Genomic DNA, 1,069,515 nt, shown 5'->3' on the forward strand with positions numbered 1-1,069,515 from the left:
GACCATGTTCTGATCAGAGGGCTCAAGCAAAAATCTGGATATTCAAACAGCTTCTTTTGGGGAGAGAGGTTTTGGACCATACCCGGCAATGCTCAGGGTTTACTTCCTGGATTCGCACTCAAGAATTACTTCTGGTTCTGCTCTAGAAACCATATGAGATGTCAGGGATTGAACCTGGGTCGGCTGCATGCAAGGCAAATGCCTTACCTATTGTACTCCAGCCCTTTAAAAAGCTTTTTAATATACCAGAGTACAGGTCTCCAATCTGATCTTTCCACTTTGACTATTAGACACCAACACAACTCTCTCAAGTACTAACTGAGGTATTCCTATAATGTCTATTAATTCTAGAAAGCTAACAAGCTGTTAGCTTAGGATAAACACACATACATAAGCAAAAAATCTAAAAAAAGTACGTGAACATGAAGTGCAATTATATTCCAGAGAATTAAACATAAGGAAAGTAATAAATTGGGTCTGCCCCTCTTTCAACTCATGGTCTTCTTAGCTCCCGAGGTTAGGAGATTCTCACACTGTTGGGATCCATGTCTGAGTGCTGAGGAGCTCAATCTTTAGTACCCAACACAGCTGAAAGTAAACAGAAGCTCTGCAACACTGCTAGTCTTTGACATTGAAAAAGGAATATTGCCTTTCTGACTCTCACATCTCTCACTTGTAATAAACAAATTTTATTTCATGCAGATTAGAGATGATCATGTAAAGCATTTATCCCAATACCCAGAATAAGATGGATAGTAACCAACACACCTTTAGCTCACTCATTCAACAGAATTTACTGAAGTTTTCTATGTCAGTCATGGTGAATATGTATCAAAAGCTTCTCTCTAAAGTCTACAAGAGTGAAACCCATGACACTATTGCTAATTGGGACCATAACTTGTGACTTCAGTGGCCCTGGGAGATTTGTATTCACAGAAATGTGTCTTGGAGAATAGCTTCAAGCTATGTTTTGTAGATCAGTGCATTGCAAGCAGTTGAAATCCCATTACCAAAATCCTCCCTGCCCAACTGTATATGCACACATCATATTCCTTCACACTGAGTGCTAATTGCTCTCTTGGTAAAAAGGAGCAACATGTTTGCCTTGAAATTTTGAATCTGTATGTTTTTAAGCCCCACATGGTAAAACTTACTCCCAATGAGTATGCTTCATCCCATTCAGAGATGACTGTGCTCAAAAGACTGGACTATTCACCAATTCTGCTATCGCCACTAAAGTTGGGGTATGGGAAATATTTCTGAGCCATAATTGCATACAAAATTACATCAGTACCACACCTGGAACTAGACAAAGAAACAAAAGATATTAAAATGCAAGTTCTACATGGCTTGAGGCATTGTCGTGTTAATGGTGGTGAGAGGGTGGGTAGAGATCTGCAGGCAAAGGGGAATTGGTGAGTCCTCCAAGGTCAAGACAGCTCTGGAGGCTGGACCAACAATTGCAGGAACAATGGTTGAGGAAAAAAGCCATGCCTGAAGGCACTGCCTGATGTCTAAGATCTGAAGAGCAAAAGAAGAGTAATTTCCAATGTAAAATACCTGCCATTTGTCTTTAAGGGCTATGTTAGAGTGTGTCACTACAGGGCTAATTCCACTAGGAGTCCATTTCCAAGAACCAGTTCCCAACATAAAAGAATTATGTATGTATTAGGCTAGGATGACCAATATCTTTTGAACAAAATTAACTTACACCTATACAATAACCTTACAACCTGCAGTGATCTGTGTAAATAGCCAGACATTTTTACTAATCATCTTAAAATGATGAAACTGAGACTTAAAACATTTAATTTACACAATAAATTAGTATTCTGGTTTCAAGCTCAGCTCCTCTAACCCACAACCAATATTTCTTTTTTCAGAAAATAAACAATTTGTAGAAAAGATCTATTCCCACCAGCAAATTCTTCTACAAATAGGCCAATCCAAGCCATCTGCAATGCAAATAATAGCCCATAATTATTTAGATTTCATACATCTCCTTTCCCTATTAAAAATGTAGGCTGTTTCTTTTAGTACAAGTCTAGGATAGTTAAAGGAGGTTGTTTAATTTTGCTGTGGAGGTTCTCTACCTGGAATTTCCTGAACTTTAGAGGGAACTCATTTCCACTCAGAAAGATCAAGAAGCAAGCCAGATTGCACACAGGGAAGAAGTAACAGATCAAGAAATAGATTCAGATACTTCAAGGGTTTTAGGACAATACCTGACAGTGCCCGATAAAGTCTTCAACAAAAACACAAGAAAAGTTCTGGAGGTTTTCAGCTGTCATGGCTCTGTTGGGGCGGGGAGCAAAACTTACCTGCCCCTTTCCCGCTCTGAGTTGCCTCACTGAAGATAGCCTGGGCCAAAGTCTGAATGTTCTTTGCTGCTCCCTTCTGGGAGCTTTATATTTGAGTCTCTGGATTTCAGCTCTTCACAGGCTCAGACTAGCCTCACCCATCAGTGAATCTACAGAAAAACCTAGGTTTGCAGGATCCATGACTGAAATCTCCAACCTCTCTGGAGCTGGAATGGTCCTCCTCCTCACATCTCCCAAGTATACCAGTAGCTTGACAGTCACACCCAAAAACTGCCCCTGGCACCATATAATAGCATCAGTGGCCATGATCAGAAATAAAGCTCCCAGAAAAGAGAAACATAGGCCTCACCCATGAGTGAATCTGCTGTATAATGGTATTATAAATTTTAGAATTCATGGAGTGTTCAGGCACGACCTCCCATACGCTACACCACTGATACACCAAGGGTAGGGCACAACATTTGATTGGGTTTAACAAACATATTAGTAATCTCTTATACAAGATCTTAATGGCTCCAGGATGAAATGGAACAATCTTCACACACTTTCCTCTAAAGAAACTTCATTGGACCATTTTTAGTGGATTATTCATAATAAGCAATACAAAATTAATTGGTCTAGTTCTGTTGGGGGGCATGTTTTGGGATTTGGGGTGGAAACATTCGAAATGTGGTGGGAAGGTGCAATGGGGGTGGGATTGGTGTTCAAATATTAAATGTAATGAATAACTGAACAACTTTATAAAATATAATTTAAAAATATTTTTTAAAAACACACAAAAAAGCTTTTCTGTACTTAAATGCATATACACTTGAGATGAAAGCCACGGGTGGTCACTATTGGGTAGACCACTTTGCAAGTCACCAACCAGTTCTCAATGCTTAAGGAAAAATTAACCCAAACCAAAATCAGAGATGTAGCTCAACCAACAAAGTTCTTGCCCTGTCTATGGGAGGGACTGAATTTGATCCCTGGAGCCATCACCCCACAAAAAAATTCACCCAAATTATATCCCTTGATACTGAGGCTTCTAGTTTGCATTTGGTTTCTTGTCCTTGATCAGGAAATACACAAAGGAAATTTGACTTTGGGAGGAGGGATGGGGCAAGGGAGAGAGGGATTTGTCACATTTCAATTTTCTTAATGATTGCAAAGATATTTTTATCATTGCTGATTAACTTTGCCTGTGCTGGAGAAATGGGACAGGGTGTAGGGCACTAGCCTGGCTCTACCAGGAGTGACCCCTGAGCACAGAGTCAGGGTTAGTCCCAAGCATCACTGGATGTAGCACAAGTCTCCATTCTACTGTACTCCCCCCAAAAAAGAATATATTGGGTAAAGAAGTTGATTGGGTGCTTGGACTGATTAAAATATCAGTGGAAAGATAATGTAATGTAAAGATAGCATAATGCGTACTTTAGAAATGTTTAAGCTAAAAATCACAAGCCATTTTTTGGGATTGATTTTAACCAGACAATTTTTACCTACTTGACTCCCAGTTTTCCATCGCCAACTCTTATCTTAATCTCAACCCTATGGCCTGTACTTTTACCTGTCTACGGGACAGTTGTACCTTGAGCTTCCACTTGATTTTTGTCAACTAGGATCCATCACTTTTCCTCCTCTGCTTCAATTATCTCAAGGTTTCATTTTCATGTCTTATCCTAGGTACCACAAAGGATTTGAACTAGCCCTTTATACTTCCCTTGCCCATCTTCAGGAATCACTCAGCCTTTGCACATTAGTTCTACATGCCTCTGCAGTCACTTTTAAGTTCAGGGTCTCTCGGTCAGGGGAAGCTGCACCTCGCATCACTAAGTCTGCTTTGGACTCACTTTCCCTTACTGCTAGAAGCAGCTCTCTAAGTGGTTAGCTCACTGCCCTGAGGAAACTCTAGCATCAAGCGTGGCCCTGCCTCCCTCTACAGGTCCATGCATCACCATCTTCCCCTCCTTGTCTTCAGCTGCTGCCTCCTCACCATGTTGGCTCTGTGCTCAGCCCAGCCTGTAAGCATTTTTAAGTGCTGGCACTCTCTTCTCATCACCTTGCCTCCTGCTTCCAAGCATGAGTTACACACACGTTTCTGGAATAAACTCATTTATGACTTTCACTTAAACAGTACGTGTTTCATCTGCTACAAAATTCCCTCTACTATATATATTTTTATATTTTATATTTAATATATAAAAATGTATATTAAAATTTATATATTTTTGAGGAGATTTAACATGAATAGGGATACCCAGGCAGTAAGGGGGGGGATCAGGGAAGTCCAGGGTCACTCCCAGCAATACTAGGCACAAAGAAACAGTGGTGTCGAGGCCCAACAGTGTAGGGGTCACCCAGAGGCACTTGAGAGGCCTCCAGAGCTATATCTGTGGGGCTTAAGGGGCATTTGAGGTGCTAAAAATTTAACCTGTCTCCTGCTAAGGCAAAACACATGTCTCCAATTGCCAAGAATCTCCATGGTCCCTGATTTGAATTTCTGATGCTAAAGTACAAACTCAGGTTGAATGCAAGGCTTAAAACATTTTATATTTCCCATTCTAGAAATTCTATAAAGCAAAGAAGGACACCAGATTCTCTATATCTAAAACCATCACAACAAAGAAGATTCACCAGAAGATTCAATCTACTTTTATAGTCTACTAATGTCCATCCCCATCTCAGTAGTTATCTTTTTGTGTAGTCAAAAGATTCTACAAATAAATACTTCTTTATAAGGAAATTTCTCTAATCACTTTCTACACAGCCTTATGATCTGACACAGTACCCCAAACTATTTTTAGCTGGGGGGAAAAATGATCCACTCAAAGAAAGACAAATAGGCCCCTTCAGTGCAAATCTCCGGCTTAACTGAACTAAGTTTAATGACTTTTCCTTGATTAGAACAAAATGAAAGCCTGAGAATACAGGAAACAGATATAGCAAACAGAGGGTTAGCCTCATCTTACAGAAATATCTATTTCTGTTATATCTTAACCACTATCTGATGTGGTTAAGAGCCACATGGTGTATAGGTTCTTGGTCATTTGCAAAGATGAATTAAATAAATAAAATAAATCAATTTGTGATAATGACTAAAAATCATAAATATAACAGATTAACTGTATCACTGTGATCCCATTGCCCATCAATTTGCTCAAGTGGGCACCAGTAACATCTCCATTGTGAGACTTGTTACTGTTTTTGGCATATCGAATACGCCACGGGTATCTTGCCAGGCTCTGCTGTTCGGAAGGGATACTCTCAGTAGCTTGCTGGGCTTTCCAAGAGGGATGGAGGAATTGAATCCGTGTCGGCCGCGTGCAAGGCAAATGCCCTATCGCTCCAGCCCAACAGATTAACACAAATATAAAAACGCTTTATAACATTTCACAAATGTTGTAAAGTGTTTAAGACTTAAAAAGATGGTGCGGGTGTTACACCATTCGGAGATTTCTGCAGCATATCTGGAGAATAAAGATAAATCCAGGATATATAAGGGGCCCATGGAGATCTGCCTCCAGGAAACAGCACTAGGCCTCCAAAGCAGCTGGCCATGGCCCCAGGGTTAGATGGAATGATAGAAGTGAGGAACAGCTCCAGGTCTGGATTTAAGACAGTAGGTCAACACTCTGCCATATCCTTTCCTTCATGCTGTAATGGAGTAACTACAATCTGGCTTTGACCTTTCAAGCAAGAATAACACTGACGGTACTTTGCATATGAACAGATGAGAAAGAAGCTGGTCCTCTGAATGATCCTGTGGAGCAAAATCACCCCTTCAATTGGGTGACTTCCCCAGACTAGCAACCAAAAGAGAAAAGCAACATTATCTATTTATGTACAGCTTCTTAGTTCTAATGTAACTGAAAGTAATACCTATGCAACTTTTCTACTCCTCATTCTTCAAAAACTAGTTCTGTGCCTTCTTTCAGTACTACCCAGAGCATATCTTCTGAGTCACCATAATTCCCTGTCCTCTTCATGACTACATCTCTCATCACAGTCCACTGCAATGATTTGTTTACTTTTCTGACTCCCCTAAAAACTATTGGAATGCTGAAAACAAAAATTTATCATATGCTATATTTGCACAATTCTTGGTATACATTTCAGTTTAATAAATCCCAAATGAAATTAAGTTGGAAACCATACAGGCTTTCCTAGATTAATTAAAAGTAAATAATTGTATTGATATACACATTTGTCAGCTCGATTGCAATCAGGCTGCTAAGTGTTAGAAGAAACTCTAAAGTCTTCCAGGGTAGGACTTTTCTAATAGAAATATGGATAAATTATAATGGTTGTCTCATCTGAGTATCATGGTCCAAATATATGAGAGTGATAAGAATTTTTTTTGTTTTTAGGGTCATACTCAGGTTTGTTCATATATGTGATGCTCAGGGCTTACTCCTGGCTCTGTACCCAGGAATCACTTCTGGCAGGACTCAAGAGGCCATATGGGGGTGCCAGGGATCAAATTGGGGTCAGCTTCATACCAGGCAAGTGTCCGACTTGCTGGACTATTTCTCCAGGCATGTGATAAGGATTTATAAATAACTACAACTAAATGAAGAAAAAAAATAGCAAAGTAATAATAACATCCTTTGATAAACTATTCTAAATTAGCAAGTTATGCAATACTGATCAATTTGTTATAAAAATTAATATGATTATTCATGGTAATGACGCATACTGCGAAGACTAGTATTGGATTCTTCCCCAGATAATTCCCTTTTAGATATAAAAAATGGCAATTTTGTTGTTGTTGTCATTGGCACACCCAGAATTCTCAGGGACTATTCCTGGCTCTGTACTCAGGAGTGACTCCTGGCAGTGCTAGGAAACCAAATGTGGTGCCAGGAATAGGAACTGGGATGAGTCAAGTACAAAGTAAGTGCCTTAACCCCTGTACTATATCTCTGGGATAGGAATAATATAAATTTTAACCTCTGCTAACTTTTAATATGAATGCCTGTGGTACCAAATGTATCTAAGGACTGGAGAGATAGTGCAGCAGGTAGGGTGATCACCTTGCATGCAGCTGACCTGGGTTTGATTCCTCCATCCCTCTCGGAGAACCCCACAAGCTACCGAGAGTATCTCCGCACGAAAGAGCCTGGCAAGCTATCTGTGGCACATTTGATATGCCAAAAACAGTAACCACAAGTCTCACAATGGAGATGTTACTGGTGCCTGCTCGAGTAAATCAATTTGCAATGGGATGACAGTGACATCTAAGGACAACAGTGGCTCTCACTACCCATGAAAAATATTGGACAAAAGTCAAATTATGTTTGCAGATACATAAAAGAAGGAAAATGGATATGAGTCAGTATAACTAAATACTATGAAATACTATGAAGAGGAGAATTAGAAGACATTCTATTGCATATGAATTCTATGTCTTATAGACAAATGTTTGTACTACTTAAAAAAACTTTCATCAATCTATTCATTGTAGTATGACAATAGATTTTTTTTTAACTTGAGCTGGTCTGAAATAAAATGGAATTAGAATTTTAAAATCAATTTATGTTTAATGATTATGCGCTGTGTTGTTTTTTTTTCCTTCACAAACTCCAGAGAGAGTTAACAGTCTTTAGCATGTTACTCTTTCTGTCTAAGGAGGAGAAGTAAACAGGTAAAATCACAAGTAATCTTGACACATGTATTCTATTCATTATAACAATTAAATTTACAGAGTTAGGGAAATGCTCTGGAGAATGTGCTTCCTCAAGTTTGATTTGGGTTGAAGCCAAAACATTTCAGCTTCAGTACTCAGGAGTATTATTTAGAAGATAAATTGCCTGATATCAGATTTTAGAAAAGGTAGAATTACCATCAAGTCTTGTTACACAACAATTCATTGGAGGGAACATACCCCATATTATTTCGTTTTGTTTATCATAAAAAAGGATTACTACTAAGGAGAATTTAATTAGTATAAAATATCACTGAATTATAGTTTAGTGTAACATTTCAACAACAAATAGAAGACCCCCTTCTCCTGGAACAAAAAAAAAAATCCAAGTTTTATTTCAAGGTTTTACTATGTCACTGATATGTAATATACATTTAGAAATATGTTCTTATCATAAATCTTTTAACACTAAAGTAGACTGTATCAAAAAAGGTAGAACTTCAGTATTGATCTTCCTCTTCTTTTGAATGACAAAAATGGTTTCAAATTTCAGTGTGGCAATTTCTCAAAAATAAATTTGAGTGGAGGAGATTACATTCAACTAAAACTACAGTATGAGGCGGCAGCAAGGTAATATAAAGTACTTTTCTTGGGAATATTTGAGATCTGTACATATTTTTCAGTTTCTTTCAAGGTCTTGATTCAACAAGATTTATTAGCACTGTCTTCTTGAAAGAAAAAAATGGCTCTGTATAAAAGTTTATAGTTTTCTGTGTTTAGAAACTACATTTCTGAACTGTCTCAAACTGTCTCAAAATAAACACTAACTAAAAGGATTTGATCAACTTGAATAAGCTTAATTCCTAGCCAAAAAATTATTTTTTTCATGATAAGACTCAATATAAATAGGAGACCTCAAATTTATACTTTAAAACTAATATACCAAATGTGATCACAAATGATGCTTATGCTGAGACTAGGTTTTGCAATGTTTGAAGTGGAATTCTTAATAGTAAAGACAGTGATCTCTACAATTAAATATGTCTTGATTTTGTTCATATTTTACTAACTTAAGGTTTTTATTTTGTAGAGATTTTCTATATTTCTTTGAATAGTTCTATATAGATAAAATTTCATAAAAATGATCTAAAAAGTCCACATATGCTTGGCATATAGTGAATTTCTTATTGAAGATATTTGTCCTTCACAAAATGGAACATATCTATGAATGAGCAGCCCAAATGATCCTAGAGAATTTGACACGCAGGAAGAAAATATTCATTTCCTTATCATTCACTTCCTCATAATGATTTCTAAGTAATTATGCAACCCACCTCATCAGAGTATCTATTTCCACTGGAGAAATGAAGAAATTTTAGTATAAAATGAATTTGTCCTATCTGGAGAAAAATAATGATATGATCCCATAGTCAAACATTGATGGGATATGGGACCCAAACATTTCCATTTTAAGATGGGATATACAAGTTCTATGTTCAGTGTGTTCCTCTCTGGAACTAATAGGTGATCTCAGATTCCCTTTCATTTTTATTTACATGATCAGAAAGTACTTTTTAATATGCCCCCAAAAGAAAAATGTTACATATTTGGAAAGAGAAAATGACAATTTTTTGAGAACTTCCAATTAGCTAATTCAAATGACTTGATACATCCTCTCAGAAAGAAATCATCAGCATCAGCCTCATCATCATCACAAAGTTACTGGCTCTTATGTCTAAGACAAATCTTAGTCATGCTCTGATTGTATATCACTAGAGTTAGAAATATCTTCATGCACTCAGTACTGATGTATTGAAAAGTATATGTTCATGCATTTATTAACATGAGTGTTATCTTGTAAATAACTGACCTAGAGTGGCTGTAAGTCAGCACATTATAATTAGATTTTTAGATAAATCAACAAACAAATCACTAGAGGTTGCCCTGTTACTGTGTGTTAGATATTAAAAGAATTACTTCATTTGAGAAATTATAAAATATTGAGAGTATATGACAGCAAGTCTTTACCTTTCAAGTTCTGATATTTTAATAAAAGATTCTCACCTCTCCCACAGCTTATTAGACTCTGAACTAACAGTCAGGTGACTCAGTTCTACTAGTATATCTGCTGCTACCACAAGTGCAGCCTTCATAACTCAACCTATTTTGTGTCCTGGTCTATTGTTCAAGAAACTGTGAACAGTAACAAGTGCTGGCGACCTAACAACCTAACAGGGTGCTAGTGGAGATCAGATAAATCTGAAAAATGCAGGACCAGAGAGATAGTACAGGAATTCACTTGTCTTGCAATGCAGGTGACCCTCAGTTGATTCCTGGCACTACATGTGGTTCCTCAAGCATCACCTGGGGTCACTCAGGCCTGAGTACAGAACCAGGAATAGTCTCTGAGCACTGCAAGATATGGCCAACTGCCTTCCCACCAATATGGAAAATATAAGTCACATGCAAAGGGAAGCATTATTTATATTAAAATGACCTAAATTTGCAACTGGAAAGAATGTTAAAGATCATCTTACCCACCAACCATAAAGGTAAAAAACCCAAAATGACAAGAGGTTACTACTTATATGAAGCCACATTTCTGACAGAGAAAGACTGTATTTAGAATACCTTAAGCTTGGACCAGAGTGATAGTATGGTGGGTAGGGCATTTGCCTCGCAGGTGGCCAACCAGAGTTTAATCCCTGGCATCCCATATGGTCCCCCAAAGCACTGCCAGGAGTAATTCCTGAGTGCAGAGCCAGGAGTAACCCCTGAGCACCTTTGGGTGTGACCCAAAAAGAAAAAAATAACTTAGCTCACTAATATACCTTCTATGAGTCATGAAATAAAGGAATAAATAAATCCTATTATGTTTACTATCTCCTCATTTGTAAATGTATCACTGATGATGCAACAGTCATTATATGGGATATTTTATAGACAATAGGTTCTCTTCATTACTAAATTTCACTTCAATAGCACTAACCAAATTATATATAGCTATATACATAAACACATATATATAACTCATTTTTATAAACACTTGTTTACAAAGTATCTCCCAATGTGTTGTTATGCTTCTTTCACAATAAGATTTATTAAATAACTTCACTCCTACCCAGCTGACTTCTTATCTGACTAAGCCAAGTGAATCAAGCCAATTAATGATACATTTGTTTCCCAGTAAAAAAAGTCTATTCTTTTCCTAACAAATTCTTCCATTAGCAGTCTCTTAAAAATAGTTAAATTTCCTTATAAGCTGTATCTACTTCCCTCAAGTCAACTAGAGTGACCAAAAAGGTGATCCCTGCACGGAACAGTCACTCTTAACAGGTAAGTCAGAATCCTGTCTGATCCTAGAATTTCATTAGTAAAATCTATATTTTATCAAAAAACACGTATTTGTCCACTAGTTCTTTCTTGTGTAAGACCTTAAATTTAGAATTTAAAACAAAAAAAGTCTCTTTAAGAAAAAATAAAACCTCACGTAGAAAAAAAATAATAATATATTGCCAAACAAAATTCAATCAAGGAAATGACTGGTGTCTCTTTCCCCTTCTCTAGTCTTCCAAACTCAGTCACAGAAATGTGAAGGTCTGATTCCCAGGCCCCAGGCCCCTGTGCGCAGCCTGCACATGTACTGTGCCTGCTATTGAAAGCGTTTAATAATAGAGGAGCTTGCACTTTCATGTAATTCATAATTAGAAGACGACTACAACTGCATTATTTAAAATCAAGCCTTTGTTATCAGCACCAGTTTTCGACAGAAGCTGAGAATCATTTGTGAGCTGTGACAGACCCAGACTGTTCAAAGCAATTGCTGTTCAGCATGAAAGCTGCAATGGAGGTCACGGAACAGGTCAGGAGGAAAGATAGTGTATCGATTTCACACCAGGAATAGAGGCAAAGCTAGGGCCCACTGTTGCTGCATGTGATGTATTTCACTTCGGTTTAAGGCACATTTCATTCCAGTCCAAGAGGGGGTGGGAAGCAAAGGGCAGTGGATTTCACACTGAATCATGATGAATTCTGAATTCGTGGATTCCAGTAAATATATCCTTCTTGGAATTAAGTATTTCTGTGGCAGAATGAATATAATAGAAATAGGGTTTCCACTGGTGGCAAGAATACCTTAAAAAAAGGGGTAACCATGTTGTGAGACATCCATTTCCTCTACTTAATCAAATGCAATAAAAACAGATATGAATGTAAAAGCACAAAATATATATGTGACAAGTTCTGCATAATGATCTAAAATCATCATCATTTTTGTAGTTAGAACAATACCACAGATCACTCAATGAAATAATTCTATCAATAGAAATCATCTTCTCAAAAAAGGATTCTCAGTCATGGCCATGAGGGTAAATCTTTGAAGTCACACACTGTATATTGATGGCATCCCTAACTATCACTTGACGTTGCCACATTGCACATGGAATTTTATGCTTCCCATCTCTGAAAAGTAATTCCTAAGATCTAGGAATCAATTCATAGCAAACTTCATCCTGCCTCAAGTTGTTGTAACTTATAAATGCTATTATTTCTTTCTAATAAATACCATTAATTTATAACAACAATCTTGAATTTTGCTTTGACTGAATTCAGCATATTTCTACCTTCACAACTTGACCAGTTGGGTGAGCTTAGGAAAAAAATAATAGCTTCTGAATGTTGATTATTCAAAATAGCTGAAAACAAGGCAATCTTGTTCTCTATATTCCCATCAGAAAAAAAGGTGATTTTCCTATAGGTATACTCAACATCAGTACATTAATTCCAACCTTTATCCAGCAACTATGGAAAACAGTTTGCTTGTGATAATTATAGCTTTATTCCTTAATTAAAAAGTACTTAATTTCATTAAATATCATATATATTAAACGTTACTCCTGAAATGCTTATTTTCCTGATGAGAAACATAAATGTTTTCTCTTTTCAACCAATATTACATTAGGAAGAGTACAGGTACAGCCATTTAAATTATTTCTATCATTTCTCCAACCAAATCATAATTTCTGTTAACATGATCCTAGCATCTATGTGATCTTTCATTGTCCCTTCTTTCTGCATGTATTGTGTTTGCTATTTTACAACTGAGCATCAATTTTCTATATTTCATAGAAACAAAGGGATGGAAATTAAGGCATATATATTGATAGAGTTTTTAAAACCATTTCACTTGTTCCCAGGCTTCCTTACCCGCAATGGGCTTAAAAGCTGAAAGGAATTCAGCACATTTCCTTTCTTAGCCACTAAGAAAGTCTGAAGAGCTTACATTTGTTGAAATAGTAAAAACTAGAAAGGATAAATAAGAAGGCTTTTCTTACAAGTGAAGCTGATAAGAAGAAATGACATAAAGGTACGGGAAAGTTAAAGGGAGGTCAAGCGGCATGATGATCCTCTAAACCAAACTGTCTCTCATTTGAATCTAAGCACTATTTTTAAAAGTTCAAGTTTCCACAGGGGGATCCATAAAGACAATAAATCCAATCAGTCATTTTAGAGGACAATCAATATAACAGAGTAAAATAACTGAGGTAAAAGAGAGCTCTAGAAAATTCCTGTTAAACTACTTAAAACTATTTATGAACTTTGGTTGACATGACATCAATACCTTCTAATACCTTCAAGTCATCAATTCCACTTCCAGAGGATAAAACAGAAACTTAGGTTATTGAAATACATGTACTAAGAATTTTGAATGTATGTAATATACTCAATACTCATTTCTCCTACAAGTATTTTAGCTAACTATTTTGAGAAGTTGGCAAAATCCCAGACACTTCTCAGTATATAATATAAATTTAGAACAGATTAATGGTGCTCCAGTATACATTCAAACTCACAAATATATTTCTAAAATTTTGTAAATCTAGTTAAGGTGCTAGATCTCATATTTACTCTTAGGATTATCATTCTTGGATTCAGTTTTGATATTTTTCCCACTCTATACATGTTTTCAATCAAGAGTTATGGTGTCTAAGTACATTCTAAGGATATACACAGCAGTTTAATGTACAAAAAAAATCTGGAAAGCTAAAAATATGATGCTTAACCAGAAACATACCTTTAAATTGCATCTCCAGTTCATATGATTCCTATGGCTTTCTGCGACATAATAATTATGCCTTGATTAAGATGACTAGATTTGTATGCAGGTAGTCCTTTGATGGGTCTAAAACTGAGCTAGTTGGTAGTTAATTTCCCAATGCTATTTGTTCAACACCAGTCTCTGGAAACATTTTGTGATCTTAAAAGAGTCTACTCTGGTTTCTTATTAAAGATTGTTATGGGGCCGAATCAATAGCACAGCGATAGGGTGTTTGCCTTGCATGAGACTGACCCGGGTTCAATCCTCAGCATCCCATATGGTCCCCCCAAGTACCACCAGGAGTAATTTCTGAGTGAAAATCCAGGAGTAACCCCTGAGCATCGCTGGGTGTTATCCAAAAAGAAAAAAATAGTTTTGGTATTTTTCTTCGTGACTATTTTTAAGAGACAAAATTATTTCCATGCCTGCCATATGACAATGATCCTAGAAATAAAGTTCGCCAAGCAGAGAGCTTAATTTCATTTAATTAATCACTGTATCACTGTATCACTGTCATCCTGTTGCTCATCAATTTGCTCGAGCGGGCACCAGTAATGTCTTCATTGTGAGACTTGTTGTTACTATTTTTGGCATATTGAATAAGCCACAGGTAGCTTGCCAGACTGCCATGCAGGTGGGATACTCCCGGTAGCTTGCTGGGCTCTCCGAGAGGGGCGAAGCAATAGAACCACGGGTCTGCCATGTGTAAGGCAAACACCCTACCCATTGTGCTACTGTTCCAGCCCATTTAATTAATATTCAAGCTAATTTGGGGATCATTTCATATATTTTATTCTTGTTTTGAAAACAGAGAAAGTATTCTTCCACATGACATATATTTTAGGGGTACAACTTCATGTCTCTTCAAAACATGTTATCACATCAAAACCATCACCAAGCTACCAATACTCCTCCATCAGAGTCCACTGGACTCTCCCATCTGGTAACATTAGCTCTATGCTCTCCATCCACTACTTTGGGTTTGCTTGAATTTGTCTGTTTCCCTGTCTTGATGCTCTGTTGCATATGAGAGTGAGGATATCTGATATCTGTCTTTCTCCTTCTGATATATTACTTAGCATAGGCCCCTCCAGTTCGATCCATGTTGGTGCAAAAGGCAAGATTTCTTTGTTTCCTCATGGTTGAGTATTTAATTATGTATTTAATTATGAATATATAATCTTTATCCACACGTGTATGATATGCATTGATATATATTGTTATTTATCTACTCATCTGTCATTGGCACTTAGGTTGTTTTTCATCTCTTGGACTATAACTATTGTAAATAGCACTGCAATAAAAACTGGCATACATGTATCTTTTTAAATTTCCATCTTTGTATTCTTTGGACAGATCCCTAGTAGTGTAATTACAAGATCATATGGTAGATCCACTATTAATACTTTGAGAAATGCATATTATTTTCCAGATAAGCAGGCACATTTATGTTTCCTGCTATTGTTCATGAGGGTCCTTTTTCTCCATACCCCTGTGAACACTTGTTTCTGACCTTTATAATGTAGAATATTCTTGCAGGAGAGATGATATCTCATTGTCTTTTTGATTTGCATTTCACTGATAAAAATGATAATACATAATTTTTCATAAACATGCTTGCTTCCTGTATGTCTTCTTTAGTGTTGTCTGTTTTGGGCTTTTCTTCCCATTTTTTAGTGAGTTAATTGATTTTTCTTGAGGTTTCCTTTTTGTGGGTATTTCTTTCTTTCTTTTCATCTGGGGTCACACCCAGTAGTGCTAAGGGGTTAATCCTGGCTCTGCACCAATCAGGAATCACTCCTGGAAGTGCTCAGGGGACCATATGGGATGCCTGCAATCAAATCCAGGAGGGCCTCATTCAAGGAAGACTCCCTACCCACTTGTTTTCTTGTTGAGTTTATGAGTTCTTTATGTATCTTTCATTTTTTCAGTTGTATGGTGTACAAAATATTTTCTCCTACTCAGTAGGGTGTCTTTTCATTTTAATGGTAGTTTATTTTGCTTTGCAGGGTGCTAGTTTGCTATAATACCATTTGTTTATTTTTTGCTTTTATTTCCTTTGCTATTGTAGTCAAATCCCTGAAAATATCACAAAAGTCATTATCACAAAGTGCTTTGCTGATATTTTATTCAATTTATTCCATGGTATGGTTCTAGTAACCAAGTTTTCATTCCATTTTGAGTTAATTTTTGTGCTATACAGGACCCAATTTCATTATTTTGCATATGACATCCAGTTTTTCCAGCACCATCGACTGAAGAATCTTCCTTTCTACATCTTAAGCTCATAAATTAACTTTTAGGCTGTGGAAGGATTTTAATTCTAGAATCTCAATTCAATCCCATTGATAGGTACATACATTCTTATTCCAATGCCATATCATCTTTAGTACTAGATCTTTGTAATAAAGCTTGCAGCTTGAAAGTAAATACTTTTATTCTGCTTTTGTATCACAATTGCTTTGAATATTCAAAGTCTTCATGATTCTATGCAAATTTCAGTAATGAAATTGAAAAAATTGACTGGGACTTTTATAGGGATTGGGTTGAATCTATAAAATGCATTAAGTAGGGTGGTTATTTTCACAAAGTTAATCCTTATGATCTATGATAACAGAATATCTTTCTATCTCCTTATTATTTCTGTTTCTTTTAACAGAAACTTACACATCAAAATTTTTTTCAACCACCTTTATTAAGTTCACACTCTAGGTACTTTATTATTCTAGCTGTGATTTTAAATGTGATTTTTTTCTTTTCTAGCTCACTTCTTGTATGTAAAAAATGCAAGACATTAATTCATGTTAATTCTTATAGCCTGCCATTTTGTTGTACTGGTTTATTAATTATAATAATTTCATAATGAAATATTTTTAATCAATTTATTTATTTTTAATTCGTGAATCACCATGAGGGCACATTTACAGATTTATACACTTTTGTGCTTATGCTTCCCTCATACAAAGTTCGGGAACCCATCCCTTCACCAGTGCCCATTCTCCACCACCAGTAAACCCAGCATCCCTCCCACCCTCCCCGATCCCATCTCCCCCCACCCCGCCCTGCCACTGTGGCAGGGCATTCCCTTCTGTTCTCTCTCTCTAATTAGCTGTTGTGGTTTGCAATAAAGGTGTTGAGTGGCCACTGTGCTCAGTCTCTAGCCCTCATTCAGCCCGCAACTCCCTTCCCCCACATGGCCTTCGACTACATTATAGTTGGTGATCCCTTCTCTGAGTTGCCCTTTCCCCAGAATGTGAGGCCAGCCTCCAAGCCATGGAGTCAACCTCCTAGTACTTATTTCTACAATTCTTGGGTGTTAGTCTCCCACTCTGTTATTCTATATACCCTAGATGAGTGCAATCTTTCTATATCTGTCTCTCTCTTTCTGACTCATTTCACTCAGCATGAAACTTTTCATGCCCATCCACTTAAATACAAAATTCATGACCTCCTGTCATAATGAAATATTTATACCTTTATGTAATATGTCCTCTAAACAAAGAGTTTTACTTTCCCATCTAATTTGGATCTTTTATTTCCTTTTCTTGACTAATTGCTATATAAAGGACTTTCAATATTGTTTTGAATAATAATGGTAAAAGTGGACATCCTTGACTATTGCCTGATCCTAAAAGGAAAAATTTTGGTATTTTCTTCAATGTTGGGTACAAAGTTAGAAATGAATTTACCATTTATGGCCTATACAATGTTGATTATGTTCTTTCTATTCCCATTTAAAGTGAGTATTAATCATAAACATACTGAATCAAATTTCATACAAATTTTAAGAAAAAGTCTGCTTCAAATGTTACTTAACAATAATATGTACTGTGCAATCATATATTCACAATTTTATTCTCAACATGGTAAAATTATAGAGGTAATTTATTGACTTTTCTTCCCCCATTCACTTTCTATCTCCTAAAATAAAACCCTTTAGATTTTTTTTGACTGAAATTCTTTAGAGCATCAACCTTAAAGTATTTTAAGCAGGACTACTATTCTTCTGTCCAGTTGATCCTTCTCTTATAACCAGGATTACTGTTCTCTGTAAATACTTTTGTCTTATAGGTTTTCACACATTATTATATAGTTTGATAATATAACTCCCCTTCTTCAGAGACCTGGCTAAGAACTCATAGCTCCTGAGATACTTGTCACTGCCAATGCCTTTGCTAGGACGTTAACTAAGGAATATACCACCCTCCCCTCTCTTTATTCTCACCCCCAGAATACCACCTTTGCTTTCCAAAGCTTCACTGTCATACAAGAAAACTTTGGGGAAAATTAAGAATATTACTTAAACTTCCCTAGAAAATCTCTTTTGTGAAGTAATTGCTGCACCAATTGATTAAAGGCATTTCAAGATTCTGCCTAATGTGTATTCCATATTTTCAAAGCCCCGAATGGCACAAAGATTAAAACTAGTTTTGAGGGCCAGAGAGATAGAACAGTAAATAGGGTACATGCCTTTCCTATAGTTGACGTGGGTTTAATCCCAAGAATCCTATATGTTCCTTTAAGCCTGCCAGCAGTGATCCCTGAGTGCAGAGCCAAGGGTAATCCCTAGGTGCCGGTGGGTGTGATCCCCACTCCAAAAAGGAAAAAAAAAAACTGGTTTTGAAAGAAACAATAAATATTTATTGAACACCAATTCAATGAGGCATTCTGCCAGGATGGACTTAAAGGAATTTGATGATGGATAAAACCAAATCAACAATTTATCTGGGAAGATAAGACATATGCACAGCACAGGTTAAACTCTAATAAAACATGAAAGTGCTTGAAATGTCAAAAATACCAGCAAGTTGCTTTTTTTTTTTAACTCGGTCTGTGAGGCAAGTCTCAAGCTAAGTCCTATTCCCATCAAAACAGACAAAAAGCATCCTTCACGTAATAAAAGGAATAAAAGTTTAGGCGATGTCCTCTAAAATGTCCTTGGGTTTTGCTTGCCAATGTAGTGAATACTATGTATGTATTAAATAGATAGCTTGATGAGCTTAATTTATATGCAAAATTCACTAAATACATTCATAAAATAAGACTAACTTTTAAATATACTCTTTCATTAGGTGTCTGCAAAATATCAAAATAACTGATCGGTACAGTCATTAAGTAAAAGAAATTCATCTGATAAATGTGATTGGCATTGGTTAAACATAGCAGCATGTCTGACTGATTTCTGGTCCCCTTCACGCACACACTTATCTATGAAACTGATTTCTCATAAACAATAGATAATCTTAAAAGAAAAATAGTAAGTGTCTTAACTATGGCATGCAGGGGATCTAACCAGGGTTGGTCGTGTGCAAGGCAAGCACCCTACCTCCTGTACTCTTTCTCCAGTCGCTGTATAACTTTATTTTGCAGAACTTATTAGAAATCAGAATACTGTGGTAAGGCTAAAAGACAATAAGTGTCCCAAGGTTTAGCCTATCACTGGCCCTGAGATCTCTTAAATCGCTATTCTCTTCTTTTAAAAGATTTCCCATTCACTATATAGGATAATTTAAGATGATGCCTCCTGAGAGCCAATAATGTTTGTGCTGGAGAAAAAGAGTATCTGAAGCTATATATGAAATAAAATTATTTTATTGTTTTATAGCAAAATATTTTCTTTCAAAACATCTATGTGTAAAATGCCCTACCGTGCATTTTAGTATATACAATTTGTATGCATGATTTGTGGGAAAAAGTACTTACATTTTAAATATCTATAGCAACAGGTATATAGTAACAATTCCATTCATATATAATTTATATGTAAAATGCCACACTCTACCTTATTTTTCAGTTGAGAATATACCAAGTATACTCCATAAGTATAGATTAACCTTATTACATTGTACTAAAATGAACATAAAAATACGAACGTTTTATTTGATGTTATGTAACTTTTCTTGGCACCCACACCCAGCAATACTCAGGAATTACTCCTTGCTGTGCACAGGGAACCCTAAGGCATGCCAGGGATCTAACCTGGGTGGGTCATGTGCAAGGCAAACACCTTACCTCCTATACTATCTCTCCAGTCACTATATTACTTTTTTTTTTGTAGTACTATGATATAGATGGTTCATTTGTCATTCACTGTTAAATCTATTTTAGGAGCACTATTAAAATTGGACTCCTGATTTTATGTAATGATAGATGGTATTTTAATACCTAAATTCTAGAGGCCAGAGGATAGTACAGGGTATAAGATGCATGCATTGCATCGGGTCAATCACATTTTGATTCCTAGCACTATTTGGTCCCTTGTGTCCCTTGCCCTGGGGGTCCCCAAACACTTTGGGGTGTGGTCTTAAATGCACCAGGAAGTATTTGGGTAGTGACCCAGATATTCCCTGGCATAACAGGGCCCAAGAAGCACCGCATCCTCAAGCCCTTGGCTAAGAATCAGCAGGATAGGCCAAAGACCCCACTGCATGCTACTTTGGAAACAGCCCCCCTCTACTTGACACACACAAATCACAACCACCTAAATTCTAAACTGATATCCTAAATTCTATACTAATAGCCACTATATGAAAAAAGAAAAAAACCCTGAATTCCAAAAAGATTTTCATTCTTCCATAAATTATTATACTTATGTATGCTCAACAACTCATTCCTGATTTCCATAATCTTCACACATTTAAATTTATAATATATTTGATATTTTGCTTTCAAACAAGGTCTCTAAATATTAAATAAATGTAACTCCATAGTATGTGCCAGGTTCAAAGACTAAGAACTAGTAGATAACTATGTTTATAATGACAATTTTGTTTTTAATACTTTGCTACAAATTTTCAATACCACTAAAGGAATATATAAACTATGTCAATATGCCAACTGTGGGGACAAAGTCAGAAATATTAGCAAAATAATATTTGGTCAGTGTTAGAACGTGATTGAGAGGCAACTGGCATAGCTATAGAAGGTATCATTATTATATGATGTATGATAGTTCATAATAGGAGAGCGGTCATCTGTTAAGCAAAAAGAATCAACCAGCAGAGAATAAATGTGATACTCTGAGCAAGATCTACTAATTTTCTAATAGGTGATGGACATTAACTGGTTCACAGACTTTAACAAGGTCATATACAATATGTAGTATATGTAATGGATAATTAGGGTTATTTATTTGAGTGAAATGAAGAGGTTAATATGAGACAACTAAGGATAATTTTATTTCTTCATTCATCAAAATTTCTTCCTACCAAGATGTCAGCCAAACTCCAAATCATTTTTCATTTTTTGGAGTTCCTATTAGGTTTGATCATTTCAATCAGACATATAGAAATGAATATGGATTAATGGAAACTAGTTGGGATCATAATGAAATGAATTCTGTTTCTAGTTTTAACCAGTATGGATGTGGAACATGTGAGATAAGAGGGGAAAAGTATATATTGATTTCTGTACCCAGTTTCTGACACAAGTTTACTATTATAAATTCCTGAGTTACCAGATCACTAAAACTAGATCACTAAAGTGACTTTGGGTGTGTTCCTGATGGCTCCAGAAGATAAGATTGGCCACCAGAAAGACCAAGTCATTCTCAAAGTGTCAGGTTTTGCAGTTACATCCTATAACTTCAGAAAAAGAATGGAGATTAGATACAGTGTTAATAAATCATACTCTTATGTGAGGAAGTCCTCATGACATCTCAATGTTAATCCAAGTTGGCCAATAGAATCATAGCAGCAGGTGACATTCCTCAACTTAAACAGCAGAAGTTCCTGCATTCAGGTCCCGCCCAGAAACCCCTACCACACTTCATCTCTTCACCTGGTCATTTATCTATAGTCTTTATCAGTACAAAAACTCATACATATAAAAGTTTCCCTGAGTCCTCTGAATCACCATAACAAAGAAACCAAACCTAGGAAAGGAGGTCCTGGGAATCTTGGATTTGTAAGCAGCTTGTAAAAAAAAAAATTGTGGGTAACCTGCCCGTTATAACCTGCTCCTAAGTAGAGTGGAAGCTGTCTGTGGGACTGAGCCTATAGCCTGAATAATTCTCCATGTGATAGAATTGAAGCTATAGTATACCCAAATGAGTGTCATAAAGAATTGCTATTGCAGAGAAGAAGGATAGTAATCTGCATAGTTACTAATCGGACGAATAAGGGAAGTATTCTGTAGAATGAGTAAATAAGACACAGTGGAGGGAATACTGAGTTTTTTCTTCCTTTTGGTTTTTGGACCATAGCTAAATGTGCTCATGACTTACATCCTGGGGAGCTTGGGGACCACATGGGTTGTAGTATTCAGGGATCACTCCTAGCAAGCTCAAGAACCGTATGGAGTGCTGAGGATCAAACCCAGGTCAGACATTTGCAAGGCTTCCGTTACTATCTCTCAGGCCCCAATACTGAGTTTTTTCAATACCCTGTCAGTGAAAATATTATTGGTCCAGACTGTGTGTGTGTGTGTGTGTGTGTGTGTCCACAAGATTGAACTGAACCTTGAGTTTGTCATTTGAGTACAAATAATCTATTTGAAGAAGGAGGAAGTACTGGAAGGATGTTAAAGCAACACAGGAAAGGAAAATCAGGCCCTCATAGATATGAAATAAATACTACAGGTGAATCCCACCAAAAAACTCTGAGAGCCAGTGTAAATGGCACCTCGGGATTATTCAATCCAAGGGCAAAGAAATCAGCATGTATTTATATGCCACTTCCATCTGCCACTGGGGGCTGACTGCAAATTCTTTGCCAAGGGCTCTGCAGACAGGGAAAGCCTTGGAGCAAGGGTGGTAGTGTTGGAAGCTAGGCTGCAAACATGAACACCACGTGCCATGTGGTTCTGAGGCAATCAGAAACTGCACAAAATTAACCCACCATCCTACTGGTATCACTCATATCCATCCATAAGAAATGCTATAAGTAGCTTCTAATGGGAATTCTTCATCTCTCTCTCCTACACCTCCAACACGTTAATATTTCTAAAACCTGGTTCTAGTCAGTCATTGACTTCCTGAACCTTCCAGTGGCTCTCCTTGGTCTGCAGATTTTAAGGCAGATATGCCAGGTTCTATTGCTACTGCATTGCATCCTCTTCTTCTGTACTTCCATTGGATTCAGTATAAATAGCCACTATTCACCTAAATACACTTTTGTACCTGATAAGTACTTAACCTTCACCTAGAAAACTTTAGATATCATCAGTCTATTTCAAAGGGGCCTTACAGTCCTGTATGGAGATGAATCTCCTTCACAAAGGATCTCAAATATGTCCCCTCTATACTTAACCATGAACCCATGTACCCATGAACCCATCATCTCACCCATAAAATTGAAAAAGCAAAAATACCCTCTGTTAGATATTTCATATACATAACTCCAGAATAAAGCAAATTAATACCCATGAAGTTGCTCTGAAATATTCAGTGGTAGAACATCATAGGTAAATGCTATCATTATTGGGGAGGGACTGTCCTTCAGGGGGTAATGGACAAAAAAAACCCATCCACTGCTGTGATAAGGTGTGTTTTTTAACTCATAATTGTGCTTATCGTGATCATGCTTCTTTCAATTTGGGGCTACTTAAAAATCAATATCTGTATATCCATGTGGAAAAGTTGAGGAGAGGGAACAGCATTTGAGTTCCATTCAAAACAGAGTTTACTGACCTCATGGAGACTGAAGGAAGACCTTTGACTTCAGTAAAACTATGCATCAACCAACAGCAAAACAGGTGTATGTGTGTTTGTTTATTTAATAAATAAAAATATCTTTCTAAGAGACAGAAATTGGTACGGCTTCCCTGCTTGCTTATGGCCCATACATAGATTATTTTCTTACAATATGCTTGACTACGTATACACTAACATGTATTCATGGCCTTATTCTCCTCTTTTCTAAATGACACACCCCAACTTTTTAGGATAGCCAAATACTGACACTAACACACCTTTTAAGTATTACTAACAGGCTGCCTTTCTCCTGCGTATTAAGCAGCTGCTTGCATATGAGTATCTTGTTGTCCAGAGTGACAGCTGTATTTTCGCCTGTTTTGACATTGAGTCTGATCTGGGTGAATAGCTCATATCCATTAAAGTGCTATTACAACACTGAATGACTGCCAGAATACTTCCTGATCAATTTTAAAAGCCAGCTAGCTGTCATCATCTAATCGCAACAGCAAAAAACAAATCTTTGGGGAATAAAATGAGATTTTTAAACATGTTTAAGACAGTGTATTAAATATAATCCCTAAAAATTGTTTGAATAAGAATTATAAGCTACAGAAATGGCAAGGTAGAAATAATATTTTCTGCACTTTAAAAATCCCTTACACTTGCATATTGGCAGGCAATCTCAAATACTCCTTAAATTTACCATTTCAACAATCACTGAATTTGAACTCCTGCCATTACATAACTTAATAAAGCAGCACTGAAAACAATCACCAGAGTGCGATTGTGCTCAACATTAAATTTAGTTCTATAAAATTTAAGACTGAATTCAATCATTTTTCAGTCTTTGCTTCAATGGTTGAAATCCAAGTGTTCACGTTTACTTTTTACTTTTCTCAACAGCCAGAAAATATGCACATTTTTAAAGCTACAAATGCTAGTATTGTAGATTTGCATTTATTAAGCATTGCCAAAGGGAGGCAGAACTCACAGAGACCATTAAGATCACTTGAATCATCAGTTTAATTGAAGAAGTCTGATTCAAAGTTGTAATTCTGCCACCATTCTACAGATAATATCAACAAATACATAATGTAGAAATTGGCATGATCCATTTGGAGGACAAATATTTAAAGAATGTCATTTTCAGTGCAATTAATCATCCGGGATGGTTTCTTAATAGACAGTGTTCAGTTCTTCTCATTTTGAGTTTGGCAATCAGTATTTTCACACCATTATTATGCCAGAAACACTCACCATTTGGAGTGAGCTTTTCTAACTGCAGAAATGGAATGACCCCACCCCACTTCATCAGGAGGTTCACTGCTCCTTATTTCCGTCATGAACCACAAAGTCAGAGTCCAAATGAAAGCTAAGAAAGATACCTTTCTGACTCATATTTTATGGAGTGCATTAAATAATGACTAAAATATATTTGAAGCCTTCCAAATATGAGCTCCCTTAATAAAAGAGAGCCCATTCAGGGAAATAATGAACTGATAAAAATCGTTGTGCAATTTTTTGAGATTCAAGAGTTCACCTAAGAAAGCATATTCTAGCTAACAAAGTTTTTCTGGAATATAAGATTATTTTAAATCCTTCACTTTTGGATCAAGGTACCTCTTCATGTTTACCTTAAAAGACTGTCTATGCCTTCTGATTTGCTTTTAAATATCAAAACCAGTCATTCTTAGAAACAGCCTACCACTGCTTCAAAAGTCAATGTTTCCTGTTGCTAAATGAAGTCCCAGCTCCCAGTCACTTCACTTGGCTACCAGACTTTAAGTGCTGCTTTATCAAATTAATATCAGCAATCATTAGGAGCTCTATGTCTAGCACATCAAGCTGCTCTGTTCTTCCATCACTCCAAGTCCTTTCCAATTTTCTGGCTTTGTATATTATTTTTTCCAACTAAATGACTTTCTGATCACTTTCACCTTGTCAAATTCCTACTTCTTCAAAATATGTCCAAATCACCTCTTCTCTGAAGATGCCTTTCATTTTCCCATATCCTTGTGTTCTCACAGTACCTGTGCACAACTCTAGATCAGAATAGAAAACAATGACCTTTTTAGCTATCCCCTGTTTATCTGCCTATATGAAGGTACCAAAGAGGTTACATTCTGTGTTGCAAAATAAAAATTCCACTGAGTTCAAACCCCCCAAAGGACAAAAACAATCTCATGTTGAGAACCTGGCAGAATAAGATAAAAGAAGAACAGCAAAATTGAAGTTTTTATAATAAGTTCACTTTTGTGACTGTTTTATGGTGACTCTCACATTCTTTTCTTTTTATCATCCCCAACAACATGGTGAAAGCTGTTGCTTATAAAAAGATTCATCAAAATTCATCTACCACTGTTTAAAATAGGGATTAGCTAAGGACAAACCACAAAACACAAGCTAAAAATGACAAAGCACAAAAAGGACATTGAAATTGAGGTGGCACTTCAGAAAATTTCAATTTATTTCAAAATTCTATGTTATTCTTAGAGCTCATGTTCATGATCCATATCCCCTGGGGAGTAAAAACCAAGACTTGGGGAAAGTGTGACCATGATTCACTACAAAGACTGAAGTGTGACCAACATCAAGGTCCAAAGTGTTAGGTGAGCCACTCACAGTGAACATTTATAAGAGAACAAGTAACATTTTATACACAAAAATGCACTGAGTGCGAGTGTGCATGGACCAAAGTAGATGGGAAACTTACTTCTCTCTCTGTGGTCCTTTTCCTTTGATGACTATACTTTGAACATAGCACCATGTGGCACAGAAGAGAAGGTGTAGAAAAAGGCTGCAACTAAGGTCAGCTATTTGTGTCAATCCTCATTTCCTTCATAGCCAGTCCATTACTCTCAGCTCTAGTTAGTTCAGCCTCCCCACGTACAGTTAAAAATATGTATATTGCTTCTGGGAGATCTAGTGCCCCTTGTAAATTCACATATTAAAGGGTAGCATAGAAGGGAAAGAATCCGTAATAAAGTCATTTATAGCCAAGCATTAAATCATATAATACAGAAAACAAATGTAGGTAGTTTAGAGGGTGGGGACATTTATATTACTTCTCTTCAATGGAAATTCATAAAACAAAATGGATCTCCAACATGACAAAATTAAGTGGAAGGTAGCCTACTAGAATATCAAAGAAAGAGGAAATTTTAAAAAGACAGTAGTGAAGGAGAGAGAGACAGAGAGACCAACTTAATCTAATATGAATAAGGGATAAACCAGTCTCAGTATTTATGGATTTACTTTCAAAAATAAAATTATGTTTTAACAACCCTAAAACTCATTGCACCAATCTATATCATGAGGCAATGAGAGTTGGTGAGGGAGCGATAGGGCAAAAAGAGGAGGCAGAAGCTTTAAAAAGGAAAAAAATATATATGTTAGGTTGGAAAATCCAATTTAAAAAAATGAAGAAAACCACTGCTTTTCCAATGATTCCTCCTTCTCCTGACTGGGTGCCCAAACACATCTTTCTCTCAACTGCCCTGCTATATTGCCAAAAGAGAAAACTTATTTTCCATCTATGTACACTCCTAGAAGAAGAAGGAGTAGGAAGACTACTCAATTCAGCCCAAGATAAATAGAGCCCTTGTGCATATCTCCAAGTGTCTGGCAGTGACCCAACACCCTGCCAATGTTGGTGGTCCAGGCTGGAGGCTATGATCTGACCTAAGAATTATAAGCGTTTTGCTAACCTTCTTTCACTGGGTCAACTGGAGAAAATGATACACTTAGCAGGCAGGAAGGAAGGGCAAGAAACACATCACATTTAACACCACCCCTTTCCTGAGCTGGCGGGTCCTAGAGTCCCTGGAATTTAACAGTGAAGGATTTAAGCCTTGCTAGAGTCTGCCGTAATGAGAGGAACAGCTTCAGTGGTACAGAAAGGAAACAGATGGAGAGACTCATAGGGAAAGAATCTGAGTTCTGGATTCAAGAAACCAACTCCATTTATTTACAGGAAAATTCTAATTAACAGAATCAATCAAAACCTTAGGAGAGACTACAAAATATATTTAAACCAGCTGTCGAATGAACCACTGTGCCGTGGCAAAGAGGAAGATTGAAAAGTGAAAGAAAGTGAACCGAAATTAATGAAACTAAAGAGACTGGACTAAAAAGAAGGAAATGAAGCATATGAAAAATAATAAATAATAAATACATTCTGAGAAAGAACTAATATGGCAACAGATAAGAGCTAGATTCCTTTCCCGTTTTTCCAGACAAATAAAAAGAAACAGCAAAAAGAATTCATGAGCAGAGAAGACCCGAAAAAGGGGCAAAGGGGGGCAATATAGGTATGTAGGCTTCATCAAAAAGAGTGATTTCTACTCAAACAAGTCTAAAGTGCAGGAACAAAAGTTATTCAAATAGCTTCTATGGGTCAATCCATAGTCAAGACCTCAGACACAGTAGAGAGCCAGGCTGAGTCCCTGACCTTGGAAATCTTACAGAACAGTGAGGAAAGAACTGGGTAACATAAAACTACAACTGAACAAGATAGAAAATATACACAAACCCAAAGTTTTGAGATGATTTTCAAGGAAAGCAAAATATAGGCCAGTGTTTCTCAAAGTAAAATTGTCTTCTCCACCAAGCCCCCCCCCCCAAGGGGGAAGGGTGCTAGAACAATCCAGGTGGGTGGCTGTTATAATCTTGAGCTCAACTGTCAGGCATCTTCTGTTTATTTTCTTTTAAAGAAGGCAGATTTCCAGAAGAAAGCAGTGACTTTTTTTTTTTTTGGCAGTAGTCCAAATATATTTGGGCACCTCTGATCTGGGCTGAGACCTACAGTTTAAGTAGAAGTCAGCCAGAGGACTAGTAGAGAGGAGGAATAACTCTGCTTATGGTGTGAGTAATAGTCATCTGGTATAAAAGGACTGCTTCATTTTCAAGTGTCTATTTTATTATCTAAAATCAAGAGATGATCTAGAATCTTACTCCTTTTAGAGTCATCTAAAGAGTCTAAGCTGATTTTCGCAAAGAAGTACTCCAAAAGAGGACAGAACTGGAATCACTCATTTTAGATCATCAAATTCCAAATATGTATTTTTTGTTTTCAGTATTTTGCCAGTTCTCTATGGTACCCACTTAGAAACTCAGAGTCTAAAAGACCTTACTGGCAACTCCTAGACTGGCATACTTTCTCTGACCAATTTTTCTTTACAAGAGAATCACCCTGTCAAACTTAAGACCATATGGTTGGGGACAGAAAAGGTAGACAGAAGAAGGAACATTTATTTAACATTATATGACTCAGCCTGGGGCAATTATAAATGTTATATATTAAATTCCTTACACAATCCTATAGACACATTTTGATAGTCATTTTTCAGAAGAGAAAACAAGGATCAGAAACTCAAAGTAATTTACCTAAGATCTCATTATCAGTAAGTGCCCAGGCCAAGATCTCAAAGTAGATTTCTCTGAACCCAAAAGCCTATGATTAAGTTTGCTAAGCCCTACTACTTCTTAAAATATAAGTAATCACTAGAGGTAGCAGCCTCTCCTGTTTTGTCTCTTTGAGGCAGAGAAAGGGATATAAGATTTTTTTATTTTAAATCTGTTAGATAAATATTTTTATAGGATGCATGAAGACCCACGTTGAGTACTTTAGCAAATTTAGAAAACTGTTAGCAATTTTATAAGGGTGAAAGTGAAGTATTTTTAAGTGCAAAACTATAGGTTTTATATATATGTATGTATATGTGTATATATATATATATATATATATATTGCTTTTTGGGGTCACACCCGATGATGCACAGTGGTCAGGGGTCACTCCTGGCTCTGCATTCAGGAATTACTCCTGGCGGTGCTCAGGGGACCATATGGGATGCTGGGAATCAAACCCGGGTTGGCTGCGTGCAAGGCAAACGCCCTACCCGCTGTGCTATCACTCCAGCCCCATATAGGTTATATTTTAGCATTAAAACTATCGGATTGATAATTTAGATTTTGAAAAGCTTTAGGGGTGTTGCATTCTATAATGTCTAGCAAAGATATTTTGTTCATATTTGGTGTGTTTTGTACTTGAAAACTACAGATAAATTTAAACAAAGAAAGATCACTTATAATCCAAATATACAGTGAAAATTGTATTGCTATATTCTTATGAGAATATCTATGTGCATACCTAACACATCAAAATGTGTGAAGTGTTTCAATCCTTGCTATTTTTATTTAGCATCATCTTGCTATCATTTTCTTACCATCCTGTAATATTCAAAAAGAGTTTTAATTTTTGTTTGTTTGTTTGCTTGGGAGCTAGACCTAGCAGTGCTCAGGGCTATTACTGGCTCTATCAGAGATCACTCCTGGCAGTGCTGTAGGCCTATATCCAGTGCTGCAGATTGAACCGGCATCAGCAGCATGCAAGCCAAACACCTCACCCTCTGTCCTATCTCCCAGGCCCCTCAATAGGTCTTCTTATTCTATAGACTTGTTCCATATCGTAGTCACTAATCACAAGTCATATTGAAATAAAAGGACTCCAGCATATATTATCATACTACCAAGTTCAAAAGGCATACCAGATTATTCTCCTAGAAAGGAAAAAAACATATTAAAATACATGCTTTTGTTCTGATGACTATGAAGAGCTAAAAGCAAAACCTGACTTTTTTCAGCTTGCTATTTGTCAAATCTAACACATAATGAATGTTCAATAAATGTTTGCCAAATTGATCTAAATATATGACTAGTCTTACTAGCTAATAAAGCAGAACTAACACATGGTAAATTTTTGTATACTTCATAGACAAATGCCTAATAAACAAATACAACCTTCAAAATTTAGCACAAGTATTATAAACAGTAAATGATATTTAAGACAAAGCTCATATCTGTCAGTATTTCATGTCAATACTAGAAAAAATGTTTAAACCCCACAACTATAGCAGGATTTAAATATCTAATGTGAAAAGGATATATTCTGAATAGTCTTTCCATTCACTTTACCAGTGCCATATTCAGGTTATTATAAAACTACAGAATCAATCCACCTTTATAATGCATTTTTAGAATGCATTAGATATGACAATAATTGTTAACAGCCTCCAGATCTATTTCCAACAGCAGAAAGCATCAACACATGCACAAAAAAAGGTGATTTTGACTCAAAGTCAAATTAGGAAATAAGATACAGAGAAGAAATATGGAGATTAGGTCACACCTTCCAATGAAAAGAAATATTCATTCCAAAAGTGATGTCATGGGTCAGCTTTGAATCCAAGTATAAGGTTAACATTTTGTCTCACTGGAAAAAAATGAATTTGACCTTGTAATATTTATATCACACAAAACTACCACAGACAGATTTCTTTCTGAAAGCTTTCAGATTGCTTCTTGTCAACCAGTCTGTATCAGATGTGAAATGTGATCTTAACAGGCAGCCATACTTGATGGTGACAGCCCAGAAGTCAGGACTAAGAAGGGTTTCAGTGTGTCCCTCTTCCTTAAAACTTGCATTTGCCAAATTTTGTTTTGTCTACCTGAAAAAGCATAGATTATCACTGAGGGTAGCCTTTGAACAGTATTACTTCTGTTTTTCTAAAACCATTAAGAGTTCTTGATTAACATGTTTAAGGCAATGGACTGGAATTACAAAAGAAAAAGTCAATATATTCCAACTTTTAACTAAAACAGGTTAACTCACTGAAAAACCACCGGAGATCAAAGTATCTCTCCAAGATACAGGCAAACAAAATAAGTTTTCAAAATAAACTTATTTTGACAACTGTTAATAATAGCAAATTTTGGCTTAGGGGAGCATCCTAAACGAAAATTGTGGGACCTGGCAGTCCCTCCCAATAGTACTCAGGAGACCAGGTACTGCCAGGAATCAATTCCTGGGCTCTTGCAAGCAAGGAAGACTGTCCAAAGCATTGAGAAGTCTCCCCAACCCTAAAATATTTATTATTTTTCTCTTTAAAAATGTATAAATAATGAAGGGAAATCAAGCACAGTAAGGTTCACAGATAAACACCAATTAAGGCAGAAACAGGGTTTTCTAAAACTAAGATTTTTTTTTAATTTTCAAAAATGTGCAACTTCTTACAACTTTCACTGGATATCCCTTCTAGGATGATATTTAAGTGGCTGAAATATACTTTTGTTTTATCTTCAAAGATATTGTACAAGTTACTTTTATGTTGACTCATAATCTCTATCATAATTGTCTTCCTAGAATCATTAGAAAGTTTTTATTCTAGAAAATAAGTGTCAGAGCAACAGTATATTAGGTAGGAGACTTTTCTTACATGGGGCCAACCTGGGTTCGATCCCTGGCACCCTATATGGTCTCCAGAGCCCCACCAGGAGTGATTCCTGAGGGCAGACTAGGAGTAAGTCCTGAACACAGGCAGGTACGCACCCCCCCAAAAAAATAGAAAATAAGCCAATATTTGTAAACCTATTAAAGATTTGACACATGATTTCTCTGACATGGTTAAACATAGGATGAGTAAGCTACAAAAAAAAGACAACCTGGTGAATATGGTGATGAAAGTGTGGAGTCTGAGGTCTGATAGATCCTTGAGTTTGAAAGATAGTCCAGTCGCTCTGTGATTTTGAACATAGTATTCAACCTCTATTCGTCTTAATCTAGTCCATATCAGTCCACTGAAGTTGATAACAGATACTTGTGATGTGATTTCATGGGTAGACTTAAATGTGTAAAATATGTGTCCATATTAAATGGTACAAATTATTGTGAATTTCCGTTCCTATTATTGCTATACAGCTCATGCTATAGGAAGCCAAGTAGATAAAAGTATATGACACAGAAATATCATAACATATGTAATATTTTGTTATATTTATTGTGCAACTTAATGTTAAATTATACACAAAGACTAAAAGTACTGAGGAAATTGACAAAATAAAAGGTGACACTAGGAGCTGGATAGACAAGGGGTTAAGCCACTTGACCTGCATGCAATCAACCCTGGTTTGACTACCAAAATGATTAGTGTAGCTGCAGGCCCAAGTTGCACTGCATTCTCAGGCCCTCTCATTGAACCACTATCCCCAACTGCCCCAAAGTAATTCATTATTTTTCAAAAGATATCTTTCATGTATAAACAGGAATGACTACAGCAAGAAATGTGTTAACCCTTAATTTTAAAAAAGGTAAAATTTGGGGGGCTGGAGCAATAACACAGCAGGTAGGGCATTTGTCTTGCATGCAGCCAACCCAGGTTTGAATCCCAGCATCCCATATGGTTCCCCGAGCACCACTAGGAGTAATTCCTGAGTGCATGAGCCAGGAGTAACCCCTGTGCATCGCCGGGTGTGACCCAACCCCCCCCCCAAAAAAAATAGGTAAAATTTGGGAATATTAGAAAGATGAGATAATAGGATTTATGTGTGAGACATTTTTTGTTTGTAGAAGTGTAGTATTCTGGACTGACTCCTGGCTCTATGCTTAGGGATCACTCCTGGTGGGGCTCAGAGAACCATGTAAGGTGTTGAGGTCAAACTCATAACAGAAAGCACCTCACCTACTGTACTATCTCACTGGCTCCACAGTTAGACATCTTTATATGAACATGTCTTTACCTATTTCCAGAAGCTGTTTTTGATTTACAGGACTTAATTTGTAGTACTTGGCACAGAATAAATGTACTAAATTTGTAGAAGTCCCCCCCAAAGGCATAGTGACAGTTCATGGTGATAGTGAGAATAACTTCAACTTTCTGAGCAACAATTGGGTGCCAGCTAGTCAACGTTATCTCAATTTCCTCTTCCATAAGGTGGGTATATTAATTTTTAATTCAGACAAAGCACTTAATAAAGTTCCTAAGATTAAGGAAACAATAAAACACTGGCTCCGATTTTGATGATTATGAAGATTATGAGGTATAAGGCCTTGATGATGTACTTTGATAATACCATCTACTTACAATAACCCTGCAACTTATGGGGCAACCTACTGCAGATGTCAGATAATAAAGAAATGTTGGCGTTAGAATATAAATAACCAAAATGGGCAGTTCAGGGCAGAAAAATATTTTATAAGGTTGATCTGGCAGGAATAGAACAGTTGGAGAGGAAAATGAACTCTGATATTCTTCTTCCAGGCATTGAGGGCAGAGGGGCATATTCAAAGCTATAGAGGTGAGGTAGAGAGAAAGGAATTCTGACCAAATTAAAAGGAATGGGCATGAGATATTACACTTAGAGTTTGCTTATATGAATTAGTACTAAAAATGTGCCAAGCAACATAGTATGTCTTCTGTTATTTCATATTATTACATATGACTATAACTAACCCAGTGATAGTCACAAGGATCATTCACTATTTGCAGATGAATAAGACAGCGCTGAAGTTGCCCAAGGTCATACACGTAACTGGTCAGCAGTACTGACTGAATCTGTACTTGGATTTCTAAGCCAAAAAACCAACACCATTAGACTCCACACAAAGACAGTTCTCACTTGGCCATCCTTAAGATTATAAATACACTATATCATTTTAAGAACTGATTGATAATGATTTCCTTATTCTTCAGAATGCATCTCTTTGGTATTTGAGACTGTACTAGACACTGTTCAAATATATCCATTTTTAACAAAAAATTAAAATCCAAATGCCATCATCAATACTCTAAGGGATAAAAGTACAAGCATTTTAAAATATGAAAAGGTATACAGCATATACATATATAGCATATGTGATATAATTCATGAAATTCAACTTATTTATAAAAATCATCATTCCTTCCCATAAGTCTATGCTTGTAACTGGACAGAAGAAAGACCCATATAAACTAGAAGCAAAAGAAAATTTCTTTACAGCAAATTCAAAAAGTTAATTTCGTGAAACCAGCTGTTTTAAAAAGGCGGTTTTGAAGACATTGTTCATATCTATTCAAATAGACCTCAACCCGACCAAAATGTTAATCTGTCACTCCTAACTGATCCTTTACAAAGCCTTAGACCACTGCTTACAAAAGGAATGTAGTTTATTACAGTTGTTGCACTCCAAATGAATATTGATTTCAATCTCAGAATGCTATGAAAGGACTTGCATCAATTACACAGTACATCAGAGTCATAATGCAAGTTACCTAGTTCCAATGATGCACACAGCAAATCAATCATTCACTTTCACACACCTCTGAAGAGACACCAGTCACCAAGAGCTTCCTTTATCTAAACCTTAAAATAAGCCATGCAGTGCAAAGTGATGATAGAAAAGGAAACCATCCCCACTTTTTAACAGGCATAGGCTACTGTCAGAGAGCCATTATAATTACTCCTTTTCAAGTGGGCTGTGTGCTAATACAAATACAAATGAGGGGGTGAAAAAAAATGAAGCCTTAATGACAGCATTATGAGGGGAGGTTTCTCCTTTACATTATTTATTTATTCAATGGAAAATTATTTGGCAATTATGATAAAGCAACTAGACGACAATGACTTTCCTTTGAATCACTAATTAAAATGCTGATTGCCTGTGGAGTGAGATGTGCAGTTATGGTCAAACAAGAACTTTCATTGTGCTAAACAGCTTGGGCTGGTCTGACACCTGGGTGGGGAAAAGAGGGCATGAATCAAGCATACTTTACTACTAAAATCAGGCTCATTTATACTGCAAAATTCTAACATATTGTTATGAATCTGGTCATGGTAATATAGCAGCTGGTAATCTTAAAATACTTTTTCCAAAAACAAAAAAGTAAATCCTAAAATTAATAACTTTACAAGGTATAGGACTATATTTGATATGTATCAAATAGGTTTCATGTGAAAATTATTTATTATAAATTTGCACTTCTCATGTACTTACATTTCTCTATAACCTAACTTTATATACATAAAACATTAAAGGAATGTCACCTTAACATGAATGTCCTTCAAACAGAGATGATTTCAGAGTTTCTCTTCACTGACAGAAGAAATGTCCTGCAATTAATTGTGAGAAGGAAATTGCCTTTCCTGTAATGAATTCAATGCTTTGAGTGTCACGAACTGAAAGTATAGTTTTCCCATTTACACAGAAATAGGCATTATTTTCCAAAATGAAAAGTATATTTCTTTTATTTGCAAATTATTTTTTAAGAAATAAAGCCATAAAATTAAAGGAGAAAGGTGTCATAAATCAGTAACATTCACCACCTACGAAGTGCATTCTCTTAAAAGTGTTGGTCTCTTGCAGAATGAAAAATTATGAGATTGGAAAGAGTTCTGAGTGCCAGTCAATTCCAAATCCCTATTCAATTGGAAATTCTCTCAAAGGTAGAGATTACTGCCTGTTCCATGGCCTGGAGGAGATGTCTACCCCTTGGAAGGCAAACCATTGCACTTGCCAGCAAAGGTCAAACTGACCTTCCTCTAACTGCCCTGTGGAACCCATTATATTTCTGGAGTGTCACAAAATAAATCAATTCCTATCTGAGTGATCTCTTCCAATGATTTTAAGAGACCTGTCATGCTTTCCTCAAAGTTTTTACTTTTCCAAACTGACTCTAGCTCTTCCAGCTAGTGCCTGTGTGTCCCCTGTGTCCATCCTCCACTATCCCACTTAACAAAAAGTTGAAGGAAAACAAAAATAAACTACATCTTCTACATGTGGTCAGACTGTCCATGTATTGTAGCACCAGTTTTTCTCTGTACTTCTTAATGTCATCATATAAAAATAGATTGTAATAATTACACTCATCTCAGTCTATTAAAATCTCCAGATTAGTTTTTATAAGTCTTTTTAACAACAGAAAAATTGTATGAAATTTATATGTATTGCTCTTATATTTCAATAACACTAAGAAAATTCATTTGATGCTATTTTAATTCTCTATATCTAAGCTTCCTAACATGATTAACCCATAAGTTCTAAATAGGCATTTAATACCATTTGCGGGTTATTTTTCAAGAGCAAGATACAATACTAATCTCTTCTAGGTACCAAAGGGAAGTGGAACTATGATTTACATTTTACATATGAAAAAAACTAACACATGGGGAGGTTTGGTCATTGTTCGGTCAGTCAGTCAAGGTCATAGTTTGTATCAGGATATCCTCAACTGCCACATCATCACTGCGTATTATCCTTACTTCTCCTAACTTATAAACTATTCATAAATAGCCCTAAAACTTGTTTACAGAACCAAATAACAGTAGTTTCTCTTTAAAAATTGTCCTCCTATTTGATTATTTGAAGACCATTTACTCAAGAACTATAAATGCCTCGCTAAGCAACGTACAGAGTGGCATATGCACACATGACAAAGATACTTTCTCATGATGTTGATAAGTTTAGATATGCTATGTCCTGGGAATTTCCCTAACTACTTAGTAATCACAATGATGTGGCACACCTGGTATTGCTGGGGAGGATTATTTCGATAACCTGAGCCACTCCCTGTAGTGCTCCAGGATCAAACATTGGGGTCTCACATACTGGGCACGTGCTCCAGTGCTCTGAGCCATCTCCTCAGTCTAGTAGTCATATGTTTAAAAACAAAAATGCAGGACAGAGAGATAGCTTGATGGGTGGGAGTGCAGGTCTAGAATATAAGAGGTCCCAAATTCATTCCTAGTCATTGCACCTCCCTCTCCCCAAATACACACATCACCACATCAGTGGCCTGTGCATTGAACTGTTAAGCCCACACATCTGACTGAGTCTCATTGAAAGTGGTTCTGGGGTTCCTCAGGGCTGCTTGAGAGTCTAAAAAAATAAAATTAAATAGATTAAAAGGAAGCAAAATTAATCTCACTCCTGGCTGGCAGTGAATGATAACTGTCCTCTAAAACTTGAGTTCTGTTCATCTTGGAATGAATCTAAATTGAGGCATTTAATTTAATGGCTACACAAGAATCACCCCTCTGTTTCCTAGTTTTTCAAAAATATTCCAAAAGTAGTTCCACAATCCCAACTGATAATTCCTATAGTGTATTAAGTAGATCTGTAAAATTTAAAATGAGTAGGCACTCATTAAGAATCTCTACATCTACTTGAGATTTTCAGGTTCTTTTAGTTACTGTTGTGCTACGTGTTACAACTTGAAATATTATTATCCTTTACTAGAATTTAGTAGTGTTTCTTTTTCTTTAGTCTAATTTCAACATTATGCCATCTGTTCCAAACAATGCAAAAAGGCAAATATTTATGGAGCACCTAGGATGTGCGAGTATTTTTGATGAGAGTGAAAAAAAAAACCTACAAAATTATAGGGTGTGCTTCCAAACTTCAAAAAGAGTCACAGAGACTAAAGTAATGGCATGATGTGCAAAAGAAAATCAAGAACAGAGCAGACAAATAAGCCATCTCTGCTGTGGGATTCTGTGGAAGAGTGGGCACTCAGACAATGAGCTAGATCTTTTATGATTCCTTTTTATGTTCCAAAACAATAATAGATCATGCTGAGTGAAGTTAGTCAGAGGGAGAGTGATCAGCATAGAATGATCTCTCTCATATGCAGGATATGAAGAAACATAATATTGAAATAACAAGTGCCCAAAGGCAACAGGAGTAAAGACAATGAGAACTAGTCTTCTGTAGGAAGCATGCCATTTGGGGGGTGGGCATAGGACAAGGAAAGGACCACTACAACAATGGTGGAGTGAAGTGCTCACTCAGGAGGAAGGAGAGGCTCAAAGGTAGTCAAGTGTTATGCATATAACCTGTTGGCAACAGTACTGTAAACCAAGGTGTCAAAGTTTTATTTATTTATTTGTTTTTAAATAATTCATAGAGGGTGGGTGGGAGAGAAAGGCGGGGTGGGGGGAGAAACTGGTGGGGAAAATTGGACACCAGTGAATCTCTGCAGTGCTGAAACACTGTATACCAGAAACCCAACCATGAATAACTTTGTAACTCACAGTGACTTTATTTTTTAATTTATTCTTATTTTTATTTATTTTATTTTTATAAAGCAGTTCACAATATTTGATTACATTTAATATTTGAACACCAATCCCGCCAACATTACACCTTCCCACCACCATATTTTAAATGTTTCCATCCTGAACCCCAATCCCTGCCCCAAAGAAGAACCAAAATGACTTATTTTGTATTGTGTGTTATGAATAAACTACTAGAAATGCTACAAAAAACTTTCCTTAGAGGAGATTGTGTGAAGATTGTTGTACCAGGGGCCACTAAGCTCTTCTATAAGAGATTACTAATATGATGTTAAGGGTTGAGCCTTGTGTGCATATATGTGTGTGTGTGTGTGTGTGTATGTGTGTGTGTCTATCTATCTGTAAAAATATGTTTCTCTCTAAGATTGGTTGTCTTCTACTTTAAACCCCTTCAACTCTGTTGCACTACTCTTGGAGAATGAGTGGTATGAGGTATGAAATGTCCAGCGATAGTTTTACTTGTGGGCGAGGTTTGGCCCTAGCTTGTGGAGAGCAGCTGTGAGCATGGTAGAGGTTGAGTTCTGGAGGTTTTTGGCTGCCAGGGCTGGGTTCCTTGGGGAGGAAAGGAGCCTCACCCACCCCCCTCTGGAGTGCCACAAATGAAGAAGCCTGGCACAGTCCTGCGGCATGGCTATGGTGAGTTGTCTTATGCTCTCTTCTGAGACAGAAAGACAAGTCTCCAGATCATGGATGTTGATGAGAATATCGGGCGCCAGCCAGAGGTAGCTTGTGGACGTGACTGCCAAATTGTCAGAAACAGGGGGACATGGGGGGAGGTCACCCATCTCAGGTTCTGTTGAACCTGGAATTTACAGTCTCACAGTGACTTTATTAAAAATTTATTTTTTATAATTCTAAACTTGATGTGTGTACTTTGAAATTTTATATGACAATTTTTGAACACATATTCTTTTCATTGAAATTTTATTCTTATAATTTTTTGGATAACCACTCTCTTCTTCATTGAAATTTTATTATTAGAGGAATTTTATTATTAGATCATCCCCAGGCCATAGGTCTGTCTTATTTACTTATCCATTACACAAATATCATCATGTCTAGAAAATATCAAGCAATCTTTTAAATCATCAAAACATACCTATAATATTTTCATATTAACTACTATGGACCAAGCATTGTAGCACCCAGAATTTAAGGACAAAAATCATTTTTATTGGAATCTTAAAACACCTGTTTCCTAAAATATTAGATTTCTATCCTATCTCACACTTTATATATCCAATAAATTCTTCCTTAACTTAGAATTAAATTGAGAATAGTCCACCACATGAGTTTTCTCAGTTATTTAGCATTTTCTTTTTCTGAGCCATAAATTTTCCAGTACCCTGGCAGATCATCTCTAGAAATCAAATTTCCCACCACTAGCATGCCTACTCCCTGACAGTTTTGTCCATTTTCTATCTCACTAGCAACTGACAGGAAACTCTCATGCCTTCTGCATGCCTATGAACATTTTGGGCAAAAACATCTCCACACCAGAACTAGAGTACAGGGGAGGAATAACTGATAGAATAAACAGATAGAATAAACAGATGAGGAAAGCCACGACTATGGAACTGACAGAGAAGACTTCTCTGTCCCCACAGCTCTGACAGTAGTAGCCCCTTGGGAGACTTGAATTTGTTGTACTCACTGACAGTAATCTCTATAACACTCCCACTGCCTTAAGTTCTACCCACTGTTAAACGGTAAACATCTAAACAAGTTCAGCAGTAACAGTTTATAAAGCAATAGCTACTAAAGAATCTTGGGTAATTATCCTAGCATTATATCCTATAGTTGCTGGCTGTCTATAGGAACTACGGTCGGCAACTACACCACCACCTCCGCTTCAATGATGACATCATTCTCATAACACCAAACAGCCAAGCAGCACAAATGCTGGCCGACTTCAACCACGAATGTAGAAAGGTCGGACTGCAGCTGAATCTCAGCAAAATGATGTTCATGAAAAACGAACTAGTCCCTGACGTTCCATTTGATCTCAATGGAACGAACATCTCCAAATGCAGCAGCTATGTGTACCTTGGTCAAGAGCTCAACCTGACAAATGACCTGGCACCTGAACTGCGCAGGAGGAAGAGAGCAGTGTGGAATGCCTTCAAGAGCATCAAAGAAGTGGTTAAGAGGATGAAGAACCTCCAGCTCCAGGCAAATCTTTTCGACTCCACCATTCTTCCTGCACTAACATATGCTTCAGAGACCTGGGCCCTACGAAATCAAGATGAGAACGCTCTTCAGGTCTCCTAAAGAGGAATCAAAAGAGCTATGCTTGGAGTAACACGTTTCACTCAAGTGAGAGAAGGAATCCAGAGTTCCGACCTTCGTCGATGATCAAGAATCAGGGATGCTGTCTCGTTTGCCAAGTTGTCAAAAATCAGATAGGCCCGACATGTAATGCAATTTAGAGACGACCACTGGACTAGAGCTGTTACTGACTGGATTCCATAGGATGTCAGAAGACCATGTGGCTGCCCACCTACGAGATAGTCAGACTTCTTCATCAAGACCCTGAATGAACGGTTTGAGGCTCTTTGTGTTCCTGGAGCGAGCAAACATCATTAAGCTATACTAGCACTCGACAGGGACGAATGTAGACGTTACTGGTCCCCACTTGAACAAATCGATGAACAACAGGATGACAAGTGATACAAGTGATACATCCTATAACTTTATGTCTACAGTTCTGATATGTGGCAAACACAGCAAGCTATGGAAGGACAACTCAACTGCTCAACTCACCACACAGTGCCAGTTTAATGAGCAAAATCAAACAAAATGAAGAAACAGATGAAACTTCCATAACTGACAGAGTAAAACAAAACCCCAGGAAAATATTTGAATGCATGGCACTGAGTAGTCTCCCTGAAGAATAATGGCAAATGACAGTTCTAACAATGCTAAATGACCTCAGACAATGGCTAAACAAAATGAGATTTACAACAAAGACAGGAGACTACTAAAACTTTTAAACAAATAATTGACTTAAAACATACATTAGGGACTGGAGTGATAGCATAGTGGGTAGGGTGTTTGCCTTGCATGCGGTTGACCTGGGTTTGATTCCCAGCATCCACATGGTCCACTGAGCACCGCCAGGAGTAATTCCTGAGTGCATGAGCCAGGAGTAACCCCTGTGCAATGTGCAATGCCGGGTGTGAACCAAAAAGCAAAAAAAAAATAAAATAAATAGACTAACTGAACTATAGAACAGAGAGACTTAAAACACAGAAATTTTCCAGAGTTGCCTGATGGAGGAGGAGGAAGAGAAGAAAGAGAAGAAGGAGGAGGAGGGAGGGGGGGAAGCAGGGGAGGAGGGGGAAAGCAGGAAGGAGGGGGAGGAGGGAAAGGAGGAGGAGCAGCAGCAGCAGCAGCAGCAGTTGTGAAATTAATGTAAAAGTGCTATATGATTACATCAAGAGGAACAACATCTGCAGGGTTCTCAGAAAGGTAAGAGATAAAGGAGTAGAAACGCTGTTAGAAGAAAAAATCACCACAACCTTTCTTTATCTGGGAAAGTAACTATGTACCCAAATAAAAGAGAATCAAAAAGTTTCAAAATAAAATCTCAATAGTTAAGGATATTATTGAAATTATGGGCGGTATGCCTATCATCCATCTTAAAAGATAGCAAACAACTTCTACCTACTTAATCCACACTAAAACACCATCTATTTAAGTATGTTTGATTTTTAGTGGTGATATTACTCTTTTTTTTTACTATTTCTGGTGTTTAAAATTTTACTTACATATTATGTTCCTAAAATAATAAATGTTTACTGTGAAGACTTTTCAGAACATAACAAAAGTTATTCATAATCTTACTTCCTGAGGGTGATATTTCACATTTTGGTGCATTTAACTTTTGAAATTTATAGATATGTGCATGTGTGATCATACATGAGTCTACCTATGCATATAGACCTATGTGTACACATCACTGTGTGCAGTACTATTCTCATGCAGGACACAGTGAATCTTCACAGGAGAAAAAGTCCCATTGTCAGCACTTCTCTATATCCATGGAGATTTGCTCATATACTTTATGCCATAATTCGGTTTATTCACACAATCTATATTTTGCATGCAAATACCTGACTAAATTGATTCATTTCCTACTAATGTTTTGTAATCCCTGGAATGTTTTAAAGAAAACTTTTAGGGTCTTCATCTATGTTTATTAATTAGTTGAATATTACTTCTATGTTTTGCTTATTTTCTTACATTTTCTTCTACCTACCAGCTCCAAATGTAGTATAGAAATCTCCCTAAAATATACATGTAAATATTATTCCTAAATATACATGTAAGTATTATTCCTAAAATGAGAGTAAGTTTTTAAAAATATTTGCCTCTCCTATTTGGGTAATGACTTATAGAAAGCAAGCAGTAAATCCACACTGCTGATCCCCGCACTGAACATATTTCTGGATTGATATTTTTATTCTTCATTTCAGTATATGGAGAAAAATGAAAATGGTTCTATTTTTTATTTCAGCTTATTGTGACATTGCCATGTTATTACTAACATCAAATGAAAATTTCAAAATCTCTGGAGCACAATTTTGATGATATCTATCAAAATTTAAATGCATATCCTATTTCTCTGCATTTATCTAGAGAAAGTTAAACAGATGTGCACATAAATATAAAATAAATCTACAAAATTTCTTCTGAAAACTACAAATTGATTGAGGGGCATGAGTATGATTTTGTGGTAGAGCAGGTCTTGTTTGTGTGTCTCAGGTGCAATTGCTGGTACCCTGCATGCACACACCTACACACCCATATACACACACATACACACACATACACACACATATGCACACAAAAATTAGATTAAGTGGCCATTAATAAAAGATGCTTATATGAAAAAACTGTGTTACTATAGAACACAAATGTTCACTATTTTAGGAAAATTTCAATGTTTTTTAAATATTGAGCCCAATATGCACAGAAAATATCATTTTTATCTGTAAATTGGCATACAGATAATGTTTTATTTATGTTTATGTATAAAATGGTGTAAAGAAGCAAAGATTTCACTTAAAACAGGAAAATAATAAAATTTCAGGATATAGCTCAAAGAATTAGAACACAACCTTTCAATGTGGGAGCACTGCATTCAATCCCCAACACTTTATATTCTCCCCAGCACTGCTGTAAGTGACCACCAAGCACTACAATAACCCCCCCAAAATAAAAACATTTTCATTTCAAAATAAACTTACTCATTTTAGTAATTCACTAAATAAGTATTAAATATGCCATTGAACTCACTGTTTCATACCTAAATTAATTAAATTGCTAAAAAAAGTATTTTTTTCATAGTGATGCCAATTCTGCCTAAATTTTAACTTTAAATGGAAGCTTAATGGAGATTTAATATCTAGAAAAATATACAAGGCAATACAGAGAACCAAGCATTTATGGTTTAATAGTTGTAGGAATAACTGATCTATTCGTTAAGTATAAAGAACTTATCGAGGAACACAATTGTTTTTATGACTTATTTTCCTTTTAATCATAGTATATTATCAGAAAGAAGTTTAAAAATCCAGGGGAATAGACTATTATCATTGAGACTAAAACAGACTCAACCTTTGGACCAGAGCAGTAGCACAGAGAGTAAGGCACTTGCCTTGCATATAGTTGATCCGAATTCAATCCCAAATACCCAAAATGGTTCCCCAAGCACCTGCAAAGATTGAGTGCAGAGCCAATAGTAGGCTCTGAGCATCACTAGGTTGCCCCCCCCTGAAAAACTTTTTCCTTGAGGAGCGGGGAGTGGTCTCAAAAATACTTTGATGTTTGATGCATATCATGTCATAATATGCATCAATAAATTTGGCTGAGTTATGTCATGTTTTGGCACAGTTTATATATAAACATACTAACCCAGTGATATGACTTCAAAGGTGAATATATCATACGTGTTTTTCTGCTAGAGTTTAGTTTCAAGATTCTTATAAAATCAAAATACAAAATGTGAAACTTACTTAAAAGATTTATATTATCTCCTAAGAAATATGATCCTAAGCAGTTATTAGTAGTGAGTTATTAGTTCTCACTAAAATTTAGTTTCATTCTACCAATACAGCATTCCCTTACTGAAATATAATGCATTATTAGAAATTAAATATTTAGAAAGGAAAGTAACTAAATACTTTGTTCCATCAGAAAAAGTGATCTCAATCTTTTTCGACTCTGCATCTCTTCTGAAGTACTGTTCAAGAAAAATTTGCTGCTGATTGAAATGTATATTAGGTAGGGAAAAATAAAACTCCATTGCCCCTCAGTTATAAATGGGATTATAAAGGATGGGGAAATGTTCTGTACAGCTGTCTGTGCAGAATCAACCAGTGGATGGAGGATTCGGGCAGGAAAGGGGATTAAGAGGGGAAAGAATACCTGACTCTAGGTTCCCACTCACCAGGGACACTAGTGTGCCCTTCTGCTCTACATACAAGACTCCAGCACAAGATTTCAATAGGAAAAGTCAGTTTACTTCTTGAGAAGGAAAAATAAAAATAAAACTATTTTAGGACAAAAGCAAATGACTCCAGGTCATTATAACCTAGAAACTGTTGTTACTGGATCATCCCTGTCATAAACCACGAAGGCACTTTAGGTATGCTGCCTCAACTGACGGGACCTGCGATAAAAACATTCAAGTAGATTCCAGAAACAATGCCAAAAAGCAAAGAATAGAAAAGATTAACTGGTTTATTGTCCATTTAGAAACATAATACAAAACGGTAAAAGCTACTAGAAGAACAAGTAGGACAAGAACTCCTATGTCCTGTAAATTGTGTCTAAACACACACCTTTAGACAGGTGTGTAAGAACTGGCTTACAGGTAGTCTAAAGCAGAATTGGCTTGAGCACTTCTCACTCTGAGTTCAAGATACCAACCTTTTAGAAAATCACTGCCATATTGTCAAATACAATAGATACACACTGACAGATTTCCACAGGTAAGCAGGTTTAACTCTAAAATGTTCTCTCTCCTAGTTACAATGCACATCTAAGGGTATTTTTCTACTCTGAATATAATAGAGTGATTCCTGCTAGCCCTAAAACATCTCCCTTATGCACACTTTAGGCTGTATTCAGTAGGACAAATGTTAAAGACTACACTGGCTGTTTTTTCAACACAATGCCGATAACATTTTATTTATTGGACATTAAAATTTTACCAAGTGTCTACTATTTGTGTAACACTGTTCCATATATTTCCTCACTATCTTATCTAATATGCAAAATGTGACTGTTCACAGCATCTTCTGATGAGGTGATTAGATCCCAGAATGAAATGAATCTTAGAGATTGCTTTGTCCAATGTCTTTGTCTTACAATAGAGGAAAATGAGTCTGGTGTTACTTAATGTCAGAGTTAGTGGTAAAAGAATAGTAATTGTTCTCTGAACCACCATGGCCTTGGGAAGTTTGGATCTTTGGCGTTAGACAACAGCATTAATTGACTGGCTTTGGCACTCAAAATGAAGTGAAGTTATGTTAATTCCTTAAACCTCAACTCTTCACCTATATTATAGGAGGAGAAGGGGTAGCAGGTAAGGTTAGGGAAAACTGAAAAATATAAGATAATGATAAAGCTCAGCTTCAAAAAACTAAAGGAAAAGATATGCATATTATCTGGCCTGGCATTGAAAAGCAAAAACCTCTCAGTTAAAAAGTGTGACCCTTGTATTATCACTGCCACTATGACTGCTACCACTGTTAACATTAGTATTCTAACCACCACTACCGCCACCTCCAATATTAATGACACTATTGCTAAAAACTGTTGTTAAATTATCATCATTACATCAGGCTTCTCTTAGAAGAGATGCCAAACATGGCCTTCCTACACACCCTTTGCTGATAAGCTCCCATTCTGAAAAATCTGCCTCTGCCTCTCCTCCAGCTATCCAAATACATGCGGAGGCCCAAATCAAGACACTCTTCAATACATATCCCTATCCTAGACCTCAGGCCCCAGAGCTGCTGCGTATATAGCAGGATTGTCAAGTTGATGCTGCAAACTGTGATATATTTTGGTGTTATCAGCTTCTTATTCCCTAATGAGATGATTTGCTCTTTCAAGAAAGAGGCTGCTACTCACACTTTTTAAAAAGAGCACCTGCTTTTCTAAGGGAGTGAGTTCACAATAGGTCCTCAATAATTTCCTTCATATTGAAAATGTACTTATTCTTCCCTTTTTTGTTTTTTAAGCCATATACACCAGGTGGTACTCAGGGATCACTCCAAGAGGAGCTTAGGGGCCCTATGAGGTACAGGCAATCAAACCTGGATTGGCCACTTGAAGGCAAGCACCTTACCACTCTATTATCTCTCTATTCCCCATGGCTTCTTCTCAACCATAACTAAGTTCTTTTTGCTTTATATCACCCAACCTGTGTCTGGACACACAGACTATATTCACTTATCACATCCACAGTTTGAAATTGTGTGACAATGCCAAAATGGGGCATGCTAACTTCAAACCCTCACAGCCTCACCTGAGAAGGTAGCAGTTAGAAAGCAAGTTTCCGTTTCCCTGTCAAAGTCTGACTCTAGCACTGATGTAAATTTCTAAGGTCAAACTGTCCATAACACTGACTTACAGCTCATAAATTGCTGACTACAGTGCTCAGTCTTCCACTTTTGCAAAGTTATTGAGTTTCTCAAATTTCATAATGTTCAAAGATTTTCTGTAGATCCAAGGCCTCTGCAATAAATATATCACATGCCCATTCTATTGAAAGTGGGATACTTACTTAGTGTTCATTTCCTATATCACTCTAAAAATTATAAAGACTATAAATTTCAGGTGCTAGAATTTTAAAAGTTAAAATAAGTTCTCCTTCCTTATACTTTCCTAATATGTGTATCTACACCACAATTTTGTGCATATTAGTCCTTAGTGTCATTTTAAATATTTGCTTTCTCATTCTCTTTGATCTTCACAAATATCGCTAATATACATGGTAATCACAACTACTATGGTGGTATGCGTTTCCCTAAAGCCCTACCCTATCAATTTACAAACATACATCCCTATACAGAGATATACAGCATTTTTCTGTGGCTTGTTTAGCATAAAAGATGCAATATTGTATATATAATTCCATAGTCATTTAAATCCCTTTATATAATATTGGAGATAAATGTATTTTAAAAACTTGTAGAGGGGCCAAAGCAATAGTACAGTGAATAGGGTTCTTGCCTTGCACACAGTTGACCTAAATTCAAACTCCAGCACCCTATATGGTCCCCGAGCCTGCCAACAGTGATCCCTGAATACAGATCCAAGAGTTATCCCTAAGCATCATAGGATGTGACCCCAAAACTAAAACAAATAAAATAAAAAATAAAATATTTTATATATTTATAACAATACTCCATTTTTAAAATTAATGCTTAAGATTACCACTGAAATTCTATTATCAATATTCATCAATACACATTTTTATGTATGCTAGTATAGTGTAAAGTTGAAAAGTAAGTCCAAACATTAAAAAGGTCACACTTTGAGTTTGTTTACTCTGTTCATATATAAAGAACAGGCAACTATGGAGTTAATTACAATAGAATTATCACTTACTTGATACCATGGAGACACACAAAGCATGCAGAGATGCATTTTCTCTTATTATAAATATACACTTTCATTATTTTCAGCTCAACATACCAATTTATGCTATGCTTGTAGAAAAATGGACCCAGTCTCTAACCATTCTCTTATTTTATAAACATTAAAGGATTTGCTAGCATTCCTCATTACAAGACATTACAGAAGCTATTAGGATCCCCACCATTACACAAAGGCTGAATTCCTATTTATTTTCTCCCCTACAGCGAGAGCAAATGAAGAAACGAGTCTACTGTTTGTGTTTGATTAAAATTAATAACAATTATTCTCAATTATTTTTGGATCGATAGTTGTCAGTAGGGAGGTAGGATGATCCTGACCTGTGTCTCACATTTACACTGACAATTTCTGAAGCTACTGAGCCACTGTCTGGGCCACTTCTGGCTGGGAATCCCTAAGAGTAGAGCTGCAAGGATGCCTCAACACTAATGACTGGCACTGGCATCTGAGCTCAAGGCCATGTGCTTGCCTGCAAGAGTTTTAAGCCACTCTGACCTCTTCCACCAGAAACTATAGATTGTCCTGACCTGAGCTCGGGCCAGCACTGGGTCCTGAACATAAAACCTTACTGTGAAAGTGCCCTTAGTCACTGAGGGACCAACCAGGCCACTACTGTCGGATATTTAGAAATCTCTTTCTGTCCTGTAGATAACCAGATAGTAGCATTCCACAAAACTCTTCCCAGCAAGCAACTACTTAAAAAGAAAACAACGAAATTCAGTGTATTTGTTTCTTGGTAGAACTGCTATAAAGAGGGGAAAAAAAGAAAAGAAATAGAAAAATAGCTGCCAGGAGCTCATGGGATAGGTCAACCAGGTCCCTGTCAGGTTGTCCCACTGTGATTAGTAATAGCTCCAACCTACCCCTCAATATAATCTAGGGGGAAACCACATGTCACATGGGCACCCCTTTTCATAGCCAGCCTCCTCTAGGATTCTTCCTTATCTCTCCTTTTAGAATCTTAATCAAAATTCTGAATGGAGAATGGGCAAATAAAGGGCTGAAAGACATGAATGTCATGGACAAGCAAACACTCAGGGGGAGATAGTGAAGTGGTAAATGATATGGTGGTGGGGAGAGGCCTTCTGAGGTGCCAGTCTGGAGCACAGACTGGGAAGAACACTCTTCCAAGACTGGTAGCTGGGTTGGACGGTGAAGAGTGAGAGGCACAGTTTTTGTGGGAAGATTGCAGCTAGGGACAGAGGTTAGCGTTGTGGGACACCTTCCAAGAAAACCTTGAGAGGACTGTCACAGGACTAAAATTTACAATAGAGACTCCTCAGTGCTATCATGGAAGCTGGTGTTTAAGAAACTGGACGGTAGAATTTGAACTCTGATGGACCGACAGCAACTAATGGCCAGTGCAGTCACTGTCAAAGTGACTTCTGAGATTTCCACTCCCTGGAAAGCTAAAACAACTCCCTCTTTCAATTCTGGCCTGCAGACTCTGTCCTCTAGCTTAAAGGGTTCTATTCACTGACATACATTATGTCCGAGTGAATGCTCTTCCCATGTGCCTCCCCAGGTGGGAAATACAGTGTGGCAGGGTTGGTGACTTTCTCAAAGATGGGAGACCTTACTTTCATATATACCTCATACTGATGGTTATCACTGGAATGCCGGGGAACCGGAGAGTGGTGACTCTACATGATTTTCATGCTCCCAAGAAACCGCAACAGATGCTGTAAGTTATTAAAGAATAACAACACTGGGAATCATTATGTCGTGTAGAAGAAACTTCTTACCCTGTCTCTGTGCTCAAGGATCACTCCTGGTGGGGATCTCAGGAGATCACATGTGATTCCGGGGTCAACCACATGTAAGGCAAGCACCCTACATGCTATACTACCACTCAGACCCAAGACTTCTTGAATACTGTGTCAAGCTTTGTTATAAATACTTGTTAATTCAGCGAATCTTCACTCTATCCTAAGACAGATGCTATTATTCACATTTTACAGATTCTAAAACAGAAGTTATCTACTTTTCTCTGAGACACTGGCTTATGAATATAATAATCAGGCCTCAAACCAAGGTAATCAAACTCTAGACTAACCCACTCATCACTTTTCCATTCTACCTCACCAACCCCAAGCCAAAGATTCTGTGGTGGACTGAATGGTCGATTTTACCACAAAACAAAACTATCACCAGGCAGCAGGGGAGACAGGTCAGCAACCTTATATGCATGAGACCCTGCATTTGATCTCTGGCTTAGCATCTCCCAACTACCAAAAGACATGGCCCTGGCAGTTTGAGAAAAACAGTGGGAATGAACATTATTAAAAAAAAAGGGGGGGCGCTTGAGAGATAATATACAAAGGGCACTTGCCTTGAGGCCAACCCAGGTTCAAACCCCAGGACCCCATATGGTCCCTTGAGCACCACCAGGTATGATCCCTGAGTGCAAAGATAGTAACAAGTCCTAGACACCACATGGTGTGCACCCCATACCCCACAAAAAAATCAAATTATTATAAACCAAAATAATTCCAACAAACCACATACACTATTTTTTTAAAACTCCTTCTTGAAAATTTCAATTAAAATATGTGGAGGAATGCTTTGTCTCTTCCCATATTCCTAGGAAGCGAATCATAATCTTAAATCTTTCAACTGTTACAAAGATTAACCCATATTAATCTGACTTGTATTTCTTCTAAACTAAATAGCAACAAAATATTCAGAGAAGCCAGTTCATGATGGTATTATATTCCGTTCGGAAAGCTTCATTTAGACACCTACCAGAGATCCCTTCATGAACACAAGAAAAATCTTAAACTCTATTTGATTGTGCTTGCCTAAGGCATTAAGTCCAATCCACCATGTCTCACCTCAGTAACTCCACACAGAGTAAAAAAAATTCTTACAGTCAGTTTCCCCAAGGGATTTGTTAAGTTTCACATGCATTTACTTGTGCAGTTGGCCTGCTCAAATTGATAAACTTGTAGCTAAATTCTTTCTGCAGCAATGGGCTGTTGGGCTTTTTTTTTATCACCAAGGGAACAAATATTGTAAAAGAAACTGTTACTATGTGTTAATGCTACCCATAAGTTTTTAACATAATTGAACTTACATTCCAATTTCTCAGTAACTGATAAGTATTTATTTTGTGGATGTGGTTAAAGGTGGAAGATATTTAAAAGAGGCTAATGCTGAAATGCATTCATAGCAAAATAAAAGAAAATTTTGATGTCGAAATGAACAAAGACATTCAATAAAAATATAAATAAAATAATTATATTAGAATTCCAAAACATGATTCATGCCTTTATACAAGACTTTCTAGAATCTATGCTCAGTAAAGTCAATATCTGAATGCAAAATGGCTTGACTTTAAAAAAAATACTAAAATTAGTTGAAATGCAAATTACTGATTTAGAAAAACATGGTTTTATTTTCCTTAAGGTTTTAATCCTCCTTTTCCTGTGTTTTTTGTTCTTAGACTGAAACATCATTTAATACAATTTCATTTCTTAAAAATTTTCATCATTCTGTATCACACTTGAGCAAAGTTTGTCACATACCATATTTTTATTGATAAATGCAATTGGGGGAAAAGCTTTAGACGATACTTTTTTTAAAAAGTATTTTTAAAATAAACTTTTATGTCATATATGAAGATTCTATATTATCCTTGGGATAAAGTAACATTAAAGCAGACGCCTACAAGAATGTCAATCATAATTATGGGTCCACTGAGTGCAAATGTCCTGAGGTAAGCATATGAACACAGTAGAATAAGCAAGAGAAAACAGGAGAAAAGGACATCAAAAAGTGGGAGAGACTAGACAGAGATTGAAGAGGTAGCATGGGTAAGGAGGTTACCTTGCATGCAGTCAACCCAGGTTTGATCCTGGGCACTAAATACAGCACTCCCCACCCCCCAACGAATACCAGCAGTACTGATTGCTGAGCATAGAGCCAGGAGGAAGCCTTGAACACTATTGGATGAGGCCCCAAACAAAGTAAAAAAAAAAAACAAAAAAGTGGGTCATATATCAAATTCTACAGAATTTACAAAACCACACTAACATAACTAGAAGCGTTCAAGCAAGCAGGGGAATAAGACTCTGGTAGGGGAAATCCTGATTTACTACAGGGCCATAGGGAAGGTGGTGAGTGGATTAGGGATAAAATTTCAAGGTATAGACAAGGAGATGAACTGAATATAGAGAATAAGACAGATGACTCAAAGATGAACCAGATGCATGATGGATATAAGTCAATGTTAAAAAAACACTTCAGGAACTTCAGATTAAAGCAATCTAAATTTTTTACAAGCAGTGAACACATGGGAAGTCATATTTTATTACTACTATGTATTCTCTTTTTGAGCAGTACCACAATTAAAATAAAATAATGCAGCATTGTAAACAGATTAAGGCAAAATGAGAAAAATATACTGATAAAAGAAGTACAGTAAAATTTTCTTTGTACAATCTAAATGATAGATATATGTGTGTTTGCTTTCAACTATACTACGAGAATGACATTATTATTTAAGATGTTGGGAAATGTATTGCATTTCACAAATCTGCTGAATAGACATACTTCATGTGGAAGCTCTTGCCCAGAGAGTACCAAACTTAGTTGGCTTATAAGCCCCTTTTCAGAAAAAAATCACTAAGCTTCTCCATCAAAATATACGTTATTTAAGCTAACAAATAAAAATGTCTCCAATTGCACCTAAGATGTCTTATTGCCATCCCTGGATCATTCCAGCACCCCTGAAGAGTGGTTTTGCCCACTTTGGAAAACATTAGCCTAACCCAGAATTTGAATGATCTGTGCAAGGTCAAATTGCCAAGCATAACAAACTCAGGACTAATTGAAGGATCTCCTAACTCAGCAATCAGCGTTCTTTCAAACAGATCTTTCTACCAAAATCTGTAACAAATCTGCATCAACAAGTACTAGTGCAAATGAATCCACATTTGCATCAATCAATATATTATGTTCATTCAAGTTATCACTCATTTCCAATTTGCTACCATCAATATTACATTGTTATTAGGCTTTGTGGAAGCCATCCCTACTTTGGGATCTGGTTACCAAAAAGATATTTCATGTATTTTTTTAATCCTTAACAAGAGTCTACCAAGAATCCTCTTTGAGTTCAGACTTCCACCTTCTTCAACTTTGTAAGGTATAGAGCCTCTACATTGAAAACATAGCTTCTTTGCTTCAATTCTCTCTCTAAAATTCTCTATTTGTCTATTTTCAACTTGACAGGATCCTACATACAAGAATCCTCTTCCCTGAATAATGTTTTATTCTTGTTCCTAGAAGTCATCAATGGGTCCCAATTGCCTCTAGGATCAAATGAAAACCTGATCCAAATGATTATCTTCACACCTAAGTGTCTTCATCTCCATTCAATGTGTTTATTCAGCAAGTATTTGTTGAATACTCATTTTGCAACTAGTTGCACCCTAAATCCTGAGGGAAATGGTAAAATATATGCCATAATACCTGCCCTTATGGAACTTAAGAATCAATATGGGAAGATGAAAGACAAACACAGTAAATATTTTTCTAGCAAAACTATGCTTTATGTAACCAAATGCCCACAGGAGTGGAACATGTAAATCAAAGATTACTGGAGCCAATGTGTTTGGGTAAATCTCCATGAGTTACATGTAACATGTGCTGGGACTTGCTCCAAAGAGGTATAGAACACCACATTCTCTGGGGGAATCTCACGTCTCTAGGGTGAAAACTGGCATCCTCTAAACTAGAAACTAAATGTGATCAATGTGCCTAAAGAGGTAGAGCAAAAGGATTCTAGGAAGGATGGAAAGGCAGGATAATGACTCTTTAAGTATAACTGAGGGATTTGGAATTAATCATTGCACAAAATAAAGAGAACAGAACTACTGTATAAGAATGTACCAAGAGGACAGTGACTATTGAGTAGCAATGTTCAGAGTGGAATACCAGGTAGGAAATTATTGGTCACTAACAAGTGTATGCTGAAGGGGAAAGGGATAAATAAACCAGCATTCTGAAGGAACATTGCTAAATATATAAAAGAAAAAAGAAAACAAGTAATAGAGAGTCTGAGATATCAAGTTAAGGTAATAAAACAATGAATTGTTGATTTAAAAATAATAATGTGGATAATAAAGCCAGAATAAAGGGTGTTGAATTTGATATGGTGGCAAAACATTTTTGTTCATGAGGTAAACTTCACTCTGTCACTGTTGTTCCATTGTTCGTCGATTTACTTGAGCGGGCACCAATAACGTCTCTATTTGTCCCAGCCCTGAGATTTTAGCAGCCTCTCCTTACTCGTCTTTCCCAATGATTGGAGGCTCTTTCTGGGTCAGAAGAATGAGACCTATCATTACTGTTTTTGGCATATTGAGCAGCTTGCCAGGCTCTGCTGGTGCGGGCGGGATACTCTCAATAGCTTGCCGGGCTCTCTGAGAGGGACAGAAAAATAGAACCCGGGTCTGCTGCATGCAAGGCAAATAGCTACCTACTGTGTTATCCAATATATATATATGTATATATATTACATATATATGCATATATATATTATTCTCTATGATTTGTTGCCTACTATCTGAACTCCATCAAGTATGGTGTGGTAATTATGGAAAATGGGTAGGAAGTGTCTTATAATGTGTCTGAAAAGTGGCCTGGAGCATAGTGGTGGTTGGGTAGTGGAGGTCGGCTTCTGGGGCTGGGTGTCTTGGGGAGGGGAGGGTTCTCACCAGCTCCCCTCTGGGGTGCGCCGAGTGAAAACAGTCTGGCGGGAGTCCAGAGGTAAATTTAAGAGAAAAAATACTGAACTTCAGATGAAGAATCACAGAGTGATGTAAATTCTAAAGACACCCGCATAGGGCAATTTAATATGCATATGTAAGGCCCAAAGGAAGTATCACATGATTTCAGGGTAGTCCTTGTAGTCCCAGACCTTAGTACCAAAACAGCTTGGCCTGCAGCTCTAGGCCAAGTCACCAGGAGTGACCTCCCAAGTTCCTGACCACTGGGAAAGTCCTCCACCAAAAGAAAAAGATACCAGCATAAAGTGGCAGGAAGGGGGCTGGAGCAATAGCACAGTGGGTAGTGTATTTGCCTGGCACGTGGCCAACCCAGGTACAATTCCCAGCATCCCATAAGATCCCCCAAGCACCGCCAGGAGTAATTCCTGAGTGCAGAGCTAGGAGTAACCCATGTGCATCACCGGGTATGACCCAAAAAGAAAAAAAAAGTGGCAGTAATAGATAACTGTATTTTCCATGCACTCACCCTAGACCCTAGCTACTTAAACTTAGGGTCACAAACCTGTAACTTCCTAAAATTTTGTTTAAAAACATTTTTATGATTTGTTATCTATAAAGTTTGAGTTGTACTCCTGGTTTAGAAACCTATATATCTTGAGTTCATAAAAATTTCATGAGAGAAAAGGGCTCACAAGTGGTCCAAAGAGAAAGTACAGCAAATAGGGTGCTCTAATTTGGCTCCACATATACTCAACTATTTTTCATTCACTGTCTTTGTCACCAACTGAATAAAAGACCTTAATCCAGAAGACTCCTGGATCCTAAAATCTGACTAGTAGGAGGTTGGATCCCTGTAACCCCCACACATGCAGATGACTGCTGGCCTGAATCTCAGTATCTCTGACTACAGGAAGTCACTCGTGTTTGGAACCTTTCATTTCCACAGTTAGTCTACCCCAAGGTTTTCCATAATAAATATTTGTCCTATAAAAATCTCAGCTGTGCAAGCAAGCCTTACTTTCATCAACAAAAAGCTTGCATACTGCCTCTGATTTCATTCATTTTACTAATATTCATACATACTTTCTGGTGAGATGTATCTCTCACCAATCCTTTTCCTTCCTGTACTTAATATTTCTGCCTAAGTTTTACATCCTGTTTAATACAATTCCTGGCTTAGCCCAGCTGACAGTAGGCACTGTAATCATTTTCCCAACCCGACAACACTTGTGCAAATATCTCTATCCATCTGTAACTGGTTATGACTATGTTTTTATGTTTATTTTATCTGTTATCATGTATCTCCATTTATATTTGTTCCATTAGATTATAAACTCAATATGAACAAAGATTGTGTTTCCTATTTCCTTTGTAATTTCCTACATGCCTCATATATTGCCCTGCACTGTCAGTGCTTCATAAACTCAACTAATTGAAGTTTGAACTTCTACTCATATACTTGCACCAGATGTGTAACAACTCACAAGGTCTGTGTCTCGAACATAAATATAGTCACAGCCTTGCAGTGGATCCTTCATTTATCCCATCATCAGGAAATAAGCTGGCCCACAGTTAATCTTGGTATTCAAATATAATACAGCATGGAGAAATGGCTAAATATCATAGCATATTTAGTCACCATCTGAGCCTGAAAGCTCTCTACAAATGCACATAGGGGGGCACCATTAAAATATATCTCTTTTAAGAATTTGGCAGAAAACTGATCAAAATAAGTTTACATATGTCTGACATGGCAACTGGTAAAAACAGTTTAAAGTCAGAAATTTAAAGACTTTCTAGACATCATAACACACTATTGCCATCTACCTCCTTCAATCTAACAACAGAGAGGGGTTATCTCCTTTGTGACAAAAGGTAATTTTATAGAAATATCACAACACCATCATATCATGTGAGACTGGGGCCTTCCCTCTATTAAGTCACATATTAGTGATAGATTTTTACTACAAGCAACAAGTCTGGGAAAAAGGGAGCCACAAAACAGTAAGGATTCAAGGGAGCAACTTTGTGAATGACAGTATCGTCTGCTTGAACAGCTGAGGTTTTATAAGATGAAGATTTATTTTGGAAAACCTTGGAGTAAGCTAACTGCTATAACAAATGGCCCCAAATGTTATGACATCAAATACTATGACTTCAAAGCAGTGGGGATCTGCATGTCATGGGGATTTTTAGGGATCCAAGTACATTCCAGTTAACTTCTAGGATCCAGTAGTCCTTTTTAATTATTATTAAATCACTGTGAGATACACAGTTACAAAGTTGTTCATGATTGGCTTTTGGTCATACAATGTTCCAACACCCATCCTTTCATCAGTGTACATTTTCCATCACCAATGTGCCCAATTTCTCTCCTTCTACGACATTCCACCCCCAGTCTCCCTCTATGGCAGGCACTTTTATTCTCTTTCTCTCTCCTCCCCTCTCTCTCCTCTCCCTCTTTCATTTTGGACATTACAGTTTGTAATGCAGGCACTGAAAAGTTATTATGTGTATGCCTTTACCTGCTTTCAGTACATCCAAGAGTATTCTGGGTAAAAAGCTTACATCAAATTGTTTTACCTCCAAAATAACAAAAGACATATATTATGAAATATATCTGTGGTTACTAGAAATAAAAATATTTCTGGATGGAAATCTACAGTGAGTAATTTTTTACAAACTACAAATATGCTTGACAAAACTGTCATTTATAATTCTCTCCATCTAATACTTTATAGTACCATTCTAATAAATCAAGGGATAGAAAAGAAGTTAAACCAAATTTTTTATAAATTACAGTCAGGAGGCTGGAGAGATAGTACAGTAGTTGTGGCACTTGCCTTACATTTCTGACCTTGCTTTGATCCCTGATACTATGTATGGTCCCCTGAGCACTGTAAAGAGTGATCTCTGAGCACAAAGGCACAAGTAAGCCCTGAGCATTGCCAGGTATGGTCTCAAAAAAAAAAACCAGAAATAAATTATATAAAAATTACAGTTAATAGCTGAAATTACAAAAGCAAAAATCACTCTTTTTATATAAATTTATTTATTTTTAATTAATGAATCACCGTGAGGGTACAGTTATGGATTTATACACTTTTGTGCTTATGCTTCCCTCATACAAAGTTCGGGAACCCATCCCTTCACCAGTGCCCATACTCCACCACCAGTAAACCCAGCATCCCTCCCACCCTCCCCAATCCCATCTCCCCCCACCCCACCCTGCCACTGTGGCAGGGCATTCCCTTCTGTTCTCACCCTCTAATTAGCTATTGTGGTTTGCAATAAAGGTATTGAGTGGCCACTGTGCTCAGTCTCTAGACCTCATTGAGCCCGCAACTCCCTTCTCCCGCATGGCCTTCGACTACATTATAGTTGGTGACCCCTTCTCTGAGTTGCCCTTTCCCCAGAATGTGAGGCCAGCCTCCAAGCCATGGAGTCGACCTCCTTCCTGGTACTTGTTTCTACAATTCTTGGGTGTTAGTCTCCCACTCTGTTATTCTATATACCATAGATGAGTGCAATCTTTCTATGTCTGTCTCTCTCTTTCTGACTCATTTCACTCAGCATGAAACTTTTCATGCCTATCCACTTAAATAAAAAATTCATGACCTCCTTTTTTCTAACAGCTGCATAGTATTCCATTGTATAGATGTACCAAAGTTTCCTCAACCAGTCATCCATTCTAGGACATTCGGGTTTTTTTCCAGATTCTGGCTATTGTAAATAGTGCTGCGATGAACATACATGTGCAGATGTCGTTTCGATTATACTTTTTTGCCTCTCTGGGATATATTCCCAGCAGTGGTATTGCTGGGTCAAATGGGAGCTCAATATCTAATTTTTTGAGAATCGTCCATATTGTTTTCCAGAAGGGCTGAACCAGTCGGCATTCCCACCAGCAGGGTAGAAGGGTCCCTTTCTCCCCACATCCTCTCCAACAGCGGTTGCTTTTGTTCTTTTGGATGTGTGCTAGTCTCTGTGGTGTGAGGTGGTATCTCATGGTTGTTTTGATCTGCATCTCTCTGATGATTAGTGATGTAGAGCGCTTTTTCATGTGCCTTTTGGCCATTCGTATTTCTTCCTTGGTAAAGTTTCTGTTCATTTCTTTGCCCCATTTTTTGATGGGGTTGTGCCGGAGTCCAGCTCCGGCATGAAGACCACCGACTCAGAGATGATGTGTTGACCAGCAGCTATCGAGGCTGAAGGCCCCGTTTATTCTCAAGCAAGCAGTTTTATATTATTTACATACCTTGGCCCAGGCACGTAGCCAAGTCCAAAGATGTTCTCATGGGTTAGACATATTTTGTGTTTGTCTCAAGATGTTCTCATTAAAAATACCAAGTCAGATTATTCCCAAGGTTACTTAGAGCACGAGAAGTATGTACGTGCAGGATGTGCCCTGCTTATCTTGCTGGTAGGTTTTACCTTCAAGGCCCCTCTTTCAAGAGGCCCTCTGCACAGGACTCTCCCAAGCCCCCAGTGCAGGTCATACAAAGTTCATTGTCCCACGCTGGTCTCTAGTCTCTAGTCTATGTGCTCCAAGCAATCCCACTACAGGGTTGGATGTTTTCTTCTTGTAGAGTTCAATCAGTGCTTTATATACCATTGATATCAACCCCATATCTGATGGGTATTGTGTAAATATCCTTTCCCATTCTGTGGATAGTCTTTGATATCTGGTCACTGTATCTTTTAGGGTGCAGAAGCTTTTTAGTTTAATGTAGTCCCATTTGTTAATCTCTGTTTTTACTAGATTGCTGAGTTCCATGTCATCTTTGAAGATACCTTTATCTTCAATATCGTGCAGGGTTTTGCCGACCTTGTCTTCAATGTACCTTATGGTTTGTGGTCTAATGTTGAGGTCTTTAATCCATTTTGATCTGACTTTTGTGCATGGTGTCAGGTCAAGGTCTAAGCCCATTTTAGCAAAAATCACTCCTTATGAACAGAGTGCAAGTCACCTCTGAGGACACACTGCTCCTTGCACTAGAGAGAGCATGAGAAATGAGCCCCAGCAGAGGGTGAAGAGCCTGCCCTCAAAAATGCATATGCCGGGGCTGGAGCAATAGCACAGTGGGTAGGGCGTTTGCCTTGCACGCGGCCGACCTGGGTTCGAATCCCAGCATCCCATATGGTCCCCTGAGCACCGCCAGGGGTAATTCCTGAGTGAAGAGCCAGGAGTAACCCCTGTGCATCACCAGGTGTGACCCAAAAACCAAAAAAAATAAAATAAAATAAAATAAAATAAAATAAATTGACAATTTGTTGTTTTTTTTTTAAAAAAAATGCATGTGCCTAAAATGGAAAGTGTTGGGGCACCAGAGGAGAGAAGTGATCAGGTCCCAGAAGCAAGAAGGGGTAAGAAGTGCTGCCACCATCACCTGGGAGAGTAGTAGGTAAGAAATAGTTCTACCTACTACTGGTATTTTTGCTTTCCTCAAAGGCGGTGGTTGGGATTTACCAAGAGAGAATATCAAGTAAACAGAAAAAGGAAAAGAAAAAATTATTTTTTTAAAAAGACAATACTTTGAAAAGAGTCACAGGGCCAGAGAGATAGTTCAGAGGTTAATCCACCTGGCATATATGTGGCCTAACCCTGTTCAATCTCCAGCACCACATGATCCCCCAAGCACTGTGGGAAGCAACACTGCATATCACACTAGGAATGACCCAACCCGCCTCATCCACCCCAAAATAAGAGTCACAGAGATAGATGCTGAATGACCTCTGTGCCTCACACCTTTCAATAACCAATCTTGATTTCATGTAAATATGGTGTCACCCTAACCCTCCACTCTAATTTCATGTTCACTGACTTCTGAGTTTAATCCATTTCTCCAGCTCAGGAAAGAATTTTAGGGTCTTGTTAAGACAAGCTTCCATCTGTGCAATTTTATTTCTCATGGTAAATGAATATTGTAGCATTATAGATTTACTAGCCTCTATGAATGTGGCTGATGTTTGTTCAAACTTAGAAAGCTAGACCTGCTGTCTGAACGCTAATGTCACAGTTACAAGTTACCTAAGCTGAGTAACAAATCTGTGCCAGGCACAATAAAACAACCAAGCCAATGAATACCTTATCATAAGACCCAAAAGTGATACAATCACATTTTTTAAATTAATAGCACTGTAACACTGTAGCACTGTCATCCCGTTGCTCATCGATTTGCTCGAGCGGGCACCAGTAATGTCTCCATTGTGAGATTTGTTGTTACTGTTTTTTGCATACCAAGTACACCATGGTAGCTTGCAAGGCTCTGCTGTGGGGGCAGGATACTCTTGGTATCTTTCAGGGCTCTCAGAGAGGGACACAGAAATCGAACCTAGGTTGGACGAGTACAAGGCAAACGTCTTACCCATTGTGCTACCCTAAATAAAATTTTGGAATGCTGAACACAGAGGATCACATTTACAATTCAATCACCATCCTTTAAGCTATTTATAAAGTTAAGATCTTACTGAGGCAAATTAGGATGTCACTGAAAGTTTTTGCCATCTAGTCATTAAATGACGTCATCATTTTAATATATCTTATAGGTCAATAGATAGAATTTTACTTATATTTGGTTTCTACTAGTCTTTAATGGATATAAACCTGTGCCTTGTACAACTTCAAATGAAGAATACATCTATGTTTGCAAAGGGCTAGATATTCCTCAAGTGGAGAATCTTGATTCTTCTAGAAGACCTTCAAGGTAGTGTCAGAAGGCAATATTACCATATACCCTTCACTTTAGATACACTTTATGTCCAGATACACTTTAGACAGGATTTAATTATTCTAGAATTATAGTCCTTTTAACCAAGATGACTTTCTGGTGGTCAATCAAGAATATAAATCCTTAAATCAAAGAGATGGTACAAGGGTTAAGGTTCTTGCTATGCCTGCAATCAAACCTAACTCCAACAGTGGCATGCCGTATGACTCCTGAGCACCAAGTATGGTCCCAAAGCTGAATGGGTATCAAGATTTCTTTTTGGAAACAGGGGTTGTGCTACACCTGGCAATGCTCTGGAATTACTCATGGCTTTGCACTCAGGGATCACCCCTGGTGGTACTTGAGGGACTATGTGGGGTACCAGGAATTGAACCTGGGTCAGTTTGAGTACAAGACAAGTGCTTTACCTGTTGTATTGTGGTTTCTGAATCCGGTATCAAGCTTTCTTACAAATAATCACATATATACTCTAAGGCAGTATTTGTCAGCCTTTTGCTCACCATGACCCCTTCCAGTCTTGTATCCTTTCTGTAGCACCCTATATTCCACTAGTTGGTTCCCTAGTCTCATACCAAGGTCTTCCATTTATAGTCCTCCATTATCACTTGTGTACCTTTGGGATATCCTGGTGTCCAAAAGAGAGGAATAAGGCACCCCAATTGAAAAAGGCTGCTCTATAGAATCATATACAACTATCCTTTTTCTCATTGGTGCTGACAAGCCACCAGTAATAAACTTCACTGTATCAATGTATATCACTGCCATCCCATTGTTCATCAATTTACTCGAGCAGGCGCCAATAACGTCTCTATTCGTCCCAGCCCTGAGATTTTAGCAGCCTTTCCTTACTCGTCTTTCCCAATGATTGGAGGTTTCTTTCAGGGTCAGGGGAATGAGACCTGTTATTGTTACTGTTTTTGCCATATCAAATACACCACGGGGAGCTTGCCAGGCTCTGCTGTGCAGACGGGATACTCTCAGAAGCTTGCCAGGCTCTCTGAGAGGCATATATATTTATTTCCCTCTATGATGATGTGTCCATGGCCAAGTGCTTGGTGTATTTACCAAGCACAAACCTTGATGAATAAGAAACTAGTGGTGATTTGGGCCATACTCAGTGGTGCTTATGCTGGGGACTGAACTCAAGGTATCTAAATATACTAATTTTAAATATATAATATTCACTCCTAGTTTCCATTATCAATTGGTTCTTTCTCTTCAAATTTATTTCTCTATCTCTACTGGATTTTGCCACTGATAGCTTCCACTGTTGTTGTAAAATTCCAAAATTAGGTAACCAAACCTGGGGAAAGAGTAGCATACAAATTGATCTACTTTAGGTACAGGCTCACCTATAGTCATATGAGCTTATTTGTAAGTTTTTATGCAACAAAAGAATTGTTTCTGCTAATTTTTCCTTTTTCTTTTATAATAATTAGTGTGATTCCAATTATGCTGCATGGTTTTAAAATAATTATGACAACCAATAAGGGTCATTTAAAGCATAATGAATTTATGGCTAATTTATACACCCACTCAATCATTCAACAAGCATTTGCTTATCAAACACATATGTATAATCATATTCTGGGAAAGTATGCAAATATTTGAGTTTTTGAATATGAGTCCTCTGTTTCAAAATATCCAAAATAGAATTCCTCATCTTCTGGTATGAAAGTACTCCTTTTTACTACAGCCCCCGGTTCAGAGGTAGAACAAAATCCTCTGAGTCAAACACCTTCACTTTCCATTACTCTATTCTTTATCACTCACCATATTCATCCAGTTATTCATTTCTCACACTGGCATCTTCTTCCTCTCATCTCAGCTCCTTCCTCTCTTCACCAATGAAGGGCTCTCAAATTCAAGTAGACACGGTTTGAAAGCTAGTGCACATCATTTTCATGCAGAAGTCCTGGGCTCATTCCCCAGATCCACATTGTCTTTCCTCTCTCCTCAGCACCAAGCACTCAGAGCACCATGGAAAGTGTAACTCCCAAACACTGTGGTGCCAAAACCAAAAAGGAGTTCTAAAATTCAAATCTAATCAGCTCACTCCAAGGGTGTTTTTTTTTTTTTGTAGCTCACGTAGTTTAATTCAATTGACAGTCACTGTGATAAGTATAAAGCTCAAAATATACTGCACAAAATCCAAACTTCGAAGATTTTTCAAACTACAGCTAGCCAGATTCATCTCTTGTGCTAAGACTTCATAGGTCCAGTCACAATAGCCTACAGTGACATCTCTATCATGTATTTTTCTGTTTGTTTGTGGACCACATCTGGTGGTATTCAGGGATTAATCCTGGCTCTGTACTCAGGGATCACTCCTGGTGGGGCTCAGGGGGCCATCTGGAGTAGGGGGTTGAGCCCAGATTGGTCGCACGCAAGGCAAGCACCCTACCCACTGTACTATCTCTCCAGCCTGCTTTACTACTCCATCGCTTTTATGTCTCTATGACTATAATGTCCATCTCTGCTTTTTCTGTCTGCCTAGTTATTTTGTATCCTTTAGGACAGAAATAATTCTGTGCTCTTTGTGTCTACTACTAAGCATTGACAATAAGTCAGGTGTACCAAGTCTCTGACATTAGTATATCCTGCTTCTACCACAGTATACCTCCTACAACATACATCCATAGCATACGTGCCGCTCACATCTAAGACTGTCTCTGCCTCTGCCCTGGCTCACATTCAGGGTGAGAGACCCAAGGTGACAAGTGTCATGCCTAACTCATCTATGATCTGTAGCAGCCTCCTCAGCCCCAGTTAAATAGGAGACACAATAAATATTTGCTGAATGACTAGGTGGTGGGAAATATTCCTATAGAATTTGGACCATGGATTTTACAATTGGAACTACCAAAGAGTAGGAAAAAATAATAAGAAATTGAACAATCCTGAATAATCCAAATTTAGCTTAAAAGGCCAACAAACCCTAAAACATACATTTTTAGAGAATGCGATTCATATGACATTGGTAATATAACAAGACCACTTAGAAATGACCTATTTATAATATTTAAAATTAAAACATTTTACCACTTTTGTATAAGCAGTATGACAAAACAACAGATTTGTTGAATATACTAATCTTAGTTATTTTGTAGTGCTGCTGTGGTTGATGATGGTCACCCTAATGATATAAAATGAAATTCAACCACCCTGGTCCACATGAGAAAAATATTATGTAAGTATAGGGCATTCTTATTCTTCTCACACAATAACAAATCAATTAAATCTTGAATCCTAAAAATGTTTAGAGATTGCCACATTGTTATCTATTATTGTATTTTCATCATTGTTCACTGTTAACACATGGAGTGTGTCTGTTTCTATACTACAGATATAAAGCATAGAAAATTATCTGTATAATTTTTAAATGAGAAGATTTATTAAATTAAATCTTAAATTTATTTAATTAAACTGTCATATCAAGTATTTTCTTTGATAAAAGTCACCTGTTTACAGGTAGCAAAAGATATCCTTAGTCTGGAGAGAGAGGGTAGAACAGGGGTTTAGGTTTTTGTCTTGCATTCCACATCCCTGTTTGAATCCACAGCACTTCAGATGTTCCCCCAAGGAACACCAGAGGTCATTGGGAATAAAGAGCTAGAAACAGCCCCTGAGCACTACCAGGTATGGTTTCCCCCAATTAATAAAATTTTAAAATAAGAAATGAAATCCTGCAGAAAAAAAGAATAATCTTACCAGTCAAATATTCACCATGTTAATGAGGTTATACTCATTATAATGTTATACTCAGTTAAAAATTTTGTTTATTCCAAAGTATACGAAACTTTCTAAGCATTTACAAAATTTCAAAATTCTTCATAATGCAAAAAATGTCAGTTGATGAGCACTATAAAGTAATCAGTAAAAAAATATTTTGGAAAAAAACAAATAAAAAAACAAAGACTACTGAAAATAATTGTCTTCAATCTACAGATCAACTGCAAAACCCACTGGGAAGTCTATCCACTTTATCTGCTTGACTATACTTCTCTATAAACTTTCCCCATTTAATATCTAATGTCAAAGTATATATGACTTTGATTCAACAGAAAGCCATTCACAAGCTCATAGCCAAAATGAAGCATAAATAAAATCCCACCACTTTATTGTCATTTCTCCTGAATCATTTACAGAAAGTACACATAAAAAAGTAGACAAAAGTTACCTCTTGTCAGCCTCAGTCAATATCATAATATCAACATGTTGAGCAAACTCTTTCAACGCACAAACTCCCCTTCCTACTCAGGAGGTGCACATACTTGTAGCTGCTACAGGACAGAATCAAGGTGCTCATGGGTCACACTGTGTTCAGCATATGGACCACCAGCCATGCCCTCCCTCAGTTAATCCTGATTCTGAAAGCTTCATATTTTCTCTCTTGTGGTGGCAGAAACCATCCAGATCAAGAATACCTGTCTTGGTGTAAACAGTTTTGGCAGCTATTACATAATGACTCTTCAAGGACTTAAACAAGCAGGTTATTAGACTGGAGGTGGTGTGGCGAATGGCTCAGACACCTTGGCAGCAATTATGAGCAACCAAAGCCTAAGTCAGATTCAGTGCCCTCAATTGCAAGCAAGCAAAACTGAAGGACAACCAATAACTATGAACCAAAAAGGAGGCTTTACCAGTAGCCAATATTTCCCTTGTTCTATATCTTTAACAAGCTTTTCTCTAAGCAGCTAAATTCATACAACAAAATAAACTCCTGAAAATTATGCAACTCAGTTTGCATTTTACCATGATTAATATTTAATATTCTCACAGAAAATTCCAATTGAGTTTCAAATTCTTAAATATTTAGGCATTATGTGACCAAACTACAAAGTCATTGGACTCCTTCAATCTAAGTTGAATGTCTTACATATTGACATTTTCCTGTATCTTCTGGAAACTGGAAATTGTTCTTATTAAAGCTTCTTTTTTTTTCAGGGGGAAAGGTCAACAATGGAGGTGCAAGAGAGACCATATGTTCTTGAAACTGAACTCAAGTCAGCCCATGTACATGGCAAGTGTCCTACCTGGTACAGTATCTCTGGCCCCATCTTATTAAACCCTCTTCCAGATTTGCAGTTTTTGCTATCAACCTAAATAGAACTAAGAGTTAAAATTAACAATAAATGTTATTTATAAAGATGTATTTTTAAGAAGAAAATTTTTCAATATTGAGCCATTAAAAATATTTTGTCATTTTTAATTAATATATGTTTTACCCACATAAAAGACATTTCATGAAAATATTCCATATTAATGCATAATCATAGCTAAGAAGAACAGAAGTAAATTTACATGCAATTATTGGGTAATTTGTCTTGAAATCTAAAAAACATACAATCTAAAACTCAAAGCATATAATACCTAAAGTCCATGTTTATACTTTCAATTTTTGTAAAATTTATAACCTATGTAAGTCTATTGTTAATGCCCTCACGTATTCTATAAAGGCCACAAAACATCTCTGTCTTCTCTTTGTGGAAAATGCTTTCTTACTAAGGTTCAAATTCCAATTTCAATTTTAGTACATCTCTGATCGCTGGAAGTCCTGTCAAAATACTTCTGTAAAAGTTTGCATCCAACTTCCACTTCTTGGAGATAATCTTAATTTTTTACTCCATCCTGAAAAACACAACATATTTTCAAGCAGCTGATGCTTTAAACATGATGGACTGGAATAAGCATTCCTTCATTCTGATGTCATGCATCAGCATTTGTCTCCGAAGACATCTTTTGTAGTTGTAACCAAAAGGCAAAAGAAATCAGAACTGTGAATAGGGAGGTGGGGGGAGACGGGGGGAGGAGAAAACTGCTTACAACAATTCACTAAAAAGAATTCTGACACAAACCTGTATATTTTTAGTCACTCAACTTGCATACTTTAAAACTGAGCCTCCTGACTTTTGTAAGGTATTGTGCGTATTTTCACACTACTGGTTTTGAAAATACTCTCTGCTTTATGGTAATGTGTCACTGGGAAGTTAGCTATAGTTTCATGAAAGACGTTTTCATCCCTGACTGGCATCTTCTCAATAGCTGGGGCCCAGGCACACTACTCTCTTCCCGGCAAGGCCCTCGGCACTGGAACAGTGCAGCATTCATAACTTACTCTCAGCACCGCAGGGCAGCGCCACAGAAAAGCTTCTCCAACCTAATGGGTTACATCACTGAAAAGTCTTCCATTTGGCTTAGGTGAAAAAAAAAAAAACATGAATGCATGCCTCATTCATTCCTCCACCTTAGGAAAAAATAAAAATTATATATGCCACCCTAAGTTAAAGACTTAAATTCCCATAGCCCAGGCCAAGATGCAAGACTGCTTTTACTGCTGATTCTTAGGCAAAGAAACTGGTGACTTTCTAAACTACACTAACCATCAAAATATTTTCTACAATTTGTGCCAGTGTTTTTTTTAAAAAATAATAAGATACTAAAATCACTTAGGATTGTAATGGGAAAAAAATTATATTCCTGATAAAACTGTATTTAGATTTAGGTCACATTTTAAAAACAGAGTTGGCATACAGTAACAGAACTTCACCCTCCCACTGACATTAACACACACTGGCAATGCACACAGAGGTTCTCTTTGCCTCTTTTCCCATATCCCTACTTGTCCTGATGGTCAAAGGACATCAGTTGCTACCAGTTTGTTTCAATATGTCAAGCATCTTTGATCCTTTGAAGCTAAGAACCTACGAGGTATTAAGTCTTTTCACTTAAAGAGAACACACATATCCCTTTTCCTCCCTATCCTGGGATAAATAGTAGCACAACACTTCCATCTCCCCTCTGTAGTCTCAGAGCATTTCCATTTATACATGCTTGGAAGAAGAGAAGGAAAAACATTATTGCTCAGCTCCTCTGCTCCAAATCATACAAAAGAGAGGCCAGTGAAGAGCCCTGAGTTTTTCAAGGATGTGAAGCATCCAAAGCCACAGTTGCACCTAGACTGCCAGAGAGACTTACGTTGTTCTTCTTCCCTGGGTTCCAGGGCCCCACAGGTTGCTGTGACAATGGCAGCAGCTCCCCATCCTTACTGCTATCTGTCTGAATGACAAGGAAAGCCATGCCAATTATGAAGGATCGCAGACCTTATGACTAACGACTCACTCAAAGCCATTTATATACTTGATCGTGGAAATCCATCCTCGCTCACCAATCCATGACATGATAGAACTTTATGGCTTCTTCTAAGCTATTTCTGGGCATTAAAAAGAATCAAGCTACTGCCATTCCTGTTCAGAATCTGAATTCTCAACATCCCTGCTATATGCTGCAAGAATTGACTAAGTCTGAGGTCTCTGGGTCTGTCTTGCTTTCCTTTCCATGGTGTGTCCTTTGACGTAAAGTTGATTTTTCGGTTTTGCTTGTATTTGATATAAACCCTAACTGACATACCCTGGGGAAAAGATCATTTTCACTGAAAAAGTTCAGTGAGAATTTCAAAGGAAGCTCAATTCCTGTACTAAACAGAATAGGAAATGTATATGAGATAAACTCATTACCAAAAACAAGCATAAACATTACATTCTTTTTTTTTTGCTTTTTTTGGGGGGTCACACCCAGCGAATGCACAGGGGTTACTCCTGGCTCTGCACTCAGGAATTACTCCTGGCGGTGCTCAGGGGACCATATGGGATGCTGGGATTTGAACCCGGGTCGGCTGCGTGCAAGGCAAACGCCCTACCTGCTGTGCTATCACTCCAGCCCCAAACATTACATTCTTATAAAACTAAGCACCCCAATTTGCATTGGAATAGTCTATTATCACCAAGGTATTCTTATTGATGACCAGTAACCCCACTCAATACAATAACTGTACAATGTGTACTTTTCTGTATTGTAAATTTCTGATGTTTTTAAAATATTCATTAACCTCTAGACTTGGTAACCATAGTTTCTCCTCCAACTCCATCAAAAATCAGCTTTATTTGCTCCCCATTTTTTATGAATACATACTATTTGCTAGTTTATCTTACTATACTCATGCCAAAACAGTATTCTGACCTTCAGAAATGTCAAGTAATAATCGCTTCATAAAGAACTCTCTTGATGAAAGGATATGATTTGGCTCTCTAACTCTTTACATCTTTATGTACTCAGTACAGTAAGGTTAGCAAGGTAGACACCAAGTCAGAAAACCTCCATTGGCACAATATTAAAATTAGATACTGAGTTAACAACAATTAAATCAGATACTGAGTTTTCAGAACACAGTAATAACTAAACTGCACCTAAAGATGCAGTGGTCTTTTCTCTACTTTCAGAAAACAGGGCAAAAATTCACCGGGTATTCACATGACTGAGGATAATTAATGTCTACCATTTGCACCCTACAAAAAATAGAGCTTCTGTTAGGAAGGAACAATAAAGACATTATTTTGGTTCCATTGTCTTTTTCTAGAGCCATTCCCATCTCTAAAAAGTACATGAAAAGACAACAACATTCCAGCAATCCCAATGTTATCCAATTTGTCTTTCCTGCTGTTGGAAGGACTACTGTATATACTAGAAGAAAACAGAAAACTGCTCTAAATAATCATTCCATTAAAAATGCAGCACAATATGGGCTAAATGAGATTGAAACATCATATTGGGTAGAATATTGGGTAGATATTCAACCTGCATTGCCATATCTGCAGACTAATGAAATTAAATATTTCCCTGTTTTCTAAACATTAAACTTTATGTAAGCACTGAAATAGTAGCAATATTTGTATAAAGATGTCAGTCCAACCCAAGTCAAAGACCCCTGAAGAGCAGTATGAAAATGAATCTCCACTCATCTAAAGCCAAAATATTGAGAGACTGCGAAGAGTAAGATTAAACAAAACTAAGACTGAGCCATCACAGGTCAGAGACATATTTCAACCCAGTCCTCTTACAATCTTTTTTCATTTGCCACCACCTCTTAAGAAATGCTTATGTGACCCTGGCTATATGGGGATATAAAATAGGTACAAAAAAATAAGTATTTACTGATAATTAATTATAATTAAATTTATATTTACACAAAGTGTTTAAGTCACACAATTTAAGAAGCTAGAATCTAAACAACATTCAACCCACTATCAGAACATGAGACAAAATATAAATGGAATCCAGTCAGTTATGTGTCTATTTTGGGGGTCACACTCAGCAGGACTCAGTGGCTACCCATGACTCATGGTACAATGCTCAGGGGTCACTCCTGAGGTTCTCAAAAGGTCTTGAAATCTGGCAGACTAAGCCCTGGCTCCCTGAGTACAAGATTCTTTTCTATATAACTCTTAATAATTCTGTTTTCTTCGATGAGCTGTGATAAATTACATAAATAATGTGCATCTGATATCATTAATTTATGGCTATTATTTTAGAAAAAAAAACCCCAAATTATATAGTTTTAGCGACAGATTTAAATTTGGTGCTTCACAAGCACTTTTGGAATGAATACTGATGGAATAACAAAATTAGGTCAAAAACCTACAATGCCAGATGAAAGTATTCATTTTAAAAATGGAATACTTCATGGAAGTGAAATATAAGTATCTGAATATTAGTATTGTAAACAGGTCACTTAATCTAATGAAAAATTTCACCAATATAATAAATACACACATTAGTAAAGAGTGAAAGAATACTTATAACATTTAAAAATACAAAAGTCCACAAGGAAATAATTTCAAGTATGTAAACCTTACTAAATGTTCTAGACAGAACCCAAGGAATGTATTGTCTCTGATGAAGAATAATCTATAATTAGCAGTTGAAAACAATGAAAATCTTTAATTATTTTGTGCAATGGCAATGTGCTACTCAAACACCGACAGCTCTACATGTGGAAATGTTTCTCCTCTAATTCTATCATTAAAAAATTCCTATCTCCACTTATCATGACTTTTAATTGCATACCAGTTTGCAACTATATGAGTGGCCAAGCCAGACACACATTACATTACTCCTAGTATAGCCTCAAGCCAAGATTATTCCTGTCACTATAGAACAGTAAATACTAGCTGCCAAGTTACCCAGAAGTTCTGTCTTTGCCAATAGTTTTCACTCAGCCTCCACGATTTAAGTGATATTAGCAGGTGGGAAATTGAGTAAGTTTGGTTTGGTTTTTGATCTTTCCTTGATTCTACAGGTAGCAGGAAAATGCCCAGTGACTAGTTCATATAATACGGCACACAGATGGAAGGGACCATGAAGAACATAAGTGAAAACAGAAATTGTAATATTGGAGAAGGGGGCTTGTCTAAAATACTACCAAGTCTTGAGTATATATAACCGAAGTAAGCATGAATCGAGAGGGTGATTTAATAAGCAGCACATGTAGATTAAGGCATTATTTTAGAGGGCACCCTATTTTAGAATTGAGGTACTGGACTGATACCTTGAGAAAGATCATCTGGCAGAAAAAATAAAGCAGAAAACTGAGGTGAGATTTGGAAGCAGATGTGAAATGTAAAAAGCCATCATCAGGGAGCTGCTATTTGACACCCTAGGAAGGACTGAGAACAGATAGAAGGAATAGATCAGCAAAAGAGTTAAGAATACTTGTTCTGTGCAATCAGAAGTATGCTTTGGTTGTGACATCAAGTCTGGTGCTGAAGCTGTTACTAGCATCCCACCCAGGGCTGAAGTAAGATGTATGCTGCTTCCATGGGTGCCTAAGACACAGGTATTCAGGACTCTAACACATCCTTCCTGGCCTGAAAAGAGTTCAACAGAGACTAATTTTTAAATAATCAACTCTGCCTATTTCCTAATTTTAAAAATGTAATTTCTCAGCATAAAAACTAAGTCAGAACATTTTAATGTAATATTTAATTTGCACAGCTCCTCCACAAAACATTCACTGCATCGAGACACAAGTGTACTTAATATGTACCCTGCTAAAAAATAATTAAATGTCTGCCACATATCACCTCAGAGGTGGGTTCATTTCCATATTGGACTCAAAGATCACTTTCTATAAAGTAGTCTCAAGATGCATGTACCATTTACAAAAGCTCTTCAGATGAAAGATGCTTTTGCAAATGCAAAATATGAATTATTGTCATCATCATCATTTTTATTGTGCTAGGCATGTGAATGGGTTTTGCATCTGGTGGCTCGAAGGTTTTACCACAGCAAGGCGGCTGGGCTAAAATCTAAATTCCTAAAGCAATACTGTCATACTTTGAACCATAGTGACATCCAAGAGGGATAATGACTTTCTGATGAAGTGTGTGGGGGCTCCTCCGTGGTAAGAGGAGAAATGCCAGACCTGAAACCTGGTGCAAACTCGCTGCTGGCTCCTGCCTGAAAGTGGATAATAAATGGCTGCAGGCATTTCTCGGTTCTCTTGTGTGAACCTCTGACAGCAAGAACCACAACAGGCCACAGCGCTGAAGAGCCTAACAATTTGCAAGATCTATTATATATATTTATATGTGTGGATGTGTGTGGATGCGGATATTGCTAAATTATTTAATTGAAATACTATTTTCTATATACCTTCCACAACATAAGTGGCCTGTATCTTCTTTCAAGACAGAGTATCGGTTTATTTCAAATTTAGAGATACTGGCCTCGATTCAAATTCATGGCAGTTATAGAAACCAATGTTCCGTGCCTTGATTCAGGTGGCAAGCATTAAATCTTTTTCCGGCTGTCACGCAACAACAACTTTAATACAAATTAGCACTGCCAAACTCAGTTTCCTGGGCTCAGAGGGCCTTGATGCTACTCTGTGAATTTTACTCATACTTTTCGCGAACGGTGCTCTTTTGAAATGGTAGCATCCACAAACAAAACCCCAAACAAAAATAATTACAATTAATCATCCCCAATTCAGCATCCCAATTTTCAGAACTGATTTTTTTTAAAAAAGGAAAAACCTGATATTTCTTTTTTTCATAATTTGGATTCATGTGAAGCGCACTCCATGCGTCAGATGGAACATTCTCGACAAACCCCATTGCCCTAACTGCAGTTCTTTCTTCAAGCTGTTTACACTGAGTAGAGACCTATCAATCAGTACTAATTCAAAAGCAGAGTGCTTGTGTTGGCATTTCACTCAGGGCTTCTGAGGCAAGCCTTTCCAAAACTCACCACCACAGCAACAACAGACCAAAAGCAGAGAGTCACCTCTCCTTGCTAGACAGGAAAACGCAATCACCGTGAACCTGACACTCCAAACAAGTTTGGGATGACTTCCAGCAAGGAAAGAGCTCCGAGAAGCAATAATTCAAGCAGGGAACGAATTCTTCTTGTTTCTCAAATTGGTTTTTAATTAAGACACCTCAGGGGGAAACACAGTGATAAAGTAGTTAGTTTTAGCTTCCAGGTCTCTGGATATATGGGGATGTTCTAATTCGAGATCTTCTGGCAAAATTTTAACACTAAATAGAAACTCTATTTAGCTGCTTTAGAATTGACATAATAATATGTCATTTCTTTTCTTAGGAAAAAAACATTTCTGACAATTGGCAAGATTCTAAAACTAAACTGACCTCCTCCTTCAGTAATTGATTTTACTTGATAAACACTTATAAGCCCACAAAGTAGGAAATGGAACGCTAAAAGGACTGGTTTGCAAATTTTATTTGTATCACTCTTTCATGACTTGAGAAATCTGTGATCCAGTAAGTTCTGTCCAGAAAAAAAATGTCTGAAACAAAGGAAATCTGGAGGCAAATGTAATTTCCTTAAATATTTATTCCTCCATGATGCATTTTAATCTGTAAGTGGAGCAAATTATGTTCCTATTTTGAAACTTCTGTCCCAAAGAAACACCGAGTATAATGACCTACAAACACATAGAAGCCTTGGAAAAAGACTGTAAAACCTAAGGGAGTAGCATCGGACAGACACTGGCTACTTACTAAGAGAAGTGCTGGTCACTCCTGTGACTTCAGACACAAACCTTTACTCTCTGAGTCAAAAATTATAAAATGAAAACAACGGTACCGACACCTGCAGAGATTATCTGCAAGGATAAAATGAGATCATCCATCTAATGCAGTGACACACACATGCACTAAATCACTGTTAGTTCTGAATCTTACTTAAACATCACAGCATTTGGTGAAGTGAGCATTAGTACCCTTGTTTTCTCACACATCTGGTGAACCCTTCCAGAGCCAGAGACCGATTTCCTGTAGGACTATGGAAGAGACTCTTATCCAGCATCCTAGCACCCTGATTAAGATACAAAGATGAAGATGTATGCAAAATCCCTGACTTCTTACAACCTGGCTCTGAGACATGGGCTCTCTGACAGTACCATTTTGCAGACATATTGACTGTGGTACAGGAGATACCAGTCACAAAATGCAAGGGACATAAAGCTAATTGATTATAAAAGCCAGGACCTTGTTCTCTGCTGTGTAGTCATTTTTGCTTTGACCTAGGTTGGGGCATGTTTGTTTTTCCCAAAGTAGCCTGTCCCTACCCCAATTCCTATCTTACAAAATAGTCAAAGTCCCAGTCTCAGTATGAAGATCCAGAGTACAGAGCAGGATACAGACATTCTGCATTCTGCTAACAGCCCCCCCCCCCCCCCCGCCGCCCAAGTACTGTCCAGGAGAAAATATTGAGCATCGAGCCAGAAGTCTCCTGAGCACCTCTAGGCCAACCTCAACACCTGAAACTCAATGATATAATAAAGTATTTATCACAGTGCCTGGCACATATGGGTTCAGTAAATTTTAGTAATAGTTGTGTTTATTAGTATTTCAGTCCTAATTTTGCCATTACTCTCCAATTTATCCAGACCTATCCAATAATAATTTTAGACATATAAAAAATATAGCCCTGGGGCTGGAGTGATAGCACAGTGGGTAGGGCATTTCCCTTGCACACAGCCGACCCAGGTTCGATTCCCAGCATCCCATATGGTCCTCTGAGCACTGCCAGGGGTGATTCCTGAGTGCAGAGCCAGGAATAACCCCTGTGCATTGCCAGGTGTGACCCAAATAGCAATATATATATATATATATATATATATATATATATATATATATATATATATACTTAAAAGTAGAAACTTTTTCTTAAGGCCCCCAAATGGATTTCAGCTCTTCAGACACTGTGTTCAGTTGCAAGAATAATAGTATTGACAGAAATTTGTCGTGTGTTCAAACTAGAGATTGTACATGCACTTTTTCTCCTCTACTGACAATTCAATGGAATAGATAGATAGATAGATAGATAGATAGATAGATAGATAGATAGATAGATAGATAGATAGATAGATAGATATGGGTGGTGTGTGTGTGTGTGTGTGTGTGTGTGTGTGTCCGTGTGTGTCCATGAGGGACAGATAGAGGGAGAGAGAGAATTTGTAAAATTTGTAAAATCATGACCATGGTCTTCTGTCTAGAAATACCAAGTAGAGTAAATAACCTGGGAGAGAACATCTTAGTACCTTTGTATTCTATTTAAATCATAAAAAAAAATAAATGAGAGGAAGCAAAAGCTTGGCTCTGGCTCCAAAAAGTAGGATTAGAAAAGTTTTCCTAATGGACTCTAGTCACAGTTAGAGTGAAAAAGTATATTTAGTTGTCATGATATAAATATATTTTTAAAATCTTTTTTACCTTTTGAAGAGATAGACTTGTTATCAAGACTTGTTCCCTTTGAGAACAAATGAGAAGCTAATTCAAAGTTTAAAGATAAAGGACAAATTGAGGCACTAGAAAACCTCAGCTACACAATCCATGCTGGCTGTGAGTGTGCTGCACCCACACGGCACACTCCAAAGATGGCGGGAGTGAAGACTCAACTGATGAGCAGAAGTTACGTTTATTCTTTATATCAGACTGCTCAGTAGAGGGCTTGTTTAAATAAAGGTGCCAGATCAGATAATTAACCTGAGTACACAAATATGTCTACCTGACATAAATTACAAAGCACTTTCTTCCTCTCATTCTGTGGCTTTGCTCTGTGAGTATGTATATACAAATAAAAGCAGCACTGACTGATGTCGATATCTAAATGAAAAACAATTAAGGAACAATAAACTCTCGCAAAGAACAGAAAAGGGGTATGGATTTTTGCCTTATAAATCATTTAAAGCAGTGATCTCCAAACTTCTTTGATTATACCCCACTACCAGGAAAACATCTTCAATGGAGAACCTTTTATATGCATCTAAGTCTATATTTTAAAATTATAAATAGATATATAATTGTACCCCTCCTATAAAACACAGATAAATAAATCATAGAAGCAAAGTAAAGGACCAGAGATCTAGTACTGGAGGTAGGATGCTTTTTTTCCATGCAGCTGACCTTGGTTGGATACCCAGCATGTGAATATAGTGTCCTGAGCACTGCCCAGTGATCCCTGAGCATAGAGCCAGGAGCAAGCCCTGAGCATATCCCCACCCAGCTCCCCAAAAGGAAAAGTTTAAAATAAATGTAAGAACAGGCTTCCATATTTCCTTTCTGAACCAAATGTGTCTTTCAACAAGTCATCTGGAGGGTACATACTTCACTGTAAAGATCCCTGCTCTACAGATGGGGAGGTGAGATCCACAGGCCATTATGTGAAAGCCATCCCCGTTCCTGTCTTCCTCCTCACTCTCAGTGCACACACCTGCCTCTCAAAGGGGGATGTGTGGAACCTCCCTCAGAACTGACAGCCTAGACATTCTAGTCTCTGTTTTGCCTGATGGCATCAGACTTGTACATTTTTATGTTTGCCAAGCTCCTGGGCGTTTATGGCCATTAAACTTTGTACACCGATCAACCTGAATACCTGCATTGCCTTTGCTCCTCCCAATTTCTGGCTCCTAACAATGCTAGGAGAAGAAAATGGCTAAGATTAGAGGCTCTCTCTCTCTCTCTCCCTCTCTCTCTCTCTCTCTCTCTCTCTCTCTCTCTCTCTCTCTCTCTTTTACTCTCTCTCTCACACACACACAGAGGAACCAAAAAAGCTCCACGAAGAGGATAAGGATCACCTTTCTGAGGTGATAATGCTGTTAAAATTGTAGACATTAGGCTGACTCTATGGTTCAACAGTGGAACACACTTGCATGTGAAGGCCCTGGAGTCCCTCCCAAGAATCACCAAAATTTTTTAAATGCAAAGAGCTATTATTTTCATATTATTCTACTACCAAGAAACTTCTAAGCTATCAATTCTCTGTTATTAGCTCTTGTATTTTAATATTCTTGGAGCTTGAAAGGGAAACAAAAGAATATTTTCTCGAGTGATGACAAGTATTCATCTAGCTGTTTATGCTAGTTAGCTTAGCAGATATTCTTAAATGACTTGGTTTGGAGGTGGGAGGTTATTTATTCAGTATACCTACCAATTCAAAAGCTTATAACAAAATTTTATGTTAAACTTTTGCCAGTGTGATATAGCACCAAAGTATTATACGAATATCACTCCCTAACCACAGACAAGTCTAAAGATTATGATTAATTACCTACTAAAATTCTGACAAATCATTCTATACTCTTCATTATTAACAACAATAAAGAAAACCTCCTTAGTTTGTGCTTCTGTGATTATTTTGTTGTTATTGTTTGGTTAGTTTTGACCCTACTTTAAACAGTTTTATTGCTAGAACATAAAAATCCAGGGTGTGACCATTATGCAGTGAAATATGGTAGTGTAGGTTTAACCAAGAAAATTAAGAGGAGTCATAAGCTCTTAATATGATCATTCTCTAAAACAGATTTCATCTTAGGGCTTATGCAAGAGCCTTTTCTCCCCCTCTCTCCCCCCAGGTACCACTGAGTGTGTCCCTCACCTCCCAAACCCTGCAAAAATTAATCATGATAGGCTTAAAGAGATAGAACAGGGGTTAAGAAACTTACTTGGCTTGCATGTAGCTGACCCCATTAATTCCCCACAACCATATTTGGTCCTCCAAGCACCACCTGGGGTAACCTCTGAGCACAGAGTTGGAAGAAAGCTCTGGCACTTCTAGGTGTGGCCCAAACCATTCCACGCCCCAGAGTTACCTTTGTTAAGTGACTATTCACCAACTTTTCTACATCTAGCATATAAAACATCCCATTGGACTGCAATTATTAGCCCTTAGTTTAATATTGGGTCTATTGAAAATAAAGCAGAACCTCTATTGTCATTTCATCAGCAATATTCCAGCTTACAAACTTCATATAAATGAATTCTGCCTAGAAAATTTTTGTACTCTGTATTACCATTTACTCATTTATTCCTCAACTTTACTCTATTAATCTATATACCTGGCAATGAATTATGTACCAAACGAGTTCTGGAGTCCAAAAAAGGTATTTATTATAGAAAATAGTAATATATAAACTGAAACTATGCCCTTTGACCTATTTCAGCACTTAAAAGATTAACTGATTCTAGGTAGTCATTCTACATAAATCAGTCAAAACACTAGTAAAACTAAGAACATATTTTTATTTACAAGCATTTCCAAACTTACAAAAAATAAAATTCTAAAAGTACATTTATTAAAAAAACTTTAAACACCTTTAAAAATAATTTTTAGATTGTAAATAAATGTATACTTCTCAAGGAAAAAAAACAACTAGGAATTGCCCTCCAATTTGATCCAGTAATTCCACTTCTTGGCATTTATCCCACTGTAGCACTGTAGCACTGTTGTCCCATTGCTCATCAATTTGCTCGAGTGGGCACCAGTAACACCTCCATTGTGAGACTTATTGTTACTGTTTTTGGCATATTGAATATGCCATAGGTAGCTTCAAGGGCCTAAAAGCACACTGCAGAAAAGCCATCAACATTCTTATGTTCATTGCTGCTCTAGTCACAATAGCCAAAATCTGAAAACAACCTGGTATTCAAGAACAGATAACTAGACAAAGAATCTAAGGTACAATATACACATATACTCAGTCATGTGAAAAAACAATACTTCATTTTGCTGCCAGGTGCATTATTCTGGAGAGTATCATTCCAAGTGAAGTGAATCAGAAGTTCAGGGACAAATACAGAATGATCTCCCTCATATGTGGTATATAAAGTAACATAAAACATAAAAACATAGTAAAGAAAAACAAATATCTGAAGGCAACAGAAACTGAAAACTGGTCTTTAATAGGAAACATATCACTGTGAGAGGATGTGTGATAGAACAGGGTAGGAGGGACACTATGCAGGGGAGCTGACACTTGGTGACGGGTGCGGTGTGGGATTTCTTTTTCCTTGCATAAAACCCTGCAGTAATCATGATTTAAATCATGATATCTAAAATATAAATTTTAAAATAAATGAATAAATGTCTGATCATCTCACAGTCCTGTTTGGCTTTAATGTGATAGAATTATGAAATAGATATTGCTAATCTTAATAGTAGGACAATGAAAAGTAATTTAAAAAAATGTTTATAAAGATCTCAACGCCACCAATATTCCATTCTTCACTTACGTTTAAAATTAATTTAATGCAAAAACTTCAAACAGATGAATGTGTTCTTAGAATTTTTCCTTTCTGTAGACGCTTCTTTTCTGTAGACTAAGCTGAAAGTGCATTTACTCAAACCTTAATAACCACTTCCCTTCCTATATCCCAGAAGGGTCCTTACTCCTACCATCAAAACATCCCCTTCCCTATCCTAACAACCCAAACGCTCTTAAGCTCAGATAAGCAAGAAGGCAATGTGATCAAACTAATTTGCACCAATAGAATTGAGACCTGGGAAAAGAGAATATCTACTCACCCTGTACCTCACTGTGCAGCTTTCAGCCCATTCATGAGAGCATAGCAAACAAAGCAGAGCAATCACTTTTTATTGCATTGGAGGAGATTTCTTATGATCAAACAAGTCTTTAATGACTCAACTCCTGGATGTCAGCTAAAATCTCACCTACTCCTTCTACCATTTCCACCTACCATTTCCCACTCACAGATGAAAACTCAATGACCATTCAAAATAACTTTGTTCAAGAGATGAAGGCTCCACTGTGATAAATTTAAGCTTTTTCCTTCTCTCCCAGCAGTAGACACAGCAGAGATTTTAGTAAAAGAGAGCAATGGGTGAACAGGGGCAACCTACTGGATTTATTATGGGTCATTTGAAATTTGGCAACCATCTGTAATTATGGGAGTGAAGGCTCTAATTAAAACCAAAATGTGATTACAAGGAATTTAATTTAGCTGTTCTTTCATGCTGCAGACTTCAGCAAAATATGCAGATGTTTGTGTGTGTTTGTGTGTGCTTTAAAAGCTAAGTAAAGCCTTATATCTGTTACTAAGTCTTAACTTGATAATGAAAACATGACATTTCTTTCATTTTAACTAGTATTGTACTCACAGTTCTTAACTCAAAAGAATATCACAGGTTGATCAAGTGTCTCCCTAGTAGACATCTATCACTAATCAGGAAGGACAAGACTTCAATACATCTTAATAAATGCTTCTTATGAGGTGAAAACACTTCAAAATGAGTTTAGAAGGAACATAATAACTTGAGTCTTAGTAATGAAAATTTTAGAAAGCAAGATCATGGGCTTCATTACAATATGAACTGGGAAAATAAAATAGATTACAGAAATGTTTCCATAGACATTAGTCATATGCTGAGAGAAAGGCTCATGTTTGAAAATTAAAATGGAATCCAAAATGGAGCTCACAAAATATTACTTCTTAATTTTGCCTGTGTAAGTTATGAATATTATTGTTTTTTGCTTCCACTCTTAAAGGTCTTTTAATAAATATTGCCTCCCTTGGGGCTGGAGTGATAGCACAGCGGGTAGGGCGTTTGCCTTGTACGCGGCCAACCCGGGTTCGAATCCCAGCATCCCATATGGTCCCCTGAGCACTGCCAGGGGTAATTCCTGAGTGCAGAGCCAGGAGTAACCCCTGTGCATCGCCAGGTGTGACCCAAAAAGAAAAAAAAATAAAAAAATAAATATTGCCTCCCTGGGAACTGGAAATATCATAATACACACTTTCCATTTAAATTTGTTAAAACTTACCCATTTTATTAAAAGGGACCTTAGACAAATACTTTTATGTTAGAAATGATGTAAAGTAAAGTAAGACCATCAGGAAAAGCATAGACTTTTTTTTTTACAAAAGTACAAAGCATTGGGCCCACAGCAGTAGTAACATGGGGTAGGATGCTTGCCTTGCATGCAGGTGTCCCTGGTTGGATCTCTGCATTCTATATGGTTCTCTGAACCCCACGCCGAGTGATCCCTTAGTATAGAGACAGGAGTAAGCCCTGAGCACTACAGAATGTGGCCAAAAATCAAACAAGAAAGCACAAATCATGAGCCCCACACAGAGGAAGGGGATTCCAGGTGGTCATTTTGTGGTGAGATTATCTATCCGACCTGGTGTGGGGATGCTACTGCGCTCCTAATTCCTGGCACCTCAGAATATGGTCTAACATGTTGGGGCCTTAGTAACTGTAGATAAGGTGGCCCTAATACAATATAACCTGGATATCTATAAAAAAGAAAAGTTGGGAGAAATCCATGTAAGGAGAAAAGCAAGGAATAGGTGAGTGCGGACAAGCCCAGGAGAGCTCAATACTTCAGAAAATCATCAGAAGTGAGTACAGATTCTTTTTATTTTTTGTTAGTTAAAACACAGCTTCAGAAAAAAAGCCATACTCCATTTGGAGCTCTAAAAACTCTATATATAAATCTAAAATTACATATAGTTAAGTTATATTTTATAAACTATATATAAAAATATTACTGAAAGTAACATTTTTATCCACTCACCTTCAACAGGCTAGAATTTTTGCTATTATGACCTATAGATGTATAAACCTTAGGACTTAGCTTATTTTATAGATTTTTTTCAGTCAAGATTCCATATGGTATTGTGAGAAATGGTATAGTTTCTATAGTTCTTCCATAATAAAAATGAACATTGGGTCTAATAGAAAAAAGTCCACCGAACTTACAAATTCAACAAGATCAACAAATATCAAATTGGAAGATTACTGGTTGAGGCTTTTAAAAAATATCTTTTATTTTTAATAAGAATAGAAAAGGGTTTATGAGTATATATGTAACAGCCAGCATGCAAGCATGCCCTAAGGGAAGAGCCCTGCTTCTAAGACAGCAGGCTGTTCAGTGAAAGTACAGACTCTGTGTGTGGACAGACAGCATTAACTTTCAATGCAGTGGCTTAATATGGCCATGATCTCCTCATAAAAAAATTAGGGGCATTACTAGCACTTTGCTTCACAAATGAGATATCTGTTGTGATGAACATCTTCCAAGAAGGTCACTGTAGTCTCTCACTTCCCAGTATTTCATACTTTGCTAGAGTTTCAACCCTCATTGATCCAGGATTCTTCTCAGTGACACTTCCAAGATTAGATTCTAAAAGTTGAACAGACTGCAGGTTCCAGTCCCTCCTCTTTCTCCATCTCTCCCATTCCCTCTTCTCTTTCTTACTCCCTATACTTTACCTTGTTTCAACTCCACCCAACTACCTCCTACATTACTCACCAACAACCTGTGAGCTGGGTCATGCCGGAACCTGAGCATTTCATCAAAATGTCAGTCCGTAAACCAGAACTACCACCAGCTCACCAGCCACCCCACAAGCACTCTGAAATTGTGTTAGATAATAAATGTTGCTGTTCAACAAGTAAATTTGTTGTAGAAAGGAATGCAATTTAAAATTTTGAAATGGACCAGTATTAAATTTTATTAGAAAAAATAAGAAATGTAATCTATAATTGGACTGAATCAATAGCACAGAGGGTAGGGTGTTTGCCTTGTACGCAGCTGACCTGGGTTCAATCCTCTATCCCTCTCGGAGAGCTCGGCAAGCTACCGAGCGTATCCCACCCGCATGGCAGAGCTTGGCAAGCTACCTGTGGCCAAAAATAGTAACAAACAGTAACAAACAGTAACAAAGCAGGTACCAATAATGTCACAATGGAGACATTATTGGTACCTGCTCAAGCAAATCAATGAACAATGGAACAATAGTGCAACAATGCACTATAATTATATTCCAAAGATATATATGACAGTGCATTTACCTTGCATGCAAGGCATATATACTTTAATACATGCATAAGTCACAAACTTAAGTCATCTTAAGAATTTTACTTTATTTATTTTGGTTTAGAGGCCTATCCAGCAGTGTTCAGATCTTACTCCTGGCTCTGCACTCAGGAATCACTCCTGGTGGGCTCAGGGGACCATACAGGATGCTCAGGATGGAAGCCAGGTTGGACTTGAGCAAGGCAAATGCCCTACCAGCTGTACCAGATCCAGGCCCCACCTTGAGAATTTTAATACCAATGGTTCAAATCAAAATATTTTAGATATATTTATATTATATAGCATGTGTGCTACGAACTTTTAAAACTCTTTTGTTAGACTATCACAACTGCCAAATCTTTAAGCTTTTCTAATTATACCTTTAAAACATACACAAATAATCTCTCCTGATTATATATGTAATTTACAAAAGTTGTTTCTATTCAAATTTCAGTTTCTTCTACTCTCAGAGTTTTAAATATCATCATCAAGGTACTTCTTCCTCTTTTAACTTAAAACATGGTCAAAATTATGGGCATGGGGACAGGATCAGGGAAATCAAGTACATTGGCCATAAGATATACATCAAATCAGAGAGAAACCTAAAATGAGGTTTCTGAACTGGACTGGAATGCTGGCTATAAAACTTACTAGCTGTGTGATGGGAAACAATTTACTTACACTCTCTGAACTGAAGAATCTTTATTTATAAAATTATAACACTGTATAGGAATGAGTAAAAATGAATAATGCATAGACCATTCCTCTCAGAGTCTAGCACAGAGCATGTACTAAATGAAGTCTCATTTTTAGTGAAGAGTGAAACAAAGATCTAAAGAGAAATTTTAAGTTGGATACAATATTATTTTGTATATAATTAATCTTTTATCCATATTCCTTCATTATTTTTTTTTTGCTTTTTGGGTCACACCTGGCGATGCACAGCCGTTACTCCTGGCTCTGCACTCAGGAATTACCCCTGGCCGTGCTCAGGGGACCATATGGGATGCTGGGATTTGAACCCGGGTCAGCTGCGTGCAAGGCAAACGCCCTACCCGCTGTGCTATCTCTCCAGCCCCATCCTTGATTATTTTTATGTGTGATCACTCTTAAGTTTGCATTTAGTAAAAACAAAATAATTATTTCATATAATACTAAGATATATTGAGGAAGAATAGTGAATAAAAACTGAATTTTCCATTAATTAAACAATGGCCTCTTTGACTACCCAAACTAAAGCTTCTCCCAGTAAATTTTCTTTGTCACAATAACAAAATTCCTAAAGAGTTAGCAACAGGAGTTTTCATGTCATGCAGTTACATTACAATTTGGTATTTACAAAGAGAAAATGTTATGATCTACAAAGGTTTTAACCATGAATTATCCCTGAAAGATTAATCTATATTGTAGAGTAAATACTGAATATTGGTTTCAAGTCTAAAATTGGTCTAAAAAGCAAAATAGGGTGCCCAATTGTGTCTCACCTCAAAGTTGGTGTGAGCACTGACACCTTCTTCTGTCTTTACAACTATCCTTCCAGGGGAAAGAGACAGCGGTGACAAGTCAGTTAAGACTGTGTGACATTCAGACCACCCACACAATGTCAACTACATAAGTCCTACCCATTCAATGCCCTCCCCTGGCAGCCTGCTCTCCATTGAGGTAAAAGGTAATAACTCTAAAGAGGCCACAGAATCTGACTTCAAAAGTTTCTCTTCCTTTCTGCCTTCACAAAATGCTTCGGAACAGCCTGCTCCATTATTTTTTTAATGGCTCATTATTTCAATTTAATGCCCTTATCTACTGTCTTCTTTCCACTTGGCAAAGCTCCTCTTGTCACACATTACTCTGTACTTAAAACTGAAAGATAGTTACAATGAGGCTTCTTACAGCAAACAGACCTGTTTTAGAATTATTTATTTGCATTTGGAACTACTCACACTCAGGGAGAAAAGGGACGCTGAGCTGCACCCAGTGGTGTTGAGAGTTTACGCCTCTTATCATGCTCAGGGATCACTCTTGCTATGGAAGAATCAAACCCAGGTCCAAGGTGTGTAAGGCAAGCACCTTGCCCACTGTACTATCTCTCCATCCCAGAGCTGCTTGCATCTTTAATGCAGCTTCTGTTGACACAGAAAGGGCCATTTTTACAATTAAATGCTCCCCAAACTTTTTCATTTTTATCATCTATCTCTGCTATGTGAAGTCACTGGATAGTGCTCGTTTCAACAATAAACAGCTTTCAGGAGATGGGATGACTCAAACAGAAATAAAAACTAAAATTATATTTTATAGGGGAGATTGTACATTGGTAAGGCACTTGCCTTGCATGCCGCCAACCTGGTCATGATTCCCTAGTACCACATGTGTTCCTCTGAGCCATGCCAGGAGTGAACTCTGAGCACAGAAACAGGATTAGGCCCTTAACTGTAGATATGACCTCAAAATCATAAAAAAAGAAAGAAAATTATGACATAAATTATTAAACCTTAATATAGTCTTATATTTAATATAAATGTTCTAATATGTTCTTGTTAATACATGCACCTGAAATAATTCCATTTATAACCACAATCTCTTCCTATTTAGTTAACACTTTTTATTACTTATTAATGATTTATCCAATGGTATGTCAATTTTTACCTTTATGTGATGCTATTCCTTGCAATTTGAAAGAAGTCAGTAATGTTAGTGTTATTTAGAATTCCTTTTGTTAACTCAAATAATAAATATCCATAATTTCTCCATTCAAGCCAATATTCAGAAACCAGCTCATTGTTGGTATTCTCCTCTTTACAATATCTCATTTCCATAATGTCCTTTCCCTCTGTTGGCAGTAGGCTCTAAACTCCAACGAAGACACAGCTTCTCACTGACATTAAAAAGCAACATGCCACCATAGTAAACACTGTTCATTCAGCTTCCTTTATTCCTTACTTATTTCTTTTGATTCTATAACTTCAAATGAAAATTACTGTAAAAGGAGCTGGAGTGGAGGGGTGAAGGTGCTTGTTCTGCATGCAGCCTGACTCCAATTTGAGCCTTGCCACAGGCTCAAATTATAGCCCCTGCCACTATTGGAAGTAACCCCTGAGTATTACTAGGTGTGGCTCCCAAAATAAAAAAGAATTATTTAAAGTTATATTTTTAGGCGCGGGAAAGAGAGTACACCAGGTAGAGTATTTGTCTTGCACACGGCTGGCCCACATTCAATTCCTGGCACCACCAGGAGTGATACCGAGCACAGAGCCAAGAGTAAGCCCTGGGAGCTACCAAGTGTGGTGCTAAACACAAACAAAAAAAAAACAACAAGACGAACAACCAAAAAAAAAAAAATGAAACTGTTTTTTGGAAAAAAAGTAAATTTTTGTAGGGAACTTATATGAGCATGTATTTAAAAGAAATGTAATTCATATTACATTTAGATAACTGAGTATCATATGTGATCTGTATTTTATCATATAAGCCACTCCCATTGTATTTACTTATCATCTAACACTAAATAAAACTTTTTAAAAGAAATTAAGTAAGCCACAATGGATTGTCAGACACTGATAGTTGCCTGTGAAATGGGTATGTGATCTCTTTTTCAGAAGGTTTGTATGAAAATTAAGTGAGATGATGTATGTAAAAGGTCTCGGTTCATTGTCTGAAGAGTTCCAACACACAATGTTTTCATCATTGCAGTGATGGCAACGATCAAAAATATGAAAGTCCTTAGTGTGGCTGTACAAATATCAGACAACATTCACACTATGAATGACATGACCAAGCGGCATCCCCAATTTGAGGTAAGGAGCAATAAATCACGTGATGCAGATTAGGTGTGAAGGAGAACAGAATATGAGATGGCAGCACAACAATCAAATATGAACTTGTAGTTTTCACAGAAATGTTATTAAGTTTCAAATTACTGGTAAAATATTACTTTGAGTTATAAATATTTGTTTCTGTAATGGAAAGAGTCAGAAAATATTTTGAAGTTTATAAATGTTTACTTCAGGAACTGCCATGAAATTACCATTTACGTGGGGAATTAAGCAGCACAAACATTTCTCTAAATACTTCCAGAGGTTGGTGAATGTGTGTAAACACATATGCTTGGGGGAAACGCAACAAACTAAAACACAAGACACTGCTGTCAGAGTTCTTATGATTAAATAAAGCTGTCCTCCTGCAGGTTTCCATCTCTTATTTCTTAAAAGATCACTACTGTGTTTTACATAAGCCATTTGCTTTTCCTAATTCCATTAAAAAAAAGAAGAAAAACACGTACATATGTACAAAGCATGAATGAAATTCATGGATAAGAAAAGGTTTTATTCTCTAGTAAAAAATTCATGTAATGTTAGTGTTAACCCCCCTATACACCCAAATATATGGTTATATTCAACTAGTAAAATTCAACTAATTAACAGAATAATTAGGAATATATACATTTATCTTTCTGAATTAATTAAAATTATAATAATACCTAGATAACTGCCCTCTGTCCTGATTTGTTTAAGTAATTCTCTGATCAACTACCTTTAAGGCACAAGAAGAAATATGTCACCTTAGTTTGCATTTGTATTTGAATAGATTCTTTTATTAAATTCATGATCTTGCTTTTATAATTATCCTGTTCCAAGAAATATTCAAGAATATAAACATATAATAAGGTAGGTTTCTCCATGACTACTATAAAAACTACTGCCTTTTCTGCTTCACTAACACTTCTAATGAATATAAAGAATAGTTGCCAATGAAACAATAGCATAAGTATAAAGAAAACATAAAAACAAGGAAATCCTCTAAGATAACCTATTTTTTAAAAACCCTTCTATGTGCATGTAGCACTGTAGCACTGTCGTCCCATTCATTGATTTGCTCGAGTGGGCACCAGTAACATCTCCATTGTGAGACTTGTTGTTACTGTTTTTGGCATATTGAATATGCCATGTGTAGCTTGCCAGGCTCTGCTGTGCGGGTGGGATACTCTCGGTAGCTTGCTGGGCTCCTCGAGAGGAATGGAGGAATTGAACTAGGGTGGGCCACGTGCAAGGCAAATGTTCAACTGGCTGTGCTACCGCTCCAGCCCATGTGCATGATTACTATCGTACATGCAATATGTTCGCCTTGCCTTCCAAAGCAGTCTGAACATACTTAAAAGGATTAAAAGAGCTATAGATTCTCTTAATTCAACAATTAATCATACAAAGCATGTTAATAGAAAAATCATGTAAAATATTAGACATGATATGGCCTTTACACAAAGTTCATAACACATCTCTGCTAGTTTATAAGTTATCTGGCTTCACTCAGCATAACCCTTCTCAGTGAAGTATATGTGGGTCTAAGAAGACTCTCAATAGCATATTACATTCATATTTACTACTCGATAAACTCAGCAAATAGGGTTTTCTCCTCAGTAAACCTGAAAATACTCAGGAATTTCAACAAAAGTAGTATTGCTGTTATCAAGGAAATGAAGTGAATCCAAAGCTTCTAAACCTAGTCTGGGTGCATATTCATGGGAACTCTCATTGAGCAGGTTCATTTCTCCACTTTCACACTCACATAAGTTTGTGTCTACCAAAAACTTGAACACAGTTCACACAACATGTCAATTTTGTGAATGAAATATAAAACTATAATAGAAATTAAATATGTAAAGAATTTACTCATGCAAATATACATAGTTTGCTGACAGTTTATCTTATTTCAGAGATCTATCCATAATATTACAAGGCTTAACATCATTCTCAACTCTGAGATCCTTACAATTTAAGCACACCACGCATGCATACACACACTCTCTAATTAATACTAGAGATCTCTTGTAACAATTTAAGAGATTTGTGCTTTCTGTGACATGGAAGCTTACATATAGAAACATCGAGGTAAAGTAAAGGAGTTCAAGAAACACTTTACAATAAGTAGGAGATAAAATAAGCAGTTAGAACAAACACTCACTGCTAAAGGGTTAATATCTAAGATATGTACAATACTGGTAGAATTTTACAAGAAAAAAATCCCAACCCATGAAAAAATGAGGAGAATCAATGAACAGAAACTTCTTCAAATTAAAAAAATAAATACAAATTGCCAAAAGCCATATTTAAAATGATCTGCATCATTATCACTGTAGCACTGTCATCCTGTTGCTCATTGATTTGCTCGAGCGGGCACCAGTAATGTCTCCATTGTGAGACTTGTTACTGTTTTTGGCATATCAAATATGCCATGGGGAGCTTGCCACGCTCTGCCCTTCGGGCCAGATACTTTCGGTAGCTTGCCGGGCCCTCCGAGAGGGACAGAGGAATCGAACCTAGGTCAGAAGTGTGCAAGGCAAACACCCTACCCGCTGTGCTATTGCTCCAGCCCCTGCATCATTAATAATCAAACAATTGCAAATAAAACAACAATTACCTACCACCTCTTAGAGAGACTGGCTCACATCAAAAACAAGTTTTTTTTTTTAATTTATAAATCAGTGTTGGTGCAGATGCTGGGAGTAGGGAAGGAATGGATCCTCACTCACTCGAGTGGCAATGTTTGATTAAGCCAGGCTTTTTGGAAAACAATATGAACATTCTTTTAAAAAAAAACTAGGAATTGAGCTTCCGTATGACCCAGCAACTTCATTCTTTGCAATATACCCCCACGGGAGCCAATCACTGTATCACTGTCATCCCATTGCTCATCGACTTGCTCGAGTGGACACCAGTAACATCTCCATTCTGAGACTTGTTGTTACTGTTTTTGGCACATCAAATACGCCACGGGAAGTTTGCCAGGCTCTGCCCTGAGGGCAAGATACTCTTATTAGCTTGCCAGGCTCTCCGAGAGGGGCAGAGGAATTGAACCCAGGTTGGCTGCATGCAAGGCAAACGCCCTACCCGCTGTGCTATCGCTCCAGTCCTATGGGAGCCAAAACACCATGAAAATGACATCTGTGCTCCTATGTTCATTGAAGCACTACTTACAATAGCCAAAACCTACAAAATTCAGAAAAAATGACAAATTTTGTAAGCCTATAATGCTTACTAACTATACCGTCAATTTCAGGATTAAGAAGTCCACTTTGCAAAACCAGGGACATGTCTCAAAGGACTGGAGCGCCTGCTTCACATGCAGAAATATCAGGTTGCTCCTCACAAAAACATGGTACCAAAGAATCTCTGAGGGGTGACCCTAAAGCAAGAAGTTGGAAAGAGTCGCCAGCATGGTTCCATACCAAAACCAAAAACAGTGCACATTTCCTGAAACTGAAGAAATCAAAAGGACAAAGCAGGAACTCAAATTTCAAACCTGAAAACTAAAATTATTTTTACTTTTAAAATTTCTCAAAGAATAGGCAAATAGGGGCCGGAGCAATAGCACAGCGTGCCTTGCACGCGGCCGACCCGGGTTCGATCCCCGGCATCCCATATGGTCCCCCGAGCACTGCCAGGAGTTATTCCTGAGTGCAGAACCAGGAGTAACCCCTGAGCATCGCTGGGTGTGACCCAAAAAGCAAAAAAAAAAAAAGAATAGGCAAATAGACTATGAAAATCTGAAATTAAAAATAAATCCCTATTAGTATCAGCACTTACCAATCAAAAATGAGTTACAAATGAACGAGTTTAAATATTTAAAAAGTTAAGAGAATGTATTCAAGAGTTCACATGGTATCTAACATACAAAAATGCGATAAGAAGAATTTCTAAAGTATCATTTGAGCTGTCATACATGCATAATTTCTCAGGTATTTTGGGTAGAAAAGCACAATCCAGGGATGACTTCAATTTTTAGGCAGAGAGCAACCTTCCTAAGCAGATACTAGGTATAGAAAGCCACTTGTTTGGGGGGGTTGAAAAGCTTGAATACATATAGACTTCTCCAGTCATTCTCATACCAGGACACTGGATAAAATACCCACACATTGTTATATTTGTTTCTGGTGTTCAATGTCCTTATTGGTACACCCAAATTTTGCACATTCTGTGAGTTTTCATTACTGAATGAACCTCTATCTGAGTGGGACCTCTAACCATCTTACAGGAAATAACTGTTGTTTCTGTTTCTGTGGAGTATGTCTGTTGGTACTGTTTATTCATATATACGAATATAACATTGCTATTTTGCTTTCAGAGAACTGGAGGTGTTTCTTGGCCTGTATATTAAGAAATGTCATTAAATTTTATTCCAAAAATTATCCCATGACGTATGTCAAGATATCTAAATGTGTCACTGAAGGCAAAAGGAGTGAATACAGACTATGAAATTTGGAGAAAGTGAATAATGTGCAAAGTAAAAAGAGGAAAGAATAAGTATATTTGAACTATTGACCCATTCTTTCTCTAGAGTCATTAATTATTTAATTTATTATAAATATTAATCTCAAGTAAGTTTATCAGGCTTTACATCTTTATTGTTTGTGTAGAAATAGCAATGATCACCTTTCATAACGAAAAGCTCAATAAATTACAGCCATATATCATATTTAAATGAGATTTCCTGGGCAAAAATTTTGTTGTAGAAACTATGTATATAACACCGTGGCATGACTGAATTGTGCTACCAGGAGGAAAATCTCTAGAAAACTGTCAGTTCTCTCTGTAACCTGTTGTATTTTACATGATTGAATTTTCTAATTTTGGTCTAATCAACCTAAATTATTATAGGTACAATTTTGTGAAATACATAATTAATGGAATTCAAATTTTATGTAACTATAATTGACTATAAAATGGGTTTAATATGATTCTAATTGGAAATATTTCATTGTTCCAGAATTCATTCTTTTGATGGTATTACTTGAAAGTAAAGATACTATCAATGGTATATTTGATCTTCTTGGTCTAATGCTCAAACGTATTTTTACATATTTTAAACCTACAACTGTCCACTGTGAAGTTACAGGGATAGTATCTTCAGGAAACCCAGAACAAACCATGTGAATAATTCAGCTTTGAAATCCAGAATAAACCAGAAATGCCTAAGAAGTAGTAAAATAGTTATAATTGCTAAATTCTTATTTTTGCCTATAGCTTAATTTTTTAGATATGAGATGAGGTATTCCAAGGGAAACTATATTTTTCATAGAGACTTATAAACAGAAACTACAAATTATATGTGAAATAGGCAGAACTAGAAGTGGAATTCACTTATTCATTTACTAACTCTTGTTGCAGGAGTGTGCTTCTCCATGGCAAATTTAAAATGAAGGAAACAGAGCACTTCTCTCCAAAAGAGACACCAATATCTTTGGACAAGTATGAAGAAAATGTAATTTATTTTCATCACCTATTAGTGCAGTTTAATATGGCACATATTCAGAATTTTAACAGTAGATTCTGATTATGAACTAGGATCTCCTTCAACACATAGATAATTCCTATATTCCATTGTCACCTCATCAAGATATCTTTGCATGACCCTTAGCTTTGTGAGTGACATTAATGTGAGCAATATGACTGCAAAGAGATTATGGAAGGTATCCAACAGAGAACTGTTGAGTCTGAGCAATTTCATTAGTTACTAAATACTATTTTTGCAATGAGTTTCCATTAAATTACATTAATATATAATTTTTTAATTCTATCGGGGTAAAAATTTGGCTTAAACACTGGAAAGAGAAAAAAAACAAAAACTGCCAAATCATTAATCAGGCACTGACTTGAGGAAAACACTTCATTTATAACAGAGGCCACAAGTTACTTAAACCACACTTTAAGTCAGCTATATCAACAAATCAGGCACATACAAAAGGAAAAGAAAAGGAATACATTATAATTCATGACACAGCAATTCAATAAATCTAAATCTACTTATAACTGAATATGTTTACAAAAATACAGGTCTGAAATAGTACTAAATATTATAACTTGCTAAATATGATAATAAACTCATGATAACTTTTAACATAATGATAGGTATAACCTGCAAACTTTTGGCTGTTAGCTTTACAGAGTTGTAAAGTTGCATGGCAGAGCCTGGGAAGCTACCAGTGGTGTATTCGATATGCAAATACAGTAACAACAATTGTCCCCATCCACGTGACACCAAAAGAGCCACCAATATGGCAGTGTTAAGAAAGATGAGCAAGGAGAGGCTGATAAAATCTCAGGGACGAACTAGACTGCCCAAACAAATAAAGACTAAAATGACTCTGTACTTTCAATGCACGTATGCTTGCATAGAAATCCAACACGCCATTTTGTCAGTAAAGACACGTATAGTACCTGGTGCAGACAAGGTCAGACCCAAACACCTGAAGAATCTGCCACCAGTATTCGTCAATACACTGGCTCGGCCCTTCACACACTACCTGTCCATATGCAAGATTCCATCTCAATGGAAAACCAGCAGAACCCTTCTGTTGTACAAGAAGGTAGACATCCACGACATCGGCAACTATCACCCAATCTGTCTATTGTCCGTCATCTACAAGTTATTCAGTCATGTCATCCTGAATAGAATAGGCATAACACTAGATGAAGGACAACCATGCGAGCAAGCCGGGTTCTGAAAAGGATTCAGCATGATCAACCATATCCACACAGTGACCTAGCTCACTGAAGTTTCTCGAGAGTTCAAGATACTGCTCTGTCTAACATTCATCAATTTAAAGAAGGCCTTTGATTCTGTTGAGACTGAATCGGTCATTGAACTCCAGCCAAACAGGGCGTTCAAACTCAGTTCATCAGGATCTTCATTAGAGTTCATCACAAGCTGCATTACAGATTCACCACCAGGATCTCATCATTCTACAAGGAAGTGATCATTGACATAAAGAGAGGAGTTCAGCAGGGTGATACCATTTCACCGAAACTCTTCAGTGCCATCTTCGAGAACGTCGTGTGACGACTGGAATGGGAAGGAATGGGAGTGAAGATAGACGGTCGGCAATTACACCACCTCTGCTTTGCTGATGACATCGTTCTAATAACACCAAACATTAGCCAAGAGGCACAAATGCTGGCCAACTTTGACCTCGAGTGTGGAAAGGTCAGACTGCAGCTGAATCCCACCAAGACAATGTTCATGAAAAACAAACTAGTCCCTGATGTTGCATTTGCTCTCCATGGAACGAACATCTCCCATCTCCGAATGCAGCAGCTATGTGTACCTGGGTCAAGAACTCAACACGAGGAACGACTTAATGCCAGAACTGTGCAAGAGGAAGAGAGCAGTGTGGATCGCCTTCAAGAGCATCGAAGAAGTGGTTAAGAGAACAAAGAACCTCTAGCTCTGGGCACATCTTTTTGACTCCACCGTTCTTCCTGCACTAACATACACCTCAGAGACCTGTGCCCTACGAAAACAGGATGAGAATACTATTCGGGTATCCTAAAGAGGAATTGAAAGAGCTATGCTTGGAGTATCACGTTTCACTCAAGTGAGAGAAGGAATCCAGAGTTCTGACCTCCATCAATGATCAAGAATCAGGGGCACTGTCTCGTTTGCCAAGGCATCAAAAATCAGATGGGGTGGATACCTAATGCGATTTAGAGATGACCACTGGACTGGTGGACTAGAGCTGTTACGGACTGGATTCCACAGGAGGTCAAAAGACTGCATGGCTGCCTACCTACGTGATGGTCAGACTTCTTTGTCAAAACCCTGAATTAATGGTTTGAGGCTCCTCCTGCTCCTGGAGCAAGCAGATACCATTGGGCTACACTGGCACACGACAGAGACAAATGGAGATGTTGCTGGTGCCTGCTCGAGCAAATAGAAGATCAACGGGATGACAAGTGATACAAGTGATAGAGTTGGAAACTATAAAATCAGAAGCTAAGGAAAGTAATGATCTACCTACAAGTTTATGTTAGATATTAATGGAAATATATAATAAGGTGCACAGAGCCTTGCTGGCTCCATACTCTTGCACAACACATATGTTCCCCCAAATACCTGCTAGGGGTCACTCCTCAGCAAAAAAAAAAAAAAAAGGACTAGCCCCTGAGCACTTCTGACCCAAATATTCCTCTCTGTCCCGACACACAGAAAACAACAACAACAAAAACTACTTGCAGTACTGATAAAATACCATTAATTAGGAGTTTTCAAAGAAAATAGCAAATAAGTGACCAAATGATACATTTATTTAAAAGTAACCTATCAGAAGGAAGAAATCATATCCAATCATAAATATGTAAGTCTATCCACTCTACACCAAAACATGGACTCTTCACCTTTACAAGAAAAGGAGAAATAGTAAAATCTCTTTTGAAAAACAAAGTTCTTTGAAATAAACAATTGTATTTTTATAAATATTACATTACAGAAGTATATTTCCCTATAAATGATTTAGGACCACACAAAATTTTCAGGGATTAGTTATTTTCCCTAAGCACTTGCCTGTCTATCAAGTATTAAATTGTTAATAACTTCCTACTTTATAGTATAACATGTGGTTTTCAACTATTTCCAGAGTTGGTAACTGATGCAATTGAATTTAACCAACAAATGTTTTTCTCACTAAACACTTTTGGTGTTATATTGAGTTATGTGCATAATATGTCACTTTAAAATATAATTTAGTACAGTCAATTGCTTCCATTGCAATGTCCCTCTAGACATTCCTGCAGTAAGAAGTTTCCTTTCAAAGATATTTTAACAGAAGAAAATATTTGAATATCCTTTAGTTTATTGATTGAACTCTGCATGATGAACATCATATTTCAGCTATAAACTTTGGTATATTTGATATTTTCATAAATAAGAATGTACATAAACATTAATACTATTTGCAAATATATATATCATATATTTCAACTTGTTATTTAATAATACATATTCATGTAATTCAAATCATGCAGTCATAGATTTCAAGTTGCTGAAAGGGAATGTTAGTAACAACATACAAATGAAGAAACTGAGGTTCTAAGTTAAAGGGCTTGTGCAGAATATAACTTCAATTAAGGATCCTGAGACAGTGACACTGGCAACCAGTATTTATAATATTATTAGCTTTTCTATGAGAAATCAAAGAGGAAGATACTACTAGATTCATCAAGAACTGCCCCAATAAGCTCCATGGCCAGGTGCTCCTGTCTTTCATATATATCTGTAACCAGAAACCTGTGTGTTTTTTTTTTCCTATTCTTTGTTGTAAACAAAAACTGACACTGGTACATTTTGACTTTTAAGACTCTCTGATTTATACCCTAAGGTATTTTACGTAGTGTGGGGCCAGGACACACGCAGGCATGAACTCTGTAGCTGATCAGATTCCCGGCCTGCCCTAGTGCATTTTAGAAGCAGTTTGGATATCCTGATTCAGGATTCGGGATGTGACCCAAGTGGCAGAGCACATGCTTAGCATGTGTCAGGCTCGGCACCGCCCACTCCCAACACTGAACCCCCCATTATTGCCAGGTATGGCCTATTAAATCGATAAATAAATATCCTGATTCTAGATGTTATCATACTGATATTAAAGCAATCCTTTATAATATACAAAATCACATTAGCTAAGGGTCATAAAAAGGGCTATGCTTCAATATTTGTTTCAGTGCTGCATAACCACAATTAATAGTTTTCAGAAAAAGATCTCAGGAAACTCAACATTTTGTAAACAAATACAAAGATGTGCAACAATTCTTTATTTTTACTTAAGATATTGAAAATATTGTTAATGGTCTATTGCTTCCAATCTTAAATGACTGATAAAAGATATAATTTTTATAACTACCAAATTCCATATATAAATAGAATTACCTAAACAAAAGTAGTATGAAATTAAAACCTATGGATGAAATCATGTGCAAAAGTATAGGTTATGAAAAAATATGCCTTCATAATATCTCCCACTATCTGTATTGCTAAGTATAACTCTTGCATATATAATTCTATTATACTTTTATAATTCGGGGTTTTAAAATGCTTTTCAATCATTAATATATTTTCCTGGTTAAAATTCTTTGAGATGTTCTTAACAAGAGTCTTAGATAATGAATTTGGGCAAACTCTGGAACAGTCTTTACAGTATTATCATTCTCATTAATTTTCAGAACTACCCACTGTGTTGAGATGATTGTCATGGGCCTAAGACTTCAATTTGGCTAAATATTTTTGCATATATTTCAACATATAAGTAACTAACAGATGTTTAAATGTTAAGTTCATATGGAAGAAATGGTTAAATGTATTTAATATTACAATTCCTTGGAAACAATAATTCTTATTTTACGATTTCTTTATGTATTTCACAATTTCCTGTATGCTTTGGTTCACAATGGATAAACCATTTCAAAATCTCTTCAAAGATAACAAGACAATCTTTTTCAAAATTCTGGAATTTTAGTCATGAATACATTATATTTAACACATATAGGGCATCATTAGATCTTTTTAAAGAAAAAATCTTAAAAGGTAATTCCCTCATTCTTTTTATGAAGTATACAAAGTTCATGTAAAGTATAAAACTGTACTTTTTTGTTCTATTTTGAATAGAGAGTTTTCCATTTATATTCTTCTATGGTTTTAGCAACCTGGTATATGATCCTTCCCTAACCTGCCAAGAAAAGCTGGGTAGGAGGCTAAAAACAATATTACTTTTAAGAGAGTTAATGCACTGCACAGTTCTACACTTTGCAGCAGTTCCCTTTGCCGGTTTGGTTATCTCTGAGGACTGCTTCTGTTTCCATTGTTTCATCCTTTAGCATTCACATATCAGAGCAATAAGTATTTCATTACTGGTTTATCTGTCCAGAGGCTTGAGAAGCGGTAACAATTAACCCTCCCTTCACAGTGATTGATACAGGCTTTGCTTTCAATTTGTTCCACTACACAGATCATGAAATTCTGAATGCAATCATCCTCATTGACCTACACTTTCAAACACACGGCTACAATGAAACGAAAGTAATTATTAAAAGGAACACAGGACTACTGAGATCTGAAACAAAGTCTTTTAAAAATCTGTGAGATGACCTTCTAGTAAAATTGGCAAATTCTGATGTTAAGGAAAATGATAGCTTTGTGTGCCTGTCTGGAAATATTCCATGCAAGCTGATCAATGTATATGACAGCTATTGCACTAACTACTTAGAAAACAGAGAATGGCATTTAGAAGTACGACAAATAAGAGTTGAACTGTTGACACTGGGGTTTAATCTGTCTGAAATTTTTCAGGGAAACTAAGCATCCTGACTGGTGTATGAAGCACAAACTTTGACCATAGTAAGGAATCAAGAATGGAAAAGCAACAGCTTTGCTCTCTAAGAAGAGTTGCATACCTGAGTTCCACAGCTCCCCTCTCCCCCTCCCTTTAGATGGAGATTCGCGGTAAGAAATGAATACATTTTTCACAAAGTCTGAAAAATAGCTTCAAATAAATATTAATCTACTGCAATCGATATATATGAGGGATGGAGAGGGACTGGTAGGAGAGTGGTGACTACAGAACTATATTAAAACAAGGGTTGCAGTTAAAGAAAATCAGGGTGGAAAGCGAGACAGCAGGCCTGAGGCTCTAATCACAGAGCAGAGTGATGGAGATGAACCAATACTGCATGGATTAGCAATGAATTATTTTGAACTGTAATCATATGCCTGCACAGAAGAGAGGCAAAAACTAGCCATTACTCATAAACCGATCTGCTGATTTCTTGAGAGAGAGAGAGAGAGAGAGAGAGAGAAAGGGAGAGAGAATGAGAATAAATTCATATGCTAAACTAATTCAGAATAATGAAAACCTCAAGATGTGGTTACACTTCAAGTAACATTCTATTTTTAATATCTGCCACATACTACATAAGACGGGGTGTTTAGAGTATAAACTGTAAAGTGCTTGCTTTCAAGTAGAATTAAACCAACCATTTTGTCTAAGATTAGAAGAATTTAGTCTTCTCATCCTTTCTTGCCCAGTGAAACCATTTCTGGATAACTTTAAGCCTCCATCCAATGCAAAACTTTTAAGTCGCTATTTACAAAGAAGGAAGAAAACTAAATATATGAACTTCCTTTGGTCAATCTGAAAAATCCATAACAAACCAATATTCATTCTTAGAATATTTCTAATTTTGTTAGAAAAAGAAAAAATCTGAAATTGCTGGTAGCAAAAGAGTCCTAAGATTCTTATAACAGACTGTTTAAATGAAGAGCACTTTAATCAGTAGAGGAATCCTCACGTTTCTAATGTCTTGCTGTGCGTTCTGCAGGTTATAGTAGCAGCTGGTAGAGGTCATATATCTTTTGTGAGCATCCCAAAAAGGCTCACTGCCAGACTGTTAAATTATGAATAAGCAATGAACAAAAGAATGCAGATACGGTGGTGACAAGATAATCCAAGCAAATTTATCTATGACAAATTTCACAGGATTAACAAATTACATTTATACAGAACAATAAAAATGTGTAAAAAAAAAGATGAGCCTACTTTTCCTTACAGCATTAGTGAAACAAAAAAAAGTCACCAATCAACTGTGTATATATATATGTACATATATATATAAATTCAACTGTACCTAAAGTATGACATTAACAATATACTCAGGATATATTCATAATATTTTCCCATAATTTTCCCATAACATTTTTCCTAGAATATAAGACATATACAAACGTTGCATACAATAAAAAGTACATATACATATACAACAAATAATGCATGCTTTATAGCATATTTGTTATGTAATAAAATAGAATCCTATATAAGTAATATACATACATAGAATGTATATGCTTTCCAGAAAAAAAAACTCTGAAGAATAAATTGCTTTATAAGAAAAAGTATTACCATAATGCACTAAATATTAGTTACTTAAAACCTTCATCTACTGATATTTCCACTTTATAGGAGCAGAAAAATTCTAAAAAGTAAATTTAATCATTCTATTTTTCCCTATAAAATACTATCATGTTCCTGAATGATGCCGAGAAAATTAAGTTCATTTATAAATACATAAGTATTATCCTTAATCAATATTAGTTTAGTATTAGAAATATTTAATAAATCTTAAAATGGTCCCTTTTTTACCAAAAGTAAGCCCACTGAAACGACCCTTACTATAAAGAAGTATTTGACATCATTTTCCAAAATATGTGATAATCATTTGTTTTAAGACTATATATAACCGGGGCTGGAGCGATAGCATGGCGGGTAGGGCGTTTGCCTTGCACACGGCCAACCCGGGTTCGAATCCCAGCATCCCATATGGTCCCCTGAGCACCGCCAGAGGTGATTCCTGAGTGCATGAGCCAGGAGTGACCCCTGTGCATCGCCGGGTGTGACCCAAAAAGCAAAAAAAGAAAAAAGACTATATATAACCTAGGTATCCAAATCATTGTCCTTTAATTTTGCATTAGCATAGTAACAATAATAATAATAAAGTACCACGATCAGAAATAATTCCTTTTAAGGTTATCTGAATGCTATTCTAAATTTTATGTAGCCTATTTTTTACTTATTATGTCCATTTTACCTCTAAAATTTTAGCATAACATCTAAGTGAGCCCTTTCAAATAATTTTATAAGGCAACCTATTATTTGTGTAAACAAGAAATGAATAAGGTAAACAAGCAAAAACAGCTCTTTCAAATGGAGGTAATCAAGTATTTCTTATCTAATTCTTTCAAAAGTCAGAAACTCCTAATATATATATGTACACATATATATGTTTAACTATTAGACTGACTGTACTATACTAAAAATGTTGTGGCTTGCTTTTCTACTATCTCAAATCTAGCACACATTTTACAAAGAGCAGTAGTTACGGAGTCAAATGCTACAAACTTTCATAAAGTAGTTTTGGTCCATTTCCATTAGAGAAATTAAAATGCTATGAAAGACTTTCCAATCTTGAAGATGCCACAAGTGGGGGGTGGGGCTGAATTAATCCTTTATATATTTATTGTGAACCATTTTTAACATGTTATATTTTTAATTAAATGAGGTAATTAAAATATGTAAAGCCCGTAGATCATTAGGATATTACTTGGTACACAGTATTTTATAAATGCTTGCTGTCATTTATTATGATGTTAGATAATTTGGCAAGAGGCCAATTTATATGACTCCATATATATTTCAAAAGATGATATCCAGAACACAGTTTAATACAAATGTGTGCTATTCAGAAAGCTCAATGAGGCTGTTTCTACCCACTTAGCATCAAAACCATTACAAAATAGAATTGCATTAACCCTGATCTTCCAACAAAATGGTACACTGAGAAGCTCGGTGACAGGAATGAAAGTTGTCCTTGAGAACTTCATAGTCTACATCTAGAGAGTCATATGTACACATCCAGTAAAATATCTCCCCCTAAAGTGCCCTAAAGTCTACATGCGCGCACACACACACACACATATTCATGACAAACACAGAACTTGCCCAAACTTACTGCAATACTGTGAGATTAATTTCCATATTGATACAAACATTCTTCCTCTAACTATATAATTATAGAATTTCTGAAGTTGTCTAAAAAACTCTAACGAAGGACTATGAAGCAGAGGTGTACATGATCTTTTTGCTTTAGGAACTTTGGCAAAGGCTCAAGAAATTCCTAACTCCAGAGTTCAAACACACAGGACCCTCCATACTGCTGCTAAGGAATACATTTCTACAGAGACACAGCTGTATTCAATCTCTAATTCCAACACCTTTGTTGAGAACAGTAAGCCTTGATTTTTTTTTACCCATACATAAGAATATTAGTGTTTCCCTCATTACTTTCCTTTACAATAAGAAAACAATGATAAATTTTTGTGAAGCATTTGATATTGAGCCTAAAACAGTAGTGTCCACTAAGCACTTATTATTATCATATGTGACCCATTTTAGATTTTAGTGCCATCAAATCTTTTCAATATGCTTTGATTTTATTTATATTAATATGGACTCTTTTCTTTGTCTTTTCTTCAAGAAATTCTAATCATTTTTTAGTCAATAACTGCAATATTTTACAAATTGAATGCCTATCCCTTGAGAACACTTAGCCAACAAAGTCAACAGAGACAAAGACTTTATATTTCCAAGATTTTTATACTTCCTACTCTTTTATAAAGGGTGTTTCTTGCTCTCTGTAAGACTGGGCACATCCAATATAAGGGAAGTCTGAAGCCAGAGAAACTGTTCTTCTAGGAACTATTAGTCACAATTCCCCCAGTCTACCACTGTGGTCTACAGAAAGGATTCAATGAATCAAACTAAATGTTTGAACCAATCAATAATTACAGTTGGAGGTCACCAGCACTTTGGGCCATAATAACATGGATTTCTCATCTTGATTCTCCAGATTTTGTACACAAGATCTCAAGCACCAATTACTTAACTAAAATATTATGCTTTACAGATGTATACATACAACAACTTCAAGTGTTGTTTAATCTTGTCACTGCTCTCTTCATTTCAGATATGGTAGCAGTCACGTCACTCTTACTAAGCTGTGTCTTGTTTATACATTAAAATATTAACATTGCTACAAATTAGTGTAACTATGCAAGTTCTATGAAACTTAATAGTGCAAACATCCTATTCACACTAATGGGGCCCAGTGCTGTAAAAATACCATTCAGTTACAGTTGGTTTACTACACCTCCCAGTGAGGGAAAAGAAGGGGGAGAACTATTTACTGTGAAAATACTAACATCATTAAATGCAAAATAAACATAACTAGAATTTCCCACAAATTCTAGGAGTTCTTACCTAATACAGTACAGATTTAAATATTTAAAGTTTCACATAATGTGCAATTTGAGTAGATTTTAAATTTTAAACATTAATATTAAATTCATTAATCAAATGAAACTTTCAACATACTATCTCTTCCACCAAGTTTCAGTCTTATTCACAGTAAGCAGTTAAGGAATATCTAAAGAACACCTGAAGGTGAAGTCTCAGTCAATGGCATTTCAGAGGTTTCATTCAATTGAATTAAAATTAGGCAACAGAAAAGGGTAAAAATAAGTTGAAATGTAAAGAAAACAGAAATGGACTAGTTCTGCTCTCCTGTGCACTTAATTTTCTTTAGGTTTGGGGAGTGGAATTCTGCACAGGAAACAGGATCACCAAAATTAAATTCAGAAAAGAAAAATAGGCTACTCCTAAAGGTTTGCACTGGAATCATTATTAACATTTAAGCAGGTTTATAGGAGAAAACATTACTGAGCATGATTAAGAAATTTTTTAACATATCTACAACAAAATATAAAGCAACAGGTCCTAAATCCATACCGTCAGAAAACCTAATAGCAGCTCACAGGATCCTGGACTTCAATGTTTGCATTGGCAAACAAATGCTACCAGCTAACTTCAAACTGGGATTTGAGGCAAAGCAAAAGATTTTATGCAAATTCTAACATTCCCATCAAATAGTTCAATTGTAGGAGTAATATTGTGTAGAAGAATTTCAAAGTTCTTGTCACTAAAAAATACAAAGAAGTTCCAGTTTGTATATTTTATTTCAATTGCAATGCAATTCTTACCAATTCATTGCCAGTAAAAATATTTATTTGTTTACTATGAGGTTGGAGAAATAGTACAGTGGGTAAGGTACTTGAGGTACTTGCCTTGCACAAGGCCAACCCAGGTTCTAACCTGGTATCCCAGATAGTCCCCAAAACCTGCCAAGAGTGATACCTGAGTATAGAGAAGGAGAAACCCCTGAGCACCCCCAGGTGTGGCCCAAAAACAAATGAAAAAAATTATGTAACTTTTGGTAAATAAAATGAAAGTCATTATTTAAAGAACATATAAAGATCCAGGACCAAAACTTTTTCTTTGGGCACTCCTGATGTTGCCATGTGTGGGGAGGATAGTGGGGGGAGGGAGTAATGGAGTAATCAATACTGCGGATCATTCATGCAAATCATGGGGTCCAGCACTTTAAGGTATCTCTTTAGTCTTTAAGGATCAAAATTTTTTGATAATCTCATTATGTATTAAAAATATCTACTGGGACAAAAAAAATTAAAGCATCAAACGCCGAATTCAAGTTTTTACTCACTGTAGCAAATCTAATAGCTGGCCTATCACAGATGTGGAATTACTACAGGTCTCCCAATTCATAAATAAGAAATTGGAAATATGAAAGGATGTTGTAATGTGGGAGGATCCCACATAATAGAGGTCATTATAACTTGTGGCTCTGAAGCTATACAATCTAATATCCTCGCCGGTGCGTCTATGATATGCCCATGCATTACAGTACTTGTTGACAGTCTGTTGCCTTGGAAATATTTCATTATTTCAGTTTTTCCATTTGTAGACCCTTGGCCTTGTGATATGAAGGCCATCCTATTTCATATTTTCAATTATCATTTAAGCAATCTTGTGGAGCTATTTATATATAAGCAAGTGTTAGACAACACATATCATCGTTTATCACTCAGTGTTTAAATGTATAATATAGAAAGAATACCTCCAAAAAGTCTATGCCAACATCTTTACTTTTTAAATTGTGCTACAAGACTGTATTTTATAAACCAGTATGGGCATTTAGCATGGTTGAAATTTCTGTTCTGCCTACTTTTCTTGGCTATAAATCTGCAGAGTGGCAAAACTCTATGCTAGAACTATTTAATCTGCAGCTTATTCAAATTTAGAGGAAAAATCAAACATTTTAAATACAAACTTGCTATTTGAACCACTCAAGAATCACGAATCACTTTCTATATATTTGAGACAGAGAAATTTAAGGAGTAATAAGCACTTACGAAAGACATTATAAAAAAAAAAAACCTGCATTTCCAAAATTGACTTGGCACCCATTATTAGAAAAAAAAATATTTTTCCTATCCTGTTATAACCAGGACAGACAGTTCATAAGTAAATAAGACAATTCAAATTATAGAATTTATTTTTTGGTCTGGGGGCCACATCCAGCAGTGCTCAGGACTTACTCTTGGCTCTGTGCTCAGTGATCACTCCTGGTAGAAATGGATCATAGATAGGGAAAAATAATCAGGGTCAGCTGGTTCATGTGCATGGAAAGCAGCTTAACCCCTACAGAAATGCTATATGATGTATTTTTAGTCTAAGTTTTTGACTGCTGGATTTGAAAAGCAGTTAAGAGCAAAGTGTCCATAAACACCTTTATGATATCAATGGTTTGGAAACCACTTTTTTCCACAAATAAATGGGAGGGTATAATAAAAAGCACATCCACAGAGAGTCATCCTTTATTTTCAAAATGTTTATGTTTAACTATCTCAGAGAAATACTACAACCATCCAACAAGTTCCAGGAACTAAGTGCACAGAATGGTGAAATGACTTGGGTGAAGCAAGAAACTGAGGAACAATCTCTCCTAAACAAACCATCCAACTCCCCATTTCTCATTACAAAACCAAATCAACTAATATGTGTAATGTTTACACTTAAAGTGTTAAGAGCATTTAAAACCCTAACAACAAAGTGAACCCTCTGGGCATAAAATAACTGTTTGGATAACGGGCCAAGTTTGTGGTTATAGCCATTTGCAACACTCCATTTGTAACTCCTTCCTTCCTTTCCTCCATCCATTTCACTCCTTCTGCCCCCTATCTCATTATTACTCCTCCCTCTCCCTACAGGTTAAACCTTCTCAGATCCAACCTTTAAAATGACAGCATCCTAGCTGAACAAGAAGATGCTATTAAAGGGCATTAAATTAAATACAGTATATCCTCCTACAACTTCAATCAGACTTTCAGACCAAGTGTTATTTAGTTCAGCTCTCAAGTGGAGCAGAATAACAAATCGCGCACTTTGATTTACCTTCTTCGAATGCCAAATGGAGACAGGTGATAAAGAACGCGCTCATGCACAGGCTATGAAGTTTCCTCTAGAAATTAATTCTATCTTCAAGATTCCTATCTCAGAGAAATTCCAAAAGTGGCACACAAATAGGCCTCTGCCAGAGAGATTACTGGGGCCATCCCAGTAAATACACTAACTACAAACAGAAGCCAGACAGGTTAGGCCAGGAGGACTGGAAGGGAACAAGGGAGGAAGGAAAGAAGGAGGAAATTATTATAAACTTCTGATTTCAAAAAGTCTGCATCACCAACAGTAGATAAAATGTAATTACCAAAAGACTTGCGTAAAGCTCTGAGAAATATTTTTTATCTGCAAGAGTATTATTCAGAGTGTGAGTTCTTTATAAATACTAAATATTCATTTTAGCCAGGTGGGTTATCAGATAATTAATGTTAGACATAGTTAACACCTTTGGGAAAAACTGGATTATGTATCATTTCGTCTTGGGTATATAATTTGTATATCATTTATCTAGAGCTAGAACTAGTCTAGTTATACCCACTTAACAAAATTTCTACCTCAATCCTGACAAGTTGGCTGTCAGAAGAGAATGCAAACAGTGGAACTGAAGGTCTTCTTAAGAATATCTCCCTGTCTTCTCTGGATGCAAACTATAGGTTAGATGCATATTACTGTATGCAAAGTGAAACAGCCCAGGTAATAGTAATTAAATCCGTTAACTAAAGAGGTCCCTCTCCTTCTTTTCAAGTTCACTTAGGCCTGGGAGGAAAGTAAAAGCCCCTGCCTGAGGAGGGGAAGGGAGGGGAGTGTGCCTCTAACTGCATTTGTTTTCTACATGAATCGAAGGTTCTTACTTCCTACTGAGCATTTCCTCTACGGAGGCAGCAAGAGATATTCACTGTGCTCAACCCAATATGCTATATGCAATTAATGTCATTAACGCTGCCAATTAATAGCAAATAGGATTCCAAACAAAGTAGGCTTGGTGGACAGCAGGAGGGAAAGCCACGTCGCCTCTGTGTGTGTGTGTGTGTGTGTGTGTGTGTGTGTGAGTGTGTGTGTGTGTGTGTGTAGGGGGGAGGGGGGAGTCGCTCTGAAATCTAACAATGCCACTCACGTAGGATGTTTAGGATATTTTGCATCCTCACTCCCTTTCCCATTCCCTTCAGTTTCACTAACTTCAGACAGACGTGCTCGGCTCTGCCTCCCGCCTGGATCCGCAATGCTCACCAGGAACTTTTTACAACACCCATTCCCAGTCACTAACGGGACAGAGATGTTCCAACTGTTGGCACGCACGTCTTGGACCTCGTTTGTTGGCTGACTCGCGATTTCAGGACTCGCTTGATTTTTTTTTTCTGGTTTTGGGGAGCACGGGTGCGGGTGCCGGAGAGCGTGTACAGTCGGGGAAGGGGACAGGGCCAAAGGCCAGGCAGGAGACCCACAAGTTGCCCGGACAGGGGGGGCGCGGCGAGGGCGGCGGGGAGGCCTAAGCGGCCCCGCGCGGAGACCGCCCCTGGGCGACACGCTCCGGGCCTGGCGCGAGCTCGGTGCTCCCCGCCCCCGGCCGCCGCCGCCGCCTCCTCCCCTCCGCGCCCGCCCCCCGCCCCAGCCTCATTCCTTCCTCGAGAGCAGCTGCCAGGGGACCTGCGGCGGCCCCGGGGATCCCCGGCACCCCCCCGCCCGCTGCCCCGCACACCGCAGCCCGTCTCTTTTCAGTGTCTCTTATTTCTTTTTCCTCTCTCTCTCTCTTTTTATTCTCTTGCTTTGCTTTTCTTTCTTTTTTCCATTTTTTTCTTTCTTTTTTTTTTCTTTTTCTTTCTTTTTTTTTTTTTTTTTTGTCAGCGACTCACTCTATTCGCCGAGCGAGCAGAGGAGGTGCGACTGCTCAGAGAGCGTGTCGCCGCCGCCGCCGGAGCCCGCTGGCTGCAGCCGCCGCCGGGCGGACAATGCGCGCGGGGACCGCGGCGAGCGCTCCGCAGCCGGCCGGCTCGGCGGTCCCCGCGGGCTCGCGGCCCCGGAGGAGGGTGGCGGCGGCGCGGGCCCCGGCCCCGGGGCGGCGGCGGGAGTGGCGGGAGCGGCCGCCCCGGCGGCAGGTTCAATAAACAGAAAAGTGTTACCGTTCTCGCCTGGAAGGATCCTGCTGAAAGCTGGGCTTGGTGGGCGCCATCTTCCTGCTATTTTTTTTCCTCTCTTACTTTTTGCCTCGCTCCCCCCCTCCCGGGCTGGGGGGCGTGGGGAGGGCGGGGGTGTGCGTGTGCGTGGGGTGGCGGGAGTGAGTGCGGCGTGCGCGGCGCTCAGCGGCGGCGGCCCGGCGGGCGGCGGCGGCGGCGGCGGCCGGGGCCAGGGCCGGGGCCCGGGCCGGGGCCGGGGCCCGGGCGGCGGCGGCGGCGGCGGCCGTGCTGCGGCGGCGGGGACGCTACGGAAAAGTAGCGGGGCCCGAGCCTCGCCGGCAGCCGGCTGGCCCCTCGCTCCGCCGCGGCCTCTCGACGCGGGGCGCCGCCTCCTCGACCGCCGGCGCCTTCTTGTGCTCTGGCTCTCCCGGCGCCGCCGCCGCCGCCGCCGTCCATGCGCCGCAGCGTCCCCGCGGCCCGGGCCGCCCCGGCTCCCGAGACATGCCCGGCTGCGCGGAGACGGGCGAGCGGCGGCGGCGGAGGGGGAGGCGGCGGCGGTGGCGGCGGCGGCGGCGGGGGGAGGCTCCAGCGCAGCCCCGCGGGCAGCCCGGCCCAGCACCCCGCCGCCTCCAGGTTCTCCACCGCGCGCCGCCGTGCGCACGCCCCCGCCCCCGCTCTCCCCCCCACCCAGCCGACGCCCCCCGGAGCCCGCCTGGTGGCAGGTGGGGCACACACCCTCCCGACGGGGGGCGGTCGGGGCCTAGGCCAGGAGGGGCGGGGACGGGAAGACACGCGGGGGTTCCCAGCTTGACCGCTGTGAAAGTATTTCTGGGCATTTTCCAGCGGCTTTGCTCAGAGAGCGCCCGCCCGCCCGCACGGACACAGACACAAGCGCACACACGTACACACACACAGACACGCATGCTCTCTCTCTCTCTCTCTCTCTCTCTCTCTCTCTCTCTCTCTCTCTCTCTCTCTCTCTCTCTCTCTCTCTCTCTCTCGTCCCCCCCCTCCTTCCTTCTCTCCCTCCTCTTCCCCCTCCCCCTCGCCTCCACCCCTCCCTCTCTCTTTGGGGGACTGGGAAGCTCGGCTGCCGGCGCAACAACGCCACTCAGTTGCAGTTTCGAACACTTCCCTTGGCTGGCGTGTCGCAGCCAAGGGGGGAAGACACCGACCGGACAGGAGGCCCCGAGGCAGGCAGGCGAGACCGATTCGGGCAGGAGGGCGTCCTGGGCGCGCCCTCGGGGCCGTGCAAATGAACCCGAGTGGGGAGTTGCGCAGCTCGCTGAGTCCCAGCGTCCCGGGAGGGCGCCACGGCGGCTCGGGGACCAGGTGGCTCCAAGCCCTCTCGGCAGCGTTTACCGAGCCTGGGTATCTGCATTGTCCACCGGTCTGCAGAGCTGCAGAGCAAGGTCCCCGGGGCGGCTCTCCCGGAGTTTACACGCAGTGAGACAAACGGCTTCTCCTGGCTAGACTCCAGGTACCTGGAGGTCCTGCTTAGACCCTCTGGAACTATTTCCTTCCCATTTCACATTGGTCTCAGGGAGGCCTAGAGAAAGGTCACTCACTTAGTTCAGGGCCCAGGCTAGAATCTGATTACTGTTGAGAGCGTTCTTGCAACCATTCTGCCAGCTATGGGCAACTTTGGGGGCAGACATGGGTCAGTCATGTGTCAACCGGGAAAATATAAAGCCTGTGCACTTTGAATAAATCAAAATTTCCAGATGGAAAACATCAGTCCTACAAGTAGGCTTTACAGTTTCAAATAGAAGGAAAAGCAGACCTTTGCGTGGATCCCCTTCCATCCCACCATCCCAGTAAAGTGCAGCTGAGAGCTAGAACTTAGGAAACATAAGTGTTTTTCGTGGCAGAGGTGTTTAATCTGCATGATCATGTTTGAGTTCTATCTGGAGTACACTCTACAGGTAGCAGATGATGAGAGTGATTGAAAAATGAATTGAAGTGGAGAGCGTTGAGTACAAGATACACACAGGCTGGTAATGGAGTGGGGGGGGGGGCGGAAGGTTGCCACTTGGAAGTTTTGACTCCTAGACTGAATGCCAGCATAGGGCATTTCTGCCCAAAGATGACAAATAAGACAAGTTTTCTCCCAAGATCTCACCCTGCTTAAAACCCTTCACCCACCCTCCACTGACCCTCAGTCACTCTCTCGTCTGACTCTAAAAGTCTGATGCCTCCCTCTTTATTTTTTCTTAGTAAAATGATGTGCTCACTATTTAACTTTGCAAATGCATCCAAGTCTTGAAATGGAAACTAGTGCACCCTCCATAGTCCCTAAAATTCAAACATTCTAGTAGCCAAAGTTCCTGATGGGAAAGTGCCAGAGGGTAGAGGGACTAAGACCAGATACTCCCTTAAAAACCTGCAATAATCATCTGGCCCTACAGGACTCACACTCCTGCCCCCAAATTAACTCCTATCAAAAGCAGTAACAGGTGTCATATCTGAGTGAGGAAAGCTACATTTTCCATGGCTAGCACTTTCTCTTCTGTCAAATGTCAGAACTTAAATCACAGGAAGGTAGGAAAATATCCTAAAGCTAAAGTTTTCTGTTGTTTATTTTTAAAGTATTGATCCTTGTATCCACAGTAGGATTCAGAGAGTTGAGCAAAAGGTGAAAGTGGATGACATAGAACTGGCTTTGGGCTTGGAGTGGGGAACAGGAGAAGAGTATCTCTCCCTAGGTGCTCCTGGCTTGCTGGAAAAGTGCCCCTGAATAGAGTTTTAATGTAAAAGATCCATATTCTGAGAGCAGGCTGAAAGGCTGCAAATTCATAGCCACCCTTTTATGCCCAATTTATATCTTCTGGGGTAGCTGAAGTTCCTGGAGGTCTCTGGAATTGTCCAAAGGCCATCTGACATTTCTGACCTTTGACTCTGACTTTACAGACCAACAGACCATCTTATTGTGATTATTGCCTGCACTTCCCAGTTAAAGTGACTGCCAGATTCCATTGTCATTTAAATCTTTAATAAGCAACTTAAAAAGAAAAGCATACCTGAACCATGAATAGGAATAATCTAATTCTAGTCTAGTCCTTTATGTTTGAAAGATAATCCCAGATCTTTTGCATTAAAGATTCTTGTAATCACTGGTGTAAAACAAGACTAAAATTATTTAAAAAAAAATCTCTGAGAGCAAATAATCTCTTTTTGAGTTATTTTCAAAACTTGTTAAAACTTCGATAGTACCCAGAACATATAATAAAGTCTATGAAGTCTTTGCGTTCCTGGGCATCAACTTGGAAAACACTCTGTATTATGCAAAAATCTGCTCTGGTCGCTGGGCCATTCATTGGTTAGAAGGCACAAAATATGGCAGTGATAGATTATTGTAACCTTTTCAGTTTAAACACTGTTGGTTCAAATCAAAGGTTCTCAAATCAATGAAGTTTGAAATACAAGGTAAAAATAGGAACTGTTATTTGAATTATGCATTGTGTATATTTTAAGTTAAATGCCATTGGCAAATCTCTCAGATGTTTAATCGTGTGCAATCTGGGAAACACAAATATTTAATTTCACACTTTCATGTGTTCTTTTTTTTTCCCCTTCCTCTTCCTATATATAAGACTGACTACACAATTGAGGAGTTTACCTTCATACAACATTGTTAGTCTTTTTCAGCATATATTGTTGAAGTACATTTTTAGTAAAACCTTTAATATGGAAAGTTGTCTGTCCTTAGATTGAAACTTTAGAATTCAAGAGTTGTTGTTGGAGGTAAAATTCTCCCCTTTCTTTCCCAAGTGAATCAAAGCCTGTGTACTATTTTAATATCATAACCCTCTTTTTTTTAGTTAGAAAATGTTTGAGAAAAATGTAAACAAGTAATACTTTACAACTTTCTTCTCATCCCCATGCCTAACTTTGCAAAATTTGCCTACAACTCGAATCTCAGAATCTAACACATTTGCATTATAATGTATTTAAGATGAATGCTTAACAGCGCCTAGGAGATTCGGTTTTCATGCTGTATTTCCCTGTAGTAACAGGTGACATGATAACACAATTATGTAGAATTGCAAGTCTATAGCTACACGTGAATATCGTTCCTATTCTACTCGGAAACAAATGGTCAATCAGCCTTCGGTGATCAATTGGCCCCCAGGCTGTCGGTCAGCATGGATCGGCAAAAAACACAAGCACTGAGAACATTCCGCTGGAAAGGGACGGGAATCCCAAACTTTGCAAAAGCACCTAGTGCGGTGTTTCAAGACTCGCTGCAACAACTTGGCTAAGCGGGGCGAAGGTTCTGAATTGGGGACTGGGCGCAGAGCAAAGTCTGATTTCACTTGGCCAGTGCAACGAAGTGCCTTTCAGTCCGAATTGTGGTTTTCCCTCTTCTTCCCCATCTGTACAATGAGGGACAGCAAAGTGAGCCCTGGAGATGAACATGTGCGTTGTAAAGCCTGAACAGGAGGCAAAGTGAGTCCCACCCCAGCGCCCCGGGGCGAGGGCGGTATCCCAGTCCAGGCGGGACTACTCACCGCTGCTGGTAGGAGGTGATGCCCTGGACGTTCTGCGGGGTGCCGTTGGCCGCGGCGCCGGCCCTCCCCATGCCCGCTCCGGCCGGCACCCCCGCGGCCGCCCCGCCGGCCGCCGCGGCCGTCACCTGCACGCTGAAATCCGGAAAGATTCGGATCATCGCGGCGGCTTCGGCCCCCGGGCGCGGCGGCTCTGGGCGCGGACTGGCAGGGGCTCGGGCTCGGACTCGGGCGGCGGCGGCGGCAGCAGTGCGAGCGGCGGCGGCGGCAGCGGCGGAGCCAGGCACCAGCCTGCAATCCCATTAGTGAGCCGCGGCCCCTGTGCGCGGCGGAGAGGCGCTTTGATGTGCGCGCAGCGGGCTGGGGGGGCCGCAAGAGCGGGGAGGAGGTGCGGGGGGCGTGCGAGGGACTTGCAAACAGCGAAACGTGTCAGGGTGGGGCCTTTTTTTTCCTTTGGGGGGCGGTGGTGCGCCCCCCCCCCTTTGCAGGATGTGGCTCTCACTGGCTGCTTGGGCTGCGCCGCGCGGAGCCCAGCTGAAGGAAGAAGGGGAGGGGGTGGCGGAGGAAGGATGCACCCGGAGCTTGGCGAGGACTTGGCCGGTGCAAGGGAATGATGGGCAGCGGAGGGGTCTTTCTTTCCCGCCCCCCTGCACACACGCACGCACAAACACACACACACGCTTACACACACACGCACACGCACACGCACACGCACAGGGCACTTCCGACCAAAGTGCAAGACAGAGGAGCGCTCTTTCCCTGCTTTTCTCCTGAGAAATCAGCACTATCCAGGCCGACTCGCGCCTCCCGCGGCTTCCAGCACCCTTGGACTCCAGCCCGCGTGTGCAGGAATGGGGGCGCAGAGCTTTCCCGCCCTGCCGAGACCCCACTCTACTCCTCTCCTGCACCCCAGGCAGCGCGAGGGCTGCCAACTGCAAGTTGTGTTGCTGGAGAACTTGGTGCTTGGCAAACAGGGAGAGTGTGCAAAGACGGGAGATTGGAGGGGGGTCGCTTTTGTGCGATGCAGAGTTTACCCCTTTCTAAGTGGGGGGCGCTTCCTCGCTCAGGGGAGTGGGCAATTGGCCTTGGCCGCGTTTGAGAAGTGGGGGCTGTAAGTACAGCTAGAGACCTGGTGTGCCCCCCCCCCCGTCACCCAACTCCATTCGCCCCTTTGGAACGATGGAATGAATACCCTAGAAGCCACAACGGAGCTGGACTCTGCAAATTCCAGCCAGCAGGGAAACAAAAAGAGAAAACACGTGTATTTATTTCCTGGCGTCTCCCGGTTACTTCTACACTTGGTCACAGCAGAATTTCTTTAGGGGTGAGAGGAGCTGGTGGCGGTCGGGATGCCTTTATTCATCGCAACTCTCACTCCTTCTTCTTCTGACTCCTGCGCAGGGATGCAGAGAGAGGAGGGTCGCTTCCCCCACCCCTTGCCCGGCACCCAAGTCGCTCTACTTTCCTCCCCCCCTCTTCCACGTGGCTCTCCAGCAGAGGCCAGACCTGCAGGACGCAACCCCAGCGCGGTCGGGGGCCGGGACTCCCCTCGTCTCGCACGCTCCCCCGCGCACCCCGCTTTGCAAGGGTTGCTGTGCGTGTTTCCCGCTGCCGCTTGCCGCCATCCCTCTCCTGGGGCGCGACACCCGGCCAGGCAGCCTGGGGACTCGTTGCTCCGCGCCCGCCAAGCGGACCCAAGTTGGGCTCGGCGGAGCGTGCGCCCGCGCCCTGAACGCCCTGCTGGCGAGACACCTGCTTAACCCTGTGAGCCGGGGCCGCGCGGGGCGCGGGGACTTAGGGGCGATGAGGTGGGGGAACTCCGAGGGCCAGGGCCAATTGATTGGTCAGAAGTTGTGCGGCCCAGTGGGCAGCGCCCGCCCAGTCCCGCGTCCCCCGCGCTGGAGCTAGAGCCTCACGCCTGGCCGAGCCGCACCCGGGACGTCCCCTGCGTCCTCGTGGCTCCTCGGAAACACCAAGTCGCACAAAGGCCGGTGGGGGGTGGAGGGTGGGGGTTCTCGGGGAGCGGGACGTCCCCAGAGCTCCTCTAAACCATGTCCGTTTCCGGAGGCGCCCCCCGCAGCAGCTCGGAGTCCAGCTCTGGCTGGCGGGGCCCGCGGCGCAGCTGCGTTTCCATTCTCCTCTCAAAGAAAACGCTTTGGACGGCAGCTAACACCAGGAGGTAGGAAAGTGCCCCGTCCTGTCCCCCACGTGTTGCACGAAAGAAGCATGGTAATGAGCCTCTGCAGCTTGTGCCGAGGACCCAGGAGTGAGTTGCAGACCCTACGGAGCTCCGACGCCCCTCCTTCCCGAGGAGGGGTCATTTTCTCACTTGATGGCATTGCATCCGGACCTACTTGTTCAGAGGCCAAACCCAAGGACGACGTTGGACAGGGGCTGAGAGCTGGGGAGAGATGCGGGGAGCCCTGGGCAGGAGCGCTTCTTTGTAAGGGTCTGGTCTCGGATTTGGTCCCACCGCCCCTCGTGCTTAGTCGCGGACTGTGCCGACTGACTGGAGGTCTGACTGCAGGGCTCTGCTCCCACCTCGCCTCCTGAGCCGCATCTCCCGAGGAGATTTCCAATGCCACCCTTCCGCACCGCGCCGGCTTTCCAGTTGAAAGGCCCGGGGAGTGCATGCCAGTCACGGAGAGGTCAGGAGTATTTCATGGGCTGGAGAAAGTTCTCTGCATAGGTCAAGACTGGTGGTGCTAGAGGTCAAAGGAAGCCCAGTAACTGACAGAGGGAAGAGGCTAAAAAGGACGCCAGAAGCCGGTAGCGGCTTTCTCTAAGACAGTTTTGGTCTGAATGATTGGCCCGCTGTGTGGTGGCGCTGTGCCGGCCAGCTGAGATCTGGGTCACACAGTGGATGGAGGCTTGCAGCAAGTGGCTCCCGCTCCACGTGTCCATCCTTCCACTCCATTCGTGGGATGCAGGGCTCCTAGCTAGTGTTTGCGAGTGTAGAGATGCTCCCAAGTGTCCGAAGGATGCCGAAAGGGGGAAATCCTCTTTGGCCCAAAGAACTGGATGCTTAGAAAATTGCGTTTTCTTTCAGCACACGCAGCAGTGGGTTAGGGATACAGAATGTATCCCCATTCTCCTTTGTCTCAATACCAACTCTATGAAAAGACTAGCCGTTATATTTTCTTATTACTTATTTTAAAGCATGGTTAGTCTGAAAATAGATGGACCTCTTCTCTTCTCTTTTGGAGGGCAAACGGTTCTGAGAAGTCCAAATGGCAAAATTCTACCAATAGAATATCTGAGATCCGTTGTTAGACATTTAAAATGTCAGGTATGTCAGAGTGACTTCAGTGGTACTTTATGCTATTTAAAATAGAGCTTAATGAGCACGTTCAACTTCAAAGTTCTAACTTTCAACTACCCATATTTGAGAGAATTAATATGACTTCTGCCCTCCAGGAAACTTCTTTCTTAAAACAGGACTGTTACAAAATACTCAAAGGAGATTTGCACATCAGTTCACCTTAAATATATATATATATATAAGCACTAAAATATTTTTGCCTATACATATATAATTTTGGAAACTTTATGCATGGGAGACAGATTCCTATTGGATCTGTTTATCTCCGTGTTCATTAAGGTCCTTAAGCAAAGTTTAAGTTTATTCACTCATTAGTAATTCTGATTTCATTACTCTACTCTTTCAGTTAAAATCTTTACATGCTGGCAGCTGTTTTGAAATATTTTGCAAGTTGCTTTGGCACTTATCCAACCCAAAGGGTTTCAGTTAGCATTAAACTGTGTACTTTCTCATTTTATACCCCCACCTACATATTATTGGTTCTAGAGATATAGAAAAAGATATTGTGTTGCTTAAACCTGCTTATACATGCATATGCTATAATACACAGCATCACAGTTACATATTTACAGCTTCATTATTGTTGTTGCTGAACAACTGTGACTTTTGCTCATGTAATACACTTTTATTTTGAGAATTAGTTTCCATTTAGTGTTAAATGGTTTGACTTTCGAATTTTTGCCATTTAGTATAGAAGCTACCAATGACAGGTAAGAGAGCAGAACTACAAAACTTGGTGGTATCAACTTTTTACTTTACTTTGGTTTTCATATTTAAAAATTAAATAGCATACAGAGTAAGATAAAGCAAAATACACAGATGAAAATACTTTTATATAATGAATAAAGCAAAAAAGATTGTATCTGAAATGTATTCTATGGAAGTTATCATGCTGTAATAAGGAATTTTTCCTATTAAAATTTTTCATGTGCATTTACAGTAATCTGAGAAATGTGTTTTTATTACAAGAAGAAGTAGAAACTAAAATTTCATATAAATGAAAATATTTGACACTCTGTATAAGGGTTAAATATTTTATTTAAGCAATTTTCTATTTTCTTATCTTTAGTTCAAATTGAATTTAAGCTCTGACTGTCAAATTTGTCATAATATTCATATGTCTTCAAGTCCATTCTAAAGCAAAACTATGTCAGGAGATTAAAAACAATAAAACAAACAGTCTTTCTTAATGTTCCAGAATAGGAACAAAAAAATTGAGAGAATCAAATCATTGTTTATGTGTATGCCGATGAATACTATTTATGGAGAGAGGATTTTTCATGTTAATACTACCTATAGTTAATAGAGTTTTTATAAACATATAACTAGAAAGAGAAGGTGTTTTATTAAGGAAAAAAACCTCTCGCTATTTTTCAAATTCAATCACAGGCAGGAAGAAGAAAAAACTGTTTTGAAACATTAGTGAGTAGGAAGGGCCTCATTTTTGGTTAAAACAGAAATATCATGCCACATTATTCTAAAGCACATGCAATTCAATGTAATCTAACTAAAGCTAAACAAATGTAAAATAGCTAATTGCTCCCAGCATACTTCAAATACTAATTTCTCTTTTAGCAACAATGGCAAATGTTTTAGACATATTTTTTCATAATAGTGAATTTGATTTTGGAATTGAAATATTTTAATTTATTGGAGGCCACTTAAAGAACACCATTAATCAGAAGTACACAAGTTTTAATTTGCTCCTTCTCTTACCTTCAGCAGGCTCAAAACTCACATACAATCTCCAAGATGTGAGTTGGTACTTGCCCTACAGATATAGTAACTTATGTTGTTTGTTTCAGTAAAAATTAACCTTAGGGCCCATTTGAAATTTAATTTGATTTGGTTCTTCCAGGTTGCCATACCTAATGGACTTTTTACTCAATTTTATTATTGTTATGTATTTAGTGCTTGGCAGATACAAGGGGTGACTAACTGCTTGGGGTTGAATTTTTTTAACTTAAAACTATACATAATTTTACTTAAATTTTTATTTTCAATTATGCAGAATATTTCATAACCTATTCAATAACAAACCAAACAGATTGTTTTCCTATGCTCCATACTGTGTCATCCTATTTTATTATATAGTTTTATCTCTTTACTAAAAGGATTGATTTTCAACCTTTAGCATATAGCAGAAGAACATGAAAGACAAATTAAAAGATATTTTTATGTGAATCTAAATTTTTTATATAAATCAAGGCTTTCTATCTATAGGATACTATTTAATAGGTCTAGTGTGAGAATAATAACTTGTTCTCACTGGTGCTCTGTAGACTGTATCCTACTAGGAACTGAACCCAGGACTCCAACATGCAAGGCATCTGTTTCACCTCTTTGAATGATCTCATTTATCTTAAAATTTGCATTTCTAACAAGAACTTAGGTGATATGGATGCAGTTGGTGTAGCAGGAACCTCATAGGCGAACAATTATGTTTCAGACTAAGGGTTTGATTGGAAGGTCTAGATCAAGAAACTGAACTCTCAACTTTTTACCCACTGGACTGGACACTTGAATGGACAATGGTAAGTTATTTAAGCTCTGTCATCTTTCACAACCAAACCTGGTATTAATTCAGTCCAGTCAAAAATAATGTATTTATCTTGTGTGATGGAAACTCAGACACATTTTCTTCCTTGAGGGAATCAAAAGTTTATTAAGCAGCAGAGAAAAGAAATGTAGGTAAAGAAATAAATTGCAATAAAGTGTCCTAAAGGCAAATGTAGTTGTTTGTTTTGTTTGTTTGTGTTTTTAAAAGCACAAAAGTGGCATGGAGATGGAGAACTAAACTAGATGAGAAAAGTAATAAAATCTGTCAAGAGTACAGAGTGAGAATAATGCATTCTCATTTGAGTACAGTTCTAAGATTTAGAATCTAAGAGACTTCAAACAATTTGTTTATTTTCCACAATCTCAGTTTTTTCATTTGCAAAAGGAATAATATAATTATAAAAGGACTAATATATGAATAAATTGAAAAAATGTGTAAAGTTCTTAGCAGTGCCCAAGTTGTTATTTGTCAATCAAAGTTAGCCTTCATTATGAGATATTTGAGTTTCATTCCTAGTTTTTTTTAACTTAATTGTGGTAATTTTTCACCAGGTATCTCCAAGTGAAATGATAAAAAAAATTGTCTCAAATTCCATTTATCTATTAAATATTTTTGAATCACTAAAAGATCTTTGGGTTATGTGCATTGCATTATCAATGTTTAATATATGCAAAGTTTTATTTATAAGAGCCCAAACAGAACCAATACAATTGCCCATTTACAGATGACAAGATAAAGTACGTGTAGTTATATATATATATATGTATATATATATATCATCATCATCTCATTGATCGTCAATTTTCTTGAGCAGTCTCAGTAACATCTCCATTTGTCCTAGTCCTGAGATTTTAGAAGCCTCTCTTTACTCGTCCTTCCCAACGGTGCTGCACTGGAGGCTCTTTTGGTCAGGGGAATGAGACCCATCATTGTTACTGGTTTTGGCATATAATTATGCCACAGGGAGTTTGCCAGGCTCTCCCATGCAGGCAGGAAACTCTCGGTAGCTTGCCAGGATCTCTGAGAGGAGAGAGGGAGAACTAAGCTATAAGATGTCACATGGCCACGTGCTTCCAGGAGCTTGGTTTTATAGTCTCTGGATGTTGGCCATACATATAGGATTACTCGGCGCTGGAGGGAGGGAAGCAAGGGACGGGGCAGTTTGTGGATGTGACTGCCTAGCTATTGGAAAATGGAGGATCTGGGTAGAAAAGGCCCAGTCCCTATCCGAGCAGGCTTGGAGATCTCAGCCCCGGGTCCCCACACACCTGGGTTCCTTTGCCTGTTCCTTCATGAGTAAGGCTTGTCTGAACATGTGAAGAAGGGCCCTGATCAAGGCTATGACTGGGTTCCGGAAGTCTTCGCCTGTGGGGGCTCTGCTCGGGGGGGGGGGAGGGAAACTCAACCCACCTCCTCTGAGGGGCCTGGGTGAAAACAGCTAGGTACAGGGGCAAGAGATTCTCTCTCTCTCTCTCTCTCTCTCTCTATATATATATATATATATATATATATATATGTATATATGTGTGTGTGTATATATACATACATACATATATGTATATATATTCAATAGAGTACTACACTACCACTAAAAAGATATAATTGTGTTGAGTTAGAGCTAATAGGGAACTTGCTTTGCATGTGGCTGACCAGGGTTTAATCCTTGTCCTCCCATATGATCCCCAGAGCCCAGCAGGAGTGATTCCTGAGTGATTCCTGAGCACCACCGGGTATAGGGGCATAGGGGTATAGCCCCTCAACAAACAAACAACAACAACAACAAAAGTAGAGGGAATAAGGATTTTTTTTTCAAAAAAGCTTGTTCTTTAAGCCTGTGTTCCCCTTTGAATATGTATTTTGCTTGATTGTCTCTGTATATTTGCTTGCTTATTTCCACTCTGGAGATGCATGTGTTCTCTTTTAAAGAGAACTTATTTCTCTCCCTTCTTAAGAAAGTTTTAAATAAAACTTTCTTACTTCACACACATACATACACACACTCTCACAGATACACAGACGCACACACAAACACGAAAATAAAATTGTGCCCTTTGGAACAAAATGAATCAATTTTGAAGGTGACTATACTAAATGGAATAAGGAAGTAGAAGTCAATGTCAGATAGTTTCACATATGTGCAAAAACTGAGTCACTAAGACAAATGAACTTGCAAGAAACAACAATTTCTAGACTTGATGAGAACTATGATAATTATCAAAAGAAAAGAGCAGTGGGAGACAAATGAGGAGATGGGTTCTTCTTGGTAATTAAATGGAACTGAAACTTTGGTGACAGGAGTCACATACATATAGAGGTGTGAAGCTAAACACTTGAAATCCCATAATATTGTAAACCATTGATAAGTTGACAAAAAATAAAAATTAAAACATTTAGGAGATAGAGGATAATAAAAGAGCTATGCACTGCTTTATAACCCAGGTTTATCACTGACATTGTATATGATCCCCCAAGCACCACCAAGGTCACTCCTGAGCATATAGCCAGAAAAGACACTGAGCACTGGAGGTTCTGGCCCCAATATTCCCCCCTACCCATACAAAATATATAAAAATTTATTCTTTTATTTTATTTTAAAATAATGACATGTCAATTACATGTTAACAAAATAATACTTTAAAATTAAAATTATATCTTTATATCTTTAAGAGACTTAACATCTCTTAATTGTCAGCAATGTGAAACGGTTCCTTTTTAGCAGGTCTGATTTTGGGGGGAAATTCCAAACAATAACAGTGAATTTTTTTGTTGAAATATTGAAGGTAATCAAAGAAGCAGCCATTTCTCTAGACTGTGAACTAAGCCATAGCCCCACGCCGGCCGAGAAGAGGAAATATCCCTCTTTCCCAGTTGTTTCCCATTTTTGGGGAGAAACGCGGTGTGGCGTCCACCATACTATGAGGTTCGGGAAGGGGGATGAGGGGGATAAAAAAGGAAAAGGAAAAAGAAAAAAAAGAGTTACGTACTTGGAGCAGTGGGGCTACATATCTCTTCATTCTAAGCAATGGAAAACTAATTATCAAATGCTTCCTTGGTAGTAGGGCTGTCTTTCTTGGGGGTAAACTCCAACAACAATAGTTTTGAGTTCTGTGTTGAAATATGGAATGTAATCAAGGTAAAGAGAAAATGAAGTGAAATTCATCAGTTACGCAATTGGGGGTTGGGGGGTGGGGGCGGGAGGTATACTGGGGTTTTTGGTAGTGGAATATGGGCACTGGTGAAGGGATGGGTGTTTGAGTATTGTATAACTGAGACATAAGCCTGAGAACTTTGTAACTTTTCACATGGTGATTCAATAAAATAAAATAAAATGATGACATGTCAATTACATGTTACCAAAATAATACTTTAAAATTATATCTTTAAAACAAGAAGGATGTTATTGTAGTTTTGGTTATCTCCTCAGTTCATCAATTCCCACATATCTTATGTGTTAAATCTGTTACAATCTGCCATCTTGGCTAAATCATGTGACAAAAATCTAGTTTCACAATGATGTGTATTTAGAAAAGAATTTAGATAATATTCAATTTTTTAGATAAATGAATATTTTTTACTATTATGTCAATATTAAACAAGTAGTAAATCTTATATTTAGGTGGGATGTGGAATAATATTAAGAAACCTTAAGGAACTAGGGTATCTCAAGTGGTAAAGTTGTGCCTAGCATATGCATGGTTTTGAGTTCAATCCCCAATATTGCATGCTCCTTTTATCATCACTGGGTATGGTCCTTGTGAACCTTAAGTACAGTTGGTCCCTGACCAGAGAAAATGCAGGTCTGGGGCCAAGCACAATCTTATTGAACCTGTACCATTGGGCTGAATACTAGTAGGAGTGATTTCTGAACCAACAGTCCCAATGGGTGCCTTGTTAAAAAGCCTAAAGTTAAATAAAATATTCATGTTCTAGTCATTGAAATTCATTAGTGCAATACTTTGATTTTCCTCCATATCTGACTTTCTACAATCACATGGACATCATTTCAAAAATATTAACTGGACTATGAAAATCTTACAAAAATGCTTGTTAATGTTACAACCATGGTGATTAGTAAGGTGTTGCCATAATAGGAAGCTGTCCCATTATGGCTGATACAAATGAGCTAATTACAATTTTAATTTACACTTGAAAGCTTCAATATTATTAAAGGCAACCAAACACTGTCAATTGTATGTTCAAAGTGACAGGTGCACCTTACTCATTTTTGAGAGAATACCTGCCAAACACTCACATGTGAATAACAATAGATTGTGAGGCATTTTTTTCAAGTGTAAAGTATTCTATAAAAGACGGCTAGTTTAGCTTGCAACTTAAACAATGAAATAAGTATTTAAAAATATTTATATGTATGCAACTAAACCCGCACGGCAGAGCCTAACAAGCTACCTGTGGCATATTTGATATGCCAAAAATAGTAACAACAAGTCTCACAATGGAGACATTACTGGTGCTCATTCAAGCAAATCCATGAACAACGGGGTGACAGTGCTACAGTACTAAGCAATTAAAATTATTTAACTTGGAGTTGGGAGATGATTCAAAGGGTTATAGCACATACATAGCATGCAGAGACCCCAGGGTCCCTCCCAGACATATTTTGGTTCCCTAAGTACCTCTGAGAGTGCCCCTCCCATCATAGGACTTTGTAAATACCTCCTATTTCATCACAATAATAATATTTAAAGTTTATTTATTAAAGAGACCAGATGAATAAGTTAATAGTTCTTACTGATTTACCAAGATCATTCTCAAAGGAAAGTGACAGGTTTTTCCTGAGTCTGTAGCAAGGAAGACTGCAGTGATACTAGCACAGTTTGACTCTACTTCAAGGAATCAGGCTAATGTCTCAGTAGTTTACTCGTTACTTGTGGACCAGCAGTACATGTATTCACTTTGAAAAGGGGAAAATAATATGTTCATTTTGTACAGTGATTTTGACCTTATATAACACACGGTAATGTTCTTCAGTTCGTGCTTAGAAAGATGCTGTTAATTGTATATACTTCCTAAACTGTTATTATCTCCAGAATATAAAAGCTATGGTTTAATCCCCTTTTTTGTTCTTTATGCTTATTGATTTTTGTGCTTATGGGTTTCTCTTAACCCGGTGCTTGAGGGTCATTCCTGGTGGTTCTCGAAGAACCATGTGGTACTGGGGATGGAACCTGGTACCTTTGCATGCAAAGTATATCCTCCGCCCAATTGAACTATCTCCTGGCCCAATCACTTTGCTCTATTTGTTTTTAGGCCACACCTGGCTGTGCTGAGCACTTATTTTCAGATTATGTGCTCAGGAATCAGTATCGAATGTCTTTACAGACTATCAGAGTTTCTGAGGATTAAACTATAATCAGCTTTGCTCCTTTTAAAAAAATTTGCTTGATTAAACTTTTATTTTTTGGCATTGGGGTCACATCTATCTGTGCTCAGGGCTTACTCGTATTGCTATCTTTGTGCACAAGGATCACCCCTCGTAGTTCACAAGAGTCTGTATATGATGCTGGGGTGATTTGCTATTGAATAGTGATTGGATTGTTAAAACACTACTTAGGATTTTTATATGTGTGAAACTCATAGATACTTTGTTTTCTTATGCTAAAATCAAGAAAATGGCTTTATTTTTTGAGTAATTGAAGTACCTAATGTTGAAGACCTAGGAACTTATTTTTACTCTATCCTCCAAGTATGTGGGAACACAGGAATAAAATACCCCGGAAAGATGGAAAAATAAAACACAAAATAGCTAGATTAAATTTCATGTGGAAAATAAATTTTCTGTTATGTATAAACTAAAGATAAAATCCTTAGAGGTGCTAATTCACTTTTTCTTAAAAGTAATTTAGCAAAACAATATGCCCAATGTCTAGGAAGTTAGATGAATATATATTTTATTAAGGGGGTTGTTGGAGACCCTGGTTTTTATTTAACTTTATAATTATCATGATATTTAGGGGGTATCACCCAAACAGTACTATTGGGGCTGGGGTACTAGGGCCACTGTGGTGATTCTCAGGGGATGACACAGTGCTCGGAATCATATTTAGAGCCTCCACATGCTACACCTATTCTCCAGATTCTTTTATTTTTTCTTTTTTGGGTCACACCCAGCAATGCACAGAGGTTACTCCTGGCTCTGCACTCAGGAATTCCTCCTGGTGGTGCTTGGGGGACTATATGGGATGCTAGGAATGGAACCCGGGTTGGTCGCGTGCAAGGCAAACACCCTACCTGATGTGCTATTGTTCCAGCCCCTCTCCAGATTCTTGAGTTATCTCCCTGATTCTAGAGATAATCCTTAGTCACATGTTCTTTATCGCATAAACAAAATATCATAGTATTGTTTATAAGGCAACCGGATATATTTTCTTTATTGTCTACCATTATTCTCAGGTTGGAGGGGTCTCAAAGTCCTTTTAAACATAGAAAAAAAGCACACTGAAATATTGTACAAAGCATCTTTACATTCTCAAAGTCTACAATACAAAATAAAGAGGGGGAAATATGTTATTTATGTAATTATGATAATTAATTTTATTTAAGTACCCTGGACAGCTGCTCAAGAAAGAGCCTAAATTGGAGGATAACTCAGCCATTGGAAGTTAAATCACTACTTGCTACTAGTGATTCATAATCAAAGCCATATCCCAAAGATGATGAATTACTGAAGAATTAATCATTTAATATAGAATTTTAAATAATCTTGTCCAAGAACTACATCCCAACTGTCAGATGTGCATTTGATTAAAAGTCTGGAAGAAGTTCCTTAGCTGATATATTTACAGAAAGAAGCTTTCATTGTTTGTATCCCAGGGGAAACTAGAAAGGATATACATCAGAGAAATGTTATCTGTGCATCTTTATGCAAAGCTAAGTCACTAGTTCAACTGTTTTTAATGTTACCTATTTTGACTGAAAATCCCTCCTAAAAAGTAATTTGTGTTGTTGTAGTCTATAAGATTGAGAAAGATTCAGTGAGATGAAATTTATATATAAGAACATCTTAGAATTGCTCAGATCTAAAAGTTTGTTCATCTTTGTTGTAGAAATATACGCTCAGTCAGAGGCGCTGAGGCAAGGAATGTGAGAGAAATTATTTTTCAAGGAGGGAGCAGATTGGCTCAGATCCTGTTATAAAGGTAGAGCGTCCTGATATCTCCTTTTATTACCTACCATTCTATGGCACACACCTTTAAAGGAAACCTCTCAAGGAAACAAAGAAGTTCAGAAGTTCCGGGAGGTACTTTGAGGCATTAAGGTATACATTGTTTCATTATGTCCATAAACCAGTTACTTTCAATCCCCAGGAAATAAATGCACATGCAAGTGTTCTGGTGTAAATTATAACCTCAAGCACCTGGGGTCAAGCTGGGTGTAGGATCTGTGAGAAGAAGACCAACCCCGTTTGTTATACTAAGATTTAGGTTATTTACTGAAGGCAGCTTAAAGAAAAAGATATTCATCCCTATCCAAGCCAGTCCAGACTCATGAGTCATAGCTCGCCCATTTTTATGGGTTACTATGGTCCTGTCTGTGTTCAGGTCAGTTCCCATGGGCTCATCCTGATACTCTAGTCAGGCCCCAACACATCTTTTTTTTAGAGAGTGATACAAATCACTTTAACTGGAAATTTCCTTATTGTCAAAAACCTTGGATTCAAAAAAATTCTTTCTATTAATGTATTCTAAAAAGAAATACTGGATTTTAAATAAAGCCACTTCAACTTTATATAACCAAGTCCAAATAATTAACTACTTATACAATATAGAATTTTATTTCTCTCATAAATTTGGAAATAAATGATCTAAGACAGATGTGGTCTGCTTAGGGACTTATACTTCTTTGATGATCTGATACTAGTTTGACACTTAGTAATTCTATGCACATTCTCTATAGACTCTCTTTTAATATGAGAGGGTTAGCTCTCAAGTACTCATGACTTGCCCCAAATTTATAGATGGAGAAACTTCATACATTGCAACATAGTCCAGAAAATATTTGGAACAATTAAAGAGAGAGAAAAAGACAATGAAAATAACCTTTATACCAGTTGCCTATTATTGGTTTATAAATAATTTGCCATATGCGTTTTTCCTATAAGAAATAATGGATTACATTAACATCAATCAGATTAAGAGGATAAATGTTGGTTTTCTTTTTCTTTTCTTTCTTTCTCTCCTTCTTTCTTTCTCTCTTTCTTTCTTCTTTCTTTCTCTCTTTCTTTCTTTCTTTCTTTCTTTCTTTCTTTCTTTCTTTCTTTCTTTCTTTCTTTCTTTATTTATTTCTTCATTTTTTTGATTTTTTGGTCACACCTGGTGATGCACAGTGGTTATTCCTAGCATTGCACTCAGGAATTACTCCTGGCTGTGCTCAGGGGACTATATGGGATGCTGGGAATCGAACCCAGGTCAGCTGCATGAAAGGCAAATGCCCTACCTGCTGTGCTATTGTTCCAGCCCCTAAATATTGGTTTTCTACCTTAATAATTATCTTAATATTTTCTTTCTAAAATAAATCGGGCTTTTTTTTACCTTTCTTATGAAGTTCATCCAGTTATGATTTAAAATGGTTGTAATATGCTAGTTCAGTTAGAAGTACTTGATAGAAATTTCAGCTTCTTTCCCTTCCCTCTGGGTAATAACAATGGTATAAATCAATGATTCTCAAAGTGTGGTGACCAGATCACAATCCCAAATCATTATTACCACCTAGAAACTTGCAGTTCTTGGCCATTCTGAATAGTAGAAAGTATTCTGAGCTATAAACACAGAAATCTGTATGTATTTCAATATGTCCTCCTGGTCATTATGATGCATCCTAAAATTTGAGCATCACCATCCAAATAATTATTAGTAATCAACAGACAATGTTGTAGATAATAATGATACTCTGTTTTGTTTCTTTAATTTTTTTTTTTTGCTTTTTGGGTCACACCCGGCAATGCACAGGGGTTACCTCCTGGTTTTGCACTCAGGAGTTTCTCCTGGCGGTGCTCAGGGGACCATATGGGATGCTAGGAATCAAACCCGGGTCGGCCACATGCAAGGCAAACGCCCTACCTGCTTTGCTATTGCTCCAGCCCCTTTTTAATAAATATTTATGCAAGAGTGTCTTTTATTGAATTTCCTAGGACATTCAAGTTATGGATTTCTTTTTGTGGAAAGAGAAAAGCAAAATCCATACATTTCTTTAAAGACAAAATTTGAGCCTTGGGGAGATAGCTCAGAGGGCTAGAGCACTGGCCTTCGATGTGAGAGGCCCTAGGTTCCATCGCTGGTCCCCATATTCACCGTTCCAATACTGCCAGATGTAACTCTGGTGGCTCCCAATCACCACTGGGCTCAAGTAATACTGCATTTCTGGGACCAAATTGAACCCCAAGCCCAATAAACCACTTTAAATATTATTGGGAATGGCTCCTGGATTCCCTAAGCACTGATTAGAAAGTCAAATATACACATTATGTATATGTATATATAGATACATACATATTTGTACCTATATATGTGTATTGTATATAATATACTCAAGATTTCAAAACATTTTTAAATTATCACCAATTTGGAAGCTCTGAAGCAAATCAAAAGAGAAAAAAAAATCAAAGCAACTAAAGTCGTATTAGTTTTCAAATTTCTACTGCTTTGGAAAGAGTAGGGAATATATTGCAAAGACTCAAGCTCTGGAAATCAGAAAGTAAAGAAAGAGTGAACCAGAGATACCATAAAGGTACTTTAGAGGGCTGGCTTTTTTACCTGGAGGGCCAGGAGAAACAGATCCTGTTCAATATGTAGGAGGCCAGAGAGCAGGATTGGTTTGTTAAAGCTGTCACTGAGATTAGAGTTTCCCGAAGCTCCTGTCCTAACATCAAGTCAATTTCTTGCTAAACTCATTCTCATTTTAAATGGGAAAAAGATTAGACTGTTGAGTGCTTGGGGAAAAATATAAAACTGGCTGGTAGGCAAGCTTTCTCTTTTAAAAGAAAAATTCACACAGCCTTCTGAACTCAAAGATAGCTTAATAAAAGTAACAGAAGAGACTAAAAACTAGAGGGGGTGGTGGGAAAGCAAGCAAGAAAAAAGGAATCTAGATCCCCCTTGAAATCAGTGTTCCCTAAATATCCGTGAAAGAAAACATCTTCAAAGTTCTGCTAGAGGTGCCATCTAGACAGAGGACTAAATTAATTTCAGGTATTTGAAAAAGAATCTACCCTCGGATAATATGGGAGATAACATAGGGAGGTAGAGGTATGCTTACACTGAAAGGTGCTCTTATTCTTACACAAGCACTTGAGCTTCTGTGGTCTGGATGCCCCTCTCACTGAAACTCCCTTCCCAGAGAATTGGTGTAGGACAGAGTAGGGAGGGAGCAAAGAGGACCACATGTGATCTCCATGCTGGTATAAAAACCATCAAAGAAAGGACCTGTGAAAAGGAAATGATTACCCCCCCCCAACTCATCCCACAGCTGTATCTTGCACGGTGGGTTTGAGAAAAACAGCTGCAGTGACAAGCACAGAAGTGGAGTTTGCAGTGTTATTGATTTGCTAAGAAAGTGAACAATTTCTGCAAGTAAACTAGAAGAAAACCCAGGTGCTCTGGTTGCAGATGAGCATTATAGACTTCTGTCACACCCAGAGTCTGGATCAAGCCAGTTAGTGATTGTACTTGGTACTAAATGCTAAGATGTAGAGAGACCTGTGAGAGTCTGGAAAGAGTGTGTGGAGTGAGTGTGTATAATAATTCCTGTGAAAGATAAAGGAGAAGTAGTTTGGGTCAGGATACAAATCAGATTTCTGAAAGGAAAGTGAAGGGGATTAGAATTGGGCAAGAAGAGTCTCAGACTCTACGACATCATAGAGTGAGGGTGTATGCCAACGGAACTCCACAGTGGACAGAAGTGGTCAGTCCCCAGTTCCTCACCACACTCTTTCTTTGGAGACATTCTTTGGAAACAGTCAGTGAAGTGTAATCTTAGTTCAAAAAGTGGGCCTTCAAATATAGACTAGAGACTGAACACAATGGCCACTCAACACCTTTATTGCAAACCACAACACCTAATCAGAGAGAGAGAACAAAAGGGAATATCCTGCCATAGTGGCAGTGTGGGGTGGGGGGAGACGGGACTGGGGAGGGGGGGGAGGGATGTTGGGTTTACTGGTGGTGGAGAATGGGCACTGGTGAAGGGATGGGTTATCAAACTTTGTAAGGGAGAAACATGAGCACAAAAATGTATAAATCTGTAACTGTACCCTCACGTTGACTCACTAATTAAAAATAAACTATTAATTAAAAAAAAAGTGGGCCTTATCCTGAAGGCAGAGCCAGTCAGCAATGAGGTTCTCATGGTTTCTGCTTGAAGGAAGAACCAACTGGTCTCTGTGTGAGGTGCCATAGTCCGCCCCCCTGTCATGCAGATCCACTAACTATAAGCATAAATCTCACCAGGACTTTCATGGGCTCTCTCTCTCTTGCTCTCTCTCTGTCTCTCTCTCTTTCTCCCTCCTTCCACACACACATATGCACGTGCATGCGTGCACACACACTCACACACACACATTCCATCACCCTTTCTTTTCCACTCTAAAATTCCCTTGTCTTTAGTCATCACCTCTACTTATCTAGAGAGGTTTTAGAAAAACCACTTCTATGGCTTATGGTTTAAACTTACTTCAGAGCTCAGAGTACCTGCATCAATGTTGTACTAGAGTTTTCCATAAACTCTATCATAGATCTTACACCCCTGGCATCTGTGCATAGCATCTGTCTGATCATGTGCTCCAAACAGCAGGGTGCCTTGCACATACAATCTGGGCCTGCTATAGAATTCTGCTGGAGCAATCTTTCTGAGTGGGGAATGTGCTGCCTCTAGAGGACTAAAGAAACCTCTTAGGCATGATGCTGCTTCTCATATTGTAGGGTAGATAGAAGATGCAGATATTTGGTACTTTTGTTTGATTTTATTTTGCAGGGGTGTTGGGTTTCTGTAATTTTGATGACCTAATAGTCCCTTTTTTATATGTTATTTACTCTTGCCCAAATATATGTCATACTAAGCAAGGCTTTCAAATATGCTAGTCAGCAGTTGGTCACTCTGCTTAAGCTATATATTATCAATAGAATGGGTAGACATGGAATTCTGGAAGCTATAGGAGCATCTAGATCTCCTAGTACTATGTTATGAGTTTACATAGTCATATCAAATAATAAGTGCATATGGTTATAAACTCTTTCTGTTTCCTTTTATATCGAAAGTAAATACGTTCACCAAGTCAAAAGCTGTAGGTCATGAACTTGAAGACCTCACCAAGGCAAAAAATATCCCCTCTTTTAAGATGGTACCTCTGATCAAGAAAGTCATATTTATCTAGTCTTATGCTCTGCCCCACCCCCCTTGTCAAGCACCCTCAAAATTTCCTCTTACGAGTATTTTCCTAACTTCTGCTGGACTATGCTGACTAATGTAGTAAATCCAGGGTTTGGTTACTTTCTTTATCATAAGACCAAGAAAATATCTTTCTGGTTGAGACTTAAGCTGTGTTATCAACATGGCAGCCAAAGGAGGTGGAGGCCTGTCTTGAGAGGTAGCTATGATTGCCTTGCTGAGAAGAAGCCTCTGAAGTACCTCCTGACATGGAGACAGTTCAACAACCTAATAGGATATTTAGGGCTCTCTGGTGCCCTCCTCCCCTCTGTCAGTTTTACTTAATCTTCCACCCTGTACCCTGATTATTACACCTGCTTCCACTGAGCATTCAACCAGCGGAAGCTCAGTGGTTCCAATCTGGGTTTTAGCTTCTGTTTTTCTTGTTTTCTCACTGCAGAAATTAAAGACTGTAAGATGCCAAGTGGAGTCCTAGATTTTTCTTACATGTTTAGTTTTTGACTGCTCTTAATTTTTCATTCTTATTATTTGGAGCTTAAATTCACTCTAATAACAGAAGTCAAATGCATTGTGCTTGTGCATATTTTTCGCCTCTCCGCCTCAGCATTTGGCTAAGTTCTGCATTCTTGTAGCAATCTTGCTATTCCAATCTTCTGTAAACTATTCTAGGTGTGAAGATCTTAGTAATGGGGCTATAGCTCTGTCCTAGGGACTACATGTCCCCTGATTACCATCCAAGGTATGGTTCTCATTACCAGGTAAATGCTAAAAAGCCTAGTTCCATCTTAACATCTGCTTGGATCCCTCAAGCAGATATTCTGTTGGCAAAAACTGAGACATGGTGAAGAACACATCAGGTTTACAGAGGTGACACCTGTGAACACCAAGGGGGTGGTCACAGAACTGGGCAGAGAAAACTTTCAGACTCAGGTGAGAAATTATAAAAGTAAGTGGGAAGAAGCAGCTCAGTTTAAAGTCTCCTGTTGGCATGCTGATTTAACAAAGTATTGGCCAACCTATCAGGAAGCTCTTGATTAGAAATTTCCTCTGTTGGATTAGAGCACTGGACAGAAATGCCAGGTCCCAGAATGCCCCAGTGCCCAGTCCTATGGAAGATCTGTTGGCAAAAGCTGATCTTAGTTCATAGTAAATGGTAAATTTTATAATCATTGTAGCAAGGGGGGTGGGGGGTATTTGTTATCATCATTGTAATCTATCACACTTGCACAGCTACTTAATTAACAAACATCTGTTTCTCTGTATCTCAAAGACTAGCATGAGGTTTGATAGAAGATATAGAATGAATAAATATGCTTATTGTTATACACCTCACTGCATGAAGGTACTGGCAGAGGAACCCAGGTATGTGGGACCTGAGGCTGAGACCTCCAAGCCTGCTTGGATCGGGACTGCGCCTCTTCCTCCCAGATTTCCCATTTTCCAGTAGCTAGGCGATCACACCCAGGGACTGCCCCTGGTGCCGTATAATCCTACCAATGGCCAACATCCAGAGACTATAAAATCAAGCTCCTAGAAGACATCTTATAGCCTACTTCTCCCTCTAGAAGAACCTGGCAAGCTACTGAGAGTTTCCTGCCCACATAGAGAGCTTCACAAACTCCCCATGGTGTATTCATATGCCAAAACAAGTAACAATGATGGGTCTCATTTCCCTGACCCTGAAAGAGCCTCCAATGCATCATTGTTGGGAAGGACGAGTAAAGAGAGGCTTCTAAAATCTCAGGGCTAGTACGGATGGAGACGTTACTGAGAATGCTGGAGAAATTTGACGATCAACAGGATGATGATGATGATGATGATGATGATGATGATGATGATGATGTTATACAAAATCAGAAAAGGCACCACAGAAAGAACCACACATGAAAAAGACACGACTAAAATTACTCAGTACTGATACATCTGGGGAGTTTGTGTGTTTTGTTTGTTTGCTTTTTATTTCTGCTAGGTACCTTTCTGTTGTGACTTAGTTATCCTTTGGGGACCTTTCCCCCTGTTTTTTCAGATGGAAATCACTTCCACCATCCCAGTAGCTTCCTGGAGATGGTGTGACTTACACGTGGCCACTTAAGATTTTTTTTTCTGGAAACCAGAAGGCAAGTCAAGACTCACCAGAGAATACCAGGAACAAGTCTCTGTGGCTTAAGACTGAGACAGACAGGTGTAGTCACTTTCAATTAAAAGAGTTTTCCTATGAACATGGTAGAGAAAAGGCTGTCTGAGAGAGTAGGGTATGTTAGGGCATAGTCTTCATCTATTTGGACCAAGAAGAGTCACTGAATATTAGAATCAACAAAGACCTCCCAGATCTCAAATTCCAACCCTAGGCCTTTAAAAGAAAGTCAGTGGAAGTTGAATGACTCATCTAAGGTCAGAGAGTCACTTAGTGGTAAATCTCATCTTGATTCTCTGCTTTCAGATTTCTAGATCACAGTTCTTTTCTTGATAAACCCTATGTCCCTAGAGAGAAGGAAGATTACACAATGTGAGGAACAAAAACCTCAATTTACAAATAAAAGCAATCAGCTAATGCTTATTTAGCATTTAATGTCAATAATCCTAGATAATGTGGCTATCAAAGAGTAGGTACTCATGTGGGCTTTACAGTATAAGTTAGCATGACTTAAATAAGAATAAAATCCAAATATATCTTTTGAGCAACATATGAAAATGTTTAATTTTAATTAATTTTCCACTATTATGACTGCAAATATTTTTTCTCTGATCAGCACATTTCTATTCTCTAGAACTAATTGGTAAAATCCAGGATGTTCTAAGAGCAAAACCATTATTTTTTACTTTTTGGGTCGCATCCAGCGATGCACAGGGGTTACTCTGGCTCATACACTCAGGAATTACTCCTGGTGGTGTTCAGGGGACCATATGGGATGCTGGGAATCGAACCCAGATTGGCCGCTTGCAAGGCAAATGCCCTACCCGCTGTGCTATCGCTTCAGCCCCAAAGAACAAAACCATTTTTCAAGCTTGAAGTTTTTCAAGCACACTGTTATTTATTAAGGGAGACTCTATCTCAAGAGACCCCCTCTCTCCTTTTTATAACATATTCTCACAGCACCATTAAAGAAAAAATGTATTCTTACTTTTCAAAGGTTAAATTAAAACTAAATTTTGAGTGATGATTATGTCCACTTAAAATATCTTATGGAAAATGTGAAACAGTTATCCATTTGAGTAGCTGAATCTTTTATAATTTGTTCTTTTCTAGAAAAGGTTTTATAAACCTGCTGGGGTTTTATATTTTGGAGAAGATTTTCAGGGTTTTATTTGTTTTCCACATGTATTACATATATAAAATTATACTATTTCTATTTTGTGTGTGTGTTTTTGAGCCACACCTGATGGTGCTCGAGGCTTACTCCTGCTCTGCTCAGGGGATCACTTCTGGGGGTGCTTGGGGGACCATATGAGATCCTGGGGATTGAACTCAGATCAACTGCATGCCTACTTGCTCTACTATCTCTCTGGCCCCTATTTCTAATTTTCAGTATTCAGGTATTTTTTCTACATGCCTAAATTTTCTTTCTGTTTGCCTGATTTTTATATTTTTGTGAGAGCAACCCTATGGTCAATTATGTTTATCTCCCTACAATTCACACACTTTATCGATTTTATACGCTACAAAAGAAAAACAGAGAAGCAGCCAAAAACTGAGGCAAATAAGGAGAGTACAGTGAATTATGTACACTTCAGTTGGCAGATCTCTGTCCTTCTAGAACAATTTCTAGAAGAGCCATAGTACTGCAGCCTGGGGACACCAGAGTCATATCTGTGGTGCTCATGGGACCATGTGGTACCAGGGTTCAAAGCCAGAGCCCTGAACATCTTCACCATGTGTTCTACCACTTGAGCTATCTCCCCAGTTTCTGCTTCAATGTGTTTTGTGGGAGGGAGAGGGGAATTTGGTCACACCTGGCTATGCTAAGGGCTTACTCTTGGCTCTGTGCTCAGGAGACTCTTGGCAAGGCTAAAGGGACTATATGTGGTGTTGGGATCAAATCAGGTTAACTTGCATGCAAGTGTCTTATGTACTACATTCTTTCTCCATTCCTGGGCTTCTATTTTTTTAAAAGATGAACCTAATTTTAGAAAATTTGTCTAAATAGCCAGGCGCAAGGGCAGAGTCTCTTGCCCCCATGCCTGGCTATCTTCACCAGGGCCCCTTGGAGGGGGTGGGTTGAGTTTCCACCCAATCAGAGCCCAGGCAGTGGAAGACCTCTAGAACCCAGCGACAACCATGCTCAAGGGCCCTCTCCACGTGTTTGGATGAGCCTCATGCATGAAGGAACCAGCAGAAGAACCCAGGTGTGCAGGACCTGGGGCTGAGATCTCCGGGCCTGCTCAGATCAGGACTAGGCCTCTTACACCCAGATCCCCCATTTTCCAGTAGCTAGGTGGTCACACCCAGAAACTGACCTGGTGCCGTGTAATCTCATCCATGGCCAACATCTGAAGACTATAAAACCAAGCTCCCGGAAGCGCTTGGCAGCTTCACAGCCGTGAGACATCTTATAACCTAGTTATCCCTCTTGGAGAACCTGGCAAGCTACCCAGAGTTTCCTGCCCACACGGGAGAGCCTGACAAGCTCCCTGTGGTGTATTCATATGCCAAATTCGGTAACAATGATGGGTCTCATTCTCCTGACCCTGAAAGAGCCTCTCATGTGGCACCATTGGGAAGGACGAGTAAAGAGAAGCTGCTAAAATTTCAGGGCTAGGATGAATGGAGACTTTACTGGACCCACTTGAGCAAATTGAGGATCAATGGGATAGTGATAGTTTAAATATTCAATTTAACACACAAATTCAAGATGTCATAATTTCAAGCACATGCACTTGTACTTAAAGCATATGCAAAAGTAACAGCATTACAAAGACCTAATTGCAAATACATTAATGGCAATAAAAACAAGTAAACAAAAACATGGGCTGTCAATAATAAAGGACAAAATTCATATCTTGACATTTTTTTCCTCTTAGGAGATCCTGGGTTTTGTTCTGCTTTGTTTTTTGGTGCTCTCAGATACTTCAGTGATAGCTTCATTATTACATTCAAAAAATATTTACTGAGCCCTTACATTTGTTAGACAGGATACTACCTGGCCCATGAATCATTTAATAAAACCAATTTTAGATCTCTTTCACAGAATGCAGGTACCCGGGGGAAGCCCGGGAGATCCCAGGGGGCGGGATTGCCGGATCTGCCCTTTGCCGATATTTAAGCACAGTGCCATGCAGGTATGTTCTTCTCTGCTGCTCTACAAGCTCGACCCCGGAGGCAACTGAACTACTTTGAACATGAGCAGCTCCCCTAAAATGCCTCCAGACTGTGTGATCGGAGCCACTGGTCCATGCGCCGCCAGCGGGGCAGGGTTTTTCTCTCCAGGCTCCTCCATCATATGAGCACCACAAAAGGGAAGTAAAAGCTTTCAGTGATGCAATTGCTGGCAGAATTTTCCTTGGACTTCATATAAAAATCCAAAATTTTTGGATATTTTATTGCGGCCACGCAACGTAATATCTCTTAATTGTCAGCAATGTGAAATGGTTCCTTTTTAGCAGGTCTGACTGTGGGGGAAAACTCCAAACAATAATACTTAGTTTTTTGTTGAAATATTGAAGGTAATCAAAGTAGCAGCCATTTCTCTAGACTGTGAACTAAGCCAAAGCCCCATGCCAGCCAAGGTGAGGAAATATACTCCTTTCTCAGTTCTTTTCCCTTTTCTGGGAGAAACACGGTGTGGCATCCACCATATTATGAGGTCTATTAAGCAGGCACGAACTTAGAGGCATGGGAATGGGAGGGGGAAAAAATTATGTACTTGGAACAGCAGGATGCTTGGGCAGCCTTGGGCTGATACCAGCGCATGCTCTGCCGAGATTTGACCCGGGTGGCCACACTTTTGTGCGACAGCGATGCTGCTGATCAACCAGAATCCGGAACCCAACTAGACTACTTTTGGTTCCAGAAACTACTTTCAGCCATGTCTCTAGACTGAACTAAGCCATAGCCCCACGCCAGCCGAGGATGGGAAATATCCTTTTTTCTCTTAGGCGACATGGCATCAGCCATAGTATGAGGACTATTCATTAAGCAGGCATGAACTTGGTGGCGCGGAAAGGAGGGGGAAAAAATTCTATGTACTTGAAACAGTGGGACTTCATATCTCTCCAGTCTCAGCAATGGAAAACTAATTATCAAATGCTTCATTGGCAGTAGGGCCGTCTTTCTTGGAGGAAAACTCCAACGATAGTGAATTTTGTGTTGAAATATGGAATGTAATCAAGGTAAAGTGAAAATGAAGTGAAATTTATCAACTAAGCAGGCGGGGATGGGGTTCGGGGGACGGGGGTTGGGAGGTATACTGGGGTCTTTGGTGGTGGAATATGGGCACTGGTGAAGGGATGGGTGTTTGAGTATTGTATAACTGAGACATAAGCCTGAGAGCTTTGTAACTTTCCACATGGTGATTCAATAAAATAAAAACAAAACAAAACAATTTTAGATCTCTAAACTGGTGAATTCTTTTGAACAACTTTTTCTTATGTGCTTCTAGTAATCACAAAGATAATTATGATTGAAACTGCAGCTGTATCTTGTATCTGACAGATCTATGTGGTCTTCAGTGGCTTATCCTTCGTCTTGCTCTGGATGCTAGTCTTCTGCTAGATTCAGCAACTGGATTCTTTCCTTGGTTGTGGATCCATATTCCAACAATCTGCAAGAGGCACCTCTTGGGTATCCACAGGACCCTCCACTTAATGACCCGAACTCCACATATCCCTCCTCTCCAGCCCATCAACTCCTGATTCCAATTTTACTTGTAATCCTGCACTTTCCATTTTACAATCTTAGTTATCTATCATTTACCTCCATGTTTAACCCATGCATCATTCCCATCTCCTTTTCTCCACTGCCTTACTCTAATTCAAACATTCACCGTCACATCATTTTCTGTTGGAAAATTTTGCTAAATGAAGCTATAGTTCCTTTTTCTTCACTCATCCATCCTCTATATCTTGCTAGATGTAACTGAGAATGCTCACAACAATCCTAGTTGTATGAAACCCTCAAAGCACTGTCACTGTCACTGTCATCTCATTGCTAATCGATTTGCTTGAGCGGGTACCAATAATGTCTCCATTTTCAGACTTGTTGTTACTGTTTTTGGCATATCGAATACACCATGGGTAGCTTGCCAGGCTCTGCCGTGAGGGCAACATACTCTTGTTAGCTTGCTGGGCTCTCTAAGAGGGGTGGAGGAATCGAACTGGGTCAGCCATGTGCAAACGCCCTGCTGCTGTGTTATAGCTCCAGCCCACCCCAAAGCACACATTTTTTAATAGACACATCAATGATAGAATGGAAAAATAAATCAAGGTACATTCAAACGGGACTGGAGCGATAGTACAGCGGGTAGGACATTTGCCTTGCACGCAGCTGACTTGGGTTCGATTCCTCCACCCCTCTCAGAGAGCCCAGCAAGCTACTCAGGGTATCCCTCCCGAATGGCAGAGCCTGGCAAGCTATTTGTGGCATATTCAATATGTCAAAAACAGTAACAAGTCTGACAATGGAGACGTTACTGGTGCCTGCTTGAGCAAATTGATGAGCAACGGGATGACAGTGATATAGTGATACAGTGATACATTCAAGCAAGAATGAGAATGTAAGAACTATGGCTGTACACAGGACTAAATCTCACCAACATAAAGTGGAGCCACACAAGTCAGGTTCAATTATACTGCTAGCACAGACTGCATGTCTTGATTTATATGAAGTTCCAAAGCAGGCAAAATAATCCATGCTGAGTGAGGATCACATGGCACTGCCCTCAAGGTGGAAGAAATAGTAGTTTCATGAATTCTGGGCACTGATTATACCAGGAACCTTTGTTAAGATTTCTGACATTCTATACCTACAATTTTTACAAATACATTATACTGTAAGTTAAGCTTTAAAAAAATTTCGCTAGTGCTAGGGGTATGGTGCAGGCCTAATATACATGCCTTTCTTGATGATGAACCCTGAGCTCTGTCTCTCTGTCTCTGTACCACACACACACACACACACACACACACACACACACACACCTTCCTAGTATCTAACACATGATTAGCATTTCCAGACATAAGTATTTGCCTTCTAAACATCTATACACCTCTTTATAGTAGCATCTCTCTCAGATTAGGCCAATCCTTTCCATATAATAAATGAGTTCTTATTGCAGACAATATTGGGTCTGCCGCCCCTCCCCCCATACTGGGCTGTGACTGTAGTATTTCTTGGTGTACATGTGTCAAACTCCATACAACATTTCCACTAAAGTCTGTGCTTGTAGAACTTGCTAAATAAATTTCAGCTATGAGGACATGAAATATTTGTCCCTGAACATAAAAACATAAAAAACATCATCAACCAGGTTCTCGAGTGAATTGGTAAGTCATTTGATTAAAGAGTTGATTTGAAAGCACTATATAAAAACATCCCCTTGCTCTGATCTCCTTGTACACTGTGTATTTATTTTCATCATGATTTATTACACTATAGAAAATTAATGTTGATTCTACTGTAAATGATGCTTTCTAATTATTGTAATCTGGTAGAGGTATGTCCTATTGATTAGATTACCATGCTAAAAATAACACAGTTTTATTAATTAAAACACCCAAGCAGGAAAACCAATACTTAAAATTAGATAATTTTTAAATTAACCACTATCAGATATTTAAGGCCATGGAAACTAAGTGAAAACATTGAAAAAACTTGTTGAAAATATTGTGGCAATTTCCAATGGGGATATTTGTGATAGGATGATAGGGGAGCAAAACCAAGCCACCTCATAATGTGCCTTCGGCAAAAGGTTAATTTTATGGGAAAGTTTGGAGGAAGTCAGGCAGGAAAAGGGAGAATAAGTCTCCAATTCTTTCCTCTTGTGCAAGCAGAACTTAAATCTGCATACCTCAATTTTCCCGACAGTTCTGCTAATTTCCTTCTTCCTCAGATTTAGGGAAGCTTTTGCTTTGTTCTGTGGTGGAGAAGGTTATGCCTGGTAAAGATCTGGGAATTATACAGTATCAGGGATTGACCTGACTCAGGCTTCCAAAGCATGAGCACCTCTCTTTGAGCCCTCTCCCTACACTCCCGAGGTTTATGTAAAGAAGCCACCGGAAACACGAAATGGAGTTCCTCAGATCTCACAGGTCTCTCCCAGCCTAGATGTCCATGCTATCCACAAACTGGTTAATGTTTCTCTTACTCTGCTGGAGGCTGAAATGCTCAAGGCACTGTGCTCAGGCATCACTCCTGGCTTTGCTCAGGAGACCATATGGGATGCTAAAGATGGAACCATTTGGGTGCGTGCAAGGCAATTGCTCAGGCTGCTGTACTATTGCTCTAGACCCAATGTTTCTCTTATTGATCTGCTGGTCATTTGATTTTGTTTAGGTTCTGAAGCTCCCCAAGAGCTTCCCTACATCCTACACAACTACAGAACTACATCCCTAGCTTGTGCCCCTGTGTCACACACTAAGGGTCAAGATTTTAATGGCAAATTTTAGAGATTTTAAAAAAATGTCTAAAATTAGAGAACTAAGATTGAAATAATTCTTTCTCAAACTTGAGAGTACTTAAAATTTTTAAATGAATTAAAATCTGCGACAGAATATGAATATCCAAGTCCTTTAATTCTCTAGCCCTTGTCCTTTATCCAAATTAAAAGCAAAAGAAAGCAACTAGGTTTTAAGTCTCTAATGATTTATTTCCTTAATAAATAATTTATTTACAAATCATATTTACAAATCATCTCTACAGTAAGGGACCCTCCTTGAAAAGCATTTCAAGTCTCTTCCATGAGACAAACAGTCTAACTACAATACATTAAAAAGGCAGACAATTCCTGAGGTTCACTGAAATGGAAAGCACCATAAGGAAAAGAAAAAAAAAGAACTGTGAACAAACACTTGTTTGCTGCAAAAGGATTGGTTTAGGGGCTAGAGTGATAGCACAGCGGGTAGGGCATTTGCCTTGCACGCGGCCGAGCCGGGTTCAAATCCCAGTATCCCATATGGTTCCCTGAGCACCATCAGGGGTGATTCCTGAGTGCAGAGCCAGGAGTGACCCCTGTGCATCGCCAGGTGTGACCCAAAAAGCAAAAAAAAAAAAAAAGGATTGGTTTAGTTCTGGGGGACCACACCCAGCTTATTTCTGGTTCTGTGCACAGGGATCACTCCTAGCAGGGTTGGGGTGGGAATCAAATTTGGGTTGGTTTTTTTAATATGCCCCAAGCAGAGAGAGAGTATGGGGAATATTGTCTGCCATGGAGGCAGAGGGAGGATTGTAGGAAAGGGGGTGTGTTGTCAGGGATATTGGTGGTGGGGAATGTGCACTGGTGGAGGGATGGGTATTTGATCATTGTGTGATTGTAATTAAAACATGAAAGCTTGTAACTATCTCACGATGATTTAATAAAATTAAAAAAAAACAGATTAGTTGGTCACAGGCAAGCAAGTGTCTTACCTCCTATACTATCTCTCTCCAGCTCTCAAAAGGATTTTAATATGTTTGCTTAGTTGTGGGTGATGTTTTTCTCTTAACCTAAAACATACAAATTCTAAAACATTCTCTTGTTAGATTTCTTCATGTGTGGGGCCAGTGGGCTTGTCTGAGGGAGCATTTTTAATTACTTTGACTTAAAGGAACCTGGGCATGGCTTTCTATTTAGTATGTGGTGGAGCCACATCTGTTTTTCCTGGAGGTTTGCTCTTCATGGTGTGGTGCTAGGGGACCATGTGGTGCCAGGAACTGAACCCAGACCCACTGTATGCAAAGCAGGGGCATTAGCCCACTGACCTTTCCACAGCACTATGGCTTTTTGTTTAAATTTTCAGAAACCCTTCATTGCTTGACCTAACTTTTGGATTTGAGAGGACCTTGAATAATATACATTCTACCCCTACCCCCTGCTTTTTTTCCCCCTCTTCTCCTGTCTTTTTACTTTCCTATTACGTGGTCTGTCATTGGGTTTCTCTTTCCAGCTTTGATTCATAGCAACTTGGCTGATGCAGGAATCTCAGAATAAAAACCCCCCATCGCCAGCCCCCTGCCACTCTCTGACAAAGAAACAACAATTAAAAGAAGAAACACGTTAATATAAAAATTACAGCTTTTAGAAAAACCAACTGTGAGTTGTTTGTTTTAGAAGAAACAAGGAGGAAGTAGAAATCTTAGAAAATAGGAAATTACAATGTTAAAGAAGAAAATGAATACAGCCTCAAGTTTTAAGGCAAGTAAATGCCAGAACTAGAAGCTAACGGAGAAATAAAGGTTAAAAAAATAGTAAGGTGACAGATAGCTTGATTAAAACTGACCTTAGAAATGAGCTTTCTCTGAATGTTAAATGAAAAAATCCGGAGTTTGGATTGCCAACTATTTACAAAGAAAAAATTATTCAGGAGAACTACGTGACTTAAACAATAACATCTTTCAGATTCCTCTGGAAAGATTGTAGATAATATGAAATTTAACCTAACATTTGGACTATGTCCATTTTGTGCACAGTGAAGACATTTTTGGAATGCTACTTAAAATATTTTCATATCAGTTTATCATTCCACACTATAGTGAAAACACACACACATCTGCAGTTGTGTCTGTGGTATATAGGGGGAAAAACGATAAAGTGGGGACATTTAACCTTATATAAAAACAAATAACAATTTCCTGTACCCAGTTTTCCCTTATCTTGATCCTTTCATGTATGTGTTATAGGATTTTAAGAAATTCTTAGTAAGAGCAAAATCATTGTAAAGTTTAGGAAGCTACTTAACCCCACATTCCTTGAGGTTCCTAAAATAAGGAGACAATAGTAGTTTTGATTTCCCTAGATTATTGTAAACATCTGGTAAGGTCGATATCTTAAAACTATACAAGAGATTTTGTGTGTGAGTGTGTGTGTTTATGAGTGTGTGTATGTATGTGTGTGTGTGAGAGAGAGAGAGAGAAAGAGAAAGTATAGTATAAAAAAATAAAACAACAAAATACTAGGTCCTCTTGATATTGATTGAATAATCAACTGTTACAACTTTTGTATCTACCCAGAAAATAAATTAAAAAAAATTATATGACAAAGACTTGCATGTGGTCTGCAAAATTTAAAATATTTGTACTCTGGCCTTTTGGCCCTTTACTTACCAAAAACTGCTGTAAGAGGTAATCTTGACTATATGTTTAGCAAACATAAACGAATAATATGTATCCACTGCTTATAATACATAAATACAAAAATAATACATATTTTACTTGGGATTCCATAACAATTTTAAAAAGATAACATAATCAAATTGAAATTTCTTGTATAAGGTAAAAAGCTTCACAAATATTTATCAAATGAAAATATACTGAAATGTCTGATATGTTTTCAGATAATTGTTAATCATATATTTTTCATTTCTGAAAGTGTTTCATGTTTTTACACACACACACACACACACACACACACACACAAACACACACACACACCAACTAAGCTTGATAAGCTCAGTTCTGTAGATCAATTCTCAGGTTCTATTGGCTTTGGCCATTTGTTATTCCATACTATATCTCATTAAAATTCTTTATTATACTTTATTTAAAACTTTATCATTTTATGCAGAGTCTCTTGCCTCCATGCCTAGCTGTCTTCCCCGGGGCCCCTGAGAGGGGATGGACTCCAGCTTCCCTCCCCACCCCGAACAGAGTTCCCAGCGGCCGAAGACCACTGGAACCTAGCTACAGCCATGCTCGAGGCCCCTCTCCAAACGTTCGGACCAGGCCTCATGCATGAAGGTATTGGCAGAGGAACCCAGGTGTGTGTAATCCCATCAAGGGCCAACATCCAGAGAGAGACTTAAAAGCAAGCTCTCAGAAGTGCGTGGTTGCAAAGCTGCCGTGGGATATCCTGTAGCCTACTTCTCCCTCTGGGAGAAACTGGCAAGATACTGAGATTTTCCTGCCCACATGGGACAGCCTTGCAAGCTTCCCATGGTGTATTCATATGCTAAATCCAGTAACAAGCTGGATCTCATTCCCCTGACTCTGAAAGAGCCCCCAGTGTGAGACATCATTGGGAGGGCCAAGTCGAGATATTCTTCTAAGATCTCAGGGAAAGGACGAAGTGAGAGGTTACTAAACCCACTCAAGAAATCGAAGATTAATGGGATTTCGTGATTGTGATCGTGATTATTTTATAACTTAAATGTTTATTGAGATCTATGGCTTACAGTGTGGATATGGCCTAGCTCAAGATGGCGCTCTATCTAACGTTTGTCAACTTAAAGAAGGCCTTCGATTCTGTTGAGACTGAGGTGGTCATTGAAGCCCTGGCCAAACAGGGCATTCAAACTCAGTATATCAAAATCCTCCTCGAGCTGTATTGTGGATTCACCACCAGGATCTCATCATTCTATAAGGAAGTGATCACCAATGTAAAGAGAGGGGTGCAGCAGGGTGATACCATTTCACTGAAACTCTTCAGTGCCACCCTCGAGAACATCATGCGACAACTAGAATGGGAAGGAATGGAAGTGAAGATAGATGGTCGGCAATTACACCACCTCTGCTTTGCTGATGACATCACTCTCATAACACCAAACATTAGCCAAGAGGCACAAATGCCGGCTGACTTCGACCACGAGTGTGGAAAGGTCAGATTGCAGCTGAATCTCAACAAGACAATGTTCATGAAAAATGAACTGGTCCCTGAAACTCCATTTGCTCTCAATGGAACGAACATCTCTGAATGCAGCAGCTATGTGTACCTGGGTCGAGATATCAACATGAGGAATGACTTGGTGCCAGAACTGCGCAGGAGGAAGAGAGCAGTGTGGAATGCTTTCAAGAGCGTCGAAGAAGTGGTTAAGAGAACGAAGAACCTCTGACTCTGGGCACATCTTTTCGATTCCACCATTCTTCCTGCACTAACATATGCCTCAGAGACCTGGGCCCTACGCAAACAGGATGAGAATGCTATTAGGGTATCCCAAAGAGGAATCGAAAGAACTATGCTAGGAGTCTCACATCTCACTCAAGTGAGAGAAGGAATCGGAGTTCTGACCTCCATCAATGGTCAAGAATCAGGGACACTGTCTAGTTTGCCAAGGCATCAAAAATCAAATAGGCCGGTCATGTAATGTGATTCAAAGATGACCGTTGGACTAGAGCTGTTACTGACTGGATTCCATGGATGTCAGAAGACCTCGTGGCCGCTCACCAACTAGATGGTCAGATTTCTTCATCAAATCCCTGAATGAATGATTTGAGGCTCTTCCTGTTCCTGGAGCAAGCATATATCATTGGGCTCTACTAGCACGAAACAGGGACAAATGGAAACGTTACTGGCGTCCGCTCGAGCAAATCTAAGATCAATGGGATGACAAGTGATATAAGTGATGGCTTACAGTACTGTTCATGATTTCTCATGCACATAATTCCAGTACTACACCATTATTAGTGTACTACCTCCCCTCCCCCAAAACCTAACACTCCTCCCTCTGACCCCCCCATACTATATACCTTAATATCCCACCTATGAATGAGGTATATCTGTTCTGTATAGGTCCCTCTCTTTCTGACTGCTTTACTCGACATGATCCCCTCCATCCATGCAGTCACAAATTGCATGATTTCATCTTTTCTTATAGCCAAGTATCTCACTACTCATCTGACGATGAGTTAATATTCAAGATACATAAAGCTTAACAAAATCTTTGTGAAACAACAACAACAACAAAAACCCACCAAAATAGGGTGCAGAGGGGTCAGAGAGTTAGTACAGCAAATCAGGTGCTTGCCCTGCATGCTGACCTGGGTTTGATCCCAAAAGTCTTTCCAAGAATGATCCCTTACCTCAGAGCCAGGAGTTAACCCTGAGTACAGCTAGATGTGGCCCCCAAATAAAAAAACAAAAAACAAAAAAAAATGGAGAGAAGAGATAAACAGAACTTACCAGAGAAGCCATATAGATGGCCAACAGACAAATGAAAAATGTTCTGCATCAATTATTATCAAAGAAATGGAAATCAGAACAGCAATGAGACATGACCTCATACCAGTGAGATTGGCACACATCATAAAAACTGAAAACAGTCACTGCTGGCATGACATGGGGAAAAAACCTTCATTTACTGTTGGTGGGAATATCAACAGACTTGACCTCTTTAGAAAGCAATATGGACACTTATTGGGTGCCAATAATGGGTTATATAAAGCTCAGTTCCTCATTTTTGGGGAAGTGTGCAAAGTGTTCCGTAAAGAGGTTGAAAAACTAGTTGATAATCACAATATCTAAGACCCGGAAACAGTCGTAGTGTTCAAGAACAGATGAGGGGGTAAAGAAACTGTATATATATAAAAATGGAACACTACTTAGCTATAAGAAAAGACGCAATCCTGCAACTTGCAGCTATGTGTATGAATCAGGAGAGTATCATGCTGAGTGAAAATAGTAAGAGAGAGACATATACCAAATAATTTCATTCATATTTGCTATATATAAAGTAACACGGTAATGAAACAACCAATACTCAAAAGCAACAGAAACTGAAAACTGGTATTTAATAGAAAGCATATCACTGTAGGGATTGGGGGACAACACTGTAACTTGGTGAATGGAAACTGACATTCTGGTGGAGGGTGTGGTATTGGACTGCATTTTGCATGAAACCCCACTGTTATAATATTATAAATCACTGTAGCACTGTAGGACTGTCATCCTGCTGTTTATTGATTTACTCAATTGGGCACCAGTACCGTCTCCATTGTGAGACTTGTTGTTACTGTTTTTGGTATATCGAATATGCCACAGGGATCTTGCCAGGCTCTGCTGTGTGGGCGGTATACTCTAGGTAGCTTGCTGGGTTCTCTGAGAGGGACGGAGGAATCGAACCCAGGTCGGCCTATGCAAGGCAAACGCCCTACCTGCTGTGCTCCAGTCCTATAAATCACAGTGCTCAAAATAAGATCTAAAAAATTACCCATAAATTCACTTCTTGGCATATAAGATTTATTTTAAGGGCAATTTAATTTATCTTGTAAGGTTGGGAGACCTAAAGGAAACTAGGCATGGTTTCAAAATAAAATTTTAATACTGGACCAAAAGGAAGGAAAACAACCATAACCATAACAGAGACTGATCTTTCCCATTAGGGAAATTTCTAAATCAGGATCCTTGCTATCAACATACAGAATTGGGTTTTGTATTTTGCATTCAAAAGACTGAGGGACTTCAGATTTTCTGAGGTGACTATGGAGAATAATTATCCTAAATATTTTAATGCAATATTTCTTTTGCTAACTTCTAGTGCAAGCTCAATACACTTCCCGCCCTCCATAGTAAGGCAATATTTAATACTGAAGTTGATAACCTGAAGGGCCTCAAGCCAGGTCTAATTCACAAATGTGTAATATTAACCAAATCCCTCTCTAGTGTTTTGCTTAATGCTTTGAATCACTCATATTGAAAAGTCAGAAGATACATAAATATTTAGGTTCTCAGCTTCTTTGAGTCACAGGAATGTCTGTTAGCATTGATCCCTCACTCCCAAGGCAATGTTCAACTGGGGTAGGGTGAGATCTTTCAGTGTCTATCATCATCATCACCCATTATCGTCCCCCCTGGACAGCTATCCAGTTATGTCCAGGTCTACCCCCTAAGTATTTGTGCTAGTGTACTTCCTATATGTGAAAGTAATAAAGAAATCCTGAGACAATGGAATCTGTCTCCAAACCTAAATGTTGCTTTTAGAGCTGTTTACCTTCTTATCATAGAAGTCGCAGTGTCGGAACACAAATGGACATGGACCAGAGAGAGGACTCCTGCATGGGACTGGACTTTAGCCTAGATCTCAATATTTATAAGATTTATTTTCAAAATAAAACCTTCCAGTTATTTTGTTAATTTTTAAATTTTTCGTGACTCAGACAACTTTAAACATAAAACTTGTGCATAAAATTCTAGTGATTGACTCTGATGTGTATAAATTTTATGTATTTAAATTCTAAAATTCTTGTTAATGTGCCTATAAATTGTTTTTTAAAAGCTGAAACTCTAAGTTCCCAGACTTTTACATTTTCATATTTTGAGCATTTGTGATGTGTAGGCTATATTTACATTTATCCACCTATATAGCTTTATATCAATACTTAAGCATCATGCCCCATTTATACTGTAAAATTATGGATAATTTCTACAGTCCAAGGTTTTCATGAGACTAGAGCATTCACAACCAATGTTCAGAGAAAATCAAGAATATCATCCTGATTAAGTCAATTCATTCCAATTATGAATTTTGAAGAGCTGGTTTATACTATTTGAGATTCAGGTGCACACAAGTCAGTTCCTTTTCCAAATGAAAAACTCTGACTCATTGTGGTGAAGTCAATGGGTATTTGTTTTAAACGCTTAACTAGCAGGCATCTGGGCAAAGATGTGTAAAATAAAGTCCTTGCTCCCAAGAATCATAGCCTTTCTTTAAAAACAAATCATAAAAAGAAGAAACATTAATAATAGCAAACGTATTACAGACTATGTGTAATATACAATAGGTATTTGAAGAAGAGAGAGAAGAACACACACATGTCATCTGTGGAGAATCAGCAGAATGTGAAGAATCTAGTTAGAGAAAAAGGGGAAGGTATTATAATAGACATAACAGGGACTAAGAAACATGCTTTTTCTTATGTTAGGGAGATGTTCTAGCATATATGACTATTTGAGATGATTGATTACAAAGGTATCGAGTGTTACTCAAGATTTAAATCTTGAACATTCCTTTCAGTTATTCATGAAAGGGCTGGAATAAGATAATGAGTATGGCAGCATTTTGAAAACAGCTGAGACAACAATGTTAAGACCAAGGTAGGGTATATATAGAAAACCTCCAAGAGAGACTACAAAAGAATAGGATTTCTCCCAAAAGATGAATGCATTGCAGTTGGGTATGGATTGTTTGATAAGGTGTTGACAAATCAAAGAGAAATGTCATTTCAGATTGAGAGGACTTCAAGCATGCTAGTGCACGGACAGAAACAGTAAAATAAACTACTCAGATTAGAGTCATATTCTTTTTTTATATTACCAGTAAGGAACAATTTAGCCCCATAGAACGTAAACTCATGTTTTCTCAAAGATAGATGCAAAGATTGGGCTTGGGTGAAACAAATTTGGGAGAAGAAATAAGAGAAGTTGTCTTGTGTTATAATACCCTCCCATCCTCCCCACCTCAGGGCAATGAAGTAAAAATAGCATCAACTGAGAGTTAATATGTAAGGTTAGGGATGGCTAATATGGAAAGAGGATGGATTGGTACTGTATAGAATGTATTGGTCCACATTTAAAGGATGGTCCATATTTAAAGGAGATTTAAAAGGATGTAAGATAAGAATGTTATTTATAACTATTGAAATAGTATGTGTTTGCTGAACTTTACAAGGAAAAAACATCTGACCCCGTCAAAAAATTCAGGAGAAGAAATAAACAGAAACTTTCTCAAAGAAGAGATTCAAATGACCAAAAGGCAAATGAGAAAATGCTCTTCACTACTAACCACCAGGGAGATGTAAATCAAAATGACAATGAGATATCATCTCACACCACAGAGACTGGCACATATCCTAAATAATAACAACAACCAGTGCTGGCGTGGATGTGGGGATAAAAGGACTCTCCTTCATAGTTGGTGGGAATGTTGAAAGGTCCAATCTTTTTGGAAAACAATATGGTTATTACTCAAAAAAAATTAGAAATTGAGCTGCTATTTGACCTAGCAATACTACTTCTGGGAATATATCCTGGGGGCCCAAAAAACACCCAGTAGAAACACCATCTGCACTCTTATGTTTATTGCAGCACTATTCACAATAGCCCAAATCTGGAAACATCCTGAGTGCCGGAGAATAGACGATGGAATAAATAAACTGTGACACATCTATACAATTGAAAACTACTCAGCTGTTAGGAAAAATAAAGTCATAAAATTTGCCTATAAATGGTTGGGCCTTGATAGTATCATGCTGAGTGAAATGAGTCAGGAAGAAAGGGACAGATATAGAATGACTACATTCATCTGTGGTATAACACACACATATATGTATATATATGTGTATATATATATATATATATATATATATTAGAATACACATCCATGGCCAGGGAAAACAGGGTCTAAGAAGACTGGTCAATGGAATCAACCACAAGTTCTGGGGGTGAAGGGTAGGTAAGATAGAGAAGGGACAAAGACCAGGATGACAATAATAGCTGGAAATGATCGTGCTGGATAAACACTGTGTTAAAAGTAGGTGAAGGGATATACCAGATAATCTTTCAGTATCTGTACTGTAAACCACAATGTCCAAAAGGAGTGAGAGAGAGAGAGAGAGAGAGAGAGAGAGAAGAAAACTGCTTGCCATAGAAGCAGGTTGGGTGAGGGAGGTGATGGGAGGGAAACTGGGAACACTGGTCACTGGTGCTGGGAAATGTACACTGGTGAAGGGATGGGTGTTGTAACATGACTGAAACCAAATTATGAATAGCTTTATAAAGATCTATCTTTTAGTGATTCAATAATAAAATCTTTAAAAAAAATAGTATGTGTTTGTTGTTGAGGCTCTCGTTCCATGGCTTTCTCCAACAATCTTTGATGAGAGCCAAGGATATAGAATCAAGAAAGGAGATACTAGGTAAGAAACATCGAACTTTCATATATTATTGACATGGTTGTATATTCAAGAAATTAAGCCTAGGAAAAAAAAGTTAATAAAACTTGAAATACCTGGACAGCAGTTGAGAAGAATGGATGCGTCCCCAGGTTACTGTGAGAATAAAGAGGGACAAGGAAAGAAGGAAATGGCTTCTATGTCAGGAAAATAATCCTATGTACAAGTTGTACAAGAGTGGAAGGATTAGATGGTAGAGATAGCTGAAGTTAAGTGACAAGTAAAGATAAAGAGAGGCCAGAGGGTTTGGAGGACCTTCACCATAAGTACTAAAAGCGTGGAAAATAGTATCAGACAGATTGTGGAGAAAGATGAGAGATTTTGATGTATCATCATTGAGGACGTTGCAACAACTTCCTGGTGACTGAAAGCTGAGGTAAGGGAAGGAGTAGTTTGGGGATATTTCATAGATTCTACAGGGGTTTGTCAGCTGAGCAAAGTTAGGAGAAAAATGAGCTAGATATGGCAGCAAATGAGGAATTGCTTGTCTCTTTTTGGGGGACACTGCATGTGTCTCTCTTCAGCTTTCCAGGACACCCTTACTTTAGGAATTGTGACAGCAACCAACTTCACACCCATGTGACCTGATAGTAGGACAACCCAATGACACCTTTTAGCTCTGGCTTTCTGCCCCTGGGCAACTCCACAATACAATGTGCACCTTATTATGTGTACTCTATGGATGATACTAACTGAGACAATGACTGGTCAACACTTGACTGGTGGTCACATGTCTCTTCCACCCCTTGGACAAATAATTCCGAGGCACTTTCTAGAAGAGTCTTCAGAGTGCCCCAGATGGCTAGATCTCCTTTTGCCTTAGCAGAGTCTCACAACACATTCTTCCCTCCTTCCTGGGTTCACTCTTGTAGGTGCCCTCCTCCCTTTCCCAGAGCTCTTTCCTGAAATAGACCATCTGAAGCACCTAATACCATTATCCATAAGTGGGAGTCTCTAAGTAGCAATGAGGAAAGTTTCATGGTCAAGTAAAAGTCAAATTTCAGTTAGGTTGAAAAGAAAGACAGGAATTTATTACAGAACACAAGTTTCCAGATAAACTTCTTGAATGGGCAGCATTTAGACTTAATTTAAAGTTGACAGGATTGAAAATGCTGGGTGTGGGGGGCGAAGAGGGAGGCAAAATAGGAGACATCTATGTCAAATAATTTCCTCTATAATAAAAATATCCTAATAACTATGAAGGGCACATTTAAAGCAGTTGTATTTATTGCTGGCACTTTGCATGTGCCTTCGTCTTCATTTGTTCTATGCTGGACAAGAACATCAGACTGTCTAGCCTTGTTGTATATCTCTATTCCTTGCCAACATGCTGATGTCATCCTATATCTAGTCCATAAAGTCACTTCAATTCACATTCATGTCTTTTGTCCATTTTTTGGTATGTAATTTATTATAGTTCCATTGAACTTGCTTTCCTGAGTATAATCCATAGTCAAATCATGTAAAAATAAATGTCAACAAATAAGCAATCTGTTTATGCAATAATACTCCTGGAAAAATTTGTATCATCACCACTAATTTCTATGTGGAAATTTAAACCAATAAATCATGAAATATTTTAGATCTATTCTGAGCTAAACTTCATGATTTTTAATTGTTTTGGTGTAAAAGTTTAAGAGGCACTGACCATGAATTATAATCAACGGAGGAAAGACATGTGAGATGGTTTAGTCATAAGCTATGAAGCCTCACCAGCATCACAGATGCTAGAGTTGGGAGAGAGGTGACATGTTTGACGTTTTACTGAAAGTTGGAATATTATTGCTTAGAAATTATTCCCAAAGGAAGCACATTTGTTTTGAAATCATTGAAAACTGATGTCAAAAGAGACTTTTCAGTTCATGAACTCCCTATTTCCTGTTGCTCTTATACACGACTGTTGTTTATTTCATGTATGATCACCCTAGTCTTAACTTTTTTAAGCAGATGACTGTTTATGGAACTATGTCACAGAATAAACTTAATAATAAAACTGTTTTATATTTTAGATCTTTTGTTCAGAATAACTCTAATTTCTTGAATGCAAAATTTGCTTACCTCACTCCATCCTTCCTCTCATCTCATCTGCTCACATTTATGCACAACAAAATCTTCTCAGTCTCATAGTCATGGTTAATTATCACATATGGCTTTTAGAATTCATCCTCTTATCCTGGTACTTTCAATTATTTTTGTCATGTTTTTAATTCCTCCTACTTTACTTATCACTAAGGTAGTTTTAGCAGACTTTTTAAAGTATGAAATATTCTATGAAATATTAAATAATGGTTTTCTTAACTTTTCCCCTACCTCATTATCCTAGTCATATCATTGTTTTTTACAGATTTCAAAGCATAATTTTTTTAAAAAAATAAACAGACTCTAATCACAAAACAGTTTTGTTAGGTAACTTTCCTTCTTTCTTGGATAGTTAAGCTAACTTCATAATAACATTAATGATCAAGATTAAAATGTATTTATTTGATTTGCAATGGCAGACATTATAAAAAGAAGTTAGTTTGGGTCCTCTATCACTAAGACTTTGAAATCTGTCACTTAGCACTTCAAAATTATCCCTATGTGCCAGTCGTAAAAAGATATGTTTCACTGATATTAATTGGGCAAAATGTAAAATGTCATGAATTTGGGATGCTTTCCATACCTACCACATTGATTTTGTTTTTGTTGAGGAGGGGAGAAAACAAAATTTACCTATGAAATAGGGCTAAATTAGAACTCATCATATATGTCTTCCATTTCTCAACACATACAAAATATGCTTAAACATACTCACACATCTAACTCACTTACTTGATGGGGGAGCAGGCACCTGGCTTGGACCTGGTCAATTAGAAAACTTTAGCCATTTGCTCATATACCTGATGCAAGATTGTAGTAAGACAGTCTAATGAAATCAGTAATAGACGTTTGTGTTTCTAATGAATTTGTTGTTGTTTTTGGGCCATACCTGATGATACTCAGGACATACTCCTGGCTCTGTATTCAGGGAACAATCCTGTCAGTGCTCAGTGCTAATATGGAATATTGGCAATTGAACCCATATTGACTATGAGAAAAGAAAGCTCCTTACCTGCTGTACTATATATCTTATTATTTTCCAATGAATGTGTTCCACTTTAATTTATTATTATTATTAAGTTGTATTAATTATATTACATATCCATGCTCAAGGCCACTCTCCACACATTCGAACGAGCTTCATGCATGAAGGAACCAGCAGAGGAACTCAGGTGTGTGGGATTCCGGGCCATGATCTCCAAGGCTGCTTGGATAGGCACTGGGCCTCTTCCACCCAGATCCCCCATTTTCCAGTAGGTAGGCAGTCACACCTAGAAACTGCCCCCAGCGCTGGCCGTGTAATCCCACCAACGGCCAACATCTAGAGACCATAAGACCAAGCTCCCAGAAGCGCACAGCCCCAGTGCAGCCACGTGACATCTAATAGCCTTATTCTCCCTCTTTGAGAAACTGACAAGCTACCAAGAGTCTATTGCCTGCATGGGAGAGCTTGTCAAGCTCCTCGTGGCGTATTCATATCCCAAAATACAGTAAAAGATATATACATACCTCTTGGAGAGCCCGGCAAGCTACTGAGAGTAATCTGCCCTCATGGCAGAGCCTGCCAAGCTACCCGTGGCGTATTCGATATGCCAAAAACAGTAACAATAGGTCTCATTCCTCTGACCCTGAAAGAGCCTCCAATCTTTGGGAAAGATGAGTAAGGAGAGGCTGCTAAACTCTCAGGGCTGAGTGAAATAGAGATTTTATTGGTGCCTGCTTGAGTAAATGGATGAACAACGGGATGACAGCGATACAGTGATTATTATTATTATTATTATTATTATTATTATTATTATTATTAGAATTTTACTTGGTGGTGCTTTGCGGCTATTCCTGACTCTGTGTTTAGTGATGACCCCTGGTGGTGGTTGAGGACAATATACAGTGCTGGGGATTGAACTGGAGTCAGCTGCTTGCCAAGACTATTTAATAATTACTGCTAGTTTGAAAATATCTTTGTAAGCAGGGAGGGTTGGCACAGATGCAACAATATGAAGACTAGAAGATGGGTCACACTTATCTGTGTTCCTATGGAAACTATTTGAATACTTGTTTTATATGAATTTTTATTCACTTTTCAAACATGCTACTAAAGAGCGCCCCCTCAGCTGCTAGAGCGCAAGCATTTGTAGCTTGGGCATTGGCAGAATGGGGGTACTAAAGCTTAGTGTCCTCGGCTGTTTTAAAAATAAAGTATCTTGAAATAATTAGGCATCAGGAAATTTTTAGTGTGTCCATCCACACCGCTCACTTTGAATGTGTTCTCTGAATGGGAATTCTTATTCCTGTAAACATATAAGTTGATGGTTTTCATTATTTTGAAAATCCTTTGAAACAAATTCCTTTGTGTTTTGTTCCAAGTGACAGGAGTCCCGTGAAATTTGCTGTGGACTGACAAAGATAGTGGATCCTAGCTCAAAGGAAGATAGAAGGGAGAGCTTGGAGACATCTTGCCCTGGTATTCATCTGAGCACCCAGCCCTTGCCCCACTTAGTCAGTGGCAGCAATGAACTTTAAAGGCTCCGAGCCCCTGGATAATTGGCTCACCTGTTCCTCCCAATGACCAGTGCTCGTGAAAAGCATGAGACCCTCTGTTCCTGCTTACAGAGCCCACAAGCTTCGCCTTCTCACCTGACTTCACTCCCAGGACAGATTGTGTCACACACACATTAGGACTGTAATAAATTTGACAGTCAACATACTTCAATAAATACAGCAAGAATTAAAAAAAAAAACTTAACCTCTACTATCTCTCTATCCTATCTTGCCAATTCTTAGTGTTTTCCTGAAAGCAGCAACATAGAAGAAGCAAATGTGAAAGATGTCACAAAAAAACAAGTCCAACTGACATCCTCTAAAAGCCAGAATATGAACAAATTTCATCATCATAATCATCATCATCATCCCATTGATCATTGAATTTCTTGAACGGTCTCAGTAATGTCTCCATTCGTCATAGTCCTGAGATTTTAGAAGCCTCTCCTTACTCGTCCTTCCCAACAATGCCCAATTGGAGGCTCTTTCAGAGTCAGGGAAATGAGACCCAGCATTGTTACTGTTTTTGGTATATGAATACACCACGGGGAGTTTGCGAAGCTCTCCCATGTGGGCAGAAAACTCTCGGTACCCTGCTGGTTCTCCCACAGAGAGAAGTAAGCTATAAGAGAGCTTGCTTTTAAGTCTCTGGATGTTGGGCATTGATGGGATTACAGGGAGCCGGGGGCAGTCCCTGGGTGTGACTGCCTAGCTACTGGAAAATGGGAAATCTGAGTGGAAGAGGCCCAGTCCTTATCCGAGCTGGCTTGGAGGTCTTGGAGGTCAGCCTCCAAATTTACCCCTTACTTTTTACAGTGATATAAATCCATAAATATCCTCTTTATTTAAGCCTGTTTGATTTGGATTCTTGTCTTGCAAACAAAAGAGTCCTTAGTAACATATGAATGTGCCAAAGAATCAGTTTGATCCATCTTCTATATTAGATACTTTTTATTCCTCACGTGTCCTGGTGAGAACAACAAGGCACTTGTTTCAGAGTCACTTAGGATGATTCCAAAATCCATATACTTATACTGTGTCCCAGACTTCTTAATCAGAATCTAGAAAGGTGAGGCATAGGAATGAACCTTGTGTTGATTGTCTTATCTCTGGTGATGTTATGCACTGCAAAAATGGTAAACCAACATTGACCATAAGCTTTAGATGATATGAATTGCAATCATCCATTTTTTAAAAATCAAATTGAGAAATTCATCCAGATAGAACTAAAATATTCATCATATTTTAGAATATCAGCATCGACATTAACAGAAAATGTATATAATTAATGACACGTGTGAAGGCCTATCATGGAACTCATACACTTAATTAACTGTAGAGGATCTTTCCCACCTCTTTTCTGTTCTCTAAATGACCATTAGAAAAAATATGTAAGGGAGGAAATCTTAGTAACTTCTGCTTAAAGAATCCCTAGATCATAGTGGAGAAATGTGACTATCCCGGGTCTTTGTTTTACAGATGTTGTGCAATATTAGTACTCTCCAATATGACTTTAATTTACCAGAATTAAAGAATTTTCTAGGGAGTATTGGTACTGTGAAAAATTCCTCACTTTTGAGAATCCTGGGATCTCTCTGTTTCTATGGGACCTTTCAATTACCTTTAAATGCACATGTATTTAATTAGCTAAGTTTCTGAGACCAGATACCTTGAAATTCAATGAATTTACTTTCTGAAGCAGTTTTAGAAGAGATAAAACATATGGAGCAAAAATCAATATAAATGTGTCTACTGATCAATAGATAAAGATATTGTATTATAAGTTCACCCCCAAAAGAAAAAATATCAACAAACCTAACTATCCTAGTAAATCTAAAAAAAAAAAAACATTATGCTAAGTGAAATAACTGAAACACAGTAAGGACATGCTTACATATGTGTATGATTATATGGACTAGAGCGATAGCACAGCGGGTAGGATGTTTGCCTTGCACACGGCCAACCCGGGTTAAATTCCTCCGTTCCTCTTGGAGAGCCCAGCAAGCTACTGAGAGTATCCCGCCCGCACGGCAGAGCCTGGCAAGGTACCCATGGTGTATTCGATATGCCCAAAACAGTAACAACAAGTCTCAGTAGTGGAGACATTACGGGTGCCCGCTTGAGCGAATCAATGAACAATGGGATGACAGTGCTACAGTGCTATGATTATATGAAATACATAGAACAGAAGCGTAAAATTCCTCTATGACATCCTAGAAAAGACACTCTAGAAAATCTTAGCAAGAGAAAGTAGATCAGTAGTGGCTGAGAAATCAGAAGTCATGTATAAACAGGCACAAAGGACAATTTGAGGGCAATGAAGTTGGTTTCTATTTTGTTTATGATTGGTATTTCAAAATACATGATTACCAAATTTTATCATGCTCTGCACCACAAATGAGTGAACCATGTTGTCTGTAAATTTTATCTTTGTAAAACAATTGCTAGAAGAAGGGCTTTACTTGAAATGGGAAAAGATTTTATTAGAGCAGGAAGTAGGGTATCTAGAGCAGTTCTAGGAAGACACAAACTAAGTAACAAAAAATTGCTCCCAGCCTGCCAATGCAGGCAAGGCCAGGCAGAGAAAGGGTGGCAGAGTCTAATGGGGAGCGAGTAAAGCTCATTCTAGAATGGTAGCATCCTCATTCACTCTTTATATTTTCTTTCTTGGGTTACACCCGGCAATGCACAGGGGTCACTCCTGGCTCTGCACTCAGGAATTACTTGTGGCGGTGCTCGGGGGACCATATGGGATGCCGGGAATCAAACCTGGGTCAGCAGCATGCAAGGCAAATATCCTTCCCGCTGTGTTATCACTCCAGCCTTCTCATTCACTCTTGCTAATGTCTTCGGGTTTTTCTCTACAAGCCATTCAAGCTGGAGAGGCTGGCTGAGAGCTCTGCCTCAATGGGATGGTAGGGGATGGGACTTTTAAAATCAGCACTTCAGATAGGAAAGAGGCAGAGAAGGGCAGAGAAAGATGCAATCTTTGAAAATAACACGTGTGTCTCCCCACGTGAATGTGGTATGCAGTAGAGACTCATACTGGGAAGGAAGAGGACATTTCCTGGGCCAAAGGTCAATGGCCTTTAACTGTAGTCATGTCTCTTAAAATTATTTAAAAGAGCTCACCAGTTCATTTACCGAAGAAACAATTTCCAAAACACTTACAAATGGATATGGACAAATGTCCATTGAGTTAGAAAATGACCTTTTGTGAAGGGAGGGCTAACTTTGTAAAAGATAGGGGACTTGGAGAAATGGAAAGCTTTAAGTGAGCAAGCTTAATTATAGCTGTTTTACCTCAGAACTTCCCAATGAGAATGAAAGGCATTTTTATTAATTTTTTTGAGTGCTTTCTCATAAATATCCTGTCGGTATGCTCAGGAAACAAATGAGAACAATTGAATTCTGTCCATTTCATGTACCCGTTTCAAATAATAGGGTGCCCCCATCAGTGGTGTTTTATGAGTCAAAGAATGGGCTTTGGCTGCCAAGTGGAATAACTTTTTATTTAAACCTTAATTTTCTCTTTCTCTCACTTGCTGTCATAAAGCAAGATGAAATTTGGCTTTTAAAAAAAGTGGTAACTCATGTAAAGAAACAATTAGAGGGATTATTAAAAACCCATAAATTATATGAAATTTATAAAAAGCTCTTAGTGCCAATAAATAAGTCAAGTCCTTATCTGACACATTCAAACTGGGCATCCATAAAAAAGCCCAAGGAAATGAAAAGTTCAAATGGAAGAAGAATCACTAGATGAATTACTTCATCCTAAATGTTGCAATTGGCTTCTTTTACAGGAACAATTTTTTCTTCCAGAGGTGATAAACGCAGAACCTCATCAATCTAGTGCTTTACCCTTGGCGGATACTTGTCTTTCTATATGCATTTTTTTTCTCCCTTTTTGGCTCCAGACACAATACAGAGTATCTTTGTGATCCTGGATTTGTTTGAAGAGATTTCATCTGGAAAGAAGTCAAGCGGGGCACTAGCAGGGGAGCTTTTACAGATTATGACCTATAATCTGGTTAATACTCTGAAATACAAAGATCCTAATGTTGGGATAAGACTACTTCATATGTGGCCATGTGCACAACCACCCCCTTTCCTAAGACGTCATCCCAGGGACTGGGAAGAAATCAGTTTACACGTGCTATCAGGCTAGAAGGAAAGATAATATCTAATAACATATATTACAAATCTTGCATAGAATGATTACCTAATAATGGGATTCCCTTATTCTGCTATATTGCCAGAGGAGTAAATTTCCTTTATAGCCACGTTCCTTGATTTTTTTTTTAAAAAAAAGGATATGGAATTGAACGTAAAGCTTTGTTTCCTCTCAGATATTTTGGTTACCCCTTAAAGTTTTGGTTTTTCACTAAAAAGCAATATAAACTCAGTGCTTAACTTCACATGACCATTTGGAAACAAGGGAATTTTCATTCATACTCTTTCAGGAAACATCTGCTGGAAATAAATTTTCATAGCATCCAAGTGAAATTGATAATATGTTTTCTTTTCCTTAAAAAAGATGTTTCAAAAAGATACCAAATAATACATTTCTTTGTACCCCCAAATGAAAAATAAAAGACTTTTTCTACTTAATTTTGATGATTTTTTAGGTCATATAGCTCTCAAGCATTTTCCTATGGCCATTGTAAAGTCCAAAGAAATTATTTATTTTTTGAAAGTAGATACTGTTTGTGAGAGGTAAAATCTCCAAAAGTTCCGGTTTTGTGCAGACCAGTCTTCCCACACAACTACTTGCACACCTACACCCTCTGTGCACTGGGACCAGCCATCCTGCTAAAGATTCCACAAATAATAAGTGCAAGACTAAAGAATTATCTCTAGGAGAAAGGTTACTACTGGAAACTAAGCCCAAATCAAAGTTCCAATGGGCACAATTATTTTTCTTCCAGTTAAAAACAGGGATTGTCATTATTCTTAGACAAACATAAGAGCAATGTCACTAGACCTGGAAATACCATTCACCACTTTTCTAGAGACATTGTCATTCTTGGGATCTGTCTGCTCTACTGCTGATGGCATCAGGACAGACAAGTGAGTAAGAAGTCAGGGTTCTGACACTGTGGTCACATTAGTGTTCCAGACTCACTATATAACAGTCTTTTCAGATATGATGGGAACCAAACTGCATTCTTAAAACAAGTGGTTGAGAAAAGGCAGATTTCAAAATTGTGGGAGATTATTTCCGTAATAAAGACCCAATACCAAGATCAGGATAATCCCCTGGGCAAAAACAGTATAGGTCTTAGATATAATGGAGCAGTAAAAATGCACCCAGGAAAGAACAGAATAGATTATAGGGCAAGCAAAAATATGCCTAGGAAAGAATATAACAGTCTTCTAGTTGTAGAGGGCAACATGAGCAAAATTAGCAAATTGTCATGACTTTACTCTTTAAGGGTGTCTGTTGATTGGCTATGTGAAATATCCCAGTCTATGCTCTTAATGTACAAATTGAATTTTGATTTGCTTTCTAACTGCTCTTAGTATCTCTATCAACTTAAACAATAACTCACATATTGGAAACAAAGGTGGGGGAGCAATATTGTATTGAATGCCAGTCTGTGAGCTCAGTGCGGGACGCCCAGGTGACCATAAAGTTTAGGTAGTCTATGTTTGTCTCCTTATGTGTTTTTCTCATTTTCTGTGAACAACCACCACCGAATGGATGTCAAAGGTGCCGGTTTGAATAACTACAAACAAAAGTTCAGATTATTGGCTTATTTACTAACATTTAGAATGTATCTATTCAAATTAGGAGTCTCTGAGATTATTCTTCAGAGGTCAATTACTTGCTATCTTGGGTGATAAATGGAAGTTGGACTAAGTAATGTCCTTCAATGTTTAGAACAAAATGACAGAAATTCTCAGACCTATCTATTCTACAGTTTATTTATGCCATACTTCCTATACAAGTTATTTTGCTCACACTGAAACAGAATTAATGATCCAATTAATTATTTTAAGAAAATTTGTAAATGTGCACATAAAATTATTTTAGGTAGGAAATACAGTAGACTTTTTATTCTCAATTTCTCCAAGACTTAATGGAAAGGACAAGTCCTAATGCCACCATCACTATACCACTGTGCCTGAATAAAACTAATTTTAAAAACTGCGTTTTGCACACTTTACACTTGTAGACTAAAAAGAGAAAATGGAAAAAGCTTGCAAACTTAAGATGTGTGGTTGACTTAGACACATAGAAATTTTCTCTGTTCAGTCTTTTCTTTATACTAACCCAGCTCCTCAATGCATTTTTACAATGAAATTTAGGGGGAAAGCATATTCATTTTAATAAGGAAACAGCAGCATAATATTTAAGATGCATTTAAGACAATTCTGGGATGGAGCAAAGTGTTAATGCAAAATGAACATGCATTAGAGAACATGTAACCTTTCCAGGGTGAACTTCCCATCATAAATCCTCTCCTTTCTCTAGAGGCTGGGAGACAAATATCTAGGCTGTCAGAATCGGAAAGCTTTTGATTCCAAGTAATATGGGGCCTGGGGCAAGCGACATAATTTTTTTTATACCACTGTCCTCATTTGTAAAATGAGGATAACAGTACCTCCTTATCCTATAGCAGTGTGAACATGGGAAACATTCTAACTCTCTGATTTTGTCAAAGTACCTTCTAAAGTATCCGCCTTGGAATTCAAAACCATAGGACAATAGGCGGTGATGTTTAAGGTCTGAGCAGGTGAACTCTGGTTCCTTGTGATATCCAGCCCTTTCTCCTTTCCTATTAATCACAAGCTTCCTAAGTTTGAGTGTTTATCCTGTGACCACAAGTCTGCAGTCCCCTTCCATTTGCATCGTTTCACTTGATCCTTACAGTTGCTCTGAGAGGTAGATGGGATGCTTCCAGTGACAAAACTAAAGCACAGAAAAACTAATTTCTTGCCTAAACATTATGACCTGTTGTTGTAGAGGTTAGCCTTGAACCCAGGTTGACTAGGTCCAATCATGCATCTGGAATGGGAGCTTGGCAGAAGCAGCTGATTCCCTGTCAGTGAGATGAAGGGATTTTTCTTTTTTAAACCTCTTGTTCTCAGAGCTCCCTTAAACCCCACCAGAATAACGAGAGGACTTTTCAGGAAGCAATATGTATCTATGACAAACAGAATAGGATTCTCTTTAGGCAGGCAGACTTTTACAGAGCTGAACAAAGTGTAGTTATTCATTAGTTCTTTATATACATTCCCAATGTTTGTTTGTTTGTTTTCCCCCAAACAATCAAAAGGAGGATGGGAGTAGGAGGAATGAGCAAGAAAGAAATCACTGTGACTAACAGTCCTAGGGGTAAAGTGACAGCTCAAGGCTTTATTGTTGTCATAAAAGTGGTTCGGTTTTAGAGCTTTAAGATGAGCAAATCTCTGGGGTCTATGCCCATCGTGGTTCTAATAGCATTAGAAAGGGTGAGTTGGTATAAACAATAACAAGATTTATGTTAGTGCAAACTGCTGACTATTGACTTTAATTTTGAAAAGGGGGAGAAAAAGAAGCCGAAACTAGACCAGATTTCCTTATTTGTGGGAAAATAGGAAACTGACTGGCTGGAGGAATCTTTAACAATGGGAAAGCGAGCAACTGATTCTGTGGCTTTAAGATTAAAGTCAATAGAAATAGAAAAGAAAGAAATTTTGAAAAGCTATATGCAGTGTGGCTATTTTGTGCTAAAGATTTCTAACCTAAGAAAGGTGCTGCCTGAGAGTCGACCGGATGGAAACATTGTATACTCAGAGAAACAGAGATTTTAAAATTCAACTTCATAGATCCCCAAATCTAACTTAAGTAACTACCAGTGGAAAGTAAGATTCAAACACTTTTTATTCATGATTTTTCTCTCAAATTGTTAATTTTTTTCTCAAGAAAAATACCAACGAATTTCCTCTTCTACAAGGAATTGATTTTATATTATATTATATGAATGTTTGAAGGGGTCAAACCTACCCTGTCTACTATTCTATTTTGTTAATCAAAAAGATTAAACAATACTCTTCTAGTTTGTTATCAGAATTTTTGTTTGTTTTTGGAGTCACAGTCAGCCCTGTGTGAAAGAATCACTCCTGGTAGACTGGGGATACCGCATGAGGTACTGAGATTAAAACGTGCTTCAATCTCATGCAAGACAAATGGTATATCTTCTGTACTACTGCTAAGACCCCTTGTTATCACTTGGAAAATATATTTTTCTATTCTGCAGAAGCAACCCACTGGCCTTATAATTATTACTGAGCTACCACTTTATTTGTTTTGTTTTTGCACTATACTTGTCTGTGCTCAAAATTTACTCCTGACTCTGTGCTCATGAATCACTCCTGGTGGGGTGTAGGATACCATGTGGGCTGCTGTGGTTAAAACCCGGGCCCCACACATGTTAGGAAAGTGACTTCCTCATTGTCCTATCACTCTGGCCCCTGAATTACCACTTATTACTTGATTGGTTCATACTAACAATCTCATTAACTCATATTCTCAGCAATAATATCTATATATCTTGGTTTGAAGTCTGCATATTAAAAAACCACATGGCTTTAAGAACAGATATGTAGGATAGGAGTCTTTGGTCACAGGAGAGAACTTAACCCAAGTACCACTGACTGTGCCCGCTCAATTTTAATAAAAGGAAAATCAAACTTAAGATAGAGATTAGAATACTTGAGCACAAGATGTTTTCATATTCTAGAACTTTTATAGTTCCCCAATAAAAGAATATATGGTCTGTTAAATCTGACCAGAAGCATATCCTTGAGGTTTTTAAAATGTAGTTTGTGCTGTTCAACCCATGAGGATAGCCCATCTGTCCAATCCCATCATAAGTTCCTCAATTCCAGGATAGTCAGTGTATACTTGCCCAACCTTTAGAAATGGACACTATGAAGTTGAGGACATAAGGAAAACACCAGAATTTAAGGATTTTATCATTGCATACTTATTCCATTGACTTAATATTATATCACAACCTACTTTACTATACAAGAACTAGAATGACACGCATTGAACTCTTATGTGAAATCAAGACTGGTAAGAGGAAGCTTTTACTTTTCACTAGGTATCTTATTCTATTCATTGATTCCTTTATAAGGACAATCTATTAATTTAGCAATTGTTTCTACATCCGCAGAATAAATGATTAACCCAGGTTAGCAACTGATCCATTATGAAGAGTTTATCCCAACATACCAGCAATTAGAATAACCATATATTTTTTATTCTTGGGCCACACCCATGTGTCCAGGGCTTACTCCTCAATCTGAACTCAGGGATCATACCTGGCAAGAATCAGGGGACAATTTGGGGTGCTGGGGACTGAACCCTGGTTGGCATTATGCAAGACAATTGCCCTACCAGCTGTACTATCTCTGTCCCTTATAACAGTTCTATGCATGCAGATTATAAAAAGGTCATTTTATGATCATTCGGCATTGAAAGTTCATGTTTTAGAAGTAGAGCAACAGCCAGAATTGCTTTTCATTAAGACTAGTGTTGACCATAAGCTGCTGAGAACATTGGAACATTGGAATCTCACATCACAAAGCTCTATTTCAATTCATCCTGAAATGTTTACATATTTACATACACACAATTCCAGGGAATTGGGACAAGTGGCCACATTGCAGTCAGTTTTTTTGTTGTTGCTCTGGACTAGAGCGATAGCACAGCGGGTAGGGCATTTGCCTTCATGTGGCTGACCTGGGTTTGATTCCTCCGTCCCTCTCAAAGAGCCTGGCAAGTTACCAAGAGTATTCTGCCCACATGGCAGAGACTGGCAAGCTACCCGTGTCGTATTTGATATACCAAAAACAGTAACAACAAGTCTCACAATGAAGTTTTGTAATCAAATGGGTTACTGGTGCCCGCTCGAGAAAATAGATGAACAACGGGACTGCAGTGCAATTACTTGCTTGCAAATATTTAAAAAATAGGTAGTGGAGACAAAGTGCCTAGGCCAGAGATAGTCAGATGAGAAGGGGTGTGGAATAGATGGCAAAGAGGAGGGTCTGGAGCTGGGCAGGGGTTGCTTAGATGTTTTCCAACCTATTTCCTAAATCAAGTCTCCCATAAAGGCATAAGACATAGAAGACTGAGTTCACAAACGGTCAGAAATGGAGACTTCCTCTCCAAAGCAATTGAACAAGGAGAAAAAGGGCAGGAAAGAGATACTTCATAAAGCCGGGCCTAAACTAATGCTTTTTGCCCTACACCTTCACATTTACACTTAACCTAAAAAGATTAAAATATCATAATAATTCTGAGATTTCTGGCTCTCAAGATTTCCATTATGACACATCAATAAAGCAAGGCAAGGTGACTGTGAAAGAACGGCTGGCTTTCATTTCCTGCTCATTTGAAGGTCACTTTTGGAGATAAAGATTATATTTTTGCAGAACCAGAGGATACACGTACATTTCTAGAAACTTGTAACATCAGATGTTCTGAATGAGCGAAGGAAAATGAATGATCCTATTAAGATACTTCTGACCATAAATCAGAGGTGTTAAGCTCTGACTGGCTAACTTCAACTTCCCATTTGACTCATCTGAAAATGGAACTGATGTGAATATAGATTGAGGAAAGATGCTCAGCGCCATTAGAGGTGGCTCATAAGCTACCACTCACAGGTCCTCGATTGAAATACAGTATGCCTAGCACCTGGAGACAAATATTTGCATCGTTTCATTGTTAAGTGACTCTGTGCGCAAAGTAGAAAAATGGGTGTCATGCTTGTAATACAAAAGAACGGCTTGTATTAAAACTCCAGGGCTTCCAGCAAAGAAGGCTGAGCAATTTACTAATGTGGAGTACTTGGGAAAGGACGATTTCATTTTCAGGCTTACCAACCTGCATTTACAAAAGCCTCTCTTCTTCCCTGGGGCACTGTGGCATCCTCCCCCCCTCTAAGATGCGCAGTGCTGTTTTGCTCTGAACCTCTGAAGGTAGGTCCTTCAGCCCAAAGCTGTGGCTCATCCCCTGACATTGCTTCCAAGCCTTGGCTTTCTGAAGTTGGCCCTAGCAGGTAGCAGGGTGAAATTCTGCTTCTCACTCAGAGGCAAGGGATTCCATGCTCTGAACTTGGTTTTTCATCTACAATAGGCAGCTAAAATATTTCACTCCCAAGGACTGTTTCAAGTCACAGAATTGGATTTATTCAGGTGTATAAAATACCTGCCACTTAATTGGTGGCAAATGAAGGTTATTCATTTTACTAAATGTTGCCACATAGGTAGAAACAAATTCCTTGATAACCAGCTTCTCAACCATTAGGTGATACAAATAAAATTTTGTTGGGGGTTGGGGGCTACATGTGGCAGATGGGGTTCACTTTTAGGGTGATGCTCAGGTCCTCTTTAAGTCCTCTCCCCGGCCTCCAAACATCCTCAGTCCCCCCACGCCCCCAGAAAAACACCATGGAATGCATTTACCTTCATTTTTCAGGGTCCACATAGTATCTGGAAGAGAGGAAAGATGCAGCAATGCTTGCTTCATAAATACTGCCTAGCAGAACAGATGAAAATAGGGCAATAACTTCAATGGACAACTGAGGAGGGGGAAACTGACATAAAATTTAAGGATTAAAAAAAAATACACACAAAAAAAGAAAGTTTAAGGACTGTTATCTGTGTACCTTGTGACTGAGACTTGTGTTCTGAGCTGCCTAAATGCTGGTGGCCTCCTTCTGAACAGGTCAAAGGCTTTGCCTCATACCACTAATCAACATGACTTTAAGCTGAATATTAGAAACAACTGTTTAGAGGTTTCATCAGTGCCGTGCAATCTTACATGTGGGAATGTGGCATGCATACTGGTATCTGCAAAGCTCAGAGCTAAGTCACCTAGGCAGGTACCCTGGTTTTCTCCTTGGCACCACATATTCCTTCCCATCTCTGAGAGCACCTCTAGGGTGGTCCCGATAGTCCCCCAGCACTACAGGGCCCCACCAACACTGACTCTTTGGACTCTAGTACTGAACTGAGGCTGATTACCACCTGAAGTAGTCCCCAGGCCTCCTGCTTGAAAGCCTTGCAAAAGACACCCTGACATGATCTTTAAAAGAAACAAAATTAGTACATAATATTTTCTATTTTAATTGTAATTTTTGGGGACACACCTAGCTCAATTCAGGGGTTATTTCTGGCTTTGTACTCAGCAGTAACCCCGGTAAAGTGCTCAGGGGGACCATATGTGGTGCTGGAAATTCAAACTGGGGTCAGTGGAATGCAGGGTATATACTTTACTCTTACTGTCTCTCTGGCCCCTAGTTTCTAATATAACTACTAAGGGCACCACAATTTGGGAGCTCATACACGGAGGTATTTTTTCAAGGAGATTGTTAAATCTTTTCTTTTTGTTTTTGCCACAGCCACCAGTTTCAAGTCTCAGGGGTCACTGCTACTAGTACTCAGGGCACCATGCCTCCTGCATGCAGAGTATGGATTGCTAACCTCTTGAGTCATCTCTCATGTCCAAGGTCCAAGGATAGTTTCTTAAACTTCAAGTTGGTGAGAAAGAGAACTAAGATTTTTTCATACTTAGAGTTTACATGATTAAATATGGTCTTTTTACTAACACTTCAAAGAAAGCAGAAAAAAAAAATACTGGAGTAGACCGGAGCAGTAGCACACTGGGTGTAGCACACTAGGCCTTGTTTGCAGTCAGTGTGGGTTTAATCCCTGGCATCCCATATAGTTTCCCAAGCCTGCCAAGAATGATCCCTGAGTGCAGAACTGGGAGTAAGTCTTGAGCACCTCTGGGTGTGGCAAAAAAACAAATTAACAAACATAGCACTGTAGCACCATAGCACTGTTTTCTTGTTGTTCATCGATTTGCTCAAGCGGGTACCAGTAATGTCTCCATTGTGAGACTTGTTACTATTTTTGGCATATTGAATACACCACGGGTAGCTTGCCAGGCTCTGCTGTGTGGGTGGGATACTCTCACTAGCTTGCTGGGTTCTCTGAGAGGGACAGAGGAATTGAATCCGGATCAGCTGCATGCAAGGCAAACACCCTACCTGCTGTGTTATCGCTCCAGTCCTAACAAACATGAAGTCGAGTAAAATTTTATCTCTTCTAAAAAAATATTTTTGGACAAGTCTATGAAATTCTAAAATACTTCAGATTAAGCAGAATTTCACTGAAAATCCACAGTACATCCAAACAGAGATTTTAATTTTAGTAAATGATCAAAAGGCTGTGCTTCAGATTCCAGGATCTATTTATTTCTATTTCCTATGAAATTCTCAAAGAGGATACTTTAATACTGTTTTGACATATTTTTGGTGCGGGCTGGAGCTATAGCACAGCGGTAGGGAGTTTGCCTTGCATGCAGCTGACCTGGGTTCAATTCCCCTGCCCGGCAAGCTACCAAGAGTATCTTGCCCACAGGGCAGAGCCTGGGAAGCTACGCGTGGTATATTCAATATGCTAAAAACAGTAACAAGTCTCAAAAATGAAGATGTTACTGGTGCCTGCTCAAGCAAATCGATGAGCAATGGGATGACAGTGACAGTGATTTTTGGTGCTTATTGATGACTCTTACACCTATATACAATTCATATTGCTTTTAAAGTTTAAACTTTGTTTTGCCATTGAGTCAGGCAAGTTTTATTTTTTTTGTTTTATTATAAAACTAAGTTTTTATTATTCCACTTGGAAAATTAAAGTAAAATCATGAAAATAGCAACTATTTTGTATAAATCCCAAAACTCTTTTCTAGTGCTGTTGGTATTGGTGTTAAAAATCATGAAGTATTTGAAAAATTTGGTATGTTTAACTTACCACCTATAAAAGTATTTCCAAGGTCTTCCAGACCCCATTCAAAATAAAACAGAGAAGAGAGTAGCATGTTTTGTCTTTTTCACACCCTCATGCTTGATCATATATATCCTCCAAGAGTCATGTTCACAGGCGGCACTTGTTTATTTTAGCGTTCAGTTTCAAAATGCTTGTTGTTCTTATATAATGTCAAATTCTAAATATATTTATGCACAAACCCTTGCCCTCATGAGCTTACAATTGTATCTGGGAAAGAAACATTAAACATTTTTGAGAGAACCTCCTAAGTGGTGAGCAGGAGGCCCAGAAGCCCCTCCCAGTGACATTTGGCCTAACTGGTTAGCAGTTCAGTGTCAGAGCATAAGGATGTATTTCTGCTTTGGAGCACTGGGGCCACTCAGTGGTACTGATGGGGAATCACACAGTGCCTGGGATTGAACTGGGGTACTGCATTAAGGCTCCTGTGCCATCTCCCTGGCCCTGATATTCAGTCTTTTGTGGTTTGTGTTTTTGACCGATGATGCCCTGTTATGCTCAGGAGCTACTCCTGGGTTGATGTCTGGGGACCGCTCCTGGAGGTGCTGGGAGGCCATGTGGTACAGGGGATCTATCACAGACTTCTGGCATGCAAAGCACATGCTCTCTAGCCCTTTGGGCTAACTCTCCATCCCACAGGCATTATATTTTAAAGAATCACTAAGAGACTAACACCCAAAAGTAGTAGAGATAAGGACCAGGAAGTCTGCCCTACAGCTTGGAAACTGGACTTACATGCTGGGGGAAAAGGGAGCTCAGATAGAGAAGGAAACACCAAGTAGAGGATGTTAGGAGGACCCATTCGGGTTTGAAGATGTGAACTAAAAGTAGACTATAGCAGAATATGAAGGCCACTCAATACCTCTATTGCAAACTACAACACCCCAAAAGGAGAGAGAACAAAAGGGAATGTCCTGCCACAGAGGCAGGGTGGGGTGGTGGGGGATGGGGTGGGGGTGGCAGGAGTGGAGAGAGGGATACTGGGGTCATTGGTAGAAGTGAATGGGCACTGGTGAGGGATGGGTAAACAATCACTGTATGAGTGAAATGTAAACACAAAAGTTCATAAGTTTGCAACTGTACATCACAGTGATTCTCTAATAAAAAATTTTTTAAAAAGCCACTAAGATGAATAATAGCAAGCCATGACAGGTGAAAGACATGTATCGGGGGTGATAGGCTCATGAAACAGGAACCTTTGTTTGTTCAGTGGCTCAGAGAAAACTTCCCAAGGCCGGATTAAGGTATGAAGATTACTAGAGGGGTTAGGTGTCAATGCCAGTTTGCAGAGTTTGAAAAATTGAATCCCAAACACTATGTAGTTCGTAGAAGACGCCAGTGTGGCTAGAGACTTTGAGGCAGATTCCAGAGCTCAACTGCACTTGGAAGCAGAAACAACAACAACACGTAGTCCTTCTGGGATGAAGTGGACCTGTGCTCTTTCTTTGAAATCCCCTATGTGATTCTAACACAAAACCAAAATTAAAAACTACTGCCTTAGGGGGAGTGTAGTTGGAGAAACACTTTGAATTAGATACTGCAGTAGTTTGCATGCCTTAAGGGTTATTTTAAGCAAAAGGATCCCATTGCATGGTTTTAGATAACATTGTTTTGTCCTTTCTACCTTGCTGCAGGGAGCTTAGGTTTATTGGGTTACTCCCATCACAGTGCTCCCATTCCTCTGTTTATTTGTAATTTCTTTCTTTGTGCTCTGTTAACTTGTAAACATTGTTTTTCTCTTCTCCTTAAGTTCTTTGCATAGTTAATTCAGAGCAATATCCTTTTTTGTATGGGCACAAGAAGACAGTTAACGCTATGCTTTTGTAACTTGGGAGTTAATTGACTCTTAAAGATATTTACCTCCTGGATATCTGTTCTCTAGACTTAAGCCTCAGTTGCCCTTACTTCCTAGGACCCCCAAAGCAGGGTCCCGACGAGGGACTGGATGGACCCAAGGCAAGCTGTGAGCTATGTGCTACCCTGGTACCAAAATGGGCTTGGTCAAAGTGTTATAATGCTTAACTATAAGTTAAGAGTATGGTCAAGGGCAAATTCTGTCGTGATCCTAAAAGCATTAACTAGATTCAGATCCTGCTAGGGTTAGGAAAGATTAATCTGGCCTGAGCACTGTAGTCTGAGTCTGTGGCAAGATGTTCCCAGGAGAGCTGCCCTACAAGGCTCAGTGTATCTCTTACTGTGTCCATACAAAAATAATTAATATTAACAAGTAGAATTAAGATGTTAATTAAGTTATTGAACTAAGGAGAAGAGGAACCTCTAGGTGGTGTTTCCACCCTTGAGCCTGATGGGCAGTCAGGAAGGGCTTTCTGAAGTTGATTTTGCTACAGGACTGGGTGTAGCATTGACCCAGACTGCTGGGGGTGGAGAGAGTTAGAGAGATGAGAGAAAGAGAGCAGGGCAGCAAGATAGAGTGCAGAGAGACTAACAAGGGGGACAGAGGTAGACAAATGTAGAAGAAGAATACAGGAGCAGACACGTGGAGAGGGAGAGCCCAGGCTGTGAGATGGAGTGCGGAGAGATGAGCAGGAGGAGACAAGAACGAGGGGGCAGTGTGAGACTAGAATGGGGGGCACTGAGAGATTGAAACAGGTGTGTGGGCAGAATGAAATAAACGGTAACTGATCAATCAACAGGCTTGGCCCTCTTTCCTCCTCCATATGCCCCATGGCACAGGCCATCCTGGCTGGGCAAGCAGCCTGAGACCACCACACCAACCTGGCAGTGAGCGGGGAGAGCCGTCGGGGCTTCCCTAGCCACCCGGAGATTATACTCATGGTGCTTAGAGGTACCCTAGGGTGCATCCTTAGATCAAGGAGAAGACTTGAAAAATCCTGTGAAAGTGGACAGGTGAAAGGCACAGCATATGAGATAAGCAAAAACTACAACCAGAGCAAGTTATTAGCTGTAGTGGTATTCATTCATTCATGAGACATTTTTCTCTTTTTCCTATGGGAGAACAATTTGTTGAGTTATTAATTTGTGGTTTTTCCTGCCACTTGTCTTTCTCCTTCACTTCTAGCTGTTAAACTGCTTTGGCCTGAGGAAAGATTGTGGCAGAGTTTTAAGGAATCAACACTTACTGCTTCTTAAAAGATTCTTATCATTGAAGAAATTGTTTTAGATATATGGGATAATCTCCAGAAAGAACCAAATAAGTTTTTCTCAATATCCTAAAGAGGCTCTTCCAGTAAGTGTCCCTTTGGTCTGTGGAGCTAAATGTCACCAGTGGGTCTCAAAGTGCTGGGTCCTTTACTGAAAGGACATAGGTGGTTTTGAGTTTTTTGAGGGGTCACAACACCTGGTGGTGCTCAGGCTCTACTCCCTGCTTGATTCTGTGTGTTTCTTCATGCTGTCCTCTAGGGACCTCATGGGGGTGGTGATCAAACCCAAGCCTACTGCATAGATAGCATGTGCTCCAGTTCTTCAAGCTCTCTCTACCACCCCCAATACTGGTTCTATAAGAACAATGAAGATTTTAGAAGATCCAAAGTAGATCTTGTCTTTATCTCAGCCTTTTGCACATTTCCTAATTGAGAAAATAATCATTGCTCCTCCTTACCACCCAGGTATTGTCCGCTTAAAGGTCTCCTGTCTGAAAATCTTTACACTAGGGGAAGTAACAATCGAAGTAATTCCTCGAATTCATATAAATCCCACCATTCTTTCTCCCCCATTCACTTTCCAGAGTCTCTTAGTACTGGGTATATCTATTGATATACCAGCTGTACCCCAGTTTTCTTTAAACTTTACAACCATGCAAATTCTCCCTAAGCATGTTACTAAATCAATAATAAGCCTTTGCTAACCTTTTTGGTGACATTTTGATTACTAGTCCAACCTAGGAAGAAATGCAAAGGGAAGGGGAATTTTCCCTGCTCCCCACAATGTGTTCTAGAGAGGGAGGGAGGAAATGAGCGTTCATGTAAGATTGATGCTGATTGGAGCTGGGGACAGAGAAAAAGCTGAGAGAGGGGCCACAAGTAGTGATCTGAAAGTCCTATAGTCGAGATAATAGTCAAGAATTTCAGAGACAGTGATCAGCGTTTTCTACTGATATGAATTTAATTTAATTTTAGGAAAGTAAAGTAGAGATATATGATCTTGCTAAGGTACTGAAATTCTGGTAACAGAGTCATGTCACCATCTTAATATTATACTAGGCCATATACAGTGAGCACAGTACATGGCAGTGGTCAGACTAGGGGTCAGGAATGAAAACAGGCAAACTGGTCTCTGGATAGGGCTTATAGCACAGTGAGCATGACAGGCAAGGAATAAAGTTTAAATCATGCTGTAAAGAGAAGCACTAGAAAGAAATTTTCAGTGACTATGAAGAGAAATGGCTGATAGAGAGTAGTCGGAGATGACTGTGCCAGGAGTGAGAAGTGTTCAGAAAAGAAGCTGAGGAACTTGAGTTTAAAAACATGACCAGAGGGGCTGAAGCAATAGCACAGCAGGTAGGGCATTTGCCTTGCATGAAGCCGACCTGGGTTCAATTCCCAGCATCCCATATGGTCCCCTGAGCACCACCAGGAGTAAATCCTGAGTGCAAAGCCAGGAGTAATCCCTGTGCATCGCCAGGTGTGACCCAAAAAGGAAAAAAAAAAACATGATCAGAGCAAAAGAACAGTTATCTGGGGACAAAGGATGTGCAATAGTTGTGGTGGGTCACTGATAACCTGATAGTTAGAGCTGAGAGGTACCACTACAAGTATAAAATAATAATATGAAACATCTTGCAAATGATATTGTCACTTGTCACCCTGTTCATCTTCGATTTGCTCAAGCAGGTGCCAGTAACATCTCCATTCGTCCCTGTTGTGTGCTAGTGTAGCCCAATGATATCTGCTCACTCCAGGAACACAAAGAGCCTTAAACTGTTTGATCAGGGTCTTGACGAAGAAGTCTGACCATCTCGTAGGGTGGGCAGCCATGCAGTCTTTTGACGTCCCGTGGAATCCAGTCAATAACAATTCTAGTCCAGCGGTCATCTCTGAATCGCATTACATGACTGGCCCATCTGATTTTCAATGCCTTCGCAAAGGAGACAGTGTCCCTGATTCTTGATCATTGATGGAGGGAACTCCGGATTCCTTCTCTCACTTGAGTGAAACGTGACACTCCTAGCATAGCTCTTTCGATTCCTCTTTGGGAGACCCAAATAGCGTTCTCATCTTGTTTTTGTAGGACCAGGTCTCTAAGGTATTTGTTAGTGCAGGAAGAATGGTGGAGGCAAAAAGATGTGCCCAGAGCCAGAGGTTTTTTGTCCTCTTAACCACTTTTTTTGATGCTCTTGAAGGCGATCCACGCTGCTCTTCTCCTGTGCAGTTCTGGCGTTAAGTCTTTCTTCCTCATGTTGAATTCTCGACCCAGGTACACATAGCTGCTGCATTCGGAGATGTTCATTCCATGGAGAGCAAATGGAACATCAGAGACTAGTTCATTTTTCATGAACATTGTCTTGGTGAGATTTAGCTGTAGTCTGACCTTTCCACAGTCGCAGTTGAAGTAAGCCAGCATTTGTGCCGCTTGGCTAATGTTTGGTGTTATTAGAATGATGCCATCAGCGAAGCAGAGCTGGTGTAGTTGCCGACTGTCTATCTTCACTCCAATTCCTTCCCATTCCAGTGATTGCATGACATTCTCAAGGGTGGCGCGAAAGACTTTCGGTGAAATGGGATCACCATGCCGAACTTCTCTCTTTACGTCCATGATCACTTCCTTGTAGAATGGTGAGATCCTGGGGGTGAATCCATAATACAGCTCATGGAAGATCCTGATGTACTGAGTTTAAATGCCCTGTTTGGCTAGGGCTCCGATGACTGCTTCGGTCTCAACAGAATCAAAGGCTTTCTTTAAATCAATGAACATTAGACAGAGTGGCCTCTTGAACTCTCGCGAAACCTCAATGAGCTTGGTCACCGTGTGGATATGGTCGATGGTGCTGAATCCTTTTCGGAACCTGGCTTGCTCGCATAGTCATCCTTCGTCTAGTGTTCTGCCTATTTTATTCAGGATTACTCAAGTGAACAATTTGTAGATGACAGACAGCAGGCAGATTGGGCAATAGTTGCCAATGTTGTGGATGTCTCTTTTCTTGTACAACAGAACGGTCCTGCTACTTTTCCATTGGGACAGAACCTTGCATTTGGACAGGTAGTGTGTGAAGAGCTGAGCCAGTGATTTGATGAGTACTGGCAGCAGATTCTTCAGGTGTTTGGGTCTGACCTTGTCTGGATCGGGTGCTGTATGCGTCTTTACTGATGAAAAGGCATGTCGGATTTTGGAAGAGAGGACGTTGAGAATGACATATCCATCCTTCGGAATTTGGTATGTGGGCAGGTTGACGTGGCTATTGAAGAGATCCAAGTAGAAGCCATAAATAATCCTCTCCATTGCCCTTCTGGAAGATGTGCCAGATCAATCAGGACATTGGAGAGCAGTCATCTTGGTCTTGTAGGCAAAGGACAATTGGGCATTGCGAATACTTTTCCTGGCTTCTCCTGCATCAGCCAACACTGCTGCTCTTCTCTTCTCTCTTTGAGATCTTCCTTTATTGCTTCTCTGCACAGCTTTGTGAGCTTGGACATTAGCTTGATATTGCCTGAGGCTCGTGCTAAACCATGTTGGTGAATGAACTCGAGAGTTTCTGAAGATAGGTATCTGTTTGTGGCTTTCCCACTCTTGGCATTCCTTGTGCAGTCATGAGTTGCTGAACCAGTCAATTGTACTCCTTATTGATGTTATCAACGACGGCATCTTCCCATGTTGCTGCAATAGTGCCGAAGAGCTCCCTGTTCGTGGTCATGCTGGGAGTTCTCTTCTTAAATTTAATTTTTCAGTCTTTTCTCCCCACTCTGTGAAGTAGAATTTTGCACAAAGGAGACAGTGGTCCAATCCCATTTGGAATTTTGGGACAACAGCAACATTTGTCAGGCAAAACCTTCAATTGAATATGATGTGGTCAATTTCATTGTGGAACTGTTCTCCAGGAGACTCCCATGTCCAACGTTTAGATTCGGCCTTCTGGAACTGTGAGTTCCCATAGATGGTCTTGGTTGACATGATGAACTCAGACAGTCTCTTACCCTGTTCATTCAATTCTAGGCCACTGGTCCCCATGTGGAGTTCTCTGGGTGACCTTCTCGGTCCTATGTTGGCATTAAAATCACCAAAAATGACCTTGTAGAAGGTGTGGTCTTCTTTATAGAACTTCTCCAGCTCCACGTAGAACTTCTCAATTTCTTCTTCATTGTAGTTGGATATTGGTGCGTAGAAGACGAAGACATGAACTGATGGCAGTGAGCGACATCTATTCAAGTGTAATCGTCTGATTTGGGTTGTTAGGCATTCTAAAAAATCAATGCTCATGGCCAAGTTCATGTTGACAAGGACACCGATGCCACCAATGCCTCTATTGTTGCATGTTCTGAGGAACAGTTATTCTGCAGTGTTGAAAATGGCGTGATGTGATCCATGCCTTCTCATCTCGGTCAGACCAATGATGTCGTACTTGATCTTCTGCGCTTGCACCATCAGGCCCTCAATGGATGCAAGTATAGACAGTCAATTTAGTCCTTCTTCATTTTGACAGTCTAGTTTGTCCCTGAGATTTTATCAGCCTTTCTTTGCTCATCATTCTTAATGTTGCCATACTGGGGGGCTCTTTCAGTGTCAGGTGAATGAGGCCCATTGTTGTTACTGTTTTTGGTATATGAACACGCCACAGATATGCCAATATATGCCATATTATCAAATAAGGGGTTTTATTTTGTTTGGAGGCTACACAGCAACATTTAGGGTCACTTCTGGATCTGCACTCATGATTACTCTTTCAGGTGCTCTGGGAACCATATGAGATGCCAGGATTCAAAGTGGATCAGCTGCATGCAAGTGCCCTCCTCACTGTATTCTCTCCAGCCTCACAAATACTTTTTTTTTAAAAAAAAGGTCTGCCTTTTTAAAAAGTGCTTGCTTTTAAAACAAGATGAATAAGGTATGGTTTTAGGACTATTTTCTGTATATGCAATGATTCTATCTATAAAAGAGATTTTTTACATCTTCCCTTCAGCCTGTTTAGCTCTCCTTTCCCTCACTCCCTCCCTCCCTCCTTCCCTTCCTCCCTCCCTCTTTCTTTTCCTTCCTTCCTTCCTTCCTTCCTTCCTTCCTTCCTTCCTTCCTTCCTTCCTTCCTTCCTTCCTTCCTTCCTTCCATTTTTCTTTCATTCTCTTCTTTCTTTGACTAATTTTTACGAGTAAACCTCTAGTGAAATGATGAACACAAGTAACAAGACTATTTTTGTTCCTGATTTTGCGAGTATAGCATACAGTCTTTCACCATTAAGTATACATTAAAGAATGAAATGCCCACAGCACACATATACTATTAGAACTACAAAAATTTAGCAAGTTTATATATACAAGATAAATATGTAAAACCTATTGAATTCTATGTATTGACAATAAAAATTCAAATAAAATTAAATAGAAAGTAATTCAACTTATAGCATCTCAAAGTAAAATATTTAGGAATAGTTTAATAAAAGAAATGCAAGGTATAAACACTGAAAACTATGAAATACTGCTGAAAGAAATAAAAGGTCTAAATTAATATAGAAGGACATCTATGTTCACAAATAAAAGACTTGTGATTATAAAACTTGGTACCTGAGCAATACTACAGTTGAGTAGAGCATTTGCCTTGTACACAGCTGCCTGAGTTTGATTCTTGGCACCCCATATGGTCCCCAGAATCTGCCAGGAGTGATCTCTGAATGCTGAGCCAAGAATAATCTCTGAGCACTACTGAGTGTGGACCTCCCAAATCAAAACAACAATAGACAAGAGTATAAAACTTGTTCTCCGCGGTCCTGAGTACCCCAAGCTTCCCTCCCCTCCGGACTGCTGGCCAAGCGCCGCCGCTGTTCTGTCTTCCAGCAAAGGTCTGTGACGCTCCCTCGACCCGCCCTTCTGGACACAGCCTGCTCCCGGGCTCACCACCCCCAGCCAGTCGACCGCTGCCGGGTTGTGGGAAAGGGGCGTGGCCTAATCGTCAGCGGGCGTGGCCTAAGAAAAGTGGGCGTGGCCTCATTACCAGCTGGCAAACGATAACGAGGTGGCAGATAATTTCCTCAACATCCTATCCAAGACTAACATCCTAGCTATTCGCAAGCAGTAGGACAATAAAACACAAGACTTCACAGAAGGATTCAAAGAAACATCTCAGTAGGAGACCAGGTTCTACAACCGGCAAGTAAAAAGGCAACCACTATTAACTGAGCCTATCCACTATCCTTTTTCTCAACAAAAGGAAACGGGGATACTCATCTTCAAGGGCCCTCTTTCATACCACCACCACAACATGAAGAAACAGCGAAAATCCCCATTGCAAGCAGAGGACGATCAAAGGAGGTCAGAAACCTCAATGGGCGCTTCCTACAAACTTGACCTCTCTGATAAAGAATTCAGAGTTGAAATCCTCAACATGTTCAATGAACTCAATGCAAAGATGGACAACTTCAAGGAAGACCTGGCAGAAACAATACAACAGACAGCCGACAAAATTCGGGAAGAAATGAGAGCAGAAATAAAAAACCTTCAAAAAAAATGAAGGATTTGGTACATGAAATCAAAAACTCTCTGGCTGCACTCAACAATAGGATGACTGCAGCCGAAGACAGAATCAGTATGCTTGAAGATGAGCTACAAGAAGCCTACAGGCAACAACAAACCATGGCAAGAGACCTCAAAATAGCTTTAGCCAGAATCAGAGTCCTAGGAGATGATTTCAAGAGGAACAACATTAGAATCATTGGACTACCAGAACCACAGGGAACCAACCCAAATGAAAAAGACACAGTCAAACAAATCATTGCGGAAAACTTCCCACAGCTGGACAATGCGGGCATCCAGATTCAAGGCGCCTGAAGAGTGTCAGCTAAAAGAGATCCTAACAGAAAAACCCCAAGATATATCATAGTCACAGTGATGGACATCATCCAGAGAGACACAATACTGCAAGCAGCAAGGTCCAAGAAGGAAATCGCATACAAAGGAGCACCCCTTAGACTCACAGCAGATCTATCAGAGGAAACCATCCAAGCTCGAAGGCAATGGTGGTATATAGTGAAAAAACTCAATGAAATCAAGACTTCACCAAGAATACTTTATCCGGCTAAACTTTCATTCAAACTAGAAGGAATCATACACTACTTTGGGGATAAACAGCAGCTCAGGAACTTCATAGACTCAAAACCAAACCTAAAAGAAGCACTAAAGGGGCTATTGTAAGACAAGAACAACCCCTACAAGCACAACAAACCCTTGCACAAAGATGGCACAAAATCCCATAACAATAATCTCCCTTAATGTCAATGGTCTGAATTCACCAATTAAGAGACACAGACTGGCAAAATGGATTCAAAGACTCAACCCAACATTCTGCTGCCTGCAAGAAACACACCTGAATAGCCAGAACAAACACAGACTCAAAGTCAAAGGATGGAAAACAATCCTGCAAGCAAACAACTCCCTCAAGAAAGCTGGGGTGGCTTTACTAGTATCGGACAACATGGACTTCAGGTTGCCTACAACAGCTGCTAAGAGACCTTAAGAAGGATATCTCGACCAACACAATAGTAGTTGGAGACTTCAACACCGCACTGTCTCCTCTGGACAGATCAAGAAGATTAAAACTCACCAAGGAAATACTGGCTTTGAAGGAAGAAATAGAAGAGAGAGGGCTAATAGATCTATACAGGGCTTTATATCACCCAAAAAAGGAATACACATTCTTTTACAGTGCACATGGAACATTTTTCAGAATAGACACAGCATAACTCAACAAAATCAACAAGATAGACATTGTACCAGCTATCTTTTCAGACCATGATGCACTGAAGATAAAACTTAATTGTGGACAGATGCAGAAAACCAAATCAAACACCTGGAAATTAAATTGCTTGATATTGAACAATGAGTGGGTCAGGAAGGAAATCAAGGAAGAAATCAAAAGGTACTTAGAAACAAATGAGAATGAAGACACGAGCTACCAGAACCTGTGGGACGCAGCTAAAGCCGTTTTAAGGGGAAAATTTATAGCTCTGCAAGCATATCTCAGGAAGGAAGAAAGGGCCCACATAAATAACTTGACTTCACAGCTCAAGACCTTAGAAAAGGACCAACAAAAGGATCCCAAACCAGGCAGAAGGAAAGAGATAATAAAACTTAGAGCAGAAATTAACGACATGGAAACCCAAAAGACAATCCAAAAGATCAATGAAACCAAGAGCTGCTTCTTCAATAAAATAAACAAGATTGATAAACCACTAGCAAGACTCACAAAGAAAGAGAGAGAGAGAACACTTATAAGCCGAATCAGAAATGAAAAGGGGGACAACACAACAGAAACCAATGAAATTCAAAAGATCATCAGAGACTACTTTGAAAATCTCTATGCCACGAAACAAGAGAACCTAGAAGAAATGGATAAATTCCTCGACTCCTATAATCTCCCAAGGCTGAACCAGGAAGACCTGGAGTAACTGAATAGTCCAATTAGCATCAAGGAAATTGAAATGGTAATCAAAAATCTTCCCAAAAACAAAAGCCCAGGTCACCTTTTGCCAGTCCTTCTCAAGCTTTTCCAGGAAATTGAAGAAACAGAAACCCTCCCAAACAGTTTCTATGAGGCTCATATCTCCCTAATACCAAAAGCAAACAAAGACACCACAAAAAAAGAAAACTACAGGCCAATATCCCTGATGAACACAGATGCGAAGATTCTAAACAAAATATTAGCAAATAGAATTCAACAACTCGTCAAAAAGATCATACACCACGACCAAGTGGGATTCATCCCGGGGATGCAAGGATGGTTTAACATCCGGAAATCAATCAACATAATCCATCATATCAACAAAAGAAAATTTAAAAATAATATAATCATATCAATAGATGCAGAGAAAGCATTTGACAAGATCCAGCATCCGTTTATGATGAAAACACTCGCCAAAATGGGTATAGAAGGGACCTTCCTCAATATAGTCAAAGCCATTTATCACAAGCCTATGGCAAGCATTGTCCTCAATGGGGAAAAACTAAGACCCTTCCCTCTGAGAACAGGGACAAGACAAGGATGCCCACTCTCTCTACTTCTGTTCAATATAGTACTGGAAGTACTTGCAATAGCGATTAGGCAAGAAAAAGATATTAAGGGCATTCAGGTAGGAAAGGAAGAAATCAAGATCTCACTATTCGCAGATGATATGATACTATACCTAGAGAACCCGAAAACCTCTACCAAGAAACTCCTAGAAATAATAGAGTCGTATAGTAAAGTTGCAGGCTATAGAATCAATACCCAAAAGTCCATGGCTTTCCTATATGCAAATTATGAGAGAGAAGAAAGTGACCTGAGAAAAGCAATCCCATTCACAATTGCGCCTCAAAAAATCAAGTACATCGAATCAGCTTAATAAAGGAGGTAAAGGACTTGTATAATGAAAACTATAAAACACTACTTCAGGAAATAAAAGAGGACATGAGGAAATGGAAAGACATCCCCTGCTCATGGATTGGAAGAATTAATATTGTCAAAATGGCAATTCTCCCCAAAGCATTGTACAAATTCAATGTGATCCCTATAGGGATACCCTTGACATTCTTCAAAGAAATGGAGCAAGCGCTCCTGAAATTCATATGGAACAGTAAACCCCCACGAATAGCTGAAGCACTCCTTGGGAAAAAGAAAATGGGAGGAATCAACCTTCCCAACTTCCAACTCTACTACAAAGCGGTAGTCATTAAAACAGCATGGTACTGGAACAAAGGCAGAGCTGCAGATCAATGGAACAGGGTTGAATACTCTGACATACCCCACCAAATATATGATCATCTAATCTTTGATAAGGGAGCAAGAAATGTGAAGTGGAGCAAGGAAAGCATGTTTAACAAATTGTGCTGGCAAAACTGGAAGGCTACATGCAAAAAAATGGGCTTAGACCTCCATCTATCACCATGTACAAAAATCAGATCAAAATGGATTAAAGACCTCAACATCAGACCAGAATCCCTAAGGTACATTGAAGATAAGGTCGGCAAAACCCTCCACGATATTGAAGCCAACAGTATCTTCAAAGCTGACACGCCACTGGCCAAGCAAGTGAAAACAAAGATAAATAAATGGGACTATCTCAAACTAAGAAGCTTCTGCAACTCAAAAGAAACAGTGACCAAAATACAAAGACAATCCACAGAATGGGAAAGGATATTTATGCAGTACCCATCCGATAAAGGATTGATAACAAGGATATACAATGCACTGGTTAAACTCCACAAGAAGAAAACTGCCAACCCGATCAAAAAATGGGATGATGAAATGAACAGAAACTTTCCCAAAGAAGAAATCTGAATGGCTGAGAGGCAAATGAGAAAAAGTTCAACATCACTAATCATCAGGGAGATTCAGATCAAAACAACAATGAGATATCATCTCACACCACAGAGACTGGCCCATATCCCAAAAAACAAAAGCAACCGGTGTTGGCGTGGATGTGGGGAGAAAGGGACTCTCCTTCACTGCTGGTGGGAATGCCGACTGGTTTAGCCCTTTTCGGAAGCAATATGGACGATCCTCAAAAAATTAGAAATTGAGCTCCCATTTGACCCAGCAATACCACTCCTGGGAATATATCCCGGAGAGGCAAAAAGGTATAGTAGAGATGACATCTGCATTTCCATGTTCATTGACGCTCTGTTTACAATAGCCACAAAATGGAAAAAAACAGAGTGCCCGAAAACAGATGATTGGCTAAAGAAACTCTGGTATATTTACACAATGGAATACTATGTAGCCATCAGAAAACATGAAGTCATGAAATTTGCATATAAGTGGATCAACATGGAAAGTATGCTGAGTGAAATGAGTCAGAAAGAAAGAGACAGATATAGAAAGATCGCACTAATATGTGGAATATAAAGTTGCTGAGAGGTACTAGCTTACAATGTTGCGATTCCTGGCAGACATTTCTCTGGACTTAGTTACTAAAATACAGAAATCCAAAACTATGCTGCTGCTAGTGCGGCCTCCTGACCTCATATCTCTTCATTCTCAGCAATGGAAAACAAATTACCAAATGCTTTCTTTTCAGCAGATCGACTTTAGGGGGGAGAAACTCCAAATCAATAATAGTGAATTTTTTGTTAAAATATTGAATGTACTCAAAGTTAAGTGAAAGTAAAGTGAAATTTACCAGTTACACATGTGGGGTGGGGGGCTGGGGAGATGGGGGGAGGGGGAGTTATATCATGATTCTTGGTGGTGGAATATGTGCACTGGTGAAGGGATGGGTGTTTGAGCATTGTATAACTGAGATTAAACATGAAAGATTTGTAACTTTCCACATGGTGAATCAATAAAAGAATTTAAAAAAAGAGTATAAAATTTGTATATTTCTTCATCAAGTAGTTCTTGAACACATGGTATATGTTAGTTGAGTTGAGCACGTACATTCATAATCAAGCTTCTCTACTAAATATTTCTATCCCCAATGATCTTAGTGGCATGTTTTTGGAAGTACAAGAGGTCTTTTCTGTGTCAAATCTGAATTAGGCACTCTTCCAGTCCTTAGAGGTAAGAGAGCCAATTGTTTCTTACAGATCTGTTGCTCTTTGTTTTGGCACTTTTTCCTGAGAGCATCAAGGAAACAAGTTGAATTCTTTTGTCTTAATAGTCAAGGACCAGGAGGTATCAGACATCCTGCAATTACCCTGGAATATGGAATTATTCCAGAGACTTTTAAAAAACTTACTCACAGAACATTGGTGACAATATTGGGTTTTTAAGAAATAGAATGAAAATCAAATTCATATTTTCTATTGTTTACCCTGCTAGGTTCCAAATATAGAAATTGCTGAAATTATTTAATAATAATCATCAAATGTTTAAATATTTATGTAGCCCAGTTATTCATGGGAATCTAAATATCAAGATTAAATTTGAGAAGGAACCTAATATCTTAATTTTTCCCTTTACCATCTGTTAAATATTCTTTAGAGAGCATATAAATCAATTTCCTATATTTTTCATAGGAACAATTATAGGAAAGTTTGAAGAAACATGAATTTCAGTGCTATTCACTTAGAAAAGACCAGAAAGTCAACTATGCTGACTGGGCAGGAAAGAAAAGAACCTGGTTTGTGACTGAAAACTCTGGGTTCAATGGGACCGGGAGCAGAGATACTTTGCCTGTATCCCCTGTCTCCTGAGAACTCTGGGTTCAATGTGACTGGGAACAGAGATCCTCTGCCTGTATCCTTTGTCTCGGGCAGTAATGCCCATAAGCCATGCCTGGCTGGCACCAGATAATCTCTCAATCAGCCACCATCTAGCTCACATGTCCTTCTCTCCCAGAAGGGAGCATAACATGATGCTTGCCACAACCATGCCATTAGTACCTGTGCCAGGCTGTTTCACTCAGAGTGCCCCAGAGGGGGGCAGGTGAGACTCCTCCCTGCCCCAAAGGACCCAGACCCAGAAGTTGAAAACCTCCAGAACTCAACTGACACCATGCTCAGGGATGCTATCCACAAGCTGGGGCCGAGCCTCACCCATGAGCAAACCTTTTCCTGTGGCTGCACACTTCATAGGACACACCCTACCCATACTCCAAGAGTACTGCACCACTTTTGATGGGACTCAAAGTAGGAGTCAACCAACCTTAGAGGGAAATATATTATTTCAGTTCTGCTTTGAGGCAGGGATTGGGGTATGGAAAGGAAATACCCAAAATATGGTGGTGGAAAGGTGTATGGTGGTGGGATTGGTGTATGAATATTAAATGTAATCAAATATTCTGAACTACTTTGTAAAATTAAAAAAGATTTAAAAAGAAACGAACCCGGAGTTTTTAGGAAACATTATTTTTGTGCATGGAGGAAAGGCTAAATGAAGCTACTCTTAGAAAATAATTCCAAATTCAGAAATGGAGAGTTGAGAGGTATTATGAAGTTAATACATTTACCTTATGTACAGTGCACCCTGGTTTGATCCCTGGTGCCACACATGGTGCTCAGAATACCATCAGGAGAGATCCCTGAGCTGGCATGACCCAACTTCCCTGCCCACCACACAACCAAAAAAGTGGGGGGATTTCAATTTTATTTAGTCTTTGAAGAAGCAATTTTCATTTTATCCAGATTTGATTAATAGTTTCCTTCTTATCAAAAATAAAAAAAAATCTGAGTTTCTCTTAAAGAGTCTCCATTTTCTGCAGCTCAGGCAACAGAGTGTTCTGAGAGAAGCAATGCTTTCCCCACTACACATTCATCATTATAGGAGCCTGGCCATCACTTAAAACTTTCAGAAAACTTTCAGAAATAGCCTTTTTCTCCACCCAAACAATACAAATAAAAATGACTGTGTGTTTTCCACTATGAAAATGGCAATATCACAGTGATAATAATTTGCCCCTTCCAAACGTCTGAGTGAATCTCAGAGAGGTGACGTGAGGATCTTTGCGTCCATGGACACATGCAGAATGAACAGAGAAGGTACTTCCAGAGGCCCACAGATTACCTGACAGCTGCACCTGTTAGGTTTGAGGGGTTGTTTGGGGGGATGAGGTCACAGAGTTTTCTTCTACTTCCAATGCTTTATCAAAGGTTACTTTTATGTTTTCATGTAAAAATCATTTTACTGAATTTTGGGAGATGCTATCTTGCTAAGGTTGATCAATTGGTTAAAAGAAGATAAAACGCTTCCTGCTTCATTAATATTGATAGTTAGAGGCTAAAGAGTAAGTATGGGGTTAAGACATTTGCTTTGGGGACCAAATATGGTCCCCCAAGCTCTTCCAATAGTGATCCCTGAGCACAGAGCCAGGAGTAAGCCCTAAACACTGGTGGGTGTGCCCATTACTGCCCTTGAGTCCACAAAACAAAATAATAATACAGGTTTGTTATCCCTTTGCATAGATAAGGCTGAGGTATAAAAATTTTCCAGAGATAAAAATTCTTTTCAAAACACCCAAAATTCAGAAGGCACAAATTAGTATTTTGAGATAAGTAAACTTATTACTTTGGGCACATTTTTGTAGTTTTCTTCTGACTAGATATGTACTGTATGGGACTAGACTCAGATGTATAGCTCTGGGAACTGTGCCAGAATTGGATCTTTTAAGTTCTGAGTTAACCATTCTTCACGCAAGAGATATAACAAACACAAGATACTGCACTAGCTATATTGTTAGCAAATGTAGCAAAATCACACTCCATCACAGCTAAACCGGCCTCCTCTGGCATCCCCTTTCCTTTTAAAATATGAGATTATTCATAACAAAAATGTCAGGGAGAAAATAGTAAGATGAGGTCTTATTTCTACTCCTTTTATTTCCTGTGTTCAGATCTGCATGAAGAATGGGGATTATGAGAAAATTAATTTTGGGCGTAACAATTAAGAGATTCTTAGATGAAAGCAAAGACGTGTGTGCTTGGTGAGGTTGGGAATGGTTAGTGCCAGGCTGGGAAGCTGTAAGGGTCGAGAGAGCTCACAAGGAAGTAAGGAGAATTTAAAACAGCCAGGAAACCTTCCAGGCACTCTCATTCAAGGAATCTTAGGTGATTTGTCCTGGGTGTCAGTGTCAAGAAAGGTGGCTAGACAGGTTTGAATCAGATAGTCTGCTTTCAGTGTATGCAGCTAATTTGCACGATTCATCAGTGTGGAGGTTATGAAAGGATAAAGCAGTCAATCTTGGACTTGTTCGAGTTAATCTTCAAAACCTTTGGTTACTGCCTCTAAGATGGCCATTGGTTTTCTTTCCTGGATATTTTACCTTTATGTATTTTACCCTGTATAAGTACTGCACGCTAACCGATTGTGCCACCGGAGTTCCTTGTGCCACTGGAGCAATAGCACAGCGCGTAGGGTGTTTGCCCTGCACGCGGCACACCTGGGTTCAATTCCTCCATCTCTCGGAGAGCCTGGCAAGCTACAGAGAGTATCCTTCCCACACTACCCAGGGTGGCAAGCTAGCCGTGGCGTATTCGATATGCCAAAAGCAGTAACAACAAGTCTCAAATAGAGACGTTACTGATGCCCGCTCAAGCAAATCGATGAACAATGGGAAGACAGTGTCCCGCCGCAAGGCATCTGTGTGACCAATGGAACATATAGCAGCAGTGACAGAATATGACTTTCTAGGCTGGGTCATAAAGGACAATAACATTTCCACTTTGTCGATCAGGCTCTTCTGGAAGAAGTCAGCGCTGATATCCCAAGGATACTCAAGGGAACTTAGAGAGAAGTCAATTGTGAAGTGGAGCTAAAAATTGCCTCCAGCAGCTATCACCACCATGGCAGCCTGTGAGTGAGTGAGTAAAGTCACCCTGGGGTGGATTCTCCCTTCAAGTCCAGGCATCAAACAACCATCACACTTGTCAATATCTAAATGGACTTCAGGTAGAACCCTGAGTCAGAAGTACGAGTTTCTATACCACAGAAACAACATATACATTTTATTCTGGGTTTTTGGTTTTTGTTTCTGGGCTTTTAAATTTGTTTTGTTTTTGACCACACTCAGAGAGTCTCAAAACCTACTCCTCACTCTGTGCTCATGGATCATTCCAGATAGTGCTTGGAGAACCATATACAGTGCTGGGAAATGAACAGGGTCAGTTGTGTGCAAGCCAAGTGACTTACCTGCTGTGTATTCTCTCTTCAGTCCCTGCATGATTTTTAAAATTAAGTCTGCTCATAAACAAGTAAACAAATTTATTCAACAGGTGAGTGTGGATTAAAGTCTGCTGAGAGATAGGAAATGACATAAGAACTCCAAGTATTTGAAGAAATGAAGGAAGCCAGTGAAATAGATTGAGAAGAACAGATTTCTTGTGATTCTAGTCTTTGCAAAAGGAAGCTTCCAACCATTGTAAAAAGTTGGCACTGAATTGTAATGTGCTCTGAATTTTAGCCCTGCTGACTCTAGAAAAGACGGTTTGCCTGTAATCTTGGTAAAACACTACAGCATTCAGTTTATAGATTTTGAAGGCTGGGATTGGCTTATTTCTTTTATATTGTGGTGGCAAAGCATATAGAAAAGCATTTTTTAACCTCAGATATTGACTGTCATTAGGCATCAGCGAGAAGGGCTGTGGATAAGTCCAAAAAGTATGTGTGTATGAAGGGCACAGAGAGACAGAGACAGAGACAGAGACAGAGACTGAGAGAGCATTATTGAGAGAGAGAAAGAGAGAAGGTGGTCTGAAGGTTTTTGCTGTACCAAAACATTGAGGAAAACTCCTCTACTTCTTATTGAATCATCGTGGTTTTAGTTTAGTTTGTATGTGTATGTGTGTGTATGTGTGTGTGTGTGTGATGCAAAGGAGGTATGAAAGAGTGGAAAGGAGAAAACATTCACCTAGCATGTAGCAGAAAGTCATGCCAATTCAGAAAATATTAGGCCACCATCAGAATTTTACTTTAGTATTTTGCCTCACGCTTCTTTCCTCATATTTTTCCTCATAATATTCTAAGTAACCAAAGAGGGTGACTGGGAAGATGTCTTCTCTGGCTCATTCATATCTGCAGGGATCAAAATGGATCAAAGACCTCAACATCAGACCAGAATTCCTAAGGTACATTGAAGACAATGTCAGCAAAACCCTCCATGACATTGAAGGCAACGGTATCTTCAAAGATGACATGCCACTGGCCAAGCAAGTGAAAACAGAGATAAACAAATGAAACTATTTAAAACTAAGAAGCTCCTGCACCTCAAAAGAAACAGTGACCAAAGTACAAAGACAGTCTACAGAATGGGAAAGGATATTTGCCCAATACCCATCCAATAAGGGGTTGATATCAAGGATATACAAGGCACTGGTTGAAATCCACAAGAAGAAAACTGCCAACCCAATCAAAAAATGGGGTGATGAAATGAACGGAAACTTTCCCAAAGAAGAAATCTGAATGGCTGAGAGTCACATGAGAAAATGCTCTACATCACTAATCATCAGGGAGATGCAGATCAAAACAACAATGAGATATCATCTAACACCACAGGGATGATATCCAAAAAAACAAAAGCAGCCAATGTTGACGTGGTTGTGGGGAGAAAGGGACTCTCCTTCACTGCTGGTGGGAATGCCGACTGGTTTAGCCCTTTTCGGAAGCAATATGGACGATCCTCAAAAAATTAGAAATTGAGCTCCCATTTGACCCAGCAATACCACTCCTGGGAATATATCCCAGAGAGGCAAAAAGGTATAGTAGAAATGACATCTGCATTTCTATATTCATTGCAGCACTGTTTACAATAGCCAAAATCTGGAAAAAACCGGAGTGCCCCACAACAGATGACTGGTTAAAGAAACTTTGGTACATCTACACAATCGAATACTATGCAGCTGTTAGAAAAGATGAAGTCATGAAATTTGCATATAAGTGGATCAACAAGGAAATTATCATGTTGAGTGAAATGAGTCAGAAAGAAAGAGACAGATATAGAAAGATCATACTCATATGTAGATTATAAAGTAGCATAATGGAAGACTAACACCCAAGAGTACTAGAGATAAAAACCAGGAGGTCTGCCCCACAGCTGGAAACTGGCCTCACATGCTGGGGGAAAAGGCAGCAAAGACAGAGAAGGGCACACCTAACAGAGAATGTTGGGAGGACCCACTCGTGTTGAAAGCTACGTACCAAAAGTAGACTATAGACCGAACATGCTGGCCACTCAATACCTCTATTGCAAACTACAACATTCAACAGGAGAGACAACAAAAAGGAATTCCCTGCAAAAGAGGCAGGATGGGGTAGTGGGGGTTGGGGTTGGGGTGGTGGGAAGGATACTGTGATCATTGGTGGAGGAGAATGGGCACTGGTGGAGGGATGTAAACTAAATACAAACATGAAAGTTCATAAGTTTGTAACTGTACCCCACAGTGATTCACTAATAAAAATTTAAAAAAATATATCTGCAGGGGATACCAAAAGTCTAAGAATGTGGAATGTATTATTGTAAGTCATGGTGCCTAGTAAAAATGAAAGTAAAAAAACAAAGAATGTGTATCATTTCTACGTGGGCAAAAACAATATAAAAAACTTTTTGCATAATAGTGTCTCAGTTGGGCAGCTGATTCCAAGGCTGAAGTTGAGGTACTGTTCTTTTGTACAGAAGACAATCCTGCAAGCAGTGGGGAGGGATCAGTGAAGTGGTGTAAAGACAAAGGAGGGGTGCATTTATCCAATGATCACCTCACCCTACCCATTAATCAGAGATTTTGCCAACAGGGTGTAACCTTCTTTGAATGTCTAGGTTGTATTACAGCTGGAACCTGGTGCTATAGATTAGTTGTCATTTTCTATAATTTATGTTATTAGAATCAAAGTACATGCTTTCTTTTGTTTTCCTCACTGGGAATAATTTTGAGACTCGTCCATGTTGTAACAAGCATCAATAACATGACTGTCACCAAGTCATGTGCTTTAGTATTTTATGAAACATTTCGGAGAGAGTTCACACCTAGCAGTGCTCAATTACGGGCTCCAAGCAGCAGAGGCTACACCTATTTAGTGCTCAAGAGTCACTCTATTTCTCCGGGATGCTGGTGATCCAATCCAGGTTGGCCACATACAAGGGAAGTGTCTTACTCAACTGCACTACTTTCTGGCCTACAAGACCTTTTTATTACTGCCTCTTCTTGGGTGTGGCTTGATTCTAACTTATAGATCTTGCTTATTTTACCTTTGCCTCTTTTTAAAGTTAATACCACAAATACACTAAAATGTATTTCAAACTATGAAGTGAAGGTTCACATTACAAAATATTTAATAAGTAATTCCCAACCCCTTATCAAGTCTTTCCATTCTCATTTTGTGGTTCTAGTTGTGTCATCAGTAAAGTCTTTGGTTTAGACCAGATCATAGATGAGGAAGGACTTTCTGTGACTGAAAATGTTGGGATGAATTCACAGGGTGAATAAAACAAGAAAGATGCAAAGATGGAAATCATCCCTGGACAAAAATGAGAATGAACATTGGAAAAAAAGGTATTTTCTCAATGATAAGTTTTCTTAAATTAATTAAATTTTGTGGCAATGAATTTACAAATAAGAAACACGATTGTGACAAGCATCATCATAACTAAGATCTATGTATCAAACAGTAGCATGTCCAGTTGTCACACCAATGGCTTTACATAGATCTCATTTACTCCTCACAACAGCCCTATGAGGTAATAAAGTTTGTGTATATTTTAATCTCAGAGAATACCCACATTATTTATTCTCACTTAGTAAATTAGCAAAGTTTATTAAAGTATTGTGGAAAAGACAACTTCTTGGCTAGAGCACAAACATGTACAGGTCATAAAAAATTAAATTCCATCAAATTTAAAACTTATGATCTCCAAAGTACAGCCAAGAAAAGACAAACTTGGGGGCAGAACTACATGGTTTGTCTTGCAAGTATCTGAGTTCAATGCCTGCAGAGCACAGCTGCTCTAGTATTGCAGGGTGTCTCTCTGGAGGACCCCAAGTTTGAGCACCCAAAACTCGGGTTTTCTAGCTCTTGGCCTCTAGCAGTACCAGGGATCCTAACTCTGAGATGTTGGCCATGTTGCCTGAGTATGGCCAGGCATAGCTCAATGACCATTGGAGCACTACTTGACATATCCCCCTGGTCTTGCAAAAAAAGAAAAGAGTTAAAAGATGGAATAAACTATTTTATTTACATGTACCTGATAAAAATAACTTTTAATAGAGAATACATACTGTCACTGTCACTGTCATCCCTTTGCTCATCGATTTGCTTGAGTGGACACCAGTAACGTCTCCATTGTGAGACTTGTTACTGTTTTTGGCATATCGAATATGCCACAGGTAACTTGCCAGGCTCTGCCATGCAGACGAGATACTCTCGGTAGCTTGCCAGGCTCTCCGAGAGGGATGGAGGAATCAAACCCGAGCCAGGCCGCGTGCAAGGCAAGCACCCTACTGCCAAAGTTTCAACACTCAATTAAGATAAACAATCCATTTTTAAAAAGTAAAAAGTTGGAAGAGACATTTCACCAAATTAGAGATGACAAATGAGAATGTGACAAGGATCAACATCATGTCATTAGGGAAATATAAGGTAAAAATACAGTAATATAGCACTGCACATCAATTAGGGCAGTTAACAATCAATATACCAGTCAATTGAGCTGTAAGAGAAGTCTGGTGGTTGGAAGGAAAAAGTTCAAGGAAAATGTTTTATTTCCTTATTAAGGGAAATACGCTTTATGAGGTTAGTTCTATGTCCCACTCAATTGTTTGGAAATCCTGCTTACATTAAATGAAGAGCTATGGCAATCATCTTATAATCATGACGGAAAGACTAAGAGAATTATAAAAATGATTTTCCTGATGTTTTTGAATCATTAAGTCATTTCCAGAAGCTGATACATTCATTTTCTTGTGTGAGGAAATAGCCTTACATGGGGCAGGGGATGCTCAGGCTTACTTCTGGCTCTGTGCTTAGGGATCACTTCTGACAGTGCTCTAGGGACCATGTGCAGTTCTATGGATCTGACCAGAGATAACCGCATGCAAAGCAAGTGGCTTAAAGCCTGTACTCTTTTCAGTGGTCAAACTTTTTAAGGGAGGAAAAGTATTTGTCCATATGAAGTAATGACAAGGATTTAAAGCAAGTGATATCTGATACACTATTGCTATGACTATCCAATGGGGTACTACTGAAAAATTTGTAAAAATAACTGAGTGTTTTTAAAAATATAATCATTACTAGACATTCACTTTTATATAACCCAGAACTCTCTTTTAACTATATGTGCTAAAGAAATGAAGGTAGTATAGCTGGAAGCCTGCTTCATGAGCAGAGGGAAGAAGGCAGATGGAATAGAGAAGGGATCACTAAGAAAATGAGGGCTGGAGGAATCAGTCGGGATGGGAGATGTGTGCCAAAAGTAGATAATGGACCAAACATGATGACCTCTCAGTGTCTGTGTTGCAATCCATAATGCCCAAAATTAGAGAGAGAGTATGGGGAATACTGTCTGCCATGGTGGGATAGGGGGGTATACCGGGAATATTGGTGGTGGGGAATGTGCTTTAGTGGAGGGATGGGTGTTTGGTCATTGTGTGATTGTAACCCAAACATGAAAGCTTGTAACTACCTCACAGTGATTCAATAAAATTTAAAAAAATTAAGGTAGCATCAATATAAAAATTTGTTATGAATGTTCAAATTAGCTTTACTGGGGACTGAAGAAATAGTTCAATGGGTTAAGTGCATGTTTTGTGGGGAGCCTCAGTTTGATCCCCATCACCCTTGAATCCCTTAGCACTGTTGTAAGTGACTCCAAGTTCAGAGTTGGGAATAGCTCTCCAGCATAGCCAGGTGTGGTCTAACAAAACAAAGACTCTCCTTTGAGATATCAGTTTTATTTAAAAAGACAGAAACCAGTGCTTAGGATGTAACTCAGCAGTAAAACATATGCCTTGCATGTGTGAGGCCTGGGGTTTAAATGCTGGCAACAGACATATGTACAGAAAGCCCAATCATAGAAGACCCAGATATTTCAGTTGGAGAAAGAATAAACGAAATGTGATGAATCCATAAAAGAGGATACTCCTTTATAATAAAAAGCAATAAACTATGATCACACATAATAAATGGATGGTTATCAAAAATAGTATTCACAGTAAGAAAATCCAGATTCAAAAGCAAACCCTCTGTGTGATTTCATTTATGCGAAATACTTGAACAGGCTAACTTATCAGGGTGGCAGTCAACGATTGCCTGGGATAAGAACAGAGTGAGCATAATGGGACTCTCTTTGTTAGAAATATTCTCATTCTTAATCAAAATAATGGTAGTGTGGGTATATACATGTTTCAAAAGACATGAAAATACAAAGTTAAAATGGGGGTATGTCATTGTAAGCAGTTAGACCTTGATAAAGCTCATTATTATATTTTAATCCACATGGGATTATTGTTTTTACATTATCAAAAACCCACAAATAAAAAAAATCTTGAGAAAAGTTTTGCTAAAATAGGAAGCCCTATGAACAAAATAATGACCCAGCTTTAAGTTGAAGTTTTATGTATTTGTTACGCAAATTGTGATGAATACTTAATGACAGATAAAAGAGAACAAAACAGATTTTTTATTTTATTTTATTGAATCACTGTGAGATAGTTACAAGCTTTCATGTTTGGATTACAATTACACAATGATCAAACACCTACCTTTCCCCACCAGTGCACTTTCCCCACCCACCCCTCCACCAGTGCACATTCCCCACCACCAATATCCCCAGTTTACTCCCGCTTTCCCACCCTCCTCCTGCCTCCATGGCAGACAATATTCCCCATACTCTCTCTCTACTTTTGGGCATTATGGCTTGCAACACAGACACTGAGAGGTCATCATGTTTGGTCCATTATCTACTTTCAGCACACATCTACCATCCCGACTGATGCCTCCAGCCATCATTTTCTTAGTGATCCCTTCTCTATTCCTTCTGCCTTCTTCCCTTTGCTTATGAAACAGGCTTCCAGCTATGGGGCAATCCTGTTCCTTGTATCTACTGTCATTGGGTGTCAGCCTCATGTGATGTTATTCTATACTCCACAAATTAGTGCAGTCCTTCTATGTCTGTCCCTCTCTTTCTGACTCATTTCACTTAGCATGATACTCTCCATGTCTATCTATTTATAAGCAAATTTCATGACTTCATTTCTCCTAACAGCTGCATAGTATTACATTGTGTACATGTACCAAAGTTTCTTTAACCAGTCATCTGTTCGTGGGCACTCGGGTTGTTTCCAGATTTTGGCTATTGTGTACAGTGCTGCGATGAACATAGAATGTATGTATCACTGTCTTCCCGTTGTTCATTGATTTACTCGAACGGGCACCAGTAATGTCTCTATTACACTCAGCCCTGAGAGTTTAGCAGCCGCTCCTTACTCGTCTTTCCCAATGATTGGAGGCTCTTTCAGGGTCAAGGGAATGGGATCTATCATTACTGTTTTTGGCATATCGAATACGTCACAGATAGCTTGCCAGGCTCTGCCATGCGCGAGTGGGATACTCTTGGTAACTTGCCGGGCTCTCCGAGAGGTATGCACATATCTTTTACTGTATTTGAGTTATTAATACACCATGGGGAGCTTGCAAGTCTCTCCCATGCAGGCAATAGACTCTTGGTAACTTGTCAGGTTCTCCAAGAGGGAGAACAAGGCTATTAGATGTTGTGTGGCTGCTTTGTGGCCATGCACTTCCAGGAGCTTGGTCTTATAGTCTCTGGATGCTGGCCGATGGTGACATTAAACGGCACTGAGGGCAGTTTGTGAGTGTGGCTATCAAGCTACTGGAAAATGGGGGGTCTGGATGGAGAAGGCGCAGTCCCAATCTGTGTGGGCTCAATCCCAATCCCTATAAGAACATACATTTCTACTGTGCTTTTTTGCATCCTTGGGATATATTCCCAGGAGTGGTATTGCAGGGTCATATGGTATCTCAATTTCTAGTTTTTGAAGGACTTTCCATATTGTTTTCCAGAAAGGCTGGACCAGTTGGTATTCCCACCCACAGTGAAAGAGTTGTCCCTTTTCCCCCACATCCACGCCAGCACTTGTTGCTTTTGTTCTTTTGAATGTGAGTCTCTGTGCTGTGAGATATCTCATCGTTGTTCTGACTTGTGTCTCCCTGATGACTGGCGATGTAGAGCATTTTTTCATGTGACTTTTAGCCATTTGTATTTGTATTTCTTTTTTGAGAAAACCTTTGTTCATTTCTTCGCTCCATTTTTTGATGGGATTGGAGGTTTTTTCTTATACAATTCTACTAGTGTCTTGTATAACAAAACAGATTTTTAAGGGAAAAGAGTCACTTAACTGAATCACACTTCTCTTTATCACTTTAAAATCAGTCCTTACAACTTGAAAGTTCATTTTTTCTATGCTTGCACTCACCTTTATAATTTTTTTCAAATCTTGCAAAGATTTATTTACTTATTATTATTTATATTTATTTATTTTTTAATTAGTGAGTCACAGTGAGGATACAGTTATAGATTCACACATTTTTGTGCTTGTTTTTCCCTCATGCAATGTTTGAGAGCCCATCCCTCCATCAGTGTCCATTCTCCACCACCAATGAACCCAGTATTCCTCCCACCTCCTCCAATCCCGTCCCCCTGACCCCACCCCACCCATCTGTGGCAGGGCATTCCAATTTGATATCTCTCTTTCCTTTTGGGTGTTGTGGTTTTCAATAGGGGTATTGAGTGGTCATCCTGTTCAGTCTCTAATCTACTTTCAGCACGCATCTCCCTTCCCGAGCAGGATCAAAAAGATTTATTTAGCTGTGGAGCCTGTTCACAAATTTTTGTGTTACTAAAGGATACACTTTTTATTGTGTATGTAATGGAAATACTATTAATTTCCATTCACAATCAAAAAGAAAGCAGAACACAAGTTCATAATCTATTTCTTCAAAACCTGCAAATACATCTAGTCACATGGACAAATGCTTTGCAGGATATTTTTGTTGTTGTTTTAATGGAATTGAATCAAAGAATACTCACTGAAAATATTTTATATTAAAAATTTGGTATATGAATTACCACATATCATATGGTCCTTGAGCACCACAGAAACAAACCCTGAGCACAGAGCCAAGATTAAAAAAATAAATAAATAAAAAGTTCAGAGGCTAAAGCGATAGTGCAGTGTGGAGGGCGTTTGCCTTGCACGTGGCCTACCGGATTTAATTTCCAGCACCCCATATGGTCCCCTGACAATGACAGGAGTGATTCTGGAGTGCAGAGCCAGGAATAACCTGTAATTCAAAAAAAGGAAAAAATAGCTCAATTTTTAATTTTAGTAGTCATGAAAGTCTATATATATATATATATATATAGTTTCAATATATAATATATACATTACAGGTAAAGATTACTAATAATATTTTTTCCTGGATTTCAAAACATAGACCGAAAAAGGGGTCAGGTCACTGTAGTAGTGGACACAAAACTTGATGCAGGAACAAGAAGGTCTGCAATTCTGAAAGGTAAAAAGTCATGAGAAATTGAAGAAAAATGAAGTAGTGATTAATGGTTATGGTTATAACATCTGTGTGTTAACACATAGATTGAATAGATCAAGGGGTTCAATGACCAAATGCCCACTTGTATTCCAAGAAAATATATTAACTTGATTTTTATAGCAAACATTTAAAAAAAATTTGCTATAAACAATAATGTGTTTAAGACATACTTAAATAGGGCATTTATCATTCATTGTGTTCCTTCTTTTCTTCAAATTAGCTTGTGAATTTTTTGCACAGTAAATAATTTTGTCTAAAAAAATTATAAATATCCAGAAAAAGTTGATGATTTCACATGTAGCTTAAGAGTTTATCATCTAGATTGTTTTTGTAATTTTTTGTGTATAATACAAATTCCTCAAGTTAGCCCAGCTCTCTTTACTTTAGAGAATTGAATCAAAAAGAGTACTCAGGCAAAGCCCGGGTTGAAATAGAACATTATCTCTATTTATATGCCATACAATTAAAAATACAAATGATATAAGTCTGGGATGAGTACTATCATTAGGCAAACATTTTAAAGACTTACTTTGCTGAAAACACCTCTAGTATCTCTGATGTCATTATAGAACATCTTTGTTCTGATATGCAACCTACAGTCTATGAGAATAGGTCTGTGCTCCACTATTCAGCTAGCAAAGCACTTTTTCAGTGACCTCTTAGCTTTCTGATTATTTTAAGGAACACAAGGACAGATCATGGCTTGCTCATAGTTTTGTGGGGGCAGTAAGTGAAAGAAAGCAATAAGGATGTTCTATGTCTGTCACTTGGTGAATAAGAGCTTTGAAAGCTCTTAGTTTCATATGTTATTCAATAATTAATTTGTCCCTCCTTACCTTTCCCTCCTTTACCCTCCCTTCCCTTCCAGGGTAGTTGTTTCTTCAGTGTCAGGAGTTGCATACCCCTACTTGCAGTACTTGGAGACTAGTTTATGGTGCTCTCCAGGATCACACACTTTAATAGTGGTGCTCTCATAGACAAAGTTGAAGTTCTCAGGTGAGACTCAGGAATTCTGGGTATTTGCAAAGGCAGTGCCCTAGTGCTGAGCTAGCCCCAGGCCATAGATTAGTTTATTCCTTACTGGGTTATAATTCAAAGACTTACTATTGTGTTTATTTTTATTTTTCTTCCCTAGTCAATGGAGAGATGTTGAAAGTCCACCAATGCTAGTCATCACACTAAGAGCTGAGGCTACAATTATAAGGAAAATGCAGATGGTCCCAGTCTACCCATAGCTTTCAATCCAGTGGGGAAGAATATCAAAACTGAAAAGAAATTCATGAGGAAAAATAGTTGAAGGAGGATTCAAAGTGTCATCACAGGGGTTCAGGCATTTGTCTTGGAGGTGGCTGACCCTTGGTTTGACCCTTACACCGCATATGCCCCCAAGTCTTGCCAGGTGAGCGATTCCTGAGCACAGAGTAAGAGTGAATCCTCACCTATTCCAGGTGTATCACCCAAAAATAAAACCAAGCACACAAATAAATACATTTTAGAAATATCTGAAGAGGGCAATTAGCATTAGGAGGCAGGAGACAATCCCACTGGTGGCTATTACAAGAGAAGTCCTCTACATTAGTCATGGTGATGTCTGAGGAAGCTGTGGGACAAAACACAAAAGGCTGAAGGGAAGGGTCCTGGCAAAGTGAGTGGTATAAACAGCAGACTGGATAGATGCAACAGAGCTGGTGTGAATAATGATAGAGAGAAGGGGCTGAAAATGAATGAGCCAAGGGACTCAGTCCTGAGCTCTGCCTAGAGAAGCCTACAGGGCCAGACCTCACAGGGTTGGGTAGATTCTATATGCTGTGAGAAGCCACAGATGGATGCTAGGCAGAGTGCTATTAGGCAAATGCATTGTATAAGACCCCTGTCCAGCAATCTGAGGGTGAATGAAGCAAGATATGGAGGACAGGGGAACAAGAGTACAAAAAGGAAGTCCAGCTTCTGGCTCTTGCCTACCTTTAATTCTCATTTTGCATCTTTCCCTGCTGTTTTCTGTCTTTCCTATCCATGATAAGCTGGTTGCTCCCTGCAGGCCTCTGAGCCATCTATTTCCTTTCAGCTCACTGCCTGCAAGGCTTATTCTTGTGGTGTGGTTCAGCAAACAGCTTAAAGTCTCTTTCTCAGAGAGGCCCTTCTTCCTTCTTGCTAGATGTACCAGCTAATACTTTCTTTGGATCAGTGCTGAAGTGCTAAGTGTGACTTTTAATCTTTGGTTCATTATAAAAGGACACTAGAATAAAATAAATAAATCAAAGACTTAAATAAATGTAATTATTTAGGCGATTTTTATCATGGCATATTTGAACGGTTGATTTTGAGAGTTGGAATCAGAAGACAGATGAGGCCCAGACTGCTGCTGAGGTAATGGTACGACCTCCTCACTTCAGTAGAGGAGCAAGAGTATTGGGATATATTAGTTTTCAAGATTGTTGCAGTCTACTGCATGGTTGATGGGTTAATGGGGGATGTTCTAAACAGGCTTTTTGAGAATGTAGGGGAACTTCCAGGTAGCACTAAGGGAACTCTGGGGCTACTCACAGTGATGCTTGTCCTTGCTGTGGGCCTGATGGTTTTGTGTTCAGTTCTGGTGATATGCCACTATAGGGACCTAGTGGTACTGAGGGTTACAACCAGTGTGCATGGTGGAAGAGGCATGTGGTATGAGGGATAGAGACTGGGGTTTAGTGCATGCAAGGCACATATTGCAGTCCTTGGAGCTGGTTCTCCAGTCACTAAAAAGGCACTAGTTCTCCAGTGCCTTTTAAAAAGTTTCCTCTCATAGGAAAATTTGAGAGTCTTGAGAGTCCAAAATTTAGCACTCTGCTTTTATTTATAGTTTTATTTTTCTGGGAGAGGGGTGTGATTATCAGGCACTATTTTCAAGAGTGATCCTGGCAGTGGTCTGGAGACCAAATTTGTGCTGGGGATTGAACCAGGCAGGCATCTTACTCTTATACTCTCTCCATACAATTTTTTTTCCCCTTTTTTAATTGAGTCACCGTGAGAACAATTACAGGGCTTTTAAGATCGAGTCTCAGTCAAACTATGCTCAAACACCCATCCCTTCACCAGTGACCATGTTCCACCACCAATAACCCCAGCATACCCACCCTCCACTCCCCCTCTGCATGTGTGGCAGATGATTTTCACTTTACTCTTTCCTTACTTTTATTACATTCAATTTTCGACAAGAAACTCACTATCATTATTTGGAGTTTTTCCCCCAACAGTCAGACCTGTCAGAATGGCATCATTAGATTGTATGTTTTCTATTGTTGGTAACAAAGAGCATAAGATGTTGCACAGTTGCAAAAGCGGCCACTCGGATTTGGAATTCTGGTATTAAGTCCAGAGGTATTTCTGCCAGAAGCGCTGCATTCCAAGATTGGTTTCTGTGGCGCTGGGATCATGGTTGTTCAGGAGCAGAGGAGCTGTACATGGGCGACCGCTTGGGGTCTCATTTGGACAGGAGTCAGGGCTAGTTCTGCCTCCCCCATCGTAAGATTCCCCATGCATCCCATCCCATCATTGCAAACTACTACCTCTCTGTCCAATTGTTTCTGAACAGTGGTGGTTGCCATGCTGTCCAGAGGGGAAAAGGCCAAGGGACAGAAACCCTTCCCCTTCCCGGGGCTGCACAGGGCCGTATTTTTGTTCAGAGTCCAGGAGTATAACTGCCAGCAGCTGCTGCGTTCTGAGATTGGTGTCTGTGCCTCTGGGATAATGGATGGTCAGGGGTGGCAGAGCCATTCCTGAGCATATATTTTGTATATCAGGAAAGGTCGTGCGGCCACATAAGTGGCCGCGCGGTTTGGAGGTGTCCCAATCCCGCATACCGGAGCCCTGTTAGTAGAAGCTCAGTGTCACTGGGGCTCCATCTGGATTAGGCATGCTAGATGTACCTTCTCCATCTGGCACCCCAGTGTTGTGAGACCGGTCTGGGGTTCGGAGCAATCTCCAGCTGGTGGTGCCTGCTGGAGTGGCCTGAATTCTTCACTGCTGGTTATGGCAAGATCTCCATACAATTTTCTAATTCATTAAAACCAGATATAATGAGTTCCTAGCAGGAATATTTTCTCAAAATCACAATCTAAAGAGAATCTGAGAGTTTAAACTTAAAAACACATTCTATGGGCTTTTATTTCTTATCTTTTAGTCTATTTCCTTAAGCAGTTGAAAGACCTTCACAGTTGCATTTTATATAAATAAAATTAAAAGCTTTCATAGTTATATTACAGCACTTATTTTGTGATGTTTTCTCATAAATTACTCTGTAGAATTTCATTTACAAAATAGGTTTTACTTCAAATTACATATAGAATGCTTTCTTGTAGTTAAAGGAATACTCAAAAATTAAGAATAAAATTTGAGAACATTTTCTTTGTATGACAGGTGCTATTACTTTAGATAGAAGAGCTGAAAACCACATAATCATTAATCAATGACAAGTTTAAAAGTGACAAAAATGTCTTTGGAGGAGTCATTCAGCTATGTAGACTCCATAAGGCTGAGGTCAAGAACAAATAGCAGATTTTATCTTAAGTTTGCTGAACTAAAGTCGGTATCCCCACCTACAACCATTATCTCTCATAATAGAACATTGCTTTATTATTATACTAATAATTCACTGGATTTTTCTTATATAAGTTTCTATACTCTTTCTTTAGAATTCTGTTTTATGAGATTAGGAACACTTAAGCCCTGAAAAGTGCTTGGCATAAGAGGGAATTCAATAAATATTACTGCAGGTTGGGCAGATGGATGGATGAATGGGTAGAAGAATGGGTTGGGTAGATGGATGAATTTATGAATGGATGCATGAATGGATAAATACAGTAATAGAGGCAAAAGTCGGTGGTTCTATGGGTTCTTGCAGAAAGAATGAATGAGGGAAAGTAATAGACTTTCTTTATCAGAAAGAAACATCATCACTAGGTAGTGGATTGACTATAGGAGATGAAGGAAGATTATCACCCAGGGTTGATTCCTATAACTGTTACTAAAAAAACCTTTTCTATCTGTAGAGTTTAGCATTTATCCCAACACACAAATGATGACCCCCAAATGCCCAACTTAACTTAAAATTGAAGTTTAAATGGTAGTTATGAAATTGAGAAGTCATTTTGTGGTTTCTGGACACAATTTTCTCCCAAATCCATGCAGATGGCTGAGTTTTGGTGTCCATTCTTTCCTCAGTGGCTGAACTCTACAGGCAATGACTACTGAGTGACGACATGTTCCTTCCTGGCCTGGAGAGAACAGGAGTCTGATTTCCATTGCTATGATTTAACTTGTGGTTTTCAGTAGGTTACTGTAAAGGTAAGTCAGTGGCTTGCAATTCCTTACTTACTTCCCTAGAGAAAAATGAAGAATACTTTAGAAAAATGTGCCAAATTTTAAAATAAATTATTGGAACAATATCTGAACCATGAAAAATTCTGTTCCTCAAAGATGATTTCAAAAGAGCATAAAGCTACTAATTATCATAGAGACCTTGTTATGTTTTATAGATTTTTCATTTTGTAAAGCAGTGATTCATATGAAAGAGGGAAAAGTTTAACAGAAATTCCAGTTGAAAGTTAAATTAATCAAGACATTAGCCCAGACTCCACTTACATGATGTTGGCAGTCTACACAGAACTGTCGCTCCCAAGGATGCTGCCTCGGAGAATTCAATCTCCCTGTTTCCTTGCTCCTGAAGTCATTTACTAGACTGAACTCTGAGATGTCTTTGCCCCTGGAATTCATTATGTGAGCTTCATGGACCTGCTGGCCCTCCAATTAGCCAGTATTTCTGCCTGATTTTTGAAGAATGGGAGAAAGCTATTTGAATGCAGCCGTATCTTGCACAATATGGAGTCTATCATTTTCCCCCCTCTCAATGATTTTACAAATAATGATGTGTGGAGCAGAGGGAAGATAACCATTTCAGCATGTGGCCACCAATCATCTCTTATTGTTTTCAAAGAATGGGCAAGTATTAGTCTATACTTTGGGTCAGAAAAAAAAACTTAAAAAATTTTGCTAGAGTTCTTGCATGCATACATAGAAAAGTTTTATTTTTAAAATCAACAAAATTGTACTCTCCTTTCCTAATGACCTAACTACATCAAATATACATGATTTTAGTGAGTTTATAATGCTATAAATCTAATATACTTCCTTTCCTTCCCTGCTCCCACTCCCTTGGGTTGTATGGACCTTAGGTGACCAGAAGATTGGCAGAGCTCAAGACAGTATGCACTTTGGAGAGATAGTCCCTGACTTTCACTATTGATTCACCCCTCTCATGGCTTTGACCTCAGGAAAGTACTTACTTTTAATCTGTGAAATGGGCTCAATAATACACTTCTTTATTTGTTTGGTTGGTTTGAGGGCCACACTCAAGCAGTGCTCAAGTTTACTCCTGACTGCACACAGGAATTAGTCCTGGCAGTGCTTGGAGAATTATTTGGGGTACTGGGTAGGACATGTGCAAAGCAAGAGCTATGCCTGCTCCACTATGGCTCTAGTCCCCATAATATACTTCTTGCAAGTTTAAATTATGAGGACTTATGTATGTGAGATCTCTATTAAGTTCCTGCCTTGCCATGAGTGATCACAGCTGTCATGCTGCTATCCTCACCTGTAAGGACCCTAGTTTGTTCATTTATAAACCCTCTCCCATTGATGTCTACCTGGTAAAATTTTCATATTCCAAATGGTAAACATCTTGATGTCATATGACTTCCTCATTTATTCACTTAATAAATATACACCTTTGGCATTATTGTGTACTGGGTTTGACACCAGTCAAGCTACTCTAGAAATCTCTAAGTAAGAAACTTGGCATGCTGACACTTTAAATTAAAAGAATCATAGGTGTATTGTTCACAGTAGCCAAGACATACAAATAACCCAACTATCCTTCCAACAATGATGGGATAAAGAAGTTGTGGTACAGGGACCAAGGAGACAGTCAGGGATCTGGGGTGCATTACCTGCAGGTGCACAGCCTGCGTTTGATTCTTGGCACTTGATTTCTAGAGCACTTCCAACTTGGACTTCAGAGGCCCACAAGTATTGCTGCCTGTGGCCCTGGTCATCATGTTTATGTGTAGTGTAAAGAATTAAAGCAAGCTAACATAACACGTAAAGAAATAAATTACTCAGATTCTGCAAAAAATAAAATAGTAATAAAAAGGGAGTAGAGGGATTTGAGAAATGGTGGAGGGGTCCAAACTGATAGAGGGAAGGGCTAGAATTTTGATTGTGGGTACAGTGAGGCTTCACACATATCAAGGCTGGAAGGAAGCTAACACTGGTGGTGGAACTGGTGATGCAACTTCACCATTGGTGTAAAAAACCCAACTATGAATAACTTTTTAATTCATAGAGCTTTAACAAATAGTTTTTTTTGGCTTTTTGAGTCACACCTGGCTATGCACAGGGGTTACTCCTGGCTCTGCACTCAGGAATTACCCCGGCCGTGCTCAGGGGACCATATGGGATGCTGGGATTTGAACCCGGGTCGGCCGCGTGCAAGGCAAACGCCCTACCCGCTGTGCTATCTCTCCAGCCCCTCAAATAGTTTTTTTTAAAGAAAAATAAGTATTTTTTAAATACACATAAGATGTGAATTTGTTTTCCAGAAACTTATAAAGTAGTGTCAACTCAGAATAAATCAGTACCATTTTGAGAAAAGACATTAAATTCTAAATAATAAATGATGAAACATTTTTTAAACTTAAAAATGTGTTTTTAATATAGGACATTTTAAATTTAAATATAGGGTGTTTGCCTTACACGCGGCTGACCCAGGTTTGATCCTCTCAGAGAGCCCCGCAAGCTACCCGTGGTGTATTTGATATGCCAAAAACAGTAACAACAAGTCTTACAATGGAGACATTACTGGTGCTCATTCGAGCAAATCGATGAACAATGGGACAACAGTGCTACAGTGCTATTATATTAACCTTATTTTTTAGTGCTATTATTTTAGAAAGCATGGTGTTAGAACTAGAAGAAAATATAGACCACTTGGAATTTGTAATCTCATAGTTGATGCAACTGTAGGAAAAATCCTTAAAATTAGTAACCCAATAACACACAAACTAGTAACCCACTAATGCACTCATAATTTAGACCTTGAATCTACTCAAGAACAACTTGTCATCTCAATCAATCGTGGGAGGCCATGCAAGATCTGAGAGATCGAGGATTGGGGGCAGGGGTGGGGATATGTGTTTAGATGATCTTTCACTTATGTAAGATTACAAGGTATTCCTTGAGAGATCAGTACCTATTTTGCAAATCATAATGCCTAAAATGAGAGAGAAAGAGAGAGAAGAGAGAGGTGCTTGACATATAGGCAGGCTTGGGTGGGGGTTACTTTAGGGGGTGGGAGGGAAACTAAGGACATTGGTGCTAAGAAATTATACTGGTGGAGGGATGGGTGTTGGAACATTGGAACATTGTATGACTGAAACCCAATCATTAACTGCTTTGTAATGCTCTATCATATGGTGATTCAATAAATAAATAAATGAATAAAAATATGCAATATTTATGTTAAGTAGAGCACCTAAAACAGTTATGCTTAGGAACAAAAACCTCACTTTTACATACAGCTTAATTTTTGTGTTGTTTCTATTTTAAGTAGATTTTATATTCACAAATATTCTGAGAGAGAGAGAGTCAAGCCCAGGTTTGATTCTGCTGTGAGTTTCAAGACTAACAGAACAGGAATAACTGGTACCTGGGGTTCCCATATTAAATTTTCTTTTAGTCAAAAGTTTTGAATACTTTTCCCTAGAGAACTTTGGCCAGAGCTTCAGACAGATAGTAAAATGAATGTACAATTCTAGTGAATCAATTTGGGCTGAGTCACGGAACACATCTGCCAAAGTAGTGGGATTAGACATAACAGTGGAGTGAATGCCAGTCCAGGGGGAAGCAAGAAATTGTCAATGTGAAACAGGGGAGGTTATGGGAGTATTGATGTTCATGGGACAGGATTATGGGACATTCTTCGAACAATGCCTAGGTCAGAAATTCAGAAGGAAATGTTTCAGCCTGCTCTGGTGAGTATTGACCAAGCATTCTGTTTAGAAGCATTGTAAGGAAAATTTTCAAAACTGATTATTTCATAAGAATTAAATGCCTATTGTGGGCAAATTCTCCATGTGCGCATCTGTAATCTGTTCCATGTGATGTTATTGCTGCTTTTATTCTCCTCCAGAGAGACTTCAAATAAAATCTTGTTGCTTAGGGAGAGAAAAATGCTCTACTTGTCATTTATGAACGGAAATGCTTTCATCAACCTTGAATTACAGGAAAAGTCTCCTATACTTAGCTACTGTTTGCATCATCATCGTCATCATTATTCCAGGTTCCTGAAGGAGAGCACACAGTGCCTCTTAATGCCAATTGTGATTTGCATGTTCATCGAAGGTTTGAAGTTTCAGAAATTAAATGTCGGAGTGTAAAATTTTCTTGAAGGAAGAAAGTATGATTGCATCGAACTTTCAAAGTACAATCAAAGTCTAAAGGAAATATAATTATTATTGTCGGTTTATCATCTCAAACATGTTGTTGTAAATGTCATTATATCAGATGAGTTTGGTAACAGGTTTTCCATTTTGCACTTTATTTGACAAGGTGATTCATTGTTTAGTGCAGTTTAAGATGTCAGTCCTTCCGGAAGGAATTGAGCAAAGCTGATGTGCATAAGAACATTCTTCTATCAAAGTATATGATTAAAGAAGGGTTAGGCTTCTGAAATATTGTTTTCAAACTTGCTTTGAATTAAAGTAGTTTCTTTGTTGAAATATAATTTATACAGCTTGCCACATCTGGTAAAGTATACATAGACTATGCATGCTTCCTCTGGCACTGTGAATAGCCCTAAGCTCACATTGGACAAGTCTGTCAGCATCACAATATCCTATAGAATAACTGAAGTTGTTTTAAAAAATTCATGTGAATAGGGTTATGGTATAAACATAGGGCACAATATAGTCGTATTTAGGATGTTGGGTTAATATGTGTGGTCATAACAGGTGTTGTGAGTTTTGAGCACCAAAATGGAGTTGATCTTTTTGCTATGTTGATGATCAAATGCATTTCATATCTACATTAATTTTATATATTAAAACTACAAATAATAATATAGATATTCATAATAAAAATAGAATTTCAAATATTTACCTATACAGAGTAAGAACTAGGATCGTTAGAGCTCATAATCAAAGACCCCTTACAAAGTATTTGCATCCCCATTATATAAGTGGGTATTCCAAAAATCCAAAAGGATAAGAAATCTTCACAGAGACACAGATAATGATGAGCAGAATGATGAATTAAATTGAGGCCCCTAATGCATGGGTTAGAAGATATAGAAGTGATACAATGGAATACATCAGAGTGATAGTATAGCAGATAGGTTGCTTGCATTGCATGGGGCCAACACAGGTTTAGTCCCTGGCACCTGATATGGATCCCTGAGCAGCGCCAAAAGTGATAGATACCTAAACATAGAGCACTAATGGGTATGACTCAAAACCAAAAATTGAAAAAAAATTGCTACAAATTGGATGAAATTGGAAGCATGTTATGCTAATGAAATAAGTCAGAGGGAGAAGGACAAATACCAGATGATTTCATTTGCATGTGATATAGAGAGAAGAAAAATGAAGGAAGAGATATTGTACCATGGAAACAAATCCTAAACTCTGGTGGCAGAATGGTGACTACACAGGGGTGAGAGGAGTGTAAGGGACTGGTCTAGAAGAGGTATTGACATTCTGGTGGTAGGAGTGCTGTAATCATATACTACCTCTAAAGCCTATAACATTTACTCTCTTGTAAACTAATTTTACTTCAATAAGTCAATAATTTAAAACAAATAAGGCTGAGGCACACAGGCTCCCAGAGCTCTTCCTCACTGTGCTTGGTCCATGTGTGCAAAATCACATTAAGCTAATCCTTAGACTTGACTGCCTTCTTAGACAATACCTATAGTTAGAGATACAGCTTTAGATACAGAGATATAATTATACGCATGAAGCCAAGCATGTGCAGAAGAGGGTCACTCCTTTTCTTGCCCCAAATTGAGACATATGCTTATTTGAACAAAGTGAAAATATCTAAGGCCTCACAGGAAAATTAGATGTAAGAGAACCCCTAAGTATTTTCTAAATTACATTAAATTTAATCAGGTAGAGGATGTCAATTGATAAAAGTTCTTGTTTAAATGGAATCAAACAGACTTTTAATGAGATACAATAACTAATATTTGAGAATAAAATAATTGTGATGAATTACAGCTGCCATTTAAAATGATAGCTATGTCAGAGATGAATAATATTCTCACTAATGATGAAAGTAGAGGCAGACTTGATTCCTATATTGGCTCAAGGTTGAAATATTTTCAAAACCCTTCAGTTTGACTTCCAGATAGGGAATTTCAGGGCAATTTTCAGAACTCTTGAACCTTTCTCAGTTCCACTTGGAGTTTAACTTAATACAAAATTGTATGTACTCTTGAAAACTCAGATATGTAAAACTTGGGGTTTTATGTCATTATGCTGAGAGCTTTGGAACTTCAGGTTTGTAGATGCTACCAAACATTTGGGGAAGTGTTAGAAACAATTCTCCTCAAATTTTTCCAAAAATAGAACATGATAAAGTACTCTCATACTTAGTAAACCATGTTTAGACTAAGAAAAGAAAATATCAAATGTCTCCCATGAACATAAATATAAAAATATTCAACAATATGTTAGTAGACCAAATTTCACACTATATTAAGGGGAAAAACTCCCTAATAAATGGGGTTTATTCAATGGTTGGCTGCAGAGATGATTCTAATCTACAAGTTAAGGATGCACCTCTTTAACAAAACAAAATATTAAAGCCACAAAATCAGGGGAGCCAATAGCACAAGGGCTAAACAGAGTGTATGCTTTGCATGCTAGGGTTCAATCTTTGGCACCACATAGTCCCTGAGTACCTTGCCAAGAACAGTACCTGAGCACCTCCAAGTATAATCACCCCCCCAAATAACATAATTATATTAATAAGGAAATGACATTTGAGAAATTCTACATTCGTTTATGAAAAATGCTCGGTAATCTGAGTACAGAGATATATCAGCACAGTAAAGTTCATATATGGCAAGCCTCCAGTAACAAGTGAAAGCTGAACTTTTCCCTCTAAGATAAAGCATAAAACAAGATTACTCTACTAGTTTATATTATTACAACTATTCTTGTTGGGGTAGCAATTGTCACCAGCAATTGTCTGGTGGCCATTAGGCCCATTCTCCATATTGCTCAAGGGCCACCACTATGGAGGATTGAATTCAGAGTCTCACACATGCAGTTCTACCTCTTGAGCTAAATTTTTAACCTAGTAGTGCAAATTCCAGACATATTTGGCATGAAAGTAAAAAGGAATCCGAATTGAGAAGGAATAAATAAAACTGCAACAGCTTACATAAAAAGTCACACCTCTAACCCCCCCCCCCAAATCCCTGCTATAACCAAGAATTTGTTAAAGTTACTGTGGACAAATCAATAAAGAGATATTTGTTGTTTCTAAATATTTTAAAGGAATTATCATAAAGATAAATTAAGAAAACAATTCCCTTGTAAATTTCACTCCTCTGCCCCCAAATGTACCCAGGAATAAATATTTCCACACAGGCAAAAGACCTACACTGAAAATTGTAAGACTTGAGAGAAGACACAAATATATGAAATGATAGTCCATGTTCATGGATTGTAAGGATTAATAATGAAATGTCCTTTATGCCCAAAGCAAACTAAAGATTTAATGCAACCCATCAAAATTTCATGGCATTTTCTACATAAATAGTAAAAGAAATGCTAAAATTCATATAAAATCATAAAAGACCTTAAATAACCAATGCAATCTCGAGAAAGAACAAATTTGGAGGCATCATGCTCCTGGATTTCAAAGCACATTATACAAATATACTGATCAAAATACTATGATAGTATTGCCATAAGAATAGACACTAATTGCTCAATGTATTAGAATTGAAAAGTCAGAAATCACTTGCCATAATGGATCCTGTAATACACAATAGGAGAAAACAAGACTCTTTTCAATAAAAAAATATAGGAAAGATGAGCAACAAAAAAGGAAACCAAAATTCCTCTCACACTCCACAAATTAACTAAAATTAATTAATAATGTGATGTTGGAACACAGTGTGAATATAGCCCTATCATTAAGAGTTTTGCAAATAATTGTACCAAAGTAAAAATTAAAGAAGTAATATAAGACCTGAAACCAAAATCTCCTGTAAGAAAACATGGTGGTAAGCGCCTTGATATTCGTTGCTACAACAGATAGAGTTCTCATCATTGCACTGCACTGTTGTCCCATTGTTCATCAATTTTTCTCGAGTGGGCACCAGTAATGTCTCCACTGTGAGACTTGTTACTGTTTTTGGCACATCGAATATGCCACAGGTAGCTTGCCAGGCTCTGCTGTGTGGGTGAGATACTCTTGGTAACTTGCCGGGCTCTCCGAGAGTGATAAAGGAATCGAACCCAGGTCGGTGCGTGCAAGGCAAACATCTTACCCGCTGTTCTATAGTGATTCTCATCACTAGGAAAAAAATACTATATGTAAGGTGACAAATGTCAACTGCATTGTGACTATTTCACAATGTCTACAAATATCAAGTAACTATGTTGCATACTGAATGTGTCACTTTTACCTCAACAAATATTGATTTTAAGAAAGAAAAATATATGAGGTTTATATTATTTTTGACAATAGGTAAGTGTTCTCAAACCATTCCTGGGTATGTGGGCTTGTTATCAATTCCATTGTACACACCTATGTATGAACACATACTTCGTGGTTTTATATTCAGTAACAGAATTAGAATTGTCATATTGTATTATATAGAAGTAACAAGCTCAACAAGAAATAGAAGGTTGCAAAATAGTTAAGAGTTCGGCCTCTGTTGAGCAAGTTCAAACCTTAGTTTTACTCCCATAAACCTTTTAGGATGGGGGTAATTATATTTATTTTCTCTATTCCTTAGAATCTTAATTTTCATTTATTTATTTATTTATATAAATTTTTTGAATCACTGTGAGATAGTTACAAGCTTTCATGTTTGGGTTACAATCACTGAATCTTCATTTTTAAAGAGTAGAGACTAACTTTGAACTTTTAGGCTTGTATAGGTTCATATTTATAGGGTCCCTAAGAAAGTACTTGGTCACAAAGGTAGTGTTATGTAACTACAACTTGCTTGATAAGGTTTTTAAAAGAAGTAACTTGGTTATACTACACTGAAGCACTGTAGCACTGTCGTCCCATTGTTCATCAATTTGCCTGAGCGGGCACCAGTAACGTCTCCATTGTGAGACTTGTTGCTACTGTTTTTGGCATATCGAATACACCATGGGTGGCTTGTCAAGCTCTGCCATGCAGGCGGGATACTCTTGGTAGTTTGCTGGGCTCTCCAAGAAGAATGGAGGAATCAAACCCGGGTCGGCTGCATGCAAGGCAAACACCCTATCCACTGTGCTATTGCTTCAGTTAGAGAAAATATATTTTAAAGTACTTATTTATCTCCTACATAAAAAATATATTTTTAATGTAGGAGAACTGATATTTATTTAGCTATTGATTAAGCTAATTGATTTTGGCATGAACTCCACACTACTTTTTAAAAAATATTTTAATTTGGGGCTGGAATGATAGCACAGAGGGTAGGGCGTTTGCCTTGCACGCAGCCAACCCGGGTTTGATTCTCAGCATCCCATATGGTCCCCTGAGTACCGCCAGGAGTGATTCCTAAGTGCATGAGCCAGGAGTAACCCCTGTGCACCGCTGGGTGTGACCCAAAAAGCAAAAAAAAATTAATTGAATATTGTGAGATAGACCATTACAAAGCTGTTCATAATTGGGTTTCAGTCATACCAGGACCAGCATCTATTCCTCCATCAATGTACATTTCCCACCACCAATGTCCCCTGTTTCCCTACCACCATCCCCCAACATCCTACCTCCTACCTCCAGCCTCCCTCTGAGAGGCACTTTCCTTCTTGCTCTCTCTCTCTCTTTTTCCTTTTATGCATTATGGTCTACAATATAGGTACTAAGAGGTCATTATGTTTGTTCAGGGCATTCAGTGTTTATATCAGACAGTAAGGCTGATGTAGCTTTTTAATTGGTTGACCATTTCGAGGTGTAGATGTGACTGTGAGGCTTCCAGTGGTACAGGGTGGTGGGGGAAGGTAGCCCATTCCAATCCCAAGAAAGCCTGGAGATTTCAGTCACAAAACCCACATACCTGATTTTTCAGCAGATTATTTCTTGGTGAGGTTTGTCCTAAGATGGGAGAGTCAGACTGGGGGTATGGTGGCAGTTTTGAATTGTGAAAGCAAGTGGTTACCAGGGGCTCTGCTTGGGCGGGTTCCAGGTTGACCCACCCCCCTCCAATTTACCCCAGTCTGTTCAGCCATGTGCAAGTCAGAGATTAATTGTGGCTTTTGATCTCTTTTGAGATTTATTTATGGGTCTCTGAAATTAGGCCAATAATTGAGCTTGTATAGCTGAGCCAAAGGTGGTTTGTGGGCGTGGCTCCAACATACCTAATTTTTGACCCTTCAATTTCTTGGTAAACTTGGCTCCAAATTGTTGGGGTCTGGCCAAAGACACAGCAGCAATTTTTGGGTATCAGGAAGCCTGAAGGCACCATCAGGCTGCTGATGCACTTGCCCTGCAAGTACAGTTTTACCTGCTGGCGGCACCATACCCCCTTCAAAGTACATTTTGAGAATAATTATCTTTTAAGTTATACTTGGCCTTCTCAAGGAAATTATTAATAATATCTAAGGTAAAAATATTTTCATTCCCAAATAGAAATTGACTTCTACTTCGAGGTAACTACAGAAAGAAACGGGATATTATACATAACATAGATAGGTGGAATAAAATTTATTAATTTGCTTGAATCCAAGATGAACCTTGAATAAGTTACCAAATGACTTTGAAGACTCAACTTTCTCATCTAGTAACTGAGAATCCTCAGATATTTACTACTTGTTGCATTTTTTAGCATAAAATCAGACCACGTGTTCCAAGCACCATTTAATGCAATACTTTACTCAATAACAGCTATGGTTAATACTAATAATTATAGTTTTATAATTTCATTCCCTTGCTCAGGTTATTTTCTCATATATTTGTTATGAATAAGTTCTAGGGACAGAGAGTTAGCACAGGGTGCAGGGGGGCCTGCACCACATGGACTCCCAAGCATCTACAGGTATAGTCCTAGAGGCCCTCTACACTGCTGGCTGTGATGCCAGTGGTCCTGAACCACTGCAGGAGCAGAGCAGTTTTACTAATAACTTGATTTGTATAATTTTGATTTGTATATAGACCAGATCTTCTCAACAGAGCTCTGTAGGTGACAATAATGCAATGTTACTGCTGAGTTGAAGTTGGGAGTTTGTATGCTCTCAGCCCTCATGGTAGTCCATAACATTGGTGTGTAACATTGCCACTTCTTATGCATGCTCTGGAGTGAAAAATGCAGAGAACCATTGATTTGGTTATATAATGTACTTTCAAGAGAGGCTACTAAAACAAATAACATATACATTATATTATATATAATAGAATCACCTCTGCAATAGGGTCTTGCTCTGCCAGCTGCTCAACAACCTCTGGGCACACTCCATCAACCTCAAGGAGATCAACCTGAGGCTGCAGAAGTCCCAGGTGCTGCCCAGAGATGAAGGCAGGTACATGTTTGTCAGGGTGCAGATTGTTACAATATACCAGGCGACCAAAAGCTTACATTTGGTAGACTGGGAACACCTGTAAAGGCTATTAGAGGCCGCCCCAAAAGCCTCGGTCCCTCTCAGAGAGCCCGGCAAGCTATCTCGAGTATCCTACCCACACAGCAGTCTGGCAAGCTATCCATGGCATACTCGATATGCCAGAAAGCAGTAACAATATCAGTCTTTATTGCCCTGATCCTGAAAAAGCCCCCAATATGCCATAGGGCTACACTAGCACGTACAGGGACAAATGGAGATGTTACTGGCACCTGATAGAGCAAATTGATGAACAATAGGATGACAGTGATACGGTGATATTATATTATATTATATTATATTATATTATATTATATTATATTATATTATATTATATTACATTATATTATACTACCTAGTGGTGCAAGGGATTGAACCTAGGGTCTCACACATGCAAGTTTAAATACTATCTAGTCACATCTGCATTTTTAAGAGCAACTAACTTAAAAACTGATGAGTCTTTAGAGAACTAAAAACAATCCTTGATAAATACAATGGATCTAGGACTGAAATGATAGTACTAAGAAATCCACAGCCCATTGTTTAGAGAAATAGTCTTTGGAATTTCCTAAGAAGAACATCATTGGTATAATCCAGTTGGAACATGCCTGTGGTTTGGCTACTGTGCAAGAGCTATAACTTCATGACAAGGGCAGATGTGCCTAGTCCATTTTCAATGATCTACACCTGGAAAAATAATGGAGGCTATGTCTCTAAATTTCCTCCACAGAAAACTGAAAACAACTACCTGACTACACTCATCATGTTCTCTGGCTTTGTCTTCTTTTATGTTTCCAAATTACATGCTTAGTAACTTATATTTGATCATAACCAAAGTAGGAAGTATTCATACATGTATTCATCCACTATTTTATTATGCAAACACTCTAAGAAATTATGTATTTATGGAACTCCTAGTCAAAGCTTTGGATGATCCAATAAAACAGAAAGCTAATTGGTGCTATAAGACATATGCTTAAATACCTATAATCCAAGACTGTATATAAAGAAGCAGCATAAGGGTAGTTTGGGAAAATAGATTTAGACAATTGAAAGATGAGAAATCAGCGTGTAGTCTCTGTTTCTAAAGATAAACTGCAGACTTTCAATCAGTTAGGAGCATTTTAAGACTTTTTATAGAAAAGTCTTATTGATTTATCATTGGTCATTGAATCCATAAAGAGGCCTAAGTGTATGATCTCAACATAGATTCAAGGCTTATAATTCTCTCCAAGAGCCATTACTGCTGCGCAATATGGTACAAATTAATGTGGATAGGAAAAACCTTTTTTTGACAGATGAAATGTCTACTTTAAATGGTATAAAACAGGACTGGATCCCAAGTGTCCTCTTATTAATTTTATAACTGAAAAAAACTGGTTGTCTCTGGCTGACCTAGCTCCAGCAGGACAAGCACCTCTCTTGTTGATGACATGCCTCCCTGTACAGTCACAAAAGTGGCTTTGACAAGCAATTCAATTTATTGGCCAACTTATGTCAGGAAAAGCTGCTAAGTATTAATTATCCTAAAACCAAAATTATCAAATTTGGCAGGCATCTTTTGACATCTAAGTCAGTAATATTAAACTAGTCGGCACAACTGATGACCAGATGTAGTTACAACCTATGATTTATCTCGTTAACCCTTGCTATGCATTTAACATTTTCAGAGGTCATATGAAGGCTCATGCTCTATCATCAGGACAGACCTTTGGTCTTTCTCAAAACCTTTAAAGACAGTCTATCTCCCATGCGCTGTATGGCAGAATTCTGGCATCCCATCAATTTGTGCAGACACTGAATTGCTTTGTGAAAATTGCCCTTGATCTGTTTGGAAGTGCTCATTTGGCTCTCTGTTGTACTGAGGTGAAGTGATTCTCTATTAAGATAAAAATATTAGACAAATCCTTTTATTTTCACAAGGAAACATTTTTGTCATCTGTACATCAAGTCTTTTTTCAATCAGAACTGTAGGTAACTATCTGTGAGTTATTAAAGAACATCTGTGAGTAGAACTGGATAGTAATCTGAATTTTGAACAATTTTTCTATTGTTCACCAGTCAAAAGACTGGTTGAGATTATTGATATGTGGATGGGATTTTTGAGGACTCTACAGACCACTCATCTTCAGAATCCTCTAAAATGAAACCCTAGTATGTCCTCAGCTTTCATCTAAGCTTCTTGAAAGAAATTGCTTCATGCAGACAGTTTTTCTTAGATTTTAAATCCATTAAATATTATATTTTTCAATGGTCCCCAAATAAATACTCACAGGTTAAATTACCACCAAAACACAGGTGCAAGAGGAAGTTATTTCTTATTATAAAATATCATCATTGATCATGTTTTTCCCTTTCCACCATTAATGCTAAAATGTCCAAGTGATTTTTTTCTTAGTTTCAAAATTTTCATCTAAATACTTTTTTAAAATAGTTATCCTCTCACATTTTTATATCCTGACTTTCGTCTTTTACTAATGATTTTCCACTTAATAATCATTTTTGTTGACATCATACATTACTTGGGGCAGTATATAAGTACATATATGAAGTAGCATTTCAAAACATATTGTATATGAGATTAGGAATTTTTTGAGAAATGTCTTAAAGAGTGTGTTAGTGCAGAATAATAATCTTTTATTATTTTTAAGTAAAGTGGCTAAACAGATCCTTAAGCTGTTCCCGTGATCTGCTGAATCTTATTATGAGGTGGGGCAGGGTGTTGAACTTTACAAGTGATGCAGGGGACTGTTTTGCACATTCAAGTCTGAGAAGCCCAAAATTGCTAGAGAGCTGTCAAGAGAAGACTGTTTAATATGTTTCACAAGTATTGTCTATACCTCTAGTTGATAACAACTTGAGATATTCTCAAAGAACTTGAAAAACTGAAACATGTGAGGAAAGAGGTAAATCCCCAAATGAATAAGAAATTGTAAAAGTACTTCCATGAATGATGTGTGAGTTTTGGCCATGGCATGGGGGTGCAAATGAGAATGTAAAGTACTTAAAAGAGTTTCAAGGGGCTAGGGAGTAGAAATGCACATGGTCCTGGATTTGATTCCTTCCTTCCTTCCTTCCTTCCTTCCTTCCTTCCTTCCTTCCTTCCTTCCTTCCTTCCTTCCTTCCTTCCTTCCTTCCTTCCTTCCTTCCTTCCTTCCTTCCTTCCTTCCTTCCTTCCTTCCTTCCTTCCTTCCTTCCTTCCTTCCTTCCTTCCTCCCTCCCACCCTCCCTCCCTCCCTCTCTCCCTCCCTCCCTTCCCTTTTTGCTATCCTTAAATTATTTTAGAGCTTAAACTGCCCCAGATTGGCCAATGGGAACCTCTTTAGCTTTTATATTCCACTAAATTTTTCTTTTGGCAGTAGTGATGGGGTGAGATTTGGGGGTGGGGTGATGTCACACTATGCTGTGCTCAGGTGTGACCCCTACTTAGACTCAAAGAACCATATTTGGTGTCAGAGATTTGATTGGGTTTCTGTGCATGCTATAGCTTGAAAGAGAAAGAAATCATCTTTGCTGATAAGTTTTGTTTTAATATAATCATTTGGAAAGCTTAGACAACACAAACAAGTGTATTCTTCAAAGTTGAAAAGTTGGAGAGAGACAAAGAAGGGTAAGGGTTGAAAGTTAGAGGAATATGGAATGTTTCCATATTAAAGAAGGTTACAGAGGGGCTGGAACAATATTACAGCAGGTAGGACATTGCTTTGCCTATAATTGCCCTGAGTTCAATCTCTGGAATCCCATATCGTTCCCCAAGCACTGCTGGGAGTGATTCCTGAGTGCAGAGTCAAAGCTAAACTTTGAGCATCACTGAGTGTGACCCAAACTCGGCTCAAACCCCCTCTCTCCCCAAAAAAGAATGGTTAAAGAGATTTGATAACTAAATTCAATACTGAAATTATGAACCCACAAGGGAGAATGCTAGTTTTAGGGAAACTGGCAAACACTGAGTTAAAAAGTGTGGGTAGATTAACTATATCATATACTGAAGGATCAATAGTTGCATCATGGTGGCAGAAAAGAATAAGGTAGCTATATTCCAATTAGGGAATTTATATAATGATATATTTCAAGATGAAAGAGCAAGGACTTTAGGGGGGAGAAACTCCAAATCAATAATAGTGAATTATTTTTGTTTAAATATTGAATGTAATCAAAGCGGGGTGGGGGGCTGGGGAGGTGGGGGGAAGGGGGGAGGTATATCGTCATTCTTGGTGGTGGAATATGTGCACTGGTGAAGGGATGGGTGTTTGAGCATTGTATAACTGAGACTTTAACCTGAACGCTTTGTAACTTTCCACATGGTGAATTAATAAAAAAAAAAAAATTCTAGAGACTTTAGCAAAACACTATTAGAAATAAGGAATGCAGTAAAAAAAAAGAGCAAGGTATATGCCACTTGCTCTCAAATAATTTAGAAGACATTTATATGGATGTTTACAAAGAAATAAATCTATCAAATGGTCTAAGACATTAACAACAAACAATTGCAATTTACTCCTACTTTAAATGTCTTTAGTAGGTAAGTTGCCGGGTGTGGTGGGCAGTAGGAATCTACCACAGAGATTTAGGAAATCTGATATGATAGAAAATACCTTTTCAATATAGTAATAATAATAATAATAATAACTTTGGTATTTCCTGCTGGTGTCAGGGGATCCCAGTTCTACTCAGCCAAATGGATGGTTATTCAGGGCAGGGCTTGAGGATGTGGTCTTGCTCAGGCCTCAGGAGGCCAGACATCACCAGGGACACAGGCAGTGTTTGAGGCCCAGGACACCTAGCAGTGTTTGGGGCCTGCTTTGGGGACTATAACACATGATCTCGAGTTGGGAGGGGAATAAGGGAGCACCTAGTGCCAGGGATTGAGCCCAGATTAAATCTCAGGATTTAACCCTGTTTTCTCTTCCATGTCGTGTAAGTAGAAATTTTGAGGTAAATGGTTTGCAATTGGAAAGCTCAGTGCTTCTCTTAAAGCTAACATATCTTCAGAGAAATAGACCCTCGTGGAGAAAAATCACATGAAGGATCATAAAAATCTTAGCAAAACTTACATTTTCAATCCTTTAAGTTGAAATTTTAACCCACACTTGTAGAATGATTTCTATCACCTCTTTCAGATATGGAACTAAATATGTGGAGGGGAAATTGCATATTTTAAGTATTTTTCAAGCAAAATTAAAGGATAAAAATATAGGTTCCTATTAAAACATTCATCTCGTCCTTCATAATTAACGATTATGTTTTTCTTTCATTAGGCTCTGACCTTTAAGGTATTCCTGTTGTGTATGTTTTTAATGCCTAACTTTTCTGGGAAATGTGCAGAGGTCATAATGAGGCATAATTATGTACAGTATATAATTTTCTTTGGCCTTTTTCAAGTGCTAATTTAGCTATCAATTTCTTCCTATAGAATTTTTATAAGAAATGCTTTTATAAAATGATCTTTTCTTCAGTTTTGGCAAAAATTATATATCAATATAGATAGAAAATTGAACAATGTAAACATGGATATTCAACCTGGGAAAAGTAAATTATCTGTGTAGAAACTGAGTTTCTAAAATAACTTTTTTCTCCTTTATACTCTGTTTTCATGAAAATGAAATAATAACTGGCCAACATCTCTAGGTCTGAATTTCCAGATGAGAAAATAGGTATCTACAATCACAGAATATTGTAAAGTGCCTCCTGTAGAGACAGGCTTCGTGAGGCTGATGATGGGAGGGAAACTGGTGACACTGGCAGTGGGAAATGTACACTGGTGGAGGGATGGGTATTGGAACATTGTATGACTGAAACCTGATCATGAGTAGCTTGGTAGCTTGGTATATCTTATGGTGATTCAATTAAAGAAAAAAAATAAAAGTTAAATTGGGAATCTAAACTACTCAATACTGCTTAGTACATAGAAAGCACTCAAATAAAAATGATTTATTTTATAATTATTTGGGTTGATTTAAAAACAAACAAGCTGGGATGGGGATAGCTAACATAACAGAACACAGGCCTGAAGTGTATAAGACCTTGAGTTTTGCATTGTTCTGACTCAGCATCACTGGGGAATCCCTGTCACTGTCACTGTCATCTCATTGCTCATCGATTTGTTCGAGCGGGCACCAGTAATGTCTCTCATTGAGGGACTTATTGTTACTGTTTTTGGCATATCCAATACACTCGCAAGGCTCTGCCGTGTGGGCTCCATACTCTGAGTAGCTTGCGGGGCTCTCCGAGAGGGGTGGAGGAATTGAACATGGGTTGGCTGCGTGAAAGGCAAAAGCCCAACCACTGTGCTATTGCTCCAGCCCCGGGGGGTGGGGGAATCCCTATGGTCCCCAAATACCAAATCACAAAGCTCTTGGTATGACTTATAAAGAGAGTTAAAAACAAACAATGTTTATTGAATTAACCTAATTTTCTCTTACTATAGTGATCAATGATTGATCATCATTATGGTCATATGAATTCTTCAAAGATTGATATTTATTAAACATCTTTAGTTAAATCACATTATCATAATGGCATGTGGTCATTATCTTTGTTGTCTGGAATATTCTGGGGTTCATTTGTTCTAAATCAATCAAAATCTGTTTTCTGGGACCAAGAACATGGCTCAAGAGATCACATGCTCTGTGTGTATGAGACCCTGAATTTGACCCCTATCACTGATCCCCCAGAAATGTTTATTAAAAATAATTATTCCACTAAACATTAATTTATATAAAATGTGTCTTAATATAGGTAATGTTATTACTGTACCACTGTCACCCCATTGCTCATCGATTTGCTCCAGTGGGCACTAGTAACATCTCCATTGTGAGACTTGTTGCTACTGTTTTTGGCTCTGCCCTGCAGGCGAGATACTCTGCAGCTTGCCGGGCTGGGGAGGAATCGAACCCAGGTCGGCCACGTGCAAGGCAAACGCCCTACCCACTGTGCTATCGCTCCAGCCCTGATCAAAAAGGAATGAAACAAAACGTTGCTTTTTAATTAAAAAATAATCACCTCTCCCCCTTTCCAGGTAAACTCACCCTTTAGCCCTGACTCCATAATTACCTTGATAAATGAAACTGGGCCCACAAAGGATCAGCCTGGGAACATTCCCCAGCCCCAGCCTTGTGACCGCCCTGGGGGCTGCGAGTGTCCTTGCGGGAACTAATGGCTCTTGCATGCCCCATCAACCTGCAGGGAAACTGTTATATTCAAAAATATTTTAATATATCACTCGCATTGAAAGACGTAATTGATCAAAAAAAAAAGACCATCCTAAACTTAGACATATTAAAAATATTTAGAAGACAGGTAAATGGTACTCATGTAAAAAAGAATGTTTTCAAAATTATGTAAGGAGTTTTCCTCCTAAAAATCCTTGCAGTAAGCATCATCAGTCATCTGCTACAGACAGGGCTGAGAGCACCAATATGAAGACTGATTTGATTTTCATACCATTTAAATAATTTCAGCAACCTGGATATCAATATAAAAAGACACTTTAAAATAAGTTAAACACATTTGCAAGCAAGCAAATATGCATAACAAAAGTGATTATTTGTCTTAAATTGCTGACAATGTAACTTGATTAACAACTAATAGAACTAGATTAATTCTATAACCTTATATAGAGTATGATATAAACCAGTAGTTAGGGAATTTAAAGAGGTTTTTATACATTTTTATGTACTTAGTGCCTTCAGTCATTTTAGTTCTTAAATACATTTTGCTGATTAATATTTGTTTTCATGTCTATAATGGTCCATTTGCTTATAGGGAGTTTGGTTGTTTCTAACTGGCAGAGTAAGTGTAAAGACAAAGAAATGTCTTGATCGTTTTAGTGTTGTTTCTTATTGTATCATGGACATATGATAAAATCAATGCTACGTGTCTTGATGTAGGAGGAAAAACTCAAAATTCTTTATTTTAGCATTACCCATATAAAATATAGTAGAAAAATTAAATATTATATATAATGTTCTGGGGGTTTTTTGAGGGGGGAGGGCTTAGAAGGGTGGGGCTTGCCATGCCCAGCTATGCTCAGGACTCATCTTGGCTCTATGCCCAGGGATCACTTCTGGTGATGTGTGGGTGACCATATATGGAGCCAGGCATGGAAATAGGGTCAGTAGCATGGAAAACAGGTGTTTTAACCTCTGTTCTATTTCTTCAGCTCTGAATATAAAGTTGATGTACATGGCAATGTAAATAGTAGAGATGCAAAGGTATTCATCTGGAAATTGTTGATGTGTCCTTTTAAACTTTTTCCAGTTCACAGTGGAGGATGTCCCTGGACTGCTCCACATGCACAAAATCACTAGAATTGGCCATTTCTTTAATGTAAAATTGAAGTACTTTTGTTGCATTTATTGTTTGTTTCCCCTGAAACTACCTTTTTTCTAAGGAACATACTCACCAGATAAGAGGAGTTCTTCGGGTAGCAGAGCATCTGAGGCAGTGCACAGGTATGGATACTCTTCTTGGGGAGCCCTTTCCCACCTTGGGGCACTTCCTTTCAAGCAAGAGTGCAAACCTCAGTTTCAGTGGTTCCTTAATTTGATGGCACAAAGGATTTGCAACCAGTAATTAAGTCCCAATATTGGGGAATAATTTTTGTGTTTAAGTATGAAGGAGATTGTCTTCAAATTCATCCATTAAGCCCCTATATTCAACTGCATTAAGATCTTCAGGAGTGTGAAAAAGAGGGCAGATTCTTTCCCTGCCAGGAACAGCACAGCTCTTGGCAAAAGCTTAGCGGTGTCTCACACATGCACCTATTTTCCAACTTGTATATCTTAGAACATAAAAAGAGACCGGGAAACATATTAAGTGAAGCTGTGATTCACTTTAACACATGTGGGCTTGGTCTTCCCATTCCTTTTCTGCTTTCGCATGGGCATTCTAATTAAGGGTCAGAATGGTCTGAAGGCTTTTGGTCTAAAATGCTTTTTTCATAGAAATATTACCATCACTATCATGGGCCTGAGCTGCACATTTCATTTTGTTATTTTATTTTGAAATACAATACACAATCAGTTTTATATAAGAGCACTTTTTATATGAAAGATATGTAGTCATTTTTGAAAGAGGAGGCAGTGGCCCAAATACTTCTTTAACTATCTCTTAGGCCTGTGACAGAGGAAGTGGGGGTGCTGGAAAAAAAAAGAATATCCCCTTGACTATCATCTGCTCAATAAGAGAACCATCTATAGCCACAATGGGGTTGATAGTGAATGCTTATTTCCATGGTAAATTCAGAGTTATTTATAACCAACACTTGGGAAATGAAAGTGTATCTTAAACACTCTTTGATCATGATTTTACCATTGCTTGAGATGAAAAACACATTTTTGAAACTGACAATGATATGGCTTGTATTTAAATTTCCTTGAACTGCTTTAGAAAAACACTTAGGGAATGAAATCCAGTTAATTGGTGATTTGAAGTGAGTTTAGGTTGTGTCAATTTTCCTGATGGCTTTGATTAAACTAATGACTTAGACTGTAATTGACTATCCCTTTAAATCAATCAAAGTTAGACTATAATAAGTAAACTAAATTTAAATCCTTAAGCCAACTGTGTGTACCAATCTTTAAGTTCATGAAACAAAGCCTGCTTAATTTTACTAAGATAACATGAAACTAAACTGAGAACTCAATAAAATCTAGAATGCAATCAGTATTAAAAGTGCTAATATGTTTAATTCGATTTTGCAAATAGAAAACTATCTGCCTTTAAGAAAATTGTGTCATGTCAGAATTTAGAAAACCATAGAGCATGAACAGGAAAGCTTTCTTCTGTAATGGGCCAAACAGTAAATATTTTAGACCTACATACTATATGCACACTGTCATAGCTACATAACTCTGAGTTACAGCTCAAAAGCAGCCATAGACAATATGTAAACAAATATGTGTGGCTATGTTCCAGTAAAACTTTATTTATGGACACTGACATTTTAATTTTATATAATTTTCACATGTCATTGTAATAATCCTTGGAAAAAATTTCAGCCATTTTTAAACAAAATCATTCTTAGTTCATAGGCCAAACAAATATAAGCTGTGGGCCAGGTTTGGCCCATGAACTGCAGTCTGCTGACCTTTGCCTTACACTAATAAAGCATGAGCTCTAAGAGTTAAGTCACGATCTTTCAGGCACATCAAGAATGTCAGTGATTCATTTGCTCTCAATGAAGACTAGCTCTTGAACACAACATCACCAATGTTCTACACTAGACAAAGAAGTTTACCCTGAGTTGAATAATGAGAAAACATCTGGACACATCCAGATTCTGAGTCATTCTGTAAAACTGGCCTCAATTGCAGAAATGTTAATTATGAAAGACCAAAGAAATAATAGAGTGAAGAAACTGTTCAAGTTTCAAAAGACATAAAATATAGAAGCAATGTATGATTTTTGTTTGGATCCCGGATTAAAATTAAAACAACTGTTAAAAGACATTAATAGAAATTCAGAAAAATATGAATTTGGATTCTCACACAATATTATTGTGTCACTGTTACATATTTGGAAGTGAAGACAACTGTAGACTTGTAAAATAATGCCTTTGTAATGAAATAATATATACTAAAGCATTTACAGATGAAGCATTACGATATTTTAATCTCAAATGGTCAACCACACCAAAAACACTTTAAAGATATGAAGCAAAATATTATTACAATGAATCTGAATGATGAATATGCAAATTCATTGTATGTTCTTGTTCAACTTTGATATAGATTTGAAGTTATTCAAAATAAAAATTAGTAAAAGAAATGTAGGAAAAGGAGATATCCTTGTAAATTGTTTCACTAGAAAACCTTGAAAGATATAAATTAATAAAATGCTTGAAAATCAGGTATCTACTGAAAGTCTAAAACAATACCAATTTCATATTAAACAATCTGACTTATAACAAATAACCAGGATCATTTCAGTGTGTTTGGATGTTTTTATCTAATTTGTTCCTAGAAATGAAAGCCTGAGAAAAACCCAAGCAGGATGAAACAAATACAATAAAACCATAAACTTTAGTTTCTCAAAATTCCTAAATTTAGATTGTTCTGTTGTTGCATAAGATACATAGTGACGAGAAATAAGAAATATCCTTTTTTCTGTAATTAATTGTAACCCTTCAAATACAAAAAACACTTCACTTCTGCCAGACCCATATCATTCTGAATATTCTTTGCTCAACAGATATATAAAAATGTAAAAAACTCAAACAGCAAACAAAATTAATGGAGTCACCGATTAATTTGGAAAAAATCAATATTCAAGGACATAAAAGGCACTTTCACAAGAAAAACTGTAAACCTTCTTGTAGGCAGAGAACACGTTTTGGTTGCCTTCGTGTCTATAATGCCAAATATAATGCCTCACATAAGCAGCCTCTCAACCAATGTTTGTTGAATGAATGAGTAAGTAAATGAATGGCAAGGGTGCCCTACTTTACATGAAAACAGGTTAAGGTTTTATATTTGATATGAGAAAAAGATCAAGATGACTCTGGCACTGAGCTGGGCTACTGAAGGAAGTAATGGATTCTCATTTATTCATGTATTTATTTCTTTATTGAAATGTACAATAATAGAATAAACATATCTTGCATATATTTTTAGATAAAACTTACCACTTAAATGTTCAGATATTTCTCTACATGTAGGATGATGAAAACAGTTCCTTAATATCAAGGATTCTGCTTGTTAACATTCAGTTAAGTTGAAATGGATCAGAAAATTATGAGGGATATATGAGGGACAGTTGAAAAAAGTAAAGGACAGAAATTATAGCAGCTGGGAGAGGATGAGTAACTGGCCTCAATGATCTTCAGGATTACCATGAGAAAGAAGGGATAGTAATACTCTGAGCAGCTCATTGGAACAGAACCAGGATCAGTGAATAAAATTAAAGAGAGGTGGAACACTTGCAGATTTGTAGCAACCCAAGAAACTAACTTTCTCAAGAGGCAAACCCCACTGTGAGACACTAGACAGGTGCTAGTGGGCCAGCTTGCCTTGGCAGATTCTGAACGGCTGTGGCTGCAAGTGTGGAGTCAGGGCGAATGTGACTGTTTCCAGGGTGACTGGGGAGGCTGTGCATATAAAGAGCAAGCGATTCACTGGCTTCCATTCCATCGTTCAATGAATCCTAAAGTCATTCTACAAATTTGCTGTTAATACTAAGTAGATAACAAACAAATATTTTAATACCTCAAGGTCTTCAATGAGCAAAGAACAGGTAAACAGAACATCATCGTGGTTAGTTTGTTCTCTGATGTTTCACCAATCAATGTAGACTTGGCATTCATTATTTCACTATATAAAACAACAACATACCTCAGCAGAGATCCAGAATGCTCCTAAGCATTTTGAAAACTTCAGGATATGTTCTCTATCCAGGAAGCTAAACCCTGTGAACTGTTACTGCAAGTCTTGCTTAATTTCTACAGCTGCCTCCTAATGAGACATTTATCTCTAATCTCTTTCCCCTGTGATCATCTTGAGCACTGCATCTAGATGTGCCTAAAACCCCTTTTGAACAAAGTACTACCTATCCAAAAGCTTAGTGATCCATCCATTTAAAAATATGTATAGAAAAGATTGAAAGGGGTCTAAAATGGTAGTGTTATCAACTAGCACTTTTTTAAAGTTCTTGGTGTAGTACTAATAAAGTTCTAATGATAAAGTCGGGTGCCAAACAAAGACTACAGTTTCTCTGCTATCTAGCCTATTACATACAACTGTTCCAACTTCTTAAAAAACCTTTCAAACGCCTCCCAATTTATCTTTTTTCCTAAGCATTCAGTAAGTCCTTAATTGTCTATTGTCCAACTTAGTGGTATTCAATCATTGGTCCATGGATTGGTGCCAGTCTTGTACAATGTTTTTAACTGCTGATCTACCACAGTGTTTATAATTGCCTGCTCATGGACCTGTATGCAGCACTGGTGCTGGCCTGCAGGCATAAAAAGGTTGAAAACCACAGGTCTAGCTTTCTGCTCTCTCGAAACCTTTTTGCTTCCTTCTTGTCCTTTCATTACTGCTTATTTCTTTCAGCCTCCTTGGCCACATTTGCCTCTGCTCTCATCAGTAGCATTTCTTGGTAGGCTCACTATACCCACAGTGCAGGAGCTTCCTGAGGGCAGGGCCTTTGATCAGATCTTAGCTGCCTCCCCCACCCTGCCCCCACCCCAAGTCTAGAAAGGTACTGGCAGATAATAGGCATTAGCTATCAGTTGCTTGAGTGATTGTCATTCCTTTGACTATGTGAATCCACAATATTATTTTCCTTCGAATTCTGAGATAAATCATGTGCAGTTGTATACTACACTACATTACTGTTTTTGAATTGTTTACATGTTTTAGGGTGTTTTTTTCAAAACGAAAAGTCCTGTCATTTTTTGAAAAAATTTGTGGCCACACCCAGTGGTGCTCTGGGGTTATTTCTGGCTCAACACTCTGGAACCACTCTTGGCAGTGCTCAGGGGACCTTATGGGATACTTGGGGATCAATCCCAGATCAGCTTCGTGCAAGGCAAACGCCCTACCTGCTGTACTACTATTCCAGCTCCTTGAGACATGCCATTTGTGCTACCGGATTCAACACTTCAATTCAGCACATTTTTACTGAATACCTACTGTGTGTCAGGCACTTTAGTAGGCATGAGGATATAACTTTTTTAAAAGCTGCATTTAGTAACATACATAAAAACCAAATCAAACATATCTTATTTAATTTTTAGCACAAAATAAATATACCTGAAATCTATAGCCTAAATCAAAGTCAAATTTTTTATACTTTTCTACTATAATCAAACCATTTGAGAGGATTATATAAAATATAAGATATACTAGGTATCCTGAAATCCAACATTCAATCATTAATAAGTAGAAATTCAAACCTAAGATACAATTTTATTGATTTAGGGGAATTGGCATTTAATAATTTGTGTTCCAAGATCTTTTTAGAGTAATGAAAAAGATTTTAAAAATTGTAAAGGCTTCCTGTGCAGTTGCTATGTAATTTTAAGCCTCTTATGCAATATGAATACTTTGGAAGCTGCTATATGTTAATATTTTTTCAGAGCTAGATGTAATAATTTGGTCAAGAACACAGGTAGAAGAGATCACTAATTTTCCTTTTCCCCCAATAAACTATGTTTATTATGCCAATTTTAATTACCATGCAATCTAATGGATTTAAGGCTTATATTTTCCACATCACTAGACATCACAAACATTAAAGCATTTTATACTGTCATTATACATCAATGTTTGTACTTGGTTATACATATATACAGAAATTATTCACACATCTTAACCTTGCTATTTCCTCCTTTCAAACCAATGTAATTTTACCGTGAAAGCAGCTTTTTAATAAATGGCATAAGAAATACAGCAAGGCACACTTTTTAAAAAAAAACTTTTTTCTCATTACCACCTCAAGAAGCATTTAAAAAAACAAAATGTGTACATAATTTAAGAGTAGAATATCACCAGTTTACAATATACAACACTGTATAGTATCTTGAAGTGCTGCATAGATTTATTTTTTTAAATAAAATAAATAAATTGGTACTTTTAAAAGCTGCTTAATTTTGAAAGAAGGGCCAGTATTTATTTTCTATGCTACAGTCAATAGAATGTTGGCCTTCTAGGTAAATCTCTTACGATAAACATAGCCATAATACCATTTAAAAAATCCAGATTGAAACATGAAATTCATTAAGTATTGGCAAGGGGTCATTCCAGGAGAGGTGAATTTAATGGGCCGTCAATTTTTGCGAACTGCAAAACCATAAAGAGCAGACGAGGACAGTGGCAAACCAGTCTTGTTGGAGGGAGAGATGGGGTAGGAAGAGGTAGCTTGGGATAGGAATCCATGGGCGAACAAGCAGCTGTGCTGAACTTCAAAGACGATCACCTAGAGAGAACCAGTGCACACATCCAGAGCACAAGGCGCATGTGGACAAACCGCATTCAGAAGGAAGCTTCATCTTGGGAGAGGTCAGAGTAACGAACGGCAGTGACATGATGGAGCCAGAGATGAGCCCGGGGTGGAGCTATAAGGCCACCCCTGAGTTGCAGCCAGGCTTATCTACAAGACACAAGAAGTGACCAAAAAAAAAATGAGTTCAGAAATATTTATTTCATTTGTGAAACTTGGGCCCTGGGTAGCTCTTGAACTATCCGAGGCTGCCGTCTTGGCAATTGTGTACAAAAGTTTTGAAACAAAGGAATACCTAAAATATATAATGGTTTTAATAACCCAAGGTTCGCATTACCAATACAATTGTAAGAATTCCTGAGCAAAATATATTCTATTTTGTTTTTGTTTTTGGGTCACACCCAGCAATGCTCAGGGGTTAATCCTGCACTGCACTCAGGAATTACTCCTGGCGGTGCTTGGGGGACCATACGGGATGCTGGGGATCGAACCCTTGTTGGCCTTGTGCTAGGCAGATGCCCTACCCGCTGTACTATCACTCCGGCCCCTAGATTCATTTTTTAAAAAAGATATAGCTTTAAAGAAAACACCTTTCACCTTTTCTCTGGATCTCATCTGTTCTTTGTCTTGCAGACAACATTTTGAACATAGATTTGAACACAGTTTCAAATCAATAAGGAAATGGAAGTCTACCAATGTCAAGTAAGGTAGCAAAGGATCAACAGTGATTCACAGAATGGCAATATAGGCATCCAGATTTAACCCTTCTTCAATGTGTGACAGTGGAGTTGTCACTGTCACTGTCACTGTCATCCCGTTGCTCATCGATTTGCTCAAGTGGGCACCAGTAATGTCTCCATTTTGAGACTTGTTGTTACTGTTTTTGGCATATCAAATATGCCACGGGTAGCTTGCCAGGCTCCACCGTGCGGGTGAGATACTCTCGGTAGCTTGTCAGGCTCTCCAAGAGGGGTGGAGGACTCGAACCTGGATCCGCCGCGTGCAAGGCAAATGCCCTACCGCTGTGCTATCACTCCAGCCCCAATATTCAGAAAGTGGTAAAATATTCAGAAAAGTGTGATATACAAAGTGCCTCCACCTCTTGCCTATACAAGAGAGAGAACTAATGCTTCTAGCACAAATATTAAAGTATTTCATTTTAAACATAGCAGGCATTGTGGAAATGAGAATGATTCAATTACTTACTACATCCAAAAATTCAGATACAAATTTCTCCCAAGATCAATTGATCCTGTCTATTTCTAAGGAGCTGACAGAAATCTGTGGCTTGTGAGAAAGAACTAAATTCCAAGATTAAGTAATACAAGCGGCAATTACTTTTGGACCATGATCAGCAATCCAATAAAGCCAGTTTTTGCTTGTCTGAGTTCAAACCAAGTTCTAAAGTCTAATGCCACATTGCCCATCTAGAACAGAATATTGTCACTCTTTCTGTCTATTCCTCCCTATATCCCCCCTATAATCTTGAACTTTAGTTAAGAGCCAGGAAAAAAAAGTAAATAAGATTTGGCTAGAGTCACAGGAAGCTGGGGAGAGAAGGCAGGGGAGATAGACGGTGCAGATGAGATGAAATTTGGCACAGTAAAAAAAAAATAAGTAAATCAGAAAGATCCCAGTACATTGTTCAAAAGCTGAGGACAAGACTCATTTGAAATATGGCCGTTGAGGAGAAAATTCTTAGGCAAATATAGTATTACTAAATGCTGGCATATAAATTCTATCTAGATTATCAGTTCTTTCAACTTCGTCTCAAGATAGGCAAAATTGGCCAAAGCACAGGTGTGTGTGGGGGGGGGGGCTGTTATTTAAAAAAAATAATCTTTATTATTTAGGTGGGAAGATAGCTTAAAGGGCTTGACTACATGTTTGCATCCTGGATCCCCAAATTTAATCCCCAGTATCTCATGGTCCACCCAAGTATTAAGTCAGAAGTAACCCCCAAGCACTGCCAGGTATGGCTGCAAAACAAAAATAAAGCACTTCATTATTTAGCATTGCAGGGTGGCTACTTACAAAGCCTGGAAAATTAAAAAAAATAAACTCACCAGAAAATTGGTTTATTAAAGTTGATTTTAAAGGTAAATTTGGTAACGTATGTGCCTATAATGTCTAGTGAAACTGTGGCACACTGTTTTACTACCAAGAGTAGTTTCTTAAACCTACTAGATCAGATTCTGGTTAAACTGAACACATGAAATTAATGAAAAAGAATTTGTTGTATACTGCAAATGTTTGCTCTTACAGCATTCTCAATATGTAAAAGCTAAGTAAAATACTTTCAACTATGGACACACTTTAAAGTATATGGACTCAGTAATTGCCTCACCTGGGCCAACTCAACTAGTTTGCAGATCAAAATGTAGGAAAAACAATTAAGCTGGAAAGTTCTAAAGGAACTACATGCATCCTAAGTAAATATAGCTTCTATCCTTTTTAAAAAAAGTACAAATACATACTCAAAACAAAATTGAAAATTACCAGAGCAAACTAAAAGAAATAAAAAAAAAAAGTAAATGCTGACAGCATGTAATGAGTTAACATTTCATATGACAGGATTTATTCAGCCTGAAGTTTAGGGTTAAATCATTCACCAAAGATCAGAAGCTTATAATGAGGATTATGAAGAAATAACTGTCAGAATACAGCCCAAAGATTAGTGTAAAGTACATCTCTTAGGCGGGTGCTAAGAGGCACTCCAGACATACATTATGTGCTTCCTCCAAATTAGGCAGAAATATCTGAACCTAGCCAGTTACCTTTCCTTTGATGTGATTTGCTGTAACTGACCTCTCTATTTCTGTAGAAACATGACACATAAATGAAAGTAGTGAAAAGCACAGCAGTGTGCCTGGAACTCAGTGCAAATGCATACTGTCTTAGACCATGGTAAAACTGCTCAAATACTTTCAGGGATTTTAATTAGCACACAGTAAATGAATAACCACTCCAAAAATTCTTCACAAAATTTTTGTTACTGTTTCATACTGAACCTGCTATCCTAAGTTATACCTCTTCTAAATAATTTTATAACAACTTCATCATCATCAAAAACACTGTTTCTGGGGGGAAATATCACCAATTGAAATGGAGTAATTTTATTATCCTGATAAATACAGAATCCAACTTATCATTTTTAAGGGGGATAAGAAAGTAGAACTTTTCCTTTGATCTTCTGAAACTTATAGAATAGACAATGACAATTCAACTTTCATAGACATGAAGCCTCATGTTTACCAAATAATTTGACTCTGTATTCTTGACATTTCACACTAAAGGCATGTCAGCATTTTGATAACTTGCCCTAGATGGTAGTATTTTCCTTTTTTAACAAAAATTGCCGTGAAGGTTTGTGGTCTGTGGATGCAGGGGTGGGGAAGGCACACCAAGTAGTGCCTGGGCTCACAGCCAGACTTCATACATACTACTTGAACCACAGGCCTGGTTCCATGGCTAGAAGTATTTTTAATTTAATTTTATTTTGATGGTGGGGAGGGGCCACATTCAGTGATGTTCACAGGTTATTGCTGGATCCATGCTCTGGGCTCACTTTGGATGTCCTTGGGAGACTATATGAAGTGTCTGGGATTTGAACCATGGTCAGTGAAATGCAACACAAGCATCATAACCCAGATACTATTTTCTTACTCCTAGTAGTAATTAATGTCACTGACACTGTCATCCCATTGCTCATTGATATGCTCGAGCGGACACCAGTAACGTCTCTCATTGTGGGACTTATTGTTACTGTTTTTTTGGTATATCCAATATGCTACAGGTAGCTTGCCAGGCTCTGCCATGCGGGCGTGTTACTCTCGGTAGCTTGCTGGGCTCTCTGAGAGGGGTGGAGGAATCGAACATGGGTTGGCTGCATGAAAGGCGAATGCCTTACCACTGTGCTATCGCTCTGGCCCAGTATTCAATGACATAAACATATTTAGAATATGAGCACATGCTTTGCACGCAGGAGGCCTGAATTCTATCCCTGGCACTGCATGCCCTCTGAGCACTGCCAAGAGTAATTCCCAAGTACAGACCTGGAATTAGCTCTTGAGCATAACTGGGTGTGGTCCCAAAACAAACAAAAAAAATAAGAAAAAAATTATATCGAGCTAATTACTGGTAGAAAAAAACTGGCATCTGATGTAATATTGATCCTAGTTTAATCCCTGGAACCACATATGGTCAAGAGTGATCCCTGGGCACAGAGCTATGAGTAAGCCTTGAGCACCACTGGTGTGATCTTAAAGACCTGCTACCCGGCCCCCCCATAAAAATTCAGGCATCTAGATGTTTTGTCTATCTGATTTGAAAAATACCAAGGACTAGTAATCATGTTTTTACTAGTTTTACTAAACACGTTTTTACTAGTAAACAGGTCACTTGGGGGCAATTGTAAGTTCTGCAAAAGTAAACCCCGACTTCTCCCTATGCTGGAACCAAGTGGAAGTCTTTACATAGCGGGTTCCCTAAAATGTTTATCACAAGGAGTGCACAGTGGCTAACAGCCAGACGCTGTCCTTCCCTTACTCACTGTGAGACTTACACAGATCTATCAGCACATACACTGCCCCGAGTCTAAAGATGGAGCTGTTTATCATTTACATTTCACTTCAGTTCTGCTTCTCTAAAAGGGACAGATGTTAAGCTCAGACTATCCAAAAGGAAGAGGGTCTCTCAGAGGCTTTTCTGGTGCCAGAGCATCCCCAACTCCCCATCTCACTAGGGCTCAGGACCTGAGGGTCATGGTCACATGTGCATCCTCAGAGTGGTGTTACTTTCAAGCCTTTATCCCCTTTTAGAAAACAAAAATCAGCCAGGCTGTACCAGCCCCTCAGTGGAGGTTAGCAGAGCCAGCGGTACAACTGGTCCTAATAGAACTTATTTTGCAGCAGCTTATGGAATTGCAGTTACTCTCCCCTAATGGTCAGTTTCACTACATACTGATGGAGAATGTGATTACAGGGTAGACATGTTTCACAGAAAATACATTTCTCCTTTGCCTGCTTTTGTTCTCACTTGCAGTCAATTGTAAATGGAGTCTGAAACACAGAAAATTAGTTGAGCTACATTAGTAAGGAGGATGCCTTTCTTCAATTTTGCATACTGAGTTTATTTTTAGGGTATATATATGGTATAGATTCCCCCCTAACTCCCCTTTTCTAGCAGCTCTACACAGAATCACACATTTTAATGAGCCCAGGGCACAGGTGTTGCAGGAAAAAAAATAATGATGTTTGCCATTCATCTTTCAAATTAAATAATGTGTTTTTAAATAGTAACTTTTTTCATAATACATTATGGGAACAACATTTATCTGTCACATTTTAAAAGATGTATTTGTAATAAATGTAAATTACTTTTAGAAAATCAGTAATTAGGCTCATCAAAAAATAAACAATCTGCCACAAAAAAGATAATCTTTAGCATAGTTAAGTATAATAACTGTTATTTGAATAAGTTAACAAATTAGGGTAGATTGCTTCTGTAATTCATTTCCTATAGCACGAGTTTAGGTTACGGCATTAAGCTTCTGGAGTGGGGGTGGAGATGGCATTTGGCACCTCAGACTTTGGTGAAATACAACTCTCACTTTCCAAAGCTCAAATCTTCTTTTTTGAACTCAATTGAAAAAGCACTGGACTGGAGCGATAGCACAGCAGGTAGGGTGTTTGCCTTGCACGAGGCTGACCCGGGTTCGATTCCTCCCCCGCCCGGAAAGCTACGGAGAGTATCCCGCCTGCACAGCAGGGCCTGGCAAGATACTTATGGCGTATTCGATATGCCAAAAACAGTAACAATAAGTCTCACAATGGAGATGTTACTGGTACCTACTTGAGCAAATCGATAAACAATGGGATGGCAGTGCTACAGTGCTACATTTGAAAAAGCATATTTATCAATGGGGTTGACACTTGGGACAAAACCAAAATTTTCTGTCCCTTTTGAAGCTACATCATCATCTCAGAATTACCAATACATTGTTCTTATTAAATAGAAAGAGTGGAGTGGTTTTCCTTAAAAAAAAAAAAAAAGAATGGAAATCAGCTTGACACCTTTAGGCAAATTTCAAAAATTCTGTTTTTATCAAAATGGCATTAAGTTGTCATGTATTCTCTCTGCATTTGCTTTCTGGGCTTATTCTCAGTCTGTATGTAGATAAATAGGAGCTTCTTCTTTAGCATCAACTTCCCCTCCTGTTTGAATCCTTAGACTTGGTCGTGATTAGGAGATGTGACAGCACAGCCTTCCACTGGGAAAGCAAATGTGATGATAGTTACATTAGACAGAAGCATAAAAGGAAGGCCCAGATCAGAAGATGCAGCCTTTAACCTAATCATTGTTCGTCGGCAGGCACTGACGGGAGCAGGCAGCTCTGTGTGCAGGGAACTGAAGTGGGGAGCATTGTTACTGTGCCTGCATTCTGATCAGAGGGTCTAATTGCAATTTGGAGAACCTTTTTTCCTCCCTCAATGGAAGAATTTGAAGCGCTAAATTATTTTGGCTGCTTCTTCAAACACTGTATTCTTCTCGCCAGAATGATGTTATAAAGATAATGTCACTAAGAATGTCAATTGTGACCATCTTTCCTCTTGTTCACAGTTGCATTTTGAGGGAGTGTTTCTTCCACACAAATGTCTTATTCAGATAAACATCTCCTATGACCATTCTTACTAATCTTGCCTATCATGGCTTTATTGATTCAAGTGCACATTTTAACTGTATATGTTGCCAGCATATATATTATCACTGTCACTGTCATCCCGTTGCTCATCGATTTGTTCGAGCGGGCACCAGTAACATCTCTCATTGAGAGACTTATTGTTACTGTTTATGGCATATCCAATACACATGGGTATCTTGCCAGGCTCTGCCGCGCGGGCTTGATACTCTCGGTAGCTTGCTGGGCTCTCTCAGAGGGGCAGAGGAATCGAACTTGGGTCTGCCGCGTGAAAGGCGAATACCCAACCACTGTGCTATCGCTCCAGCCCATATATATTATATATATGCATATATGCATAAACTTAATATATATAAAAACATATTAAACCATGAATACTACTAGAGTAGAGAGTAGTATGGGGCTCATACTGGACCTCATACCACTGGAGCTCAAAGGACTGACTGTAAATGTTTCGCATGGGGGAGACCTGGATTCAAACTCCAGCACCACATGGGCAGTGATTCCTAAAGGTAACACCTAAACTCAGAGCCAGTAGTAGCCCCAGAACTGCCAGGTACCCCCCATTTTGTCCCACCCCAGCAAGGAAACATGAAGACTATACTTACCTTTCAGTGAGATGATTTTCATGCTTGGAAAGGATTACATTCTACCTATGCATATTTCTATGTTGTTCTTCATGAAGGTTTAGGAGATTTTCTTCACAGGTTAAGGTTTTGGGGTTGGTATGCACTACAGCCTTATCTTTGGGCTGCTTTTTTTTTGAGGAGACGTCTGGAACACTGGGTTTGGCCGGAGCCAGATTATGTGCTCCTGCCATTCCAGACTCACCTAGGTCTTCTGAACTCTCTTTGTCGTTGCCCAGCTTTGAAGACTCAGTTAACTCTGGATTTTCTCTGGAGTCACTGGGAGCTTGGGGTAAAACACCTACTTCCTTTACAATGTCAGATCCATTTGGAGGGGGAAGACTGGAATAAGTAACCCCAAGGGCATCATCAGCTGGGTGTTGACCGTCACCAGAATGAGAAGGGCCAGCGATGGCTTGCAGAGGCACTGAAGCTTCAGCAGGAACTGCAGGTGTATTTGGAGGAGAGCTGGGGAAACAGGGCTCACGGACATCTGGGCCATCTTCAACACAGGCCTCAAAGAAGCATTCAATGTCTTCCTTGTCTTCTAAGCTGGAGTCGGCAGCATCTGGGGGCAATGGGGTGCTGCTTTTTTCTTCTATGTAACTGGTCACCTCCCCACAGTCACTGTCATGTGAGGAGAGAGATAGGTAGGAATAGAAGTCCCCTTTTCTCAGCTGAAGAGGGCGGTGAGAATGTTCCAGTACTTTTTCCTTGATTTGAGTTAATGAAGTTGGTGCAGCCACCTCATATTCAGGTTGAGATTTGTTTTTCAGGGCTGTTGAAGCCATGCCGATTATTTCCTTGACAAAGTCATGTACTGAACAATCTTCAGAATCTTTCTGATGGAAAACATCTGGCGCACAGTCACAACAGGAAATGTTATCGCTGATAGAAGCATTTCCCTCTGTTTTACTTTGTTCGAATGCAAGGCAACAACCAACAGATTTTCCAGTGACACTCAGTGCATCATTAGATGAAGATTTGGGCACATCATTGTCCTGTGTATTGACAGTACTAGTTTCTGAAGGCAGTTCTGGGAAAGATTTGTCAGTGGGAGTAGATGCTGAACTTTGATTTTCAAAATGGTGATGGTTTTGACATTTCTTTGAAAGATGTTTAACACTGGGGTGTTCACTATCTTTTTCAGCAATATATGACTCTTCTGAGGTCTCTATAACTTCTTTACATTTACAATGCCCATTCTCCAAATTCTGTTTCCCTATGAAACCAAGAGTTTCTGATTCCACAGATATCCCACTCAATTTGCTCTCCTGTCTTTCTGGGGTACTTTCAATATTGCCATTTTCCATGTCAGCCACATATGGATCTTTATTAACTTTGAAAAGGTTTTTCTTATTCTCACCCTTTGTTCCTACCTCCTGGGTGTGGGATGAATTCTTACCATTTCCATTATTTTCAGAGAGACGTTTTATGGACCCATTTAGAAGTGCCTCAATATTGAGGGTATCAGAGGAATTTGTCATTTCACTACCACTTATGTCCTTACTGCCCTTTATTTCATCACCAAGATGGCACCTTTTCTTATCTCTTGTCATGGAATACTTCGGTCGAATCCATGTCTGCAGCTCATTCTTTATGTAGTCTAGCCCTGACATCAAGTGGCAGTCTTCATAAATCTCATCGTCAGTTGCAATGCTGGAGTCGTCATCCTCATCTTTGATGCACAGCTCTTCTTCTGTCAAGGTGAGGGTAGAGCTTGAGAGGAGGTCACTGTCATCTTCATCATCAGTGCAAGCAGAGGTGCAGGAGACATTAACAATCATGCTAACATTGACATCGCTTTCATCAGCCACTGAATGGGTCAGCCGCTTCCGGAATGACGCATTCGATTCTGGGACCTTGTTTTTGTGTAATGCAATATCCTCTGAGCAAAGAGAGATCTCATCACTACTGCTGAGTTCTGTCAGTGAGGCTGGGGAATCTTCATTGATTGAAGATGCTCTGTCCAAAGAGAGTTGGCCAGTAAAGGACATTTTTTGGGAACTGCTTTGGAGAGTGATATCAGAAATGCTTCGCTTTATCTTTTGCTCTGAGGGGCTCTGGATATTCTCCAGACGATTCAGGAGATCTAATGTCCTTTTACTCAGTTCGCCGACTGAGCCACTGCTCACGCTTATATCCCCTGAGCTGTGACAACTAAAAAGATCTTCATTGCTTTTATAGGATGTCAACCAACTTTCTAAAGAAGTGCTTCGCTGGAGGCTATCACTGCCATTTTTAAAGATGCCCAATCCAAACAAATCACCTCCTGGAGAAAGGGATTCAACCGATGAACTATGAGATAAAAGAGAGAGCTGTCTGGCACTCTGCATGCCTGTGAATGTCTTCTCTACATCACCACTTTTATAGGAACTGTAATCCATGTCATGGGATGCACTTGCCAAAATCCTTTCGTGGGGAGAGGCATCTGGTTGTAACTCTGTAGCCTGATGTTTAGACTTGCAGGATTTTTTATCAAAATAGAAACCATGAAGCAGGGGATCTTCCATGTGTATTTTTTCACTCTGAGACTGTTTCATTATCATTGGTAACTTGAGTTTTGAGCCTTGGAGGTAAGAGTAATCATAAAATGTAAACACATCATGTTTTCCTTGTAATTCTTCTCCCAAACAATCAGGGGTATGTTTGGTATCACTGGTTAAATCTCCAACTTTTCCATTTACACAACCCACTGGTGAAATGGATGACTGAGAGCTATTTGGAAGCTTAATGTGCTCCTCGTCATCTTTAAACTTTTGTGTTAGCACATTGACTGCCTCTCCCATTTGGGGCTCCAGATGTTCTGTTTCAGGATTATGTGGCGACCCATCCACTGCAGTGAGCAAACATGTTTCGGAGTTGGTAGTAGTTTCAGTGTCCCCTTCACTGACAATTCCACTCTCGCTGCTTGAGTTTTGGCTCCTGTCTCCTCTGTGGCATGAGCAGGTCTTCACCAAATTAGAACCCCCCAGAAGATCGGGAAGTGATTTGGTAGATGAAAATGAAGAGTCTTTACTGAGACTCTTAGTAAGAACACCAGGCTGGGTCTTGCTGGAGAGTTTGGGATTGTTCTTCAGGAATGGCATGTGGCTATTCTCACAGAGGTCAACATTGTGGAGACTGTACACCTGGTAAATGTGAGGACCAGAGGAGGCAGTGACATTCGAGGCATACTGAGACCCTGAGCAGTTACCTGCCTTCTCTTCACAACCAGGGTCTTCCCCACCTGTCTCCTCCAAATTCAAGGAAGGCATGGTGATTTGGGAGTCTTGATCAAGGTCACTGGCTTCTTCATTCAAACTAATCAACCTATTACTTATGTCAGTTTCATCCCATTCCAAGGCATCTTCACTTGTCCCATTTAGGTCCATCAAACCTGGATCAATCACATTCAAAGTCTCCTGTGTAGGGGAAAGAATAAGAGAAAAAGGCATTAGAGAAAGCAAGCAGAAAACTGTTCTCCATTCAAAAACCTCTTGAAAGAGTCAGGAAATAAAACTGTCTCAAGCATAGATACGAAAGATAACAGAATTACCAACTCTATTCCTCTCTGGCATAACAGTCAGAATTACTGACAAAGGTCTTTCCAGCAATCGTAATTTGTCACTGAAGGCTAATATCATAGATTGAAAAGTAAGCTTACTAAATCAAATAGCAAACTATGGAATTAACCATTTTCTATTGATTCATCTGCATTTTTAGCTTGGGTTTGGTAAAAATGAAACTGATGGGTCAATGAAGGTAAAGACAAGTATATCCTATGACACCTCTTAGTTTACTCTAATACAAATTTAAGTCCAGAATCCATAGTGAATATTATCTGCCAGCAGACATGGCAAACACTTCTTGTCTCTAATCCTGAATTTTCCATGTGAAGTTGCTTTGCTCAGGGAAATAGAATAGAATCGTAGTTATCACCTAGAACCATCCATGGGTCTAAAGGATCTTAACTGTCTGTTTTTTCCACTTTTCCTTTCGGGACTCAACCTTTTCAGAACTTGATTCTGCTCCCAATAAGACCTAAGATGAACAGCACCTGACTGATTTTCTCACTTATATCATCTTGGGCTCCTTAGATCATTGGTGGTGGAGAATGGGCACTGGCAGAGGGATGGGTACTCAATCATTGTATGACTGAAACGCAAGCATGAAAATTTATAAGTATGTAACTGTACCTCACAGTGGTTCACTAATGAAAAAAAGGTATGATTTCATTTTTTCTTATAGCTGAGTAGTATTGCACTCTGTATATATACCATAGTTTCTTTATCCAGTCATCTGTTCTTGGAAATTTGGTTGTTTACAGATACTTGTCATTGTTACTGGTGCTGCAATGAAGATAGGGGTTCAAAGATATCAAGAAGTGGATCTTATGGAAGCTAAATCATATGGAAGATCAGTTCTTGGCTTTTAAAAAGTGTCCATAATGTTTTCCAAAAATATTGGACCAGTCAAAATTCCTAGCAGCATTGAATGAGGATCCCATTTTCCCCATATCCACACCAATACTAGCTGTGTCTTTTCTTTGTGATGTGTGCCAGTCTCACTGGTGTGAGATGATGTCATTATTGTTTTGATTTGTATTTCCATGTTGATAATCGGCAGTTATAGTTATTGATACTGTAAAACAGGACTTTTTCAACTTTTCCCACTCATGACCCCTTTTTGCCTAAGAAATTTGTTGTGACCCTGGGTATAAAGGTATAAAAATAGATATACAATTAGACGTTTATGAAAAATCATAAAGAATTTTAATTTAAAACAAATGTTTAAAGAGCTTTTGTTTTTTGACTCTCATACTCAGGTACCTGTTTAATAAGTCCACAGTTCAGGACTCTAGGCTCTGGGGGCCAGAGAGATAGTAAATTGGTTAAGTGCGTGCCTTGTATGCTGCATCCCAGTTAGGTATCCCACACTGCATCTGGTACTCCAATCACTACTAGGAGTGATTCCCGAGCACAAAGCCAGAAAGAAGCAAGCCCTTAGTAAGCTGGTGTGGACCCCCAAACAAACAAATAGTGTTTGGGGTTGAAGAAATAGTACAGTAGATAAGGCATTTTCCTTGCACAAAGCTGATCCAAGTTTATCCCCAGCACTCAATATGATCCCCAAGCCCTAGAAATGATCTGTGAACATAGAGCCAGGAGTTAGCCTTGATGAAGCTGGGTGTGGCTTCCAAAGGAAAAGAAAAGAAACACAATGGATACACACAAAAACAGAGTACAAAACCAACAACAACAATGACTAGGAAAGCTAGGCTCTAGAACAACATTTCTTAACTGGGGACCATATGGCCACCTGTGGGCACCCAAGATAAGTAAAGGGACAAAAGATGAAAATCACATAAATTGGGGGTCATGGGACAAGACCAGTGCACCAACTGAGAGGACAGAAGGGCCACAAAAAAAAAAAAAAAGAAACAGAAGGGTCACAGTGGGGGAAAGGTTGAGAAACATTACTCTAGAGTGATCCTGAGTGAATTCTGAAAGGGTTCTCTCTGCCTACTTCATTCTTTTCTTTCCATAACTCCTTTCAATTTGCACCTCAACCACAGGGAATTCATGACATAGGAGGTAAAGAGAGGTGTCACACAGAACAACAGGTCAGCACATTTGCATTACAATTCATAATTATTCTAATAGTCTGGCTGAAATACAGGGCAGGATCATGGTTTTTATTCTTCAGTAGAGGGAGAAAGGCTTAAGCAGCACATTAGAGAACTTTTCTAAAACGCCTACAGTCCTTCCTGAAACTAACATTTGCAGGATATCACACAAATACATTAAGTATAAAAATACCCATTAGCTTTCTATAATACTGGGTGTGTAAAAGATTATCTGTATTTCCTACTTATGTTCAAAATAATCCAGTTATAAAGAAAACATTCAGGGATATTTTTAAATTTTGTAAGAGAATCTATTCTGCTTCCAATATTACGGCAGTTAATCTAGTACATGGGCAGCCATCACACCCAATTAGGAATGGAGCTCATTCACTGTGATGAATTTTTATTAGAATTTCTGTTTATTCTTTGCTTGCTGATAAAGGAAGTACTAATGATTGGTTAGTATGGCTAATGAATGTTAAAATCTTCAGTTGTAGAAACAATCAATCAGTCTAATCAAATAGTGTATTAATTTCAAAAACTATCCTGTCCAGAACTCTTAGTGTGCTAATAAATAACTGAACTAGTTTTCCAAAGGATCTCTCTTCGTAACTCTTGGGATTGACTTTAATACTTAGCAGCACAGATTTTCCACGAGAGCCCCAAGTCTGGGTTGTCCCGCTGAGATTCATGAGCGGTGCCACCTGGATGAATGCCAGGAGCTTACCCCAAGCGTTGCCTGTAACTCAGACACAGTCATTTTCTGACCAAATGCCGACCTTTATAGCTTTACAAATGCATGTCTAGGAAAGTACAGCAGCACCTAAAAGAATAAGTTCTTTGCTCACTAAAGTAGTTGGAGTAAAACAGGTAAAAATTAAACTTTTGGATACATAATTATTGTCCTTTTACCTTCTTAATTCTCTTGTCCTACAAACCTCTTGAATTTATAATGATTTCTGAAATTTCTTTAAACTTAAAATGCCATTGAATACCTGATAAGATCCATTAAAGTGTCCACTTTAGACTTTCAATCTTATATATTATCAAATTGCTACTCACTCTTTTCTAATTCACCCTCATCTGTTATAGATAAAATTCTGTCAATATTTTCAACAAAATCTCTGAACTAAAACATAACAACATGCTAGGGGACAAGGGAATGCAGAAAGTTTCTAAGAAGAAGTGGATTTAGACTATTTACAAGTAACTCAAACATTGCCTTTGGGATAAAGATATATATGTAGACTGTGATGTAACTGGAAGGAAAATTATTTGGTTGAATGCTCTCTTTGATGATAGCCCAACATAGCCCCCAAATGCTAAAGCTAATTAAGCATTTGTGTTGTTGTTTTTTCTAGAAGAATTTTCTGAATTTTAAAAGAGGCACAAATGTTCCTCTCTTTGATAAAGTGATAAATCACATATGAATTTAGATAAAAATCTAAGAATATTTGAATGAAACCAAAAGGATGGTGACTGAATAGTAAATGAGGTTCCAATAGACAGACTGCAATTCCAGAGATAATTCTGAGTTAAGTCAATCCTCACAAGGGTCTTTCATTCATAAACTTGCTTCACTGGTACAAAATGTTGGGTCTAAACCAACAGCTCTATGTAAACTTTGCATATCTACTTAAAAACAAGTGGAATTAATTTGCGTGATTTTTTTTTACAATTTAGAGCAGATTATTTGTTTTAGCATAATATATAGAGAAAAAATTAAAAGCAGTCAGAGAAGTGATGACGATGTAAGAACTAAGATTACAACAGCATCTAGTATTCCATATACAAATGAACTGCTGCCTTATGGTACTTACGTGGTTTTAATTGAGTTTGGGCTCCCAGGACTGCATTTCTAGGATCAACTTATGTATGAATTTATTTTTTTATTAGTGAAACAAAATAATTTGCATTATCTTTATTTAATATATATATATATATATATATATATTGCTTTTTGGGTCACACCCAGCGATGCTCAGGGGTTACTCCTGGCTTTGCACTCAGGAATTACTCCTGGCGGTGCTTGGGGGACCATATGGGATGCCGGGGATCGAACCCAGGTCGGCTGCGTGCAAAGCAAACGTCCTACCTGCTGTGCTATCGCTCCGGCCCCTATTTAATATATCTTTAAAAATTAAACCACCATGAGATACACAGTTACAAAGTTTTCCATTATTGGATTTCAGTCATACAATGTTCTAACCCCCATCCCTTCTCTCCTTCTCTCTCTCTCTCTCTCTCTCTCTCTCTCTCTCTCTCTCTCTCTCTCTCTCTCTCTCTCTCTCTCTCTCTCTCTCCTTTTGGGCATTATGGTTTGCAATACAGGTACTGAAAAGTTATTAAGTTTGTCCCTTTACCTGCTCTCAGAATTCAGTTCTTGTGCAGAGTGATCATATTCAACTATCATTGTCATAGTGGTCCCTTCTCTATCCTAACTGCCCTCCCCACCACCATTTGAGGCAAGGTTCCAACTGTGGACCAGATCTCCTGGCCCTTGTTTCTACTATCCTTGGGTATTAGTCTCATACTTTATTGTTTTTAATATCCCACAAATGAGTGCAACTCTTCTATGTCTGTCCCTTTCCTTTTGACTCATTTCAGTCAGCATGATTCTTTCCATCCCCATTATATATAAGGGAATTTCACTTCATTTTTCCTGGTGACTGCATAGTATTATATTGTGTAGATGTATCATAGTTGTTTTTTTTATCTATTGTCAGGCACTTGGGTTGTTTTCAGATCCTGGCTACTGTGAATAGTGCTGCAAGAGTGCTTTTCTGCAGTGTGTTTTTGGGCCCCCAGGCTATATAGCCAGACGTGGTATTGATAGGTTGTATTTCCTTCTGCTCAATTTTTAGTTTTTTTGGGGAATACCCATATTGTTTTCTAAGAATTTATTTAAATATTAGGTCAAATGGTAGGTATATTTAAGAGATGAGAAACACATTGTCAATTTAAGGGTAGAGATGAAGAAACCAGACAGTCTATAAGAACTCTACATAGATCAGACATAGTCTCCTAGATTCCATTAATTTCCTTCAAAAGTCACATCTTTTGAAAATCTAAAGAATCTCAAAAATATGGAATGAACAGACTTAGATATTTACTAAAAATAAACATTAATAATAATAAATAGGTAAAACTTAGAAAATAGAAAGATAACATTTAGGAGAATTTGAAATTTGTAGTACTCTGCCTTTTCACTAGTGAAGATAAGGTTCAGGCTAATATAATAAGAAAAAAAAAACCACCAAGCCAGAAACAGAAAACAGAAAAATGTTCATTTTATCAAGCATATCAGAATTTGAGTCATAAACTCAGAAATGTGGGTTTGAATCTTAGGCTCTCCTCTTTCACCCCACCTTCACATATTTTGGGGGTACACATCAGAAGACACTTAGGGGTTACTCCTGACTCTGCACCCAGGAATTATTCCTGGCGGTACTCAGGGACCATATGGGATGCTGGGGATCAAACTTGGGTCAGCTGCATGCAAGGCAAATGCCCTACCAGCTGTACTATCACTCTGCTCCTCCCCTCCCACACAAACCATGTCTCATATTAAGTCTGTGATATGGGGGAAATTATTTAGCTTGGTTTCATCAAAGTACATTGATTTACCTTAGTAATTATTGGGAGCCTTAGTTAAATAACAGTTGTAGTGTTTGTATTGAGACTGGTGGTTTGTTAATTAATCTCTCTCATGCAACTGTATGCCTGGAATTCAATGAAATAATTATCCATCAGGTGCTTTACTACCTCTATGCTCTAAATAGTGTGATGGATTTGTCTTTGTGTATTCTGATTGGCCTAATCCTTCAGAAATTAGCAGACGAGAAGACACCTACCTAGTGAAGCCTAGCACAAGGACTCTCTATTTCCTGAAAATAATTTTTTTTATTAGTGAATCACCATGAGTTACAGCTACAAACTTGTGAACTTTCATGTTTGCGTCTTGTTTATATCCCTCCACCAGTGCCCAGTCCCCTACACCAACATTCCCAGTATCCCTCCCACCCTCCGACCCCATCCTCCCACCCCATCCCATGTCTGTGGCACTTGTTCTCTCTCTCTCCTTCTGGGGGTTGTGGTTTGCAACAGAGGCACTACGTGGCCATCGTGTTTGGTCTATATTCTATTTTCAGAGTGCATCTCCCATCCCATGTGTGTCCTCAAACCACACTTTACCTGGTGTTCCCTTCTCTATGCGAGCTGCCCCTTCCTTCAGCATGTGGGGCCAGCTCCCAAGCCTTGGAGCCAACCTCCTGGCACTTATCTCTACTATTCTTGGGTGTTAGTCTCCTATTCTGTTATTTTATTTTATATTCCATAGATGAGTGCAATCTTTCTATGTCTGTCTCTCTCTTTATGACTCATTTCACTTAGCATGATACTGTCCATGTTGATGCACTTATATGCAAATTTCATGACTTCATCTTTTCTAACAGCAGCATAGTATTCCATTGTGTAGATATACACAATTTTAAGAATTTAATTTTAATTCTTAAAATTAAAGGCAGGTGTATTTTCTGACATTGTATCCCAACCGACACACTAGAGCAAGCAAATCTTGACACTCTCTAGCATATTAACAATCATAATTTAATGTAACTTGTTTGAGCTCAGAAAATTCTTTGAAAGTCTATCTTACACTAATGATCAAAAACTGTTTCAGTGATGCTCTTTTTTTAAATAACAAAACTCATCAGAACCTCAAAAAGACAAATAAAACCAAGAATCATTTCACAAATCTCACAAAATTAGAACTGAGTTGGGATGCGTTTTCTAACCTTGACCACACAAATAATTCTCGAACAGTTGAAACTCAAAAATCCACTATATGTTTGCTATGGAACTTTATAATAGAGAAAATTGCCTTATTTCTCAATAGGAGTCAGAGATGAGAGTGCAGTATTAGAAGCAGAGGGGTTTTTTTAGATACAAATTCCATATGTGGAGGAACTCTATCTGCTCTCCATTGGTGCTCACACATAAAAACAGCGCATGGAGGACAGAATATTCATTGAGTGCTCTGAAGGAAGAAAGATAGGTCTGTGGTTTCACATACTCATTAAATGGATTTGGGTAAAGGTCCACAGGTTAAACATTGCCATTGCAAAACCTCAGGAAAATTTCTGACTTTCAAGATACTTGCTCAGTTATAAATGCAAGTAGCCACAAAAGCCATTATCCTCAGTGAAAGAAGCCAGACGCACAAAAAATCATATGTTATATGGTTCCATTTATACAAACTATACAAATTAGGTAAATCCAGAGAGAGAGAGAATGAAGATTGGTGAGTACGAGGAACCAGAAGATGAAAAAATGGGAGGCAAATTGTTTCACAAAAATGAGTTCCTTTAGAGGTGATGAAAATGTTTTGGATCAGACAGGAGATGATGGTACACAGTGTTTAGAACGCATTAATGCTGCTGTCTTGCTCACTTAAAATCATTAATTTAATGTTATATTAATTTCACCTCAATTTAAAATAGAAGCTGAAAACTGAGTTTCAAATTTATAGTACAAACTTATAGTACCATCCAACATAATAAGGTTTCAGCATAAAAGGTTTTCAGGTTTGTAACATAATACAACATATATTTCTGAATTTGTTTATATTACTGTGTATCATTAATAATAAAAGATATTTTTTGGATTATGATATTTGTTAGGTCCACATGTATGCTTATCAGTCCCAGAAATGCTAAAGAAAAAACATTCTGTATATGATATTTCCTTTAGTTCAGTGCCACAGAATTCAATACAGTGGTTCCGTGGGGGAGAAACATGAAGCATAATTAAGAGCTGTTCTTTTCAGAAAGATCATTGGGAATTTTAGGTGTTCAATTCAGCTGAATTGCCTTTAGAAGGCCTTCTTTAACTTGATTCAGCTCTTGCATGTGACTTTTTTTGAAGTGTTCTCTTCTAATTACCTCGATGCTAAGTCTTCCTAAAATGCACTTCAGCTGATTGGTAAATGATCATATGTCCCACAGTTCCATCTTAGGTACTTTTATTATACAAACTTCCCCTGAATGGGTTTAGCCATCAGAAGTTTGATTGTTGATTATTTTGAAGAGCAGTGTATAGATACACTACACTGAGGAGGCAGGAATTGTGAACAGGTGTTGGAAAGGGGCGTACAGCAGAAAGGGGGACAATAAGAAGGAAGACCGCACTTGGGTACCTTCAAAATATAATGTTCTGGGACTGAAAGACTTTTAGTATAGTGAGGATTAAGGAACTGATAAGATAAGAGTGGAAACAAAGGGCAGAGAGAAAGAGAGAGCAAGAGAGAGAGTCAGAGCGAGCGAGCGAGCGAGAAAGAGAAGGGGGAGGAGAAGAGAGAGAGAACATCAGGAAAGATACTTGCCTTGCACATGGATGACCCAGTTGGATTCTAGGTACCACATATGGTCCTTTGAGCCTACTAGGAGTGATCCTTGAGTTCAGAACGAGGAGTAAGACCTGAGCATAGCCAGGAATGCTCTGCTACCCCTCCCTCCAAAAATGAATGTAAGATGAGGGGAAACCACTGAACTAGCAACAATAAAGACATTTGCAAAGGTGGGGAATGAAGGTCCTGAGTTTGGTGGGTGAGCACAGGATGTGCTAGATGTTAGCCTCAAGGAGCCCAGGTTCCACAGAAAAACTGTTGTTGAATTTGGAGTTTAGTTATGCCTGGTAGGAACTCTCAACCTCCTTTCTTGTCCTTGAATCCCAGTCGTGGAATAAAAGCAGTGGGGAAACCATGGAAGTCGTAGAATATATATTGGAAATTCTTCAGTTGCTCTAGCACCTCTTTCTTTATCCCAAAATTCCATGCTACACACACACACACACACACACACACACACACACACACACACACACACTCCTATCTAATGTCTCAGAATTTGATTTTTCATGTGAATAGTTTGCTAAGAACTTCAGGGGTATTAAGAGGTGAGGTGAAGCAAGGTGGCAAGGTGATATCAAGAAACTCTCTCAGAAAAAAAAGACAAAAAATAAAGCATTTCTATTTTTCTTTTTTTATAACTCGAGTTTTATGGGAGTTCTGCCTTGCACAAGCACTATTTTGACTAATAGGAAGTAATTTGTGCCAAAATTTTTTTTAAAAAATGAAATACTGCTGGGACTGGAGCGATAGCACAGTGGGTAGGGCATTTACCTTGCACATGGCCAACCCGGGTTCGATTCTCAGCATTCCATATGGTCCCCTGAGCACAGTCAGGGATGATTCTTGAGTGCATGAGCCAGGAGTAACCCCTGTGCATCACCAGGTGTGACCCAAAAAGCAAAAAAAAAAAAAAAAAAAAAAAGAAATAATTCCATAGTTTCTAAATAACTCTTAGTGTAGTAATTTCAGTGTTGACAATATTAAAGTTATCTAGCAATAGAGAATGACTTGCATCATGTTTTTCTTAAGCAATTATTATATAAGCTACTATTTGAAGTTTTAAAAATCCGCTGTAGGAGAAATCATGTTTTTTTTAAAATTTATTTTATTCTTTAATTAGTGAATCACCATGAGGGTACAGATATAGATTCACACATGTTAGAACTTGTTTTTCCCTCATACAATGTTTACAAACACATCCCTCCACCAGTGCCTGTTCTCCATCACCAATAAACCTAGTACCCGTCATGTTCTTTCCTGGTTCGGAGTGTAGGATTACATTGGGTTTGTCCTTCCGGCCTTGCCACAGGGAATTTAAGTTTATCGGGTTACACCCATCCCAGTGCTCCCGAGTCACTTCCATTCCTTTGTTTATTTGTAAACTCTTCTCTGTGCTCTCCTCCCCAACCAGTTAATCACCTTTTCCCTAATCAGACTCTGTTAGCTTATAAGATCAGATCCTTCTAAGGACACTGAACTCATATTGTAAGTTGTCTTTTGCATAGTATACCGTAAAGAAATGTCCTTTCTGTATGGACAGAGGAAGACAGTTAATATTATACTTTGTAACTTGGGAGTTGATTGACTCCGATTAATATTTACTCCTGGGCATCTTCTTTCTCAATTCAGTTGCCCTTAGTTCCTGGCACCCCAAAAGCACGGTCCCGACAAGGGACTGAATGGGCCCAGGGCAAGCACCACAATACTCAACTATAAGTCAAGAGCATGGTCATGGACAAACTCTGTCATGATCTAAAAGAGGTAACTGAATAAGGACCCTGCTGTGGTTAGGAAGACTAACCTGGCCTGAGGACTGTGGTCTTGAATATATAGTGAGATGTCCTCAGGAAGAACCAAACTCTAAGCCTGATATATCTCTTACTGTGCTCATACAAAATGACATTGTTATAAATATTAGAAGTAAGTTTACTACAATTATTTAAGTGGATTACTAGCTGGGGAAAGAAGAAAACAATGCACCCTATGAGTGGAATCCTGCCCTTGAGCGGATCTCCTAGTAATCTGGAGTAATCTCTTTAAATGAGATTTTGTCCTTGAGTTAATCTTCTGAAGGAATGATCTTACCTCTCTTTGTTGATTTGTTAATTTTCAACCCACCTTTGTATCACCACCCTACGTGATGTGATTGCTATATAAACTAAGAGTGTAAGATCGAAGGGGATCCAGAGCCAGAAGGAGAATGAAGGGGGAGCAAGAAGGAGAACAAAGGGGGATCCAGAGAGAGAAGCAGGAGGGGAATCAGAGGAGAATGGAGAGGAGATTGGAATAAACTGCAATCGATACCGATCAGCCTGGCCCTCATTTTTCACTTCGCCTACCCATAGCCATCAGCCTCCCCAGGGTGGGGCAAGGCAGAGACCACCGAACACGGGTGGTGAGAGAGAGAGAGAGAGAGCTGCTGCCTTTTGGTAATACACACAAAGTATTCTGCTAAAAGAAGCTAGAAAATAATCTTCAACTGGCAAATAAATTATTTTACCTTGACTGCTGCTTTCTATGCAAACATACTGAAATTTTATTACTTTCAGAACAGACTAATAAGAAAAGTGTTTTATTTTTCCAGTCACTATCCTAGATTTCCTAGAATTTTCATACACACTTTAAAGAGAGTATCATAATCTAGAATTTTTTTCAAAATAATTTTTAAAAATATAGCAAGATATTTTAAATAAAATCTTTTTTTAGTCTTTCAGTATTATGTGAGCTAAAACAAATAAAAGGGACGTACCGAAGAAAAATAACCTCAATAAAGTTGTAAAAACCCACCAACCATTAAGAATGGCACTTTGATCTCACTACATGGAAAGTCTATATGTATGATAGTGGGATATTCACATGACAAACAATAATTTTTCCCCCTTAAAGATAACATTTCACACTATCTTTCTGGAATTGTCCTAGTGGTTTTATATTTGTCATTTGACTGTCTGGTATTAAGTATAATATTTGAATTTTGTGCCCCTGACAAAATTTTTGGTATATATATATACATATATATTTATATAAAACAGTTTTTTTAATTTATGTCAGTGATCTTCCACTTTAACAAAACCTATATTAAAAATCTTGCAAGCATATTGGTAGTACCAAGGACATGGTGAACCCATAAACAAGCAAAGCTTAATAACAAATGAACTTTACTGTGACATAAACTTGGGTTCCCAAATTTCAAACTATATTGACCTGGTGGACAGCTTAAAGGGCAGACAAGAAAACTAGCATTTTGGAGCCCAGGAGTAACCGGAAGCATCTGATCAGGTCTGTCCCCCTAAAATGGTAAAAAGAAGCCAAGATTTGTTGCAGGAACCTAAGGTTCTCAAATATACAAGGATATCTATCTTTTCCAACATGTCAACATCGACTGAAAAAGTCAAACACCAGGTAAAGAGTTCACTCATGTGAAAGACTTATGCCCTCTGCAAAGCACATATTAGCTGAAAGAACTTCATTATGTCTTTTAATTCTTAACAAGGATACACACTCAGCCAACTTTGTGTTACTCTGATTCTTCACTCTTTGCTCCTTTCAGATAAATAAGGTGCAGATTGTTTTTTTGTTTTTAGTTCTAAGACTATGAATTACAACTCATCATTTAGAGAAATAAAACATAAGAATAAAATGTTGGCCAATTTGCAAAAAGTATAGTCGAAGTGACATATGCACTTATATGTTCACCGCAGCACTGTTTACAATAGCCAGAATCTGGAAAAAACCCGAGTGCCCTAGAACAGATGACTGGTTGAAGAAACTCTGGTACATATATACAATGGAATACTATGCAGCTGTCAGAAAAAATGAGGTCATGACGTTTGCATATAAGTGGATCTACATGGAAAGTATCATGCTAAGTGAAATGAGTCAGAAAGAGAGAGACAGACATAGAAAGATTGCACTCATCTGTGGAATATAGAATAATAGACTATAAGACGAACACCCAAGAATAGTAGAAATAAGTACCAGGAGGTTGTCACCATGGCTTGGAGGCTGTTCTCTCATTCTGGGCAACTCAGAGAAGGGAACAGCAAGTAAAATGTGGTTGTTGGTCATGTGGGGGAAAGATGATGCGGGCCAAATATAGACTAGAGACTGAACGCAATGGCCACTCAACACCTTTATTGCAAACCACAACACCTAACCAGAGAGAGTGAACAAAAGGGAATTCCCTGCCATAGTGGCAGGGTGGGGTGGGGGGAGACGGGACTGGGAAGGGGGGGTGGGATGTTGGGTTTACTGGTGGTGGAGAATGGGCACTGGTGAAGGGATGGGTTATCAAACTTTGTAAGGGAGAAACATGAGCACAAAAATGTATAAATCTGTAACTGTACCCTCACGTTGACTCACTAATTAAAAATAAACTATTAATAAAAAAAATAAATAAATAAATAAATAAAAAAAAAATAAAAATAAAAATAAAATCCACCTCTATATAAAAGTCTAAAAAAAAAAAAAAAAAAATGTTGGCCAATTTGACAAGCAAATTAAAAATGGCTGAGTTCTTAATTAAAATGACATGCACTATAATTTCATCTTAATATCATTTTAATTTCTTTTCTCTCTTATCTTTGCCAGTCTATCAAACTTGCCTTCTTAGCTTATCATCTGATTGGACAAAGGTTTTTATGATGATTAATAGGCAGGTCAACAGTGATTTGTTTTCTTAATATGGCTTAACCCTTGTTTCTACATCTGATTTTATTTTATTTGATTTACATCTTTGTTTAAATAGCCTCCCTTAAGATAAATGCATTTTATAATATGGAGGACTAAAAAGATTCTTAATTACTAGAACAGCTCCTTGGATCTATCATCATTCCTTCATAAAAATGATTGGAGAGTATATAAATTACACTTGATGCTGGAAAAATTGTTTGAAATTTGGGCATGAATTTTCATAGCAGGTAATGAATGTCTTTGAAGTAAGTTTCCAAAAGATCTCATGCTTCTGATTCCCAGACATGCTAAAAATGTAGAATCCTTCAGGGATTTCTCTTGTGATCTCAAGGGAAAAAATATTAAGGATCCTGAGATCTGATTTGATTTAAAAACTCAATCCTTGAATGGAACAGAAGCTCTGGTTGAGGACTTTCATAAAAAAGGCTCTTGAGAGTTTTAAATGTCAGTATCTAAATTCAGACTGTAACCCAAATGAAGGATTCAGAAATCAAAGAAATGTAAATTCTATTCTAGAGGGAAAGTGATCCTGAAATGTAAATTAATTATATATGTATATATTGCTTTAAAATATATATAATTGCTTTTAAATATATATTATATATAATATATTTTTATTTATATATATGTATTTTAAAAGCAATTTTAGAGCCAGATGTCAAAAACTCCTTTTGCAGTACAAAATATCACCCATAATAATTAAGAACCCCAAACACTTAAGCTATTAATCCTCAACTGGCTACTTAGAGAATATGCTGTGTTTGCTGTGTTCTTAGTCCATAGATACTAGGCAGTGATAGCTGACAGAGCTGAGCACCCAGGCCAACCTGCTGAATGGACTAACCCCGGTGCATCTCTCTACGAGGGAACATTTCTATCTACTCTTTGCTCCAGTTGCAGTTAGTGTAGAGATGAACACACTCTAACTGCAGAGAACTTGGCTGTGTTTTGTTCTTAATAAATATCATGTAATCAAGGTAATGTAATGCCAGATGACCATGCTTCTTACCAAACTGATATTTTTCAAAACCCTACTTTATAAAAGGCATTAGGCATTCATCTGGCAAATATCATCGTTTTTAGGAAGTACGTGGACCACGTGTATAAAGAGAGATCCCTTAGGTTTATTAAGCAGACAGTTCTCATATTAAGCTAGCAAATGCTCATTTTTTTCTCCAAAATTAAAGTTCCCCTCCCACCCAATTAATCATTTTCTCTCATTATTTCGTATAGTCACTAGATGAGCTGTGACTCCATAAACTTTAGAAACTCATTTATTATGTTGCCTGATCAGACCTTGCATTTATTTACACAGTGTACCCATAAAACCCAGCTTTCATTAGAGCTGGGGAGGAAGAGTCCGCTCCCTTCACTGGGGAAGGTGAAGCTCCAGAAGATAATTAACCATGAAACAATAAGGAGGCTTGCTGGGTAAGCAGTAGTGTGAAAACAGTTACTCGTCACAAAAGAGGGGAAATTAGCTTGCTGGATAAAAAAGGAAGTGTCAGATTGAAGACTGAAAGGCCTGCCAACAGAAGTAGATAGCTCTATGCATCATTAATGAAATTTTTTAACACTTAAACGCCACAGCTGTCCACATTTAAATGCATGTAAATGCCATGTGTTTCCAAGAGATTAATATGCAAGTTAAAATATTTCTTTCCCCCTTAAACTTCTCGATGTTGTCTACGTTGTTTCACTTCACCTACTTTCTTTCCGAGAATAAAAACACACCAGCTTTCTCAGCATTGTGTCCTCATTTCCCAAACCCACGTTCGACGGAGCATCCTGGAGATGGGCGGCATACTCATTATATTTTAACAAACACATTACTTTACACTCATAATACCGATATTTTAGTAAACAGAAAGTTTGTTTTGATTTTGCTGCTTCACAGAGTGAAGACTTATGATGTGCGTTTCCTTTCAAAACTTCCTCCTGGAGCATTAGTGCTCCCTGAAGCAGCCCCATTTTGGCAGAAATTCAGTTCTATGCTGTGCCAAAAGAAATAGAATAAACAAACACTGCTCCATGCAGCTGGCGAGATCATTTACATATTACTGCACACCAAACATGAAGACCTGAATATGGATTAGAGCGACAGCGATGACACAAATGTCATATAGATAAAGAGAAACAAAATCCAACACATCATTGTTTATTTTACAACTGCTACTGTATGAGTTCCACTCCTAAAGAAAGAATAACAAGGGAAATGCCTTTTTAAGAGTTGGACGCTTTCCTTATTTGAAGTGGGTTCTTTGAGAATTTAAAAAAGAAAAAAGATAGTGAAAAATGGCATAAATTATTATTTTGACCAAGTGTATTGATTAACTATGTGTTTCTATAAAATTGCAGAAGCCTGGTTTTACTCCTCAATACGAATCTGTGTCTTACTGCAACTAACACCAAGGTGACATTGCCATCCCCTTCAAAATGTCCCTTTCTGATGGGTGGTTTTGGATTCTCTGATAGTCTATATTTTACATTGCAAGTGATACATTTATAGTGTAGCAGTGGATGAGGTTGGCTAGTGATCTTAGAGGAACCACCTTTAAAAGACAAAGACACCTGAATTCCGGTCTTGCCCTTTCTCCACCCTTGATTACTTTGCCTAAGGATTATACTTGAATATATATATATACGTATATATATATATGCATATATATACTAAAGAATATATATTCTTTAGTTTGTTACTCCAAACTAAAGAAACAAAGCTAAAACACAGCAAGAAAAGGTAGCTGAGATACCCTAGAATTTTTGTTTTTTTTATCCTAGAATTTTTAATTAAAAAAATAACTTAACATTCTTACAGAAATCAAAGTTTGTGGAAAATCTACCAAAGGTCTTAAAATAGAAAGGTCAACAATGTGTTCAGGCTAATTATTCACAACACTTTCAAACAAAACTTCCTAAAATATGCTCTTTAATTGTATTACTCTTCTCATCAAAAAAGAAAAAAAATCCAATGGCTCTCTGAATATTTTCTTCAAATATTCCAGCTTTAAAGAAATTCTGATTTGTTTAATTCTTAATGGCCCTACATAGCTGACCTTTATTATAGTAACTGTTTCTCTTTTTTTACTGCCTTCACTAAATCTCCTAAACTTTTGTCATAAATTCTTGCATAAAGATCTGTTAGGACACTCAGTTCTCACTGATTTTCTTCTCATTCAGTTCTTAAACTCATGATCTAACCACCCAATTTAGTATTTATATTTGATTATTCACTCAACAAATGTTGACTGAATTCTTACTACACAGAACTGCCCAAGCACTATGCAGATATAAAAATGAATGGAGCACCAAGTCACCTTTCAAGCATCTTTTAAATTTGTATTTAGTTCTGTACTTGATGGTATCATTTACATCCCAAACATATTTTGGTGTAATCATTATTTAATTGATTCAACATTATCTAACTATCATTCTATATATTATACAAACTACTTGAAAGTGAAAATCATGTTCTGTACTACATTCCTGAGTAGGCAGATCTCAGAGCAATGCTGAACGTCAGATATTCAAGGGGCATTCGATTATCTGCCTGTAGGTTCCATTCCTTCCAATTCTATGACCCAAAGGACTCAAAAAACAAACCATCCTTGCAAACATATGAACTACTCAGAAGCCAATACTTGCAAAATCAGCAGCACGTCACTGATGGTATTATCAGTATAAAAAGAATATTCATTTCAAAATAAATTTAATTTTTTCAAACATAGGCCTGTGGGCCTGCCTGTACTATTTTGTCCTGCTCTATCCTCCTTTGCAAAAAATAGGCTCCGTCGATATTGGTATTTCAATTTTAACTCCCTGGATGACTAAACATAGCATCTTTTCTTTGACATTCAGCAAACTTAAGTCATTTATATGTTAAAAAATCATGAACACAATTCAAGTGAAACAACAGAGCCAAAATATTAGACCCGAATAAAGAAGAAAATTAGAGTAAGTCTGATCTTCTTATGGAGGGATAAGAAAATTATTTGACCCCAGTGGCATTTCCACTTAAATGTTTTCTTTTCAATCAAAATTTAAATGTGACTATTGCTTCATGATCGGAAGGTTAGTATTGAGGCTTAATACTTATTATTTCTAGACCAGTGCTTTCCAACCTTTATCAAGTCATAACATATAGAAAATGCTAATCTAGACTTGCACACTCAGCGGGAAGAAAGAGATTGCCGACTGCAGAAAGCAACTGGCCTGGAGGACTCCCGGGCCCCACCCTGAATTGCTCTCTCCCTCTATCAGGAGGGAAGAAAATTTAACTATCATCACAGGCATCTAGCTGAGCAAGGTACATGGCTGGGCAGCTCTATACAAGGGAAATACTCTATAACCAGGGGTTTCTATGGTCAGGGAAATCACAAGAAGAGCAGACTGAGAGACAGGTAAATGAGAAATGGGTTAATGGCAGACAGGAATAAAGGGAGGGGGAAAGCAGACAAAAGCAAGTCAATATGAATTTTCTTAGACAACCTGATTTATTCTTTGCTTCACTTATCTAACAAGTGTAAATCCAGAAAAGTTATTTATCAGCATTTTTACTGAATGTGAGGGTCTATAGGAAACAGACAAGGTTTAATCTTACCCTGGTGAGAAAAATTACAATTTGTGAAAAGATAATGAGATAGTGGGCTTGACCTATCTAAATCAAGAAATTTTGACTTTGAAGTTTTGATTGAAGAAGTGGTTCTTGAGGTCACACAGGAAAGACAATAAAAAACTTTCCGAGCAAACTCCCAAGTGGGTGGGAGTGAGGGCAAAAGGAACAAGACTCATACGAGAAGGGGGCATGCTGGGTTTGAAGACCTGAGGGCAGGCATCCATGTCTGGCTTTCAGAGAAAGCCTTCTGACTTGGAATCAGAGAACCAATCAAGGCAAAATGATCAGGTTAGTGCTTTAAAAAAAAAAAAGCTCTCCATGGCAGCAAGGTGGAGTTGATATGGGGAAGGCCATGTTAGAGCCTCCTGCTGTGGTTCAGGTAAGGTCAAGAATATAACAACGAACACCCATGAACACTTTATCTGTGCCAGATAATAAACTAAGATAATAAACTAAACACTTCCTGAGATAGGCAGTATGTTGGACCACAGTAGCATACAAAGATTGTACCTACTTCAGAGCTCCTTAGAGAATAAAACCAATAGAAACTGATGAGGGGTCAAAGGGACTGAGAACAAGTGATATACTAAAGTTGAGTCATATTCATAGGTGTGCACAACTGAAGATATTATGGTCTTTTTAAAGAGATCTGGAAGACTGGATAAGGATCTTTTTGACAGGAAGAATTAGGAGTTTTGTTCTAGACACTGAAAAACCATGGGGAAGATCTCAGTAGCAATATAGAGCAGTGTTTATGTGTCTGAAGCACAGAGAAGCATGGCAGATAATGGACTAGCATCATTTTGTTATAATGGTGGGGAGAAAAACAATACCAGTGAAGCTGAATAAAATGTTGAGAGCCTGCTTTCATTATATGCAGTTTCATTTAAAGTTGCAGTTTCGAAGAACCTTTCAACAATGCTAAGTGAAATTTACTGCACAAACTAAAGCTACAAGGTGTGGGTTAGACTGCGAAGGAGAAAGAAGAGAATGAAAAGAAAAGAGAATTCAGATGACAGACATAGATAGACAATAAACAGAGCAACAGGAGAGAGTAATATGGATGAGTGTATTCAGAGAGATATTTGGGAACAGAAGGTATTTGAGCAGTCAAACTCTAGGGATTCACTGCAAGCTGACCTGTCCTGCTAGAAATGTTAAAAAAAGTTCTCCAGGAAAAAGAAAATTACATAGATCAGAAACTTGGCTCTGTATGAAGGAAAAAGTGTTGGAGAAGGAATAAAGGTAAAGTAAAATATTTTATTGTTCTTATTCTTCATTGATCTAAAAGATACTATTTATTTAAAATAGTAGTAGTGGTTGGACAAATAAATGACAGCAATGTTATAAGGAATGGAAGCAAGGAATTTTATAATAATATGCTTTGACTTATCTGCACTAAGTATGTGTAACTGTATATGTAGACAAAATCTATTTGAAGGCAGAGTTAGATTAGTGTAACATACATATTGTGAGTTCTAGGACAACCTCTAATGTATTTTTAGAAATATAATTGGTATGTTTAATGCTAAGACAAATGAATCATAAACACTGCCACTGAAATAAAAAATTTCTGAAATAGCAAAGTGCATACACATATTTGTTCATATATCTATATATACATGCACATATACATAAATGTTTCTATATATCTATAAATATTCATTTATAGAGAGATTTTTATTATTATAGGGATCAAATAATGTAGCATGTGGGGCCCACCAGAGGTATATATTATGCTTCTGAGTGGGGACATGCTATGCTGAGTCTCACACATAGCCACTAAGGCAAGTGACTATACCACTTGAATCACATTTTCAACTTTCTAGCTATACAGGTTCTACAAAAAGAAATTTTGCTGCATTTGAACATAGGTTAACTCTGAGATTTAACCTTTGTCACAATTTTCTATCATGATTTCTGGCAACTATTGGTTTAATACTTTTTAATTGCTTGGAGGGAATAAATGAAACCTGCAATTCTTGGATAGTAGCGCTGTAGAACTGTTGTTCATCGATTTGCTCGAGCGAGCACTTAGTAATGTCTCCATTGTGAGACTTGTTGTTATTGTTATTGGCATATCAAATATGTCACGGGTAGCTTGCCAAACTCTGCTGTGTTGGAGGGATACTCTCAGTAGCTTGCCGGGCTATCCGAGAGGGACGAAGGAATTGAACCTGGGTTGGCTGCACGCAAGGCAAATGCCCTACCTGTTGTGCTGTCATTCAGCTTGGATAGTAAAAATAAGAAAAATATAAACATCTGAAGATAACCCATATGTTTCAATAAAGGTAGTGTGTTTCAGAAAAGAAGAAAAATAAAAGTATAACCTTAAAAAAATAAAAATCAAATAAAGAGAGGGGAAGTAATAAACAAAGGAATATAGAAAATAATCATGAAAATGTTAAACCAACTATACTAGTAAACACTTTAAATGTGGGTATAAATATTATAACTAAGAGAGAGATTTTCAGTTATGAAAGATCAAGATCCAACTCTATGTTGTCCACAGAACTCTAGGTTAAAAAAAAATGGAAAAAGCTTTATTGTTCTAACATTAATCAATGCGTCTTTTGCAAGCAGGAGACTGTGGTTAGAAAACCAACAGAACATAGTCTCACAGAACCAATGGGAGTTCCAAATAGTCAGGAGTAGTCTCTGATAACTGCTGGATGTGCCTTCAAAACAACAACAAGAACAGGAGAGGTATAACATAATAATGAAGACATCAATTCTCCGAATATGTGACAATTCTAAACAAATATATCTAAAAATAACAAAACATCAAGATATGCAAAGCAAAACCTGATAGAACAGAGAGAAAAATCCATTATAATAGTTGAATTTCAACCAGTGGTGATAATCTCTGATCTTAGTTCTATTTTTTTAGTATTTAATACGGGTTAGAAACTAGTAAGATGTATTTGAAGACTACTATCAATCAATTGGATAAGTAAACGTGTATAGACTATTGTATTAAACAACCGCATTCTCAAACTTCACAAAAACACGCTACATTATGAGCACAGAATACATCTTAACAAGCTTAAAATAAAAATCATACAACACGGGGGTATGGTGCCACAGCAGGTCAACCTGTACCTGTGGGGCGAGTGCATCAGCAGCTTGATGATACCTTTCAGACTCCCAGATACCCCAAAATTGCAGCTGTGCCTTTGGCCAGACCCAAACAACTTGGGGCCAAGTTTACCAAGAATTAAACGGCCAAAAGTTAGGTATGTGGGAGACACACCCCCAAACAACCTCCGGCTCAGCTATATAAGCTCATTTGTTGGCCTTATTTCAGAGACTCATAAATATCTAAATAGATTAAAAGATGCAGTTAGGGCCTGCAGCTCAGAGGTAGTGGGAACTCATGACTGAGAGCCCCAGGCTCACTTGGATCAGAACTCAGCTTCCTCCCCCCCAGGTCCCCAGTTTTCCAGTAGTTTGGCAGTCACACCCACAAACTGCCCTTGGCGCCATGTAATCTCATCAATGGCCAAGGCCCAGAGACTATAAACTAAAGCTCCCAGAAGAGAGTGCTGCAGAATGCCCTGACCCCACATCAGGCTGTCTTCACCTGGGGCACATCAGAGGGAAACGTGTTGAGCTTTCTCCCCTGTCCCAAGCAGAACCCCAGCAGCTGAAAACCTCCAGAACTCAACCACTATCATGTCCAAGGCCACTCTCCACATGCTTGGACAAGCCTCATGAAAAACAGGATGAACCTCACCAGAGAGCAAACTGGTAGGAAAACCAAGATATGTGGGAACTCCAAGTGAGATCTCTAAGCCTGCTTAGTTTGGGATTGGGCCTCCTCCCCCGAGGTCCCCAGTTTTCCAGAAGCTTGGCAGTCATGCCCACAAACTGCCCCTAGCACCATGTAATCTTATCAATGGCCATGACCCAGAGACCATAAACTAAAGCTCCCGGAAGAGAATGACACAGAATTTCCTGGACATTATATTCTATCCATAACAAGCAATACAAAATAAATCGTCTAGCATTGCCTTTTTGGCATATTTGAATTGTGGTGAGACTGGTGTCAAAATATTGAATGCAACCAAAGTAGAGAGAGAGTAGGGAGAAATTGTCTGTCACACAAGCAGGGAAAGGTTTGGAACAGGGGGGTGGGAGTGAATACTGGGGATTTTGGTGGTGGGAAGTGTGCGCTGGTGAAGGGATGGGTGTTTGATGATTATATGACCGAAGTTCAAACATCAAAGCTTTGTCGCTATATCTCATGGTGAATCAAAAAAAACACAGAAAAAATAATAATAAAATGATAAAAAATCATACAACATGTGCTCTCAGACCTTAATGAAATTAAACTATAAATTGATAACAGAAAGATAGCATTTACAAAAATGTTGTAAATGTTTGACAATTACACAGCAGATTTCTAAATAACACCAAAGAAGTACCAAAATAATTTTAACATATTTTGAACTAAATGAAGATGAAAATAATGATTACCAAGATTTGTGGGATGCAACTAAAGTAGTGTTTACAGGGAAATCTATAGAAGTATAATCATGTATCTAAAAGTATTAAGACCACTGACTTGGGAAACATAAAAATTGCAATTTAAGCTTTAAAAACCACAAGATAAGAATAATAAAAATTGGGGCTGGAGAGATAGCACAGTGGGTAGGGTGTTTGCCTTGCATGAGGCCGACCCGGGTTCGATTCCCAGCATCCCATATGGTCCCCTAAGCACCACCAGGGGTAATTCCTGAGTGCAGAGCCAGGAGTGGCCACTGTGCATTGCCAGGTGTGACCCAAAAAAGCCAAAGAGCAAACAAACAAACAAAAAAGAATAATAAAAATTAACACAGAAATAAATAAAATTGAAAATAGAGTAGAGAAAATATAGTAGAGCAAGTAGGTCTTAGAAGAGGGTGTACAGAATTAAGCTGGTTTAGCTTTAGTTAATTTTTTCTGGAAAGGAGGTTAAGAATAGGCTATTGTCTCTATTATGGAATCTATCATTCAAGGATTCACAATATTTTTTGTTACTTGTTCATGTATTTCATAAGCAAAGCCATATTAAATTTCTATTATACCAGGTAATGTGTCCATTTCTAGGTAATTAAAAAGAATGGTCATGTAACCCACTAATAATTTTAGCAACTAACATTTATTGACTTTGTGGTAGCAGTTGTTCAAAGATTTTATAGCTATTTATCATTTAGGTCTCTCATATTGTGAAGTATGTATGATGCTATCTCCGTCTTACTGATGGAGAAACTGAGGCACAGGAAAGTTAAATAATTTTCAATGTCACATACCTACTAAGTGGAAGAGTGTGACCCAAACTCTTAGCAACTTTACTGCAATACAAAGGAAGGAAAATTGCTTAATTTCCCTTAAAAATCTACTCTATGGATACATTGTATTTATTTCTGCTTTTAATATTTTTATGGTTTGGACATCACACCTACCAGTACTTAGTAGTTACTCCTGGCTTTACGCTTAGACAATCATGTCATGCTGAGAATAGAACTTGGGGCTCCAGCATGCAAAGTACATGCTCCAGTCTTTGAGCTATACTTGCCAGACCTGGAAATCTTCAGTGTAAAGACACAGGTCTTATATTTAACATCAAATCCTTAAAGTGCAATTTTAAATAATTTCCTCCCTCCCTTCCTCCATCCCTTCCCTCCCTTCCTTCCTCCATCCCTTCCCTCCCTCCCTTCCTTCCTTCCTTCCTTCCTTCCTTCCTTCCTTCCTTCCTTCCTTCCTTCCTTCCTTCCTTCCTTCCTTCCTTCCTTCCTTCCTTCCTTTCTCCCTTTTTTCTTTGGTTCTTATGCATAGACAGGAAGGAGGACATACAGAGCTGTATATAATGCACTTTAATATATCTGAAGTAAAATGGTAAGGATTTATAAAAGAAAATAAATTTATAGGAGATTAGTTTTAAAAGATCTTTTGGGTATTGAAGCTCGGTTAGAAATACTCTAAAGAAGAAAGCTGCTTTTGACATGTATAAAGATTTTTTTAACAACCATCTCTCTTGTAAGTAATTAAGTACAAGTAATTACATAATTACTTGATTATGTAGCAGCACTAAAATTTTACAGGAGGTTTTTCACTTAAACTCTAGCCTTATAAAAATAATTGCCACGAGTCAAAATTATTTTCTAAATGCAGTAATTCTTTCTGCTTTTAATTTTTTGAAGGGGGTGAAATCTAGGTCTATTTTTGTTTAGCAACCAGAGCTGAAGAGATGTGTAATTTAATAATGTGTCACTGTATTCAGATACTGACTTAAAACATAAAATAAATCCCCAAGTTAGGATGATGGGAAACATTTAAGTGGGAGATGAGGCCACATACTTGAGAATTTCATTGGTCATAAATTTCTAAAATCATCAATCAGAAAGTAATATTCTATTACTTTAGCTAGGAAACAGCATATTAAATAAAACACTTAGTTCATCGAATCGAGCTATCAGATAATAAGATAGAGAAACATAATCTTTATAAATATTTTCTGTTACCCCTGTTTGTGAGAGAGAAGTTTGGGTAAAGTGTGGTTTTTTCTCTCTTTCTTTCATTCTATCTTTTCTTTTTATAAAATAAGCTGTCTCATCATTGCAAATTTTCTCAAGTTCTTAGAACTCTAATTAAAATGTGGTAATTGGTTATGTTACCTCAATTACCATGATGCATGGACATTGATGCAAAGTGACACCAATTTAATCCCTTGGGTGTTTTACCCTGGGGCCATCCCATTTATTGTGGCCTTATTATTTTCAATTATGTGGTTAGATGTGTTGCATACTTTCAAGGCCAATAAAAGTGCAGGGGTTTTCTGAACACAGATTCTATTTTCAATAGTACAACTCTGGAGTGGCAGGAAAAAGGGAGAATATATGTCTGTAAAGAATAAAAATATAAAATTCCAAATTTACAGAGGATTTTTAGATTCACTTACTGAAATAAGTGTTTAAGAGGGGGAAATCCAGATTTCTGATTAAAACATTTATGCTATTTGCTTAAGTTTTATTTTAACCAAGGTGACTTAAAATATTGTTCATGACATGGTTTCATGCATGCAACATTCCAACACCAAACTCTCCACTAGACTGTCCAATTCCCTTAATCTCAGTGCCCCCACCCAAATCTTCAATGCCCACCTCTTCCCCCAAGCTCATTTCTATAGATCAGTTCTCAGATTCTGTTGCTGCTGGCCATTTGTTATTCCGTTCCTGTGTTTATATCCCACATATGATAGAGATTATTCTGTATCTATCCCTCTCCCTATGATTAACTTCCCTTAGCCAATACTCTGAAGATCCAAGTAAAATTTGTCTTTGCTTATATCAGGTGTGTATGCCATAGTTTCTCCATAGTTTCTTTATCCAGTCATTTCAGATACTTGGGTTGTTTCCATATTATATCTATTATGAATAGTTCTGCATTAAATACAGGAGTGCAGAGGTCTTTTTGGAATAGATTTTTGGTGCCCTTAAGGTAGATGCCAAGGAGTGAAAATTTCTGTGTCAGATGAAAGCTCAACTAGTTTTCTGAGAAGTGTCTATATTTTTTCCAAAGAGGTGAACTGTTAGCATTCCCTCAAGGATAAGAGTTCCTTTTACCTAACATCTGTGTCAGTATTGGTTTATTTTTGTGTGTGTAGGCCAATGTGAGGTGATATCTTGTTGTGACTTTGATTTGCATTTTCCTGATGATAAATTAATTGGGAGCATTTTTTTCAATATACCTATTGACGATAACAATGTCTTCTTTAAGAAGGTGCTAAAACATTTCTTTTGCAAACAAAATAATTTATGTGCTATTGATAACTACTCCTACTAATAAGTTAGTGATGGGACATATCAGAGGCCTTATGAAATAAGTTATGTGAAGAAACTGAGTTGGAAAAAAAATCATGAATTTTCTTTCTTCATAGAAAGTTCTGAATTTCCAAGGAGTCTTGGCAGAGTTGCTGCCAAGACTTTACCGATGTAACCATGAGTATAACAGTACTTTGCAGAGTCCCCTAAACAAACACATAGACAAGAATACTCTGCTATGCTTATAGCATTTGTGTTTCTCACTACTAACATTTAGGGGAAGTGAACCATATCCATAATATACATTAGTTTTTCCTCCCTACACCCATTTATCCAATACCATTGGTATTGACTCCCTACACCTATTTATTCTCTTCCATTATGTAATGACTGCTGGACATTTCTTAGCACAAATCTAGGAGAGAATAGGATATTATTTGAAGACTTTTATCAATAAAAATATTTTGACACTTTGTGAAACCACGTTTCTTTTCTAAGAATAATTGCTGTGTCTTCTCCAGATTTTCTTTAACACAGACACACTTCATGTTCACACAGACACACACATATACACACATCATAACCACATTCTCTAATTTATGAAAAGTAAAAATCGCTTCCTTTTTTATGTTTGTCTAAATTCAATTGGAATACTTGAAAGAAGGAAGAGCTTATTCTTAGCCTGAAGATGTTAAAACAGACTAAAATAGAAAAAAAAAGAGTTATAAGCACAAAATAATATCTTAAATGTTTGTAATGCAACATTTTGGAAGCACTTTTAAATCTAACATCATGAATACATTGACTATCAAGCAATTGTTTCATTTATTTTTGTTTTGGATTCAAGAGAAAGTTCAAGAGAGTTTTATGTGGAGCTTAGTCTACTGCTTTTAGAAATGACATATGATGACCTCCAATAGAAGCAAAAAATGGCTGTGTGGCTGCTTCAGACCAGTGGAGAGCACCAACCATAATTAAATCATCACCCAAAGAGATACAAATTGAACAAGTGCAAATGGATAATTAGGTAACATCTCTTGCTATTTCCAAAGTGAGGAAGGAAGAAAATCCTGCAACACAGATACAGAATCAGAGTCTAATTCTAAATGTCAGAACCAAATCTGCATTTTTAGAAACACTTTATTCAATGCCTTGTATTAGAACCACCTTCAGATAACTTTTAAAGGATAAGGAGTATCAAGGTGTACTTTGTTTCTTGTTACAGAATTTGAAAACATTACTTATTGGTGTTTTTATGAAGATGAAATATTCTTCTTTTATTTTGGGGGGGCATACCTAGAAGTGTTCAGGGCTTATTCCTGGCTCTACATGTAGGGATCATTCCTGTCAGGCTCACAGTATCATATGGGGGTGCCAGGGATGGAACCCAGGTTGGTTGCAAGCAAGGCAAATGCCCCACCAGCTGTACTATTACTCTAGTCCCTAAAGGTGAAATATTATTATGGGAATAATAATATTCAAAGTCACTGTGAGAGAATTTGAACAGTGAAAAATAATACAGACATAGTAACACAAAGCCCAATGACAATATAAAACAGAATTTATTTAACAAAACAATGACCGAATTCAATTAGCAAATGTCTACCAAGCACTTATAATATGCAAGTCTTTCCCAAATCCTCAAAAAACAGCAAAAGTCCCTGTGTACAGAGAAAAGGGATAGGTACATATGATAAATAATCAAGGGTACCACATAGAGGTTCTCTATAAAAGCAGCTTTCCATAATGGCAAAATACTTGTATGCACATCAAAGCTACTTGAAAACTCAGCTCAAAACTGTCACTGTCACAGTCATCCCATTGCTCATCAATTTGTTTGAGTGGGCACCAGTAACATCTCTCATTGAGAGACTTATTGTTACTGTTTTTGGCATATCCAATATGCACAGGTAGCTTGCCAGGCTCTGCCGCGTGGGCTTGATACTCTCGGTAGCTTGGCAGGCTCTCCAAGAGGGGCGGAGGAATCAACTCGAGTCTGCCACGTGAAAGACGAATGCCCAACCACTGTGCTATTGCTCCAGCCAGCTCAAAACAGATGCAAAAAATTTTCAATTGAATGAGGTACACTAATTTTATTATTTTATTGACATGTATACCACTCTGTCCTATTCTTTGCAGTGGTTTTGATCTTGGTTTACACATTGAGTTTATTTGCTACCCTGATTGGTTACACACAATCAAAAAATGCAGCAGTTAACTTTAAGAAAATGGAATATTTTCTCTATCTACAATAGACAAACTAAAGTGTCTAAGAAGATACCAGGATTTCTCAAAGCTGATGCTCACTTATTCTGCAGAAATAAGATCAAAACATCTATATCTACTACTGTAGTAAACAGATCTAGTCTAATAGCCATCAACATATTATTTCAAAGAAATCTAAAGAAACACAAGTTTGTTGCCTCCAAAGCAACATAAATGCTTACAAATATCACAGCTTTTTCAAATGCAGTGGTTTTATGCAAAATTCTTCATATTAAAAAATAAAATACCCTCATTTACCTTTCTGAACACTCAAAAAAAACCAAGGAAAGAAAACATTCTAGCTAAATAACTTCACAACAAACAGGTCATTTTGAGAAAAGACATCTAATTATGTAAACTCTGATTACTGGTAATAACTTGGAAGGCTTAAGAAATTTAGCAACTTCAGCTCAAAACAATTAAATTGAACTGTTGAGGATAAAATCATCCCTTAGACTCACCATAGCTATACATGTAAAAAGAGCAAAGAATTACTGAGTCACTGTTCCTCCTAATTCCAGTCCCCAATACCAAATTCACCAGATAGCAAGGGTTTGTTAGTATTAAAATTTATAGAAGTCTATTATTTGTTGATAAGTTTATTATAGTTGATTTATTCAAATTTGAATATTGAATTTTAAAAACATGGGATATACTATGAACATAGGCAAAACTTTCCTTTGTATGAATATATGTATGTATGTATGTGTTTTATTTCTGTAAGTCTAACCATGAGAATTTGACCTTCAACTTACAGACCCTGGCTTAAGTTTGTTTGGTTATGCTATGCAATATTTTTATTAGGAATTTCCTTGAGGCTACAAAGACTTCCTGAGCAAGTGTATATTCTATATTATAAGAAAACAACTTTTACTCTTTCAGAGACTGGTATGACAATAATAGCTGGAAATGATCATGAGTGTTAAAAGTTGGTAAAGCAATATTCCTGATAACTTTTCAGTACCAATATTGCAAGCCACAATGCCCAAAAGGAGAGAGAGAGACAGAGAGAGAGACAGGGAGCCATAGAGGCAGGCTGGAAGGTAGGGAGTGGGGGCGTGATGGGAGGGAAATTGGGGACACTGGTGGAGGGATGGGTGTTAGAATACTTTATGACTGAAACCTAATCATGAACATCTTTGTAAGGGTCTATCTCACAGTGATTCAATAAAAAAGTAAATAAATTAAATAAATAAGACAACTCTTTACTGTATTTGTACTGATAATTTGGAAACTTAAAACTATCTTTATCTTGAATGTTGTCTTAAACCTCTAAAGAAAAACATGCCACTTCTGAGATAGGCAATTTTATAAAAGCTTTTAGAAGGAACACTGGAGACTGTTGAACAAATGGACAGTGTTGAGATATACCATGTAATGAAAAGGCAAAAAATTTTCACTACCTTACCTGCTGAGTGTACACATAACTCCATATGTTCTGAGAGTGGCAAGCCACCTTCTAGCAAAATCTTTATGGAATTATTAATAAATAGCATTGGATAAAATTGAGAGAATTAATGGTTTCATTGGTCAGGTTAAGCAAAATTTCCATGTGATTTTTTAAAAATGGCATAGAATAAAAATGCATCTCAAAAGTAGGCAAATAAATCTTTGTGTAATGACAAATGGAATTTCATTTAGTGGTTGACGATAGCTATGCCTTTAGTAGGGAAAGTACTTATGATGAGCATATTTCTAAGCCCTGAAAGAAATAATTTTTTTTCTGAGAAAAATGAGAGATCATTATGCCAAGGGAGAAAAGTCAAAAGCAACCATCACTCACAGCCTCCTTTCCCATCTTCTTCTGTAACCGCGTTTGCCACTGCACTGCTTGCATGACGATGGCTTCCCACCTTCTCTCCAGGTTGACAATGATCAGCTGCATGGGCTGGTGGTCTGCGTTCAGATGGCAGGTCTCCCGATCATCCAGAAGATGCTGACACAGCCGCAGGATAGAGGCAACGCCACGCCGCCGCTGCTTAATCTCACAACAGAGAGACTGCAAGACAGAGGGTGAGGAACCTTACCGTGAGTTCTTAGAGTTCCTTAAAACGTATGACACCCTCTTCACAACAATTTCAAACAAAGGACACCAAGAAGGGCTCTGGGATTGCCTAATGGACCCCTTCTAGAGATATCCAACTAAGGCCAAAGAATTCAGTTCTATCCCTTCCACTTCCCTTATCCATTGACTTTTCTGTAAAAATGTTGGATTTCACCTTGAAATATAGGCAATGTATAACTTATAATTTGATGAAACAAATCCTTTAGGACATATAAAGTTCTAACAAACAGATTAACGTGCTCTGATTCAAGATTACAGGAAACATGATAGAGAAATATGCAAAAGAAAATGGAGTTTCCCAAAAGTACTCTGGGATTTTGTAAGGCCAAAGAGTGGTTTTCGGCTGATTGAGACTAAATTAGAGTTCTGATATATAACAACTATTATTTGAAAAAAGAGGACATGCAACATTTCTCCTCCGAAGCTTGATTAACAAAGCAATAATGTTTTGAAAACCCAAATGAAGACAAGATCATGACTGCACTATTTGCTGGTGCTTGCTTTTCTTGTAATAGACATTTGCAATATTTAAGAGGGATATACATGCATCAAAATAGCATTTTACTTCAGAAGCATTTGTATTACTGCAGTGACCCTAAGCTGAATGATTCAAGCAAAATAGTCGGTACACATGTCTAAAAATATTATATCTTTTCTTTGCCTACGGATAGTGTATAAGTGATATTCTAATTCAAAGCCTTCAGGAGAAATGATGATTATATCCAAAAACATCACTGAATTACTAATCTCTTTCTACTGCCACAATTGGACTGTTCTAACAGTTAACAGATTGCTTATTAATCAACAAGGGTAAACAAGACAATGCAATTTCATTTAGTGAGAGAGTTTTAATGCCTAAAAGTATTTGTGCTTAAAATGTTAATCTAGATAAGGCTTCATTAGAAAAAGTCTTAAAATGATTAAGTGCAATTCATTGAAATGTTCGCAGAGTGGTAGTAGATCAGCAGGTGGACATTTCCTACAGATGTTCCACTTACTGATAGAATGCATGCTCTAGCCATTTAAATGACCCTAACTCAGTAATAGCTGGAATTCTATTATTTCCATAATGAGAGAACCTCGTGCCTTTAATATTTCTGAATTTTAAGCAAGGTGAATGACAAATCCCCAAACCTCTATTTATAGCAAAATATGACGAGAAATTTTATTATTCAATTTATAGCAGTGCAGCAATTTTAGTTATGTTTCCTGAACTTAGCCTTATTTATTTTCCTAGGGTTCATTACTACTTTCCTGTACAACTCCTGATATTACCACGAGGTCTGACAAATTTCTTTAGTGGTGCTATTTATTAGTTTAATACTGAATGAGGAGAAATTCCCAAACACTTATAGCTAAAACTTGAGGTTCTACTAAAGTAACAGATATTGTACCTTCCAATCCTACTAATGGTGCCTCATCCACATACAGTCTCAGTACTAATGGTGCCTTCACTACACACTTCAATTTATTCTCTAACTTATAACAATTTGGAAGTAAATCCCTCTATCAAGCTACTTAATACTTGCCATTTTAATTTTAACCAATATTAAAAGATTGACAATGATAACCAATCCATTAAGCTAATTCAAATGAGTGCTGAGGATTTTTGTTGCTTCTGTTATTAATTTATTAATAATAAAGGCTATAGAGAGACTAGAATCAGGCTCAGTGGTAAGGCACATGCCTTACATACTTGAGGCTGAGAGTTTTATCCTTAGTACCATGCAATGCTCCAAGTTCAATCCCAGCAGCCATGGGGATCCCAGTGCCACAACAAAGTGGCCTATATCTGTACACATATTCAAGTGTGAGTGACACTTGGTCATCACAGCAATGACAAAGGGAAGGGAAGGAGTAAATGTAGAATAAACATCAGAAAGAGGGGGGAGAGTTGGAAAAATCTAAAGAGATGTTTCCATGCTACAAACTGGATTTCACAAGTCTCTTTGAAGTTGACTGGAATAGTAACTGCATTCCTCAAGCCAACAAAAAGTTCCAATGTTTCTTAGCCAAGTGGAAATCTGCCATGGATGGCACTAAAGCTGTATCTGAAGTTAGCATAGCCACATTAGGCAACATTTTCAAAGCAGTTTAAATGGATTTCATTCATCTCACATGAGCTTTTAAAGTTCTGAAACAGGACACAGGAGGTTGGTAGGAGAAATAATTTTAAAGGCTTTATTTCTTAAAAAGTATATAGGATATCCAGTATTTATCTGGATGGTTTCAAGTTGACATCTTAATGAAAAAAAGTTCAAGTAGCTGAAAACTAACTGCCAATGTAGAGCACATGTTTTGCATGTGTGAGGACCTGGTTCAATTCCCGGCACCAGACCGGGAATTGAATAATATAAGAATAAGAATTAAAAAAATTAAAAAAATAATATAAGAATAAAAATACAAAAAGTTGTGAAAGCAGTTACTACTGACATTTATACTCAATATTTTTTGATCTTCATAAATCTTCTTTATTTCTCACTTTAAATATCCAAGAACAGAGTCTACATTCTTGATTAATAATTTATCTTATATGCATTTTTGGGAGATAACATTACTTTGAAAAAAGAAGGGAGAACTGGGAATTTTATGTGATCAACATATTTTTAGTACATTTTTATATCTAGGAGAAATAATTGATAAAATAACACTCTTCTATCTAAATGGGTTTCCATAACAACCATTAAAATATACATATTTATTTATAATCACAAACACATACTAAATAAAATCACAGCTTTTGCAGGCAATGTTTCTTAGAATCGGTAGTTTACATTATTTCTATGATAAACTATGCATAGAGAAATGTTAAATATAACTCACAGGAACAAATGATTATTATGACTATTTATGGAGTACATTTTCAAAGGAAAGTACTTTTAAGCAGAAACCCAAGCTAAGCAATCTAAGCAAAGCACAGAGATAAGACAAACTCATCCCTGTCTCCCAAGACTTCCTAAAACTGTATTTCTCCATCTGCTGGACTCTGCTTCAGCCACGGGGACTTCAATAAGAACAAATTATTGTTCCTGCTCTCAATGAGCTGAGAGTGAACTGGAGGTGGACTAGAGCACAAAGCACAGTACCAAGAATAATGCAAAGGTGAAGATACTATCAGAGGTTTACACAAGCTGTTAGTGGAGCACTGTGAAATTTTCAAGGGAACAATGTGAATTAAATACTACAAACTGCTATAGATATGATGATAAGAACAGGAAGTCCGGAGCAAGTAGTTTGAAACAATAGGAGTGCTAGCATGCAAAGAAGAGAAAGAGAAAAGTATTTAGAAACAAAGGTAAAGAAAAGTTTGAGATGCTTTTTCATTATTATTATAATTGAATCATTTTTTCCAAATATTTATTGAGATCACATTGATCCCTTAGCATGATTGTATTGCCTTCCCAACAAAGTACAAAGTGAAGAAGAGGGAAAGTTTTAGAAGAATTAAAGCCACAAATAATGATCAAAAAGTCTAACAGAGAGTCAAGATGGTTCTATGTATATTTATCCATACTATTTGGTGTCCTCCAGGTCATTTGTTCCTACCAATGTGAATCTAAAGTTTCTGTTATAGTCATACAATATAGCTGAGTTTGTGTCTTTTAAATATCTAATTAATTATTTTATTTTACATTTCTACTCTGTTTGACTTTTCTAAAAAAGAGGCAGTTTACTTTTAATTTTAAAAGAGAAGTACAATGAAGAAAAGTAAAGGTTTCTGTTATTTTATCTTTTATAATTTGATAGTGAATCTTGTAACATCCCTTGAATGTATTATAAAAGAGTTTCTAATAGGTTGAAGGTTTCTGTTCCACAGTTAAAGTCTTTCAATCTGGCTTCCAGGTCATCAATGTGATCCAAATGGGTGTTGTTGGTATGTCTAGGTTACTTTTTTCTCCATAATTCTGTTGTCAACATTTTTGGTTACTTATCCATTCATTATCAAGTCAAATATGCTGTAACACTACTCTTGATGTATTTAATTTAATATCATTGAATTATTATTAAATAATTGAACTTTATTCTCTATCATATATTAAACATATGCATGTATGTACAAATTGTGTACGATATGCAACATATAGCCATAATATATTTTAAAATCTTTACTCTGGAGTATCTGAGTGATACCTGGCGCACCAAATCAGAAAAGATATCAGGATAAAATAAATATTTAATAAATAACAAAAACTGGTAATAGAGAGACAGTACATGGGTTAAGTTACTTGGCTTGCACAGGCAGCTAACAAAATTCCAGCCCTTGCATGGTCTTTGAAGAACTTTTATGAGCTGTACCCTAAGAACATAGCCAGGATGCACCCTTAAGCCCAGCTTGGTGTAGCCTATTAACTCCCAAATAAATAAACAACAAAACTACTGTGTTCAAAAGAGTAAAAGAAACCCCAAAACAACTTGCCTATATATCTCTTTCATAGTTTATTCATCAGATAAATGGAACATCATTTAATGGTTTAATGAACAAAGTGTAAGACTTTAGATGGTCTGTCAAATCCGATGTGATCTATCAAATCAATTGTAATCTATCAAATCTTGAAGAAAACTATGGAGCAATTCTATTTATAAAGCCAAACATGATCCTACCATCTAGATACATCAAATGCTTAGCAATATCTATTGAATGTGACTTCTGTATGACAAGAATAACAAAGCGTTGATCATACATACAATATGTGTCTTTCTTCAGCTGAGTGATAAAACATAGCGGGGAAAGGTAGAAGAAAAAGACGGGGAAGTTCTCCTTGATTAAATGTTGTTGTCTGAGAGGCCAGAGAGAGAGCTCAGTGGGCATGAGGCTGAAGTTCCATCACTGCATGATCCCCTGAGCACTGCTCGGATGTCCTCTGAGCAGAGAGAAAGGTATAGCCCCTCACTGAGTATGACTCCCAAATCAAAATACACAGAATGGGTGCCTACATTTTCTCATGATGAGAGTTTCCTATACTGATTCATGTGTTAAAATGTCTTCTCTTGGTTTTCTACTTCAAACCAGATTTTCTACAACACTACCTTAGAATGTGTTCTTCAAGAGAAGTAGCATAAACATCACCTGAAAATTCACTGAAAATGCGAAGTCTCTGCTGCCATTGTACTTGTCTAGCACTAGATGCTGTGGGTAGCCCCAGTGAGCCATGATCTAACAAGGGTTGAAATGATTACAACGTTGATATTCACAGGAAACAAAGAAACTTATTCAGAAAAGACAATTCATTAAACTGAATTAATGACTTTTTAAAAAATGTATAAAATATAACTCTGATTCTAGAATCATACTTAAAGCCAAGAGTCTAGCAATTATATATTCATGGGTGATGAGTTTTATCATCAAAAAGCTGAGAAAAAAAATGAACCTATGACATTTCTGGCCAGTGACATATAAACTAAAAAAATGCCCCATGGACTGGGAGAAAAATATTTGATTACTGTTCATCCATCAGAGGGTTAATATTAAAGATAAATAAAGCACTTGCAAAATTTAGCAATAACAGAAACAACCCCATAAAAAGCATGGAGAAGAGATGAAAAGTTACTTTCTTAAGGAAAACATACAGAGTGCCAACAGGCACATGAAAAAAATGCTCTGCCTCACTATTCATCAAGAAAATTCAAACCACAACAACAATAAGATAATGCTTCATACCTGCAAGTCTGGAACACATCAAAAAGAACAAAGACAGGGTCCAGGAACAGTAGATTGATGAATGACCCTGACCCAGATTTGATTCCCACAACACAAGGTCCTCTGAGCATTGTCAGGTGTCTCCTGGGATGCTGCCAGGGCCAATGGAGTGTATTATGTATCCTTGGCACTTCAGGGCCTAAGCAGTATAACATCCTCAGGTCCTTTCGATGAAATGATGGCCTGTTTGACCAAAATCACTAGTGGAGCTCCTGGACTTCCTAAGCAATGCTTGGGTGGGCCTAATTTTTGAAAAAAGAAGATTTAAAACAACCAGTGTTGGTGCAGATGTGCAGAAAAAAAGAAATCCTGGTGTTCTATGAAGAAAGCCAACTGGGGCACTGGAGTGATAGCACAGCAGGTAGGGTGTTTGCCTTGCATGCAGCGGACCTGGGTTCGATTCCCAGCATCCCATATAGTCCCCCATCACCGCCAGGAGTAATTCCTGAGTGCATGAGCCAGGAGTAACCCCTGTGCATTGCTGAGTGTGACCCAAAAAGACCGAAAAAAAAAAAGAAAGCCAACTCGTTCAGTTTCTATGCAAAACAGTGCGGAGATTTATCAAAAACTTAAAATTAAGTTTTTATGACCCAGAAATTTCACTTCTTGGCATATCCCAAGGGCCCAAAACATTGTTTCAAAATGACACCTCTGTATCTATGTTCACTGCAGCACTATTCAAAATAAACAGGATCTGGAAACAACTCAAGTAACCACAAAGAGATAAGTGGATACGGTAAAGGTGATGTACATACATAATGGAATGCTACTCAACTACAGGAAAAGATGAAATCACGCAATTTCCCACTATCTGGATGGAACCAGAGGGTATCATGCTGAGTGAAGTTAGTCATAGGGAAAGGGACAGACACCAAATAATCATTAGCACTGAGGAATATAAAGAAACATAGCAGGTGAATAAAAACTGTTTGAAGGTAACAGACTCAGAGAACTGGTCAACAGAACTGAGTCTACCAAAAGTATAGACTGGGGTGTGGTTGTCAGTGCAGGAGACCTTGAGATATTGTGAAGGGATACAGACACTCAAGAAAGTGGAAGTGGAGCTGGAACACTATATGATAAATAAGAATTTTACACTCATAAAACAATGTAGTAATTAAAGCCATGATAGTTGTTTAGACAGCACAAGGCATCAGTACATTCTAATAGAGCGCCTATAGCCTTAGTCCACCATATAGCAGGTAGGAAATGGGATGCTGTATTGACTTCTCTCTGATTGTTCAGAAGATAATGATTCAGAATCATTACTTTGGGGCAAGGTTGTGAAAGTTGGCCTGGACTTTATTTCTTGTGCCGAAGTAATATTATCTGGATATTAATTGTGTGTCTTCTATGATGAGGAAACAGTAGTGAATGAGACACACACAGAGTTCTGCTTTTGTAGCTCTTTCAAATTGGGCTGGGGGAGCCTGGAGAGACGGTATAAATGGCTGGAGCATGTGCTTTCCATGCAGAAGCCCTTCATTTGAACCTCTGGTTTTTTATGGTTCCCTGAGCACTGCTGGGTAAAACCCTGAACTTGGAGCCAGTAGCAACTCCTGAGCACCTTCTGGGTGTTGCCTAACAACAACAACAACAACAACAACAACAACAGGTCTGTATGGATGTACTTGGTAAGAGATTGGAAATACAATAGATATACAATACAATATCAGATAGTGATAAGAGCAATAAAACAAAATAGTATGTCCTTATGTAGAAACAAAATGCAATTGTATTTTAATGACAAAATACATCAGACAAGGTAATGTTTATAAAAATAAAGGCAAATTCATGTCATAGGATGATATGACAAATCTGTGATAATAATGATTAAAGACCGAATCATATGCTTACAAAAAAATTAATAAAATTAAAAAAAATCTCGATAGAGTTAAGTTGGGGGAAAAACAGTAGTTTCAACAAGGAACGCTGGGACAGCTATTTACTCATATACACAATAATGAATCATACTTGTTAATGCCTTGTTCATGCCCTTCACAAAACTGTCAAAATGGTTCATAGATCTAAATGGTTCAGAACCCTTAAAAATTCTTTTTTTTTTTTTTTTTGCTTTTTGGGTCACACCTGGCGATGCACAGGAGTTACACCTGGCTCTGCACTCAGGAATTACCCCTGGCCGTGCTCAGGGGACCATATGGGATGCTGGGATTTGAACCCAGGTCGGCTGCGTGCAAGGCAAACGCCCTACCCGCTGTGCTATCTCTTCAGCCCCAGAACCCTTAAAAATTCTTAAGACATAAGGGTAAATCTTCATGACCATGAGTTAGGTTTTGTTTTTTAGAACAGATTCTTAGATAATGAACAAAAAGCACAAGGAATTTCATTTCCATCTCACTGGAAATGAAAACCTGCCCTTTAAATGATACCATCAATGAAGTGAAGAGATAAAAACAAAAACTAGATGATTTTACTCATATGTAGGATACAAAGTATAAAAGGAAGGGAGGATAGAAAGCAATATGAAAGTAAACCATTGGGCTTTGACCATGGCTGTGAGGTCCCAGAGCTGAGGCTAGGAGTGGGGGATGTGTTAATATGGGAGGGTGTGGAAAGGACAGAAGGAACTCAATGAACTTCAGTAAGGGATATTGGTACTTTAGTGGTGGGCATGGTGTGAAATATAATTTGAAAAGAGGTGTGAACCTGCACTCCTAAAACAAATGCAAAGTCAATAAAAATACATAAAACCATGAAAAGACAATCCACAGAATGGAAGGAAATACCTGAAAACTGCATATTACCCAAAATGTCTGAAGGACTCTTTAAACACAATAATATAAACAAAAGTAATTCCATTTTTAAATGAGATTTTTTTTCTTCTTTGGGTCTCCCAAGCAGAGCTCTAGGGGCTATCAGGGCTACCCATGACAGTGCTGGGGTGAGGGGTGGGTGTTATTTTGGTGACTGAACTCGGAACTAGCACATGTTAGGCAGAACTCTTTGAGTTATCTCCTGGCTAAAGGTTTGAATAGCATTTCTCTAAAGAAGATGAAAAAGTGCCATAAATGCAGAAAAAATGCTGTTCAGCATTATGTGCCAATGGGGGAAATAGAAATCTAAAACATAATTAGATGCTAATTCACCTCTATTAGGATGGCTAGCTAAAATGAAAAAAGGCAGAAATAATGCCGGCAAGAGTACAGAGAGACTGGAACCCTTGTACATTACATTGTGGGTTACAAATTTGTGTATTCAGTTGTGTAGTCACTATTAAGTATGGTATGACATTTTCACAAGAAGTGAGACACTGTATCACATGAACCTATAATTACTGTCCTAAGAATATGCCCAGAGAACTGAAAACATTGAAAAACAAAACCTGTCCACAAATATGCATGACCATATTATTCATTACAGTAAGAAATTTAAAATGACCTAACATTATCAACTGATGAATGTATAAAAAATAAGTGGTAGATTCCAATAATGGGATACTATCTGGCAAAAAAATAAGAGATTGATGATATAGCAAAACATAAATATCAAAAGCATTATGCTAAGTCAAAGAAGCCAACCATAAGAAGTCCACATAGCATATGATTCCACTGATGTAAATATACAAAATAGACTAGTGTATAGAACTATGAAGCACACTACTGATTGAAAGGGTTATAGTAAAGAGTGGATAGGGAATGGCCATTTTTGTGATTTTTTTGACTAGACTAAAGTATTTCTTTTGGTAGTGGTGAAAACTTAAATTAGATTTTATGGTATCTGAACTGATATCCATAAAGCTATTTTAAAAAGAACTCGACCCAAATGTCCATCTATTGACAAAGGGATAAGAAAGTAGTGGAACACTATGTAGCTGTAAAAAAGCCAAAATCGTGACCTCACTTGTCTGTAGAATACATGTAAATGAAACAAGGAACCTATAATATCATTTGATAACAAACTCTGAATACTGACATATAAACTGAAAATTATAGATTGGAAAGGAGTAGGTGGTTGGAATATGATGTGGGACATAGGTGGGGTGTCTTGGGTATTTTGGTGATGGTGAGGTGTATACAGCAAGATCTAAATGTCAAAATCATTGCAAACACATTACCTTAACTATGATTTTAAAAATTTAAAAATAAACTCGTATTATGGCTAATATATTATCAACTGCATGAGAGATGATATAATCTGAGAGTATACTTTTTTTAAAATGCCATGACAATAAGAATAAACTCTAATACTAACATCAACCAGTCATTCTAATTGTAACTGTGGGCCAATATACAAATTATTTTTTACTTACAAATACAAACATGGGATTTTTAAAGAAATCATTAATGACTATAAAATTGTCTTGGTTGGAGCCATAACCACTAAGATAAAAACATCAGGGAACACAACACATTCTGCTATATGATAAAGAAATGTATTCCAACACCCAAAAAGAAAGAGAGAACAAAAGGGAATGCCCTGCCACAGGGGGGTGGGCGAGGAGTGGGGGTGTTGGGAGGGATACTGGGATCATTGGTGGTGGAGAATGGGCACTGGTGGAGGAATGAGTACTCAATCATTGTTTGACTGAAACGCAAGCATGAAAGTTTGTAAATCTGTAACTGTACCCCACAGTGATTCACTAATAAAAAATTAAAAAAAGAAATGCAGTGACTCATTTAATATAGCTATCATACCTTTAGAAATATTGAAAAACATAAGAGAAATGTATGCATAGAAGACAACAGACCTAAAAAGGTAGTACAAGGAAAAACGAGGTAAAGAATGTTAAGTCTAGTTTTTGTAGCCATGAGTTTCAGATATAATCATATATACCATGAAATTGAACTGTTGGTGTGAATTTGTAGTGTTGTACTGTTGTTGTGAATTTGTAGTGTTGTTCTCAATGATACCTTGGAGATGTACTTCCTACACTTTACCAAACTTTATTCTGAGTTAATATGTAGCTCAGAACTAATACAAAATAAAAATTATCATACCATGTTATCCTTAAATATTTAGCCATTTAATTTTATTAGTTGCCAGAACATTATTCTTTGTGTTTCCCCTTGAGTGTTGAGTATTAAGCCTAGGGCCTCACATATGCCAGGCACGTACTCTGCCACTGAGCCACATCCCCTAGAGTACCATCCATAATATTAAATTCTTAGTGTTTCTAAATGATCCCTTATACTAATGACAAACAGATTTCTGTGTTCTGTGCATATTTTGGGGGGGGAGAGGTAATATGCATATATTCATTTCATTCTCACATTAGTCTGGATCATCTATTTTATTTATTTTTAAATTTTTATTAGAGAATCACTGTGATATACAGTTACAAACATGAACTTTTCTGTTAGCATTTCACTCATACAGTGATCATTTACCCATCCCTCCACCAGTGCCCATTCTCCTTCACCAATGAACCCAGTATCCTTCTCACCACTCCCACCCCACCTCCACATCTATTTTATAAACGGGGAGACACAGTAAGTTTAAGTAACTGACCAAAGATAACACTGCTAAGCAACTGAGAAAGGATTTTAAGTCATGCAACCTGAATCCAGAGATAATCCATGAATTCGAATGCAATAGCTCTACATTTCAATTTCTGTTCTTAATTCTAACCAGAAGTGATAATAGTTAAAAAGTTACTGCCATTTTTTTTAAAGAAGCATTCCTTTCCAGGATCTGTATTATACCCATTCCTAAGCCTGAAAAATTGGTAAGAATTAGGAATTGGTTTCATTATTGTAGCACTGTAGCACTGCCCTCCTGTTATTTATCGATTTGCTTGAGTGGGCACCAGTAACGTCTCCATTGTGAGACTTGTTACTGCTTTTGGCATATTGAATATGCCACAGGTAGCTTGCCAGGCTCTGCTGTGCGGGCGGGATACTCTCGGTAGCTTGCCAGACTCTCCGAGAGGGATGAAGAAATCGAACCCGGATTGGCCTCGTGCAAGGCAAATGCCCTACCCGCTGTTCTATCACTCCAGACCTCAGTTCCATTATTATTATCTTTTAATTTCTTGGGCCACACTTGGAAGGTCTGTGGGATTACTCCCAGAACAGTGCCCAGAGGTGGTTCCTGGCACTGCTGCAGTAGGGAGGATGCAGTGCCAGGACTGAACATGTGCTCTAGAACACTGACTCAGTCTATCCAATCCTTGCAGCTCTTAAGTCCAAATGTGGTTATAACAGCAGGATAGGTGAAAATATTCATTCATTCAAGAAAGATTATCAAACACCTATCATAAAGGAGATTGTTCTGTGAGATACATGTATGAACAAAACAGATAAAATTTTCTGTCCTCGAGGACTTTATGGTTTAGCTCAGAGTGGAAGATCATTTCTTTCCTGAGAATGATATAAAGTACATAAATAATGAGGGAAAGATTAAACTAAAGTAGGAAATAGTCATTAGGCAAATGATCATCAAACTTTCTAGCAAGTCAGCAGACCAATCAGTCATGACAACTCTGCTTTTGAGCCAGTGACAGTTTTAACTATACCTACATGTATTCATACTGAGAATTAGAATCTCCACCCTTGATTTGGAAGGAACAATTCCTTCAAATAGGATACAAAATAAATTTCAAGTGAGGTATGAATGGTGACATGCGAATTTTAAAGAAAATAAAAATAAATGACATCTGTGCAGTTTTAACTGGTTTCAAACTTAAAAGACAACCCCAGCCAATATAGGAACTCAGCTCTGTTGCAAACCCTGGAACTTAATCTATATTGAAGCTAAATATTCTATAAGCATGCAGTGAAGTGCAAAAAATAGCAATTGAAAAATGACATGATTAAATAGTACGACATGCAATCATTTGCTCTCAATTATATCAATGTATCTTCTTCATCTCTAGGAGTCAGGCAGAAATATTGTTTTTTAAATGCCTCTATTAAATTGGTCACCAATAATAAAATAGATGAGAGTTCTAATAAGCTCATTTGCATAATATACATCATACACTACAAAACTATTCTTTCCAAACAGTTTTGCTCATAGATTTTTCTCCTGGTTGTCATGAGTCTTTGCTACATTAGCAGATTTTAAAAGCATAATACTGCCTCCAAGACCATTTGTAGAAAAACGTTTATGAAACTTTTCTAGTTAACCCTTGGCAGTATCCTTATTGCTAATTATGGAAAAGGTATTGATATAATATCTTGGCTGTCACATTTTATTATGGTGATGGTAGAAGCAGAATTTAGGTCTGACATTTTGGAAATACCATCTAATTGCAAGTCAGAAACAGAGAATGACAGTTTTAAGTAGATTATAACTTCTTTCAAAATAGCAAACTGGTTTATTTAATGTAAAAGCTTTAGATTTTAAAAATAGCACTAAGGGCCCCTGAATTGGTTCACCAAGCACATCTCCATCAGCTCCCTGAAGAAGGTCTGGGATGTATGCCAAAATAGTCTTGAAATTGCACATGACAATATACATCTAGATTCTTACACTAAATGATTTCTTATAAACCATTTAAAGTAAAAATATTTTTCAGTGAGTACTTTCATATTTTAGAGAAAAATTATCTCTCTTGTCATCTAGGCAGAAAAGAAATGAGGTTCAAAGACAGACCAAACCAGTGCTCTTTACCTCCTTGGCTTACCTAGTCTAATCTTTGATTTAGAAAATAAAATTATTTTCCCTTGCAACCCAGTATCCTCAACAATCAAATTAAATCAGTAGGAGGCATCAAGACCACGAATTAATACCATAAGGTCTTGGAGACCCTTAGGTAAATAGTATCATCCAAGGAAATTCTAATCATTACCAATATACTATGTTTACATTGTTTGTATTTTCATTGGTTGAAAAACTAATTATATTTAGAAAGGAATATTTCAATATTTTTTGCCCTTCTTAAAAGCCATTTTGGGTCAGAGGGTGGAGTGATAGTACAGCAGTCAAGGAGCTTGCCTTGCATGCAGCTGACCAAGGTCCCACCCCCAGCACCATGTAGGGTTCCATGAACACTTTCAGGAGAGATTCCTTGAGCAAAGAGCCAGAAGTATTCCTCAAGTACTGTGGGCTGTGGCCCAAATTTACCCCTCAAGATAAGAAAAATAAAAATAATGAAAAGTTTTGAATGAAAACAAGAAATTACAAATTCAGATCCTCATTGCACTAGTCTGTGAAAGCTACGCTATCCTTGGGTGGCATTCTTTAATTTTTCTGTGACTTTTCCTACTCTAGGTTAAGTACTTTTAAATATGTTTGGTTTTAAGAATAAAGCTCAGTGGTCATGTGCTTAGTTCATGCTCATATGTAATTAGTAATATGGTATATACTTCCTTTTCTAAATTAAAAACACTATTAAAATTCCAGACATACGAAACAATATGAAGATTAAGTTACTCTAAAGAAAACTGTAATAGCTTACAGATTGCTTGTATCATTACTAAAATGCTGGTATCTATTACTGAGTCTCCCTGGAATAAAGAATGCACTTTTGGCAATAATCTTTTAAAAATAAGTCCATTATTGTTAAGATGCTAAACCAGTTCTGCAATTATAGAAAGGTAACTTTTAGTAATAAGGGGGAAAGGGTGCTGGATGTAAATGCAACTTAGCCATTATACAACAAAATCCCTTTTCTTAAAATCCCACAATCACTCTTTGCATAGAAAGATAAGGCATTAATTGCCATATATTTTTACATAATTATATTCTAAAATCTATTTACAATACCTACTGTGTTTTTTTGTCTCATTGATTCCATGAGAATAATTTCAAAGTAATTCTGGGAAACAGATGAAGGTGATTTTCTCCCCTAGATTATCTTTCAATTCCAGCTACTTGAACTCATCTGTGCTTGTAATGGCTCTTGTATATTCACTGACCAGGTCAGAAGAATATTTTGCACCATCTTGAGGATAGGATAGAGAGAATTTTATATAAAGTCATAGGACATTATACTCATTAGGCTGAATCTATAGCAGAAGAATCATTATAAAGCCTACACTTAGAGAATGAAATTATATTAAAAAGAAAGGTAGGGATTAGGAATGTAGACCAGCAGTGAAGTGGTTGCTATGCTTGTGGAAAGGCCTGGATGTCAATCCTCAGCCGAACACACAGAAAAAGGTAAAAAGAGGAGTAAGGCTGGGGCCTTCCACCGAGATTTAAGTGCAGTGGCCACACTTGTGCCAGGCTTTTTCGCGGCTGCGCAAGCAGGATCCCAGAGGCCAGCTAAACTACTTTGGGCAACAGCAGCTTCTTGCAGAAATGTCTCTAGACTGTGAACTGAGCCACTGCCTCACAATGCACCAGGAGGGGAAGGGTTTTTCTCTCTCGGCTTTTCCATTTTATGAGCACCACAAAAGGGAAGTAAAAGCTTGCATTGATGCAATTTCTTGGCAGAAATTTCCGTGGACTTAGTTACTAAAATACAGAAATCCAAAACTGCGCGACCTCTATTGCAGCCGCACAACCTCATATCTCTTAATAGTCAGCAATGGAAAACATTATCAAATGGTTCCTTTTCAACAGGTCTGACTTTGGGGAGAGAAACTCCAAAACAATAATAGTGAGTTTTTTTGTTGAAATAGTGAATATAATCAAAGTAAACTGAAATCTATCAGCTACACAGGCTGGGGATGGGGTGGTATACTGGGGTTCCTGGTGGTGGAATATGTGCACTGGTGAAGGGATGGGTGTTGAGCATTGTGTAACTGAGATTTAAGCCTGAAAACTCTGTAACTTTCCACAGGGTGATTCAATTAAAAAAAAAAAGTGGAGTAAGGCTGGACAAGAGGACTTCCTGGGGATACTGTGGAACATGCATGGAAGGACTAATGATTCGTTTAGTTTTATGACTCACTCAACTCTGCTGCATAAGTCATCCATACACAGTTAATAAGGCCTCATCTCCCTCTGATATCGAACCCAATTCCCTGGACTTAGCTTTGGCTAACTTACTCTTCTTTTCTACTAAGCCACTCCTAGAAAGTCTAACAAGACTGTAAGTGTTACCTGCACTAGAAGAGCCAGGAAATGACCTTGGGGAAGTGTGCTTGCTATTTCCAGAATATTACAGGTAGGAAGTAAATGCATTCAAGAACTTTAAGTTAGTTCCTTGTTTTATAAGGACAAGATAAGAGTGCAGGAAGGAAGTGAGGCTATGTTAAATAATACAGCTAAAAAGGAATAAAATTATACTAGAGATCAAAAGTTCACATCCAAGAAAACTTTCTGTTTATTCATTGATTCCTCCCTGACCAGTAAGGGGCTGAGATGTAAAATTATTTACAACTTCATAATCCTGATTTTATTTCCTTAGCATCTAAGATAAATAGGACATTTCCCTGTAAGTTGGGGCCACTGAGAATTTGCTTCTTCACTCTTTCATTTGCATTTGTGGTGGAAACCTAGGGAAAGTGGACTGCTTTCATCTAGCTTTTAGTATGCCCTGATAAGGAGCAATAGCACAGCAGTAGGGGGTTAGCCTTTCACGTGGCCGACCCGTGTTCGATTCCTCCACCCCTCTCGGAGAGCCTGGCAAGCTACCGAGAGTATTGTGCCCGCACGGCAGAGCCTGGCAAGCTACCCGTGGCGTATTAGATATGCCAAAAACAGTAACAGTAAGTCTCACAATGAGAGATGTTATTGGTGCCTGCTCGAGCAAATCAATCAGCAACGGGATGACAGTGACAGTGACAGTGATAAGTAGACTGGAGCGACAGCACAGTGAGTAAGGTGTTTGCCTTGCACACGGCCGACCCAGGTTCAATTCCTCCATCCCTCTCAGAGAGCCTGGCAAGCTACCGAGAGTATCCTGCCTGCACGGCAGAACCTGACAAGCTACTGTGGCATATTCGATATGCCAAAAGCAGTAATAACAAGTTTCACAATGGAGATGTTACTGGTACCTGCTCAAGTAAATTGATGAACAACCGGACAACAGTACTATAGTGCAGATGTGTAGTGATATCAACTACTCTCAGGGTTATTTGTAAGTTTAACTAATATAGAGCAGTAAAAATCCTCTCCAGCTTTTAGAAGAGGTAGTCAAAAGCTGCTGACTCAGTATTAGCCAACTGGTAAATTGCTATAATGATTATGTAGCTCAAAGCAATAATCTGGAAACTTGTAAAGTGAAAATGTAATTCTTTAAACAATTACTATTTAAACACTCCCATAGTAAACAAAGTAGAGGTTCAGAAGAGTTTTTGGAAAAGCACTTTCTGAATAAAGATAAATTTTCTTGCAGAAGAGACAGTATTTCTCCCCTCTTTTATTTTGTTCCTCCAAAGAAAACTGAGTACATTTGGACGCATTCCTCTCTTTCATTCTACCTAACATTTTGGCAGCAAGACAGAACATAAGGCAGAACATAAGAACAAAGTTGTTTCAGTTGAACAGTTGAAATATACATTGATTTGAAAATACACATCAATTGTGGGGGAAACCCACAATTTCTAGACTGGGAATAACTATATGATCTCAAGTAAATCATGTAACTTTGATTTGATATGTCTCAATACATTTCCTCTAAGATACAATGCTCTTTAGCCTACAATTTCTTCTGATATCAGATTCTTACTAACCTTATTCTATTCTGAAACTGGAAAGTATCCTGTACTGGTATGAGATGGACTTTCGAAAAATTGTAAAAGAGGCTGGAGATGCAGCTCAGTGATAAGAGCATTTGCCTTGCATATGTAAGGCCAAAGGGCCAATCCCCAGCATTGTAAATAATAATAATAATAATAATAATAACATCCAAAAGAACAAAAGTGACCGGTGTTGGCGCAGATGTGGGGAGAAAGGGACTCTCCTTCACTGCTGATGGGAATGCCGAGTGGTTCAGCCCATTTGGAAAACAGTATGGACGCTTCTCAAAAAACTAGAAATTGAGCTCCCATTTGACCCAGCAATACCTCTTCTGGGAATATATCCTGGAGATGCAAAAAAGTATAGTAAAAGTGACATCTGCACCTATATGTTCACTGCAGCACTGTTCACAATAGCCAGAATCTGGAAATAACCTGAGTGCCCAAGAACAGATGACTGGTTAAAGAAACTTCGGTACATCTAGACAATGGAATACTATGCAGCTGTTAGAAAAGATGAAGTCATGAAATTTGCACATAGGTGGATCAACATGGAAAGTATCATGTTACGTGAAATGAGTCAGAAAGAGAGGGACAGACACAGAAAAATTACACTCATTTGTGGAATATAAAGTAACAGAATGGGAGACTAACACCCAAGAATAGTAGAGATAAGTACCAAGAGCAGTACTCCACAGCTTGGGAGCTAGGTGAAGAAGCAGCTCTGATAGGGAAGGGATCACCGAGCAAAGAGTTTTAGGCAGGCCCACTAGGGATGGGAGATATGGGCTGAAAATAGACTATAGACCAAACATGATGCCTACTTAAAACCTCTGTAGCAAATCACAGCACCCAAAAAGAGAGAGAGAGCAAATAGGAATGCCCTGCCACAGAGGCAGCGTGGGTGAAGGGGACAGGGTGGGGTGGTGGGAGGGATGCTGGGACCACTGGTGGTGGAAAATGGGCACTGGTGGAGGGATGGGTACTCGATCATTGTATGACTGAAATGTAAGCATGAAATACTGTGAGTCTGTAACTTTGTCTCACAGTGATTCACTAATAAAATAAAAAACAATAAATAAAAAGCTTAAGTTATGTTTATAAAAATAATAATCATAATAAATTAAAAAGTAACTTTAGAATATCAAATCAATTATAAGTTGACTCTCATCTTCTCTGAAGAACTAGATGTAATAGAATGTTAATTTCATTCTGTCTTTATCATTTCTATTTTCTTTTGCATTAGGCTGAACTCTGGACAATTACTTTAGTTGGGTAAGTATATTACTGAAATCATTTGCATGAGTCTCAGATTCTGCTCACATCTTGTTCATGTTCCAATAAATCAAAGTCTATTTCCAAATACATATACATACACATACACACACACGCAAGCACACACAATCACACACTCACATGCACAGACTACATGGTAAACATGGTAAGATTTGGTAGGGGGTCCTGGCATCACTCCAGGCAATGATGCACCAGCAGTGTGGGTAATGATTTGGTACTCAGGACTGGCAGTGCATGGAGGCCACCAGGGCTATACCCTCTGTGCTCAGAGGGCCATGTGGTACCAAAGGGTCATGTGAATAACGGGGTTTTCACTAGCATGTGCTCTTTATTTGAACTGTCTCCCTAGTCCCAGTTCTAAATGTCTTTATAGTGAGGTCCACATGCTTTAAACAAAGCACACAAGATTAAACTTTCTTTGCTCTTTGTGTAAACCTTTGACGTCTGCTACACTGGCTATTACCGAGTTTGGACAGTGTGGTGGAATGGATACCATTGCTTTTTTACCAGTGGACATTAATAAACAGAGAAAGGAGTAAACGGGGTTTGAGACATCATTCCAATTATTAAAAGTCATGTCTCTGGTCCTTGCTGATGAGTAATCAAGAAGGGCATTTAGAGAAAATGAGAAAGACCTAAGAGAAAAGAAAAATCTGAACTACTGCCTGTCCTGTGCTTCTCAAAGGAGCTCTAACAGCAGATCTATAAATCTGTCATACACACTGCTTATGACATTAAGTTCAAAGAGAAAGAAAAATATCCTTGGGGAAGAAAACCCGTTATTTTAAATTTACAGGGTGTAAGTTCGTTTTAATCAACAGTTTTAGAGTATCAGTAAAATTAAGAGAGATAAGTTAGACTATTTTTTCCAGATGGGAAATATGATTTCTGCTTCCACCCTATCATAGAGATGTTTTGTAGGATTAATGAGCTAATGTATATAAAGCTATTTAAGCTCCTCATGTGGTAGAGCAACATAAACACAAAGTGAAAACTGGCAACAATCTCTTACAAGTTGAACTCCTGAGAATTTGATCCCTGGAAATGAGAAGTTTTGTGGTCACGACTGTTTCTCTGAGGGCTGAGGAGATAGCTCAGAACATATGCCTTATATTGTAGCTTCTTCAACTGTGGGTCTTGATGTCAGGATCACATGAATGAATGTGGGGTTTGCAAAAGATCTTTAAAATTTGTATTATATTAAATTTCTTTATGTATTATTACAGGTAAATGGTTGGTTTGCATGTCTCTAGAATACTCAAGATTCTGTAAAAAATTTCTCAGATGGAAAGTGGTGGAACAAATTTGAGAAACCTTGCCTTGTAGAAGATAGTCCTGAGTTTGATCTGTGGTATCATGTGGCTGGCTAAGTGTTGCTGGGTGTAGACCCGGTGTCCCACAAACATTGACGAGGAGCCCCCCCACAAAGATTAGAAGTTCTTTAAGTTCAAATGACAGAAAATATTTGTTTGTTATCAAGCATATGCTAACAATGTTTAAAAGAATACTTCATGGTGTTAGTAAGCATGTCTAGATTTCTTACTAATCACAAAATCTCTTATAATGATCATTTTTGTGTCTAGTGATCAAATGAGTAGTTATACTTTTTCCTATGATACAGAATAAAAGGACAGGGATATGAAAATTGCTAGATGTCAATGAGAGCTCACATGGAATGATAGCTTTTGTGAAAGGATCAGAGGTTGCTGGGGATTTGCTGAAGAGAGGTCAATAAATGAATAGGTGGAATACAGAGGATTTCTGGGCAGTAAAAATACTTTACATACTGCTATAATGATAGATACATATCATTATGCATATGTTCAAACCCATGGAATGTACAAAACCAATAGTAAGCTCTGCTGTAAACTCTGGGGCTCTGGGTGATTTTAATTTATCAATATAGGTTCATCAACTGTAACAAATGTACCACTCTGGCAGGAGGTGTTGCTAATCATGAGACTATGAATGTGTGAAACAAGGAATGTGGAGAAAATCTGTGTGCTTTCTCTTTCATTTTTCTGTGAACTTAAAACTACTCTAAAAGAATAAAATACTAAAAATGTTATGCTGTAGTTGTTGGCAAGATACACATATTCATAGTTATCCCTACGTGAATAACATTTATCATGTATACAAAATAGTGAAGGTATTTCTTCAATCACATATTCAGGTTTCCAACAAATGCACAAATTAATTTGTTCACTGTCACCCTCCTTCATTTCAGATATCTATTTGGAGTCTTTAATCTAGTATTACCTTGCCTCTCTCCAACAGAACCCTTAATTGGAATATATCACTTTCTTCCATGATGGTAGGCCTAAAATCCTATCAAAGCACACGTCACACTCTATTCTATTTTCCTATTGATTTTTCTATATCACTTTTTAGAATCCAACCTTGCAAGAGAACAATTGAATGATTTACCACAATATCCCCAATGTCTGGCACAGGGATTGCCATGTTTACTTAAGAAAAAGATATTAAATGAATTTAACATATGTCTACCCATACTGTCAAAATAATCTTGAACTGATTCTTTAATAGGTACCAGAATATTCCCATGTTTATACATATTCTATTATTCCCAATGACTTTGCTTGAAAAGTATTTCATTCACTAAAAGGAGACTGAGGGTGGTTGTAGAGACAATGAGATTTCTAGAGGCAACTGAATTCCAGTGAGAGAGACTCTTCCTGTTACTGAAGACTCGGAATACTCTCCTTCTATCTTAGATCTAGGAGTAAATCCATCCCCAAATCCTGCTATCTCTAAATCTGATGTCTCTTAAGTTCACTGTCACATCTCTAACTTTATAGTTATTGTGTGGTTATTCACACAATCTAAGACTTAAGAAGTACCATCTAATTTATAGGACAGATACTTCCTAGTGGAGTTTCGTCCCTTATCCTCCAAGCTATGGACACACATAACTTTATAACACCACTCTCTTGATCTGGTACATGAGAATTGCCCTGATGAATGAGTAACTGTAGGTTCCTTGGGATCCTTGGCTGGCTTTCAATCCCACCCAATATTAGCAATATTAGACATCTAGGTAATCCTACACATTCTTAGAAATAGAAAATTTGTTATTTTCTATATATGGTTAACACTTTCTCATCCATAATTTCTACAAAACTAAACAAAAATATCATTATTATCATTATTTGGTCTGGGACTGAAATATTTGTAGGTGACTTACAGAAGCTCTGAGAAAACTTATCCCAACAATGGTACTAGATGACAAAAACTTGCTCCTTAATAACAAACAGACATATAAAACAGAACAAAACCCACAGTAACAAACATTGTAGATAAAAAAGAGCACAATTTGAGGACTCAAAAGGAGTAGGCTAATAGGCTACATTTGAAATAATGAATTTAAGAAAATAATATCCTAGGACAATTTCAATCCATTTTAAAAAAAAACATGGCCAAGGATTTGATAGCCATGGTACAATATACATAGTAGGGACTTACAAAGACAAAGCAAATTACTGTTGGTAAAGATCATATAAAATTCAATTCAAAATGGTAATAAGTAATTTGGACTGGAGCGATAGCACAGCGGGTAGGGCGTTTACCTTGCACACAGCCAACCTGGGTTCAATTCCTCAGTCCGTCTCAGAGAGCCCGGCAAGCTACCAAGAGTATCGCGCTGCATGGCAGAGCCTGGCAAGCTACCTGTGGTGTATTTGATATGCCAAAAACCAGTAACAACAAGTCTCACAATGGAGACATCAAGGGTGCCTGCTCGAGCAAATAGATGAACAACGAGATGACAGTGCTACAGTGCTACAATAAGTAATTCAAGAAGATGGTTCAAAAAACTAGAATTTTTTTTGCATGTGGAAATCCTGGGTTGAATCCCTACTACCATTTGGCACCCAGAGCGAGCCCTAAGCACGAAAAAGGGAGTAGCTCGAGAGTAGCTCCAAGCACTGTCAGATGTGATCCCCAAACAAAACAATCCCCCCAAATTCGGTAACATATTGACTACAAACTTTGCTTAAAAATATACAGAAAAAAAATCTTAAGAATTGTATCAGAAGTCCCCAGGTAAAATGAAAATATGAAGAGATTTTTTTGAAGTGAAGGAATGATACAAAAAATTCAATACATACAAGTTCAACTTTAATATGAAGGGAATTAAGCATCTGGAGACCTTACAATAAATAGCTAAAACCTTCCTGAACTGAAGCAGAGTTTAACGTTTTTCAAATCAATTAGGACTTACCAAGTTTCTAGCAAAAAAGATGGAAAGTGACCAATATCCAGTTACATACAAGGAAAAACAAAATTACTAAGTGGAAACAAAAACCAGACGTCTCCTTTATGATTACAAATGCCAAGAGAATTATTACCAGTTTTTGTGGAAAAATATTATATTTCCCATAACAAAACTTTACACTCAGTCAAGTTATTGTTTATATATGTGAGGTCAAATATAATACACTTGCAGACATGCCAAGGGTTTGGAGAATTTAAGAGGGATGATGTACTTTTCCTTAAAAATTTCTGGAAGGCAATCTAATAGCCGGATGTTTTCTTGTTTGTTTGACTTCTTTTTTAATGGAAACTTTTGTCAAGGAGGAGACAGGGCTAAAATGGTGGAAAAGAAGAGAACTAAGACTGATCCCAAGGCACTGTAACAGAACACATATCACTACTATTCTGTAATAAAATACAGAATCCTGCTATGGGACATGGCTGAGGAAGTTCACTGGAGAACCAGCCATCACCTCCAGAAACAAAGCTTTGCTGTGAGAAAGGGGGCAGCAGCCAACTTGGAAGCTGAGGAGTGTGACCTACCGAGGGAAATGGGGCTGAGTAGGAACTGAAAAGGTGAGGAACTCTGCCCTGGAAAAGGGAGAGAGAAGCCAGAAGTTGGTTCCCCAGAATTAAAACTCTACTCTTACAAAAACCACATCTAGAGACAAGAACTGTGCCTGCAAAGCAATTAGTGCCAGAATTTAGTAGGTGCATATCAGTTGCCGGGCTGGAGCGATAGCAAAGCAGGTAGGGTGTTTGCCTTTCATGCGGCTGACCCGTATACGATTCCTCTGCCCCTCTCAAAGAGCCCGGCAAGCTACTGAGAGTATCCTGCCCACACAGCAGATTCTGGCAGGCTACCCGTGGCGTACTGGATATGCCAAAAACAATAACAATAAGTCTCACAATGAGAGATGTTACTGGTGCCCGCTCTAACAAATCGATGAGCTACGGGATGACAGTGACAGTGATATCAGTTGCCCTCTGTAAGCCGGCTGGGAGCCATGAGTTCTGGACCTTTCAAAATGGGATTTGATCTGAGGGAAGAGTTCCCCATTCCAAGCAGAGAACAGAGCAGCAGCTGGGCTGAGTGACATCTGCCTACCTAAGCAAACATAAGCCCCTCTCAATTCCCTCTCACTGACTGCCAGCAGAGACAAACTGATGCTAAGAGTCAGAGACCATTTGAAACAGTGTACTGCTGCCTGCTTTGCCCTTGGTAGGTCCTTTGCCCTTGGTAGCTTGAAAAACTGAACACTTCGTTGGAGGCAAGACATGATAAAAACAGTTTTCGATCATAGAATGCTTCCCTAGGCTACTTGATTCTGCTACAATAGAGATAACTAGGCATGTTTGTGCACACACAGACAAATACACACACACACCCTAGTAGGTGCCATATCTACTTGTTATTATAAATGGCACTCGAGACTCATAAGCCCCAATTTTCTCTCCATCCTCTTGGACATCAACACTACACAAGTAGACTTTGGTTAGGCACAAGTAAATGCTAACAGATGTAGTGATGTAGTACTGGTCTGAGAATCTTTAAGCATACAGCTGATGCAGTGAACTTGAGTTTGTAGTGAACTACAAATTCCCAGAAGCCACTCAAAGCAATGCAGTCGTTAGAGCCAGTTTCTGGGTTGAATTACAAGCATTAAGTTCAGATTGTCACCTAGGCCTACGCAAAACAGTGCTCACATTGCAGAATACACAACACAGAAGCAGAGGATTTCACTTACATTAAAGGTAAAGACAAAAGTCCAGGAAGCGGGGTGGGGGGCTGGGGATGTGGGGGCACGGGGGGAGGTATATCGTGATTCTTGGTGGTGGAATATGTGCACGGGTGAAGGGATGGGTGTTTGAGCATTGTATAACTGAGACTTAAACCTGAAAGCTTTGTAACTTTCCACATGGTGAATCAATAAAAGAATTAAAAAAAAAGTCCAGGAAGAATTTCAAGCAAGAACATTTTTAGAGGACTGGAGTGATAGCACAGCAGGTTAGGGCATTTGCCTTGCACACGGCCGACCTGACTTCAGTTCCTCCATCCCTCTTGGAGACCTCGGCAAGCTACCAAGAGTATCCTGCCCGCATGGCAGAACCTGGCAAGCTACCCGTGGCATATTCAATATGCCAAAAACAGTAACAACAAGTCTCACAATGGAGACGTTACTGGTGCCCGCCTGAGCAAATCGATGAACAACGAATGACAGCGCTACAAAGCTTGATGAAGATATCTAAACAAAATTGGTTAGAAGAAGGACAAACATCAGATGATTTTACCTATCTCCAGTATCTAGAATAACAGGAGAAAGGATTTCAAGGCATCAAAGGAGGGATACCTCTATTATACTGGACGCTAGATTACAAAAATGAGATGGACAGAAAAGGAAAGAAATTGTTGTTGTGGTTGTGTTTGGGGAGAGAGGAACAAGAAGAGGCAGGGGTGAAGCAAGAGGGGCAAAAGAAAGGGGAAGTTGTCTCAGGCACATTGGTAGGATCTCAAAGCCAATAACACTGTAAGTAGGTGACTCAAATGACAATAACTAAACAAAAATGTGCCTGTCAAGGAGGCAGACTCGATTGTAGGAGAGAATCTGAAGACATTGGTGGAGGGAAGTTCAACCTGTGTGGGACTGGTATTGGAACATTGTTTGCTTAAAACTATTATAAATGATGTTGTAAATCTTCAAGCCTTAATTTTAAAAAAAACTGTGGGGGGGGTGTGGAAAAAAAACTGTGAAGGATGCTCACTGAATTGAGAAAAGCATTAAGTGACATCTAACAAAGAAAAAGAAAGTATGAGAAAATTCACTCAGAAATCACTGAATTAAATACAGGGGCTGGAGTGATAGTACAGACGGTAGGGTGTTTGCCTTGCACGCGGCTGACCCAGCTTCAATTCCCAGCATCCCATATGGTCCCCTGAGCACTGCCAGGAGTAATTCCTGATTATTGCAAAGCCAGGAGTAACCCTGTGCATCATTGGATGTGACCCAAAATAATAATAATAATAATAATGATAATAATAATAATAACATAGTAGGTGAACTTAAAAACATATTTGGGGGCTTGGCAGCTGAGTGCAAGAAGATGAGGAGTGAATTGGTGTGCTTCAGGAAACAATATATGAGCCACAATAACAAAGAAAAACCAGAATAAGGAAAACGATTAAGAAAAACATTAAGAGATCTACAGGATAGCATCAATAAAAGTAACATTTGCATCAAAGGAATTCTGGAAAAATTATTGGTGAAGAAGTTATAGCTGAGATGTGAAGATGGAGTCTTTTCATGCAGATCCAAGAAACCCAGATTTCCAAACAAAATAACCCAACTAAAGGAATAGCAAGAGAGACAATCAAAGCAGCGAAAGCTAACGATAGAGAATCCTGAATGCAGCAAAGTCAAAGCAAAAAAATTCCATATAATGAAACCACCATAAAAGTCAAAGCCAAGCAGATCTGTCAAATAAAAGCCTACAAGTCAGAGGACTTGTGGCTATAGGTAATGTGGCTACATCAATGTGTTGAATGAGGTAGCTAGGCTCTATCTAGCTATTTCATTCTGTCTAGATACACTAGTTAGAATGTCAGTCAAACTTGAAGGAGTAATATAAAGCTTCACAGACAGTGAACAGTTAAAAATAAAGGCCATTGCTACTAAACTGGTTCTGTAAGTACCACTGAATATTCTTCAATGAAGAGCAATGAAATCCTCTTTAGAAGTAGTTAGACACGAAAAACACATCAAATTTTGGAAAAGAGGAGTAATAATGGGGTCTCATTTGGGGGACCACACCCACTGGCAGTCAGAACTAATCCTGGTATGGTGCTCTGAAACTTGCAGCTCGAGGGATTGACTTCAGGCCTCCCAAGTGAAAGCATGAGCTTAGAGTAATATCCTTGGCTAATAATGGGGTTTCATTACAAACTCTAGGCTTTCATGTTTAGAATATAAGAGGGGATAAAATGCCAAATCCCAGAGACAAACTTCATAATAATTTCAAGACAAATATACTTAGAAGATATGAATATATATGTATATATATATATATACAAATCAAAGTACAATGAAAGTAAAGAAGGCCAAATAAACAAAGAAAACAACAATATTTTTCAACAAAGGAAACAAAAGCATAAAGTGGAGAAAGACAGTAGAAGGGTTAAGGCACTAGCCATGCCGACCCTGGTTTGATTCATGGCACTGCATTTGGTCATCTGAGGACTGCCAGGAGCACCGAGCTGGGAGTAATCCACCAGAACTGATGGGTATGACCCAGAATCCACCACGGCCTGAAAGTCAATGAACTGAACTCACTGTTCAATAGATACAGAACAGCTTGATGGATTATAACCAAAACAGAACTTCCTCCACTGGAGACTCACTTGAGTTCCAATAATAATCATATACTTAAAGTAAAAAGTAGAAAGTCATAGGGGAAAATGGAAACCTAAAAAAAGGGAAAGATATTTATATCACATAAAGTAGGCGTCAAGTTTAAGAAGGTGACAAGTAATAACGACAGACAAATACAGTGTCTGTATATGTACAACTAAGGAATAAATCAAGAATATTTAAAATACAGGGGCCTGGAGTGATAGCACAGCAGGTAGGGCATTTGCCTTGCATCACTGGGTGTGACCCAAAAAGCAAAAAAAAAAAAAAAGAGAATATTTAAAATACATTAACATATACACACAAAATTAAGGGCCTAAAATATATAAAGCAACTGTTATCAGATCTAAATAGACATATGCAATAGTATTACTGTAGAGAACTTTAATACTGCCATCTCACTAATAGACTGATAAAATAAAAATGAACAAGCAGGTTGGCTTAGCAAACATTTACAGAACTCTCCATCCGCTACTTTCCCTTCCTTCCCTGTAGACAATTCTTGAGCACATTTTTGAGGACAGGCCATATTTTAGGGGGGAGGGGAGTATAAATATATTCACAAATATTAAAATATTACAACTATCATTTTAGATTATGATAGCATAAAACTAGATATCAACCACAAATTTTTTTATAAAAAACTCACATATGAGACACTACTTAAAAATCTCTTTGAACAATGAGAAAAATCAAAGGGGAAATGAAAAAATGTCTTAGAAACAAATAAAAATGAAGAAATAAATAACATAATACTTAAAAAAGCAGTAGTAAAAGGAAAGTTCATTGAAATTATCGGTTTACATCACAAAACAAAACAAAACAAAAACTAAAGTGAATAATCTAATTTCAGGACCAAAGAGTTAGTGCAAATAGCTGGAGTACATGCTCTGCATGAATGAGCCCTGGGTTCCATCTTTTATACCACAAGGTTCCCAAGCAACTCTACTACACTGGAACTCCACCATCTAAAACCATTACCACCAGGATAATGAGAGAGAAGAAAGCGACATGATATCCCGTTCACAATTGTGCCTCAAAAAATAAAGTACCTTGGAATCAGCTTAACTAAGGAGGTAAATGACTTGTATAATGAAAACTACAAAACGCTACATCAGGAAATAAAAGAGGACACGAGGAAATGGAAAGACATCCCCTGCTCATGGATTGGAAGAATTAATATTGTCAAAATGGCAATACTCTCCAAAGCATTGTACAAATTCAATGCATCCCTATAGGGATACCCTTGACATTCTTCAAAGAAATGGAGCAAGCGCTCCTGAAATTCATATGGAACAGTAACCCCCCAGGAATAGCTGAAGCACTCCTTGGGAAAAAGAAAATGGGAGGAATCAACCTTCCCAACTTCCAACTCTACTACAAAGCGGTAGTCATTAAAACAGCATGGTACTGGAACAAAGGCAAAGCTGCAGATCAATGGAACAGGGTTGAATAATCTGACATACCCCACCAAATATATGATCATCTAATCTTTGATAAGGGAGCAAGAAATGTGAAGTGGAGCAAGGAAACCATGTTTAACAAATTGTGCTGGCAAAACTGGACAGCTACTGCAAAAAAATGTGCTTACACCTCCACCTATCACCGTGTACAAAAGTCAGATCAAAATGGATTAAAGACCTCAACATCAGACCAGAATCCCTAAGGTACACTGAAGACAAGGTCAGCAAAACCCTCCAGGACATTGAAGCCAACAGTATCTTCAAAGCTGACACGCCACTGGCCAAGCAAGTGAAAACAGAGATAAATAAATGGGATTATCTCAAACTAAGAAGCTTCTGCACCTCAAAAGAAACAGTGACCAAAATACAAAGACAATCTACAGAATGGAAAAAGGATATTTATGCAGTACCCATCCAATAAAGGGTTGATATCAAGGACATACAATGCACTGTTTGAACTCTACAAGAAGAAAACTGCCCACCCGATCAAAAAATGGGGTGATGAAATGAACATAAACTTTACCAAAGAAGAAATCCGAATGGCTGAGAGGCACATGAGAAAATGTTCAACATCACTAATCATCAGGGAGATGCAGATCAAAACAACAATGAGATATCATCTCACACCACAGAGACTGGCCCATATCCCAAAAAACAAAAGCAACCACTGTTGGCGTGGATGTGGGGAGAAAGGGACTCTCCTTCACTGCTGGTGGGAATGCCGACTTGTTCAGCCCTTTTGGAAAATAATACGGATGATTCTCAAAAAATTAGAATTTGAGTTTCCATTTGACCCAGCAACACCACTCCTGGAAATATATCCCGGAGGGGCAAAAAGGTATAGTAGAAATGATATCTGCATTTCTCTGTTCATTGCAGCACTGTTTACAATATCCAGAATCTGGAAAAAACCAGAGTGCCCAAAAACAGATGACTGGTTAAAGAAACTTTGGTACATCTGCACAATGGAATACTATGTAGCTGTCAGAAAACATGAAGTCATGAAATTTGCTTATAAGTGGATCAACATGGAAAGTATCATGCTGAGTGAAATGAGTCAGAACGAAAGAGACAGACATAGAAAGATTGCACTCATGTGTGGAATATAAAGTAGCTGAGAGGTACAAGCTTGCAATGATGCAATTTCTGGCAGATATTTCTCTGGACTTAGTTACTAAAATACTAAAATACAGAAATACAAAATCGTGCGGCTGCTAGTGTGGCCGCTTGACCTCATATCTCTTCATTCTCAGCAATGGAAAACAAATTATCAAATGCTTACTTTTCAGCAGGTCCGACTTTAGAGGGCAGATACTCCAAACAATAATAGTGAGTTTTTTGTTGAAATATTGAATGTAATCAAAGTAAAGTGAAAATAAAATGAAATTTATCAGTTACACAGGTGGGGTGGGAGGCTGGTGATGTGGGGGTTGGGGGGAGGTATACTGTGATTCTTGGTGGTGGAATATGTGCACTGGTGAAGGGATGGGTGTTCAAGCATTGTAGAACTGAGACTTAAACCTGAAAGCTTTGTAACTTTCCACATGGTGATTCAATAAAAGAATAAATTTAAAAAATTAATTACAAAAAATAAAACCGTTACTACCAGGAGTTAACCCTGAGCAGAGAGCTGGAACTGAAAGTGATTCCTGAACACTAAATATTGCCCCAAACAAAAATAAAAACCAATTTTAAAAAATCAAATAAGGGGTTGGAGCAATAGCACAGTGAGTAGGGCGTTTGCCTTGCGAGCAGCAGACCCGGGTCCAATTTCCAGCATCCCATATGGTCCCCTGAGCACTACTAGGAGTAATTCCTAAGTGCATGAGCCAGGAGTAACCCCTGTGTATCACCGGGTGTGACCCAAAAGCAAAATAAATAAATAAATAAATAAATAAATAAATAAATAAATAAATAAATTGAATTAAATGAAGGGCCGGAGCTATAGTACAGCAGGTAGGGCTTTTGCCATGCACGTGGTTGATCCGAGTTCACTCCCTGCCATCCCATATGGTCCCTCACACCGCCAGGAGCAATTCCTGAGTGCAGAGTCTGGAGAAACCCCTGAGTATCATTGGGTGTGACCCAAAAAGCAAAAAAAAAAAAATTCTAATGAAAATGAATTTTTCCTAAGCTAAAAGAACTAGAAAAACAAATGTAACCTAAAGTCAGTAAGATGAAAGAAACAAAAATTAAAGTAAAAATAAACAATATACAAATTAAAAAGACAAAGATCAGTAAAATTAACAACTAGTTCTTTAAACAAACAAAAAAGGCAAACAATCTCTGAAACATAAAAATAGAAAACCTAATAAATGAAATCAGAAATTAAATGGAAAAAATTACAAAAGAAATACAAACAATCATTAGTAAGAAATACAAATAACTTTGTATCACTAAATTTAATAATCTCAAAGAAATAGAAAAGTGATTAGATTCATAGAAGACTGAACCAGGAAGAAACAGAAAATCAGAATAAACAACTACACAGAAGGAAATTGAAATAGTAATCAAGTTTACACCCTTAAAAATTTCCAGGATTAGATGGCTTTACTAGTGAGTTCCACTATTATCTAAGTTTCTCAAGCTCTAATAGAGATGTAGGTGTAGAGGGAGAGAGTTGGAGGGGGTCAATGTAAAATAAATATCAGAAGGAGAAAGGCAAAGGCAAATACTGGATTATTTCATTAATATGGGATTTGCACTGTAACACTGTAGCACTGTCATTCCATTGTTCATTGATTTGCTTGAGCGGGCACCAGAGAGAGAGGGGGGGGAGAGAGAGAGAGAGAGAGAGAGAGAGAGAGAGAGAGAGAGAGAGAGAGAGAGAGAGAGAGAGAGAGAGAGAGAGAGAGAGAATTCTTCCAAATACTTATTAGGAAGTGAACAGACTCTTGTATCTAAAGCATATTAAACAAGTACAGTCAATCAGTACGCCTGATTTAAAACAATAGCAAAGAGTCTCCTTTAACAATGCATTGTAAGTACATGGGAGTTTTTCCAGGGATGCAAGGATGATTCAACATATACAAACAGATGATTCTTGAATAAAAGGAAAGATTCATCAATCGGAGCAAAGAAATCATTTGATAAGATCCAATATCAAGTAATGCTTTTTAAAAGTCTATTTTAAAAATGGGACAGAAGTAATCAACATCAACAAAGAAAAGGCCACTCTGACAAATCCACAACTAACATTATACACAATGGTAAAAAAAAAAAAAACTGAAAATTTTCTTCTAATATCAGACATAAGCCAAGGATATTTACTCTGACCACTATTATTCAGCACAATATTGAATGTTCTAGTCCTAGCAAGAATGCAAGAAAAAATCCAAAATTTAAAAAAGGAATAAAGTGTTCACCATTTATAGATAATATGATAATATACACAGAAAATCTCAAAGATTACGTAAAAGCTATTCAAGATAAGTTATCTTTTAAAAATCTCAATTGGTGTCTGGAGTAACAGTACATTGTTTAGGGCATTTGTGTTACATGCCCCCAATCTGGGTTCCATCCCTAATATCCCATTTGGTCTCTAGAACCCCCCAAGAGTGATCTCTGAGTACACATCCAGGAGTAAGCCCTAAATACCTCTGAGTGTGACCCAAACACATACACAAACACACACAGCCCGAAACAAACATAAAAATTCAAGAAAACATAACACTATCTAAAATGGAAAAAAATCTGAATAGACATTTCACCAAAGAACAGAAAGGGCAAGCTAGTTCAGCTTTATGAAAATAGTATGGTGATATCTTGAATTATTAAAACTAGATCTATCATATGATCCAGAAATTCCACTCTAGGTATCTATCCAAAAGAGGAAAAAATGGCATTAATTCGCTCATTTGACAATATGTATTTACACCCATTCATTGCCGTGTTCATTCAGTGTTCACTGCAGCACTACTTACGATAGCCAAGACACAGAAATATCTGAAGTAGCCAAGAACAAATACTTGAACACAAGCAATGGAATATTACTCGGTTATAAGAAAATATAAAATCTTGCCATTTGTGATAACATGAATGGAACTCAAGGGGGTCAATCACTGTCACTGTCATCCCATTGCTCATTGATTTGTTCGAGCGGGCACCAGTAACGTCTCTCATTGAGAGACTTATTGTTACTGTGTTTGGCATATCCAATACACATGGGTAGCTTGCCAGGCTCTGCCACGCGGGCTCGATACTCTCAGTAGCTTGCCGGGCTCTCTGAGAGGGGCGGAGGAATCAAACTCAGGTCGGCCGCGTGAAAGGCGAAAACCCAACCTCTGTGCTATCGCTCCAGCCCAGCTCAAGGGGGTCAATGTAAAAGAAATATCAGAAGGAGAAAGGCAAATACTGGATTATTTAATTAGTGTGGAATTTGCACTGTGGCACTATCATTCCATTTTTCATCGATTGGCTTGAGCAGGCACCAGTAATGTCTCCATTGTGAGATTTGTTGTTACTGTTTTTGTCATATTAAGTATGCCATGGGAGCTTGCCAGGCTCTGCCATACGGGTGGGTACTCTTGGTAGCTTACTGGGCTCTCTGAGAGGGACAGAGGAATCAAACCCAGGTTGGCTGCATGCAAGGCAAATGCCCTACCCGCTGTGCTATCACTCCAGTCCAATGTGGGATATAAAGAAGCAAAACAGGGAACAGATAGAGCCAGTGAAAAGAAATCCATCAATTCTGACCAGAGAACTAAAGTCCCGAGGTGGAAATGGGTACCTTCTAAGTTTTTAAAAGATTCAAATTCTTCACATCTTCATAAAGCCTTTGCATTCTGTGTCCCATTTCTTATAGACTTAGACACTTGGTTGTTTTCATTACACAAGAATTTTATATTTTCTACTTTGAAGAATTTTAACTAAATTCCCAACAACTTATTAATAAACAAAATGTTAATGACTTTGCTCATGACCCTTTCCAGACTGAAATGCATTATTAGGAATATCTTTTTTTTCCCATTTTGTAACAACCTTTCTATTCAAATTTTTTAAATATTATGATAGCAAAGAAACAGTACAAAGAGAAATTGGCTACCTACTGTGCTGTCAATAGCAATAACACAAAGATTTTGTTATTGACTACATACCAGAAGTTTTGTGCCAAATGGAAAGTGTTATTCAGAGGACTTAAATGGCATCTATAATTAAATAAACTTATCAGTAGAAAAAAATGGCTATTACAGAATCACATGATACTAGAGTGGAAGGGAAGCCTTTCAATTCCCTAACTTCCATTTACAAATGAATATTATGCAAATGAAAGAGACCCTGGCAATGTGCAGTCCCTGGAGCACAGAGCTGGGAGGAGTCCCAATGCACTATCAGGTGTCGTTCAAAACAGAAACAAAACAATAAATACTAAATCACCACTTTAGGTTTCTCTCGTCTTTAATTACTGTCTTCCACAATTTTTTAAAAAAATTATTTTTCTTCTTAAACTAAATCTAATATATGTGTTCATGCAAGTCTAGAGGAAAAGATGCATTAATTAACAAAAATTTACATGACAAAGGAGCAGAGGAATTCTAATGGGCGACACCTTTTATAATCTGGGGCTTGGATGTGAGCACATGAAAAGAGTAGTACTTACCAAAGACCAAAACATAAAACTAGAAGGTGCTCTGACTCCCTTTTCCTGTTCTAGTCTTGATAGATCAATGATGAAGCTAATATGTAATTTAGTTAGCACAGATCATATAGAAACACTTAAAATCCTGTGTTTTTTTCCCACTATTTTTATCTATCTACATTACTGTATTAAAAACATTTAGGTACAGGAAAGAAACTCTTGGGGTAAGGACCTAGTTTGCATGCAATTTTATTCAATCACTGGCACCACATATGGCTCCTGAGCATCACAAGGAGTGACCCCTGAGCACAAAGCCAGGAGTTTCCACTAGGCACTACTAGGTGCAGCGCCCCTGGTCCCCCAAAAATAAAAATATAGGTTTAAGAAATATAGTTCAACAGGTTGTAGTGCATACTTTGTATGCAGAAGGCCAGCAGTGCATCGTCCTAAAGCACCACCAAGAGAGACTCCTGAACATCAAATTGGGTATAGACCCTGAGAACTATTGCTGTGACCTCAAAATAGAAAACAAAACTGTATAGGTTTATGCTACAATAATTATTATGCAAATACTTTCATTATATTGTGCTATTACTAAGAAGCTTCTATTTGTAAGTTAATTTTCACATATTTAATTTCATTTAATACTCATTACTGGACTGGAGTGACAGCACAGCAGGTAGGGAGTTTGCCTTGCATGCGGCTGACTCAGGTTTGATTCTTCCATCCCTATCGCTGGAGAGCCCAGCAAGCTACCAAGAGCATCCCGCCCGCACAGCAGAGCCTGGCAAGCTACCTGTGGCATATTCAATATGCCAAAAAACAGTAACAAGTCTCACAGTGGAGACGTTACTGGTGCCCGCTTGAGCAAATGGACAAACAATGGGATGACAGTGCTACGCATTACTACCCAATAGGATTAAGTGCTACTATTATCCATATTTTTAAGATGAGAAAACTGAAATTCACAAGAAAGAAAAATCAGAGATTGGAAAAGTGTAGTGTCATAATAAATCTAAGCATCTTGAATTCATGTTCCTATACCTTTATACTGATCAAATTTACCGTTCTTGTCTTATACTTAACAACATGGAGAACATGGAGATAACTGCAACATTCTATTCTCTCAGTTTTTTCCTAAGTATAACTTATTGACAAAGTAACATCTAACTAATTTTTAGAAAGTAATTAGGAATAAATATTCATCATTGTAGTTTCAGTTCTAAATGAAGTTCTATTTGGGTTTCTAGGCAGTAATGAAGAAAAAAATAAGTGTGATCTCTCTTATTTCTCTAGGTGAGCATTTTAGCCCTTAATTTTCATGAATCTGTTTTACCTAAGAGCAGTAGTACACAGGACATATGAAATTTGTACACAAATGCACCAGTACACCTTCAACTAAGGTGAAACCCTCACACCACAGCAATCATCCATTATCTTCCAGGAACATGTAAGGTCAGAAAAATATTAGGCTTTTTCATACCATTTTGTTTATTTTAAAAAGCTGCACTAGAACTGCATATAAAAAATTCCAGTGAGTCTTCCCACCACTCATGATTGGAAATGTAAATAACACTTACTTAAATCTATCTTCCAATCTCAACCTCAATCCACTGTTACTAGAAAGGCAGCTCCAGATAGTGTCCAATTACTTAAAATTACTTCCAAAATGTTAAGTGACAGGTAATTTCATATGTGGTGGGGAAACGTATCTGATAAGAGCTAATTTCAGTATTTATTTATTTATTTATGTTTATTTATGGTTTTCAGGCCATGAATAGGGACTACTCAGGGAACCATGGTATGTTGAGGATTAAACCTGAGGGTTTCACATGCAGTGCATGTACTCTAATTCCTAGAGTCACTGCCCCAGCTGAATTGAACATATGTGGTGGATATAATGGCTTTTATTTTATGTTTTTCTGTGACAGGGATCAAACCCAGGGTCTCACCTAGGCTATACGCTATCCTGAGCCACATCCCAGTCTAATGAGCTTTACTTTAAAAAAATATAAAAGGTTTCTTTTTAAATTTTGTGCCACACACAGCTATACTTAGGTTTTATATCTTGCTCTATTTTCAAGGCTTACTCCTGGCAAGGCTCTGGATCAAGCTATGTTGGCAGCATGTAAGGAAAGCACCTTTAATCCCTGAACTACCTCTCTAGTCCCCAGATTTTTTTAACCTAAGATATATAGAAAACGTGAAATCCTATCTGAACTGGGTTAATTTTGAGGATCTTACACATGAGTGTCGAATTAAATTGCTGTAAGACTGCAGATCTTCAAACAGCACCAATAGTGAGTTTGTAGTGACTCCAGGACTCAGTGGCATGGATGAGTCTCACATCTGCAAGAGCCAGGGCCTCAAACTACATCTTAAATAGTCTCTCCTCAATCTAAAAAAAGTAACATAATTCCCATTCTGAACCAGAGTTATGATTTCTTGCCACTTACCCCCAATTCCCAAAAACCTTTATTTGAAAGGATATATGCACACCTATTGTTGTTGCAGCACCTAGTACAATAGCCAGATATGAAAATAATCCAAATGCCCAACTGTTGATTAATGGATTGGGAATTTATGGTACATATTCTCAGTGGAGAACTGGAGCAATAGCACAGCTAACACAAGTAGGGTGTTTGCCTTGCATGCAGCCGACCCAGGTTCGATTCCTCTGTCCCTCTCAGAGAGCCCAGCAAGCTGCCAAGAGTATCTTGCCTGCATGGCAGAGCCTGGCAAGCTATCTGTGGTGTATTTGATATGCCAAGAACAGTAACAACAAGTCTTACAATGGAGATTTTACTGGTGCCCGCTCGAGCAAAAATCAATGAACAATGGGATGACAGTGCTATCCTCAGTGGAATACTATTCAGTGCTAAGGAAGAATAAAATCATGCAATTTGCCATGACATGGCAAACTGGGGATATCATGCTAGTGAAGTCAGAAGGAATGGGATAGATACAGAATGTTCACTTGCATATAAATGGGACTTAAAAATACACAGCAAGGTGGCAACAAAGGATCAATAACAACATAACACAGGAACTGATCCAGTGAGTTGTGGGGGAGGGGTAAGTGGGAAGGAGGGTCACTAGGGACCTTGAGGGAGGGAGGTGGGTATACTGATGATGGGCATGTGTTAGAATTATGGATATGTGAAGTCACCATTAATATTATTGACAATCACAGTATCTCAATCAATATTTTTAAGTTAAATAAAATATTCTCTCCTGTCTTTCAGTCCAATATCTTTCACACTGTGGGGAGTGAAAGACAAAGGACATGTGATTATTTATTATGACATTTGAGATTGGCTTAATGGACATGAGAGATTCCCTCTAAAGTTCTTGGGAAGATGGGTATTATTTTTATTTCTGGAAAGCATGCAGAGGAGTTGGGGTAAATATTTCTTTCTAAAACATGTGAACTGTGCATAGCTCCTTTATTTATCTCTTTATTTTGTGAAAGCACATTTGTGATATTTCTGTGCAGTGGAATTACTGCACATTTACCAGTTATTTTGAAATTCTTTTAAAGGCCCTACTCTAACATTTTTAATTTCTAAGATTTAAAAACGTAATTTACTGACTTCTTCCAACAGGCTGTCAAGTACTCAGAAGTGGGATAAAGAATAATAGAATTAGTGATCAGTTAATGTGTTTTTTCCTTTCAGAAATGAAGTCTACAAAGCAGTGACAGTCATCAGAACAGACTTTATATGTCAAGCTGTTGGCTCCCTCACTTACAACTGTATGGCCTTGAGTATCTTACCTCAATTTCCTCAGCTTTTCCATCTTTACGTAGGGAGCAACAAAACTACATATTATCATTATGTTTATTAAAAGAACACTGGGTCTCCTCGGACCCTGAGCCACCCTACCTCCCCAAGCACCATCCCATTCTCCCCTGAGCCACTCTGTAGTCCCACTCCTGGTTTTTTCCCTTTCCCAGATTTCTGCACCCTGACCTGGCACCCCACCCACATCACAGTAGTGGGCATGGCCTCTGCAGAAGTGGGTGTGACCTATTTTGGGGCAGGCTGCTGCAGTTATTTTCCCCTTTCCTGGCACTCAGAGAGCACATCTTCATTTCCATCCCTAATTCTATGGAGATTATCCTGGCCATCTCAAACACATTAGGATGTTAGTCCAGTAAAGTATTCCAATTGCACCATAATACTGGCGTCACTAGAAGCTCTACAAGTCCAATATGGAAAAACATATCCTCTGAAGCTTCACCAGAGACCTCATCTAAGCCACTGAGGAGCACCTGAGAGGAAGAGGGCAATACTGATAGTGAACTGGAAGGTTCCACCACAACACTACTACAAAACTACAAAGAAACAACAAAAATCCACACCACGAGGAGATGATGAAAAGAGTCGAGGCGCCTCAACAAACATTACCCAAAAAATACGATCTCTCCAATAAAGAATTCAGAGATGAAATATTGAAGATGTTCAATGAACTCAAAGAAATGGCTCAACAGATATCCAGGAAATTAAAGGAGGACATGAAAGAAACAATGGAATGGACAGCCAAAAAAATACAGGAAGAAATGAGAGCAGAAATAAAAAAGCTACAAAATGAAGTGTCATGAATTAAGGATTCTGTAGTTGAAATTAAAAACTCAGTGGGTGCCCTCAATAGTAGCATGGCCACACTGAAGTCAGAATAAGTGAGCTTGAAGATGAGCTGCAGGAAGCTCACAGGCAACAGCAAGCAATGGGAAACGACTTCAAAATAGTCTTAGGTGAATCAGAGACCTAAGGGATGATTTTAAGAGGAACAATATAAGAATCATCAGACTACCAGAAGGACAGGGAGACAACCCCAATGAAAAAGCCACAGTTAAAAATAGCATTGCTGAAAAGTTCCCAGAGCTGGAGAAGGCAGGCATCCAGATCCAAGAAGCCCGATGAGTGCCAGCTAAAAGAGACCCTAGTAAAAACACTCCAAGACATATCATAGTCAGAATGATGGAAGCCACAGATAGAGACACAATACTGCAAGCAGCAAGGTCAAAGAAGGAAATCACATACAAAGGAGTACCCCTTAGATTTACAGCAGACCTCTCAGAGGAAACTCTCCAAGCCCAAAGACAATAGGGAGATATAAGTTAAAACACTCAATGAAATGAACGCCTCACCAAGAATACTTTATCTGGCTAAACTCTCACTTAAACTTGAAGGAATGATACACTATTTCATGGATAAACAACAGCTCAGGAACTTCATAAACTCAAAACCAAACTTAAAAGAAGGACTAAAGGGCTACTGTAAAACAAGAAAAAAACCCTACAAGCACAACAAAACCCTACAGAAAGATGGCAAAAAAACCATGACAATAATCTCCCTCAGTGTCAAAGGCCTAAATGTACTAATTAATGACACAGAGTGGCAAAATGGATTCGGAAACTAAAACCAACATTCTGCTGCTTACAAAAAACACATCTGAACAGTCAGAGCAAACACAGACTCAAAGTCAAAGGATGCAAAACAATCCTTCAAGCAAACAACTCCCTCAAAAAATCTGGGGTGGCCATACTAATATATGACAACATAGATTTCAGGTTGAAAAAGATTAGAAGGGACGGGGAAGGCCAATTTTTACTAGTCAAGGGATATATACAGCAGGAAGAAATCACACTCCTAAACATGTACGTACCTAATGAAGGACCAGCTAAATACTTAAAACAACTGCTTACAGATTTTAACAAGGACATTGCTAACAACACAACAGTAGTCGGAGACTTCAACACTGCCCTATCACCTGTAGATAGATCTACAAGATTAAAACTCAGCAAGGAAATATTGGCTTTGAGGAAGAGATAGAAGAGAGAGGGCTAATAGATCTATACAGGGCTTTGCATCCCAAAAAGAAAGATTTTTTTTCCAGTGTACAAGGAACATTTTCCAAAATAGACCATGTACTGGGTCACCAAACATACCTCAGTAGAATCAGGAAGATAGAAATTGTATTGACTAGCTTTACAGATCACGATGCACTGAAGATAGAAGTCAACCGTGCACAGACTGCTGGTGGTAATGCTGAATGGCTCAGCCCTTTTGGAAAATAGTATGGACGTTTCTCAAAAGATTAGAAATTGAGCTCCCATTTGACCCAGCAATAACACTTTTGGGAATATATCCCAGAGATGCAAAAAAGTATAGTAGAAATGACATCTGCATTTACATGTTCATTGCAGCACTATTTACAATAGACAGAATCTGGAAAATACCCAAGTGCCCGAGAACAGATGACTAGTTAAAGAAACTTTGGTACATTTACACAGTGGAATACTATGCAGCTGTTAGAAAAGATGAAGTCATGAAATTTACATATAGGTGGAGCAACATGGGAAGTATCATGTTAAGTGAAATGAGTCAGAAAGAGAGAGACAGACATAGAAAGATTGCACTCATTTGTGGAATGTAAAGTGATGGAATGAGAGACTAACACCCAAGAACAGCAGAGATAAGTACCAGGCTGATTACTCCACAGCTTAGAAGCCAGCCTCGCATGCTAGGGGAAATGGCAGCTCAGATAGAAAAGGGACCACCAAGTAAAGGGTGCTAGGAGGGACCTCTCTCGGGATGGGAGAGGCAGGCTGAAAGTAAACTATAGACTGAACATGATGACCACTTAATGCCTCTACTGAGAACCACAACACCCCAAAGAAGAGAGAGAGCAAAAGGGAATGTACTGCCACAGAGGCAGGGTGGAGTGGGGGGAGTAATGGAGTAGCAGTGGTGGGAGGGATGCAGGGACCATTGGTGGTGGAAAATGGGCACTGGTGGAGGGATGGGTACTTGATTATTGTATGACTGAAATGCAAGCACGAAGGTTTGTAAATCTGTAATCACCCTACGGTGATTCACTAATAATTTTTTTAATAAATAAAAGAACACTGGGTTCCTCCTAATGCAATTATGGCATTCTTTCTCTAAAGGAGATGTAGAAGTGATCCATCCTCTTGATTATGATTCTTCTTTTGTAATACAGAGCCAGGTCAGGAAATACAGGTCCATGGGCCAAATCTAGGCCACTGTCTGCTTTTGCAAACAGTTTTGTAAATTAGTTTTATTGTACAAACCAAGTTTAATTTGCTTACAGGCCGTCTGTGACTGCTCTTATGGTTTGACAACGGAGTTGAGTAATTGCAATGGAGACTGCTTTAACTGGCCTTTTATAGAAAATGCTAACCTCCCTATTTAGAATAAAATAAGGTTTCAACGTTCATTCTGAGGGGTTTGTGAATGACAAGATGGGAGAACACTAGAATTTGAGTCCAGATACTATGACTTTTGCTTGGCTCTATTGCTGATGCTGTGTACATACAAACATTCACATTAATTTTCTGGGTTTTAAATTCTTCATTCATAAAAAATAATCACAATTGTCAACATGTGATTATAAAACATGTAATTATAAAAGTTACATAACTTATACAATTGCTCTATTGTTTAGGTATATGGCATTCATAAAAGTGTGTATAGTAAAATTTAAACTACTAAGCAAATCTGAAGCATTTATCATTGACAAGATTACCAAATTAATGTCACTCATTCACCTTATTTTTCAAAAAAAATCAGGGCCACAGCCTTCAGGGCTGGGGTGGCTGGCAGAGCTACTTTCAGGACTATGGTGATAATGTGCCACCCAGCAGTGGAGGGTTCAGGCTGAGTGGTACTGTGGAGTAGGTAACACGGGGGCCACCCTGGTAGTGTTCTGGGGGGCATTGTAGAGATGGAACTTGGGCTTTCATGCCAGACAGGTTCTCTCTCCTTCTTTGAGATATATTAATGGCTCTTCCTCACCTGTGTGGTGACAGGCTCTGTGACAAATATCAGCCTGTCCTTCCTAGATTGGTCTAGACCTAGCTCAACAGGAATGCTTTTGAGCGGTAATGGATAAGTTCTATCCAATTTGAATCTTTAGACAAATTAATTTGGTAAAACACAAAACGAACATTTGATTAAGTGATTCTTTGTCTCTCTGAAGGGTCATGGGTGAAAAAGAGCTTTTCAGCCAGTGCATTGAAGCTGTATACAGGCTAAGAGGCCCTGGCCCAGGCTGGTCTCAGGAACTCTCTGAGGTACTCGCTTGTGCTCTGTTGCAAAGCTCTCACTTCTCAGCAATTGTGCGCTTTTTGTCTCTGGACTCCTACACTTGAACCCTTGGGTCTTTCCCTGGGGTTGTGCTACTAGTCTATTTCTCAGGTGGAATTTTGCCTTCTGCATAGCCTCTCATTTATCACTTACTGCCTTCAAGAAAAAAAAATAACTTCCAAAATTGCTTTTTTCTCTTTTTCTGAAAACTTCTGATCCCTTCTATAGTTCTAGATCAAGCTCGGAGAAACACTGCTCTGCCTACAAAGTGAAGAGCTTTTCTTTCCATACGCCCCCCTCCCTCCCTACTCTCCTGGGGAGTGCACTGTGGCTTATCTATCATTACTCTGGGTGTCATATAAAGGAATTTGTTCTGTTAAAACCCAGAGATTTTAGAGAATGGAGAATCATAAAGTTAAACCCTGTGGATAAAGCTTGGTTTTCTGTGTGACCAATAACAGGATAAGACATTTAAGAATACACAAGAAGAGGCAAAACATTGCAGAGTTTAAAATTTTACATGTAAAAATTCTTTGATAATTCTCCTAGCTGAAGCATTTTATCACTCAGAAATAAAAGACATCTACTTTGGGATGTGTGGCAAGTAAAAATTTCTTCTTCTGCATATAATTTTGCCAGTGATGATTTAACTTCAAAAGTAAACTTTATATTATTATATAACTTTAGAATATAAACTTTATATTATTATTATTATTTTGCTTTTTAGGGTCACACCTGGTGATGCACAGGGGTCACTCCTGGCTTTGCACTCAGGAATTACCCCTGGCGGTGCTCAGGGGACCATATGGGATGCTGGAAATCAAACCTGGGTTGGCAGTATGCACGGCAAATGCCCTACCCACTGTGCTATCACTCCAGCCCCTAAACTTTATATATAATATTATACAGAAAGCTTTCGGTTGCATTTTTCCAATTAAGGTTGGTAATATACAAATACTTGATTAACTCATAATTGAGTGTTAAAGAGTAAACAGCTCAGAAACATTTAGAATTCTAGCTAATCTACTTTTTGTCATTTACCACCAAAGACCCCAAGACTCCATTCCAATAAGACACTGTGCTCCTATGTTCATTGCAGCACTATTCACAATAGCCAAAATATGACATCAACACAGGTGTCCAAGAACAGATGACTGTTCTTGGATAAAGAAACTATAGTGTGTATGAGTGTGTGTGTGTGTCTGTGTGTGTATACATGTAATGGAATACTACTCAGCTGTAATAAAAGATGAAATCATCTAGTTTGCTACTATGTGGATGGTTCTGGAGAATATCATGCAGAATAAAGTCATTATGAAGGAGAGGGACAGACACAGAATGATTACCCTAAAATGTAGGATATAAAAAAACAAGGTAAGGAAATAAGAGATGGTCAAAGACAATAGGACCTGAGAACTGGTTTACAGAACTGAGTTTACCAGGGTTGAGACGAGGGGTAGGGGAAGTGGATGAAGGGAACGCTGGTAGGAGGTGTGGTGTCGGAACATTGTTTGCATGAAACCCTATCATTAACAATACTGGGAACCATGGTATATATAGTAAAATTTTAAAAAATTGAATGCGAGCTAGAAAAGACATTTATTCCCAGATACATAGATATAAAAGCAACAACCAGGGCCACATGGCCCCTGGAACTCTCCAGGATATTCCAAGGGGTTACAGGTAAAAATTTTATTAATGGGGAACACAATGGGAGATAAGGGATTAACTAGTAGGATGGGTTAGGCTGGAAGCCACAGGAAGGAAATAAGTTCTATAGGAGGTTATGCTGAAAAAAACGTTTGAGAAACATTGCTCTAATAAAACAGAAAATCTTGGAAGAAATGACATAGAAAGTTTATAATGACCTTTAGTACTTTTGAAATAAAAATTCTTATTATTTTCAGATACTAAGATGCACATAATAAATAATAAATTAGATTTAGAGAATATTTCTCTAGTAGCTAGAAAGTGCTAGTAAATTACAAGGACACACAGGAATTATCCAATGATCTGGAAGCTCAGAATTTCTCTCTGCATATCTTTCTGTGTCTTTTAAGCTCTTTTAAGTTTGTTATCAGGACCTCAATAAAAATTATGCTGATGTCACTCTATAAAGCTAAAGCATACAGCCAATGTCCTCTGGAAGAATCAGAAAAAAATTAATGCAGAATTGCTAATGTTTTCATTTATACTAGTGTAAAAGGAAAATGTTGTTTTCCAATCTCTATGGAAATATAAGGGTAGATAGGTGCATATACAAATAACTATAATAACAAACTTCCTGTGATTGCTCCCAATTATTATGTAACATTGTCAGACATATCATATTAAGATTTTTTTATTTCCAGGCCAGAGAGATAGTAGAGTGGGTAGGATGCTTGCTTTCCACATGGTCAACCTGGGTTCTGTCCCCAGAACCCCATATTGTCACTGAGACTGCTAGAAATTATCACTGAGTACAGAGCCAGGAGTAAGCCCTAAGTAAGGCCAGGTATAGTCCTTTCTTCCTCCCCTTCCCCTCCTGCAAAAGGAAAAGAAGTGAAATAAAAGAGAAATTTCTGTTTCTCATGAGCCACACAGAAAATAAAGGTAATTATGTATGTGAACTCATAATCCTGTGTGATAAATATTATTGGCACTCTTTTATAGATAAGGAATGAAGACACCAAGGGAACACAGCAGAAACATGAGCAAGATCATACAACTAGATGATAGTCATTACCCAAGTCACTAAAACTACAAAAGAGACACAGTAGAGAAAAATAAATTTCACAACATCCCATTCATTAATGGCCAGGATGCTCTATAAATCATAGGGTATGTTTAAATAAAGCATAGGGACTATCTGAAGACTTCAACTCACTGTGTGTGTGGGTTTGGGTGAGAAAAGTAAGAATGAAACAAATCAGATGGGCAGTAAATTTTGGACAGCAAAACCTATTTATTCTGACAAATGCTACCATTTTTTTCCAGTTTGATATTTCAATTCAATAGATAAGGAGGGACTTTAAACCAAGGCCACTTTTGGGTGTGCACTGAGAGCTGTTTTGAAATAAAGTGGCCTTACTCTTAAGGGGACTTTCCCTTTTGCTGAGCAGGTGAGGCCAGCCTGTCCCTGTCGCAGATGGGAGGTGGACCATCTGTGGCTACATTCTCTGTCTGAAAGGTGAAAACTGATAAGACAAAAGTTAAGGGATACAGGAAGAAAGATCACACTATGAGTGTGTAATATAAAGTAGCAGAATGGGAGACTAACACCCAAGAGTAGTAGAGATAAGGACTAGGAGGTCTGCCCCCTCTTGGAAACTGGCCTCACATGTTGGGGGAGAAGGCAGCTGAGATAGAAAAGGGAACACCTAGTAGAGAATGTTGGGAGGACCCACTCGGTTTGAAAGCTGCATGCCAAAAGTAGACTATAAACCGAACATGATGACCACTCAATACCTCTATTGCAAAATACAACATCCAACAGGAGAGAAAACAAAAGGGAATGCCCTGCCGCAGAGGCAGGTTGGGGTTGGGGTGGGGGTGGTAGTAGGGATACTGGGAACATTGGTGGAGGAGAATGGGCACTGGTGGAGGGATGTAAACAAAATGAACATGAAAGTTTATAAGTTTGTAACTGTACCTCATGGTGATTCACTAATAAAATTAAAAAAAAAATTGAAACCTAGATCTGGAAGCCTTTGAAAAAGAGTCACTTAGTCCCCCAAAGTGCTTTTCCTCTTGACTTTCCTTGTTTTCCTCTCCTAACAACTTTCATGCCAGAAGGTTTCCTGCTACCAAGTTTATATGCTATAACCCTGAAGCCTAAGGAGGACCTGAGGAATCAGAGCTTTTACAAACTGGTTTAGGCAGTGAAGAGTCACAAGAAAAAAACATTTGAATTTTACTCTGATTTTGGAGAAAGATTGGGTAAACCATGGATACAAACATGAGCAAGGGCTTCTTCATGGCTGTGAGGTAAGCACACACACAACTATGATGTGAAGGTTTATATTTTCTACTGAGGACGATGCCTGTAGTGGAGTTATCCCTTTTACATGATTTTTTCCCTACATAGTTGATTCTTTCCTATGTGAGAATTGTTTCCTTTGTATAAATAATTCATATTGTTTTTATTGTTTCCTTTTCCTCTTTCCAATATTAATGGACTTCAATTAAATCATGTGAGTTCCTCATATCACTTTATGGGAGTATTCCTAGACACATTATTTATAGAACTTTTAGGCCTACTTTCCAAAGTTCTCTGCAGTCTCAAGTGTTTGCCAGTCTGGTCTGCTTTTAATTTATCAAAGCCTCCCTCAACAGGAATCTCACAAACACAAACACTAGAGATTTCTCCCATACAATGTGTACGTGTTATGTTTAATGTTCATCTTTATACACACACAGACGTTGGCACATAAGAAATGTAGAGGGTGCCTATAAATTCAAGGAATCATTTAAATGCACCGTAATATACAGATACACAGGCATAATACTTCATGTACTTGATAAATATTTCATCCCTAACATAAAGAAAGCTTTTTATCAACTTTGATTGTTTTTTTATTACCTTAAAGTATTGCAGTTGTTTCTCAGCATTCATTGTTCCTTCCTTTTCTTGTCTCAGGCAGGAATTGAAGATGAAAAGCTCTGTATCTCTCAGCCACCCTTTTAGTTCTTTGATCCTGACCTCCAGCTGCCTCACCAGGCTTCCGCTTTCAGGAGAGAGCAGGTCACGCGGACCTGACCCACTGTGCCCCACCATTGTGTCCTGGGTCTGTTCTCCGAGGGTTTTCTAATGCATCGATTAAATTAAACAAACAAACAAACAATACATCAACAATGGCCAAAAACAATCATAGATGAGCCTAGGCAGTAAAAACACATCAGTTTGTCTGGTAACAAGAACCACCTGGCAGGTGTCCAGCTCTACCTGCCACCTCACAACTGACATCCAGTTCAGATGAGCTCATTGTTCACTTACATTTAAATTCTTAAGCAATGCGTACTGTTCTGATTGTTCTGACTACCAGAGGGTTAGGCAGAACTTGTTCACTTATACTTTCCTTTAACAGAAAGAATATTTGACCCAGAAGTTCACTGATGATCACCGATAAAAACTCATTTGAATTCTCCCGATAAAAGCTGACAGTAAAAAATAAAAAATTCTCTGCATGAAATTCTTAGCAGAGAGAAGTCTGAGCTTTAAATCAATAAGCTAGAGCCCACGAGTAGCTCTTGCACAACGAATTAGGTTCCTTGTTTTGTTTTGTGAAGTAAAATTCTCCAAGCCACACAACTAGGGAAGCTGAGAAGGGTGCTGTTGCTCATCTAATCTGACTTGGAAATTACTCAACTCCATAATTCTTCTCACTTTGCATTTGTGACTGTGAGACTTTTTAATATATGTTAAATGAGGCCCAATCATACACTACAATCACCTTTTTAGATGAACATTATGGCACAACAGTGTAGTCAGACTCAGAGGTGAGGGCATTTTTTTTAGTGAAAAACACTCTTTGGAGACTCAGTAAGAGTTCATCTATAATGTGAAGTTAAACCTACAAAAATCAGCTTCAAAATGCAAATAAAATTAAGTCAACAAACATTAATCTGCTGTGTAGTGTTCTGTAAATAGTATCTTTAGGAGATCATAACAGAAAAATAGCCTATCTTGGCAACACCCTTGTATTTTCATGGTGCAAATATTGATAATTTGAAGACCCTCGGTGGAATCCAGATTTAGCTATTGTTTTTATGCTGTAACAAAAGTAGCAGCAGGAGGTGAAATCAATGCCCTTGGAGGGTAGGGTCACAAAAAAGAATTTATTGCCACTTTTTTGTTCTGGAACAGTTTGCAATCATAAATTCTTCATAAACAGAATACTTCAGAGAATGGTCCGTCTTCATAAATATACGACAGAGGACATCAATTTCATTTAATTCACAATTTGTGTCAGCACAGCAGATGCCAATGCCTGCCTTGATAGGGTTGTTTAATATGCAATTGAGACAGAGTAATATGCAGCACAGGGGACAAAATTTCACAGATTAAACTGTACGCACCACTGACATTTCATTCTAATGTATTTCCATTCCACACTGTTCACCTTAGATGAAAGTTGTATTAAAAACCATATCCCTCTATTTTACTATTGTTAGAAGTTAAAATCCTTGTCTTTAAAATTTTTTATGCCAATTAAAATGTAATCATGCCAATTAAAGAAATAAGTCTGGTGGTGTTAGTGTGGCACTGGTTTTACTAGAAAAAAAAAAGAACAAAAAAAACCCTCCTCCCCCACCCATCCAGTCACTACAAAACACTGCATATTGTATTCAATTGATTTTTTCCAAGATGGCAACCATTTTTAAGGCATTTGGCTCACAAGGGATAAATAAATAATTCTATTTTTATACTATATAGCTGATTTAAGTACTTGGTTGAAAAAGCAAGTTACATGACATTCCAAGTTATTTATCAAATTAAGAACTTGTACTGAGAAGCAATATACACTATAACTTTATCAAGCTCATAATGTAGTTGTTTTCTTCTATTTATTAAACAACCTTTGAAAATGCCATACACTAACCACATTTTTCTTGTTTGAAATCAATGACTTCTGTATTACTGTTCTGAGTCATATCATCATGTTATCAAGCAAATGCCAGTAATTAGTATTAAAAAGTAATGCAATGATAGGTCAAAGTAAAAACTTTTAACATTTCAAGTTACTTTGCACAACTGCAGAGTGTCGTGAATTTAGATGAGAAAGCAGGGATTTAAACTTGCAGGTTTTTTTTTTAATCACCTAGATTAAACGTGGCATAAACTGAACACTGGCATTCCTCCAAGTCATCAAGGTACATGGAGAGCTTTTTATTCAAAATATTTTTGGAGTATTATTTCCTTAAAATTAAAAAAAAGGAAGGAAATGGAAAGCATGCAAAATTATGCTTCAAAACTGACACCACCCATACTGTGCTGTTATAATTAATCATTTAAGTAATTGACAAATTTAGCTTACCCTTGATTTGAAGTGAAGGCAATTTAGGAGATAAGTTGATGAAAAAAATACAGTTTAACCTCTCTCTCTCTCTCAGCTGTCTTCCAACAAAAGGACAGTACTGTCTCCTGCACAGAGCCATCCTGGTCTCTGGGTAACAGAATCTCTATATTGCCTTTTTGCCAGATTCTTGCATCTCAGTCTTTGGCTGAGACCCAGCCCATCATTGCGTGAAATGAATTACATGAAACTTTTTTTTTTTTGGCTTTGTTAAAAGTGAGCTGGAAATTGAGGCACAAAGCAGAGGCCGATTTATTTCTGCAATTCAGATTTGGGTCAAATTTGCATCTTTGTTTTGGTGGCTTGAGTGTGACTTAAAAGCTGTAGTGACAATTCCACCTTTCATCTGAAGGGTACAGTAAATAGTTAAATAGTGGATGTCTCTAACATGTACCTTCAGAATAAATTCTATTAACATTCATTCAAGCATGACAGTCAGTGTATATCAGATATACTGTATTATACTTGACTTGGTGCATACCCATAATACATGGCATATTTTACTTACTTTTTATGTATTAAAGAACCAAAATTATTAAAATCTGAGAGGAGACAAGCTCCGAGTGAAAAAAGAAAATCAACAGAAGAGGAGCAGTGTTTTTTCCCCATAATAGCATGAATAGCTTGTTTGAAATGTAGGTAGTGAATTGAAAGAGAGAGATATTTGTGCTTCAAATTAGAAATCAGACAGATAGAGTACTTCACTACACAAAAAAATGTACACATAACCTACAAACAGTAATAAAAATGCAAATACCCCAAGCAGTTCCCATTTTTCATTAATTGAATCCACTTTTTCAAGGAGATCATTTGGTAGTAAAACGCCACCTTTCTTCAAAGCTTCAACCTTACTAAGCAGCTCCGTCTTTTTCAGGCCCCTGATGGACATTTCCACACTGTATCGCTAAAAGAGAGAAAGGATATTATTAAGGGAGAGTAGTATTCTTAGAAAACCTTTGAGAGTGAGTAACGATCATGGGAATTGAAAGTTTTTGTACATAATAAAATTTATAGGTAAGCTAAACCTATGAAACTTGAGTCATTGAGGGATATTAATGAAAAAAAAGTGTGATATACACTTATACAAGTATACATGATATTACATTTAGTACACTAAGATGTGTCATTTTTATTGGGAGATAAGGGGAGACTGGGTCACACCAGACTTTGTGCAGGGCTTACTCCTGCCTCCATGTTCTAAAGTGAACCCCGCCTTTGCTCAGGGGACCACATGTGACACCAGGGATCAAACAGTCTGCTGTGTGCAAGGCAGATGTCTTACTCATTGTAATATCTCCTGGGCCTTAAGGTGTGTGCTTTTTAAAAAATAAAGTTAGATCCATAGAAATGTATTCTGCTTCATCCTCTATTGAAAACAGTGTGGAGTCTTCTAAAACATTAAAAGAACTACCATGCCACTCAGAGAGCCCACTCCCAGGCATCTAAGATGCCCAGGAACACAAAAATATGTATTTAAAAAGACATCTGCATGCCTACGTTCATTGCAGCACTATTCTTAACAGCCAAAATATTGTAACAATATAAGTGCCCAACAACAGATGACTCGATAAAGAAATTGTGGGTATTTCTAGGACAATACAATTATAAGAGAAGAGTTGTAAGAGAAGATGAAATCCTGCAGTTTGCTGCAACTTGGATAGAACTGGGGAGTATCAAACTGAGAAAAGTGAGTAGAAGAAACAATTACAAATACTAAATAACTTCACTATATGTATGTATATATATATATATATATATAGAGAGAGAGAGAGAGAGAGAGTAATAAGAAATATAGGAACTATACAATGGCCAATTATAACAAACCCTAAATGCTTGCTTAGGGTTTGGATGCAGCCAAGCTCTCTCTCTAGCAATAAGTTGACTCTAGAATGTTACCAGTATTTCATTTCTGTTCCTCAAAGGATCAACTTCATAGTGGTACAAACAAAATTGTGTGTGTGTGTGTGTATATATATATATATATACACACACATATATATATGTGTGTGTGTGTGTGTGTGTGTGTGTGTATAAACATGTGTTCAAGGGAAACAGTCAAAGAGTTAGTGCACATGCTTTATATGTCAGAGACCTGGATTCAACTTCTGGCACCTCGTGGTCCCCTTAGTATCTCTATGCCTCCCTTCCAAATTTTTTGATGAGTGACTTTCTCTTTTCCTATAAGATCCTGTAAATTCTCAATTAACTTTCCTTTTTCTTTTCTTTTTTCTTTTACTTAATAAAAAGTATATGACTTTAGATAAGTGATAAATATAGACAGGAAAAAATGCTTAGGGAATGATTAGAAATATATACTTTCTTACTGGTCATTATAAAATGTCCCCCCAAACCATAACTGATTACAGTGCCCTCTCCCCTAATATATATTGTATTCTAACAAAAACCCAAATGTCTCATTCCTAAAAGATGTTTTGCTAGAGATAATGCAATTGCTACTTAATGGTAGTTACTATGGTGATTCTCTTCAAATAACTATTTGGATAACTTTATAGTTAGAAAGCTCTAAAATATGGGTAGTTACAAAATATCATGGTTATACTTTTTAAATGTACACATACAAATACCTCTGAGTAGAAAAACCAGTTCAGATCAAAATAATAAGCAATTTTGAAGACTTTTTCAAGATATAATGAAACATCCTTCTTCAAGGCATAAAATTAAGGTAGTGGGGCCCTTGGTGCAATTACTCCATTTTCCTAAAGGAGCACCTTATCAGATCTAATAAGAAAAGCTTTTGTCTGGGCAAAGTGGCAAATTAGCAAGTCAAAGCATGCCCAAGCTTTTGAAAGATTTTATTCACCTTGAAAACATATTATATAAGATCCTAAACTAAAATACAATTGAAAACAGCCTAAAGAAAAAGAAGGTGTGATATCCTTAGTTCTGTTAATAGATCATCAGCATTTGCGTGCATATGTTTGCATACTTCTAGTTTCATATTTTAATCTTTCATTTACACTAAACATGCACATCATTTGTATTATGTAAACTTCTCCAAATGTTAGTCATTTGTGGATCACAGAACAAAATGTTTTAAATGAGGTGATTTAAAGCATTTCATAGTATTAATGAATGTTGCATTTCATAGTATTAATGAATGTTGATCAGGGTGTCAGAGTATCCAAAATTACATGAATATGCATAATGAAAAAAATCAAGGGTTGCTTTAGAGCTCTTTCAGAATTTGGCCTGTAATACATAGGAAATTCTGATTGCGTTTTCTAATGGCATGCAATTACCACAACCACATAACTCCAACATTTAGAAAATACGCCATCTATTTGAGTTCTCTGGACTCAATACCCAACAAATATTCTAGAAACCTAGATAGTGCTTTATTTTCCAGAGTGATTACTGGGGGAGAGGGTCATCTGTTTTATGTCATCTGATATATCTCTAAAGATGTCTCTAGCTTACAAAGGTTTACATACTTTTTTGACAAAACTACTTTGATGTAATAATAGAGGAAACCAGTATTTCAGTAAGCATAAACACCCCATTTCAATATTTTACTGATGCCACATGCATTGACTGACAGAGGGAGTTCTCCAGCTATGCTATCTGGAGCAGCATCAACCAGTTACTATGTTCATTGGTGACAAGCTCACTATCCTTTATCTCAACTTAGAGTGGCTCCTACACAGCAGATAAGTCAAGAGAACAGTTGAGATGTATCCCATAAATATGATAAGCCTTGCAATAAAAACCTAAAAAGAAACTAACTTAATTTTAGACATAATAGAATATTTTTGCATCGAATATGGTATAAGTAGTCACTATGACAGCTATTACAAAAGGTTATTGCATTTTAAAAGAACCTTGCCTTTTTTTTCCAGTATGTTCTCTTGTTACCATTTAACCTACTGTATAAACAGGTTGATAAAAGTGTGATTGACAGACAATGCCTTCAAACTATAAAAATCTAAGAGAACACAGCTTAATTGTTAGATGTGATTGAATGTGCATGAAAGATACCAAAATGTCACTCAACTTAAGTGAAAATATTTTAATAATTGAAGTACCTAAAAGTTGAATATGATATGATTTCAGGTCTCTATGTGTATATATATAACACAAGATGATGGCACATGTTATATATATATATGTATATGTATATATATTGATATTAGCATGGTTTTACTCTTCATTCATCAATATATTTCAGAAGCCTTAAAGAAAATTAACTAAAAGTTCTTGCTTATCCTAACCAGTAAGGTTACTTTTTCTTTGAGTGAGAAGGTAATTTAGTTTTCATATTCATTCTACCCACCAAGTAAGTGAGTTGAGGCTGCCACATTATGTCCTGTAGTGGGGGGATGTTATGATATAGACTCTTCTACAATAGCCAAAAATGAGATTAGCCAAGTTAAAGTCAGATGGCTTTTCTGAAGGGCTAAGGTAAATAAGCATCCAGTATTTGATTTCCCCACAGCACCTGCTGTGGGCCTCGCTGTCTAGTCAAAAATAAAATATACTCTATTGAAAGGGCATATTTACATTATTAAGTGTATTTGCTTGGCCAATTTAATTTGGACTAATGAAGCCTCCTAATAGATATGTGAAAGATCTAAATTAAAGACACAGGCCACTCCTTGCTGAAATGCCATGCCTGTGTGTATATAGAAACACAAAAAGAAAGCTTCACAACAGAGCTAAAAAGAATCACAAATACTAACTTTAAGAATGTTTAAAGTTTAAAAGAAATTTTTATTCAAGGCTTACTAAAAACATAGGTACTAAAATTGAGTTTTAAAACAAAAGCCAGCAAAAACAGGGATTTCTGAAGTAAATATAATTAGAAATGCATGAAGACTTGATTGAGATAACTTTTTTGACAGTTATGCAAAAGGCTTTTTTCCCTCCTAAAACCTTTTTTTGTTGTTGTTGTTAAAAATCACACCGAAAATTCTGCCCAAATGGAGACTGGAACAATGCCTTGAAACAGTGTTAATTGTCACCATGGAAACCAGAAGAATAAGCCATTTTGAAACTGGTATAGAAGGCGCACATTGAGCAACTCAAGCATTTTTCTGCCTCCCTCAATGTTAAAGAACGAGATGCCTTGTCAGTGTGAGGTCACAGAAAGAAAGCATCATGAAAGCATTGGAGATGCTCACTGTCTAGTAAATAAAAAAAAATAAATAAAAAATAAAATACACATAGCTAATGCTCTACGACTCTACCCACAGAATCTTTTTGAAATATAAAGATCATCAAAAGACAGCCAGGACTGGGGGACGGATTCCACCTAAGCAAAACTTCAGGGCTATATTATGTGAACCTTGCCCCCAAAGCTCCCTGGGAATTCTGCTGTTGTAATAAAACTTCAGAAGAGGAAAGAAAAAAGGCAGCATGATGGAATTCAAAATAATGCTCTAAAAGCACACAGAGAGATTAAGACATCCATTGTACGACTTTTGTATGGTGCTTCTGTTGGTTATGCTGAAAAGAGACCAGACATTTCTGAGTGAGAGTGAAGTTTTGGCTACAAGAAACACAGGAATTACACCAAAGAATTTTCTCAATTATTAGCAGAGGGCTATCAAATTTTATGTCTTCGGGGGTTGAAATATTTACATCTTACCCAATATTTCAACTGGGCTTCATGTGAATTTTTTAGAAAGAGTTTAAATACGGAAAATGGTCTCGTTATTAGAATAACAAAAAGTCTGAATATCTTTCCAGTGCAAAGTAATACCACAAACACCTGCATATCCAACATAATCCCCTTTCTCAGACATCCACAACAAAAAATACACTGAGAAAATAAGATGCATTTTCGTCTGTTAATAAGAAAATGTATGCTAGGAACATACAAAAACAAAATCAAACTATTGGCAAAATTAGTAAAAATGTGCATTTTTGCAAGGAAGTGTACCAATGTGTCTATGACTTTCTTATTGTGTTTTCTGGCTAGTGTTTGCCCTCCTCATGTGAGGCTTCATGGTGGCCCCTCAGCAAGTCCATGCCTAATGCCATTCAGGAGTGAACAAAGAGTCTTTTTATATGAAAGTCCAGGGTCCACAGCTCAGCTGTACATGCCGAGTGCAGGAATCTGCTAGAGGCCACTGGTGCCTTTGCAGCGGCTCTTGTGCTGCCCCCATTCTCAGAACACCAATACTCGGCATCTCACGATTCATGGGATGTTTCACATGGAGCCACTATCATCAGCACTTAGGGAAGATGTTCAAGACTGAAGAAGAGGGTTCAAGCCCAAGACAAATAATAGTCGTTATTTCTTGCAAACTCCTTGTATTTTACCATTAGCAATTTATGCCGAATAATTGCACAGAGAAATTATAAAGACTCCTACAATTGTCCTTGTAAATTAATAATAGGCTTTCCTGATTGGGATAAATTTGCTGCTGAGCCTTTGGAAAAATTAAAAAGTGCAATGTCATTTAAAATTGCCAGAACTCACACAGCAAATTACATCTGAGGTTAAGAATTGAGAAGAAGGAGAAACACCCCCTCCTCCTTCTAGCTTATTCCATTTGCATGATCTGAAAATCACATTACATTGGCCATGTATTGTTAATTGGACATAGATTGCATTATCTTTAATATAAATCAAACTACAAATATTAAAATGAATTGCAAATTCCCTGATAGAAGATCATAAAACAATCTTTTTTAAAGTATCTCCCATTAATAATTTAATTCCAATTATATCACTCAGAAAACTTAAGTAGGAAACCTAGCAACTTATTTCTCAATAATTTCTTTTATATTACAAATACATAAGTCTTTATAGATATATATGTACATATATGTATATATGGATATATATTTATATATATCCAGAGAAAAATTTATGGTTATAGAAGATAAAATCATCAAACTAACTGAAAACTTTTCACACCAATTTCATATAAAATGTTGCGTTAGGAACACCAAGCCTGTCTGTTGGCCCTTCCTTCTTCATGTCAAGAATGAAGCCCTCTTAGAAAGGATTCACTAAGTTTGAGAACTATTATAATGACAAGTACTACTGTGACAATTACTAACATTACAAAACGGATTCTTCTATTTATTTTTCAAAGGATTCTCCAGTCCCTTTGGATTTTTCTATAAATCTGATATCTTTCTAAATCTTTACATGGCCTTTAATGAGTTTATATTAAATATTTAATACTGTTTAGGACATATGTACTGCTACCCAAAACAGTTATATCCCCAGCAGTCCCACTGTTTCAGGCCGAGAACTTGATTGATCCTCCAAGCCTGAATTGAGTAGAATGAAAAGAAGCAGTTGGAAAATAGCTGCAATCATTTAATGCAGATGACCTCTGACAGCCTCACAGCTCTTCTATCTGAACAGAAATTTGCATGGGGTCTCTGTGCAGAGGAACAATGTAACCTAAATGGTAGACAATCTTTATTCTAATGAAGTGGGTGTCAAGGTCAATGTAAAACTGCAATGATAAATGGTGCACCACTAGGCAAGAGAAGTTGCATAGGCATTGTAGTGCTTTCACATTAATTGAAGACTGAAATGCACTGCGTGAAAAGCACAAGCCTCTTTTCACCATAATGTGTTAATGCGCCAATGCTGAAATGATTTCTTCAAGATGTTTGCCTGTTGACATGTATCTTATTGCAAAAATAATGCAAATATGGAATTAGGGCATGAAGTGGACATTTTTAGATTTCAGGTTTTTTTTTTCCTGGATTACAATTACAAAAATCTAGGTAAAATATCCCTATCAAAAGACATCCTGACACCTAATCTAATTCCTTTGATCCGCTTCTCTTTTCTTTTTCTATTTAGACCTGTCTTTAATTAGTTTCAACCAAGCAACCTTTTATAGAACCCTTCATTGGGTACTTTTCATACTAAACTAACTGTTAAAGAAGACTGAGGAATGGAGAATCATTCAAATATTATTTCACACTCCACACCCCAAACCATTATACCTAAGTTGTTATGTTGTTTTTTTTACCTGCTTAGCCTGCAGAAGAGATTTTCAGGTGTTGCTGGTCCTGAATAAAAACATAATGAGTAGCCTATGGTTTGTAAAAGAAAATGACTATTTTGTAGTGTGAGAACTAGAAAACTATAATCTGGTCATCTGACATAGACAAAATGAATATACAGTAATAATTACACCAATTCTTCAGTTGATCTAGCAATTCTGGAGCAGCCAATATTTTTCATTATATAAAAATAAGGACAGTAAACTGCTTTTTAAAAAGTCCTGATCTCCTTAAGCCTGTAAAGGAGACATTGTTTGCTAATACACTCATTAGCAACCAAGCATTTTGACTCCATCAATTAAACAGGAACTGGAGTTGCACCATTAATTTCACAATTTGCTAAAATACTGATAAGAACATATTACTAACCACTTGAGAAACATTTCCATGTTCACCCCATAATATGTTATAAACTCAGTGCATTTTCATGGTTTACTATTCTTTTTTTCTAGATTCCGCATGCACCGTGATATAGCCACCTTTCCAATATTGTTTCCTGCTACAAATAGATTTCCACAATGTAATTACAGCTATACTAGTCTGTGAAGCTTCTGATCAGTAGCTCTGGTGACTAGGTGATTGTTAGCATGATTTATATAAAGAAATGATACTGCTAGTTTGCGACTCAGACATGAAAACAAACTGCCTCAAATAGAAATCAACATTTCTAAAAATGGTAATGGCGGGGGGTGGGGCAGGGGAAAATCTCAGTACGGAGAAGGATAGTGAAAAAGAAAAAAAGTTACTGATGAAACTGTTTAAAAAACTGTACAGCTTCATCTGTGTGTGATTTGTCAGGTCTGAAGCTTTGACGTGCCCAAGGGGCAGACCCCAGCGGGGAGTAGGCTGCCGAGCTAAATAGCTGTGAAAGAAGTCTTAATGTAGGATGGAATTCAAACTAACCTTGACATGACCTCAGGAAAAATATGCAAAAAGTAAAATGAATGCACTCTGCAAGATACATCCTAATTTTGTGGTGGAGCTGGTTAGTTTTACAAACATAACTGAGGCCTTAAAAGAAAAATAGAAAGCTAGTAAAAGGGGAAAACTTTGGAATTCAGGCAAAAACATAAGCAGGCATGATGTGTTACTGTGAAGGCATGTGAACCATTTGGAAAGAATCCAAATAAAAACCCACACGGAACAATATTGTTGTCAGTCTGTCTATTCAGGAAAATTGTTTTTTTTTTAAACTTGAATATAAATGACACAAAGCCTAGATTACATCATTGCATTACAAAGTCTGTTGTGGCTTTTAGCTGAACAAGCCCCATGGATCTATTGGTTTAGGACAGTAATTCAGTAAGGAGGTTTTAATGTGTTATTTTTCCTCCAGTGTCAATAAAAAAAAGGAATATAAGAAAGATTGTTGGTGATCTCTAGTTTATTTCTTGCTTTTAATCTGTATTTGATAAGCTAAACTCAAAATTCAGTTATACATTGAGTCTAAATTTGACTTTATCATAAATGTTGCTTCTTTTGAAATGACTGGCCTATGAAGAAGGCATTTGTTCTAGCTCCCAGGCCAAGAACTGGCTAACTCATTGGATATATGGAAATTTTAATTGAGTGTCAACTTGAGTAGAAATTCAATTGCATTACCTTCAATACAATTTTGTAGCAATACCAGTTATTTACTACACTACTAACCAGATTTTAAACATAATTAAATTGCCAAGAACATACACCCAAAATCTAATGACTTAAATTCCCTGAACAAGGATGTGAATTCTTGAATCAGGTGTATGTGCTTCTATTATGTTTTAATAAGCATGAAGTGAGTAGATGGATATAATCATTTAGAGCACAGAAGTACAAAGTTTTCCTGAGAACCTGTTGAACAGCCATATAAAAAGGTCATTGTTTAATTGCCATAATATGCAATAGGGCTCTTCTTTGATTTACTCTTACTCAAAATTTTTATTTATTAATGATCTTTTTTGTTTGTTTTTGAGCCACACTTGGCAATGTACAGGGCTTATTCCCATCTCAGTGCTCAGGGAGCACTCCTGGCTGTACTGAGGAGACCAGTGTGCTAGCAGGATCAAACCTGGGTTGGCTGTATTCAAAGCAAGCACCTGACCCACTGTACTACTAATGATATTCTTAACTACAGTCGAATCAAAACCTGCCACTCCAAAACAGTCTTTGGCAAAAGATTAATTTCATGGGAGGGGCTCTGAAGATAGGGATTTGAGGCCCTAGGTTATGAAATATATTTATATATAAACCTGATACTTAAGGGCATCTCCATGATAGACCTAATTTCCTCCTCTTCTCAAAGGATAAGGCTGAATTTAAATCTGCATCTTCTGCTTTTCTGTGCCTTCTCTGATAACCTCCCTAACTGATCTTCCTTTTTCTTCCTTCCAAAGTTCTCTGCTTTTGCTGAGTAATCTAAAGATGTCATCTGAAGCCATGTGGGTGCTACTCAGTTTTTCTGGGTACCACCCTGGAAGTACATCTGTTATTAATAAATGCCTCTTTATTTTTTTTCTCATCAGTCTGACTGATGCTGTTTTTCTAGTATCTGAAGAACTCAGAGGGTGTGGCTTGTCACAGAGGGTGTCTCTAATTTCTAAAGAGCCCAATATGCACATGCAAAGCAAGTACATGGAATGTTGATCAGATTACCAGATATATCAATTTCATTGATCAATAAAGAACTGTAATGATTTTAGCTCAAAGATCTTAAACTCAGATACCTATAGGGCATACTAGCAAATTGGCTACCTAAGGTAAAATAAAGTCGTGATCCATAGTGTTGGCTAATCTCCCTGGTGTAAATACCTCCCACTACAGCAGATGCCAAGTTATCAAAGGTTGGAACTATTGGCAAAATTTCTGGATATTTAATAATCAGCTTTCACAAGTCAGTACAGTAAGCTCACTTAATATCATCAGTAGGTTCTTAGAAACTGCAAAGCTAAGAGAAGCAGAGTATAAAGAACCCAAGGCCTCAAATAACATTTCTTTCAATGTTATGGTGGTAGGATTTCTTTTTCTTCATTGATAATGTAAGAAAGTGATGAAGAAAATGAAAAACTATTTAGGTTATTTGAGGACCTTCACACTTGCCAAACCTGGCAACTAATACCTGGTATCTTACATTAAAAAGTTGTGTTGGTCACAGAAAATCATTTTCTATCTCATATTCTAACAATTACAAGTGTTATGAAAATAGAGTGTCTGGTCTAGAGTTAACATGACCCTGCTGAAATCCCTCTATCACATGGTTCCCTGGAGCAGACCCAGGTATAGCCCTGGGTGTCCTAAGCACTGTGGAGTTGACTATGATAGTCCCTAGCACTAGAGCAATCCAGTAACACTGCATCCTCTTGGTTGGTTATCACCAGGCGTGAGTCCCAGGTTCCCTGAGCAACTATTTAAAGTTTCTCTCTACTCTAAAAAAGAAGAAAATAGAAAAATAGAGAATGCTATCCTCCATTACAACAAAAACCATGCATAAATGTGGTAATTGCTAATAGTCTATACCAGGAAAGGGTAAATAAAAGGAAATAGTGTGGATTATGTAGGCTAGGAGAGCACAATTCTAACTAAAGGGGCATAACTTAGCTGTGACTTCAGTCTCTAACAGGGCATATAGCTTTAGTGTGACTAGACATATTTTTAAAGTAAAACCATGAATATGTTTTTATGTGAACTGTCATAATTTTTTATTTCCTGGGGGAGGCCAAACCCAAAGTTGCTGAGGGATTACTCATGGCTCTGCACTCAGGGATCACTGTCAGTGGGCTTGGGGATCATATGGGGTTCCTGGGATCCTGTCCAGATAGGACACATGCAAGTAAAGTACTCTAACCTCTGTACTAATGCTCTCTCCCCATCATAGTTTTTTTATGGTGAATTAAAATGTTTTAATACAATTCAGGTTAACTGGTGTTTCTTGTGTTGGATAAGAATTTGTAGGCAACTACTTCTCAATATCTATTTTAGGTGATGAGGTTAAATTCTAAAGGAAACATATGTGTTGTCAGAATAGATTAAATCGAAGAAGAAAATATGACAAATGTCAAGTCAGAATTATTATCCCCTCCTTCCCCTAAAATACAAAAAGTAGCTTAAAAAACAGATAAGCACTTCATCAGAAATAAGAAAAGTAACATCAGCTTGTCTGTGATTTATTAAGTTTAAACTTATGTACCTGGGTCTAGATGAATTCCATTTTCAAGCAGAATCAACATATTAAATATACAATGAAGAGCAACAATGAAAGGGAGAAAACTCCACACTTCTCAAAGGAGCAAAACACACTGTAAGTGCTGGGGATATTCTAAGAAGTGAGAGTTGAAAATAAAATATGCAAAGGAATGACAATGACAACATCAATGTTCATTGATTTTGAGTATGCAGAGGATTTTTTATATAGAAAATAGTCTCATTTGTCCTCAAAGATCAGGCCTGAGATCAGAGGTATAAGCCAAAGTAGTGAAAGAGGGGCTAGGGAAGTGGTTCATAGGGATGAAGAGTATGAAAAGCAAGTAAGAGTCCAGGGTTGTTTTACAATAACTGCAAGGCCCCTGAGCACTGGAGGAATAGCCTTCCAAGCACGGCCAAGACAGACCCCCAGCACTAATAGATGTGACAACAATCCTACCCCCTATACACATATACACATACACACACAATAAATAAAAATACAGCTTGTGGGATAATTGCTGTTCACCAGAGGCATTTCAGGTAGAGACTATAAGTCTACCTGGTTGGGATATTTTATGAAACAATTAGCATCTAATGAGGATTGGCCTTAAAACACAATCTTAACATTCCTCTGCTTTAGAAAATTGAGCTTCTTCATTTTTCAAATCAACCTGAACAATCAGATTGTTATATGTAGAAAATATGTCAAGACTGAAAAATCTTAAGTTAAATGGAAATTTTTCATTTGTCAGAGTAAGCCTCACATAGGTTCTCATGCATGCAGAGAACAATAATGGAGTAAATATAACCATATAAGATGCCAGCTATAAACCTAAGTTAAGGCAGGGCACAGAGACCAACAGAAAGAGCAAGGTTAACTAGAAACTCTCAAACAATCTTTGATCTTCCCTGTTCTGGAGGAGTATGTCACTGAATTTAAGTTGTTAAATCAAGTCCTTCTGTTGATAAATATTTCACAGAAAACTTCTGCTACAGAATTTATGCAGTTAGGTTTAGATTTCAAAAAGATCCTTCCTGTGGATTGTTTTACAGACATGTATATCACAAATGCCACTCTCTAAAATTTTCTTCCATCATTATAGAACTTTCTCTAACAGATATCTAAGAAATGTGCTATAAGCCTTGTTGCCAGCAGTATAGGCATAATAGCAATTTCCTCTCCATGCTATGAAACTTCATGGCTGTGCTGTATTATGTTGAGAATCTGCACATCTCAATGGGTTTTCTGTGCATTCCAATGCACTTCAGTGACGATGTGGATCATTGCCATAATACATCATGACGGTTCTAATTATGGTTTCATTATGATGCACCGTATCAGGGCTGTCGTAATGTCATGTCAGCACATAGTAAGAATAGTTATGCAATTATGTAATATCTGTTAGAGTATGCAATGTTGGACGGAAAAAGATATGAAGAACAGCAATTAATGTAATGAAACTCAGTTTTCTTCTTTACTAAACTTTCCAATTTAAAAGTACCATTTGTTTTGTTTTCCTTGTTCTACTCTAAACAAAGGCCCCCAAAGCACACGTATTTTTGTTTAATTAGGTTATACTACATGAACTTATGGATCTGTTTTCTTCCTTTTCTTTCTTCTCCTCCTTATCCTCCTCTTTTTTTCCCCCTTTTTGTTTGTTTTGGGATCACACCTTATATTCTCAGGAGCTATTCCCTCCAGATTCTGTGCTTTGGATTTTCTTCTGGAATTACTCCAGGGACCATATAGTAGCAGGGATGGAAACAGAACCTCCTGCATTCAAAGCATGTGCATACCCTCTTGAGCTATCTCTCCAGCCTAGATTTCTTTTTAATAAATCAAAATTAGAAAATGGGAGTCATTGACTTGAGGTGTTCTCTACATATCACAAATGAGATTCACCTAATGTGTAACAAGAAATTCAGTAAAGGCTTAAGAAAAGTCTACTAGTAGTATATAATACCAGGAGGTTGGCTCCATGGCTTTGAAGCCGGCCTCACATGCTGGGGGAAGGCAGCCTGGATAGAGAAGGGAATACCAAGTAAAATGTGGTTGGAGATCCCGCACAGGAAGGGAGATGCGTGCTGAAAGTAGACTAGAGACTGAACACGATGACCACTCAATACCCCTATTGCAAACCACAATACCCAAAAGGAGAGAGAGAGGATAAAATGGAATACCCTGCCACACAGGCGGGGTAGGGTGAGGAAGACGGGATTGGAGGGTGGGAGGGATACTGGTTTCATTAATGGTGGAGAATGGACACTGGTGGAGGGATGGGTTCTCGAACATTGTATGAGGGAAACACAAGCACAAAAATGGGTAAAGTTGTAACTGTACCCTCACGATGACTCACTAATTAAAAAAATAAATAAATAAATAAAGAGAAAAGTCTACTAGTGTCTTACTATTGTGCAAACTTCAGACATACATCACATTCTTTTACCTTTCTTGAATTATTGTCTGAAAATAGGTTTTCTTGCCTTACTCATTAAAACTTGACTGACCATCTATGTCTCAAATAAACTCTGATACTAAAATGAAATAAAGCACTGAAAGCTGTATTTACTTCACCATTACTATAAATAAAATAGTATTATATTTATTTTATAATCTTTTATAAAATTTATTAAAAATCCCATGCTTTTAATCTTAGTGCCAAAAATCTATTGAAATATCTATAAAGACAGAAATCTTAATCAGTTTACAACTTTGAAGAATAAGCACACAAAGAACAAGGACTGTGCCTTTTTTGGTTCAATCCTGGAGTAATTTGTATGGCCATCAGAAAACTCTAAGTTGATAAATATTTCTAAATATTAAGTAATATATGAATTGCTGTTTGTTGTGTTAATATAGAACCACAGGAGAATTTATTTATGAAAGTTTATCCTGTGTCCCAATAGTTGTATTAAAGTCCCATTTAATGAAAATATTTATAATAGAAATGCTGATGGAGCCTAAATGCTTGGATGTATACCATTGTGCTCAGCAGCCATTTAAAATATAGATATATTTTTAGTATTAGGGTACACCAAGTTTGTTTAAATATGGACTGTTTTTTTACAATTGCAAGTAATGTTAATAGCACACTGTAAATGTTAAGGCTAAGTGTGCAATGTCAAAATAGATTGAATCTCTCTGAAAATTGGAAATTCAGGCTTTTCAAACGTAATCCAGATGTTTGGCTTTTATTCAGATTTCAAGAAAGAGGGAACTAATATGATACAAAATTCATACATGCATATTTCATTAGTGCCTTTTGTATCGCTGAATTAAACATTCTGAAACGTGCCTTTCTCAAATCACGTAGAGTTTTAAACCAAAGCTGTTGCCAAGATGTTGCGCACCTCAAAAATAATGCCAAAGTAACTTCATAAGGAAAAGTCTATGTATTTCTGATGTTAGCTCTGTTGAGAATGTTTCTTTGAAGAGCATATCTTGGTTTTTCACTTTGAGGATGGCAAGAAAAAAATGAGAAGTACAACACTACAGCTTCTCAAAGTGATATTGCTACAGAATGGGCAGTGACTTTGGAAACCCTAAGAATCCGAAGCCTAACTGAAGCTCAAATCTCCATCCTCCATATTGTCACCATAAAAATTATCCTTTCAAGTCAAGTTGTAGATATGCATTTTCTGGTGACTCTGGCCCTAGGCCTGCCCACAAACTCACCAGGCGGTGACAAGTGTTGAGACAGATCCTATGAAGGAATTCAGTGATGACTGCTACCCAAACACAATGGAAAAGTCATCCTACGTTTATAGTCACATCATGCCTATTTTCCTTATAGGATGTTTTTAACGTTCCAAAATGTTTTCAAATCTATAATCTTAATAGATCTATGTCATGGGATTTTTCTTGGTGACTGCCCAAATCCCTGTATTATAAAATATTTGAGGCTTGAGGCTACTTTTTGAGGCTACTCTGTTGGCTTTAGATTCGATGAGGCTGAATAGGGCTTCAAAATTAAATTATAAGCTCCTGCAGTGGAGTGAATAAAGTCAGGTACTATGTGTTGCTCACCTTTTATCCACTGTAACCTTAGCATGATGGCTTGGGTGCAGAAGGGAGTTGGAAAATATTTATTTGTTTGAATTTCTCCCCAAAGAAAGGTCAGGTGAACTTCTATCAGTTACAGATATATTTTCCAACTCTAATATAAGTAAACATAATGGAGTACTGTGTGATTGATTTATCTTTGAAATTCATTCTCAGCAAAAAAAAAAGGATGGTCAAAACATTCAATACAGAAATATTATTTCCAATTTTTAGAGAGAAACCATGAATGAACTTAATTGTTTCCCAAAGATGGGAGTGGCTAACATAAGCTTCTATAAAATGTATTAAATAAAAAAAGGAAGGTGACTGCAACTCTTTAAATATTTAAGAGCACCTTTTATGAGTTCAGTGTTTTCTCATAGCAATAATAAGGATGCAAGAGGCTCAGTTCAATTTCTAATCCCAAGACTTATCTGCCTTAAAAACCTTTCTGTTTGGGCCTTCCTTTTTGTTACTGTGGAGTACATGTTCACATTTCACAGAAAGAGATTTTAAGAAAATAAATTTTAGATATTTCAGGCTTTAAGCTTTAAGCACCATTTATGGCTCTGGTCTCAGAAAGCTTGACTGTCATTTCAATGAATTGTTCTCTTTTTGTTCTCCTATAGCAAGCCCATAGGGAAAGTTAGTGATATCACTTCTGTCTTACAGATTAAAAATTGATACATTGGAGCTAAGTGACTTGCCCAAGGTCAGTAAGATAGTGCTAAACCCAGAAATAGAATTTGGGGAAGAAATTTCAGTTTAGTTTGTTAAACTATGAAGTTATTCTTGAAAATGTATCTTTAGACATCAGTCTAGAAGAAGTCTGAGGAAACTGGTAGGTCCTGGGGATAAAATGTAAATAGGCTCAAGAGTGTCTTTCAAAGTGACTTTGGAGTAGTTAAAACACACTTGAGAACCCCAACCTTGTGGCTTCTGTGGCCAGATTCATTTGGGTGTATGCTCATCCACAAAACCTCTATAGGTTTTTTAATAGCATGAGGTTGTGGCCAAAGGGGCAGAATGGAGAGTTTTCACTGACAGTTATGCCTGTCACTCAGAAGAATGACAGCTCACTTAGAAGCTCTAGGGGAAAGAGGAAATAAGGAAAACTACAAGTATAAGGAGCAGACCTTGCTATGATAACTGCTTGAGCATTTTTCCCTTTTATGTGAGGGAGTCTGCCATACACGTTCAAGGAAATTTATTAGTTCCATCACACACACAAAATTGTGCATTGTGTGTGTGTGTCTAATCACAAAAGTGATAAAACTAAGGAAAGGAAAAGAGCAGAGTTTCAGGAAATAAAATGGGAGCCAGGAAAATGGCTCAAAGGTCTGGGTACATGATTTGCCTTGAAAGCCCTAGATTTGATTCCTGGCACTACATGGTCCCCCAGCACCACTGGGAATGACTCCCAAGCACTAAATTAGGGAATTGGAAATGCCTCCAGGGAATCATTGTGTTTGGTCTCAAACACAACACCCCTCACCACTGAAACCCCCACACAAAGTAATCACGTCAAACATTCTAATTCATGAATCAACAAGATTCAAGGAGGTTGACCAAAAATTGCTTTCATAAGATGAAAATATATATCTTGAATCAGGCTGTCTTATATTAAAACCTTGCCTGCATTGCTTTGTTAGCTATGTGATTTCCTATGCCTTAGTTTATCTCGAAATGATATAAGTACTTCTTTCACTGGGTTGCAGTGAGGATTGAATGTACTAATATTTGTAAGATCCTAGAACATGTCCTGTCAGTTAATAAGCACTTTATATAAATGTTTGCCCACACTTGATCCAAATATTGCATGCTAAGAGAATATGACCTTAAATATAGTTTCTTTCACCTCTTTTATGCAACTAGTTTATATATTTATGTATATTAACTTCCCTCCACATTGAATCATTGCATTTAGGATTCAATATCCAATAGGAAAAGGAACACCTTTCTTTTTAATAACTTTCATGGATTTTATGGATGAGAGTTATGATTTGTCACTAGTTTGCTGTTCTTGTCCAGTATCTCTTCCCAGTTTTGGTAAAGTCCCAGTTCTGGAGTCTTTTTTCATCATACTTTCTCTTCTGCAATGTACCAATCTCCATTTCATATATTTAAATTCTCTACAGCCAGACTCAGAAGAATGAGTCAACTATCATTTCTTTTCATTTCTTCTATGATGGCTTTCTATCAAGACCACATTTTTATTTCTTATACCAAACAAATTTGCTATTCTGGGTATGATTTCATGCTTGTTAAAATTTGGTTTTGCTTTCTAAGTGGATTATAAATTCTTAAGGAAGAGGAAACCCTTTTTTAAAAATTTTTATCTCCATATTGCACTGTTGACAAATGCTTATCTTCATATAGTAACTAATACCAGATAAGACCATTGCTTATTCCTGACTTAAGTTTTTTTCCACTTAAGCACTGTGATTTACAAAGCTATTAATAATATAGCTTCAGATATATAATGTTCCAGTTCCAAACACACCATATGTGTCAGTGTCCGCCAATATCCCAAAATTCCTTCTTATCTCTGGCCTATTTCCTTGACAGAATAATTTTGGGGCATGTATTATTATAAATTTGGTCCCCTGTTTGCAGTAGTGCTGGCTCTAATGTTTTTAATACGTACAGATACCTCTCTACACCACGAAAAAGTCCAAGGCATGGGACCAACCAATAGCCTTATGTTACCTTCAGCCTTCCTCCTGACTTTTAAAGTAGTGGCAGGCATTATGCATTAGGACTTAAATGGATATACATTGTTTTCAAAAGTATGTGGGAAAGAGGATTAAGGTAGGAAATTGTGCTGAAGCACAGAAGAAACATGGTACACATTTCCTAAATTATTAGTAGGGTTTGATACTAATTAGTGTAGTTTGCAAAGTAGAAAGAACTTGTAATGAATTTCTCCCAAGTAAGTATGAATCTACCTTTAAACAGATAGCTCTCTAGAGAAGTAGCCCCAGTAGGGAATATAGAATTAGAGTGATTGCCTGTCACTAGGTCTCCCTGGGTAGGCTTTGAATTCAAATTTGAGCTTGTTCCTTACCAAAATGCCCTCGGGACCATTCTGGTCTTTCCTCATAGACAGCTAAATGCCTTTAGCTGTATTTGCCATGACAGCCAATGTGACAATTCAAATACAAACCAGTGATGTGCTTACCATAGTACAAGCAGAAGGTAAGAACAGGTTGCTCAAGTAATATGAAATCACTAATTTTCAATGACAGTATAAGTGAATAGATACGTTCTATACTGTAAAACATTTTGAGGGGCATTTGATATTTCTGCCTAGAGATAAAAAGGTATAATATAAAGGCGAAGGACAGGGAAGGAAAGAAATAGAAGGGGAAAGTAAGAAGAGACTGAAAGATGGGAAGTAACTGGGCCTCAGGTACACCAGTGGAGTAGAATTGTGGTGTATGCATATGTCCAAATTATGCGTCATCAATACTGAAAGCATGAGGTCCAAACTACACAACCAAACAACAAATTGTGCCTCTCAAGGAGGCAGGCTTGGGGGTAGGAGGGAACTTGTGGACACTGCTGGAGGAAAGTTGACACTGGTGGAGAGACACTGGTGGGGGAACTGGAGATAGAATATTCTATACCTGAAACTCAACTATGAGTAGCTTTGTAAGTCATGGTATCTTATTAAGAAACATTAGCAGAGGAAAAGAAAAAAGTAGGATAAATTAAACATGCAGAAAATAAGATGTCAAAAAGAAATTTTCTACCACTGACTAAAATAAAACAGAAAGAAAAGGGTCTAAAGATGCAAATAAGACTATGACTACTGCCTGAAATGGACTAAAATAATATGGCACTTAGAAATTATGTGCTTATTGTGGCTGCTTTCCAAATATTATATTTACTGATGGAGTTTGTTTCCTTGGCCTTTAAAATTGAGTTTCTCAACTTCTGATTTTTCTACATTGCTTACAGTATCAACTACTAATTGGACCAGTTGTTATTGTTTTTAATTCCCTAATTTTATAAGGGAGGAAAATAAAATGTTAGAGGAAGAGTCTTTGCCCAAGTAGAATCTGACCTCCTTCTAGGCAGTATTATCATATGTATTTCCAGTCTTCTGTTCCTAACATTGGCCAGTCCTCAAAGAAGCTGAAAAATATACTTTAAAAACTCAAAAGGGTATCTAGATTGCATAAATAAACTGGTACATAAAGATGAATATGCTTGCTTGAAAAACATAAAAATGTCCATGCATACTTTTCAAGAGAAATTAAATATGATAAATCTCAATTTATGTGGCATTTGTCTTGTCCAGAAGCTTTCTGATCAGTTAATATTACTGGATTTTTGAGTGAAACTAAGTTGTCATAATGCTTCTAAGTGATCAATCAAATATTTTGTTTTGGAGGGTTTGATCACTCAACAGTGTCAAGACTTACTCTTGAGTCCCTGTGCTCAGGGGTCACTCTGGGATAGGGCCTGGGTTGGCTGTATACCAGGTGAACACCTTACCTGCTCTACTATTTCTCTGGCCCCTAAACTTCTTTTTCTCAAGACGGGAGCTCCCAAATGGGGCTCAGAGGATCCAGAGCCACTCCTGAAATATCTAACCAAGAGACTCAGCAGTGTAATTCAAGGACCTGATGATGTAGTTCTGTTCCAGCTGGCCCTGCAGTAGCAGGTGACCACCAAGCTACTCAAGAGGTGATTGCGGGTCATTAAGGTCATACCAGCAGTGCTGGGGACCTCTAGAACTATATTCAGCTATATTCAAGGAGATATGTGGTGTCAGAAGTAACTAGGGTTGAGCACTACCTCCTGTATTATCTCTCCAGTCCCCAACCTTCTTTCTTAAATGTTCCACTGTGTGGTGAGCATGTGTAAGCATATATCAATTTGTCTTTACTGTTTCAACTATTTCTAAACTGATATGGAAGTTTTTAAGGGCCAATTAATTTGTTTTAGGACTAAATATGAAATTTAGAGATCCTAGAGTATTTTCAAAGAAGCTAGTAATTCCAGAGACACCAAAGAAGTGCTAAAAAGAGCAGAATAACAACCAGCATTGAAACGTTCCATCCACTCTGCATTCCTCTGGGTCCCGGACACATGCACAGCAGAGTATAGGAGGCCACCTGGTGGCGAAATGAACCAATTAACCATTTACAGAGGCACCGAAAAGCCCATGAACCCTGCCGACCTGGGGTTTCTACAGGAGAACTAGAACCTCAGGCAAAAGAATGATAGTCACCTGGGATTATTGCAGTGCAACTGGCAGACATTGAATTGAGCAATTACTCAAATCAGAAGAATGATGTCTATTCCAAAAATGTTGACATATAGTTACTGATTTCAGGGACTAACAAACTTTTTCTTTGAGGAGCCAAAGGGAGAGTAAAAGTTTAGGCAGTATGAACCATATGGTCACACTTAAAACCAGTCAATACTACCACTGTGAAATAAAAACAGCCAAAGGCAGTTAGTAATTAATACCTGGCTGTGTGCTAAAAGAACTTGCAAAAACTAATTGTGAGCTGGATTTGACCATCACCCATAGTTTGTCAACTACTGATTCTGTGTACTATAAGGAGTATATGTGACAGTTTATTGCCTCATTGAACCCTAATAATCTTTCAATGTAAGGGTTATTACCTATACAAGTTGGGAACTACATCTTAAACAGTTGAAATAATTCAGTGGAAAGTGGAAATTCTTTATAATACATATTCTTCTAACCTAGAAATGCTATTGGCTTGTGACCATCTTTGGCTCTGTAGACACTTCTTTCTAGCCCTCCTTTCATTTATCTTGCAGAGACATCTTCTGATGACTGTCACTTCATGGTGACAGTGCCCCTATTTTCCCACCTCATGAGCCTTTGAAATATAGTTTGTCTCTTATAATCTCTTTTTCTACCATTTCTTTCTTTTTTCTTTTTCTTTTTCCTTTTTTATGCCATTCCTGGCAGTTCCATGGGTCATTCCTGTCTCTATGCTCAGAAGTGAAACCTGGCAGTGAGTGAGGCAACCATGCTGGGGATTCAAACCAGGGTCCACTGCGTGTAAAACACGTACATTACTTCTTTATTTTCTCTCTGGCTCCAGTTATTTTGGGGGAGGGAGGAGAAATGCCCAGTGGTGTTCAGGGATCACTCCTGACAGCACTTTGGCAACCACATGAGTTCCTGGGGGTCAAAGCAAGGTGTGCCTATTGAGAGGCAAGAGCCTTAATCCGTGTATTATCTCTCCAGTCTCTCCATCACTTATGTTTAAAAACTTTAGGTCAATTTTCATAACAACAGATGCAAGCAAGCATGAAAAAAAGACAACAGCAATGTACAAAACAGAGCTACATATACAACAATCAACCAAGGAATCTGTCCTGCTGTATAGGATCCAAGTGGAATAGAAGCCAAAACCATGATACTCTTACATAAATAACATGTTTCATATCCACTGAAAGAAGCAGCTCTGTTCCAAACTGAGAGGAGCATCAGGGTGGGAGGAGCATATTTTGATGTCATTTTTGTTTGATTTTAAAGTTCTGCCCCCACCCCAGGTATTCACTATCAGTCACTCCATCTAAGAAAAGCCATATTCAAATAATTTTATTAACTGTTAATAAGAAGGAGTTGAGAACTTGCTGGGAAATCCATGGAGCTTGTTAAGCCTTTCAAATATGTGGAGCTCCCTTCCGCCCTCAGTCTCAATATTAGCATATTTTTTCCTATAAAAGAGAATGGAAGTGGATTCAGTTAGATGGAGCATAGACAAAACTGAAATAAAGAATTTTTTAAAAGATTTTTCAACGTGAAATAGAAAAGAAAGTGTGAATGCTTGAGGAATGGCATTAGAAAGAAAACAGAGAAAAGAGGGTTAATCACAGTATGGATCTGACTGATTCCACAAACCTAAAAAGGGAAGGGATTTACACAAGATATAAGAAGACTTTCAGGGCAGGGAGAGTTGTTAAACATTTTAATGGGAAGTTGTGTAATTCCCCCCGGAAAGATCTTGAATGAGGACAAATTCTCTCCTGTATGGAATGGATAAAAAACAATCTTGAAAGGAATGGAAAGGAATTGAAGGTACTTTTTGAGGTCACTTACAGACTCAAAGTCCCAGGTAAAATTCTCACTTTCAGAGGAAATAAATAACTATGCAAAACCTCTAAGAGACTCACTTCAGAAGATTCAGGAGAAAACAGTCTTTAAGCAGGTGATTTAGTTTAGAAAGTATTTATTGAGTGCCAAATATTACCTAGCCCTGGGGAGAAGGCCAAGGCAGTAAGGCACAAGTCTGAGCATGAGAGCAGATAATGGCCAGAGAACACAATTATTCACTTTCTTCTTTTTTCCCCCTAATCTTTGAGCTTCAATTGGCTTTCTGGAACTGTTTCCTGATCTCAGTGAGCTTAAAAGTCCCACAAGAGCTGGCTGTCACGTGAGATTTCTGACATTGCTTATGCATCCCAGGATCTTTGTAAACAGAAAAGCCTTCTTACAGTGTTCCTACACTTTATTTCATTTCTCTCCCAAACCCATACCAAAAAATAAAAAGTCCCCTAAACTATTATCAAAAAAGGGATTATAAAATGCTAGTCAAATTTGAGTACTTTTGCTGCATTTCCTTATTGTAGGAAAGGATCTCAGTTTAATTCTAGACATTTACTTATATTGTTTAGTGAATATGTGGATTTTTGCTCATAATTTATAAGAGAAACAATGATTCACCAAATGGATCTTTAGCATGACCAAGCAGATGAAAAAAGAAAGGGGAGAGAAAAATCACATAGAGAAGAATGTTCTTTATGCATATTTCAAACCTCACATGCCCCAGTTGATAAAAGCTGAAGAGGAAGGAAAAAGAACTTTGGTTGGAAGACTTTATTTTATTTTATTTTATTTGGGCTTTTTGGGTCACACCAGGCAATGCACAGGGGTTACTCCTGGCTTATGTACTCAGGAATTACTCCTCGTGGTGCTGGGGGACCATTTGGGATGCTGAGAATTGAGCCCGTGTCGGCTGCGTGCAAGGCAAATACCCTACCCACTGTGCTATTACTCCAGTCCTGGTTGGAAGACTTTAAACCTAAGGTGTACTCCAATTGGGGAAAGAAATAAATTCATTATAAGTCTTAATCAAATGCTAATTTATTTTATTTTTGACTCTTTGAGACACACCTGGTGGTGCTCAGAGCTCACCTGTGCTTAGAGATCACTCCTGGCAGTGCCAGGACCATATGAGGTGCCAGGTATCAAAGCATGACCAATCATATGCAAAGCAAATGCCTTAACCTCTATATTATTTCTCTAGCCCCTAATTTTATTTATTTTGAAGGAAGCTTGCTTCTGGGATTTGGTTTGGTATTTGTTTTCTGTTGTTGTTGTTGTTGTTGTTTTGGTTTTTGGCTTTTTGGGTCACACCCAGTGATGCTCAGGGGTTATCCAGGCTCTGCACTCAAGAATTACTCCTGGCGGTGCTCAGGGGACCATATGGGATGCCGGGGATCAAACCTGAGTCTGCTGTGTGCAAGGCAAGCACCCTATTCCTCTGTACTATCACTCCGGCCCCTTGTTTGGTATTTGGGTCATGCCTGGCAGGGCTCAGGGTCTATTTCCAGCCTCTCGCTCTGAGTGAAATATGGTGCCTGGGATGAAATCCAGGCATCTTACATGCAAAGCATGTGCACAGCCTGTTGAGCAAGTTCACTGGTCCCAAAAGCTAATTTTAAATGGCATAGCTTTATTTTATTTTTTTTTATTTTATTCTTTTATTGAATCACCATATGGAAAGTTACAAAGCTTTCAGGTTTAAGTCTCTGTTATACAATGCTCAATCACCCATCCCTTCACCAGTGCACATATTCCACCACCAAGAATCACGGTATACCTCCCTCCTTCCTCCCACCTCCCCAGCCCCCCACCCCGCATATGTAACTGGTAAATTTCACTTTACTTTCACTTTATTTTGATTACATTCAATATTTCAACAAAAAATTCACTATTATTGATTTGGAGTTTCTCCCCTCTACAGTCGGACCTGCTGAAAAGAAAGCATTTGGTAATTTGTTTTCCATTGTTGAGAATGAAGAGATATGAGGTCAGGAGGCCGCACTAGCAGCCGCACAGTTTTGGATTTCTGTATTTTAGTATTTTAGTAACTAAGTCCAGAGAAATATTTGCCAGAAATCACAACATTGTAAGCTTGTACCTCTTAGCTACTTTATATTCCACATATGAGTGCAATCTTTTTATGTCTGTCTCTTTCTTTCTGACTCATTTCACTCAGCATGATACTTTCCATGTTGAGCCACTTATATGCAAATTTCATGACTTCATGTTTTCTGACAGCTACGTAGTATTCCATTGTGTAGATATACCAGAGTTTCTTTAGCCAATCATCTGTTTTCGGGCACTCTGGTTTTTACCATATTGTGGCTATTGTAAACAGAGCGGCAATGAACATGGAAATGCAGATGTCATTTCTACTATACCTTTTTGCCTTTCCAGGATATATTTCCAGAAGTGGTATTGCTGGGTCAAATGGGAGCTCAATGATTCTCAAAAAGTTAGAAATTAAATGGCATAGCTTTTAACCATTTTGTAATTGCTTAGAAATCATTGAAACTCATAAACAATTACAAATTAAAAATGATCAATAATCATATATGAGGTTATTTTTATACATTAAGAATAGTGTCAAATTTTTTAAAATAAAAATTAGTATAGGAGAAAATTTTAAAATTACACTTTAGTTTTCTGGCTACTTTGCAGAAAAACTTAATTTCTAAATTTTTATATTTTGAAATAGCTATAGCTTCTGAAAGATGAATAAGTCCAGTAGAATCCTCCTCCAGTCATGTATTAATCACTTGGAGTAAAGAGTCAACTCTAGTTCACAACTCTTACTTTACTCGTCTTCTTTATTATTATGTGTCTATATATACATAATCAGATGAAATATAATTAATAAAGTTACCAAAAGTAGCTTTTCTGCTATCTTTTGTACAGGAACCAAATTATGCTGCTATACGAATGACTTTCAAAGAGTGCTCATGTTCACCTCTATTGTTCAATTTTCAGTTTTCACATTTAATGGTACATATTTTCCTCATATTTATAAATAATTACACTGATATGTGCCATGTAATCAAGAACACATCAGAAAATTGGTTAGACTAGCCACAGATTTATGGTGGTTAGTTATATATTTTGTACCACGTGTCTTACACAGCAATAATTGTCCTCTTACTCCTCTCTCTCTCTCTACCACTCTTTCTCCATATCAACCTGGCCAAATCTGAGTACTCTGAGTATTAAGAATTATCATAAATAAACCATCATAAATTATCATATTAAAAATTAACAAAAAGAGATATGTTTTATTTTTGCTTTTATATTCATTTTAAGAGAAGGCTGTGAAGTTTGGATTAAATATTAAAGCATGGACATAGAATTTTTTTTTATAACAGATTGATACCATAGTTCTGATGAACAAAATTTTATTAAAAGACCATTGAATAGATCTTACTGGGAAAATGCTTCTCAACATATATTTACTGTTTTCGGTGGGGTGGGTGTCGGTTCCTCAGTTAGAGGTGCTCAGAGGTTATTCCTGACTCTGTGCCCAGGAGTTACTCACAGATTTGCTAGGGTGACCATAAGTGGTATCAGGGATTCAAACCAGGGTTGGAACAATGCAAGACAAGTATCTTACTCCATGTAAGTAAGTACTATCTCTCTGGATCCTTTCTAGTTTCTTTTATGTGCCATTCAAGGAAGTGGAGATACATCAAAAACCAACACTTAGGATGACTCTTTCTGGAATATACAGCCTAAAATAATCATTCATTTTCAAACTTGGTCTACAAAGTCCAAATTATTAAGACATGCATTTAATTAATTTACAAGTACTCATTTAAATATCAATCTCAAGAAGGGCTCTTTCAGGTATCAGAAGGAATAATACGATTGTATTGAAGGTAGCAAAATACAATATGCCAAGATTTGTAATATAAAAATAAGCTCCAGACTGAAGCATGGCATGTACAAAGGAAGTTTGTGCAATTATTTCTATATATGCATGATTAAAATGCCTTGGGACCACTAGCGTATCTGGATCGAGAAATCTGGCTTCATTTATATTCAATCCTGATGAAAGATTTTCTAATTGAATAACTTAATACTTTGTATATATGTGTGCATATGGATAAACACATAAATGTTTTTGCATAAGCATGTTATGTGTGTTCCTCTTCCACAAACTTCTTAGCTCTGAATTCCTAAAATGAGATGACAAGGGGACTATCGAAAATCACTTATTTTCTTCTGCAAATGCCTCTGACATATAGAATCAGCTACTTAGGAAAGCAGGTGAAAGAGTAAGTTTGGATGAGTTTCAGGGGTGTATAGAGATCCTTCTGGAGAAAGGGTCTGTGGTTTGAGAAAGTTTGGAAGAAAAAATAAAATCAACCCCCAAAGTAATAAGTATATTTGTTTTGTTGACTCTCCTGGCTTCAGAAAAAGAAAACTGCCTATTTGTGTGTGTGTTAATATATGTGTGTTGTCTCTGTCTTGCAAATAAATCAGGGTTCAGCATGAGGACCACTGCATCCTCTTAGCTTACCCCAGTGTTCCTCATTAGGGATAGATAGATTGTAGCAGAAGTTCCTGGTTTAAGAATGTATGAGCTTCACAAATGCCCACATTATTTAAAAATATGCTTGGGAATGCCCCTGTTTCTGAGAGCTGAAATTGCCTCCTTGACAGGACTGGAAAATGGTTTTCTGCAAATGATATTCCTCTCGAGCATCTCTCCACGGGGAACTCTTCTTCAGTAACTCCCTTTGGCAAAAACTGGATCCACGACGTTCTGTCTTTCCAGGGCAAACCTGACTTCCTTGCATCTCCCACCCACCCGCCCTCCCCTCACCAACAGACAAATAAACCAGAAATGTTTCCAGCCCTTGCTTTCCTGAATCTGATCAAATAAACAGGCTCCTGTGAGGCTCCACAAGGCAACACTTCCCCAGGGTGCTGAAGTGCTTAGGAGCATTTGAGGGGTTTCACGAAACAGACTGATGATGGGCTAAAAAGTTGATTCAAGCCCCTCAGCTTTTCTCTGCAGAGGTCCCATCTAAAATTTATGACCTTAATCTTCCTAATACAATTCAAAAAGTTGGGGGAGAAGGAAGGAATCATATTCGTGCAAGAATTTTGCCTGTTGCTAAGGAGAGGATGCGCGGTAGTGGGGAGCAGGCATGCTGCATGTCAAAGATGATTCTTGGAGCCCCTGGATTGCAATCAAGAGGACAGGCTGGATGGTTGACTCCTGCAGGTGGTTAATGGTACAGCTCCACCAGTATTTCTAGCTTCCTGCCTTTAGGGAACATGGTTGGGCTGCATCTCCCCATCTACTTAAGAGTTGGATGGGGGACACACAAATGAATCCCAGTAGCCGCCATCTTCTAGAACTCAGCAAAAGCTTCCAGGTATGGGGTGGCGGTAGCGGCAAATGCCAGGCCTCATGGGACAGGGGATGAGTCAACCCTTCTCCTTCCCCCATCCTGATGGAACTCTGAGATGACGCCCACGTATGGCCACTGTCTACTTAAGCTCCCACAAGGCCATAATCCAGAGACACAAAAACGAATCTCAGACTGAGCAACTTGCTGCAGCGATCTCTCCAGACCTTAATTATTAAAATTTTAGAATGCCTATAGCAAGCGGCCGTATTATATTATATTATATCCATAACAAGCTATACATAACATATGTTACATTATATTATACCCATAACAAGCAATACAAAACACATTGTGTAGCATTGTCTTTTCAGTAGGCATGAGTGGTGGTGGGACTGATTTTGAAATATCAAAGGTAACCAAAGTAGAGAAAGAGTGTATTATGTACATTGTCTGCCACAGAGGCAGGGGTAGTTGTGGAATGGGGGAAAGGGGGATACTTGGGATTTTGGTGGTGGAAAACTGTGCACTTGTGAAGGATGGGTGTTTGACGATTGTATGATCAAAGCTCAAACATGAAAGCTTTGTTACTGTATCTCATGGTGAATCAGTTAAAAGGGGGGAGGTAATAAAAGACTTGGATGGGGACATGAGTCTTTCTGGCCAATGATTCCAAGTGGAAGTAACACCCAGCACTCCAAATAGATATAAATAAGGTTTCATGGCTACTGAGAGGATCTCCAGGTATTTATTTTCTCTTTGACACCATGAAGAAATTTATAAAAAGATGGATGATCCATTGGCCTGAGTCCTGAAGTGAAAATAATGATAAGTAGAATCCATAGACAATTTGAGGCAGATATGTGTGGTGATGGTTTGTGAGAAATAAAAATATTTGTGGCTCTAAATCTTTGAGATTAGGGGAGGGGGTACTTTTTTTTTATATTGTCACAGAACCCCTAGTATTTATTTGTTTGAAGTTTCAGCAACATCCAGTAAAACCTGAAAAATGAAATTAATCTTGTGTCTTTGTTTTTTAGATACTCTGTGCTTAAGCTCAGTGTTCATAAAATAAAAGGGGATGGGGAGTAATACAAGATCATGGTGAGCATTAAGTAAGATAAGGTATACAAACACAAACACAGTCAAATGGATTTGAACAATATTAAGTTTTTCTCTCTCCATCCTATGCCCTACCATTCCCTCCTCCTCTCCCCAGCTTTCTCTCTCTCTCTCTCTCTCTCTCTCTCTCTCTCTCTCACATACACACAATTCAAAATTTCCCTTTTTATTAAATGGTGCCTAGATAGCATTTTTGGGTTCTTTTCCTGGATGTCTTTTCTCTAACTACTTCATCTTTCCTTTCTAGTATCTTTCTACAAAAACTTGAACTTAAAGTTGACATGGAATTCAATATATTAAATATTATACTCCTGCTCTGGTCCACATAGAATATGCACATATAGTCTGCCATAGAGGCAGGCTGGGGTGAGGGGTAGCTTAAATGGGTGGGAGGGAAACTGGGGAAACATGCTGGAAAATCACACTGGTGGAGGGATGGATGTTGGAACATTGTATGACTGAAATGTAATCATAAATAATTTTGTAATGCTCTATCTCATGGTGATTCAGTATAAACAATTTTAAAAAGAATATGCACATACAATAGAGTGAATTATTTTTTCACCTCTCTGCCCCCCACACAAAATAAATTTTCTGGTGGGATTTTAGGTACCTAAATAATACAGAAATTTAAGGATGGAAAGTGTTGGGCTGGTACATTCTTAAAACTTCAAAAGTGATGTCCTTTGAAGATCTACAAATCTACCCCCTTCTAAAGTTAGACAAGGCAATGAGGTAAGAAAAGCAAGAAAGAAAGAGGGGCTGGAGTGATAGTACAGCAGATAGGGAGTTTGCCTTGCATACAGCAGACCCGGGTTTGATTTCCAGCATCACATATGGTCCCCCAGCACCACCAGGAGTAATTCCTGAGTGCATGAGCCAGGAGAAACTCCCGAACATCACCAGGTGTGATCCAGAAAGAAAAAAAATCAAGCAAAAAAGAGGTCAGTGAACTTCTCTATGCAAACACTATGGCTGAGGTTTAAACCCTCAGCACAGAACACCAGTATATTCTGATTTGGTAACAGAATCTCTTTTGAAATAACTAGAACATCTAAGTACCCTTTAGTACAGTTTTTCCCAAAATGGGTCATAATTCCCTTTGGGGGTGGTGCTAGAATGATCTATGGGTGCTGGGAGATGGGGGTGGCCAGCCTCTGGTGCAACTGGGGAGTGTTGTCTTCCTTCCTTCCTTCCTTCCTTCCTTCCTTCCTTCCTTCCTTCCTTCCTTCCTTCCTTCCTTCCTTCCTTCTTTCCTTCCTTCTTTCCTTCCTTCCTTCCTTCCTTCCTTCCTTCCTTCCTTCCTTCCTTCCTTCCTTCCTTCCTTCCTTCTCTCTTTCTTTCTCTCTTTCTCTCTTTCTTTCTCTCTTTCTCTCTCTCTTTCTTTCTTTCTTTCTTTCTTTCTTTCTTTCTTTCTTTCTTTCTTTCTTTCTTTCTTTCTTTCTTTCTTTCTTTCCTTCTTTCTTTCTTTCTTTCGTTTTTAAGCTAAAAGTCAAATTAGTTTGGAAATCTTTGTTCTAGCCCCACATGTGTATAAATTTCTAATACATTTTAAAAAGTAAGGATGTGTATAAATTCTAATAAATTTTAAAAAGTAAGGATGATAACAAATACAAATACTTGGATTCAAAACTATGTGTGTATATTTACATATATGAAAAATATACTCCCTTATGGACTGGAGCAATAGCATAGCAGTGGGGCATTCACCGTTCATGCTGCTGACCGTGTTCGATTCCTCCGCCCCTCTTGGAGAGCCCGCAAGCTACCGAGAGTATGCCCGCACAGCAGAGCCTGGCAAGCTACCTTTGGCGTGTTGGATATGCCAAAAACAGTAACAATAAGTCTCACAATGAGAGATATTACTGGTGCCCGCTCGAGCAAATCGATGAGCAACGGGATGATAGTGACAATGACAGTGATACTCCCTTATGGCTTCATACAGCTATGTTAAGCAATGTCTTCCTAATGTAATCACATGATACATTAAAAACTAACATTTATCAGAACAAGAGAGATAGCTCAATGGGTTTAATGCCTGGGTTTGAGTCCAGGCATTGCATGGTCCCCTGGGCACTGCTAGAAGTTACCCCCAAGTGCAGAGCTTGGAGTAGCCTCTGAGCACTGCCAAGTGTGACCCTTTCCCCACCCCCCCCCGCAAGAAATAAAAAGAATAAAATACTTTTATTCTTTTTGGATCAAGACTCCTTTGTCAGTGATTCTTGGCTTTCAACCTTATACTCTGGTATTCTTTTTTGCAGGGTGAGGAGTGGTGTTAGGTCATAACCAGTGGTACCTGGGAATTCTCCTGGCAGTGCTGGGAGATAATGTGGTGCTGGATAGGAACCTGGACTTCCCGAATGCAAAGTATACACCCTAGCTCTTTTATCTTCTCTTAAGCCTCTTTTAACAGAGTAAATAAACCCAGATCATACCAGGGTTGTTTTTAAAGTCTAATAACATATCACAGGACTTTTTTCTTCAAACTAGATTAGAGTGAATATAAATTTAAGTGTTAAAGATAAGTAACTTAAAATTAGAAAATGCTATAAAAAATAGTAGGCGAGGGACATTTTCATTAAGCCACTAAACTGAAACACATATAAAATATTGAGTAGTTCAAGAACCAAATGCCCTCTTTTATAAACAAGCTAAATGTTCCTTTAGTTTGTTTTATATAATATAGAAAGAAGTTTACAAATATGGGTGATGGGGGTAAAAGCCAAATCTCTCAACTTAACAGAGAGGGGAATATTACGCAGACACCTAATTAAGTAAAAGTCATTTTTCAAAAAGTTAAAGGCTGAAAATTTGGTCATTTAACTCAAAATTTTATTAGAAAACTCTAATGATTGTCCTAATTGCAATTATTAAAAGCTCCCAAACAGGTCAACTCATTTAGGTGCTATTTCTAATCATTTGAATTTTAAAATGATGGTTATTACTTGTTACCCTGAAACCAACCACTGCAATGAGATATTGATTACTTTTAACCTTTAGATCCAAGGATTTAAGAAAGGTCAAAGGAGGAAATACTCTACTTTTCTAGGTTGGCAAATGTATAGCCTTCAGGAGAATTCAAATGATTCCCATTGGCCAAGTAGATACAAGATTAGTTTATTTTCTAGGCTGACAAGAAAAGATGATGCTTTTAAAAATAACACCAGCATGTAGTTAGTGAAGTGTTACATTTATATAACCAATGGCCTAAAGATGTGCTTCACAGCACAGCTAGTTTCAGGTTTCTTAACCCTTTACCCAGTCTTGTCCAAGGAAGTATCTTCACTGGAACTAGATAGTCAACACAGTGGCTTTAGCTGGAATAAACTCAACTCAGTGAACTAAGATTTCCCAGCGATTGTGAGAGTCTAAACACTGTCCTTGATCACTATTGGCCACGAAGTTTTCTTCTGGCTTCCTTTTTCCATGACAACATTTAGTAATATTTGTGTCACAGAAAAGCACTGATTCTAGGTAGGGTCCAGCCGAAATCACAGGCAAGGGAAACATAACTGGTATGTGTTAAATAAATTTCCAGAACACTTGGCATTATTATTGCCAAGTCGTCAAATTGTTCCAAGTTGTTCCGGAAGGTTGTTATTAATAGTATGTTTTCTGAGGAAAGTTCTGTCTACTTTTGGAACTGCATTTCTGTTGCCAAGGAAACTCCTTTAAGCACAGTTTTCTAGGAGCACACTGCTGCTTTTGTTTGCCAGTGTCCTATTCATATCATCTAAGTAAGCGTTTTACACGCTCCAGCCTTCAGTCCCAAATGTTGAAGTTTTAGCCCATTTAAGTTGCTCTTTCAAACACAACTAATGCTATGATTCTGCTTTCTGCTTTTCTCCTCATTCCTGTACACATTCTCCACCTCCTTCTTCCCACTCTCCCTCCAACATGCCCCGCTCTTACCATTCAAGGTTTATTTTTTAGAAATAGCTGCATCAGGGGAGCTAGTTTCCACAAGTTTTTGATAAATGAATTGCAATTTGAATACTTAATTCCATAGGTTGTAGCATTAGTCCATCAAATGTTAATTATCTTTGCACTGTAAAATGAATGTAGTCATTTCCTACTGACTCCTCTACCCCATTTATTGAAGGACTGAGGAAAACATGTCATGGAGTCCGGAGCCAGCCCTGTTGTGATTAAGCATAGTCACATGGCCCATCTCTGCCAAAAGGAGGGCCCTGAGAAAAGGTGACAAAGACAGTGATTTCCTGTCAGCAAAGAGTACGACAGGACTGTCTAGAAGTGATGCAAATGAGGGGAACTTTCCACACGGCTTGTTTGATCCACTCTAGGCCAGAGCAGGCCAGGCCAGGGGGAGAGGGGTTAGCACAATGCAGCAGAGGCAGCCCAGGGAGCCAACGCACCTTCCGGACAGTAGCTCACCCGCCAGAGACAAAAACTGCTGCTGGGTCTTTCCTTCCTTGCCCCTAGGCAGAGAGAGCCAAGGATTTCTTGGCATCCTATTCTCTTAACATCCTCCCCGCCGCCCCCTCCTACCCACCCTGCCCCCTTTAAGAAAAGTAGTTCAAGTAGGGATGAGAGGCTCCAGCCTAACTGCTGTTCACAAACTGTGCAGAAACACATCTATCCATCCATTCTTTTTTCTCAATAATTTCGGGGTGAGTTTTGCCCTCTCAAACAAACAAACAAAATAACCCCCCCCAAAAAAAAAACAAAGAAAAAATAAACTAAGAGAGAAAAAGAAAAACAAACAAGTAATCTCAGTAAACACTGACTGACTGAGGTTCAAATGAATGACAGCCACTCTAAAGAACTGTAATAGAAATAAACAACAAAATCCTTTCTAGATAGCAAGTGGAGACTGAGCCAAGGTTGTTTCATTCCGATCACTTTAAAAATGACTAGATAATTTATTTGAAATATTATAATGATTTTAAGCATATTCTTCTTATCTTAATGGAGTTTTAATCTAACACACAATTAAGCTCTACAATTAATCTACTGGGAAAGAGGTAAAAATTATCATTAGGTCTTGTGCCTGATATATCTGGAACATTTTTACCTCTACTGCTTCAATAACTAGTAATTTGTTTCATTTTGAACAATCAAGGTAAGAGAATTTTGGTACTGAAATTCTAACGTAAGGCCTATTTAACAGAATTAAATGTTCTGATGTGTACTTCTTACTTTCTACACCAATATGTGAAGTTATTTTTTTTTAATTAATGGATTTTCTTCTATTTTAATTCTAGCTGCTGTGGCTTTGACTATGAACCAACCTAACATTACATTTTTAAAGGCTCAAGTTTAGTCAAAGAGATATCAAGTCACATCTGAAATTATTTAGATCAATCTGGCCCAGAACAAAGCAAAAGAGAACTACTCAATAAGGTTGAAATTTGTGAATTTATACAATATAGGGAAAATGTGATTAATCTGTTTTCTATAATCATTTCATAGCTATGACAGCATCATTTTGGCATCAGTAGTTATAAAATAACAAGTCAACTGTGTCCCATTTTTCTTCTTTACACTATATTTCTTGTTCCCCAAACCTTCTAATCCTATTCCATACATATGTTTCTTTTAAAAGTCATAATGTGTATCTCTTAACACACACCCAAATTCTCTAAAATAACATTTTCTACTTTAAAATGACCTCTTATCTATTTTTCCTTAACACAATGCTTACTTGTTTAGGTATTTATAACCTTGTATTTTATATTTAACAATTTTAAAAAACCTATTCATTCATTTTTCCATGGGTTTAATTTGCTCCTTTACTTTTGTATGGATAACTTTGCATTAACTAATTTTAATTGCTTTTCTTTTCCTTCAATGGTTTCACTTTACTCTTTTCTTTTCCAATATAAAATTCAAATGTATTTTTTTGATACTCTCACTGCCCAAATTATCACTGAAAGGAACCACCTTTGAATGAGGACTGTACTCAAACTGAGTGAAACCTGGCAACATATTTAGAAGATAATAATCAAATCACTCGTTAGATGCATTATGCTTAGAATATACTTGTAAGAAATATTGTGGCTAGATATTTCTCTACCATACTATTCTAATCCCTTATATGAAAGAAAAATGAAAAAAGAAGAATGGAGAGACTATGTAGTAGGTAAGGTTCTGACCCTGCATATAGTCAGGCTAGGTTTAATCATCACATATGATGGAGCATGTGGTCCCATGTGGTCGAGTACAGCCAGGAGTGATCACTGAGACAGTGCTAGAAGTAAGCCCTGAGTGTTAGTAGGTGTGGCCCCCTAACAAAACCAAAATAGGAGTCCTTAAAGCAAAAGGTTTTATCTGAAATCAAGCTTAATAACTTGAAAGGGGAAATTTTTATTTCTCATTGGAAGGGTACATTTTGCAATTGAGCACATTTCCCTCTGCTTTTCTCACTAGGAAACTCAGTAAATATTTGTAACAACTTTAGTAACTACATAGGGCTTTACAATCTATGTAACTAAATACTAATTTTTATCACAGTAGGCTCTATTTTCTATATATTTCTCCACTTTTATTTGTATTTATATGTTAAAAATTGTTTTTATGTGAATTCTGATAAATTCATAGCAAAGTTCATATGTGATCAATATTTTTTTGTGAATGTTGCATCAGACAAAAGAAGCAGTCCTTTTCCTCTCAGTTATATACTATTAGAGGAAAAAAAAAGAGGTCCTTTACATTTTCTCCCCCTATAAAAGCTGAACCCTGGAGAGTAATTACCCCTCACAATCAAACATATGGTCTTCAGCAAAAATTCATTCTAAGAGACTAGACAGCTAGGGCCCAGGGTGCCCCAAAACAAACAAAAATCCTTCTAAGTACAAAGGTCTTAGTTCAAGTGGGTACTAATTTCATAATTTTTAAGCTGGAAGGATTATTTTAACCCTGAGTAATCATGTAGTCATTTAATATTTTATTTATGAGGAGCAGCTAAGCCATTCAGTCCACTTACAAATGTAGTGTCATATTTTCTCTCTCTCCTTCTCTCTCTCTCTCTTTCTGTTTTCTCTACCTCTATCTATTTCTCTCCCTCTCTATCTCTCTCTTATATCTTTGGGCCACATGTAGAGGTGCTCTAGACTTATAATTGACTCTATGCGCACTGATCACATTTTGAAAAGTTCAGGGGACTATATGGGGTGCTGACTGCAAGGCAGCATCTTCCCTGATATACCATCTCTCTGGTACATCAAACATGGTATTTTAGTGAACTTCGAACCCTGAAAACAACCCCTGATAAGTTATAACAATAACCACCCAACTTACACTTGCAATTACTGCCATTGTTTCTGTACCTCCACACAAAAGCAGGGTCCCGGGAAGCTGTGTCATCAGAGCTCAGTACATATTTGGGAAGAGGCAGAGCCTTTGGTGGAGGTAAGGAGCCCCTGACAGTGCCACCCTTGGCAGTGGCCCAGCCCAGTCACTAGGGAAGAGAACTCTGCACCAGTTCCTGATGCTGTTTCCAGCTCTCTCAGTCTATAACATTTATTGTACTGAAGGAAGGAGTGTCTTGAGCTTCCCTGAGCCCAGGAATAATGTCACCTTTGATCTGTAGCATCGGGGAAAAATGGAGCTTTTCCTTTGCAAGTGGGTTTTAAATATTTCTCCATTAATAGTTAATGCACATGCAGACCAGCAGAGTGACAGTTCCCCGTGATTATGAATTCTGGCTTCATCGCTCTAGTCCAAATAGGAACTGAACTTTCAAAATCATGGTGGTTACTTTTGACAAATTAAATTGTCCTGCTTAGGAAGGTAGGGGGAATGAAGAGAAAGAAAGTGGGAGAATGGGAGAAAACTCTCCTTGGAGGTGATTCTCAGAAGCATGAGAAAGAACTGTATTAGCGTTTTCCAGGCTACTGCCAATGTGCATTAGAAAATGAGAAGGAGACACTGCCTGCTAGAGGTTGAACAACACAGAGAAAGGGGAAGCAAAGACAGGCCCTAAGTGGCTTCCCATCTCAAAATAAAGGGGAAACAGATAGAAAGGAGTGGTTCTCTTTTCAATAAGCATCAGGACACTCTTAAGAGGCTAAGGTTTAAAATTAGAGGGAAAAATAATCTTAAATTTTTTAACAATCTGAAAATGAGAGAATTTTAAAATCTCATTGCAGTATCTTAATCTTATGTCTCTCTGTATCAGAGTATTATTTGCCTGCTAAATATAAATTATTTACCTTGATACATTTTGCTGGTTTTGGGATAACCAACAAATCAATGAGGAAATCTGACTGAAGGAACACCTGGGCATTTATCCATTGTTCTATATTTAGGTGTTAAGGATGGATAACTTTCCTTTTTTAATAGAGGTATGAACAGGATTTAATACTATGCTGTGCTCAGGGCTTACTCCTGGCTCTGTGCCCAAACAATAGTCCTGACAGTGCTTGGGAATCATATGTGGTGCTGGGGATGGAACCCCGGTCTGTTCTATGCAAGGAAAGTGCCTTAACCACTCTACTATCTCCCTTGATGCCTTTCTAGCAGAAACTAGAATAGAAATAGGTAAAATTAAGAATGTAAGGCATAAGAAATTAATAATAATAATAATAATAATAATAATAATAATAATAAAACACTGAAGTTGATTAGAACAAAAATTTAAAACTATAATCTTAACTTCCCCATTGCTCATCGATTTGTTCGAGCAGGTACCAGTAATGTCTCTCATTAAGAGACTTATTGTTACTGTTTTGGGCATATCCAATACGCATGGATAGCATGAAATTGTATTATTTAGGGGGACGGAGTGATAGCATAGCGGTTGGTCATTCACCTTTCACGAGCCAACCTGTGTTCGATTCCTCCGCCCCTCTTAGAGAGCCCAGAAAGCTAACGAGAGTATGGATCCCTCGAAGCAGAGCCTGGCAAGCTACCCATGCGTATTGGGTATGCCAAAAACAGTAACAATAAGTCTCTCAATGAGAAGACGTTACTGGTACCTGCTTGAACAAATCAATGAGCAATGGGATGACAGTGATGAATCTTAACTTAACTATCATCTTTTCCTCTCATTTTGGGTCACACCAAGTGTTGCTTCCAGCTCAGTGCTCTGGGGATAGCGGTACTGAACTCAAAAATCTCATATGCAAAGTAGGCACTTAGCCCTTTGTGTTCTCTCCACCCCCTCATTATCATCTTACTATATATTTCTCTAAGCCAACAGTATTAAATGCATTCTTTAGGGATCAATTTAGGACTGCGTGACATATAAATCAGTGTTCACACATGACTATTTATGCCAAGAATGGATATGAGTAGTAAAATGTATAGAGTCTGAGGCAGAGGAGAAAAGAGATTCCAAAATCTGCTGTACAGAGAATAAAGATTCTATTCCTTGTTTTACCCTCCTTTTTTTTATTGCTTTAGTACTAGAGGTCATGTGTTTTAACTCATAGTTGTTGTTAGTGCAATATCAACTATAAATACATTTTTGCCAACAACACAAAAAAATATAAGTTCTATAAAAATACAGGGCATTTTTCTTGGTGTTGAGCAAGTTTTTAAAGAAGTGATATTGAAATAGATAAGGTTGGGATAGATTGTAAATGCTATGAACTGAACTTGGAAGTCCTGTTGAGTTGTCATAATGACTAGGGGACAGATATTAATAGTAAAGCACTATAACAGAAGGGACTTTTAGTACCAAAACTAACAAAAAACTGGTTCAAATGCCAATGATACCTCAGTTGAGAAACATTGGTAAAACACTGCACTGTTCAGAGTCAATAAATTTAAACATTAAATAGATTAAGAAGGCTTCAGATGTCATTGAAAGACCAGAAAAATTCTGTCCTTCGGTGGTCTCTATGACCAACAGACTCCAAGCTTCCCTTCTCCAATGCTGACTTCTGGTAAAGAAAATTAGAATAGAGACCAGGGACATTAAAAATACTGATCCAACCTGAGGATTTCTGGGCATTCTTGAGATAGACTTAAAATAACTCTGCTTCTTTAGTTTTTCTAATTCAGGAGTCATCTCAAGCTCTAAATGGATCTTTAGTCAATAACCTCAGGATAGCTGTGGAGGCTTCCAAATCTCTGGAATAATCTGGGACTTATATAAAGAGAGACTCTAAACCTGTAGATTCTTAACGTTGGTGTGAACTCAATTTTTTAATTTTGTACATAGCCTAGTGAAATTAGACATGGGGAACACCTAAAAGAAGAAAGACGAGGACACAGCATGAGTTGCAAACTAAGAGTCACAGAAACAGAAAAAGCTTGAAATAAAAAAGTACTATAACCCAGAAGTACTGAGTGGGTGGAATAATGGCCTTCAACATGCCAGAATGGGAATTCTCAGACAAAGTCCTTATAAGGAAACCGCAAAAAGACTGCACTTTTTGTTCAGTGATTTCCTATTAATTGTGATGTAAATTATATGAATGTGATTTTGACAAAGAATAGCACTGTTTCTGAAGAAATAGTGGTCTATGTGCAGAACACAAAACACATCAAGAAGAAAGGGAATGTTATTTGGCATCCTGAGGGCAGTAAGATCTGAGATAATAGCTTATGATTAGGTAGCTTCTGTATTATTTTCCCTCTCTTTTGGATACATTTTTAATACTTAGGAAAAAACATATTTTTCTATTACTATTAATGTGATTGATAGGTATTTACCACATATAATCCTTGATCCTAAATGATGTGTGAAATCACCTAGCTTTGGTTTTGTTGGGTTGAGATGGCTCTTCCAACAATGTTACGTCAGAAGATATACTGCATAGCTTTGTTGCTAATGTGGACAGCTCTCTATATATGGAAACAGCTAATAGCCAACAAACTCGATTAATGTTGTACAAAATTCAGGAGGGAGTGAAATAGCCCCATTTGCTGAGTCCTTAGGGAGCTTATATCTTCTCTTAACCACAATGATTCTCAGGGGACACTAATTAAAGTCAAACACAGTCCCTTGAAAAGTACAAATAGCTCTCTTTTGAGGTGGAAAAAGCTAAAATAATATATGAAGGAGATACCTCTTAGAAGGATAAAATTGAAGAAGAAAGAATACAACTTTTATTTGACCTTGAATGTACTTCTTATTCTATATGAAAATTTTAAAAAGCTAGAGGGTAGTTGTTTCTTGTCATTATACTGTTGCTGATTCTGTGGTTAGTTATTAATTTTATTTTTTATGATTCACAATCTGCTCTTTGAAATATGCCATATGCTCAAAGCAATTCAAGGATGACAACTGTCAGAATTACTCCAATAAAAATTGCCTAAATGAGGAAGATTTACTGCAGTCTGATATTTTAGTGGAAAGTCCCTGTACCCTCCCCAACAGCTTTTCCAGACACTGAATCTTGCAACCAATTTTTTCAGTGAAAATCACAAGACTGTATTGTAAGAATTCCTAAAACTGTTTAAGAAGAAATGGTAAAATGCACTAGGTTAGAGGTAAATTAGCAGATGTGGAAAACAATATGGATAGTTATTAGATGGATTGCCTGCAATCAATATCTGAATTCTGAGCCAGTTTTCTTAAATCACACAAATGTATTTACTTAATATGACAATGTCTGCGTTATGTATCACTAATAAACATTAAATTGGACAAGGCTTGTACCCTGAAAGCAGCAAGACAAACTGCAGGCAGATTTCTTTTATCTCTGGGAAGATCTGAGGGGTGGATAAAATCCACCTGAGTGCTCCAATCAAAATACATTTTGTTAAATGTTACCAGTCCATTTATCCTTCATTTTGTTTCAGTCTATTTATTAATGCAGTTTCATTTATTGCTATTCATCTTGAAGATAAATCTTTGTCCTTCTATAGAATTACACCAAATAGAATGTGATAAAGGGAACTTTCTTGCAATTATGATGTCGGTGCAGCCTGTCAGCACACAAGGGATGGAAATGAGTTTGGGGACAGGGAAGGGAATTCTAATAGACACTATGATACATACAATGAACGCAAAGATATCCTGGGAGAGGGAAAGACTTGTCAGGCTAATCAGATCTTCCACTGCAAGGTAAAGGCAAGAAGGGAAGCTCTAACCTTGTAAAGATGCTGCTGCTGCTCCTCTGACATCATCAGGTCGTGGCTGTCCATCACAAGGGACTCCATGTCAATCAGCCAATCCCAGAGCTCCTGATATTCTGAATCAAAGTCCAGAAGTCTGAAGATAAGGCACAAAAATGTATTATGCATAAATACAGTGTAGTTGTTAAAATCTCCTATTAGAATAATATATTCTTGAAAAACCCATGATGTTCCTAGGTGATACCTATAAAAAGAGAAGGGGAAATACTCTGTGTGATTACACAGTGGCAAAAGAGAGGAGCTCAAGCTCGTTACATGACCACTTCTTAGATTCTGAAAACGTAACATGTAATTCTGATGCATGTACCTGAGACATATCATGGCTATTTCCATTTGCTGACCCTTTCTGAGGGGGTACAGAATTTGAACAAAGTGACCATTATTATATTCTTTTAAAAAGTACCATATTTAACAGACTGAGACATGGAAGGCCAGTGCCTTGTTCCAGAAAACCTGATCCAGAATTTGGGCAAGAATAGCACCATTGATATTTGAATCCCTGTGTTGTCTACTGCATTTTCATAAGTAAAGCATCCAGAGAAGTTTATGATTAAAAATATAAAACTTAAGTAATTTCTTGACAATGAACACAATACAATAACCCACCCCAAATACTGTTTTCACTGGGAAATGACTCAATCATTTATCTGTCCCTCTGCTGTCTATCTGCCTATCTCTGCAAACATATACCCTACGTTTATCTTCATGGATGAGTAGCCAGCGTTTCAGCTTAACACTCAGAGATAGGCTTGAGTGACTCTGGTAAGCCAGTGAGAACCAGGGGCAGACCCAGTATTAGACAGGTGTTCCCCACAGACATGTAGGAAACAAAGGTAAGGACAGGAAGTCAAAACAATGAATCTTTGAATAGCCAGAAATCATTAAAATTCAAAGGAGGATCACTATGGTTTTCAACAAAATAAATCATTAGAATAAGGAGCTTAAAAGGATTAATGTGATTTTCTATTGAAAGCCTGGCGAATAAGTAAAGCCCAGATTCTTCTAAAACACTGTGATCAGAAAATGAAAGAGCAGGATGAAAAACTATGACTTTGTCCTCCTCCCCTCCCTCCTGCCCCTGAAAATCAGCCTCCTAAAAAAAAAATCCTAAAATACTGTCAAACTGTAACTGGACAAAACCCTATGTACTCATGGAGCAAGAAGCCTCAGGTATGAATTTGGATTTTATCAGGTGTCTAACTATCTACTCCTGTCTTCTTTCTAAGAAAAATGAACATCACTGTTCATAACTACAATTCAATCTTAATAGATCTGTCAAAATATTAAGGTGTGTCTGGTGATAGACTAGATCCAGACTTGTCTATTATATTTTAATTACCTTACAATAATTATAGAGATCCTTGATAAAGAGTATAGGCACAAAATGGCAAAGATTGTCAGTGGCTAATACATTGATTAATAAGTGTTTTACTGATAATGGGAATAGTTGATGCAGCCAAAATGTTCAGTAAGGCAACGATGGCTTAGATAAGCACTTCCCAAATTTTAATGTGCATCTGGCACATCTGAAGATCTTGTTGAAATACAAGTACTGATTCAGTAGTCTTCAGTGGGGTCTGAATTTCTGCAACCACGGAACTAGCAAAATCGCAGGCCATGGACATTACTTTGAGGAACAAGCTTACAAAATAAATGAAAAATATAAAATAGTTCACATTTCAAGACACTAAAAAAAACAAACAAAAATCCATTGTAACAGGGAAAAGTAAACCATCAGGCTTGCTTTATTAACTCTGTGAGTGACTAATAAGGAATGACTAATAAGTATTTGCTCACACAACAGATGCGATCATTTAGAAATTCCTCTTGAATTATGGTCATTATTTTCCTCTCCTTGGAGCCTCCCACATTTTAACCATAAGCTTAACCACCAAGGAAAGGTGGAAGTCTGGTTCCCAAGGAAATATTAAAAAGCAAAAGGGAAAGAAAAGGAGTTCAGCCCTCCCATAGATTTGGTGAATATGAAGGCAGGAGGAGCAGGTGCTCAGATGTGTGTCCTTGGTCTAGGACCCAGTCAAGAAACACCTGAGACAGGTAGCTGGGAGAGCCAAAAGCACAAGTTTTACTAGAAGTAGGGTGGTGAATCTGATAGAGGCATTTCCATGGCAACAGAAGCACAAGGAGACCAAGGAGAATTAAGGGGGCCTCTGAGGACAGATCTCAGAGTTGGCAGGGCCAAGTGAGGCTTAGATAAGGCTTAGTCAGCAGGAATCACCTCCTGTTCAAGCCAAGAAAAAAAAAGCAACACAGTCACAGATCTCTATAAGAGGCAAACTCTTAACCTCCAAGGATAGACTTATTTCAATGAACCCAGCTGCCTATAACAAGGGACACATAAAGCCAGGAGACCTCATTGTGCCCAAGATCATGAGGTTTTGAAAACCCCCTATATGCTCAGATGTTATCTTGTAACATAAAAAGGGAGACGAATATGAAATCTGAAAACCAGTATTTATCTCAAAAGGTTATTTCTAGAGGAAGTGTTATTTTATTAGAGGGTATGACTATTGTGTTTAAGTCTAAATGCTGATATTGTAGCTTTTTCTTTATCAAAAAATAGTATGTGGTTTGGATATTTCATAAAATTATCAATCAGCAAGAGAAACTGAGAAATCTTTCTGTCCCATATTATGGCAAAGGATGAAGTTCTGTTTTAATCCCAAGAGCCCAATATAGAACCTCATAAATGCTAATGAATGAATATAGTCAATGAAACCAAAAACTTTAAATAGGGCAAGAATGACCTCAAAGAAATACCATGTGACAGAAATCATAGTATCTCACTCTTAAATGCCAAAAGCAATGCAAATAGTGCAACACAAACAAGTTTCTTTTATTCTGCAGACAATATTTTGTCTTCACAATCTGTTCCACATGACCCTGTGCATTTGCTTAGTTAATAAAGATTTATATGCAATAAATGCTCTATTAATGAGTTGCTTTCCATCCCCTTCTTTTAAGAATTTGTTGCTGTTGTTAAGAGTTTGGGTAACATGGTTACTATAGTATTAAAGTTCATAGTTTTGTAAAAAGTTACTACACTCAAGTATCACTACCACCATCAAATAGCCCATGATCATGTCTTTATGTTGCTTCTGGTAGCACCTCAATTAAAAATTAAAGGCAATTTAAAAATACATTTTAAATAAATGGAAAGTATCTGCAGGATGATTTCTTACTCAGAATCATGAAAATGTGTGCATTGGCTATGTATCTGTTTTTATATCCATTGAGCTGTTCCCTCTTATTTTCCTCCTTCTTGAGGGACTCAGAACAAAGCCATTTCAGACTCCTCAAATAGCCTACATAGAGACTTGCAAATGGTGAATAAACAAAACACATATACTATCCCTTTTCTCCTTTCTCTTGTTTATTTTCATCCAAGCCAAGTATATATACATATGTGTACACACATATATGTGTGTATATGTATGTGTGTGTATATATATATATGTAGGCTTATATTTGTTAGATAACAATGAGTCCTTTGGCTTCATATTTTTTTTATTAGTGGAAAATCAGTACCAGTGTTTTCCAAGCAACAAATTGTCATGAGATCCCAATACTAAAGACAAACATTTTTAGAAGCGTTTGTTCCTGATTTTAGTTCCTGGTCATATGTTAATTCACAGCATAGAAACTATTCAAGTGTTTTCCAAATTTAGTTAAAGAAAATATATGTTTAGAGCAAATCAAATAAATTACTAGAATTTTTGTTTGTTCTTCTGTACACTTTGGAAATGATCACAAGTTAATGTGTTTATGATTTCAGGGAAATTCTTAGGTTAGGAATTAACATCCCTTCTTAAGTATATATAACCTACAAAGGTATGTTAAGTGTTTTCACTGAATTTTATAAAAGAAAAAGTCTGCCAGGACAAGTGCCTGCTACAATGTAGGAAAAGAAATAAAGAAGAGCATTGCCCTAGTTAACAGTTTTGTAACTCTTTGAAGAATATATGTGCTGATTAGATTAACTTAATTCAGAATCAAGTTCTTTCTTGAATTCTTGGTGAAAAATGTCCTAGTCACTCTTTACAATGGGCAAAAAGACAATTGAAATTGTTGCAAGCAGCTCAGAATCGTATAAGGAATATGAGTTTGGGAATTACTGTTTTGGAGGTATTTTCTTCCTAAGATATTCTTTGTAATTGTGTTTGGGTTTACTGTCAACCCATTCACTCCTGATGTAATCTCCTGATGTTAAAATGTTTCATTATATTTTTGGTACTTTATAAATATATTCTCTATGAAAATGTTTTAAAGAAAATTCACATATACTCTGTGAAAGTGTTAAAAAACAGAACATATCACCAAAATGTATTCTTGTGAATATTTTTCCCTTAAATTGCTGTATGTATCTTAAATGGGTCCACAAAAAAAGAATTGGATATTCTGTTTTCAGTGTGATATTACTCCCCGTATAGGAAATTTAAAAGTTTAATCACGTCATGAGAAGAAAAAGGCATCTAACTCAAAAGTCGGTATTTATTAGACAATTATAGAGTTATGAATTTATTTTATAGCCTAATATCTTTTAGAGACAGAGACAATGTCATGGATAAAATATTGTGCATTTTTTTCTTTAGTGTCTATTTCTTAGTTTGTATAATAAATACTCTGGGTAATTGCCAAAAGTATTTCCCAATACCTTATTGATTATTTTATTCTGCTCTATTAAGATTAATAAAAAAGCAAATCCAGAACCTTTTGCCACAGAAATAAAATACTAACAAGCCTCTTTAGTATCATTTTTCTGCAGATTGAATAGCAATATATTATTTGTGTGGCTGGCATAGTTTAAGAAATAATCCTTCCTCTAAACCCTGATGGGAGTTATGTTTGACTAGTTAAGTGTTTGAATACATAAATGCATTCAGCCTTTGGTATTTAAAGTGAGCATCATTAACTCAACATTTCAACTTAAACTTTGCTTAAAAGATAAAGTTTCACCCAAGTGAAATCAATGGGAGGTGTGTGTGAATATATGAGGTTGCAGTTTGGCCCACTAAGGAATTTTGATTAAAACAGACAACCAAATGAAGAAATCATCAAAGAAGAGCAATTTTTGGTTGAAGAAGAGACAATACTAAAAGATTCCAGCAGTTTTTCTACTTAAGGTGAGAGTAATATATATTTCTGAGAATTTAAGAATCCCTCTTTAGTCTGCTTCATACTTGATTTCACATTGACACATCCAAAAGCACACTGATACCAGTTCCTTAAATAACAGCTTGTATGTTTTAGGACAACCATTAAATGATACAATTTTCCTAGCTTCTTTAGCATTTAATTATTTTCTTCAATATTCACTAAGTATTTGCTATTTTCCTTTGCTCAAGAAAATTTGTTTCTGGCTTTAAGAAAAAGATACTTAGAAAGAGTAATAAATTCTTGTGAAAATACAGCTTAAGACATTTGCTGAAGTAAAATACAAATAATAAATTAGAATTTCCCATCATTCTCCACTGCATGTGGAAAGGAAGCACAGAAGGGAGATACATACAACAGTGGTACCTAGACCAATCATAATATCATTAAAGAATACAATTCAGCTTTCCAGACATGGAATCTGATATGCACAGTTGCATGTAGAATCCCTCTCCACTCTAAACATATTAAAGTGTGGACACTAATTTACTATTTTGAATGAAAATTCATGAGCTACTTCCTCATGAGAAAAGCAGCATTGCCTTTGCCATTAATAAATAAAAAGGAATATGGACTGCTTCCTAGCAGTAATTTTCTCAATTCTCATATCCATCAGTGTACTTATGAAAATGCTTAAGAAAAATAAAATTAACCCTACAAATTTGTCAGTGACTGGTTTACTTTCTCATAGACCTTGGACCTAGGGTCAACAAATAATTGCTATTTAAATAAAATCTACAAAGAGAAACATTCTCACCTCTAAGTATGCCATAAAATTTAAGGGGGCCAGAGCGATAGATAGATAAGGCACTTGCTTTGTATGCAGCTGACTTGAGTTAATCCTGGGCATATAGGTATGGTCCCTTAAGCCCTGCCAAAAGTGATGTTTGAGTGCAAAGCCAGGAGTAAACCCGGAGCATAAAGAGATATGCCCCTGCCCCAAACATTAGCCACAGGATTTTAAATATCAATGTAGATTACTGGGCATATAATGCTAACAGAAGTCAAAACTTTGTCAAAATTTGCACAAAATATTCTGGGATAATTTCTAGGCAAATAATTGAAAAATATTCTGAAGTATATAGAATCAGTAGTAATTCTAAATCAGAGATTCATACTTATAAGACAAAGCAAGAAAATCTTTGGGGGTAAATAACAAATTTTACTTTATTGTCATTACGTTTTGGAGGAAACTGGATTCTGTCCCACTTCTGATCTTCTGGTATGGTCTGGGTACCCCATCTTTTTGTAAAATGACCACCAACCCTAGGCCTTACTGGTGTTTACAATTTAATAAGCAATAGATAATATTTCCTCTCAGAATAAGGGTGGGAGGTAAATAATCTGGAAATAACTTTCTCCCATCTAATTCCTAACAAAATTCTAGAAGAATTAATATGGAGAGACATTCCAAGAATATTTTATCTATCTTTAATCTTGGGGTGCTGGTGGAGTTTTCACTTTTTTCTCAAGTGTGGAAAACTTAGGGTAAAATCAAAGCTCTTCTTATGTACATAAGAATATGAAATTGTGTATTCACTATACATATTTTTCGTTTTTTATTGTACTTCAGTTCAATGGTTATTTTACTTTACTTTTGGAAGTTGACTCCAATTCTTGTGGAGGATATAGGGAAATAAATGAAAGAATAAACTACAAAATGTTGAACTTTGAACATTAAAAGGAGGAAATTAGATTTGTTTTCAATACTTTCTCCTTGCTCCTGTTATCACTTCCTCTTAAGTGGTCCCATCAACCTTTCAAAGAGGCCTCAGAATTGTCACAATGAAAAAGCTACATATGCATCCTTATTAGTTAACATGACTATTAATTGAGATGTAATACTTCCCCAAAGTTGTCTGGTTTGCTTTGTTGGTTCCTGGTACTGTAGCACTGTAGCACTATGGTCCCGTTGGTTGTTCATCAATTTGCTCCAGTGAGCGGGCACCAGTAACGTCTCCATTGTGAGACTTGTTGTTACTGGTTTTTGCATATCGAGTATACCACAGGTAGCTTGTCAGGCTCTGCTGTACAGGTGGGATATTCTTAGTAGCTTGCCGGGCTTTGCGAGAGGGATGGAGGAACTGAACTAGGCTGTGTGCAAGAAAAAAGCCCTACCCGCTGTGCTATCGTTCCAGTCCTAAAGTAGTAAAAGAGTGATAAAATGACCCCTAAACACATGTAACTCTATTCATATATATATATATATATATGTATATATATATATACATATCAGGTACTTGCAATCATTGCAATCATTCAATCATTCAACCATTCAATCTTATTTTTTAAATAGTTTAGAAAAAGCCACTAGAACAATGTTAATCAACTGTAAGATTTGACTAGAACATAATAAAATCTTTGCCAAGATATGATATTTGCAAACTCTCCTCTGACTATCATGAAATGCACATAGTAGGACTTCATGAATATTTATTACATGAAAGAAATAAAAAAAAATGTATAACTCTTCTAATTTAAAATGACTAGGAATCTTAAAGCAACAACTTGGCCCCATTGAGAATCATCAGTGACTCATACATTGCACACCCGTTATGAAAACCATGCTTTCCTACCCCGTGAAGCTGGAGTGTATGTCAAATGTCTCCTGCAGGTACACACACACACACACACACACACACACACACACAGTTACTAAAGCTCACACAGCCTCACATACATTGGGGAAATCCTCCCACCATACCCTTCATGGCTGTAAAATACACAATTGTAGTTATATATAAACTGCATTTAATCACCTTAGTTTCCATCTTTCTGTCAAACCAAAGAGGTTATAAATGAATTTCTAATGGATATTTTGGTTAAGTAAATTTCATAAGAATTTAAGATCACATGGGGCTGGAATGATAGCACAGTGGGTAGGCCGTTTGCCTTGCACACGGCCGACCCGGGTTCGATTCCCAGCATCCCATATGGTTCCCTGAGCACCGCCAGGGGAAATTCCTGAGTGCAGAGCCAGGAGTGACCCCTGTGCATCATCAGGTGTGACCCAAAAAGCAAAAAAATAAAAGAATTTAAGATCACCATTCTGTCTAGCAGCTGAGTCTTCCCTGCAATAGTTTTGTTGCACATTTTCAGCTACATACTTTTGAAAAAAAAAGTTAGCATAGAGGGAATGAAAGTATATGAATTGCATCACCAACTTAATTTTGTCTTTATTAGACTATATATCTGCATACGAAATGAGGAACCTAGGAAGCCCACACTATTCCCACAACTGCTTCTCAGAAACAATGCTCATTCTACGCAACAAAAGGACAGTTAATGAAGTTTATGTATCAATGGAGCAGATAATTTTGCAAGACTGTGTTCTTAAAGCTTCAGAATCAAGGACTTGACTGTGGGAACAAAATGCTTTTTGGGGCAGGATACCCTAGATAACCTCACCCACATGTATTTCTCAAACAATGTTTTTCTCTATGTAAACAGAAAATAGAAAGGAGTATATGGTTTTTGTCCTTAGCATTAAATAGCTAGCTTTGCTTTAGTGGGTTCTTAAATTTCTGCACAATACATAGCCTTCAGCACCCCAAGGAACAGAAACAAAGGATATCAGGCAAGTTCACCTACTCCCACTTCCCAGAACAATGCTTGTTGTTAACTAAGCAATTCCCTGGGCAGATTTGTGATTTGTGGAGTCCAAAGAAAGTACTCAGGTTGGGTCTTTGGAATTTGAGGTCAGAAGCACGTGGTACCCATACAGTCCCAAGGGCTTTGAGAAAATATGAAAATGTGACTTAAAGCTTGTGCTTATTTGTATACCAGAGACTATTTAGGCATCTAGAGAAATCAAGGCCTCAAAGAAGCATATTGTTCCTATTCCAAGATTTAACCTTTTCTAGCTTATTTATCATTATGCTTTTTTTTGTGGAAATACATGGTATGTCTATGTATTTTAAAATATCCTATTAGATAACAAATTGTAGAAGTTTGTAGATTTGAAAAGTCCATTTCCTAAATAGACGAGTAAACTTTATCCTAGACATAATTTTCATTCAGAATTATAACTCTGATTCCTGTCCTATATTCTTAGACCCCTGGGTTTCTACAAAGAGAGATAAAAGTTCACACCAGCTATAGTCAGGGCTTACTCCTGACTCTGTGCACAGGGATCACGCCTGGACGTGCTTAGGGGACCAGAAATGGTTCTGAGAATTGATCCTGGGTCAGCCATAATCAAGGGCAATCACCTGATCTGCTGTATACTATCTCTTTAGCCCCAAGAGAGAATTTTTAATCTGTATACTTAATTTATACTCAACATTTGTATGAGGATTGTAAGTAATCAGAACTATAAGCATTGAAAAGTTAAAAGCAAACAAGCACTTGGAAGAACTTTCCTACTGCCTTTTCAGAGAGTATTTTGGCTAGCATTATACCACACAGATTTATGTGATGCTATTAACACATAAAATAGAAGTTTGGGAGTAGTTTCTCCCCTCTGTTGTATGACTTAAGTGAAAGTATAATAGGTTTCCATTTTTTCTCAGTCTAATTATAACTGATTCATTAAAACTATGAAATAATTAAGTGTCATCACTATTCTTACTCTTAATAATAAACTACTAAAAATTATAGCTGAACCAGAAAATACTATAAGATACAATGTTTCCATAACTTCATAGTTGTCTAAAAGTATCTGATTGCACAATTTAGCTATTCAATGCAATCTATGCAGTTAGTATAGTATGAAAACATAATTCAAGCTCATGGGTCACTGAAGTTGCTAGGTCTTTCAAGAACTCTAATCAATTATATATTATTTCATACTATAATCAATATTATTCTATCATTCTAATTGATTCTATGGGAAGTTAACTGGCTAGTCATGGTCTATAACAATGATTAAATACATATATTTTTCCAGGAAAAAATATATTCCACCAAGTTTTCAAAGAGATTCTGGTGTTTATAATTTCCCTAAGTGGATACAAAATTAAATGATGACATTTAAAAGGGTTAAAAACATTAAAAGATATATAAATAATAAAACCAATACCACAAGCACAATGTAGATAACAACAACAAAAAAAACTTGAAAAATCACAAGGATGTTCTGGAAAAAAAAATAACAAAGTTAGGAAGCTCTGAGTTAGACGATAGAGGCTGATAAAATCCAGTCTTCAATTCTGGCACAAATGAAAAGAACATAAATGCCTTGTCGATTGAGCTTCTCTTGTCTGTTAGCTGAAGTGGAAATGCCTGCCGAACACCTACCAGTAAAAAAAATCACTGTAACAATTAAGAATAGTGAGAATGAAACAACAAAAAGAGCAATTTCCTACCCATTGCCTCCCACTGAATGAACTTTTGACATATCAGCAAACTCTTCTTTCCGCTTGTTGCTGCTGGTGTACTGCTCGCTGTACAGCTTGAGGGACATCTGCTCAATTGCATCTCTTTGTGCTTCCAGGTAGCATAGTTGAACCTCAGTCTGGAGAGAGAAACAACGAAGAATTGCTGTTTGAATCCAGAAGGGATGCATTCATTGTAAGTGAGGTGGGACAACTCAAAGAATGAGAATTTTCAAGTCACTCTACCACTCCTTTTGGGGTAGGATTTAATGGAATCAGCTAAGCATATTCCAGAACTATATTTTACATTTGAATCTTAGAACTTCTTCCTTAAAATGTTACCTGAATAAATTAAATCTCAGAAGACTCAGTAAATATCACAGAATATCCCTGAGCTCCTAACACAGAGACTTTATGGAACAGTTCTATGAAATTCCCTAACATTATTTTTTCTCATGTGTAACACTTATTTTATAGAGTCTCCTTCAAGTCAGACACTTGGATGAACACACACTCTGAACCCTTCTCATTATCTTCTCTCAGATCAAAAAAAGCATACTATTCATTCCACTGCTTCTCTAGGATGTTTTCTAGAGACAGTGACAGGATGCTTTCTTTATGATACCTTTTTGGGTTCTCTGTATGATTATCTTAGCAGTTATACACTATACCATATACATGCAGTTATATAGTATAGTGATTTTGCTTATACGGAAGTTTGAGTAGATCAGTCTTTTCTAGTACCTTGCAGCTCGCGGTAAAGGAGAGGTAGTAAGTTCACTAGGCTGTTTTCTATCAAGTCAAGACCAAAGAATGCTGAATAATATTTGGCATGGAAATGTACTGAGTAGATGCTTTATTTATTGCAGCTGTTGTAATTTCTGTGGCTTAAGTTTTCCTAGAACACCAGATGAAACCGGGAACAAAGTCTTCTAGCAGCATGTTTGCCCGTGGGAATGGGGATGGGGTGGTATTGAGCCCATGTGTCGTGTGGGCCAAAGTCACCCTTATTCTCTTGTAGCATGCATCTGTGCATGTTAATGGATATTGCTGATATTGCTACTTCTTTATAATTTTACTATGTAGCTTAACAAAAACAGTTCTGGGTCAGCTATTGGGGGACTGCCAGAATTCTGTCACATGTAAGAAAAACTAAGTCAGACATGATCTTCTATGCTTTGTGTCCAGAGCCAAACAAGGCCTCTTACCTAGTCTCTAGTCATACAGACTCCACAGTAAAGAAGAAGACAGGAGTGTTAAAAAGTGGCAGCTGCTTCAAGGGACAAATTATTAGACTGTGGAAATGAAAGTGATGGCTTATGAAATGTAAGATTTTAAACCATTCTGGAGATGCCTCCCAAAAGTAGTTACCACCAGCAGTATTCAGGATTGTGCTAGATTACAGAGAAAGAACTTCAAAAAATGCTAAAATCATTATATATAGGTAATTGAAATTCCAGACAGCAGTTTAAAATGGCAATTCATATAGCAGTCCACGTGCACTTTTCTTGCCCAAACCAATTGGATTAAATAAGAATAGACTCAAACACCCCAGACCAGTGTTTCTCAATCCATGTCCAACCATGATCCCTTTATGACCCTCTGTGACACCTCTGTCATTCTGGTTAGTTCTTTGCTTCATGGTCCCCCATTTCTGTGATTTTCACCTGCGGTACCTTTGGAATATACTGAAAGCTCACTAAGGGCCACGTGATCTGCCAGTTGGAAAACACTAAGGAAATGGAATATGGAATATGTTCTGTTTTGTGGGGCTAGTGGTGTGGCTGGTGTGAAGACACATAGGAAATGCTAGATGAAGAGTTGTTTATCATTTTTTTAAAAAATCTTTGCTGGGGGAGAGGGTTTGAACAATATTTGGCAATGCTCAGGGTTTACTCCTGCTGCTCAGGATATCATATGTGTCGTGAAGGTTTGAAAAGTGGTCAGTCACCTATGAGGCAAGCGCTTAACTCTTGTACAGTCTCTCCTGCCCTATTTATCATCTTAATATTTAAGTGAACGAAGAGCATATTAATGGCATTATTGAAGAATTCCAACTAAGAGATTTTCAGATAATAATGGACATGAAGGAATAATATTTGTGACCTAAAAATATTCATTTAAAATATGGATCAGGAACATGTGGCATAAAATGGAATATATGGGGTCACTGATTATTTAATAAAAACAACAGGATCTAACTTTCAAAAGAGCATGTGATACACTTATGCAACTAAAATGACATAAGAAAAATAATAAAGAATCAAATAATTTTTAAAAAGAAACACAACAATCCTCCATATGCTACCCCCTCCATACACTTCCTCACTTGGTCAAAACCATTGGGACAATAAAGAGTATATGTCAATTATTCCACTGGAAACTCTGTTAGAATAATGCATCTCTATGAACACTAGGTACTGAGTGATATATTTGATCCCTAGCAGTTCCTCTTAGTTCTAACCATCCTCAAGTAACAAGCTGAGCAACTGCTTTATTCTGGGTAATGATCTCACAAATGTGTGACACCAGTGACAAAAAGCATCGTAAAGATGGATACTTATTTAATGTGTATTTCTACAAAAAATTAATTGGAGTTAAGTACTTTGAAATCGTTGGCCACTTCTGCATACTGAGACAAATACCTCCCACATGAGAGGGACACATGGAAAGGAGTGAAGAGAATAACGCTGAGAGTAATTCAAAAGATAGTCACATTAGAAAAATGATTGAAATGCAGTAATTGAAGACTTTTATTACACAATATCTCTGGGCATTTGAAATAGAAAACTCATCTGTACTAACAAGGAGATGAATTAGATAGCCTAGGTCTATCCTATCCATCTCTATTTCTAACTCTGCTTTCAGTGATTCATTCCTAACTGTGACGATAAAAATAGAGCCAAAGTAGCTCCTTCTGCTAAGGTTGAGTGACTTACCAGTCTAAATCTTTCTGCAGACTGTCGTAACTTTTTCTCCTACTATGTCTTAGTTCACATAGATTTTTAGAAAAATATTTGAAGAAAATACAGTTCTTAAAAAGACAGTAACAATGAATATCTAATTAAATAATTATTTATATTAATACTTTGAAAAGTGAATTTATTTCATAAATATAAAATTAGTCTGATTAAAAATAATATTTCATATGTCTATCAGTGGAATTTAACAAGTCACTAAGAAAAAAAACAAAAGGGAGTAAGACTTAATGAAAGGAATGACTTCAAAAAGATCAAATATAAACCTAGAGGCTACATTTGACATTTGGGGGTGAAATGAGAATGCTGTAGGAAAGAGTGTGGTGATAATAGGTGGAAAATCAGTTAATACTCTAACCTATGTCTGCATCACCATTTGACCAACCTAAAGCAATAGATTCTCAATCTATCTTCTTCCCTCCTCCTCCAGCCCCTCATCATCACAAAAAAAAATACCCTGTTTTATAAATGGTTCATTGAGTTTTGTGAATCACAGCTGAGATCACTAGTTGCTTCATCATGGCTTAACTCTATCTTACCCTGCTCCCAAAACTTTTAATGCCAATTATATAACAGTGACCACCAGCCTTTTCTCCACATCAGTTATATATCTAATCAACCACCTAAAACTGCTGCCTCAATTCACTTTCAATGAACTGAAAGTTGAAAACAGAACTCTTCATTTTCATCATCACACAAACCACAAGTTTCTGGGAGCACAGGGCTTCTCTTTGAAAAAAAAAAAAGGTACTGTCTACTACTCAGGTTGGAAGCTTGGAATTCTTTCTCAACTCCTTTTCTTTATCTCCCACTACCTAAATTCTACTGAGTTCTCCACAATTTTCTTTTCAACCTGCCTGCTCATTTGCACTGCTTCCAAGGCCAAGCCTTCATTCTCTGTCCTGCTCCCTTAATACAGCAATCATCTTCTAACGTGGATCTCCTTTTGCTCATTCAACCCCCTTTAATGCCTTTCCTTGTAAGAATCATTGAGGGTTTTAAAAGTCATAAGTTTGCAACACAGACACAGAAGTCATCATGTTTGGCACACATCTTCCATCCCGACTGATAATTCCAGCCATCATTTTCTTAGTGATCCCTTCTCTATTCCATCTGCCTTCTCCCCTCCGCTCATGAAGCAGGCTTCCAGCTATGGGACAATCCTGCTGGACCTTGTATCTGTGTTGCAAGCCATAATGCCCAAAAGTAGAGAGAGTATGGGGAATATTGTCTGCCATGGAGGCAGGGGGAGAGTGGGAAAGCGGGGGTATACTGGGGATATTGATGGTGGGAAATGTGCACTGGTGGAGGTGCACACAATGATCATTGTGTGATTGTAATACAAACGTGAAAGTTTGTAACTATCTCATGGTGATTCAATAAAATATTTTTAGAAAGTCATGAGTTTTCATGTAGTATTCAGGCCAGAAATCAAACTTTGCCCAAGCTCATAAAGTATGGTTCCCACCATCTCATACTTCATTTCCTTACAGCATCTTGATCACCACACTTTTGATCAGTCTCTTGATCACCATACATGTCTCCTCCTATCAGCTCTTTTAACGCTTCTTTCCTGTTTCAGAGCTTTTCAAATATTGTTCCCTTTCTCTGGATCATTCTCTTACTAATGTTTGCTCTTCTGTTAACTCTCAGCTAACATGTTGCTTCTCAGAGGGGTCTTCCCAGATCATCCTATCCAAAATAGATTCACTTTCTTTTCTCTACTTTGAAACTGCCATTTTCCTTCACAGTGCATGTCACAATGTAAAATTCTTAAATTTGTTGACTTGCACTTTTTTTTCCCACCTCTGTATTCAAACTCCAAGCTTCTTAAAGACATTGTGTCTGTCTTCTTTTCTTGCCAATGTGCATTCCCAACATCCTGGCAATTTGTGTAACACATTAGAAATGCAGTAAATAATTGTAAATTATTGAATAAATCATCCATCCATTCATACATTTCTTATATGCACAATGAATCTTTATCTAAACTAGAAGAGACTGTGGGTACAAAAAAGGAAAAGCGTAGTCCAAACTCCCAAGGGATAGCAGGATAGTGAAGAATCATGCCACCACCAACAACAAAAACAACAAAGGATTATGCCAACAAATTACAAGTATGCCAAGTGAAATGGTTGTGAAGAAGGATAGGAAATAAAACACTTAAAGTGCCCAAAATCAAAAATGTGTACTAAGAGTTCAGTAGCAGTGGCATTTGAATCAGATTTGGGCTTATGGAGTATTTTCTTTTGGTCAGGAGAAGAAACAAATGACTGTTTTTATAGATTAATTTATATTTTGAGGGGCTCAGAACTATAAAAAGTGGTGGCAAGTTCAGAGAATGGTGGCTGGAGTTTGGGGATTTTTTACAAAGAGAATAACACAGAAATGGACAGATTATGTACGATGTATGGTTAGAAATTTGGAAACTAAACAATATGCTAGTTAAAGACATCACTGTTTCTGTGATGGTCTTAATCTTTCTCCATCACATTTATCTGCCCTAGAATAATAGTCATCTAATGTATCAATCAAAAATATGCTCAGTATAGCTCCTCTCTTTGGTGCGCTTGAGAACCCTTCATAAATACAGGAAACAACAGGTTGCACCAAGTCAGAAGTCCTAAATAGAAGTTCTAGTGAAAGCCTAGGAACTTGTACTTTTAGTAAAACTTGACCATACCAAACCCTGTCACTCTCAACTAGTATGTTGAAACTAAAACGCCTAATGTGACTTGCATCTTATCTTCAGATGAGATCATTAGGGGGTGATTAAGGTTAAGTAAAGCCAGAAGGGTAGGACCTAAACCAACAAATCATATGTCCATAAAAGAAGGTAGAAAGATGCTGTGGTGGACACACAATAAAAAGTTGCTTGAGGACTGAAAGGGGGGAAATATTTGCAAACCTTACTAGAAACCAAACCTTCCAACTCTTCATGTGTCAAAGATACAAAAAGTTCCAAAGACTCAAAAAAGAAACTTGTGAGAAACAAACTTCTGTTATTGAAGCCATAAGTCTGTGGTATTGTTATTGGTGCCCTTGTTGACTAACACATAAGAGAACAGAGGTTCAATATAACAGCTTTGCTGCTTACCATTAATAGCATGTTTCTTCACTTTGTTTTGCCTGTACCTAGCACCCAAATCATAACCCAAATATTCCTCTTCACATTTAGGCTCTTGAGTACTAACTTGATCACAAGACAGAATTCTAACATGTTTTACTTTGGCTGGAGAGAAAGCACAGAGTTTAAGGCACTTGCCTCACATGTAGCCAAGCCTAGTTCAATCCCTGATACCATGTATGTCTCAAGAACTTGGGATACTATTGTCCCAAGCACCACCAGGAGTGATCCCTGAGCACAGAACCAAGAGCAAGCCCTAATCACTTCTGGGTGTGGCATCAAAACCAAAATACTTTTTAAAATATTCCTTTGGATTTTAATTGGCATTCAATTCAATTCAAAATCAGTGATATTGGGGGTTTGAAATATCCTTTGATGCTGTGTCTTACAACAACAACAAAATATCAGCCACAGGAATTAAAGTGCTTACCTTATGGATGATCAACCCAACCCTCATTCAATCCCAGGCACTGCATATGATATTCTGTGCACTGTCAGGAATGATCCCTGAGTACAGACCCAGAAGTATATCCTAAAAAACAATGGAGTGCTATCCCCAAACAAAACAAACAAATGAAAAAGATTTCTGTACCTAATAAATTTGGGGGTGGGGCATTCCAGTCCTTCTAAGACTCTTTAAGGATTAAAACAATCATTTCTATTATTGTATACAGAATTAGGTCTTATTCTTACCACTCCAATTCAGAGGTGCTGAGGATCAAACCTGGGTTGGCTTAAACTGGTGAGCTCTCTCTCCAGAAATGAAATATCTTGAGGGCCATAGCTTGGCATGATTTAAAAACCATTGGTTTTATTCTCCCTTAGAAAGGAAGCTTTTAGAGGAAAGAAAATTAGGACTTTGAAGAAATCTCACGGGATAGGACACCTGCTTCATAAGCATAGGGCACTAGCTCAGTCCTCTAAACCACAGTACATTGGAGCTGCCTGGTGATCCCAAGGACTGCTGGGGAAGCCATTTTTATAGAAAAGAAGAAGCACTGCACTGTAGCACTGTTGTCCAGTTGTTCATAGGTTTGCTTGAGCAGGCATCAGTAACGTCTTCATGGTGAGATTTGTTGTTAATGTTTTTGGTATATAGACTTGCCACGGATAGCTTTCCAGGCTCTGCTGTGCAGGCGGGATACTCTAAGTAGTTTGCCAGGCTCTTTGAGAGGGACGGAGGAATCGAACCCAGGTTGGCCATGTGCAAGGCAAATGCCCTACCCGCTTTGCTATCGCTCCAGTCCAGAAAAGAAGAAAATTATTGAAATACATGGATTATTTACTTTTCACCAGGAAAAAAAGTAAAAAGAAAAGTTTTTAATTCAAGAATCACTTGGAATGTTTTGTTCAGCAAGCAGAGTAGTCTTATGTCACACATTAGAAACTAACCACAATGGTCCCAAATGAAGAATGAAAAACCTCAGCTACTGTCTTCTAGTGGGAGTACATTTTAAAATTAAGTTTTAAGTCTCAGAGGTAGGAATTTGTTTTAACTTAATAAAATCTGATTTCCCATTTGAAGAGCAGGAGTCCCTGGCAATCTTGGAGGTGGTGGTAACAATGGTATGATTTCTACTTGGAAGAGTCTCAGCTAATAAGGCAAATCATGGGAATCAATATAGAAGGGTAGAAGGGAGGGAATGTACTTTTTCTGGCAATAATTTGGCCATTTGGGAGTATTTTATTTCTATTTTCCAGTTTTCCTTCCCGACCTTGGATGCAGTACCTCCCTGCACATGGTCTTTTCTCTTTTCTCCTTCTACAAATATTTACTTTGCCTCCCTTTCTCCTCACCACTGTATCCCCTTATACAGCAGACTCAAACTGCTTCTTCTCTTTGGGAAATACCTTTTGGCCTCAAAACCCCCAGGAGCCCTTAACAAGCAGTTCTAGAGTTGATTAGAATCTACTCTTGAATTCTCCATGCTTTTATTAGGCAGTGCTCCCCTTCCTCACTCCAGGACTTAAGAGTTGTCACCTTCACAGCACACATACCCATTCCTGACAGACCCACTGATTTCCATTATTTTGTTCATATTTTGTTTTGATCACCATTTTTTGGGGGGGGTCATAATTTTCTGACGTAACTCACCTTGAGGAATAAGTTCAAACATTTCCAGAAAAAGATTCTCTAAAGGCATATATTCACACACCCATGACTAGCTACATATTGTTTAAACATAAATAACATTTCCCAATACATCATTGCATGGTGGTGAGCATTGCATTGTGTTCTTCAGGCCCCCTGCAGGACTGGGGGAATACCAGAAGTCATTGTCCAAGGTAAGGTCCAGGATGCAGAGGACAAGGGAGCAGTCCACAGTTATGGTGTAAAACTGATTAAGGCCACTCACGTACTTATTTGACAAATATATTATGAGAATCTTTTTTTGCAGTTTTGTGGTTTGGGGTCCCACACCTAGTGGTACTCAGGGATTACTCTTAGCTCTCCACTTAAGGAACACTTCTGGTACCTATGGGTTGCCAAAGGTCCAGCTTTGATGGGCTTCATAAAACGTAAGCTCCCTACACGCTGTACTATTACTCCAGCCCCTGACTATCTTTATTGTGTGAGACATTGTGCAACATAAAACCTGAGTTCAACCAGGTACCTACCCTCAGGGAATGTACAACCAAGAATTACAGAAAAATCCTACTAATTAATAGGGGCTGAAATACATATTCCAGGGTAAGATCAGTATTACACTTCAAATACACTGCCCAAGAAACAATTACCAGGTTTATTAGAATATTCTTTCTATTATAAGGCAAATAAGAGTTTAAAAGTATAAAAAATTTTCTACTCTTAAAAAGTAAATACATTTGAAATATAGTAATAATCTCAAAGTTATTTCAATATTATACTCAGAAGAGTCTAATAGATATACTTGCTCTATATATTAGGATACAAAATGTATCCTAATTTTTGCATAAGACTTATATGTTTTGTGCAAATATTTGCACACAAAACTTTGACAGTGTTGACATCTCCAAAACACCTAGCCTTAGGTTTTCATAGGTCACTTCTACATGAGTAATTGAGTCAGGGCAAGTGTAAAAGATAAGTGATTTAAGTAAAAAGAAATTTATATCTGTAAAAGTCATCTCTATTTCTATTAACTTGATATTGTTTGTAAACCATAAAAAAATTGACTACAATGTTAGGAAAATCTATTTTGAAGCTATTTGAAGTCAATAATATTTCTTAAATGCTAAGCATTTAACAATGCAGAAAAATTAACATGTTTGTTATTTTCGTTATTTCTTCTGCATTTGTTTGTAGGTAAAGAAAAATGCCCTCTTCCTCCATTTTGATGACAGAGGAACTGTTTATTCCATCAACAACAATACCTCCACCTCACACTAAAAAGAAGAAATAAATCACACAATTGCCTTTGTGGACAGCCTCATCTACCACTCTCCACCTCCTTTTTGTAATGCAAGTAGTTAAAGTCATTAAAAATTCAGCATTTTATGTCATGAGGCAAGGTGGGAAGGCAGTGTGATTACACTGTGTGGACTGGCAGAGATGATTAGAATTTCGATGTTTCTCCACTACTGTTTCCTTAGCAAATCTCTGCACAATGACACAGGCATCAAGCCTGTGTTTACATTCTGTGGCTGTGTCCTTATTCCCATCTTCCAAATTCACTACAGCAAATCCTTATTTACTTCCTAGCAGAAACTAAAAACTAAAAAGATGTATAATGTGAAGATCCAATCTAGCTTCTCTTGCCCTGCAGACTAGCAGTTCCTTCCCAAGTACAATTATGGTAAATGTTGTCATTAAGTCTCCTACACAATGTGAGCTCCAGTTCCTTTGAAATTCCACAAAATAGTTGCCCATAGATAGTGCTGGAAAAGGAATGAATGGAGCAGGAACAACAAGAATTGCTTTACATACTAATAATAACAATTTAGTTATCAAAACATAACTGAACAAGTATGCCTTTATACTGTTCTTTGAAAAATTTAGCCTCCTAGGGTTCTAATAATCAGGGCCTATGGTTCAGGAATGCAAGGTAGCACTCAGCTCAGTGGCTGTATCCTCATTTCAAAGAGCATCATTCAAACCAACATCCACCCTGTCAAGGATCTCAACTTTGAGCTGCTAATGTAGAATAAAAATCAATATAAATTTTGATCATATGATGAATATTTACTTCTTTCTTTAGTGTTTGGGGATTTAGAATTGAAAAGTGCTGAATCAAGTCATTTTATTTTTTTGTGTTTGTGCCAACACCAATTTACTACCCTCCAGAAAGTTCCTGAACAAGATGTCTCAGGTGGCATGCGTGTTGGTTTTTCCTGTCAATCACAGCATTATGTCAGTAGGGAACTATAATCATTTCCCTTTCAAACTCTTAGTGTTCCAAAAAGGAATATTTTGATTACTTCCCTGGAAAAGGCAAACTTTCTCATTTAGACACATTCTTGTAAGCCTTGGTGTCTGTTGTTTTTGGCATTCAGTTGAGCCTAGTGATAGGATCTATTAGAAGTTAAACACTTTATCTTAGGCTCCAAGGGTCATGCACTATAAACAGAGTTTGCAAATGGATTTCTCTACATGCAACATTCAACATCACACCCAAGACAAAGAGCTTTTATAGAAGCTGCCATCTTTCTCCTTGTATTTTCTGAAAAATAACAAGGAAAGATCAACTGACTTATCAGCAGGCAGACTACATACACATGCACATGCACACACACAACCATTGCATTTTTATTAATATGAAAAATTGCATTACAGACAAAATAACCCTTTAACAGCTTGGCAATTAGAACATGATTCCAGCATGAATAAAAAAGCACATCATCATGAATTCTGATACACATAATGAAAGATTATTATTCTTACAGAATATTTCCTTTAGGTTTGATTGTTGGTTGGTTTGGGGGCCACACCCTGTGGTGCTTACTACTGGCTCTGTGCTCAGGGATCGCTACTGGCAGGTTTGGGGAAATACTTGGGGTAGTGGGGATTGAACCCGGGTTGGGCTCATGCAAGGCCCTTTCTGCTATAAAATCACTCTGGCCCTACCTTAGTTATTTTTAAAATAGTTTTTCCCAATTTGAAAAAGACAAACTTATTTGCAATCCCCATAAAAATAACCTATGCTCAATTTTAAAAAGTTTCACATGTGACCTAGTAGAAAAAGACTTAATATTAAGGAGACATTTTAGTTGGTTTAGCTAGTTCCATAGAAGTAAAAATGGCAGCAACTGCCTTTCTCAAGAATAATATAGGATGAACAATCAATAGATATTATGTAGACAGATGTTTTAAATAAAATGAATATTTCGATTGCTAGATACCTAGCTAGATATGAAGGCAATTATAGGCTGTCTTTGTTAAATTACATTTTTCATTTTTTTGTGAGGGAAAAGAAGAATAGTCCTGGAAACAGGACCAACAGGAAATGATCCTATATCTAAAACAGCTGGAGACTGTAACTAATATGAATTTACTTGAAAATAAAAATGCTGTGTGCCTCTGGAGACATGCAGCGACATGCCATAAAAACAGATGATATTATAAAAGTATTTAAAAGGAGAGAGAAGACATTTCATCAAGATATTATAGTGAGATGTGATCCACCGATAAATGAGAAATATTTGAAGATGAAGAAAAGAAAGTCCCTTTTGAATTTAAATGTTTTACTTAAAACTCATTTTGAGGAAGCAGTAAGTAAAACAATTTACAAACAAAATTAAAATTAAATGATAAAATATTAAAAGATACCTTATAAGAAAAAATTCTTTAAAATTATTGGTCATCTATTTACTAAACCATCATAATAAAGTGGAGGCAAAAAATTATGTTAAATTACTGACATAGAAAATATTGACAACAGGGTCAGAGAGATAGCATGTGGGTAAGGCACTTGCCTTGCACACATCCACCCTGGTTTTGATCTCCAGCACCACATATGGTCTTCCAAGCCCCACTGGGAGTGGACACTGAGCACAGAACCAAGAGTAAACCCTGAGCACAGCAAGGTATGGTATGAACTGTCTACTCAAATAAGAAAACTTACTAAAAAGGGTAAAGGAAAACCTTGGAAAATCCTTCCAGATCTTGGTGTCCTCATCTATGCCAAAGACTCATCCTGGCCCTGTACCTATAAACATATATACATTTGTGCACAAAATATAAGTCATTCTCATGTATTCATATCATCTTTATGACTATGTATATGGGTTAAAGTTGGCTTGTGGCTTAGTTGTTCCTGAAAATACTCATTTGCTCATTGTTATTCTATCTGGAGGAGGCTTATAAGCAAATACATATTATTTCCTTCCAATGACCTGATTCCTGTCTGAAAAGCATACTGCTATTCTAAGAAAAGAATTGGTTAAACAAGATTATATTCTCTTCATTTTACTTACTTCAATTATATATATTTTTGCTCTTTATTTCAGAACCAGAGCTTTAAAATATGAAATTTTGTTATCTCCTGTGCCCAAAGAATAGTTAAATATAAGGATACTTAAATATCTCTATGTCCAAATTTGCCTGTCCAAATTTCAATAAAGATTGTTCCATTGTTATTTTCTAGTCCCATTATTCCATATTTCACCATTATGTATAATAAAATAGTAGATATTAGATACTATAATTAAAATATACTTAGTGGAAAGATTGAACATCAACTGCAACTATAATTTTTTATTTAAAAAGTACAAACACTTCTCCTTGGGTACCAGAGTTTTGGAGGGGTCTGATCTCTCTGTCTTTGCTGCCCTTAAGTCCTCCTGAGCTGCTATCATTCCTGCCTACCCAGCCCAGTTATAATATGCTTCTTTTAACTCCTCAGTTAACCCATTAATTCCCATTTTAGAAATAGAGTTTGCTTTGGTAAAAACTTTCCTCCTTTCTTCATGTGCCTATATCCTCATAATCATTAGGTCTCAGTTTATTTGTTGAACTTATTTATTTTGGTGTTGGGTCATACCAGCAAGTGCCTTAACCATTGTGCTATTTGTCCAACCCCAAGTCTCAGTTAAAATTATTCCTGATAATCTTATCTAAGATAGGCATTTCTTATTGTTATAGTTCTTTATTTCCCACCTTCTACTTGGATGTTATGTATCTCTCTAATATTTACTATATTTAGAGCTATATTTTATTGAACAGTTGTTCTATTTACATGTTTTCTTTAACTGATCCACATTTCATTGAAATGTACATCCCAGAAAAACTGGGTCTTCACCATTCTTGTTCATAATTATTACCCTACTTCCCAGAAAATAGTATGCAAAATGAATAAGTGAGTGAAAGAATGGGTGGACTGTTCCATGACAGCTCATAAATGATCTTAGTGGATCTGAAAATGAAGTGATATCTGTGTAGAAGGCAAAGATTTTTGGTCAGGACTGACAAATGGCTCAGGGTGTGAATCTGAGTGATAAAACTCAAATGACGGCATTCCAAAGCCTTCCTAAACTATGGCTGTATAAATATGTTTCACAGGGCTGCCTTGACCAGGGTTCCCTAAAATGCTTTGAGTTTAAGAAATAGAACATGATTAACTAAAAATTGCAAATAAGAAAATTCCTGGGGGATATTGTCTCTGTGTTACACATTTTAATTTAAAGTGAAGATACTTAAGTTTAGGAAGTCTCTATAGCTTCTTACTCTGGACCAAAAGTGGGTACTTGAACTTAGGGGGAAAATATCAGACAATAGTGGGAAAAAGAATTTTCAAAGTCAGTGTAGGGAGAAACAATTTCACAACATAAAACTGCTATGATAGGAAAGTTCAAATCACAAGGTACCAAATGAAAATGAAAATGAAAATAATGAATGGTCAAATTCTCTAAAATAAGCTCACAGATATTCTAAAATCTATCCAATTTGATAGTTATTTATCAAAGAGGGGAGAGAGGAACAATTACTTTTATTTTAATTAAAATCTTTTTCATTTGCTTTAGGGATGATACCCAGAAAGTCAAATTGTTATCTTGCTTTAAAAATTAAAAATAAAAAACAACAATAGAGCACAAAAGCTTTTTAGTTTTCATTCTTCCAAATAAAATTCAAATGTCTTTAGAAAGACTGCACTCATTGTGGAATATAAAGTGACAGAGTGGGAGACTAACACCCAAGAGTAGTAGAGATAAGGACCAGGAGGTCTGCTCCACAGCTTGGAAACTGGCCTCACATGCTGGGGGAAAAGGCAGCTCAGGTAGAGAAGGGAACACCAAGTAGAGGATGGTGCGAGGACCCATTCGGGTTGAAACCTGTGTGGCGTGGCGAAAGCAGTCTATAGACTGAACATGATGGCCACTCAATACCTCTATTGCAAACTACAATACCCAAAAGGAGAGAGAACAAAAGGGAATGCCCTGACACAGAGGCAGGGTGGGTGGTGGGGGATGGGCTGGGGGTGGCAAGAGGGATACTGGGAACATTGGAGGAGGAGAATGGGCACTAGTGGAGGGATGGGTAAATAATCACTGTATGACTGAAATGCAAACATGAAAGTTCATAAGCTTGTAACTGTACCTCACGGTGATTCACTAATAAGTAATTTTAAAAAATTTAAATGTCTTAACAATGCTATGTAAATACCAGTCAGGGAGGAATCCTAGTCCCACATTTCCCAGCACCCTACATATTCCCCCTTTTCTTTTTCTTTTTTTTAAAATTTAAATATTGTCCTTTATTCACCAACTATTATTTAGGCATCATTTATTGATAGCACAGTGGGTATGGTGTTTGCCTTGCACACAGACCACCCAGGTTCGATTCCTTTGTCTCTTTCGGAAAACCTGGCAAGCTACCAAGAGTATCTCGCCCATATGGCAGAGCCTGGCAAGCTCCCCGTGGCGTATTCTATATGTCAAAAACAGTAACAACAAGTCTCACAATGGAGACGTTACTAGTGCCCGCTTGAGCAAATCAATGAGGAACAGGATGACAGTGACAGTGACAGTGACTATTTATACTTATATACCACAAATGACATGTTCCTCCTTTTCCTGACAAAAGCAAAAGCCACTTATACTCAGGTCAAACTAAAACTGATCTAGGTACACAACTTTCTCTTCTGTCTGGAGTTCCACATCTCACATATTACCCCAGGCTTATTTAACTCCCACCTTAGCTGAATTCCCAGGCACAAGATCTGTTATAAATCATATGCTTCTTTCCACTGTTTACAAATACTTATGACTCTGCTCTCCTCTTATATTTTAAACTCTCCAAGAATCGGTAGATGTTTCATTGATTTTGAATCACAGATTACTGACACATAGTTGACACTCAAAGGGTATTCACTGAATGTATGAAGCATAAAGATGGTCTGCAACAGCTTGTTGCTATCTAGAAGGAGTTGACAACATCATTTAAAATCCTCCTTAAATTATAGGGCAGGAAAAAGATCAAGGTAAGCATCTTGATCATGTACCTGGAACATTCTGTACCCAAAATCAAAGAAGCGTTTATTCATTAATGGGGATATGTCAAAACAACCCAGAGCCATAATGAAGAGGCAAATTTGGGGCAATTTAAGCATCACAAAGAAGAATTGTTGTAATTTATTGGAGATATTGAGTACATCAAAATTAATAAATGTATAACTATACTCAAATGAGGTAAATATTTCAAAATGTAACACTCTTTACCAAAAAATTGGTAAAATGGGAAATATGTATTTTACTTGCTCTTTCAAGGAGGAAACATAGTTCATCACCTGAAGATGATGAGAAAGTATTACAGGAAAATATACCAGTTAAAATGTAGAATAAAAAAAATTAAAGAGAATTATAAACCCCAAAGAAGAGGTTGATTTTCCTAAGATTCATCAATATATTCTAAAACTAATAAGTAAGCCTCAGATGGGAGCTGACTGTTCCTAAATGCCAAAGCACAGACACTACAGATTACCTGGTTAGTATAAGGAAAATCTCATCACCAATGAGATATTTTGACATAAAAACATGGACAACCTGCTATACAAAGATATCATCTGAAGCAGACAAGTCACAAATGATTAACATAGATCCTAATACTTCTGGATCAAATACAGATTAGAGGGAAAAAGGGGGTGGAGAAAAACATGTAGGAAGAAACTGTGGTAACAATCATAGTCACAGTCATCCCATTGCTCATCGATTTGCTTGAGTGGGCACCAGTAATGTTTCATTGTGAGACTTATTGTTACTGTTTTTGGCATATCGAATACGATATCAAATATCTAATATGCCAAGGGGAGATTCATGATACTCTCAGTAGCTTGCTGGGCTCTCTGAGAGGGGCGGAGGAATCGAACACAGGTCCTCTGCGTGCAAGGCGAACACCCTACCGCTGTGCTATGGCTCCAGCCCAGGTAACAATCAGACAAGTATTATTGTTTTACACAGAAGGAATGAGTGAGAAATAAGAAATAAAGTCATTTTATATTAACATTAAATGTACTATGGTTGGCTTTTTCTCCTGGAAGAGAGCAACATGACGCCCACCACAGCCATGCCACCGAACTCCGAACCAGGCTGTTTCACTTGGGGCGTCCCAGAGGGGGGCAGATGAGAATCCTCTCTGAAGAGACCCAGCCCCGGCAGCAGAAAACCTCTAGAACTCAACCGCTGCCACACTCAAGGCCGTTTCCCAAATGCTCAGCCGAGCCTCACCTACAAGTGAATGTGTTCCGGTTGCACCTGCGCAACACATCATAAGACACTCCCTACCCATTCTCCATAAGTCCCACACCACATTTAATGGGGTTCAAATAGTAGGCAACAAATCATAGAGGGAAATATACAGATACATATGCATATATACATAGTTTCAGATATGTATATGTATAGGAAAGTTCACATCACTCAACCTTTAACAATGTATTAGTGATATTCTAAAAAATATCTTAAGGACCCCTGCCAAAATAGAACAATCTTCACACTGTCTCCTCTATGGATACTTTTTTGTAGCATTTTCAGCAGTTTTCCATAACACACAATACAAAATATATTATTTCGGTTGTGCTTTGGGACAGGGATTGGGGCTTTGGATGGAAACATCTTAAATTTGGTGGTGGCAAGGTAGAATGGTGGTAGGATTGGTGCTTGAATATTAACTGTAATCAAATATTGTGAACCACCTTATAAAATAAAAAAATTTTTAAATGTACTATTGTCATTAATATGCTACTCTGTTGCTTGAAAATCAGCTCTAAGAAATAACAATATTTTTTAAATTGATAAATGCTAGTTTTTCAGTCAGAACCTCAACCCAAAATAAATCTTTCATTTTATTAGGCATTTAAGAACTATAAAATTTTATATTTTACATAGTTAGATATTGACATTTTATAGTACCAGCCCAAATAATCTATTCTTCCACAAAGCAAGTTCTAATTTTTGTCTTGATATTTTTAGAAATATGTAAATTAACTAGTTATTTAGATGTGGTCTTCCTGCGACTACTATTTCACACTATATCAGTACGCCTTTCACTAGGTACCTAGACATAGGGTCAAATCATCAGTGAGCATAATGTCTGCTTGATCAGGAACCACCTGTAATTGGATACTGAAACTTTTAGTGATAATACTAGTAACCTTTATACTTTTATGGCTTATGTGATTTCACATACATTTTCTAATTTGATAATTTTATTGGCCTGTGCTATTCTCAAGTAGACTGGACATTATTATCCCCACTGAATGGATACAAAGTCAACTATCAAATAAACTTGTTTTTCTGAATCACATAGCTAAAGCCAAGGGTTCTGGCTCCAAGCAGTGCTGCTTCTTCAAACCACCCCAAGTAATCTCTCTAGCCAGCAGTGCTGTGACTGTGATTTCCAGTCCCTCGTTGGTTCCTGACAAAGGCAAATCAAAGAGCCAAGGCCTGGCAGGAAGTCACTGAAGCACACACATCTGTCAGTTTCTGCGAAGTCCAATGTATGTGGCCGCGTGACTCATGCACTCAATTAACTTTTTTGCTCTGTTTTCTTCAGAAATGACACTGGCTCTGCCACTTCAGAAGCTGTGCCCCTCTGTGTGTTCCCAGCCCTCACACTCTAACTGCCTGGCCCTCTTCATTCACCCACCCTGATGTTCCTTTACTCACAAAATCCTGGGTGTGGGGTAAAATGTGGCCTCACCATAAGGATCTTTTGCTTGCCAATTCTGATGGCCAATTCCCAATCAGTTTCACTATTTGTTATCGATAGGAGGGATTGGTATTGAGGGAGCACAAGGGTCCTAAAACAGAAATTTGGGGATGTTTATGGCCTGTGTTATGCCCTTGACTTCTCTGCTTCATTTTGTCTTTACCTTTCTTTTCTAAGGAGATGATCTCAGCTGCCCTCTGGACTCCGGCTCTCTACATAACATCTCCTCTTTGAAATGCTTCTCTGGGGCTCCCATGTTTCCTTAATAACACTCACTCACTCATTTCTCCTCTGATTTCTTGCCCTCTCAACCCCTCTCGTCCTCTGTGGATTCCGACTGTTCCTCTGATCACAGCTGCCTGATGTTTCTAAGAGGACATCTGGACAGTTGATGCTCAGGAACAAAGACAGTCAGACCCTATAAGAGTGAACTGCTAAGTTATTTCTTTCCCGTTTGTTGGTGTGAGCCTGGGGAGAGGGATAGAATCAACCTTTAGCCTAGTGTCCACGGGGGAGCTGGGGGATGGGAGATAGGGGTGAGCCTGTATGAAAGGCAGACCTCTCAACAGTCTTGTTCAATGTTCTTGATATCAAGTAGGTCTAGGCAGCACCCAGGAAATTCACAAACACCCTGGCACCTGCTCAGGTTTTTCTTTCCTTTCTGCAACATGTAGGATTTCATATGCCAATAAGCAACAAGCAACGAGGGGTGATCTGATCACCTGTGAAATAACCACATGGGTGACGCAGCAGACTTACATGCAGCAGACCCAGTTCTACTCATCAGCCTCCAAGGAAACACAGAGGTCACTATGCCTGCCCTGCAGTAGAACTGTAATTTCCCTAAATAAGTGTCATTCTTTCTATGAGGAGTCTTAAAAGACAGAGACTATAGAAAATTAGGTGAGAGGCAAGAGTTTACTCTGGTTTGCAGCTTACTCTAGTTTGATCCTTGGCATCACAGAGTTCCCTGACAAATGCTGGCTGCAGCTCTGATGGTGCTGAGTGTGGCCTGGGTGGCCTGGGTAATAGGTGGCACAGCAGGGCCAGAGCAGCAACAGATCCTTGACCCTCTTGTGAAACGACCAACTGAGAATCAGAGGTGGGACCCCTGGACCTCCCAAACAACACTTGGGTAATTTTTCCCCAAATAAAGAAATAAATATATGCGTTAAAAGTTAGCTGAGAGGGGCTGGAGCAATAGCACAGTGGGTAGGGCGTTTACCTTGCACGTGGCCGACCCAGGTTCGATTCCCAGCATCCCATATGGTTCCCTGAGCACCGCCAGGAGTAATTCCTGAGTGCAAAGCCAGGAGTAACCCCTATGCATAACCAGTTGTGACCAAAAAAGAAAAAAAAAGTTAGCTGAGACCCAGAAAATAGCTCAAAGTATTGGCATGCATGCTTGTCATGTGCTAATAAGCTCATCATTCTATCCCTAGTGTCCCACTGCCACTCTAAACCCCCATCATTACCAGAAGTGGTCTAATGGCCCTTGAGGGCTGAACTATCAGACCTTCATGGCTGGACCAGCGAGGATCTCATGGACTCTGCTCCTACCCCCTCACCCTCAAGGGTGAAGTTGGGGCAGATGGGGAGGGAGAAAGGGAAAGGAAGAGAAGGGAAGGAAGTTAGGTGACGCTTCTGAGAAAGTGGAGGGCACACAATAAGACACGGACTGAATTATTCAAATGGTCAGAGTTCAGAGAAAAAAATAAAATAGAGCAAGAAATAGAAAACAAAACAATGTGTATTTCAACTAGGTTCCAAAAATCCATTAAATAATAAATTAAGGAGATTTATTAGATAATTTATTAGATAATAAATTAATTAGGTAATAAATTAAAGAGATATAATAAAAGGAACTGTAAACTAGTCCATACTATCACTATCCTTTGTGAACACCCATGCCTTCCAGGTACCTTCAGAATTCCATGATTTAAATATTGTCATAACATGGAGATAAATCAAATTCATAAGGCAGGATTCAGTTCTTCATGTAAACCTCACATACACATTTAAAATGCTCTTATTTTGGGAGAGATAATATGGGGTAAGTTATTAATCTTGGATGTGGCCAATGCTGTTTAAAACCCTGGCACCATATAAGCTTCCCCTGAACCCTGCCAATACTGATCACTGAACACAGAGCCAACAGTAAGCCCTGACGATAACCGGGTGTGGCCCCAGTAACAAAAAGTAAAAGCATGTTTTTATTTAGAACCTGGGGAAAAGCAAATTAGTTTTGTATAATATCTTTCCCCTCAAATCTCTCTCCCAACCCAATCCTGTCACAGTCATTAATAATTCATTTTCAGAATCACTCAAATCCACAAAGTATAAGTTAGTGAGTACTCTGGCCATTCCTTCCTCCCATCAACCAAAACACTGAAGTTTCTTTCCAGGCTTTTTTGAGTTATTGCCTCACAATTAGGAAAAGCCCAGAACACCCATTAGGCTTCTACTTCCTAGCAGATGTTTTCCAGCTGTTCCTCACGTCTTTCTGCTTAATGCTCTGCCATCTGCCACCTTACTGGCACCACAAGAGGCAGCGGATGCTTAGGTGACTTGGCTTTACGAGTTGTGAGGACCTGGCCCATTGCCTTGTCTTGTGAGTCTCAATTGCATATATTTTACATTTCTCCAGTAAGTCGTCTAATTTTTCCAACCACTAATCAACATCAGGCCATCTGTGACATGGAGTATGTAAGCTCTCATCGTCACATCTAAAACTGCATTGCTCTTCATTCATGGACATGTGTCTCATTTCAAACCTTCACGGGATGCCTTCAGGATAACAATGGACATCTTCATGCCCAATAAGCACTAATTCATTTACCCTTGTTTACTTTTGCCAGCATGACAGTAGCACATCAGGAGAGCAAGCAAGTGTCTGCTTTGTGTCATCTTGCTGGTTGTACCTTACCTATACTACTCCAGTGCTTGCTTATTTTGTCTACTGTTAAATAAAGACAAACCCTAGACCTCTGAAATCAATGGTCAGTTAAGAGTCAAAGTTAGCCAGGGCACAGAATTTAGGTGCTCATTTACAAATCAGTGTATTATCTATTTGCCTTATTTAGTGAGATTTTTATTCCTTCCAATTATATAGAATAATTATATAGAAACCCCTTTTCTGAAATCATGATTATTCTAGGTGTCAAATAGGTTAGCATAGTTCAAAATCCCTTCCAGAGACCCAAAAAGAATGGTGACTACTGAGATTTCACCAAAGAATAGTCAGTTCAGGACTACTGGACAAACTGCATTGAGAAGTTAAACAAACAACACCTTCATTTCATGAGATAGGTCATTTTCATTAGGTCTTGGTGGCTAAATAAATTTTTGTCCACTAGTTCCTGGAAACTGATGCTAATTACAGTACACCTTTCTGCAGTCATCTAGTCTTTTTTTAATTAACTATTTTTAAGATTTGTACCCTCCTTGTAATAATCTTATGAGTTTTTTTTCAAAGAAAACAACCCTTCTAAGTCTCTCTTAAATTAATAGCTTATTTGTAGATTATGATTATGATTAAATAGTCAAAGCCATCTACCACAAACCCACAGCAAGCATCATCCTCAATGGAGAAAATCTAAGGGCCTTCCCTCTAAGATCAGGGACGAGACAAGGATGTCCACTCTCACCACTTCTGTTTAACATATTACTGGAGGTTCTTGCAATAGCAATTAGGCAAGAAAAAGACATTAAGGACATACAGATAGGGGAAGGAAAAAATCAAGCTCTCACTATTCACAGATGATATGATACTATACCTAGAGAAACCAAAAACCTCTACCAAGAAACTCTTAGAAACAATAGACTTGTATAGTAAAGTCACAGGCTATAAAATCAATACTCAAAAATCCATAGCCTTTCTATACGCAAATAACAAAACAGAGGAAAGTGACATAAAAAAAACAACCCCATTCACAATTGTACCCCAGAAAATCAAGTACCTCGGAATCAGCTTAACTAAGGAAGTAAAGGATCTCTACAAAGAAAACTATAAAATGCTAATCAATGAAATAAAAGAGGACATAAGGAAATGGAAACATATTTCTTGCTCATGGATAGGAAGAATGAACATTGTCAAAATGGCAATACTTCCCAAAGCGCTATACAGATTCAATGCGATCCCTATAAGGATACCCATGAAATTCTTCAAAGAAATTGATCAAACACTCCTGAAATTCATATGGAACAATAAATGCCCATGAATAGCTAAAGCAATTCTTGGGAAAAAGACAATGGGAGGCATCACCCTTCCCAACTTCAAACTTTACTACAAAGCAGTAACAATTAAAACAGCATGGTACTGGAACAAAGGCAGAGCCACCGATCAATGGAACAGGATGGAATGTCCCTACATGCAACCCCAAATATATGATCATCTGATCTTTGATAAGGGAGCAAGAAATGTGAAGTGGAGCAAGGAAAGCCTCTTCAACAAATGGTGCTGGCATAACTGGACAACCACATGCAAAAAAATGGGCTTAGACCTCGACCTAACACCATGCACAAAAGTCAGATCAAAATGGATTAAAGACTTCAACATCAGACCACAATCTGTAAGGTACATTGAAGACAAGGTCGGAAATACCCTCCATGATATTGAAGCCAAAGTTATCTTCAAAGATGACATGGAACTAAGCAATAAAGTAGAAATAGAAATAAACAAATGGGACTATATTAACTAAGAAGCTTCTGCACTGCAAAAGATACAGTGACCAAAATACAAAGGCAATCTACAGAATGAGAAAGGATATTCACCCAATATCCATCAGATAAGGGGCTGATGTCAAGGATATACAAAGCACTAGTTGGAATCTACAAGAAGAAAACTCCCAACCCTATCAAAAAATGGGGGATGGAAATGAACAGAAACTTTCTCAAGGAAGAAATACGAATGGCAAAAAGGCACATGAAAAAATGCTCTTCATCCCTAATCATCAGAGAGATGCAGATCAAAACAACTATGAGATACCACCTCACACCACAGAGAATGGCACACATCCAAAAGAACAAAAGCAACTGCTGTTGGCATGGATGTGGGGAAAAAGGGACCTTCGACACTGCTGGTGGGAATGCCGACTCATTCAACCCTTTTGGAAAACATTATGTTCGCTCCTCAAAAAATTAGAAATTGAGCTCCCATTTGACCCAGGAATACCACTTCTGGGAATATATCCTGGAGAGGAAAAAAAGTACAGTCAAAATGACATCTGCACTTGAATGTTCATTGCAGCACTGTTTACAATAGACAGACTCTGGAAAAAACCCGAGTGCCCGAGAACGGATGGCTGGTTAAAGAAACTTTGGTATATCTACACAATGGAATACTATGTTGCTGTTAGAAAAGATGAAGTCATGAAATTTGCATATAAGTGGATCAACATGGAAAGTATCATGCTAAGTGAAATGAGTCATAAAGAGAGAGACAGACATAGAAAGATTGCACTCATCTGTGGAATATAAAATTAAATAACAGAATAGGAGGCTAACACCAAATAATAGTAGAGATAAGTAACAGGAGGTTGGCTCCAAGTCTTGGAAGCTGGCCCCACATGCTGGAGGAAGGAGCAGCTCGCATAGAGAAGGGAACAGTAGGTAAAATGTGGTTTGAGGACCTTCGAGAGATGGGAGATGCACTCTGAAAATAGAATATAGACCAAACACAATGGCCACGTAGTGCCTCTGTTGCAAACCACAACACTCAAAAGGAGAGAGAGAGATCTTGATGCCACAATCCACAGAGAAGCGGCAGGCATTCTGGTGAGCAACGCGGCCCGGACAATGCTCCGGACCCGAATCGGGGCCAGCAACACTGGGGGGCCAGAAGGAGGAGGTGCCGCCAGCACACCTTCTCCAGATGGAACCCTGGCGACACTGAGCAGCAACTAACACGGCTCCAGGATTCGGGACTGGGACACATTCGACCTTTTCTAAAACCTGAAAACATACAATCTTTGAATGGAAAACTAATTATCAAATGCCTCCTTATTAGGGTTATCTTGTTTGGGGATATAACTCCCACAACAATAGTGAGTTTTGTGTTGAAATATGGAACGTAATCAAGGTGAAGAGAAAATAAAGTGAGATTCATCAGTTATACAGTTGGGGTGGGGGGCGGGGGGTATACCGGGGATTTTGGTGGTGGAATATGGGCACTGGTGAAGGGATGGTGTTTGAATACGGTATAACTGAGACATAAACCTGAGAACTCTGTAACTTTCCACATGGTGATAAAATTTAAAAAAAAATAAAAATTAAAAAAAAAAAAGGAGAGAGAGAGAACAAGGTGGAATGCCCTGCCACAGAGGTGGGGTGGGGCGGGGGGGATGGGGTGGGAGGGTGGGAGGGATACTGGGAACATTGGTAGAGGAGACTGGGCACTGGTGTAGGGATATAAACAAAATGCAAGCATGAAAGTTCACAAGTTTGTAGCTGTAACTCATGGTGATTCACTAATAAAAAAATATTATGGTCACAAAGTCAGATTTCCAGTTATAATTATAAGCAATTATAAGACTATAAACATGGGGCTCAATGAAGATATCAATGTCCCTGATAGCAGAAACACACATCTTCTAGTCTCACAACATTGAAATTTTATCTTGAACAAATGACTTCTCTCCTACTCCTTCTCATATTTATATGCAAAAAAATGGGCTTAGATTTCTACCTAACACCATGTACAAATGTCAGATCAAAATGGATTAAAGACCTCAACATCAGACCAGAATCCATAAGGTACATTGAAGAAAAGGTCAGCAAAACCATCTACAAAATTGAAGCTAAAGGTATCTTCAAAGAAGAAACGCCACTTATAGAATAACATCATATGAGGCTGACACCCAAGGACAGTAGATACAAGGGCCAGGAAGATTGCCCCATAGCTGGAAGACAGCTTCAGGAGTGGAGGGGAGAAGACAGATGGAATAGAGTAGGGATCACTAAGAAAATGATGGCTGGAGGAACCAGTTGGGATGGGAGATGCATGTTGAAAGTAGATAATGGATCAAACATGATGACCTCTCAGTGTCTATGTTGCAAGCTATGATGCTCAAAAGTAGAGGGAGAGTATGGGGAATATTGTCTACCATGGAAGCAGGGGGAGGGTGGGAAAGGGGGGGCATACCCGGGATATTGGTGGTGGTGAATGTGCACTGGTGGAGGGATGGGTGTTTGATCATTGTGTGATTGTAACGCAAACATGAAAGCTTGTAACTATCTCACGGTGATTCAATAAAATAAAATACTAAAAAAAAACCAAAAAGAAAAAAAAAAACACTACTGACCAAGCAAGTGGAAACAGATAAAAATATGAGACTATCTTAAACCAAGAAGCTTCTGATTTTTTTTAAAAAAAAACAGCGACCATAATGCAAAGACAGTCTACAGAATGGGAACGGATATTCACCCAATAACCTTCTGATAACGGGTTAATACCAAGGATATACAAGGCACTAGTTGAACTCTACAAGAAGAAAACATCTTTTTCATATTTATCTTCAATTTGAAAAAGACCTATTTTTTAATTTGGGAAAGCAATAATATCCCAAAGAGCAACTTTATGTTAAACTTAAAATTGTCAGAGATAAAGCAATAGTACAATCATTATGTAAATGTGGAAAATGCATCTCTTTCCACTTAAGTCAATATATGTATCTAGTTGTTTTATGAAAACTTAAATGCAGTCTTCAACTTACATCTCACAGTTTGGTTGGTTCTTAGAGGGGACTGAGACATTTAAGAAATTTAAGTTAGCAAAAGACACATTATTAAAGTAATTATAAGACAAGGCAGAGTAACACTAAAAAGGAAAAAAAGATACAGATGGGGATGCAAATTCTAAAATAATGAATTAGAATTTAAATAAGTGGCTGGAGAAAAAGATATTATAATTCATATCCATTGCAAGTCTCCTGGCCTTACTGTTCAGTATCAGTCTCAGCAAATGAACAGCAACACTTACTGGGAAGGGAAAGCAGTTCATGAGACAAGACTTTTCACTGGGTCTTGGTGGCTAAACAGACTTTTGTCCACCAGGTAAGAAATAGATGTAGTTGAGGGGAGATATAATTTAGAGGGGGAATGTCTCTATAAATGAACCTATCAAACTCCACTACACTTCATATAATCACTGATATTTTGCACCTCTAAGAGTGTTATTTAAGTTTTCAATGCAGTTAATTGAAACCCTACTAGATGCAAATCAAAAGTTTCAACCTTAATTGAGATATTTTGAAAATTGAACCCATTGCTTCAGGCAGGTGCTACATGATATTCCATTAATATAGGTAATTAACATTAGCCTCTGCTTTAATTAACATGCACACTTTAATTAGCAAAGCATTAACCAACATTAAAAAATCTGATCTTCATGCATCACAAAAAAACTGCAAAGTTATGACTACCATGTTATTTTTCTCCAAGGTTGTAAATCACAAAATAGCGATCACATTTGAAGTACATAGCAAATCTAAAATATTAAACAGGGAGACATGCACAATATGAGTAAAACTTCATCAAAATGAAAAATGGATGTTCTTTGGAAAATACTAAACCAATGGCATTCACACCTCAAACATGAAAATGCATTGTAATCTTCAATGATTGTTTAGAGGGCAGAAGATTTTGTCTATAAAAATCTCCACAGACTGTCACCTTCCTTATAAGTAATAAGCAAATGACTCAACAAGAGTTCATAATATCAGTGTGACAATCTCTAACCTCTATATTCCAAAGAAAGCACCAATTGCAATGCCATTTAGTATTTGAGGTCTCCAAAGGGCAGAAACTTCATTTTAAAAAACAAAATTGCCTTTTTATATCTTTAAGATCCAAATGTGTAAGAATAGTTCCTCAAGGAAAGATTTTGTGGGGGTACTAAGGGGGAGGCGGTTAAAAGATATAGGTGGGAAGCCATGGAGAGTAGAAGTCAGGGTGCAAAGAGTACATTAGCAGTGTAAAGGAGTGGTCTAGCTAAATATCCAAACCACAAAGTCAGCAACACTGAAAACATGAGATCCAAACTTTAATAATCAAAATTTAAAATGTGCCTGGCAAGGTGACAGACTGAGGCTGGGGCTGAGGTAGGGCAGGGAACCCGGGAACCTTGGTGGGTGGAAGAAGACACCAGTGGTGGGATTGGTGCTTGAACATAGTATGTCTAAAACCCAAATAAGAATATCTTTGTATATCATGATGCTTTGATTTAAATTTTTTTAATGTAATCAAGAAAAAGAAAACATGAGATAGCCAAAAACTAATAAAATAAAATTTATTTATTGAGAAACTAAAGCATAGTTCTTCGTGGCCAACACTTGCAGTGTTGGAGCTATTTCCAGAACACTGGGGTTTGTTCTGGGCAGTATTCACATGACCATAGGGCATCAAAGATCAAAACGGGGCCTCCAAAGATGTGCTCCAAAGATAGGCCAAAGATGTGCTCCAGCTCTTTGTGCTACCTCCCAGACCTGAGTTGGTTCTTTATTGTCAATCCACAATGTGCTGGACCATCAACAATTAGTGATTAAGAAAATATTGTTACTTAAGTATGAAATTGACTTTCATGTTATTTCCTTGCCATGATCAATTAGATGTGACAGTTTTTAAATGCAGCCATACATTTCCCCCCCCACTTTTAATTGTTTGAGTAGTTTTACAGAATAATAAGTCTTACAATGGAGACGTTACTGGTGCCCGCTCGAGCAAATCAATGAGCAACAGGATGACAGCGACAGTGATACAGTGAAGCAATTCCCATGATATTTACCCCAAATATACTAGATTTATAATAAAATTCATTGGCATTTATACATAAATATTTACAGAAAAAGTAACTATATCTTGATTTAATATTATGAAAAATTTTGTAACATCACACAAAATTAAAACTATCATATTCTTACTGATTCCTTACTGTGTAAAAGGTAGTATTTCATAAACAGAGATATCCAGTGGCCACACAATAATTAAAAAGAAAAGTCTCTGGGGCCGGAGCGATAGCACAGCGGGTAGGGCGTTTGCCTTGCACGCGGCCGACCCGGGTTCGATCCCCGGCATCCCATATGGTCCCCCAAGCACTGCCAGGAGCAATTCCTGAGTGCAAAGCCAGGAGTAACCCCTGAGCATCGCTGGGTGTGACCCAAAAAGCAAAAAAAAAAAAAAAAGAAAAGAAAAGTCTCATGAATTTACATTCAAATCTGAAACAAAAAGCACCAGAAATCATAATTTGGCAAATGTTAGTACAATGAAGAGAAAAAGCTAGAGGACCACACTCAGAATTATAGCCTCCTTTGTTATTAAATAACCCTGAAATTACTTTTCCCCATTACTTTATTACGGTAATTTGGGATGGGGGGCTGTAGGGGGAGGAGGCTTAGGCCACACTTGACTATCTCAGGGATTACTCCTTGCTCTGTGCTGAGGGAACCATACGTGATGCCGGGGGACTGAACCAGGGTCAGCCACATGTACTCTAACATATGTTCCTGGTAACTTTAAAGATTGGGCTTCACTGCAGTTCTGGTCAATTGCGACTTCACCATAGCTTGCCACAAGATACCATACTCAGTGTGCCTTTTCAACTAGCAAATTGGGAAATGAATAGTTCTTAGGTTTGCAAAGATTTTCTACAGGACATCAGAATTCCTTAACTTTTTCTCCTGTGGCAAACTAGAGTCTAGGATTCTAGAAGATCTTACAGACATGTTCTTCCTCAATCAGCCCTGAGGTCACAGTCCTGAAAATGGATATAAGAGCACTACTAATTCTTTTTAAATAAATTTGAGGATCTTTTATCAAAATTCTTCTGTGTTCTGAATATTACATTATGACAAAATTCCTTATAAGGAGTTGCCATATCTGGGATCTCATGCAGTGAACATATAAGCAGGATAGACAGTGAGAAGCTTATTTAAAGCCAGAGCATTAAGCAGCACACAAATCTATTTTAGAATTTGTAACAAGTCTTCACAAATATCCCTGAGTTCTTGGGACCTTCCTCAGAGATGTAAGAGCATCAAGCAATGAGTCTTTTGCTTACTGAATATAAATATGTCAGACAAATGCCTAGGAGTGAGAGTTCACTGTCTACTAAATTGACTTATTCCTCTCACTCAAAGTTTCTCAGTGCTTCAAAATCAACTGGACCAGAATCAGATTCACTAAAACGCAGATTCAGAGGCAGGTCTTGTGAAATGAATTGTATACACAATGAGTCCATTTTAATCAGCCCTTCCAAGTGATGCTTCCTCAAAGTAAATCTGGAGATCTATGAGAGAGAAGCCAGTCTCCTATTTATATTATAGTCTTGTGTTCAATCTCGAGCACCACACATCTAAACAAATGTTTATTAGATAAGACTGAGTTTCCAAGAAATGACCATAAAAATAAGAACGAAAGTTCACACTTAACTTCATAGCTTTGGCATTTCAAGGTGAGAGAATAAATGCTTTCCAAGGACAAAAATTTGTTAAAAGTGTTTCTTTTAAGAATCCACATGATTTGATGGAAAAATAGTTTAAAATCACACAAAACTAAAAATACATCTACTTGGAATATATTTTTAATCATTTCTGCTATACATAATACCTCATACATGTACTTTTCCAAGACATTTTGTGGTTTTTGGGGGGGCATATCTAGCTGTGCTCAGGGCTTTTTCCTGGCTCTGTGCCTTGGGCTCACTCCTGGTGGTGCTAGGGATCACAATGCTGGGGATTAAACCACGGTCAGCAGAATACAAGGCAAGTGCCTTAATCCCTGGGCTATCTCTCTGGCCCCTCAAAACTTTCTCATTACAAGAAGACCAAAGTTCATTCCATAGGTGTGTCTTTACTTTTGTTACTATTACTTCACCAACAGATAGCTGAATCTTTATCATGTTTCAAGTCATCCATCTCCTTATATTTCACTTAAATAACTATAAGAGAGACTTATCTAGAGAGAAATAGACATATTTATCTTAAGACAGATTTAGCATACCCTGACTTTCTTAAGATTTCTGATTATATTCCATACAACAAGATCAATATAAATCTGAGAAAATATGGCCCAATCCACTTTGCTAGATAAAAAGGTTAGGCTGGCAGAAAAGGCTTTCTCTAGTCCAACCCCAATCTCCTTTTTCAATCTTATCTCCATCACTTTTCAGACAACTTTCTTTCCTAGACCATTTGTCTATTCATCACTGACTCCTTAAGAGAAGTGCTTCTTCTCTGAGTCTCTCCAAGCAATATTTCTCCTACATGAAACACCTTTTCTGAAATGTTCTTGAACTTACATAAAATTTACCATGTTCTGGGACCAGAAAGATAGTGCATCAGGTAAAGTGATTGCCCTACATGTGGGTTCGATGCCTGGCACCACATCTGATCCCCAGAACTTCACCAAGAGTGATAATTGATCATAGGGGCAGGAGTAATCTCTGAGCACTGTCAGATATGGCCTGAAAAATCAAAACAAAAACAAGACCAAATCTTGCATGCACTGTGTGGTCAACACAAGCATCTCATTCACCTCAGGAATCACATTCTCATGTGATTTTCTACTCATCTATAATATGTCATTGGCCACTGTACACTGGGGTGTCCTATTCAAGTGTGTAAATTGATTTTTCTAACTAAACTGTGAAATCCTCTTAAAGTCAGGAAATTTCCTAAAGCATTAACAGCTTGTCTTTACACATCTGTTATTAGAATCTTGATACTGATCTTAAAAATACTTTATTTTATTATGGAGGGAAGTGGGAGTGGGTGAAGTGGTCAATTAGCACAAATTCTAGTTATGTAACTAATCCGGGGGTGTGGCACACAACATAATGGCTACAGTATGTAACAATACTGAAAGCCACTAGAGGGATAGACATAAAATTTTTGTTAGTATGCGAGACAACAAATATCTTAATTGTGACAATAATTTTGTAATAGCTACATGTAAAATTATTATGCGCTACACCTTAAACTTCTACAATGCTTTATATTTTATATCATAAAACTGAAAAAGAAGAAAATAGCTTTAAAATCTAATGAACAACTAAAAGATCCAATAGTAAAAAATGTTAATATTCTATAACATTTAGCCTTTAGTTGCACTAACACTTGACATGGCAGGAGGGGGAGAGCAATGGTGCAGCAGGAAAGGTGCTTTCCTTACATGCAGCCAATCTGGGTTCAATATCAGGCCCTGTATATTGTCTCCTGAGCCTGGCCAGCAGTGACCCCTGAGAAGTAAGCCCTAAGAATTGCCAGGTGTGGCTCCAAAACAAAACCAAAATATTTTCTTGAGTGGGGTCAGTTAGACACTCACTCCTGGCAGAGCTCAGGGCTTACTCCTGGGTCTGCTTAGGGATTACCCTTAGCAGAGCTTTGGGGACCAAACTGGTACCAGGTTGAATGGCTGTCAGCTGCATGTAAGACAGCTGCTTAACCCTTTTATTACCTGTCTGGTCATAACAGTTAACATTTTGAGGGTACCACAACTTACCAGTGCTTAGGGGCTACATAAGGGATGCTTGAGGTACCAAGTTGTTTTGGGGACTGAACCCAGATATCTCATATGCAAAGCATGCGCTTCTACTCTGTGAACTATCTACTTGACTCCACACCAAGATCTTTTGGCTGGGGATACCGCTCATTTGCACAGTGCATGCCTTGTATTTGTGAGGTCTTATGTTCAATGTCCAGCACCACACATGCATACACAAAGAAATTTTCTAAACAAATGTTTATTAAACAAGATAGATTACAAATCCTACATATATAATTTATAGAAATTCTTGATACATTATTATTTTGTATATTTGTATATTATAAAAACAGATGTTTAATAATAATAAACCTGTTATGTTTTTGAAAGACTATTCATCTATAATACTCTTAATAAGCCCTTGGAATTGTGTGATTTGTTGTGATTTAATTTATTTGTTGCATTTATGATTGAGTTTTTAGCAATTTCACTGAGAAGACAATTTCCAAGTGAGTCAGTGCCATATCCTGACAGTAGACTGAGAAGGAGGTGCCCTTAGGGCATTGCTATGAGACTGAATCAGGAAAATCTACCCAGAGGTAGAAGCTTTAGAGTCAGACTCTTGTGAAACTAGAGCTTGTAATGACCTCACAAAGTCCCCCAGCCATTTGCAAATGACATACCATTATTAGATTAAGCATGTCATTTTTTTAAAAAAGAAATTATACTGCAGCTATATGGCTACTAAAAATTATGGGCATTTGATAGGGCAGAGTCTGATTTTAAAATATGATCCACATTAATGATTTTAAGCTTGAGCAATTAGTAAGAGTTTAAGGTACAATGGTTCCAATTAGACTTGCACACAAGGCAGAAGTACCCACATGACCCAAGACATGTTTCCTCTGATTTGTTGCTATGAGTATACACAGGTCTGAATAGGCCAAACCCTAGAAAATTGCAAGTTGATGACAACTTGTATGATTATGAAGTCACAAAATTCAATTACTGTGTTTTATCTGTATAATCTATATCAATTCATAACTTAAAAGTAAGGCAATCTTTACTTTTGCTAACACAGAAATCAGAAAAAAACAAATGAACAAATTCAAACCTACTATTTAATGCTTAACCATTTCATCATGGTCTCCAAGGAAAATAGAATCATTTCAATTTTATAAATGGGGAAGCTGACACAAAAATTTATGTGTATGTTAGTTAAAGGAAAATGAGAGGGAAATGACTAGCCTTCAGTGGTGGATACCTTGCATGTAGAACAAACCTGTCCCAATTAATTGAGCAATTATTTCCACATTATAAATGTTGGACTAAAAAAGTTGACTGACAAAGCCGAAGAGATGCATGTTCAGAAAGCGTGGGGGGAAATTATCAAGTGAGGAGAAAGAAAAATAAGCTTAAAGAAGAGCAGCTACATTGTAACTAGGAGGGAAAGGGGATTTTGATTAGGAAATAATTTGATATGGTGGATGGAAATATCTTAAAGGAAAAGATAAAATACCTTAAATGTGAACCATCAAGGAAATCTATAATGCATGGAATTTCCTTTAAAGTAACTTTTTTTTGCTTTTATTTTGGTGGTGGAGGGGGAGGCGGCGAAAACATCTGTGAGAGGCTGATCTCATCATGGGGGGTCACACTTGGTGATGCTCAGGGGATCATGAGGTGCCATAGATAGAATCTGGGTATTCCACACATAAAAATGTTCCGATCCCTTATACTATCTTCTGTCCCAAAACTTTTGCTGCTTTTATAAGAACCAGAAGACAAAAGAATGCTTAAAAAATAATCTGGCTTTATGATATCCTGGGTTTCTAAGAGAAAGAAAGATATATTCCAGGTTTCTAAGAGAAGAAAAGATAATCAGATAAAAATTGGAAGAAGAGATATAAATGGATTAAGGCCTGGGTTATTGTGATAACCAGAAAAAATATAAAAAAGTTATTTCAAGAGGTATTGCCAAGGAAGCTGCAGAGAGGACTTGGTGGCTGATGCTTTCTATTTAGTAAATAAAGGAGGTAACAGTGGAAAGTACTCTGATCTCCATCTCTGAGGAACCTGTCATTATTGGCAGCAGGAGGGGACTAGAAGGAAAGTTAAAAAGGAGAAAGAGAAAATGAGTTGTTAGAGAAGATGTCAACATCATAGAACTTGCATTCTTCTCCAGGCAACTGATGGTGGTGCTATCAGATGCAAAGAGAACAAACTCCACTGAAGATGCAGGTCTCATCGCCACTGCTGAAAGTAGTGGGGGAAATAATCCTAAGTGATATGACTATTTTATGAAATATGTGTATAGAGGGGCTGGAGAGATAGTAATGAGGTAAATAACTTAATTTGCTCGTCCCAATTCTATCTCTAATGCCACATGAAGTCCCCTAAGCATCCATCCCCAGCACCACATGGTTCCCAAAGCACTGCCAGATGCAGCCCAAGAGATCTTTGGCATTCATAAATAATGTGTGGGAGACCCTACCCCCAAAATCATAGTATCTAGAGAGATTTAGAATGGATTTTAAAGATACAGGAGAGAAAAAGAATAAATAGAAAGGAAATTACAGTTATTTGTTGTTAATACTCTGAATAGGAATCAGATACACAGTACAACAAACTACAATTAACCTTACATGGAAAGGACAAACTATAAGTACAATTTAACATTACACCACCTCTACAATGATAAAAAAAAAATTTTCAAATAACTTAGAAAGAGTAATGAATTCATTAAACCCATGATTGTTAATTGTTATGACATAAATAATATAGAAGAGCATTAGAATTAAAGACCAGAAAAGGTTGGGAATATGAATAACAGATATTTTGGAATGGACACTTAATATTTTGTAAGTTTGACCTAGTAGGCCCCATTTGGGGAACCAGAGAAATATGTAAAGGAGCAGAGAATCTACTGTGTAAATTCCTATAGCTGGTCATTACACAGAGCATCATATAATCTATAGAAGTGCCACAACCCTCTGTGTTCTCACAGGACCATCCTTTAGTGTATTCAACATATTCCAATAAAAAGCAAAATACTTAGGTATCATAGATAATTATTTCCCTTATATACTTTTCCTTCATTGTTATCCCGTTGCTCATGGATTTTCTCCAGTAGGCACCAGTAATGTCTCCATTGTCAGACTTGTTACTGTTTTTGGCATATTGAATATACAGTGATACAGTGACATAGTGATATACTTTTCCTTGTGATTTAAAACAAGCAACTTTGCATCATCTTTTTTAAGCTAAAGGTACATATTAAAGAATATAAAATAAGGGAAGAGTTCCTGAAGCTTTTCAGCCTAAGCTGGTCATTCTTAAGAGGTTCTTTCTCTGTATTGAAAAAAAAAAAAACCTATGTCCAGTCTAGGTGAATGCAAATACTGTCATTTTCAAGAGGAATGCTGGGCTGATTAAAACACACTTGAGCTGGTAACTGATTTAAAAGCTGTTTTCTAAGTGATTTGGATTTTTGTGATTTAATTGTTCTTTTTCAGTGCTTAATTCTTGTATGTTTGACTTCAGCTAGGTAGGTTTCTTGTATGTTTGACTTCAGCTAGGTAGGTTTATTCTGTGGATGACATACCACAAAAAAAAAACTGCCTATGCTTGTTTGCATTATACATGACTTTAACATGTAGGTAGTTTCACATGCAGTGTTTCTTAAATCTCTTTTTGAAAAACAGAACAAGGCATGAGTGACAAGTAACCCTTTTCACTTTGAAATTTGTGGCCATAAAACAGACAAATATACAAAATGAAAATAAAATCCCAAACCCTAGAGAATTATTCTAACATCTATGTTAAAGAAAGAAGGAACAAGTGTCCATCTTAGGTTTGTTTTAAAATTGATCGATACAAAATCTGAGCAGTGTGAACTGCTTAGAGAAACCCTGCTCTCCATCAAAGATGAGGAATTTCTCTCTACAACACACTCCCTCCCTTCTCTTCTCATTTCTTAAAATGACCTAAAATAATTGACCAGAGAAAACTGTAAACCTAGCTTACAGACCAACCAGTTCTTACACTGCTTGTACTCTTTCTTTTTGCTGTTTGATTTTTTTTTTTTTTTATGATTGTTTGGGACCAAACCCAGAGAAGCTGAGGGGCTGCTTCCAGCAGGTGTTGGAGTTTGGCATTCACTTTCTGGAGTGCCCTGGGAACCATGTTCAAGGGATCAAACCCAGGACTCCAGCATGCCTCCCGCCCTTGAGCCATATCTCTGGTCTATTTTTGTATTATTCTTATGAGATGCAGCTCACTTTTAAAAGGAGTTCTACAAAATTAATCATAAATTATTTAGTTATTTGTTTGCTGTGCTATTTGCATCCAAAATTTACAGACTACTAAAACTTACATTTAATTCATCCATATTTATAGAAAAGTAATAATGCATAAGACATAATAAGAATAAGATAAATGTCTCTTTTAACTTTATCAGTGATAACTTAAAAATAAAATCACATTGAAATCTATTCTAATCTTTTAGTATATGCCTTAGAAATATAAAAGTATTTGTAGAAATTTAATGAAAACTTTCAGCACAATTAAATGTAAAATAAGTTTTAACATGCATTTCTCCTGCCAATTGGCATACATAATAGAAAAATGGTAGAGAATAGGTTAAACAGTCTAAAAGGATTTTAACCTTAAATTTGACAGAAGTTAAATGGCTGTGACATTGGGTTCTTCTGCTTTATTCCAGCTAGTAATCCACCCTCAAAGTTCCTGTCAGGTAAATGACCTTGTATTTCATTAACTGATAATTAAATGGATTTATTCCACTAACGGTTTTAATTAAAATGCTAGAAATATTGATTACCCCTCTCATCCTTATTCCCCCAGATGAAAAAAAGGTTTTAGGAATGTTTATTTAGAGAAGACAGAGAATTAAATTAGATTGAATCTCTATGAGACCCGAAGACTGGTTCTTTCATTTCTGCTGCTCAAGCAGAAAAAGGTTTCAATTTTTTGATGTTTGATTAATTATTTTGAAATCCATTTATGCTTACCTTGGTGTTTAATTAAAAATGTCATTTTTAGCATAATTAAATTGGCTATCTGTGGAAGACTAACTTCAAACTTATATTTTAAAAATGCAATGCCTCTTTTTGGTGAAAGAAACTTTCAGTTATTTGCTTTTTCGGTAGAGCTACCGCCTCCTGAATGAGAAACTAAGGAGACCAGGAGCTTAATTGGATTTCCTACATTTGAATATTAGCCACATATGCTTATGACTAGTCTAGGTTTATTTGGCCGTGCTCTTTAATCCATTAGTATTTCATTCATTCTAACAAATACAGAGTGTGCTTTTCCAAATGTGTTGGATTTCGAAGTGTTTACTCTGACAAAATGCACCTCATAAAAGCTGTCTTAAGCATGCCTGGGTGCTTTTCTACAGCACTGATTCTAGTAAGTTAAGATACAGTTTCTACTGTCAGTTCTGTCAAAGCATATCCAGGCAAGAAGAAAACGTTTTTGCTAAACATCAGATAATGACAGAGTGGAAAGTATAAAAAATAGAAAAAAGAGTCGTTCCTTCTTGCTGAAGGCACTTGACCAAAAGAAAATGCATTCATTCATGATATTTTAAAAGATGATTTAAAAAATAATCACAATTATTATTTATGAAATACCTTAAAGTTAATTTCTACATAGGCAAATAATAATTCCTTAAAAAAAACCCTCCATAACCTGAGAGGTCAAATCTTATTGAAAAATGAGATAGACTATTGTAGCTTTTAAACCATAAATACATCAGCATATTTTCTAAAATATATGCTTAAAAATAAAACTTAAATAAAACCATCTTCTAATTCCTTTCTAGCTAAGTTTGGGATTTAATTTGTAGTTGTGACTTGCCGAAGTCACAGAAATGAGAACACATCATGTAACTCCCATGCTTGTGACTACTGAAGCTGCAAGAACTGATGGTGCCATTTGTGTTGTTTGAACTAGAAAGACAATAAAGGGAGAAGTGCTGCTCTAAAGACTAAATAAATTCCTATTTGGTACATTTCTGTACATAACAATTGGGGTGTTTTTTTCTAATAGCTTACAAATATGACTATAAAAAAATAAGTGGGGGGGAACTTCCTCTTTCAATGGAGAAAGACAGGTATACTTATGGCTATAATATAATACCTGAATTCTTCAATTAATTTCAAAAAAAAACTCCTCTGTATGTTTCTGCTCTAAAAAAGTCACTTCTTTGCCCCACATCTACCATTTCTTTTACTTCTGAAATCACTGGCAAAGATACAAATGTCCAGGCATAAGATGAAGAAGTTTTGGGGACTTAATATGAGCTTAGTCATTGTAACAATACTGTATTACAAATCTAAAAGTTGCTAAGAGCATATCCTAAAAGTTACCAACACACAGAAAACTGAAATATGTCAGAGGTCGGAGATGTTAACTAACCTAATCATAATAACTGTTTCACAATATATACTTGTACTGAATTATCATTTCACATACTTTAAAGTGTACTATGTTACATGCCAATAATCTTTCAATAAAGCTGAGAAAAGTTTCAATAAAGAAAAATTGCATATCTCCTATTGCTGGAGTGGATGTATAGTGTCCCAGGTAAAGTTTGGAGCCATAACAGCTGATGAGATGTAACTTTTAGTACTCATATTCCAAAATTACACCAATGGTGCCAACATCTATTACCTAGAATTTAGCAGATTAATTCATCAGTGTGGAATTTCTTACAGATAGTTTCAAATTACTAAAACATCACAATCCTGCTTACTTTTTAAAAATATCACTGGGTTCAAGCTTTATCCTGATAGCTTCTTTTAAAATATGAGGATGCAGTGTAAAGTCCATTCAGGTTTCCTAAGCACAAGGAACAGTGAAATGGCTATATATATATTTTCACTAACAAAAAAAAAAGGCCTAGGGACCAAGAAGATAACTCAAGTGGTGGAGCATATCCATAGCATACTTGAGGCCCCTAGTTTAATCCCCTGCACCAAATGCCCATCCCCACCTCCACCCCACTTTTTAATCTCCTATCATCGCCAGGTTTGGCATTGATCAGTACTGAGACCCTGATCACCGCTGAGTTCAGGTGCTACCAAGCCTGTATCTCAGTGGGAAGAAAGGTTGTCTCACCCCTATTATAAAAAATTTTTAAAGACTAGAAAAAAGAGAAAGGGAGAAGGATCCTAACAGTCCCTTTTTAAATCCAATTAACCATTTTTTAAAATTTATTTATTTTTTTATTGAATCACCATGAGCTACAGTTACAAAATTTTCATGTTTGTTTCAGTCATACAATGATCGAACCCCTGTGTCTCCAGCAGTGTACATTTCCCACCATCAATGTCCCCAGTATCTCCCTCCCTCATCTTATCCTTTCCCCTGCCATTATTTCTGCCCTCTTACTCTCTCTCTATTTATGGATATTGTGGTTTGTAATACAAATAGTGAGAGGCCACCATGTTTGTTACTTTGTCTACTTTTAGCACACATCTCCCATCCTGAGTGACCCCGTCAACCATTGTTGACTTAGTAATCCTTAAGATCCAATTAACCACTTTAAAATTTCCTTTTCTGTTTTGTAATTGTATTTAATTGTTCTCCTCCTGCATACTACTTTGTTTGGTCTTGTGATGATCAGAGCTTGCACACTGGTTGTAGTGTTTGTGCACTAGTCATTATGCTTACTGGAGGTCATTTACTTTTTAGCTGTGGTGCTCACATAAGCTTGCACCAGAGTTTGCACATTAGTAGCACTAAAGATCCTAAACAACAGGACCTCTGGGATTGAACTTTCACATGTGAGCTGGTACTGGGAGTTAAACTCACTGCCTCATGTTTATCAGGTTAGTACTTTCCCCAGGCAGTCAGAACTAATTTTTCTTACCAGTGAAATTAAACACAGTTGGCATATACTTCAGTTTTCTCACCTAGTCATGGAAATAATGACTATAGTGAAAGATTATGCCTTTCTTAAGCACTGGCATCTATAGATGTGGAGACCAGTGAATGTCATTTGCAACATGATATTATATCATTGTTTCAAATTTGCATATATGAGCAATGACACAGAGATAAAGGAAGCTAGTCTGATCTACTGTGTTTGAAAATACCATGTTTCATTTGCATGGTAACAGAGTAGGGTTTTTTCATCAGATCTACCTTTCTGGTATCTAAAAAGCAACTTATAGTCAGGAATCCTGGTGTGAACAATTACTTTTTTTGACTCTTGCTTGGGATATAGTGACTTGGTAAACCCTCAGATACAACTGGAAATATTTTTAAGATACCAGCATAGTTTTAGTGCCTTTCCCATGAACTTTAAGAAACTATCCAAGATGAGTAACTTTATTTTCACACTGATATATGACATATTTTAACCTGTCTACATACAAAAGTAGTGCTGTTAACAATTGCAACTTTCTTCAAGTATGCTATGAATCACTGTATTCCTTTTCCCTTTTTTCATGCACCATTGCCACTATCTTACCTTCAGCAGTTTTGCTAGATTTCAATGGAGATGGAACTAGAGGGCACACATTAGAATTTTATATCAGTTCAAGAAGGGGAGAGAAGAAAGACATATGAAGCCAGAATGACATTCATTGAAGGTTCCCTAGGGAAGATAACACATGTTTTTGTCTCTCACCTGCTAGGCATGCTAAATCAGTGCAATGATAAGCTAATTTATGAAATACATTTCATCAAAACTTGGACATCTTACTATCGCTAGTTCAGTGTTTGAATTTTGGAAATAGTGGTAGCCTAATTTTTTAAACCTAGAATACATAAATTTTCTGAGATAATGTTTGTAGTAGATTCTGCATGTAGTGTCAGTTTTCTAACTAAAATGATTATTACTGTGCAGTTGCGTAGCCTAATCTCAGAATGTCTATTCATCTCTCTCTCTCTCTGAAACCTGTCATGCTAGTGTCAAGTACCATTATTTTTCATTAAGGTGACAAAGTGATTTGGTTTGGGTAATTACCTATATATAAAAATATATTATATTTATAATGTATGTTCTTAGATATCCAGCTGCCCTTTACCTTTTGAAACAATTCTTTGCAATACCTTTAATTCACATTAGTCTAGCTTGGCTTTCCCCCTGCTTTTTTCAAGACACAATTTTGATCTGTTTTTCTTTGAAACTGTGACCTTATCACAGTTTTGAAACAATCACTAGAAGAGTGAGTGGGTGTGAGGCTTATTCCAGAGGTATGTGCTTCAATATTTCCAGGTGGGCACCATTAGTGCCATCCGGATAGCCCCCCAAAACATTCCTGTTTTGTTAGCAATAGAGCAGATAGTTTTTTTAAAAAAATATATAATCAATGCCTTCTCGAAGGAATGACAAATTAAATGTGGATCAAATTAAAAGCATCTAAGCATAAAATTAGAGTCAAAACAAGAATTTCCCATTAAAAAGTGCTACTCGTTCTTGTGTGATGTTTTCTGAAGAGTCCTTCTCTCTGTATGCTCTGATCTTTCTGCCAGAGGCCCAAAAATGTGCACAAACAGTGTCTGACTTCCTTACCAGCCTCCTGCTTCTCTTTCCATATTTGACTTGAATTCAGCACAGTCCTATTGGTGGTTTGGCAGCTTAGGAACCTCTGTGACCTCCTCTGTCACCCACTCAGGACAGGGTAATCAAGAAGACAAGGTAGGAGGCGACTAGACAGAAAAGAGACTGTCTGTTTACCCACAAACACACTGGCAATCAGCAGTGAGGGGAAAGGAAACATAGCAAGCAATACGGATAGCTTAATGGCACTTAAAAGAAAAATATTCAAGGTTGAAATTTTCCTCAAGGATATCTTGCTCTTTTAAATGTGCACTTTTTAGGATGAAAAGATTTTCCCCGATAATCTGTGTTGCAAATCAATAATTGAATTTTTATTTCAAAATAATTCTGTGCACAGAGTGAGAATTTAAGTAGATCCTTAATAATTTGAGAGTAGGTCATGGTCAGAAGTAAATATCCTTTCTTTTTCTTTAATCATACAATCTGAAGCAAAGCGCCATGCATGTTTTTATAGTACAGATAGCAAAAGATTTTGGTTTGTCATGAAAATAAATCCATAACTGAGAGGGGACTGGTTTGTAACTTTTGTGCTTGAATGATCCACTGATTACAGTAAACACACCTGTTAGTCTGTCAAAAGCCTGAAGCTTCATGACATGGCAGCTTCTCAGTGAAGAGGAGGCCTCTTTTGACAAAGACAAGTGGGAATTTTAGTGAGTTTCTACTAAGGTTCTTTGTGTAAGAAATTGGGGAGATTAAGTGGGAAGAGTAAAAATAATGCACATATTAAGGGAACTAGGAATGTTTGTGAGAACTGGTAGAAGAGGGAAAAAAAGAAATGGAGGAAAAGAGAAACGGAGAGGTTGAAGGATTTTTAGGGTGTCTTGGTTTCCCAAAACAGTAGAAAACCAACCCAACCTGGGACTTTGTGTCATTTTATAGCAAACCAGGAAAAATATATATATATTTTTTTGAGTACCTAAAGCCTTTTTACTTCCTTACCTAGTAGAACTCTAAGGACTGGCCTGGATACAAAACCCCTTTGGGCAGTATTTACAGAGAGATCAAATGAATGTCTCAGGAAACCCGCAATATGTTAGAGATTCTTTGCTCCAAGGTCGACAGATAAAACCTAGCCAGGTTAGAAATTACTGACAGCTTTCCCCTCTGATGCCGGACTGGAAACACTTGATAGGAGGGAGAAGTGACCTTCGGAGAAAGAGTCATTTCTCTCTGGACATTATTTGACAGCCTTTGGAGGGTAGCAACTGCCCATCCCTCACACCCCTTCAAAATCCTTAAGATCAATCCCAACTCCATCTGGACTGAGATTGGTGTGAACATTGGGTTTACAATGCCTCTGACTCATACTGTGGCAAATGGAAGACTACCAAACTTAATCAGGCCATTTAACATCAAATGATCTGTTAGACATAGTGTACTCCAACAAACGTTTCATCCTCAAGGGTCTGCTATGAGTATTTTCCATAAGTCAAAATTACTGGACTCTGTGTATGTGAGTGTCCATTAATATAGGATTCATTACTATTTTTGTATGTCAATAGATTTATGATTAAGAGGAGAAAGAGTCAAATAACTGCAGTCAGCATTATGAACTGTCTACATTAAAATAAGCTAAATTTTTTTCTTTTCTACTTCACATAGGTTTGGTATGGGAACAAAATTAAGACTAAGTACTAAGTTCATTGCAGCTCAAAAATGTCTATTTATGTCAAGGACATGTTTCTTTTCCTTGATATAGCATAGTGGGTAACATGAAACCCTGTAACCCTCTTCAATAGGACAAATGTCTTAAAAAGAAAGGAAAGGAAAGAAAAAGAAACATACTCATGAATGGGGTGGGGAGGAGTGGGAAAAAAGGATAAAAATATAATGTAAGAACAAAATGAAGAAAGAAAATGAAATGGTGGGAAGAAGGTAAGCAGAAAACACCTTTCTCAACATGCAGTGTATGAGAGAGGTTACACCATCCATTCCTGTTTTTATTTAGGTCTAGAAGATTACAAACATTTTACAGGACTACACTACGGTAACAGAATTCCTTGTAAGAGATTCCAAGCATTCATCTCTCTAACATTTAATTATGAGAGCACACCAAACTGCATTCATTTCTTTTAGTTTGTGTAAGCAACTCTTAATCCATCTTCACATTGTCCATGAAAACTTTTTTCCTAATAAAAATATTCTAATACTATGTGAACATTAACTGTATTGCCAATTTCCTCATCATATTGTATTCCCACAGCACTATATTAACAGATGTACTCTAACTGTACTTCATGTATAAATTTATACACATAGAGGCATATGCATTTTTTAATGGGATTTACCTGGGTAACGCTAATAGGGAGCCACACATGTAAATCCTTATGCATCAGAATGAATTCTGATTCAAAAAACATCAGTACATTTTCTCAAATAAGGTTTCTTGGGGGTTCATTTAATGTTGGTGGGGAATTCATTTATATTTGTAACCAATTCTAATCATTTGAAGGTCACAAAGCATCTGTGGTATTTCTAAGTGCTCCTTTCTACAGAGAATAAATGCAACAGAGAGACAATGGTTAAATTTGTTGCTTTCCTCAAAGTCCATTTAAAACTGAGATGCCTAATTTTAAGGAAATTCCCCCCTATTTTTTTTAAAAAATCAACTTTTTGAAAGAAAAATATGCATAGCTGCCAATACATAAGTTCAAAAGTTTTTCTAGTGCCTGAAATAGAGACGCAAGAAATTACATTAAAGTTTAAACAGAAACAGAAGTTTTTAGTCAATGTAGATAAAAATCTATTAGAGATAAAATTGTTTTGACAAAAACTGTGTAAATACAATGCCACTGGCTGCAAGCCTATTATTGAATGCAAGTGGAAAATAAGAATAGCACTCCTGAAGGGGCATTGCTAAAGTGACACAGAATAAACACAACCAGTTCAGTATAATTTTTCACATTAATTATGTCCTCTTATCGTAGATGTATAACTAGCCAAGTATAACAACAATAACAAGATAGCACCAAAGTTATTTTGCAAACAGGAAAAGGCAAATAAAATAATACTGATATGTTAGTTATTAGATTACTAGCCTTTTATCTTGTGGAATAGCTTCCCTGAACAAAAAGACTATATTAATCATTTCTATTCCTCTAAATAAATGATATTGTATTTCTGGAAAAATAATGTTAACAGCCTTTTCCTTAAAGATAGCTTTATTTATTTGCTGACTTTCTATCTCTAAATCTCCAACTACTTAGAACATTATCAAAAACAAACTTCTAGCATAAAATTGTTACTTTCTTTTAAAAAAAATCCTTTCAGGTTAAATGTAAAGTAACGTAGAAGCAAAATATACAAATATACTGCACTTTCTTTAAGTAACATTAGACCCTGCTATTTATAATTTTACCAAGAATACACTTGTAAATTGCACAATTTTCAGTCTCCACGAATTCCTCTTTACTTCATGTTCCAACTGTTGCTAACATTTATCACAGAGTGGAATTAAGGGCTCACACTTCCTTCAACCCATCTCAGTAGCAGTCTTCAAGTTCTGTCCTATAAAGACTATTGTTTTTAACCATTAGAAATAACTTTAAAGTTCATGTAGAATAGTCTTTCACTTAGAAAACCAAAAAAGTACTTAGAAATTCTCCTTTTTTTCTGAAAGGTGCTAGAGTTCTCCTTTTCTTTACTGTATTGCATATTCCACCTCTTTCACTTACATAATCTGTATTCTCTTTTATTTAGAACTATCCTTCTGTACACCACATGTGCCAGGTTTTAATTAAATGCAAGGCTGATGACTTTTAACTATCCTAGAGAGAAAATAGGCATGTTTTCTTTATTAATCCCAAAACATTATTTTTAATGAAAAAATCATTAATATTCAAGGAGTAGAAGAATAAAAATATATTTGTCCTGCATAACCACCAAAATTAGTATCGACAATGTGCCTTGAAGAAATCTGAGAATTCCCTGGGTAATGCATTCAATGGCAGCAGTTTATGAATATATAGTACCATAAGATTATCAAAGAGACATGAAAATGTCTAATGATTCCTTACTATTTCATTGTAGCACTGTAGCACTGTTGTTCAGTTGTTCATCGATTTGCTCGAGCGGGCACCAATAAGGTCTCCATTGTGAGACCTGTTGTTACTGTTTTTGGCATATTGAACATGCCACGGCTAGCTTGCCACGCTCTGCTGTGTGGGTGGGATACTCTGGGTAGCTTGCTGGGCTCTCCAAGAGGGAGAGGAATCGAACCCAGGTGGGCTGCGTGCAAGGCAAATGCCCTACCTGCTGTGCTATGGCTCCAGCCTCTATTTCACATCTTTAGATTTTTGTTTGAATACATTGATTTGAATATTTACTGTTTGTGTGTTTCTAGAACAAAGAGTCTCAAGTCATTACCACATGAATGCTCTAAAATAGTATTCTATGTATTACTAAATCAAACTCTTTGAACTACTAGTCATAAGGTATAGAGCCTACCAGTATCTGTGCCTAAGAATATAAATTGAGGATTTAATTAATTGAATCAAGTGAAAGTTATATGTGAGGGCTAAAGATAACACAGGTAAAAAAGAATCAGTTTTTATTAACAATAAATACAATATAATGAATAACTGAATTCTTTTAGAATTGATTAAAACATGTCAATGTTTGCAATTTATATATGAATACATTCATAAATTGTCACCAATAAAGTATTTTGTATTCCTAACTTAAAAATAAGAAAAATAAAATAGAAACATTGAAGGAAAGACTGAAAGGTCACAGACCCAAAAGAGAAATATGAGGGTTTCCAACTTCTCTAAGTCTTAAATCAAAGCTCTGGAGTGATTTTTAAATGTTTTTAAAATGTTTTTTAAAAAATGATTTAATATAGTGAGTTGAGATACATTACATTAGATATAATTAGACCTAGACAGGAAAGGTGGTTCTGAGAAGCTAATGAAATATCATTAAGGTTGAATATAAGATTGTTGATTAGGATAAAGCTAATCCTGATTAGGATAAACAAGATAGGAGCTAGAGATCTTATTTTTCCTCTTATTTATATATTTATTTTATGAGTGAATAAGAGATGTGATATCATACCTTTACTGGAAATAAAAATAAAACAATATCATCATTTTTAGTTCTAATAAAAATATTCTATTATGGGGGTTGGGGCTGTGACTTAGTTGTAGGGCCTAGATGATTTACATGCAGGATTCTGGCTGGGTTCAATCCCTGGCACCAAAAATTAAAAAAAAAAAACCAAAACTTTAAAATAGTCTACCATTACAATAACATTATCTCTACATTAGTGAAACAAATAAATGAACAAACGAATTATTTTCACTTCATACTAGAGACAGAATCAAATTAACCATAATTTCAAATTCTGGAATACACTAAAATGGCTGTAGAACCTTCTCTGTGAAAAAATTGATAGATGCTTAGGGCCAGAGTGATAGTACTGCTGGAAAGGTGCTTGCCTTGCACATGACCCTGGTTTGATCTCTGGCATCCCATCTGGTCCCCTGAGCCCACCTGGAATGATTCCTGATGCATAGAGCCAGGAGTAAGTCCTGAGCATTGTCAAATATGACCCTAAAACAAAATAATAGCAACAAATAACCTTAACATTTGAAACCTCTTTTTTTAAAAAAAAGTAATTCTCTCTTTTTAAAGCATATCAATGATTAAGCACAAAGCACAAATTCATGTACAATCATGCAAAAAACAACTTAGATATTTCTTGATCATGTAAATTTCCTTTAATAATCTTTAGTGCTTATTTGTTAGTTCCAATGAATAACAGAATTAATATATTATGAAAAACTCAATAGCAATAAGACTACACTAGTGTATGTTGCATATATTTCAGTTATCCATTCTGATATCAGAGAAATGTATTAACTCCTACTTATATGAAGCCATCTGGACTTTTGTGATTTAGAGTTATTGCCATATCGAGACCATAATTCCTAGTAAAATACATAAATTCATAAAGAATTTTATATTACTATTTTTTTTCTTTCTCTATTTCAAGAACACATCCCTGTTCCCTGATTTTAATCTATTATTTGTTTGGACATTATAGTTAAAATTATTATCTTTTTAATAGTGACATTAAGGATAGAAATAAAATTCTATTCGTTGTATATCACCTACACTACTCTATCCTCTCAACAAGAGAACAGAGTGCTTTGGTCATTAAAATAGCGTCTGCCTTCTAATTGGAAAGGAGGGGATGGGAAATGAGCAAGCCAAAGGGAAAGAATAAGGAAAAAGCAGAAAGCAAAGTGGTCTGTACATTGATGATACATTTTGTTTGGATTAGGCTATTAGATAATATCAACTATCTGTAGCAGCTATTTCACAAAAACTCAACCATTTTTGTTTTCATCACAATATGCAATCACATACTGATTAGATTTTCATTCCTTCTCACTGTCTCTCTCCCTCAATTATCTGGCAGAAGTGCTAATGCACAGTGAAATAGGAAAAATGTCGGATCTCAGCGAAGAGAAAAAGAAACAAAGCAGAGGTACATAAAACGCAGTATTGAGTGTACAGTTTCTTGGGCCTGTATCAGAATAGAAGAGTGATATTATTGGAAGAACTAAATTTATTATACTTCACATCCCTGCCATTCTTCACTACTGCTCACAAAAGGTACCCTTTTCTGTCCTTTTATTTATCCGATATTGCTCCCAACCATTTCCCCCTTGATAGCTCCCGTGGCCGTCTCCTCAGAAGTAGAGACTGCTCATTCTTCACTCTCCACTCCCCACAGCATACAGAAGAGAGACATCCTTGTTCCCTGTAATCTTTCCCAAAACATGCTCTTTTGACCTGACTTAAAAACACATCTCTTGATACTGATTCTGAACCTCCGTGTGTCTCATTATTCCTGAATTTCTCCACTTTTGGTTGAAATTATGGCACCTGGTACAGAATCTTTGTCTCTCCCCCTTCTCCAAACTGCTCTGGACAATTCCAAAGTAGGTGAGGGTGATTTTTCTACAGGTTTGGTTGTTTTTCTTTTTAATTCTGCCATTATGATGACCTACACAATTCCTCAGCTCTCTCCTAGATCCTATTCTTGACATATCTAGGACCTGAATGTAAACTTCAATCCCCACTCTGACCACAAGCTCTGATTCTTCCAATACATGTGCTCGTGCGCTCCTCCTGCCCTCTCTTTTTCTCTGTTAATACATTTACACTTCGTAGGCATGCCTTGAATAATAATTTACCCCTACCCATATATCTGCTTTCTTCTGGTTTCTTGTCTTTTCTATCCTATATCTCTAAGTTCCTTATATCAATCATTCCCTTGTCATTATTTCCTGACTCTTTACTCAATTGTACATGGTCTTACATATGTCACAAACAAATAAGTAAAAGCAAAAGCAAAATACAAAAGAAAACCTTTTAGTAGCAGTTCCTTTTAACTAGGATCTTGCTTTTCTCCTTTCCTTCACAGTGAAATATCTTTTCAACAAATCTTTTCTACAAATTCTTCACTTTGCATCTATTCTTGAATCCACTATAACCTGACCTCCATGCTTCAGAATTGGTCTTCCTCCATACACAATGGCCATTTCAGAATATACTGTTTTTCACTTAATCCTCACAACCTATAGAGGATTAATCACTATTATTATTTCCATTTTAAAAAATACAAATGTTTTAATTAGAGATAAATAGAAAGGCCAGGATCCTTTTTCCTCCTTAACGTTTCCTGGAGTCATCCTGTCCTCTTCCACTGTCCCGGTTTGGTATTGGAATATCAAGAATCTCACTTCCCTTCTCTCTGATTTTCCTGGCTATATTTTCTATCTCTTATATATGCTTTCCATTGCTGTCAGGGACCTCCCCCAATTCATCGTTAATTGTGTTGCCCCTTGATTAAGTGCCAAATACAGGCCCTCTCACTGACAGATGAAACTCGGTAGATTTATCACAGGAGGTAATTCACAAGCAGCTCCTTACCTGCCTTCCTAGTCTCAATTTATGCCACTTTTCCCTTTCCACATGCCCAAGTGGAGTTTCTTCCTGCTTGATAACAGTGACACATTGTGGTCACAGTACATCCAAAGAGGCTTTTTGGTGCTAGGACAGGCACTACTACATATATATAGTTGGGGGGGTTGGGTGACAGCACAGCAAGTAGGGCGTTTGCCTTGCATGTGGCCCACCCAGGTTCGATTCCTCCATCCCTCTCGGAGAACCCAACAGGCTACTGAGAGTATCCTGCCTGCATGGCAGAACCTGGCAAGCTACCCATGGTGTATTCTATATGCCAAAAACAGTAACAACAAGTCTCACAATGGAAACGTTACTGGTGCCCGCTCAAGCAAACTGATGAACAATGGGATGATAGTGCTACAGTGCTACTACTATACTTCACTTCCTTGTACGCACAGTAGTGACCTGTCTTCTCACTCAGCTAAGAGCTCCTACGGGGCTAGCAGGTTTGTGGCTTTCTCAACTATGAATTCCTCACTGAGCCTGTCAATAGAAAGGGAACCAAATATACATATATATATCTCACTGTGTTCTTCCTAATTTCACTGCTCTGATTTGAAGTCACACACCAAAAAAAAGTATGTTTCAAAATCTATCATTCATCCAAGGAATTCTTTTTTTTCTTTTCTAAGAGCAACAAGCGATGTTTTGATAAGTTAACACTCCTAATGAAGACAGCAGGCACAAATTTAGAGTAAAACAGTTACCATTTACTCGTCTTGATGGGCAAGTTACTTGATTGCCAGCAATTATGTTATGTGTGTGTAGATTTTTCTGCACATGTACCATTCGCTGCATCTCACAGCCAGTTTTAAAGATATAAAGATTTTTTTTGTTTGTTTAAAAGGCCTGACAGATACTGGAATGTCTTCATTTTAAACAATTTTAAGTGCAAAAACATTTGTAAGCAAAGCACCAGGTCTTCACAAATACCAGTCTGTATACAAATGATTAAAAAAAAAATCAGTATTTGCATGTAAATCAGTAAGCTTAATGGTGGATCTCAGATCTCTGGAGAACTAACATAAAGCTACAAATAAATTGAATTTTTCTCACAAAGGCTAATAAAAATGACTTTATAAAACCAGATTCTTTGAAGTAATATCCTCTTCTACTATTATTTGGCTTAACATATATTCCTATAACTCTCACATGTGTTCATACTTTTCAAAAAGTAGGTTTTATAATTAATTTGATTGGTTCAACATTCTTTATGTACTTAATAAAGTATGTCTAGTGAAACACAATCATAGCTCCATAGAAATATCCCATAAAGACAAATGCCATTTTAACCAATTATAAAGGTAAATACTTTAAACACTGAAACTTCTATTAATATCATATCATATCTTCTATCATTTTTATGATTTTTTTGGATCACAACTGATACTATCAGGAGTTCTCACCTGCATTTCTTGGATTGGGGAAGATAATGTAGTGCCAAAGATACAACCCAGGGGCTACCACATACAAAGTTCCAGCCTTCTGATTCATCCCTCATAGCCCAGGTCTATCCAATTTTTACCTAACTCATTCATCTAGCTGCTCCTAGCTCCAAGAAAGCTTCTTAGATGCTACTAAATGAATAGAGCCCTTTGTTGATGGTAGTAGCACTGTAGCACTGTCATCCCACTGTTCATCAATTTGCTCAAGCAGGCACCAGTAATGTCTCCATTGTAAGACTGTTTTGGCATATCGAATATGCCACGAGTAGCTTGCCAGGCTTTGCCGAGCGGGTGGGATACTCTCGGTAGCTTGCTGGGCTCTCTGAGAGGGATGGAGGAATCGAATCCGGGTTGGCTGTGTGCAAGGCAAACACCCTGCCCGCTGGGCTATTGCTCCAGTCCTGAAATTACATTTATTTTAATAATTACAGGTGGATTTTTAATGTGCTTGCTTCACATAATTCTTTTAGCTAATGATACAAATTAGACAATAAAGCATATATAGTTCATTTATTTTGTACATAATGTATACACCTTAAACCCAAAAAAAAGATTTCTTAACTTTAATCAGGACTATATATAGGAATTTTTCCATATAATTCCATACAATTCTTTGTTCTTCACAGTTGTATAGAATTGGAAAGCTGCTTTTTCATGCCCCATTCCCTAACTAGAATAAATTGACTCCCAGAGTTTTCTGGAAAGACTGCAACTTTATTTTCAAATCTGAAAACAATTAATAATGTATTCAACAGCAATTCCCAAATTATTCAGGACAACTTGACCTTGGGAAGGATATGCATATCATTGATCTAGGAATGGTTTTCTCTTTCAAAATGCCCCTGATTAAACTCAACAATACTGAAATCATTCTTAAACTCTATATTGAAAACTAGCCTTTTTGTCTACACCTCAATTCCTTTCACTTTGAATTCCTTATAGTTGTCAATATTTTTGAGTCCCATGGCTTACCAGTTTTGAATTCTTGAGAAATTTTTATCTTACCATCAAACCTATTGTTACTACCATAAGACTCAAATTTGAGATGTATTTAGGAAGATAAGTGCCTGTCTTGCTAGATCTCAACCATTTTCAAAGTCATCTAAAAGAAATATTCTGTTCTGTTAACACGGTCATCTTTTCCAATAATTAGTTATCAAAAAAAATTCTCAACAAGAGAACTGCTACCAGTAAATTAGGTTGAGCAACCATGATGCCCTCCATCAACTGAAGGATACAGAGTAATATTTAACCCATCAGTTTTCAAAATGCTAAAAAAACAAAAGGAAACTGGAGGGGGAGCAATGGTACAACATGCAAGGCACTTGCCTTACATGTGGTCAATCACCATCAATCCATATGTTCCCCAAAGCCAACTAGGAGTGAGTGCAGAGCCAGGAGTAACCCTGAGCACTGTCAGGTATGGCACCCAGAAAAGAAGAAAAAAACGATCATCATCGTGATTCATAATCATCATACCATTGATCGTTGATTTTCTCGAGTGGTCTCAATAATGTCTCCATTTATCCTAGCCCTGAGATTTTAGAAGCCTCTCTTTATTCGTCCTTCCCAATGGTACCACATTAGAGGCTCTTTCAGGGTCAGGGGAATGAGACTTATCATTGTTACTGGTTTTGGCATATGAATACACCACAGGGAGCTTGCCAGGCTCTCCCATGGGGGCAGAAAACTCTCAGTACCTTGCCAGGTTCTCTGAGAGGGAGAACTAGGTTATAAGCTACCGGGAGCATTGTTTTATAGTCTCTGGATCTTGGCCATTGATGAGATTACATGGCTCCGGGAGTCAGTTTGTGGGTGTGACTGCCGAGCTACTGGAAAATTGGGAATCTGGGTAGAGGAGGCCAAGTCCTCATCCTAGCAGGCTTGGAGATCTCAGCCCTGGGTCCTGCACACCTGGGTTCCTCTGCTGGTTCCTTCATGCGTGAGACTTGTCCGAACTTGTGGAGAGGGGCCTTGAGCATGGCTGTGGCTAGGTTCTGGAGGTCTTCAGCTGCCAGGCCAGGGAGGGAAACTTGATCCACCCCCACTGAGGGTCCCTGGTGAAGACAGCCAGGCACGGGGCAAAGAGAAGACCTCATAGAGAAAGAAACTTGAAGTTTGGTGAAAACTTAGATAAATAGGAAGACAAGTACTCCAGATAAAGCCACATTTATTAAGCATTTACTATGCGACAGGTGCCGGATGAAGTAGTCACTAGCTTAACAGTAGTTAATATTACAGCCTTGTGAGGTGGGTACTCCTAACCCCACTCTGCAGAAAATGAAACTGAAGCATATCTAGTTTGAGTTCCATGTTCAGTGCCACTCTATGGGGTTCACTTCACAGCATCTGAAAACAGATGGCACTCTTAACCATTATATGCCTTTAACATAAGTATGGATCTTACAAGCCAATGAGGACACTGACCCAGCTAATGATGGTGGTTGTGTGGAATAAAAAAAGAAAATATGTTTGTCACATGAATAGGTTAAATGCTGCCTTAGAAACAGAAAGCACTTGGATTTGATATAAGAAGCCATGGAAGCCTTGTGAGAAAGGGAACAGCGTTGTAGGAAGGCTTGGCATTTTATAACCTTCTATGCATGTCTTTCTAGACATGCAGAAGAACAGTACAATTTCAAGAGGACAATCAGACCTTTAGTAATCATGTTTGGCAAGCTTTGCTGCAGCAAAATCCCACAAATTTTAGCGGGCTACACAATGAGTGCTGACTCATGTAGTATGTCCACAAGGGGTGTTTCTTCATGAGTTGTGGATTTTTCCCCTCTACCTTCTTCATTTCTGGACCCAGTCTGATGGAACAGCCCCTATGTCGACATGCTCTCCTTGCAGCAGCAGAAAAAGATTCAGCGAGCTGACAGGCAGTCATTCTTTCATCTTCTCACTGACCATTGTCAGCGGCAAGTTGCACAGCCAAGTTTTAGCTTAATATGGATTTAGCAGGGGTGCACCCTCCTCTACAGAAGACCTGCAAGTCATATGATAGTAGGCAAGGGTATATAATCCTCTTACAGAAAAAGGAAGTGAATCCTGGGAAAAGTAATGCAATCTTCCAGAGGAACCCTGTATTTCCTACAGATGCTGTCACTATAAATTAAAGCAATAGCCTGAAATGAATAAACTACATAGTAAAGGGTGAAGTTTCTTGTTATCCCCAGATACAGGGCTCTCTTCTACGGAGAAGAACTGATTTCTGCTTCTGTGCTTTCTGATGTAAAAACCTTATGCAGTCTTATTTTATCATCCTTGTGCCTAAAATCTGTAAGACTGAAAAGTGAAGAAGGGACACTTTATCTGAATTGATGGGATATTAATCCTTTACAGTCATTCATTACAAATAAAGTTCAATTAGAAAAGTAAACTGAGAAGTCAGAACTCAGTTAACATATGTTTATACCACCCTGATTTTCTAGCCTAAATGACATTGCAGTTAAAGTGCTTTTAACTACTGACTCTTTGTGACTACTGATCTATCTAACAAAATATTCGTGTCACGTTAAAATATATATTATACTAGTCAGTGACAGTGAAGAATATGTTAAATCTAAATATATCCCAGTGCTGAAAACTCATGCTCAAAAATGCAAGTCATTGAAAAAATAACTATAAAATGCTATTTTTAGAATTAGTCATTTTCAAGTTTGGGGAGGAAAATTTTAAATCTATAAAGTTAATTTCTCAGTTGTATATTTACACTGTCTTCAATTTCCTTGCTCAGGTCTCTTGCTTCTATTGGTCATTTACAATTCCCAAGTAAAGTTTTTCTATAAGTCACTTTTCTCTGGTCCAATTGATTCCTCTCCTTGCTCCTTATCAAGATTTCTGTATAAAGTCTCACACATATATACATTTTCCATTTAATTTGAGAAAACAGTTTTCTGATACCAGAACACTCCCATTAAAGATCAAAGATCAATTTGTTCAATTAAATATCAATTTGACAGTCAGTTAGAAAATGGTCTGTCACTTGCCGTTCTTGCAAGCCTACTATATTTTTCAAGACTTGAAAGTCTGGAGAAGATAACATATTAGAATGCATGAAAGATATTAGCAGTTAACAGCAATGGAAAACAAATTATCTAATGCTTCCTTTTCAGCAGGTCTGACTTTAGGGGAGAGACTCTCCAAACAATAATAGTGAGTTTTGTTGAAATATTGTATGCAATCAAAGTGAAAGTAAAGTGAAATTTATTAGTTACACAGGCGGGGGGGGGGCTTAGGGTGGGGGGGCTAGGGGGATGGGGGGGTTAGGGGTATGAGGGGGCGGGGTGGAGCTATACTGGGATTCTTGGTGGTGGAATATGAGCACTGGTGAAGGGATGGGTATTCGAGCATTGTATAACTGAGATTTAAACCTGAAAACTTTGTAACTTTCCACATGGTGACTCAATAAAAAATTTTTTAAAAAAACAAACAAAAAAAATATATTAGCAGTTAATAAATATTTGTAAAATAAATAAAAAAATGGATGAGTATATATATATATATATATATATTATTCTAGTAGTTAAGTCCTTCCTATCACTGTATCACTGTCATCCCATTGTTCATCGATTTATTCGAGCGGGCATCAGTAACGTCGCTATTACACTCAGCCCTGAGATTTTAGCAGCCTCTCCTTACTGGTCTTTCCCAAAGATTGGAGGCTCTTTCAGGGTCAAGGGAATGACACTATTGTTACTGTTTTTGGCATATTGACTATGCCACGGGTAGCTTGCCAGGCTCTGCCGTGCGGGCGGGATACTCTCGGTAGCTTGCCTGGCTCTCTGAGAGCTATGCATATATATTTTACTGTATTTTGGGATATGAATACATCATGGGAAGCTTGCAAGGCTCTCCCATGAAGGCAATAAACTCTTGGTAGTTTGTAAGGTTCTCCAAGAGGGAGTACAAGGCTATTTACATGTCTTAAATAAGCGGCTGCGTGCTTCTGGGAGCTTGGTCTTATAGTCTCTGGATGTTGGTAATTGGTGGGATTACATGGCTCCAGGGGCAGTTTGTGGGTGTGGCTGCCAAGCTACTGGAAAATGGGAGGTCTGGCTGAAGAAGGCCCAGTCCCAATCTAAGCAGGCTTGGATCTCAGCCCCCGGTCCCGCACACCTGTATTCCTCTGAGGGTCCCTTCATGCTTGAGGCTCGTCCAAGTGTGTGGAGAGTGGCCTTGAGCAAGTTCTTCCTATACAGTTCTTAAATGCTTAAAGTTATTTAAAAAGAATTCACTATGTGTCTTTATATACAGTCAATAACTGTTTCTTGTTCACATCATCTGTTATGGCTAATAGTTACAGAAAAATTAATCCCAGTCAAATAATCACATCTCTCTCTCTCTCTCTCTCTCTCTCTCTCTCTCTCTCTCTCTCTCTCTCTCTCTCTCTCTCTCTCTCTCACACACACACACACACACACACACACACACACACACACAAAGTTTTTCAAAAGAAGTAAATTATAAGCCCTGGAGAAATTAATGGATAAAATGTTGAGAACTGTAAGAAAGAGAAAGTTGACTTATCTAAAATTCAGTTTATTATGAGATGTTTTTAGAATGTACCAAAGTCTAAGGAGACTTCCTTTTATAGATCATAATGATCGGCAACATGTAAAAGAACACTGTTTATATCAAAGAACACAGACAACTCATAGCATAACCTCATCTAGAGAATATTGCATTTGCTCTCTAAATAACTTTACCTAAATTAAATTAAAAACAAAAATGCTGCTGTAAATTTTTAAATCATTTAAAATATCTCATTGATCTGGCAAAGTCAACACTACTTCATTCTAACGTATTTGCAACAGAGCGACTCAGTCATGGAAGTTACATCTTATTTGAGGAACACTGGAGTACTTAGGTTCAAACATAGCAGCGAACTTTGAAGTATTAGAGGAATGTAAGTAGAATTTCATCTCTTCATGCTGCAATTATTGCTCTCAAAAGATCGACAAATGTATTTTATTCCTAGCTTTCTATAACTGCACAACTGTAATGTATAGTGTTTATTAATAACTGTCACATTTATAAAATCTGTTTAAAAATCTAACCAATCTCAATCTTAAAAAATTATAAACTATTCAATCATGAAATCCAATCATGAAATCATAAGATATCCAAAAAGGCATTCTGAAAAGTGGAAAATTGGTAAATATAAAACCTGTCATTTAACATCATGAGTTTATTTGCATAAGCACAGAAGTGGTGTTAATCTCAATCTTATACACAAACATAGGACGCTCAAAGAATAATTTCTAAAAATAACATGGTAAACAGCGATGAGGTATTTCAAGCACAATATGATTTTCAGAAAATAAATATGAAGATAAACCTCTCCCAAACAAAAAATAATGCTATTTCTGGGAAAAGAGACATAGAAGGTAATTTCTTAAACGAAAAAGTAAAGTACAAAATATCTTGTGAAATTTAAATACTTTAATATTATTTGTGAATTGGTTTAACTATACCAAAATTATTGGAAGTAGAAAATATAATTGGTGAAAGTATTATACGTAAGACTGTTATTCATCTTTACATTTCAATGATTTGTGTTATTTTATTTCTTTTTATTGTCTTTTGCATGTCCATGTGTTCATTAAGGAGCATCTATTAATATAAAAAAAGAACAGTTTGAGACACTAAAAGAACAAAGCCCTTTGTGTCAAGAAAGGGCTATACTTTCAGGCATTCTTTTCACATTACACCTTTTACCTCAGATTTCAGAGGACATTGGAAGCTCACATTATCAGGTTATAATTTTATTGCTATTGGGTTATTGTTTGCATCCAAGAACTAATAGATGACATTCAGTTTGAGATGAATATGCTCTCTGTGATCCAAAAGCATCCTGTCTTTTTCTCTGAATTGTTTAAAAATTATTACAAAAATGTCTTGAAAAATAAAATCAATGCTGATACTCAATTCCATTGCTTTAACAGGTTTTTCACCAAATTCTACAAGTAATGCATTACATTACTTTTCTTTTACTTAATAGCAAGATGAGGTAATTTTCCATTATACTCATTTTATAGTTGGAAAAAATCCTTCATTTCTAAATGTTGAACAATACCGTAAGCTACATGCTTATAGTCTCATCTGGGACCTTATTTCTAATTTCAATTTAAAGATGGTTTGAAGTAAATTAAATGAGCCTATGAAACATGATCTTCTCAAAGCCCAAGTTTAAAATGAGAAGAGATCTTCAATTAAAAATTTTACATGTTAAATTGTGACAACTTTATTTAATGGGGATGGAGACAGCTGAGAGCTGCAGCCTTGGTTTGTTCACAGAAGAGAAATCCACATAACGGAGTAATAAATTTCCAGGTATCACACAAAAATGGTCTTACTCAGTTAGCTGTCATAAGCAGGTTTTTCTCTCACAAGTTCATTGAGGTCATTTCAGACTACTTTTAGGGTTAATGTTATATAGTAGTAGCATGTTATCATTCTTAAAAAGGATATAATTTCAAATCACAGAAGAAATTTAATTGTCTTTTAAAATCTGGAGTCTAGCAGCTTCCTGACAAATGAGTGCACACATGCAACTAGATTCATTAAATATGTCACTACCTTACTTGCTATGTTCCCTGATTAGAAATAAAGCTCAGGCTTGAAATTTTATGTTTATAGAAGAGGGCCACATAGATCTCTATATCCAGAGATATGGTGCTAGTTTAAGAATTTCCTTCTACTATCTCCTGTAGAAAAAAATATGCTGAGTGGCTTTTACATTGGGGAAAAACGAAGGGGGAAAGTGCGTGCCTTTTTTTCATTTCTGTCTCCTTTATTCCTATTATTTTTGGAGAAGCTAGTTCTTCAGCAAATCACACAGTTATGCTGTGTTATGATGCATGATGTTTTTATAGTAATGTGACAAGTTTAAATGACAAAATGCTGGCTATCTACCAAAAATGTAAAGTAGCTTAAATCCTTTTCCAAAGGAGAAAAAAAAAGGCCATTATAAATTCCTTTAGCAAATTTCTTTGCTGTAAAATGGCAGCCGACCAACTTAACACCAAATCTTCACAAAGTTTATGATTACAACAAGACAAAGGGTTTTAGGTATGGACGATTTTGTTTATGAATTGTTCACTACCCATAGCTCCCTCCTTCTTGGCTCAAAGAGGTAAAATTATGAACCTTGAAATTGCCTTATCTCTCTTTTGTTCTTAGAGAAGGAGAAAGAGAAGATTCCCTCCCAGAATTGCACATGCCTCCCACTTCTCCATGAGATCTCAGCTGTAGCAGGCTAGATGTTTTTATTTAGAAATTAGCTTGTTTATAAATAATGGATGGCAAAGTTTTGGCACTGATGTTTACTTTTGCTTGGCTTAATATAGGCATTTTAATAAAGTGTTTATCTCATTCTTAAGTCTCATAGGTACCACTATCCCGAGAAAATGAATGACATACAGATACGTAAAATCCTCAAGATAAGATACACATTATTTTTAATTTTAATTTTAGGGGAGAAATACTCTTCTTTTTTGTCAGGATTTTTCTTCCATTCCCATTTGGTTTGCATTCAAATCTAGTTATATAAATGACTCATTTCACCTTACAAAAAAATAAAAATAAGAAAGAGACTAAAAAACAAACACAAAAATCTTTCTTTTATTTCCTTTCTTTTTTAACTTTTCAGAAGTCCAAGTTGAAATTATTCCCTGGAATCATTCACCCAGTCCTAATTCTAACAGAAGACTTCAGAGCACGTGTCTAATAACAGCTCTGAGGAGGCCTTAGGAATTCTAATAAAGACCCATCAACCTATCAGAAGAACATGTAATTTTATGTTCATTATTACTCTTGGTGCCTGGCTGTAGAATTTGGATGGTTGCACCTCAATTAAAAGTTGAATTGAAGTTAATATCATTTAAATAAAAACTTCAATGAAAAGTTAAAGTTCTATTCTGAATAGCATTCATACCCTCTAATGTCCGCTATGGTCATTACCACCAGTAACTGACCTCCTTGCCCCTTCCTCACTGAGAAACTTCTGGTAACACACTCAATTATTTAGTGCTAATGAGCACTCAATAGGAGATTATTGTGAAACCAAGCACCTTGATTTACCATTCTCTGATAGAGCCATTCTTCTACAAGTGTTGCATTTTTTCCATTGTGTTCTCTTCTATGTCTACTAGAGAAATATTTATACAAGGCTCTACCAGGACCATGTCAACCCTTTCTGAGCTATGACTGCCGACTCCTTTAGGCTTAACTATCTACTGTTTGCAACTGTTTCGAAGAAAGACAAAATATTGAAAAAAAATTTTAAAGGAAGTTAAAAGTGGTTTTCGAAGTCTCCTAAACTGGAAAGTGTATTAAACCGGAAAGACTGAAGAAAAGTCTCAAAGGGGAAATTTTAATAGCATACTTCTGAAATCCTTTTAAAAAATTCATTTCCTGTTTTCTTTCCAAGGGTATAGGAATTCCACCAATTCCCAGAATTGTAGAATTGGTAGAATTCTATATTCTACCAATACTATAGATCTTGCCAGAACAGAAAGATAAAATAAAGATGGTAGGTCTGAAGAGTCATTAAAATAAGATGGTAGGTCTGAAGAGTCAGTAAAGCAGGTAAGACATTTGCTTTGCATGTGGCTGCTCTGGGTTCAATCCTCAGCACCACATATGGTCTCCAAGCACCACCAGGAGAGATCCCTGAACACAGAGCCAGTAGTAAGTCCTGAACAAAGACAGGGAGATCAATTAAAATTCCATATGATACCAACCCAGGTTGGAGCGATAGCACAGTGGGTAGGGTGTTTGCCTTGTACACAGCTAACCTGGGTTTGATTCCTCCGCCCCTCTTGGTCAGCCCAGCAAGCTACTGAGAGTATCTCACCCGCACAGCAGAACCTGGCGAGCTACTCGTGGCATATTCGATATGCCAAAAACAGTGACATCAAGTTTCACAATGGAGATGTTACTGGTGCCCACTTGAGCAAATCAATGAACAATAGGATGATAGTGATACAGTGATACAGTGATGATACCAACCTACTAGTTTAGTGGTTCCCAATTATTATAAGGTTGAGGGAAAAAAGAACAGAAAAGGGAAATAGTGTTCATTCATTCACCAATAAATCAGTATCACTGTCACTGTATCATTGTCATCCGGTTGTTCATGAATTTATTCGAGTGGGCACCAGCAGTGTCTTCATTTATCCCTGTCATGTGCTATGTAGCCCGATGGCATCTGCTCACTCCAGGAACACAAAGAGCATGTTGTTACTGTTTTTGGCATATCAAATACATCACGGGTAGCTTGTAGGCCTCTTGCCCTGTGGGGCGGGGGTTGGAGGGGAAGAAACAAAATAAAGAGGTCATGCTGTGTGCAGGAAACTTTGTGTCACTCTCTTCTGGGAGCTTTGTTTTGTACTCTCTGGATCTTGGCCGTTGATGAAATTACACGGTGATGGGGGAGTTTGTGGGTGTGACTGCCAAGCTACTGGAAAACTGGGGATCTGGGTGGAGCTATTATCCATAACTTCTCCATATGGTATTTATCAAAAACCATTTTCAATATCTTGAAAATTAAAGTATTCACACATAACTTTATTATTTTATGGGTTATTAAGCAGAATTTTAGGTATATTTACACATTCTTGTGAATGCATCCATATTTTGTACTTTGCATGTATACAAAAATGATAACTTCAAGAACATAAATGCCATTCAGTGTTAAGAATATCATGTAATAAACTGTTTAAATTCACTATGAGTATTTTAGAACTAAACTTAATATTTATTAAAATAGTCCAAGTTAAGAACTTTGGTATTGACTTTTAGGATCTATATCATGTGTGCCTTTTTAAGTTTGGTAAGAAATTAAATAGTTATATCCAAAACATGCAATAGAATACTCAGAAATTGGAAGCTATAGTTCACAAGTATTGGGACTGTGATTTCTAAGTTATATACATATATCACTCTATCACTGTTATCCCACCGTTGGTGGATTTACTCGAGCAGGAACCAGTAACATCTCTACTACACTTAACCCTGAGATTTTAGCTGCCTCTCCTTACTTGTCTTTCCCAACAATGGAGGCTCTTTCAGGGTCAGGGGAATGAGACCTATCATTACTGTTTTTGGCATATCAAATCCGCCATGGGTAGCTTGCAGGCGGGATACTCTCGGTAGCTTCCAGGCTTTCCAAGAGGTATGTATATATCTGTTACTGTATTTGGGATATTAATACACCACGGGGAGCTTGCCAGGCTCTCCCAAGTGGGCAATAGACTCTCGATAGCTTGTTAGGTTCCCCAAGAGGGAGAAGTAGGTTATTAGATGTCACACGGCTGCAGGCTTCTGGGAGCTGGGTTGTATAGTCTCTGGATATTGGCCATTGATTGGATTACACGGGCGGGCGCTGGGGGCAGTTTCTGGGTGTGACTGCCTAGCTACTGGAAAATGGGGGATCTGGGTGGAAGAGGCCCAGTCCCAATCCAAGTAGCCTTGGAGATCTCAGCCCCAGGTCCCACACATCTGGGTTCCTCTGCTGGTTCTTTCATGTGTGAGGCTCATCTGAACATATACATATATATTATTTAAAATCATAGATAAAATTAAGCATATCAATACCGGGTAATAATGGAACTAATTATAACTAAGTTTTTCTTTTCCAAATACACATCTGATTTATTAAATGTTGGTATTGTCCAAAATATATATTATAAATATGTATGTGTATATGTTTTGTCCAATGTATGAATGAATGAATCTAGTCACACTAATATTGCTGCTTAAAGGAGAACTATATAAAATATGACATAGAGAAAAACATATTTGGCTATTTGCAATTCATAGGTAGTTTCTAAGTTGAGTACATGTAACCAAAATAATAACATCAGCTAATTTTGCTTATTTGGTGATAAGAGTATTTTCTTTTAAAATTTATATCCATGTTTTCTTATGTTCAATGTGAAAGAAATCAACATAAGAAGTGAAGGCTGATGATACATAGGAAATATTTTTAAGTCGCTGATTTAGTGCACAAAACTTGGTTACGTCTTGACTAAAAACAATCATACACATCTATGATATGTTATCAGTACCTATTACAAACCATGCAAACCATGTTTCAGGTGGAAAATAAAGATGAAAAATGGATAGTGCTTGCCCTCATGGAACTTAAAATAAACATTGAAACAGAACAAAATATATGAGATGTCACACAGAAGCCAACTACTGAAAGAACATAGTGGATGCAATTAATTTCAACTGAGGGATAATTTAAAAAATATCAAGAATAAAGTAGTATTTGAGATGGATTTTGGAAGTGGATTTTAATGGATAGAAAATGAAAGAAAGCAGATCAGAAAGAACATCTTGTTGGATATTAACCCTAAGTGCTTTAGGTTTCATCAGTGAATTACCCTTTTCCCCCCCCAGAGAAAGTTAAAGTTCTCTTACAAGCACCCCTAATCCCCTGGGTTTATCTTTAACCTTTCCTTTGTGTTTTACCTCTCATTGTCACAATTCCCCAATTCAGGGTTGGTTACTGATATGTCAAACTTTCTGGTAATTCTGGACTTTGTATTTGTAGTGAATTACTTGCTTTTCTATGTCCCCTATAGTTTTTTTACATTTTACTATATTATAGAGCAATGTTCTTTGCTTAAACATGGAGCGTTTATTAGTGTTATGCTTCTAATACCTGGGAGTTGATTAACTCTGAAATATATCTACTCCATCATAATTACTTGACCAGGCTTCGGTTACTGCAGTTCCTAGCACCCTAAATGGAGGGTCCCACCACAGGACTTGGATGGACCTGGGGTGAGCAGCAAAGCTATCCCGACATTGCATAGCACAGTCTAGAAAGCATAAAAGAATGGTCATGATACAAGCCATTATATCTTAAGAGACAAGATCCCCAGTGGGGAAGGAAGAATTAAACTGGCTTGAGGACCTAGTCTCAGATTTATGGTAGAAGCCTATCAGCCTTGTCCTCGGAGCCCAGAGAGCTAAGTTTTCAAATCTATTGTCCCTACTGTGTTAATTCAAACAACTACAACTATTAATAAGAAATAAACTTAATTGTTTAATATGTACAATTATAGGGAAAGAGAAAAGCTATATAGGGATCCCTGGGAGACAAAGGGTCTCCTTGAGTTAATCTCCCAAGACAATTGCCTCCGTTGAAACACTTTACCTCTGTAAATGATCTATCACACCTATGTGCAGTCCTATACTTTGTACCTCCTCAGAAGTTCTGTATGCTAACAGCTCTGCATTAAATGGGCCATTTTGATCACCAGTCTATGATTCCCTGTCTCTTTGTTTCTCTGCTGGGGAGGATGGGGAGGCAGTTCTCAGCTACCCAATGCTCTGCACCCATGTTCTAAACTCACACATCTTACCCCATGAGGCTTGGACTCATGGCTGAGTGTGGTGTTGGAGAAGGGGGGCTGAGTGTGCGCAGTACAAAAAAACAAAACACTAAGGGTCAATGAGCCTGCAAAGGTTACAGTATTACATCACGAATTTTGAACAGCTTGTTACAGGAGTTCAGATATATTTGTTGCACAGCTTTTCAGCTGGAGTTTTGATGTGATCTAACGTGTATTTTAGGAAGATGACACTAGAAGTAGAGTGATCATAAAAAAAGGAAGAAAATTGAAGACAAGAGTCAAGTAAATGTCAGTGACAATTACTCATCCCAGTACCATGCAGAAGAAAGACTCTACAGAAGGAAAAACTCTGAGTGAGTGGGCCCGTCATCAATAACTAAAGATTTTTAGAAAAGCAAACAAGTCAGATATCCTTAGAGCATCATCTGAAAATGCAAACTGTTGACAATGCACTGATTCTACTATAGAACAGGTTTCAAGATTAGTTTACAGCTCTAACTAGATGAAATAATAAAGCCCAAGGCCAAGTATAGGGAATAGGGATAGAATGCAGATGAAACACATGAGAAAACCACCATTATGGCTTAACCAAATGCTAGTATTTCTACTGATCTGTAAGTTAAAAATCCTTGACTGAAACTGAGAAAAACAACCAAATTAGATATCTAATGTTCATTTATTTGCTTTCCCATCAATACCAATTAGTCTCTGTATATTTTCTTTTATTTGTGGGGGTGGGACATACATGTGATTCTGGGGCTTGTGTATGCAAGGCAGATACTCCAGCCTTTAGAGTAGCTCCTCAGTCCAGTCTCTACACACTTTAGACCACACTTAGGTGAAAATGGAGTTAACTAAACAGCACCTGGAATGACTCCTGAGGGTTTGTTTGGTATCTTCCCTTTGGTTTAAATGGTCCTTAACTCCCATCTTTCCAGCAGATGCCAGGAGCAGGGAAAACAAAGTTTGGCACACAGCTGGTACTCAGGTATGACCACAGGTGACTCTTCCACAGACTCAAAAGGAAACTGTCAAGCAAACATTTTTACTACACTGAAAGAAAATAGAGCTGTTTTTTTTTATTTGTATAATATATATTGTTTTTCCAGGCTGCAGTGAAATAGTTTCTATTTAATTGCACAGAAATTCTAAGAAGGTTACAGCAGTGAAACATTAAAATTCTAAGGGCAACTAATAACATTAAAACTTTATAGCCCCAGATAGAATAATTTAGACAAAAACAACATGAACATATGTTTTGTGTAATAATAACAAACATTTATAGCTGTCAAGAGAGAAAAACACAGGTTTATGCACACCTTAATGGTGTGCATGGGTGAGCATGAGTATATTTAAAACATAATATATTACAAAAATGACAGCAGGCATGGCTCTTCTGGGTACTATGTTAAATCAATGAATAAATTACCAAAAGTGAGCTGTGGCTGTTTGGATGTGTAATTGAGCTTAACGTATGTAGTGTTATTTCAAAAGAAACTGTTCAAGGAGTTTTGAGCCCAATGCGCTCTGCATCTATCCTAGGCAGTTTACAAATAGCAATAAATGAAACTGTTTCACAGTAGGAAGGAAGTTTAGTTATACACATTACTTAAATGGAAGAAAAGTTAATTTTAATATGCTTTGCAGGAATTGAAAACAAACTTATAATAATTTGCTTATGTTCACTAAACTGGAAATTGAAATGTTAATATTTGGATTTAAATTTATTTTAATTATTCACTGTATGACTCACAAAATCACTAGAAATTATCTGTTCAACTTAAAACAAATACATATACAACCCTTCATAAATAAACGTTTATTATTCTACTTGTTTTAATTACACCATTTGAATGCTGCACTTTTTCAAAAAATTATTAGGACTATAGAATGTGAAATAAATTTTAAGCTTGTTTGTGCCAACAAGTTAATGGCAATTGGTAATAACTGTGCTGCAGACAAAGCCATTAATGTGATTTTTAGAATAAAAATAACTTCTCATAATTTTCTTTCTAATTATAAAGCTGTTTGTCTTAATACTCTACTGCAATGTTATGAAATAGGGAAAGAGGTATGTTTTTTATTTCTCTCAGCCCATTTTTTTTGTCTTAATCATCTAATATTTTTCTATAATATAGACAATGTTGTGAGCCTTTTATATAGGAAAACTCAAACAAAATTCCCTAAGAATTAAGTTCTGGACCATCTGAATTACTAATCTTGCCAGTAGCCAACAGGGCCACTCAACAACTGTAATATCTTTTTAAGAGATTGCAACTTTAAGCAATTTAAAATGTTATGATAGGTTTAGGTAACAGCCATGCTGACTCCTTATTTTTCATTTCTTTCCCTTTAATAGGGTCATTATATCATGGTAGATTCAGGGTGCAGGAATGCCATGTGCTTTATTAAAAGGAGACTATTTTTCTGAACAGCATATTTTCATCTGTCCTCACAGCCCTGTGCTTTGTCGTCATTTGCGGCCACTAATCCAACAAGGATCCTCCAATGCTCTCTAAGGTGAGAGCATTGAGACCCTGAACTCATAAACCCAAAGGCTTGCTTGTCATTTGCACTATAGATGAATAGCTTCATACTAGCACTAAAAGCAATTAAGATAAGATTGACCTTAACAAAGGTCTTTTGATTTTATTCAAAATCCCAATACAATTAAGAGGAGGCCAGCCCTCTGCATTTTCAGCACCACTTTTTACCCATATTGCGACAGTGAACTCACTTTGACACTATTCTTTTCTTCCCAAATTTTGCACAACTAAGCCAATATACTAGATGAAACAAATACGACTCCCTCAGGTTTCCAAGCATCTACGAGCAGCGGATGGTTCGCACATCCTGGCAATAACAGGGTGAACCCTCTGCCTGCTCAGTGTTTATTATGAGACCACAATATGGAAATTATTTGGACAGGAAACACTGCTTCCTTGATGAGGATAATAGGTAAAAAGATGCTTATTTACTATCTTCCCAGTCTTTTCTTTCTGCCACATGGCCGCAATGCTATAGAATTTCAGGGTATGTTACAAGTCAGGGTATAGCTCTATGACTCTGATGTAAGATGCATATCACCTACCACACAGTTCTAGTGTCATTTCATTTTCAAAATAATCCCCTTCCCTTTTCCCTCAAGTAAGTCACCTCTAGAGTTTTTACTAAGTCTAAGTGTTGTTTCTTGCCAGTTCATTTGTTTTAGTAATGCACAGTTCACATGAGTTACACATAGTTCACGTATGAGTGAAAGAATTTGGTAATAATCTTCACATCTTTAGTTAACTTGGCATAATGTACTGAAGATCCATCCATTTTGTCTCAAAAGGCAGTATATTTAATCTTTTTTTTTTTTGGTGGAAGACAAAAGATGTGGGAGACATCTTATAGCCTAATTCTCCCCTTTCAGAGAACCTGGCAAGCTAATGAGAGTTTTCTGCCGGCATGGGAGAGCCTGGCAAGCTCCCTGTGGTTTCATATGCTAAAACCAGTAACAATGATGAGTCTCATTCTCTGATCCTGAAAGAGCCTCTAATGCGGCACCGTTGGGAAGGATGAGTAAAGAGGCTTCTAAAATCTCAGGACTAGGACAAATGGAGATGGTACTGAAACTGCTCAAGAAAATCGACAATCAACGGGATGATGATGATGATGATGATGGTGGTGGGAGTGAACAGTGTCTCTAAGCAGTGCTCAGAAGGCCCAAGGTTCCTTTCAGGTGACTTTCAGACAACCAGGTCAGAGGTTTGATGCAGGTGCCTGAGGATGCAGCACTGCCTGGGCATACAGTGCAGCCAAATTACCCAGACACCCTGTAGCACATCCAGCCACACTTGCCAATGCTCAAGGGGCCTCCAGGGCTTCCCAGTGACGCTCAGCACACTATATGGTGCCAAGAACCAGACCAGAGTTGGTTGCATGCAAGGTAAGAATGCCTTCACCCCATTCCTATTTCTGGATCCCTTATCTTTGTTTAATGGCAGAGTAGTATTCCATTGAATAAAAAAGAAAAAAAAACATTAAAAACCTTCTTTCAAAAAACTGACTGTTATTATTGAATAACACAGTGCTCAGGGTCCTTCCCAAGATGCTTGAGGGACTATGCACTGAGGGGATCAAACCTGGAGATTCCACATGCAACGTACATTCTCACACTGAGTCCTCTAGGCCCTGTCATAGCTTATTTATTGAGTCAGCTGATGATAAGCATTTAGGCTGACTCCATGTTTCAATCATTGTAAATGCTGCTGCTATAAATAAAGATCTTAAAGTATCTTTCTGGATTATTGCTTTCTTATTCTTGAAATAAATACACTAAGGAGTAGTATTGTCATTTCCACTTTTAGTTTTTTTTATCCCCATACTATTTTTCATAGTGACTGCACCAATGTGCATGTATAAGCCAACCCTTAGTGTACTGGAGATGTTCTTTTTCCTCCACACTTCCACCAACACTTGTTGTTTTCTTCTCTTTTGCTTTTCATGGACTTGTAAATTCCAAGGCTCACATATGCAAGGCATTTCCTCCACCACTGAGTCATATCCTGGCCTTCCAATATTTTGGGGCGTGGGGGGAGTAGGAGGGTATGGGCCACACTCAGTGATGCTCAGGGATTACTCCTGGATCTGTACTCAGGAATTACTCCTGGCGGTGCTCCAGGGACTACTTGAGATGCCAGGGATCAAATCTGGGTCAGCAGCATGCAAGACAACTGTCGTATCTGCTGTTTCATTGTTATGGTCCCTGCCTTTCAATATTTTTGATACAGGCCATTCTCATACACATTACATGGTAGTTCACTGTGGCTTTTATTTGTAGTTCTTTAGCAATAAGTAACATTTAGCATCTTTTTCTGTGTCTGTGGGTCAACTCTATCTGACTTCACTCATCTGAAAGGGCCCATTTCACTCCCTGATGTTTCACAAAATTAATCAACAGGGAATAAAGAAATATGAGAAAAGGGAATCTGAACTCAGTTCATATTAAATCACCAGGCAATTGGTATGTTTCAAATGTTACCTTAAAAATACTACACCTATCAATAGTATGAATAAATTCACAGACACAGAAGCAATTTACCGCATGTCTCTAGACAAGGTAACACAATTATTTTTGATAATAATAACAAGCTTTAAAATCATTGCTCAGGAGCTCAAATCCTGTATTTTTAAACCTTCAGGTGCCACTGGTAAAGGCAACAAAATAAAAAATAGATGGAACTATATCAAATTAAAAAAATTTCTCTATGGCCAAAGAAACACAGATTAAAACTAAAAGACAGCTAACTGAATGGGAAAAAATATTTGCATTCAACACAACAGATTAAGGTCTGATATTCAGGATATATAAAGGACTCACAAAGATCAATAATAGCAACAACAAAAATCAAAACCCCTATATAAAAATGGAGAGGGAAATGAACTGACACCTTTTATTGTTTTGTTTCTTTGGGGATTTTTGTTTGTTTGCTTGCTTTGGGGCCACACCAAGTAATTCTCAGGAGTTTCAACTGGTTGTGTACTCAGGAATCATTCCTGGTGGTGCTGAGGGGATCATATGGGATGCTGAAGATCAAATCCTATTCTGCCACATGAAAGAAAAGTGGCCTATCTAATTGTACTATCTCTCTAGTCCCTGAACAGACACTTCTCAGAAGAAGACAGGTGGATGGCCAATAGGCACATAAAATAGTGCTCTGCATCACTTATCATTTGAGAAATCTATGTCAAGATGACAATGAAATATTATCTCACACCAGTAAGAATGGAACATATCGAAAATAATGTGAACAATATATGTTGACAGGAATGTGGTGAAAAGAGGACTCTCATCTATTGCAGGTAGGAATGTTGTCAGGTTCAACCTCTATGGAAAACAGTTTGTAAAGTTCTCAGTAAACTTAGAATTGAGCTGCCATGTGACCCAGTAATTCCACTGTAGGACATCTACACCAGGACAGAAAAACATTAATTCAAATGGACATGTGCACACCATAATTAATTACTGCACTTATTGCACTTAGTACAATAGCTAAGATATTGGAATCAACCTAGGTGCCCAATGATAGAAGAATGGATGAAGATATAGTATATATGTATATATAATTATGAAGATGTAGTATATATACTAGTAGTACATATATACTATGTAGTATATATACATCTTTATAATCCATTATATATAAATATATATGGAATACTGTGGAATTCCACACAATGGAATACTGTGCATCAGCAATAAATGATGAAATCATACAATTTGCTGCAACTTGGTTGGAATTGAAAGATATGTTGAGTGAAGTAAGCCAGAAGAAGAAAGAAAAACACAAAATGATCTCACTTATCTGTCGTATGTAGAATACTAAATACATAATGTAGTAAAGGGGGGTTGCCTAGAATACCTTTACCCAAAGCTTAGGGAGGAGGAGAGAGAAGAAAAGAAATCAAGGGGAGAAGGAAGATGAGAAAGGGAAGTCAGGGCTTTAGTTAAACTGGTGATGTGGTAGAGCAGTATAACCATATATCCAAAACAGACTGAACAACACTGAAAACATGGGATCTAAGCTGCAACCACCAAACTTTGTAATGTGCCTGTCAAGGTGTCAGGAGGGAGTGGGGGTTGGGTAGGGGTGGTGATGAAGTATGGGAACACTGGTAGGAAGAACTTAACACAGCAGATCAACTATCACAGTTATTTATATTTAAAAAATACAAAATTGAAATAAGACTCTTCAGGTTCTGGGTACCTTTGGGGATAATGTGAGTTCAAAGGCATGATGTTGGCAAACACTGGAACTTTGAGGTCTAGAGACCAAGTAATTTTGCACTCAAAAATAGTCTCAGGAGAGGTTGGACCAATAGTACAGCAGGTAGGGTTTTGCTTTGCACCTGGCTTTGATCCTCTGCATCCCATATGGTCCCCCAGAATACATCCTGGAGTAATTCCTGAGCTCAGAGATAGGAATAATCCATGAGCATTGCTGAATGTGGCCCCAAAGCAAAGCAAACAAACAAAAAAGAATAGTCCCAGGAATGTTGAGATAGTGTGTGGGAGGTATGGCCCATGCTGGGATTTGATTTTCTGTCACAGTAACGATTTTAACCCATCATCTCTGGTACCATCCAAGATCATCATTGTGAAATATCTGTACCTGAGGATTGGTGTCTCAAAGTGGCTTTGACCAGGTGCCATTTTCTGTTTTCTTTTCCACATATATTCTGTCAACCTCCAGTTAGTTCTGCCTCCAGAATTAACCCACCCCTTGCTTTGGACTTTACTTCTGGCCCCCATGCCCATGTCCTCCCTGGATGCTGAAATTCTCCTTTGTTTATCACTCACTGCTCCTCACTCTAAGGCATCACCCTGGTCTCTGCAGCTCCCCCCCACCACCTCTACCTCCACTGCGTGAGAAGAGGGAGTCAGACTCCTGCAGGCAACTATAGAAGCTTAGGAATATCTGGAAAATCTGTTTTTTATGACAACTATGTATGACTTAGTCAACAACTCAACTCTGAGAACACAATCACACACACTATCTAATCTCTTCAACTGCCCCATGAAAGTAAAGAGGGTAACACTCTTATTCTTCCTGTGAAAATGACAAGTGGAAGAGAAAGAATTCTCTGGCTAGAAGATCTCTGGCGACAAGAGTTTCATTTGCCTGTGGTTAATGGATACAATGACTATTTCCAGATTTCATGAATCTAATCCTGGGATAGATGTATTTTTCTGTGCCATTTCTATATCCAAAGTCAGTTCTTCACAAGTTATGAAAGTAGCTGACAACTTAGCCTTGAAAACTTACTTTGTTTACATTTTCCCTTCCAAAGAATGCCAATTACTAGTCATCACTGCTCTGTTATATGGTATATTCTCATTATGGTCTTTAAAATAGGAACTCTATCAAATTAACTGACAGCTATTTATAGTCAAGTCTAGTTTCTTAATAAGATTACAAAGCACTCAGTAACTGAAATAAAATAGTATAAATTAAATACTATCTAGCAGAAAGTCTCTTGCCCCCATGCCTGGCTGTCTTCACCGGGGCCCTTTGGAGGGGGTGGACTTCAGCTTCCCTCCCTGCCCTGAGCAGAGCCCCTGCAGCCAAAGACCTCCAGAGCCCAGCCACAGCCATGCTCAAGGCCCCTCTCATGCATGAAGGAACCAGCAGAGGAACCCAGATGTGTGGGACCCGGGGCTGAGATTTCCAAGCCTGCTCAGATCAGGACTGGGCCTCTTTGCCCAGATCCTCCATTTTCCAGTAGCTAGGCAGTCACACCCAGGGACTGCCCCTGGCGCGGTGTAATCCCACCAACGGCCATCATCCAGAGACTATAAAACCAGCTACCGTAAATGTGCAGCCTCGAGACATCTTATTGCCTTATTCTCCTTCTGGGAGAACCTGGCAAGCTACCAAGAGTTTCCTGCCCACATGGGTTAGCCTCGCAAACTCCCCATGGTGTATTCATATGCCAAAACCAGTAACAATGATGGGTTCATTCCCCTGACCCTGAAAGAGCTTCCAATGCGGCACCATTGGAAAGGATGAGTAAAGAAAGGCTTCAAAAATCTCAGTGCTAGGACGAATGGAGACATTACTGAGACTGCTCGAGAAATTCAACAATCAACGGGATGATGATGATGATGATGATGATGATGATTATGATGATGATAATGATAAATTAAATAGTTGGACAAGAAAGTTAGCTCAACAGGTTGAGTGCATGCTCCAAGTGCAGGAGACCTCAGTCGATCTCTCATGCCACATGAAAAATTCTGGAAGTGATCACTCAGTTCAGAACCAGGAGTAGCCCCTTGAGCATGGTCATGAGTGGCCTCTCCCTTTACCCTCCCTTACACCCACACAAAGAAAAGATTTTTTAAAAAGAAAAAAGAGGAGCTGGAGAGATACTGAAGCAAGTATGGTGCTTGCCTTGAATGTACCAATCTGTGTTCTATCCCTGGCACTCCTCCCTCTGAGCCCTGCCCAAAGTGATCCCTGAGCACAGTGTCAGAGGTAAGACCTGATCACTACCAGGTATTGCCCAAACAAAAAAAAAATTAAGTAGTTGTACAGTGATGCATTTTTACTTTCGCCCACTTTTCATTAAGCTAAATAGAATACTTAGACATTCTACTAAAGAACAACGATCTCCCGACAATTACAAGAAGTAGGAAAATGAATACAAATAGAGATATACTTTACTGAAATCATGCACTTGATCATCCTCACAGAATCTTAATAATTTAAAAAAATAAGGAAGGGTCACAGGGGAGGGGTCCACTGGACTTTAGTGGAGGGACAGTAGCACTTTGATGGTAGTGAGAATTTGGTAGCAACACCTAGAAGCAGCATAAAATTATAGCCCTAAAGCACACGTAGTCACATAAACTAATGTTATCTCAATTAAAATGAGGATAATTAAGTGTTTAAAAATTACAGTATTAGTACAGCTGCCACACTTCTCATTAATTCACAACAGTATGCCTAGGATCTCACCGAGGTAACTCATAAAGAACAATGTTCTAAGAGCCAAGAAAGTAGATTCCTGGCAGTGGGAGATAGGATGGTGGTTAGGACGCACCTGACAAGTGTTCAATCCACATGCTCCCATGCAGAACTGCTGGGTGTGGCCCAGGAAGCCCCCAGAACTGCTGAGGTGACTCAGGTATCCAAGGAAACTACAGGACCCCAAGCAGCACAATTATTCCCAGGCTCTTACACTGAACTGCCCCCATCCCCTGTTGTTGGATCATCACCTGTGGGACCTCACAGGACCTCCTGAGCACCAGTTGGGAGCCCCTAGTCAAAAACTGTTAATTAGAAGCATGAACCTAGTTGGTTAATTTGATTGTGTACCTTTCTTTTAAAATATGAAATGCAAAGCTACAAAAACCACTTTGCTTTAAAAAAGATACTTCACCATAGGTTTAAATAATAGGTCTAGGCTCCATCATAACAATTACATTTAATCAATTAAGTCAATTTAACCTACTAACCTAAGAAAGTATAGCTCAAGGGCTAGAGTGATAGCACAGCGGGTAGGGCATTTGCCTTGCACGCGGCCAACCTGGGTTCGATTCCCAGCATTCCATATGGTCTCCCAGCACCTCCAGGAGTAATTCCTGAGTGTAGAGCCAGGAGTAACTCCTGTGTATTACTGGGTGTGACCCAAAAAATAAAAAAAAGAAAAAAAAAGAAAGTAGAGCTCAATTTATACAATATGTATAAATACATAAAGGACAAATAAAATGTCTAGAGAATACCATATAATTTGAGGAGTTTTTCATTGTAAATTTTGTCCATTAAAAGCATTTTTGTTCAGAATTGTCTTTGAGGAATTCATGAAGATGACCCTCTACCAAGCAATAAACAAGAAAGTTTCTTGTCTTCAAAGAGTATGCACCTGGAGAAAAATATTTAATGTAAACTCTAAAGAGAGAGGCCAGAGAAGTAGTATAATGGGTAAGGCTCTTGCCTTGCATGCAGTCAACCGGGTTCAATTCCTGGTACCCCATATGGTCTCCGAGTCCTGACAAGAGTAACCCCTGAGCACAGAGCCAGGAGTTTGTCCTGAACGCTGCTAGGTATGATCCTAAAACAGAACAAAACAAAAAACAAAAAAGTCCAAAGAAATAATATGATAGAGATTCAAAATCTCTAGGACCTTTAGGATAGGAAAGCTGCCAGCCACTTTCATTTTTCTGAGTACTGGACAAATGTGAAAAGCATTGAGAGGGCAAAGATAGGCAAAGATGTGAGAATAGGCAGAGACATGCACAAGACAAATCCGACAGTCATGGAGACTAGGCTGCAGCTAACAGCAAGCACAATGAAGACCCAAGGGACCAAAGTTGGAAAGAACTTTATAGGCTGATAATGAAAGAACCACGGGAATATTCTGGGTAGGACCATTACAGTGTGAACAGCAAAAAGGCAGGAGAGACACTGAAAGGCGAGGGCCAGTTTAAGAACTACGTTATTCTGATATGGCAAACCTTAGTGACAAAGACAAACAGAGGAGACATAGGTGACAGGAAGCTGAGGGTACAGCCCCCAAGCTCTGAGTGAACCTAGAAATCCCTCTCTGGTTTGTTCTTGAGTTGAGGCCATAAATAATGTTTAGTATTTTTAAAGTATTGACTAATAACAAATAGTTGGCTGTGACTTGATACAAATAATCATGAAAATAATCAGAATACTGATAAGTAATGAAATACTTGATGATAATTAGTTATTGGTTGAAAATTTTTTTTAATTAAAAACCACCAGTTAGGAGTCAAGGCCCAGAGAATGTTTGACTTGATAACAGGAAATCATGCATGAGCATTGAAAAGGGTAATTTTAACAGAGTGACTGTGAGCACAGGCTCTGTGCAGTGATTAATTGAGAAGGAATCCGGTTCATTATTTGTTTAAAAGACAGTTCAGCAGTAGGAGAGAATGTAAAAGAAAGAATTTAAATGTAGCACGTAGAACGGGATTCTAAAAGTATAATACTCAGCCATTTATATATCATTCAATAAATCAGTGAGTTTTCTGCTTAAGATACAAGTGTCACTAGTAACAGAAAAAAAATCTGACCCCACTAATAGGTGGCTAAACAAGAGAGGAAATATTGCGAGTGCCAGAGGTAATGCTCCAGGGTGAGTTAAGTCAGCTTTTCAATGATACAAAGAATCCATCTTTGCCCTCTGTCATCCTTGGCATATAAGCATTGTCCTCAGCTCTATTAAACATGACAGAATGGCGATAGCAGTTCATTTCCTGTCCTTCTGAAAGCATCCAGAATTTGAAAGGGAACTTTCCTACTTGTTTATCTTTCCTCGAGCCCTGAAGAGAACAGACTCCTCTTCATACTTCTCTAGGTAGAGAAGGGTGCCAAGTGAAAGTGCCTTAAGGAATCAGTTACTAGGCGAGGGAAGCCTTCCTGGCTGATGGACTCACAATGGTTCAATGCCTAAGCTGGAAAACAGGACCCACTTCACCATAATCATGTAGTGTATGAAGAAGGTAGTTAGGTGTACAAAATAGGTATACCGAAGGCTTGAGATGAGGCTCAGCGAAAAGAGTACATGCCTTGCCTGTGTGACACCCTGATTTCCAATCCTCAGTACAAAAAAAAAAGAATTAATTGACTAAACAAGTTATTTTGGTGGGAGAAAATGAAAATTGTTATTGGTTAGGCAGTCCACATGCCTGCCAATTAAGCTTAATGAACATCAATGTTGCTGTTGATGATCATACCATTAGTGCAATATCCACAACCCAGTTTTCTCTTATGAAAGGAAGTGTGTCTATACTTTCTAATACCCAATTTTACCATTTATGAGAGGAAAAAGAACTATTGATTGCGTAGGAGTACACAACACAAGAGTCTCTATTTCAAGGCATTCATTGGAAGAAGTCATTGTGAGACAATGTCTGCTTAAAATGCATAATTTCCAAAGAGATTCTATCTTCAAACTACTTTACCTGGTTTCTCTTGTGTGTTTTAGCCAATAGAGAATAGTCATTAAGGTTTTTGTGTATAAGTGAGACTTAAAGAATCTGAAGATAACCAAGGAAGATGCTCTTTGTTAAAGATCTGAAGCCGGAATTCACAACTAACAACTACTTCACAAATGAATAAAATACAAGAATAATTACAAAAGAAGAAACACTCAGAATTCCCAATTTATCTTTATCAGTGATATTACTATTCCCTTTGTCCCAAATTATACAATAAGCTACAGCCACCAACAAAATAAGGGATTTTAATTATTAACTAACAGTGACAGCTATAAAATTCTCACTTATTAGGAAACTATATGATTTCACTTAAATTTTAAAATACAACAATATTAATAATAATACCATTTAATGACACTCTAAAAAACACTCTTTGTTTTGTTAAGTTGTATCAGTCTAATTTACCTGTCATTACACAAGAATTTTATCAATAAAGAGTCCAGAAAGCTGACATGTTTCTATTTTTTTATTTTATTTTTTATTTTTATAAAGTTGCTCACAATAGTTCACTACAGATAATACTCAAACACCAATCCCACCATCATACACCTTCTCACCACCATAAGAGGAAAGTGTGTGAAGATTGTTGTAGTTCATCCTGGAGCTGTTTAAGTCCTTGTATAAGAAATTACAAAATTTAGATATTTATTTTAATACAAAATATTTATTTAAATGCAAAAAAAGGGATTCCAAAAATTACAAACAAATGTATGCTGCTTTTGGTACATCAGTGGGCTAGAGTATAAGAGGTGGTGTGGCCACATTTGCGGCCGTGAGTTCCACGATGTTCTGCAGTGCTCTCTTTGAGAGCTTTATTTCGTACTCTCTGGATCTTGGCCATTGATGAGATTACATGGCACCAGGGGCAGTTTGGGGGTGTGATTGCCAAGCTACTGGAGAACTGGGGTACTCGGGGAAGGAGACCCAGTCCAGTTCCGAGCGGGTTTGGACTGAGATATCCAAGATCTCAGTCATGCATCCCAAATACCTGGGTTTTTCTGCAGGTTCCCTCATAGGTGAGGCTCATCTGAGCCTGTGGAGAGTGGCCTTGGGCATGACTGCATGATTAGGAAGATGCCATGTTTCTAAGATGTAATTCTTAGAAGACTTAATGTAGATGAGAAAGAGTGACCAAATGAGGGACTCAAAAGACTGAGGAGATTTCAGGACCTCCAAAGTATTGAGTAATGAGGAAAATTCTAACATACTAAGCCAGCTGTCATCAGCCTACAGCAGTTACTATTCATGATGGTACTGAGTGGTCTACATTATATGATTATTAGCTTGGTTTCAACTAGGGAAGAAATGAGAGCTTTGGGTATGAGGGGCTAAAATAAAATAAGAACTGAAACAGAGAAGAGTTTTCCAAAGTTTCATGTAACCCAAAATGTGTAGCCCTCAAATGATGGATACATTTCAGAAGGTTAAGGTAAGCATGAGTTCAGTTAAGTTTAAACATGTGGATAAAAACAACTCTGGTCTCACAAAATAGACCAAAATTCTCCCTCAGAAGTTTTACAAAGTGTGCTCAGGTTCTTATCCTCAAGCACTAACTTCAAAACAGATTGTATTTAATAAATAGAAAAGAATGGAAAGAAGGTAGGAAAACTTCTGCAGTAGGGGAGATGTCTCCTATGCAAAACTGCAGAGAAAGTCAGGTCCCCTTTTCTTACATATCATTTTCATAGGAGACGAATAAATACTTTTCACTGTGTTTAATGCAGGCAGGCCAGTCAGACAGAGGGTGGGGAAGAACATGGAATTACAAGGATTATCATCTCCTAGTGCATCCAGGTTATCTTGCAAATCCTGGGCCCAAACTCCTGACATTCCATCTTCATATCAATAATTCCTTCCTTTAGGATCGTTCTTTCCCTAATCTAATACTTTCTAAGCCCCTTTGTCTCTATATTAGAACTACACAGTGAATTTGTTATTTATCTAATGACAGATGTACTGAATGACAGTCAGGAAAGGGTTCAGGTTAATAATAGTATGGAAATAAATCAGACCTTCCTGCTTTAGGTAAATGTAGCTCTGTTCAAGCAATCCTAGTCACATTGCAGAGCAGAGATCCCAGACTCTCTTTATACTACTAAGGTTTAGAAGACTCAAAGTCGATTCTGTTAGCTAACCCTCATTCATCATTTACTAGAAGGATGTGTATGTACACAGATAGTGCATCAAATATAATATGTCAGAGGTTAGACTTTGTTAGAGATTCAAAAAGTGGTATGATCCACTTCTGCCCTTTGAATTTATGTCAATTTAGAGACCTTTACCTTTTCAAGTTCAATCTCAATCTTGTTAGAAAGCTTTAGAGCAAAGAGTACAAATTTCATCATCCACTGTTCTGGTCAGCTGCTAAGTCACATTACATGCTTTTTGGGATTTGTCAAAGAAGCAACTCAGGGGATACTTTTTCAGCAAGTCTATTTAAAAGACCTTTTTATTAAAAAAGAAACCTAACTTATTAAAACAATAAACCAACCAGATGCAACTTTTCAAGAAAGCACAATAATAATAATAATAATAATAATAATAATAAATAATGGGTAAGGGATATGGCTTGGTGACTTAGTATAGAGTATATGCCTCACCTGTGAAATGCACTGAGTGTAATCACCAGAACTTGAAAAAAATTTGAAAAATAACAAAGCCATGACTTTACTTTTTAGTATAAATAACAAGTCATTTAGGCAAAAATAGTTTAAATGACTCTTTAAAAGATTGTTTTACTTACAATAAAAGCATAAAACAAAGGAAAGAGGAAAGAACTATGAAAAGGATGAGAAGACAGTAAGGTATATTGTGCCATATTTGCACAAGTAAGATAAAATATCATGAAAAATGAGTAGGATAAATGGAGTTCTCTCTTTAGCTTTTTCTTATGAATATTATTTGAATCATATTATGTAATGCTATATTGTATATGATGTGTCATACTGTGTACTCATGACATATACATCTCATAAATATCATCATCATCATCATCATCATCCCATTGATCATCGAATTTCTCGAGTGGTCTTAGTAACATCTCCATTCGTCCTAGTCCTGAGATTTTAGAAGACTCTCTTTACTCATCCTTCCCAACAATGCTACATTGGAGGCTCTTTCAGGGTCAGGAGAATAAGATCCAGCTTGTTACTGGTTTTGGCATATTAATACATCAGGGGGACCTTGTGAGGCTCTCCCATGTGGGCAGGAAACTCCCAGTAGTTTGCCAGGTTCTCCCAGAGGAAAAGTAGGCTATAAGATATTGCATAGCCACTTTGCAGCCTCGCGCTTCCGGGAGCTTGCTTTTAAGTCTCTGGATGCTGGCCGTGGATGAGATTACACAGAGCTCGGGAAGTCCCTGGGTGTGAACGCCTAGCTACTCAGAAATGGAAAATTTTTTAAATTAAAAAATTTTAATTTTTGACATATTCTAAGTGATGCAGAGGGTCTCATAAATATGTCAAAAATTAAAATTTAACAGAATAAAATTTTAGTTCAAATACTGTTTTATGTGAATCAAACAAAAGCAATGAGGATACAAGTTTCAGTCATGAGGTGATTTCAGCTGTGGTGGAATATGAGCCCCTACAACGGCCCTAGCGGCTGAGGATGTGGCTCAGGTAGCAGAACACACAATTTCCCATTTGTGAGTTCAATCTTGGGCACCTTCTGGATCTTTGAGCAATGCCTGACTTTTGACTTCACGACAACAACAACAAAACAAAAACAACAAGAACAATAACAACAACAACACGACAACATGTTTACTGTAAAAGATGGAAAAGGTAGATCAACATGTCAATGCATGTGTCATAATGGTTTCACATTCTTATCAAAATGAACTTCCAATGATTAGTCACTACATCACACTACATGTTCACAAATTCATTGAGCGTTATACTAATATACATTGCATAAGCAGATGATTTTTTAAAATTTAGAAATAGAATTGTTTTCCAGTCTGCATATATGTTAAAATCACCTGTGAAGATTACAAAAACATCTATGCCCAAGTTGTACATACAGGTGTTTTTATTTACTGGGCACTGAGGAACTGTACTTCACTTTTAAAACCACCTTTACCAAAATGTGTTCAGAACTATTTAATACTAATGCCACTCTCTTATTAGCTCATGGCTCAGCTCCTTTAAACCATCATCAACTCTTTCCTTGACCTGCCATCTTCTGTATCACTGTATCACTGTCACTGCCATCTTGTTGTTCATTGATTTGCTCAAGCCGGCATCAGTAATGTCTCCAATCATCCATATCACGTGCTAGTGTAGCCCAAGGGCGTAGTGGGGGTTCTTTTGTTGTCAGGGGTTTGAGAACCATGGTTGTTACTGTTTTGGGCATATTGAGTACACCACGAGTAGTTTTCCAGGCTCTGTCATGTGGGCAGAATACTTTCAGTAGCTTACCAGGCTCTCTGAGAGGGATGGAGGCTTTTGGGGCAGCCTCTAATCACCTTTACAGGGTGTTCCCAGTCAGGCGCACACACACACACACACACACACACACAATTATATATATGTACATATATGTATACATATATATATATTTATATATTTCCCTCTATGATTTGTTGCCTACTGTCTGAACCCTATCAAATATGGTGTGGTAATTATGGAAAACAAGTATAGGGAGTGTCATGATGTGTCACAGCTGTGCTGTCCAAGAATACGTTCACTCATATGTGAGGCTCGGCCCAAGCATATGGAAAGCAGTCTGGAGTGTGGTGGCGTTTGAGATGTGGAGGTCAGCTGCCGAGGCTGGGTACCTTGGGGCAGGGAGGGCTCTCACCCATCCCCCTCTTGGATGCCCGAGTGAAAACAGCCTGACGCGGAGTCCAGTGGCATGGTTATGGGGGCCTCATTTTATGCTCCCTTCTGGGAGAAGCAGCCGTGAGTTCTCACGGCTTCTCCCATCTTCTGTATACCAGATCTTATTAGTTCTCTTTCTATAATATCACATTAAAACTTTATTTTAGCTGTTATATTATTCTGCTTTTGTAGGATGATAATAGTATGAAAGAGTGAGAAAAGGGAAAGAGAGAAGAGGAAAGGGGAGGAAGAAAGGATGAGGGAGAGGGAGAGAAAGGGACATAATTATAAAACAGAAGGTAGGTAGCATTTACTATATTTTCCTGAAAAAGTACTTCCTTGTATTATTCCTCATTCCTCTGTTTCTTCTCTTTTTCCCTTTGCCTTTTGCTTCAGATTCCCTTAATTCCACATTGCCATTCCCTTGGGAGACATATAGCTTTGCTCACCCACCCCAGGAATGGAAAGGGTTTCCAGAGCCAAACAAGCACTGGAATCAACTCTCCACAGACAAAGTATAAAGATGAGAAACAACAGATCACAATAATGCCAAAAAATAGGCTTGAAAACTGTAATGAGATGATTCCTGTCCTCAGGTCTAACTGGATCTCCCATCTAGTCAATATTTCCTGAAAAACGTTCATATTCATTTAGGTGCTGCAGGAGGTAAGTCTGTGAGTGTTCTGGAAGTACTGATGACAAAAGCACCAGTGTATATTAAAAACATAGTTCTCTCTATTGGCATAGGAACTACACACAGGACTGTATTTCTACTGACTTCTGAAGAGAAGAAAAAAGAATATGGACATGTTGGTGCTTTATATATCATTGGATGTGAGAGATATGCCAGATTTGAGTGCAGTTCAACAGGTATTCAGAGTGTTCAGGGTGTGATGTACAGAGGTATGTATATTTGAAAGCTGCTATGTTCAACAAGTACTGACAGAGATATTATTGATACAGTTGCCAAAGTTAGCCATCTCCCTCCTTGGGCTCTCCCTCACTCAGCCTGCTCCATCACCAGAAACAACAGATTCTAGGAAAAAGTGTAGGTCACACTGAGGTAACTGTTTCTCACTTTCTAAGAACTGATTTTTTAATGCATTTATAGAAACAATTAGGTGCCCTGATTTTCTTCTTGAACTTAAATGCTCCTAGATTAGAATACAACATTCACCTCCACTCTACATAAAAAAAAAAATCACTCTCAGGTGTTACCTGTGTATTGACTTTATAATAGACCAGGAAGAATTATAACATGGATCTAGCTAATAGAAGAGTGACACTTTCTGTAGGCTGCAATATTGTGTCTAATACCACACATCTTGACATTTTAAATATTCAGAGACCAGGAATTCTTTGATAAAACTGAGGGAAAATTACCTGTGCCCGTCAATGACATTTTTCTGTACTGATTATAGACACCAAAGAATTTCACTCTTTCTTGTAGAGCTAAATGAAGTTTCCACCCCACAGGCCACAGGTCATGGAAGTATAGGGAGAACAGTTGAGAAAGTAACAGTCTAATATACCATCGAGACCATGAGGAGCTGACTTTAGCTGTCCCTTTGACCTCAGAGATATTTCCATTCTATCAATCACTTTCTCTCAGTCACCCTGTTACAGTGGCATTTAAAAAGAAAATTCCTCATCTCATCTCGGATCCACCCATACATCTGATAATATGCAAATTTAGGTGTCTCTAGGAGACTGGAAAAGTTATCTTTTTATTTGATGCTATCACAAATTTAGAAACCCAAAATGATCTTCAAGGAAAAACTCAGTTTTGTTTGTCTTTCAAAAAAAAAAAGTTTGAAGAGAAGTTGCACTTTTGATAACAAGGTAAAAGGAGTACTGAAGAAGCCACAGCAGAAGAACACTCCCTCAGTACTGCACATCCAGACTACATTTACATTGTTTTGGCAGGCAAAGAATGGGATACATATTGACTTTTAGGAAGAATTCTGCAAGGAAGAAGTGGAATTGCTAATGTGTTCACAACTCATTTGCTTGCATCAAGAACCCCTTTCCATTTCAATCTGCCAGCATCCTAATTAAGATGATCTGAATCTTAGGTGATCTATTATTCCAGATCTAAGATAGGCCAATCTACATTAGACAAGATGTTCCACTGTGTGCTTACACTGACATGATAAGACCACTGAGCAGAAAAGCATGACTTCTCCATGTCTGGCCCCGCACTGGCTGAGCATTCTGTCAGCGCTCCATAAATAATAGCCAGGCCTTTGCCCGTTTCTACTACCTTAGGCACAATTTAATTTTACTATAACATTTCTGGCTCCTTTGGACAACTTATATCTTTGCTTCTCTGTGTGTGAGGAAGAGAGCAAAGTATTAAAGTAGGTCTTTATACCAGTGTGTGTCAGTGGATATGGAAGTAAATTTAAATGCAATTCCCATTTATGACCTTAATGATATTTCCACAGAGTTTATGTTTTTTTAAAAAAGATATAATTACATAAACTTTGGGGCCAAGGAAGAAAAGAATGCAGAGATGCTGCTTTGGGAGAATCAGGATCCAATCTCACCCTAGGATAATTATTTCCAGATGTATTTTATCCACAAGGTAAAAACTATATAATACAAGCAATATATATAGAAAATGTGTCCCTCAAATAAGCTTTTCCCCTCTTTCAGTAAAATAAAGTTACTTCAAATTCATAACCATAAATGCTGAATTAGGATATGAGTATCTGTTAAACAAATTTAAAAATGCATATGAATCTTAGTCATGACCACACCTGACATTGAAAGACATGCCAGGCTGTCTGTGACATCAAATCTCAGATCGCCCACATGTGCTACTCAACACACCTCAAAAACTGTTACCTGTTGGTATGAACAAGCAGGGTTAAGAAATAGCCCTGAGGGGGCCGGAGCAATAGCACAGCGGGTAGGGCTTTTTTCTTGCACGCGGCCAACCCGGATTGGGTCCCCGGCATCCCATATGGTCCCCCAAGCACCGCCAGGAGTAATTCCTGAGTGCAAAGCCAGGAGTAACCCCTGAGCATTGCTGGATGTGACCCAAAAATCAAAAAAAAAAAAAAAAAAGAAATAGCCCTGAGCCGAGACTCACCCTCAAAAGAAAAGAAATTTCCCTAAGTTTTATATTGTTGAATAGATAACATCAATGGCCTTAGTAGTCTGCTATAACTTTCCAAAGAAATAAATACTTAATCTAAAAACATTAAAGAGGGGCTGGATCGATTAGCACAGCAGGTAGGGTGTTTGCCTTGCACTCGGCTGACGAGGGTTTGAATCCCTGAATCCCAGCATCCCATATGGTCCCCCGAGCACTGCCAGGAGTAATTCCTGAGTGCAAATACAGGAGTAACCCCTGATCATCACTGGGTGTGACCCCAAAAGCAAAAGAAATTAAAAATAAAAACCTTAAAGAAGGTAGATAAAATAAGCACAATCCTGGAGTTCAAAATAGTTAATCCTCTACCTCCTTTCACTAAGGAATTAAAGCTGATGGTTGGAAATTAGCTAGGCCATCCTTTTAATAGCTGGGAAATTTTCTGAATTCACAATAAAATCATCAAATACTGTCTTGAAATTTCCTTTGTTTCTTTATTGAGAACAAGGAGGATGGCTATTGTGTGCCTCTGAGATGCAAAGTTGCATGAGAAATCTTGGCCTTGATTTTAACATATCTGTAATGATGGCATTCTCTGTTGGTATAAAAGCAAGCAAAGTGAAAAACTGAATCCTGCTTGCTCTGGGATTCCTTCTTGTTCATTCATTTTTTGCTTTGAAGGGATTCACTTCCCTGTGTTCAGGGGTCACTTCCAGCTCTGTGCTTACGGACCATGAAGAGCCAGTGACAGAACCCGGACCTCTTACAGGCAAAGTGTGTGCCCAGCCCATTGAGCCATCTCTCTGGCCCAGGATTTTTCTTTTTCTCAGTGCCAGGATGTAATCCATAGTCTCACTCAGGCAAAATATATGCTGCACCACGGAATTACATCCTCTGTCCCACTTTTCAAGATTTATGGATTTTTGCCTTGGGAGGGCAGAAATAAAATGTAGCTTCTAACAGAGAACAAATATCCACTTAAAAAAATCTCTCCAGTTTTATTCCAATAAAAAAATTTACATACCAAAAGCCTAGCTTAAGGTGATAAACTTTTACCAATCTATCCAAAAATAAAACACATAATTATAAGCATATTTTCAATTCTTGGATGTGAGTGCTGAAGCTCTATTTCTAGAACTGGTAAATTTTGTTCTCTATTTCCATGTTTAAAAGATCTCACAGTCCTAGGAAAAACACTTTTTTAAAAAATGAAATACAACAAATAAGGTATGCTGTGGAGTCCTGGGGGAGAAGTTTCTCAGAGTCTTTGAATTTCCTCCTATCCTCCTACTTTACAAGATATCTAAGACCAAGTCCTTTTCTGCAGTCTCTCAAACAAGGTAAAAAAGGAAAATACCCCCTAGATATATTCCTTAGATTTTCTATTATGCTTCTCAAGTTCCCAGTAGCTTCTGAAGTAAGCCTAAGAAGAATTCTGGAGTTATTTTTTTATTATGTTTTAATTTTAGTTCCTCTTTAGGTTTAAGATGAAATACATGATCATAACTGCTGTGCTTGGAGGTGCATTTCATGGCACCATTTGTACCTGACCTGTGCAAGGTCATATCACGGAAAGAAGACTGACATGGTAGATAACAAGTTCAATGCAGCTTTTAGTTTTGGAGAACTCCAAGGCAACCTATTTAAGCTTGCTTTATTAAGATAGTAGGGAAAGTTTAAGAAAAAAAAAGTTTTGCTTAAACAGTGCACATAAGATACATTCTATAGAGAGAGATGACTCTGGTTTGGATAAAGTCAATTTGAAACCTATAGAGAACAACTGCTCAAATCACTGATCACTATGGCTTACTTTGGTCTCAAATCATGACCTAGTTGCAGATTGGGGCTGGCTGGTCTAATCACTGTCCAGGGTAAGTCCTCTGCCTGCGAAGTTCTCTCTGCCTACTACTTTAACCCATTTTTTTGATGCTTAAAGTCCTTCATTTTAAGCATCAACTCCTCTGTAAATATTTGTGGTGCTCTCAAGGAGGATTAGATTTGCCTCTGTGCACTCAGAGATATTTGTACCCATCCCTACTGAAGTATTTTTCGGACTCTACTATAACTATTTGTTTACGGCCTCCACCCCTAGAATAGGGAGGCCTGTACTCTTGCTTTTATCTGGAACTTATTTTGTGCCAGGCACCATTCTAAGTGCTTTAGAAATGTAACTGCAACCTAAATGTTTGTGGGGAGTATTATACCACATTTTACAAATGAGGAACCTGAGGCAAAGAAAGGTTAATTTTCCCAAGGATGCAGTGGAGCTTCATGGAGTGGGTGCCGGGAGCCGGACTGGATCAGAGTTCAGAGTCTGAGCTTCACTTATTATTCTTTGTGTTTGCCCAAGGGACTAGGGAAAGCAGTCCATAGACATTAAACAAATAGAACGATCATCTTGATTTCTCCATCGGTTCTTAAGCTTAACTTTAGAAATATATTTTCTGGGTCTTAAATTGATTTCACCTTTACCCCTGAACAGTGAATGAGTTTGTTTTCCCAGAGAAAATTCAGCCCCAACAGGGAAAGATATCTGGTTGGGAGGCTGCAAGCCTGGGGTCTGGCAGGCTCTGCTAGGACAGTGTCTGCCACTCAGCATCTCCAGCACTACCTCTGCAGTTCCCCCTGCTCACCGCTGCTCTCAGACGCCCTGCACTATGTGCAGAGTATGATGCAACGCTTCAGAACAAAAATACCACCAAGGGGGAAAACACCCAGGTGATTCTTTGTAAATGAATGTGACTCCTGGAAGAAATGGTTACTTTGGGTATGATCCAATAGGAAGGATCATTGTTTTGTTTGTGGACAAGTGAGGACTGCAAATCATTAAGCACCAGATATATTTATTGTTTTTGCCTGATATTTAAAATTAATCTTCAATCCACTCAGATGAATACCACCTATTTTACCTTTGAAATCACTTTTGGAGAGGACAGGGAGTTTGGGATCACACTAGAAGGTGCTCAAAGGTATGTTGCAGTGCTGGGAACAGAACTTCAGGGGTATAGCATAGAACTTCAGCCTTCTACATGCTATACCTCTGGGCTAACCACCTTCTAATTCTTGAATTTTAGACATATTCTTAATTTCAAATTCAAATTCAAATTCTTAATTTGTCTGATAAAATAATTATCTTTTGGACTCTAATATTTTAGATTAAAGTCATTTACTCAATTGTTTGAATTAGAAAATTTTAATAACAGTTAAAAATATATAATTTTGTATTATATACCTCTTCCAGTGATGTAAAATTCTCTTCTAAAACATTATTTTTAGGGCTGAAAGATAGGTCAAAAGGCTGGGTCATGTGCTTTGCATACAGGAGGTCTCATCTAATCCCTGGCACCACATGGTCCTCTGAGCACTATCAAGAACAACGTATGATCACTGAACCAAGAGTAACAGAGTGTCACTGGGCATGACCTCAAGACTGTGCACATGGGCACACACGTGCACACATACACCCACCATAATTTCTAAAGGTTATATTATATTTCATTATATTTCACCCCTCTCTACTGTTCTGCTTTAGTAGCTTCCCACCATTGCCCTCACTTCTTCATTCTGCCCACTGTTAAGCCAGGACCAGGGTTTATGCTGCAGATAATAAAACATTTGCCTTCCATTCTTTCTTCTTTTCCTGACAACTGTCCATCAGGCTTCCCTTGCTTATACATCCTCTCTGTTGTTATTAGCCTGTTCTTAGACTGTTGCTTCCCCAAGGAAGCCCTTCTTGATGCCCTGATGAAATTAACTTCTAGTCTGATTGACCCCTCTACTTTTCTTTCACAATCTGTCACTTTCTATAAATCATTAGATTTAAGTGTGTTACCTACACTACCACATGAGTGTACATGAGCCCAACACCAGGGGCAATCTATGAATCCCCATGCTCAGCCCTGAATAGTGGTTTTCAATCCTTTTATACCTGTATATCAGGCCATGGTGCTGTGGTTGAAAACAACCACTATGATAGGATATTATGAACATGAGCTCTAGGGTCAAAGGGCTCCGCTCAGATCCAAGCTCTGCTACTTATACCTGTGTGACCTTAAGCAAGTTACTTAACTTCCCTGTGCCTATGGTTTCTCCACTAGGAATTACAACAGGGCCATCTAAAGGTTTCTTGTGATAACTAAATAATAGAATATAACATAGAACTGTAGAATGGCATCTGGCATATAGAATGCATCCAATACAAGATAACTTTTTAAAAAAAATAGTTATTCAGTGGGCTGGGGATACGGCTCAGTGATAGGGTACTTGTATCATTACGGACAAAGCATGTACATGTATCATATGGGATCAATTCCTAGCACTCAAGAACAACAACAAAAATTAAATAAATAAATAAATAAATGCTGGTTTGTTCAATAAATAGAACACAATGGAGATTTTAGTTGGATCCATTTTCATAATCGGCCCTGTTCCAGCCAGGCAATAGCGCCATCAACTTCTCCCTATAGTCTTCTCCTTAAAAGAGCTCCCGGAGAAGCCTCCTGGACACACTCTTTGTCCCATGGTGTTAGTCCCAACTCTGATCCTTTCATCATATCTCTGCCTAAAACATGTGCCATGCCAGCTCTCACCAGAAGCTCCTGAAGTGTGACCTTCCCTGCGGAACCTTATTTTAGTGGGACTGAGCTCATCATTTCATCCTCTGTCTCCAACAAGTTAAAGATGCTTGTTTGAGGTTCCAAAAGCTATAAATTGTCTGAGCTTCTCACTAGCTGCATGGTTTCAGCACTGCTGGGCAGAGTGATGCTCCCCTTTGCCTTCACTTAAAAATTTGGGTCCAGAGAGCAAAGGGGCCACTTAACTTGATCTATACATTTACCACAACACCAATTCATATGTATGTTAAGTAAATGGGACTTGATGATGATTTAATTACTTTGTTCATGCCAGGAATAGAAACCATGATCTCTTAAATTTGTTTTATCCATGTTACAATATGTTTCAATATTGTAACTATTATTTTCTACCCTTACTTTGATAAAAGAATAATTACAAAAGAAGAGGGGTTACATGAAAATGCAAAAGTAATAAGATAATTTTTCACATCTAGCATTCAAAGATACCTTTAAAACAGTGGTGCAATGTATTGAAAGGTGCCTGATTTAAAGTTTAATTGTATTTGCTGTAGGGGGTATTTTTTTTCATTTAAAACAGATAACCAAAATATGTCAATACTCATTTTTAAAGTACTTGTTGTATTCCGGTGCATGCACCATTATGGAGAACTTAAACTCAGAGCAAAAAGATTTGTTGCAAAGCATATGACCTTCTTCCCACTACAATGACCATCCCCTAATTAGGCAATGCATCTGATAGTCATTAACAGGAATGAGATAATGAATCACTTTCTCTCCTCTTTGTTAATTTGCTGTAACCAAGCGGCTAATGGATGTCAGAGCTGAGTGATTGCACTGATTATAGTGATTTATAGTTGCAACAAAACAATTTAAAACCATTCTGATTATTCATGTTAAAGATGCTTTATGTTTTGTTTACTAAACGTTTTATGTTCCCCTTTCTCTTACCCCTAAAAGTACTGTACCCTCTTACCCTGATGTTTTTCACACACACACATACACACACACACATACACACACACACACAAACTACCTCTTCGGGAGAGCTTGAAAGTTCTGGGCCTTTTAAATATTGTTTTAAGCTGTCATTTCATTTCATTTATAAACATGCATATACATATATATGCACATATGTGTCATATATACATAGAGAGAGAGAGGTGGGGGAGGAGAGATATAAAGTTTACACAGTAGAAACAAAAAGCCTAAGGGTGTAAAGAAAACTTCAGTGGTGCTTAGTTCAAAAGAAGACAGAAATAAGAGGAAATAAGCCAAACTTCAAGCCACTTACCTTGGGGCTTCCAGTCCCTTCCTCATCCTCCACAGACACATCAGTAGCCAGAATCTCGGCTTTGATGGTATCCAGAGCCCGGAGAATCCAGCTGTGTTGCCGTTTGATTTGCCTCTGCAGCTCCTTCCATTGACTTGCAATCATCCGCAGCATGTCCTTCAGTCCTTCTCCAAAAGGAGGGGAAAGCACAAGGTATGAGTTGCCTTTATTTTTACCCATTATTATTTTTTATACAGCAAATTAGGGAGCAATTGCAAACAACAAACATATTTTACATGATGATTACCATCACCTGCTCTATTAGCATCTGTCATTCAAAATAGAGAAGGGGAATTTTTGGCTTGACATCAGACATAAGAATATGAACCATGGTAACTGCACACATGTGGACTTTGTAATCATTGATTTACATGCGTGGGCCCAAAACAAGCATGAGGTACAAAATCATGATGTACAAAAGCTGCTGTCAATCTCATTTCATACTTTATATAGTAGGGCCTATGTATATGGGTGTGGTGTCCTTAAAAGATGTATGAAAATAGGGAAAGTTAATTTAGTGAGAAATACTGTAAATGGCTAAAATGAAGACAGCAGTCCTCAGCATTAGCATGTCCAATTAATACTGCTCTTTTCTTATGTAGCTGTGTAAGCGCCAAATCAAGGGCTAAATTGTAATCCATCCTCTTATGTAATTTTACTACTAGACTAAGTATAATAAAATGACAATCATTTTCATGTTTAATCTGTACTCATAAATATATTCATACTGGGGTAAGAGTTGGTTTAAAGCCAAAACTCCGCTAAAGAAAAGCCTAGCAAAATACATGTGAAATTAGCATGTGTGTGAACTGGCAGGCAAATAATCAGATATCTCTAGACTGCCTGCCTTATATCTGTAATGATATCTATAAGTACTCTAATGCATATGCATTTTAACTATATGCACAATCCTCATTCATTATCTTAATGTTATTTCCAGAGCACCTACATCAAAAAGCATGTCAATGTGAAGTTTGCAGAAATGTACTTTCAATTGAAACTCAGGCACACAGCAAGCCCAAAATAAAATGAACAGACCATTTGGAGGCAGTATTTCATCTTATAAGTATCACAGCATTGTATGCAGTATATGAAACATTTATAAATCTTGAAGGTCAATCTGATAATGTAAATATTAATAATACATAAGGAAGTGAATATATGCAGTAATTTACAGCAATGCTTCTTCATTCTTAATAGTCTGGAGACATAAAGACTCGCAATATTTCAGGAGGATTTACCTGCTTTGTGAGATGCAATAAGCTCAAGAAGTTGGTGTCCTTCCTCTTCCACAGCTTCCTTTAGAGCACAGTGACTATCTACATTCAACTTAAAACTCTGCAAAGAAAAAAAAACATAAGGATCAAACCCTGGCAGGGCAGTTCAGTATAAAACATCCATGCACAATTACTCACAAGTTTTTATCAAGAACCACAAAGCCAATTTACCCAATAGACAAACTAATTTGCAATACTAAAAGCTATTGATATTTGGGATGTGGGCTTAAGACATTTTCATTAGATTAGCAGAGTACATCTGTTTGGAAACAGCTGACAAACCTAGAAATTCATTAGTTTTTTATGAAAAGTCACATCCCTTAGGCTATATCAAGAGTAGCAGTGATCTATAAAATACACTGAATTTCTACCAGCATATATGAGCTCTTTTCTTCATTTAAAAAAAATGCTAGTGATAGCACTATTTATGAAACCATAAAAATTGGCAGCATAAAATATATTAGCCTTATGTGCACATATATAAATCTATTAATATACTAGGGCTTGACTCAGCTATGTATTTTAACTATCACACAAACCATAGAATATCAAGGTAGATTTAGAGGCTGGCTGCACTGAAAAGTCAAATGCTTTTGAAATCTTTCTTTTATGAAGTTTATTCCTTGTAACAGGACACTGCTTTATAAATGAAACAATCAAGTACATCATGGGCATTTTTTTATTTTACTCCTGACAGGCATCCAAAAGACATAAACTACTCTCATTCTTACAGCTGGGAATTCTCACTCAGAGCCATTTCCTTTAGGAAACTTTCCCTTCTTCCTCACATAGAAGTAACAACTCTCCTCTCTTTTACCTCCGCTCCTTCTATTGCCTCCAATGCCTCCTTCTAATATAAGATTTATCATTGCATTTTCTCTCTCTCTGTGTGTAGTTGGCTACCAAATAAATTAGCGATTTTGAAAATACTGCCACTTTCATATTTATCTGCAACCCATGTTACAAACATGGTGTTCCAAAAGAGTTAGCAGGAATAGTGGATAAGCCACAGGAATAGATGAATGATACTTTCCAAAAGGGAATCTTCCATTAAAACATTTCCCTTTTTTTGTTTTGTTTAGTTTTGGAGCTACACTCAACAATGCTCAGGACTTACTCCTGGCTCTGCACTCAGGGATCATTCCTGACAGGACTCAGGAAACTATATGAGTTACCAAGGGTCAGCTGTGTGTCAAAGTGCTATGTCTTCGGACTTCGGAGTGAAAAATCTATGACCTGATGAATTAGAAGAAGCATGAATTTTAAAATGCACTGTGGAAAAAATTGGGGCGCCTCCATGATGGGGATCAAAAATTGACATGTTTTACACTCACTGAACATTCATTGAACATTAGCTATACATATTGTACTAGAGTTAGCATTAATATTTTATAGACAGTCTAGGTGATATAGTCCCAGTAAGAATGAAAGTGGGATAAAGAGGTGAAACAGCCACAATCCGTGAAAATGGGATTCTTTCATTTATTTAGAAGCCACATAGTATGTCTGTTTGTCCAGTAGGCCAGGAAGGAGTATCTGAAAGGCTGACAAGCATGGTATCGGGCACCAAAGGCAGTGCATAAGTGACTAAGAAGAGACCGAAGTGCTGCCTACATTATTGCAGGGACTCAGTGGAGCGTCAGGATGCTCCTTCACTTCATGGAGATAACTGTTAGAGACCAGCACTGCAGACAGGAATATTTTCCCTTTTTCAGCTGCCTTCTGGAAATAATTTCAGAGGCAGTTTTCCTTTTCTCACAAGAAGCCTGGCTGGTCTTTGACATGCAGATCTTAGGCGCTAGCCAGGCCTGACTTGACATTGTAGATTCGAAGCTCTGGCCCAGCCTAGTCTTTGGGATGTAGATTTCAGATGCTGCCTAGTTTGTAATTGACATGTAGATTTCATGTGGCAGCCCAGCCCGGTCTTTGGGATGTAAATCTGAGTGCTTTCAGCCCAAGGAAGGCTTGGGTTTTGGTTTTGTGTCTTCTTTCCCTAGGCCTAGATTGCTGGCCTGCAGATACAAGAGAATAATGTTGCCTCAATGTTCTTCCTGTAAGATCTTTTGGTGCCTTTGGTGATGTCAATGTATTGCGCCCTGAGGAAAAAGAGGTTCAGAGAGAGAGACAGGAGGGAGGAGAGACTAGAGAAAGCAGCGGGAGTAGATCCAGAGAGAGGCCTGAGCTGGGAGTATGAGAGATGAGAAAGATGGAAGATTGAATAAACGGTAACTAATCAGCAACTAGCTTGGTCCTCGTTCTTCCTTCGCCTTTCCTTGACCACCGGCCGTCCCGATCCAGTCCCCGATCCAGTCCACACACTGCGGTTCCAGGGCACCGAACGAGGGTGGTGAGACAGAGCCGCCCGGAGAGCCCGTGAGTGCACTCGCCCCTCGGCGAGCTTTAGTTTTTTACAGATAACTTCAGAAAATAGACATTAAAATGAAGGAGACAGGGACAGGCAGATGAGGCTATGAAATGCAAACATTGGAATTTTGACTATAAAGAAAGACTGACTCCAAATTAGAAGTCAGTTCATCAAACTGGAGGTACAGTTTCAGCCAAACATACCAGAAAAGGACAATCTTTGTATTTCATAGCCAGTGTGGCTCTGCCTTAGCATCATTTCTTGAACACAGGTTTTGAATCATGAGCACATAAAACTATTAGTGCTTTCCAGGTCCACTGAGGTTTTACAACACTTACAAACAATCAAAAGGGACAAAAAGAGCTAATTTCCTGGTCTAATATCAGCTTTACTAAAACAGAAATTAAATATATATTAAAATTCATTTTTCCACGCTCATAGATAACAAATGTTAAGAATACAATCATGACTCCAGCAGGTTATAGTGGGTTAGGTAAAAGAGATAAGGAAGTAAAAATTCTTATATGGCACTGTACAGAATACAGAATGCACTGTAGCACTGTAGCACTGTCGTCCCATTGTTCATTGATTTGCTCAAGTGGGCACCAGTCTCTCCATCGTGAGACTTGTTGTTACTGTTTTTGGCATATCGAATATGCCACGGGGAGCTTGCCAAGCTTTGTTGTGCGGGCGGGATACTCTCGGTAGCTTGCAGGGCTCTCCAAGAGGGATGGAGGAATCAAATCCGGGTCAGCCGCATGCAAGGTAAACGCCCTACCCGCTGTGCTATTGCTCCAGCCCATTGTACAGAATAAATGTATAAATAAGGTTTGTTATATGACAAGGGACTTTAAGTGAACCAAATGTGCTCCAGACAACAAAATTAAAACATTTAAAATGTTGACTATCAAGTTGATCAAATGAAAACAAGATTATTGGGGTGTATCCCATCCAAGTATGGTAGGTGTTGGATAGATGCTATGGGTACCCACACTGGGAGTCACCATCTACAAAGCCTAGAGGGAACTTATGATAAAAGATTGATTTGTGAGCCATAAAAATAGAACAAGGGTTAAGGTGTGTGTCCTGCATGCATCTAGTCAACCGAGGTTTGGTTCCCAGCACCACATATGGTCACCTGATCTCTCTGATCTCTGCCAGTAGTGATCCTTAAGTATAGTACAGGAATAAGCCCTGATGTGCCCCCACATCCCCCCCCAAAACATTAAAAACTGATTTGTATGTGGGCCTGGAGGCACTCTGCTGTGGCAAGAAACAGGAAGTCACAAGCAGCTTAGTGTGGCTGAAAAAGGGAGCAAGTAGGGAAGGTGGGATCCCTGGCAACACACGGTACTTAACTCCAACAGCCATGAGAGAGTCAAGGACATACATGCCACAACATAGAAGAGTGATTGGTGCATTTCCATGTCCTAGAAAGCTCTTTGGCTCTTGTGCAAAGTTGACTTGAAAAGGCGAACTGGAGAGAAGGAGGCCACTTAGAAGGCTGCTGGGATAATATAGGCCAGATGTTCCTGTGTGCTCATTTTTTTTTAATTAAAAAAAGGTATGTTTTTCCTTCTAAATGAATGGAAGAAGGAAAAATGAAGAAAATCTTCCTGTCTTTTAAAGATTTTTCAGTGCATGAGAGAAGCCTGTGCCAGAATTGAGTTCTTTGGCTGCTCTGATGATAAATACCAGAGGTTATTAGTCAGGAGTCTCCAAATGTGAAAGACATATTGAACTGATGAACTTTTACTCCCACTGTCATTTTAAAGAGATGGTATATATGCTGATGAATAAGGCACTTGCTGACACTTTTTCCTCACACAAAAGATTTTTACTACCCTAAGAAAATGAAAACTTGCCTCTTTTGCAAAGTCAAGAGGAAGAATGTGTGCTCAGTCAGAAAAGCAGAGGCTTGAAAACCCACCTGCCACCTGCCTTAGGCCATTGTGCTCCAGTGCTCCCCCCTACATCAATGAGCTGTCCCCAGAGCTGTTCTGGTCTCCAGAAGGGGCTCTTGGGTGTAGAAAAAGCCATGAACCCCCACAGAAAACTCTTTCTCCTTCTTCCTCCCAATGCCATTCACACATGCCGGTTCTCAAAATGAAAAATCTGCTTCCCCAATGCCATAGGTGCCAGAAACCTCCCAAAAACGTCATTCAAGCACCATGAGGACATAAAATTACAAATTGTGGAGGCCCAGGAATATAGCTCAAGGCTGAGCTCATGTTCTGCATAGAGAAGCCCCAACTCCACTACAGGGAGTAGCCTCCAAGCACAAGTAGGTATGGGCCAGAAAAAAAAGATAAAATAAAACAAAAACTTAAAATCAAATAAAACATATTACATTAAAAAAACATGATTCAAAATGTCATCTATGATAAACGCATAGGCATGGGAATAAAGGGTCCCAAGAAGAGAAGGGTGTGGAGCAGTGCAGCGAAATGTTGGCACCATTTGTGTGGGTGCTTTGGTGTTAAGTGCTTTTAGTTACTGGTGCTTTACTTTTCTGAAACATAAAATAAAAATGGTCCCATCCAACTTTGCTGTCCATGACTGAAATAGTGATAATGAACATAAAGTAAGAAAACTGCCTGGAACATGGGAAAACCACCATTAAGACTTAAAATCTTGCCTCCTAGATTCTGGATATCCTAGAGAGCGGGCAATACTTTCTGGTACTTTCTGAACTTTCAGATGGCAGGGGGCACTCACTCTGCAGGACACTTCCAGTCCTCTAGTGTGGAGACCAATCAGATTCCCAGCACAGACCTGCCCTCAGCGGGTCCCGTGCAGGATACTGATGGAGAAAGGGAGACAAAGAGAGAAAGCAGATTGAGGTCTTCATTTTGCCTCAGGTGTGTGCCCTTGGATCAATCAACTGACCCTTCCAGGCTTCTGTTCCTTTATCTACATTCCAGGCATTTGGACTCAATGTTTTCCAGTCTCTGGACCCTTTGATTTTTATCTTAGAGCCAGGCAGTTAAGGAGAGGTGGCTTGGGATAATTTTTATTTATTCTAAAACTGAGAATTTTCAAAAGGAGAAGAATTCCAAAGGCCATCTGCCCACTCATCTACCCCAGGGCAGCTGTGTCCCTCGGCCGACCTAGGCAGATGTCTCTGTTCTATTTTTAACCAGCTCCAGGAAAGGCTCTTCCAAGTCCTTCGCCTGAGTCCCAAGCATTTCAGCTCAGGAATTTAGGAGTTCTTTGAACAGCAGCACAACCTTCTCTCTGTTCCAGGTTCTGTTGCCAAGTCTCGTCTTCAGTGTAGGAGTTGGAAATCTGAAACATCGTGAGAATATGCCGACAAAATCCACAGATCCAATCAATCACCAGGGTTGCTGATTTATTTCTCCTTCCTTCCCTCAGTACTGACTAATGTTCCTTGAGCTGCAGACCCCTCAGCCTCCTCCCTTGCCAGGTTGACTCCAACAGCCTCCAGCGGTGGATATTCGCTCTCTGTGGGGTGTCTGTGGTGGTGCAGACACTGCCTAGAGCTGGAGGAGGCTGCTGTGAACAAGATGAGCACAGGCCTGTCCCCATGCAGAACATTCTAGTGCAACAGGGAGGGTGCATGCGCATCTGAGAAATAAAGTTACGTAGGTTCACCGCATGGTGTGGGGAGCTGGTGGCAAGCATAGGCTCTGGAGCTGGACACACTGGGTTCAGATCCTGACTTCTGCATCATCTGCTAAGCAAGCTCAGGCAATGCCTATGTAATGCATTTTCCTCATTGGTAAAATGGTGGTAAGGTCAGTGCTGACCTCATGGGGTTAGTGTGAGGACTAAGAGTCAGAAACTTGTAGAACAGAGTTCTGGCATATTCCAACATTTTTTTTTTTGGCTTTTTGGGTCACACCTGGCAATGCACAGGGGTTACTCCTGGCTCATGCACTCAGGAATTACTCCTGGCGGTGCTCAGGGGACCATATGGGATGCTGGGAATCGAACCCGGGTTGGCCGCGTGCAAGGCAAATGCTCTACCCACTATGCTATTGCTCCAGCCCCATATCCCAACACTTTATAACACTGGTCCTTCTATTAAACTGGTTCACAGATGCTTCTCTTCTTAAAACTCTCCTGCCCTATTACTAGCCTCCTCACACCCTCAAATCTACAGTTGAGGCCTCTAGCATGGCCCACAGAAGAAAACTTTTGTGGTCCCAGACCCTTCACTGTGCTGGGTCACACATCTGCTTTCAACGGTGCTTGAAATGCTCAAAGTTTCCTGACACGGGTTTCTGCAAGAAAGTGTTCTGCCCATCATTCTCCCCTTCCCCTGGCTGAGAGCTGCTTATTCCTTAAAGATTCAATGTGGGGGAAGTCCTTTCCCCTGGCTGAGAGCTGCTTATTCCTTAAAGATTCAATGTGGGAGAAGTCCTGAATATCTTCTCTTCTCCTGGCTTTTCCTCCTCAGCATCCACAGGACTTGTGCTGAGCTCACACCTGTGTGTAATGTCCCTACTTCCCGTGAGTCCCTGGAAAGCAGAAGTGTTTGCTCCCATTTTGTACCTTCAGTGCCTAGACCAGCACACACCTAAACAAATGGTCAGAGGGAAGTGAATGAAGGCTCAGAAATCTTCCATGTAGCTATCAAAGCATTTGGTGAGATATTCATGCAATTACTCTCCACTTAGAAGTGGTTGATAAATGTCCCCAAATTTTATTCAGTGAACACCATGTAAATGAGCTGTCATGTTCCTTCGCTTACAAAATTACTTGCCAATTACACTTAGATGATCCCAGTGTAATTGCCATGTAAACTATACACTGGCTGAGATAGCCTAAATCATCAATTTAACTTTACCCTTTCATCATATGGTACTTACCACCTAATTAAATAAATGGTCAGCCACCACCACAATTGTACATCTCCCCAACAAAATGAAGTGGCCACATTTTTCACTGATTTATCAGTTATGACAATCACAACATACTTTCAGGTATAACATCAGAAGCTTTAAAAAAATATAAAAGCACTATGTATCTCAGAGAAGGAAATTCTAATTGTATGATCAAAAGATAAGCGTTACAAAATAATTTTTTCTTTTAAGAAGACATTGAGCTAGAGTGATAGCACAGCGGGTAGGGCGTTTGCCTTGCACGCAGCCAATCCAGGTTCGATTCCTCTGCCACTCTCGAAGAGCCTGGCAAGCTACCAAGAGTATCCCGCCTGCATGGCAGAGCCTGGCAAGCTACCCATGGCATATTCGATATGCCAAAAACAGTAACAAGTCTCACAATGGAGATATTACTGGTGCCCGCTCAAGCAAATCGATGAGCAATGGGATGACAGTGACAGTGATACAGTGAAGAAGACATTAAGATATAAAAACAAAGATCTTGATTTTTCCTGAAGAGACTTTTTCTTCCTGAAACTTCAGATAATTTAAATATGCCCAACCCTCTGAAAGGGAAGTAAGCTCTTCCAACAAGCCACATGTCTTTCAAACAAATATCCTTTCCTGCGGGTTGTAAATGCGTTTGAGTAAGGTTGACATTCAGTTCTGACAGATCACTATACCTGATGCAAGAATTAGATCTGTGGAGAGGGAGTGAATGATGATAATGTCTCTTAGAAACCCAATTTTCATTTTCTTTATTTACTTTTTTGATGCTGCCTCCACACCTGGCACAGGTAATCACACTGAACTTCCCAGCATGGCCACATTAGGCTAAAGAGATTCTCAAACAGAGGTTTTGTCCAAAGGGACCACTTCCCTTTCAGAGCACACTGCTCTGAGGCCCTGATTGAAAAGAAGGTCAATGTTTGCCCAAATACCTCCCTGCACCCTGCAGTGGAATAATTGATGTGTAGCAGCCCCTCCAGCCGGAAGTCACCAATGTGATGGATGGATAGAAGTGTATTATTCACACGTGCATCTGCTAATACACAGGTCCCAATGCAACCGCCAGGACTTAAGAATATTATGTGGATTTAGGACAATCCCTGAAGGACTTCCGTTCCATTAAAAATTTGTTTGGCAGCCTGGGGCAGAGCTATTCCAACTCCCACATGTTTCATGCATTTTGAAATGGGGAAACAAACTGCTTCAAAAGTAAATTTAATAAAATTTGTAATGTCAAGTCATCACCATCCTCTTAGGCAGCCTTTTTGTTCCAAAATAGTAACGTTAACCTGTAATTTTTTTTAACCTTTCTAATATCTGAGTTAACATTCTTACTTTCCTTGTGTTTGCTGCCAACTGGGATAAACAGCATCTAGTAAACATTACTCTTTTTCCCCTTTACAGGTATTTTTCTTATCACAAATGTACTAGATGAAATACAGAAACATTGCAACCAAACTTACTTTTGTTTGGAAATACTAGAGGAAATAATTTAACTTGCAAACATTCTCAGTTCTTCTTTGATGATTTACAACATTAGTTAAAATGTACTGCCTGTAGTGATGGTTACACTGCTTTTACACATGCTCATTCATTCAGAAGTTACTTCTAATTCCTATTATATATGTATGCAAGATTGGGTGGCAAGGGAGAAAACAAAAACACATACATCCCTGAGGCAGGTGATGGCAGAACCTCGAGGGAAGGTTGGTGCTGAGAACTGCCACTACTTTAGGGAAACTTGAGCTTCTTATACCACGTATTCTCAGATCTCCAAGAACAAAGGACATCATTTCCCCCAAATGAAGAAAGCATCCTCGTATGCAATGTTTTGGTTAGATGCCCACAAAAACCTTAATAGAAATAACAAGCACTTTTTTTCCTGGCTACTGTTAAAATCTGCTTCAGATCCAGAACTTATACCTTAGTATCATTTATGCTGAGCAAATTGTTTCAAGACCCACACAACACAGTGGGTGAATCACACCTGCACAAGGCTCAAGAAATGGATAGAGATGGTATGCACTGACTACCATCCCTCAGCACCCTCCTCTTGTGAATCAATCGTCTATGCATGTGGCCTCACTGTGCCAATGAATCCCCTCTTTGCAGGGCAAGTCTTGTAAACTTTCTCATTAGCACTTATCACAGTGCTACCCTAACCAGGAATTACTGAATAAATTCAGGTTTTCCGGCTACTCTAATCTAAAGCACACTATACCTGAAAATAAAGCAATAAACTCAGGAAGTGTCTAAACACCATCATTTTCAAAATGATGAGAAATAGTAAGTTCTTTGATCCAAGAATTCCTAAAGTCAGGCGAACTAGTATATTTCCCAGGTAGTGATACTTTGAACATTTCAGGGATCTCTTTAATGAAACAAGGAAGAAAGCATTATTTGTCTCTTAGATTCACATAAATAAAGTTATATGAGACAAGGCATTGGTCCCAGGTTTTCACATGTCCAAAATAAGCCTTCTGTCCACTCACATCACCCTCCAAATGACCGTACAGTATTATCTGCTGACTGACATTTATATTCTTGTGCCACCAACAGAGTAACTCAGGAGCTATGCATTTCAAATTGAGAAGCATTGCCATTGCCTTCCAAGCTCATAGTTACACATCTTATGCTGAAGAGAATGATGGAGGACCGACAAATGAAACCCAGAGCTCCTTCAAGGGTACCAGTCCTGCTCAGTAAGACTGAGGGAGGTGACAGCGAAATTCAGACTTTTGAAATCTGACAAAGTGATTGCCTCCCGTCAGCTGATCAGTACAGTTATATGGCAGCTGCTGGTCTTGTGGGGCACAACTTGCTTGTACCAGGGCTGCCTATCATCTCCACAGAGAAAAGTAGGAAGAAATAGGTGGCACCAGGAAATGGGGAAAAGAAAAATCCATTATTGAGACAGGCGAACAGTGAGCATAAATGTGGCAGACAACTGATATTGCTGTGTATCAGAAAGGGAAGGAATCAGAAAAAAAAATTGCTTCTCAAGGAAAAATACTCTCTAGTGCAGACATTGCCAAGCTCAACAACTATAAAATTCTGTTATTTCCTTAATCAAACATCTATGTACTTATACAAAAACTAGTATAAGTACTATTGTACCCTGTCGTTTAACCTGTCAACATCACTACTCTATTCCATCTTTGATCAGGTTTTTCTTTCAAGCTCACACACAATGTCCGGAAGCTTCAGAGCTTTGCCAAAGGAGTTAATGTGTTACCAACACTGGGCACCTCAAAAGATAAGAACAATAAAGCTGAGACCAATTGGAGCCTAAGAACCATTGGAGCCAAGTAAATTCAAGTTAAAGGACCAAGTGACCAGCGGATGACTTCCAGCTTCATACACATATTATAGTACATTAACATGATAAAAATCATGATAAAAATCATACCCATTTGTGCCATAACAGTTTACAACTTTCATGGGAACCCCAGAAAATGATTAATATAGTTAGACTCTGGGTAGCAGCTTGACTCCAGGAAATTACTTCTCTAAAACTCTCCCTCTTTTTCGAAATCCCACAAATACCTGTCCCCTAATTAACTGACCCCATATAAATGCATAAAGCCTAGACATTTCTGTAGAAATGCTGTTACTCCCTCAAGCATGTCCATGCTCTGACTATTTGAGTATGGACTCTTACTTTTAGTAAACTGTCTTACTTATTAACAATTCTATTCTTTTGAAGTTATGCCTTGAATATACAATTTTTCCCTAATACACACTTTCTATACTTTATTCCTTTAAATTGCTCTTGAATTCTTCCATTTGGTGAAACTAAGAGTCTGGGCACCTAGAAATAACTTAACAGCTTTAGCCCTGATTGGGTTTTTTCCTATAACATTATCTCTTCATTTCAAGTAACACAAAAAAGATAGAGGTGGAAACTGGAGGGCAAGCTAAAGAAAAGCATCTGAATGTACTTGGGGAAGTTCTACTGTATAGCTAAAAATTCTGTAGATATCATATCATTTTTCTGATACAAATGAAAGTTACATAATAAAATAACATGAAAATCTAGATGTAGATGGTAAATGCATCAAAAAAGGATATATAGAAATCTTATTAGACAGACATATTAGTTTGAACAATCTGATTTTATAAATACCTGACACATTAATAAAAAGGTATTCAAATCCTTCAATAGTACAGTGGTAGGAGCTTTAATCACTGTACTACTGTTCTGGCCCTCACCTGTTTCACCAATCTGCATCTCTTTCCTAATCTCTTTCTTCACTCTCATCTATGTCTCACATAACCCTGGGACCCCTTGAGCTCTCCATTCCTCTCATTGCTCAAACAACATTCAATCTACTTCGCAACATACTCCAGGTTCTTGCGTTTTTCTCTGTCTACTTTTAAGTAAGCAAACCATCTAGAATAGACTTTTTTAAAAATATAGTATTGTAATTTGAACATGGTTAGGCTGATAATAGAAAACTGTTTCATGCTTATCATCCTATCTTCATGTCTGCCTAATCCTGGATTTCTCCAACTAATTTTGTTCCTAATGTTCTTTTGGAATATAACCCCTAAAATAGTTTATTTAAAAAATATTTTATATCCACAAAAATGAATGCATTTCCTTGATATATAGCATGCTCCCTATAAATCCTGATGCAAAAGAAACCAACAAAGCAACATGAAAATGGGCTAATGGAGAAGACAGTTCTTTTAAAAATATATACAAATGACACCTAAAACTATGGAAATACAGAACCTCATTAAAATAAAAATTTCTTAATACAAACTAAACTACAGTGAGTAAGATGATGTCATTTTTAATTATCAAAGGGACAAAGATAAGCCAATATGATAACATACTCTGTTAGCAAGGATGCACCAAAACAGACATTCTCATGCACTGCAGAGTTAAAATGAGAACAATCACTATCAAGAGCAATTTAGCATGCATAACAATTTTAAATGTGTATAATCTTTGACCCAGAAATTTGACATATAAGGTATTTTTTCCTACGGATGTACTTATGCTATGCAAGATGATGAATATCCAAGGATTTTCAATGAGGTAGTTTGCAATGGAAAAAGAAAAGACTTACAGACAACCTCCAATTCTATCAATGAAGGAGGAGCCAGATAAATTACAAAGTTTTCACTGTGCATGAACACCACGCCACAATTCAAAGGTATCATGTAGTTCTATACTTACTGATTTTTAATCATTGCTAATAATGAGAGAACAAAATTAAGCATAGACATACGTTTTTTTTTTCAAACATCTAAAATAGCCAAAAGAATATAAAAAGATAAGAAAGAGTATTTCCGGGAAATGTAGTAACAGGAAGGGTCTGACTGGTAGGTTCACATTTGACTTTCTAATTTTTTATTCCCTTTATTTGCCTTTAGAATTTGTTATTATATATGTGTGTATACTCATACATATATAAACACTAGAGAGAAACTGGTAATAGTGCCAAGGATGTAGTTCAGCGATAGAGTGCATCTATGCCTGTATGAGGCCCTGGATTTATCTCCACTCCCATCCCTCCAAAAAATAAAGAAAAAAAGGAAACACCCACCTTTCTATACTTAAAGCCATTTTCTGTTCGGCCCATAATTATTCTCTCATATAAGCCAGGATACTCATCCAGTTAATCAATGCCAAGCTGATCCTATGTGGAATCTATAATTCAGGTCACTCTCGAGTTTTAAAATAAAAATCAATTCAAAAATAAATATTCTTCAGTTTCAAAACAAAATAAAACATCTCCATTTCCATCAGGCAAACCTACCTGGGCCATACCAGATGGCTAAGCAAACCTACCTGACTTGACCGTAAATGTCTGCCTGGCTCTTCTCTATGCAAGCCAATAAATCATAAATGCCCCATAAGTTCTAAACACGTCACTTCTTTATTTACCTATTTATTTTGCTTTTTGGACCAAACCCATCTGTGCTCCTGGCTCTACACTCAGGGATTACTCCTGGTGGGGCTCAAGGGACCATGTGGGATGCTGGCAATCCTATCCAGGTTAGCCGTACGGAAGGCAAGCTCCCTACTCACTTTACTATCACTCCAGTCCCATTTTTTTAACCTTCCCTTTTTGGAAAAATAATAAATAAAACTTTTCTCTGTGTTCCAAACAGTACTTTGTATATTCTACAATATAAAATTAAAATTAAATTAAAATTAAATGAAAGTAAAATTCTGTAAGAATTTTATTGATTAAATTGTTACTTTTGTCATTGATTAGTCTGTAGACAATTAAATGCAATCCATGATCTACTTCTTTTAGATTGTAAGCCACTGGGAGAGAGAGAGGTCAAACTTGCTCTCATTCAAAGTGCCTGAGATCTATCTGGCATTCACAGGTGCTTAATATATATGAACTCAATCCATCCCCACGGGTGGAATAGAATCTTTATATAATTCTATTGATAATAGAATTCTTTATCAAATAGTATTAAGAATGCTTTTTTACCAAGGCTTGATGTGATTGTTAGTGCTTGTCCAACATGGTAAGTCAAGTACTATGTATAAAAACTTTTCACCAAAGTTAAAGAACCAAATTTATGCTTTGGTTCTTTTTTCCTAATTCTTTACAGCTCTCTAGTGTCAGTTTGACTTTGTTTCCTCCTATTGAACACTCTGATTGGCTACAGATAAAAGAACTTCTGGTTTGTTTTCCTGACTACAGATAAAAGAATTTCTGATTTGATTTACTTAGTTGATTGCATATAAAATGATGCCATTTGGTGAGCCGGGCATGCATTAAGAACTACTTGAAAGATCAAAGGTATCTTTTCAGGAGCAAATGGATATGAAATGAAATATTTGGAGGGGATTGTTACTGGCATGTTCTACTGCTTTAGTCTAAAGAACTCTTGTGGATACTATAAGTTCTCCTAATAGGAAAAAAATCTTCTGCCCCTGTGCCAGGCTGTCTTCACAGGGACCCCCTCGGAGCAGGGGTGGAGGGCAGGTTGAGTTTCCCTCCCCACCCCAAGCAGAACCTCAACATCCAAAAACCTCCAGAACCCAGCCAGAGCCATGCTCAAGGCTACTCACCACACACTCAGATAAGCCTCATACATGAAGGAACCGACAGAGGAACTCAGGTATGCGGGACCCAGGGCTGAGATCTCCAAGCCTGCTCAGATGGGGACTGGGCCTCCTCTGCCCAGGTCCCCCATTTTTCAGTAGCTTGGCAGTCACACCACAAACTGAACCCTGGCACCATGTAATCTCATTAACGGCCAAGATCCAGAGACTATAAAACAAAGTTCCCGGAATGAGCAATGCAGAATCTTGCATGGCAGAGCCTGGCAAACTACCTGTGGCATATTCGATATGCCAAAAACAGTAACAATAATGAAATTCATCCCCCTGATCCTGAATGCAACAGGGACGAATAGAGACGTTACTGGCACCCGCTCGAGCAAATTGATGAGCAACAGGACAACAGTGATACAGTGAATAGAAAAACATATATACAACTTCTTTACCAAAAACTATACATGATGCTGCAACTCATATATAGTTTTTGGTGACATTTTATTCTTTTGTCAACAAAATGATAATGAAAGAAACAACCTAAATTCCATCAATAGGTTATTTGATAAACAAATAATGACTTAGCTATGCAATGAAATATTACTAAGCAAGGAAAAGGAATAAAAGACACATTGACATAAACTAAGTATACTGAATGACAGTAATCTGATCTCTCTGAAAAATACACTGCTTTGATTCCTTTTGAAAGTGAAAAAGCAGGGCTGGAGCGATAGCACAGCGGCTGACCCGGGTTCAATTCCCAGTATCCCATATGGTTCCCTGAGCACCTCCAGGGGTAATTCCTGAGTGCAGAGCCAGGAGTAATCCCCGTGCATCACCGGGTGTGACCCAGAAAAAAAAAAGAAAAGAAAAGAAAAGAAAAAGCAGATCAGTGATTGTGTAGAGATGCAGCAGGGCAAAAAGAAAAGTATTACAGTATTTGGGGGTGTGATGAGTATGTTCATGATCCTGAATATGGTGATGGTTACATGAAGTGTAAACATTTGTCAAAGTTTATAAAATTGTATACCTTAAATATGTGTAATATATTATGTATTATGTGTTAATTATACCTTGGAGGTGTAAAAAATAGAGCTCAGTAAAAAGCGAGTCTGTCCAAAATATATATAGATATCTTTCTATTCATGTATCTATCTACCTATCTAGCTATACATGCATACAGTGCTATTTTAAAACAGTTTTGAAGAGGAATGTTCAATATGTTCAATAGTCACCAAATACCTTTATAGAATGACATTTTCAGTAAAATGTCATTTTCTAGAAAGAGAGGAATTGTATTTTTGAAAGGAGCAGCCAGGTTGCAAGAAGATGATTAATTATCATGGAAAATCATTGATGTATCATTGCAATTTCACAGTATTTCTTACAGTTAAAATAAATCTCCTTCATATTTTTCGGAAAGGTATTGTAAAGCATTAATTGATTTGTGTTGGTAAAAACCCTTGGTTACCATCATGGAAAATAATTGAATTAAGTACCAAAATATAGATGTATAACTTTGCTATTTTTTTTTAATATTTTCTTTGTAATAAATGTTGCAGGGTTCCAACTATCCTAACACATTATTAAACCCATGGAGACACCCATGGAGATGATTTGGGCTAGTCCCACTGATGACTTAATGTAAAATTATAGGACCTATAGAGTTAAAATAAAGAAACTTGTGTAGCTATCTGTATATACTGAGTAATTTTGTAAATGCCATTTACCTACACATTAATCAGCAGTAATTATTTGCACAGAAAGCTTTAAAGACCATAAATCCTTTGACTTAGAGGTTTACTTTATTTATGAGTAAGTAGAATAACCTTTGCTTTCTTTTAAGAATGACTTAATACTCCTTCAACACCACAGTAAAGGACATAAAATAGAAATGTACAAATAACAGCACTGATCAGGAGAGACAGTAAAGATGCTTATGCCGACAAAGTGACTCAGAGTTTATTTGAAGGATGCCTAAATAACAGTCAGTAACTAGATCACAGGGACAGTATGCAGTGAAGCAGTGATTCCATAATTGGCCCTAAGTATCACTCAACAGTGGTCCAGCATGCTAGACCTTAGTAATCCTTAAATAATAGCAATCATAATTTCAGAAGTAAAATTTGAGAGTGTAACAACATGCAATTTTTATGAGTCTGGATATCACAGATCCTCACTATTCACAAAGCAGAGGTAAAAATACTTCTATGCGATCTCTATTCCAAACAGAGCAATCAGATATGAAAAGAACCCTCATCTACTCTTGGGGGAACTGTCATCTGTTCAGTCTCTATGGGAAACAGTACGGAGACTCCTCAGACAATTAAGACTAGAGCTGCCATGTGACCCAGAGATTCCACTTCTTGGCATCCACTCCAAGAGGACAAAAATATTGATCTAAAAAATGGCATTTAATACCTGTACTGCATACCACCACACCCAAAAGGAGAGAGAGTCCAAGGAAATGCACCTGCCACAGAGGTGGGAGGTTGTGGGAGAATGGGGTGGGGATGGTGGGAGGGATACTGGGAAATTGGAGGTGGAGAATGGGCCCTGGTGGAGGGATGGGTACTCAATCATTGTACGACAGAAACGTAAACACAAAAGTTTGTAAGTCTGTAATTGTACCTCATGGTGATTCACTAAATAAGTAAATAAATAAATAAATTGCACCTTTGTGCTCTCTACAGCACTACCCAAAATAGTTAAGATCTGGAAATAATCCATGTGTCTGACAACAAATGAATGAATAAAGAAATTATTGTATTTAAGAATTATTGTATTCAATATGCATACATAAAGTATTTGTATACATATATATGTACTCCACATATGTTTACCAGAGCTAGATACATATATACATATATATATACACACACATACATATGTATACATATATAAACCCATGGAGTATGGCTCAGCTTTGAGAAAAGATGAAATCTTGCCATTTTCTACAACTTGGATGGATCTGGAGTGTATTGTGCTGAGCAACATGAGTCAGGGAGAAGGACAAATGTCTAATGGTCTCAGTCATGTAGAGAAACAAAGTATGGGAATAAATCATGTCAGTGATAACAGATTCTGAGAGTCTGCCTATAGAAATGAAGTTACTAAGTGTGGGATACAGGGCTAAGAGAGGACCTACCAACAGTGGTAAGGGGATGCTGATACCCCAAGAGTGTGGTGTAGAAACATTTTATTACTGAAACATTAATAATATTATTATTCATATGGTCATCATCATCATCATTGTCCCGTTGATTGTCAATTTTCTCGAGCGGTCTCAGAAATGTCTCCATTCGTCCTACCCGAGATTTTAGAAGCCTCTCTTTATTCGTCCTTCCCAATGGTGCCACATTGGAGGCTCTTTCAGGGTCAGGGGAATGAGACCCATCATTGTTACTGGTTCTGGCATATGAATACACCACGGGGAGCTTGTATGGTGACTAATAAAAATATATAATAATAATAAGATACAGTTATTGGGAAAACTAATTCAAGGAAGTGTTAAACATTTTGCAGAAGCAAGGAGCTACATATTTTAAGAAGGATTCTTAGTTGTGGATTAGGAATCCACAGCAAAGGGGAAGTGATTTCTGCACTTTGATGAGAATGTTACAATAAAGCAGGTAGAGACACCTTCTAAAATAAAAAGTTCTGCCATTTATAAGACTAGAAGATAATTATCACAAACCACATTGGCAAATGAAATTTAAATGTAATTATAATGTAGCACTGTAGCACTGTCGCCAGTTGTTCATCAACTTGCTCAAGCGTGCACCAGTAACGTCTCTATTGTGAGACTTATTACTGTTTTGGGCATATCAAATATGCCACGGGGAGCTTTCCAGGCTCTGCCGTGCGGCGAGATACTCTCAGGAACTTGCTGGGCTCTCCAAGAGGGATGGAGGAATTGAACCCGGGTCGAACATGTGCAAGGCAACCGCCCTACCCGCTGCGCTATAACGATAATATAAAAATCATAATTATAATTTAAAATTCATTTTCTCAATTGCTTTAGACACATTTCAAGTGCTCCTTAGATCCATGTGGTCTGCTGCTCCTGAACTAGGCAGTGGACCAAAAAACAGAAAGTTCTAGCATTGCATAGCTCTAGAACACACTAGGCTAGAACAGAAACTAATCTAGGAGTGTCAAGTAAGCAACCTAACAAGTGGGTTCGAAGACAGAAGTGATACTGGTACAAAAGGCCTGTATCACTCAGCTTCCAAAGAGAAGAGAGATCTTGGTTCACAGCCTGGTTTTCAATAAATAGATAACAGTGCCTTTTATGTCCTCATGCCCTCTGAGACCTCAAAAACTAAATGTGTGTTTTCCATAAAATATTAAATCAAGAGAAATTAAGACAGCACACTTAATGTGAAATAAAGTTCATATACTCCTGTTTAAACACAGATTAGAATTTCTGTCAGAACAATGCCAGTGAAAAGTTGACATTCTAATTAATACAATTTACATTATAAAGCACTGAATATCGTTATCTTGCTATTATGAAATGCCCTCTTAAAAAAAATAATCAAGGTTCTACTCAACAGGGAATCGAGTACTGAGGGCAGTATTTAAAATCCATGTACAAGAAAGGTGGTTAGGTCACTGGCACTTTTACACTCCATCAACCCAGGTCTCTCTAAAAGGGAAATATATACTCATCCTTCACCACAATTTTATCATTCTTTATCATACAAAATTCTATTTACAGGCAGCAAAAAGATTTTTAGGCTGTTTTTTCTTACAGTGTATTAAAACCTCTCCCTTCCTCCCTCCCTCCTTCCTTCTCTCCTTCCCTCCCTCCCTCCCTCCCTCCCTCCCTCCCTCCCTCTCTTCCTTCCTTCCTTCCTTCCTTCCTTCCTTCCTTCCTTCCTTCCTTCCTTCCTTCCTTCCTTCCTTCCTTCCTTCTCTACTTCCCTCCTTCCTTCCCTCCATCTGTCCTTCCCTCCCTCCTTTCCTCTGTCTATCCTTCCCTCCTTCCATCCTTCTTTACCTTCTCTTAACTCTCCATCACAGGAAACAGTTCTGAACACCCTGTAAACTCACTCACAAGTAGGGCTCCCACACCATGTTTTCAATCCAAATTCTGGATGTGTAAAAGGGGCAGAAAACCAACCCCACAGTTGGGTGCTCAAGGATTCATGTTCATTGCCTTTGTCAATTTTATGCTATCAGTGAAAGGAATAAAGATGAGATCCTTAAAGCCTGACTTTTTCCTTTCCTATGACAACGTGCTTTTCCTTCATGCTTTATCACACTCTGCTACTTGGTCTCCACCCCTTCATAATTGATATCGGCCATTTGAAGCATTTAGGAAAAGCCCCATGAGGTTCATCAAATGTCCCCAGTTATAATTCTTGCTTCTCGCATGTTCAGAAGCATATTCATCCGGTGTTTTCTATGTCCCTCCATGGTTCTCCCTGTGCTCTGGGACGAGTGTAATGACAGTTGTATTAATTATGTGCTGAAAAACCCACAGCAAAAATGATAGAGCTCGTCATTTTAAATATTTTATTAAAATAACCCAGTGTAAAACAGATAAAGTAGACCCTCTTGATAATGAGAAGTTCATTAATTTTACAAGAATTCTAGAAAGCAGAGAATGGTCATCAAAATGATCTCTTTTACTTATTTATTCTTTGAGGAGAGAAGCTTTCAGGGTTACTTTAAAGAGCAAGGGCACTGCAGAATTTCCTAAGATATTCTTAAAATATGACTTTGAGGGAAAAGAGGGAAAAATTTGAAAGAAAAAAAACAGCTTGAAAATATGGAAGATTCATATTTCACAGCATTACCTTTAATATATGTGAGATATTAGCTTCTGCATCTGCTTTATTAAATCCATCCCAGGGCCTAGGATGTAGCTCATGTGATAAGGACAACACTTTTGAGTTTCTGGGTTTAATCCCTGTGCCAGGGTATGACCCTGATGGCCCTCGGTATCACAGCCCTGGTGCAATCCCGCCACAATAAATTAAAACAATGTTTCATTATCACATAGCATTTTCTGATCAAGAAAATTGTATTCTCCATAAACAACCGAGCAGAACATTGGAATCCTTCCATTCTTAATAGCAAAAACAGAGTCTTGCCTACCAAGTGAGTCTCCAGGTAGAGTTTAAGGCTATCCGTCTCTGCTTTGGGGGGAGTCCAGTTCTCAGTCGTTTCCATGGCTTTGTTTAACCATTGGATAAATTCATCCAACTTGTTTACAAATCCCTGGTGACAGGAAAGAGGGGGAGAAAAGAACAAGAAAAGCGTGTTAGTTGGTTCTTTCTGAAAGTCAGTCGAAAGAATACTAAGTCTCACCCATGATATAAATAATATTACCGAACTCCCACCCTTGTTCCAAACTATAGCACAGAATTCCCAGAATCTGTACTCTATCAGAATGGAAAGGAATGGTGTCCTCCAGTTGTTTTTTTTTTCCTAAGAAAACTTTTCTGAGGAATCCAGACAGGATGGCAAAGCATTATCATTGTAAAGGTAATACCAAATCATCAAAGTACTTCTGGGGTCTGGGAAGAGATCCTTCGCTACCATCATGTCAGTGTTAGCAACTGGCTGGCTCCAGGGCATAGCGCATTTCAGGGAGTCAATGTTCTTTACTCAAAAGCAGAACCCTATGCATCTGAGTCGCTGTAACTGAACTAGAAACCCAGTTATAAATTGGCAGTGTGTTTAAAGGAACTTAGATGAGTTCTGACAAACAACACGTCTGTGGCTGAGCCAGGGTTCAGAGAAGCAAGGAAGGGTCAGATGGGACCAAGGATCAGAAGCAAATACCTGACTCTGGCGTGTCTCTACCACAAAGATACACGTTCTTGACTCAGAAACACAATTTAGGATATTTTTTTAATTTTTCATTAGTGGTTATAAAAAATTTTCGACCACCTAAAAGAACACATCTGTAGAAATGGAAAATATCTGAAAGCAATGAAAGTCCATTTATATGAATCTGTGAAGGAAGCAGGAAGGGGGAGGGGGGACCTGCATTCCATCACCAGGTAAGCAGCACCACCTGGTGGCCTAAAGGAGTAATGGCAAGCATCCAGACGTATTCCTCAAGACAGCGGAAGCCAGTTCCCATGTGAAACTTACTCGTTCGTCAGCACTGCATTTTGATTAATTTTGATAAATATTTTTAATGCTCCAATGAATGTCTCATGAGGATGGGGTGAAACATATGTAAATTCATTTAAAGTTTCTACTAGGTAATAACTTTAAGAGTCATAATCCTTTCAATCAAGTACTTGGTTGGGTTATGAACAAAATTTTATAAGGAAATGGGAACAAGGAGAGTGGTAAAGAGAAAGGAAGATAAACTCAGATATATTTTCCCATCTGCCAAAAGGAGCAGAAGAGACATGGCCAACAAGTTTGGGGAGGGGGAGTTTTGTGAACTGTCTGTCACCCAATAGAGCCGTGACTCAGACACTTTCCCACACTCATTCCTAAACGTTACCCAAAGCTTTCCCCATAGGAGACAGCGCCAAGTGTCAAAAGTGTAATCACACCTGGCCACCACACCAGGGATCTTCTTCAGTGGCTTATTAAATGTACCCTATTTGGGCAGTTTTGGTAAAACCATTAAGAAGTGTGGTGTTAGGGCTGGAGCAGGCACTGAAAGGAGAGAAGCATCATGTGAGCGTCCTGTAACTTGGACATGCCCTGCACAACTGCAAAGAGCTGACCGACCCCCTGGGCTGACTGGACTGTGGGCAGGACTAGGACTGTTCCAGATGTTCACTCTGATTTGATGCTAACCACAGATACTTAAAGAAATGCATGACTAAAAATTAGCGTGACCAGAAATGAGGGCATGGCTTGTTTGAATTCAAGTCCTAGTTCTTGATATCTCCTAAGTGAATTTTTCAAAAAAACAGACAACTAAGAGAACTTTCACTGACCAAAGGGATTTATAGATGTAGCATCTATATACCCTGATCAGAAAAACAGTCTGAGTGAAAATTGTGAGATGAACATTATTTATATTATTAAATAGTATTTATATTAACTTTGTACTCAAGCTGCTATATCTGTGTGTATCTCTGTGTGTATGTACAAAACACACACGTACTCCAAATTAACTTTTGGGGACAAAAGTTAATTCATGAATTAAATTATTTTGTAAGCAGATTATTAAATCCAAGAATACAAATACTAAAATATTTTTGAAATTTTACCAGTTATAGACCATTTATTGTCATCTTTAAAACAAACCCAAGTAAATGATACAATGTGAGTGTGTGTGAGAGAAAGAGGGAAGGAGAGAGAGAGAGAGAGAGAGAGAGAGAGAGAGAGAGAGAGAGAAAGAGAGAGAGATTGCATGAGTATCTCATCACAAAAGGTGAAATCTAAGACAGAGTTAAAACTTGTATCTGATTTCCTAATAAAGCTTCTGACTGCAGTTAGCTATAGCCCATTAGATGCATATTAGGTCAAGCCCATAGATCCTGGTGAGACTTTCTGGATGATCTCTCCAGGGGGCCAGACAAATTGCAAAACCAAGATTGTCAATAGAGATTAAACGGAATTGGTCCCAGGCTTCTGGCCAGGTGTCCTCTGAATTATATCCCATCTCCACCAGTTTTTAGTTGCTATGGATTTTCTCTTCTTGCCAGTACTGAAAATGTTTAATCAATCACAACAGAAACACAAGACATTCCTGTGTTTGTAACTTGTAATTAAAGTTAAGCACTGCTCCCTTTTAGGGAGCTCTTAGCTTCCCACCTCCCCATTACCACTATGTGTGGTCAATAGCATACAAGAATACAAACGGAAATCATGAAAGCAAATGAAATGAAGCTACTGGGGTTGCAATGATAGTCAGAAGGAAGACCTTTTCCTTGCATGTGGCTGCAACCTTGGTTTGATGCCTGGAACCCCATATGGTCCCCCAGCCTGCAAGGAGTGATCCCTAAGTATAGATCCAGGAGTAAGCCCTGAGTACCTCGAGGTCTGGCCCATAATTGGAAAATAAAAAGAGAGAGAAACTAGAGTCCATCCAACTCTTGAAATTTTTAGTGCCTATTTCCACCTCTCCCAGACCCTTATATGGGGACTGTCACTAGTGTTCCAAGTAGTGAGCACTGTACCTTGTATATGCTTCTAGAAGATCAAATAAACTCCAATGAACCTCAAAGAGGCCTATAAGACTCAGATGCTTTCCAACGCCCCATACTTTCCAACACCGGCAATAAAAGGCACAGGAATGTACATTCCACCCTTTGCAGCAGGTAGAATTACAAATCCTGGGAAGTTTAAGTTTAGCTTCCACTGTCCATTGCCATTGTGTCTGTGTTCTCTGTCAAGTCACTTTCTCCACCTGTTTTCCTCCTACCCTGGTCTGCTTGTTCATTCTTCCATTGCCTTGCTGGGCCTCCCTGCCAGACACTCCAGGAACATGCTGACCTGCCCACAGGCTCAGTCTTCCCAGACCTCAACTTCACAGCGACCTCTCTGCCATCTGATCCAGGCACGGTTGAAAATGTTTGTTTGGAGTAAACTAGAATTCAGCCTTCAGGAAAAAAAAAAAAGAAATCCTGGTCCTCAAGCTTAGGAGGAAAGCAACACATCCCACTCTCAAGTTATTTGCATTTTGAAAGTTCCTTGCTGAAGAGTTTTTAGAAAATTTTACTTTTAAACTTTCTAGAGCATCAATCTTCTTGAAGACTGAGAAAGGGAATGAAAGCTCATGCAAATGTGCAAGTGCAAATTTGTGGAAAAAAAAAAAAACATCTGCTGGAGCCCTCGGGTAGGTTACATATATTTGAAGGCTATATTTGCCTGGGAAAACGTACAGTCCAATATTGTAAATAGCTACACTCTCACACCGGTTAAGATGATGCAGAGCTGGGCGGAGAAGATGGAGATGGAGAACAGGCTTTCCATGAGAAAACACTGCATAGTCCTCTGAGCACTGGCCCGAGGAAGCCTCCAGCACAACTAGATGTGGCCACACTATTAAAATATATATGCATCTGGCAGGCGCCATCTTTGAGAATCCTAACCCAGAGGTATTCGATTTCTACACTTGGGGCTCCCAGGGACTCATGGGAAGGGGGTGTAACCGGCACGCCCTCGGCCCAGATAAATTTGGAGCTGCTGAGAGGGAAACGGACTCTCTGCGCCTAAAGACTTTATTTCCAGAGACCTAACACTTTCGGGCATCCAGCGCAGCTTCTAATAACAATGCACTGGGACTGCAAACTGGGATATGAAATTTCTGGTAGAATTTTCCCTGGACTTTATACAGAAATCCAAAACCGCTAGATACTTGACATCTATAATTGTCAGCTATGTGAAACGGTTCCTTTTGAACAGGTCTGACTGGGGGGGGGGGAAACTCCAAGTAATAACAGTAAGTTTTTGTTGAAATATTGAAGGTTATTAATGTAGCATCCACCTCTCTGGACTGTGAACTAAGCAAAAGCCCCACGCCGGCCGTTGCGGCGTGGCATACACCATACTATGAGGCCTGGGATGGGGGATGAGGGTGAAAAAAAAAAAGGGAAAAGGAAAAAGAAAAAAAAAAGAAGAATAGTTATGTACTTGTAGCAGTGGGACTCCATATCTCTTCATTCCCAGCAATGGAAAACTAATTATCAAATGCTTCCTTGGTAGTAGGTCTGTCTCTCTTGGGTGGAAACTCCAACAACTATAGTAAGTTTTGTGTTGAAATATGGAATGTAATCAAGGTAAAGAGCAAATGAAGTGAAATTCATTAGTTATACAGTAGGGGGTAGGGGGTGGGGGCGGGGGGTATACTGGGGTTTTTGGTGGACTATGGGCACTGGTGAAGGGATGGGTGTTTGAATATTGTATAACGGAGACATAAACCTGAGAACTTTGTAACTTTCCACATGGTGATTTAATAAAAAGTTAAAAAAAATTAAAATATATATATATATATGCATCATTTCCTTCATTTTTATACCTGTTTTCCTCCTATCCAAGCAAGCCCTGTTTTAGTTAAGTAGAAACTCAGAGGATGGGGACACAGGATGACAATTGCCCTTTGGCAAGGCCTGGGGGCACCCTGGATAAAAGGGGCCTTTTCAGTGCTGTCTATGGGGGTGGAAAGCAATGACAGAGAGGAGACCACACCCCAGCTGGCAGGCTCTGTGGCGTGGAACACCTGGGGATGACTTTTTATAGAACTGGCTAATTTTTAGACCAAATTGGGACTGAAACTTATTCCTCTGGAAAAGAGGAAAGACTGTCACTAGAACTCAGAGAAGCGGTGCTGAGTCATGTTACAAAGAGAAAACTGAGTATCAGAGAAGGTGAAAGAGCTGGGTTTGAACCCCCAGCTCATTGCAAAGCCTGTTTTTCTGACAGCACGACTCTGTCCCTGAGAAACAGTGCTCCAAGGGACATATGAGCAGTTCCTGGCAAAGAGGCAATTTTTCTTTCCAGACCCTGTCTTGGCACCAAGGTCAAAACTCTTCTATGCTCTTGGTCCTTCCATGTTTGCCACATTCTGTAAATCTTGAAAGGGGCTCTGTGAAGAGGCTAGATACTTTAACAAGAAATCTAAGTGTTTTGTTTGTTTTCTTTTCTTTTCTTTTCTTCTTTTTTTTTTTCTTAGCAAGCAGAAACCACTGTAAAGTGCACTGAAAAATAATACAGGGTAACGGCTCTTGCCTCCCATGGAGCCAGCCCAGAGTCCCTGGCACCATCTATGGTCCCCCCAAGCACTGCCAGGGGTTATTCCTGAGCACAGAGCCAAGAACAGCCCCTGAGTATTGCCAGGAATGGCCAAATAACACTCTCCCCACCGACAAAACATACGCAGATTTCACAAATTTGAGACAGGTTCATTCCTGAATGAATTCATTTGACCAATGTCTCAATTCTGAGGTGAAATTTGATTTAGAGCAGGCAGTTTAGCCAACGACTTACTACTCGTGGTGTTTGTTGTTTGGATGTGTGTGCCCACCCCAAGAAAGACGAGACGTAGTTGAGATCACATTAGCTGCCCTCAGACAAGGATCTGCTGAAGAGCAGCCAGAGAGTAAATTATCTTCACTTCACGAACAAAAACAAACTAACAAAAATAACTGGCCAGTCTCTACTGTTAAAAATATTTTAAATCATGAAAAAAAAAATATTTACTGGGGCCAATGCGATAGGACAGTGGGTAGGGTGTTTGTCTTGCACGCAGATAACCAGGTCCAATTCCCAGTCCCACATATGGTCCCCCAAACTCTGCGAGGAGTGATCCCTCAGAGCAGAGCTAGGAGTAAGTTCTGAGCACTTCTGGGTAGCACTGCACCTGTAGCACTGTAGCACTGTCCTCCTGTTGTTCATTGATTTGCTCGAGCGGGCACTAGTAACGTCTCCATTGTGAAACATGTTGTTACTGTGTTTGGCATATCTAATACGCCATAAGGAGCTTGCCAGCGTCTGCCGTGTGGGCGGGATACTCTCGGTAGCTTGCCGGGCTCTCCAAGGGGGATGGAGGAATTGAAGCCGGGTCGGTCAAATAAATGCCCTCTTGGAGATGGAGCGATAGCACAGCAGGTAGGGCCTTGCACATGGCTGACCTGGGTTCAATTCCTCCATCCCTCTTGGTGCCTGCTCAAGCAAATCGATCAGCAACAGGATGACAGTGCTACTGTCCTCTTTTTTCCACGATTTAAAGACTTGGTGATAAATATTTTTGAATAATGCTAGCTGAAACAATAATAAGTAACCGTAACCATGCCAGGATCTTTTTTAAAGGATTAAGGGATGGAGAAGGGGCTTAAGTGGTACAATGCAGGCCTTGCTGATCCTGGGCTTGATACCTAGCACTGCTAGCCCACAGAGTACCACTGAGTGCGGCTCTAATGATGAACAACAAAAACCCTAAAGGGGTATACAATGCAATAAATCAGCTGCATCTCATAAAGTCCTTATGAGGTGGCTGCTGTGGTGGACCCCATCTTACAGATACGAAGACCAAGGAGCCCTGCCTGGTGGCAGGCAGTTGGAAGGAGACGCACCAAGAACCAATTCACGGCACCCTATGAAATCAGGAAGGCTCTGGGGATCTCACAATATACCTAGGTGCCTGGAGAAAAGAGAAGCTGGAAATCACTTAAATGATGGTCAGGGCGGGGGTGGGGAGAGAGGCTGGACGGAACCCTACAGAAGATCTGGAGATAGAGAGAAGAGAGAGAAAAGGAAAGAGGGAAACTCCTCGTGAGCAGGGAACCAGCAGAAACGGTGTCAAGAGAACAGTTGCCACAACCAGACACAACAGAATTTAATTCTCACAAACAGCCCAAACAGAATGAGTTGCCTAATGGTCTCAAACCTTTTTTTTTTTCTTCATCAATAAGCTAGGACAATATCCATCTGGAGTTTGCTTGATACTTTCAGGAGAAGAAACATTTTCAAGTCCTATGTGAAATAGGATAATAAAACCCCCAAACCCCATTCTTGATCAATCCATTCCTATTTGACTCTTAATCCTGTTCACCCAAAAGTGTGAACCCAGCACTGCAGCAGGTTACCACAGGGGAGTCAGCGGGGGTCAGCCCCACACAGCTGGCCATGGGCAGATCATCAAGGCACCACGTGTCTGGCAAAGGAGAAGGGGGCAGCGATGTTTCCGCCTGGGCTTCGGAGGAGCATCGGCAGGGGCCAGCAGCATAGGAACTTATAGGGGAGCAGGAATTCCCTATCCTCCTCCTCCACCCCCCCCCCCGAACGCCTGGGAAATCACCCTCTCATCCATTACTCACAAGTCTAAGAATCCTCAGACTTAACTTTCCAAAAAGGCACATGCTAGGAGACAGTTTCCTCATGAACAATGAGCATCTAAGTGACTGAGCACCTCTTTCCCCTGGAGGAAGATTAACAGGCTCCAATATTGTTACAATCAGAACTCCCTTTAGAAGCAGGATTATGCATTATGATTTTATATGTGTATCTACCAATATATGCATATATTACTGATACTTCCTCTGTGCTCAATTCTTTTTTAAAAAAAATTTTTAATGAGTCACTGTGAGATACAGTTACAGACTTACAAACTTTCATGATTGCATTTCAGTCTAACAATGATTGAGCACCCATCCCTCCACCAGTGCCCATTCTCCACCATCAATGTTCCCAGTATTCCTCTACCCACCCCAACCCCTCCCCCCGACCTCTGCCTCTGTGGCAGGCACATTCTCTCTTACTCTCTCTTTCCTTTGGTATATCTACACAATGGAATACTATGCAGCTGTTAGAAAAAAAAAACATGAAATTTGCATATAAATGGATCAACGTGGAGAGTATAATGCTAAGTGAAATGAGTCAAAAAGAGAGGGACAGACAGAATGACTGCACTCATTTGTGGAATAAAGTAACATAATATGAGACTAATACATAAGGACAGTAGAAATAAGAGTCAGGAGGATCGCCCCATAGCTTGGAAACCTATCTCATGAGCTGGGGAAAAGGGTATTTGGGATGGAGAAGGGAGCACTAAGTAAATGATGGTTTGAGGGATCGCTCAGAATAGTAGATGCATGCTGAAAGTAGACTATGGACCAAATATGATGACCGCTTGGTACCTGTATTGCAAACCATAACACCGACACTTCCTACCCATTTTCCATAATTACCACACCATATTTGATGTGTAGGCAACAGTAGGCAACAAATCATAGAGAGCAATATATATAGTCCGGTAGCTTGCCGGGCTCTCCAAGAGGTGTGTTTGGAGAGCCCGGCAAACTACCGAGTATCCCACCTGTATGGGCAGAGCCTGGCAAGCTACCCATGGCATATTCAATTTGCCCAAAACAGTAACGATAGGTCTCATTCCCCTGACCCTGAACAAGCCTCCAGTCGTTGGGAAAGACAAATAAGGAGAGGCTGCTAAAATCTCAGGGCTGGGAGGAATAGAGACATTACTGGTGCCTACTCAAGTAAATCAACAAACAACTGGATGACAGTGACACAGACAGTGATACAGTGATAGAGGAAGTGGCTGCAGCATAGTGGAATTACATAATCCATTCAAGGTCATAAAGGTCATAATTCATTCAAGGTCATAAAGCTATTAGTGTTGCCCAAGCTCTGAATTACCACACCTACCCATATGAGTTTGTCAAGAAGGAAAATCAAAGAACTCATCTCCCACTGCTGCCCATTCTTATTTCCCAAGCTTCCATAGATGCCAGATGTTACCATACAAAAACTTATCATTCGATCCTGTTCGTGTTACAGATCCCTCTGCTCATACTCTACGTGCTTTCACTCCTCTTCCTATTTCTTTATCTATTTTTATTTTGGTTTTCTTGTTTGGGGGCCACACCTGTCTGTGCTCAGGGCATCCTCCCATTTGCAAGACAAGCCATACCTCTACTCTCTCTTGGGCCCTCCGCTTTCTCATTTTTTCTGTTTCTTAAATTTTTTATTTTTTATTAATTTACTGTGAGATAAACAGTTACAAAGTTGTCCAGACTGGGTTTCAGTTATACAATTGTTCCAACACCCATCCCTTTCTTGACTCCTGTTTCTCTTTTGTCTTTTTCTTCTCTTTCCTCTTTTCTTAGCTCTCACCTTCTCTTCTCCCACTTCTCCTCTTTTTCTCTCTTCCCTTCCTTCCTTCCATTCTGTCACCTCTTTCCTTGTCTTGGCTCCTCAGCCCTTGTTCTACATCTCAAAGTTCCTCTGATTGTTTGGGGGCCAGTTAATCATTTTCAATAGACAGCATTTCTAAACATGTCCATAAAGTTTTCATGACAAGGGCGGGCTTCTTGACACTAAAGGGCAGAGCTGACATTGTTGGCATAATCTTATTTGGATGACCTCAAAACACTTAACTGATTAGTCAAACCTCCTTGTAAATCAAATATCAGGAATAAGAAAATGCATAGTGCTATGAAAGTGTTCGTAGAGTACTTAGGTGATTTGGAATATTACTTGTGATGAGCTGTTGCTTATATAAATATTCTAAATTTCCCATTTTGGGGCTGGAGCGATAGTTCAGCAGGTAGCTGACCCGAGTTCGATTCCCAGCATCCCATACAGTCCCCTGAGCACCACCAGGGGTAATTCCTGAGTGCAAAGCCAGGAGTAACCCCTGTGCATCGATTCCCAGCATCCCATACAGTCCCCTGAGCACCACCAGGGGTAATTCCTGAGTGCAAAGCCAGGAGTAACCCCTGTGCCTCGCCGGTTGTGACCCAAAAGGGGGAAAAAAAAAAGGTAAATTTCCCATTTAGCTCAATTATCTATTTATGTATTTCAGGTTTGAGGCCATACCTGGCAACGTTCAAGGGTTTCCTCCTGGCTCTGCGCCTAGGGATCACCTCTGGAGATGCTCTAGGAACTAAATGAGGTACTGGGAATCAAACAGGGGTCAGATACATGCAAGCAAGTTCCCTTATCTCGGTACGATTTATTCAGCCCCCACTTAATTTAATGCCCCCATTCTGCAGGATAGGATACAGAAGCTCAGAAAAGTTAAATACTTGACTAATAACCTCAATTAATGAATAACAAGAAATTGCAGTTAAGCTAGAATTCAGGTGTTCTGTCCTCAAGGATAGAGCCTTAATTGTTCATTTTAAAGTTTTCACAGATATTCTTTGAATAAAATTTCTAGAACACAAAATAAATAAAAGGAACAGGCTAAGAGATTTTAAGAATACTGCAAAATTTCAAAGTAGTACTGATTTAACTAACTAGATAGCATAGCAGTTGAATAATGACTGAATTGTTTTTTTATTCAAATTCCATATCTGCACACAAACATATGGATATTTAAGTCCTTTACTAAAATTTTTTTATAAAGTGCTTACTAGGTTTCATATATTGAAAAAGTCTAGAACAAATATAGATCACCCAGATACCTTTCTTGAAGACTTCAGGATACAGCTATAGAAAGTAAAACATGTATAACAAACGAGATCAGCAGTTCTCAAAGCTTTAGTCCTGAGATACTTTTAGATTACTCAGATCTATTGAAGAACCCAATAGAAAAACTTTTGTTCTATAGGTTGTAACTGGCTATATTCATTTTAGATTTTAAAAAATATGGTTCCAGAGAAGAGATGACTGGATAAAAAAATACTATGGTACATCTACACAATGGAATACTATGCAGCTGTTAGGAAGAATGAAGTCATCAAATTTGCTTATAAATGGATTAATATGGAGAGTATCATGTTGAGTGAAATGAGTCAGAAGAAAAGGGACAAGTATAGAATGGCTGCATTCATTTGCGGTATATATGTGTACATATATGTATATATATATACACATACACACACATACACATAATATATAATGAGGCTACTGTCCAAGGTAAGGGTAAACAGGGGCCAGGAGGACAGGTCAATAGTTGGAAGCTTGCCACAAGAGTGTGTGGGGTTAAGGGCACAGGAAAACGGATATCCCTGATAGCTTTTAATTATCAGTATTGCAAATCATAAGACCCAAAAGGACAGAGAGAGAGAGAAAGAGAGACTGAGAGAGAGAGTGAGAAGAAAAATGCCTGCCATAGTGGCAGGATGTGGGATGGGGTGGGAGAGAAACTGGGACCACTGATGGTGGAAAAAGTACACTTGTAAAAGGACGGGTATTGGGACATTATATTATTCAAATACAATCATGAACAACTTTGTAAATGTGTATATCACCGTGATTCAATTTTAAAAAATCACTATATCACTGTCATCCCGTTGTTCACTGATTTGCTTGAGCAGGCACCAGTAATGTCTCCATTGTGAGACTTGTTGTTACTGTTTTTGGCATATTGAATACGCCATGGAGAGCTTGCCAGGCTCTGCCGTACGGGCGAGATACTCTCGGTAGCTTGCTGGGCTCTCCGAGAGGGACGGAGGAATCGAACCCAGGTTGGCCATGTGCAAGGCAAATGCCCTATTGCTCCAGCCTTTTAAAAAAATAAGTGGAAAAAAATAGATAAAAGGATATAGGCACATTAAAAGATATTATTTCATTTATAAATTATAGTAGTCTATCACATGTAAACACAGAATATTGTTTATGAAAAATAATTTTGCTTTCAAGAATAGGGAAAAGTGGCATTCATTTCAGTTATACAAATCTTATTACTGTCTGGCTTAATAGAAGACAGCTGGAGTCCCATTTCTAGTTGTACATTTAATCTATGGCAGGATCACATGCTATGTAGCCTTTGGAAAACTCCACTGTAAACAGAATAAGCATGAAAAGGCAAATATTGGGTTTTCTTAATGTGTGACTGATATATTTTATACTTTCAAGTTTATATAGTATTCTGTTTTCAAATTTCAAATGCACAATGGAATTATTTGATATATATATATATATGTATATTGTAAAATGATCACCCCAGTATGTCTAAGTTAATATTCATCACTGCACAGTTACCGATATTTTCTTATGAGAACTTTTAAGATTTAGTTAGCAACTTTATAGTATTATTAACTGTAGTTGATATGCTGTACATTGCTTTCCTATGATTTATTTATCATAACTAGAAGTTTATACATTTATACCACCTCATTTTACTGCTATGAAATAGCTTGGCAGTGTGGTGAAGGCCCCTAAACGAATCTGGGGAGCTTTCTCATGATACCTACACCATAATTTGAAAACTTCTGTTACAAATCATCCCAAGTGCTCAAGTGCCATTGAAAATACAATTAACTCAGTGATGGAGTGTCAAGTAGGACTTCTTGGGGAAAAATCACAACTGAGTTCTGAAAGATAAGTATAAGTTACTCAGAAAAAGAATAGAAGGGACTGAGTCTCAGAGAAAAACATCTCTGGCAGATAAAGTTCAGGAGAGAACAGGTCATTCTGAGAATCTCAGGAAGCTAATACTATAGCGGCAAATAGGGAAATCCTGAAAGTCTGGTTGGGAGCCAGGCTGCATCAACACTTTCTGGAGTTTGACTTTATACTCAGGTCAACAGGGTGGTCACTGAAGCTCTAAAACAGCAGAGAAGGAATATGGTTGAAATCTTAACAAGGTGTGCTCCAGCTGCAGTAGGGTGAATGGGCTGATGATTAGGAAGCTGCCATAAGCCAGCCCAATTAAAATATTGCTATTAGGGCCGTAGAGATAGTACAGCAGGAGAAGGCACTTGCTTTATATACGGCCAATCTGGGTTTGATCCCTGGTATCTATATGGTCCCTGAGCACCTCCTGGAATGATTCCTGAGCACAGAGCCAGGAGTAAGCGCTGAGCATCACCAGATGTGGCCCAACACACACACACACACACACACACACACACACACACACACATGCGCGCACGCGTGCACAAATTTAAAACTAAGTATTTGCAGTGGAAATGAACATTTGTTTAACAAAATGCTGCTACGTAAAAAGTTAATGGTCTGGACTGAAATAATAGAATGGAAAGAGAGAGAGAGAGAAGTAAAAATGGACAGGACCAGTTGGGTGTGACAGACAAGACATTTCTCATAATCTGAAGTGACTGTGAACCTTCTATTTTGTTCAGAAGTGCCATACTCCAAAAGCAGTAATAAGAAATTGAGAAGAAAGAAACCGTTTACAGGAAGATGATAAACATGGTATTAAACACCATAAGTTTGTTTCCCATGTACAGTTGGGGTAGACCAAGATCTGGGTTAGAGAAAACAGCTCATTGGAGGCACATGCATGAAGGACCTGCACACGGGAGAAAGAACCTAGAACAGCATGTGAATGCAGAGTCACTTACAAAAATCTCAGTTACTTGGGACACTAGGAACATTTTAGAGTTGGTGGTGAGAAGAGAATAAAGTATCTGGTGTCACTTCATGACAAGTTTGCAGGATCTGGAATAACGAGGAGACAGGGAGCACTTGGCAATGACAGGGAGGGGTTGGAGGGGAGAAGGAGAGAGGGAAAGAGAGAGTGTGTGTCAGTGAAACAACTTCTCATAACTCTCTGGCTGCTGTCATTTATGGTTCTCATATACAGAGTCTCCTTTAAAACCAGAGAAGTCTATACATTTCACTTTCTTACTTCTAGACAGAGAGGGAATCCATCCTTGGTGACTTCCCCTCCTAGTCAATGTCTTTCACTCATCATATCTTTCCTTCAAGATCTAACTAAAATGTCTCTCCATCCAAATCTATTGTTATGTTTCTTAAACTCATCTTTAGCAGCCAATACTTTCAGGGACAAATTCTAAAGCTGTCGGGAGCCCATCCGTTTTCTACTCTCTCTGGTTAAAGAGTGCTGTGGATATTATTATTTATAAGTACATAATTACAAATAAATATTATGAATATATATAAATATAAATTATAAATAAATGCACGTTATTTATAAGGCTGCTGTACAACAGTGTTATAAACTAGAAGGTTGTTTGTATTTGTCCTAATATACATTCACAGCATAAATTCCCTGGCATAAACTTTCTAAGATGTCAGAGAAGTACATTAACTAAAATTATTGGGTCAATTAGAGGAGAATTAGCTCTAAGACAATATAGGAATCATCTGTCAAGGGAGGAAGCTTAAGTCTCACAGAGAAGAGGAAGCAGGAGTCAGGCAACCATAACATGTCCCAAGAAGAGGGAGGGTGTCCTTCACCTTGTAAGAGGTCACGTCGGAGACTGAAGCTTCAGTAAGATTAACGTGGTTTAAGATAAACAGAGAAAACAATGTTATATTTGGTTCCAAAAGCCCAGAGTCACCTGTATATAGACATGCACCTGCTGTGGCCTGATTGCACCTTACCTACACAGTAATAAAATCAGCAAAAAAAAAAAAAAAAATGGAAACCAGGGAGCTAGGATTTGTTGAATGCCTACTACATGTCACATTATTCTAAGCTCTTTAGGCAACTGAACACAGTTAGGCAACTCCCAGTAACATGTGGTCCAGTGCTCCTAGTAGTGCTAGGGGCCAAATAGTACAATCCTGACAGTGCTCAGGGGACCATGAGTGCTGGAAATTAAACCCAGGGACCCCACATGTCAAGCATGTACTCTAGTCTTCTGAACCCCACCCTCTTCCCCAATTCAATTTCATTATTAATGGTTTACTTCTCAAAACTGTAGCATGGGAAGTTAAATTTCCAGGGTCACAATGCTTCTTAGTAATAAATTAAGATTTTCATTTTAGTTCTTTCTACTTCTGTTGGTGCCAGGATTTGTAGGAAAACTTACAACAATAAAACTGATATTCATGTAGCTTTTAGCATTTACAATCAGACTGTGATCTTTGCAATTCTATACAATAATCTATGCAATGGTAAAGGACATAATATTGCACTTCCAAGATTAGGAAACAAACAATTATGAGAGACTTATTCAAATTTTCATGATCAAAAGCAGGGAATTATGAATTGAGGCAAAGTTTCCTTCCCTCAAGTCTGTCTTTATTTAAGATACTAATTTCTCTATATTTCTCTGTACTCACTAGTAAAATGGAGTGTTTATATATATATATATAAGATTATATGCACCAAAGAGGGAGTTTTCATTAATAGTTAAATATAATAATCTATTGAATGAAGAAACCTCTCTGCATCTAGCTGGGCATGTAAATGAACAACGGTCAGAGTTTTGTTTTATTTTTTTGTGGGAGTTTATCCCCCTAACAAAAAATCCCCAACGATATGCCCCTAGATAAAATAGTTCATGTCTTAGAATCTAAAGGGTTTGCAAATGTTCAGTGAAGAAATAACAGAATAGTAGAGAATAACAGAATAGATAACAAATAGCTACTACTGCAAATGTGCACCAGGCAAGCACAGAATAAGACTATTTAGACTCTTTTTAGAGGGAGAGAGAGTATGGGCAAAAATACAACAGAAAGTTCTTAGGGAGTCTAGTTTTTAAGCGTGTCTTCCGCTGTGACATACCCCAACCTCTGCTCTGTATATACTGAAAGATGTTCTTACTAATGGTACTTAATGTCTTTGTCAACTAAAAGCAATGGTTCACCTGTTAGAAGCCCGGTGTGGGTGGAAGAGCGACGGTTTATTGAATGAATTGCCCGGCTCTGAGTTTCATCTGGCTGTTCAAGTGACCCTAAACTTGGACTGTAGCATGTGTTTGTCTCTTTCTATGTTTGTCTCAATCTCTGTGACTAACGTCCCACTAAGAGGTCGAAGGTGCTAATCCGACTGGCACTAAACAATTTTCCATCTTATAAAACATCTTATCAACAATACAGTCATTCATTCAGACTTAAAATAAGTAAACAAAGATTCACTAATATCACAATAATTATCTTAATTTACTTTAAAAGTGTGTTTATTTCCCAAGAACTGTAGAAATAAGTACCAGGAGGTTGACTCCATGGCTTCGAGGCTGGCCTCACGTTCCGGGGAAAGGTCAACTCAGAGAAGCGATCACCAACTACATTGTAGTCGAAGGCCATGTGGGGGAAGGGAGTTGCGGGCTGAATGAGGGCTAGAGACTGAGCACAGCGGCCACCCAACAACTTTATTGCAAACCACAACAGCTAATTAGAGAGAGAAAACAGAAGGGAATGCCTTGCCACAGTGGCAGGGTGGGGTGGGGGGGAGATGGGTTTGGGGAGGGTGGGAGGGACACTGGGTTTACGGGTGGTGGAGAATGGGCACTGGTGAAGGGATGGGTTCCCAAACTTTGTATGAGGGAAGTATAAGCACAAAAGTGTATAAATCTGTAACTGTACCCTCACGGTGATTCTCTAATTAAAAATAAATAAATTTAATAAAAAAATAAATAAATAAATAAATAAAACAATAATTGTTGAAATGTTGAACGTAATCAAAGTAAAGAGAAAGAAAAAAAAAAGTGTGTTTATTTCTCTTGATTTTTATCATATTAGATACATGTGCAATCAAATGTAGTTAGTGATTTTATAATACTGACATGGCAATTTGTTATTGCATCATCATATTTCCATATAAGAAAAATAACAAAGGGTTACTTCATGTGAACGTTGAAATTGCAAAGAAAAATTTGGCCCCTATGTGTTATTCCGGTGGCCAGGAACTGGATGCAGTGACCACATGTAGCCTCACGGTGGTGCTGTCATCACTGATAAAGCCTCAAAAGCCTGTGAAGGCTCGTAGAGCCCACCCCGAAGCAGGACTGAAATAGGCCTGTGTTAAAAACAGGAAGCAATTTGCTTTCCTCCTGCAGTGCTTCCCCACCAACCTTGAGCAATAACCTTGACATACTGTCTCAACAAATCCATTAAAATGCTCATTCATCAGTCTTCCTGACATTGCAAAATTAAAATATATACAAGCTATTATTATCCTTTAAAAGAATTATGTAGCCTTATCTTTCAAAATGTTATGTTTATTTAGGCTTTTCTATTTGCATTTTGCTACAGAGTTTACATAGAATATATTTTTCAGATCCTCAATTCAGCCACTCTTATATCTTAATTTCCCATATCCCATAGAACTACTAAATTCCTTACATCTCACAGACCCCAATCTCAACTCTTTTGTATTCCTTCTTCTGTCACAAAGTTGCTTTTTAATCTGGGTCATACAAGAGGCACTTTTACCCCTGTGTGCTATCTCTCCGGCCTCAGAACCCCTCACAAAAAACTATCACATCATCAGTATCTTCTGTCAGTTACCTTCTAAATCCAGCATTTAGACTCTAAAGTACACGTCTAAGTTACTGATATAACCTTCAACATTAGCCTTATAGCATTAACTTCTAACCTTGAATGAACTTTGGAATTACTTGAATTTATTTATATTTATTCATTTATTTTGGGAGCCACACCCAGGATGCTCAGGGTTCATTTCTGACAGCACTCAGGGATCACTTCTGACTGCTCAGAGAATCACCTGCAGTATCAGAGTCAGGGTCATGCAAGGCAAGTGCCTTAACCCCTGCACTTTCTGGTCCCTAAGAATACTCAGCCTTTAATACACTGATTCAATTGCTCTGTGGTGAACCCTGGGTAGGAATTTGTTCAAAGATCCTCAATTATTATAATGTGCAGCTGCAACTGAAAACTACCTGCTAGAGATACAGCCAACACACTAAAGTCAGATGAACCTCCTCAAACCACTAATTTTCTTAGGAAAAATTTTAAGAATTTTTTCTTCTTTAGAAAGATTGCAAATTAGTAACTTGGAGGCCAAATCTATCCTTTACATGTGTTTTATTTGATCTGTCTCAAATTCTTCAGCGCTAACATCAAATAATTGAAAAAGGAGTGTCAGACAGACAGTACAGTGGGTAAGGCCTTCACATTGCGAACAGCTGACACAGGTTCAATCCCCAGCACCACCCCAGCACTTCCAGATGCAAAGTGATCCATCACCACAGAGCTAGAAGTTAACCAGGCATGGCCCTAAAGCACACACACACACACACACACACACACACACACACACACACACACACGCGCGCGCGCGCGCGCACAAATTTTTTAATTGAGACTTGTCATATAAAATTTAGACTTCTTGGAAGCTGGAGAGATAGTACAATGGGTAGGGTGCTTGTCTTGCTAGTGCCTGTTGGAATTTGATCCCCAGCATCCCATATTGTTCCCTGAGCTGAGCCAGGAGTAATTCTTGACTACAGGGCCAGGAATAAGCCCTGAGCCTGTGCAACTCCCAAACCAAAAAATATTTTTAAAGGAAAAAATATCCAGACATTTTAATTTACATGATCTTGCCTTGAAGTGGTGGATTCCCAGCAACAACCCCTTCAGTGACTGTCTCCAGACACAGCAATACCCTCTGGTGTTTGCATCTCCAATGCATCCCAATTCCACCTATCTACTATTTTTTTGACTGACCTGAAAAAAGTGATTTTTGCCTGCAACTCCTGGTCTGGAGTATAAAGTTCCACCTGAATCACACATTCACTCACATCTTTCATGCATCCGTAAGAGTTTATTTTGTGTCTGAGCGATGCATACACCTGGGATGAAAAATGCATCTTATGTTGTCCCATTCTTACTTTTTAACTACATATTCCCTTTCAATAAACTTCCTGCTAACCCACTGTTGGTTTGAGAAACATGCCTCTCTCCTAACTCAAAGGCCAGAGAGGCTCACTGTCCAAACTTCTTTGCTTTTATCTGAAGTCATGCGACACAGCCTGGGCCAATGGCATGTAAACAAAAGTGATACGTAAATCTTCCAAGCAATTATCTGTAGAAGGAAAGCTGGCTGCCTTCTGCTTTCACTATCAGTGAAGTGAAATGCAGACAATGATCCATAGGAGAGCTACACAGCCAGGGGAAGGCACCTGGATCCACAGATGGCCTATAATTCCCCTGAACTGGTGCCTATGTCATTGTCACTGTCTGTCACTGTCATCCCGTTGTTCATCGATTTGTTCGAGTGGGCACAGTAACATCTCTCAATGTGAGACTTATTGTTTTTGGCATATTCAATATGCCACGGGTAGATTGGCAGGCTCTGCGGTGCGGGCGTGATACTCTCGGTAACTTGCCAGGCTCTCTGAGAGGGGCGGAGGAATCGAACACAGGTCGGCTGCGTGAAAGGCGAACGCCCTACCACTGTGCTATCACTCAAGCCCCTATGTCATTGTACAAGAAAAAAAAAAAAAGAGATTTCTAGCATATTGATTTTATTGTGGGATTGCTATGTTTACTGCAGCTTAAACTATAATCTAAATACCAAACATTTGTTCCCCAAATATACCTTTAATATTCTTGCCCTCAGGGACCAGAGTGGTAGTGGTGGACAGGGTGCTTGTCTTGCATGCGACTTACTCAAGTTCAATCCTCAGCACCCTCTAAGGTCCCGTAAGCATTGACAGGAGTGATCTTTGAGCAGACCTATGAGTAAACCGAGTACCACTGGGTATGGCCCTTAGCCAAAACAAAAATATTATCTTGCCCTCAAACTTAGTTCATGCAAAAGCTTCTGTCATTAACACTAATCTCTCTCTCTCTTTCTCTTTCTCTCTCTCTCTCTTTCTCTCTGCTATTTAAATTCTACTCATTTTTCAAGATCCAAGTGGTTCCTCTTTTGTCATGCTGCTTCTAGCTATCCCCATTATTATTATCCTTGCTATGCTCTAGAATTACATGATGTTCCACTTGGCACGTATCACAATTTTCTATGTGACAAGCATCAAACCTTCAATCATGCTGCTATAGCTTTTATAAATTCATAATCCAGAATACAAAATAAAATTTGATATCTTAGACAGAATAAAAAAAATATCCAGAGACCCTAGTAGCACTCAGTTATACCTCTATTTGAACAATATGCCTTTTTATTCCATTGTTTAACCTATTTTTTAACAATAATCTGCACAACCAACTTGTGTTCAATCTGTTATCCTTTAGGACTTCCAATTTTAATCTCAAAGTCAAGCCTGTCCAATTCTTTATGATCCTAGACTTTTTCTGGTAAAACCTATTTGAGTCAAACAAGACTCTAACTTATCTCTAAATGTCATGATGAAACTTCTAGGTAAAAACTAGGTATGAAAGACCGGACATGTAGCAAAAATCTATGCATAAGGTGCCTGATTTAGGAACCTGACTCAACTCCCTTAGAGGGTTCATGAGAGGACACCCTGTCACTGATATCTCCTTATCAAAAGAAGACATATTCACTACTTTCTCCTAATCAATCATGAGAAAAGAACACCAACACCCTGTTCTGTCCTAATTGATGATCAGGAAAGAAACAGGAATAGAAGCTACTGATTATAGATTCATTCATTCAGAAACCATTCATTCAGTCTGAAGACTCGAGTCAAATGATCCAAAACTTTAAGCAAATGACCATACACTATTGGACCACTCCCCAACTTGATCCTCTTTATCTTCCCAACCCTTTCCCTGAAGAAGCATGGGACTGCCCTTTGGCTGTGAACTGCAAGCCTGATCCTGTTCTCAAATAAGCACTTTCTTAATTATAGTGCAATTTAGTAGATTTAAAGTTGCTATATTTTGGTGGTGAGTAGGGAAGGGGGACACACCAGTTGTGCTAAAAGATTACTCCTAGCTGTGAGCTCAGGGATCACTCCTTGTGGGGCTTGGGACCATATGGGGTCCCAGGCAACAAACCTGGGTCAGCTGCATATATGATAAGCACCCTATCTACTGTACTATTGCTCCTACTCCAAAACTGCTACTCTTTATGTTTACTGTCACTATCACTGTCATCCTGTTGTTCATTGATTTGCTCGAGCATGCACCAGTAACGTCTCCATTATGAGACTTGTTGTTACTGTTTTTGTCATATCGAATACGCCATGGATAGCTTGCCAGGCTCTTTTGTGTGGGCTAGATACTCTTGGTAGCTTGCTGGGCTCTCCAAGAGGGACGGAGTAATCGAACCCAGGTCAGCCACATGCAAGGCAAATGCCCTACCCACTGTGCTATCGCTCTAGCCCTTTATGTTTAAGCAAAATTATTTTTTTCTTTACTCTTTACTCTTTTATCTGAATAGCTTGTTCAACTCTCTGGATAACATGTTTCTGAAATTCAGAAATGTACTGTCAGGATCAAGATCATCTCTACACATGCCCAGACCTGTAGGTGAAAGAGAAACAACTGACAATATACTCTAATTTGGAATCAAAGAATTTCTAGGACAACATTGAGAGGAAGAAATAGAAAATACACTTAGGAAGGGTATTAAAAAGGAAAACAGTCCAGGTAGAGAAAACAGAACTAAAGCATACAAAATATAAGTAAGAAGAGGAATGGAAGAGAAGATGTTAAAAAAAAAAGAGAGTGAGAACATCCAGAGACCAAAAGAAAACTAGCACTGTGAAGGAAAATGCAGAATATAAATAGAAAACTGAACAAGGGAAAGACTCACACAAAGTAAAACACTAGTGAAAAACAACAGAATTCAGTTTCCTACCTACTAGAACATTCTTTTTTTTTTTTTTTTGCTTTTTTGGGTCACACCTGGCAATGCACAGGGGTCACTCCTGGCTCTGCACTCAGGAATTACCCCTGATGATGCTCAGGAGACCATATGGGATGCTTGGAATTGAACCTGGGTCGGCCGCGTGTAAGGCAAACACCGTACCCATCCAGCCCCAAGAACACTCTTAACAGAGTGTTTACCCATATGAAGAGCAGGCTACCACTTACGCAAATAGCAAACAAATATCAAAGGCAAAATGAGAAGTTTGTAGTAGATTTGCTGTACGAGGCTCATTTCCTTGTTTTCAGTGATGCCATGCCACTCTGAGGGTTAATAAAGTAAGAGATATTTGTGTTTCAAATAGAACTGTTTAAGACCTCAAGTCAAATAATTAATGGACAAACAGTACTTTTTAAGAGTCACGACAAAGTTGTTTTTCTGAGATCACACTCCACCTGGGCTCACTCCTGGCTCAGGGATCACTCCAGTGGTGCTTATGGGATAACACAGGGGTCAGAGTTCAAACCCTAATCAGCCTCATGAAAGGTAAGTGCCTTACCTACTCTATTACTATCTCTCTGGCTGTCACAAAGTATTTTTAAAGAGTTATCTCCCAGAAGATGACTTGGTTCTAGCGTTGAAGCTGTGTTCTATCTTTTAAGAATGACTGGAGTGAGATTCTTAAAATTGACAATTTTTTGCACTTAGATAAAAGATAAACCTAAGATATAAAAATCCTAAAAGAAAAAGTCCAGGATAAACTTTATGACATTCAATTGGTAATGATTTCTTCAATGTGACACCAAATGTATAAGAAACAAAACCAGAAATAGACAAGTAGGTATATATCATTCTTTAAAATGTATAAGAAAGACTCAATCAACAGAGTGAAAAGGAAAACTAAGAATAAAAGATTACAAACAAAATACATAATGAAGAATTAATAACCAGAGAACACAGAACTCATAAGCTCAATGCAAAAAAGGTAAGATAACTCAATTGAGATATTTCTCAAAGATAATACAAAATAGCTAAAAGCACATGAAAGATATTTGATGTCACTAATCATAAGATAAATAAAAAAGCAAACTATGATGAACTGTTACCTCACACCCATTAGGATGGTTACTACTCCCCCACCAAATCCAGAAAATAACACATGTTGGAAAAGATGTAGAGAAATTGGAAATCTTATACTCTGTTGGTGACATTATTAAATAGAACAACTGCTATGGAAAATGTTAGCAAGGTTTTGTTTAAAAAATGAAAACTAATTACCAAATGATTCAGCAATCCTATTTCTGAATGTATACCCAAAGAAGTAAAATCAGCTTCTCAAAGAGATATTTGTACATTCATGCTCACAGCAACAGTATTCACAACAGCCAATAGGTAGAAGTAAGCCAAATATTGATTCAGAGCTGAATGGATAAACAGAATGAAGCACGTACATATAATGCAATGATTCTCCATCTTAAAAAGAAAGGAAATTCTACCATGCTATACAACATGGATGGGTATGAGGGCATTCTGCCAAGGGACATAAACCAGTCACAAAAAGGCAGATGCTATATGATTCCACTTACGTGAGGCATTAAAAAAATAGTAAACAGTAAGACAGTAAACAATAAAATGGGGGTTATCAGGAGCTGGAGTAAAGGGCAAAGGGCAGTTGTTCAATAGGATTAGAGACTCAGATAAAAATTTCTGGAGCTCTTTTTCATAGTAACATATCACTGTCACTGTCGTATTACTGTCATCCCGTTGCTCATAAATTTGCTCGAGCGGGTGCCAGTAACATCTCCATTTGTCCCTGTCACATTCAGGGTCAGGGGAATGAGGTCCATTATCGTTACTGTATTTGGAATATTGAATAAGTCACAGTAGCTTGCAAGGCTCTGCAGTGAGAGATTCTGCATTGCTCTCTTCCAGGAGCTTTGTTTTATAGTCTCTGGATCTTGGCCATTGATGAGATTACATGGCACCCGGGGCAGTTTGTGGGTGTGACTGCCAAGCGACTGGGAAATGGGGAGGGGGAGGGGCAGGGTGGAGGAGGCCCAGTCCCGAATTGAGCAGGCTTGGAAATCTCAGCCACAGGTCCCGCATACCTGGATTCCTCTGTCAGTTCCGTCATGAATGAGGCTCATATGAGCATATGGGGAGTGGCCTTGAGCACGGCTGTGGCTGGTTCTGGAGGTTTTTGGCTGCCAGGGCTCTGCTTGGGTCAGGGAGGAAAACTCAACCCGCACCCCTCCGAGAGGGCCCTGGTGAAGACAGCCTGGTATGGGGGCAGGAGATTATATATATATGTGTGTGTGTGTGTGTGTGTGTGTGTATACATATATAGTTATATATATGTGTGTATATATATGTGTGTGTATATATATATATATACACCTGTACACTTAAAATCAAGATAACAATCTTTAACCACAATGGAAAGAAAAAAAAAAGACACCTCATGGCAACTTCAGTTTGTTCAATAACTGACACTAATAGTATGCTACCATTGATGTCTCAACATAGGATAAAAAGTGAGGACAAGAGCGTCGGAGCACTAGTACAAGAGGCAAACTGCTCGCCTTGTGTAAAGCCAACCGATTCTTGATTCATACTAGCACCACATATGGTCTCTGGAGTCTGGTTAGGAAAATCCCTTATCATAGCACCAGGAGTAAGCTCTGAGCACAATTAACTATAGCCAAAATTAAAAAAAAAAAGGGAGGGGAGGAAATGAGGGTAAAGAGAGGATGGGTCCTTTCTGAACACATATTACCTTCTAGAAAAAGAATGCAGAAATTTTGCCAAATTAATCCTAGAACCAAATCTCTTCAACACTAACATCACCCTGGTATTATGCATCATTTTCCAGCTACAAACCCCTAGGCACAACAGTGGTAGGGATTACCTTAGCGCTGTTCACACAGACTTGGTTGCAATTTTATAAACCTGTTACACAGAGCAAGCACTCTGCCAAGTATTTGCAGCACTGAATCCAAATTAAGTTCTCTATGAGGATATCCTTAGAAGAAGCTTAGAAATAAGTTTAAAATGACTCAGATAAAATTTTAACAATAGCTGAATCACTGCCCTTTAGTTTAGATAGGTCAGTGATATAATTTGGCATTAGAGGTCATCCATATCTCTGGAGACAAAAAAATCAACTTGCCATGCATTCATTAACTTGTACCAGTGAATCCAATCTAAAGCAATGAAGTCTTCCGGGAAGAGTTTGAAAACTTACTTGATGTGAGAAGTGGGCCTTGCACGAAGTTGCAAAAGACAGCTAACCTGTGCTGCTTCGGTGGGTAGCAGCAACCTGCACTACATACCACCAGCCCTCCTGGTACTCCTTTAGCTGTTACTCTAGCTCAATAATTTCCCAGCTGTATCTGTAGAAGAAAACCAAGTCAACACTGGTTTTCCTACTGAAGCCCCAGCTCTCACACTGAACTGGGGAAGGCAGTAGCCCTGAAGTCTTAGACCAGTCTGTGAGACGGAGTCAACCACAGCTCTTTCAGGCCAGAGGACAGTATAACTTTGCATGTCCCAACTAGGGTTTAATTCCATCACTTCATGTCCCCAGAGCACTGCCAGGTGAAACCCAGAAGGACTCCAGCACTACCACGGTCAGGGTGTCCCTGGAAGCACAGGGCCCAGGAATCATAGCATCGCCAGCCATGGAACTGTCAGCCTGGCTGGACAAGAATCATCAGGACAAGAATCATCCAGGAGCCCCTGGACCTTGTAATCACTACTTGAGAGCAACCCTCCAAACAGCAATTCTTCCAAATAGGTTTTACTGAAATTAAATGAGAGCCTACTCCATAACTAGCACCTCACAGATGCCAACAACAGCATCCTCTTCTTTCTTTCTCATTCTAGAATAAGGGTCAGCAATTTGTATTTTATGTAATGAACCATATAGTAAATATTTCATGCTTTGCAAGCCATCTGTTTCTACTAAACCTACTCAACTTTGTCATTGCTGCAAAGAAGCAGGCACAAATGATAAGCACAACCGTGTCTCAAACTTAAGTTTAAAAGAAAAAGCATCAGACCAGATTTAGACCACAAACTATAGTTTGTCAACCACTCTTACTTAGACTACATATGTCCAGGTACAATGTTATTTTTTTACAATTCTCTTTGAGTCCGTATGTTCCAGACATACTCTTCCTGGCTTTCTTTTTTTGCTTTTGTCTGATGTCTTGAATGTGCCAGAACAAATAAGCCCAGCTCAAAGATTTGACTGATTTTTCATTTTAGGCCTCGAATAGGTCCCATGAGAAGTGACCACCGAGTGTGAAGCACTTAACTACTGTTTCCCATACACCAGGTTCTGGGAAAATCAGCCTAGTTTAAGTAAAATCCCCTCAAACTCTGTCAGAGAGATACAGAAAATAACTATCCTATAGTAATTCCCTGCCCCCCCAAGCCCCCGACCAGAGCTTCAACAGTTGAGGACCTCTGGAACCCAGCCATGGCTATACTCAGGGCCACTCTCCACACGTTTGGATGAACCTCACATATGGGGGGGCAGCGGAGGAACCCAGGTGTGCGGGACCTGGGGACGATATCTCCAAGGCTGCTGGGATTGGGACTGGGCCTCTTCCACCCAGATATCCCATTTTCCAGTAGCTAGGCCATCACATCCAGAGACTGCCCCCGGCGCCATGTAATCCCATCAACAGCCAACATCCAGAGACTAAAAAACCAAAGTCCCAGACATCTAATAGCCTAGTTCTCCCTCTTGAAGAACATGACAAGCTACCAAGACTCTACTGCCCGCTCGGGTGAGCCTGACAAGCTCCCCATGGTGTATTCATATCCCAAATACAGTAACAGATATATACATACCTCTCAAAGAGCCCGACAAGCTACCGAGAGTATCCCACCTGCATGGCAGAGTCCGGCAAGCTACCTGTGGCATATTCAATATGCCAAAAACAGTAACAATAGGTCTCATTCACCTGACCCTGAAAAAGTTTCCAATCATTGGGAAAGACGAGTAAGAAGAGGCTGCTAAAATCTCAGGGCTGAGTATAATAGACACATTACTGGCACCCAATCGGGTAAATCGATGAACAATGGGATGACAGTGATACAGTGATATTAATTCAGAGTTAAGCACAGAATTTTAATTTCTGCAGAAGACTATGGCTGTTTCCCAGGATTTGAAATATTGTTTACTTAAAACATGTTCACACACACAAAAAGAATCCCATATTTGCTAAGAAATCATTAAAGGATGTAAGAACTCAAAACAACAGTGATCACCTATGGTGGGGTAGGAATCACGATGGAAAATAAAGGCTCGAGATAGCTATGAGTGTATATTTTAATATGTAGAGATATATTTACTTGAACCTTTCGACTAAATTTTCTCTCCAAGTAAAGTATTTTTCTAAGAAATATAAATCTACAAAGACATTTTTCATGTTTAACCAACTCAGACAAAGCCATACACAGGCAGGGTGGGGAGTGACACAAACAGAAATGGCATCTGAGATTTTCATCCCTCGGGTGTCACAGTTCCCTGTGTGTGTTGCCTGTTAGTGGGCTTCTCCATGCTCTGTGCTCTGTGAGGCTGGGAGAGCACAAGGTGGAGATCTTGGGAGTGGAGGAAATACACCTTCCTTCATGGACATAATAGTTCATCTTTGGTGGAGAAAGGATCAAAGCAAGAAGGGGTCTTCAGTATTTTATAACGCTTTTGTTGGTTTTTTTTGAGCCACCGCAAACTATACCCAGGGCTTGCTCCTGGCTCTGCAATCAAGGATTATTACTACTGGTATGTTAGGGGTCTATATGCGATGCAGGGAACTGAACCCAGGTCAGATATCTGCAAACCAAGCACCCTACCTGCTGTACTATTTCTCTGGCCCAAGTATTTTATAACATTTTATGGCCCGTTCTAATTCTTCCCAGAGTCCTTTCTTTTCTTAGCAGGTGCCACATTTATACTCTTTTCAGCTGTTGCTACTACATTCTTGCCAGAATCATTTTTCCCTGCATTAAAATCATCTTTACTTTCTTTAAAGAAACTTTTACTTTACTTTGCTTTCAACTACCATCTTTTTCTGGCTGTTGCTTTCATGACCAAATTTTTTCAGCTACTGGGATGATTGTCTTTCACTTCTTAATCATCTCTAATCCAGCATCTCTCTCCATCCACTCTTTCATTAAGTCCCCTTTGCGCTTAGGTCCTCATTGATTCTTTCAAACAAATCTTAAGGATGGCTTTCACTTTGTTCTTATTCTTCTTGATCTCCCTTTTATAAAGAACAAAGCTAACGTGCATCTGAATAACTCTCTTCACTCCATTTACTTAACACATTAAAATCCTCTATAACTTCCTGGACCCCACAATTGGGCCTTTCCCCTTGTTTCTGTCTGCCTCATAACTAGGCTTCAACTTGAAATTCAGCTGGCACTCATGGTTCCTTTTCCATGCCTTGTTATCTCAGAGACTCCATGTCATCTCAAGACTCTATATGGTGGGAAGACAAAGCAGACAGGTCTTTAAGCCTGGCTCTATGATTTATTAACTCTACAATTTTGGGGGAATAAATAGTGCACTATCTTTAATCTCAGTTTACTCTGCTGTAAAATGGAAATTTTTTCATTTATTCAATAGTTTTTGCTGACCACTTATTATGTACTTGGCACCTTTTTAGGTTTATACGTTTCATAAGTAAACTAAACAGATAGTCTTGTCCCGACAGAGCTCCCATTTCAGCAGGAGAGACAACCCACCTACCAAAAATAAATAAATAAATAACATTTAAAAATAAGAGGATTAGGGCCAGAGAGCTAGTCAATGGGTTAGGGTACATGTTTTGCATACTGGAGGCCCAAGTTTGATCCCCAGCACTACACGGTAACCTGGGCAGAGAATCTGTAGTAGCCCCTGAGCACTGTGAGGTATAGTCCTCCCCCCCACACACAAGAAAAAAAAAAACTAAACAAAACAAATAAGAGGATTATATTAAATTGTTATCATCTTTGAAAATGATGATATGTGTAGAGAAAAAAAGAAAAAAGAGGCCAGGTTATCTCTTCTGGTCATTGTTGGTTTCCCTAAGAAAAATAATGTTTCAGGAAAGACTCAGAAAAGAAACAGGAATTAGAAATGAGGACATATGGTGGAGGATTGAAAGCAGAGGGAACTGACTCCTAAAAGCACAGCTCGCCCTAGGACTAGCAAATAGGCCAGCAGGATTAAAGTGCAGGGAGTGTGGAAGAATAGCAGGAAATAAAGTCAGAGAAGAAATCAAGAGAGATTCTGTAAGTCTCTAAGTGGAACCAAAAGTACTGCAGGGTTTTTTAGCAAGCAGTGACATGACCACACTTGACTTCCAAATGGTTCACTCTGGTTCTGTGCTGGAAAGACTGGAGTGAGAATAGAATGGAAGAAGGGACTGTAGCCTATTACAATAATTCAGGTAGGAGGGGACAATGGCTGAGACCTAAATAGGAACATGGCAACTGAGGGCAGGGGCAGGAGAAAGGGAAATTGGGGGTGGGGGGGTAGAAATTTTAGATAAAAGAATTGTCCTTGTAGAATGACTATGGGCAGAACCTCCTGCCCCCATGCCAGGCTGTCTTCACTGGGACTCCCTCAGAGGGGGAGAGGGTTGAGTTTACCTCCTTCCCCCAAACAGAGCCCCAGCAGCTGAAAACTTCTAGAACCCAGCCGCAGCCATGCTCAAGGTCACTCTCTGCACGCTCGGATGAGTCCCACGCATGAAGGAACCGACAAAGGAACCCAGGTATGTGGGACCCATGGCTGAGATACCCAAGCCTATTCAGATCAGGACTGGGCCTCCTCCATCCAGATCCCCAGTTTTCCCAGTAGCTTGGCAGTCACACCCACAAACTGACCCCTGGCGCCATGTAATCTCATCAACAGCCAAGATCCAGAGACTATAAAACAAAGCTCCCAGAAGAGAGCAATGCAGAATCTCACACGGCAGAGCCTGGCAAGCTACCCGTGGCATATTTGATATGCCAAAAACGGTAACAATAATGGGCCTCATTCCCCTGACCCTGAATGTGAGAGGGATGAATGGAGACATTACTAGCGCCAGCTCAAGCAAATCGATGAGCAATGGGACGACAATGATACGGTGATACAGTGAATGACTATGACAATCCTAAGAGAAAATTATTATAGGTGCATGTAAATATGTGCATGTAAATGTGCATGTAAATATCTGGGAAGATGCTAAATAATATTCTCTCATGATGTTTACTATTGACGCTAGAACAACTGGCAGATCACTTTGTGATCAGTGTCAATTTGTTGACCTAAGTGTGGCAGCTGTCGTCACCTGAAGTGGTAAAGGAAGATGGGCTGAGGTAACTTCTCTATCTTTTCAGAAGCTTAGCATTCTTTCAGTTCCAGGACAGTATTTCCCACGCCCTACAAGATAATTCCTCTTGAAAGTCTCATAACATACACCATTGCTATGCACATATTTTAATTCCCTGCCTCACCACAACCTTAAGCCAACTACCCATCCAAATTGTCTCCTTATTCAAGATGTGGAAGCTGAAAATGTGACTCCAGCCTTATGGGATTAAGAAATCAAAGCATAGTCCCATTGGAAGCTGGTGCCACAGTCATCATCTGATTAAAAATCTTTTTTACTAAAGAAACAAGGTCCTGAAACTAATTTTCTGGATCAGTTTCACTTCTTCCACACCCTTTTCTCCCCTACTTTAACATGTTCCACAACACAGTATGCCTTTGATTGGCTACTGTGGGCCAATATCTCTGTTCAGGACAGCACCAGAGCTGTCCATGCCATCTTTCCCATTATTGCCAATTAAACCTCCAGCAAGTTTACTGGAGACCATGATCTACACTGTTTTAAGCATTCTGGATCTAAGTTCAAGTCCTGACTCCACATTTATATTTTTCATTTTTGGAAGGTTCATACCCAATGAATATCACACTAAGGGCTATTACACGTGGCTCCTCATATCTCAAGGATTATAGCTGTTGCCAGGAGAACCAGTGTTGGTCTGATGCAAGGCAAGTGCCTCACAGCCTATACTACCTCTCCAGCTCTGAGCCCACATTAAAATTATGACCTTGAACAAGTTTCTTTCTCTTTTTGCCTGATCTTTGGATTTGGGGCCACACACGGGGGTGTTCAGGGCTTACTCCTAACTTGCATTCAGTGGTCACTCATGCAGGGGACCTCGGGGGACAACATGGGGTACAGGGAACAAGTATGTTGGGAGGACCCATCAGGTTGAAAAATGGGTGCCAAAAGTAGACTATAGACTGAACATGATGGCCGCTCAACACCTCTATTGCAAACCACAACACCCAAAAGGAGAGAAGGAGCAAAAGGGAATGCCCTACTACAGAGGCGGGGTGGGTAGAGGGGAAGGGGTGGGGTGGTGGAAGGGATGCTGGGACCACTGGTGGTGGAAAATGGGCACTGGTGGAGGGATAGGTACTGGATCATTGTATGACTGAACTGCAAGCACGAAAGTTTGTAAATCTGTAACTTTACTTCACAGTGATTCACTAATAAAAAAATAATTAATTTAAAAAATCTCTTATGAAAAATTTTGGGATCATTTAAGCACAATAAAACTTAATGGCATAAAGGTTTTAAGTTCTGATTAAAAAAAAGCAGTTCTGATAAAAATTTCAGTGCCATTTTTAAAACAATAAAAGAAAATGTAAGAAGCCACAAAAGACCCTAAAAAACTAAAGTAATACTCAGAAATACAAGAAAAATAAGATGACATGTGACAATGTTACACAGCTTTAGATTGGGCTACAAAATGGTATTGGCCAGAAAGCTGGAGAGATAGTCCAAATGTTAGGGTGATTTTCTTGCATATTTGATCCCAGGCATTCTCTATATTCTCATGGTGGCAAGAATCCCTGGAAGTGTGGATTGAAAGACCCTGTGGGAATAGGGGGTGGGCAACGGTTCTTCTGGGAACCCAAAATCTAACTGACTTCTGGTGAGTGTCAAGTGAACTAGCCAATGGGAAAGGTGCTTTAGCCGAATTCCATTTTCTGCTTCTCTGACTGTGCCTGTTGCAGGGATATAAGGAATTTTTCTGCCTGAAGTTGAGGCTCAGACTGTAGATAAGAGTTCTCCAAGCATTTCCAACTATCTTTGTCATGGTGGTCCCTTCTCTATTATAACTGTCTTCTCCCCAGCACCTGAGTCAGACTTTAAGTTGTGGACCAATCCTCCTGGCCCTTGTTTCTACTGCCCTTGGCTATTGGTCTTATCTGATGTTTTTTTATATTCCACAAAAGTGTCTTCTACAAATGTGGAAAAATGAATAGCTACTACAAAAAAATGAAATTAGATGATTATTGGAAGAGCTCATATAATTCAAAAACAACAAAATAATTCAATCCAAAAGGAGGCAAATTCATTTCTTCAAAGAAAATGTACAGATGGTGAACAGGCCTGAGGAAAAAAAAAACGATTTAACATCACTTAGAATTAGGGAAATGTGAATCAAAAGTGTAATGAAAATACCTCTGCACACCTGTGAGAATAGTCTATATCCAAAACTGTAAATCAGTGTTGGTGGGGGGGTGCAAAAGGAGGAACCTTGATAGTGTTTGTGAAATTGCAGATGTGTGTTTCTGTAGAAGACAGCTGGGATACCCTCCAGAAATTTAAAGGAGAACTGCCAAATGTTTCAGTAATTCCACTTCTAGGTATCTGTCTAACAAGTACCAAAATCAAATTTGAAAATTTATATGAATCTTACATTACTGCAACACTATTCCCAGTAGTTGATATGGAAACAACCAAATGCACATTGAAGGAAGACTGAAGAAAGGAGAAATAATCTAAGCATATACTCAATGGAATACTATTTGGCTAAAAATAAAATTATCTTTTGGGCCAGAAAGATACTATAGGAGTAAGGGACCTTCTTCATGTTCGGTCAATACCAGTTCTGTCCCAACACCAGGTGATGGACTATCAAGGGTCGCTCTTGAACACAGAGCCAGAGATAGCTCTGAGCATCACGGGGTTTGGTCCAAAGTCCCCTCACCCCCTTAAAATATTTTTGCATTTGTGGCAAAATAAATCATGAGGTGATTATGCTAAGCAATATAAGTGAGAAAAAGACAAATAGATGGCTTTGTTCACAGGTAGAATATAAAGAAACAAAGCAACTGAACTCACAATACAACACAGCAAAAATAATTCTTAGACCCTAAGATCAAAATTATGTTTTACAGAAGAATCCAGACCGGCGGGCACCACAACGCCGGAGAATTCTCTGGACCCTAGACTGAGCGGATAACACCAGGGTGCCCTAGATGGAGCAGGTGCAGTCTCCCCGCCTTCTCCAGATGAAATCACAGTGACTATGAGCTTCTACAAACATGGCTCCAGTATGTGGGGGACCAGGAAAAACACATTTAGGAATGGCTCCTCAGCCCCTTACCAGCCATGATCCCAGAGGCACACAGACCAATCTCAGAATGCAGCGGCTGTTAGCAGAAATGTTCCTGGACTGTAAACTAAGCTATGGCCCCATGCCGCCCCAGGCAGAGAAGGGTTTTTGTCCCTCGGGCTTTTCCCCTTCAGGGAAGCATAGCAACTGCCACCTTTCCGAGCTAATTGGACAGAGAGGTAGGAGCTTGCAGTGATGGGGCACACAGGAAATCTTGGAACCAGTCTTGCTCCCCGCTCAGACAAGACCCCGAGCAGCTGCCCACAAACAGCTCTTCAGGTCCTGAACGGACATGATCCCAGAGGCACACAAACCAATCCCGGAATGCAGCAGCTGCTGGCAGAAACACCTCTGGACTTAATTACTAAAATACCAAAATTCCAAAACCACGTGGCCGCTATTGCGACATGATATGCTCTTCATTATTAGCAATAGAAAGCAAATTATCCAATGATGCCTTTTTGGCAGTTCTGATTGTTGGGGGAAATTCCAAATAATAATAGTGGGTTTTCTGTCGAAAACTGAATGCAATCAAAGTAAAGAGAGAGTAAAGTGAAGATCATCTGCCACACGGGCAAGGTGGGGGGTGGGGTGATGGGAGGGGGGGCACACTGGGGTTCTTGGTGGTGGAACATGTGCCCTGGTGAAGGGATGGGTGTTTGATCATTGTATGACTGGGACTTAAAACTGAAAGCTTTGTAATTGTTCTTACGGTGATTCAATAAAAAATAAAATATGTTTTACAGAAGAGATTGGAAAATAATGTGGAAAAGAGAAGTAAAGGGGGTCAACTTGACAGGGATGAATTGTGCTGGAACTTGAGTAGTTGAGCATGGTGTGGAAATCACACTTATCAAGGTGTGAAGCTATGTTCCTGAACTTGCTATTACTGAAAATTCAGAATGAATATATAAGCAATTTTATTTTTTTATACAGGCAATTTTAAATAAAGGTTAAGATACATACAAAAGATTAACTCCCTGTCTCAGAGACCACTTATTATTTTCAGAGGTACAAAGCATATGATTATTAGCCAGGAATCTAAAGGCTGAGAAAGACTGGAGGAAAACACAAATTTCAAAAAATCTAGGAACATCTGTTCTTTTCTACAGCAAGTTAATACTAAAACAAGTAGTGAGTTTGTATTATAATGAGAATCAATATAAAAACAGTGAAGGCACAATATTCTTATTTCTAAGAAAATGATGTAAGGGCCACTACTGTTCTACTGTATTTTACATTCCATTCGAAGGGTGGCCCACAGCTCATCAGGATCCATGTTTGTTCTGAACTATGTCACTGTCATTGTCACCCCATTGCTCATCAATTTGCTCGAGCGGGCACCAGTAACATCTCCATCGTGAGACTTCTTATTACTGTTTTTGGCATATCGAATATGCCACAGGTAGCTTGCCAGGCTCTGCCATGTGGGCGAGATACTCTTGGTAGCTTGCGGGCTCTCTGAGAAGAGTGGAGGAATCAAACCCGGGTCGGCCACGTGCAAGGCAAACACCCTACCCACTGCACTATAGCTCCCGTCCGGTCTGTGGTCTGAACTATATAAACAAAATCTGTACAGGGTAAGGCATCAAGTCAATTCCTTAACAAGGTCAGTTCCTTTGCTGCATACTCTGTCATGGTATAGTGATCACTATAATTGTTCTTGCATTTCTTTGGGGAATTCAGTTATGTTTATCAAAGACAAAAAAATAAAAACATTCTGCTACAAAGTACAAAAAAGCTGACTTTTCCCCAGCATTACTTTCACCTTTCACAATTTTTGTAAGAAATCATGTTAATAAGAGTGCCTTACCTCTATCTTTTCCCATATGGCTTCATAGTTGTCTTGGTGCTGAATATCTTGCATCAGTTTCTGAATTAAAGCAGATTTTGCAGCAGAATGGCTCTCGCTTTTCTCAGCAGATGATGGTCTCTCTGACCTCTGATCTATGTATTTTTTCAGGCCAGAGAGAGATGTAGATGACTCCTCATCGGAAAGGAGGTCGCTCAGGGGCCCAGATTCAGCGCTCTCTCCCAGGGAAGAGGCGATGTCACTGGATGAGCTTGGCGACACCCTGCCTAGTCTAGTGTGCTTCTTCTTGACGTGGTATACTGGATAAATCTCAGAATCAGAGTTCATTTCCGAGAGTTCCCAGTCATCAATATTCTGAATGATTTCTCCTCTGGGTTTCTGAGGCAGGAGCTTTGTTAGGTTTTCCAACTTCAAGGCTAACACTTCTGTCTGCCTAAGGTGAGAGGGGAGTGCTAGGTATTCGTCAGAGCCATACCAGGCTTCTACGACTGGACCATTCCTGGAGACATGATTTGGGGAAGTGGAATTATTTTTCTTGTTTTTGTGTTTTGAAAGAAGGGGGACTGGAGATATGATGTCTGAGCCAGCAGAGAATTCACTGCTTTGAGTTAAAAGAGGCGAATTGGATGTTTCTGAGTGCACTGGCAATTTGGAATTCCAGCTTCTCTGACTACCTGGCTCAAGTGAGGATGTGGAAGCAGAATCTGTGTCTATGGTCTTGCTGGGCCCCACAGGAATTCCATTAGGTACGATTGGGTGTCCCACATTTTCTGCTTGCTTGCCTGAATCAGTTCCTTGCTTACGCATTTGGCAGGAAGGGGCCTCTTGTGATTTCTTATGGGACTTTTTAAGTCGGGGTTTCTCTTTATGACAGTCATTAAGCCTTCCCAAGCTGGAAGAGATTTCTTTAATGTGACTTTTGACAGTGTTTTCAAGATTTCCAGCCCCTACCTGGTGCAAACACTCAAGTGACTGACTGGCAGCTGAAGGGCTGCTGGGGTAGGAAGACTGCAATATCAGGCAGAGTTTGGATCTGTCAGGGGGGTCCACCAGGGAAGGGGTGCTTCTGCTCATCGCAGGCTTGAGATCAGCCATCTGCTTCTTCCCTATAGTGCCTTTCAGATCTTTCATCAGTGTTTTCTCTTTAAGGAAAAGCCCTCTTTTGGGCAACGTGGGCTGTGTGGGAGAATCCTCATTATAATCAGAGCAATCTCTGATGGTTCGCTTGGGGGTTGCATTTTCACCAGGAAGAATTTGTTGGTTCTTTGGCCCAAGCTGGGAGGAGGAATTGGATTCTTGCTTCAAAGTCTCTGAAGATGGTTGAGCAGCATTTGTCGGCACTTCCCCAGACGATGACGTGGCTGGTCTTGAGCCTGACTCTTCCTCCACTGTGCAAGCCTTGTTTTCTTTATGTCCCTCTTTGCTGTCTGCTGAACGAGACTTGGAGGACATGTCCTCAACAAGTGCTTCACTGGAGCTGGAGGGAATGGGGTCAGTAGATCCAGCAAGTAACCCGACACTTCTGATAAGCTCAGGGAACTCCTTTTCCATCTCACTGTAGCTCCAAGACTCAAAGGGTTTGGTTTTCACCTGGTTAGAGGTCATATCACCCAGACCACCAAGCAAGTCCTCACTTGGGCTATAGTCAGACAGTTCAAAAGCAGTAATACCACAGTCTAGAGACAAGTAGTTTTGAGAGCACTTGATGGTTAGTTGACCTGAATCATCCACTTCCGTTAGTGAATCAAGTCGACCCTGTAACAGACAATGGCAATAGTTTCAGTATATGCAACATCCATTACACTCAGCCGCTACTCAAGTGAAATCTCAACAAGAAGTCACTCCAGAGGGCAGAAATGCAGAAGCTTCGATTGCTTCTGGTTTCACATGCAGAAAAGCATATTTTAACCTGCTTATCATATTGCTGTAGATAATCTTCTATTCTTCATTTTTTAAGAATTATTTTTTAATAGTGGACCTAGAGACAGTAGAAATGGTCAAGGTCAAGCCCAAGATATCAATTTATACCTTAAATTTGTATTTGAAAAAAATTATTATTTATTTAATAGTTATTTCCTCTGCAATGCCTTAATTCATAATGTTTCTACAAACAAGGCAGTGTAGGAGTACAATCTCCATGTCTGCCAATTTTACTTATACCTATCATTGCAGCACCTACCAGAGTGCTAGCTCATAGTAGATGCTCAATCAATATTCTTTATATAAAAGTTATGCTACATTGACATGTAAGATATGCATCCATAAATTACAGTAAGATGACCTGCTGAGTTTACAAACACATAAAAGAAATAGTTCAAAGATTAGTTTCTATTTGTATCCACCATTTTGAAATTGAGTTAATCCTGGAGAAAATTAATGCATCTAAATGTTATCTGATCCCCAATCCTTCCTAAGCATGCATTTCTCTTCCATCCCTGCTCCGGTCTGTATATAGTAGACATCAAGTGACTTGTCATTTACAAATGTCATTTATACATGTAGATAGTCTGGATTTATTTAAATTCTCCTGTGCTGGAAAACTGCATTACAAGTAAATATGTAAAGTTTTTTCTCTTTAATGATATGATTAAGGTTCTGTCTCTGTCTCTTTACCAATGCGGTTTTTTTTATATCACACTATAAATGGAGAGAATTTGTACTGATGACTATCTACCTTGACTAGACTTTCATGCCTTCTAAGACATAGAATAACCTGGTCTAATTGAATTAGTTAGGAGATGAAAAATAAAGTGCCATTATATCCCCAAACTTACATTTTTCTGAAGGAGGAACAAATGAGCAGACTTACTTCTAGAGTAGACTCTTTGAAATAATAAGAGTCTTAGACACTTTCAAAATCAACTGAAAACTCGGAAGTCAAAAAAAACGCAATGAATGAGTTAAGTCATTGCAAATTATACTATTTGCAATTAGAAAGTAATAGTGAAAATTCCCAGTTTAAATGCTGGCTGTGTTTCAGGAAAAATGTTACGTGACTGGTTTATGCTTCTTTACCAAAATAACTGAAAATATAGGTAAGTTCAAAGCAATGCTCAAATTGGGATTTAAATTGCTAACTGACTAAAATTTGCATTATCTTCTACTAATATATAAGATACAGCACACAATTTCTTAAGTGAGTCTAAATAAATTCTAAACATTTCTATAAAAAGTGGATGAAACAAGACTATTTACATAGAAATTAGACCCCAAAAGTATCTATCACTTGCCCTGACAGGCAGGAACCACTATAATGTTTGGCTCCAATGATGGAGGTGGTGAGTGGGTGGGGAAGGGGCTGGTCACAGAACCTTATAACCAGGGCTATTGTCTTGTTTGAAATTCACAGGTCTTAATACATAAATGGATGAATAGATGACATGAAAATACATCTCAAGTAATAGAGCATGACTGCCCTTTTAAACTTTATCTGTAGGGATCAATAATCATCCCTTTCAGAAATAAAACACCACAATCAGAAACATATGCTTCAAAGAGAGCCTTATTCTGCCTGCTAAGTAGATTTTCTCAGAGTATGGAAGATTGTCATTGAGAGCAGCTATTTTAGATTTAGGCCACACTTTGGTGCTCAGGAACTACTCCAATCTTTGTGTCCCATGGTCACTCTTGGTGGTATTTGGGATACCATGCAGTGCCAGGTCATATTTGGGGGACTGAACCAGAGATAGCTGAATATTGACAAATACCTTACTTCCTAGACTACCCTGGCCCCATGCTACTTTTTTTCCAATGGGCGGGGTAAGAGGAGAGAGGAGCTTACCCAGAAGTGCTTATGGATTACTCATGATGCTCAGGAATCACTCCTGGCAGTGCTCTAGGGGCCGTATGGGGATCCAGGGATTGAACCTGGGTTGGCTGCATGCAAGGCTAGTGACCCACCAGCTCTACTATCTCTCTGGCCCCACAGTCCTTTTTTTTTTCTTCTTTTTTGGGTCACACCCAGCGATGCACAGGGATTACTCCTGGCTCTGCACTCAGGAATTACTCCTGGCGGTGCTCAGGGGACCATATGGGATGCTGGGATTCGAACCCTGGTTGGCTGCGTGCAAGGCAAACGCCCTACCCGCTGTGCTATCGCTCCAGCCCCCGGCCCCACAGTCCCTTTTACTGTGTAAAAATACCTCCTGAAGAATGTAACAACCATACTCTGCCACAGAACATATGCATTTCATACTCTCAAGACCAAGTGACAAGCATCTACCTATACATATTTGTTTATCCCAGCTGACTATATTAAAGAACTTTCTTCAAAAGCAGCTTTCTAGATTCTGCCACACAGAAGAAATTTTAAAGAAAGAGCTCTGAAGTTTCTCAGCACAAATAATTCCATTTCTTAAAATATTGCTTACTGACATTAATTTTTAAGCCCCATCATATTCTTCTGAACCATTTCCCAGACAGTTTTCTAATGCATTTGAATGAAAAAGTCTCCAGTGAGCTAATCATCAGAGAGATGCAGATCAAAACAACTTTGAGATACCACCTCACACCACAGAGACTAGCACACATCCAAAAGAACAAAAGCAACCGCTGTTGGAGAGGATGTGGGGAGAAAGGGACCCTTCTTCACTGCTGGTGGGAATGCCGACTGGTTCAGCCCTTCTGGAAAACAATATGGACGACTCTCAAAAAATTAGATATTGAATTCCCATTTGACCCAGCAATACCACTGCTGGGAATATATCCCAGAGAGGCAAAAAAGTACAATCGAAATGGCATCTGCACATGTATGTTCATCGCAGCACTGTTTACAATAGCCAGAATCTGGAAAAAACCCGAATGCCCCAGAACGGATGACTGGTTGAGGAAACTTTGGTACATCTATACAATGGAATACTATGCAGCTGTTAGAAAAAAGGAGGTCAAGAATTTTGTAGTCAAGTGGATGGGCATGAAAAGTTTCATGCTGAGTGAAATGAGTCAGAAGGAGAGAGACAGACATAGAAAGATTGCACTCATCTATGGTATATAGAATAACAGAGTGGGAGACTAACACCCAAGAACTGTAGAAATAAGTACCAGGAGGTTCACTCCATGGCTTCGAGGCTGGCCTCACGTTCCGGGGAAAGGTCAACTCAGAGAAGCGATCACCAACTACATTGTAGTCGAAGGCCATGTGGGGGAAGGGAGTTGCGGGCTGAATGAGGGCTAGAGACTGAGCACAGCGGCCACTCAACACCTTTATTGCAAACCACAACAGCTAATTAGAGAGAGAAAACAGAAGGGAATGCCTTGCCACAGTGGCAGGGTGGGGTGGGGGGGAGATGGGATTGGGGAGGGTGGGAGGGACACTGGGTTTACGGGTGGTGGAGAACGGGCACTGGTGAAGGGATGGGTTCCAAACTTTGTATGAGGGAAGTATAAGCACAAAAGTGTATAAATCTGTAACTGTACCCTCACGGTGATTCTCTAATTAAAAATAAATAAATTAAAAAAAAAAATAAAAAAAAAATAAAATAAAATAAAATAAAAAGTCTCCAGTGAGCTAAAGGAAGTGCACGTGGTTCTTATTGCCCTTTACTTCTGAGATCACATTTAATTGTGCAGTGCATTTAACTATAGCACGGCTGCCTAGCCAAGTCTCCACTCAAACAGACCTTCACTTAAGACATTATTAAGCAGTTTCTCAATTCAAAGTTACATTTTATGGAGGTGACCATTTATTGACTTTATTTCTGGATACTTTATTTACTTTATCTTCATCCATAATTGAATGAATTAAAGCTCAAATTCAAAAATGCCTTTCTATATCTTTATAACAATACACTTGCAACCAACTGAATGAGATTTATAACACTAAATTATAACAATAATATTAACATAACTAATGGATTTGAAAAGCTGCTTGGTAAAATATAGCAAGGTGATATCAGAGTCCACTCCTATTTCAGGGTCAGTTTTGTGTACTAATTTATAGCTGTTGTTGAAAAAGAGTTGGAAATAGAGTTTCATGGTTTTAGTTCTGGGTGAAAAATGTGCTTGTCTCTCCCCCATACTTTTATTGCATGTATGGTGTATACTTAAGTTTCAGTTACTGGCATCCAAATTCATGAACCTGTACCAGGATGCCACCATCCCCCAGATTCCTCTGAACTCATGGACTCTTTCATGCTCAGCTTCCTTTTAGCTCTATCATGTTCCATTCTATGATTCTGTACACATTCTAGAGAGGAGCAGTGAATTGAGAGGAACAAATGACATGTATTTTGTATATTTAAAAAAGTACACAAAATATTTTCCAAAATTTAGAAAACATTATAGCTTAGGTAACATGTTCCAAAAAAAAATGAGATAATAACTCTTAAGAATTTACTTTTCATAGGCTGAAATGATAAATCCAAGAATTATCTTCATGATTAAAGCCAGTGTACCAACTTAAAGTGATCTATCCTTCTTTCTACCTAAATTAGTGATTATCTGAGTTATTTACTTCAAATCATCAGATGTTTATAGACAGCAGTACAATCTCAGTGCTGTGGGAGACACAAAGATGCTTAGATAGTGCTGCAAGCACCCCAGTTTTCAAACCCAGCAATTCCTATGTCATAATCGAATCCAGACCTCCACAGCACTGTGTGCTCTGGTAGAACACACTAACCACAAAGTGGTATTCAGGAACACATTTTCTGGAAGGACCAACACAGTCCCACAGAGAGAATGAGTAAAATGGTTACCACACTGTGGTCCGATTCATAATCATTTGCCATTGTACTCATATTAAGAGTTATCACTACCTGTATGACTTTATTTGTCTTGACTTCAGTCCTCTTATTTGAAGATAAATAAATACCTGCCCTGCCAACTTCCTAGAACTATTAAAGGATTTTTTTTAAAAAAGACCTAGAAGATGATTTCTAATATGTATTATTTGTCATTGAGGGCTTAAAGGCTTACACATAAAAAGAAGAACAACAAATGTTTAGGGAAGGTAGGGCAGGTTGGCAGGAAGGGAGGGAGGGAGACAGGAATGGAGAAGAGAGAAAAATAACTGATATTATAAAAAACTGGAAACTTTTGTTTGATTTCTACTACACATTGACTTAAGCTTTCTTAGCGTCTTCTCATCTATAAAATTGAACTAATATGTCCTTCACCCTACTTACTTAATGAAACAATAAAAGCTTTCTACAGTATCTTTATAGAAAAAACTAGTATAATACACTTTTTACACATATTGAGCTTTGCCTTATGTTTCATTTGTTAGTTTTTAGTTTTGCTTCAGTAAGTCTTTTGCCAATTTGTTTATAAAACATGACTGGATCCATATTTAAATAAAACTTTGTCTTTATACAATTCACCTAAATTTAAAATATATTAGCAAATAATTCTTCTAATTATTAATTTTATTATATAAAAGTATTTTTTAGTATTTTACTTTATAAACTTATTATTGATCTATAATTTTATGGCATTTAAGGAGATTAGCTATATGCATCTATGTATTTATAGTCTTTTCTCTATGTTGGATAAAAAAGAAGCATAGTAAGGGAACAACAAATGTACAAAATCATTGAATTGAAAATTTTGTCTTACATGGGAGTGTAGTAAGGGGTGCTTGGGACTGGTGAAGGAAGCAGGCTCTCTGGAGATGGGTCTGGTATTGGAATTATGCAGGCATGAAAAACATTATTAACTGTATTGTAAATTCCAGTACCTCAATAATGGTTAACAAATAAATAACAAATAAAATTTAAGTATCTTATTTTTCAAGGACCAAAAGACAAATAACTTTGCATTGTCTTAAATTTTAAGCTTATTTTTCAGAATTATAATGAAACTCAACCAACGTCCCAAAAGAGAAAAATTAATCTCATTTCACTGGAAGGGCATCTGCTGTTCTAGTTTATCAGTATGTCTTATATTATTTTCCACTTCATTTTACTAGCCTTTCACAGACTATCTACTGATAAAGTTGAAAAAATATACTAATTCCCTTCTTGTTTTCTACAATTCTGGAATTCTGGCAGAAACAAAAGCAAACCAATTTTTGAAATCCTCTCACAGAGTCACAGTAGCACAAACAAATAAAATCAGAAATCTGCAACTTTAGTAAGAATGAAAATGAAAAGTTTTGATTCACAGAAAAAACATCCACAGACATATGACGGAGAATCCACTACCTCTTTGCCTTTTGTAGAACATATTCTTGCATTTCTGTTATAGAACTGAAGACTGACCATAAATTTGAAAATGCACTAAAATGCTTTCCCTGTCACATCTGTAAACAATGGTTGAGCTCATATATGAGAAACACAATGGATACTAAGCAGTATATACTTGAAACAGTTGTGCCAAAAGTGGTTAACAACAGATTATCAGCCTCAGTGGCTTCTTTTCATTTCCTCATTTCAAATAAATGAAGAAAGTTCACAAAACTGCACCAGACACACAGTCTATCAAACAACAACAACCATGATTACAATAAGGCGTAGAGCACTGCTCTATCCCCAGATACATTATAAAAGAGTTGATCGACAACTGTTTGCTGAACAAATTAATGAAACTATTAACTAAATAGGCTTTAGTAGTCAAAGATATCTAGTGCCCTTTTTTGTAAAGGAATTGGACATAGGAGATGACTAATTAGTGCTGAATACCAGGCAGACCAGCAGTCTGGAGAAACAATAAAAGCATGTGTAGACTTGGGGATGCAGATAGTATCTAAAGAAAGATCGCTGCTAAGTTTAGACAAGCTGTCCCCATGTTTGATCTTCACATCATTAGCAAATACCTCATAGATATCAGTCTTAGGGCACTGTTGCTTAGTTTAAGATTTTTCATGATCTATCACTGTCACAAGAATATCAAATAAGAACCCTTTTGGGATCAAACTTAGAATGAAACATCTAATCACTAACAGTGTTCTAACTAGTAGCATACCTGCATATTCCTTGTGTAGATTTCAAAAGGAACCTGCCCAAAACTCTCTAACCTTCCTCATAGCCACGATAAAAGAGAGCACTAAATGAAAACAAAGACCGAGTGAAAGCAGTAAAACTAAGCTTAATGGAGTCCCACATGCTTCAGAGCCACAGCAAAAGGATTATCATCCTGAAAACAGTTATCAACAACAATCAATAAACATTAATCATGTATTAGAATAGGCACATATTTTTGTGTTGTTGAAAATGTTGAACCAATAAAATATTAACAAACTGAGGAACTCATTATGGCTTTTTTTAATGCAAAATCTGGAAACAACCCTAGTTGAAAAGTTGAAAAAAAAGTTGAAAGAAACTATTATATATATAATATACATACAATATATATCAAACATACAAAATATACATAGGGCTGAAGCAATAGCACAGCGGGTAGGATGTTTGCCTTGCATGTGGTTGACCCAGGTTCGATTCCTCTGTCCCTCTCAGAGAGCCCATCAAGCTCCCCATGGCGTATTCAATATGCCAAAAACAATAACAATAAATCTCACAATGGAGACATTACTGGTGCCTGCTCGAGCAAATTGATGAACATCGGGAGGACAGTGCTACAGAGCTACAATATATATCATGTATACCATCATCATCATCATCATCTTCATCATCATCCCCTTGATTGTCGAATTTCTCGAGCGGTCTCAGTAATGTCTCCATTCGTCTAAACCCTGAGATTTTAGAAGCCTCACTATACTCATCCTTCCAACGATGCCAATGCCATACTGGAGGCTCTTTCAGGGTCAGGGGAATGAGACCCAGCTTGTTACTGGTTTTGGCATATTAATACACATAAGGCTCTCCCATGTGGGCAGGAAACTCCCAGTAGTTTGCCAGGTTCTCCCAGAGGGAGAAGGAGGCTATAAGATGTCTTCTGGGAGCTTGCTTTTAAGTCTCTGGATGCTAGCCATTGACAGGATATATATATCCATGTGGAGATATATATATGATATAGATATATATCATGTATATATATCATGATATATGACATATATATCATGTATATATATGTATATGAAATAATGCTCAGCTATAAGATGGAATTTGCTGCTACAAATGAAACCAGCAGGTATCATGCTGAGTTATGTCAGCCAGAAAGAGAGGGACATACAGAATGATTTCACTCACATGTAGGATATAAAGAAACATAGTAAGAAAATAATATGACCAAAGGCAACAGGACCAGAGATAGTCTACCGGACTGAGCATACCATGATGGCAGTCAAGAGAGTGGAGGTGAGGGATATGAGGGGGACCTTAAGACAATGGTGGATGGAAATGGACATTCTGGTTGAAGGCATGGTGCTGAATATTCTATGCATAAAACACTATCATGAACAGTGTTGTAAGTCATGGTGTTGCAGGTAAATAAAAATTTTAAATAGAGAATAAATAATGTTAGATATTTTTATCAGTGCCTTATAAACTTGTGGAATATGTAATTATTATAAAACCAAGAGTAGAGCACTAAATTGTGTGTCAAGACACTGTCACTGTCACTGTCACTGTCATCCCATTACTCATCGATTTGCTCGAGCGGGCACCAGTAACATCTCCATTGTGAAACTTGTTGTTACTGTTTTGGGCATATATAATATGCCACGGATAACTTGCCAGGCTCTGCTGTGCAGGCGGGATACTCTCAGTAGCTTGCTGGGCTCTCCAAGAGGGGCGGGCGGAAGAATCAAACCCGAATTGGCTAAGTGTAAGGCAAACGCCCTACCTGCATTGCTATCACTCCAGCCCGAGGCAAGGTATTTTTTACATATACACACAGAGACATTCTATGTATCTGTGGCATCTACAAACACATGCACAGAGTCCCTGTTTAACTAGCACAGTGCTTTGGGCTGTAGATAATAAGTTTGATTTGAGAACAGGAGAATTCATTTGAATTCACACTGATAGTATCTTCAGGTTGTGTGGAAGGCTTGATGGCAAAGGTGCCTGTCTTGCAAGCAAGTTTGCAAGAATATGCAGGTTTGATTGATTCACACTGTTGCCCGTATTAAAATCCCTGTGGCTCTGCCGTCTGGCACCTCTGATTCACAACAGACTGTATGATCCTCTGTGCACAAGCATTTGTGTGCAAGCACCACAATGAAAAGGTGGAGCCTTCAGGGAACATCTCAACTAAAGAAATGTGTGGGCACTATGTCCAGGAATTCAACCAGTGCACCAATGTGTGAACACTGCAATGATCCCCACTGAGCACTGCACCCAAAATGTCAGTATGCACCACAAATAGTCACATCACAAATAGTGTGTCCCTCCCCGTGTGTGCAAGCACTGAATTAAAAAGAGTGCAGGGGCCGGAGCGATAGCACAGCGGGTAGGGCGTTTGCCTTGCACGTGGCCGACCCGGGTTCGATCCCCGGCATCCCATATGGTCCCCCAAGCACTGCCAAGAGTAATTCCTGAGTGCAAAGCCAGGAGTAACCCCTGAGCATCGCTGGGTGTGACCCAAAAAGCAAAAAAAAAAAAAAAAAGAGTGTAGCCCTCTATGAGCACTACAGCCGAGTGTGTGAGCACCACAGCCCAGCTACCCACATTGTTGACGCTGAACATTGCAGCAACAGCAAAGGGATTGGATATACAAATAGCAGAACAAATTTACAGAATCCATTCTTTTCTTTTTAATTTCTGGGCACACCCTATGAGACTTGGGAGTTCATGCTTAGGGAACCATGGTGACACCAGGAAGGGACCCAGGGCTCCTGAGTGCAATTCAAACTCTGCAGTTTTCTCAGCCAACCCTGCAAACCACTACAGAAATCATACATAACATATCCAATAGTATGACAACAAACTGTTTAATCTACTACTGATGGGCACAAAACCATCTCAATATATTAACTGTATACATTTCTAAAGTCCATTTAACTCACCAAATTTATACCATTTTTTAAAAGCTAATCGTGAACCTAATTGTGGCAATTCCCTGAGCAAACTCTTCTGTTGTCCTCATACTACAGTTCAAGTGTCTTGTTTATTAAACATGGTGTTCATCTTCATTATCTTAACTCTGTTTATCATTAGTTTATTTATTTATTTTGGGTTTAGGGCCATACTTGGTGTTACCGGTGCCTACTCCTGGCTCTTTCCTTAGGGACCATGCCTGGAGGGAATTGGAGCATCACAGGGGTACCAAGATTTAAACCCGGGCTGACCACATGTAAGGTAAGCACTCTACCCATTGTACTCCCCCTTCAGCCACAGTCTACCATTAATTTAAAGCCCACTTCCTGAACCCTTGGAATTTTTGCTCCATCCAGCTATCAGTAGCTCTCTGAGCCTTTCATTCTCTCTCATACTGTTGCATCACTGGTCACAGTACTCTTTGTTATGACCTACCAGTATATTGCAACTTCTCCTTTGGCCCTCAGGTTAGGCTCGCTTCTGCGAAGTTTTCCCTACCTGAAGTAGATGCCATTCCTTTGTCCTTCAGTCAACCATACAGACATCACAGCCTGGTCTCAAAATCTGCTCTTGTCTCCATCTGGCCCTACACTCCAAGCACCTTGAAGGGAAAGACCCTGTTTTAACTTCTATGACATATTGCCACCAAGGGTCTGGCACAAAGCATATGTTCAGTAAGTAGTCATCCTCATATAACTGAACGGAGAACAGGAGCCCAGGTAACACCAACAACTACAGGTGGTAGCAGGGAAAACTACCAGGAGTGAGTAAACCATGGCCTAAAACTTTATTCATATTAGAAGTGCCCTCTGATCATTCTTCTTAGGTCCAAAACCTGGCTCAGGACCTGTTCACTTCCTTTCAAAGAACTCCAAGCTCACCTCTCTGAACTGAAACATTGTCAAATGCTCACACTTAATAAGACATTACCTGGTTCTAAAGGAAATACCCACCTCATTTGTCTCTTCAGAAAACGCTTGCAAGATGTCTGTCTGCCTGGTGTAGTTGCCATTGGCGTCCTGCAGGCCTTGCAGAATGCGCTCCCGCAGAACCAGCACTGAGACTCGGAGCTGGTGCCAGAGGAGCTGCACTGCATGGATGTCCACTATCACATTGACAGAGTAGGACAGCAGCTTCAGGGAGAACTCAGTTTCCAGGAGAGCATGGATCTGCTCAACGTGGTCTGAAATATCTTCACAAATGTCCTACAGGAAAGAAAAATACAATAGCTGAGGGCTACTTTCCCCTGGGGAGGCGGCATCAATGAAAAACGACTCCTTCACCTGACACCCATTCCCACGCATATTTCCTTTGTATTTTCCTTTCATACTGAAGGCTGGTGACATAATATAGGGATTAAGGTGCTTGTCTTGCAAGCTGCTGAGTTGGTTTGGTCCCTGGCACCACATGGTCCCCAGAATGACCCCCAAGCATCACCAAGTATGATCTCAACTGCCACCCCTACAGCCCCAACCCCCTTCCCTTCTGAAATCAAATCTCAGATAGATAGCTACATGCCATATTCTAGGCAATGTGACCTCAGTACACACTTGCAAGCTGATCTTTTTCTAACTCACAAAAATCATACTCTATCTTCTTTTGTTCGCTTGAATTGGAAGTAAAGTCATGGTGAAAAGTCAGTCTCCCAAATCTGCTCTGTTCCCTCTTTAGTTACTATTTGTTTAGGATCCTGGCTGGTGACCCAGTAGTTCTCTAAAATGTTAGTCACTTCCAGTGAACGAACACACAACACACAACACACAACACTTCAGGGTAGAAGCATGGCCAGACACCTAGCATGCAGGAAGACATGCTTAGAGGATGTGTTTCACAGGAACTCCTGACCGTTCTCAATGAGTCTTGCAGTGCTGACTGAAAACAGAGATTCTCACTCTCTCATATAGATGCTTTTGGTTATCATAATGAATATCTAAATTTCAATCTCACCTTAAAAACAGAATTACTCTAAATTAGCAAAGCTCCCAAAGGATGAAGAAAGATAGCATAGAGTATTTTTTTTTTTGCATAGAGTATTTTTTCTTAGATCCAGACACTAAGTAAAAATACTTCTTCATCAGTTTCCATTTCTCCACACATACTACTAGGTAAACAAATCTAGTTTCTAGCAGATTCCATGTCCTTGTGCATTCCCGAAGTTCCACTGCATTGTCAGAGACAGGAAGTATGAAATAAGCAGTCATCAATGGCAATATCTGGTTGGGCAATTTAAATTCACTAAACACCAAAATGGTGTAGAGTTCAGCTAATAGTGTCCAGTTACACATTTTTAGTTACACACCAGTGATTTTTTAAACAGAGTTTTGATGCTGACTTTCATTAAGGATAAAATTTTAGGTAGCATTTGAGTTCTGAGCGCAAGCATGAGGAGTACCAAAACAATTGTTCTATGCTAGAAATCAACCCTCTCATTTCATATAATTTAATTATGTGTTCTCAAATTCAACCTTTGTTTAACAATGTTGAATGATATGCCAAAAACTCTATTCAAGAATGATGTAAAGTTGTGCTGAATCCTGGAGATTAATATAGCACTGTAGCACTGTCATCCTGTTGTTCATCGATTTGCTCAAGCAGACACCAGTAATGTCTCCATTTGTGAGACTTGTTGTTACTGTTTTTGGCATATCAAATATGCCACGGAGAGCTTGCCAGGCTCTGCCGTGCGGGCAGGATACTCTCGGTAGCTTGCTGGGCTCTCTGAGAGGGACAGAGATTAATAATAATTGTGTTGTCTTTATAAATGAAATAATATTGGTACTTGAAATTAAGAATAGGTCATGTGATACAAACTGGTGAGTGTATCTTAAGAAAGATAAAAAATCAAACTCACTGTTCCAGGGATGTAGCACAGTAGTAGAGCTCTTGCCTTGATTGTGTGAGACCTCGTGTTTGATTTCTAGCATCATACCAAAAAATGGAATATTAAACAAAAGAAATTTTGGAATTCCAAATAGGTAAAGTTCTTCCAAAGATGGCTCCTGAGCACAAGTGGTCTCACAGAGATGTGGGGCAAAAGTTAGTGTCCGACTAGCAAGTACGTGAGAACCACCTCTACCACCACAGCCACATAAGCTGGTCTCTGCTGTCCTCCAATAGGAAAGGCCTCGAACTGCTACCATCAGATGTTGCAGAATTCCCCTGATCGCAGTTGATAGCTCCAAGGAGCACTGACTCCATTTATCTCATACCTCTTATCTAAGACTTTGGCATGCCTTGTAGGCTCTGCCCTTAAGATGCTCATTTCTGTGTAGCAACATGTTCCCTGGGGAAGACCCATCCTACTGCTGACCTCTTCCAAATTCTTTGTTTTGTCCAACTATTTTTTTCCCATTCTGCTGTAAACATTCTCAACTTCATGGAGTGCTTCAGATACTTCCTGGTGTTACAAAACCTGATTCTGACCAAGGATGCCTCTTTCCCCAGGGCCGTGCCCTCAAAAGGAGACTACTCATTTCCCAGCCCTCATCTGATAGATGAGCAAAGAGCTAGAGCAGGAGGGGCTGGGTCCACTCTCTTAATTTTTCCACTTCTCTTCAGACTCTGATCTCTCTCAGGAGGCCCTACTGTTTGCTAAACGTTCCTGCCTTTCACACACATTGCTGTCTCAGCTCTCTACACTAAAGAAATCTGGTTCACAGTTTTCTTCTCTATACCATGCACATCATTATCTTAAATAATCTCAATAGTGATATTAATGAACCAACCAACTTCTGACTCCAAATTTTCCTTATTCCACAACTCCTATGAGCTTCACAGCTATTCCAGTGGGGTCATTCTCTGCCAGTTCTGGTGAATCATGTCATCACACAGTATGTGAAACAAGGCCATAAAGTCTTCTAATGCCACTGACCTCTTTTTGTCTGATATTTTTTACTGTTATTCTTTTTATTTTTTTGGTTTTGGGGGTCACACCCGGCAATGCACAGGGGTTATTCCTGGCTCATGCACTCAGGAATCACTCCTGGAGGTGCTTGGGGGACCATATGGGATGCTGGGAATGGAACCCAGGTCGGGCCGCGTGCAAGGCAAATGCCCTACCCACTGTACTATTGCTCCAACCCCTTTTACTGTTATTCTATTGTGACTCATGTTCATCAGTGTCCTCCAGGCCACCAGTCTCTCCACCCTTTACTCTCATCCACAACCTTTCCACACACAGGATTCATTTCCACCATTTCCTCAACAGTATTCTCAATGTCTGTTCTCACACCTGATTCATAACTCATATTTTTTAGTGTCTGTATATGTGAAAAAAACTGAAAATAGAACTATCATGCACTGTAGCACCACCATCCCATTGTTCTTCGATTTGCTTTAGTGGACACCAGTAACGTCTCCATTGTGAGACTTGTTACTGTTTTTGGCATATCGAATATGCCATGGGTAGCTTGCCAGACTCTGCCATGCTGGCAGGATAATCTCGGTAGCTTGTTGGGCTCTCCAAGAGGGGCAGAGGAATCAAACCCGGGTTGGCTACGTGCAAGGCTGACCCTACCTGCTGTGCTATCGCACCAGCCCAGAACTATCATATGATCTAATAGTCACACTCCTTGGTATCTAAGCCAAGAACACAATCACTCTAATTCAAAAAGACATGTGTATACCACATTCTATCTACAATAGCCAAGATCTGAAAACAACTCAAGTGATCAGAAATATATGAGGTTAAAGAAAGTGAGGCATATATGCACAATGGCATATTACTGAGTTATAAGGAATTATGAAATCTTGCATTTTGCTACATATGAACAGAACTCGAAGATACCATATAAGTGAAATAAGTAAAAAGAATAAATATCAATACCTGACTGTCTTGCTTATATGTTATATACATATAAATAAACAAGTCAAAGGAACAGATAATGGCAAATGAAAATAAACTCATAGACTGATAACAGAACTGAGATTATAAGTGATTGGAAGTGAGGAGGAAGGAAAAAGGTAATGTGAGGTGGAAAAGGGCACAAAAGATTGGACCTAGTGAGAACAGGAAAGGGAACTGGTGCTTTGGTGGCTAGTGCAGTGCAGCAGAATTGTACATCTGGGTTTGGGGGGTGGGGGAGTGGAGAGAGTGTACAGAGTGTAGGGCTCTTCCCTTCTATGTGGCCATCCTGGTTTCATCTGCAGCACCACATATAGCCTCCTGAGCACTGCCAGGAAGATCTTTGAGCACATAGCCAGGATGACCCCTGAGCACCACTGGGTGTCTCCCCCTCCCCACAAAAAAGAATTATGGCACCATATAAGCTCATTAATGGTCATGATCCAGAGACTCATAAATAAAATCTCTTGAAAGAAAGCAACAGAGAGCAACATGACTCAGAAATGCCTCTGAACCCTGTGCCAGGCTATCTCATCCAGAGCAACCTGGAGGGGGGTAGGTGAGTTCCTCTCCCCACCCCAACAGAGCCCTGGCAGACAAAGACCTCCAGAATTTAATTGCCACCATGCTCAGGGCCAATCTCCACAGGCTCAGGTGAGCCTCATCCATGAGTGAATCTGCTGAAAAATCTAGATATGCAAGACTTGTGACTGATCTCCAGGCTCGCAAGGAGTTAGGAATGGCAACCTCCCCTCATCTTCCTGTGCTTCCAATAACCTGGCAGTAATGCCCAGGAACTGCTTCTGGAGCCATAGAAGCTCATTAGCAACCATGATCCAGAGATTCATAAATCGATCCCTCAGAAGAGAGAAACACAGAGTGATGTGCTGCAGAGCCTCCGAACTCCAAAGTTACCATCCCATTAAAAAAAAAATTAATTACCCTAAGCTATATAACTGTATTTAAAATTTTAGAATTCCTGGATCATACAGCCACAAATTTACGGCTGCACAACATCTCATACTCAACACCACTGATGTACCAAGAGTAACACATCACATTTCATGGAGTGAAAAGTAGAAAGCAACCAATCTTGGGGAGAAAAAAAGCAAACATGGCTCAACCTTTAACAGCATGTTAGTAATCTCTTATAAAAGGGCTTAATGGCTCCAAGGTGACATACAACAATCTTCACACACTTTACTCCAAGGGAACTTTTTTGGATCATTTTTAGCAGATTACTCATAACAAACAATACAAAATAAGTTATTTAGGTCCTGCTTTAGGGGCAGGGCTTGGGATTCAGGATGGAAACATTCAAAATATGGTGGTGTAAAGGTGTGATGGTAGTAAGATTGGTGTTGAAATAGTAAATGTAATAAATTATTGTGAGCAACTTTATAAAATAAAATAATTTTTTAAAAAGAACATACATCATAAATATTTGAGAATTAGAAAAGTTTAAATTCTTTATTATTGGAAAATAATGGAACTATTTATTGTACTGTTACTATTGCATTTATTCTATTTCTTTGAACTTTTTTTTTTGCTTTTTGAGTCACACCTGGCGATGCACAGGGGTTACTCATGGCTCTGCACTCAGGAATTGCCCCCTGCAATGCTCAGGGGACCATATGGGATGCTGGGAATCAAACCGGGGTCGCCCAAGAGCAAGGCAAACGCCCTACCCGCTGTGCAATCGCTCCAGCCCTCTTTGAACATTTTAGTCAACAACTCTTCTGGTTCTTTTATTCTGCAGAGCACACATAAACAACCACAAATATGCAAATATTTCAAATGAATCATCTAAACAACTGTTATAATCAATTATCCTATTTAGATAAGATAATTCCCTACTCGTTTCATTATTGATTAAAGTTTAATTCCTATGCATTATCTTTTTTAAAATTAATTTTTATTAAAAACAACACGGAAAGAATTATACACCTAGGGGAAGTGATAGTAGGCTTAGCACTTGTATACACAATGGACCTATCTCCAGCACCACATATGGGCCCCTAGAACACCCAGGAGTTATTCTTGTGCACAGAACTAAGAATAATCCCTAAGAACTCTTGGTTATAGCCTGCCCAAAACAATAAAATTGTCCATCTAAAAGAAAACATTAACACTATTGTAAACCATATTAACTCAATAATAGTTTTTAAAACACTTCAACTTTATTATTCATTAAGAAAGTGCAAATAACACAACAAAATGCCAACTGTATACGTATTAGAATGGCTAGAATTAAAAATTATTGACAATACCAATATGGATCTTCAGAGAAACAGCCCAGCTCTACAACATCATGAAAAGAACATGATACCACTAAATCGTCTCATATAGAAGGGTTCAGGCTGAGAACTTTGAGGCCTTCTCAAATGGGTATAGGCTGATTCCCTTTTCTGCCTGAGGCCCAGCAACACCCAGTCACATCAAACACCCTCCAGCATAGAAATGGCCCACCTCATTCTATAAAGTAGTTGTCAGACGTTCTTCAAATTAGATCACACTTCTTTCTTGGTGGTGGAATATGTGCACTGGTGAAGGGATGGGTGTTCGAGCATTGTATAACTGAGACTTAAGCCTGAAAGTTTTGTAACTCTCCACATGGTGATTCAATAAAATAAATAAATAAATAAATAAAACCAACAAAATACTGAAAAAAACCCATATATTTGGATAAACAAAATAAAAGCTATAAAAATTAAAAATTAAAAAAAATTAGACCACAATTCTGAGTATTTATCCTAAGTGAAAACTTCATTACACACAGAAATGAATAGCTCTTCTCTTAATCACTAAGATTTTAGTCTTTCAGTAGATAAATTGATAAATAAGTGATATACCCATATAATATACAACAATTTGAGAAATAACAAGTGATAATGTGGTGACTTTTATCAATTTCAAGTAGCTATATTCTGTAAAACTATATCTGCCATGACATTCTCAAAAAATAAAGTTATAGTGATAAAAAAGATCAATTGTTGCATGATATTATTAACAGACTTTAAATTAATATCATGAAATGTTTCTGGGTAATCAAACTGTTTTGTATACTGATTGTGGTGGTAGTTACAGATATATATCTGTGGGTAGAACTTTGTAGCTATATACATCAAGAAAGGAAAGCCAATTTTATTATATAATAGTTTAGAATAATAAAAAACCACAGTATCTTAGTTAAAATGTATATAAAATTCATTTGGAAACAAACATTATCTTCAAATTCTTGAAAATTACAAGTAGCTCAGCTCCTAAGATCTTAGTTCTGCAATAATCAGCTCTAATTCTAAACCTTCCACATTATTTTCAAGTATAAAAGAAAATTTGCCTAATCTGGAGTTTGGCTCACAGAAAATTGAAAAAAAAATGACAGTGGTTAGCAATATATTCTCAAAATTATATAAGATTTCCCCTACAGACATTGCTGTAATAATATGGAAAAGTGATACTCTCCATTTTCCTGATTAAGTCAGAGTTCAGTAGCCCTTGTGGCATTCACAATTACAGCATTCAGTACAATGAACATGTAATGCTGCCAACTGCCCACTTCACTCAACTTTCCAAAGACCATGTGGTCTCAAAATGTAGCTTCTGCCACATGTCATTAGCAAAGAAACCTATGTTTACTGCAGTTGCTGATACAAACACTGGCATGGCCAAAGACTTTACAAGGGAACTCTAGCTAGTTGAATTGGTGTTTTTTTTTCTTTAAATTTACATACATTCCTATTTGAGAGAGATGTTTCTTTACTTAGCTTTTCAGCTGTAATTTACGAACAAACATAATTTTGCTGTGCTAACAGTCATGTTTTAAACAAAATTTCCTTTAAGAATATTTTGTTTTTTAAAAAGTATTTTATTGAGATTCTATGGTTTAGAATATTATAATGGTTTCTCATGTACATGAGTTCAAAACCATACCCATCACCAGTGTGCCTCGCTCCTCCCCCAGAGAACCCCAAAGCCTTTCCCTTTTAAGCTCTCCCACCACCACTCAATCGTGTAGATTAGTTCTCCTTTTATTGTGCCTTTGGCCCTTTGTTTCTATCTTGATGTGTATCTTTAAGTCCCACATCTGAGAGAGATCTCTCTCAGAGATACCATAACTACCTCTTTCCTTCTGACCCTTCTGACTGACTTTACTAGGCATGATACACCTTCTTTAGAAAAAGAGGAGAGGCCCTTTTTCTTCCCTAGAGAAACTTGTTCTCTTTAAAACGCGTATATCCCTCTCTCTCTCTCCCCTCACACCTCTCTAAATTTCTTTCAAGAAAAACTATTTTGCTTTAAAAAATAGGAAAAAAATGGTGAGATGATATTCTCATCTAATGCATGCATTATGTACTTTAAGATGCAAACCAAGAGCACACGAGTTACATTTTAGAAAAGAAAAATTACAGGTATATTATTTGTCATAAAGCTAGCAACTTTATGAAAAAAAATAACAAAACCAACAAACTAAAAAACACCTTTTGTAGAGTATCACTGTCATTTTCAGTTGATTATAAAAACTATAGTGTATTCAAAAAAGATTAAAAGTGTTATACCAAAGGTTTAAAAAAATGTTTTTAGGTCTTTTAAGTGTATTTGCCTATCTTTTGTTTATTTCCTAGCCTATGACATTCGTCAGTGAAAACAAGCTCTGAGATGTCAACAGCTGAGGAAAGCTAACAGAGGTGGTGAGGTCTGGACACCAGAATAGACTTAGGGATAATGACTGAATGATTCTGACACTAGTGGTGGGTGTGTTATAGTGGCATTGGAAGCAAAGAACACGAATATAAAAACTATTGATATCAAGATATCACAATTAAAATTTTTGACCAAAAAAAGTGTATTTTCCAGAGGAATGAAAAATAGGCGGTTAATCTATTTAAGGTAAAATTAAAATACCCCATCATAGGAACATATCTTTTGTTGACTATTAGGTTATGCTGATGTAATTCATAAAGAAAAGTCAAGGTAAATGCTGATGTAATTCATAAAGAAAAGTCAAGGTAAATGCCTATTCTTTCCTTTTCTTTACCCAGATTTCATAATAATGAATTGGTTGTCATATTTTAAAGGTAACCAATCATTTGGTTTACTTAATGTCATTACATCTTTATGCACTTAAATGTACTTGATGAGTTTTTATTTGTTACCATTTTAAGTTTAGTTTTTACTGGAGCAACTTTAGTTTACAAGAATGCAAATATTTATGTTTTAGGGGTCAAATGTCACCACATCTTGCTGCCACCAAAGTTCCAATATCCCTCCACGTCAGTTTACTGAACACCTGCAGTTCACTTCTCATATCCACCCCCAACTTAGTAATCTCAACTCTGTGGACAGTGTCTACCAGTTTGTATTCATAAAACATCATATTTTCCCTTACTTTATTCATATGCTACATATGACTGAGATTCCCCCGGTATTTGTCTTTCTCCTTCTGACTTAATTCATCTGCGATGATGCCCTTCCATTTCCTACACATTGCGGCAAAAGGAAGACTGCATCTTCTGAAAGCTGAGTAGTTTTCCATTGTGGATATATGCCACCTCTTCTTTATCCACTCATTTGTATTAGGACACTCAGATTGCTTCCATATCTTGGCTACTGTACATTGCAATTCTTCACATTACTGAAGCTCAACTTACTCATCTTTAACCAGTAGGATCCCCTTCAATTTGAAAGCTTTCTTGCGCATCTCGACTATTTCCAAACATTGATTCTTTCAATTTTCTAAGAAGCCTTGAGATTATCTTTCATATAGAAAAAAAATTTCATCCAGATTTGTCACTCGGGAAACAGGAATGCTGATTACTACTGAGTAACAGCAATCAATTTTTTCTAGGGTTTTTTAATTAACAGAAAATATGTCTAAAAATTAAAAAGTTCATCACTGCCATTTTCCATTCAAATTCATGACTGCTGGGATTTTTTGCTAACACCTTCCATATAGTATCTGTCTCTTCTTTCTTCCAAACGAAGACTCCTGATTTTCCAAAACACAGCATGTAATAATATTAGAAAATCAAATAATTATACATTTGTTTTGTCTGCCATTCTATGCATGATATTTCCATAATAACAAAACTAACATTAATATTCCCCTAATACTATGACTACTAATGTAGGCACTGAAGTAAATAATTTGGGCATGCATTCATAAGATAGTTGGTCAAGATAGCTCCTGCCCAGAAGAGAGTGGGGTTACCCTTGGTTTGTCTGAGTCTTTGAGAGAAGAAAGTTCACTTTGGCACACTTCCTATTACATAGTTTGCCCATTTTGAGAGTTTGTAAGTTTATTATCTTTCTCATCCTTTAAAGGCATAGTTTGGGTGATGTCTCAACAAAAATATGCCAATGAGCCCCATGACTCCTAAAGGGAGGGAAAGTTTTTGGGTTTCCAGAGGCAAACCCTGAGAACAGTCCTTCTCAGCACAGCTTCCCTGCCCTTGAAGATGTCAAAGAACCTGAAACAGGATGAAAAAGCTCAGTGAAAGGAGTAATCAAAAAACACTAAAGAACGTCCTTGCACATATCAGATGTACATTCAAAGGACTGGACATGCCAAAGTACTTGTTATTTTTCTTTCTATTTTAAGAACCAACAAAGTATAGTGTGTCTTATTAGTTTAAGACTAGCCAATGATGAAGATGAATCTTCTCTTCAAGCAATGATCTGTGAAGATCTCTTTATTTACAGCCTCACATATAGCAAAAGTTATGCCATCTTCATATTTGCTTTGCTTGGAGGTCTGTGTTCTTTCTATTTCTACGATGTTTGACTTCCTTAGAAAATTCCTATGTGGCAAGGCTACATCTCTCTATTTTGTCTAAGTACTACATACAAATAGGCTCATGCAGAAGCTTGAACATGTTCATTAGAAAGAACAATTAATCATCAAGTGTTCCTTCAGTCACTCTACACCAGGATGAATCTCAGAAAAACAGAGTAGAGTTATTGTCCATGGTGTATACTGGATATCTGTGTCCCAACAAACTCCTGAGTTCATTTCCTCATCTAAAACAATAGCACTAGATGGATGGATCTTACTCTCAAGGTCAGGACCTTCTTTTGTTTTCTTTTTCTTTTATTTTGTGTACCCCTCCCAGAATTTACAGCCTGTGTTTTCGTTATTCAGATGCTTCATTGTATACTTGCTAAATGACTGTTTCCTACTAGTAGTGGAATGAGCACTAGACCCAAGAAAAATCAGAAGACTTGAGTTCCAGTACTGAGCATCTCTCTGATCCTCCCCCAAGCTGTAAAATAATCATGCAGATTCGTGCCTCTTGACTAAAGGAAAAGATGTTTTAATTTGTTTGTCTCATTCAGAAAGACTGCCCAAGTTCGATTCTCACTCCAAGGATTATGCCCTCAGGAATTCCTTTGGTGGTATTTCCATTAGTAATCATGCTAAGTCTAGGCTTTAAGTCATGGACTCTTCAATTTCATACCTTCCCAAACACACATAGGTGCACTCTCTCCCTCTCTCTTCTTCTCTCTCTTTCTCTCTCTCTCTCTCTCTCTCACACACACACACACATACACACAAACACACACAAAATGCATATACACACTCTTAAATATAAAGAATATTCAAATATAAGGTACATCTTAAATATAATGCACATTTCCATCTGCCTTACATATATACTATTCTCTTCATCTCAATAACTTATATTTTTATTTTCTAAATACCTATAAATACCTTTTAGCAATTTATATTTGTTTACCTGAAATAGAAATCTTTAAGTAATTCTCTTAAAATCTGGGGACATTTCAGGTTACAAATGGTCTTAAAAATTACGCATAAATGCTATCTCTTCACCTACTCATGTATTTATCTTCATAATGGGATAAAAGTTTAGGGGATGAAAATCTTATTTGAGATTTCACTGCTGCTGACTCATGGCATGGCCTTGAGCAGGTCCTTCTTTGTCTTTGATGCACTGTCAGTATATTTAGATCACTAAGACCATGGCACAGCTTCTAAGGATGTGCTTCTCTGTCTTCCTCTCCCACATACATTTCCACAGCAACTAGCTTCACTGTTGTTTGTATTTAAACACCTACAGCCTGCCCACTGGGAGTTAGCATTACAGACAAAAGTTTTTAGATCTCACATCTGAGAGCCTGGAACAGGAAATGAAAGCTAAAGGATCAGAGCCCTGTGATGCACTAATTTTAGGATGCACAATGAAGACCCTGTGAGAAATTCTGAAGTCAATGCCACCCTTTCATGTAGGCCAGCTGGAAAATGAAGATAATCAAAAAACCTCTGAAAAGTTCCTGTTGCCTTGTGGTAATTTCACTTTTAAGACAATGATAGATTTACCTACTAAGATGCTATTTCACAGTTGTTTATACTGCTGAATACTCCAAACAACCAAAAGATTAAAAGAGAAGACATTTTTAACATGGTGATGTGTTCCATGAACAAAAAAAAAAAAACCTCAAATGCTAAAATGATGCTGCAAAGTATACTTAATGACATTAAATGTTCAACAGTGAATCCTTTTCTTTTTAGCTTTGGCAGTCTCTATTTATTTTCATTCATTTATTATGAAGCATTAGGGATTGTGTTATAGACTATAAAACAGAGCTCCTGGAAGAGAGCTATGCAGAGTCTCCTGCCCCCGAGCCTGGCTGTCTTCACCAGGGAGAAGGGGTGGGGGCGGGTTGAGTTTCCTCTCCTCCCCAGCAGAGCCCCAGGAGCCGAAGACCTCCGGAACTCAGTCACAGCCATGCTCAAGGTCCCTCTCCACATGCTCCGATGAGCCTCACACATGAAGAAATCAGCATAGGAACCCAGGTGTGCAGGACCCGAGACTGAGATCTCCAAGCCTGCTCAGAACGGGACTGGACCTCCTCCACCCAGATGCCCCTTTTTCCAGTAGCTTGGCAGTCACACCCACAAACTGCTCCCAGCGCCATGTAATCCAATCAATGGCCAAGATTCAGAGACTATAAAACAAAGCTCCCGGAAGCAAACGCGACCGTGCAACCTCTTATAGTTTCGTTGAATGAAGTGGAATGGAGACCCTGACAAAAGGACCCCTTGGAGGCACAGTCAGTGTCCTCACAGGAAGCAGATGTGGGAACTGTCAGGGAAGGTGGGAATAAATATAAAGCAGCTCAATCACCTGGTGTCCTGATACTATGACTTGCAAGGAAGGAGCTGTGACTCAGAGCATGGCCAGGCATGGAATAGCAAGATTTTCCTCTGAAGGGCAGCGAGATAGGGGAGGAAGGGGGGGCAGGGGGGCAGAGATCCACAGGTGTGAGCTGGGGAAACAAATGCACTCTGGCAACCAACCATGAGAATGGATCAGAAAACAGCCTGACAGTCAAACTGAACGGGAGATGCCCTGCAGCAGCAACAGTGTGTGTGTGTGTGTGTGTGTGTGTGTATGTGTGTGTGTGTGTGTGTGTGTGTGTGTTTGGAGGTGGGGGGGAATTGCTGATGACCTTGTCCAGGATGAAGACTTACAACTTAGCCAGCTACCCAAGGGTGCAAATAGCTGCCCTTCAAGCTTTGCTGACAGAGCCTGACAGAGAACTGGATGGGAAGACAATAAGCAATATTCCTGGCCCTTGTGCCTATTGTCAAGACAAGTTTTAAAACAAAATCTAGGAAAGGAAAACATAAGAAGCTGAAGAAAAAACTCAAATAATACAAAACAATAATGTTAGAAGAAATATGCAAAAACAAAAGACAAATCAAGAAGACACTTAAAAGACAAACAATAGCAATACATGTTTAGATTTCAATATTTACCCTAAATGTTAATGATCTAAATTAGTGTTTTTCCAAAGTGGACAATACTATCTATCTCTGGATGGTGGGGCGGGGTGGGGGAGAGGGTGCGTTTTGAAGTGGTGGAAGGGAGCACAGTAGTTGCCACTGCTACAACTGAAAGATGCTTTCTGCTTATTCACTTAAAGACGGCAAACTTCTTAAAAGGCTCTGAGTACATGTTTTCTGAGAGGGGCCAAATAAATTTGGGGTCCTCTGGTCTAAATTCACCAATTAAAAGACATATTAGAGTGGCAGAATTAGTCAAAAATAAAATACTATGTTTTGCTGCCTACTGTGAATACAACTTCAAGATAACAGCTCAAAAGTACAAATCAGAAAATAACCCTACACACAAATGTTAATGAACACCATTTTCCCTACTCAAAAAAGGGTCAGATACAAAGATTTCCAGCTAGAAAAAGTAGTAAGACATAGGAAATGACATTAGACAAGGGATGAAGAACTTCAGATAATAAAAAGTTTTACACCTACTAATAAGAAGCAGCAGCACCAACAGGCTTTAAGCAATAAGTTGTAGAAAGAAAAAGTGATAGTAATAGTAATTCAGTAGTAGTCAGTGAGTTTTAACACCTCACTCACTGCTTTGGACAGATCTGCTAAATATAGAATAAGAAGGAAATAACAGCTCTAGTAATTTAAGTCTCTCTGCATCCATTACAACGTGTTGCTTTATCTCTTTTGAATATCTATTTCATAAGTGTGAGGTGATGGCTCATTGTTGTTTTGATTTGCATTTCCATAATAAGAGATGATTACCATCCACCCATGTGCTTAGTGACCATCTGTATGTCTTCCCTGAAGAAGTATCAATTTAGATCATTTTTTAAATTGATTTAATTTTTTCAATTGTTATGCTTTAAGTTACTTACATATTGTAGATATTAACTCCTTGTCAGCCATATGAAATCAAGTATCTTTTTCCCCTATTCAGTTGCATGCTTTGATGTGAGTTTTTTTCCACTGTGAAGAAGCATTGTTTATGTAATTCCAACTCGCTATTTTTTAAAAATTTTATTGAATCACCATAAGATAGTTACAAGCTATCATGATTGGGCCAATTCTCTATTTTTGTTTGTATTTCCCCCCCAGGGGAGTCCAGTTCCCAAACACAATGTCAAGGAACATATCACCTCTTTTTTGGATGTATTTTACGGCTTCAGAAGACAGTTTCTAACTTGAGAAAAATATTATAAACATTCTCCATAAGAAAAGACAACTATCTAAACGGATAAAGAACAAAATCAAAAGATTCCTGTACTATGAATTCATTCTTTTTGTTAAGAGTTAATTAACAAGAAATAAATAAAATTTTAGTACTCTGGCAAAACAACACTGAAGGAATGAGGTCCACTAACTGCAGAGTAAGCAATATAAAGTACAGAATCCTGGGGACTAAAACTGTCAGTATCAAACAGGACCCTTAAAGGCTCCTAGTATTCTTTTTTTGAAGGAAGAGAGTGCTCATTTCAGTCAACCTATCACCATTCTCTTAGGGTGCTATGACAGATAGCCAGTTGCTATTAAATGGTAGATCAATAATATATTAGTCACTTATTATTAGACATGTTTTTCATTGAGGGCCAAACCCAGTGGTACTCAGGATGGCGCCTGGCTCATTGCTTCGGGGTTGGTTCATGGCAGTGCTTGGTGAGGGCCAGGCAGTGCCCAGGCTTGGACCTCGGGCCTTTGCATAATAGATATTACTCCAGCTCTTTGAGCTGTCTCTGGACCTGATTATTCCGACTTTTGACTCTGGTTTTGTTTTGTTTTGTTGTTTTGGGGGTTTGTTTGTTTGGGGCACTAAGGGGCTCTGACATTTTTTAAATTGAGCATACTGAAATACAGACTTAAGGGAAAGAACAACATTAATGATCTGAAATGAATAGCTATTATTACTCTTCTTTCTTCCTTTTAATTTGACTGATTTGTCTCAGAATATGACTGGATAGATCAACATCTATATTCTTACACAAACCTATAGGGAGTGATATTTCTGAGGCCTAATTCTATCACTTAAAAAAATAAGACTCTATATCCAAGAGTGACCTCAACATCTTATAATTTAATTTTGTGATTCAACTTTAAAGCTACTATATCAAGCTAACTTTAGCTTTAGCATCTAGGGAAGTGGAAGGCATCTAAAGGGCACTTAATGCCCCATTGGTGGTATACTTCACATAACTAAAAATTCAGCCCTTCAAAATTGCTGAGCAATTATTGGATTAAAAGTTTTTGCTATGTCTCCCTATATTTATGCCTTCTTTATGTAAGTGTCTATACTTCTCCCCAAGTTTTGATGGGGTCATTGTGTTTTGCTGTTTTTAAGCTTTGTTAGTACTTTATAAATTTTGGCTATTAGACCTTTATCTAAAATATTGTACATGATTATCTTCTCCCAAATGGAATGGCATTTTTTTATTTTAGTCTTTCTTTTTCTATGCAGAAACTTTTCAACCTCATGTGATTCCACTTGCTTATTTCTCTTCTTGTGATCATTGGCAGTAGAATCAGGTCATCGAATTTTGTACTGTTCCTGGAGTGTTCTGCCTGTTTTCCTCAATGAATTTTGTGGTTCTGAATAATATCTAAGTTACTGAAAACAAATTAAAAAATGAAAGCTTTTGCTAAATAATTTAGATAAATTTAATTTTAAAAATCCTAAATGGTACTACTATTATAGTCATGTTATCTAAAGAAAATTATTTTTTTAATCTTTAGTTTATTTATCAACCCAGATCATTGGTATTTTCAATTTTTATTTCTGTGTCCATTCTTTCATCAACTGACTCAAAAAGAACAAAATAGTTTTATTGACACAGCTAGCACATTTCCTTTAAATTTTATGCTGACCACAGAGTCTCAATTAAAACACAGAATTCAGTTTTTATCTTAGTTAGAATAGCCATTTTAGAATTTTGCCTCTTCTGTGCTTCACTGACTCTCCCTATTATACAACTCTAGCAAGCACCGGACATAGAAAGCAAGATAAAAGTTACTCAGTTCCAATAATCTGGTTTGAATTGTACCCTCACTGCCTAGTTTCAGGGCCCGTTGGGGAAATAAAAATGAATCAAAATAATATATCCAACCACCATGTACATCAATCATCAATTACATGGTATATCCCAAATAACATACCAAAATGAAGGATGAAGGATCCATTCAAATAATCCCATAATTCTGATTCAGGATCCTCAAAAGACACTGAGGAGTTTGGGGGTTTTGTTCTTGTTCTTGGGTATTTGTTTTGGCTTTGCTTTGGTTCACACCTGGTGTGCTCATGTAGTGCTGGGCACTGAGGCAAGGACTCCCACAAGCAATGTAGGTGCTCTAGCCCTTTGGGTCAGCTCCCTGACCCTAAAGTTTCTTTGATACCAGCAATCAGCTTTTAAAAAATTTAATTTCAGTGCATTTTCCAAACATCCAGTTAATTTTACCTATAAAATCATTTTTAAACATGAGGGGAAGAAAAAACACACAATAACTTGTAACCTAATTGCTTACCAAGTGGCTATAAACTTAGTGAGGTATAGTCTTCTTTTCTCTGATTATATACACAGAATTCCATGAAAGCACATGGAATAGAAAGCTAGATTAACAAATGAGCTCTGAACAGACACAAATTTCAACAGAACCTCAGGTGTTTCTCTTCAACATTTAATATGTGACTGGTGGGTATCCTAAGCCCTATGGCCTTCTAATTCTATTTAACTGCACATAGAAAACATTGTGAATATCCAGCAAACATTCAGGTTTGTGTAAGCAAACTAATAAAGAATAAAATTTTAAAAAGGGTGAAATAAACTGGAACTGACTATGACAATGCAGACAACGTATACTATTTATGATTTAGATTACCTTCACATATAAAGAAGATATGGAAGGCAGTTTTCAAACAGTGAACTATTAAGTTTTTTTTTTTAAAAAAAGAAAGACAGGAAGGGAAAAGTGATGAACAAGACTTAAAATGGAATAGTTACACTCACATATGCACTCAGTCTAAATTTACAGAAACAGGACAAATGTGTAGCCAGAAGTAGGTAAAAGAAGAAAGACCTGGTAGGTAAAAGAAGAAAGACCAGAAATCAGAGACATACAGGAATCATCAGAAGTCAGTAGTCAGCAAGGTAGCAATAGGTAATTTCTGTCAGTAGCATGAACTATAGATCTGAAACATCCAAACAGGGAAGATCTTGCTTCTTTAGAGATGCTTGACATTTTTATAACAATGATTCAGACTGAATAGAAGGCAAAAAGAAAGTTCAATGGAAAGAGACAGGTTAGAAAAGCTTAACTTCTGAATGGGCTGGATTCAAGGAAGAGAGAAAATAGTGGCTGTACTGGGAAACAGGAGAAACATCCCCATCCTTCAGGTTCTCCCATGATGAGATGAATAATTAAAACAACACCAGAGGAGTTCACAAAGGAGAAGTTAAGTAAATAACAAAGGCACAAGGTAGTGGCAGTGATTTTGTAGGTCTGAATTCCAGCAAGGAAGAAAGCATATAAACCTCAATCTAAGCAGCCAGAGGCACCAATGAGAGGGAAGAGGAGACTTCACATAACAAAGGAGATGACTTCATCTTTACTCTAAGAGACTCTGTTCTCAGAGGACCCATGCCTAAATGATACAAACTACACTCAGGACCACTGTTGTTCTCTTTGATTAAACAAATGCCCATAAAAATTTAAATCAGGAACTAGCAAAAAGTGGGTTCAATAATTAAACTTTGTCAATGCTGCTTGTCTAAATATACCCTATAGAGGAACTGTGCTCCAGATTTGCTCACATAAACATCCAGAAGGTTCTTACTCCACAAAGAGGAGAAAAGGTATGTGCAAGATAATTTGATCCGGGGCTAGAGTGATAGCACAACAGGTAGGGCATTTGCCTTGCACACGGCCGACCCAGGTTAGATCCCCAGCATTCCATATGGTCCCCCTGCACCGCCAGGGGTGCATGAGCCAGGAAAAACCCCTGTGCATCGCTGAGTGTGACACAAAAATCAAAAAATAAATAAATAAATAAATAAATAAATAAAAGGATAATTTGGTCCAGAGAAATCTCTTATTTTTTTTCCTCTCTTTTGGTCACAGCCAGCAGTGCTCAGGGGTTACTTCTTGCTCTTTACTCAGAAATGACGCCTGATGGTGCTCAGGGGATCATAGGGGATGCTGGAGATTGAACCAGGGTCAGCCACATGCAAGGCAAGCACACTACTCACTCTACCATCGCTCTGAGAAGCCCCCAGAAAAGCATCTTTCCCTCCTTTCTCCCTCTAACCTGTTACAAAGGTCAAAACCATCAGTGACCCCCAGCAGCCCTCTGTACTACAGTGCCCCTAGGGTTTCATCACAGAGCTAGGAAACAGAGGATTTGATTAACTAGCTCAATTCCAGTGATTTCCCACAGCCAAGACTGATGTGCAAAAACAAACCCATGCTTCCCTGAAATGGACCAACATTCTGTCATTGCAAGAATGTGCCATTCTTCACATTGGAAACAGCAGCCGAGTAACTCATTATATTAGCATTCATTTGCTATATAGAGAATAGAATCAGAGAAGGAAAATACCATTAGGGGCACAGATTATGATGTATGACTATGCCATCGAAAAGGAAGAAGAGAAGCTGGAAAAACCTACTCCGTGAGGATAAAGTAAAATAAGAACACGCAGTAGAGTCAGACCCATGGCAGTATCTCTGGGGAATACGATTACAGGTAATTGTTTTCTTCATCAATGCACCTGTTTATACTATTGCAACTGAGGAACATGGTTACTTTTTAAAACATAATGATTTTGTGGTTGGGGACTTCTCTGTCTGTTCTTCAGCATATACACATGTGCCTGCCTGTTAAAAAATAAAAAATGATGAGGAGTGTGTCCTGGCAGGAAGACATGGTTCGCAATTGTTATGGAGAAGAGCTGCCATTGCAGAGGGAAGGAAGAGAACACAAAGGTTTTGGAGCAATGGCTTTAGAAACCAGGAGATAGCTAGTGCCAGGTCTCCCTTTCTGTGCCCTGCCCACAAAAATATCACACAGCCAAGTCCTCACCCAAACTCACCCCAAAACTTCCTTGAAATGCAGCCAGAAAACATTTTGTTTTTCAAACTGTGGGAGGTCAGCTGCACAGCCAGACAGTTGCCAAGGGTTTATGGAATGACAGAGATTTCCGGGAGAGGCAAATTCAACAGGAATAAAGGAGTGTCAAGTCACATAGAGCAAATGTAAATCTACACCAAGGCTGGAGCGACCAGCCCTTAGAAAGTCTATAAAAAGCCTGCAGAGTTGCCAGTCTCATCATCATGGTTCTATTTGTCTTGGAAGCGGACTTGGTAGGGGCGGGGGAGGGGGAGGGGATGGTTCTGGTCTCTTTAGCCACCAGAGAGCAAGCAGTGACCTGATTCACCTCACAAAAGGAGGTTAGTGCCCTGAAGCCACCTTTCTGCTAGTGTAAGTAGCAGACCTCAGGGTTTTTGACTGTTACAAAAATCAAAATTTTAGTGGAGCATATGCTCCCGGTTAGATTTAACTGAGGGCTGTGTTTCAACACAGGACAGACAATACAGAAGACAAATATCTCCTAGGCAGCCTCGGGGAAGGGAGCTTGATCAAGGTGTTTTAAAGTTGTTTGCATGAGGCCAGTGAGACAGTACAGCTGGTATGTTTTTGTAGTCAACTCTGGTTTGATCCCAGCCACTGCATATGATACCCTGAACACTACCTGGAGTGGTCCCTGAGCACAGAACCAGAAGCAATCCCTGAGCACCATCAGGTATGGACAACAAACAAACACAACTCATGTGCACGGACTTCAGAAAACATCTGTCCAATCTGCTCAACTCCCTGATCTGCTGCCAGGAGAGCTGCACTCGGACCCAGAAACTGCCCACCTTCCTCTGGTTCACACATGCCTGAGTCAGGTTTGTCACACACTATTCCAAACATCAGCACATGGCATTAAGACAGCACATGCCTAGTGGAGATCCACAGATAGGTGGCACGTGGCCCCACTAAGAGGATAGAGCTGCTCACCACCATGAACTTAGGAAGGTCATATTGCCCACAGGTTCCTTAGTACTGAAAACCTGCCAGTGAGGCATTCCCCTCTGACTCACTTGGGGTTGGGAGTGGGGAGAAATTTATAGACTAAAAGCCTGCTGAGGTTTTATAGACATTTATAGACAAAAACCCTGAAGAGTTTGTAGGCTGAGTAGTGTTTGACCTTGGGACACCCTCTGTTAGGAAAGTTGTCTAAGTTAGCTCTGACAAATAGATGAGTTGAATTTCTTGATGGGGATGAGGGGTCAAGTCCAATCTTTAGCTGGATGAGGCACAAAACAGGGTCCTTTATGAGAGTACATCTGTCACTTTCATTGTGGTGCCAAGACAGAGGCAAGAGGATTCATCAAATACTCATACCACGCAAATGGCCAATGGAAGGATTCTTTTAATGGTTGGCTGATTAAAGGAACTTAAAATATATTTTTCAACAGAAGAAGAAATAGGAGTTCACTGCAAAAAAGTTATAGACCGGGACTGGAGTGATAGCACAGCAGGTAGGGCGTTTGCCTTGCATGCGGCCAACCCAGGTTTGATTTCCAGCATCCCATATGGTCCCCTGAGCACCGTCAGGGATAGATCTTGAGTGCAGAGCCAAGAGTGACCCTCTGTATTGCCGGGAGTGACCCAAAAAGCAAAACCAAAAAAAAGTTATAGACCAAAAAAAAAAAAGCTGGGGAGATAGACCAAAAAGACAGGAATGCATGCAGGAAGCCCATATAATCCCTTAGCACCACTGGATGGGGACCCTCAAGTCCTGAAGAAAAAATAAAAGAGGATAATGAACATTAAAAAATAATAATAATAATGATAATAATCAGGGACTCTATCTTTCAGATTTATCACCTATCCCTGGAGCTGAAACAGTATCTGGCACACAGTAGATAATAATCACTAAATGGAGACAAATAACCAGTAATCCTCATTTTCAGACATGGAATATATATCTAGATTTTATTATATATTTGTTGCATTTCACTCAACAGAATCATGAATATTCTTTTACATCTTATTCTTTTTTGGCAAAAATATTTCATTTTATATAAACACAACATTTTGCAAGTCAGTCTGTGCAGGTGCACGTTTGGCACTGAAGTGTCATCCTCTTAATACATAGACACCACGGATAGAGTGATATTACAGTAGGTAGAGCACTTGCCTTGCATGCAGGTGACCCAGGTTCAATCCCCAGCACCTGATATGGTCCCCCAAACCTGCCAGAAATAAACCATGAGTTCAGAGCCAGGAGTAAGCCCTGAACAATGCTGAGGGTAAGCCCAAAGCAAAAACAAAACAAAAATAAAAGACATAAATGCCTCACTTCTGGTTCACTAAATTCTGATTTCCCTTTAAACTTAGAAAAGGGCCCCTAATCGGTGCTCAGTGGGCCACTCATAGCAATACTTGCTAACAGACCCTTAGGGTCACCCCTGGCGGTACCTGGGCTCCATCTCAGCCCCTTACCCAGGCCAGGCACATACTCTGACCACTGATTTCCTTTTTGTTCTACTATTAAGTTTCATGTATAGTAAGATTGTTTCTCAGCTCTAAATCCCCAGAACCGTGTACAGTTTCTTAAGATAAATAAAGAAGAAATAAAAAGAACTTTACCTGTCCCCCTTCTTTTGATCCCCATTTCAACAGCCTGACTGCCATCGGAACCGCTTATTGACAGAGGTTTCTGGTTGGTTTCCTTCCTCTGCTGTAGTTAACAGCCTTCCCCAGAGTCCTTAGCTGAACTGAATAGCAGTAAACACCCCTGCCATGACATGATTCTACTCACACCTGAAACACTTAGCAATACTAGGACAATTCCAAAAGTCTTAAACTTGGTAGAATGCTTTATAAACGTTTCCATCTGAAGCCAGCATTTCATATCGGATGAAACTGTGGGGAGTTTCAATAACTTGCCAAGGACACTTGTGGGTGTTCAGTGGCAGAGCCCAGGTCTGTGGCCTACCAGCCATGACTTGCTACTTCAGGACACTCCAGCTGCCTTCCAATCTGTTTTGCCAAATCAGCTCCTCCTTGGAAAGAAAGATCCTTCTTTCAGAGGAGACAGTTTTCAGACTATCCCTGAAAATAGCCTGACTCATTCTGGCTCTTGCCTTTTGCTCAGGCTTTACTGTTGCCTGAATTGTCCTCCTGTCCTGACATGGTTGCTGAGCCAATCTCATACAAGGCCCAGTTCCATCCCACCTCTTCCAGAATGCCTTTCCCAGGCCAAACAAAATTCTTTGCTCTCTGAACTCCAATAGCACTTCTCTGCCCCAGTCATTCCATCACTTAATTATATGTCATTTTGCAATGATAAATATTTCATAGCTGAGTGAACTGTCTTGATATCCTGTGTGTTTTTTAAAAGGGTGGGAAGTGAAAAGGGAAAAATTATCATCACAATGGGTTGAGAAAGCCAAATAACTCTGATATTAGAAGATATCATTTAATCAGCATGGTCACACAGGCATGTACATTTAATGTTTGTTCCACCCTTTCTTATTTTAAAACGTAGAATTTAATTTGTGGTCAGAGTTTCTGGCTGGCTGGCTATAAAATCTTCTACCTTGAAAGAAAGTTGAAGAACAAGAAGGTCAGGCCTTTGAGGGAAGGTTGTGTCTTGTTTATTTCAATATTCACAATAATATCACATACAAAATTTAAAACAAGTTTCATTTGGGTAAATCATTTCATAAATATCCAAATTATATATTTCTATGGCAGGGACCCCCAAATCAACTGGTATTTTTAATAAATAGGATGGATAGACACAATACGACTGAACTAAAATGATGGTCAAGAATTGTACCTAATAGGGGCCGGAGTCATAGCACAGTGGGTAGGGCATTTGCCTTGCACATGGCTGACCTGGGTTCAATCCTCGGCATCCTATATGGTCCCCCAAGCACTGCTAGGAGTAATTCCTGAGTGCAGAGCCAGGAGTAACCCCTGAGCACTGCTAGGTGTGGCCCAAAAAGCAAAAATATAAATTAATAAATTAAAAAATAAAAAAGGATTACACCTAATTACTTTGCCAATACACTCTTAATACTATACTTATGGCCTTATGCTAGTCACCAGTGTCTCTGAGTCTATAACCTAGGGGTTTTGTGCATGTGTCTAGACATCTTTAGCTTCTTCTCAAGGTATTCCTAAAATGTCTGCTTAATGTGTACAATTATGTATAAACATGAAGGAAAAAATATGGGGTCTTCTCTAAGAAAAAATAAATAAATCGAGATATACATATAAAGTTCTGTTACAAATGCTGCAATATTATTGTTTATTACTGATATATTGACACAATCATTTGGGTTTGAATGTCTCTAGACATATTTCTGAATTAGAAGCTGTGCAACTGAAAAGTTTAATGATTTGTTGAAGTTTAAATAAAACACAAAGGCCAAAAAGTTTCTATGTGTCTAGATACTTACACATGAACACAAAATCCAGACTGATGCAAACTATGCAATGTGAGACAAAAAAGCTTCTCCGTAAGAGTATTTACCATAGAATCTGATCTCTCATTATTTTCAATTTCTATGTCATGGTAGAAGAAATAGAAATTTCACTTTATACTCTACAAAGCTGATTCGATGTTTTTAGGAGAGCTCAATTAAATTTCCAATAGTTTTAGTCTCCTCTGTTCACCAGGACTGTAGGACTTTGTTTCCGTTCACTGACACAGCTCTACTAATGCTAGATTTTTTTTTTTTTTTTGCTTTTTGGGTCACACCTGGCGACACACAGGGGTTACTCCTGGCTCTGCACTCAGGAATTACTCCTGGCGGTGCTCAGGGGACCATATGGGATGCTGGGGATCGAACCCGGGTCAGCCGCATGCAAGGCAAACGCCCTACCCGCTGTGCTATCGCTCCAGCCCCAACTAATGCTAGATTTTTATGTTTACAAAAGCAATGTTTCAGACCAGAAGATAATTCAAAGGGCTGGAGCACCAGGCTCAACCCCCAGCATCATGCAGCCCTTGAGCACTGAGGGAGTGATCTCAAACACCTAGCCTGTGCAGCACCAGATACACTGCTTGATGTGGACAGGTAAAAGGGGGTGGGGTGGGTAAAGAAAACACAGTTGCATTTTTTCTCAGTTGTCATTCTGTGGCAATGACTACCTTTTTTCCAGCAACATGGTTATACAAAAACTACGGTTCCTTTTCTAAAAACTGAAAACATGCAATCTTTTAATGGAAAACCAGTTATCAAATGCTTCCTTAGTAGGGCTGTCTTTCTTTGGGGAAAACTCCAACAACAATAGTGAGTTTTGTGTTGCAATATAGAACGTAATCAAGGTAAAGAGAAAATGAAGTGAAATTCATCAGTTATACAGTTTGGGGTGGGGGGCAATGGTGGTGGGTATACTGGGGATTTTGGTGGTGGAATATAGGCACTGGTGAAGGGATGGTGTTTGAATATTGTATAACTGAGACATAAACCTGAAAACTTTGTAACTTTCCACATGGTGATAAAATAAAAATTAAAAAAAAAAATAACTATGGTTCCACTTTAGGAAAAGACTTCAAGGCAAGTTCACAGTTACTCAATGACATCTGCATTATCTGAATCACATCTTCACATTCTTTGGTATTTTGACCAAAGACTAATACCCAACATAAGAGCCCTATTTACTTGGCCATAAACAATTTTGCCTGTTTTTTAAAGTTTATTATTAAAAAGCACAAAAATTAAGCACCACTAGAAACTTTTAAATAAATGTACAAACCTCTGAAAAAGAATCCAAAATATAAATGTAGCACTGTCGCCCGTTGTTCCTCGACTTGCTCAAGCGGGCACCAGTAATGTCTCCATTGTGAGACTTATTGTTACTGTTTTTGGCATATCAAATGCACCACAGATAGCTTGCCAGGCTCTGCCATTCGGGCGAGATACTCTTGGTAGCTTGCCGGGCTCTCCGAGAGGGGCAGAGGAGTCGAACCCAGGTTGGCTGCGTGCAAGGCAAATGCCCAACCGCTGTGCTATTGCTCCAGTCCAATATAAATGTAGTAAGCTGCAAATATTACCAGATTGTGATTCTTAAAAGGAGAACACTGGGGCCCTGTGAGATGAGCGCAGGCAAATCAGGGAGCCTGCGTCTGGTGGCAGCACCGCTGGGGCCCCGGGATCACCAGGAGCAAGTCCGGAGCACAGAGCTGAGAGTAGCCTTTTTCCCCTCTCCCCCAGCACCACCAGGGATGGCCCAAAGCCAGAACCAAAAAAGAGGAATATAATCATTTGCTATAACTCCTTATAACTGATTAACAGAAAAGAATTATTTCTATTTATATATGCTCACAAATAAGAGATGCACATATATTATGCATGCCCAGCATGCTTTTTCAATAATTATTTATAAAGGCAGGCTCAGAATTAATTAATTTTCCTTTTGCCTCCAGCTCTAATATGGCTTGAACATCTTTGTTATTGAGTCTGTCTTCATTTAAACAGCTGATATTTTAATTATTGTGGGTTTTTAAAAAATATTTCATTCAAATATTATTTTGATTACTAAGGATTCTGTAAGGTTCTTGCTAAATTTTGTGTCTTAAGCAAGTCCTCATTTGCTTCACCCGAATCTCAGCCTTGCTCTAAGTCAAGGAAGATCAAAGCACAAGAAGCAGCGTGTACCGCACTACACACAGCTAAACTAAGTCAGTGCCAGGTAACAGGCAGACATGTGAGATAAATAAATGGAATATGAGATATTCTCCCCAAACTCATTTGCTTTCTTCTGTAAGTTGCCACAGAGTATGTTTTGAATTTTCAGAATTTAAACCTTCTATTTTATTTATTTTCATCGAGATGATGTTGGTTTACAACACTAGATAATGTTTATATGTATATAATCAATTTCTCACCCATTCAATGTATGTTTCTACATCACACCCATCACCAAAGCACCATCCCTATTCACTGGGTCCTTCCATTCTTTGAAAATCTCTCTGCCAACTCTGGGGGTTTCAGCAGGTTACAGTTTGGCTTTGTCTGTTCCTTTGCTTTGTTTGATCTTTGGGGTGGTGAGAGGGATACTGGGGTCATTGGTGGAGGTGAATGGGCACTGGGATGGGTAAATGATCACTGTATGAGTGAAATGCAAACACAAAAGTTCATAAGTTTGTAACTGTACATCACAGTGATTCTCTAATAAGAAATTTTAAAAAATAATAAGTGGAATAAAAAGAACATAGAAAGATACATCATCATATTTTAAAATAATAACCCTTTATAAGTTGTTTTATAAATGCAATCTGTTTATTAAAATAAATACCAACAGGTTCTTTACTAGGAGTAATGAATAGAGATGAAAATTAGTCTGATTTTAACATTAAAATGAGCAAACAAGAATAGCCAAAGAAAACTGGAGGGAAAGAACCAATGTGCAGGTTGACTTTTGAACATTATATGATTGTAACTCAAACACGAAAGCTTGTAACTGTATCTCACAGTGATTCAATAAAATAAAACTTTAAAAAAAGACGCAATGTGTAAAGACTAATAATCAAAGAACCACTCAAATAAAATTATCACTCATGTAAACTACTTACTATTGCACATGGACTGGAGTGATAGCACAGTGGGTAGGGCATTTGCCTTGCATGCGGCCCACCAGGTTCGATTCCTCCGTCTCTCTCGGAGAGCCCGGCAAGCTACCTAAAGTATCTCGCCCGCATGGCAGAGCCTGGCAAGCTACGCAAGGTGTATTCGATATGCCAAAAATAGTAACAATAAGTCTCACAATGGAGACATAACTGGTGCCTGCCTGAGCAAATCTATGAACAACGGGATGACAGTGATACAGTGATATTATTGCACATAAATGCAGACAAACAATCAGAAAGAATAAGTCCAGAGGTATTGCATATCAGTTTGGAAAACTAATAATTTGATAAATATCTAGAACACAATTAAATTCAAACCATTATGTACCTAGATAAGTCGCAAATGTATCAAAGTTTTAAATATCTTTAAATGAAAATGTAAATATTTCAAAGTAAAGTAGGCAAATAATGCATAATTTTGGAGTAGAAAGGCTTTCTGAATGTAATTAAAAGATAAACTTAACTACTACAATCAGAAAAGAACACCTCTGCACTGTGACGAAAAAATATACCATACACCAAGTTAAAAAAAAATATATATGACAAACCAGAAAAAAAATTACAATTCATACCTAAGGGCTTATGCCTCTAGTAAAGGTATAAGACTTTAAATTAGGCCTTAACTTAATTTAAAAAATTGAGCAACAAAATTAAAAAACATAATATATGAACATGGTTCATAGTAAACTTCACATAAAATGTACTTGAATATCTGCGACTGAGGAACAGAGAGAGAGAATAGAGGTTAAGGTGTTTGCTTTGCATGGAGCCAAGCATGGCATGATCCCTGGCACCTTGAGCACTGCCAGGAGTGACTAACTCCCCACACAGAGTCAGGAATAAGCCCTTAGCACAGCTGTATGTCACCCACACTCCACTTCCCACTAAAAACAAAAAATATATAGTGCATTTCTATTTGTAGAATAAATTAATACAACCACTGAGAAAACAACTGGACTTTTTCTATCAAATTTTAATGCACATGATAACAATGACTTGCAATCTTACTTCTGAGAAATGATGCCTCCAATATACTTAAACTTTTTAAAAATGAGTTGTATTTAGGCCTATTAATTGCAATATAAGTTATATTATTGACAGGTTGAAAATAGACTGTGTCTACAACTATAGTGAGTTTTGTGTTGAATTATGGAATGTAATCAAGGTAAAGAAAAAATGAAGTGAAATTCATTAGTTATACAGTAGGGGGTAGGGGGCGGGGGGTATACTGGGGTTTCTGGTGGTGGAATATGGGCACTGGTGAAGGGATGGGTGTTTGGATATTGTATAATTGACATATAAACCTGAGAACTTTGTAACTTTCCACATGGTGATTTAATAAAAATTAAAAAAAAAAAAAGAAAATAGACTGTGTCTAAATTAGGAACTTGTTAAGGACATTATGGTATATTCATTCATTCAGTAGGATACTACACAGCTGAACAAATGGTTGTTATTTTTTAAAAGCTCTCTATAACTTAAAGAAAGATTCCTATTGAGTTTAGAAAAGATAAGATAAATAAAGATAAAAAGAAAGGGCATACAACAAACAGGAGGGGAAAAGTAGTGAATACAGTATTACTTATAAATGAATATATAAACTCAGAATCTGCAGGAAACAAATACAAATAAGTACCAATCTGGTTGGAGGAGGAAAGAGAAGCGGGTAAAAGAGTCAACCTTGTACACAGAGGAAGAAGGGGAACCTGATGCCATTTTTTAATATATAAGAGTCTCTTGCCCACACGCCTGGCTGTCTTCCCCAGGGCCCCCCGGAGGTGATGGGCTCCAGCTTACCTCCCCACCCCTAGCAGAGCTCCTGGCGGCCGAAGACCACCAGAACCTAGCTACAGCCATGCTGGAGGCTCCTTTTTACACGTTCGAACAGGCCTCATGCATGAAGGTACCGGCAGAGGACCCCAGGTGTGTGTGATCCCATCAACGGCCAACATCCAGAAGGAGACTTAAAAGCAAGCTCTCAGAAGCGATATCTTGTAGCCTACTTCTCCCCCTCGGAGAATCTGGCAATCTTCTGAGAGTTTCCTGCCCCCATGGGACAGCCTTGCAAGCTTCCCATGGTGTATTCATATGCAAAATCCAGTAACAAGCTGGATCTCATTCCCCTGACCCTGAAGAGCCCCCTGTGCAACATCGTTTGGAGGGCTGAGTCGAGATAGACTTCTAAGATCTCAGGGAAAGGACGAAATGAGATGTTACTGAGCCCACCCGAGAAATCGGTGATTAACGGGATATTGTGATTGTGTGATTGTGAAGTATTTTTGAATCCTGTGAATATATTCTGAATCAACTGTCAATTGTCATCCTGTTGCTCATCGATTTGTTCGAATGGGCACCAGCAATGTCTTTCATTGTGAGACTTATTGTTACTGTTTTTGGCATATCGAATACACCACGGGTAGCTTGCCAGGCTCTGCCGTTGGGGCGTGATACTCTCGGTAGCTTGCTGGGCTCCCTGAGAAGGGCAGAAGAGTCGAACACGGGTCGGCCTCATGAAAGGCGAATACCCTACCACTGTGCTATCGCTCCAGCCCATATTCTGAATATATTCCATATTTAAGAGTTCAAGACAACATAAATCCCAAACCAATTTGCTACAAGTAATTTCAAGCCAAAGGGCAGTGGTCTGGTTACAGTTCTTCAATAAAATCTGCCCTTATCATTCACAGTCCATAAGTTTTCTTTTTGTTTGTTCATGGTGCCTGGGAATGAAATAAAACCCGTAATTCATGGAAAACCATTACTCTTTGCCATTAATCTGTGTGAAGAATATTGTCATCACATTTCTCCCCCTGAAATATCCCCTTCCATCTAAGAAATAATGCAGCTTATGCAAGCACTTCAATAATTTCACCATTAAGAGCACTTCTGTTACTATTCTTATAGGCACTTTTAAAAAGCTAAAAACTTCAATTGAACCGACTGCTCATTACGACAAAATGCCATTTATATACTGAAATGGCTTGATGAGGACCTTAATAATACTTTGCTTTGAATGAAGAGTTTCAGTATGCGGAAGGAAAAGACGCACTCAACATGATAATGCAGTGCTCAGAATAGTACTATTAGTGGAACCATTCATGAAAACATATTTGCTTCATTATAATGGGCTGCCTGTCATTTTCAAAAACAGGGAAAATATGATACTTCCATTAAGTCATAGAGCAGCCTAGGAGAGCTGATGAGATCAAACATGGAAGACATCACATTTTCTGCAAGAACTGTATCTACAAAGACAGAATTCAAGGAAAGACTAAAAGACAAAGGAACTACGGGGAGGCCTCATGAGAAAAACATCAGGAGAGTTTCTGATCAATTAGAGAGGCAGGATCCCCAGTACATTCCCATTTCCATTAAACCAGCCCATTATTAAAACTTCCTGGGCACTAGGTTCCTAATTGATGCAACGTGGATTGTTAAAAAGTTGGGAAGAGAACTCAACTGTACATTGAGCATACAAGGTCCTGAGATGCATCTCTGCCACCACACAGTCCTTTGATATGCCCCTAGTGGCCCCCAATGAGTCCTTCTGGATACGGTCTTTATTAAAATTAAAAAAAAAATTAAAACAGACAAGGAGAAGATTTCCTGAGAATGATAGCCCTATATTTTTTTTAAAAAAGAAACCATTAAATTTGCTACTACATTGATGGTACTGATGGGTATTTTGCTGAGTGAAGTTAGTCAGAAGGAGAGGGACAGATACAGAATGATCTCTCTCATATGTGGGATATTAAAGTAACATATTAAGGTTAAAAACAAGTGGTCTAAAGGAAACAGAGCTTGGGGCTTGAGTGACAGCACAGCGGGTAGGGTGTTTGCCTTGCATGCGGCCAACCCGGGTATGATCCCCAGTATTCCATATAGTCCCCTGAGCATCACCAGGGGTAATTTCTGAGTGCAGAGCCAGGAATGACCCCTGTGCATCGCCAGGTGCAACCCAAAACGCAAAAATAAATAAAGGAAATAAAAGTAAGAAAATAAAGGAAACGGACCCTAAGAACCGGGCTACAAAACAGAGCTTACCAAGGGTGGGGTTTGGGTGTGATTTGAAGGAGACCCTGAGATAATGGTGGAGGGAAGCAGACATCGTGGTGGAGGGTGTGGTGGTGGAATACTGCATGCATGAAATTTTATCGTGAACAGTACAGTAATACACAGTATTATATATATATATATATAAAGAAACTACAGCCTTAAATTTGTGAATAAGAATGAAAATTCTATTCATTCTTCTTCTTGAGAGTACAAGGGTTAGTATGTGTGCAAGACATCCTTTCAAACCACAGCACCTGTTGTCTCATAACACCACTGGGTGTAACCCTCATGGCCCCCAAACACTGCTAAAAGCCTAAGCAACGCAGCTTTCTCAGTCCCTAGCTCTGAACTCCTGGCCCAGCTGACTTATTATTGGGAGTTACCCTAGGCCTACTGTGAACCACATGGGAGATACTTCCCTACAAAGAAAACTGAAAATTCTTCCTCCCTCCACCCTCTTTGTTTTTTCACTGCGTTTATTCCTCATGTTTTGCTTTTTCATGTTTTAAAATCGAGCTTGCACTACTTCAAAACATCTGCAAATCAAAAAATTAAATTAGTAAATTAATAATCATAAAGTGAGCATATTGTGTAAGCACCACAATACTTTAGAAATGAGGCACTGCTGACAACCAGTCTGTTCCCATATTCCCTTCCGCCTAGAGGTAATCAAGTCTATTGATTTGTGGTTATCATGTTTTACTTTTTGAAAATAATTTTACAAAAACCAAGAATCATTTTACATCGGTATATCAAAAAACAAAAATAGTTCCGTTTTCCCAGTTTCTGAACTTTATACAAACTGAGTCATAATGTATATGTTCTTTTGACTTGCTTCTTTTATCAACACTACATCTGAAAGATTTTCTCATATGTTGTGCTTTCTAATCACTAGCTATGTTCAATACACAGAAGAATATATAATCTCTATAATGTATAAATAATTTTAACAGGTGAACATCCATAACTTTAGAAATGTTCCTAGTATTTCAACTGGGGTCATCTAACATCTTCCAAGGTATTCTGATGAGGAATAAAAAGAAGGAATATATGTAGAACTATGTTACGAGTTACGACATTAAGATGGTAACTAAGACTCTCAAAGCATCTTTGCCAATAATACAGTCAAACCAGATTGACCTCCGAGCCCCAGACCCTTGAATTTGTCCTGGTCCAGATGACTAAAGCCAACTTTTTCCAGTGACCACGCTGCAGTAGCTATGCTAATAGAACAGAAGCCCATGTAATCCCAGCCAACTGTGAGCTGCAGTAAGCTGCTTTTTCATGCCCTCCTGTCTCAGTGCTCAAGAGGGTTCTCCACTGCATGATTTGGCTGCTCTGATTTCAGTTCTATAGACACTCACTGCACATTTACAAAGCCCAAAGCCCTGAGTGCTGCTGCTGCCATGGATTCTCTTCCAGCGATCGTCACTTTCTTCAAGGAATATCCACCCCAGGAAGGGAATGAACTACAGTTCCCGATCCTTCCTGTATTAACCAGGACACTGAGAGGCAAATAGTCTTTCCTCCAACAAATATGTACTTGCGTCAAAAGACTGTAAAGCATGCTACTAGGTGGTTTATGCCATAAATAACATAATAGAGTGAGAGCTCAAGCAAAATTCTGGACATACACACCAAAATTTACAATGTAAATGGCAAAAATGTCTGAGAGAACAAGGGAGGATGCATGTAATAAAATAGTTGTCACCTTTCTGAAAACATGTGAATTAATTTGGGTTCTTATATCCCAAAAAAGCCCAGTGAGTTCTGAGGGTGCCCTCTGCATGGTGCTGCCCACACAGCATGCCCTACACACCCCAGCTTCTGAGGGCCAGACACATGGTGGCATTGTTTACCCTCAAATTCTCAGTGAATAACAGATGGAAGTGTCTCCTCCCCTCAAAAAAAAAAAATTAATTAATGAATACGTATTTACTATTGGAAACTGTGGGCCCCAAACAAATGAATAAAAGATATTTTATTATTACAGGGTTGTCAGGGTTACATCAGTGTTACTGTTGGTGCTTCGGATGAACAAGGGACTACACCTCCTCAACCACCACAGTGCCTGATCGATGTCACTTGCTCTCGACTGTAATTGGGTATGACAGCTCTAATTATGATCATGAATCTGTTTCTTATTGCCATTCTTTCAGCTTTGGTTTATGTATTTTAAAGCTGTCTCATTAAGGGCCCTCACATTTAAGATTGTTTTATACCCTTGATGGACTTATCCTTTCATTCACTATCTAAAAACAAATCTTTTTTATTGCAGATGATATTTTTCCTGAAATTTTCTTTTTCTAACATAAATGCTGCCACTGTAGCTTTCTTTGAAAGGCCTTCCTCTTACAGGACATTTATATCTGACGCATTTGGGCAACACAAATTATTTCACAATTTTATTTATTAATAATGTTGACAATTTCATATGTTCATGCTACTAATTATTGAAATTGCAATCTATAAACTATGATAAGAGAACAATAAAGTGGCAGTGCTTTATTACACTTACCAGATACACAAAGTGTAGAATGACATCTTAACCACCCTAAAGTTTTAAATCAAAAACACCTTCCCTACCAAAGGCACAACTAAAGAGCCAGTATATTTAGTAGGTCACCCCCAAATCCAAACACACAGCCATCTCTTCTAGGAATCCCCTGAAAGGCTTAATGTAATTGTATGTGTGTATGTGTATATATGTGTGTGCATATATACATAAAAATTGTTTCTTGGCAATGAAAATTCAGTTATAATTTCTGAGAAATTCATTCAAATTTACACAACACCAGTGATTCTCAATTTAAGAAACTTGATGTTCAAAAATAAAAGCATCGGTGCATAATTTATCCTGTACTCCCTTTTCATTCTACACATAGATTCCTTAAAAGTGATCTCTTTTGTGTCCATAGCTCGATGGACACATGCTTTGCATAGAGGACCCCCTGATTAGATATGCCAAGGCGTATACCCTGAGCAGATACTGGATGTGGCCCAGCCCTCTGCTTACTGCCAAAAAAGTGATCAGGATCTGAAATATGTGTTAAATATTCCATTAACAAAACCCATTTTCACATGTTTCAGAAATCTGTCAAATGATGAGATACATGTATAAATTTGAATAAATACTAGATTAAATAATTCACTTAGACAGACATTCCAAAGTATCATTTACAGCATTTACATAGTTATTTCACCAAGAACTTGGAAGCCAAAATGAAATCTGACTCAGTAATAATATATGTTAACAATGGAGTGAGAAGAACAAAAATATTACAGCATTTCATGTCATTTACATTGACATGGAGTACAAACAGAAGACTAATAATGGTTATTTGAGAAAGACTATTGATGTAATCTTAACAAAGAAACCCAAAAACTATTGAGTGATTTTTAAATATAAGAAAACTATACTGAGATAAATATAAATTAGAATATTTTTTAAAAGAAATCTACACTACAAGGCTTAACTTTTCTCCCACTATTTCCCACAAATATAAAAGCCTGGATCTAGAATAAAGGGGGAAAATATTTTTTTAAGAGGAAGGTAAATTTTAAAGAGACATGACAGATAAATTACACTTCTTAGAACTCTATTAGTCTCCTTTACGTTGCAGAATTTGAATTTACTTGAACAAGAGCATGATTCTCACTGGGCCTGATGTGATGGTGGGAATGATTCACAGTGCCCACCAACATGCTGCGTGCAGCAGACACGAGGCTCCCATATTCAACTCTGGACGTGAATAGTCTTAGTCCTCTGTCCACCTTAAAAAGCATCCCACATCAACAACATCCTACCTGAACAGCACAGCAATCAGTCCAAAGGCCTCCTAAGATCGCTGCAGAATCTCCATGCCGTCAGGCAAGCCATGCACTTCTGTTCTTTTCTCTGCCACACCCAGCAGGAGCAAAGCAGGACACAGAAAGCCCAGATCTGGTAACTTAAGTAGATTTGGTTTTTAACCAGCTGTCACTGGCTAACCAGCTTTACAGACCGAATATAAAACACAATGTCTAACTTTCTTCCATACCGGAATACTTCCACACTTTGGAACTAACTGCCGAGAGCCTTGTTCTGAACTGTAACTATAATCAGGTTTCAAATCCTCAGTCCCTCAGCTACCAGACTGCTAACTGGAATTTCAGCCCACATGTGCCCCTCACAATTAGCAGAGTTATTTTAGGCACTGACCTAAGTTCTCAGAGAATGTAAGCTGATGGCAAAGGGGTATCTAATGTGTTAGTTGCTGGGTTACAGCAGAAAGCTTATTCCAGAAGCTTACAATTTGTATGTTGCACTTCCATGCACCCTACTACTTGCAAAGGAAAAACAGTGAAATCACACACCTAACCTAAAATACAAAAAGCATATACTCATCATGAATAATAATAATTCAGGCAATCAAGTGACATGGACAACTATTTTGCAAAGCAATTTTAAGTTCTAACTGGCAGAATACTGTCACATAGGATAACATGTCATAAGAAGTCCCAATATAAATAAACTAACTGGGACTGGAGCAATAGCACAGTGGGTAGGGCGTTTGCCTTGCATGCAGCTGACCCGGGTTCGATTCCCAGCATCCCATATGGTCCCCTGAGCACTGTGAGGGGTAATTCCTGAGTGCAGAGCCAGGAGTAACCCCTGTGCGTCACCGGGTGTGACCCAAAAAGCAAAAATTATAATAAAAATAAATAAATAAACTAACTTTTCAGAATCTTATCCAAAGTATTCATTCCCTTCTAGATTTTCATAGAGAAAATGATAAATACAAAATTCTCCACAAATACTTTTTCAAAGCATAAAAGTGAATTCCCCTCACAAATCAATACATATTGGCAATGGCCTGCTAGTTCCAATAAAGTACTCCACCTACTGGCTCATATCACGTATTTGCAGACACACAACTTATGAGCAAAATAAACAAAAAAAGAAACTTGTAGAAGTGAATTGCATTGTTCTCCCTTACCAGTGGCTTCCTCCAGGCTCTCCTGACATTTTGGACTCCCAGAGACCACATGAATAAATTCACAAACCTTTCAACTTCCCCATCAACACCCTTCTCATAGTTTCCACAAATGTCAAAAGCACAAAATCCAAGGAGATGGAAGTTATAAATCAGATATAAGAGAGAAGGCAAGATTAAAGACAGGCTGAGAATTACCTGTGAAAAATTAGTCAAACCTGACTGAGAAAAGTTTAGAAGAAAGAGCTGATGAGAGATGAATTAGGAATGATGAGCCATGGACTGCCTAAAGAAAGAATACTGAGATTGATAATGTAAGGTTTTTCCTCTTCTTCCACTAACAACCTCTCAAAGTTCTATCTTGATGGGAACCTCCCCTAGAAGTTTCATGAGCACAAGGAGTGGTTGCAGGACTCCTCAATGCTACTGAGCTCTGCCATTATCTGACATCTTAGAGGTCTTAGGACTTCGTTTCTTGCTCCCTAAACAGGAAACCACTCTGCTGACCCTGTATCCAGCTCATCTTTGCAGAGCTGGGCTCTTAGTCGCTGGACGCCCAGCATCACCTTAGCAGATATCAATAATAAGTGTTTGCTAAATAAATAAATAAATAAATAAATAAATAAATAAATAAATAAATAAATTCTGAGGGCTTAGAGAATCACCAGGGAATGCATAGCTTGATAGTGTATTCAGCAAACTATTTTCACTCTATCCCCACTGTCTTGAGATATTATTAACCCTGTTGCCTGAGTTGGAAAAATGGATGTCAAATGAGCACTGCTGTAAAACTTAATGGATAGCTGATGAAGGACCAAACATATGAACGAATGTGTGTCAATCCTTTAATTAAAGCCACTCTCAAATCCATCCTTTTTTCCAGTTCCAATCTTATGGTAGGCCTGTGGTAGTAAGTTAGTATCAACAATAAAATGGAATCTAGTTCCTAAAGCCAAAAGCTCTCACACATTTCTCAGTCTGGCAAGAAATCGCCCTTCTTCTCTAACACCCCAGCTTCCACTTCTCAGCAGCTGAGGTGCTTCCCTTTATGATAATAATACAGTCAGGGAAACAGATTTATCAGTCAGCTGATGTACAATGAGAATGAATCACCCAGTTACAAACTGGCAGCATTTAACCTTGAGATTATTTTAATACCTTTAGGAATAAGAACAGGGCAATTTTTTTCTATTAGAAGTGGTAAAAAAGCATGTGATCTACTGGGATACCTCTTTGGAGTTATTTTTCAATATTTAAAAGTTTTTAAAGAAATTTTTGTAGTTTCAGTTTATGAATCATAACACTATTTTCCCAGTGGTTATGCCAATTTACATTCCCATCAATCAGGATCCCTTTTCCTCTACAGACTCACCAATATTTGTTACTATGACTTTTCATCTAAGACATTTTTTCACTGATGTGAAATGATGCTGCATTACAGCTTTGATTTGCATTTCTCTAATAATTGAAGATAATAAGCAATTTTTCAAGTGCCTGCTCACCATCTGCATGTCTTTATTAGAGAAGCATCTATACTGATTCTGTGCCCCTTTTTAATTGGCTTGTGCATTTTTGTTGTTGTTGTTGTTGAGTTTCATGCAGTATTCATATTCTTCAATATTAACCCTCATCAGATGAGGATGTGCAAATATTTCAGGAGTTATTTTCACCAATGACTTTTATCAGAATTTGAGAACATGGCCTTTTGGCAATTCTAAGAGGGGGGGTTGGGAGTAAGGGGTCTTTAGATCATGGCTGGTGGTACTCAGGGCTTACTCCTGGCACTGTGCTTGGGGAATCATTCCTGATGGTGAACAGGGGACCACATGTGGTGTTGAGGATCAAATCAGGGTCAGAAGAATACATGGCATGATAACTTCTGTGCTATCTCTCTTTCCCCTGATCATTTTTTAAAATAGAAATATAACCCTTAAATTATATCCTGCTCAGTTATGTCCTGATGGAATAAAAAAAAGGAGTGTATACTTCACAGAATACTACTTTAATTCTTATTTAAATAGCTATCTGGTCTTGCCAGAACAAAAGAAGACAGATGGCAAAATCAAGACAAGATTTTCTCACTAGCACAAATATTAACACCATTCTGGAAGGTTAGGCTTACTTGAGAATTACATATTACCAAGGAAATTTAAGTAGCAACCAAACATAATTTTCCATAACTATTACGTACCAGAAACCATATCCAGAGGGCAGAATGATAGAGTACAGCGGGTAGGGCATTTGCCTTGCATGCATCCAACTGGGGTTCCATTCCCTGAAGCGCAGATAGTGTCCCAAGCCCACCAGGAATAAACCCTGAGTGGCAGTCAGGAGAAAGTAATGACCACCACCCAGAGTGGTCCAATAAAAGAAAGAAAAAATACACATATATATAACATGTATATATATACACACACAAACACACACACCACTCAAATAGAGAGAGCCATTTGGTAACATTAGCTATAAGAGCGATTCTTCTAAGATTCAGTGAATATTCTTCTATAAAGGTTTTAATTGTGAAATATGTTGTTAAAATGTAATATATTAAAATGTAATATAGTTATTGAATATTGCATTTTAAGCTTTATTATCAGCTCATAGCATTTTATCATGAAGAACATGGCTCCTATATGAAAGACCTTAGGCTCTGTATAGCAGATAGATGATTAAATAAGGACATTGTTATGTGAGATACCATAAAGAACAAAAATAACCAGTACGAAAAAGGATATGGGTAAAAGCACTGGAAATGACATGGGTAAAAGAAACTTTCATTCACTGCTGGTGGAAATTGGTTCAGACTTTTTTGGAAAACAATATGAACACTCCTCAAAAACTAGGAATCAAGCTCTCATTTGGCCCAGCAACTCCACTTCTTGATATCTACTCCAAAGTCTGAAAAAAAAATCCATATATAAAAGACATTTGCATTCTATGTTCATTATAGCACTATTCATAATGGGAAAAATCTGGAAACTACCCAAATGTTCAATAAAAAATGGCTGAATAATAAAATTATGGCACATATACACAATGGGATACTACTAGGCCATAAGAAAATCATGCAATTTGCTATGTGGATGTTTCTGGAGAGTATCATGCTGAGTGAAGTACATCAGAAAGAGAAAGACAGACTCAGAATGATCTCTCTCATATATGATATAAAAGGAATGATAGCATGGGGAAAGTCTCAAAGGCAACAGAATCCCATAACTGGTCTTCAGTAGGAAGCTTAACAGAGGAGAAGAATAGAAGGGTGGACTAAGATGTGGGTGGACGACACTAGGAAAATGGCAGAAGAAAGTGGACACTCTGGTGTGGAGTGGTGATGGATTGCATTATATATGAAATCCTACCATTAACAGTGTTACAAACCATACTTTACTTAAAATTAAATTTTAATAAAAATTTTTATTAAAAAAATTTGCCCACATAGCAGAGCCTGGCAAGCTACCCGTGCATACTGGATATGCCAAAAACAGTAACAATAAATCTCTCAATGAGAGATGTTACTGGTGCCCGCTCGAACAAATTGATGAGCAACGGGATGACAGTGACAGTGATAGTGATTAAAAAATTTTAAACACTGGGGCCGGAGCGATAGCACAATGGGTAGGGCATTTGCCTTGCTCGTGGCCGACCTGGGTTCGATCCCCGGCATCCCATATGGTCCCCCAAGCACTGCCAAGAACAATTCCTGAGTGCAAAGCCAGGAGTAACCCCTGAGAATCGCTGGGTGTGACCCAAAAAGCAAAAAAAAAAAAAATTTAAACACTGTATAAATCACAGTGATGGTATCTGCAGAGAAGGTCATGGAAACAGGAAGGAATGGAAAGCCATCTAATCCAAAATAAAATAGAAAATCTACATAAAGAGTAATATATATCATAGAGAGTAATATATATGTATATATAGAGAGAGATATGTACACACACACCCCTCTTGGAGAGCCCGGCAAGCTACCAAGAGCATTCCACCCACATGGGCAGAGCCTGGCAAGCTACCCATGACGTATTCGATATGCCAAAAACAGTAACGATAGGTCTCATTCCCCTAAGCCTGAAAGAGCCTCCAATCGTTGGGAAAGATGAGTAAGGAGAGGCTGCTAAAATCTCAGGGCTGGGAGGAATAGAAACGTTACTGGTGCCCACTCAAGTAAACAAGCAACAGGATGACAGTGATACAGTGATACTTAGAGGAGGTGATGCATATTCATATTCCAAAGAACAAATAGTAGAGGTCCAACATGGGTTTAGGGGAAAGCAGTCAAGATACACTCTGTGAGAAGACCTCAAAGCTAGAGAGAACATGGTGTTGAAGAAGCTAAAAACTCAAAATGAGAAGAACCTAGAATGCCAACAAAGGGAGCAACAGAAAGCAAAGAAACCAACCAACAAATAAAATAACTCATCACACTTAGGCTAGCCCAGAGAAAAGGCTGTCGGTTATTGCACCTTAATCCTGAGAACTTCAAATAAAGCATCAAGTAAGCAATAATTCTATTTCCTATTTGAGTGACAAATCAGAGATAAAATCAATCCTCATTATATAAAAATTACATAATTGACACTTGCTATATAGTATTCTATATAAGTGTTTGCTATTCAGATAAGGGTCTGCAATAAACATAAGCTTCATTTTTTATCTCACACAACACATTTTCAAGGCAAATGATTCAGTGATTAAACTCTAGTGACGTTAGTCAAACTCTAGTGACTTTGGTCACTAGAGTTGGAGATATTATGGCTCAATTTCCTTTTTACTGTGAGGCAGGAAATCAAGGTCTAAAGAGATCATTATTTGCTCTAGTCACACACTTAAAGGGGGAAGTCCCTGCATAAGGACAGATGTGTCTGAATATCCTACAGAACTCAGTGACTGTCTTTGGCACAAATGAAAGGTAAAGAATAGGCATGAAGGATAAGTAGTATATACATATTTGCATTCTTTAGACAAAAATAAATAAATAAAAGGTAATCCATTGCTGGATTCTAAGCCAGTATGAAAATTCAGGTGAGATCCATACTTTAGAAGGATCATTCCTTATCTCGACTGGAGACTTAGAATAGGGATTTTTTTCAGTAACTCAGGCAAAAAATGTGTTATAAAAGGCAGTGAAAAGGAAAAGAATGAACAGCTTGTTGAAACAATTAGGAAATATAACAGAACTGATATGGTCATCAATTCAAAGACAGTGATTAAAGAGGGACAGAAGTTAAGCATGAGTAACTCATTTCCTGGTCTGGGTAAATCAAGCAGAGTATCCAGGTGTATTCACAGGTAGCTCTTAGGGAGAAAAGAGATGCTATCCAGCACTGAGATGAGTGAACTAATCTGAGACGGATGGAATGAACAGTTACAATGCTAGATCATATTTACACCCCTTAGGATGCTAAATACTATAGTGTTCAATTGAGGTCACTTCTGCGACCTTTGTTGCTCTGCATCGTATGGGTGTAAATTGGATTACATATAAATACATGTAAATTACATCATGCTTCACTAAGAATACTTCTGTATTTTGCTAGTATCTTAAACGGCCATTTTGTGTTATTTCTTGATTTTTACTTCTGGCTCTGTCAAACTATGTTATGCAAACCAACCATGTCACTGACAAGAACCAGAAAAGCTTAACAGTAAACGAAAAAGATTCTGCTTGAAGGCATCAGAGAGTTGTCAAAACACCAAAGATCTGAGAGCCTAAAATCCTACAGAGAATGGGAAAAATCCCACATCTTCCCTACCCTGTTCAAGGTCTTTGCAGATGTTAGCCAATCTGAGATACTAAGTAGCTGAGTCAAACTTTTTTATAGTCGTTAGTATTGGAGGGACAAAAACTACAACTCAAAACTCACACACACAAAAAAACGAACAGTTCTATATTAAAATCAAAATATTCTTGGAGAACCTAAAAAAATCACCAGAATATACCAGGAAACAAAACAAATCAGAACTCAAAAAATAAACCCAGCAATACCAAAGAAAAAAGAGACAAAGAATAATATAACATGACCAAGTTGGATCTACTCCACAAAAGCAGTATTACCTTAGTTTTAAATATATATATGAAAAATCATATGGTGAATTTAACACATTCAGAAAAAGAAAAAGAATTTTTTACAAAAATCTTTGGGCTTCACACTTTGTAGCATTTGCTACAGAGGCAAAGTTTATGGGCATACTTTGAGGAAAGATAGTTAGAATATTATTCGCTTTGTGGATACTAATGTGCTTTAAACTCTAAAGTATTGGATATTAAAGCAGAGCATAACATGAGGCCCGCATAGCCATGCCACCAGACTCCACACCAGGATGTTTCACACAGGGTGCCCTAGAAGGGGGCGGGCGAGAGCCCTCCACGCCGCAAGGGACACAGCTCCAGCAGCCAAAAACATCCACAACCCAACCACCAACATGCTCAAGGCTACTCCGTTCACGCTCGGACCAAGCCCCAAGCATGAGTGAAGTTCTACGGAACCCAGGTAATGCGGAACTTTGTGACTTTGGACTCTGGGCTCAGCGGGATCAGGAGCAGAGATCCTCTGCCCACTTCCCCAAGTCTCCGGTGACCCAGGGGTCATGCCCATAAGCCACCTCCTGCCGGCACCGGATAATCTCGTCATCAACCACCATCCAGATCACATGGCTTCTTCTCCCAGAAGGGAGCATAACATGAGATCCCCATAAACATGCCACCGGACTCCACGCCAAGCTGTTTCACACTGGGTACCCCAGAGGGGGATGGGTGAGAGCCCTCCCCATCCCAAGGGACCCAGCTCCTGCAGCTGAAAATGTCCACAACCCAGCCACCACCACACTCAAGGCTGCTCCCCACACACTCAGGCCAAGACCCACATATGAGTAAACATATTCCTCGACAGACACATCATAAGATATTCCCTACCCATTCTCCATAATTACCACACCATATTTGATGGGGTCCAGGTAGTAGGCAATTAAACAGAGGGAAATATATATGCATATATACATATTTTCACATATATATATATACCAAAGCTCACATCATCCAAACTTTAACAACATGTTAGTGATATCCTATAGAATATCTTAATGGCTTCTGCCAAAATAGAACAATTTTCACTCTGTTTCCTATATGAACACTTTTTTGTAAGCATATTCAGCAGTTCTTAATAACAGACAATAATATTTCGGTTGTGTTTTGGGAAAGAGATTGGGGATTGGGATGGAAACATCCCAAATTTGGTGGTGGAAAGGTATAACAGTGGTGGTATTGGTGTTTGAATATTAAATGTAATCAAATATTGTGAACTAACATAAATTTTTTAAAAAATTTTAAATAAACACTAAAGTAAACTCTTATTTAATGATGCTGATGAGGACTGTGAAACTCTAAAGCAATTAATGAACTATCATGAAGAATATATGCCAAGTTATCAGTAATTACTGCTAAGAATATAAAAGGAACATTCTCATCTGTTGTTTGACTTCTTTGTTTTTAAACAATAATTAGAAAAACATGTGTATTTCCTATTTTAAAGTACTTGACCCCAGACCAATATATAAGTTCATATTAATTCTCAAGATCCTTGGTAGTATGCAAGCAAGGATATTATTCCAGAGGGTAATAATAACAATCAGATCTGAACTGACTGTTGACGAGGAAGCATACAGAACTCTGCTGGGATCTCTGTCTTGTATTGCCTTACACACCAAGCCTTGTCTGCTCTATCATTGCACCTATGAAAACAAATGATAGATTAAAAAGAATTTAAAAAAAAAATCTTTAGGCTCCACACTGGTTTATACTAAATCACAAAGCATGTCTTCCTTTTTTTTCTTTTTTCTTTTCAAGAATAGCTACATGAGTCACTTTACACAAATCATGAAAAGAAATTCAACATCAGATGCGTGACTAACTATGAATGGACATCTTGTCTATGAATCAGGCATGAATGTTTAAGAAGAAATCCTTTTGAATTCTGCATATTATGCTATTATTCCCATCATAAGACTTGAGGACTAAACACAAAAGCTTCATTAATACAAAAGACCACACGGGAGAATTTACTATTGAGGTGAACTGTGAATTTCTTTCTTCAGAGATGACTCCAACATTCTCTTACTTGGATTATTATGACGACTGTGATTTTTCACCTAATTCTAAAGAATAGCTACACTGCTTCTTTATTCTTAATGTCAGACATAGTGACCAGTATTTCTTTCTCTCCAAGAAGCTGCCTATGATTGGCTTGAATTAGGAAATAATCACCAAAGCCCTCTCTCCAAGGTCTGTCTCTTTGCTTTACATATGTAGAAAGCCTGCTATTTCTCTCCAGTATCATGCAAACTCCAAATTTGCCAAAAGTCTAAATCATTGCAGTGCCATTTTAAGACAAGAACTCCATAATCCCGAGAGTACATATCTCACTAAAGATTACCCAAGCATAGATAACACTGTATCGCTGTCATCCCGTTGCTCATTCATTTGCTCAAGCGGGCACCAGTAACATCTCCATTGTGAGACTTGTTGTTACTGGTTTTGGAATATGAATACACCACGGGTAGCTTGCCAGGCTCTGCTGTGTGGGTGAGATACTCTCAGTAGCTTGCCGGGCTCTCCGAGAGGGGCGGAGGAATCGAATCGAATCCGGGTCGGCTGCATACAAGGCGAACGCCCTACCCGCTGTGCTCCAGCCCAAGCATAGATATATGAGAAATAAATATATAGGTCCAGGCCTGTAGCAGTAGTACAGCAAGTTTGAAGCTTATTTTGCATGAGATCAACCAAAGAGCTTTGCTTATGCTCCTCTTTCAATTTCTGTCTTAATTCAACCAATGTCTCTACCTCTATCTTGCCTCTTGTACCGTCTTGAGTCTTTATTTTAAAGATTTTTTTAATTGAATCACTGTGAAATAGACCCTTACAAAGCTGTTCATGAACACCCATCCCCCCACCACTTTGCCCAGCACCAGTGTACACAGTTTCCCTTCTATCACCCCCTCAACACACACACACACACACACACACACACACACACACACACACACACACGCGTACACAGCCTGTTTAACAGAAGGACTCTCATGTCTCTGGCTGATTTCATAGATATTACCATGACATCTTTCTGACACATTTAATGGGAATCACATAGGAACTTGGTTTGTGAGTGTATAAGAGTTTGTAGGGGTGGGGGCCAATGCACTTTGGCAATAATACTCATTGATGTTGGCTCTTAATCACTGAATACAAAAACCCAAATCTCTGTATGTATCAATGGTTTAGCACATACCTTTTCTCTGAGTCTTAAGAGTTTGCTTTTGGAATTTAGAACAATGACCACTATATCTTTCAATGTATAGGATATGAAAAGTTCACCCCATATAGGCAGTGCCTATTAACAGGAAAATCTAAGGCTGTCATCATAATTTCTACACTTAAAAAACAAAATTGACGGGTATGAAGTGATAGTACAGTGGATAGGGCTTTTGCCTTGCACACGGCCAATCTGAATTCAATTCCTGGCATCACTTATGGTCCCCCAGTACTGTCAGGAGTGATCCTGAGTGCAGGGTCAGGAGTAATCACTGTGCACTGTTGGGTGTGGTCCAAAATTTAAAAAATGCATTGCCTCAATATAAAATTATAATGCTATATAATTTAGGGAACAGAACTTCATATTTGTTGTGTGTATACACTTCACCTTACACACCACCAAAGTTTATACTATAAAACTGAATCCTTCTATCTATTCCTCTTCCCTTCTGTTAACCACCACATTTTTAAGTCTAAGAGGTTTTTTTGTATGCAAAATAGTTTGCTTTGATTACTAATAGTCTGTATATGGGAAACAATATCCAGATATCTGCCTATCTCCTTCTAACTTATCTTACTTAGCATAATTACCTCATGTTCTCTCCATGTGTTGTGAAAGGTAACATTTAATCCTTTTTTTGATAGCTTAATAGTATTTCATCCATTCTATATACCAGAGCTTTACTCAGTCATTCACTGATGGCATTTAAATTCATTTGTTTTGTAGCACTATACAATGCTGCTATGAGTAGAGGACTGTGTCTATCTTTTTAAATTAGTGTTTCTATGTTCTTCAAATACATATCTAGGAGCACTATTGATTAATAATATGATATTTTCACTTTTAGTTTTTTATGAACTCTACACACCATTTTTCATAGAGGCAGCACAAATTTATATCCCGACCATGAGTGTATAAGAGTTTGTCTTCATACTCTCACCAATACTCTTTCCAGCATTTTAAAATAGGCCTTTCTCACTATTTTGGTATTTATTTCCCTGATGAGTGATGAATTTTTTCATATTTGCAGAAGTGTCTCTTCAGCTCTCCTGACCATTTTTTGATTACACTATTTGTTTTTGTTTCTAAGTTGTATGAGTTCTTTATAAATTTTGATGTTGATCCTTACCAGATGTATGCTGGGCATACACATGTGTGTATGTATGTATGTCTTCTCATAGTAATTTGGCTAGTTTTTCCAACTGGGAAGAAGACTTCTAGTTTTATTCAGTCCTATTTGTTTTTTATTTCATTTCTCTTGTTGGAATTAAATACCCTGATACAGCTCTGAGGCTACTGCCTGAGAGTATATTACCTATATTTTCTCCTATCCATTATATAACTTATGTCCACATAGTAATGACACATTTATATAATGCTTCATATAGCCAGGAATCATTCTAAGCATTTTACATATACTCCTCATCACAATCCAATGAGATAGATACTATTACTATCACAATTATTTTACTGAAAAGGAAATGAACAGAGAGCTGTCTTATATATCCATAAAAGAGCTGGAATTTGAACCCAGACAGTTGGGCTCCAAGAATCAACTTCCTTGACCACCAACTGCCTCTCAAGTGCAGCATGAGCTGTGTAAATAAAATCGCTAAAAAGATCTAGCTAAACTGATCTGTGTGGGCCAAAGCAGTAAATAACCCGCAAGCCATTTCTGTAAGTCTGGGAGACACATTGGTCTCAAAACTTTGGCACTGGTCTGTCAGCACTGACACTCACAAACATATGACAGTCCAAGTTGCTATTTTTTTTTAAACAAATCATTCCCTATTTTATTTATTTATTTTTGGCTTTTTGGGTCACACCCGGCTATGCACAGGAATTATTCCTGACTCTGCACTCAGGAATTACTACTGGCAGTGCTTGGGGAACCATATGGGATGCCAGGGATGAACCTGGGTTAGCCATGGCAAGGCAAACACCCTACCCGCTGTGCTATCACACCAGCACCCCCCACTCAACTGCCTTTTAGTTGAGCTTTCAACAGTCAATGTCTGCCACTCTTCTAAAGAACTGTGAAGCCTACCCTTAGACCTTCAAGAGCTGCTTCACTTATGAATATTTTCTCTATATTACTTTTAACTCAATGATTCAGGAAAATCATCAACTTGAGGTTTCATATGTAAGAATTTTAATTTTTATTTGACATAGTTAAAAAAGGGTTAAATAAAGGTCGATGGAAGAGAAAGCTCAAATCCATAGAAGATTTAAGAGTACACATGGCACTTTTGACAATAATTCACCGAAGGAAAGTGCAACCTAGCCCTCTTCCAGCATCCATTTAGCTGTTTGCTCTTATGCAGAGTGCTGAGCTAGCGTTCCCCTGATTGAACAAGCGCTTTGCATTGCTCCCTATTCTCTCTGAGGAGTTGGTTCTACACATTTGCACTCCTTCCCGGCCTTTTGTTGATAACCCTTTTAAAAGCTAATCACTATATGAGCGTTAAGTGCTCTGATTCAGAATTTTTGTCAGTTCAGTTTATTGCTGTGCCAAGAAGAATGTCTGACACACTTGTGGGCTCTCAATAAATGTTTGATGCATTAATACATAACATATAAAAGTCTAAAAAGTATAGCACATAAATATGTTTAAGAAAAGTATAATGAGTATCTGTTTCAGCAAAGCAGAAAAACTTAAAGTGGTAATTATAATACTGTGTAGTTAAAAGTGGGTCTTAAACACTTTTTATGGATAGTTAAAAGAGGTGATAATGATTTCTGGCTGCAGACTCAGCTCATCAGATTAAGTGGTGGATTCAGTGGAAGGAGCTGACTGCATGCTAGTGCTACATACTGAAGTGGGTTATACTTGCTATTCCACACTGAGAAAATACATGATTCCTTTGAAACTTTACTCGTCAGAGAAAGTCAGCAGGTACTTGCCACCAGCCCCTCAAGACACCTTATCCATCACTGTGAGATTGTAACCCAAACATGAAAGCTTGCAACTATCTCATGGTGATTCAATAAAATTTAAAAATTTTAAAAATAGAATAAAAATAACCTTAAAAATTGTTCTTAAAAAAAGACACCTTATCCAAATGTCACCTTCAAAATAGGAATAGACAACAGAAATCTTTACTAGTAATGATGAGCTGGTGGGGGTGAGGGGGGGACAGTCTGAATCAGTTACAGTCGTGAATTAAAAGACGGTATCTGGAGATGGCCTGAGAGATGGTCTTAGCACTGCTATCAATAACTCAATTCCTTGGGAAAGAAATTTAACCTTTGTAACTCCATTTCCACATCTGTTCCATGAGTTAAAAGGACCTAGAATATGGTTAAAAGAACTGGGCACATGCTGTAAGTGTGGGAGCCCCAGGTTTAAACTCCATCACCACATAATCCACAGAGTGCAGCTCAAAAAGACACCAAAACATTGCCATTAAATTTAGAAAAAAGGAACAAAACTAGTATCCATTTTAATGGATACTACTCTAAATCCATCCATTTTAATGGATACAGAGTAAATGTTATGGTAAATGCATACAGCTGGCATAGAGTGTTGAATAAAACATATAAAGGCCAAAGAGACAACACAAAAGCTAAGGAGCTTGCCTACCATGTGGCTGTGGCTGCAACCCTGGTTCAAATCCCAACATTGCCAGCTGTGGTGTCAGGATTAAGCCCTGAGCAATGTCAAGTGTGACCCCTCAAATTCCAAAACAAAAACTGACATATAGTGTTGCCTAACGTGATTGTTATCTTCTTAAACCATTTAAATTACAAAGCTCAGGTAGAGTGTTTGCCTTGCATGCAGTCAACCCAGGTTTGATCCCTGGCATCCCAAATTGTTTCCCAAGTCTGCCAGGAGTGACCCCTTGAGTGAGCAAAGATCTAGGAGAAAGTCCTGAGCACTACTGGGTGTGAACGAAAAATCAAAATTAAATAAATCACAGGGCTGGGCATGCGACTCAATAGCAAAGCACACATCTTTTATACATTAGACCTGGGATCAATCTCTGCACAATAGGGGAAAAAAAGCATCAAAGCATACTACAATGAGATGTTCATTCCTTTGTAAAATGCTCATCAGGGTGTGTGTCAGTTTATTTTCAGAAATTAAATGTAAACAAATATATTTCCTATCTCTTAAAAATACAAAATCAAGAACAAATGTTCTAGAGCTATGGAAACAAATGCACACTTTTTTTCCCAGGTATAAATGGAAATTTGCATTTTCATGTGTTTTGCCAAAATTATATATAGTTCCTAGTTTTCAATGCAAAGAGACTATAAACAAATTCATAGTGGTATAGCAAAATGACCTGGAAACCTGAAAATCTGGGAAAAAAAATGTTAATAGCAAACAAAAATTTAAAGATAAATGTAAGATCAAGTGAGCTAGAAAAAGTATTTTGTCTGTTTTAAATCTTTATCTCTCCCTCAAGGAGATGTGCTAGTTTTCTTCAAAATGCAGTCACTATCCCTTTTATGTGTTTGCAAACCACAAACCAGCTTTATCTGGACATTAGTTTGGTTACAAATAAATTTGCTAGCTGTTTACCTTGAAGTTCTTTGTTTATTTTTCCTTTTGGAAAAATTTTAAGCTGGTGCTCATTGTCACTCAGATTTGTTTAGAGCTCTTTTTTTTTTCCACAATTTCTTTGTTTATGTAGAAGTTGAACCGACAATGCTAAATTTTTAACTGACTGACCTACAGCTAAGCAATTTCACAGAGTTCCACTTCATTTATTGTAAATTGAATGGATGGGATCTGGGGCAGAAGGAGGATTTCGGAGCTAAGGCAGCAGCTGGATAAGAACAGGAGATGTTTCCCAATGAATCTTTACTCCCCCGCTTATTGTGTCACAAACTTAAGCAGAACTGGAGGAATTAGATCCACTTCACAATTTCTTAGTGTTGATAATAAAGGATAGGGATGTCCACACTGATGCTCAGAGCAGATCCACGATCCAACTGAATGAGAAGGTGATAAGAAAGTGAGCCAAGAAAAAAATACAATGGATTTCTTCCCTCAGGACCGGAGTGAAAGCTGCAGTGTGGTGAATAAACAAATTTATTTAAGCCATGCAAAGCTTAAATTTCAGTCACTTCCCCTATAACCCACACCCTTTCAAACCAATCTTGAGCAGTAAAATTTACTAAACAGTTGCAAAGTGCTTAAATTATGGATCTCCTGGAATGCAAGTAGTAAATAACTCATCCCACTAATTAAGAAATGTCAAACGCTCCTCCTCCCTCCTCCTCCCTCTTTCCTTCTTTCCTTCTCTATTTCTGCATTGGAAATTTTTATTAGAGTATGAATGACATTTGGCTCACTCTGAATACAACATGCTATTTTCTGGCTTTCTTCATCTGAAAACCAAATGGCCTCTTCACTAGTCAGAGGGCAGAAGGGAAACAACTTGTTAACTTGTTTTTTCACTTTCTGATTTTCAAACATGCAATTGTATTATTACCTATAGCACATGAAAAATAGACTGAACAGTTTGTGGAACGCATGCTTTTAGCATAAGACTGCCTCCAAGGGTCGCCTTCCTTTTCTCCCATCCTTAACTCTGGTCTCCATCCCAACCATCTACCATAACACACAAAAAATTCAAAGCTATCATCTATTTTACAATGGAATTATGAAACTTGTAGTATGAAAGCAGCAGGCCAAGTCGAGCAAACATGAATGCAGAAGACAGAAACTATTTTTTATATTCCACATGAATTTATATTTAGGCAATATATGGGTTTGGGGGTACTTCAGGACTCCAGGAGTTCTCAGAGAACAACCAGTTTAAAGTAAATTTTTACTTTTTGTAACCTATATGTGATATCCCAAATATTTCTATGCAATAGTTACATCATTTTATTTTCTCTTGTCCCCCCTTCCCTTTAAATCAGACAACTATTATATCCATTTTCATGACCTCTCAGTCCCCAGTATCAAATTACCCAGCTGTTGTTTCAATCTCTCTCAGTTGCTAAGAGATGAAGATGGTGGCAGACCCGACTGATTTTCTTCAACTTAGAATTGCAAGTTGACATAAGAGGGAACTAAATTCAGCCAAAGCACAATGAGGCCAACAGTTGGCAGCCAGGCTGTGCGTCTTTTCACAGCTGCAGGAGACAGTTGGTTCAGAGAACCTCACTGCCATCTCCCTTGCCAACATCAATGTCATGTTTTTCTGCATTCTCCACGATGCCTCTCAGCAAAGAAAGGCATCTTCCATTTGCATTACAGGATGGGTCTGTTATTACATTGCTTCTCCTAGAATTTCTGGTGAAATGCCATGATTTTTTCCGCTGGACCAATTTCTTCCTTGACAATAATAAACAAGCAACAATAAAGAAAACACAGTGAATGTCGTGGGCAGCATTTAGGCTTCTCTCAACTTCTGATCGAGGCATTCATTCCCTGACTTAGAGGAGTGTTAGCTGCTTACTGTTCCCAGTGGAGAACCTCTTTGAGAATTGAGTAAGGCCACCCATTCCCTGTGTGCTTACCTATCTCACATGTGCTCAATGGAGGCAGTCCAAGCCTGATGGGGAAGAAAGGTGCAGCTTTGTAGAATTCCCTATAGTAGTGACTAAGTTCTCCATTGCAGCAATAGGGTTGAGCTTCAACTTCTCCCACTGCTTAATGAGACTTTCCACATCTTTCTCTGATGTTTTCCCAATAGCTTACCCCAAGCACAAAAGTCACAACACCTCAAAAATCTGCTTCAATAAAACAAATCTGCTTCCTGGGTACTCAACCTATGTCAAGAAATGCATTCTTGATCTTGTATTTTTTTTTCTTCTTTTTTTTTTAACTGTTGTGGGAGCCACATCCAGCAGCATTGAGGGTGGAGGAAAATAAGGTGTTAGGCCTCAAACCCAAGGTCTCACTCATGTAAGTATTGTGCTCTACCATTTGCACCCCATCTCTAGTCCGTCAAACTTCGAATTTCTTTTTTTTCATTTGTTTTGGGGTTTTGTTTGGTGTTTTAGTTTTGGCATGGGACATCCACAGTGCTGAGTTTACTTCTGGTGCTGTGCTCAGGAATCACTCCCAGTGAGGCTTGGAGGACCCTATGGGTGCAAGGGATCAAACCCATACATCTGCCTACAAGGCAAGCATGCTACCTATGTTCTATCTCTCTGCCCCCTCCCTAGTTTCTTTAATGGAAACAACCAAGTTATTTGAAGTCTATAAGAAACTACATCAGGACTGTTTTCTTGGTCTACTCCCAATAATAACTCAGAATACCTACCACCCTGCAATCTCTGGGCTCGCTCAGGAGTCCTGCAAATCGGTGTCTAGTGTTTCATTCTCAGCCAAACTGTAATCAAGGGCAACATCAACAGAATGTAGGATTGAGGCAGATAAAATAGATAATAAACTACACAGTTGATACTCTTGATGGGGTATCAATTATCATCAATGCTAATTATACAATGAATGTGTTAGTTGGAGACTTGGAGAGGGGTAAAGAGTCCAAACTTTATCTAAATTGGGTGGGAGTATGTTGGAAGAGTTTATAGTAAAATTAGAATAGTAGGAGAATACTCTAAAGGACGGGAAATGCATTGGACTGTGAAACTAAGTCTCAAATGAGAGTCATGGACTTGGACTAAATGCTGGCATGGAAGAGTTAGAAGGTAGAAATTTCATCCATTCCACCTTGCATTCTCCTCAACTTATTCATGATGGAGTCGAAGAATTAGTCACAGAACAAATCACTTCTGCATCTCTCAGTTGTATAAGACTATGAAAGTATAAGACTGAAAGTATAAGACTATGAAACTTCAGGGAATCATAAAATGAGTCTAGTGATGATGATACTTTGTGTATGTTACTTTGTGTAACTTTGTGTAACTTTGTTTCTCCTAGAACTAAGTTTCTGGTGAAAAGCCATGATTTTTTCTGCTGGACCAATTTCTTCCTTGACAATAACAGCAACAATAAAGAAAACACAGCTGTAAAATGTAGCCGTAAAATCTGTAATTGTGGTGATAATTTGTATTTGATATTAAAATTTTGGGATTTTTAAAAGAATCTTAAATATAATATTTCCTTGACATTTTAATTTGAAATATTTAACAGAGATCAGCTCAGACTGTCATAAAAGTAAGAATTTGAGGGCCAGAGTGCAGCAAGTAGGGCACTTGCCTTGCACGCAGGCAACCTGTGTTCAATGACACCATATATTTTCCCCTGAACCTGCCAGGAGTGATCCCCAAGTGCAGAGCCAGGAGTAAGCCTTGAGTTCAGACAGGTGTGACCCAAAAACCAAACAAAAAGGTAATAATTTGATTTTTAATATGAAAGAAACTATAATATGCCATCATTTTATTTGGTTTATTTCATTTTCAAAATTTGTCTACCTACGTAAAATGTTGACATTTTTTAGGTCTCAAGGCATATGCTGCCCACTCATCATATATTTCTGAGCTCATCAGAGAGGTTAAAATCTAAGGATATAAAATTTAACTAATGCTGTGAATGTTCATAAATTATTACACTTATGAGCTAATGAACATTAGGTCACTCTCACTGTTACTGTCATCCCGTTGCTCATCAATTTGTTCGAGCGGATACCAGTAACGTCTCTCATTGTGAGACTTTTGTTACTGTTTTTGGCATATTGAATCTGCCATGTGGGCTCAATACTCTCGGTAGCTTGCCGGGTTCTCCAACAGGGGCAGAGGAATCGAACATGGGTCGGCCGCTGTGCTATCACTCCAGCCCTGTGCTATCACTCCAGTCCAATGAACATTAGGTAGAAAACAAATTGCAGTGACTGCTCTAATATTTATACCAAACATACTAGTTTATAAGTAAAAGAAATACATATGATAAAATGTCCAATTTTTAATGATAGTTGGAAATTATCACGATGGACAAAAATTGAGTGCTGACAGGAGGTAAAGTGATACATGAATCCCCTTCAGTAACAGTACTGCAAACCAACCATAATGCCCAAAGTAGAGAGAGAGTATGGGGAATGTTGTCTGCCATGGAGGCAGGGGGAGGGTAGAAAAGGGGGGTATACCGGGGATATTGATGGGGGGATGTGCACTGGTGGAGGGATGGGTGTTTGATCATTGTGTGATTGTAACTCAAACATGAAAGCTTGTAACTATCTCACAGTGATTCAATAAAATTTAAAAAACAAAAACAAAACAAAAAACAGAACTGCAAACCAAAGTGCCTAAAAGGAAAAAAGGAGAGAAAAAGGAGAAAAGTATCTTCCATGGGGGAGGGGGGATGGGAGGAAAACTAGGGGACATTGTGACAGAAAATGTGCACTGTTTGAAGGGATGGGTGTTGGAACATTATATGATTGAAACTCAAACACGAAAAAGTTTGTAACTGTATATCTCACAGTGATACAAAAAAGGAATTTTAAATTTTTGAAAGTGTTCAATTTTAATAATAATCCAAATTCTAAGTGTTCTTTTCTGGAACCTCAACTGTCAGGAATTATTTAATTTCACCTCCTACTATCTACTCAAACTGTGAGACTCAATTACAGAACACTTAAGCATTTTGTTAGCATTTGCACGTCCTAAATTTTCAGAGCTGGAAATTTTCCTTTCCACAGCTTGTCATGTCTCCCTCATTATGCTTCTGGCTAGGTGAAGTTGATGGATCTGGGCAATTTCTTTGTTCAATGGTGGACATGAGTTCCTACGCCATTGATACAATTTATATAAACTTAGCCATGAATCAAAGAAGAAAACTGAAGAACTTCTGAGCAGCCCTAGAAGTGGTGTTTCACACACATCCAAAAGAATCCAGCTGATTTTTCATGCCTTTTTCAATGTTAAATATTGTCTGTCATAATGGTAGCAAAAGAGTGATAGTCTCTAAGGGCTATCTGAAATCTAAATGTTCTCAACATATTTGATATAACTGATCTGCCATCATTTAAGCATATGTTTGTTGAAAGAACAACTAAAATTAAAGTAAATCAGTAATTATCCAACATCTACATAGTCGGAAATAAAAAGACCTTATTTAAAATTGGTAAAATATCATGTGCATATGTCTATAAATGTGTCAAACCTAACCAGTATGTAACTGAATATCTACTCCTTTATTTCGAATGCACTTAATTCAATCTGAGTTCTTTGGCTGGAAATCCAAATAAAAATAATATTTTGCTATACTGCAAAGTCTAATGCACAAAAGGAAAAGGGAGAGAGAGAGAGAGAGAGAGAGAGAGAGAGAGAGAGAGAGAGAGAGAGAGAGAGAGAGAGAGAGAGAGAATAAAAGTGCCTCCCATAGAGGGAGTCTGGGGTGGTGGGAGGATTGGGGGATGGTGGTGGGAAAACAGGGGACATTGGTGGTGGGGCATGTACACTGATGGAGGGATGGGTGCTAAATCATTGTATGACTGAAAACCAATTATGAATAGTTATGTAATGATCTATCTCACGGATATCCAATTTAAAAAAATTTTTTTAAAAGTAGTGTGGAGTTCATGCCCAATTCAATCAGCTTAATCGATGGCTAAATAAATAGCAGTACTTTCTACATTAAAAAAAAAAAAAGAATGTTTTGATGTCTGTTTTTAACTGGTGAGATCAGGAAAGCAGTCGAGAGCTTGCTTCTCTAATTATCACTAGGTGGTGCTACAACACAAGTAAATAGTAAATGTGCAGGCAATGCATTCTCTTAACAATTTATTTCTTATGATTAATTGTTAGATTTTATCTACACTTTTTTACAGAGCAAGAGCAAAACTGATCTTGATTTTATCCTTTAGATTTCTACCACTAAGAAATGCTATTGGAATCTACTGGCAACTTACTGGTAACACTATAAAACTAATAGGTGTTTGGGCTTGTTTTATTTTTTTTTAGCATATTTGTGTACATGTTTTTTATATTTATGCATATGTGTGTTTTATAATTCTCCTTAGAATATAAATTGGAAAATCTTAAAGATCACATAATTTTCAATTCCATTGGCATACATAGGAGGGTGTGATAACCTGGAGATGTTTAGGAGTAACAGAAACCCTCTGCAGATTTTAATAGATTAGTTTCAGAGGCCTGCAAGTTGTTGAGCTTTGTCATACAACACCCAGAATTACATTCCTGGAGCAAGGTCTGAGGGTGGACAACACTTCTCCAGCATGGATTTACACAGCGAATTCCACATGTAATGGTGGAGTGACTACTCCGAGGCTGAATCAGCAAATTTTCTAGGGGCATGTCTGGTCAATACCTCTTCCAACAGCATCTCTACAGAGTTTAGGACCATTTGGCTTACACACTCCACAAAGCAGTGGTTAACCTGGATGAATCCTTCCTATCATCATATCACCTTAAAAATCACTTTTGGGGTTGGAGTGATAGCACAGCGGGTAGGACGTTTGCCTTGCACATGGCTGACCCGGGGTCGATTCCCAGCATCCCATATGGTCCCCTGAACACTGCCAGGAGTAATTCCTGAGTGCATGAGCCAGGAGTAGCCCCTGTTTATCACTGGGTGTGGCCCCAAAAGAAAAAAATCACTTTAAACAAATGCTTTATATCAAGTACATTATTCTAGAAATAACAATGGTAACAAAGTGGCTTAAGAACGTTAGAGCAAAAGGCTGATTCAGCCTCTGAGTAGTCACTCCACCATTACTTGTGGAATTCGCTGTGTAAATCCATGCTGGAGAAGTGTTGTCCACCCTCAGACCTTGCTCCAGGAATGTAATTCTGGGTGTTGCATGATAAAGCTCAGCAACAGCAAGCCAACTTCAACACATGACACCTGAGGGACTGAAAGTCTCTGAGATTTGTGTGGTGGTGGTTTTGGGGGGAGAAATTAAATTTCATTATAATTTCATTATTTAATTTCATTAAATTTATAATGAAAATATAGCAGAGGTGAGTACTCAGAGGTAGAGCACTCAGAAGAGAAAAATGGAAGGACAAAACTAGGAGGTAGGAAGACAACAACTTATTGTTGTAGTGTAGGAAGTGTTGAAAGTGTAGGAAGAGAAGTGAAGGTCAAATGGGAGTAGAAAATGAGAGAAGATAGAAACTACCCAAAACACAGCAGCAAGTGTTAGAGAAAAAAAAATTGTGAGCACCAATTTAGTGGGAATGTAAATTGGTAACATCATTTAGAAAAACAGTGAAGAGGCTTTAAGATAGAACAGCTATTTGATCCAGCAATCTCATGTCTGGGTACCTAGTCAAAGAATACAAACATTAACACAAAAAGTTCTACCCACCCCAAAGCTTATAGTCATTATCTGCAATAGCTAAAATATGAATGCTACAACAAAGCTAGAGAGTCTTTTTGTGGTTATTCCTCACTTTGAGGTAGCTGGAGTGTGACCTAGCAAGGAACCTTTCTAACACTTGGTTGGAGTAACAGAGAGAACATTCTGCGATACTCCGGAATTACAGAGCACCTAGCACGAGAATAGTCTCTGCTTTCAAGCAGCTTCCAATCCAGTGCCTCTGTGCTATGGAGGCAAGGTGAATTAACCTGTCCTCATGAAAGAGCAAGAAAGACATCATCTCACAAATTTGTGATGTACTCATTTCCTAGACAGAGAAAGCAAGACACATACTAGGCTGGGCCTGAACCCAATGCTTAAAAAAAACATAGAGTAAGGGATCTTTTATCACTATACTAGCTTTTCTGTGTGTATCATTTCACTTCCTCTTCATTGATGTCATCGTAAGTATTAATAGAGGGTCTGTTATGTTCCAGGTGCCTGGGTACCACTCATACTAGTGTTTGAACAAAATTCCATCTTCTTAAATTCTGGATACTAGAGTGTGAGCTCCTATCTCATTTTGACTACTTCGTGAAAGTTCCATTTGCTGGCTCAGTTTATCAAGCTAAGCTGAATCTAACTCTTTGAAAGACAGGTGAGCATTAGGCTAAGAACGAGAAATAATCATGTCTATGGCAAAACCAGGAAGATAGGAAAAAATCGCTTGATGGTCAGAGAAAGTATATGAAAAGAAGTGAAGGTCAAATGGGGATAAGAAATGAGAGAAGATAGAAACTACCCAAAACACAGCAGCAAGTGTTGGAGAAAAAAGAATTTGTGAGCACCAATTTAGTGGGAACGTAAATTGGGCAAGCCATTTAGAAAAACAGTAAAGACGTTTTAAGATAGAGTAGCTATTTGATCCAACAATCTCATGTCTGGGTACCTATTCAAAGAATACAAACATTAACACAAAAAGTTCTACCCATCCCAAAGCTTATAGAATTATTATCTGAAATAAATAAAATATGAAATCTACAATCAAAGTGCCCATTGGTCAGTGATGGGATAAAAAATATAGGGTAAATTTGATTTTTTAATATGGTATTTTGCCACTTTTTGTAAAAAAGAAGGAGCTCAAAGGTATTGAATGATGTCAAGTAAATCAGAAGGAAAAATCCAAGCACTGTACAAAGTTGTCCATGAATGCACTATTAGGATACAACACTGATGAACATATAAAGCAATATAAGCAACTCATCATCACTGACAGCAGAACAAAGGTCACCTGCAGAGAAGCGGGTGGGATATAGGCTGGAGGTGAAGATGGGGGAGGTGGTCATGTACAAAGAAAGGCTATGATGATATTTGTGAAAAATATATAAGGAAAGAAAAGAGAAAATATAAACTAAAAGCAAATTAAACAAGGGACATTTAACCTATAATGACAGAAGGAAGGAAATCGAGCAGTGAGTCCAGTGCGAAGGTGCAGTGCCTACAAGCAGGCTAAGGAAGAGAGTGTGGGTCTCACTGAAAAGTAGAACGTGTGATGTTACAGCAATCATAGATCAAATTCTTGCGATTCTGACCTCTCACACAACAAAGAGCAGAACACTGGAAAAGAGTTACCCAGACATCGTAGGGACCTGCTTTAAGACAGAATGACTTAAACAGGCAGAAACAAGAAAGGATCAGGCTAAAATTCCTAATTTTCATGCTCTCTAGTCACCTGCCTGGGGCAAATAAGAACCAAAGTATTCATTCTTTGTTCTGGAGAACAATAAAGACTTTACTACAAGATTGTGAATAATTCTACATAAACCCTAGTCATTTTACTTTTCAAACTTTTTATTATAGAAAATTTCAGATATACAAAATTTAGAAAGAACTGTATAATGAACCTCATGTACTCATAATCAAACAAGAAAGGTTTTTGATCCATGGCAAATCTTTACTTATGTTGCTACTGATTCTTGCTGACCTCAAATAATTTTGAAACAAATTCAGACATTGTTCTATTTTTCATCTAAATAATATTTCAGTGGGTATTGCATAAAGGTAAGATATCTATTTTTTAATGGACCGACAATATCATTATTCTATCCTTCCAAAATAAATTTCTTAGTATAAAATGCCAAAGAGTCTCTTGCCCACATGCCTGGCTGTCTTCCCCAGGGCCCCTCAGAGGGGATGGACTCTAGCTTCCCTCCCCACCCTGAGCAGAGCTCCCATGGCCAAAGACCTCCAGAGCCTAGCTACAGCTATGCTCAAGGCCCCCTCCAGAAGTTCGGACGAGCCTCAAGCATGAAGGTATCGGCAGAGGAACCCAGGTGTGTGGGACCCGGGGCTGAGACCTCTAAGCCTGCTCGGATGGGGACTGGGCCTCTTCCACCCAGATTTCCCATTTTCTAGTAGCTAGGCAGTCACACCCAGGGACTGCCCCCCGCGCTGTGTAATCCCACAAATAGCCAACATCCAGAGACTTAAAACCAAGCTCCTGAAAGCGAAGCGGCACTCGACATCTTATAGCCTACTTCTCCCTCTGAGAGAAACTGGCAAGCTACCAAGAGTTTCTTGCCCACATGGGAGAGCCTCGAAAACTCCCCATGGTGTATTCATATGCCAAAACCAATAACAATGCTGGGTCTCATTCCCCTGACCCTGAAAGAACCTCCAATGTGGCATCCTTGGGAAGGATGAGTAAAGAGAGGCTCCTAAAATCTCAGCACTAGGATGAATGGAGATATTACTGAGACCACTTGAGAAATTTGACAATCAACGAGATGATGATGATGATGATGATGGTGATGATGATGATGATGATAAAATGCCATGTCATTAATTCATCAGTTATCATACTTGTATATATTATTTATATTACTTATATTTCAGGCTCAGCATCCAACAAGGTTCACACATTTGTTGGTTAACATGTCTCATATCTTATTTAGTCAGTAGGTTTTCTAATCTCTCCCATTCCCTCTCTTTTTTGAAAAATTTTGTTGAAGGAGCACGGTTGCTTTTCCTGTGGATGATTAAAACTCCATAATATTACTTAGCACATAGCTCTCTCTCCAATGTCTCCTGGAAATTGAGCCTTGATCATATTCAGCTTTTCTCTCTTTCTTTTTTTCTCTATTTTTTTGGGGGGGGAGGCAAGACTAATTCATGGATATAGTAAAGTTGTACATAATTCAAATGATCCATTATCCTAATCTGGAAAATTATCTTTTCTAAGTAGATTTTTTTTCTCTGCTCAAGATTCCACTTAAGAAACAAATGCTAATTTTTGCATATCTTCTAGCTGCCTGTGTAATTTTAAGATAGTGAAACAAGTGTCATCATGAACAAGTTGACTTAATTTTATTTACTTACAAGTATTCACATTGATTTTCTATCACAGAGGCAGCTCGAACGAAAATGATTTTGTAGCAAAATTAATAGAGTTCTAACTAGCAACATTTATCATTTTGAGTGGCTAAAGTGATAACCATGGCAACTTTGCAAAGTTGAGAGAGGAAAGTTTTAGGCAAGTGAATAGAAGAGAAATATTTAACTGTTCTAGTTTGGCATGATCTTTGATCCTAATACGTAATTAAAGTTTATGACCTCCAAACAAAGATGGAACTATTTGCCAACAGGAACAATTGAGAGATTTCATTTTTTGTGACAGCGATGAGAAGCATGTGGTCTGGAGAGACGGGCCTGTCTGTGCAGCTTCACCAGGCGCCTGAACTTTATCAAGATGTCAGCCTCAGCGGCACAGAGGGAAGAATTTCCAGTGTGATCATCACACAAGTATCTTTCTGATTTCACTCTCTCTTAGAGCACTGTGTTAAAGTCCTGACGGTGATCCTAGATTAATGGGAAGCTGGAGATTTCTGAGCTTTGCTTTCTCCTCCAAGCCTCAGATGAAAATGAGAGTGTTCTGAACCATCTTTGCAGGAGGAAAATCTCAGCGAGGGTCTCTGGCTTATTTTGAGTTCCCTCCATTGCACATAAGGGTTGTAAAACTTAAGGAAAAATAGGGTCCAGAACGCTGATGACCTCATTGGATATTACAAAAACTCTCCACTGCCACAGAAGATTCAGGCCAATCCTCTCCTTAACCTGACCAAAACTTAACTCCTCCACAGAACTTCCTTACCCCCTACTGAGTAGATAAAAGGCTCCTAATCAGAACATGGATTCAGTGTTTCCTCAACCTTCACCACAAACGCCTCCCTACTATAGTCAATCCTTTCCCACCCTACCCCCCTGTTTTAAAAGACTGCTGGACAAACCATAATGTAAACTGGTTAATTTAGATCTTATGCTTCAAATCAAAGTTATCTGTTTTGATTTAAAACCATAACTCATTTTATAAGGTTTACTATCATCTGCATTAATTTTGTTATTTAACAGTGAAATAAAATGTTTCGCATATGTACTTTTCAAAATAGTTGTATTTTTAAATTTCCTTATATGTTATAGTTTTTTACTTTGTATTTTTGACTTTGATATTTTTTTGAGCATTTTATTCTCATTCTATTAAGATTTACAATAGGAAATCTTAGTGTATAGTGGATTTTTATTTTTGAAAAGAAAGTTATTACCTCTTTTGGTTTTCTTTCCAAAGTCAAACTGAACAACATTTCTGTGAAGGAAAAGTATTTTTACTTTTTTCATTATTTGAAAGATCTCCCAGATTAAATACCACAGCACTACTAACTAGTAGACAAAGACTGCTCAGCATTAAAATTAAATGACTCTTTCTATTCATATAAGGCACTGTGATCACATTTAGATCCACTTCCATGAGTGCTATTAACTTCAGCAATATTAATCTACATGTTTTTATAATCAATGTACTCAGACATTTATCACATCTTGAAAAAGCAGTAATCCTACCTGCTTTAAAATACTTTATATTGTGTATTTAAAAAATATATTATGCTGCATAGGGGTCACCTCCTCTAGTGCTTTCTTTGGGAACCTGAGAACCACTCCAAGGATTATCTATCTCATAATCATGGGGTCCTGATGACCTGGGGCTCCTGCCCAGAAGGGCGCCCAGAGCCACACAGTAAATAAATCTGTATCTGTCCTTTTCTACACCTGCTTCTTCACCACTAAGAAAAGCAGAAACAATTTCTTAAAAATTTAAGAACAACAATATAAATGCACAAAAAGGTCATCCCCTGGAAATAATCACATCAATGTTATAACTAATCCCCTTACTCTGTACCCCTCCTTTCTCCTCTCTCCCAGGGCCACACCAGCACAGGCTGCTTCCATCGGGCCCTGCCGCTCCACCTCAGCAGACGCACTGTCTGTCCATCAGTCAATGCACAGGATACTGATGTATTTCCAGAGTAGGTAATAGACAGCTTGCAAGTGTTACATAACTTAAAAAAAGGCTAGCACCTGGGAGAAACAAAGCAGAGATGCTATAAAGGAGAACAAGGGGCAGAATAAGCAGCCTGTCTTTCCTTTGGCATCTTTCCTTTAGCATCAACATCACCAAGGAAAAATGCAGAGAAACAATTTTGGTTCAATAAAAGGGGAAGGCAGACAATTTGATTTTCAGTAAATAACCTCAAGATTTTTGAGCAAACCAGGCTTGGCAACAACTAGCTAAATACATTGAAACACTATATCAACGGTTAATTAAGTCTTATATCTGTACTTTCCAAATGCTGCATTTTCAAGAAAAACACTCTTCTATTGCTAAATATTCAAGAAAAACAGAAAATTTAAATGATGAATAAAAGAAGAAAAATCATAAAAGAAAGCATATGTGTTGGGGAAACAATGCTGCCCATTTTGAATATATAACTCTTTGCCTTTACAACTGTATGGCAAAAAAAGAAATGTCAAATCAATGCTTTGAACCCCTAGATCCTAATATAATATGCAACTTTTCTTTTGTATTTTTTTTTTGGCGCAATGCATCAGGCAATGATCAGGTAACACTTCTGGCTCTGTGCTCAGGGTCACCCCCAAGCAGTTCTCAGGGGATCAGGGGCCATGTGATGCCCAGGATCAAATCTAGGCTTCCATCTTTTGAGTTCTCCCTCTGGCCCTTGTATCTTTCGAGTTCACACACAAATCAAGTATTTGTTGTAATTTAGCTCACTGCTGATCTGTACCAAGACACCCTCGCCTCATTTTCTGCCGCTTTTCATCAGCAAGTGCCTGGCCAGCACTCTCTCATACATGGGAAACTTGTAATGCAGGAGTCTGCGATGGCCACATGAGAATTTGTGCTGTGCCGGAAACTTCTGGCACCTCTGATTCTCCTCTGGCACCTTTGATTCATTCTAATGTCAAATGAATCAGGGTGGGGAACAAAGTAGCAAAGTTGCAATCCAACACACAACACACTGGATTGAGCCTGCACTTTAAGTAAGTTACACATTACACGTTAAGTAAGAGCTCTTAATGTTATTCACAGAAGACCTAGATAGTAAACAGGGGGAGGCACATCAGCTTTAGCTTAGCAGCTACTGAATATTTTTTAAATGACAGTGGGAAAAAAGAGAGATCCTGGTGGGGAACAGACACAAAGGGAAAGTATCTTGAAGGCAAGTTCAGATGGTATGAGAAGAATGTTGCCATCTGGTTGATTTTGCAGGCTAATCACAATCTTCGTAAGCTATCTTCAAGAGACTATTTGAAGATTTCTATTATCATGACAGACATTTCAAATAGCTAATGAGTATTTGGAAGCCTGACTTTCAGATGCCCCAGTTGGTATGTGTGAGCAGTTACTTCCAGAATAAATGTCTAAATAAACCAGTGGGATGGAATGGGCAAGCAGGCACAGGCCACGGTCCTGGCGCCACTCAGAGCCAGGGCAGAGGATGTTGAAGGGAGGAGTCTGAACCTAATTCTGCCTCTTTGTCAGCCGAGGGAACCTGATGTTCATTAAATTTCTCAAAACTTCAACTTGCTCATTTGTAGAATAATGAGTGGGGTTGAATGACCTCTCCACAAGTGTCACCATATTTTCACTTTAAAATAAATACTGGGGTTGAAGTGGATAGTCAGAGTCTCTTGCCCCCGCAACTGGCTGTCTTCACTGGGGCCCCTCGGAAGGGGGTGGGTTGAGTTTCCCTCCCCGCTCCAAGCAGAGCCCCGGCAGCTGAAGACCTCTGGAACCCAGCTACAGACATTCTCAATGCCACTCTCCACACGTTCGGAAGAGCCCCAAGCATGAAGGAACCGGCAGAGGAACCCAGGTGTGCGGGACTCGGGGCTGAGATCTCCAAGCCTGCTCGGATCGGGACTGGGCCTCCTCCACCCAGACCCCCCATTTTCCAGTAGCTTGGTAGCCACACCCACAAACTGCCCCCGGCACCTTGTAATCCCATCAACAGCCACGATCCAGAGACTATAAAAGAAAGCTCCCAGAAAAGCACAGCCGCATTTGCGGCCACATGACCTACATAGCCTAGTTCTCCCTCTCAGAGAACCTGACAAGGTACTGAGAGAATCCTGCTGGCATGGCAGAGCCTGGCAAGCTCTCCGTGGCATATTCTATATGCCAAATACAGTAACAATGATGGGTCTCATTCCCCTTACCATAAAAGAGCCTCCAATATGGCACCACTGGGAAGAATGAGTAAAGAGAAGCTGCTAAAATCTCAGGGCTAGGATGAATGGAGACGTTACTGGTGCCCACTTGAACAAATCAATGGGATGACAGTGATACAGTGATATAGTGAAGTGGATAATACAGCATGTAGGGTGCTTGCCTTCATGGGGCCGAGCTGGTTCTGATTCTTGGCACCACATGTGGTCCCCAGAGTCCACCAGTATTGATTCCCGAGTGTACAGTCAACAAGCCCTAAGCACAGTCAGATAAGGCTCCCAAACAAACAAACAAAAAGAAGAAAATATCTTGCTCTCTACCTGTCCTCATAAAGTAAATATTAACCTCTGCCTGTGTACTTATATCTACATGATGTTTCCAAAGCCAGGGATTACATTCCCATGATAAAGTCTTTAAAGGCATCTTCTCTTCTTCCTCCACTACCTCTACCACCACCACCCCTCCTACTACTGATAAGGTTTATCCAGGTATTCAAACTAGATCACAGAGGATTAAGGATCTTTGACTCTTATCCTTACAATGAACTTTGATAATATGTATATCATGCATGACTGCAGCACTTCTCTCATTTAAAAAAAGTATTTTAAGTATTATTTTGTTTCTTTAACTCCCTAGTATAGTCAGTGCCGGGTAATATTATTCAGATTTGGAACAAATAAGTGATATCAGGAGAAATTCAGAGACTTTTCTCAGTAGATATTCCTCTCTAACAATTAACCAAGGAAATATTACTAAAAGCCACTCTAGAGAGCAACGCAATAATATGTATGAAAATGTAAAAGACACATAGTATTTGGCCAAGCAATTCCAATTTTCAACATTTTAGACAAGTACAAAAGGAATTATGCTCAAAGATTCTGATTTTTTAAAAAATATAACCCCTCTAAAAATCAGGGGGTGATAGGAGAAACTTTATCAGTAGACTAGACAAATAGGGCACATCTTAGCAATTCATAACTACATAGCACAAAAAATAATAGTAGGCACCATTTCCATTTGACATGTGCTCACAACTTATTTAAGTTAAAGAAAGTGATAGAAGACGTACCTATCAGTACCATGTAACAGAACTCCCAGCAATCATGAAAATCATATCTGTGCTAACAAATACAATTATCACTAACTATAATATGGCTAGTAAGAAAGACTACTAGAATTAAAATTTAAATTCTGTTTAATTTTAATTAATTTAACTATGATTAGAGGATACCATATTGGACAATAGAACAGATACTAGTATTTATTTTAGGATTATAGGCTTCTTTATTGCCAGTAAAATCTAAAAATGTTTTGCTTAAGCATAAACAACAACAAAATCAACCAACTTGCTCCTAGGAGATAATCATATTAGTGAACAACCCCAGTCTGTGTACTGCATGCATTGATATCCATACCTGTGCATGATCATGTTAATCTGCAAATTTTAAGACAATGATATACCTACTAGCAAGTAAATAACTTCGTGTTAAAAAAATTTATATCCTTTGTACCTTCCATTGTACCATGGGCTAGAGTGGCAGCACAGCGGTAGGGACGTTGCCTTGCATGCGGCCGACCCAGATTCAATTCCTCCGCCCCTCTTGTAGAGCCCAGCAAGCTACTGAGAGTATCTTGCCCGCACGGCAGAGCCTGGCAAGCTATCCGTGGCATATTCAATATGCCAAAAACAGTAACAACAAGTTTCACAATGGAGACGTTACTGGTGCCCGCTGAAGCAACGGAGATGACAATGAGAGTGATGATAGTGTACCTTCCATATAGAAAAAAACAGAAAGAATGATAAATGGAAGGAAGCAGTTAAACAGAAGCTGGAGCATTGAAAGTAGGAATATAGGGGCCGGAGCGATAGCACAGCGGGTAGGGCGTTTGCCTTGCACGCGGCCGACCCGGGTTCGATCCCCGGCATCCCATATGGTCCCCCAAGCACCTCCAGGAGTAATTCCTGAGTGCAAAGCCAGGAGTAACCCCTGAGCATCGCTGGGTGTGACCCAAAAAGCAAAAAAAAAAAAAAAAAAAAAAGAAAGTAGGAATATATTTTTAGATAGAGTGATAAATTATTTAACTAACTGAAGGGAATTTTAGTGATTTGGAAGCTTATGTTTTGGAACTCACAAGTTTCAGTTTTGAAGGAGCAAATATTTAGCATAATTGCAGGATGGAGAAAATGCTGATAGGGCTTACTGCTGGCTTTATGCTCAGAGGTCATTCTTTGTGCTCAAGGAAACATACCAGTGCTAGAGAGCAAACTATCAGCAGTTTTATTCAAGGCAAATACTTTACCTCCTATATTATCTTTCTGGCCCTCTAAGTCTCTTAATGTATATAAATATGACCAACACTATTTTATGTAAGTGATATTCTAATTGACTGTCTTAAATGTTGCAATATCCTTACTCCTGAGAAATATTTAGGTTATGTTCAGTATTATGTGGTGTAAGTTTAATAATATAATTTTTAGTGTGATTATCAAATGCAAAAAAATTATTTGGTTAACTAAAAATGTCAAATAAAATATGTCTTGCCCTGGCAGTTAGGGCATATTTTTATTTCTTTGGGAGTGGGGATTGACAGGGATCAAATTCACAGCCTCATACATGCAAAGCATATCCAGGTTATATCCCTAGCCCCTAGCCAAATAAAGTAATAGAAGGTTGTATTATGATCAAAAGTATACAGATATAGTTGCACAAATCTAACATACATATATATATATATATATATGCCATACACCTGCCAGCTTATTGTGTGATATCACAAAAATAACAAGCAGTGTTTGAACTGGGAATAATAATCAAAATCAAAAGTACTGACCTTTACATCAATGTTTCTTGAACTATGAGATACCAGGGGGACAGAGGGGGGCCCAGTGGAATGATGGAGGGGATTGGGATGGGGGTGGCAGTGTAGTAGTCTCATGGGCAGTTGGGGAGACTTTGTACATCCAGGAAGGATATATAAATTTTTTTCTGAAAAGGGGACAGCTGAACAGTGGGGCCCTCTGACTTAAATAGTACCTGAGAGATTTCCAAATTCTTTCAAAGAATGATTTTACCTGACTTTCACAATATCCTTTAGAGATATATACTTGCACCAAGAAGGCTCATAGAAATTCATGAATTTTTTGCTACATAAATTCTAGTGGGTTGCAGAAATTTGATGAGATCCAGGTCTGCCTAATCCAAATCCTGGGCGCTTTCCACTTTGCGTTATTCCCAGCCCTGGGTCAGCAGCAAGAAGGAGAGGTGTGTGACCAGGATGGATGACTCTCTGCTACTTGTCTGATAAACGCCCATCCCAACATTGTACGCCAAATAATACTAATAAGGCATCATCTTTTACTGTTCCCCAAGTGTTTCTGAAATCTCTGTGGCAGCGGGAAATAAACAAACCACCATTAAGATAAAAGACCCAGGGCATTCACATATGCCTTATAAACTCCAGAAGCCAGTCTCAACACAGTTTTAAGAATACCTTTAACTATTTTACAGTTATGACCTTGGTGCTTAGAACCTAGTTTACTCTGCTTCAATTAAGATAAGCAGTACTCAGATTAAAAGACTGAAGGTGAAAACTAGCAGTTTACTGGCAGAACCTCTTTCTAAAGCCTCTGACTTCTGGAGGAAGGGACTCGACCCTTCATGGGCCCAATGCCCTCTCCTCCACCAAAAATCCACTTTTGGCATTTGCTCTTGAGGATGATAAGAAGCCAATACATTACTTATTCCAATAGCATTTACTTTTCATTGTAGGATATCATTGGTTTGTCCTTTCTCCCTTGCCACAAAGAGTTTAGGCATATCTGGTAATAATCTCTAAACATTTTAAGACAACATTTAGTATGCTCTGTTCCCCTTGCCACAAGGAGCTTAGGTATATCGGGTCATACTCATCAAAGTGCTCCTGAGTCACTCCCATTCCTTTGCCTATCTGTAACCACTTCTATGCTCTCTTCCCTAACCAGTTAATCAGCTTTTCCCCTAATCAGACTCTGTTAATTTGTAAGGTCAAACCTTGCTAGAACAGTGAACTTGTATTGTAGATTAATATTGCCTTATTCCTCTCCTCGTGTCGTTTGAATATTTTACATTAAAACAATATCCTTTTTGTATGGACAAAGAAAGACAGTTGTTAATATGCTTTGGTAACATGGGATTTAATTTGCTTCAAATATTATTCACTCCCGGGCACCTGCTTTCTCGACTAAAACCTCAATTGCCCTTACTTCCTAGCACCCCCAAAAGCAGGGTCCCGACGAGGGATGGGACGGACCCAGGGCAAATGCTTAACTATATGTTAAGAGCTTGGTCATGGACATGTCATGTCATGATCCAAAAGTAACAACCGAAACTAGGGCCCTGCTAGGAATAGGAAAGACTAATCTGGCCTGAGCACTGTAGTCTGAGATCGAGATGACCCCAGGAGAGCAACTTAATGCATCTCTTGCTATGTCCATGCAAAATGATTAATATTATGAATAATTACATGTTAGTTGTACAAGGAGAGGAGAAACACACCCATGGAATTCTGCCCTTGGGTGGGTCATCCTACTAAAAGAGGATCTGTGCTGGAAGCAGCATCCCCTGAGGGAAAGAACTTTACCCCTATTGATTGTGACCACACCTATGTGTAAGCCCCAACCCCTCATTCTTGGAGATTTAACTAGGCTGTAAGAGTGGGTTAAGGCCGGGGCCAGTCCCAGTGCCAGATCTGGAGAAGCCAGATCCAGATCCAGATCCAGAGCAAGAAGGAGAATGAAGTAGCATGGGGGAGGAAGAAGCAGGAGGAGAATCAGAGGAGAATGGAGATGGGAATGGAATAAACTGCAACTGAGACCAACCAGCCTGGCCCCCGTTCCTTCCTTTGCCTGCCTCTTCATCACCATCAACCTCCCCGGGGTGGGGGAAGCGGCTGGAGACTACCTAACGCAGGCAGCAGCGGGAGAGATAGGGCGCTGCTGCCCTGTGCCCCACGTGGCCCCCTCTCCCTCCTTCTGTTTTGTGTGTTTACGCATTTCATGATTTAATTATGGGGGGGGCGTATAAAAGCTAGAGAAAATTTAAGCATTGAATAGCTGGGTGGGAAGATAATTTTTCAAAATGAAGATCTCTCCTACAGCTCTAGCATCTACATGGGACTGGTTAGCCCCTCCATGCCACCCCCAAGTCCCCAATGTTCATATATATGAAGAAATCTAAGGCAAACAGAAATCCAGATGGCTTTTTTCTCTACTAAATATAAAACTGTAGAATCAAGTGTGTGTTTTCAATATGTTTCTTTCTCAGAATCTTCCTATTTTGAAAATGGAAAAAGTAAACTGGAAAGCAACATCCACAGGGGTTGATGTAAACTTCCCATGAACTGTCACTGTCACTGTCACTGTCATCCCATTGCTCATCGATTTGCTCGAGCGGGCATCAGTAACGTCTCCATTTTGAGACTTGTTACTGTTTTTGGCATATTGACTAAGTCACGGGTAACTTACCAGGCCCTGCAGTGCGGGCGAGATACTCTCGGTAGCTTGCCGGGCTCTCTGAGAGGGGCGGAGGAATCGAACCCAGGTTGGTCACATGCAAGGCAAGTGCCCTGGCTTCCCATGAACAGGTTTCAAAATTCTCTTAAAACCATAGGCAAAAAAAAAGAAAAAGAAAGATGGGCACATGTATACAAACATGAGATGACGGCTTTCGGCTGTCATGACATGCCCAAAATCACTGTGTCAAAATTGGCTAACCAGAGATTTCAGGTTATAAAGACCTACTTTTTATTCCTAGTTCTACAATTTTCTTGCTACCTGATCTTAATGAAATTAGTTAATTTTTCTTTGCCTCGAATTTCTGAGCAAGAAGTTCAGTATTATTGTCAGGATTAATGAGATAGTGCAGGGAAGCCACTCTGAGGAAAGCAAAGTACAAATGTTAGATATCTTGTTAGTATTATTAACAGAGTAAAAGACTTGAGAAACATTTATTTACTTATTTATTTTATTACTGACTGGAGCTATAGCACAGCGGGAAGGGCATTTGCCTTGCACGTGGCTGACCCAGGTTCGATTCCTCCGCCCCTCTCAGAGAGCACCCGCTCACAACCGAGAGCATTCCACCCTCACAGCACAGCCTGGCAAGCTACCCGTGGCGTATTCGATATGCCAAAAACAGTAACAGCAAGTCTCACAACGGAGACATTCCTGGTGCCCGCTCGAGCTAAATCGATGAACAACAGGATGACAGTGTTACAGTGCTACATTATTGAATCACTGTGAGATACTTTTAAAGGCAGAAAGATCCTTGTTCAAACTCATGAAGAGAAGATTAGGGGTTGGGACCACAATTTCATAAAATTAGTTTGCTAGGGTATGTCTTGATAGTTTTGCAAAATTTGGGGACTGGAAGAAACCCCTGCAATTCCCTCATTTTGCAAATGAAAAGGGGGGGAGTTGTCATATTCCAAATTTAGTGACAAGAGTTGACCTGAAATTTTGGTTCTAGGCTAGGATGCCGGAAAAAGGGCAGCTGTCACTAAGATATTGTTGATATCCCATCATAAACAACCCATTCAGTTTTGTTGGTTTTTATAGATGGTTTCCTCCCTCACAAGAGAACCTTTTAACCTGGGCACCATTAATCAAGATGCCAATGCTTTAATTTCTGTTCTTCCCCCTTTGCTTTCCTTACTACAGTAAACACAGTATTCAAGGGTAGGTCTGTGACTGATTTAAATGACAATGTACCTGTTTTGCCCTTTGAAAGGAAGGCTTCCATTGTAGAAGCATTCGAAAGAATGTCATAAGTCAGCATATTTCTATCCCAACATTCACTTGTATAAGTGCAAAATGAAACTGCCAAATAGTACAAGATGAAGTTAGTTTCATAATTCTACTTCCTCTCAGACAGGAATATATATTTCATTGGAAATCTAGAGGAACTGAATTAATAGAGTACTTGGGTGGAACTCAAAAATTTAATTTGGCCCAAACTTCAATTTGTATTAGTTGGAATATTAACTCAGGATGTATTTTTGGGGGATATATTAGTTGGAGTCTATTGTCTTTAAAGGAACTTAATTACAGTTACTCATCATCTCATTCTTATTAAGAAAAATGTAAAATTTTGCTGCTCTGGGTTAATTCCAGCAACATTTCTGCTTATTTTGGCCAGCACCTAGTCCCAAAGCCACTGTGAACAATTATACTAATTTAAAAATGCTTATGAAGCCATGGAGTCAACCTCCTGGTACTTATTTCTACAGTTCTTGGGTGATAGTCTCCCACTCTGTTATTCTATATACCATAGATGAGTGCAATCTTTCTATGTCTGTCTCTCTCTTTCTGACTCATTTCACTCAGCATGAAACTTTTCATGCCCATCCACTTAACTACAAAATTCTTGACCTCCTTTTTTCTAACAGCTGGATAGTATTCCATTGTATAGATGTACCAAAGTTTCCTCAACCAGTCATCCGTTCTGGGGCATTCGGGTTTTTTCCAGATTCTGGCTATTGTAAACAGTGCTGCGATGAACATACATGTGCAGCTGGCCTCACGTTCCGGGGAAAGGTCAACTCAGAGAAGCGATCACCAACTACATTGTAGTCGAAGGCCATGTGGGGGAAGGGAGTTGCGGGCTGAATGAGGGCTAGAGACTGAGCACAGCGGCCACTGAACACCTTTATTGCAAACCACAACAGCTAATTAGAGAGAGAGAACAGAAGGGAATGCCTTGCCACAGTGGCAGGGTGGGGTGGGGGGGAGATGGGATTGGGGAGGGTGGGAGGGATGCTGGGTTTACGGGTGGTGGAGAATGGGCACTGGTGAAGGGATGGGTTCCCGAACTTTGTATGAGGGAAGTATAAGCACAAAAGTGTATAAATCTGTAACTGTAAAAAAAAAAAAAAAAAAAAAAGAAATGTCACATCATGGTGAAAAGTAGGACTATCTTGTCTAAAAGTTATCATAACTGATTCTGAGAACTTCTTGGAATGTTAAAATTTTCCTCATTGCTAAGTTCTTCTCGGAAAATAATCTGATACTATTCTACTGGTTCTTACAACTTCTTCCCTGCACCTAATGGTACACCAACTATGTCCAAAACTTATCAAGTCAGTTTTGCGCACAATAAAAATTTGTTCCTTTGAAAAAAAATAAATAAAAATGCTTATGAGTGCATTTTATTATTTCATGAAATATCCTTGGAAAGCTATTGTTCTCCAAGTGCACTAATGCAATTTAAAGTAGAAGATAAAAATTGATAATGTAAGAATTTAGTGAGCCAGTTGACACAAAAGTGTTTTTGCAATTTTAAAGCAAAAGAAACAGAAGTTATCTTTAAAAACTTTTGGACTTGAGAGAATTAGAAAACATCATATAAAAAAGCAAATAAGACAGCAAATAAACTTTGGTGTTACATTATAAAGTAGCAAGAGGAGCTAACTGTTAGTATTTGAATCACTAGTTATAAGATGGATATGAAAGAGAATAGTGTGAAGATAGAATTCACGCTTCAATATCTTGCTGGCATCATGATAAAAGCAAAAACTGAGCATGTTCGTCTTAAGTAACTTCAGTTTAGTGTAATTTTTCTTTCTTCTAGCTTTGGCTGGCAACTCTACACAAGTAACAATAAAAGTCCAAAATCAGACAAAAATAAAGTTTAACAAGAAATAAAAAATACCACATTTGTTTCCAAAATAAAAGCAGATACTATTAAAATCTATTAAATAAATGCACAGTACTAATAAAGAGGATTTGTGCTTTGACCTTCAATAAATCTGTTCTGAAAATCTGTAGCATAATTACAGAATTGCATTTTAAAAGGTGTATTAAATTTTATATAACCACATTAGGCGATTGTGAAATATTTACTGTTATTTAAAACCCTGGTGGTAGACATAAATATAATTGCATCTAGATGTTTAGGAAGAGCTAAAAGCAAGAATTTTAAAAACCTAAATCTAACAATAAAAATGAGACACATGTACAGCAGCTCTAGGAAGAAGTTCATATAAATTAAATTCACCATTTTTACTAACATCATTTTATATATCTACAAGTGAATTTACAAAAGTTCTAGAAGATATATTTTAAAATATAGACTGCTTAAGCTTATAACTAATTAAAAATTACACAAAGATCACAAGAAATGTAAAAGGAAAAAAGGAAAGCATGTATTTATACATACACAAAATAACGTCAGCTACTCCTTTAATTCATGCTGAGTGTAGATTCACTTTAATATGTTAACTTATTACTCATCAAACATACTTAAGGGAATTACTGTATCACTGTATCACTGTCATCCCATTGTTCATTAATTTACTTGAGCGGGCACCAGTAATGTCTCCATTTGTCCCAGCCCTGAGATTTTAGCAGCCTCTCCTTACTCGTTTTTCCCAACAACTGGAAGCTCTTTTCAGGGTCCAGGGAATGAGACCTGTTATTGTTACTATATTTGCCATATCGAATACACTACGGGGAGCTTGCCACCAGGTTCTTCCATATGGGATGGATACTCTCAGTAGCTTGCTGGGCTCTCCAATACACACACACACACAGACACACACACCAGACACACAGACACACACACCAGACACACAGACACACACATACATACACATATATATCTTTATGATGATGTGTCACACGGCGTGTATGTTCACTCATGCGTGAGGCTTGACCTGAGTGTGGAAAGCGGCCTGGAGCGTGGCAGTGGTGGGGTAGTGGAGGTCAGCTGCCTGGGCTGGGTCCCTTGGGGCGGGGAGGGCTCACGGCTGCTTCTCCCAGAAGGGAAGCATAAAATGAGGCTCCCATAACCATGCCACCGGTCGCCGTACCAGGGGTGCCCCAGAGGGGTCAGGTGAAAAGGAATTACTAGAGTTAACAATTTTAAAAAGAACCCAGAAAATCATTCAGTTTATATAGGTGTTTGATTTGTTTTTCCCTTGATATTGAGCTATCTGCATTCATATACACATCCCCTATATATATATATATACAAAATACAATACAAAAAATTTCAAATAAGATAAAAGTTAATTATCATCTTTTAATGTCTCTTTACAATAATCATTCTTTAATGGCATCAATTTTCATTACCAACATTATTTAATTCAAATTGTTCATTAAAACTCTATTTGAAATTGCTAGTAGAGTTTTAAGGTCAGGATTACTCCCAAAGTTATACCCTCCAAAGGACAAAGTACCCCAATATGTCCTATCAGAGGTCAAAAAAGACTAAAACAGGCATGTCTTCAGATTTCTAGGGTAGATATGGAAACTAATTCTTCCTAAGGAATATCTACCAATTACATACAAATATGAGTATCAACTTTTAATGATCAACATCTCTCCCCTTCCCAGATCACCATGAACATACTCACAAATTCATCCACTGATCCAAGTTTTACCAGGTTTTATTCCTTCTTTGTAGATGCCTTTGTGACTACCGGATCAAGCCCAGACTCCTCTGTGGCATTCTAAGTATTTATGGCCCTTCAAAATATGTCTCTACTAAGCTCAATAATATGTCATGCAACATTCCTTGGCTCCAGAAGAAGTGGCCCGTATGTTTTGTAAATTCACAGGGAAGCCATGGAAAGGAGTAGAAGAGCACTGCACAATGTCCAAGGTGGAATTCATATATAAACTGCACAGTCATGGGTGTCCAGACCACTTGTAAAATAATTTTGAGTTCAAAGTTGTGAGAATTAAGTGAGACAAAAATGCTCTTTTTCTGGATTAAATTCTTCTTTTGTGAAACAATATATTTCTGAGAGTAACCTGAGATAGTACATATAGTACAGATAGTACATATAGGTTGGTATCTGGCATAGGTTACCTTCATTTCCACTGTGTTTAGTGATTTTATGAGGTCACTTAGAAACTGAAGCAGCTCAAGAGACATATATGATTCTACTCCTTAATTATAGACTTTAAATCCTCATATAGGATAAAAGGGGGATGCTTAGAATATGCAAGATATATCCCTAAACTCTGTCCCAAAACATCTCTCTCCCAGGGTTGTCAGCTATAGATGTGTATTTGGAATCACCTGGGGAGTCTCCGGAAGTATTAATGCATAAGTCCAAGCACAGATTCTGTGGGAGCTGTTCTGTTGCAGAATGTGGCTTCTTTTTATATTAAATCACCATGAGATAGTTACAAAGCTTTCCTGTTTGAGTTATATAATGATCAAAAACCGTCCCTCCCACAGTGCACATTTTCCACCACCAATGTCTCCGGTATCCCCTCCCCACCCCACCCCTCCCCTTCCTCTATGACAGACAATTTCACCCATACTCTGTTCTCTATTTGGGGGCATTATGGTCTGCAACACAGATACGGAGAGGATTGGATTTTGATTAAGTTAAGCAGGTGAGGATGAGAACTAGAGAACCAGGGTCTCTAGACATGACAGACCTTGAAATCAACAGATTAATTAACACACCCACCATGAAAGATGTTCAGCTCGTGTTATAATCAATTCCATATTAGGATACTATTATTCCTAAAGTGATGATATCACATATTTTCCCTTTTGGGAGATATCAAATTTTGAAGTGGGGATGTGGAGGAAGTGGACAAAATAGCAGAAAGTAAGGAAGAGAAAGAAATGAATAAGTTATTTTCTATGTTCAACATCACTATAAATATTCCCCTATGCTCAAAGACCTCGGGTTTCCATTTATGTCCTTGCCTCAAAACCATTATATTCCTATTTATGATACATTATAATACATACAAGTTGGATCTTAGCTTTTAAAAAAAATAAAATAAAACACTAAGCCACATCCTCACCCTCACATGCATTCATCCAATCATTTAGCACAAGAAAATTATTTATATTACACCTTACAGCCCCTGAAATTTCTTACACTAATAGATGATAATTGAGACTATGGCACAGAAGTAGAAAGACTAGATGTTGGGCACAAAATAAAGCATGATTTGACCTACTTTTTGTACAGAGTTGATCACCTACTAACCCAAAACCCAATTTTCTCCTCTCTAATAGAGGATTAACTAAAATATTGCTTTTTAATTTTTAAAAATAGATTTTTGTTAAAAAAACACCATAATTTACAAAGTTTTTCATTATACAGTTAGTGTTTAGTGTTTCAACATCACCAGTGTGACCTTCCCTCCACCCAATATCCCATTTCCCTCCCAACTGCTACCTGCCCCCTTAGGAACATAACAAAATTACTTTATATTGCTTATTCCAACAATACTTTAAGAAATGGAAAATAGAATGATTAGAAAATAAATAAGAGCCAATTTTTGGTTGCTATATGATTTAGACCTATGTAAATAAGAAAATTGAAATGATTTAGTACTAATAAAATGCCTATTCTTGTATATATATATATGTTTTCAATTTGGGAATCTAAAGTATACTACATTAAATTTTATTTTATACATGGATCTCATTATGATAATCATGTCTCACCTGCCATTAATAAAACTTTTTAAAGAAATTCTAATTAATATATTTTGGATCATTCTCGATAAGAACTGCATGCTGAAAGTAGGCAAAGAAACAAACATGATAACCTCTTAGTTCCTGAATTGGAAACCATAATGACCAAAAGGAGAATGAGCGAGAAGCAAAGTGCCTTTCGTAGAGGCAAGCTGGTGGGGGCTGAGGCAGGGGGAAATTGGGAAGGAAACTGGGAACACTGGTATTAAGAAATGTACGCTAGTGGAGGGATGGGTGTAGGAACATTGTATGACTGAAGTTCAACCATGAACAGCTTTGAACTATGTATCTCACAGTGATTCAATTTAAAAGATAAATAATGGGGAGGGTGGGAGGGACACTGGGTTTACGGGTGGTGGAGAACGGGCACTGGTGAAGGGATGGGTTCCCAAACTTTGTATGAGGGAAGTATAAGCACAAAAGTGTATAAATCTGTAACTGTACCCTCACGGTGATTCTCTAATTAAAAATAAATAAATTTAAAAAAAGATAAATAAATAATAAATAATAAATGTATTTTAGAATTTACATAGAATAGGTAAAGCCTATGTATGTAAAATGTCCCACCTACACTTTATATAAACACTGTGGTTTACAAAGTTGCTATGGGGACAGGCTTAAGGGGCAGTTGGTAAAACTGGAGACAATGGTGGAGGGAAGACATAACGGTGGTATAATGGTGGTGGGATTGGCATGGAATACTGGATGTCTAACAAATTATCGTGAACAAATGCTGTTTTTTAAAGGTCTGTTACATATCAAAAATTCAATAAATGTTACTTAAGTTAAAACTTTTTAGGCACAGAAAGAGTTCATTCATATCCTACTTCTGGTCAGTTGCCAACTCATCCCTAATCATACTCATGACATAAAAACCAATGATTAAGTGCCAGGAAGACAATTCGAAAGGTGATTGCTCAAGCTTTGCATACTGGATGCCCACGTTCAAGCTCTGGCACCACATACCCCACCACCACCACCACCCAAGCACAGAGCCCGGAGGAGCGCCTAAGCACTACCAGGTTGAACACAAAAACAAAACTCAGGAAATATATAACAAAACTGGCCATTATTACTGACTCTATACTGAAAATCATTTTAAGTAAAAAAAAAAGTCCAATTATTTATTTAATATAAATAATGCCTAATTTATTCACACTTTTCTCATTGGTAGTATTTTGAAATCATCCCATAATACTTATTACTTTTTTCCTAAACCCTGTTTTCATGGTTTCTTTATAATTATGATATTTGTGATATCTGTGATACACTTTGACCATCAATGCTCCCATCCTAAGTTCTACTCATGTGGCTGTAACTCATGCATACCCAAAGATCTTCCATACAAATGTTAGAAAGTATCAAAGTAAGATTTCCATGTTGCCCTTCCGTGTTTTAAATAGAATTACGTTTTTGGAATCTGAATTTAACACAAAACAGGGCTTAAATATGAAACTTCTAGATAATCAAAATCATGATAAAAATAATAGCTTCGCCCCTCAAAAAAGTATGTATACAGTTTTCCAGCACTGCATGTCGGTATAGGAAGATCGGGAAATAATAGTTGAAACTTATCTTTTCTAAATTTAGAAACACAACTGGATGTTTTAAATATCTGAAATCAGTCTTTCAAACGTTCAGCAATTTTTTTTATTTCATACATTTTTAGTGGTTAATGAGCTCAAATAGTTCTTTCAAATTCAGGCACTAATAATAGGAAAAAACATGTCTACTGGTAAGCATCACTTTGCACCACATCACAGGTAGACAGTATAAATTGGATGCTATGGGCTTGAACATACTTTTTAAAATTTTTTATTAGTGAATCACCGTGGGGTACAGTTACATACTTAACAAACTTTCGTGCTTGCATTTCAGTCATACAAAGATACAAAGTCATACCAGTGCCCATTCTCAACCACCAGTGATCCCAAGTATCCCTCCCACAACCACCACCCCCTGCCTCTATGGCAGGGCATTCCCATTTGTTCTCTCTTTCCTTGTGGGTGTTGTAGTTTGCACTAGAGGCATTGAGTGACCATTGTGTTCGATCTATAGTCTATATTCAGCTTGCATCTCTCAACCCCAGCTGGTCCTCCAAATACTTGGTGTTCCCTTCTCTATCTGAGCTGCCTTTTCCCCCAGCATTTGAGGCTGGCTTCCCAGGCATGGAGTGGACCTCCTGGTTCTTATCTCTACTATTCTTGAGTGTTAGTCTCCCATTCTGTTACTTTATATTCCACAGATGAGTGCAACTTTTCTATGTTTCTCCCTCTCTTTCTGACTCATTTCACTTAACATGATTCTTTCCATGTTGATTCATTTATATGCAAATTTCATGACTTCATATTTTCTAATAGCTGCACAGTATTCCATTGTGTATACTATGTATATGTACCAAAGTTTCTTTAACCAGTCACCTGTTCTTGGGTACTTGGGTTTTTTCCAGATTTTGGCTATTAAAAACAGTGCAGCAATGAACATACAAGTGCAGATGTCATTTCTATTATACTCTTTTGCCTCTCCAGCATATATTCCCAAAAGTGGTATAGCTGGGTCAAATGGGAGTTCAATTTCTAATTTTTAAAAGATCATCCATATTGTTTTCCAAAAGGGCTGAACCAGTAGGCATTCCCACCAGCAGTGAAAGAGAGTCCCTTTTTCCCCACATCCGAGCCAACACCTTTTGGATGTGAGCCAGTCTTGTGGTATAAGATGATATCTCATTGTTGTTTTGATCTGCATCTGCCTGATGATTAGTGATGAAGAGCATTTTTTCATGTGCCTTTTGACCATTTGGATATCTTCTTTGAGAAAGTTTCTGTTCATTTCATTGCCCCATTTTCTGATGGGGTTGGATGTCTCCTTTTTGTGGAGTTCAACTAATGCCTTGTATGTCCTTGATATTAACCCCTTACCTACTGGGTATTGGGTAAATATCCTTTCCCATTCTGTTCACTGTCTTTGTATTTTGGTCACTGTTTCTTTTGAATCATCCTCAATGGGGAAAAACTAAGAGCCTTCCCTCTATGATCAGGAACAAGACAAAGATGCCCACTCTCACCACTTCTGTTCAACATAGTACTGGAAGTACTTTGCAATAGCAATTAGGCAAGAAAAAGATATTAGGGCATTCAGGTAGGAAAGGAAGAAATCAAGATCTCACTCTTCGCAGATGATATGATACTATATTTAGAGAACCCTAAAGCCTCTACCAAGAAACTCCTAGAAACAACAGACTTGTATAGTAAAGTTGCAGGCTATAAAATCAATACCCAAAAGTCCATGGCTTTCCTATATGCAAATAATGAGAAAGAAGAAAGTGACACGAAAAAAGCAATCCCGTTCACCATCATGCCTCAGAAAATCAAGTACCTCAAAATCAGCTTAACTAAGGAGGTAAAGGATCTATACAAGGAAAACTACAAAATGCTACTTCACGAAATAAAGGAGGACACAAGGAAATGGAAAGATATCCCCTGCTCATGGATTGGGAGAATTAACATTGTCAAAATGGCAGTACTCCCCAAAGCATTATGCAGATTCAATGCGATCCCTATAAGGATACACATGAAATTTTTCAAATAAGTTGATCAAACACTCCTGAAATTCATATGGAAAAAGAAACCCCTGCGAATAGCTAACGCAATTCTGGGGAAAAAAGAAGATGGGAGGCATCACCTTCCCTAACCTCAAACTCTACTACAAAGTGGGTAATAATTGAAACAGCATGGTACTGGAAAAAAGGCACAGCTGCTGACCAATGAAACAGGATTGAATATCCTTATACAGACCATCAAATATATGATCACCTAATCTTTGATAAGGGAGCAAGAAACGTGAAGTGGAGCAAGGAAATCTTCTTTAACAAATGGTGCTGGCAAAATTGGACAACTACATGCAAAAAAAATGGACTCATATCTCTACCTAACACTATGTACAAAAATCAGATCAAAATGAACTAAATACCTCAACATCAGACCAGACCAGAATCCATAAAATACACTGAAGACAAGATTGACAAAACTTCCACGACATTGAAGCTAAAGGTATCTTCAAAGATGACACACCACTGGCCAAGCAAGTGAAAACAGAGATTAACAAATGGGACTATCTTAAACTAAGCTTCTGCACCACATATTTTCTTATTAACACTAAGATAAGAATCTTTCGAGCCCCAGATTACTGGTGGAACTCTTTCCCTTCATGCCTTGTGAGGTGAGGGGAAGAGAGTAACCCAGAGAAAGCATCAGCTAAGACAGGTCCACCAAAATAGGCCCTGCCCCTCTTGGTACCCACACTAAGTAGCGCCAGCTTCCAGGGACCACTTAGTTGTTCCAGCTCAGAAACACATCAACACTGAGTCCCAAACACAATTCCCTCCCTCCTGCATTGAGGTGGAGCCGTGTGAGGGATGATCCTTGCCTATGAATAACTCGTCGTAGGACTTAGATCATCTTCAGTTCACCAGTCACAGTTCATGTGTCAACCTTATCCATGGCAAATATTCATGACCTTTCCCCATAATGTCTTCCAGAACCCGTGTGAGTCGCTGCATCTCTGGATTAATTCCAGATGCTAGGCGCATCTGTTTCAATACCGCCCAGTAAGACATTTTGTAAACAGTCTATTGAACTTTGAGAATCAGTTCCACAAGAAAGATACAGACACAAACTTCATCTGAAGATGGGTGGGAGTGGAAATTATCTAGAGCAGGTTATTTGGGGACCCTCTAAGTTACTATTTACCATCCAGCTACATCCTCTAGACTGCCAGCTCATCTCAGTCCTGCCTCTTTCCTGCTATCATGTTTCCAGGAAACACAAATAATATTCCAAGAGGACCATTAATCAGAAAGCACAGGGTCCTAATTGGCCTGAGTACTCAAATATATTCACCAAGACAAGAGGTCTCAGTTAAAGTCAATACCTTTTAAGGCTCTTAGTCTAATTTTCCTTCACAGCACAGCCTCTAAATCTAAAGAAGGAAAGTCAGAAGAGGGAAAATTTCTAAAAATGGTTCAGCTGGCTTCTTGTACTTCTTAATAAAAAAAATCTAAAAGCTAAGAAAATTATGTATAATACAATCTGTTTAAAATAATAGAAAAAACTCATAGCATAATATATTGTTCATTTCCCTATTTTAATCTTTTTAAATTGTTTTATTTTATAAATTAGTTGACAATATTTGATTACATTTGATATTCAAACACCCATCCCACCACCATTACACCTTCCCACTACCAAATTTGGAATGTTTCCATCTCAAGCCCCAATCCTTGCCCCAAAACACAACCGAAATAATATATTTCATGTTGTCTGCTATGAATAATTGCTGAACATTCTTACAAAACGGTGTTCATATAGGAAACAGTGTGAAGATTGTTCTATTTGGGCAGGAGCCATTAAGACATTCTATAGGATATTACTAACATGTTAAAGTTTGGGTGATGTGGGCTTTGGTTTATATATCTGAAAACATGTGTATATGCATATATATATATTTCCCATCAAATGTGGTGTGGTAATTATGAAGAATGGGTAGGGAGGGTCTTATGATGTGTCCAGGAATATGTTTCCTCATATGTGAGGATCGGCCGAGCGGGTGGGAAGCGGCCTTGATCATGGCGGTGGTTGGGTTTTGGAGGTTTTTGGCTGCCGGAGCTGGGTCCCTTGGGGTGGAGAGGGCTTTGCTCCACCCCCGCTCTGGGCGCCCAATGTGAAACAGCCTGGCGAGGAGTCCAGACTAGGACTGGGGCCCTATTTTAATCTTAAAGTAGAAATATTTATTCACTCACTAGAACAAACACTTCTCTCCCTCAGGAACTTTGTAACAGTAATGTAAAGTTTATCCTGGAGGACACAATTTTTAAAATCTCCTAATGGAAAAATATACACCTGAAACTCATAAATATCTTTGTAACTTTGTAAGTCATGGTGATAGTTTTTTTAAAAAAAATTTTAAAAAATTCCATAATAACTTGTAAAAAATGTTGCAAGAGTGTTCTTTGGTAAATGAAAAAAAATAATCAACCAAGTGATCACAAACAAAGCTATTTAAACCTTTGGTCACTTTTCTTCTTTGAATTGTTTAATTTATTATAGCCTAGATAGTTACAATAGTATTAAAGTTATGGTATTGAAATACAAAATTATCACACACACACACACCGTTACCAAAATGCCCACAATCCTCTACCACTATCCCTATGTGTCTACTATTCTGGTCTTCTGCACCCCCCCCCAACTCCCTCCCCTCACTGTTTGGTAATTGGTTCTGTATTCCAATTACAAAAATTTGCCACTGCTCTATGTACCTGTCTCTCTACAGTCTACAGATGAGTGAGATTCCCTATTTGTCCTTTTCCCTCTTATTTTGCTTACAGATACCTATAAATAAAAGGAGTGGTCTACAGCTGCAAAGAGCTAGAGGGAATTAATTGGCCAAACTCATTACCAAACAGAGAGTTTCAAACAGGAATGGGGATGAGAAGAACAGGCACAAGCCTACAGGGGGAAATTGGGTCTCCTGGGAAGATTCCCCAGGCAAGATTCTAAGACTTACAAATCACACAGAGATTTTTATTGAGGGGAGAGTAATGCCCCAAATGCTCTTGGGCTTTGATTCATAAAATGCCTTTGTCCAAATTTAACCCTCACCCTTGTCTTCCAATACAAACTTGTCTATGAATAATGAAGGCACTGACCATAGGGACATAAACTCTATGTTTAAGTTTAAACATAGAGTTTAAACTCTATCAAGTGTCCAGTCCTTATCCTGGGCAATAGAGAGAGAGAAAAGAATTTGAAATCCTTTGAGTTAACATAAATACATACAGATAATTGCAGCTGGTAGTAAGCAGCATCTGAAACATAATTTGGATAATGAACTGGATAAGGATTGGGGGAGAGAATGAATTTTTAAAATAAAGACCAGGAATAGCTTATTTAAGAATGTAGCTTTTGGGGCTGGAGCAATAGCACAGTGGGTAGGGCACTTGCCTTGCACGCGGCCGACCCAGGCTGACCCAGGTTCAAATCCCAGCATCCCATATGGTCCCCTGAGCACCGCCAGGGGTAATTCCTGAGTGTAGAACCAGGAGTAATTCCTGTGCATCGCTGGGTGTGACCCAAAAAGCAAAAAAAAAAAAGAAAAGAAAAGAAAAAAGAATGTAGCTTTTTGTTTCACTTAGGGCACCCCAGATGGGGGTGGATGAGAGCCCTCCCCGCCCCAAGGGACCCAGCCCCAGCAGCTAAATACCTCCAGAACCCAACCACTGCCACGCTAAAGGCTGTTCCCCACACACTCAGGCCGAGCCTCACAAACAAGTGAATGCATTTCTGGAGGCATGGCCGAATCCGTGCAACACATTTTAAGACACTCCCTACCCATTCTGCATAAGTACCATACCACATTTGATGGGATTCAAACAGTAGCAACAAATCACAGAAATATATATATGCACATATATATAGTTTCAGATATATATATACAAAGGCTCACATCACTCAATATTTAACAACATGTTAGTGATATTCTAAAGAATATCTTAATTGCCCCTGCCAAAATAGAACAATCTTCACATTGTCTCCTCTGTGGATACTTTTTATAGCATTTTCAGCAGTTTTCCATAACAGACAATACAAAATATATTATTTCGGTTGTGCTTTGGGACAGGGATTGGGGCTTAGGATGGAAACATCCCAAATTTGGTGGTGGGAATGTGTAATGGTGGTGGGATGGGTGTTTGAATATTAACTGTAATCAAATATTGTGAACCACCTTATAAAATAAAAAAATTTTAAAGAATGTAGCTTTTAATATAAAATCATAATCTGAGTCTACTCTCAATGTTTTCATTGTTTTCAACCGGTTTTTCAAAATATATCCTAATTGACACAATAGTGGGAAAGACTATGATGGCAAAGCTCAGAACATGAAACATGAAAGGGGGCGTGAGGCAGGAAAGTATTAGGTAAGGACCATTCCTGTTTGCTCTTCACTGAACATGGCACAGTCTCCCTTCTTCCTCGCAACCTCTTCCATGTCCTCTCACATGTTTATGTCTCCTGATAGAAGTTGGCTGTGCCTCTGTGCGATGAGAACACAGAATCTACCAAATAATAATGGAGGAAGAATTTTTAAATAAAAGAATCAGAAAAATTCCTCTTGTAAGGCAAGAGCTAATCTAACACTTCTTTGGAACTTCCAATGAGTCTGGAGGTTTCTAAAGAAAAGGAAAGTAATAAAAGACATGAACAGAGTCATAGAAACAGGTAAAGGCAGAGGTAAAGCCATACAAGAGTTTGGAGTCTTACTTCAAATCCAACAGGAAGCAAATGGGGGGGGGGGCAGAAACAGCATAGCAGGTAGGACAAGGACCCAGGTTCAATATCGATCCCTAGCATCCGTCCCCCATGAGTAATCCGTCCCCAGAAGTAATTCCTGAATGCTAGCCTGAGCATTGCTTCATGTGTCCCCCCCCCCCAAAAAAAAAAAGCATAGCAAAGGAACAGTATGACTTCATTTACCTTTTTAAAATATTCTACTGAAAAAATAGGGTGATAGGAGGCTATCAAAGTAGCCTAGATGAGTAGTGATGCAATTTAAGGAGGGGGCAGCAACAGTATAGGGAGAGGTGATTAGCTTTAGGCATGTTTTAGAGATGGATCCCAGGATATGCTGGCATATGTCTATATCTATCTAAGGTGGGAAGTCATACATGAGTATGGCAAAAAATGTTGTCTCTTACTGAACTTGTGAAGATGAAGAATCTCATTGAGCATATCCAGTTTGAAAAGCTTCGGAAACACAACAGAAAACTTCAATTAAGCTCCTGGGAAGGCACTGGGATGGCTATACATTTTTGAAGGTTTTTAAATTTTCACTGAAAATAGTCCTTGAAACCATGGACAACTTATACTGCCGCAGTGTTTCTGGAATGTTTCTTTTCTATTCTGAGTAAGAAAATGGAGTACTTCACAAAGGTAGCAGCAGTGGAGCTGGGACGCCCCGCAGCAGCTGGCAGGCTTTGCCCAGGTGAGTCTGCCCCTGTATTTTGCCCTGTGACCCCACTGAGAGCTGCTCCTTCATGGCGATTTTGTTATATTTCTGCACACATGAAGCACTTGTCCAACTTCACCTTTTATTTTTGTGCATCAGTGTAGAAATCTGGAAAAGTGACTCGTGTTCATTTTTTTTGATACATCCATGTGCTTATGTGGTTAAATAAAGCAATATTAAGTAAGGGAGAAACAACTACACAAATTACAAGAATAAAATCAAACCTTTGCCCAGAGGAGGACACAGCTCACTGACCAACAATTGTAACTTTGTGTCCATTGTGAAGAGCTTTATTACTATAGAACATTTGAGAACATTATGGAGAATTGATTAAATAAATCACTTAGTGAAAAGAGCATTTTTAAAAAAAGCAATGATGAATGTCCTAGACTTAAATTACCATCATATCATTTCAATTCATCCCTTAACAATTATTGATTAACTACTGACTGCCATGTTGATTTTATGCTCTGTTATCTTTTTTCTCAGTAGGGAGACAAACCACACCAAGACAGGGACCACAGCGCAGGCAGGTAGAAGATGCCTTTGACTGAGGTAAGTAATAGGTGATTCCAAAAGGCAAGACAAACAAATCCACCTAGAGGTGATTTCTCAAGCACTAATCATAACACTGGCTAATTAATTGAACACAAACTTTACACTCCTATTTAGAACCAGAATTTAAATTTTCATTGAAGTGTATTACTGATGAAATTAAATGAAGCAATCAGCACATTAAGGTTCTAGAAATGTTTACCAGCACTATTAGTGGATAAAGCTATTTCTGTTTTCCTCATTATCATTTACTACCACCTTTTCTGTATCAATCTAAAAGATTCTGAAGAGCAATCGTCAATTTGCCTTGCATTTCAACCCTATGTATGAGAGTCACAGATAAATGAAGCCATAGGACAAGGTTAGGGAAACTTTTTTTTCTGCCAATGACCATTTGGAAAATAATTACATAACTCACACCATACAATATAGGCAGATAGGCTGCAGGGAGTCCATCCATAACAAGCACACCTGTCTGATACCAGGGCCAGATCAGAGGGTTTCCTGAGTCTTTTCTGTCTTGTGAGCCAGATGTTCCCCTGTTCTGCAGTAGAGGGACAGAGGAGAGGAGAGATAAAGTGGAGTCCCCAACTCCCCTTTTTCTCCAGTGTCATGGAATTTGCTTGAAAACTGCTTCTATATGAAAAGACAGTTTCTGGGACTCAGGTATAATTCCCCATTTCCATGTGGAAAATTAACTAGGCTTCCACCAAACTGATGATGTCCTAGCTCTCTGTTATCTTTTCATGCTTTTGCCTTCCCAAGAATTTGTACAAAGAAGGACCCTCTCCCTTGCCTTCCTCCTGTCGTTCTCCCTCTCCCCACTCCCTCCTCTCAGGAGTTCTCCCCCTCAGCAAGGATATCCTTTGTCCCTCTTTTGGGTACATTCTCTCTGGAGCAGAGGCTGAGCTCAGAGGTGTGGGGTACATGCCCTCTTAACTACCCATATTTTCCCTTAATGCTGTTGGCTACATAATATAAGCCATTTAAGGGTTAACAGCCAAAAATCTATTTGATCTTTGGTTTCAGATAGTTTAGGATGAACCAGCTTAGGCAAAGGTTCTCATCTGACTTTAAGATCTTGTCTAGCTGACTAGAAATCTACACTAGGGTTTGAGAGCAACACCTTCATCAGTAATAAGCCTGCATTGCTTTGCTGGTCATTAACCTGAGCATGTTTCTCCTCAGTGACCCATAATAGAGGACTAGTTATGGCAGGACAAGATTAGATAATATTTTTGGTCCCTGGCCCAAAATTCTATTAATAGCATTCTTTTCTCAGACTTCCTTTTCATTTTTTTATCAACAGTCGGGCTTTTTCAGGGCTCTAGAAGTCACATACTTTTCTTTTTAGCTGTATCAAGTATAGAGTTCTTATGAAGTCAACTTTGTTTTTCATGATGGACTATCTGGATAAAAGGTGTGAAAAGTAGAATACAGCCTTTCAACCATGCCAGCATCTACTGTTTATCACAAATTCAGCAACAACTTCAACAGAGATGACAATATATTGTGTATAAACACACATACACTATCCTAACTCAGTCTAATGCTTTATCTTGAAACATCTTTGAAAATTTTTGTAATAGTTTTTATTCACCGAAACTTATTTCTGTGATGAAACACCCCTCCCATAGCATATTTTGCATTTTGCCCTAAGTCAGTTGTTTTCTAGATAGTCAGCACAAGAAATAAAATAAGGAAAGCATGAATTTTTCCCATGTTTATCTATAAGGATAATGAGTTTAAATCTGCTCTTCATTTTCCTTTCTGAATATTTCCTCCTTGGAAATCCAGAGTCTAGACTTGAGGTGCTACTTTCCTTTATGGATTTTTGTTAGGAAGGGAGCCTGGGCCCAGAGACTGACCCTACCTTCAGTTGAACAAGATGCACATCCACGTGTTTGCTGTCCGAGTCCTGCTGGACAGAATGGGTCAGGTCCCGGACTCTCTCTGACGTCAGCCGGAGCCAGGTCTCGATTTCAGGCAAGTGGAGGACAATCTTCCAGTCAGCCCCTGTGTGCAAGGGGGGCGGCTTCTCATACTGCTGGTCTGGGTCCACGTCCTTCATCGTCTCTTCTCCCTCGCCCTGCTCCACAGTGGGCGTCAAGTTGATGGCCATGGGGGAAGCGTCAGTAGCCATGGGGTCTAGATCCTGTGACCTCAGGGGGGAAAGTGTCACGCTCATGGTGAACATGGAGAAAGCTAAACCTTACTTCTTTCCAAAACAGCTGAAAGACAAGAGGGAAAGAAGAAAGCAAGAGTCAGACAAGATTGCCAAATAAAGAAATGATATTTCACAGAAGAAACAAGACTTCTAAATTAAGCCAGATTTCTAAATTAAGAAACCATGGCTCATAGCAGAAGTAGAAGGAGGTGTTTTGAAAGATAGTAGTTCCCAAACCCAGGACATGATATAAACAAAACAAACAAACAAAAAAATCCCTACACAGTGGTACTGTCAGCCTCAACATCATTCTCTACTCACTCCTTAGCAACAAAACTCTGTCTTTTAGGTATCTATTTTCCTGCCAAGAATTTAAAACTACATTCCTTGATTCCAGTGCAGCTCTGTGTGACCATGTGGCTAAGTTCTGACCAATGAATGAGAGATTAGTGGAGCTCCTGGCAGAAAGTCTGCCAAGAGTCGCTCAAAGAGAGCTGACTCAGGAGAGGTCCTCTCTCAGCCCTCCCTAAGCTGGTTCATCCTAAAGAAAATTCCCTCTTCTTCTACCTTGCAATGTAGACTGATGGCTGGAGATCCAGCTGCCATCAGACTAGGGGTGTTTTTGAGAGGCCAGGTAGAGAATAGTAGAACAGTGAAGAAGGTACTTGGGTCCCATATTCTAGTTTTGGATTGGGATCCTGGGCTTTCATTGAGATAAAAATTAATTTTTATCTTGAAGTGTTATCTTATTATTGTTTGGGTTTTCTACTCTAAGCATCGAAACATCATGTGGATTTATAAACAATGTATTCAATACATGAAATAGCTAGGGAAGTGAAGGGTTGGCCTCCCTAAAGACATTGAGAACCGTGTTTTCCTAAACATGTCACTTCAGTGTGTGGATTTTTATGTGCTAAGGTCAACCAAGGCCACAGGCTCAAGAAAAATTTTACCGCTCTTTTAATTGTCTAGAAGAACAAAGATTAGGAATACTGCTCCAAATGAATGTTTTCCCCTGAAATAATGCATCAGAAAAACCTAGCTACATAGCAGAGCAAACATGTAATCACAGATTGACTATGTGATCTCTGTTTTATGAATCACCTTCTACTTGTCTTAAAAAGCCCACTCATCCCTCAAGTCAAATACTTTCATTTTAGCCCATTTACATTATAATTTAAATCCATGGAGATTTTTATATGGATAGAATTAAACGTGTTCATTTTCCCTGTTAAAATATTTGATGTTAATTTTGACTTATCAGCCAGCCCCAAAAGAACTAAGAAGACTAGGGGGAAATTTCCTCTCTGGCCCTGCAGAAGAAAGTTGCTGCCACTAGAATAAAGCGACGATGAATTCAGGAGAAATAGCGCAGAGGGTAGGGCGTTCCCCTTGCACGTGGCTGACCTAGGTTCAATTCCTCCGCCCCTCTCAGAGTGCCTGGAAAGCTATCCATGGGGAATTTGATATGCCAAAAACAGTAACAACAAGTCTCACAATGAAGAGGTTACTAGTGCCCTCTCGAGCAAATCGATGAGCAACAGGATGACAATGATACTCTGATAGTGATACTCTGATTGGGATATAATTTTTATTTACTTATTTTTTAGATTCAGGGCCATACTCTGTGGTACTCAGGGTTTACTCCTAGCTTTGTGCTCAGAGGGGGTCACTCCTGGCAGTGCTAAGGAACCAGGGACAGGGATAGCCTGGGGGCAGTCTTGTGCAATATAAGCCTCAACCCTGTAGTAACTCACCAGCTCAATATTTTTTTAACCTTTTTGTGCAAATGAATCATAATATAAACCATTTTATTTCAAACATCCTAGTGTATACCTCAGCATATAGTATATATCAGAATGTCAAAACTTTCTATTTTTAGATAGATATGGTCATAATGCTAAACTTTTATTTTCCTAAAAAGTAAAAATCAAAGATTATATAGAACATATCTCATAAACTCTCAACATAAATTACACTAGTATTTCATTATCTTAAAATTTTCAGAAGATTCTGAATTTTCAACAATGATAAATTGTTCTTAAAGCAGAACATTAAACAGGAGGTTGGGCATTTGCCTTGCACACAGCCAACCCAGGTTCGGTTCCCAGCATCCCATATGGTCCCCTGAGTACCGTCAGGGGTAATTCCTGAGTGCAGAGCCAGGAGTGACCCCCATGTATGGCCGTATGTAACCCAAAAAGAAAAAAAAGCCATAACATTAAAAACATAACACTATTCTTATCATATTAATATTAGAATCCTTCTAATGTTACAAAGCATTGTCCTTCTCCAATTTCTTATTAAAATTAAATAACCAGGGTTGAGTAAAGAAAGTACAGGCCACTTAACATACAGATCTTGCATCTTTTGCATCATTTGGCCCTCACAAGGAGAGTCCAGACCAACTGGCTGAGAATCACAAAAAGGGGCCAAGCTAAGCCTGCAGTCCCAGATAATTAATTTATTACTTAATCATAAAGCTTATCAATAAATATTTAAAGCAAAGTTATACACAAAAATCAATATAATAAAGTAGGTTTATAACATTGGTATCTGCCGTAGAGAATGATTCTGGACTTTGAACCATAGCTTTCTTTTCCTGATTATAAGAGAGAATCCATGCCTCCCTTAATAACATTTTAAATATACCAGCAATACTAGAACAGGGTATTCAACAATAAAACATTACTGAAGATACCTGGAACCACAGCACAGTGGGTAGGCGTTTGCCTTGCACGCGGCCAATCCAGGTTCGATTCCTCCGCCACTCTCGGAGAGCCTGGCAAGCTACCGAGAGTATCCCGCCTGCAATAACATTTCTATATGTATCCTCAAGCATGCACCAATTAGGCATAGTATAATTTTGTGCAACAGAAGCAAGAAACTCCATGTTTCTCAGTCTCAGTTTCCTCATCTGTAAAGCACAAAATTGAACTACATAATCTGTAAGAGCGTCTCTGGTTCTAATAATCTACAATTGCCTAGAGTTGTTTTTTTGAGACATTTCAAAATTACTGAAAGTATCTTGCCTATGCTGAGAACTGTGCATATACTAAATGATGGCACTCTATTTTCCTAGACTTATCCTACTTAATGAAAATAACTAAATCACTGTTACCATGCAAACACATTTTATAAACCACCTTTTATACATAGCATGTTGATAACTTTTCTCAGAGAAGTTGATGTGGAAGATTCTATTGTCTAGAAATTTGCAATTTAAGACTTAGAGGGCACTGAAGTGTGCATTTATCTGTATTATACATTAGAGGAAAAGAATAAAGTAAAACATTAAACAAAAATGCAACTGAAGGGGATGGGGTGCACATCACTCATCAGTAACAGGCAAGGAAGTCAAAGCAAAATTTCCTTTGCTGTGAATTAAATAATTAAACAATTAATTATAAAACTTCAACCTGTATGTCATCAACCTGTAATCTGTGACATAAATTGCACTGAGTTTATTCTTTGTGTGTTCTTCAACTTCAATATACAGGTTTAAGTTTCATAATTAATTGTTTAAAGTTTAACTAGTTAAAGTTTCATATTTAACTATTTAAAGTTTCATATGTAACAGTTAATATAGTGAACAGAGAATTTTACTGTATTAACAGTTACCTTTGCTAATAGGAGAAGAATATTGTATGTGTCAATTAGCATGAGAAGCCTTGGAAATCACATAAGTGGATTGATTAACCATCTTAATGCATAGAAATTATTATAAACATTTCACTTTCAATACTGGTGATTCACATTTAAATGAACCAACTAGTGATAACTAAAATCTGGTTTGCACAAAGAAAATAATTTGAAATTATAAAGGTAAAGGGAAATGCCTCATATTGTGAAAACCTATAATAACAATATTTGTGTGAAATTTTCCTACTTATAATGTCTATCAAAGTTGCTTTCCCATCAAATTATTTAGTCCACTTAATGCAAACAAACAGAAAATAAAGTACAATTCTACATCCTTCTATAATACCATAAACTTTGTGTTTTTCCTTTAGAAATTACCTTGCAATAAGACTCCTTTCTAGTCATTGGTGATTGTGCAGGGGGTGTGGGTGAGAGAGAAGATAACTTATAATGATGTAAATGAAAAGCAATGACCAAAAGCACACAAGATCCAGCCAAATGACAACTCTGGCTCCAAACCTGCATGAGAGGAATGATAAACCAGCTTTTTGGAACCCACTCACTTCACTTCTAGTCCTTCAGTCAAATCCTTATCTGTGGTCACCTCTCTGGCATTAGAGATAATGCCACCTTTATCCCAGCTGCTGTTAAAAATAACACGCATCATTCATCAAACCCTTTCCTTTCCACAAATCCAAAGAAGGGTCAACAATGGAAGGCAAAAGCTGAAAGCAGTGAAGATTTTAAAGATTTTTTTCTTTATAATTTCAGGAGAGGGCTTCCCCTCTATTCGCTAATCATCATTTTGTAGAAACAGAAGAAACAAGCCAGGGATTGCCTGTTCAGGACAGCTTCACTCACAGTCCACCAGTTAAAAGTCAAAATTTAATATTAGCAGATACATTCAATCTGCATAAAGAAACACTGAAAATCATGAGTATTCTTTGAACTAGGAGGCAAGAAATGCAGCTACAGTCATCTGTGTTCCCTACCTCTTCACTCCTTTCTCTTATAACTTTCTCTGAATCACAGAAAAGCCAGGAATCTGCCAACTGTACTCACTGTATATGCTTTTGTCCTAAAGGGCCTTTCGGATTAAGCGTCTGGCTCCTCTTGCTCGCCCTTCTAAGATTTTTCTTCTTGTGTCCAAACAAGATAACAGCCTGTGTCAGGGCTGCTTAGTGCCAGCAGGACACTGGCAAGTCGTCAGGGCACCCACTTCATACGTCCTTAGTGGCCTAAATCTCTTCCAAAGAGAGGGCCACTCGGCTCTCCCTATTTGGAAGCTATAAGCTGCAGTGCTGTACTGCTAGAGGCTGGCTTTTTACAAACAAGCGGTGATGAGTGAACTGAGAAATCAGGGACAGTTGCCAAAATGAGAAGCACTATGGGGAAGGGTGTTTAAGTCAACCAAGCACTTCCAGCCAGGTTCAGAAGAAATCAAATTGAAAACTGAGCAACCCTAAAGCAGGATACAGTTATAAATGTGTAAGTAAATGAGTAATATTATTGTTAACTAGCTAACAAAGCCAATTAAGGCTTTAAAGATTTAATCCCTTTCTTTAGGAAAAACAAAACAAAACAAAACCCCATTCTTACTAGCAAAAGCATAATAACCACTTTGATATGAGGCAATCTTATCAACATGTAAATCAAATCGAGCCTAAATTTTAGTCTTTTATTGTTCTGCTTATTTTTTTAACTAATTAAATTTTTGAAAAAAGACAGGGAAGAGACTAGAGCATAATTCTTGTCTTACTGGATCTTTTAGTTAAAAAGCACATGCTATCAAACTCAGGTAGAGAAATCTATTAGGCATCACATGTGTCCTTTATGAAATTGCTCACTTTTTTCTTTTATATTCTCATCACTTTTTACAGAGGGTATTTATAGAGTTACTAAGTTTTCTTTCTTTTATTCTTTATTTTTTAATTGGGCATCAGTGAGTCACTAAGTGTTAGAGGGTGAAAAGTATCCTTCATATGTTTTGATTTTTACTTTTTTTCTCATGTGTTTGATTTTGATGAGGTGAGCACTTATACTTTATGTTTAGGATTAGTAAGTGAACTCAGGAATAGCAAGCACACTGTGTCTAATTCTAGGGTCCTAGAAATTGTCTCTTCAAAGAAAAACACAAAAATATGTCTAATACAATGCTAAATTAAATGTCACAGCCTATCTAGATGAATGAGACTGACATATTATTTAATTTTATTTTTAAAAAAACATATCATTTAATTTTAAATCTCTTTGCCTCCTACCTCACTAGCCTCTTATGAGGTTGACAGTTGAGAAATTTTAAAGCATTTTTAGCTCTCAAAGAGGAAAGTTGAAAAGTTCCTGCCAACCATGAAGTTAAATGTGTACTTAGCGGAAGGGAGAGTGACTTTTGTAAAATAATCCTAAGAATGTTCCCATCACCGCTACCTGATTTCCTCTTCTCTTCCCGCTGACCCTCCAGTCCCACACTCCAGCACTCAGAACAAAAACAGGTTAGTGAGATCACTGCAGCAACTAACCCCAGATTAGTTACTTTCTAATCTTTATGTCATAACAAACGATATTCCCAGCAAGTGGATATACATGAGAGGATTTCTCCATGCATGAGATATGGATGAGGACTTCAGGTCTAACAGGAGGGTAGGGGATACAGAGTATAAACTGTGAGGCCTGGACATATTTCTACAATTTAAAAGACCTTCTAGGTGTTATCACTGATAGTTTTCCTCCTTCCCTTTCTCCTCTTTAATGTCCCCTTTGTGTACAGCTGTGCCCCCAGGCAGATGGCTGATTGCATCCAGCTAATCACAGAGACCATGCACCCACCCACAGGACTCCCTTCAATCACCTGCTAGCCCCCCTCCTTTACCACAGGGCTTTCTGTCAGCCATAACATAGCTCATCAATCATCTTCCACCCTCAACCCCCCCTCCTATCATCTCCTGCAATTATTCAGACCCTTCTACTACAGGGACTCCCAAATTGAACCAGCAAGTCATTGGGCCCACTGTGTTCTTGTCACTCAAAAGAATCACCTGGCTACATCAGTAACACAGCCAGAAATGGGATCCAGGCTCATGACTGGGCCCTGGTCTTAGGGCTAATGATTGTTCATATTTCTAACACCCACCTCAAGTTGTGAATGATCATCCTTAAGCATCAGTCAAGACCCTTCGTGTTATTTGTGAAAATGTCTTGAGAGGATTTGTAAAACTTAATAATTTGTACAACTGTTCATTTTGTGAATGCTATAAACAAAACAAGGTTTCTTTCAAATCAGCTGAAATTGTTGTAAATATACTATATACATAGATCTTGTGTATATGTGTTTATGTATATGTGTGAACTCAAAGACTGAAAAAATAAAGGAAATAACATTATTGCTGTGCCTTGAATGGCATGACAAAGAAAATAAAATGATAAATCAGTATTATGAAAAAATATCCTCTGAAAATAAAGGCAGATTTATAAATGTAAAATAACCTTCAAAAACCTCTTTCCAGCTTACAAAAATAGAAAAAAATGGATGGAGAAGAGAAAAGGTAGATGACAGTCTTTTAGATTAATTATTAAGAGTTCTGTACTAGTCTACTGACTCCATTAAATATAAAAAAGAATTTCCCATTTTTAGTTCTCCATTAATTTCACTCACAATATTAGCATCATGAATTGAAGTGGAAAATTTTGAGGTGTATATTTTATAATTTTTAATTAATGTTTAATTTTTTAATTAAAATGTTTAATGGATTACCATTTAATAAAGTAACATTGATCAGGTTTCAGTCATACAAAGTACCAACACCCATTCCTCCACCAGTGTACATTTCCCATCACCAACATTCCCTGTATCCTTCCTGCCAAGACCCCCAACTCTGTAACCTGCATCTATGACAGGCACTTTTCTTCTGTCTGTCTGTCTGTGCAATCATGTTTGGTCCCTTACCCACTGTCAGCACACATCTCCCATTCAGAGTGATCGTTCCAACCATGATTTTCATAAAGGTCCCTTCTCTATCCCAACAGCCCACTTCCACAACCCTTGAGGCAGGCTTATAATGTTGGACCAATCCTCCTGGCCCTTATTTCTACCGTCCTTGGGTGTTAATCTCATACTATGGTTATTTTTTATATATACCATACTTAAGTGCAATCATTCTCTGTCTGTCCGCTCCTTCTGATCTATTTCACTCAGCATTATACTCTCCATGTAAGTCCACTTATAAGCAGATTCATGACTTCATTTTTTCCTAACAGCTGTATAGTATTCCATTGTATATATGTACCATAGTTTCTTTTTTTTTAAATTTATTTATTTTTAATTAGAGAATCACCGTGAGGGTACAGTTACAGATTTATACACTTTTGTGCTTATACTTCCCTCATACAAAGTTCGGGAACCCATCCCTTCACCAGTGCCCATTCTCCACCACCCGTAAACTCAGCGTCCCTCCCACCCTCCCCAATCCCATCTCCCCCCCACCCCACCCTGCCACTGTGGCAGGGCATTCCCTTCTGTTCTCTCTCTCTCTAATTAGCTGTTGTGGTTTGCAATAAAGGTGTTGAGTGGCCACTGTGCTCAGTCTCTAGCCCTCATTCAGCCCGCAACTCCCTTCCCCCACATGGCTTTCGACTACAATGTAGTTGGTGATCGCTTCTCTGAGTTGCCCTTTCCCCGGAACGTGAGGCCAGCCTCGAAGCCATGGAGTCAACCTCCTGTGTATCATAGTTTCTTTAGCCAGCTGTCTGTTCTTGAACACTCGGATTGTTTCCAGATTCTGGCTATTATGAACAGTGCTGCAATGAACATAAAGGTATAGATATCATTTCTGCTGTGTTTTTTCACTCTCAAGGAACATTCCCAGAAGTTGTATTGCTGGGTCATATGGAAACTCAATTTCTAGGTTTTTGAGGAATGCCCATATTGTTTTTCAAAAAGTCTGGACCAGTAGGCATTCCCACCAACAGTGAATTTCTTCCCACATTCGTGCCAGCACTGGTTGTTCTAATCTTTTTGATGTGTGCCAGTCTCTGTGGTATAAGGTGAAATCTCATTGTTTTGATTTGCATCTCCCTGGTGAATAGCAATGTAGAGCATTTTTTTCATGTACCTTTTGTAATTTGTATTTATTCTTTGAGGAAGTTTCTGTTAATTTTTTCTCCCAATATTTGGATGGGGTTGAAGCTGTTTCACTTATAAAGTTCTACCAGTGACTTATATAGCTTGGATATTAACCCCTTCTCTGATAAGTATTGGGTAAATAATTTTTCCCATTCTGTGGGCTGTCTCTGTATCTTGGTCATTGTTTCTTTTAAGGTGAAGAAGCTTCTTAGCTTAATGTCCTATTCGTTTATCTTTGCTTCCACTTGCTTGGTCAGTGGTGTTTCATCTTTAAAGATGCCTTTAGCTTCAATGTCATGGAGGGTCATGCCTACATCTTCCTTCATGTACCTTATGGATTCAGGCCTGATATTAAAGTCTTTAATCCATTTTGATTTGATTTTTGTGCCTAGTGTTAGAAAGACATCTGAGTTCATTTTTTCTCCTATAGCTGTCCAATTTTCCCAGCACCACTTGTTGAAGAGGCTTTCCTTGCTACACTTCATATTTCTTCTCCTTTGTCAAAGATTAAGAGATCATATATTTAAGGTTCTGTATCAGTATACTCAACTCTACTCCATTGATCTTCGGGTCTGGTCTCTATTCCAATACCATGATTTTTAAATGACTACTTAATTAATTTTAAATGTAAACAAAAGCAACAGCTGCTGTTACATTCTAAAGTTGAAACTGATTAGATAACAAAGCTCCAATATTAAAATTGTAAGTTTCAACATCAATTTGTTTATGTGAAAATTGTTATATCTCACCATAGGGTTATTAAGTCCTTATGTAATGTTTCATTAAGTTGTTTGTTGTTAGTTGAGCCTTCTGTGTTACTATTTTTGTTCGTTGAGTTTAGTTGGTTTCTGTGTTATTTTCCCACCCAATTTGGTGTGTTCCTAGTGGAATTTCAGTATTGAGGCGTTTGGAGGTGTGTGCTATCACATACCAAGCTTTACAGTCCAAAGACTTCAGGATCGATGATCTGGGCCAATGAGTTTGAAATAGCGGCAGCTGTGGGAGGTGAGTGTGGCTGCCATCTGTGGAGAATAGGGTGGGGTGGACGCTGCCCACCCCCACTCTGAGAAGACACCAGAGTTCTCAGCCTGCACACCAGGACACCTGAAAGGTTTCAGTTTGGTGTTTCTGCAGAATATTAGCGAATCAGTGGAGTTTAGTCCTTGTCATGACTGCAGTGGTGGGCTACAGTACTGAGTGTGTGCAGCTGCCAGGACGTCAGCAGGGCAGGGACACAGCCAGCTCTCCTATCGAGAGAGCCCCAGAGTTTTCAGCTGGGAGAACCCATATGACCATGAATTTCAGTTACCTGACCGCATCTCCTCAGAGATTTAGTAATGAATAGGTAGAGCAGGGCGAGTGGGTGAGTCAACCTGGTGGTGACTGTGAGAAAAAGGCCTTTAAGGCTTATTTTATGTAATGTTTTTGCCTTTTTCCTTGTTCTAAATTATATTTGAAATTAATTTCCATATGAGATATGAACTTCAACCACTGCAAAAACAGACTGGATTTCAAAGTTCCTCCAGGGGCTGAAGCTGTAGTATAGCAAGTAGGGCATTTGTCTTACACACAGCTAACCCAGGTTCAATCCTCAGCACCCCTTGATCCCCTGAGTTCACCAGGAATGATATCTGAGCCCAGAACCAGGAGTAAGCCCTGAGCACAACTGAGTGTGGCACCAAAAAAAAAAAAAATACATGAAACAAAAGTCCTCCGCTATCCTCACAATCTCAAATTCAGCCAAGAGGCAGTAGAAAGCTTTTATAACTTTAACAAGTAAATTAAAAAGGAAATAAGACCTAAAATAAAAGCCATCTTTAAAGATTCTAAAATTTAACTTAATTGAATATATTAGTGCAGCAAAATAGGAGTTTTTGTGGTTCAGTGTTTATCACATATATGTATACATAAATATATATATATACATATATGTATTCCACCAAAAAGTTTATACTAATAAAAAATTTGACTGCTGGGTGATTTTTGGATAGAGTCAACTAGATATACATATCTAATTTTGCTCCTTACAAACACTAATGCAGAAATTTATTTTAAAATATAAACACTAAAGAATTGAAAGAGAAACTATATTTTGGGAACTGTACAGTCAATGAACAACTATAGTTAACTTAGTTCACTCAATAAAATCAATTCTAAGTCAGCAGTTCAGAAAGCCAAAATTTTTCACTGGTTTTTAAATTACTACTATAGTTAATATTGTTACAATATTGAGCAATAGCACAGCGGGTAGGGCATTTGTCTTACAGGCGGCCGACCTGGGTTTGAATCCTCCGTCCCTCTTGGAGAGCCTGCCAGGCTACCGAGAGTATCCCGCCCACACAGCACAGCCTGGCAAGCTACCCATGCCATATTCGATATGCCAAAAACAGTAACAACAAGTCCCACAATGGAGATGTTACTGGTGTCTGCTCGAGCAAATCAGGGAACAACGGGATGACAGTGCGACAGTGTGATAGTTATGGCACCTCACCTCCACCAAAGTGCCCAAAACCCTACACCACAGTCATGTCACTTAGAACTCTCTCTTCATTCATTCCCAGCTCCCATCCCATTGTTTGCTAATCTGAGTTTTGTAATCCAAAGGTAAGAATTTGTCATCATTTAATATTGTCTATTCTCTTGTTTTGTTACTCTATATATTACAGATGAATGAGATCACTGGTATTTGTCCTCCCTCTGACATTTCATTTAACATGATACCCTCCAACTCCATACAAGCAAACTTCAAGGTTTCTTTTATTCTTTCAACTGTATAGTATTCCAGGGTATATATACCAAACTTATTTATTTATTCATCTTCTGTTGCTCATGTGGGTAATTTTTCATACCCTGTCTATTGTGCTAAGTGATGCAATGAACATAGGAATGCATATATCTTTTCAAATAGTTTTGTGATTGCAGGTTAGATAAAAAAAATAATAAAATCACTTGATCCTATGTGAGTTTTATTTGATATTTTTTTGAGATATCTCCATACTACTTTCCAGAGAGCCTAAAAGTAAAAGAATGTCCCACATAAAGTGAATGAGGATTTCTTTTTCACCACATTCCCACCAACACTAGTTATTACCAATTTTTGATATAGGTGGTCTCATTAGTATGAAGTAATAGCTCATTGTGTTTTGATTTCCCAGACAATAATAATGATATTGTTATTATTTCTCACTTTCTCACATCTACTGGCCAGCCATTATTATTTCACTCTATATTTATTTAGGGAAGTGTCTGTTCATTCTTCTCTACCCACTTCAGATGGTGGGGTTAATTAATTTTTGTTTTTAAGCTGTGTGAGTTTTATATATCTTGGATGTTAGCTCTTTATCTGATGATAGTTACAAATATTTAATTCCATTGAGTAGGTATCTTACTATTTTAGCCTGAGGGTTTTTTAATTTTTATTTATTTATTTATTAAATTTTATTTTATTATATTGAATCATCATGAAAAAATACAAAGCTTTCAGGTTTAAGTCTCAGTCATATAATGATTGAACCCCCATCCCTTCACCAGTGCACATGTTCCACCACCAAGAACCCCAATATACCCCCCTCCCACACAGCCCCCACCTAAGTAGCTAATGATCTTCATTTTATTCTCTCTATACTTTGAATACATTCAATATTTCAATAGAGAACTCACTATTATTGTTTGGAATTTTCCCCCAACAATCAGGCCTGCTGAAAAGGCATCATTTGATAATTTCTTTTCATTGCTGAGAATGAAGATTCTATGAGCTCTTGGTTTTGGATTTCTGATATTTTAGTTCAGTTCACAGTCTAGATGCATTTCTGTAAAAAGCTCTTGTATCATAGTCTTTAGGAGCAGAGGGTCTGTTTCTCGAGCAGCAGCTCCAGATCTTATCTGGGCCGAGGGCATGCCAGTAATGACTCCTTCCCATGATCGCCTATGAGCTACAATATTGCAAAGTTCATACCTCTGGGTGGAAGTCTTAGGGAGTGGCTCTCGCCCTAAATGATGCCACCACCGCCATTTTCCAAGATGATCCAAGAGTTCATCTAACCCATTTTGGCACCCAGAGCGGCTTCTTACAGAAATGTATCTAGACTGTGAGCTGTGCTATGACTATGTGCCACCCAGGGAGGGATTTTCCCTCTCCACCCTGTTTTTCTAGCCTGAGGGTTTTTTAATGAGGAAATCCTCTTTAATTTGATTCATTCCCATTTGTTTCTTGTTGCTATTGTTGTCTTTTCCAACATCACTGGCTGAATAGGCTTCCCTTACTCCATCATGCACCCAGTTCCTATGTTACAGATTGACTGTCCAGAAATTTGAGTGCTTATTTAGTCCATTTATCTGAAGATCTATACTTATTCCAGCCCAAACTATTTTTATTACTATAGCTTTACAGTATAGTTTATAATTTTTAAATACTTTTGACTTAATTAAAGAACCATGATTTACAAAGCTATTTATTGTTAAATTTTAGGTATATAATATCTCAACACCAATCCTTCCACCAGTGTCTTTAGTACAATACAAAGTCAGAAAATGTCATGCCTCCCTTCATTTTTACTCAGATTTGCTTTGGTTATTCAAAGAGTTTTATGATTCCATATAAATTTCATTAGATTCCATTATAAGCCCTTAAAGAATGTCATTGTATAATAGTTCAAAATTATTACTTTAGACAAGAACTGAATGCTGAAAATAGACAAAGAGATATAATATACATGATAATCTTTCAGTACCTATATTGCAAACTATAATTCCCAAAAGGAAAGATAGAGGGTGGAAAGGAAGAAAAGTTCCTGCCGTAGAGGCATTCTGAGTGTAGGGGGGTGGAAGGAGGGAAACTAGGGACATTGGTTCTGTGAAATGTACACTAGTGATAGGACTGGTGTTGGAACACTGTAGGACCAAAACCCAATCATGAACAACTTTTTAACTATGTATCTCACAGTAATTTAATTTAAAAAGATTCAAGTTTCCAGATTTAAAAAATCCACATTGTGATGAAAATAGACATAGACCAAGGTACTTAATCTGAAAGTTTAGAATATTATGAGAACACAAGTTATCTGGTTAAGTTATCTGGTGAAGGTGTAAGCCTTACATGAGCCATGGCTCAATTCCCACCACCACCTGGTCTCCCAAATATTGCAAGGTACAGCTCTGGAGGGCCTGCACTACAGGGCTACCCAAGTACCCCAGCACTTCTGGGCGGAAACAGTTCTACATCTTCAGGTTCTTGCACTGAACCAACAACTCAGTTGACAGAGAATCATAGGTGGGCTCATCTCTTAAAAAAATGAGCTTCGCACTGGAACTCTAGCTATCATAAATTAGATAGTTTTGAAATTTTCAACAGTAAGGGTAATACTGATTTATAATAAGAAATTATTCACAGCCCCATGCCACCCCAGGAGGGGAAAGGTTTTTCTCTCTTGGATCTCGGGACAGGGGCGTTACTGGTGCCGCTCTCCGCCAAGATGTGACCTGAGTGGCTGAGTGGCTGCATGTGTGCAGCCTCTCCATTGCTGAATGACCATGATCCTGGAGGCCACCTATCAACTTTTGGCACCAGCAGCTTTTTGCAGATATGTCTCTAGACTGTGAACTAAGCCAAGGCCCCATGCTGCCCAGGAGGGGAAAGGTTTCTCTCTCTCAGCTTTTCCTTTCAGGGGCCCGGGGGGGGGGGGGACCGTGGCAACCTCCATCTTATAAGGACCACTAAAGAGAGGTACAAGCTTGCAATGATGCAATTTCTGGCAGAAATTTCCCTGGACTTAGTTACTAAAATACTGAAATACAGAAATCCAAAACCGACCTCATAGCTCTTTATTCTCAACAATGGAAAATAAATTATCAAATGCTTCCTTTTCAGCAGGTCTGATTTTGGGGGGGAAACTCCAAACAATAATAGTGAGTTTTTTGTTGAAATATTGAATGTAATTAAAGTAAAAAGAAAGTAAAGTGAAAATTATCAGCTACACAGGCGGGGGTGTGGGTGGGGATGGGAGGGGAGGTATACTGGGGTTCTTGGTGGTAGAATATGTGCACTGGTGAAGGGTTGGGTGTTCAATCATTGTATAACCGAGACTTAAGCCTGAAAGCTTTGCAACTTTCCACATGGTGATTCAATTAAAAAAATTAAAAAATAATAATTTTAAAAAAGAAATTGTTGTTTGGTCTTCATGCCTATTTTTGACAGTTTCTAAAACCCTGGAAATTTCCTAAGCACAAAAGTGATTTTTGTGATGGTATTCATCTTTTTCCACATTCCTCTCATGACTCTAGAACTATATGAAACAAATAAGGGTGAAAATGTGTTATTCACATATTCCAGAGGGAATATTTCTTTTACTTTTTAGACAACTGAGCCCAGAAGAAATACTAAATAATGAACTTATATTAAATATTTCAATCAACATTATCTTTGTTTTTGCTGTTCATGCTGAAAAATGAACACACATCAGTTAACTACCCATATTGTTGTCTTTTTCAGAAACAAAAAATATTTGATGGACAATGAGATTTCAAAAAGATTAGAGTTTTCAAAAACATTACTTACTGCTGATTATTATTGCTCATTTATTCTAACCTCCCAGACAGGCATAAAGAATTTTCTTTAGAAGATCCCAATGTCTGGTTGAAAAATATTAATGGAAGAAATCAAAGGTTCTGACTATCCATAAATCTGTTTGATCAGAGATCCTCCCTCTGAATGTTATTACCCCATCTACCAAAAAAAATCCACTTAGTTTTGAATCTATGTCTATTTTTCAAAGAAATTATTCAGTAAGGTAGAATCTATTTCAAATATTTTCAATGGTTTTGCTTAAAATCAAGGTATTAAACAATCACCTAAGTTGACAAAATAAAAACTTGTTTCAACATGAGTTAGTTCAAAACTAAAATTCCTAAAACAAATAAATGTTATACTATTTTAAGTCTTCAAATAAAATTATATATATACATATATATATATTTCCATGTGTAAATAGTACAAGTTCATAAATAATTTTATTCTACTAATGCAGGTATCACTGTATCATTGTCATCCTGTTGTTCATCTATTTACTCGAGCAGGCACCAGTAAAGTCTCTATTACACTCAGTCCTGAGATTTTAGCAACCTCTCCCTACTTGTCTTTCCCAACAATTGGAGGTTCTTTCAGAGTCAGGTAGGAAATAGAAAACATGGGCCATCACCAGCTTAGAGAGTGAATTTTTTTTATAGTAAGTGAATTTTTTTTCATTTTTCTTAATAAATGAGTCTCTTGCTTAATACTGCAACAACAGAAACTGCTGAGTCCCGAAGCCTCTAAAAGAAAAAGTCTAGCAGATCACCAACCCTAGAAAATTATACATTAAATATTATCAGACTGCCAGATCTTTCTTTCAGAAAATACAGCAAAAGAGATTTGATTTTTAAAAGTGAAGGTTCCCTCTCAATCCACAAGGTATAAAGGAAAAATTGCTGAATTTTTATAAAAGGTCAATTCAGACTCTCTCCCCTCTGTGGTAAAGTGGTAAAGTTAAAATTAAAAACAAAATCCTCCAGTCATTAGATTTTATCACTTACCGCTAACTGAGCCTTGCTGTAGTATGGAAACAAGGGAGCAGAAGCTGTTAATAATCGTCATTTCCAAGCCTTCTACCTCTTGCCCGCTTTGGATAAGTAATTTTTGGATAAGCAAGTACTTGAGCAACTGGCCATGATTCAAGAGTGATTCAGACACTTAAAAGATGACTGCCCACTTTAAAAAATTTTTAATTCTTCATATCTTCCCTTGTTAGCAAAAGTCACAGCTGCTGTGACACTCAGAAACAATCAGTCTTTTTTCCAAAGGCTCTAGAAGTTATTCATTTATAATGTTTCAAGAGTGCTTCACAATCATACATCACATGACTCATCTATGTTTCATTTTGCTTAGTCAGTTGCTGCAAGACGCAAAAAAATTTCTGAAATAATGCCCGTGACAGTTTCTATTCATCAGGCCCTCCCCCCCAAACTTACCACTGTCCACAGTTCTGCATGATTTAAACACTGACTTGGATACCTAAGGTCCTTTGAATGTACTTACTCAAAAAGAAATATTACTTCATATTCATGGAAACAAACTATGCTAATATTTCATCAACATGAAAATTTTTAAAAAGATGAATGTTTTTAACAACCTTTAATTAAGCTGATAACTATGTGTTGCTTCATTTTATTTTTAACATATTGTATAGCACAAATAGCTGAGAGAATATTTTTTCTCTGATCCCACCATAGTGTACAATATAACAAAATGAAGATAGATTTAGATAGAATTATGAAGGCAGAGGAATGTAGAGACTCATCAGTTTTGTATGTATTGTTGTTGATTGAAAAAAAGTATTTCATGCCATCTCACTTTTTCTGCCACTTCCTTGAGTATACTGGAAGACAAGTGGGTCAACACTCAGCAACACTCCATCTTGCAGGAATTTCAGGTCCAGAAAAACAAAAGCTGACTGAGTCTGTATGCATTTACTCTCAACAGAACTACAGAGAGAAAATTCTTGGAGAAAATCTGAGCTTAAACATAAATAGCAAGTCTCTAACCATTTTCCCCATTTTTTCCTCTTTTCTCCAGCTTTGAGACATAATCAACAAATAAGATTGTATGTGCCTAAGAATTGCAATGTAATAGTTTGATTGATAGATAAGTATTTGAAATGAGTTCTTAGCTTCCCCTCCAAGGACTCAAAGAGTCACAAAAGGAAGTAAGTAGTAGATTTCCTTTGGCTATGATATTTAATACTTAAACCCTATTATTTTATATTGAAAAGATGTCTTTCAAAATTAATTGTATAAGGGGGCTGGAGTGATAGCACTGTGGGTAGGGTGTTTGCCTTGCATGTGGTTGACCGGGGTTCGATTCCCAGCATCCCATACGGTCCTCTGAGCACTGCCAGGAGTAATTCCTGAGTGCAAATCCAGGAGTAACCCTTGTGCATCACTGGGTGTGACCCAAAAAGCCAAAATAATTAATTGTATAAGAGAGGAGAGTGGTATTATGTTAATATACAAAATATACAAAACTTATATGCAAAGATTATGATGTATGCCACTTTGTCATAGAAAAAACTCAGGTGATTTAATTTACTTCCTCCAAAAGCTAAAATAGCAAACTACTTAAAATCTGAAATTATGTGGCATAATTTTGCTATAGAGTTTGACTCAGACTCTTCTCCATAGTAGACACCTGATAAACATGTACAAAGACTATACAAATTAAGTCAGAATGAGAGTGAGAGAATGAATGATTCAATTGGTGAAGAGATAAAGACCATATGAATAAACTGGTAGGAGACTGCATACATCATATTAAATAAGTGGCTATGAAAAATTAAGGAGAATAAAGATTCAGGAAGACTTAAATATTGTAAGATGCTTATTTTGTTTTTAGTTACAGGAGAAACTTTTGAGGTAGCATGTAATCTAGGCCTTATCTCACACACACAATATTTAATAAACTCTTTGCACTGTAAAAAAAGAAAGTCATATTCTGACATTAGCAGGTAAATGGAGTGGCTACCATTATAGAAAACATATTAAAATAAAAAAGTGATTTCATACTTCTGATGAAAGTCAAATCCTCTCATTAGATTCTGTGTCTTCTCAAAATCCAACCAAAAATATCAGTAAAAAAATTTGTTTATCAAAGGGAGTACTAATAGTAATAATGGCAAGAGAATTTTGGAAGCCAGAAAAGAAATGGGCAAATTAAGTGATTTAGCCAACCTGAGAAAGCTAAATTTCAACTGACAGCAGGGAAATTGAAATCAATTCATATAGAGTCCCCCATGTGTCCCAGAACTGAGATGAGGTAAGCCTAAAACAGGATGATGTCTGAAAGCCAATTAACAAACATCAAGAATTTCAGACTCCCTCTGTTGGAATTCTGAAGAAAAGAAAAGGGAAAAATTCTGGCCCCTGACCCTTGCCCCTAAATCACATTCAGACTGCCCCACACTGACGCCCTGCCCGCTCCCTATTTTTCTCCTTTCCTGGCATTTTCAACTCTGGGGACTGAAATTGGAACACTGTATGGCTGAAACTGTACTATCAACAACTTTGTAAATTATAGTCCCTAATTCTTTTTTTTTTTTTTTTGCTTTTTGGGTCACACCCGGCAATGCACAGGGGTTACTCCTGACTCTGCACTCAGTAATTATTCTTGGTGATGCTCAGGGGACCATATCGGATGGTGGAAATCGAACCTGTGTTGGCCGAGTGCAAGGAAAATGCCCTACCTGCTGTACTGTAGCTCCAGTCCCTGGTCCCTAAATTTTTAAGTATTCTTTTTAATAATTGAAAAAAATAATGGTGTGTGTGTGAGGAGAGTCTCTGGACTAGAGACTGTCAAATGAAAGTATTGAAGGAAGGAGCACCCTAAGCTAGGGAATTAGGTCAACAATATACTTACTAATACTCAGATCTCATCTTCTTCCTCAGAATGCTAGCCAAAGGCCTTAAAACCATCCAGAAGTTGGAAGGCTGGAACCTGATCAGAGCTAAAGGAAAGAACTAAAATGATAGTGATTCAAGAGGATTTTTCATCAGTAAACAATTCACTCTATCCTATAGCAAGATTTTTCAAATTAGACATTTTGACTTTGGTGGTCAGGTAATTTTTTGTTGTGAGAAGCTGTCCTGTGCTTTAGAGAACAGTAAAGCACAGGACAGCTCCTCACAACAAATATCACTGTCACTGCCACTGTCATCCCATTGCTTATCGATTTGCTCGAGCAGGCACCAGTAATGTCTCCATTGTGAGACTTGTTATTGTTTCTGGTAGTTTGCCAGGCTCTGCATGCAGGCAGGATACTCTCGGTAGCTTGCCAGGCTCTCTGAGAGGGGCAGAGGAATCGAACCCAGGTTGGCCACGTGCAAGGCAATTGCCCTACCCACTGTGCTATTGCTCCAGCCCACACACAAATATATCTTTGGTAATACGTTGCCTCTACCACTAAATGTCAGCAGTACTTGCATCTCTCCAAGTAGGACAATCACAAATATCTACAGAGAGTAATATATGCCTCTGGGAGGCCAAAGCACTCCTGCCTCCTATCCTACTGAGGCTTATAGCTGACATGCCCCCCCCCCCACATACACACAGAGACCTTGTCATCTGTTTCTTAAGTATTAATTGATATTAAACTTATTACTGGCTGAATATGAATGGATGACTTATAAATCATACTTAAGCTAATTAGTCATTAAGAAACCATTGGTTTCAGTTAAGATCATTTTATACTTGGGGTCTGTACAAGAAGATAAGGTGCTTCCCAAAAGAAGAGAGAGAACAAAATGGAATACCCTGCCACAGAGGCAGGGTGGGGTGGGAGGGGATGGGATTGGAGGGTGGAGGGATACTGGGTTCATTGGTGGTGGAGAATGGACACTGGTGGAGGGAGGGGTTCTCGAGCATTGTATGAGGGAATCACAAGCACGAAAATGGGTAAATTTGTAACTGTACCCTCACGGTGACTCACTAATTAAAAAAAAATTAATTAATTTTAAAAAAAAAGAAGATAAGGTTAAGGTGCTTGCCTTGAATTTGGCTGACCTGGGTTTTATCCTGGGTACCTCTTATGGTTTCCTGAGCACATTCAGGAAGGATCCCTGAGCACAAAGCCAAGAGTAGGAGCTAAGTAAGCCAGATATAATTCAAACGCCCCCAAAATCAAAACACTATTTAAAATTAAAGGTATATGAAAAGAGGGACCCTCTGTGCCTAAAGACTTTGATTCCAGAGACCTAACACATTCGGGCATCCAGCGCAGCTTCTAATAGCAATGCACTGGGACTGCAAACTGGGCTGCAACTCTGTGCTGCCCAGGGGTGGATTTTTCCTCCCCACACCATCTTCCTGCATGGAAAACGGCGGCGGTGGCACCCACATGGCAGGCGCCATCTTCTAAGAGTCCTAACCCAGAGGTATTTGATTTTTACACTTGGGGCTCCTAGAGACTCATGGGAAGGGGGTTTAACCGGCACGCCCTCGGCCCAGATAAATTCGGAGCTGCTGAGAGTGAAGTGGACCCTCTGCGCCTAAAGACTTTGATTCCAGAGATTTCTTACAGCAATGCACTGGGACTGTGAGCTGGGCTATGTCATTTCTGGCAGAATTTTCCCTGGACTTTATACAGAAATCCAAAACCGCACGGACGCTGCTGCGTCCACACGACTTAACGTCTATAGTTGTCAGCAATGTGAAACGGTTCCTTTTGAACAGGTCTGACTTGGGGGGGACACTCCAAATAATAAAGGTGAGTTTTTGTTGAAATATTGAAGGTTATAAATGAAGCAGCCACCTCTCTGGACTGTGAACTAAGCAAAAGCCCCATGCCGGCCTAGAAGAGGAAATATCCCTCTTTCCAGGTTGTTTCCCATTTTCAGGGAGAAATGCGGCATGGCGCACACCATACTATGAGGCGCGGAAAGGGGGATGAGGGGGGGTAAGGAAAAGGAAAAAGGAAAAAAAAGAGTTATGTACTTGGAGCAGTGGGGCTACATATCTTTTCATTTCCAGCAATGAAAAACTAATTATCAAATGCTTCCTTGGTAGTAGGGCTGTCTTTCTTGGGTGGAAACTCCAACAGCAATAGTGAGCTTTGTCTTGAAATATGGAACGGAATCAAGGTAAAGAGAAAATGAAGTGAAATTCATTAGTTATACAGTAGGGAATGGGGGGTAGGGGGGTATACTGGGGTTTTTGGTGGTGGAATATGGGCACTGGTGAAGGGATGGGTGTTTGAATATTGTATAACTGAGACCTAAACCTGAGAACTTTGTAACTTTCCACATGGTGATTTAATAAAAAGTTAAAAAAAAAAAGGTATATGAAAAGAAAGGGACTCTGTGCCAGGCTGTTTTCACTCAGGGCGCCCCAGAGTGGGCGGGTGAGAACCGTCCCCACCCCAAGGGACCCAGCCCCAGCAGCCAACCTCCACTACCCAACCGCCACCATGCCACACTCCAGGCTGCTTTCTAGATGCTCCAGCCGAGCCTCACACATGAATGAAGTCCCATGGAACCCAGATAATGTGGAACTTTGTGACCTTGGACTCTGGACTCAATAGGACCAGGAAGCAGAGGTGCTCTGCCTGCTATCTCCCAATCTCCAGTGACCCAGGGATCACACCCATAGCCACACCCTGACACTCAGACACATTATAAGACACTTCCTACCCATTTTCCATAATTACCACACCATATCTGATGTGTAGGCAACAGCAGGCAACAGATCATAGAGAGCAATATATATAGTCCGGTAGCTTGCCAGCAAGCTACCGAGAGTATCCCACCTGTACGGGCAGAGCCTGGCAAGCTACCCATGGCATATTCAATTTGCCAAAAACAGTAACGATAGATCTCATTCCCCTGACTCTGAAAGACCCTCCAATCATTGGGTAAGATGACTAAGAAGAAGCTGCTAAAAATCTCAGGGCTGTGAAGAATAGAGACATTACTAGTGCCTGCTCGAGTAAATCGACGAACAATGGGATGACAGTGACACAGTGATACAGTGATGAAAAGAATAAATAACATGTAATTATCAACATTGTGTACCCATGGAAAATCAGGGTTTTTTTCAATTCTAAATAGTTTGCTCTTCTCACTTAAGGAACACTATCTTTCTTAACAATAATTGTTTAAATCTCATATACTACTAAGGAAGGTGAGTAACTAAGATAAGTAGAACCTCCTGAGGATACCTCTGAGGTTCCGGTCTTCAAAAAATGAATATCTAACATCACTTTTAATCCTTTTCACATAGTTCACTAGTTTTTGTGTAAGCAACAAATTAAGCCTTGTCATCATTCCACTGCAATATACAAGCACATTTTTTCACATAAGATGAAAACTTTCTTGAGAGCCACACAAAGTCAGGGTAGAAGGGGCTCTCTGGAGCCACCTGTCAACCTTCTATGCTGGGTGGTAAGTGCCGATGAGGACGCCTAAACATGAGAACATGTTTAAGTTTCTACTGGGGCTAGGGTTTTGTTTGTTTTCAAGAAGATGGTCCAGCTCTAACTCACCTAAAATCTACAGAAATCCATTTCTGTAACTTTCATCTGCTGCTCTTCTCTTTAAGGAAATAGAAGGCCACTGTTCTCTCTTAGCCATCACGTTCTCGTTGCACCCTTGATCACCCATACAATTCTGCAGCCCCTCAAATATTTCTAAGCCTCAGGAAATGAAGGAACAGGACAAAACATCTAAGTATCATCCTCCCAAATGCGTCCTACTTGCACCTATTCCATTCAAACGTTTCCAGTCATCTAGGTAGCAAAAATTTTCAAGAAGGAAACCTTTGCATGAGGGTTTTACAAATCAATCTTGGTTGATTTTATCACCACCAACATCTTCTCCAAAGATATGAGCCTTCACCCTTTGCCAAGATCCATCTACCAGTAAGTATTCCTAATCTCCAATCCTATCCTTTACAGCAGAATATAATAGCTCTGGATATAAGTCTAAGCCAAGTCAATTGATTTTCTTGTATTCTTAGAAAAACAACAGACACCAGAGTTTTTATTCCTATTTCTAGAGAAATTTCTCATTTATCTTATAAAAAATGTCGAATGAGTTCCAACAGTGAAAAACAATCTTGTTTGTTACTCTGAACACTGAAAACTTTTTAGTACAAATATTGTTGTTAATTTGAGACCTTTTCCTTTCTTGCAATCATTTTTATGTCTCTACGCAAGTCAACCATTTTCAAGTTTAATTTGTAAATAATATAATTAATACTGTTATAAGATAATACAGCATTTGAAGATTTATTATCATTATTAATATAACCTTCAAAAGAGTTTTGTTCTTTTCCCTCCTTCCTTGTTAATTTCCACTTGAATTATCCTGGCTCCAAGCCAGAGTCTTAGAAAATATCCAGCTCCCGCACCCACCCACTTCCCAGCCCTCATGACGGTATGCCAAGCAGCAATTTTTACTCCTGCTATGGCAGCTCTTCTCTTCTTAGAAGTTTTTCAATATTCTTTGTGTGACAGTTTGAGAGGATTATAATGTGGAGATTCGTGCATATAATGGAGGATTCTGACACTGCATCAGAGAAACCTACTTTTCTGGCACTTTACCACACATCATTAGGCAGTAGCGATCAATCTGTATTCCAGCATGGAACTCTCTGTGAGACCTTGAAATATCTCGGCTCCTATCAGTTTTAAAGCCAGTATTTTACCCAGAGATGCACCCTACTACCACTATGGACACCTCATTTCCTCCAGGTTGATACCTCCCAACCCTGTGACTTAAGGGAATTTGTTTGTTGGCTTTTGTGTCTTTGTGAAAGCTGCCAATTAGAGGAAGTTCTATACCAGTGTTCAGGGGCTGCCGAGGAGCATTTGGTAGAGATCCTTTAAGTATAAAATTCCGTGCTTCCTGAACAAACACTAGGAACTGAAAGGAGAATGAGACAAATCATAGTAGAACAAAGGAAGCAGTAGAGAAATTTGAGAAAATCTCAAACGTTCTTACCAACGTTCTGTGATTATTCAGTTTTCTTAGATGTGATAAGGTGTCTGCACTTCTGTATTGGTCAGTCTCCCCAGGGGTTTCTTCAGCCCAGGGAGTTGGGTTGAGCCTCTTTTCGTACCCTCTCTGCTCTCTGGAGACTGAGGCTCCAGTGCTGTGGCGATTTCCTCAGACATAGTTGAGCTGGCAATCTGATACTGCCCATGACTAAAAACAGTGGGGATTGGGCGCTTTGTCTAAGTCTCTGAACATAAACTTGGCAGGAAATTCTCTGAGTTACCAAGCAACAAAACATCTGACATGAAGCCATTAACAACCTTTTCCATAGATTACTAAAAGTTCCCAGAACAAATTCCTGTCTGATCCAGTGAAAAAGAAGAAGGAAACAGAGTTAGCCAAGAGAGGGTCGGGAGAAGAAAGCCAAGGGGGTAAAAGGAACCATCAAGTCCTCGTGACTTGTAGAAGCCGAAATACAAGAAAGAAAATGGAGGTGCTTGGGAAGGAAAGTATGTTTATACGATAGAACAAAATAATTCCACGTCAGTCCCCAAAGTTCTTGAAGGCTTGCAGCAAAATCTTGTGGCAAGAAGAGAGAGAGAGAGATAGAAAGAAGGGCTTCTAAAGCTTTTATTTATTATGTAGAATTATGAGTCTGTCTTCTCGTCTGTTATAATCAGTCTTGCTCAACCTTTAACCTCAAGAACGTAGCTGTCACAAATCAGTAATAAGAGGTTAATGAACCTGACAATCATATTCAGACAGACAAGGAGTAGAAAATCACTGGCTGAGAAACAGCTGAGGTGTAAGGGTTTCCTGCCTCTGACTGAAAAAGCTCTTGGTTCTTTTGCCCCTTGTTCCTCCAGCCGCTCCTGACCATTCTCTGTGCCCATGTTCCAGCCCTAAAGGGATGATTTGTTTAGGAAGTATTTGGAAACAATAATAAACAAGTGGTTAATCAATATAATTTGTTAACATCGTGGCTAAAATTCTAAAATCAAAAGGCCATCATTTTAATAACATATGACTATACCTCAAATATTCTTTGCTCCTCACTCACTTTTAATATACATTGTGGTTTAGTAGGAGTTATTCAGTAAGTTTCCAGAGAGCCAAACACAGGCATTTCTCTCTAGGTTAGGTTCTAGGGATCCAGATTCATTGAGCTTACAGCAGGAGTTCTTCCCTCCTGCCCCTGAGAACAAGTCCCTTGTCTAAAGAGTAGTTAGAAACACAGATTTTCCAGAGGAAGAACCAAAATATGAGTTGTGTCAATTCTGCCACTTTGTGAGATCTTGTGGAATTCTTAATTCATATTTAAAATTTTTTGAATTTTCTGTTTTAGAGAGGCAAATTGAAGATCATACCTATTTTACGAATTTGAGTGACTTTAATATTGTAATTTATTCTTATTAACAGTTAAATATACTTATTTCAAAACTGAAAGATGAATCAAGAAAACAATGGTTATGACTGATTATTTACATAATTTTCCATTAAAAATCATTTTGTCCTACATTTGCCAGGGGAAAGGTGTGAAAAATTATCTTCTCTGAGCATGAAAGTGCTAGGTACATTATTGCCTGTGTGGAGGTATAAATGGTCCCTTTGTTGTCTAGATTCTGAATGTGGTCATAGGCAACTACTGACAGATTATGAAGGAAGAGAGAGATTGAAACATCCATTTCCTTCTTTGCAGGTTTATCCCAGTCTGGTGACATTTTTTGTATCACACACACACACACACACACACACACACACACCACCCAGTTTTACTGAAGCATGAATTTCAAATAAGCATTATATATATTTAAGAAGAGAAACAATTTTCTGAAGTACATATACACTGTGAAATGATTTCCCACTCCCAACCTCAGTCATTTCACCTCATCATTGATAGGTAAAAAGAAAATGCAGGGGGTTGGTATAATACTATTTAACCCCAAGATTTAAAAAAAAGAAAATTCTACTTTTTGTGACAACACTAATGGACTTTAGGGCCATTATGCTGAGTGAACTAAATTAGAGAAACACAAATAGTGCATGATCAAAGATGTGCTATCTAAAAAAACCAAGTCTGCAGTAAAGAACATACTTGTACTCAGAATAGGTAGTGTAAGGAGGCATGAAGAAAGCCAAAAGGCACAAACCTCTAGCAAGAAAATCATGGGGATGTAACATACAACATGATAACTGTATTCTATTGAATCGTGTGTGACAATCTGAAAGCTTCTAATTGAGTATATCTGAAAAGTAGATGAAAAGCTTTCATCATAAAACAATAGGCTCTCTATAGTTGTGTGTGGTGACAGATATTAACTAGACATAAAATAATGGTCACTTCACAGTATATACAAGTATTAAATATATATTTAACCCCTGAAACTAATATATTGTCAGTTACTTATTTTTTTATTTTAATTTTTTTATTGAGTCACCATGTGGAAAGTTACAAAGTTTTCAGGTTTAAATCTCAGTTATACAATGCTCGAATACCCATCCCTTCACCAGTGCACATATTCCACCACCAAGAATCCCAGTATAGCTCCACCCCACACCCCCACACCCCTAACCCCCCACGCCCCTAGCTCCCCCACCCCCTAGCCCCCCACCCTTAGCCCCCCCGCCTGTGTAACTAATAAATTTCACTTTACTTTCACTTTGATTGCATTCAATATTTCAACAAAACTCACTATTATTGTTTGGAGAGTCTCTCCCCTAAAGTCAGACCTGCTGAAAAGGAAGCATTAGATAATTTGTTTTGCATTGCTGAGGATGAAGAGGTATGAGGTCGAGTGACCACACTTAGCGGCCTCTCGGTTTTGGGTTTCTGTATTTTAGTATTTTAGTAACTAAGTCCAGAGAGATATCTGCCAGAAGTTGCATCGTTGCCAACTTGTACTTCTCAGTTACATTATATTCCACATATGAGTGCAATCTTTCTATGTCTGTCTCTTTCTTTCTGACTCATTTCACTCAACATGATACTTTCCATGTTGATCCATTTATATACAAATTTCATGACTTCATGTTTTCTGACGGCTACATAGTATTCCATTGTGTAGATGTACCAGAGTTTCTTTAACCAGTCATCTGTTTTGGGGCACTCTGGTTTTTTCCAGATTCTGGCTATTGTAAACAGTGCTGCAATGAACATAGAAATGTCAGTTACTTATTTTAAAAGTAAACTGCCATGTCAATTTGTACTGATAAAAATGAGAGGCTAATTAAACAACAACAATAAGAGCTAACATTTCTATCAAACTTACTTTATGTGCAAAACACTGCTTAAAATGCTTCACATGAAACTAACTCATTTAATGCTCAGAGCAATCCCAATAGTCACTGTCACTATAATCCCGTTGCTCATCGATTTGTTCGGTGACCAGTAACTGGGCATCAGTAACGTCTCTCATTGTGAAACTTATTGTTACTGTTTTTGACATATAGAATACACCATGGGTAGCTTGCCAGGCTCTGCTGTGTGGGCTCGATACTCTCGGTAGCTTGCCAGGCTCTCCGAGAGGGGTGGAGGAATCTAACATGGACGCCCTACCACTGTGCTATCGCTCCAGTCAATAGTAATAGATCATTTTTACTACTGCCATTTGACCAATAAAGAAGTTGAGATTTAGATACTAATGATACTAAAGATACTAAAGTACCTTAGTATTTTGTCCAAATCCACATGGCTAGTAAGCACAGAGCTGGATTTCAAATGCAAGTCATCTGGCTTAGAGCCCATACATCTAACCACCAAGCTATGCTGTCTCCACTTGATCTTGGAAACAAAGTTCTCTTAAATATGTGCAATTAGAAGAACTGCAAAGATAAATTTATGACAACACACAAATTCCACTGAAACTGCTTCTCTTTCATGAACAAAACTGAATATGGGAACTAGGCATCCCAAAAGGGCTGTCACCACAATAGTATCTGTGAACATTCGTGGGCATGGCTTTATAACCTAGTTTTGTTAAGAAGAAAAGAAAGTAAGTAAGCAAGTTCAGTAATTCTCATCATTTAAGAGGGAATCAAGAATCATTTGTGAATCTTTTAGCAACTATGCTCTCTCTCCCCAGAAAATACTCTGCATTTATTTCCAAGGAGTTTGTAAAAGACCTAAAGTGCATCCCTATGCTCTCTGTGAAAAATGAATGGTTTATAACTCTGCAATGCTATAAACTTCATAAATAATTTTTTAAAAAAAGAATCAGGGCCAGGAAGACAGCTTAAATGACTGAAACACATGCTTTGCAAGCAGGATTCTGGGGTTCGATACCTGGCATCTCATGGTCCCCTGAGCACAGACAGAATGACCCCCGAGAATTTCCAAGAACCCCCAGGAGTATCCCCTTGAGTTCCACCATATGTGGCCCAAAATTTATTTTAAAGAAGGAATTTTTTAAAAATCTACCAATATTTATTGAATTACTACTACTACTGCAAACTACCTGCAGCTTATTCAATATGCCAAAAACAGTACAAACAAGTCTCACAATCCTGAACACAATGGCCACTCAATACCCCTATTGCAAACCACAACACCCAATTGGAGAGAGAGAACAAAAGGGCATACCCTGCCATAGAGACAGGGTGAGGTGGGGGGAGATGGGATTGGGGGGTGGGAGGGATACTGGGTTTATTGGTGGTGGAGAATGGGCACTGGTGGAGAGACGGGTTCTCGAACATTGTATGAAGGAAACACAAGCACGAAAATAAATACAGTGCAAATCTGTAACTGTACCTTCATGGTGATTCACTAATTAAAAAATAAATAAATTTGAAAATAATAAAATGAAAGAAAAAAGCAATTCTCACAATGGAGACAGTATTGATACCTGCTTGAGCAAATCGATGAACAACAGGACAACAGTGCTACAGTGCTACTACTAGACATATAGTACTGTGCTTAATTTCATATGGAGACCATAAAAAAAGATATTTAGTATTTATTTTCAATGAGCTATACAACCAAGTTTGCAAAATAAGATAAGTTAGGGTGAAAACTGGTTTGTTGACTTTTTTATGTAGTCAGGAAAAAAATATATTACTTGTAACTTAGGTTGTCAGTAAATTATCGAAAGAAATCTGGAGTATGACCTGACCTGGTCTAGGAAACCCATTGTGAATGGAGAGGAATAGAGAGGAGATGTTGGTTATAAAGAAATAATGGATCCTTCTTAGAAACATTTGCCTGAATTAGGGCTGAAAATTCGGGCTGAAATAATGGCACCTTCTTGGAAACACTCGTCTGAATTAAGCCAATTTTAAGAAAAATTTTAAATGTTAATATAATTTATTAAAAACATTGTTTTCCAGTTATCCAGTTCCAAACAATATAAACCCAAACAGATGTACACAAGGACACGATAACTAAAATGTCAAAAATTTATGAAAGCAAATTCCTAAAATCAGCAAAGAAAACAGTCACATATAAGAAAAACCTCCATAAAACCGTTGAGATTTCTCAACAGCAACACTAACGGCTAAAAGGGATTGGCATGAGAAATACGAAGTCCTGACCAATAGTATTCTACCAAGAAAGTTACCTCTCAGAGTTTAAGGACTGAAATAATTTTACAGACAAACAGTTAAAGGGGTCTATCTCTGGTGCCAAGTAGCCAGCACAAGAGCCAGGGATCCATGCTTTCCATGCACGCCCTGCATCAAAGCCATATGTGCCCCCACCCATCTACCCAGTAAACTGTAAAGTGTAGACAGCCCTGGAGGTGCCTCAGCCCAAGTGGATCCCAAACATCACTGGAGGTCCTTCATATTTCAAGACCAAAGCAGAGCTGCATCAATAAAAAGGAGATCATTTCCACTAAATTAGGTTTGCAGAAAATATTAAAGAAACTTCTGAAAAAGGAAAGAAAACCCTTCAGGAACACCAGAGCAACAAAACATAAAATAAAAGGGAGGAGTAAAATAATGAAGAGTCCTAGTATGTGCTTGAGGCTAACTTTCTTTCTACTTAAAACAGACTATCATGTTAGAATCTTAGGAGTAAAGCTCAAAATAAATTTTTTAAAAGGAGGCAACACTAGTGTTAAACTATACTACAAAGTGAGAGTATTCAAAAAAGAACAAAAAGATACATATGGGTCAACAGAATAGAGGTGAAAGTCAACACCCACACATATATGGACACTTAATTTATAAAAAAGGAGCAAAGTAAAATGCTCCTTTTTACCTTACATACAATGGTAAAAGGAACATGATCTTCAACAAATAATGCTTAGAAAATTGGTGGTCCAATTGCAAAAACTAAAATTAAATAAGCCACTATTTCATATCTTACATAAAAATTAATTGAAATAATTTAACTATTAGAATGTATGATCTAAACCATAAAATACAAAGAGGAAAACAGCCAAAACACACCGTGATGTTTGTTCCATGAAATATTTGGGAACTTAATTCCAACAACAAGGAAAACAAAAGCAAAAATAAACACTAGGACATCAAACTAGAAAATTTATCTGTACAGTAAAAGAAATCATTATGCTTAATTGGAGGAAATATTTGCTCATAATATATTCAAAAAGCTATTAACATCTAATTTTTTTCAATCTCATAAAACTCAATAACAAACACCATCAAAAACTGAATAGAAAATATAAACAGACACTTCTCCAAAGATTACATACAAATAATAGGCAGACTAAAAAATGCTTTTCATCATTTATTACCAGGGAGATGCAAGTAAAATCTACATAGAAAACTTATTTTTACCTGTGAAAATGACCTATATCACAAGAGCAGAGCAAAATGTGTTGGCAAGTTTACTGAAAAAAATGCAATCCTTATACATAAATTGGCGGGAATGTAAACTGGCCCAGCTTATTTAAAAATCATCACAGAGGATTCTCAAGATCCTAGAAATAGACCTACCATGTTACGCCCCAGTTTTACACCTAGACTTCAATAAAAAACAATATATAAGAACACTAATTTCATTACAACCTGATTACAATAGTCAAAATACTGAAGCAACCAAGTGTTCAGTGATGGATGAGTTAAAAAAGAAATATATAAATATATGTATATTATATATATGCATTACATAAAGAGAGAGACACACACTATGCAATACTGGTCGGTTATAAGAAAAAATGAAGCCTCACTTCACATTATTGCAACATTTATGAAACTGGAGAGGTCATGCTAAGTGAAAGAAATCAGAAAGAAAAAGACAAATACCAGATCATGTTAGTCATCTGTGGGATAAAAAGAAAAAACACAAGGGAACAGAAAACAATTCATTCAAACCCAGTCCATCGCTGGGTGTGACCCAAAAAGAAAAAATATATATACTGTTAATGTATTTTTTTTAACAGAGAGAATCTTTGTTTTCATTCAAACAGTGTACTTTATGTCACATTAATACCAATTTGCTCACCTTTGCCCAACTCTTTGCTGGACGGGCAGCACATGACTAGGAAGCCTTTGGCCTTCCCTCCAGGCACCAACAGAGAACACGTCAAATTGTTAGCCATGATAAGAATACCTATCAATAGAAATTGGCTTAAAGCTTTTAACTCATTTCCCTCATGGCCAGAGGAGCCAAGAGATAAAAATGTATTTTGATTCCAAGATGGCTTTGTGTCTCATTAGCAGTCCCATGAGTCCCCAGTCCTTTCACTGAACTGTCAACAGTCCTTGATGTTCTGAATAAAGAGGCTGTCCAAACAGGGATTTCAAAGAAAGGGGGAAATCACTGTCCTCTCTTTCAGATGTATGTGGAGGTGCAGGGCTAGCTCAACTCCCCAGACAGTTCCGTTTTTGTTTACTTTGCTGTCCTGATCACAATTCAGGATTTAGGTATTTGCATCATGTGGTCTTGATATTTGCTGTGATTCTTCCAACAAAAGTTCACCACCAAGGACAGAGTATATTCGATACTCTGGCAGAATCAATGTTAACTTGGATGGGGAATTCTAGAAATTAGAACGAAAGTCTGAAATGGAACAAAGTAAGCTAGGGCACTAATTAGCTAGGGTTGCCAAAAGAATAACAGTGTGTAGAATTAAAATATGAGGAAAAAGACATCCAGAAAAACTGTCATCATCCATTGAGCCAGAAATACATCATGCTGTCTCACATGTTTAAATGCAATACAAATATGAAAGTCCTGCTTCCTTTTAAAGGATTCACAATTTCGACAGTGTTAAACATGTAACAGCAGAGGACTATGTAAGATTGCAGGCAGGAGTAGTGTAAAGTAAAGAAAACAATCACTGTATCACTGTCATCTCGTTGCTCATTGATTTGCTCTAGTGGGCACCAGTAACATCCCCTTTATGAGACTTGTTGTTACTGTTTTTGGCATATCAAATACACCATGGGTAGCTTGCCAGGCTCTGCCGTGTGGGCAAGATACTCTTGGTAGCTTGCTGTGCTCTCCGAGAGAGACGGGAGAATCGAACCCAGGTCAGCCATGTGCAAGGCAAATGCCCTATACGCTGTGCTATCACTGCAGTCCTAAAGAAAACAGTATCACAGAAAATTAGTAGTTAAAAAAATAAATGAAATCACAATCAAAAATAAATTCTGGGCTGGAGAGTTAGTACAGGGACTAAGGCAGCAGCCTTGCATGCAGCCGACCCCAGCTGGATCTCTGGCCACACAGAGCCAGGAGTAAGCATAGAGCCAGAAGTGGCCCCTGAGCACCTCCAAGTGTAACACACCCAAAATAAATACAAAAATAAATAAATTCAAATACACTGATACCCAAAACTAAAGTTGACATAGATTAGGACTTAACATACCAATACAGTGACTGTATCACGTAGAATATTTGGAGCTGTTAATAAGCAGAATACATTCATATTTCAAATTTCCACGTATACAATATCATGCACACAGTGAGGTAATAGAATTAGGGCCATGCCTAACCAGGAATAAACTTGGCTGACCTGGGATTCTCTTGATTCTATGGCCAAACCTAAATTGGCCTCATGCTCTGGATGAAGGTTAAATTTCCTTTGCCAGGTCTAGGCATCGAGTCTTTACATAACGTCCAAGGAAGAACAGGACCTGCTTTTGCTGTCCCTTTTGAGAGTCTTTTCTGGACTCTCTAAGTCCTCTTCCACTTAAATCTTGTAGATTAATAATTCTTGGCAGATTTAGCTCCCATAACCCTTCCTAAGCCAGGGGGCAGAATAATAGTATTACTGAGACTGGTTTATCAAAGGGTTGTCCCCAGATACCAGTATTGCCTGAGAACAGTGTAAACCAAAGTAATGGGCTCCAGACTTACTGGGTTAGAATCTTAAAGTTTCGGGCACAACAATCTATGTTTCACAAGAAACCTGAGGTGATCTAGGAGCACTTAAATTTGTGAACAATTGATCAGACTAGAGAGGATGGGCAACAGATTCTCAGAGACTGTCTAGGTGTGAGCAAATGGGGCACAACATAACCATTAGGATGATCATAATGTTACATTCAGCTAGATTTCTGAATGCTTAAATTCTTATTCAATCCTAAATATTTAACTACCCTTTAACTTTTCACAGCAGCTAGCATGTATTTTCGTCTCCATTTCACACATGATGAAATGGAAGCACAAATTATTTAATTCAGTCTATTTTACACAGGAAAGTAAAAAAAAATTAAGTTAAATTTTGACTTTGAATCTAGTTTCCATTCTGTCAGAGCTAAAGCACAGAGGCTGCCTTTAGTCCATACCTTCAATTTCTCAAAGGCTCAAAAATTCTTGATATGTCCATTGAAATAAAGATGAGCCAGAGAAGTTCGATCAAGTCTGTAGTTTTTCTTGGATGCTAAGTTTCAAAAAAATTTCCAGGCTGTGATCGAGCCCCCTGAGGATTCTTAACCTATTTCTTGTGGTGGTCTAAAACCAACCAGTCCCCAAAAGATGGCCTAGAAATACAGAGACACTTCCCCCATGCCATGTTCCACAGGAACCAAAGGGAAACTAGCAAAGTATAAAACGAGAATCTTAGAACCAGGCAATCATGTGTATTATTCTAGAGGATACTGCTAGTTTCCATAATTTATGTATAAAATGGCACATGGGATGGCCACAAGGTGGGGTAATAGAACTGGAATTCTTATCCTAGAAAGTATCTAGCCAGGAACCTAGAAAGGTTATACTGAGAATGGGTAGACTAAACCTTCTACTCATTGAAGGATGGCACTACAAAATCATTTCTAGATTAGCCCAAAAGCTAAGAGAAAAATAACTCTCCTCATAATTTGTAATTCCATACCTATTCTCAGGTGGTTCTGACATATAAAATTATACAACTGTAAGAGCAAGTAAATTCTAGGCAAAGAAATTAATCACTGTCACTGTCATCCCATCGCTCATCGATTTGCTTGAGTGGGTACCAATAATGTCTCCATTGCGAGACTTGTTGTTACTGGTTTTTGGCAATCGAAATTGCCACCAGTAGCTTGTCAGGCTCTGTCATGCGGGCAAAATACTCTTGGTAGCTTGCCTGGCTCTCAGAGACGGGTGGAGGAATCAAACCCAGGTCGGCCAAGTGCAAGGCAAACACACTACTGCTGTGCTATCACTCCAAAGAAATTAAAAAAAAATTGTTCCAAGATTTCACTGATCCTATGGTCCTGGCTGATGAAAATAAGAAGGTTCTTTGTAAAATGCATACTCAAGTTGGGCAATACGGACTTCTAACATAAAACAGAAGCTAACAACACTAAATCACAGAACCTGAGGGAGTATTGGCACTGTGGCCCTAAAGTTAGTAGGAACAACAAATATTAATTTCATGTAATAGAATCATCAGGATGCGCAAAATTATATGCATATTTTAATTTTTAAAGTAAAATAGGGAATTAAAACTATGAGAAAGGTGTCAAATAGTACAGAGGCTACAGTAATTGCCTTGCACATATCAGGTCCCAGTTTTATTCCAGGATCCACATATGGTCCCCAAATACTGCCAGAAGTAATTCCAAAGCACAGAGCGAAGAGTGATCCCAAGCATGGGCTAAATAAATAAATAAATAAATAAACAAGATTATGAGAAAGAAACAAATGCCACCAAGAATCAAACACATATGAAGAATATACACAAACAAAAGTTTCCAACTTCTATTATTCTCAACAAGAGATATATGGCCATAATAAGAAATAAGTTTCGACTAGAACTAAAATTATTAGAAGTAGGAAAAGAAGCTAATTACTTCACAAAGCATTTTTTAATCTTGAGTATATAAACAGGTAGACCTTAAGATGCCATGTTTTTGATGTTATCAATGCCACTCAAATCATGACAAGAAGAAATTTGTCTTATTCCCTGCAGTATCATGGTGAAAAACTGACCAAGAGTTAAGTGACTAATGATGCTAATTTATTGGAGTATAGAGGGACTATCTGATGAATCGTGTGCTCTGTAGAACATATCATATTTCAACCCTTTAGTTTAATATATAAATTTTAGGATGTTTCACAATAAAGGTCAACATTTCAGAAGATGTCATACTGAACTCAAACCTCTGATTACTAAATGATTCTTGTCTATGAAACTTATTGTAGTGCTATGCTGTAACTCCCTAGAAAAAAAGAGATTCTTTTAAAAATGTATATCTAGGGGCTGGAGTGATAGCACAGCGGGTAAGGCGTTTGCCTTGCACGCGGCCAACCCGGGTTCTATTCACAGCATCCCATATGCTCCCCCAAGCACCGCCAGGAGTAATTCCTGAGTGCAAAGTCAGGAGTAACCCCTGTGCATCACCAGGTGTGACCCAAAAAGCAAATATATATATACATATATGTATGCATATATATGTAGCAATGAAAAGGTGAAAAGGTAGTATACAGATACTATCAATTATAACAAATAAAATTCAATCTTACAGTAGTATAATGCATTCCTTGGATATGAAAGGCATTAGTTTAATTATCAGAAATGCAAAACAAACAACAAACTATTCCACTCCAGTATGAGAGAAATGCTACTCTGAAAGTCTGCAGTTCGGAATGATCAAAAACGTACTTATTCACAAAGACTGCCGCACCCCTTTTTCTAGCTAGACATAGCAGAATTCTAAAACCATGGGAGAGGCATCAACACATCATGAATTCAGTGAAAAGCACAGGGGTTGCATCAAACAAGGTTCATCAGATTTGAAGACTGCCTTAATCCACTCCTGGCAAAGAGAAAGGCCACTCCTTCAGGCCTGTCTGCATTTTCATGTGTGAATCACTTGGCAAAGCCTGATGCCAAAAGAAAAGCCAAGGGTAACTCAAAGCCAAGAAGCCCTAGTCTGACCCTGCTTTGGGCTGAACAAACACCTGGTTTAACAGAGGCTTGGAGGAAGAAACAACTCCCTGCCAAGGAAAAGGCTCGCTCCTGAGGACTTCCAATTTCCTCCTATTCCAGGCCAGAGGCAGATCAGGGCCTCAACACATTGGGGAACACTGTTTGCAGCTTGAAGAATGAACATACTCTGACCCCCTCCTGAACAGCAAACATGGTCCTTATTCAAAAAACATTTGTCTAATTAGAGTCAATATAAACAGGAGAAAGAGTCTTCTCTCAGCATGCCGAAAGTAGATAATGGACCAAACATGATGACCTCTCAGTGTCTGTGTTGCAAGCTATAATGCCCAAAAGTAGAGAGTATGGGGAATATTGTCTGTCTTAGAGATGGGGGGTTGTTGGGAAAGGGGAAATATACCCAGGATATTGGTGGTGGGGAATGTGCACTGGTGAAAGGATGGGTGTTTGATCATTGTGAGATTGTAACCCAAACATGAAAACTTGTAACTATCTCAGGGTGATTCAATAAAATTTAAAAAATAAAAAATAAAAATAAAATTTTAAAAAAAGAAAGAGTCTTCTCTCTCGGAGAAAGCAGTAGTTTATTATCTGAATAACAAAGACAAAAAGTCTGCCTTATTAAAATCTAGGATTGATGGATCTATAAAGGGAGCAAAAAGTAACATTGTCAAACCAATAGAGTAGTATCAAAATTTATTTTGTGGTTAATAGGAAAAGTAGAAGGGTCAAAGAGGAGGCTGTCATTTTGGCAGTTTCCCTAAAGAGCAAGTTGGAGTTTCTTAGCAACTGGTTGAGCCTTTGTTTACACAATCATCATCTTGGGTTAGCGTTAATTTTAGCCTTTCTTGTATAGTCTACCCTTTTTTTCTATTTTTTTTTAATCGGAGAGTGGGGGTGATCTGAAACCACACTCAGTGATGCTCAAGGCTTATTCCTAGCTCTGTGCTCAGGGATCACTGCTTGTGGTGGTGCTGGGTCAGGACCATATGTGATGTCAGGGATTTGAACAGAGATCAGCTGCAGCCAAGGTGAGTGCCTTAATACTAATTCCTGTACATTCTCTCTCTCTCTCTCTCTCTCTCTCTCTCTCTCTGCTCTCCTCTCTCTCTCTCTCTCCCTCTCTCCCTCCCTCTCATATGGAAAAGTGTTTTTCTCCCCAAAAAGGTCAAGTAATGCTTAATACATAGAGTAGCACACTATGTATTAGAATAGCACACTATTCTAAGCATAGAATTGAGCACTAAATCCTTTGGGGAAAATAATATTCAAATCATAAACCCTTATGAAACCTAAGCTTAGTTTAAGAGGACAATCCTGTTCCTGTCCCATGATCTAAATTTTCCTGGCCAATCTGTTTTAAATTCCCAGTGGCTCTCCAGGAATTCTTGAGTTCATTTTTGGTTCCATGGCCCTGCCCACAACCTGTGGCTATCCTGGCATAAAAGACAAAAAACTTGGAAGTCTAAGGATGATTTTCAAAAATACAGTCCCTGCACTAGCAGCATCTGCACCTTTGAGGAACTTGTTCAAAATACAAATCTTCAGTCTCCACCCAGAGCTGCTGAATCAAAGCAATTTTTCTTTAGGAGCTTCTATCATAATGCTCAAATTTGAGAAGCATTTGTCTAAGTTACTTCTGTTTTGCTCTTCTGCCTATCAGATTGTCTCGATTTGTTTCTAGTTTCCACTTCCTACCTATTCAAAACTAGAAACTTCTTTTTAAAACAAATTATGACATTTTTGACTGCAAGTCACAGCAGACACTTACAAGCTAGTTTGAACAATAAGAATATTGTTAAATCATTTATGTATCTGGAAAACAACATAAGGGTAGGTCCATACTTGACCGAATCAACCAGCCCTGGCTCAGTTAACCAAGAATTCTCTTCATTCTATTAATTGTGAGGACTAATTTCACCCTTAGGCCGCCTTCAAAAAGGCAGCTGGAGCTCAGTCCCACATCTGCACACAGAAGTATCCAAGGGAAGGCAACGGGCTCACTTCCAGAACTCCCAGAGGCATGATAGGAAACTAGTTGATATCTCTGGACTTACTACTGGACTCTCTTCTGAAATTTTTTCTCATTGCATATATAATCATAAAACTTGAAATTTGTCATGTATTTAAAGCTATTAAATAGTTTTAGATGAAATATAGTTTATGAAATATAGTCATAAATACCTGAGATTCATTATTATTTAAAGCTATTTAAATAATAGCTTTATTTATAAATAGTTCATACTTTACTGGCACAGTTTAATAAATGAGTAACTAGTAGGATGAGGTATAAAAACATGAAAGTAAAATATTAACTTATTTATTCATTTATTCCTTTATTTATAAAAACTTTTCCTTTGCCTTCCTCACTGGGATCAAACACTTAGCTGCAATGTTCTAGAGACTGCAATTTAGCTGTGGTTTCCAGAGTCCTAAACAGCAGAGCACTGAGATTGTACTTGGGTGCATGGGGTGTTGCTAGTCATCGAAACCACAGACTTACCAGCCTTATACCTACAAGGCAGAAGCTCTATTGTTGAACAATCCCTGGATTCTCGATCCAAGATATAATTTGGGGGTGGGGGATTACTGGGGTCACACTTGGCCAAATTTTGCTCTATTGTACCCTCCTTTATCTTCCACATTAAATTACAAATAATAATAGTTATAGGATTATAGTGATAAATTTGAACCTGTTCTCATTCATTAAGTGATAAATTGTTTGCTTATTCTGGCATTTTATCAATAGTAAGAAGTTATTCAACACATGGTGTCATTCAACAAATAGCTAGTCGTGAGTCTTCTGCTCAGGTGCACCATCCTCTCTGGGACTTGTCCACCGTGGATGTAATGACACGTTATTTATACTGCACTGTCTTTGTTGGACTCCTAAGAATCGTCCAGAAAATAGACTTTGCTTTTGAGCTACACTTGGTATTGCTCAGAGGGCTTTTCCTGGCTCCATACGTGGAACCAGGAGGTGCTGGAGCTCAAACTCAGTACTCCTGCTACAAAGCGTGTATTAAGTCCACTAAGCAATCTCTTTAGTGCCAAGTTTTATGCTCCACTCATCCCCCATTCATGTTTCAAAACTTTCCTGGAGTGTCACCTCAACCCTCACATCTCACATGAAATTCATTGCGTGGTCTCTATAGTGCATTTATAGTGTGAGCATGTGTCTATCACTGCCCAGTGCATCCTACACTATTCATTTGTTCTCACCTCTGTCTCCATTTCATAGTGGGGTCTAACCAGTATCTGTAACTCCATTAAAATACCAACATGATACATTGTTTCTGTGAGTGACATGTGTCATCCATCATCTATACTGTATATTCATTTCACTGGGAAGAGCCAAAAGACTGCTTTTATTCCATAGGAAATCACATTATTTTGGGTAGGAGAAGAGAGAAAAACAAAAAAAGAAATAGTTTTCCTTTTTACTCAACTCCTGAAGACCTAGGAGATTTTGTAACTTGTACTACACATTGACTGCTCTTCATGTGGCACTGAAGGTAGAGTTTGTGATCTTGGCTTGCCAATTTCATGATGCTTACTTTAATTGCCATGTCAATAATAGATGGTTTCCCTTCCTAGGGGCATATTATTGAAAACAAGATGACTGTGGGTTGCCTCTCGATCAGTCATTCCTCCTTTTGCTGTGGCTGAACTTGTATTTCCTTTTGGTATTCTCTCTCATAAATGTGGCATATGTAGGTAGATTAAGGAGGAGCTGATCTCAACCTAGGCTTCAGGAAAGGGCCTGATTGATCAACCTTCTCTGTCTTGCCAGTATTGATTGAAGGAATGATTTTGTTGCATTTGGTACTTGTGATAAAAGAGGAAAGATGTGCTGAATGTTAAGATTTTATATACCCATAGTACAACTGTCAAAACCAGGAAATAAACATCAGTACAACATTGTTCACTATTCTATAAAGTTTATTCAAATTTTGCCAATTGTCTTATTAACGTCCTTTATATTACATTCAAATTCTGGATCACACAATGCATTTGTTAGGTCTCTCTGGTTTTCAATGGCTCCTTTTTTGTGTGACAATGACAATTTTAAACAGCATTGCCCTATTATTTTGTGGATTGTCCCTCAATTTGGGTCTGCTTGATGTTTGCTCATTACTGAATTCTATTAAAAAGTTATGATTTGGGGGAAAGAATACCACAGAAAAGATATTATTGTATCCTTCTCAGTATCATATCACAAAATACATGATATCTACATGCTCATTTCTGATGATGGTAACTCTGATCACTTGAGTCAGAGATTTCTGATTCAGAGGTTTCTATATTATCACTGTATCACTGTCATCCCATTGCTCATAGATTTGCTCTAGTGGGTACCAGTAACATCTCCATTGTGAGACTTATTGTTACTGTTTTTGGCATATCAAATTTGCCACGAGTAGCTTGCCAGGCTCTGTCGTGCAAGTGAGCTACTCTCAGTAGCTTGCCGGGCACTCTGAGATGGGCAGAGGAATTGAAACTAGGTCGGCTTCGTGCAAGGCAAACGCCCTACCTGCTGTGCTATTGATCCAGCCCATAAATAATTTTAGACTACACAAATAATTTTGTCTACTATTTTTTTCCATCAACTATTAATGGGTCTTTTCTTTGATTGCTAGTGTCTTGGAGGTCACCAGAGTCAAATGCGGTAGTGCCTAGGAAGCATATAAAGTGTTGGGAATTAGACCAAGGGTTTCACACATGCTACATCTGAGTACGGCCATATAACCACGACCTTCACTGATAATCCTGGCTATCATAATTTTTATAATAGTGTTGGATAAATGGCAACATTTCTATTTACAATTCCGTATTTATTAATTAGATTTCTACTAGAAGATATTTTACTTCTCCCCTTTTATTTAATTTTAGTACTATGGACTCAGGGATATTTTTTCTATAATATATAACCCATGATTGTCTTTAATTATTTTGTTGCTCAAATTATTTTTTATTTGGCTAGTAGAAGCAACTCAAATTGACTCTTTAAAATCTCTTGACCGGGGTATGTTGCCGCCAACAGGTCAACCTGTACCTGCAGGGTGAGTGCATCAGCATCCTGACGGTACCTTCAGACTTCCTGATACCCCAAAATTGCCGCTGTGCCATTGGCCAGATCCCAACAACTTGGGACCAAGTTTACCAAGAAATTAAATGGCCAAATTCTAGTTTGTGGGAGCCACACCTACAAACCACCTCAAGCTCAGCTATACAAGCTCATTTATTGGCCTTATTTCAGAGACTCAGAGATAAATCTCAAAAGAGATGAAAAGTCTCGGTTAAGGCTTGGACCCGCACATGGCTGAACAGACTGGGGTAAATCAGAGGGGCGTGGTTGGGTCTGGAGTTCTGCTCAAGCAAAGCCCCCAGCAGCCACTTGCTTCCACAATCCAAAATCACCGCCATACCCCCGACCTGACTCCACTGTCTCAGAATGGACCTTACCCAAATATAATCTGCTGAAAACTCTGGTATGCAGGTTTTATACTGAAATCTCCAGGCTTTCTCAGAGTTGGGGTGGGTTACCTCCCCCAACTTCCCAATACACATGGAAGCACTGGCAGTCACCCCCACGAACCAACTCCAGCGCCACCCTGTAAGCTCTACTACCGGCCTTGCTTCAGAGACCCCTAAATAAATCTCAAAAGAGATCAAAAGCTGCAGTTAAGCTTGGACCTGTGCATGGCCGAACAGACTGAAGCAAGTTGGAGAGGGGCAAATTGGCCTGTGCTGCCCAAGCAGAGCCCCCAGCAGCCACTTGCTTCCACAATCCAAAATCGCCGCCATACCCCTAGCCTGACTCCACCATCTCAGGATGGACCTCACCAAGATATAATCTGCTAAAAATTTTGTAGACATGGCAGTGAGTCCCAGAAGACACCACAGCACCAAAAATCTCTCTGGTCCCCATTTTACCGGGGCACCCCAGATGGTGCAGGTGCAATCTCCCCACCTACTCCAGGTGGAATCCCTGTGACCATAAACTTCCACAAGCAGAGCCCCCCGATATGCAGTTTCCAGGACTAAGTATCCAGTCTGCATGGTTGCAGAGGACCTAAGCTGTCCCTTCCCAGGTCACCTCCCACCCAGCAGACTGGCTGTCAGGCCCACATTTTGCGTACAGGAGCCATCTTAGTGCACCAACAGCCCTGGCCCAGAGACTCCCAATTGAATCCCAAAATGGACTAGTGTCATACAGTCTTCTAGTTTTTCTGCCTCAATTCTTCAGTCAGCCATTTATCTGAGAGACTGGCACTCCTTTTACTTAATAAAAGTGTTTAAAAACCAAAACCTAGGCTGGTAGTGCTGTTGGCTACTGGCTTTCACTGCCTGTCAGTGGACAAAACTAGGAAATATATGTGTGTGTGTGTGTGCACATGCATGTAAAAACAAATATATGTCTATATGTAGATATAGATATGCAGATATATATTTGTAGATATATATTTGTTTTTACATGCATAAATATATATTTGATTTATAGGAATATGCATTCCTATAAACTGTATATATACTACAAACCATAAGTTCATTTAAATTTTTTCAATTTTTATCCATCACAGAGTTCATTATAATCTTCCTGTCTTCTGAATTACAGTTCTTTCTTTGATAGTAAAAGACTTGCTATTTTGTCTTCCATACTATTCTCTACATAAACTATCTCATTCACTTTTAATTTATCTTGTATTTCTTTTTTCACAAGTGTATATTTACTTAATTGCCTCGCTTTCTTAGAGAAAGGATACTAAACTATGAGGAGTCATTTATACTTTGCTTTTGCTTTTTTCATTTAACAATACATTGAGGAAACCATTCTATATTATCATTACTTTTAAACAAAAGTTTTAGACATGAAATTTTCATCAGAAGTCTAGGAAGATGATATGACAGCTTATTCTAGTTCTAGACTCTTTAAACTATTTTTTCCTAGAAGAAAATGTTTCTAAAAATAGCAGTCACACAGATAAGCATATGCAGTGGTAATCCATGTTCTGCCAGAATTCCTCTTCTATGGCACGAAGAAGTTTCTTATTCATCTACCAAAAGAAGTGTCTCATTTAGAACAATATGCCTTGCAGGTTTAAAGTACTTTCACATTTCTGGCATCTCTCTTTGGGGCATATTTCAACTACCTGAGAAGTTAATAACGTATCATGAATATTTGTTGAGCACTTCTGAACAGTGATGACTATAGGCTAAGATATTCTGCCAGAAAGATAAGAAGTACAATAAAAGAAAAAGCTTACAAAGGCAAGCTATTTTCGAGGAAAGTGATTTAAAAAGTGATACAGAGAACTTCTTCCAGTATAAAAACAACCCAGCTCTACAACATCATGAAAAGAACATGATACCACGAAATCGTCCCATATAGAAGGGTTCAGGCTGAGAACTTTGAGGCCTTCTCAAATGGGTCTGGGCTGATTCCCTTTTCTGCCTGAGGTCCAGCAACACCCAGTCACATCAGACACCCTCCAGCACAGAAATAGCCCACCTCCACAACTGAACCTCATTAAGCGGCTAAACCAAGGCTTGATGGTTCTAGCTCCAAAGCTCCTGGAGTACATGGCCACAGCCAATTTCATTCTACTGACAACTCAGTAGCAGCACAGTGAATTTGATGGTTAAGTTGTAAAGAAAATTGCCAAGCTCAGTAAGTGAAAACAGTAATACAAGAAGATTCAACTAGTGCCAAGCAGCTCAGTAAATCCTCAGACAATGACTTTAGTAACAGCATTGTGACATATAGCAACTATCATAAACTGATTTTTATTGATGCATTTTTATTTGCCTTTGTGTTGTAATAAGCAATATAAAGTAAATTTGTTTGTGCCTGCGAAGGGGAGCAGGCTTGGGTGGTGGGTGGAAAACTGGGGAGGGACACTAGTGGAGGGAAGGTCACACTGGTGATGGTGTGGAACATGGAATACCAGAACAACAGTAGCACTCTAGCACTGTTGTCCCGTTGTTCATCGGTTTGCTCGAGCAGGCACCCAGTAACATCTCCATTTCGAGACTTCTTGTTACTGTTTTTGGCATGTTGAATACGCCATGGGGAGCTTGCCAGACTCTGCCATGTGGGCGAGATACTCTCAGTATCTTGCCAGCTCTCCAAGAGGGATGGAGAAATCGAACTCGAGCTGGCCGCGTGCAAGACAAGCACCTAACCTGCTGTGCTATTGCTCCAGTCCAGACTGAAAAACAACAGTATTTTGAACAATTTTGTAATTCACAGCATTATAAAAATAAATAACAATTTTTAAAACATGATATAGAAATTCTGATGAATAATTAGACAAATTTTTCAATAGAATAATTAGGGAACTAGAATAAAGTCAACAGAACTGTGGTATGAGGGTACTAGTGTAAGGTGGGGTGAGGAGGAACTTGGGACAATGGTAAAAGGATCCTGACACTCTGGTAGGGATTGGGAATCTGTAGAGCATGTTGTTGGTGCATAAACACGGCGGCAAATGTAGAAGGTCTGAGAAGGTATTTTTAGAGGTGATTAGTATTTTGGGGCTAAAACAATAGCACACCGGGTAGGGCATTTGCCTTGCACATGGCCGACCCAAGTTCAATTCCTCCGTCCCACTTGGAGAGCCCAGCAAGCTACTGAGAGTATCCCGCCCACATGGCAGAGCCTGGCAAGCTCCCTGTTGGGTATTCACTATGCCAAAAAAAGTAACAAGTCTCACAATGGAGATGTTACTGGTGCCCACTTGAGCAAATCAATGAACAATGGGACAACAGTGCTACAGTTTTATTAAAACACCATAATTTACAAAGTTGTTCAGAATGCAGTTATTTCAGGCATTTAGAGTTCCAACACCACCCATCAATGTCCCCAGTTTCCTTCCTAAGCCCAACCTGCCCCCTTAGTTCACTGTATCACTGTATCACTATCATCCCGTTATTCATCGATTTGCTCAAGCAGGCTCCAGTAACATCTCCATTCGTTCCTATCACATGCTAGTGTAGCCCAATGGTGCATTGGGGATTTTTCAGGATCAGGGGAATGAGGACCATCGTTATAACTATTTTTGGCATATCGAGTACAGAGCCTGGTAGCTTGTCAGGCTCTGCCATGCCGCCTCAATTAGATAACAAATTGACTTTATATTGCTTGCTTCAACAAAACTTAAAGAAACGGCAAATAGAATAATCAAAACATAAAAAGTAAGAGCAAATTTGTGATTGCTGTATGATTTTAACCTATGAAAATAAGGAAATTAAAACCTTATTAATAAGTGCCTAGTCTCACTTACATAAGTTTTCAACTTTATAATCTAAGCTTTATTTTATACTTGGATCTCATTATGGTAATAATCATGCTTTACGTATCATTACTAAAATTGTTGTTGATGCTGTACTAATAAAATAAAGCAATAATATTAGTACTTTTAAAAATGTATAAAATGAAGAGACCCACCAAAGAGATACTAGAAAAAAATATGAGGATGCTGCTGATAGCACTGAAATAATTTTTCTAATATTTTTTAGTTAATGAAGTATTAAAAAGCCTGATAAATAAGCTAAAAGAGGAAAGTACTCATCTGTGATGGAATGCAAAATTACAGATAATTCTAAGCTCAAACTCTAGTCCGACAATTCAGAGAACCCAGGCTCTGATCTTCTTAATATGTAAGAATCACTGGAAAACAATAAAATATAACACAAGAACAAACAGGCTAGAAAGTAAACAATACAAAAGAAACAATAATCAATCAATTAGAAAACAAAAGAAAACATAAAATTGACAACTAAATTTCAGTTTTTTCAGCTTTTTTCAGTCTAGGCATAGGTAAAATAGATTTTGTTAACAAAGGCAGGTATTCTGAGTCCCTCTCAGTTCATACTATAGTTAACTATTGAACATTATCTTTCTTGGCTCCATACTAGCATTTCCTAACCTTTTTTTATATCATTAGTAACACCCTTCTGGTATTTTCAGGCTTTTTTTTATAACCATCCTCCATAAAATTTTACAAGTACATGCATACTTGACATGTACTATAGACTATCTGTCCTTTCCATATTAAAATAGGAATTTCTTTTTCACTCTTCAAGATTTAAACTTCAGAACTTGGAAAGATGATACACCCCTGTTCTCCATGATGTCATTTTCTTATTTAAAAATCTTCTTTCAGGGCTGGAGCAATAGCACAGCGGGTAGGGCGTTTGCCTTGCATGTGGCCCACCCGGGTTCGATTTCCAGCATCGCATATGGTCCCCCAAGCACCGCCAGTAGTAATTCCTGAGTGCAGAGCCAGGAGTAATCCCTGAGCATTGCCGAGTGTGACCCAAAAAGTAAAAAAAATTTAAAAAATAAAAATAATAAAAATCTTCTTTCTGGGATGAAAGGTGACTCTATGGGCTGGAGTGAATGTTTTGCATGCAGGAGGCCTGGATTCAGTCCCTTGTGTTCCATGGGGAGTGACCCTGAAGTATCAAGCCAGGAGTGGCTCCTGACCACCACCAGGTATGACCCCAAAACAGATTTGAAAAGAAACAAATAAATAAATGTCTTCTATATCCAAGATAAAGATGAAAATGCCTAACTACAGAAACTGAGCTTATGTGGAGAGAGGTGGCTGGGAGGAGTCCTTGAGACAATGATGGAGGGGTCCTTGGGACACACGTGATGAGTGTGGTTTTGGAATAATGCATTCAAGAAGAATATAACTAACCATATGTAAATCTAGGTACCCCAATAAAAATGCTTAAAAATAAAGAAATGAAGATGAAAAGACATGATAAATATTTCAATTAAGGTCACACTACTAAGCAATAAGTATGAGGAAAAGGCATAGGGAAAATTGCTAAGCATTGAAAATAAGCCATAAACTATAATTTTAAGTATAATTAATTTCATACATTAAATATTCTCCTTGGGGCTGGAGTAATAGCACAGCAGGTAGAGCGTTTGCCTTTGCACGTAGCCAACCCAGGATTGATTCCCAGCATCCCATATGGTCCCCTGAGCCCCACCAGAAGTGATTCCTGAGTGCAGAGCCAGGAGTAACCCTTGAGCATCGCCAGGTGTGACCCAAAAAGAAAAAAAAAATTCTCCTTAGCAGTAAGATAAGGCTACCTATAAATTTAGATATCCTTGACAATGCTGACACAAATGCTTAGCTATTAGAGAAAACAATCTTCATTGACATAAACTAGAATTCCACTTACCAGGGCAATAGAAGATTCTAGTTTTGAATCATATTTAGCTATGAATTTTTCACAGCTTTACTATCAGAAAAACATGAACAAACAAGCTCATTAAGTCACCTTTTTAATATAAAGCAAAAAATGCTGAGATAGTAAGATTGAATGTAAGGTAAATAATCTAAAAAAAAGTGAGTCACTTTTCAAGAGGAGGCATGTTATGGTCTTTTTATATGTAAAATGGTAAAATAAGATTTCTGCTTTAGCCACAGTGAGACTAGATGCTACCAGGAATTTAAATTCATTTATTCGCTTTCCATTAAAGTTGGAAACAATGTTGAGTTTTCTCCCACTTTAATGTCTTCTCCATACACTGAGTGCCAAGAAAGGCCATTAAGTTAACAGGTTTTTCAAAACTATCCTATGTTTTTAACTTCATTTTCAGAACTGAAAATATGGCTAAAATAGATCATTTAATTTCCCATGCATCACAAAACTGCTACATGTGTTTAGATCAGGTCACATTCTAAAATAAATGTTCTGCTTTATATAAAAGGATCTTGGGATAGTTATCTAATATCTTCCTTACATCTTGATGCCGCTTTTTCCTATATTTTATCTATTGTTTCCTCCTGTATCCACTGGCCTAAAAAGCCTGCATGTCTTGAAATTGCCATTCCTACCTCCTCTTTTCTTTCTCTTGGTTAGCATTCCCTGGACTTCTTTGTTTTCAGATTCTGTGGGTGATCAGAAAGGGCAAGTCTTGGGGCCAGAGCGATAGCATAGCGGGTAGGGCGTGGCCGACCCGGGTTCGATCCCCAGCATCCCATATGGTCCCCCAAGCACCGCTAGGAGTAATTCCTGAGTGAAAAGCCAGGAATAACCCCTGAGCATCGCTGGGTGTGACCCAAAAAGCAAAAAAAAAAAGGGCAAGTCTTTCTTGCTACTCTTTTTGACAGTACAGTAATACTTCACATCATATAGTCTAGTATTTTTCCTTGCCCCGTTTCCCTTTTACCACCAGAATTTTTCCCTGTGTTCTGCTTTCTATAAAAAAATTAAACAGAAAATCATATTTAGTTTTATATAATGTTTCGATTAAAAAAAGTTTTTAAGTAGAGAGGCCAGGGACATACTGGTGGGTAGGTGCTTGCCTTGCATGCAACCAACCCAGGTTTGATCACTTGCATCCCATTTGATTCCCCAACCACAGATAGGAGTAATTCCTGAGTACAGAGCCAGGAGCATGCCCTGAGCACTGATGGGTATGGACCAAAAACAGCAACAACAAAATTTTTTTCTTTTTTTCCTTTTTTTGGGTCACACCCGGCATTGCACAGGGATTACTCCTGGCTCATGCACTCAGTAATTACTCCTGGTGGTGCTCAGGGGACAATATGGAATGCTGGGAATCAAACTTGGGTTGGCCACGTGCAAGGCAAAAACCCTACCTACTGTGCTATTGCTCCAGCCCCAACAACAAAAAATTTTTTTAATTTAATATTCCTCTGGTATTTATTATAATGTTTATATAGTTTATAAAAAATATTATAATGATAACATTTCTGTATCTTGTCCAAAGTTTAATGGCACCATAAAAATTACAAGTGAAGCCTAAAATGGAATAATATTTTGTTAAAATTGTTAAAACAAATTATACTTTCTAGATACCTAGTTAATTATAAACTAAATATGCTAACAAGTTTCTGTTTTATTTTTTAATGCTACATAGAACTTATTAAAACAAAACTGAACTTCTAGACTGCAAGACCAAACAAGAGTCATCAGAAGTAAGGAAGAGAAAGAAGTGGGTAAACTTGGAAAAAAGGGGCCAATAGCATTCTGGAGCAGGGGAATGAATTTTGAGTAAAGTCAACATAGTATGTACCTATTTATGTTTTTGTTTTGTAGTAGCTGGGAATAATACTCCGGTGGGCCTCATACATGAAGGCCTGCATTAATACTGCTAAGTCTAATTCTGATCCATATGTCCATATGATGTTTTGTTCATTGGTAGTTACATATCCAGTAGTGCACGGGGACATGTAGTATACCCCAAAATGTTAAACCCAGGTCAGTTAGATGAAAGACAAGCATCTTAATCACCATAATACTTTCTCTAGCCCTCACATAATTTTTAGGGAGCGTGATCCCTTCCATCCCAGATGGTACCCCTGAGCCCTGCCAGGAGTGATTCCTGAACACAGAGCTGGGAGTAAGTCCTAAGCACTGTTTCGTGTTAACCAAAAACCAAGAACAACAAAAAAAGGGGGAAACATATGGCGATACATATATATATAATTAAGAATTTTTTTCAGTGCATATGATGCCTGAGCCCATGTGCTGCTTGCGCCCACGTGTCGTCCGAGCACATGTGTCATCCGCATCTCCCCCCTTGAGATGTGTACTTTTATGCTTTCATACTTTTGTATCTAAAGCTCGGTTATGTGTAGGGGCTTCCTCCACCCTTGGAGAAGCCTGCATTCTCCCTTGAGCGCGTTATTCTTACTCTTACTATTTCTCTCTCCCACTTATCCCTTCCTCCCTCCCTCAGAAACCTCTGAATAAAACCTATTTACTTCAAAAAAAAAAAAGAATTTTTTTCAAAGACTGTTGGTTGCTTAAAATCAAGCAAGTAACAATAGCATAATACGGAATTTACAACGTATATAAAAGTCAAATATGACAACAGCACCAAGAATACAAAAGAAATTAAAATTTTCTAGGTTCTAATATTATACATAATGTAATAATATTTGACAAGAATATAAGTTAAAATACATATAATAAACTTTAGAACAACAGAATAGTATAGACAATATAAAGAAACTATTGTTCTCTCTGAGAAAACAGTATCATCACATTTGTATAAAAATAAATGCATGCCAATGCATATGTAAATATATAGAGTCAAATGGTAGGAGGAGGCTCCCCAAGTATTGACATGGGTGTTTTCTGATACAAAATATGGGTGAATTATAATCTGAATCATATTTTGTTGGTGCCAATTAATAACACTCCTATTAAAATCTGTCTGTAGATACTGCTAGCCCTAAAAATTTACTTGCTGTCAGGCACCTCCACCATTTCTTTTATCTCTATTTCTTTCTCAATCATATCCACAAGATACCTTATACTCTCCAGAACTCTCTTCTCTTAGAGAGGGCCAAGCTATGAAGAACATCAGTTTTTTTATGTTTATCATTCTTTCACACACCACAAAATGAAGGCCAGGCTAGAAGACCTGTTCCCTGCAATAGTCAGTAAATCTTCCCATTGGGACAAAAAGAAACTCAGCAGATTCTTCTTCCAGAAATAAGACCCCAACTCTGCACCATCACAGATAGCCTAAGGAAGCTGCCTTGCCCTCCCTACACCAAACCCTTGCCTAAACCTTGTTCCTATTGCAGCAAGGCTCAGCCTGAACACTTTTGCCTCCTACTCAATGCACCAATCCTTTTGTCCTGGACTTGCTCATATACTAGATTTCTGGCAAGTGCTATATATGCATACACACTCAGGGTGCTATACAAAATTCACAGAATATAGCACACATTTGTTTTAGTTTCTGCTCTGCTACTGATTGGCTGATACACTCTAGCAAAGTCATCTGGTGTTACTGTATTTCAATTTCTGATTCTGGGAAATAAAAAAATTACTTGAGGTCATTTCCAGTTCCCATGCTATAATTATAGAGACATTTTATTATGCTCTTTAGTGATATTTTGGAATATAGCCAAATTCTTCCTACATTATATCTGAAAATCTAACACATACATATTTCTGCTTTAAAAGATACAACTGAGTATTAGGAAAATTGGGAGAACAAAAGAATAAAACTTTTAACTATCTAACAATCACTGTATCACTGTCATCCATTGCTCATTGATTTGCTCAAGTGGGCACCAGTAATGTCTTCATTGTGAAACTTGTTAAATTAAAATATATTGAAGATTTGAAGATAATACCTGAAATTATAAAAGTTCTTGAAGAAAGTACAGGCTTTTAGCTCTTTGGTATTGAACTTAGTAATGACTTTAGGGTTCTGACATTGATAGCAATGCAAACAAAAACAAAAACCAACAAGTAGAATTACATAAACCTAAAATCCTACTACACAGCAAAGGAATTCAGTGGCAAAATGAAAAGTACTAACTACTTACTGAATGGGATGTAATATTTGCAAATATTTCCAAAGAAGATATACAAATGGATAGTCTTTTAATGACAATACAATGAAAGACAGACATCATCAATAATCTGGAGGGAAACGTAAATCAGAACTGCAATGAAATATCACCACACAGCTATAAAAATGACTATTATCAAAAAGACAGAAAATAAACTGTTATGTACTATTTTGACAATTTAAATTACTGGTGCTTCAACTATGGAACCTACTATGGATAACTTCAAATTTTTTAAAGTAAGACTGACACATGATTCAGCAATTCTCCATCTGGTTATTTATCAAAAAAAATACAGTGATACCAGGGTGAGGAGGTGGCTCAGCATCCAGGTGCCTGCCTTGCAAACATGAAGCCAAGAGTTTGATTCCCATTCTCCCCACATGTGCTTAGTGAGAGCCTGTGCTGCTGCCTAACAGTTCCACTGTCTGTGGTTTCTGGTGCCACTTCAATTCTAGCCACTGTGTATCACTGTATCATTGTCATCCCATTGCTCATTGATTTGTTAAAGCAGACACCAGTAACGTCTCCACTGTGAGACTTGTTGTTACTGGTTTTGGCATATCAAATACACCACAGGAAGCTTGCCACTGCCGTGCAGCAAAAAAACTGTGAGTGCAGCAAAAAACTAAAACAGATAAATGAATACTGCAACAAGGAGTACAAGCCCCTAACAATCCAATTTGTGAACACCACAACTAAAAAATCCCTGGAAAGCACTCTGGCCAAGTGTATGAGCACTAAAACTTGACATTCAGGACAACCCACCTCTTCCCAATCCCTCAGTGGCACCACAGCCAAGTGTGTGTGACCCTTGGCCATCACAACAACAAATAAAAGGAAAGAAAGAGGAAGAAAATAACAAAAATATTTTCTTAAGTTTTTAAAAAAAGAAATAAAATTACTGCACTACTTGGAAAATTATCTGTATCTCCAGGTTCATAGCAGCATTATTAACAAGGGTTAAGATAGAAGAAAAAGGCACTGGGTTGGGGAGGGGGCAGGAGAGAAACTGGGGACATTGGTGGTGGAAAACATATATACACTGGTGAAAGGATGGTGTTGGAACATTATATAGCTTAAACCCAATCGTGAACAACCGTGTATTTCACTGTGATTCAATTTTTTTAAAATTGTTTTAAAAAGATATGGAAACAACTCGTGTTTGTCAATGAACAGATAGAGAAAAAGTGAGCTTGTTATGTGCAGGGGGAGGGAGTGAGGGTGAATGATGAAATATCATTCAACCATAACAATAAAAAGAAAGAAATTTGCCATCTGTGGCAACATGAATTTCACTTGGCGTAAGGGCAATATGAAATAAATACTAAGTGAAATAAATCAGAAGAACAAATATGACCAATTTCATATGTGGCAATTAAAAAAACAGATACAGTGAATATACTGGTATTTCTAAGTTATATGCAAAATGAATAGGGGATAAGGGGAGCTAAGGATAGATGAAAGGGATGAAGGTCAAAAGATACAAACCTCCAATAATCAAATAATTAAGTAAATCACATAATATGTTACATGATGAATATAGTGAATAATACAGTATTTCCTTATCTGTAATTGCTAATAGAGTAGATCTTAAAGTTACCATAAAAAATTAACTTTGTATGATGAAAATTTTAGCCAAACTTGTGTTTCACAATATATACAACAATGGAACCATAACAGTTTACACCTGTAACTGACAAAATGTTTTGATAGAATACCTTATTTCATTTTTTTTTAAAAAAAAAGAAAAGAACTAGAAAATACAGTTCTTGAAACTAATATCTTACTTTATCCACAGTGCTAAAGTAAGCTATTAGTTTCAAAAGCTGCATTTTATGTACACATATAAATATGTATCTATGTATATACATGTGTATATACACACACAAAAGTCTCAATCCAGATGAATTTATCATCTTTTAAGGACAATATTGAGTAATGGGGCCAATTCCCAAATCACAGATTAACATAATCCATCAGAAGTAATTCCTTTTAATGTCTTTTACCTACCTCTAATTAGTTATTCTCTCAATCCCACTTCTTTTTTTGTTTGTTTTAGACAACCATGGTTTACAATACTGTTGATAGGATTTCATGCATAACCCAGTCCATCACCACACCCCAAATGTCCACTTCCATCCACCATTGTCCCCAGTGTTTCCCCCATCCTAGTCCTCCCAACCCTCCCCTGTGGTTAGCTTCTTACTGAAAACCAGTTCTTGGTTTCTGTTGACTTTGGGCATCTGTTATTCCCCACCTATTTCTTTATATCCACATACAAGTGAGACCATTCTGCGTCTGTCCCTCTCCTTCTTAATAACTTCACACAGCACAATACCCTCCAGATCCATCATGTAGCAGCAAGTTATATGACTTCATCTTATAGCTGAGTGGTATTCCATTGTGTATATGTACCACAATTTCTTTATAGGGTCATATGTCCTTGAAAACTTGGATTGTCTCCAGATTTGGGCTATTGTGAATAGTGCTACAATGAACATGGGAATGCAAATATCTTTTTTCTTGGAATATTAGCACCCAATATATTTTGGGGCTCTTAAGATAGATGCCGAACTGAAGTGATAGCACAGTGGGTAGGGCGTTTGACTTGCACGTGGCAGACCCAAGTTGGATTCCTCCGTCCCTCTCAGAGAGCCCGGCAAGCTATCAAGAGTATCCCTGGCAGAGCCTGGCAAGCTACCCATGGTGTATTTGATATACCAAAAACAGTAACAAGTCTCACAATGGAGACGTTACTGGTGCCCGCTCCAGCAAATCCATGAACAAGGAGACTACAGTGCTACAATGCTAAGGTAGATGCCAAGAAGCGGAATTGCTGGGTCAAATGGACCAAGATGGCAGTTCTTGCATTAGGGTCCTTGTGCAATGTTTTCTGAGACATTCAGGGGCAAATAGGGAAGGCGACATAGCCTCAATCTTGCTCTACTTCTCATCCTGCCATCCCATATACTTCTCCTTTCTGCTTCCCTTTACCTCCCCCATCTTCTCTCCTCACCCCCGCCCCGACCCCAACTCTCTCATGTCTTGAGTCAAGTAGCACAGCTGACAGTCAGAAAGCTAGTAAACTTCCTGAGCTTCATTGGGTATAATATTCATAATAAAGTCATCTGTGCAAGAGTTTTAATTTGTGCTGATTCAGTTCATCCAGAATTTGGTTAAAAGCATTTCCATCCAATTCAGGTAATTCCCACAAGCTCTGTGAGGACACTTTCTAGTTGCAGTACAGGAGCATCACAGGGAGAGTTGATGGCAGAAGTCTATACACACTCCTGAGGTCAGATCCACTTTGAAATTGCTTTTTTTCCCAACTAGTATTCAAACGGATGTTGCAGCTGTTCTCTCAACAAACCAAAGATCAGGGAGGAGTTAGTTCCAAGGAACATGCTTTGGAGGAAAGCAAATGTGCTCTTGATATGCCAGATTTTCACAGAATCATGTAAGAACAGAAATAGAAAGAGCTCACAATAATATGCACTTTCAACTACTGTTGCTTGTAAAATCACTGCATTTTTTTTTCATTTGAAAGTAAAAGTCTGCATGGAGGGAAATAAGCTCTCCAGGGTATATAAATAAAAGTTCTAGATCCAAGATAAGTACATTATAGAAGATCTAAAAAAAGAGCAGAGATATGTCAGTCAGGAAGCTTGCAGCTTTCTAATCCGAAGGGACTGGAGGGTCAAATGTGAGAATAGTGATGCATTTTATCTGCAATTTGGTTTAAATTAACAATTAACAATCTGTGATCCTTTGCACTTAATCCCTTATCTGCTATAAAGTACCAGGAAAGAGCCAGATTATAAGTTATTGAACACAGAAATTTAAGCAGAGTTGGCCCAGGGGACAATTGTAGATCCTATACCAATAACGCTTGTATGTTACTGAGGAGAGATATTTGATTAGAGTTGGTCCAGTGAACAACTATAGCTCCTATACCAAAATACACAATGGAGCCTCTTATATACTGAGCAAGATTTATTTCTTCCTGGATATGTCACTAGTTTAAAGTCAAAACTAATAATAATTATCTGAGTAACACCGAACTTCCATTAAAATAAATGCTGTCAAGAGATAAAGGGAGGGGACCAGAAGAGATGAGGCCATATTTGCATACACAATCCCAGGTTCATCCCTGCTACCACATGCCCTATCCTCCCGCACAGCCAGGAATGGTTTCTAAGCACAAAGCTTGGAGTAGTGCTCAAGCATCTATTGATGTGTCCCCAAAGCAAAATAAACACTGACTGAAAAAGGTAAAGGGATAAAGGCAAAAATTCCCTTTTCTTGGGATGTGATGGCAGAGGGGCAGAGACTTATAGGCCATGCCCCACAAGGCTCCAGGGTTATTTCTGATTCTGTACCCAGGAGTGAACCCTGGCAGAGCTTGAGGAACCAACACATTTGACCTGCATAACAGTGACTGCTACTGTCCTCAGAAAATGAGTCCTTTGCGATTCTCAAAAAATTAGAAATTGAGCACCCATTTGACCCAGCAATACCACTGCTGGAAATATATCCCAGAGAAGCAAAAAAGTATAGTCGAAATGACATCTGCACTTACATGTTCATCGCAGCACTGTTTACAATAGCCAGAATCTGGAAAAAAACCGAGTGCTCTAGAACAGAGGACTGGTTGAAGAAACTTTGGTACATCTATACAATGGAATACTATGCAGCTGTTAGAAAAAATGAGGTCATGAACTTTGCATTATAAGTGGATCAACATGGAAAATATCATGCTAAGTGAAATGAGTCAGAAAGAGAGAAACAGACATAGAAAGATTGCACTCATCTGTGGAATATAGAATAACAGAGTAGGAGACTAACACCCAAGAATAGTACAAATAAGTACCAGGAGGTTGACTCCATGGCTTGGAAGCTGGCCTCACATTCTGGGGAGAGGGCAACTCAGATAGAGAAGGGAACACCAAGTAAAATGTGGTTGGAGGCCACACGGGAGAAGGGTGATGCGTGCTGAATGTAGACTAGAGACTGAACACGATGGCCACTCAACACTTTTATTGCAAACCACAACACCTAATTAGAGATAGAGAACAAAAGGGAATACCCTGCCACAGTGGCAGGGTGGGGTGGGGGGAGATGGGATTGGGGGGGTGAGAGGGATGCTGGGTTTATTTGTGGTGGAGAATGGGCACTGGTGAAGGGATGGGTTCTTGAACTTTGTATGAGGGAAACATGAGCACAAAAATGTATAAATCTGTAACTGTACCCTCACTGTGACTCGCTAATTAAAAAATAATTAAAAAAAAAGAAAATGAGTCCTTTGGTTTCTTAATCCCACGCTTCTTTCTAGGGTGTCATGATATTAGAGGGATTTCTCTTCATTTGCATTTTTATTTATAATGTTTTATAGTTCGAGTAACATGGTTAATATGTATGACACTGATATACAAAGTTACTGTATCTCACCACCACCAAAGTCCCTAAGGCCCTCCATCACTGTCCCTATGTCACCTCTAGTTCACCTCTTCCTTCCCTCTCACCCCAGTCATCACTGCTGAATAATCAAAGTCTTGTAATCCAACACTATGAATTTGTCATTGTTTGATACTGTCTATTCTCTTGTTCTGTCTTTCTCTATATCACAGACAAGTGAGACCATCTGGTACTTTGAGATTTTTAAAGGTCAAGCCAAAAGATGTCCTGTGACAACAACTTGATAAAAGAAATACCAAGAAAGTAATTTCTCAAACTATTTCTCATTTCAAATTTACTATTTGGAGATATGCCAAAGGTAAAACAGACCAAAGCATACAATATTCACAGCAACTTCATCAATACCATAAACATGGGATAAGTGGAAATTCAAATAATGGACCTTGAATTTTTACATTATAGCTTTCATTACCACCATCTATACACCTTCACCCACCCTAACAAATGCCAAATTTGGTCCCTGCCAAGTTCCTGCACATAGAAACACAAAATATTTTCAGAGTTAAAGCACACTTGGAACTTTATCCATGACAGAAATGTCCCCTTAAACAAAAATAAGTAAAAATAATGTAGACTTTGTTCTCTCCTTCTCTGGGACCTCACTGAAGGGTAGCACTGTATTAACACCAAACAGGCTAAACCAGTTCCTATTAAACCAGTTCATCAGAGACACTATAAAAGCTTAGGGAATACGATACTTAGAATTGAAAACAGGTTCCAATCCTGGCTCTTTACCTTAAAGAAAAAATGTCACCACTCTAAAATTCAAATAGGATTAAAGTCCCTGCATTGTCAAAATTCTAAGAGTCTATGGGGTTTTTTACAGTAGCTATGATCAGCTATTTCTTGCTTAGCTCCTCTCTATATCACTAAGAAATAGCAATAAAATATGACACAACCACTTCAGAATGTTCCAGTCTTACCTCCAACTTCATCATGAGAATGTGTCTATTACAATTAATATACTCTGACTATTCTTATGATTAAAGATATGCAAGAAACAGAATCTGAACCTGAGATATTCTACCTATTGTTTTAATACTATAAAAAGTAACCCAATCTACGAAATAAGCAGACTCTCCTTGCATTATTCTAGCAAGAAGAGACATATGATCATATTCCTTCTGGGTCTACAGCCTGGTTTCTAGCATGTTAGGAGTTTTGCCCATTCATGGCATTTCTACAGATTTGAACTGTTCATTTTCAGGGCACTACCTCCTATTTAGAGGCTCTTAATTACAGTCAGAACATCACATTAGTGGAAGCTGCTTCCTGGTCATGAACCAGACTTTTAGCTGCCTACCCCGTACTTTCCTGCACAACAGCAAAAGAAGAAAAACTGAGTTGGGAGAGTATGCAGCACCGCAGATTTAAAAAAAAAAACCTAGTCGTGAAGTTAAGGAACTACTAAAGAATCACATTTTGCCAGGATTTAAATTCTTGTAAAAGCAGGCATGGCAGTTTGATACTTGGAAAACCATCTCAAAGATATTTGAGAAAAGCACCATGTCAGAGACAGACTCTTGGCACCTTGATATTACTATTCTCAAGGGTTAGAATGACATTTTCTTGGGTTAAGTGAGGGATGAAAAAGTCACCTTGCTCTCAGGAACCAGAGCTGATTACAGAATCATCTTTAGCTCAGGTATCTGTTCCACCTTAAAGTCCTGAAAAAATTAAGATCAAAGAAGGAAAAGCAAATATGTGACTCCCACCCCTAGGGAGATCCTAGATAAATGAATCAGCATATAAAATGATTCACAACATTCCATTTTTTTGCAAATGTTTTTGGCTTAATTTGCATAGGTTATGTCACATGATATAATTCAACTACACTGTTAACTGACAAACTGGATTTTCTGGGACTAGCCAAATTCAGATATTTTGTCTCAACCTCAGAATATGTGATAAATGTAGGTAATTTATCACATATTTATCACATACAAAAACCACGGTAATTCTAGAAAATAATGCAAGCCCTGTAAAGATAATTTATTTCCCTTCTCAGACTAGACAATGCCATAGTACCTTTGTATACACAAACACACACACACACACACACACACACACACACACACACACACATACAGAGCTCTTTTGTTTCCTATCAACTAACACTGCTCTATTTCTTTGACCAGAAGGTTATATATTTTTGACTTGGGGGTAGGCATTACATTATACCCATCAGTGCTTAGGGACTATTCCTGGCTTTGTCTCAAAATTACTCTGTGCTCAGTTAATCAGGAGCCCATATGTGGTATTGGGAATTCAAACCAGGAATAGGCTGCATGCAAGATAAGTGCCTTTTTATATTTCAATTACCTATTTTCTTTTTATTTCTTTTTTTTCTTTTTGGGTCACACCCAGCATTGCTCAGGGGTTACTCCTGGCTTTGCACTCAGGAATTACTCCTGGCGGTGCTGGGGTGACCATATGGGATGCCAGGGATTGAACCCAGGTCAGCTGCATTCAAGGCAAACGCCATACCCGCTGTGCTATCACTCTGGCCCCTACCTATTTTCTTAAGTTATTTTAAGACAATTCTTTACTGGAACACCTTAATATTTATGCTAATCTGTTAAGATAGTTTTATCTTCAGTCCTTGTCTTGACCTTTCTTGGAAAAAAAAATCCAGGGGTCAAAGGGACAACACAAGGGTTAAGACATTTGCCTTACTTGTGACCAATGTGACCAACCCTGGTTCCATTCCCAGGCAGTGCATATGATCCCCAAAGCACAGCAGAGAAAACCACTAAGTACTGGAAAGAGAGCACAAAGTCAAAACTAGCACCCCACCCCACCTCAAGAATTCCCAAGTGTGACCCAAAAGAGAGAGAATCTGAACTCTTCCCTCTGGTTACCTTCCTCTATATGGAGTATTATTATAGAGTATTATCTTCCCTCAGCGTCCTGAGGGAAGCAGGTGTCTAGTGCTATATGGTGACTATAAAATATGTTGCTAGTGGTGAATTCGAGGACGGAAATACCAAAAGTGTGCAGGTGGTGGCAGCATCAGTCTTTGCTCACAAACTTCCCTACCACCACCACCGCCACCACTTCCCCACCACCAACTACATTCCCTCACTTCTGTACAGTCATCACCTACAAGTCACCACCACAGCCTTTCCTTTTGATGTTGTCCTTCCTGATATTGGTGCAGCTTCCCTTCCAGGCAAAACCAAACCAGGGCACCCTTCCACACTCCCACACACCCAAGACCATGACCCTCAGCAAGCCACCAGCAAGGTGTACTCTGATGTTCCACTGCAACCAGCCACTGAGATCTTTCCACTTTCCTTCTGAGTGAAGACTATGATGCTGGGTTATTAAGGATTTTGTGTCACTGTGATAAGACACTCAAAAAACTGTCTAAACTCACATAGTTAATGAGTAACAATATGTCTGGGAATTCAGAAAACAGGTCATCCAGTCCTTTCTGTCACTTTATGAAGTATAAATAACTATGATCCCTTCACCCCATGACTATGAGTAAATTAAGTCATTAAGAGAGTGTGTCATCTGTTCAAAGCTCTCTCAGGAGTATGTGGTGGGACCAGAACCAGAACCTGAGTCTGGAATGTTTGACTCCAAAGCTAGTGTAGAGATTACTAAACCTTATCACCTGTCTCTGATACCCTTCTCTCAAACTCGGGGCTAGACTCATGGTAGATTCCAATGGTGAAGTCCCAGCCCATAGTGAGGGGACTGGAAAGTGCAGGGATCAAAACAGCAAGCGGGAGTGACGCAATGGGAACAGCAGCAAAAAGCCAACAAACATTTGTCGAGGGCTGACTGGGTGACTCACAAGCTTCTGAGGTATGTATTACTAATCCTCTCTTCACAGAGAGTCCTGAGTCCCAGAGGGTTAAGTAACACACCAAAGTAAAGATTCCAGTGAGGCACAGTGAATAAATAGAATTTCATACATTGAGGGAAGGAACGAGATGAGATCTCATACAGTGGCCCTTGGTACCAGGGCAGGGGAGGGTCTGAAGAAAGACTGAATAATAGAAAAAGAATAATATGACTAGCATTAGGTAATAATCTGACTTGCACTGTAGGACTGTTAGAGTCAAAAGCAAAATTAGAAAGGAGGGAGGAACACAAAGCAGAGGCCTAGAAGAGAAGGCCAAGGAGCAATGGGGTGGGGGGGGGGAAGGGGAATAATCTCCTCTCCTCTCCTTGGTGGATTGCTCTGCTTTCCCAGGCTCCCTTCTAACTCAGTTCTTTTCTGGGCAGCCAGTTCCTCAACTGCTCTGCCTCAAGATCTGTCTTTTTCCCTTTCTCTCTTCTTTTAGCTGCCCAAATGACAGAACTGAAGAAATTAATACATACTTTTATTTTATGTATTTACTGAATACATAATCTGAATCTATTGTCCTCATGGGAGAGCCTTGCAAGCTCCCCATGACGTATTCTTATCCCAAATACAATAAAAGATATATACATACCTCTCGGAGAGCCCAGCAAGCTATCAAAAGTATCTCGCCCGCATGGCAGAGCCTGGCAAGCTACCTGTGGCATATTCTTATCCCAAATACAATAAAAGATATATACATACCTCTTGGAGAGCCCAGCAAGCTATCAAGAGTATCCTGCCTGCATGGCAGAGCCTGGCAAGCTACCCGTGGCATATTCGATATGCCAAAAACAGTAACGATAGGTTTCATTCCCCTGATCCTGAAAGAGCCTCCAATTGTTGGAAAAGATGAGTAAGGAGAGGCTGCTAAAATCTGAGGGCTGATTGTAATAGAGATGTTACTGGTGTCCGCTCGAGTAAATCGACGAACAACAGGATGACAGTGATACAGTGATTTACTGAATGAGGCAAATGTTCTTCAATTTTCAAATGAGCTAGACATCATTTTCTATTTCTACCACTGTCCAGAAACATTACTGAAATTGAAACCAAGTCCCTTCACACTGAAATCAACTTACTGATAGTTTCTGTTTCTTTAAAGAGAAAAGGTTTCTGGGGTTGGAGAGATAGTACACCACATTGGGCACTTGCCTTACAAATTGAGGATCCGGGTTTAATTCCCAGAACCCTATATGGTCCCCTGAGCCCTCCAGGGGTGATGCCTGAGTGCAGAGCCAGAAATGAGCACTGACAAAACTAGGTGGGGCCCAAACACTTTAAACAGAGTGTGTGTGGGGGGGGGGGCGGTTACCAAAGTATAGGTACTTTGGCTGTGTATTCTCCAACTGTATTAACATTTTTTAGGTGTCTTCGGGGACTTAAGTTTTTGATTAAAAGCACTGCTCAAAGCACTAGGGGAAAACTTCTTTGTAAAAGGCAGCAGAAATCTTGAGAATTGAAAGCTCTGGAGCAGATGGCTGCACTCTGTATTCTTCAGAAAGTTATTTTAATGATGGGGGTTACTTGTCTCATGTAACAAGAATCCTAACAACAGATGATTCTGGAGGTGGTGCAGGCTTTAACAACATCACTAAGAGCTGGAACTTTCTGTCCTTGTGCAAGTCCATCCTCAGGGTGAAGGCACTGTTTTCTCTTGCAAGAAATAAAAATTGCATATTTTTCCTAACTCTGTACCTCTTGAAGAGAGTAATCTGTTAAAATGTTTTTATTATTTTAATGTCTGAAGCAGCAACTTTGATAACATAAAACACAGCATCATGTACAAATCAGTGAAAAATCTCTTGAATTTTTGCTCATTCACCTGATGAGGTAGACACTGGGTAGGCCCTGGGAAGGTGATAGAGAGGGGAAAAAAACAAAGCGAAAACTATAAACTGCATTCTAAAGGAAGGTTCACTCTGGAAAAGAAGATACAAAAACAGATCATGATAGGTCATAGAACAAGAACTATGAGTGAGAAAAGAAGAAAAATATGAGAGTCCAGAAGCTAGGCTTCCTCAAGGTGCTGGGGAAGACATCATAGAAAAGATTCATCTAACCTTGAAGGATTCAGACATTTGTCAAGTGAAATAAATGTGTGTGTGTGTGTGTGTGTGTGTGTGTGTGTGTTTGGGTGGGTGGGTGGTAAGAGCAAAAAAAAGGTCTGACAGCATCAGAAGTTTCTAGAGAGTCAGGCTGGATGATAAAATGCTTTAGATACTCACTGAAACAAAGTGGTGATAGTGGAGAAGTCTCATATCTGTAAAGTTGTCGGTATCAAATTCTAGGAGAGTTACAGAGATGGGGAACGGGGGGAGATGCAACAGTGTGAATCAAATATGTTCAAGACAACCACCAGAAAGAATATTATCCCCAAAAAGTGATAAGGAACCATATAAGACAAGGTGGGCAGAACAGAGAAGTGTGAGCAGATCATGGATTTCTAAGGTGGACTTGATATGCTTTGTTAAATGATTAGAAGTGGAGTATTAAGATGCTAAGATGTTGTCAAAATGAATTTCAGACCAGATGGTGGATGGATGGAAGGTGATGATACTGAGAGACTGAAAATAAGGATCTTGGTGAAAACTGTCAAAATCTGTTTGACAGTCACAAAAAGGTCTGTTTGCAAAGTCGCAAAGGGGACACCATGATGCATCTCCACAAAGGTGGTGGAAAAATGCAATCAGGAAGAATGATAGAGATTCCAGGAGCAGGAGGGCAGAAAGTAAAGACTAGGAAAGGATTAAAGGAAAGAAAAAGGTAAAACAAAGAAACAGTCTTAATCTCCACTCTGTAGAAAAAGTACAAAGCTACCTCAGGTCTCCTGGTTCTTCAGAAAACTGTGGAAATAAGTAAGGAAACCAAAAAGAAACCAAACAATTGACCTGTATTTCAGAGAACTGGCAGCAATAAGGAAGAGAATAAGAATGTGAAATAACTTACTTCCTTCCTTGCTCCAAAATATTGAGTCTCTTTTCTAAACTGGACAGTCTGAAATAATTTCATACAGAAGACAATAATCTTACACTCTTAAATGAATTAATCATGGGGCTGGAGTACAGCGGTTAGGGAGCTTGCCTCACAGGGGGTAAATGACATCCCTGGCACTTCATATCATCCTCAGAACCCTGAAAGGAGTGATCCCCGAGCACAGAGTCAGAAGTAAGCCCTAAGTACCACCAGGTGTAGCCAAAAACAAACACAAAATATTATTAGCTTCAATTATCAAGAAAATTCACTTAAACCCAGAATTTGTGAGATTCAGAATAAAAGAGTTATTTCCAATTACAATATTCCTTTTTCTCTAGTTATCTGAAGTGATGAGAAAATATCCTAAAAAGGCATCCCGGTTTAAGCATCTTAATATCTCTGTAATACTAGGAAATTAAAGCAAAAAGTCTGAAAGTCGCTTAGCATAGAGCTTAATAGATCATGCACATGAGGATAATCAATAAATATTTTTCTGCTGATGATTACGCTGATCTCTTCCCCAGCAGATACCCACGCCTCAGCCATTTTCCTCTATTCCAGGCACGAACTCCCACTGACTTCAAAGGAAGCTTTAAAAATGGATTTAACCCGAGATCATCTATGGACTTCAAAGGGAGCCCTGAAGACACATGACAGTTCATAGGAGAGTGGGTAGATCCTGAAATGTTGTCCCTCTTATTACTTAATGCTAATGAATACCATCAGCATTCTCTGTGCATCCAGCCAAACATAATTTCTTCCTTTCATAACACTTTACATTTTTATGACATCATAATAGTTGTTCATTACAAAAAAAAAGGCTATTGTTTTGTGTTTCTGCATTTCTTTTTCCGACTGACAGTAAATGTTATTTTTCTCTGTATATGACATGGCAGTATGGCAATACAATTTTTTTCATTTTTTTGCAAAATATTGCTATTCAAAATCATAATATTCCATGAAGTTAGTATATATTATTCTTAACAGCATAATAACCTTTTATTAAACAATTGTCAGATCTGGTTCTCAGGACTCTTCCTCTCCCATATTACAAACCTTTTCCTATAACAAATTTAGAACTTTCTTTTTTAAAAAAAATTTTTATTAGCGAATCACTATAGGGGTACCATTACAGACTTACAAACTTTCATGCTTGCATTTCAGTCATACAATGATCGAGTACACATCCCTCCACCAGTGCCCATTTTTCACTTCCAATGGTCCCTGCATCCCTCCCTCCACCACCACCCCCCACTTACCCCCCACCACCCCACCCCACCTCTGTGGCAGGCATTCCCTTTTGTTCTCTCTCTCCCTTTGGGTGTTGTGGTTTGCAGTAGAGGTGTTAAGTGGCCATCATGTTCGGCCTATAGTCTACTTTTAGCCTGCCTCTCCCATCCCGAGCGGGCCCTCCTAGCACCCTTTACTTGGTGGTTCCTTCTCTACTTGAGCTGCCCTTTCTGTCTATTGTAAATAGTGCCGCAATGAACATGTAAGTGCAGATGTCATTTCTACTTTACTGTTTTGCATCTCCGGGATATATTCCCAGAAGTGGTATTTCTGAGTCAAATGGGAGCTCGATTTCTAATTTTTTGAGAAGCGTCCATAATATTTTCCAAAAGGGCTGAGTCATTCGACATTCCCACCAGCGATCTGTGGGTTGTTGACTTCTAACTTCAGCGCATTGTAGTCTGCAAAGGTAGTTGGTACATTTTCTATCTTCCTGATTCTATTGAGGTATGTTTTGTGACCCAGCACATGGTCTATTTTGGAAAATGTTCTGTGGGCACTGGGGAAAAAAAGTGTATTCTTTCTTTTGGGGATGCAAAGCACTGTATAGATTTAATAGAAGCCCTTCTGTATAGAAGCCCTCTCTCTTCTATCTCTTCCTTCAAAGCCAATGTTTCTTTTCTGAGTTTTAATCTTGTAGATCTATCTAGAGGTGATAGGGTAGTGTTGAAGTCTCCAACTACTATTGTGTTGTTAGCAGTGTCCTTGTTAAAATCTGTTAGCAGTTGTTTCAAGTATTTAGCTGATCCCTCATTAGGTATGTACACGTTTAGGAGTGTGATTTCTTCCTGCTGTACATATCCCTTGACCAGTAAAAATTGGCCTTCCCTGTCCCTTCTAAATCTTTTTCAACCTGAAGTCTATGTTTTCAGATATACCAGTATCGCCACCCCGGCTTTTTTGAGGGAGTTGTTTGCTTGCAGGATTGTTTTCCATCCTTTGACTTTGAGTCTGTGTTTGCTCTGACTGTTCAGGTGTGTTTTTTGTAGGCAGCAGAATGTTGGGTTTAGTTTCCAAATTCATCTTGCCACTCTGTGTCTCTTAATTAGTGAATTTAGACCACTGACATTGAGGGAGATTATTGTCATGGGTTTTGTGCCATCTTTCTGTAGGGTTTTGTTGTGCTTGTAGGTTTTTTCCTTGTCTTACAGTAGCCCCTTTAGTCCTTTTTTTAAGTTTGGTTTTGAGTCTGTGAAGTTCCTGAGCTATTGTTTATCCATGAAATAGTGTATCGTTCCTTCAAGTTTGAGTGAGAGTTTAGCCGGATAAAGTATTCTTGGTGAAGTGCTCATTTCATTGAGTTTTTTCACTATATCCCCCCATTGTCTTCAGGCTTGGAGGGTTTTCTCTGATAGGTCTGCTGTAAATCTAAGGGGTGCTCCTTTGTATGTGATTTCCTTCTTTGACCTTGCTGCTTGCAGTATTGTGTCTCTATCTGTGGCATCCATCATTCTGACTATGATATGTCTTGGAGTGTTTTTACAAGGGTCTCTTTTAGCTAGCACTCTTCATGCTCCTTGGATCTGGATACCTGCCTTCTCCAGCTCTCGGAACTTTTCAGCAATGATATTTATAACTGTGGCTTTTTCATGGGGGTTGTCTCCCTGTCCTTCTGGTACTCCGATGATTTTGATGATTCTAATGTTGTTCCTCTTGAAATCATCCCCCAGGTCTCTGATTCGCCTAAGAACTATTTTGAGGTCTTTTCCCATTGCTTGTTGTTGCCTGTAAGCTTCCTGCAGCTCATCTTCAAGCTCACTGATTCTCTCTTCAGCTGTGACCATTATACTATTGAGGGCACGCACTGAGTTTTTAATTTCATGTACAGAATCCTTAATTCGTGACACTTCATTTTGTAGCTTTTTTATTTCTGCTCTCATTTCTTCCTGTATTTTCTCGGCTGTCTGTTCCATTGTTTCTTTCATGTCCTCCTTTAATTTTCTGGATGTTTGTTGAGCCATTTATTTGAATTCATTGAACATCTTCAATATTTCACCTCTGAATTCTTTATCAGAGAGATCGTATTTGTGGGTAATACTTGTTGAGACACCTGGACCCTTTTCATCATCTTTTCCTTGTGGTGGGGATTTTCGTTGTTTCTTCATGTTTTTGTAGTAGCGTGGTGGTAGAACCTTCTAGTTCACTAGTATTACCCTCTTCCACTCAGGAGCTCCTCAGCGGCTTAGATGAGGTCTCTAGTGAACCTTCGGAGGATGTGTTTTTTTATATTGGACTTGTAGACCTTCTAGTGATGCCAGTATTATGGTGCAATTGGAATACGCTACTGGACTACTGTCTTAATGTGTTTGAGATGGCCAGGATGATCTCCATAGAATTAGGTGATGGAAATAAAGATGTGATTTCCGGGTGCCAGGAAAGGGGAAAATAACTTCAGCTGCCAGCCCCCAAAAGGCCACGCCCACTTCTGAGAAGGCCACGCCCACTAGCGCGATGTGGTTAGGGTGTCAGGTGGGGGCCGAAACCTGGGAGAGGGAGAAATCCCAGGATGGCTTAGGGGCGGATAGATGGTGCTCAGGGAGGTGGAGTTGGCTCAAGTTCGGAGGAGATGCCTGATGAGCGAGTGGGGGGGGGGGGGGGGGGGGGAGTGGCATCCCCGGTTCGATTACTGACCTGGGAGAGGGAGATAACCGGGATCCACAAATTTCAAACTTCCAATGTATGTGGACACTATGAGTGTTACCTGACGTCTCTCTGAATGATGATTAGCAATGTACCACTGTGACTTTTATATCTGCCAATTGAATTAATTTTCTCTTTGTGGCATTGAAGAGACTGAAAAATAAAAAATAACGTACTCCAAACACAGCTCACGTACTCCATAAAAAAATTCAGAATCATTATAAACATTAGTTATGATTAATCAGGGATTTTAAACAAGCATTGTGCGCTAATGAAATGCCTAGAGAGTCCTCTAACTCTCTAGCATTCTGGTGTTCTGCTCCAGAAATAGGAATGCTGACAGGATTGGTGTGTAAAAGCAAGCAGCCATTTTACCAAAATGCTCAGTCCTTTCCTGTCTTCATGTTTGTGTCTTTGCTTGGAACCTGCCTCTTTCCTTCCCTCAGCAAGACTCACCCTGGCTTGTCTCTCTCTCACACACACACACATACACACACACACACACACACAGTTTGTCACTCTAAACTCTCTTGTTCATGCTCTCGCGCTTTCTCACTCTCTCACTTTTATATGACTTAAGCACATGTGGGAGTTATGAGCTACATAATGCAGAAAAGTGTGGGAGGGAGTCAGAAGTGTCTCCTCCCTCCCCACAGGAAACAAAGGAGAGTTGAATTTGTTCAAAGGAGAGAAAGATCAGACACAACAAAACATTTTATTAAATTCCATATAAGGCTTCACAAATAAACTAATGAAACCAACAGAAGTACTGCCAACAATAAGTCAGCATGGGCAAGAGAATAACTGCATCAAGCCAGCGAGAAATGCTTAAAGACTACAGGCGTGCAGTGATATAGATTTGAAACTCAAGTCTGACGTTAAACTATAAGACAGGACCAGCACTGCTTAGAAAAGTGGTTTCCAAGACAGTGTGGTATGCCCAGAGGAAGTAAGGACAGAAATGACCAAAATATTACCTTCTCCTATTTACTCAACAGAACCCAAAAGCAAACAATTAAAATAAAAAATTTTCCTTAATCTTAAAGAAAAAACTGGTTTTCATTTACATTTGTGGCCATGTTTTAAAATCAAGAAGTTTTTTCAGAAGAAAACTTGTACTTAGAAGACAAGTTCTGTTACCGATTTCCTGTTTTGTGTGTTTTATTTATCCACAAAAAGATTCTGGTGAAACAATTATATAAGATGCACTGTGGTAATTCCTATTTAAATCGCCCAAATTCAATAGACATAGCTTCTTGGGGGACACAGGAGGGGTGCAAGGCGAAAATGGTATCATAGGGAAAGTAGGTTTCCTGGCCATCAAGAATGAGACACAGATAAAGATACATATATCTCAATTAAGAAATTAAAGTGTTTGACATGGAGTGTTTGAGAACCCCAGTTTTGAGTTAGCTTTTTAAATTTTTGTGGAGAAAAGGGAAATGGGTCCCAAGGTCAACAAGCTCACAAAAGTTTGATAAACACCTGGTAAAAAGAAGTCAGATTAGATTCTTTATGTACAGTATTTCCCAATATCTTTGCTGGGCTAATGTAACTGGCACATTTATAAGAGATGAGACAAGTTGGTAGCATTTCTCAAACTTATTTTTCCATAGGACATTATTTTTCACAGAGCATCTCCTGAACCTAATAATCCACAGGGTACTTCAAACTAACCAGTCTTAATTAAGTGAAGAGTGATTTGAATCACTGTATCATTGTCACTGTCATCACTGCCACCCCATTGTTCATCGATCTGCTCAAGTGGGCACCAGTAACATTTCCATTGTGAGACTTGTTGGTACTGTTTTTGGCATATCGAATATGCCACGGGTAGCTTGCCAGGCTCTGCCGTGAAAGTGGGATACTCTCAGTAGCTTGTCGGGTTCTCTGAGAGGGACCAAGGAATCGAATCCCGGTTGGCTGCATCGGCCACGTGCAAGGCATATGCCCTACCCGCTGTGCTATCACTCAGTCCAGTGATTAGAAGATAAAATGTAAAAACCAGATTAGGACTAGATCATGAGGACTGATTTGCTGATGACTCTTTCCTAAAAATTCCCTCATTCCTTAGTCACATAAATAAGGCACCATGGATAACTTCAGTTTAAAATCCATCTCTATCACTTATTAGCCAGAAAATTATTTTACTTTTCTGTCCCTGAGTTACCTTATTTTCTAATTTATAAAAAATGATGATTCAATGAATCCATGAATATAAAAACAATATGATAGCTGAAACAGAGAAAATACATAATAAACCTATGTCTATGTGAAGTTTGGTTTTCTGACTGACTTAGGATTTGCTTCTTATCCCTTATGTATTGCCTTTTCTCAGAGTTATCCCCTTTAGCCACTTTTCTGCTTATTTTTAATGCGCCCTGTGAGATACAGATTCAGTTTATCTGACACAATGCCTATCTATACAACCCCAGCTCTATATCTTCAGAACCTTCTAGAGTATTTCCAACCAGCAACATTACCACAATATATGCATATATCTTCCTTAGGGATCTGAGCTCAACATACCCAAAGCTTACTCCCTACTTTCTATTTTACTTCCTAGCCTCTTCCCCCCTGTTTTCATTTATCATTATCAAATAGAAAAATCGTCGCTTCTTGTTTTTATAACACTATTATGAAAAGACATTTATGCTCCTATGTTCACCACAGCACTATTCACAGTAGTCAAGACCTGGAAACAACCCAACTGCCCAAGAGCATATGAGTGGATTTTTAAAAAAAGTTGCATATGTGCACAATGTAATATTTTCAGCCATGAGAGGAACAGGGTGGAATATCCCTATACACAACTCCAAATGTTACTGTCACTGTCATCCCATTGTTCATCGATTTGTTCGAGCGGGCACCAGTAACGTCTCTCATTGAGAGACTTATTGTTACTGTTTTTGGCATATCCAGTATGCTCAGGTAGCTTGCCAGGCTCTGCCGTGCAGGCTCCATACTCTCAGTAGCTTGCCAGTCTCTCCAAGAGGGGCAGAGGAATCAAACACGGGTTGGCCACGTGAAAGGCGAAAGCCCAACTGCTGTGCTATCACTCCAGGCCAACCCCAAATGTATGACCATCTAATCTATGATAAGGGAGCAAGAAATATGAAGTGGAGCAAGGAAAGCCTCTTTAACTAATGGTGCTGGCACAACTGGACAACCACATGCAAAAGAATGGGTTTAGACCTCGACCTGACACCATGCACAAAAGTCAAATCAAAATGGATTAAAGACCTCAACATCAGACCACAAACCATAAGGTACACTGAAGACAAGGTTGGCAAAACCCTCCACGATATTGAAGCTAACGGTTTTTTCAAAGATGACAGGCAACTGACCAACCAAGAGGAAACAGAGATAAACAAATGGGACTACATTAAACTAAGAAGCTTCTGCACCGCAAAAGATACAGTGACCAGAATACAAAGACAGCCTACAGAATGGGAAAGGATATTCACCCAATACCCATCAGATAAGGGGTTGATATCAAGGGTATATAAAGCACTAGTTGAACTCTACAAGAAGAAAACATCCAACCCCATCAGAAAATGGGGTGAAGAAATGAACAGAAACTTTCCCAAGGAAGAGATACGAATGGCCAAAAGGCACATGAAAAAGTACTTTACATCACTAGTCATCAGGGAGATGCAGATCAAAACAACCATGAGATACCACCTCACACCACAGAGACTGGCACACATCCAAAAGAATAAAAGCAACTGCTGTTGGGGAGGATGTGGGGAGAAAGGGACCCTTTTACACTGCTGGTGGGAATGCCGATTGGCTCAGCCCTTTTGGAAAACAATATGGACGCTTCTCAAAAAATTAGAAATCGAGCTCCCATTTGACCCAGCAATACCACTACTGGAAATATACCCCAGAGAAGCAAAAAAGTATAGTCAAAATGACATCTGCACTTATATGTTCATCGCAGCACTGTTTACAATAGCCAGAATCTGGAAAAAAGCCAAGTGCCTGAGAACAGATGACTGGTTAAAGAAACACTGGTACATCTATACAATGGAATACTATGCAGCTGTTAGAAAAAAATGAAGTCATGAACTTTGCATATAAGTGGATCAACATGGAAAGTATCATGCTAAGTGAAATGAGTCAGAAAGAGAGAGACAGACATAGAAAGATTGCACACATCTGTGGAATATAAAATAACAGAGTAAGAGACTAATATCCAAGAATAGTAGAAATAAGTATCAGTAGTTTGGCTCCATGGCTTGAAACTGGTCTCATTTGCTGGGGGAAAAGGCAGCTCAGATAGAGAAAGGAAGACCAAGTAAAATGTGTTTGCAGATCCCGAGCGGGAAGGGAGATGCGTGCTGAAAGTAGACTAGAGACTGAACAAGATGGCCACTCAATACCCCAATTGCAAGCCACAACACCCAATTGGAGATAGAGAGATCAAAAGGGAACACCCTGCCACAGAGGCAGAGTGGGGTGGAGGGGAGATGGGATTGGGGGGTGGGAGGGATACTGGGTTTATTGGTGGTGGAGGATGGGCACTGATGGAGGGATGTGTTTGCGAACATTGTATGAAGGAAAAACAAGCTCGAAAATGTGTGAATCTGTATCTGTACCCTCATGGTGATTCACTAAAGAATAAAATAAATTAAAAAAAAACATGTAATGTGGCATTACTTGAATGGAATTAGAGGGAATCAAGCTGAGTGAAGTCAATCAGGATAGGAACGTATAGAATAGTCTCTCCTATGTGGGATATAAAAAATAAATAAATAAAAAACAGAGAATAACAGTCAATGACAGCAGAACCTGGGAGTTACCCTACAGAAGTTAGTTTACCAAGGGCCATAAGAGGTGTGGGAAGGGATCATGGAACACTGCTGATACTCTTGTGGTGGGTATGGTACTGAAACATTACATCTATAAAGCTCTCATATTAACAGTATTGTAAATTACAGTCTCAATAAAAATTGGAAAAATAAAAATAGTAAAAATAAAGATGGGGCCAGAAAAATAGTACAGCAGGGATTCTGTATACAACTGTATACAACAACAGCATATAACTGACCTGGTTCAATCCCAAGCATCCCTGAGTACTGCCAAAGTAATTCCTGAGGGCTGAGGCAGCAGTAACCCCGAGCATCACTGTGTGTGTCCCAAAAACTGTAAGATAAATAAAACTTGAAATCTGGAAATTAAAAGGTTTTACTCCAGTGGTAAAATTTGACCATTTCCAGGTTCATTGCAAAGGTATTTGACTTTAATAATCAGTGCTTTTACAGGCTGGATCCATAGTACAACGGGTAGGGCATTTGCTTTGCACACAGCCAACCCGGGTTCAATCCATGGCATCTTATCTGGTCCACCAAGCACTGCCAGGAATAATCCTAGTGCAGAGCCACAAGTAACCCCTGGGTATTGCCGAATGTGACCCCCCCAAAAAATCAGTGCTTTTCATTTTTTCTTGTTTATATTTTTAGTTCTGAAGATCAAACCTAGTGTTTCACACATTACAAGGCAAGTGCTCTACCACTGATTATTAGAAATACTATATCTGATCCACTGAACTTGAACTAAATCAAGGTTCACTGAACTAACATCCCTCTACTTGCCAACAGTGTTAACTTTTTTCACAAAATTCTTCAATGACTCAGAACTTCTCTACAGTAATTGAAATCCACAAAGGACCCACCAAAATTAAGAGGAAATGTTAAGTTAATAAACAGCATTTACAAAGTGGTTACAAATGTTGATCTTCATAACAAGCCTTTCTTACTCAAAGCTTTTTTGGTCAGCCTCCTCCAACTCCTAGAAACTCCTAGAGCCCTCCCTATGACAATGTATTCTTTCTTTTTTTTCTTTTTTTTTTAATTGAATCACTATGAGGTACACTTACAAAGCTTTCATGTTTTAGTTTCAGTCATATAATGATCAAATACCCATCTTTCCACCAGTGTACATTTTCCACCACCAATGTTCCCATCACCCCCAACACCCCCCTCCTCCTGCCTGAATGGCAGACAGTTTTCCTATTACTCTCTCTCTCTATTTATGGGCATTATTTTCTCATCTCTGGGAAGTGGGACCCTGGAGTGCATTCTATATCCCCAGACATAGTACAGTGCAGAAATAAAGTAAACACTCAGTAAACTCAGTTGAAAGAAAAGAGCAGGGGGTAGAACAGAGATCAATGGCTCATATGTCTTGCTTATGGTATCTTTTCAGGTCATAGAAAACAAGATCAACATTTAGTTTTAGGAAAATTTTCTGTTAATTCTCAAGATTCTGAAATTTTCATGCTATACTGTAATACAAAGTCTTCTCCCTAATTGCCACTGCTTCAACTACCAAGCAGCTTCCCTCAATGAATATCAACCAGAATAAGTTTTTTTAAAAGATAACTTTTGAGGGGCGACAGAAATAGTACTGTTGGTGAGGCACTTGCCTCGAGCGTAGTCAATCAAGTTCAATACGTGGCATTGCATATAGGTCTCCTGAGGAGTGATCCTTGAGCACAGACCCAGGAGTAAACCCTAAACACCACTAAGTATAGCCCCAAGCCCCTCCAAAAATAGACAAATAAAAAGTAATTTTGACTCCATTTTGCACCTTTGAAAATCAAAATAATGCTAGGCATTTGCCTTGTACGCGGCCGACCCGGGTTCGATTCCTTCGTCTCTCTCTCAGAGAGCCCGGCAAACTACCGAGAGTATCCCGCCCGCACAGCAGAGCCTGGCAAGCTACCTGTGTTGTATTCGATATGCCAAAAACAGTAACAAGTCTCACAATGGAGATGTTACTGGTGCCCGCTCAAACAAACTGATGAACAACAGGATGACAGTGCTACAGTGTCATTATTCCTTTTCTTATACTAGAAAAAGGGATACAATTATACAACAACCACAAAAGAGGGCAGTTCCCTCCAATACCTGCCTAAGTCTTTGCAGGTTAGAAAATCTAGAAGATACAAATCTCTATCAATAACCACTTACTCATTTGTTTACATTTTTGGAGTCTTTGTAATACAAATATAGTTTAGCCTTAAAGAACAATATCCCCTTCTCCCCTTTTCCTCCCTATCACATAACAGTGATGTAGAAGATATATGTTATTCAAGTTCCTCGGTATTTTTTTCCATTTCACGAATACTAATAGTCAGTGGTTTCCTCCAAAACCAATCAGTAAGTTATTTATGGCTAAGTCTAAGGACTACTCAATTAGAGACTGCAGAACTCTGCTAATACTCATGCATCAGAAAGAACAGTTTTAGTCTGTAGGGAATCAAACTCAGTCATTATTTGAGTTCACTGCTGGTAATTAAGCATTTAGAGAGCACTCTGCAGAGCTAGAATGATCAGGAACAATTTTCAGGGTGGGGGAGGGAAGGAGTGGTTTAAAGCCAGACAGTGGTATTCAGGGCTTATTTCAGATTCTGTCCAGGAAAAATTTTTACACTCATTCCTTAGAAGAACCTAGGATACCATCACATTAATAGGATTTTTTATAAGATCCAAAATTAATGTGGCCATTTTATAACAGGAAAAAATTATGAGAACAACAAAAAGAATTTATATTTGGAGCAAAACCAATACTGAAGAGAGCAACTTGATGTTTACAATGAGTATTCTCTCCCTCACAAGTCAAGAGAAAATATTTTTAATCCAATCTAATATGTGTGCTGTACATGTGATGGTTAATTTCATGCCAACTTCACTGGGCTGAGGCATGACCAGATAGTTGGTAGGATAGTATTTCTGGGTATGTCTGAGAGTGTCTTTGAGAGACAGAATTTTAATCAATAGGACTAAAGGAGACAGCCCTCACTCACACACATGGGCCTCATCTAACCCACTGAGGCTATGAATAGAAAAAAGGTCAGTGAAAGACAAATCTACTCTTTCTGCTTGTGTTGAGACATTCAAGTCTACCTATCCTTATATAATAGTAATGCTTCCCGGACATCTGGACCCAGAAGAGAATTTAATACCATTCTCCTTGGGCCATTGAGCTTGAACTAAATTTCACCAACAGCTTTCCTGATTCTCTAGTTTGCAAAAGTAAAACTTCTCAGAAGTCCTATTTGCCACAGACAATTCCTACAATAAAGCTACTCACATATATTTTCATGTATCCTACTCGTTATAATTCTCTGGAGATTTTTGTCTAATATAGTATGTTAATATAAGCAACACTAGGGAAGAAAAAGGAAGCCGCAGTCTCAGGATCAAGAAGACATCAACTATAAGTTCTATCAAGTTTACATCATTCCAGTTCTGTTTTGAAAATAGATTTCCTAGCCAAACAGTTCTAAAGAATGTAATTCAGATGCATGTGTGTCTATATTTCTTTTAGAATTTGGATGAAATTGGTTATGGTGTGTATTAAGTAATAGAACAATAGGAAAATGCTAATAGTTACCAGTTTCTGGGTCTGTGAGTACAAAAGACTTTGAATACCAGGGTCCACTTGCTGTCCTGCTTACTTGGACTGCAGGTTCCTCCAAGTACTTTCCACACCCTTCCTCATCCTTCCATTATACAACTTGGTTCCAATCCCAGTACCTTTAACTGGGGCCCCTAATGGTCGATCTCTGTCTCTACTTCTTTTCAGTCTTGTTCTTACATTTCAAAGCCTATCGTTTCTGTTTTGCTCAATTTATGCTGATTACTCCAGTGTGAATATTACCAATAACTTTTTGTTCTCAAAAGCACCCCCAATAGGCAATGATATATACCTAATTTTAAAAGACATAATTCTAAAACATCACCCCTGCTTAATCCCTTCAGCAGCTTCTCCCTGGCTTTGAAGTAAAGCCCAAACTCCTTCAACAAGGTTTTATGTTTGTTTGTTTGTTTGCTTGCTTGCTTGCTTGCTTTTTGGGTCATACCTGGCCTTGCACTGGGGTTACTCCTGGCTCTGAACCCAGGAATTACCTCTGGTGGTGCTCAGGGGACCATATGAGATGCTGGAAATCTAACCTGGGTCGGCCGTGTGCAAGGCAAACGCCCTACCTGCCGTGCTATTGCTGCAGCCCCTCAACAAGGCTTTTTAACTTCTGAGTGCCTAGAAAATTAAAAGGACTGTGAAGGCAAAGAATTTTTTAATGCTTTGTAAACTTTCATACCGCAGGGACAAGAACTATATCCAGCACAAAGCAGGTACTCAAACATGAGTGTTGATAGCTGTCTGGGTACTAAGTACATCTCCTACTTAATCTCTAACTCTTCTTCAGTTTAATCTTCAGTCACCTTGTATTAAACTCAGTTTTTTAACATCTTTTTGAGTATGTGTGATGTCAGGGATTGAAACCAAGATCCTCCTCATATAAGGCAAGTGCTCTGCTGCTGGACCACTGCTTACATTCAGTTCTTTCTCACCTTGGAACCTTTGTCTGGGACATTTTCCTCCTTCCTCTTTCTAATTCCCTGCTTAATTTCAGGTTTATGGGCAGTGACTTGAACTTGAACCTGTTAGCTAGGAATATCTTTCCACCATTTATGGTACCTACTACAATGCTGATCATAAACTATTGGGAGACAATCAATCATCTCAATTATTGCTATTTTTGTTAAATAAGATAATATGTGTTTTCCTGGTTTTGTAGCCAACCTGACTGCACAGTGTTTAGAGGTCACGGGTCACTCTTCAGTGGTACTTGGACAATGCAGTGCTCAGGGAACCATGTGGTACAAGAAAACCATGTGGTGGTGGGAAATGTACACTGGTGAAGGGATAGGTTTAAGAACATTATATAACTGAAACTCAGTCATGACCAATCTTATAACTGTGTATCTCATTATGATTCAAAAACATTAAAAACAAAAAAACAAGAAGACCGTGTGATATTCCAGAAATCACGTGGTGCTTGGAGACTAAATGTGGACCTTCTGAAATGCAAACTATGTGTTCTAGCCTTTGAATTATCTCCCCAGACCTAAAGGTATAGTATAAAGATAAAATGACAGTCCTGCCTCACTTTGCAATAGTTTATGAACCAGTCCTATGAACCAAATATATTGTCCCTATCTTCTCAGAAAAGAACAATCAGGAAAAGCAGCAGACTGAAAAAAAGGAAACTGAAATAATTCTACCTAGTAAAAGGAAAAAAGGAGGAAGGCAGGAAATAGGGAAATGAAGGACATGAGAGCTGCCTTTAAATTTCTAGATTTATCATGTTGTACATGCACCTAGTGAGATCAGTAAGAAAAATTTAGAAAGCAACAAAAGTCACATGAAAGTGAGCATGTTGTTATGTAAGACACCAAGTTTCCTGTGTCCAGAGGCATTCAAGAAAGATAAGCCAAATTTCAACTAGGCATGGATATAAGATCGGACTACATTCTTTTAATGATGTTGCAGACAGATAGATATGTGGGGTCCAGAAAATGTATTTGGGGGAAAACAGTCTTAGAAGTCTGAAACAGGTTGAAGGTATGGAAGTCATTGAGACAAAAGACCCAGCTCAGAAGCCTGGAAAGCCACTGAGATGCAGAATTTCAGGCCAAGTACAAGGAGGCTTCCTAAGAGGAGAGATAGATACCAGACTCCATCTCTGGAGCAAAGGCACACAAAAAGAATGTCAAGGGGCTGGAGCGATAGCACAGCGGGCAGGGAGTTTGCCTTGCATGCGGCCGACCGGGGTTCGATTCCCAAAATCCCATATGGTCCCTCAAGCACTGCCAGGAATAATTCCTGAGTGTACAAGCCAAGAGTAACCCCTGTGCAAAGCCGTGTCTAACCCAAAAAGCAAAAAAAAAAAAAAAAAAAAAAAAAAAAACCAGAACAGAATATCAAAAGAACAAGTGGAGCCTGCCAGGAGTGATTCCTGAGTGCAAATCAAGGAGTATCCCCTGAGTACTGCTGGATGTGGTATCCCTCACACACACACACACACACACACACACACACACACACACACACACTATATATATATATATGTATGTGTGTGTGCATATATATATATATATATATATATATCAAAAAGAAGACCATCAACTGCTCCCAGCTTTCCCTCTTGACAACCACCCTAGCAATGGAATGTGGGGAGGGGGGCAGTTTGGGGAAGTGTCTATAAATTAACTTGCACAAAGGAAGCTTGCACATGGGCTGCCTGAGAGCATGTGCTGCCCAAGCCCTTCGCTGCCTGGACACATGGTGCTTGAGCACATGCCACTCACATCTCCCCTCTTGAGATGTGTACTTGCATACTTGCACGCTGGGATATGTGCTGGCTCTCTCCACTCTGGAGAAGTCTGAGTTTGCTCTTGAGCACACATCTTCACTTACCTCTCCTTACCTTCCTGCATTTCTCAATAAACTTGTTGTACTTCACTGCTTGTCTCCTCCTGAAATTCTTTTCTATGGCAGGGTCAGTCCCACACTCCTCAGGAGTAATTTCTGAGCGTGAAGCCAGGAGTAACCTTTGAACCCATGGTATGGCCCCAAACCAAAAAATCACAGTTAAAAAAAATATGGCAGTCTGTTCTCCAAAATGTAAGAGCAATCTATTCCATTTTAAAATATAATATAACAAACACATACAAATAGATATTACAGTTTTTAACTTTTAATAAAAACCAGCAAAAACATCTTCACATGAGTTCAAGGTGAAGAGAAAGGTCTGATTTTCTCATTCCAAAGCGCCGGCCCCAGGAGAGTGGGCTGCAGTTCCCAGGAGGGCTTCCAAAAGCACTTCTGAATAATTCATGGTTTGAGTTGTGGCAGCCCACTGCAGGGACTTTTAGAATGTCCTTATATTTGGCTACTATGCAGTCGCCTTTCAATCACCTATTCGGAAGTTTCATGAGGAGGCAAGTCAAAGCTGGTTTGTAAAGCACCCTGGTGTGTGCCTTCAAACTTCTTTCCTCCAACGTACATAACATCACACAAGCCTGCCCTTCTCCTAGGTAACAAATTTGAGATCTGGACACCTCAATTTTCATAATTAACATATCAAACAAACTGATGAAACATAAATGGAAATGCTTGTTATAGCTATGATGCCATGATAACAAACATCCTTTTACACCATTACTCCGAAACACACATACACACAGAAACACACACACACACACAGAACTTTTTTTTCCAATACAAATGTAAAGTGAAAGATCTCACTTTAGTTAAAAAAAGAAACACAGCAGAGATAAAATATGCAATGCGAGCTAAAATCAACATTCTAAAAATTAAAGGACTTGGTTCTCAGGACAGATTGTGTAGCTTATACAATGGTTTTCTAAAGACCTTGGACTGAAATCAGAGAGCATGTGCCAAGGATCACAGCCATCCCCACTCTACCGGCAGACATGACAGGCCACTGGGTGGTGTAGAAAACAGGCAAACAGCAATAGTCTGACAACCCTTCCAGGGGGCACTTTGATTTCAGGAGGAGCTACCCCCACAAAGAATTAGCTCCTGAGAATCCCCAGCATCAAATTGATCAGAGTTGTCAGTGAAAGAAGGCCAGTTAGGGAGTAAATCAAGGAAGCCTGGCCCTCTGCAGCTGAAACTGCTGCCAATGAAAAAAAGAGTCAGAACTGGAGAGGTGGGGAGGGTTCTGGGAGGGCTGAGCAGAGTGGCTTTTCAGGGGGAAAAGAAGGGAAATGAGGTTAGGAGGTCTGTGTGTCTTTGTCTAGCTGTGTATTTTATTATTTTTATTTATTTATTTATTTTGCTTTTTTGGGTGACACCCGGTGATGCACAGGGGTCACTCCTGGCTCTGCACTCAGGAATTACCCCTGATGGTGCTCAGGGAACCATATGGGATGCTGGGAATCGAACCTGGGTTGGCTGAGTTCAAGGCAAACGCCCTACCCACTGTGCTATCGCTCCAGCTCCAAGCTGCGTATTTTTTTTCCTTTTTTGGGGGGGTTCACACCCAGCAATGCTCTGGGGTTCCTCCTGGATCTGCACTCAGGAATCACTCTTGGCAGTTCTGGGGGACCATATGGGATGCTGGGGATTGAACCCGGGTCGGCCGCATGCAAGGCAAACGCCCTACCCGCTGTGCTATCGCTCCAGCCCCCAAGCGAGCAGTTTAAGGGCTTTATATTTTAAGGGGAAGGACCAGTGAAGAAAGGGAAACTTAGAGGTTGGAGAGATAGTACAGCACATAGGGAGTTTGCCTTGCATGCGGCCAACCTGGATTCAATCCTAGGCACCATATGTGGTCCCCAGAGCCTGCCAGGAGTGTTCCCAGAGCACTGAGCCAGGAGTACTGCAGGGTGTGAACCAATCACACACCTTGTCTCCTCAAAATAATAGAAAAAAAAGAGAGAGAGAAAGGTTTGAAGACACAAAGAGTCTAGTGGGGCTGATCAGATGCAAAGGACCTCAGGAACAGGGAGATAGGACAGGGACAACTATCACCAGAAAAATTAAGAAATTCTGAGCCCATAGAGCAGCAAGCATGCCCAGGACATGGCAAGCATGCCCAGTGAGCATGCCCAGCGAGCATGCCCAGGACATGGTAAGGATTGGAATCGGCAATCAAGAGAAAATAACTAACCATGCAAGGCACACATTAAAGGGCCAGCTCCAAAGAAAGACTAGACCTGCCCTAGGACTTCCAGTCAGCCCCAGGGAGATGACAGGATGTTAGATCCTCTTGATACAAAGTGTGGCAGTAGGTATCCTGCAAAATAAGAAACTTTGGTCTGATATACAGATGCTTGGTGGAAATGTCTAGTGGCTACAGGAAACGTCCATCAAGACAGCTCTCTCTCTCTCTTTCTCTCTCTCTCTGTCTCTGTCTCTCCCCTCTCTCTGTCTCCTTGTCTCTCTGTCTTTCTCTCTCTCCTCTCTCTCTGTCTCTTTGTCTTTGTCTCTGTCTCTCTCCCCCTCCCAAGTAAGCATGTGTATTGTCTGAGATGACTCATGGACATAGATCCTGTCACCATGTAACTTGAACAGAGAGTGATGGGAGCAGCAGGAGCAATGAAGGGACGTGGCGCCCCGCCCCGCCTCACCCACAGTAGCAGAGTGCAGGCTGGAGACACTGCCCGGCTGAAACAGGCTGTCAGTTTCCAAATTTGCTCTTGGATGTAAACAATTTCTGCACTGCTGTTTGATATACTGTTCTTTAAATTCCATCACTAATTTTGTTTCTAGATTAAATACCTGATTCTGGAGTCCAAACATCTCTGGTAGTTTAAATGCATCACTTAGCCCTAAGTAAAACATAGGCATTCTGAAAAGGACCGAGATATGGTTCTTAGACTTTACTCTTTGTGTTATCCACAATCACATGGAAAGGCAGCCTTAAGAGTTTTTGGAATAGAGACTGAAGAAATGATTCGAAAAGCCCCCTCCACACTTTTCCCTCAGAGTAAAGTATACTCCACTGTGGCAAGGGGGGTGGGAAATGAGTAATACTGAGGAGAAGGAAATGGAGGGTGTGGTACAAATGAAGAAAATGTTGAAAATGCTGCCAGTGTGAAATATCGGCTATTTCCCTCAGACAGATAAAGCAGGCACTTACTAAACCACACTACCTCCCACAACCATCAGTACCTCCACCAGATGGAGCAGGGTGCAGGGGAAGGGCACTGATGTCACAGCTGCATAACCAGCCAGGTCAGCTACTTTGCTTTGGCCCTCAGGCAGCATCCACATGCACATTAGAAACAGATTTTCCAAGAGCCCTGGTTGCTCTCTCTTTCTCTCTTTCTCTCTCTTTCTCTCTCTCTCTCTCTGTCTCTCTCTGTCTCTGTCTCTGTCTCTGTCTCTGTCTCTCTCTCTCTCTCTCTCTCTCTCTCTCTCTCTCTCTCTCCTCTCTCTGTGCCCGCATGCATGGGGCGGGGGGAGGGGGGATATGCAGGGGTTGAATGGTATATCTTACAATAAGCATCCCTATATAGGTTCCTAGAAGAATTCCAAAGAATACTAAACTACTAAACTAGTTCAAGTTCATTTCATCTCTTTGTACCAATTCCTTTCCCTCCAAGCTGCCCATCTTTCTCACGCCTTCCTTTTTCCTGCTCAGGTTTTACAATGAGCAATTCAGAATAATTATCTACATATTTACCTCCACATAAAACAGCTCCCTGCCACTGATCTTCCTGCTTCTCACATTCTCTCTTCACCGCTCAAACTGGAGATGCAACATTGAGCAAGAGAGAGCTGGCTTGGCTGGGAATGGAGCTCAGCAGGGACTGGTGCTTTTCATGTGTGGGGCCCTGGGTTCACCCCAGCACACACACATAAAAAATTAAAATAAATATGGCTTCAGCTCTGACACTACCCCCAATCTGATAGGGATATCAGCCACTTTCTTTACAGTTCATCTTTTTTCATTATGTTCTTGACTATGCAAGTATTATTTCCTCACTATGAACTAGATAGAAACAATTTCAATCCATGGGGATCTCCTCTGTGAAATCTCTCTTTACTCCTCTACAACATAAACAACCTGTTGTTCCAATAGCGGTTGATAAATAATTGACCTGCTACTGGTAGTGATTCTTTTGGTTGACTATGGGTTGGTTATTTGGTTAGTTGACAAGGTTTTAGGGAAATTCTATCTATTCACTGGGACAGTAGATTCTCTGAGACACGGAGCTGTTTTCTCTCAGTAACTCCCATGAAGAGCATGGTACCTAGCAGTGAACTAACAAAAAAGTGCTATCTAATTCATGTGGCAGAAAACAATACTGTATCCTTCAAGGTATAAATCTCAGAATTATCTTTGGCTCATTAATTTCTTCCCTCCCCTACTTCATCATTTGCCTCTGAATCACTGTCATTTTTGCTCTTCAACCCTACAATCAGTCTATGACAGCCCTTGTTTTTTTTTGTTTGGTTTTGTATCTGGCAGTGCTCAGGGTTTACTTCTGGCTCTGCACCGAGGGATCACTCCTAGCAAGACTTGGGGGACAGTATGAGGTGTCAAGGATCAATCCCAGGTTAAACACATGTAAGGCAAGCACGACCTGCTATACTATCTCTCCAGCTCAGCCCTTGTCTTTTCTTGTGAATGACTTATGACAATAACCTAGTCACTATTTTCAGCCTTCCTGCCATTAACTAATCTCTCAGGTGGCTGTAAAAATGACTTACTAAAACACAAGTTTAATTGTATAATCTTCCTGATATTCAATAGGATATACAAAATCTCAACCCCTTAACATAGTTCTTACTTTCCTCTGTTTAATATCCTCCTCTTCTTTGTGAGTTTCCTGTCCCAATTAATTATCTTCTCACCTTATACTCAAGTTATAGCAAACTGGTACATGCCATAGTTGTTCGTGCTTCAATTCAATAACTTCGCATGTGCTATTCACTTTTTTTGTTTGCTCGCTAATTTTGTTTTTAGGACCCCACTCAGTGATTCTCAAGGGTTAGTCCTGGCTCTGCCCCCAAGAACCACTCCTGGCATAGTCATATGGGATAAAACCAGAGTTGGCAGAGTACAAGTACAAGCTCCCTCCCTGCTGTACTACCTCTCCCCTCACTCCTTCTGCCTTCCCCTCTCTTCACCCTCTTTCATGCATTTTTCTCGAATATTCCTATTTTGAATAAAGGCCATGCTCAAATGTTAACTTCTTTCTGAAGCTTTTCCTGAATCTAACAGAACTCATTCATTTCTCTTCTACCCCCCTACTCTTTGTTCATATCTCTAGTGTTCATACTTAAAATTCATGCACTGAATTTTAATTCTATTTACACAGCTGTGCGCCAACTATACTGCAAACTCACTTGTGCCCAGAACATACTTAATTTGTCTTTGTAATGCTCACAAGTCATGGAGAACCAACATTTCGAAGGTTCTCAATTAATGTTTTTAATCATTGCTAAAGATGACTGTAGAATTCATGCATCTAGAAATACTCAAAGTTACATCTAAATTTAACCTAAATGCTGTAGGTAACTTAGCAGTGGCCCCACAGGCAGTGTGATATACCAGCCAATTCCTTCAGGATCCACTCAGCTACCTTTTCCATCTTCACAGCACTTACTGAGCACCCTGCAATTGATCATCTAAAGTGAGGGTAATATTTTTAATCATTCATCTTATTAATTCCATATAACAGACCTGTGAAGTGGGCAAAATATTTACTTTTTAGTGCTAACTAAAAAGAAGCTCAGAGAGAAAAGACTCTACAGCATCCCTGCAGCCAGTGTGGGGCAAAGTGCCCCACTGGTGTGCAATTCAATGATAAGCCTGTACCACCAAGGGGCCTTTTCAGCATCAGAGCACAGCAACACCCCCCTGGCTCTAATTAATAAATGGGAAAGAGCAATTGAAGGATAACAAACATATCAAATTGTTTCCCATGTAGCCTAAGTGAGCCCTGATGTCTACTGACACTGAGCCTTATAAAGCATAAGGCCCAATAAAAACCAATAAGAATATGATCTTTATTACAACTGCAGGTATAAATATTCGTCACAGGAAGGAGAACAACTTTAGAAATAACAAAGAAGACTCTAATTAGTCTCTCACATCACACTTCATTCAGCAGAGTCCAAAACAAAATTCTAGATGGTGTTCTTTGAAATTGTCCAGTAATTTATTAGTTACTATGCTTTGAAGTAACTGCCAGCTTTGCTATTTGCCACCTCCTTCCCACTAATGGTCACTGGCTGCCTGAGCATGTTTGTCACCATTGCCCCTCATCCTCTGCCATTTATAGCAGAACCTAACATCAAGTCCACGATCCACCCAGCTTTCTCCCCTCCCATATATTGTGCTCACTGTGCTCTCAGCTGACAATGACACTCTCCAGCTGCACAGAAGAATATATACGGGCCAGAGCTGAAACAACTTGAGCAATGTAAGAAATAACTATTGTATTGAATTATAACCTGAAGTGCAAAATAAATATCCATGAGTCTATACTGAAACAACAAAATGAATGAACAGAGTGTGGAAGGAGAAAAATGGTAACTTGACTGGCAACTACCACCTAAATCAGCTGTAAGGGATTAACTGGATAGCTATGTGTTAAAAAATAATGAAATTATTATCATATCTCACACCATTCACTAAAGTAAACTCAAAGTGAATTTAGGGACTACGAGATTAGACCAGAATTAATAAAATTGAAGAAAACATTGGCAGAAGTCTCCAGAAAATTGAGTGCAGAGGTGTCTTCAATGAGATGACCACAAAGGTAAACACAACAGAAACAAAATCAAACAAGTGGGACTATATCAAATTTAAAAGCTTCTGCACAGGAAAAGAAATTCAAGCTATAATAAAAAGGCACCCTATTGAATGAAAGAAAATATCTGCACACAAAACATCAGATATAGGGTTAATATTAAAGATGTATAAAGCACTCACAAAACACAACAGCAGGGCGGGGGCTGGAGCGATAGCACAGCGGGTAGGGCGTTTGCCTTGCACGCGGCCGACCCGGGTTTGATTCCCAGCATCCCATATGGTCTCCTGAGCACCGCCAGGGGTAATTCCTGAGTGCAGAGCCAGGAGTGACCCCTGTGCATAGCCGGGTGTGACCCAAAAAGCAAAAAAAAAAAAAAAAAAAAAAAACAACAGCAGGGTCTAGAGCAGTAGTACAACAGGTAAGTTGCTTGCCTTACACACAGCCAACTCTGGCTTGACCCCCAGCATCACACAGAGCTCCTGAGCTCCAAGGAGTAATCCCTGAGCACAGAGCAGGAGTGAACCCTGAGCACCACTGGGTGTGACCCAAAAACAAACAAACAAACAACAACAACAACAAATCCCTCAACAACAACAAAACAAATCAAATGACTCTATCCAAAAATGGGCTGATGGGATAAAGACATTTCCCCAAAGAAGACATACAGAGGGCCATTGGACATATGAAAAATTGATCAACAGCACTCATAACTAAAGAAGTGCAAATCAAAATATTAGTCTATCATCTCACAATAAGGCACACATCAAAAAGTCTAGGAAGAAATCTCATCCACTGTTGGTGGGGATGTCAGCCTATATAGAATACAGAAATCACTACAAGAAAATAGGAATAAAATGCCCATATAATTCAGAAATACCACTTCCGGGAACCTACCCACAAAGCACAAAAGCATTTACAAGATACACACACACACACACACACTCACACACACACACCCCTATGTTCATCGTTGTGCTTAATAAACTAGCCAAGATCTGGAACAATCCAAATTCCCAACTGCAGATAGATCTATATACTACAGATCAAGAGACTGTAGTATATATAGACAATAAAATACTATACAACTCGAGACAAAACCATTCAATCTGCCACAACACAGATGGAACTAAAAGATATCATGATGAGTGAAGCTAGCTGGAAGGAAAAAGATAGATGCAAAATGATCTCTCTCACGTGTGGGACTTAAAGATGCACAGAAAGGTAGCAACAAAAAAAACATGGGAGAACAGATCCACAGAATTGAGTTGGTACAGGGGGTGACAGGATTGAAAGGGAGGGGCTTTGGAACCTTGGGAGGAGATAGGTACACTGTGATGGGTGTGGTGCTGGAATTATGTACAAATGAAGCCATCATCAACAGTATTATAAATTACAGTACCTCAATCAATAAAGATAAAAACTTATTAAAAAAATAATTCCAAGCTGCCAGCTGTATGGATGTTATGTGCTTTCTGATATGATATGATATAATGGGTATATCTCCCCTTGGTCATTCACCCCACATATTCATAACCTTACTTTATGCCAGAGAAAACCTCAGACTCAAACTGAAGAACATCGTGGAAAAGACCTGATGAGTAACCTTCAAAAACATCGAGGTCATGAAAGACAAGTTAGTGACAAAAACTGTCACTAACTGCAGGAAATTAAGAAAACAGTACAATCAAATGCAATGTGGGGTCCTGGATTGAATCCCATACACAAAGAACAGCACTCATGGAAAAGACAGGAAAATTTTGACAGATAGGGAAACCTAGAGTTAATAGTATTGAACCGACGCTAATTCTTTATTTTTGATAAAAATTATATGTCTATGTCAGATATTAACACCAGAAGAAAAAGAAAAGGTATGTGGTAACATTTTATTATCATATTATCTTTTTAAATCATTGTAAAAAATTTAAATTTAGGGGAAAAATTTTTTTTTGATTCTTGGGTACACCTGACAGTGCTCAGGGGCAATTTCTGGTTTTATGCTCAGTGACCTCTGGAGGAGCTCAGGGGACTATCTGTGATGCTGGAATATGAGCCAGTGTTGTGGCCGATATAGCTGCATGAAAGGCCTTAAATTCTGTACTATATCTTTGGATCTGTCTTTGATAAACTTTAGATTACTTAAAAATCAAAAAGCTTTAAAGGTATTTGTGACTGACCAATCTTCTCAACATCATTTGTTGAAGAGGTTTTCTGGCTCCACTTCATACTCTCTGCTTCGCTGTTGATGATTAGCTGTCCACACACCTGAACATCTGAGTCTCTGAGCTCTCAGTTCTAATCCATCGGTCTACAAGTCTGTCCTTATTTCAGTACCTCACTGTCTCAATTACTATAGCTTTAAAGTATAATTTAAAATTGGGGGTAGAGTCCCATCTTCTCTTTTCCTGATTGTTTTGGCTATTCAAGGGAGGGGGAGGAGGCTTTATTACTCCATATAACACTCAGCAGCATTTGTCTCTGTCTTTTAAATTTGCATGGGTATTTTTATAGAAACTGCATTGAATCTGTATGGTGCTTTGGATGGAATTGTCATTTTGACCATAACAATCTTTCTAACCCATGAACAGGGAATGCAATTCCATTTTCTTGTGTTTTCTTTTAGCCCTAATTTATAGTTTTATTTAAATTTTTGAGGGGGTTAAGTGTGGAGTGGGATGGGATGGAGGCACAGTGATAATACAGTGGCTAGGCCACATGCCTTTTATGCAGCAGTCAGGTTCAATACCTGGCACTCCATTTAATCCCCTGCACCCCCAAGGAATAACTCCTAAGTACAGAGCCAGTAGTAACCCCTGAGCATCACTGGGTTTGTCCCCAAAATAAGTATTTTGCCTCTTTTGTTAAGCCAGTTTCCTAATACTTGTTTTTTGAGGCACAGTTGATAACAAAAAATCCCACAATTGGGATTTTTTTAAGTTATCTCTCTTCTATTTCATTCTATAGGAATGTCATGAATTTCTACATGTTGATTTTGTAGCTTGCCACATTACTGTAAAAGTTTACTGTTTCTAGGACTTTTGTTAGTCTTTAGGATTTTTCTAAGCATAATATTATGTCACCTGCAAACAGTGGTAGTTTTTTCCCATCTGGAGGCTCTTAATATCTCTTTTTTGCCTAATTGTTATGGTAAGGACTTCCAATATTATATTGAATAATAGTGGTGAGGGTAAGCAACCTTACCTTTTCCTGATCTTCTCAGACCCTTGTCCTACACCATGCACAAAAGTCGGCTCAAAACGGATACTCAAAAAGCTCAATTCAATAAAAAAAAAAAAAAAGTCAGCTCAAAAAGGAAAATGCAGGCAGATCCCTGCATGACACAGAATCTTTAAGCATCTCCAATGATTCATTGCCATTACCCAAGCAAATAGAAACAAAGATAAACAAATAGAACTACATCAAATTAAAGAGCTTCTGCAGCACAAAAGAAATGATAAGCAGAATAAAAAGACACCTCACAGATGAGAAGACATTTCCCCACCACTCGTCTGACAAAGAGTGAATACTCAAGATATGTAAAGCACATGTGAAACCTAACCAAAAAAAAAAAACACTAAAAATTGGGGTAAGAGATGAATAGAAACTATACATATGGCCAACAGACATATGAAAATGCTCTGTAACACAAATCAAACAACAATGAGATTATCACCTCCTACTAGAGCAAATGGCACATATCAAACAAAACAAAAGCAACCAGTGTCAGCATGGATGGGGGGGGTGGGGCGGCGAATCCCTAATACACTGGGGTGAATGCCAATTGGTTCAATCAATCTTTTTGGAAAACAATATCACAGTTCTCAAAAAGCTTAGAATTGAGCTTCCATATCTACACAGCAACCCCACTTTGGGGCATCTATCCCAAGAGACCCCAAACTATTGGCACTTCTATGTTTATTGCTGCACTATTCACAATAGCTAAATCTGGAAATAACCCAAGTGTCCAAGAATAGATGACTGGATTAAAATAACACAACAAAAAAATAAAATAAAATAAAATAAAATAACACAACAACAAAAACAACAAAACTATTGTAGAAAACTACTCAGAAGAAAAGACAAAATGGACAATTTACCACTGCATGGGTGGAATTGGAGAGTATTATGCTGAGTGAAATCAGTCAGAAGGAAAGGGACAAAAACAGAATGATCTCTCTTGCATGCAAGATATAAAGAAGTATAGCAAGGGACAAAGGACCAAAGGCTACAGAAACTGGGAGCTTTCAGTGGTGGGGAGACAGGGAGGGGACTGATGGGGAACCCCTGAGACATGGTGGAAGGAAGCAGATGCTCTAGTGAGAGGTGTGATGTTGGAACATTATATGCATGATAATAACATTTATCAGTAATAACACTAATAATAGCATTATAATAATGTCATTTATAATTACATGAGAAATATTAATAACATAAATCACAATGACTAAATAAATAAAAATATACCTTTTACTTTTCCATTCATCTTATGAAATCTATACTTGCCTTTTCCCAAAATGATCAAGTTTTCCGTGAAAACTCAGTAGCAAACAGAAGAAAGCTCGTATTTGAAGCTACCTTCTTGAACATGGTGCTTCCCAGGAGGCTCTATTGTTCCTTATGCTGCACTCCCTCAGGATTTCGTCTCAGTTTCTGTTTATTCTATTTCATTTTATAGTTGTTATGTAGCTCTCTGTAGGCACCAAGAAACCAAGAGTATCATCTGAATTACCATGACCGGAGGAAGCCCCTTAGATCAAGGCCAATCACTGCACCAGCCCAGGGCAGGATAGGCCTGCCAGCTTCAGTTTTTTGTCTGCACCTGGGGCCTCACCTGACAATTTCAATTTCTATCATCCTCAGTGGGCTGGAGTGATAGCACAGCAGGTAGGGCATTTGCCTTACATGTGGCCGTCCCGGGTTCAATTCCTCCATCCCTCTCGGAGAGCCCAGCAAGCTACCAAAAGTATCTCGCCCACATGGCAGAGCCTGGCAAGCTCCCCATGCCAGAAACAGTAACAAGTCTCACAATGGAGACATTACTGGTGCCCGCTCGAGCAAATTGATGAACAACGGGATGACAGTGATGACAGTAACAGTGACTGACCATCCTTGGTTGACGCTGAAAATACTGCTGGTCTCATCACTGAAGCTTACCCTGAAGAATGCAAATAACCAGTCAAAAAATGTTTTTAACTAACCTATATTTCAAAGCTTTTCCCCTTTTCTACTATCCCTTGGGAAACTCCGACCAACCACGCCAGTCCCAAAGCAAACAGACTCACCTACAACCTGTGTCTGCTCTTAGGACATTGTATTACAGTTTTAATGGGATGGTAGCTGTCCACTATGTTGGTCATTTTGAGAAGTTAAAAACCAGAATACAACTGAATAAATTGCTATGGCTTATTCGAGCCCGCACGGCAGAGCCTGACAAGCTACCCGTGCATATTGGATATTCCAAAAACAATAAGTCTCTCAATGAGAGATGTTACTGGTGCCCACTCAAACAAATCTATGAGCAACAGGATGACAGTGACAGTGACTGAAAAGCTAGGCTCTCCACCAATCTACATATCATAAAAAAGAGTCTAGAGAGAAAAAATTAAAGGGAAACAAAGTTTCACAAATTTGGAGCTGGGAAGGTTGTTGGGAAGAATGTCATAATCAGTGGTGCTTGGGGGCCCATTCTGGCACAGTATTCCGGAGTCACTCCCAGTGGTGTCTTGAAATCAACCCTGAGACTCCCCACCCATAAAGCATGCACTCCAGCCCTTTGAGTCATCTGTCCAGCCCCAGGATGTCGAGTCTTTTTCAGACCCAACATTTCATTCTTTATAGAAAAATCTATAAAGAATCAAATAGTCTAGTTCTACCTGTTGGAGAAACCGACAAGCTACAGAGAGTCTATTGCCCACTCGGGAGAGAGAGAGAGCCTGGCAAGCTCCCTGTGGCATATTCATATTCCAAATACAGCAGCATATATATACATACATACCTCTCGGAGAACCCGGCAAGCTACCGAAAGTATCACGCCCACACGGCAGAACCTGACAAGGTACCCATGGTGTATTCAATTTGCCAAAAACAGTAACAATAAGTCTCGTTCTCCTGACCCTGAAAGAGCCTCCAGTCAATGGGAAAGATGAGTAAAGAGAGGCTGCTAAAATCTCAGGACTAAGTAGAGATGTTGCTGATGCCTGCTTGAGTAAATCGATGAACAACAGGATGACAGTGAAAGAAAAATCAATTTAAAATAAGTTATATTTCAAAATTCTTTTCTGGAAAAAACAGTTTTCTGGTTTCATATGCTGAACATCAACTGTGGCATCTGCATCAAAAAGATTTCAAGGAAGCCAGAGCAACAGTACAGGTAGGGAGTTTGCCTTGCACATGTGACCAACCTGGGTTCACTCTCTGGCATCCCATATGATCCCCGAGCTTACCAGGAGAGATCCCTGAAGGCAGATCCAGAAGTAAGCCCTGAGCACAGCCAAGTGTGCCTCCACACAGACAGAAAGGAGGGGGTGAGGAGGGGCACAGATTTCTGAATTTAGGAAATCTAAGTAAAACTCAAATGCTGAACCCAACTTGTGATGTTTAAATATAAACCCAAAGTTTGTACTTGTATTTCTCTCCCAGCTTGTTTTTTTTCAAGCCATGTTCTCCCTTGAACATACATTTTCTCTTTTCTCCTCCCATATCTCTAAGTTTCAATAACTGAACCGAAAAGAAAAGAAAAGAAAAGAAAAGAAAAGAAAAGAAAAGAAAAGAAAAGAAAAGAAAAGAAAAGAAAAGAAAAGAGGAGGAGAGGAGAGGAGAGGAGAGGAGAGGAGAGGAGAGGAGAGGAGAGGAGAGGAGAGGAGAGGAGAGGAGAGGAGAGGAGAGGAGAGGAGAGGAGAGGAGAGGAGAGAAGGAGAAGAGGAGAGAAAGGGGAAGAGAAGAGAAGAAGTTATGCTGGAGGGGGCTGGAGCAATAGCACAGCGGGTAGCGTGCTTGCCTTGCATTTGGCCAACCCGGGTTTAATTCCCAGTATCCCATATGGTTCCCTAGCACCGCCAGGAGTAATTCCCAAGTAGAAAGCCAGGAGTAACCCCTGTGCATCGCCGGGTGTGACCCAAAAAGAAAAAAAAAAAGTGATGCTGGACTTTGTGACTGAGAACTTTGGGTTCAACAGAACCAGGAATGGAGATCCTTTGCCCGTATCCCCCTGTCACCAGCAACTCAGCAGTCACACCCATAAGCCACCTCTAGCTGGTGCCAGATAGTCTCATCATGGGCCATCCAGATTGCATGTCCTTCTCTCCCAGAAAGGAGCATAACGTGACACTCACCATAACTATCCCACTGGAACCCACACCAGGCTGTTTCACTCACCTGGCCCTAAGGGACCCAGCCCCAGCAGCCAAAAACCTCCAGAACTCAATCACCATCATGCTCATGGCTGCTCTCCACACACTTGGGCCGAGCCTCACTCACAACTGAACCTATTTCTGGACTATGCGGCTGCATTTGCAGCCACGTGACATTTCATAGAAAACACCCTACCCATACTCCAAGAAACTGGAGTTACCCATACCACATTGGATGGGGTTCAAAATAGGAGGCAGACAATCTTAGAGGGCAATAATTTTTTTTACAGATATACATATAAAAGCACACAAGGCTCAACCTTTAACAACATGTTAGTTATCTCTTATAGAAGGGTTTAATGGCCCCTGGGTGAAATTCAACAATCTTCACACTTTTTCCTCTAAGGATACTTTTTTGTAGCATTTTTCAACAGTTTCTCATAACAAACAATACAAAATATATTATTTCAGTTCTGCTTTGGGGCAGGGATTGGGGTTAGGGAAACATCCGAAATATGGTGAAGGGAAGGTGCAATGGTGGTGGGATTGGTGTTTGAATATTAAATGTAATCAAATATTGTGAACTACTTTATAAAATTTTTAAAAAATTGAATTTTAAAAAAATTTAAAAAGAAAAGAAAAGAAAGTTAAATTCTGTCCCAGAGTTTGAGATTAAGTTGGGACGTAAAGATATACTTTTTGTGGAGTCAGAGTTATTGTATGGTGCTTTGGAATGTTGCGATATATGCCACTATCCAGGTTATGCATTATCAGAGAGCACCATTAGGTGTGAGAAAGGTGAGCTGAGGGAGAGAGGAAAAGACAGGCAAGTTTCCTATCACAGACGGCATACATATCTATTAGTGTGATTTACCAGAAAATAGTAACAAAGTATCCTGTTCTAATAACATCATTCAGTAATGACAACTTCCTAAAGGTATATAGGGAAATGTACTGAGGAAGGAATATCTATTTTGCATGAAGTTGTTTTCATATACCGTGTCTTTTTTTAATTGGACAGCAGAAGTTAGCCTTTCACTGCAATCTATAAGAGAGATTTCTAGCCAATTCTCAACTAATTGTGCTAACTGTGCTAATTCTCAAACTTTGTCCATGATAAGGTCCCATAAGTATTCCTGACATTTTGGCTATTTCTCTAAGAGGAAAACTATTTCATACAAATAAATATATGTAGCAAAAACAGATATGAGATGAAACATTACTTTTTAAAATCTATGATTTCACTGTGCTACAGTTTCTTAACCTACTTTCTCCACTACAGTGGTCTAATTGTGTTGTGCGATGAGGCTAAATTTTTGTCCTAAATTTATTATGGAAGAAACTCATTAACTTTCTCCCATCCCACTAAACAAACTTACTATTTGAATCACAAAATAGTGATTTTTTTAACAGTATTACTAAAATGTCAACAGAGATTTTAGAGGAACCATGATTAAGGGATGAGTTCCTTAGCATGACCAGAGGTAAAGATACATAAATATATGGAATATAACCCTTTTTCTCAGGAACTCATTCTAATAAAAAAGAGAAATAGACAAATATAGGATGAAAACTCATGTTTAATGAAGTAGCAATATACTAGGAACTTTACTACTAATATACTCAGAACTTTACTAGACACAGTGTGAAAAAGATGTACCTAAATGCGCTAGGTTCGAGGATAAGGGAGAGAAGAGTCAACTATATGTAAGACCTAAAAAATGTTTCCAAGAATTTGTATGTATTGAATTCAATTTCAATAGATACAATATCTCACAGAGAGAAAAATGTATACATATATAAGGAATATTAAGCTGACTAGAGATTCCAAGGGAAGTTGAATAATTTATCCATAGAAAAGAAAGGGGGAAAGAAATGTCTGGGGTAGCAGGAGAGTGAAGAGAAACTGCTCCCTTTGATCACTCCCCTGACCTTCTTATCTTCTTGGCCTGACTGTGCCAATCGCTTGTCTGTGCCCATTGCTTAGGGTGGGAGAGAGCACCTGGTCCCAAGTTCTTGAACTGGTCCCAAGATTCACAGAGAAAGGCAGCACTCCATGACAGTGCACTGGTACCCAAAGGGGCATGGATCTGGGACAGACAAATGCAGATGTCAACTTCAGGGATCCCGTGTTTAACCAGAATGAGAACAGTTTCCACACAAAAGGCAGACTTCAGGCACTGCTTTATGTTGAAGGCTGAGGTCAAGGAAAACAGATATCTCTCTCTCTTTGTATGTGTTAAAAATCTTGGCTGTGAGAAGAGAAAGAAACAGCAGAAAATAAATGTAATACCACAGGAGAGTTTTTTGGGGGAGGGTTCTTAATTAGTTTTAACCTAGAAAATAGTTGAGCATATTTATAGAGAAAGGAGCTAGAGAAATAGCGATTTAAGATCTGGGTGAGCCACTGTTGATAGATTTCATCCTAACACGAAGAGGTTGCTCTTGCCCTTTCCTGTGATGGGCATTTATTGTGCCAGACAGTATGAAAATAATGTGCCTAAATAATCTATTAACACTACCAAGCAAGTACTATAATTATGGCTCTTTCTAAGAATGTTAAATGAATATTAGAAAGATCTATGCAAATTGCTCAAGGTCACACAGGCTCTGCGGCAAAGAAAACTCTTCCTGACTCCAAAACCCATGCTTATAACAGTACATTGCTTGTTTCTATAAAAAACCTGTTAAAGAGACTGGAGTAATAGCACAGCAGGTAGGGTGTTTGCCTTGCACGCGGCCAACCCGGATTCAATTCCCAGCATCCCATATGGTCCCCTGAGCACTGTCGGGAGTAATTCCTGAGTACATGAGCCAGGAGTAACCCCTGTGCATTGCCGGGTATGACCCAAAAAGCAAAAAATTAAAAATTAAAAAAATTAAAAACCTGTTAAAGTAGGTAAAGTAGGGTATGCCAGCCAATGTTTGAAACAGATAAGTAGGGTATAAGAGAGAATCTAGCACAGAGCTCATTTCTTTCTGTAGTAATTAAGAAGTGGGAAGTTGGGAATGCCACAGCAAGTCTGATCAGTAAAAGATTGCTACAGTGTTGATTTGGGAACAAGAAAGAACAGACCATGCAAGGGGAAAAGTTTGGGGAAACATTCTAAAGAGCTCTCTACACACATGTACACACACTTCCACAAGTTGCACAGCTAGCAGTTTCCATGCTATGTAACTTTCCATAGCTTCTACAGTTGGGCTACTTGGTGGCAGTAAGTCAACAAAGCATAATGCTTAAGATAAATTCCGGTCCAAGGACCAGCTCCAGCTGTGTTACAAGTCAAGATGAAAATAAAGCACTACCCAAACTGGCAATTTCTCTGGCTCCAAGAACAGATAATCAGAGGTTACTATTCTCATACCCTGATTTGAGTCAGCAGTAAATAGTTCTATAGATAGGTGTGTACAAACATACATACAAACATATGCACACATACTGACACACATTAAATTTCTATCACTTATACAATGCACTGGTTGAACTCCACAAGAAGAAAACTGCCAACCCGATCAAAAAATGGGGTGATGAAATGAACAGAAACTTTTCCAAAGAAGAAATCCGAATGGCTAAGAGGCACATGAGAAAATGTTCAACATCACTAATCATCAGGGAAATGCAGATCAAAACAACAATGAGATATCATCTCACACCACAGAGACTGGCCCACATCCCCAAAAACAAAAGCAACCGGTGTTGGCGTGGATGTGGGGAGAAAGGGACTCTCCTTCACTGCTGGTGGGAATGCCGACTGGTTCAGCCCTTTTGGAAAACAATATGGACGATTCTCAAAAAGTTAGAAATTGAGCTCCCATTTGACCCAGCAATACCACTCCTGGGAATATATCCCGGAGAGGCAAAAAGGTATAGTAGAGATGACATCTGCATTTCCATGTTCATTGCCGCTCTGTTCACAATAGCCACAATATGGAAAAAACCAGAGTGCCCGAAAACAGATGATTGGCTAAAGAAACTCTGGTATATTTACACAATGGAATACTATGTAGCTGTCAGGAAACATGAAGTCATGAAATTTGCATACAAGTGGATCAACATGGAAAGTATCATGTTGAGTGAAATGAGTCAGAAAGAAAGAGACAGACATAGAAAGATTGCACTCATATGTGGAATATAATGTAACTGAGAAGTACAAGTTGGCAACGATGCAACTTCTGGCAGATATCTCTCTGGACTTAGTTACTAAAATACTAAATTACAGAAACCCAAAACTGAGAGGCCGCTAAGTGTGGTCACTCGACCTCACACTTCTTCATCCTCAGCAATGGAAAACAAATTACCTAATGCTTCCTTTTCAGCAGGTCTGACTTTAGGGGAGAGACTCTCCAAACAATAATAGTGAGTTTTGTTGAAATATTGTATGCAATCAAAGTGAAAGTAAAGTGAAATTTATTAGTTACACAGGCGGGGGGGGGCTTAGGGTGGGGGGGCTAGGGGCGTGGGGGTGTTTGGGGTGTGAGGGGGCGGGGTGGAGCTATACTGGGATTCTTGGTGGTGGAATATGAGCACTGGTGAAGGGATGGGTATTCGAGCATTGTATAACTGAGATTTAAACCTGAAAACTTTGTAACTTTGTAACTTTCCACAATAAAAAATTAAAAAAAAAAAATAAAAAATAAATTTCTATCACTAATGACTTCAGTTAATAGCCATTAATAATTACTACCTAAATATATAAGCTAGCAATATCTTTCCAATTTTTTGTTTCAATAATATAATAACTTTCTTAGACTTGGGTATTTTTAGTTTGTAATTGTCACATGCTACTTTTGAAACAGAGAAAGTAATAATCTCAGGTGATATGGAAAAAATTTAGAAATGCTTAACAAGAAGTACTTCTAAAAGACTTAAAAAGAAAATGTAGACTCCACAGTATAATCCCTCTGTAGAAGCGATACTACTTCATGAACACTTAAAATCACAAGAAAATCATTATATATGTCTTGAAACCAATTACATGATTTAGTGCTTAATAGAGGAATAAAAAGATCACAGGATCACATAGGACAGGATACAAACCACAGTTCCAGTTAAACATTTTTCAAGTATATATAATGGAAAATACCTGGGAATTTCTATACCAAATTGTTAAATTATATTTACCTCTGAGATTTGGGTGGAGGTAGAGCCACAATTTCTACTTTAAAAGGAGAACTTTTTAACCTTTCATTTTCTACAATACTCTTCAAAAATGAGCCTGTACGTTTTTAAAGTTACAACTACCTCATGGGGCTGGAGCGATAGCACAGTGGGTAGGGCACTTGCCTTGCACGTGGCCGACCCGGGTTCAATTCCCAGCATCCCATATGGTCCCCCTGAGCACCACCAGGAATTTATTCCTGAGTGCATGAGCCAGGAGTAACCCCTGTGCATCTCTGGGTGTGACCCAAAAAGCCAAAAAATAAAAAATTACAACTGTCTCATTCATTAATTTCTCTATTTTAACGTAGTTAACTTTGGAATAACTTTAGATTATTTACAGAAAAGGTAAATCTAAAAGCTACTAAGGTAATAGAACAGAGAGTTCCCATTATAAATACTGACATTTCCTCCATTGTTATTATCTGACATTATAAGTTATGCATATAGAAACTAATGCCTATATAGGCACATTGTTATTAATTAAAATGCAGGCTTTATCTAATTTTTACCAGTTTTTCGTTAATGTCCTGTTTCATGATCCAATCTAGAATAACACATTGCAGTTAGCTATATCTTCTCTGCCTTCTCGCATGTATAATATTTTCTAGGTTTTCCTTGATTTTTATGATATTGACAGTTACCCAGAAGACAGGCCAGGTATTCTGTAGAATATTCCTCCAAGATGACTTTGTCTGCATTTTATCTCATGAATTGGATAAGGCTTGAGGTAAAAAAAAAAAACTCAGCACTGATGTGCCCTTATCATCCTATCAGGGTAATGGGACACTGACACATCACAGATGATGTGGACTTTCATCATTTGACTAAGATGGTATTTGCCAGAACTCATCACTGCCAAGTATTGATTTTCCTTTTCCCTATCTATTCCTTGGGATTGAATTAATAAGTGTCTCCCACCTCATTTTATACTTTAGATAAAATAAATATACATGAGTGCAAAAAATAAGTCAATAAATATTATTTTATTGCTCAAATTTTTCCAGGCTTGACAATTAGATAGAACCCATTTCAGCTTAGCTCCTATGTCCCTTTAATATACCTAATCCCTTCGGTTTTCGAGCACTAAAGTAAAAAATTCTCACATTCTAAATATGCTACAGGATGTTCACTTATCTTAAATTTCCCTACCTTAACCTTAGATTTAACTATTTATCCTAGGCATTCTAATTCCGCTTATTGAAAAATGGAGCTTAAAAACCATCTGGGCACTATATGTGTACTTTTGACCTCTTTGAATGCATTAAAGATCATTAATTTTATATGAACCACTTCCATAGTGTTTGATACATAGTAAACACTCAGTAACTGAACTGTTATTGGCATTATTGTGATGGTAATGATGCATATCCCATAATAAATCTGGAACTTCCAAATCCTAAGCCAAATTTGCTATATCAAGTCCTAGTAATCCAGCAGATAATTCCTTATTTCTAAGATACAGGACCATATAAGGCCAAGAAATAGACACTTCCACTCCCAGTCTGGGATTCTTTGGTGAGGGGTTGGGGGATTGTTTGTTTTATGTTTTGGGGTCACCCCCATTGATGCTCAGGGATCATTCTTGGCTCTGCTCTCAGGAACCAGTCCTGGCAATGCTCAGGGGACCATATGGGATGCCAGGGATCAAACTTGGGTCAGCCATGTGCAAAGCAAGTGCCTGACATACTGTATTATCTCCCTGGTCCCAAAAATTCTTTATCATTTGGCCATAAAACATTTTATTTCCTTTTCAAGTATATATCTAGAGCCATAAAAAGAATCAAAGACTTCATTGTAAAAAGTTCACTCTTGTTTCCAAGTTTCAAAGTTTTTTAATTAAATAAACCATTTGAAGGGCATTTAAAAGATAAACACTCCTAGATAAAGTCCAAACTGACTTTGGAACTATAGAGTGTAGTTTTGAATCTCTGCCCAAAGCACTGCTGTTTTGAAATGCTGCAATGTCATCAGTATAAAAATGGCTGCTGTCCAATAAATCTGTAAAAATTCCTTCAATTCCTATTATATCAAACACCAATACCTCTGTTTTGATTGTATAACAGGTCCCTTTTAAGAATTAGATAACCCATAGTTAACCAGCAGATTATTAGAAAACAATATGTTCTACTAGGTTAACTTAAAGCAAACATCTACCTCTGTGTTAAAGAATGTCAGGCCAGTTAGAGAGCCCTCTAGGCACAGGAATCTTGTCTTAAAAAATATCTGCAGTATGTGTGGTGTATTTTGGTCTAAGAGTTTGCGTTAATTGCACTTACTATCAAAGTTTTGAAAAAAGTCGTGAGCATCATCTTAAATTTCTTGAGCCACCACTGGCCCTACTATGATTTCAAAACTAAACATAATCAAATTGGCATAAGGAAATTCTCTACTTCCATCTTTCATGCCCTACAGAGCAATTCAGAATTTATGTGAAAGCTGATGGTAAACTTTCAAAGTCCAATAAAAACATACAATTTTAGAAATATTTTTATTTATGAAACTCATGTTTCCCTTTCAGAAACCTAGAGATAGAAGCAGAGTCTCGTTATTAGTATTGTCTGTGTGATTCTTTCTCATCTGCCTCACTAGAACTTAGTTCCCAGATTTTTTTTTTTTGCTTTTTTTTTTTTTTGGGTCACACCCGGCGATGCACAGGGGTCACTCCTGGCCCTTGCACTCAGGAATCACCCCTGGCGGTGCTCAGGGGACCATATGGGATGCTGGGATTTGAACCCGGGTCGGCTGCGTGCAAGGCAAACGCCCTACCCGCTGTGCTATCACTCCAGCCCCAGTTCCCAGATTTTTAAAAAGAGGAAAGGGGGTCTAATTCAGCTGTGTCTCAGATATGTACATTCCTCAGTGTGGGTACCTCTGCCAGGAGTCCACCAGGTCCCTCTACTATTGTTGCTAGCTCCAGTGACTAAAACACCACCCTCTATCACCCCCATCCCCACATACACACAGACACTGTGATTCTGCAGAGCAGTGGTCCATAGCACAGGGCTCACTCCATGGAAGACTATAGGCAAGTATTGGAGATAAAAAAATCACTGATTTCATAGTTTCATCGTTTTAAATTTTTTTACTTCTCTCTATATTTTACAAAATATATAACAGAAAACTATAAGGGAGTGCCTTATAGAATTGTTTTATTTTTTTTTTTGTTTTTCTTTTTGTTTGAGGCCCATACCTAGAGGTATTCAGGGCTTACTCCTGACTCTATGCTCAGGGATCATTCCTGGTGGACAGGCTTGGAGGATAGTATAGGGTGCCAGTGATCAAATCTGGTCCTGCTGTATGCAAGGCAAGTGCCCTAACAGCTTACTACCTCTCTAGTCCAAGGGAGAACTTTGAATTTTCAACAGTGGGATATCAACCAAAAGAATTTGGAAACCTCTATTTAGAGCATCTGTGGACAGAAGGGAACCAAGCTTACTTCTACAACATACTCAATATGAACAATATGAACAGATGATGCAGGAGAGGTCTTGTGCCCAAATGATGCTACTATTTAGTGGAATGGTTCTCATATATGTATGTTTCTCTCTAGCCTGTTAGAACTGAGCCCAGAGTGCTGGGAGTGACAGAGAAGTGACGTCTCCTCTGACCCACTGTTTACTGGATTCAGAATCACTCTACCATCTGGTAATAAGAGCTAATTGCAGCTGTCCCTCTCTTAGCATGAGTTTTCTCGAGAAGGCTATTTTGTGCCTAGTGACAATACACACTTTCCACTAATGGGACAAACCACCAACTCATCACAGACAAAGGAGACTCAGTAGATATGCCCAAATATATCCAGTGTTGAGTGACAAGACAATTCAAGCTGAAAGGTGCCAGGCTACACCAGAGATGATAGACAACAGAAATACAACTTTTCCCTGTTGAGTTATATAGTTATTTCCCAAGTAATACAAGAGAATATCTCTAGGCAATTTTATCCAGAGAATGGACATCTCATCTATCATTACTTACATACTCAGTACTAGAGATGGAAAGTGAAGTTAAGTGCACAGAATATTTTACAAATATCTAAGTATTGCATTAACTGAATCTGTATTAGAGAAATAAATGCGCATTTTAAGACATGGAATTTCCTTTGACAAGATTATGAGAATTCTAATGGTGAGTTTTTAATTTGGGCCTGATAATTTCATATGGGTAAAAAGTCCCCAAATTATAAGCAAAGCAATATGAAAATAAAATATGGTATGCAAATAACAATATTAAGATATTAATAGTGCCTAGATAGTAAGGGTAAAAGAGAGACAGACATAGAAAGACTGCACTCATCTATGGTATATAGAATATCAGAGTGGGAGACTAATACCCAAGAACTGTAGAAATAAGTACCAGGAGGTTGACCCCATGGCTTCGCGGCTGGCCTCACGTTCCGGGGAAAGGGCAACTCAGAGAAGCAATCACCAACTACATTGTAGTTGAAGGCCATGTAGGGGAAGGGAGTTGCGGGCTGAATGAGGGCTAGAGACTGAGCACAGAGGCCACTCAACACCTTTATTGCAAACCACAACAGCTAATTAGAGAGAGAGAACAGAAGGGAATGCCCTGCCACAGTGGCAGGGTGGGGTGGGGGGGAGATGGGATTGGGGAGGGTGGGAGGGACGCCGGGTTTACGGGTGGTGGAGAATGGGCACTGGTGAAGGGATGGGTTCCCGAACTTTGTATGAGGGAAGTATAAGCACAAAAGTGTATAAATCTGTTACTGTACCCTCACGGTGATTCTCTAATTAAAAATAAATAAATTATAAAAATAAATAAATAAATAAATAAATAAATAAAAGGAAAAAAAAAGAATTTAGGAAGGGAACAGGGTGATTACACAATATATCAACCAAAGATTATTTGACCACTGAAATCCTATTTGACCATGGAAGACCTCTCCTGCAGTCTGAGATTTGAAGAGATGTGCCACTAAATCAAGGCCAAGGAGGGAAGGGAAGCTGGCTACCACTACTCCTCCTTTCCCATTGCACACATTATTTCTAAACTCACAGAGCAAGACAAGGCAGGTACTATGAATAAATCAGGACAAGGCAGGTATTATGAATGAATTCAGAGCTCAGAAAGACAGCTTTCCCTGGACCTAGCAAATAAATGGCAGGACTGGAATTTGAACCCATATCTAAGCAGCTTGGCTCACCAACAAACAACCATCGTTCCTCTGAATCCTTCAAGAGGATGAAAGGTTTTCTTTTGGTTGTCCTGTGAACATTACTATGAACAATGCCTGTATTGCTGGCTACAGATTTAAAACTGGCTCTTGGCCTTTGGAATTAATTCAGAAGACGAAAGAGAATCATGCAGGCAAAAGAGAATACATTAGGGGACTGAATCAGCAGTATGCAATCCTCTTGATTCTGACCATAGTAACCTTCAATATTAACTCTCGGAACTCTCTCATCAGATAAACTCTTCACGGTACAAATAATATTCTCTCCATCTAGGATAACAAACTTTTGCTCAGGAGAGTCTCCGTCCAGTGCTCAGAATGAGCATTTTCTCCTCATCTTCACCACCGTTACATTGGATACCTGAGGTCCTAGACACAGATTTTTTTTTATTTTATTGGTTCACCGTGAGATATAGTTACAAGCTTTCGTTTCTAAGTTATAATCACACAATAATCAAACACCCATCCCTCCACCAGTGCACATTCCCCACCACCAATATCCCCAGTATACCCCCACCTTTCCTACCCTCCCCCTGCCTCCATGGCAGACAAAATTCCCCATACTCTCTCTCTCTAGTTTTGGACATTATGGTTTGCAATGCAGGTACTTACAGGTTATCATGTTTGGTCTTTTATCTACTTTCAGCACACATCTCCCATCCCAACCGATTCCCCCAAGCATAATTTTCTTAGTGATCCCTTCTCTATTCCAGCTGTCCTCTCCCATGAGGCAGGCTTCCAACTATGGAGCAATTTTCCTGACCCTTCTATCTCCTGTCCTTGGGTGTCGGTCTTGTGTTATGTTATTTTATACTCCACAAATGAGTGCAGTCAGTCCTTCTATATCTGTCCCTCTCTTTCTGACTCATTTCACTTAGCATAATACTCTCTGTATCTATCCACTTATAAGCAAATTTCATGAATTCCTCTCTCCTAACAGCTGCATAGTATTCCATTGTGTAGATGTGCCAATGTTTCTTTAACCAGTCGTCTCTTCTAGGGCACTTGGGTTGTTTCCAGATTTTGGCTATTGTGAACAGTGCTGCAATGAACATATAGGCACAGATGTCATTTCTACTGTGCTTTTTTGAAGCCTTGGGATATATTCCCAGAAGTGGTACTGTGGGGTCATATGGAAGCTCAATTTCTAGACAGACTTTTAACAGAGCTGAAAAATTTTCAGAGCAAAACTGAAAAAATCATGTAGATAAGCAGGCTTTCATTGAAAACGTCTAACAATATCAGTGGCTTAAAAAAGGAAAAGCTGGGAGGCAAGAGCAAATGTCCTAGATTTACTGGACAATAATATCTTTTTCCACCAAATCCCAGAGAATTAGAAACTCAAGAGGAGTGGGTAAGTTGGCAACCTGCATGAGAGGAAGAGACAGAAAGGAAAACTAAGAATGACTCTCAGTCTCTAAGCTGAGTGACAGAATTGAACAGGTTTTATTTGAGAAGTTCATGAAGAAAAAACAGGAAGAAGAAAGAGGGAGCTCACTTTAAGTGTGGAGAGGAAATTCAGGAGATTTCAGACAGAAAACAGGAGAATTATAATACTGAATCTCATGAAAAAGAACCAGAGGAACCTGAATATGTGAGCCGTTAGTTCATAGCTATAGGAGGTGTGATCTACAAAGTGTAGAACCATCCAGAGAAAAGAAGAGAGTTTAAAATTTGTTAAGAGTGGGGCAAAACAACAGTACAGTTGTTAAGGTATTTGCTTTACACACAGCTGAGCTGTGTTTGAGCTCTGGTATCCCATATGGTCCCCTGAACACTACCAGGAGAAATTTCTGAGTGCAGAGTCAGGAGTAACCCTTAAGTATCACTAAGGATATCCCCAAAATAACAAAAATTTGTTAAAGGGAAAAAGAGCCATAGTACAGTAGGTAGGGCACTTGCCTTGCATGCAGCTGACCCCGTTCTCCCCACCTGTTGAACCCACACAGTCCCCTGAGCCCTGCCAAGAGTGATCCTTATGCACAGAGGCAGGTGTAAGCTTTGAACACCACTAAGAGTGACACAAAGCTCAGCCCCAACCAAAAAAAAAAACATTATGGTTAAAGGAGGGGCTATGTTGGGACCAGAAGCATGAGAGCAATTTTAAACTCAGTTAGACATCAATTTTTTTTAACATAGTAGGTATGAAACACATAAGACACTTATTTAAAACATTTAAACTCTATATATTTAAACTTATGTATGATATTGATTTTACCTATGTGAACTAACTTAAAACATTTAAACTACATTTCTTATCAAAAAGAAATTTACAGAATAAATTTTATAACCTGTTATAAATAATACATGATTTAATAATCTACAATTTTTATGGACTGGAGCGATAGCACAGCGGGTAGGGCATTTGCCTTGCACGTGGCTGACCTGGGTTCTATCCCTCTGTCTCTCTCGGAGAGCCTGGCAAGCTACCAAGAGTATCCCACCCATACGGCAGAGCCTGGCAAGCTACCCGTGGCGTATTCTATATGCCAAAAACAGTAACAACAAGTCTCACAATGGAGACGTTTCTGTTGCCTGCTCAAGCAAATCGATGAACAACGGAATGACAGTGCTGCAGTGCTACAATTTTTATGAGAAGTTTGCTGCTTTCAAAAATAAAATATAAAAAAGAAGGGGGTCGGGCCGGAGCGATAGCACAGCGGGTAGGGCATTTGCCTTGCACGCGGCCGACCCGGGTTCGATCCCCGGCATCCCATATGGTCCCCCAAGCACTGCCAGGAGTAATTTCTGAGTGCAAAGCCAGGAGTAACCCCTGAGCATTGCTGGGTGTGACCCAAAAAAGCAAAAAAAAAAAAAAAGAAGGGGGTGGAGAGACAATACAGGGGTAAAGGTGTTTGCTTTGCATTCTGCTGATTTCAGTCCAATCCCCGGCACCACATAAGTTTCTCTGAGCACAGACAGGAGTGATCCCTGAGCACAGGCTCAGTAGTAAGCCCTGAGTACAGCTGGGTATGCCTTAAATTCCCCCACTACCACCCCAACTAAAAATAAGAAAAAGAAGAGGGGCTTGAGTTTCATACTTTCTTGCTTGTAGTGCTTTAGCATATTCTGATTATAGATTTGCTGGGAGTCAGTGTAGTGCTTACCCTCTTATGGACCAGAGATTGTATCCTCATTTGCAGTGCTGGGGTCCCAAAGAGCAGAGCTGCAGGTACTGTGCTCAGCATAGGTAGTAACACCAGGTATCAAACTCACAGCTTCATGCTTTCAAGGCAGGTGCTTTCTGCCACAGAGGTATAATTCAAGTCCCCACATGCTTGTTTTAGTAGCTCAACACAAACCATTTCAGACTGAGAGAACACTACGATGGTTTTTAGTAAAAACATAAGGCAAGTTACTAAGTGCCAAGTGAGTGTCCAGCACCATTCCTGAAACCATGGATATTCTTAGCAAGCCTGTGAGACCAGCATCAGCTTTTCCATTCCACAAAAGAGGAAACTGAAGCTCTCCAACTGAGCTCTTGCCCAAGATACATTATTAGTAGCAAAAAAGTAGGATGCAATCCCAACTATCTCCCCCAAGCCCCGGCATGATCTTTGCATTAGTGCATTTAAGAAATTATTTTCATCACTGAATTTTAAAAACTAACAATGTTAGATAATTATCAAATTATGTAGTTGAACCACAAGAAACTACCAATACATTGCCTTTTTGAACCTACAAAAATGAAAATTCCATATGGTTTGACCTTTTAAAAATAATGTTTAGTTGGCATTTTTATGAATGTCTGAAGAAGCAGAGTGAGTTTCTGAGGAGACTTTAGGGGTCAGAGGTACGGCTTAAAAGGCTGGGCTCATGCCTTGCAAGTGGAAGTTCCAGGACTGTTCTCCAGTACCACATGGTCCCCAAAGCATCATGCCAGGGCTAGACCTTGAACACCACTCCACAGGAAGAGTAATAGAGAAACAAATAGTTCATTAACATAAACTACATATTCTGGTTAGAAAGAGAAATAAATATAACATACATGAATTCACAAGAAAGAAAAAAGCTAGCTGTGAATGACAATAATTTGTCCAAGTAAATCCTTACATATTAGCTAAAGGTTAACCACAAGCCAATGAAACACATGTAAATTTTAAATGAAATATAAATTAAAAATTTTTATCTATATAAGAATACTAAGAAAATTTAAAATGTTTTGTGAACCACCATTTGGAAAAATTACAAAGTTGAACAACTGAAAAATATGGACAATATTGTAAGGCCTAAAACTAAAGGAAACAAGAATTATTTTAATTTAACTTTTTAAATTTTATTATGAAAGAAATGTATTCAGAAATCTAATGTCATCAGGTACTATAACTCAGTTTCCTTACTCCTAGTTAAAACTCTTTAAAAGTTGTTTTGTTTCGTGGGTTTTTTTTCAAGTAATTTAAACACAATAACATCCTTATGTATTACAACTAGCCATGGAATGTATAACAGATGTGAGAAATTTTTCATGAGGCATAATTTATCTTGCAGCATAATGGGGTTTCTAATAATAACATATCTAATATGTTTCAAGACCATAAAATAAAAACACTGAGTTTTAAACAGCACCACATACTTTTATTCAGTCTGTTATTGTGGTAGAACCAGAATACTGCCTTCTCTCAGGTTGTCTTTCTAATTGGTTTTGGATATTATTTTCCCTTTTCAAAGAAAAAGGTATTTTTTTAAAAATGCTATTAAAATTGCAAGAAAAAATAAAATAAAATAAAATTGCAAGAAAAAAATTCACACCTGCTAACTAAGAACTACTCAGCTCAAAAGCACGACATTTAGAATACGTCGATACAAAATTCTGCTACTGACAGCCACCTGCTAAAAGATAGTTTGCCTAATAGCAAAAGTCAGCTATCATAGTTCCTACATGGTGAGATGGTATATTTTTCAGGCAGAACAATATATTATTATGTGTCTATGCTTTCTTATTAGAGCATTTTAAATAACAACAGGAAAGGTATATTGCCATAGTTTATTCTTTTCCCTACCTGATGCTATCCAAGATTCTTTCAGCATTCACCATTTCAACCAATTAGAGATTTACACTTCGATGTTTGGGAGAGAAAACGTTATTGTCCTGAAGGGGCATCAAATGCACTAAAGAGAGGCAACCATCTACACAAGAATTGGTGTATATTTTTTTTTGTGGTTGTGTTTTTTATTTTGTATTTGGGCCACACCCAGCAGTGCTCAGGGATTTTTCCTGACTTTGCATTCAGGTATTACTCCTGGTGACCTCAGGGTACCATATTGGATTCTGGGGATCAAACCTGGGTCAGTTATGTGCAAGGCAAGCACCCTCCTTGCTGTGCTATCACGTGGGCCTTAAGAAATGTTTTTTTCAAACAACATATGGAATCAATTATGTCCTTTTTACAGAAATCCCATATAGAAGAAGAGAAGTCATAGGAGAGAAGAGCTACTCAATTAGTATTTTTGCTTTCAATGGAAGAATTAAGAATCACTGGATGATGATAACCCCTAATCATAATCCATATGTGCTTCTTGGCATGTTATTTGGGATAGAAAGACTCAGTAGAGGGTATTTAGAACCTTGAAAGCATCACTGCAAAAAAACTCATTTTATACACACTAAATACAATCATGTTGGTCTGCCATAGAATAACATGGATTCATTCATTCTAGCAATAAGTATTTATTAAGTAATGACCAAATGCCAGGTACTTCCTAGGAACTAAGGAAACATTAGTGAACAAACAGACAAAAACATTCTGTCCTTGTGTAATTTGTTTTATAATAGGGGGAGATGAAAATCAGTAAAATGAGTAGTTAGTAGGTAAGTACTATGCAGTAAAATTAAACAGGGAAGGAAATTACATGTAGCAATGCATGCACCTAGTGCATTAAAAGCATTTAAAATACATTAAAGGGTTCTTCTTTCCATTAATAGATGTTCAAAAATAATTTTATTGGTTTCTGGATTGGAGTTAAGAAATTACATTTCTTCTTGGGGGAGTAGTAATCTTATCCTACTACTTTCAGAGTATTAAAATAATTTCTATTTCCCAAATGCTTGCTTTGAGGCAATAACTTTACATAAAATTATTTGACTTTTGCTGCAAAATGAATATTCTCCCACATATATATAAGCTCAAGATCCCAAATGCAGGGCTTGGATATGGCTCAGGCAGTAAAACAGAATATATGCAGAGTATTTTCAAGGCCTTAAGTTTGATCACTGGCATGGACCCCTAAGTGAAAGTGGCATTTAAATAAGGGGGAAAGCCCACTTCTCCGTGCCCGCAGCCCCAGAAAGACTGAGGAAGAGGAGGGAGCTGCTTTGGACACCAGCAGCCCGCCAGCAACCTGCAGTATGTGACTTGAGCGTTTCTGCCAGGTCCCCCGTGCGGGGGCCCGGCGTTTCTCTTTTTTTTAATCTCTCTCTCTCTCTCCTTCAACTTCTCCTGAGCACAGCACAGCCTCCACCCCATTTCTCTGGGCACAAAATGGAGAGACGCACCCAAATGCGAGGCGCGGCTGGTGGGAGATCGAGGGCGGGGAAGTACCGGTCTCCGCCCACATCGGACACTTAAAGAGAGTGCAGCCACGTAGACTTTCCCACTTCTCCGCGTCCGCAGCCCCAGTATGACTGAGGAGGACAAGGGAGCTTTCCCACTTCCACCAGTGCGGGGGGGCCCGGTATTTCTCTAGGTTTTCCCATCTTATGAGCACCATAAAAGGGTAAAAGATTGTAATGATAGAATTTCAGACAGAATTTTCCCTGGACTTTAGACAGAAACCCAAAACCGGCCGCGCGACCTAATGTCATCTTAGTATCAGCAATATGTAATGGTTCCTTCTTAATGGGTCGGACTTTTGTGGGAGATCCTAACAAGAATAGTAAGTATTTTGTTGAAATATTGAAGGCAATCAAAGTGATAGCCATCTCTCTAGACTGAACTAAGCTATATCCCCACGCCGGCTGAGAAGAAATATCCTTCTTTCTCGGGAAGAAACGCGGCGTGGTGTCAAACATAGTGTGATGTCCATTAAGCAAACAGACCTGGTGGCGTGGGAATGGGATATAAGGGGAAAAATTATGTACATGGACCAGCGGGACGCTGGTGGTATCTCGAGCCGGAGCCGATATCAGCGCAAGACCTTTGGTTCCAGAAACTGCTTGCAGACACTCTACTAGACTATCAACTAAGCCAGAGCCCCACGCCTGCTGATGACGGGAAATAACCATCCTCTTCGGTTTTTTTTCCCTTTGTCAGACAGCGTGGCGATTACTAAACAGGCGTGAACTCGGTGGCGCGGGGCAAGGGGGAAAAAGAAAAGTTATGTAACAAACAGCGGGACTTAATATCTCTATATTCTTAGCAATGGAGAACTATCAAATGCCTCCTTGGCAATAGGACTGTCTTTTTCTTTTTGGGGGGAAACCCCAGCAACGGTAGTGAGTTGTGTGTTGAAACATGGAATGTAATCGAGATAAGCGTAAACGAAGTGAAACTTATCACGTACAAGGATGGGGACTGGGGAGGTGGGAGGGGGCGGCAGATATACTGGGGGGGTTGGTGATGGGAGATGGGCACTGGTGAAGGGAAGGGTGTTTGAGTATTGTATAACTGACATAATCCTGAGAACTTTGTAACCCTCCACTTGGTGATTCAATAAAAAAATTTAAAATAAATAAATAAATAAATAAGGGGGAAAATTAATGGGATGGGGGAGATCCCAGCTACAGTACTTTTATGATAGGGTTAAGATTCAAAAGTAAAACACCTAAGTCCAAAATCCATTCTGCCAGGCTCTGTGCCTATTTAGTGTCTATGTTTTATGAAGTTGAAAAAGGAAAACTTATTATTGCTCCCATGGGACCTCCACCCCTGCCCATATCACTACTTCATCTCCTGCTCTTAGAACACTAGTCTATAGACCTGTGTGTTAACTGTTGGATTTTAACAAACCCTGAGACTTAATCAATAGAACTAAGAACTTTTGTTGGAATAAGCAATATAAAGTAAATTTGTTATGTGCCTATGGGGCTCATCGGAATTGGAGGGAAACTGGGGATATTGGTGGAAGGAAGGCCATACTGGTAGTGTTGGAACACTTCATGCTTGAAATAACTGTATAATGAACAACTTTGTAAGTTATGGTGTTATTAATAAAAATTAATTTTAAAAAAATAGAACTGAGAACTGAAGAGGAGGATGGGGGAGTAAGAGACAGGATAATGTAGAGGGATATCAAACTATGGTGGAGGGATTGGCACTGTTCTTTTGTGGGTATAAAACAATGACTTCAAAATTCTGTAAGCTCTGATATTTCAATAAAAATATCAATTTAAAAAAACTGTCAGATTTTGGTCGAAGAAATAGTGCAACAGGTAAGGCGCTTGCTTGCTTTACACCAGGCCTACACTCCAGTTCAATCTCCAGCACTGCACATGGTCCGCCAACCACCTCCAGGAGTGACCTATGAGTACAAAGTCATGAGTAAGCCCTGAGCATTGCCGGGTGTGGCCCAAAACCCACAACTACCAACAAAAAAAGTTGTATTTTAAAATTCCAACTCCTCAGATTAAAATATCTAGTGAAAACAATTTCTTTGGGTTTAGTGATGAGACACTTCCATCACCATCTGTTGTTGCAATATTTGTGGTCAGTAGTCCCACAAACTGGAACAATCAGGTGGAAATAGTTAGCTTGGGTGCAAGGTGTGTGTATGGGCGGGGGGGCAGCACTTTCTATTTGTTCTCTTAACAATGGCAGATTTCCAGGCAGTTGCTAAAATTAAATTGAGGTTTTTGTTTGTTTGTTTTTTCTGGATAGGAGGTGGTAGGTCAAATAAGTTTGGAAACCTCTGTCCTCAACTATCTTTTTTTCATTTTCTGGCATGGTTATTAATTAAGCTTTGCATACTTTTTAAAATTTCTTTTTTTATTGAATTTCCCTGAGCTACACTTTCGTGTTTGAGTTTCAGTCATACAATGATCAGACACCCATCCTCCACCAGTGTACATTTCCCACCACTAATTTTTGTGGGTATAAAACAATGACTTCAAAATTGTTTTTGAAAAATCATGCTTGGGATTTTTTGTCCACCCATCCCCCGCCTCCATGGCAGACAATTGCCCTCTTTCTCTCTCTCTACTTATGGGTATTATGGTCTGCAATACAGACAGTGAGAAGCCATCATGTTTGGTCCTTTATCTACTTGCAGCACACTTCTCCTATTCCAAGCAATCCCTCCAACCATCATTGACTTACTGATCCCTTCTATATCCCAGCTGTGTACTCCCCCAGCTCATAAGAAACAGTTTGTTTTTTCCTCAAGCTGGTCTACAGAATTCACTATTTTACTATCATTTGTTTGGATATCTTGAATATCAGTGCAGAATGTACACAAAAATGATGTTAAGATTTAGCATGTAAGAACCTGAGAAAAACATCATGCCAGAAATCATAAATTTCATTTTCTTAAAAATAAAAAATTAAGACAAAACATAGGTGTTTATTGATGTCACAACAAAACAAGGCTGAATAATACTAACCGGAACAGTGGAAGAAAGGAAAAATACCCTAAAGAAAAATAACCTTGTAAAATTACTTGTTTCTTCTAACCTGGTTAAATGCCCTTTTGCTGCTATCAGCTGATTCCTTTTCAGTTTAGGCAAAATTCAAATGCTTACTATATTTAAATCAACTATCATACAGTATACCTTAAATTTATACAATAATATGTCATTTTCTCAATAAAAACTGGAAATTTTCAGATGCTTAAAAGCTATGTTATCAGGACGAAATGCTTGGCCAAGAGGCATTAGACCCCTGGCACCACGTATGGTCTCCCAAGCATGATCAGGTGTGATACCTGAGTGCAGAGCCTAGAGTAAATTTTGAGCAAAGTCAAAATTTTCTCAAAAAGAAAAAACATTATGTTATTTGATATTTATTAAATTAATGAAAAACATAATATCTTCATTTACCAGTCTTATTTTTATTCTCTAAGCCATCAAGTGCTTTAATTTTCATCTCTATTTCCAGATATTCTTTCTTCTGAAGCACCTGCTCTTATAAATCTGCCATTTTCCTGAATGTGCTAGAAAGTGTATGCCACTGTCAGCCAAGGCTAAAGAAACAAACAGATCTCTGGCACCTTGATGCACTGTCTGCCTTCTTTCCCTACTCCCCTTCATTTTCATCCACTTTTAATTGAATAAGAAATGTAATAACAAATGTAAAAACATTGTTAAGATATATTTGCAAACCTGCTTTCATTGTTGCATATGCCACCACTGCTTGGATTATTGCTAGGTAATGTTCCACATGGAATACCTGAAGAAATGACTAAGAATTTTAGGAAGTCTCTTCTAATTCACACAAAAGGAAAAGGGAGAAGTACAGTGTAACATCTGAATGTACTATGAACAGCTATAGGTAAGCAGATGACATCATAGGACAATGGCTGTACTAACATCCTGTTCCGGACAGACTGTTTTCATGCAGATGGGAACAGTTGCAGGGAGGAAGATGAAGGCCCTGGCCTCTGCAAGTAGCTAGGATTATGATGGATTCAGATCTGACCTGGAGGTGACAATGACAGGAGGCTGGCAGGGTAGAAATAAGCTTTGAGCATAACAAATTGAAAAAAAGGTGAAAGGGATGCAGAGTTGGCCAGAGGAGTTATGTGTTACTGAAGGAGGGGAATAAAATTTTAATCAAGAAATTGAGTGAAAGTAACAGAACATTGTAGGCAACGCAGCTCCATGTCTGAAGACCCATTTCAAGGTTCCTCCAAAGAGGAAAACAATTCTTCAGACAAGATGTTAAATGAATGACAATTTCTCAACGTCTTTGGTCATCCTAATCTATAAAATGTTTGTTCATCTGACACATGATCTTGCACATTTGTTGCACTTGTTGGTTGCCAACCTAGTGAATTATGTTAAACAGCTAGTCTTACAAATTATACTATGATGGATATGTTGGGCTTTATTTTTCATTTGGGTACATCACAAGAATATGAGTTCTTGAGGGCTGGGATTTGGGGAAGACTCCTCCCCTGGCCCTAATCCTCTTAGAGCTGACAAAAGCCACTCTGGACTTGTCAAAGCTCTTGTTTACTCACATAGCCCCAAAATATCATTCCCTTTTCCTTTACAGCAAGTTCCATATTTCATAATAATTCTTTAACAAGTATCTGCACATCTGTATATTAGGAAAGTCACTTCGTCCTGTGACATGATGAGCGAGCATGCTTCATCTGCTCTAAGGCCCAGGAGTCAATCACCAGTTCTCATTGTAAACAGTAAGGGCCAATGTAGATTGTGACATTACCATGGTTGGAACTGCCTTTCTGGAGAAGGAGTCATGTAAATATTGACTGTACCTCCATTTTTAATTAAAAAAAAACTCTTCCTGCAGTAATATTACCTCATATTATAGGTCCTTAGCCTCTGGGGAAAGGGGTGGGGGAAGAAAGAAGAGATAATAATGTTTAAAAAAATACCCATCAACATAAAAAATGTGTAATTTAACTGAGTTTAACAAAGGGGGTGATAAAAGTAATCAAGTAATAAACAAAGGGCAAGAGAATTAATATAAACAATGAACCAACAGGATTGCTAATTAGCTTGCTTTGGCAAAGAAGATTTGATTTCTCCCATGAAACCAATGGTAGTGACAAATAAGCCTGACCTTCCAAATGTCTTCAGGTATAATGTGATATAATCCCCACATTGCCTATAAAGGAAATGCCACTGAAGCACTGTGTGGTGCCGAATTACCATGGATGCCTCTAAATCACCTTGCATGGGGTCTATGCTCTGACAATGGTCCTTTATGCTTCTTAGGCTCTACAATGTGTTCGAATTGTTCCAGAGCATAATTCTCAAACTCAAAAACACTCAATGAGCTCAACAACTGTAGTAGCAGGGGCATTGGGCCTGGAGGACAAAGTGAGGAATACTACTCTAGCTAAGCCAGATCAGCAACTTTATTACATGACTCAGAAAACTCAGATTTGTATCCTAATATGTTATATCAAAGAAGTCATACAAGACTGGAGAGGAAGTACAAGGATTGAGACACTTGCCTTGCATGTGACCAACCCTGGTTTTGTCTACAGCAATACCTGGTTCTCTGAGCACTGTGCTGGGAGGAAGCCCCTGAATACAAAGCAGGGAGAGGCCCCCAAGCATCATGGGGTGTGGCCCAAATCACCCATCCCACCTCCACCTCCACCCCACAAAAAGTCAACCAGGATGGACTACATAATTTTCAGGTTCTGGTTTAAAATGAAAATGCATTTTATTTTCTGCTCAAAGCTATTCAGAACATCAAGATGAAAACAGTAGGATATTAAACCAAGTGTGGTCCTTCTCTAAATGCAAGGATTTAACTAACTGCCCAGGTTCCAAATCCATGAAACCTGCCCTGAATCTATATAAAACAAGCATATGATCACGAGTCACCCTGTTTGAATCCCTGTTCTAAAGGTTTCTGTGCATTTCCCTTTATGACTTATATCTCACAGATACAAGACAGAAAGGTTTGAACCATAGCATGACCTGAAGCTGACAATAAAGAAAATTACGGCTGGTGGCTTTAACGGAAACAAAGCCCCACTCCATTGTCCTCAGCAAGTTTTAAAACCAACCGGAGGCAGAGATGGTAAGACCTGGTCTTTCATGTGACTGCAGTGGCTACAACCCTGGTTCAAATCCCCACCCCTCTGTGTGGTTCCTCAAGTACTGCCTGGAGTCACTCCTGAGCACAGAGCCAGGAACAGCCCCCAGAGCACTACTTGTGTAACCCAAACACACCTCCCCCTGACAAAAAAAAAAAAAACCTCACTGGGAATTTCAGTTGCTCACAGATATAAGCACTTTAAATAATATCTTCTGCCTCATTTATTCAACATACCTAAATGTCTGTTGCTATAGCCAAAGCTCTATTTTAAGAAGTGATGTTCCCTAGAAAGGTCCATCTTCCCAATCACAGTCCCTGTGCAGAGTTGGGTCTGAGCAATGGTCATCCATCTGCAAGGGACTAGCACCTACCTGATGCCCATTATATATTTATGAGCAAATATGAGAAAAATTACATAAAAATAGGATTATATAGAGGCCAGAGCGATAGCACAGCGGGGAGGGCATTTGCCTTGCATGCGGCCGACCCAGGTTTGATCCCTAGCATCCCATAGGGTCCCCCAAGCACCGCCAGGAGTGATTCCTGAGTGCGGAGCCAGGAATAACCCCAGAGCATCACCGGGTGTGACACAAAAAGAAAAAAAAAAGGATTATAATTTTAAACACAATAGTTATGTATTCCATACAATCTGACTGTCTAGAAATGACTTCTCATACAAAGCGGTTTTTGCAAAAATAAACGAAGAGGCTACTTACAGCTGGAATGCCCAGTATAATACCTTCCTTGTGTGGCAACTATGTCTGGAAACACACTGTCTGGAATATTCCATTTAGAGGATATTAATAAATGAGCATTTTGACAAGAATTTTTAAATACTAGCTCCCCTAATTAATCTGCCATTTATTTGTATATTCCTACATTCCATTCTTTGGAACCTGTGTCAGTCACATTCAAGGCAAACGACCCCCACCCCTACCCCTGCTCTTGCTCTGGCCCGTTCTCATTTGTGAAGTAGCATTAAGTCACCTGCTGTGCAATCAAAAGGCAATTGTGTATGTGTGTATGTGCGTGTGTATATGTGTTTGTATGTGTATATGTGTTTGTGTGTGTGTTTGTGTAGTTTGTGTTTCTGAGAGTGTGTTTATGTGTTTGTGTGTGTGTTTCTGGGTGTTTTGTGTGTTTGCATGTGTGCATGTATTTGTGTGTGTTTGGTGTGTGTGTTTATGTGTGTTTGTATGTGTGTGTTTCTGTGTATGTATGTTTGTGTGTATGTGTGTTTGTGTGTATATGCATTTATGTCTGTGTTTATATGTATATGTATGTCTGTATGTGTGTTTCTGTGTGTGTATTTGTGTGTATCTGTGTTCGTGTGTGTGTATTTATGTGTGTATGTATATGTGTTTCTGTGTGTGTTTGTTTTTAAGTGTGTTTGTGGGTGTGTCTTCAAAGATCAAGTCATTAAATATTTTAATTGCAAGTAATAGAGAACTGGAGTGATAGAACAGCGGGTAGGGCATTTGCCTTGCATGCAGCCGACCCGGGTTCTATTACTCCGTCTCTCTCAGAGAGCCCGGCAAGCTACCAAGAGTGTCCTGCCCGCACGGCAGAGCCTGGCAAGCTACCCGTGGCATATTCGATATGCCAAAAACAGTAACAATAAGTCTCACAATGAAGTCGTTACTGGTGTCCGCTTGAGCAAATAGATGAACAACGGGATGACAGTGCTGCATTCCTACATTAGTTTGTGTCAATTGAGGTAAATGATTATTTTTATTGATTATAACTGTACTTTTCAGAATAATTTATACCAACAAAATGTAAATTGCCACTATTGCTTTGTCCATATCTAGCAAAATTATAATTAAAACTGAAGCATAAACAAAGCAATTATTTGGTGTAATGATTTTACCTCCACATGTAGTCAATGTATGTAAAAGTAACCACACACACACACACACACACACACACACACACACACACGCAGAGGTACTGCTGTTTTATCTTTTAAGTTAGTATGAGTAATAGAAGTAAACAGAAATAGTATCACAATACCAAAGATAACAAATTATTCAAACTTATACAAATATACTATTTTTGTTCTTCTCTCTAAAGTATAATAGGTAAGAGGTTTTGAATCTGTCTTATTCACTGTTATGTTCCCTGACAATGCCTGATGCCTAGTAGACACTTAATACTTGTTGAAATTGCTTGAATCTGTATGATCAAAACAATTTATTTTTGTTTTGCTTTGTGTTGTGTGGTTCTGGATGTTTGGGCCACACCTAGTGGTGCTCAGGGTTTACTCCTGGCTCTGAGCTCAGGGATCACCCTGGCAGGCTCTGAGGACCATATGAGGTGCCAGGGATCAAACCTGGGTAGGCTGCATTTGTCCATTGATTCGAAAATTGAAAAAAGGAGTAAATGAGAGGTATATACCAGGAAGAGTAACTTCCCTGATATCACTGGTCCTTTTATTATTAGATTCTAACTCCTATAGTCACTGCATCTAGAAACTCCAATGAAGATATCGTTCTGAGTCTCCTATTCCTGTAGCTCATGTAGTCATAATGTTGGGCCTCCTTGAGATAGCTGGGACAGTGATTAAATTCTTCCGAGAATTTAGAAAACACTAAGAGCTTTGTGGAGCAATATTTCTAAGCACTCACTATACCAGAATCAATAACAATATGCTATCAGTATGTGCATTAGTCTCAGTCAAACAAAGAACAGCTCTTAAAGTCCAATAAAGATGCAGGATAGCTGGGGAATGGGCACAATGATGCAGAGATGACTGTGTCAGCTCTCTCCGAAACACAAAGTTTCCAGGATGTGGCACAAGAGAATCACATTTAGACTTCATCAGAGATAGGCAGTGTTAAGATTCAGTCACTAACACAGTCAGCAAAATTTTGTCTCTATCTTTAAGATCCAAGAGATGGATTCATAGTATACTTTCCTGACTGTTACCAAAAAAAAAGTTTCTTCTTGTATTCCTTGTATGTCTATGTCTGGTGCCAGAGAATGTAAATACATTAAAGTTAGCAAAGTACTATTTATGAAACTGATAACACAGGTGCAACAATTCTGAATCATTACTGACTCAGGTAAGAGAGAAGTTACAGCTCTATCATGCCCACACTCATTTGTGTAACATTTCCTCATATCCTGCTAGAAAGATATGCCACTTATGCTAGTGGCAAAAGATCTGAGAATCAATTTACATAACTTGAATCTTGAGGATCAGAAATTCTGCCCAAGATTATGACCAAGAACATGCTCATTCCTGCAGTAGAACTGATCACGGGATTTCATTCTATATATCCAATTAGAATAAAAGGCAGTAAGGTGAATGTGATATAATGATGATGACTAATCTCTACAGTTTGCAGTTAAGATATCATAAAAACTAAGATGACTATGAGTAAATATGTGAGCATCATAGTCAAATCACGTTGGTTCAAATTCTGGATGCGATCATTTATTAACTGTATGACCTGTAGTTGCTGGTGTGATCATTAGAGCTGGGGAGATCATACAGCAAGTAGGGTGCTAGCCTTGTTAGCCTTGTATGGGGGCTGACCTGTGTTTGATTCTCAGCACCCTACATGGCCCCCAACCCCTTCTAAGAAATGATCCCTGAGTCTAGAGGAAGGAATAAGCCCTAAGCACTGCTGGGTGTGGCCCCAAAATAAAAATATAATCAATATTTGTATCACTCCAACCATGGCCTACTTATTCATAAGATTTAATTTCTATCTTTTTAATTCAGTTTTTTAATCCATAATGTAAAACATGGAAGAGGTAAGCTTCTGAGAGGCTTCTAAGTTTGGCCACATTGTCAACAGGACCATGTTCTTTCACTCATCACCATGAAACAAAATTCTTTAAATTCTAGAAAGTATTAGTGACACACCAGCAAATGCAATCATAGAGCAACCTCTCCCTTCCCCATACACACATACGTACCCTCTCTACCCCGTGGGAATATATTAAAACTAAAGCAACTGAAATAGCCTTAACCAGTAATTAAGACATGCAGCAAGTCAGGCTGTGGCCTTCTGCAAAGAAATCCACTGCCTGGGTGACAGCTCCCATTACCAGAGCTTTGTTCTCCTGAAGCCAAAAGAACACAAAGCACTAAGTTGAGAAACTGTACACATATTGTGAACATTTGTGGGGCTCGGGGTGATCACCGGCTTCTCTGCGCAGGAAGCCAATGCCACCAGAGAACTGCGTCAGACCACATGTACCAGCACCTTCCCACCCTCCTCCAACTATGACTCCACTTTTTCTAATACTGCCCTTAAAGGATCTGGCTTCTGCAACTTCCAGTAACAGTATAACTCACCCTGGATGAAGCTTCTGGGAACTATTAGACAAAAGAAATGAAAATTTAGCAAACAGAAAATTCAATAAAATACTGCCTTTTATTATTACTACTCCCAACAATTCACGTGACCTAACAAGCCTTTTTTTCATTGCTTTCACTTGGAAACATTACTTTAAAGCTTTCTAATGGGAACTGAATTTCCCTAGATTCATAATCCAGCCAGTAGACACACCTTCCCTTCCCCCACCACCATCTAGCAACTCCTCCCTGTCACCTTAGAGCTTCTGACTTAGCTGTGTTCACACCCAGAAGTCCCAACAGAGCTTTCTCCTCACATTATATGACATAGAAAAGCAGGCGATGAACAATTTATGCTCCTAAATGCTAGCAATAAAGCCAGGTTGAACTGACCTCTCCCCTCCCTTCCAACTGCGTGTCAGCCATATGAGCTTAAAGGACTGAGAGTAGCATGTGTGTGATGTATATAAACAAACTAATTAAAATCTGAGGTCTTTCATTCCAGCCAGTGCCTAATGGGACCAATATGCTCAACTGTGCAAAAATAATCACTTCAAGCTGGCTAGAGGTATTGCTTTACCGGCTTCCTCTGATACATCTCTTTCAGACTCAATAAAGCTCCTAAAAAAAATCAACAACTCACGGTTTGCCATCCTTTCCGGTAAGACATTTCAAATAAAAACTATCAACTCAGCAGCACGGAGCCAAAAGACCACTCCCTGATTACAAGTGGACATATTGATCAATTGAACTGACATGTGCCTCCTCCTTTCTCTCCCTCAGTAGCAATCAGAGCACCAGGGAAATCCATTTCATTTCCAAAACAAAAGGCAACACACTGCACCTTTTCTGATGCTGTCAAGCCACATTTCTGGATGATGATGATGATGATGATGATGATGATGATGATGATGATGATGATGATGATGATGATGGTAATAATAATATTATGCTATGGACAGAGCTAAGAGTTGAAATGAAAATGGACACATGTTTATCTGAGTTTCAGAAATGGGGTTATGACGGAGCACAGAAATCTGTAGCCGAGGACCATATTTATTCGTTGTATCAAATTCCAGTTAAAGTTAAGCAAAATATTACAAGATGCCTGCCACTGCCACTTCTGGAGCCTCTCCTCAGGGTTACCCTTTGCTGAACTGCCGCAGAGAGGAGACTTGTTACAAGTCAGCAGCAAACAACTCCAGCTATTTTAAAGACTAGCTAAAGATGGAAAAACATCGTGGCAGTCCAGCTGCTATAAAGGACAAGGACTGAAGAACTACCATATAAATCAAAAAGACTCAAGTAATTTCATTTGCTTTGGTCTTTATATATTTTCAACAAATTGTCTTAAGTATGTAAATAATTCCCTTTCACATCAGGATATATTAGATGCTTATTCAGCATTCATCCCCTCTGCTGAAGAAACTGAAACCCAACCGAGGTAAATACTGAATTTCATACTGCAAATCACAAAATATTTTATAAATCTAAGCGCAAATAGAGAAACAAATACCTCTGCCCCATAAAAAATATTTATCATCATAGTGTTTACATATTATGAACTACTCCTTTTAGAGGCTGTGTTGAATTCTGCCATAGGAAATTACCTTATGTTTATTTAAAAAAAATTCTACAAGAACACAAAAAAAAATAACAACTAGAGAAACAGCAAGAATAATTCTACATATTTTTATTCTTCTATGACTCTTATAGGCCTTTGTCTTAACCCAGCAGACTGAAAAACAGATTTAGGTAAAACAGCCCTCCTTTCCCTAGTCCATTTCAAGCAGACAACACTCCCCCACCTCCGCCTTAGCAGACATCGACTAACCGGCAAACAGCCATGCAATTAAGGCCCAGACATTTAACACTCACCATCTCCTGCTCCCACCGTCTTCTTTTGATGTTTACAGCACATCTGTAGGATGCAATACTAGAAGATGCCTTGTTTGACCTGCTGCATGATGCTGTGACATCAGTTCAGATGATGCAGCTCATTATGGGAAAGACTGCTGTTGCTATGGCAACTGGGATGTGCTAGGAATCCTTGCTGCATTTCCAGTGGAGCCTGAGACAATACGGAAGCGCTGTAAGGAACAGACGATATGCAAAATTTAGACCAAAGGAGGAGGATCTCTGATTTTATCCACCGATTTAAAAGGGAATTTCTAAACTAAAGGCACTTTGGAAAAAAATTAAAATGACCTCCTACTTTGTCGTTACATGTTTAGAAAAGATGGAGAGGGTGTGTATTTACTATTAAGCAAATAAAATTCAAAATGTACAATGCACAATTCGACCACTTTTTCCTCTCTGTACAGAATTATGATACTTTTTAAAAAGTTAATAAAAAGAATTTTTGCTCATCTACCAAAGACCAAAATTACAAAGCAAAATTTTTTTAAAAATTAAAGATAGAATAGAAACAACTAAAAAGTAAATAGGTTCTTGTTTTCAAAACACAGGCAAACTCCTACAGGCTTAAATTGTCCAAAGACAGGCAAACTTCCACCAACAAAGTCTGCCCTAATCATTTCCTCTGAAGAACACCAACCCACAGAATCGTCTAATGCAGAGTAGTTCCAACTCTCACTTGATCACCTAATAGGCAGGTGGAAGGAGATTTAGAATCTGGGAGGGGTGGGGGAGGATGCAGAAGAACATCCCATACTACCATTAGTGTCTAGGTCTCTTTTCTTTGGCCTATAGAGAACATCTCCCACTCGTAAATAAAATTTAAGAGGGTCTTTCTAAAACCAAACTAGAGGTTGGAACAAGTGGCAAATATACTAGAAACTTGCTGGAAGGGCAACATTCCCAAAATACTGGGGTTCTGTTCTGCTTTCCTTTCTTTGAAAGCAGGAAGAAATTGCTCATGCACATGCTACATCCACCTTTAACCTCCCCCCCACACCACCCGCAAAAAAAAAAAAAAATGCTAGGATTGTTTGAAAAGTTCAAACAATTTAAACAAGGCACAGTGAGGTATTTCTCCATTTGGCTAAAAAAAAAAATTTACAGCAATTAATTTCATTCTAGCCCTAAACAAAGATGAACATTGTAGGAAAAGAAAGAACTGGGGAACAGACAGAGCAGCTCTCTCTGGCATATTTAATATTTGCAGATCCACAGAGACAGATAATCAAGCTGATCTACATCCTTTCTACCTTCACATCTCTGGGAGGAAATGCAAAATCTAAAGAGATGATTATGTTGTCCCCTCCCACTGTGCCCTTAAATGGTACTGATAACCAACAATGGGGCAGAATGGGGGTGGAATGGCAGAAGGAATTCAGGCAGTGCCTTGGAAAATAGGGGTTGATCAAATGCCTGGAAGGTGCCAAGACACAAGCAGGGTGCACCATCAGCTGTGCACAGAGCATTTGTGACCTGGATAGTGGCAGGTCCCAGATCAGGCCGCCCAAGATGTGCCAAAGTAGCATACTAATTATTTGGGAATAAAGAAACAGACAGTGAATGAGTGATACCCCAAACCTCCCTTTCTTTGTAAAGCAGGCATGTTTTTCTGGCCCCCCCTCTCTTTTCTGTTCCCTGTGAAAGCAAGAAATAAATCTATGTGAAAGTTACCCTCCCTGCACAGAGACAGGGAGAGACCCTTATTGTCAGTGAGAGAGATGGAAAGTTGCATTATAAAAACTGCTTAGGACTGAGGATATAGGTCACGGATGCCTCACTTTTATGAGGTCATGCCTAATTCCTGATACCACCCCCTCCCGTCCCCCAAAACAGCATATCTGCTTGTCTCACTAAATTCACTGTCCAAACAAAAAAATTTCAACAATTTCTTTGTTCTCCTCTATAGACTCATTGCTTCTCTGTCCAAAAATTATATAAAATAAGTGCTTTAGTCATTCACCCATGTCTTATACAACTCCATACACATGAAATTAAATCTGTCATTTATCTTGTCATGTCAATTTATGTTGAGTCAGCCAAAGGAGCCAAAAGACGAGAGAGGGAAAGCTTCTGAAATTTCTCCCAACAGTCAAAAGTCAGGATTATTTTTCCTTCACCTAAAGAGGAAGTAGGAGATGAAAATCAAAAGATGGATCTCTGCCCAGGCATGATCTTGGTCAAGGACAGAGCCTCACTACAGTATTTTAGATAAGAATGCAACTGGGGAAAGGAACAGACATAACTCCTGTGCATCAGGAGCACTGGACTAAGATTCAGGAAACAATTTCTTTTTCTTCCAGTGAGCACATGTCACATCAGGCCAATCAATTAATGTCTCTAGGCCTCAACTCTTTTGATCTGCAAAAAACGATGAACTGAGCTAATAACCATGATTCTAAGTTCCTTTATTGGCAGTGAACGTTTTCTTCTCATGACAGACCAGAGCTGGTCTAACCAGGAGAGATAAGATAAGAAGAGATAAGAAGCCCAGAGCCAAGACTAATAAACTGTCTCAATCCCCAACCCTCCCTTCATCATGGTCCCTAGTAGACAGATCTGAAGAGTCCCTCAGATTCTAGAGAAAAAGTGAAAGTCACAGGTCTAGAAGAGAGATCCCAAATGTAGTTGGTCTAACTCCTCCTTTTCAGAAAAAAAAAAATTACTCAGTGACCCCCTGGAAATCAACCTATATAAGTAAATAAATAGAAAGTGCTTCTCAATTATACCCAAGGCTACTACTACCCTCCTGAATCATTCCCATGGCCCCCTCATGGAATGGGGGCATTGCTGTCCACTTTGGGAAGCACTGGGTTTGAATAAGAGCATCAGTCTCACCAAAGCTAATGCCCATGTTCTAGAGAAAGAACAAACCAGGGACAATCAGGTCTCAGAATGAGATGAAACTTGTGGGCCTAGGTATAATTCTTACGCAGAGAGCTTTACTTGCAGTTATGAGGCTAAGATTTCCATTCCCAGCAGGTACTACCCAACACCAAGTGTAATCACGGCAACAGTGCAATTTGTGACTCCCAACACCACAAGATGTACAGTATCTAGCACAGTACAATCATGTGCATGTACTGCAACCAAAGAATACACAAGCACAACTAAAGTATGCGGCACTCCTCAAGTACTGCCACTAAAGTATGTGAGCCCTGATCACAGTGACAACAAAGGGAAGGTAGGAGAAAAGAATGAGAAGAATCTTGTCAACGCCCTGTGTCAGTTGTTTGATGGAATGAGATGGATAGTCGGCTCATCAAAGGTAGGGTCTGGTCAGCTTTTAATAAACTCCATGTGGCTGAAAAATAGGCTCACAAAGTGCCCCCAGCTGGCTAGAAGAAAGACCCAAAGGAAGTTAATGGAATTCTACATCCAAGTACACTCCTCAGACACCACTAAGCATGCTCCAACACCAGCTGGATGTCCAACAGTGTAACTCAATTCTGCCTCTGTCTACTCGCAGATGATTTTAGAACCCACAGGTTAGGAGGCCAGTCCTAATTTCACCCCTAATTTCAGACAGGCTTTCACCCAGGCTTCTGACCAATCAGACCTCACATGAAAGTGCTAATAACCTCTTCCTTGGCATCCATTAAATTTCTAGAGCAGCTCCCAGAGCTCAGGGCAAAAAAAAAAAGAAACTACACTTTCTAGATTATCAGCTTATTATAAAAGGATAAAAATGGCATGGAGGGCTAAACTCCATCCCTCTGATTTCATAAGACAGTTTCATTATACAAATCACTAAATCGCTGGTAATAGGTTCACCCTCCAGCCCTCTCTACTCCTGGAGGGAGACCAAGGAGTGGAACTGAAAGTTCCAATCTTCCGATCACAGGGCTGGTTCCCCTGACTAGTCCCCAACCATAAGTGACATAAGGTCATTGTAAAAGTCACCTTTTAAACATTTCTCTCACAGCTTAAAAATATTCAAAGGTTTTAAAAGCTATGTGCTTGAGAGACAAAGAAATATATAATGTATTTATTGTTATAAGTCACAGCATAGCACAAATAATAGTGTTTTCTTTCCTTGTGAATGATGCTCAAGTAATCCACATTGTAGTAAGAAAGGGCTTCCCAGTGACCTTTCTTACTACTTCCCATGTCTATCCCACCCTTGTTTTAAGTATCACATGCAATGATGTGTTTCTATATCTGTATTTGAGCAATTGGAGATCAAAATCATTATAGAAATGAAGGATAACAGACATACTCTCTCTGATAATCCACTGACCCACATGGAACTGCAATGAGTGAAAATATTTTCACTATAAAATTACTGATATGTGAGGAAGTTTGTTATCGATAAATTATTTAGCCAAAGATAAAATTAGAATATAAATTTTCTAAAATATGAAAGAAAAACATTTTCATTTTGAACATTGATGTTAAGATGAGTAATGGTTTTATAACATTAATGTTAAAGAAAGGTCTCCTTAGTATAGACCTCAGAACCTTGGATCTGTCAAAAAATACTGAGAATCTCCCACATGAAGAATATAGTCTTCCGAACTTAATAACATAAAACTTTTTTATTTTATTGAATCACTGTGAGATAGTTGCAAGCTTTCATGTTTGGGTTACAATCACACAATGATCAAACATCCATCTCTCCACCAGTGCACATTCCCCACCACCAATATCCCCGGTATACCCCCCCTTTCCCACCCTCCCCCTGCCTCTATGGCAGACATAATTCCCATACTCTCTCGCTACTTTGGGGCATTATGGCTTGCAACACTGAGAGATCATCATGTACTGTCCATTATCTACTTTCAGCACACATCTCCCATTGCAACTGATTCCTCCAGCCATCATTTTCTTAGTGATCCCTTCTCTATTCCATCTGCCTTCTCCCCTCCGCTCATGAAGCAGGCTTCCAACTATGGGGCAATCCTCCTGGCCCTTGTATCTACTGTCCTTGGGTGTCATCCTCATAACATAAAATGTTTTTATAAACTAACATTCCACTGGTATCCACAGTATAGGAAGCATGACAACTCTGGTCTAGAACTCCCCTAAATCCCTCATTCAGTCTAGACACTAGAAGAAGAAAAGATAAAAACTCATTTCCAGTACAACTCAATCCACCCCATTCTTTCTCCACCATCTTGAACTGACCAGATAGAAATATGGTGATTTATATAAATGTTTCCTCTTACTCATTTTCCTTCCCATATTAGCAGTTGCATAATCTTACCATCTCAGAACACCTGAGTATTCTTTTCAAATCATTAACTTATAACGTTCACAAACATGTCTGTATTTTAGGGATTTAAAAAATCTTTTTTTTTTTGCTTTTTGGGTCACACCCGGCAATGCACAGGGGTTACTCTTGGCTCTGCACTCAGGAATCACCCCTGGCGGTGCTCAGGGGACCATATGGGATGCTGGGAATCAAACCCGGGCCGGCCGCTTGCAAGGCAAATGCCCTACCCACTGTGCTATTGCTCCAGCCCCTGGATTTTAAAAAATCTTAAAATAATTATTAAAATGTGACCGGCCTGCATTTCTGAGAGCACCATTTATCAACTAGGAGCATATGGACCCCAGAAGATATTTTAAAGTGGGCCAGAATATTTGAAGGGTCCAAAGGTAAAGTGACATAAATGGGGTCCAGAGGATGAGTCTAGGGAGGCTACCAACAGGGCAGGGAGGCCTCAAGAAAGAAATAAAATCAGAAGCAGAAAACATCAGGAAAAAAATTAAGGAACCCTGTCTTAGAGTATGATCTGAAAATTTCTAGATCTAAAGAACATTAAATCTAAAGAAACTATTAGTGAACAACTAAAAGTTACACAGGGAATTCTATCTAATTTTACAGGAAAGCCTGAGTAACCTGGCTAAGAACATTCCTGATATATTTCTTGTTCACAACAAGTCTAAATAAACATTCCTAATGGTGCATAGCTTGATGGTACATAGCATTCACTGAGTCAGGCTATACTGAGGTTTCACCATCCTTAGGGCTGTTGGTATTCATTCAGCAATTAAGGAGAAAAGAAGAAAGACACACATGGAGAGTTTGCAAGTAGATCTAGAACTTTTCTTCTTCACATCACCCTCAAATGGCTAGAATCCACTCAAATATTCATGTATACTGCGATAGAAATTGAGAAATAAGTTCTAGCTCTATGCTCCCCAAGGAAATAAAAACTGGTGTCCTACCCAGCTACACAGCCTCTGCCCCATCAGGAAATCAGTCTTTTTCTAAGGCCGAATTTTACATGTGTTTTCTGAAGTTAAACTGGATACTCAGAGACACAAATGTTCTCACAGCCAAAAGAGGCATGCACGGTGCTAGAGGCAGCCAACAGGGCAGTATCCATCCACTCTTCTGCAGGGGCTGGACCCAATCCATGCAACAGCCCACACTGGATCTGGGAGTTATTCTACCTATTTCCTCAGCAATAGCTCAAGAACAATGAAAGAGAATACTTTCATCTTTCAGGTAAATTCAAGAGCACCCAGGCTTAAAGCATCATCCTTCAGAGGAGCCATTATCTTTCCAACATGTCATAAGCAAAACTTCCAGGATGCCCACAGATGCAACCAAGTCAATAAGTATGGTTTCCTCTCAGGATTTACAATGATCTCAATACAAGAAGTACTCACCCCTCATTACTCACTTGATACAAGTTGACTTCATAATGGCAGCTTTTGGAATACACATCCTCAAACCACATGCCCTAATAACCAGGAGACCCTACTTTTGTAGGCAAAGTGGGTGTTACCAGGGCCATTTCTGCAAGTGAGGTTTTAGCAAGGGCAGCTTTGACTACATAAAACTCGAGCAGTGATAGCTCTGTTTCAATTCTGAGAGGTCTTGTCTATCCAAAAGTCTTGACATGTAGCTTAATCTCAGTGTAAGTATACATGGGCATGTTTACCAACTGGGGTACTTGGTCATACCTAGAACACAGCCCTCATACCTCAGTGCCTCCTGGGTGAGTTTGTTCTTTACCCAGGCTAAAGATGACTTTTTTCACTTTTTTCTTCTTTTTTTTTTTTTTTTTTTTTTTTTTTTGCTTTTTGGGTCACACCTGGCAATGCACAGGGGTTACTCCTGGCTCTGCACTCAGGAATTACCCCTGGCTGCGCTCAGGGGACCATATGAGATGCTGGGATTCTAACCCGGGTCGGCTGCATGCAAGGCAAACGCCCTACCCGCTGTGCTATCGCTCCAGCCCCCACTTTTTTCTTCTTATATTACTTATCAAACCCCTGTGTCCCCAGGATGGACAGTCTTAAATCAACAATAGAAGAAAATTGCTCTTCTACCAGAAACACCAACTGTAGATTGCAAAATGATGGGAAATGAACAGCTACAATATTTGTGGTTACATGTATTTTTCAAAGGCCCCCAAAGTTATTTCAGTAACCAGTCAAGACTGAGAACCACTGAACTAAATAAATTCATACCTGCTTACTTAAAACTTTTTCCCCTTAGATGTTCTTCACAGCAGAGCCTGGCAAGCTACTCATGGCATATTCAATACGCCAAAAACAGTAACAACAAGTCTCACCATGGAGACATTACTGGTGCCCGCTTGAGCAAATTGATGAACAGGCAACAGTTACAGTGCTAGATGTTCTTACCTATTCAATCTAGCTGCCACAGAGACAAAGCATGCTGGATTTTTCCTTTCATATCCTAGTGCAAACCAATGAAACTAACTTTGCTGCACTGGGTGAAATATATCTATATTCAATAGAAGTGTGAAGAATCACTACAAACTTCCACTTACTAGAACAAGAACTTGACTTTTTCCATTAAGGATGGCATATTTGTATTAATCTACACTTTGCTTATTTACTTGGCTTACAGAAGAGGAGAAGGAATGTGCAAGGTGAGAGAAACAGATAAAGGCAATAATGCCTTTAAAAGGGCTCAATTTGGGAGAAGGCTGTAGGGGGTACCAAAGAATGTGAAGTTCTACCATTTAAAATAGACAAAGGCATACCCTAAACGTTCTGCTAACACTTCCTTCTTAGAAATTGCTCTACTCTGATTTTTTGTATTGTATCTAAAAGCTATGATTTAAATATGTACTCTTAGCTTAAGTTGCTAAAGAGGCATATATATATATATATATGTGTGTGTGTGTGTGTGTGTGTGTGTACATATAGAGAGAGAGCCTTTAAGTATTTTTGTCCAATATGAGTTACTTTTGTATGAAACAAATAAAAGAGAAAAATTAAGTAATAACTATTCCTATAGTAGTTACATGGCAGGCACTTGTCACTTGTCATCCCACTGCTCATCAATTTGCTCAAGTGGGCACCAGTAACATCTCCATTCATCCCTGTCTCGTGCTAGTGTAGCTCAATAGCGTCTGCTCGCTCCAGGTACATGAAAAGCCTCAATCCATTCATTCAGGGTCTTGATGAAGAAGTCTGACCATCTTGTAGGTGGGCAGCCACTCAGTCTTTTGACGTCCAGTGGAATCCAGTCGGTAACAGCTCTAGTCCAGCGGTCATCTCCAAATTGCATTACGTGTCCGGGTCCATCTGATTTTCAATGAGTTGGCAAACGAGACAGTGTCCCTGATTCTGGATCGTCAATGGAGGTTGGAACTCCGGATTCCTTCTCTCACTTGAGTGAAATGTGATATTCCAAGCATAGCTCTTTCAATTCCTCTTTGGGAGACCCAAATAGTATTCTTACCCTGTTTTCGCAGGGTCCAGGTACCTGTGACATATATTAGTGCAGGAAGAATAGTGGAGTCGAAAAAACGTGCCTGGAGCTGGAGGCTCTTTGTCCTCTTAACAACTTCTTCGACACTCTTGAAGGCGTTCCACACCGCTCTCTTCCTCCTGTGCAGCTCAAGTGCCAGGTCGTTCGTCATCTTGAGTTCTCGACCTAGGTACACATAACTGCTGCATTCAAAGATTTTTGTTCCATTGAGAGCAAATGGAACGTCAGGAACTAGTCCATTTCTCATGAACATTGTCTTGGTGAGATTCAGCAGTCTGACCTTTCCACACTCATGGTCAAAGTTGGCCAGCATTCGTGTCGTTTGGCTAATGTTTTGTGTTATTAGAACAATGTGTCAGCGAAACAGAAGTGGTAGAGTTGCCGAATGTCTATCTTCACTCCCATTCCTTCCCATTCCAGTCGTCGCATGATGTTCTCTAGGGTGGCACTGAAGAGTTTTGGTGAAACGGGATTGCCCTGCCAAACCCCTTTCTTTACGTCGATGATTACTTCCTTGTAGAATGGTGTGATCCTGGTGGTGAATTCATAATACAGCTCACGGGGGATCCTGATGTACTGAGTTTGAACGCCTTGTTTGGCTAGGGATTTGATGACCGCTTCAGTCTCAACAGAATCAAAGGCCTTCATTACATCAATGGATGGCAGGCACTTAGGGTAATTATTGACTTAGTTCATCTATACTTTTTATTTTTATTTATTTATTGGTCACACTAACAGTACACAGAGCTACTCCTGGCTTATGATCGGGGCCATTCCTGGCAGTGCCAGGGATCAAACCAGGGTCAGTCACAAAAGAAGGTAAATGCTTTAACACCTATACTATCTCTCTGTCCTCTTATTTCTTATTTAAAGAATCCTGTGTGGGCTGGAGAGACGGATCAATGGGCTAGAATACATGCTTAACATTCAGAAGGCTTGAGTTCTATCCCAAGTATCAGGGATCTATCCCAGGTATCTTAATCCAGGTATTACATGGATTAAGCACAACCAGGATCAACTCCTAAGCACTGAGCCAGAAGTTCCCCTGGAGCACCACAAGATGTGTTCCTCAAAATAAATTAATACAGGACTCTGGAAGAAAGGCACTAATTATTAATTTTTAGATAAGGAATAGAATTGCCTCTGGCTGCTCTAATAGCAGAGAAAGGTCAAGAACCAGGTCAGTAGTACAGTCTGCACCCTTAAACACAAGACATAAGATATAATCCCTGAAATGTTTATATTTTCCCCTGAAACAGATTTTCTTAACACATTCTCCTAATATCTTGTCTTTACACCTCGGATCCCACAGCAACCCAGAATGCATCCCACAATGAAGGCAGGGCATACTCTACCACAGAACATCAGTCAACCACTTACAGATCACAGACGGAGACTGGCCCTTAAATAGTTTCCCATGATGAATCATTTAGGAGGTCACCACATACAACTATATAGCCAAAGGAAATTTTGCTGGCAAAATCTGATGCCCCTAGAAATGGTAGGAAATTCTCAATAAATTGTTGATCAAAGAAATACTTTGCTATACTGCTCAGTGGGCACAGTTGCTACCCAAAGTATATGGTATGGCAGGAATACAAGGAATCATAATCTCAGTAATTGCTACAATTTTTGTCCCTCTGGCCCAATTTTCAGGTGTTGGGCCTACACTAATGTGCATGGTTGCTTTATAAAGGCAGAGTAGTAAAACACTGTTTTTTCCATTGAGAATCATAGCATGAACTGGGGATTTGGAGATCTAGCAACAATCCTGGTAACTAGCTCTGAGAGTCATTCATATTTTCTGTTTCATGGTAATTTTGTTGTTGTTGTTTTTCACACTATGTCCTACCATTGCTAAGGGCTATTGTGAAATCCTCTGAGATATTAAAAAGGTGATTTTCTTGTCCAAAGACTATAGAACAGCAGAGTGAAAATGACATAGGTGTTTGAGCAGAACTCTGTCCTTCACTAGCTATATGATCATGGGCAAGTTACTTACCCTCTCAGAACATTATCTCATCTATTAAAACGGATTAACAGTACAACCTATGTCTTAGAAACATGAAGATAATTACATGGATTAAGAATTGTAAAGTATCTAGTAAAAATTGGTGTAAAATCAGTATGAAACTATTACTATGGACAATAGAAATGAGGGCCAGGAGGACTGGTCCATGATTGGAAGCTTATCACAAGTGCAGGGGAAGGGAGAGAGGGCAGTTACATAGAGAATTAACCACTATAACAATGACAATTGGAAATGACACTCTGGACAAGAGTGCTTAAAGTAAGTAAAGAGATACGAATGATAACCTAACAGTACCTGTACTTCAAACAATAATGACCAGAGAGAGGAGGAGAGACAGACAGACAGACAGAGACAGAAAGAGAAAGAGAGAAGGGAAAAGAAATGTGTCTGCCATAGAGGCAGACTAGGGTAGGGCTAGACGGAGGGGTAGAAGGAAGGAAATCAGGGACACAGATAGTGGGAAATGTACACTGGTGAAGGGATGGGTGTCAGAACATTATATGACTGAAACCCAATCATGGACAATTTTGCAACGATTTATCTCATAGTGATTTTTAAAAAAATAGTTGAAAGGAAAAAAATATTTTTATCTAAATTTTTTTTTGCATCACACCGGCTCTGCACTCAGGAATTACCCCGACGATGCTCAGGGATGCCCAAACCCACTGTGCTATTGCTCCAGACCCCCTAAATTTTAATTTTTATCTAAAATGAGTTAGTGTGCTTATGTGCCACCCATTATTTCTCAAGTTGGTCATATGTAGAATAAAAATATCTTAAAGACTTGTATAATGAATTTTAATAGGTATCTAGCCTGAGCAGGGACTAGAGTGACCTGATTAGTGACTAACAGTGGCATCAGAAGGAACAGTACTAGTTGATGCAAAGCATCAGCTCTAATCATGGCAGAACCACAGGTAACAGTATATTAGCAGTAACAACAGTAGTCAGGAGCAATAGTAACAATAGTAATAAATGTGATACTAATCTCTTCGAACAGTATTTTTCAGCAGAACCATATAGCACACTATAGGCTCCCAGGATTTCCATGGGAATGACAGGTAAAAGTCTCTCACAAGTAGAGGACCACAGCATGAGATAGGTAAGCACAATTAAAACAAGGTCAGAAGGGGACCACAGTCAGAAAAAGAGAAATATTGCTTTAAAATACTATGAATAACCCATTTATATAACAGGAAGGTAAAATTTACCATGCAAATGCATATTGGTCTTATAGACATTAAAAATTGGGTAATTTTGCAAATAAGGAAGCTCAAATGCTAGTGACTATTAAATCAGGTTTCTCCATACTAGTTCTAAAAACTATCATCCCTACTGGCTTTTTTTGGTACCAAAGGCAGCATCTCTCTGTTACTATAAGAGGGAAACACACTAATGAAGGAATCTGGAGGAATTTTCAACAGAGACGTGAGCCTGTCTGGTGAAAAATATATATGAAGATACTAAGCATACAGAGAGATGAGTATTCATCTAGATACACGTGTACAAGACAACACACCAAAGAAACACACCATGTAACAAACATCCTGATGACATAAATTCAGAGGAATTAAAATAAGATAGATCAAGAAGACTGCTACTTACCATTACTGGATAGCAATTTTATTAACATGCAAATGAGAGACAACAATCTGCCCTCTGAGAACAGAAAAGTCAGAAGCCTGTTTTCTGAACTGGCCTGATGAGCTCACATAACCCAGCACTTTCCTCCTTCCTCAGCAATAGGAAGCCAGAGGTCACTAAGAAGGGTCCATCTGACTGAATCCCAAGGGGAGCAGTAGTTCTGCTCTGAGCTCTCTGGGGAGACAAACTAAGGGGGAAAAGCAAGAATCTGTCCTGCATTATAGGGAAAACTCAGGAAAGATGATTCTAGGAATAGTGCTGGAAGAAAATGTCCACAGAGCAAAATCTGTCACCTCTATCCCATCACCACGTCCCCTCAGCCAGTCAGGGTTCAGGCTCTTCAAACTTCCCTTGGCCCACCCTGGATCGGATTTCCTGATTCTAGATTACTACCTCTGCCAAGTTTAGTATTTGACAATGATGGGTCTCAGCTAAGTAATGGAAAAATACAGAATCTAGTGGTATCAAATGACTGACGGTGAGCCTGGACAGGTTAATAATTTTATGTACAATCTGTATTATGGTTATCTTGTCGTTAGCTCTCTCTCCCTCCGTGGCAAAAAAAAAAAAAAAAGAAAAAAGAAAAGAAAAGAAAATCCTCATCACTTTCCACCTAGAGGCAGGAGAAACTCTAGAAATCTAGAAATGTCAAAGGAATAGAATGGCAGTGCAGAAGGAACCCAGCAGAAATCGAGACAGCACAAGGACTGGGAAGAGGCAAAACGACACACACATACAGCCTTCACCAGCCCACCCAACCCCCCCACACACATATACATTTAAATTGCCACAACTTATTTGAATGATATTTGAAGTTGCTCACTAGTGTAGGCCTGAGTAGAGTACTCATCTCTAAAAATCAGATGTAAACTCTAAAGCTCTCTTTACAATTATTACCAGAAAAATCAGTTCACCTATTTTGAAATTAAAATTTTATTCTTGATTCTTGTTCTTAAGTTACTAATGATCTTGTTGGTTTACTCATTCAACTTTAAAGCATTCATTAATTATATTAAATATTCTCCACAGAAACTATAGGCCAATAAATCAATGGTGTGCCAGAGGGCAAACACATTCTAAATATTGCCTTTCTCTTTATGAGACATTACTTTCCATCACTAGCGAAAATACCACCCAGTGCAAAATATGTATTTTGGGGTACTTTGCCATTATAGATGGCTCACCCAAGCAACCAGTAACTGAGTTTTGTTTGATTTTGTTGTTGTTGTTGTTGTTGTTATTCTTGCTACTGCTCCAGTGCTTGGAAGCAAGGCCTACACCCTTTAGAGCTCAGAGTTACACAATGCTGGGGATAGAAGTCAGAATCTCACATATGCTAAGCAGGCTACCACGTAAGCTCATCCCTGAAATGGAAGCTGTTTTTTAAATTACAGTTTATGACTTAACATTCAGAACAAAGTAAAGCTATGCTCCAAATAATGCTTCTGCTTCTATTCTGTATTCTATAGATACACAAAAGACATTTCTGGCACTTAAGGGGTGGAATTTTACTCTTTATTCCAGTCATCAGGGTTCAAAGACACAGAGGACTAGCTTCAGAATTTAAAATATTACACTGTATGATTCAGTACCAAACTGAAGCTATAATATATATGTGCAGTCTAAGTTGTAGTCACTTCTATGATTTGCCAAGACTTGCTGAGTGAGATCTGTGGAAGGAAGTACTGAAAACAATTATATCTACCCAGTAATGGGGACTGAATTCCCTTTGGGATGGGGAGTCTTGTTTTGAAAAACATGTCTACATAGATCCTTAGTTACACCACTAATTTTTCTTGGCAAGCAATATAACATAATCTAAATGTGAATACTTCAAATTCAGAATACAAGCACACTGTTTGGTGGAGATTTTCTTGGGCGACTGGGTTGAAATGTTTTGGTTTTTCCTGTCACTGTCATCCCGTTGCTCATCAATTTGTTCAAGCGGGCACCAGTGACGTCTCTCATTTAGAGACTTATAGTTACTGTCTTTGGCATATCCAATACGCACGGGTAGCTTTCCAGGCTCTGCCGCTCGGGCTCGATACTCTCGGTAGCTTGCTGGGCTCTCCGAGAGGGGCAGAGGAATCGAACTCAGGTCAGCCTAATGTTTTTAAATTTAGACATCGTGACTTATAAAGTTTTTATTAACATAGTTTTGTGGATTCAATGTTCTAACTCCAAACCCGACACCAGTGTCAGCATCCCTCCACCAATAATGCAATGCTCCTTCTCCCACCCCACCGCCTTAGAAACCCTTGCTTTTTTAAATTTACTTATTATAGTTTTGGTCACATGTTTACCAGTGTTGACTCTTATGGTTTTTATATACATAGCTAGTTACCTCATCTCTACACCATCAAAATTCTCAAGACCCTTAACCAATGCTAGTCCACCTATGTGTGTTTAAAGTCACTTTTGTCCTCTCTTTCAGAGATGAGTTATGGACAGAGGATAAGATTCCCTTATAGTAAAAACTTCTAATACTTGGGTAAGACAAACTTGGACAAAACACAGAAATTCATAAAGCCAGCCTTGGACTAACGAAGAAGACCTTCATTCCTTCTGGGTCTTTGGACAACTATGCTCAGTCTTATGAGTAAACATTGTGAGAGCATTTTAGCTGCTCAATGGGTCTCTGCCACAAAGAAGCATGCATAAAGCTAGGGATGTGTACTACAAATGTCTCTGAATGTAGAGTTATATAAACTGAGAGTAGCAACACTTCTATGGACTATTACATCCCCCACAAATTGAAAGATTAAGGGGCCAGAGTGATTGTACAGCAGGTAGGGTGCTTGCTTTGCATGTGGCTGACCCGAGTTTTATCCCTGAATCCACCAGGGATGACTCTTGAGTACAGAGCCAGAAGTAATCCCTTAAATCCCTTAGCACCACAAAACACACACACACACACACACACACACACACACACACAAAGATAATAAAATTCTAACTTTCAACATAACTATGAAGTCATGCTTCATTTAACAACCAGGATATGTTGCAGTAAATGCATAATTGGCTATTTTTGCTATTTTGTCTTTGTGTGAATATCATAGTGCATAATTACTCAAATCTAGATGATACAGCCTCCTACTGATGTAAGCTATATGACACAGTCTCATGGGATCATGGTCATATTGAAGTTTATCACTGTCAGGAATGTCATTAAGCAATGTATCAACGTAGGGACATTGGTTGAGGGAAGTGGACACTGGAAAAGAGATTGATATTGGAATACTGTATGCCTAAAATTCAATCATTAATTAAGTTTTTAACTCTGTAATTTACAATGATTCAATTTAAAAAAAATTTTTTTTTCGGCTTTTTATCACACCAGCAATGCTGAGGGGTTACTCCTGGCTCTGCACTCAGGAATCACCCTGGCAGTGCTCAGGGGACAATATGGGATGCTGGGAATCGAACCCAGGTCGACCACATGCAAGACAAATGCCCTACATGCTGTGCTATTGCTCCAGCCCCCGCAAAAATATTTTTAAGTAATTTTTTTAGTAATATTTAAAGTAATATTTTACTTTAAATTTAAATTTACTTCACTTTAATATGTAACTTTAAATTTAAATTTACTTTAATATTTAAAGTAATATTTTAAAGTAATATAAAACAAACATCTATTGTTTCTGCCAAACAATTCCCCAAAGCTACAAAGGATCCAAAATTTCCTTTGGGAAACCATCTCCCATCATTCTCTAGTTATGTGATTTAAACAGAGCCAACTCCAACCCTAGCCAGGTTGGAGCAGGGGCCTAGAAGGAAGTAATTAAGATAAAATGAAGTATTAAGGGTAGGGTGCTGATTGGTGAGGATTTGTGTCCTTTAAAGAAGAAATAGTAGAGGGCTGGAGCAATAGTACAAGCGGGTAGGGCGTTTGCCTTGCATGCGGCCGACCCGGGTTTGATTCCCAGCATCCCATATGGTCCCCTGAGCACTGCCAGGGGTGATTCCTGAGTGCAGAGCCAGGAGTAACCTCTGTGCATTGCCGGGTGTGACCCACAAGCAAAAAAAAAAAAAAAAAAAAGAAGTTAAATAAAGAAGAAATAGTAGAGAAACTGACGTTCTCTGTGCCAAATAAAGATATAGCAAGGAGGCAGCCTACTAGTGAGGAAGACTACTCTCACCAGGACTTAAACTGACCAGCACCTTCATCTTGGACTTCCCAGGCTCCCATACTGAAAAATTAATTTCTGTTGCTTATATCACCAGATCTATGGGTTTTTTAATGGAATCCTGAAATAACCAACCCAAAGGCCTAATAATTTCTTCAGGATATTTTATATTGTACTTCTGTTTCATTATTCCTCCACTTGATATAGCCTTTTAAAACCTGACAGCCCAGCATATCTCTCAAGGTACTGTGTTAGGCAAGGGGAAATATGTTGAACAGCAAAATAGATATAGCCTAGTCTGTAATATGGAATAGCCAAGAGAGCAAGATATTAAGCAAATAATAAAGGATATAGCTAATTCAGGGGCCGGAGCGATAGCACAGCGGGTAGGGCGTTTGCCTTGCACTCAGCAGACCTGGGTTCGATCCCCAGCATCCCATATGGTCCCCCAAGCACCGCCAGGAGTAATTCCTGAGTGCAAAGCCAGGAATAACCCCTGAGCATCGCTGGGTGTGACCCAAAAAGCAAATAAATAAATAAATAAATAAAGGATATACTAATTCATAGCCACATGACAAGAGCCACACACATGAGACATACTGCTATCTGCTCCACTGGCAGAAAGAATTACAGGGATGGGAGGGGTCCCTCTCCATGTGGTACTATGAAATAAAGAATAGGAGTGTTTGTGATCGTGAAAGAAACCATCACTTGAGGATGATCATAAATCCCTCTACCCTAGCACATGTGCGCAATGCCAGTGAGCAGCTTGATAAGGATACTAGAATCCTAGGCTGAACAGCGCGTGAAGACTGGAACCATCTTTCTTGCTCTTGTTCACTGCAATATCCCCAGCACTGACATCCAATGCTCACAGGATACAGTATTTGTCTGGGGATAAAGCAGCCCACATGGCAAGACCAAGGGGAAAATTGCCAAAAGAAATGGGAGACACTATAGAGGGATTCAAGTTCTATACTTTAGCATATAAAAGCACAAGGTTGTTTGCAATAAGAGTCTAAAGAGAAAGTGACACATTGTAATTCTCAGGGACATTCCAATAACATTGACTGAAGATTTATTTTAAGAACCATGTCAGAAATATGCCACAACAAACATCTATTGTTTCTGCCAAACAATTCCCCAAAGCTACAAAGGATCCAAAATTTCCTTTGGGAAACCATCTCCCATCATTCTCTAGTTATGTGATTTAAACGGAGCCAACTCCAACCCTAGCTGGCATGGGGCGGGGGGGAGGGGGGCTGGGGGGGCTGGGAGTAAGGAGTTGGGGAGAGGGTTAGCTGCAGTGGTGACTGACTTAAAAAAAAAAAAACATGCATCCATCCTATATCTGTGGCTACACTAATTAATTCCAGAATGGTACATAAACTAGTCAGAGCCAAGGAAACATGTTTAGTCTTCCTCTGGAATTGGTAGTGAGGGGTTATGAAACCACAAAATGTGGCCGCCAAGCTCAACCCAAGCAACCCAAGCCTAAAGACTGATCCCAGTGATAATTTTAAGCACTAAACAAAAGACACCAGAAGCTCAACCTGTCTGTGGATTTTATAGGCAGCATACCCATGCCATGAAAGACATGTTAGGTTTATTTTGCTATTAGTTGCAATCCAGAGAATCCTAACAGACTTGTGCCTTGCACAATAGTTCCTCTCTGTTGTAAGCTAAAGCAGGTTGGGTCACAGGGCAAGCGGGTCTTCCACCTTCAGCCTCTCCACAGTGATAGGTGGTATTTCTTTAACGTGTTTACACAGTCCTGCTGCCGGTTCTGAAGGTCCTGAGAGTGCTTTTGGCCCTTATGATTAAGAATTCAACTTACAACCTTGCCCTCCTGCATTCGTTTCCACTATCAGGAAGGCAAAATGTCTAATATGAAATAGCAAGGGAAATCCCTGGGCTTGAAACTCAGAGTTATTGGTGCAATAACACACTTCAGGCGACTCCCTTTCTAACCACACTTGTCAATATCAAAGCTACAACTAAGTAGAACTTGGCGGCTTATGAGATTACAGAGTCAGAGAGCCCATTCCACAGGAGCAACAGAGGACAAGTTTTGGCTCTTCCCACATTACTCTGAAGCTCCAAAATTAACTCACCATGGACATTCCTTTCTTTTTTTTTTTAAATTTATTTATTTTTAATTAGAGAATCACCGTGAGGGTACAGTTACAGATTTATACACTTTTATGCTTATACTTCCCTCATACAAAGTTTGGAACCCATCCCTTCACCAGTGCCCATTCTCCACCACCCGTAAACCCAGTGTCCCTCCCACCCTCCCCAATCCCATCTCCCCCCCACCCCACCCTGCCACTGTGGCAAGGCATTCCCTTCTGTTTTCTCTCTCTAATGAGCTGTTGTGGTTTGCAATAAAGGTGTTGAGTGGCCACTGTGCTCAGTCTCTAGCCCTCATTCAGCCCGCAACTCCCTTCCCCCACATGGCCTTCAACTACAATGTAGTTGGTCATTGCTTCTCTGAGTTGACCTTTCCCCGGAACGTGGGGCCAGCCGCGAAGCCATGGGGTCAACCTCCTGGTACTTATTTCTACAGTTCTTGGGTGTTAGTCTCCCACTCTGTTATTCTATATACCATAGATGAGTGCAATCTTTCTATGTCTGTCTCTCTCTTTCTGACTCATTTCACTCAGCATGAAACTTTTCATGCCCATCCACTTGACTACAAAATTCTTGACCTCCTTTTTTCTAACAGCTGCATAGTATTCCATTGTATAGATGTACCAAAGTTTCCTCAACCAGTCATCCGTTCTGGGGCATTCGGGTTTTTTCCAGATTCTGGCTATTGTAAACAGTGCTGCGATGAACATACATGTGCAGATGTTGTTTCGATTGTACTTTTTTGCCTCTCTGGGATATATTCCCAGCAGTGGTATTGCTGGGTCAAATGGGAATTCAATATCTAATTTTTTGAGAGTCGTCCAAATTGTTTTCCAGAAGGGCTGAACCAGTCGGCATTCCCACCAGCAGTGAAGAAGGGTCCCTTTCTCCCCACATCCTCTCCAACAGCGGTTGCTTTTGTTCTTTTGGATGTGTGCTAGTCTCGGACATTCCTTTCTTGTTATCACAAGTCTCCAACACCAGTCATATCATTATAGTCATAAGATGCTTTGGACTGAATTGTGTCCCCAAAATTCATATGTTGAAACCATAATCTCATACTGTTATATTTGGAAACCCAGCCCCTAAAAAAGTAATAAAGGCTATGTGAAGCCATGTGGGGGTAGCCTAATATGATGCAGCTGGTGTCCTTGTTAAGAGGGAGACACACTGGACCCTGCCTCCATCTCACATGCAGGCACCGAGAAAAGGACAAGTGAGGATGCAGTTTCCACAGGTGGGGAGAATAACATTGACTGAGAATAACACTGACTGAACATTGACTGGAGAAGTACTTGCACCAGAAACCAAATCATCCAGAACATGGATCTGAAACAGCTAGCATCCAAAATTGTGCAAAAATAAATGTTTAAACCACTGAATCACAAGTATTTTGCTATGGCAGTCTCCTTTATTTTAAGATAAATAAAATAATAATAGTCCTTCTACTATTATAAGAAGATAATAATAGGAGTCTTTCTATATGGAAAATATTTGGGACAAGACTAATCATAATGAGGTAATGAATAATAGAGCTGTTACTGACATTCGCTTTCATGGATAAAGGAACTGAAGCAAACCAAACACACTAATTTCTCAACCACCTTTCTCTTGATCACATAGCTGTACTTATATGACACGCTAGTATTTCTGTTCCACATGTCATATTTCCACAAACTGGAATTTTCCTAGCATTTGACTTAATCAAAATGATTCTACTTCCGCCACCTCTACAAAGCTCAAATGTATAATATATTTTAATGCAAATGACTCCAACTTTAATCATAACAAATTTGTCCACCATCCACCATGCCTCTCTTGCCCACCCCTCCCACAGGGCTTAGAAAAAGAAGTCATCATATGGTCCTGAGTTCCATCCTCACACAGAACACTGCCAAGTCTCAGCAACCCCTGCTTCCTGCCTTGCCACAAATCTGGGTGTGTAGTTGCTACAAAAATGCCACTTGCCTCATAACTGGCTTCCTATCCCGCCCTCCACCCCTTAACCTGAAGGTCATATTTTCACCTGTTTCTCTCTCATAACCCCTGCTGGACTTTTGAACAAAAGAGTAAGCATTCCCTCTTAGTGAAACTCCTTCCCAGTCCAATATTGAGTTCTGCTTTTTTCCTTACCATTGTCCCAGAATGTCCCACTCCTCTCTCCTATTAAGGTATGGAGAAAAGAACAAAAGTCCTTGAATAAAAAAAAAAATTTAATATTGACAAAACAAACTCTCTCTCTCTTTCTCTCCCTCTCTCTCTCTCCCCCTCTCCTCCCTCCTTTCCTTTCCCTTCCCATCTTTCATACATACACACAATTAAGACACTAAGCACAGGCTCACATGATGATGGGGTTTTATTTGCCTGGGGATCCACACACCATGCCAAGTACAGATCCCCCATATGGCAAAAAGGGCTGATGCCATGGGACAGCTGCTTAGCTGAGGCTAAATCCTTTCTGGAGCACTTATGGCCCAGAGGGTGTCACCTCCAAGATGTTCAAGGCTCCATCTCACCCTCCCAGCCTGGCCATTAGGCTTAAAAGTAAGCACACAATAGAATCGTTCCACCTCTTCTGGGTCCCTGAGGAGCGCCCCCTCCTCAGGGTGGAGCATCTGTCAGATGGCTACCAGGCATCTGGTTTTAAGCAGATTTTTGTCAAAGTAGAAATGGTGCCAGTATTGTGCTGTTTCCCTTCCCCATGGACATTCATCAGTGTAAATGATGAGTGGATTAGTCCATCAAGTTGCTGACCCCTAGTTGGCTAAAACGGATCCAGCGCCTTGAGCTTCATACACAAGAATCCTTCCCTGTATTCAAGTCCAAGACATTGAAATCAACACACTAGAATCCTTCCGAGTATTCAAGTGGAAGGAGGCTGGAGCAGTTTTTCAGAGTTTATGTCCTTCCTGGAGTGTCACACACACACACACACACACACACATTTTGCAGACTACAGATGTTTCATTTTTTTTCTCATAATTTCTGCATGTCTTTGTGAATGGTGCAGAAACATTTTGTGCTTCAAACTGGTGAATATTTATACTAGATCAGTAAGAGGTTGGATAATACTGAGGTCAAAAAAAGCCATCTATGGGGCAGGAATGATAGCACAGGAGGACATTTGCCTTGCACAAGGCCCATCTGGGTTCAATCCCCGGCATCCCATATGGTCTCCCAAGCACCGCCAGGAGTAATTCCTGAGTGCAGATCCAGGAGTATCCCCTGAGCAATGCTGGGTGTGACCCAAAAAAAAAAAGTCATCTATGGATCCAGAGTGATAGTAAGCAGGTAAGGTGTTTACCTTGCACTCAGATGACCTGGGTTTAATCTCCAGCATCCCATATGGTCCCCCAAGCACTGGTAGAAGTAATTCCTGAATGCAGAGCCCTGAGTATCACCAGGTATGATTCAAAAAGTAAAAAAGAAAAAAAGAGGCTACCTCTTCCCTTATCAGCTGAAAATAACAAAACTAGAGAGGGACCAATTTTCAAAAAAAGAAATCAAAAACCAGGAAAAATTAAAATGACATTTTCATATGATACGAAGAAAGAAAAAGGAAAAGAAATAAAAGGAGGCCAAAAATTGTTAGTGACAGGGGGGGAAATAAACATTTGTTAAGAACTACTGTTTCAAAACTTCACAAGTTTCTATTTCTATGGAATGTTTAGTACCCAGATAGAAATGAAGCCCCCGTCCTTTTCTTTGCCTCCAGAAATTAAACTCAAAAGCTCATACTTATAAAGCATGTGTTCGCTCCTACTGAGCTACATTACAGGCAAATTCCCTATTTTTATAAAGAAATAACTTGCCTAGAACTGCCTATTAGCATATATAATATATATATACCCATTTGTCCAAATCCAAAGTTCCACACTTTTAAATGCATCAGTATATCTCTAGTTTAAATCACTTGTATCACTTGTCATCCCGATGATCTTCGATTTGCTTGAATGGGTGCCAGTAACGTCTCAATTTGTCCCCATAGAGTGCTAGTGTAGCCCAATGATATCTACTCATTTTAGAAACAGGAAGAGCCTCAAACTGTTCATTTAGGGTTTTGGTGAAGAAGTCTGACCATCTCGTTGGTGGGCAGCTATGTGATCTTTTGACATCCCATGGAACCCAGTCGGTAACAGCTCTAGTCCAGCGGTCATCTCTGAATTGCATTACGTGCCCAGGCCATCTGATTTTTGACACCTTAGCAAACGAGACGCAACCCTGATTCTTGACTGTCAAGTCCGGATTCCTTCTCTCACTTGAGTGAAACGTGATACTCCAAGCATAGCTCTTTCGATTCCTCTTTGGGAGACCCAAATAGCATTCTCATCCTGTTTTCATAGGGCCCAGGTCTCTGAGGCATATGTTAGCGCAGGAAGAATGGTGGAGTCAAAAAGATTTGCCTGGAGCCGGAGGTTCTTCGTCCTCTTAACTGCTTCTTTGACGCTCTTGAAGGCGTTCCATGCTGCTCTCTTCCTCCTGCGCAGTTCTGGCACCAAGTTGTTCCTCATGTTGAGTTCTCGACCCAGGTACACATAGCTGCAGCATTCAGAGATGTTCATTCCATTGAGAGCAAATGGAACATCAGGAACTAGTCCATTTCTCATGAACATTGTTTTGCTGAGATTCAGCTGCAGTCCGACCTTACCACACTCGAGGTCGAAGTTGGCCAGCATTTGTGCCACTTGGCTAATGTTTGGTGTTATGAGATCAATGTCATCACCGAAGCAGAGGTGGTATAGTTTGCCAACTGTCTATCTTCACTCCTATTCCTTCCCATTCCAGTCGTCGCATGATGTTCTCAAGGGCGGCACTGAAGAGTTTCGGTGAAATAGTATCACCCTGCTGAATCCCTCTCTTTACGTCGATGATTACTTCCTTGTAGAATGGTGAAATCCTGGTGGTGAATCCATAATACAGCTCACAGAGGATCTTGATGTACTTACTGAGTTTGAACGCCCTGTTTGGCTATGGCTTCGATGACCGTTTCAGTCTCAACAGAATCAAAGGCCTTCTTTAAATTGATGAAAGTTAGACAGAGTGGCATCTTGAACTCTCACGAAACTTCAATGAGTTTGGTCACTGTGTGGATATGGTCTGTCATGTTGAATCCTTTTCGGAACCCGGCTTGCTTGCATGGTTGTCCTTCGTCTAGTGTTCTGCCTATTCTATTCAGGATGACACGAGTGAACAACTTGTAGACGACAGACAACAGGCAGATTGGGCGATAGTTGCCGATGTTGTGGATGTCTCCCTTCTTGTACAACAGGATGGTCCTGCTGGTTTTCCATTGGGACGGAACCTTGCATATGGACAGGTAGCATGTGAAGAGCCTAGCCAGTGTACTGATGAATACTGGCAGCAGATTCTTCAGGTGTTCGGGTCTGACTTTGTCTGGACCGGGTGCTGTATGCATCTTTACCGACGAAAATGGCGTGTCGGATTTCAGAAGGGAGGACATTAGGAACAACATATCCATCCTTCGGAATTTGGTATGTGGGCAGGTAGATGTGGCTGTTGAAGAGATCCGAGTAGAAGTCGTGAATAATCCTCTCCATTGCCTAGTCTAAATAATTGTGTTAATGTTCAACCACTAAAAAATGACTTTATGTATGTTAACTAAAAATATTAGCAGGAGAGGAAGCTGGGTGGAGGGTATGCAGAAACTCAATCCTACTTCCCAACTTTACTGTAAGTCTAACATTATTTTAAAGTAGAATTAAAAAGTGAGTGTAATTGCACTTCATAGAACCCAATCAAGGAAATGGTGATACTGTGGATTAAGAACCTCAAAGAATCAATAAACAGGATTCATATGATTTACTCACTGTTCTTTTGACCTCAGATACTAATAAGCTCAAACACTTTTCTTTCTAATACAAAGCAATTACTTTTAAAAGTTGCTGTCAAACTGAAGATTCTTCCCAGCTAAATCTGTTGATGTTGCTAATTTAAGCACAGTATTAAAAGCTGTAATTACCCACAATGCCACCATACCACATGCTTATAATGATTATACCTTGCCTCTTATTATATCCACAAATCCCATTCATATGATAAGCAACTAAATACAGTAAAATATTTTAAGCTTTTGGATGATAATGCCTACTACTGCTGAAACGATTGGTAATGATCTGTTCGTATAAAGTATGCATTTAGTTATAAAAGTTCTATACATTGACCTGGCATCATCTTTTTATATATTTGTTATACAGAAAAAGGGACACTTATTCTTTAAAAGAGATAAGCAGACAAAAAAGACTCAGGGTCATCTAACTCTGCTTCTACTTTTCCTGATAGCACCACCTTTTGTTTTTCTAAATGAATATTTCAGATTCCTGCCTTTCTCTGAGAAACATTCTTCCTTTTCCTCTCCTTGTAGTACTCCAGTGTATATCAGCCATACTATCCTAGTCTGGACTGGAGCTATAGCACAGCAGGTAGGGCATTTGCCTACCATGCACACGGCCGACCGGAGTTCGATTCCTCCATCCCTCTTGGAGAGCCTGGCAAACTACCGAAAGTATCCTCCCCACATGGCAGAGCCTGGCAAGCTACCCATGGCATATTCGATATGCCAAAAATGGTAACAACAAGTCTCACAATGGAGACGTTACTGGTGTCTGCTTGAGCAAATCGATGAACAACGGGACGACAGTACTAAAATGTTTTAATGCTAATATATGAAAATCAAGTTCTGTTGCAAACTTAAGAGGATTGGAACATCTTATCTGTGAGGCACCCCCCAAAAATAGTCTAATAATGATGCAACCTTACAACTGACCATTCTATTTCAATTTGAAGAGGTGATTTACTTTGTGCTTTTACCGCTACATGTCAATTTTTTTGTCCCTGGTAATAATAGCACTCTAGTACAAATAGTCTCTGAGCACTTAGCAATAAATATTGCACAGTACTATTTTTTAATTTGCCTTAAAAATTATTGATGCCATGAACTTGCTCTCACTCTAAGTGAAGATCTAACAGTATAGAATAATAATACCTCTTGAGCATGTTCTACCATTGGAATGAGTTAAAATATTTTTTTAAAAATCACTTCTGTGGGGCTGGAGCAATAGTACAGTGGGTAGGGCATTTGCCTTGCACAGGACTGACCCAGGTTTGAACCCTGGCATCCCATATGGTCTGCCAAGCAGCGCCAGGAGTAATTCCTGAGTGCATAACCAGGAGCAACACTTTAGCATTGCTTGGTATGACTCAAAAAGGAAAAAAAGATAAATAAAATCAATTTTTAAAAATCACTTCTGAATGCTTTTGAAGTAGTCCATCTGAATATTAGGAGAGACTCACTGCCAACACTAAGAAACCCCAAATCTCAGTGGCTTAGAAACAAAAGTTTGCGTCTGTTCACATCACAGTCTGGAGAGTCCTTAGAAGGATTCTGATCCACAAAGTTAGCAGGACTCAGGTTCTTTATATGATTGTGATGTCTTTAAATTTCCTTATTCTCTTTCACTGGAAGGTTTTCATGGGTAAGATCTGTCACACTTACTTATATTTCATTGATCAAACTCAGGCAAAGCTATACCTAATTACAAGAGAGACTAAGAAATAGGGTCTACAACTCTTGGGTGTTAGTCTCTGCCCCACAGCTTGGAAACTGGCCTCACATGCTGGGGGGGAAGGCAGCTCAGATAGAGAAGGGAACACCAAGCAGAGGATGTTGGGAGGACCCATTCAGGTTGGAAGATGAAAACTAAAAGTAGACTATAGACCGAACATGAAGGCCACTCAATACCTCTATTGCAAACTACAACACCCAAAAGGAGAGAGAACAAAAAGGAATGTTCTGCTGCAGAGGCAGGGTGGGGTGGTGGGGGATGGGGTGGGGGTGGTGAGAGGAATACTGGGATCATTGGTGGAGGTGAATGGGCACTGGTGGAGGGATGGGTAAATGATCACTGTATGAGTGAAATGCAAACACAAAAGTTCATAAGTTTGTAACTGTACATCACAGTGATTCGCTAATAAAAATTTAAAAAAAAAAAAGAAATAGCGTCGAGGTTTGTACCCAGGGATGAAAAGAAGCACATGTTTTTTCAAAGCACAAGCAAATTCTTTAACTTGAAAGAAATTAAAAACAGAAACAGGGCTGGAGAGATAGTGCAAGGGTAAGGCACTTGCCCTGCATGCAGCTGTCCCAGATTCAATCCCCAGCATCGCATTTATTTCCCCCAAACCAGGTCCCAGGAGTGATCACAGAGCCAGGAGCAAACCCTGAGCACAGCGTAGTGAATAATTAAAATGAAAGAAAGAAAGAAAGAAAGAAAGAAAGAAAGAAAGAAAGAAAGAAAGAAAGAAAGAAAGAAAGAAAGAAAGAAAGAAAGAAAGAAAGAAAGAGAGAGAGGAAGGGAGGGAGGAAGGAAGGAAGGAAGGAAGGAAGGAAGGAAGGAAGGAAGGAAGGAAGGAAGGAAGGAAGGAAGGAAGGAAGGAAGGAAGGAAGGAAAAAAATGACATTAAGATTAATTTCCTTCATGTAATTTATCTCAACCTAAATACAGAGATTGAGATTGCCCTACATTTTTTTAAACCTTATTTTCATAGCTTAACATGAACATTTATTTTTTATTAAAGAAGGAAAGAAAAAGAGCTGGAATGTAAAGGAAGCTGAATAAACAAGTCTCGGATGGAAAAAGGAGCTCTTTTCACAGGCTAGTTGGGATTTTTGCCTGCCCTCTCTCTTCAGATATCATCATAATCATTAGTTAAAAGGGACAGAAGGAGAGTAGAGAATTGAAACTACAGAAATCCTCTCGTATCGATCTAGAAATTACCAAAGCCAGCTACAATTTTTTAACTGTGATGAAGTGTCACAGACTCTTTTGAGCAGTGTCTTCTGATTTTGTTGAGGGCTCCGAATACTTCTTCACCATCTCCATTGTCAGGAGGGCTGCCTCCTCTGGATGTCGAAACCGGCCCAGATTCATTGCTCTGAGTCTTAGCCTGCCCTGCCACCTCCACACTAATGTGATCCTGTGCTCAGCCTCCCCCAGGCTTCTCACACTGCAGAGAGGGTGGGCGCATCACCACAGAGGGAGCCGCGGGGTGCAGGGCAGAGCTGCACAAAGCAGTTTTCTTTCACAATTTAAACACCTCACCAACATAAAGTACAGTTTCTGGGGGTCACACTAAATTCCTCACCCAAATAAGTCTATGGTCATTTCTGGTATCTCAGGCTTGGGAAAATCCTAGTAAGGCCTCCACGTCTGAATACCTCGCTCCTGGTAACCCCACTCTGGAAGAATCAAGCCCCTCAATCTTCATGTTTTCAAACAATTATCTGTACATTGCACAATGGCCTGGTCAGAGATGGGGGGAGCCTGAGGAGGAAGCAGGGAGCAAGCAGGCTGCTCCAGCCCGCTGCTTTCCACAGGGGGTTGCTGACCAGCTCAGAATGACACTCGAGAAGGCAGCAGCTGTGACCAGAGGCCATTCTTCGAACTCCTTCTTAGCTAATGAACTGGAAGGATCCGGAGGGAGCCTGCGAAGAATGGCTCCCCTGGGGTGTGCAGAGAGGCCTCCCCTTCCATGAATTTTCCATTTTTAATTAGCCTTGATGGTCTGGTCAGGATAAGACTTTTTAGAGAAAATCTACTGACTGGTGATAGCAGGGCTTAATTCATCACATCCCTTGGGATATCAGACCAACACTTTCCCTGATTGGGTCTCAATTTGTTTTGTAAGGAAGGAAGAGAGAAGGGAACATTGTAATTTTCAATAAGCTTTTATTTCAAAAGAAACAAATGATAATTATTGAAAATTAAAATAGCTTTTAAATACTAAACAGAAGGAAAATGTGACCCCAAAAACCTATCTCCTCGGAGAATAAATGATGCGGAATCTTTGAGTATTCCATATCAACATAGATATTTATGTGTGTTATGTATACACATATGTAGAATTGGGTAGAGCTGGGGTTTGCAGTCATACTCCACTGTGCTCAGGGTGTATTCCTGGCTCTGTGCTCTGGAATCAATCGCTCCTGACGATACTCAGGCAGCCGTATGTGGTGCCAGAGAGCAAACCGGGCTCAGCCACATGCATGGCAAGTGCCTTACCCCTGTATTATCTCTCCAGCCCCACATATGTAGATATTAAGACAACATTTTAACTATTATATTATAGACTCTATTGCTACTTGCTTTTGTCCAGTTCCTGAGGTTACACATAGGAACTTACATGTCTCTCGTGTACCTTAATAGCTGAATCCTGTTCCACTTAAAATGTCTTTACTTAACCAATCTTTTACTGACAGATATCATTACACATTTTTCAGAATAATTTGGTAGAATAAATGACTGAGAGAATACTGGATCAAAGGATATACATATGTATTCAAATATATGTATATATGTGTGTGTATTATATATACACACATATATATTCTAATTGAGAATATATTCTAAGTTAATAGACATAGTCAACTTGAAATCCTTTTATATGTTTTGTTCACTAGAAATATGTTTCCAGGGACAGAGGAATAGTACACGGATAAAGTGCTTGCCTGGCATGTAGCAGTAGATACTGTAACCCTGGATTGAATCCCAGCATCACAAAAGGTCCCCTGAGCATCACAGGAATCATCCCTGAGCACAGTTCCAGGTGTAATCAAAAGAAAAAAAACTTTAATAACCAAAAGCATAGCTTCCTCACTGTGAATGAGTTATGCTTCATAAAGTTGTCTGTGGATTAGTTAAGATAAAGTCACCTAGCTTGTGCCAAATACATCCTGGGGAGGTAATAAATTAATTTCTTTTACTTTTACTTTTAGGGGTTTTTTTACTGATACTGCACCCTTATGACTAAATTTGTTTATAATTTTCTTTACTTCCTCCCCGCCTCCCCCACCCCAGATAGTACAAATCTATTTTTGTTTTCTTCAACACAGGGAGAGAAAAGGCAAAAAGAAAAAAAACCTTAAAATATCCCTCTCTCTCCTTCTGGTTACAACGTCATAATTGGAGGCCATTATCATGGTGACATTACAGAATAAAGTATCATATCATCAAAAACTATCCACATCTCCTTCCTCTTACCAAAAAAAATAATTTGATTCAGGTGTCAAAGGCCTATCAGCCCCCTGGGAGGCTGGGCCCTTTTTAGCCTCAGGGAATAAATATTTATTAGCCCCAGATGATCATGGTTAATTTATATTTTTTGCCAATGGTTGTGTTAGAAAAGGCACATGACATATTTCTGGTAAGATGATTAGGTAGTAGTTTGGAATGGGGGCAAGAAGAATTTAGGAAATTTTTTTTCCTTCTCTTTTCTTTTCTTCTTTATGGGAAAACCTCCCGAGCAATATCCAAAGGGCTGAGAGGCCCAGTGCTGCTGTGCTTTTCAGACTCTGCAGAGCTGGTAGCCATCAAGTCACTCCTGGAAGTGGTTCAGGACCTCCAGGATACACTGTGTGTGTGTGTGTGTGTGTGTGTGTGTGTGTGTGTGTGTGTGTGTGTGTGTGTGTGTGTGTAGGGGGGACGGGGGAAGCTCCTGTTCTCTGATTCTTATGTGTATATGGCATGCATTTGTCCTCTCTTTCCTAAAAGGAGACATGAAGAGTGGCCCCCTTTCTGAACTCTGTATGCTGTGTGAAAAGATGTTATCTATAACTGCTGCGGTCCATATGGCAGGCAGAATAATGACCACAAAGACATTTCTTTATTATTTTTATTTTTTTGCTTTTTGGGTCACACCGGCGATGCACAGGGGCTACTCCTGGCTCATGCACTCAGGAATTACTCCTGGCGGTGCTCAGGGGACCATATGGGATGCTGGAAATCGAACCCGGGTCGGCCGCGTGCAAGGAAAACGCCGCCCTACCCACTGTGCTATGGCTACAGCCCCGTGGATTTTATTTTATTTTATTTTGTATTTGACCACAAAGACATTTCTTATCCTCAGATACTGCAAAACATATAGTTCATATTGTTTCATGGCAAAGGGGAATTAAAGGTTGAATTAAAGACACTTAATGACTTTACTGAAGAAGACACGAAGTTAACCAGTGGTGTGAAGAGAAATGAAATGCTTTGCCTGATACTATAACACTGTAAGGATTATTTTCAATACTAGTTACACTGCTCTGTTTATAACTGCTAATATTAGACAAACTGTAGACAAAAGCAGCAAAAATATTAGCAGAATACTGTCTTTCTTGTATTAATAATTTGAGTACAGATTCCAGACCTAAAGCTTGAGTTTCTTCTCATATGATTAAAAGTTTCTCTTTTTTCCCTCCTTTTTCTTTTTTTTTCCCCTCTGAATAAAACTGAACTGTGGGTTCTCTGTAGAAAGTGGCATTTTGTACTTTTCCTCTTTTATAAAACAACTTCTGCCGAGTTTATTGTTTAGTTGATTTTATTCACCTATTAAATGTTGGTGTTGTGAATAAAAACAACTTGCAAAAATAAATAAATAAATAAAAATAAATAAAGACACTAGTCAGCGAACCTTAAACTAGGTTGTTATGGTTTATCAAAGCCCAATGTAATCAACAGCCTAAAAGTGAAACAGGAAAGCAGAATAGGAGGGACATATGTGACTGTGTGAAAAGGGGCACTCAGATACCCAGTATCGCTGGATATGAAGATGAGGAAGAGGTTCACAAGCCAAGGAGCATGCTACTGAAAATAAAAGTAATATTGTTTCAAATTGGTCCAAAGAGACAGATCAAGTTGCAGAAGAGCACATGCCTAGTATTCGTAGGGCCCTGAATTCAATCTCTACCAATGGAAAGTCCCCCCCTAAGCAAAGCCAGGTACAGGATCTGGTAGACACTGGCACTACAAGGCCTGAGCAGTACTGCATCACATGATCAGTGTAGGAGAATATAGCAGTACTGCATCACATGATCAGTGTAGGAGAATATTGGTTTGTCCTTTTTGCCTTACCACAGGGAGCTTAGGTTTATTGGGTTTCACTTATCACAGTGCTCCCGAGGCACTCCCATTCCTCTGTGTTTATCTGTAACCTCTTTCTTTGCACTCTGCTTCCCCAACTGGTCAGTCACCTGTATCCCCTAATCAGACTTTGTTAACTTGTAAATATTGCTTTTCTCTTCTCCTTATGTCCTTTGCATAGTTAATTCAGAGCAATGTCCTTTTTGTATAGACACAGAAAGACAGCTAATGCTATGTTTTTGTAACTTAGGAGTTAATTGACTCCAAATAATATTCACTCATGGGCATCTGTTCTCTCAACTTAAGCCTCAGTTGCCCTTGGTTCCTAGCACCCCAAAAGCAGGGTCCTGACTGATGAGGGACTGAATGGACCTGGGGCAAGCTGTGAGCTACTCTGGCATCAAAATGAGCCAGGCCAACACACCATAAACTATAAGTTAAGATCATGGTCATGGATAAATTCTGTCATGATCCAAAAAGTAACAATTAGATTAGGACCCTGCTAGAGTTAGAAAAGACTAATCTGGCCTGAGCACTGCAGTCTGGGATCTATAGCGAGATGTCCCCAGGAGAGCCATCCTATAAGCTTAATGTATCTCTTACTGTGTCCATACAAATGGTCACTGTCATCCCGTTGCTCATCGATTTGTTCGAGCGGGCACCAGTAATGTCTCTATTGTGAGACTTATTGTTACTGTTTTTGGCATGTCCAATATGCCACAGGTAGCTTGCCGGGCTCTCCGAGAGGGGCGGAGGAATCAAACATGGGCCGACCGAGTGAAAGGCGAATGCCCTACCGCTGTGCTATTGCTCCATACAAAATGACTAATATTTTTAAGAAGTCAAATTAAGATGAATGTTTAAATGATTGTTGGACTAAGGAAAGAAGAAACACACCCATAGATGGTATTTCACCCTTGAGCTGATCTCCTGGCTACAGGAGATGAAGAAGGGCTTTCATATGTTGGTTGTGGCCTAGGTGTGGTTACAACTGCCAAGGTTTGGATGGTGGGAGACTAGAGAGTCCAGGAGAGTGAGTCGTAGTGCAGAGAGACAGCAAGAGGGACAGGAATGAGAGGCAGGGTGAGACTGGAATAGGGAGCTTAGTGAGACTGGAACAGGCACATGGAGAGAATGGAATAAACTGCAACTGATCACCAACCAGCCTGACCCTACTTTTCTCCTTTGTCGCCCATGAAATCAGCCATCCTGGGTGGGGAAGTGGCCTGAGACCACCTTATACAGGCAACCGCAGGCTTCTTATTCGTTTCATGAATACACATCCAGCAAAGCCATGAGTGGCCTTAGGGCCTTCAAACCACTTAGTCTGACCCCCATGAAAGAAAAGAAAAGGTAGGGAAGTGGGTTCACTCCTAGTATCTCCAGAAGAGAATGCTGTTCTACTGGCATCATGATTTTTGCTTAGACTCATTAAGTTCATAAAGTTGTACAAGTTTGTTTCAGCAGAAATAAGAATCTATTACATCCCTCTTGACAATCCTGATACACTTGAATATAAATTATCAATCCCATAAATGGCAAAGCCACAGCCCAGATCAGAGTCAATAATGCAAACTGAAAGCTTTTCTTCTATAATCAGGAACAAGACAAGAATATCCACTCTCATCACAATTTTTCAGTATTGTGTTGGAAGTCTTAGCCAGAGCTATTAGATAAGAAAAGAATAAAGCCATCTAAAAGGGGCAAGAATTAGTTAAAATCCCTATTTACAGATAATATAATGATATTCATAGAAAAATCCCAAGGATTCTAGAAAAAGCTGTTATAAATTACAAATAAGCACAATAAAGAGGTAGGCTACAAAATTCATAACAGTATTTCGTAGAACTGGGTATATGACTTTTCTAGAGCACATGCTTAGCATGTACAAAATCTTGGCTTTGATCTTGGCATCACATGACCATCCCCCCCCAAAAAAAGTACTACATGTGGTGCTGTCTTTAAAAATGTGTTGCCTTTCTATTTGTAAGTAATGAGCTAGCAGGAAGAGAAATAAGGAAAACAATTTATCCATTTATAATCACATCAAAAATAATTAAAATAACTTGGAACAAATTTAATCAAAGAGGCTAAAGACCTGGAAGCTTAAACTGTAAGACACTATTTAAAAAATAGAAGAAACCAATAAATGAAAACATATTTCATGCTCATAGACTGGAAGAATTAACATGTTAAAATGGTCATCTTACCTAAAGAAATATATAAATTCATTAAAACCTCCATCAATAGCATCATTCACAAAAAACAGAACCCCCCAAGCAATCATAAAATTTATGTGGAGTCACAAAATATCCTAAATAGCAAAAATAATTTGGAAAAAACAAAGGATTCTCACACTTCATGACTTCAAACTATGCCATTAAGTGATAGTAACCAAAGCAGCATGGTATTGGAATAATAAAGAAACACTGATCAATGAAACAGATTTGTAAGTCCAAAAAGAGAACCACACATATGGTCAACTAATTTACAAGTTTAAAAAATTCTAGAGCAGGACCAGAGAGTGTACAGCAGGAAGGGTACTTTGCATTGCAGTCTGCAAACTTGGGTTCTACTGTCAGCACCACATACGGTCACCTGAACACTGTCAAGAATCTCTGAGCACAGAGTTAGAAGTAAGCCCTGAGCACAGTCAGGTGTGTTCCAAAAACGAAAGAAAGAAAGAAAGAAAGAAAGAAAGAAAGAAAGAAAGAAAGAAAGAAAGAAAGAAAGAAAGAAAGAAAGAAAGAAAGAAAGAAAGAAAGAAAGAAAGAAAGAAAGAAGAAAGAAAGAAAGAAAGAAAGAAAGAAAGAAAGAAAGAAAGAAAGAAAGAAAGAAAGAAAGAAAGAAAGAAAGAAAGAAAGAAAGAAAGAAAGAAAGAAAGAAAGAAAGAAAGAAAGAAAGAAAGAAAGGAGGAAGGGAGGGAGGGAAGGAGGGAGGGACGAAGGAAGGAAGGAAGGAAGGAAGGAAGGAAGGAAGGAAGGAAGGAAGGAAGGAAGGAAGGAAGGAAGGAAGGAAGGAAGGAAGGAAGGAAGGAAGGAAGGGAGGGAGGGAGGGAGGAAGGAAGGAAGGGCGGGAGGGAGGGAGGAGACAAAAATTCAAAAACATACAAATGAAGTGAGGAAAGTTTCTTCAACAAATATTGGAAAAACTGAGCAGTCTCATGCAAAAGAATGAAATTAAGCAACTATCTAACACCAAACATAAAGTCACTCAAAATGGATTAAAGGCAAACATGTAATAACTGAAACCATAAAATTATACAAAAAAACATTGGTGATATACTCCTCGATATTAGTATTCAAGAGGTCTTTGGGGACTCAACTCCAACATCAAGAAAAATAAAAGCATAGGGGGCTGGAGCGATAGCACAGCGGGTAGGGCGTTTGCCTTGCACGGCCGACCCGGGTTCGAATCCCAGCATCCCATATGGTCCCCTGAGCACCGCCAGGGGTAATTCCTAGGTGAAGAGCCAGGAGTAACCCCTGTGCATCGCTGGGTGTGACCCAAAAACCAAAAAAAAAAAAGCATAAATAAACAATGAAACCATAAACTAAGAAGTTTCTGCACATCACAGAAATCTAATCAAAGTAATAACATCTTGTTAAGCGGGTTTATATATTTGCAAGTAATACATCCAATAAGGAGATTAATATCCAAAATATATTTTTAATAATTCACTGTCACTTTCACTGTCATCCTGTTGCTCATCGATTTGCTCGAGCGGGCACCAGTAACATCTCTATTGTGAAACTTGTTGTTACTGGTTTTGGCATATCAAATACGCCACAGGGAGCTTGCAGGCTCTGCCATGCAGGTGAGATAATCATGTATTTTATATATATTCCATATTACTGTATCTCTATTACCCCATTGTTCATCAATTTACTCGGGCGGGCACCAAATAACGTCTCCATTCGTCCCAACCCTGAGATTTTATTTATTTTTTATGGTTATACTAAGAATATTATTAATTTTTATATTATCCACTTTTCCTTAGAATATAAATCAAAGTCCTTTACTGGAACTTGAGGTATTTACACAATACATACACAACTTTATGCAAAATACTTTTTATAAGTAACATTATATTTTAAAAGAGGAAACTGATTTGTGCTGATTTGTATTTTGACTTAATGAAACAAGAGTACAACATTCAGCTAGGGAGGGTTATACTGATAATACAGCTCTTGAAGTTAAAATATTTTCTCTCCCTTTACACTTATCACAGGTCACACAATTTCCTGAGAGGATTCATTATAAGAAACATGTCAATCACAGCTTAAGACCTTGCTTTGGAAGGAACTAATGAGAAATAGATTGGGAGTGAGGCTTCATCTTTGTTTTCAAATAAGTTGTCCTAATTTTTCTTCTGATAGAAGAAGTTTTTCTATAAAAACTTTTTCACTGTGGACAGTTCCACAATGAAATTGACCACATTATATTCAATCGAAAGTTTTGCCTGACCGATGTCACTGTTGTCCCAAAATTCCAAACGGGATCGGACCACCGTCTCCTTCGTGCAAAATTCTACTTCACAGAGAGGGAAGAAAAGTCTGCAAAATTTAAGTCTAAGAAGGCAATTCCCAGAAGGACCACCAACTGGGAGCTCTTTGGCACTATTGCAGCAACGTGGGAAGATGCCATCCTTGACAACATCGACAAGGAATACGATCGACTTGTTCAGCACCTCCATGACTGTGCGAAGAATACCGAGAGTGAGAAAGCCACAAACAGACGCCTGTTTTCAGAAACTCTTGAGCTCATTCGTCAATGTGGTGTGGTGAGAACCTCAGGCAACCACAAGACGTCCGAGCTCACAAAGCTGTGCAGAGATTCGATAAAGGAAGACCTCAAAGAGAGGAGAGCAGCAGTGTTGGCCAGTGCAGCAGAAGCCGGGAAAAGTATTCGCAACGCTCGTCTGTCCTTCGCCAACTACAAGACCAAGATGACTGCCCTCTGACGTCCCGATGGATCTATCACATCTTCCAGAAAGGCAATGGAGAGGATTATTCATGACTTCTACTCAGATCTCCTTGACAGCCATGTCCACCTGCCCATGTACCAAATTCCTCACGATGGATATGTCGTTCCCAACATTCTCCCTTCTGAAATCCGACACACCATTTCGTTGGTAAAGACGCTTACAGTACCTGGTCCGGACAAGGTCAGACCCGAACACCTGAAGAATCTGCTGCCAGTACTCATCAATACACTAGCCCAACTCTTCACACGCTACCTGTCTGAATGCAAGGTTCCATCCGAGTGGAAAACCAGTAGGACCGTTACGTTGTACAAGAAGGAAGACATCCACAACATCGGCAACTATCACCCAATCTGCCTGATGTTTGTCATCTACAAGTTTTTCACTCGTGTCATCCTGAATAGAATAGGCAGAACACTAGACGAAGGACAACCATGCGAGCAAGCCAGGTTCCGAAGGGGATTCAGCACGATAGACCATATCCACACAGTGACCAAACTCATTGAAGTTTTGCAAGAGTTCAAGATGCCACTCTGTCTAACGTTCACCGACTTAAAGAAGGCCTTTGATTCTGTTGAGACTGAGGCGGTCATCGAAGCCCTGGCCAAACAGGGCGTTCAAACTCAGTATATCAAAATCCTCTGCGAGCTGTATTGTGGATTCACCACCAAAATCTCACCATTCTACAAGGAAGTGATCACTGATGTAAAGAGAGGAGTGAGGCAAGGTGATACCATTTCACGGAAACTCTTCAGTGCCACCCTCGAGAACATCATGGGACGACTGGAATGGGAAGGAATGGGAGTGAAGATAGACATCCACCTCCACCTCCACCTCGCTGATGACATCATTCTCATAACACCAAACATTAGCCAAGTGGCATAAATGCTGGTTGACTTCGACCACAAGTGTGGAAAGGTCGGATTGCAGCTGAATCTCAACAAGACGATGTTCATGAAAAACAAACTGGTCCCTGAAGCTCCATTTGCTCTCAATGGAACGAATATCTCCAAATTCAGCAGCTATGTGTACCTGGGTCGAGAAATCAACATGAGGAACGACTTGGTGCCAGAACTGTGCAGGAAGAAGAGAGCAGCGTGGAATGCCATGCCTTCAAGAGTGTCGAAGAAGTGGTTAAGAGAATGAAGAACCTCCAACTCCAGGCACATCTTTTTGATTCCACCATTCTTCCTGCACTAACATGCCTCAGAGACCTGGGCCCTACGCAAATAGGATGAGAACACTATTAGGGTATCCCAAAGAGGAATCAAAAGAGCTGTGCTAGGAGTATCATGTCTCACTCAAGTGAGAGAAGGAATCCGGAGTTCTGACCTATGTCGACGGTCAAGAATCAGGGATGCTGTCTCGTTTGCCAAGGCATCAAAAATCAGATGGGCCAGACACATAATGCGATTTAGAGACGACCGCTGGACTAGAGCTGTTACTGACTAGATTCCATGGGACGTCAGGAGACCTTGTGGCCGCCCACCAACTAGATGGTCAGATTTCTTTGTCAAATCCCTGAATCAATGATTTGAGGCTCTTTGTGTGCCTGGAGCAAGTAGATATCATTGGGCTACACTAGCACGCGACAGGGGCAAATGGAGACGTTACTGGCGCCCACTCAAGCAAATCGAAGATCAACGGGATGACAAGTGATACAAGTGATACAAGATAGAAAAAGTTTAAATCAGTTTATTATAAATATATCTAAACCATGAATTTTTGCAGCTTTCAGGTAAAGTCCAGCACTTCATTCATACAAAGTCCATGAGAGAGGAGGTCACGGAGATCACCTAATCTTAAATCGTGACATCATCCACTAAAGTCCTTCGCATAAACCCTGAGATTTTAGCAGCCTCTCCTTATTCATTTTTCCCAATGACTGGAGGCTCTTTTCAGGGTCAGGGGAATGAAACCTGTTATTGTTACTGTATTTGGCATATCGAATATGTCACGGAGAGCTTGCCAGGCTCTTTCATGCAGGCAGGATACTTTCGGTAGCTTGCTGGGCTCTCCAAGAGGCATATGTGTGTATATATATATACATATATATGCATATATATAATATTATGTAATATATAATATATATACTTATATAGATTTCCCTTTATGATGATGTGTCCAGAAATATGTTCACTCATGCATGAGGTTCGGTCCAACTGTGTGGAAAGTGGCCTGGAGCATGACAGCGGTAGGGTAGTGGAGGATTTGTGTCTATATATTTTATATATATTTTATATAGAGACACAAATCCCCAATTTTAAACCTAGTAAAGTGGTTAATAGTGTTTGAGAAGACAAATCAACATAGTATTTTATACCAAAGTTTAACTGTTTCAGAGGTGCCAGACTGTGGTGTACAAAGGATTAAGAAAAGTATTTATAGGGGCTCGGGAAATGGTTTGATGACTAAAGCATCTGACTTAATTGTGAGGCTCTGAGTTCAATCCCCAGTGCAGCCCACATGTGCAAAGTATGGTCGCAGCAACTCTGTTATCTGGGACTACCGATATCAGCATGCAGTCTCTGGTTCCCAATATCAGAAGTGTGCACTTGTGTGTGAGCACCACAATTGAAACATGAGACCCCAAAGAACTCCATATCTAAAGATGTGCAAGCACAGTGGGCAGAACTGCAATCCCCAGTAAGCATGTACATGAGCACCAATTTGATGTTTAATTCAGTGACCCTCAGGGAGTACTGCAACTAAAATGTGTTTGAGCATCAAAATGAAATGAGTGCAACCTAAAAATTATTGAGGAACAAATGCTTTGTTTTGTATCTCGGATCACTGGAAACCTCAAACTCAGTCATATCACAGAAGTTCTATTGAAAGAAAGCAACTAGTATCTTTAGTACTGTCCTTTTCCGTCCCTCAAAAGTAATTGTAACTATATCTGGAAAAATAACACTTTTTTTAAAGTAACGTCTATATTCAATTGAACTTAAAAACAATTATAGCATTGTAGCACTGTCCTCCCATTGTTCATTGATTTGCTCTAGTGGGCACCAGTAATGTCTCCATTGTGAGACTTGTTATGTTTTTGGCATATGGAATATGCAAGGGGTAGCTTGCCAGGCTCTCCCATGTGGGTGGAATACACTTGGTAGCTTGCCAGGCTCTCCGAGAGGGACGGAGGAATCGAACCCGGGTCAGCCGCATGCAAGGAAACACCCTACCCGCTGTGTTTTCGCTTTTGGTTTTAATATATTTATCTGTAGTACATTTTGAATATTTGATACCAATCCTTTTTATATAGTTTATTAATCACATTGCAAATTCATACTTCAGTTGGCCTGAATATTGATTGGAATAGCTAAAGATTTTTTTGATCTATTCTCTTTGTTTTTTTGGCGGGGGGACAGGGAGTCACACATGGTTGTACTCAGGGCTTATTCCTGTGCTTAGCGATCACTCCTGTCATTACTCAGGGTGCAACCCTATGCAATACCAGGGATTGAACACCAGGTCAGCTACATACAAGAGAAGCACTTATGCCCCTGTACTTAGATATATTCTTTCTTACATTAAAGTCTCCCCAAATTGTTTATTTTTTATGATTTATTTTTATTATGAAGTCTAAAATCAACAAAAATAATTTTGATTCATCCAACTTTATTTCTCCTTTATATAATTAATATATTTATAGATATGACATAGTTTTATTCATGTACTGTTCTCTATTTTGATACCCAACTATTCATATTTATTTCCCATACTCTTCCTTCGATTGCTGTTGTTGTTGTGATGACTGGGGGTTGCACATACTTGGTTGCGTTGTGTGCATATTTGTTGGTGGTTCTTATGTAGGGTTAAGCAAGACTTCTGTTGCAGTGCTTATGTATATGCTCACTGGAGGTTGCACTCATTAAAAAATTCATAAACTCAAAATAAAAATTTTAAATGGTAATAGGAGTCTAGGAAGTGGCTCAGAGGTACAGTATCTGCCTTTCAGTCTTGAAACTACAAGTTTGCACCCTTGCACAACCCTCACATGCTAAGCACAAAAGCAGTGGCACTGATACCACATGTGTGATTCCCTGATACCACAACGCAACAACTTTTGTACACTGAAGCTAAGTGTGTGCAAACACTACAATATAAAAGTGTGCAACCCCTGGCAAGCACCACAACCAAATATGTGACCCACTGCAAACACTGTATCTAAAGTATGTGGCTACAAGTGAGAATCACAACCAAGCACTTAAGTATTTGTGCAATCCTAGGTCATCACAACAACAGAAAAGGGAAACAAATGGATGAAAGTGGGCAGAGGATCTACAGGCATTTCTCCATAGAAGACATACAGCTGGCCAATAGGCACAGGAAAAAATATCCATCACCCTTTATTATTTCCCCTGATCCTGAAAGAGTCTTCAATGTGGCATTGTTGGGAAGGACGAGTAAAAAGAGACTTCTAAAATCTCAGGGCTAGGACGAATGGAGACGTTACTGAGACTGCTCAAGAAATTTGACGATCAACCTGGTAATGATGATGATGATGATGATGATGATGATGATGACCCTTTATTATTAGAAAAATTAAAATCAAACAATGAGCTAGTACTATCATGGGAAAGTGGGAATAAGACTATAGTCCCCATGGGAAAAATCTGAGCACCTGGGTAAAAAAGATAAAGTCTACTTTTATTACAATACAAGGAAGAAGTTTATATCAATTAGACATTACTGTTGGGTCAGGGAAATACCTCAAAAGTGTGCATGCTTTACATGTGGGAGGCCCCATATTTGACCCATGGCACAACATGATCCCTCACAGATACTCTTCTTAAATTTCTTCTGAATCTAAGGTTTATTGATTTTTTTTTTTTACAAATGACAGTGTTAAAGAGTATCATAGTACCTGCCAGTAGAAGATAACCAACAAATAATGTGTTGAATGATTAGGTGACGTGGACTTGTAAGACTTATAGAATACAAAATTCATCTAGTTTACAGGCTGTCTATGTTACTGATGCTACCAAATTATTTCAGAAACAGTCCTGAAAATACTAGCAGCCTAATGATCGCTAACAATTACTTAGTGTCCTGACAACTGTTTTTTCTCCCCTCATCCTCCCTAGAGAAAGCAAATCACAGAGATCAACAGAACTGATTTTGTTACTCCTCAGGTGGGTTCGGATTAGTGGCCAAATAATTTCTAGCTGTTTCTAGCCATTCATCATTACATGCCTCATTCAGTAAAGACAAACAATGAATTGCTTAACAAGAGGCATTTGATGATGAGGAGGCTGAATAGTATCTTTGTGTTTGCCCTGATGTTAGGATCCTTTTCAAGATTGCCATCTGGGCTAAAGCAAATGACAATGCTGATTTCTTGACTGATCCCACTTTCCTTGCCTTATTTTGTCCTTCTGATCTCTCTAAAATCCAAAGTTTTCCTGATTTGAAATCTAAGTGTTTCTGATTGCTTTGAATAAGAACTCCAAGATGAGTTCTGTTGGTTGGTTGTGTTTCATTGTTGCTTTGGGTCCAGCAGTAACCTTAACTCCCTTATATTTAAGACTACATTGGGTTACAGCAATACCACTCTGGGAATATACCCTGGAGAGGCAAAAAAGTATAATATAAATGATATCTGCCCTTATATGTTCATTGCTGCACACTGTTTACAATAGCCAAAATCCGAAAAAAAAAAAAAACCGAGTGCCCAAGAACAGATGACTGGTAAAAGAAACTCTGGTACATCTACATGGAATACTATGCAGCTGTTAGAAAAGATGAAGTCATGAAATTTGCGTATGTGAATCAAGATGGAAAGTATCATGTTAAGTGAAATGAGTCCAAAAGAGAGAGACAGACATAGAAATATTGCACTCATCTGTGGAAAATAAAGTAACAGAATAGGAGACTAACACCCAAGAATAGTGGAGATAAGGACCAGGAGGTTTGCCCTATGGCTTGCAAGCCGACCTCACATGCTGGTGAAAAAGGAAGCTCAGACAGAGAAGGGAATACCAAGTAAAGGGTGCTGGGAGGACCTGCTCGGTTTGGGAGCTGCTGAAAATAGACTCTACACCGAACACAATGGCCACTCAATACCTCTATTGCAAACCGTAATACTCAAAAGGAGAGAGAGAACAAAAGGGAATGCTCTGCCACAGAGGCAGGGTGGGGAGGGGCAAGAGGTGGGGGGTGGGAGGGATACTGAGATTATTGTTGGTGGAGAATGGGCACTGATGGAGGGATGGGTAATCGATCATTGTATGACTGAAATGCAAACACGAACATTTGTAAGTATGTAACAGTATCTCACGGTGATTCACTAATAAAAAAAATTTTTTAAAGAAAATAAAGAACCTCCCTTGTAGCAGGAAAAAAAAAACTGAATTGGGTCAGAGGGAGAGTACTCTGAGTAGGGTGCTTGCCTTGCATGCAGCTGACTCAGGTTTGATCCCTGGCACCACATATGGTCCCCCAAGCACAATTAGGAAATATCCCTGAACACAGAGCCAGGAGTAAGTCCTGAGCACAGTAGAGTATGGCCAAAAAATGAGAAACAAACAAAATAAAAACTACATTCCCTTTCATGGTTCTCCTTAAAATATCGATAGCAATAATGGGGATGAGGAAGTCCCAATAAATTGATTGCTTTCCTGGGTTTGGAAGGACTGAAACACCAAAGCTCTGAGTACTACAAGGGGGAAACAGGAAGAGATTGAAAAGTGGGAAAAACAAAGGCATGCTGTACCATCCATAGAAAGTTCCAGTATCTCTTGAGGTGTGACAGCTTTCCAAAGAGTAATTTTGGAATAAATCTGGCTAATAAATAAATTCAAGCAACTCCCTGAATAAATTCTCCTTAATTGTCTGTCTGCTTCCCTAACCATGGTAGGAAAACTCTGTTCCTGGAGACTTTTCATAGTGTGACTGTTCTCTTGTGTGGACCACAAGCAGACAAGAAGTCTAACCTAGAGCAATCAGAATCTATTTACCAATATTTACACTGAATTTTTATTAAGAAAAAAGGGAAAGTTTAAGAGAAAATAGGTCTGCTCTCCTGGAATGCCACAGTCATTATCAAAAACTAATATGGGACCTGTGGGCTGACTATGGGACCTTTGGGCTATGGGGCTATGGGACTTATAAACGATGGGGCCATGGGACCTACTGCAGCTATGGCACCTATGGGCCGGTCCATATAATAAAAAGGTGGAGGAAATAGCAGTATGGAGAGAGTAAAATAGTTATGTCAAGAGACAACAGTGAAAGCTATAGGCTGAATGCCATGCCTGATTCAAAACCCTCCAGATCCTGGCAGTTTGAGGCACATCTGTTACTGTGCAAATTATGTTTTCCTTGGGTAACTATAATCTGTTCCTCCTCGTAAAAGAATCAAAGAGAGTTCTCACCTATGGTAGCTTTGCAACATGCCCGCTGAACTAGGCTGAACTACATTTCCCAGAATTCCCCCTTTTCTATATTTTCTTTTTATTGTTGGGGGGCCTCCCAGTGGTGCTGAGAGACCCACCACACAATGGTGTTCAGGGGGCCAGGCATGTGCCATACCTCCAGTCTTTCCTGTATGTTTCTGATAAATATTGGCCACAAAAAAGGACTTTAGTGGGAGAGTTGGTAGAAATAAGCCTAGCAGATACTGTGTAAAACCCAGAGGCTGCTGCTCATCTGGCTAACTTCTTTTTATTTGTGCATTTGCTTGTTTGGGGGCCACATCCAGGCCTTACTCCTGACTCTGCACATGGAGATCACTCCTGCCAGGCTCAGGAGACCATATATAATGCCAGGAATCCAACCTATGTTGACCCCGTGCAAGGCAAATGTCTTGCCAGCTGTACTATCTCTCTTGCCCTGGCTTACTGTGGCAAAAGGAAGGAGCAGGGCCTGCAACTTACTCTTCTTCCTCTGGATCTTCCTTCAGCATTTTCAATCCCTGGATTAGAGGTATGTCTAGTTCTATGATAAAGAATTTGAAATGTAACTTTTATCCATATATTATTTCACCTTGTTGACATCAGACTTATCTTCTCAAATTATCAAGATCATTATATTAGCTGCCTAAGCTTTGATATAGCTATAATCAGGTTTGAGGGTCGTACCCAGCAATGCCCAAGATTACTCTTAGCAGAGTTTACAGGATCATGCAGTGTCAGGGTTCAAACCCTAGTGTCTGGCATGCAAAGGATGTACTCAGTTCATTGAGCTATTGCCTCTGGCTACTTGTCTATGTTATTTTCAATAAGGAACCTGAAGGTTCCTCCATCTTGTATAAATCTATTAAGGGCCACTGGCAAGATGAAATGAGAGGACCAGAAGATAGTACAGTGGGTAGACACCTGCCTTACACATGATCAGCCCAGGTTTGATCCCTGGCATCCCATATGACCCCCTGGATCACACCCTCCAGGAGTGATTCCTGAGTGCAGAGCCAGAATAACCCCTGAGCATTGCAGGGTCTGTCCCCTCTTAAGAAAAAGAATGGAATGAGATATCTAAAATATTAATGCAATGATTAATATATTTTATACATTTAAACAAGTGATACTGAAAAGCAGAACTACTTTTTTGTTTTGTTTTGTTTTTTGGGGTCACACCCAGCGATGCACAGGGGTTACTCCTGGCTCATGCACTCAGGAATTACTCCTAGTGGTGCTGGGGGGACCATATGAGATGCTGGGATTCAAACCCGGGTCGGCCGCGTGCAAGGCAAACGCCCTACCCGCTGTGCCATCGCTCCAGCCCCAAAGCAGAACTACTTTTGCAGATATGGAAATTTCAGTCCTTGGATCAGCTTTGACAGTTAAGATATCTGAAGGCAAAGAGGTCCTTGAGACAAGTATATTCTTACATTATTTAACCTTGTGGCAAGTTTTGGCCACTATACCAGGCAACTCAAAGACCTAGGTCCTCCCTTTTCTTACCAAGAGCCAACATACTTCAACCTTTCTAATCTTTTTTCAGAAATGAAATATCATGAAACTCAATAAAATGAACACTCACCACGAATACTCTCTCCAGATAGATTATCATTTGGATTTGTGGGAACAAAACAGAACTTCAGGGACAGGCAAAAGCTCAGGGAATTTATAGCCTTGAAACCAGTTTTGCAAGAAATATTAAAGGAACTCCTTAAAAAGACAAGACAAATTTTTCAGCACTCGACACTAAGTAAGACATTCACTCATCATACTTATAGTTGAGATCTACTAGTTTAAGAATGGTAGGTTTACTTCTAGTTTGCCAAGAGATATTTTAATAACAAATTAATGAATTAATAATAAATTTTAATAACAAATTAACATTTCATTAATATTGAATATCCTATGTCTAATTAGGTATTTTGTTGTTAAAGATAGTCATTAGAATCTTTTACTTATTAATACTGATACCTAAGCTGTATCTATAATACACTACTTTCTAACATAAATCCAATATTCCCTTTCTTAGGATAAAAGACACTTTTATACTTTTATGAGTCTATTAATATTCTCCCCTTAAAATTGTCTAAATTCTTCTCACTTAATAAATTTTGGTTTGTAAGATTCACTACCTCATTTAAGTTTTAAGTGTATTAGCATATAATTATTCATAATATTAATTTTATTTATATACCCATAAAATATATAGCTTTTGGAAAAAATTATCAAGTTAGCATTAATTTAAAATTTTGTGAAATTTTAGGAGCTTAACTCTGTCTCTATTTTTTTTAATTTATTGTGGAGGTAGGTTTCACCACCTCCACAATAAATTATTTTTCTAAAAAGAGCTCTTATGTGTGTAACAAAAATAAAACATAATAAGGGTACAACAAATGGTCAGAGTCATTAAAACTGAAGATTTTGTCTACAGAACTTAATTTACTTGTAGGGAGCAGTGGGAGGGGTGATGGGACACTGGTGGAAGGAAGTGGGCTCTCTGGTTATGGGTGTGGTACTAGAATCATGTATGCATAAAAAGTATTAACAGTATTGTAATCCCAGTACCCCAATAAAATTGGTAGGGGGAGGGGAATGAGCCTATCGGAAACCCAGAGAGAAAGAAAGAGAAGCTGGAAGTATGCTCCTAGAATAACACTGTAGCTCTGTCGTCCCGTTGTTCATCAATTTGCTCGAGCAGGTACCAGTAACGTCTCCATTGTGAGACTTGTTGTTACTGTTTTTTGGCATATCGAATACTCCACGGGTAGCTTGCCGGGCTGTGCCATGCAGGCAGGATACTCTCAGTAGCTTGCCGGGCTCTCGGAGAGGGATGGAGGAATCGAACTTGGGTCGGTCTTGTGCAAGGTAAATGCCCTGCCCGCTGTGCTATCATTCCTGTCCTAGAATAAAAAATAAAATTATAATCTGACATTATATCTAGGAATCACTGCACCAATAAATTACAGATAATTTGGGAAAAGGAAGCTTTTATAACTCCCAGGAAAGTCAATAACAGAGCAAAAGGACAACAAAACTCAACTGAAGTAAAGAAAATACTCAGACTGTGAAAGAAAAAAATGTTTTCAGAGTAAAGTGCCTTTCTTAGGAACATTGTATGAAGCTGGAAAGAAGCCCTTTGAAATCTACTGAAAGATTTCTCAAGTACAGAAAATCAGTGAAACCAAAAATTTTCAAAAAAGAGCTGGGTTAGCTATATCTCAGAAAGAAAAATGTAAAGCAAAAATAGGATATGATGTCTTTGAAGAGAAAGGTCAAAGAAGAGAATATTTTTAAAAATATTCTCTTCTTTAAAAAGGAAGTTGGGGAATGATCTGAGAATAATCTGATTTACTGAAGGAAATGCTGAGTTTTTAAAACTTTTGAAAGTTTTTAGAACTCTTTAGAAGCTAGTTATCTAAGAAGGAGGTGAAGAAGGAAGAGGAGGAGAAGGGGAGGGAGAAGAAGAAGAAGAGGAGGAAATTAGAAAATATAAATGAATGTGAAAATGTCATATTGTCTTAGGGGCCACACCAAGTGCTGCTCAGTGACTGTGCACAAGAGTCACTCCTGGTGGTGCTCAAGGACCATATGTGGTGTGGGAATTCAAACTGGGGCTGGTAGCATGCAAGGTAAATGCCTTACCTCCTATACAATCTCTCTGGCGCCATACTTTCATCTTTTTAACCTAAACCATCATACGTTAGGCACTAAGTAAGTAATAGATAAATGAGGACAACAAATAAAAACTGATATGCGCTGGGTGTGACCCAAAAAGCAAAAAAAACTGATATGGTCCAAGACTCGTCCCTTCACTTGCACTTTCCAGCACTAATTGGAAGGCTATATGACTGAAACCCAATCATGAACAACTTTGTAACTGTGTAGCTTGATGATTCTATTTAAATAAATAAATAAATTCAAAAAAACTGACATGAACCCCCAAACACTGCTTTTGTTGAAAACATCACTTAGGATTTCTAAGTTATTTCAATGACAGCAAGAACTGCTCTTTTTTTGAATTCATGAAATTTGCTTATAAAAGGATAGACATGGAGAGTATCATACTAAGTGAAATGAGTCAGAAAGAGAGGGACAGACATTGAAAGACTGCACTCATTTGTGGAGTATAAAATAATATAACATGAGGCTGACACCCAAGGGCAGTAGATATAAGGGCCAGGAAGATTGCTTCATAGCTGGAAGCCTGCCTCATGAGCAGAGGGGAGAAGGCAGCTGGAATAGAGACAGGATCACTAAGAAAATGATGGCTGGAGGAATTGCTCAGGATGGGAGATGTGTGTTGAAAGTAGATAATGGACCAAACATGATAACCTTTCAGTATCTGTATTGCAAATCATAATGCCCAAAAGTAGAAAGAGAGTAAGGGGAATATTGTCTGCCACAGAGGTAGGAGGATGGTTGGAAAGGGGGGGGAATACCAGGGATACTGGTGGTGAGGAATGTGTACTGGTGGAGGAATGGGTGTTTGATCATTGTGTGACTGTAACCCAAACATGAAAGCTTGTATCTTATGGTGATTCAATAAAATTTAAAAATAATTTTTAAAAAAGAATTGTTCTTTTTTAAAATTTTTTTATTTTATAAAGTAGTTCACAATATTTGTTTATATTTAATATTCAAACACCAATCCCACTACCATTACACTTCCTCACCACCATATTTCAAATGTTTCCATCCTGAACCCCAACAGCTGCCACAAAGCAGAATAAAAATAACTTAATTTGTATTGTTTGTTATGAAAAACTGCTAAAAATGCTACAAAAATGTCTCCTTAGAGGAAAGAGTGTGAAAATTGTTATATTTCACCAAGGGGCCTTTAAGCCCTTTTATAAGAGATCACAAACATGTTGTTAAAGCTTGAGCCTTATGTGTTTACATATATATATGCATATATATACACATATATGTATGTATATGTATGTATGTACATATATGTATATATATTTTAAAAATTTCCTTCTAAGACTGGTTGCCTCCTACTTTAAACCCTATCAGATGTGGTGCAGTAATCTTAGAGTATGGGTGGTGTGAGGTATGAGTTGTCGCATGGCCGCAAGTGCGGCCACACAGTCCAGGAATAGGTTTGTTCATGGGTGAGACTTGGCCCAAGTGTGTGAAGAGTAGCCATAAACATGGCAGCAATTGAGTTCTGGAGGTTTCAGCTGCTGGGACTGGGTTCCTTGGGGGTGGGGAGGGGTCTCACCCGCCAACTTCCAAGGTGCCCCTAGTGAAACAGCCTGGCGCAGGGTCCAGTGGCATGGTTATGGCATATGTTGTGTTATGCTCCCTTCTGGGAGAGGACATGTGACTCTGGATTGTGGCTGATGACGAGATTCAAGAATTATGTTCTTAATTCAATTAAAGAGAGCTAATTCAATTCAAATACAAAGTACAGACATATTTAAAGAATTATTCTTGAACAGAACCACGAAGATCTATTTTCTTTCTAATATAAGCAGGTTAAAGCCTAATTTTTCTTTTTTTGCAGCAGAGTGGGGAGTGCTCAGGGCATATTCCTGGCTCTGTGCTCAGAACCAACAAGACTTTTTGTTTATAAACTTATATTAAGCTATCTTGAAGATAATTAGGAAATAGAAAGTTTCACTGTGACTCCTTTCTCAGTAATAAAAATGTATCAGTTAAGCATGATTTATATAGGACGTTTTTTCATGTAAATCTATAGTTTTAATGGATACATGGGGGGCATTTAACTTGCAATATCTGAAATGGGCACTCAAGAGAGACTAAGAACTTGCCTTACAGGAATCAACCCTGGTTTGATCACCAGCATCACATGTGGTCTCCTATGCCCTGCCAGGAGTACAGAGCCAGGAATAAGTCCTAAGCACAGCTGTGGCCCCAAAGCCAAACTTCGGTTAAATGATACAAGATAAATTTACCTGACTGTGTGATAACTCATAAATACAATTTGTCTTCTACTCTAGGCATATTTTTTTAAGAGGGTGGGTCAAGGAGCCCTCTGAAGCACATGCTTTTCTTTGCATTGCATTGTCCCCAAGAACCACAGGGAGTAATCACAGGTACTACTTGGATGTGACCCAAAAAGTGAAAGGAAAGAATGACAAAGAGATAACCTATGACACACAATTCCCTGTCTCTGAGTTCCATTTTTTTTTTTTTGGTTGTTTGGTTTGGGGCATATAAAGAGGGCACTTCTAGCATGTTAGGTAAAGGAAAACTGGTCGGCTATGGGTATAAGATTCAAATCTATATTAAATCATATAATATAATATATGGCCACTACCCAGCCACCACCATACTCCAGGCCTCTTTCTGGGCACTCAGGCCAAGCCTCACACACAAGTGAAGCCCCACAGAACCAGGTAAAGCAGAACTTTGTGACCTTGAACTCCAGGCTCAATGAGACCCAGAAACAGAGATCCTCTGTCTGCTTCCCCAATCTCCAATGCCCCAGGGATTACAACCAGATAACCCACCCTACTGGCGCCAGATAAATACCTCATCAGCCAACCTCCATTACCTTCACTTACCCAGAGTGCCCAAAAACAGATGACTGATTAAAGAAACTCTTTTATTTTTAATTAATCTATTTTTTAATTAGTGAGTCACAGTGAGGGTACAGTTACAGATTCACACATTTTTGTGCTTGTTTTTCCCTCATGCAATGTTCAAGAGCCCATTCTTCCGCCAGTGTCCATTCTCCACCACCAATGAACCCAGTATCCCTCCCACCCCCCAATCCCATCCCCCCTACCCCACCCCGCCTCTGTGGCAGGGCATTCCAATTTGTTCTCTCTCTCTCCTTTTGGGTGTTGTGGTTTGCAATAGAGGTATTAAGACTGAAGCGGCCATCGAAGCCCTAGCCAAACGGGGCGTTAAACAAAATACATTAGGATCCTCAGCAAACTGTATTACAGATTCACCACCAGGATCTCACCATTCTAAGAGGAAGTAATCATCAATGTAAAAAGAGGGGTTCAGCAGGGTGATACCATTTCACCGAAACTCTTCAGTGCCACCCTTGAGAACATCATGAGACGACTGGAATGGGAAGGAATGAGAGTGAAGATAGACGGTCAGCAACTACACCACCTCCACTTTGCTGATGACATTGTTCTAATAATACCAAACATTAGCCAAGTGGCACAAATGCTGGCCAACTTCGACTGCGAGTGTGGAAAGGTCAGACTGCAGCTGAATCTCACCGAGACAATGTTCATGAAAAATGAAGTAGTCCCTGATGTTCCATTTGCTCTCGGCGGAACGAACATCTCTGAATGCAGCAGCTATGTCTACCTGGGTTGAGAACTCAACATGAGGAACAACTTGGTGCCAGAACTACACAGGAGAAAGAGAGCAGCATGGAACGCCTTCAAGAGTGTCGAAGAGGTGGTTAAGAGGATGAAGAACCTCCGGCTCCGGGCACATCTTTTCAACTCCACCATTCTTCCTGCACTAACATACGCCTCAGAGACCTGGGACCAATGAAAACAGGATGAGAACACTAATCAGGTATCCCAAAGAGGAATCAAAAGAGCTATACTTGGAATATCACATTTCACTCAAGTGAGAGAAGGGATCTGGAGTTCTGACCTCTGTCAACCATCAAGAATCAGGAACGCTGTCTCGTTTGCCAAGGCATCAAAAATCAGATGGGCCAGACACATAATTCGATTTAGAGATGATCGTTGGACTAGAGCTGTTACCAACTGGATTCCAAGGGACGTCAAAAGACCATGTGGCCTGTGGCCGCCCATCTACGTGATGGTCAGACTTCTTTGTCAAAACCCTGAATGAATGGTTTGAGGCTCTTTGTGTTCCTAGAGCGAGCAGATACAATTGGGCTACACTAGCACACGACAGGGACAAATGGAGATGTTACTGGTGCCTGCTCGAGCAAATCGAAGATCAACAGGATGACAAGTGATACAAGTGATTAAATCATATAGGAATTTATTGCGCTAGCAGATTATTAGATTTAGTATTTTGTTCTATTTCTTCTTCTGGCAAACCTATTCTCTGATATAGCAAACAGTAAACATCTTCTTAGAACCAAGCAACTGTGACATTGCTTTGGATATATCAAACAACAAAACAAAAATTTCTTTTCTCACTCTCTAGGGAGGCAACCAGATAATAAATTATATGTTTTAGCTATGGAAAAAGAACAAAACAGAGTTAAGAAGGAATCCAGTATGCTCTGGGAGAATGTGATTTTAAACAGGATGGTCAGGAAACACTTCTTTAATAAGGTGACATCTGAACAGTAATTCAGATATAAGAGAATGTACCATGTGGGGAAGGAAAGTCAGAGGACATGCTTATGTAAAGACCTTTATGTGGGAGGCTGACCTGCTTGAAGACTAAAATAGGCAGCTAAAGCAAGTGAACAAAGGAAGAGCTGAGATCAGAAAAGCAGAAAAGCGTAGGTAATGCTTACCTATGAAAAGACGTTTTACTTTTACACAAAACAGATATTCCTGGAGTGATCATATAGGGGATAGGGCACTTGTCTTGAACACAACCAAGCTGGTTTCAATCCCTGGCACTCCATATGGTTCCCCAAGCCTGCCAGGAATGATCTCGATCTCTGAGTGCAGAGCCAGGAAGGAGCAAGCCCTAAGTACTGCCAAGTATAACCCCCAAAAAAACACAAATAATAATAATAAAATAGAAATCCTCTGAATGATTTCCAAACTAAGGAGTAATATAATCTGTCTTACATTAATCAAGAAAGATTTTTTTATTATTATTGATGTTTTGGTTTGGGGGCCAAAAATGCACAGGGTTTACTCCTGAATCTGCGCTCAAAAATCACTCCTATCAGTTTGTGCAAAGCAATTGTCTACCTGCTGTACTATCTCTCCAGTCCCCTTTTTTCGGCTGAGGAAAGGGCAGTGTCAGGGACCATATATGATGCTGGGGATCAAATCCGTGTCAGCTACGTACATAGCAAGCACCGTCCTCCTTATACTATCTCTCTGGCCCCCTTATTTCCCTTCTAAGTTTCTGCTTCTTTTTTTTTCTGGTTGTGAGGACTTTTACTATGTGATTTCCCCCATCCCCCACCCTGGGGATGAACCCAGGGCCTCACATTCGAGATCTGCATTCTACCACTGAGCTACAACCCCATTTCAAGATGCCCTTTCTTACTCTTCATAAGAGGACGAAACAACAAGATGAATGGAGAGACTCAAACTCCAAATTAGAGATGATAGCTGTATTTGTTAGCTAGGGTTACAGTAATGAATGCCCCCCCAGGGAGGGGGTAGGAGAGTCGGGGGCTGTAGGGAGGGTGGTGTTAACCAGTGCTGTTTACAAAAATATTCTGTTTACCCTTGAAAATGTTATTATCACTCAGCACATGAGTCATATATGCTGAAATCATGTAGCAGTATCATTATTTATATTAATAAAAATTTCCATTTCTGCCTTAAGGATCTATAAAATACAGTTTTTATTTTCACCAGTTTGTAGGTGTAAAAAAGTTTAAAGGAGTATTTAGGTGTCACTCCTGGCATGTGTCCAGCCCAGGTTGTATTCCTGGTACACATAGTCCCCAGATCACCTCCAAGTGTAGATCTGGAGGCCCCAGACAGCTCAGGGGATAACCTGGGAGTCCCCCAGCACTGTGGGAGTGGCTTGAGTATTTTCAGTAGCACAGGACCCAGGAACATTGCATCCCTTGAGAATCCCCCAGAAAAAAAAAAGTTTAAAAAATAAACTGGTTTAACTAATAGAAATGTATTGACTCATAGTTCAGAGGCCAGAACATACAATCAAGTTATTGCTAGAGCAATGTTCCCTCCGTCAGTTCTGAACAAGTATCTGCTCCAGGTCCCTTTCTTAGTTTCTGGTAGCTGTAAGTATTCCTTAAACTTGATCCCATTTTCTCTTCTGTCCCTTCATATCAGTGAAAGTAACACTGTAGCACTGTAGCACTGTTGTCCCATTGTTCATTGATTTGCTCGAGCGGGCACCAGTAACGTTTCCATTGTGAGACTTGTTGTTACTGTTTTGGGCATATTAAGTACGCCATGGGTAGCTTGCCAGGCTCTGCCGTGCAGGCGGGATACTCTCGGTTGCTTGCTGGCTCTCCAAGACGGATGGAGGAATTGAACCCGGGTCAGCCGTGTGCAAGGCAAACACCCCACCCACTGTGCTATCACTCCAGTCCTATCAGTGAAAGTAGGAAAAATAATATTAATGACCAGAATCTACATAAAAATATGAAGGTTTGGTCACAAGTGTTGTTTAGGGAACCAAGTGATGACAGGCCTTCCACACATAAAACATGCACTCAGTACTTTATGCTGTATCTCTGGCCCAAGATGGGCTATTTTGGACTGGATCTTTCATTGCTTATCTGGTAAACCCTAAGTAGCCTGTGATGTATGGAGATCCCTAGCACAAGAAGGAAGGCCAGGTTTGGAACCCTTTGCTGAGAGTGATGTGGTGACACATCCCAATAGAGGAGAATGCCCTTGCCTTTAAATTTTAGCACATGGAAGGTGTGGGGACACAACAGTAAAAAGGAGGGGGGAATCGGTTATTACTAAACTGTGTTGCCCTACAGAGGGATAATGAACAACTAGAGAGCACCTGACAACCAAAGATTCTATCAGAAAGTCTTTTTGATCTTATACAAAGAGGCTCTATCTACCAAAGTAAACAAGTAGACACGATTCAGGAGCAAATCCAAGACTAAACAATCACAAAACTCTAAAACCACTTAAATGCCTATACAAGGCTTATATGGTATCTAAGTTCCCCACTGAAAGAATGAGGCCTATAAGAATATTATGACCCTAAAGATTACATTGAACCCTCAACCCACAAAGGTAGACTACTACTTCCAACATACACACACACACACACACACACACACACACACACACACACACACACTCTCTCTCTCTACCCATCAGTACTCTGGCTATGCAAGAAAATACTATAACAGCCTCTCCACCAATACAAGACAATACATGCCACCTTCAGGAACAGGCTCCACCTTGTCCCATGGCTGCCAAATTGATAACTAGGAATAAATCCCAGCATAATCTGCGGTAACATGTTAGAGAGCTGATAAGAGAGGAGAGTTTACCAACTAAGAGAGTTACAAGATTTCACATGTCCCTAACAATCTAGAGGAAGACCTCTGTTGCTGGAATTTTAGGTACTTGCCTAAGGAAAGAGGAATGTTAAGATTGTATAAGCAAGAATAAATTGACCTGGGGGCAGTTTCTTAGCACAAGGATTTAAAACTCTGGCAAAGATCCCAGGAAGTCATAAACTTCCGTTAAGGTGGCTCTTAGAAGCTGAAAGTTATAGTCCATGCTGAAAAAAAAAATGAAAATGATGATTGAAATGCTATGACAGGCATTATAACAGATAAAGAAGCTAAAAGTAGGGGCTGGAGTGATAGCACAGCGGGTAGGGCATTTGCCTTGCACGCGGCCGACCCGGGTTCGATTCCCAGCATCCCATATGGACCCCTGAGCACTGCCAGGGGTAATTCCTGAGTGCAGAGCCAGGAGTCACCCCTGTGCATTGCTGGGTGTGACCCAAAAAGAAAAAAAAAAGAAGCTAAAAGTAGCAGGTATATTAGAGCTGATATATTATATCAAATGACACACCAGAAGGTTACATTTTCTAAGAAAAATAAAGCATAAGGAATTTTCTAGTGATGAAGGAACAAGCACCAGCATCAATTTTATGTTATTGTTTCCTTTCCTCTGTTAAGACAGAGTCTATGTTAGAAGAGGAGGTTACAAAGTTTGGTTTGTGGATAAGAAAAGGGTTGGAAAGCCCCAAATTATTAATAGATGCACAGAAGTCAGGAAGGTCAGAACTACTGCAACGAAGTTTAGTACAATAACCAAAGTATGTAAGCAAGCCAAATGTCCAGTGTCAGAAAAATGAAAGAAATTTAAATAAAGAAGTTGTGGTATACTAAGGTCCCAAAAACTCTTTTTATACACACACTCCAAATAACCAACACAATCCTTGAGAAAAGAAGATGAGGGACATCACTTTACCAATATCAAACTATATTACAAAGCAGTAGCAATTAAAACAGCATGGTACTGGCCTAAAGACAAACCTGAGCTCAGATCAATGGAATAGAAATAAAACTTCATCGACAGATCCTCAAGTATACATTCATTTAATCTTCAATAAGGAAACAAAAAAAAATAAAGTAGAGCAAGAAAAGCCTCCTCAACAAATGGTGCAGGGAAACCGGCTAGCCACATGCAATAAATAAATAAATAATCAGACCTTTTTCTAATTCCATGCAAAAAAGCAAACCAAAATGAATTAAAGATCTTGATATCAGACCTTAATCCATAAGGTACAAAGATGCATAGAAGAAAACATCAGCAGACCTCTCCATGACACTGAAGTTAAAGACATTTTCAAGAATAACATGCCACAAGTGGAGTAAGTGGAGTGGAGACAAAGATAAAACAAATGAAACTAGGGGCTGGAGTGATAGCACAGCGGGTAGGGCATTTGCCTTGCACACGACCAACCTGGGTTCAATTCCCAGCATCCCATATGGTTCCCCAAGCACCACCGGGAGTGATTCCTGAGTGCAGAGCCAGGAGTAATCCTTGTGCATTGCTGGGTGTGACCCTAAAAGCAAAAAAAGAAAAGAAAAGAAAAGAAAAAAAGAAAGAAACTACATTAAACTAGGAAGGTGCTTAAGCACCTCAAAGGAAACAAAGAACCAGAATTGAAAGATAACCCACAGACTGGGAGAAACTCATCCTGATAAAGGGTTAATTTTCAACCACTCATCGTGATAATGGGTTAATTTCCAACTATACAAAGCACTGATTGAACTTTACAAGAAAAAAATCCAACCCCATAAAAAAATAGGATGAAAAGATTAATAGAAACTTCCTCAAGGAAGAAATACAAATGGCCAAGAGGCATATGACCATATCACTAATCATCAGGGAGATGCAAATCAAAACAACAATGAGATATCACCTCATATAAGAGAGACTAGCACTCATTAAAAATAACAACAACAGTCATATTTAGCATAACTCTGAGGTGGGGGTGGGGGAAGCAAGGGGAAGGACACTTATTCACTACTAGTGGGACTGCTGATTAGTCCAGGCTTTTTGGAAAATAACATGGATATTCCTCAAAAAATTAGGAATTGAGCATCCATAAAACCAGGCTATTCCACTTTTGGAAATATACCCCAAGGATCAAAAACACAATGCAGAACAGATAGCTGTACTCCTGTGTTCATTGCGGCACTAATCAAAATAGCCCAAATCTGAGGGGCTATGGTACTACCGGCAGGTCAACCTGTACCTGGGGGGCAAGTGCATCAGCAGCCTGATGGTGCCTTCAGACTTCCAGATACCCCAAAATTTTGGCCAGACCCCAACAACTTGGGGCCAAGTTTACCAAGAAATTAAATGGCCAAAAGTTAGGTATGTGGGAGCCACACCCACAAATCACCTCCAGCTCAGCTATATAAGCTCATTTATTGGCCTTATTTTGGAGACCTATAAATCTCAAAAGAGATCAAGAGACGCAGTTAGGGCCTGTAGTGCAGAGGTAGGTGGGAACCCATGACTGAGAGCTCCAGGCCCACTTGGATGGGGCCTGGACCTCCTCCCCTCAGACTCCCAGTTTTCCAGTAGCTTGGCAGTCACACCCACAAACTGCCCCCACCCCTCGACGCCATGTAATCTCATTAACGGCCAAGACCCAGGGACTATACATTAAAATTCCTGAAAGAGAGTCATAGAATATCCTGACCCAGCACCAGGCTGTCTTCACCGGTGCACCCCGGAGGGGGGTAGGTGAGAACCCTACCCGCCCCAAGGGACCCAGCTCTGCAACCAAAAACCTCCACAACCCAACCGCCGCCATGCTCAAGGCTGCTCCCCATGCACTCAGGCTGAGCCTCATGCATGAGTGAAGTCCTATGGAACCCAGGTAATGCGGAACTTTGTGACCTTGGACGCTGGGCTCAACAGGACCAGAAGCAGAGATCCTCTGCCCGCTTTCCCCAGCCTCCGGCGACCCAGGGGTCACACCCATAGCCACCTTCTACTGGTGCCAGGTAATCTCACCATTGGCCACCATCCAGATTACATGGCCGCTTCTCCCAGAAGGGAGCATAATGTGAGGCCCCTGTTACAATGCCACCCGACTCCATGCCAGGCTGTTTCACATGGGGCACGCCAGAAGGGGGCAGATGAGAGCCATCCTGTCCCAAGGGACCTAGATCCGGTAGCCAAAACCCTCCACAACCCAACTGCTGCCACGATCAAGGCCTCTCCCCACACACTCAGGCCAAACCTCACATATGAGTAAACATACTCCTGGACCACGACACATCATAAAATAGTCCCTACCCATTCCCCATTATTACCACACAACATTTGATGGGGTTTAGATAGTAGGCAACAAATCATAGAGGGAAATATATATATGCATATATCCATATTTTCAGATATATATATATCAAAGCTCACATCACCCAAACTTTAATAACATGTTAGTGATATCCTATAGAATGTCTTAATGGCTCCTGCCAAATTAGAACAATCTTGACACTGTTTCCTATATGAACACTTTTTTGTAAGCATGTTCAGCAGTTCTTTATAAAAGACAATATGAAATATATTATTTCGGTTGTGTTTTGGGACAGGAATTAGGGTTTGGGATGGAAACATCCAGAATTTGGTGATGGGAAGGTATAATGGTGATAGGATTGGTGTTTGAATATTGAATGTAATCAAACATTATGAACTAACTTATAAAATTAAAAAATTAAATTTAAAAAAAGTAATGTGGAGTTCATGCCCAATTCAATCAGCTTAATCAATGGCTGAATAAATAGCAGTGCTCCTACATTATATAAAAAAATAGCCCAAATCTGTAAACAACCCAAGTATCGAGAACATATGACTGAATAAAGAAGCTATGGTATATCTACACAATGAAATACTACTCAGCCATAAGAAAAGATTAAGTTATGCAATTTGCTGACACATGATGGATCTGGAGATTATCATGCTGAGTAAAATAAGTCAGCAGGTGAGGGACAGAAACAAAATTATCTCACTCATATGCAGGAGAAAAGAAATATAGTAGGGGAATAACTAATGCCGAAAAGCAACAGAAACAAACATCAGGAAAAGTGATCCTTAGTTTGTCACAGAGTGATAGGGAAGGCTGAAAGTAAGGGGAATAGGTCACGGAAGGGATCACTACAATAATGATAGCATAAAATTGGGGAGCAAGGAGAGAAAAGAAAAAGAAAATAGTGCCGGCCATAAAGGCAAACTAGGGTATGAGAAACTGGAGACTGATGTAGGGAAGCGGACACTGGTGAAGGGATTGATGTTGAAACATTATATACCTGAAACTGAATCATGAAAAACTTAGTAACTAACACACAGTGATTCAATTAAAAAAAACTTTATTCAGAAAAAAAGTCTGCATTTCCATGTTCATTGCAGCTCCATTCACAATATCCAAAATTTGGAAACAATCCAACCATCAAAAAAAAAATAGATAACTGGACAAAGAAACTATGGTGCATATACATAATGGAATATTACTTGGCTATTACAAAATGGGTCCAGAGAGTATCATGCTGAGTAAAGTTGGTCAAAAGGAGAGGAATAGACATAGGATGATCTTTCGCATATAAATTGTATAATGAAACAAGAAGTGCCTGAAAGCAATACAAACTGAGAACTTGTTTTTAGTAAGAAGCATATCACTGTAGGGAACATGGGGTAAATGGTGAGAGAAATGGGACAAAGGAAGAGGGAAGCTGATACTCTGGTGGAAGGTGTGGTGCTGGAAAGTCTGATGTATGAAACCCTACCATTCATTATCAATTTTGTAAACCACAATAACTAAAATTTTAAAATGTAATTAAAAATAAAGAAACTGGTGCATACATAATGGAATACTATGCAGCCGTAAGTAAAGTTGAAATCTTGCAGTTCACTGCAGTATGGATGGAACTGGATTGTATCCTGTTAAGAAAAATAAATCAGAGGAAGGACAAATGCCAGGTTATCCCACTGAAATGTGGTACAGAGAAGACAAAACAAGGAAAGAGACCGTATCAAATAATAACAAGTCCTTAGCTTTGAGAACTGGGAAAAAAGAGATGAACTAAATGTGACAGAAATAGTGGTGGAGGATTTTGAGCACTTTGGGGGGGAGGCTATAATAACTTTTTGTAAAAATACCATAAATATTAATATTATTATAACTATGTTGCCTAACCTATAATTTTTTTAATAATTTATCAGAAATAAAATTACAATGACTAGTGAAATTAGAGGAGCTGATGGCTGGTCAGGGATCTAAAATACATCAAACAATCGGCGATAAAAGATGCAAGTAAATAGACAAAGTTGTCAGGTGTGAAGACTGTCTTTCATGTTAATGTTCACCAGGAACTATCTACTTATTTCAAAATAAGAATGAAAGGACTTAATAGGCAAAGTCACTTGGCCAGTTGATATGAGCAACATATGTCATTGATAAGATAAGGACAATCCAACAGTGCCAGAGATGAAGGGTATATTTGGGCTCACAGCAACAATCCACTTGCCAGAGCCAACATAACTATTTATATTTCTGACTTTCCAAGATCAGAGACGACTGCTGATCATCCCTGGAGTAGACCAACTAAGCATTTGGTGGCAAATTTAAGGGCCAGTGGTTCTCATAGGGGATTACTATTCTGAGGACAGGTTGCCTTCACTCTCTGCAGAGCTTCCATCTGCACCACTATCCAAGGCTCACAATGTGCTGATTCCAAAGATATGGAATACCATAAAGTATAACATGCTAACAGGAATCCACATTGCAATGAAATAGGTCAATGACATTAAATAAATCAATGATGAAGAAACATATTGATCACCTACTTCTATATCCAGAAGTTATCGACCTAACCAAGCACTGGAATGCCCTTAAAGTTGAGCTTAAATACCAACTTGGAAGCAATTCTCTGTAAAAACAGGTGCCCATCTTCCAGGATGCAGTATAGGTATTGAATCTATATGATATTACATCACAACAGGAAGATATCAAGAGTCTGGAAAACAAGAATGACCTCACACCAACGCAAATTATCCACTTTAATCTTTATGTTTCCCATTCTTATTATCCTTACCCTAGAATCTGTGGGGTTACAGGTCCTATTCCCCCCAAGAAGTACACTCTATCAATGAATACTACTTTATTTGATATCATATGTAACCTGCTAACTGTAGAAATCCATCCTCCAACTAAGACATAGGTAACACCTCACCACACTTTGAAGTCTCAAAACTGGATAATGGAAGCACTGAAGAAATCACATGTACATCTGGTTCCACCACTATGTTGCAAGTTGTTTGGACCAGGAAAGGATTATCCTCTGGTTTATATGAATGCTAAGGAAACTGCCAAATTACTTGAAACTGCCTTCCTCAAAGACTGTTTCCTGTGAAAGTCTCAGTTCAGTGACAGATCCACCCTAAGGCCAGGGCTGAGTTAGCTGATGAGTCAGATCTTATCTATTTAACTCTTTCCCATTTGCAGTATGCATGCATTGGTGCAGGAATGACATTAATACCCTCTTAGGAAGCCAATAAGGAAAAACATAATAATGAACATCTGAACCCATATACTTAAAATAATGAACTTTCCTGTAATTAACAGAAAGTTAGAAATCATGATCTTAATATTCAGTGGCTAAAACAAGAAGTCAATATTTCTGTTAACTAATTAGAAAGTAAGCAGATACTCTTTGGCTATGTTAGGAAAAAGAAGGCAGCATTCTGACCACACCCTGCTTCCTCTAAAACTCCTACAACACTTGAGATATTTTGTGATGGTGCAGAGCTGAGATATTTGAATGTTTGAAGCAGTTAGAAATCAAAGAGTTAAATCTAATTAGCTTACAGAACCAAGAAAAAGAATGAAGAGCTTAGTATCTCTTTCTCCTTCTAAAACTAATAGTGCACATTAAACAGTTAAGGCATCTTCCCTTAAATGATTTTAAGGGATCCTATTTTACACAAATAGGACCCAGAGTATGTACTCTACAAAATGATTCATTGTAAAAAAAAAAAAGTTAATAATTAACAAAATAATAAAAAAAAGCTATGAAGATTCAAAAACTGTGGCACTCCAAATAGCATCTTCTACAATAAATACATGCAAATATAATTTTATTTTTACACGCTAGGGTCTAAAAAAGAAAGATTGCTTCTCAAAAAATAAAAACTGAGCACCTTTATAGCCTTTATAGCATTATCATTCACTTGACATCAGTTAAATTTGGGTTATTTTCTGTCAAAGCCCTTAGTTAGCTTAAAGAAAACAGCTGTTGGATTTAAGGTTTTCTAGTAGAATCTGAATTTCTTATAACACCAAGGTACGAAAGTTCAGGCCAACCCAACCTATATTTTCTGAAAGAGCAAACCTTAGTGACAATCTAATTTGGGCAGCCAAGAAGTCTTAGTTTTGATCTTTTTCAAAAAGTTCAAAAGAAAAACTGGAAGAAGTTCAAGTTGGGACTCTGCCCAAAACAACAGAAAAGGAAAGAAGGCAGGATAGAAATAAAGCTGAGGCAATGACACCTGTTTACACATTGGATGGGCCCATTCAGGTGAGGCCTCCTGCTTGTCTGCTTCAACCTTACCAATGCAGAGCTGAGATATTTGAATGTTTGAAGCAGTTAGAAAGGAAATGATCAGTCTTTATTCATTGACTCTTTTTTAGAGAACACTTATTTGTTTACTATGTATTTGTCATGTTGTCCTAAAACATTTTTTTTAATTTATTGAATCACCATGAGAACAGTTAGAAAGCTTTCAGGATTAAGTCTCAGTCGTACAATTATCAAACACCCACCCCTTCACCAGTGCACATGTTCCACCATCAAGAACCCCAGTATATCCCCCCTCCCACTCCCCACCCTGCCTATGTGGCAGATGATTTTCACTTTACTCTTTCTTTACTTTGACTACATCTTAACATGAAAGACAACCCTGAGCTTGGAGAGCAGTACTTTTTGCCTCTCCAGAAACCTTTCCTGGGAGGATTAAACAAATCTCTTTTCACGACATTGGACATAGAGAAAAGCAAATAGGCTGGTAGCCCAGTAATGAAGCTAGGCTCAAATGGCCTATGAAAGCTACTTTCTCTGTGACATATTACCAGAGAAATAACAAGGTAAAATGATTTTAAATATGAATCAAGAAGTCAGAGCTGAATGAATCAGTTACTAGTTCTGCCACAGTACAAATTAAGACATGGATAAACTTCAATTTTTTTTCTTGGTGGGGGGGCACACCCAGAAATGCTCAGGAGTTACTCTTGGCTCTTTGCTCCATAATAACTCCTGGCTGGCTCAGAGAACTTTGTGGGATATTGTTGATCGAATCTAGGTTGGTAGCGTACAAGGCAAGTGCCCTACCCACTGTACTATCTTTCCAGCCCAAATTCCAGTAATTTTTTAATTCTCAACAAGCTAGCTACTATCCCCTCACCATATATATAGTATATACATATATATATATGTGTGTGTGTATATATATATATATATCCACCTCAGAAGAATTAATCATATGATACAGGTAAAGTACTTGGAACATAAGTGGTTGATATCTGTATTAGTCTTATTACCAATAATAGAATCATTAATTGTGGAAAAGGAAGATGGGAGACAATTTGTTATCTTTGCCTCTGTTTTACAATTTTTAAGATAGAGGCGTGGTCATTATAACCATTTACCTTAACAGATATTTGAGAAACAAGTGAAATGACAGATGTGAAGCACATTGGGAAGGAAATACAAGATTGTGTCGTTAACACACAAGTTATGATTTGAGGAAACCAGGATACACCCTTGATTTATTTTCTTTCTGGGCCATACCCAGCTGCTCCAGGGGTGGGGTGGGGATGAAAATCAATACCTAGGGATCAAAGGAAGGTCAACTGCATGCAAGGTAATTGCCTTACAGTGCCACTACACTTGCTCTCTCCAGCCCACGCCCTTAATGTTTAATTGCTCCCTTTTGAAAATCAATCCTGAACTCTAATCTTTTGCTTTCAAATTCTTTTACTATAAAGCAGAATTCATGTTCTCAACTGCTTTTGAGTTACACACTGAGATTTTCTGATATAGATGATCTTGAAATCTCTAAGTGCTTCCAGAAAAGGAAATTTTAAAAATAATATAATTCAAGTGACAGTAAATCAACTAACAATAAAATCATATCAAACATCGATCTGGTCAACTTCAATTAAAAAGACTTTAGATTTAACTAAATCTATCAAAAAATTATCCCTCCTCTTTACTCCCCTGGATCTCTAAAAAAAAAAAAAAGAAAGAAACAAAAAGCTATTTTCTTACTAAAAATTCTGACTTAATTCTGACTTAAAACTCAACACTGCTACAGTGTTTGGTTTTTCCTGAAAAAGAAGTCTACATTTTATTCCCTTCCCTTGAAAATAATATACACAAAGTCCAAAATATTTACCAGACATTACAACTCTCTAGAACCAAGTTTCAAATATTCTATGAAATAAATTTTTTGCTATATTTCTTTTAAAAAAATGGTCCACAAGAAACTAACTAGGGAAGAGCTCTCCCCTTTTTTCACCTGGCCTTTAGGTCTTGGGCTACTGGGGTGTACAAAAGAAGTCCACACCGAAGGGTGCCAGAGCAACAGTACAGCGGGTAGGGCATTTGTCTTGCAAACTGTTGACTTGGTTCCATCCCTAGCATCCCATCTGGTCCCCAAGCACCACCAGGTGTGGTTCCTGAGGGCAGAGTCAAAAGTAACCCCTGAGAGGACCCATTTGGGTTAGAAGATGCGAACTGAAAGTAAGACTATAGACCGAACATGAAGGCCACTCAATACCTCTTTTGCAAACTACAACACCCAAAAGAAGAGAGAACAAAAGGGAATGCCCTGCCGCAGAGGCAGAGTGGGGTGGTGGGGGATGGGGTGGGGGTGGTGAAAGGGATACTGGGATCATTGGTGGAGGTGAATGGGCACTGGTGAAGGGATGGGTAAACGATCACTGTATGAGTGAAATGCAAACACAAAAGTTCATAAGTTTGTAACTGTACATCACAGTGATTCTCTAATAAAAAAATTTTTTTAAGTAACCCCTGAATACTGCCAGGTGTGGCTCAAAATTACTTAAAAACAAACAAAAAGAAGTCCACACCCACCAAACTCCCCTTCTTCTGAAAGCCCTGATAACCCCACCCCCCCTCACACAGCTGCCATGTTGACTCACCCGCCAGCCCTGCTCTACAGATTCCCAGCTAAATCTCCAAGGAGATACATGCCAAGCAGCTAACAGTCATGGAAACACTGGTCTCTGTGGCTGAGAACTCTGGGGTAATCTTGGAAGACCGGCAGGCCATGTTCTGGCCCTGTGGAAGCCGGGAAGCTGCACCCACACCCCACTACTGCAGACACACCAAGGGCTCAACTCCACTGCTTCACAAATATTCTCTGCAGAGCAGCCAAACTGCAAATAATTTCAGGTACCCAGGTGCCCAGGTTGAGAACTATGGTGTCCTCTCAGAGTCTGGGCTGGGGTGGGGGACAGTCTCCCCCAGCCCCCATACTACCAGAAGCCTCAGCAGCCATACCCACCTGCCACAGCTACCATCACGTGTACTCATTGGCCCAGGTCACAGATCCTGAAATCTCTGGACTGCAAGGCCACAAATGCAGCTATATGGAGGAATTAGAACATGTTCTAATTCCTCAATACCGAAATTCCAGTAGGATTCTACCAAATTAGATGAAAAAGTAACAGAGAAGCCAACTAAACACAACAAACAAAAATAATAACATAGAAGGCTCAACTAGCAACAAACAGCTTAGTAAATTCTTAGACAAGACCCTAACAACAGGTGATGAAATATAACAATTTTTACAATAAAATATTTAATTTTTTATACTTATTGATTTTAATATTGGGGCTTTGTTATCTAATAAACTTCAACTCTAGAATTGTTCCAATGGTTGTGGCTTCTGTCTACATTAAAATTAATTTTAAAAGAAATTTTTAAAAGAAGAAGTCCACACTCGACAATCCTGAATGCCCTAGCTCATTCAGTTCAGTTGTCATCAATAGATAAATATATCAAAAACTTTACTCTTTGGGAAGACATGCTCCCAATATGGACACCATGTGTTCTGACTTCAGCTCAAAGTTATTTTCCCACCCTTAACCTATTCAAATCTCATTCTATCTGCCCTCTAAATTATCCTCCAAAAATAATTTTCAAATCCATTTTTCTGCATTAGCCATTTTCAACTCAAGTTCCTTAGAGTCAACTACATAATGAGCCACAGAGTAACTTCACTTATTATTTTTTTCTTCAATTTCTGAATTAAGGTATTAAAGGACTTGGGGGGAAACTTTGAATTATAACTCTTAATAAAGGAGAAAGAATCAGTTACTAGAACATTTTAACTAATCAAAAATATAAAGATGTCATATTCCAACCCTCATCCACTGCTGATGGGAGTGTCAACTGCTTCAGCCTATTTTGAAAACAGTATGTGTTTGCTGAAAAAAACTAAGACTAAACTTCCATGCAATTCAGCAATTCCACTTCTAGGAAACTACCCCAAAGGTCCCCAAAGACATTTGCACTCCTATGTTTACATCAGCACTACTCACAGCAGTTAAAATGTGGAAACAATCCCAGTGTCCAAGAACAGATAACAGTATAAAGAAACTATGGTACATATACACAACAGAATACTACTGGGCTGTAAGGAAAGATGAAGTGACACAATTTGCTACTATGTAGATGGGTCTGGAGAGCACCTGCTGAGTGAGTGACATTAGTAAGAAAGAAAGGGACAGACACAGGATGACCTCTCTCATTTGTAGGATTTAAAAGTTCATAGTAAGGAAATAACAAATAGCCAAAGACCAATAGAATATGAGAACTGGTTTACAAAACTCAGTTTACCCAGCGTATGCATTGGGGGGGTGGGAGGAGAGAGAGGAGGACAGTGGTACAATAGTGGAGAGAAACAGAGACTCTGGAAAGGTATGGTGCTGAAATGTTTTATGCACAAAACTCTGCCACTAATAGTATTGCAAATTGTAGGATAACATTGGTTTGTCCTTTCTGCCTTGCCGCAGGGAGCTTAGATTTATTGGGTTACTCCAATCACAGTGCTCCCATCCCTCTGTGTTTATTTGTAACTCTATTGACTTGTAAATATTGCTTTTCTCTTCTCTTTAAGTCCTTCACATAGTTCATTCAAAGCAATGTCCTTTTTGTATGGACACAAGAAGACAGTTAATGCTATGCTTTTATAACTTGGGAGTTAACTGATTTTGAACGATATTTTCCTCCTGGACATCTGTTCTCTCAACTTAAGCCTCAGTTGTGATTTATTCCATTCTCTCCACATGCCTGTTCCAGTCTCTCTGAGCTCCCCATTCTAGTCTCACACTGCTCCTCTTCCCATCTCCTCCTGTCTCTCCTGCTCATCTTTCCACACTCCATCTCACAGCCTGGTCTTTCTCTCTCTGTCCACGTGCCTGCTCCTGCATTCTTCCCCTACATTCTTCTCCCTTTGTCCCCCTTGCTAGTCTCTCCACACGCCATCTTGCTGCCCTGGTCTCTCTCTTCTCTCTCTCTCCAACAACTCTCTGTAACGGGGATAGTCACCACACCCCCACCGGTAGCAAAATCAACATAAAAATCCTTTGTTAACAGGCAAAATATCACTTAAGGTGTTTTTCCTCCTTTCCTTAGTCCAATAACTTAATCAACATCTTAATTCTACTTCTTAATACTAGTTATTTTGTATGGGCACAGTAAGAGATACATTGAGCTTGTAGGGTGACTCTCCTGGGGACATCTTGCCACAGACTCAGACTACAGTGCTCAGGCCAGATTAATCATTCCTAACCCTAGCAGAGTCTGAATCTAGTTATTGCTTTTTGGATCATGACAGCATTTGTCCATGACCCTGCTCTTAACTTATAATTAAGCATGATGGCACTTTGGACAGGCCCAGTTCGATGTCAGAATAGCACAGAGTTCGATGTCAGAATAGCACAGAGCTCACAGCTTGCACCGGGTCCATCCAGTCCCTCGTCGGAATCCTGCATTGGCAGTGCTAGCAAGTAAGAGCAACTGAGGCTTAAGTCAAAAGAATAGATGCCTTGGAGGTAATATTATCTAGAAACTGCAACTCCCATGTTAAAAAAGTATAGCATTAACTGTCTTCTTGTGTCCATACAAAAAGGACACTGCTCTGAATTAATTATGCAAAGGACTTAAGGAAAAGAGAAAAACAATATTTACAGTCAACAGAGCACAAAGAAAGAGGTTACAAGTAAACACAGAGTAATAGGAGCACTGTGATGGGAGTAACTCAATAAACCTAGGCTCCCTGCAGCAAGGCAGAAAGGACAAACCAATGTTATCCTACAGTAAATCACAGTGCTTTTAATTTTAAATAATAATAATAAAGGGTAATATCTCATTTTTAAATATTTCTAAAGCAGTGTATGTCTCTGAGAAATCTCAAGAAGGAATAGGGAGGCTTGACCTCCAACACCATGTTCCGGGAAGGTCTGGCTGCCAAAAATCCCATGGAGTCCCACTTTCCCATGGAGTCCCACTTTTACATCCGGCCAGAAAGTCACATTCCATCCAGAACTCCAGAGGAAGAAGCTCATCCAAGGCAGTACAAACCAGGCCAAGCATTTATTTTAACTAATAAACCAAAATCCATCTGTAAAGCAGCGACCCAGTTAATGAAGCAACAGTATCCTCATTCTACCACACCATTATATTTTTTTTGTTTCTATGTGGGTCATAGCACACACACACACACACACACACACACACACACACACACAGACCCTCAGATAATTTTCCAGGAAAAATATGGAAGCTATGAATGAGGATAGTTGACCCCACTTTTCCCCTCAAATTATCATAGGATGGGAAAGGTGACACCATAGAAAAAGCAACCCAGATTTTCCCAGCCATGGAGATTTCACAGACAGGGAAACATTTTAAGAATTTGGGCATAGCAAGGCAGGCAGGAGATAGTACACTAAAGTATACTAAAGATAGTAAACATTGAAGGTAAACGGCGTACCTTCAATGTTGTACAAGGGCAAGGGGCATACCTTGAATGCTCCTGACCCTGGTGCCTGGCACTTCAGGGCCTGATCAGCACCATACCTTTAGGCCTGAGCTTTAAAGAGCCAGTCTGGTTGGCCAAGCACCACTGTGAGTGGTCCCCAAGGGCCCTCTGAGCACTTCTTGGGAGCCACCCCACTTCAACTTCCCCCACTAAAAACATACTCAAAAGAATTTGGGAACTTATGTTTTCTAATTTTTCCTTTTGCCAAGCAAATATATGCCTACAATGATAACTCTCATCTATCACCATCAGTTTATAAAAGGGCATTTTAAACTCCCCAAAGCAGGGAGATCATAATCTCAGAAAAGAAGAACATTCTTTTCCTGACCAGGTCAGTCACTCCCCTTGTACCAACAGCGTGAGAAGGCAGTCACCCTGCTGCTTCATGTTTATAAATTTCAATATTTTGTTTTGTTTCTACTTTAAACCAGTGAAAAGTACTTCAAGGCTCTTCATCCCACGTACAGGACGCCAGAGGAATGAGGCCACAGGATGTTGGGACACAGACTCCCACAGCAGCCTGGCCTGAGGTGGCCAGCCACGTGTTCGAGTGTTTGAGCAGAGTGGCAGAAAACTCCCTGGTGAATAGCAAATCATGAATTCGGGTGACCAGATAGGAAAGCAAGTGCATCACGGCACTTTATGAGCTTTTTTACTGGCCCAGTTATACAAGGGGCCAGGAGGGGACACCCACCTCCGATTTGTCAACTTTCCAATGTTAGTAATCCTTTTCCAGTAGATGGCAGAACACACACACAGAAAACTCCAAAGTCACCCAAAGTTTCTGCCTCTCTGTTGGCCCTTGATGTCATGCCTTTAAAAGCAGGCTATGTGTAGGAAGAAATTTCACCAATAAATAAAAATCCCACCCATGTTCTATCCTGAAACCCTATTCACACAGTGCTTTGGACTTTGTGGAGCTGAAACTCTTTGCAAAGAGAATGAAAGGGAAGTAAGGAACACCTGGAAAGCAACTGCAAAGAGAACCTGGCATATAATTCAGGACTTTTGTTTGTTTTACTTCTAAATCCCATCAAGGCTTTCATTTGTCTGCATCACATGTGTAAAGATATGTTGTGAGTTGCGTTTTCCAGAGAAGTCAATAGATTTTACACAGCCTCCTTCCAAGGAGAAGAGCCGCACACACAGTGCCCCAAGTTCACAGTGGGTTAGGAGAATAGCCAAGAAATCCAGTTGGGTGAATCTACTGGAGTGTGTTTTCACAAAAGCAAAATCATGTTTCAAGCTAAAAAAGTATTTCCTAAAATATACTCTAATTGAATATTGCAGGCACAATAGTAAGTAAGTAGGTCACTTGCTCTCTAGGATTCAAAGAATATCAGCCTGAGGTACTCCATCTCTCCCCGGAATAGGAAAACTAAAGGGAAAACAATCCACACAATAAAAACCACATCATAAAGCTCTTTACTGGAGCGGCTATGGTTCAGGAGTCAAATGTGTGATATGAGTTTCGTATATAATTTTTAATGCTCATTTGACCTACATAACTGTAACATATCCCCACTACCACACTCCTTTCTAAGCAACTTTTACTCTGAAATTGGACCTGAGAATAAATACCCTGGGAGCTTTCTTAAAACCTGAATTCGATTGTCAAATCATGCCCTTTTTCCATATTCTTCTGTCTTGTTGTGGTTCTCTTTTTTTTTTCCAGCATCTAACCTTGTCCTGCTTCTACTCCTAAACAATGACCCTATGTTCCCAGAACTTATTATGACTTCATTCAGAAAACAGATATTTCATAAAATTTTAGAAAATACTGATTGGAAGGGACACAACTTTGAGCAATGGGTACTTTCCATCTCCCCAAATTGTCCTCTCCCTAGGGGGAAGGTAATAGTGCAGTGTTAGAGTGCTTATCTTGGACATAGCCAATTCAGTTTCAATCCCCAGAAGTAATTCCTCCACATAGCCAATTCAGTTTCAATCCCCAGAAGTAATTCCTCCGAGTAACCCCTGAACTTTGCCGGGTGTGGTCCCCAAATTAAAATAAATAAAAATTTGGAAGTCATAGCCTGTTTATAAATAATCACACTTTTAGAGTATAAGCAAGAGACCAGGGAGGTAGCTCAGTGACAGCACATGATGAGTATGTGTGAGGCCCGGAGTCCATTCCCTACTGCCTCCTGTTTCCCTGAGCCACAAGAGTGCCCTGAGTAGCAAGGACAGCACCAAAGCAATGCCAAGTCTAAGCCCCAAACCGGGGTTCTCAAGCATCACCGGAAAAGGTCCGTTAACAGAAAACCTTGTTAATAATTAATGAAAATATATGATGGAATGCAAACACTCAGGGCTGGGACCTACCCTTAATAACTGTAAAGATTATTGCTCTGTGAAGGCAGGGCTGCTGCTTTTTCATGTTTGTATCTTCAGGGCCTTGAACAGAAGTTGACCTTAATAGCAGCACAGCAGTAAAAATTCATTAAGTGAGAAAAATATAGGAAGGCAACATCCAGCTACCCTTCATTCTGGAATCGGTCGCTACACATATCCCCTGCCTCTATTCCTAATGGGACAGAATGTCTCAAAACGCTGCTGCCAGGTAGTTTCTCTGGGTTATTCATATTTTATTTACCTTTTTAAAAACTTACATATAAATTATATTGCTATCAGGTATACAACATATTGATTCAATATTCATCTATACTGTGAAACGACATTTAGTTGACAGCGATCACTTCCCACAGTTAAAAAATATATATTTCTCTTATAATAACATCTAAGTTCTGTTCTCTAGCAACTTTCAAATATACAATAGTGTATAATGAACTATAATCACCATACCATACATGGCACACCCATGACTTTATTTTAGGAACCTTCAAATTGCTGCTTATCATTAGAATTTCAATCTAACTGCAAAAAGAAAAAGGTGGGAGGACTTTGGCCCCCTTTGCAGTCACAGTCTCAGTTCTCAGTAATCACTGAAAGTTCAATAGATCCTTCTCTCTCCATATGGCTGAGCTCTGAAGTTTTTGGAAGAATGCAAACTGCTCATAGGAACAACTCTCCCCCAGTAACCTCCAGATTATTGCTTTATACCTCCTATATCTACTTACTGCTTTATACCACTTGATAAGGTTTTAGATTAAACTCTATCTTGTTGCTATTTCTATCTTCCCTTCACAGCTGTCAGGCCCTAGGAGACATGTGTTGCTGCATACTTAGGCACAGCTGTATTATTAATGAGAGTCAAGCGTCCTGCTTACCACCTCCTACTCTGTGAGGCGAGACCACCTCACCCTACAGAGCAAACCAGGAGCCCATCTATGCCTGATCTCACACTAGGGGGTGCTGTTGTTCCAGGCCGAAGGAGCTTGGAGACAAGAAAAAGGAAGTGACAGCTTTGATAGTCCTGGAAAAAATTTTTAGCTGGGCATCCTGTCTCCCTCGACCGCCTTCCCCCTTCCCCCACCCCTCTGGCAAAACCTCTCTGCTATTTCTCAGAGTAAAAGACCTCATCACGCTACCCAGTTCCTGGGTGGTGCTTACAAGGAGCAATAAAAAAGGCAGGGTTGAAGATCTCCAAACTACAGCTTTTATCACAAGACTCATTTAAGTACACAAGCTCACATAATAGTACTTATAAGGATGGCTGGATGTGAATAATTCATTCTCATTCACCACCAGAGAAGAAAATTCTGTTTAGATAACCAAATGGCAAACACTGTCTGGCAAACTTAGATATATCAAAGGCAACCAGAACAGCCGGGAAATACTTGAGTTTGTCCCTGCTTTTCACAATTATCTTTCCTGGTATGTGATGTCTAAGACTTTGGGAATGAACGCTTCATACACAAACAAATGAATCTCAGCCGCTCTCAGCCCCCAGCTTGGCTATTGCACAAAGCTTGCAAGCTGCCAGAGAAACCTCCCTGGCCCCAGTTAACTCTTTGCTTGAATGACTAGTGGACCTGCTCTGCAGGAAACTCTCTCATGCTGCAGCAAGGCCTTCCAAACTTCTAGAAAAGTCATGACATAGTCATTTTTTGGGTTTTTTTTTGGGGGGGGGGTCTTTGGGCGGGGGAGTATGAATATGGTTTATTGAGAACGACGTGTATTTTTTTCACAAGTTCTACAAATGAAACTCTCACCTAACAGTACATGAAACATTCCCACACTGAGAAGAATGAATCTGCACCAAGGGAAATAATTCTGGTATTAATCCAGGGGGGAAACAATCTGGCTCGCCCTCCCCCACCACTGGGAGGGTTTCGCACTCTTTGTTGGGGTGATTTGGATACTCCTCACAAATGCTAATGAGCAACGATTCACTAATGCTAATGATTAGAATTCTCTTTGGCTCCAAAAGCAACTGCAGCCAAGCTAGAAACTTCAGGAAACCAAAGTACTGCAAGAGGGACTCAGCCCGGCATTTTAGGGCAAATCTGAAACCAAACGGTTTCCTTCCTTCTCTGAACACCATCATCCATAAAGAGGCATAGAATCCTAACCACAGGTGCATCCAATTTTTACAGGAAATGCAATGAGTCTCCAATTTCAAGTTCTTGACAAGTAACTTGACATTTCTACATAAAGTTTTGAAGAAACAAATAAATATACATAACAATGTGAAAGAAAAATTTTCAAGAAAGTAGCTTTCAATGTGTGCTCTAACCCATCTAAAAGACACTTCTAATAAGCTGCCAAGGCCGACTTCTGCAGTTTTACTTAACTGGGACCCTGGGGATCCCAACAGAAAGGTTGAGGAATGTTGTAAGGGACAATATGAAGGATATTGATTTTCAAAAAGTGACTCTGAATAGCCCCTAAAGGGTATGCGGCTCAACTTCATTGGGAATTACAGAGTTAAGCCAAAGAGAGCATATAGATGGGAAATACTCATGGTTTGTGGGCCTGATGAGAAACAGAACATTTCCAGTACCAATACCCTGAATTTTATTCTTTAAAATAAAAAGTTTAAATTAAAAAAAAAAAGCCTTCTAACTATCACTATCCCCAAACCTTTCAAAAGTAATAGCAGAGGGTCCAGAGTGATAGTACAGCAGATAGGTCATTTGCCTTGCAAGTGACCAACCTAGGTTTGATCCCTGGCACCTCATATAGTCCCATGGAGAGGAGGGAGGAACCCTGAGTACAGAGAGCAGAGCCAGGAGTAAGCCTTGAGCACTGAATGGTGAGGCCCAGAAACAAAAGTGATAGCAGGAGTTATCCTTTACTATTATCCACTACATTTTTAAAAGTTGTTTTAAACAATGAGATACTATCTTTTAAACAATGAGAGACTTGGGAGACTGGCACATATCAAAAAGAACAACAGCAACCAGTGTTGGCATGATGTGGGGAAAAAAGGAACCCTTATTTACTTCTGGTGGGAATGTGGACTGATCCAGCCTTTTGGGGAAACAATATGGACATTCCTCTAAAAACTAGGAATTGAGATTCCCATCCAACAATACTGATAGGGACTCAGAGACACAATAAAGAAGACATCTTCCCTCCCATGTTCAATACAGCACTATTCACAATAGGCAAAATCTGGAAACAACCCAAGTGCACAAGATCAGATAAAGAAACTATAGTACGTATACACCATGGAATATTACTCAGCTGCAGAGACAGATGAAGTCATTACAATTTGCTACCTCATAGATCAATCTAGAAAATGTCATATAGAGTGAAAATAGTCAGAAGGATAGACACAAGATGATCTCATATGTGGGAGAAAAGGAAACGCAGTCAAGGAAAAACAAATGCCTAAAGGTAAGAGTACAATTAGACACTGGTCCAGGGAAGCAGTTGCTCTGAAGAAAAGCAGAGTACTGAAAGGAGGTACCTACCCTAAAGCGTCCACCCTAGAGGCAGGCTGGGAACACTGGTGGAGGAAATGGACACTGGTAAGAAACTGGTGTTGGAACATTATACACCTGAAACTCGATCATAAATTACTTAGTAACTTTGTAATTCATGGTGGATTAAAAGAAAAAGGAGAAAAAGTTTTATAGGACCAAAATGATATCTCAATGCTGGAGCACACGCTTTGCTAAATAGCCCCAGAGCACTTCTGTGTGTAGCCTAAAAATCAAACAAACAACCCCCTTACCTCCCCACAGACCAAGAAAAAACCTATTTTACAGTCATTCATGTGATTTCCTAATCCAAACAAAATCCAAAATAAAAGTTCGTTTCCATTACAAATTCAGCAGAAACCTCAACCATGTTTGTCCATTAAACTCACCAAAAAATATTCAAATATTTTGCCTTTGCACTACCTCAGTGAATTGTTTTGATAGGCTTAGGAAGGGCAACATACTTCTGAAAATTCCTCGGGCATCTGGGACAGTTAGAAACCACTGAACTGCTATATCCAGGTCTATCACCTGAATATAATTGAGTCTTCTTTGAATTTCCCATACCTGAATTTTATTCTACAAAGTGAAATAATCAAGAACCCTTTCTCCTACATAAATATAAGGTGTGGGCGAAGGGGAGGGGGGAGATTATAATCATAAAGAATCTTGAGGCCATGAGAAAAGAAAGTGGTTCTTTTATCTTTATATTTAAAAATAATTTTTGGAGTGATAGCACAGCGGTAGGGCGTTCGCCTTGCACTCGGCCGACCTGGGTTCGATTCTTCCACCCCTCTCAGAGAGCCCGGCAAGCTACCGAGAGTATCTCACCCACATGGCAGAGCCTGAAAAGCTTCCCGTGGCGTATCCAATATGCCAAAAACAGTAACAACAAGTCTCACAATGGAGACGTTACTGGTGCCCACTCGAGCAAATCGCTGAGCAACGGGATGACAGTGACAGTGACAGTGACTAAGAATAAGCCACAATGCTGCTCATGAGATGGTGAAATGATATAGCAATATATAGCAAATACATAATTCTGAGCTAGAATTATATTGCATTCATTTCCTTAACAAAAAAGTTCATTGCATGGGGATGTGGATCGGTGGTAGACCTTTTATCTTATATAATACAAAAGCCCTACACCACCATCCATTACCAAGCACTGATCCTCAGTACTGCCAGCTCTATCCCCAGTGGCATAACACATGTGAACCCAGGCACACCATAGCTAAGAGCACCAAAACCAATTATGTGTCACCTCTTCCCCATCAGCTACAGAAACAAAAGGGAAGAAAAAATGAAAAATTTCAGTGTATTGAAGAATTTACTATTGAATACAAAGAAAGAACAGAGCAGGTATGGGGATGTGGCTCACTGGCAAAACACAAGCTTTCAAGGATGACCACCAGCATGTACACATGCACATGTGGGCATGCATGACCCTTCCCACCCTGCCCTCCCCACCAACACACACACACACACACACACACACACACACACACACACACACACACTCACACGTACATACCTTTCTAACAGAAAGAGATAAGAAAGTGATTAGAAACTTGCATCGTAAAATGATGGAAGAAGGAAGGTTCAGATTCCTAGTCTCTGGAGCAAACAGAGCAAAGTCCCCAGGGAAAAAGTGCCAAGGCACCTGTTCAAAACTCCTTTGCTTTGTTCCCTCCCAGTCCTCAATAGGTCTCTCAGGAATATACAGAGAAAACACAGATTCCCTCCATCCTGAACATTAGACAACTGCTCAATGCTGGCAAAGATTTAGGGGACATAAACCCCTTAGAGTCTATTACACCCCTAGGAATCAAATCATATCTTGGAGTAGAAATCAACAGACTAACTCTACAAGGACTACCAACTTGGCTTCATAACAAGAGGTTAAGTGGGACCCTTTAGACACATAAAGTGAGCCTGGCAAATGTCTTAGAAACCCAAAAATTACATATTCATTTGACTGGCAGAGGATGGCCCATTTCCACACCCCACTTCTAGCATCACTGTGACAGTAACTGAGCCAGATACTTGAGGACAAAACACAAGAAACACCTTACATAATCAGAGATACACGGAAAGGGGACGTGCATGGGCCTGCGATGGAATTTCACACAGGCAGTCTCTAGTTCCTTCCAAATGTATTTTTAATGACCTAATTTGGTCAGGATTTTGGTGATATATCTTAGCAACCAGCATAAATAAAAAAGTAATCTCCTTATCCATTCCTATTCTATTCGAGTTGTGAAACACACAACGGGCAGCACCAGATTCAAACCTAAGAAAGCTATTTCCAGCATCCAGGCCTTAACCACTGCATAAACTGTCCTTCTTTTTCCCGTTTGGTTTCTTTCATTCATTCAAAAAAATATTTCTTAGACTCCTTCATGCACCCCAAATCCAGTACATCACCAGTATTTGATAGGTGAGCACTCATAGTGAAGTGAACTCAGAGAGCTGTGAAGCTGTGGAGAAGGATCCACACAGCAGGGATAATGAATGTGAGTGAGCAAAGTTAAATGTAAAGAAAAATAATGGGCAAGGAAGCCCATCCGCACATCTTATGAGACTGCTCTGCTATTTTATCTCACTTAATCCTTGCACATGTTGCAGAATAGCAGGCAAAGGAAAAGACAAGGTCATACACTGGTAGGAACAAGGAAAAAACAAATTTATTTAGCAGTGATGCTGGGCCAGCAGATACAAAGGACAGGGTGATCTAGTACACAAACATGTCAGGGTGATAAAGCAGAGATGGTAGGGTGATAGAGGGATGAGCAAAAGCAGGAATAGGAACCAGGCTTCCTTTGAGTCACAAGAATCCCGCATCCCTTCAGACACAAACCCTTAATTCACCCTCATTTAACACTTAAAGAAAATAAAGTGCCAAAAGGCCAACAACTCACAGTCACACATCAACCAAGGGACAGTTAGATGTGTCTGCCTCTGATAGTTGTTCCTTATGCCTGGAGGGGGTCTCCATACAGATGAACACAAACGGAGGCCAAAGAATTCAACCAAGCACTGGCAGACCCAAATAGAATCTAACCGTTCTGATTTCTAGGTCCCTTAAAAAGAAAGTAAGGTGCTACTCTTCCTCCTGCCCATCCAGGAAATATGTACATTTTCCATTTACAAGCCTCTTGCTATGGTTTTCTCACTCCAAATTAGCTTCCTCTCTGCAGACCGCCATACTGTGACTTGCCATCTCCAAATATAGTGCAATCCTCTTGAGCCAGTCTAAGGACAAGTTCTCTGGTGGTGAGGCCAGCTGGAACCCAGGCTGGGCCACAAGCACCTCGAGGATCATCTAATCCAGACCCTTCTGTTAGAAGGGAAAACTGAGGCCCAAAAAGGGGAGGAGTATAAGTTACTCAAAGCATTCCTTCATCCCTCCATAGTGGGAAAAAATATCTGAGCTTTTCATAAAAGAGTTTTGGCAAGCAGAGGTATGAAATTCCTCTAACAGCTTGGGGAGGAGGTAACGAAGGATGAGCCTTCCCACAGAATCTCTCTTTAGACTGCAGAGCTGCAGAGACTAAAAAGAGCACATATGTTTTCTTAGCAAGGTTCAAGTTTGACTCAAACTTTGTGTCATTAGGAAGGGGGTAGCTGTGGAGGGCCACCTAAACGTGAATCATCAACTCTTAATCAGCACTGTGGGATGTTTTGGGAAAGAGTATCTTCTTGAGACCTTGGATGCATACCCTTCCCTCTGCAGGAAAAGCAGGTCCTGATGTTCTAGCACCCACTTACAGCCTCTAATAGCTCGCCTTTTACAGCACTCACTCCTACAGGAATATTAGAGGCATGATGCTTCTATCTTTGAACTCCTGGGCCTGATAATCAAACTTAAACTAGTAGACCTGATCCTGGCAAAAGGGAATCCACTCTGATGAGTAAAAGCAGAACCCATTACTTCACTGTCAGAAAGTTTAAAATGTACACCAAGAAGATTACTCATCAACTTTCCCTCAGGGAACATATACTATTGCTCTTTCTAAGATGTGTATTACCTTCCATTAATATTTCCAGTTTCATTAATCATCACAGTAGCCCATGGCCAAATGATTTGCTCTAATCTATTTTGTTTTGTTTTTCGCCATGACCAGTGGTGCTAGAAAACTTGGAGAGCTGGCCAGCTGGAGAGAAAGGTCAAGGTAGCAAGAAAAAATGAGTGAGCAAAGTTAAAAAATAAGGAAAAAGAGTGGGCAAGGGAGGTCATCCTCTCAGGTGCAAGACAAGCACCCTACTTGCTGTACTGTCACTCAGACCCCAAGATTTACTTTTTTTAAAATTGCATATTCCTTAATGTGCTCTAACACAATAATCCCTACTTTCAGTAGACGGTCATATAAGACAAGGATTTCATGTTACATTTTAGGATTAGGTAAAATCCTCTAATGGAGCAGAACTAGATGTGTTTAAATAAAACAAGCTAGTGGCACATTGTTCTTATGTTCCCTGTTTATGTTATTTTTCATTTGTGACCCCCTTGGAATATCCTGGGATCATAAAGGGTCATATGACTCCCAGTTGAGAAATGAATGCTCTAGAGAAAACATCAAATAAGAAAATTACTGATTTGCAGGTCAAAGATATTGAATTGGGGAGCATTTATCTGTTACCTTCTCTGTGAAAAACCATGAATCCAGCACTAGAGTATGGCTAGTAAGAAGTGAGGGACAACTTGAAAGATTACAGAAATGAGAAGCCTTCCCCCAAAGGACCTTAAAAATAGGTGAAACTGACATAGATACAAAATAACTAATGCCCAAAAGAGGCAGAGTCTATGTGTGTCTAGGGTTGTACTTGCTGAAAGAAAACAAATTTGATCTTGCCATATGAACACATTTTAAATATTTTTTTTCATTCCACCAGAGTAAAACTGTATCATGATTGTTAAAGGAAAAAATTACTAAACATAGAAATAAGCTACTAGGGAAATTTCTCTGTGCTTTTCTGTTATTCCCAGGATTGAGGCCTTAAGAATTATTTTCAAGTTGTTTGTAATGAATAAGATCTGATCATTAGGACAGTGAAGTAGCGATAGAAATCAGGTGGATTAGAAAAGCTCACCGAGGCAAGATTCTGATCCAACCACCAGCACGGATGTGGGCTCTGCAGCCGGGCTAGGACAGGGACCAACAGGTCAACTGGATGCCACCGTAGCTGTGTGCCCCAAAGGTCATTCACTACCTGGGGAGACAGTAATTGCAGTCCCTACAGGAAAGTCTGTGAAATCCACTGCAGAATTCCCAGTACACTGCATTAACAGCGCCAAAATCAGAGATTTTTCTGATTAAGGGAGGTGGAGTTTTCAAAATAGTAGCTCAGAATACTGAAAATGTTCAGTCAGATCACTTCAGCTTGACTATAACTCCACGCCTATTTCTGAAAGACATCAAACACAAAAGGAAAAAACAAAGTCAGAAAAAAAAAAAACAACTTATTCCACTTGGATGGCAGAGAATGAGACATGTAACAGATGGGCTAGGAAAGGGCAAAAGGCTTAATAAGATTCACTACAGGATTAGGCGTTCATTTGATTAAGCCCAGCACATGCAGAGCAGAGGCAGACAAAATCACACCACTCTGACTCATCATGCAGCCACTGCTATACAGTGAGACCAGGTGGAAGCAATCTACACCCAAGCCCTGCTAAGCATCATTATTGGTGGGCTGGGGTGTGTAGGTTTGACCTTGCCCTTTGGCAAGTCTCTGGCACAGAGAAAAGGACTCATCTGGTACAAAAAGAGGGACTGGCTTTCTATCCCAATGTTTAGCATGATATAGACAAGGACATGCTGAACAACTGTTTTGAATGAGAGGATGTTAAATCTCTTAGTTATGTCCATAAGGACTGGAAAAGATCGATGGACAGGTATGTGACCGCATGTCCACACTTGCCTGACAGTCTCAATTTACATCCAATATTATCAACATGCCGTGTAATTCCTCTTTTTGATTTGCAAAGGGTCTCAGTTTGAACAGCAAATTATATTTGACTCAGGTACACAGACTTGCTAAATGAATGATTTTTGATTAGATGATCACAAGTACAGGTAACTTCACTCAGTCCTTAACCAGTTTCTGGGAGAATTTAGAAATCCCTTTTCTCTCTGAACTTTTTTCTCTTTGTGCATGTCTCCATTTATTTTTGACATTATTTCTGTCTTTCCCTCAAGCCAAGGAGAGTATAATTTAACCTGTGTGCTATGTGTTTTGGTTATTTTATGTTCTACAAAATCTGGAAGTAATATCTCTTACAACACTATCTTTACTTGACAATATTCGCCATCTTTTCTTGCATGATTTCAATACAATTTTTGTCTCTTTTCTTTTTTATCAAAGATCTCTCCCAAGAATAAAGATCATGAATTGAAAAAGATAGATATAAAGAAAACTAGCTTATCACAAAGAAATAAAGGCACAAAAAGCTTATATGAGCTAGAAGATGAACTTTCAGTCCTATGAATTTTAAGCATAAGAAAGAAAGCACTGAATGATGTGCTGAGTTTTTAAGTAATACGTTTGATTTACTCCTGAGATGTATACCTACTTCCATTTATTCAACTTAGCATTTACACCAGCTGGACTAAAGAACAAATTCTATTTTGTGTTCAGGATAAACAATTATTTGCTGCAGGAAACCCAAAACAAAAATAAAGAAAAGAGAGAAAACATGTTAGTAGGAATTAGACTTATTAATTAACTGGGAATTTTAATTTTCTTAATTTGGGGTCACATCAATAGTTTTGAGGAGTCAAGTTATATAATACAGGTTTCTTCCTTCTTGGTTTGACTTATTGATCAGGAAAGATTTCCAGTTATACTGAGGGACTTTGTGGTATCAGGAATCAAATCCAGGCTTCCCAAATGCCAACCATGTACTCTACCCATTGAATCATCTTTCCAGCCCCAGGATTTTTATATTAATGTAAATTTTTTCAACATTTCTCTTAAATGATGAGTAGGAGTTTAGTATCCAGTATGTAAACATCTTATGAGTTCTGGCATATTGCTAATGAAGAAAAAATAGTAGATCTATAGTCTCCTCCTCCATAAAAGTAAAAGACCCACTTGGCCATGTCAGGTATGGGTCTCTATTACAAGCCTTTGAAAAATTAAATTTAACTCCATACACAGTGATAAGTTAAAGCCTAAAGACATGGACTACAACCCTATTTTATCCTCTCCTATCTTTGTGGCCCTGGAAACTTTTCTTGGGGACTCATCTCTCCTGAACAATAAGGGGTTTGTTGGTTTAAGTACTACTCATTACTCAAGTTCTAAGAATCTGTAAGTTGATCATTCGATCAGTACTTTTTTCTACCCTTGGTCCCACCTAAAGGGTATCAAATATTCATTCCACCGCTTACTCCAAAAACCCACTAGTTATCTTCTCACAGCCCTAACACAAGCCCCAGAAATCTCTATGCTCCGTATCATGTATACTACCTATATATGATGCTTTGGATTACAGAACTTAATCAACAGAGATTTCTGTTAAGCAACAACTGTCTCTGATCATAGTGCCTCACTCTTCTTTGGGATAAACTGTAAAGACAGCAAAATATCTCAGAGAAAATGGTGCATCTGTCTTTAGCATCTTTGTTACAAGTTGGCCAGTTCCCATCACCACTGAGAATTCAGCTCTGAAGTTTTCCATGACTCTCTGAAACAGTGTGCAATGTATTCAACAACACAAAACTTTCAATACCTGCTCCTATTTGACCAAGGAAAATGTTTTGTTACATTTGTTTATAAAGGTACCAACATTCTCCGACTTGCATTACATTCACTAATTCAGGACTAACTCCCAGGCTTTTTTATTTTATTTTTTCTTTTTGGGTCACACCTGGCAATGCTCAGTCCTTACTCCTGGCTATGCACTCAGGAATTACTCCTGGTGATGATGCAGGGGCTGGGGCAGGGGGCCGGGAACCGGGCGGGGTGGGGAGGACACACCATATGGGATGCCAGGAATCAAACCTGGGTTGGCCATATGCAAGGCAAATGCCCTACCCGCTGTACTATGTACTATTTTAAAGCACCTAACCAAAGGAGGTGTTACTCATTTTTCCCTTAGTGAGAGATTTTTGTAGGACCTTTTGGCAAATCTGGTTTAGAAGTGGTCACAGTTCCCTAATACCTTGTGTTCTGACTAGACGTAAAAATCTTTATTAAGTCATTTCCAGGGATCTTAAACCTCGCTGGAGATTTTCTGAAAGGTAACTCATTAAAACTGTTTTGTAAAATTGGGACCATGTAATGAGATGGACCAAGTTCATGGACCAAGGGCATGGACCAAGTTCATGGACCAAGGGTATGGACCAAGTTCCAAATATAAGGAACCCCTTCCCCACTTCTCACCACCAAGTGGGTAAAAGGGTGTTCTTAAACGAGATAGTATTGCAGATGCCCCTTTGATGATGATAGGGAAGGATTTCTGTAAGTGGGGAAATGGTAGGGGTAGGAGAGAAAAAATGGATGCATAAGCCATTAGAAAAGTGAAACCAATGAAAAACAAAGCAAACATATGCACAAATGACAAAGTTCTTCCAGAGTCTGGTTTCTCAGCATTTCAAAGCCATACTTATGGAACTTGGTTTTCTCAAGTTCATCTTTAGAAACAAAACAGTGGGTTAGGGTATAAAGGCAGGGATAAGCCCTGAGCATCATTGGGTGTGGCTCCAAACAAAAACAGAAATAACCAAGTCAAGTTCACTCTTTACAATCTACAGTCAACCCACAGGCTTCTTCCTGCTCTCTGAAGGCTATGAAAATAAAAATACACTTTCTGCTCTCTAGTTCTTATGTATAATTCTACATTTTTCTTATAGGACTGATGCCATTTATAACTCTTCATTTGATTTTTATGGTCTGAATGGAAAGGGATTTAGGAGACATTCCTTTACAGACAGTATAATAAATCCCATGCTGATAAGACTATTTAATTTTTTAAGAAGTTTATGTATTTCTTGCTCTGCTATATCCAAGGACCCATGGTTGATATTTTTTTACAGTACTCATGGGAGACATATACAAACTTCTAAATGTTCTCAATGTTTGAAAAGAGCTTCCACTTAAGGAGCAACAATTATGCTCAACCTTCTCCACCACTGCATTGGTCAAGTAAAAATCGCTTATTAAGAAAGAGGAGTTCATCAGAAGCCCCATAACTCTAAGCCCTAACTTTGCATCCAATATGCCACCACAGTGTGACATCTCTATGTAAATCTGAATGCCCTCATTCAGGGTGAACTCGGCCCCCAAGGTCCATGGATTGGGTGAAACTCAGGTAAGATTTTAGACTCCACTGCAACTTGAGCTCAGGAATATTGTACAAACCAGACACATGGTTCTCCCAATACCATAGTTGAAGGCCTAGAAATAATTAGACTTAAAAGAGTGCCAGAAAAGGTAGCAGGTATCCTATCTAAGTCATTCAAACAATCAAAGGGAGGTGTACTCTTCTGTACCCTGGGCCATCAGTCTCTCCAGCTGAGATATGTCAGAAGGAGATGGAGGACACATGGTGGTCCTACCAAGACACATAAACGTCAGTCATGTCCTAATCGCAGCTTGACATAGCTACTAAGACCCATTTCCCGATCTTTATCAAGTCAGTCTCCCACCACTATCTGTCTTGAAGGAAGGTTATCAAGAACAAGTCTTGCTTGCTTGCTCTCTGTGAGAGCATTTGGGGTCAAAGCATCTTCAACAAATGTGCTGGGAAAACTCAGGAGATGGGAACAGGAAGGAAGGAAGGAAGGAAGGAAGGAAGGAAGGAAGGAAGGAAGGAAGGAAGGAAGGAAGGAAGGAAGGAAGGAAGGAAGGAAGGAAGGAAGGAAGGGAGGGAGGGAGGGAGGGAGGGAGGGAGGGAGGGAGGGAGGGAGGGAGGGAGGGAATTTATACCATCTATTTATACCACCTACAAAAGTTAATTTAAAAACAGATTAAAGGCCTTGATGTTAAATATGAATCTATTAAATATACTGAGGAAAACATAAGCATAAATCCCTATCACATTTACCTTAGAGGTGTCTTTTGTGATTTGACTCCATTAGCAAAGAAAGCAAAAGAAAACAAATGGGATGACATCAAACTAAATATTTTTTGCACCATGAAAGAAGCAGTGGTTGGAATAAAAAGAAAACCTATTGGAAAAGAAAAAATATTTGCACATCATATTTATAACAAAAGTCTCATATCCAAGGACAACAAAGCACTCAAAAAATCAACAATAAATATAAACAATCCCATCCAAAAACGGGAAGAGAAGCTGAACAGATACTTATCCAAAGAACACAAACACATAGCCAACAAGATATTGAAAAAGTGTTCATCATCATTGATTACCAGGAAATGCATATCAAAATCACAAGGAGTCACCACTTCACAGCAGTGAGAAAGGCCTGCATAAAAAAAAAAAAATCTGGAAACAACTAGTGCTGACAAGGATGCAGTGAAAAAGGAACCAGGATCCCTCTCACTTTTGGCATGACTGTGAACTGGTTCAGCCTCTATGGAAAACAGAGTGGAGATTTCTCAAAAACTTGAAAATAGAACTGCCATAGGATCCAGTAACTTCTCTCCTTATTATCTATCCCAAGAATACAAAAACACTAATTCAAAAAGACACGGCACACCTATGTTTACACAGGTACAACACTATTTACAGTAGTCAAGATCTGGAAACATTCCAAGTGCCCAACAACAAAAGAGTTGAATAAGGAAATGATAGTATATTGGGACCAGAGGGACAGTACCGGGGATTTGTCTTGCACGTGGCCAACCCCACTTTGGTCTCCCAAATACCACCAGGAGTGAATTAAACTAATGGGTGTCCCAAAGTGAGCCACTAGGTGTTTAGCACCTGTTTGCAAGTATATGGTCATGAGTTCAAATCCCCAGAATCCCACATGCACAAGTACAGTCCTGGAAACTCTGCTGTTCAAGTCTGGCATTCTACTATCTGTGATCCCTGACACAGCAGTAGTTTTTGGCCACATTGCCGCTAGTATGTAAGTCCCACAAAATGGGATGCAGTCCCTGGCAAGCCCTACACCTAAAAAGATGTACAAGTGCCACAGTCTGGAATTGTGATCTCTGGAGAGCACATGTGAGCACTGCAGCAACCAGGTGAGCACCACAACCAAAACATGTATGCTTCAGCTAAGAGCACAACCTCAGTAAATGCATGCATGAGTACGGCAACTAACGAGCACAAACCTCTTCGAGCACCACTGCCAAAGGCACAGCAACTGCAACCTGGTGCATGACCCCTGGCAAGCCATGTGGTCATCTCAACAAGAACAACATCAACAACAAAGGGATGAGTGAGAGGAGGAATTAGAAATTTTTTAATTCTAAATGTTTTGTTAAAATAAAAGGTCATTTAGAACAAAGTTCATTGAGCAGGAGAAATGCAAATTAATCTTAGAAATACAAGCAAAGGGAAGTTTCACTCTGTGACAAAATAGAGGAATGTGAAGTGTGAACTTCTCCAATCAGTCCACCAGGACACATGGTTTCCTCTCTCAGCCTTGCTAAGGAGGAAGGGTTCATAAGAATCTAGTGAACATATCAAAATTCCCCCATTCTGTGCCCAGTGGTGTTTATGATAAATGTATTTTGAGAATATATAACTCGATGATAATAGAAAAATTGTCTAAATATTAGACAGTAACATTAGTTGAGACTAATGAGTTATACAGTATGTAAGGTATTTTTCTTACATCAGCTGATCCAGGTTCAATCCCCACCACTCCATATGATCCCCCAGGGCCCTTCCAGGAATGATCCCTGAGCACAAAGCCAGGAGTAAACACTGAGCACAAATGAGTGTGAAGCCTCTTCCAAAAAAAATAATAAATTAAGATACATGTTTTAGGAATAATGAGGATGAGGAGTGTAGTTGAAAGAAAATGTATGTTCTGGGAAAAAACTGCTATCCTGATATGGACTCTAATTGAGAATCACTACTTTTTCTTAAATGAGTGAAAATGATGTTTGTAGTGAACTATGTGAAAGTGGGATCAGAGCAGGAAAAGAAAAGCATAAAATCCAAACGGGTAATCCAGGTGTAAGATGGTGAAAGTATGAGATTTAGATGATTATGAAATTGATCATGAAATTGAGATATCTGAATGCATAATCAGGAGAAGAAATCAAAGAACCTAGTGAATGGCTACATGACAAAGAAGAAAGAAAAGAGAGAAGAATGGAAGAAAAAGGAAGACAGACGAATAAAGATTACACTGACTACATTTGCAAAGCTTCAGACAGGGATGGCTGATGAACGCTGAATCTTTAGATTCTAGAAGGATACTCTGTCAATGGATCATGGATTTGAAGATAAAAACAGAAGATAAAGATCATTTGTCTCAAACTGAGTAAGGGAGATGGTTCAAGTGATAAGGCACACACTTAGCATGTGTGAGTCCCCAACGTTGGTTCCTGGAACCACATGGTACCACCAGGGTAATGTTAGTAGTCCCTGAGCTCAACAGGGGCAGAGCACCAAATCATCAGGCCAGGTAAGCATTGCTGGGGGCAGTCCATACAAGAAAGTGCAGATCCCACTGACAATTGCAGGAATCTGGATTAACTGATTTCAGAGAAGTTTAGCACTGAACACAGTGAACATGTCCCCTACCAGGGATAACTATGTTCTATGTTCTGTCTCTGAAGCCTGGAGTGACTGAGTTTATCCAGAGTTACTGCAATAGCAAAGGAATCCAAGAACTAAGGAATGGGGGAGACTCATCAGCTATATGAATCATAGACAAGAGTAGTCAAAGGATACAGGAAAAAGTAAAAGGAGTTTTTAGACTCAGCATCAACTACAATTATTTATTATCAAATGAGAGAGAAATTCTCTGGCAGAAACGTTATAGAGTTCTTGGGTTATTTTTTTCTCTTCAGAAATCCTAGACATTGGAACTCTTTCAGCAGGCCAGGAATATACTGTCAGATTGCTGTCACTACTGCCTCAGGATGCTGTGTCCTACCCACCTCATGGTAATTTTTATTTTTTATTTTTTTTTATTTATTTTATTTTTTTTTTGCTTTTTGGGTCACACCCAGCGATGCTCAGGGGTTACTCCTGGCTTTGCACTCAGGAATTAATCCTGGCGGTGCTTGGGGGACCATATGGGATGCCGGGGATCGAACCCGGGTCGGCCGTGTGCAAGGCAAACGCCCTACCCACTGTGCTATCGCTCCGGCCCCCATGGTAATTTTTAAATAATCCTGTAGTCCTAGTTTCTAAGGTAACAATCTCTGGATATTAGTTCACTTGAGTTGTAGGGAGGTGCTCTTCAACATGTAGTGAAGGCCTCTAATGTGAATACCCATAACTTCTTGTCAAATTAATTAGTAAAAAAATTTCAATCAAGGGAAAGAAGAGATATAGTACAGGTGTAAGACATTTGCCTTGCCATGTAGTTGTCTTGGTTATAATCTCTAGAACCACATGTAGCCCCCTGAAAACAACTAGGAATGATCCCTGAGTACAGAATTAGGAGTAAGTCCTGAGCACTGCCTGGTATGGCCCCAAAACCAAAATAAAATTTTTTAAATCATGGATAACCTTAAACTTAGAAAAGCTTATCCATGGCAGCAATACCAATTTATATACATGCTGTGATTTTGCAAGGCTAGTCCCCAAGAGGACTGGAGTGATAGCACAGCGGGTAGGGTGTTCGACTTGCACGCGGCTGACCTGGGTTCGATTGATTCCTCCATTCCTCTCGGAGAGCCCGCCCACACAGCAGAGCCTGGTAAGCTACCGTGGCATATTCGATATGCCAAAAACAGTAGCAAGTCTCACAATGGAGACATTACTGGTGCCCACTCGAGCAAATTTATAAACAACGGGTCAATAATGCTACAGTGCTACAGTTCCCAAGATTTTTCACAGCAGTTGAACATTAGCATCATCCTTATCCCAGAAGGATGGGTGGAGTTGAGGTCTAACCTCAGACAAGTAGGCCCAAAGAACTTTCCATGACACTCAAAACACATAAATAAAAAGATAATTTTTACTTTTACTAAATACATCTGGGAGAAATTTGATGGATAAATGTTGCTTTGGTGCTTTACTTTATCAGATACTATAATGTGATCAACTTTAGTTTTTCTTATAGACTTGAAGCTTAGATTCCTTGGGAAATCAAAAAATTTCAGCTGGGTAGAGGACATAACACTATGGATAAGAGGAAGTAAAATGGAAATGTTATATGCAGCTGAAATTTGAGCATAAGAACAAAACTCTTTCTCACCATAGAATCCAGTGATAACTTGGTTGAACTCCACAAGAAGAAAACTGCCAACCCGATCAAAAAAAGAGGTGATGAAATGAACAGAAACTTCCCCAAAGAAGAAATCCGAATGGCTGAGAGGCACATGAGAAAATGCTAGACATCACTAATCATCAGGGAGATGCAGATCAAAACAACAATGAGATATCATCTCACACCACAGAGACTGGCCCACATCCAAAAAAACAAAAGCAACCGGTGTTGGCGAGGATGTGGGGAGAAAGGGACTCTTCTTCATTGCTGGTGGGAATGCCGACTGGTTCAGCCCTTTTGGAAAACAATATGGAGGATTCTCAAAAAATTAGAAATTGAGCTTCCATTTGACCCAGCAATACCACTCCTGGGAATATGTCCCGGAGAGGCAAAAAGGTACAGTAGAAATGGCATCTGCATTTGTATGTTCATTGCAGCACTGTTTACAATAGCCAAGATCTGGGGAAAAAAACGGAGTACCCAAAAATAGATGACTGGTTAAAGAAACCCTGGTACATCTACACAATGGAATACTATGCAGCTGTTAGAAAAGACGAAGTCATGAAATTTGCATATAAGTGGATCAACATGTTGAGTGAAATGCGTCAGAAAGAAAGAGACAGACATAGAAAGATCACACTCATATATGAAATATAAAGTAGCAGAATGGGACACTAACACCCAGGAGTAGTAGAGATAAGAAGGTCTGCCCCACAGCTTGGAAATTGGCCTCATATGCTGGGGGAAAAGGCAGCAGAGATAGAGAAGGGAACACCTAGTAGAGATTTTGGGAGGACCCACTCAAGTTGAAAGCTGCATGCCAAATGTAGACTATAGACTGAACATGATGGACACTCAATACCTCTGTTGCAAACTACAACACCCAACAGAAGAGAGAACAAAAGGGAATGCCCTGGCGCAGAGGCAGGTTGGGATGGTGGAAATTGGGGTGGGGGTGGTGGGAGGGATACTGGAAACATTGGTGGGGGAGAATGGGCACTGGTGGAGGGATGTAAAGCAAATGCAAACATGAAAGTTCATAAGTTTGCAACTGTACCTCACGGTGATTTATTAATAAAAAAATAAAATAGAGAGAAAAAAAAGAATCCAGTGATATAGATAGAGCTACTCCTAGAAGCAGTGATGTTAGCTCGCAGTTAGTCTTATTGACACCTGAAGGTCCAAGTGGAGACTCATAATAAGGGCTCAGGAGTATGTGTGCCCAGATCTGAGTGTTTATCACTCAGCCTCACTCTACATTTTGGATTGAGTCAGGACTAAAAACCCCTAGACAGAGGAGAGGGAACTGAGACACAATTAGCATGGCCAAAGATTTCTCTCACTAACCTGTGGCTGAGACCCTGAGAGCCCAGGCCAACTCGGTTCTGTCAGATTAGTCATACTCTCGGGGAGTATGAGGGCACAATGAAGTGTCAGAATTGGTTCAGAAAAGGTCCCAGGAAATCAGAAGTCATCTTATCATGAAATAAATGGGGTAGGTCTTGAAAATATGTCCCTGTGGTTGTAGTTTCATTAAACATTAATTCACTCAAAAATTATTTTTTCAGATCATATTTTAATGATAAGTAGTTGGGATACGGCAGTAAGTAGAACATGAAATCTCACTCTCTGAAAGTATCATCCTAGTTGGGGAAGAAAGAAAAAAGCAAAATAAATCATTTTGTGGTGAAGATAGATGCCATGGAATAAAATGAAGGGAAAAAATACAAGTATGTGGTTTTGGAAAAACAAGTTAATTTTTAATATTTTTATAAATCATGAAAAGTGCATTTGATTAATTTTAGCAGTTGTAATAGTTATGTTGTTTTGTAAAACAAGACCAATTCCTCCAGAAGACAAAGCAGTTTTAAATATGTATGTATTTAACTGCAGAATTTCAAAATACAGGAAGCAAAACTGTTGGGTTGAAAGGTCAAATAGAGAGAACTCCATACTTAGGACTGGATTCCAACAATCCTTTCTCAATAATTCATGAAAAAAGCATCAAAAATTCATTAAGAACATATGTGATTAAACATTTTTGCTAACTTTGACTATTAGTAGCTATAGGATTGCACATTCTCTTCCTGTACACATCTGCACATTCTCTTTCTGTGCATATTTATACATTACGTGCACCACAGTCTAGTCTATAAAACGAGTTACAAGAAATGTAAAGCAACAGAAATCATACTACAAGAGAGTAAATTAGAAAAAGAATACAAAGATATAATTTCAGATATTCAGAAATGGACAATAAGTACCTAAATGGTCCTGGTGACAAAGACAAACATAAATAGGAAAGTAAATATCTTTAACTAGATCAAAATATAAATACAGACTATTAAGATTTGTGGGGCCCAGTTGGGTAGTGTCTAGAGACAAACTAATGATTTCAAACGCAACTAAAGGTATAAAAGTTACTCCTAAACCCTACTACTACACTACTGCTAGAAAGGAAGGTCTAAGTTTAATAATCTATGTATCTGCTATGAGAAATAAGCAAAACAGAAAAACCTAAAGGAAATGGAAAGAAAGTAGAAAGAATAGGGGCTGGAGCGATAGCATAGCGGGTAGGGCTTGCACGCGGCCGACCCGGGCTCGAATCCCAGCATCCCATATGGTCCCCTGAGCACTGCCAGGAGTAATTCCTCCTGAGTGCAAAGCCAGGAGTAACCACTGTGACCCAAAAAGCAAAAAAAAAAAAAAAAAAAAAGAATAAAAATGAATGGCAAATAAAAAAACAAGCAAAAAATTTTACAATAAAATATAGCCAAAGTGATCAAGGAAGAGAGAAAACATAAATTGTCAAAATCAGAAATTAAAAAAAGAAACTTCACCAGAATATTGGAAAAATTGAAAGAAAAAGTAATATGAAAAATGTCATGCTCCTTTATGACAAAACTAGTCTTTTCCTTGGAAAAAAATACAAATTTGCATAACCACAATTCTATTTCTTTGAAACTACTGCTTCTTATTGTACTTGCAATCACTTATAAAAATTATAGCTTTTAACCAAAGTAATTTCTACTTTGCACAGAAAGTTGGGGGTTGATAATTGTGAAAAATCACACACCACCATTATATCAAAGTAGCAAGACTCATGAATACACAACACCAAAACTTTCTGAATTTACTAATAGGCCATAAATAATTTCTCAAACTTACAAAAAATAAATGTGTTCATTAACATAATCCAGTGACATAGCCTTTCTTTACAGTGTATGAAAATAAGAGCAAAGGTTTATAAAGCTTATATTATGTTTAATAATTAGCACTTTAAGTCTGGCAGATAGCTCAAAAGGCTAGAGTACATACTTTGTATGTGGGAGGCCAGGTTCAATCCCTGGTACCACATGGTCCCCCAAGCACTGTTTGGTACAATCTTTGAGTATTATGACAACTATAGCCCTGAGCGTCTGGTGTAGCCAAAAAAAAAAAAAAAAAAAAAACCACAAAGAAATGAATACTTGAGCACTAAATTTATTAGAAATGGCCTAGGAAATTAATAATTTCCCATTAATTAATCTCATTTAACACAACTAAGATTTAAGTACCTAGGTCTTAGCAATCTACATTTGATCTGACATTCATAATTACTAATACAAATTTAAAATAATTACTAGTGAAATAAAGCTTTCTGAATAAGGTATCAGGGCTTCCCATCTGCATTTTCCTAAGGCTAGACAGATAATCAAATTAACATCATATATACTAGGAGAAAAGTCAACATTTAATGACATACATAGGGAGAATTCACATAGCTGTAAAATCTAAAGAAAACTAGGGCTGACTGACCTATTGATCCTATGTTAAAAATTCTGGGGTCTCAAGGAAAGGGGAAACCTCACTTGGTAAAGAAGGGATTGCCGAATTTTTTTTTTTTTTTTTTACTGAGAGTATATTGCTTTTTTTTTTTTTTAACTCTGAGAGCAGAAAGATGAGTTCCTTAGATAGAGAGGGTGTATGTTTGTGGAGAAGCACATACCTGGGTGGCAGCCCCCAGGACACATTTCTCGTAGGTCAATTAGGCAAAGGGCCAAGGACGGAGATGGGCAAGCTCCCTAGTCTCTAAAGGCTCTCCACTTAAAATAATCTGAATTCCTGCAATGCTTCTATATGGGGGGGATGGGAGGGGGGAGGGGCGGCTTCCCAGTGTTGCTGGGGGTTTGGGGGCTCAGAAATCACTCCAGGGGAACTGTAACTGTGATGCAGGCCTGACTGCTTGGGCCCAGCCCTACTGGGGGTCCCAGGGTCACACATAGCAGTGGTGCTGGGATGGGCACACAAGTGCGGGCCTGGGCCTGTGTTCCATCCCTTTAAGCTATCTCTTTGGTTAATCTGCATTCCTAAATAATGGTACCAGTTTCTCCTAAGGCCAATGGAAACTTGATGGACTCTTAGTTCCCCACACCACGGTAATGTTTATTGGAAAGCAGCCTACCTAATCTGGGTATATTGAGAGAAGCCTATCTGACCAAGCAGGGAGAACCAACCCACAGTTTTCATTTTATTATTTATCTTTTGTTTTCTGGGCTACACCCAGCGGTGCTCAGGGCTTATGTCCTGGCTCTGGACTCATGGAACATTCCTGGTGGCGCATGGGGACCTTCTGGGGTACTAGGAGTTAAACCCAGGTTGGCTGCATGCAAGGCAAGCACCCTGCCCACTGTACTACCTCTCCAGCCCCAAAAGATTCATTTTAGTCTAATTCAAATTTACGTTTTTCACATGTGTAAAAAACTAAGGCTCGCCGAGGGGCGCGAGCACTCGCAGGCTCTCCGGGCGGCTCTGTCTCACTACCCGCGTTCGGTGCTCTGGAACCGCAGTGTGTGGACTGGATCGGGACGGCCGGTGGTCAAGGACAGGCAAAGGAAGAACGAGGACCAAGCTGGTTGCTGATTAGTTACCGTTTATTTAATCTTCAATCTTTCTCATCTCCCGCACTCCCACCTCTGGCCTCTCTCTGGATCTACTGCTCAACTGCTGCTTCTCTCCGGCTTCTCCCTCTCCTCCCACTTGTCTCTCCTACCTTGCCCTCTAGGCTACAACCAGCCAGGTAGCAAAATCAACATAAGAAAGCCCTTCCTGAGGGCAGGGCACTCCAAAGCCCTTCCTCACTCTTAAGGTTTTTTTCTTTTCCTTAGTCCAGGAACTTATTAACATCTTAATACTAGTTATTTTTGTATGGACATAGCAAGGGATACATTGAGGCTTGCAAGGCAGCTCTCCTGGCAACATCTTGCCACAGGCTCAGACCACAGCATTCAGGCCAGATTAATCATTCCTCACCCTAGCAGGGTCCAAATCTAGTTATCACTGTTTGGATCATGACAGCATTTGTCCATGATCAAGCTCTTAACTTATAGTTAAGCATTAGGCACTTTGGCCAGGCCCATCTCAATGCCAGGGTAGCACACAACTCACCGCTTGCCCTGGGTCCTTCTCGTTCCCCGTCGGGACCCTGCTTTGGGGGTGCTAGGAAGTAAGGGCAGCTGAGGCTTAGGTCAAGAGAACAGATGCCCTGGAGGAAAACCATGTAGAGTCAAATGACTCCCAGGTTACAAAAGCATAGCATTTGTTAAGTCTTCCTGTGTCCATACAAAAAGGACTTGCTCTGAATAAACTATGAAAAGGACTCAAGGAGAAGAGAAAAACATTATTTACAAGTCAACAGAACACTAAGAAAGAAGCTACAAATAAACAAAGAGGAATAGGAGCACTGTAATGGGAGTAACCAAATAAACCTAAACTACGTGAGGCTATGTTATCCTACACACATGCAAGCACTAAGTAGTAAACCTGATAGAAAAATATAGCCTGGATGAGGATGGAGCAACAGTACAATAGGTAGAGCCTTGCCTTGCACTCATCTGGGTTCAATCTCTGGCATCCCATATAGTTCCTCAAGCACCACCAGGAGTCATTCCAGACTGCAGAGTCAGGTGTGCTCCCCTGAGCATCACTGGGTGGTTCCCACATACCAAACAACAACAATAACAAAAGATCCTGGTAAAAGTGCTTGTATTTTTGGGACTTGTATTCTAGGGGGCTGGACTGGAACAATAGCACAGCAGGTGGGGCATTTGCCTTGCACCCGGCCGACCTGGGTTCAATTCTTCTGTCCCTCTCGGAGAGCCTGGCAAGCTACCAAGAGTAACCTGTTCGCCCAGCAGAGCCTGGCAAGCTACCCGTGGCGTATTTATATGCCAAAAACAGTAACAATAAGTCTCACAATGGAGACATTACTGGTGCCCACTTGAGCAAATCAATGAACAAGATGACAGTGCTACAGTGCTATTTTAGGGGCTAGAGTGATAGTATAGCAGGCCTTGCACGTGGCCGACTCAGGTTTGATTCCCAGCATTCCATGTAGTCCCCCAGGCATTTCTGAGTGCATGAGACAAGAGTAAACTCTGTGTATCATCAGGTGTGACCCAAAAACCAAAAAAAAAAAAAAGAAAGAAAGAAAGAAAGAAAGAAAGAAAGAAAGAAAGAAAGAAAGAAAGAAAGAAAGAAAGAAAGAAAGAAAGAAAGAAAAAAAGAAAGAAAGAAAGAAAGAAAGAAAGAAAGAAATGCTTGTATTTTATACATGGTTCTAGATATATCACTGATAAATCAGACAGGACAACTATGTATACCAAATCAAAATTTGTAACTACTCTAGTTTGGCCAAGATTTACCTATGCTATATGAACTTGATTTCTTAAAATGTTTCTAAAGTGTTAGTTTTGTTTTGTGGGTCACAGCCAGCAGTGCTTCTCCTAGTGTAGCAGTGCTAGTGGGAACATGTGGTTTCTGGGGGTTGAACTGGGATCAACCTCATGCAAGCTAAACACCTTAACCCCCATACTTACTCTTTAACCTCGAAGCTGGTTTCTAAACCTTACCACAGAGCGGGAGCCACTCCTGAGTACTGCCAGGTGTGCCCTCTTCCTAGATAATACACTTTTAATAAAAATAATTTTTTGTTTGGGCTGGAGCAATAGCACAGCGGGTAGGGCGTTTGCCTTGCATGCAGCCGACCCGGGTTCGATTCCTCCGTCCCTCTAGGAGAGCCCAGCAAGCTACTGAGAGTATCCCACCTGCACAGCAGAGCCTGGCAAGCTCCCCATGGCATATTCGATTTGCCAAAAACAGTAACAAGTCTCACAATGGTGATGTTACTAGTGCCCGCTTGAGCAAATCGATAAGCAATGGGATGACAGTGACAGTTTGTTTTCTAGGACCACAGCTAGTGGTCTGTGGAGTCTATACCAGGTGTTGAGCACAGGGTACCATGAGATGCCAAGAATCAAACCCAGGTCTACAGTATACAGTAGAAGCAAGCATGCTAGCCCTCTGGGCCATCTCCCTAGCCTCTAAAGATATTCAAAATCTAGCATACTTTAAATCTTAATAGTTCCAGTTCTTTATGCTTTGAGAGTTAAAAAAAATACAGTATTCATGTAAGCACTTATTTTTCTCATAAGTCAGCCAGAACTATGCTCCTCTAATTTAGGAGATTTTATATTTTAATTTATTAATACCATTGGAATTTAGTACAGCATTGCTCATCCATATAATGAATGAAGACATTTCTGAATTACAAAATACATGAAATTTATAGCTTCAATTCTAAAATTTCATGGATCAAGAGTTAACATAGAAACACAAAAAATTCACTGGTTCAGACATCAAATAGCTATTTGCTGTTAATTAAAAACAAACATTTTTGTTGTTTTGAGCCCAAACAGATTGTAGGCAAACAAAAATGACTAACAAAGCATTTTCAATATTATCCCTTACCCAAAAGATTAAAGCTAGATCTCTGCAGATTTTTAATTTATTAACAAAGCTCACCAAATGGTTGGACAAATCACCCAATTCCAATCACTGTTAGTAAACAGGGAACAGCAGCTTGTTAATATCAACAATAACAACAAAAAAGATGAACTACAAAAAGAAAGAATATCAAACTTAAAAAAAACTGTCAGCAAAGTTTTGTTGTTATTCTGAAAACCAAAGAAGATGTCTGACTGGGCTTTTTGCAACCCATAAGCATCACTTCAGTGACAAAACGGTATACTTGGTTTTGTTAGGTGAACAATTCATTGGGCATTCCAGAAACCTCTCAACTTTTAAAAAGAACATTTTAGGGGTTGGAGTGATAGCACAGCGGGTAGGGCGCTTGCCTTGCACTCGGCCGACCCGGGTTCGATTCCCAGAATCCCATATGGTCCCCTGAGCACCACCAGGGGTAATTCCTGAGTGCAGAGCCAGGAATAACCCCTGTGCATTGCCGGATGTGACCCAAAAAGCAAAAAAAAAAGAACATTTTAAGGCATGCTTCCTGTAGATATAAAATGATCTATGTTAAAAACTTTATATCATGGGCTGGAGTGAAAGCATAGTAGATAGCGCACTTGCCTTGCACGTGGCCAACCCACACTCTAGGAGTGATCCCTGAGCATAGAGCCAGGAGTAAGTCAGAGTACCACCGGGTGTTGCCCAAAAAACAGAAAAAATCCCAACAACTTTTATTGCTTAATGAAAATAGATGTAATTGATCCACAAATTTATGACTTATAGAAATATGCAAATGAAAGCAAAACTAGTTTCTTCCATAGTGGTAAAGAGAATTCAAATGGAACCTCTATGGTAAGTGCAGATTTTGTCCTATTTTATATATGTGTGTGGGCTGGAGTGGGTAGGGCGTTTGCCTCGCATGTAGCCAACCAGGGATCGATTCCTCTGCCCCTCTCAGAGAGCTTGGCAAACAATTGAGGGTATCTTGCCCGTACGACAGAGCCGAGCAAGCTCCCCATGGCGTATTTGAAATGCCAAAAACAGTAACAACAAGTCTCACAATGGAGATGTTACTGGTGCCCACTTGAGCAAATTGATGAGCAACGGGATGACAGTGCTGCTGTGCTGTATAAATGTGTGTGCATATACATTCATATATATATATATATATCATCATCATCATCATCATCCCATTGATCGTTGATTTTCTCGAGTGGTCTCAGTAACGTCTCCATTCGTCCTAGCCCTGAGATTTTAGAAGCCTCTCTTTACTCATCCTTCCCAATGGTGCCGCACTGGAAGCTCTTTCAGGGTCAGGGGAATGAGACCCATCATTGTTACTGGTTTTGGCATATGAATATGCCACAGGGAGTTTGCCAGGCTCTCCCATGCAGGCAGGAAACTCTCAGTAACCTGCCAGGTTCTCTGAGGGGAGAACTAGGCTACAAGCTTCTGGGAGCTTGGTTTTATAGTCTCGGAATGTTGGCTGTTGATGGGATTACACAGCGGCCGGGGCAGTTTCTGGGTGTGACCACCTAGCTACTAGAAAATGGGGGATCTGGGTGATAGAGGCCCAGTCCAGATCCGAGCAGGTTTGGAGATCTCAGCCCCGGGTCCCACACACTTGGGTTCCTCTGCCGGTTCCTTCATGCGTGAGGCTCATCTGAATGTGTGGAGAGGGGCTTTGAGCATATTTACAGCTTGTAAAATACAGAGAAGTCATCCAGTATATGTATGTGTGTGTGTACATATATATATTTTTCCTTTAGGAGCCACATATGTGGTGCCAGGGATAAAACCCAGGCCTCTTCATGTAAAGCATGCACTCCAGTCCTTTGAGCTGTCTCCCTATTTCCACAATAGTAATTATTTTTGCATTGCCATTAGCTACCATTTACCATGTTGCAAGATAGTTTCCATAGAAATAAATAGATTATTTGCAGAGATCTAGTTAGTCTCTGTTGGGCAAGGGGGTAATACAGAAACTACTTTGTTAGTCTTTATTTGTTTGCCTACACATTTGTTTGGATTCAAATCAATAAAAACTCACTAGATGACACTAGTAAGTATTCCTACAGTCTATGTATAGAAAGCAGTTCTCCCTCCACTCCAGCACAGTGCTTTTCTCCATATAAGGTACATATCTCACCAGAAGAAACCAAAAGAGAAGAAATATTAGGACATATAAGTACAGGTAAATTTGTAGCATGAAAAAATATGGAAATTCATCTCTAATAGTCTCTCTTGCACTTGCTCCCTTAGTAAAACCTGGCGAAAATGAAAGGAATGAACTGGTACTTGTGAAAAAACACCATGTGGAAAAACAACTCCAGCCACACTTAACACACTTTCTCACGTCATGAAAGCAGCCTGTAAAATACAGAGAAGTCATCCAGGAGATACAGCAGCTCATTCTCTAAATGAGTTAGTAACAGACAATCATTTGAACACTCCAGAAGCTGGCTCTGTGAATCTAACAGCAGGCAGGTTTAGAAAGCAGTGCTCTACTTCCGTCTATGAAGATAAGTACCAGAGCCTATCCCCATTGACTAAGAAGAAATGAAACTTAGGACTGGTGATTTTTGAAACTTCCTTGGAGTTTACAGTTCACTTAAGGAGTCTTGGAGAGTCCCTGGCTTCAATTTAAGGAAAGGGAGCGGGGAGTAGGGCGGGAGAGGGGATGACAGTAAAAGGAAGTAAAAGGAATAGGCCTAGATGGGAACTCAGTCTAGATTCACCTGATTCACAATATGTTCGGTGGGAAAGAAAGAAATGAACAAAGAAGGAGGGCTGACAAATTTAAATCAGATCTATGAAGGCTGATAGCAGGGAGACAATTAAACAGAGAACAATTAAATCAAAACCTTGAGGATGAATGTTGTCCCTGATGAAAGAAAGAAAGAAAGAAAGAAAGAAAGAAAGAAAGAAAGAAAGAAAGAAAGAAAGAAAGAAAGAAAGAAAGAAAGAAAGAAAGAAAGAAAGAAAGAAAGAAAGAAAGAAAAGAAGAAGAAGGAAGGAAGGAAGGAAGGAAGGAAGGAAGGAAGGAAGGAAGGAAGGAAGGAAGGAAGGAAGGAACGAAGGAAGGAAGGAAGGAAGGAAGGAAGGAAGGAAGGAAGGAAGGAAGGAAGGAAGGAAGGAAGGAAGGAAGGAAGGAAGGAAGGAAGGAAGGAAGGAAGGAAGGAAGGAAAAGAGAAAAAAAAAAGCTCTAAACCTGCAGTCTAGGTTAATCATCTCTGCTTCCCTCTGGGGTACACCAATTTCTCACCAGATAGACTCCCTTGCTGTTTCAATGTTTTTCTAAGTGACTCATCTGTTGTTCTCTGCACAGGAGAATGTGAGAATTTTGCTTGAATTTCTTCTTCCTTTTAATTAGAGAAAATTTTTCTACAGGAAATGACTTGTGGTTTTGTCTATTCCAATTGTGTCATATCACTGAATGTTCCCCTTCTGTGAATAAAAAAGAATAATGGAAACTTTCCAATGTGTGCTATCTTGTGATTCAGTTAAATGAGCTGACTTGAAATGCACTTCAAATTTTGACACTTTGTAACCTAATGTAAATAGTATGACCCAGAAAGACTACAAATGGTAAAAAGAGCAACGGATTCAGCCTCAGGTCATCATAGTCTCAGAAAGTTTCTGCATACTTAGCCCAGTTGTCTTCTCTAAAAAATCTATTTGATTATAAAAGACCATTTTTCCTAAGATGTACCAGTTTCATATACCACTAACGTAAAGGGTTGTTTATGCCTACTGATGTAAAGAGTTGGATGTGTTATGACAACATTGGTAATAAAGTCTAAATATTCCAAAATATTGGCTGGAGTGTTAGCACAGCGGGTACGTCCTTTGCCTTGCACATGGTTGACCTGGGCTTGATTCCTCCGCCCCTCCGGAGAGCCCAGCAAGCTACCGAGAGTATCTTGCCCACATGGCAGAGCCTGGCAAAACTACCCCTGTCTTATTCAATACGCCAAAAACAGTAACAACAAGTCTCCCAATGGAGACATTACTGGTGCCCACTCGAGCAAATCGATGAGCAATGGGATGACAGTGATACAGTGATACAGTGATTCCAAAATATAAAAATTAAAATTTGGGGGGCTGGGGGGAGGCTGAAGCGATAGTACAGTGGGTAGGGCGTTTGCTTTACACACGGCCGAACAGGGTTCTATTTCCAGCATCCCATGGGGTCCCCTGAGCACTGCCAGAGTAATTCCTTAGTGCAAAGCCAGGAGTGACCCCTGTGCATCGCAGGGTGTGACCCAAAAACAAAAAAAAAAAAAGAAGAAGGGGGGGTTGTGGAGGGAGGGATGCTGAACCAAAACTTGAACCTCTTGTAATATGTGCTCTCTCCTACGAAGTTATACCCGGGCTCTCAAGATGTCAACATTGTTTGTAGAAACTATCTTCTCTTGAAAGTCAAATCTTAACTCCAGATATGAAACACTGCCTAAGAAGTAACTTTTCTAACTTTAGCCTATAACTGCCTAAGGATAAAATAAGGGAGGCACCCATTCCTCAATTCAATTCAAGAACGTGATTAGAAATTCACAGAAACTGACTTGCAAAGGACTGAAAAAGGATTCCCCAACTGGCATCCAAGAAAGTGATTGGAAATTCACAGAAACTGAAAGAGCAAGCACAGTCCTTGTCTGGATGCAAATATCAAAACTTTCACTACACTTTGGATTGGCAAAAGTCGAAAGAGATTTCAAGTTGTGGTTGTGTCACTGGAGACACATCACAAAGGCTTCAGGTGTTTGGTTCACAAGGTCTGCAGTGGGAAGGCCCAGGACATGGAAAGAAACAAGGGGAAGAGACTAAGAGCATCCAAAAGATTAATTTGGGGGGGAGGGGAAGAGAACTGTGGAACAGAAGACAGGAAAGTAAGCAAAGATGAATGTGTAGCACGTTGTCAATCATTGTGTGTAACCCAAACAGAGACCTCATGGAGAAAACACCTCTGAAAAGAAACACAAGTTTGCACCCTGACAGTGGCGTGTGTGGGAACTATCAGTGCAAATCTGACAAGCTCCATAAGGGCGTGAGAGGGTAGGACTTCAAGAGGCTCCCCAGGAGCCTCATCCCAGGAGAAGACAACGGGTTTGGATAGCTGGGAAAGATGGGCGTTGGTGGATTGGAGATGTGTGCCAAAAGTGGCCAAAATAGCCTCTCTCAGTCTCTGTAGCACTGTCCAGTTGTTCATCAATTTGCTCAAGCGGGCACCAGTAATGTCTCCATTGTGAGACTTGTTACTGTTTTTGGCATATAGAATACACCACAGCTTGCCAGGCTCTGCTGTGCAGGCAATACTCTCCATAGCTTGCTAGGCTCTCGTGTGACTGGGATACTCACCTGGGTCAGTCACGTGCAAGGTCACAACGTCCTACCAGCTGTGCTATCGCTCCAGTCCCTGTATTGCAAATAATAAATTCCAAAGGAGGAGAGAGAGGCGGGGGAGGAGGGGAGTGCATGCCATAGTTCCATAGAGGCAGGCTGGTGGATAGCATGAGGGATCCGGGGATACTGGTGGTGGGAAATGTGCACTGGTAGATGGATGGGTGCCGAAACATTGTATGACTGAAACTCAAACATGAAAGCTTTGTAACAATCTCACAGTGACAAGGTGATTCAATAAAAATTAAAAAAAAAAAATTTAAGTATGAAGAGGCAGGCATAGGAGGGAAAAGGGCACTCAAGGGCACCAACACCCATCATTTCTTCCTCTCCTTCCCGGCTTGCCTGAGGGTCTTGGCTCCCCATCCTCACAACTTCTGGGCAGCGATTTAAAGCTCTGCACCACGCAGAGTCTGTGTGTGCACCCACATTCACCAGAGAGTTCTAGAAGCGCTGGTCTGAAGCGGGGAGTCAGTCTAGCCTGGGAGACTCTGGTATCCACGCTCGAGAGAGCCAAGTACCCCAGCAAAAACCCTCGCAGGCTTGTAAAGGGAATGTTCACCCCAAGGGGACAAACAAGTTCAGCGGCATTATCACTACCACAGGAGCCGAACAAACCCATCTCCCTCATGGAAGGGTCTCCACTTAAGCAGGCGCAGAGACCCACGCGCCAGAGACGCAAAACACAACTGCTTGAAGGGATCCTATTTGGTTCCTGCTTTCCAACTGTTTGACAATCTGAGCATCTTAGAAACAAGGAAACTTGAACACAGAGCAGTCGGTGGTTTGAGGGAATTACCTTCACTTTCCAAAGTGTGATAATGGTTGTGTTAGAACCTACCTAATAACAGGAAATTCAGGTGTTAAGACAACGTCTTCTGGAAGCGTGGCCTGGGCCCTGCGAGGACTCCAATGGCCTTAACACTCCACCGGGCACACTGCTGTCGTGGGTTCCACGTGGTTCAAAGCGTTCCCTTTGTACGCCACTCCCGGCATGCGCCGGGCCGAACTCGGTCACCAGAGAAACCGCAGACCCCAGCTCCAGGCTGGGAACTGGGTCCTTACCCAAGTTACACCGGGCGCTCATTTGCATGCCCCACCGCACAGGTATACTCTGCCGACAAATTTGGGATGCAATCCCTTCGACAAATGTGTCAGTTTCGCGAAAAGACGTCAGCACTTCCAATTTTCCTAAAGATGTCGGGGAGGCAAGTGTAGTTATTTAATCACACTAACTATAAAAGAGTAAAATATGCCTTGCCTTATAAATACAGCGGACAAAGCGAGTGGCGTGCTCGCTTCGGCAGCACATATACTAAAATTGGAACGATACAGAGAAGATTAGCATGGCCCCTGCGCAAGGATGACACGCAAATTCGTGAAGCGTTCCATATTTTGCCCCATTAAAAGAGCAAGCGTTCCGTACTTTTTGTGTGCTTACATATTTTACTCTTTGGAAAAGGGTCAGGGCTGTGCTGATCTCTAACCCAAGTGGTCTGCAGAAGAGACCATCTCCAGCTTTGCGCGCGCTTTGCACGGGGTGGCACGGTTCTAGGGGTCACCCTGCTCCACCGTGTCCAAGGCATCTCCGCAGCTGGGCTGGTTCCTTCACAGAGGCACCTGCAGATTGCGTCCGAGCAACGTTTTCATTGGTGAACGTTTGTTTGGGATGCGACCACTGCGCTTTTCCTTCACTACAGCCAGAGTTGCCATCAGAGAATCCATTCGAGTCAGGCAAATCAGCATTTCCCAGAGTTTCTTAGAGGCCAGGTGAAAACTGGCATTCACAAGCTATTTTAAATAAGACTTGTGGAAGCAAGCTGAATTTCTGGCGGTTTTGTGAACCCATCAACCGGCCGTGCCCGCCTCCGCACGACTCTCCGCCCGAGTGAAAGCGAGAGAGATGCGGGCACCTGTTCTACAAGATCTCAGAGTATCGCAATGCAGATACAGTCACTGTGCAGTGTTGCTTACTTAACTGCGTTCGCGAGCATTCGCGCTTGTAGTCATTTACTAATTTAATCATCGAATATTTCTGCAAAAAAAAAAAAATTCAACCAACAGGTCCTGCCTGGCAGTCTTTTAGCGGTCCTCTGGATGTGTTCTTGAGAGACAATATACGTCGATTTCAGGGCTCTAATGCTCTATGAGGGAAATACGAGCTGATTCACTTTCGTGATTCACTTTTACATGCAGACAACATCGCTGCACAGGTGTCCAGGTTATTTCATTGTCTGGCATAAAACGGTCATTTCTTAATACCGGAGTCAGGAAGCATCTCTGAAAAACTCCCGGCCCCTCAAGACATATCTGTGTAAATTAGAAACCTTGCTGTTTCAATGGGACAAAATATGGAACGCTTCACGAATTTGCGTGTCATCCTTGCGCAGGGGCCATGCTAATCTTCTCTGTATCGTTCCAATTTTAGTATATGTGCTGCCGAAGCGAGCACGCTATAGAATCTGCCCTCTGTATTTATAAGGCAGCGGAACTTTCATCCCTTTCATAGTTAGGGTGATTAATGAGATTAATGCAGCGCCTTCCTGTCTAGCTTCAGAAAAATTAGAAAAGACGGATTCACTTGCTTCACTAAGTTGGCATGTTTATTGTTACTTATGGCTATTCCTCGTTTGACCAGCCAGGTTTATCTTGCCACGCGGTATGTAAATGAGCTCCCGGGGCATTTTGGGTAAGAAACCCAGGCCCGAGTAAGAAACCCGGCCGGCGCACTCACCCGCGGAGCATGCCGGGAGCGGTGAGGCCCTCCTCGAAACCCAACCGAACCGAAGACCTACAAGCCGTGGGGCAAGCGGTGCTCAAGGAACCGGGCCAGCTGGTTCCAGTTAGGTGGCCCGGCGGACTGCCATGCAGCAGGCATCTTCCCGGACTCTCTCCGAGTTTGCGATCCCGTTATTTTGTTGGGTAACCAGGACTCTTGCTGGGGCACGGGGCCTCCCAGCAAAATTTGCGACATGTCACCGATATTTCCCTTGTGACTTAGGGAACTCGTGTGCTGGTTCCCGATTCTTTGTGGAAACGAACCCTCTGAGACATTCACAACTCAGTTCTGGACGGTCAGAACCACATTCTCGATTGTCTGGGCTCTGCAGCATCCACGTGTCCACCTGCGTGTCTGCCCACTCTGCATCTCTGTCCACCCTGCGTGGCTCTGTCCACTCCATGTGGGGATCGGGGAGCCCAGAAGGGTGGTTAGTACCATCACTGGTGTCTTCTAGGCACTTAAAAATTTAAAAAGTAACTTAATTTGACTGTGATAAATATTTGCCTATTAATGCTGAAACTCATGTATGCATATATACATCTAATTCTCAAACAACAATTAACACCTAAAACGCATGTTATTCAGAGTGTAAAGCAGATTCATTACAGAATTCCCCTGTAGTCCACCAACTACTCGAGGAGCTCCTTTGAAACTAGTCTTCAGTGCGTCTCAATCACTGACCAAACTGATTGACCTTAGAGAATATTGGTTTGGGTCTGAGAAATTAGTAGCACTTTAGGGAGTGAAAAATAAGGAATTTCTCTTATACTTTTAAATTATATATTACATTGTCTTTTTGATTTTTAATTTATTTTCACTGGTTAACGATATTATGGAATCTCTAGGATTTAGCTCCACACCTCAGAATATGTATATTACCACCAAAGAGATCTTTCTCGGGCCTGGGATGGGCCTGAGCGGCCCGACTTCCATCCCCTCATCATACTGCATTGCTCCCCACTTCTTCAAGGCCAGTGAGTTCAGAGGGCCAGAGTGATAGTACCGCAGGTAGGGCACTTGCCTTGCACCCAGCCAGCCAGGGTTCAATTCCCAGTACCCTACATGGTCCCCCAAACACTAGGAGTAATTCCTGAGTGCTGAGCCAGGATTATTTGAGCGCCTAACAGTCAGAATGGCAGGGTCAGATCAAAAGTCTTCCCCTCCACCCTATTTATTTTTTCTAACCCCTCCCTTTTCCCTTTAGTAAACACCACAGTTTTCACCAAGCCTGCTGGATTATGTCAGTTTTTATGCTTCATTCATCTTGTCTCTGAGCAAAATAATATGTTTACACACACACACACACACACACACACACACACACACACACACACACACAGCTCCATGACCTTTGTTTGGATTGGTTTGGGGACCACAGAGGCTGTGCTTATTCCTGGCTCTGCCTCAGGGATCACTCTGGGGAGATTCAGGGGACCATATGTGTGGCAAGAATCAGGTAGCTATGGAACCAGGGCTTACCAGTGTGTGAAAAGCACCTTACCCTCTGTACTGTCTCTCTGGCCTACATGTTTTGACCTCTGTGAGTAATGCTTTCATGAATATAGGGGTGTAACTATACTTCATGCCCTTCAGGTAAATGCTCTAGGCCATTTGCAGGCCTGAGTTTAAAAGTGCCAGAACAGTGGAACTGGTGCTGGATTCCAGCATTTTTACCCAGAGAACATGCTGCAACTCACCTATTCGGTCTGAGAGGTAAAGGAATTACACTCTTTTACAGACTTAAACCTGACCATAATTCTTGTACTTTCTTTCCTTTTACTAACCTAGACCCTACCATTATGTAAACTTGCAGGAAAAATCTACTTGCAAGAAGTAATCCAATGTTAGTGTTAAATGTTCTACTTCCTGCAGAATCCATGTTGCTTGAGTCATAGGGCCAAAGGTCAAATGTAATGAAAAATGGACAGTCCTAGAATTGATGTGACTACAGTACTCTCTCTCTCTCTCTCTCTCTCTCTCTCTCTCTCTCTCTCTCTCTCTCTCTCTCTCTCTCTCTCTCTCTCTCTCTCTCTTTTCTCTCTCTTGCTATATCGTCAGAGAGGTACATCAGCCCTGTTAAAATGACAACCCTAATAAAGAACATAACACACTGATAGAGTAAGTGGATTTTGTCTTTTTTTTTAATTCTTCCTGTGGTCCTACTGCCCCTTTAAAACTATGACACAATTTTTTGAAGTGGAAACTTGGTAAGATCAGTAGCTTTGAAAAGTTTATGAAATGGTACCGTATTTTTTCATGCACAACAAGAAAATAGTGTGAAATCATGTAAGGGTTTCTGGTATTGCTGATTCAAAAATAGAGAGAGGAACAGAAAGCCCACAGGGATTATTGCTAAATCTGTCTTTCTCTGTTTGTTATAATTCTTTTTCCTTCACAGCTTTTGAAAAGTAATTTTTTTGAAACCCCACTCTATCCTTCTCCCAGTTCCCCAGAATTAGGCAACAGTGGCTGGCCTATTGAGTTAAATTGCCCAACTATAAATTAAATATGCTTTGCTATATTTCTTCTAATGACCTGTCTTTATAATACATTGTTTCTGACTTCAAAGATACTAATAGTAAAATGATGTGCAAACTTATGATTTAAAGAAATCATCAAAAGCCCTCATGTTCTCATGTTCATGTCTTGTTAGAAACCTTATAGACTCTCAGTTTAAGGACATTTGGCTTGAGGAATCTGTAGGGGGAAGGACATAATGTTCCAGGACACAACTTTTTGTCACTGTAATAGTTTCTTCAGTTAAACTACACCCCTCTCTCTTTTTAAAATAGAGGGGCCCCACCCAACAGTACTGGAGATGAGGGGTGGCCTGCAATCCCGCCACTGTGCTCCACCATCTGAACACCTCCCTGGCCCTCAAACCACTTTTAAAAACCAATGAATTCTGAAAAGAGGGAAAGAATGTTTATCAAAGACAGAATAAAACACTTGAAAGTTGACAGATAAAATATTCTTATAATGAAATGTTTGTAGTGGTTTTAAATGGTCAGATGTAAACAGAAGTAGCAAGAAAGCATATTTTTACATCATGGCACCAGTAAACAATGTGCCAATAAAAAGCTCGAGCAGAGTGATAGTACAGAACAGAAGGCTAAGGCTCTTGCCTTGCAGCTTTCCTTCCTGTTTGATCCCTGGAAAAACATATGGTTCTCCCCCATATTCCAAGCGCCACCGCAGGTGGGTAATCCACAAGCAAAGAGCCAAGAGCTGCCTGGTATAGCCCCCAAAACAAAAATACAAAAAAAAGTTAGAGCAGAATTTCTCACAAGTGATTCTTTATGACCCTTTTAAAGCAAGAAATTCTTTCCAGACCTCCCATAGGGCTGAAATTGTTTATTATACTATTTAAACATTTTAAAATATGAACCAGGTCTAACTCTTTGTCTTTATATTTATTATAAACTCCAAAACCAATAAAATTTAAGGGGCCAGAGCAATAGTACAGCAGAGTTTACCTTACTTGCAGCAGACCCTGTATTCAATCCTAAGCATCACATAGGGTCTCCTGAGTAATACCAGGAGTTATTCCTGAGTGCAGAGTCAGGAGTAACCCCTGAGTATCACCAGATGTGACTCTAAAACCAAATAAATAAATAACCCCCAAATTTATAAATTAAATACAAAACAGTAAGAGAAAGTAATTTAGATTAACAATATTAATTTATTGCTGTGGAAGATTTGTTCAGTTGAAACCGAATTGCCATTGTTGTGTTTCAAAGTGGAAAAATGTAGTTTAAGGTTCAGTTTTATACTTAATCTATCTATTTCTATATTTTGATTACTACAAAAAATAGTTCATGTAGGCATATCATTATAATTGAAAACTTTTTGCTACCAAATGGTAGAAATACTGGAGCATACTTGTTTTGTTTATCTGGGGGCCACACTAGTTGTGCTCAGGACTTACTTCTGACTCTGTAATAGAAATCACTCCTGATAGGGCTCAGGGAACCATAAGGGGTGCTGGGGATCAAACTCAGGTTGACCTGTGCTAGACAAGTACCCTATCCACTTCCTACCCACTTATACTATTGCTTTAGCATCCCCGTTTGTTTTCTTTCGTATTTTAACACCTTTGATCTTTGATATCATGACAGAAAAGACGACAGATAGAAACTGAGAGTCTCTGAAATAAGGTCATTTACAAATATCTGACCTTAGAGTTGGTGTGCTACCAGTGAGCAATACTTAATGCCAAAATACTACTTGAAAACTATATTTATTTCAGCATGAAATTAGCATGACAGTATAAACGAAGTAAGCACTTTAACATATATTTAATCAAAATATTGTGCCAAAAACAGGAACAAGACACATGTATATGAAACTAGTCTTTAAAATGTTTCTGATTTTACAGAGAGAGAGAACAAAAGGGAATTCCCTGCCATAGTGGCAGGGTGGGGTGGGGGGAAACGGGACTGGGGAGGGGGGAGGGATGTTGGGTTTACTGGTGGTGGAGAATGGGCACTGGTGAAGGGATGGGTTATCGAACTTTGTATGGGGGAAACATGAGCACAAAGATGTATGGATCTGTAACTGTACCCTCACGATGACTCTCTAATTAAAAATAAACTAATAAAAAAAAAAAGAAAAAAATGTTTCTGATTTTAAAAATCTTAAAAACCTATTTTTTTCCATTTCAACCCTGAGATCATATACTACTGGAAGGAAAGAAGGAATTAAAGAAGTGTTTTATTTATCTCCTTGGAACACTGGTTGGCCAATATTCCAACTATTGTTGGCAAAGAGAGAAAAAGAATTAATGGAGAGTGTCTGTATAAAGAAATTTTCCCTCCCACCTCCAAAACAAGGCAAACAGGTTCCGACAGGAAAACAAGTTTGACATAGGTTATCACAGGCCATGTAGTTTTCCAGACAGGGCCAGCACTATGGTTGAATCAAGAATTGAGCTTGAGAATGCAGAATTTCACAAACAGAGTTAGAGGTTCCTGAAGTTGATCAAAATTGATCATAAATCAAATTTCATTAATATTCTTTTCATTCTGCTTCAATTTAGAACATTCAAATTTCCATGAAATCGTTATTTGTATAGAATGATCCGAAAGCATTTGGTTTTCACTTGGCACAAACACATCATTTATATTATTCAGACTCCCTCTGCTGATTTCTCTCTCATTAGCCACTACAAAGTAGTACATTACTCAGGTCATTTTCATGATGTGCCATCAAACTACTGACTTACTGAAGGGTTGAAATGGTGATGTTTTGCATGTGAGAGTCCCTGGGTTTTAGCCCCAGCACCTATTGACTCTCCAAGCATTACAGGGAGCAGCTACACCCTACAGAAACAAATGGGGTAGGGGGGAATCTGAAACCAGAACCAAATTCTTGTACCCAAAAGGATAGTTCAGTGGTTATAAGCTTGCTTTCCAAACATAAGGTCTCAGATGCAATCCTCAGCCCTACCATATGCATTGAGTTTGCTCCTGACAGCTCTAGTGTCAGTGAGAAGCAATTTCCCCTTTCACCACAGGTAGGTATGAATGAACACCAAAACAAAAGGGATGTGATCAAACTTAGGACTCTTAAAATCAAAATCCATCTGCTGCTTTATTCTGTCATTTACTCTAACTTAACCCTAAAACTTTCCCAATAGAGTGTTAACCCGAAAGATCTTTTTAAATTATTTGAAATTCTTGGGTAATCAATAAGAAACAAAAAATAAATTAATTCTAGATATTATGTTCTGAATTGCAAAAGAAAAAAATCAGTCTCAGACAAGTTCATTTCCAATTGCCAAACTGCTTCTGAGTTACTCTTTTTAAACGTTTCTCCCCCTCTTATTCTTTAGGAGACAGTATATATCAGTCCCCCACTACCACAAATTCTGCAGCCTAGTTTCCCGCATTTGGGGAAATCACAGGGCTCATCACATCCAAAGTCTAATGGATAAGCCTTGCCCTGAGAAAACCACCTTTGTGACTATAAGATCTCCCCCTGCCAGCTAAGTATGAGTTGCCTTTTATAGAAGACTGAAGTTTATTCAAGAAATCAAAATTCATAACAAACAAAAACAAAAGTCATCAAGTCAGAAAAACACAAGAAGAAAATTTACTATAAAAAATAATAAAATTAACCAAGCCAGGATCCCTGTGCCTATCTTGTTCTCCATTAAAACCACTGACTCAGTGGCGGAGGAATACATCAATGAAATGAGTGAATCTAAAGCATCACTTGGTTCCCCAATTACCACTGGGAGTGACTTGTAAGCAGTGCCCAGTGTGGTCTAAAAAACAAGCAAACAAACAAAAAACCCAAGTGACTCCAAATTGCTTTTAGTGTTATGTTTTGATAAAGATAAAGTTATTCTCTGACCCATTAATTTCATTCCTGTATATTTGTCCAGGAGATACTAAGAGAATATTCACAAGGATTCATATAAGAAAGTTTACAACTCTTTCATTAATAACAGTCTCAAACTGCCAACAATACAAATGTCTATCAGGAAAAGGAATATGCTATTATATATTAATATGACTGAATACTACTCAACAATAAAAAGAAACACACTGATGTGCATAACAACATGGATGAATGGCACAGGCACAAAAGAAGCCAAACAAGAAAGACTATCTCCTGTATGAATTCATTTAAACAGAGTTCAAAAGTAAGAAAAAACGAATGTAGTCGTTATATGAGTAAGACTACCAGTTGCTTAGGGAGACGGGAAATGAGAATTAGCTAGAAGAGGATACAGGGAGTTTTCTGGAATGACATAAAATTCTATATCCTGGTCTGAATATGGGCTACATGGGTCTATCCATTTTCCAAGAGAAACCATAAATTGTGTGTATCTTCTATTTGTTTTGTTTTGGGGAACATTCAGTGGTGTCAGGGCTTACTCCTGACTCTGTGCCCAGGGATCACTCCTGACAGGGCTCTGGGGACTATGTGGGCTACCAGGGATTGAACCTAGGTCTGGCTTGTGCAGGGCAAGCACCCACTTTGCTATCTCTCTATCCCCATATCTATCTGCAATAAAAATATGCTTAAGTAAAAAGAAGAAAGAGTCACAAACAAAAGAACTGTTGCTGGGTCTGGAGATTTAATTCATTATTCTAGAATGAATTATATCATCCCCATGAATCTGCCAATAGACTTCTAACTTTAATTTTGACCCTAAGCATAACATATGGTCTCCTAAACGCCGCTAGTAGTGATCCTTGAACACAAATCTAGAAGTTAGTACTGAGCACTGCAGGGTATGGCCAAAAAACCAAAGAAATGACTGCTTGATTCTAATGCAGAAAGTTTCCTCTTTCTAACATGATTTTCAGTTTATTGGTTTTCTTTTTTTTGGGGGGTGAAAGAGTTGGGTCACACTCAGCCATGCTCAAAGTTTACTCCTTACTCCTGGCTCTGCTCTCAGGAATAACTCCTGGCAGTGCTTGGGGACCATAAAGGATGGCAGGGATTGAACGCTGGGTAGGCCCATGCAGGCAAGTTCCTTACCTGCTGTATTATGTCTTCAGTCCCCTACTTTATTATTTATATTTCTTCATTAAACATAGATAAAGCCCCTCTAATTATAAGGCAAGCTACTTAGTGATGCTGATAGACAATAGCTTCAATCTAGTTGAGAATATAAATTCTCCTGAACTGGTGCACTGAATGTATGTTTTCCAACTTATATAAATTCCTTTATTTAACAAATATTTTTTGAGCCCCTGATATGTCCAAGGAAATGTTCTAGGTACCCGGGGATGTGGTACTAACAGGAATATTACTCTCTGCTGAGTTTCCTTGGCATTTAGAAAAGACAATGAAAAAGAAAGCAAATATGTACAAAGGTAATTGGAGGTGGTGATGAATGCAATGAAGAAAATGAAATATTTGATTATGCTTACTCATTTCTAGAAAGGGTATGTGAGTCACATGTTTGCATGTCAAATTACATGTCGCATTTAGTTCCATATGAGCTAAATACAATTAAAACACAATTTCAAAACATGAGAACATGAAACCCAATTTCACTGGTATGCTTTTATGTACATTTTATTTTCTCGTACCTCTTATTATTTTGGGGGAGGGTGTGGACTCATACCCAGTGTTGTTCAGGGCTTACGCCTACCTCTGTGCTCAGGGATAATTCCTGGTAGTGCAACAGATCAGAGATCAAACTGGGGTCAGCCACATATAAAACAGATACCTTAACTATAGTGTCTCTCCAGTCCTCTCGTATCTCTTTTAAAAAGGACAGACTGGTGACTGATCACCACAGAAACAGATCACTAAAAAGAAACTAAGAATGTATAGACTATGTTTTTATTTCATTTATTTAGGTGGATGGGCAAAATACTTGGCAGTACTCAGAAGGCCACTTGTGGTGCCAAGATTCAAATCACTGTCACAGTCATATGCAAGGCAAGTGCCTTAACTTCTGTACTATTTCACTAGCCCCCGACTAAGTTTTTAAGTAAAGCATACCACGTTGTTAAAATCCACTATATCCTGTTCCTCAGTTTCACTGGGAACTTTTATTTTCACCTTAAGGCTAAAATAATCAAGCAATTTAACTAGAAAGTGACTGGGATTTTTAAAAAAAAATTGGTATGACATTACCAATGACTATCAGACTTTATACCAACCCTTCATTCATCATGTCATACATTAGGAAGTAAGATTTCAATCTCTGAAAGTCTATTAGAATTAGTATGTTGGAAATGTTTGATTTTGCTTTGTTTTGGGGCTTTGGGTCACAGCTGATGGTACTCAGGGCTTACTCCTAGCTCTATGCTCTAGAGTCACTCGTGGCTGTGTATGGGTATAGAATCTGGATCAGCCACATGCAAAGCAGGAGCCTTACTCACTGTACTCTTGCTCTGGTACTGTATTTTATACCATATATAAATTATATTTAGGTTTTACTTCTTGTAACTGAGCATACACTCAGCAATTGAATGAACTAAAGCCATAGTCAAATTTTAATTGATAACTTTTCTTTCCTCTAATACACCAGCTGCTTTTATTTTTTACCAGTGCCTTCTGGATTCAATACCTCCATTCCTCTCGGAGAGCCTAGCAAGCTGCTGAGAGTATCCTGCCCGCAAGGCAGAGCCTGGCCAGCTACCCGTGGTTTATTTAATATGCCAAAAACAATAACAACAAGTCTCACGATGGAGACATTACTGGTGCCTGGTCAAGCAAATCAATGAACAATGGGACGACAGTGACAGTGCTACAGTGCCTTCTGGATCGTTCCCTAAAGCTGATGGCCTTTTACTCCAGGCCAACAGAGCTTTCCTGAGCTAGATTAGACTGTTTTCACATGTCAGGTAAAGCTTCACTTTTATCCTGAATTCATTTGTGACAGACATGTTGTGATGAGTTTTCTGGTGAAGCAGGAGGAGCCCAACAGGAGTGAATCGGACAAACCATCATATTCTGTTATCTGAACATACATTAGACGCAATTAAAGAGTGGCATAGACTTATAGATGTTGGCTTAATACATCTTACATGTTGTATGTGAGAATACTAGTGAGACTGCCCAAAGTAGTCTCAAAAAAATGGATTTTTTTGAAGTTCTTCACAAATAAGTAAGTGATGGTTATGTAGTTATGATAAAGAGAGCAATTCAAATTAGTCATATTGGGTCATGCCTTCTGCATTTTTTTTAAAAAATGTATGAATCAGTAATCTGAATATATGTGAAACACCTTCTTATATGTGTAATATTTTCCTTCTTTCTCCCTGGCTCTTTGATTGTAGAAAACCTCAGCTTTCTCAGCTCAGAGTTGTTTGAGTTGTTTGGAGGACTGAATGAGGTAAGTAAACACCAGGCCCAATAAAGTTTCTCCTTCCTCCATGAACAAGGTGGAGTCCCAGGCAGCATGACTGCAGGGATTCCCACCCAGGAACAGTCTTTCAGGAGAGGCTCATCCTCAGCAATGACACCGTAACACATTTCTTGCAAACATTTAAAAGACTTTCAATTCTAAATACTGTACAAAAATTCTTGTAACAGTACATTGCATGAATATCCCCATGAACAATAAAAAAAAAACTGCTGTTAAAAACGGTGGAAGACTCTGGAAACATTGGTAGTGGGAAATGTGCGTTGGGGAAGGGACCGGCATTGGAACATTCTATGACTGAGACTCAATCATGAGCAATTTTGTAACTGTATACCTCACAGTGATTCAATAAAATAAAGGGGTCAAGGAAGAAAGTCCCATAGTTGGGAGAGGAACTGTCAGATTTTCTGATTGCTAGCAGGGTTCTGGAACTCAGTCATGGCTACATGCTTAGATTGCAGGATAGTTAATCTCTACCTAAATCTATTAAGTGCTTTTCTGTACATGTGCCATATTTCACGGTACAAAAAGTTTAAAAACAAGATTGTGTGTGTGTGTCTCAAACACACAAACAAAAAAGAATACCTTCTTGCACTTGAGAGTTTTATGTTTCTCAGACTACTTTTAGACAGGTAATACATTGAGAATCAAATTGGACTTATATTTGATCCAAAGATACTAAAAGATTTGTCTAAGGTTACATTATTAATACTTAGCTGTTTTAAATGGTTTAGCATTCTTTCACTTCTCTGAATTTTCTTCCAAACTGGGATCTACATTTTACACCATGCTAATACCGTGCTTCAGACAGATGCTGCTAGTAGAGGTTTTTGTTTTAACTGACTTACAAGCAAAATACTGAAGACAAAACAGAGCTTGTGTAAGGTGGGACATAAAAATAAAATTTTAGCAAAGACAGAACTCTGAAAGCTGTCTTAACAATGGAAAGAGGACCATGGGGCAAACCCCGCACAGAAGGTGACCAGTAATACTGGTATCAATCTTCTTTTTGAGGCGGGGGAAGGCATCTGGGAGATATTTGGGGGCATGGTGGCTCCTGGTAGTGCTTAGGGGACAATACGTAGTGCCAGCCATCAAATTCTACAAGGAAGCACCTTAACCCCTGAACTCTCAGCCTTATTTTCTCTGACTTAATTACCATTGGCTCTCAGCCTTATTTCTGCATCACTGTATCACTGTATCACTGTCATCCTGTTGTTCATCAATTTTCTTCAGCGGTCTCAGCAACGTCTCCATTTGTCCTAGCCCTGAGATTTTAGCAGCCTCTCTTTACTCGTCCTTCCCAATGGTGCCTCATTGGAGCCTCTTTCAGGGTCAGAGGAATGAGACACATCATTGTTATAACTTTTTAACAAATATAACAAATATATTTCTGCATAAAGTGGGAAAAAATGTCCTTTTGAGATTCCCCAATCACAAATTCATCTTCATCTGGGTAATAGGCCAGAATTCATATTAGATAAAATGAAATTTTAGTTTAAAATCATGTCATACTATAGTAACTGTATCACTGTAATCCCGTCGATCATCGATTTGCTCAAGCGGGCACCAGTAACGTCTCCATTTGTCCTAGTCCTGAGATGTTAGCAGCCTCTCTTTACTTGTTCTTCCCAACAGTGCCACATTGGAGACTCTTTCAGGGTAAGGTGAATGAGACCCATCATTATTACTGTATTTGGCATATCAAATACACCACGAAGAGCTTGCCAGGCTCTGCTGTGCAGGTAGGATGCTCTTAGTACCTTGCCAGGTTCTCTGAGAGTGAGAACTAGGCTATAAGAGGTCCTGGCCATGCGCTTCCAGGAGCACTGTTTTATAGTCTCTGAATCTTGGCCATTGATGGGATTACATGGCACTGGGAGCAGTTTGTGGGTGTGGCTGCCAAGCTACTGGAAAATGGGGGTCTGGGTAGAGGAGGCCCAGTCTTGATCCGAGCAGGCTTGGAGATCTCAGCCCCAGGTCCTGCAAACCTGGGTTCCTCTGCCGGTTCCTTCTTGTGTGACACTCGTCCGAACATGTGGAGAGGGGCCTTGAGCATGGCCCGGGAGCCTCGCTATAGTGACTATGTTTTAAAATAAAGTTTTGGTCCAGAGAGATAAAGATAGGGCACTTACCTTGCACACAGATGAACTGTTCAGCCTATGTGGTCCCATGAGTCCCGCCAGAAGTGATCCCTGAGCACAGAAATCAGGTGTAAGCCCCAAGTACAACTGAGTGTGCCCCCGAAATAAACAAAAAGCAGATGGAAGATTTGTCTCCTTGAGCACGCATGTTTGAACTGGAAAATTGGACTTCTGCTCTTGGACTGACATTTATGCCCTTGGCTCTTCCACTTTATGGGCAAAGACTCAGACTAGAATCATACCACTGACTTTCACAGATAGCAGACTGTGGGGCTTCTCAGCTTATGCGCTATGTGCCAAATGTGTATAATAAATCTCTTCTAGCAATCCAAAATGCCTGTCTCTAGGAAAGATAACTATAGATATGTAAAGATCTTAAGGTATTTAGATGATAGGTAGATAGTGAAGTAGGTATAGCTCATCTGTTGTTTCTCTGGAGATTTACGACTAATACAAATTCTGAAGCATACTTAGACAGCCCTAGAGAATCCATAGAAAAGCTCCCAGAAACAAAAAGGTTTTATAGTAAAGTGGCAGGCTACAAAATAAACATGCACAAATCTATGGCTTTTCTCTATGCAAATAATGAAGTAAATGAGTATTTAAAAAAGTATCACTGTCATCCTGTTGCTCATTGATTTGCTCGAGCAGGCACCAGTAACGTCTCCATTGTGGGATTTGTTGTTACTGTTTTTGGCATATCGAATATGCCATGGGTAGCTTGCCAGGCTCTGCCATGGGGGTTTAAAAAAGTAAAAAAAGTAAAAATTTTAAATACAATCCAATTTACAATTTTACCCAGAAATGAAGTACCTAGAAATCAACTTCACAGAAAAGGTGAAAGACCTATACGAATAAAACTATAAAATACTTCTAAGGGGCCTAACAGATAGTACTGCAGATAAAGAGAGGGTGCTTGCCTCACACATGACTGACCCTGGTACATTTCTCGATTTCTGACATCACAGATGATATCCTGAGGACCTCTAAAAGCAACCCCTGAGCATAGCCAGGTGTGGCCCCAAATCCAAACCAAAGAAACAAAAAACACTGCTAAAAGAAATGGAAGAGGATCCAGGGAAATAGAAGATGAGATCAGAGTGGAGGAAGGTGGTCACTCTGGGAGAGGGGGTCAAACTGGAATGTGTCAGGCATAAAACCCCATCGGTAGTAGTACATAGATCACAGTGTCTTAAAAAGAAAAGAGTGCCAATCAGTGTCAGGCAGGGCGTGGGCAGGAGAAGCTGGGAACACTGGTGGAGGGAAGTGGACACTGGTGATGGGCTTGGTGTTAGAACATTGTATGAATAACTGTAAATCATGGTGCCTTAAAAGTTAAAATGAGCAGAAGGGAGAAGGCAGATGGAATAGAGAAGGGATCACTAAGAAAATGATGGCTGGAGGAACCAGTTGGGATGGGAGATGCGTGCTAAAAGTAGATAATGGACCAAACATGATGACCTCTCAGTGTCTGTGTTGCAAGCTATAATGCCCAAAAGTAGAGAGAGAGTATGGGGAATATTGTCTGCCATGGAGGCAGGGGGAGGGTGGGAAAGGTGGGGTATACCCAGGACACTGGTGGTGGGGAATGTGCACTGGTGGAGAGATAGGCATTTGATCATTGTGTGATTGTAACCCAAACATGAAAGCTTGTAACTATCTCACAGATTCAATAAAATTTTTTTAAAAAAAGGAAAAAAAGGTTAAAATTAAGTTCTGGAAGTTAAAAGTCCAGAATCAAAGTATGGGCAGGATTAGTTTCTGGCAGTGTCTGTCATCCTGAATTTTAGGCAATTTCTCTTGTCCTCATAAGACTTTTCTCTGTATCTTTACCAAAAAAAAAAAAGTAAAAAGATTGTGTGGGTTCTGGTGTCTCTTCCTTTTAGTTTTGGTCTAAGGGCTACATCTGGCAGTACATGGGGGTTATAGGCTCTGTGCTCAGGGGACCCTGGGTACCAGGGAGCAAACTGTGGTCAGCTGCCTGCAAGGTAAGCATCTTTACCTCTATCATCTCTTTCTCTTTTTCTAAGAATGTGAGTTCTTTTGGATGAAGACCTCATCACTCTGATTACCTCATTTAACCCAAGAACCTTTACGAAAGCCTGAGTTCCACATTCTAATACACTGGCAACTTGGGCTTCCACATAGCTAGTCTGTTATGATACAATTCAGTTCATAATGATAGGTAGAACTAAATAGAAGATATACTATTCAAAAATAAAATTCTTGAAAAATTTTAGAATTGATGCTCAGTAAAGTTTTAATATTGTAAAGCAGGGTTAGAGAGATGACTAAAAGTGCTAAAGTGCATGCTTTGCATGTGGGAGCCTTGGGTTCAACCCTCAGTAGTGCATAATCCTCTGAGCACTGCCACAAGTGGCCCTCGAGTATTACCAGATGTGGCCCCCAAAAGGAAAAAAAAGATCCAGCAAGGTAAGGAGACAGTTCAAGCAAGGACATATTTGTAACTTATGTAAGACCCTGAATTCATCTCTTAGCACAGCTCCAGTGGCCCCTGAGCTGCTGGTTGGTCCCTGTTTTAAGGAAAATTAAAAGCTATGTAAATGCTGGGGGCTGAGGAGAAAATACAAAAGACAAGGTGCACACCTAACATGTGGCTGAGGTTGCAACGGTAGCTTGAATCCCGCACTGCATATGGTCCCCAAGCACCACCAGGCATGGCCCCATGCTATCAGATGTGCCCCCTTTTGTCCCCCCAAATAGGCAACATAAATGAAAAGAAATGTATGCTTAGACATAATAAACTGAAACTGCAGATTATCAAAGACAAAACTCATGTTGAGGGTAGAAAGCCCTAGTTACACTTGAGTAGCAATCAATCAAGAAACACGATGATGGGTGGAGAAAGTTTTGCTGGCAACATGCAGGCAGTTTGAAAGATGAAGGACTCATGTCCTTCGAGCAGCCGCCCTGTCAATACATCACAAGAAGCTGTTTTTTATAGAAACAAGAACAGGAAAGCACATTTTTAGGGAGGGTGGTTTGCAGACTGGTAGAAACCAGAGTGGGCAATAATTGCCTTCCAGGCGGCCCCTTCAAACACATTCCACTTATCTGTAAACCTAAGCCAAAGGATTCTGTCTTGATCTGTCCTCGAAGTGGTGGCAGGAAGGTGGGAAGGACAAGATCAAAACAACTTTCTCTGCCAGAAGAGAGCCTGGTTTTTAAGTTTGAATCCACTTTTTAGTTTCTTCTGGGCCAGTCTCAGTGGCAAACAGAAAAGTCAGATATGTACAGAGACCCACTATTAGATTGATGGCTAATTTCTTGCCAGTGGGAATTTATTTAACAGGAATAAAAAGATAATGAAACGAGGGGCCAGAGAGATAGTACAATGAGTAGGGCATTTGCCTTTCACGTGACCTACCTGGGTTTGGTCCCCAGCATCTGAAATAGTCTCCAGAGCAATGCCAGGAGTAATTCCTGAGTATAGAGCCAGGAGTAAACCCCTGAGCGGGGTGTGACCCAAAAAGCCAAAAAAAAAAAAAAAAAAGAAATAAAGATAATGAAATGTGGTGCAAGGATGCTGACACTGATGGTGGGTGCAGAGTGGAATACCATGTACCTCAGATAATTAATAATAGTATTATAAATCACGGGGGCTGGAGAGATAGCACAGCGGGTAGGGCGTTTGCCTTGCACGCGGCCGACCCGGGTTCAAATCCCAGCATCCCATATGGTTCCCTGAGCATGGCCAGGGGTAATTCCTGAGTGCAGAGCCAGGAGTAACCCCTGTGCATCGCCAGGTGTGACCCAAAAAGCAAAAACAAAAAAAACAAAACAAAACAATAGTATTATAAATCACAATGCCTAAATAAAGATAATTAATAAACCTAGAAATAAAACAATACTAAAATTATGATGGATGGGTCAAGTATGATGGATGGGGATGGAGATATGGCTAAGTACTTACTTTGCCTGGGGGAGACTCGCAAAAATCAACTATGAACCTAGCAATGTAGATCTAGTGAGACATCTAATCATAGGTGTAAAGAAACTTTATGACAAACTAAAAATGAAAATTCTTGTTAAAAGACATCATAAATAATGTATCCCACATCATACATAATATATTCCAGGAGCCACAGAAACAGTATACAGTTAAGGTGCTTGCTTTGGAAGCTGCCAACTGCAGTTCAGTTCTCAGACCATATATGGTCCTTTGAGCAAGGACAGGGTCATTCCTGAGCACAGAATCAGGAATAATCTCTGATGTTGCCCAAACACCACCTCAAAAAAATATGTATATATTTTTCCCAGGTAAAATAAGTGATACAATTAAAGAATATTGCTGGTTGAGAATTTCAGGTTCACACCAAAGAAGGGTAATCTTATCTTCCCCAAATCATTTGAGTAACTCCTGACCACAAAATATAGGATTGTCAGGATTGGAGCACTAGTACAGCAGGTGGGGCACTGGCCTTGCATGCAGCCAACCCAGGTTCAATCTCCACCATCCATGGTAGTCCCCCAAAGTCACCAGGAGTGATTCCAGAGCATAGAACCTGGAGTAAGCCCTGAGTACCACCAGATGCGGCCCAAAAATAATAAATAAAAAGATATGATTGTTTGAGTTCCCATATTTTATGTTAAGTCTCTAATGATGTAGTGAAGGATAATTTCTTTTTTCTGGTGGCAGGGGTTGAATAAGCAGTATTTACTAATGGCTCTGTACTCAGGAATCACTCCTGGCATGATTCAGGGAACATTATGTGTACTGGGGATGGAACCTGGGCTGGCCAAATGTAAAGGCAGATACTTTTCACTCTTCAGCCCCAAAAGACAAATTAAACAGTTTAAAGAATGAAAGTATGAAAACGTAACCATGAAAGTTTGTAAGTCTGTAACTGCACCTCACGGGGATCCATTACAAAAAAAAAAAAGACTAAAAAAAAATGAAAGTATGATGGGAAAAGACTGAACATTACCTATCAATGAACCATGGATGGCAATATGAATAATTACGGTAAGTTTTATTTTTCCTTTTCGGGATGCTGGGAGTTGAACCCAGGGCATCAAATACTTTGCTGCTGAGGCATATCCCCAGTCCTATATCAAATTTCTTGTTTGAACAAGTCCCCACTACTTACTTTCTTTCTCTTGATGCAATCTCAGAAATTCATGTTTCAGACAATACAACATTGACTTTGGAGTTGGATTTTTTCCCAACTTAATCAAAACTGGATCAACATCAGTTTTTCATACTTACTTGCCATTTCCTGGAGTAGTGAAAATTCATAGCACTGTGGACTTCTTCACATGTACTCAATCAATAACCAAATGACGAAGAAGCTATTGAAACTGTATAAGAACATGGGCTTTGAAGTCAGAATAACTCAGATTTACATACACCATAAATTTGGTATTTTTTTGTTCGAATTTTGGGGGACACATGTGACAGTGCTTAGAGGCTACTTCCTATCATGCTTGAGGAATTATGTGGTACTGGAGAGCAAGCCTAGACCTTTTTCATCTTGCTTTCCTCGTCTGAAAAATATAGAACTGTTCATTGAATCACTAAACCCAATAAAGAAAATGTGTGAGTCTGTGTAGTGTTTATAAGAATGATTATGGACCAGAAAGATAGCTGAGTGGGTAGGGAACTTGCCTTGCATACAGTTGATGTCAGTTTGATTCCTGGCACCCAACACAGTCCTTTAAGCCCCACCAAGAAGATCCCTGAATAAAGTACCAGGAATAAGATCTGTGCACCATGAATGTGGCCCAATCCCCACTCCCGCACATACACACATATAAAGAATGTTTATTATAGAGCAATATACTTTGCCTATTCTTTTTCAGTGTTGGTGGAGATGATGTGTTTCTATGTAGATAAAACTCATCCATGATAAAAATACTTATCATGGCTCCTGGCCTAGGAAAAGCTATAAACATGATATTTGATGGTTTGAGTTTCATTCTCAGTAAGTTTTGCTTTCTTGGCTTATTTCCAGGGAACAGGTTAACATATTTTTAAGTCTATCTTCACTGTATCACTGTCATCCCGTTGTTCTTCGATTCACTCGAGTGCACACCAGTAACGTCTCTATTTTTACACTCAACCCTGAAATTTTAGCAGCCTCTTCTTATTCATCTTTCCCAATGATTGGAGGCTCTTACAGGGTCAGGGGAATGAGACCCATCATTACTGTTTTTGGTATATCAAATAAACCACGGGTAGCTTGCCAGGCTCTGCCGTGTGGGTGGGATACTCTCGGTAGCTTGCTGGGCTCTCCGAGAGGTATGTATATATTTGTTACTGTATTTGGGATATGAATACGCCACGGGGAGCTTTCCAGGCTCCCTCCTGAGAGGGCAACATATTCTCTATAGCTTGCCAGATTCTCCAAGAGGGAGAACTGGGCTATTAGATTATAGAACGAGGCTATCAGATAGAACCAGGCTATCCCGCTCCTGGGAGCTTGCTTTTATAGTCTCTAAATGTTGGCCATTGATGAGATTACACGGTGCCGGGGACAGTTTCTGGGTGTGACTGCCTAGCTACTGGAAAATTGGAGATCTGGGTGGAAAAGGCCCAGTTCCGATCTGAGCAGCCTTGGAGATCTTGGCCCCAGGCCCCACACACCTGGGTTCCTCCACCAGTTCCCCCATGTGTGAGGCTCGTCTGAAGTCTATATTAGTATTATAAAAAAATGACTAATTTTGAAATGGCTGTGAATAAACATGGTAAGAATACATAATGGTTCAGTAAAGTATCTAACTGCCCACTCAAAACCTTACCTTCAATGTATTATTCACATGTGTTATTATAGAGAGAGATACTATTATGAAATTGCCTGTTCTATTTAAAAATACATGCTGGGACCAGGGATGTAGCTCAATTTCTTTGTAAGTGTAAGGTTTGATTCCCCATATCACATGTTCCCCAAAGCATGGAGCTGGACAAATTACCCAGGTACTCCTGAGTGAGTCCCAAAAACCAAAACTAAAATAAGTCTTTGAGAAAGATATGTATTTTCCTCTTTGATAACTGACTTCAATTTGACAAATTAATTCTTGAGTTCACATTGATAGCATGCTATATTTAGCGTCCAGAATCTCTACACTAGTATTTTTTTTTAAACTGTGGAACCTAAATTTATTAGTGGACTGTAAAATTGCCTGCTCAGGAAGATTATGACCATGATGAGTTGGTAAGGATAAATACTGGAAAAAGAAAGAAAATATTAGAGCACATTATATATAGCAAAAGAAAGTATTGCTTAGAAACCTTTGCTATCTGTTGTGACACATGTATATATGTATGTGTGTACATGCAAATACACATGGTAGGTTATGGTAGTAAACATTGGATCATGATCAAAATGAGAATAAAAGCTGCTGTTTGTTGTAAACTGGTAGGCAGTGGTCAGAGCAGGGCGGGTGTCTTTCCTGTTCTAAACCACGAAAACCTACGGTATACATAAACCACAACGTAGGTAGTTCCCAGTGTTCATGTTTGTTTTTAAGTCAGTTTTTAGGGACCCAAAGAACATCAATTGAGGGAAAGATTTATCAAGCCAAAAAAGAAAAATCCTCTTTAACCTCAAAGTATAGTGACCATAGTACTAAATACCCCAAAATTTAGTGTAATAATTCCGTAGGGAATAGGCAGTAATTTTCAGTGTGTTAAGTGAGCTAAGAACCCAGAGGGGAATAGACCTCACAGAATGCTAAAGTGGTGAGGACTTCAGGTAAAGCAGTCCCATCTTTGGACCCTGTGATTTTAGGGTTGAAATGTTGACCATCTTTAGGTTTCTCCTCCTTCCTGATACCCTGACCCACAGGCTCCCTTACTGTCCCACACTCTTCTCCCGAGCACAGCAGTCGTAGGTGGAGGGAACAGCACAAACTACGTCAGAACCACCTGCCCACTCTCCAACTCTGTGACTCGGCACTGAATCCCTCTTGGCTTTCAGGTCCTCCTCTGTAAATTATAAATAACTTTCTATAACAGCAGAAATCTATATATCTAAATTTAAGTCTATAAAAGATTCAGTGCAAAAGCACTGACATAATGAACAGCATTTCCTTCCTTTCTTTGTTCATCCTCATCCTTTCCACACCTCCATTACCAGCCACACCACAAGACGAGTTTGGAGAGAAGACAGAAAAGGAGAAGGTGCAGGAAAAAGGCCTGTTCCAACAAAGCTGTAAGGAGTAGGGAATCTTCTCAAGCCCTGGCTTCATCCCCAGGCCTTTCCTTTCTCCACCCCCTACTGCCTCTACTACCTTTGCAGGACTATAGTAAAACCAAAGTGGAGAGGCCCCTGTGGAAAGAGGGAAGGGATGGGCAGGTCTGAGACGTGCAAGAGGAATCCTTGTACACGCACAAAGTGTGCTGTGTCTTTATGACAGCCTCTCCTTTTCAAAGGATTCAGTGTTTTGCCATCTTTTTCCAACAACCTCAAACAGCATAAAGCAAACAGAAGCAAACAAACCCAGTCTCTCTTCAAGGAGCAGTGAGTAATAGAGATTTTAATTGGTCTCAAGAAGGAAGATGGGGGAGATAAGGACGGCTTACCTCAACAGAGTGCATATTACTTACACCACAAAACCCCTGCCCACCTTCTAGCTTCTCTGAAAATTCCTCTGAGGCCTTCAGCCACCTGGTGTCTTGCTTCTCCTCTGGTCAGTCTGTAGCTAACTTTACCTTTCCAAGGCCTCCAATCTACCTTTCTTCATATCTTAGGCAACACATTTTAGGTTCTCCAATTTTGTCTCAATGAAAAATTAAATAAACTCATACTCTTCCGGTTCCCATGAATCACTTTCTTCAGAAAGTGGTCAGGTAACCATAAATACAATACTTTTTATTTTATTTTTTTTGCTTATCACAAACATAAATGTATACCTACTGAATATTTGTGGGTGGCAACATTGGTTATGACACACAATAGCTAAACAAAAGAGGAGAAAAGCTGTGTGGAATAGAAAGAGACTCCAAAAACCTAAACTGAGCGAATGGAAGGCTCCAGATGTATGCTGAAATGGAAATGAAGGCAGGCACATTGTTTGTGACGGTCTCAGCCTTGCTCACTCCTACACCCAGACTATTATGGAAACTTCAGCAAAGTTCTAATAAGTTAACATTATATTTATTTCATCAGGACATCATCTTCTAAGGATAAAACCCCCACCTCCTTTTTCAGGGATGGAGAATCAGAATCAAGACAATCTTTGTTGCCTTGTTTGTTGCCTATTTCATATAAACGTTTTAAGGACATGGCTGTGGATACTCATGAAGGGACTTATCCTTGCATGCCTGTCATGGTGCCCTTAGATAAAACACAAACAATAAATGTGTTTAGAGCTTAGACTTTCATATCATGAATACAAGTGAAATGTTTTTATAGATAGCATTTGTAAAAACCTAACTGCCCCCTGAAAAATCAATAATGGTTGTTATTGTATCTTCCTTTCTTTTCCTTTTTTTTTTTGTTATTGTTGATTTGGGGACATACCTGGCAATGCTCAGGGGTTACTCCTAACTCTGCACTCAGGAATTACTCCTGGTGGTGTTTGAGAGACCACATGGAGTGTCAGGGATCAATACCACATTGGCCATGTACAAAGCAAGTGTCTTACCTGCTGTACTATCTCTCTGACATCTGTTATTGTATCTTTAAGGCACACTGAGAAGTATGTAGAATCATTCTGAATGTATCTTGTTATTTCTGTAGCTAGAAAACTTAAATCTTATTCATCAGACTGCTTAACTGTCTCTACACAAAAACATAGATACCATATCAAAATTTCTTGGCATCCTTATTTTTAACTGTTGTGGCTTATTGAATCAAAGTTGCTGAATTTGATACAAGTTCAGTGTTATGTTATTACGAAGAATTAAGCCTTTCTATGCCTGAGACACTCAATAAGCAACAGCTGAGCTCATCTCAACACTATAATTATTTTTATCATTACAAAAATTCTTGGCCACACCCAACAACATTTGGAGTTCCTCCTGGAGGGTTTCACTTCTGATGGTGCTGGGGTGGCATGCAGTGCTAGCGAATGAACTTGTGGCTCCCAGATGGAAAAGTATAGCCCTTTGCTATAAAAACTCTAGCCCTTTGAGCCTGGATGTAGTTTTCACCAAAGAAATTTCAGAATTCAACAATAGGCCCATTCTCCTGGATATTAATGCTGATGAGGAAATGGGCATACATAGACTTCATCTTCTAATGGAAGCCCAAGTGTAACCCTGATCATTTTCTGTACATGACCAGACACTGCAAAGTTTGTTTCTCCTTTGTTTCTTCTCTATTTGTCTGCCCACAGCCTCTTCTGTTTTCCTTGGAAGGGTGAAGGGGAACACACCTTGCCATGTTTGGTGCTGAGGGTCCAACCTGGGTTGGCCGCATGCACGGCAAGCACCCCACCCACTGTATTATCACTCTGACCACAGAACTTCTACTTTTTTCTTCTACTGAGACTGATTCTGCATTGATCAGAAGGTAGAACCATGCCTTTTCTTTCCGTATGTATCTAGCCTATGCTGACTGCAGTCACCAGCCTGAAACACCTGCTCTTAACTCAGAAAGTCAATACAACAACTGAAACCGAACCTTCTCTGCTAGGGTGGCCAAACAACCACTCTCATTTACTTGAGACTGAGGTTTCCTGTATATAAATCTTTCAATGCTGAAGCCAGATGAGACCTTAGAAAACCTAGGCAAGTTAATCATTTTTTTCCCTACAAAATTTTAACTTAATTTGTACCATCATTCAAGTGCATTTTTTGGTATCTGATTGCTATAAATATATGTATCTTTATATGTATCCATATAAAGATCTATTACTACCTAAATGCATACATTCTCACTTAACATCACTGATAGGTTCTTGGTAACTAATTTGTTAAAATTTTCATTTCTTTTTTTTGTTTTGGGGTTATACCAGGTAGTGCAGGGATCATTCCCTGATGTGTTCAGGGACCATCTGGCATCAGATTGAACCCAGGGGTACTGCATGGCAAGGCCTATGCTCCATTCTTTTGAGCTGTCTCCCAGTCTTGCAAAACAGTGTCTTTTCTAGGGGGAAGGAAGGGCCACATCCACCAGTGCTTACTCCTGATTCTGTGCAGAAATTACTCCTGGTGGTGCTCAGCGGACTATATAGGTGCAGGGAATCAAAACTGGGTCAGCCACGTGCAAGGCAAGTGCCTTATCCCCTGAACTCTCTCTCTGCCCCCCACAAAATAATGTTTTAACACATTGAGAGTAGCATGCACCACCAATGTCTCATACTTGGATGTGGCTTAATTAACATAAATTTCAGCTCCAGCCCTTTAAGCCATCGCTCCAGTCCCTGAAGTGTCATGTTATACAAAATGATTGTACTATAGGCTATGGGTACAAACAAAAGTTCTTATAGCATATTTCTGGCCACAGAAACATCTTTCCCCCAAAATGTTTCTTATATTAAATAACAATCAATATTCATTAATTCATTTTTCAATTTGCCTCTTCCAGTTTAGGATCGCAGGTGATTGGAGTCTTTCCCCACAGCTTAGGGCAGGAATGATGCCTGAACAAGAGCCTTTCCATCACAGACTTCGTGCGCGCGCACACACACACACACACACACACACACACACACACACACACACGGATAGTTTACCATCCAATTAACTACATCTATTCACTTTGGGGAATGTTGGAGGAAAACCGACACAGACATGGGGACAGTGCAAAGCCCACACAGTACCACCATCAGGAATTATTTTTAAATATTAAATGAAACAACTTCAGTTGTTGCTACTTACCTATCAAAAGTCAGCTTTCCTAGGAAGCAATCTCCTACACATATTAGCATGTGAGAGGTTAAAAGGGAAGTGCTCTGTGACCAACACCAAGATGAGGCTAGCAAACTGTTTACTAACCTGCTCTCTGGAGAGTGGGAAGATTCATAGGGTTTGCTAATGTCTTTGGTCTTAATACTCCATTTAGCATGTTGACATGATATCAAATAGCTTCTAAAATTCCTGAAAATCTAACAGTTTGCTCCCACAATCCAGTGCAAACCAGTTCCAAGACACCAATAAAAGATAGTAATACTGAACAGAGGGGATAGGCGAATTGTGATATAATCACAATAAAGGCCTCCTCACCCTCATGAGGAGCTCTGAAACAGGCCTGACATCTTAGAGTTATTCCAAGTTAGGGTAAAGAGGCTGAGCATGTATAGCCACATAATTGGATACAGGCTATTCCTAGAGATACTGGGCAAAGTATAACTCCTCGAGAGGACTGACAGCTGAAGTTTGTCATCCAGCATTACTCTCAGAAGTTGGCAAACAGTCTTTCATTGCTGCAGCAGCCATCTAAACACAATCCCTGTAGCAGATGGGGGTTACTCAAACAACCAAACATGTCAATACCAATTATACACTTATGACCAGTCAAATAGTAGACTGGTCTATAGAAACAGTGGAGCCACTGTAAGCTGGACTTTGAACAGGATTCCATTTAATACTAGGCCTCTCCCTATATACTCTCATTCTAATAAAGGGGTGATAATGATGCTTTTGGTTTCTATGTATCAAACGTCAATTAGACTCTTTTGTTTCTGGGCCATATCTGGTGGTGCTCAGGGCTTACTCCTGGCTTTGTGTTCAGAGATCACTCCAGGTGGGCTCAGGGGATCATAAAGGGCTGAGGATTAAACCCAGATCAGCCACGTGCGAAGCAAATGCCCTCCCTGCTGTACTGTCGTTTCAGCCCTAGATCTAATTGGGTGGTGTTTTGGATTTTATGCCAAATCAGGTGATGATCAGGGGTTGCTTCTGCCTCTGCACTCAGGAATTACTCCTGGTGCTTGGGGGACCATATGGGATGCAGGGGATCAAATCCACGTCTGTGGCATATAAAACAAGTGTCTTACCTGCTGTACTACTGTCTGCCCTCCCTCCAAATTCTAATATTCTTATTTTTTTTTAATCAAGGTACCATGATTTACAATTATTCATAGTTGGGTTTCAAGCATACAAGGTTCTAGCATCAATCCCACTTCCAATGTCAACTTCACTACACCAATGTCCCCAGTTTCCCATCCACCCCCAAGCCTGCCTCCTTGACAATTTTGTTTGGGGGCCACACCTAGTATTACTCAGGGTTGACTGCTGTCTCTGTGCTTGGGGATCATTCCTGGAGAGGTTCCCAAGACAATACACTGTGCAAAAGAATAAACCCTGGTTGGCTACATGCAAGGCGAGTGTCCCATCCTCTGTACTCCGTAACTCAGGATCATATATTTGAGTTTGACTGTTGCCATTTGGATCTCATGCTTTCGATTTTGTTGATACTGTGATTCAGATAGATATACCTCAATTCTATACCACTAATGTGTCTGCGGCCTCTGCCTCCTGACCCGGTTAAATCACATTGGCCTCTTATATCCTTTCTGGATTTCTTTCCTTCCCCTCTCCTTCTCAGTTCTGTCATCTAGGAATCAGGGTAATCTGCTATCACCCTTTGATACCTTGCATAGCCGTGTCCTGTTATTCTGTATACTATAGATATGTGAAATCATCTGGTATTTTTCTTCCTTCTAACTTAGCTCTAATACTCTTAAAAGTGTAAGCTCCTATTCTTTCTGCAGTGCCAGTCATCCTAGTAGATGGTCCTGAGCCAATCTCATAGATATCCAGGCTGGAGTATTGTTTGGTCTTTCCTCTTCGGAACACCTGTTTATATTTTTAGTCTGCCAGTTCTGGGTCTGGATAGAGGATTTTACCTTTTCTTGGGGTTACTTAGAGTCTTGCTCCTCCACACTTAATCATTAAGATTTTGAAGAGTACCATCATGGAATTTGCCCCCAGGGATACCATGCTTTAATATCTCCGCATGTTTTTTTTTTTTCTCTTTGTGCTCAGAGCAGCTGTTTTCTATTGCATTCTCCCATCAATTCTGGGTCAACCTCCGGCCTTGTATGTCTTTACGGTCATGGCTTCCTATAGCTTCTGGCACGTTAGGGTTCATCTTATTTAGCATGCTATCACCCAATTGCAGTGAAGAAGCTCAATTCCGAGACGCCCCTCTTCTACTATCATCCCTCACTTGGAGAGAACAGCTACCACCTAACTCTTTTCAATACTTGTGCCCCTCTCATAAGAATATTTCTGATGGTTCTTGTAAATGCAGACTTGTTTAGGTCCTAATATTCTACCTCCTTCAGAACACCTGATTATTTCCTACAGGTGCTCTGGAACGTTGTGTCTTGCATTGGCATTGCTCCCAACCCCTTAAAAAACTGAAAAGAGCTATGCTGTAGGACCAGGTATGTTTTCTAGTGGGAGGATAGTACATGACTCACCTGTTTGACAGCTATTACAAAAATAAATAAAAATAGCTATTTTCCTTATTGAGAGCTGCCAGAAAGTCCACATGCTGTTTTTTTCCATTGCAGATTCCTTGTACCCATATGCTGTCATATGGTGATTTTCTAATATAGCTAACTTTGCTTATCTGACTTTTCATAGATATGAATTATGACCTTCCTCTGTACATTTGTCCTCTACTTCATTATATTTTCTCCTTTTCTCCCTGCTGATAACTCAGGTTTTATAATATATTCACTCAAAGCTATAAATCCTATTTATAATATATGCAAAGTCATAAATCTCCCCCTAAGCAAGGCTGTAGCTATCTCACACATATTTTAACCCCCATGGGGTAAAATGCCATTTTCAGTATTTTTTAGTTCAAAATATTTTTCAGGTAGATTTTCTACCATAAAACTTCATGAAATATATGGTTAGCTACCAAACACAGAGATTCCCTTGTTGTTAATGATTTTTATCTAATTCTAATGGAACCAGAGAATTAATTCTAATTCCAGTATCTTGGAATTTTCCTTGGATTTTCTTTTTGGTTCACCATATATGCAATTTTGAAAAGTTTAATGTAAGTATCTTTAGTGACTATAATGTCATTAATCATGTTTGTCTTTAGCACCTGCACTGATATTTACTTCTTTCATTCATTATGATATTGATCTCCAATCTAGATTGTGAACTTTGCTTTCTCTCCCTGTACGTCGAAGGTGCTTTTTCTACTATATTTAACTTGGTACTATGATAGTAGGCTCTTATACATTTAAAATTGCTATTTCTTCCTAATGAATCAAACCTTCTATCACTTTAAAATTTTCTCTCTCTCTGGTAATACCAACGGTTAGTATTTGCACATCTTTTTATAAAATGCCTTAAAAAAATCTACAGCTATGTGTTTTCTTCCTCTATACAGGTAAATAGATTTTCGAATTCTATTTATGAATGAGATTGCTTGCTGAATTTACTCATCAAAATTATACCTCATAAAATCTATTGGTGTTTCCTTTTTCTATTCCTACTAAAGATTTTACATAAGATTCATGTCATTTCTTCCTTATTTAGTAAAATTCATAGAAAAGCCAGCAAGCCTGTGTGTGAATATAAAAGGAACAAATTAGGCTTGAGAGAAAAATACAAGAATTATGGGTGCTGAAGAGAAAATACATCAGGTAAAGTACTTTATTGCACACAGCTGACCAATTTTATTCCCTGAGCCTGCAAGATGCAACCCTACACGAGTGCAGAGCCTGGAATAAACCCTTAGAACCACTGGGTATGACCCCAAAACCAAAGGAAAAAAAGAAAATACTGAGGTTAAAGCTGCTTGCCATGCACATAGCCGACTCTGGTTCAATTACTGATACCACATATGGCCCCAGGAGTGAACCCTGAGCAGCCAGGTGGAAAAACCTCAATACTGACGGGTGCAAACCCATAAAACAAAACAAAACAAACGTATAAGCTGAGTTTACTAGAATATTTTAATACAATTGTATTCAATCTTTTCATGTTTTACTTAATAGAGTATACTTTTGGGGATGTTTCACTCAAATTTTCAAATATGTTATTTAGTTGTTTATATTATCCATTTCCTTTTACTCTCTGTATCCTTGATTTTTGATATGGCCCTTGTAAATGTTTGTGATTTTATCATTAAAAAAAATTGGTCTGATTTCCTACATTATTTAAAACATTAAAAACTTTCAATTAAAACAATTAAATTTAGTGGTCAGAGATAGCTCAATGAACTTTTTTTTTTGTGTGGCTACACTGAGATATTCAGGATGTCCACTCTACACTCAGAAACTAGTCTTGGCAGTGCTTGGGGGATCAAATGGGATGCCAGGGATTGATCATGGGTCACCATGTGCAAGACAAACACCTTAACTGCTGTACTATTTCTCCAGAAATTATCTTATGAAATTCTACTCTTACAGAATTCTCAAAAACAAAACACAACAGAAGTGGTTCAATACAGGGCCATCTAGCTTTCTCTCAACACTTGGCTGGAATTCTTCATCTTTCAATAGCCTTCCAACAGAGGTTTTATAACTATTTTGTCTTACTTTTTTTTTTTTTAGATATCCTAAATTGAAAAGCTGAAAAACACTAGGAATCCAAATTACTGTAAGATAAAGGTAGTTTGAGAAGAACACAACTATGTGAAAACTGGTACTTTTTGTGTTTCTTTTAGAATTCCATTTAGGTGTTATACTCACATATAATCCTTTCTCTGAGGAAGGATGGTTTCTGGAGTTATTTATTGTGCTAACTTCACTTATGACAGTAACATTCAAATAATAACATTCAAATAATTCAGAATGTTATTACAGTAGTTTTCAATGTTTTTATAACCCTGTGCACTGCTCATATCAAGTCATGTTTTTATATTTGCTAAACTTGGTAAAAACTAAAAAAAAATTAATGAGTTTTATAAATTTTAGGCATTTTCCCTAATATTTTCTACTTTTTTCTATAATCAGGATAATATTTTCTATAATCAGGAGAAAATTGGCTTTATAGAATGAAACAACTAAGCTCTTTAATTTTCTGGAAAAGATTGTGTAGAATATCTGAGCTAGTTAAGTTAAATTTAGAGCAGAGATACTCCAGAGGGGGTTCAACAAACTGAACTGCATGTTTTGAATGCAAGAGGCACAGGTTTGACCACTGACATGGCCCTTGACACTGCAGGGATCCTAATCACCAAGCAAGGACTAGCCCTGAGTACCGTGGGTATAGTCCCCAAAGAAACATAAATTCAGTCTTTGAGGGAGAGGTGGTGAGGGAAATAACTTAAGTAGTGAATATATACTTGCAAATACAAGGCCCTGAACTCGACCCCAACACCCAACACTCCCACCACTTGGCACTGAGCACCAAATAGTCAGGTTTACACCAAGGGGCTGAGAACCACTGGGAGTGGTTTAAAAAGAAATAACTCCTCTCCGACCCCCCAAAAAGACTAGCCTTTTGGCAAAAATAAGGATCAAAGCTTAAAATATCAGGATACTGGGTAGCACAAAGTCAAATGAAAAGTAATGCAATGATTTTGAGTGGTTTTTCTTAAGTACTATTTTTTCAAAGATGCTATAAAAAATTTAGTTGTCTGTTCAAGGAATCAATGATGAATTAACAACGCTGATGAGACTGAAAGTCTATGGGTAGTCTACATGGAAAAATTTAAAGAATAATTTTCCAGGGAGTTGAGGAAAAATTCAGAACCTGAAGTAGAATGCTTTACCAAGTGATAAAGTATGTATAGGACAGATTGGTAAAATGCATAGTGTTTTTTAAAGTTTAAAACTCCCAGTTTTTCATTGTATTTCTTATGACTAGGTCCTTTATGGAAAATATTTAAGTCTATTATTTTATTGAATCAGCAGTATCAACAGTAAACCTGCATCAACTCTTAGACTAATCCATTGTAAATTCCATTAATTTCTCAGAAATATAGATTTGCCCTTCCACAAAGTAGTTCAGTTTCTTTATAATGATATTTTGCACTTTTGCAACTCAAATTTTTCTGAATGACAGAACCCAATCAATTACCATTACAGGGCACTGAATGGCTTTCAAAATTATTTTTTGTTGCTGATTTGATGTTTCTCAAATAATTCTATGTAAAATTACAAACAAAATAGCTTACAATGCAAAATCTACTAGATACAAGTCATTTTGATAACACTAACACTGGGCCACAAGTTACTGTAAAGCTGCTTGGCAATAATTTAATAAATTTCCTTTCAATTATCTATTCTCAGATAAATGGGAATTAGTTTTAAGGCCTTTGCCAGAGTTGACTGTGACATTAACAGTAACTCAAATATAATTACTCTGGTCATGTGAATAGGGCTGGAGCGATAGCACAGCGGTTGGGCGTTCACCTTTCACATGGCCAAGCCGTGTTCAATTCCTCCGCCCCTCTTGGAGAGCCCGGCAAGCTACTGAGAGTATGGAGCCCACACGGCAGAGCCTGGCAAGCTACCCGTGTGTATTGGATATGCCAAAACAGTAAGTCTCTCAATGAGAGATGTTACTGGTGCCCGTTTGAACAAATTGATGAGCAACGGGATGTGTTAGGAAGGCCTTCATATATATTTACATATATGCCCACAGAAATTACTTCTCCTGTAAATTTAAATTGCTGTTATTTCTCAGAGAAGTTACCACAGTTGATATCCCTAACCTCTACTAAATTCTCTATGAAGTCTATTTGATAAAACTTCTCACTCATGATTTTTTACATTAAGATTTTATATAGCATATAAAGATTTCCCACTCACTGAATATTTCTTTTATTTTGAGAATTTCCTGATGAAATTGTGACTTGAAACTGCAACAAATTCATACACCACAACCAAGTGGGGATTCATCCTGGGGATGCAAGGATGGTTTAACATTCAGAAATCAACCAACATAATCCATAATATCAACAAAAGAAAAAAACCATATGATCATATCAATAGATGCAGAGAAAGCATTTGACATGGATTATTAACACAGCATGGTACTGGAACAAAGGCAGAGCCGCAGACCAATGAACAGGGTGGAATATCCTGACACACGCCCTCAAATATATGATCATTTAATCTGTGGTAAGGTAGCAAGAAATGTGAAGTGGAGCAAGGAAAGCCTCTTCAACAAATGGTGCTGGCAAAACTGGATAGCTACACGCAAAAAATGAGCTCAGATCTCTACCTAACACCATGTACAAAAGTCAGGTCAAAGTGGATTAAAGACCTCAACATCAGACCAGAATCCATAAGGTACATTGAAGACAAGGTTGGCAAAACCCTCCATGACATTGAAGCTAAAGGCATTTTCAAAGATGACACGTCACTAGCCAAGCAAGTAAAAACAGAGATAAATAAATGGGACTATCTGAAACTAAGAAGCTTCTGCACAACAAAAGAAACAGTGACCAAAATACAAAGACAGTCTACAGAATGGGAAAGGATATTCACCCAATACCCATCTGATAAGGGGTTGATATCAAGGATATGCAAGGCACTGGTTGAACTCTACAAGAAGAAAACATCCAACCCCATCAGAAAATGGGACAATGAAATGAACAGAAACTTTCTTAAAGAAGAAATACGAATGGCCAAAAGGCACGTGAAAAAATGTTCTTCATCACTAATCTCAGGGAAATGCAGATCAAAACAACAATGAGATATCTCATACTACAGAGACTGGCCCACATCCAAAAGAACAAAAGCAACCGGTGTTGGTGAGGATGTGGGGAGAAAGGGACCCTTCTTCACTGCTGGTGGGAATGCCTACTGGTTCAATCCTTTTGGAAAACTGTATTGGACACTTCTCAAAAAATTAGAAATTGAGCTCCCTTTTGATCCAGCAATACCACTTCTGAGAATATATCCCAGAGATGTAAAGAAGCATAGTAGAAATGACAGGCAGTAGAATCTGCTCTTGTGTGTTCATTGCAGCACTGTTTAGAATAGCTAGAATTTTGAAAAACAAACAAACAAAAAAAACCCCGAGTGCCCAAGAATAGATGACAGGTTAAGAAACTTTGGTACATCTACACAATGGAATTCTATGCAGCTGTAAGAAAGGATGAAGTCATGAAGTTTTCGTATAACTGGATCAACATGGAGAGTATTATGTAAAGTAAAATGAGTCAGAAAGAGAGGGACAGACACAGAAAGACTGCACTCATTTGTGGAATATAAAGTAACAGAATGCGAGACTGACACCAAGAATAATAGAGATGTGTACCAGGAGGATCGCTCGCTCCATGGCTTGGAAGCCGGCCTCACATGCTGAGGAAAAGGCAGCTCAGAGAAGGGATCACCAAATAAAGGGTGCTAGGAGGGCCCGCTCGGGATGGGAGATGTGAGCTCAGACTATAGGTCAAACATGATGGCCATTCAATACCTGTACTAAAAACCACAACACCCAAAAGGAGAGAGCAAAAGGGAATACCCTGCTACAGAGGCCTAGTGGGGGAGAGGGGGAACGGGCTGGGGGTGGTGAGAGGGACACTGGAATCATTGGTGGTGGAGAATGGGCACTGGTGGAGGGATGGGTACTTGATCATTCTATGACAGAAACATAAGCACGAAAGTTTTTAATTCTGTAACTGTACCTCATGATGATTTTATTTAAAACTAAAAAAATTTAAAAAACTGCAACAAATTCTTTCCCACTTTTTGCTGTTGTTTTAAAGATGATGCTAGGATGTGGTGCTCACCTGGTTACATAGTACTTGCCAGTGGTCCTATACCTGGACACAGTGCTGCAATTTGTGATGCTTGCACACCTGGCTGTGGTAAGAAGAGACAGCAGCACACTTTTGCAGTGGCACTGGGGCTACTACATAAAAGAGCTGCAGGAGACACACTCAGCACATGTGGATGATACCGAGGATTGAACTCTAGCTCTCACACTTACAAGGTGGGTGATTTTTGCTACTGAGCCATCCTTGCTCCAGTACAAACTTTAATATGCAGTTTCATTAGCTGACTGCTATATGAATTAACCCCAAAATACAGCACCTTAAAATATTACCTTTCTGAGCACCAGAAATCTGGTAGTGGCTCAGTTGGGGCAGAAGAATTTGCTTCTAAACAAATTTACATAATTGTTAAATGTAGTTTTAGTTGCTGAAAACTTCAGATCTTTACCATATGCCATTCCTCAGTTACAAGACAATTTGCTTCCCTCCGAGCAAGAGCTCATACATACACAGCAAAAGTATTGTAGGTACCCAAGGAAGAAAGTAGGTTTTTATAATTAATTTACAATAATGGACATGACATGCCTTCATTTGTATTCCACTGGTCACATAGACCAATTTGGGGAAATGAAATAGGGGATTACACAAAGATTTGAGAAGTTGGAATCACTAAAGGCTCATTAAGCTTTGGCGTGATTGATAGACACTTAGTTTCTGGCATACTTTTGGACAAATGCCTTTCTGTAATCATTGTATCTATTATGTATAACCTCTTGCCAGTGTAAAATATGAATTTTTTTTTTTTGTGCCACACTTTGCAGTACATGGGGCTTACTCGTGGGAGGCTTGCTGATGATTGAGCCTGGACCAATCATGTGCAACGCAAGCACCCTACACCACTGTGCTCTATGGTCCCAGGGTGAATTTTCTTACATGCAAGTAAAGTTGAATTCACCAGTGTGAGTACAACAGTGTATAAAGATTTGTTGTTTGTGGGCCATATCTGCCAGTATGAGCTTGGGGCTCATTCCTTACACTGCTTTCAAGTTTCCAGGGATGGAACCAGTCAGCCGTAAGCAAGGAAAACTCCTTGCTTAAACTTAAGCCTAAACTCCTGTAATACCTCTCTAGACTCAGGTTATTTAAAAAATACCTTTCCATATTTAACACAAGAATTATCTCCTCAGTGTTCGCAGATACTGAGATGAAACCTGTAAGAATTTTCAAGTTTCTCCCCAATATGGAACCTGCAATTAAACTTTCTTCCTAAATAGCTTGTTCATAGTAGTTTCTGTCATACCAGACCTCTTCACAGGAATTTTGAGTATTGACCGTAGGTATATCAGTAACTACCAAATGAGTAGGTGATCTTTACTGCTTAGTTACTGTTCTCTATGTTCATTTCTCCAAGGCTGAAAGTGGTTGAACTGTCTCCAAGTTCCAACTGGAGTTGCCAGAATAGCCAGACTAACCTCAGGGTCTCCAAGCTTCAATATAGTTTGTACCAAGAGATCAAAAGCTCCAAAAACCTCCAAGTTTTCAGAAGGAATTTAGAAACATTTATTGCTTATCTACTCAGGAACAAAATTGTATCCAGACAACAGCAGTAGTTAAGTGATGTAAGAACCACTTCAGCTTTCCTTTTTATTTACAGTCTTTGGATTAGGTAGTTACCTTGTCTAGCTAGAACAAGGGCTCTTTGACAATTTGCCCCTCTCAGCAATTTAATTCAATTACTTATTTCTGCCATAGGTGCCTAAGTATAATCTGCAATTTAGACCTGCTTGATTAGAACTAGCTTAACTCCAACCTCATAAATTTAGAAAATTGTCTATAATCTCTTCAAACATTGATCTGTCCTACTCAGGTTCCAAATTATGATATACATTTTTACCATACCCTGCTTTTCTTATTTTTCCTGTTTATCTTTTTTCCTTTGGGGGGTCATACCTGGCTATGCTCAAGGAGCACTCTTTGTGATGCTCAGGGGACCATATAGAGTGCTGGGAACTAGACTGGGGTCGGCTTCATGCAAAGCAAGTGCTCTACCCTTGTACTACCTCTTAGTTCACCTTTTTTCTTCCAGTGAATGAATTTTCCAGAATTTCAAAACAAAAATAAAATCTGCTATACTCCATTATCTTACCATATGGCACATATTTAAATTTAAATATCCCGGAGCTTATAGACATGTTTACATATTATCTAAACTGTAGAAGTACCAACACAATTCAGTCTTATTAGGCAGAGTTAAAAACTTTTAGATCAATGCATTTCCAAGAACCTGGACCTATTTCCTCATATATTCCAGAAAATTCCAGCATGCATTAACATTTAATAATAGTTTGATAGGAAGACTAGCAATTCTTCTGAAACTTCAAACTTACAATTCTGTCATTATAGTCCTATATAATCATCATAGCTAGTTTCTTTCCCTTAATGTGATCCTCCCAGATTCTCAGATTGAGCCCAACTTCTAAAACTAGCGAGTGAAAATTTCTGAGCTCCTAGTCTCTGAATACTCCACTCATCAGTAGGAGTATTCACTAGGGTTGAATTGTTCACTCTGCAGAAACACCAATTAGGTGTATGACTCCTGTAAGGACTACTGCAAGATATCTGAACATACAGCCAAGAAGCACAGACTTTGGCTTACATATTGGTGAACATCACAGCAACTCACTGGAAGCACAACAGAAGTCTGTCTGCTGCACACAGCTCATATTTTTAAAAGTACATTGTTCATTATAGGAAACAGCCTTCCTCAAGCCCAAATACAAGCACAACAGTCAGATGATCATGCCTTGCCAAAGGAAAGAAACAAGATTAACCTAGTTTATATTTTCATGGTGCTGGAGATAAAGCTCCTACTTCTGATCCACAGCCCAGAAAACAAACAAAAAATTCATCCTACAAACAATTTTTCCCATGATTCCTTCTGTTTATTTTCATTTTTCACTATTTGAACACTTTTAATCAGATGTCACTGGGCAGGTGAAGTTACTATACAAAACTGAGGCCCCCAAGTTCAACATGGGTGGCTCTGGTGATGTCCAGAATCACAATATCCTCAGACCCTGGCACTGAACCACTAGTTCAGTTAGCCGAGTGTCACCAGGAATAGTCCCAAAGGCCTCCCGAGCAATGCCTGGTAGCTCTCCCCGCCCCGCAACACCAATCACTCACAATAGTCTACATCATCACTATTGAACTGCTTACTATATTATCAACGGAGAATGTAGAGGTATAATTCCTTTAGAAATATGACTGTCATTCCTTTTTTTTTTCTTTTTGGGTCACACCCGGCAATGCACAGGGGTTACTCCTGGCTCTGCACTCAGGAATTACTCCTGGCGGTACTCAGGGGACCATATGGGATGCTGGGATTCAAACCCGGGTTGGCCGCGTGCAAGGCAAACGCCCTATCTGCTGTGCTATCACTCCAGCCCCATCATTCTTAAGAATGGAAATAAAACTAAGTAATTCAGCTGATGCAGATTCTTAGTAGTCCAACCTCCTAGATGCAACAACGCAGCATTTTAATTAAACAAACCCTGGCACTGCATAATCTCTCAAGCACTAGTAGACAGCGCTCCTGTTGACCCTTAGCACCACTGGGGAAGGGTTACCCCCTATCCCCTCCACAGAGGAAAACTACTGTTTCTAAACTCTTCTTTCAATTAGTCTATTATACAAATGAAAACATGGATACATGGATATATACATGGATAAAATTTGGAAGGTTTAACATTATTAACTAGAGATCTAAGTGAGAGAATAATCAAGTATGATCTGTGGACCAAATTAGTGTGCTGCCTCTTTTTGGCAAAGTTTTATTGATAAGTAGTCATGTTCATAACTTTGGGTACCACTTATGGCTGACTTCTGTGCTACAATAGCAGAGTTAAGTAGTGCCAGAGATCATAATGCTTGCAAAGTCTAAGATATTACTGCCTGCTTTTTCAAAGGTTTTATCTATCTGAATCAAACGGTAGATCCACCTAGATTGATCTCACACAAAAAGGCAAAAGAGATTTAAAAGTAACTTACATATATATAGTCATTAATTTATTCATTGAGTTTTGGCCCACACCTCATTGTCCCCAGGGTCAATGCCTGGTTGTGGCTAGAAGTGAACCCAGTGGTGCTTAAGAGGCCATTTCGAGTTCAGGATTGAATCAGGATTCACTATAAGTAAGGCAAGCTAGTCCCTTAATCTCTGTACTATCTCTCCAGCCCCAGTCATTTGAAAATATCTATTTTTAAATCCAAGTAATGGTTCATTAGACCATTTTTATGGGTATATCACATCTATTCAAAATATTTGTGAACACACCCCCTTAGCTCATATTTTTAAAAGTACATTGTTCATTATATGACTGAAACCCAATCATGAACTACTCTGTAACTGTATCTCACCGATTCAATGGGAAAAAAAAAAGCCAAAATAAATGAAAAATCTGAAATCAAGTTTCTAAGAAGTGAAGCTGAGAGGTTATCTAAATACCATATTCTCTTAGGAACTAAAGATATTTCATCTTTTCACCTATACTTAAAAAAAAACACCAAATCACTAAAGTCCTTTTTGCAAATAAAAGTATTAGTGATTGTTTTAATTTATGTAACATTTAAAAATGTTACATAAATTAAATTGTATGTAAAATTTAAAATTACATAAATTAAAATAATTATTGACATTTAAACAACTACAATAATTTGGATAGTTAAATATTTAAAATTAAGAGAAGGGCTTCAAATTTATCTAGAAAATATTAAATCATTGGGACCAAAAACTTAGTTGAGGTCATAAGAAAATGATTTGATGGATACATAATTTCAGTTAATTTTAGTGTATCAGTAATGAATAGGCCAACTGTTAAAGTATCTGAAAAATAGATTATAATGCTGAGATTACACAAAAAGAAATTCCCTATTAAACCATCATTTGAAACATAAAATTTGAATAGAAAATCTGTATTCTAAGAATAAACAACTGTTAAGTTGTACCTACACTGTAAATTCCTTGAGAACTACACAAAAATTGCAGATCTTAGGCAAATCTAACTACTGGCAACAATGACTGAACCATTACTGTCATCATCATCATCATCATCATCATCATCATCATCATCATCCCGTTGATCGTCGAATTTCTCGAGCGGTCTCAGTAACATCTCCATTTGTCCAAGCCCTGAGATTTTAGAAGCCTCTCTTTACTCGTCCTTCCAATGATGCCGTATTGGAGGCTTTACTGACAGTAATGCATTAATTACAAGTTTGTAATCTTACTAAGCTTAACATTAAACTTGGTAATAACAGAAAAGCAATTTTACTAAGTAATATTTAAAGATCACTTCTACTGCCTGAGAAGTTTCTATAAAGGACTAATATTTAACACTTTAAAATGTGAAGAGTATCATAACAATGGATCCTCAAAATACATGCATGTACTCAACACATACAAGTGAAAATGGAATCACACTTACAGAATGACAATGAAGTTCAACTGAATAATGACTATGTCCAAAGTTCATTAGATATGAACTATAAAGATCAGGATAAGTGCACATCTAATGACTGAAAAGAATATAAGAAACTAAGTCTTCTCAATTACACAAAGGTGTAGAAAACAACTGAAGTACTTTCTAACCTATTAGATCTTTAAAAGCCTGCTGAAAACGCCAAGTTCAAATACAATAAAAAATTAAATGTTTAATAAAATTTTTTCTGCTTAAGAATTAAGGTATAGATTTCACTAGATCCATATCTGACAACATAAAGTTTGGTTTAATGTTAATACGCCATAAAAACAAAAATACCCCTTCAATGCTAGCAGTTCTGCTATAAACTAAAATAAGCCATAAAATATTTCCAGTGGCTTAAAAGAATGTCTAGCCACAGCTCAAAATTCAGACACGGTAATATCTGAGTTTTAGAACTATGCAATCTTATTTTCTTGAACATTATTATAATATTTTTGTGTGTGAACACACACACACACACACACAAACACACACACAATTTTGGTCTCCTTTCACAAGGAAGTAAAAGGTCCCTAATGAAATTTTAATTGTACTTACATTTAATTTTTATTTTCCTATTTTATGCAAAAAAAAAATTTAGCCAAGTCTTACTAACAAAATGGTAAAATTAGAGGCAACTATAACTTAAAATTACAAAGCTTCTTTAGTTTTATTCATAGCATTCTTTATACAGCAGAAGCTTCACTGATATTTAATTTACTGCAGCATCCTGTGGGTGGAGCACAAAATTACATTAATTATAAACAAACAAAGCACTTTGACCTTTTAAAATTATATATATATTTTTATATCCAGTTGACAAATAGCATCACAATTATTAATTTATAAAAAACTAAAAATCACCATGGAAGCTAAGGCCTAAGTTTTATTCCAACTGTTCCCTTTATTTAAAAAATATGAGATATTAGAAATTAAACTCCAGCACCTCAAAAAAAGTCTACATTATTTACATACAGTATGGAAAATAAAAGCTGCTTTTCTGCTAAGTTAGATTGCTGTAGCCGACAGTATTTACATTGATAAATGTTAAGGGGGAAAAGAGCACTTCCAACCAATACCAATTTAAATGGAAATATATTGTACCTGGAATTCTGTACTTAAAATTGTATACACCAATAAATATTTGTTGAATAAAACTTTCAATGAATCTATTGAAATTCTGAAAGAGTAGCATTATGCTTCTTTATATTACTAATCTAGATACTGTTAGTACAATATTGTAAGGAGTACAAGCACTGAAGCTTAAATGAAACAATGGCAACATATGAATATGTATGTAGATGGAATTTTATTTAAAATTGTAAAATATAATGCCTTAATGTTTACCCATAATTATGAGACTAGCTACTATTTTTTCATCATTTGAGACTATGTCTCATATGTCCCTAAACAGTGAAACCTTCTAGCATCTTACCAGAAAAAGTTTAATTATATTATTCTGTTCTTAGATTTTTCTAATATTTAAAAACATCTACCCCCTTTGCGAAAATAAACGCAATCAATTCAGTGTAACAGACTGAGCTTTGAACTGTACTTTAATTTTCAATTAACTGTAACTTACTAGTTAATTGAACCAAATGTAGAATAGGTTAAGCAACCCACAACTAAGTTTGTCAAATCAATTATAGAATGCATAGAAAAGTGAAGATAAGTTTGGGGGTGGTGTAAAATAGTTAATGTAGAAAATGGTAAATGCTAGTTCTAATAACAAAAGTGGTACTAAATGCACAAGAAAGTTAAATTAACAAAGTATAAAAGAGAATAGCTTAAATAAATCAAGATTCACATATTACAATAGCAAAGTTATGGTCAAATGATTTGAAGACATGAACGGTTCTGAAAATTCTTTCAGTCTACTTCCAAAGAAATAGTCAGGCTTTTTTTCCTGTACATAGTGTTGAGCTTTGTCTATACCATATATAGTAGAAAAATAAATTCTTTAGCAACCTAGAAACAGTTTATAAAACTCTTAAAGTTTAATTTTCTTTGCCAGACATGCCAATGTTAAACTGACAGCTATAAATTAAAGCTATATAGACAATAGGTATAAGTAATATAGAACAAGTTAAGAATACTACATTTACCGGATTTTTCTTTTAAAAATTACTGTACTTTCTTAATTCCTGTGTGCTTTGCAATAGGAATAATAGGGACTTTGTTTTCTTAGAAAAGATAATAAACATGTAAGACTATAACACAAATAAGATAATTTATAATATACATGTACTTCAAACAGCAGCCTGGTTCATGTCAACATCTTGTTCTGAAGTCAAAATTAGAAGTACAATACCTAGGACATGACAGTTGGGAAAGACAGTATTTATTTTTAGATAAAAATGTAGCAAATCAAACTCTTAGGAGCCTTGAATCTCAAAATTATTTAGTATAATACACATCAGAGAACTTTAAAATTGCAATATGAGTGAAGATTACAACATGGACCAAATAATTTTCTCTTTACTACACAAAATATAACCTAGCATTGAAAGACAAACCATTTTTCACTTTTGGGGGGGGAGGGCAAGGTTTGATAGTGAACAGATTTTGAGCAAAGCCTAACATATTTACCAATGCCATGTATTTTGAAAAATTTATCTGTAATTTAGTGTTCTGGTGATATATCTTCACTAACAGAAAATTTAATCCCAAAAGCAGCAGTCATTTACAGCAAATCTGGTACCAACAACAAAAAAATCTGTTAAAATATGGTGCAAAAGGATTTTAGTATGACATATTACTGAAAAAAAAAAATGAATACAAGTTTGCAACTTATATATATATACACTCCAAAGAGGCTGTCAGTACCCAAAGTATTTTTATTGCTAAGTTAGCAATGGTTTTTGGATATGTTTTTAAGGGGCACATAAAAATAGATCCAAGGAACAGATTAATTTGAACTCCTAGATTAAAATGTTTGATTTAAAGAATTTTCTACAACAAATTTTGTTTTATGTATGAAAAGTTATATAACCTTATATGAAAATGTCATGAATTATTTTCTACACTATACTAAATGTATTTCCCAAGAGGGAAAAAAATTAAAATATCTAAAATATATTAGATTAAGATTACAAGACCATCATAGATCTTTTGAACATGCATCTGTTTACAGAATTAACAGTATACAAGATGTTTATCATGGACTGTAAAAAATGAGTTGGAGACAACTATCCTTTGCACAACATTATTAATTTACTTTAGCCACAAGCATGTCCTTGGTATGTGTGTGTACAAGAAATGTTTATTTACCCCTCATCAAAATCATCCACAAGTTTACTAAGAAGATGAAGGTGCAGAAATATGTTAAGTGTAATTTTTTTCCTTTCTTTCAAATTAACATCTTAAACACGGCAAAAGTAGCCTAAAATTAAAAAATACTTATTGGGCTTTTGGTTAGCTACACAGACTGCTAAAATGTAAATTAACTTGCCCAAATTAGCACATCAAATAACAAAACCAGCCATAAAGCAGGCTGAAAAGCATTAAATGTTTCATATATGTGTTTTAAATCATTTAATTTCTATAGAAAAATTTTATTCACAATATAATGTGACAGAAAATGCCACAGGAATGATATACTGATTGCAATAAGGTTGCATGCAACAGCAGCTTTGTATTTTATAGCTATTTTTGTTTATAAAAAATTAAATCTCTCCAGTCATGCTTATCACAGGTTTAAAATTTGTAATGTAAATGAATAAGGAATACCATATAGTCCAAAGAGAAAATGTCTCATCATTTTGAATGTGAATTATCTGTAAGAAACATGAAGTATACTACTAAACCCTGAAACATGCATGCTTAGATTTGCTTTTTGTCCAATTTCAGGCTATCTGCTATCACTTCCTATTTATATAATACCAAGAGGATCCGTCTGTAACTGTGGTTGTATCAGCTGAGGTTGTAATGGTGGTGGTAATTGAAGTGGTAGCATTGGTTCCACCAACTGTCCCGGGTTTGAAGATGGTGGAGGAGCCACAGTATTCACAGTTTCAACAATTTCTCCATTGTAAAAGAAAAACTGACACTGCTGAATGAATGTCTCAACAACAGATTGATGGATCTTAGTGGTAGACAGAAACTCTCGATTTTCAAAATCAGGTCTCATCAGGGTTGGCCAAAAACAGATGGATAAGTTGTCTGCTGTCATAAGGTTGATTTTATTTTGCTGACTAACCCTGAAATTATGACAGGGAAAAAAAAAACATTAGAAATCAATCAAAAACTCATTGCAATGAAAGATCCTGGAGTTGGGAATAAGTCTTACATGACTTATTTTCAAATTTTAAATATTTCTATTCATGGGCATTCTATGCTCAATACATTCTAGCAATATGAGAGCAGTAAAATTCATTTCTCATGCTAAACAAAGTATTTTAAAAATACTGTGCCTGAACTTGAAAATTAAAAAATCAAAACTTTGCTTATAGAAGCCCTTTATGTGCAGAAGCTCTTTGCCTCAAATGCTGTATGACAAATTCTATGAGCTTCTGGAATAGAAACAAATTCTAATTGCATGACTAAATTTCTTGACTATTGCGAGAAGTTAAAAGATGGTATGCCATCTAGGTGAACTGATGTTGGAAACACCCGAAATCTAACCAAAAACCCATACAACACACAAAATCAGAAATGTTAACAGGAACCCATTAATATGGCTTTGACTAGTCATAAAACATGTCCTTTTATTATGTGACATTGCAAATTATCTAATTATTTAAACCAATTTTCCCATTTTCAAACAGTTTTGCTGAGTTAACAGTAATTTCATACCCAAAATTCTGCCTGTAAAAGTGTGATGCTAAATAAAAAGTGATAAAAAAGAAATGTACTTACTACACACAATCATTACAGATACCAAAAAGAGCAATAGACTGGGGCCACAGAGATAGCACGCACAGTGGGTAGGGCATTTGCTTTGAATGTCTCTGACTTGGGTTTGATAACTGAAATCCCATTCTGATCCCAAAAGCACTGCCAAGAGTAGTCACTGAACACCACAACACCTTCCTACCCAGTCCACTGCACAAAGAGTAACTTATCTTTCTTTATACAACTTGATGAAAATTCTTTTAAAAATTTACTCCCTGGAGCCAGAGAGATAGTATACTGGGTGGAGCGCCTGCCTTGGACATGACCAATTCAGGTTTGATTTCTAGCACCCCATAAGGTTCCTTGAGCCCAGCCAGGAGTACAGCACGAGAAGCAATCCCCGAGCACTGCTGGGTATGGCCCAAGAACCAAAAATAAATTAAAAAAAAAAAAAATCATCACCCAATTTTTTGGGGGAAACTGTTAATGTCACTTTATCTTAAGAGTTACTAAGCAAACTACATGTTTGAGAACTTTATTTTCAAAAAAACAAAATTAAAATACCTGTTCAGATGTGTTATTATATATTTGAATACATCATAGTTTACAGGATGAAATTTCTTAACAATTTCTTTCAATGCATGAAGACGTTCTGTTTTATCCGGGATTTCTGTAAAATTAAATAGTAAAGAATTTGTGTACAACTAAACATTTTAAAAGATTGAGTAAACTTCTGGCTTGTCCTACTTATTATAAGGGGCAACCATAAATATTTTTAAGGGATACTGAGAGAATTAAAGAACCTGCTAAAAACTACTCAAAAAAACATGTCTTTTTGCAAGTAATGTTAATCAATGGAATCTCAGTTTTAATCAGAAGTGAGTCTAACTGCTTCAAGCAATTCCTATCTCTAGATACTGATTATACATTAATTGCTAGGCTTTTATTATTCATAACACAAAGAGAAAACATAGACTTTGTGGGCACAACTACTCAACCCAGAAGCTTTAAGCACAAAGCAGCCACAGACATGTAACAAATGAGAACAGATATGTTCCAAAAACTTTTGAATTTCACATATTTTACTATGTCATGACATTTTCTCTGTATGTTGATCATTTAAATAGAGCCAGTGATACAGTATAGTGATAGTGTATACTTCAAATATCGAGGTCTCAGTACAGAAGGGAGGAGGAGGGGAAAAAAAGAGTACATATACACCATTCTCAGCCTGCAAGTTTTCCAAAACCCAGTGGGGCAAAGTGAACTTAGCCTGTAAGCCAAGTTTGCCACCAAATGGTCTGAATCATCAAGTAATCTTTAAAATTCATGCATGTATGAAAAAATTTCCTTCAAAGCTGTATAAGCATTTAACTCAGTTTATGTACTATTATGAAGATTATGGAAAAAAATAAGAGAAATGTGGTTCTGCTATAAATGCACTGTAGCACTGTTGTCCCATTCGTTGTTCACTGATTTGCTCAAGCAGGCACCAGTAACGTCTCACTCTGAGACTTGTTACTATTTTTGGCGTATCGAATATGCCACGGATAGCTTGCCAGGCTCTGCCGTGCGGGTGGGATACTTTCAGTAGCTCGCCGGGCTCTCCGAGAGGGACGGAGGAATCGAACCAGGGTCAGCTGTGTGCAAAGCAAATGCCCTAGCCGATGTGCTATCGCTCCAGTCCATCTGCTATAAATATGAAAACAATTTTTCCAAAAGTTAACAATGGATTCTCCTCTAGACTAGGTCAATTTACACACCAACCAAAGTTCTAAGCAAGTAGTTGGTATAAACAAGTACAAGGAATTTTTACCTTCCATGTACTACTTTTAAATCAGTTGTCATATTTCCCACTACTCTTAATAATGGTCAAAAAGCAACAACAAAAAATACCCCTAACTGAATCAGTTTCCTAATCCTAATGAGAGTATATATAATAAAATAACTATAAATTTTCTAGCAATATAGTTATGAAAATTCACTGAAAACTTTTTACATTCAAAATTATCAGAAAGTAGACTCACTTAAAGAAAATTTTAAGAAACTACATTAACTTTAAACATTAAGAATACAAATGTTGATTAAGGACTAGGATATGATACTCAAATCTTTTCTCATCTTCCAGGTAACAAATGACTCTCTGACTCATCTCTCTGACTCATGAAATATCTCGATAAGGACAGGAGAGATAGTAAAGTGCTTGCCTTGATTGCAGCTGTACCTGGTTGGATTGCTGGCACCACATATGGACCCCCCTGAGTACCGCCAGGAGTGATTCCTGAGACAGCCAGGTATGGAACAAACTGCCTCCCCCCCCAAGGAAACAAAGAGTGGATAAATGCTAAAGTAAGAATCAATAATGAAACCGAGGAGGCATGTTACTGCTTTACCCTCCCTGGCCCCCCTCTCCCTCCCACGGGCATTGCTGAGGGCTTACTCATGGTGGGACTTGGGGAACCATATAGGGTGTCAAGAGATCAAAGCTGTATACCTACCTGTTGCACTATCTCTCCGACCCCTGCTTTACTTTTTGGAGGTAAAGTTAATTTCTTTAACTTAAACTGCTACCATTATCCCTTAAGAAAGAAAACAAAAACACTTATACTTACTTGCTGCTTCCAATAGTTCTGGATGAAGAGAATAAGGAATTAACGGGTCTGGCAGATCTGCAAAGAAGGCTTTGAGAGCTCCAGCCACAGCATTTACTGTTACTTCCATTGATACCAGACTGATATTATGATCTAGAAGACAAAGTTCAGAATTTAATTTATATAAAAAACCCTTAATTTATTGTACAGATACTTATAAGATTTAAATGTATTTCGTTATAACTTTATAATTGTATTAAAAACATTATAGCCAATATATTTAAGCTATTCACATTAAACCTTTTTTTATAGGCTAACTTGTCTTCCTATTGTTCTAATGTTTGCCTTACGAACTAGATTAGGGAAGAAGGACCAATAATGCAATATTTCTGCTATTATGACTGCATTCTCAAAAAAAAAAAAAAAAAGACTGGGAGAAAGTAAAAAAAATTTTTTTCCTTTTTGTTTTTTGGGTCACACCTGGCAGTGCTGTGGGACAGTGTGCTACAAAAGATCAAACTGGGGTAAGCCAAATGCAAGGCAAGCACTTTAACATCTGAACCAAGAACACTATCTTTTAAAATACTTTGTTTATATAAGATATTTAAAACAGATGCGAAGGAGATAGACAAAAATGGAATTTTTTTTTCTTTTTGGGTCACACCCAGAATTGCACAGGGATTCCTCCTGGCTCTGCATTCAGGAATTACTCCTGGCAGTGCTGGGGGACCATATGGGATGCTGGGAATCAAACCCAGATCGGCCGCGTGCAAGGCAAATGCCCTACCTGCTGTGCTATCACTCCAGCCCCAACAAAAGTGGAATTTAAGTTTAGAACTTTAATTTACATTTGAACAAAAATATGTGAGTTTATGACTAAAGTTATCAGTAAAGTAGTGCTTAGGGGACCAGGATTGAACCTAGGTCAGCCTTAATCCCCAGCACCATATTTGGTCTCCCAACCATCACAAGGGATGATGCCTGAGCACTTCAAAGCCAGAAGTAGTTCTTGGACATTGCCAGGTGTGGGCCCAAAGCAAATGTAAAAGCAAAAGTTAAACATACTGAAGGTTAATTGTATGGTTTATTTGTTGTGAAAAATCAACTTTTTCTTTACTACAATGAAGAAATACAATTTTTACCATTTCAACATATAAGTTTTCATTATCTGACATAGAAATCAGTACTTACGAACACATCGGGTGGATGCCCAATATTTTTGGTGAAGAAAGTTTGTTTATATATATATATGTATATATATACACATACATATATACACACATATATGTATATATATTATTTTCATAAACGTACTTCACAACATTTCATTACAGGTATTATTAAAACACCAATCCCACCACTGAGAAGCAAGAAGTTTTTATTGAAAACAGAAAAACGAAAGGGGTTGGCAGAAATGGAGGAAGTATGTGTTCAAGAGAGAATAAGAATTTGAAAGAGAAAGCAGACAAAGACAGACAAGCCAAGTGAGATACATGTTTCAAGGGAGAACATTAGCTTAAAAAATAAGTCGGATGCCCACTACTTTTAAAAAACTGTAACATAGCATAGCGGGTAGGGTGTTTGCCTTGCACACGGCCGACCCGGGTTTGATTCCCAGCATCCCATATGGTCCCCTGAGCACCGCCACAGGTGATTCCTGAGTGCAGAGCCAGGAGTAACCTATGTGCATTGCCGGGTGTGACCCAAAAAGAAAACAAACAGACAAACAAAAAAAAACCCAAAAAAACCTGTAACATAAATAAGTGTAATAGATATTTCTCTAGAAAAGTCACACAAATTTCCAAAAGGCACCCACAACTAAAATTTTATGTTTGCATAAATTTTATGTTTGCATAATACTCTAGCAAAAATATTTTTCACATTGAGAATAAAATACAATCCTTTTAAAGTTTTCCATTTTTCAGGGCAGGAAGGGAGAAATGAAACAGACCTCCTAACCCACTGAGTTATTTGCCTAGTCCCAAATTTTGATTTATTTTGAGTAAAACGGTTGAGCACCCTCATATTACTCATATTGGTTCAAATTTTTCCTGAGTATTTTTAATCTATATGTGAAGGATATAGTATATGTGATGTAGTATATATGATGTACTATATTGAATACTGAATAGAATTATATATAATTATACCTAGTGATGAGCACATGGAAGTCAAAATTTAAAATATGAAACTTACATGATTTTAAAAACTTAAGTAGAGGCTAGAGAGATAGTACAATGAGAAATGCTGCAGGTTTAATTCTGTTCTTCCACACAGCCTACCCAGATTTGATCCCCAGCACCACATAAACTCTTCCAAGCCAAGCCAGGTGTAAGCCCAGAGCACAGCCGGGCAAGGGCCAAAAACAAAAAGCAAGCTGAAATAGTAAAGTATTAGAACTAACAACACATCAGGAGTAATATATGTGTGTGTATGTATATATATATATATATATACACACACACACACGTACATACACACATATGTATGTATATATTGTATGACATATATATACACTAAAAATACTAAAATGCTAATAAAAGAAATAAAAGATCTAAATAAATGGAGAAATATACTATATTGATAAACTGGAAAATTTAGTCTCATAAAGATATCCTGAGACTGATGAGCACAGTAGCCAATGTGGGGTGGAGGTGGGAAAATCTGAACTCCTGAGGGTCTGTGAGGAAGTGGTGGTGGGGAAACCTATGTCCCTTTCAGACCAGTGCAGGCCAGTGTAGACTAGGAAGAGACATTTCCTTCCAAATCAGCTGGTGGCCAGGGCACCTCTTCACAGCCCCAGTCACTCACTGCAGAGTTGGGGAGGGTGTGGTGGAAACAGAAAGCTTTGAAGTGAGTTACTTCTCCTCTCTGGGCCTCCCTCTTGGGGATAAACTGGGGATAACTGAACCACCAGGTTGAGGAGAAAGTCAAAATCAATTCGTCAAATCAGTTAAAAACTGAAAAGAGACAAAGTCTCCCTATGTTCTTCCTGTCCTTGGTCCTCCGTGTTAGAACCCGTCCACTCCCTGTGACTTACAAATGAGTCCAGGAAAGGCAAGAGGGGTCTGAGATTTGTTTGGAAGATTACACTCGGAGCTCAGGAATAACCAGCCTTTACTCTTCCCCCACCTCACCCCCCTTTTTGGGTCTCACCTGGCAATGCACAGGGTTCCTCCTGGCTTTGCACTCAGTAATTACTCCTGGCGGTGCTCAGGGAACCATATGGGATGAGGGAATTGAACCCAGGTCAGCTACATGCAAGGCAAACGATGTACTATCGCTCTAGTCCCACCAGCCTTCACTCTTCCTCAAACCCAGCCGCTTTGCAAGCAACAGCCCTCAATGGAAGGGTAGCATATGCATGATGAGCCTTCTCAAGAACACAGTCCAGAGCCTGGGGTGCTCCTTTCCAGTGGACTGTCCTTCAGGATAGTGGTCCACCAGTGAGTGGCCAGGCAAAATCAGAATTTTCCCTTCCAGCTCAGAGGTTAGAAGCTTTGAGAACCTCTAGGTGTCTCTAGGTGAGGAGGGCTGGAAAGCAGAGGCTCACCCTTCTTTGTCAAGAAAGTGCTGTTGTGTTTGTGGCTCTGCCTCCTCATTCACCCTTCTGGGGAAAAGTCCAGAAGCAAAGGGGAAGTGCCCACTGAATCACATGCTGGTCAGTGGCAGAGCTCAAATTAGTGGAGGTGACTAGGGAGGGACTAGGCAGGGACCCAGCGATAAAAGTAATTCTTCCTGAACTTGGGGCTGGGGGAAGAATGTGCTTAATTTAGGATTCCCCCCCTCCAGTTTTCCTCCTGACAAAGTTCTCCATTGCCATGGTCCTCTGCGGAAGGGGCCGTATTGACCACATTGTCTATTCTCACGGTTCTGCCCTTTCCCCACCTCTCAGATATGATCCTTTTGGTCAGCTGCTCACTTGCTTAGTCTTTTTACTTTTATTTTGGTTTGGGGGCCACACCCAGAAAAGCTTAGGGGTTATCTCTGGCTCTGTACTCAGAAATTACTCCTGGAGGTGCTTGGGGGACCATAAGGGATGCTGAGGATTGACCTGGCCAACTGGATGCCAGGCAAGCACCCTACCCGCTGTACTATCGCTCTGGCCCCGAGCTCTATTCATTCTTGATTGTTCAAGCCTCAGTAGATGAACCTGCTCTCCTAAGGTCCCCAGCCCGCCGTTTCCCTTCCTCTACAGCCTTGCCTCTTCACTTTTCCTGGGTGAGCCCGTCAGTTCCCGGCTCTGTCTGATGATTGGAACTGGCAGCCAACCATCTCCCTGCATACAGAGTCACCTGCCCAACATCGCATCCCAGCAGCCTGCCAGCGTCTCCCATTCATTCACCCTGTTCACACTGACCCGGCCCTGTGGCCCCATGTGCAGTAAGTGCTCTGCCATGTCCTAGATTATGTAGTAACTATGTGAAGGATGGGCTGGAGCGATAGCACAGCGGGTAGGGCGTTTGCCTTGCACATGGCTGACCCGGGTTCAAGTCCTCCGTCCCTCTTGGAGAGCCCGGCAAGCTACCAAGAGTATCCTGCCTGCAGAGCAGAGCCTGGCAAGCTCTCTGTGGCATATACAATATGCCAAAAACAGTTTCACAATGAAGATGTTACTGGTGCCTGCTGAGCAAATCGATGAACAACAGGATAACAGCGATACAGTGATTTTTTTCCATCCACCACAATTTTACATCCTCCCAAATTGGTAATTTGTCTCTTGATTTTTAAAATATTTCATCTATTATCTTTAAAGTGAACAGTCTGAGAAAAGCTTTGTACTAAGTAGTCCAGTTTCTCAATGCCGTTAAAAAGATTAGAAAATTACTTATGCATTTTCTTCCCTCCCAATACCTACTTTTATCTTTTGTATTTATAATTTATATCTATGTTAGTTTCATATATAACTTTAATATGAGTATAGAAGTCAGCCTTTTTTTTTCTCCTAATGGTTAGCTGTTTGGTTTAGTATCAAAAAAGTAAAAAAGACATTTAAATTATATCTTTAAGTAGGTACTATCTGATATTTATTCATATATAGGTGTATCTATGTATATACTCATCTATATATTATTAGGTAAATGCAGATCTGTTACAAATCAATTTGTTGCCTTTCTAGTTCTAGTAATGGTTTATATAGGTCTCTCATTTGAAAGAAATGTATGTTTTATCTAATACATCTAACACCACATACTAAAGTTCTTGTCAACATCCATATAAAAAACAATCTTATCACAAAATTATAATTAGTAAAAATAATTAAAAATTGTTTTACTTCATTTAATTTTGTTCTTACCTTGATCAAACTGCTTTTGAATATTGTCTTGGTCAGTTTTGTTTCCACTAACTCGGTATAGTCCTTCTGTACATAATCCTAAAGGAAAAAATAAACGTATGTTTTTATATGTGCATCGGTACCTGTAACAAACTTATTTTTATATGCATTTTAGTGACTTTAAAATTACGGTAGTGAAAATTCAAGAACAGTATAAAATATTTTAAAAATATATTCTTGGGGGCCTGAGTGATAGTACAGCGGGTAGGATGTTTGCCTTGCACACGGCCGATCCGGGTTCAATCCCTGGCACCCCATATGGTCCCCCAGAACCACCAGGAGTAATTCCTGAGTGCAGAGCCGGGAGTAACCCCTGAGCAACGATGGCTGTGACCCAAAAATAAAATAAAAAAAATAAAATAAAATAAATATATATATGTTCTTAATGAACTACTTTTACTTTTAAACAATTTAGGACATCCAGTTCCATGGAAAATTAGAAGACACACCACACACCCCCATTTCTCCCACTATAAGCAGCCCAAACTGCTGAATGTAATATATATAAAAGCGGGCATCAGTTGAAACTCCTGATGGTGAAGAGAAGGTGGACTGGTTTGTTTTGTTTTGGGACCACACCTGGCGATGTTCAGAGGTTTCTCCTGGCTCTGCACTCAAGAATTATTCCTGGAGGTGCACAGAAGATTATATGGGATGCTAAGGATCAAACGTGGATCAAACCTGGATCAACTGCATGCAAGGGAAGTTGCCCTACACGCAGCACAGTCTCTCCAGCCCTTAAAATCCAAAATTTTAAATTCAGTGACAGGTAGTAATAAACAATAGTAATAAAACAGTCTCCTGTATTACTTTTAGTGAAAATTTGAAAATTAGTGTCAAAATTAGGAGAATTAGCAGCAATGTTATTACATGTTAGCCATGCTTATTGTTTTAGCGTCTCTGTTCTCAGATATCTTTGATGTCTTTGTATACACACATAACACACACACACACACACACACTATTGATCTTTCAACATGATAGTGAAGTATTTTCAGATCAATCAATATTAACTTTATGACAAATTTTTATTGACTGAATTTTCTGTGGCCTAAATGTACCACAATTTTTTCAGCTATCCTCTGTTATTGCTTAGTGCTTCTAATAATGCTGTATTGAATATCCAGACAGAAAAATCTTAAAATTTAATTATTTTCTAGTAGTTACTGGTCTGAAAGATATGCAATTTTAAAGGCTCTTATACATAATGATAAAGACTCACTTTTGAAAGACAAGTTTCCTAGGCCTGAAACAAATAAGGAGAAAAAACATATTCCTGTAACGTTTTATAATTTACATGTAATACTCCGTCCTTCTCAGAGAGCCCAGCAAGCTACTGAGAGTATCCTGCCTGCAAGGCAGAGCCTGACAAGCTACCCGTGGCATATTCGATATGCTGAAAACAATAACAAGTCTCACAATGGAGAAGTTACTGGTGCCTGCTCAAGCAAATTGATGAACAACGGGAGGACAGTGCTACAGTGCTTCCTTTACAGAGAAAAACTGATATCCTATCTCTAACAGGATGCACTTAGAAGGACAGTTTGCTGGTGTTTCTTACAAGAATGAGTTTGAATCTAATGAGCAAATACCAAACTCAATATAAGGAAGAAAGGAAAACCCATACTTTTTTTTTTTTTTAATATTTATGGTGGTGGGTGGGGAACAGGGGCACTTCCAAGTAGTGCTTAAGAGGTCCGGGGGCCTCAATGGCAATCCAATGGTTCACCACAAGGGCCTGAGAATGTGATGCTGCCTTTGTCCTGCAGTGCCAGAACACCATAGCAACCTTGGAGATCTGAGGAGTCTCCAGAGCCACATTTAAATAAGTAACAAACCAGTCAAAAGGGTAAAGCAGAGGTTAAGGTATACCAATAAACACCATAGGGAATGGTATAATCAAAGAAATGAAGTAGAAAATTTCAATGTTTGCTGCATAAAAACAATTAAAGAGCTGCTCAAAACGGGCAGAATAAACTTCAACTTATTCAACTCTGTTACCTGGCGAAAAGTCAATTTGATAAAAAAGAATCGTTAAATTGTCCACCTCCACACTGGTGTCAATTATGAAGGCAGTAGCCTGCAATCTGGTTATAGGATTACAATGTCAGAAGGGGCAATACAGATCTTATTCTCAAAAAAATTGTGGTTGTGAAGTTCAACCTATCTGGAGGCTATCATAACAGCACAAGTTCATGCCTCTTCTTCACTCAACATAAGTGTTACAAGGAGGGAGATGACTGCACAGGAATTTAAAGGCCAGAGTATTCGTTTCAGTCTGGGAAACAAATCAACAATCAAGATTTAGCAATATGCAAACTGAAAAGACTTAAAAAAAATGTTGGAAAGGATATAGTGGGAAATAAGAGTTTTAAAGAGCTCATGCATATACTGGGAACTTGAGAAGCCAATATGCACTCCTAGGTCAAGAATGGACACACACACACACACACACACCTGTGTAGATTCACTCCTCTCTCAGGTAGTGAATCTCTCTCTCTCTCTCTCTCTCTCTCTCTCTCTCTCTCTCTCTCTCTCTCTCTCCCTCCCTCCCTCCCTCCCTCCCTCCCTCCCTCCCTCCCTCCCTCCCTCCCTCAGCTTTTAGTTCTGATTGGCAAGTCTGTCCAAAAAGTGAAGGCACAGATAGTTACAAATGGCTTAAGTGCTGAAAGGGTTCCCCAATACAATTGTCAATCTGCAAAACCTTCAATACAATTATCAATCTGCAAAACCTTGGAAAGAATTTCTCCCCATGGCTCAAGAATTTAAGAAAACCATCAAAACACCAGCTAACCATAAAGCTAATGGAATACAGATATCTGTGGCCACAAATGACAAGGAACACAGATGTTACAAAAACAGTTTATAAAATTCACCAAGCAAGCAGCCACAACAAACCATGATAAGGGAGGAAAATGGGATTTCCAAAGATGTTATACTCTAATATTCAGAAACCTCTTGTGCAAAAAAAGTAACAGAAATGAGAAAGAAAGTAAAACACTATGGTTCATAAAGAATAACAACAATGATCATGAAAAGCACAGTCACAGCACAAATACACTAAGACAGAGATTACAAATGAGTCATTTTTAAAATGCAGAAAGAAACCACAAAAATTCTACAGAAACTGAGACTAACAATCAGAGAAAAGATTTTTTAAAATATTAATATACAGAAGTTATAAAAAGAAAAATTCTGGGATAAGTACAATTATTTAAACAAAAACTGGAGTGGTTTAACTACAGAGTCGAGTAGGCAGAACAAACTAATATGATGGAATCAGTTATTAAACATGATCAGATCTGGGAGTAAAATACACCTTAAGAATGAAGAATAGCCCTAGGGCAGCATGCCGAGCAAGCAGCCACAGCGAACTGGAAGACCCCTTCTGGACTCAGGAGCCCACATGAACACCTAAGCCAGAGGGGACTTCTGTGGTTTTAGAAGTGACTACCACCAACTCGGGCTCCTCCACCACAGGTACAGCAGGGGCAGGGGGCATGGCCTCCAGAGTGGCAGCCGCTCATGAGGTCACAGTTATTTTCCCCTTTCATAGCGCTTTAGACTCACATCTCAACCTACATTACCTAAATCTTACAGCCTGGCTATCCCAAACACATTAGGCCAATAGTCCACTAGCCTACTCCAATCAAAATACTCTGAAAACTCATCAAAATAATGACGAACACAAGAATCTGAATAAACCTAATGTAAAAGAACACATCCCCTGAAGCTGCACTAGAAGCCCCACATAAGACACAGGAGAACCAAATTGGAAGTTAGTATTCTTGTAGAGGATTAAAGAGACCACCATTGACTGAGCTCATCCAGAATCCTCCCTCACAGTGAGAATAGCGAACTGGAGGGATCTACCTCTATACTACTACAGCAACATAAAGAAACAGTAGATCCCCACCATGAGGAGTGGATGAAGGAAAGAACCAAGAAGCCTCAACAAGGAATACCCACATACGCAATTTCTCTGGTAAAGAATTCAGAGATAAAATGCTGAGGATGTTCAATGAGCTCAAAGAAACGGTGAAACAGACATCCAGTAAATTAAAGGAGGTTATGAAAGAAACAGTGGAATAGACAGCCAATAAATACAGGAAGAAATAAGAGCCGAAATAAGAAAGCTACAGTATCACTAATAAAGAATTTGGTAGGTAAAATAAAAAATTCAGTGGGTGCCCTCAACAGTAGAATGACAACAGCTGAAGACAGAATCAATGAGATTGAAGATGAGTTGCAGAGAGCATACAGGCAACAACAAACAATGGAAAAAGACCTCCATGGCAGACAATTTCCCCCCATACTCTCTCTACTTTTGGGCATTTGTGCTTTGAAATACAGATGCTGAGAGGTTATCATGTGTAAAAAATACAAAGGCGCGCACGCAAGGGAGGTTGCGATGTGATGTGTGTTGTCCGGGGCTCTCAGGGCCTCTCCTCCCTCTCCCTCACCATCTGTCTCTCTCTCTCTCACCTCCACCCACCCCCCACTCTCAATTGGTGCTCTCGAGCCACTCTGTATGGATCCTGATGGCTCCTCCTTTGGCTCTGCTTCTGTGTGTGTCACTGTGCTCTCTTCTTTTGTCTATCTCTGCAGTCTCTCTCTGGTCTCTTCCGAAACTCTTCTGCTTCAGTCTCTGGAGCCCCACTCGCTCTCACTTCTCACTCTCTTTGTGCTCTTTCTTTTCCCTGCTTCTGGCTCCGATGATTCTCTTTCGCTCTGTGCTCTGCTTCTGTGTCTTCTCCTTGCTTCTGTGTCTTCTCCCTGCTCTGTGTCTTCTCTTCTTCTGTTTCTTCTCTCTCCACTTGTGTCTTCTGTGTCCGCTCCTGTGTCTTCTATCTTGCCTCTGTGTCTTCTCTCTGCTTCTGTCTCTTCTTGCTTCTGTCTTACCTCTGCCCCTTTTTACCTCTTCTCCTCTTCTGTGTTTTCTCTCCTCTGTGTCTTCTCTGCTGCTTCTGTCTTGCCTCTCTCTTTCTCTGTCTTCCCCTCTTACAGTCTTAGTTTCTATAGCAATTACACTGGGTGGTGACACAAAGGTGGGCTGAACATTAGCAAATCAACAAAGAGGGGTAAAACCATTTCTCCAGGAGATTAACAAAATTTCATCTAAAGAGATTACTCCAGATTACTATGAGACCCTCTCAAGGGAGGGATCCAAACAAGGCTGTGTCGCTTTCTTCCTTCCTCAGCTAGTAATCCACTTAAATAGCTGTAACAAATTTACTTCTAACATTCCTAGCAATGTCATTCTGTATGAGCACAGTAAGAGATAGATCAGACTTAAAGTTTGGATCTTCCTGAGGACATTTACTATATATTCCAGACCACAGTCATCAGGTCAGGTTAGTCTTCCTAATCCCAGCAGGGTCCTAGTCTCGTTGCTACTTCTAGATCATGACAGCATTTGTCTATGAAAATGCCCTCAACTTATAGTTGAGTATTGTGGCACTTTGGCCTGGCCCATTTCGGTGCCAGGGTAGCTCACAGCTTGCCCTGGGTCCATTCCATTCCTGTCAGGACCCTGCTTTTGGGGTGCTAGGAACTAAGGGCAACTGAGTGGAGAAAGCAGATGCCCAGGAGTAAATATTATTGGAGTCCATCAGCACCCAAGTTACAAAGTATAATATTAACTGTCTTCCTGTGTTCATACAGAAAGGACATTGCTTTAAGGTAAACGAAGTTCCCTGCAGCAAGGCTAAAAGGACAAACCCAATGTTATCCTACAATCATGTTTGGTCCTTTCAACATACATCTCCCATCCAGATCGATCCCTCCCACCATCATTGCCTTAGTGATCCATTCTCTATTCAAGCTGTCTTCTCCCCCAGCTCATAAAGCAAGCTTCCAACTATGGAGCAATCCTCCTGACCTTTGTCCTTGAGTGTCAATCCCATGTTATTTTATATTCCACAAATGAGTGCAGCCCCTCTATGTCTGTCCCTCTCTTTCTGACTCATTTCACTTAGCATAATACTCTCGCTGGGCCACAAATTAACAAAATCAGGAAGACAGAAATTGTATTAACTATCTTTTCAGACCATGATGCACTGAAGATAGAAGTTAATCACACACAGAAACGGAGAAGCATATCAAACACCTGGAAATTAAAAAGCTCAATGTTGAACAACCAGTGGGTTGGAGAGGAAATCAAAGAAGAAATCAAAAGATTTCTGGAAACAAATGAGAATGAAAGCACAAGCTATCAGAACTTGTGGGACACAAGCTAAAGTAGTGTTAAGGGGAAATTTATAGGACGTGAGTGAGTGTTTATCAGGAAGGAAGAAAGGGCCCACCAAAATAACTTGACTTCACAGTTTATAAGATTAGAAAATGACCAACAAAAGGAGCCCAAACCAGGTAGGAGGAAAGAAATAATAAAACTTAGAGCAGAAATCAATGAGCTGGATTCCCAAAAAACATCCAAAAGATCAATGAAATTAAGAGCTAGTTCTTTGAAAAAAATAAACAAGATTTATAAACCACAAGCAAGACTCACAAAGAAAAAGAGACAGAACCCTAATAAACCAAATCAGAAATGAAAAGGGGGATATTACAACAAAAACCAAAGAAATTCAGAAAGACCATCAGAGCATCAGAAATTACTTTGAAAGTCTGTATGCCACAAAACAAGAGAACCTAGAAGAAATGGATAAATTCTTGGATTCCTATAACCTCCCAAGGCTGAACCAAGAAGATCTGGTATACTTGAACAGTCCTACCACCATCAAGGTAACTGAAACAGTAATCAAAAGTCTTCCTAAAAACAAAAGCCCAGGTCCAGATGGATTCACTAGTGAATATTTCCAAACATTGAAAGAGGACCTATTGCCAGTCCTTTTCAAGCTATTCCAGGAAACTGAAGAAACAGATACACTCCCAAACAGTTTCTACGAGGCCCTAATACCAAAAGCAGACAGACACCACAAAAAAAAAAAAGAAAGAAAGAAAAAAAGAAAGAAAGAAAGAAAGAAAGAAAGAAAGAAAGAAAGAAAGAGAGAGAGAGAGAAAGAAAGAAAGAAAGAAAGAAAGAAAGAAAGAAAGAAAGAAAGAAAGAAAGAAAGAAAGAAAGAAAGAAAGAAAGAGAAAGAAAGAAAGGAAAAAATAAATTACAGGATGAGACGATATCCTTAATGAATACGAATGCAAAGATTCTCAACAAAATATTAACTAGAATTCAATGACTCATCAAAAAGATCATACACTATGACCAAGTGGGATTCATCCTGGGGATGCAAGAATGGTTTAACATTTGGGAGTCAATCAACATAACCCATCATAACATAAAAGATAAAAACCATGTGATCATATCAATAGATGCAGACAAAGCATTTGACAAGATCCAGCACTAGCTTATTGATGAAAACTCTCAACAAAAAGGGAAATGAGGGGCTGGAGCGATAGCACAGCGGGTAGGGTGTTTGCCTCGCATGCGGCTGACCTGGGTTTGATTTCCAGCATTCCATATGGTCCCCTGAGCAGTGCCAGGGGTAATTCCTGAGTGCAGAGCCAGGAGTACCTCCTGTGCATCGCCGGGTGTGACCCAAAAAACAAAAACAAAAACAAACAAAACAAAACAAACAAAAAAAGGGAAATGGAGGACCTTTCCTTGATACAGTCAAAGCCACAAGCCCACAGCAAGCATTATTCTCAATGAGGAAAAACTAAAAGCCTTCCCTCTAAGATCAGGGACAAGACAAGGATGCCCACTCTCACCACTTCAATCTCTCACTATTTGCAGATGACATCATACTATACTTAGAGAACCCTAAAGCTTCTACCAAAAAGCTCCTAGAAACAACAGACTTGTATAGTAAAGTTGCAGGTTATAAAATCAATACTCAAAAGTCCATGGCTTTCCTATATGCAAATAATGAGAAGAAAGTGATATGAATAACACAATCCCATTCACAATCATGCCTCAGAAAATCAAGTACCTTGGAATCAGCTTAGCTAAGGAGATAAAGGACCTGCAGAAGGAAAACTACAAAATGCTACTTCAAGAGGACGAGGAAATGCAAACACATCCCCTACTCATGGATTGGGAGAATTAACATTATCAAAATGGCAATACTCTTCAAAGCATTATACAGATTCAGTGTGATCTCTATAAGGATACCCATGACATTTTTCAAAGAAACTGATCAAACATTCCTGAAATTCATATGTAACAATAAGCTCCCACGGTTAGCTAAAGCAATTCTTGGGGGGAGGGGAAGATGGGAGGCATCACCTTCTCCAACTTCAAACTGTACTACAAAGTGGTAAAAATTAAAACAGCATGGTATTGAAATAAAGACATTTCTACAGACCAATGGAATAGGGTTGAATATCCTCACACATACCCTCAAACATATGACTATTTAATTTTTGGTAAGAGAGCAAGAAAAGCCTCTTTAACAAGTGGTGCTGGCAAAACTGGACAACTATGTGCAAATGAACAGGTTCAGACTTCTACCTAAAACCATGCACAAAAGTCAGATCAAAATGGATTAAAGAACCTCAACCTCAGACCAGAATCCATAAGGTACATTGAAGAAAAGGTCAGCAAAACCCTCCACTATATTGAAACTAAAGGTATCTTCAAAGATGAAATGCCACTAACCAAACAGTGGAAGCAAAGATAAACAGATGGGACTATTTTATGTTTTTTTTTTTTTTTTTTTTGCTTTTTGGGTCACACCCAGCGATGCACAGGGGTTACTCCTGGCTCTGCACTCAGGAATTACCCCTGGCGGTGCTCAGAGGACCATATGGGATGCTGGGATTCGAACCCGGGTCGGCTGCATGCAAGACAAATGCCCTACCCGCTGTGCTATCGTTCCAGCCACTAGATGGGACTATTTTAAACTAAGAAGCTTCTGCACCTCTAAAGAAACAGTGTCCAGAATACAAAGACAGCCTACAGAATGGGAAAGGATATTCACCCAATATCCTTCTGGTAAGGGGTTAATATCAAAGATATACAAGGCACTGGTTGAACTATACAAGAAGAAAACATCCAATCCCATTGGAAAATGGGGCAATGAAATGAACAGAAACTTTCTCAAAGAAGAAATCTGAATGGCCAAAAGGCACATGAAAACATGTTCTTCATCACTAATCATCAGGGAGATGCAGATCAAAACAACAAGATATCGTCTCACACCTCAGAGACTGGCACAAGTTCAAAAGAACTAAAACAACCAATGTTGGTGTGGACATGTGAGAAAGAGTCTCTCCTTCATTGTTGGTGGGAATGCCGACTGGTCCAGCATTTTTGGAAAACAGTATGGATGTTTCTCAAAAAACTAGAAATTGAGTTCGCATTTTACCACTTCTGGGAATATACCCTGGAGTCCCAAAAACACACAGCAGAAACACGATCTGTCCTCTTACGTTCATTGCTACACTATTCGCTATACCCAGAATATAGAAACAACCTGAGTGCCCAAGAACAGACAAATGAAGAAACTATGGCACATTTACACAATGGAATACTATGCAACTGTTAGGAAAAATGAAGTCATGAAATCTGCCTATAAATGAACGAACATGGAGAGTATCATGTGAAATGAGTGAGGAGAAGAGAGACAGATACAGAATAACAGCATTCATTTTTGGTATTATATATATATATATATACATGTATGTATATATATTTGTAGAAGACTAGTATCCATGGTCAGGGAAAACAGGGGTTAGGAGGACTGGTCAATGGTTGGAACTAACCACTTGTGGGGGGGGGGGGCTGAGGATAGGTAAGATAGAGAAGAGACTAGTATGACATTAATAGCTGGGAATGACCACACTGGACAAGATCTGAGGGTTAAAAGCAGGTAAAGGGATTTTCATGATAGCCTTTCAAGTATCAATATTGCAAACCACAATGCCCAAACAGGGGGAGAGGGAGGAGAGAGGGGTGGGGAGAGAGGGAGAGAGGGAGGGAGGGAGGAAAAGTGCCTGAGCGCATGTCATAGAGGCAGGGGGTTGAGAGGGGTTGGGGGTGATGGGAGGGAACCTGGGGACACTGTTGCTGGTAAATGTACACTGGTGGAGGGATGGGTGTTGGAATACTGGATGACTGAAATCCAATAATGAACAGCTTTGTAAGGGTCTATCTCACAGTGATTCAATAAAAAAGTTAAAAATCAAAGAATGAATGGCCACTCAATATCCCTATTGCAAACCAGAACACCCAACTGGAGAGAGAGAGATCAAAAGGGAATACCCTGCCACAGAGATGGGGGGGGGGGGGAGATGGGATTGAGGGGGGAAGGGACACTGGGTTTATTGGTGGTGGAGAATGGGCACTGGTAGAGGGATGTGTTTGTGAACATTGTATGAGGGGAAAAACAAGTTCTAAAATGTGTGAATCTGTATCTGTACCCTCATGGTGATTCACTAATTAAAGAATAAAAATAAAAAGAATAATTAAAAAAAGAAAATATTAAAAAGAAAATCAAAGAATGAAGAATAATAAACTCACAATCTAGCAAGGAAATTATAGATAAGTCAATGTAAAGATAGATGAGTAAACAGAAAAGACATTTCTCAAACAAAGCTGAAGCCATATACCACCACTTCCAGAACCATATTTAAAAATGCAAACATTAGTCATTAAGGGAGCACAACCATTCATCATGAGTGATCACTTCATACCCACTAATAATGGCTATAATTAAAAAAGGGGAAATAATAAATGTTGGTAGATTTCTCTTCCTATGTTGGTGGTGGGTATCTAAATGATGCAACCTCATTCTTGGGAAAAAGAAAATGGGAGGAATCAACCTCCCCAACTTCAAACTCTACTACAAAGCGGTAGTAATTAAAACAGCATGGTACTGGAACAAAGGCAGAGCTGCAGACCAATGGAACAGGGTTGAATACTGTGACACACACCCCCAAATATATGATCATCTAATCTTTGATAAGAGAGCAAGAAATGTGAAGTGGAGCAAGGAAAGCATGTTTAACAAATTGTGCTGGCAAAACTGGACAGCTACATGCAAAAAAATGGGCTTAGACCTCCACCTATCACCATGTACAAAAGTCAGATCAAAATGGATTAAAGACCTCAATATCAGACCAGAATCCCTAAGGTACATTGAAGACAAGGTCGGCAAAACCCTCCATATCATTGAAGCCAATGGTATCTTCAAAGCTGACACACCACTGGCCAAGCAAGTGAAAACAGAGATAAATAAATGGGACTATCTGAAACTAAGAAGCTTCTGCACCTCAAAAGAAACAGTGACCAAAATACAAAGACAATCTACAGAATGGGAAAGGATATTTACGCAGTACCCATCCGGTAAAGGGTTGATAACAAGGATATACAATGCACTGGTTGAACTCCACAAGAAGAAAACTGCCTACCTGATCAAAAAATGGGGTGATGAAATGAACAGAAACTTTCCCAAAGAAGAAATACGAATGGCTGAGAGGCACATGAGAAAATGTTCAACATCACATATCATCAGGGAGATGCAGATCAAAACAACAATGAGATATCATCTCACACCACAGAGACTGGCCAACATCCCAAAAAACAAAAGCAACCACTGTTTGGTGTGGATGTGGGGAGAAAGGAACTCTCCTTCACTGCTGGTGGGAATGCTGACTAGTTCAGCCCTTTTCAAAAACAATATGGACGATTCTCAAAAAATTAGAAATTGAGCTTCCATTTGACCCAGCAATACCAGTCCTGGGAATATGTCCCAGAGAGGCAAAAAGGCATAGGAGAAATGACATCTGCATTTCTATGTTCATTGCAGCACTGTTTACAATAGCCACAATCTAGAAAAGACCAGAGTGCCCCAAAACAGAAGACTGGTTAAAGAAACTCTGGTACATCTACACAATGGAATACTATGTAGCTGTCAGAAAACATGAAGTCATGAAATTTGCATATAAGTGGATCAACATTGAAAATATCATGTTGAGTGAAATGAGTCAGAAAGAAAGAGACAGACATAGAAAGATTGCACTCATATGTGGAATATAAAGTAGCTGAGAGGTACAAGCTTGCAATGATGCAATTTCTGGCAGATATTTCTCTGGACTTAGTTACTAAAATACAAAAATCCAAAACCATGTGGCCGCTAATGTAGCTGCTTGACCTCATATCTCTTCATTCTCAGCAATGGAAAACAAAATATCAAATGCCTCCTTTTCAGCAAGTCCGACTTTAGGGGGAAGAAACTCCAAACAATAGTGAGTTTTTTGTTGAAATATTGAATGTACTCAAAGTAAAGTGAAAGTAAAGTGAAATTTATCAGTTACATAGGCGGGGTGGGGAGCTGGAGAGGTGGGGGGAGGTATACTGTGATTCTTGGTGGTGGAATATGTGTACTGGTGAAGGGATGGGTGTTCTAGCATTGTATAACTGAGACTTAAACCTCAAAGCTTTGTAACTTTCCACATGGTGATTCAATAAAAGAATAAATTAAAAAATAAAACATTTAAAAAAAATAAATGATGCAACCCTGGGGGTATGGTGCCGTCAGCTGGTAAACCTGTACCTGTGGGGCGAGTGCATCAGCAGCTTGATGATGCCTTCAGACTTCCAGATACCCCTAAATTGCTGCTGTGCCTTTGGCCAGACCCCAACAACTTGGGGCCAAGTTTACCAAGAATTAAACAGCCAAAAGTTAGGTATGTGGAAGATACACCCACAAACTACCTCCAGCTCAACTATATAAGCTCACTTATTGGCCTTATTTCAGAGACCCATAAATCTCGAAAGAGATCAAAACATGCAGTTAGGACCTGTAGCACAGAGGTAGGTGGGAACCCATGACCTGGATCAGGCTCGCCTGGATCAGGACTCGGCTTCTTCCCCCCAGATCCCCAGTTTTCCAGTAGCTCAGCAGTCACACCCACAAACTACTCCTGGCGCCATGTAATCTCATCAATGGCCAAGGCCCAGAGACTATAAACTAAAGCTCCCAGAAGACAGTGCCACAGAATGCCCTGACCCCACTCCAGGCTGTCTTCACCGGGGAACCATGAAGGGAGGGCAGGTTTAGTTTCCCTCCCTGCTCCAAGCAGAACCCCAAGCAGCCAAACACTTAGAAACTTACAGAACCCAACCGCTGCCATGCCCAAGGCCACTCTCCACATGTTCGGGCGAGCCTCACCCAAGAGGGCACGAGCCTCACCCAAAACAGGATGAAGCTCACCAGAGTGGACCGGCAGGAAAACCCAGATACGTGGGAACCCATGACTGAGATCTCCAAGCCTGCTTGGATCGGGACTGGGCCTCCTCCCACCAGGTCTCCAGTTTTCCAGTAACTTGGTAGTCATACCCACCAACTTCCCCTGGCACCATGTAATTTCATCAATGGCCAAGGCCCAGAAACTATAAAATAAAGCTCCTAGAAGAGAGTGCTGCAGAATGCCCTGACCTCCCAAGCCAGGCTATCTTCATTGGGGCACCTCAGAGCAGGGCGGGTTGAGTTTCCCACCATGCCCCAAGCAGAACCCTGACAGCCGAAAATAAAATATTTTGTATGAAACATAGTTCTAAATACTGTGAATCTATTAAATGTCAAATATGAATTAATGATACAATTAATTATATCTTGTAATTTTTTTATCTCAAAAAATTTGAAAGCTCAACGTGGAAAAAAATCAAGAATTCTAAATATGGAACTGGAAACAGAGTACAACAGCTAGGGAGCTTGCCTTACATGTGGCTTTCCTGGGTTTGATCTCTGGCACCCCATATAGTTTCCAAAGTCCTGCCAAGAGTGACTGATCCCTAGGCATAAGTCAGAAGTCCTGAGCACCCTTGGATTTTGCCTCAAACCAAAAACCAAAAAAGGAACTGGACATATTGATAAGAAATTATAAGCTATGGAATAAAAAATTCATTTCTATTAATATAAACTTAAGGGCGACAAAGGGAGGTATATTAGTAAATGATACATGGGAAAAAAAGTACTTAAAAATACAGTGTATAATGCAATCTACATTTAAACATAGGAAGACGGTCCATATTGATCATCATAAAATTATTTACAATGTTAAGTGAAGAAGTCATTCATCAGCATGCTATGTTGTACTCTTTATGTTTTCTCTTTAGGAAACTTGAAATTAGGACTCAAAGGCATCTGGTTAGATTCAACTCATATGGTCAAAACCAAGGCAAAAAATTCTAGGGTCTTGGCAGATAAAGTAAGCTGACTGCTTCCAAAATTATTTTGCCAACTCCCTCTCCGCCCGCCCCCACCCCAACAAATTACTCAGCATCTTGCAGGAAATCGACCTTCTTTAAAGAACAAACAGGAAGCACTCCCCAATTGCATCCAAAGCTACTATGCTCTCCTGGACTGTTCCAGCATCCCACCCCCACCTGGGGTGGCTATTACCCACTTTGGGAAACACAACATAGAGGAAAAAGGCAGAAAACCATAGATGACCACATTACTTAGACACTAGTCAACTGGAAGAATGAATATTCTTGACTTTCTTAAGATAACAACCATCCATCCCATAGCCACTGCCAAGTCAACTTACCTACTGGCCCCAGCTTTACATATTCACAAATAAATCTCTGAGGAGGCATTAGCGGAGCTGCTAGTTTCCCAGTATACCAGTCTCTCTGGACTAGAGGCACACTTGAGAGGGGGTGGAAAGAGTCCCTCCCCAGCCTAAACCCTAGCTGCTGTACCCATACCCCACACAAAGCTGCTGCCATGCCAATGGTCCAACTCCACTGCTTCAAAGCTAATCTCTGCAGAGAAAACAAACTGATGAAAATTCCAAGTACATGGGTTTCCAGGCTGAAAACTCTGGAATCTTTTGGAAGAGGGCCGAGGCGGGCAGGAAGCCTCCAACACCTATTCCATAATTCCAAAAAGCCCCAGAAGCCACACTCATAACTCACAGCCACCACCATGTAAACCCATCCATTGGTCCAGTTCTACAGAACCTCCAAATTCCACAATACTGACATCCAAGTAGGAGCACACCGATTAGATGGGCAAGTTACATAAAAGCCAACTAAGCTCAATAAACAAAACAATAAACACAGAAGGCTCAAATAGCAACAAATAGCTTTGTAAAGCCTCAGATAAGTGACCCCCTGGTGACACATTACTATGTTCACAATTTTTTTGAAGTATTTTTTTTTATAATTCCATCAGCAATTTAAACAAGCAATAAATTATTATGTGTTTACTAAGGCTTGGAGGGTGGTTGGGAAAACAATGGTGGAGGTAAGTTAGACTGATGGTAGGCTTAGTGATGGAATATTGAATTCTTGAACAAGTTATTATGAAAACTTTGTAAATCACTGTGTTAAAATCAAGTAAAACAAAAAAAAGACAACTTTTATTCAAAGTAAACTTAATTTTTGCATTTGGTTTCTTGCAACAAAAATAATTTGACATCCCAACACAGCCACCATGTAAGCTCATCCATCAGCCCAGCTTTAAAGACTCATGATTAAATATCAAAAGAGATTAACTAACCACAATCTCTAATACACAAGCTGAGAATTCTGGGCATCCTTGGGAGGGGGGCCAGTCAAGTCTCCACCCTGCTGAAGCCTCAGCAACTGCACTTACTCCCCAACAGTTGCCACCATGTCACTGGCCCAACTCCACTGCCTCACGAGTAAGTTCCACAAAGATGCCTAAAAATTTCAGGTACACTTTTTAAATTTTTTTTAGCTGAGAACTTTAGGTCTTCTCGAACTGAGGGTGGACAACCTCCCTGGCCCGTCCCACCAAATTTCCAGAAACTGATGCCCGACAGCCACAGTCATGGAAACTCATCTACCAGCCCAGCTTCAAAGACTCATGATTAAATTTCAGATAAAATCATCTCACTGCAAAAAATTTCTGATACTTCTCTTCTTGGCTGAGACTTGGATACACTGGCCACTGCCATATAAACTCACTACCCAGTAAAATATTCTGGATTTTCTGGAGTGTGCGGCTGCACATCTCCCCCAAAACTCTACAATAAAAACATCCCAGTAGTAGCACACAAGATTGAATGGGAATGTAACATAGAAGCTAATTAAGCTCAATTAACAAAAACATTAACATGAAGACTCAACTAACAACAACGGCTTAGTAAAACCTGAGACTACAACTCAATGTCCCCATAAGATCACTGCATCACTGTCATCCTGTTGTTCGTCGATTTACTAGAACGGGCACCAATTAATGTCTCTATTACACTCAGCCCTGAGATTTTAGCAGCCTCTTCTTGTCTTTTCCAATGAATAGAGGCTCTCACAGGATCAGGGGAATGAGACCTATTGTTACTGTTTTTGGCATATCGAATATGCCACGGGTAGCTTGGCAGGCTCTGCCTTGTAGGCAGGATACTCTCGGTAGGTGCCGGGCTCTCCAAGAGGTATGTACATATCTGTTACTGTATTTTGGATATGAATATGCCACGGGGATCTTGCCAGGCTCTCCCAAGCGGGCAACAGACTCTCGGTAGCTCATCAGGTTCTCTAAGAGGGAGAACTAGGCCACGCGCTTCTGGGAGCTTGGTTTTATAGTCTCTGGATGTTGGCCGTTGATGGGATTACACGGTGCCTGGGACAGTCTCTGGGTATGACTGCCTAGCTACTGGAAAATGGAGGATCTGGGTGGAAGAGGCCCAGTCCCAATCCGAGCAGCCTTGAAGATCTCGGCCCCGGGTCCAGCACACCTGGCTTCCTCTGCCGGCTCCCCCATGCGTGAGGTTCATCTGAACATGTGGAGAGTGGCATTTAAAATTTTTTATTAACAAGTCTTATGTATAATATATAATAATTTTTCTCAAACTTTCTTCTTTAATTTTTTATTTTTTAATGTATCACCATGAAGTACACTTAGATTTACAAACTTTTGTGCTTATGTTTCAGTCATACAATGATAGAGTACCCATCCCTTCACCAGTGCCCATCCCCCCCACCCTGCCTCTGTTGCAGGCAATGCATTCCCTTTTGCTCTCTCTCTTTTTGGGTGGTGTGCAATGCAGGTAGTAAGTGACCATCAAGCTCGGTCTATAGTCTACTTTCAGCACACATCTCCCATCCTGAGAGGGCCCTCCAAGCACTCTTTACTTGGTGGGCCCTTCTCTATCTGAGGAGCCACCTTTTCCCCCAGCATGTGAGGCCGGCTTCCAAGCTGTGGAGCAATTCTCCTGGTCCTTATTTCTACTATCCTTGGATGTTAGTCTCCCATTCTGTTACTTTATATTCCACAAATGAGTGCAATCTTCTTACGTCCATCCTCTCTTTCTGATTCATTTCACTTAACATGATACTCTCCATGTTGATCCACCACTTCATCTGTTCTAACAGCTGCATGGTATTCCATTGTGTAGATGTAACAAATTTTCTTTTACTTAAGTATTTTTAGGTAATTCCAGTAGACATTTAATTGTAACAAGCAATATAAAATAACTTATTTGGACCTGCTAAGGGGGCAGGGTGGTTGGGAAAATGGGGACAATGGTGAAGGGAAGTCACCATGGTGGTGGGACTAGGGTTGGAATACTGAATGCTTATAACACATGCACTATGAGTAACTTTGTAAACCAGTGTTTATATAAAGTGGAAAAAATAATTTATATTTAAAAAGCCTTATTTCCTTGGCTACAGAATTTAGAGCTGCTTATTAAGGCGATCAATATTTTATTTTATTTTATTTTTATTTACTTTTTTAGGCAATCAATATTTTTGTTTCCTTTTATTTTTTATTTTTCTTTTATTGAATCACCATGTGGAAAGTTACAAAGGTTTCAGGTTTAAGTCTCAGTTATACAATGCTCGAACACCCATCCCTTCACCAGTGCACATATTCCACCACCAAGAATCACAGTATAGCTCCACCCCCCACATCCCCACCCTGCCTGTGTAACTGATAAATTTCACTTTACTTTCTCTTTACTTTGATTACATTCAATATTTCAACACAAAACTCACTATTATTGTTTGGAGTTTCTCCCCCTTAAAGTCAGACCTGCTGAAAAGGAAGCATTTGATAATTTGTTTTCCAAGGCAATCAATATTTTAAAGGAGATAAACTGAGGTTGGAAAACAACTGGATTGGAAGGAACAATGAACAATACAAATGTGATATAATACATCTCAATATGCTAATGCCACTGGAAACAGAAATATTGCTAAAGGCAAAACTAGTAAACAAGATGAACTAGGGAGTCAAAAAAATACCTTTGTCCCAGGCACTGGGGAAAGGAAACTGAAATTTTCAGATAAAGGAGAATCAAGGAAAAGGAAATAGTTTGAAGGAAGATGAATTTACACAAGTCCAAGTTATCACATCCAAGCAGAAATGTTTGGTAAGTAGTCAGGAATACAGTAAAACACTGGGGTGGGAGTAATGAAGATCTGGTAAAGGCCTGAAAACCAAAATGAAATATGGTAAAGTGAGATGAACACTAGTGGAAGAGGATATAATTTCTTGAAATTAAAGGTGTAACTAGACATGGAAGAGGTATCATTAAATAGGTATGTCACGTTTTGATGTGAAACAAGATTTAACTTTACTTAATAAAGTCCCTATCATGGCTGCACAACAGAGTGTATGCTACATATACATTGCACCTGATATTGCACAGCATATAGTTAAAATGGTCAAGCTATCTGAGACCTAAAACAATGGCTTATATGCTTATGAATCAAGTTGAGTGAAATAGTTTTCCTTTTCTAAGAATCTCATAAAACTAAGATGAAGAACTACATAGTACTATTTGTCATAAACAAAGACACAAAAACCTTTAATGAAATAATGGCAAGTCATTATTTGTATGTAGCAAAAAATGAATTAAATTGCACGATCAAGTAAGATTTATTCCAGGAGTCAAGACTGGTTCAACATAAAAAAAATCAATCTATTACAACTGATGGATTAAAAAACCATATAATCTTATCAACATGCAGAAAAAAACTTTTTTTGCTTTTTGGTTCACACCTGGCGATGCACAGGGGTCACTCCTGGCTTTGCACTCAGGATTTACTCCTGGTGGTGCTCAGGGGACCATATGGGATGCTGGCAATTGAACCCGGGTCGGCCACGTGCAAGGCAAACGCCCTACCTGCTGTGGTATCACTCCAGCCCTGCAGAAAAAAACTTCTGACAAAAATCTAACACAATGAATCTATCAGAAAACTATGAACTGGAATTCCCTAAATTTGTAGGATTATCTACAAAAGTGGAGATAACATAATTAATGGCAAAAAGTCGAAGTCAGTCAAAAGTGCCACTCCTACATTACTCCTTTTCAACATTGTATTGATGTTCATGCTAAAGCAGAAAGAAAAGAAAAGGTGTAGAGATTAGGAAGATCTACATAAAAATCGCAAAACTAATGAATTAAATCAAAGAAATATAATCCATGTTCATGGTTAGGAAGATTCAACATTGTCAAAAAAGTCAGTTCTTGGTAATTTGATCTATAAATTCAATGCAATCTTACACAAACATCCCCAATAGTTTATCCTATAGATATAAGCAAATTCTAAAGTTTATTATATAGAGATGAAGATCATTATTAACACAATGTTCCGAGAGACGAATGAAGTTGGATAACTATTACTACAAGGCTATAAGACTAAATGAAACCATAGTGAATCGACATTGTGATATTGGGTAAATAACAAAGAAACCAACAGAGCAAAGAATCCAGAATTAGACACTAATTAACAGTCAATAGACCTCTGACAAAGGAACATATAAATTAAAAAATATAAAGACACTATTGTCAAAAAAACAAAAATGAAAGGGTGTAAAAAATACTGGACATCTAAATGCAAAAAAGTGAATCTGACAGATATTTTCTTTCACAAAAAAAAGAAATTAAAAAAATGTTATTGACTATAAAATGCAAACCTTTAAAAGGGCTAGAGAAATGTTCAATGGGCTGGGTGCAGGTTTTTTTTACACACTGGAATTAATGTTCAGATTCAGTCCCCAGCAATCCAAGATTCTCTGAGCACAGCCAGAAGTACCCAATCCCTAGTAAAAAGCAGGGTATGATCACTGTTAGGTATGCCTCTTTCCCAAGAGAGCAAAACCACAACAGAAAACTCCAATGACCTACATACAGTAGTGCCTTTTTAGCTAGCACACAAAAGGTAAAATCTATGAAAGAAAAATCTATGAAAGAAATAATGACAAATATTTTACATTCTTCCTTTCTAATCTAAGCCCAGCAAAATGGTGCCAGCCCATTAGGGTCCAAGGATGAAGAGGGTCAGTTTGCTGGACTGGAGCGATAGCACAGCAAGTAGGGTGTTTGCCTTGCATGCGGCTGACCTGGGTTCGATTCCTCTGTCCCTCTTGGAGAGCCTGGCAAGCTACCCATGGCGTATTCGATATGCCAAAAACAGTTAACAAGTCTCAAGATGGAGACGTTACTGATGCCTGCTTGAGCAAATTAAATGATGTGCTCATTTTGATGATCATCATCCAATTGATGAACAATGGGATGACAGTGCTACAGTGCAAGGTAGCAACAAAAAATACTACCAAGTACATTCATGGTGGGGGCTTCAAAAAGTAGGTATTTGGGATAGACACACAGTGCGAGCAGGGATTAAGCAGAGGTTAAGGACAGAGACAGTACAAGTTTATCTTGCTTTGCTTACTCTGGTTTAATTCTTGGCACTGCATGATTTCCTGAGCACTGCTGGGAGCAACCCCTGAGCACAGAGCCAGGAGAAACCACTGGTTGTAATCCAAACACTCTCCACCTCCCATCCCATCCCCAAACACACAAAAGTAGGGTGTCTCAGATAATTAAGAAATTCAGAAATTCAGAATTTCAAACATGTGCACTGATACTAGTTCAACAAAGGAATAAGAAAATTTCCATACACGTTTGTACATAGTTGTCCAGAAAATGAAGATTCACCGAACAAGTGATACATATTGGTTATTAATGACCACTTTAAAATTTGTTACTTGGGGCCGAGCAATAATACAATAGGTAAGGCATCTGCCTTGCAAGCGGCAGACCATGACTTGATCCCTAGAATCACATTTGGTCCCCCAAAACCCAACAAGTGATTCCTGGGTGCAGAGCAAGGAGTAAACCCTAAGCAATGCCAAGTATGCTCCCCCAAAACAAAATAAGCCAAAAAATCACCCCCTTACACACACACACACACACACACACACACACACACACACACACACACACACACACACACACACACACACACACGAGACAAACCACAGAAAAAAAAATTAAAACCTTGAATTTCTGAATGGATAAAGACAATGTTAAGAGAAATAGAAGGTAAGTCAGAAATGGGGAGAAATTGTGAATAATAAAAACAAACGACTAAAAGAGTTGGAGCAAAGTGGGTAGGGTGCTTGCCTTGCACACAGATGAATCGGGGTTTGCTCCCCGGCACAAACTATGGACCCCGAAGAACCACCAGGAGTGACCCCTAAGAGCAGAGGCTGGAGTAAGACTTGAGCAGCACTGGTGTGTTTCCCTTCCTACATAAAAAAAGTGGACCAAAGATCTTAAAAGATACTCGACTGGAATGGAGATAAGAGTTACACTGGGACTAAAGAGTACATGAAGTAAGGTGCTTGCCTTCCATGAGGACAAGCTGGGTTCTATAACCCTGCAATTCATACGGTCCCGAATTCCTCCAGGTACTCTGAGCACAGAACCAAGGGTAAGTCCTGAACACTGTCAGGTGTGCCCCCAAACTAATAAATAAACAAATAAAAGACACTTCAAGGAGGAAGATAAAGTAAATATATGAAAAAATGCTCCAAATTCTGTTACTAGTGAATTGCAAATTAAAAATAGTAATATATAATTATTAAAATACACATAATTATTAAAATGGACAAATGGCAAAAAAATACGGTTGTATTGCTGAGTAAACAATATTGTAAAGGCTGAGTAGAGAGACTGAACAGAAAAGTGAACTCAGAAATATGGGCATACTTACATCCAAAAGAACAAAAGCAATGCTGTTGGCATGGATGTGGGGAGAAAGGGACCCTCCTACACTGCTGGTGGGAATGCCAACTGGTTCAGCCCGACACTCCAAAAAATTAGAAACTGAGCTCCCACTTGATCCAGTAATACCACTTCTGGGAATATACCCCGGAGAGGCAAAAAAGTATAGTCGAAATGACATCTGCACTTGTATGTTCATTGCAGCACTGTTTACAATAGCCAGAATCTGGAAAAAACCCGAGTGTCCGAGAACAGATGACTGGTTAAAGAAACTCTGGTACATCTACACAATGGAATACTATGCAGCTGTCAGAAAAGATGAAGTCATGAAGTTTGCATGTAAGTGGATCAACATGGAAAGTATCATGCGAAGTGAAATGAGTCAGAAAGAAAGAGACAAAGAAAAACTGCACTCATCTGCGGAATATAAAACAACAGAATGGGAGACTAACACCCAAGAATAGTAGCAATAAGTACCAGGAGATTTGCTCCATGGCTTGGAAGCGGCCTCACATGCTGGGGGAAAAGGCAGCTCAGAGAAGGAACACCAACTTAAGTGTGGTGGAGGATCCGCTCAGGATGGGAGAGGCGGGTTGAAAACAGACTATAGATTGACTACGATAGCCACCCAATACCTCCACTGCAAACCATAACACCCAAAAAGAGAGAGAGAACAAAAGGGAATGCCTTGTCACAGGGGTGGGGTGGGGGGGGCAGGATGGGGGGAGGTGGGAGGGATCCTGGGGCCATCGTTGGAGGGATTGGTACTCGAGTTACTGTATGACTGTAACACAAGCACAAAACTGTAACTGCACACTCACGGTGACACATTAATAAACATTTTTTTTAAATTAAAAAAATGTTTCAATGTATAGTACAATAAAAAAGGACTCTACATAGTTTAAAAAAAAAGAAATATGGGCATACAAAGGACAGACAACTGTTAATGTGATGAAAAAAGCGAGAAAATTCTTCAAAACAGCAAGTGTGATACTAAAGTATAAATAAAACATACTATAAGAAAGTTAATCTACCTCAATAATAATAAAACAAAATCAGTCACCCGCTTCACTCTCCAAACTTGGTATATAGGAAGGAACAAAGTTTTCAGTATTTAATGAACATCAATGAAATTTGGAATTTTTAAGTCTTATATGTGGAGAGCCTCCATGGGACCGTGCTTCGTGAACACCACCTGATGGGGAATCAGGATGTCTTGTCACGCTCACAAGTTTTGGCTAGTTTATCAGCTGCAGACACTTGAGGGCAAACAAGCAGGGAGAGGTAGATAAGGAGGGAAGTCACCTAGCTAGTCAGTTCCCCCTCATGCGTCCCTCTTTCCTCCTCCTCATTCCCCCTCATTCCCGTTTCTTCCCTAATGCATGAGAAAGTTCCTGAATAAATCGCAGCCAGAAGGATCTCCGAGTTGCGTGTTTCTTCGCTGGACGAAGCGGCGCGCAACACTTACAGAAATGAAATCTCAAGAGACACAAAAACAAATCTCAGAACCAAGCAGCTTGCTACAAAGATGCCTCCAGACTTTGCAACGGGCCACTTTCGCCCGGCTACTCCAGATAGGAGCAGGTGCTGTCCCTCTGCCTGACCCCTAGGAATCCCGGCAGCCACTATCCTCCAGAACTCAATGAAAAGCCCAGGTATGCGGGAGGAGTAGTGGCAGATGCCAGGCCTCATGGGACAGGGGAGGAGCCAGTCCCTCTCTTTCCCCACCCCACTCCATGGGACTCTGAGATGACACCCACAAACTGCCCTCAAAAACAACAGGAGTATACTTGTAAGTCAAGGAATACCAAGACACCACCTGGAATCTGGGAAAGATTCTACCTAGAGTTTTATGTGGACTGTAACCAAGATAATAACTTGACTTAAAACTTTTACCATTCAGATCAGAGTGAATAAATTTTGGTTGTTTTAAGCCAGTGTTTCTAAATCTATCAACCATGGCCTCCTCTGAACTTGTTCTCTTTCTCTGACCTCCCTGCCCTAATGACTGGCCCACTTATCTTGTGCTGTGGTTCCCGACTTACGAGATTTTCACCTTGGCCCCCTAGGAACATTCTGAGGACCACAACAAGGGGTCATACATGCATCCTCTCCTTGAGAAATACTGCTAAGTAACTTAGGAGGTCTGGTTACAGCAGCCCTAGAAAACTGATACAGAAGAGGATTTCTTCACTTTGATAAAGTATATGAAAAAAACCACGATCACAAGGTGAAAGGACAAAATCTTTCTTCTGAAGTAACAAAAAAACAAAGGGCGCCCGCTTTTACTATAGCTAATCATCACTGCACTGGACACTCTTTTGAGCCAGAGCAATTAGCCAAGACAAATTATGCTGATTTGAAAAAAGTGAAGCTATGCCTGATTCAGCATGTTGGGGTAGTGTTGGGGATCGGATTCGTGGCTTTACCTCCTGCAAAGACAGAAACGTTACTGGCAGCCACATCCTCTGATCTCCTGGCTGGCTCATTTTTATATTGTTATTGTTATTATTGTGGGCTGGAGAGATAGCACAGCGGGCAGGGCGTTTGCCTTGCACGTGGCTAACCTGGGTTCGATTCCTCTGTCCCTCTTGGAGAGCCCGGCAAGCTACCGACTACCGAAAGTATCCCGCCCGCATGGCAAAGCCTGACAAGCTACCTGCGGCGTATTTGATATGCCAAAAACAGTAACAATAAGACTCACAATGGAGACGCTACTGGTGCCCGCTAGAGCAAATCGACAAACAAGGGGATTACAATGATACAGTGATGCCTGATTCAGAGAATAAAATCTTATAAATACAGAAAATGCCTACTACAGACAAAATCAAAATACTAATTTAAATTTCAGCTACATTATAGTATGCAGATCACAAAAAAATTTAGTTCTGGATACTACCAACAAACATTCCAAAAATGAAATTAAGGAAACAATTCTGTATACAAGAAAATCCCAAAGAATATTTTGGAATAATCATAATTAAGGAAGAGCAATATTTACACACTAAAAGTAAATAAAAACTTTAAAGGGATACTGTGAGAAATTAAGGAAAACCTGAATTCAATAGAAATATTTATTTACAACAGACATAGTATTATTGTAGAGGCAATATTACTGAGGTAGTATTGTAGTTCAAAATCCATAACAAAGAAGTTAGTATGGTAAACTAAAACATTAAGAAGGATTGGAGAGATAGTAAGTACAGGTGTCAATTGTAGTGGTACCCTGAACTGCAGGGTCCTCGAAATACCACTGATCCCCTGTGTTAAAATACAGGTCTAAATGGCAAAGCATCAGTGGGAACAATTAGCCCTGAGATCCTGAGCATCAGATTTATTGGGAGACAAAGTAAACACAGAATAGTAACAGCATTAGTAGGATATAGAAAAATTAGAAACTGTCTTAAAAGTTGCTGATGGAAATATTGCTACATCCCCTGTGGAAACCGTTTGAAGATTCATTAAAAAAGTAAAACAGAGGGGCTTGAGCAATAGTACAACAGGTAGGATGCTTGCCTTGCATGTGGTTGTCCTGGTTTGGATCCCCACATCCTACATGGCTCCTCAAGTCCCCCAAGTCCCTGAGTGCAAAGCCAGGAGTCAACCCTTTCCTCAACCCTTTGGGCCACCAGGTATGGTCCAAAAACCACTAAAATAGTAAAACAGAAATACCAAAAGACCTGTCAGTCTACTCCTAGGTATGTAATCAAATGGATTAAAAGCAGGTACTGAAACAAATATCATTCATGAATACTTGTAGTAATCTTGTCAACAAATATTCAATGGGTGGAAACAAATCAAGAGAGATAAGAACAAAATGTGTTCTACACATTAAAGACAAATGTTACAACAGATGAACCTTAAAACATGCATACAAGCCAGACCAAAGGTCACATATTATATGATTCCATTTATATAAATTACAAAATAACTTAATTCAGAGACAAAAAATAAGCTGACGGCTGCAAGAGGCTGGAGCAACCACATAACAAAAAACCCAATATTCTTTAGAGGAAAACTAGAAAATTTAGCACTCAATAATATAAAAAAAATTATGTCCCGGGGCTGGAGCAATAGCAGAACGGGTAGGGCGTTTGCCTTGCACACGGCCGACCCGGGTTCGATTCCCAGCATCCCATATGGTCCCCTGAGCACCGCCAGGAGTAATTCCTGAGTGCAGAGCCAGGAGTAACTCCTGTACATCGCTAGGTGTGACCCAAAAAAGCAAAATAATAATAATAATAATAATGTCTGACATCAAAATGACCAACAAAAAAGTGAATTGATATCTTGTCTTTGGTTTTGAAATTAAATTAACTCTGGATAGAAGGTACTTTTTTCTTAAGAGTTAGTCCTTAACCACTAGTTTGATACTACCTCTATCTTGCAGAACTACTTTAACCTACAGGCCTGTTACACCACATGAGTGTGCTTTAAGTGCTTATAATGGAATAAACTGCTTTTCCACATAAAAAAAAAATCAGACAGCAAAGAAAAAAATATTTATCCCATAAGAAGAAAAGCCAACACACAAACCTAAAAATATTTACTTGCTTATAATATTTATAATCATACAGTAATACCAAAATATTACTAATTGACAAAATAGTAAGCCAAGAATCCTAAAACAGCTATTATGATTTTTGCAAACATACTCGGCTAGTACATAATTTATGAAAAAATATTAATGGACAGAAATACAAAGCACATAAAAAAACAGAAGTAAATAGAACTTTTAGGTCTAACTGTTAAAACAGGGAAAAAAAACAACTTATTTTAAAAAGTAATGTCAAAGCAACTCAATAAATGGTGTTTGAACAATAGATTTTGTAATAAAAAAAAGAAAAAACATGAAATTTGTAAACTTGTACATTTGGTGTGACCAGGAAAAACAAAACAAAAAAATGAAATAATTAACTTTTAAAAACAAATATTATAGGGGCTGGAGCAATAGCACAGTGGGTAGGGAATCTGCCTTGCACACGACCAACATGGGTTCGATTCCCAGCATCCCATATGGTCCCCTGAGTACCACCGGGGTGATTCCTGAATGCAGACCCAGGAGTAACCTCTGTGCATCACCAGGTATGACCCAAAAAGAAAAAAAACTCCAAATATTATAAATAAATATTATAAATATTTACATGGTGCCTAAAACACAGGTGAATTAAAATATATGATAAAAAACAAGGATTAGGAAGACTACAGATACTGTTAATAAACATTCTGTTCAAGATCCAAGGGAACAGTCTTCAGAATCGTTCATATTCTATAATATTAAATAGTTCCAGATAAATAATTTCTAATAGACACCAAAATAGAAATCATGCAAGTATTGAGAGCTAATGAAAATAGTAATAACATATTGGCCAAACATACTGTCAACATATGTGGTATGTAGCTAAAAACAAAGCTTACAAAAACCTAAAACACTAAGTATTATGTGCAGAAGACTGTAAAAAAGACCCCAATAATATAAGCTTCTGTTTTAAGAACCTATGTAGAAACCAAGTAGAAGAAGACAGATACTACTATGGTAACTTGGATGAAAAGGACAAACTTGGATGGAAAGGACAAACTCCTCAAACCACTGAAGCTTATTATTCAAGAAGAAAATGAAAATCTGAACAATAAAGGAATCTAATCCAGTTTAAGGAAAAAGAAATAAAAGCAAAACCTGCTTATAGAATCCCAAGTCTCAATAGTTTTGGTACTTTCTACAAAATTTGAAAAAAAATTTAGTAATTTTTACCAAAAGCTGAGAAAAAATACGCAAGCTTTTTCTAGAAAATACACCATCTATAATGTAGCTTTACTCTAATACATTAAAAGAAAAAAAAGCCAAAAACAACAGATCAGACTACTCAGGATGTAAAAATCCTATTATTTTAGCTAACTGAATTGAGCTATTTATAATAAAGATAACATGCAGTGTTTATTCCCAGGATACATAGATTATTCTGTGAATATACCCTAACGGCCCTTAAACACAATCCAGCAAAGGCATTTAAAGTCCTATATTTAACCAAATATGAACTCAAGTTGCTAACTACAAGGGAAGATAAAAGCTATTTTAACCATAACACTACTGAACAGCAGTTACTGGGTAGGAGAACATATCCAGCAGTTCTCAGGGATCACTCCTGCTGTGTTTTTAGGGACCATATGGGATACTGGGGATAGAACCCAGACCAGTCACGTGCAAGGTGTATTATGTATCTTTCCAGTCCCTTGATTTCTTTGTTGACTGTCAGTCAACACTTCCTACTGAACAGGTTACCCAAAAATGCACAGAAGTGAGCTCATAATCAAACTAAAGGAGAAGAGATATATTTGAGTCCTAACTGCTAAAACTTTGGGTTACATAAAAAATTTTTTTAAATGAAAATTATTATTTTGATTTTAGGCCCACACCTAGCAGTACTAGGGGATATGTGCTATTGGGTATTGAGCACAGGCCTCCAGCAAGCATGTGTTCAGTCTGTTGAGCTTCTTCTCCAGGACAAAAAATTTGTTTTAAAATAAATTTACCATTAATTATCAGTAAATATTTGATTTAAATACATATTTAATATACCCAGGTTGCATTTACATCTCAGGTGAAAAAGGAATTGCATGTGGAAAATAGTTTAAGCCTCAAACTTTCATTATTAAGAAGCTTAATAATAACAACCTTGATTTTTCAGATAGAATGTATGCATTCTATTTATTTTTTAAAAATTTTAATCAAAGAAACTCATTAAGAGCAAATAAAGCTAAAATGAAATTAGTTCATGTTTCCAAATCATTAAATTCTGTAGTTCACTCATTAAGGGTTCATGGCCACCCATGTTCATTTTAAAAGCACACAAAGTAAAATATTCTGCTTTTATTTCTCAAATATAACTAGTTCATACCTCAGATAATCATTTATTTAGATTATAAGAACCTGTGCATTTTAAAAATAATAAGCACATCTATACTCTTTAGACAACGCACAGCTCATCATGCCAGGCATGGAATTTTATGCATGATCCCTGATGGGCATCGGCGGGGCACGGAGAAACTGGGAAGGCGGCCACCAGAGTTGCCACCTACCCTGAGCGGGCGAGCTGCAGCGCCGGACTAGAGACATGGCAGCAGTGCGCGCAGAGGCTCAGTGGCTCATCCATTGTGGGGCGCTGTCGGTCAACCACCAGGTGACCTGGAACTCAGTGCAGGTGTTCGACCTGGCACAGACCCTCTGCAATAGGGTCCTGCTCTGCCAGCTGCTCAACAACCTCCGGGCACACTCCATCAACCTCAAGATCAACCTGAGGCCGCAGATGTCCCAGGTGCTGCCCAGAGATGCAGGCAGGTGTATGTTTATTAGTGTGCAGATTGTTACAACATGCCAGTCAACCAAAAGCTTACAATAGGTAAACTGGAAACACCTGTAAAGGCGATTAGAGGCTACCCCAAAAGCTTCTGTCCCTCTCAGAGAGCCCAGCAAGCTACCGAGAGTATCCTGCCCGCACGGCAGAGGCTGGCAAGCTACCATGGCGTATTTGACATGCCAAAAACAGTAACAATGACGGTCCTCCTTCCCCTTATCCTGAAAGAGCCCCCAATACACCATAGGGCTACACTAGCAAGTGACAGGGACAAATGAAGATGTTACTGACACCCACTCAAGCAAATCGATGAACAACGGGATGACAGTGATACAGTGATACTCCTTAAAAACATACCCCTCAAACCATATAAATCACATTAAGCTGGTGCTGCTGAAGTTACAAGTTGTCTTTCACATAGTAATATGAATTGCTATAAATTTTACAAGAACAATTCATATGAAGGTTGGGCAATAAGTAATATTAAGACATAATAATGAAAACTTTTGAATTACTAACTTAAATAATAAGGACTTCTTTATTAAACAGTATCAATTTAATTATCAAGTTATTCCTTATTCCAGAAAAACTTTTTTTGGCATTCAAACAACCATTTACTCAAGCTAAATCAAACAAAATTATTATCAGTAAATAACAAATTTCTAGTATCTGATGATTACTGCTAGACTTAACACTCAAGATGATCACAATTTCAATAATTAGAACTTTGTATCTTTAAAAACTTAGCTCTAACTAAACTGATGGTATAGGAATAAAATAAAACCTGTCAAACATCTTTTAATGATGCTTCTACCTACCTGTATCTTGAATAAATTCCACACATTTTTCAACAAATAGTGGTATAGGCTTCTCAGCTGTAACCAGATCCTGGAGGGGCATCCCAAAGTAATTACTTTCCCAATTTCTACGTGTTGGTGGATTGAAGTTCTTAGTTTTCTTTTTCTGCTATAAGAGAAGATTCACATTAAAACTATTAAAATTTCTGCCAAAATAATTAAGATTTCCATCAGAAAAACAGTATTAAGCCATATAGATACCATTTTGTATTAAAGTATACTTAAATGTATTTTAAAACTACATCCAAACTAGATGTTTGCCAATGAGAAAATCAGTAAATAAACCCTGCTAGAAACATCAACTTGAGCAATAAAGCAATCTAAAGATAAAAGTGAGCAGAACAAAAATGGCAGACACTGGACACTGGACATGTAATTGAAAATAAAATATGTGGGCAGATAAAACTGGTAGAGGTGTTTTTTTTTCTTTTCTTTTTAAATATCGACTCAGAGGAAATATTAGGCTTAAATTAAGCAACGATCAAGTCAGTGAAGGTGTGGTCTGTTAAATTTTATTCCGTCTTTGGGGCAGGGTCTCAAAGAGATTTTTGTCTATTACTCTACTGGCAGCAATTCAAATAAAACTTTAACTATTAATTGTACCTACATATTTTTTAGTCTCATCAGTTGTCTTTTATTTTCCCATTCCTATCTACTTCTAAAATTTCAGGTACCTTTTATAAATAATTACCAAACACAATTTTCATAGTATTAAATAAATAACAAACCTTTAGATTTTAATTTCAAGCTACCATCAGAGGACAATGAGTCCTTAACCAGAAAGTAAATATCTCAAAGCCTAATTAAATTCAACCACCAAAGAGACTGAGTCAGTTTCTAAAACAGGCTATAGAATAAGTATCTCCTCAGACAAAATCTGTTGTCAGAATCAAAGGAAAAAGATAAAAATGAGGTCTTCAGAAATTTAAAGATGTTAGAGCACTTACATTGATAATCCTTCTTTTCTTACCAGTCTAATTTTATCAGTATTTTCTCCAACACAAATCATAAATCTTTACATTAAGAACTTACAGAAAAAAAAAAAAGCTTTTCCTAATCAGAAAAGGGGCGTTGATGAGGAAAGGAGCATACAGGCTGAATTTTAAATGCCTAGAACAGGAATTTCCCTTTTTTTTCCTAGAGGACTCTCCTTTGGATGGGATCCTTGATGCATTCCCCAAACATTCTATACATCATTAAAAATGAAACCTTTCAATTTCAGGTTGCTCCACCTAGCAAATTTCTGAGCTCACAAAATTTAGTTTCTAAGACCTCATCTACAATGTGATACCTCTTTTTCTCTCTGGTGATACACAACATATACAGAGCTACATATAGGTTACACACATTATAACTAGGCGTCTATAATGTTGCCAACAAGGCATTGGAGTGTTTAAGACTTAATCAAGAGTTGAGAAGATGGCTCTCCAAGAGTGAAGTACAAACCCAGGGTTCAATCCCCAGCATGGTGCCCAGAACCTTGATGGGTGTGGCCCCCAACAACAACAACAACAAACTCACTAAGTAGCATGGATCCTTTTTTTGAGGGCAAGGGCTGAGGGTCACAGCCAGAGGTGCACAGGGGCTATTATTGGGGCTGGGACTAAACTGAAGTTGGCCACATGCTAACCCCTGAACTCTGTCTCACTCAGGTCCTTACTCCTTAAATAATCCTTCAAATTGTATGATTACTATCAAAACAGACCAATGCACAAGGGAAAGGAACGGAAAAGACACCAATAATTTCAAAGTTGAGGTAGGGGCATGTTGGCTGAATCCACTTTGTTCTCACAAACACTTGGGGTGCTTTTATGATTGTCAAGTTCATAATAATCATTTGGTAAATGAAATCTAGGGCGAAAATAGATTTCTTACACAATACAGTGTTAGAAATATAAACATATGAAGGCAGATTAATAAAAATAATGTCCAAAGTGGTGAACCAACAGTAACTTAGTGATAAAAAGATCTTAGCAGTATCGGGGATGTGGCTTGGAGGGAGTTTGCAGACCCTAGGTTCAATTCCTCACATCACAAAAAACTAAAACCAAAACCAAAATAACCACCAAAATTTTAACAATCTACAAAGTTACCTGAACACAAAAATTAAGTGAGTTAGTCCTAAATGTTTGGGCTGGAGCGATAGCACAGTGGTAGGGCATCTGCCTTGCACACGACCGACCCGGGTTCGATTCCTCCGCCCCTCTTGGAGAGCCCGGCAAGCTACCGAGAGTACCTCACCCGCATGGCAGAGCCTGGCAAGCTACCCGTGGCATATTCAATATGCCAAAAACAGTACCAAGAGGTCTCAAAATGGAGATGTTATTAGTGCTCGCTTGAGCAAATTGATGAGCAATGGGATGACAGTGATAGTGACAGTGATAGTGACAGTCCTAAATGTTAGATGAACGGAAGAAATCATTTTAATAATGTCCCTTAGTAACCCATGTAAATTTACATGACTTATAAATCAGTCCACCTTTACTCTGGGGTCCTGGGCAGTAAAATGTAAACTTTGTGTAGAAAGTCCTGAATTCTTCACTTAAAAAAAAGTGTTCAGCAGTGTAGAGTTAGGGAAACAAGTCGAGGCAGATTCTGTGACTTACGCTCAGGAAACAGGCCCCAAAGTCCACAAAGATACAAAGATAGCAAAAGTCAGGGCTCGTAATCTAATGTAATGCAAGATCAAGTAAATCACTCTTGGGGAGCTCTGGGAACCATACGGGGTGCCACCACAAAAGAACTGCGCAAGAGGAGGCTAAGAAAATAAGTATAATAGGGGGGTCAGAGTGATAGTACAGCAGGTGGGGCATTTGTCTTGCTCGTGGCAAACCAGGGATGGATCCCTTGCATCCCATATGGTCCCCAAAGCTTGCAAGGAGTGATTCTTGAGCACAGAGGCAGGAGTAACCCAAGATCATCAGTGGGGTGACATACAAGATGGGTGTGACCGCCCCCCAATAACGTATAATAGAAAAGTATGCTGACACACTCTTAGCAAACACCATGTAAACAATGGCACGGCTTCATGTCTTTTATCAGAAGAGATGTCAAGCCAAGCAACTGAAACTCACAGGCATACTGGTCTCTGATATAACTCTGGGAGCCCCTCGGAAGGGGGATCAGGCTGAGTCTTGGCCCTGCTGAAGCCCTATCAGCACTCATACCCCATAATCACCATCATACAAATGGCCCAACTTCATTGCTTCACAATTAATCTCTGCAGAGATGCCAAACAAACTAAACTTCCAAGCATACCAGTTTTGGAACTGAAAACTGAAGAGTCTTCTCAGAATGGGGTGGGCAGCCTTCTCCCACTCTCACCCCACTCCTACTGCCAAAAGATTCAGCAGATCATCCACATTCTACAGTTGCCTTCATGTGAACAACAGCCTAACTTCACAGCTTCATGAGTATTTCAGAAGAATGCCACACCAAAGCAACTACACCAATCTTCAGGCTTTAAACTCTAGGGTACAGTCTGGAGAGGGGAGGGGCAGATAATTATGCCAGTTCTACAGATCCTGGATCTCGTGAAGCATGCAGTTACATATGTGGCCACAAAACACTTTGCAATTCCACAATACTCACAGTCCAATGGGAGCACAGCAAGCTAAGTGAGAAAGCAGCATAAAAGCAAGCTAAGCTAAATAAACAAAAACACAGGTGGCTCAACTAGCAACAGCTCAGTATCCATCAAATAATGCATAACAATTTTCACAAATTTTCTTTTACTGAAATATTTTTCGATAATTTTACTTGCCATTTGTCCTAACAAGCAATATAAAATAAATTACTTTGTACCTTTCAAGAGCTTGGAGGGCAGGGGATCTGGGGACAATGGTGGAAGGAATGTTACACTGGTGAACTGGTGATGGGATTGGTGTTGGGACACTGAATGCCCAAAACAACTGTTTTATGAACAATTCTCTAAGTCAGTGTTTAAATAAAGTTGTTTTGTTTGTTTTTTTTAAAGACTAAGTAGCTTACAGCAAGGAATTTCTGGGGAATTCTACATGGATAATTTACTAATACATAAATGCCCTGACATTGTATTTAAAGTCTTTGACTTATCTTTTCATTAGACAAACTTGCTCAACATAAATTACACCTATGACTAGCCCATTTCTATCAACCCTAACACATTCTTCCCTTCCTACAGTAACTTTAGTATTGCTGTTCATATAAACCAATCCCCCACTCTATCCCCTGAAAAATCTCTTCAATTTGTGACGCCCTTTTCAAGTTCTGAATTGCCCCTTTCCGCTTTCCCCTTTCCCTTTCCCGTCCATAACAATCTATTGTCCCTCTCCTGTGTCATTCTTATGAACATATAAAATACCTCATCTTTTATATCAACAAAAAACCTGCCTCTGATTCCATAGACTTCAAATTACTGTCTCAATTCTTGCTTCCTTTCAAGAAAAATTTCTTAGAGATGACTGGTGAATATCAGATACTTCACATCAGATCCTGCTATCAAATAAAGAAACTTTTCTCTTTACCTTCCTTAATAGCCTTCTTGACTTTCTCCTTCACACTTACTCTTGGCTCCCATGTCCCTGGTCTTTACTAATTTTTCTCTTTTCTCACCAAGTACTTCTTTTAATCTGACAACAACCCTTCTTGGTCTACCCAAATCCAGTTCTGAGCTCTCCCTTCTCTAGTTATACTCAGTCCTCTGACAAATTTAACACAATGCAATATACTAGTGCCTCTAACTTACACTTGCATTTGAATGACAACATAAGAGTATTTTTAAACAGAAGGGATTGGGGCCTGGAGACATAGGTGCAGGTTGGTCTCTTACTATGCATACAGTAGACCAGAGATCAATCCCTGGCACCCCTTATCGTCTCCCAAGCATTGCCTGTAGTAATTCTGAACACAAAGCCAGGAGTAATCCAAGAGCATCTCCAAGTGTGAGGCCCCCACCCCAAAAAATAATAATAAAGGATGTGTGGGAAGGGGTGGACTGGAGAGAGAGGACGGGTTAAGGCACTTTGCCTTGCACAGCAGCAACCCCAGCTCAAATTCTCACACCACATATGGTCCCTAGAGCACAAAACCAGGAATAATCCCTGAGCACTGCCAGGTACAGTCCAAAACAAATAAATATATATTAAAAATTTTAAAAAGCACATAACAGGGGTGGCCTGAGAGATAACTTAAGAGACATGAAGCACATGTTTTTGCACATGGGAGCATCAGGTCTGAACCCTAGGATTTCAAGGTTGTGACTCCCAAATCAACCTTCCCTCAATGCTGCTTCCCTCTTGTCTAAAATCTTTATCCTGGGGCTGGAGAGATAGCACAGTGGGTGGGGCGTTTGCCTTGCACGCGGCGACCCAGGTTCAAATCCCAGCATCCCATATGGTCCCCCGAGCACGGCCAGGGGTAATTCCTGAGTGCAGAGCCAGGAGTAACCCCTGTGCATCGCCAGGTGTGACCCAAAAAGCCAAAAAAAAAAAAAAACAACATAAAATCTTTATCCTTAGCTGTCACTATCTTAATAAACCAATGCAGTAGTTTAAACCATAAATCTAGGAATCAACTTTAATTTTCCCTTAGTTTCTACAGTGAATGCATCCTAAATCATGTTGGAATGATTTTTTTCTCTTTTTGTATTTTTATTTAGCACATGGCAGATATTCAATAAACACTAAAAGTGAAATTATAAACAGGAAGCAAAAAGGGCCTTTGTCATATATTTCTACTGGAAAATTAGTAATTCACAAATTAGTGATTCCTATTAGTAAGTCTAAAAAGTGAGGTGGGTTTAGTTGCTAGTTTACAGGAAGTTTCATCAACCCAATTCTTCATTCCTATGGAAATCTTTACCGGAGTGTCTTAATAACTTACAATCTAATAAAATCAGGAGTCAAAAAATTTTTTTCAACGATTTAGTTGTTTTGCATTTTGGGTCACATGCAGTGCTGTGCAGGCGTGACTCCTGGCGGTGTTCCAAGGACCATATGAAACGCTGAAAATGAACTCGGTTCGGCCACTTGCAAAGCAAATGCCCTCCCCGATTTCCTATTGCTCTGCCCTCAAGGTTAAAATTTAAAAAAATGATGATTTATCAAATTACAAAAATTAAAGTCAATTTTATATAACTTCATTTGCACACAAGGTTTCCACAGTATTTAAGAACTGAGTACTTATTACAGGTATAAAACGTGTGAGGCTATTGCAAAGGATGCCCCCCCCCCAAAAAAAAATCAGTGGGAATAAAACCTAATGCTCTCAAGAAACATGTAATAAAGAAAAAAATTTTTACTATCAGTCACTTAACAGCACAACAAGTTAGTATTATGATTGTCAAAATAATTTGATGTAAGGCTTAAACTAAGAGTTCAAGAGACTGTACTTAAAAAGAAAGAAAATGAAATCAGAGCCATTTCAGGAATTTAAACACTCTTAGTCTATAAATTATTCACTCATCTAAGTATTTGGGTACCTATAATGTCCGAATAAGCACCCAGGAATCACTAAAAACTGACATTTTATCTGTTTACTAGGTAGTTGATATTTTATGCATAAGATTGGTAGCAGCTCTAAGATAACTATTTTATATCTACTTCAACATAGCGGGAATAAATGTATAGGAATGACTAAGTGTAGAAAGACCAAAGTAAAACAAAGAGGCTTCTTGAAGTACATAACTAAGAAATCAGAATTCATACAGAGACTACAAATGTAGTAGTGGAGAAAGGAAATAATCATTTCTATTTTAGAACTATTCCTCAGAAAGCAACATTTTGAATAGTTTGAAATTAAGAATAGAAGAGAGAGAATTTATAAAACTACTGTACTAGCACTATTGGTAAGGATATGAAAAAAATGGAACTCATCACATATTGATGGTGGAAATTTAAAATGTATATCCATTCACTCTAAAAAAAAAAGTTTGGCAGTTTCTAATAAGACCATAAAACCAGCATACACCCAGTTAGTAGTAACTAACTCTTTGGCATCAAGATTAGAGAAATGAAGCTTATGTTACATAAAAATCTGTTAATAGCAACTTTAATCACAACAGTTCCCTAACTGGAAACAACCCTGATATCCTTCAACAGTCTAAGAAACTATGATTCATCAATACTCCAGAATACACAGCAATGAAAGAAATGATTTATGCAACAACTTCACCAAATCTCAAGAAAATAGCTCAATAAAAACAATCTCAAAAGTTACATAACTAATTTATATATAACATTCTCACAAAAAGAGGAAAATTAGTGGTTACCACAGGTCAGGGGTGGTATAAAGTAGGGAGCTGATAGATGTGGTTATAAATGGACAACAGGAAAAATCGGCTGCTGGAGGAATTGTTTTGTATTGCATCTTGCCCATAAAGGCAGACACAGAAACCCATACATGAAAAACCGCACAGAACTAAAAACATATATAAATAACTACAAGTAAAACTGAAATCTAAATAACATATACAGATCACATTAATGTCAAAATTTTAGTCGTGTAATTTTAGTACAGTTCTTTAACATGTCATCATTTGTGGGAAACTGGACAAAGGGTACATAAATCTCTGTAATACTTGTTTCAATCTACAATTATTCAACTGCAACCTATGACATTTGCACAATAATGCAATTGCCTAGGGACACTATGCAGACTGTATCCTAGAATCCCCACTGTTAAGTGAAGCTAGACTGCAATGACCTCAATTAAACTGGAAACAATAGAACAGAAGCAACAAGTTCTACAGCACATGAATGAGCCAAATAGGAAAAAACAGCAATAGCATCAGCTATCTTAGAACTATGGTTCCTTCCTGAAAGTATATTTTTATCCAATTACAGTGAAGATAGGGAAATAAACTCTGTAAACTGACCAAAAACCTGCCTACTGTAATGTGCAGGCACAAACCTGCCTTTTATTACTAATTTCAGAAATTTCAGAGGAATTTGGGGTTTCTTAACATCAGCATCATGGGCATTTTGAATGTATAATCCTCTGTTGTGGGAGAAAGAATGTAAAATCTGAAACGTGTAGCATTATACATATCCTCATACCAGAAGCAACTTAGCTGTGAGAACCAAAATGTCTTCAAACTTTGCCAGATGCTCCCTACAAGGCAAAATTTATCCTGCTGAGATCTACTATGCATAAAAAAAAAGAGAAGGGCCAAAAAAAAAAAAAAGCAGCAACAAATGCTTTGATTGCAGAACATGGTTTGAGATGCATCTCCAAAGGAAGTTACCTCCAAACACTGCTGGATGTGACCCTTCAAACCAAGGGGCAAAACAGAAAAGCTCAAACTTGGGAGACAGCCAGATAAATGCCTGTAATGTCTGAAAATTACAGGCATGGGTTCGATTTCTGACATCACATATAGTTACCCCCACTCCACCAGAAGTGATCCCTGACTTCATCTTTCCTAACAGCTGCATAGTATTCCATTGTGTAGATGTACCAAAATTTCTTTAACCACTTGTCTATTTTTGGTCACGCGGGTTGTTTCCAGACTCTGGCTATTGTGAACAGTGCACTGCAATAGATGGTCATGGAGAGTATCTTGCTAAGTAAAATGAGTCAGAAAGAGAGGGAAAAAAAGAATGACTGCACTCTTTTGTGGAATATAAAATATCATGAGACTAACATCCAAGGACAGTTGAAACAGGGCCAGGAAGATTGCTCCATGGTTGGAAGTCTGCCTTATGAGCTGAGTGTAAAACTCTGTTGAGATAGAGAAGGGATCACTAAGTCAATGATGGTTGGAGGGATTGTTCAGGATGGGAGGTGTGTGCTGAAAATATATAAAGGACCAAACATTATAGCCTCTCATTATCTGTATTGCAGACCATAATGCCCATAAGTAGAGAGAGTAAGAGAGAAGCTATCTGCCATAGAGGTAGGAGGAGGAGTTCAGGGATACTGGGGACACTGGTGGTAGAAAATGTACACTGGTGGAGGGATGGGTGTTCAATCGTTGTATGACTGAAACTCAAACATGGAAGCTTTGTAAGTGTAGCTCATGGTGCTTCAATAAAAAATATATATAAAAAATAAATGCTGGAGTATTGAAAGCCTGTAACAAATTTATTATGAACAACTTTGTAAGCCACGGTGTATAAGTGTTTTTTTTTTTTTTTTAAAAAAAAGAGAAGTGATCCCTGAGCCAGGAGTAAGCACTGAGCACCACCAGGTGTGGCCAAAACAAAAAAACTAATATATTAGACTATATATTATATAATATAATGTATTAGAAAGGGATGGGGTGAAAATAGTATTATACAAGTATATACTAAGCATTATTCTACAGTATAAAGCATCAATGTAAAACAGCAATGTTTATTTGGTGCCAGGATTACTAGAAAGGTTTACTTCCTTTTTTTCAAAGTCTGTAAGACAGCTGAGAATCCAAATCACTTAAGAAAGCAGGGAGATTGTAAAAGGTATTAGTTTCTCTTAAAGCAAACACTAGGTGAAAAGAGGTAAAAGAAAATTATATACATATGGTTTAAGCTCTTGTATACACTAATCAGACTGGTTCTAGTGTTGATTCACATCTATCAAGTGAATAGATGACATATTTCAATAGAAAAATTTCAACATATACTATCCTATCCACCTGGAAAATTTTTAATGCCAATTACAACTTCACTAACAACAACTACAACAAAATCTGGCGTTACTTGGACTTCTCCCATTTGGAAAGCATTCTAGGAAAACAGTTAAGTGACTAGTGTGTGGATTTCTTTGTAGCATTCCCAAACATATATATAATTTCAAGTGTTTTCAAATAAAAACAAACCCAGCAATTAATACCTTTTTAAAGGTCTTGTTTTTCTGTTGCTTTTCCTATTCATGTTAGGCACCGTGTTACCCTAAAGGCTACCAATCACATCACCAGTAAAAAATGAAGAAAAAGTTCAGCGTTGCTTTCCTTATCCTTCTTATCAACCAATATTCTCAAGTAGTTTACACTTTTAGAAAGCATAAGACCCTAAAAGTTTAGTAAAATTTTGCACATCCATTTTTCCTCAGGGGAAATACTCAAGCTAAGAACAATATATAAAATCCTCCAAATGAACGTTTTATACAAAGTATGCACACTGTATCTTTTATTGAACAAAAATAAGATACAAGCGGAGATCACTTCTGTCACACCCATTTATTTACTATGAATTGAAAACATCAAAAATTACTTTTTAATTTAAGAAAAGTTTTCCTTTTGCTGGCTTTTTTGTAAACAGAAAGAGAGTAAGACTTATTAACTTGAAAATTCTCGAAACATGACCTGAGATAACAAGAAAACACAATAGACTAGATAGTACAGCAGGTCAGATGCTTATCTCGCACATAAGCTACCCCAATTTGATTCCCCACACTGGCATTATATGGCCCCAAGAACATCCCATGATGCACTCGAGCACTGAGCCAGGAACAGCTGCTGAGCACCTCTGGGTACAGCCCAAACCCACTTTCTCGCCCAAAACAAAATAACAAAACAAACAAAAACCTTGAAAAGCACTATAGTTACGGAGAAAATACAGGGTAATGTTAAGGCACAATCTTGCATAGGACCTACACAGGTACAATCTCCACTTAGGAGCCCCTCCCCCTAAAGTATGGAAATATTACAGCTAAACTAGAAATTATATATATATAAAAAACCCTATAGTCACTGTAGGATTTAATGATACAATGTATAGTATACCAAACAACATTTCACTAAACCTGTACCTGTAAATGTTGTAATAGTAACAACCACCCATTGATATAAAATTAAAATCACAATATTGGTTTGCGTTAACTACCCTCTTGACATATCAACTAATGTATTCTATTATAATTAGTATATTGCAAAAATAAGAGTAGTTTCAGTAATTTATGCTTTACCACTCTATGCTAAAAGCTCATTCAATATGCTTAGAAAAATGTCACAGTGAAGAAATTTACATTTTGCTTTTAAATTAGTAAAAAAAAAAATAATAATTTAAATTCTCATTAAAGAGCCAGAGAGAGAATACAGCAGGTAGGGCACTTTTTTGCATTCAGTTCATCTGAGTTCAATCCCCATCACACGAGCTCTGCCAAGAATCTGCACTACAGTCAGGAGTAAGCCCTGAGCATCACTAAGTGTGGCTCAAAAAAACCCAAAACAAACAACAAAAAGGGAAAAAAAACCCTTACCATCTAGATTTTGATCTGAATTTGAAACATGCTCAAATAGACAACACTGGAAAAATAGCAAATAGTAAAACATAGACAAAAATATACACACTACATATCTATAAACATTAATACCATAAACTGATATTCAGAATCAGAAATTTTAAGAAGCTAATGTTACAAGATTTAGAAACATTAAAGAACTAATCAATGAGGAAGAACAATTAATAGAACGCTCTAGAAATGGGACCTGACAATAGAACAGCAGAAAGGGTACTTGCTTTGCACACAGCCAATCCACATTTAATCCCTAGCACCCCAGATGTTCCACCAAGTCCAACCAGGAGTGATCCCTAAGTGCAGAACAAGGATTAAGTCCTGAGCATCACTATGCGTGGTCCAGAAGTGGGGGAGGGGAGAGGAGGGAGGTCTAGAGAGATGATCACTAAAGATTTAGCAAAGGCTCTGGAGGAGAAAGGTATGAAAAAAAAAAAATCTCAAAATCAGAAAGTCCCGACAGCTCTTGCTCCCATACTCTGGCTGGACTCCATCATCTCAGAGCAAGCTACACCTAGAAATTAACATGCCGAAAAATCAGGCATGTGGGTCTCTATAACTGAAATCTCCAAGCTTTCTGGGAGTCAGGATGGGCTATCACCTCCACACTCCCCTATGCTTCCAGAACCCTGGGCAGTCACGTCAATACCCCAAAGCCGCCAACTGTACTACAGCTGCACTGCCCAATCAAAAATTCTCAATTTCCTGGAGCGTGCAGAGCATACAGCCGTAACATTTCCAAACTCTCCAACACTGATAATCCAGCAGTAGCATATGCAGATTGGATTTGATGTAACATAGAAGGCAACCAATCTCGACTAACAAAACATTAACACAGAACTATTAACATTTCAGTAATCCCTCAAATAAGGACTTACAGTGAGATACATGGTGAGACACAATTTACACTACTTTTTTTCCTAAGGAAATATCTTTTAATCATTCCATTAGAATTTACTGATAACAAACAAGTAAAATAAATTATTGTGGGCCTGCTATTGGGTGGTTAAGAGGCGGTTGGGAAAATTGGGGACAATAATAGAAGGAAAGTGATGGTGGTGGAATACTGAATGCTTGTTAAAAATCATCACGAACAACTTTGTATATCAGTGTTTTATATAAAGTGTAGCACTGTAGTTCTGCTGTTCATCGATTTGCTCCAGCAGGCACCAGTAACATCTCCATTGTGAGACTTGTTGTTATTGTTTCTGGCATATCGAATATGCCATGGGTAGTTTGCCTGGCTCTGCAGTGCGGGCGGGATACTTTCTGTAGCTTGGGCTTTCAAGATTTACATATGTAGATCTTACCTATTTTTACAGGGCTGGAGTGATAGCACAGTGGGTAGGGCGTTTGCCTTGCACATAGCTGACCTGGGTTCGATTTCTCCCCCTCTCAGAGAGCCCGGCAAGCTATCAAGAGTATCTCGCCTGCACGGCAGAGCCTGACAAGCTACCCGTGGCATATTCAATATGCCAAAAACACTAACAAGTCTCACAATGGAGACATTACTGGTGACCACTTGAGCAAATCAATGAGCAACAGAATAACAGTGACCTATTTTTATATTAGCAAAGATTTTTAAAGTTTTATCTATTTATTTATAGTTTTATTTATTTAAGACACGATGATTACCATAATGAGATTTAAGTATAACATAATACGATATACTTTAGATTCCAGAGTTGAAAACTTATGTAAATGAGAATAGGTGTTTTATTATATGGTATTAAATGGTTTTAACTGCCTTATTTACATAGGTTAAAATCATATGGCAATCACAAACTGGCTCTTCCTGATTTATTTTCTGATCAAGCAATATAAAGTAAATTTGTTATGTACCTAACGGGGCATGCTGGGGTTGGGAGGGAAACTGCAGATACTGGTAGAGAGAAGGTCACACTGGTGGTGTTGGAACACTAAATGCCCAAAACAACTTTGTAAATCATAGTGTTTTACTAAAAGCAAACGTAAAAAAAAATATATATATGAAACATAATTTTCAGGAAAATCCGTTTTTATTAAGACTATATTCCTTGAGCCCATGACCATCTCATTCTATATCCTATGACCAACACTTATTATAAGCTTCCAACACATCCTAAGCTTCAGTGTTTTAGCAATAACAGGCATTCAGTAAGATGCTCGCTAAATAAATTAAGTGTCCTAGGTCAAAATACCTTGAACTTCCTAAATATATAAAAAGTTCTTTGGGGGGGACAATGTACCAGGGATCAAGTTCAGGACCTTAATAAGTGAATCACACACTACCACTGTTACAATCAAGTATCCTTAAATGCTTTTACTACTACTACTGAAAAAGTTGTCTATAACTGATCATAGAAATAAACTATGGTAGGCCACTGAGATCAATTAAGAATAAGACATTAATCTTGCCTGTAGCAGACATTTTGATTTTCATTCTTTTGAAATTATTACTTCAATTGGTGTGTAAAAATCAACTTCACTCAGAGATTGAGGGATAAAGGCAACACAGGCCTGAATTCTGCAACATCCTCTGATAAGAGTTTATTAATTAAGAGTGCCCAAAACTTAAGGCAGAAACTGAAGTGTTGGGTGAAAGCATCTGAAAAGCACCTTTCTTACTTTTGAAGATGTTACCTTTCCAAAAATGACTCTCAATCTCTACAAGATACTCTATCTTAAACTGCGAAGAAACAGCTGATATGTAAGCCACTATCTACGTCCTGTATTAATCCACAGAAAGCTTTTTCAAATCCAATTTTTAGTTAGCCATAATTAAAAGTTCTTTTGAAACCTAAGATATAAGTACTTAAGAGCCAATCAAACGACTTTCAAGAAGTGATGGACACTAAAAAGGAAAAAGCAAACTTTCCCTGTAACATACATATTTTGATATAGAACAGCTCGATACAGACGTAATTCTGATCACAGCTGTTTGAATAACAGTACTCTAAAAAGGCATTTACTTAACAAAGACTGTGAGTTTCTAGAAGTCAGAAGTAATTAAAAACTTGTAACAATTCTAAAAGTATCTACCGATCTCCTGTTTTTGAATATTATATCCAATGACACAAAGTACAAACATAGGTATCTTTTCTATAGATTTTGGGAAGTGAGCCTTCTAAGCAGTGCTGAGGGAGCACTAGGAGCCACACTTGACAATACTTGACCAGCCATGCCAAATGGATGTGAGCACCCAAGGATGAAAAACTGTTTAGGATCTGTGTACTAGGTCACACCAGGTATGCTTAAAGGGCTGTGTAAGGTTAGAGACTGAACCAGGGGCCCTATGCATGGAAGGCATACACATTAACCTCTCTTCTGTCTCTACCCTCTGTTCAATTTCTTCAGTTAATATTACTATTTTGGCATTCTTCCTCATACCCATAAAATAGACTTCAAGCCTTATGGCAAATGCAGCACAATTTTTTTTAACATAACACTTGATGGCAATGTTTAGGTAAGGAAGCAATACAATAAAATAAAACAATCTAGAAGATAATATGCGAAGAATATAGGATTTGGTGGTTGGCAATATAAATAAAAGGCTGGGAGCTCTGCTCGGGGTTGGGAGGGAAGCTGGAGCCCATCCCATCTGAGGCGGCCCCGGGGAAGACAGGCGCATGCGGGCAAGAGACTCTCTGCATTGCTCTCTTCCGGCAGGGGGCAGTCCCTGGGTGTGACCGCATAGCTACTGGGAAATGAGAAATCTGGGCAGATTTCGAGCAGGATCCGAGCAGGCTTGGAGGTCTCGTTGGAAGGATGAGTAGAGAGAGGCGTCTAAAATCTCAGGGCTTGGACGAATGGAGACGTTACTGAGACCACTCAAGAAATTCGACGATCAACAGGATGATGATCAGTTTAAATAGTCTACCGTCTAAAACTATGGGTCATGACCCCATATGGGATAGTGTAACTTTTATCACTGAATAGATGTATTGGGAAAAAAAAATTGGAATTTTATCAATATAGATAAAATTAGTTTGTGACCTTAAAGCATATTTCCAAACATTATAAAATTAATTCAGGTGATGAAAAGCAGCTGCTGTAATAGAATTAAAACAACAGTACTTATAATTTTTCATTTGTGAATGAAAATTAATATATTTACATGTATAAGAGATCTGGTTTTAAAAATTTAATGGTTATAAACAAATGTTTTATGGAGGTTTTATGGTTTTTGGTCCACAACCAGATGTGCTCCCCATATTACGGAGGTTCTGCTCCCTAATAAGGAATTCATTTTGAGTTCACACAACAAAAGAAAGTCCATCAAATCTAGTCTTCTGATTGGCACTAAAACCCAGTTTAAGAGAAAGAGAATTTTCAAGTTAGGATTCCTTCCACATGTTATAAAATCTAAGAAAAGGTTCCCATCTTAGAATAAAAAAAAGAAAGGAAACAGATCAACTGGGGAGGGGGTGTTAAAAACACAAAGACCAAGTGTACAAATTTGGCATTAAAAAATCATACGAGTATTTAATTTTAAAATGAGTCAGGAAACACAGAAATGGGACAAAGAACTGTTCTGACTAGCCATCAGAATATTAACAGATTTCAGTTCTGATGCACACTATCAAAAAATTACTGAGTACAGGGCCAGAGCAACAGCACAGCGGGTAGGGTGTTTGTCATGTATGTGGCAGACCTGGGTTCAATTCCCAGCATCCCATATGGTCCCCGGACCACCACCAGAGTAATTCCTAAGTGCAGGAGCCGGGAGTAACTACACTCTAAAGTTTGTTAATTTCATCAAAGCTTTCAAAACCCTGGACTTAAGATATTATCTTTTGAATGTCATCTATCTATATATTCCTCTTATATATTTCTTATATATATTCATATTCTTATATATATTCAGTGGTTATGCTTCATGTGCTTTTTTCTCATTATATGTATATCTGTCCCCTAGCTAGACTCGATGACAGCCACTTCATAATCTGCATTTGACGTCCAACAAAATTTTTCTTCCTTGCCTAACTGCTTTTGAGATTAAAATGAGTTAATTTTAATTTTAAAAAAACCAGTTCTTTTGGCTTAGTAGCCTGCATCAATGCAAGATTATTTCACAAAGCCCCTCCTTGCAATTACAACAGTCTCCTATCATATCTTGTTTGTGCTTCACCCATAATCTTAAGACACCCTATAGAACTGACTTTTCAATTGCTTTTTACTTAAAAACATGAAACAGAAGCTGACAAGGCAGAACCTTGCATGTGGTCAACCTGGGTTTGATCCCCAGCATCCCTTATGGTCCCTGAGCATTATCAGGAGTAATTTCTTAGTGCAGAGACAGGAGTAACCCCTTAAAAATGCTGGGTATGGCCTCAAAACAAAAAACAAACACAAAAAATGAACACATTAAGAACTGACTACCTAAACTCTATGGTGATGTCTCAGCTTATATTCCTCCTTTCATGTTTGAATAAAAAAAATTACTATAAAAATACTATAAAAATGTGTATAGGGGCTAGAGAAATAGTCACCACTGGATGTGACCCAAACTCCAACCTCACCCTCCCCCCCAAAAAAAACAGGTAGCCATGCAGAGATCCAAAGCATTATATAAACACACAAAGTACATATATAAACACACAAAGTCCTAAAATACAAATCTAAGGATATAATATGAAGTTGCACTAGTCTTTGTTAATCTTTTTAAGACCACAGGGACAGAAGCCAGATTTTTAAAAGGTCCAAATGCTTCTAGAATATAATCTCTCTTGTTTTCAATAATTCATATCATTGCATAAATCTATTAAGAAACCGAGTATATAAAACTGCAAGACAATCTCAGAACAACTCTAGAAGATAGCTAACACATGGCTAGGTATATAGGTCAACGGTAAAGTGTATGACTGCCATGAATGAAGCCCTGGTTTCAATATCCACCACCACTGAAATAATATATATATATATATATAATTTTTTGCCAGAGCTAAACTACAGTGGGTAAGGCATTTGCTTTGCATGCAGCTGACCTGGGTTGGATTCCAGCATGCTGTCTGGTCCCCCCAACACCCCAAGCAATGCCAGAAGTAAATCCTGAATGCAAAGTCAGGATTACTTCTGACCATTATCAGGTGTGGCTCAAAAACCAATATGTGTGTGTGTGTGTGTGTGTGTGTACACATACAAATATTACACATTTTAAAGAGTTAAATCAACTGAAACACAAGTCAAGGCCAACTCACTGCTTTAATACATGTGAGGAAAGAATGGCAATGAGGCATATGCCAGTAATAGATATACAAAACATTTTCAAATATGAAAGGAAGAAAAAATCTAGGTATGATAGTTCCCATTTGTCTAGAATAGTAATAATAATCATAAAAATTAAAATCACTCAACAAATTTAAAATGTCAACTATTATATTCAATACCATTATTTTATGTACCTCTGTGGAAGAAAATTTGCTACTTAAATTTACACAAGCCTTCAACTGTTAGACATCCAGATTTAAGATATAAAAAGCCCAACTATACTAAGTACTGCAAAGAATGTGACAAAACTGAAACTCAAACTGCCAATAAAGAAAATGTCCTAGAGCTGAATAATTGGTCAGAAATGTTTAAAAAGACATATAAAAATTTCCATTCCCAAATTAGTGAATATACTTTTCTCAAGTAGTTGTGGAACATTCTCAAGAATACAGCATGTTGGGACACAAAACAGAAATATATACATATGGAAATCATAATCAAGCAGTGTAATCAGAAAAAAAGAAAGAAAAAAAGCTCAAACATATGGACACTAAATAACAGGCTTCTACACAATTCTTATTTTGTTATGGGGCCACACCTGGTGATGTTCAGAGGTTATCCTGGCTTTGTCCTCAAGAATTACTCCTGGCAGTGGTGGGGGACTAGATGGGATGATAGGGATTGAACATAGATCAGCTGCACGAAAGGCAAGAGCCCTATCTGCTGCATTATCTCTCCAGTCCTTCCACATAATTCTTGAGTAAATAAAGGAATCAAATAATAAAATATTAGACCAATGAAGAGGAAAAGTTATCAGATCCTATGAGATTCAGTAAAAGCATTAAGAGGGAAATTCATTACAAGATGGCCCAAAATCAATGAAGAAGTCAAACAATCTAACCTTACTCTAAAGCATTAGAAAAAGGCTAACAAATGACACCAAAAGTCAGTAGAAATCAGAGTGGACGGTTGGAGAAAGTACAGTGGGAAGCACTTGGCATTGAAAAACAGCAAACCCAGGTCTGATCCTCAGCACTACATATGGTCCCCAAGCCCTACCAAGGGTGAACCCTAGCATCCCATATAGTCCCCTGAGCACCCCTAGCAGTGATTATCCTAAATGCAGAACCAAAACTAACCCCTGAGAATCACTGGATATGATCCAAATCTAAAAAAAAGTACAAAAATCTACTAAATTTCTATTTATAACAAAGTAGAAACTAAAATAATTACACATTTGCTTAAAATTTTAATCAAAAGAGGCAAAATACCAAGGAGTAGTTAAGGCATATCCGAAGAGATGAAAAATGGACATATTAAAAGTCTAGACAGATATAAGAAAGAGAACAAGAGCCAGAGAAATTAAAAGGTAGCTCAAGTTATGCAACATGTTCATATTATCTAAAGTAACTTGCAAACTCAGTTCACTATCGAAACACACACACTTTTCAAAAAAAACAGAATACATGATTCCAAACTTTATATAAAATGAAAATACAAAAAAACATAAATTAGGGGCTGGAGTGATACCATAGCAGGTAGGGCGTATGCCTTGCACACGGCCAACCCGGGTTCGAATCGCAGCATCCCATATGGTCCCCTGAGCACTGCCAGGAGTAATTCCTGAGTGCAGAGCCAGGAGTAACCCCTGTGCATTGCCGGATATGACCCCCCAAAAAGAAAAAAAAAATCCCCATAAATTATCAAAGCAAATATCTAAGAAAAGAGACATCACCCTACTTTCAAACTATAAAGACTTATCAAAATAGTAAGGTTTTGAAAGAAAAATAGACACAGATCAAAGGAACAGAACAGAGTCCTAAAGTCCACATACATATGATTATTTTTTTTTTTTTTTTTTGCTTTTTGGGTCACACCTGGCAATGTTCAGGGGTTACTCCTGGCTCTGCACTCAGGAATTATTCCTGGCGGTGCTCAGGGAACCATATGGGATGCTGGGAATCAAACCCTGGTCAGCTGCATGCAAGGCAAATGCCCTACCCGCTGTGCTATCACTCCAGCCCCTGATTATATAATTTTTGATGAAAGAGCCAAGAGCATATAATGGAGAAAGTAACATTTTTTTCAACAAGTTGTGAAACCTGAACTTCCACGTGCACACACACACAAAAACAAACCCCATTATTTAAAACCATACAAAAATAAAACTAGATTTAAAAATCATACACAAAACTAATGTAAAACAAAATAAAGAGTAAGATCTGAGAACACATAGACGACATACTCCTCACTTTGACCTCCGTGATAAATTTGAAGTGAACTCCAATGGCAAGAAAAATAAAACCAAAAATAGGAGACTGCATCCAATTCAAAAGCTTTTAGTGGGAAAGCTTAAACAAAACCAGAAGTCATATCAAATGCCTCACTAGGGGTCAATACCAAAAACGTACATATTAAAAAACCACTGAACAGAAACAACCCAATCAACAGAAACAACCCAATCAAAAAGCAGGTAGAAGGGGGCTGGAGAGATGATAGAACAGTGCACAGGATGCTTGCTGTGCATACAGTTCTCGACCCAGGTTGGATCTCTAGCATCCCATATAGTCTCTCAAGCACTTCTAGGCATAATTCCCGAATACAGAACCAGGAACAACCCCTGAGCCATCACTGGATGTGACCGGAAATGAGAAAAAGTAAAAGAAGAAAGCAGGTAGATCTGGTAGATCTTCAAAGAAGATACACAGATTATACCTCACAGAAACATGAAAAGTGTTCAACATCACTTACTAGAAAAATGCAAAAAACCACAAATGAAGTTTCATCTTACACTAGTGATTCCCAAAGAGAATGATATACTACTGTCCCTTGCTGGATGCTGAAGGGAATACTATAGTAGCCTCAGGTACAACTGAGGGATGCTTCCGGTTGTTAATTTAAAGGTAGATTTCCAAGGGTCAGAGAGATACAGTACAGCAGGTAGGGCACTTGTCTTGCATGTGGCATACCTAGGCTTGCTCCCCACTATCCCATATGGTTCCCTGATCCCACCAGGAGTGATCTCAGAGCAAAGCCAGGAGTAAACCCTGAGCACCACCAAGTGCGGCCCCAAACAAAAACAACAAAAAAAAGGTATTCAGAGGGAAGCTGAATATTTTCCCCCCCTCAATTGGGGGGGGGGGGATGAGGAGGTGTGTGGAGATTATGAACCAAATAAATTTAGGAACCTTTGAGCTACACTGTTAAGAATGGCATATATCCAAGACAGGAAATGTGTTGGTGAGAATGTGGAGAAAAAGGAACTCTGCTAAGCTACTGATGGGAATGTATCCTTAAAAACAAACAAACATACATTTGGTGTAGCAATACTGATTCCAGGCATTTACCTGAAGGAAATGAAAACACTACTATGAAAGTTTGTCCCCTATGTTCATGGCAACATTATGTACAACAGTCAAAATTTGAATCAATATAAATTCCCATGAATAAATATCTAGATACATTACTCAATGCAATACTACTCAGCTACTTAAAAAAAAAAAAGAAATCATGTCTTTTGCAACAAAAATGAAACTTGATGTGCTGGTAAGTTATTCATTAAGAAAAAGATTGTGTTCCTCAAATGCTGAATATAAATAACCAAACTGGCAAAATAACAAAAATAATTCTCAGACTGAGAAATATGGAGGTGACCAGAGGTATAAAAAGCTGCATTCAGAAACTTCAGTATTTTAACCCAATAATAAAATCTGTCAAAAAAAAGAAATCAAGAAACATTGTAATAGACCTTAACTTACAAATCTGCCCTTCTTTCTCATCAGAACTCAAAGCTATAACTTAAAGACCTACAGTAAAAATAAATATTGCCACTAACATTACTTATGCCTTTTGTTGAATTAAGTGATTTCACTTTCCTTATCTATCAGAATAAGTTATACAAAGTACATAAACTTTTATTGACTACTGGAATAAAAAAACAGTAAAATAAAAAAACCTGTAAGTCTTATCCAGTCTTGATACAATCTGCTAGATGGAAAACTACATAACAACAAAAATCTGGAAGACTATATAGTAATACTGAAAAATATGACTAAAATATAGAAAGTGTATGTATATATTTACGACTACAATTAAAAAATGAAATTGGGAGATGTAAAGAACATTACTGAACAAGTGAGTTATGTCTTAAATAATAAATATTGAATCATAAAAGTTCCTGATTGGGGGGTATGGTGCCGCCAACAGGTCAACCTGTACCTGCAGGGCGAGTGCATCAGCAGCCTTATAGTGCCTTGCATTCAGGCTTCCTGATACCCCCAAATTGGCGCTATGCCTTTGGCTAGACCCCAACAACTTGGGACCAAGTTTACCAAGAAATTAAATGGCCAAAAGCTAGGTATGTGGGAGCCACGCCCATAAACCACCTCTGGATCAGCTATACAAGCTCACTTACTGGCCTTATTTCAGATACCCATAGATAAGATCCGCGCATGGTGGAACAGATTGAGGTAAATCAGAGAGGGGCAGGTGGGCCTGTGCCTGCCCAAGCAGAGCCCTCAGCAGCTGCTTGCTTCCATAATCCAAAATTGCCACCATACCCCCAGCCTGACTCCACCATCTCAGAACAGACCTCACCAAGATATAATCTGCTGGAAATTCAGGTACGTAGGTTTTGTGACTGAAATCTACAGGCTTTCACGGAGTTGGGGTGGGGTACCTTCCCCCACTTCCCAATAGACATGGAAGCACTGGCAGTCATCTCCAGGAACCAACTCCAGCACCACCCTGTAAACTCTATTACTGGCCTTGTTTCAGAGACCCATAAATAAATCTCGAAAGAGATCAAAAGCCAGAGACACAGCAGCGAATTCCAGAAGACAACATGAAGCCAGAGATCTCTCTGGGCCCCATACAGAGCCAATTTCACCGGGGCACCCCAGATGGAGCAGGTGCTGTCTCCCAGACTAGTCCAGATGAAATCCCGGTGAACAAGAGGTTCCACAAGCAAGGCCCAGGTATGCGGGTTCTAGGACAAAATTTTTATGCCACATGACAGCAGAGGGCTTGGCTGTCCCTCCCCAGCTCCCTGCCCACTTGTCAGCCTGGCTGTTACACCCACAATGTGCCTCTAGGCGCCACCTTAGTGCATCAAGAGCCCTGGTCCAGAGACACCCAACTGAATCCCCAAATGGATTAATGCCCTACAGAAATGTCTCTGAAACCCAACCATTTACAATCTGGGATTTCAGAAGCATGCGGCCGGGGCACCCTAGATATTCAAAATGAACAATGGACAATAAATGATCTAGCATCTGCCCCTGGCAAGCAGGCTTGAATGGTGTGGGAAAATTCGAGCAAAACATAATGCCCCAAAGTAGAGATAAAATATTTGGGAAATTGCCTGCCATGGAGGCACGGTGAAGTCTGGGATGGGGGGAGGGGAAGATATACTGGGGACACTGGTGGTGGAAAGTGTACACTACTGAAGGGATGGGTGTTTGATCATTGTACGGCTGAATCTCAAACATGAAAGTTTAAGTATCTCACGGTGATTCAATTAAAAAAAAAGTAATGTGAAGTTCATGCCCAGTTTAATCAGCTTAAATCAACAGCTGAATAAATAGCAGTACTCCTACATTTTAAAAAAAAAGTTCCTGATTAGGGTAACTGTACTGTTGCAGTCTTGACAGCATATTCTAGTTATCAGTAAATCACTCTCATCACTATCATCCTGTTGTTCATCGATCTGCTCAAGCAGGCGCCAGTAATGTCCATCTCTTTCTCAGAAGATCAACCTGAAGCCGCAAGTGTCCCAGGTGCTGCCCAGAGATGCAGGCAGGTGCATGTTTGTCAGAGTACAGATCGTTACAACATGCCAGTTGACCAAAAGCTTACATTCGGTAGATTGGAAACACCTGTATAGGCGATCAGAGGCTGCCCCCAAAGCCTCCGTCCTTCTCAGAGAGCCTGGCAAGCTACCCATGGCATACATGGTATGCCAAAAACAGTAACAACGACAGTCGTCATTCCCCTGATCCCAAAAGAGCCCCCAGTATGCCATCAGCTACGCTAGCAGGCAACAGGAACGAATGGAGTTATCAGTAAATACACAATAAAATGTGTAATAGTAGGATCTAATATCTCCAACTTAATCTCAAAGGATAAAAAATAAACTAACCCCGTGGGGTTGAAGAGATAGTATAATGGAGCAGGTAGGGTATTTGTCTTCCACACAGCTGGCCTGGGTTAAATCCCTGGCACACATATGGTGCCCCAAGTTCTGCCAAGAATGATCATGAGCACAAAGCCATGACTAAACACTGACTGTGGCCCCAAAACAAAAAAGATACAAACACCCCAATACATACATACACGCACATATATTCTTCAAGCAAATGGAGCAAAAAGCAATCAGTTGGCCACATGGTAAAAGTGTATAAAGAGCTTCTTCTACAACCTGCCATTATTTTAAATTAAGATAATGTATAAAGTGGGCTGGACCAATAGTACAAACAGGTCATTTGCCTTGCACACAGGCAACCTGAGTTCGATCCCTAGCACCCCATATTGTTTTCCAAACCTTCATCTACCCCAGAGTTATCTGAGCACACAGCCAGGAGTAAGTCATGAGAAATGCTGGGTGTGTGCCCAGCACCCCCATATATATAAAAAGTTACCAAAACCTATAATCAAAAGTGGAAAATAACACAAAAATAAAAGCAATGAAATACAAAGTGTGTGGCAGCATTATTTTTGGGCACTCGGTGATATGCATGTGTACTAACCTGCTGAACTACCTCTCCAATTTCTATTTTTCTTAATAAACATTAAATAGCTTTAATAATTTAAGCAAATTAAAAGAAATATTGAGGTCTCTTGACAATGATAAAATGTGCAGTTAAGACCCGTAGTGGGGTAAGTGAAAAGCTGTGTAATAAGAGTTTGTGCTTTTAGTATAGATGAGTATTATTTCAAAAATCCAAAAACACCACTGTGAAAACAATGTAATAAAAATTACATATACAGGTATATTGGAGAGATAGCATAGAGGGTAGGATGCTTGCCTTGCTCATGGGCGACCCAGATTTGATTCCCAGCATCCCATATGGTCACCTGAGCACCCCAAGAACTGATACCAGAGTGCAAAGCCAGGAGTAACCCCTGAGCATTGCTTGGTGTGATGCAAAGCCAAAAAAAAAAGAAAAAAAAGGAGAAGAAGAAATTAAGTATAACTTTAATGGTAGCTACATACTAATGCTTAAAACCATCAAAAATACATACTATAACTATACAAGACAGAAATTTGCTATTTGGTCAGAATTCTACAGTTCAAATTTCAGAAAGCTTTCTGCATACCTTTAGGCAGTACACCACTATCCACAAATAACTGTGTGGAAAAGTTAATAAATTTCAAGACTACAAAATGTTAGTTTTATTGTGGGCTGGAGCAATTGCACAGCTGATAGGGAATTTGTCTTAACCCCAAAACCCACCAGGAGTGATCTTTGAGCACAGAGCCCTGTGCACAGCCAGGTGTGGTCAAAAACACAAAACAAAAATTTAGAAATTTTATTGAATTGTCAATATAACCTACATAAAGCTAAGTATATAAAACTAGTATTGCAAAACCGTTAGCCACAGGGAAAAACAGACACACTGTACAATTACAAACAAAAAAATGTAACTTTCTACCTAGATTTTTGTAAAAGAAATAAACATTCATCTAGAAATGCTATGCTGAATATGTAATCAATTTTTTTACTCCAAGTACGATAAAGTACACAACCCAATAACATAACAAAAAATCGTTCACATTCACAAAATATTAAACTTACCTTTTTATCTTCTTTTACTTTGTGGGTTTTTTTCTTCATTTTCTTTTCATCTAACTCCTGGTCTGAAGTGATTGCAGGATTATCAATTCCAGCTTTCCAAGTTTCAACTGGAGAAAGTAGTGGATCTTCTTCACTTCCACGATGTCTTCCTTTTCTCTTTGTTTTAGAAGTAGTGAAAGCTTCATCATCACTTGCATCTGAATGTGTTCTCCTATAATACGATTTGGCTTTACTAAATAGAGTTTTAGATTTGTATTTGTATTTTGAAGGCCTCCGTTCTCCATGACTTTTTGAGGTTCTATCAGAAAATCCATTTTCTTCATCTCCTTGGGTATTATTTACAAACGAGTTTCGAATTTTAATAATGCGATTCTGACTATCATCAGGGACAACATATATCTCATCAGGATAACCCTTTTGTTTGAATATTGTATCAATGGGCTCCGCATAATTATCCGATGGATCCATATCTTCAGGATGTGCCAAAGGAACCCGTGAAGTCTGTTTTCTTGGATTTTTACCAATTCCAGCTTCAATTGTTTTTAAAAGATTTGGATCCAGTTTCTTCACATTTGTCTTAGGTACTACTGGTTTAGGTTTAATAGGTGGAGGCACTTTATGGTTGCGTTCATGGTCATGACAATTTGGGGTGCTATGAATAGGATATTCATTTCCTTCCAAATCTAATCTATACCTAGATCTGTCACTAGGTGTTGGAAGCAACTGTACATCATCCCCAATTGGACTATATGGAGGTGGTGCTTCTGTATCATCATCTGAATCAGGATAGTTGTTATAGGGAAAACAGTCTCTGGGAGATGGTAGAAAAACATCCTCATTTTGATGGGAGGATTCCCTTGTATTATCAGACAAATAGGAATTTTCTATCATATTCTTTTTCTCGAGAACATCACTGAAAAATAGTGTAAAGACCTCTGTTTGCCGATGATACTGTGATAAAGAATATAATGCTGTGAATTTAGCAGTGATCTCAGTTGCAATATGTTCGCCTTCAGTCATTAACTCTTTAATGGCCTCATTTTCAAAAAAGTCTGCTTGGCTGTCAGTAACCGCCACTAGTTGTACGGGAATCGTGTCCTGAACTTCTGATAAAAATGCTCTAAGCATTCCCATAGATGCCTTCCGTTTAGCAGAATAAACTAATATATATCCATGAACCAGTTCATCTTTCCTTACTCCAATTGAGGAATGGTATGACAATATTGTGATCTGTATTCGTCTTCTTTTCTCACCAATGATTTTATCAAGCATTAAGGAATTATTCTGCCCAGCTTGTGCAGCACTGCAAGAATGAGAATCCAGGAAAGGTGAAAGAATAAGATCCACACTAAATGGATCACCACACATGGCACACATTACAATTCTCAAGTCAGCTTCTGCTACATCCTTATTTGTGGGAACGGGGCTCACCACATCTAAGTTGTGTTTAACTGATTCTAATACTCCTCTTAGAGCTTGCTTTATTTGAGTTTCATTAAATTTACGAGGATATGTACCAGCAGGAACATCTACAAAAGGACACTGCAACTTGTTTGCCAACTGTTGCCCTTGGTGCCTTAGAATTGGCAGATTTTTACTTATAGACTCTCTCTGATTAGCTAGAATTAGTGTAAATGGAAGATTAGCCATATATTTATCTTTTCTGATCTGAGAAGCTTCAGTTCTTATTTTTCCAATAAATTCCCCAATAAAATTCAGTGACTCGATGGAATTAAATACACAGAAGCACCCATGTGGTTTAAAGGCGGCAGTCCATAATTGACTTAGAAAGTAAGGCGACTTGGCATCAACTGGCCGAAGATCAAGTTCATAAATTTTTCCATCTAAGGCATACTCATCATCAGTGGACTGTGTCCTTATCTCATTTGCTAATTCTTGAGCAAGGCCATCCTTCCCTAAAATGAAAAGGTTAACTTTGTCTATACTGGTACTGTCATGATATAATCGTAAACGACCATGATCCAATTGCAAGAGACTGCTAGCAAGTAATTGCTCCACTTTAATGTCTGTACAATTTTGGCCACTAAGACAGGTCTCTTTAGTTGGGTGATAAACAAACCCTATATGTTTAAGTAGAAGAGATTCCCTATCAGGTGCAAGTTTCTGTAAAGCTTTATATCTAGGTTCTTCACTCAAAACTGTATGAATTTCACTCATTTTATCTGAACTAGGTGTTGCATTAAGATCTAAATCATAAAAAAGTTCAGAGTGCTCAAAAAGCATTTCCTGAAACTCTTCTTTGGCTTTTTCAACTATTTCTCTCTGATGCCTACTATATACCTCTTTACTATCAGCCTCAGTGATGTATTTGAAGGCTTCATCCTCCATAACAAAGCACATGACTTCCTCCCATGGCTGTCCAGGTGAAATGAACTGAATTTTTTCCAAAGTCTTTTTGAATTTTTCCTTCATTTCTACCCTTCTCTTCTCTGATATTAGATGTTGTACATGGTTCTGATATACTTTTTCAGCTTCTAAAGTGCTCAGGAGGTCAAATGGTATTCGTCTATCATTAATTTTGTCTATGTGATCTGTTTCATCCCAAGGTGTTCTCTCTAGCACCACAAAACATAACTGAAAATCCGGTCTCTTTTCCATTAACTTTAGAGCTTCTGACCAGTTCAAATGTTCAATTTCTTCTAAATTTGGCAAAAGAGTGTTAAAAGCTCTTGGCAAAGTATTTATATATTCTTCTCTTCTTTTTCTTATATGCTCCTGTTTAAGTTGTTCTATATGTTTTGAGAATGTATTTCTGGCCTTCCGTGTTCCCTCTAAGTTGATGTATTCTTCATAATCAGGATGATTTTTTAATTTATTACTAACAGTTTTCCAAGTTGCATGATAATCTCTCACAGTCTGTACAAGTTTTTCAAACTTATCTGTTGCTGTGACAACAAGTTGTCTCTGTGTTTTATAAGCATCCAGATACGGAATAATTTTAGGCTTGCCACGAGTTTTATCCAACATTTGTACCAGTGCAGTGAAACATGTCTCAATGTTGACATTAAATCGTGCTGATGTTTCCACTACAAGAAGGTTCTTTTTGTTTGAAGCAAATGCCTGAACTTCTCTAAGATAATGATCCACACACTCATCACACTTAGTGGCTGCTATTATTACAGGTTTTTTTGATTTTGACAGTTGGACAAAAAGGTTATTCACAAATTTAAGTTGATCGTCGAACTTCCTATTGCATCCCTGACTTACATCAATGCACAATAAAAATCCATCTACATTGAGCTTCCCTTCAGGCATTTGCTTTTGTTCAAAGTCTTGTTCCAAGCCTAGCTGATCAGTGCAAATGTACATTAGTTTTTCTGCTGACTGCAGTTTAGAGGCAGCTGCACGTTTTATATACGGTTGCAAATTTGTACTCCGATGAGGAAGGAAAGTCTGGTCGTCAATGAACTCTGTTTGTTCAATGACATGAATTTTGCATTCTACTCCATCTTCACCATTTTGTGTAATGTCACCCCAGTACAAAAAGTGATCATTGTTTACTACTCGTCCTCCAAAGTCAATGGTGCTAAGCACAGAAGTATGCTCTTGATAATATTCATCTGCCTTTGATCGTACAAATCTATTGCACAGACAAGATTTTCCAACTCCACAGTTACCCTTGTCCTTCTCAGTACCAGAGAGTCCAACTACACTGATGGTATAGGATGGGGGGCGAGGCTCTTTGTTTTTTGCCATCATCACTCTATTCTCATGTCTCTACATTCATAAAGGTAAGCAGATGTACTTCTCATTCTGAAAATAAAATCAACTCAAAATATAGATTCTGTATTTCAGAACTATATTTGGTTCTTTGTATTTCCCTCATGTCTGTGCAGAACTGTCTTCAAGATCATATGGATCATCTTCCTAGAAAGGAAAGAAAAAAAAAAATCTCAGTCATAAGTTAAGCACATTAGTTATGTATATATAGCAGATGTCTGTAACAAAAGAACGATGAAAATTTATGCATTTTAAGAAACCACTACAAAAGCAATTTGAAATTTATTGCTATAAACACAAGTCACAGTCACAGTCATCCTGTTGCTCATCGATTCGCTCAAGTGGGCACCAGTAACGTTTCATTGTGAGACTTATTATTACTGTTTTTGGCATATCGAACACACCACGGGTAGCTTGCCAGGCTCTGCCGTGTGGGCGCAATACTCTCGGTAGCTTGCCGGGCTCTCCAAGAGGGGTGGAGGAATCAACACAGGACGGCTGAGTGCAAGGTGAACACCCCTACCACTGTGCTATCGCTCCAGCCCGTAAATACAAGATGATCTCAAAATTTATGGCAATCAAGGGCCTGGAGGTAGTTAAGAAGCATTGAAGTGCCTTTTGCATGCAGGTCCCCTGGCAGAATACTCAACACAAAACTGAGTAGCAGCCCCTAAATGCTACCAAGGTATGGGTCCTTTCGACCTTCCAAAGTATGGCAATGAAAAGCAAAATAAAATTTAATGCCATTTCTCAGGGCTGGAGAGAGGGTATAATAGGTAAAGTAATTATGAAAGTGCCTTTCAATACCAGGTATCACATGTAATCCCTTGAGTACCAGCGAGTATTATCCCTGAGCACGGAACCAAGAGTAAATTCCTAAACACTGCAAAATATGGCCCCAAACAAAATAAGTTTAATGTGATTTCTCAAACTTTAAAATACATACTTCCTAATTAAACATGCAACTGTCTTTATTTCACATGAAGTGCTTGAAGAAAGAACTAATCTTTTCTCCTTAATTTTCCTACCTTCTGTGAAACATACTAGATGCAGTAAACAACTCCCTGAAAATTTACAAACATTTCAATTGTGCCATTCCTTAAAACTTGCTCCCTAAATCAGAATTTCAAATTACACCACTCCTCAAGACTTGTTCCCTAAACAGTATTTCATACAAATTTTAGGTTGGTTTGTTTTTTTTTGAGAGGGATAGTAATGATTGGGGTCATACCTAGAGATGTTCAGAGCTTATTCTCAGCTCTTTGCTCAGGAATCATTCTTGGCACTGCTCAGTGGAGTGTACATAGTGTTGGGGGCAAACCTGGGTCAACTGTGTGCAATGCAAACACTCCTGTAAATATCTCTTTGACCTCCCTTAAGATTTTAGAATTTAAGTTTCTTTTTTCTACCAAGAAATATCAACATATGGACTGGAGCATTAGCACAGTGGAGACAGCGTTTACCTTGCATGTAGCCAACCTGGGTTCAACCTCCAGCATCTCATATAGTCCCCTGAGCACCACCAGGACTCATTCCTGAGTGCAGAGCCAGGAGTCACCCCTTAGCATCGCCAAGTGTGACCCCCCAAAAAGTTGTCCCCCACAAAACAAGTATCAATATATTCCTGTGAAATCTGTCAAATTTTATAATTAAAGCAATGAAGAACCCAAGTAGTTAGCCAGGAAATAGAAATGGACAGTTAAGGAAAACAAAGTCAGCATTTAAATATATCAATGTTTTCTTTGCTAAAGTAAGGGATCCCTTTATTTTAAAAACAAAAGAATAGATACCACAAGTAGTGGAGGTGAGGAGATGGCCCCTAAGGGTCATTCCCAGTGAAGCTCAGAGACCACCAGGGCTACAAACCAAGTAGTGCTGGAAGCAGGGCATGTAATGCCTGAACAGAATGGTAGGCACGTGCTCTAATACTTGAGCCATTATCCACAGCCTCAGACGAACCAATTTTTGTCTTATCTTCAAGTCCAATTCTAGAAAATACAGTAAATGGAATTTTTTATTTTAATCCTAGCATGAATTTCTAACTAGATTTGAAGCATAGAATTTCTGTCAAATTGTTTCTAAATGTCTTTGATTTCTGCATTTATTTCCCCTCAGAGATAGTACAAAATGCTCATGGACCACATTTTGAGCAGAACTAAAGTCACTGTCACTGTCATCCCATTGCTCATCGATTTGTTCGAGCGGGCACCAGTGAAGTCTCTCATTGAGAGACTTATTGTTACTGTTTTTGGCATATCCAACACGCACGGGTAGCTTGCCAGGCTCTGCTGGGCGGGCTTGATACTCTCAAGCTACTCTCGGTAGCTTGCCGGGCTCTCCGAGAGGGGCAGAGGAATCGAACTTGGGTCGGCTGCGTGAAAAGCGAACGCCCAACTGCTGTGCTATCGCTCCAGCCCAGAACTAAGGTAAAAAAGATTATATATTTAAGATGGCCTTTTAGAGCTATTTGGTATATCAACATTACTGTATAACTTTTAAGAATCTCATCTCGGGTAGTTATGCAGAAATAATAAATCATCACCTATGAAGGTTTTCTTTAGTCAATGGGATGCTTTGTATATGGGAGGCCTGGATTCGAGTCCTGGAATTACATTATTATCCATGTGTTACCAGGAACAACCCCTTTGCACAGAGGCAGCAGACCCCAGCACTGCTATATATGGCCCAAACACCTCCCCACAAAAGTTTCATTTCAGTCTTCCAAAAATACATTATTTCAACCACGCTGAAATTTAGCAAGACAAATATCCAGTCATGTACATCAATATACATGAGAAACATCTTCAATCCAGGCAACATAAAGAATATAAAGCACATGGGGGTGGGGGAAGGTGGGACTAAAGAGCAACCACATTACCAAATTCCTGGACTTTTCAAATTACTTCAATTGCAAGCAAATATCTAGTATGCAGCATATTTGCTTTATTAACGACTTTGTCTAATTGCTTCTGTAATCTAAATTTTTTACTAGTAGCACTGTAGCACTGTCATCCTATTGTTCATTGATTTGCTCGAGCAGGCACCAGGACAACCATGCGAGCAAGATGAGTCTAAAAAGGATTCAGCACGATCAACCATATCCACATGGTGACCAAGCTCACTAAAGTTTCGCAAGAGTTCAAGATGCCACTCTAACGTTCATCGATTTAAAGAAGGCCTTTGATTCTGTTGAGACTAAAGCGGTCATCAAAGCCCGAGCCAAGCAGGGCATTCAAACTCATCAAGATCAAGATCCTCCTTGAGCTGTATTAACGGATTCACCACCAGGATCTCACCATTCTACAAGTGATCACTGACGTAAAGAGGGGGGTTAGGCAGGGTTCACCGAAACTATTCAGTGCAACCCTCCAGAACGTCATGCGACAAATGGAATGGGTGGAAGAGGACAAAGAACCTCTGGCACCAGGTACATCTTTTCGACACCACCGTTCTTCCTGCACTAACATATGCCTCAGAGACTTGGGCCCTACGCAAACAGGATGAGAACGCTATTCGGGCATCCCAAAGAGGAATGGAAAGAGCTATGCTTGGAGTATCACATTTCACTCAAGTGAGAGAAGGAATCCGGAGTTCCGATCTCCGTTGACGATTAAGAATCAGGGACGCTGTCTCGTTTGCTTAGGCTTCAAAAATCAGATGGACCGGACACATAGTGCAATTCACAGACGGCCACTGGACTAGAGCTGTTACCGAAAGGATTCCACGGGATGTCAAAAGACTGCGTGGCCACCCACCAACGAGATGGTCAGACTTCTTTGTCAAAACCCTGAATGAACGATTTGAGGCTCTTCCTGTTCCTGGAGTGAGCAGATACCATTGGGCTACCCTAGCACGTGACAGGGACAAATGGAGACATTACTGGCGCCCGTTCGAGCAAATCGAAGATCAACAGGATGACAACTGATACAAGTGAAGTGATACATTCTCTGTCTGTCCCTCTCCCAGGTTCATTTTCACTCAACTAATACGCTCCATGTCCACCCATGAATAAGTGAATTTCATTACCATTTTATTCCACTGCATAGTATTCCACTGTGTAGATAATGGAATAGTTTCTTTGTCTAGCCACCTGCTCTTGGGCACTTGGTTTCCAAATTCTGGCTATTGTGATTAGCACTACAATGAAAACAGAAATGCAGATGGCTTTTCTTCACTGTGTTTAGGGGACCCAAGGGTATATTCCCGAATTTGGTATTGTTGGGTCATATGGAAGCTCAACTTCCAGTTTTTTGAGGAACACCATTATTGTTTTCCAAAAAGGATGGAACAATCATCAATCCCACTAGCAGTGAATGAGGTTCCCTTTTCCACCTCCCCACAGTCATGCCCACACTGGTTGTTATTTTTAATGAGTACCAGTCTCTCTGATATAAGAAGATACCTCATTGTTTTGATTTGCATCTCCCTGATGATATGGAATACTTTTTCACATGCTTTTTGGCCATCTGTATTTCCTGAGGAAGTTCCTGTTCATTTCTTCTCCTCACTTTTTGATGGGGCTGAATTATTTTTTCCTTGTACAGTTTTTTCTGTCTTATATATATCTGATATTAATTCCCTATCATATAAGTGTTGGGTAAATAATTTTTCCCAGTCCACAGCTGTCTTTGAAACCTGGATATCATTTCATTTGACGTGAAGAAACTTCTTGGTTTAATGTAGTCCCATTTGTCTTTGCTCCCACTGCTTGGGTCAATGGTACTATATCCTTGAATATGACTTTACTTCAATGTCATGTAAACTCCTGTGTTTATGTATCTTATGGATTCAGGCTTTAAGTCATTTTAATTTGACTCTTGTGTAGTGTTAGAGGTCCAAGTTCAGTTTTTTGCATGCAGTTGCCCAGTTTTCCCAGCACCATTTGTTGTAAAGGCTTTCCTTGCTCCACTTCATATTTCTTGTGCTTCTGTGAAAGAGTAAATGCTCATATATTTGAGGGCCTGTGTTGGGATATTCAACTCTATTCTACTGATGTGAGGGTCTGTCTTTATCCAAATAACATGCTGCTTTAATTACTATCTTTTTGTAGCAATTTCAAGTTGTGTAAAGAGATGCCTCCCATCTTTTTTCCAAGGATTTCTTTAGCTCTTCAGGGGACTGCATTGAATCTGTACACTACTTTGGGAAGTAATGCTATTTTGATGTTAATCCTCCTAATCCATGAGTAGGGTATGTGTTTCCATTTCCTTCAGTGTTTTGTAATTTTCTTTGTATTCGTCTCTCACCTCTTTAGTTATGAGGCACAATTGTGAATGTGCTATTTTTAAAAAAATATATCTTTCTTCTAACATTTATATATAAGAAAACAATGGAATTTTCCATGTTGATTTTGTAGGCTGACACTTTACTATATAAATCTATTGTTTCTAGGAGCTATTTGTATTTTAGGATTTTCTAAACATAGTATCATGCCATTTGCATATAGAGAGAGCCTGAGTTCTTCCTTTCCTCTCTGATATCTTGACTGATCTTTTTTTCTTGCCTGCTATGAGAAATACTTCCAGTACTATACCGAAAAGAAGTGAGAGTGGGCAACCTTGTCTCATATCTAACATTAAGTAAAGGCTTTTAGTTTTTCTTCACTGAGAATAAGTGAGGGCTTGTGGTAAAGAGCTTTGACTACATTGATGAGTTTTTTCAACTCCCATATATTTTCAGCTTATTTTATAAATTCTATTTTCACCTTACATCTCATATAAACACGGTGGTTTGCAAAGTTGTTCATTTGTTACAGACATTCAATATACGAACACAAATCTGTACCACCATTGCACCCTTCCACCAGCATTATCACTAATTTTTCCAACCACCCTTATGCCTGTCCCTATAGCAGGCCCTCAATTTGTTTTATATTGCTACAATTTGTTAAAAGAATGGTCAAAAAATGTTTCCACAGAAGAAAGTTAGTGAAGACTATGTATCTCATCATGGAGCTAAAAATTCTTGTTTAAGAGAATACTAAGATGTTGATACAGTTTAAGTCTTCTATGTTGATATTTTCTTAATTGAGCTTGGATGACTTCTACAGTCTGGATCATGGCTGGTGAAAGAGCTTACATGGGGCCAGTGGTGGTCTGTGGGCATGACTGCCACAGCTTCTGGAAGTACAGGGAGATGGGGGAAGGAAGTCCATCCCTGACTCCATGAAAGTCTGGTCAGCTCCCATTTTAGTTTTAATTATGAATGGGTGCTGGATCTTGTCAAAAGTTTTCTCTCCAACTACTGATATCATATGGTTTATATATTTTTCTTTTATTAATATGGTGTATTGTGTTGATTGACTTGCATATATTAATCCATCCTTGAGTCCTACTTGGTCATGATATATGATCTTTTTGATTAATTGTTGGATTATATTTGCTTTTACTTTGCCAATAATCTCTGCGTCTGTATTCATCAAGGATATCAGTTTGTAATTCTCTTTCCCACTCTTTCTCCTCCCGCCCACCCCCCCCCGCCCCTGTGGTGTCTCTGCTTTTGATATCAGAGTGATATTTGCAGCATATAAACTGAAGTGTTTCAGTTTCTTCAATTTCCTGGAAAAGCTCAAAGTAATTTCTGATGATCTTTTGAATTTTTGTGGTTTCTGTTGTGACATCCACCCTTTCACTTCTGATTAGGTTATTAGGTTTTAATCTCTCCTTATTTGTAGAGTCTTACTAGTGCTTTATTGATCTCATTTATTTTTTCCAAAAAACAACTCTTGCTTTCATTGATCTTTTGGATTGCTTTTGGGGATTCCAGTTCATTAATTTCTGCTCCAAGTTATATCATTTCCTTCCTCCTGCCTGTTTTGGGTTCCTTTAGCTAGTCATTTTCCAAGATCTTAAGCTGGGAAGTCAAGTTATTTATGTGGGCCCTTTCTTCCTTCCTGATGAAGGCTTGCAGAACATAAAATTTTCCTCTTAATACTGATTTTGCTCTGTCCCACAAACTCTGGTAGTTGATCTTCTCATTCTTGTTTCCAGGAATCCTTTGACTTCCTCTCTAACCCGTTGGTGGTTCAGTAGTGAGGTTTAATTTCTAGGTGTTTGACTCTCTTTTTTTGTGGAGGACTGTTTGTGTCCCAGCATGTGGTCTATCTTGGAGAATGACCCATGTGCACTGGAGAACATGTGTTCTGGTTTTGGGGAAATGAAAAGTACTGTAAATATCTACTAATCTGCTCTCTTCCATTTCTTCCTTTAAAAACAGTATTTCCTTGCCGAGTTTTCTCTGTCAAGAGGTGAGAGTGGTGTATCCAACTACCACTGTGTTGCTATCATGTCCTCCTTGAAATCAATTAAAAGTTGTCATAAATTATTTGTTGATCCCTCACTGGGTGCACATATGTTTAGGAGTGTGATTTCTTCTTGATGTACATATCCTTTTATTACCAAGAAATGACCTTCATGGTGGTCGCTTAAAACATTTTCACTCTTAAAGCTATGTCATCTGATACTAAGTATGGCCACCCCAGCCTTTTTAAAGGAGTTGTTTACTTGAAGAATTGTTTTCCAATCTTTGGATTTGAGTCCGTGCTTGCTCTTAACTATTCAAATATATTTCCCACAGGCAACAGAACATTGGATTCAATTTCCTAATCCATTTTGCCAAAGTCTCCTGGTAAGTTTAGATCATTGACATTGAGATGGAGTTTTGTGCCATCTTTCTGTAGAAGTTTGGTGCATTTGTGGGGTTTGTCTTGCATTAAAGAAGTTTAGTTCTTTCAAAATTGGTTTTGAGTCTATTAAGTTCCTGAGCTGCTGCCTATCCATGAAATTGTGCATCATTCCTTCAAATTTGAATGAGAATCTGCTGAGTTGCTGAGTAGTTTTTTTTTTGGTGAGATCTTTATTTCAGTGAGTTTTTTTTTCTTTTAAACCATATCCCACCAATGACCTCAGGCCTGGAGGGTCTTGTTTTCATAGGTCTAGTGTAAATCTTGGGGCTGGAGCGATAGTGCAGTGGGTAGGGCATTTGCCTTGCATGAAGCTGACCTGGGTTTGATTCCTCCGCCCCTCTCGGAGAGCCCAGCAAGCTACCCATGGCGTATTCGATATGCCAAAAACAGTAACAAGTCTGTCTCCCAATGGAGACGTTACCGGTGCCTGCTGGAGCAAAACAATGAGCAACGGGATGAAAGTGATGACAGTGTAAATCTTAGGGACGTTTGTTTATAAGTTCCTCTGATCTTGCTGTTTTCGGTACTGTTATCTCTATGTATAGTTTTCATCATTCTCTTTAGGATATGTCTTGAAATCTTGGGTCTCCTTTACTGGTACCTTCAGAATTCCTGGATCTGCACACCTGCATTCTCTAGCTCTGGGAACTTTTCAGCAATGTCGTCTTTAACTATTACTTCCTCACTGGGGTTGCCTTCCTGTCCCTCTTATGATTCTTATATTGTTCCTGTTAACTTTATTCCAAAGATCTGTCATTCATGAGGTCTTTTTTCATCTTCTGTTGTTGCTTGAGGTTTTCCGCATTTCATCCGCACTCAATGATTCTGTCTTCAGCTGCTGTTACTCTACTAAGGCCTTTCATTGAGCTTTTAATTTCACCTACCAAGTTTTTCAATTCTGATATTACTGACTGTAGTTTTCTTATTTCTGTTCTCATATCCTCCTGCATTTTACTGTGTGTCCATTCCACTATTTGAGTTCATTAAACATCCTCACCATTTCCTCTCAGAGAGATTATACAGGTGGATATTCCTTGTTGAGGTTTCAGGGCTTCTAATTTGCTCACTTCCCATGGTGGGTTCTGTGCTGTCTCCACATGTTCCTGTGGTAATCTGGAGGTGATTCTTTCAAATACACTATCGGTATTAACCCCACCCACTGCAAAGGAGGACTCTGGGGGAACTTGGTAGGTTGTGCTCAAAGATATTCCCTTCCAATTTAGTGTTCCTGTGTAACTATGTGGGCCTCTTGCAATGATTCAGGGAAGGCACTCTTTGGTCTGAACTTACTGCTACTCTTTTATTAAGGTTCTATTGTTTCTTGCACTCACCATTACTTTTGTGGGTTTTGAGGAAATGTTGAAGTAGGGACTAACAAACAGACCATTGGTCTAATGTGGATTGTGTAGTTAGGCTGCCATGGTGAAGGTCAGTCTAAGAGGCCAAGATGTGGATCTTATGAGATCTAGAGAGAGAAATTAACTAAAAGCCGTGTTAATAGCCACCTGCTTAGAAAATCACTGGACTGACCTGTGGTAGGAGATCAGCATTAGCAAGTTCAGGGTTCACCTGTCCACTCTGGGCTGCTCACTGTTGGTTGCAAAGTGTTCCAGTCTCACAGCTTACCAGAAAGTTCCCTCCCATGGGTCATTCACAGGGTTAGGGCTTTTAACAGGGAACCCGCACTGTATGTTTCTTCCTCAGGTCATTGGGGCTAAGAGGGGCTTCGACAGGGTGTCTGTGCTGGCTGTACACTCGGAAAACCAAGCCTACCAGTGGTCTGACAAAATACGGCAGTATCTTGTCTAATCACAGTCAAACAACTGAATATATTCTCTGAGATCTCTTCTTGGGCACACTTCCTTTCCTGCAAAGAGCTGTCAATCCCTTGCTCCAGCCTAGGTTCCACTGCTACCTGGAAAATCTGTAGGCACAGATCATTTTCCAAGCAAACAGAACAAGTAAAACAGGTGCAGTTTGAAGACTGCCTCTCGAGGCTGGTGAGATACAAAGTTCACTCTGCATCACTTCCCTGGGTAACCAAGGTGGGTAGAGGGGAGGCTGCCTCTACCATTCCCACTTCACGTAAGCCATCTGGGAAGCACACTCATTCTCTTTGGGGAGTCAGTAGTGGTTCTGTTCTGTTTTTCAGTTTGATTTTTGGGACCAAGAAAGCTGAAGATTAATGAAAATTATGTGATTAGACTTGAGACTTACAAATAGTTAATATGGCACCAGTAAAAAGAGATTAGGGTAATCATATCCAATCCTATTAACTCTTTAGGAGGAAAAAGTTTCCAAAAATCATAATCTGATTATAATCTGAATATTTACATCCCCAAACTTAATATTCTTAAACTGCACAAAAGAACAAGTAGACTAGTTACTCTTGAATATTTACTGAAAATAAATGTGAATTATGGATAACAAAGTCAGACATAGAAATAAAAAATGGTTTATAAAAATATGACAATGATCCCTATAATTAATGAAAAAATGAAAACACCACAGAACTCAAGGTTAACCTTTCTTATATAAAAAAATAAACTACCTAAAATATATTTTAAAATACATTAATGGAAAAACTGATTGCTTTGGGGAATTTTATGTTAAAGGACAAACACTAGAACCATGTATACTTCTTGAAAAAACTCTTTATTAAACATCTGTCTTGAAAACCAAAGAGCAACCCCCCAAATGTGAAAGAATGTTTCCTATCTTCTAGTTTTAGACATAATAAATTTTTAAAATAAGTAATAAAAACAGGACTGGGGGCTGGAGCGATAGCACAGCAGGTAGGGTGTTTGCCTTGCACGAGGCCAACCCGGGTTAGATTCCCAGTATCCCATATGGTCCCCTGATCACCGCCAGGGGTAATTCCTGAGTGCAGAGCCAGAAGTAACCCCTGTGCATTGCCGGGTGTGACCCAAAAAGCAAAAATAAACACAATAAATAAATAAAAAAACAGGACTGGAAAGATACTACAGTGGGTAGCAAGTAGTAAAGTGGATAGGGAGTTTGCCATATAAACAGCCAACAGGAGTTCAATCCCTGACACTCCATAAGGTACTCTAATCCTTGCCAGAGGTGATTCCTGAGCGCAGATCCAAATGTAAACCCTGTGCTCAGCCAGGTTTGGTCCAAAAGCAAAAAATTAAAAAATAACAAAAAGAGACTGTATGAATCTGAGTATTGTTGAAAATTTCCCACTACAAACTGAATGGTAAGTACATTTTATTGGTATTTCTCATGACCATATCTATGATCAAATATATATAAGGGTTCTACTCTCTTGTGCTATAAACTTAAGAAATTCTGGGCTACACTGTAAATAATTTACAATAAAAAGGCATAAGCAGAAATGAAAACACCATCACAAAATGCATTAAATATTTCCAAGACAGGGAATTAAGATGAGAAGGCATAAGTCATCACCCTGTAACTAGTCACTGAAAACTGGCAGGCCTTTTATAAAATAGAGAATTGAGTTCATATGTAATACTGAGGCTTCAACACATCTTAATTTGATAGTGGCAATCTGAATAATGATTAAGGTAAATAAGGTAGCTTTGGGCTAGGGAAATGGCTCAAAGGGTTGAAGTGCAAGCTTTGCATGTGGGAGCCACAGATTCAATCCCTAGCACTTCTTGGATACCTGTCCTGTAGGTGAGAGGGCCCTCCCCCCAAAAAAAATAGTAAAGTAGCTTTGCGTGACATTTATGGCTTGCACAATAAATTCACAGTAAACTGCGAATGAGACACAAAGGAAAAAAATATCCCATCCTTCTGCTAATAAAACACAAAGATAAAGAACATCCCATCCTTCTTTCTAATAATACAAGTTCTGGAAATTTGAAGTCAGCTCTAGGTCCTATGTCCTCACACAGGTCACATCACATTTTAGATTCCATGGGGAAATTAATTTTTTTTCCAACATGAGAAAAAAGGATGTTAGGCAAATAGTTGCTCTATCCTATTTCCCATCAAATAGTACCTTCTTTTTCTGATTTACTGGTTTATTTAAATCAGAAACTTCTGTTTAAGGAAAATATTTAGATTTTTAAAAGTCAAACCTATGCTTAAAGAAAAATGTCTTCACTCTGCCTGCAAAAGATTTTGTCGTTTCTTTAATGTGAATATGATACTGCCACCTCAGAGAAGATCTCATGAATCTGGCTATAATACATTGATGTATCTGAAGAGAAATGCAGCTATCTGGATAGCTTACATACACAAAACTGGTCTTCAACATGTAGGTCAAAACTTCATTCAATTAACCACGGTACTTATTCTACTGTACTTAGAACTAAATACCTTGCTTTCTGTACTGACAATGATCAACTAATTGCCAATATGTCACAGGTGTTAATCTGAAATTTTCATTTAAAAATGTCTAACAGCAATGTTTGCTATTGCACACAGCTCTTTATGTTTAACATCACTCTTTTTTTTTTCTTTTTGGGTCACACCTGGCGATGCAAAGGTTACTCCTGGCTCTGCACTCAGGAATCACCCCTGGCGGTGCTCAGGGGACCATATGGGATGCTGGGAATCAAAACCAGGTTGGCCTCGTGCAAGGCAAACGCCCTACCCACTGTGCTATCACTCAGGCCTCAACATTACTCTTATATACTTGTTCTTTTCTCTTAGCATTCAGTATCACACTTTGTTTCTTCCATGAATAAACCAAAAGTAGTAATAACTACTCCAAAGATTTAAGATTAAACTACTTTGTGATTCACAATATTCTTTTTTGGTCTATAGGCCACACTCAGCGCTTCTCTGGTCTTATATAAGCCTGGCTCTCAGCTCAAGGATCATTCCTGGCAATACTTGGGGGGAACACATAGGGTGAAAGGGATTGAACCTTGGTCGAGAACATACAAGGAAAGCAACCTGCCCACAGTTCTCTCTCTCTGGCCTCTCAACTTTCACTTTCTTAAACATCAGTGCTGTTTTTGATAATGTGGTATGATTTATTTTGCTTCAAAGATTTTAATATAATCTGCTTTTAATGGAGTTAGATTTTAATTTTTTTGCAACTTGTCACAAAACAATTGCATTCACTAATAAAAATTATCATTAAAAATATTTATAAGGCTGAAATATAGCCTAGCAATAAAGTACTTGCATACATATCTGAAGGCCCAGATTTGATCCTCAGCTCCACACAATACTGTACCAGGAAATTCCTATCGCCATATCTTATATATCGAAATTTATCACTGTTTACTACTTCTACTGTAACTGATCCCATCCACCATCACATTTCCAGCCCTAAAATATTCCAATGTCTTCTAAACTAATTTTTCTGATTTCACTTGTGACTCTTGCTCACCTTCCCCGTCTATTCACATTAGACTAGAGAGCACTCCTTTGGAAACTTAAGTCAGACCTTTCCGCTCTTCTTTCTGCTCAAAACCCCAATGATTTAGGAAAGTAAAAGTCAAGTTTTTATTTTTTTTAATTTTGTGGCTTTCAGGCCACACCCAGCAGTGGTCAAGCCTTACTCCTGGCTCTGCATACTGCAGAGGGACCATATGGGGTGCTGGGGATTGAACCTGGATCAGCCATATGCAAGTCAAGTGCCCTACCCACTGCACTATTGTTTTAGCTCCAAAGTCAAGTCCTTCTAAATACCAGAGGATCTGCCTTCTCCAGCACTAAACTTATGGCCTACTTTCATTCTATTCTCATGCTCATACTCTAGATGCACTGAGCAATGACTTGTTTCTCAATATGCTAGGCATGTACCTGTTTTTACATTTAAATTTTCCCTAATATTTCTAAAACTGTGCTCCTTTACTAATTCCTCATGTTCTTACTTTGCAATTATTTAGCCATTTGTCATTAACTCTATCCTTTTCCCCATCCCTCTTAAGGCTTAATAAAGAACGAGAAAGGCACAAATTTTTATTCCAAGAGCCTAGAACAGAAGCTCTCATGTAATAGTTAACTCATGAATCCTTGAATCAAAATTTCTAACACATAAGCGCACAAATTTAAGATTAAAAGAAATATGAAAAGTCATCATTTCTATAAATTACTCTTCAGACAAGACTATAATCAAGTGACTAGATAAATATCTATATAAAATTCCAACCATTTATATATGACTAAATACTCTGGAATCCTAAATGTTCTGGAATCATATACTAGAGGGATACAGGACTAAACTGTAAGTATGGAGATTGGTTTTTTTGGGGGAGGGGGGCTTTCTTGGTTTTTTACCATATTCTCTACACCCAAACAGGACTTGACATGGGTGAGAGGGACCTCAAAATAACTGATGACTATACAAATCAATCTCCCATCTCCAATCCTACGCCATTAGGAAATCTTGAAATTGCCACTTTAGTGACAAGTTACAAAAATATATATATATACTATTAGGCCCATAAAATCTATTAAGACAGAATATTCCAAAAGAAAAAAGTTCAAAACCATTTGTCTGCTCATTAACACTATGAGACTAACTCTAAACCTAAAGTGTCAATAAAAGTGCAAGAATCCAAGCAGATAATACTCTACAATTTCACTGAGTCTTACTCAGCGAGGTAATTCTGTTTTACCCAATTTTATCTTTTCCTATTTCAAGCAATTGTTGCTCAGGAAAATAAATTCCCTATAAAGTATAAACCCAAATGAATTATTTAGCCAATTAATTAATGCATTTTCCTCTAGCAGCATGTTGTCTCTTGAGAGGTCTTTATGTGAAAGTTATTCTAAATTCTTTCTCAGTCCATTTCCTTATTCTATGGCTGAAACATAAGAACCAAAGGTCACCTCATATTTATATCAACCTATGTCAACAAACTCGAAGTATTTACTGTGCTTATTTGCTATCTGCTTAAGCTTTATGTCCCAGGCTTTGAGTGTGCAAAGGTTATATCCAATAAGCTAGTGCTATGACATTCTCAGCTCCTTTCTAGAGTCTGGGTTCTTTCTTGTCACTTTCATTATACAAGTATTTCATCATACAACTATGGTAAAGTAGAACAATTTTCTTAATGATGGAATTGATAATAGTTAATGATAGTTAAACAAGAACTATGGAAAAGTGTACAGACAAAAAAGGAGGGGGGCTGGAGGATATTACAGCGGGTAGGGTGTTTGCCTTGCACGCTGTCGACCTGGGCTCGATCCCTAGCAGTCCATAAGGTCCCCTAAGCACTGCCAGGAGAAATTCTTGAGTGCAAAGCCAAGAGTAACCCCTGTGCATCGCCGAGTGTGACCCATAAAGCAAAAAAAAAAAAAAAAAAAAAAGATTAGGAATATAGAGCACATGCAGCCTGTACTACAAGGGTCCCAGAACCACCAAACATTTGCTGGAGCTATAGTACAGTAGATAGAACACTTCCCTTCCACTTGGCCAACCGGAGTTCAATCCCCTCAATCCCTGGCATCCTACATGGTCCCCTAAATCTGCCAGGAGTGATTCCTGAGCATAGAGAAGGGAGTAAGGTCTGACCATCGTGGGGTATGCCCCCTTCCCCCAAAAAAACAAAACAAAGGAACAAAAAAGACAATGTAAATACTGGAATATATGTTAATCAGTGTTAAGAGTACATATATGCCTCAACATGTGAGGCCCTGGGTTTTATCACTAGCATCACCGTAAATGAGGGGATGGTGTAGAAAAGCACTAGTCCACTATTTTTAAAAAGCCTGGATATAAAGGCAAAGTGCTACCATTAGGTGGGGACATTTTTTCTGCAACATATCAATTGGATACTTATTTGTGGGTGACACAATACAGGTAGATGGGGACCCAGTAGCTGAGGAAAAGCATCTGTGTCTGTTCCATCATGGATAACAAGGTTTTGTTAAACACAATTTCCCTGTGGGCCAGGCATTCCTCACACCAGGAATATCCTATGAACTGATGCTATACAGATTTAAATACATGAAAGAATGTTGCAAAGTTGAAATCTACCATGGCTTAGGGAAAAAATTTTTTTTCTCTTTTTGGTCACATCAGAGGTGCTCAGCATTCCTGGTAATGCTCAAGGGGCCTTATGGGGTGCCAGGGAGCAAAACTGGCAGTGCCCACTGTACTATCTCTCTGGTTCCAATGCTTAGAAATTTTCACATAAAAGCCCAGACTAACATTTCAGACTCTGTGTTCCACAGAGTATCCACTATAACTATTCAATTCTGCCACCATAGCAAAAGGAAAACACAGATACCTAATGAGTTTATGCTTATGATCACTGAAATATGAATTTCATTTAATTTTTAGCATCACAAAACTTTGGTTTTATCACCTATTTCTAAATTTAAAAAGGCATTATACATAAGCAGGCAATGGGGCCATATTTGGCTCAGAGGCTATAATCTACAGAGCCATACAAGAAATTTAAAATTTCATTTGAGAGAACTTGAAAAAACTAATTGGACTTGAATTTTTAAAAAGTCATTGAAGGGTGTGATTAAAGTGCTTGAGTATAGTTGTCATGTTGAAAAGTAAAGAATTATTTATTTCCGAAGCTATTACTAGATCTTTTAAGGCAAACAGAAGTTAGACTTTTAATAAGTTTTTTAAAAAGCCAAGTTGGAAGTGGAACACAAAACTGGATTTGAGAGGGCAAAAAGTCCAGGAGATGAACAAACACAAGAGGAATTTTAAAAGCACACGAGCTATTACAGAACAGAAAGAATACACCAAGACAAAGACAGCTTGGTGATTGGCTGTTTCACATAAAAAGTAAAGAAATGAGTCAATGTTTCATGATGAGAAACTAACATTTCAGCAACAGATAAGGGTTTCACATAAGTTTCAGGTGAAGACCTATCTCCAAAGACAAACTATTTGAGACTATCTGATTTATTTTTTCTTGAAGGAGGGGTTTGCTAGTTAGTTATGCCTTAGATCAATCTTAAATCCGCATGCATACAAGGCATGTGCTTTATCAAGAAGCTATATCCCCACCAATTTGATTTAATATCCTTCTGAGAAACATTAAGGAATTACACAATTAACAAAGAGTAGAAATTTGTATCTTTCAATTCCTCAGACTATAAGAACGTTAATTTTTCACTAATTCCCTCAAAAGTCAATAACAAATAATGGTACTGTCTTAGTTCAGAAAAGGTCAAGTATAGAAATACAAAAATCTGAGCCAGAAAGAGTACATGATCAACAAGATGAAAATGAACAAAGCATACCATATCAAGTCAAGATACAAATTTTTCCACGAATGTTTGACAATGTCAAATACAATTAACCAGAATATACAGCAATTTCCTCACCACATTATTACCTGTGCATTAATACTTTTCCCAAGTCCTTTAGTTTCGTTCAGAAGGTATACAACACACTTTTTGGCTTTCGGGTTGCACAGCTTGCTGTTCAGGGTACTCATTTCGAGCTGGCCTTAGTAGATCATGATGTGCAAGGACTGAAGCCTGAGTTTCCTATGCAAAGCTCTTAAAGCTATCTCTGTGACTCCCTCTTTATATTTCCTCTCCTGCGAATTTATCCTGAACTTCACTGTGCTTTTGTTCCACACTGTCATTACCTAAATGACTTTTTTTCTCATTTAGCCTAATCTTAAGCAACTTTCAAGTTATATGTCCCCTAAATTAAATCGTTTACAGTGACTTTTCATTCTTTTAAATTTAACTTATTTTTCACAAAGACCATCACGGCAGAGCTCAGTGGCCACAGTGCTATGCCCAGAGGTGTCCAGGGGCAAATGGTACTTAGAATCCAATCCAGAACCTCAAGCAGTTCTTACTATTTGAGCTATCTCAATGACCCTATACTGCCTTACATATGTCTCTTCTACTCGATTTGAACTGCATTCAGCTATCCTAAATTACTCAACTCTCACCTAAAATGAGTTGTAAGCTCTTTTAAGGGAAGAATACTACTTTGCATCACTCAGTGACTAAATATTCAATAAAATATTAGTTGGGGATAATAAAATAGCATAACTCTTAAGATGACACTTGAAAAATTCACTTTTACCATTAACTTTTCATAAGTTTGAGAATCCAACCAAGTGATTCATATTAATCATATTTAACTCTAAAATTACAGTTATGCATGTTTTGGTAAATAACAATTCTGCATAGCAAAACACAGACACGATCAAACATAATTAAGCTTATTTTACATGCTTGCATACCTAAGGTATGACAGAGTTAACATCCAAAATATAGTGAAGATCACGCTTCTGTACAGTTATATAAATACCCCTTCTTCTGGAAAGGATTTCTAAAGATGTTCCTACAGAAGTAGATGTTCTCTTATCATATACCTCTTTGAATTTCTAACTATTTACTTCTTTAATGGTACCACTTTTCCAACTAAAGTTTGAGATATCTCCTCTAATTTCTTGTACCAAGGCCAGAAGGAATAAATGTTAAGTTAAGGTAATCTAAATTAGTACAATTCTTGAGGCTTTTTAAAAAGGCAAATAATTCTTATAATTAAGAACAACACATATAACATTAACACAAGTTGCCCTAGTTTTGGAGGGTGAGTTATCAGAGGAAGTCTGACGACGTCCAGGAGAAATCCACCAATGGCCAAGAAAAAGTTTGAAAACCAGTATAATACTTAAAAGCCTGAACTAACTTTAACTTCTATATGGTTTTCCCAGTTTGACAGAAAGACCAACAATCACTTAAAGCTTTGTTTCTTATTAAAGAATACTTTATCACTTTTTTCTTATTCTAAGTTTTTGGGCCACACCCAACAGTGCCCAAGGATCACTTTATGGTAGTGCTCAGAGGGCTGTATGTAGTGACAGGGATCAAACCTGGGTCAGTTGCATGCCCTTCCCCTCACCCCCCAAAAAACCCTTAACACCCTGTACTATCTCTTCAGCACTCATTTTGTTCTTTTAAAAACCAAATTTACTTGGAACACTGTAGTATTTTACAAACATCTTTTTGAAACATACATATTACTATATCAGATACTATGCAACACTTCTTGAATCTGTATCTTTATTTTTTCTTGGTGTGCAAATCTTAAAAAAACAAAGAAGGATCTTAAACCCCAGTAATTTTTTAAATGCTACTATGGAGACTAAAGTTGTGAAAATTTAAACTTCTTCTATTGCTATGATAGTTGGTATTTAAGAGGAAACATTAAAGCTTCAATCCTGACATCTGTACATTTTAATTTCCTTAAAAAAAAAGTTCAAGGTCATAGTAATTTATTTTCTCCAAAATAGTTGTAAACTAAGTTTTTCTAACTTAGGGGAAGGAATAGTGTTTGAAAAATTTGGGTTCACAACCAGGCTGAGCATGTGGGAGGCCAGGGTTAGATTCCAGCACAGAGCCAGGAATAGTCCCTTAATACAACCTGGCATGGCCATCACCCCACCAAAACAAACAAAAAAACTTTGGGCAAAAACCATGTGACTGAGTTATGAGATCAGTTTTGCAATACATTTTTTTTCAATGATTAAAGTGCCTCAAAAGACTAAGATCAGACAGTGACACATCTTACATCATGGGTCTATTCCATTCTCTGAAAGTCTATTTACAAAAAATAGGAAAGTAAAACATAATGACCTAGTTTTTAAAACGTAGCCTCAACATGACCACTCAATACATTGTCAGTTTTTTGTCTTTTGGGGTTTTTTTTTTGGGGGGGGTGCAAGGAGAGAAGGGGGAGCCAGAGATACTCAGGGAGTCATATGGGATGCTGGAGATCAAATTGCTGCACTATGGCTCTGGCCCCAGTCATTTGTTACCTTTCTGATTTCTGCTCTAAGTCAATCGGATCGATATTATTTCTTGAAAGTAAAATGCATAGACAAACCCAGCTTAACAACACTATGTTTAGTCATAAAGTGTACCGAGGCCTACCCAACTTCTTGGTGATGTACCTTTTCTCTTCTCGGCTCTACTACACATATAATAAATATAAAGATAAATTAACTGGGTAAAAAAAAGAGAAAGTGATTTTAAATGGAAGCAAGGTGTAAAGCTGGAAGTTGTCCAGTACATTATCGATATGTTCAGTGTGAGTAAAAATAGTAAAGTACAGTTTTATACTACAGTCAAACCGGAACTTACAGTAAACCTTTCCAGGCATTTTACTAATATCACCTTATTTAGCCAAGTATTTTTATGAATAGTTCCTTATAGATTAAATTTATTTTTAAAAATCGCTTTAAATGGAGGCTTAGAGAATTACCCGGACAGTGCCAACCCTACCTAATACAGTTTCAATTCAATACTGGCTTTAAATATCGAAGTGGAGCCAGCCAACCACAACCCCACCCCCAACACCTGTAGAAGACAACGCATGTAAGCAAAGGAGAGCAAATTACTGCGATGTCTTGCACTAAACTGCCCCTGAACGTTTTCAAAAATGACATCGTGCTTACCTACCACAAAAGAACAAGCGAATTGCCGTTGGGAAGCTAAACTTTAAAATCGCGCGCACACACCATCTGGACGCCTATTCTGGGACAGACTGAAAACACTTAAATTCCCATTTCCTACGCAGGGGGGCAAACACCAGATTTGGGAGATGCGGCGGGAGTGCAAGCGTGTTCCCTACAACTTTTGGCGATCTCACTGCTTGTCTCGATCTCACCTTTCAGTCGGCCCCACTTCGCCAGCATTCTTAATAACGTGGGGAATGGGGAGTGTGAGTGTGTGAGTGTGAGAGTTGAGTGTGTGTGTGTGTGTTGCGCGCGTTCACGCGCGGTTCCCCACCCCCACCCCACCCCGACACTTGCACCGAGTGGACCCCGAGCACTCATCTAGAGATCATTCCAGCGAAAACTCGGCCTCCAAGCCCCAACCCGGCCCGCAGGCGCCCGGGCGAACTCGGGGCGGTGCAGCGCAACTTCTCACCGCCGCCCCCGAGCTCCAGCGGATGGGAACCTTGGGGACGAGCCCCCGGGGCGCAGTGGGGAGTGGTGGGGGGCGGGGGAACCCGGGCCATAACGGCAAAAGTGAAAGGGCCGAGCGCCGCCCCCCCCCCTCAGAAAGGCGACTAACTTTGCGCCCAAGAACGTGCTTCCACGAATGCGCGCCGACCCCCAGCTCCCCCGTTCCAGGTGGAACTCGTTACCCGCAGCCCCCGGTCGGCAGCGGCCCCGTCCTTCCGAGCCGAGCGGCCGGGACGTGGGGCCTCCTCGGCCAGCCCCCGCCGCCCCGGCCCGTCACCTGTGGGCAGGCGCCCCCTCCTCCCCCGGCCCCTCTGCCCTTCACGCCGACCGCCCCCCAGCCTCGCCTCGCCGTCCCCCCCCGCCCCGCAGCCGCTCCCCGCTCGCCTGGCCTGCGAGCCCCGCGCGCGGCGCCAGCTCTCCTCGGCGGCCGCGGGGCCCCAGCCCCTTGAACTGGTTACAACCGGCGGCGGCGACCCAGCGGCCAGAGGGTCCCCGGCGCGGCGCGGCGGGCGGGGATGGGGCGAGCCGGCAGGCCGGAGGCGCCGGGGTCGCAGGGTCCTACCTAACACCGTCGGTCTCCTCCGTCTCCTCATCAACGGCAGCGGCGCCGGCGGTGGCGGCGGCAGCGACATTCCTGGGGAGCGCTCCCGCCGCCGCCGCCTCCTCCTCCACTCTCTGCTCGCCTCTCTTCCCGGCGCGCTCACCGAGCGCCGCGTCCCTTCAGCCACCTCCCCCCGCCCTCTCCGGCACACACACGCCCCGAAACCCTCAGCCCTCCGGCTCCGGCTGCCGGGGAGCCCTCCCTCCCGCCCTCCCCTCCACCAGCGGCAGCCCCGTCCCTCCCCCCCCTTCCCCAGCGCCCGCCGCCGCCGCGCCGGGCTCAGTAATGGCGGCCACTCGGGCTCCCTCGCGCTGACGGATCTCTCTCTCTCTCCCTCTCTCCCGAACTTTACCTCAGCATCTCTCCCAGCGCGCAGCGCCGGAACGCACACGCGCGCGCGCGCAGCCACACACCCGGCCGGGGGGCGGAGCAGCGGCGCGAACTCGACGGGGCGCGCGCGAGCGCGAGCGCGTGCGCGTGCCCGTGCCGCCCTCCCCGGGTCACCCGCCCCCGCCGCCCTCACCTCGCGGCGCCTCCCGCGCCGCGCGCCCGGCTCGGCCCCGCCCCTGCCCTCGTCTCCCGGGAGCCTGGGAAGGCGCGAGCGCGGGAGGCGGAGGGAGGGAGAGAGAGAGAGCGCGCGGGGCCGCGTCCTCGCGCGCGTCCCAGATCCCATTGGCTTCCGCCCCTCCCCCTTCTTCCTCCGCCTCTCCCACCCATTGGCTCCCCGTCCTACTCCATTCCTTCTCACCTTTTCCCTTTTACCCATAGGCGAGAGTATTTTTCCCCAGCTTTCCCCCCTTCCCCGTATTCTTCCCTCCGGCGTCCCATCCTCCAACGCCGTAGAAGCTGCACACACCGCGCGGAAACGGAGCTGCTCCGTCGTCCCCGAACCTTCCCGGCGCTCTCCCGTCCTTCTGTTCCGGTTTCTGGCCGTCTCGGCGAGCAAACCGCCGTCCTGCAAAGGAACCTGAGCCTGCGTTAGCCGTTGCAAAACCTTGCACGGTACGGCGTGATTCTCGATCTATGCCCCCTCGGTTCTCTGAGCATAAAAGAATCCCAGCTCGGCGAGATCTGCAACCAACCGAGCTTGTTCGCGGGGGGCAGGCTCGCGCGCGTACTCCTGGGTGTGCGCCCGGTGTCTGCACCGGATCGCTCGGCAACTGGAGACCTCATCCGCCCGGGACGTGGTGCCATACCCACCCAGAAAGCGAAACTCCGTGGGGTGCCGGAGAAGCGATCACTCTGTGCGCAAGGGCACAGATTGCATAGGGTCTCAGACAGGCCACTGGTTTTTAGGGAAGCTGAAAGAGATGCCAAGACCTAGGACAGATTTTAGGTGCTCCCAAAGTCCCCATCTTGCCCCACCTCCGGCCTAAGTTTTAGAAACCATTGTCCACCTGACTTTTTAATTTTCTTAATACCGCCCCCAAAATCGATATTTAAACCTGAGTAAATGTGACCACAGTTGGGGACGCTGGGCTTTCGTTGTGTCTCTCGTCTGGTCATTGGCCATAGAATGATGGAGAAAGAAAAGAACTGGAGCACTCACTGCTTTTACTTTCATCACTTGAAAAAAAGAGGTCTTGTGACTTTCCCAAGGTCATCAGAATCTGTCTTGTACCGAGGTCTTAAAATAGTTGCTAGCAGACGGAAATTTTAAAAGTGCAAAAGCTACAAATCTAGTCTAATTGTAAATAAAAAGTAAAGAGATAAGATATAATTCAGGGAAGAATTTATCTCTGGAGAAATGTCTGTTTTCTGCCTAGAAAATAATTTATCATCAGTATGGTTGACATAAAAAAAGTCTTTGAAATAAATTCAAGTTGATCTTTATTTCTTACATTACATAAGGTACTGAAATTAGCCCGGGCTGCTTTTTCGTTGTAATGATACAGCTACTGCAATCCTTAAATACGTTTACGGTCTGTCAGTGGGAAAAACAAAAACTGCCTTTTGGTTAAAATTTGTTAGAAAATACTTGTCAGTAAATCTGTCACAATATTCCCGCAGAAGTTCTGTTGTTTGTTTCATCCACTCCCCTGCCCTTCTACTTTCCATATTTCCCAAAGGTAAACTTAATAAAAGAGACATTCTTAATTTCTGTTTCTTACTCTCTAGTTTTAAAAAGGCCCAATTAAAATTCCTTACTTAGATCATTCCCTTGTGGTACCAAATAGGTTAAATAAGGTCTGTAAGTACTTCTTTATTTCAATTACAAAATCATAGTCAGGAAAGGATGTTAAAGGAAACTTGCAATGAAAGTAAATAAGGGAGGAAAGGGAGAAGAAAAATGAAGGACAGATACTTTAAAATTATTTCCTAAATAATAAAAATTGTCGTAACCATTGTCAGTATCAACGTAAACCAGTGCCAACTCAGGGTTTTTGTTATTTTATTTCATTTTTTAGTGAAGCAAGGTAGTTTTTACTGAACGAAACTTGCTTTGAAAAATGTGAGAGGGGTTTCATCCTGGGCATCCCATATGGTCCCCTGAGCACCGCTTGGGGTGGCTCAAAAATTAAAAATAAATAAAAGATGTAAGAGGAGAAAAAAGGGAGAAATGCGTTCAAGAGAGGAAAAACAAAGAAACAAAGATATGTGGCTAAGGGAGAACATGAGCTTGAAGACCCCAAATCAGAGTTTTAAAGGAAGCATAAAGGAGTAGAATTGCTCTTTCCTTTAAAAAAATTTTTTTTGTTGTTGAATCACAGTGAAAAACAGTTGCAAAGTTGTTCATGATTGGATTTTAGTTATACAATGTTCCATCACCCTTCCCTTCACCAGTGTACATTTCCCATGCCAATGGCCTCGATACCCTCCCACCATTACCTTCCAGCCTGTATGGCAGGTGGTGGTGTCTCTCTTTGTCTGTCTGTCTGTCTGTCTCTCTCTGTCTGTCTGTCTCTCTGTCTCTGTCTCTGTCTCTGTCTCTGTCTCTGTCTCTGTCTCTCTCTCTCTCTCTCTCTCTCTCTCTCTCTCTCTCTCTCTCTCTCTCTCTCTCTCTCTTTGTCTCTCCTTTTGGGCATTACAGTTTGTAATACAGTTAGGATAGAGAAAGGATCACTATGACAATGATAGTTGGAAATGCTCACTTTAGGACAAGAACTGAATGCTGAAAGTAGATAAAGGTGCAGACATAATAACCTTTGAGTACCTGTATTGCCCTTTCCTTTTAAATGGCGTGATACTGGAGGGGAAAAATATACTTGAAATCTCATTTTCTTCTAATGCAAACTCCATAAATGTTTTTTAAAGTAAATTTTGAATGGATAATTTTCATAGTCTATTTTCAGTCTTACATCATTCATTTTTATCTAGGAAGTCTATAACTTCAGAACTTTGCTCCTTCAGAGTACTAGTAGTCTAAGACTGCCTTCACTACAAATAAGTTAATGAAGTTTTTATGTTTCTATTGTTACTTGCTCTTTTCAGAAAATGAAACATACCTTCTGGACAAATGAAAATTTGAAAATAGGAATTGTAAGTCAAATTACTATGTAAATGTTGAGATGTCTACAAATAGAAGTAAATAAAGAACAGAATATAAAATCTAAAAAAAAGGGAAAGGATAGCATATTTTAAAAATCAATTCATGCTTTCAGGGAAAGAGTTTTAAATACCTACTTTCCCAATCAAAAGAAGACATTTTGTGAAAACAGTAATTTATTTTACACAGAGAGAGAGAGAGAGAGAGAGAGAGAGAGAGAGAGAGAGAGAGAGAGATATGGAGTAAATACTAGCAAGCCCTTTCAAATAAAGTTCTCTTCCTCTTCTTATCTAAAATAAAAATATTAAACACTTGTGATGCTGCACTGGTAAATTCAATCACCTGACACTGTTCTTCATTTTCATTTTTTAAAAAAATGAGAACAAGATTTCAGTCAGACATTTTAGGTTTGAATATAGTCTTGTCCATAAATGTCTAGTTTTTTTACATATGTTACTACAATCTTAATATACATGGTCTTTTACAATCAAAAGAGATTACAGTCATTTTCAAAAGTTAATTCCAACTTCTACCATTAGTAGAACACAACACTCCAGTATTTGATGAATTTGGCTTCAAAAGAACTTACCCTCTAGAAGCAGCTACACCCCCTGCTGGAAATCTCTGATCATAACTTTTCTGGCTTTTGTAACCTCATCCAAGACCAGAGGAGACCCAAACAACATTTATGTCCAGGACAAAATTGAGGGATACTTTTTGCCTTCTGATTCAAGACAAACACCTCAGAATTATCACCTTGGTTACCAACAAAATACACAACAAAGTTGGAGAATAATATAAGTAAATTATGAACCAACCCAAGTGGTGAAAGATTGTTTTCTAATATTACCACTGAATTTCACACTTCATTTCCCAGCTTCCACCCCCCCTCCCCCACACACACCCTGTTCTAAGCCCTATATCCTGACTAGATTTCTCTTTTCTCAGATCTCAGGTTTGGGACTAGGGGAAGAAGGAAAGTCAGGATAAAATGGGATGTGTCACTAGTAGGCAAATCATGGACCCAAACCGTCGATAGTACAGGGGTAGGGTTCTTACCTTGCATGCATCTGACCAGGGTTTTGTTTCGGGCAGCCCATATGGACCCTGAGCACCGCTGGGAGTAATTCCTGAGTGCAGAGCCAGGAGTGACCCCTACGTATCACCAGGTGTGCCCTCCTCCCCTGCCCCCACCCCGCCCCCCCCATCATGGTATACCATTTGCCGAGTACTGACTTCCTCCAAATTTGTCTTACGGCTACCAATGATATTTTTAATTCAAAGAGAAGGTGCTAATTATGTCTTGGCAGTTACCATAGAAAATATTTTGACAAGAGTGAAAGTAATTGTGAGCATAGGGCTGCAACGATAGAAAAGTAATGCATTGACCTTCCTGGCATTTTGTTCCACAGAGACTTATTCTGTTGATTTTCCAGAATTGTATTTTCAGATTGAAACCCTGAAGATCGTATCAAGAGTCTAGCTTCAAAATGTCCAGCTCACACTCAGGTTCTAGACATAGACCTGTAACTGAGACAGTGAAAGCAAAACTTTATTTCTTCATAATTAATGTCTTGTAAAGATTATTTGTAATACAGGCTCCTTTTAAAGGAATAACAATTCACTCAGGTCCCACCAGCACAAATACTTTAATTAGACAAAAATCTTCGAGTTATTTCCTTTCACAAAAGGAGGTATTGTTGGGCCATCTGGACCCTCCATTGAGTTTTTATGAAAGATCACAGCTTGAATTTAATCAACCCCAATAAAGTTAAAATATAATTGCAAAGGTTGCTAACTGAATTCTCTATTTGAGATTGTTATCACTGTCATTTGTAAATCATTACAAAGGGAAACACGAACTTACATTGCTTGAATATTTAACCATAGAACATACATTTTGTGAATAACCTATTCCCACTTTCTTTACATTAAGTTTGAATTTTGAGTCCCTCTAGTTGTAAGGAATCACAAATAGCTGTGTGGTCCTATACTAAAAGTAGAATGTCATTAGTAGAAAGAGCAAATCATGTTTGATAATAATAGCATAAAACACCCTCAGTTTTATGGATTTTTGTGGATTTATTGCTAACAAAAGGCTTTGAATTATACTGTAAAAGACCAGCTGAGATAATCACTTTGGAAAACACAAATCATTTTTTAAAAATGCTGAATTAGTCTGTGACATTGAGTTAGATATTATTCTCCAAGTACAATCCACACTTCTCTACATAATATCTCTCCTCTACTAACTGTAGTTATTAGTAAAAAGTAACTGGGGATCTGAAACACTACCAGTCCTTCTGTAGAACTACTGCAACTGCAGCACAAGAGTTTCTAAAAATCAATAAGGTAGCTAATCATTTCACAATTAAGTTGTAGTTTTTCCCTATTGTTATAAGCTGAATAGATGCAAATGCTTGTTTTGCCAATCCATACTCTGCATTAAATAAAAGAAATACTCAAATTATGATGCAGTATTTTAAGAGGAAAATATAATTTCCTTCATACATATCTTATATGCTGAGGAGTAATAATATTCATATTTTACCAAAAATAGTTCTCTTTCAGCACAGTTCTTCATAGAACTTTAGTATGTCCTTTATTAGTTTTTAGCTTTGGCTCTCATAGAAATAGACATTATGTAATTATTTTTATTCTTTTCCCCAAAATTACCTATATAGACCTAATTACCTATATTTAGCTTTGGCTCTTATAGAAAGAGACATTATGTAATTATTTTTATTCTTTCCCCAAAAATTACCTGTACTAGAAACCTATATTATATGAAATTTTATAAATGTAATAACAAAGTAAAAGTAAGGCAGAAAAATTCACAAAGAGTTTTATGTGTGCTGGGGCCAGAACAATAGTGCAGTAGGTAAGGCACTTGACCTTGCATGTGGCCATCACTGCCACCCCATATGGTGCCCCAAGCACTTCAAGGAGTGATTCCTGAATCCAGAGCCAGAAGTAAGCCCTAAGCACCTCCAGGTGTGGCACACACAAAAATAACCTTTATGTGTTCTATAAATCAAATTTTATAATATTAAATTTAAGTGGAGACAAATATTTTTAACATATATATTTGCTGAGGTAGAAATACAACAAAATTTTCTGTGGGGGAAAAAAAGCAGACTACAAACCATTAAAATACCATGATTCCATTTTTGTTTTTGTTTTTAATTTAATTAATTTATTATTTATTATTTGCCTTTTGGGTCACACCTGGCGATGCACAGGGGTTACTCCTGGCTCTGCACTCAGGAATTACTTCTGGCGGTGCTCAGGGGACCGTATGGGATGCTGGGAACCGAACCCGGGTTGGCTGCGTGGAAGGCACCCTAACCGCTGTGCTATTGTTCCAGTCTCATGATTCCATCTTTGTAAAAAGAAAATGCTTTGAAAACAAGATGATAATACTATTGACAAATATATCACTAGAAATTTAATGTGGAATTGATTTTGACTCAAGTTCATTTTCTTTTCTTTGCTTTTTGTACTTTCTAACTTTTTTCAATGAGCATATTTTTCAGCAATAAAAATTGCTTTTATATGGGGATGATTGAAAACTAAAATTTTTTGAAAACTAAACCTTTGGAAATAGGCAAAATGTAGTACATATAGATTCATACTTATAATGTTTAGCTAGAACCTATATAAAGGTATAAACCAATGTAATTATGATTAAAATTAATTTAAAATACTCAGCCAACTAAAAGATATTTTTTTCTTTTTAAAATTTTTTTATTTTTATTTTTTAATGAATCACCTAAAAGATATTTTATCTGTATTATAGTGCTGTTGAAAATTGAAAGAGCAAGTATTATCAGGCTAAGGTAAACTATTGAACTGCTTATTACATTTTCTTCTTTTACTCTTCCCTTTCCTTCTCATCTCTTTTACCTCTCTTACTCCTACCATATACATTTCATCCTTCTCCCATTCTTTCTATTTCTTGATTCTCTGATGTCTTTTTTTTTCCCTATCTTATCTCTTGGGCCTTTTATAGGCCACACAGGGCATTGCCTGGTTCCACACACAGCAGCCTCTGATGTAATGGAATGAAATGGTTTAGAAGACAAACATATTTCCACCATAGGATTTTTATTTTCAATGACTATTTTTAAGTTCTTATAACCTAAAACATATCAAGCAAAGAACATGCTATGTTTGATGATTTTTAGTATGTAAACCTGCTGATAGTACTACTTTTGTTGCTGATGGTCTCATGGCACAGTATCTATTTTTAATCTATTTTGATACTTACAACTCTGAAAGCTTTCAGGTATAGATAATAGGTTCTATAATACTCATAAAGCTAAGCTGATATTTCCACATGCCTCACTGTTTCTCTTTGGACCACAAGGTTTATGATCAAATATGTTCCATTTGGATGGTTTCCCACGTGGATTTGCTGACACTTAGGTTATCTTTGGCTCCCATTACCCTGGGGAATTGAGGATTGCTTTTCTAAGTCAAAGCATTGTCTTGTGGAGCTCCTCCTCCATTATATCCCACTCAGCACAGAACATCCAATGACCAGTGTAAAGAAAAGGTAAAAATGCTCTTGTAACAATGCAAAGGAACACTAGAGCACACATTACTCTGCAGTGGAAAGGCCGCCACACCAGAAGAGATGAAACCTGAATATGAATCTCATGTTCAGCTTACTATCTGCAGAAGTCACTGGATCTTTCTCAGCTGAAGTTTCCACATCTACAAAATGTTTCCTTTGCTATGTTTCCTTTGCTATGCTACCCCTACCATTATTTAAAACTTAAATTTATTTTGTAGGATTTTTTTTTTCCAGTTATGGACCAGGTTTCCCCTCTCCTGGTTCATTCTGGTGAACTGATCTGGTGTCTGATCCACCACCACACCCAGGAAAAAGATAATGATTGTCTTCACTTCCCAGTTGCTTTTGTTTTATCATCTTATACAAAGAAGAGGGAGGGGGCAAGCCTTAATCCTGATTAAAACAAGTAAATTTGCATTCCATACAACATATCCCTAAAATCTCTTTCATTACTTTGGATCCAGGACTTTCGAAAGCAATTCTGCCTCATTCATCCCTATTACAAGGTCAGCTGTTCCAAATTTTCTTTGCCAAAAAGTTGCCTTATATTTTCTAAGTCCACAGTTTTTTACACTCCCACAGTTCATCACTCCTCCATTTCTTTCCCCCTCCCCCCCTACTTATAATTGAGTCCAGCCTCATTAGATTTAACGTTTTTGGAAAGAATTTTTTTCAATTATTAAGATTTATTTTCTTACTGCAATACTTTCTCTGCAACAATATCCAAGAATGATTTCCTTGCAATACTTTTTTTTCCCCTTCCTTTTTTGTAGTGCCAGGAATCAAACCCAGGTCTCACATATTCAAAGCATGTGCTATACCACTGAGTCATATCTTTAGCCCTGAAATGCTTCTTTTCTGCAGTTTGCAAATGTTGTACTAATTAGAATGTCATTGAGTACTCTGTCTTTCAGGGTCTTCTGAAGGTCTACATTACTAGCAACATGTAGACTGTCTCCACTCCTCCTTGCTTAAACAGGTTATCCTCTTTGATTTTTGTTTTACTGTTAAACAGTTAGCAAAATATTCCCTGATCTATGACGTCTGAGATCTGTCTCAATAACACAAGACTAAAGTAGGAAATTGAAGCACTTCAGTCAAAAGTACTGAAACTTTGTTCTTTTTGGTGCTTGATTCTTGTTCACCTAGTATTTTTGAAAATAAGTTAACAATTTGAAACCAACAGAGAACAATATTACATGACTTAAAAGGCTTTGTTTTCCTTTGATTCCTTAAAATATCATGTGCTTTGTATTATTTGGAGTGCAAGGCAACTTCTTGGCCCCAAAGAAATCATGTGCCACAGTGATTTAAGGATGAGAAAGAAAAGAGGCTCCTGCACTTGGGACACTCACTTCTGATTTACTATGTGTACATCCAATATGGCCTCTGGGTTCATGTTACTGAAGTAAGTGTCCCAAGTGTCATCCTAATTCTAATAAAAGAGCTCTAGCTTTGACAGTGCTCTGAATTGTTGACCTGGTATTGAAACAGGCCGCTGACAATTGTTTGAATTTACCTGAGGGTTAAGTTCTTCAGCTCTCCCCAGTCATCTCATCAATTAACTCACTGTAGTTGGTTGCCTCAGACCACAACTCAGAATAGTATTGTTAGGTAAGCTATCACAATAAATGCAAAGGTATTTTCAGATCAGATGTCAGTATTATTACCTGCTGTAAGGCTTTTCTATCAAATTTTTTGTCAAGTAGAAGATAAATAAATTCTTCTCAAATAGGAGATAAATAAAAATCCTCTAACTTGTCAACCAAAAAATGCACTCTTTGAAAACGAAACAGTCTTCAAACAAAGTGAAAACAACTTACGAATGTTGAGGGCTTGTTCAGAAATTTTTTTCAAGCCCCACTTGTCCTTTACATTGATCCAAATAAGATTTAGGTTTTGATTTCTAGTTTAATTTTACTGAAAACTCATAGTTTATTTTGGACTTTTTATAAGTAAAATATATTTGGAGTCTTATATATTCTGAATAATTTAATGTTATTTCCAGTTTGTTCAAACATAAAACACATCACTATTAGGGCCAGACAATAGTACAGGAGGTAAAGCGTTTGCCTTGCACTCAGTTGCCCCAGGTTCAATTCCCAGTATCTCACATGGTCCCTCAGCCTGCCAGGACTGATCCTTGAATGAGAGCCAGGCGTAAGCCTTGAGTACTGCTGGGTGTGGCCCAATAAACAAAACAAATACAAACAAAAAAATCCCACATCAATACTTAAATACCCTGTAATAAAATATAACCTATAATAAAATATATAAATGGGTTAACAACCTCTGAATAATTTTCTAAAATACAAATTCATCATGTAGGGATTTAGTTATGTGGCTCAGTGAGGGAGCACTGCCTTACATGAGTAATGCTTTGAGTCTATCCTCAGTACCACCCTTTCTATACCCAAGAAAATCACTTGTGATTTCACAAGTGTGAAATCACACACATGTGATCCTTACCCCCACCAATAAATATTCAACATGTATATTTTCTTATGTATTCATCCTATAAATTTTCTTATTTATCTATATACTTTTATCACTTGTATCACTTGTCATCCTGATGATCTTCGATTTGCTCGAGCGGGCGCCAGTAACGTCTCCATTTGTCTCTGTCGAGTGCTAGTATAGCCCAATGATATCTGCTCGCTCCAGGAACAGGAAGAGCCTCAAACTGTTCATTCAGGGGTTTGACGAAAAAGTCTGACCATCTCAATGGTGGGTGGCCACTTGGTCTTTTGACATCCTGTGGAATCCAGTCGGTAACAGCTCTAGTCCAGTGGTCATCTCTGAATCACGTTACATGTCCTGCCCATCGGATTTTTGATGCCTTGGCAAACGAGACAGTGTCCCTGATTCCTGACAGTTGATGGAGGTCGGAACTCCTGATTTCTTCTCTCACTTGAGTGAGACGTGATACTCCTAGCATATAATTTTATAGATTTTTAAAAAGAAGATAGCTTTGATACTTCATATTTTAGTCATAGATTCTCATTTATAATGTTCCTTAAAATTACCCTTACTGAATGAATACAATCAATAAGAATTTGAAACTTACATAGACTACTTCTTTGGAGTACTATTTTGAAATAACCTTTCTTTTACAGCTATTAATTTGTAGCCACTAGGGGCCAAATACTGTGCTCAAGCCAAAAATATAAACATGAAAGTCCTGCTTCCTGCCTGTAATGAGTTCATTTTTATGTTGTAGGTTTGGATCTTAACTGAGAAGTAGATACAAAAATTACTTCTTTCAGAGAAGAACAAAATAAATTGTCAATCTCTATTATTTTATAATATCTTCATCATTTACAATTTCTAATTTTATTTAACTTTGTTCCACACCTGGCAGTGCTCTTGAGCTATTCCTGGCTGTGCTCAGGAGAGACCCTTGGCTGTGCTAGGTGGACCATACGTGGTGCCAGGGATTTGAATGCAAGGTAAATACCTAAATTTCTGTACTACCTCTCCAATCTATACCAATATTTTATTTTACATACGAGAGAGAGTTTTCTGAAAAACAAAACAATCACTTGATTGCAAAATACTTTCTCCTTAATCAAACTAACTTGTTCAAGTTTTTTTATAATTAGTTTTTGTTTGGAGGGATGGGGGTATGGGAAACACCCAGCATGCTCAGGATTTACTCCTTGGTCTGCATTCAAGGTTCACTCTACTCGTGGTATACTCAGGGGAGCATATGGGTTGCCGGAGATGAACCTGAGTTGGCTGTGCCCAAGGCAACCACATTGCCTGCTACACTCTCAGACCTATGATTAGAGCACTTTCAGACTCACATTCTGAAGCATTTTTAATCAACTCCGATTTCTACTATGACTTTTTAATCACGTGGGTTTTTGTTTTGTATTTTGTGGCACACCCTGTGCTACTCAGGGACCATTCCTAGCTCTGTGCTCATGAATAACCCCTGACCACACTCAAGGGAACATATGTGGTGCCAGGAATTCAAAATAGAGTCAGCCACATGCAAGATAAGCACCTCACTGTATTCTCTCTGGCCCCTGTTTTTTGTTTTTTGTTGGTTTTTTTTTTTCAGTTTTTATACTAGTACCTTACTACCAAATGACTTAACAGCAATTCCAAGACAGAGTGAAGTCTTGTTTTAACTGGCATGTAACTGTTTTTATTTGGGTTTTTGCGGAATTTGGAAGTCTGCAAGTCATCCAAAATAAGAACATTCCACAAATACCATTTCATAAGAGCCACCCTTCCTTCATATACTGCTTCCATTTCCCTCAATGTAGCTAAATTTTTATTGGACATTCCAAGAAAAGTGATAAATAGAGGTGTTTTAAGACAAGTAAAACAGAATTTTTACTTAGCAAATCCTTTTGGTGATATTAATAGTAGTAGAAACAAGAGTGATATAAGTACTACTATAGAAAAATAATAACAGTAATATTGATAATACAACATCAATCCTTTTGAGCAAACTTTGACAACCCAAGAATCAAACACATGAGCATTTTGTGCACATCTTGATGGATTTCAATAATTCATGGTTCTTTAGTGATTGTTCTATTTCTCAGGTTATTTAAACAAAAATTAGAATTTTTTGACTTGCTAAAAATTTTATCTTAATGTCTTAGTTTTTATTTTAGATTTCAGAGAGATGGTACAGGGGTTATGGTTTTTGTCTTGCTTCTGTCTGACCTTGGTTTGATCCCTGGCAACACATGATCCTCTACCACTTTCTCCAGGAATGCTCTTCCCTACTTCCACCCCCCACCCCCGCTTCCTACAAAATACCATAACCACTGGGGGACACTCCCTAAAATGTAAATACAAAGTGTTCCACATGTTACAGGGACAGATTCTGCTATGGAAGAGAACTTAGGGAGACCATGTTTACATTCTCATGTATGTATGATCACTCCTGTGACATTTTGTTTCATGAGAAAAGCACAGGGCAGTTTCCCACATATGAAGGTTGGTTTCTTGTTGTGTGGGTAAAACTCATGGAAGATAATGGGGTGAGGAATATACATTGAGGCGAGCTCGGAACCCACAGAATATAATAGCAGAGGAAGCTCAGAGACTGAATGTGCAGTTGCTTTGTTATATTGTAATAAAAGGTGTGTGCTGGGCCCTCATTTCATCTGGAAAAGACTTGGCATACTTTTTTGGAACCCTGCCTTTGAGCAGATTCACAGCAGAGTTTTTCCTTCTAGTGATGCTCTGCTCATCATCCCTTATAAATCACAATTTAATATAAATAATTCTTTTTTAAATCGAATCACTATGAGATAAAGCTGTTGGTGATTAGATTTCAATCATACAGTATAATATAAATATTTCTTATTTATTTATTTATTTTCACTCAGGGATCACTCCTGGCAGGCTCTGAAAATCATATGTGGTACCAGGGATCGAACCCCAGGTAGACTACTTGCAAGGCAAATGCCCTACCACCTGTACGTAGCTCCAGACCAATAATACAACAACTTCTGAGTACACTAATTTATGGAAAATATGTTCCACAAGAGCTAAAGCAACTTGGATACTTTTACTTGTGAAAAGGAGAACTATTTTTAAGCCTATAAAGGATGCAGTGAAGATTGAACAAAAGTAAATGTGCTTACACTGCCATAGTTTATAAAGACGGTGCTGATTTAAACCATGAGATACCATAAGGTTTTGTGGGTTTCTCCGGGGATGTTTATGAAATTGATGCCCTGCCTACTGCTCTAAGCAGATACTTCTCCAGGGATATTGAAAATCCAGAGTGAGTTAGGGGTGCTGCTGGGAAGTCAGGAGGAAGGTATAAGAGACTATTTATGATACAACCCTTAGAACTGAAGGACATTATAACAAAATGTTCACTGTGTCTTAACATTCCTGTAAAATAGGAGACTGCCTTTCACTTGGTTTGAGTGCATGGCAAACAATGTTTGAGTGGCCCAGGATACTTCCAGTCAGAGTGCTTATCATCACTGTCATCACTGTCATCCCGTTGCTCATCGATTTGCTCAAGCGGGCACCAGTAACGTCTCCATTGTGAGACTTGTTCTTACTGTTTTTGGCATATCAAATATGCCACGGGGAGCTTTCCAGGCTCTGAGGTGCGGGCGAGATACTTACTCTCAGTAGCTTGCTGGGCTCTCCGAGAGGGGCAGAGTAATCGAACCTGGGTCGCTCCGCTTGCAAGGCAAACGCCTAACCTGCTGTGCTACCGCTTATCATCATACAGAATATAAAATCTATAGGTCATTTGGATTGCAAGTCTGATCCTTCGATTCCAGACTCATCATGCCAGTGCTACAGGTTAGCCCTCTGTTTCAGTGACAAATAATGCAAAATAAATATTATTTCCCAGTATTTGTGACATGTTGAATCAAAGTTTTCCTCAATTGGTAGAATAAAGGATGTCATATCATTCTCAAACTTCAAATTTTTTAAGTGGTTTCCATATGATAACGTATTTTGATAAGAAAAACCCAAAATGACAGCTAAAAACTACCATGAATTTACTTATCATTTAAAAATGAATGTGCTTTATTAATCCCTGTTGAATTTACATATACTTGAAAAATTGAACATGTGGGATATACGGTAAATTCTCAAACTCAAACTTTCCCACAAAACCCAGCCTTCTGAGGAAAACAACCATCTGAGCCATGGAGACATAAATTTGCAGTAACTCCCTGAGCAGATGAGCAAAGGTCTTCTGCCTGAAACTTAATTACCTCATCTATAAAATAAGGAGGCTGAACTAGCTGCTCTTTAAGAATCCTTTGAGCTCTAAAAGTTCTTTGATTATATCAGGGCCTTTATTTAGCAACCAAACAAGTAAATTTAAATGTCATATGTAGATGTGAATGTCAACTTGTGGCAATATTAATATACTTTTCATGCCAAGGAACTTGTTTTTATAAAAAAAGTATCAATATTCCTGTTTTTGTTTAGTGAACCCATTATAGTCAGCATGCTATTCTTAAACACTGCTCCAATTTTTATATGCTATTCAGCCAGTAGTGCATAAAAATTGTATTTCAATATACCCTTAATTGTTAAAAGTGCTCATGTCTCCTTAAGAAACACATAGTAGGCCATTAATATAATTTAAAACAAACTTAAAAGATGGCTTAATAGTTAATTTTTGCAAAAATTGCTGAATCTATTTATGTTCTCTTTTTAGTAATGAGTAGGTTATTGAAATAATCAGGCATGTGATTTTCTTATCCAAAATAATCACTGTCCTAACTATGGATGACTATAAACTCAGCATTTTTATAGTTTAACATTTGGTTTTAGTTGATTAAAAAAGATGGTGACATTGTTCTATCAAAGTTTTATTAATGTTTTTCATGTTGAACTATATTTCAAAATATATAACATTATTTTTGCTCATGTAACATTTCAGGAAAATTGAGGGTGAGCAAGTTAGTAAAATTATAATAAATGCTATTATTTATAATTCTAATTAATAATTATGCTTAAAACTATCATATTTACACATTAATGTTTATAAACCTACTGATATGGTCACTTATTACAATAATCTTATTGTTGTGTCATCGTTAATATTTGATTTACTCTTTTAGCCATAATTTTCCTAAAGTGAGGTTATATAAAGTGAGGACTGAAGCGATAGCACAGTGGGTTTGTGCCTTGCACACAGCCAACTGAGGTTCGAGTCCTCTGTCCCTCTTGGAGAGCCCGGCAAGCTACCGAGTGTATCTCGCCTGCAGGGCAGAGTGTGGCAAGCTCCCTGTGGCATCTTCAATGTGCCAAAAACAGTAGCAAGTCTCAAAATGGAGACATTACTGGTGCCCCCTCGAGCAAATCAATGAACAAGGAGGCAACAGTGCTACAGAACTTATATATAGAACTAACAAGACTTTATATATAAATGTGCATATATAATATTTAAATTCCCTACACATGTATCTTCTCCTTCTTGTACACTTTATCTTTTGTAAATATTTTAAGTCGTTGTCAGAATAAATCTGCCATGATTTAAAAGCTTAATTAAAGGAAAAAATTGGGGTGAGTCTAGAATAGAGATTTCTAATTTTGAAACTGGAACTAAACAATATTTAATGACAACCAAGCACTAATATACTAGAATATAGAATATTTTCCAATTTGGAACAATAAAACTACTGCCTAGAATAAATTGGTTTCAATTTAGCAAGACGAAATGTCTTTTATATTATAAAAATAATATTTAGTAAGAATTTACGGAGTCATGTCAAGATAACCATGTTTAATAAAGGCTCAGAGGTTTTTATTGGCAGTGAGAGTAGAAACATAAAACCTAAAATACAAAGAAATTAAAGTCAGAAAGCTATAGAGTCAGGTAATGTGGCAATGAGACTCCTGTCACTTCAACTGTTCTTTTTTATCCTATTTATTTATGACTCAAGTGGAATGGCTGTGCCACTTTGCAAACCCCTGTAAGGGTTGGCTCTCTTTAATCACTGCTGTGTGAATATAGGTGTTTTCATAAAACCTGGCTCTCTTAAGCTCTACCTCTTATTGAACCTTTGCAAATTCAAGAAGCTAATCAATTTGTTGGGCTGGAGAGATAGCACAGCGGGTAGGTCGTTTGCCTTGCACGCGGCCGACCCGGGTTCAAATCCCAGCATCCCATATGGTCCCCTGAGCATGGCCAGGGGTAATTCCTGAGTGCAGAGCCAGGAGTAACCCCTGTGCATCGCCAGGTGTAACCCAAAAAGCCAAAAAAAAAAGAAGCTAATCAATTTGTTGATGAAGCTTTATAAGATTTGTTCTATTGGGTAAAGAAGTACCACAAAAGCATATTGTTTAAACCAGTGTTGGAATAGATGTGGAGAAAAAGGGACCCTCATCCACTGCTGGTGGGAGTATAGACTGACCCAATCTTTTTGGAAAACAATATAGACACCTCAAAAATCTAGGCACTGAGCTTCCATATAATCCAGCAATTCCACTTCTTGACATCTACCCCAAAAGCTCAGAAACACTATTCAGTAAAGACATTTGCATTCCTATGTTCATAGAAGCACTATTCACAATAGCTCAAATCTGGAAATAATCCAAGAGTCCAAGAACAGATGACTGGATAAAGAAACTGTGCTACATATACACAATAGAGTATACTCCATATGCACAATGTAGTACTGCTTGTCTATATGAGAAAATGAAATCATGCAATTTTAGATCTGGAGAATTATCATTCTTAGTGTAGTTAGAAGAAAAGGGACAAATACAGAATGCTCTCCCTTATATTGGAATATTAAAAAAACACATAGTAAGAAAATAAATACCCAAAGGCAGCAGAAACAGAACTCCATCTTCAGTAGGATATTTACCATGGTAGCATGGGGTGCAGATGGGTAACACTGAGGAAAATAGTGGAGGTAAGTGGACACTGATGGAATGTGTATTGCTGGAATGTTTTATGCACACAACCCTACCATTAGCAGTATTCTAAACTATGGTGTCTAAAACGAAAACAACAACAACAACAACATACTGTGTAGGTGTTGGAGAGAGTATAGGCTTGCATGCAGCCAACCCTGGTTGGATCCTTAACACCACTTATGGTCCCCAGAGCATCACCAGGAGTAACCCCTCAACATAGAGTAGAAATAATCCCTGAGTATCAGCAGGTGTGTTTATTCCAAGATTTAAAAAAAGGAAAAGTATATATAATGTTTTGGTGCCAGAGGTGTAAGTTAGTGATAAAGCTCATTCCTTGTATTCATGAGGCCTTCAGTTATTATTTTTCAATTCCTCAAAAAAATAAGAAAATAACAATCCTCAACAACAAAAACTTGTTTAAGAATGATTCAAATACCTGGACCATGTTGTATGGGTACACTCCTGGAAGATCCCAAGAACTACATCCTTAAATCCTCACAATGAAGCTCAGGCCTGCCTAATTGACTGAGCACTCTTGGGAGATCACCCTCTATTCTACCATCACCCTCTATCCTTCCTTTACCCTCTAAAGTAGAAAGTAGTTAGGGACTCATCAAGGTATGAATAGGCTTTGATTGGCCACTGTATGAGAAAGGGCACAACATAGGAATCTAGACACACACTTGAAAGTTAAAAATACAACTATGTTTTCAAGGCTTAAAAAAAGTTCAGAAATTAATTTCAGCTCTACATAATCACAGGAAGCAATTAAATGAAACAAGACAAACTGCTTGTTCAGAAATTAATTTCTATGCTAATCTTGAACCCTAAAATTTTGCTAATCCTGTTTTCATTTAATCAGTTTTACAAAAGCACACACACTTAACCATGTTTTCCAAATACTGCCGGTTAGCAATTTTAATAGCATATTTTATTTTGGTATACCTTTTGTCATTTTAACCCTCATTCTAACAAGTTTTTAAAAAGTCACTAAACACACTAAACAAATTTAAACACACTCCACACAAAGTCACTAAACACACCAAGCACACTTTTAAAAGTCACTGAACATATGCCATACAAACATTTGAGTGTTTTTTGGTATAAATGTTTCTGAGTAAAAATCAAATAAATCTGGGCTGGTTGAATTGCTCAGAGATCTCTGTGAAAACATCTGGAGTCATTTCCATGGACTGAATAAATGTCTAGCAAATTACTAAATAATAAATTTGGTAGCAGGATCGCTATTCCTTTGGGCATATTAGTTACACCATTACACAGAAGTCATTTTCCAAAGTAAATGACACAAAGACTTTATTATTTGCTTATTTATTTTTGGGTTGGGTACCATATATGACAGGGCAGGACTTAGGCTTATTGCTGACTCCAGCAGAGGGATCACTCCTGACTGTGCATAGGTAGACAAACTGGAGTTTGGTTTTGGTTTTGTTATTTTGGTTTTTGGTTTGGGGCCACAGCTGGCAATGTTCAGTGGTTACTCCTGGCTCTGCACTCAGGAATTACTCTTGGCAGTTGCTTAGGAGACTCTATGAGATACCAGAATCAAGCTCGAATTGGCCATGTGCAAGACATGTGCCCTACCCACTGTACTACTTTTTCAGCCCCTCAAACCAGGGTTTAAGCTTAGGGCAAACACTTTATCTTCTGGTACCATCACAAACACTTTAATGAGTCTAAATAAAATGATTATAGTTTTAACATGACATAGAAAGTAAAGAGAAAACTTTAATTCATCCCTCTTCCTCTAGATTGGAATATACCTATGACATCTAATAAGCCTTTGCCCAGTTGGTTTATTCAGTCAACTGTTCATTAATTCACTGATTTAACTGATTTTGTGGAGTGTTCAAGATTGAACTGTGGTTGCGGTGCGCATACAAGGCAAGTTCACTAACCCTTGTAGTATGTCTCTGGCCCAAACATATAAAAAAACACATGAAAATTGAAAGGCCGTTCAAAGCTTTCCTGTGTGTGTACATGGTTTTGGGGCCATAACCAACTATGCTCAGGATTACTCCTGGCTCTGCACTGAGTGCATATGTGTTTATATGCACTCCCTAAGTGCAGAGGTAAGCTTTCCCATTGAACTATCTCACTGGCCCGAGAGTTCAAAACTTAATCAAATAGTTGTAGACTACATTTCTCATTTTCAATACTTAAAAATGCAGGATCCTTAGAAATGACAGAATTTCTATATTGCAAAGGAAATAATGAAAGCACTAGTTCCAAAAATAAACAAATGAGAAAATATGCATTAAATTAGCAGCAACCATTTTGTAGGACTTCAGCAGAACTGGATTGCAAGTATCTAATATATAAAGAAAAACATCTTTCCTTATTTATCTGTGTTCCTCCCTCATCAAACTCGTGTAGGATAAATTTTTTTAAATGACCATTAAACTATTAAACTCTTATTGGATGCATTGTAAGATAAAAATAAATATGAAATCAAAATGAATTCAATTGTTAAAAATACAACGATTAAAACATCTTAAAACATTCTATTTAAATTAACAATTGTGGTGTTATTTTTTTTTTCTCCTTTGTTGAAGAAATTAAAGCTTCTTTCTCATATTTTAATGTACTTTAAGCCAGAAGCCCAGGCTCATATAAAATATGGAGATTAACCAAATAGCAATTATTACTAAATGTTCTAATTAGGGCCAATGCAACTCAACTTCCAGAATTCTATTAAAAGCTAATTGGAAGGAATGTCCACAACTCTACTGCTAATATTGTGAAAAACAGAAAATTAATTTATTCTGATTAAGAGGAATAATAAATAATTATAACCATGATAGGAAATAGTAGGGAAAATGTTATTTATTTATACATTTTAATTTGAAAAAATCTTTGAGGTGTATTATTATTATATTTTATTTCATGGATTACAAAGTTATTTATTTTATTTTTAATTTAGTTTATTTTTTAATTAGTGAATCACCATGAGGGTACAGATGCAGATTCACACATTTTCGAGCTTGTTTTTCCCTCATACTCCACCACCAATAAACCCAGCATCCTTCCCACCCCCCAATCCGATCTCCCTCCCACCCCACCCTGCCTCTGTGGCAGGGCATTCCCTTTTGTTCTCTCTCTCCAATTGGGTGTTGTGGTTTGCAATAGGGGTATTGAGTGGCCATTGTGTTCAGTCTCTAGTCTACTTTTAGCACGAATCTCCCTTCCCAGGTGGGATCTCCAACTGCATTTTACTTGGTGTTCCCTTTTCTATCTGAGCTGCCTTTTTCCCCAGCATGTGAGACCGGCTTCCAAGCCATGGAGCCAACCTACTGGTACTTATTTCTACTATTCTTGGATATTAGTCTCCTATTCTGTTATTTTATATTCCACAGATGAGTGCAATCTTTCTATGTCTGTCTCTCTCTTGCTGACTCATTTCACTTAGCATGATACTTTCCATGTTGATCCACTTATACGCAAAGTTCATGACTTCATTTTTTCTAACAGCCGCATAGTATTCCATTGTATAGATGTACCAGAGTTTCTTTAACCAGGGATGACAAAATTATTAACAATTTATTTTCTAAGTAGTTACACATTTTTATCCAGATGTATTATAATATGAGAAAAAACAAGTTGTCTAATAATCTAGATGATCCATTGATATAAAAATGCATGTACATGTATTATATACATTATACTATATACATGTATTATATACATTATATGTTTCTTATAAGGTTAACATACACAGCTGCATATTTTGTTTGGGGGCCACACCTAGCAGTGCTCAACACTTACTTCTGGTTCTGTGCTCAGAGGTCACTCCTGGTAGAACTCAGGGGGCCGGGTGGGGTACTGGAGATTGAACCTGAGTCAGCAGTGTGCAAAGAAAGCACCCCAATTACTGTACTATCTCTCCAGTCCCTGAATAGGTATCTTGTGTAAAAATGCATATAAGCGTACATTATTATATTTATATATTCGTAAATATATTAATATACTACATGGTTATATTTATTATATTATATTTAAATACATTTACATATTATATGTGTTTATATGTAAATTGGATATATGAGAGAGAGTATAGAAGGAGGCATGCCTGTGGAGGAAAATGGATGGAGTGTAAGGGGAGAGGGGAAGGAGATGGCAAAAAGGAGTTTGTTGCCCCTTACATTATTTAAATGTTTATATTAAAACTTAAAAGCAATGAAAAATAAAATAGTATGCATCAATTGATAATCAAAAAAATAAACAGTGACAGCAATTGAGATCTATAATAAAGAAAGTTAGGGGACCTAGCACATATTAGACAACAAACATTTATAGTTTGAGAAGACTAAAAACTACTTTAGCAGCTTTTTGTTCTTTACCTGATTCAGATAAGGTATCTTTCAACAGTGAATTATGTAACCCCAAAGCATAGCATCTCTGATTGGTATGCACTGCATCTTTACACTGTACAGATTGTATCATTTTGTAATATGTATCAAGCATATCACTAAAAAGGCATGAAACATATGCTCTTTACCTGTGATAAATCACCTTGACTAGGTCATGGAATGAATAGATTGCAGATTGAAAGGGTTTCTAACTGCCACATAAGAGCCCTGAAACATGGTGACACTTCTCTCGTTTTGCTGGCATAAGTGACACATGCTATCAAAATCACAGCTCCAGCTCACATTTGTTACAATTTTGACAAGCAATTTTCATTCAGTATGCTTGCTCATGTATATTGGCATAAAACAAAAGAAACATAAATCAGCTTTCTTCATTTAAAAAGTATGAAGGAGTATATTTTCATTATGCTGATGATTTCCTAGAATTAGCTATGAATTCTGATAATTTAGAATTATAAAAATTAATATGATAAAGCATAATCATTTAAGACACAGTAACTTGAATCATTATACAGAGAGTTTTGCTTCATGATACTAAAGTCTGGTTATTAAGTTCCCTTTTACCTTCCTTTCTGTTTTTCTCCCATTTTTTTTCTTTTCATAACTATGTATTAAATATCTGTTAGGTGTCAAACAGTACTGGCTGTTAGGAATCAAGATGAACATCACATAATTCCTTCCTTAGACAAACTTATTGTATAGTGAGGTAGATTCATATGTAAATAGGCAAACATATAAATAAAACATGGTATTGTAAACAAGATCCTGATAAATAAGAAAATCACATTTATTGAATATCAACTTCATGCCTAGCACCATGTTAGAGGCTACTTTTTTTTTCTTTTTGGGTCTCACCCGGTGATGCACAGGGGTTACTCCTGGCTCATGCACTCAGGAATTATTCCTGGCGGTGATCAGGGGACCATATGGGATGCTGGGAATCGAACCCGGGTCAGCTGTGTGCAAGGCAAATGCCCTACCCACTGTGCTATTGCTTCAGCCCCTACAGGCTACTTTTGTGTGTGTGTTTGTTTTTATTTTGGTTTTTGGGTCACACCTACTGGTGGTCAGGGCTTACTCCTGGCTCTGTGCTCAGAGGTTACTTCTCCTGGGGTTACTTCTACACATGTGCAGTGCTGGAGATTGAACGTGGATTGGCAAAGTATGAGGCAAGTACTTTAATCCCTGTACTATCTCTGTGGGCCCACGTTTTACTAAACTTTTTAATTTTCCTATTTTATAGGCATTCTCTCTCTCTCTTTTTTTTATTTTATTGTGCCACATCCAGTGGTGCTCAGGGGTTACTCCCGGTTCTGTGCTCAGGAATCACTCCTGGTGGTGCTCAGGGGACCAAATGTGTTGCCAGGATCAAACCTGGGTCAGACATGTGAAAGGTAAGAGCCCTATCAGCTATGCTATCTCTTCAGCTCCCTTATAGGCATCCTTAAAAACTGTTTTACACCCAAGGACAGTAGATACAATGGCCAGGGGATTGTGCCATAGCTGGAAGACTGCTTCATGATCGGAGGGGAGAAGGCAGATGGAATAGAGAAGGGATCACTAAGAAAATGATGGCTGGAGGAACCAGTTGGGATGGGAGATGCATGCCGAAAGTAAGTAACGGACCAAACATGATGACCTCTCAGTATCTGTGTTGCAAGCTACAATGCCCAAAAGTAGAGAGAGAGTATGGGGAGTATTGTCTGCCTTAGAGGCAGGGGGAGGATGGGAAAGGGGGGTATACCTGGGATATTGGTGGTGGGGAATGTGCACTGGTGGAGGGATGGGTGTTTGATCATTGTGAGATTTTAACCTAAACATGAAAGCTTGTAACTATCTCATGGTGATTCAATAAATTTTTTTAAAAAATAAAAAATTAAAATTAAAAATTAAAAAAAACAAAAAAAACAAAAAAAAAGCTGTTTTCTTCTATTGTTTTTTAGTATGGTTTCAAGAGGTGAGAAATATCTAAAGACTTCAGGCTATGTAACTTAAGTGAAGGGAGTTGGGTTACACCCGGCATTACTCAGGAGCTACCCCTAGTTCTATCCTCAGAGGTCCAGATTATCGGTGCAGAGGGATTATATGTGGTGCTGGGATCACACTGGTATCAGCAGCATGCAGTACTCACTTGAGTACAATTTCTCAAGCCCCCAATACTTTGAAATTTTTACAGAGTATATCTCATAAACTTCTTTTGGTGAGCTGGAGGACACTGTAGGCATTTTATCATGAAACTCAATATTCAGGAGTATTAGGTGAAGGTTGGAGAAAGAGTAGTTTTTGAGCTTTTCTCACAAAAAGTTTCATATATTTTTCTTTGTTACTATAGACATAGGTAGTTTAGTTGCTCCTTTATTTTCTTTCAACAAACAAATATTAAATGACTACTATATTTCAGCTTTGTATTAGGTAGAAACTGAGGGTATAAAAGTAAATTAGCTCAAAATCTAACAAAGACAGGTTCATAAAGAAATTAATGTATTCTAGATCTAGAGGTAATACTGAACAGTTGCTTTAGTTCTAAGTATAGGGGATGCATGGCTGTCTAGGTAGATGGCTATGCCATGTAACATTTTAAATAAATGTCAGGTACTAATACTGTCTTCAAAATGAAGACAAAGCCAATAGGAACAAATCACTTGCCCAAGGTCACATCTAGAAAGTGGTATTGCTATGTGTGTTTGAATTTTAATCGCTGCTTAATGCTGCTCTAACACAGATATAAATAACAACCTATGGCAGCCAGAGAGGCATAAAGGGAAGTGGCAGAGCCGACTTTAGGCAGTTCAGAGATACTTTATAGAGGATACAACTTTTATCTTTCAAGAAGAAACCATGGGCACACGTGAGGTAGAGACGAATAGAGGATTTTTCAGGCTAAAAACAAAATGAAAAACCTATGCAAAAGACATGAAGGTATAAAAGGGCATGACAAGGCTCAAGAAACAACTAAAACCAGAAAGAAATAAGTCAACATATCTAAGTCCAGGTGACGAAGGTGTGCATGTTTTAACAAGGAACTTGTGTTTTACCTGGCAAGTAGCAGAAAACTCAGAAGGAAAAAGAATAAAAAATTCTATGTGTGCAAGTGCATGAGCATGGCAATGCATGAAATAATGTAGAAAGTGAGCTGGAGGACACGGTTTACCTGTAATGGCAGCAGTCTATGAGAGAAAGGACAATCTTCCCTGAGGCTCTAAAGGTTTACCAAACAACCTAAACTGTGCAGAACAGTATGGGGATTGTGGTAGTGATAGGACCAGGCAGCAGCAATTATCTATACACCTACGTACTATAGAGGCCTTATTTTTGTCCTAAGCGCTTTACAGAGATGATTCTCTCCACTATTACAAGCATCCTTAGAAATTGTTTCCATCTCAACTTTGCTGAGGAGAACTCTTTTAAGAACTCCGTGAAGGTCATTCAAGTGATCACTGGCAGAGCTGGAATCCGAACCACTAAGTCCGTTTTTCTCCAAAGTCTATGCCCTTTCATAGAGGACACACTCAAGGACACTACTATTTATTTAATGGCTCTATTTATTCCAGTATGCCTTCACTGAATTTAAATGAAGTGCCTTCAAGAGCCAAAATGAAAGCAGCAAACAGTCGACAAAATAAGGGCTACATAACCAATCTATAAAATACAAGTGAGGGGCTCTGTGCAAAAGTGTGCTTCATACTTCACTTTTTTTTGGCATATTGTCATTCTCCTGACAGGAAATTTCTAGAGATGCAAGTATCATTTACACTGTGGTTTTGGAAACTTAACAGAAAACAATAATCTGAACAAATAATGTGGTATTAAAGGTAAAAATTATGCTTAGTTTTGCCTAGCAACCCAACTCCCAGATTCGTGATTATTACTGAAATGATTTTAAGCAGATTCTGTGAATTCAGCTGCATACACAGACAAAATGCTTAAGGTAGCTGGGTGGGAGAGTGCCTGCTTTGCATTGCCCTCAGCCCTGCCCCTCATGCTGTGAACAATCTCAGCAGCATTGCCTTGTGGACCCCCAGAGCCACAGCAATGTGTGTTTATGCAAGCACTGTAATGTGTGTTTATGTGAGCACTGCCATAATGTGTGTTTATGCAAACACTGCCAGTTTATGTGAGCACTGCAACTAAAGTGTGCCTGCCATTCCTGGTAAGCACTGCAGCAAAGAGGGCAAATACCACAGTCAAGGGTGCAACCCTTACTGTGCACTACAACCAAAAAGAATTTAAACATATCCTGATAGCACCAAAACTAAATGTTAATTTAAACATATCCTGATAGCACCACAACTAAATGTTAAAGCATCACAACAAAGAATATGTGATCCTCAGTAACTGCAAAACAAGAAGAAAGAGAAGGGTAACATTAGTTATTTAATTAACTGATGCCTGTGCATAGGTAGTGCTCTCTCTCTCTCTCTCTCTCTCTCTCTCTCTCTCACACACACACACACACACACACACACACACACACTCACTCCAAGTGTTTCTAGAGAAACCAGGCTACTGCTGTCTTAAGTGCTTTGTATGTAACATCACATCCCAGTGACCAAATTACCTGATATCAGATTAGACCAAGAATCACAGTAGTGGGGCAAAAGTGCCATTATATTTTTATTATCATTCACTAAGTTAAACAAACGGCTTAGAAAATATAAACCATATGACATAAATGCTAAATAAATGTTGATTGCTGTTGTTATCATTATTCATCATGATTATTCTTATTTTCCCAATCAGATCAGTCACTGGCATTATTATCATCCGTGGTAAATCTTAAAACAATTTGAAGAGCCAAACCATAACAAGAATCTCCCATGCCTTTGACAAAACGTGCATTTTTTTTCCCCATCGGAAAAGAGCTTTCTTCACATAATTAGATTTATTCAACCAAGCCAATCATTTCATGCTTTTCTTCTTTCATTTCCCACTCACTCCCACCCTCACCATCTTCCTTTTCTCCAATAAACATTAGCTCTGATGATAAACTCATCCCCATTTGTTTAATATGTATAGAACGCCTAATCTGTACTACACCTGGTTCCAGATGCTGGGATTAGAACAGTGCATGAAGCAGATAAAAATGCCTGTCCACAAGAAGTTTCAGTTTTAGTGGATTAGTTGCACCTCACATCTCACTCAGCTCATCAGGCTTGCAGAGGGCCAGTAGCAGATACTCTGTAAGGCCCTGAGACATCAGGGAGAAGAACCATCAGACCTCTCTAAACAATGGCCACCGCTTTTCTCTGCTTCCTCCCCATCTGACAACACACATTCATGATTTAGAAAAAACTTTTCTGTTGCTACACTCACCTGGGTGCAATGCTTCTTGGGTTGTTACTACCTCTGAGATCTCAGTCTTTGCAGCTATGGTTGTAGCTTGCCTTTCCAAAGAGCAGAGGCCTATTACCCAGCCTCTGGGACATGGAGCTCGTCTTAAAAACAATCCTCCTGAAGATCTGAAGGAATTGAGAGCAACCAAGACTCCTGACCACAGGCCCTGTGCAGAAACCTTCTAATTATGCCTGAGCCTGTGCAGAGAAGCTCTGTAATCTAGGAATCCATGCACACGTGATCCACCTCTTCCCAAACCCCTGTCAGCAATGCCTAAAGGGCATAGCCAGAGTGATTGAATTTGACCTACTTCATACCTGTGTTCTTCTCTATAGGATCTCAATAAGTTTCCTAAGGAAAATCTTGGTTTCCCCAACCCTCCCCCGCCACACGCCTCCACCAAAAAAAAAAAAAAAGTGAAGAAGGAAATGCTATCCAAAATGATTCATTTAGAAATATCCTTTTTATCATGCAATGTTAATTAAAAAGCAGTTTCTAAATGAGAGTATTCCAAGTACATGACTACTATTTACAATCATGAGAGTAGAATGTAGCACTGTAGTACTGTCATCCCGTTGATCAGCGATTTGCAGAGCGGGCACCAGTAACCTCTCCATGTGAGACTTGTTGTTGCTGGTTTTTGCATATCCAATACACCACAGGTAGCTTGCCAGGCTCTCCGAGAGGGACGGAGGAATTGAACCCAGGTCGGCCACATGCAAGGCCACATGCACACTCTACCCGCTGTGCTATCGATCTTTAAACAGGTCAATTAAACTTTCAGAAACTAAAAAGTGTTACTTTGCCCAGTGATTTTGCCCCCTTCCCCGAGACCAAATCTTTTTGCTAAAAGTAATAACATGAAGAAAATGAATGTTTTGAGTTAAATTTTCTATTTCCCCTTTCCTCCTGGTGGAGGTGACTAATGAACAGTGAAATGGCCAAGAGGTAGGCAGGAAGCAACAGAGGAGCGGAGGAGGGTGTGGGTGGAGGAGCAAAGGACAGAAATAATCCACAAATGGTAGCTGTGTCTGAAACAATGCAGAATTCTGCATATTGCTACTTTACAAGGTAAGGGAAAAGCCATAGAATGTAATAGTTATATTAGCTTAGGTAATGATAGTAACTAATTGTTGCCTGTCTCTAATATGCTAGGGTGAGGATGCAGATATTTTATATCCATGTTCTCTCAGCAATCCTGCAAGTAAAGCATTATTCTTATTTTAAAGGGGAAAAATAAAATGCTCAGAATGCTAAGCAATTTGCAAGGTCCATACTAATTTAATGTCCTTCCTGTCTCCATGGTCTACTCTACACCAATCCTTAGACTCTCACCACAAAACACGACATATTTCTCAAAAGACAGTATATTATACTGTTATGTCAATTTATAGTATATAAAATATAGTTCTTGTGAAACAATAGACTATAACTGGACTACAGAATCCAATTTTAGGTCTTTACCCAATATTCTATCTCTCCAGCCCATCTTGTTACATTTTGGAATATTAGTATAATGACTCCAAGTATCATGAGTGAGCGTGGGGAAAGGAGTAGGAATCCAGGTGTGCAAGTAAATATAACTTATATTTTAAAGGTGATTCAATTTTTCACCAATTTCTTCAATCAGGCTGTTGGATTTGTGCTAAAAACCCTTCTAGTGGCTGGAGATATAGTTCAGCAGTGAAAGGCTTGCTTTGCACACATGAGGTCCTATTTTTCTCCTGGCAATATAACAAAGAAGAATTATTTGGGCATGTAAGTATTTATTCTTTCTTTTTTGTTTTTTGAGTCATAGCAGGTGATTCTCAAGGCTTACTCCTGGCCCCTATACTCAGGGGTCACTCCTGACAGGGATTAGGTAATTAAATTGGTGCCAAGGATCAAACGTAGGTCAGCTGCATACTAGGCAAATGCCCTGCCCTCTGTACTATCTCTTCAATCCAGTTTATAGTTTTCCAATTTTTGAAACAAAGTTGCTACATAATTATTCATTCTAATCTTTAGTAGTATCTTGATAGCTAAAGATATTTGGAGTTTTTAAAAACTATTTTAGGGTGATTACGAGTCATTCAGAAGACTACATAGTATTATAATATTGTGGATTAAACCTAGGGTTCCCACAGCAAAGCATGAACTCTAGCCCTTTGAACTATCTCCCCAATTCTTGAGTTTTTTTAAATGAAAAGATAGTTCTTGATGTACATCAATACATTCTTGAATATTGAAAACACAGACCAATGATTTCAATTGAAAACACTGACAAGTGCATATTTTTTTCTTAAAATATCCCCCAAAATGGCTTGTTGAATGGTTTGTGTCCCTGAAGACAAATTCAACAAGAAGAATGAACTGCACCAAAAGGGAGGAAGATCCTTGGTAAGAGAGTTAATATCCTAATTCATTGATTAAAGCCATGAAGCAAGTGATGCATTAAAAACTGTGTATATATAACGCCACTGGCAAAGGCAGCAGAATAAAAAATAAATAAGTGGGACTATATCAGATTAAAGAGTTGATACATGGTAGATACAGTGACCAGAATACAAAGACAATCCACAGAATGGGAAAGAATATTCACCCAATACTCATCTGATAAGGGGTTGATATCAAGGTTACATCAGGCTCTGGTTGAACTCTACAAGAAGAAATGAACAGAAACTTTCTCAAGGAAGAAATACGAATAGCCAAAAGGCACATGAAAAAATGCTCATCATCACTAATCATCAGGGAGATGCAGATCAAAACAACTATGAGATATCATCTTACATCACAGAGACTGGCCCACATCCCAAAGAACAAAAGCAACCAGTGTTGGCATGGATGTGGGGAGGAAGGGTGGGAATGCTGACTGGTTAAGCCCTTTTGGAAAACAATATGAACACTTCTCAAAAAATTAGAAATTGAGCTCCTATTTGATCCAGCAATACCTCTTCTGGGAATATATCCCAGAGAGGCAAAAAAGTATAGTCAAAATGACACCTGCACTTATATATTCATCTCAGGACTATTTACAATAGCCAGAATCTGGAAAATACCCGAGTGCCTGAGAACAGATGACTGGTTAAAGAAACTGGTACATCTACACAATGGAATACTAAGCAGCTGTTAGAAAAGATGAAGTAATGAACTCTGCATATAAGTGGATCAACATGGAAAATATCATGCTAAGTGAAATGAGTCAGAAATACAGAGACAGACGTAGAAAGGTTGTACTCATCTGTGGAATATAAAGTAACAGAATAGGAGACTAACACCCAAGAATAGTAGAAATAAGGACCAGGAGGTTTGCTCCATGACTTGGAAGGTGACCTCACATGCTGGGGGGAAAGGCAGCTCAGATAGAGAAGGCAACACCAAGTAAAGTGTGGTTGGAGGACCCGCTTGGGATGGTGTGTGTGCTCACAAAATAAGAGGGGCCGCAGGGCTCTATCTCTCTCGCAGCCCGTGTTCAGTTGTCTCCAGCTGCTTCGCCCACCCCAGGGAGGCTGATAGAGATGGGCAGGTGAAGGAAGGAATGAGTGCCAGGCTGGTCGGTATCAGTTGCAGTTTATTCCAATCTCTGTTCCCGTTCTGCTTCTCTCTCTCGCCCTTCTGTGTGTTCCCTCTACTTCTGTGTCTTCTCCCGTGCTTCTGTGTGTTCCCCCTACTTCTGTGTCTTCTTCTGCTTCTGTCTCTTCCCCCTTACTTCTCCTACAGTCTTAGTTTATATAGCAATCACATAGGGTAGTAACACAAAGGTGGGTTGGAACATTAATACATCAACAAAAAGGTAAGACCATTCCTCAAGGACAAAATATCATCTAAGAAGATTACTAGGAGATCTGCTCAAGGGTGGGATTCAAACAAGAGTGTGCTGCTTTCTTCTTTCCTCAACTAGTAGTCCACTTATAGTTGTAGTAAATCTACTTCTAATGTTTCTAGTAATGTCATTCTGTATGAGCACAGTAAGAGATATAAACTTAAAGTTTGGTTCTTCCTGAGGACATCTCACTATACATTCCAGACCACAGTCCTCAGGCCATATTAGTCTTCCTAACTCCAGCAGGGTCCTAGTCTGATTGTTACTTTTGGATCATGACAGCATTTGTCCATGATCATGCCCTCAACTTATAGATGAGTATTGTGGTGCTTTGGCCTGGCCCATTTTGGTGCCAGGGTAGCTCACAGCTTGCCCTGGGTCCATTCTGTCCCTCGTTGGGACCCTGCTTTTAGGGTGCTAGGAACTAAGGGCAACTGAGTCGAGAAAGCAGATGCCCAGGAGTAAATATTATTGGACTCAATCAACTCCCAAGTTACAAAGCATAATATTAACTGTCTTCCTGTGTTCATACATAAAGGTCATTGCTTTAAGGTAAACTATGCAAGACACTAACTTACAATAAAAGTTTAGAGTCCTTATAAGGATCTGATCTTACAAGATAACAGAATCTGATTAGGGGGAAGGTGATTAACTGGTTGGGAAGGAGGGTGCAGAGAAGAGTTTACAGATAAACAAAGGAATGGGAGTGTCTCAGGAACACTGTGATGGGTGTAACCCAAAAATCCTAAGTTCCCTGCAGCAAGGCTGAAAGGACAAACCCAATGTTCTCCTACAGGATGGAAGATGCGTGCCAAAAGTAGACTATAGATTGAACATGATGGCCACTCAATACCTCTATTGCAAACCAGAACACCCAAGAGGAGAGAGAGAACAAAGAGGAATGCCCTGCCACAGAGGTGGGTGTGGTGGGGGATGGGATGGATACTGGGACCATCGATGTTGGAGAATGAGCACTGGTAGAGGGATGGGTTCTTGAGCATTGTATGACTGAAACACAAGCATGAAAATATGTAAATCTGTAATTGTACCCTCACAGTGATTCACTAATAAAAAATGTTTTTTTAAAAAAGAGTTGATGCATGGTAAAAGAAACATGGGCTAAACAAAAAGATAGCTAAATGGAAGAAAATATTTGCATTCAATACATCAGATAGAAGGTTAATATCCAGGATATATAAAGTACTTGCAAAGATCAATAACAAAAATTCAAAAACTCCATCAAAAAATGGAAAAAAGACATGAACAGGGATATCTCGGAGGAAGACCAACAGATGGCCAACATGCACATAAAAATATGCTCATCATCACTTCTTATTAGGGAAATACAAATAAAGACAACAATAGGATACCATCTTATATCAGTGAGAATGGCACATATCAAAAATACTGAGAACAATATGTGTTGGTAGGGGTGTGGGGAAAAGGAACTCTCAGCCACTGCTGGTGGGAACGTTGCATGGTTGAACCTTTATGGAAAACATTCTGGAAATATCTCGGTAACTTAAGAATTAAGCTGCCATATGACCTGGCAATTCCACTTCTGGTATTGACCTTGAGGTATTGACCTTGAGGACACAAAAACATTCATTCAAAATGACATATGCACACCTTTGTCCATTGAAGCACCTGGTACAATAGCTAAGATATGGAATCAAGGTAGGTGTCCAACAATGGATAAGTGGATCATGAAGATATGGTCTATAGACATAATAAAATACTATGCAGCTATAAGGAAGATGAAATCATGCAATTCACTGCAACATGGATGGAACTGGAATTTGTCATGTTAAAGTAAGTTAAAAGAAGGGCAAACACAAGATGATCTCAGCTACATGTGCTATATAGAAGAACTTGATGAGGAAATGTAATATTGGAAAAGGGGGATAGCTCACCCGCTATTCCAGAGTATAGGGAGGAGAAAGGCAGAAAAGGAAAGAAATTGAGAGGGGATGAAGAGATTGAATGGAAAGTAATAAGGAGCAAGGGTTAAGAGGATCTGATTACATTGGTGGTTGAAGTGTTACAGCTAAATAGCCAAACCACAGCGTTAACAACACTGAAAACAAGAGATACAAACTTCAACAACCAAGATAAAAAAAAAAAAAGTGCCTAGGGGCTGGAGTGATAGCACAGCGGGTAGGGCATTTGCCTTGCTGGTGGCCAACCCTGGTTTGAATCCCAGCATCCCATATGGTCCCCTGAGCACCGCCAGGAGTAATTCCTGAGTGTAGAGCCAGGAGTAACCCCTGTGCATTGCCAGGTGTGACTCAAGAAGCAAAAAAAAAAGAAAAAAAAAAGTGCCTGTCAAGAAAATAGACTGAGGGTGTAGTGCCGGGAGGAGGGAACCTGGGAAACCTGGTGGAAGGAAAAAGACACTGATGGTGTGACTGTTGCTGAAACACAGAATGTCTAAAACCCAAATACAAATAACTTTGTAAATCACCAATGCACTTATAGCAGTGCCGTCCCATTGTTCATTGATTTGCTCGAGCGGGCACCAGTAACGTCTCCATTGTGAGACTTGTTGTTACTGTTTTTGGCATATCGAATATGCCACAGGTAGCTTGCCAGGCTCTGCCATGTGGGCGGGATACTCTTAGTAGCTTGCCAGGCTCTCCGAGAGGGATGGAGGAATCGAATCCGGGTCAACTGCGTGCAAGGCAAATGCACTACCCGCTGTGGTGTAAATCATGGTACTTTAATAAAAATTGTGTATATGTTTACTTCCCTTTGTTTTGTGGCTTATTAATACTCTCCCAGAAGGAAATAATTTGCTTGATCACATACCATAATCTAGCAACAGAATTTGGTTGAAGAAAGAGACAAAGGAAAGATTTATTATTACATGGGAAATCTGAATCTCTAGAAACAGAAGAAACAATTCACTCAATTTGAACTAAGTTGAGAGGAACTACTTATAGCAATGCTGAGGGAGACATTCATTTCCCATTTAGATGTGTGCAATATTTTCTCTAATGTTTTACAGTATAACATAATAGCTCTCGTATAAAATGGAACTTTCCAACTCAATTGATACTAGTTTTATCTCCAAAGCTTTCAATTATACCACATTCCCCAACATCATATTAAGTAAACTCAATGCATTCATAATCTTTACATAGCTTATATAGCATGATACTATCATTTAGGGAAGTAGTCTGAGATTTTGCATGTGTCACAAGGGTAAATATATTTTTCTATTTATTTTCCAGTTATTTCCTCAGCAAGATCTTGGAGAGGTCATAAATTGACTTTGACTTTTTCAGTTTATGATTTTGCTACATTCAAGAAAAATAAGATTATTTTTGTTGCATTGAAGAAGTGTAATATTGCTGCACTCTATTTACTTGTAGTGCAAGGTAAGCCCAGAAGTTAAAATGAAAGGTTGTTTTTTTAGGTCAAGAATTTTAAGATAAACAAGTTTTTTTATATTCCATAATAATCTTTAATAATACTCAAGAATGATATGAACTAAAAAAATAGCAAAGTAAACGTCTGTCTGACTTAAAAATACCCTGGCCAATAACTTCCCATCATAACTCCAAATATGGCCTCCATATTTGATGAGTTATCAAAGACAAAGTGGACACCGGGCTATGTAAGTGCTCAGTAACCTCTCCCTTCACATTTTTCTGCATCTCTGAAAGTGTTAAAAATCTCTAAGCTTAAAAAGGGAGCTATAGTGAAAGGGGCATTTATTTATTTATTTATTGGTTGTTGTGACTCACTGTCAATGTTTAGGGCTTAGTCTTGCTCTATGCTAAGGGATCACTCCTGGTAGTGTTTGAGGCATCATATGGGGTGCAAAGCAAGCACCCTCCCCACTGCACATATCTCCAGTTTTCCTAAGCCTTTGCTGGTAATGTGTTTTGTACCTCCAAAGGAAATAGCATTCTCTAGAATTGTTGCTTAGGCATTTAGAACTTTGTAGGCTAAATAATTCTCAATAATAATTCTGAACAATCCTGACATCCTTGAGGTCATAAAAAGGATTATCTAAGCTGGTGAAATATGCATAACAATAAGGGCAGCTAAACCTATCACGTATTCAACCTGAATGATGCTGAGCATTGCTCATATTGTAATCCTTTGAAGTCAGTGCAATTATATATTTCATTTGAAAAATGAGGAAACTGAGGTCCACAGAAGCTTAGTAACTAGCTTAAGGATTTATTGTTGGCAATGACAGAATAGAAATTTAAACCCGGCAGCTGGGTTCCAAATCTAGTATGTTTAAATGGTTTGATACATCACCTTCTAGAAGGTTTCCACAGAGTCTCACTCTATAATGATCAGCTTGTCTCTGTCTACATGTCACTTACTGCTAAGGAAATAAAACAATCTTTTAGGTGAACAACATATACTGTTTAAATAAAATTCAAAGAAGGAACTTAACTTTTCATTTATGCTATATTATGTTATTCTAAGGCTATTAATTTTGTCCAGTACTTCAGAAGTCATATTATTCATTTTGGAATGTGATACTAGCATGGAAGACTTGGCATATTCGATCTGTAATTCTTCTCTGTCAGTTTTGTTTTTCGGGATGGGGGGCAGTACTCATCAGCGTTCAGAGTTTATTCCTAGCTCTATACTCAGGGATCACTCCTGGCAGTGCTCAAGATACATGGTGCCAGGGATTTAAACCTGGGTCAGCAGTTCAAATGCAAGCAACTACTCTAACCCCCACACTGTTTTTCCAGCCTCAATCTGCTATTTTTTTTTAATAGCATCGAAGCTATAAAATCATTGAAGCTACAATGCGCAGGGACATGGAATTATTGCTTCTGTAACCTACTCCAAGTTATAAAGCTCCTTGAGAAGTTTGGGCAATTCTATAGCTAGAATTTAAGGAAGTGGCCAGAAGACAAATCAAATTCTTACTTCTGGGAAAAACCTGACTTCCTTATGATGCACAGAAGAAGTTGTTGTCAACTCAGAGTCTGGGATATCCTCAGCAGAGACACCTCACTCTAGGGACTAGTGGTCCCTCAGTCCCAGTATAGGGGCTAAAAAATGCCAAGAACTTTCTGTAATCCACATCTTAGGTACAGAGTTAAATAATGCATGCAATTTTTGTTCTGAACTTTTCTATTCTGGATCGTGAGTACGAGTTATCTGTATGTGAGTTACCTGTACGCATACAGATCTCTACTTTTTGCAAAGCATAATGATCAAGTTCTTATATTTTAAATTCATTCAAAACTAATGATCAACCTATAAGTATACCCATGACATTCTTCAAAGAAATGGATCAAGCAATCCTAAAATTCATATGGAATAACAAACGTCCAAGGATAGCTAAAACAATTCTTGGGAAAAAGATGATGGGAGGCATCACCATCCCCAACCTCAAACTTTACTACAAAGCAGTAACAATTAAAACAGCATGGTACTGGAACAAAGGCAGAGCCGTAGACCAATGGAACAGGGTGGAATATCCCTACACACAACCCCAAATGTACGACCATCTAATCTTTGATAAGGGAGCAAGAGATGTGAAGTGGAGCAAGGAAAGCCTCTTTAACAAATGGTGCTGGCACAACTGGACAACCACATGCAAAAAAATGGGTTTAGACCTTGACCTGACACCATGCACAAAAGTCAGATCAAAATGGATTAAAGACCTCAACATTAGACCACAAACCATAAGGTACATTGAAGACAAGGTCGGCGAAACCCTCCACGATATTGAAGATAAAGGTATCTTCAAAGGTGACACGGAACTAAGCAATCTAGTAAAAATAGAGATCAACAAATGGGACTACATTAAACTAAAAAGCTTCTGCACCGCAAGAGATACAGTGACCAGAATACAAAGACTATCCACAGAATGGGAAAGGATATTTACACAATACCCATCAGATAAGGGGTTGATATCAATGGTATATAAAGCACTGGTTGAACTCTACAAGAAGAAAACATCCAACCCCATCAAAAAATGGGGCGAAGAAATGAACAGAAACTTTACCAAGGAAGAAATACGAATGGCCAAAAGGCACATGAAAAAGTGCTCTGCATCACTAATCATCAGAGAGATGCAGATCAAAACAACTTTGAGATACCACCTCACACCACAGAGACTAGCACACATCCAAAAGAACAAAAGCAACCGCTGTTGGAGAGGATGTGGGGAGAAAGGGACCCTTCTTCACTGCTGGTGGGAATGCCGACTGGTTCAGCCCTTCTGGAAAACAATTTGGACGACTCTCAAAAAATTAGATATTGAATTCCCATTTGACCCAGCAATACCACTGCTGGGAATATATCCCAGAGAGGCAAAAAAGTACAATCGAAACAACATCTGCACATGTATGTTCATCGCAGCACTGTTTACAATAGCCAGAATCTGGAAAAAACCCGAATGCCCCAGAACGGATGACTGGTTGAGGAAACTTTGGTACATCTATACAATGGAATACTATGCAGCTGTTAGAAAAAAGGAGGTCAAGAATTTTGTAGTCAAGTGGATGGGCATGAAAAGTTTCATGCTGAGTGAAATGAGTCAGAAAGAGAGAGACAGACATAGAAAGATTGCACTCATCTATGGTATATAGAATAACAGAGTGGGAGACTAACACTCAAGAACTGTAGAAATAAGTACCAGGAGGTTGACTCCATGGCTTCGAGGCTGGCCTCACGTTCCGGGGAAAGGTCAACTCAGAGAAGCGATCACCAACTACATTGTAGTCGAAGGCCATGTGGGGGAAGGGAGTTGCGGGCTGAATGAGGGCTAGAGACTGAGCACAGCGGCCACTCAACACCTTTATTGCAAACCACAACAGCTAATTAGAGAGAGAAAACAGAAGGGAATGCCTTGCCACAGTGGCAGGGTGGGGTGGGGGGGAGATGGGATTGGGGAGGGTGGGAGGGACACTGGGTTTACGGGTGGTGGAGAATGGGCACTGGTGAAGGGATGGGTTCCAAACTTTGTATGAGGGAAGTATAAGCACAAAAGTGTATAAATCTGTAACTGTACCCTCACGGTGATTCTCTAATTAAAAATAAATAAATTTAAAAAAAAAAAAACCTAATGATCAAGACAGACAAATTACTGATAAAGACTGGAAAAGCTACGAGGGTTTTAGCAAATGATGAAATATATGAAATTGCCTAAAAGTACAAGTGCCTATTCTAAAGGTAATATTCTAATTTATAGTCATACTGTACTCCTAGGCACAAGTTCATCCTGTAATTCAGGAAATATTTTATTATTTATTTATCAAGAAGTGATTTCTGACCCTGTGGTCAGATAAGAAGGTTGGACAGATAACATCTTCAATTTAAATGGATTTTTGCACCATTAAAAGCAGTGTTTGCTATAAAAATATTGACTGTTAAAATCTAGACTTTGGGATCATTTCCTGAGGGTTTCCCACTACACTACCTTTACAATTAGTCGATGTGATATTTCTTTAAGTATAATCATTCAGTTTTCTCTGGAGGGTTGTTTTCTCTCCTGTTTCAGAAAGATGATCCTGAAAAATAAAGCTTTCTACCCTTTTAAATATTTATCATTAATTGCAATCCATCATAATGAATGACAGAAAAAAAAAGAATTCAGCCTCCTTGCTCTTCACAAACACACACACACACACACACACAAAGCATTTATTGGAGTTTGAGCCTCAGCCAACTTCCATTGTTTAGGCAATAATTAGTCAATTATTCCAATCATCAACAACTATAGCAGAAATTGTAATTGTAATTTAGATGAATGACCTTGGACATCTGAGAATAGACTGGAGGATATTTAATTGCACAATGTGACATTACAATTTTATACCTATAAACTCAAGATTTTTGTATTAGCTAATTAATTTACTATTACTTAAATGAAAACATTTCTGACGGTGATAAATTTTGCAAGTTCCACAAAATAGCCAAGTGGCGTCCTACTTCAAATAAACTGATCCATACTTAAATAAAAGATATGCCTCTCATATAAAAAAAATGACTTAATATATTTCAGAAATGTGAATGTATTTTGCAGCAAACACGAACCTTTTCAGGAAACTGTTCTGGTTTAAATTACTGAATGCTTAAAACAAATCAACATCTTTTCTAATCAGAGAAATGCTGAATCTGTTCAATACTCACTGTCAGTTGAGTTCACCTTAAGAAAGAGAATGAGTTATGCATACAAAAACCTCAAGTTGGATGCTTTGCATCAACAGAACGATGAATAAAAGACTCTTCCAGCACAGTAGGCAAATTTCCCCTTTAATAAGCAGCCAGGAAAAAAGCAATATTTCAATGTTTGCTTTCCTTCTGAAGGAGAAGGTTTCACTATGACTTATTTTACTTCCTTTTTATTCTGTCCTATTTTCTTGGCTCTCACAGACAGCTCCAGTAGCAACACGACAATACCACTTTGCACTTGACGAAAGCGCCCTTTCTCTAAAACTCTCAGCTGTGGTCTATGCGAGGAGAGTGTAAAACAGGGGAAATGGTGCAAACATTGAAGTTCATCCTTTTGTGCAAACATTCTGAAACCCAGAATCCTTTTCACTTCAGTCTGGAAATAGGGGACACCAGAAAAGCACTCTAACTCTTCCAGAATTTTTTGTTTAGTATCACTGAGGCCTTTGACAAGATTTATCAGCATTTTGAGCTCTATATTCACATGTAAAATAAATGTCATTAAAAAATGTTAAAATATGAAGAGCAGCTAGATTGCATTTTCTAAAAGAAAGCTTGGAGGAAAAGCAGTTTCTTAGAATTCTAAAAACAAGTCCAAAGAGACTGCCTAGTACTAATCATACTGGTGAGGTTTGTTTGTTTATTTGTTTGTTGAATTGTTTGTTATTGTTATTATTTTTTTATTATACCTGATGGTGTTCATGGCTTACTGCCAGAGGACTCTGGGAGCCTATGTGATTCTAGGGAAGGATCCCAGGTTGGCAACTTGCAAGGCAAGCACCTAACCCACTGTACTATTGCTCCAAACCCTGATGCATTTTTCAACAGAAAAACTTTAACTGCCTGGGGAAAGATACTTCAAAATTACTGTTTCATAATAAAATTTAACAAAATATTTTAAATCTTATTATTACTTTTTTTGAAACACCTGCGGTATGTAGGGCTTAATCTTCAGCTCAAGTATTGCTCCTGGTGGGGCTCAGGAGACCATATGCAGTACTAGGAATTGAACCCAGGTGGCTACGTGCAAGGCAGGCACTTTGCTCCTGTACTATATCTCCAAATCCTTTAACAAAATATTCTTAAAACAAATTTGAACTCCCCAGATGTATGGTAAAATCTTTAACAATTCTCTGCTCATTCCTTTACTCTCAGCACTTATAGTGGCCTTAAAATTTTAGAACAGTTTTCTCTTTAAAATTTGTCAAAGATGCAAATAGCCTTTTTCATGCTTTATCAGCTAGTTAGAAGAGTTGGCTTGTGTGGGTTGGAAATTTCTCATTTTCGTTTTTAAATTTAATGAACTAGAAATAAAATATGCATAATAATTATATTCGCCATCAAAAGAAAAAAATCTACTAAAGTAATAAGAAAGAACTTTTGTGGAGTGTGTGTGGGGGGGTGCTACATGTGGTAGTGCTGAGAACTTACTTCTGCCTCTACATTCAGGGATCAATCCTGGTGGTGCTCAGGGCACTATATGGAGTGCCTGGGACCAAACTTGGATTTTCTGGGTGCAAAGCAAGTATCCTACCTGCTACTATGGCTCTGACCTGAGAAACAGTATAGTTTGTAACAATTTATTTCTTATAAAGAAGTTATGCATTTTCAAAAAGAAGGATTACCGGTACTAACCCTATGCACTCAGGAATTATTCCCGGAAGTGTTTGGGGACCATATGGGATGCTGGGGATTGAACTTGGTCAGCTGTGTGCAAGGCAGACTGTACAATTACTATAGCTCCTATTTCCACATAAAAACATTTGACAAAATTCTGCATCTATGGATGATACTCTTAGTAAGTTAGAACATTAAAGCAAATTCTTGGATTTAAAAAGGGCACCTGGGCTAGAGATAGAACTTACTGGGTTGAGCACATACCGTGTATGCAGGAGGCCCAAGTCCAATCACCCACACTGCAGATGCCCATGAGCAAAACTGAGAATAACCCTCAAACACAAAGCTGGGAGTGTCAACTGGGGCCCCTAAGTAAAAAACTTTAAAAGGTCATCAGTGAAAAAGCCTTAGAGCTAACGTTGCATTCAGTGGAGAAAGAAATACCTTGCTACCAAGACCAAGAGTAAGGGAAGTCTGTATGTTTTCACCATTTTCAACCTCATATTGAAGGTCCTAGCCCATACAATAGGCAAAAAAAAGGTGGGGAGGAAACCAAATATCTTGGAAAGAACAAATAAAATTTCTTCTATCTAGGATAAAAATGATATATAAAGATGTTAACAACATCATCAAAGAATGCAAATCAAAACTATAATAATGTACTTCTATATAACTATTAGATTGGTCTAAAATACACACACACACACACACACACACACACATATGCACTCCTTACCAAATGAAGTGCTGGTTAGGATGTGGAGCAACTGGAATCTTTATACTTGCTAGTTGAAATTCAATATGATTAAGTCATTCAGGGAAAACTGGCATTTTCTTATAAAGTTAAAATATTTACTTAACTTGTGATCCAGCAGTCTCAGGTCTAGGTTTTACTTAGGGAGAAATTACAACTTATTTCTAAAGTCACTCTATTCAAATTGCCAAAAAATATTTCAAGATATCTGGAATAACTTGCTGGACACAAACTATGATACATATAACAATACAATATTATTCACTTGTATCACTTGTATCACTTGTATCCCCCTTGATCTTCAATTTGCTCGAGCGGTCGCCAGTAATGTCTCCATTTCTCCCTGTCGCGTGCTAGTGCAGCCCAGTGATATCTGCTTGCTCCAGAAACAGGAAGAGCCTCAAATAGATCATCTAGGGATTTGATGAAGAAATCTGACCATCTAGTTGGTGGGCGGCCACGAGGTCTTCTGACGTCCTGTGGAATCCAGTTGGTAACAGCTCTAGTCCAGCGGTAGTCTCTGAATCGTATTATATGACAGGCCCATCTGATTTTTGATGCCTTGGCAAACGAGACAGCATCCCTTATTTTTGACCGTCAGTGGAGGTCAAAACTCTGGATTCCTTCTCTCACTTGAGTGAGACATGATATTCCCAGCATAGCTCTTTTGATTCCTCTTTGGGATACCCTAATAGCATTCTCATCCTGTTTGCATAGGGTCCAGGTCTCTGAGGCATATGTTAGTGCAGGAAGAACGGTGGAATCGAAAAGATGGAAAAGATGTGTCCAAAGAACGGAGGTTCTTCGTTCTCTTAATCATCTCTTCGACGTTCGTGAATACATTCCACGTTGCTCTCTTCCTCCTGCGCAGTTCTGGCACCAAGTTGTTCCTCATGTTGATTTCTCGACCCAGGTACACATAGCTGCTGCATTCGGAAATGTTCGTTCCATTGAGAGAAAATGGAGCTTCAGGGACCAGTTTGTTTTTCATGAACATCGTCTTGTTGAGATTCAGCGGCAATCTGACCTTTCCACGCTTGTGGTAGAAGTCGGCCAGTATTTGTGCCACTTGGCTAATGTTTGGCGTTATGAGAACGATGTCATCAGCGAAGCGGAGGTGGTGCAATTGCTGACCGTCTATCTTCACTCCCATTCCTTCCCATTTCAGTCATCGCATGATGTTCTCAAGGGTGGCACTGAAGAGTTTCGGTGAAATGGTATCACCCTGCCGCACCCCTCTCTTTACATCAATGATCACTTCCTTGTAGAATGGCGAGATCCTGGTGGTGAATCCACAATACAGTTCTCGGAGGATTTTGATATACTGAGTTTGAGCGCTCTGTTTGGCCAGGGCTTTGATGACCGCCTCAGTCTCAACAGAATCGAAGGCAATATTATTCAATAATAAAAAACTAAGCTACCACATACATAACATGGATGAATCTCAATCTCAAATGCTTTATGTTAAGTGTAAGGAGTTGAATTTAAAAGATGACATCCTGAGTAATCTCATTTCTAGACATTTTAGAAAAAGACACATTTATAGGAATAAAGCGATAAGTAGTCACCGAAGGCTGGGAATAGGAATAAGAAGAAAGTCTGATTATAAGGGCAGCAAACACAATTTTTTTTAAAGATAACAGAACTAATCTGCATCTTGATTGTGTTGGTGGCAACATTATAGTTTCTTTGTCAAAACTCAGAACAGCATACCCAAAGTGTGAATTTTACTGTGGGTAGATGTAGTAAACTAAAAAAGTAAATTGGCATACACAATTGAATAGATGGCATACACAAACACAAATGTAAAAACCTGCAAGGATGAACTGGAGAGAAGTACAGGAAGCAAAGCATTTGCCTTATAAGCAACTGCAGCTGCTCAGCTGCTGCAAGTCTGGTTCAAATCCCTATGCCACATATAGTTCCCTGAGCACCATCAGGGGTCCTCCTGAGCACCACTGGGCATGTACCTTTCCTGCCCACCCCCACCAAAAAAAAAAAAACAATCAATACAACCTGCAAAGAAGGATTCCAACATACTGTGGTGATTATTAGGATATAGGATTATGGGTGATTTTATTTTTAGTTATCTTCTGAAATGAAAAAAAAAAACTCAATGTTTGAGTTTTGTTTCAAGGGGAGAAATAAAATTGCACTTCTTTCAGTTGTTGAATATAAGGGTCTAGGCCATGTTAAGACTGTAACTGCTTTTTGGAGGTCTCCTTGATTATTCCATTCTTTCTTCCCATTTTGGCTTTGGTCCTGTGTCCTTTGTAACAGTTCCAACATGTCCACCCTCATCTTAAGAAGCTGCAATGGTTGCTTGATAGGCAATAGGGTGTGTTACCCAAGCAAGGCCTAACTTCAGAGCTGCCTTTTGAGTCTACTTATAATGTAAAAAGATTAGGCAAAGATCTGTTGAGCCCATTTTAATTACCATACTACTCCTATAATTCTAGCACATCAACCTTAAATGATATACTTTTTATGTGCCCATTATATAGATGTTCATACTCACAAATTAACAGAGATGAAGCATAATGTTTGTATCCAAATTCTCAATCCTTGCGGTGGACTAAGGTGATAGAGTGACATGTCATCTATGATGCCATGGTTTCAAAGTTTGGCTTGATGCTTTATAGTCTGTGACCTTGGGGAAAATTGCATTATATCCCTGAGTCCTTTTCTTGACCATAAAATAAGGATGATACCAGTAACTAGTCATCAGTTGGTTATAAAGATTAATAATACCCATGAATTGTAATGTGCCTGATGATAACACAGAAGAGGTGTTCCCCTGGCAACCCTGTCCTCTCTCTCCTCCCAGTTTTCTTTCCTCTTCAGCTCTAGCAAGAATTGAAGCTTCATGATAAATTACAAGTTTTATGATAATTTACAGGAATTTGATTATCAGATGGCCAAAACACACTTTTTATACATATTTGCTTTTCCACAGTTTCTGTCTTACAGCTCTCCTGGAAATTTCTGAAGTGTTTAGAGTGTTAAGAGAATGCTAATAGGGGCTGGAGCAATAGCACAGCGGGTAGGGCGTTTGCCTTGCATGCGGCCAACCCAGGTTCAATTCCCAGCATCCCATATGGTCCCCTGAGCACCACCAGGAGAAATTCCTGAGTGCAGAGCCGGGATTAACCCCTGTGCATCGCCAGGTGTGACCCAAAAAAAGCAAAAAAAAAAAAAAAGAGAATGCTAGTAAAGTTAATTTTAATGTTAATATTAATGAAGTTAATTTTAAAAAGAATTCATTTTTTTCCCTTTTGGATCATCTAAGCAGAATCAATGGGCCCCATGGTCACTTATAACTACACTGAAAATGTGCCCCCAACTTGAGTGCTATCTCTCGGCCCTAATGGAGATAACTTGGGAGACATCTAAGGGTAGAGTCATTGTCAGAAGAATTGATTGAATCCATAGACAGTTAAAACTTTCAGTTCCACCTACTTTGAACCTCAGGGGAGGTGCAAGTTATGAGTAGCTGAAACTGATTTAAATTGCCAAAGGCCAATGAAGTCATCAGTCAGACCTACATAAAAGCCCATAAAAACTCATGAAGAGGTGACTACAGGGAGCTTCCAGACTGGGGATCAGAGTGTTTCCATCTTGTGCTGCTTTGTGGACCCCAAGCTAAGTTCAATGAGTTCAAACCATTGCTCTGTGACCTTAGCCTGCTTTTTTTTTTTTAAATCTGGCTGTTGACTCATACCTTCTAATATCCTTTGTAATAAATTGTGCTATAATGAGTTAATAGACTTTTTAAATTTAGTGTGCCATTCTAGCAAATTACTTAAGGAGAGAGTCATGGGAATACCAACTAATAGTCAATCAGAAGTAATAATCTGGGCCTGAATAATCAGGCACCTGAAATCCAAGAAGAGGTCATGAGAACTTTCAACCGGTAGCTGGTTGGTGAGAAACTTTGCTGTTTGTGTCTGAAATTGAGGCTGATGGTGGGAGACTGAGCCCTCAGAATGTGGAAAAAACTTCTATCTTCGGGGAGATAGTGTCTGACTTAGGATGAATTCTTAAATACTTAGCAGTGCTGGAGAGTAGCTTGCTGATGGGGAGAAGTTTCCATACTCCCACTGGAATCTTGCCACGCAAAGTGATTGGTTTATTATTCCTTCAATCTAGAACTTTACTCTTCTTTTTTTTTTTTTTCATCTTCAGTCTTAACCTGGTCTACAAGATCAGCTTAAGTTCCATCAAAGAGAGATTTTCCCTAATGAGTGCATGGTCGTTAATATTATCTTTTATTAAAATGGGTATCCAGGACACCCGGAGATAGCTTAGTGGCAAAGGTGAGTTTGGTCCAGGCAACACCAGACAGGCACTTCTTTATCCCAGCACACTGCAACCAAGTGTGTGAACCTGCCAATCGTAACAACAATCAAAAAGGAAGGAAAGAATTCATTAAAGATTTGCCATCTTCTCAACCTGATGTGTGTATTGTCAGCACTCTAACTCCCTCTCCCTTTTCTCTCACTCTCTTTTTTCTCTATACATTTATTTAAATAAAACTATTTTACTTCAAACTATTTTTTTAAAGGAAGGAAAGAGGGAAAATAAAAGAATAAACTATTAAAAAGTGAAAGCCAAAATAGTCACTTACCTTTTATGCTTATTGGAGCTTCAATTGAAATTAAGTTTTAACATTATTTCAGTTATACTACCCACATTTCAAGTGTTCAACAGCCTTAAATGGCTTTAGTCCAAACATGAAAATTCATAAGTTTATAACTGTACCTCACGGTGATTCACTAATAAAATTTTTTTTAAAAAATGGCCTTAGTCAACTACTGGGTAATGCAATATAGACAATTTCCATCACTGTAGAAAGCTCAACTGAAGAGTGTGGATCTAAAATGTAAACACTTGGAGAACAAGGACTATAGCTAAGGCTCTGGAAACCAGAAGTGTCCAGAAGTGTAGAGATAGCACCGTGATTACAGTGATTACATAGGTGAAAAACCAGTTGAGCTTTATTGATTCACTAAGGGGACTTACTTTTCCTGTGATTACTAATGCAGACAGGCTATAAATTACAGATTGGTTTAATTTTGACTTTTGTTCTGAAAGGTCAAATTTCCAAACAGCCCAGCTCATCTTTCTCTTTTGGAGAAATAATTATTCTGCTGCTGATCAGTTTAGTTAGAAGCTGATGTCCTCTGTGACACATGCAGTTTTGGCAGAATAATATTTTTTTGCCTGTAATTTTTACTAAATGTTTCTTACAATAATTCTCTAAAAGTTTTCCTTGTTCTTGGCAAATTCTTCTTTGATAACTGGTTTTAATAAAAGGAAAAAATACATGTATCTTGGTTTGAGAGAGAAAGAATTAAGTTCAAACAATTTATCTACGATCACATTTCTATGCTACTACTGCTTTCAGTTTCCTCATACACCTGAGCTCCTTTCATAGTCTGTTCACTGAATCTCAGAGTTCTAAATCATTTCCATATCCTTAGGGCATTCTACACCCACTAATGGTGCTACTTATTCTACTTATTCCAAAATTTCTAAGCTGTCCTCAAAAGCAACAAAAAAGTAAACATCTTAGCTTTACCCCAGCTTAGTCACAGGCACAGAGTAAGACTTTTGAAAAGTCAGACTGAGCCTAAACATTCCCCTGAAGCTGCTGCAGAGAAGTAGGTCATTAAGAAATAAAACACAAAATTAGCAAAATGCCGTTTTCTCACCATATGCTAAGTGGTTCCTCCAAATGATAATACACACACAAATTCATATATCAGACGAGAGGGTAAAATGAGAAGTGGCTTTAGGGATGTGTTGATTGAGATACTCAAGCAAGATGAATTGCTTTTTGATAATTAGATTTGAGAAATTTTTTTTTTTTGTGATTCCACTGTACCAGTGTATTGCAGAAAGGCTTAACATTCCAAAGAGATAAAAGTCTTTTTTTTCCCATATGCGTCATCTCTTTGTGATTCATTGGATAGACACAACAGAACTTTTATCAATTTTCTATTATCAGCCTTATTTACCAAATATTTTCAATGTCAAAATGGTTCAGAATTTTATTCTAACTATAATTAAGACTTGAAGGGGAAAGTTATTCTAGGGTACATCATCATTAACATTCAAAAAGACTAAGAGGGACATAGCCATGAGTTTCAATAAATAAAATTAACAAAAAGAACCTGATTTGATATTTTAGGCATTCCTGGTAGCACTGCTCCTGGAATCATAGCATAAATAATGACACCAATTATTTAAACTGAGAAATTTAACAAGGCATAAGATCAAGGTGCACACACACTGAGTTAACCTCACCCTCATTGAATCACAATTATTAAAAAATGCTTTTAGCTTGACTTGCACTTTAAATTCAGAGGGTTTTTTTTAACTGACAGCAAATTTAGAGTCTCTCCTTATTGCAGCAAATTTGCTTGACTTTTGGTCTTTATGCTGACATTTTGATAAACTAGTACTCCAGTTCCACCGAGAAATGGCCTGATAATAATCTATGCCAAACACTCACAGATGAGAGAGAAGTGAAAGAGAAAGAGAGAGAGAGAGAAAGAGAGAAAGAAGAGAGAAAAAGCAGAAATAGGAATACAGCATACAATTCTAACATCAGAACTAACATTTCCACAGAGAAATAAGCTCTCCTCTCTTCTCCCTCTTCATCTCTCCCCTCCACCCATCAGAAATCTGTTAAAGATATAGGATTGGGCAGGGAGAGTAAGAGTAAGTGTGCTAAAGAGATAGTGATAGGTGGAGAGGAAAAGAAAGGTGAGGAAAGAAGTGGGGGGCAGAGGGAAGTGGGGAGAGGGATTGAGAGAGAGAGAGAAAGAGAGAATCTATATAGCAAATCATAATGCCTGAAAGGGGAGAGAGAGTATATGGGAAATTGCCATAGAGGTTGGGATTGGAGGGAGGGGGGTGGGTACTGGGGACATTGGTGGTGGAAAATGTGCACTGGTGGAGGAAGGGTGTTCAATCATTGTATGACTGAAACTCAAACATGAAAGCTTTGTAAATATCTCACAGTGATTCAATAAAAGAGAGAGAGAATGAGAGAGAGAATAAGAGAGAGAGAGAGAGAGAGAGAGAGAGAGAGAGAGAGAGAGAGAGAGAGAGAGAGAACCATGACAAATGACCTGGAGTGTGCAGGCCCCTGAGGGAAATGAAAATCTAATATTTTTGTTTTGCATTTGTGTGAGGACCACATCTTTCATCAGGGGTCTACTCCTAGCTCTATGCTTGAAGGTGACTCCTGGACCTACTCCATACAAAGCATTCACTCTTGCCACTTGAAGCTATCATCTCTGGCCCCCAAATACTAGTAAGAACAAGTAGTTATTAGGTCAGAATTGACTGTAACAATCCATTGGAAAGCCCAAAAAAGAGTGAAATGAAGGTGTATGTATTCCATGTGAAGGGACTTGCTCAGAAGTTCCAGTCTTCAATTCCTCGACCTTCCAGCTGCATTGCAATCCCAATTCACATTCAGGGGCTCTCTTTGGAACATCATCTCACCTTGCTATTTTCTCTCCAGCTATTCCAATGGGGTCATTCTTCAGAAAGTGGAGAATACTAATTTGTAACCCCCCCCCAAGGTATTTGACTCAGTATGCTATTTTTCATTTGAAACTCAGCTGTCAAGAACTGTTCATTCCCCATGCCAAAATAATGCAGAGCTGCCCAGGGTGCACTCAGATCATGGCGTTTCATTAATTAGTAAAGAGATGACAGCTTCCTCTTCAGCACTGAGGCAGGGGCTAAGAGATACAGTAGGACTGACTAATTCCGGGGGATTGACATCAGAAAATAAGAGTCTGTGTGATTCATTCTCTATCTGATGATGCTGACCTATTTGTTACACCAGAGGATATGGAGTGTTCTTGTGAAGTTTTGTTTAAAACACAGGCCAGGGGACATAGAGATAGTTCAGGGGTCAGGGCGATGTCTTGCATATAGCTGGCCTGGGTTTGAGCCCATGTACCCTATACAGTCCCTCAAGCACTGCCAGGAGTGATCTCTGAGCTCAGAGCCAGGAGCAATCTTGAGCAACACAGGGTGTGGTCCCCAAAAACCAAAAATTAAAATCAAATAAAACACAGGCTAGTGACATTAACCATGTTAGTGGTTCTCAAAATCAAGCCGACATCAGAATCAAGCTGCACTATAAGGTTTACTAGAATGCAAACTGCTATACCTAATACCCAGAGTTTCTGACTCAGCAGTTCTGGGGACCAGGCAGCCTAAGAACCCAGCAATACCAGGTAATTTAGGAGGGAAAGCAGTAAGGATAACTAATAGGCTCATACATGCCAAAAAGGAAGATGTCTCTGCTAGATCAATGCCTTTTAAACTTGAACGTATCTATAAATGATCTGGGGATTTTGTTAAAATGGCTGAGTGTGCCATTTTAACATACTCAGAGGCTGAATGTGACTGAGAGACTCCTAAGATTTCACATTTCTAATAAACTCCCAAGTGACTGATGCTACTGGCACAGGAACCACAGAGTTGCAGGGTTTTTCATTGCCCAGGGCAGTGTTTTTTCAAGGTACATCTTAACGACCATCTATATCAAAATCACTGAGTTGATTAGGGAGAGGATGTTGTTATTAGTTCAGGTTCTTAGGAACCGCAGATATGCTATATCAGAAACTTTGGGAGTCAGATCCCGGAATCTGAAGCTTAAACAAAAGTTTCTCTGATTGCTATAGAGAGAGGAATCAACAGATCAATGGATGAGAAGAGATAAAAACAGGAAAAGAGATGTCAACAGATGGTTATTCAGTGATCATTATTGTCAGGTACTCATCACTGGCCCCCTGGTTATTCTCTCTCCAGTGTTCTATTACTCACCTTATGTTGGCTGTTAGTGACATCAGAAAAGTAACTAATATCCTGTCAAAAAAGTGATGAAACTTCCAATGGTCTAGTTCTCTCTGTATTAGCAAAAGTTTAGTTAGAAAAAACTGATAACTATAGACCATGTATTTAAACTCTTGCATCAGTTTAAATTATTCCTGCTTTACCAATCCTGTTTCCATAGACAAGCACAAATTGTTGTCTAAACTTCTTTTGTTAGAAGTAAGTGAAAAATGTTCCTGTAATGATTACTTAATATGTTGCTAAATCCAGGAGACAGAAATTCTCTGCCAGCAAGTGCCATATTGAAGTTTCTTAAACACTGCAAAAAATAGAAATTATTTACTGTTAGTATTCAACATTGGCAAACAAGTCTAGCTATTAAAGATGTATTTGCATATGTTATATTAAGACACAAGCAAATGTATGTGCAAAACAGGGCATAATTAATTATTTCTATCAGTGATTAATATCCAATTTTTCAATCTTGTCATCCATTCCTTATTTATTTTGGAGACAGATGTGTGTTTTTAATTTCCTGGGATCCCAGAATTATGTGGGATCTTCCACACCCCCAGTTTTTATTACTGTATTATTATTTAAAGCACCAAACCAAGGAACATGATTCTGTGTTGTTATTCAAACAATAAAGTTTGAATAGCAGTAAATATGGTTGGTTGTTTCTAATCCTTGTTCTCATTGTCAGGAACAGTAGGGGACCTTTTCACATTCCCCCACTACCCCAGAGTTCTGACTTAACAAGTTTGGGGTAGGCCAGGAAATTTCTAACTTTCTCAAATACCTAGTGATCTGAATGACCGTCTAGAACTGGGCACATTGACACACTAAAGTAGAGCACTGACATAATATTAGAGTAATTATTTATTTTTTATTTTGGAGCCATACTCAGTGATGTTCAGGGGTTATTAGCCCTGCACTCAAGGATCACTCTGGTGGTACTTGGGGACTTTATGAGGTGCTAGGGATTGAACCCAGGTCAGTCACGTGCAAGGCCTTTACCTGTTGTACTATCCCTCCAGCCTCTATATAGTTATCACTTTTGTTAATAATTTTGTTAATATAAATTGAGTTCTTCACACATATCAGGCATTTTGCTAAACACTTTACATATATTGTCACTAAATTATCACCACATTTATTTTATGGATGAAATGAAATGAGCTAAAGATTTTAAAAGCTTAAGTAATTTGTCTGAAGTCAGAGATAGTAAATGACAAAGCAGAAAATTGGTCTTATCACTAAGAAGTAGGTGAATTATTGAAGTAGTTATGAGAATAACTTAAGTCATTAAGTTTTCTTTTTTGGACAGAAAGATGCTAGATCATTTCTGATCTGCTTTTCACCTCTAATACTGAGAAACTGAGTTGCACTTGAAGACATGGTTTTTGGCCTTCCAGAGTCTAAGATGTATTGTTATACTCTTCTGTTCTTCACATTTCAAGTTTAAAGTGCCACATCCGTGGCTATTCATTTTCTGTGGAGTAAAAGAATCCATATCTAGCCCTAATTTCCCTACTCTACCATCTTGGATGGAATGTTTTGTTGTGGTTGTTGTTGTTCAGAAAAACTATCAAAGGAATGACAGCCATTTAGAAAATGAATGAAGAACAAAAATGTTAAATTCGATAGTGTAGACTATTAGTATAATAAAAGAGACAAAGTTGACATGGTGATTTGGTAAAAGACAATGATGAGGGCCAGGCTCTTCAACTGGACTAGCTTCTGGCTCTGCCTTTGTACCAAGCTCGGAAAAGGACTCAGAAAGCATATACCAGTGTTAGCCTGATTGTAGCAAGTCACCAAGTCTTACTCAGTTAGGGCTGCTGTAACAATAGGCCATAAATTGTTGGCTTATGAATAACAGACATTTATTTTTCCCAGTTCTGAGGCCTGAAGGACAGATCAGAGTGCTAGCATGGGCAGGTTCTTGAGATGGCTCTTTTCTGATTTGCAGATTGATTTCACCTGGTGTCCTCCAAAAGCCAAAAGCACACTGGGAAAGTAAGCTCTCATGATTCTTGTAAGGGCGCTAATCTTATTCCTTAGTGCTCTATCCTATGACCTCATTCAATGTGAGTAATCTTCCAAAGTCCCACTTCCTAAGAGAATAACATGGGGGGTGAGGTTTGGGCAGCCTGGGTTGTAGGTCTAATATGTGAATTTGGAGAACACAAGAAATACTCATTTCAGAAGTCACCCACAGGTCCCCAGGACCAGAATCATTTGATCTATCACAGTATATAGGATAATAGAATTCTGGTAAACTAAATATCATACACTTCTAAAAGGGATATTTTATTGTCTCTAACATTTAATAATCCTGACTATTTCAGTAGGTCATATACAGAAAGTATAATCTTTCCTTCTCTATTTTATATTTAAATAGTGATATCAGAAATCAAAGCATAAGCAAATTGTGGCCAGAATTTTTTGTTTTCTTCAAAGGAAAGTGTCAAATAAAACAGATTCTTTAAAATCAGCTTATCACTGACAAGTCACTCCTTAGATTTATGTATTTATTTTTTGGTTTTGGGGTCATACTGGCAGTGCTTAGGGGTTGCTTCTGGTTATGCACTCAGGAATTACTCCTGGCAGTGCTCAGGAGACCATATAGGATGCTGGTGATCAGACCCAGGTTAGCTGCATGCAAGACATGTCCTGGTCTCATTCTACTATCTTTCCAGCCTCACTCCTTAAGTTATTAAAGTTGCAAGATTTTTCACAAATATCATTTATTTGTGAAAGAAATTATAGAGAAAAAATTAATGATTATATTAAGAAGAGAATAATATGGTAAGTCTAGAATTGTTGAGAGGTATAATTTACAAAACATTGTACAATAATTTGCAATACCATCACCTTTGAATCATTTGAATTTTGAGTCTTCACCATATGTTTTAGCACAATCATTTTGTTACTAGGGCTATATTCTTTCTCCAGACTATTCAGGTGTGCTCAGGGGACCATATATGGGGATCAAACCAGGGTTAGCCTCATGAAGGTAATCACCTTAACTGTGTACTATCTCTCTAGCCCACTCAAACTGGTTTATTGTAGAATACTTACCTTCAGGTTAATGGCTAGACAAAAGGTGGTGAATAGAAGAGTTATAGTCATGTGCCATACATGGATCAACAATAAGTTATATAATGTACACCGATTAATTCAATTTTTTGCTTTTAAAAACACTTTACTTGCAGATGTAATCCTAATTCTCTTTCCTAATTCTGTGATTTTTTAAATGCTACTTTCTTGTCTTCTGATTCATCATTTGTAAAATAGACATAATAAAAAGTTCCTGCTTCACTTATGATGTGATAATGCATGACAAGTTTTTATTATGTGTGTTCAATTTTTTTCTCACAATGACGTATTTTTGGTTTGTGTATTTGTTTATCGTCTATATTTTACTTTACTTCCATATAAAAAATCAAGGACTTTGTCTTATTTTTCAAGTTCCCTAGCCAGGAACAAAGTGGAACACATAGCAGGAGGGCAATGAATATCAGAGCAGATCCCTAGCAGATGTAATACCCCCAATACTGCCTGGTATAGCCCTGGTAGCCTCTGAGCCAGCACCAGCCTGAGCAATGCCTGTTTGGACTGGGCTGAGCTCTGCCAGGTGTGGTCCCTATTGAAAAAAAAATGTAAGAGTTTTTGATACGATGCTTGGCAAATAATAAGTGCTCGATAAATATTATTTAAAATAAACCCTGATTCTGTGAGCTGCTTCTCAAATAAAGAATCTTATGTAATATATATATATATATATATATATATATATATATATATATATATCTTAAGCCTTAGAGCTATATCCTTCACTGAAGAAATTTGTAAAACTTTGCTTAGCTTCATTTTCCAATCTTATTTGTCCACAAAAACATTTATTCCCAGCTATGCTTGTTCATTAATATTACAATACCACTAAACTCACTTCAGAATATAATGAATCAGCCCAATATCCCTATTTGAATAGTAAGAAAACTGAAGGGCAGATATTATGAATTTTAAATTTAGACTTTCCTAAGTAGCTAGCAGCAGCAATTCCAGAACCTGAGGCAAAAGTTCCAACTTTGCCTGGGACCAGGTTAAAATTGATGTGTGAGCGTGACTAGTTTGTGGCATCAGGAAAGCAGTGAACTCATATCCTTCTTGCATTTCTAGCATTAAGGTCGGTATCAGACATTTTTGGTCTCCCACCCACCCTGTAACCTCTCCTGCCCTTTTGGGGCTTCTCTGACACTCAAACATTTTTGACCTTCTGGAACTTGTTCTTAGGAACCCCACAGGGCAACTAGTGGGCCATTATACACAGGGATCATGCTTTTGCCTTCTCTCCTTCAGATAGGTAATAGTCTGCATTTGTCTCTTGGCATTTCTTTTGGGATCAATCCTTGTTTCCCACCTTCATCACCTAGTTCCCAAGTTGGCAGCAATGCAAGCAAATGCTCCAAATTCTCAGCCTCAGTCTTTCCCAGTCATGCTGCCTTTCCCCAGGTGTGTTACTCTTTTGCTTACTATTGAGCACAGCTGTGTCATCTCCTGTGAGCCCATTAAACAGGTGCTGGGTTTCACACCAAAGGTGGCTGCTATTCAGCAGGCGGAGCTGTCAGGAGAATCTACTAAATATAAATTGGGCTAGCATGGACGCCTCCAACAGATGAGAAGTGCTACTAGACGCAAAACTCTGTTGTTTTCTCCCTCCTAAATTTTCAAGGATTTGGAGCAGGCACGAGAACAATGTGTTTATAAACTTAATCTGTTTTTTTGACACCTTCTGTTTTTTCTCTTATGCTGCATAAAAAGAGGAGCTACTCGGGGTGTGGGAGAAGAGTGTAATCGGAGGTAGTTACCACAGCTCTTCAACAGTACTGTGGAGGCAGCCAGATCGCCAGCAGTTCTGTTCTGTCTAAGTTTATTGCTGTGCTCTCAATACCCCAAGGTCAGAAAGGGAGGCAGCACATTCATACTCAACTCTGGAAACATATCACTTTAGTCCCTAAGCCCCAATTTAATGCTTTGCTCAAATAGTAATAATATAACACAGGTATTGCTCTCTATCAACTTACTTCCAAGTTATACTCAGGGATGGGCTTCTACCACATCTGTTTCCTAAGTTCCCTCCTTATTTGTGTGCAGGTAGCAGAAGAGAATTCTCTGAGACAGTGATACTCAAAATCAAAGTTCATATACCATTGGTAAAAACTAGTCCTCTATCTCCCCTGAGAAGCAAGGGGAGTTGGGAATTATGGAGACCTGTTAGGATAGCAAAAACAAGGTTTCATGGAAGAGAAAGCGTAAGTTGGAGGCATGAATAGCACAAATTCCAAAGGCACAAAGGCATGAATTCCAGAACCACAGGGACTTGGAATCAGACCCCAGGTCTGCTTAGCAAAGATGGGCATGTTATTTCACCTGAGTTCTTACTCTCATCTGTAAAATGAAAATGTTGGAAGAATTTATTTCGGTGATGGTTTTGGTGATATCTTGCACATATAGTGCTTGGCACATAGGGAACACTCAATAAACTGCCCACATATGGGAAGCCCATATGTGGGGTGCTGGGATTGAACTGTACTGTCAATCTGGCCTAAACTATTTTTATTATCTCTGAATACATTCAACCATCTTACTTGGCGAGATGTGGAAATTTCCTTCAGTTTGCAAGAAACAGAGACATATACAAGCTACTTTCATTTACTTCAAATTTATTGTTTTGGGAGGTTATTTTGGGGGAACCACACCCAGAGGTATTCAAGAATCAATCACTTCTGGCAGTGTTTGGGAACTGTGCGGGATGCCAGGGATCCAACCCAGATTGGCCTCTTGAAGTACAAGTACCCTACCTGCTGTACTCTCTCTCTACCCTGACTTTATTTTTAAAGACATCGAGGAAATAAAAAAGAAAAAAAGCAGCTATGCATGGGTTGAAGAGAGAGTACAGGGATTAAAGTGGTCACCTTGCACATGGCTGACTTGGGTTCATCTTAGTTACAGTAAGGTCCCCAACCCCACCCCACCATAACCTGAGCTGGGAGTAGTTTCTAAGCACTTTTGGGTATGACCTAAAAAACACCAAAAGAAAAAAATATGCATCCATACAGGTTCTTGGCACTGAAACATCACATAGGCAAAAGAGCTCAAATGTGGGAAAGTGTGGGAAGATAGTAAGGAGCATGTTTCAGAAAGGACAGAGGTTGCTCACCCACAAAATTCACTTTGTTGTCTCAACATCTTTCTTTTGTACCATTTCTGACTGGTCTTTCTGTGAGCATTTTTGTGTATCTTGGTTTATTTGCCATTGTGCTGTCCATATGGCTCTGCTAATCTTGTGCTCAGAAACTTTGTGAAGATCTGTTAACTCTTTCCTGATAAAAGTCACCATTCACTAGCCAGAATCTAGAGTCAGTACATCTATAAATTGTTGGTGGCTGTTTTTTTTGGCTATTGTGAATCACTGACTCAAATGACCATGATTGGGTCAGCAGGAATATTATATATAAGTATAAGAAGATGCTTTCTTGTTTAGAAAGGAGCTAGAGAGTTGAGGATGTAGCCAAAGCAGAGCTTTATCTCTCCATTTGTGAGACTCTAGATTTGATTCTTAGTATCTCAGCATGTGTGTGTATATCATGTGCACACGCAATTTAGAAAAAGAGGAAAAAAGACAAGAAAAAGGAAAGGAGCTAGAACTCTTAATAATGAATAAGCAAATCATTGAATGTTTCAATGATTCAATACCAAGTTAAACTCTTGATCTGGCACATAGGGATTTCTGAATGCTACCAGTTCTAATGCTGACTCATTTCTACCCTTTGTTCACCATTACTAATGACCAACCATGCTGGATTTCCCCCTTATCTTTCACATTTCTGTATCATGTATGTGCTGTTCTCAGCTAGAGATTTTATACCCTACTGCATCACCACCTGGGAAACATTCTTTCCTTCAAGACCCACGTCACTTGCTACCTTCTCTCTGAAACTTCCTTTAGAACTCCCAGTCAGTCTTCTAGCCTTTTCTCTCCTTTCCTTTCTCTTGGAAGAATCAATTCTCCCTTTATCTAATTTCCATAGCATGTAAGCATACTATGGTGGTGGGAATTATTATCTTCCTGGTTGTCTTAGAGTCGGTATCCTAGACACAGTTGTGAGCCTCAGAGGTAGAGAAATATGTCTTAATAATCTTCAGCAAAATGCAGGACCCAAAAGATCATCTTACATACTTAGCAGCAAAACCTTTTTGCTGAATTTTACTGGGATTCAAAACCCTAATGTCACAGAGACACCTGGAACATGTAAACAAAATTTACTCATTCTTCTGTGATTCCTATTTACAGAACCTTTACTTCTTTAGCATCATTTTATGGTGGGCCACATTTAATCTATTGCATAGAGCAGTGATTTTTCAACCATTTTATACCTGTGGACTGGCACCCACCTGTTCTGCAGACTGGTGGATGGAATATCTTCTTGCAGACATAAAAGAGAAGCTACATTTACATTTTCTGTAAGTCTATACAATGAATTCTTAAATAAGGATTTAAGATCTAGGAGACATATATGTTGTCTTGGTGTCATATGATTCTCAAGTGTCCTTTTTGTGTGCTTTTTCTCTTGAGTGTCAATATTCAGAAGCAATGATGTTGTCGAGATACATGAACTAGATCTGTGGGCTTTAAATAATCAAAGCCACATTTCTCACATATGGACACAGTCCCTCTTTGGGTTTTTGAAAACAAACATTTTATTATGAGCCCTCTGTTCTGAAGAGGGACACACCTACTTTGGACTTCAGAGAAGTTTGCATTTGGAAGTGTATTCCTTAGTACAGTTGTCACAAGGATCAGAGGGTGCTTCTGGTATTTAGTGGGTGGAAGCCAGGAATGCCAAATACCTTGCAAAGTATGAGTCAGTTATGCAAACTGAACCATGTCCACACAATGCCAATATCCACCCCGGGCTGCTAAGAACCTCTGAGTTTGGGGGTATATTAAGCTCCTTATTAGAGAATAAGTGAGTTAACCACTAATATACCAAAATTAAATTTTTTAATTAAATGAGTATAACCTATAAGAATATAAAAGAAAGTTTTTGTCTCAGTTTAAAGATCTTCATTTTTTTTCAAAGATTCAGTTTTCTTTTTTGTGTGAAAAATACAGGCTTTTCTCACAATCATGGACTATAAGAATCTCTAAGACAATCAACAAATATAAGCGTTTAGCATGTCCTCTGGCTCATTAATATAAGTGGGAATAGCAGAATAAAATGCCCTTCCATTAAAATGCATTTAATCTAATAAGATATTAAATTAAAGGTAGGATAGTCTTGTTACATTACAAAATAACCTGCAGAGTAAAAAACTGAAACATGCACAATTGTATTAGCCTTCCATCCATAAACTATAATGTAGGAAGACTATCATGTTAATGTCCAACTGAACAAGGCTATTTCCATGCTGAGAGAGAGCTTTATAAGTGGACACTATTTGTCAGTGCAAATACAGGAAATGATGTACAGGAAAAAAGATCTTAGCCAGAAAAAGCATTTAGAATGTTTGTTCTTTTCAACAACCATGTCTGAATAAAGATATTTCCTTCTCATATAGAGTTTTGTCTACTTTGTTAGATATCCTTAATAATATATGGAAATGCATGTCAATTTTCAAAGAGTGATTTAATAATTGGGGAATTTTGTTAAACCCAGGCCCAAGTAATACTAAATTTTAGAACCTCAGAACTTCAAAAATCTTTGATATTACAAAGTCTAGCTCCCCTTTTTGCCATGAAAACACAGTCTCAGTGAGATTAGGGACAGAAGACACTGTAGCTGTCTTCAGGGTAAGGGACTGAAGATGGCAGACATGACCAGGTTTGCTTTGTAGGTTGGCAGAGCTCTCAGCATCTTCCAATTGCAGCCTATCTTTAGTCTACACTTAATTATTCTCTGGATAGATAATGGCACTTCAGAATTCTGCCCATTTATAACATTTTTAGCTTAGTATTAATACACAAGCTCCCAACCTCTCTGAAAAAAAAAAGTAAAAAGAAAGAACATGAAAAAGGAGAGAGAGGAAAGGAAAAAAGGAACAAAAACAACATACAATTTATAAAACTACAAGATATAACCTGCTAGCATTTGAAAACATGTCACATTTTAATGAGATACTGTGCTGCTTCCAAGTATAGTTATTGTACAAGGATGTAGCATCACTACTAACTTTCTCTGGCTCTAAGCCTTGGAACAAGGCAACTACATCTTTTCATCTTTTAGGTTTATCTCTTAATGTCTCCCCCTACATGTCATTTGTAAATGAATCACATACCTACCATTTGCTTTTTTTGAAAGGGAATTTTAAATCCAGAAAACAATATAGCATATGTTAGTATATTACAGCTATAGACTTCATGTTTTAATGAATCAGGATATAACGCAGCATTTTGGAAGCCTTCTAAAGCTTATTCAAATAAAATTCTACCCCAAGTATACAAGCAGGTACAACAACACTTGGAATGTGACCACATATTGCATTTGAGAGTTTTTTGCATTTTTATTTTTTGAAAGAGTGAATGTAAAGTAAATTGCCTGAACTGCCTGTAAACTCATGCTCCCCTCCCCCCTTCTATAGTTCTAATCCATGACCACTGGCACTAGAACAGAATGTTCCCATTTGGCAGATAGTGTAGCATTTAAGTTATTAGCTTAAAATACAGCTTATTTGTCCTGTTGCCTTCCCTGAGGCAGCCAGTGTATGAAAGCTTATTTTAAAGGTCTTCCACAAACAAGAAGAACCACACCTGTTGCATATGATTTCCTTGCCACTAAATCAAGATAAATAATTTAATCTGAACTGCTTATGCACAGACGTTCCAGTGAATGATTGAAAGGTAAGATTGTCAGACAAGACTAGTTGAATCCCAATTCTATTGTTTCTTGTTGGTGTGACTCTGATAACTATGTTGTACCTGTGCTTTTCTTTTTCTCAAATGCTGTAGAATTAAAGGAGGTAACATATATAAAGTGTTTAAAATAGACCTTGATACAGAAATTTTTTAAAAAAAGTTACAATCATGATTAATACAACGGAAGGTATGTGATGGACATTCCTGTTTCCTGCCTTTGGAAATGACTTTGTGAGATCACAATGCCTGGAGTTATGGTAACCATTTTGTGACCATAAGAAGATCAAGAGAATAGCAAAGACTCTGACTCAGTGTCCTTGCATTGTGAAGATGCATGCACAACCCTGGGTCTTACATAAGCAACAGATATTCTCCTTGTGAATTTTCTGTTATTATCTATTGAACAATTCCATCTAATGTCCTCACTACGGTTTAAGCCCTGCCCATCTGTCTTTAAACTGCTCTGGGGCCTCCTTTCAAATCAACTAGGCTTGATAACAGCCTCCTCCCTGGGGGGGTTACTGAGGAAAGGGATAGCCAACCTCTCATCCTGCTAAATCTGAGCTAGAACCAGCTGCAAAGTGGCAGCCCCTGGCTCCTGTTGCTTTGGCCCTTGCATGCAAATATTTTAACAGCTGCAGAGGTCCTAGTCTGATAAATCACCTGAAGTAACTGTGAAGGTGTTCTCAATCTCCAGACACCATTAGATATTGACTCTAAGATGAATCTGAGAGCACCAAGTGTGTGGCTGTGGAGGGGGTAGTAGGGAACCCATACCCCAAAGGTCACATGGTGTTTCTCTGTCAAGGTCACTATTAAGCTGCTCTCTAGGATCTTAACATTCTTTGGGCAAAGTTTGTCCCCTATGCTGCTTTGTTTTCCAGACTGCTCCTGGGAACACTACTCTGAAAAATAGTCTAGACAATGATCTTGTGGAATGACAAAGGAAGGAAGATCTTGATGTTCTGGAACTCAAGGAAACTGACTTCTTGCATGTGCCTTAAATCTGATTCTGTATCCAACTTTTATGATAAGTCCCTAAGAATTCCTTCCAATCTATTCTTTACTGAAAAGTTTATATATTAACAGAAAAGATAATGAAAGAGGACATTGTTGTCGACCTAGGTTCTGATTTAAAATCTGGTTTCATTAAGAACAATTGATAGGACCTACTTGTTATTACCTATCAACAGTCTAGAAATATCTGCAATACTTACAGTGACTTGTACAGGATGATTCTTTCACAGAAAAATTCAGAGCAAGAAGGAAATTTCTCTAGTAACATTCAGAAGAGTTAAGGCACATTCATCTAGTACCTGAAACTATGTTTTTTTTTTGAGGACCCCTTCCCATACTGGAAAATGCTGGGGGCTACTTCTGGTTCTGTGCTTGGGAGTTATTCCTGTTGGTGTCAGTGATCAAATTTGGACTTCCTGCATACAAAGGAGGCACTCAGTACTATCGTGTCTCTCTGCACCATTCTCCTCTTCTCTTTTCGTCTTTGTGCATGTGTGTATGTGTGTGTGTGTGTGTGTGTGTTTGTGTGTGTGTGTGTGTGGCTTTTGGGCCACGTCCAGCAATGCTCAGGGGTTACTCCTGTCTCTGCACACAGGAATTACTCCTGGCAGTGCTCAGGGGGTCCATATGGAATGCAAGGGATTGAACCAGGTTGGCTGTGTATAAGGCAAGCACTCTACCAGCTATACTGTCACTCCGCCGCCCCTCTTTTTGCTTTTTGAGCTATACCCAGCAGTGCTCAGGGACTACCTGTCTCTATTTTCAGTGATCAATCCTGGTGATGCTCAGGAGCCCATATGTCATGCTGGGATTTGATGCAGGATTGCAGTGTCTATAGCTAAACACACTAGGCAAGCACTTTAACTTTTGTACTATATGGTGTCTCTAGTCCCACTCTTTATTGTTTAAGCCTATCTTTATTTGTTGTTTTGTTGAACACCCAGTGGGTACCACATATATGGGTCAATACATTACCTCGGTTATTGCTCAAATGAGAAGGGACACTCTGAAAGTTGACATGAACAATGAATTGCCTCTGTGCTTCAGGACCTTATTTGAGCTAAATCCTGGATGTGCTTACTACAGGCAGTAGTTTGAGTCAATGAATATAAGGGCAGAAAGCCATGCACATCCCTTTGAGAGACCCAGGATGAACAACTTCTACCTGAAATCGAGCCGGGGAAGCACCTTCATGGCTCTCCACCCACAGTGTCATCAGATTTGCCTAAGCCCCTCTCCAGTTTAACCAGCCATCACTCCCTCCCACTGCCAAGCTTCCTGGGTCCTTAATCCTTTTACTGAGAAGTCAGAAAAAGAGGTCAGTATAAATGGGTGTTGAAAAGAAAAACCTTGGGTCTCTTTTACCCAAGAAAAGCTGAGCATTGCTAAATTCTGGCTCTCACACAGAAAAGCCCTGTCTCTAGGTCCCTGCTCATGATGACTGCCTGAAGTCTGGCTGGAAAGTGTTCTGACTGGTATTAACTGCCATGAGCACATATTCCTGGAGAAACACTTTCAAAGTACCCAGAGCCAGTTTGGGGGAAGTAAGTAGGCCAAGCCATTCACTATCCATTACGTTTAAATGAGAGAATATATCTAAAAAGGCTTAAAGATCTGTGTAAAGTCTTAGGGATGTGCCAAGTCCCCAAGCACTGAATATAGACTATTCAGAAGACAGCCTTCCTGTCTTCCAAGAACTCCAATATTGGTAGGAAAAAAGAATGATTCTATGGAAAATAAGCAGACAATTCTGTGCTTAGACCTGTGTAGTAGTAAGAAAAGCTGTGGCAAGTAGGCTTGTGGGAGCACTTGGGAATAAATTATTAAGGGATGCTTGGTGCAGAAGCTGCAAGCCCAGTGTTGGTGCCCTGCAGGGAGAATCTGAAGTTAGAAAGAATCAAGACAGGGATAAAAATTATATATACAATTTTGACTTTTCCTTTATGTCTAGGACTGGGTTCGAGTCATTTCCTTTGTTTTCTTTCAGATAATGCCACTACACAAGTAGATTGGTCTGATTCATGTTTTGTGCTTAGTTCAAAGAATTATTTATAACTTTACCTATCAACACAAAGATGGTAAAGCTTTGATCATATTTAAAATAAACAGTTGAGTGTTGATTTTACTATTACATAGATTTAGGAAAGAACTAATATGATTTGTTTTTATATTTTTGATTTAGGACCACACACACCCAGTGGTGCTCAGGGCTTATTCCTGGCTCTGTACTCAGGGATCAACCCTGGTGGTGCTCAGAGGACCTTATCAGGTACTGAGATTGAGTCCAGGCCAGCTACACACAGGGCAAGAGCCATACCCTCTGTACTATCTCTTCAGTCCCAGAACCCCGATGATTCATTTTTACTATGAAAATGACAAGTCAATAACTTTAGTTTCCAGGAAACAAACACTCATAAGCTATAATAACCTCCTTGTTAAAGAGGCTAAGAAAGGAGGAATGAAATTCCATTGTTATTTTTTTACTTTGCTTTGATTCCAACTGTATTGAATGAATTAAAAAAAAAACTCTACAGTATGCTGGGGCTCAAAGCTAAGGCCTCATTTGTGGAAGCCATGAATCCCACCACTGAGCTATATCTGTGACCATTAATGAGTTTTTTAAATAGCAGCCATGGAATTTTTATTTGAATTATTTTACATGCAGACTATTTAATAAGAAAGTCAAACCAGGGATTTTTTAGGGAGGAGATTACTGACAATTTACTTTTTAAATGCATCAAATAATAAAATGGATCATTCACTGATTGGAAGCATAAAGAAATAGATACGTAAATATAGCAAGTATAGGAAAACATTAATGTAAAATTCTGAAAAGATACAGAAAGAAAATAGCTTGAACCAAGTTCTAGACATAAATGAAGAAAAATGGGTATGTTAATGTTTTAAAATAAATTATCAAATCTATTTATACCAGCCAACTACTGATATCAGAAATTTCATAATTAGAACATGGCCTTTTGAGTTAAGAGGTTATTCTATAAAAACCTCCAGGCTTTCTTGAAGATTACCAAATTAAACTCTATTAGTCATTAACAATCAGCTGCAAACCTAAGCAACCACTTCCAAATAATATGGAGCTAAAATGGTTGGGATAAGGGAGTCAGGATAAGCCTAAGCATAAATAAGGAGGGTTCTGTGTGCTAGATGCTAAAAGAATATCTGTACAAGCATCAAAGGTCAACTTCACCTTCTTGGTAAGGTGAGCCCAATTCCTGATATTAGTATTTGTTTCTCTTGACTAAAATTTCAATGGAGGTGGCCTGTGGCAATTAAAAAAATCTTATATACTACCTTCTGTAAGCTCTTGCTACTTGATACCAATGACTCAAACCAAAACTTTATCTCAGTGTCATGGGTGGTTCATCTGTAGTTAGGTTTAAACTCTGGTGTGCAGTGTACTCCCTAAATATATGTACATATATTCATATATATAATATATAATAAAAATATATAATATATATAAATGGCAGAGAGTCTCTTGCCCGCATGCCTTGCTGTCTTCCCCAGGGCCCCTCAGAAGGGATGGGCTCCAGCTTCCCTCCCCACCCCACGCAGAGCTCCCGGCGGCCGAAGACCTCCGGAACCTAGCCACAGCCATGCTCAAGGCCTCTCTCTACACGTTCGGACCGGCCTCACGCATGAAAGTACTGGCAGAGGATCCCAAGTGTGTGGGACCCGTCACTGAGACCCCCAAGCCTGCTGGGATCGTTGGGATCGGTTCTGGGCCTCTTCTGCCCAGATTTCCCATTTGCCAGTAGCTAGGCGGTCACACCCAGATTCTGCCCCCTGCAGCCGTGTAATCCCATCAACGGCTAACATCCAGAGACTTAAAAGCAAGCTCTCAGAAACTCGCATGATATCTTATAGCCTACTTCTCCCTCTGGGAGAAACAGGCAAGCTACTGAGCGTTTTCTGCCCAATGGGAGAGCCTCGAAAGCTTCTCATGGTGTATTCATATGCCAAAACCAGTAGCAAGCTGAGTCTCATTCCCCTGACCCTGAAAGAGCCTCTAATGCAGCATCGTTGGGAAGGCCGAAGGCCGAGCAGAAAGAGGCTTCTAAAATTTCAGGGATAGGATGAATGGAGAGGTTGCTGAGCCGGCTCAAGAAATTCGACGATCAGGACCTGGAGCTGTAGCACAATGGGTAGGGCACTTGTCTTGCACGCGGTCGACCCGGGTTCAATTCCCAGCATCCCATATGGTCCCCTGAGCACCTGAGCACTGCCAGGAGTAATTCCTGAGTGCAGAGCCAGGAGTAACCCCTGAGCATCGCTGGGTGTGACCCAAAAAGCAAAAAAAAAAAAAAATTCAACGAGGTGATGATGATAATTATAATGATATATAAATATATGAATACATAAATATATAGTATATATAAATATATAGTATTGTAAACTAATGGTAATCAATAAGCTTTGATTATAGTAAGAAAAATGACTAAGGGGAATATTTTCAGATAGATATTGAGGTGTAGTGACAATATCCTTCAGGACTTCCTTTTAAATTTATTTTTCAATTTTTCAGTCATATCTGATGGTACTGAGGTCTTGCTCCTGACTCTGAGTTTAAGATTACTCCTGACGGGGATTGAAGGGCCAGATGGGGTGCTTAGTATTGAATACAGCTCTGCCATGTACAAGGCAAGTGCCCTTCCCACTGTACTATTTCTTTGACCACAGGATCTTCCTTTATAGTCTGATTTCTTTAGAAGGGAGGACCTAGAGCAAGGATTCATGTACTGCAGAATTTATTACTGCAGAAATTACATGAAGGACTAGGAGATAGAAAAGCAGATAGAAACCTATAGAACTGGTCAGTACTGAACACAGATAATTTTTATCTTTTATGTAGTATGTAAACAATGTCTTACAAATGTCCCTGTTGGGGAGAAAAGAGTACATCCTGTTTTTATATACCACTTGCCAAGATTCATTCCACAGGCTTAATTCTCTTGCATACCCAGTATGAATATATGTGAGGATTTGCAGTGAATTTCTATGTTGATGCATTTGAATCAAAGTAGCTCTAGAACAATAGGTGAGCAGTGCAGAGCATGGATATGAGGCAAAGTCCTACCTGCTTGTGCCATTGTGACTCTGCTTGCTGCAGTGACATCTTGAACACAAATATGAGAGAGTCTGAAAGAACTGAAGTGGCGGATAGAAAGATCTAATATAGTCCATCCTTACTGGGGCCTACTTGTGTCCTGTGTCATCTGGTGCACTTAGCATACTCTGAGGCCTCTTTTCTCAGAACTAGGTGCCTTCACTTTCCCCCCTGAAGGTGACATCATAGGCTAATCAATTATACAGTTTCTCTAAAGATGTTGGCAGTTGAAATTTCCAAAACGGTCCAGAGAAAATTGGTAGTGAGGAAAAACACAGTCTCATAGTTGCAGCTGTTTCTAAGACCATACTTGATGTTCTTCCATCTTCCATTTTAGATTTTATTTTTTGTTTGTATTATTTTGGAGGGTATATACCTGGTGGTGCTCAAAGTTTACTTCTGGCTCTGTGCTCAGGAATAACTCCTGGAGGCTTGGAGATCATATGGTATGCAGGGGATTGAATTTGGATTGGTTGCATGTAAAGCAAGCAACTTACCTACTTTTCTATTGCTCCAGCTTCTCCAGTTTAGATTTCTATCACCTTGCCCAACACTTTGTCACTGATCTTTATTTCTAGCTTCACAGAATAATAACAGTCTGTATCCTAAATGTTCTGCAGGTTTTTTTGCTCTGTCCATGGAATATGATCGCTATAACTAACCATTTTCTATGGATACATCAAATATATCCTATGAATCCTATGAATTTTGACCATACTCTTTCCTGCACAAAGAAAATATAGTTTCTCCTGGTTTTCAGTATAACTCTTTCTTTGCTTATTGACACACCAGCTTGAGGAATCTAGACCTACTGGTACTTGCATTTCAAGTTTAAAGGAAAACTTATTATGATCTCTGAAAACCAGGTATCTAAATCTGAACAATTCTGTTAGTGGGAATAGAAAATAAAACTTCCATAAGAAAAACTTCCATAAGAAGGTTGCTGTGAGGGGCTGGAGCGATAGCACAGCAGGTAGGGCGTTTGCCTTGCACGCGGCCGACCCGGGTTTGGTTCCCAGCATCCCATATGGTCCCCTGAGCACCGCCAGGGGTAATTCCTGAGTGAAGAGCCAGGAGTAACCCCTGTGCATCGCTGGGTGTGACCCCCCAAAAAAACAAAAAAAAAAACAAAAAAAAAGAAGGTTTCTATGAGTGACAGTGAAAGAAACAATGCCTACTTCTTAGACTTAAGTAATCTAGCTTTGGTGGACATACCCCATCTGTATATAGGTTACAAGCTCAACATATCTATTTTATGCACAGAGGAAATAGACACAGAGGAATGTACTCAAGTTCTTGATTTTTTTGGTTTTTTTTTGGGGCCACACCCGGCTCTGCTCAAGGATCACTTTTGGTGGTGCTTGGGGGAACATATGTGATGTTGTGATTGCACCCAAGTCAGCAGCATGCAAGGCAAATGCCCCACCTATTGTACTATCTCTCTGATCACATGTATTCCAGTTTGTAAAGTCAAAGGGCTGAATTGGCTAAGACTTTATTCATCAATTCCACAAATTTATTAGACCAGCTACATCAGGATGGTTGAGTACATGGTGGATCCTATATTTGTGTTTCTATTGTGACATCTACTTTGTCATTTTTGTAAAATGAGCATCTTGGTCTTACAATGCTTGTAAAGGATACTATTTCTGTATAATGGGCATTCTAAAAGGTCTTAAATGGTGGTGCTACAAAGGAAAAGCAAACCCATATTCAGAGTAGAATTGCTGGGGATGGAGAGAGTATAGGGAGTAAGGTATTTGTTTTGCATGTAGTTGATTCTGGTTTTATCCTTGGTACTTCATATGGTCTCCCAAGTTCTGCCTGAAGTGATTCTTCAATCGCAGAGTCAGAAAGAAATTCTACCTGCTATTCTATCTCTCCAGGCCAATTCATCTCCAAGATTGTGTGTTGTACTGGGATAGGAGAAAAAGAAGAATTTATTCACAAACTTTTCTTTCCCACTAGTCAAAGGAAAGACTATTATATCATATATTATATCATGGGACTATTAACACTTAACTTTCTATGCAGTTACTCATGCCTGAACCCCTAGAGGGGAAGACAGTGGGAAGGGAAGAAGGAAGAAGGGAAAGAACTTGCAGTTACCAGACTAGAGAAGACAGGTGGCATCTGTGTGAAGGCCACTGGAGCCCACGCAAAGGTAGGAACCACTGCAGCTGGAATAAGGGTGAGACTGAGATACTGGAGTACAGTCTTTCTATGTCTGTCCCTCTCTTTCTGACTCATTTCACTTAGCATGATACTCTCCATGCCTATCCATTTATAAGCAAATTTCATGACTTCATCTCTCTTAACAGCTGCATAGTATTCCATTGTGTAGAGTACCAAAGTTTCTTTAACCAGTGTCTGCCATTGAGGCAGGGGGAGGGTGGGAAAGGGTGGTATACCGGGGATATTGGTGGTGGGGTATGTGCACTGGTGGAGGGATGGGTGTTTGGTCATTGTGTGATTGTAACCCAAACATGAAAGCTCGTAACTATCTCACAGTGATTTAATAAAATTAAAAAAAAAGAAAAAAGAGGAGTAGAATGTAAGAATTTGCTATATCCACCAAGAGCATATTTCCAAAATGTGACCAGCACATATCTGGTCTACAGGGATCAGTAAAGAGTTCAATCCCAAATGTGGTGTTTTCCTGATTTGGAGGATTCCATCAGCATCTCTTCCCCATAGCACCTGGAATGTGTTTGAGACTCCACCTGGGCCCATAGTGACTGTGACAGAGCCTCTGAGTGCATTCTGCTCCCCACTCTGCCCCACTTTGCCCCTTCAGACAGACATCCCTGGATCATACATGCTCTGTCCTGGGAGCAGGGCCTTTCTGAGTCCTTTCTGAGTCCCCTAGCAAGCACCATAAAGAAGGGAAGTGGTGTTTTCCTTCTCGATCTATTCTGCTGTGGAGATACCCCATGCTAGAGGGAAGTTACTCTGTGGTGTTCCAGAGTTAGGGGACACTGCTTTTCCAGTTTCATATGTTCTTCTTTCTAGGGCTAGCATGTAACAGCAAGATAATTGGGCCAGGGTGGCTTCCAATAACAGCCTCTGTGCTGAACCAAGAGTCATTATTCCTTTTGATCCTTAAGTCCTACTGCTAAGCCCAGTTTGCTGTGCCAAAAAAATTTTTCTTCTCTGAAGGATAAATTTTCTCCCAGGGACTGCAGGGCTCTAGCAATTTAGTATTTGATCCATCTCTTTCCTCCAGATTGCTTTTCTGGTTTGCAATAGTACTCAGTTCAAATTCTTTGTCCACGAGGTTCCTGAGAACCATTATAAACCAGAAATACTGAGAGTGAGAGGTGTTCTGTACTAGGTTTCTGTACCAGTTATATCTGTCTCTCAGCAATTAGGGTTCCTTAGTACTTAAGAAATAAGACTAGAGGAAATATCTCTTACACACTCCTATACACACTATCATGTTACAGTAATACAAAGAATTAAGTTGAAAGCATCCCAAGGTTTTAAATTCCCATTGACTGTTTATAAAGTTTATACCTACACAGTATCTTTTTCTGTTATGTTCCCTTTGGCAATTATTTCCTCTTTGGTAGCCCTCAAGTGAAAACACTTAGGTTTTTGTAACAAACAGGACCAGGAATCCTGATGATAAGCTCAGAGAAGGAAAAACAAGTTCCCAGGAAAATGCGTCCTGGGCACCCTCTTGCTAGGAATTGCAATCACTCCTACCCCCTCCCTTCAGAACATGGGACCCAGCATATGATCCACCCTCCAAGGGGTTACCTATTGTCCCCTAAGAGGTTGCCAGGAACCCATCCTCTTGTCAGACTTTTGGTGGCAACTTCCTCTTCACATTGCCATTGTTTCTAGGACAAGATAGAGGGATTTTATGCCAGCTATGATTGCAGTTGGGTGAAGCAAACCTGGCTGGCACCATATTTCTTTCTTTTTTTAAATTTCTTTTTGGGTCATACCCAGAGATGCACAGGGGTTACTCCTGGCTCATGCACTCAGGAGTTAGTCCTGGTGTGCTCAGGGGACCATATGGGATGCTGGGAACCAAACCTGGGTTGGCCATGCAAGGCAAACACCCTACCTGCTTGCTATCACTCCAACCCTGGCACCATATTTCTTGAAGAATGCACTGTATATGATGGCCACTCTGGATTCACTGCTTTCAGTTCAAATAATCATGAAAAAAATTTTTACTGGTTCATGGTAAGTAGCTTGCTAAAAAGGGGCAAGGAGAGTGCAGTTAGGACAGAGAAGTGACCACTATAACAATGATAGTTGGAAATGATCACTCTGGACAAAAACTGAGTGCTTAAACTAGGTAAAGTCATATACATGGTACCCTTTCAGTAGCAGCATTGCAAACCACAGTGCCTAAAAGGAAGAGTGTGTGGGAGAGAGAGAGAGAGAAAGAGAGAGAGAGAGAGAGAAAGAGAGAGAGAGAAAGAGAGAGAGAGAGAGAGAGAGAGAGAGAGAGAGAGAGAGAGAGAGAGAGAGAGAGAGAGAGAGAGAGAGAGAGAGAGAGAGGAGAAAACTGTCTGCCATAGAGATAGAGGCCTGCCGGCCACGGGATGGCAGGGGAGGGAGGCTAGGTGGGACGGAAACTGAGAACATTGGTGGCAAGAAATGCACACTGGTGAAGGAATGAATGTTGGGACACTGCATGACTGAATCTCAATCATGAACAACTTTGTAACTGTGTATCTCAAGGTGATTCAATTAAAATAATTTTAAGAAAAATTTAAAAAACTCAATTCCAATTGCTTGTTCAGGTCAGATCCTAGAAAAATTCTAAACTGCTGCTAATGTTAGTGATTTTTATAGGTCTGTCATATTTGTGGTGGAGTCTTCAGTGTAGCAGTCTGGTTGCTACCTTCCTTTGGACACCCATTTGTGTCAAAATGCTTACAAACAACTGGGTAGGGCAGGGAAGATAGGTCAGATGTATGAGCCTTGCATGCACAAGTTTTCAAGTTCAATCTCCAGCCCTGATGGTCCCTCTTTGCTAGTACCATTGGGTGTAGTTCTGGAAGTTCCCAGGAACTTCTGGATAGGGCCCTAAAAGGTCCCAGGGCAACAGGATGTAAACACTGAGCTGTCAGCCCAAATAGCTAAGTATCACCAGGAATTGTTCCCAGGTCATGCAAGCATTACTCATTCCTGGCTCCCCATATCCCCCCAGAAAAACCAAAAACTGGATAAAGAATTAAATATTGGGGCTAAGGAGTTAAAATAATTACTTGAATTAAATACCATAGTCTTTTAAGTGATCAGTTTTCAATGTAATAAATGTTTGAAATAGAATTAATATATAGTTCATTTAAAATTTGTCTAGAAATTGATTAATATGCATTAATCCAGGATCACAATTTCAACATGTAAGAAATAGGGAGATATTATAGCTATGCATAATTTGCTTATTCATTTGTTTATATGCCTGTTCTTTAAAACATTGGAATTTAGTGCTGAGGAGACCCACCAGAGAGAAAAACTGTGGCCTAAGTATTTGATGTGATAAGTTTATACTTTAGTTAGTAGATTATTTTAGGCCACAGTTCAGACAACCTAACTCCCACTAATCATACCCTTTTCATCTCCTGCTCAGGAATGAAGCCTTCTCTTTAACTGCATCATCATCATTATTTTACAGTATCAGGGATTGAACCTAGGTCTCACACATGCAAGGCATGTGCTCTACTGCTGAGTCACATCCGAAATCCCCCCAAACTGTATTTTTTGTTTGTTTGTTTGGGGGCCACCTCTGGCAGTGCTCAGGGTTACTCCTGGCTCTGTACTCAGAGATCACTTCTGGCAGGCTCTGGGGACAATATGAGATGCTGGTGATTGAACCTGGGTCGGCTGCATGCAAAGCAAATGCCCTATCTGCTGCACTATTGCTCTAGCCTTTAAGCTGTATTTTTTAAAGTATATCATGACACAAAAAAGTCTTTCTTTTAATTTTGAAATCCACTGGGCTGGAAATGGCCACGTTCCATGCCTTGGGAAAGGCTGTCTTAGAGCATTATCTATCCCACCAGACTTCAGTCATTCTTCCTTAATGACACCTCTGAAGAACTGGTGAAAACATTTCTGTCCAAAATATTTCCAAATCAGCAACTACTTCACTAGTTCATTCCCCCCCACCCCAAAGAGTAAACTCAGCTCTCTAGTTCTGTTACCATTGGCCATTCGTTGCTTCTTCACTGTGTATCTTTAAATCCCACATAAGAGAGAAATTATTCCCCTCCACACAGAAAGATGATTTTATATCTATCCTTTTCCACCTGATTCACTTTTATGCAGCATGATACCCTTTAGTTCCATCCAAATAGTGGCAAATTGAGTGATTTCATCAGTTCTTATGGGTGCATATTATTTCTTTGTGTATATATGCCACAACTTCCTGATCTATTCACCTATAGTTGGACATTTGGGTTGTTGAAACTTAGTGTTTCTCTAAGCTAACTTATCTTCTCATGAGAGGCACATCTAGATTCTTACCAGATCCTGTAGCAACTTCCATATTCTTTAAATAAAAATAATTAGTTGTCTAAAATAACTGAATTAGTCATTATTATCTTGTCATTTTACGACTCACCAAATAAAAAATTACAGAATAAAAGTCTAGTGAATAGACATTTATTGAGTAGTTCCTATATGCTTCTTAGTATATAGCCTTTTTATGTGACACTTAAAATGAAGAGTAAAAGATATTATTGATAGTGATTAGTAAAAGACAATTGTTTAAGTAACTCATTTAATCCCTATATTTATACTGTTAAATTCGATTTTCTCTAATAATTATTCATGAGGAAGTTAAAGGTTGAGATTGAGATGATGACATGGGGTTATAACATTGTATGCCTGAAATTTACCAATATTTACAGTCCTGTAAACCAAAGTTACCTCAAAAGGCAAGGGTGAGGGAAGAAAAAAGATAGGGGAGAGGAAAGAGGGGAAAGAAAAGAGAGAGATTCTCTTCCAACCAAGAGCTTGGTCAATATCACATAGCTAATAACTGACAAATAGCTTTCTCCAAAGCTCCTGGTGCAAGCACAGTGGACAAGCAGTTTTGTGGAATGTGGAAATAAGTATAGGGAAGTCTGTGTCAAAGGAGGGTATGGTGCCATCAGCAGGTCAACTTGTACCTTCAGGGCAAGTGCATCAGCAGCCTGATGATATCTTCAGACTTCTTGATACCTCAAGATTGCCGCTGTGCCTTTGGCCGGACCCCAACAACTTGGGGCCAAGTTTACCAAGAAATTAAATGGCCAAAAGTTAGGTTTGTGGGAGCCACACCCACAAACCACCTCTGGCTCAGCTATACAAGCTCATTTATTGACCTTATTTCAGAGACCCATAAATCTCGAAAGAGATCAAAAGCCGCAGTTAGAGCTGTTGTGGCTTTCTGCGGGCAAGTTGGTGCGCCCTGCAGGACATATGCCAATAGTTTATTTCTCTGGAAAAGATGGGAACAAGGTGATTGTGCATCACTGTATCACACTGTCATCCCGTTGCTCATCAATTTGTTCGAGCACCAGTATCGTCTCTATTGTGAGACTTGTTGTTATTGTTTTTGCATGTTGAATACGCCATGGGTAGCTTGCCAGGCTCTGCTGTGCAGGCAGGATACTCTCAGTAGCTTGCTGGGCTCTCTGAAAGGGGCGGAGGAATTGAACTTGGGTCAGCCGCGTGCAAGGCAAATGCCCTACCTGCTGTGCTATTGCTCCAGTTCTAATATTATCAATTAAAAAAAAAGTTATGTGGAGTTCATGCCCAATTCAATCAGCTTAATCAATGGCTGAATAGATAGCAGTACTCCTATATTAAAAAAAAAAAGTCTGCCAGATACCTAGGAAGACCTGGAGAGACAGGACAGGGGTTATATCTTGCATTCCACCAATGCAGATTTAAATCCCAGGCTCACATACGTATGGTCCCTTGAGCTCAACCAGGGGTAACTTCTGAGCACAGAGGGCAGGAGTAGCTTCTGAGCACTAAGTGTGGCTCCAAAGGAAGAAAGGAAAAAAGGAAAGAAGGAGAGGAGGGAGGGATAGAGGGAGGGAAAAAAGGAGGTAGGAAGGAAGGAAAGAAGAAAGGGAATGAAGGTGAGAGGGAGAGAGGGAGGAAGGTAGGGAGAGAGGGAGTAAGGGATGGACGGAGGGAGGAGAAAAGAAATAAAAGACAAAAGAGCACCCAGAATTTGCCTCAGCCTGAGGAATCACAGAAGACTTCCTGGAAAAAGATGATTTTTAAGCATCCTGGTTCCCCAGTTCAAAGGCAGGACCATCAATGCCACAGCAAAGATCACACCTCCTTCAGCTCTGTGATGCCTTCACCCGCAATTCCCTCCTCCACGCCTTGGCTTGACATGGCCTGTTCAAATTGTTGGAGGTCCTGGAACTAGGCTCTTATTGAGAGGTAGTTCATCCTTCCTGATCTTATTCACCTCCTCCTCCCCCTCTCCCAGCATGATTCCTGTATATCTAAAACAAGTAAGAGAATTAGTTGCTGCCTCTTTTTCGCCATTAATTGAATCCAGTGGCAGAAGAGGAGAATTAATACATTGAGTCTGAATATATCTAGCATGGAGTTACTCCATTACAAATTCATTGTGTCATCCATGAACAATATAAGTATTCTTTCCTTCTCTCAGAGAGCCCACAGCTGCAATATTTCTGTACTGCTTTTCAGACTCTTATCAGAGTTTTGATGAAGTGTGGTTAGCATGAAGTAAAGTCTGTCAGTTCTCCTGAAAAGAATTAAATTTTGGTCTTGCACTGCATATTCAGCTCATTCAGAACTCAGGGGCCATTATGTAGAAAATAGTCATCTATTTTTATCCATAAATATTAATTCCAATGCTTTATTTTCATCTAATTATATACGGATCTCATATAAGGGTTTTCCCATAGGGAATGATTGGTTGTAATGATCTGGACACTGATTGGTCAGAAAGAACTGGAAAGATCTGGACACTAGAATGTTGCAAGGGTCATTGTTTGGGGGTGAAAAGGTGACTGTCATTAATATAGTGAAATTTTAAGGCAAACTGGTAGAGCTACTACAACATATGCAACATGCACTAAAAAGTTGATGGTGCAATTTTGGGGCATAACAATAACTGCTGATTAAGGGAATAACATAAGAACTTTTTGTCTATTCTTTAGTCATCAGCTAGCCTATATGTCAGATGGGAAACTATCTCTAAGTTCAAATATTGCACAGTTTTGCCTTTCTGCAACCATCACCGAAGTGGTGACAGCCAAAATGAATTTCAATCCTTCTGTGACTTCTGACGAGTGCAAGAAACATGAAAGGCATTTCGATGAACCTTCTCACATTTACAGGAAGACATAGTCTTCCTCACTTTCCAAATAGTTAAGTCAGGGGGCTGGAGTGATAGCATAGCGGGTAGGGCATTTGCCTTGCATGCGGCTGACCTAGGTTCAAATCCCAGCATCCCATATGGTCCCCTGAGCACCACTAGGAGTCATTCCTGAGTGCAGAGCCAGGAGTAACCCCTGTGCATTGCTGGGTGTGACCCAAAAAACCAAACAGCTAAGACAGAAGTACAATGTGCGATCCATGCCCAACCAAAAAAGGATGATGAGGTTCACTAGTAAGAGGCCACTACAAAGGTCAGCAAATTGGCAAAGTAGTCCAGGTTTACAGGAGGAAGTATGTCATCTACATCAAGTGAGTCCAGTGGGAGCAAGTAATAGCACAATTTTCCATGTGGGCATTCACCCACATGGTAGTAATCACCAGTAAGGTAGTTATCACGAGACTAAAACTGGACTGTCACTGTATCATTGTCATTCTGTTCATCGATTTGCTCAAGCAGGCACCAGTAATGTCTCCATTCGTCCTAGCCCTGAGATTTTAGCAGCCTCTCTTTACCCGTCCTTCCCAATGGTGCCACATTGGAGGCTCTTTCAGGGTGAGGGGAATGAGACCCATCATCGTTATTGTTTTTGGTATGCCACGGGGAGCTTACCAGGCTCTGTTGTGTGGGCAGGATACTCTCGGTAGCTTGCTGGTTTCTCCGAGAGGGAGAACTAGACAATAAGAGGTCGGGGAGCTTTGTTTTATAGTCTCTGAATCTTGGCCATTGATGGGATTACACAGCTCAGGGGGCAGTTTTTGGGTGTGACTGCCTAGCTACTAGGAAAAGGGGGATCTGAGTGTAGAAGCCCCAGTCCCTATCTGAGCAGGCTTGGAGTTCTCAGCCCCGGGTCCCGCACACCCGGGTTCTTCTGCCAGTTCCTTCATCCAGAGTCTCCTTCCCTGGCACCTGGCTGTCTTCACCAGGGCCCCTTGTAGGGTGGCGGATTGAGTTTCCCTCCTCACCCCAAGCAGAGCCCCGGCAGCTGAAGAACTCCGGAACCCAGCCACAGCCATGCTCAAGGCCACTCCCCACATGCTCAGATAAGCCTCATGAAAAACTGCACAAAGACAGCAAAAAAAAATCCTTGAATGCAAGCCAAATCTTGCCAAGTAGCAAAATAAAAGGGCAAATACAAGGAACAAATACTTGAGAAGATGCAGGGATAATTTTGATTATTATTCTAGGAATAATAAGATGCAAGATATATAAGTTTATATATATGTAACTTATACATAAATTGATTAAAAAACTGTGGAATTTAAAAAAATATTGCAGTTTTAATCTCACAAGCCTGGTACATAGTAGTTTCTCAAAAAAGATTTGTTGATTTGAATAAACAAATCTGAATGCCTGTTCTGGTTTTCCTGTTTATCTTAGAGATGATTTTCTGTCAAACTTTTTACTGTACATCTCAAAAAGCAATCTAATTTTTCCAATGATTCTGAAAGGTCACAGTGAACATGGGGAGGAAGAAAGGAAGGAAGGAAGGAAGGAAGGAAGGAAGGAAGGAAGGAAGGAAGGAAGGAAGGAAGGAAGGAAGAGAGGGAGGGAGAGAGGGAGGGAGGGAGGGAGGGAAAGGAGGAAAGGAGGGAGGGAGGGAGAGTGGGAGGGAGGAAGACTGAACCAAAGGGAGCTATCTAGAGAAAATGGGGAAAGGAGAAAGGAAGAAGAAGTATAAGGAGTTAGAGGAACAGAGGAAATCTAGAAGGGGGATAAAGGGGTGGGATAGCCAGATTTTCGGGAAGAGACTTGGGAAAGTAGGCATGTATTAAAGCAGTTAATGGCCTAATAGCAGTTTTAAATAGCTCTGGGTTAATTGAAAACAAGTGATATGACCTGGTAGTCTCAATAAATAGGAGTAGAACTAGCCTCCTGGGAAGAATCTGTGCGTCTGGTGGTTTTAGCTTGAATAAAAAAGGAAAGAGGGAGGTGTGGAGAGAGAGAGGTGGAGCATGGGGGAGGGGAGGAAGGGACCAGAACAACCCTCTCTCATTTAAAAACAATCTAATTTTTCTAGAACTGCAAGTTGACTTTCAAAAGAAACTTTTCTTGGGAGAGACCTTAAAATTGCCAACTCCACGGGCTGGAGAGCTGTTTGTTGGAAAATGAAGCTTTTTTACGCCACATGAGAAAGCCTCCTTATGCCACATAACTCAGATGATATAGACTCTTCCCTTGTGAGAATTTTGGCTCACTCCTCTTGCTTTCTCTGTTGGCCAAAGGCAGACTATGCTTTGACTTGCCTTACTCAGTGGCTTGCAATGCTCATTATCAGCAAGTTCCTCATTATGTCTAACCTATATCTCTCTTGCTTTAGTAAAAGTTTCGTTTCCCTTTCTCTGTAGCCTCAACAGAGGTGATTAATTAGTGCCTTGCTTTTCTACAGTATGTTCCATCAGAGTCTTTACTCCTAGGTCATTCATTAGTCAGCTCCCTGCAAAGAAGGCTTTGAAAATAACTAGATAATGAGACCCAGTTTTGCTGCCTTTTCCTAAAACACCCACATACACAGTAGCATGGACCTACCGTGAGGAAAAGAATCACAGAAAAAAAAAAGTAAGACTAGGGAATTAGCCACACATTTCATCAGCTGTGATTGATTCCCACCCCAACATTGCCCACCTAATTTTCCAAGATTTTGAGAAGACTCACATGGGGAGGAATGATGACCCTCACAGGAGAGAAGAGACTGTAGCATGTCTTTTCCCCAGCAGGTTATCAACACAGGCAGGAAAACCCTGTAGGGCCTGGACTTGAATTTCCTTGCCCTGACTATATACCAAAGCATCCTTAAGAAAGGGGGGTGGGAGGGTGGGAGGGATACTGGGAACATTGGTGGAGGGGACTGGGCACTGGTGGAGAGATGTAAACAAAATGCAAACATGAAAGTTCATAAGTTTGTAACTGTAACTCATGGTGATTCACTAATATAAATAAATAAATAAATAAATAAATAAATAAATAAATAAATAAATAAATAAATAAATAAATAAATAAATAAAAAGAATGTCTTGGAGCTGGAGCAATAGCACAGCAGGTAGAGTGTTTGCCTTGCATGGGGCCGACCTGGGTTTGATTCCCAGCTTCCCATATGGTCCCCTGAGCACCGCCAGGGGTAATTCCTGAGTGCAGAGCCAGGAGTAACCCCTGTGCATCACCAGGTGTGACCCAAAAAGAAAAAAAAAAAGAAAAGAAAGAATTTCTTTTCCAGATCAGCCTGTCTTCAAGTTAAAAATCTAGGGAAAATAATAAGGAAATGCCGAGAGCCACAGTGACCAACAGCTTGCTGAAGGTCACCCGCCAGGCTTTCCTATACCCACCCACCCCCAGGGACCCTAACACACCAGACTTTCACTTTGATATATTTCCTCCAGAAAAGAGCCCCTGAAGGAAACACTCTGGCCCATGAACCCATGCATGACCACGACTCTCTCAAAAATTTCCATTTGACATTAGCTGCTCTTTGAGTTGAAGTGAAGAGAAAGGTCATCGTCGTTCGAACTGCTTAAACTGGAGTGTGACTCAGAAGAACAAACAGGGAAGAGATGGCATTAATCCCCACATTATTTTTTAATATGCCACGTGGTGCTGCAGGCCTCACACCAAATCCAAGACTAAAGTAAGCCTGTCTTTCTTTACGTCACTGTTTACCTTTGCTTAGACAAAGGTAAACTTCTTCCAGGATGTGCTGATGGCTGCAGACAGGCACAGCATTCCTTTCCCTGGCAGCACAGGGAAAGTCTTGCCCCATAGGCAAGACTGACTTTCTCTGAGATCAAGAAAACAGAGCCAAGTTTGTGTCTGAAATCTTTGCAGATGGTGTGGAGCTGGCATGTGGGCAGACCACCCAACACCTGCAGGATCAACAGCCTCTGTGAAATTCCATCATTTGGGATCCTTGCCTTTATCCTCTGGGAAGAGACAGCGCACCACAGAGAATCATCAACAATCCATTGGAATTAGTCCATTAGATTACTCTACAAGAAGGTCTGGCCTCGGCAGGAGGTTCTAGGCTCTGCCATGAGCAATGTTGTCCAAGTCCTCCCCTATACCCACTCAGGGAAAGCAAATTGGAACTATAAGGAGAGAGGCAAGCAACCTGGTCCTTGGTGCAGCCAGTGGATTTCAAATTTCCATGACTTACTTCTATTCATTGGCCTGCCTGGTGAACAGTCCTTCTGCACACCCAGTCCAGTGCTGTTTTTAGAATCTTCATCTGTAGCCCTGGATTCAACAAAGGATTGTCCAGATACTAACTCTGAATCAGGCCAGTAGAGCCTCAAATACCTTGACAATTCTCTCTGAGATTAAAGGTTTGGTTTTTTATTTTTAGTTATTAATTTAAAAAAATTAGACCTGTGGCATATAGTACTGTTAGTGATAGGATTTCATGCATAAAATATTCCAGCACCACATCTTTCACTATTGACCCTAAAGTCCCCGTTGCTGTCTCTCCCTTAGTAAGCTTCTTACTTAAAACCACTTCTCAGTTTTTGTTGCCTTTGGATAGTTGTTATATTTTTACTGCTTCTGTATACCACGAATATAAGAGAAATGTGTCTGTGTCTGTCCCTCTCCTTCTGACTAGCTTCACTGAGCATGATACTACCCAGATCCATCCATGAAGCAGCAAATTGCTTGATTTATCTTTTCTTCTAGCGAGCAGTATACCATTGTGTATATGTACCATAGTTTCTTATCCAGTCATCTGTTAGGCTAATTTTTTTCAAAAGAAAATAAAGTTGACAAAAAAACTTCTTGCCCTCCCCAGTTTTGTGTGAGTGTTGTGGTGCACAACTTTCACTGTGTGAAGTGTGAAGAGGGATCTACACACTCTGCTGCATAGACTGTGGGAAGCCTCCTTTGATACAACCCCATTCCTAATAATACAGTCTCCACTGGCAACTTCTAAAACACAGGATGTAAATTCTCTCTTCTTGATGTTAAGGATGGAATGTCAGAAAGGATTTCACATTTGATTACTTTATTCCCATTTTTTGTGGATTGTGTCCTATCAGCTGTCTATGACGGCATTTTTACTTGCTAGCACCGCCCCCCCCCTCTTGCTAGTGCACTCTTAAGAGGAATCTCACCCTGAACCGTAAGAGCTCTTGCTTCATTTAAAAGAGCAAGTCTCCTATCACTTAGCCTTCAAGGAAGCCATTTCCCCCTAAGTGTTAGCAAGTATTGGGACTTCCTTTTGATAACCTCACAGGAAAATGTATCCTCAGTCTTTAGGTGGAATGCCTCTCAGATTTTGCTGAGTGGCTCAAGTGCCATTTCCAGCTAAAGAGGAGAAGAGAAATGGAATGAGAAACATATTTGTGACTCTTTTTTTCTGCAAGTAAGTGTTGACAAGGAATTCTCCCATAGCATATCTCAAAAGAAAAATCATGCTCACATACTTCATTTGGGGAAGTGCTTATCATTTCAATTGCCATCGGACAATTGTGTAATTATCTGGGTCATTCAGGCAATATCACACTTATGTCTGAACCATCTAGGTTAATTTAAGAGCAAACTAGAATTTTAACTGGATACTTGTCTTCGAATCCTACTTTACTTTAGAGACCTGTCTTTTAGGTATAGCTGGAGTCTCACAAGCCTTTCTTACATGGATTACCTGTTCAATGTGGTCACACTATGATGTCAAGAAAGGAATAGATTATTGTTTTTTTCTTTTATTCTCAGTGTTTTTCCTATTTTATGAAAGACAGAATTATACCTATTATTTCAAGTCTATTATTTTCACTCTAAAATGGAAAGAGAAGAAAGTAATGAATGGCTAAACATCTTTTATCAACCCAGGTCTTTTGAAGAAGACAGCGACTATGTTGATTCTGTCTGTGAAAATGAGTTTTAGTGAGTTTAAGTAACACAGAGCTTTCAATCTATTAAGGAGGTGGCTATGTGGTGTCTATCATACTCAAATGACAGAAGTGGAAGGAACCAACATCCAAATGATACCAACATGAGGTTGCAAGATGAAAGAGGAAAGTGTGGTGGTGGTTGTGTAGAATGGCTATCTCCTTAAACAAGCATATCCCTCTCCTACTCTTTCTAGGACAATGTTTTTGCTGATGGTGCTATGCATTTCCATTAGGCTCTATTACTCACACCAGAGAATATTCTCTCCCCTTCCTGGGGGAATTTGTAGTCATGTACCAAGAACTAACAGTCAAGGTATAAACAAACCCATCTCTCTGAAATTGGGCATTTTCTCTAAAGATTAGAGGTTGACATACAAAACAATGTAACAGGTAACTTAAATACTCATATTAAAAACATTTATATACATATATAATGGAATAAAGTATAACATTCTAATATATTAACACAAAAGGAGAGACTACAGTCAGATTTTCTAATTTGCAAGTATAATCTATTAAGTGCCAGGTTTCCAAAGAACTGCATTTTTATTTCTGTAGGTAGGATGCCTGCACAGAAATACTCAGGAAGCATATTCTGTCGCATCTAGCAAAGACTACCTACCATATTGGGTTCCCAGACTGGCCAGCAGCTGGGTTCTGTTGGACAGGGCTGACCCAGGCACGCTTCTGTACGAGTTGTTTGCATGATGCCTGCGTTGAAATGAGCCATTCCATCCCTCTTGCTCTAAATAAATCCCCACTGTCTGCCTTTGCTATTGCTTCTCACTTGACAGTAGTTATGAGGCCATTAGTAGAAAACAAGAATCTGCTCTTTCCCCATCTGCATATTGGACAAGCCCTGCACTATTTAGCTTGTGAGGCCTGATAAGCAGGCAGCACAATCTGCCCATTGACTGCTGCCCTTCTTTCAGTCCTGAGGCCCAGAGTCCCCTGGCTTCCACTCTTATTTTGCATGTCTCTCGCTGTCCCCAATTGACTGCTTTTTATTCGCACCTGCATGGCACTTGTAAAAGAAGAGAAAAGGCTCCTTTTGAACTAATTCAAACTCCTAACCCTCACACTTGTTCCACTCTTGTGTGTCTCTGGGATCTCTAATTTGAGACCTAAACATGTTTAAAGAATGCTGTTTTCATGTGTCCACAATACACTGTTTATTTTGACCCCTATCCTAGGAACATGCTGTGTACTTCCCTGGTACTTTTTTTCCCCCAAAGAAGAAGGCCAAGCAATGATGGCAGGCCTTGTTCTCTTTGCTTAAGTCAGTTTTGCCCATATCTAGCCTTTGGAGAATACTTGTAATCTCTGGACTTAGCAACAAAGATGCCTCTCTGGTTCTTGTTCCACACTTGTAGATTTTAAAGTCAGAAGCTTTACTTGGGACTTGGATAGCCCATTGCATATTCCCATGGAGGTCTAACACATTTCAAAATTATTATCACGGTGACAGTATATTGGATGCCATGATGAATTAGGAAGCACAGAGGCCCATTTATAATGCAGTGAGGTTTTAAAAAAATTACTATCACAGCTTGCTATTAGATTTCATTTTGCAAAAAGAAATTACTGCTAAGTTCCATATAGAAAAGTGCCAGATCTTTTATATTCCTTTGAATATCCAGGGGCTGGTTTAGTGTGAGCACATGATAGGTGCACAATAAATATTTGTTGAAAGAATGAAGAGTAACATTGATGGCCCACTTAGACTAAATGCAGCATATAGAAGGACAGGGAGAGCAAAGTAAAGACCAAATAGCTTTGCAAAAAAAAAGTGTGTGTGGGGGGGGGGGAGAAAAATGGGCCTTAAGGGGAGGAAATAAAAGAGTGGGAAGGCTAAAAACCATTCCAGGAGGCAGGAACCTGCATTTAGACTCAGTGGTGTGTTCAATTCAATTCAGTAACTGTTTATATTTGAGGTGTATAAAGTCCCTTCATATCCTCATATTTATATAAAGTCTTCTATGTGTGCAAAAGACTCAAGTGAGCCCTTTTTGTTGTTTTTCTTATTTTGTAGCAAGTAGTGAGAGGAGCTGAGTTTCATGTGTGGGAATGTAACAAGGGAGTGAGTACTGTGCCCATGTTTGGTGAGATGGCTCATAAACTATTCTACTGAGAGTGGGAATTGAAAATGAGAAGGGCCTCTTCCTCCTTTCCCCTCGACCCAAATTCTGGAAGAGTTTGGATAGTATGCGCATAGCCTGTATCTGAGGGATGAGCTTTATTTTAATCCACAGATTTCATTGGTCTCTGATAGTGCTCAAGTTTTATTTTTTTCTTTCAAAACTTCACACTTTTTCTTTTACTACTCTCGATAATATTTTGAATAATTTTGCTATTAAAGGATAAAAAAAATTTTAAGGATATTTCTTCAGAGAAAAAAAAAGAAGCAACAAAGTGAGAAACATGTCTCATTAATGCCATACCTCAGAGACATTTAAGTTTGGTATCATATCTTATACAATCAATTCTGCTCTCTGAAAGACCCAGTTTAGTAAAAGTTGAATGACTTTTGAAACACTCCTGTTATCTTGAATTCAAATAAATAATTGTTACAAATATAGGAAATTACTATAAAATCTGAAAGTCCAAATGACATTTGTTAAAGAAAAAAATGCACCTTTTAAACCTTCATTCACTGCTGGTGGGAATGTCAACTGGTTCAATCTTTTTGGAAAAAAATGGCCATTTCTCAAAAAATTAATAATTGAGCATCCAGCAAGTCAACAACTTTTTTTGGCATTTACAACAAGGGCCCCATAATCTATTCAAAACAGACATTTGCACTCCTATGTTCTATGCAGCACTATTCACAAGCCAAGATTTGGAAACAACCCAAGTATCCAAGAACTGATGAATGGACAAAGAAAAAAATATACATATACATAATAGAATCATATATAAACACATAAAAGAATACTACTATAAGAAAAGATGAACTGGGGCTGGAGCGATAGCACAGCAAGTAGGGCATTTGCCTTGCACGTGGCTGACCCAGGTTCGATTCCCAGCATCCCATATAGTCCCCTGAGCACCGCCAGGGGTAATTCCTGAGTGCAGAGCCAGGAGTGACCCCTGTGCATCTCCAGGTGTGACCCAAAAATAAAAAAAAAGGATGAACTGATGCAATTTGCCACTACATCCACTATGTGGATGGATCTGCAGAGAATCAGACTGAATGAAGTCAGAAAGAGAGAGACATACAGAGAAAAAGCTCACTTATGTGTGGGATATAAAGAAATCTGGTAATGAAGTAACAAGTGACCAAAGTCAACAGAACTTGAGGACTAGTCTATAGAATTTGATTTTACTTTGGTGGGGAAAGAGGATGGAGAGTGGGGGACTTGAGGTGGGAGATTTGCAGGAGTTTCTTTGGTGGAGAATGTGATATTAGATGATTATATTATGAAGCTCATCAGTAACAGTGTTATATATCATGATACATAAAATTAAAATAATTAAATTAAAACACAAATCATCAGCTTGGGTGTAGAAAAAAGCTTCTATACATATAAATGAATTAAAATCAAGTGGTTTGTGAAAACATTAACTAAAATTTCAAAACATCAGATACAAATTTGAAAAATTATTTTTTAAAAAACCCTTTCCTGTCACCAAAGAAATGTGCCTTTCCATCTTTGACCATCTTCATCACCATAATGGATGACTGAGATGAAAAATGTAACTGTCTGACTTTTCCCCTTTGGAAAAACTGCTTTTCTCTCTCTAGCATGTATTTCTATCTCCCCCACATTCTCTAATAACTAGTTCATAAATATGTCTTTTTTTAGATTTATACACACACACACAATTCCCCCCACCTTCCCCAAAGCCCAGTAACTCTTCATCACTAACATCGCTGTTACTTTTTAATCATAGCTTTGTATTTAAACTTTAGGGAATGAATTGAATTATTTTGAACTTGCAAAAAACTTGAATACAAGAGACAGTATAAGGTTAATTTTGTTTGAAATTATTCCAGGCTTTTCTCTAAATTATCCAAATATTTTTCTTGAAACAATATCCTGGGAAATAAATGAGGAGGGCAGATGCTGAGTATTTGAGGATTTCACACTGGGATATTTAAAATCTGCAATTGCTGCTATCTCTGAGTGATTTTGTTGTTTTATGATCTACAGGAATTTGTCATTTTGGACCTCATCCTAACATGGATTTGTTGTTCTCCACTGCCCTGGTACTCAATAGCTTTCTGGAGCTCATAAACTCTTGATAAAAATTGGCCAATGAATTTATTGAGAATTGAAAAATATGGTTAATTCATGATGTGTGGGATGGGCAAAATAGATTTGTTGGAAATGTGGAGCAAAGATTCTAGAATCCAGGAAAAGCTTAAAGTCCCCAAGGAGAAACAACGTTTCTAAATATCAAGAAAGTGTCTGATGCAAAGGAGCAAGAAATGAAAAGTGGAACAAGGAAAGCCTCTTCAACAACTGGTGCTGGGAAAACTGGATAGCTACCTTCAAAAAAATGAACTCTGACCTCTGTCTAATGCCAGGCGCAAAAGTCAGATCAAAGTGGATTAAAGACCTCAACATCAGACATGAATCTATAAGGTACATAGAAGAAAATGTAGGCAGAACTCTCCATGACATTGACGCTAAAAGCATCTTTAAGGATGAAACAGCACTGACCATGCAAGTGGAATCAAACATAAACAAATGGGACTACATCAAACTAAGAAGCTTGTGCACTTCGCACTTCAAAAGAAACAGTGACCAAAGTACAGAACGAGCCCACAGAGTGGGAAAGAATATTTACTCAAGATACATCTGATAAGGGATTAATATCCAGGATATACAAGACACTAGTAGAATTGTATAAAAAAAACACACCTCCAACCCCATCAAAAAATGGGGAGAAGAAATGAACAGAAATTTCCTTAAAAAAATGGCCAAAAGGCACATGAAAAAATGCTCCACATTGGTAGTCATCAGGGAATGCAAATCAAAACAACATATCATCTCACACCACAGGGACTGGCACACATTCAAAAGAACAAAAGCAATCAGTGCTGGCGTGGATGTGGGGAAAAAGGAACTCTCTTTCACTGCTGGTGGGAATGTCGACTGGTCCAGCGTTTCTGGAAAATAATATGGACAGTTCTTCAAAAACTAGAAGTTGAGCTTCTATATGACCCCGCAATACCACTTCTGGGAATATATCCTGAGGATGCAAAAAGGCACAGTATAAATGACATCTATACCTCTATGTTCATTGCAGCACTGTTCACAATAGCCAAAATCTGAAAACAACCCGAGTGCCCTAAAACAGATGACTGGTTAAAGAAACTTTGGTACATCTACACAATGGAATACTACGCAGCTGTTAGGAGAGATGAAGTCATGAAATTTGCTTATAAATGGATGGACACGGAGAGTATCATGCTAAGTGAAATGAGTCAGAAAGACAGGGATAGACATCGAAGGACTGCACTCATTTGTGGAATATAGAATAACATCACATGAGGTTGACATCCAAGGACAGTAGATACAAGGGCCAGGAGGATTGCCCCATAGCTGGAAGCCTGCTTCATGAGTGGAGGGGAGAAGACAGATGGAATAGAGAAGGAATCAGTAAGAAAATGATAGTTTGAGGAATCAGCCGGGATGGGAGATGGTGCCGGAAGTAGATAATGGAACAAACATGATGACCTCTTAGTGTCTGTGTTGCAAGCCATAATGCCCAAAAGTAGAGAGAGATTATGGGGAATATTGTCTGCTATGAAGGTAGGGGGAGGATGGGAAAGGGGGGGTATACCTGGGATATTGGTGGTGGGGAATATGCACTGGTGGAGGGATGGGTGTTTGATCATTGTGTGATTGTAACCCAAACATGAAAGCTTGTAACTATCTCACGCTGATTCAATAAAATAAAAAAAAATGTGTCTACTAGTGCTGAGTGAAAGAAATGAACATTTAGGAATAACAATGCTCATGACCATTTCTCAGCTCACATTTTAGTGCAGAATCAGGTTACTGCCATTATATTACAATTCTATTTTCCATTCACCTTGGTTGCTTCACCTCCCTAGTCATTGTCGTCATTATTACTCTCCTCAGGACCACCATTTATTGAGAACTTACAATGAGTTAGACACTGTTCTAAACTCCTTACTGCTATTATCTCATTTAATGCTAGCAACCACCTGATACATTCAATTGTTTTATTATCAGTAGGAGCAAATAATACTGGATAATAAAGCTAGATACAATTGCATGCTTATCATGGTAAGTATTAGACCAAGTGCTTTACATGTGTCATCTCATATTATTCTCATAATCCTTGAGTACTACTAAATCTTGATTTAAACACTTGGAAGGTGAAACATAGAGGGGTTCATTAATTTGTCCAAGATGACATGACTAGTAACAGATGATGAAGGATTTTGAAATTAGAAACTCTATGACTCTGGAGGTCAAGATATTTTTTTTTGGTTGTTTTTTTTGGTTTTGGGTCACACCTGCTGATGCAAAAGGGTTACTCCTGGCTCTGCACTCAGGAATTACTCCTGGTGATGCTTGGGGGTTCATATGGGATGCTGGGAATTGAACCCCAGTCTGCCGCATGCAAGGCAAAAGCCCTACCCACTGTGCTATCACTCCAGCCCCTGGAGGTCAAGATCTTAACCACTGTACTCTATTGAGCATATAAATAATAATAATAATAATGATAATACTGACATCTGCATACAGATGTTGAGCTCCTTCTATACATCTGTCAAGTACTGCAATATACTGTCACTTGGTCCTTAGGTCACATAGATGGTATGCCCATTATTGGCAAGGATGGTCCTTGAGTCACTTTTTCCATAGTGACTTTCACGGAGTTATGCTCATCTAGTGTGGGTTTCCTGTATGTGGCCAAAAGCAAAGCATGAAGGAAGAAGAGGTTGAGATTCAAGAGCTAGTAATGCTGACTGTGAAGCCACGTGTCATCTCCATCTCTCAGGGTAGCC

The 1,069,515-nt window shown here is 38.8% G+C and overlaps 3 protein-coding genes, 3 non-coding genes and 1 pseudogene across 18 annotated transcripts in view; 2 read left to right on the forward strand and 5 right to left on the reverse strand.

Moving 5' to 3' along the window:
* NPAS3 (neuronal PAS domain protein 3) overlaps positions 1-113,796 on the reverse strand; it is a 939,716-nt gene extending 825,920 nt beyond the window's left edge. For 6 of the 9 annotated variants that reach the window (XM_055132059.1, XM_055132058.1, XM_055132056.1 and 3 more), the window contains exon 1: positions 112,975-113,795. In XM_055132059.1, the coding sequence (XP_054988034.1) occupies positions 112,975-113,132 (158 nt within the window). In that variant the 5' untranslated portion in view covers positions 113,133-113,795. Of the gene's footprint in view, positions 1-108,469; positions 108,657-112,974 lie in introns of those variants that run through there. The other 3 variants (XM_055132054.1, XM_055132051.1, XM_055132060.1) reach the window with 2 other exon arrangements.
* Positions 113,797-144,575: 30,779 nt separating this feature from the next.
* Positions 144,576-782,176, forward strand: LOC129403315 (uncharacterized; annotated as a pseudogene).
* On the reverse strand, positions 224,190-744,655 carry AKAP6 (A-kinase anchoring protein 6). 3 transcript variants are annotated; one of them, XM_055130131.1, is made up of 15 exons: positions 744,466-744,655; positions 742,588-742,608; positions 621,361-621,718; positions 531,895-532,146; positions 519,066-520,820; positions 484,087-484,209; positions 463,689-463,785; positions 462,409-462,575; positions 371,973-372,121; positions 361,450-361,570; positions 320,422-320,568; positions 317,171-317,395; positions 269,967-270,182; positions 236,772-240,193; positions 224,190-229,613 (listed from the first exon to the last, which is right to left on the reverse strand). In XM_055130131.1, the coding sequence occupies exons 3-14, from the start codon at positions 621,682-621,684 to the stop codon at positions 236,813-236,815; spliced, it is 6,957 nt and encodes a 2,318-aa protein (XP_054986106.1). In that variant the 5' UTR covers positions 621,685-621,718; positions 742,588-742,608; positions 744,466-744,655; the 3' UTR covers positions 224,190-229,613; positions 236,772-236,812. The 3 variants fall into 3 exon arrangements, with proteins under 3 accessions (XP_054986106.1, XP_054986105.1, XP_004612169.2); XM_055130130.1 differs by lacking the exon at positions 742,588-742,608 and having other exon boundaries at positions 744,466-744,654; XM_004612112.2 differs by lacking the exon at positions 742,588-742,608 and having other exon boundaries at positions 462,409-462,572; positions 744,466-744,653.
* Positions 782,177-848,296: 66,120 nt separating the features above from the next.
* On the forward strand, positions 848,297-848,403 carry LOC129403797 (U6 spliceosomal RNA). The gene has a single exon (XR_008629458.1). It is a non-coding gene; the product is annotated as a U6 spliceosomal RNA (small nuclear RNA).
* Positions 848,404-849,350: 947 nt separating this feature from the next.
* Positions 849,351-849,457, reverse strand: LOC129403798 (U6 spliceosomal RNA). Its single transcript, XR_008629459.1, has one exon. It is a non-coding gene; the product is annotated as a U6 spliceosomal RNA (small nuclear RNA).
* Positions 849,458-855,617: 6,160 nt separating this feature from the next.
* On the reverse strand, positions 855,618-855,781 carry LOC129404117 (U1 spliceosomal RNA). Its single transcript, XR_008629704.1, has one exon. It is a non-coding gene; the product is annotated as a U1 spliceosomal RNA (small nuclear RNA).
* A 32,713-nt stretch (positions 855,782-888,494) lies between these two features.
* On the reverse strand, positions 888,495-981,256 carry ARHGAP5 (Rho GTPase activating protein 5). 3 transcript variants are annotated; one of them, XM_055130133.1, is made up of 7 exons: positions 981,191-981,256; positions 955,947-959,834; positions 930,727-930,874; positions 900,570-900,647; positions 895,295-895,426; positions 893,247-893,352; positions 888,495-892,048 (listed from the first exon to the last, which is right to left on the reverse strand). In XM_055130133.1, the coding sequence occupies exons 2-7, from the start codon at positions 959,664-959,666 to the stop codon at positions 891,721-891,723; spliced, it is 4,512 nt and encodes a 1,503-aa protein (XP_054986108.1). In that variant the 5' UTR covers positions 959,667-959,834; positions 981,191-981,256; the 3' UTR covers positions 888,495-891,720. The 3 variants fall into 3 exon arrangements, with proteins under 3 accessions (XP_054986108.1, XP_054986109.1, XP_054986107.1); XM_055130134.1 differs by lacking the exon at positions 981,191-981,256 and adding an exon at positions 980,800-981,044 and having other exon boundaries at positions 930,727-930,871; XM_055130132.1 differs by lacking the exon at positions 981,191-981,256 and adding an exon at positions 980,800-981,044.
* Between the last annotated feature and the right edge of the window lie 88,259 nt (positions 981,257-1,069,515).

This window comes from Sorex araneus, chromosome 3 (assembly GCF_027595985.1).
Source record: "Sorex araneus isolate mSorAra2 chromosome 3, mSorAra2.pri, whole genome shotgun sequence".
Classification (NCBI taxonomy): Eukaryota; Metazoa; Chordata; class Mammalia; order Eulipotyphla; family Soricidae; genus Sorex; species Sorex araneus.

Bases quoted from the DNA above. Each gene is read 5' to 3' on its own strand.
- AKAP6 (XM_055130131.1), bottom strand. From the start codon at position 621,684: ATGTTCACCATGAGCGTGACACTTTCCCCCCTGAGGTCACAGGATCTA. The intron at 463,786-484,086 runs GTAGGCAAGACT...TTTTCTTTGCAG, and splicing joins TCTACCTGGAGACTCACTTG to AGTTTTAAGTTGAATGTAGA. The intron at 361,571-371,972 runs GTAGGAAATTGC...CCTTATCTTCAG, and splicing joins CATTCAGTGGGAGGCAATGG to ACTTCTGGACTTTGATTCAG.
- ARHGAP5 (XM_055130133.1), bottom strand. From the start codon at position 959,666: ATGATGGCAAAAAACAAAGAGCCTCGCCCCCCATCCTATACCATCAGT. The intron at 930,875-955,946 runs GTAAGTTTAATA...CTTCTCTTATAG, and splicing joins AAGTAAAAGAAGATAAAAAG to CAGAAAAAGAAAACTAAGAA. The intron at 892,049-893,246 runs GTATTTTAATTT...TCATAATTTCAG, and splicing joins ATAATAACACATCTGAACAG to GGTTAGTCAGCAAAATAAAA.